The sequence below is a fragment of the Homo sapiens genome, chromosome 1 (genome assembly GCF_000001405.40).
Source record: "Homo sapiens chromosome 1, GRCh38.p14 Primary Assembly".
NCBI lineage: Eukaryota > Metazoa > Chordata > Mammalia > Primates > Hominidae > Homo > Homo sapiens.
In genome coordinates this window covers 245,716,205-246,837,966 of record NC_000001.11, presented here as the reverse complement: position 1 = coordinate 246,837,966, position 1,121,762 = coordinate 245,716,205, and the positions used below count along the sequence as shown (strand labels likewise).

At 41.7% G+C, this 1,121,762-nt stretch overlaps 4 protein-coding genes, 6 long non-coding RNA genes, 1 other non-coding gene and 7 pseudogenes across 45 annotated transcripts, besides 70 other annotated features; 12 read left to right on the top strand and 6 right to left on the bottom strand.

The window, feature by feature from the left end:
* Positions 1,534 to 1,734: a silencer, noted in NCBI's record as "peak823 fragment used in MPRA reporter construct". NCBI's record gives its function as "represses an SCP1 promoter by STARR-seq MPRAs in K562 erythroleukemia cells {active_cell/tissue: K562}" and the evidence as "EXISTENCE:reporter gene assay evidence [ECO:0000049][PMID:32103011]".
* Positions 22,014 to 22,063: an enhancer, noted in NCBI's record as "active region_2861". NCBI's record gives its function as "activates an Ori minimal core promoter by ATAC-STARR-seq in GM12878 lymphoblastoid cells {active_cell/tissue: GM12878}" and the evidence as "EXISTENCE:reporter gene assay evidence [ECO:0000049][PMID:35858748]".
* Positions 43,033 to 43,674: an enhancer, noted in NCBI's record as "H3K27ac-H3K4me1 hESC enhancer chr1:246957595-246958236 (GRCh37/hg19 assembly coordinates)". NCBI's record gives its function as "activates a minimal SCP1, AML or CMV promoter by ChIP-STARR-seq in naive H9 embryonic stem cells {active_cell/tissue: H9 hESC(naive)}" and the evidence as "EXISTENCE:reporter gene assay evidence [ECO:0000049][PMID:30033119]".
* Positions 46,481 to 48,350, bottom strand: LINC01341 (long intergenic non-protein coding RNA 1341). Its single transcript, NR_015422.1, has 2 exons — positions 48,269 to 48,350; positions 46,481 to 47,521 (listed from the first exon to the last, which is right to left on the bottom strand). It is a non-coding gene; the product is annotated as a long intergenic non-protein coding RNA 1341 (long non-coding RNA).
* Positions 49,030 to 49,109: a silencer, noted in NCBI's record as "silent region_2038". NCBI's record gives its function as "represses an Ori minimal core promoter by ATAC-STARR-seq in GM12878 lymphoblastoid cells {active_cell/tissue: GM12878}" and the evidence as "EXISTENCE:reporter gene assay evidence [ECO:0000049][PMID:35858748]".
* Positions 53,207 to 66,089, top strand: KIF28P (kinesin family member 28, pseudogene; annotated as a pseudogene).
* Positions 55,104 to 55,223: an enhancer, noted in NCBI's record as "active region_2860". NCBI's record gives its function as "activates an Ori minimal core promoter by ATAC-STARR-seq in GM12878 lymphoblastoid cells {active_cell/tissue: GM12878}" and the evidence as "EXISTENCE:reporter gene assay evidence [ECO:0000049][PMID:35858748]".
* Positions 60,663 to 61,862: an enhancer, noted in NCBI's record as "BRD4-independent group 4 enhancer chr1:246939407-246940606 (GRCh37/hg19 assembly coordinates)". NCBI's record gives its function as "activates an origin of replication core promoter dependent on BRD2, P300/CBP, MED14 and CDK7 cofactors, and independent of BRD4, by STARR-seq in HCT116 cells {active_cell/tissue: HCT116}" and the evidence as "EXISTENCE:reporter gene assay evidence [ECO:0000049][PMID:35650434]".
* Positions 68,988 to 69,646: an enhancer, noted in NCBI's record as "NANOG-H3K27ac-H3K4me1 hESC enhancer chr1:246931623-246932281 (GRCh37/hg19 assembly coordinates)". NCBI's record gives its function as "activates a minimal SCP1, AML or CMV promoter by ChIP-STARR-seq in naive H9 embryonic stem cells {active_cell/tissue: H9 hESC(naive)}" and the evidence as "EXISTENCE:reporter gene assay evidence [ECO:0000049][PMID:30033119]".
* Positions 69,206 to 69,500: a silencer, noted in NCBI's record as "tiled region #1181; K562 Repressive non-DNase unmatched - State 15:Elon". NCBI's record gives its function as "represses a minimal TATA promoter and a strong SV40 promoter by Sharpr-MPRA in K562 cells {active_cell/tissue: K562}" and the evidence as "EXISTENCE:reporter gene assay evidence [ECO:0000049][PMID:27701403]".
* SCCPDH (saccharopine dehydrogenase (putative)) lies at positions 69,830 to 113,558 on the bottom strand. Its single transcript, NM_016002.3, has 12 exons — positions 113,355 to 113,558; positions 110,963 to 111,075; positions 101,912 to 101,992; positions 97,666 to 97,795; positions 93,842 to 93,891; positions 79,611 to 79,741; positions 78,816 to 78,933; positions 77,891 to 78,010; positions 77,740 to 77,796; positions 73,610 to 73,721; positions 71,828 to 71,909; positions 69,830 to 70,772 (listed from the first exon to the last, which is right to left on the bottom strand). Exons 1-12 carry the CDS (start codon positions 113,542 to 113,544, stop codon positions 70,667 to 70,669), a joined length of 1,290 nt encoding a protein of 429 aa, NP_057086.2. The 5' UTR covers positions 113,545 to 113,558; the 3' UTR covers positions 69,830 to 70,666.
* Positions 82,135 to 82,456, top strand: RPL35AP6 (ribosomal protein L35a pseudogene 6; annotated as a pseudogene).
* Positions 83,795 to 83,945: a silencer, noted in NCBI's record as "fragment chr1:246917324-246917474 (GRCh37/hg19 assembly coordinates)". NCBI's record gives its function as "represses an EF-1alpha promoter that drives an FKBP-Casp9 reporter gene in an ReSE screen in HepG2 liver carcinoma cells {active_cell/tissue: HepG2}" and the evidence as "EXISTENCE:reporter gene assay evidence [ECO:0000049][PMID:32094911]".
* Positions 108,274 to 108,474: a silencer, noted in NCBI's record as "peak819 fragment used in MPRA reporter construct". NCBI's record gives its function as "represses an SCP1 promoter by STARR-seq MPRAs in K562 erythroleukemia cells {active_cell/tissue: K562}" and the evidence as "EXISTENCE:reporter gene assay evidence [ECO:0000049][PMID:32103011]".
* Positions 113,205 to 113,414: a silencer, noted in NCBI's record as "silent region_2037". NCBI's record gives its function as "represses an Ori minimal core promoter by ATAC-STARR-seq in GM12878 lymphoblastoid cells {active_cell/tissue: GM12878}" and the evidence as "EXISTENCE:reporter gene assay evidence [ECO:0000049][PMID:35858748]".
* Positions 113,515 to 113,584: a silencer, noted in NCBI's record as "silent region_2036". NCBI's record gives its function as "represses an Ori minimal core promoter by ATAC-STARR-seq in GM12878 lymphoblastoid cells {active_cell/tissue: GM12878}" and the evidence as "EXISTENCE:reporter gene assay evidence [ECO:0000049][PMID:35858748]".
* Positions 113,625 to 113,754: a silencer, noted in NCBI's record as "silent region_2035". NCBI's record gives its function as "represses an Ori minimal core promoter by ATAC-STARR-seq in GM12878 lymphoblastoid cells {active_cell/tissue: GM12878}" and the evidence as "EXISTENCE:reporter gene assay evidence [ECO:0000049][PMID:35858748]".
* Positions 113,965 to 114,124: an enhancer, noted in NCBI's record as "active region_2859". NCBI's record gives its function as "activates an Ori minimal core promoter by ATAC-STARR-seq in GM12878 lymphoblastoid cells {active_cell/tissue: GM12878}" and the evidence as "EXISTENCE:reporter gene assay evidence [ECO:0000049][PMID:35858748]".
* Positions 138,487 to 138,916: an enhancer, noted in NCBI's record as "active region_2858". NCBI's record gives its function as "activates an Ori minimal core promoter by ATAC-STARR-seq in GM12878 lymphoblastoid cells {active_cell/tissue: GM12878}" and the evidence as "EXISTENCE:reporter gene assay evidence [ECO:0000049][PMID:35858748]".
* LOC102724382 (uncharacterized) lies at positions 145,378 to 159,214 on the bottom strand. 4 transcript variants are annotated; one of them, XR_007067002.1, is made up of 4 exons: positions 148,002 to 148,269; positions 147,753 to 147,814; positions 145,969 to 146,499; positions 145,378 to 145,867 (listed from the first exon to the last, which is right to left on the bottom strand). It is a non-coding gene; the product is annotated as an uncharacterized LOC102724382 (long non-coding RNA). The 4 variants fall into 4 exon arrangements; XR_949364.3 differs by lacking the exon at positions 148,002 to 148,269 and adding an exon at positions 154,782 to 159,214 and having other exon boundaries at positions 145,438 to 146,499; XR_001738570.3 differs by having other exon boundaries at positions 145,438 to 145,867; positions 147,753 to 148,248.
* Positions 147,613 to 148,133: an enhancer, noted in NCBI's record as "H3K27ac-H3K4me1 hESC enhancer chr1:246853136-246853656 (GRCh37/hg19 assembly coordinates)". NCBI's record gives its function as "activates a minimal SCP1, AML or CMV promoter by ChIP-STARR-seq in naive H9 embryonic stem cells {active_cell/tissue: H9 hESC(naive)}" and the evidence as "EXISTENCE:reporter gene assay evidence [ECO:0000049][PMID:30033119]".
* Positions 159,215 to 169,371: 10,157 nt separating the features above from the next.
* Positions 169,372 to 271,511, bottom strand: CNST (consortin, connexin sorting protein). 12 transcript variants are annotated; one of them, XM_011544111.2, is made up of 11 exons: positions 271,178 to 271,511; positions 246,026 to 246,455; positions 216,333 to 216,538; positions 206,043 to 206,073; positions 203,957 to 204,043; positions 203,380 to 203,494; positions 196,197 to 196,218; positions 195,930 to 196,026; positions 189,930 to 190,828; positions 177,633 to 177,768; positions 169,372 to 172,267 (listed from the first exon to the last, which is right to left on the bottom strand). In XM_011544111.2, the coding sequence occupies exons 2-11, from the start codon at positions 246,402 to 246,404 to the stop codon at positions 172,062 to 172,064; spliced, it is 2,178 nt and encodes a 725-aa protein (XP_011542413.1). In that variant the 5' UTR covers positions 246,405 to 246,455; positions 271,178 to 271,511; the 3' UTR covers positions 169,372 to 172,061. The 12 variants fall into 12 exon arrangements, with proteins under 12 accessions (XP_011542413.1, NP_689822.2, XP_005273138.3 ...); NM_152609.3 differs by having other exon boundaries at positions 271,304 to 271,511; XM_005273081.4 differs by lacking the exon at positions 271,178 to 271,511 and adding an exon at positions 267,977 to 268,098.
* Positions 171,594 to 171,794: a silencer, noted in NCBI's record as "peak817 fragment used in MPRA reporter construct". NCBI's record gives its function as "represses an SCP1 promoter by STARR-seq MPRAs in K562 erythroleukemia cells {active_cell/tissue: K562}" and the evidence as "EXISTENCE:reporter gene assay evidence [ECO:0000049][PMID:32103011]".
* Positions 189,706 to 190,905: an enhancer, noted in NCBI's record as "CDK7 strongly-dependent group 2 enhancer chr1:246810364-246811563 (GRCh37/hg19 assembly coordinates)". NCBI's record gives its function as "activates an origin of replication core promoter dependent on BRD2, BRD4, P300/CBP, MED14 and CDK7 cofactors, with strong dependence on CDK7, by STARR-seq in HCT116 cells {active_cell/tissue: HCT116}" and the evidence as "EXISTENCE:reporter gene assay evidence [ECO:0000049][PMID:35650434]".
* Positions 200,922 to 201,433, top strand: LOC107985100 (suppressyn-like; annotated as a pseudogene).
* Positions 201,464 to 202,505, top strand: LOC100887078 (endogenous retrovirus group 48 member 1, envelope pseudogene; annotated as a pseudogene).
* Positions 202,685 to 203,884: an enhancer, noted in NCBI's record as "MED14-independent group 3 enhancer chr1:246797385-246798584 (GRCh37/hg19 assembly coordinates)". NCBI's record gives its function as "activates an origin of replication core promoter dependent on BRD2, BRD4, P300/CBP and CDK7 cofactors, and independent of MED14, by STARR-seq in HCT116 cells {active_cell/tissue: HCT116}" and the evidence as "EXISTENCE:reporter gene assay evidence [ECO:0000049][PMID:35650434]".
* RPL7AP82 (ribosomal protein L7a pseudogene 82) lies at positions 205,489 to 205,716 on the top strand (annotated as a pseudogene).
* On the top strand, positions 228,897 to 231,772 carry LOC105373271 (uncharacterized). The gene is made up of 2 exons (XR_001738569.2): positions 228,897 to 228,984; positions 230,754 to 231,772. It is a non-coding gene; the product is annotated as an uncharacterized LOC105373271 (long non-coding RNA).
* Positions 238,393 to 238,580: a silencer, noted in NCBI's record as "fragment chr1:246762689-246762876 (GRCh37/hg19 assembly coordinates)". NCBI's record gives its function as "represses an EF-1alpha promoter that drives an FKBP-Casp9 reporter gene in an ReSE screen in HepG2 liver carcinoma cells {active_cell/tissue: HepG2}" and the evidence as "EXISTENCE:reporter gene assay evidence [ECO:0000049][PMID:32094911]".
* Positions 270,907 to 271,406: an enhancer, noted in NCBI's record as "active region_2857". NCBI's record gives its function as "activates an Ori minimal core promoter by ATAC-STARR-seq in GM12878 lymphoblastoid cells {active_cell/tissue: GM12878}" and the evidence as "EXISTENCE:reporter gene assay evidence [ECO:0000049][PMID:35858748]".
* Positions 271,447 to 271,506: an enhancer, noted in NCBI's record as "active region_2856". NCBI's record gives its function as "activates an Ori minimal core promoter by ATAC-STARR-seq in GM12878 lymphoblastoid cells {active_cell/tissue: GM12878}" and the evidence as "EXISTENCE:reporter gene assay evidence [ECO:0000049][PMID:35858748]".
* On the top strand, positions 271,706 to 297,406 carry TFB2M (transcription factor B2, mitochondrial). Of its 2 annotated transcripts, NM_022366.3 has the most exons (8): positions 271,706 to 272,141; positions 273,533 to 273,621; positions 280,433 to 280,586; positions 281,246 to 281,394; positions 286,665 to 286,754; positions 289,360 to 289,422; positions 293,286 to 293,446; positions 296,765 to 297,406. In NM_022366.3, exons 1-8 carry the CDS (start codon positions 271,829 to 271,831, stop codon positions 296,934 to 296,936), a joined length of 1,191 nt encoding a protein of 396 aa, NP_071761.1. In that variant the 5' UTR covers positions 271,706 to 271,828; the 3' UTR covers positions 296,937 to 297,406. The 2 variants fall into 2 exon arrangements, with proteins under 2 accessions (NP_071761.1, XP_011542550.1); XM_011544248.2 differs by lacking the exons at positions 280,433 to 280,586; positions 281,246 to 281,394.
* Positions 271,737 to 272,016: an enhancer, noted in NCBI's record as "active region_2855". NCBI's record gives its function as "activates an Ori minimal core promoter by ATAC-STARR-seq in GM12878 lymphoblastoid cells {active_cell/tissue: GM12878}" and the evidence as "EXISTENCE:reporter gene assay evidence [ECO:0000049][PMID:35858748]".
* Positions 299,142 to 299,642: an enhancer, noted in NCBI's record as "H3K4me1 hESC enhancer chr1:246701627-246702127 (GRCh37/hg19 assembly coordinates)". NCBI's record gives its function as "activates a minimal SCP1, AML or CMV promoter by ChIP-STARR-seq in naive and primed H9 embryonic stem cells {active_cell/tissue: H9 hESC(naive and primed)}" and the evidence as "EXISTENCE:reporter gene assay evidence [ECO:0000049][PMID:30033119]".
* Positions 299,174 to 299,374: a silencer, noted in NCBI's record as "peak815 fragment used in MPRA reporter construct". NCBI's record gives its function as "represses an SCP1 promoter by STARR-seq MPRAs in K562 erythroleukemia cells {active_cell/tissue: K562}" and the evidence as "EXISTENCE:reporter gene assay evidence [ECO:0000049][PMID:32103011]".
* LINC01743 (long intergenic non-protein coding RNA 1743) lies at positions 313,680 to 321,928 on the top strand. The gene is made up of 3 exons (NR_040002.1): positions 313,680 to 313,770; positions 320,188 to 320,268; positions 321,137 to 321,928. It is a non-coding gene; the product is annotated as a long intergenic non-protein coding RNA 1743 (long non-coding RNA).
* Positions 321,142 to 321,322: a silencer, noted in NCBI's record as "fragment chr1:246679947-246680127 (GRCh37/hg19 assembly coordinates)". NCBI's record gives its function as "represses an EF-1alpha promoter that drives an FKBP-Casp9 reporter gene in an ReSE screen in phorbol 12-myristate 13-acetate-treated (for megakaryocytic differentiation) K562 erythroleukemia cells {active_cell/tissue: K562(+PMA)}" and the evidence as "EXISTENCE:reporter gene assay evidence [ECO:0000049][PMID:32094911]".
* Positions 329,829 to 330,061: a silencer, noted in NCBI's record as "fragment chr1:246671208-246671440 (GRCh37/hg19 assembly coordinates)". NCBI's record gives its function as "represses an EF-1alpha promoter that drives an FKBP-Casp9 reporter gene in an ReSE screen in K562 erythroleukemia cells {active_cell/tissue: K562}" and the evidence as "EXISTENCE:reporter gene assay evidence [ECO:0000049][PMID:32094911]".
* Positions 330,551 to 330,730: a silencer, noted in NCBI's record as "silent region_2034". NCBI's record gives its function as "represses an Ori minimal core promoter by ATAC-STARR-seq in GM12878 lymphoblastoid cells {active_cell/tissue: GM12878}" and the evidence as "EXISTENCE:reporter gene assay evidence [ECO:0000049][PMID:35858748]".
* Positions 330,688 to 1,088,620, top strand: SMYD3 (SET and MYND domain containing 3). Of its 19 annotated transcripts, XM_024449136.2 has the most exons (13): positions 398,253 to 400,565; positions 400,756 to 400,819; positions 482,873 to 482,936; positions 502,493 to 502,600; positions 507,430 to 507,487; positions 510,630 to 510,766; positions 908,030 to 908,097; positions 909,934 to 910,036; positions 922,327 to 922,437; positions 974,081 to 974,168; positions 979,297 to 979,471; positions 1,073,818 to 1,073,926; positions 1,088,303 to 1,088,620. In XM_024449136.2, exons 3-13 carry the CDS (start codon positions 482,886 to 482,888, stop codon positions 1,088,402 to 1,088,404), a joined length of 1,110 nt encoding a protein of 369 aa, XP_024304904.1. In that variant the 5' UTR covers positions 398,253 to 400,565; positions 400,756 to 400,819; positions 482,873 to 482,885; the 3' UTR covers positions 1,088,405 to 1,088,620. The 19 variants fall into 19 exon arrangements, with proteins under 19 accessions (NP_001161212.1, NP_001362891.1, XP_047283976.1 ...); NM_001167740.2 differs by lacking the exons at positions 398,253 to 400,565; positions 400,756 to 400,819 and adding an exon at positions 330,688 to 330,913; XM_047428020.1 differs by lacking the exons at positions 398,253 to 400,565; positions 400,756 to 400,819 and adding an exon at positions 356,401 to 356,782.
* Positions 330,736 to 331,236: an enhancer, noted in NCBI's record as "H3K4me1 hESC enhancer chr1:246670033-246670533 (GRCh37/hg19 assembly coordinates)". NCBI's record gives its function as "activates a minimal SCP1, AML or CMV promoter by ChIP-STARR-seq in naive H9 embryonic stem cells {active_cell/tissue: H9 hESC(naive)}" and the evidence as "EXISTENCE:reporter gene assay evidence [ECO:0000049][PMID:30033119]".
* Positions 331,001 to 331,050: a silencer, noted in NCBI's record as "silent region_2033". NCBI's record gives its function as "represses an Ori minimal core promoter by ATAC-STARR-seq in GM12878 lymphoblastoid cells {active_cell/tissue: GM12878}" and the evidence as "EXISTENCE:reporter gene assay evidence [ECO:0000049][PMID:35858748]".
* Positions 331,237 to 331,737: an enhancer, noted in NCBI's record as "H3K4me1 hESC enhancer chr1:246669532-246670032 (GRCh37/hg19 assembly coordinates)". NCBI's record gives its function as "activates a minimal SCP1, AML or CMV promoter by ChIP-STARR-seq in naive H9 embryonic stem cells {active_cell/tissue: H9 hESC(naive)}" and the evidence as "EXISTENCE:reporter gene assay evidence [ECO:0000049][PMID:30033119]".
* Positions 388,037 to 388,597: an enhancer, noted in NCBI's record as "OCT4-NANOG hESC enhancer chr1:246612672-246613232 (GRCh37/hg19 assembly coordinates)". NCBI's record gives its function as "activates a minimal SCP1, AML or CMV promoter by ChIP-STARR-seq in primed H9 embryonic stem cells {active_cell/tissue: H9 hESC(primed)}" and the evidence as "EXISTENCE:reporter gene assay evidence [ECO:0000049][PMID:30033119]".
* Positions 408,655 to 409,154: an enhancer, noted in NCBI's record as "H3K27ac hESC enhancer chr1:246592115-246592614 (GRCh37/hg19 assembly coordinates)". NCBI's record gives its function as "activates a minimal SCP1, AML or CMV promoter by ChIP-STARR-seq in naive H9 embryonic stem cells {active_cell/tissue: H9 hESC(naive)}" and the evidence as "EXISTENCE:reporter gene assay evidence [ECO:0000049][PMID:30033119]".
* Positions 409,072 to 409,141: an enhancer, noted in NCBI's record as "active region_2854". NCBI's record gives its function as "activates an Ori minimal core promoter by ATAC-STARR-seq in GM12878 lymphoblastoid cells {active_cell/tissue: GM12878}" and the evidence as "EXISTENCE:reporter gene assay evidence [ECO:0000049][PMID:35858748]".
* Positions 409,155 to 409,656: an enhancer, noted in NCBI's record as "H3K27ac hESC enhancer chr1:246591613-246592114 (GRCh37/hg19 assembly coordinates)". NCBI's record gives its function as "activates a minimal SCP1, AML or CMV promoter by ChIP-STARR-seq in naive H9 embryonic stem cells {active_cell/tissue: H9 hESC(naive)}" and the evidence as "EXISTENCE:reporter gene assay evidence [ECO:0000049][PMID:30033119]".
* Positions 409,252 to 409,351: a silencer, noted in NCBI's record as "silent region_2032". NCBI's record gives its function as "represses an Ori minimal core promoter by ATAC-STARR-seq in GM12878 lymphoblastoid cells {active_cell/tissue: GM12878}" and the evidence as "EXISTENCE:reporter gene assay evidence [ECO:0000049][PMID:35858748]".
* Positions 420,226 to 420,520: an enhancer, noted in NCBI's record as "tiled region #15017; K562 Activating non-DNase unmatched - State 16:ElonW". NCBI's record gives its function as "activates a minimal TATA promoter and a strong SV40 promoter by Sharpr-MPRA in K562 cells {active_cell/tissue: K562}" and the evidence as "EXISTENCE:reporter gene assay evidence [ECO:0000049][PMID:27701403]".
* Positions 451,334 to 451,534: a silencer, noted in NCBI's record as "peak812 fragment used in MPRA reporter construct". NCBI's record gives its function as "represses an SCP1 promoter by STARR-seq MPRAs in K562 erythroleukemia cells {active_cell/tissue: K562}" and the evidence as "EXISTENCE:reporter gene assay evidence [ECO:0000049][PMID:32103011]".
* Positions 467,391 to 467,597: a silencer, noted in NCBI's record as "fragment chr1:246533672-246533878 (GRCh37/hg19 assembly coordinates)". NCBI's record gives its function as "represses an EF-1alpha promoter that drives an FKBP-Casp9 reporter gene in an ReSE screen in K562 erythroleukemia cells {active_cell/tissue: K562}" and the evidence as "EXISTENCE:reporter gene assay evidence [ECO:0000049][PMID:32094911]".
* Positions 482,313 to 482,938: an enhancer, noted in NCBI's record as "H3K27ac-H3K4me1 hESC enhancer chr1:246518331-246518956 (GRCh37/hg19 assembly coordinates)". NCBI's record gives its function as "activates a minimal SCP1, AML or CMV promoter by ChIP-STARR-seq in naive H9 embryonic stem cells {active_cell/tissue: H9 hESC(naive)}" and the evidence as "EXISTENCE:reporter gene assay evidence [ECO:0000049][PMID:30033119]".
* Positions 504,110 to 504,159: a silencer, noted in NCBI's record as "silent region_2031". NCBI's record gives its function as "represses an Ori minimal core promoter by ATAC-STARR-seq in GM12878 lymphoblastoid cells {active_cell/tissue: GM12878}" and the evidence as "EXISTENCE:reporter gene assay evidence [ECO:0000049][PMID:35858748]".
* Positions 507,732 to 507,891: an enhancer, noted in NCBI's record as "active region_2853". NCBI's record gives its function as "activates an Ori minimal core promoter by ATAC-STARR-seq in GM12878 lymphoblastoid cells {active_cell/tissue: GM12878}" and the evidence as "EXISTENCE:reporter gene assay evidence [ECO:0000049][PMID:35858748]".
* Positions 513,172 to 513,692: an enhancer, noted in NCBI's record as "H3K4me1 hESC enhancer chr1:246487577-246488097 (GRCh37/hg19 assembly coordinates)". NCBI's record gives its function as "activates a minimal SCP1, AML or CMV promoter by ChIP-STARR-seq in primed H9 embryonic stem cells {active_cell/tissue: H9 hESC(primed)}" and the evidence as "EXISTENCE:reporter gene assay evidence [ECO:0000049][PMID:30033119]".
* On the top strand, positions 515,529 to 520,830 carry SMYD3-IT1 (SMYD3 intronic transcript 1). The gene is made up of 2 exons (NR_189283.1): positions 515,529 to 515,683; positions 516,099 to 520,830. It is a non-coding gene; the product is annotated as an SMYD3 intronic transcript 1 (long non-coding RNA).
* Positions 529,919 to 532,018: an enhancer, noted in NCBI's record as "VISTA enhancer hs2070". NCBI's record gives its function as "enhancer in: midbrain (mesencephalon)[4/5] | eye[3/5]" and the evidence as "EXISTENCE:transgenic organism evidence [ECO:0001131][PMID:17130149]".
* Positions 529,919 to 532,281: a biological region, named in NCBI's record as "VISTA enhancer hs2070".
* Positions 531,082 to 532,281: an enhancer, noted in NCBI's record as "MED14-independent group 3 enhancer chr1:246468988-246470187 (GRCh37/hg19 assembly coordinates)". NCBI's record gives its function as "activates an origin of replication core promoter dependent on BRD2, BRD4, P300/CBP and CDK7 cofactors, and independent of MED14, by STARR-seq in HCT116 cells {active_cell/tissue: HCT116}" and the evidence as "EXISTENCE:reporter gene assay evidence [ECO:0000049][PMID:35650434]".
* Positions 616,852 to 617,804: an enhancer, noted in NCBI's record as "H3K27ac-H3K4me1 hESC enhancer chr1:246383465-246384417 (GRCh37/hg19 assembly coordinates)". NCBI's record gives its function as "activates a minimal SCP1, AML or CMV promoter by ChIP-STARR-seq in naive H9 embryonic stem cells {active_cell/tissue: H9 hESC(naive)}" and the evidence as "EXISTENCE:reporter gene assay evidence [ECO:0000049][PMID:30033119]".
* LOC124904573 (uncharacterized) lies at positions 637,057 to 652,171 on the top strand. Of its 2 annotated transcripts, none has more exons than XR_007066993.1 (2): positions 637,057 to 642,630; positions 651,025 to 652,171. It is a non-coding gene; the product is annotated as an uncharacterized LOC124904573 (transcript). The 2 variants fall into 2 exon arrangements; XR_007066999.1 differs by lacking the exon at positions 651,025 to 652,171 and adding an exon at positions 644,004 to 647,702.
* RNU6-1283P (RNA, U6 small nuclear 1283, pseudogene) lies at positions 648,849 to 648,953 on the top strand (annotated as a pseudogene).
* Positions 655,564 to 655,719: a transcriptional cis regulatory region, noted in NCBI's record as "TAD4.SE2.HS10 sgRNA1-sgRNA3 range targeted for Mosaic-seq CRISPR perturbation". NCBI's record gives its function as "positively regulates SMYD3 gene expression in K562 erythroleukemia cells {active_cell/tissue: K562}" and the evidence as "EXISTENCE:mutant phenotype evidence [ECO:0000015][PMID:28416141]".
* On the bottom strand, positions 658,763 to 659,189 carry CHCHD4P5 (coiled-coil-helix-coiled-coil-helix domain containing 4 pseudogene 5; annotated as a pseudogene).
* Positions 666,875 to 666,934: a silencer, noted in NCBI's record as "silent region_2030". NCBI's record gives its function as "represses an Ori minimal core promoter by ATAC-STARR-seq in GM12878 lymphoblastoid cells {active_cell/tissue: GM12878}" and the evidence as "EXISTENCE:reporter gene assay evidence [ECO:0000049][PMID:35858748]".
* Positions 667,074 to 667,247: a transcriptional cis regulatory region, noted in NCBI's record as "TAD4.SE2.HS8 sgRNA1-sgRNA3 range targeted for Mosaic-seq CRISPR perturbation". NCBI's record gives its function as "positively regulates SMYD3 gene expression in K562 erythroleukemia cells {active_cell/tissue: K562}" and the evidence as "EXISTENCE:mutant phenotype evidence [ECO:0000015][PMID:28416141]".
* Positions 668,701 to 668,752: a transcriptional cis regulatory region, noted in NCBI's record as "SMYD3 Non-hub Enh region targeted for CRISPR interference". NCBI's record gives its function as "positively regulates SMYD3 gene expression in K562 erythroleukemia cells {active_cell/tissue: K562}" and the evidence as "EXISTENCE:mutant phenotype evidence [ECO:0000015][PMID:29507293]".
* Positions 684,626 to 684,717: a transcriptional cis regulatory region, noted in NCBI's record as "SMYD3 Hub Enh region targeted for CRISPR interference". NCBI's record gives its function as "positively regulates SMYD3 gene expression in K562 erythroleukemia cells {active_cell/tissue: K562}" and the evidence as "EXISTENCE:mutant phenotype evidence [ECO:0000015][PMID:29507293]".
* Positions 697,278 to 698,477: an enhancer, noted in NCBI's record as "P300/CBP strongly-dependent group 1 enhancer chr1:246302792-246303991 (GRCh37/hg19 assembly coordinates)". NCBI's record gives its function as "activates an origin of replication core promoter dependent on BRD2, BRD4, P300/CBP, MED14 and CDK7 cofactors, with strong dependence on P300/CBP, by STARR-seq in HCT116 cells {active_cell/tissue: HCT116}" and the evidence as "EXISTENCE:reporter gene assay evidence [ECO:0000049][PMID:35650434]".
* Positions 724,098 to 729,341, bottom strand: SMYD3-AS1 (SMYD3 antisense RNA 1). Its single transcript, NR_183265.1, has 4 exons — positions 729,250 to 729,341; positions 728,074 to 728,185; positions 726,438 to 726,636; positions 724,098 to 724,278 (listed from the first exon to the last, which is right to left on the bottom strand). It is a non-coding gene; the product is annotated as an SMYD3 antisense RNA 1 (long non-coding RNA).
* Positions 726,066 to 726,360: a silencer, noted in NCBI's record as "tiled region #4643; HepG2 Repressive non-DNase unmatched - State 23:Low". NCBI's record gives its function as "represses a minimal TATA promoter and a strong SV40 promoter by Sharpr-MPRA in HepG2 cells {active_cell/tissue: HepG2}" and the evidence as "EXISTENCE:reporter gene assay evidence [ECO:0000049][PMID:27701403]".
* Positions 726,915 to 727,414: an enhancer, noted in NCBI's record as "H3K27ac hESC enhancer chr1:246273855-246274354 (GRCh37/hg19 assembly coordinates)". NCBI's record gives its function as "activates a minimal SCP1, AML or CMV promoter by ChIP-STARR-seq in primed H9 embryonic stem cells {active_cell/tissue: H9 hESC(primed)}" and the evidence as "EXISTENCE:reporter gene assay evidence [ECO:0000049][PMID:30033119]".
* Positions 727,415 to 727,916: an enhancer, noted in NCBI's record as "H3K27ac hESC enhancer chr1:246273353-246273854 (GRCh37/hg19 assembly coordinates)". NCBI's record gives its function as "activates a minimal SCP1, AML or CMV promoter by ChIP-STARR-seq in primed H9 embryonic stem cells {active_cell/tissue: H9 hESC(primed)}" and the evidence as "EXISTENCE:reporter gene assay evidence [ECO:0000049][PMID:30033119]".
* Positions 771,900 to 772,436: an enhancer, noted in NCBI's record as "NANOG hESC enhancer chr1:246228833-246229369 (GRCh37/hg19 assembly coordinates)". NCBI's record gives its function as "activates a minimal SCP1, AML or CMV promoter by ChIP-STARR-seq in primed H9 embryonic stem cells {active_cell/tissue: H9 hESC(primed)}" and the evidence as "EXISTENCE:reporter gene assay evidence [ECO:0000049][PMID:30033119]".
* Positions 773,948 to 774,474: an enhancer, noted in NCBI's record as "H3K27ac-H3K4me1 hESC enhancer chr1:246226795-246227321 (GRCh37/hg19 assembly coordinates)". NCBI's record gives its function as "activates a minimal SCP1, AML or CMV promoter by ChIP-STARR-seq in primed H9 embryonic stem cells {active_cell/tissue: H9 hESC(primed)}" and the evidence as "EXISTENCE:reporter gene assay evidence [ECO:0000049][PMID:30033119]".
* Positions 817,319 to 817,508: an enhancer, noted in NCBI's record as "active region_2852". NCBI's record gives its function as "activates an Ori minimal core promoter by ATAC-STARR-seq in GM12878 lymphoblastoid cells {active_cell/tissue: GM12878}" and the evidence as "EXISTENCE:reporter gene assay evidence [ECO:0000049][PMID:35858748]".
* Positions 889,297 to 889,797: an enhancer, noted in NCBI's record as "H3K4me1 hESC enhancer chr1:246111472-246111972 (GRCh37/hg19 assembly coordinates)". NCBI's record gives its function as "activates a minimal SCP1, AML or CMV promoter by ChIP-STARR-seq in naive H9 embryonic stem cells {active_cell/tissue: H9 hESC(naive)}" and the evidence as "EXISTENCE:reporter gene assay evidence [ECO:0000049][PMID:30033119]".
* Positions 967,071 to 968,270: an enhancer, noted in NCBI's record as "CDK7 strongly-dependent group 2 enhancer chr1:246032999-246034198 (GRCh37/hg19 assembly coordinates)". NCBI's record gives its function as "activates an origin of replication core promoter dependent on BRD2, BRD4, P300/CBP, MED14 and CDK7 cofactors, with strong dependence on CDK7, by STARR-seq in HCT116 cells {active_cell/tissue: HCT116}" and the evidence as "EXISTENCE:reporter gene assay evidence [ECO:0000049][PMID:35650434]".
* Positions 983,978 to 984,478: an enhancer, noted in NCBI's record as "H3K4me1 hESC enhancer chr1:246016791-246017291 (GRCh37/hg19 assembly coordinates)". NCBI's record gives its function as "activates a minimal SCP1, AML or CMV promoter by ChIP-STARR-seq in primed H9 embryonic stem cells {active_cell/tissue: H9 hESC(primed)}" and the evidence as "EXISTENCE:reporter gene assay evidence [ECO:0000049][PMID:30033119]".
* Positions 984,479 to 984,979: an enhancer, noted in NCBI's record as "H3K4me1 hESC enhancer chr1:246016290-246016790 (GRCh37/hg19 assembly coordinates)". NCBI's record gives its function as "activates a minimal SCP1, AML or CMV promoter by ChIP-STARR-seq in primed H9 embryonic stem cells {active_cell/tissue: H9 hESC(primed)}" and the evidence as "EXISTENCE:reporter gene assay evidence [ECO:0000049][PMID:30033119]".
* Positions 1,020,519 to 1,021,133: an enhancer, noted in NCBI's record as "OCT4-NANOG-H3K27ac-H3K4me1 hESC enhancer chr1:245980136-245980750 (GRCh37/hg19 assembly coordinates)". NCBI's record gives its function as "activates a minimal SCP1, AML or CMV promoter by ChIP-STARR-seq in naive and primed H9 embryonic stem cells {active_cell/tissue: H9 hESC(naive and primed)}" and the evidence as "EXISTENCE:reporter gene assay evidence [ECO:0000049][PMID:30033119]".
* Positions 1,021,134 to 1,021,749: an enhancer, noted in NCBI's record as "H3K27ac-H3K4me1 hESC enhancer chr1:245979520-245980135 (GRCh37/hg19 assembly coordinates)". NCBI's record gives its function as "activates a minimal SCP1, AML or CMV promoter by ChIP-STARR-seq in primed H9 embryonic stem cells {active_cell/tissue: H9 hESC(primed)}" and the evidence as "EXISTENCE:reporter gene assay evidence [ECO:0000049][PMID:30033119]".
* Positions 1,027,163 to 1,027,252: an enhancer, noted in NCBI's record as "active region_2851". NCBI's record gives its function as "activates an Ori minimal core promoter by ATAC-STARR-seq in GM12878 lymphoblastoid cells {active_cell/tissue: GM12878}" and the evidence as "EXISTENCE:reporter gene assay evidence [ECO:0000049][PMID:35858748]".
* Positions 1,030,555 to 1,030,714: an enhancer, noted in NCBI's record as "active region_2850". NCBI's record gives its function as "activates an Ori minimal core promoter by ATAC-STARR-seq in GM12878 lymphoblastoid cells {active_cell/tissue: GM12878}" and the evidence as "EXISTENCE:reporter gene assay evidence [ECO:0000049][PMID:35858748]".
* Positions 1,061,731 to 1,062,571: an enhancer, noted in NCBI's record as "OCT4-NANOG-H3K27ac-H3K4me1 hESC enhancer chr1:245938698-245939538 (GRCh37/hg19 assembly coordinates)". NCBI's record gives its function as "activates a minimal SCP1, AML or CMV promoter by ChIP-STARR-seq in naive H9 embryonic stem cells {active_cell/tissue: H9 hESC(naive)}" and the evidence as "EXISTENCE:reporter gene assay evidence [ECO:0000049][PMID:30033119]".
* Positions 1,062,572 to 1,063,412: an enhancer, noted in NCBI's record as "OCT4-NANOG-H3K27ac-H3K4me1 hESC enhancer chr1:245937857-245938697 (GRCh37/hg19 assembly coordinates)". NCBI's record gives its function as "activates a minimal SCP1, AML or CMV promoter by ChIP-STARR-seq in naive H9 embryonic stem cells {active_cell/tissue: H9 hESC(naive)}" and the evidence as "EXISTENCE:reporter gene assay evidence [ECO:0000049][PMID:30033119]".
* Positions 1,074,569 to 1,075,096: an enhancer, noted in NCBI's record as "NANOG-H3K4me1 hESC enhancer chr1:245926173-245926700 (GRCh37/hg19 assembly coordinates)". NCBI's record gives its function as "activates a minimal SCP1, AML or CMV promoter by ChIP-STARR-seq in primed H9 embryonic stem cells {active_cell/tissue: H9 hESC(primed)}" and the evidence as "EXISTENCE:reporter gene assay evidence [ECO:0000049][PMID:30033119]".
* Positions 1,088,621 to 1,121,762: the final 33,142 nt, after the last annotated feature.

The window sequence follows — 1,121,762 nt, the reverse complement described above, 5'->3', positions numbered from 1 at the left end:
CTTGTACGTACATACCTATGATACTGTATAAATGAGTCACAGACTCTCGTACTTCGGGGCATGATTAAGTCACATAAGGGCACAAGCAGTGCAGTGCCACCATGCTCATCTGGTAACCAAGATGGTTCCTAAGCGGCTCTACATGGATATGCTAGATAAGGATGATTCACGTCCAGGCAGGACAGTGGGATGGCGTGAGATTTTCACACGCTTCTCAGACTGGTGGCACAATTTAAAACACAAGTTGTTTATTTCTGGAATTTTCCATTTTGTATTTTCATATTCTGGTTGACTGCTGGTAACAAACCACAGAAAGTGAAACTGCAGACAAGGGGGGACCACTGTAGACAGTTACAGATCATCCTGCCTAGACAACTGCAGTACCTCCTACATGAACTCGCCACCCCCAATCCATTCTTTACCTAGCAGCAAGAGAAAAATACTAGTATCATGGAGCTCTCTGCTCAAAACCTTTCAGTTTATTAAAAATAAAGTTTTGCAGTTTACAGGGCCTAGGTGATCTGGACACTGCCTAATTTTCTAACTCCATATCTAGTGCTTATGTTCATTGTGGGATCAGAGAACCTACTTTATGGCACTTTCATGATAAGAAGCAATATATTGCTGGGTACAGTGGCTCACACCTGTAATCCCAGCACTTTGGGAGGCTGAGTTCAAGACCAGCCTGGCCAACATGGTGAAACCCCATCTCTACTAAAAATACAAAAATTAGCCAGGTATGGTCACGCACGCTTGTAGTCCCAGCTACTTGGGAGGCTGAGACACGAGAATTGCTTTAATCCAGGAGGCAGAGGCTGCAGTGAACCAAGCCTGGGCGACAGAGTGAGACTCTGTCTCAAAAATAAAAATAAAGCAATATATTCTCAGACTGTGTATTCTCTGGGCCTCAGTTTATCTGTAAAATGGGCTCTTGACACTTCACAAGATTGCTATTGTAACAGAGGAAATATGTCTATTGCAGAGCACAGTGCCTGACAACTATTTTAGCTGCTTTTTCACCATAATCTCTTTTAAACAACTTTGAGGTAATACAATTCAAAGTATACAATTCAATGGTTTTAAATATGTGCAACAATCACCACAGTCAATTTCAGAACATTTCATCACCTAAGAATTTCTGCACCTTTTAGTTACCCTACTTCCCATCCCTAAGCAACCACTAATGTGCTCTGCAGATTTCCCTTCCTGGGCAAAAGTTTCCTGTGAGTGGAATCATATATAGTCTTTTGTGACTGGCTTCTTTCACACAGCGTGTTTTCAAGGTCCACCCATGTTGCAGCATATATTAAAACGTCATTCTCTATGGCTGGTGAATATTCAGTATTCTATTTTGTGGATACACAAAGTTTTGTTCATCAGTGGAAGGACACTTCAGTTGGTTCTGCATTTTGCCTATTATTAATGACTGCTAAGTTTTTGTGTGGGCATGTTTTCATTTCTCTTGGTTATATACCTCAGCATTGAATTGCTGAGCCATATGGTAACTATGTTTCATCATTTGAGATATTCCCAGATTGTCCTCCAAAGCAGCTGTGCCAACGTATATTCCCAACAGCGGTACATGAGGGCTCCACGTTGTTCACCTCCTTGCCAACAATTGTTATCTGACTTTCCAATTACAGTCATCCTAGCTGATGTGAAGTGGCCTGTCGTGGCTGTGATTTACATTTCTCTAGTGACTAATGATATCAAGCATCTTTTTAGGGGTATTTGTGTATCTTCCTGGAGAAGTATCAATTCAGATTCTTTGCTCATTTTTTAAACTGGGTCATCTTTATTATTGAGCTGATCTTTATAGATTATGAATATGAATCCTTATCAGATACATGATTTGCAAATTTTCCTCCCATTCTGTGGACTGTATTTTTCACATTCTCAGTGTTCTTTGAAGCAGAAACATTTTAAATGTTGGCAATTTTCTTGCTTTGCTTTAGATGTCATATCTAAGAATCCCTTGTCCAATCCAAGGCCATGCAGATTTACTCCTGTTCTCCTAAGGCTTTTATAGTTTTAGCTCTTACGTTTAGGCTTTTAATTCAAGATAATTTTGTATATAGTAAGAGTTCATTTTTTTTTTTTTTAAGAGACAGAGCCTCACTGTGTCACCCAGGCTGGGGGGCAGTGGTGTGATCAAAGCTCGCTGTAACCTCAAACTCCTGGGCTCAGGTACTCCCCGTACTTCAGCCTCCAAAATAGCCAGGGCTATAGGTATGTGCCACTATGCCCAACTTTTTTTTCTTTTTTTAATCGAGATAGGGTCTCACTATGTTGCCAGGCTGGTCTCAAACTCCTGGCCTCAAGCTATCCCCCTACCTCAGGCTCCCAAAGAGTTGAGATTACAGGCGTGAGCCACTGCATCCAGCCAATTTCATTCTTTCTCACATAGCTATCCCATTCTCCCAGTATCATTTCTTAAAAAGGCTCTTCTTTTCCCCATTGGATGGTTCTAGCAGCCTTGTTGAAAAATCAGCTGACCATAGATGTCAGGGTTTATTTTTGGACTCAATTCTATTAATTTGTATGTCTGTCCTTGTCAATACCACACTGCCTTCATTACTGTTGGTTTGTATTAAGTTGTGAAATCAGGAAGTGTGAATTCTACTTTTTTCTTCATTTTCAAGATTGTTTTAGCTACTATGGGTCCTTTGCAATCCATATGAATTTTAGAAGCAGCTCATCATGGCCAGGCATGGTGGCTCACGCCTGTAATCCCAACATTTTGGGAGGCTAAGACGGGTGGATCACCTGAGGTCAGGAGTTCGAGACCAGCCTGATCAACATGGTGAAACCCTGTCTCTAAGAAAAATACAAAAATTAGCCAGGCATGGTGGTGGGCGCCTGTAATCCCAGCTATTCAGGAGGCTGGGGCAGGAGAATTGCCTGAACCCGGGAGGCAGAGGTTGCAGTGAGCTGAGACTGTGCCACTGCACTCCAGCCTGGGTGACAGAGTGAGACTCCGTCTCCAGAAAAAAAAAAAAAAAAAAAAAAAAAAAAAATTAGCTCAGCATTTTCTACAAAGAAGTCAGGTGGGTTCTCCTAGGGATTGCACTGGATCTGTATGTTAGTTTGGTGAATACTGCCTTCCAAATGACCTTAAGTCTTCTGATCCACGAACATAGGATGTTTTTTCAGTCTCTGGTTTCTTAGTTTCTTTCAACAAAGTCATATAGCGGGCCCGGTGCAGTGGCTCACGCCTGTAATCCCAGCACTTTCGGAGGCTGAGGCGGGCGGATCACGAGGTCAGGAGATCGAGACCATCCTGGCTAACACGGTGAAACTCCGTCTCTACTAAAAATACAAAAAATTAGCCGGGCGTGGTGGCGGGCGCCTGTAGTCCCAGCTGCTCAGGAGGCTGAGGCAGGAGAATGGTGTGAACCCGGGAGGCGGAGCTTGCAGTGAGCCGAGATCGCGCCACTACACTCCCAGCCTGGGCGACAGGGTGAGACTGTCTCACAAAAAAAAAAAAAAAAAGTCATATCGATTTCAGAGTATGGTTTGTACTTCTTTCATTAAATGTATTCCTATTTTATCATTATTTATTTATTTATTTTTGAGACAGTTTTTCACTCTTGTTGCCCAGGCTAGAGTGCTGTGGCACAATCTCAGCTCACTGCACCCTCCACCTCCCAGGTTCAAGCGATTCTCCTGCTTCAGCCTCCCAAGTAGCTGGGATTACAGGTGCCCTCCACCATGCCCGGCTAATTTTTTTGTTTGTATTTTTAATAGAGACAGGGTTTCACCATGTTGGCCAGGCTGGTCTCGAACCCCTGACCTCAGGTGGTCCACCCACCTTGGCCTCCCAAAGTGCTGGGATTACAGGCGTGAGCCACTGCACCCGGCCTTATAATTTTTTATTTTTGTGGGTACCCACAAAATTATGTAACTGCCTTACAGTTAAAGGGGGGCGTGCCACACCATGCAGAGCCACATGGGGAAGTACCAAGAACAGGCAAAACAAAGGAGAGAGCAGGACTTAGAGCTTTTGCCGTAGTTTCTGCAGGAAGGAATGGGCAAGGCAGAGGAGACAAGTTTGACAAGTTTAGGATTGGATAGTATGAATAATTTTGATGGACTCTGACCTTTAAGAGTGGTCTTTAGTTGTTTCGTACCTGGCCTTGGGGGTGATTTAGAGCAGGGGAAGTACTGGCTTGGTGTATAGGAGTTAGATAGAGGAGGTAGTTGGGGATACGGGCTTTGATTGGTGTATAGGAGTTAGATAAAGGAAGTAGTTGGGGATATGGGCTTTGACTGCTGTATAGGACTTAGATAGAGGAGGTAGTTGGGAATATGGGCTTTGATTGGTGTACAGGAGTTACACAGAGGGGGTAGTGGGGATATGGGCTTTGATTGATTGGTTTGCACATGAAAGGCAAGTTGTTTGCTATCTCTAAGAATCTGATAGCCTTGGTGAGCTGCAGGACGTCAAACCATCATAAAGTATAGATCTCCACAGGATGCCATAGTGAATAGTGCTATGTTTTCCTGAGGAGATATAAGACTTAGCTACTCGGCCGGGCGCGGTGGCTCACGCCTGTAATCCCAGCACTTTGGGAGGCCGAGATGGGCGGATCACAAGGTCAGGAGATCGAGACCATCCTGGCTAACAAGATGAAACCTCGTCTCTACCAAAAATACAAAAAAATTAGCTGGGCATGGTGGTGAGTGCCTGTAGTCCCAGCCACTTGGGAGGCTGAGACAGGAGAATGGCGTGAACCCGGGAGGCGGAGCTTGCAGTGAGCCGAGGTCATGCCACTGCACTCCAGTCTGGGTGACAGAGCGAGACTCAGTCTCAAAAAAAAAAAAAAAAAAAAAAGACAGCTACTCATAATTATGACATAATCATGATTGGTAATGTGGGGAAGCAAATGTCTCAAAGCTTCTATACATATGTATATATTTTTTCATATATACAGAAAATTTTAAAATACGATTAATACAATAATTTCCGTTGTTGAACCAACTTTGAAGCCCTAGGATAAATTCCATTTGGTCGTGGTATGCAATTCTTTTTATACATTGCTGGATTTAGTTTCATAGTATTTTGTTGAGGATTTTTGCACGCATAATCATAAGAGATAATGGTTTGTAATTGTGTTTTTTCTTTTTGAGACGCAGTCTCACTCTGTCACCCAGGCTGGAGTGCAGTGGCGCAGCGTCAGCTCACTGCAACCTCCACCTCCTGGGTTCAAGCAATTCTCATGCCTCAGCTTCTTGAGTAGCTGGGATTACAGGCACCCACCACCACGCCCGGCTAATTTTTGTATTTTTAGTGGAGACACAGTTTCACCATGTTGGTCAGGCTGGTCTCGAACTCCTGACCTCATGATCCACCTCCCTCAGCCTCCCAAAGTGCTGGGATTACACGTGTGAGCCACCGTGCCCGGCATGTAGTTTTTTGTTTGTTTTTGTTTTTCTGAGACAGAGTCTCACTCTGTCGCCCAGGCTGGAGTGCAGTGGCACAATCTTGGCTCACTGCAAGCTCTGCCTCCTGGGTTCAGGCCATTCTCCTGCCTCAGCCTCCCAAGTAACTGGGACTAAAGGCACCTGCCACCACGCCTGGCTAATTTTTTCTATTTTTGGTAGAGATGGGGTTTTACCATGTTAGCCAGGATGGTCTCGATCTCCTGACCTCGTGATCCACCCGCCTCGGCCTCCCACAGTGCTGGGATTACAGGCGTGAGCCACCGCGCCCGGCCAGCATTTCTACTTCTATGTCTTCCCTTGTTCTAGGTCTATTTAGATTTTTTTCTTGAGTCAATTTCTGTTATTTCTGCCTTTGTAGGAATTTATTTCATCTAAGTTATCTAATTTGTTGGTATTTATTTGTTCAAAGTATTCCTTTATAATCCTTTCTTTAATCATAGTTTTCTTTCATTCTGTGAATATATTCATAATGACTACTTTAAAAGTATTTTTCTGATAAATCCTGCATCTGCTCACTCTGTTTTTGTTACCTGTTTCTTCCTCAGTGTATGGATCATACTTTCCTGTTACTTTGCGTGCCTCCTAATTTTTTCTTAGAAACTGGACATTGTAGATATATTGTAGCAGCTCCTAGCTCTGCGTCTCCTCTGTGGCTTGTTACTTTCATTTGCCAGTTTGTTTAGTGACTGGCTGAATTATTTTAGTAAAGTCTATTATGTCCCCCAGCCCCCACCGTTGTTCCTTAGGGAAGCACAGTTTTGGGTCTGCCCCAGTCACGCTGGGAGAACAATGGTTTTGGTAGGGCCCCCTTCCTGTCTTTCCTTGCCCATGCCCAGCTGTTAAACTTCACTATTTGCTGGCTGATTATTGTTTTCAACAATGTCCTGGGGTATAAATTGCTTTACAAGTGAATCTGATCAAATTCTGCTTCCTTTGCAGGGAATCGTTTCTAAAACCAGTGTTTGATATTTTTTGACCTTCCAGCTATCTTATTCTCCAGTTCATCCCCACAAATTAGAGGGCATACACTTTTACTTGTATTTGACTCTTTTCTCAGTTGTCTTTCATCACAACCTCCACCATTCTCGAGGGCATCCTTAGGCTTGAACTTCCCCAATCTGTTACAAATGAAGTCAGTTCCTTTAGGAAGAGATGTTAGGCACCATGGGTTGTATGGCCTAATTATCCCCCAGGCAAAATCTCTAAGCCAGAGCTCTGGAATTGGATGTGTGAACAATAGTCAATTGCTCTTCAGATGACACCTGCTCTAGGAGCTGAGTCCTCAGTGGAGGTGGGGTCCTAGCCTAAGGTCCTCTCAGCTTGTCTCTCCTGGTGTTGAACCCTCTCAGGACCCAGGGCAAAAGTGGTAAGTACTCCAGTAAGCTCAGCATGCTGCAACCAAAATAGAGCCTCCATTCCTCGAGTGAGAGCTGGGTGTGAAAGGGAGACCCCCAATTAACCTGACACTTGGCCTCACTAACAGGTAGAGAGAGGCAGAATGAGAAATGCTAATATCTTGATCTTCCTGGAAGAAAGTCCTCCAGCTGCGATCTGGAGCAGAGACAGAACCCTGTGTTACTGGCTCTAGCTGTCCAGAGTGGAATCTCCACCTTCCTGAGCTGGCAGGGAAAGGAAAGGAATGATCTTGCTTCAAATACCACAAACTCTTTTCTTACCAAATTTTAGTACATTTTCTTGAATAGATGCTTTTTTTTTTCTTTTTGAGACAGTCTCACTCTGTCGCCCAGGCTGGAGTGCCGTGGTGCAATCTCAGCTCACTACAGCCTCCACCTCCCAAGTTCAAGCTATTCTTATGCCGTAGCCTCCTGAGTAGCTGGGATTACAGGCACCTGCCATCACACACACATAATTTTTGTATTTTTAGTAGAGACGGGGTTTCACCATGTTGGCCAGGCTGGTCTCAAACTCCTGACCTCAAGTCATCCGCCCGCCTTAGCCTCCCAAAGTGCTGGGACTACAGGTGTGAGCCACCGCGCCCGGCCATGAATAGATGTTTCTTCATGTGCTGTTTGTCCTTAGGACCATTAAAAAGTGTTTTTTTTTCTTCATTTTCATTTTTTAATGGATAATTTTTCACTAGTTTTACTGGGGAGTTCACCAGTTATGCAGGAAGTCAGTATCTCCACTACTGTAGTTATTGTTATTAGTATACCTGGGTGTTAGAGAGCCAGCTCTTCTCAGAAAGTTAATGTGACTAGAGACAAGCCTTTCAAAAATTCCGAGGGAGTACAGGAACAACTGCTTGTCATAATAGCTGCTAAAAGTAACACAATTAGAGAACAAACTGAGGGAAGGGTAAGTTCTTGGCTTAATTTCTTACTAGGTATAAAGACTTGCAAAACAATGAACTTGGATAACAAAGAGAAACTGGAATGATTGACTCCGAATTTGTAATTTGACTGTAGAGAGAGAAGAATTCTGGGAGCAAATGTGTGATTTCCATGCATTCCAGAACTACCACCACTACACAGGACCCTAAGAATCCAGAGCATGTGAAGACATTTACTTTTGACCTGGCATATTGGTCTCACAATGGATTTCAAAGGGATAAGGATGGTGTCCTTATTTCAGCTGATCCTAGTCGTAAATTTGCAGGCCAGGTAAGTTGCTTTAAAACACAGCTTCAATGCCAGTTTTTTGTTGTTTTGTTTTTGATGATGTGTTCACAGTGTGAAAGTATAATAATTTTATGCAAGCATAAATCTATGTTTCCATATGAGAATTTCACTTTAAATTTACTCCTTTTCTATGCTGAACGTGAGGTCCAAAAACACAGCTATGGCCTAAGTAATTTTTAGATACTCAAATCAGTTCATTTGCCAATGTATTGACACACTGAAAAAGGTATGACAGTCAAGTCAATTATATTTTGCTTCCTTGAGATAAGCAAAATAAGCAAACTGTATGAGGCACTTAGCATCTGAGAACTTCTGTTTTAATGAGCATTTATCATATGCCATGCACTGTTCTGCCTGAAAGTTGCTCACAATTTGGTTTGGGGAGACAGGAAAAAAGTACACTCAGATGTTACAGGCTCTGTGATAAGATGTATGGGATACAGTGGGGTACAAAGGTGAGGTGGTCATTCAATCTAGACAGGATATCTGGTGAATGGTTTAATAAAGGGTATGATGTTTAGGCTGAATTTTGACAGACAAGGAGAAACAGTCAGAAAAAGTTATGGGGAGGAAATGAACAGAGCCTCAGTGACATGTGGGACAATCTTACTCTACATGTAATTGGAGTCACAGAAAGAATGGGAGGGGCGTGTGTGCAAAAAATACTTGAAGGAATGATGGCTGAAATTTTCCCAAATTTGATGGAAACTATAAACCCACAGGTCTAAGAAGAGCAATAAGTCCTAAGTAGAATAAGGAAAATCACAGTAAGTCTCATTTTAATTAAATTGCTCTAATCCAGTGATAAAATCTTAAAACAAGTGAGAAAAGATGGAGGAACAACAAGAATGACCGCAGATATATTGTCAGAATTATGCGAGCTAGAACACAATGGAGAGACTTACGAGCTGAAAGCAATTCTCAACCTTGGGCAGGAGCAGTGGTTCATGCCTGTAATCCCAGCACTTTGAAAGGCCGAGGCAGGTAGATTGCTTGAAGTCAGGAGTTCAAGACTAGCCTGGCCAACATGGTGAAACCCCATCTCTCCTAAAAATACAAAACAAAACTAGCTGGGCATGGTGGCACATGCCTGTTATCCCAGCTACTAGGGAGGCTGAGGCAGGAGAGTCACTTGAACCCAGGAGATGGAGGTTGCAGTGAGCTGAGATCACACCACTGCGCTCTAGCCTGGGTGACAGAATGAGACTCCATCTCAAAAAAAAAAAAAAAGAAAAGAAAAGAAATTCTCAACCTAGAACACTGTGCCCAAGAAAATTTTTTTCTAATTTTGAATCTTTCAGAAAGATCACTGATTGTCAAAGCAAGAATAAATTCTGTTGGGATTCAAAACAAATACAGAAATAAAATATGACTACACCAAAAAAAACGAGACAGCTACCAGAAGTATATTGTTTGAAGGTTTTGCATTATAGAGGAAGTAATATAATATTTGAAAATAAAATATTTTAAAGAAATCTATTGTGACCCTAGAGCACAGGGTTTGTTTTATTACAAACACAGGGTGATGTTTTATTAACATCAGTTAATAAAAACATTAAAAATCCATTACTAGTAAACATACATAATATAAAAATATTTTTATGAAAAGTAATTTTTTTTATTATTTATTGATTTATTTATTTTGAGATGGAGTCTCACTCTGTCACCCAGGCTGGAGTGCAGTGGCGCAGTCTTGGCTCACTGCAACTTCTGCCTCCCAGGTTCAAGCGATTCTCCTGCCTCAGCCTCCCAAGTAGCTGGAATTACAGGTGTGTGCCACCACACCTGGCTAATTTTTGTATTTTAGTAGAGATGGGATTTCACCATGTTGGCCAGGCTGGTCTCGAACTCCTGACCTCAAGTCATCCGCCCGCCTCAGCTCCCAAAAGAGCTGGGATTACAGGTGTGAGCCATCACGCCCGATCTATTTTTATTTTTCTTTAGAGATGAGCTCTTGCTCTGTTGCCCAGCCTGGTCTCGAACTCCTAGGCTCAAATGATCCTTCTGCCTCTGCCTCCCAAAGTGATGGGATCTTAAGTGTGAAACACCATGTCAGGCCAAAAAATAGTACTCGAGCCGACACTGAAGAGAATGGCACTGCTTTCCATTTTTTGAAATCTCTGTAATGTCTGACTTCATGAAAGAGCTTGATTCTCTGCCCTGCATGTCATCTATAAAATCACGTTACATAGCCTCTGGCAAATCCCACTGCACACGTTACTCCACTCTACGCTCATGAGAGGATGAGAATGAAAAAAGCAAACATTAGTACGATCACAAAAGGAAGTGTCACTTTACAAACACCCTGAAAAGATCTCACAGACCCTGGAATGCACTGTGTGAACTGATGCCCTAGAGCAATCAATACAAAATAAATAAATAAAACAAGTATAACTAACTAATGAGTCAAGTGTGGGGAAACGGAACTATAAAACATTCTTTACCCCTCTTATCCTGCCATGTTTGGGATTTAGACACAGAGGAGATGGGATAAGTAGAATACAAATAGCAAGACAGTAGATTTAATGCCAATAATTTATATCAATTATTATGTAAAACATAAATAGTCTAAACATGACCAATTAAAAAGCAAAGATCATCAGATAAGATAGAAAAAGCAGGATCCAACTATATCTGTCTACAAAATGTGTGTGTGGGTTGGGGGTGGTTTAAGTGCTTCTGTATCACAGGATTTTTAAAAACCTGGTTTACATATTTAAAAAAAAAGCATGAAAACACTAACAAAAAAAAAAACTAGAGGCTACATTTACATCACATTGCATAGGCTTCAGAACAAGAAATATTTAATAATGAGGAAAGAGTTCATTAAGGAAACATAGCCAGCCTGAATGGGTATGTACCTAAAAAATGAGCTTTAAAGTAAACAAAGCAAAAATAGAAACAGAAAAATAGACAAATCTACAACTGTATTTAGTGATTTCAACACTCCTAGCTATCTCAGTAATTGACAAAACTGTCATATTATAGAAGAGCAGAATAATATCAACCTAATTGACAATTATATCATAAAACATGTCAACCACTTCCCACCCAACCACAGCACACGCATTCTTTCTTTGTAAGTACACACAGAACATTCATCATGATAGACAGTATTTCAGATCATAAAACTCGCCTCAATAAATGTGAGTGTAAGAGGACTGAAATTGGCTGGGCATGGTGGTGTGTGGCTATAATCCTAGCACCTCGGGAGGCCAAGACAGGTGGATCGCCGGAGCCCAGGAGTTTGAGACCAGCCTGGATAACATGACGAAAAACCGTCTCTGCTAAAAATACAAACAATTAGCTGGGCATGGTGGTGCGCGCCTGTGGTCCCAGCTACTTTGGAAGCTGAGGTGGGAGGATCACTCGAGCCCAGGAAGTCAAGGCTGCAGTGAGCCGTGATTGCACCACTGCACTCCAGCCTGGGCAATAAGAGTGAGATCCTGTCTCAAAAAAAAAAAAAAAAAAAAAAAAAAAAAAAATTGAAATCATATGAAGTATGTTTTCTGACCACACTGGAGTTAAACTAGAAGAAAAATATTTGGGAAATTCACAAGCATTTGGAAAATAGCAGACTTCTAAATAATCCATTGGTTAAAGAAAAAACCACTAGGGAAATTAGAAAACATTTTTTTTAACTGAATGAAAATCAAAACACTACTTACAAGGAAGAGGCCAGAGAAACAGTATTACAAAAAATAAAAAATAAGTTTAAAAAAATGTTTAAAAGACAAAAAAAAGGCAACTCAAGACACCTGTCAAAATGTGTAGAACAAGCATGGAGTATGCAGTCAGGATAGACAAATATATACACACACACACATATACACACACATACACACACACCTATACACACCTATACACACACATACACAAATATACACACACATATACACACACAAATATACACACAGATACACACACATATACACACAAATATACACACAGATACACACACATATACACAAATATACACACACAGATAACATATACACACAAATATACACACATATACACACATATACACATATACACACAGATACACATATACACACATACATATACACACAAATATACACATATACACACATACATACACACATACATATACACACATACACACAAATACACATACACACTACACATGCACACATATACACATGTACACACATACACATACACGCATACACACATATACACAAACACACAGAATACATATGCACACACATACACACATACACATACACACATACACAAACACACATACATGTATACAGATACACAAATACACAGACATACATATACATATATACAAATATACATATACACACACAAATACACACACCCATATACACACATACACACACACATATATACACACATATATTTTCATATGTGGGACGCATCTAAATGGAGCTGGGGGAGGTTTTCTAGCAGTCAAGCTTACATTAGAGAATCATCATCTCAACTTGGCATTGTAATCTTCCAGTTAAGAATTTAAAAAGAGAGCAAATTAAACATAAAACAAGCAGCAGAAGAAAAAAGATAAAAGTGATAATTAATGAAACGAAAAACAGTAAAACAATAGAGAAAAAACACTGAAACCTAAAGCTGGTTCTTTGAAAACATCCATAAAATTGATAAGCCAAATACCAAGAGCATAAGTGATCCCAGGGACATTAAAAGACTGAGAAGGCTGGGTGGCTCACAACTGCAATCCCAGCACTTTGGGAGGCTGAGGCTGGAGACTGCTTGAGGCCAGGAGCTTCAGGCCAGCCTGGGCAAATCTCCCTTTTTTAAAAAGAGTGATTAAAAATATTTTGAACAACTTAATGCCAATACATTCAACAACAAATGGACACAAGCTACTGAAGTTCATGCAAAGAAATAGATGACTCAAATAGTCCTGTATCTATTAAATAAATTGAATTTGTACCTAAAAACCTCACAAAGAAACTCCATTTCCAGGTATCTTTGCTGGTGAATTCTACCAAAGAAAGAAATAAAAAAAAAATGCAGATCATAGTAAACACTCCCATTTCATTTTACAAAGCCAGTATTCCAACAAGAGCAGCCAAAGATATTACAAAAACACTATAGGCCATTATCTTTCATGAACACAGACACAAAAATTATTATCAAAGTTTCAGCAAACACAATCGAATCATATATCGGGTGGGCCTTAATATATTACTGTCACTATCAATCAAGCCCAATCACTATCAAGTGGGCCCTTTCCTGGGAATGTAAAATTGTTTTAACATTTAAAGTTCATGATCTAGAATAGAATATAGGAGAAAAAATATGATTGGCTGCAAAAAGAATGACAAAATTTAACCCTCAATCATAAAATTCTCAACCTCTCAACAAATGAGAGGAAGTTTCCTAGAAATAGAACTTGCCTGGAAAGCAGCTTCCATCATGTTTGATGGTGAAGCAGGTGTTCTCCATAGGACGGCAGGCAAGCCAAGGGTGTCTATTCCCGTCACTGCTATACAACATTCACTACAAGTTCTAGCCAGGGCAAAGACCATTGGTAGGAAATAAGAAATACGCTGATTGAGAAGAAGTAGGCTGGGCAGGTGGCTCACGCCTTTGGGAGGCCAAGGCAGGAGGATCACTTGAGGTCAGGAGTTCCAGACCAGCAGCCTGACCAACATGGTGAAACCCTGTCTCTACCAAAAAATACAAAAATTAGCCGGGCATGGTGGTGCACGCCTGCAATCCCAGCTACTTAGGAGGCTGAGGTAGGAGAATCACTTGACCTGGGGAAGCAGAGGCTGCAGCAATCTGAGGTCACACCACTTCACTCCAGCCTGGACAAGTGTGAGACCTTGTCTCAAAAAATAAAAGAAAAAGAAGGCTGGGCACGATGGCTCATGCCTGTAATCCCAGCACTTTGGGAGGCCGAGGCAGACGGATCACCTGAGGTCAGGAGTTCAAGACCAGCCTGGCCAACACAATGAAACCTGTCTCTACTAAAATTACAAAAAAAAAAAAAAAAAATTAGCTGGGCTTGGTGGTGGGTGCCTGTAATCCCAGCTACTTGGGAGGCTGAGGTAAGAGAATCACTTGAGCCCAGGAGGAAGAGGTTACAGTAAGCTGAGATCGCATCACTGCATTCCAGCCTGGGCGACAGAGGGAGACTCCGTCTCAAAAAAAAAAAAAAAAAAAAAAAAGAAAGAAAAGAAAGAAAAAAGAAAAAGAAGTAAAACTATTTGCAGATGACATGAATCCTGCTGAGGCAGAAGGATCACTTGAGGCCAGGAGTCCAAGACCTCAGTGGGCTATAATCGCACCTGTGAATGGCACCTGCAGTCCAGCTTGGGCCACATAGTGAGGCCTTATCTCCAAAAATAAAATAAAAAATAAAAATCCTAAGTGCTCTACAAAACAAAAAAGCTACTACAGTTAATAACTGTGTTTAGAAAAGTCAATATACAGAAAGCAATAGTATTTCTCTAAACTATAATAGCGATGAACAATTGGAAAATGAAATTTTTAAATATGAACAATAGTATCAAAAACATGAAACACTTTAACGATAGATTTAGCAAAATATGTGCAAAAACTGAGCTCTGAACACTATAAAACATTACTGAAAGGAAGACTTAAATAAATAAGAAGACAATATTATTCAGAAGTCAAATTGATCAACAAATTCAAAGCAATCCCAATCAAAACCCCAGCAGGCATTTTTGATAGAAATTGATACACTATTTCAATAATTTACATGGAATTGTAAAAAGGACTCAGAATGGCCAAAATTATTTTGAAAGAGAATGAAGTTGGAGAACGTAAAACCCATCGCAAAGCTACAGTAATCAAGATAGCATGGTATTGGTTTTTTATTATTTATTTATTTTTGAGAGGGAGTTTCCCTCTTGTAGCCCAGGCTGGAGTGCAATGGCGTGATCTGAGCTCACTGCAACTTCAGCCTCCAGGGTTCAAGCGATTCTCCTGCCTCAGCCTCCCGAGTAGCTGGGATTACAGGCACATGTCGCCATGCCTGGCTAATTTTTGTATTTTTAGTAGAGATGGGGTTTCCTCATGTTGACCAGGCTGGTCTCAAACTCCTGACCTCAGGTGATCTGTCTGCCTCAGCCTCCCAAAGTGCTGGGTTACAGGTATGAGCCAGCACACCTGGCCTGGTACTGGTTTAAAGATAGACATATGGATCAATGGAACAGAATAGAGTGTCCAGAAATAGACCCTCATACATATCATCAACTGATTCTCTACAAAGGTGCTGTAATGGGTTGAATAGTGACCCCCCAAAATTCACGTCCATCTAGAACTTCAGAATGGGACCCTACGTGCAAACAGCATCTTGGCAGATGAGGCCATACTGGATTTGAGGGAGCCCTAAGTCCAATCCTTGTAGGGAGGAGGAAATTTGGACACTCAGACATGGGGAACCATGTGGCAGAGGACACCAAGTGGAGCGAAGCAGCAGCGAGGGGAGGAGCCCTGAGCACCACCGGGAGCCACCAGAAGCTAGGGAGAGGCAAGGGAGTCTTCTCCTCTAGAGGCTTCTGAGGCAGCGTGGCCATGCCAACACCTGGGGTTTGTTTTGTTTTTTGAGACAGAGTCTCCCTCTGTTGCCCAGGCTGGAGTACAGTGGTGCAATCTCGGCTCACTGCAACCTCCGCCTCCCAGGTCCAAGTGATTCTCCTGCCTCGGCCTCCTGAGTAGCAGAGATTACAGGCACCTGCCACCACACCTGGCTAATTTTTTGTATTTTAGTAGAGATGGGGGTTTCACCATGCTGGCCAGTCTGGTTTCGAACTCCTGACCTCAGGTGATCCACCACCTTGGCCTGCCAAAGTGCTGGGATTACAGGCATGAGCCACCGCGCCTGGCCCATATTACTTGTTTAAAGTTTTCAATCCATAAAAATTAAGCACACACACAAAATGTTTTCCGAAATCTCCAATAGCACTGAGAAAACAAAACAGCAAAACTAGTTACTTTTACTTGGTAGGCATGTGTTAGGTTTAGCACACAGCTTCTACAGTAGAGTCAACATCTGTTACACTAATATATTTCTTCTGGTAAAAGTACAGTCACAGTGTTCTGGGAAACCACTGGTGAGACTCCACATTTTAAAGTCTAGAGCTCCCCTAACCCTTTTGGTGGAATAATTTTTATCCCTTTCTCAAATATTACATGAACGTTGGTTATTGTCTATTGTCCTCATGTAAATCACACTATGTTGGTATGTGCATTTTCCCCAGAAACATGAAATAAATTATACAAATGTATATATCGTAACAAATGGAATAATGCTTAGTGCTTTACCATTGCTATTAGAGAGTAGGAAGAAATATACACTTTGAAACAGCCTCAAATAAGATAACTATTGCGGTCTATGGTCACAGCCCAGATGATAAAAGGAGGCAGACCACATCCCCTCTCTTTCAGCAACAGTGGGCACAAACATTTCTATTTTAACTTAAAAAAGGGGGATGCACGTGTGTGTGTGTGTGTGTGTGTGTGTGTGTGTGTGTGTTCCAGAACCACTGGAAAAAGCAGAAAAAGAGAAGAGCTCACTAGCAGAGGACTAAAATCAGTGTGGCTATATTGTGATGTTATTGTTTGAGTCAACGAATAAAGTAGTAGAAAATGCTTTGACTGGCTTCTGTGCCTTGATATTTTTGTCTAATTGCTTAATTTTAAAGACCTGGCCCGTGTTTTGGCAAGGCTATGAACTATGCAATTTCATGACCAACAGGGATTAGCTAGTTTAGGATGTACCCGATGTGATCCATGAATGTAAATGATGAGTGTTTTCCAAATTGACAAATCCTTTCAGTTTCACTCCACCTGTTCTAAGCCGGCATCTGAGTTGTATTTCAAGCAGGTCATACGCTATGAATCGAGGTGGGATTTATGAAAGTCAGGATACTTATTCAGATTTAAGAGGACTCAGAAAGTAGGGAAGAGGAAATCTGCATGCCACTGGCCTGTGCTGAATATGCCACCTGTCATCTTTCCAGAGAGACGTCTTCCATGACCTTGGCAGGGGAATTCTGGACAGTGCTTGGCAAGGCTATAATGCAACTCTCCTAGCCTATGGCCAAACTGGCTCTGGGAAAAGCTATTCCATGATTGGGTTTGGTGCAAACAGGGTATTATTCCAACTGTGTGTGAGGAGCTCTTTCGAGCAATCGAGAACCAGGGGAGAAATCAAGAACACCAGGTACGTATTCTCGAATCCTTTCTTTAAGGGATTGGATTTTTTCATTCTGGACCCCTTCCCCAAATGGAAGTTCTCAGCATCTCTATTTTAGGATAATGTTTGTTTTTTATACCAAAATGTTTGTATGATTACAAAATCATGTTGCAGCTAAATAAGATGTTGGATTTTTCTGGTTATATGGAGGCAAATCCAAGGAAACTCACTCTGGTGTAATATTCTAGAAGCAGACATCTTAATTGCTAACACTAACAAGGGATTATTATTGGATATTGTTATTTGGTTTATAAAACAAAACCTTAGCCGACTCACGTCTGTGGCTCCCTTTGCCACCCTCTTCTGCCAAGGCTGTGGCTCTATTCTAGTCTTAATCAACTTGTTTTTATTTCTGAAGAATATTACTTCGTTTTTAAATTGTTTTTTTACACAGAGCATAGCCTCTTACTCGCCCTAGCATACGAGACCCAAGACCAAATTTTAGATTCACTGAACGCTGGTGACATTTTCAAGGTGGAGTGTACCATTAACATAATTAGCTTTAAAACATAACAGGAAAATGTCAGCAAATGCCTATAAGCATAGTTCATGGTTCTGCTTTCTTAAAATGGTAGGACTGTTTAAGCTGGTGTTATGAAAACGCAATAGAGCATTATTTTTTATCTTATTTTTCTGATGTTAATGGTAACATGTTCAAGTTAGAGAATTTTATAATATCACCTAACTACCATTAACATTTCAGTACATTTCTAATGTTTATTCATTTAGATTTTTATATTTATATTTTGTAGAGACTGGGGTCTTGCTATGTCACCCAGGCTGGTCTCAAACTCCTGACCTCAAGCAATCCCTCCTCCTTGGCCTCCTAAAGCTCTCAGATTACAGACATGAGCCACTGTGCCCAGCCTCTAATTTTTAATTCAAATATTTTCAAAGGCATACAAGTCTAGTTTAAAACCTCAAATAGCCAAGAGAAAGAATATGTCCACACAAAAACTCGTACATGAATTTTCCACGGCAGCATATCTGTAACAGCCACGAGGTGGAAACAGCCCAAACACCCATCCACTGATGAACAGTTGAATAAAATTGGTCTATCCTTACAACGGATGATTCAGCCTTAAAAAGGAATGAAATTCTAACACATTACAATGTGGACAAACCTTGGACATGTCATTCTAAGTACAAGAAGCCAGAGAAAAAAGACCACACACTGTATAATTCCATTTGAATGAAGTTTCCAGGAGAAGCAAATCTATAGAGATAGAAAAGAAATTGGCAGCTGCCTTGGGCTGGATGTTGTAGGGAGGGGAGGGGAGGGGAGGGGAGGGGAGGTGTTACAATGGCTTGCTTGTTTTTGCCCTTTGTTTTTTGAGACACAGTCTTGCTCTGTCGCCCAGGCTGGAGTGCAGTGGCGCGATCTCGGCTCACTGCAACCTCCGCCTCCCAGATTGAAGCAATTCTTGTGCCTCGGCCTCCTGAGTAGCTGGAATTACAGGCACACGCCACCACGCCTGGCTAATTTTTTTTTGTATTTTTACTAGAGACGGGATTTCGCCATGGCCAGGCTGGTCTCGAACTCCTGGCCTCAAGTGATCCGCCCGCCTCAGCCTCCCTAAGTGCTGGAATTATAGGTGTGAGTCCCTGTGCCCCGCTTTTTTTGCCCTCTTAATGGCACCCATCTCCCCAACTTCCCAAACAAAGGCCTTGGATGTCAGTCCGCCTGCCTTGACCCTGTGCCCCCCCCACCCCATGGGCGGCCTCCCATTTTTGCTGTGTTCCTCTGGTGATGGGAACTCAATGTGCTCACCAAGCAGCCCCGGTCATCAGAAAGCTGTGTCCCTGAAGCCTTCCATCTCCCGTGCAATTCCCACAACACGCATGCGCGCGTACACTGTCATGACGCAGCGTTCTGGGCAGGGCAGAGCTGGAGCCGGCGGGTAAGGCGGTGGGGCTGGGACTGCGGAAGCACAGGGCACCTGAGCAGATCGTTCACTCCAAGGGGTCAGGAGCCTCTCAGGACAGTCCGCGTTGGGGGCACTTGGCTGGCCCCTCTGTGCTCTCCACCGAAAAAGTGACTTGATCTTTTGTAAAAACTTGTTTTTAATTTTGTATAAAATAAAGGTGGTCCATGCCCACGGGGGCTGTAGGAAATCCAAGCAGACCAGCTGGGGTGGGGGGATGTAGCCTACCTCGGGGGACTGTCTGTCCTCAAAACGGGCTGAGAAGGCCCGTCAGGGGCCCAGGTCCCACAGAGAGGCCTGGGATACTCCCCCAACCCGAGGGGCAGACTGGGCAGTGGGGAGCCCCCATTGTGCCCCAGAGGTGGCCACAGGCTGAAGGAGGGGCCTGAGGCACCGCAGCCTGCAACCCCCAGGGCTGCAGTCCACTAACTTTTTACAGAATAAAAGGAACATGGGGATGGGGAAAAAAGCACCAGGTCAGGCAGGGCCCGAGGGCCCCAGATCCCAGGAGGGCCAGGACTCAGGATGCCAGCACCACCCTAGCAGCTCCCACAGCTCCTGGCACAGGAGGCCGCCACGGATTGGCACAGGCCGCTGCTGGCCATCACGCCACATTTGGAGAACTTGTCCCGACAGAGGTCAGCTATTGGGGGCAGGAAGGAGGCAGGGTCAGGGTGGAGCTGGGTGATGGGAACCGCTGCCCCTCCCCCAACCCCCCAACCACAGTACGTTCCCCCCCATACTCCCCAACCACAATACGTTCCCCCCATATACTCCCTACATTTAGGACAATGCTTATTATAACATTTGGTTAAATCAATAATTGTTAACATCTTATTATTTTTTCTTAACAGTTTCTGCCTCAGGATTTAATTGTTAACAGTTTAACTGCACAAGTATTGTTCACTGCTGCAGCAGATAATGCATACGTCCTTTCCACATTTTATTTTTCTTGGAATTTTTAATTGCCATTTTAATTAGGTTTACTTTTCTATAAATCTTTCTAAGTGCTCCAAATCACTGTCACATGCCTATTGACAAATCTCCATACACTCAAACGTGCTGGTACCATGATTTTTGGGGTCTCCCTCAGCAGGAGTCCTCAATTCTCCTACTACAATTTTATTAATTCTATTGGCACAATTTGGGGTACTGTTTCTACAGGGCTACCTCAACACTGTCATTCTGGAACTTGACTTCAACCTTCATCTTCGTTGGCTCCCCTGACTCCTGGATCCAATGTATTCTTCTTTCTTGATTTACTCTCTTTTTGCTGCAATTTCCTCAGAAAAGGTGCATCCAGAGTACTTTTTGGTTCATCCTTTGCACAACTGAAAATATCTTTTCGTACCTCCACACGTGATTGACATTTACCAGGAATGGAATTCTGAGAATATTGAAGGTCTCCGTTATATTTTAAGTTCTAGTGTTGCAGCTGGGAAGTTGGCTACCATTCTGACCCCCGGTTCTTTGTATGCAACCTTTTTTGACAGTCAGTTTATCTCTCGCAGCCTTCAGGGTCTTCTCATTATCCTTGGTGTTCTGATGTCTTAATGATTCTTTTTTCATTTATCATGCTGGACACTTGGTAGACCTTTTTCAATCTGGAGATTCCTGTCCTTCAGTTCTGGGAAACTTTTCTTATATTATTTATTATTTCATCTCCTGTATTTCTTGTTTTCCCTTTCTGAAATTCCTACTAATTGGATTTTGGGCCTCTTGTACTAATGTTCTAATTTTATGATCTTTTACAACCTATCTTGTATTTCTTGGTCTTTTCTTTTCTGAAAGAGATGGAGCCTCACTCTGTTGCCCAGGCTTGTCTTGAACTCCTGAGATCAAGGGATCCTCCTGGCATCAGCCTGTCAAGTAGCTGGAATTCCAAGTGTCAGCCACCACTGGTCTTTTTTATTCTGCATTCTAGAAGATTCCCTGAATGATATTATAACTTTCCTGCATTTTTATTTCGGCTGTCATTCATAAATTTAATTTACAAGCACTTTATTTTATTCTCCAGCTGTTCTTTTAAGTAAAATGCTCTTTTTTTCCATGGGTATAACTGGGTATCATTCTTTCTTTGAGGCTATTACTTCTAGGGCTTTAAAAAATATTTCTATGCTGAGCACGGTGGCTCATGCCTGTAATCCCAGCACTTTGAGAGGACGAGGGGGGCATATCACTTGAGGCTAGGAGTTCAAGACCCGCCTGAGCAAGACGACAAAATCCCGCCTCTACTAAAAATACGAAAGTTGGCTGGGCGTGGTGGCGTGATCCTGTAGTCCCAGCCACTCGAGAGGCTGAGGCAGGAGAATGGCTTGAGCCCAGCGGTTGAGGCTACAGTGAGCTGAGGTCGTACCACTGCATTTCCAGCCTGGGCGACAGCAGAACCTTGTCTTAAAAAAAATAAAAGAAAAGAAAAGAAAGAAAAATTCATTGCCTTTTACTCTCTCAGTCTGTTTTCTGAGTTCCTTCTTTCTACTTGTTTGCTTTGACCCCTCTCTCATATTGGAGGCTTTCTCTGTCTGCTAATGCTTGGCCCTTTGCTCATTTTTAAACATGAGACACTCTTACATGGATATATTACACATAGAAAATAAAAATAAAAAACATGAAACACACAGAAGCTAACAGGAAGCTCTGTGGCTGCACGGCCTGACAAGCAAGACTTACTGCGGGGTGACCCACAGGCAAGCCAGCTTTTTCTTGGGGGAGGTGGGAAAACGCCAGTACTTGAGGTCTTTGCTCTCGACTAGAGCCATTCGGAGTCCCCCAGTCCTGCTTAAGAGGTGCGAGCTTGGCTAGCAGGAGTCCAAGAGCATGGGAGGGTGGAGACCAGTCTCTCTACATGTGTTCAGGTTGGGGCATGAACATGAAAGAACCGCCTTTCTCTGTCCCCAGTCGAGACCAAAACACATATACTACTGTTTTGTATCTTTTTGTTGTTGTTGTTTTGAGATGGAGCCTCACTCTGTCGCCCAGGCTGGAGTGCAATGGCACGATCTCAGCTCATTGCAACCTCCGCCTCCCAGGTTCAAGTGACTCTCCTGCCTCAGCCTCCCAAGCAGCTGGGACTGCAAGCACCCGCCACCCTGCCTGGCTAATTTTTGTGTTTTTAGTGGAGGCGGGGTTTTACCATGTTGGCCAGGCTGGTCTCGAACTTCTGACCTCAGGTGATCCGTCAGCCTCGGCCTCCCAAAGTCCTGGGATTACAGGCGTGAGCCATCGCGCCCAGCCTATATCTGTTTTTAATTATAGTAAGAACTTCCTCCATATCATTATTTGAGAACCTCATATTGCACATTGAAACAGAACTTTGCTTTATTTAGTATCAGCTTTTTCCCCATTATTCAACATTTATGTTGTTTCCCTATCACTTCTCTGCCCCCAAAATAACTGTTTTGAGAGAATATTTACTTTGTATGCTCTTCTCCATACAGGTTATGTTCAGTATGCTAGAAATTTACAAGGAATAGGTAATAGAGATGTTTCTGACATGCAAATCTGGGCGACTCTGAAGCTCAGTGAACCTCTGGGACTCACGGTCACCTGTCCTGCCTGTAAACTCTGGCCCGGCCTCAACCACCCAGCCCCACCTACCTCTCCAACTTCATCAACGTCCCCTTCTCTTCACACACGGAACCGTTCCTCCTTTCCAGAGCACGTTCCCCTTTCTCGCATCTATCCTTTCTCGGCCTGGAGCACCGTTTCTGCCTTCTCTGTCCTTAAAGACACCACTAAACATCCAGCTCAAGGTCAGCACCTCGCTCTGAAGCAGGTAGCTTCAGTCGGCATGACACTGTACAGGGATTGGCAAACTTTACCCGAGGAGGGCCAGGTAGTCAATAGTTCAGGCTTTGGGGGCCACACTGTCCCTGCTGCAGGCACTCAACTCTGCTGTCATAGTTCAAGAGAAGCCGTAGACGAGACACGAGAAGGTGCAACTGACTGTGTATCAAAGAAACTTTACTTATAGACACTAAATTTGAATGTTACATCATTTTCATATGTCACAAAATAGTACATTTGTTTCAGCCATTTAAAAACGTGAAGAATACTCAGAGCTCAAGGGTCAAAAGCAGGCGGTGGGCTGAATTCGGCTCACAGGCTGTGGTTCACCAGCTCCTGGAGAGTCGGAAGAGGATCTTTTCCAAGCCCACCTCTCCTGTGTACTCGCCGTGTGACTTTGGAAACTCATTTCATCTCAGAGCTCAGTTCGCATTTGCGTAAGGAGAATTTAAAATAAGACGCTACATCTGAAGATGTACTCAATTTTTAAATGTCTAACACTGCCTATCCAAAGCTGGATCTTCAGCATTTTTTTTCATTCTGCCCTTTCCCCTTGCACTTATTACATTGTACTGTAAAATTTTATTTACATAGCTGTATGTGATTTCCAAATAATGATTTCCTTTTGAATACTGTTTCATCTGCAAGGCTTATGCAATATTTAGTCTAGAATGGGTGCTTCCTAGATGTTTGCTGAATGGATAAATTGACAAATGTACCTGTAATTGTAGATTTCTTATGGTCAGAGGCCATATGCTAATAGTTTCAGTGGAACCCCAGAAACTATCCAACGCCCTGGACCTCACTCCCTTTACTGCCGAAGCCCTGGACCTCACTCCCTTTACTACCGGGTTCTCATGGGGAAGAACGGGGGGAAGGACATCTTATCATGGTCCACCTGCTGACACCCACTCATGATGATAATCTCTCTGGAATTCTGCTTTCTTATCTCTGAGTAAGAGAATCGGGGCTGGGTGTGGTGGCTCACGCCTGTAATCCCAGCACTTTGGGAGGCCGAGGCAGGCGGATCATGAGGTCAGGAGATCGAGACCATCCTGGCTAACATGGGGAAATCCTGTCTCTACTAAAAATACAAAAAATTAGCCAGGCGTGGTGGCAGGTGCCTGTAGTCCCAGCTATTCGGGAGGCTGATGCAGGAGAATGGCGTGAACCTGGGAGGCGGAGCTTGCAGTGAGCCGAGATGGCGCCACTGCACTCTAGCCTGGGGACAGAGCAAGACTCTATCTCAAAAAAAAAAAAAAAAAAAAAAAAAAGAAGGAAAGAAAGAAAGAAAAGCAGAGAATGAGAATTGGGCATCCTAAGTTTCACTCGCGCCTGTGTGAAGAGACCACCAAGCAGGCTTTGTGTGAGCAACAAGGCTGTTTATTTCACCTGGGTGCAGGTGAGTTGAGTCCGAAAAGAGAATCAGCAAAGGGAGACAGGGGTGGGGCTGTTTTGTAGGATTTGGGTAGGTCGTGGAAAATTACAGTCAAAGGGGGTTGTTCTCTGGCTGGCAGGAGTGGGGGTCACAAGGTGCTCAGTGGGGGAGCTTTTGAGCCAGGATGAGCCAGGAGAAGGAATTTCACAAGGTAATGTCACCAGTTAAGGCAGGAACAGGCCATTTTCACTTCTTTTGTGATTCTTCAGTTACTTCAGGCCACCTGGATGTATACGTGCAGGTCACAGGGGATATGATGGCTTAGCTTGGGCTCAGAGGCCTCAATCTAAGATCCTTTTCAGACCTCCTTTTTCCATCAGTTCTTTCAGCAGTCAATTAAATAAGGTCTGTTAAATATCCTTCATGTTTTAGACAGAATGCTAGACTCTGAGGATGAATAAAACCTAACACTTGATTCCTGCCCTGGAGCAGCTTAGTGGAGGATGCAGCACTCACTGCAGAAAGTGACACAATGTTACGTGTGCGCAGGAGTGGCACCGAGACCGAGGTGTGCGCAGGAGTGGCACCGAGACCGTGGCCTGGAAGCGGGGATAGAGCTAATACCACCAGGACTGTTCCGTGTTGTTCGCAGAGGAGTTAGGCTGGGCCTTGAAACAGGGTCATGAGTTTGGTGAGGCAAAGAAGCGAGGGTGCAAGGTGCAAATAGAAATAGCAGCACTTCAGGCAGCAGGATAGGTATTTTAAATCATTAACACGTGAGAGTTAGCATTTGTGGGTCAGGTGAGTGCCCTGTGTCGGGGGAGGGGGTATGTGGTCGCTGAGGGTAGGGGGAGCATCGGGGGATGAAGCCAAAGATGGCTGCCAAGAAGGAAAGTCCTTTAATGAGCAGGCAACGGAGAACCAAGCAAGGCTTCCGAACGGGGGAGTAAAATAATCAGATCAGTGTTTCAGGTATTTCTCCAGGGGCAGAGTGAAGCTGTACTTGAAGGAGTACCAGATAGGGCAGAGCAGGGGTTAGGAGGCTCTCCATAGCCCAGGTGAGGGACGAGGTTCTGGTGATCTTTTTTTCCCTTTCTTTCCTTTTTGAAACAAGGTCTCTGTTGCTCAGGCTGGAGTACAGTGGCATGATCATAACTCACTGTAACCTTAAACTCCTGGGCTTGAGTGATCCTCCTACCTCAGCCTCCAAGTAGCTGGAGCTACAGGTGCACACTACCATGCCCAGCTAATTAAAAAAAAAAAAAAAAAACAATTTGTGGAGACTGGGTGTCACTGTGTTGACCAGGCTGGCCTCGAACTCCTGGCCTCAGGTAATCTTCCTGCCTTGGCCTCCCAAAGGATTACAGGCAGGAGCCACCGTACCCGGCCCATTGTCACTCTTGATCTCCAGGCATAACTTGGAGGGTGCTGCTGCCAGCAGCAAGTCCCTGTACTTCATTCCATCCAGATAAACCTACTTGCCTTTTTTCTAATAAGCCTTATTCAGTCATATCTTCAGTCTGAGATGCCACTTCCTATCATTTCTATCACTCAGGGGAAATTACAGAAAGGCTTCCTAGCTAAGGCAGCAGTTGTCCCCATTTTGATGTTTTATCTCCGGCACCTTATGTCTGTTATCCTAATTTTGCTTCCCCCAAACTTCAATCTGCAATCTTGGCTGGACTCTAGGAATTAAAGCCACAGAAGCTCGAGCTCGGGGAGAGCTTAGAGATCATTTAATCTGTCCTCCTAGAAGGAGAACACTGGGAATGTCAGAGACTCTCCAAAGGTCTCACATGTTGGAGGCAGAACCGGGACTAAGAAGCCAGGTCTGATTCTCAGCCCGGGTTGCTCTGCACCACGTAACACAGACTGCTCCGACTCTGCCGGGACCCCAGCATGACTCTACTTGGCCTTCTCACCATGGCTTTTTTGAGAGCAAGGGGACATGGGAATTGTCCTAAGGCCCTGGTGTAAGCATCATCACACAAACCTCCCATAATAAAAGCCTAAGAATTACCCAGATTTTCTGGTTTGGTTAGGCTGTTGCAAATACGGGGTTTTTGTTTGTTTGTTTGTTTGAGACGGAGTCTCACTCTGTCACCCGGGCTGGAGTGCAGTGGCGTGATCTCAGCTCACTGCAATCTCCGCCTCCCGGGTTCAAGTGATTCTCCTGCCTCAGCCTCCTGAGTAGCTGGGACTACAGGTGCCCGCCAACATGCCCGGCTAATTTGTTTTGTATTTTTAGTAGAGACGGGGTTTCACCATCTTGGCCAGGCCGGTCTCCAACTCCTGACCTCAAATGATCCACCAGCCTCAGCCTCCCAAAGTGCTGGGATTACAGGTGTGAGCCACCGTGCCTGGCCACAAATATTGTTGAGACTAAGTTTCCCTTGGAAGTAGAGATCTCAGGGCAGTGGTATTTGTTGTGCCATGACTTAACCTAGGCAGAATGTGTCTTCTGCGTATATTAGGTACTTTGAACATTACTAACTTCTAATTATTTTTATTATTTATCACTGTTCTCAGTAAAGTAAGACTTCATTACTTTGTAATACAGAATTTAGAAAGAGGCCATGGTGGTTTATTTTTCTATTATCTGCAAAGGAGTTGCTAATGAAATAGAGTTAACGAGATTGCTAGGAGAATATTTATGTTAATAAGAGAACAATGCGTTCAAGTGCAAAAACGTCAGAAGCACCTATTTATAGACAGACCGCTGTGGATACCTACTCACATGCCTCATCACGCTGCAAAGACAGCTTCCCCGGCCCCCCCGGTGCAGTGAACTAAGTGTCAGGTGTTAGCCCAGCTCCAGTTGCACTGTGCATGCAATGAGCATAGTGCGTGCTCTGCGTCAGGAACTGTGAGGATCCACTGGTAAAAAGACACCCACCCTTAGGGAACTCAGTCTGGTTGGAGTGGTCTAGATATATACCTGACAACAATAAAACTGTATTTCTAAAAGATAATATATATATATTTTTTTACTTAAAAAGAAAAGCCGGCCAGGTGCGGTGGCTCACACCTGTAATCCCAGCACTTTGGGAGGCAGAGGTAGGCAGATCACCTGAGGTCAGGAGTTTGAGACCAGCCTGGCCCACATGGTGAAACCCTGTCTCTACTAAAAATACAAAAAGTAGCCAGGCATGATGGTACATGCCTATAACCCGAGCTACTTGGGAGGCTGAGGCAGGAGAATCACTTGAACCAGGGAGGCGGAGGTTGCGGTGAGCTGAGATCATGCCACTGCACTCCAGCCTGGGCAACAAAAGCAAAACTCTGTCTTGGGGAAAAAAAAAAAAAAGCATGCATCTGACTTCACTATTTACAGCAGTCTTCCTATCCTTTTGCTTGCAATTTCCCTATTTCTTACTTTGCTAAATTATGAAATACCTACAGAAATTTATCCATTCATCCAATAACTATTATTGAGCATCTATATAGGCAGAGATACAGCAGTGAAGTAAACAACAATCCCTGCCTCCCTGAAGTTTATATTATTTGTTCTATTTTCTATAGATAAGAGATTTACTGTCCAGAACCAAAAAACCTGGTGGGCTTAGAATAAGGGAAGATCAACAGCTGGGATTTTACGTGGAAGGCCTGAAGTCGGTGCCCTGTGAGAACTATGCCCAAATTGAAAGGCTGATGGAACAAGGAACAAAAATAAGGACCACAGCTTCCACCAACATGAATGCCAGCAGCAGCCGGTCTCACTTGGTCATCACCATCCAGTTCAAGCAGGTGAGAGCTGAGTGGATGCCACTGTCCCGATCTCCAGACAAGGCCACTCTGCAGAAGGCTACCCCTGGTATAATGGGCTGGTGGGATCTCCACACAAGGCCGCTCTGTGAAAGGCTCCCCCTGCGGGAGGCTCCCCCTGGTGGGATCTCCACACAAGGCCGCTCTGCAGAAGGCTCCCCCTGCAGAAGGCTCCCCTTGGTGGGATCTCCACACAAGGCTGCTCCGTGGAAGGTTCCCCCTGGCATAATGGGCTGGTGGGTATTATAGGATCCTGCAGATTTGACCTATGGATGAAGGTGGCTTTTCCAACCACAGCATATAGAGCCAGAAACAGGAAAAGGGGATGTGTGTGCCCTTCTCCTGCCTCCCTCCCACTTCAATGGTCACACCCCACCCAGCCTAAGTGAGCCTACCAGAGGCCCAAAGTGCCCACAGGAGTAAGAGCTGTTTTCCCTCAAGTATATTCCGGTGCTTGGAGGAATAAGCTTTGACCTCAGTTTGATCAAGGAGCAAATTGTGAAGGTATGAGAGTGTCTCCATGGTTTATCCTGGAGAACTGTATCAGCAGCACATCTGTACATTACCACCATGAGACCAGCCTTCAGACCCACGAGCCTGAGGACCACCAGGTACTGAAGTACCCTTTCCATGTGTGGATGCACCAAGTTTTTTGTTTTTTTTGAAATGGAGTTTTGCTCTTGTTGCCCAGGCTGGAGTGCAATGGCACGATCTCGGCTCACTGCAACCTCTGCCTCCCAGGTTCAAGCAATTCTCCTGCTTCAGCCTCCCAAGTAGCTGGGACTACAGGCATGCACCACCATGCCTGGCTAATTTTGTACTTTTAGTAGAGACGGGGTTTCTCCATGTTGGTCAGGCTGGTCTTGAATTCCCGACCTCAGGTGATCTGCCCACCTCGGCCTCCCAAAGTGCTGGGATTACAGGCGTGAGCCACCGTGCCTGGCCGCACCAAGATAAGTTCTTTGGAACCAAGCAATGCATATAGCATTCCACTAACTAGAATCTTTGATCAACTAGAGCACACTTTGATTCTCCATACCAGTACCTTGGTGGACATCAGAGAGTGATCGCTACAGTGCCACCAATTTGATCTAGAAATGGCTATTCACAAATCCTGGGTCAATGTTACACGTAGCTATGATCCTACCACCTCTGTCCCATAAGTCATAGTACCAGTAATAGAACAGTAATCAATGAAAAGAATCCCGTTCTATGCAGGAATAAGGGGAAAACACGGGACTGTGTTGAAGTCTGGATGCCTCTGTTCACCAGCTCTAAGACTTTGGGAAATAGCCTCTGAGCCTCAGTTTCCTCTTCTGTAAGACGAGACGAGACACTGTCCTTGCAGTAACGTCAGGAAGCTTGAATAAGATAGTGCATTTTAAGGAACTTTGTAAACTTTTAAGTACTAGTCACTTGATTTCACAATGTTAGTACAATTCATCAACTTTATATATGGTTTGTCCTGCTGGTTTTTTAACTTGATATTTTAGAGGCAAGTGAAGAAATAGCTAGGAAAAAAGGAGTGACGAGAGAAGAGAGCTAGCACCGTACTCTGTTTATTGGGGTCAGTAGTGATATTAACACCTGATATTGTATGCCAGGCATGTGCTAGAACCATTACCTCTACGATCTTTAACCCTCATAACATCTCAGGAATGTGTTTCTATCACTGGTTTACCACTGTGAAAGTTGAAACTCTGAAAAGGTAAGTCATTTGCGCATAGTCATGGAGCCAGCAAAGGAATCCGTAGGATTCCGAAGTAGGTGTTCTTTCCACATGACCACACAGTCCTGAACATCTACTTATTTTGCAGATTTCATAGTCTTATATTTTAAGAATGTATTGATCGTAGAAATAATGGAGCACTAATTGGTATCTACTGTCTTATTGGAAAGGAGATTTACAGAATTGGGAAGAGGAGACAGACATTTTATTGTAAACGTCATTGTAGAGAATGGCATTTTATGTTGCAGATTTTATGTTTTTTCAGTCTGAAATACAATGAAAAGAACTACTTAAGGCCAGGCACGGTGGCTCATGCCTGTAATCCCAGCACTTTGGGAGGCTGAGGGGGGGTGGATTGCTTGAGATCAGGAGTTCGAGACCAGCCTGGACAATATGGTGAAACCCTATCTCTACTAAGGATACAAAAATTAGCCGGGTGTGGTGGCGGGCACCTGTAGTCCCAGCTATGCAGGAGGCTGAGGCAGGAGAATCACTTGAACCTGGGAGGCGGAGGTTGCAGTGAGCCAAGATCATGCCACTGCACTCCAGCCTGGGAGACATAGTGAGACTCCGTCTCAAAAAAAAAAAAAAAAAAAAAGGCCACTTAACATGTCAAGGGGAGTGCCCGCCCATGCAGCCTGCCACGTCCCTAATACTGTGGCATCACCTGTGACGCTTTTCTCCAGGTTTTCCTAGACAGAGATCTCACCAAACAATCCAGTATTAATTTGGTGGACCTGGCAAGAAGTGAGAGGCAGAAATCTTCAGGATCTGAAGGAGACAGACTGAGGGAAGGATCGTGCGTTAACTTAAGTTTAACCAATTTGGGAAGTGTTATCAGGTAAATAATCAGTGGACAGGTATTTGTGTTATAAAAACGACCTCAGGTATGAAAAACTGGATTAATGATAACCCTTGGTTCATGATCCGCTGGCATCACTGGCTCATGCCTGGGCTGCCTATATTTATTTTAAACCAATTACTTTATTTTTCAATAGAGTAACACTAATAAAACTGCCATCCAACCCAAGAACTAGCTGGTGTTCCTCTCCTATGCTCCCCTTGGAGGTAACCATCGTCTTGAATTTTATGTTCTCTCCCCCTCAGCTCCCTCCTTCCTGGTTTTATCACATGTGAATATTATTGTTTAGTAGCTCTCATTTTTGAACTTTATAAAAAGGAAATTCCATTTTGTCTTCTGGAACTTCTTAAAATTTTCTCATTAAGGTATAAACTACAGTAAAGTACATAAATCCTACACATTCAGCACAATAAGTTTGTATAGATGTATATACCTCCATAATTATCATCCAGATCAGAATATAACACATTTCCAAAACCCACCCAGCTCTTCATACTCCCTCCCAGTTGACACTCCCACCAGAAGAAATGGACCTTTGTCATTATAGATTAGATATGCCTAATTGTAGTGATTTTCGTATAAATGCAATCATTTATATTAGGTCACGGCTTAACCTTCTGGCTTCTTTCACCAAGGATTGTGTCTATGATATTAATCAAAGTTGTTTCATGTACCAATTATTATTTTCATTGTTATGCAATATATCAGCGTATGAATATATCATAATTTATTTATCCATTCTCCAACTGATGGGCATTTAGCTTATTTCCAGGTTTGGGCTGTTTTAAAGTTGCTGTGAACGTTTTTATATGTGTATTTTGGGGAAAATAGTCACTCATTTTTCTTGGGTATGTAGGCAGGAGTAGAACTGCGAGGACTTGCTTTTAGACTCAACACTATTAACAATATCTATCCACACTATGTTATACCTAGAGTGAGTTTTCCATTCTTTCACTGAACATTGCCTATGAGATTCTTCCATGTTGTTGCATGTAGCAATCATTGTTTTTCATTGTTGCATAGCATTCCATAGTGGGAATGTGCCACAATTTATTCATTCTCGATTGGCATTTTGATTGTCCCCACTTTGTTTTTTGCTATTATAAGTAGTGCTATTATGAACATTCCTGTGCAAATCACTGGGTATTACCACAGTCATGCACCGCTTAACAATGGGGATATCGGCTGGGCGCGGTGCCTCACGCCTGTAATCCCAGCACTTCGGGAGGCTGAGGCAGGTCGATCACCTGAGGTCGGGAGTTCGAGACCAGCCTGACCAACCTGGAGAAGCTCTGTCTTTACTAAAAATACAAAATTAGCCAGGCGTGGTGGTACATGCCTATAATCCCAGCAACTCGGGAGGCTGACGCAGGAGAATCACTTGAACCCGGTAGGTGGAGGTTGCAGTGAGCCGAGATCACGCCATTGCACTCCAGCCTGGGTGACAAGAGTGAAACACAGTCTCAAAAAAACAAAACACAACAAAACAAACAAACAACAACAACAAAAACAATGGCAATATGGAGGCCAAGGTGGGCAGATTACTTGAGCCAAGGAAGTTGAGACCACCATGGGTAACGTGGCGAAACCCCGGCTCTACAAAAAATTTAAAAATTAGCCAGATGTGGTAGTGCCTGCCTGTAGTCCTGTTTACTCAGGAGGCTGAGGTGGGAGGATCACTTGAGTCCAGGAGGCAGAGGTTGCAGTGAGCTGTGATTATGCCACTGCACTCCAGGCTGGGTGACACAGTGAGGCCCTGGCTCAAAACAAAACAAAACAAACAAAAAGCCAATGGGAATTTGTTCTCAGAAATGCATCAGTAGGCGGTTTTGTTGTGTAAACATCATAGAGTGCACTTACGCAAACCTAGACGGCGTTGCCTACAGAGCACCAAAGCTATTTGTGGTAAAAGATTGCTCCCGGCTGAGCTTATACCACAGTGTAGCATGTAACTGTGCTGAATCCCACAGGCACCTGTAACATAACAGTAAGTACTTGTATATCTAAACATAGAAAAGATACAGTAAAAATACGGTATTTTCATCACGGCTGTGTATACAGCCTGTCGTTGACCAACACATGGTTATGGGATGTATGACTGTATTGAAGTTTGAGTATAGACAATAACTAAAATTGTTGGGTTAGAAGGTGTATGAATACCCAATTTGGAAAGATGTTAACAAACTTTTCCAAAATAGTTGGACCAATTTACATTCCCAGCAGCAATGTATTAGATATCGGATTGATCTACATCTTTTCTAAGACTTGATGTTATCAGATTTCTTTATATTTACCAATTAAATTGGTGCAAATAAATCTTACTATGGTCTTGATATTCCTGGTTACTAACGAGTTTAAGCATCTTTATGTGTTTCTTAGCAATATATTTCCTCTTGCAATGCCTGTTATTTTTTTCTATTATTCTCTTGAGTCATTGCCTTTGTATTGGCTTGTAGGCATTCTTTACATATTATTCTTTTCTCAAGTAAAAGTATTGTAAGTATCTCTCCCAGTTAGTAGCTTGTCTTTCCACTTTAAGGTGTTTGCTGATGAGCAGAAGTTATGATTATGGTTTATGCTTTGCATTTGTTTCCTGTTTAAGAAAATTAGAGTTAGAAAGGTAACCACCTATATTACATTAAGTTCCTATCGGTCCGGAGTTGATTTCTGTGTTTGATGTAAGGTAGGCATCCTTTTCATCCTTTTTCCTTATAGATTACCAATCTTTCCAGTTTCATTTGTTGAGTAGTCCCTCCTTCCCCCAGTGATCGTCTATATGCTTTTCGCTTTTTTTTTTTTGAGACAGAGTCTTGCTCTGTCACCCAGACTGGAGTGCAATGGCGCGAACTCCATTCACTACAACCTCTGCCTTCCAGGCTCAACCGATCTTCCCGCCTCGGCCTTCTGAGTAGCTGGGATTACAGCGTGCACCACCATGCCCAGCTAATTTTTGTAGCTTTTGTAGAGATGGGGTTTCACCACGTTGCCCAGGTTGATCTCGAACTCCTGGGCTCAAGTGATTCTCCCTCCTCGGCCTGCCAAAGTGCTGGGATTACAGGTGTGAGCCACTGTGCCCGGCTAATATATACTTAACTCTGTTTCTTGGCTCTTAAATCTGTGGTCAAAGTCTAAATGTAATAAATCCTCCTGGATAATACAAGACTCTTCATCCTACATATGTCATTGTTATGTATTTCTTTCTTATGTATTTCAATTCCATTCTTCCTTCACCCAAAAGACATTATCACTGTTTTACACAGTGTTCATTCACATTTATCTTTTTTTAAATGTATTCATTCTTGTACCTCAGAGCTGCTATCCAAGATCAGTTTCCTTCTGGTTGAAGTGTATTATTCAGGGTTTCCTTTAGTGATAATCTGCTGGTGGCAATCTGTTTTTGTTAGGTTGAAATATCTTTATTTTTACCTCATTTATTTTTTTGAGACAGGGTCTCACTCTGTCACCCAAGCTGGAGTGCAGTGGTACAATCACAGCTCACTCCAGCCTCTACCCCACCAGGCTCAAGCAATCCTCTCACCTCAGCCTCCCAAGTAGCTGGGACCACAGGCGTGTTCCACCACATCCAGATGATTTTTGTATTTTTTTGTAGAGACAGGGTTTCTCCACGGTGCCCAGGCTGGTCTCAAACTCCTAAGCTCAAGCTATGCTCCCGTCTTGGTCTCCCAAAGTGCTGGGATTGCAAATGTGAGCCTCCGCGCCCAGCCGGCTCATTCTTAAAAAGACATTTTTGCTGGGTATGGAATTTTAGATGGGTAGTAGTTTCTTTCCACACAGAAAGAATTCTATTGTCAACTGGTTGTCTAACTGCTTTTTCTTGAAGATAATCTGTCTTTTTTCCCCAGCTGCTTTTAAGTTTTTCTCTTTGTTTTTGGTGTTCTCCAGTTTCACTATGTTGTTGCATCCGAGTGTAAACCTATTTCTTTTCCTCCTCTTTGGAAGCCCTTGGCCTTCATGACTTTATGGAGTAGTGATTTTTTTTTTTTTTTTTTTTTTTGTGACGGAGTCCCTACCCAGGCTGGAATGCAATGGCACAATCTTGGCTCACTGCAACCTCCGCCTCCTGGGTTCAAAGGATTCTCCTGCCTCAGCCTCCCGAGTAGCTGGGACTACAGGTACGCACCACCACGCCCGGCTAATTTTTTTGTATTTTTAGTAGAGACGGGGTTTCATCATGTTGGCCAGGCTGGTCTTGAACTCCTGACCACAAGTGATCTGCCCACCTCAGCCTCCTGAAGTGCCGGGATTACAGGATTACAGGCTGAGCCACCGTGCCCGTCCTGTTTGTGGTTATAATTTCTCACGGGTGGGATTTCCCTGCACTCTTCCCCGCTCTCTTCAGTGCCAACACTGCTTTCTTTGTGGCCCCTGGAGCAGGGCAGGGGCTTCTCACTCACCCCTATCCTGAGGCTGTGGTCCTAACTTTATGGGATCTTAAGGCAGCATGAGAGAGAGAGGCAAGAAAAGACCCTAAAACTACCCCCCAAACCTATCTGCACACTGTCAGGCCTGGCACCTCCTTCCTTGAATTGCAGCTCATTCTCTACACACAAACTATGGTAGCCTGCAGGCTCTTCGAGTTTTCCTCGCAGGTGTGGGTGTGTTTGTTCCTCAGACCTGGGCTTCCTCCTCTAGGTTATGGCTTCTCTACGGTTGATTTCGGAGGAGTCAGGCCCGTGGTTAGCTAGCTTACTCCAGCATCGATGACAGAAGGCATCTCTACTGTTGGATATGATCGTCAGGCTTATGGGGCCAAAGAGGGGATGTGGGAGCCATTTCCAACTCATCCCACGGGAGGTGGATTTCTTCTTGAGGCATTCTTTTTCTGTCTTGAATCTTCTTTTTCTTTCAGTGTTCTGGCTGACGCAGCTATGGGGAAGAAGGTCTTGCACATTCCATACAGAGATTCTGTTCTGACCAAACTGCTCCAGTCAGCTCTGGGTGGGAACAGCAGAACCGCTTTGGTAAAATAGCTTTTCTTACAACATTTCACACGGATTCTGCTATTATAGTTGTTGTTGCTGTTGTGATTAAATTATTCCCAATACACCTGTCATATAACACAGGACTTTGCATTGACCTAGCCTAGCAATTTTTTTTTTTTTTTTTTTTTTTTAGACGGAGTCTCGCTGTGTCGCCCAGGCTGGAGTGCAGTGGCGCAGTCTCGGCTCACTGCAAGCTCCGCCTCCCAGGTTCAAGCGATTTTCCTGCCACAGCCTCCCGAGTAGCTGGGGCTACAGACGCATGCACCTGGCTATTTTTTTTTCTTTTTAGTAGAGATGGGTTTTCACTGTGTTGGCCAGGCTTGAACTCCTGATCTCAGATGATCCACCTGCCTCGGCCTCTCAAAGTTCTGGGATTACAGGCATGAGCCACTGCACCTGGTCTTGTTTGGTTTCCCCCTCAGGACTAACAAATGATGACCTACCATTATCTTGTAACTTCTGGTACTCTAGTACAATGTTCAAACAATGTTTCTGTATTACTAATTTTTAAATTTATTCTTTTCTGTAGTTTAAGTTCTCTACAAGGAATATATGTTACTTTTATTATCAGGAAAAAAACTAGTACCATTAAAAAAAAAAAAACAACTAGCAATGTCATGTTATTCTAAGTTAGCAGTCATCCCCGGCAAGGCTGGAAATCAGTGTGACTGTGTGTTCACCCTGGAGAGCAGCTGCACCGCGTTATCTCAGCAAAGGCTCTGGAATCCCATTATTGAATGTTTGCCAAGTGGGTACAGTGTGGAATGTGTTAAAATCAGGACTCTGCTCTTCTGCTTCAGCTGCAGGGAGGGACAAAATGGGGTGAACTCTGCCCCCAGCCTGGCGCTGGCCTCCACTCTGCTGTCCTGCTTAGGAGAGAAATGCTCCCTGTCGGGACCAGTTACATGCATTTCTCTCCAAAATCCACAGTAAAACACAACCTTACTCTTTATCACTCAATCCTGACCAGTTTCAATACTTCATTTTAAAGTTTTTCTGGTTGTCAGTTACCTGTGGGCCTCAACAGGACATCTCCCCAAAAACCTGGGACACAAGAAGGCCTGTAAGATGCTCTTTGAACGTTAACCTACAACATTCAACCTAGCGGGTCTCAGCAGATGTGTGCCAAGCCACCGAGACGCCCAGACCTGCAAGACTTGACAGGGGCTGCCTGAGGGCAGTGCAGTGCTTTCACAAAGGAGCGTGCTTGGGAGAGGCCGAGGGTGGGTATCCATCATCTCAGGAACCCACAAGCTTTAACAAAGGAGTGTGCTCAGGAGTGGCCGAGGGTGGCATCCATCATCTCAGGAACCCGCAAGCTTTAACAAAGGAGCAGGCTGGGGAGAGGCAGAGGGTGGCATCCATTATCTCAAGAAGCAAAGAGAACAGAGAACCTGCAAGGCCGACAGCCAAGCTCTCCAGTCTCTATGGCGCCAATCCCAGTTTTAACACAAATGTCTTACAGCCTTAATTTTTAGTGGTGATAAAAATCCACCTGAAAATATTGCCATGATGATTAAATGAGATGGCGTAACCGAACAAGCTTTAAAAGCTGTGAAGTTAGACAAATGTAAATAATTACTTCCTGGGCTCCCAGAGCTCTGGGTCCCGGGCCTCCCAGCCCACAGAGGATGTGCTGCCACATGGCAGCTGCCACAGCCACCCTCAGCCACCCTCCCCAGCCATCCTCAGTGACCTGCCCACCCAATCATCACTAAGTTTGCTTCTGAGTTGAAAACTTTTCTGAATTCTGGAACAATCAATCCAAAGTCAAGGCCAGGCACAATGGCTCATACCTGTAATCCCAGCAATTTGGGAGACTGAGGTGGGCATATCCCTTGAGCCCAGGAGTTCAACGCCAGCCTGGGCAACACAGAGAGACCCTGTCTCTACAAAAAACACAAAAATTAGCCGAGTGTGGTGGTGCATGCCTGTAGTCCCAGCTACTCTGGAGGCTGAGGCAGGAGGACCACCTGAGCCCAGGAAGTCAAGGCTGCGAGCCATGATTGCTCCACCACACTCCAGCCAGGGTGACAGAGTGAGACCCTGTCTCAAAAAAATGTAAGTATAAATAAAGTCAACAGCCAGGCTTGAAACCATACAAGTGGCTGTCACAAAACGAGCAAGGTCTCTGTGAGACTAACATTCAACCGTCACTCAGGCCCCTGAGGGAGTCCACGGAGGACTCAGTCCCAAGGGCGGTCAGTCTCACAGCTGGCAGCACAGGTATGAGTTAGGCAGGGGTGGGTTCGAGCCCCAGCTCAGCAAGTGGCCTCAGGCATTCCTCTAAGCCACCATTTCTAAACTGTAAATTTGGAACAATATCATAAATTACAAGATGCCAAACTGCCCTGTGAATACGAGCTGCTTTAATAACAATAAACTCCTCTATAAGTAACAAAGTCTGAAAGGGCTGTTTTCACAGATCGCAGCCGTAAGTCCAGCTGACATCTGCTATGAGGAAACTCTATCAACATTGAGATATGCGGAAAGGTACGTCTGTGAATATTTATCATCCATGGTGGTTCTACGTTCTAAATCTAGCAAAGTCTGTCAGTGCTCTTAGACTGCAGGGGTTGCCATTGGGAAGGGGGTCCAGGAGGAAAACAAAACGACCTGAGAGAGAGGAATGAAAGGAACTAAAACACGAGGGAAAGAATGGAGACCCGGAGCCTCAGGGCAGGGCTGTGTCACTGGGTCCTGGATGGGAGCAGAACTGGGGGCTCAGGGATGGGGGCGGCACGGATGCTGGTCCTGATGTGATTGGTTTGATCTGTCCCTGTATTTTCCTGCCGAATAGCACGGCTATTCACAGCTTTCTCCTTTTGTCACACAGGGCGTGGTGCCAGACAAGGGGATTTTTGTGCTAATGACAAATGAAGATGAGCTCTGTAAGCGACAGCGCCTCGGTCAGAGCCACTCGCTGGGCAGCCCTGCAGCCCCTGCACAGACCAGCTCTCCACACTGTCAGTTACCGCACTTCCCAGGGTCCACTCTGCACACTGCAGTCTGTGGAGGTGGCCTGATGGCCGCAGGAGTCACCAGGGAGGGAGGGGCTGTCACTGCCAGGTTCCTTCCCACCCACCTGGCTGGGAGACAGGTCCACTTGGTCAGCACTACGGGAGGCTGTCACCAAGCCGAGTTCCTGCTCCTCGGCCTCTGCAGCTCGTACCAAGTCTGCTCTCCTGAACCTTCTAAGAAAGGGAGGTGTGGGGAGAGGAGAGTCTGTGGCCATGGTAGGACCGTCCCCACATGCTGCCTACCCCTCCTTAGGCGAAGGCCGGCCTTGGGAATCCACCAGCCCAGCTCCCCACCGAGTCCGGGCAGGAGACTGGGACTGTCAGGCCTGGTTCTGGGCAGCTGGAGTTGGCATGTGAGGTGAAACTTACTTGCCAGCCCTGATATGTCATTCACCAGGTCTATGGGCTTAGAGGTCAGACAGAGTCTGGCCCTAGCAGCTGTGACCACGGGCAAGAAATAGAACCTCTCCCCTATCACCTGTTACACTGAGCCAGCATTCCTCATTCACAGCGCTGGGGAGAGGACCACAGGAGGTCATGTGTGAACTGTGCCTAGCAGAGTTCTGCCTGGTGTGTGAGTGAGGCTTGGGAACTGTGGTTATGACTGTGCCACCCAGGAGCTGCCTCCCGTTCTGGTCTTTTCTCTGGCCCTCTTCTCAGCACAGCAACACTTGCATGTTGGTGACAAATGTCTTCCTTCTCATTCCTCACTGCACAGCCTCGGTATTGTGGCACACCATGAGGCATTTTCTTCCAGCATCTGACACAAGCTCAGGTTTTATGTTTATTTTCTGAGATAGGGTGTCACCCTGTCACCCAGCTTGGGGTACAGTGGCACAATCATGGCTCATGGCATCCTCAACCTCCCAGACTCAAGTGATCCTCCCTCCTCGGCCTCCCAAAGTACCAGGATTACAGGTGTGAGCCACCATGCCCAGCCCAAGCTCAGAGCTTTAGATCGAATTTTGCCTTAAGCAGTATCCAGAACGTTTGTTTTCTCCCTGCTTATCAGATGCAAATCTGTTGCTCCCAGTTTTTACACAAGAGACCATGTGATACAGAGGAAAGAGAAAATGGTGCCCGCGGCCCGTGGGACTTGTAAACTCTGATTCCATCTCCCCTGTGTAAAACGAAAGGGGTACAGTTACCAGATTTAGCAAATAAAAATACAAGGTGCTTGGTTACATTGAAATTTCAGAGAACAAGGCATGTTTTACTGTATATCCCATGCACTATTTGGGGGCATCTGTTTTCTCTGACGACATCGGAAGGAGTGACCTAGAACACCTCTGAGGCTCCTCCCAGCCTGGCGCAGGCGCAGAGCTGAGCCTCCGGACAGCCTCCAGGCCAGGAGTTAATTTCAGCAGCCACAGGGATTGGGCAGGTTCTTAGGTTAACCAAGTCAGCCCAATTGGCTGACTGTGTTCAGGTCCCAGGACACGTCAGGGGCTGAGGTCCGGGCTGGCTGAGCTGCACGTGTTTATTTGAACTGTGCAGGCGATTCAAGTCACTTTGGTCTTAATGGTTGAATGGAACCAGACCTGGTGCGGAATCTCAAGTCATCTGGCGGGGAGGGGGGCGGGGGGAGACCTGAGTGTGCCCTGGGGGTGCTGCTGCTCCAGCAAGGGGCTCCAAGCCTAAGAGTGTGTCCATCTTTGCACATGAAAGGGCTTAAAAGATCCGGAACAGAGCAGTGGCCAACACCTGGACACTGATGAGAAAGTCAAGGGCGGAGAACAGCAAGCTGCTGCCCTGATGCAGAAACTCCATAATGTCAGGTAAACCGAGTCAGGGGCCGATGCCCTGAGCAACGGGGGGGTCTGACCTGGCCGAAGCCTGGGGCCGGGGGTGGAGGGAGCACCTGGATTTGAATCTGAGGGGTGGCTGGGGCACAGTGGGGAGCACTGGGGCTTTGTCCAGGATATTGTGGTTCCATCCTTTTAAAAAAAAACTTTGAGATAAACGTAGACTCACTTGCAGTTGTGAGGAATAATAGCCCTGCATTTTAAGATGGTTATCTTACTCTCATTTTTTTTTTCTTTTTTTGAGACAGAGTCTTGCTCTGTCACCCAGGGTGGAGTGTAGTGGCACAGTCTCGGCTCACTGCAACCTCCACCTCCCAGGTTCACGCCATTCTCCTGCCTCAGCCTCCCGAGTAGCTGGGATTACAGGCGCCCACCACCACGCCTGGCTAATTTTTTGTATTTTTAGTAGAGACAGGGTTTCACCGTGTTAGCCAGGATGGTCTCCATCTCCTGACCTCGTGATCCACCCGCCTCGGCCTCCCAAAGTGCTGGGATTACAGGCCTGAGCCACCGTGCCCGGCCCTTACTCTCATTTTTATTGACATTTTATTTATTTAGTATTTGAGACAGGGTCTGCTCTGTCACCCGGGCTCGAGTGCAGAGGTGTGATCACCACTTACGACAGCCTCAAATCTCCTGGGCTCAAGTAATCCTCCTGCCTCGGCTTCGAGAAGTGCTGGGGTTACAGGCGTGAGCCACCGCGACAAGCCTCATTTTTATTTTGAGAACATTCTTTCTCCCAGGATGTTTTTCCTTACCAGATTTGGACAGTGGCCACCTGATGTCTGCCCGCTGAGGGCTTCCTGCGGAGAGATGACGCTGGAAGCCCATGGAGGGTTGGCCACCTCCAGCAAGACAGAGCTCCACCCTGGCTGTGCATCCCAGCCACCTGGTGACAGGGCTCCGCCCAACCTCAGAAACCAGAATCCCGGGCAGCCGTCAGCGCTAAAGGGCCCCAGGTGGTTCCAACGTGCGCAATTATCGAGAACCCCTGTGATAGGTACAGACCTTCAATTGCAGTTTGGCAGCATAAAGATATATATCGTTTTATGCTCATTAATGATTTAAAATGAGATGAAAAAAAGGTAAAATAAAACTACTGAGGTGAAATTGGCATGAACGTCCGGTATCAAAGCAGCAATATCGAACGGTCTCCCTCCCTCCTGGGGACCCTCGAGTAGTGGCAGAACCTCCTGCGCCCCATGCCCTACCCATCATGCCAGGCTACCCAAAGGCTCAGACAGAGGGTGGGCCAGCCCCGAGCCCCACCTGGCCCATTCCCAGGCACACGACCCGACTCGCTGAGGCTTCAGCCTCAACAAAGCGCTCCCTAAATCAGAATCGGTGCACACGTGTGTGTGACTGGCCTGGGCCTGGCTCTGCCTGTCACAAATCTCCGTACCATCAAAAACTGGACATGCCAGATGTGGACCTACGCGTAGCACCTAACCCCCACTGCTCTCAAGCACAGACACGGACTATGTGGAAAACAGTGTAAGCCTATGATTCTTCCCGAATCCCCCGACCCCATGGCAATTCCCTGTAGCAAGGAATCACATGAAACGCCCTCACAAGCCTGAGCAAGTACAAAAATAAGAGACAGAACACTGAACTCATGCCTCCCCCTTAAAGGACCTTCTTGCACTAACGTCTTACGAATTAGGAGGGGAATTAAAAGTCCTCTTTGTAGGACTTACCGAAAGATCTCGTCTTCACGCATAAGTGTGCTGCATTCCTGCTGCTGCCGGGATCCTGGGCTTTGAGAACAGAGCCAGAGACACACTAGCTATCCCGTGACTCCCCCTGGCACCGCAGACCCGCCGCTTAAAATGCCTCCCTCCTTCCAGAGCCGTCGGCCTGTCTCCAGGCAGAGCAGCAGCTGGGGACTCCTGATCAGGTGACCTGGGCACACCTGCTGGAGAGGGCCCAGGTGAGCTTCACCTCCGCCACCTGCGGAGGCTGAGCCCAGGGCAGGGGGCCAGGCACAGGCTGCAGTCTGGCTGGCCAGGCCCGACTGTGGCGAGGCTTTTTTGGTGAATGTGTAATGTGTGACTGGTAATGATGCTACTGGCAGAGCTAGGGAGAGAACATCAGGGCATGCCAGCGAGGGAAACGGGGAGGACTCGGGGCCTGGCAGGGCGTAAGGCCGGGTGTCTATCCTGGCATTCGCTGATGATATCACACCCTAAATGGGCTGTGATTGAATTTCGGCCTCCCCTGGCCACCCCGGCTTCCACCCCACCCCACTCCCCGTGGCCACGAGGCCCTGGGAAAATCCCAAAGTTGAGGATCAGACCTGGAGTACTAGGGGACTGGAGCTGGGGATTCCGGAACCTCATACTGCCTAACTACGGCCTCAGGGCCTGGGGGGTGGAGCAGGGTGGGGTCTGTGGCATCAGGAAACCAGACAGTTAGGGCTGTACTGAGTCACGTTCTGTGTAAGTGGTGGCTGGGACTCTCAGCTTCAAGGGTCAAGTAAGGTCACATGGAGGAATACGGGATTTTGGGTTCTGCATATACAGTAAAAATTGGAAGGGTTTTTGCCCTCTTTACTCTTTGTCAGAGAGGATTTCAAGCTGTAAAAGTCTTCCTCGTGGCTGCATAATCATCCCCGTTCTGTTTACTGTCAAATCCCTACGCCACAACAATCCTTGTGTGGACGAATGACATGTTCAGGTTGCCAGGCGAGGGTTCGTGCCATACCCCACTTTTTGCCATCAACATCTGATTCTCAGCCAGCCAGCAGCACTTCGGGAGAATGAGAGGCTGCATGGAGACATGGGGAGGGGCTGCCCAGGCAGGGGACCAGAGCGGGGCATGCAGACAGCTGGGGAGGGCAGCCGGGAGACAGCTCCTTGGAACTGTCCAGTCCAGATGTACTCAGACTCCTGACGGCTGGCCTGCCTGAGACTCCACCCCACCATCAGCAATGCCCCAGCCCCTCTCAGCTTTCCTCCCTCCCCAGGAGGGTTGACAAGGTGCACAGAGACGGGAAAGAAGTGTTGCTCTCCCCAGTGGGCTGGTGCGGACTGGTGACACCCAACCCTCTCCACTTCTCCTGCAGGAGCGGCAGATGATGACCTTCCCTCACCTTCTTAACCTCAGCGAGGACCCTCAGCTCACCAGGGTGCTCAAGTACTTCATTCAAGCTGGTACTCAGCCGGCCCCCTGCCCCCGCCCTGCCCTCTCCCCACCCCACCCTCCTGCCTTCCCCTGCCCCAACCCTGCCCTCCCCCTGCCCCTGCTCTCCCCTCCCTGCCCTTCCCCTCCCCCTTCCCTTTCCGTGTCCTTCCCCTCCCCCTTCCTTTCCCTGCCCCCGCCCTGCCTTCTCCCCACCCTGCCCTCCCCCTGTGCTCCCCCTGCCCCTGCCCTGCCTTCTCCCCACCCCGCCCTCCCCTACCCTCCCCCCGTCCCCGCCCTTCCCATGCTTCTTGCCCCACAGGCATGTTTCTTTTCTTTCTTGTTTTTTAAATATTTTTCATTTTGGTAAAATATACATAAAGTTCATTTGAACCATTTTAAGAGTACAGCTCAGTGGCATAAAGTACATTCATATTGTGTGACCATCACCACCATCCATCTGCAGTACATTTTCATCTTCCCAGACGGAAACTCTGTACCCATGAAACGGGAGCTGCCCCTCCCCCTCCAGCCCTGGGAGCCACTGTCCCACCTTCTGTCTCTGTGTGTTTGACAGTGGGGGGACCTCAGATAACCCCTCCCCCTCCAGCCCTGGGAGCCAGTGTCCTACCTTCTGTCTCTGTGCGTTTGACGATGGGGGGACCTCAGATAACCCCTCCCCATCCAGACCAGCAGCCACTGTCCCACCTTCTGTCTCTGTGTGTTTGAGGATGGGGGACCTCAGCTAACCCCTCCCCCTCCAGCCCTGGGAGCCAGTGTCCCACCTTCTGTCTCTGTGCGTTTGACGATGGGGGGACCTCAGATAACCCCTCCCCATCCAGCCCTGGGAGCCAGTGTCCCACCTTCTGTCTCTGTGTGTTTGAGGATGGGGGGACCTCAGATAACCCCTCCCCCTCCAGTCCAGCAGCCACTGTCCCACCTTCTGTCTCTGTGCGTTTGACAATGGGGGGACCTCAGATAACCCCTCCCCCTCCAGCCCTGGAAGCCAGTGTCCCACCTTCTGTCTCTGTGGATTTGACGATGGGGGACCTCAGATAAGGACCTTTTCATCCATCTCTCACTGGCTTATGCCCTCAGCAGAATGTCCTCAAGGTGCATCCATGTAGCATGTGTGAGAATTTCCTTCCTCTTGAAGGCTGAAAACCATTCCCTCGGATGTATACAGCACGTTTTATTCATCTATTATCCTGGCATCGTTCTTGTTACATTTTTGTTTAGCGGTTTCTGAGGAGGGCATCAGCTGTTGAATTGTCTTCCTGACCTAAATGAGTGCTGAACAGGTTGGAACACAGCGCCCAGAACCGCAGGAGCCCCTGGCTTCCCCTCCCCGGCTGTGCACCCCCAGGACGGCCGCGAGGGCTCCGTGCACCCCCAGGACGGCCGCGAGGGCTCCGAGCACCCCAAGGACGGCCGCAAGGGCTCCGTGCACCCCCCAGGGCCGCCGCGAGGGCTCCGTGCACCCCCCAGGGCGGCCGCGAGGGCTCCGTGCGAGATGGCCGTGGGATGTGGGGATGTGGGGGGTGACATGTCTGCACTCCTTGGGGTCAGTCACTACACAGAAACGGAGCTTCAAACACCAGAACCTCTGCTGTGGCCAGTATTCAGTGGGTCTCCTAAGGCCCAGACCTAATGGTGTCTTCCTCCAGAATGCTCATGAAGAAGGTGGAACTTTTTAAAAGTTAGGAACATCCCCGCTCTTCCCCCCACACACAAGGCAGAAAGAAAAGTATGTCTAAGTACCATTATGATTGAAAATCCCAACTGGAAAAATCCCTTCAGTACCATCCCACTGTAGAGAAAACGTCACTTCCAACGCATCAGACATGTTAACTTCTTACGCTCAAATTCTGAAAGTGTCTGATTTATTTTCAAAATAAATTATATCTTGATTCCTTTCAGGTTCATGTGGCACCGGTCAGGCTGCCTCAAATGCTATCACGATTCAAGGTTTGGGGTGAGTTTCCATGATCAGTGTCCTCGTCCAGCATTAGAGAATTGTGCCTCCTCCATCTAGAGGTCTGCAGAGCCACACAGTCTGCAGGACAAGCAGGGACACTGCCCAGGTCTCCCCGGGCCACCTACTCCAGGGCTGGTCTGAGAAAGCTGAGGGCAGGGCTTTCGTCCTCTGGCTGAAATCTAGGGTGCAGTGCTGGTTTGCTTCCTGGGCTCCAACCCTGGGAGAAAAGGGAAAGCTGGTTTCTAGATTCTGTGTAATAATTCTTCACAAACAGATATAAGTAGAGCAGGCCAGGAAACGAAGGGGGCTGAACGAACAAGCCCACCGGGGGTGGCCCAAACATAAGCGCATCCCTGGATCTCTCCTGGTGCTTGGAGCCCTGACCCACCGGACTACAGAAAGCCCAGACTGTGGAGTGACCCCAAGGGCTCCCTCAGGAGGCCCCGCAGGAGCCCTGGGAAACCCCATGCCGGGCCTCACCCAGTCAAGAGCTGTCCCCAGCTCTGTGGCTGCCCTGCCTGGGAGGCTGCTGCTGGAGTGTCCTCCTCCTGCTTCCAGCTCTCCAGCTGGGAAGCACCATCACCTACATCCTTCAGACAGATCACCCCCTGCCCCCGTACGAAAGCCCACGGGCCGTCGTGGCTGGAGGGGTGCTGACCCAGGGGCCGGCTGGCCCCGCCTCGTCCTGCACTGCCAGCCTCCTTCTTGGGACATCTTCCTGGGGATCCCCCTCAAGTCCCTTTCCAGAACACGTCCTTAGTCCAACGCACAGGTGCGTAAATGTCTGAACTCCAGTGATGAGGCCGCAACCTTTCCCACAGGATCCCTGGGCCCCATGCAAAAAAGGGTTTGGATGCACACGGGTCTCCACATCCAGAACATTCCATGATGGCCAAGGAGTGCAGGAACATGGAACATGCTAAGGCAGGGAGCCAGTCATTCAGGACACACAGATGACATCGGTGCAGGGGAGCAGGGCGGGGAGAGGGGATGCCAACCTGACACCCCGACGTCCAGCCCCAAATCCTATAAGGTCTGAATTTATACGGCGAGGGCGCAGAAACAGATCAAAACGTACCCGGAGTAGGTGAGGCTCGTTAAGAGTCGCCTCCTGAGCGTCTCTTCTGAAGCTTGCTTGCTGCCATCTTCCCACCACCCCATCCCGCTGGCCTGGGAGCGGGAGGACTCCAGTGTGGCCTTGGCCGGCTCCCCGCAGTGCTAGGCCCTCAGCTGGTGTTCGTTCTGTTAATGAAGCCCTTGCCTGCTGTCTCCCAGCTCCCCGTGCTCCCCAAGGGCAGGGTCCTTCTGCGCCCGCTGCTGTCCCCATGCATCATGGGCCACAGCACACAGGAGGCCCCGAGATGCCACCTGCCATCCTCCGCAGCTGTAGACCTTCCCTCCTGTGCACATGAGAAAGGTCAGCCTACCTGCTCACGGAAACCGCCGTTTGCTGGGTGTCTTTGACTCTCATCTTCTTAGAATTTCAGATAAACACGCTTCCTTCACAAATGCCGACGGTAAAGTGACGGTCACTCCACATAGCAAATGCAAGGTTGCCGTTAACGGGGTGCCCATCACCACCAGGACAAAGCTGCAGCATTTGGTAAACTTTCCTGCAGGCTCACAGAATGTCCTAGGTCCCCCCCAAGAGCTGGGAGGGGACAGTCATGTGAGGTGCCCACATCACAGACGTGGCAGGATGGGGCGTTCACACCAGCTCCTCTGCCACCATGGCTTGGGGACAACATGGCACCACTGCTGGAGGGACAGGCCTGCTCCTGACTCACTGTGTGGTCTTGGGCAAGTCACTTCACTCCTCTGACCTCACCTGGAAAACAAGGAGGGCTGAACTAGGTGTTCTCCAAGGTCCCTTCCAGCTCTAACATTTTGTGCCATTTTAGATTTTTCTAAGAGCCTGTCACTGAGAGGGGTTGAACAGCATCTTGCAAACATCGCTGCCTCTTCCTCCCCAATCTGCCAACCCTGGGGCCCCTGCCAGCTTCCCAGCAGCCCTCTCCCCTCCCTGGTGGCCACAGCCTTTCAGACAGGACAGGCAGATGGGGATTGGCCGCTCCCCATTTGGAAAGCCCCCTCAGTGACCTCCCTCGGCCTCCTGTCCCTGGCCACACTGCCCTTCTTTTGGTTGTTCAGCAGCCGTCTCTGCCTCACCAAGACTTACCGCCCAGGAGGGCTTAGCTTGGGCATCACGCCTCGGAAAAGGCCGTCTGTAGCCTGTAGTCTGAGTTAGGTCCTGGTGTCCCCTGCAGCCATTGCTGCACTCACCCAGACCAGCCTGGAAAGCGTGGAGGGAGGGCCTGGCTCTGGGTGGTCCCCACAGAACCCCAGGGCCAAGGGAGTCACGCCCTCAATGTGTGCAATGAAGGTGAACGCAGGAGCCAGAGGCCACCTCCCTCCTGTCTGCGTCTCTCCCTGTCTGGGGGATTCCTGAGGGGAGGACATTCCTCAGATCCTTCTCACTGGGGAGGTTCACCTCACCCTCCTTGGCCTCGAACCCCTCCTGAGCCCACCGTCTCCTCCCCAGGACCGCCTGATTTTGGGATCCAACAGCACCTACCTGTACGTGGGGTTTCCTTCGGAGTGGGGCAGTGAGGACCTGAGCAGGTTCGATTACGACTTCTTCCAGCTGGAGAGGGCGGCTGCGGAGGGAGCGAGTGCAGACAAACTCGGTGAGCCCCCTCCTGACTGCTGGCCTCTCCCGTGTGCTGATCTGAGAGCAGCGATTTCACACTGTGTCTCTCTGCTTTCCTTAAGAACATCATCATTTGTTTTGTCAAAGTCTGATGTTTACAAAATTGAATTATGATTTCCATATAGAGTGACTACATGGTAAACATTCAACTCGTTAAACGTTCCCTGAGGAATGAGGGTAAAGATGGTTCAAAGGGGTAGAGAAGAGAGTGGGGTACCCAGCAAATGAGAGAAGAATGCTGAGCTGGAGAAGCCAGTTAGTGGCCTCCGGCCGCCCCCAGGGGCCTGCTGGGCCTGCAGAAGCAGTGGCCCAACTCCAGAGGGGCCGGCTGGGGCCTGCTGTGGGCTGCAAATGCGCGGCCCGGAAGAACGTGCAGCCCGAGGCCTCTGAGACAGAATCTCCCCTCCTCGCCCGAACGCAGCCCCCAGCAGTAGCCCACGCGGGCCGCCCGCCGCTGCCGGTCTCTGCTGGGGCTTTCGCGCGCCTTCCCCGCCCCTCTCCCCGCCCCGATTCACCGCGCTCCGGGCGGCTCCCCCAGAATCCTGGCCAGGCCGGAGCCCGCTGCGATCTGAGTGACCTGCGGGCTTCCCGGAGGGGCCCCACGCTTTGCTCGGCACCGGGACTCTGCCTGAACTCGCAGTAATGAAACCGCTGGTGGAAAGTGGGCAGATCCACCTGTGTGTGTGCAAGAGCTCCTCCCTGTCCCCACACCACAGTGTTTCTCTCAGAATTTCAGCAAAATAAATCGATTAGAAATTCACCTCCTTGCTCTTCTTCTGCTGAAGTTTTCGACTTTTAAAAATGAACAAGGCCGGGCGCGGTGGCTCACGCCTGTAATCCCAGCCCTTTGAGAGGCCGAGGCGGGCAGATCACGAGGTCAGGAGATCGAGACCATCCTGGCTAACACAGTGAAACCCCGTCTCTACTAAAAATACAAAAAAGTAGCCGGATGTGATGGCACACACCTGTAGTCCCAGCTACTCAGGAGGCTGAGGCAGGAGAATTGCCTGAACCTGGGAGGAGGAGGTTGCAGTGAGCTGAGATCGTGCCACAGCACTCCAGCCTGGGTGACAGAGCGAGACTCCATTTCAAAACAAAACAAAACAAAACAAAACAACGAACCAGTAAGACTCTGTCATACCAGGCCCGGAAAAGCCATCTGTTCATTGACCTGTCCTCAGAGGTTGACCGTGCCACTGCCCCTGTGGCCCTGGTGGCGCCATGAAGCTGAACCAGCCCCAGACCCTGGCTCGGACCCTAGGGAAGACTTGGGTCCCCAACAAGGCAGCAGCTGTGTGAGCAGTTTGGGGTCAGACCTCAGGGCCAAGGGCACTGTGTGCACCCACAGGCCAGGGGTCTCTAAGAGTTGAGATTTCCTGATTAGAGGCAGTACCAGCCTGGGTTTGGGAGGGAGATTGATCCTCCCATAATCTCCACGAGCCCCTCCTTCAAGCCACCCCAAGTATAAGAGAAGCACAGGTCACTTGCTGTGCCAGCAGCAGCTTGAGGATACCTCCAGGCCTTCCGTCTAGCCAGCCATGTTTCACCTCGCCCCACCCTCCTCCAGTCTGGAGCCACCTTGGGTCAAGGACCCTGAGACCAAGAATGGGAACTGGGGGCAGAGGACCTCCTGCCTGCGGCCAGGATTCATGGGTCGAGATAAGCAACCACGTAAGGAGAAGCCAGGCAGTGTCATTTTCCCTTGTTTGTTTTTAAATTACATGCTTGTAATTTTAAAATGTAGATATTTGATGAACAGCTGAACAAATGAATGAACAAATAAGCATACACATTTATTCATGGCGGCTGGGCGTGGTGTCTCATGCCTGTAATCCTAGCACTTTGAGAGGCCAAGGCAGGAGGATCGCTTGAACCTGGGAGTTCAAGACCAGCCTGGGAAACAAAGTGAGACCTCATCTCTACAAAATATTTTAAAAATTAGCCAGGCATGGTGGCTTGCACCCGTAGTCCCAGGTACTCAGCAGGCTGAGATGGGAGGATTGCTTGAGTCTGGGAGGTGGAGGCTGCAATGAGCAGAGATCATGCCACTGAACGCTAGCCTGGACGACAGAGCAAGACAGCTGTCTAAAAAAAAAAGAAAAAGGGCTTGGCATGGTGGCTCATGCCTGTACGCCTGTAATTCCAGCACTTTTGGAGGCCGAGGTGGGCAGATCACCTGAGGTCAGGAGTTCGAGACCAGCCTGGCCAACATAGTGAAACCCCATCTCTACTAAAAATACAAAAATTAGCCGGGTGTGGTAGTGCGCACCTGTAATCCCAGCTACTCAGGAGGCTGAGGCAGGAGAATTGCTTCAACTTGGGAGGCAGAGGTTGCAGCGAGCCGAGATGGCGCCACTGCACTCCAGCCTGGGCAACGAGAGTGAAACTCTATTTCAAAAAAAAAAAAAAAAAAAAATTCTTCATGGCGGAACAAGTGACTGACTTTCGCCTCCACTGTGATTGTTGCCAGGTGCTGCGGACGGTGGAGACGGCAAGGCGGGCCCCAGTGTCCTGGCTGCGTTCCAGGACTACATCAAACTGATGCCGCTGGTTCAGAAGCAAATCAAATGAGTGAAGAGCCAAAGAAGGTAAGTTAGCTGGAGCCAGGAGCTGGTGTGCCAGGTGCAGAAAGGACCTCAAGGCCTTGTGGGGCAGGGGTGCGTTCCCAGGGACTCTCAGGGAACTAGCCACAGAAGCCAGACTGCCCAGCCCAGGCCCGAGTACCATTCCTTTCACCAACAGCCTACCAGGGCCACCGGGATCCCAGACCAACTCTTGCTGGCCATGAGCAGGCCCTCCCAGATGGTCCTGGGGCCTCTCCGGGTCTAGGCACCCTGATGGCTGCTGTGCCACACAGACCACCTGGGCTGGGGACAGCTCCCTGGAGACGTGAGCTCCCATCGGCCGGAACCTTGTAAGAGATTTAATCAATTTGGTAGGGACTCCAAGTGTTAGTTCCAGGATATAATGGAGAAAATCTGGTGCTCTGTCTTTCCTCTTAGTGGGAAATCCAAGGGGCAAGAGTGGGACATCTTAGAGAGAGTCTTATTCATTCATCATTTAGGAAGCCCGAGGGTGGGAGAATGAAAAATAAATTGCAAAGGTGGTATGAGCTGTGAATGTAGGATTTTTTTTTTCTTTTTGACAGGGTCTCAATCTGCCGCCCAGGCTGGAATGCAGTGGTGCAATCATGGTTTACTGCAACCTCCACTTCCCGGGTTCAAGTGATCCTCCCACCTCTGCCTCCCAAGTAGCTGGGATTACAGGTGTGCACTTCCATGCCTGGCTAATTTTTGTATTTTTAGTAGAGATGGGGTTTTGCTATGTTGCCCAGGCTGGTCTTGAACTCCTGGGCTCAAGCGATCCACTCGCCTCAGCCTCCCAAAGTGCTGGGATTACAGGCATGAGGGACTGTGCCCAGCAGAATGTACAATTATTTAGTGAGAAGTGTTTCTTTTACCAGGGACTTAACATGGAATTGAAGGTGAAAAATTTGGCATCGTCAGATTCCAGGGGCTATGACCTACAGAAGGAGGTCTTGGTGAAGGTGACCCACCACGGGTCTCACGAGGTGAGGCCCCACAGGGATGGGACTCAGGAGGTGAGGATCCATGGGGATGGGACTCAGGAGGTGAGGATCCACGGGGACGGGACTCAGGAGGTGAAGATCCATGGGGACGGGACTCAGGAGGTGAGGATCCACGGGGAAGGGACTCAGGAGGTGAAGATCCATGGGGACGGGACTCAGGAGGTGAAGATCCATGGGGAAGGGACTCAGGAGGTGAGGATCCACGGGGAAGGGACTCAGGAGGTGAAGATCCATGGGGACGGGACTCAGGAGGTGAGGCCGCACGGGGACGGGACTCAGGAGGTGAGGATCCACGGGGACGGGACCCAGGAGGTGAGGATCCATGGGGACACAGGTTATCTTTACCAGCTGCAGCCTCCGGAGACCCAGTCAAGGGCAAAACGTATTCCAAGTATGAGCTGGAGCTCTGGGGAACAGGGGGATCCACTCTCCCGTTCCCTGTCCTGGGTCCTCCCTCCCAGCACCAGCCATTCCCTGTCCTGCACCCTCCCTCACAGCACCAGCTCCTGGGAGCGTTCCTAAGCTAGCCTGCACTGAGCATCTGTTCATGCTGAGTATGACTCAAAGGCTTTTGTACCAGAAGGGAGCCTGGGAGTTTATACAAGTGGTAGTGGTGTCTGTCCATGCACGTAGGTGCGTGTGTGTGTGTGCAAGTGTGTGTTTGTGTGTACATGTGCCCGTGAGAACACAGACTGCCTTTCTGCAGCAATGAGAAAAGCAATCCTCCTAGGGACTCCAGAAAAGGCTGTTTCACCAACTCCACTGGCTGGACCTTACTATCAGGAAATTCCATTTTAGAAACTTAAGACCCTGTTTCCTCTCCCTCTGCCTCCAAAGGAGGAAACAGAAATGCAGGCCCATCTTGCAGCACCCCTTGTGCATATCAGGCCCCTGGAGGAGCAGCCCTCAGGCTTCCGGCTCCAGCACACTCACCCGTTGCCTTTCCAGACTGCGCCTCCGGCCCCCACCCCGGGCTGCTCCCTCCCTGCTCAGCAATTGAAGCTTCTCTGAGTTTCACTTTTCTGCTCATCTGCTCATCGCCCGAAAATTGCCAAAATGTTCTGGGCCGAGACCGATTTTTGTAAAGCTTTTAAAAATTGTGAAATGAGCTAAGACTATAAGCATGTGTGTGCGTCCCATGTGGTCAGCACCTGTGCACTGCATCCACCACCCCGTCCACGGGGTTTCGCCCTCCAGGTGCTGGGGCTGCCAAGATGCTGCCCCAGGGAGGAAACCAAGCAAGGATCCTCCTGGAGCCCAGCTCCTCAGAGACCGGCCCCTTTCCTGCAGGTCTGTGTGATGCAGACAGGGTCTCCCGTGAGACCCTCACCCTAGGGAGTCAGCATGGACTTCTCTGCCATGTTCCGTGAGGCCTTGGAGGGGACCCCTCAGTGTGTTTGTACTTTGCATTTTTCTTTTTTTTCCAGCAAAGGCCACTGGGGCAAAGTGGCTCTGGTGCCCCGATATTCCACGTGCCTCTTTCGGGCCAGGCTTTCCCCTAGAATTTGGCTTGGCAGTTTCCTGTCTTGTCAGACCTTGTTTTAAGAAAATTTGTAATTCTAAAAAACCATTTTCCATGCTATTCTATTTTGTATTATAGTCCAAGGTAGTTCGAAAAATAGCCTTTTAAACTGTTGCTAACAGAAGGGTTATTGAGTGCACACGAAGACACTCATGAGCACCTGCCTGTCATTACCAGAAACAGAACAGGAGACGGTGTTCTCACACTTATCATTGGGAGAATTGTATGGGAGGGCTGAGGGCCTGGATTCATGCCCTCATTTTCCTTCAGCCCAGCATCCTGTCACTGGGACAGGTAGCTGTCTGATAGGACTGCTTCTGCTTAAACATACCAGGTTCTCTTTTAAGGGGGTCGTACAGTTTGTTTTTTTTTTTTTCTATTTTTTTTCTCATGAAGATATGAATCTTACCAATCTGTCTTCCTCAAGACTGTCCATTTTTACATTAAAACAGTAAGATTAGGCCCAGCACGGTAGTTCGCATCTGTAATCCCAGGATTTGGGGAGGCCGAGGTGGGTGGATGGCTTGAGCTCAGGAGTTTGAGACCAGCTTGGGCAACATGGTGAAACCCCGTCTCTACAAAAAATACAAAATTAGCTGAGTATGGTGGTGAGCACCTGTAGTCCCTGCTACTGGGGAGGCTGAGGTAGGAGAATCACCTGAGCCTGAGGAGGTCGAGGCTACAGTGAGCCGTGATCACACCACTATTCTCCAGCCTGGGCGACAGACAGAGACCCTGTCTCAAAAAAACAAGTAAGCTTAGTGCCAGTGACCTGTCTTCAGATGAAGCCCTGCTTTCCTCAGGAGGCTTCTGGGAGGCTGCAGCCTGAGAGTCTCCTGTGACATGGTATGTAGATGGAGGCTTCTGGAAGGCTGTAGTCTGAGGGTCTCTTGTGACATGGTGTGTAGATGGAGGCTTCTGGAAGGCTGCGGTCTGAGGGTCTCCTGTGACATGGTATGTAGATGGAGGCTTCTGGAAGGCTGTAGTGTGAGGGTCTCTTGTGACACGGTGTGTAGATGGAGGCTTCTGGAAGGCTGTGGTCTGGGGGTCTCTTGTGACACGGTGTGTAGATGGAGGCTTCTGGAAGGCTGTGGTCTGGGGGTCTCTTGTGACACGGTGTGTAGATGGAGGCTTCTGGAAGGCTGTGGTCTGGGGGTCTCTTGTGACACGGTGTGTAGATGGAGGCTTCTGGAAGGCTGTGGTCTGGGGGTCTCTTGTGACACGGTGTGTAGATGGAGGCTTCTGGAAGGCTGTGGTCTGGGGGTCTCTTGTGACACGGTGTGTAGATGGAGGCTTCTGGAAGGCTGTGGTCTGGGGGTCTCTTGTGACACGGTGTGTAGATGGAGGCTTCTGGAAGGCTGTGGCCTGGGGGTCTCTCTTGTGACACGGTGTGTAGATGGAGGCTTCTGGAAGGCTGTGGTCTGGGGGTCTCTTGTGACAGGGTGTGTAGATGGAGACGTCTGGAAGGCTGTGGTCTGGGGGTCTCTTGTGACAGGGTGTGTAGATGTTGGCAGTGCATGTGAGACAGGCACTTCCGAAGACTAGAAGAGCAGCAGAGACAGCTGTGGGTCCCAGCTAGAAACACGAATGCTACTTTGCGGTTGATCTTGTATGTGTTTACCTATCCTCCCTGCTGACCGTGTGGACGGTGACTGCTGCTGCAGCTCTCAGGGAGGACGCAGTGTTGTGCAGCTGTTGGGAGTCACATATCATAGACAAGCTCACGAGCAAACCAGGGCTGTGTGAGGGTTGGGGAGGGTTTTTTGACCTGGAAATGCTGCCAGCTTGCGGTTACCTTTCAGCAGTATTCACCCAACAGCTGTTGGCTCTGGTGAGCAGCACATCCTGCCAGGGAACTCTGAGCCAGGCCTGCAGAGCCCACCCGGGAGCAGGCGGGAGTCAGCATGGGCTCGCAGCCTATCCTGGAGCCTCGCCGACCTGTTTCCTCCTCAGGCCAAGGATGACATGCAATTTTAACTGACACCAGGCCTGTGGTCTGATATCCAGAGGTAATGAGGCAGTGAATTCATTTATTATTTAGATTCCCATGATCTTAGTTCCCTAAAGTCTTTAAGAAAAAAACAGAATAAGCCGGTGCAGGCGCACGCCTGCAGTCCAGCTACTCAGAGGCTGAAGCAGGAGGCCCGCCTGAGCCCAGGAGTTCAAGGCTGCAGTGAGCTAAGATTGAGCCACTGCATTCCAGCCTGGGTGACACAGCAAGATCACATGTCTTAAAAAGAAAAGAAAAACACAAACAGAAAAACCACAATGACTAGAACTCCTGTTGTTCCCTGCTGCCCCCATATTTTTTTTTTTTTTGAGATGGAGTCTTGCTCTGTCACCCAGGCTGGAGTGCAGTGGCGCGATCTTGGCTCCCTGCAAGCTCCATCTCCTGGGTTAAAGCGTTCTCCTGCCTCAGCCTCCCAAGTAGCTGGGACTACAGGTGCCCGCCAGCACTCCCGGCTAATTTTTTGTATTTTTGGTAGAGACGGGGTTTCACTGTTAGCCAGGCTGGTCTCGATCTCCTGACCTCGTGATCCGCCCGCCTCGGCCTCCCACAGTGCTGGGATTACAGCCGTGAGCCACCGCGCCCGCCCCCCCACATTCTTATTTAATGGTGGTGCCGCCTCTAGGAGAGCACTACGGTTCTTCACTTTGAGGCCAACAAAGATGGAATCTGTTTTCAGAGTCCTGAGAATGTCCTTTTTATGAAGAGACATCATACATGGAACGACTTGTCTGCTGATTTTTGCTTTTGCTTTTCCAGTTGCTCAGAAAAGGAGTTGCTAGTTTTACCTGATATTTATGGTCTAAAAACGACCTACCTGGAATCCCTCTGGAATCCCTCCTCCTGTGGCTTCAGGTTTGTTTCCTCTCCAGAGCCAGTGCTGACAGAGGCCCTGTCCTCACCCAGTGAGGAGGAAGACAGCGGCAGGCTGTTGTCCTGGATCTGCTGTGCACTGGGTGTGGACCCCTGAACAAGGAAGGACGCCTGCTTGGGTCTCTACAGAATGGAGCTCAGAATGCCTGCCATGCTGGGCTGGGAAGGCTGTGGGGAGTGTCTCCTGTGCTTGTGGATGTGTGCCCGTGTGCACTCCAGTCATGGCGGGGGAGCCACTTCTCAGCTCTTCTCCAGACTAACTACCCCCGCATCATCTTCCATGGCTGCTGTTCATGAATGACCAGGCTCATTAAATGACCCAAACTTACTACCTTATCGTTCTACACGTGAGAAGTCCAAATTGGGTCTCATTGGGCTAAAAGCAGGGTGTCGACAGAGCGGTACTGCTTTCTGGGCCTGAGGAAGAGAATCTGTTTCCCGGCCCCTTCCAGCTTTTAGAGGCCACCTCCCTCCATCTTCAAAGCCGCCACATAACCTCTCTCTGACCCCGCAGGCATTATCCTATCTCTGACCCTCTCTTCTGCTTCTCTCGGCCATATTGAAGACCCTTGTGATTTCATTGGGGCCACCTGGATACTCCAGGCTAATCTCCGTATTTTAAGGTCAGTTGATGACAAACCTTAATTTCCGTTTGCCATGCAAAGTAATATATTCACAGGTTCTGGGGATTAGCACATGGGCATCTTTGAGGACCATTCTGACACCATAAGCCCCAAACCTTCTCCCCTGAGAGGATCTGTTTTCTAACCCCTTCATCATCTCCTCTAAATCGTTTCCTAGGCTCAAGCAATGGGGAAGTAACAGGTCCAGGAATTAATACGATATTCTTGATGTCAGCAAAGCTAGGTGTGGAGAAAGTGGGATGTGGTCATGCGTACCGCAAACCCAGTCAATGAAGGGAGCATGCTGGGAAAATCAGAGTGATGAATTGTGAGAGCAGCAGATGAATCAAATACTGGTGACCTACCTCTGTGTTTCCAGGTGTGGATATGGTCAAAAGCCAAGTTCATCAATAGGAAATTCCTAATGCAGGAACTTTACCAGCGCTTTCTAGATGGAGATCACGGCCCTGTGGCTCGAGATGACGACCCTTTCTGGGATCCTGTCGAGGTCGTCCGCTTGGGCTCAGCTCACATCTGGCTCCAGTCGCTGGCCTACTGCATGAAGCTGGAGGAGCAAGTGGAGTTTCTGAACTGTGATGGGCTGGAGGAGGCGGTGCTGCATACCTGCATAGCACCCTGCTCCCCAACAGGACAGTGAGTGTCTCCTTCTCCCCCCTGCCTACTTCTGGGTCAGTCACACACATAAAATCCAGAGCAGGCCTGAGTTCTCCTGACGGGGTGGTCAACTTGGTACCCTGAACAGGTCATTCATAAGACAAATGAAAGAGCTCATTCATTCACCATTTGGCCTCAACGAATGTGATTTTTGCTGTCCCCTGGGGGACCTGAGGAATGAGGAGGACATCTGGCAGAGGCAGGTATAGTGGAAGGAACCTTGGACAAAACCGAAAGAGCTGGGTGGGTTCCAAACAATGGACCCTCAGGAGAGAAGCCAAGTGGGTTGCAGCGCCTCCCCAGCCACACTCCCCTCCTGGCCCTGTGGGCCTGGCATGTGCCGCGTGGGACGCTTTCCCATGCTGAGGGCCCAACCTGCTTCAAGAGCCAGAAGCAGAAGCTGATTTTCCAGCTCAGCCCTTTTCTCGAGGTAAGGACGGTGAAGCCTGACCTCATTCTGTGCTGTCACCTGACCTTTCTGTGGGCACAGGCTTTGTTTTGAGCTATTGGCTCTGTCCTAAACGTTGCCTCGTTACCCTCAACTGTCCTCTCTGGATACTCATCTGTCACAGGCAGTTTTTACAAAGCAAAAGTCTTTTAGCAACCCTAAGCCAAGAGGCTGGCGGTGGCCTGGTCTGGGTGCCAAGGCACTCAGTGCAACCTTTCCATCTTTCTGAAGAATCAGCTCAAGAAGGGAACCTCAACGTTCCGTGACCAAGAAACCAAGCTGCCCAACAACTCACTGCCTTTACTCTGATCACTTGGCTACCTCGAGCTTCTGGGCTGCCCAGCAAGTTGTATTTCTTGTTGCAAATTAATGAATTTAATTTGAAAGGTTTCAGACTTTGTGAGCCTGGTTGATAGGACAGCAGTCCCTTGTTGGAAAGCTGTCCGAGTCCGTTTCTGAGCTTGCAGAAACGGGGTTCTCTCTAGACTATAAAGAAACAAAGGAAAAGGAAAATGACAACCTGAGAGGCTGCATCTGGGCAGCCGCTGCTTTCCCACTCTGTTCCACTGGGGACCTGCCTAAATCTTCAATGCAAGTTTAGCATCCACATCTGTGTGCATCCATTGCATGACGCTGTTTATCTTCCTTTTTCCTCCAGGCAGGGAGATCCTTGAGAAGGCCTGATCTTACTTTGACGTGCCAGGGTAACGGGCTCTTGTTCAACATGTCTCTTGAATGCATGAATGAACTCTACTGATCCTGTCTACAGTGAAATTAGCTCTCTCTTAAGGATTCTATTTAACCCCCTTAACATCACAATCTTAACTTGCTTGGACCCAGCCTAACCCGAGGTCAATGTTGACCTCTTCTGTTTGTAGAACGCATGGCGAGGAGGATGTGGTTATTGACCCTTTGGAGCTGCTGGGCAAGAGGATGGATTTTCAGATTCACATTGTCCGGTGCCTTGGCGTCAACTGGATGAAGGAAGATGCAAAGCGGGGCACTCAGATAGGGTACCAGCCTGCACCGCGGAACAGAGCCACACACGCCACCTGCCGTGTGGACCCTGTGGGGGGCAGTCCAGTCTTTCTTCAAGTTTTAAAAATGAGCTTATCATAAAGTTTTCTTAAGTTTCTCTGTTTAACTTTAAGATGACTATTTCCTCCTCTATTTAATAGAGGAACTTTCTCTGTTTAACTTTAAGATGACTATTTTCCCTCATAGTTTCTCTAACTTTGAGATGACTATTTCCCAACTATTTAATAGAGGGGCCACATGTCCCTCCAGGTCTCTGGCCTGTGGTCAGTGTGTACTGAACTCTTTACAGAACTGAAGCAGAAATTCTAATTATCAGAAAGAATATCCAGTAAAACCATGTTATCTAAGCAAAACAGTTTTTAGGTTTTAGTTGGAAACAAAAGGACTGTATTATGATATGGCAGAAGCACCAGATATGCTTAAACAAATTAGGCTAAAAGGATATTGAAAGATAAGGCAGGCCAGGTGTGGTGGCTCACGCCTGTAATCCCAGCACTTTGGGAGGCTGAGGCTGGCACATCACTTGAGGTCAGGAGTTTGAGACCAGCCTGTCAACATGGTGAAACCCCAGCTCTACTAAAAGTAGAAAAATTAGCCAGGCTTAGTGGCATACGCCTGTAATCCCAGCTACTCAGGAGGCTAAGGAAGGAGAATTGCTTGAACCCCAAAGGGAGAGGTTGCAGTGAGCCGAGATCACTCCAGCCTGGGTGACAGAGCGAGACTCTGTCTCAAAATAAATAAATAAATAAATAAATAAAGATAAGGCAATAGAGACTTTGAAGAACGAAAACCAAATCACCGCCTCACATAGAAAATTAACCATTTTTGATTATCTGAGTAGAAGGGATTTATTGAAATCCATTTTGTTTGTTTTTTGTTTTTGAGACAGAGTCTCGCTCTGTCGCCCAGGCTGGAGTGCAGTGGAGTGGAGCGATCCCACCTTACTGCAACCCCTGCCTCCTGGGCTCAGCCTCCTGAGTAGCTGGAACTACAGGCATGCACCATAACACCCACCTAATTTTTGTATTTTTTACAGAGATGGTGTTTTGCCATGTTGCCCAGGCTGGTGTCAAATTCCTGGGCTCAAGCAATCTGCCTGCCTCAGCCTCCCAAAATGCTGAGATTACAGGCATGAGCCATTGCGCCCAGCCTGAGCTTTTTAAAAAAATTATTATTTATCTAGTGATGATATCCCTGTTGAGTAAGATGTTGGAGGTGATAAACATGACAATCAATCATAGGTCATCTTTTATCTGACACATGCGCTGTAAATCTTTGGCTCATCTGTCCCTTTTCTTTACAAATGTGTCCCTTCTGGTTTTAAATTATGTTTTATGTTTTTCTCAGGTACAGAATTTATGACCTTCCAAACACTATCTATACCAAACCTGTATGGAAAAGTGTGAATCCACAAATTGAAGAGACTGTCCAATTTGCAGCCTTAACTGCATCTCAGGAGTTTCTGAATTATTTGCGGACAAATGCCCTTATTGTTGACCTATGGGGCCTTCAAGGTACCTTGCTTACTTATTCTTTCATCAGACATGCCATACATTCAGGGCTGCAGAAGGGGTAGAGGAGCGAGGCAGTCAGCGTCCTAACAGCGGTGGGCCAGAGCCATCTTTTCCCCTGGGCCTCTGGGTTCTCATCCAGCAGGGTGGTTACATGCTTTAACAACTTCTCACCTGACACTGGAGCTGGGCGACTGGGATGTTTCTTTCTTTGACTGTGTCTCTCCCCATTACAGAAGGCTGCACCGAGCTGAGCTGCTCTCAGCTGGGCCTCATGGTCACAGGTGAAGGCCACATCCTGGTAGACACCAAGAAAATTTCCACTGTGAAGGATATAAGCCAGGTGTGTACATAGGACACTAAAGTGGGCATCCCAGGTGGCTAGAAAATCTCTGAGGACGGCTGCTTGACGTTCCTTCCCCCTTAACAAACGTTTTCTTTATTTACTCCTGTGTACCCTGAGGGGCTTAAACTCTGCTCACCATACACACACTCCCATCCCATTTGATTTTCCCATGGTAGCAAACATTGCCAGTCTCAAAGGATATGCAGATGATACAACAAAAGACGAAACTGACATGTTTTCTGGTAGGCAGCATCAAACCAGATACCAGAACTTTATCTGAAGCTGCTCAAGCTAGAGCAGGAGACGGAACCGCTCAGGAACATTAACAGAGCCCTGAGAGAGGAGAACGTGCTTCTCAAAGCATCACTTGCGAAAACTGCTTCTGGTCAAGGTGAGAGACTGCTCCAGTCTTGGCTGTTTAGCTTATCCCTAGACTCCTACATTTGGGATGTGTATTTGTCTTTTAAGAAACAAACTTTTAAATGAGTTAATTCGTATCTTCTTTCATAAACAAAAAATGCCGGACATTTCTTCTGCCCTGTGAGATTTCCCCTTTCCCTTGGATGGATCCAAACTGGTGCCTGATAAATGCTGATGCAGTAGAATGCCACCAAAATAAATATAGAGATGCCCAGAGAAAGAGATACATAAATCAATGTTACCTTTTTCCACCTCAGCCCCGAAGCCTTCCAACACTCTGAAGATCAGCGGGATGACTGCGCAACTGCCATCCGCCGGGGAGATGAGCCAAATGTGCACACAGCAAGCCGGCTCTGACCGAGAGCTTGCCAAGGCTCTGAAGGTGTTCTACCAAAGCATGAACACGGCAAGAGGGCAGCTTTTCAGACTCAGACGGCACCAACCTCCGGTAAGGAACTGGAATCCTGGGAGCACACAGAATTTCTTTCCATCCAATTTAGACATTTGATGTAACTGCATTTCCTGAGCTTGGAGACGTATATGCTGAAGCGGAAGAGCAAGGCGAGGAGGCCCTGCTTGACCTGCTCTGTTAGCGCGAATCTGCTGCCCTCTCAGGCCGCCGTCCGTCTCTGCTCTGACCTTTTTATTTGAGTGCACATCCGGCTGGCTCCACGCTACCACGGTCACTGCACGACTGATACCCACTCACTTTACAATGCAATATACAGACTACCCTGTTTGGTTTATCATTATAAAACCCAATGTAATTCATCATATTAAGAGATTATAAGATAAAATAATTTGATTACTTCAACAGATGCAGAAAAAGATGTGGCCAAATTAAACATCCTATGACAATAAAAATTCTCGGCAAACTAGGAATAAAATGGACATTCCTTAATCTGATAAAGGCAATCTTAAGACAAACACACAGTGGACAAAATGCTTAGTGATGAATGACTGAAAGCTTTTCTTTTCAGATCAGGAGGTCAGGGATGCCAGCTTTCTTGACCTCTGTCCTTTAGGTTCTAGCCAGTGCAGTAAGGAAAAGAAATACAAAGTATGACTGGAAAGGAAAGAAAAGTAATTACAATAATAGCATACACTTATGTAACACTTACAACCTGCTTTACATTTACTGTCTCAATTCTCACAGCAACCCTATGAGGCAGGTACTATTATTCACCTTATTTTACAGTTCATGGAACGTGTCTAAAGACACATGACTCATCTGTGGCAGCGCTGAGGTCCAGACCCTGCCGGTGCTGTTCCCCAGTCTATACTGCGCTGCCTCTAGTATCATCCCAGATGACCTGCTTGTATAGACAGAAAATCCCCAAGAATTTGTAAATGAATTACAAAGTTGCTAGATACAAAAATCAAGATTTAAAAATTAACTGTATTTGAATATAACAGCAGCAAGCAGAAAATTATTTTTAAAATAAAAGACACCATTGATAATTGCATCAAATATATGGAATACTTAGGCCTATAGCTGACATAAAATATGTAAGAGTTGTACGGAGAAAATTTTAAAACTTATTTGAGAGATGTTTAAAAGGATATAAATAGATAGAGAAACTGCCATCTCTCCGTGGTTTGGAAGATTTGTTATTGTACATCTGTCAACTCTTCCCCAAGAGTCATTGTAATTCCAATCAAGTGTAATAGAACCTAACAAGATAATTCTACAATTTGTATGGAATTGCAAAAGCAAAAACTAGCCAAGATGAGACCAGACCCAAGAACAAGACAGAAAGACTTGCCCTACCTGATATCAACACTTCATTTTAATGCCTCTGTAACAGAGGCAGTAAGGTAAGGTGTTGGCCCAAAGATAGATAAATAACCAAAGAAAAAGAACAGAAGGCTCAGAAACAGATTTATTCAGGACTACAGACTTGATATACAACCGAGTGGAACTGCAAATCAATGTGGCAAGGATGGACTTTTCAATAAACAGTGCTGGGGAATTAGGAATATGTATGGGGACAAATGAAACTGGATTCCTATCTAAAACTACCCCAGAAATCAATTTCAGGTGAGAATTAAAGAGCTAAATGTGGAAGGCACAACCCTAATGCTTTTATTTATTTATTTAAATATTTTAAAAATAGAGATGGGGTTCTTGTTATGTTGCCCAGGCTGGTCTCGAACTCCTAGCTTCAAGCAATCCTCCCGCCTCAGCCTCCCAAAGTGCTGGAATTACAGGCATAAGCCACCATGCCCTGCCTCAAATGCTTTCAGAAGATACTTTAGGAGACTGTCTTTACGACCTCACAGTGGAAAAGGATTTCTTATGCATGACACACACACACACACACACACACACACACACACACACACACACCCCCCTAGCTTTAAAGAGGGAGACCGATAAAGTCAGCTAAATTAAAATGGTGAACTTTGGTGCATCAAAAGACACCAAAATGAAAAAGCCAGAAGGAATGGGAAAAGTTCTTTGCAACACGTTTAACATATAATGAACTAATATCCAAAATAAAGAACTACTAACCAAAAAGAAAAATAGACAACCCAATAGAAAAAAAAATGGTCAAAAGATTTGAACAGGAACTTCACAAAAGAGGAAATTAAAAATGCCAATAAATATATGGAGAAGTGCTTAATCGCATTAATAGTTTGGGAAATACTAACTGATACCACAATGAGATACCATTATTAACCTTCCATACTGGCAAAAATTAAAAAGCTTGACAATATCAAGTTTTGGTGAAGATATGAAGTAACAGAAACTCTCATGTATGGCTGAGAGGAGTATAAATTGGTACAACCATTTAAAAATTATTTGGCATTTACTTATTAAAAGTTGAAGATACTAGAACCTAGAAGCCTGCAATTCAACTCTTCCTTCCTTCACAGCTGAACTGGTTCTGCAGAGTTAAAGCCCTAATGCCTCAGGCAGAGATTCTCGAAGTGTGCCCTATGGCCTAGCAGCTTCAGCAGCATCTAGGAACTTGTCAGAAATGCAAAATCCAGGGCCCCACCCCAGACCTACTGAATCAGAATCTCTGGGTGTGAGGCCTAGTAACACGTGTTTCAACAAACCCTCTCCATGATTCTGCCTTCAAGTTTGAGAACCTACTGCACTGAGGCATCTGACATACGAAATAAGCTAACTCTGTCATATGTGTCTAGGATGGCACTAGTTACACACCATTCTTGAAAGAACTGAGAAAACAGTTATTCAAATCACTTCCGTTCTGTGGTTCAGATGAGGGGCCAGTTGAAAAACACTACAGAAATCTTAGTTGATGTGCACTGCTGTTCATAAAACCCTCTTCCATAGTAGCCCCAAACTGGAAACATCCCTAATACATGTTCACCGAAGACGGGTAAATTTTGGCCCCTCTATGCTGTGTAACACTACATTGCCATGAAAGTGAACAACAGCCACAGGCAACAAGAAGAGTCTTCCAATAGTGATGGAAACCAAGTTACGAAAGATGACATCCAACATGATTCTATAAACATTCAAAGAGGGCAAAATATACTGTTTAGGGATATACTCTAGGTGGCAAAACTATTGAGAAAGGCAAGAAAATGGTGACCACACAAGTCAGGCTGGCAGTTGCTTCTGGGACAGGAAGAAGGTGACAGGAGGAGTTCCAGGCAGTGGGCTCTCTAGAGCAGGTGTGTTCACTTTAGGCCTGTCAATATATTTAGGGTACTTTTCTGTTCTACGTAGCTCACAATAAAAAAGAATAACTGGTTAAATGAAAGACACCTTAAACAAAGTTTCAAATAAACCACAGCCTGGAAAATATATTAATATTATTTAGCAAGCATTAGTATTCAGAATAAACTATTACTTTTAAGATTTAAAAAAAGATAATATGTTGGAAAGCACATTCGAAAAAAATCGGCAAAGGATTTGAACAGGCATTTCACTAATACTCAGGGAAATAGAAACTGAATCCCAGTGCCACTCTCTGCTGTTCCCATTTTCAGTGAGTGCGGTACCATCTCCTCCATCACGTCACACTACCTGCTCTCTGCTGTTCCCATTTTCAGTGAGTGCGGTACCATCTCCTCCATCACGTCACACTACCTGCTCTCTGCCGTTCCCATTTTCAGCCAGTGCGGTACCATCTCCTCCAACACTTGTCTCCAGGACTCTGCCCCAGGGCATCCCTAGTTCTCAGGGGTACTTGCCTCCACAGGTTAGGGGAAGCATCGGCAAAACCCTACCAATGGGAGAGCCCCTACACCCACTGGCCCCTCAAGACTCCTTTAATACTCCTTCGACAGTATTAAAACACTAAGGAAGTAACATTCCAGTGGAAAATATTTGACTTATCTCACCAGTTTTCCCTACTGGCAGTAACTTAGGGTCATCCGAAACAAAACTGCTCCTAGGTGACTTACTGCCTCTGCTAGCAGCTTTCAAAAGCAGTTTTCTATCCCAAAGGGGAACTTAGTGGGCACCCCACTCATACACACACATTTTTTACTGATGACATGAAATCTATCACTATAATTTTTTTCACTTTTTTTTTAGGAAGTTGATCAAATGCTTCGACCGTTTATACACCAACGGTCACAGATGTTTAAGGATTTGGGGGATCTACGTGAATCCAGCTTGTGGACACTGAAAATGACGTTGCTCTTATAGTGAAAAAGAAGCGAGAATATTTACTGCACATCAAATAGTGAAGACACACCAGCTGAACACTGAGGGTATTTGAGCTTCGAGTTGTGAAGATGATTTGTGTAGCTAGCAAGCTTACCTCATTTCCCACTTACTTTACCTATTTCTTCTACCAGTTTTAAGCAAAACTCTCCTTCCATGTGACTGTAAATCATCTCTATAACCTAAAGGCTGCTTGAATGGCCCTATGTTCCTGACGCGTAGGGGGAGCCACACACACTGGGGTCTCTTTGAGGTTGGAGGGTGGGAGGAGGGAGAGGGTGAACGATTAGCACTCGGAGCTCGGGGATCAGACTGCCGAGGGTTAAATCCTGGTTAAGTCCATCACTTATCAACTGCAGGATTTGGGGCCACTGACTTCCCCTCTCTAAGCCTCTCTTTCCTCACTTGTTTTGTGGGAAGGAAAACAGTATTTACTGCAAATGGTTAATGAACATAAAGCACTTAGAACAGTGCCTGACACACAGACATGATTGATAAGCATTCACCATTAATATTTTTAAGGTAAACAGTTCAAAACTTCAAATGAAGCTCTTCTATCTCTATTTCTTGCTGTCAGACCTACAGACAATGGTTATTTCACGTCTCTCGTTTTGTATCTTTCTCTGAACAAGTTTGAATTCTACCTCCACTTAGTTTCATCTTCTCATAGGTTTATCTGAAATACTGTTATGTTCAATTTTCTCAGCAGCAGGAGTGCCCATATGATGGGACCTTTTCAGTGTAGAGTCTGCGGTTCAGGGATTGTAACTGTTAGTGAAAAAGTCTACTAGGAGTTAGTCTATCTTGAAGCCAGTCTTGATTCCACAAATTGACTGATGGGTCTTAGTCAAGGATATGATAAAAAGCTCAACACCACTGATCATTAGAGAAATGCAAACCCAAACCACAATGAGACACCATCTCACACCAGTCCGAATGGCTATTATTAAAAAGTCAAAAAATAAAAGATGCTAGGCTGGACACGGTAACTCACGCCTGTAATCCCAGCTCTTTGGGAGGCTGAGGCAGGTGGATCACCTGAGGTCAGGAGTTCGAGACCAGCCTGACTAATATGGAGAAACTCCAACTCTACTAAAAATACAAAATTAGCCAGGCATGGTGGTGCATGCCTGTAATCCCAACTACTTGGGAGGCTGAGGCAGGAGAATCACTTGAACCCGGGAGGCAGAGGTTGTGATGAGCCAAGATCGTGCCATTGCACTCCAGCCCAGGCAACAAAAGCAAAACTCCGTCTCAAAAAACAAACAAAAAACAGATGCTGGCGAGGTTGCAGAGAAAAAGGAATGCTTACACACTGTTGGTGAAAGTGGAAATTAGTTCAACCGTTGTGGAAAACGGTGTGGTTCTTCCTCAAAGACCGAAAAACAAATACCTTCTGACCCAGCAGCCCCATTACTGGGTAGATACCCAAAGGAATATAACTTGTTCTGTTATAAAGACACACATGTATATGTTCATTGCAGCACTATTCACAATAGCAAAGACATGGAATCAACCTAAAAGTCCATCAATAGTAGACTGGATAAAGAAGATGTGGTAGATATACACCATGGAATGCCACGTAGCCATAAAAAGAATGAGATCATGTCTTTTGTAGGAACATGGATGGTGCTGGAGGTCATTATCCTCTGCAAACTAATGCAAGAACAGAAAACCAAATACCACATGTTCTCACTTATAAGTGGGAGCTAAGTGATGGGAACACATGGACACATAGAGGAGAACACCAAACACTGGGGCCTCTCAGAGGGTGGAGAGTGGGTGGAAGGAGAGGGTCAGGAAAACTAACCAATGGGTACTAGGCTTAATACCTGGGTGACAAAATAATCTGTACGACAAACCCCCATGTCACTTTACCTATATAACAAACCTGCACATGTACCCCAGAACTTAAAAAGTTAAAAAAAAAAAAAAAGAAACGTTTTGTGGCCAAAGACAAACTACTACTACTTCTTCTTCTTTTTTTTTTTTTTTGAGACGGAGTCTTGCTCTGTCACCCAGGCTGGAGTGCAGTGGTGTGATCTCAGCACACTGCAACCTCTACCTTCTGGGTTCAAGCAATTCCTCTGCCTCAGCCTCCCTGAGTAGCTGGGATTACAAGGCATCCGCCACCAGGCCCAGCTAAATTTTGTATTTTTAGTAGAGACGAGGTTTCACCATGTTGGCCAGGCTGGTCTCAAACTCCTGACCTCAAGTGATCCACCCGTCTCGGCCTCCCAAAGTCCTAGGATTACAGGCATGAGCCACCGTGCCCAGCCCAAAGACAGACTTCTAATAACAACAGTAGTGATGACGTTGAAACTTAGTAAGTGCTTACACCATGTGCCAGGCACTAATCCAAGTGCTAAACATGTTAGCTCATTTAATTCTCACAATAATTCGATGAAGTTGAGTAACATGCCCAGGCCACTGTAAGCACAGAGGCTGATGCCAGAGCCTGCATTCCTAACTGTGATGGCCTGCTGCCTGACGGTGCAGGACTGTCCCTGGGAGTCCTGGCTGACATGCAGAAAAAATCAGGAAGGAGAAAATAAGGGGCGACAACCTCAATCCTTGCTCCCTAAAATATGAAGTTAAGGAAGGTCAAATAGGATGACGCCGAAGCTGCACTGGCAGGAGAGGCTGTCAAGGGCTCCAAAAAGGAACCTCTAGAAAGACAAAGGAATCTGGGCTAGTGATTTCAGCTTAAGAGCAGGGTCCAAGGATTCGTAAGGGAGGCATGGGTTTTGCTTGCAGCTCAGGTCCTGACCACATACACAAGTGAACTAAAAAAACTGCTGTAACCCTGGAACCCAAGCGTGGAGCACCTCGTGGTGACAGCCAGGACAGGGCCAGCAAAGGCATCACGGAATCCTGGGAAGACTCTGTCAGTGAGACCCCGTAACAGTAGAGGCTAGGCAGACTCCAGTCCTCTGGGCCTGGCCACTGGGAGCAGGAATGGCTTCTGTCTCTTGAACTGAGCCTCAACATTTTGGACAATTAGCAGTTTACTCACCTGAGGTGAGTCATATACTTTCAGCAAATGGGAGCAGGCAGAACCTTGGGGGATTAAAAGGAAAATCAGGATGAGACACACATGTACCTCAAGCCAGAGGATGGGGTCACACTGCTACCTTCAGAATCAGAGTCAATGCTCGAGCATACATTGCAAAGCTAGAAACAGGGACAGGATATGCAGCTTCACCCAGCGGTTCCCAAATGCATATCAAAAACACAGAGGCTTCGACCTCCCGCCCTCCTGAACGCAAGTTGCTGCAGGCACGGAGGAACCTGTTACTGTTTCGTGATTCAGATGTGCAGCTAGTCGTGGGCTCTATTGCTCCTGTACTGCTTTCTAATTTCACAGCCGATAAAACCTTTTCTAAGGTCCCACAAGTTAGGGCACAGCTGAGGATCTGTATCTTGTGATGACCAGGCCAGGACAGAGGAAGCAGAGTTAGGGTGGGGAATACTACCACCAAGAACACCCTCTTCGAGTTAGATACCCCCCGCTTCTTCTTACAGGCCTCTTTGAGTTAGATACCCTCCCCCACTTCTCCTTACAGGCCTCTTTGAGTTAGATACCGCCCCCTCTTCTTCTTACAGGCAGAGCAGAAGGGTCTCCCAACACAAATAATATTCCTAAATATTTTATGTTCCTCACTTTTTGGTAGAAATTCCATAAAGGAGTGGCTGTCTTGTTTAGGTAATGAACAACATGATTGCTATGTATATACGTGTTTATTATATGCTTATTACAAAAGAAAAAGTCTTTTGCCTTATTTTAGGGCTTCCATGTAAAACCTAGTTAAAATACAAAAAGTAAATTAGAGAAAAATTCTGCTTAGGTAGTGAAAATTGATAGCAACTTATAAGCTGTATCCTTAAAAACCTAGTCACAGATATAGAATTACGTAAAGATAAAATGATAAGCCTACTTATTGGCAAGAAACAGGTTAGGCCACTTAAGCAGCATGTTTCTACCACTATACAAATACATCGGCAGGTCCAAACATTAAACCACCATTCGATTGACAACCTTTTATTTTTCAACTTAGGTAACAGTCCAAAATCAGTGTAGATTGGCGAAAAACTAGGCAAAAATAGCAAAAAGTGCAGTTTAATTTAGCAAAGGCTCAAGACAGTATGTGGAAGGAAGGTGAGATTTCCCTCCTACTGCGGCAAGGCAAGCGGCAGTTACTGCCCGACAGTAACGATGGTGTGCGCACCCCCGATGAGAATGCTGCTGCAACACAGACTGGGACGCCGCCTCCCCCATTAGACCTGCCAGCTCATTCGTGAAAATCTACCAGGAACACATCAATGAAAAAAATATGTCAAATATGAGTTCTCTGTTATAAGCAATAAAATCACAAAATCAACTCAGATTTGAAATTTAGGGTAAGCTAGGACAATTTCCTACTTTTTAATATATAGATATTTTAGATTTGACAATCGTTTCCACATACACTCAGACAGGCTTACAGAAGAATTTCAAATATCAAATAGAGAAGCTGTTAATTCACGCACGTTATGACTTCAGTTAATTCTTCCAGTGTTTAGACTTCAGAGCTGCTAATAACACTAAACTCAATACCGTGTTTGTTGAGTCTGTCAATCAACTTTGTTTTGGAAAAAGCTGCTCCAGGTGTGAAGACCCCGCCCCTATAAAACAATAACAAGAGAAAACAGTGCACTCAGCTCCTCTCCAGTCTCCTATTTCACAGGCCTCACTATCAAATTGCTACAGAACCCCTGAAAACCCAAGTCTTCATGGTAATCACGGCTACCTTTGATTCCTTCCTAAAATCAGCCAAATGAGCAAGTAGCTATTAGTCAGGAGAAACTTGCACCACAGCCAACCCTATCTAGACTGGCTCTGTTCCTGGAGATACTGTTTCCATTCTATGCATGTGTTTGGTGGGTGCACTGTGCGCCATCACCCCGAAGAACCGCTGCTGTTTACAAGGACAGTCCTCAGACTTAGGGGGATTAAAGAAAGACCCGAATGGAATAAATTTAGATAATCAATTATTATGAAAGTGTAAACAGAACTTAAATTGGATGAAAAAGAAGTTTTTAAAAATATAATAGCTAACATTCATAAATGCTAAATATTTTCAAGGGGGACCTAGGTATTTGAAAAAATTTAATTAGATTTTACTATATACAAATTTTACTTTTATTAATCCTGTTTTAGGTCATGCCTGGTTTACTTCTCAGCAGCAGGCCTCTGCTCATTTGAAAAGCTGGCCTAGTTTTAGGGGGACAGCTAAATGCTCCAGTAAGACAGTACGTCTGAAAATCATCTAGCCAGGATCCCATGGTTCCATTTATGCTGGTGTCAGTCAGGGTTACTACTGCCAGCTGGGTATAGTTAGGCACTGATTGGAAGCTCCTAGTAATACTATTAACAACAGGGACTTTTTTGAGTGGCTGACTCTGGACTTGAGGTATCTTTATAAAGGGCTGAAGTTAACTCATGGCTCTCCAACTTTTCTGTCTCCTCTCATTTACCTCCACAGTTGTTCCTCTGAGACCAACTCTGGGCTGGTAAGAAGCTGTCCTTCTCACAGTTTTAATTTACCTATATTTTTGAAGCAAAGGAACTGAACTATAAATGCTTACATGCAAACCCAAAGCCTGAAAATCAAATCAAAATAAGCTAAAATATAACATAGATAAAAAAGATCTTCTAATTGGAAGAAAACCAAACTTACGCCTTAGGCAGATGAGAAGCATCACTTAGAAGAGTCATGGCTGCCTGAACCATAGCTATGGGGGTAGCCACATAGCCAGCCTCTGCAGAAAACAGTTGATCAGGGAAAAAGAAAGGAATCATGAAGTACCCATTCAACAACATCAAAAATCAAATGGTAGATTTTATATCTTACTCTAGGTGTGCAGATTTTTTTCAATAGATACTCTGGTCACTTAACAAAAATAACATATCGAAAGTATTTATTAAGTGTTAGGAACTGTACTAAGTGCTTTAGGTCTATTAAACTCATTTAATTTTCATAACAATTATTTAAGGTCAATATTACTTTTATCCCATAGAGAGAGAGGTTAAGTGACTTGTCCAAACTAACAGGTAGTGACTGAGCCAAAATCACACCCAGGCAGCTGGTTCCAGAGTCCACACTCCACCCACTGCACTGCACTGCTTCTTGACAATCATTGAAGCCAATGATCCTAGGTTTTTTGTTTCTCTATTGTACACTGAGCCGATCCCTATCTGTATTCACACACTTCACTTAAAAACAACAAAAAAATCCTCTCAATTTTTTCTTAAAGAATAACGACTAAACATAAGTTAAAAAAATGTTTATAAACAAACGGAACATTAGCATTTATAATCCTGTCAAATAATGAAAATACAGTCAACTTACCTTAAAAAGTCAGGTGGGAATTTCAGAAAAGGGCAAGATGGAAACATACTATCATCTGGCTTGATTAAAATCCCCCGTGGGCCAGGCATGGCAATTCATGCCTGTAATCCCAACCCTTTAGAAGGCTGAGGCAGGAGGACTGCTTGAGCCCAGCCTAGGCAACATAGTGAGACCCCGTCTCAATAAAAAATTATAGCCTGTGACCTAAAAGGGCTGACAGTAATTATACTACAGTTCACAAGTGGACCTGTCTGTCTCTGACAGTAATTATACCACAGTTCACAAGTGGACCTGTCTGTCTCTGACAGTAATTATACCACAGTTCACAAGTGGACCTGTCTGTCTCTGACAGTAATTATACCACAGTTCACAAGTGGACCTGTCTGTCTCTGACAGTAATTATACCACAGTTCACAAGTGGACCTGTCTGTCTCTGACAGTAATTATACCACAGTTCACAAGTGGACCTGTCTGTCTCTGACAGTAATTATACTACAGTTCACAAGTGGACCTGTCTGTCTCTGACAGTAATTATACCACAGTTCACAAGTGGACCTGTCTGTCTCTGACAGTAATTATACCACAGTTCACAAGTGGACCTGTCTGTCTCTGCATAGTTCTGTAAAATGTACAGCAAAAGTTCTTGAACGTTTTGGGCAACATTCTTTTAACAACCTATCAGAAGCCATTCCCTTCCCTTGAAAAGTGCACGTGTGCATACATATTTTACAAACAATGTCAGGGTGTTCAGAGACTCTAAAGAAATCCTAGAGCACAGATTTGACTGACATTATAATTACACTACTTGCATATGAGATTCAAACAGGTGAATATCAACCAATCCCTTTTCCTATTAATACTAATTAAAATTTGCCATTCTGAATTACTGAATCATACTCCAAAAACAGCCAGAGGGAGGGATGCACTAATAAAATTGGATTATATCAATAATTTCAATCTTCCTTTGACAGAATAATTTTAAGTTACTTAATTTGTACAAATGTATTTCTAAAACAATTAAGCTTTAAAAAGAATATATTGTAATGGCATTGTACTTTATAGCTTAAGAGTATAAAATTCCCAAGCATTCTTAAGTGATATGTGAAATACCTGGTCCTTTCACCTGAGTACAAATTTTGATATTTGGTTTGTTCTTATCTGTACCAGTGCCTTGGCTGTATCCTTGACCAAAGAATGTCAGCGTGAATGAGGCAGCATCAATCTGTGAAGGAGAAGGCAAAGGGCGCATTTCATAAATACGTCATTTCCTCCTGGAACATAGTAAAACCGACTATTCTATTTCAAGTGAGACATTGTCAATAGATGAAAACATTATTTTATCTGCCAGAATATCCCGTCATCATTTAAGCAGGGAGCGAAAACTAATTCTTTGAAGCTGTCAGTTTTGAAGACTGGCGTGATGTTGGGGGGAAGGGGAGTGGTAAGAAATAGGGAGGAAATAAAGATGATCTGGAGATAGTTTTTATCGGGGGGCAGAATATAGAAATCTGGTTTTAGATACCTATTTGAGGCGACAAGACAAAAATAGCCAGCAAGTAATGGAAATATGGGCCTGGAGTATAGGTATATAATTGTTCCACTTAAAGATGTAAAAATTCGACTCAAAAAACTAAATTCTTGAGGACTTATCCTAGCATCTTTCACAATCACTAAATTTAGGAATGAGGTGATAAAGAATTCAATCATGATCAACACATTTTTATGAAGTATCAACTAAGGGTCAGATACCATTGAGGCCCTGAGACATAATTACTGCCTTTGCTGGAGCTTACAGTTTAGTAGGAGGAAAGGGGGGGAGAGAGAGATAAACAGATTAAATAACAATGTGACATGAACTAAAACATACAGGCATAACTCAGAGGAGGGTGTTATTAATCTACCAGGGCAGAGGGCAATGGTTCTGAACTGTATATATACACACACACAAACACATTTTAATGGTTGTTTTAAAACCCCAAAAGTAGATGGATTCCAGAAAGGAGAACCCATTATTTAAAGGGAAGAAGGGATGCAGTAGCATAGCCTTTCCAGAACATACAATTCAAGAGGTACAGACAAGGTCAGACACACATGCCACACCTGTCCCATCTCCTGCTATGGCGCCCACACTAATGGGTTCTAATCCTCTCTCAGGCTACACACATTGTCCGACCCAGCATAGTCTCTGGGTGGCTACTATCAATTAATCAAAGTTGGATGAAAAATGAATCCTATGTGCTATCCAGAACTAGATCATGAAGGGTCTAGGATGGCCTCACATCTCTGAAGATGGACTTTCGGCCATTTGTGCTCCAGGGGTGGGTACCAAAACCACTCAAATCTGGAACCTTCTTCCTTCCTCCGCAGTGGTGATTCTCAACCCTGGCAGCACATTAGCATCACTGGGCAGATTTAGAGAGCCCCAGTGCCCAGGCTGCATTCCAGACCAACCGAACCAGAGTCTCTGGTCATCTGTTTTGGGTTCTCTTCCAAAGTTGGGAACCACTGCTCTATGCTTTCAGGCCCCACTCCAGACCTACTGAATCAGAACGTCCAGAAGCAAGATGAGGGCATGTGTCAGTGAAAAAAGCTTCCTAGGTGATTCTTTTTTTTTTTTTTTTTTTTTGGAGAAGGAATCTCGCTGTGTTGCCCAGGCTGGAGTGCAGTGGTGTGATCTCAGCTCACTGCAAGCTCCACCTCCTGAGTTCAAGCAATTCTCCTGCCTCAGCCTCCTGAGTAGCTGGGACTACAGGCGTGCACCACCATGTCCAGCTAATTTCTGTATTTTTAGTAGAGATGAAGTTTCACCTGTTGGCCAGGCTGGTCTTGAACTCCTGACCTTAAGTGATCCACCTCCCTCAGCCTCCCAAAGTGCTGGGATTACAGGTGTGAGCCACTGCGCCCGGCCATGATTCTGATATATGAAATCTCAGTTAAGAATCACTGCCAAAGCAGTGGGCCAGGAACATTTTATAAAGAAGGCAATGACAAGGTCAGATTTTGTGTCTTAGAAAGATCTCTTGGACAGCAGTGGGAAGACAGATTAGAAAGAAACCGTAGGAATGCTACGAAAAGTTCAAGCAAGAGATGGAAGCCTGCACTACCAACCACGAGACAGAAGCCTGCACTATCCACAAAGTAAAACGGCAACCCAAAGAATAACAGAAAATATTTTCAAGTCCTTCTGTTCATTTTTGAATTAGGTTGTTTTTTGTTATTGAGTTCTAGGAGTTCTCTATATTTTCTGGATATGAATCTTCTGTCAAATATATGATTTGAAAATATTTTCTCCAAAGAAGACATACAAATGGCCAATAATTGCAAATGAAAAGATGTTCAACACTAATAATCATCAGGTAAATGCAAATCAAAAATACAATGAGACACCACCTCACGGCCATTACAGAAAATAACAGATGTCGGTTTGGAAGCAGAGAAACTGGAACTCTCGTATACTGCTTGTGGGAAGGTAAAACGGTGCAGCAGCTCTGCAGAACAGTTTAGTGGTTCCTCAAGAAGTTAAATATACAATTCACATACGGTCTAGCATTCCATTTCTGAGTATATGCCCAAAAGAATTTAAAGCAGAGTCTTGAAGAGGTATCTGTACACCCATGTTCGCAGCAGCATAACTGGCAATAGCCAAAAGCTGGAGGCAACACATGTGTTCACTGATGAATGAATGGATACACAAAATGTGATCCAGACAGGCAACAGACAATCATTCACCCTTAAAGAAATTCGAACACATGCTTACAATATGGATGAACCTTGAAGACCTTACGCTAGGTGAAATAAGCCAGTCACAAAAAGACAAAGACTGATTCCATTTACATGAGGCACTTGGAGTCATCAAATTCATAGAGACAGAAAGCGGAATGCGGTTGCCGGGGCTGGGGGAGGGCGGAAATGAGGAGTTATTGTTTCACGGGTGTAGAGTTTCAGTTGTGCAAGATGAAAAGTGTTCTGGACATGGATGGTGGTGATGGCTGCACAAAAAGATGAATGTACTTAATACCACTCAGCATTTTTAAATGGTTAAGATGGTACATTTTATGTTTTGTGTATTTTACCACAATAAGAAGAAAAAAGAGGCCGGGCGCAGTGGCTCACGCCTGTAATCCCAGCACTTTGGGAGGCTGAGGCAGGTGGATCACGAGGTCAGGAGTTCAAGACCAGCCTGCCCAACTTGGTGAAACCGTGTCTCTACTAAAAATACAAAAAAATTATCCGGGCGTGGTGGCGCATTCCTGCACAGTGCCTACATTAAGTGCACAGGCGGGGGATTAGCCTTGTACAGGGAACATATCATCCAGAGAGGAGGAAAGAAGGTCGGGATGGAACAATGATGCTACGTTAAGTGCACAGGCGGGGATTAGCCTTGTACAGGGAGTATATCATCCAGAGAGGAGGAAAGAAGGTCAGGATGGGAACAATGATGATAGGTCTGAGAGTAGGAATTTGAGGGGATACAAAACAGTGCTCTCAATTATTTTAGTGAGGTAGGAGTTGGGATAATTTACAGATAGGGAAGACAGCTGCAGTTGGGTAGATTTTGAAGAAAGCCACTGAGAGGAGATAAGAGGCAAGACTAACGAAAAGGAAAAGAATCAGCAAGTGATGCTAACATTCCACAGAGGGGGAAACGGGAACTTGCTGCTACCATCTGTTCAGCAGTGGGATTTCCCCCAGGAGTGCCTGGTGTCAAGGAGATGAAAGCTAATGACCCAAGGCCTGAGCCAGGGTTGGGATCTGTAAGCCAAACGGTAGAAAATGAGGCAGTCCTATTGTTGGGGATGCTGGACACACAGAAATTCACTTGATCCCCCGTCGGAATCCAGGGTATGTGGAAGAGGAAGTGAAACTGGGGGCAGAGGAGGCACAAAGGAAAAGATAACAGAGGAGAAAAATGGAGGAAGAAGAATATTTGAGATTTCTGGAAGTGAAGAGAACACAATTTCTGGAGCTAAATGGCTGGGTTCTCATCCCAGCTGGGCCATGTACTACCTGGAGAAACTTGGGCAAGTTTCTTAGCCTCTGTGTGCCTCAGTTCTCTGATGTGTAAAATGGAGATAATAATAATACCTACATTCAAGGGGTGTTTGAAAAGATTGAATAATCTAATTTACATAAAGAACTTAAAAGAGTATCTGAAACATAGTGCCCTGTCAAGTGTTAGATGATACCGTCATTGCACAAAGAAAAATATTATTTTAGTGTCTTAATACAAAAGAAATTACCTGTTTTTGTGTTGGGCCTTGTTTTGAAAAATAGCCAAAGGAGAAGAACCATGGGAACTAAAGGGAAAAAAAAACCGTCAGTGATATTTTTTTAAAACTCATGGAAAATACTTCTAATAAAAATAATCTAATTTCATAAAATCTTACTTACTTTTATGAGAAGTTGCCTTCCAATTCCAAACCTCACAAAGAACAAAAAGAAAAGTCCTGCAAACATCAGCTTAATAACAGAGGTGATGCCTCCCACAGTTACATACGCAGCATACTGAACCTAGATGATGGAGAAGACAAAGTTAGAACATTACTCCCTACATTTTGGACCAAGTAAGAATGTTAGTTACTTGTACCTTTCTCTTCCATCACAAATGTGGAACAAAAGCAGTTTCCACTTTACAAATGCATTATGTTCTGAAATCTTGTTCAGAAACCAGACATTGGGAGCCTATTTTTTGTTTGTTTTGTCAGACCTGGTGAACAGGAAGTATGATAGTCTACTTTTTAAAGAAAATTGTTTATAAATAGTAATTAGCTTCCCCTACTTGGGCACAAAAATCTACATAATCCCTAATATATCTGAGCTTAGCAATCATACATTACAGAACGTAGACTCCTATAAGAAAATGCCCTCCACCTTTTAACTTGAAATATAATTTCCTCCTGAAGTCTCGGCAATGAAAGCAATTACTTTCCTCGCCAAAAGCAGCAGGATGGAACTCCAGGCGTGGCAAGGAGAGAGGGGACAGAAAGGGTTCCAGACATTTCCACAAGCAAAAGAGTTTCTAGCAACTGAAACCCTAAACAGGGATTCTGGGGTGCTTATGACAGCAGGATTTCCCGTATTGAATTTGCTGCTATTGTGTTACATTAAAAAGATATTCAGCAGCCAGATCTGAATCAAAAGACAAGGTTATAAAATACAAAATGTTCTACCCTAATGATTCTGTGTATTTCCAGAGGCTGAAACATGTATTACTTAGCTCTTCCTTTTTCTGCCTTATAAACAAAAATATCCCACACTGAATAGAAAGAGGAACTGTAACACACACTTTATTGATAAATAAACCATATATACTTACTGGTGATTCCTCTAAATTTTCATACAAGTAACGTTGAGTCCTCCTTACAACAGACACATCAGATCCCATAAAAGGAATGGAATAACCTTTGAGTTCCCGACAATAAGAAATTGGCCACCTGCAAGACAGACCTATGAATATTTTGCATTTCCTGCAATTACAACTTTGGCTGGTAAATGTCTGAATAAGCAAATCAGTGGCAGGGCATGGTGGCTCATGCCTGTAATCCCAGCACTTTGGGAGGCCGAGGCAGGAGGATCACTTAAGGCCAGGACTTTGAGACCAACTTGGGCAACAAAGAGAGACTCTGTCTCAAAAGAAAAAAAAAACCAGAACGCTCCTTTCAACAGCCCAACCCTAAATTCTTACCTCTAAACTTCTCACATATGTCCTGCAGTATAAAACTAAACTAAAATAAATTTTTAAAAAAGAAAAAAAGTTCTCACATAAAATTTAGTTGACAGTTAATTTCTATATTGATAGTGAAAAGTCATCATAAGATTCACTTATTTCCTAGGATTCACATGTTTTATTACACACGAAGTACTTAAGCTTATGGTAATGGATTAATTATGTCTTATTTATCTTAAGCTTATGGTAATGGATTAATTATATCTTATTTATCTCAAGCATATGGTAATGGATTAATTATATCTTATTTATCTGTGAAAACAATTCTGAACTTACTACAAATTAGTCTCCAAGCTTTTCTTAGTAACATACTTTATTAATAGCCAACCCAACAACAATATACTTAGACTAGATATATAAAAAATGGATTTTAAGTTAATTTACCTTCTCTTCAATTTTGGACCAATGAGCGGGACAGGTTTCAGATTTGATACATTTCTTAGTTTTCTCAAATTACTCTGATCTCCAAAACCATAAATTGCTGACTTCCAGGTACCATCATGAATGCTCAACCCCTAATAAAATATTTCAAGAGTTAAAGAAACATGAAAGGGTAGTTACTAAAATGTAAAGCCAAGTAACTTATCATTGTTACAAACAATATTTCACTTATATTTGGACAAGACATAATCCCTGATTTAATAATCTTGAGGAGAATTTTCATGACCAGCTAGGGAGCAGTCACATTCATTAGCTTGATCATACCCAATATTTACACCGAGAAGCCCTTTCTTCTCCCCTCCTATCATTCTTTATATTCTGTAATAAGTTATTTAGTTTTACTTCATCAATTTTACTCAACTAATTGACCATATTCCTTCAAGATCAGCCACTCTAATCCTTTTTTTTCTGCCCCATATGATCTGCAGGAATAGCCACCCTAATCCTCTCTCGATCCTACACAAATTCCTCAACATTTCTGGATATGTCCGTGTGCACATTTATGCATACATACACTGTGTACTGTCCATCTCTCCATCCTGTTACACCTGGTTCCCCGTCTACCTCCAACACCTCTTACTCTAGCCCCAAGTTATAGATCTGTCTTCCTACTGAAGTCTTAGTAAAATAATTGTTTAAAACATTTAAAGTTCACTAATAATGATTTGTATTTTAATTGCTTTCCTCAATCCCTTGATTTCTTTTTGGTATCACAGCCAGTACAGAGTCCTTAGTATTTGCCTGATCTTACTCAGACTCTCATTTATTCACTGATTTTTCATCCTTTCATGAGACTTTGGGCTGTCAGTGCCTTCCATTCTACCAATACTCTTTACAGCTTCCCCAACCCTTACCTCTAGCGCCACCGAGAAACGAGTGGCTGAGACCCCAGGAGAGGACACGACCTCTGAATTTACTATCACAGCGCTGGCCCTTTTTTTTTTTTTTTTTTTTTGAGACAGAGTCTTGCTCTTGTCACCCAGACGGGAGTGCAATGGCACGATCTCAGCTCACTGCAACCTCTGCCTCCTAGGTTCAAGCAATTCTCCTGTCTCAACCTCCCGAGTAGCTGGGATTACAGGTGCCCACCACCATGCCTGGCTAATTTTTGTATTTTTAGTAAAGACGGGGTTTCACCATGTTGGCCAGGCTGGTCTCGAACTTCTGACCTCAGGCAAGCCGCCCGCCTTGGCCTCCCAAAGTGCTGGGATTGCAGGCATGAGCCACCGCGCCCGGCCTAGCACTGACCTTTCTTTCCCAACCTCTAGGTGGGCCTTTTAATTCTCTATTACAGGAATAAACTTCATTTATTATATTGATTGTACATAATTGTATTATGTCCTTCCTTCTATGTTGTTTACATTGTTTAGGTCAACAGAGTAATTCAGAAAGATTCAAAACTAATTCTGTCACAAGATTTTCAAAGAGGGATATGTGGGAGGCAGATATGAAGGTACCTTTCATTGTTAATAAACAAAATAAGAGAAACAATAAAACCATCCAAAGATTCAGGTTTTCCTATCTCAGCTTTGATGATACTGAAAAGCAGAGATACCAAATCTAACTTTCATTCTGGTACAGATTTATTTCTTCTGTTTTATTAAAACTACAACAGAACTAAAGTCTTAAAGGTTTGATTTGTTATCTACTCAATCTGAGCCTAGCCAAAAGGGCCTATGTGAATCTCTACAAATGTAAAGATTCCAAACACCAGGAGAAAACAGCTTTTTAAAAATCTAAACATATTTTCTTATACAACTAAGCCATTGAAAAGGAAAAAATTACATTCAATTTAAAAAACTATTTGCGTTTCACAGAAAAATATAGAGACGTACCTAATACAATTTTATTAAATTGTATATTCATGTATGTTATGAAGCCAACGTACATGTAAACATCCAGGTCAAGAACTACAGGTAACCAGCAACTAAGAAGGCCCTCCTTCCGTCCTGCCTTTACAGTAATCAAGAAAAATTCTTTTCTTTAGAGTTTAATCACCTAAGAATTCATCCCTAAACAGTACAATTAGTTTTGCCTGTTTCTAAGCTCTACAGAAATGCAATCAAGCAAGATTTATTACTGAGTGTTTGGCTTCTTATGCTCAAAATTGTGATGTCAGGATTTACCACGTGTTGTAAGTAACTCCTACATTGCAGCTAGCCTTTTGACTTTCTTAATCGTGTGTTTTGGGAAACATTCTCAATTTTAAAAGTACACAAACGTATCACTTTTTCATTACATTTAATGCCTCTTTGTCTTTTTGTAAAAGCCATTCCCAACCGTGAGGGCATCCACAATCCATCTAAACTTGATTTTGGTACGGGGTGCAAAAGTATGAATCCAATTCCATTTTTTCTCCAAGTAGATACTCAATTGTCCCAGCAGCATCTACCGAAAAGCCCCCTTGCTGTTCCTGCCAACTTGAAGCCCGGAGGCCTGCTGGGAGGAGGAATTCTAAATGACAAGTATGCCTGGAAAGCTGTGGTCCAAGGCCGTTTTTGCCGTCAGCAGGATCTCCAGAACCAAAGGGAGGACACAGCTCTTCTTAAAACTGAAGGTATTTATGGCTGACATAAAATGAGATTTGATTTGGGCAGGAAATGCGCTTATGTGTACAAAGAATAATACTGACTCCTGGCAGCAAACCAAACAAAACCAGAGTAAGGTGGAGAAAGGTAACGTGTGCCCACGGAAACAGTGGCACAATGTGTGCCTAATTCCAAAGCAGCCGTCCTGCTTAGGCCACTAGTCACGGCGGCTCTGTGATGCTGTACTCCTCAAGGATTTGAACTAATGAAAAGTAAATAAATACCAGTAAAAGTGGATTTGTAAAAAGAAAAGAAAAATGATAGGAAAAGCCCCTTTACCATATGTCAAGGGTTTATGCTGACTTAATAACAGGTCTTGATCTCCAAGAGTGTCTTTCTGCCTTATTCTCTTTCAAGAATATCTTGCCTGTTCTCAGCCCTTTGAGTTTCCACATACATTTTAGAAACAGCTTGTCCAGATGCACATCGAAACAAAACAAACAAAAAAACCTGTTTGTGATTTTGATGGGAATTGCATGAGATTATAAACAAATTTGAAGAAAATTAACTACAAAATGGATTCATATTTTAATCCATGAATACGCTGGATCCTTCAATTTATGTCTTCTTTATGGTCCCTCAATAAAGGTTTACAGTTTTCTTCAAAGAAATCTTGTACACTTTCTATTACTTACTCTTAGGTACTTGATTTATTTAATGCTATCATAAATGGTGTTTTTTACAAAAATAATCACCTTCTAACTGTAGCTGGCATACAGAAATACAGCTGATTTTTATATTAATTTCATATCCAGGAACAATAAAAACTATTGTGGAAATAAATGAAACAGAATAGAAAAAATCAACAAAACTAAAAGTTGGTTCTTTGAAGAGGTCAACAAAACTGACACATTTTGGCTAGACAGACCAAAAAAAAGAGAAAGAAAACCCAAACTACTAAAATCAGGAATAAAAGAGGGAACATTATTACCAACCTTATAGAAATAAAAAGGAGTATAAAGGAATACTATGAAAAGTGTATGCCAACAAATTAGATAACCTAGGTGAAACGGACACATGTCTGCTCAGTGGATCACGACCCTCTCACACGGACCCCCTTAGAGTTGTAAGCCCTTAAAAGGGACAGGAATTGCTCACTCGCGGAGCTCGACTGCTGGAGACGTGAGTCTTGCCGAAGCTCCCAGCCGAATAAAGCCCTTCCTTCTTTAACTTGGTGTCTGAGGGGTTTTGTCTGCAGCTTATCCTGCTACAGCCTAGTTGAAAAAATTTATGTTCAAGTGCTATTTCTTTTGCGGCACTGAAAATTTACTTCTAACAAATTTGGGGGCCCGCCCGGGATTCCCATTCTCCTTTGGTGAAGGGTCTGGTCCTCTCCCATGAGGAGGCATGCCCCGCTGCCTTGTTGCAGTGGCCTCAGGGGTAAGGAATCAAGACCCACCGGGTGTGACAAATAAACCCGGACTCTCAGCAATGCAGAAAGAAACTGGCTGGCGACCTGGGGAAAGGGATCATCACACACCGCAGCGACCAGGTAACTCTGTGCACAGACCAAGGTAAGAAACACCACAGGAGCAGCCAAGCGTTTCCTCGGTGGTCGGGATACTCTGCGGGGGTTGAAAGTGTGTGTGAATGCGAGGAGCCTCCAGCAGGTGGGGCTAAAGGATAGGAGACACATCTCTAAGATGAGAGATGGGGCCTAACCAGGACCCAATATGGGAAATACCCCAAGCAAGACAGGGACCAAGAAGGACAAAGATAACAAGGATATTCCCCTTGAGTGCCCCCTAGGTCTCATGTTAAAATACTAGAAGGATAATGAAAGGACCAAAAACAAGAAAAAGCAGCTGCTGTCCCAGACCCTTCTCCTATCCCCATTGTCCCCCTCCTTATAACCCTGCCTCCTGGGAACTGTCCCAGGAGCCCACTCACTACGAGCGTTAAGTCCTCTTCCCTAAAAGGACTTCAGCGTGAGATAGAGCAATGTAAAAAGGATTTTCAGAACTTCCCTTTCCTCTCTTCTCGGGGGAAGAAAGAGCCACGATCCGTCGAACTGCTATGGGAGTCTTGGAACGTGAACACCCTTCTGGCCAAAACGTTCCTACAGCGGATCAAAAATTTCCCGCCCAAAACCTCAGGTGGGACAATAACAATGCAGCCCCTCAAGAAAATATGCAGGACCTTAGGGAATTGATAATAAAGGGGATTAAAGAATCAGTATCCCAGAATCTTACCCAAACATTTTATGTACAGCAAGGGAAAGATGAAGCACCTATAAAATTTTTTAGATTAAAGGAACAAATGAGAAAATATGCTGGTCTAGGTCTCGAGGATCCTCTTGGGCAGGGAATGTTAAAACTGCATTTTGTCACTAACAGTTGGCCAGATATTAATAAGAAATTACAAAAGATAGAGAACTGGAAAGATAAACCTATAGAAGAGCTTCTAAGAGAAGCCCAAAAAGTGTATGTAAGAAGAGATGAAGAAAAAAGCAGAAAGCAAAAATTCTGCTGTCTACCATACAACAAAGTACCCAGGGGGCCAGAACCTGTAAAGAACCTAGACCCCCACTCTCCAGGCAACATAAAGAGGATGAAAGAGTAAAGCCAGGAGACTCAAAGGTAGAGAAAAAAAATCCTAGAGGAGAAAGACTGACAGGGAACAGAAGGAGTCAAGGAGAGAGAAAGAGAGAGAGAGAGAGTCAAAGAAAAAGAGAGAGAGAGAAAGAGACAGAGAGGCAAAGAGAGAGAAAGAGACAGAGAGGCGGAGAGAGAGAGAGACAGAGACACAGACGAAGAGGCAAAGGGAGAGAAAGAGGACAAAACAAATGTTTCGAATTAAAAATAGGTCACTTCAAAAGACAATGTCCCAAATGGGAAAAAGAACAAAAGTCATATATAAAAGCAAATCAGTTCATATTAAATTTCTGTTAATTCCAGAGGCAGGAACAAACTTATCAGAGAGAGATTTAGTACTAAAATTTGGCTTACGCCTCTATATTGATTAGGGAAAATTCCTCCCCTCCCTAAACTTGCTCCCCACCGCAGACAAAGAACACATTCATCCCAAGGTATGGTCAAAAGACAGGAATCGAGGAAAGTTACAGATTCCTCCGATTCGTGTTAAATTAAAAAAATTAAAAACCCCTGGGGAAGTAGAAAAGAGAAAGCAATACCCTATTCCTTTAAAAGTGAGGGTAAATTTAAAACCTACAATTGATAATTGAAGGTCTTCTCTGTGACGGGCTGCTTAAACCCTGTATGTCTCCCTATAACACTCAAATTCTGCCTGTAAAGAAGCCAGATGGGTCATACTGGTTAGTGCAAGAACTTAGAGCTATTAATCAGATAGCCAAACAGACTACCGTTTCTTAGCTGTACAACTGGCCTGCTTTGCAGCTAGGGAAAACCTAGGACACATGGAGTTAAATGCTAGGAGAAGCCAGACCTCATCTGCACTTCTGTCTAGGTCCTAGGCTCTACACCTAGCACATAATTAAAATCCCAAACTTACAAGGTTTTCAACAAAAGTAAAGTTTGCTAAAAGTTAAGTCTAACATGTATGATCCTAACTTCTAATCTTGTGGCCTCAGGCAGTCTAGTCCACAGACATGAAGGCAGTGTGCTTTGGAAAAGAATGGTTATCATCTTTGACATTAAAAAAAAAGGAGAATTAGCCGGGCGCGGTGGCTCAGGCCTGTAATCCCAGCACTTTGGGAGGCCGAGGCGGGTGAAGCATGAGGTCAGGAGATGAGACCATCCTGGCTAACACGGTGAAAGCCCGTCTCTACTAAAAAAATACAAAAAAAAAAAAATTAGCCGGGCGTGGTGGCGGGAGCCTGTAGCCCCAGCTACTCAGGAGGCTGAGGCAGGAGAATGGCATGAACCCGGGAGGCGAGCTTGCAGTGAGCTGAGACTGCGCCACTGCACTCCAGCCTGGGCGACAGAGCGAGACTCCATCTCAAAAAAAAAAAAAAAGGAGAATTTATGTAAAAAGAATCTTATATGGTAAATTCTTGTCCTAAAGTAAATTAACTGGTTGTTTAAAGAAAGGGATATTTACGACAAGTCAGAAAGTTAAGGCATGTCAAAGGTCGTCTGTGAAAGTCGTGAAAAATGTTATAAAAGGGAATTTATGCAAGAAATGTCATATAATTGAAAAGTAATTAGGCCTCCTGAATGTAAAACTATTGAAGAAACAGTTTATGTGCAAGGTGTGTAAGGAAAGTAAAATATACTTTTGGTAAAAGGATTATAAGGAGGCATAAGAATGTGGATTTTTACCTACATTAAAAGGTTAAAAATTGTTTTGAAGGTTTAAGCAAGGTTTGAAAAGTTAATTGTAAAGGAAATTCTGTGTGTAAACATATTGGTTAAAGTTTCTGTAAACTGGACATTAAAATAAAAGCACAACAGGTTTTTCTTAAAGTACTAACCTGTTCTTTAACAAAAATTATAAAGGGTTAAAAAGAGTCTATAAAAAACTTATGGTCAGACATTAAAATTGGATAAATATGTCTAAAAGGTTTTATTAAAATTGAGTTTAACATTAATAGCACACTAATAGAAAGGTGACATTTAGCTGATCTGCTAATTGTCAAATATAAAATGGCATTTGGGTTTCTTTGGTCTAAAAAATTAATAAAAACAGTTGCTAAAGAGAATTCTGAAGGAAAATGGATACTGCCAGACCAGAGAGAAATGTTATCCAAACCCCTTATGAGCGAAATGTTGTTCCAGCTGCGTCAAGGGACCCACTGGGGGCCCCACGCCATGTGTGACGCAGTCCTCAGAGTTTATGGGTGCACAGGAATTTATACCCCGGCCAAACGGGTTACAGACAGTTGCTCAGTATGTAAGAAAACCAATAAACAAACTATAAAAAGATTACCCCTTGGGGGAAGGAGTCCAGGCTTAAGGCCATTCCAAAGTATCCAGATTCATTACACAGAGATGCCTCCAATTGGTCGTCTAAAGTATTTATTAGTAATAATAGATCACCTTACTCGTTGGGTACAAACTATTCCCTTTTCAAGTACAACTGCTAGTAATGTAGTCAAGGCATTAGTTGAAAATATTATACCCAGGTTTAGATTAATAGAAAGCATTGACTCAGATAATAGGACTCATTTCACTGTACATGTCATTAAGAAATTAGCCCAGGTACTGGATATAACATGGGAATATCATACTCCCTGGCACCCACCTTCATCAGGAAGAGTGGAAAGAATGAACCAAACTCTAAAAAAGCCACCTAACCAAATTAGTCTAGAGACTCGGGTGCCATGGACTAGCTGCCATCCCATTGCCCTGCCTAGAATCTGAACTGCCCCTCGGAAAGATGTTCGCTTATCCCCTTACGAAGTGTTGTATAGGTTGCCCTGTTTGCACTCCACTGCTGACATTCCCACAGTCAAAACAAAAGATCAGTTCCTCAGAAATTGTATGTTTGGTTTATCTTCCACTTTCTCGTCCCTCAGAACTATAGGTCTTTCAGCACAGGTACCCCCCCGCTAGAGTTTCCAGTACACCAACATTAGCATGAGGACCGTGTCCTTGTCAAAAGCTAAAGGGAAGGAAAACTCGAACCCGCTTTCGAAGGACCCTACCTAGTGCTTCTAAGCACCAAGACCGCGGTTCGAACAGCAGAAAGAGGATGGACTCATTACACCTGGGTCCAAAGAGCACCACCCCCTCCAGAATCATGGACAGCTATTCCAGGGCCAACTCCAACCAAGCTAAAGCGAAAATGGGTTTGAACCTCCTATACTGCATCTCTTTCTTTTCCCCTTCTATTGCTAGTCCTCTCTTTACTAGTGTAACTAGGTCAAGTTCACCCCAAACCATTACTTTTGACGCTTGCCTTCTGATGCCCTGTGAAGATTTGTCAAACCAGAGGCAAATCTACACTTTAGAAAAGTATCTTTATCCTTCCTAGCTCTCCTCAGACTGGAAATCTGTTAACTGAGATAAGTTAGTTTGGGAGGACTTTGACAAAGAGTCCAGTATGAACTGGGAATCTTGTCCTCCTAGAGCAGAGCTTCTCTGCCGAAATTTGTCCGATGCTCTATAAAACACCAAAGAGCAAGGACGGACGGCCCCAACTAGTACTTGCAGCTTCTTAAAACCATACATTCATTTTACTAAAGGAGTTTCCCCTCCCCATGGTCAGCTGAACCAATGTAATCCAGCACAGATGACGACTGCTGCTCCCCAGAGTTCTTCCCCTTCATTAGGCCATTTCTGTGGTGTAGGAGAAGTCTCAGGGAAGGACCCCATAGGATCCTTTGAAATGTACTTCATTGCCTCCTCACATCCTGCACCCCCTTCTCCCTCGTCTAAGTTCTCCACTAACCAAACTTTCTCTCATTATATACCCAATGATAAAACCTATGTAGCTACTGTAGAGGTTAAAGATTTAAAACAAACTACAGCAATTGAAACAGGGTATCTGGATGCAAATGCTTGGCTGGAATGGATAAAATATTCTGTTTGCACGCTAAACAAAAGCGACGGTTATGCTTGTGCAACAGGCAGGCCAGATACCCAAACTGTCCCCTTTCCACCTGGGTGGTTCTCTCATGACTGGGCATGAGCTGTGTGGTAGCTCTCTTCCAGAACCCTACAGCCGAGGCGATGAGTCATGCAAGACTCTTTCACTGCTGTTCCCTGAGGTCAAGAGCCTTGTGGGTCAGCCCCCGAGGGCCATGTGGCCTCCAGCCTGATATTAACTTCACCTCGTGCCTTTCACGGCAGACGGAAAAGTTAGCATTCCTTGGAGACTTAACAGGGTGCAGTGAAACCAAGCCTTTTCCAGAGCTTACCCACCAGTCTGCCCTTGTTCATCCTCGAGCAGGTGCGTGGTGGTATTGCGGGGGACTATTGCTGGGTATTCTGCAAGTAATTAGAGCAGCACTTGTGCTCTAGTCCAGTTGGCCATCCCTTCCACCCTAGCATTCTGTCAACATGATAAAAAAGAAAATCATAAAAGAAGTGCCCCACATGGGTCCTTTGACCCCCATGTTTATATAAACGCTACTGGAGTTCCATGAGGAGAACCAGATGAATTTAAATCTCGAGATCAAATAGCTGCAGGATTTAAGTCAATATTTTTACAGGTGACAATTAATAAAAACAAAGACTGGATACATTACATCTATTATAATCAGCAGTGGTTTAGTAATTACACCAGGGATACTGTCAAAGGGATAGCAGAACAATTGGGGCCCACTAGCCAGATGGCTTGGGAAAACAGAATGGTCCTAGATATATTAGCCAAAAAAGGCGGTGTTTGTGTTATGATTGAAACTCAGTGTTGTACCTTAATCCCAAACAACACTACCCCCACTGGGAGCACAACGAGCGCCTTACAAAGACTTACCGCTTTGTCCCATGAACTAGCTAAAATTCTGGAGCCGATAACCCTTTCTCCGGGTGGCTAGAAAGGTGGTTTGGTAAATGGAAAGAACTCAGCCTCAATTCTTACTTCTCTTGCAGCTGTAACAGGTGTACTCATTCTTGGTGGGTGTTGTGTCATACCGTGCATCCGTGGGCTAGTCAAAGACTTACAGATGCAGCACTAACTAAAACCTCCCTTAGCTCTCCTCCACCCTATTCAGATCAGCTTTTTCTTTTAGAGGATAAAGTCGAGCAGCAAAGCCAAGACATGTTAAAAAAAGTTTGAAGAGGAAATAACAAGAAAATTGAAAGGGGGGAAATTGTAGGATAGAATAAATTCCTCTTCGAAGGTTTCAGCCTGTAAATTGTTACGTACAATGAGTCCTGAGATCCTCTCCAAAGAACCAATGTGTCAGTTATGTTCCGCTCCCCTGTTCTTTGTTCTTTAAAGTTTAACATCCTCGTTCTTTACGTCTCCTTGACCCTAGTTTCAGTAAACAACCCCCTCCTAGCCTCTATCACCTGCTCTGATCTTAGTCACCCTTGGTCACCTGCTCTGTTCTTAGTCATCCTGAGCCACTTGTTCTGTAACTGTCCTTCCTCGTACCCCTGCTCTCTTTAAAATAGCCAATCGGAATTAGCTTAGACTGCAGTCCAACCCTAGCCAAAAGGGGAATGACACAGCAGTAGGGGCTACCTGTGTCAGGGATAAGAACACCTTCCCCTCCCTTGTTCAGGTGTGCTCTCACCATTGCTCCATCCACGAGATGCACCCTTCTATAGAAGTAAAGTTGCCTTGCTGAGAAATTTTATGTTTCAGCGCTATTTCTTTTGCGGCACTGAAAATTTATTTCTAACAGCCAGGCTGGTCTCAAACTCCTGACCTCAGGTGACCCACATGCTTTGGCCCCTCAAAGTGCTGGGATTATAGGCATGAGCCACCGTGCCCAGCCTAACTTTCTTAATTAACTGAAACCTGTCTCAGATTTTCTGGGTTCACACTCTATTACCCCAGGTCACATCAACTGGCTTAAGAATGAGCAAAATGACTAATCTTCTCTATTGTTTGACATATAAACTGGGTAGCTCTTCCCAAGAAATCATGAACCTTTATTACAAAGTATACTTGGGGATGCCAGTACCTTCCCTGCTCTGTCCGGAGCCTACATAAAGAAAAGCAGAAGAAAAGAAAGAGACAAAAAGGGAGAAACAAGAGGGGAAAAAAAGAGTTCGGACAGTATCATTTGAACATCTAGATCCAGCCATATGATTTACTCTCAGGCATTTGGTTACATGAATCAATAGATTCTTTTTTGTTTTGTTGGTTTAAGCTGGGTTTCTAACACATGCTACCAAGGGTCCCAAGCATGCTTTTCTCATTCTTGTTTCTGAGCCTTTGTTCCAGTTGCTGCCTTTGACCTTCCAAATGCTATTCACTTTTCAAAGCCAATTTCAATAAGGCCTCTATGGCGCATTCCCAAATTACTCAGGCCCACTATCACTTATTTTTATTTTTGACACAGTCTCTTGCTCTGTTACCCAGGCAGGGGTGCAGTGGCACGATCTCGGCTCACTGCAACCTCTGCCTCCCAAGTTCAAGCAATTCTCCTGTCTCCATGACCCGAGTAGCTGGGATTACAGGAATGTGCCACCATGCCTGGCTAATTTTTGTATTTTTAGTAGAGACGGAGTTTCACCATATTGGCCAGGCTGGTCTCAAACTCCTGACCTCAAGTGATCCATCTGCCTCAGCCTCCCAAAGTGCTGGGATTACAGGCGTGAGCCACTGCGCCTAGCCACTTCTTTTTATTCTTATAAGGGAGGAGACCACCCCTAATATTGTCTTATGCCCAGTTTCTGCCTCCAAAGAAAGAAGTAAAAACTAAAAGGCAGAAATGAAATCCACAGGCAGACAGCCCGGCGCCGCGTCCTGGGCCTGGTTACAGATTGACCCTTGACCTGACCGGTTGTGTTATCTATAGATTCCAGACATTGTATGGAAAAGCACTGTGAAAATCCCTGTCCTGTTCTGTTCCGTTCTGATTGCCGGTGCATGCAGCCCCCAGTTATGTACCCCCTGCTTGCTCAATCAATCACGATCCTCTCACGTGGACCCCCTTAGAGTTGTAAGCCCTTAAAAGGGACAGCAATTGCTCACTCGGGGAGCTCAGTTGTTGGAGATGTGAGTCTTGCTGAAGCTCCAGCCAAATAAAGCCCTTCCTTCTTTTTTTTTTTTTTTTTTTTTTTTTGAGATGGAGTCTCGCTCTGTCGCCCAGGCTGGAGTGCAGCGGTGCGATCTTGGCTCACTGCAAACTCTGCCTCCCGGGTTCACGCCACTCTCCTGCCTCAGCCTCCTGAGTAGCTGGGACTACAGGTGCCTGCCACCACGCCCAGCTAATTTTTTGTATTTTTAGTAGAGACGGGGTTTCACCGTGTTAGCCAGGATGGTCTCGATCTCCTGACCTCGTGATCTGCCCGCCTCGGCCTCCCAAAGTGCTGGGATTACAGGCGTGAGCCACCATGCCCGGCCAGCCCTTCCTTCTTTAACTCGGTGTCTGAGGGGTTTTGTCTGTGGCTTGTCCTACTACACTTATACTCTACTAAAGAGTCTGTGTAACCACAAATTTTAGCATATTTTACATACCTCTTTACGTTAATCTGAACCCACAATCGAGATGAAGAAAGTACTTCCTCTTATTAAACACGTTCCATCCCACCCCATCTTTGTCTTTGATACACTATTTCCTCTTCCTTCACATCTCCACAGCACCAGCCCTTGAAATTCAGCTATATCCCAGCTTCTCCAGAAAGTTCATGATCTCTGGACTCTTAGTTAGATGTATTCGCCATTCTTAGAATCCTACAGTATTTCATCTGATCTCTTTAATAACAAACATTTTTTTCTTTCCTGCCAAACTAAATTATTACACTTTAAAGGTAGGGTTTGCATCTTATTCATTTACATGTCATTTTCTCTTGCACAGTTACTATATGCATTTGCACCACTATACAATATTTGTTGAATGAATATAATTTAGAACAAATACTTCTGAAGCCACAGTGCAGACCTAGAACTGGGTTAGGCACTATCAGCATAAAAGTATTGTCATAAAACATGGTCCTTTCCCAGAAATGCAACTGTCTTACGTTCCCAACGTCAATGTCTTACGTTCCCAACGTCAATGTCTTACGTTCCCAAATGCACTGTAGATTCAGTAAGACTAGATTCACCTCATACACCTCTGTTTGGTCACAGCAGTACCTAAGTTAGGCGCATGATAAAACTATGCTGACTTGCACTAAGGTGAAAATTTTCCTGGCCAACAACATTTACTGTGCACCAGTGATAAATGCTTTAGTGTTGAGATCATGATAATTCATTCTAATACAATGAACTGTGCAGTTGTTTTTAAAAGAAATTATATTTTAGGGGCCGGGTGCAGTGGCTCACGCCTATAATCCCAGCACTTTGGGAGGCCAAGGTGGGCAGATCACTTGAGGCCAGGAATTCGAGACCAGCCTGGCCAACATGGCAAAATACCAACTCTACTGAAAAAGAAAAAAAAAAACAAAAATTAGCCAGGTGTGGCGGCACATGCCTGTAATCCCAGGTACTCAGGCGGCTAAGGCAGGAGAACCACTTAAATCCGGGAGGCAGAGATTGAGTGAGCCAAGATCACACCACTGCACTCCAGTCTGGGCAACAGAGTGAGACTCTGTCTCAAAAAAATAAAATAGCCAGGCATGGTGGCTTACACCTGTAATCCCAGCACTTTGGGAGGCTGAGGTGGGCGGATCACCTGAGGTCAGGAGTTCGAGACCAGCCTGACCAACATGGAGAAACCCCGTCTCTACTAAAAATACAAAAAAAATAGCCGGGCGTGGTGGTACATGCCTGTAATCCCAGCTACTTGGGAGGCTGAGGCAGGAGAATCGCTTGAACCCACGAGGCAGAGGTTGCAGTGAGCCGAGATCATGCCATTGCACTCCAGCCTGGGCGACAAGAGCGTAACTCCATCTCAAAAATAAATAAATAAATAAAATAAAATAAAATAAAAAGAAAATAAAGTATATTTCAAGTCAAAGTAATCTTGGCAATGTATCTTTTTAAAAATTAAACATGGTGACTTTCACACATTAAAAATTATACATACCTAAAAGACACATGTATCATTTCCAAAATATTTTTAATATTAACTTGAAACAACACAAGACAAACCAAAAAACCAACCTCAGGTCCTGAATGTATAGTCAGGAAACTTTCCACAGCAGTCAAAGTACCTAAAAGAGTAGGAGAATGGTAAAAAGCAAAATAAAATAACATCTAAATTATTTGGGGTAAGTAATAATAAACAATGCGTATTCACTTAGGGACTAGCTTTTCTAAGCCTACAGCTGACACAGAAAATTTGTACAGACAACAGTTTTATTATGTTTTTGTACACAGACTTACGAAGTAGCTATGGCCAGGTAAACCATCAGAAAGAGTAGTCTAGCATAAACTCTATCTCTATTAGGTCTAAGGATTGGAACACTGAATATTTTGAAGATATTCAATTCACATTTCACTGTGACAAAATCTTTTCTAGTATTTAAAAACTGATGACAGTAAGAATCTCCCCCAATAAAGCAACAATTGAGCTCACCCGAATTCTGGGAGGCTCTTTAGGACACAATTACCAAATAGATCTATGAGGCTGGGCATGGTGGCTCATGCCTATAATCCCAGCATTTTGGGAGGTCAAGGTAGGAGGGTCACTTTCTTTTTTTTTTTTGAGACAGAGTCTGTCTCCCAGGCTGAAGTGCAGTGCAGTGGCGTGATCTCGGCTCACTGCAACCTCCACCTCCTGGGATCAAGCGATTCTCATGCCTCAGCCTCCCAAGTAGCTGGGATTACAGGCGCGTACCACCATGCCCGGCTAATTTTTGTATTTTTAGTAGAGATGGGGTTTCACCATATTGGCCAGGATGGTCTAGATTTCCTGACCTTGTGATCTGCCCACCTCGGCTTCTGAAAGTGCTGGGATTTCAGGCGTGAGCCACCATGCCCGGCCCCCAATTTTTTTAAAAAAATTAGCCAGCTGCAGTGGCATGTATCTGTAGTCCTAGGGACTACTACTACCACCCTACTAGGGAAGCTGGGGTAAGAGGACTGCTTGAGCCCAGGAGTTCAAGGCTGCAGTGAGCCATGATCACGCCACTGCACTCCAGCCTAGGTGACAGAAAAACACCTTGTCAAAAGAAGGAAGAAGTTAGATCCATGGGAATTATTCTGCTTTAAAATATGACAGCTTTCAAAAGGCTTATTAACAGTGGCTTACAATGAATGTACACAAAAACTATCAAAACACCCTCTGTGATAGCATATAAAACACTCAAAACAAGACTACTAAAATGAAATAAAAAGAAGTATAAAATAAAAATTGGAAACCAAGCCAGGAAAAAGGGGACATCAAGTATATTACCCATGAAGACTAATATACAGGCATAGTGGTTAAGTATTTAATTATTGAGTTTCTCAAGAACATTGAGGCAAAAGAAAAATATAATGGGCTGGCTAATTCTCAAAATCTGATAAATGAAATATATTCATTCCTTAAGAGACAATGTTCCTGGTTTTAATTCTAAGAGAAAATTAAAACATGGGGCCTTACAAAGTTGACACCAAGCAAAATAATAAATAACCACGTCATCAACAAAGCTGTTGCAGCAGAAGAGAACTACAGCCAGATAAATGTCGTTAGTCTGACCACAGACAAAAATAAAAAGCAGATCATTAACGTATAACTCACTAGAGCGATTCTGATGGTTACTAAAAGAATGTGGCCTGGGTGTGCGGCTCTGTGATCTAACCCGATCCGCAGAAGAACACAGAACACCTAAAGCGGTAATCCAATAAAAGTGGACCACCTGCATCAACAATCAGCTGGGGTGCTTGCTAAAATGCTGACTTCTAGGTGTCAGGATCTGAAAAAAATTTTAAACAAACCTTAAACTAATATTTCTCCCTTATGAAGGAAAAAAAGGCTTATTCAAAATAAAAGCAGAGAACAACCTCAAGAAACAGGATTATCATGAAGAAAACTTCTAAACTTCACAGACGTTAAAGCATTATTTTAAGAAATGGAGACATATTAGGTCTAAGGATTGGAACACTGAATATTTTGTAGATGTTCAATTCACATTTCACTTTTTAATTGGAATGGTTCTAGTGTTTCACCATTCATTAAGTATGATACAGCTACTGCCTTCTGACATTCATTCATTCGTTCATTCATTCATTCATTCATTTGAGACGGAGTCTCCATCGCCCAGGCTGGAGTGCAACAGCGCGATCTCAGCTCACTGCAACCTCCGCCTCCGGGGTTCAAGCGATTCTCCTGCCTCAGCCTCCCGAGTAGCTGGGATTACAGTTGCACATCACCACGACCAGCTAATTTTTTTGTATTTTTAGTAGAGACAAGGTTTCACCATGTTGGCCAGGCTGGTCTCAAACTCCTGACCTCAGGTGATCCACCTGCCTTGGCCTCCCAAAGTGCTGGGATTACAGGCGTGAGCCACCGTGCCCAGCCCTGACATTTATTATGTAGGAAACTATTCTATTCCTAAAAATGTAAAATCAGTAAATGGTGTGAATTCTCAATTTTCAAATCATTTTTTGAGATGGGCATATAGCTGTTCACCTCTGATATAATTGCATAACTTCCTAATGCTAAACCTTGGTCTCAATATATTGTTCTTCTAAAATGCCACTGGATGAGCTGCGCATGGTGGCTCACGTCTGTAATCCCAGCACTCTGCGAGGCCAAGGTGGGAGGATCACCTGAGGCCAGGAGTTCAAGACCAAACTGGGCAACATAGTGAGAACTCATCTCTACAAAAATTTTATAAAATTAGTTGAGTATGGTGGCATAAGCCTGCAGTCCTAGCTACTTAGGAGGTTGTGGAGGGAGCACTGCCTGAGCCCAGGCATTCGTTACGGTGAGCTACGGCAGAGCAAGATCCTGTCTCTTAAAAAACTTTTTAAAATGGCACTGGATTAAAATTTTATATAGTATTTTCTTTTTACTTTTAATTTCATAAGCAAGATTTGTAGTTTGTGTGTGTGTGTGCTATCTTTGTTGGACTTTGGTTTCATAGTTATGCTAACTTTTTAATATATGCTGGAACATTTTCCAATTTTTTAAGTCTAGAACACTTTATATGGTACTGAAGTTACCTGTTTCAGTTTTGTTTTTTGTTTTTGTTTTTTTGTTTTTTTGCTTTTTTCTAAGAGACAAGGTCTCACTCTGTAACCCAGGCTAGAGTGCAGTGGTGCAATCATAGCTTACTAAAGCCTCAAACTCCTGGGTTCAAGTGATCCTCCTACCTCAGCCTCCTGAGGAGCTGGGACTGACTACAGGTGTGCACCACCACACCTGGCTAATTTTTTTTTATTTCTTAGGGACGAGTCTTACTATGTTGCCCAGGCTGGTCCTGAACTCTTGGCCTCGAGAGATCCTGCTGCCTCAACCTCCCAAGTAGCTAAGATTATGGGTGTAAGCCACCACACCCTGCTCAGGTAATTTTCTAAACCAGACACTCTTAAATATGCAAAACATCAGTAACTTCAAATGTTTTATCGTAACATTATTTTCTCCATTCTTAAATAAGTGTCTCCAATTCTGTGTTCAATACTTTCTAGCTTTGACGGTTAAAAATTTAAAACCTTTTAACTATAATATACAAATTATGCTTTAAAATGTGCTGATTCCTAAACAAAGCAAGTTTGAATTTATAACGTTGCCAAAGTTGTTTTCCAGAAATTTTACAGCCCAAACTATACTGAGACAATAATATATCACTGTAAAATACAGTATTATCCATGTCTCAACAATAGTCTCAATAGCATTTTATTAAAAGTGCAGCTATATTAAAAACAAAACATGTGTTTAATATTACCCATTTATGGCTATGTTTCTTTTTTCAACTAGATTTTAGTTCACCACAGTTAGAAACATGAAGCCTTTGCACGGTACTGTTAAATTCCATTATTGCTTATTGATCAATAATTACCATTCATTTTATTTCTGGTATATATTACTCCCAGATCTGCTGGAATGGAGTCAAAGCCGCTGCTTCCAATGATATAAACCCCTTTGTCTGCAGCTTTCTCATGATACTTCAGTTGCATTAGTTCCAGAAACTAAAAAATCCAGGATAAGAATTTTAATTAGTTATGCAGAAAGATGTAGACCAGTATTAAATAATTTATCTTTAAAAACAAAGCAACCAAACTTTGAAAATGCTAAGCAGTGTGGCTCTGCAGCAAAACATTAACTGTCAAAATATTTTCCACTTATTCGGCAAATACAGCGCCTACTGCACACCAGGTGGTACAGAAGTTGTGCTCGTCTGACTGTATGACACTTAATTTTTTTAGAATGACTTTTAAATATAAAAGTAATGCCTATTATAAAATATTAAAATATAAAAAATAGAAAGCAAAAAAAAAATGACCCCAAACAGCATTACCCAGATGAACATCATCACAGACATAAAGCTCCGCACACGTACAGACAGAGAGCAGGAAAGTAGATGGTGGCAGAGGGCACAGGGGAATAATGTCTGCTCTGCTCTTCTGCCTGTTTTTAGAAATTCCTTTTTAAAAACAGTTTAAGATTTACAGAAAAATTGAATAGTAGAGAGTTCCCAAGTACTCTGAAACCCAGTTTTCTCTATTTTTAACATCTTTTACATGAACAGTGGTTACAATTAATGAACCAGTACTGACATATATGATTTAATTCACTAAAGTTCACAGTTCATTCTGATTCCCTTAGTTTTAACTGAACCCCTTTTTCTGCTCCAGGATCCCATCCAGGATTACATTCGGTTGTTACGTCTCCTTCGGCTTCTTTTGGCTGCGACGGTTTCTCACACTTTCCTTGTCTCTGATGACCTTGATGGTTTTGAGGAGTACTGGTCAGGCATTTTGTAGAGTGCCCCTCTACTGGAATTTGTCTCATGCTTTTCTCATTATTATTATGAGTTTTGGAAAGAGACCACAGGGGTAAAGTGCTATTCTTATCATATCATATCACATCGGGGCTACGCACTGTCAACATGATTTACCAGGGTTAATGCTGACTTGAACACCTGGCTGAGGCAGTGTTCACCAGGTTTCTCCACTGTCAATTTATGCTCCCTCTCCCAGAAGGTGACACACAAACACAATCACACCTGTTCAAGCACATACCAGACACAAACACACACCACACACACCCATTCATGCACATACACAAACACACACGAACACAATCACACACACACACTTGCTCATGCACACACAAACACATTAAGTCACACTAACATAGTCACACACATACAAACACATTAACACACTCAGTCACACACACAGCTGCTTGCACATAAATGTGGAGAAGCTACATAAATCATTTGGAATTCTTCCACAAAGAAGATTTGTCTCTTCTCATCCCTGCCTTTTTGGTTTTGTTTTGTTTTGAGACGGAGTCTCGCACTGTTGCCCGGGCTGGAGTGCGATGGTGCAGACTCGGCTCACTGCAACCTCCACCTCGCGGGTTCAAGCGATTCTGCTGCCTCAGCTTCCCGAGTAGCTGGGTTTACAGCACCTGCCACCACGCCCAGCTAATTTTCTATTTTTAGTGGAGACAGGGTTTCTCCATGTTGGTCAGGCTGGTCTCAAACTCCTGACCTCAGGTGATCCACGTGCCTCGGCCTCCCAAAGTGCTAGGATTACATCCCCTGCCCATTTTTAAAATAAATTGTCTTTATTTCTATTATTGTCTTGTAAAAGTTCTTTAAATACTCTGGGTTTTTTTTTTTTGAGACGGAGTCCCACTCTGTCGCCAGGCTGGAGTGCAGTGGCATGATCTTGGCTCATTGCAACCTCCGACTCCCAGGTTCAAGCGATTCTCTTGCCTCAGCCTCCCAAGTAGCTGGGACTACAGGCGTGCACCACCACGCCCAGCTAACTTTTGTATTTTTAATAGAGATGGGGTTTCACCATGTTGGCCAAGATGGTCTCGATCTCTTGACCTCGTGATCCGCCTGCCTCGGCCTCCCAAAGCACTGGGATTACAGGTGTGAGCCACCGCACCCAGCCCTCTGGTTCTTTAATAGGTTTGTTGTTGTTGTTTTGAGACAGGATCCGACCCTGTTGCCCAGGCTGGAGTGCAGTGGCGCAATCTTGGCTTACTGCAACCTCCAACTCCTGGGTTCAAGTGATTCTCATGCCTCAGCCTTCTGAGTAGCTGGGATTGCAGACGTGCACCACCATGCTTGGCTGATTTTTGTATTTTTAGTAGAGATGGGGTTTCGCCATGTTGGCCAGGCTGGCCTCAAACTCCTGGCCTCAAGTGATCCACCCACTTTGGCTTCCCAGAGTGCTGAGATTACAGGTATGAGCCAACGTGCCCAACTCCTTATTAGGTTTTGATATTATGGCTGGGCGTGGTGGCTCATGCCTGTAATCCCAGCATTCTGGGAGGCCGATGCAGGTGGATCACTTGAGGCCAGGAGTTCAAGACCAAGCTGGCCAACACGGTGAAACCCTGTCACTACTAAAAATACAAAAATTAGTCAGGTGTGGTGGTGTGCACCTGTACCCCCAGCTACTCAGGAGGTTGAGGCAGGAGAATCGCTTGAACCCAGGTGGCAGAGGTTACAGTGAGCCAAGATCGTAGCACTGCACTCCAGCCTGGGTGAGAGAGAGAGACCCTGTATCAAAAAAAAAGGGGGGGGTTCGATACTACTTTTATGATAGTTTCTAGATGACTTAAAAGCTTTTCACCATTTTCTATGTTCTGGGTTATTTAAAATAACATGGGAATTGTTTTTTGTTTTTGTTTTTTGGAGACAGGGTCTCACTATGTTGCCCAGGCTGGAGTGCAGTGGCATGATCATAGCTCATTGCAGCCTTGACCTCCCAGGCTCAAGTGATATTCCTGTCTCATTCTCCTGAGTAGGTGGGACCACAGGTGTGTGCTACCAACTCCTGGCTAATTTGTTAACTCACCAGCTCAAGTCATCCTCCCACCTAGCCTCCCAAAGTGCTGGGGTAACAGGCGTGAGCCACCTCGCCTGGGCTTTTTTTTTTTTTTAATTTGTTTCCTCCTTTTTGAATCAATTTTTGTAATTTACACTGTCTCAGTATTTTCCAGTATTTTACCAATTGATAAACTGCAAATGCATATTAATATCATATTGGCATGCTGATGATGATAATCAGTAGTTACTACAGAGACACATGAGGTTACCATTTTAAAGGCTGTAGTAGAGCTTAATGCCTGTTAACACATAACTTCCTGTGGTCAGGCAAACCTCAATTGAAGACCTAGTTCTTCTACTTACTAGGTGCATTACTAGGTGCATTACTAGGTGCATTACTGAGTGAGTTACTTAAGCTTCCTAAGCTTTAATTTCCTCATCTACAAAAAATGGAGGAAGATAACTACCCTATAGGTATATTTTTAAAAAGTTACATAAAACACTTAGCACAATGTTGGGCATATGGTAAGCATTCAATAAATGTGAACATTTAAAATGTTTAGGTTGATTTTACACTAGTGAATTTTACCTTTATTTTTCTGTAATGTTATAAAGGTAACTGAATTTTCTTTTTTTTTTTGAGACAGAGTCTCGCTCTCGCTCTGTGGCGCAGGCTGGAGTGCAGTGGAGTGATCTCGGCTCACTGCAAGCTCCACCTCCTAGGTTCACCCCATTCTCCCACCTCAGCCTCCCAAGAAGCTGGGATGACAGGTGCCCGCCACCATGCCCGGCTCACTTTTTGTATTTTTAGTAGACATGGGGTTTCACCGTGTTGGCCAGGATGGTCTCGATCTCCTGACCTCATGATCTGCCCGCCTTGGCCTCCCAAAGTGCTGGGAGTGCAGGTGTGAGCCACCGTGCCCGGCCTAAAGGTACCTGATTTTTAAAAGGGAATTCAAAATGAAAACATGACAGAATTGAGATTCTAAGAATTATGCACAGTCCGCTATTTTAATTGATTCAGTTTAAAGCATGAAGTAGCTATAATAAGCACAGACCTATAAGAAATGATGTTGTAGGGAGGGAAAAAATTCAGAAAACTGAAGCTAAGACCTTACCATCAGCGCTCTCCTTTGAGCTATCAATGGAATACCACACGAATACCATATCTGAATGCTAGAAAGGAGTTGTCGGCTTCTAAATATGTCTGCAAAATTACACTAAATATTTCCACTTCATTAAACCGAAATTTATGTGTTAATTCTACGTTTTTCCTTTTTATTTTTTATACCTGAGGTTCTCCACTGATGTCGATACAACTGGCTCCATTTTCAATACATGCTTTTATTACAGGTTCTCCATAAAACCGATACTAGGGAAACAAAAAGAACAAAGAGGTTATTCTTGCTTGACAAGTTTAAATGAATAAAATGCCATCTAATCCTGGAAGTAAACAGTCCTAGTTATCAAGAAATCAACTGTTAATAAAATAGCCTAAAGATAAATTCAGAAAGTGGCCAGGCACAGTGGCTCACACCTGTAATCCCAGAACTTTGGGAGGCCGAGGCAGGTAGATCACTTGAGGTCAGGAGTTCAAGACCAGCCTGGCCAACATGGTGAAACCCCATCTCGACTAAAAATACAAAAATTAGCCGGGCGTGGTGGCACACACCTGTAATCCCAGCTACTCGGGAGGCTGAGGCAGGAGAATGGTTTGAACCTGGAAGGTGGAGATTACAGTGAGCCAAGATCGTGCCACTGCACTCCAGCCTGGGCGACAGAGTGAGACTCCGTCTCAGAAACAAAAAGATAAACTGAGAAGATACCTGCACAATACCATCTCTCACAGTGTGAATAAATAAAGGCATGATGGAATTACAGAGCAATGTATGCTTACCTCTACCTGAAGACAAAAGGAAAAGTTTCATACAAGTGATTCCCTTGAGTTGAACCCTAAAGAACAAATAAAAATTTTCCAGGAAAAAGAAAAATCCAGATACAGGAAAAAGTAAATGCAGAGGTTAAGAAAAAGGAGCTGTTCCTGTTGCTTGAAGCAGGAATCAAATTCACTTGAGTAGGAAGTAGAAAGAGATGGGTCTGAAAAGGCAGGCTACGGCCACATCAGGAAGGACCACATGTGCCATGCTAACAAGTTTCAACTTTATCCTTTCTAGTTTACTTGGCTTTCCAGAAGAATTTTAAACAGGATAGTGGTATAAGACTTATAGCACAGACGATATACTAAAGATGAGACATACAATACTAAAAAGGTGGAAATGACTGGATTTCCTGACTAGCTGGGCTGGACATGGGGGCCAAGAACCAGTGGTATTATTGGTCAAAATTAAAAACAAACCAACAGGAAGAAGAGAGTTTGCAAAGGATAAGTTTGATACTGAACAGAGCAGATATTCTGAGCCTGTATGATATTAGATTTCCCATATTATCTGTTATTCAAACTCAAGGAATTAAAATACAAATTTTCATATGTAAAAGCTAATACATCAGAATTCAGTCCCATTTCCAAAGAAGCATGACAAATCTTTTCCTTTGTGAAGAAGTAGATTAGAAGCACAAACTCCTCTGCTTTATTCATTCCTGGCAGCAAAAGATGGAACAAGGAAATCGTTTCTTTCTTCCAGCCTTTGAGGAACAAGGGACACTTAAAAGACACAATCGACCTTTACAAATAGGTCAGATGGGCTGCCCTCTTACCTAACTCCAAGACCTCACACCTCTTACTAAGAATGGCGGATAACACTGGAATTACAGGACTGGGAGAAGTGTGTGAAATTCGAGTTCCTACCCTCCCATTAACAAACCACATGAAATTAATGAAGAACTCTACTTCTGAGGCAGTATGGTATCATGGAACAAAGGATTTCAAGGCAGTAAGACCCAAGTTCACACCTGGAATCCATCACCTACTAACTATATGAATTTACTTATAAATCACTTAAATTGCCTACCAAATGAATAAAACACACATTTTAAACATATTTAAATAGAACTAAAGTTGAGATTAAAACAGAAGTTGAAGCTCCATATGCTTTCTGCACCCAGTGGATTATCCTGGTTGATCCTTAGGGTTTGCACACATCCATTTTAAAACTCATTTGGAGCTTTCTCGGCCTTGTTCTTAAGTTATTTCACCCCCAAATTTCTCAAGTTGGCCATGAGTCCACCTGCTTTAGAATCACCTGGGTTGCATGCTGGTCACTCACTCCCACTCCAGACCCCCAGAATCAGGCTTTCTGAGGTAGACTCCAGTAACTTGCATTGTAAATAAGCCTCACAGGTGATTCTTGTGTACTTCAAAGATGGAGAATCACTGCCCCAGACATTCTCCCAGGAAATCTCACCTACTCTCCCAACTTCAATAAAATCTGTGCTGTGACCTCCAACCTCTATGTCTAGAGTTGCTCACTGATAGGATTTCCCTCTGTTTTTTGTTAGAAAGGTCAGGACCAGTGAGAGCACAGGACATGTAGCATGAGTCACACATAAAACTAATTTCACTTTGCCTACATTTTCCTTTTATTTTCTCTTCCCCCTGATTTTCTCACTTACTTATAAAACATCATATACAAACAGTATATTATTTGTATTTTCTGTCTTGATGCAAGGTATCTAGCAGACACCTCAATTTCAACAAGTCTAAAACCGAATTCATCATCTCTCTCTCTAAACCTATTTCTCCTCCTCCACTTCCTAGCACGTGCTTCAATGTGTAGCCTCTAGGCCAGGTGTGGTGGCTCAAACCTGTAATCTCAGCACTTTGGGAGGCTGAGGCAGAAGGATCGCTTTGAGACCCCATTTCTCTAAGAAAAAAAGTGTGTGTGTGTGTGTGTGTGTATAAAATATGATGCTACGGACTATATATAGAGGCCATATACTTATTATATATATATATTATACATATAAGGACTATATATATATGGCATATATATATAAACACATGGCCAGGCACAGTGGCTCACGTCTGTAATCCCAACACTTTGGGAGGCCAAGGTGAGTGAATCACTTGAGCTCAAGAGCTAGAGACCAGCCTGGGCAACAGGGCAAAACCCTGTCTCTACAAAAAATACAAAAATTAGCCAGATGTGATAGCACCAGTCTATAGTCCCAGCTACTTTCAGGGCTGAGGCTGGAAGATCCCTTGAGCCCAGGAGGTTGAGGCAGCAGTGAGCTGTGTTCGTGCCACTCTACTCCAGCCTGGGCAACAAAGTGAGACCCCCATCTCAAAAAAATAAAAATAAAAAACAAAGTATAGCCTCTAGTTCAGCCTGCCTGGGTCCCACTTCTAACATCTTTCTGTTGTGCTCAAAAGAGGGAAGACTCTGAGACAAAACTGAGCAAATGGCTGAACAGCAGAGTGGTCTAGAGTGTGGGCTTTAAGTCAGGCCACACTTACATCCAGGCTCTGCAGCCACTAGCTGTGTGACCCTGGGCAAGTCACTTTACCTCTCTAAGCATCAACCTCTTCAATCAAAGAATGGTGATGAATAACAACACTCACTTCCCTGGGTAGTTGTGAGGATGAAATAAGAGAATACAAAGAGCTTAGTGTGGGGCCAGGCACATGGTACTCAGATGGCTTCTTTTTTTTATTTAATGGCATTACTCCCCACATAATTCTCAGGTTAAAACCTGGAAGCAGGCTGGGTGTGGTGGCTCATGCCTGTAATCCCAGCACTTTGGGAGGCCGAGGCAGGTGGATCACCTGAGGTCAGGAGTTCAAGACTAGCCTGACCAATTTGGTAAAACCCTGTCTCGACTAAAAATATAAAAATTAGCTAGGTGTGGCGGCATGAGCCTGTAGTTCCAGCTACTCAGGAGGCTGAGACAGGAGAATTGCTTGAACCCGGGAGGTGGAGGTTGCAGTGAGCCTAGATCGCACCACTGCATTTCCGCCTGGGTGACAGAGCAAGAACCGCCTCAAAAAAAAAAAAATCTGGAAGCAGTCTTTCATGCTACCTATCCTGGAAGTCACCAAGTTTTATCAATTCAGTTTCCTAAAATTATCTCAAATCAGTCTCCTCTCCCCTGCACAATTATATCTTAGTTCAGACCCTGTCAACACTCATCTAATTTACTATAAATAGGCCCTAACTGGTTATACTGCAGCCAGCTAGCCCCATCTCCAAATACATAACAAATTGTTATTCTAAAATAAAAATGTGATGTCACCTTTCCTCCTGCCTCACTCCTATAACATATCCACTCTTCAAATCTGATAGACTGGATTAAGAAAACGTGGCACATATACACCATGGAATACTATACAGGCATAAAAAAGGATGAGTTCATGTCCTTTGCAGGGACATGGATGAAGCTGGAAACCATCATTCTGAGCAAACTATCACAAGGACAGAAAACCAAATACCGCATGATCTCACTCACAGGTGGGAACTGAACAATGAGAACACTTGGACACAGGGTGGGGAACATCATACACTGGGGCCTGTCGTGGGGTGGGGGGCAGGGGTAGGGATAGCATTGAGAGAAATACCTAATGTAAATGACGGGTTGATGGGTGCAGCAGGCCAGCATGGCACATGTATACCTATGTAACGAGCCTGCATGTTGTGCACATGTACCCTAGAACTTAAATAAAAATAACAAAAACAAAAAAATCCCTACAGTATATAGTACAAAGTCCAAATTTCTTAGCATGTCACAGAAAGTCCTTAGTATCATATCATACCACAGCCCCTTAATTCTCATGTTCCAGCAGTTCTAAATTCCATGTAATTCCCCAAGCATGCTGCTTCTTCACACCCAGTGTGCTTGCTTCCACTACCTGGAGCACCCTCCCTTCATTCTGCTGGGCCAACTCCCAGCTCCTCCAGGCTCTGCCTTACAGCCACAGGCTCACTTCTCATGTCTGGCTAGTGAGCCCATCAGCTAGGCAGTGTATCTATGAGTACTGGCAGGCTGCAGTGAAGTATTAATGAGCTTATTAAAATAATCGTAGCTCCTTCTGGAAAGAAAACGCATTTTCCTATTTGCCAGTCTGCCCATTCCTTACTTTTACTGCATTTTGTCACATCTGGCCCACTTCTTTGAGTAATCTGGAGTTGAGACTTCTCACTAACTTATTCCTATTTTATGAACTTGCTAGATTTTTCTCCACTTAGTACCCTGTGCTTGTCTGAGACAGGTGAACAGTCAGAGTAGCAATCCTTCATCTCGGGGAGACACTTCTCCCCTGTGAGGCCAATTGGCTCAAAGGTCAGAACCGCAATCCTGCTCTCCATGTCTCATCTTCTTCTTTTTTCTTTTTGAGCTGGAGTTTCATTCTTGCTGCCCAGGCTTGAATACAATGGCGCAATCTCAGCTCACTGTAACCTCCGCCTCCCGGATTCAAGTGATTCTCTTGCGTCAGCCTCCCGAGTAGCTGCAATTACAAGTGTGTACCACCATGCCCAGCTAATTTTTTGTATTTTTAGTAGAGACAGGGTTTCACCATGTTGGCCAGGCTGGTCTCAAACTCCCGACCTCAAGTGATCTGCCCACCTCAGCCTCCCAGAGGTTTGGGATTCCAGGCATGACCCACCGCGCCTGGCCCTCAAAGTTCCATCTTCTAACCCAGTGGTCTCCCAAGTAGTCTTCCCCTAAGGGAAGCGCAGAATGATCCACTGAGGGTGGAAGTAAATATCAGAACTTTTATCCATGTTAATGTTTACAAAAACATGACGTTCCGTTAACGGTTACTATATGGACTGACTACGAGACATTCCCTGGGCCATGTTAAGTGGTCATGTGTTGAAGACAGGACACAGCAGGTATCCTGATGGGGTTGTGGGAAAGTTTCCATCACACAGAGAGGGCCTCAGCACCACTCTTCATTCATTCAGTCGTTTTCACTTTACTGCAACCTAATGCCTGAATGAGGTTATTGAGGTTCTAAAGCTTAAACGCTGAGGCCTCAAGCATTTAGAGTGGGGAGGACAAAGACGCAGTGGAGGAGACGAGGACTTCCAGGGTGAAGCTGGTGGACAGGAGGAAAACTACGAGAAGATGACAACGTAGAAGCTGAGCAAAGAAAGGAGAAAGTGGTCAGCTGGATCGAATGCTGCAAGCTTTCAGATGAAGACTGGATTTGACAGGGTGGGACTTTAGCAGAGTAGTTTCATTGGAGGAGGGAGGAAAACAAAAGCCCAATAGGAGGCGTTTAAGATAGAGTAGGAGGTGAAGAAGCAGAGATAGTGAGTCATGAGAATTCTTCCAAGGAGGCTGCTAAAAAGGGGGCACAAAAAGTAGAGTAGTTGGAAGGGTATGTGGAATCAAGCAGCTTTTTTTAAAATATGGGAGATATCACATATTTAAATGCTGATTGAAATAATCCAGTAAAGAGGAGAAATTTGATAACAAGATAATGTGTAATTGTAAACATAAAGTGTTACAGGAAGTCAGGGACCCCGAACAGAGGGACCAGCTGAAGCCACGGCAGAAGAACATAAACTGTGAAGATTTCATGGACATTTATTAGTTCCCCAAATTAATACTTTTATAATTTCTTACACCTGTCTTTACTGCAATCTCTGGACATAAATTGTGAAGATTTCATGGACATTTATCACTTCCCCAATCAATACTGTTATAATTTCCTATGCCTGTCTTTAATCTCTTAATCCTGTCATCTTTGTAAGCTGAGGATGTATGTTGCCTCAGGACCCTGTGATGATTGAGTTATCCGTACAAACTGTAAAACATGTGTCTTTGAACAATATGAAATCTGGGCATCCTAAAAAAGGAAGAGGATAACAGCAATTTTCAGGGAACAAGGGAGATAACCATAATGTCTGACTGCCTGCGCGACTGGGCAGAAGAGAGTCATATTTCTCTTCTTGCAGAAAGCGAATAGGAGAAATATCACTGAATTCTTTTCCCAGCAAGGAATAACCCTGGGAAAGGAATGCATTCCCAGGGGGAGGTCTCTAAAATGGCCGCTCTGGGAGTGTCTGTCTTATGCAGTTGAAGATAAGGGATGAAATACACCCTGGTCTCCTGCAGCACCCTCAGGCTTGCTAGGATTAGGAAATTCCAGTCTGGCAAATTCTAGTCAAACTGGTTGTCTGCTCTCGTACCCTGTTTCCTGTTAAGATGTTTATCAATGACAGTGCGTGCCCAGCGGGACATGGAACCTCATCAGTAATTCTAATTTTGCCCTGGCCTTGTGATCTTGCTCTGCCATTTGCATTGTGATACCGTATTGCCTTTTGAAGCATGTGATCTCTGTGACCCACTCCCTATTTGTACACTCCCTCCCCTTTTGAAATCCCTAATAAAAACTTGCTGGTTTTGCAGCTCAAGGGGCACCACGGAACCTGTCAACAAGTGATGTCACCCCCAGAGGCCCAGCTGTAAAATTTCTCTTTGTACTCTTTCTCTTTATTTCTCAGACTGGCTGACACTTAGGGAAAATAGAAAAGAACCTATGTTGAAATACTGGGGGCTGGTTCCCCCGATAATAAAGTCTTTGAAAACTGTGCCCAATAGGAAGAGGACCAGTTTTTCCTTGTAACAAGAGATATGGCAGACTACAGGGTATGATGCAGATTGGCAGACAGGTAGGTAGGTAGATAGATCTGGTGGTAGGAAGATGAAGAAAGAAATTCTGTTATTAACCAGCTTCTATTTTCATAGTTAAAAAAAAAGAAAAATAAAATCAGATAAGAACAAGGAAAGAGAGACGGGATACTAAAAGTTCAAGGAAAACAAGGTTGTGAGCTGCTTCAGAGAGCAGGAGAGAGAATTCCTGAGGGAAATAGAGCAGAGCTGCCGGAGGTGCTAAGCACCACACAACGTTTGTAAACACATATTTGAAGTGTGACCAGTTAGCAGGGGGATACATTTTTCTCCAGCCACACTGTGTTACTCATGTTCAGGTGAAGAGCAGGCAGAGAATAACCAGGGCTGGGATTTTTCCAGAGTACTGAGGAGAAAAAGGCAAGGGAGATAGATGAGGGCGTCCATTATAGAGTGCAGCAGTGGACCTCATGGATGGAATCTAAGCTAGTTAAGAATGAGATGAATCTAAATCAACAACACTTCTATTTAATAGCAATTCAAAAACCCTTTTGCTCTCAATTAAAAATTATTAATATTTTAGATATTTAATTTTTAAACATCTTGCCAACTGTGATGGCTTCTTCAGATCACTAAATGTCACCAACATTCACCTTGTTACACAGGCCAAAAGTCTGATGGCCTGTGACTTGATGACTTTTTCACAGTACAACAGCAAAAGCCGTTCTCCTTTGAAAATATACTCTGGACCTAACTACTTCTCAGCACCACTACGACCCCAGGGCTTGTGCTTGCACCATTCCATTGCTCATCCTTTGTTATCTACTTTTCCACTCAGAAGCCAAAGAACTTCCAATTTAAATCAGCTGAAGCCCTTCCTTTCAACCATTCAACGCCTCTTGGTCACACCTGGAAAAAAAATCCACATCCTGGCCATGGCCCGTAAGATCCCACATGACCCAGCTCCCGGGTTGCTCTCTGATCCACTCTCCACCTCTCTGCCATGCCCAGCCACACTGGCCTCTGTCACACTCTTCAGTCTTGCCAAGCACACTGGCATCTCAGGACCTTTGTGCCTGCTGTCCCTGGAAAAGTCTCTCCTCAAAAGGTTCATGCAATTTGCTCTCATTTCATTCAGATCTTGGCTCAAATGTCAATTCCTCACAGAAACCTTCCCTGACCATCCATCTAAAAACACCAATATGCCAGGACCTTTTCTCCTTTCTTGGCTTCACTTTTCTTCAAAGCACTTTTCATTACCTCCTATTACAATCCTATTTTTCTGTCTTCCCCAAGAACGTAATGTCCACGAGGGATTTTCTGTTTTGTTCACCATTGTGTCCCAGGTGCCTACAATAGTGCATTTCACATGTGGTAAGCATCAATAAATATTTATTCAATAAATGAGTCGTTTTTTAGTCTTCTTTTTGTGCATTTAAAAAATATATTTACCCAGTAGTACAAGAATATAATTTATAAATAAAAAATATACTAGGGAGACACACTCAAACATTTTTTACCGAAGGGGTATATAGTAAAAAGGAAAGAAAATTCTGACAATCACAGATGTAACCAATCAACAAGCCAGCACACATGCCCTAAGGAGAACGTCATGGAGAGCCTGTCACTCACTCTCTCAGGAGACTTTGGTCATCTCCAGCTGCTCCTCGCAAGAAGAAAAAACTCCCCATATGGGGTTAAGGCCTTCAACCAACAATTCTGTCCTCTGTCCTTATGTTCCTCTGGAATATTTTGCTAGAAATGAATGGATTGTTTGTTCTGATACAAAGAAGGGTTGATTACTTACTGGTCCTACGCAATTGAGGACAACTGTTGCCTGTTTAGCCATTTCATCAAGCGAGGCTGGATTAGCAATATCACAGATGATGATTCCAACTTCAGATGACAGTGTTGGTCTTCCTAAAATAAGAAACAAATGAAGGAAAGTAAATCCCAGTAGAGGATTATATCTTCCTTATCTTCTTTTTACAGTAATCAGTGACAGCAAATTACTAAATACACTGATATGCTGAAAGCTAGCTCTCCTGCTTAGACAAAAGATAAAACTGTTTTTAATCAGGTAATACAAAAGGAAAAAATTATGAGGAAAACTGAGTTAACACTAAGAGTTACTAAAAAACTGACCTTTTAAAAAAAATCGAATCAAAGCGTTGTGTAAATAACAACCCTGTGTAACATGACAATTTCACAATCAAGTTTAAATGCTGAGCAGATAACTATCCAGACTTCCTCTCCAACAAGAAATTTATGTCATAAAATAGTTTCTTGGCCAGGGGCAGTGGCTCAGCACTTTGGAAGGTCAAGGTGCAAGGATCTCTTGACCTCAGGAGTTCCAGACCAGCTTGGGCAACATAGCAAGACCTTGTCTCTACTAAAAAAAAAAAAAAAATTATCTGACATGGTGGCATAGCCTGTAGTACCAGCTACTCAGGAGGCTGAGGCGGTAGAATCACTTAGACACAGAGGTCAAGGCTGCAGTGAGCTGTGATCACGCCACTGTACTCCAGCCTGGGTGGCAGAATGAGAACTTGTCTTTAAAAAAATAAAGTTTCTCATCAACCACTAAACAATTACTATGATCCAATTGTAGGTGATGGAGAGTTTCGGACTGACTGTTAACATCAAAACCATCAGGGCTGGGTGCAGTGGCTCACGCCTGTAATCCCAGCACTTTGGAAAGCCGAGAAGGGTGGATCACGAGGTCAGCAGATCGAGACCATCCTCACTAACACGGTGAAACCCCGTCTCTACTAAAAAAATTAGCAGGGCGTGGTGGCGGGCGCCTCTAGTCCCAGCTACTCAGGAGGCTGAGGCAGGAGAATGGCAAACAAACAAACAAAAAACAAAAAATTAGAACTCTGAGGTGAAAAGCACACGCTATATAAACACACACAGGCTCATAAGAAAATAATTGGAATTAACTGGCTCAACTAAGTGATGCAGGTTTCAATAGGTGAAGGTATATCCCCCCACAATGAAACTTGATTTGGGCATTATATATGATAAGTGACTAGGCTGTACCGGTACGATCTTGCTGAGCCGAAAAAAGAAATGGAAGCATATATTTTCATAGTAAAATTACTTCTGTTGGAAAAATAACGACCAAAAAGCTCTTTGGTCAGAATTACGTGTTGGTAGTGTCAGCACCAAAAGCTGTAGGAGAGTCCAGCCTACGTGGTGTCTTCTGTACATAACCACGAACAAAAGCACTCCGAGCAGGGCATTGTATGAAAGTAGATTAAACAGAAAGAATGTAGTATTTCCAGAACTCTAATGGGTGTCTGTATAAGGGAAATCTACGGGAGTTAATAGCCAAATTTAAAGGCTACGGAGTCGTAAGTCAGATGTCTCCCCAGCCATGAAGGCAGCAGGATCCGTGTGTCTGTCTCCTCTCTGTCCCATCCTGCACCCCAGACTCGGGACAGGTCTTAGCATGGACAACGTCACTCAATAAATATATGCTCCTTCAATGCTTAGAGAATCAATAAATATATGCTACCTGAATGCTTAGATTATCAATAAATATATGCTACCTGAATGCTTAGATTATCAATAAATACATGCTACCTGAATGCTTAGAGAATACGTAAGCGTCTAAACCAGAAATACACACTTTTTATTCTCTGAAGAGGAAGACTGCTGGAGTATTCTTACACACAAAACAAGAAACTAAAACAGAATAGCCACAAAGACACTGTCAGTACAACTCGTAAGCTTGCTCTCCCGTCCTCAAAACACGAGGCAAAGGGAGACTCCGATCTCCAAGAGACCAAAGCCCTCCTCTCCTCTCCGACCAAACATCTAGAAACCCGCAGATTCAACAGGTGCCCCCGCTGCGGGGCAGGATGAAGCAGAGAGAGGGACAACTCAAGTTCTTGACCATTTCGCCAGGGGAGCTCCCCAAACTGAGGCAGAAATGCAAAAAGCGGGAAAGAGGAGAAGGAAAGAAAAAAAAATGTGTGTGTATATTATACACGCACGCGCACACACACATATAGTTAAGGAGGTGGGACAAAGCTATGGCAGTATTTGAAACATCTCTCCCTCTCCTCTTCTTGTCCTCACGCAGGGCTCGGGGACACGTAGGGCGCATCCCTGCGGGAGAAACGCTCGTTTGGGGCGATGCGGGGTCCCCGGCCCAGCCGCCCGCGCAGCCCCGTCCCGCCCCGCCGCTGTACCCAGCTTCAGGGCCGCCTTCTCCAGCACCCGCTGCAGCTTCTCCCGGGAGCGGCCCGCCACGGCCCAGGGCAGGCGGGAGCTCCGCTCCGGGTCCACCTGCTCCCGGGCCACCTCCTCGGTCACGAACTGGCCGGTGAAGCCAGACGCGCCGAACACCACCAGGTGGAAAGGCCTCTGCTCGGTCGCCATGACGAGTCCACAGCGAGCCCAGGCCCCGGGGCGGGTGGAGTCCACGGCGCCTGCGCCTCAGGCAGCGACCCCAGTACCCGGCGCAGCAACGGCCGCCGTCGCCGCAGCCAGCGCGCCGGGCTCCCTTCACCCCGCGCGCGCCGCCGCGCCAGGGCCGCGCCCACGCCCACGCCGCCTCGCGCGGGAGCCGCGGGTGAGCGGCTTGCTTGGGAGGCTTCCGACGGGAGGTTTCCTAGGGCGGTGGCCCTGGGGGCGAGTCCGCTTCCAAGCCTGGCAGGCGCGGACGGCGGCCCCTAATTCCGTGCGGCGGTTTGTTCTGCAGGGCTCTGGCCGCCCCGGGCAGCGCATCTTCTAGCCCTGCTGGAAGCTGGAGGCGGCAGCCGGTTGTCCTTGTTGCACGTGGGGGTGGAGCAAAGAGTGCGAGAAAATCTGCGGATGGCCTCGGGGATGGCCCACCCCGAGAACCCTTGAGCTTGCTTGCTTTCTTCCTTTCTTTCTTCCCTTTTTTCCCTTTCTTTTCTCTTTTCTGTTTTTGAGATGGAGTCTCACTCTGTCGCCCAGGCTGCAGCGCAGTGGCGCGATCTCGATTTACTGCAACCTTCGCCTCCTGGGTTCAAGCGATTCTGCCTCAGCCTCCCGAGTAGCTGGGATTACAGGGGAGCGCCCCCACGCCCTGCTAATTTTTGTGTTTTTAGTAGAGATGGGTTTTCACCTTGTTGGCCAGGCTGGTCTCGAACTCCTGACCTCAGGTGATCCACCCACCTCGGCCTCCCAAAGGGTCGGGATTACACGCATGAGCCACTGCACCCAGCCCATTCCTGATTTTTAAAAACTCTCATTAAAATAGGAATAAATGAATGCTTTTAAAAATTTTGAAATATATGTCTTGCAAAAAAGGTACAGCCAATAACAAATATGTACCCTCAACACAGCTTAAGAAAAATATTCCAGATAGCGAGGCTTCCAGGTATTCATTCCTGAACACATTTCCTTTTGCGTCCCCAAGACGGCCACTTGCCTGAATTTAGTGTTTATTATTCCTATTCCTATCTTTCTGCTTGTTATATATGTATGTATTTATAAATATTATAGTACCGTTTTGCATATTTTGAATATTTTGTAAATGTCAATCCTGCAGCTTTCTTATTTGGTCATGATGTCGTGAACTTATTCCCAAATGATTCAGAATAAAAAAAAATGTCTGTGATACGTGTGTGGAGAGAGGGAGAGAGAGAGAAATACACCAAATTCTACAATGCTTTTGTACAATGTTGTATAGTGCTTTTGTGCAATATAATACAAAGAATGCTACAATAAAATTCTTGTACCTTTCTCCTAAAGCACCTGTGCGAAAGTGTATTGAATATGTGTCAGGAATGAAAATGGTTGGTGCTAGAATATCCATATTTGAGTTATCTCACTGCTCTTTAAAGCACATGCACTAATTTTCGCTCTCAGCGGGATACAAGAATCCTCTTGCTTTACGTGCTTGTCAGCACTTGGTATTCTCAGACTTCATGCTTGTCCATCTGGTGGGTGTAAAGTAGTAAGCATTCAAGTATTTATTAAACACTTAACTATATACTGGGCACTAGGAATAAAGTACTGGGGATATGGCAACAAATAAAGCCCCTGCCCTCAAGAAGTTTACATTCTAGTGGAGTAAACAGTCACTAAAAAATAATCTTACAGAGCCAGGTACAGTGGCATGCACTTTTAGTCCCAGCTACTTGGGAGGCTGAGGCAGGAGGATTGCTTGAACCTAGGAGTTGGAGGTTATAGTGAGCTACACTCCAGCCTGGGTGACAAAGTGAGATATTGTCTCTAAAAAGAAAATAAAAACAAAAGAAAACAAAAAACCCTAAAAAAACAGAATATATATATATATATATATATATATATATATATATATATATATATTTTGTTTTTTGGGAAGCATGCTTGCTATGGTTTGGATGTTTGGCCCCCCCAAATCACATGTTGAAATGTAATCCCCAGCATTGGAGGTGGGGCCTGGTGGGAGATGTTTGGGTCATGGGGGTGGATCCCTCATGAATGGCTTGGTGCCATCCCCAGGATAATGAGTATGTTCTCTCTGCATAAGTTCATACAAGAGCTGGTAGTTGAAAGAGCACTCATCCTTCTCTCTCTTGGTCTCTCTCTCACCATGTGATACATTGGCTCCATTTCACCTTCTGCCACGATTGGAAGCTTCCTGAGGCCTCACCAGAAGCAGATGCTGGCACTACACTTGATGTACTTCCTGCAGAACCATGAGCCAAAATATAAACTTTTTTCTTTATAAATTAACCAGCCTCAGGCATTCCTTTAAAGCAACGCAAAAATGGACTAACATAATGGTCATTGCAGCATTGCTTTGTAATAACAAAAAGTAGAAATAACTGAAATGTCCTTTATCAGAGGAATTATTAAATAAATTATGGTGTCCTATTCATTCAATAGGAACTGTGCAGCTATAAAGAATGAAGAATGACTATTCAGGTGGTTCTAGGTAAAAAACACACAACAACAACAAAAACAAAAGAATGAAGTAGGCTGGGCACAGTGGCTCACGCCTGTAATCCCAGCAGTTTGGGAAGCCAAGGCAGGAGGATCACTTGAGTCCAGAAGTTTGAGACCAGCCTAGGCAATGTAGCAAGACCCCATTTCTTAAAAAAAAAAAAAAAAAAAAAAAAAATTTTTTTTTTTAATTAGCTGGGTGTGGTGATGTGCATCTGTAGTCCTAGCTACCTGGGAGGCTGAGGTGGGAAGATTGCTTGAGCCCAGGAGTTCGAGGTTACAGTAAATCATGATCACACTACTGCACTGCAGCCTGGGCAACAGAGCAAGGCTATGTTTCTAAAAAAAAAAAAACAAAACAAAACTGTGTATAGTGACACGGAAAATCTTCCAAATTTCCTAACATTACAAGAGTATATTTAAGACAAAACAATGTATGTATATGCACACAAAATGTTAAGAATACATGATAAATCTTTTTTTTATTATACTTTAAGTTTTAGGGTACATGTGCACAACGTGCAGGTTAGTTACATATGTATACATGTGCCATGTTGGTGTGCTGCACCCATTAACTCATCATTTAACATTAGGTATATCTCCTAATGCTATCCCTCCCCCTTCCTCCCACCCCACAACAGGCCCCGGTGTATGATGTTCCCCTTCCTGTGTCCATGTGTTCTCATTGTTCAATTCCCACCTATGAGTGAGAACACGTGGTGTTTGGTTTTTTGTCCTTGTGATAGTTTGCTGAGAATGATGGTTTCCAGTTTCATCCGTGTCCCTACAAAGCACATGAACTCATCATCTTTTTATGGCTGCACAGTATTCCATGGTGTATATATGCCACATTTTCTTAATCCAGTCTAACATTGTTGGACATTTGGCTTGGTTCCAAGAATTGCTATTGTGAATAGTATTGGGGAACCTGCCCCGATATTCACGTAGGTTCTTTTCTATTTTCCCTAAGTGTCGGCCAGCTTGAGAAATAAAGGGACAGAGTACAAAAGAGAGAAATTTTAAAGCCAGGCGTCTGGGGGAGACATCACATGTCAGTAGGTTCTGTGATGCCCCACAAGCCGCAAAAACAAGCAAGTTTTTATTAGGGATTTTCAAAAGGGGAGGGAGTGTGTGAATAGGTGTGGGTCACAGACATCAAGTACTTTACAAGGTAATAGAACATCACAAGGCAAATGGAGGCAGGGCGAGATCACAGGACCACAGGACCGAGGCAAAATTAAAATTGCTAATGAAGTTTCGGGCACCACTGTCATTGATAACATCTTATCAGGAGACAGGGTTTTGAGATCAACTGGTCTGACCAAAATTTATTAGGCGGGAATTTCCTCTTCCTAATAAGCCTTGGAGCCCTATGGGAGACTAGGGTCTATTTCATCCCCTGCAGTCTCAACCATAAAAGACAGGTGCACCTGGGGGGGGGCTGTTTATAGGCCTATACCTCCAGGTGCGTATTCTCTTTCCCAGGGATGTTCCTTGCTGAGAAAAAGAATTCAGTGTTATTTCTCCCATTTGCTTTTGAAAGAAGAGAAATATGGCTCTGTTCTGCCCGGCTCACCGGCACTCAGAATTTAAGGTTATCTCTCTTATTCCCTGAACAATTGCTGTTATCCTGTTGTTTTTTCAAGGTGTCCACATTTCATATTGCTCAAACACACATGCTGTACAATTTGTGCAGTTAATGCAATTATTACAGGGTCCTGAGGTGACATACATCCTCCTCAGCTGACAGGATTAAGAGATTAAAGTAAAGACAGGCATAGGAAATCACAAGGGTATTGACTGGGGAAGTGATAAGTGTCCATGAAATCTTCACAACTTATGTTTAGAGATTGCAGTAAAGATAGGCATAAGAAATTATAAAAGTATTAATTCAGGGAACTAATAAATGTCCATGAAATCTTCACAATCCACGTTCTTCTGCCATGGCTTCAGCCAGTCCCTCCATTTAGGGTCCCTGACTTCCCGCAACAGAATAGTGCCACAATAAACATACGTGTGCATGTGTCTTTATAGCAGCATGATTTATAATCCTTTGGGTATATACCCAGTAATGGGATGGCTGGGTCAAATGGTATTTCTAGTTCTAGATCCCTGAGGAATGGCCACACTGACTTCCACAATGGTTGAACTAGTTTACAGTCCCACCAACAGTGTAAAAGTGTTCCTATTTCTCCACATCCTCTCCAGCACCTGTTGTTTCCTGACTTTTTAATGATTGCCATTCTAACTGGTGTGAGATGGTATCTCATTGTGGTTTTGATTTGCATTTCTCTGATGGCCAGTGATGATGAGCATTTTTTCATGTGTTTTTTGGCTGCATAAATGTCTTCTTTTGAGATGTGTCTGTTCATGTCCTTCGCCCACTTTTTGATAGGGTTGTTTGTTTTTTTCTTGTAAATTTGTTTGAGTTCATTGTAGATTCTGGTTATTAGCCCTTTGTCAGATGAGTAGGTTGCGAAAATTTTCTCCCATTTTGTAGGTTGCCTGTTCACTCTGATGGTAGTTTCTTTTGCTGTGCAGAAGCTCTTTAGTTTAATTAGATCCCATTTGTCAATTTTGTCTTTTGTTGCCATTGCTTTTCGTGTTTTGGACATGAAGTCCTTGCCCACGCCTATGTCCTGAATGGTATTGCCTAGGTTTTCTTCTAGGGTTTTTATGGCTTTAGGTCTAACATTTAAGTCTTTAATCCATCGTGAATTAATTTTTGTTTAAGGTGTAAGGAAGGGATCCAGTTTCAGCTTTCTACCTATGGCTAGCCAGTTTTCCCAGCACCATTTATTAAATAGGGAATCGTTTCCCCATTTCTTCTTTTTTTCAGGTTTGTCAAAGATCAGATAGTTGTAGATATGTGGCATTATTTCTGAGGGCTCTGTTCTGTTCCGTTGGTCTATATCTCTGTTTTGGTACCAGTACCATGCTGTTTTGGTTACTGTAGCTTTCTAGTATAGTTTGAAGTCAGGTAGCATGATGCCTCCAGCTTTGTTCTTTTGGCTTAGGATGGACTTGGCAATGCGGGCTCTTTTTTGGTTCCATATGAACTTTAAAGTAGTTTTTTCCAATTCTGTGAAGAAAGTCATTGGTAGCTTGATGGGGATAGCATTGAATCGGTAAATTACCTTGGGCAGTATGGCATTTTTCACGATATTGATTCTTCCTACCCATGAGCATGGAATGTTCTTCCATTTGTTTGTGTCCTCTTTTATTTCATTGAGCAGTGGTTTGTAGTCCTCCTTGAAGAGGTCCTTCATGTCCCTTGTAAGTTGGATTCCTAGGTATTTTATTCTCTTTGAAGCAATTGTGAATGGGAGTTCACTCATGATTTGGCTCTCTGTTTGTCTGTTATTGGTATATAGGAATGCTTGTGATTTTTGCACATTGATTTTGTATCCTGAGACTTTGCTGAAGTTGCTTATCAGCTTAAGGAGATTTGGGGCTGAGACGATGGGGTTTTCTAGATATATAATCATGTCATCTGCAAACAGGGACAATTTGACTTCCTCTTTTCCTAATTGAATACCCTTTATTTCCTTCTCCTGCCTGATTGCCCTGGCCAGAACTTCCAACACTATGTTGAATAGGAGTGGTGAGAGAGGGCATCCCTCTCTTTTGCCAGTTTTCAAAGGGAATGCTTCCAGTATTTGCCCATTCAGTATGATATTGGCTGTGGGTTTGTCATAGATAGCTCTTATTATTTTGAGATAAGTCCCATCAATACCTAATTTATTGAGAGTTTTTAGCATGCAGTGTTGTTGAATTTTGTCAAGGCCTTTTCTGCATCTATTGAGATAATCACATGGTTTTTGTCGTTGGTTCTGTTTATATGCTGGATTACGTTTATTGATTTGCATATGTTGAACCAGCCTTGCATCCCAGGGATGAAGCCCACTTGATCATGGTGGATAAGCTTTTTGATGTGCTGCTGGATTCAGTTTGCCAGTATTTTATTGAGGATATTTGCATTGATGTTCATCAGGGATATTGGTCTAAAATTCTCATTTTTTGTTGTATCTCTGCCAGGCTTTGGTATGAGGATGATGCTGGCCCCATAAAATGAGTTAGAGAGGATTCCCTCTTTTTCTATTGATTGGAATAGTTTCAGAAGGAATGGTACCAGCTCCTCCTTGTACCTCTGGTAGAATTTGGCTGTGAATCTGTCTGGTCCTGGACTTTTTTTGGTTGGTAAGCTATTAATTATTGCCTCAATTTCAGAGCCTGTTATTGGTCTATTCAGAGATTCAACTTCTTCCTAGTTTAGTCTTGGAAGAGTGTATGTGTCGAGGAATTTATCCATTTCTTCTAGATTTTCTAGTTTATTTGTGTAGAGGTGTTTATAGCATTCTCTGATGGTAGTTTGTATTTCTGTGGGATTGGTGGTGATATCCCCTTTATCATTTTTTATTGCGTCTATTTGATCCTTCTCTCTTTTCTTCTTTATTAATCTTGCTAGTGGTTTATCAATTTTGTTGATCTTTTCAAAAAACCAGCTCCTGGATTCATTGATTTTTTGAAGGGTTTTTTGTGTGTCTATTTCCTTCAGTTCTGCTCGATCTTAGTTATTTCTTGCCTTCTCCTAGCTTTTGAATGTGTTTGCTCTTACTTCTCTAGTTCCTTGAATTGTGATATTAGGGTGTCAATTTTAGATCTTTCCTGCTTTCTCTTGTGGGCATTTAGTGCTGTAAATTTCCCTCTACACACTGCTTTGAATGTGTCCCAGAGATTCTGGTATGTTGTGTCTTTGTTCTCGTTGGTTTCAAAGAACATCTTTATTTCTGCCTTCATTTCGTTATGTACCCAGTAGTCATTCAGGAGCAGGTTGTTCAGTTTCCATGTAGTTGAGTGGTTTTGAGTGAGTTTCTTAATCCTGAGTTCTAGTTTGATTGCACTGTGGTCTGAGAGACAGTTTGTTATAATTTCTGTTCTTTTACATTTGCTGAGGAGTGCTTTACTTCCAACTATGAGGTCAATTTTGGAATAAGTGCAGTGTGGTGCTGAGAAGAATGTATATTCTGTTGATTTGGGGTGGAGAGTTCTGTAGATGTCTATTAGGTCCGCTTGGTGCAGAGCTGAGTTCAATTCCTGGGTATCCTTGTGAACTTTCTGTCTCATTGATCTGTCTAATGTTGACAGTGGGGTGTTAAAATCTCCCATTATTATTGTGTGGGAGTCTAAGTCTCTTTGTAGGTCTCTAAGGACTTGCTTTATGAATCTGGGTGCTCCTGTATTGGGTGCATATATATTTAGGATAGTTAGCTCTTCTTGTTGCATTGATCCCTTTACCATTATGTAATGACCTTCTTTGTCTCTTTTGATCTTTGTTGGTTTAAAGTCTGTTTTATCAGAGACTAGGATTGCAACCCGTGCTTTTTTTTGTTTTCCATTTACTTGGTAGATCTTCCTCCATCCCTTTATTTTGAGCCTATGTGTGTCTCTGCATGTGAGATGGGTTTCCTGAATACGGCATACTGATGGGTCTTGACTCTTTATCCAATTTGCCAGTCTGTGTCTTTTAATTGGAGCATTTAGCCTGTTTACATTTAAGGTTAATATTGTTATGTGTGAATTTGATCCTGTCATTATGATGTTAGCTGGTTATTTTGTTCGTTAGTTGATGCAGTTTCTTCCTAGCCTTGATGGTCTTTACAATTTGGCATGGTTTTGCAGTGGCTGGTACTGGTTGTTCCTTTCCATGTTTAGTGCTTCCCTCAGGAGCTCTTGTAGGGCAGGCCTAGTGGTGACAAAATCTCTCAGCATTTGCTTGTCTGTAAAGGATTTTATTTCTCCTTCACTTATGAAGCTTAGTTTGGCTGGATATGAAATTCTGGGTTGAAAATTCTTTTCTTTAAGAATGTTGAATATTGGCCCCCCACTCTCTTCTGGCTTATAGAGTTTCTGCTGAGAGATCAGCTGTTAGTCTGATGGGCTTCCCTTTGTGGGTAACCCGAGCTTTCTCTCTGGCTGCCCTTAACATTTTTTCCTTCATTTCAACTTTGGTGAATCTGACAATTATGTGTCTTGGAGTTGCTCTTCTCGAGGAGTATCTTTGTGGTGTTCTCTGTATTTCCTGAATTTGGATGTTGGCCTGCCTTGCTAGATTGGGGAAGTTCTCCTGGATAATATCCTGCAGAGTGTTTTCCAACTTGGCTCAATTCTCCCTGTCACTTTCAGGTATATCAATCAGACATAGATTTGGTCTTTTCACATAGTCCCATATTTCTTGGAGGCTTTGTTCATTTCTTTTAATTCTTTTTTCTCTAAACTTCTCTTCTTGCTTCATTCCATTCATTTGATCTTCCATCACTGATACTCTTTCTTCCAGTTGATCAAATGAGCTACTGAGGCTTGTGGATTCGTCACATAGTTCTCATGCCTTGGTTTTCAGCTCCATCAGGTCCTCTAAGGACTTCTCTGCATTGCTTATTCTAGTTAGCCATTCATCTAATTTTTTTTCAAGGTTTCTAACTTCTTTGCCATGGGTTCGAACTTCCTCCTTTAGCTTGGAGTAGTTTGATCGTCTGAAGCCTTCTTCTCTCTATTTGTCAAAGTCATTCTCCATCCAGCTTTGTTCCATTGCTGGTGAGGAGCTGCACTCCTTTGGAGGAAGAGAGGTGCTCTGATTTTTAGAGTTTCCAGTTTTTCTGCTCTGTTTTTTCCCCATCTTTGTGGTTTTATCTACCTTTGGTCTTTGATGATGGTGACGTACAGATGGGGTTTTGGTGTGGATGTCCTTTCTGTTTGTTAGTTTTCCTTCTAACAGTCAGGACCCTCAGCTGCAGGTCTGTTGGAGTTTGCTGGAGGTCCACTCCAGACCCTGTTGGCCTGGGTATCAGCAGCGGAGGCTGCAGAACAGCGGATATTGGTGAGCAGCAAATGTTGCTGCCTGATCGTTCCTCTGGAAGTTTTGTCTCAGAGGAGTACCCGGCCGTGTGAGGTGTCAGTCTGCCCCTACTGGGGGGTGCCACCCAGTTAAGCTACTCGGGGGTCAGGGACCCACTTGAGGAGGCAGTGTGTCCATTCTCAGATCTCCAGCTGCGTGCTGGGAGAACCACTACTCTCTTCAAAGCTGTCAGACAGCGACATTTAAGTCTGCAGAGGATTCTGCTGCCTTTTGTTTGGCTATTCCCTGCCCTCAGAGGTGGGGTCTACAGAGGCAGGCAGGCCTCTGTAAGAAATATGGGACTATGTGAAAAGACCAAATCTATGTCTGATTGATATACCTGAAAGTGACAGGGAGAATTGAGCCAAGTTGGAAAACACTCTGCAGGATATTATCCAGGAGAACTTCCCCAATCTAGCAAGGCAGGCCAACATTCAAATTCAGGAAATATAGAGAACACCACAAAGATACTCCTCGAGAAGAGCAACTCCAAGACACATAATTGTCAGATTCGCCAAAGTTGAGCTGCGGTGGGCTCCACCCAGTTCGAGCTTCCCAGCCGCTTTGTTTACCTATTCAAGCCTTGGCAATGGCGGGCGCCACCCCCCAGCCTCGCTGCTGCTTTGCAGTTCGATCTCAGACTGCTGTGCTAGCAATGAGTAAGCATCCCTTTCTATATTGTTCAAACTTTTTAACAATAATTTATACAATAATTATTTTATAATTTATAATAGTAAGTTTTTTAAAGGAGCAAGGGCTGATTTTCAGAAGGGCCCGAGGGGCAACTGTGGGAATCACACCCCACCATCGGCAGTTCTGACACTGAGGCCATGTTCCTGTTGCTTCCAGGGAACTTAATTTTTTTGTCCATCATAACATACAACAATATGAATGAATCCCACAAACACTAATCCGAGCAGAAAGCCAAACAGAGAACATCTGTGTCATTCGTTTCCTCTAAAGCTCAAGAGCAGGAAAAACCAACTTACTGGGACAGGAATCTTGGAACAATTTGCTTTTGTGTAGAGCAGTCCCAGGTCTAGCCCTTCTTGAAGCAATTCTTCATCTAAAGGATTTCCAAGGAATTCATTCTCTCCAGGGGCCAGCAGACAGCTTGATTTCTGCACCAAAGTTAGTGCCAAGAAAAAGGGAAGACCCCCTTCTCCTCCAAAAGAAGACAAGGTTGGCTTATGGACAGGCTCTTAGCCACCACCTTCACAAAGTCAAAAGCTGGGTGTTCTGAAGCTCGAGGGTGAAGGGTAGGACTAGGGGCACGAGAAGATAGAAGAATGCCTGCAACATCAGTTGTAACTATTTCCTAGGTGACAAAGATCCTCTCCTCAACCAAACTCTAGCCAGGTGACAAAGATCCTCTCCTCGACCAAGCTCTAGCCAGGTGACAAAGATCCTCTCCTCGTCCAAGCTCTAGCCAGGTGACAAAGATCCTCTCCTGGACCAAGCTCTAGCCAAGTGACAAAGATCCTCTCCTCGCCCAAGCTCTAGCCAGGTGACAAAGATCCTCTCCTGGACCAAGCTCTAGCCAGGTGACAAAAATCCTCTCCTCGACCAAGCTCTAGCCAGGTGACAAAGATCCTCTCCTCGACCAAGCTCTAGCCAGCTGACAAAGATCCTCTCCTGGACCAAGCTCTAGCCAGGTGACAAAGATCCTCTCCTCGACCAAGCTCTAGCCAGGTGACAAAGATCCTCTCCTCGACCAAGCTCTAGCCAGGTGACAAAGATCCTCTCCTCGACCAAGCTCTAGCCAGGTGACAAAGATCCTCTCCTCGACCAAGCTCTAGCCAGGTGACAAAGATCCTCTCCTCAACCAAGCTCTAGGCAGGTGACAAAGATCCTCTCCTGGACCAAGCTCTAGCCAGGTGACAAAGATCTTCTTTGTCTGGAATTGGTTCCTTCTGGTGGGTTCTTGGTCTTGCTGACTTCAAGAATGAAGCCGCGGACACTTGCAGTGAGTGGTAAAGTTCTTAAAGATGGTCTGTCCAGAGTTTGTTCCTTCAGATGTTCAGATGTGTCCAGAGTTTCTTCCTTCTGGTGTGTTCGTGGTCTCACTGACTTCAGGAGTGAAGCCACAGACCTTCACAGTGAGTGTTACAGCTCTTAAAGGTGGTGCATCTGAAGTTGTTCTTTCCTCCTGGTGGGTTCGTGATCTCAGCTGGCTTCAGGAGTGAAGCTGCAGACCTTCACGGTGAGTGTTACAGCTCATAAAGGTAGTGTGGACCCAAAGATTGAGCAGCAGCAAGATTTATTGCGAAGAGCAAAAGAATGGCAGGGTGCCCGAGGGGGTTGCCCCTGCTGGCTAGGGTGGCCAGCTTTTATTTCTTTCTTTTGCTCCACCCACATCCTGCTGATTGGTCCATTTTACAGAGTGCTGATTGGTCCATTTTACAGTGCTGATTGGTCCATTTTTACAGAGTGCTGATTGGTGCGTTTACAAACATTTCGCTAGACACAGAGTGCTGATTGGTGCATTTTTACAGAGTGCTGATTGGTGTGTTTAGAAACCTTTAGCTAGACACAGAGCACTGATTGGTGCATTTACAATCCTTTAGCTAGACAGAAAAGTTCTCCAAGTCCCCACCCAATTAGCTAGACACAGAGTGCTGATTGGGGTGTTTACAAACCTTTAGCTAGACACAGAACACTGATTAGTGCATTTACAATCCTTTAGCTAGACAGAAAATTTCTCCAAGTCCCCACCCGACCCAGAAGCCCAGCCAGCTTCACCTCTCACTCTCCTTGACCAAGCTCTAGCCAGGTGACAAAGATCCTCTCCTTGACCAAACTCTAGACAGGTGACAAAGATCCTCTCCTCTACCAAACTCTAGCCAGGTGACAAAGATCCTTTCCTTGACCAAACTCTAGCCAGGTGACAAAGATCCTCTCCTCGACCAAACTCTAGACAGGTGACAAAGATCCTCTCCTCGACCAAACTCTAGCCAGGTGACAAAGATCCTCTCATTGACCAAACTCTAGCCAGGTGACAAAGATCCTCTCATTGACCAAACTCTAGTGAGGTGACAAAGATCCTTTCCTCTACCAAACTCTAGCCAGGTGACAAAGATCCTCTCATTGACCAAACTCTAGCCAGGTGACAAAGATCCTCTCCATGACCAAACTCTAGCCAGGTGACAAAGATCATCTCCATGACCAAACTCTAGTCAGGCTCCTCTGAGCCTGGTTATGCACGAGTCTCATCCTTGGCCTGTAAAGACTTGAACAAACAGTAACACAGTTTCTAACAGCTCAACTCCCCTCCCCCAGCATGATCCTACCCACACTCTTCACGTAGCTGCCTGAGAGAAAGCTCAAGGCTGCCCCAATAATTTGTTGCTTGTTCTAGCCAGCACCTGAAGACAGGGCCCCTGTCGCCCAGCCTCCTTGGGGGGCTAGGTGCCTAGCTTCCAAAAGCACCAGTTGGTTAGCAAACCCAGAGAAGTTTCACGTTGATCAAGTCCCCCAGTATAGTTTGAATGCCTGTCCCCTCCAAATCTCATGTTGAAATGTGATCCCCAGTGTTGGAGGTGGGGCCTAGTGGGAGGTGGTTGTGTGTCCGGAATTGGTTCCTTCCAGTGGGTTCTTGGTCTTGCTGACTTCAAGAATGAAGCCACGGACCCTTGCAGTGAGTGTTACAGTTCTTAAGGATGATGTGTCCAGAGTTTCTTCCTTCAGATGTTCAGATGTGTCCAGAATTTCTTCCTTCTGGTGGGTTCATGGTCTTGCTGACTTCAGGAGTGAAGTCACAGACCTTTGCAGTGAGTGTTACAGCTCTTAAAGATGGCGTGTCCAGAATTGTTTGTTCCTTCCGGTAGGCTCGTGGTCTTGCGGACTTCAGCAGTGAAGCTGCAGACCTTCACGGTGAGTGTTACAGCTCATAAAGGTGGTGCGTCCAGAGTTGTTTGTTCCTCCCAGTGGGTCTGTGGTCTCACTGACTTCAGGAGTGAAGCTGCAGACCTTCACAGTGAGTGTTACAGCTCATAAAGGTAGTGCAGACCCAAAGAGTGAGCAGCAGCAAGATTTATTGTGAAGAGCAAAAGAACAAAGCTTCCACACCATGGAAGGGGACCCGAGTGGGTTGCCTCTGCTGGGTTGGGTGGCCAGCTTTTATTCCCTTATTTGGCCTTGCCCACATCCTGCTGATTGGTCCATTTTACAGAGTGCCAATTGGTCCATTTTACAGAGTGCTGATTGGTCCATTTTTACAGAGTGCTGATTGGTGCGTTTACAAACCTTTAGCTAGACACAGAGCGCTGATTGGTGAGTTTTTACAGAGTGCTGATTGGTGTGTTTATAAACCTTTAGCTAGACACAGAGCACTGATTGGTGCGTTTACAATCCTTTAGCTAGACAGAAAAGTTCTCCAGGTCCCCGCCTGACACAGAAGCCCAGCTGGCTTCACCTCTCAGTTGGGTCATGGAAGTGGATCCTTCACGAATGGCCTGGTGACATCCCCATAGTAATAAGTGAGCTCTCACTCTATTAGTTCATGTGGGAGCTACTTGTTTAAGACAGCCAAGTATTGCCTCCTCTCTCTCTTGCCCCCACTCTCACCATGTGATGTGCCTGCTCCCTCTTTGCCTTCCACCATGATGGTAAGCTTCCCGCCATGTGACATGCCTGCCCCCTCTTCACCTTCTACCATGAGGGTAAACTTCCCGAGGTCCTCATCAACCATGAGTCAAATAAACCTCTTTTCTTGATAAATTACCTGGTCTCAGGTATTCCTTTATAGCAACACAGAATGGACTAATTTACCACCCCCCTTCTACTTTTTGTAATTTTTCATTTCCCTGACTCTCCTGAGCCCTCACTTACCCTTCCCTCTTCCCTCATCCTCCCTTTAAAATGCCTAGTCACCTCTGACTGGGTTCAGAAGTTGAGTTCAGCTCATGCTAGACTCGTTTTCACTTTGCAATAGTATATTACTGATTAAAATCTGTCCTTCCACCTTGTTTATCTTTGACATAGGAAATCAGAAAGAGACAAATAAAGGAACGCCCAGGTAGTCCAAAAGTCCATTTGAAGCTGAAAGTGAGAAGGAAGCTGAACTTGCCACACTTAGGAAGTGGTATGGCAGCTGTGGCTAAATGTGAAGGGAAGAAGTCATGGGGAGTCATCTATGAAAAATCATGGTTTTTTTTTTTTTTTGCAACTTTTGATTACCTGAATTATTTGCTGATCTCTAGTAGATAAGAGAAAGAAACAAAAAGCAAGGAAAGTAGCTAATCCAATTCAGAAATTCCATCATGTACTGCCACATTTTATTTTATTATTACCATTATTTTTTGAGACAGAGTCTCACTCTGTCACCCAAGCTGGAGTGCAGTGGCACTGTCACAGCTCACTGCAGCCTCAACATCAGGGCTCAAGTGATCCTCCACCTCTGCCTCCCGAGTAGCTGAAACCTCAGGTGCACACCATCATGCCTGGTTAAATTTCAAATTATTTGTAGAGACGAGGCCTCACTATGTTGCCCAGGCTGGTCTCGACCTCTTGGCCCCAAATGATATGCCTACCTCAGCCTCCCAAACTGCTGGGATTACAGGTGTGAGCCACCATGCTTGGCCAGCTGCCCCATTTTAGAACATGTTTTTGTCTCAGCATACTGAAAGTTGCACAATAGTACAACACAGGCCTACCTCCCAATACCTGGTCCTTCTACCAAGCTCTGCGCATCATGCTGGAATGGCACAGCGAAAAGGAGTTAGTCCAGGCTGACCTTTTAGGTATGCAGCAGAAACTAAGTGCTTTTATTGTCAATTAAGCAGCTACTTCTATTTTTTTCCTTTTTTTCCCTTCTAGGTATCATTTTTTCCTTTTTTCTACTATTAAACTAAAAATCTATTTGTCATTAAAAGTTCTTTGTGCAAATCCTCAGAAGCCTAGGGCTTTATTATTTTTAATGTTTTTATTTTTAATAAGGGAGGCATCCAATGGTGAAGTAAAAATCACTCATACCACCTTTATGAAAGCCAACTGTTAAATTTTCAGCACCGTTGGAAATCAGACATGGTTTACAGCCATGGCTGGATTTACACCAGGGGCTCTGACACACTCTACAAATCATGTTTATCCCCCCAGAGAGTGGATTGTTAAATACTTATCAGCAAACTACAGGAAGGAAGGAAGGAAGGAAGGAGAGAAGGAGGGAAGCAGGGAAGGAGGGAGGGAGGGAGGAGGAAAGAGAGAAATCAAGGACTTTGTGGAAACCAGAAGCTTGCAAAAATCTCTTTTATTTTTTATTTTTATTTTTTGGGATGGAGTCTCGCTCTGGTGCCCAGGCTGGAGTGCAGTAGTGCAATCTCAGCTCACTGCAACCTCTGCCTCCCAGGTTCAAGCAATTCTCATGTCTTGGCCTCCCAAGTAGCTGGGATTACAGGTGCACACCACGACGCACGGCTAAGTTTTGTATTTTTAGTAGAGATGGGGTTTCACCACGTTGGCCAGGCTGGTCTCGAATGCCTGACCTCAAGTGATCCGCCCGCCTCGGCCTCTCAAAGTGCTGGGATTTCAGGCTTGAGTCACCGCTCCCTCCCAAAAATCTCTAAAAAATTAAAAATTGATTTAATAGAGTAGGGAATCTATCTTCCTGATTCCCCCCATCAATGATTCATTTTGGTACAGCCAAGTTACTCAACTCTGGTTTCTTGGCTTCCTTGTGGGTAAAAAGATAATAAGGCCTGATAACAAGAGTCTGTTTTATAAAAATCTAGCAAAGCACACATATATTTAAGCAGTAATAATATTCACTTGTGAAATTAGTGTACATCATGATATAAGTGGTATAATTTGGTCAAGCAATACCATCTTCAAATAATGACCTGAAGAATCATGATCATCTTTCCCAATTTAGCTCTTTCTAAATTTTAAAAAAATGTAAGGACAGGATCCTATGAAGCAAAATTTAATTTAATCTTCCAATATGCACAAAAATTTACCAGAAATTTCTCAAAAGACTGTCTTCACCAAACAATGTGAACCTTCCTGCCAATGCCCAAGGGAGGCCAGCACCCATCCACAGAGTATTGTATTGATGTTTTTATGCTGCTGTGTTTAATTTTCAACGAGCATGATAGTTTTGAAACACACACACACAAATTAACCTTGTGTGACACTCAGTGCCTACTATGTTAGGAAGCAAATTCATTTTAGACACTGCTATTTTGGCCAGAGGTAGAGGATTCATTTTATTAAGCTATAGTGAAAGCAAGCTCTTCAATCAACCTTTGGGCCTGTGTTACAAAGACCAAATTTTGAAACACTTGCCTATGAGGAAACTCGAAACCACATCACACTATCAGTTTCCTGGTAGGATGGGCAGTCAGACACAATATTCATTGTGCATTTCCAATGGACTCACAGTAATCCCAGCTACTTGGGAGGCTGAGGCAGGAGAATCGCTTGAACCCGGGAGGTGGAGGTTGCAGTGAGCCAAGATCACACCGCTGCACTCCAGCCTGGGTGACAGAGCGAGATTGCATCTCCAAAAAAAAAAAAAAAAGAAAGAAAGAAAAGAAAATCTCCTTTAAAAAATGTTATTTAATTTTAAAACATCTTATTCATACATTCATTCATTTCTCCACTCATTTCTTAAATAAACATCTCAAGCCTGAAGTAGGCCCTGGTATTGCAAAGATGAACAAGATAGTTCCTGATCACGTGGATTTTTAGCATGGCGGAGGAAACAGTAATAGTAAAACTTCTAATTATCAAAAGACTTATGCCCACAATCCCACCAAAGATTTACAATTATTTTTGGGTCTTTCTGATCTTTATTCACACGTGCTCATCGTTTATACATGTTTAAAAGTATAATGTGAATACAATTTGGTGTTCTACCTTTTATTCTTAGCTTTTTCAATCTTTTTTTGGGTGGAGGGAGAAAGGCTGGAGAAGTGGAAGGTTAAAGCCCTGGAATGAAATCCTCCCTGACCTTCCCCATTCCTGTACATTCTGCACTGCAGCCAGGGGCAGGAGGACTGGTATCTACCAAATCCCTGAGGGCAATCTGCACCTTTGCAAGCCTCTGCTAGGTGACTTTTTTTTTTCTATTTCTATTTCTTTCCCTTTTTTTTCCTGTGTGTGTGTGTGTGTGTGTGTGTGTGTGTGTGTGTGTGTCTCCTTCAATTTTTTTCATCTCTGTGTTAAAGTTTTCCTGATAGATATCTTTCACCTCCTTGGTTAAATTTATTTCTAGGTATTTTTATTTTTGTAGCTATTGTAAATGGTGGTGCAAACTCAGCTCACTTTAACCTCCACGTCCCCAAGCTCAAGTGATCCTCCCACCTCAGCCTCCCAAGTACCTGGGACCAGGCTGAGTAGGCTGAGGAGGAACAGGTGGGGTTGGTCTTGCTGTCTCAAGGGCAGCAGAGATGGAGATGGAAGAAAGTTTACGTATAAGTAGATCTGTGAAGTTCAAACCTGCGTTGTTTAAGGATCAACTGCAAAGATCATATTGTCTGCAAATAGGCCATTTGATTCCTCATTTCCAATTTGGATACCCTTTATTTCTTTCTCTTGCCAATTGCTCTGGCTGGGTCCTTAACGTTTTTAAATTGTATATGTTTAAGGTATAGAATATAATGTTTTGGTGCACTTAATAAATATCCTTAACATTATTTGATGGCCATTTTTTTCTGATTTCACATTATATTCAAATTAACGAAAAAAATCCACATAGTACTGGTAGACATAATTTAAGTACTTCCCTACAGATGTACATTTAGACCTTTTCCAATTTGTCACTTTTTTTTTTTTTTAAGACGGACTCTTGCTTTGTCTCCAGGCTGGAGTGCAGTGGTGTGATCTCGGCTCACTGCAACCTCCTGTAATCTCTGCCTCCCAGGTTCAAGCGATTCTCCTGCCTCAGCCTCCCAAGTAGCTGGGATTACAGGTGCATGCCACCATGCCTGGCTAATTTTTTGAATTTTAGTAGAGACGGGGTTTCACCATGTTGGCCAGGATGGTCTCAATCTCCTGACCTTGTGATCCGCCCGCCTCGGCCTCCCAAAGTGCTGGGATTAGAGGCGTGAGCCACCGCGCCTGGCTCACTATACATATTCTTATATAACTTTTCCTTCTTAATAATCGTATTAGAGTAAATTTCCACATCTAAGATTACCGTGCCAAAAGCTCTTGCTCTCTATCCTGTATTTCACATCTATGGTACGTTTATTGAAGTATGGCTTGGGCCTGTCTGTATATATCAGTACGTGAACCTGAACTACTTCTATGGCCATTGCAAACATAAAGGTCTGGGGAAGCAAAATCTTGGTGAACAAATAGAGTTTCCAAACTTTTTTACTAGATCATGTTTTGATAATGGGGGAGGGAAAGTAGTGTCTTTCTTTACTTATGAATCATAGCAATAAGTAATTGGTTATTTAGCCTTCCAGAAAATAGATTCTGACTTATGTTTATGGGCAGAAAAGATTTCCCACAAGATATTTGGGCGTTGTCTGAATGTCTGAAATTGCTCAACTCACTTGCTACATTCTTTCAGTACTGCCTCACTATAGAAAGAACCAGAGAGATGGAAAATAAGTTTACCACTAAGACGGTTTTACATCACATTCTTTCAGTACGGCCTCACTATAGAAAAAAACAGAGAAAGGGAAAATAAGTTTACCATTAAGATGGTTTTACACCACATTCTTTTTCTCTTTGAGATTTATTTTTTAAAAAATCTTCGAGTCAGGTCAGGCACATTCACGCCTGCCATCTCAACACTTTGGGAGGCTGAGGCAGAAGGATCACCTGAGCCCAGGAGTTTGAGACTAGCCTGGGCAACATAATGAGATCCTGACTCTACAGAAAAATAGGAAAATTAGCCAGGAGTGGTGGTGCACACCTGTAGTCCCAGCTACTCAGGAGACTGAGAGGGGAGGATCACTTGAGCCCAGGAGTTCAAGGCTGCAGTAAGCTATGATCATGCCACTGTACTCCAGCCTGGATGACAGAGCAAGACCCCATCTCAAAAAAAAAAAAAAAAAAAATCTCCAAGTCCACAGAAAGATTAAAAAATGATAATAATACAATAAATACCCATATGCTCTTCTTAATTCACTAATTGTTAACATTTTGCCACTGTTTTTCTCTATCTCCATACATATATTTTTTTCTGAACCATTTAAAAGTTGCAAATATACTGACCTTCGCCCCTAAAATTTTCTAGCATTCACTTATTTCTTGAGAACAAAGACATTCTCCTACATAATCATAGCACCATTATCACACTGAAGAAATGTAACATTGTTACAATAATATGAACTAATAGCTGGAATATATTCACATTTCAAATTGTCTTGAAAATGTCTCATAATATTTTTTAAAATCCAGGCTTCAATCTTCAATCGAGGATTATACATTTGGTTGTCATGTCTCTTTAACCTCCTGGAATCTGGAAGAGTAACCTCTTTTAAAAAAATCTTTTATGACTGACATTTTTGAAGAGTTCAGGCCAGTTGACATGTAGAATGTCACACAATCTGGATTTGTCTGACTGTATCCTCAGAATTGGATCCAGGTTTAAAAATTCAGCAAGAATACTACATTGGTGATTTTTTTTTTTTTTTTTAACAGTCTTGCTCTTGTCGCCCAGGCTGGAGCAGTGGTGCAGTCTTGGCTCACTGCAACCTCCACCCCCCAGGTTCAAGCGATTCTCCTGCCTCAACTTCCCGTGTAGCTGGGATTACGGTGTGCACCGCCATGCCTGGCTGATTATTGTGTTTTTAGTAGAGATGGGGTTTCGCCATGGTAGCCAGGCTGGTCTCAAACTCCTGACCTCAAGCAATCCACCCACCTTGGCCTCTCAAAGTGCTGGGATTACAAGTGTGAGCCACCGCCTGCATTGGTGATTTTAGTAGGAACTATTCTAAGGTGATCCCCAAACGACCCTTGTCCTTGTGTCACTTCCTTCCCGTAAATGTAGGTAGAGCCTGTGAATGTGAAGAGCTGCCGCTCCTGTGGCTATGTGACCTTCAACGACGAGGAATTTCACAGATGTAGTTAAGGTCTCAAATAAATTTATCTGAAATTTGAGAGATTACTCAAATGGGCCTAGCCATTTAAATCCTGGTCTAGAGATCAAGACGGAGGAAGCCAGAAATGTGAATTTCAAGAAGGGCTCAATGTGTCTTTGATGGCTTAAAGATACAGGAAACCCCAGGGCCGGGAGTGCAGGGAGCCTCTCGGAGCTGAAGCAGCTCCTGGCTGACAGCCAGCGAGGAAACCAGGAAACCTGGGTCTTGCAACCACAAGGAACTGAATTCTGCCAACGACAAGAATGAGTTTTAAAGCAGATTTTGCCCGGAGCCTCCAGATGGGAACTCAGCCTGGTCCGCAACTTGATTTCAGCCCAGACATGCTGTGCCAGGCTTTTTTATTTATTTATGTAGAGAAGGAGTCTCGCTCTGTTGCCCAGGCTGGAGTGCAGTGGCGTGATCTCGGCTTGCTACGCTACAACCTCTGCCTCCCGGGTTCAAACGATTCTTCTGCCTCAGCCTCCTGAGTAGCTGGGATTACAGGCGCGTGCCACCATGCCCAGCTAATTTTTGTATTTTCAGTAGAGATGGGGTTTCACCATGTTGGCCAGGCTGGTCTCGAATACCTGACCTCAGGTGATCCACCCACCTCAGCCTCCCAAAGTGCTGGGATTACAGGTGTGAGCCACCGCACCCAGCCAGCAGTTTTCTAATTCTATTGTTCCTTCTGTATTTATCAGCTGGAAGTTGGGAAAATAATTTCTTCATCAACTATTTGTTTACTCTGAAATATTACTGCTAAGGAAAAACAGGAAAAAATACCTGATTTTTTCTTTTTACCAATTTTCAAGATGATAACAGATCAAGTAATATTTTTAGAATCATTATAAACTAATGGGTTTTTATTTGTTTAATATGTTTCAATACATCACAGTCAAAATTTTTCTTGATATTCAAATTGTCCCATCTTTGGCCACTAGTATTCCCTTCAAGTTAGCATCTGTATTCTTTTTTTCTTCTTTATTGAGGTATAAAATAAATATAATAAAGTTTTAAAATACATTACCCTGAAATGTAGAAATCATTGAATTTTAATATATATACGCACCCTGCAACCACCACTCAGATCAAGATACAGGATGTTCCCAGCACCAGAGGATTTCCCTGTACTCCTTTTCATTCAGCACCATCCTCTCCAGGGGTAACCACTATTCTGATTTATTGAACTTCATATAAAAGGAATCATTCAGCCAGGTGCAGTGGCTCACACCTGTAATCCCAGCACTTTGGGAGGCCGAGGTGAGTGGATCACCTAAAGTCGGGAGTTTGAGACCAGCCTGGCCAACGTGGTGAAACCCCATCTCTACTAAAGATACAAAAATTAGCCAGGTGAGGTGGCACATCCCTGTAATCCCAGCTACTCGGGAGGCTGAGGCAGGAGAATCACTTGAACCTGGGAGGCGGAGCTCGCAGTGAGCCAAGATCGTGCCACTGCACTCCAGCCTGGGCAACAGAGCGAGACTCTGTCTCAAGAAAAGAAAGGAATCATTTGGTATGCACTCTTTTTGTATCTGGTTTCTTTCATTCAGCATAATGTCTAAGATTCATCCATATTGCTGCATATATCAGTAATTCCTTATTTTTATTGCTGTATAACACTATGCCATATGAATATAGTTTTTAGTTAAATTTTTATTCTTTTTTTCCTTTTTTTTTTTCTTTGTGAGATGGAGTCTCACTCTGTTTCCCCGGCTGGAGTGCAATGGCGCAATCTTAGCTCACTGCAATCTCCGCCTCCCGGGTTCAAGTGATTTTCCTGCCTCAGCCTCCCGAGTAGCTGGGACTACAGGTATGCACCACCACACTCAACTTATTTTTGTATTTTTGGTAGAGATGGGGTTTCACCATGTTGGCCAGGCTGGTCTCAAACTCCTGACCTCAAGTTATCCACCCACTTTGGCCTCCCAAATTGGTCGGAGTATAGGCATGAGCCACTGTGCCTGGCCAGTTTAGTTTTTTGTTTGTTTGCTTTTTGTTTTTTGATTTTTGTTTTTTTTTTTGAGACAGAGTCTTGCTCTGTCGCCCAGGCTGGAGTGCAGTGGTGCGATCTCGGCTCACTGCAAGCTCCGCCTCCTGGGTTCACGCCATCCTCCTGCCTCAGCCTCCCAAGTAGCTGGGACTACAGGCGCCCGCCACCACGCCCGACTAATTTTTTTTTTGTATCTTTAGTAGAGATGGGGTTTCACTATGTTGGCCAGGATGGTCTTGATCTCCTGACCTTGTGATCCACCCGCCTCGGCCTCCCAAAGTGCTGGGATTACACGTGTGAGCAGTTTAGTTTTTATTCTGCTGCTGATAGCTAATTGGGACACTTCTAGCTTTACTATTATGAATAAGGCTGCTCTGAACTTTCTCATACACAAGGCTTACTACTCAAGTGTACTCATTTCTCTTGGATTTATACCTAGGAGTGAAATTGCCAGAGTAAAGGGTAGGTGTATGTTTAGCTCTGGTAGATCCTGCTAAGCAGTTTTCAAAAGTGGCTGCTTCGGTTAACACTTCAACTAGTAACTGATGAGAGAAAGTTCCAGTTGCTCCCTAACATCATCAACACTTGGTATTCCCCATCCTTTTAATTTTTGAGTTGTTATGTAATGATATTTCATTGCACTTTTAATGTGTGTTTACCTGGTAACTAATGATATAGATCACATTTTCTTATGTCTTTTGGTCATTTGGATATCCTCTTTTTTTTTTTTTTGAGACAGAATCTCGCTCTGTTGCCCAGGCTGGAGTGCAGTGGTGCAATCTCGGCTCACTGCAAGCTCCGTCTCCCGGGTTCACGCCATTCTCCTGCCTCAGCCTCCCAAGTAGCTGGGACTACAGGCGCCGGCCACCACACCCGGCTAATTTTTTGTACATTTAGTAGAGACGGGGTTTCACCATGTTAGCCAGGATGGTCTTGATCTCCTGACCTCGTGATCCACCCGCCTCAGCCTCCCAAAGTGCTGGGATTACAGGCATGAGCCACCGCACCCGGCTATAATCAGAATAATTTATTATGAAAATTAAAATATTCTCAAAATGAGTAAGGAGGATTAACATGTGACATCTAATGAAACATATTGATTTAATCATGTATGGCCTCCAGCTAATTACACACCCACATCTAGCTGTGAGACACACTCTGCTGTTGCCAACTGTCATCTGCACATGTAAGTTTCCAAATTCCATAAGTGAGGTGACTCGAAGTCATAAGAGAAAACTATATTTTGGTTGCCTGATAGTGACTCTCATCTCTGCCTTCCAAGAATCTATGCAGAACTGTGAGGAATCCAGGTTTTGTTTCATCCAGACCCAGGCTTGCCACGAGACATACCTTTAGGCTGCCTGGCATGTATTAATATTCCAGGAAACGGTGCGTTATGCTGGGTTTGGGCCTTTTTTCATTCTATTTCATATACATCTGGCACATATACAAATGTAAATGTCATTTCCATAATAGTTCTTATTGAGCCAGGTGCAGTGGCTTATGCCAGTAATTCCAGCACTTTGAGAGGCCAAGGTGGGAGAATTACTTGAGCCCAGGAGTTTGAGACCAGCCTGAGCAACATGGTGAAACCCCATCTCTACAAAAATAAATAAATTAGCCAGACGTGGTGGCAGGCACCTGCGGTCCCAGCTACTCAGGAGGCTAAGGTGGGAAGATTGATTGAGCCCAGGAGTTTGAGGTTGCAGTGAGCCCAGGAGTTTGAGTGCCGTGATGGCGCCACGGCACCCCAGCCTGGGCGACGACAAGACCCTGTCTCAAACCACCCCCAACCAAAAAAACCCCAAAATAGTTGTTATTCTTTTTTTCCTATATTTTCTGTGAACCCAATAGCAGTGGTTTATGCAATATCTTTCCTAAGTCCTAGTAAGAACAAAACTCCCACAAATTACTGCAAACTAGAACATTTCAAATAAATATTCTATAATAACAAAAATGATACAAGTTGGCCAGACGCCGTGGTTCACGCCTGTAATCCCAGCACTTTGGAGGCCGAGGCAGGCAGATCACCTGAGCTCAGGAGTTCGAGACAAGCCTGGCCAACACGGCAAAACCCCATATCTACTAAAACAAAACAAAACAAAACAAAACAAATACAAAAAATCAACTGGGCGTGGTGGCGCACGCCTGTAGTCCCAGCTACTCAGGAGGCTGAGGCAGGAGAATCACTTGAGCCTGGGAAGTAGAGGTTGCAGTGAGCCGAGATTGTGTCACTGCACTCCAGCCTCGGTGACAAAGTGAGACCCTGTCTCAAAAAAAAAAAAAAAAAAGATACAACTCATAAAACAAAATGATAAATACATTGGCACACACTGTGTCACATAGTAAGGGCTGGATTCCTAAGTTAATGAAGATTATTTAGTTGTCATCTTTATGAACATAAAACATTTCATATAAAAAGGAAATATCTCATTTAATTATCAAACAACCTGTAGGATGGGCACTCCGACCCCTGTTTTTCGCGTCTGAGGCCCGTGCACTGTCCTTCCTCGCTTTGTGTTTCGTTTCCAGGGCCTCTTACCAAGGTGTCTCTCTGGTCCTCGCTGTGAGGTGGGTCTTGGTTTCTCCGGACTGAATACTTCCTTCAGGAAGGGAACTTGTGGGGTCACTAGATGGCGCTCTCCGGCTCCTCTTGCCCGAAGGCGGCGTATTTTGATTGGCTTGTGTACTTCCCGGATCAAAGCACCTCTGGGCATTTTCATAACGACTCTTCTTACTGTTTGGGCTATAAATAGCCAGTGACTCTGCTCCACACAGCGTCCCCAGCCTAAGCCCTGCTTGAAGCCCTGTTTGTCTCCCTCAGGAGACCGAGCCCATCTGTTTCACTCTCTTCCTGAGATCATTCTCAGAAGTAGATTAAGCATGTTTCTTTTTCTCTTTTTAATTTAAACTCTACTTATTCATTTTGTAGAGATGGGGGTCTCACTATGTTGCCCAGGCTGGTCTCAAACTCCTAAACTCAAGTAATCCTCCCACTTCGGCTCCCAAAGTGCAGGGATTAGAGGCGTGAGCCACCCCGCCCGGCCACCTAAGCGGTTTTTAGCCCAGCAGCAGAAACATCTAGCAAATAGGAGCCCCACTAGCCACTCCCTCATTAGAAGATGTAAGGGGCATCTATGGGACATAATCCAATATAGGCACAGAGAACCACAGTTGCTGTTTTTCCTTCGGTTGCTCCTCCCTGGATGGGCCATACAGAATTCTGTCTCCTATAGCAGGAGGCTCACAGGCACCCCGTGGGAGGGAGATCTTCTAGCATGCAGAACACCATTTGACACTTACTAACAGGTGGCAATGGATGTTGATATGAAAGAGGTTGGTTTGCCTTCGTGGTGCTCCTCCCTGAGGTATCTGTGGGTCCAAGGCAAATGAAACACAGAAGGCTGTGGGAGGGAAGCTGGGAGAGTGGAGACTGAATGAGTGGGAAAGGAAGATGGGGTTTCCTGGTGCCCACCCTTGGTGGTCTAAGCACAGGTGAAGGGTTACCTAAGGAATCAGTAAAGAAATATTTGCAGCCGGCGCGGTGGCTCACGCCTGTAATCCCAGCACATTGGGAGGCCGAGGCAGGAGGATCACTCGAGGCAAGAAGTTTGAGACCAGCCTGGCCAACGTGGTGAAACCCCGTCTCTACAAAAAATACAAAATTTAGCCGGGCATGGTGGCACACGCTTGTAATTCCAGCTACTCAGGAGGCTGAGGCAGGAGAATTGCCTGAACCCAGGAGGCAGAGGATGCAGTGAGCCAAGATCATGCCTGGGTGACAGAGCAAGAGTCCGTCTCAAAAAAAGGAAGAAAGAAAGAAATGTTTGCACCATCATCTAGCCCTTTGGGTAAGAATGAGTTCTGAACACCCAGCAGGAGCATCATGTAGGTAGGCACAGTGACGAGTGGGACTGCCATCCTCCTTGGCTCACACAATTCTACCAGACCGGTTTACTGCAACGTCCTCTGTCTCCCCAGGAATGCACGCTAGAATCAAGGCAGGGAAACTGATGTTCAGTGGGAATATCTGGGTAAGCACTATCAAACACATTTACTAGCTCTCTTGAGACCAAAGCCATCCAAATTAGACTGCTGATATCTATTTGTTTACAGGAATTAAATAAGGATAAGAGAGCCAGGCATGGTGGCAGTGCCTGTGGTCCCAGGTACTCAGGAGGCTGAGGCGGGAGGATCACATAGGCCAGGAGCTCGAGGCTGCAGTGATTGTACCAGCGCACTGCAGCCTGGGGGACAGAGCGAGACCTCATCTCTCTCTCTCTTTTTTTTTTTTTTTTCAGATGGAGTCTCTCTGTCACCCAGGTTGGAGTGCAGTGGCGTGATCTCGGTTCACTGCAACCTCTGCCTCCTGGGTTCAAGCGATTCTCCTGCCTTAGCCTCCCGAGTAGTTGGGACTACAGGTGTGCACCACCACGCCCGGCTAATTTTTGTATTTTTAGTAGAAATGGGGTTTCACCATACTGGCCAGGCTGGTCTCCAACTCCTGACCTTGTGATCCGTCCACCTCAGCCTCCCAAAGTGCTGGGATTACAGGCATGAGCCATGGCGCCCGGCCGACCTCATCTCTTAAAAAAAAAAAAAAAAGAAAGATTTAAACCAACAACAAAAAACCCCTAACAAACATGTGATAGTTGGATTGCGAATACCGATTGGATTAGGGTGTGGCTGAGAAAACCTTGACCCAGCAGGGGCAGAAAGAAGGCACTGCCTTCGGGGCTGGATCAGAGAGGTGCTTTCCCGAGCGGCTTCCTGAGCTGCTCAGCGTTCTGGAGAGAAGGTGGCTTATTTCTGCCCCTTCCCCTGCGGCCGCTGGGCCACGCTCTGGAGGCCGGAGCCCTCCGTGTGCGCCTCTGCTCTGACTCCCGAGGGATGTCGGGCAGCTGAAGCCAGGCAGGGCTCCCGGGTGTGTGACTGTGGTTGTGAGAGTGTCCTCATGCCACATGACAGCGTGGGAAAGGGGCTTGTCTGTTCCTGTAAGGGCACCAAGGCTTCCTGGTTGTATCATTTCCCTTTGGATTTTTGACAGGATCCTTCCCATTCCCAGTGGATTCGGGAAAATCCTTTCGGGCCACTGGTCAGCATTCTTTTCCTCCAGCGAGCTGGGGCACCTCCATAAAGCTGACAGGCAAGGCGCAGGGCCCTCCTCACCACACACACACAGACACACACACACACACACACACACACACACACACGCCTACACACACACACACACACACACACACACACACACACACACACGCCTTTCAGTCACCGCAGGGCAGGGCCCCTGCGCCCAGCATGATGCTGTTCCTTTTGGAAACCACGAGGTGGCGCTGCTGAGACAAGGTCAAAGGTGAGGCTCGTTCCCCTGCGCTGCGAGCAAGAGGCGGCGCCCCTGGTCTGAGTCCTCAGCAGGATCCTGTCCTGGCTGCCGGTGCTGTGGCTTATTCATTGATTTTCCCATCACTTCAGCAAACATTGACTGAGTGCTACCAGGAGCCAAGAAATGGACAATGATCCATGTTCATTGCTATAGTACCTGAACACTTAAAAACACGCTCCCGGGCGGGTGACGCACGCCTGTAATCCCAGCTACTGAGACCTACTGAGGAGGCTGAGGCAGGAGAATCGCTTCAACCCGGGAGGTGGAGGCTGCAGTGAGCCGAGATCGCGCCACTGCACTCCAGCCTGGGCGACAGAGCGAGACTCTATCTCAAAGCAAAACAAAATAAGACAAAAACAAAACCAAGAAAACACGTTTTCAGGAGCTCCCAGGTCCCCAAGTGGAGCTGGAGAGGCTGCGACAGCCCAGGTCTTGAGGAACAGGTGGGTTTTGTAGGTGAGCTTGAATATAGGGGGCGCGGGTGCAGAGGGAGCCTGGCAGGTGTGGGGCAGCCAAGCCAAGGCAAATGGGTGTGACTGACAGTGAGGAGGCTAGACTAGAAAAAGCCTCTCTGGAGGCCTCAGTTTCTTTATCTGTCAAATGAGCTCCAGAGACTCAATGCAGCACTGCCAGGTCCCTCGCCTGGTAGAAGGAAGGGTACCCATGACAGGCTGTAAGAGGCATCCTCGATCATGAGATCATGAGATGGACAGGCCTGCACCCAAACCCCAGCTCAGCCCGCTACTATTTCCGTGCCTCTGACAAGTCCCTTACCTCGCTGACCTCCTGCTTCCTCTTGTAGAAAATGAGATTGATGGGCTGGGCATGGTGGCTTATGTCTGTCATCCCAGCACTTTGAGACACTGAGGCAGGAGAATCCCTCAAGGCCAGGAGTCTGAGACCAGCTTGGGCAATACAGTGAGACCCCATCTCTATGAAAAAATTTTGAAAAATTAGCCGGGCGTGGTGGTGCACACCTGTGGTCCCAAGTACTCGGGAGGCTGAGGTGGGAGGATCGCTTAAGCCCAGGAGTTCACAGCTGCAGTAAGCTATGATTGCACCACTGCACTCCAGTCTGGGCAACAGAGAAAGACCCTGTCTCAAAAAAACAAAACAAAACAAAACAACAACAACAAAAAGAAAGAAAATAAAACAAAATTGATGATACTTGCTTTGATTTGGGAGAATGTATTCTGGCAGGGTTTCAGAGCCAGGAGGCTGTGCTCAAGTTCCGACTCAGCCACTTAGTAATTGTGTGTCCTTGGGAAGTCACTGAACCTCGCTGAGTCAGAGTTTCTTCATGCCTTACATGACTACACCCAGTCTACCTTATAGAATTAATGAAAACTTAAATAAGGTGGTGTTTCCAATCCAGGAGCTAGAGCATAACGGGTGCTGAGTTATTACTTTTCCCTCTTAACTCATGTAGCACTTGCTACCAGAAGTAGAGTTCAGCAATGCGTCCTGCCTTGATTTGCTGATTAATGTTATGTTTGTTGGCCTTGTCTCCGCAACAAGATTTTAAACTTCATAAGGTCATGGACCATGTTGCCGAGCACCATGCCCAGCACACAGTAAGCATGGAATATACAGTCTCCAGCCAAGCACCATGCCCAGCACATGGTAAGCACGGAATATACAGTCTCCAGCCGAGCACCAAGGGCAGTTCACTGATATCGGGGGAACCCACCCACAATATATCAATGTAGGTTCTTTCTATTTTCTATAAGTGTCAGACTGCTGAGAAATAAAGAGAAAGAGTACAAAGAGAGGAATTTTATAGCTGGGCCGCTGGGGGTGATATCACATATCACCGTGATGCCCACCTGAGCCTCAAACCAGCAAGTTTTTTATTAAGGGTTTCAAAAGGGGAAGGGGTGTAAGAACAGAGAGTAGGTACAAAGATCACATGCTTCAAAGGGCAAAAAGCAGAACAAAGATCACATGCTTCTGAGGGAACAGGACAAAAGGCAAAGCAGAACTACTGATAAGGGTCCAACAAAGATCCCAAGGCAAAGGGCAAAAGCAGAACTACTGTTAAGGGTCTATATTCAGCGATGCATGTATTGTCTTGATAAACATCTTAAACAACAGAAAACAGGGTTCGAGAGCAGAGAACCAGTCCGACCACAAATTTACCAGGGCGGAGTTTTTCCCCACCCTAATAAGCCTGAGGGTACTGCAGGAGACCAGGGTATATATCTCAGTCCTTTCCTCAACCGCATAAGGCAGACATTCCCAGAGCAGCCGTTTATAGACCTCCCCCCAGGAATGCGTTCCTTTCCCAGGGTATTAATGTTAACATTCTTTGCTAGGAAAAGAATTTAGTGATATCTCTCCTACTTGCAAGAAGAAAAATATGGCTCTTTTTTGCCCGACACTGCAGGCAGTCAGACCTTATGATTGTCTTCCCTTGTTCCCTAAAAATCACTGTTATTCTGTTCTTTTTCAAGGTGCACTGATTTCATATTTGTTCAAACACATGTTTTACAATCAATTTGTACAGTTAACACAGTTATCACAGTGGTCCTGTGGTGATGTACATCCTCAGCTTACAAAGATAATAGGATTAAGAGATTAAAGTAAAGGCAGGCATAAGAAATTATAAAAGTATTATTTGGGAACTGATAAATGTCCATGAAATCTTCACAATTCATGTTCCTCTGCTGCGGCTCCAGCCGGTCCCTCCGTTCGGAGTCCCGGACTTCCCACAACAACTCAGACTATGGCACTTTCTAGTTTTCTCTTAGAGACAGGGTCTTGCTCTGTCACTCACGCTGGAGTGCAGTGGTATGATCACAGCTCACTGAAGCCTTGACCTCCCAGGCTCAAGTGATACTTCCACCTCAACCTCCCAAGTAGCTAGGACTACGGGTGTGCACCATGGCACCTGGCTAATTTTTTAATTTTTGGTAGGGGCAGGGTCTTGCTATATTGCCCAGACTTGTCTCCAATTCCTGGCCTCAAGTGATCCTTTCACCTCGGCCTCCCAAAGTGCTGGGATTACAGGTGTGAGTCACCATGGGCAATAGCATTTTCACTGATCCAAACAGTATTTGAGGAGATGCTATATTCAGGCTTATACATTCTAGAACTTTTCCTTTTCAAGATTTAAACTTCCTGTATAACAATGTCCTATATCTTGTGGCTGCTAATAACTGGAATAATAATAGCTAACTTTATTGAATGTTTACTGTGTGCTTTATACACATGATCTCATTTAATCTTCATAACAACCTGACGAGGTGATTTATTATTATTCCCACTTTACAGATGAGAAAACTGAGGCTCAGGAAAGTTAAGTAACAAGTGAAGTTTCCACAGCTAGTACTGTAAGTGGGAGAACTGAGATTTAAGTCCAGGTCTTTCTGATACTGGAGTTCTTGCCTGTGAGCACTCTGCAATACTGCCTCCAAAGTAATGACATGCATGCAAGCACCAGGCACATAATAGGTACTCAATAAAAGTTGGCTCTCTTCCTTCAATCAAGAAGTGTATCAAAGGCTGGGCAAGGTGGCTCACACCTGTAATCTAACACTTTGGAAGGCCAAGGAGGAAGGATTGTTTGAGCCCAGGAGTCTGAAACCAGCTGGGCAACATAGTGAGACCTCATCTCTACAAAATATAGAAAAAATTAGCCAAGTGTTGGTGGCACACACCTGTAATCCCAGCTACTTGGGAGGCTGAGGTAGGAGGATCACCTGAGCCCAGGAGGCCGAGGTTGCAGTGAGCTGTGTTTGCACCATTGTACTCCATCCTGAGTGACAGAGTGAGACCCTGAAGCAAGCAAGCAAGCAAACAAGCAAGCAAGAAAGAGAAGGAAGGAAGGGAGGGAGGGAGGGAGGGAAGGAGGGAGGAAGGGAGGGAGGGAGGGAGGGAGTAAGGGAGGGAGGGAGGGAGGGAGGGAGTAAGGGAGGGAGGGAGGGAGGAAGGGAGGGAGGGAGGGAGGGAGGGAGGAAGGAAGGGAGGGAGGGAGGGAAGGAGGAAGGAAGGGAGGGAGGGAGGAAGGGAGGGAGGGAGGGAGGGAGGAAGGGAGGGAGGGAAAAGAAGGGAGTCTAGGATGAAGTGGGCACCTAAGCAGGTGAATAGGATAGGTAAAATCTCATCCCTGCCCTCAGGCGGTAGACACTCTCCAGTCATAAGCTCTAATGTGCTGTAGAAAAGCCTCAGGTTCTCAGGGGTTTTCCAGCTGAGCATCTGGAAGGCCGCAGTGCAGTTCTGTGTCCAAGCACTGCAGAGCCTCATGCAACAGTCTCATCACTCGGTGCGACCCTCCTGGAAGGTCTGTTCCCAGGGGAGGCTACAGCGAGGCAAGGGGAATGCAAGAGTTCCTAGCCAGGCTAGGACCTCAACTTGGCATTCGCGAGAGACAGATTCTCTGTGTCCCCCGTCCCAGCCCTGAAACCCACAGGAGGTAGAGGAGCAAGCTCTCAGTGAAGGCCTCGTCTCTGGAATCTCTTCTTTGGGGAAAAAACGACATGAGCCTGCCACAGAGCCTGTTTATGAAACAAATCAGAGAGCTATTTTGAGCAATTACCCCCAGCAATCACGACAGCATAACTTGTGTAGTCGGAACTAGGTCACCAAGTAATCTCACCAGCGCCAGAAGAAATTCATCTGGGAAGGACACTAGCTTGGGGAGATGAGATAGGATAGGCCCTGGCCTCTTGTCAAGATATCCAGATTTCAAGGGACAACTGAAGACACAACAGAGACAGGGGCTCACTATGCATTTCCTTTTAAAATTGGCAATAATCTGGCCACAGAATCAAGGTAAAGTTACTGAATCCTCTGGTTCTTGGTTCGGCATGATTGTAGCTGCTGGTGGTTGTCATGGAAACCAGCAGAGGCGTTAGATCTTAGCTCTGACACTCAGGAGAAGCTGAACTTATTCTGTTATGAGCTTTTTTTTTCTCTCTTTTTTTCTTTTTTTTTTTTTTAAATAGAAATTGTCTTGAACCTGGATAAACAGGCCTCAAAGTTTTTCCTCCGCCTGGCTTGGATATGTTTCTGTTTCTGCTTTCTGGCTACACAGAATCTAACGACGCATCAAGAATTGGCCCTGGTGCTCTGTAAGATGTTTTGTTGGGTCTCTTTTCAGTTGCCAGAGACAGAGACCTAAATCGACCTAGGTTAGGTAAGAAAAAATAAAAAGATTCATTATTGAGTAAATTATCAATGTGATATTGAATACCCTTTTTTTACTTTTTAGTTTTTTCATTTAATTCTAATTTTAAAATTTATTTTTTCATTTTACTTTTTTTTCCCCCACAATATAGGTGGGGAAAGACCGAAACTGGTCTGAAAATATTTGGAAACACAAAGACGGCCTTGGGCTGGGCGTGGTGGCTCATGCCTGTAATTCCAGCACTTTGGGAGGCTGAGGCAGGAGGATCACTTGAGCCCAGGAGTTGGAGACCAGCCTGGGTAACAAAGGGAGACTCCTTCTCCACCAAAAATTAAAAAATAAGCCAGGTGCGGTGGTACATGCCTATAGTCCCAGCTACTCAGGAGGCTGAGGTGGGAGGATCACTTGAGTCCAGGAAGTTGAGGTTGCAGTAAACTATGATCACACCACTGCACTCCAGTCTGAGTGACAGTGAGACCCCCATCTCTAAAAAAATTTAAAAAATTAGCTAGGCATGGTGGCACATGCCTGTAGTCCCAGCTACTTGGGAGGCTGAGGCAGGAGGATCACTTGACCCAGGAGGTTGAGGCTGCAGTGAGCTGTGATTGTGCCACTGCACTCCAGCTTGGGTGACAGAGGCAGATCCTGTCTCATTAAAAGGGTGGGAGATGACATTAGGAGTCTCTCTCTGTTTTGCCATCTCTCATCTTCGAGTCCATCACACTCTTGCTCTGTCGCCCAGGCTGGAGTGCCACGGCATGCTCACTGCAACCTCCGCCTCTCGGGCTCAAGCCATCCGTCCACCTCAACCTCCTGAGAAGCTGGGACTACAGGCACGCACTACCACGCTTGGCTAATTTTTCATATATTTTGTAGAGACAGGACTTCACCATGTTGCCCAGGGTGGTCTCAAATACCTGGGCTCAAGCAATCTGCCCGCCTCAGCCTCCCAAAGTGCTAGGATTATAGGCATGAGCCACGGTGCCCAGCCCCATCAGACTCTAAGCCTCCCCCTGGGCAAGGGATGGAGCAGGCAGTTCTGAAGTCACATCCTCACACTCTTTCTGCTTTAGTTTAAGGGAGAGAAGTTGGCTTCGAGGATGAAAAAAAATCCCAGGTGGGTTCTGATTGCCTCAGCTGGGAACAGGTGCCTGCGCCAGGGCCGGCTGCCACGTGTGAGGTGGGACCCGTGTCCTCCGCCCTCTGAGACAGCCAGGTGTTGGAAAGGATCTAAAACACGAATTCCATCTCACGTGTGTATATAGACGGCAGCTCCATTTGTTGTTCCTTCTAGGGGGTCCATACTTGTATCAGTCTGAGTCCAGTCCGGAGAGAGAAATCACGTAGTAATTTGAACAGAGAAAATTCAATATAAAGAATTATTTACTAGAGCAAGGGATTACAGCCATGAGGGGCTGGCTAGTAACAAAGAAAGAAAACTCCAGTGAACCAGCCCCAGGACTGAGAGAGCCCCCACGCCGGCCCCAGGCGGAGATCCAGACCTGTGCAGCTGTGACTCTGAATGGCAGAGAAGTTGTTGTGGTGCCCTGTGGCAAATCCTTCTGGAAGTCGGCCCTCCGAGGTGCCAGGTGTCTTGATTGCTAGAGGCATGCTGCTATAAAAACGGCACCAGGGCTGGCGGGCGCCGGGCTGGGCGGGGAGGTTCCGTCTCCTGGGTGCTGCTGGCTGCAGTCACTGTAGGAGCGGGGCACTGGGGGAACCACCCAGTGAGCACCCTGGAACCCAGAGGCAAGTCAACCTCTTCTCCTTCTCCCGTGTCTCTCTATCACCCTCTACTGGCAAGATTTCAGTGCTAGCTAGCCCGGGAAAAAAATATTTAAAGGTCCAGATCCATTTTCACAGAGTAGTCCAAAAGGGGGAATTTGGAGCTGAGAGTCCAAGATGGAAAAACTGGTCTGGGCGTGGCAGCTCACGCCTGTAATCCCAGCACTTTGGGAGGCCATGCAGGAGAATCACTTGCACCCAGGAGTTAGAGACCAGCCTGGGCAACATAGTGAGATGTCTCTATGAAAAATAAAAATTAAGAAAATTGCCAGTCCTGGTGGTACATGCCTGTAGTCCCAGCTACTTGAGAGGCTGAGGCAAGAGGACAGCTTCAGCCCAGGAGATGGAGGCTGCAGTGAGCTATGGTAGTGCCACTGCACGCCAGGGCCTGGGCAACAGAGCAAGACATTGTTGCAAAAAAAATGTATATATATATATATGATGCATAATACCTCAGATTACTCTCCGTTGGGGAAATATTCAGATTTTAGAAGCCATAAAGCAATGAAATAGACATTTAGCATCAACTATGTGTTATGTTTAGATTTGAATCTAACAGAATTAGGCGCTGTAGATCCTTGTTTAGCAGTGTGATATGATGAGAGCAAGTCTACCACATGAAGCTTCCTTTTAGATGCTTAAAATCACAGGGTAGGAAGGCTTGCTTCCTCTCCAGTTATTAAAGAAATTAAATTTAAAATTATATCATGTACCATTTTACACCTACCGGCATAAATGGAGGTGATAATGAACCCAGTGCTGGTCAAGTATTGGATACAGACGTGTAAACATCACTGGTGTCACCAGTTTATTACAGGGGTTCCGTCTTTTTGAAGGAAAATAATAAAACAAGAGCCTTAAAACAATCTTACCCCTTATTCAGTAATCCAAAAACCTCTGAATGTATTTCTAAGTAAAAAGTTCAAGGTCAGGTGCAGTGGCTCACGCCTGTAATCCCAGCAATTGGAGAGGCGGAGGTGGAAGGGTCGCTTGAGCCCAGGAGTTTGAGATCAGCCTGAGCAACAACATAGGGAGACCCTGTCTCTACAAAAATTTTAAAAAATTAGCCAGACGTGGGGGCGTGCAGCTATGGTCCCAGCTACTTGGTAGGCTGAGGTGGGAGAATCACCTGAGTCCAAGAGTTTTAGGCTGCAGTGAGCTATGATCACACCACTGCCCTCCAACCTGGGCAACAGAACAAGACTCTGTGTCTAAAATCATAATAATAATAATAGTTCAAAATAAAGGTCTATCTGTACAATAATATTTACAGTAGTATTCATTTATTATAGAGAGAAAGGTAGAAAACCCAAATGTCTAATGAATAAAGAAAGGTTACAGCCAGGCTCAGTGGCTCACATCTGTCATCCCAGCGCTTTGGGAGGCTAAGGCGGGCGAATGGCTTGAGCCCAGGAGTTTGAGACCAGCCTGGGAAACATGGAGAAACCTGTCTTTACAAAAACTACAAAAATGAGCCAGGCATAGTGGCATGCGCCTATAGTCCCAGCTACTCAAGAGGCTGAGGTGGGGGGATTGCCTCAGCCCAGGAGACTGAGGCAGCAGTGAGCTGTGATCTCACCACTGCTCTTCAGCCTGGGCAACAGAGTGAGACCCTCTCTTAAAAAAAGAAAAAAGGAATATGAGGATGAAATTAGGCAAAGTGAAGAAAATAGCCAAAAAAAAAAAAAGTGTACATACTATAACTATGGGGAAGAAACTTTATACACAGGTTACATGAATATACTAAAAACCACAGAATTGTTCACTAAGTTTTTGAATTTTATGGTATATGAATTATATCTCAAATGTAAAAAAAGAAAAAACACTAATTGAGGCCACAGGGATATGTAAAACATTTCTGTGGTAAAGGAGGGAGATGTTTTGCTTATGTATTCCTCCAAAGTTGTTTAAATCTGAAGTTTTAAGTTAAAAGTTTGATTCTGCAGTCTCTGTCCTGCTTTTTTGTAGCAGGCCAAAGTTGTTCCCTCACCACACAGCCCTCAACGGGGCTCACTCTACTTTTTTTTTTTTTTTTTTTTTGAGATGGAGTCCCACTCTGTCTCCCAGGCTGGGGTGCAGTGGCGTGATCTCGGCTCACTGTAGCCTCTGTCTCCTGGGTTCAAACGATTCTTCTGGCTCAGCTTCCTGAGTAGATGGGATTACAGGTGCCCGCCACCATGCTCAGCTAATTTTTGTATTTTTAGTAAAGACGGGGTTTCACCATATTGACCAGGCTGGTCTTGAACTCCTGACCTCGGGATCTGCCTGCCTTGGCCTCCCAAAGTGCTGGAATTACAGGCGTGAGCCACCACGCTCGGCCGCTCGCTCTGCTTCTGAGGGGTCTTCTACTCCCACGAGTAGACAGGTCAGGCTGCAAACACCCAGTCGCCATCACACTGGCGGGAAATGTCCCCTGAGCCGGAGTCAGGGACTCAGAGGGGCAATGGTGCTTCCGACCACTGAGGGTTCATTTCCTTCAGGGGACTGTCCATCGGGGGCGGTGTGGCGCCTGGAGCTCACACATGTGCAGAGCCTCAGCCACTGCTCTGAGAAGTCAGCAGTCAGAGTTCTATACACAAGGGGCTTAAGGGCTGCAGTCTAATTGGACGGGGGAGATGCAAGTGCCAAGAAAACATGGTGCTTGGACTTAGATTGCATACTTATTCAGGGTGGCTTTGGGGAATGCCCGTAACAGTTATGAAGATAGGGGCAAAAGCTTCCACAAGCGACCACATGGTGATGCCAACCAAATAAGGTAAATGTCGTGACTATCGTCCACATCTCATACTAGCAAACAGGCTTTGTGTGAGCAACAAGGCTGTTTATTTCACCGGGGTGCAGGTGGGCTGAGTCTGAAAAAGGAGTCAGCAAAGGATGGTGGGATTATCATTAGTTCGTATAGGTTTGGGATGGGCGTACAAAATACATTGTCAAGGGCGGGGGAGAATATATCGTATTAGTTAGGGTGGGGCAGGAACAAATCACAATGGTGGGATGTCGTCAGTTAAGGCTATTTTCACTGCTTTTGTGGATCTTCAGTTGCTTCAGGCCATCTGGATGTGTACATGCAGGTCACAGGGGATACGATGGCTTAGCTTGGGCTCAGAGGCCTGACAACACATGAGGAAATGGAGCTTAGAGAGGTTGAGTGACTTGTCCAAGGTCACATAGCTGGCCCAAGATGGAGCTGGGCATGAGCTTACTCCTTGGGATGATGGCGCCCATGCTTTGTGGCATCAGCATTACTGCAGCACAGCTTACATGTCTTACCAAAATGCTTCCTCTTTAGGAGGTGGGGTTGTGACTTGGACAAGGACACATTCTTCCCAAATCAATGACTGCAACACTTAACACTTCTTATGTAACTGGAAACCAATGAATATTGTTTCGGCAGGGCGCGGTGGCTCATGCCTGTAATCCCAGCACTTTGGGAGGCCGAGATGGGCGGATCACGAGGTCAGGAGATCGAGACCATCCTGGCTAACACGGTGAAACCCCATTTCCACTAAAAATACAAAAAATTAGCCAGGCGTGGTGGCAGGCGCCTGTAGTCCCAGCTACTTGGGAGGCTGAGGCAGAAGAATGGCATGAATCCGGGAGGCGGAGCTTGCAGTGAGCCCAGATTGTGCCGCTGCACTCCAGCCTGGGCAACAGGGCGAGACTCTGTCTCAAAAAAAAGGAAAAAAAAAAAAAAACAAAAAAGAATATTGTTTGAATGGATGAATAAATGAATATCAAGTAAATAAAAGAGGCAAAGCCATCATAGCAGTCTTTTAAAAAAAAACTGTATTTTCTGGGGATACTTAAATTAAATACTATTCCCAGAAAATACAGTTATCCTATTAATTCTAGTAACTCTCCTTGTCTCTTGGGTATGTGAACATAGATTATGTGTGAATATACACACGTGTGTGCTCTACTTCTGGCCAATGTTAAGCTTACCTAGATTACTTAATGTAGAGTGGATATAATAGAATGGATATATTCATAGCTGCTAGATTTAGGAAGGCAGTATTATTTTAACAGGCTACTAGCTTGCTTCTTTAGCAGTTACAATTCTATAACTGTATGATTGTTCCTTTTCTTTTTCTTCTTTTTTTTTTTTTTTATTTATTTTGGGAGGCTGAGGTGGGTGGATCACTTGAGCCCAGGAGTTTGAGACTAGCCTGGGCAACATGGTGAAACCCTGTCTCTGCAAAAAATATAAAAATTAACCAGGCATGGTGATGCATGCCTGTAATAACAGCTACTCAGGAGGCTGAGGCGGGAGGATTGCTGGAGCCCAGGAGGTTGAGGCTGTAGTGAGCTATGATGGCACCACCACACTCCAGCCTGGGTGACAGAGTGAGGCCCTATCTCAAAAAAAAAAAAAAAAAAAAAAGAAAAAGAAAACAAAAACCAAAAAACAAACAAACAAAAAAACCTTGGCCAACCCTGTCTTATGTAGTTAAATTATAAACATGATATTTTAGAACACTGGGATGGATGTATGCTGAAGGGTACTAGATATCTGGGGTACAGTTAATCTTGGGATATTAAGATCTTGATGTATGATTAGACCCTGGAGGGTGTCATGCGCGTCCTTGAGAAGAGACCACCAAACAGGCTTCGTGTGAGCAATAAAGCTTTTAATCACCTGGATGCAGGCAGACTGAGTCCGTAAAAGGAGTCAGCAAAGGGAGATCGGGGTGAGGCAGTTTTATAGGATTCGGGCAGGTCGTGGAAAATTACAGTGAAAGGGGGTGTTCTCTTGCGGGCAGGGGCGGGGGTCACAAGGTGCTGGTGGGGAGCTCCTGAGATTCATTGTCCAGGAGAAGGAATGTCACAAAGTCAATTGATCAGTTAGGGTGGGGCAGGAACAAGTCACAATGGTGGAATGTCATCAGTTGAGGCAGGAACTAATAAGTGGCTATTTTCACTTATTCTGTGGATCTTCAGTTGCTTCAGGCCATCTGGATGTATACGTGAGGGTCACAGGGGATATGACGGCTTAGCTTGGCCTCAGAGGTCTGACAGAGGGCATCTCGTCCATCTGCCCGCAAGATTCCTGATTTCACCCCTCACCCATCCCTTATCTTTCCAATAGTCAGTTTTCCTTTGAACATCTTCCTTAGAAGATGACCTCACCTTCAGAAGATGTCTATCACATTTCAGCCAGCTGTGACAAACAGAAACTTTATAAATTAGGCTGGGCGTGGTGGCTCACGCCTGTAATCCCAGCACTTTGGGAGGCCAAAGCGGGCAGGTCACTTGAGGTCAGGAGTTAGAGACCAGCCTGGCCAACATGGTGAAACCCCATCCCTACTAAAAATACAAAAAGAAGAAAAATTAGCTGGGTGTGGTGGCACGTGCCTGTAGTGCCAGCTACTGGGGAAGCTGAGGCACGAGAATCACCTGAACTCTGGAGGCGCAGGCTGCAGAGAGCCAAGATCGCGTCACTGTACTCCAGCCTGGGCGACAGAGTGAGATTCCATTTCAAAAAATAAATAAATAAATAAAATAAACTTTATAAATTGACCAAAATCTTTGTCCAGATTCTGAAGGCAGCTCTGCAAGGGAGATGCAAGTAGCACAGAGAACTGGCATGGTTTCCCTGCAGGCTGGTTTTCCTGGGAAGCGGACTCAGATGGAGTTTAGCCTGTACAAGTGCCCTCAGACCAACACCTGTGTAAGAGAGGAGGCAAGAGCGGGTGTGGGCAGTGGGAGGACCTGGGCTGTACTACAGGTCCAAGGACAGCCCCAGCCAACCCACAGGAATCTTTGGAGCTAGAATGCTCTTCAGAGTTTCCTGATTTCGGGGGAGATGGTCAGGTCTTCATACTCGGGCTTTCATCTGTCCCTGGATGTTGACAGGGCTGCTCTGGGGAGGAATGTGGTCTTGAAGAGCAGCTCCTGGAAGCTAAAGCAGGTCCCAAAGCCCAGAGGCAGTTTATGCAGAGATGCAAGCTCTCAGTGAAGGCCCAGCCTTCGGAATTGCTTATTTGGGGAAAAACAATGCGAATTTGCCATGGAGCTTATTTATGAAACAAACACACAGAGCTATCTTGAGCGACTGTCTCTAGGAGTCATTACAGCCCAACTGGTATGACGGGTGCGAGGTCACCAGCTAATCTCACCATAGTCAGAGCCCCGCTCATGGCAGCGCAGCAGCCAAGGCAACAAGTCCTTCCTTGAAGGACATCACTGCGCTCACCGAACACAGAGATGACATACATTAAAGCGGCGTGTCAGCCATTCCGTTGGCAATGTATTGGTTTGATAAATGTGTATCAGTGCAGCCTAAGCCACGGCATTAGCATGACGCCCACATATCACTGTTGGCTTATGATGACTGTCCACTAAACCCCTTCTTTTTCACATAGGCAGAAACTTTTTTCAGGGTTTTCAGGGAAGAAAGGGACCTGGGCTTTTAGCTCTCCCATCTCCCCTTCTGCCTCCAAACGATAGAAGCATAACAATAAAGACTTGGAGACCCAGCTTGCCATGCAGAGACTTACCAACAACCAAGCTACCAGATGCGTGTGAATCCATGTGGGGTTTGATAAGATTATTCTTTGTCCAAAGCCCTGATTGGTGGATAAGGTAAAGGAACCTAGTTTTCATTGGTAGAGGAATTAGGAGGAGGTGGTAGTGCCATCTGATTGGTGGAAAGGAGAGGGGCGTCAAGCTCACATTGGCTGGGAATTCTCCAGGTGCAAGCCACGTTCATCTCTGCACCCTCTTGAGAGTTCCCTTTGCTTCTTCCAAGCCTCTTTTCTCTGGCTTCCCACCCTGCCAGCATGGGGTCCACCCTGTAAGACGCCTGGGTGCCGATCTATCCTCTATCTACAGGGTCCCTGCTGAGCCTTTGCCCTGCAATGCCATTAGTTCCCCCCAGGCAAGGGACAAGGGGAGGCTCCTGCGGTTCATTAGTGTAAGGAAGGCCGGCTCCATGACACCAGCCCTGTGCTGTATTCAAGGGCAGGGCCCAGCTGACCCTCAGTGATGACGGAACACGGGAGAGATGACATACACTAAAATGGCATGTCAGCCATTCCATTGGCAGTTTGTTGGAACAGATGAAAAATGTGCCTCACTTCCTCATCCCTATCTGTAGATTTCAGAAATGTTGCCAAGGAAGACAAAAGATCTCTTCTCCAATGCTTGGCTTCCAATCGGTTTAATCTCTTGGAAAATGTAGACGTAATTGTTGAAAACAGGCTCTGCATCCTTTCCAGCCCCAGGGCCTAGCCCTTCCCTCTGATGGGCCACGTGCTTCCCAGGGGTCTTTGGGTCAGCTTGGCGTAGTCATAAAACAATTCTCCTTGAAATTAAGTGAATCAAGAGCTGAGGTTTCAGAAAGGGACCAGGAATTGAAGGCTGTGATTTCTCTCTTGAGGTCTTCTGAGGCTTCTGACTTGTTTACTTGTCCTTATTGCAATAGGAAAAAAAAGTTCTTCTGTATCCCACAGAAGAACAAAAATACTATTGAAAAATGATTTAGGGAGGAAATACAACACCATTAGAAATCAGATCTGGGATCGTGTAGGAGAGAAGGACAGGAGGGACCCCAGCCCATATGCAACACAGAAATACCAGCGGCTGCTTGGCTGCGCCTTCCACTCCTGTAGCTGAGACAACCATCAGCGCATGAGGTCACAGAAGGGCTGCTGTGGAGGGCTCCCTGGAGACCCACCTCGGGGCTGCTGGGAAAGGGAACTGCAGCCACAGAGCAAAAGCCTGTTGGTGAAGGCTTTTACTGACAGCTGGCTCCCATCTCCCCCAGAGCCTGCCCTCTCCCAGGCCTCCATTTGCAGATTTTTGTTCTTTTATGCCTGCAACAATTCCATTTGTGTTTATTATTAAATTATTGATCCCTTAAGTGTTTATGGCCTGCCAGACTCGTCACTAGCTAAAAGAAAAAATACACACATGTGTACATACTCATCAATATACATTATCTCGGCTGGGCACGGTGGCTCACACCTGTAATCCCAGCACTTTGGGAAGTCCAGGCGGGCAGATCACTTGAGGTCAGGAGTTTGAGACAGCAGCCTGGCCAACATGGTGAAACCCTGTCTTTACTAAAAATACAAATATTAGCTGGGTGTGGTGGCACATGCCTGTAATCCCAGCTACTCGGGAGGCTGAGGCAGGAGAATCACTTGAACCCAGGAGGCAGAGGTTTCAGTGAGCCAAGATCACACCACTGCACTCCAGCCTGGGCAACAGAGTGAGACTGTCTCAAAAAAAAAAAAAAGCCATTGTCTCACTGGGTGCAGTGGGAGATGGAGACAGCAGTGAGCTGTGGTCACGCTACTGCACTCAGACCTGGGCAACCCCGTCTCAAAAAAAAAAAAAAAAAAGCATTATTTCTAAAATGAGTGCTCATTTCCTTTTTCTCTATTTTTACTTGCTTTTTCCTTGGACAAATCCAGCATGCTTTGCAGACATGAAGACAAACATGATGTTTGCTGTGTCCTGTATTAGAATCTGCTTTTCCTTCCCACAATGGCCAAGGGGCTGTAGGGGAGGGTGCCTCCCGGGTCACTCAAGCTCATTCTGCACAAGGAAACCTGCATCGCACACAGACAAGGCTTGGTTCTGTGGTGACCGCCTCACCAGCTGCTCTACCCTTCCCTTCTTGTCCTTTAGCCAATTCATCACTCTATGCAGAAGGAAAGAGACCAGATGGACCTTGGCCACAGCTAATCCAAATGCACTTCTATTTATGAGCAATGATGTTTAACACCAAGTGGGAGTTGCTGTCCTGAAAGAGGGTCGGACAAAGACGAAAGCGCTCATCCAGAGGAGCTGGTCCCGCAAGGGCAGAGGGGCCAACAGCTGTTGCTGACAAGCAGAGGCAATGGAAGCTAAGCCTAGGAACAGGGCAAGCGAAAACGCCATCTTTTTTCACAGTGAATCATTGAGTGTCGGCTGGGTGCAGCCAGCAATCTCATCTCTGGAACAAGATCGGAATAAAAATAAGATGATCTAAGAGCCAGAACAAATGGCAATTATAGGCCATATCTCCTAACTGTGTTTTTAGCTGGTGCTATCTGCAAACTAGGAGTGACACACACAATTCTGTGAATTTGGGCCACCGTGACTGCCACTATAGGACAAACAGCACACACAGCCACGTTCAGAAGGTTTTTCACTTCAGGTAGAGTACTCAGTTTTTGGGGTTTTTTTTCATCACATTCTAAGCTATGACTACATTTCCACTTTTGTGAAAGATTAAAAACGGTTTAAATTCTGCAGACTCAGAGTCTTGTTCCACAAATGCCAACGCATTGTGATCACATCCTGCCCTTTGCAGACGTACTGCTGTCATGGCTGTGCCGATACCGTCTTCTGTTTGCAGACTCAAGACCCTGGGCTGCTTAGGAACTACGATGGGGGCTGAAGGCTGCTTCTGGAGACGGATCCCCTCTGCTCCTCTGGCCCTGATGACCCTGTCTCCTGTGGTCTTCAGCTTCTATAACACACTGTGGCACTGACAGAATTGCCAGACTTAGCAGACAAAAAATATAGGATGCCCAATTAAGTTTGCATTTAAGATAAACAAATTATTTTTAGTCCAAGAATGTCTGGTGCAATCCCTGAGCATCCTGTATTTCATCTGGCAGCCCTAGGCACAGAACAGACACAGGTCTGCCAGGGAAACCCTCTGCCTTCTTACCAGGATCCCCCAGAGAAACTCACACAAACACAGGACAACTCCATGCTAACTGCCTCACTGCCCGTGGCCTGCAGATACACAGTAACTGCCTCTGTTGTCTTTTTCCATGTGTAAGACCCAGAGTAACAGTGATCAAAGGCACAAAGTTCTAGGTCACAAAAGAGCAGGAGGAGAAGGATGCAGTGGTGATCCCAGGAGAAATGCCCTACAGGTATTTTCAACTTCTCAAATTTGAAGTGGAAAATCCTCCGTCAGCTGTGCTGCTCTTGGTCTCAAGTAAGTCACTGAAACTGCTCGGAGCCCAGCCTCATCTCTGATACAACAGAGCAAATTAACACTGCCCAATAATCCCCAAATAACACAACTTTAAAGAGCCAGACAAGGCTTACACACAACATCTGTGCTGCAGCTGGTCTCCAGGGGCAGGAACTAGACTCTTTCCCAGGTTGCCTGTGTAAGGAGCACATATAACAAGGGGTAGTATGCTCCCGGGGCCAGGTCCTCCAGAACTGGAACGTTGTTTGGGTTCTAGCTCTTGGTGGCTCTCAAGAGCGAGCCTTTCTGGCTGTCTAGTGGTTCTGCTGCTTCTAGACTCTTCAGCCTTATGCTGTTTCCCTGACAACGGCCCCAGCGTCTGCTTCTTCTGACTGCCACGGCCAGATACAGACTCCGTGCTCCAAACCGAAATCATCTGAGACATGACCTGCCTGGGCAGATACTTCCACAAAAGTTCCTGATTCTATGTTGTTCCAGAGACAAAAACTGCCCCCAAAGAACCCGTTCTCATCCAAGTCACTGTCCTTCTTCAGGTTCAAGCTTCAAGGCGTGCATCAGGCCAAGGCCCCAGTGCCCCAGTCTAATCACCTGTGACTAGGTTTGCAGGATAATGTAAGGAAAAGCATCAAACCTTATTGAGAAGCAGCGATCTGTGGCAGGCTCTTCTTTACAAGGGGGCTATGGGCACAGCGAGTGCTTCAAATTCTACAGATCGTTTCATTTCTTCCACCTCTGACCCCCATGTACAGCTTCAAAGAACTCCCATCCTACCCAACCCAGTGATTACACTCACCCACCCACCAAGTACAGACATCCAGGCTGTCTTTTCTCAGCGGTGGAAAGTCGAACACTTCTGGATATTCAAAGAATAAGAGGATTTTAAAGTTTGGAGTTATCTTAGAAATTGTACAGATGAGGGGCTGGGCGCAGTGGCTCATGCCTGTATTCCCAGTACTTTGGGAGGCCGAGGGGGCTGGATTACAAGGTCAGGAGTTCGAGACCAGCCTGACCAAGATGGTGAAACCTCGTCTCTACTAAAAATACAAAACTTAGCCGGGCGTGGTGGCGCGTGCCTGTAATCCCAGCTATTTAGGAGGCTGAGGCAGGAGAATCGTTTGAACCCGGGAGGCGGAGGTTGCAGTGAGCCGAGATCGCACCACTGTATTCCAGCCTGGGCAACAGAGCAAGACTCTGTCTCAAAAAAAAAAAAGAGATTGTACAGATGAGGAGACTGGAGTCCAGAGTGGAGGCTGCACACCTAGTTGATGTGGAATCATCAAGATTCCAGCCCTAGGACTGCAGGACTGCTTCCCCGCTCCGGCTCTTACGTACCAGAAAACCACCCTATATGACAAAAGGCTCCTCTCCAGAGTTGGCTCAACTACTATTCCTATCCCAATAATTTAGGTTTTCCCACTTAAGAAAAAAAAAGAAAAAGAAATGGTTGGGGGTGGGGGTGGGGAGGAGAGGTGGGGGGAAAAGATTATTTACATTTACAGTCCCTTTAGGACCAAGTTCCTATGCAGATTGGAAGCTTAGGCAAAGAGTTTCTTCTTCTTTGTTTAGTAGAGATTTTGCCAACCCTCAACCTTGTACTTGGAAAATAAGAACCAGCCATTTATGGGCTGTCGTCATTCTGGTGGATGATGTCAGCTGCCTCCACTCCCTAAGTGCCTATCTCTCCTTCCTGACCCTTGATCCCAGGCAATTAAGAAAAGCAATAAAATCATGAAACCTCACTTTTGATCAATGCATTCCGGCCAGAGGGAGATCAGGTTGTCCTTACAGAATGTCTATAATTAGATTGGATTTGGAATTTGGACTGCCACATCAAGTAGAAAAAAAGCATGGTTTTAAATTGCCATCTCAACATTTCAGAAGAAACTAGAAGGATCTAAAAGCAGTGGAGAGACTTCAGACAGAAATAAAGAAAAATAAGAGGATTGCAACACTATGTAAGTAGCTAGTTGGGCAGTTAGGTCTTACACAAATGAGGGCTGGTACTTGGAGGTCACCAAAATTTTTTTTCTAACCCAACTAAGCAAAAACAGTGAAAGGAAATAAGATATTCTGTCATACAGTAGGGGTTCCCTTGGCCATCATATATTACTTTGAGATCCCATAAGGCTACAAACTGAACATATATATATTCCACATATATAAAATTCCAAATATATATATATAGTCCAAATATATATATTCCAAGTATATGTGTGTATATATATATATATACATGTGTATATATACTTTTTTTTTTGAGACAGAATTTTGCTCTTGTTGCCCAGGCTGGAGTGCAATGGTGCGATCTCGACCCACTGCAACCTCCGCCTCCTGGGTTCAAGTGATTCTCCTGCCTCAGCCTCCCAAGTAGCTGGGATTACAGGCATGCACCACCATGCCTGGCTAATTTGTTTCTGTATTTTTAGTAGAGATGGGGCTTCATTATGTTTGTCAGGCTGGTCTGGAACTCCTGACCTCAGATGATCCACCTGGCTCGGCCTCCCTAAGTGCTGAGATTACAGGCGTGAGCCACTGCGCCTGGCCTGAACATATTTTTAACAACTTTATTGAGGTATGACTTATGTACATAACTGCATTCATTTAAAGTGCGCAGCTCTCCAAATCCAAGTGATTCTGAAAAAAAGAAAAATAAAAAATAAAGTACGTAACTCAATGAGCTTTGAAAGATGTATATTCATCCTCCCTCCATCCTTTGCCCCTCAGAGAAACACCGATCTGTTTCTGTTGCTATGGATTGGTTTGCATTTCCTAAAACTTTAGATAAACAGAAACATGTGATGTGTACTCTGTTGCTTCTGGCTTCTTTCACCCAGAAAAATTACTTTGAGATCCATCTATGTCACTTATGTGTCCATAGATCGTTCTTTTTTGTTGCTGAATAGTAAGTAGTCTCTTGTATCGGTGATGGATATTGGAGTGTTTCCATTTTTTGGCTGTTATGGATAAAGCTGCTGTGAACATTTGTGTGGACACGTTGTCATCTCTCTTAGGTAAAAATCTAGCTGTGGAATTGCTGGGTCATGCAATAGATGCATATTTAGCTTTATAAGAAACTGTCAGCCGGGCGTGGTGGCTCAAGCCTGTAATCCCAGCACTTTGGGAGGCCGAGGCGGGCAGAACACAAGGTCAGGAGTTCGAGACCAGCCTGACCAACATGGTGAAACCCCGTCTCTACTAAAAATACAAAAATTAGCCAGGCATGGTGGTACGCACCTGCAGTCCCAGCTACTCACGAGGCTGAGGCAGGAGAACCCGGGAGACGGAGGTTGCAGTGAACCAAGACTGTACCACTGCACTCCAGCCTGGGCAACAGAACGAGACTCTGTCTCAAAAAAAAAAACAAAAAAAGAAAGAAAGAAACTGGCAGGGCCCGGTGCTGTAATCCCAGCACTTTGGGAGGCGGAGGCGGGCAGATCACGAGGTCAGAAGATGGAGACCATCCTGGCTAACACGGTGAAACCCCGTCTGTACTAAAAATACAAAAAAATTAACTGGGCGTGGTGGCGCGTGCCTGTAGTCCCAGCTACTCAGGAGGCTGAGGCAGGAGAATAGGGTGAACCTGGGAAGCGGAGCTTGCAGTGAGCCGAGATCGCACCACTGCACTCCAGCCTAGGAGACAGAGCGAGACTCTGTCTCAAAAAAAAAAAGAAACTGTCAGCTGGGCATGGTGGCTCATGCCTGTAATCCCAGCACTATGGGAGGCTCAGGCAGGCAAATCACCCGAGGTCAGGAGTTCAAGACCAGCCCTGGCCAACTTGGCGAAACCCCATCTCTACTAAAAATACAAAAAATTAGCTAGGCATGGTGGTGGGTGCCTGTAATCCCAGCTACTCGGGAGGCTGAGGCAAGAGAATCGCTTGAACCCGGGAGGCAGAGATTGCAGTGAGCCGAGATCGTACCACTCACTCCAGCCTGGGAGACAGAGTGAGACTCCACCACCCCCACCCTCCAGCCCCCAAAAAAGTAACTGCCAAACTGTTTTCCAAAGTGGGCGTATCATTTCATACTCCCACTAGCTGTCTGTGAAAATTTGTTCCATGTCCTCACCAACACTTGGTAGTGTCAGTCTGTGTGTGTGTTAAAATACACGTAACATAAAATTTGCCATTTTCACCATTTTTCAGTGTACAACTCCATGGCATTAAGTACATTCAACGTCATGCAACCCTCCATCACCACCATCTGTTTTCTAAAATTTTTTATCATCTGAAACACAAACACTCTAACAAGTGGTAACTCCCCGTTTCCTTGTTCGTCCAGCCTCTGGTAACCTCTAATTTACATTTTGTTTCTTTGATTTTGCCTATGATAGATATTTCCTGTAAGTTAAATCATACGATATTTGTATCTGGCTTATTTCAGATAGCGTAACATCTTTTCAAGATTCACTCATGCTGTAGTATGTATCATTTCATTATTCTCATTGTGGTTTGGATTTGTATTTTCCTCATGACCAATGACGTTGAGCATCTTGTCATGTGTTATTGGCCATTTGTGTATCTTCTTGGAATAAATCTGTATTTAAGTCCTTTGCCCATTATTTGTTTGTCTTTTTGTTGAGGAAGCTCTTCATATACTCTTCATGACTCTGTATATGTTTACCTTTTTGTTGAGTAAGTTCTTCATAACCCTTATTATTATGTAATTTGCAAGTACTCCCTCCCATTCTTTGGGTCATCTTTTCATTTTCTTGACAATGTTCTTTAATGCACCGTTAAAAAACCCTGATGACATGTAATTTACCTGTGTATTATTATTCATGCTTTTGGTGTCATAGCTAAGAATACATTGCCAAATCCACATTTATGGAGATTCATTTTTATGTTTCCTTCAGAGTTTTATGGATTTAGCTTGTATTTAGGTCGTTGATCAGACTTGTCATACCCACAAAAAATAAACTGGCCAAAGACGTGTGGGTTTATTTCTGGAGTGTCACTTCTATTCCACTGGTCTATATGTCTATCCTTATAGCAGTACCACACTGATTTGGCTAATGTATCTCTACAGAAAGTTTTGAAATTGGGAAGTGTGAGTCCCCCAACTTTTTCAAGGTGGTTTTGGCTATCGGGGTCCTCTTGTAGTGCCATATAAATTTGAAAACTGACTTTTCCATTCTTGCGCTAAGAGGCTGTTGGAATTTTGATAGGGATCACATTGAACCTGTACATTGGATGGTACTGACATCTTAACAATACTGTCTTTCTGTGCATAAACATGGGTTAGCTTTCCACTGCTTCTAGTCTCCTTTCATCAGAGTGAGGCAGGAGAGGAAGGCAGTCAAGGAAGTGGCCATGTTCTTGGGACGCAGCAGCCCTGGTGACCGCCCAATCAATACAATAAGCCTCAGCATTCACACTGCAATTGAGCTCATTCAAGCAAAGCTATCTTCAGTAGGGACTTTCCCTTCTAGAGGGCAAGTGCATTTTGATTTTATCTGCCCTCAAACTGACCCTTTGCCCATTATAATAGTAAAACACACACTCCTGAGTGGAGATTGAGATGCTAATGAGACATGCGATGTACGAACAAGCATGTGCAGCTGCTGTGCACCCAGAAGACCACCCAGAACACGCTTCCTAGCAACACCTCTTCCCATCTCCTTATGAATAATCAAGGAAGACTCTCGTCAAGGAGTCTCCCTAGTGCCCGTCTTTGCTGTCTCGCCCTCAGGAGCAGCCCGCCCGGAATTTTCTCTCTCTCAGGGTGTACCGTCTATTCTGCACCCAACTTTCAAAATATTCTTTTTTTTTGGCAATACATTACACTGCACTTCTTTTGTTGTGTGTCTCTTGTTTAAATTCTTTTAAACCAAGAAGACAAGAACCAAGGTATCACATCAGTTGTTGACAAAAGTTTTGTAGTTTTGTTTTTGTTTTTTTTTGAGACGGAGTTTCGCTCTTGTTGTCCAGGCTGGAGTGCAATGGCACAATCTCGGCTCACTGCAACTTCTGCCTCCCAGGTTCAAGCAACTCTTCTGCCTCAGCCTCCTGAGTAGCTGGGACTACAGGCACATGCTACCACACCGGGCTAATTTTGTATTTTTTTTTTTTTAGTAGACATGGGCTTTCTCCGTGTTCGCCAGGCTGGTCTTGAACCCCCGACCGCAGGTGATCCGCCCACCTTGGCCTCCCAACGTGCTGGGATTACACGCGTGAGCCACCACACCCAGCCTTGTAGTTTTTAATGTACAAGTCTTTCACCTCCTTGGCTACATCTATTCCTAGGTATTTTATTCTTTTAGATGTGATGGTAATTGGAATTGACTTCTTAATATCTTTTTTGGATTGTTAATTGCTGGTATATAGAAACAACTGTTTTTTTGTGTATTTATCTTGTACCCTGCAACTTTGCTGAATTCATTTACCAGCTAGAGTAGCTTTCTTGTGAATTTTTGGGTCTTTCTGTATATAGGAACGTGTCATCTGTGAACAGTGTTACTTCTTTCTCTCCAATTTGGATGCCATCTTAGTCTGTTTTGTGCTGCTGTGACAGTATACCACAAACCGGGTATTTTATAATGAACAGAAATTTATTGGCTCGTAGTTCTGGAGCCTGGGAAGTCCACGATTGAGGGGCTGGCGTCTGGCTTCTGGCTGCATCATCCCGTGGTGGAAGGGCAAAGAAAAGGTGAAAGAGAGCAAGAGTTCAATTTTGCAGACTCAAGACCTTTTATAATTGACATTAATTCGTTCATGAAGTTGGGGCCCTTAAGACCTAAACACCTCCCAGCACTACCATATTGGAGATGAAATTTCTAACACAAGCTTTTTGGGGGACACATTAAAATGACAGCAGATGCCTTTTACATTTTTCTTGTCTAATTCCTCTGGTTAGAACTTCCAGGACTATGTTGAATAGCAGTGGGAAGGTAAGCATCCTTGTCTTGTTCCTGATTGAAGGGTGAAGATTTTAGTCTTTTTAACACTATGATGTTAGCTGCAGGTTTGTCATAAATGCCTTTTATTATGTTGAGGAAGTTCTTCTATTCCTAGTTTACTGAGAGTTTTGCTTTTAATCATGAAAGAATGTTAAAGGCCTTTTCTGTGTCTATTGAGATAATCATTTTATTTCTTCCCTTTTTTCTTTCCTTTTCTTTTGAGACAGGGTCTTGCTGTTACACAGGCTGGAGTGTAGTGGTGTGATCATAGTTCACTGCAGTCTGGAACTCATGGGCTCAAGTGATCTTCCTGCCTCAACCTCCCAAAGTGCTGGAATTACAAGTGTGAGTATCACACCCAGCCTCAAATTACAATTTTTTAAAAGCTGAAGAAAAAAACCATAAATATCACAAAATCCAGAAAAATTACTTATTAGTATCAATACTGAGAGCTCTATGATACATTTTTTGGCTGCATACTCTTTGATCACTTTTTCGTAAGACAATGATTATCCAATATCACTTTCTATTGGGATAATGAAAAGATAATTCCTCTAACATGGTTGACTCAAATTTGTTTTTTATCATTGAAAATTTAGAAAAATTTCAGCGTCTCAACTGATTATTGGTGATTCCATGTCTCTTTTTGTTTCTTTTGAGACAGGGTCTCTTTCTGTCACCCAGCCTGGAGTGCAGCAGCACGATCATAGCTCACTGTAACCTTGTACTCCTGGGCTCCAGTGGTCCTCCTGCCACAGCCTCCCTAAGTGCTTGGATTATAGGCATAATCCACCATACTTGGCCTGCGGCATTAATTCAGTCTTAAAATCAGGAAGTGTAAGTCCTCCGGTTTTGTTCTTTCTAACAATTTCACTGGCTATCTTCTAGGTCACTTGCATCTCCACACAAATTTTGAATTTTAATTTTTTTTTTTTTTTTTGAGACAGAGTCTCGCTCTGTTGCCCAGGCTGGTGTGCAGTGGCGCCATCTCGGCTCACTGCAAGCTCCGCCTCCCGGGTTCACACCATTCTCCTGCCTCAGCCTCCCAAGTAGCTGGGACTACAGGCGCCCACCACCACGCCCGGCTATTTTTTTTGTATTTTCTTTAGTAGAGACGGGGTTTCACTGTGTTAGCCAGGATGGTCTCGATCTCCCGACCTCGTGATCCGCCTGCCTTGGCCTCCCAAAGTGCTGGGATTATAGGCGTGAGCCACCGTGCCAGGCCCCAAATTTTAAATTTTTAAACTGTTAATTTATTTCTCTCTGCGTTTCTTAGACAGGATCTCACTATGCAGTGTAGGCCAGTCTTGAACTCCTGGGCTCAAGTGATCCTCCTGCCTTAGCCTCCAGAATAACTGGGAACAGAACCTGTTAACTTATTTAAAAAAGTACTGAAATTTTGATTGGAATAGTGTTAGATCTATGGATCAATTTGGCGAGAACTAACATCTTAACAATATTCCATCTTCCAATCCATGAACAGACTATATCTCTCAGTTATTTAGTTCTCCATTTCTTTCAGTAATATTTTATAGATTTCAGTGTGCAGCTTTGCACATACTTTGTTAAATGTATAAGCATTCCAATTTATAAGCTATTGTAAGTGAAATAAATTTCATTTATTCCTGAATTTGAAATGTCATTTTCCAATTATCCATTGCTAGTATTCACAAACACTGTTTTCTGTATACTGACCTTGTATCCTGTGGCCTTGCTAAACTCACTAGTTCTAATAGCATTTTGTAGATTCCTTCAGATTCTCTTAATTTATAAACAATCATGTCATTTGCAAAAAGTTTTATTTTTTTCTAATTGGAATGGCTTTTATTTCTTTTTCTTGCTATAGGACCTCCAGTACAAAGCTGAATATAACTGCCCTTTCTGGCCAGGCGCAGTGGCTCACGCCTGTAATCCCAGCACTTTGGAAGGCCCAGGCGGGTGGATCACAAGGTCAGGACTTCGAGACCAGCCTGGCCAATATGGTGAAACCCCATCTCTACTAAAAATCCAAAAATTAGCTGGGCGTGGAGGCGGGCGCCTGTAGTCCCAGCTACTCAGGAGGCTGAGGCAGGAGAATCGCTTGAACCTGGGAAGCAGAGCTTGCAGTGAGCCGAGATGGCGCCACTGCACCCCAGCCTGGGTGACACAGTGAGACTCAATCTCAAAAAAAAAAAAAAAGTGCCCTTTCCTTATTCCCGATCATAGGAAGAAAACTGTTTGGTCTTTCTCCATTAAGTATTTAATATTAGCTGTGAGTTTTCATAAATGCACTTTATCAAGTTGAAAAGTTCACTTACAGTTCTAGTTTGCTGAGTTTTTAATCATAAACGGTGTACGGATTTAACGTGCTTTTTGATATGATGTGGTCTTTCTTTCAGTTTGTTAAAATGGTGAATGAATTGAGTAGAGTGATTTGTGAATATTAAACCAACATCGCATTCCTGGGTCAGATCTCACGAGGTCGTGACAGTGCGTTACCCTTTTTACACCTTTAGATTTGATGTACTATTTTGGTAAGGACTTCTGTGTCTAAATTCATAGGTCATACTGGTGTTAGGTTTTTTTCTTACTGTCTTCGTTTGATTTTGGTATCAGGGTAATTCTGGTCTCATAAAGTCAATTTGCAAATATTCTCTCTCTCTTTCTAAGAGTATTTTGTAGGATGGGTATTATTTCTTGCTTAAATGAAAGACAGAATTTACTGGTGATGCCATCTGGGACCGGAGTTTTCTTTGTAAGAAGGTTTTCAATTCACGGAAATTCAGCTTCTCAGTTTTGAGGAAGGCTCTTGCAGAAAAGCTTTCCACTGCTGGAAAACCTGCCAGCCATTCATGTCACATGTGCTAACTAGAAGTGAAAAGCAATAATTACTTGATAATAATTACTACAACCTGGCGGTGAGAAAAGATCCATCAAGATTCCTATCAAGCTGCTATGCAAGTGGCCTAGATAGAATTATCCTTGGATTTCTAACAGTGTGTGACGCACACTAGGGAAGCTCTGGTCCCCACCCCCGTGAGTAGCATCTAATAGTGTGTGACACACCAGGGAAGCTCTGGTTCCCACCCCGTGAGTAGCACGTTCCCAGGTTCTTCCTTTTTATTCCCTCTGCACAAATATGTTTCCCTCAGCAGATGCTAATTCCTGGAGCTGGTACCATTTCTTGTTTCCGGGGCCCCAGAACCCGGCTCAGTGCTAGGCACACGGCAGGCATTCAAACGTTTGCCAAGGTAAAGACAGTGATAAACGCTGTTGCTCATAGTTCTGCACTGATCTCACGGGAATAGACAAAAAGGTGAGTTTGGGAGCAACTCTTCTTTGATCAGGGAGAAGAGAACGGGTACCTATTGGTTACCGCAGCTTTTCTCTCAGTAGCCTAAACCCAGGGAGATTGAAATAGTACAAAAATTCCTTAAGGAAATTTCTAACCCACTGTAGCTTGTATAGGGTTAGGACAGGAGGCTCAATAAATGTTTATCTTTGGGGTTGTTAAAACAGCAGATGGCACTAGAATTTGTGCCATAAATCCTCGAATCACTCTTACTTACTCTTTTTGAAGATAGAGGCAACAGGGCAGTATAGAAACTATGACGGATTTGGGAGTTGTAAGATCTGGATTGGAGGGATGTGTATTTACTAATCTCAGCATCAAATGAAAAAATGTGTAAACACCACACACACTGCACAAAATCGTACACAACAGCGAGCCCAAAGAAACGGACAGTTACGCAGTTCATGTCACCAGAAGGGAAAAATTCAGCCTCTCTCTGGATTGGGAGTAAATGCCTCAAGGCCACCTTCAGCAAAGCAGGTGAACAGCTAAAGGATTTCTGTGTCCTTTCCCACCTTTCACCTTTCTCCATCCCTGCCACTCCTACCCCATATCCTCCCGGCACCCCAGCAAAACCCAATTCACGTAAGTCCTTCAAATAAGGCCCGTGGGCCGAGTGCGGTGGCTCACGCCTGTAATACCAGCACTTTGGGAGGCTGAGGCAGTCGATCACCTGAGGTTGGGAGTCGAGACCAGCTTGGCCAATGAAACCGCCGTCTCTACAAAAAATACAAAAATCAGCCGGGCGCGGTGGCGCATGTCTGTAATCCTGGCTACTTGGGAGGCTGAGGCACGAGAATCACTTGAACCTGTGAGGCGGACGTTGCAGTTGGCAGACACTGCGCCACTGCACTCAAGCCTGGGCGACAGGGCGAAAAAACAGAATAGAACAAAACAAAAAAACAAAATAAGGCCCCCTTCAAATCTTAAATCCTCCAGAAGATTTTTATTTTTAAATCTAAAAGAATGAATGTTTAGAATAATCTTCAGCTACTGTCAGCAGATGGGGGAGGTATTTTAAAGCAGAAGAGCCGTTACCTAAGGACCTATTAGTCTTCCCAAAGTAGATGACTGTCTACTTGTAGGGCCAGATCAACTTCTGAAATCAAAGTTTCACTTTAAAGCAGTTTTTTCTCAGCACCCAATGGTTCAAATAAACTCTCTGAGACACTTTGTTGGTACAGATTTTAAATTACAAGCTTGATTTGATACCCTCAAATACAGTTCTTAAGGAAGATTAGTTACAAATAGTTGTCAGTACTTTCAAATGACAGAAAAAATTACATTTTAGTAAAACTGGATGAATTTTTCATGTGTGAAATAACAATCCTTTCACCACCAGGTGGAATTACTCCAGTTCATGCAATAGATAACTATGACATTTTTAAAAACTGCCCTAATTTTTCTAGTTGCGATTTCATGCCTATTGTAAGTCAAAACATCGTTATGTTCCCGAGCTCACCTCACCCTCCCTGGGAAGTGGCGAGGACACCCATGGTTTCTCTGAGACACCACTGGGCCCCTGCTTAGCAAGCTATTGTCTCAGTGCTTTCCTCTTGCTGCGAAGGTCCCCAGGAGATGTTGGGTTCAGAGGAAGTGGCTCTGGTTGCCTATGGGCAAATACTACACCAGAGGTTACACAGGATAGAGACCCAAGAGGTGAACAGGAGGGAAGTTTTAACTTATTTTGACATAAAATTGGCAAAAATAAGCATCACCAAATTTCTGTAACTAGAAATTGAGGATAAAACAGAGGAGGTTTGTCTATGATGAGGATGTCCATCACAGTAGAACTTGTGAATAGCTTTTATAGAACCACTTAATATAGTACCGTCAACATTTTACATATTTTACATACAATTTGAATACAAATTCTTAAAATTTATAATAGAACATTAAAATAATCTTCTAATAAAATCAGCCTTAAGTATAAGGAATCTAAATTTCATTATCTTGTACATTTCTAAATAAATATCTTTGATCTATAACCCTTGAAAATATTACAGTTTATGGTGACATGATAGAGACAAGTCAAACAGTATTATAAGTGAAAATGAAACATCAATTTAAAATGAACAAGTGTAAAAACACGCGGAACTGAAATTATAGAAAATCAAAACACTAAATACACAGTAATTAAATATCTAGCACTGGAATCACCAAATGCATGCGCAGTAACACACTTTCAACTGATATAAAAAGCCCTTTAAGATTCACATAATCTAAATAAATAAGCAGAAACACAAAGGGAGGTACTGTGCCAGCCAGTAACAACTAGAAAGTAAGTTCTCCCTTTTTCTTTCAAATGATCCTAACAGAAGACAGGAAATAAAGATCACTTGTTAAAAACTATAATTCATGTTTGGTTTTTCTTTGTTGTTTTTTTTTTAATGCTGCCCGATAAAGTCAAAGCAAGGCTTCCTAAATGTTAGACCACTACACCTCAGATAAGGAAAGGCCACCTAACGGACAGATTTAAACAAAAATCAGACATTTGTCTATGGAAGGTATGATTGAATTTTTGCGTAATGACCCCGCAATAGGATCTAAATCAAGCCCACAACAAGAATGCACATTCAAGCATCTGAATGCATGATCTGTTAATACTGAATTCTATATGGTGATTTCACTCAGCAAAGTACTGGTTTATTCTATATAAGACCAGGATTAAAACACCTACAGTGGGAACTGTATCTTACTTAAGTTTGCATTCTGGTTCTCAGAATCTCAGAACATAATAGGTGTAAGCGTTTGCCAAACTGAGTCCAGCATTCATGATTTCAGGAAGCTTTGCATCCGTGACAAAACTGTTGCCTGAGACTCAGGGGAGCTTTTTCTTTGGTCTCTAGGCCTGTGATTAATTTCTGGCTAATCAAGTTAATTGACACAGATCTGTCACAGTTTCTCATTGCAGGGTCAAGAGTTCTAGAATTCATCTATTCCACAGTTAAGCCTTCTCCAAAGATTTGTGCCTGCACATCATCATCAAGTTAAAAGAAGAAAGATCATCTTTGTGATGTTGGGTATTTGCTTATGTTAACTGCCGGAAGCACATGCGCACGCACACACACGCAAACACACAATCACTTCATAAGTGGAGAACAGAAGTGAAATAATACGCAAAGCCTAAATTACACAGCTCCCAAGTTAACTAAAGAATGACACTGAAACCATAAGGTAACTCCTTCTGATTACACACAAACTTATTGCGTGATGGCGGAAAGCAACTTCTATGACCCAACAAGTGTAAACCAAAAGTGTTCTTTAACCATTAGCTTGACAAGGTAGCTAAAAATAGTGTGGTTAAGACTACCCTGTTTAATTCTGCTCAGTGTACCTCATGACATTAGGAGGCAGTGAGGAGGAGATGGATATGCTCTCTCCAAAGACCATTCCTTCCATCCACAATGCTTAGATTGATATTTGCCTCACTGTGTGGATTATTCTAACAGAGTTCCTCCGGCTTGCCACTTAAAGTTGCTATTTCTGATGTCCTTGGTTCCTAACAGAGGGAAGGGGGAATGCTACAGAATTCCTGAAAGAAAAACTGTTTAGAAAGTCTCCCGCCTTTCACTCTCACTGCCAGCATGTCTGTGTCTGGAATGCTGCTAGGAGAGGTAGATCCAGTGCTTCAGTTCTGCCACTCCCTGAAGTAACTTAGTGTAATAGAAGTCCATGTTGTCTGCAAAGTCAGTACAAACAGGTGACTCCATGTCACCGAAAGTGCAGTATAATGCAGTTCCTCCAACACTGAGGAAAACCGTTGCTATGCACAGCAAGACCAGCAAAATACAGGAGCCACCTCCAACTTCATCTGCAAACATGAGAAAGAGTGAGGTTACATTGTCACCGAAATGGAAATCTTAGCATCTGCTGTCTTTTCACTAATTAAGATAACTACACATTTCTACTGTTGGTCCTCTACGGATAGGAAGTATTGACAGAAAACTCATGCTGCTAATGACTCTACAAAGACCTACCTATTAAATACCAAGAAGATTCAGACTTGTGGAGCTTGTACAAGCTAAAATTAAAACTAGCTCATTTATACAATGGACAGAATCACTCCATGAGAAGAAGAAAAACAGCTCACGTGCTCATAGCACGCATTAATGAATTCATTCATTTTTGTTTGTTTTTTAGAGACAGGGTCTCACTTTGTCACCCTGGCTGAAGTGCAGTGGCAAAATCTTGGCTCACTGCAGCCCTGACACCTGGGCTCAAGTAGTCCTCCTGCCTCAGCCTCCTGAGCAGCTAGGACTACAGGCCTGTGCCACCATGCCTGGCTATTTATTTTTTATTTTTTGGTAGAGATGGGGTCTCACTATGCTGCAGAGGGTGGTCTTGAACTCCTGGCCTCAAGTTATCTTCATGTCATGGCCTCTCAAAGTACTGGGATTACAGGTGTGAGCCAGCATGCCCACCCCGACAGCATTATTTGACAGTCTACAGTACAGCCTGGCTGTTCTAAGATCCTTGGGGTTCACATAATGGGACTACCTGAGAGCAAAGTCGACTTAATATTAAACAATAAAAATGCCTTTGGGTGGGATCTCTTTTGCATCTTTCTATATTGAAGAAAACAATCATTCTTTGGTTGAAAAATATCTTAATTATTCATAATTTAAAAAAAATTTTAATTTCAAAAAGACCAAAAAGTCTTCTGATCTGCAGCATGATTAAAGTGTAGGAATGCCTTTTTGGAAGGTAATTTGGCAGTATCTATTAAAATTTAAAATTAATTTATCCTACAGACTGGACAATTTTGAGAGTAAAAGACAGTGTTAAGGCTGGGTGTGGTGGCTCACGCCTGTAATCCCAGCACTTTGGGAGGCTGAGGCGGGCGGATCACGAGGTCAGGAGATCGAGACCATCCTGGCTGACACGGTGAAACCCCGTCTCTACTAAAAATATAAAAAATCAGCTGGGCGTGGTGGCAGGTGCCTATAGTCTCAGCTACTCAGGAGGCTGAGGCAGGAGAATGGCATGAACCTGGGAGGCGGAGGTTGCAGTGAGCTGAGATCACACCACTGCACTCCAGCCTGGGCCACAGGGCGAGACTCCTTCTCAAAAAAAAAAAAAGAAAAAAAGACAGTGTTAACTGAATGCAATTCCGGGACAACAGGTGTAAACCAGGACGGCCTCAGGCCACCTGGGACATATAGTTTCAACATATCCCAGCAAATCCACCTTTAAGAATTAGGCTACAGTTCTGCACAACAAATATCATATATACAAGCTTGTTCACTGCAGCAGGGTTTGTTATAACAAAAGGCTGGGAATAACTTAGTGGTTCTGGTTACAATGGAACAGTTAAACAATTATGGGACATTTATATAATGGAATATGATGTAAGTATTTAATAGAATGAAGTAAATTTAATATGTTCTTTCATTGAAGGATGTCTAAGACTCATGATTTAATTTTTACTTTATTAAACTGATTTTTTTCATAATTAGCATATATTTTTACAAGAAACAAATTTTACAAAACCTAATGGATACCAAATAGACTTTATTTAGAACATTGTGCAGTAATACATGAATATATTCTCCCTGTAAAAACGCAACCCCAAAAGCATCTTAGAGTCTAAGGGACTATCCGTTTTTCTCCCGCCCAATCATATTTCCTTCCCATCCCAGAGGTAAACACTGTTAAATTTGGTGTGTGTCATTTCAGATCAAACACGTATGATTTCAGGACTTACATCAAAATAGGATTAAAAAATTGTTTGCTCTGAAATTTACATTTTAAAATAGTTGTTTTTTTTTTTGAGACAGAGTCTTGTTCTTGTTGCCCAGGCTAGAGTGCAATGGTGTGATCTTGGCTCACTGCAACCTCTGCCTCCTGGGTTCAAGCAATTCTCCTGCCTCAGCCTCCTGGGTAGCTGAGATTACAGGCACCTGCCATCATGCCTGGCTACTTTTTGTATTGTTATAGAGATGGGGTTTCACCATATTGGCCAGGCTGGTCTCAAACTCCTGACCTCAGGTGATTTGCCCGCCTTGGCCTCCCAAAGTGCTGGGATTACAGGCATAAGCCACCACGCCCAGTCTAAAATAGTTTATACCTATGTATGAAAATATGTCTTTTATATAAATGAAGAAATAGGATCATATTAATCATGCTGTATTTTTTTGGACAGTTCGGTCTTGTCTTTCTTTTTTTTTTTTTTTTAGACATAGGGTTGTGCTCTGTCACCAGGCCACACTCACTGCAGCCTCAACCTCCTGGGCTCAAGCGATCCTCCCATCTCAGCCTCCCAAGTAGCTGGGACCAAAGGTGCACACACCACCATGCCCTGCTAATTTCTGTATTTTTTGTAGAGATGGGGTCTTGCCATGTTTGCCCAGGCTGGTCTCCAACTCCTGGCCTCGAGTGATCCAGGAGGAAGACTTGGGAGGAGGCTTCCCCAAGTGCTGGGATGACAGGTGTGAGCCACTGCACCATGCCTTACGTGCTTTTCTTAACATGATTCCTACCCCCACTTCATCTATGTTAACAACCTAAAGTATTTTTCTTCATTATCATATATTCAAATCCAAACATTTAAATATAGCTTAAATATGTAAAAGCATCTATGCTGTTTGTTTTATTTATATGTCCTAGACCTGTCTGAGCTGTACTGTCCGATGTGAGCCACAGGTGGCTGTTGGGCACTTGACATGTAGCTGGTCCAAACTGAGCGGCGATGAACACAGATTCTGAATACTTAGTGTGAAAAAAAGGATGTAAAATGTCTCACTAGTAATTTTTTCATATAGATCACATTTTGAAATAATTTTTATGTACTGGGTTAAATAAAATACATTCTTAAAATTCTGGCCAGGTGCGGTGGCTCACGCCTGTAATCCCAGCACTTTGGGAGGCCGAGGCAGGCAGATCACCTGAGGTCAGGAGTTCGAGACCAGCCTGGCCAACATGGTGAAACCCCCTGTCTCTACTAAAAGTACAAAAATTAGCCAGGCGTCGGGGAACATGCCTGTAATCCCAGCTACCTGGGAGGCTGAGGCAGAAGAATCGCTTGAACTCGGGAGGCGGAGGTTGCAGCGAGCCAAGATCGCACCACTGCACTCCAGCCGGGCGACAGAGTGAGATCCCGTCTCAAAAAAAATAAAATCAAATAAAAAATAAAATTCATCTCACCTGTTTCTTTTCACTTTAACATGGCTACTACAAAGCTGAAAATCATACATGTGCCTCACATTAATTTCCAGGGGATAGCATTGGCTTACAGAAGGAAGAACAGGCCCTTTTAGGAAGATTTTGGCAGAAGGTGAGGTTTATGAAAACACCGTGTAAGTCACAGAGCTTAGGAACAAACCAACACAATCAACATTTACATTTAGTTTTATAATTCTCAAAATGAATTTATACATATTATCTGACACGCTTTTCAATAGGGACAGAGAGGCAGATGTTATTCTCCTTATTTTAAAGATGATGGAACTCAGTCTCCTACAAGTAAGTGACTTAGTTTAAGATGAGGTGGCTACAAAGTGAAATGCAGACTGTGAGTTTCAAATCCGGGGTTCCTCCTATTAAGGAACGATTTGGTCAAATTAGTGCAAACAGAAGTGAGCACCTTATCTGGAGAAGACTGTGAGAGTTACAAGCAAGGTGCAGAAGTAAAATCAGGGGTTAGGACATTATTTCTAAGGCCCCCTAACCAGCTTTCTAATTGTAAAAATGCAGAAACCTCTACTGTTATCACTTATGTCACACCCAGAAAGCATACCTAAATATTTACACTGTTATTTTAACAATGCAGTTGTTTTATGAATATGAGAAGCCCACTGACAGGTTCTGGGTTACCTTTCCATTTACTCTTATTTACTTACACCTTAGATAAACATATTTGCAACCATAAAAGGCAGCATTGTTCACTACAAAACTCACCACCTCATGTTAGACCAAGTCAGGGCCTTAAGTTTGACAGGCCCAGGACGAAGAAGTCAAACAGCAGCAATGGTGTAAAACTGCTGCTCTCGAGAGACACTCTTTTCTATCAATGAAGAGGAAATCACTGAAGAGAATATTCATAAATATTTTCCACAATAAAGGAGGAGTATTAATTGTCCACTGAAAAGAAGACAAGCCGGGCATGGTGGCTCATGCCTGTAATCCCAGCACTTTGGGAGGCCGAGGTGGGTGGATCACTTGAAGCCAGGAGTTCGAGACTAGCCTGGCCAACATGGCAAAACCTCATCTCTACTAAAAATACAGAAAACTAGCCAGGGCCTGGTGCGGTGGCTCACACCTGTAATCCTAGCACTTTGGGAGGCCAAGGCAGGCAGATCCTAACCTCATGAGGTTAGGAGTTTGAGACCAGCCTGACCAACATGGTGAAACCCCGTCTCCACTAAAAATACAAAAATTAGCCGGGCGTGGTGGCATGTGCCTGTAAGCCCAGCTACTCAGGAGGCTGAGGCAGGAGAATTGCTTGAACCTGGGAGGTGGAGGTTGAGGTTGCAGTGATTTGCGCCACTGCAATCCAGCCTGGGTGACAGAGCAAGACCGTCTTAAAAAAAAAACAAAAAAACAACAAAAGACAAAAATAGCAGACTCACACAAAAAGTACTAAAGAGGGAAACTGAACTAAGCTCTCAACATTAACTGTCTATGGAACAGGGAGGCCACAAGTTGAATTTTGCAGCTTGCTCACTTATTTAAGCAAGTAAAGATTTAGAAATGATTTAAGATGATAGTTGGATTTTATATGTTTCTCCCTTAGAAGATAAAGCAACTAAACTGACATATTCTTTTATTTACTTATTTATATTTATTTTTTGAGATGGAGCCTCGCTCTGCCACCTAGGCTGAAGTGCAGTGGCACGCTCTTGGCTCACTGTAACCTGTCTCCCGGGTTCAAGCGATTCTCCTGCTTCAGTCTCCTGAGTAGCTGGGATTACAGGCGCGTACCCCCACACTCGCTAATTTTTCTAATTTTAGTGGACACAGGGTTTTGTCATGTTGGTCAGGCTTGTCTCGAACTCCTGATTTCAAGTGATCTGCCCGCCTGAGCCTCCTAAAGTGCTGGGATTACAGGTGTGAGCCACCGTGCCTGGCGGACATAGTCTTTTACAAATCCTGTTAGTAAACGTCACATCATTCACAAACTCATCCTTTCAGCAAACACTGAGCATCTATCCTGCTAGCCACAGTGCCAAGCGGTTTACCTTGATCCAAGCTATCGTCTATTTCTTGGAATCTCACTCTTCGCTTAGATGGTTTGTGTTGCATTTGGGCAGGATGATCTCCTACAGTATCATTCCTCTTCTTTAATATGGAGACCAATCCTTCAGTAGGAACAACCTGTCAGAAATTATAAGAACCTATAATTCTTTTATTAAGGCGGGACATCTCTACATGTAGCTATAAAAAGGCTCATTCAACAGATATTTGAATTTTTATTACAGGGGTATCCAATTCCTATAGAAAAAAATAACATCAAAATCTAACAGAATAAAACTTTCACTTCTCTGCAGATGACTGAGAAACACAAAAGTCCAAAACCCTGGTTTCCTTTTTTAACCCCTGAACTCACTCCGGGGACAGGCAGCATGACGTGTTCAGTCGACTGGAAATCAGAACACCTTGCTTTGTAGCTTAACTTCCCTGTTATCGGTAAAATGATCACTCACAGTCCCCTCTTTGCTTCGTCATTAGCACTGGGTTTTGCTTTATAATAAATGCTTATAATCCTCCACTGCTTTTTTCATTCATCAGCAATTTTAAACAAATGAACATATGAAGCTTAAAATATATTTAGATACCAAGCTTTTAACATTAAAGTGTTGTCCTCAGTTTCTCTGAGAAACTACGCATTTACTAAATAATGCTCTACTGCTCACAATATTTTAAGGACTTCCAGAATTTCTCTCAGAGCCAGTTTACTAGGGACATTTTTTTTTTTTTTGAGACAGAGTCTTGCTCTGTCGCCCAGGCTGGAGTGCAGTGGCGCGATCTCGGCTCACTGCAATCTCCGCCTCCCGGGTTCATGCCGTTCTCCTGCCTCAGCCTCCGGGGTAGCTGGGACTACAGGCACCCGCCACCATGCTCGGCTAATTTTTTTGTATTTTCAGTAGAGACGGGGTTTCACCGAGTTAGCCAGGATGGTCTCGATCTCCTGACCTCGTGATCTGCCCGCCTTGGCCTCCCAAAGTGCTGGGATTACAGGTGTGAGCCACCGCACCCGGCCTGGGACATATTACTTTCTAGTATGCAGAGGTTGGCAAACTATGGCCCACAGGCCAAAGGCCAGTGCTGCCTACTTTTGTGAATATAATTTAATTGGAACACAGCTGAGCCGATTCATCTGAACACTGTGCACAGCTGCTTCTGGGCTACAATGGCACTGTGCGGTTCTAAGAGATCATAGAGCCTAAAATATTAGTAATTTGGCCTTTCCTAGAAAAAGTCTGCTGCCTAATATCTCTTCAGACACCCACCCCACCCCTTTATATGTTGCCTTCTAGCTCTTTCACTTGGGCTGCCTCTCTCCTGCCTATGTTCCACCCCTTATTTAGAAACAAAACCAAAAACCCTCGCCATTTAGGAGCTAACAGACTCCAAGGTGCAGGAAGAAGGAAGAGGAGCAGGTGGGAGAGCCAGGCTGGGAAGCAGGAGGCCTTGCCGAAGGCCCCTGAACAGCAGGGCCAGTCACAGAAGTTAACTTGTTAGTTGCCTGATTGCTACAAGCTGTAGGTGATGACACAGGCAGGCACTGTGGGCCTAACACCGAAGATGTCAGTGACTTGCTGGCATCAGGCCAGTGACTTGCTGGCATCAGTGACTTGCTGGCCTCAGTGACTAAGCTGAGGATGGCCTCTAATGTCATTTATCTAATCAATAGCATAAAACACTAAATATGACTTGCAGTTCCAGCCAGCCATCTTCGATAATGCGCTATGCATAAATATTACAGATTCGATTAGTTCTTTTTATATCTTAGGGCTTTTAGGGCCAAATAGACCAAGATAGTCTTTGACTATGCTTCCCTGAATGTGGGTCTATAGAAACCATTATCTCAAAAAAAAAATCAACAAGCCAACAATATATTCTTTTCTTTTTATAGGAAATAATGTATTTCAGAAGTCCTTGTTCTGAGAAAACAGAAGTACTTTAGTGGCCTTGAAATGGTAAAGTACAAATATATGAAGAAAGCAACATCGTCATTAAAGAACTCCCTCACACAACAGAGAAAACAGGTTTTATAAGCACCTTGCTGACACTGAGAGGGAAACAGTCTTAACCAGTTTGTAAAGAGCAAAAGATGGAAAACAAGAATTAATTTTCATGAATACATTACTACTAAAGATGTATCATTGATATTCTTTTAATTTTTAGTACATGTAAAAAAAAGGAGAGGATCTTGAATCTGGCTGTTCTAAAATTTTTCCAAAAATTTTAAAAGCGGGGAGGAAGTTTATTGATTCCTTCACGATCTATTTTCTCCATAAAATACTGTCATACACTTACCAATGGTGAATTCACCTACCACAGGGATTTTCAAGGTGCCGTTTTAACTACTTAGAAAAAACAACCCTATTAAGAATAGTTTTAAAGATGAGCCCCAGAGTTGTGTTGCTCTTAATTGATCTTTCTGATATGAATTCTGCATCTATAAATTCAAGAAACGGATACAAGCCATAAATCAAAAGACAATGCAAATAGGAACAAACATGTTGACAGAGGAAGAGAAGCTCCTGAAATCATCTGGAAAGGCACAGAATGAGCCAACTGAACCTAGAGCTGGTCCTAGTGCAGCGGCTGTGAGGTCCCTGCCTTAGCTCCTGCTCAGCCTCAACCAGGGAGGGTGGTGTTTGGCTGTGGAAGTCAACACTAAGGGATACAAGCCTTGTCAGGTGGTCCCACCTTATTTACTATGGGTGGCAATGAACTCTGGCAACTTTTTCTGAATTCTTTTTAAAGATGGGAGAAGCAGAGTATGAGAAATTACAATTGTGTGGGATGGGCTAACATTTTTGACACCCCCTCCGTCACAATACCTTAATTCTTGCTAAAAATCGAACCACGCCTTTTTTTTCTGCCACCAAAACCCTTTTGTTTCAGCAGGGCCTGCCCCAGTGTCTGAAGTGAAGGAGTCTGCTCTTTTCCATCATTTCCTTTCAGTTCTTGCTCAGTGATCTTCTCTAGGTCTTTCTGTTGTAACTGTCTTCTGATTCTACAGCCTACAGATGGAGAACAAGGGACGGTGGGCCAAGCTTATGCATAAGAGATGCAGGCCAAGGAGGCACTCTCAGGTGGGAGTGGCGGACAGCATCGAGCCTTTCTATTTTTGCGAGAGTTTTGGGCGCAGTTCAGATCTACCTGTAACAGAATTTTTTCTTACCACTTCAGGGCAGTCCAACATAAAGATCTTAAGAAACAAGTTTGGTGGGGTTTGCCTCAATTTCATACTTGAAGGGCAAGTAAGACAAAACAAAGTCATGGTCTCGGTTTGGGGTCTCACTCAAAAGACTGACAAGTGTTTCTAAAATACACTGGGCTGCTGATTTAGGGCATAGAGCAATGTGTTCCCTCCAAACTATTATTTTGTTTTGTTTTTGTCTGTTTTTTTTGAGAGAGGGTCGCACTCTGTTGCCCAGGCTGGAGTGCAGTGGCATGCTGACAGCTCGCTGCAGCCTCAACCTCCTAGGCTCAAGCAATCCTCCCACCTTAGCCTCCTGTAGCTGGGACTACAGGCACACGCCACCATGCCTGGCTAATGTTTTTGGCATTCTTTTGTGGAGACAGGGTTTTGCTGTGTTGCCCAGGCTGGTCTCGAACTCCTGGGCTCAAGCAACCCAAAGCACCAGGATTACAGATTTGCGCCACTGTGCCCGGCCCCAGACTATTCTTAAAAATATTTCCATTGTTTTTAAAACTATAGTGTCAGTATTAAAAGGTGAAGAATTTTTAAATCTCAAAAAATAAAGCCTTAAAACTAAATTTAGTTTCCCACTTCAATTGCCAAATTCTTACCCAAACAAATATACCAAGCCCTTCTATTGAGACCAAAAAGAATGTCTGAGCTATAATTAATGTAATTGTTACGGGTGGTGCTCTATGAATAAATGCAGAATTAAAAAAAATTCCATCTGGCCCAGTCTTCTGTATTTGCAAATAAATAGTTCTTCCCACACTTCCCCTCAAATATCAGTGACCACCTTAAATAGCATTTTCAGAATGAACTAGTTGTGAAAACAAAATTATTCGCAACTCTTCTGGAATAGTGAATCCTAATGTGACAAGAAAAATATTCAGAGACACACTGCTGTTGGAAGTGCCTCCTCACAAAATTAAAGAAGAAAACAGATACCAAGTCACATTCTTTTAATGATATAGGTTTCACTCAATTCAGAACCTCTAGGTTGGTCAATTCTGAACAAGAACACACAGTTGGCTTCCAACTGATTTGAGAATTAACATTCATAAATCATATTATTATAGTATATGACAAATAACTTAAGTGCCAGCAATTTCACTATAGTGGCACATGTCAAATTTACTGCTACTATTCCTAACTACAGAAACAAGTGATATTCTCTGCCCGCTTCTTTAGTGTTGGGTTCCATAATAACAACTATAATTTAGTAAATGTGTACATTTTATGTAACGATATTTACATACTATATCATATTTAATTTTCACAACTCTCTTTTAGAAGCCTTATCAGCCCCATTTTGCAGACGAAGAGGCCAAGCTTCAAGGGCTTGAGTAACTTGCTTAAGCTTGCAGTGCCAGTAGCTGGTAGAGTTTGAAAACAAATTCAGTATCAAACCTCTTGCCAGTTCCTTAATGTGAAAATATCTTATTTTCTATGACTATTAAAATGTTGCTTTATGCCATATGCTATAATATATATTACAATTAAAACAAGATTAATAGAACTTTCAAATAAGACTCTAGCAAAAATTCTTATCTTACACATCACCTCATTTATGAGATACTTAAACTAATGGCCAAATTTGCCCATCTAGAGACACAGGGGAAGAGGAGATTAGATGAAAGATCTTTGTGTCATTTGATTAATCTGGAAGTAGACTAATGTCATGGCTCCTTCTATGGCAGATTGATAAAAACATGTCACCGCTGGGCCAGGGAGTACCAGCTGTAAGCAGCAGCCATTTTCCAGAAAGAACACGGCGGTCACCTCAGACCCACAGCACTGCATCTTAGAACACTGCAATACAGGGAGAAGGCAAACAAGGGGAAAAACGCATGATGATGAAGTACATCAATGTCGAATCTTTAAAAGATTCACTTAAAAAGGAAAAAGCCTTTAAAAAAATCACAGGAGTTTTACAATGTGTCTAAGTTTCTAGGTGAGGCATTACCTCATGTTTTTGCAATTTGTTTTGCTTGCTTAAGGGGGCAATTTAGTAAGTACAAAATAGAAAAAGAAATGAGAATGTCAAGATATGATCCCATTTTTAAGGCCCAGAAAATTGTTTAAATAGCTGCCAGTTCAGTTACTTTAAATCCCCTGACCTTGCTGAAATTCTTTAATAGTTCTTCCAGTATCCAAAACTATATTTTTGTTTTTATGTTAACTTATTACGTGTCTCTCCCTCTAGAAAGTAAGCTTTATGAGAGCAGGGACTTGATCTGTGTTCAGCGCTGTCTTCCTAGTTTCTATAATATAGTAGGTGCTCACTAAATATGCCAAAGAATAAAAAAAAAAACACAGATAAGCAATTTACATATAGATAGCACCTAGCAAATACTTGTTTGAGTAATGTAGCTTTTTCACTGAAAATAATCAAAACCAAATCTATCATTAAAGGATATTTATTTTTATAAGTGAACTAAGAAAAAAAGCCTTACTGTGTATAGTGGCTGTTATTTACAACAGCCTGTATTAGCTTTGCAGAGAATATAAAGATGTATTTAACAGAATCCGTATCTTTAAGGAGTTTGCAGTTTGATGTAGAAGACAGTATGTGTGCGTCTTACGATAACAGAGAGAGATTACAGCTAGACAGGACTTTGGGAAGAGTGATGTTCCAGCCTCAACCTCATTTGAAGTTCCGAGGAATTGTTTGAAAGAAACAAACTTCTGGACTCCAGTGATCAGGGAATCATAGCATCAGCTAGCACTTACTGAGTACTGGCCATGAGCTAGGCACTGTTTGGTACTCTCCATGCTAAAAAGCCATGACCTAGATGTGGAGGGCTGGGAAGAGATAGGTATGTGGAAAGAAGGTTGCTCACCTCAGGGTGGAGCTGACATACACAGAGGGAAAAGAGCAAACGTGACGACATGCAAGGTGTATCTGGGAGGTGGCGAGGGGGCCAGTCTGACTACGGTATAGTCTGAGACCCCAGGACAGAAGATGACGTTGGGGAGACAGAGTGGGCCAGATGACAGGAGTCCTGAATGTCGAGTAGTACAGCCTTTATCCTGCAGGTAAAGAGAGCCGTGGGAAAGGAATGATAGTTTAAAAGTGTTTCATAGCAGGAGTTTAAACTCACAGTCCGTGTGTTCGATCAAGAACCCTCAGCTGTGGTTGGTTTAATCTGTGGAGTTTAAAAAAGCTGTATACTTCCAGACAAGGCGTGGAAACCTTCTTCCTATCACTCTACACCTAACTCATTTCATTGACTTCTAATACCTGACTGGCTCCTTGGGTACCAGTTTGAGACCCCAAGTTTATAGAGTGCTAACGTAAGACCAATTTGGAGGGGAGAAGATGAAACAAGGGACAGGGAAACTTATTAAGTAACTACTGCAAAAGTCCAGGAAGAGCAGTACAAATATAAATTAAAAGAGTGATTAAAAAGGAAAAGAAAAAGAGCTTTGCGCAAGAGACATGGCTATCAAGAGAAGCATTAATTAATTAGAAAATGTAGAGGTCATGATAAAAACAAAAGGCAAGGACGAGGCCATTTGGAAAACAGGTAATTCCTGGGTTTTCCTTTGGGCGCTCTTTAGATATCTACATAAATTCTGGGCCAACCATTGTTTCTAAAACCTCTTACATTATTGGAAGACTGCATTTCTTCTATTGTGAGGAGGCTGGACTTCCCCTGCTCCTCTCAAAAGAGCCATTCTGGGCAGAACAACCATGATTGCTGTTTCTAAGACCCTCTTTTGTTCCGGATCCATAGAGCAGCTACCAATGTGATTTCATAAGCGACTACTGCTTAGTGCTAGCCTCCCATCTTCACTTGGCAAGAGAATCCCACAGCAGCTAGTCGTAAAGTAACTTCCCTGATCCCAGTGATCTATCTAGTCAAGAAATAACTACCTCACTTAATAGGCAACAGGGAAGAAAACTCACAGCTTCGATTAGATAGCTTCTCTAAAGGCAAATCCAGGAGCAATCTGGGTTGTCATTTTTCTCCCCACTAGACACTGTGAACTTATGTCCTCCCCTGTATTTTGCTTCATGTGATACAAGCAGTTCTGAAAACATTTAAGTAAATGTTGCTAATCTAGACAGAGGGCAAGGAACATGAGTTGCTCTCTCCTAGATTAAAAGCTTTCTTTTTTTTTTTTTTTGAGACAGAGTCTCACTCTGTAGCCCAGGCTGGAGTGCAGTGGTGCAATCTCGGCTCACTGCAAGCTCCGCCTCCCAGGTTCACGCCATTCTCCTGCCTCAGCCTCCCGAGTAGCTGGGACTACAGGCGCCCGCCACCACGCCCGGCTAGTTTTTTGTATTTTTAGTAGAGACGGGGTTTCACCGTGTTAGCCAGGATGGTCTCGATCTCCTGACCTCGTGATCCGCCCGCCTTGGCCTCCCAAAGTGCTGGGATTACAGGCGTGAGCCACTGTGCCCGGCCAGATTAAAAGCTTTCTAAAGACCCAAGCAGTAACACAGGGCTTCTTCCTCAGATTTTAGAAATAATGAAATTATTTCTAAAAACAAAAATCACTTCAATCTGAAACACTTAATATATTTTTCTGAACATATGACATTTCTGCAAGCAGATTATAAATGTAGATGTTAATGAAGAAAAATGAATGGTTTATCTCCACACAGCATATCATGTTGCTAAAATCTGCTCACAAGGGGACCTCTGAATTACATACTATGATTATTTTCAATGTTCAAAAATAGATTAACTTTCGTAAAATGTATCCAACATTCAATTTCAACCTCACTTGTTCAGAAAACAGCTACCTCATCTCTATGTGTGTAAGAGTCTGTACAAGCTGAGTGCGCACCCCCGTGGGTCATCCTGGCACTCTGAGTTTACATGGCACATTTCGTTCAAGTTTGGATGCTAGGAGCTCCCTCTGAGTCTCAGGCTACAGGAGGAACAGCTGAAGAGTTTAAAGAGAAGATAATGCAACTCTTCCAGGTTCCAGAACCAAACAAACACATGATTTATTTGCATGATCAGGTTCCTGAGTAAAGGGGGTTTGGGTTCTGACACTAAAATCATCACGTCAGTGTATTATAGGTATTATAATACAATTTCATCCTTTGCCAAAAACTATGGGATGTTCAAATTCAGCAAAAAGACAACACACTTGGTGCCAGACGACTGTTAGATTGCAGGCTTCATCTGCATAAAAATCCTTACGTGTATTTTCAGTCACTGCATCTGTAATGCGGCCCTCACAGAGAAGTCACTCAATAAAAATTACAGAATGAGAGAATAAACGAGTAAATCTTTCCAATGTGTTGTCTGACAATGCACATGTGATCATTTTTTTTCTTAAAAATCTATGAAAGGAGGATAAAATTTTTGATGCTTTTTAAAAACAGTATACAGTATAAACTATACTTTTGATGATAACGTGTCATGCTATTTTTTATGTAAGAAAGAATAGCAATACTTCAGATATTAAGCTATCACTTTACATAGCAAATTACTGGGTTTGAAAAAGCTTTCCAAACCTAGACAAGTTCCCTTTATACATGTCACTATATAAATAGTATAGACATTTTTAGTTCTCTGTGACATTTTATGTAAATTATTTCATTTGATCTGATGAATCCAACTGTTCAAAGCAACACAACAAAACAAGTGCTTGCACTGGGCTGGCAATGATGATCAAAACCAAATTCCACTGGAGCCAAGGCTGGGCAATGCAAAAGTGGCAAGAAAATGAAAGCAGACAGACAAGAGGAAAGGGGAAAGCTGGCAAAGAAAGAACAAACCAGCATGCTCTACCACAAACACAATGGTAGAAAGAGGGAAGTAAGAGAACCTGGGCGGGGAGAAATGATAGGGAGATCTGGGAAAGCGAACAGAGAAGGACCACCTGCGATAGCACAGCAGCGTGGAGGGGTGGAGGGGGCAGACTCATTGCCTCGGGGTTCCTAAGTGCAAGAAAAATGTTGTTCATAATTACTTGGTTATTAAGAGATCATGTTCTATATCCTCTAATCACAAACGGAAGGAAGCATAAAAAAAAATTTCAAAAACAATTCCAGTAAAATCAGCCAAGTGTGACAGCAGAGATCCCCCAAAAGGCCAACAACATCATCTGATTTCTCATTGTATCCTCAGCACCAAACACAGGGAAGACTCTTAATAAAATTTTACTGAAAGCACAAACAGAAAAAGTGTTTGAAGGCCAAGCATGGTAGCTCAAGCCTGTAATCCCAGCACTTTGGTAGGCCGAGGTAGGTGGATTACTTGAGGCCAGGAGTTGAAGACCAGCCTGGCCAACATGGTGAAACCCCATCTCTACTAAAAATATAAAAAGTAGCAGGGCATGGTGGTGCATGCCTGTAGTCCCAGCTACTCGACAGACTGAGGCACGAGTATTGCTTGAACCCAGGAGATGGAGGTTGCAGTGAGCTGAGATCGTGCCGCTGCACTCCAGCCTGGGCGACAGAGTGAGACTCTGTATCAAAAAAAAAAAAAAAAAAAGTTTGAATTAAAATTTTATATGTTCAAATCTAAAAGAAATTTTTAAAATAAAAATCCTAAGTTTGCACTTATAAGCAAACCCACAATTGCCTGGATATTTTACTTGGTCCAAAACCTCATTGTTAAGGTATTAGAAAATATTAAGTATTAGTGATTTTTAGCATTGAAACTTTAAAAACTCCTTTCCTGACAGAGTTAGGCAGACTTTGTTAAACCATGCTTTTCAGAATAGCGAGGGTAGTAAGTATTCAGAAAGCAAATGTTTAACAATCTGCTTGGCATTGTCATAGGAAAGTAAATTAGTTTTGTAAGTCATGTATATGTAGCTTTTGGGGTTCTTAAAATAGCTTAACTTAATAGATCAATATAATCTTAGGAAAGGAGACCATTATGTATTAACTTAATAGAAAAGACAACTTTAAACACATGTAATTTCCACTGTTAGCTGTTACCCAGCAGAAGTGACATTGTGTTTTGAGTCTGAGGAGGGAATATTCCATTTAATTGTAATACGCAACATTAATTTAACAATCTGCCACCTTAAAATATTTTTTCCCCAATATAAACAACTCTTTAATTTCTTAGAAATAGGATGACTCAGTTGAGAACAATTTTAAATTTAGTGATGTGGGGAAAAATAATTTGGGAAAGGGATGTTGATCAATTGTAGGCTTTGGAAATACATGTCAATAGATGACTGAAATATACAGGAGAAATGCTACAGACCTTTGATACATCCACGACAAGACCCTTGTGCATCTTCAACACAGCTGAGTAGGGAGGAGGTTGAAGATAAAGGTTACCAAAACTCAAAGAATTGCTCTGGAGGGGACATCTGGCAAACTAGATGATAGAAATTTATCCAGCCGAACAGCTTTCAGGCAGAAGCAAAAATTGAAATTCCAAAAGTTCCTATTATCCTCCCAAATATGAGTTACTGGGGAAAGATAGTTCTAAAAAGGCACACCATATGATTATCAGTGTGTAACTAGTCAAATGTTGAAATAGAGGAAAACGTTTTATAAGGTGGGCAAGACAACAGGAGCTCTCTGCTTCTTCTTCACAGTTTATACCTAAAAAGGTAAAATTAGACCACATGGGTTCTCCCTTTATGGTCAACTTGATTGTTGGCATGAGAAAGGACAGTCAGACAATGGTAACTTTTTGGTATTACAGCTAAGATTTGAATATGGGTATAAGCTTTGTGTTGTTAACTTCCTGTACCAGAGATTTAGTTAAAATGTACAAGAGAATGAATACCGGATTAAGTGCTATACCATTAGCTCTAATTTTTTAAAAAACTATTTTTAACATTGTGGAAAAATATATATCACATGAAACTGCCATTTTAACTCTTTGTAAGTATACAATTCAGTGGCATTCATTGCAATCAAAACGTGTACCATCACCACCATCTATTTCCAACATTTTTCATTGCCCCAAATGGAAATTCTGTGCCCATTAAGCAATATTAAATAATTTTGTTAAGCAAAAACTACGAAAAAAAAAAAAAAACAAAACAACAGTCTGTAGAGAATTAACTGCAAATGGCAACCAAGCTGTCTGGTTAAAATAAGAGAATGAATAGTAAGCCAAGTGCTTTACTATTCTATCTAATTTTGGCAAGAAAAAAATTAAAAAGAAAAGTCATTGTTTATAGAGAATTGACTATAAATGGCAATAAAGGGAGCTAGTAATATAGCAGCTATAATTACCTTAGACAGCTTTTCAGTCTTCTGTTTTCACATATATTTTACTGTCTACTTTGGCTTTGTTACTTTTTCATTTTCCCCCTTATTTTTTCAATGATAATGCTGATTTAGAACACAATGAGTACAAATGGGACTTAAAAGTGAACTTGGGGGGAAAAATGGTGAAGAAAAGGAAAGGCAGCTAGTATCCTAATTTTCAGAGAAGAAAACAGGCTTACAGAGGTAAAAGGTAACTCCAAGAAGCTGTTAACTACCTGGTGGGATTGTACTGGAACTAAGGCAATCGAATTCTGCTCTACCACACCAGGCCGCCTTCGTGAGTGTGCTGTAGTTTGGATATGGCTTTTATCTTTTCTTTTTCCAAACTTTTTTTTTGTATTATCAAACAATGAAAAATGGTAATTTTTCCTTAATCTCTTTTTTCAACTTAATATAAGGTTAAAAATTAATCTAGTACCTCTTATATTTTAAAATGTTCCCTCTATTCTTTAGACTATTTTAAAAGACTTAAAAAATATATTAACAAGAGGAAGAAACAGTAAGTACATATCATATTTTATCTGCTAGATGTATGAGAAGAAAAATGAGACTTCCTTATTAGAATGTGACTATTCTGGTTTTGATTCCAATATCTGGAACTGCCACATAACAGTCAGGACTATAAAAAATGGATATATACAATAACGCTCACTCTAGCTGGAGGCATGCAATAGAACATCTTGTAGTATGAACATTGCAATGATTAAAAGTCATTTTATTCAATACATACAAATGTAAAAACTACTAATAATTAAAAGCTTACGTTAACTAGAATTTTCCCTCATGTTTGAGACAAGGGAAAACTTACAAAAACAAGGCAATATTTAATACATATATATGTTTTTTAAATGCCATTTTACTTTTAATTGTACTTCATCTCTGATTTACCTCTGCAATCTCTATCCTTTTGGCAAGATCATCAAGAGAAAGACAGCTCTCATCAGAAGGCAGATTCTCCTGGAGACTATAGGATGCTTCTTCAGGAGAGAGATCTTGAAGGAGATCGGAGTCGTCGTCTTGGTTATCTTCATAGGAAAGGGAATCTTCAGTATCTTTTAAACATCCTTCTAAAAGGCTGTTCAAATAGTCTTCTGTTTCTTTGTTGAGTTGGTCGTCTTTATCTCCCTTTTCCTCTGGGGCCATACACACCTCTGGAAGCAGTATGCCTAAGTCAGATATTTGATTATTTCCACAGAGCACATTCTCAGAACCGTCTGAGTCAGCCTGCGCCTGTGGTGATTTTCCATCACTGTCTGTAAGATCAGGCTGCTGCAGCTCATTTAATTCATTGTTCTCAAGTTGGTCTGTGGGCAACGCCTCAGAAGCATCCCGAAGTGGCAAACGGAGTTCTTTCCTCTGAGCCTGTGAATATTTACCCTCAGAAATCAATGCAGGAGGTATACGGTCACAGCCTGGTGAAATCAACGGCTCTGTCTTTGACTTGCTGGAAAGAAACACCTTAGGGTCTTCAGCAATGCCCTCTATTCTGGCCACATCCTGGCAGGCCTCTGTTTGAGCCAGCTGCAAGCGACTGTCATCCTCACAAGCATCCTCAGAAGAGTCTGGCCCAGACGGGCTCCCTGCTGTCTCGGAGGACTGGGTGTGGAGCGCTAACGTGGCTTCAGCGCTGCAGAGCAGCTCCTCCATGTGGTCCTTTCCTGCAGTTACCGAAAGGCTTGGGGAATCTGTTTGCACGTCCATCTGATGACAGCAGGGACTGCTCCCCAGGGGCTCCACTGTATGTTGGCTTTCTTTACTTGACTCTGTGCCGAGACAAGTTTTACTCTCTAAAGATGAAGAAAAATAAATTGTTAAAAATTCAAAACAACACTTTGTATAGGAAGGAAAAGAAGGGACATATGAATATGTGTAATACAGCAATATTCTAACCCTTTCAAATGGAAATTCTGTCTGTTGCATAATAGTGTCTTTAGGTAGAGGAAATACCCAAAATATTTAGTAAAGAATCCTTATACATAACAGGGATTATTCAAAAGCATGTGAATATGAATAAATCACTTAGTCCTCATTAAAATCAACAAAGTCATTTTCAAAGGTTTAAAAGATATTCTGAACTTTATTAAACTTTTACATTAAAATGAAGTTACAAAAATTATTTTCAGCACATTTAAGGCATGGTGTATGGGGCCAGGCACAGTGGCTCACGCCTGTAGTCCCAGCACTTTGGGAGGCCGAGGTGGGCGGATCACCTGAGGTCGGGAATTCGAAACCAGCCTGACCAACATGGAGAAACCCCGTCTCTATTAAAAACACAAAATTAGCTGGGCGTGGTGGCACATGCCTGTAATCCCAGCTACTCGGGAGGCTGAGGCAAGAGAATTGCTTGAACCCGGGAGGCGGAGGCTGCGGTTACCTGAGATCACGCCATTGCACTCCAGCCTGGGCAACAAGAGCAAAACTCCATCTCAAAAACAAACAAACAAAAAAAGACATGGTGTATTAAGTAAATATTTTTACATGATGAACCTCAGTAACACATTCATCATTTTAAATGTAAGAAAAGTAGTACTGGTCTGGTTTACTAAGATTAAAGGAACAAACTCGGTTCTCTTCAAATTTATAATTTGACCATAATACCACTAATAAATGTGTTTGCAAATTACTTGCAACTTTTTTTTTTTTTTTGAGACGGAGTTTCGCTCTGTCACCCAGGCTGGAGCACAGTGGCGCGATCTCGGCTCACTGCAAGCTCCGCCTCCCGGGTTCACACCATTCTCCTGCCTCAGCCTCCCGAGTAGCTGGGACTACAGGCGCCCGCCACCTTGCCCAGCTAATTTTTGGTATTTTTTAGTAGAGATGGGGTTTCACCGTGTTAGCCAGGATGGTTTAGATCTCCTGACCTCGTGATCTGCCCGCCTCGGCCTCCCAAAGTGCTGGGATTACAGGCGTGAGCCACCACGCCGAGCAACTTCTTAAAGGGAGGTAGCAAAGGGTAGCAATAAAAAGGATAAGTTTTTGCAACAAGTAGAAATGGGTTTGAATTCTGACATCTCTTTCAATTTCTACTTTGAGTAAAACCAACTTATTTTTCCTTCACTTTAAAATGAAACAGTTAAAAACCTCCGTGTGAATAATGAATGAGAAGTGCATGGATGGGTAGGTAACAGAGAAGCTTGCTTATCCTCGCTTTATTGGTACACTTAGCATTCATAACTATTTTAGAAGCTTTAACCTTTTTGGCCGGGCGCGGTGGCTCAAGCCTGTCATCCCAGCACTTTGGGAGGCCGAGGCGGATGGATCACGAGGTCAGGAGATCGAGACCATCCTGTCTAACACGGTGAAACCCCGTCTCTACTAAAAACACAAAAAATTAGCCGGGCGCGGTGGCGGGCGCCTGTAGTCCCAGCTACTCGGGAGGCTGAGGCAGGAGAATGGCGTGAACCCGGGAGGCGGAGCTTGCTGTGAGCCGAGATTGCGCCACTGCACTCCAGCCTGGGCGACAGAGCGAGACTCCATCTCAAAAAAAAAAAAAAAAAAAAAGTTTTAACCTTTTTATACTAATATGTTGTTTAACTTAAATAAATAATGAGCCAAAGGTGAAAATAAAAGAGAAAATATGATGATAATTTTATTCCATTTGTTTATTTACTGATACTTTTTTTTTCTTTCTTTTTCACCCTGGACTCCAAAAACATATTGATACTTTAATACTAATCACCAACTGACAATTGAGGCCCATACCATATCAAGCAAAAGGCATTCCTGAAACATTGCCTGCAGATTTCAGAGCATCTGGTGCTGAGGCTGCCACTCAACTTCGGGCTGCTGAGAGGTAGCTATTCAGTAGAGTTCATAGCACCTCCCCTGACACCCTGACTCAAATATCAGATGCAGATCAGGAGAAGGAAGAAGGGGTCACCTTTGGGAGAATACAGCCTTCCTTCTCTCTCCCCACCCCAAAGAATCACTCAAAGTTTGTAAGGCTGCAAGAAAACAAAGGCACCTTTCACTTCCCTTTGGTTGCCTGCTTTGACACTGGGCTTGCTGTCTGCCCCTCCCTCTGTTAAAATGGGGCAAGGTTAGAGCAATGAGGGCCACATCCAAAGGAAAGGGGGCCAAGCCACTCCTCCATGAATTCCAGGTACCCAAAGGTTCAGAAGATGTCCCTCAAAACATGTCCACAGGACTCAGAGACTAAATAAGATTGGGGACCACAGTCCCACAGGCACTGTGAAAGCACAGGGCAGAGAGAACCCCCACATCAGAGGACTGGGGTGTGTTGCTTCCACCTGAGGGTCAGTTACCTAAAGGCTGCAGTTATCTAGGGGAGCAGCTTGGGAGTAACCTCCTCCGTAGCTGCTCCTGCTGGAGCCACCGCACAACCTGGGTTCAGTCATAATCACCAGTCCAGCTAACTCCAACCAGGAGCAGACAGTGTTCCCAGCCCTGGCAACTGGAGGGCGGAGAAGAGCTTTGAGTACAGTGAGATTTAAATGTGAAAATCAAGTTCAGGATTGAATAGGGCTAAGCTCTAAATAATCAAAATGAGACAATTTTTTTTTTTTTTTTTTTTTTTGGAGACAGAGTCTCGCTCTGTCGCCCAGGCGGAGCGCAGTGGCGCCATCTCAGCTCACTGCAAGCTCCGCCTCCCGGGTTCACGCCATTCTCCTGCCTCAGCCTCTCCAGCAGCTGGGACTACAGGCGCCCGCCACCACGCCCGGCTAATTTTTTTGTATTTTTAGTAGAGACGGGGTTTCACTGTGGTCTCGATCTCCTGACCTCGTGAACCGCCCGCCTCGGCCTCCCAAAGTGCTGGGATTACAGGCATGAGCCATCGCGCCCGGCAAAATGAGACTATTTAATAGCTTATAAGTGACTGAAAAGGTACAGAACAGTCTGAGGTGCCATTCTATGAGTAGGAGATGGGGTGATGGACAGCAGCTATGCCACGAAATACAACCACTTACAGTATGGTATCTAATGAACTGAGATACCACTTAAGTGATAAGTAATAAAGACTATCTGTGGGTACAATGTATTATTTACAAAATAGCCTGAAAATGGTTGCTTCATCCCATTATTTAGAAATACTACAGAAAATAATGGGGAAAAAAACTCCACCATAATTTTGGAAAAGGCAAGAGTTCCAAACTACATTCGGAGAGTCACCCACATTATTGACATTTCTCTTTAAAACACTGTTTGGTGAAACTGGAGCAACATTTCTTTCCCCAGAATTTAGTCCATACTCCCTCATAGGGTTATTCCTGGGACATCTGGATTGTTGAAGCCTTTGATAATCCATACAATGTACTTAGCAGAAGCAGGCTGCGTTCAATTAGAAATGGGAAGACCCAGGTTCTAGCTGCGAATCAAAGCACCAAGCAAGTGACTGAAACTTGGTACCTCAGTTTCCCCATCTGTACCACATGACTCAAAGCAGAGGCCAAGCAGGAGGAGGTGCTGCGCAGCAACCATGCTAAGTAAGTCTCAAACTCAAATGCACAGCCTGTAATAGCACTTTTCCCAAGGTGCTCAACACAGAGACACGTTCACACCCAAACTGGGCAGCTTTGTGATATTTTTCCTCCTTTAAGATTGTTATGAAGCTCATTTTACTGTGATTTCTAATATAAAAATGACTGGAAAAGACGGAAGAACAGAGTCTAGTAGGACTGACCCCAGGCAATATCCCTAGCTTGTTTCAGAAGTGAAAAGGAGATAAAGTAAGATTTGAAAGAATAAAAATATACTTTGTAAAGAGTAAAAGGCTGGCCGGGCATGGTGGCTCATGCCTGTAATTCCAGGACTTTGTGGGGCTGAGGTGAGAGGATCGCTTGAGCTCAGGACTTCCAGACCAGCCTGAGCAACATAGTGAGACCTCCATACCCACAAAAATTTTTAAAAATTAACTGGGGCGCCGTGGTGTGTGCCTATAATCTCAGCTACTGGAGAGACTGAGGCGGGAGGATTACTTGAGCCCAGGAGATCGCTGCAATGAGCCGTGATGGTGCCACTGCACTCCAGCCTGGGCAACAGCGTGAGACCCTGTCTCAAACAAAAAAGGGGGGAAAAAAGGCAAAAGGCTAATTATGACATCATCAACACCATCATCATCATCACCATCCATCACCACCATCATCACCATCATCATATCACTTCAGGGCAACTCATCCAAAACACCTGATACTTCCTCTTCAATATTAGGGCTCTCAGGCCCAGGAACATAAAGCCTAGAAATATATATTAATAGTAAAATTAGGTATCAAGGGAAAAAAACCCTAAAACATATTTATTTATTTTTATTTTCTAAAGCTTTTATAATGAGCAACATGCCAAACATTTAGAAGAAAGCCTCTTAAAATCTTTTGACGTAAGGCACAAGGTGGTATGAAATACATCATAAATGCTTTAGAAATGTATACATACAAACTAAAGTATATCATATGTTAGTAAACAGAAAAGGGGAGAAATTAAATTGCTATAAATTATCAAGATATAGAGTTTAAAATATCTAAATTTACAGAACAAATTTCTGGTAAAGTGTATACAATAACTGTTGGTTTTTAAACAGAAAACAATGTATGAATGTACCAACACCAATTCTATTTCAGAGCATTTTGTACAACCTTTTCTTATTCTGTTAGATATATATAACCACCTACTGAAAACATAAGAATTTTATGTTTTTATAAGAACTTAGATTTTATGGTATCTACTAATAGATGTCTAAAATGTGGAGCTACCCAATATAAAAAGTCTCATTTTGCTCTTTTTCTAGGAGAGGTATATGTACAAAAATGTAAGTGCAAAAAAAAAAAAAAAAAAAAACCAGATCCTTTGCAGCAATTCAGATGTATCACTTGTAAAAGATCAGAAGAGGCAGGTATCTTTTACGTTGCTCCATAGCTTAAGTTAAAAACATACCTGACTCTTTGGTGGTAGCTCCTCCTTCCTTTGGATCTTCAGACACTAGTAACTGCGTGGAGCATTTCCTTTCCTGGGACTTCTCCACAGCTGCTATCTAAAAAGTTTAAAACAAGAAAACCCAACTTTTGGGGAAACTGTTGTATTAAACTAGGAAGCTGAAAATAACTTGGGAAAGGTTTCCTCATTTTCCAAAATAGTCCATACAACAGACATATGACACAAACATTTTTCCTAGAAATATATTCAAAAGAAACAATCTCTTACCTTATGTTTGGATAAAAGAGGACTGTAGGAAAAAAGAAAGAAAAAAGAATTTTAAAAAAATTACAGCAGCAATATGCTTCCAAACAAATGTCACTGAAATGGCTATAAAAAAATACAGCTTCTCTGGATTCTAATATTAGCACAGAACATTTCCACGGCTGAAACATTACCACTGGCTCACATAGTTCAAAGTGCAGCTATATCATGTGTTTATCTCCTTAGATGGCCAACTGCTATTGGAAACCCCCAAAGAAGCAACAAATGCTATATTCCAGAAGAAGAAAAAAAGAAGAATGACAACCTTTTGCTAATAAAGACGATTTCACACACACATATTTTAAAAATTTCAGTTTATGTCATTTTAGTCTAAAATAGATTATGGTTGAAGATAATTTTGTTGGAATTCTCCATGGAAACAGATAACAAAAAGTATAAATATTAAATGTTAGGGAATACCCAAGATAACAGAATGTACATATCCATTAAAGGCACACACAAAAATGCTCATCGCCACTTTATTCATAATATTCACAAAACAAGAAACATCCTAAAAGTCTACTAATAATAGAATGAATAAATTGCTGCATAGTCATCCAAGAAATCTGTACTGCAATAAAACAGAGCAAACCACTGTTACATGCAACAACATGGAACAAGACATACTGATGGGTGCAAGAATCTAGACATAAAAATCTATATTCTGCATGATCCCATTTATATAAAATTACAGGACAGGCAAATATATTGTTATAGAGTCCAGATAGTGGTTACTATTGTGGGTGGGTACGAAGTTGGCAGGTGCATGAGGGAGCCTTCTGCAGGGCTGGAATGTTCCATATCTTGTACCTTGCTCAGAGTGGTAGTGACATAGACATATACGTCTATGCAAAAATTCATCAAGCTTGTACACTTTATGTGTAACTTGAAAATATTTTTAAATATTAAAAAATTTAAAAATGATATGGGGGGAGTTATCCAAATTTTGAAGCATAAAGACACCATGCTCATGTCATGTTCAATAAATATTTGTTAGTGAGTTCTTTATCTGCTGTATGAGCTACACAACAATTACCTGGCACTGTCTCACTATTAACAAACAGAGCTTTAGTTTACTCTCCATGATTCTGAGAGAAAAGGAGAAAAAGTTATCCATAAAATGGAAAGTCTTTTAGCCTTTGTATTGAGAATTCATGTTCTAAATTCCAGAAATTTGCACTAGTTTAAACACTATTGTCTCCCTTTGTCTTCAGAAATCTGGATCTCTGAATAAGGAATTTTTTTTAAAAAAGTAAGTGCCTTATTATTATTATTAGTTTAAAAAATACAACTCCTTGATACAATTCAAGCAACTGAAAATTACCTGGTAAATGCAGCTTTTCTTCTGCAAGATTTTGGTTAGATACTGTATTCTATTTGCTTTCTAGCATCAGACTACTCCTAAAAATGTTATGTTTTTACTACAACACATAAACATTAGCAAGTTGAATCGAAAGCCCTAATACACAATTCTGTCCATCTGAACTGCTCATCTCCTAACCAAAAAGAGATCAAAATCAGAAGTTATATTTTTAAATATCTAATCAGAAGAATCTTTTGAACCTACACAAAGTTGACCTTTTACTGAGTTCAGTGTGAGAAACTCAATAAAAACTGAGAAAGGAATGTAATAAATGAAAGATTCTCCCTGGGGCCTGAAAGCTTGGGGGGATGAATAACTCCTCCCTCCTCAGGCCCAGTCCCAAGGCGCAAGGCCACTTGTGCGACAAGTGCACATCAGCAAGATAGCAGAAGCAGGAAGAGGGCTGGCCGGAAGACACGTATCCCTGAGGATGGAGAGATTGGCCATCCGGGTACCACATAGCAGTTACATCAGACAGGGACACTTCCTGTTTACAGGAGACCATAAAACCTCGGCCCCATCCTCATGTGGGGCTGACGCCATTTTAGGCCTCAGCCCGTCTATACCCAGGTGCTCATTAAAACAGTGTGTTGCTCCACACCGCTTTGTGCTGTTGGTTGGTGCACTCTTGGGATTTGAACAAATACTAGTGCCTTGCACCTGGTGCCGAAACCCGGGCCCTTGCTCACAACCTCTGTACCTTATTCCTAAAACTGTCCACCTCCTTCAATATGTTGATGATCTGCTCCTGTGTAGCCCCTCTCAAAAAGACTGCCATGCCCATGCTATCTGTCTTTTAAATTTCTTGGCAGAGTGGGGGTATCGGGTCTCCCCTAAGAAAGCACAAGTAAGCACCCCCTCAGTCACCTACCTAGGCCTAGCTCTTACCCTGCAAACCCGAGGGCTCACAACCGACCGCACACTGCTCCTCCAGTTCCTCCCACCTCCGCAAACTAAGCAAGAAATTCTCTCTTTTCTAGGACTAGTGGGATATTTTAGGCTCTGGGTTCCTTCCTTTGCTCTACTTGCCAAACCGTTATACTAAGCTACTAAAGGCCCTCTCCATAAGCCTTTAAACCCTGCACAGCCGATTACCCACCCTTTCCGTCTGGTCCAGAAGGCTCTCATCTCAGCCCCCGTTCTCACTCTCCCAGACCTCACCAAACCTTTCTCTCTATCCCGACGAACGGCGTGGAGTTGCACTACATGTTCTAACCAGTCTAAGGGACCCGCCCTCCAGATTGTTGCCTACCTCTCTAAACAGCTCACAACCACAGTTCTCGGATGGCTTGCCTGTCTCCAAGCACTGGTGGCAGCTGCTGTCCTCACCCTTGGAAGCCTAAAACTATCCCTTCGTGCCAACCTAACAGTTTATTCAACCCATAACATCAAAGACATGCTAGCTCACTGCAGTGTACTAAGTCTCATGTCTGCCCCACGGCTCCTTCAACTGTATGCTCTATTCATAGAAACTCCCCAAATCACCGTGCTAACCAGCTCCCATTTAAACCTGGCCATGCTCTTACCTGAAGCCACTACCTCCCAAGACCCTGCACACTTCTGTGTGGACACCATTCAAACCTTTCTTATACTTTTTCCAAACCTAACAGATCAACCCCTTCCAGATGCCTCATTTACTTGGTTTGTAGATGGCAGTTCCTTCCTACATCAAGGATGCCGACATGCTGGCTATGCTATAGTGTCACCCGCCCACACTATTGAAGCCAATCTGCTCCCCCTAGGAACCACCTCCCAAAAGGCTGAACTCATCACCCTCACTCGAGCTCTCACTCTAGCAGCTGGACAACAAATGAACATATATTCAGATTCTCGTTATGTGTTCCACATAGTGCACTCACACTTGTCCATCTGGAAAGAACGGGGTTTCCTAATTGCAAACAACACTCCTGTCATAAACGGCTCTCTCATCAGCAAGCTCCTTCAGGCTGCCCAGCTCCTGCAGAAAGCTGCCGTCATTCATTGCAGGGGCCACCAAACCCCAGACAATCCTATACGGGCTGGAAACGCACTAGCAGATCAGGCGGCCAAACAAGTAGCCCTACAACCGTGCAAGGCCAGTTTCTGTCCCTGTCCTTATTCTTTCCTCTTTACTCCTCAGAAGAAAAGGAGGACTTCCAGGTCCAGAACCTCCAAAAGCAAGGACCATGGTACATCAAGGAAGGGCGCTTCTCATTCTTCCTCATGCTCAAACAATGCCTATCCTCCAAAGCCTCCACAACTCTTTCCATGTCGGCTACAAACCTCTCTTGCAACTTCTCCACCCTATTCTCACTTGTCCTCACCTTTCCAGCCGCGTTCCAGAGATCATCCAGTCCTGCTGTATCTGCCACTCAGTGTCACCCCAGGGCTCCCTCTGGCCACCGCCTTTTTCTAACCACCAAGCCCAGGGCCAGGTACCTGGGCAAGATTGGCAGGTAGACTTCACTCACCTGATAAATGGCTCCATTACCTTCTAGTCTTTGTCTGTACTTTCTCTGGGTGGGTAGAAGCGTTCCCAACAACTTCAGAAGGTGCAAATGTTGTCATACAAACTCTCATCATGTATACAATTCCCCGTTTCACACTCCATTGGGACATCCATGCAATCCAATAACAGGCCCACCTTCACCAGCCAAATCACCCAAGTTGTCTCCACGTCCTTAGGAATGAAATGGGTTCTCCATGCACCTTACAGGCCTCAATCTTCAGGCAAACTTGAAAACATCAACTCTGTCCTTAAAGCTCAACTCACCAAGCTGGCTCTAGAAACCCACCAGTCGTGGATGAGAAATCTCCCTTACACCCTCATGAGACTCCGTGCAACACCAAAAGCACCCTCTTTTTATAGTCCCTTTGGAATCATGTATGGACGAACTTTTGTCTTAGGGCCTCCGCCATCACCAGACTCTGAGCCACTCGGGAATTACTTACCCTCCTTAATCCAGACATGGTCTTTCATTTGTGAAGCAGCGAATGAGGCCATGCCTCTCCCTGCCGACACCTCCTTGTCCTCTCAACATAACTGTCTTGCAGGCACAGACGTGTTTATTGGCCAACCTGATCCTCACAAAAAGCTACAACCAAAGTGGACAGGCCCCTACGCTGTGATACTCAGCATGCACACTAACAGCATGAGAGTCCAAGGACTCCCCAACTGGGTCCATCGTACCAGGGTCAAGCTCACCCCAAAGGCTACTTCTTCCTCCAAAACATTAACAGATAAGTGGTTGTCCAGGCCAGTTTCTTCTACCAAGCTGAAATTAACCAAAAAATTTTCTTTTTCTTAAAACCAAAACACGAGGAAGACTAAACACCTGCTTCCAGAGATGGCCTGTATCTACCCAATCCGATGCTGTGCCTCACTTCCAACCAAAAGTCTTAATACGGGAATATCCCTCACCACGATCCTTATACGGTCAGTAGCCGCCCTGCTGCCCACAGCAGCCCTTCAGAGCTGCTGTGAGTGTTATCAGTCTTTCCACCACAGAGGAAAGATGCAACAATCCTTCACTCACCATACTCATGTCAACAGTCCTTCACTCACCATAGTCATATAGAAAGATCCTATTGTGGAACCTTAGTCGAGGAATGTGTTGAATCAGGAAAGAGTTATTATAAAGTAAAAAATCTAGGAGTATCTGGCAGTCATAATGGGGCTACATGTCCAAAAGGGAAACAGTGGCTTTGCTTCACCAAAATTGGACAATGGGGAGCAAACGCTCAAGTGCTCGAAGACAGAAAGAGAGAATGGATTATAGCCAAAGCAAAAGTCTCAAAACCAACAACTACCCCTGAAAATCACCCGTGGTATTTCCATCCCTTTACACAAAAACCATAAGCAGACGTATCCCCTCCCTAGCCAGGAAAAAACCGGTTTGTAGATCTAGGAGAGGGCATCGCGCTTACCACGAATGTGTCCAATTGCTGGGTATGCGGGGGAGCCCGCAGGAGTGAACAGTGGCCGTGGCATGGGATAGACCTTCCCCCTTAATTACTAGCATTTCAAAACCCCAGCCTCACTTTGAATTCTCAGGAACGCCCGTCGACCTGGACACTTACCAACCCAGTAAGAGGGACGGCGTGCATATCCCGCAAGTGGACTGATAAAACCCATCGTGCCGCAGGTGAAAGCCCCTGTCACCAAACCCTAACAGTCAACGCCTCCACAGCCGAGTGGTGGCCAAGGTTACCCCCTGGAGCCTGGTCTCCCTCTAACTTCAGCTACCTCAATTGTGTCTTGTCAAAAAAGGCCTGGAACTGTACAAACACCACTAACTCTTCTGCCGCATACCCCTGCCTAAGTGCACTATGCGACAATCCTAGGAACACCAGCTGACGATGGACTGCCCCGATGGATTCCTTTGGATATGGGGAACCCAGGCTTACTCACGGCTACCTTAGCACTAGCTTCCTATGCACAATTCAACCTGGATTCGTTTTACTTCCAAAGCAGGCGGGCAACACCCTCGGAGTCCCTGCGTATGATAACCAGAGAAAAACGGTCCTTAAAGGCAGGAGGAAGCCAAAGACCGTGAGAGGACGAGTGGCCTCCGCAATGGATCATCGAATATTACGGTCCTGCCACCTGGGCTGAGGATGGTTCACGGGGTTATCGCACTCCCACATATATGCTAAATAGAATAATTAGACTAAAGGCTGCTCTAGAGATAATCACTAACCAAACCGCCCCAGCGCTGGAAATGCTCGCGTGACAACAAAACCAAATGCACCCAGCAATTTATCAAAACAGGCTGGCTCTAGACTACTTATTAGCAGAAGAGGGTGCGGTCTGTGGTAAGTTTAACATCTCCAATTGCTGTCTTAACATAGACGATAATGGAAAAGCGGTTCTAGAAATCGCTTCAAACATCAGAAAAGTAGCCCGTGTACCAGTCCAAACCTGGAAGGGATGGGACCCAACAAACCTTCTAGGAGGGTGGTTCTCTAATTTAGGGGGATTTAAAACGCTGGTAGGGACAGTAATCTTCATCATTGGGGTCCTCCTGTTTCTCCCCTGTGGTATCCCACTGATAATAAAAGCCATTAAAACTCTTGTTGAAACTACAGTTAATCGCCAGACAATCCAGACGATGCTCCTGCTACAACGACACGATGGATACCAACCCGACTCTCAAGAATACGCCAAAATTTTTTCTTTTTTTCCGAGGTGCCCACGCCACCCTCTATGTCACACCTGAAGTAGTTATGGAGAAAGTTGCCCCTTTTCCCTTTTTCTATAACCAAATAGGAATGAAAGATTCTCCCCAGGGCCGAAAGCTTGGGGGGATGAATAACTCCTCCCTCCTCAGACCCAGTCCCAAGGCGCGAGGCCACTTGCACCAGCAGCGCGCGTCAGCGAGAAGCAGAAGCAGGAAGAGGGCCGGCCGGAAGACACGCACCCCGGCCGGAAGACACGCACCACCGAGGATAGACAGAGAGGCCATCCAGGTACCACGTAGCCGTTACATCAGACAGGGACACTTCCTGTTTACAGGAGACTGTAAAACCCCTGCCCCGTCCTCACGTGGCGCTGACGCCATTTTAGGCCTCAGCCCGTCTGCACCCAGGTGCTCATTAAAACAGCGTGATGCTCCACACCGCCTTGTGCTGTCTGTTGGCGCGCTCCCGGGGTTCGAACCAATACTAGAGCCTTGCAATAATTATATTATATCCATCTTAATTTCTCCAGTTGAAAACATAAAACAAAGAAATGGATACTCAATGCTATAATGCTTCTTCAATATTCTACTCCAACTCATTCTAACGAAATTCTGATATACTTACTCTTGATGTGTTGCACAAATTTTCGTAAGCCGTTCAAAATCTTCACCATTAAATCCCTTTTCTGAATTCCTTAGAGCCGTAACTGTATGTGGTTGCACAGTTTTCCATTTTGTTTCTAAATTTAAAGTATTTGTTAGTCACTGGCTCTTATAAAACATATTTAGGAGCAAAAAAACAAACAAACAGTTAACTAGCACCACTCATAAAGATTTGCATGCAAAATTATCTTTTCAAACAACCCAACAGTTAGAAATAACTAACTTATTACTTTTCAATATAAGTAAATATCATCCTAGAGACTAAATTAGCCAGTAGGGCATGAAATGTGATTAGGAAAAATGCAAATAGTTGCAAGTATTCTTTTCTTGGCATTGATATGAAGAGCAAAATACAAAGAAAAAAGTCTTCTCACAATATAATAGACTTGTGGTAAAAATGCTACTTTCTTTGCAACATTAACTTGTTTATGGAAACATCTATTTTCTGATTTATAAAACCAGGTCAAATATGTTAATTTTGTAGATAGTGACTTGTTGGATTACTGCTAATTCCACATTCCATGTTGGTCTGTACTTACCCCACTGTTCTTGAATGGCAGAAAGATTTGCGAGCAATTGCTCATGATACAATCGTTCTAGCTGAATGAATTTCATTGCTTTCTCATCTGAATAGAACATTTAAGGAAAATAGAAATCCACACTATTTACATTATTCCCATATTTGAAGAACAATGTCCTATAGATGTTGAGAAATTTGCAGCTTACTAAAACATGAGAGGACTCTAAATATTTTTAAATTTAAACATATCTAAAGTAATGTTTCTCTCTTTTTTTTTTTTTTTCCTTGAGATGGAATCTTGCTCTGTAGTCCAGGCTGGAGTGCAGTGGGGCAATCTCAGCTCACTACAACCTCCACCTCCCGGGTTCAAGCGATTCTCCTGCCTCAGCCTCCCAGGTAGCTGAGACTACAGGCGCCTACCACTGCGCCTGGCTGATTTTTTTGTATTTTTAGTAGAGACGGGGTTTCACCATGTGAGCCAGGCTCGTCTCGAACTCCTCACCTCGTGATCTGCCTGCCTCGGCCTCCCAAAGTGCTGGGATTACAGGCATGAATCACTGCGTCCAGCTTTTTTTTTTTTTGAGACACAGTCTCCCTCTGTCACCGAGGCTGGAGTGCAGTGGTGCCACCTTGGCTTATTGCAACCTCCCCCTCCTGGATTCAAGTGATTCTCCTGCCTCAGCCTCCAGAGTAGCTGGGATTACAGGCATGCACCATCATGCCCGGCTCCTTTTTGTATTTTTGTCAAGATGGGGTTTCACCACGTTGGCCAGGCTGGTTTTGAACTCCTGACCTCAAGCGATCTGCCTGCCTCAGCCTCCCAAATTGCTGGGATTACAGGTGTGAGCCACTGCGCCCAGCCTAGTAATGTTTCTTGGTTTTGAAGTAGGTAAATTTTAATGTGGCATATTATGCAATAGCTACTTGGATTCCACACTATCGGCAAACAGAAACTAAAAGAAGGTTTTAATGCTCAAGGAATGTCTGCTGCGGAGTCAACTAAAAGTAATTTAAGGAAACAGGACCACATGGAATCCTGGAATCTACATGTTTCCCTTTTTTATTTCTCTCCTTACTTTCTGTCAAAGAACTATGTGACTCTCTGGTCAAGTGTTTCTGTTTCAAGTCACCTTGATCCTTATTATTTCCCACTGAATGCTTTTCTCCCACAAGACCAAAGGATCACATGCCTAAACAATGACAGGGCAAAAACTTATATGGGTCTTTTGTAAACACTCAATTAACTTGCCACAGTGATTTCCATTATTATCACGTGATTCTACTTCTTTGTAAATGATCCTGTGAGCTTTAGCCTTCTCATTTGTATCACACAGATCTGCATCTTGTGAGGTCAGGATACACTGTCCAACTGCCTACCTTCCTCTGGGCAATGCTCTAAATGCTGACCCAGAAAAAAGGAAGAGAAAAACTCACTGTTCAGCTTTTTGTCTTCATGATCACTCAGAAGTTCTCTCTCTCTCGCTTGCTACCAAGCTAGCTTTGAGATTTACTGCTTTTGGTCAAAATACACTCTTCCACTAATGCCTTCTTCCAGCTGGCTGTCTTCTTGCCTGCCCTATGTCGTAAAATGGGGGTCCCTTACTGCATTATCCAAGGGGAAGGCAAGACTGGGCTGTCTAGTCCAGGACCAATTACAACGACAGATACGACGAGATTCACCATCACGGGGGCGGCAATGTCCCGGGTCCCAAGTCTGTGGCGCACGTTGCCAAGCTCAAAAAGGCAAAGGCTAAAGAACATGCCGCTAAACTGGGTTAAATGTACACTGTTGAGTGTTCTGTACATAAAAATAATTAAAATAATACAAATTTTCCTTCAAAAAATAAATACAAATACTTATTTTAGTAAAATTAAGGCCTATTTATGAAGGTAAACTTTGGATGGTTCTAGGAAATTTTGTGAAGAGACAGAAATTTCCTACATTTTGCTTTCTGAGGTGGTTACACGGGTACATACAACTGTCAAAACCACTGAAACCATATGATCTGTACATTCTATTACATGTAAAATATACTTCAATTAAAAAAAATGAATGGTTCTGTAAGAGTTCTAAAAATTTCTTCCTGTAATTAAGAAAAGGATACAGTCCTCCTCCTGGAAATAGGATTCTGCTATCTGTTAAAAACAAAGAAAACACAGAGAAAATTAAATTAACACTTGGATGAGAAGATAAATTTGAAACAAATTAAGATCTTGAAATTCCAAATGTTTTTGATATCAAATTAAGAAAACTCTTTTTTTAAACTACATTCAACAGTTCAGAAGAAATCTGACTGTAGGCACAGGATGCAATTCTGAAGTTACTCATCTCAAGCAAAGCAGAGACGTTCTTTGGTGTTTACACATCATTCTTCCTACTCTACCTCAAGTCAAAGTAGATTTCCCTGATTCATTAGAGTTTAGGACTCTAAAGAATGAGAAAAATGTTAGAGACTTACAAAAATAGAACACAAATGAAAAAATGATTGTTTATTGTAAATTAAAAGTAGAAATATTCCTTTCAAATGCTGTGAAGCAAACATAAATAAATAATTAATAAAAAGAAAAAGCAGAAATATGTCAAGTCACCTGAGACCTCAACATCCTATTGATTTCATTCCTGTTTCACAAACCACCGGCTGAGGACCTCACAGGACACTGACTTTTTGGTCTGGTCTGATAGTTAAGAAAAGGCCAGGCTGAGCACTAACAGTTGATTAATATTGTTTAGAATATGTACAAAGTGCTACATATGGTAAAGAACACTAGATAAAGAGATCCAAGACTCAGGAGCTGGTCTCAGTTCAGGCTTGTCAGTTATCAGATTCATTCTAAGACATCTTTACATTTAAAGATTCTTTGATTCTAAAAACTTTGGGATATTTTTAGATCTTTATTTAGATATGACATTTATGAACAGATCACTAAAACTAAAAATATTCACTGAAATATTGCATAAACTCTGTATTCTTAAAACAGTTTCCAGCCGGGCATGGTGGCTCACGCCTGTAATCCCAGCGCTTTGGGAGGCTGAGGTGGGTGGATCATCTGAGGTCAAGGGTTCAAGACCAGCCTGACCAACACGGTGAAACCCCATCTCTACTAAAAATACAAAAATTAGCCAGGCATGGTGTCTCATGCCTGTAATCCCAGTTACTCTGGAGGCTGAGGCAGAAGAATCGCTTGAACCTGGGAGGTGGAGGTTGCAGTGAGCCGAGATCATGCCATTGCACTCCAGCCTGGGCAACAAGAGCAAAACTCTGTCTCAAAAAAAAACCAAAACAAACCAAAACAAAAAATGGTTTCCACAGATTGTCTCTAGTAAAAAAAGGTATAACCTTTATACATCACTATCTCCGTTTTCCAGGTAAATTGACGATGCAAAGAGTAATTAAAGTACTTGTCAAACCTATAAGCTAGCAATAAAAAGGAATGGATTTTCCCAAATCCCTCAGGGGAAACAGCATACTTTTAAAGGAAAATACTTGCCTAGTTTAAATCCTACAAATGTGACATTTTTTCCATGAGCCATGTAGATGACTGACTCAGTCATCTCTATAAATGATTAGTTTTCAGTTAATATAAAGTTTGATTCCATATTTATGTTATATTAAAGATTTTGCAAGGGACAAACTGATTTTTAAGAATCTGGTTATCTTTTACCAGCTTATTGTTCTAATAATATGTTTTAAAAGTAGTATGAACCAAGTCAAACTGCCAATCTTCAACCATTTCTTTAGCTTACAAAATGAGAATTTCATATAATGGTGTAACCAGCAGTGTGCTAATATTTAACAGTCGTCTCCAGAGTGTTGGGGAGAGCCCCAACTTGCAGTGTTTGCTCATTTCAGTGGTGTCAATACTCCCACCATGGCCGATGTCAAGCTACCAATGTGATGGACGTCAGTAAACATGGTTCTCATATGTCAGTACTAGCAGGTTCCAGCATATGAGGGGGTTACACCTAATTGAAATCAATGATGACATTTCAACTGCAGAGCCGGGCATGGCAGCTCATGCTTATAATCCCAGCACTTTGAGAGACCGAAGCAGGCAGATAATTTGAGTTCAGGAGTTCGACACCAGCTTGGCCAACATGGCGAAATACTGTCTCTACTAAAAACACAAAAATTAGCTGGGTGTGGTGGTGTGCACCTGTATTCCCAGCTACTTGGGAGGCTGAGGCAGAAGAATCACTTGAACCTGGGAGGTAGAGGTTGCAGTGAGCCGAAATTGCGCCACTGCATTCCAGCCTGGGTGACAGTGTGAAACTCTGTCTCAAAAAAACAAAGAAAAAAAAATTTCAAGTACAAACTTCCAGTGAAAACATCTATGGTATTGCACAGTTTCCTTTCTATATATGGTATGAGATATAGTTTCAGGTTGCCCATTAAAATAAAATGTCTGGCTCTTCAAAGCCATTTTTCCTGCCTTTTTGCATTTGTGCAAAATTGGCACATGGTTACTTATAAATAGCTCTTATTTGAGGAGTTTTGATGGGGTCCATAACTATTATGTCACCAGATTTCCTGGCACTGCAGAAATTAGCTTGCAGGCTTCTGTAGCAGTTCTAATACCATAAAGTAACTATGCAGAGAAGGTTATGAAACCCAGTGCCTCAAAAGTAAAATTTCCAGGTAAAAAGTCATCTTGAGAAATAAATATACAAAGTATTTCCCCTTTAAAAATCTCCCCCTTGCAAGTCTAGCAGGAAGAGAAGATGTGACTTTTTTTTAAAGCATATTTCTAAATCTGAAAGCTAGCCCAGTAGAGCAGAAAGAACATGGGGTTGGAGGTGAATGGCCTGTGTTTTAGTCCAAGCCCTGCCACTTACCAGCTGTGTGGCCCTGGACACGTCATTTCGCATCTCAAGCCTCAACTTTCTTATCTTAAAACAGGGACAGTAATACCTGCAGCTGTATAAAACAAGGCTGCCATAAGGATTGAAAGAGAGATTGTGTTTGCTGCCCAGGTACAGGAAGCAAATGAAAATAAATAAATAAATACAAATAAAAAAAACAGAGAGACTATGTATCTAGCATAATGCCCAGCACACTACAGTAAGTGCTTAAAATGGTTTTTGAGTCTGATTTGGAATGAATTGCAAGATGCTGAGTGGAATCATGTGAAAAAGGTGAAAACTGCTGGGAAGGCAACAGGTGTAAGGTGATCCTGGTTATCCTTTTACCAATCAGGAACGCTCTAAAAAAAGACACTGTGAAGGGCCATGGCCTCAATCTTTGTGTCCCCCTCACAAATTCATATGTTGAAACCGAGTTCCCAGGGGATAGTGTGAAGAAGGGGGTATCTGGGAGGTGATTAGGTCACGGGGGCTCTGCCCTCATGAATGGGATTAGTGCCCTTACAAAAGAGGCCCAAGGGAGGGCCCGATTTTCTATATGAAACCTGCCAAGCATATGACTTCAGTTAAACATTTAAAGCTAATCTGTAGTCATATTAACTAAGTCAGTGTAAAAAAGACCACTCATACCTAAGAACAAGAACTTTAAAACAGAACTTTTAAGAGTTCCACGAGCTCAAAATACAAGTATATGTTGTCGTATTTCCATTGGCCTTTAGCACATATTATTCTATATATTATATATCACTTTTTAAATCACAATTTTCCTAAAATTAGTTCTCACACTCGAATACCTTATTTCTGTTAATGGTCCTACAGTCATCTCTGATTTCTCCTTTATTCTCTTTTTACAATTGTGATGGTTAATACTGAGTGTCAACGTGATTGGATTGAAGGATACAAAGTATTGATCCTGGGTGTGTCTGTGAGGGTGTTGCCAAAAGAGATCAACATTTGAGTCAGTGGGCTGGGGAAGGCAGACCCCCTTTTAAACTGGTGGACACCATCTAATCAGCTGCCAGGGAATATAAAGCAGGCAGAAAAACATGAAAAAGAGAGACAGGCCTAGCCTCCCAGCCCACATCTTTCTCGCGTGCTGGATGTTTCCTGCCCTCGACCATCAGACTCCAAATTCTTCAGTTTTGGGACTTAGCTCGGCTCTCCTTGCTCCTCAGCTTGCAGACAGCCTATTGTGGGACTTTGTGATCATGCGAGTTAATACTTAATAAACTCCCCTTTATATATATAAATATATATAGGATATATATAAATATCCTATGAGTTCTGTCCCTCTAAGAGAACCCTGACTAATACAACAATCTATACCAAGTCCTAGTTATTCTTCCTTCCAAAGATCTCACATCCATCCCTCTCCATTTCCACTGTCACCACTTTAGCCTAGATGCTTTCATTACCTTATGCCTGAATTATGTCTTCTTTTAGTTCTTATTTTCATCCAAATTTTACATGTCTATGCTTTAAGGAGTCAAATACTTCTACAAACAGGAAAATGATAGAAAAGCCTCTCCCCAGACTCTTGTGATCCACTCGAAACAGGACTGGTTACCCTCTCCTTCCTGGCATACAGCTGTCATCTTAAAATCTCCCTTTGCTTAGATTCCCTTCACCTCTGTCCTGAGTAGGATTCCCAGTTTCCTGTATCTCACACCTTCCTGTTTCTTGGTTTACTCCCTTGTTTTGCTGGAGCACATCACCTAGTGGCTTCCTGAGAAGGAGTAGATAGGAGATACCAGAGGACCTGAAGTGGGAACATCCTTGGTATATCTGAGAAGCTGTCAGAAGGCCAGTGAACCTGGAAAGGAGTGAGTTAAGGAGAATTTTAGCAATGAAGATCCAGGAGGCTAACAGGACAAGATCATGTAGGGCCTTGTAGGCCACGGTAAGGATTTTGGCTTTTATTCTAAATGAGAAGGGAAGCCATCGGAGGGCTTTGCACAGTGGAGTGACAAGATCTGACTTATGTTTTATCTGCATCACAGTGACGGTCATGTAGAGAGAAAGCACTAAGTGGAAGGGAGAGTGAAGGCAGAAAAGTCTCTATAGTGAGAAATTTATTGCAAGAATCTGGGTGAGATTTGATGGTATCCTGTACGGAAATGGTAGCAGTGAAAGAGGTAAGAAGTTCTGGGTATATTTTGAAGTAGATCTGCAGGACTTGCTGTTGGATTGGATTTGGATGCAGGGAAAAGTAAATAAAGTATCACTTCAAGGCATTTGGTCTCAGCAACTAGAGGGACGAAGTTGGCATTTAACAAGAGAGGTAAGACTAGGAAAGCAGCAGATACGGGAGAAAATCAAAGTTTGAGTTTGTACATCTTAAGTTTGAAATGCCCATGAGACATCTTGAGTTGCTGGATAGTTAAGTCTGGAGTTCAGAAAAGAAATAGGACAGGCCGGGCACAGTGGCTCACACCTGTAATCCCAGCACTTTGGGAGGCTGAGGCGGGCGGACCACCTGAGGTCAGGAGTTTGAGACCAGCCTGGCCAACATGATGAAACCCCGTCTCTGCTAAAAATTTAAAAATTAGCCAGGTGTGGTGGCACGTGCCTGTAATCCCAGCTACTTGTGGAGCTGAGACAGGAGATCACCTGAACTCGGGAAGCGGAGGTTGTAGTGAGCCAAGATTGTGCCACTGCACTCCAGCCTGGGCGACACAGTGAGACTCCGTCTCAAAAAAAAAAAAAAAAAAAAAAAAGGACAAACCTACAGGATTGGATGAAAACACCAGGAAGTGAATTCAGAATGAGAAGAGATTCAAGAACTGAACTCTGACGCATCCCAGTGTTTAAAAATTAGGGCTGGGTGCAGTGGCTCATGCCTGAAATCCCAACACTTTGGGACACCAAGGTGGGAAGATCACTTGAGGCCAGGAATTCGAGACCAGCCTGGGCAACATGGTGAAACCCCGTCTCTACAAAAAAATAAAAAAATTAGCTGGGCACGGTGGCATGCGCCTGCAGTCCCAGCCACTTGAGAAGCTGAGGCAGGAAGACTACTTGAACCCGTGAGGTGGAGGCTGCAGTGAGCCGTGATGATGCCACTGCACTCCAGCCTGGTGACAGAGTGGGAAAAAAAAAAAAGGAAAATATGGGAACTCAGAAAATGAGCCGGAGAAGGCATGGCCAAGTGATGTAAGAGGTAAAAGCCAAGAAAAGAGCTCCCAAAGGCAAATAAACAAAACGCTTCAAAACAGAGTATGTGATCAACTTGACGTTTCCAATAGCTCCAGTGAGATGAAAACTGAGGTCTGACCACCGGATTTAACAACATGGAAATCACTGGTGACTTTTACAGTGCAATTTTGGGGGAGTGGTGGGAACAAAAACCAGATTAGAATCAGTTCAAGAGAGAATTGGGTATGGAATGTTACCTAAGTAAATTCTTGCCCAGAATGTTTAACCTGAATCAAATCTTAAAGAAATAATTAGGCCGGGCGCAGTGGCTCACACCTGTAATCCCAGCACTTTGGGAGGCCGAGGCGGGCGGATCGTGAGGTCAAGAGATCGAGACCCTCCTGGCCAACATGGTGAAACCTTGTCTCTACTAAAAATACAAAAATTAGCTGGGCGTGGTGGCACGGGCCTGTAGTCCCAGCTACTCAGGAGGCTGAGGCAGGAGAATTGCTTGAACCCGGGAGGTGGAGGTTACAGTGGGCCAAGATCACGCCACTGCACTCCAGCCTGGGTGACAGAGCAAGACCCCATCTCAAAAAAAAAAAAAAAAAAAAAAAAAGAAAGAAATAATTAGACAAATCCTGATTATGGGACATTCTACATGAATTCTTAGACTGTTCATAAATGTCAGTGTGAAAGAAAGAAAGGGGCGGAGAAAGACTGATACAGATAGAAAGGCTGGGAGCATTCTGGATTACAGGAGACTAAAGAATACTGACAGTTGAATGCAATATGCCATCCTGCACTGAATCCTGCACTGGGGGAAAACAGTTGCACAGAACATTTGTGGAACTACTTGGGGGAAATTTGAATATGGATTGTATATTAAATAATTTTATTGCATCAGTGACTCATTTCTTGGGGTTGATAATGGCCTTGTATGTTATGTAGGAGAGTATCCTTCTTCTTGGGAGATTTATGTACAAATATTTAGGGGTGAAGTGTCATAATGCAAATTACTTTCAACTGTTTCAATGGAAAAAATACGTGTGTGTGCACGAGAGAGAGCAAGAGCAAAAAGGCCAGGCGTGGTGGCTCACGCCTGTAATCCCAGCACTTTGGGAGGTCAAGGCGGGTGGATCACCTGAGATCAGGAGTTAAAGACCAGCCCGGGCAACATGGTGAAACCCCATCTCTACTAAAAATACAAAAATTAGCTGGGCGCAGTGGCACATGCCTATAGCCCCAGCTAAAAAACAGAGCAAAAATTTGATAAAAATGTCAACAACTGGCAAATCTAGGTGAAATATACCATGTGATGTGCTGGGAATTACTAAAATGAATAAAATATATCTCCATCCCTCCCTGATTTGTGTGTCCCTTGGGAGGTGACAGGATATTCTGTCTTCTTGGGCTGAGGAGGCAGCCATCAACCGAATCTTGTCACCCTGACGTCTCAGCTTTCTAATGGCATCAGTATTTCTTTGCTGATCCCCAGACTTGATTTCCAATGAGCAATCTCTGAATTAGTGACAGTAGGAATAGAGTTTAAATGTTTAATATTTCTTTGGCTTTTACTGTACGTCAAACATATGTTAAGTGCTTTTACATGCATTATCCCATTTAATCCTCTATTACTTTACAACAGGAGAAACCAAAAGCCACTTAGCTTGTGGTAGGGCCAAAGCCCATACTTTTAAACCACCACCGTATTCTCTAACCTTCTTTCCCAGGAGAGAAAAGATTGCCGTGCAATCCACTGTTCAAATGCAGTGAAAGCTGAGTGATTAGAAAGCTGCCTTGATGTTGGTGCTACTCAACAATGGTGAGTTCGTGACAGCTTAGAGGCCAGGAGTATACATTTCCTCAAAGGCATTCTTCAAGTTCGTAAAGGAGATAATACAAATTTGTAAAAGTATACATTTTCCTGAATTGGGACAAAACCTATTGAACTTTTTGTTTGTCTATTTTTAGATGGGGTCTTCCTCTGTTACCCAGGCTGGAGTGCAGTGATGGAATCACGGCTCATTGCAGCCTCAAACTCCTGGGCTCATGCAATCCTCCCACCTTAGCGTCCTGAGTAGCTGGGATTACAGGCGCACGCCACCGTGCCTGGCTACATTTTTTTTTTTTTTGTAGAGACAAGGTTTCATGATGTTGCCTAGGCTAGACTTGAACTCCTGGGCTCAAGCAATCTGCCTGCCTCGACCTCCCAGAGTGCTGCATTACAGGTATGAGCTACCGCGCCTGGCCCTATTTTCCCTTTTTTTTTGAGACAGAGTCTCACTCTGTCACCCAGGCTGGAGTGCAGTGGTGCGATCTCCGCCCACTGCAACCTCCGCCTCCTGGGTTCAAGCAATTCTTCTGCCTCAGCCTCTCGAGTAGCTGGGACTACAGGCGCGTGCCACCATGCCTGGTTAATTTTTTTGTGTGTGTATATTTTTAGAAGAGATGAGGTTTCACTGTGTTGGCCAGGCTGGTCTTGAACTTCTGACCTCACATGATCCACCCACCTCGGCCTCCCAAAGTGCTGGGATTATAGGTATGAGCCACTGTGCCCTGCCTACTTTACTTTTTATCCCATTTTCTGTTTGCCCTGAGAATACTCTTGTCTCTGATCCTAATGTAACATCATATCCGTTTTTGTTACATTAGGATTAGAGACAAATTCTGTTTAGAAATAACTCCAAGAACAGTTTTTCTATTTTATTTTCACATTGACAATTAGTCAAATTTGCTTCAGCCTCAAAGAGCATGTTTATGTAAAGCTGGGCACTTGCAGCCAGCTGCACTATTTTTTTTTCTAAATGGGTTAAAAATTAAAAATTATTCACTTCTCATTACAAAAGTAAATCACTTTCTCCATTCCCATGTACCAGTTAATTTCATTTTATGTAAAAATAAAATGCAGGCTGGGTGCAGCGGCTCGCGCCTGTTAATCCTAGCACTTTGGAAGGCCGAGGCGGGTGGATCACTTGAGGTCAGGAGTTTGAAACCAGCCTGGCCAACATGGTGAAACCCCATCTCTACTAAAATACAAAAATTAGCCAGGCGTGGTGGTGTGTGCCTGTAATTCCAGCTACTCAGGAGGCTAAGGCAGGAGAATGGCTTGAATCTGGGAGGTGGAGATTACAGTGAGCTGAGATCATGCCGCTGCACTCCAGCCTGGGCAACAGAGTGAGACTCTGTCTCTAAATAAATAAATAAATACAATACAATACAATAAAAAATAAGATGCAGCTCAAATATCTTAATTTCTTCTGAATTAGCTCTTATGTAAAAAAAAAAGTTTCCTCACCACCGGCCTAAAGGCTCCCCAGTCTCCAGCCTCTCCATCCTCTAACATCTACACCCTCTCAATCCTCAAAAGAGTTCTTCTTCTAAAATGCAAATGTGATTCAGGCACTCTTAGAATTAAAAATTCCCAGTCCCTAAAAATAAAGTCTCAATGTCACCAGCTATTCAATCTCACCTCCTCTTTTAACATCTTCATCTCCAATAATATCCCAGCCACGGCTTTCACAGGCTGATCTCTTCCTGGACCAGCTCATTCTGTTAACCCACTGAGCGCCTAATAAGCCTGGAAAACCCAGCTCAAGAGTCGCCTTCTGTTCCCAAGTGTCCACAGGGCAGAATGAATCACTCATTTTGTGCTGCTGAATCTTTAACATATGTTTACTCTAACACTGAACACAAAATTCCACACTTACTTATCGATAGAACCGTTGCTCCTGTTCTGCAGGGGCTCTCTTACGGGCATATTCTGCCAAGTAATCTCTGTTTACCCATGTCCAGCAGGGTCTTTGGTGCCTGGTAGATGCTTATCAAACTCTTACACAGCTTTATCACTGATTTAAAAAGTGAACCATTGTTTAAACTATGGATTAGCCAAGGCCAAGATGTGGCCATCAATTAGTAATATGCCAAATATCCCACGAGGGTCACCCTCCCCCGGGCTCACCAGTGATGAGTGGGACACAGTCAATTTTACAGAGATTGCATTTTATTTTTTATTTTTATATTTATTTATGTATTTAGAGACAGGTTCTCTCACTCTGTCTCCCAGGCTGGAGTGCAGTGGTGCAATGTCAGCTCAATGCAACCTTTGCCTCCCAGGCTTGAGTGATCGTCCCACCTTGGCCTCCCAAGTAGCTGGGACTACAGGTGTGCACCACCATGCCCGGCTAATTTTTGTATATTTTGTAGAGATGGGGTTTCGCCATGTTGCCCAGGCTGGTCTTGAACTCCTGAGCTCAAGCCATCCACCCACCTCAGCCTCCCAAAATGCTGGGATTACAGGCATGAGCCACTGCGCCCAGCCAAGACAGCATTTTAGATCATTCCAAACACTGCTAGGGGAATTTTCGTGAGGCTGAAAGTGAAGGGTTTACCAGAGTACCTGATGAAGGCAAAGGGGAAGTGCTCTTGAATCCAACTGCTCAACTTCACCTCGTATAAGTGAAAACAGAGACTGCAGAACAAGCTTTGGCGCCTCTGGCTGCTCATTAGCATTTACTTCAGCAGCTTCTTCATCATCAACAGCATATGTGACTGCGCTTAGTACTTTTTCTTGCATTAAAGGTGCAATATCTCCTGAAAAAAGTCCTTTAAGAAGTAAAGAAAATGCCTATGTTAGGATCAATTCCCATGATGGTGTAACACATTAAAACAATTACATATAGTTTGATGCCCTGGCTTGCCCAAACTAAAACAGACCTGAACAGGAAGGTAAATGTGTTTATCATATGAAACCACTAAAGAAGTTGAGTCTTTCTGATTAAACTCTGTCTGATAACATCAGAAATACTTCTAGATGCTAGGAGAGTAGCAGGAATTCAGATGCCAGAGCTAATGGCTAGTCAAATGTTTTTCCTAATAAAAAGAAGTAACACAAACTTCTCAAAAATCACTAATAAATAAATGCTTAACTAACAGCTACTGAAATACACCAAATTTTAAACACTGTTATAAATTATAACTTCACCCTTCACTGAAATCTCAGTGTCAGTTTTAATATTCATGTTCAAATTTAATAGACTATCTGCCTATGTGCATACCTTTAGCTAGACTGCCTCAGAAAGGAACTTCTTCAGTAATACCGTGTGTATGCACGACTGAAGCCATCCTCCCTGTAGTGCCCAGAGCCCATAGTGTGTACGCATGACTGAAGCCATCCTCCCTGTAGAGTGTGCCCAGAGCCCGTCGTGTGTATGCACGACTGAAGCCGTCTTCCCTGTAGAGTGTGCCCAGAGCCCATCGTGTGTATGCATGACTGAAGCTGTCCTCCCTGTAGTGTTCCCAGAGCCCATCGTGTGTATGCACCACGACTGAAGCCGTCCTCCCTGTAGTGTTCCCAGAGCCCATCGTGTGTATGCACGACTGAAGCCGTCCTCCCTGTAGAGTGTTCCCAGAGCCCATCGTGTGTATGCACGACTGAAGCCGTCCTCCCTGTAGTGTGCCCAGAGCCCATCGTGTGTATGCACCACGATGAAGCCGTCCTCCCTGTAGTGTTCCCAGAGCCCATCGTGTGTATGCACCACGATGAAGCCGTCCTCCCTGTAGTGTTCCCAGAGCCCATCGTGTGTATGCACGACTGAAGCCGTCCTCCCTGTAGAGTGTGCCCAGAGCCCATCGTGTGTATGCACGACTGAAGCCGTCCTCCCTGTAGAGTGTTCCCAGAGCCCATCGTGTGTATGCACGACTGAAGCCGTCCTCCCTGTAGTGTTCCCAGAGCCCATCGTGTGTATGCACGACTGAAGCCGTCCTCCCTGTAGAGTGTTCCCAGAGCCCATCGTGTGTATGCACCACGATGAAGCCGTCCTCCCTGTAGTGTGCCCAGAGCCCATCGTGTGTATGCACCACGATGAAGCCGTCCTCCCTGTAGTGTTCCCAGAGCCCATCGTGTGTATGCACCACGATGAAGCCGTCCTCCCTGTAGTGTTCCCAGAGCCCATCGTGTGTATGCACGACTGAAGCCGTCCTCCCTGTAGAGTGTGCCCAGAGCCCATCGTGTGTATGCACGACTGAAGCCGTCCTCCCTGTAGAGTGTTCCCAGAGCCCATCGTGTGTATGCACGACTGAAGCCGTCCTCCCTGTAGTGTTCCCAGAGCCCATCGTGTGTATGCACGACTGAAGCCGTCCTCCCTGTAGAGTGTGCCCAGAGCCCATCGTGTGTATGCACCATGACTGAAGCCGTCCTCCCTGTAGAGTGTGCCCAGAGCCCTGCCTTCTACTGCCCTGTAGTTCATATCTTTGGATTTGAATGTGAAACCCACTGCCCTGGCCAGACTGGTCCATTCTTCATCTCCCAAAGTAAAATACTTCCTGCCTTTCTGAGCAATTACAGATCCTAACGGCTAGAATATTTTCCTCCTGTTTAAGCCTATTTATGTTCTACTCTAATAAAATCCACATCTTTCCCTATAACATGAGCTTGAAGTCAAGTTACTTTCCTCTGAACCTGGTATATGGCCTCGTATGACGCTAGGTTGCAGTACAGTAATTGGTTTAAGATGTCATCTTCTATTTCACATCAACGCTGGCAGCACAGGGGTTATTCCAGTGATACCCAGCATGGTGTCTTCAACACTACAATTCCACGTGCTGTGCTTCTTTAAAAAATCACCTACAGTGATTACTTGTATTTTAGAGAATTCTCTTCTAGACACTTTATGTTGCTATACATTTTGGCCATTAGAAGTACAAGGCCCAGTGATGGCCTGCCATTTTTTAGGGTATTTCTAAAAACAGGAGGTGATTCTTCTGCTTTCTAATTTTCTAACCACCATAGCAGCAAAACCAAAAGGGTACCAATGTGGGTAAAGGAGTTTTCCACGGAGAACTACAAAGAAACTAAGAGAATTAGTGTTTTTTTTTTTTCCCTTTTCTCTAGCTACACTACTATGCCCAAGACATTTAATCTCATAGACTGTGATAAGGTCAGCTTCCCAAATTCTATTCTTCTGTTGATGACATTATTCCCCTATAGTTATCAGGGTATTACTCCAGGCTTCTTTGTAAAAAACAGATGAGATTTTGTGATGCTTGTTTTTAGTAAAAGGGAGCTAAATAAAACCCTTGAAGACTATTGCCAAAGAAGGATGGACTTTCAAAGTTAAGGAAAAAGGACAGAATTGATGACTCCCTTTCCAAAGGAGATCAAAAAAGGGTCCTGGATAATCGGCAACCTGCATCGTGGTTATCTCGGTTATTTAGTTAGCATCGATTTGTAATGGTCAAGTTTCCTGCTTGATCCATTTTATCACCTACTTTAATATTCAATGTTACTGATATTAAAAAGCAATACATTGGTAAATAAAATGATGTAACCAGAGAAACTCAACAGAAAGGGGACTATTATTCATGAAACCTAACAGCAGAAGTTCCAAAAGCCCACAGAAGTCTAAGGATTCCAAGAGCAGCAGGGGGCTAATGGGCAATTAGAAAGAATATCGTACTTTAATCATTGAGTGTAGGGAGGGGAAGGAAAATATGATCTAGGCTCAGAGGGGTCACACTAAATCACTGAAGACGTTAGCAAAACTACAAGACTCATACTACAAAAGGATTATCTGTCAGGCCTTAAACAACATGAGCTTCAGAGATAACCATTACTATACAAAACCATCTTACCTTGAGATAACATTCCTTGTGGGGACAGAGTAATATAAAATCAGAGAGCACTGGGAAAGGAGCAAGAGACTTCAGTTCTGCTATGATTTTTCCAAGAGACCTTCGATTAGACTTTTTACTTGCTGACCTATATAGTTTCCTTACCTAAAACGAAGAGATTGGATAGAGAAGTTCTCTAGTTCTGACCATCAAAAACATTCAAAATCTCCAGAGGTTTTGCTACATAAGAAATGCAGACCATTACTGTGAAGAAGCTTGAGCAACTATTTACGATAATGGAAGGTAAGGTTACCCACCTAATACAAGTATCTTCTAGTTCCTTTCTGGGTGTATTTTTAAAACCATTGTTCCTCCCTTGCCTAGACTGGTGACTACACAAATAGTGGTGTGTTTGCTTTTCAGGCAAGAAAACTGAATGTCCTTGCAAGAAGCGTGCTGCAATACTCCCTACCAAAGAGCAGGTTGTTCTTCTAGCTCTGCCAAGCTCTTAGAATAGAATTCTATCGTGGCTCAAATAATCATAGCAATTGTTATACATGTTATGAAATGACCAAGGATGTACTTTACTTTAGGCACATATAAAATAGGAAAGTAACACTAGCCATATTCTGGTTGCTTGGAATTTTAAGCCACTTAAAATATGGTGTTCTTAGTTTCACAGCATTAATGGGGTAAAGAACTCATATTAGAAAACTGTTGCCAAAGAGTTGGAAGAATGACATGGATATTAAGGCAGCCCTAAGTTCTCAGCATGCTTCACCTACTTATTAGCCATACTTTTGGCAAGTTAATCTCTTTGATCCTCTATTTTTTCCTCTGTAACATGGGGGCTGTTGCATCTACCTTATAATATTAGTGTGAGGATTAAATGAGACAGTGCATGCCAAAAGCAGGAGTGCCCCTAAGTCTCAGCCTGAAAAACAGCTTTATTGTCACTTAACTGAAAAAGGTCACAAGAGTGGTAAAGCAGTTCTGAGACAAGTCCAATCTTATTTGAGGACAAACATTCAGAGGAAAGTGTAGTTAAAGCTAATAAAGTTTATATGACTCATGTCATAGTGAATAATAGGAGTTATAAGAACTAAGCTGGAGTATTAAATTGCTTAGGTTATTATTCACCAATACTGTAGGTTTGAACATCATTGAGCTTGTATATATTTTTTCACATTTTATCATACAATATGTAGCCTTTTCAGATTGCCTTCTTTCACTTAGTAACATGCATTAAATTTTCCTCTATGTCTTTTAATGCTTGACAGTTCATTTCTTTTTAGTAAGGGATAATATGCTAAGAGCTTATTTTTAGTAAAAGCAATAATAAAGAAAATAAACATTAGCATAATCAGGAGTACTTAGACTGATGTGCTGTGAGTTGACAATTGTGAATTGTGTGTCTTTATAATATACTAAGATTTTAAAGTAATATTAAAGCATTCATGATGTAACACGGAAATTTTAGTATTTTTCCGTGTGAATTTCAAAAAATTTTTATTATTACGTTTGATGTCACATGAGTCTTACAAAGTTTTGCTTGAAAAAAAAAAGTATTGGCCGGGCGCAGTGGCTTACCCCTGTAATCCCAGCACTTTGGGAGGCCAAGGTGGGCGGATCATGAGGTCAAGAGATTGAGACCATCCTGGCCAACATTGTAAAACCCCGTGTCTACTAAAAATACAAAAATTAGCCGGGCGTGGTGGCGTATGTATGTAGTCCCAGCTACTCGGGAGGCTGAGGCAGGAGAACTGCTTGAACCCGGGAGGCGAAGGTTGCAGGGAGCCAAGACTGGGCCACTGCACTCCAGCCTGGCAACAGAGTGAGACTCCAACTCAAAAAAGAAAAAAGAAAAAAATAAGTCTCATTCTGTTGCTCAGGCTGGAGTGCAGTGGCCCAATCATGACTCACTGAAGCCTCAACCTCCCAGGCTCAAGCGACCCTCCCACCTCAGTGTCCCGAGTAGCTGGAACCACAGGCACACACCACCAAGCCCGGATGATTTTTAAATTTTCTGGGGGGGCAGTGGGGGTGGTGTCTTGCTATGTTGCCCAGGCTTGTCTTCAACTTCTGGCCTCAACTGGTCCTCCCATCTTGGCCTCCCAAAATGCTGGGAGTACAGGCGCCAGCCACCATGTCTGACCTAAAATTCCTTCTGATACACAAAAAGTTTTCAAGATATATTTATAGTTAAGGAGAAAAACCAAATCAAAACATACCGCCCCATGTAATTCCCTACAAAATCTCACTCAATATAAATGAAGCTTTCTGCTGCCACATATGAATCCATATAGCTAGACAAGAACAAAAAGTTCTATTTATCGTTGTCATCCGTGAAAGCCAAGTGACCTATAGTTAAAAACTACCCATTAAATAACTTGGTGATGCTATTTATAAGTATTTAAAGACAGTAACAGGCACATTCATAAGACCTAATTTAAGACCTGTCAACTTCATTAAGCTCTAAAATGGAGATGACAGTTTACATGTAACTACTAAGGGTTTCAGAGATGTGGTTTCTTTTTTTTTTTGAGATGGAGTTTCTGCTCTTTTTGCCCAGGCTGGAGTGCAATTGCACAATCTCGGCTCACCGCAACCTCCACCTCCTGGGTTCAAGCTATTCTCCTGCCTCAGCCTCCCGAGTAGCTGGGATTACAGGTATGCATCACCATGCCAGGCTAATTTTGTATTTTTAGTAGAGACGGGGTTTCTCCATGTTGGTCAGGCTGGTCTTGAACTCCCGACCTCAGGTGATTCACCTGCCTCGGCCTCCCAAAGTGCTGGGATTACAGGCGTGAGCCACCGTGCCCGGCCCAGAGATGGGGTTTCATTATGTTACCCAGGCTGGATTTGAACTCATGGACTCAAATGATCCTCCTGCCTCAGTCTCCTGAGTAGCTGTGAAGAGGTATTATTTCTTTTTAAAAATTATTTGTGGCCGGGCACAGTGGCTCACGCCTGTAATCCCAGCACTTTGGGAGGCCGAGGCAGGCGGATCACGAGGTCAGGAGATCGAGACCATCCTGGCTAACACGGTGAAACCCCGACTCTACTAAAAATACAAAAAATTAGCCGGGCCTGGTGGCACGCGCCTGTAGTCCCAGCTACGCGGGAGGCTGAGGCAGGAGAATGGCGTGAACCCGGGAGGCGGAGGTTGCAGTGAGCCGAGATCGCGCCACTGCGCTCCAGCCTGGGTGACAGAGCGAGACTCCGTCTCAAAGAAAAAAAAATTTTTTTTTTGTAATAACCATGGGCCAAAGACTGGGGAAATTACCTTGATTGAGAAATTTTATTCAATTGATCACACCGCCTGAATTCTGTGTCAGTTCTAACATATAACTGCTCCGTTTAGCTTAGAATCTATCTCTGATAATGGTCAAGAGGCATTTTGTGAAACAATATAGTAGTATCCTTTAATGACTTTTACCTTAAAACACTAGGAATGTACCCTGACATTCACGTTCCTTTTAATAGTCTAGCATTGATCGGCAGATATTCACAATGCTCTGTGAATATCACTAAGGATATTACCATTTCTTTGCATGATTGGGAAAATGATGTGACTGGATGTTTAAGAGCAAAATCTCACAGCTGGTACTCTAGTTAGTAAGTAATTAAGAGAATAAAAAATTATTGCAGTCAGCCGGGCATGGTGGCTCACATCTGTAATCTCAGCACTTTGGGAGGCTGAGGTGGGCAGATCACGAGGTCAAGAGTTCAAGACCAGTGTGACCAACATGGTGAAACCCCGTCCCAACTAAAAATACAAAAATTAGCTGGGCGTGGCGGCGCATGCCTATAATCCCAGCTACTCAGGAGGCTGAGGCAGGAGAATCACTTGAACCCAGGAAGTGGAGGTTGTAGAGAGCGAGACTGTCTCCAAAAAAAAAAAAAAAAATTTATTGCAGTCAAAATGGGGACTGGAAAGATGTCACACAGAAAACACCAAGGCCTAGGTAAAGAGTGGCAATTATTATATATACGATGATACAGGTTAAGCATCTCTGATCTGTAAATCTGAAATCCGACATGCTCCAAAACCTGAAACTTTTTTAGTGCTGACAAGATGCCACAGGGAGAAAATTCTATACCTAACTTCATGTGAGAGGTTACAGTCAAAGTTTTATTTCATGTATAAAATTATTTTAAAATATTGTATAAAATTACCTTCAGTCTCTATACACAGGGTGGGTATAGGAAACATAAAAAAGCTGTGTTTAGACTTGGGTCCCATCCTCAAGATATCTCACTATATATATGCGAATATTCCATAATCAAAAAAAAACCTGAAATATGAAACACTTCCAATCTCAAGCATTTTGGATAAGGGATGTTCAACCTGTAGTGTTACTGATGCATAAACTAAGCTGATGGGCATTTTTGAGGATAGGGAAGGGTTATTTAAAGACCTCACACAGGCCAAGTGCAGTGGCTCATGCCTGTAAGCTCAGCACTTTGGGAGGCCAAGGCAGGTGGATCACCTGAGGTCAGGAGTTCGAGACCAGCCTGGCCAACATGGTGAAACCTATCTATACTAAAAATACAAAAAATTAGCTGGGCATGGTGGTGTGCACCTGTAGTTCCAGCTACTCGGGAGGCTGAGGCAGGAGAATCACTCGAACCTGGGAGGTGGAGGTTGCAGGGAGCCGAGATCAGGCTACTGCACTCCAGCCTGGAAGACAAAGCTAGACTCAGAAGAGGGAGACGGGAAGAGGGAGAGAGGGAGAGAGGAGGAGAGGTAGAGAGGAGGAGAGAGAGAGAGAGAAAGAAAGAATAAAAAAAGGCCTCATACAGTTCAAATATTGTATACTACTATTCAGAGTACAAGTACCCTATCATTCAAAACTACATTCGCTGCTTTTATACAAATACTTTCTTTGATCCAAGTGTTAAAGCTTCCTTTCACTGCAATGAAACTAGATCAAATTAAAAATCTGAGAGAAGGTTATGCCATTATTCAGAGACGATTACTGAAACAAACCCAAATCCACTACTTCCCTTAAGAGTGAACCATCCACCTTTTCTCTGATTGTGTTTTGTCTTGCTGAGGCTGGCAGGCAGGAATCATAGCCACCAACACACCCTGAGGAAAGGAATGTGCAATAATTGTTCTGCGGCAAATTGTGGAAAGTCATGTATTGCTTTAAGCACACTTTTAAAGTTCAGCAAAAGTGAGATAGTATAGCTTAACCATTAGACACAAAGTCTGAAGTCAGACTACCTGGGATGAAGTCCTGGGATGTACTTTATCTCAGTGATACACTTTTCAGCAATGACATCGGGCACGTTACTTAATCTCTCTGTGCTTCAGATCCCACATCTATAAATTGGAGCTAATTGTATTATGCTTGATAAGATTGTGACAAGGAGTAAATGAGATAATCCACATAAAGCATGTACCACAGTGGCTGGCATATAGTAAATAATAAATGCTCGAGAACTATGTTTTAAAACTCAGCAAATTTCAATTAGTTAAGCTTTGTATGTCCCTAACACTGAGTTTGGAGTGTTATATATATATTTTTTGAGACAGGGTCTCACTCTGTCACCCAGGCTGGAGTGCAGTGGTACAATCATGGCTCACTGCAGCCTCGACCTCCCCAGTTCAAGTGATCCTCCCACTGCAGCCTCTGAAGTAGCTGGGACAACAAGTGCACACCCCCTGGCTAATTTTTGTATGTATTTTTTTAGAGATGGGGTTTCACCATGTTGCTCAGACTGGTCTCGAATTCCTGGGCTTAAGCAATCTGCCCGCCTTGGCCTCCCAAAGTGCTAGGATTATTGGATCGAACCACTGCGCCTGACCTGTTATGATTTTGGGGGGCTATTTTTTTAAAAAAACATAACACAAAATTTAACATTTTAAACATTTTAAGGTATACAATTCAGTGGCATTAAACACGTCCACAGCTGGCCACGGTGGCTCACGCCTGTAATCCCAGCACTTTGGGAGGCTGAGGCAGGTGGATCACCTGAGGTCAGGAGTTCGAGACCAGCCTGCCCAACATGGCGAAACTCCGTCTCTACTAAAAGTACAAAAAATTAGCTCGGCGTGGTAGCATGCACCTGTAATCCCAGCTACTTGGGAGGCTGAGGCAGAAGAGTCACTTGAACCTGGGAGGTGGAGGTTGCAGTGAGCCAAGATTGTGCCACTGCACTCTAGTCTGGGCAACAAATGCAAAACCCTGTCTCAAACAAACAAAAAAATACATTCACAATGTTGTTCAATCATCACCACTATCCATTTCCAAAACTTTTCATCATTCCCAAAGAGAAACTCAGTGCTCATAAAATACTAATTCTTCATTCCCCTTTGCTCCAGCTCTGGAAACCTCTATTCTACTTTCTGTCTCTGTGAATTTGCCAATTCTACATAGCTTATATAAGTGGAATCATAAAATATTTGTCCTTTTGTGTCTGGTTTCTTTTACTTAGCATACTGTCCTCAAGGTTTATCTGTGCTGTAGCATCCATCCAACCATACGTAGCGTGTATCAGATTAGCATTCCTTTTTAAATCTGAACATTTCATTATATGTATATACTACATCTTGTTTATCCATTCATCAGTTGATGGACATCTGGATTGTTTCTACCTTTTTGCTACTGTGAATAATGCTGCTATGAACCTTAGTGTACAAGTATCTGCTCGGGTCCTTGCTTTCTATTCTTTTGGGTATATACCTAGAAGTTAATGGCTGGATTAAATGGTAATTCTATGTGTAACTGTTTTCCTAAAGCTCTATTATTTTAACTCTATCTCAACCAGTGTCTTGAGACTTCAATATCTGTGCTGGTTTTTTTCCATCTCTAAAACAGAGATAATATTACTTCCCAAAGATTAATTGGTTTGAGTTTCTAAATCAATGACATCCTTATCTAAAATATGCTTTTGTATAAAAATATGAAATAGTAGTACTCTTTCAGAGCAGTTCGATCTAATTCCATCCCTCTGGGCACAGTTCTTGCTACTGGAAGCCCTAAAATGAAAAGGCCTTGAGTGTCATAAGCAAAATGACAGAACAGGCAGCTTCAAACTCTGAGGCTTTCACAGAAATATTTTAAAAAAAAACAACATCCAGAACTATAAGATGTAACTTTCTTAGAACTGTGAAAAACAAAGGTATGCCTGAACAAGACAGTGACCACCGAATCAAGAGAAAGGCAATGTCAAAAGAGTAGCAAAGCTTTGGGTGTTTTTACTTGCCCTTACCTCACCCCTTTCCCCAGCTCAACAGCAGCCCTCATTCCCAGTGTGGCACCCCAGTACTTGCTTTTGAAGGGAGCAGAGCAGATCTTACTTGCAAATCACTGTGTTTGTTCTAATCTGTCTGGGGCTACCCAAAGACTGAAACAAGGCACTTGCCTCTCTGTTGCAAAACTCAGAACACGTTCAGAGCAGAAAAGCAGCAGGTGTTGCTGGAAAATATTGTCAGGTGATCAAAAACCCACGGCCAAGCGGGCGGAGGGGTGCAAAAAAAATACGGTTGAGGCATAAACTAGACAATCTAAAGCCAGGGGGAAAAGCCAGGAAGATCGCTTCCTTGGGAAATCAGAGCATTCAAAAATGTTTGTGGTACTGTAGAATTCAGAAAGCTACACGCGACAGCTCAGGACACGACGCACGCTTAGAAAGGGCCAGAGAAGACCCATCAACTTAGTGCAAGCAGAAGTGAAGGCTGGGGCAGAATTATAGATGACCTGGCTAAGTGTTAAAGGAGTACCTGAGCACAGAGCCAATCTGAAAGACTGGAAAAGAAACACAAGCTAAGGCTTCAGCAATCAAGAACAGCCAACCCTGAACAAAGGCGAGACCCTAATTTCCAGAGTTACCACATCATAATACACCAATGTCCGGTTTTCAATACAAAGACATCACCAAGCATATCAAAAAAACAGTACAGTGTGGCCCATTCTGGTGAAAGAAATACATAGACAGAAAACATCCCGGAAGAAGCCGAGACATTGAATTTCCTGGGCAAAGAATTTAAATCAACTGTCTTAAAAGAAACCATAGATGAAGAACTAAAGGAAATCAGGAAGACAATGTAGGAAAAAATGAGAATATCAATAAAAAAGACAGAAAATATAAAAAAGAATGGGGAGGTTTTTTGTTTGTTTGTTTGTTTTTGCGACGGAGTCTCGCTCCATTGCCCAGGCTGGAGTGCAGTGGCACGATCTCAGCTCACTACAACCTCTGCCTTCTGGGTTCAAGCAATTCTTTGCCTCAGCCTCCCAAGTAGCTGGGATTACAGGTGCTCGCTACCATGCCTGGCTAATTTTTTGTATTTTTAGTAGAGATGGGGTTTCACCATCTTGACCAGGCCAGTCTTGAACTCCTGACCTCATGATCCACCCGCCTCAGCCTCCCAAAGTGCTGGGATTACAGGCCTGAGCCACTGCGCCTGGCTGGGAGTTATTGTTTAATGGCACAGAGATTCTGTTTGGGGAGATAAAAGTTTTAGAAATAGATATAAATGATGGTTGCACAACATTATGAATGTAATTAATGCCACTGAACTGTAGAATGAAATGGTTAAAATGGCACATTTATGTACAGAAAAAAATGTCTTCAGTTCTGTGATTTAATGGGTCTTTGAGTCATTGCATAACCGAATTCCTCAAACCGCCTTACCCATTAATGCTGATGCATATCTTGGGCATAATTTTGGAAGGCAGATCAGAAATAAATTTTAACACACGCTTGATGTGGTTCCTGTGAAGAATCTCTCTGCCCTGCTCCCTTTTTCTGACATGTTTCATCCTCTAAGGTTCTGATCAATGCCATGAAAATGGAAAGGAGGGTGAAGGACAATGCTCACTTTTTTTTCTTTGAGACAGAGTTCCGTTCTTGTTGCCCAGGCTGGAGTGCCATGGCATGATCTCGGCTCACTGCAGCCTCTGCCTCCCAGGTTCAAGCAATTCTCCTGCTTCAGCCTCCCAAGTAGCTGGGATTACAGGCGCCCACCACCATGCCCATATAATTTTTTGTAGTTTTAGTAGAGACGGGGTTTTGCCATGTTGGCCAGGCTGGTCTCAAACTCATGGCCTCAGGTGATCCGCCTGCCTCAGCCTCTCAAAGTGCTGGCATTAAAGGCGTGAGCTGCCGTGCCTGGCCAGTGCTCACCTTTTAAATACCTCCAGTCATTGGCTAACCATACCGAAGCAGCAAACAGGAAACATCCCTTCCTTTTCCTCAACACTAGACACGGGTATTATGACTGAAATAAATCTGGAAATTAGTCAACTTCCTTCTGACCTGACCTCGGGCCAAAAGAATGTATTATGTGATTATGACATAATTACCACGTGCTGAGTGTGCCATGCTCCCTCCCACACCCCCGGGTTGCACCCTCTGCCTGCAGAGGGAGTGATGCAGGGCTTCACTGAAGAGCTTAGGCTGGAGTCCAGCTGCCCTGTTAACCTAAAGTAAGCAACCTGACTCGCTCAACCCGTCTTCTTGTAAACTAATGGCAAAAGGTTAAATAAGGTGACGTACAACGTACATCCAGAATTTACTAGGCATACAACATGGCGACACTATTCTTGCACTTGAGTGTTGACTAAGTGGTTTTAATGTCAATACAGGGACGGGAAGACAGGAACAGCCACTGGACTTGATTTCAGGTGGCAGTCTTAAAACGAACCTCATGAAACTCCAGTGGAATTTGAAAAATGCGTGGGAACAAGAGCTCCCTTAGGCTGCTAACGGCCAAGGCTCCCCATCCCTTGGTGCTTAGGTTGTAAAAGCAGGTAACCCACGGGCTTAAATCCTGTTGATCACACAGCATTTATGTGACTCCCGCAAGCTCCACCACTGTCTAGAGCCTGCTTCAGGCTTTCTAATCAAGGCACAATCAGTACACATAAATATTTCTGGGATTTAGCATCTAAATTATGTAGAACATGTCAATAAGCATTAATGTTTGGATTCTCTACTTTTCCTCTCAGAAGTTTGATTAGACATTTTACACTTTAACACGTTTTATTAAAAACTAAAACTGTGTAAGACATTTGCCCAAGCATGCAATTTGTGATGCTAATTCTTAAACCTCTTCTTTTTTAAAAAAACGTTAAAGACAGGGTCTCTGTTGCCCAGGCTACAGTACAGTGGCAGGATCATACAAACTCGAACTCATGGGGTCTAGTGATGATCCTCCTACCTCAGCCTCTTGAGTCAATGGGACCTCAGGCACATGCCACCATGCCCAGCTAATTTAAATTATTTATTTATTATTTATTTATTTGTTTTTTTTGTAGAGACAGGTTCTCTATGTTTTCCAGGCTGGTTTTTGTTTTGTTTTGTTCTGTTTTCTTGTTGTTTTGTTTTTTGAGACGGAGTCTTGCTCTGTTGCCGGGCTGGAGTGCAGTGGTGCAATCTCGGCTCACTGCAATGTTCACCTCCCCGGTTCAAGGGATTCTCCTGCCTCAGCCTCCCGAGCAGCTGGGACTACAGGCGGGTGACACCATGCCCGGCTAATTTTTGTATTTTCAGTAGAGATGGGGTTTCACCATGTTGGTCTGGATGGTCGCGATCTCTTGGCCTCGTGATCCGCCCACCTCTGTCTCCCAAAGTGCTGGGATTGTAAGCGTTGAAAGATTCTCCCCGGGGCCTGAAAGCTTGGGGGGATGAATAACTCCTCCCTTCTCAGGCCCAGTCCCAAAGCACACTTGCGCCAGCAGCATGTGTCACCAAGGTAGCCGAAGCAGGAAGAGGGCTGGCCGGAAGACATTACTCCTGAGGATCGAGAGAGAGGCCATCCGGGTACCACGTAGCAGTGACGTCAGACAGGGACACTTCCTGTTTACAGGAGACTGTAAAACCCCTGCCCGGTCCTCACGTGGGGCTGACGCCATCTCAGGCCTCAGCCCGTCTGCACCCAGGCGCTCTTTAAACAGCGTGAGGCTCCACACTGCCTTGTGCTGTCTGTTGGCGCGCTCCCGGGGTTAACTCCCCCGAAAATCACCCGTGGTACTTCCATCCCTTTATACAAAAACCATAAGCAGACGTATCCCCTCCCTAGCCAGGAAAAAACCGGTTTGTAGATCTAGGAGAGGGCATCGCGCTTACCACGAATGTGTCCAATTGCTGGGTATGCGGGGGAGCCCGCAGGAGTGAACAGTGGCCGTGGCATGGGATAGACCTTCCCCCTTAATTACTAGCATTTCAAAACCCCAGCCTCACTTTGAATTCTCAGGAACGCCCGTCGACCTGGACACTTACCAACCCAGTAAGAGGGACGGCGTGCATATCCCGCAAGTGGACTGATAAAACCCATCGTGCCGCAGGTGAAAGCCCGTCACCAAACCCTAACAGTCAACGCCTCCACAGCCGAGTGGTGGCCAAGGTTACCCCCCGGAGCCTGGTCTCCCTCTAACTTCAGCTACCTCAATTGTGTCTTGTCAAAAAAGGCCTGGAACTGTACAAACACCACTAACTCTTCTGCCACATACGCCTGCCTAAGTGCACTATGCGACAATCCTAGGAACACCAGCTGACGACGGACTGCCCCGATGGATTCCTTTGGATATGGGGAACCCAGGCTTGCTCACGGCTACCTTAGCACTAGCTTCCTACGCACAATTCAACCTGGATTCATCTTACTTCCAAAGCAGGCGGGCAACACCCTCGGAGTCCCTGCGTATGATAACCAGAGAAAAACGGTCCTTAAAGGCAGGAGGAAGCCAAAGACCGTGAGAGGACGAGTGGCCTCCGCAATGGATCATCGAATATTACGGTCCTGCCACCTGGGCTGAGGATGGTTCACGGGGTTATCGCACTCCCACATATATCCTAAATAGAATAATTAGACTACAGGCTGCTCTAGAGATAATCACTAACCAAACCGCCTCAGCCCTGGAAATGCTCGTGTGACAACAAAACCAAACGCACCCAGCAATTTATCAAAACAGGCTGGCTCTAGACTACTTATTAACAGAAGAGGGTGCGGTCTGTGCTAAGTTTAACATGTCCAATTGCTGTCTTAACATAGATGATAATGGAAAAGCGGTTCTAGAAATCGCTTCAAACATCAGAAAAGTAGCCCGTGTACCAGTCCAAACCTGGAAGGGATGGGACCCAACAAACCTTCTAGGAGGGTGGTTCTCTAATTTAGGGGGATTTAAAACGCTGGTAGGGACAGTAATCTTCATCATTGGGGTCCTCCTGTTTCTCCCCTGTGGTATCCCACTGATAATAAAAGCCATTAAAACTCTTGTTGAAACTACAGTTAACCGCCAGACAATCCAGACGATGCTCCTGCTACAACGACACGATGGATACCAACCCGTCTCTCAAGAATACGCCAAAATTTTTTCTTTTTTTCCGAGGTGCCCACGCCACCCCCTATGTCACACCTGAAGTAGTTATGGAGAAAGTCGCCCCTTTTCCCTTTTTCTATAACCAAATAGACAGGAATGAAAGATTCTCCCCGGGGCCGAAAGCTTGGGGGGATGAATAACTCCTCCCTCCTCAGACCCAGTCCCAAGGCGCAAGGCCGCTTGCACCAGCAGCGCGCGTCAGCGAGAAGCAGAAGCAGGAAGAGGGCCGGCCGGAAGACACGCACCCCGGCCGGAAGACACCTACCCCGGCTGGAAGACACGCACCCCGGCCGGAAGACACCTACCCCGGCCGGAAGACACCTACCCCGGCCGGAAGACACGCACCCCGGCCGGAAGACACCTACCCCGGCCGGAAGACACCTACCCCGGCCGGAAGACACCTACCCCGGCCGGAAGACACGCACCCCGGCCGGAAGACACCCACCACCGAGGATAGACAGAGAGGCCATCCAGGTACCACGTAGCCGTTACATCAGACAGGGACACTTCCTGTTTACAGGAGACTGTAAAACCCCTGCCCCGTCCTCATGTGGCGCTGACGCCATTTTAGGCCTCAGCCCGTCTGCACCCAGGCGCGCATTAAAACAGCGTGATGCTCCACACCGCCTTGTGCTGTCTGTTGGCGCGCTCCCGGGGTTCCAACTGATATTAGAGCCTTGCAGGCGTGAGCCACCGCGCCCGGCCCAGGCTGTTCTTTAACTCATGGACTCAAGCGACTCCCTTGCTTTGGCCTCCCAAAATGCTGGGATTATAAGTGTGAGTCACCGTGCCTAGCCAAATTCTTAAAACTACTTATCCAGGTCCACAAACAACTCAAGCACCATATTTTGGATTTTTCAAATCCGATTAAATTCATTGTTTATCCATTGGAAGTACACTGACTTTGCTAATATCAAAATGGCTAAATTTTACCATATTTTCCCTGTTCATTCCAAGCACACTGAATTCATCAACTATCAGAATTCTCAAAATTTACATGACCTTATAAGAAAGTATATGATTTTCTTACAAGTATATGATTTTCTCGTATGTCTGAAAATAAACATATTTTGTTTCTCTAACAAATATAAAGGCATGTATTTAAATTCAAAACAAAAATAATGGTGCATGTGCGGTGGCTCACGCCTGTAATCCCAGCACTCTGGGAGGCCGAGGCAGGCGAATCATGAGGTCAGGAGTCTGAGACCAGCCTGGCCAATATGGTAAAACCCCATCTCTACTAAAAATCCAAAAATTAGCCAGGCATGGTGGTGCATGCCTGTAATCCCAGCTACTTGGGAGGCTGAGGCAAGAGAATCGCTTGAACCCAGAAGGCAGAGGTTGCAGTGGGCGGAGATCACGCCATTGCACTCCAGCATGAGCAATACAGCAAGAGTGCAACTCAAAATAATAACAATAAATATAAGTATTATATATATATATTCCGTCTCCTGAAAATATATATATTTGTGGGAGAAGGGGGAGAGCCTAATAGCCAAAGCAAACCAAACAGTGAAATTTTCCTTAAAAGCCCCCCTTCTTTAATATTCCATAATTCTCTAAAAGCTACTAACATCAGAGATTCTCTTTGCAATTAATGAAATCATATAAGAACGGAAGCATTAGAAGCCCAGGGGTTAACCCTGAACTTTCAATAGATCAAAACAAACGCACAGAGAAACACATTTAATGGCATTTTATTATAGTTTACAGAAAATTGTTACATCAATTTCCATTACACTAGTAGTTTTTAAATTTTGTGGAGACAAATAACTACACCGTTTCTTCATATCATCAAACCAACTATCACCAAGCCCCTTTTTTTTTTCTTTTTTTTGAGATGGAGTCTTGCGTCTTCGCCCAGGCTGGAGTGCAATGGCGCGATATCGGCTCACTGCAGCCTCTGCCACCCGGGTTCAAGCAATTCTCCTGCCTCAGTCTCTCCAGTAGCCGGGCAGGGTGGCTCATGCCTATAATGGTACAGGCACGCGCCACCACCCCCGGCTAGTTTTTGTAGTTTTAGTAGAGATGGGGTTTCACCGTGTTGGCCAGTTGGCCAGGCTGGTCTCAAACTCCTGACCTCAGGTGATCCACCCGCCTAGGCCTCCCAAAGTGGTGGGATTACAGTGTGAGCCACCACGTCCAGCCTTTTTTTCTTTTAACGGCTTTACTGAGATATAATTCTCATAACACATAATTCAGTGGCTTTACTTCAGTATACTGTGTTGTACAACCATCACCATGTTACATTTTGGAACGTTTATTACCCCAAAGAGAAATCCCACATCCTTTAGCTGTCACCCCATCCCCCTACTGCCTCCCTAGCTCTAGGCAGCCAACTCATCTACTTGCTGTCCATATAGATTTGCCTATTCTGGACATTTCACACATATGTCCTCTTTCACTTAGCACCTTTTCAAGATTCATCCATGTTACACCATGTATTAGGATTTTATTTATTTTCATTGCTAAATAGCATGCATATAACCTCTACCTGCTTTTCATTTGTGTGACTACATTTCCAAATGTTCACTTGTGTGCCTTTTACAAACTAAGCGGCAGGCGCATATAACTTTGTTTAAAAAAACAAGACAACAAAAAACTCTTAATTGTAGTTCTCACCCTATCAGTGATGCCTAGAAACCATTATTTTAAACAAATGAAGACAAAACAGTCACTCTTTGTAGAGATCGTGATCCAGTAAAAACAAAAGGAGTAAACAGAAAAGCAAAAGGTGACTATTTAGAAAACGATTAAATATTGGAAAGTTTGACTTTCACAGTAAAGAACTGAGAAGCCAAGAGTCCCTAAACTCCCACCTAAGCTTCCACTAATCTGAGTCCTATAAAATCAGTAATAAAATACCGTATTTTAAAATATAGCCTATATGCTTATATCTAAAAACTTTTAAAAAGTCTTCATTCATCTAGGTTAATATGTATGTAACTGCATAAATATTCCCATGCATCTGGAGGTAAATCTCTTAATTTCTTAGTTTTGATTTCTTAATTTTTCTTCACATAAAATATCACATTACTTAAAAAATACCTAACTCATTACTGAGACTTGGAGAATGCTGTTTTTTGGGACAGAATTTGAAAGGTTTGATTGATTGTAATTCTTTTCTTTTTCACCTTCTCTCTGCATAGATACTGCATTTTAACAGCACGACTGAAATCATAAAAAAAAAAAACTAGACAAAAAGAAAACTATCTAACTGGGCTGTCTGTACCATCATATATCCTGGGTTCCACCTGCAATCTCAGGAAAGGTGTTCAGAGGGAAAAAAGGAACTGTGAATAGAATTGCCATTACATTCTCACGGGGTCCTTGCCACAATCTGAGGCACCGACTTTCTCCTGGCATCCTTTAAGATGGGCCCCCGTGATTCCTGCCTCTTGGTATTTGTGCCCTTTTACAACCTCCTCCCATAAGTACAAGTTGGACCCAGTAACCTGCTTCTAATGAAAGGAATATGCAGAAGTGATGGAATATCACTTCCAAAATTAGGTCATTAAAAAAGTATGACTTCCAGGTTGAGTGCTCTCTCTCTTTGACTGCTAGCCCTGGAGGAAGCCAGCTGTCATGGTGTAAGGCAGCCCTGTGGAGTGGGCCATGTGGCGAGGGTCTGAAGCCTGCCAAGAACCATGTGACCTTGGAAGCAGATTATCCAACCTCTATCAAACCTTGAGATGACTATAGCCCTGGCCAACCCTTGACTGCAACCTCATAAGAGACTTAAGTCAGAAGCTCCAAGCTAAGCCACACACAGATTCTGACCCACAAAAACCACGAGATGATACATGTTTGCTGTTTTCAGCTGCTAAGTTTTGTTACGCTGCAAGAGATAGCTAATGCACAGACCATGCACAATTCTTCAATTTTCTGCTTTTTTATTATATTTTGTTGATCCCTTCCTCTGACGTTTGTACTTTCAATTGTAACAAACACCTTTCCCAACACTCCTGGAAATGGTGCAGTCTGTTGGAAAGAGCTAGATAACAGCAGGGAATGCATTTCTATCATTCTAACCATCAGTTTAGGGTCCTCTTATAAGTAGGTGGTGTGTTACTCCCAACTATCAACCCTTAACTAAGCTTTCCACTAAAGGGTTTTCTCTCATTAGCATTCAGAATATCCAAGAGGTAATACTTCAAAACTCATCTCCTACCATCTTCCAAACTGCTCTCTCCATTCCATTCCACACACACACAGTGAATGTGTGTCAGTTCTAGAAGCAGACTATACACCCTTGCAATAATTTTATTTATTTATTTATTATTTTATTTTATTTTTGAGACTGAGTTTCGCTCTTGTTGCCCAGGCTAGAATGCAATGGCATGATCTCGGCTCACTGCAACCTCCGCCTCCCAGGTTGAAGTGTTTCTCCCGCCTCAGCCTCCTGAGTAGCTGGAATTACAGGCATGTGCCACCACGCCCAGCTAATTTTGCATTTTTAGTAGAGATGGGGTTTCTCCATGTTGGTCAGGCCGGTCTCCAACTCCTGACCTCAGGTGATTCACCCGCCTCAGCCTCCCAAAGTGCTGGGATTACAGGTGTGAGCCACCGTGCCAGGCCATTAATTTTATTTAATACCTGCCTTCCCACTGGACTCCACCAGGGGTCTAGGAGGGTAAGCACAAGATCTGCTTTGTCCTTACTGTATTCCTAATGCTTGGCAAATATTTCTACAATAGAAAAAATCACTAACAGTTGGTGGCTCATCATCATTTTTACCCTACCAACAGAACCTCATTGTTTTGTATTGTTTTGTTTTTTAATTTTTTGAGACAAGAGTCTCATTCTGTCACAGGATGGAGTGCAGTGGCGTGATCATGGCTCACTGCAGCCTTGACCTCCCAGGCTCAAGTGATCCTCCTGCCTCAGTCTCCTGAGTAGCTGGGACTACAGATGTATGCCACCACGCCTGCTATTTTTTTTATTTTTTGAAAAGACCAGGTCCTACTGTGTTGCCCAGGCTGGTCTTGAAACCCCTTGACTCAAGCAGTCCTCCTGCCTCGGCCTCCCAAAGTGCTGGGATTACAGGTGTGAGCCACCATGCCTGGCGTCTCATTGTTTGGTGGGAGAAGTAGGCCTCTGATGCATAGAAAACACATTCTAGCTCATTAGGAGCCCTAGATTCACATCCTAATTCTTATTCTGTCTCCTGCAAAAATGAACAATGTATTCTCTCAATTAAATCTTTAACTTCCTCACATGTAAAATCTAAGAAGTTAGACTAGGTCACTTTTAAGGCCCTCTCTAGCAACTCTCCCAAATCTGTATCTCTAGCCAAGACCAGAAGCCTGTTTAACAGGTCTACTCAGACGTCTACGACACCCCAGACACCTGACCCAAAAGCACAACACTGTCTTCTACTCTCTTCTCTCCAAACTTGCTCTTTCTCTCCCTGTATTCCTATGCTCAATAAATCAATAAATGGCATTATCAAGCATCCTGGTGCTTAAACCAGATAACTGAGAATTAGATTATCCTGGACTCTTTTTTTCATATCTAATTAATGATCCAGTCCTGTTAATTCCACCTCCTTAGTAACTCTGAATTCACTTACTTCTCTCCAGCCGTACAGCTACTCTCTCATTACAGATCACCAGCATCTCTGGCAGATGTTACTGTAAAACCCCTTAACTCTGTATTACTTCTAATCTTCCATTGCTCCAACCAATTCTCCACACTGCAGACTGAGGAATCTTCTAAAAAATGCAATTCCCTTATTCAAACCTGTTGTTAAGGCCCAAACTGGTCATGTTAAAAACAATTTATAAGCTGGACTTTGCTAATCTTCTAAGCCTCCATCTCTCTACTGCTCTACTCTCTACTATTTCCCCTTGATTCACTCTTTTCTTTTATTCTGCTCAAGCAGGAATATTAGCAGATACTGAAATGTAGGATGCTCTCTTCTTGTCTTGTGAGCTCTAGCCCATGGTACGCCTGCCATCTCTGACGTCCTTCCTCTCCTCTTTGTCCGCATTGCTTTTACTTCACTAGCACCTATTTGTCCTAACTCAGCTTAGATACCAACTCCTCCTGACAACCTTCTCTAACTCTCCAGGACAGGTTACCTCCACGACCATGTGCTTACTTATGACTCCCGTCTTGCTAGACTGCACTTGTTAGTTACGTGGCTCCCTCACTTGAGCATACAAAACTGAAAGGGAGGTGCACCAGCAGTTTTATAGTGCCCAGCAACAATGCTCAATAAATATCTATTGACTATGTAATCCTGTACGGGTCTACAAAATAATGTCAGAAAAACTTTTATAAAGTGAAGAATTATTCTGTTATGTAAAGTTATCATCTAGTCTATATTAAAATCTTTTTGTGGTAGGCAGAATAACAGCTCCCAAAGATGCCCATGTCCCCATACCCAGAACTTATAAATATGCTGCTCGCTTTAGCCTCCCAAAGTGTTGGGATTACAGGTGTGAGCCATTGCGCCCAGCCCAGCTGATCTTTAAAAAGGGAGATTATCCTGCAATATATGGGTGGACCCAGTGTAATCACAAGGGACCTTAAACGTGGAAGAGAGAGGCAGAAGTGTCAGCTGGTCAAAGTGATGCAATGTGAGGACTTGAGCTCACTTCAAAGCCACTGCTGGCCTTGAAGATGGAGGAAGGGTAACAGAAGCTGGGGAATGTGGGAAGCCTCTAGAATCCGGAAAAGGCAAGGAAACAGATTCTCCCAGGGAGCATCCAGAAAGGGACACAGCCCTGCTAACACCTTGATGTTAGCCCAGTAGGAACCATGTCAGATTCTTCATCTACAGAACTGTAAGATAATAAATTTGTGTTGTCGTGTGTTTAAAGCCACTAGATTTGTAAATTTGTGATAACTTGTTCCAGTAGCAATAGAAAACTAACACACTTTTAATATTGGGGCTTTTTTTTTTTTTTCCTAAGACAGTTTTGGCTAGTGACCTTGAAGTCTCTTCTGACTGTGAAATTATTTGACTCTATATAAATCAGGAACTCTTTATTCTATTCTTACTAGCTGACCTTCAGAAAAGACATGGCCTGCCTTCATTGATCAATCCCTTAAAGAAGGAAGAGTAAAATGAGAGGCTACTGTTTCTGCATGTCATTGTCCAAAGAAATGTTAACTTAAAAGAGGTGGAACATCTACTAGGAGCAGAAATAAGGTAAACCAGGACTTCTGAATTCTGAAAGTGTGGTATGTACTCCTAAGGGAGTTAAACTGTCCGTCTATCTACCTAGTGAGTAGAATGGGTTACAATCACAAAACATCAACCCCAGTCCCTATCATTCTGCTTACAGGGGCTTAGCCAGGCATTTACATTTTAAAAATTTGAATGCACTTAGGCAGGGCATGATGTAGACTCCTGTTCACCACAGTCCCCACCAATCTCAGGGATCTCAACTCTGGCCAGTACAGATATTACCCAATTGTCTCCATAAAGCTGATTTAGAGGCCAGCTATCAATGTTCTACTATAGCCGAAGTCAATATATAAAAATGCAAATAGGCCTTTGGGGATTCATATTTTATGGCATTACTAGTTATTACTTTTGATATCAGTTAACATCCCAAAAAGCAGGTTGCATCTGACATTAAACTAGTATGGAACTGGAAATATATTTTTAGGAATGTACATTAGGGGAATGGGGCAGGGACAGGTACATCTGAAAAGAGACAGTATTAAAAAGTTCCTAGGAAATAAAAAAAAGTACTGACAAAAGAAGTAAAATGGACTTAAAGTCAAATCAAATTAATTTCTTAATTTTGCTTAATGGTACTCCCAGTCACGCCACTCAGAAATCATCTTGTGTAGCTGGTGCAGTGGCTCCTGCCTCTAATCCTAGCACTTTAGGGGGCCAAAGCTGGTGGATGGCTTGAGCCTAGGAATTCAGGACCAGCCTGGGCAACATGACAAAAACCCGCCACTACAAAAAAAAAAAAAAAATTCAGCTGAGCGCAGCGGCATGCGCTTGTAGTCCCAGCTACTTGGGAGGCTGAGGTGAGAGAATCACCTGAGCCTGGGAACTTGAGGATGTTTTTGAGCCACGAGCACGCCACTGCACTCCAGCCTAGGTGACAGAACAAAATCCTGTCTTAAATAAATAAATAAATAAATAAATACCATCTTGTGACACACATAAACACAACAACTACCATTTAGAAGAAGCTGTTTTATGCTGGGTACTTTACAAAGTGCTTTACATACAGAGTCATTCATTCTAAGGACAATCCTGCAAGACATGTAGGATCAGCCTTCCTTACAGATGAGAAAAGGGGTTCAGGGAAATGAGCTCCTTTTCTAAGATCATATAGGTAAGAACAGGCAGAACCGAGACTCAAATAACCAAGATTCAAATCCAAAGTCTTTGTTCTCACTACACCAGCCTGACTCAGGCTTTTTAAGGTTCTAGCCTCCTTGTCATCCTTCAGCTGGCCACACTGTGAAGGCCTCCAGAGAAACAAGTCAGGGCACTGATAGTGGCAGGTCAATTGAGAAAGGTCTTCCCTTCCCAGTTTCCATGTGCTGCCTATTTCTGGCTTCCCGCCATTTGCTGAACTGTTTTGTTAAATGCTTTGATACTATGGTGACTAGCGCTGAGTAAATATCTAGTGTTGTTACGACAACCATAAAACACATCATCTAAACTTGTCTCATACAAATATACAAACTTTATGGGACAGTGGTAGCCACCGCTTGGGGAAGGGAAGAATGAGGAGTGACTGCTAATGGGTACGTGATTTCTTCCTGGAGGATAAAATGTTCTGGAATTAAATTGTACAACTTTGTGAATATACTAAAACCACTAAATTGTACCCTTTAAAAAGGTGAATTTTATGGTATACGAATTACAAGTTTTTTAAAACTACATGGAGATAATCAAATAGTCAGATATTAACAGGTGTTGGTGAAGATGGAGAGAAACTGTAACCCTCATACAGTGCTGGCAGGACTGTAAAATGGTGCAGTTGCTTTGGAAAACTGTTTGGCATAAAGTTACCATATGATCCAGCAATTCCACTCCTAGAGATATATAACGAAGAGAAATGAAAACACATGTCTCTACAAAAACTTGTACAGCAATGTCCATAGAATAGTCAAAAAGTGGAAAGAACCCAAACATCCCTCAGCTGATGTATAAATGAAATACGGTCTATCCATGCAACAGAATATTATCTGACCACAAAAAGGAACAAAGTACTGATATATGCTACAAAATGGGTCAACCATGAAAACATGTTAAATGAAAGAAGCCAGTCAAAGACCTTCTATTGTATGATTCCACTAATATGCAATGTTCAGAGTAGACAAATCTGTAGAAAAAGTAAGTAGATTAATGGCTGCCTCAGGTTAGGATGTCTAAGTGGAAGTAAGAAGTGGGTGCTAATATGTAAGTGGCTGCTTTGTGTGGTGAAGAAAACATACTAAAATTGACTGCTGATGGTTACACATCCCTGTGAGTATACCAAAAATCAGTGAATTATATATTTTAAGTAGGTGAATTGCATGTATATGAATTACATCTTAATAAAACTGTTTAAAAAACACATTAATTTCCATTGTTTTTCTCCCCCCAGGTAAGAATGTGAAAAATAATAATAAATAAGTAATGGTCATTAGTTTTTAGGATAATATTTACCTAAAGCTTTGCCATTTTAACTACAGTGAAAAATTTTTTCTTTTTCTTTTTTTTTTTTTGAGACAGGATCTCACTCTGTCTCCAAGTTGGGGTGCAGTGGTGCAACCATGCAGCTCACTGCTGCTGTGATCCTCCCACCTCAGCCTCCCAAGTAGCTGGGACTACAGGCACGTGCCACCATGCCCAGCTAATTATTTTACTTTTTGTAGAGATGAGGTCTCCCTGTGTTGCCCAGGCTGGTCACAAACTCCTTGGCTCAAGCAATCCTCCACCTTGGCTTCTTAAAGTGCTACAATTATAGGCATGAGCCAGTGCACCCGCCCTATAATGAAAACTTGTTGTAACACAGCTTGAAATCCTGCTTAGTTAAGCATATCAAGGGGATTCAATTCTCTTAAGGGGGAAAAAAAAAAGCTCATTATATGATGACAACTGGACTTCCCTGAGGCTAAGATCAAGGTTTTACCCATTGACACAAATACTGCCTCCAGCAAACCCATAAACAGTGACATGTCTCCTAATGACATGACTATTAGGAATGACATGACTATTAGTGACAAGAGTCCTGCACTATCATTTTTTTTCCAGTACTAGCCTTTGGACAGTAGTAATTGAAAAATGACTACAAATTAAACTAGACAAGGGAGCATAGAGTGAATAAATTTACTTTATTTTACATGTTCTTTTTTTTGGTCTTTTTTTTCTTTATTTTTATATTTTACATTTTCTAAAAAGTGTTACAAGAACATCTACCTACAAAAAACTGCATTTCTGGTTTGCAACTGAATATCATGTTTTTTATATGTCATTTCACATTTGAGAAGCTATTCAATTATTAGAAAAGTACACGTCTGAAAAATTTGAAACTTTATTTACTTAGGAGCTAAGAATTTAACCGAAAAATTAGAGTAAACACATCCTTGTCTAAACTCCTATGCATAAACTCTTTGCATTATTTTTGACATGGAGGATGGAAGCAAGATGGGAAACAAATGTAGGGGGCTTTTGCAGTACTCCAGCTGAAGATGCTGCTGAACTGTGGCAGTGAAGATGGAGAGAAACAGACTGACTTGAGAGATCACAGGGAGATAACATTACTCAGACCGGGTGATGGATACGTACTGAGAGACGACAGGCTGAAGCAAGTTCTTAGGGTGGGGTCCCAGCAACTAAACTCTGAGGGAAGCTTTCCAGGCAATACTAAAGCTTCTTCCCATTCTAGGTCTCTTCCACATCTAGAAAGGATTAATTCCACACCCAAAAGAATCCTATTCAGTTTAAAATTAAGGGTCCCCCATCTCAAACACCTGTGCCCTGCTAACTCACCCCAGGACACTCAGTCCCGCCTCGTCCATGGCCAGCCCGGGCAGACAGGAGTATCCTTTCTTTTAATTTATCAACAAAACTTAAAAGACAAACAAAAATGTATCTGTAAAATATAAAAACTCTATAGATGCACTAGAGGTGAATCACCACATTTTATTCAAGTATAGAGTATACCATCTCTACTATGAAATCTAAGAAACTCACAGCTTAAAAAGGAATTTCATAGATTTAGGTAGATGAAGATCATCATTATACAGACGACAACAACAAGGTAGAGACTGCTTCAGTCTCACCAAGTGACCTGGAATCATAAGATTTGTACTTGGGTTTTATAACTCCTCATTCTGTTTTCTTACTCTTTTGAGACAAGGTCTGGCACTATCGCCTAGACTGGAGTGCAGTGGCAGGATCTTGGCTCACTGCAACCTCCGCCTCCCAGGCTCAAACCATTCTCTCACCTCAGCCTCCCAAGTAGCTGGGACTACAGGTGCATGCCACCAGGCCCAGCTAATTTTTGTATTTTTTTAGAGATGGGGTTTCACCATGTTGGCCAGGCTGGTCTCGAACTCCTGAGCGCAAGTGATCTGCCCTGTCAGCCTCCCAAAGTGCTGGGATTACAGGTGTGAGCCACCACGCCTGGCCTTTCTTACTCTCTTAAACTCACTTTATATAAGATATAGAAAATAATGTTTAAAGTAAGCTGTATAAAGACTATCCCTAGATTTTATAAATCATATGTTTCAAATGCATTAGGGAATAGTAATTCTAAACATATCTTCTCACAGTATTATAAATACTAAATAACTTTAAATTATAAGCTGGGCCCACTGGTGTATACCTGTAGTCCCAGGTACTCAAGAAGCTGAGATAAAAGGATCACTTGAACCCAGGAGTTTGAAACTAACCTGGGCAAGGTAGCATGATCCTGTCTCTAAAATAAATATAATAATAATATAATCACACCTAAGAAAAGTGGAATAAAGACCATGGAAGGGAGGAGTAAAAGGACTCACAATCTTAAAGCTATGACTGACTCATAGGTATGCAACTAAGTATCAGTTCTTAAAGACATCACAAGATGCCTGTAATCCCAACACTTTGGGAGGCCTAGGCAGGAGGATCGCTTGAGGCCAGAAATTCAAGATCAGCCTGGGCAACAGTGCGAGATTCTTTATCTACAAAAATAAAAAGAAAAGAAAAATTAGTCAGGCATGGTAGCACATGCCTGTTGTCCGAGCTACTCCAGAGGCTGAGGTGGGAGAATCGCTTGTGCCTGGGAGATCAAGGCTGCAGAGAGCCATGGTCACGCCACTGCACTTCAGCCTGGGTGACAGAGTGAAACCCTGTCTTGAAAATAAAATAAAATCACAAAATCAGATTGAGAGGCCTGGTGAATTTGCCCTTGAATGATAGTTATAGAATAAACTGATTTATATATACATAGTACTGTAAATATCCTCTGCTTATTAGATCTTTTAAGAAATGCTTTTGCTGGGCACGGTGGCTCACGCCTTTAATCCCAGCACTTTGGGAGGCAGAGGTGGGCGGATCACGAGGTCAGGAGTTTGAGACCAGCCTGGCCAACATGGTGAAACCTTGTCTCTATTAAAAATACAAAAAAAATTAGCTGGGCATGGTGGTGCACACCTGTGATCCCAGCTACTCAGGAGGCTGAGGCAGGAGAATCATCTGAGGAAGGAGAATTGCTTGAATCCAGGAGGCGGAGGTTGCAGTGAGCTGAGATTGCACCACTGCACTCCATACTGGGTGACAGAGTGAGACTCGCCTCAAAAAAAAGAAAAAAAAAAAAAGCTTTCATATCCCTGGTTAAAAATTATTTTGAGTCTACTAAGAAAAAGATACAGGGACGTGAAAAGCCAAATTATGAGTTACATTAACCAGAAAGCCAGATTATGAATTATATTAAAAAGTTTTCAAATTACTTTATTGAATAAATATGGATTTTGTAGAAACTGAAAAGTTTTGTATTTTACTTCAAATTTTAAAAATACAAATAAAAAATACGATATAGACAGATATATTTCTAATTAACCAAAGAAGAGAACAGAAGATGAAGAGGCATTCTACTTAGTTCACTAGAGTCTGATGTAAAATCTGTTGGCTTGGGTAAAAAGTGGTACTACACTAAGGAATCCAGTCTAGGGCATACCAAAACTTTCTAGTCCCATATGTTTCTGATAAAAAAAATAACCAGAGGCTGCCTTTTCCCAAGGGGGCCCTGTGATTCAGGCCAAAAATTCCATAGCTCTAAACTTCAACTGCCAAACTGCATACCAAACAAGAAATACTCTGAATTACTTTTTAACCAAAGTGATACAGATAATTAGAACCAGATGTCTTATTCAACACTACATATTAAATTGTACATTAATATATGTTCCTGTATTTTATTTACCTGCTGAGTGAGATGGAAAGATCTATAAAGAGGTCACAGTAGCATCTAAACTCACAGGTTAGGGATCAAAGCCACAGGAATGACAGAAGGCAATTTTTAAGGTTGATATTGGTAGAAAATGGTCTAATTTATAAAGGAGGGAGAGGAGGCTGCATATATTTAAAGTACCTAATGTGAAAACATGTACAAAGGATGTCAATTTCAGCACTTTTTCTTTTCTTTTTTTTTGAGACGAAGTCTCACTCTGTAGCCAGGCTAGAGTACAGTGGCGTGATCTTGGCTTACTGCAACCTCCGCCTCCCAGGTTCAAGCGATTCTCCTGCCTCAGCCTCCAGAGTAGCTGGGATTACAGGTACACGCCACTGCACCCAGCTCATTTTTTGTATTTTTAGTAGAGATGGCGTTTCACCATGTTGGCCAGGCTGGTCTTGAACTCCCGACCTCAGGTAATCCGCCCACCTCGGCCTCCCAAAGTGCTAATTACAGGCGTGAGCCACCGTACCCGGCCTCAGCACTGTTTATGATAGTAAAAGACTGGGAAGGGCCATAAGGAAGTGATTAAATAAATTGTGTTACACCCATACGGTGGAACAGTGTGGAGACGTATCACACTGGAATATCATGCAGTTGGATCTACTTGTGCTGCGGCGGAACTAGCTCCAGAATATCGTAAGCAAAGAAGCAAGGTGCAGGACAGTAAACACAGTATGGGAGGGAAGGAGGTTCATTTTTAATTAATTAAAGAAGAGGATAAATACTATTTTAAACAATACCTGGTGGTATCTTCTTAGCAGTCCCTTTTTTGCTTCTTGGACTTCTTTTTCCAGGAATTTTTTTGTCCTTTCCCAAGAAGGCCTGTTCATCTCTGGAGGCTTCACAAAGGGTGTTTTGCAAGTTCTCACCTGCAGCCACCTCGCAGCTCAATGTGCAGCTTTCATTATTATTGAGACTGTCCTGCTCAGACACTTGGGGCTTTCCCATCGCACTGTCACTGCTGGTCAGATGCTCATGCCCGTCCCCGTCAAGCTGATTTTCATTTTCATCTGATGCAGAAGGCAGACAGGTCACACTCCTTTCCACGCTGTCACCAGGATGACATCCATCTTGTGGTTCTATTTGCAGATAATATGTAGGAGTATCGCTGTCATCCATTAGAGCATCCTTTGGTGAACCATTTAAAGTTACATTAAAGACCTTCCATGTCTACAATGACAAAAAGAAAAAAGCTACTTCATTTTCTAACCTTTGCAGATTCTCAGTGATCTTTGATTTTCCCCTTCTCTTAGGTTGTTTCATTGTAAATAGGGAAGAGAAGGAAATGACTTAAGTTCATTCCCTTTCACCATATGCAACCCAACCCCAAACTCAGCTAGTTCTCACATGAATACTACAGGTGTCAAGCCTGTCTCCTCATGATGATCACCTGAGAGGCTGCCCAAATTCTATTCTAGACCATTACATCAGAATCTCTGAGGATGGAACCTAGGCACCACTATTTTTCAAGTTCTCTAGGTAAGTCTAATGTGCATCAGGTTGGGACCACTGCCTGAATGAAATGACTAGTTAAATAGGTTATGTGCTGAAATTAGTCTCTTATGTTAATCCCTGGACACTCAGCAGACAACTGAAAGCTAGTTGTATAAGTTCTTCTCTGGCTAAACAGCAGCAATATTTGGAAATGAAAATGTTTGAAGATTTTAAAAAAAAATAACCTAGAAAAAAGTATGTGAGGGGAAGTTTAGGTAGCATATATTTATACTATCGTTTTATTTTTTATTTCCTAAAAATAAGCCCTGGAAGGTACCTTAGAGTTGTCATCAAAATCCTTTTGAACACTTAAAAAAAAAAAAAAAAAGGCCATGGTTAACTCTAGGCTACTCTTAGTGTAGAATTGGAAGAAATGCTAAATCTGCTTGAAGGATACCACTAATATTTTTAAAATTTACAAAACAGACTGCAAGCCCTTTATCAGTCATCTTTTATTTCCTCTTATTATCTACAAGTGTATTACATTTTAAGAAAAATGATAGGTATGAAAGAAATAATCCAGTAATTCTGGAAAAAAACCTCAGTGAGAGGACTTCTAAAGATTCTTCAACTTAATGAGTAGAAATGCTTAATCTTTAGAAACATGTAAAGTACAGTCTCTAAAACCATGAAAAGTACAAGATAAAATATTCACCCTATACCATTAAGGAAGGAGACCACCACTTCTCCTGCTGCCCTCCTCTCTCCCACTTTTGCCTAGTTTATAAGACAGGCGAAAAGGGAGAAAGCAAAAAGTTGGAAAGAAACAGAAGTAAGATAAATAGCCAGACGACCCTGGCACCACCACCTGGCCCTGGTGGTTAAAAAAATAATAATAATATTAACCCCTGACCTAAACTACTTGTGTTATCTGTAAATTCCAGACATCGTATGAGGAAGCCCTGCGAAACTTTCTGTCCTGTCAGCTGATGCATGTAGCCCCCAGTCACGCTCCCCACGCTTGCTCGATCTATCACGACCCTTTCACGTGGACCCCTTAGAGTTGTAAGCCCTTAAAAGGGCCAAGGATTTCTTTTTCAGGGAGCTTGGCTCTTAAGATGCAAGTCTGCCAAAGCTCCCGCCCGAATAAAGCCTCTTCCTTCTTTAATGAGGAGTTCATTAAAACTACAGAATGGGAGAAAATTTTTGCAACCTACTCATCTGACAAAGGGCTAATGTCCAGAATCTACAATGAACTCAAACAAATTTACAAGAAAAAAACAAACAACCCCATCAAAAAGTGGGCGAAGGATATGAACAGACACTTCTCAAAAGAAGACATTTATGCAGCCAAAACACACATGAAAAAATGCTCATCATCACTGGCCATCAGAGAAATGCAAATCAAAACCACAGTGAGATACCATCTCACACCAGTTAGAATGGCAATCATTAAAAAGTCAGGAAACAACAGGTGCTGGAGAGGATGTGGAGAAACAGGGACACTTTTACACTGTTGGTAGGACTGTAAACTAGTTCAACCATTGTGGAAGACAGTATGGCAATTCCTCAGGGATCTAGAACTAGAAATATCATTTGACCCAGCCATCCCATTACTGGGTATACACCCAAAGGATTATAAATCATGCTGCTATAAAGACACATGCATATGTATGTTTATTGTGGCACTATTCACAATAGCAAAGACTTGGAACCAACGCAAATGTCCAACAATGATAGACTGGATTAAGAAAATGTGGCACATATACACCATGGAATACTATGCATCCATAAAAAATGATGAGTTCATGTCCTTTGTAGGGACATGGATGAAGCTGGAAACCATCATTCTCAGCAAACTATCACAAGGACAAAAAACCAAACACCGCATGTTCTCACTCATAGGTGGGAACTGAACAATGAGAACACATGGACACAGGAAGGGGAACATCACACATCAGGGACTGTTGTGGGGTGGGGGGAGGGGGAGGGATAGCATTAGGAGATATACCTAATGCTAGATGACGAGTTAATGGGTGCAGCACACCAACATGGCACATGAATACATATGTAACAAACCTGCACATTGTGCACATGTACCCTAAAACTTAAAGTATAATAATAATAAAATAAAATAAAACAATAATAATAATGATTCAGGGTTTCTTAGCTGACATCTTCAACTGTGAGCTCTATTCTATACCTATGCTATTCAAAATGGTAGCCACTAACCACACAGGGCTATTGAGTACCTGAAATATGAACACACATTGAGGGACTCAATTTTTCATTTTTATAAATTTTAATAAATTTAAATTTTTAAATGGACATCAATTCAGTTACTGAAAAACTCAAGTATGTTTGGAATAACTTGGGTATGTGAATGTTTTTCACCTGTACATTTTATGAAATTGAAATATAGTTCAAGCATTTCCAATGAAAATTGTGTCCAAATTAAGATGTGCTACATTTATAAAATACATACCATATTTCAATGATTTAGTATGAATAAAATCAATATAAAAGAATTTATTAATTCTACACATTGATTGTATGTTGAAATAATACTTTAGATATATTGAATAAACTATTACTAAAATTAATTTTCCCTTTGAAAATTTTTAATGTGGTTACTAGACCACAAAATTACATATATGTCTCACATATTTCTATTGGACGATGCTGCTGTCTATGACATTGCCTTGACAGTGTCACAGTAGCCAAATATGGCTCATGGTGAATCACTCCATTCTGGATTCTTCCTTGCTAACACAAGTTATGCTATAGGTATTTCCTGGATATAGATATTATTATTACTGTAATTAAACAAATGCAAATACTTGTGGAAGGAAATAGATACTATTTAAAATTAATTTTTACCTCCTTATTTCCCATATTCACAATGTAAATCACTAGATCATGCTGTTCCTTTTTTTTTGTACTTCCCCATATTCCAAATACCCCTGGCACTTCATAAAAGTTAAATAGTATTGTCATTAAAACTAGTAAAACGGCCTTTCAGTAATCATTCTAAATACTTAAATTTCTACATAATAGTACAGTATAAAAGTAAATCACATTGTTTTAACATTTCTTTAATAAAAATAAAAAATATAATTTCATAAAGATTTAGTTCTTCATTTAGCAAAAAGAAAGGCCACAGAAGAGAAAATTTATGCTATAAGGTAGGCAAGAAGGATAAAAATGTGACAAAGTTACAAGACACAAAAGGAAAAACAAGAATAAATGTGAAGATAATGATTCTAAGGGAAAAAAACATCAAATACAGATTTTCGGTTATGAAGAGAAAGCACTGTTAAAAATATGAAGAAATTAACTGAAACTATGTGACTCATATTCCGAAAAAAACCTTGGGGCAGATAAAGTGAATGAAAGGAAGCATAATTTGTTTCATATTCCTCAATCCTGCCTTTCACAATGGGGCTTGGTTCAAGATCGCTTATGTATTTACAGGGCTTTTGAGTTCAAAATCCATTACATAAATGGAAATGACAGGTCAAAAGCCTCATTGTGGGTATACCCAAGCAGTATGAAGATAAAGAGTCATCTCTCTTCTCTTTTCCTTCTCTTATGCACAGATATACACAAGTTTTACTTAAATAAACAAAAGAGAAGTAAACACATCCAAATTGTGCTTATTTGGTTTTAAATACCTCTTTGTTGTAAAAATGTACTGCAATCATTCTTTTAAGCCACAACCAACAGAATCTAAGACTTGAAAATACTTTGGTTCAGACTATAGCCACCTCTTTTAAAACAAAAATCATGTTTACTGCCTGTATCAACTATATATCCTCATGGAAACTGTCTTATACTTTACTCATTAAATAGACACATAAAACTATACATTGTTTTAAAATGTCAATTCTTGAAAATACAATGGCAAAAGCAAATAATTTATTAGAACCTTCTTTTAAGATGCCTGACAAAATAGCTTGCATTATCTGAATAAAATGCTGAGACTAGTCGGGCACAGTGGTGTGGCCTGTAGTGTCAGCTACTCAAGAGGCTGAGGTGAGAAGCTTGCTTCAGCCTGGGAGTACCAGACCGGCCTGCGCAACATAGCAAGACTCCATCTCTTTAACAGTTATTGAAGATTTACTAAGTATCAGTGTTTTAAGTTTATTACATATATATAATTTAATCCTTATAAGTCCTATAAAGTAGTTCTAAAATTATTTCCATTTTTTATAGAAGTAAACAGCAATAGAAAGATTAAACGCATAGGCCTCAGTCACGCTGCTATTATGTGGCAAAGCCAGGATTCAATTTAGAATCTGATTCCAGAGCCTGTATCCTTAACCACTATAATCATTTTTAAATTACTTTTAAAAACCAGCTGTTTTCAGGTGTATATGTTGTAAATACCAAATTGCTACTTTAAGGAGGCCACAAAATGAACAATTTCCAATATCTTGAGATGTTTTCCAAATATGTACAATGTAGAAAAATAGGTTACACAGCAAATAAAACCCACCAATAAGACTCTTTATTTGCTGCATTCCTTTAATGTTATGAGTCCATTTCTTCAGGTTTATATGTTGGGCTATATAACCGCCCCATTAGAAATTATCGTAAGATCTCTGACATTCATCTTTGTGCATTTAGAAAAATTTTTACCAGGCAGGCCACAGATACTTACTGAACCAACATCACGTTAAAAAAGAGGGACTAACATGCAAGAGTCTCCAAACTTTGGTGGTGTACTTATATTTATATATTTATATATTATTTATATATCTCAGATATAGCTAAGATATATATGAGATACATAAGATATAGCTTGCATATATATCATATATAGATATATATAAAAGATATGTTATATATTTGATATATCTTTGATATAGATCTTTTATATATCTATGTATCTTATTTATCTCATATAAAGTTGATATAGATGATACATAAGATAGAGCTTGTATATGTATCTTATATATAGAAATATATCAAAGATATATAGCTTTATATATAATATATATCAGATATAATAAAAGGTATATATTATATATACTATATAATAAAGATACATATCAAAGATATACCATATATCTTTGCTTATAAGCATACTATCAGTAATATATACACACACACACACACACACACACACACACATATATATATATATATATCTCCCCCTCTCCCCCAAGACATGGTCTCACTTTGTCCCCCAGGCTGGAGTGCAGTGGCAAGGTCATAGCTCATTGCAGCCTTGAACTCCTGGGCTCAAGCAATCCTCCCACCTTAGCCTCCCAAATAGCTGGGACTACAGGTGCGTGCCATCACATCCAGCTAATTTTTAAATTTTTTGTAGAAACAGAGTCTCACTATGTTGCCCAGGCTGGTCTCAAACTCTTGGCCTCAAGTGATCCTGCCACCTCAGCCTCCCAAAGTGCCAGGATTACAGATGTATGCCACCACGCCCAGCGTAGGCAAAGAAACTGATCGTTGAGTATACCCACTGTAGGTATATCTGTTCATAAATCATATGCACTTATGCTGTATACATATATAGTGTGTGTGTGTGTGTGTGTGTGTGTGTGTGTGTGTGTGTGTGTGTATATTTTTTTTTTTTTTTTTTTTTTGAGACAGAGTCTCTGTTGCCCAGGCTGGAAGGCAGTGGTGTGATCTTGGCTCACTGCAACCTCTGCCTCCCGATTCAAGTGATTCTGCCGCCTCAGCCACCTGAGTAGCTGGGATTACAGGCATGCACCACTACGCCTGGCTAATTTTTGTATTTTTAGTACATGCAGGGTTTCGCCATGTTGGACAGGCTGATCTCGAACTCCTGACCTCAAGTGATTTGCCCGCCTCGGCCTCCCAAAGTGCTGGGATTACAGATGTGAGCCAGCACCTGGCTCTGTCATTTTAAACATGTGCAAAAACAAACATAAGAAAGCTTGTACTTCTGGCAAGGGCAGACTGGCTCATTTCAGACAAACCCCTCCTGCTGATCACTAGAAAAGCTGGCAGAAAGCTTCAGTTTGGAAGCCGGAAAAGCTGAGCAGAGTGTTGAGCAGGCTCACAGAGCTGGACGAAAAACCAGAGTTCGAGGTCTTCCAAGAAGAGGGGACCACAGGCCTTGCGGTGGGACCTAAAAGTGATACTCCCCAGAAGAAAAGGCAAGCCTGAAATAGATCAGTGCTCACAGGGACTAAGGCCCAGCAGAATCAATCATCTAATCTCTGGTTGAATTAAGGTGGTCTGTTCTAACCTGTTGCCTGCCAGAAACTAAAGTCAATCCTCTCTGCAAGATAAATCCAGCAAAGGCTGAAACTATTTCCACAACTTTTCATATGTAATATTCAGTATATAATCCAAAACAACCAGGCATACAAGAGATCACGTCTTGATTTAAAAAAGAAAACTGGGGGAAAAAAACAGCAGAAACAGACTCATAGGAGATCCATATACCGGAGGCAGGGAGGGAGTGGTATGTTGGGAGCAAGGAGTTGGGGAGCATATAGAAGGTTTAAAATAGCCAGTGTGGGAAACTGAACAGTAACTGTCCTGGCAGCTGTGGAGGACTGCAGGGCTGCCGGGACGGTCTACTGAGATGAGTTCCACTACACACTCCGTCTCCATTCGACTTGGTTTCATACACTGTCTTCAAATCAATCTCATCATGCAGATCATCCACAATCTGGCTAAAAGAATCCTGTACCTTAATCTTCTACTTGAGTACAAAGTATCAATAAGACTGATACCTACGCTGGAATTTTTTTCATCATAATGGAAAGACCAGGTTTCTTCAGTCTATCTCGACACCAATTTTCATTTGTGCTCCCTCTTTATTCTTGACTGCACCGCCATTCTTCCCACTTTATGTGGACATCTGAATGCATTTTTTGAAACTCTTGCCCCTGGTTTACTTCACTTAAAGAAAATTAATTCTTAAAATGTTGACTTATATAAGTGAATTTGAAATTTCATATTTCTTAGCGATTTCGGATTCTTCTAACATAGATACATCACTGAATTCTTATACCTATACAAGAAAGCCAACATATGTGGCTGGGCATGGTGGCTCAGCACTCTGCGAGGATCGCTTGAGACCAGGGATTTAAGACCAGCCTGGGTCTTGAAGCGAGACCCCATCTCTACAGACACTCTAAAATATTAGGTGAGCTTGGTGGCGTGTGCCTGTGGTTCTAGCTACTCAGGAAGCTGCGGCAGGAGGACTGCTTAAAGCCCAGCAGTTCAAGGCAGCAGTGAGCTATGACCATCCCTTCACTCCAGCCTGGGAAACACAGCAAGACCTTGCCTCTTAAAAAGAAAAAAAAAGTACAGTTACAGGCAAATTCACATATATTTTCTTCTGCCATCCTCATTGTCTACTTTTTCTTATCTTGAAAAATTATGATATAATGTTGCCCTTTGAATGGGAACACGATGCTCCTGCCCCACATTCAGAGGAACACTGGTTTTAAACTGCTTATGCAATACAAGTGCTAATTCTTTGTCTTACCCAGTGCTCTTTGTAACCAAAAGCCACTTGGCCAGCATTCAAGGTTACTATGAGGACATGAAACAAAGCAAATAAGTCTCCACATGAGACTGAACTCTGACCTCAGAGCTTTAACTAAACTTCACCAGCCTTCAGGGTAATCAATTTTGAGTGTCTACAACAAACAAGATCCACATACTAAATACAATGAGGCAAGAGAGAGACAGATGAGACACAACATGCCCTGAGGACTATATATTCTAAAAGTAGCTAATAAAAATACAAGAGCTGATACTCTAGCAGGTAATGAATTATACGCTATGTCTATAAACCCTGCCCTAACATTCCTCTTCTCTCAAAAAAACTTTGCTACAAAGAAGAATGTGATCAATGACAGGCAATTTCTTTGAGAGTCAGAGGAATGAAGGTTACTTTTACTGTGGAAAGGTGTAATGCGTGAATATTTGAGAATATCCAATTCCATTACAGAAAATCAAAGATACAAATAAAAGAGATGAAAATAAGTGCAGAGCAAACAGCGTGAGAAGTTAGACACAGAGAAAGTAAACAGGGCATCTGTATGGTAAACACAGGAAGGAATGAAAGCACTCATAACCACCAAATATTCACAAGACCAGAGGAGACACAAAATACTCATGAAGGTACTGATATTCATGAGGTATTAAATCAGCCAATCCAATTGGTAGTATCCATTTCTATACCTACAGGCCCCCCTGCCCAAGAAACACAGATGAAATCCACAGCTGCTCATCACGCTAACGGGCGGACAACAGGGTCAGGGAGGTCCCTGCGTTTCTCAGACAGGGCGAATGAGTGCTGGCCCCAGGCACCTTCAATCTGCTGAGCTGCCTTGTTCATCTTCAGCCACGGTCTGGAGGAAATGTTGATATAGCAGATAACACTGGACAAGAGGACATTGTAACCCAGCTCTGAGATGGTGTGTTCCCTCCATTCTACTCGTACCTGAGGTGCATGGAGAGGTAATCTCAAGAGAAGAAATAAACAGGACCAAATAAAAAGGTGAGGAAGTACAGAATGAACAGCGAATAGTTAGACTTTGGAATAAGAGTGCTGAAGTAAAGTAGTGACGAGCCTGATAAACGGAGGCGGGGCCAGAGCCCAGTACAGGAATTGAGACCAGCGCTTTTCAGACTATCTGTTGTGAAAGACCATCTTTTCTTCCCCTAGTGGGCCATGAACCAATTACTAGGGGGTAAAGGGGAGAAGGATACAAAACGTAAGCCCGGCCAGGCTCAGTGGCTCGTGCCTGTAATTCCAGCTACTAGGGAGGCTGAGGCAGGAAAATCACTTGAACCTGGGAGGCGGAGGTTGCAGGGAGCCGGGATCACACCACTGCACTCCAGGCTGGGAGACAGGGACTCCACCTCAAAAAAAAAAAAAAGCATGGAGGTGGAGTTCACAGTTTGCAGGACTGAGTAGATGTGGAAGGTAAAAGACAGTTATGAACCCACCTCCAGGTACAGGTCACTCTATGCTGATAACTGTCAGTAACAGATGGTGAGAGATAGAATACAGTGGGAGAAGGCAGAGGAAAGAAAAACAGCAACAGCAAAGTCGTGTTTAACTTCGTTTTTTGATTTGTGTGAAGGGCCAGTAAATCTGATAACTCTTAGCATATGGATCTGAAAAATTTCATCTTGCTAAATATAAGGAGTACATACATATAAGGTTATTAACAACTGCGTACTTGACTTATATGAAAGTTTACAACCATCTTTTAAGCTGTAATGAAAAGACACTTCTATTTAAAAAAACCCCAGTTAAAGGATATTATATTATACTGGATACCATTAAATTAATTAGATATAATACATATTGCAAAAATACTTTTGCCTATGATATTAGCAGACATCTCATAAAATTTTGCCTATAAAACATTTTTCATTTCTCCCTACAGAATCCAGCTCAGACATATGAATAAAAAATAATATAAACCAAGTACTAACGGGCTGCTGGTAAAGGGCATCTCCTAAGCTACTAACGTTTCTTCAAAGCCACAAAGAACACTTTATCAGCTATTTACTTATATTGCTTTTGTAAAAGTTTATAAGAAATGGAAAATGTAAAATGCAATGTCCTCTAGAACACATTAGGAGTTTGCAGCTGTAATGGAATGTTTTTAAGCAACCATGTGCTTTACAAGGACCCAGACTACGTTTCTAAAAGATTGGGATGGGCCGGGTGTGATGGCTCACGCCTGGAATCCCAGCACTTTGGGAGGCCAAGGTGGGCGGATCACCCGAGCTCAGGAGTTCGGGACCAGCCTGACCAACATGGAGAAACCCTGTCTCTACTAAAAATACAAAATCAGCCAGGCGTGGAGGCGCATGCCTGTAATTCCAGCTACTCGGGAGGCTGAGGCAGGAGAATTGCTTGAACCCGGGAGACAGGTTGCAGTGAGCCAAGATTGCGCCATTGCACTCCAGCCTGGGCAACAAAAGCAAAACTCCGTCTCAAAAAAAAAGATTGGTATGGGTAGAAAAAATACAGCATGGAGACACTGATGAAGTTTCATCCAATGTGGCTGTTACCATATCCATGTATGGGAATGGTTAAAGAAGAAAAGCATACAATTGCAATGAAAATACAGGACAGAAATAGCAACTAAAGACAGAAGATTATTACTCAAGGAAGTATCAGGATGTGAGTGGATATTTCGATGAATTACATTTTTTTTACATGCTATAAAGAAACCTTCAGGCTGGGCGTGGTGGCGCATGCCTGTAATCCCAGCACTTTGGGAAGCCAAGGTGGGGGGATCACTTGAGGTCAGGAGCTCAAGACCAGCCTGGCCAACATGGTGAAATCCCGTCTACTGAAAATACAAAAATTAGCCGGGTGTGGTGGCGCGCGCCTGTAATCCCAGTTACTCAGGAAGCTGAGGCGGGGCAATCGCTTGAACCCTGGGGGCAGAGGTTGCAGTGAGCTAAGATCATGATACTGCACTCTAGCCTGGGCAACAGAGTGAGACTGTCTCAAAAAAAAAGAAAAAAAAAGAAACCTTCAGAAAGACACCAATGTTCTCAAAATTAAATCCCCGTAAAATATGCTGAATCTTTAAAAGATAATTCAATTAGCATCAGCAATACAGAAGGGAGTAAAGAGATACCTCCTTTTTGCATGAAGCCAACCAAATATTTGAAGGTCTGCTATGAACAAAGTACTGTGGAAGTTAATAGAATCCATTTAGAAAGAAACGTCTGAAAATTCTGCTTCCAGTCCTCCTGAATAAGTCTTCTAATCAGAGAAGTGCAATTTCATAACTGTTCTTACCTTTCTCTCTGGTCTTTAAGGTATATTAAAAAAAAAGTATATTGGTAAATGGCAAAATAATGTCCAACTGTCTGTAATGAAATGATTAGGGATTATTTTTAGAATTTACTCAAAAGAGTACAGTATTTCATGCATTCATTTAATTTCTGACCACAAATACTTTAAATGCTACCTAACCCTTAATATTTATATGTCCAGAATGAAATCTACATACAGTTCTCAAAAAAAGGTACAAGAGATTATTTATTTAAAAAAAATCTAAGGAAACCATCAATAAAAGAGAAAACTGGTAATGTTACATCTTAATTTTTTAACCTTAGAAATTTAGTACAGTTTATTACCACTTTCAAGAAGATAAGCCCCGTCATTCGTAAGTACCAGAAGTTCCCTTTCAAAACAAGAACTAAGACTAGAGATAAGACAGAGCAGTAAGAAAGGAAGCTCTAATTTTGGAGTCATTCCCTTCTCAGTGCAAATACAGTTTTCTGATACTCGCCAGCTGTGAAATCTTAGTCAAATTAGTTCAACTCTATAAGCCTTTGTTTCTTTGCTGTAAGAATAAAATGAGACAATTTATGGGAAACTGCTAAAGTCATCCATAAAGATAAATTAAGAACATCCTTGTAAATAGTCTCCAGATGTCAACCGCTAGAAATTTTGTTTTATTTACTCTGCTGAGGACTCTGTGTGATTTTTATTTTTATTTATTTGAGACAGAGTCTCACTCTGTCGCCCAGGCTGGAGTGCAGTGGGGCAATCTTGGCTCACTGCAACCTCCGCCTCCCAGGTTCTAGTGATTCTCCTGCCTCAGCCTCCCAAGTAGCTGGAATTACAGGTGCCCACCATTTTTGCATTTTTAGAAGAGATGGAGTTTTACCATGTTTCCTGGGCTGGTCTTGAACTCCTGGGCTCAAGTGATCCTCCTGTTTTGGCCTCCCAAAGTGTTGGGATTACAGGTGTGAGCCACCTAGCCCAGCTACTGGCTATTTGTGAATCATGAATTTTCTAGTGATAGCAAGATGCATAGCACTAAGAGTTCAATAATCACATTTGTTGTCATCACTGAAACAGCATTGCTCCTTGGGAGGAAGAGCTTATAATAAGGTAGTGAAAAGCACACATGCAGAACCTAATGGGCAACAAGGCAGAATGAATACATACTTAACAGAAACAGGAAAGAGAAAAAGCTGACCAGGGATCTGCAAAGTCACAGGATGATAAATGGACACTCTCTGGTAACATCAATTCACTTCTAAAGGTGAGGATGGAAGAGAGATGCTAATTTTATGTTAACACAAACAGCTATTATAGAGCAGAATATACAAAATATAAAATTCCAAAAAATATTTAAGCTCAAATAAATCACTTTATAGAAATGTTTATGTTTAAGTCTATTGTGAGAAGTGACCGTAATACCAGAGTATGAGAATAACAAGACACATTTATATAGTGCTTACGCTTTGCCATGCATATAGTAACAATTCCTCACAACAGTCCTATTAGGTAGTTATTATTAGCACTAGCATTTTACAGACAAGCAATTTGAAGCACTAATAGGTAAAGCAACTCATCCAAAGTCAAACAGTTCTCAGAATTAGGACTCAACCTAGGCAGACTGGCTCCAGATTCTGTGCTGCTTGTGGTATGTAGGGCAGATTCCATAAGCAAGATGGAATTTGAGCTGGGGTTGAAGAGTTTGATAAGTTAGGAGGAGAAGGAGGAACAGAAATTGTAATAATACTATTTAGCCTTAGAAGAGGCCAATTATAATTTGAGGCAATAGTTTTTTTTTTTTTGAAACGGAGTCTCTCTGTTGCCTAGGCTGGAGTGCAGTGGCACGATATTGGCTCACTGCAACCTCCGCCTCCCGGGTTCAAGCAATTCTCCTGCCTCAGCCTCCCGAGTAGCTGGGACTACAGGCACGTGCCACCACACCCAGCTAATTTTTTGTATGTTTAGTAGAGACGGGGTTTCACCGTGTTAGCCAGGATGGTCTCGATCTCCTACCTCATGATCCGCCCACCTCAGCCTCCCAAAGTGCTGGGATTACAGGCGTGAGCCACCACGCCCAGCCGAAGGCAATGGTTAATACAGAATCCACACTGAAACATTTTCAGAGACCCATTTTTTAGAGCACGATAATTTTAGAGCTTATTTTAAAGCACTGTAACTTATTTGGTATTTAGTAGACACTGTCTCGAATTTGCTTATTTATTGTTTTAGAATTTTTCTCAAGTTATTTCATGCATATATATTATTTCCCATCTGGAATTCAAGTGCTTGAATGCTTGCAGCAGGAGAATGTGCCCATTACTTCTTTTACAATCCTCACCAAAACATAGCCCAGGCATATGAACGGTGTTTAATTAATGTTTGTTCAATTGAACTACAATACTAAAGTCTCTCACTACCTTTTACCCAAGGAAACAGATGTAGAAAAAAATGGTTATATCTCTAAAGATGATGTTTAAAATGTACTTAACAACAAAAAAACCACAAGTATTATCTGGTAGGAAACAGAAGAGGGAAACTTGAGAACAGAGGATATTTTTGTCAGTGAAAGATTAATACAGGGACGAGTCAGCAAAGTCCAAAAAAGAAGCATGAATTAGTAAAAACGCAAAGAAATGATAGGTGTGAGCCACCATGCACAGACTGTTTTAGTTCTTTTCTAAAGTGGGTATGAGATAAATGGAATTAGGCCAGGGTCAAATTTATTTTAACCTAGCCTTTCCACTTTTGTTTCTTCAACTACAATTTTACTTGAAAGGTTCACCTCACATTCTTGACTAGGTTTCTCGGCTACAGAAAAACATGAAAGAGAATTCTATGCCCATTAAAAAGGCAAAATGAAAATCTGTGAACTAAATGGGATAAAACTGGTTCCTGTAAGAATTATGACCACCTTTACCGAAATTTTTAAAACTCATTGTTTTACTAACAGGATGCTCCTGGAATTTTAAAGGTAAAGTCTGAACAACAGTAGAGTAACCTCAAATTCCAAGCACAAGTGAAGACAAACTTTGAGTAACAGCTACAAAAAGGTAGTACTTTAATCCAAAGTTCAGTTCAAAATAAACACAGAGGATAGTAGAGGGTCTAGAAAGAGAACCGGAATAAGGAGGTACCAGTAGGAAGAGGCTATAAAGGGAGTGACGCTGTGGTGGGGCGGTATGGAGGACAGGTGAGAACAACAAAGTCATAACAACAGGAAAACAGGGTTTGCTTGTACTGTTGAAATTTACTTCATGAGAAGTATCAGTTCTGAAGAACATTTTTAATCACAAAAGCATTTTCACCTGAATAATTCCTTTAGCACATGTTCTTTTCCCTACTGAAATGAAAGATGCCCATCTTAGTAATCTTCAAAACAGCCTATTAATTTGGCAATGTCCCGTCAAAAGCTAGAAAAGGGAGGGCAAGATGGTTCTAAAAACATAAAAACCTAATCCAATTTTTAAAAAATTTTAAGGTAAAAACATGTTAGAATGAGACTTCCAAATGTTTCCACTCTGGTGCTTGCCTGAAGTCTGAAGGCCAAGTTCCCATGGATTCCTACAGGCGAAATTAATCTCCTTTATCTTAAAGCACTGTGGATGTGGGTGGAGGGTAGGGGGTGGTAGCCAAGGGAAGGGGTAATAGGATAAAAAGAATTAAGAAATATAATTTGTGGCTGGGTGCGGTGGCTCACGCCTGTAACCCCAGCACTTTGGAAGGCTGAGGGGGGTGGATCACCTGAGGTCAGGAGTTAGAGACCAACCTGGCCAATATGGAAAAATCCCGTCTCTATTAAAAATACAAAAATGTGCCGCGCGTGGTAACATGCCTGCGGTCCCAGCTACTAAAGAGGCTGAGGCAGGAGAGTCACTTGAACCTGGGAGGCAGAGGTTCCAGTGAGTGGAGATCATACCACTGCACTCCAGCCTGGGTGACAGAGTGAGACTCCATCTCAGAAAAAAAAAAAAGGATGTAAAAACATAATTTTTATGTGCTTCTAACTCTAACACAATTAAACCAAAACAAATTTACGAATTATGACATGCAAAAAAAATCAATAAAGTTAAAATAATAGTCACTGAACACGATGCTGCTCTGTAAAAATTAAAGTTTTGTTCACTAGTGGAATACGGTATACACTGTGACTGCACGGTTATCATAGGCACGTGAGGATCCAACTCTCCCACCACCAATTACTGAGAAATCTTTGTTTCTTTTTTTTTTTTTTTTTTTGAGACGGAGTCTGGCTCTGTCGCCCAGGCTGGAGTGCAATGGCGCCATTTCGGCTCACTGCAAGCTCCACCTCCCGGGTTCAACCAATTCTCCTGCCTCAGCCTCCAGAGTATCTGGGATTACAGGCGCCCGCCACCATGCCTGGCTAATTTTTGCATTTTTAGTAGGGACACGGTTTCACCATGTTGGCCAGGCTGGTCTTGAATTCCTGACCTCAAGTGATCTGCTCGCCTCGGCCTCCCAAAGTGCTGGGATTACAGGCGTTACAGGCGCGAGCCACCGCGCCCAGAGAGCACTGAAATCTTATATGAGAATGTTGTTTTAAAGTGTCAGTATTGTTCTTGAATAAGCTTATATTATTTTTTATCATTGAAATAAAAATAGGGAATTTTTAAAAATGCTAATTACTTTTTTCCTCTTCCACTTCTCTGTATTTTACATATTTTCTATGATAAACTTGTATTTTTTCTAGTTGAGTTTCATGACACCTTTATCGACATATAATTCATATACCATACAATTCACCCACTTAAAATGCACAATTCAATAGCTTTTAGTATTCACAAATTGTACACAATCAATTCTAGAACATCTTATCACCCCGAAAAGATCCCCCCTGCCCTACATACCCACTAGCAGTGATTTCCCATTCTCCTGCACCCCCACCACAGCCCCAGGCAATCACTCAAACCACTCATGTACTTTCTGTCTCTATAGATTTACATATTCTGGACATTTCACGTAAATGGAATTATACAATATGCGGTCTATTGCAATTAGCTTCTTTCACTCAGCATGTTTTCAAGGGGTATCCATGTTGTACTATATACTGATACTTCATTTCTTTTTATTGCCAAAGAATCTTCCACTGTACAGATATACCACCTTTTATTTATCTATTCATCAGTTGATGGACATTTGGGCTGTTTCTACTTTTTGACTCCTGTGAATAATGCTGTTATAAACATTTGTGCACGTTTTTGTCTGAACACTTGACAAAAGGTCAGGAGGTCAGGAGTTCAAGACCAGCCTGGCCAACATGATGAAACCCCGTCTCTACTGAAAATACAAAAATTAGCCAGGCTTGGCGGCGGGTGCCTGTAATCCCAGCTACTCGGGAGGCTGAGGCGAGAATCACTTGAACCCGGGAGGTGGAGGCTGCAGTGAGCCAAGATCGTGCCACTGCACTCCAGCCTGGGCAACAGAGTGAGACTCTGTCTCAAAAATAAATAAATAAATAAATAAATAAATAAATAAATAAAATACTTGAGGAAGATTTGTTCAGATTTGTTCTTTGACTCACTATGACTTTCCTTCATAATCTATTAAATTATTTTTGTTTTAAATAAAATACTACTAAAAATGATGCTTTTACATAGGAATCCTTATAAAGCCATAGCTGCTTATAAGAGAGATTTAGGAAGGACATGCAATAACCAACCAAGTCAAACTGATGCTGTGGTTGTTGTCCTTTTTTGAGTAACATATTCCTTGAAAAATCTGATGAAAGTTGAGAATTCCCTCTGAAAAATACACGTATTGTGCTTTGGGAGGCCAAGGCTGGAGGATCGCTCCTGGAGGAGGCCAGGAGTTCTAGACCAGCTGGGGCAACACAGGGAGGCCCTATCTCTGCAAAAAGTTAAAAAAAAAAAATTAGACTGCATACCTGCAGTCCCAGCTACTAGGGAGGCTGAAGTGGGAGGATTGCTTGAGTCCAGGAGTTTGAGGCTGCACGGAGCTATAATCTTGCCACTGCATGGCAACCTGGGTGATAGTGCGACAAGCTGTCTCTAAAAAAAATTTTTTTTAAAGAAAAAGAAAAAACACGAATTTTTGAATAACCATGTTTTCCTCAAGTTAAAATTTATTTATCTTTTTAAAAAATCTTTGGAGCGGCTGGGAGCGGTGGCTCACGCCTGTAATCCCAACACTTTGGGAGGCCGAGGCGGGCGGATCACAAGGTAAGGAGATCGAGACCATCCTGGCTAACACGGTGAAATCCCGTCTCTAATAAAAATACAAAAAATTAGCCGGGCGCGGTGGCGGGTGCCTGTAGTCCCAGCCACTCCGGAGGCTGAGGCGGGAGAATGGCGTGAACCCAGGAGTAGTGGAGCTTGCAGTGAGCTGAGATCACGCCACTGCACTCCAGCCTGGGCAACAGAGCGAGACTCAGTTTTATTAAAAAACATCTTTGGAGCATTATTACTTCTGTAATCAAGAAGGAAAAAAGAGGCAAAGATGTGTACTTCTACCCCCCACCACTTCGAGTTTCTAATAAAATATGCCTATTCTGACCTGTCAGCTTTCCATGGAAAAAACTAAAAGGTGAGGGAAGGCAGAATAATCTATAGAGACATTCTGGGCACATTTTTTCACTTACACTGAAGAGCTGGAGGAAAATGGAAACTCTCCAGCAAAGGCTATACAAAGTACGTGGTTTTACACAAAGCGTTACACAAGTACATGGAAGCTTTAGTTACAAAACAGATATTCTTAGAATATGTTTCCTCAGCCCAGATAAGTGTTCCTGGAGCAGAAATTTTGCTCATAAGGTTTTTGCACTCGCAGCTGTTCTCTTTGAGGCTTCAGGGAAGGCAAGCCATGGACACACAGGTTAAAGCTCTGTTGGCATTCACCGGGCAATCCCTAGGTTTTCCCCAGCTATGCAGTGGAGACAGGAAGGATAAAAAGCCCGCAGGCATCAGAATGCACGAAACTATAACCAACCAAGAGGCCACCTGATATAATAAAAACTAACTTCTTGAATTAAATACTATTTTACTTTAGGTTATTTTGAAATACAGCTTTCTCTGGCTAGTGAAAAGATGAGCTTTGGTGAATATATGATCTAACAGATTAATTTTAAAACAAAAGTTCAAATGTAATGGTAATAAGACAATCTTCTTCCAAGTCACAAGACCTATATTACATGATTAAAGTAGGGAAGAGCAAGGGTATTACCTCTAATTTTGGCTCTTTACAGTGCTTATCCAATGCTACAGGTATAACTCTAACTGGCATGCCGAAGAACTCCACAACAAAATTTTTAAAATACTTGTAGCAAGAAGAATCTAGAGATTGCTGTGTAAATCATTTAAAATAAAGCCTGATGGCTGAATTTGAATTAAGATGCCAAAAATGGGTATCAATAATGACTTTTCCAGGAAACTACATTTCACAATATCATAACCAGTATAATTTGCACAAACGTCCACCCCTCTTTTCATGTGAGTTGACGCTGAGGGAGGAAATCCTGTTGGTTACATGAATCCTTGTAAGATCCAATTTAAGTAAACTTTTTCATGCTTCACAAGTGGAAAAAAAAATCTAAAATGTTAGTTGTTGTTTCATGAGGTAAAAACAAATAACTCAGGCCTGGTGCAGTGACTCACACCTGTAATCCCAGCACTTTGAGAGGCTGAAGTAGGCACTCTGCTCGAGCTCAGGAGTTCAAGACCACCCTAGGCAACATGGCGAAACCCTGCTTCTATTTTTCTAAAAAATTAATAATTAAAAAAACCACATATCACACACATAAATAAATAACTCCACTATTTATTATTCAATAAATAAAACATACATTTGGCTGGGAGTGGTGGCTCACGTCTATAATCCCAGTATTTTGGGAAGTCAAGGCAGGAGGATCACTTGAGCCCAGGAGTTCAGGACTAGCCTGGGCAAAACAGTGAGATCTCATCTCTAAATAACAAACCACACACATTTTCACAAAAATCCTTATTGAAAAATCTTAGGCAATGTTTTTCAGTTCATCTAAAAATTATTTTTAAGATTTAGTTGTATACTGGGAATAAAAGCTGCAGAAGAGAAAAATAATGAACAAGGACAATGCATACAAAAAATCAAAATATAAGCAGTATACTATCAAATACTCAAGGACAGCAGCATTTGATCTTATAAAGTTCCCAAATTTTTTAATAACTTATTTCAAAATCTATAATATAAAAAAGTATTTAATTCATTTATGTATGTATTTTTGAGACAGGGTCTTACTCTGTCACCCAGGCTGGAGTGCAGAGCACAGTGGTGCAGTCATGCTTCACTGCAGCCTTGACCTCCTGTGCTTAGGTGATCCTCCCACCTCAGCCTCCAGAGTAGCTAGGACTACAGGCGTGAGTCCCAGGCATGGCTGTGACTGGCCAAAAACCATTTTTAAAGGTTACTTTACCTTCATTCAAATTAGAAAACCACAGTCACCTAATTCACTGAGTTTTCAAAATGCAGCTAAGGTAGAAAAAATATGTGATTATTTAATCAGGTAGTGGCTCTCCAGAAAAAAACAGGGCAATTATTCTCATAAGAAAATTTAATACATATGCCAATTGCAAAATAATGTTAATTTCTATAATTGCCTAGATACTGTCAATTTAAATATCAAATGCCCAAATGTCAATGAAGGGTGACTAACCAGACAGTGTGGCACATGCCTATAGCCCCAGCTCAGGAGGCTACAGCAGGAGGATCACTTGAGCCCAGGAGTTCAAGGCTAATCTGGGCAACATAGTGAGACCTCATCTCTAAAATAAGTAAATAAATATGACAAAATTTACCATTTACTGTTTCAGAATTTTTCTTAATCTAAAAGGAAAAATCATCTTGATTTGTCAGTATTTTCATAGGCACACACTGTCTTTCCTTTCCACGTGGCTAATGATGATGAAAAACAGGAAGTCCTAAGAGACGGAAGGGTGGAGGGTATAATGGCAAAAAGTTTCCATCTCCAAAATGTTAAAGAGCAGGATCTCAAAACTAAGATAAAAACCATTTGGCCTGGCACAGTGGCTCACGCCTTTAATCCCAGCACTTTGGGAGGCTGAGGTGGGCGGATCACTTGAGGTCAGGAGTTTGAAACCAGCCTGGCCAACATAGTGAAACCCTGTCTCTACTAAAAATACAAAAAATTAGCTGGGTGTGGTGGCACACGCCTGTAATCTCAGCTACTTGGGAGGCTGAGGCAGGAGAATCACTTGAACCCAGGAGGTGGAGGTTGCAGTGAGCTGAGATCTCGTACCACTGCACTCCACCCTGGGCGACAGAGCAAGACTGTCTCAAAAAGGATAAAAACAATTTAAGAAATCTCAAGCTATTATAAGACTTCAGAATTCTGCTAATGATGTGTTCTTTAACGAATATTACAAACAATTATTTCAAATGCTTAAAAAACAAAATTATTCCCTGAGAGGATATATAATTTCCCCCATGAGAATGATTCCTACATAAAGGAAAGCCTGTATTCATGTGAATCTTGAAGGCCCTAAACTGGAAAGGTTACATAACAGTATCAAGACATACATATATTAAGTTAGAATTTCTCATTAAGCATATAATGCTTTTAAAGCCCAGTTAAACCTTATCAGGGCTTTTTAAAAACTGAAGATTACTGCACTATCAATTACTCTTCCTAAAATAACTACAATAAATTTGCTAAGACTCACTTGTAGAAACCAAGCAATGTATTTTCTCTTATCCAACTAAAAGGGTGCCAATAAACAGCTATCTAGTTTTAAATACAAACAAAAAACATTATTATTTTCTTATAGAACATCCACACATCTCTCACAGAACAAGTAACATCCAGTAACTATACCCCTTCCCCAATTCTGTCTTTGATCCTCTAACACTCCCCATAGTCCCTACATTGTGCCAGGTCTATCATGACTATATTTGACAGAGGGAGTTTGTTCACTGACCAGGTAATTTAAAATTTCTTCATACTATAAAGGTTGAGAAGAGGGCATGTTTCCTGTATTAAATTACACTGAATATTAATTAGGCCTTCAGGCTAATTTAGCTATTAATGTAGATATAACACACAGCAGCTAAAGTAGTATTTAGGGAAGTTTATTAGAGCACAGAGGTCAAGACAGGAACAATGATGGGTCTGACTGATCCCCATGGAGGTTAACTGGCTTTAGAGTTACCTTTGTTACAGCAGCTCTGAACCACTGACGGTTCTACGTAAATCACCACCCTTGTTGCAAAAACAACTTGAAGCACGTATGGAGACAGTATGTCAGTTGCTTTATATAAAAACTGCCATCTTTCCTTTTAAATTCCCCTAAACCACCATACACAAGTTAATCTTTTACTTTACTCAGGCTCCCAGCATTCTACAGCCATAAAACCTACTCTCTTCCTTTCTAAATTTTGCTCAAAGATTTGATCTTTCCCTTGGTAAGAAACACCATGATATAAAGAAGCACATTTATAAAACTCTTAGCCTTACCTGAAACTGACTCAGAAAATAACTCTGCAACAACAGGTACTCTACCTGTTCACAATAAAGTTCAATCTTCTTGAAGGTCCTCAAGTTCTCCCTACAATTTAGTCGACAGAAACTCATACTGTGCCTTGACACACTGTTGACGTGCAGATGTAAATAACTAGTAACAATGACACGCCAGGAAATGACTGAACACTATTCATCTTATGAGCCTCATTAAACAAGCATGGGGCTCAACGTTAACACAGTCAACACTAAGAGAAAGAGGCTGGGCATGGTGGCTACGCCTGTAATCTCAACACTTTGAGAGGTTGAGGTGGATCATTTGATCCCAGGAGTTCAGGGCTCCGGGACTGCCACTGCACTCCAGCCTGGGCAATAGAATGAGAATCTGTCTCAAAACAAACAAAACAAAACAAAAACACTAAAAGGAAGAGACTTAGAACTCTCTTCCTGCATAGAAACTTCTCAAATTAAATACCGCAGTACTTCAGGAAGAGGAGTTTTTAATTTACCCCACAGAATCAGACTCTCAGTGTAGGAAGACAGCTTAAAAATCATGTGACCATCCTATCATTTGTGCTGCTCAGTAAGGTAACATTTAGCTACATGTGACTGTTGAGCACTTGAAATGTGGCTTCTCCAAACTGAGATGTGCTGTAAGTATAAAATACCAGATTTTATAGATTTAGTATCAAATAATGTAAAATATCTCATTTTAAAAATTGATTTCATGTTAAAATAACATATATAAGATTAAATAAAATATACTACTAAAATTTTACCTGTTTCTTTTTACTTTCTTAATACCACTACTAGAAAATTTTAAATTACTTATATGGCTTGCATTGTATTTCTATTGAAGACTGCTGCTACAGACCTACAGCCTTAATTCTAACAGCAAGCAAGGACTATCACTTGGCATTTCCCAATTACAGTTGTCATTTAAAAGCCAAAAGAGGCTGGGTGTGGTGGCTCATGCCTGTAATACCAGTGTTTTGGGAGGCTGAGGTGGGAGGATTGCATGAGGCCAGGAATTTGAGACCAGCCTGGGCAACATAGCAAAACTCCGCCTTCACAAATAAATAAATATATTTAAATGTAAAAAGCAAGAAAAAAAGTATTTTAAAGGCGTGGTGGCTCACGCCTGTAATCCCAGCACTTTGAGAGGTGGAGGTCGGAGGATCACCTGAGGTCAAGACCACCCTGGCCAACATGGCGAAACTCCGTCTCTACTAAAAATACAAAAATTAGCTGGACATAGTAGCAGGAGCCTGTAATCCCAGCTACTCGGGAGGCTGAAGCAGGAGAAACTGCTTGAACCCGAAAAGCGGAGGTTGCAGTGAACCGAGATGGCACCAGCCTAGGCGACAGAGTAGACTCCATCTCAAAATTACTTCAAAAAGGCAAAAACAGCATAGGATAGAAAACCACACTTCTTAAGAAAAAAGATGGGAAATACTGCACACTAATCAAGTTTTTCTAATAAAGTATGTCTAAATCCTGATCATAAAGTTCATCTTTAAGGTGAAATCAACATTCTCAGCACCTGGGACCTCAGAAAAAAAATAAGATGTACAAAAATCTCTTATTATTCAAGTACCTTCAATTACAAACAAGTGAACCATCAACACTGTAAAAAGGGAATATTATAATGTAATTCTCTTTCCCAAAACCAAGAGAAAATAATAACACTCAAAAGCAAAATAAAAAATGACATCAGTTTTTCTAGGACTCAGTAGGCTAACTTTGGTCCACAAACATTATGAAATAAGACAGTGCATTTTAAAATAACTGTTTTGTTTTTAACCACAATGTGTTTATTTTTCTTTTTCTCTTTTTCTTTCTTTCTTTTTTTTTAAGGAGACAGAGTCTATGTTGCCCAGTCTGGCTTCGAACTCCCGGCAGCAAGTGATCCTCCCACCTTGGCCTCCCAAAGTGCTGGGATTACAGGCATGAACTACCATACCCAGCCACCACAGTGTTTTTTTTAAAAAGTCAGAAATTCAACGACACATTTCTATGAGTGAACCATGAAGACATAATTCTATTTTATCTGATTTAAAAATATTTAGGACTCCAGGTCCTGGAGGGGGAAAAAAGTGTATTTCTGAATCTATGAAAATGTTTTTTAAGGGGAGAGGGGGAGGCAGCTCAGTAATGGAGAGAGGTTCAGAGGATGCAAAGTCACCTCTAGAAAATTGTCAGTGAGAAAACTGTACGAAAAAAGAATTTAAGCAAATTAAGACCAATGAGTGAGTCCCCACAGTTTGCACAACAGTTGATGAGATATTTTCTATGATGTCCTAACAAATTTATAATACACAAAAGGTCATATTTAGTTGTCAATTCTTTATCCGCTTGAGCTTCATCAGATGAGTATAATCTTCAGACTATTTGCTGGGTGATACATTCCTTAGGAACCTTTTCCTCGTGCATTTAAATGCCAAACTCAATTACACTCTCAGTAGAGTAAGCAGAAAGGATTGTACGTATTCTAAGACACGGAGTTGATTGGCTGCCGTTTCTTGCCTTGGTGGTAAGGATAATGGGTAAAAGCTCTAAGTTTGATCCTGAAACACGGAAAACACTCTCAAAGAACCGTGTCTTCTAACATTGCCCAATAGGTAAAAAAAAAAAGACTGCCAAAATTTCCATTACAGCATCCTATTTTTAGTCTTCAAAATTGGGTCTTTTAAATCGCATTCCACAGTACGATGTGTTTGACTAAGTTTACATAAGGAATACAGTAAGCATCCTAAAGTCTTAATCTTTTTAAGCTTAGAAAGGAATTGTAAGCTTTTACATCTTCATTTTTAATCTTAACTTTAAGTCTTTTAAACACACAAACTGAAAAAATTAAGGAAAATATTGGCCCAGAGAGAGGAATGGAAGGGAGACACCACGCGGTTCTTGACAACCAAAGTGGTAGTGATGGGGGGGACCAGGTGTGGGGGGGAAATGAAAACCATCCACGAGGGTGGGGAGAGCGGGCTGTGGGCCACACAACAGAAAGGAACGGAGACCGTGGAAGCCGCAGGCTCCTCCAGGAGCCGGGTGAGGAACGACTTCTGGCGCTAGTCCCCTAGGGAGGGAGAAATTGGCGCGACGCGCAGCAATAGGAGACCCACAGTAGCTGAGAAAGGAGAGGAAAACAGGCGACCTGAGAGGCGGAGGAGGTAAGGGGACCGGGCTACACCTCACCCGGAGGGCAGAGGCTGCGCGGCTGGAGGAGGACAGCGCAGGGGGAGGAGCGAGAGGCTTCCGAAAGGCTTTCCATCCCGGCCGCGAGCCGGCGGGTCCCCTGCATCCCGCTCCTCCTCTCCTCACCTGGGAATCGGAGGCGCAAGGAGGGCTACCGCTGGGCGCCGGGTCTGTTTCCAGCCCCACTCGGCGACATGGCGGCCGACGTGCTGTCACGGAGCTTGCTCGGGTCTCCCCTGGCTCCGGTGGAGGAGACACCTCTCGCCTTTCCGCCCCGCCTCCCTCTGCGCACCCCTCGCGGCTGGCCGGCTGGAGGCTGGCGGCCCGCGACCGCGGAGCATAGAGCACTGGCGGCTAGAGAGGAAGCGCAGAGCGCGGACAACCATAGAGTACGAGTCCGGACACCAGCCGGATGGTCGGTCGCTCTCCTCAACGGTCCACTCACAATCCTCGGGCGGCTGAGCCGAGGCGGAAGCGGAAGTGAGGGAGAAAAGCAGGAAGGCTCCGCTGTTCGCATGCGCAGGCTCTAGTGTTTACTTCCGCTTGACCTGGCCCGGACGCCAGAAAATGTTCCACGTGGGATACCCTGCGTGGGGTTCACTGTAGTAGCTGCACTAGGTGATTCTTGGAGCGGGCCTGAGAGACAAGGACATGTGGATCCCAGTGGTCGGGCTTCCTCGGCGGCTGAGGCTCTCCGCCTTGGCGGGCGCTGGTCGCTTTTGCATTTTAGGGTCTGAAGCGGCGACGCGAAAGCATTTGCCGGCGAGGAACCACTGTGGGCTCTCTGACTCCTCTCCGCAGCTGTGGCCCGAACCGGATTTCAGGAATCCGCCAAGGAAGGCGTCTAAGGCCAGCTTAGACTTTAAGCGTTACGTAACCGATCGGAGATTGGCTGAGACCCTGGCGCAAATCTATTTGGGAAAACCAAGTAGACCTCCACACCTACTGCTGGAGTGCAATCCAGGTGAGTCCAGCTGAATTGCATTTTCTTGGATGTTCATCATTTATTCAAACGTATTGACCCTCCTCGGGGTGCTATTTTAGATACTGGGGGGTCTTTTTTGTTGTTCTTTTGCTTTGAGACGGAGTCTCGCTGTGTTGCCAGGCTGGAGTGCAGTGGGGCGATCTCGGCTCCCTGCAACCTCCGCGTACCGGGTTCAGGCGATTCTCCTGCCTCAGCCTCCCGAGTAGCAAGAACTACAGGCGCGCGCCACCACGCCCAGCTAATTTTCTTATTTTTACTAGAGACGGGATTTCGCCGTGTTGGCCAGGATGGTCTCGATCTCTTGACCTCGTGATCCTCCCCCCTAGGTCTCCCAAAATGCTGGGATTAGAGGCGTGAGCCACTGCGCCCGTCCAGATACGGGTCTTTGTTTGAAGCTCCTTAGTTGGAGAGATTGCCCACTACATAAGCGTAGAGTCTGTATCGTTAATGACACCACAAAGTATTTCTGTAGCAGCTTGCACTTTACACAATATTTTGATAAAACATGCTCTTAGATCTTATCTCCCCAAAAGAGTTGCAAGCCTCTGCCAGCTGAAAAAATGATGTTATCTTATTCTTCCGTGCATTCCCTATAGACCATAGCAGGATGCTAAGAACACAAGATTTATAGGCTTTTTGAATGATAGTTTTTTAAAGCACCATTTCATATCACAGGGAGTCAGTTCTGTTTAGGCTTGACAATCTCTTTGATGGTTAAAGCATCCGTGTAGTCCGTGAGGAAGTGATAGGCTAGAGGCAATCTATTTTGCTGTGACTTTTTTCTTCTAAGAGGTAGTGAATCATGGTGATGAAGAGTGCAAGTTTTGACCTGGTGCGGTGGCTCACGCCTGTAATCCAGCACTTTCAGAGGCCGAGGCGAGTGGTTCCCTTGAGGTCAGGAGTTCCAGACCAGCCTGGCCAACATGGTGAAACTCCGTCTCTGCTTAAAATACAAAAATTAGCCGGGCGTGGTGGCGGGCGCCTGTAATCCCAGCTACTCGGGAGGCTGAGGCAGGAGAATCGCTTGAACCCAAGAGGCAGAGGTTGCAGTGAGCCGAGATTGCCCCACTGCACTCCAGCCTGGGTGACAGAGTGAGACTTCGTCTCAAAAAAAAAAAAAAAAGAGTGCAGGTTTTGCAGTCGCTGACAATGATTTCAAAGCCAAGCTGCATCACTTTTGACGCTGGAGTCAAATAAGTATATATAATCTCCTGTTTCCTTATATGTAAAAAGGAGAGTGACATCTACTTTGCGGATGCTGTCAGATTTAAAAACCAGGTAATAACGTGTGAAACATCTAATGAAAGTTTGGTATTGAAAGAGATTATGTTTCTTGTACAAATAAACTTTTCGTTCTGTTAATGTGCCAGGTCCTGGAATCCTGACTCAGGCATTACTTGAAGCTGGTGCCAAAGTGGTTGCGCTCGAAAGTGACAAAACTTTTATTCCACATTTGGAGGTATATTTTTAGTTTCTCAACGTATGTTATTGTTTGTTCAACTATCTGTGAGTGGTTTAAGGAAATGGAATTAAGCACACAGTGTTTTACATAGAATATCTTTTAGGGAGCCATCTCTGAAATATCTTGTTTATTCCCAAAGACTAGAACACAGTTAATATTCAGTGCTGTTGAATGGCTGAAACATGAGGAGTTCTAAGACTTGTTTGCTAGTTCTAGGTCGGCTACAGCCTAGTTGGGTGACTTTGAACAAAGCGTATAACTGGCATCCCTAGGCTTGTTTCCCCATTTCTACTAAGCTGCGCTGTGCTCCTTTCTTCTGTGAGCTTGGAATCTAATTGGAATAAGTGCTAATATTAGGTTAATGGATCTGTGTAACCTCTATATTTAGGGTTTGAAAGGCAAGAAAGGTTGGCATACAAATTAAGTATTTTATCTGAAATGCTTGGGAACACAACTGTTTTGGATTTCAAATTTTTTCATATTTTGCAATATTTGCATATACATAATGAGATATCTTGGGGATGGGACCCGAGTCTAAAAATTCCTTTTTTGTTCCATATACATCTTATTCATAAGGCCTAAAGGCAATTCTGTATAATATTTTAAATAATTTTGTGCATTAAACAAAATTTGTGTACATTGGACCATCAGAAAGCAAAGGTGTCACTATGTCACCCACCCATGTGAACAATCTCCTTGTTTGACATCGTCATCATCCCTGACTTTTTTTTTTTTTTTAAGATGGAGTTTCTCTCTTGTCACCCAGGCTGGAGTGCAATGGTGCGATCTCGGCTCACTGTAACCACTGCCTCCCAAGTTTAAGCGATTCTCCTGCCTCAGCCTCCCAAGTAGCTGGGATTACAGGCGCCCGCCACTATGCCCAGCTGACTTTTGTATTTTTAGTAGTGACGGGGTTTCACCATGTTGGCCAGGCTGGTCTTGAACTGCTGACCTCAGGTGATCCACCCACCTTGGCCTCCCAAAGTGCTGGGATTACAGGCGTGAGCCACCATGCCTAGCTCCTGACTCCGAATTTATATGCTTCTGATAAGCCATCATTTTCTTACACTTATTCACACATGAGTGCTTAACAGTAGAAAAAATGACATACCATTAGTACAGTAAAAAAAAAAAAAAAAAGTGTGTTCAGAGAAACTAAGCAGCACAGCAGCATCAGAATCCCTGTGTCAGCTGTTGAACAGTGGAAACACACAGCGGCAGGCTTTCAGTCTCCTGGGATGCTGTGTTTTCATTGAAAGGTTACTGTACACCACATTTTATTTTTTCTTAAGAAGAAACATCAGAAGCAGCTGAGGGACCAGGAAGCGGGTCCGTCAAGGCTAAGGAGACATTCTGCCGGCCGGCTTTTAAAAATGTTTCCTGTGGGCCGGGCGCGGTGGCTCACACCTGTCATCCCAGCACTTCGGGAGGCAGAGGCGGGCGGATCACTAGGTTAAGAGATTGAGACCATCCTGACCAACATGGTGAAACCCCGTCTCTACTAAAAATACAAAACTTAGCTGGGCGTGGTGGCGCATGCCTGTAGTCCCAGCTACTCGGGAGGCTGAGGCAGGAGAATCGCTTGAACCCGGGACTCAGAGATTGCAGTGAGCTGAGATCACACCACTGCACTGCAGCCTGGGCGACTGAGCTACACTCTTTGTCTCAAAAAAAAAAAAAAGTTCCCTATGGAGTCATCTGCCTTATTAACAGTGGTTTTTGTCTTAGATGACTCCCTTCGATTTTTATAGACTGACCTCATCTTCGTGTTGTATACCTGCATTTTCACTGCAAGCCTGTCACAGAAGGTCGGGTGTCAAATTTTCCACTTTTGGCTTCATGTTGACACTCAAAAAGTTTCACATTTTGGAGCATTTCAGAATTTTTGGATTAAGGATGCTCAGCCTGTAGTCAGATACAGTTGCATAGAGTGAAGGCATCATCCAAATAGATTTTTCAGTGATTGTGCTTCTTAAAAAGCAGACACATTTACGTAACAATGAAGAAGTGGAAATCCTTTGGGTCTTTAACCAGTCTCTTACTCTCATTCTCCTTCCCTCTTTTATAATCTTCCGTTTCAACTTAGGAAACTTATATTTCTCTATGCCAACTTTGTGAAACCATGCAGAATGGCTGTATCCAAAATTGCATGACAACAAAAAATTGTGAAAATGTCTGTCAAATCCAGTTGTTTAATTCTTTTAAAACTATGAGTATGAAATTATTGTTATTCTACCACTTACTGTTTTGAAAAGAGTTCAAGGTTTTAGCTAGGTTATTTAATTGATGTTAAATCTGAGGGAGTTCCAAAAATGTGAAGAAAAAACACATAATTGTCCGAAGATTTAAGATCCTGAAATGTGATTCAGTAAACATAGTCATCTGTAGTTTCAACTTGGAAATTAAAAATGAGAAGATAACTTTTATCCTGATTTGAGGAAAAAAAAAAGCCTATATTTAAAGGTTAATCTACATATTCACAAAGTAATTAAGATTGTATTAAAATGTCTTTGTTTCTATTTAAAGTTTGTTATTCTGTAACACAGTAGTTGCTTTTTTCTATAAGATCTTCAAGGCTGAGGACCGAGGCCCATGCCTGTAATCCCAGCACTTTGGGAGGCCAAGGCGGGCAGGTCACTTGAGGTCAGGAGTTCAAGACCAGCCTGGCCAACATAGTGAAACCCCATCTCTACTAAAAATACAAAAAATTAGCTGGGCATGGTGGTTCATGCCTGTAATCCCAGTTACTTGGGAGGCTGAGGCAGGAGAATCACTTGAACCCGGTAGGTGGAGGTTGCAGTGAGCCGAGATCGTGCCATTACACTCCAGCCTGGGCTACAGGAGCAAAACTCAGTCTCAAAAGAAAAAAAAAACCTTCAAGATAACAGTTTAATTTTAAAACAATTGTTTAATGAAAAAAGGAAGGTTAGGGACTAGAGAATTTTTGAAACAATAATTATGATAGGAATATCAATAACAAAATGTTTCTGAAGCTATAAATGTCAGCTAAAAATATAAACATCATTGACTAAATCCAGTCTTTGATTAGAACTAGTTTTTTCTCTATTAAGGCTCTTATTTTCTACTAGCACTGACTTGTACTCAACCCTTAGTACATATTCTCTCACTTTTTAGTAACCATTGTTATGATAAATTGAAAAGCCATTCAAATAAAATTTTGTGTGAATTAATCTGTTTGCCAGAGTGAAAAGAGAAGTAACAATAGGTAAGCAGAACTCTTGTGGCTCTAAGTCAGGGACTTAAAGTGCTGCGCTTAGCGGATAATGCTTCTGGCCACCTAAAGTTTGTTCCTGAAAACTGAAAGGAGTTTCAGTGGTGAGAGCTGGGATTACAGGTGACCGCCACCACGACCGACGAATTTTTTGTATTTTTAGTAGAGACGTGGTTTTACCATGTTGGCCAGACTGGTCTGGAACTCCTGACCTCGTGATCCGCCCGCCTCAGCCTCCAAAGTGCTAGGATTACAGGCTTGACCCACTGCACCCAGTAAATGAGACAAACTTAATGACTAACTTAAGTACCTAACTTAATGACTAGTAAAAACTCAAGGGTTACTTGCCTTTTCTCTGTTTTTTCCCATTCTGTTTTTGAATCCTAATGCAATCCAGTTGAATTTTTAAATGTGATCTGTTGTATGAATTGAATTATTTATCCTGAAGCTTTGATTATTATCATGTTTGAATTGTTGAGTGTTAACTGACAAGTGCTAAAGCAAGAATGTATGGTGCCCTCTCAGAACATACAAGTGTATTGAGGCCATAAAGTGTTCATTGTTTATACATTTTCTTTTTCTTTTTTGAGACAGGGTCTCACTCCCATTGCCCAGGCTGGAGTGCAGTGCTGCAGTCACAGCTCACTACAGTCTCAACTTCCCAGGCTCAGGTGATTCTCCCACCTCAGCCTCCCAAGCAACTGGGATTACAGGCACACGCCCCCACACCTGGCTGATTTTTTGTATTATTAGTAGAGACAGGGTTTTGTCATGTTGTCCAGGCTGGTCTCAAACTCCTGGGACTACAAGCATGAGCCACCACACCTGTGCTGTTTAGCTTTCCTTAATTACAAAGATTAAACTGCCTTTTTGATAACTTGAAAGATTATGTTAATGCTATATCAGGGGTGTCCAATCTTTTGGTTTGCCTAGGCCACCCTGAAACATCAACTGTCTGGGCCATACATAAAATACAGTAATAAGAACAGTGGCTGATGAGCTTAAAAAAAAAAAAAGTCCATGCATACATCTCATAATGTTTTAAGAAAGATGACAAATGTGTGTTGGGCCACATTCAAAGCCGTCCTGGGCTGTATGCGGCCCTCAGGCCACAGGTTAGACAGCCTTGCCATGCGTGTTGACTGACAATCGTATGCATTAGGTAGGTACTCTTTCTTTTAGCTTCCATGACACCACACTCTTCTGGTTTTCCTCCTTAGTTGTATTCTCAGTTTCTTGTCATTAGACTTTGGACATACTCTACCTTCAGGGCTAGTCCTCTGTTTCTCCCTAGTGTAGACCCCTGACTTAAATTACCTTCAACAAGCCAAATTCCCACACATTTATATCGTCAGACTGGACCACTCCACTGAGCACCTTATTCAGGTCTGCAACTTCCTACCTGGCACCTCTACCTAGATCACATAGTAGGCATCTCGAAATTAATGTGACCAAATGTGTATGATTTCCACCCCCAGTCTTTCCCTTCCTCTAGTCTTTTTAAAACTTCCCCTTGAAAGTGATTGTTAAAATGTACTAGATTTGTTTGTTTATTTACTTTGGAGATGGAGTCTCACTCTGTCACCCTGACTAGAGTGCAGTGGTGCAATCTCAGCTCTCTGCAACCCCTGCCTCCTGGGTTCAAGCGATTTCTCCCACTTCACCTCCCCAATAGCTGGAGTTACAGGGGTGTGCCACCACCCCTGGCTTACTTTTGTATTTTTAGTAGAGACAGGGTTTCACCATGTTGGCCGTGCTCATCTCAAACTCCTGACCTTGTGTGATCCGCCCTCTTTGGCCTCCCAAAGTGCTGGTATTACACGTGTGAGCCACTGCACCCGGCCAAAATTTACTACATTTTGAGCTGGACACGGTATCACACACCTGTAATCCCAGACACTTAGGAGGCTGAGACAGGAGCATCACTTAAGGCCAGGAGTTGGAGACCAGCCTGGGGACATAGTGAGACTCATCTCAATAAAAAATAAGAAGAAAAAGTATTTTACTAGATTTAGAAATAGGATAATATAGGTTGAATACAAATGCTTAAGAAAAAATAGGTGTTTGCATTAATAACTTTAAGTTACATCATTTCCAACCTTAATAAATATTAATAGAATTTTCTGTGCACAGAAACATCAGTGTACACATTAAAAACATAATGCCTTCTTACTGATTTTTTTTTTTGTAACTTCGAATTAAGTTTATGGAGTCTATAACTGATTCTTGCCCTAACTATGAAGGTCTCTAGTACTACTGCAAGATGAGCAAATCAGAGCAGTGAGAAGACTGAGATATATTAGACCTCTTCCAGCAAACAAGGTGTATAGTTGCTTCTGTCTTTAGAAAAAGTAAATGAAAATTATGGAGATGAGCTAAGTTCATTTATTTGGTGGATAGCTGACTAGATTCCCCTAGAAGAAAGATATTCTCTTGAATCCATCTGCCTTTCACTTTTATATTTTAATTGTTTTTCTTTACTGTGAAACATCTTTCATTTTTTCTTCCCATGACCAAAGCAGATGGCTCACAGTTCTCTGTAAGAGGCCAACCATGGTGTCAGAATCTTTGCCCAGTGCTTCAGGTAACCACTACTAAGCAGGCAGGGAGTGGTGTGAAAAGCTTTTGAATAGCTGAAGCCATTATGATAAAGAAAGTAAGTGGGGCCGGGTGCAGTGGCTCACACCTGTAATCCCAGCACTTTGGGAGGTCAAGGTGGGCAGATCTCTTGAGCTCAGGAGTTTGAGACCAACCTGGGCAACATGGCAAAACCCTGTTGCTACAAAAAATCCAAAAATTGGTGGGGCGTGATGGTATGCACCTGTAGTCCTAGCTGCTTGTGGGACTGAGGTGGAAGGATCACTTAAGCCCAGGAGGTCAAGGCTGCAGTCAGCTGGGATTGCGCCACTGCACTCCTGCCTGGTTGACAGCTTGTCTCAAAAAAAAAAAAAAAGTAAACAGATAAAGAAAAATTTATGATAGTTTATTTCTGTTTGGGGGGCTTTTTCTTGGTAATATTGTACTTTTGCCACTTTTCAGGTATTAATTGATTTTTACTTCCTCTGTTAAATTTTGGGTATGTTAGTAATATTTTCTTTACATAGTTATGGAGGTAGAAATATTTTTTGTAAAAAGGTAATTCAGCCGGGCGTGGTGGCTCACGCCTGTAATCCCAGCACTTTGGGAGGCCAAGGTGGACGTATCATGAGGTCAAGAGATTGAGGCTCTCCTGGCCAACATGGTGAAACCCCATCTCTACTAAAAATACAAAAAACTGGCTGGGTGTGGTGGCACGCACCTGTAGTCCCAGCTACTTGGGAGGCTGGCACAGGATCACTTGAACCCAGGAGGCAGAGGTTGCAGTGAGCCGAGATGGCGCCACTGCACTCCAGCCTGGCAACAGAGCGAGACTCTGTCTCTCAAAAACAAAACAAAACAAAACAAAAAAACCCCAGGTAATTGAATTATTTTTATTTTTACATTTTATTATGGTTTTTTGAAGTAGAGTTTTTTGAATTGCTGCAAAGTATACTTAATGCTGAAAATTTTTAACGTGTTATCTTTGTCTCTCTTTAGTCCTTAGGAAAAAATCTGGATGGAAAACTACGAGTGATTCACTGTGACTTCTTTAAACTAGATCCTAGAAGTGGTGGAGTAATAAAACCACCTGCTATGTCTTCTCGAGGGCTCTTTAAGAATTTGGGAATAGAAGCAGTTCCTTGGACAGCAGGTCATTTTTGGAATTTACTAAAGCAAATACCTAGAATTTGCCAGGTGTCTCTAGCAGTATAACTGATTTGTTGATGAAATTTGTGTTTTATTTATTTGTTTGTTTTCTGAGATGGAGTCTCACTCTGTCACCCAGGCTGGAGTGCAGTGGCGCGATCCTGGTTCACTGACCCTCTGCCTCCAGGTTCATGTGATTCTCCTGCTTCAGCCTCCCTAGTAGCTGGGATTACAAGTGTGTGTCACCACACCTGGTTATTTTTTTGTATTTTTGGTAGAGACGGGGTTTCACCATGTTGGCCAGGCTGGTCTCAAACTCCAGCCCTCAAGTGATCTGCCCGCTTCGACCTCCCAAAGTGCTGGGATTACAGATGTGAGCCACCGTACCCCGCCGAATTTGTGTATAATTTATATTATATTAATACAGTTTATGAGCAGATGCTCTGACTCTGAATATGGCATTTACCTCACCTGGACACAGGTACCCAGTTTATTTCCCCAAAAGCCAAGTTTCATGCCAAGGAAAGATATTGAGGCTTAGTTTTAATTGAAATAAACTTGAAATTAATATAGTTTGTTAACTTAGTTTGTCTCAAAAAAATATGGACATAGGACAAAATGCTAAGAACTTTATTCAAATCTTTTTGCTTATATTCCTAACAGACATCCCTTTAAAAGTAGTTGGAATGTTCCCAAGTAGAGGTGAGAAAAGGGCACTTTGGAAACTCGCATATGACTTGTATTCCTGTACTTCTATATATAAATTTGGACGAATAGAAGTAAATATGTTTATTGGTGAAAAAGAATTCCAGGTATGTTATTAACAAATACCTATTTTTTGTTCTGAGTCTGTAATTTTTCTCTGAGTACTCTTAATCTGTGCGATTTTAATTTAGGGCTCGTGACATTTGAGGGTCTAAGATTGTTTTTAAATTCTGCAGAGCAGTCTTATGCTCAGGTTGCTTTTTCAGTGTACAGTTGAGTGGTTTTAACTGCATTCCCATTGTACAGCCATTACCATCATCTGTCTCCAAAACTTTTCATCATCCCATACCAAAACTCTGTACTCATTAAACACAAACTCTCGTTTCCCTCTTCCTGCGTCCCCTAGTAATCATTATTCTACTTTCTGTCTCTATGAATTAGACTATTCTCTTTACCTCATGTAAGTTTACTCTACAATATTTCTTTGTGTCTGGCGTATTTCACTTAGCATAATGTTTTCAAGGTTCATCAATGTTATAGCATGTGTCAGAATTTCATTCCTCTTTAAGGCTGAATAATATTCCATTCTGGCCGGGCACGGTGGCTCACTCCTGTAATCCCAGCACTCTGGGAGGCCAAGGCATGCTGATCGCTTGAGGTCAGGAGTTCGAGACCAGTTTGGCTAACATGGCAAAACCCTGTCTCTACTAAAAATACAAAAATTAGCCAGGCGTGGTGGTGCATGCCTGTAATCCCAGCTACTTGGGAGGCTAAAACAGGAGAATCACTTGAACCTGGGAGGAGGAGGTTGCTATAAGCCCAGATCATGCCCCTGCACTCCAGCCTGGGCAACAGAGCAAGACTTTGTCTCAAAAAAAAAATCTATTGTATATATATACTACAGTTTGTGTGTTGATGTATCAATGACATTTGGTTGCTTTTACCTTTTGGCTGTTGGGAATAATGCTGCAATGAACATGAGTTTACCAATATCTCTTCAAGTCCTTTGAGTGTACAGCTAGAAGTAGAATTGCAGGATCATATAGTAATTCTATTTTTAGTTTTTTGTGGGTTTTTTGTTTTTTGTTTGATTGTTTGTTTGTTTTTTGAGACAGGGTCTTGCCCTGTTGCCCAGGCTGGAGTGCAGTGACATGATCACAGCTCTCTGCAACCTGGACCTCCTGGGCTCAAGCGATCTTCCCGCCTCAGCCCCCAAGCTGGGACTGCAGCCACACACCACCAGGCCCAGCTTTTTGTAGCGATAGGGTCTTGCCATGTTGCTCAGGCTGGCCTCCAACTCTGGGACTCAAGCAGTCCTCCTGCCTCAGCCTCCTAAAGTGTTGGGACTACAGGCATGAGCCACTGTACCCAGTCTATTTTTAGTTTTTTGAGGAACTGCCATACTGTTTGTTATCCGTCGTGGATGCACCATTTGATATTCCTACCAGCAGTGCACAAGGGTTCCGATTTCTCCACAGCATTACTGAGAGTCGTTTTCTGGGTTTTTGGTAATACCTCTCCTAATGGTATGAAGTGGTATTTCATTGTGCTTTTGATTTGCATTTTCCTAATAATTAGTCATGTTGAATATATTTTTATGTACGTACTGACTGTATATCTTTTAAGAAATGTCTGTTCAAGACATTTGCCCATTTTTAATGGGTTATTTTGTTTGTTGCTGAGTTTTAAGAGTTCTTTATATATTCTGGATATTAATCTCTTATCATACATGATTTACAAATATTTTCTCCCATTCTATGGGTTGCCTTTTAACCCTGTTAATTGTGTCCTTTGATGCCCAAAGTTTTTCATTTTGATGAAGTCAACTTTGTCTTTTTTTCTCTTTTGTTGCCTGTGCCTTTGGTATCATACGTAGCTGGGCGGTCCCCAACATCTTTGGCACCAGGGACCAGTTTTGTGGAAGACAGTTTTTACGTGGATGGCGGCGGGGATGGTTTCAGGATGATTCAAGTGCATCACATTTATTGTGCACTTTATTTCTATTATTATTACATTGTAATATATAATGAAATAATTATACAACTCACCATAATGTAGAATCAGTGGGAACACTGAGCTAGTTTTCCTGAAACTAGATGGTCCTACTTGCGGGTGACAGGAGATAGTGACAGATCATCGGGATTAGATTCTCATAAGGCCCTTGCAAAACCCAGATCCTTCGCATGCGCAATAGGGATTGTGTTCCTATGAGAATCTAAGGCGGCTGCTGATCTGAGAGGAGGTGGAGCTCAGGCGGTGATGTGAACGGTGGGGAGCGGCTATAAATACGGATGACGCCTCGCCTGTTCACCTGCCGCTCACTTCCTGCTGTGTGGCCCAGTTTCTAACAGGACACGGACTGGTATCAGTTCGTGGCCCGGGGATTGGGGACCTGTGTCGTAGCTAATAGATCATTGCCAAATCCAGTGTTGTGAAGGTTTCCTTGTGTTTTCTTCTAAGAGTTTTATAGTTTTGGCTCTTGTTTAGGTCTTTGATCCATTTTCAGTAAATTTTGCTTATGGTTTCAGTGTCCAGCTTCATTCTTTGATCTAGTTTTCCCAGCACCGTTTGTGGAAAGACTGTTCTTTACTGCCATTAAATGGCTTTGGCGTTGGTGTCAGAAATGATTTGACCATATGTGTACGCGTTTATTTCTGGGCTCTATTGTATTCTATTGATCTAAATATTTGTCCTTAGGCCAAGACAACACTGTGTTGCTACTGTTACCTTGGTAAGTTTTGAAATCAGGGGCTGATTCATCCAAATTTATTCTTTTTAATGATTGTTTAGGCTATTTGAGTTTCCTCGAGATTCTATATGGATTTTAGGCTGGATTTTTCTGTTTCTCCAAAATGCGTTAGGATTTTCCTAGGGATTGCGTTGAATCTGGAGATTGCTTTGGGTGGTAGTGGCATCTTAACAGTATTCAATATTAAATCTTCCAATCCACGAACATGAAATGTCTTTCCATTTATTTGTGGGTTTTGTTGTTGTTGTTGTTTTCATTTTTGTTTGACACAGGGTCTCACTGTCGCCCAGGCTGGAGTGCAGTGGCAGGATCACAGCTCACTGAAGCCTTGACCTCCCAGGCTCAGGTGATGCTTCCACCTCAACCTCCCCAGTAGGTGGGACTACAGGCGTGCACCCCCGTGCCTGGCTGATTATTGTCTTTTTTGTAGAGATGGTTTTACCACGTTGCTCAGGCTGGTCTTGAACTTCTGGGTTCAAGTGATCCTTCTACCTCAGTCTCCTGAGGTGCTGGGATTGCAGGTGTGAGCCACTGTGCCTGGCCTCCATTTATTTGTGTTTTTAATTACTAGCTTTTAAGTTACTTTTGGTGCTATTGTAAATGGAATTGTTTTTCGAATTGTCCGTTGGTAGTGCATAAAAATGCAACTGATTTTTGTATCCTGCAGCTTTGCTGAATTTATTAGGTTTTTTGTTTTGTTTTGTTTTTTTTAGACGGAGTCTTGCTCTGTCGCCCAGGCTGGAGTGCAGTGGCGCAATCCCGGCTCACTGCAACCTCCGCCTCCCAGTTTAAGTGATTCTCCTGCCTCAGCCTCCTGAATAGCTGGGATTACAGGCACGCGCCACCATGCCCAGCTACTTTTTTTGTATTTTTAGTACAGATGGGGTTTCACCATGTTGGTCAGGCTAGTCTCAAACTGGTGACCTCATGATCCGCCTGCCTCAGCCTCCCAAAGTGCTGGGATTACAGGTATGAGCCACAGCGCCCAGCCAGGTTTTTTTTCCCTCCCTTTGTTTTTAAATAGAGACAGTGTCTCACTTTGTTGCCCAGGCTGGTCTCAAACACCTGGGCTTAAGTGATCCTCCTCCCTCGGCCTCCCAAAATGCTGGGATTACAAGTGTGAGCTACCATACTCAGCTGAATTTATTAGTTTTAACAGGATTTTTTTTTAATATTTAAGGGGTATTATAATTATTTTTTTTAACTTTAAAACATTAAAAGAAATTTTTTTAGAGACAGGGTCTTGCTCTGTTGCCCAGGCTTGAATGTCGTGGTATGTTCATAGCTCACTGCAGCCTCAAACTCCTGGGCTCAAGTGACACTCCTGCCTCAGCCTCCCTGTAGCTGGGACCACCTGTGCACACCACCACACCCAGGTAGTTTATTTTTGTAGTGACAGGGTCATGCTGTGTTGTTCAGGGTGGTCTTGAACTCCTGTCTTCAAGTGATTCTCCTGCCTCGGCCTCCCAAAGTGCTAGGATTACAGTTGTGAGCCATTACACCGAGCCTAAGATTTGAGACTCTAGTTCAATTCTCTGTAATGGAAGGTCTTCCTGACAACCTTGATCTCGCTATGAGTGTCATCTTTCTTTTCTGCCCAGAATGTTTCATGTTATTGATCTGTTAATCCAGTTTGACGGGAAATGCTTGTTTGTCTTGCTGTGTTGCCCATGCTGGAGTGCTATGGCTTTTCACAGGCACGGTCATCTCACACTGAACCCCCAAACTCCTAGACTCAAGCAGTCCCCTTGCCTCAGCCTTTCGAGTAGCTGGGACTACATGTGCACACCACTGCACCCAGCTTTTTGTATCTAATTCTAGTTTTCTCTGCTTAAATTTCTAGATGCTATTAAGATAGTACTATTAAGACTCAAAGAAGATTAAGATTTTTATAATGCTTATTTGTATTGCTATGGATTAGGATAGTGGGGCAAAAAATGAAGGGATGATTTGCTCCCCCAGACCCATTTAGTAAATACATATTTGCTAGCCATGGAAAGACAGCGAGGGCCTCAGGACCTTGGGGCTGTGCATACGCTATTCAACAAAGGAAAGACAAGGAGAAGAATAGGAAGTGCTGTGTTAGATTCCTGCTGCTAGGGTTATATTCCACTGGCCCATGCCTCTTTTGCCGTGGACCTTTTCACATGTGGTTTCTTGTCTGCGGAGTGCCTTCCCATTCGTTGAGGTAACCTCGTCCTTTCAAGTCAGCCTTAACACTTGTGTGTTGTTGTTTTTTAAGAGATGCGGTCTCACTATGTTGCCCAGGCTGGTCTTGAACTTCTAGGCTCAAGCATCCTCCCACCTTGGCCTCCCAAAGTGCTGGAATTACAAGCGTGACCCCGCGTGCCCTGCCGTTGCCCCTGCCGGAGTGCTGTGGCTATTCACAGGCACGATCATCTCACACGGAACGCCCAAATGCCTGGGCTCAAGCAGTCCCCTTGCCTCAGCCTTTCGAGTAGCTGGGACTACAGGCGTGCACCGCTGCACCCGGCTTTTTGCATCTAATTCTAGTTTTCTTTTCTTAAATGTCTAGATGCCATTAAGATAGTCCTATTAAGAGTCAGCATTTGTTTTTAATTGATTATAGATGTGTATAACATGTAATTTTTATTTTCCTTTTACTAGAAACTAATGGCAGATCCCGGAAATCCAGACTTGTATCATGTATTAAGTGTTATCTGGCAATTAGCTTGTGAGATTAAGGTTCTGCACATGGTGAGTAAAATCCTTCTGTTTAAAAACGTTTTTCTTTAGCGACAGGGTCTCATTATGTTGCCCAGGCTGGAGTGCAGTGGCACAATCATAGCTTGCTGCAGCCTTGAACTACTGGACTCAAGTGATCCTCTCACCTTAGCCTCTGGAGTAGCTGGGACTACAGCCAGGCGCCACCATGCCTGGCTAAGTTTTAAAATGTTTAAGAATATTGCCCAGCCTGGTCTTGAACTCCTGGCCTCAAGTGATCCTTCTGCCTTAGCCTCCCAGATCACTGGGATTACAGGCATGACCCACTGCACCTGGCTCTATTTTTTATTTTTTTATTTTTTGAGATGGAGTCTCACTCAAGTCACCCAGGCTGGGGAGCAGTGGTTCGATCTCGGCTCACTGCAACCTCTACATCCTGTATTCAAGCAATTCCCCTGCCTCGGCCTCCCGAGTAGCTGGGACTACAGGCGTGCACCGCCACACCTTGCTAATTTTTGTATTTTCGGTAGAGACAGGTTTCACCACATTGGCCAGGCTGGCCTTGAGCTCCTGACCTCAGGTGATCTACCCGCCTCAGCCTCTTAAAGTGCTGGGATTACAGGCGTGAGCCACTGCGCCTGGCCCTGGCTCTAATTTTTAAATATTTACAATGTGGATCTTCACGTGTTCTCGTCACTGCTTCCGCCTGAGAATATGCTGAGGTCTTCAGTCTGCACCTTGCTGTATTTTTTTTTTAAGCTCAGGAATGTTATCTCATTTGATTTTAGCTTTTGTTCCAATTCTTTTTTTTTCCCCTCAAAAACATTTGAGGTTCTTAGGTTGGATCTCTGATCCTTGTCTTTCGTGTCTGTCATGCTCTCATCATTTTTCTCCATTCCCAGAATCTCTTCACACTTAGTCTTCACATCACTGATTCTGCTTTCTGCCTGCACTGTATATTGTACTCTCAGTACTATAGTTCTTGGTTTCTCTAAAATTCTTCCTTACCCACTGATCTTGTCTCATTCTGTTGACTTTCATCTCAAGTCTTCTGTCCTGGTAGCTTTCAGCTAGTTTCTTCAGAGAGGCCCTCTGAGGACTTTAGCTTGCAGAATGTTTTCGTCTTCTTGTTCCCTTAGTATTTGCTTTCAAAGGTCCCGTGTTAGGTTTTGCCATTTACTAAACTCCAGAAAGGAAAGGTCTTTCTGGACCTAACGTTTCTCAGCACTTGCTCCACTGTGTGTCTACATCTGTAGAGTAAGTTGTTGAAGTCAATTCCCAGTGTCTTGCAGGTTTTCCTCCACTGTGCTTGATGAGGGGAAAGCTGTTGAGGCTCGACCAGGCGTGTGGGAAGTGGCAGTACTCATTGTGCACGGCTGATGGTGCTTTTCTTCCCCCACTTAAAGTGACATTCCTGGAACTGCTAGGAATTTCACAATTTGGCCACAATTATATGTTTTAGCCACTCTCATTGCCCCTGCAGTTAATAATAAATTGTTACTTGACAGTAGCCTTTCAGACCTTGTGTTCAATATTGTTTAGTCTTTTAAGCCTATGTCAGATCTATTTTAACCCACTCTTATTTTGGAATTTAATATGGTTATGGGTATGTATAGTTTTTTTAATAGAGAATACTTTTTCAGGTGGGTCGGTTTTTTATTTTGAGACACGATCTCACTCTGTCAGCCCAGGTTGGAGTGCACCAGCACAATCCCGGCTCACTGCAACCTCCGCCTCCCAGGCTTAAGCAATCCTCCCGCCTCAGCCTCCCAAAGAGCTGGGACTGCAGGCATACACCACCACACCCAGCTAATTTTTGTATTTGTTGAAGAGACAGGGTTTCACCATGTTGCCCAGGCTGGCCTTGAACCCCTGAGCTCAAGCGGTCCTCCTCCCTCAGCCTCCCAAAGTGCTGGGATTACAGGCATGAGCCACTGTGCCTGACCGGATCATCTCTTAAAATTGCCTTATGCACAAAATTCTCTTACAAAAGATAGATACCGAAAAATAGTGATCCATTTTAAAATTGACACTAGGTTTTTGTTATTGTTGTTTTTGGATAGGGTCTCACTCTGTTTCCCAGGCTGGAGTACAGTGGCTTACTGCAAACTCCAGCTCCCAGGCTCAAGCAACCCTCCCACTTTGGCCTCCCAAAGTGCTGGGATTATAGGCATGAACCACAGCACCTGGTCGACACTAGTATCTTTATTTGTTTATTTCCATATATGTTCTAACATATTCAAATAGTTTGATTAGTAGGCTTTTCCACTGAAGTAGGGCAAAAAGAAATCCTCAGCATTAATCTAATATCCCTTAAACTGCTGATTCTGACTGTGATATGGAAATATTGAGTGGTAAAAATTATAACAAATACTTATTTGCGTAATTGCATAACAGGCGAAGTCATGTTTAATAAGGAAAAGAGGTACTAGTATTTGGGTAGACTTTTGATCCTCCTCCTCTTTAAAAAAATTAAGGAGAGAGATGTGTATTATTTAGCTATAACATGTTTCTTTTAAATCCAATTAGACTGACCATTCTCTTATTTAGGCAAGGTGTTTTTTAAGGAAGTAATAACTGGGGCACTTTGACCAAAGAGAAATAAAAGATGTTGTTTTGCTTTGTTTTTCTTCCCCAGGAGCCTTGGTCATCATTTGATATATACACCCGGAAAGGGCCGCTGGAAAACCCAAAGCGTAGGGTAAGAATAAAATAATACCTTTTCCTTTTTCTCCCTACGTGACGTATTTTTTATTTTATTTTTTTAGGACTATTTGGTAGTCTGTATTTAACTTTTTAATTTTAAAATATCTAGAAACATTCTTTAAACATATCTTACTACTTTTAATGAATCAAAAGTATTTTGGAAGAGTTATCAGCTGTTATACAATGGATGCTAGCATAGTAATAGGCTTAAAAACAGAATCTGAGTTCTCTTCTTATATCTTTTGAAATGAAGGTACATTTCAAATTTGGAAAATAAAATCATTTTAATATTTATCTAATTCGATTAATTAGAAACAAAATTTTATGACGTATTAATCGATTAGAAATTTGTGATATTCAAGGTCAAGAGATCGGGACCACCCTGGCCAACATGGTGAAACCCCGCCTCTATTAAAAATACAAAACTTAGCTGGGTGTGGTGGCGCATGCCTGTAATTCCAGCTATTCAGGACGCTGAAGCAGAAGAATCACTTGAACCTGGCAGACAGAGGTTGCAGTGAGCCAAGATCGTGCCACTGCACTCTAGCCTGACAACAGAGCGAGACTCTGTCTCAAAAAAAAAAAAAAAAAAATTGTGATATTACTACTCTTATTACATGGTTGAATTCACTGATAGGTACTTCTTGATTTTTACCCAGGAGTTAGGCCTTTATTTTTGTTCATTTTTTAATCTTTGTACGTAAGAACCAAAGTGACAATGTTATAGTCCTCCATTTAGTTTATCTCAGGGCTAGTTGTGAAATTCTAATAAAGTAGCTAAAGTTTCACAAAACAATTTTTTGACTCAATTCAGAAGTTTCACTTTAGAATTAGATGCCTGTCTTTAAGGTTTGGGGCTTAAAAAAAAAAAAAACGAATTAAATGCTAACAATGGCCTAATCTCAGCATAACAGCTTAGTCTGAAGATCTTGTTTGTTTGCTTACTTATGTTTTTTTCTCACACTTGCCACTAAAGGAAAAAGAAAATTATCAGTTTTCTTTCAATGTTGTGATTTTAGAGTGATCAGTCATCATTGTGCTTTTAGTTCTGTTTGACTATTTATACAGCATATTTATGTAGTCCCAAAAAACAGAATAGGAATAATGCATTTTGTCTAATACAGTACATTTGGATACTATTGGGGACTTATCCAAATATTCCACAAATGAACAATCCTGTATATAATATACTTTCTCAGTTTTTCAGCAAGAAGCTGAAAAGCTTAAGTTTTTTTGGCCAACTTAAAAATATAAACTTGGCCGGACGTGGTGGCTCACACCTGTAATCCCAGCACTTTGGGAGGCCGAGGTGGGTGGATCACGAGGTCAAGAGTCTGAGACCAGCCTGGCCAACGTGCTGAAACCCCATCTCTGCTAAAAATACAAGAATTAGCTGGGTGTGGTGGCGTGCGCCTGTAGTCCCAGCTACTCAGGAGGCTGAGGTGGGAGAATCAGTTGAACCTGGGAGGCAGAGTTTGCAGTGAGCTGAGACTATGCCATTGCACTCCAGCCTGGATAACAGAGTGAGACTTTGTCTCAAAAAAAAAAAAAAAAAATGTGTGTGTGTGTGTGTATATATACATATATAAACTTTTAGGGATGAAGATGAAATAAGCAAATGTCATATTTTATGACAGAATTTATTTTAGATATTTCACATGTGTCTTTGATATCAAGGTGCTCATATTGCTATGGAAGCAGTTTGAGACATTTAACAGGTTTTTAGGGCCTGTCATTTCTATCCAAGTTTTGTTTGAGACCTACTTTTTAAATATCCGATTAAAAATTTTAGTCAATAACTTTTTTTGTCCTTTGGATCCGATGGTGATGTTTTATCTTGAATATAGCAAGGACTCAATATATGTTAATGCCATGTTTGGGTTTTTTTTTTTTTCCTTTTTTTATTTTTTATTTATTTATTTTTTTGAGGCAAAGTCTCATTCTGTCACCCAGGCTGGAGTGCGATGGCATGATCTTGGCTCATTGCAACCCCTACCTCCCGAGTTCAAGTGTTTCTCCTGCCTCACCCTCCCGAATGCTGGGATTACAGGCATGCTCCACCACGCAGGGCTAATTTTTGTATTTTTAGTAAAGATGGGGTTTCAACCACGTTGGCCAGGCTGGTCTCAAACTCCTGACCTCAGGTGATCCGCCTACCTTGGCTTCCCAAAGTGCTGGGATTACAGGCGTGAGCCGCCACGCCCAGCCTATTTTTTTTTCTTTTTTTAAAAGACAGTGTCTCACTCTTCTCCCAGGCTGGAGTGCAGTGGCATAATCACGGCTTACTGCAGCCTCAAACTCCCGGGACTCAAGTGATCCTCCCACCTCAACCTCCCAAATAGCTGGGACCACAGATGTGCATCCCACGCCCAGCTAGTTTGTTTGTTTGTAAAGAAGGAGTCTCCCTGTGTTGCCCAGGCTGGTCGCTAACTCTTGGGCTCCAGCGATCCTCCTGCCTCGGCCTCCCAAAGTGTTGGATTGTAGGTGTGAGCAACCCGGCCTCATGTCTGGGATTTGATTTTACCCTACTTACATGTTAATAAATGTTACTGTTTCTCGGATGTTGGCCTAAGACTCCTGGATCAGACAGAGGATGTTCTGTGCCTCTCTTCCCATGGAGTGATGTGAGGTGGCTCAGTTGGGTGCCTTGCATTTAGTGGACTTGCTTTGCAGCTGAGAAGTACAGAGCTGGGGGAATCTAGGTCTTTTTTTTTTTTTTTTTTTTTTCGAATCAGGGTCTTGCTCTGTCACCCGGGCTGGAGTGCAATGGCGTAATCTCGGCTCACTGCAAACTCCACGCAGCAGTCTCAAGCATCCTCCCATCTGAGCCTCCTAAGTAGCTGGGGCTACAGGCATGCACCACCATACCCTGCCAATTTTTGTACTGTTTGTAGAGACAGGGTTTCGCCATGTTGTCCAGGCTAGTCTTGAACTCCTGGGCTCAAGCGATCTGCCCACCTCAGCCTCCCAATGAATCCTCCTCCTTCATAGCAAACATTAAGCAAGCCTGCCCTTTTGTTTTTTTAAGAGAAGGCCTGGCTCTGTCAACCAGCCTTGAGTGCAGTGGCATGCTCTCAGCCTCCACCTCCTGGGCTCAAGCCATCCTCCCACCTCAGCCTCCCGAGTAGCTGGGACTACAGGCACACACCACCACACCCAGCTAATTTATTTTTTATAGAGATGGGGTTTTGCCACGTTGTCCAGGCTGGTCTTGAACTCCTGACCTCGAGTGATCCACGCCTTGGCCTCCCAAAGTGCTGGGATCATGGGCATGAGCCACTGCACCCAGCCACAGGCCTGCTCTTTGTCCTGGAGAGAGACGTTATCTCCTCCCTCAAGGTTACTCATCACAAACAACTCTGAGAAATGGCCCAATTCATTGGTAAAGACCAATTAGGGCTTTGTGTTCTTGGTGTACACAATAAGAAAATGTGGGCCGGGCACGGTGGCTCACGCCTGTAATCCCAGCACTTTGGGGAGGCCGAGGCGGGCGGATCACGAGGTCAGGAGATCGAGACCATCCTGGCTAACACGGTGAAACCCCATCTCTACTAAAAATACAAAAAATTAGCCAGGCGTGGTGGTGGGCGCCTGTAGTCCCAGCTACTCGGGAGGCTGAGGCAGGAGAATGGCATGAACCCGGGAGATGGAGCTTTCAGTGAGTGGAGATCACGCCGTTGTACTCCAGCCTGGGCGACAGAGTGAGACTCTATCTCCAAGAAAGAAAAAGAGAATGTGAAGACACTCAGGGCCTGTGGTGATTGTGTCTTTCAGCAGATAGCTTGAAGGAAGAAGTGAGCAATGTCTTACTCTGGCAATATTTTGTGACTAATGCAATTCATTTTTTCTTCTCTCCAGGAATTATTAGACCAATTACAACAAAAGCTGTATCTTATTCAAATGATTCCTCGTCAAAATTTATTTACCAAGAACTTAACACCTATGAACTATAATATATTTTTTCACTTGTTAAAGCACTGTTTTGGGAGGCGCAGCGCCACTGTAATAGACCACTTACGGTGAGTAAAAAGAATAAAAGCAAGTATAAAGTAGCAACGATGCACAAATTATTCTTTCATGCTAGAGATCTATTTTTATATCTTGATTGACAGAGTGAGGTACCATGTTTTCCCTCATATTTCTTCAAAATAATTTGTTCTCCCTGGTGTACATTTTGAGGAAAATATATTTTTCCCATAATCTCTCATTGAGTTTCATTTATTTTTCCTTCTTTAAAAAAATGCCCAGATTGTTTAATCTTTTTGAGAGTATGGGCTTAGCTTTATCTTACAGGAAGCACTAGCTGCCTACCACTAGTGGGGTGGAGAGAAATCAGCATTACTGGAGGCGTGCCCACACTTACCTCTCATTGCTTGTCTTCAGTGGTTCTGTTCCTTAACCAGAGTAGGGATAGATAATTATACCACCCTGGTTCCCTTGCTCTGGATCAAATTTTGTTTTTACCCAAAGCTTTGTAAAAATAATAGCTTGTAAGTAACACTACTTGCTTTATGTCTATATAAGTGAAAAACATTTTTTTGTTGTTGTTAGAGACAGGGTCTCGCTGTGTTGTCCAGGCTGAAGTGTAGTGGCACAGTCTCAGCTCACTGCAGCCTTGTCCTCCCAGGCTCAAGTGATCCTCCCACCTCAGCCTCCTGAGTAGCTGGGACTACAAGCATGCACCACCACGCCCGGCTAATTTTTATATTTGTAAAAATATAAAATTTTTATATTTATATTTTGTGTTTATAAATTGTATGCCAATTTTTGTAGAGATGGGGTTTTGCCACCTTGCCCAGGCTGGTCTCAAATTCCTGGCCTCAAGCAATCCACCTTGCTTGGCCTCCCAAAGTGCTGGGGTTACAGGCATGAGCCACTGCACCTGGCCATCCATGTAATTTGTATGTAGGGCTGATGCACACACCTCTGTAAGTAGTGCTGGGGTTACAGGCGGGAGCCACCATGCCTGGCCATCCATGTAATTTGTGTGTAGGCCTGATGCCCACACTTCTGTAAGTACAGCTCAGGTTACCAGCATGAGCCACTGCGCCTGGCCATCTATGTAATTTGTATGTAGGGATGATGCATACATCTCTGTAAGTAGTGTTGGGGTTACAGGCATGAGCTCCCGCGCCCAGCCATCTGTGTAATTTGTACATAAATCCATGTAATTTGTATGTAGGGCTGATGCATACGTCCCTGTAAGTTGTGCATTATGCCTTGTAATCAGCAGCCCATAGTCATTCAAAGTCTCGCCAGAGGATGGGTAAAATGTTAAAATAATTATTTTAACAAATTTGATCATTTAATATTTAACTCTGAATGAGCTGTTGACTAGACAATATTTATCTAAAAATAAATGTTAAAAGTGGCAATAGCCTGGGTGCAGTGGTTCATGCCTGTAATCCGAGCATTTTTGTGAGGCCAAGGTGGGAGGATCACTTGAGGAGGCCGGGGATTGGAGGCTGTAGTGAGCCATAAACTCACCACTGCATTGCAGTGTGGGACACAGAGCAAGCTGACCTTGTCTCTAAAAAAAAAAAAAAAAAAAAAATTGGGAGGCAGAGAGCGCCAACAAGACTTTGAGATGAGCCTGGGTGACAGAGCAAGACTCTATCTCTAAAAAAAAAAAAAAAAAAAAGTGGTAATAGACTAGTAAAAGGCAATAGACTAATAAAAGGCAATCTATTATTTTTCATCTTGCCACCTTGTGGCTATTTTGAATGAAAATATCAAGAAAATAGGGAAATAAGGAATAAATGTTGTAAATCATAGTGCAAAATATTAAAAATGCTCCTGGTAATCTCAGTGGACTAGAAACATGTTACCAAGATTCTATTCAATATCAAAAAGTATTGGAATTGAACAGACAGAGAGTCTCACTCTGTTGCCCAGTCTGGAGTACAGTGGCACAATCATAGCTCACTGCAACCACAAACCCCTTGCTCAAGTGATCCTGCCTCAGCCTCTTCCCTGAGTAGCTGGGACTACTATGCCCACCACTATGCCCAGCTAACTTTTTACGATTTTTGTAGAGATGGGGTCTCACTATGTTGCTCAGGATAGTCTTGAACTCTTGGGCTCAAATGATCCTCCCACCTAGCCCCCCAAAGTGCTGGGATAACAGGTAGGAGCCACCGCACCCAGCCCAAAATATTTTTTTACAATTGTTGTTGTTGGAGGCTTATTGATGGTTTGTTGCTAAGCTGATACACAGTTATGTACCTCATATTATGGTATATAATATACCTCATTGATTATATATTGTATATATATTATATAATATACCTTATATATATAATACCTCATAATGAGGCGTGTTCGTTATACCTCGTTTCAGTCAGTAGTGGACCAAATGTACAATAGTGGTCCCATAAGATTATAAAGATGCTGTATCTTTTACTGTATCTTTTCTATTACTTACCATTGTGTTACAGTTGCCTACAGTATTCAGTACAGTAACATGCTGTGCAGGTTTGTATCCTTGGAGCAATAGGCTATGCCATATATCCTAAGTCTGTAATAGGCTATATCACATAGGTTTGGGTTAAGTACTCTGTAAGATGTTCAAGCAACAATGAAATCACCTAACAGTGCATTTCTCAGGACATACCTCCATCATTAAGCAATGCATGACTGTATAAGGAAGTTTGCGGCTTTATAATGTATTTACCAATGATGGTTACATCAAAATGTGAAAAATGATTCCCTCTTTGTAAACTGCCAAACAGCAACTTCTGCTGTTTATAGTTACTGAACTTTGACATGAACCAAAAGAAGTTAAGAATATTTTTTGCAGAAAGGAAAAGGATGAAAGAGGTAGGCATAATAATTTTTTCAAACGGCAGTGATTAAACTAGAATTCGGTGTAAAAATTGATTAGAGTATGTGAAAGCCTAAACCTGCTATTAATATTTTCATTATAGGTTAGCTATGAAACTTTAGAAATAAGCATAAAGTTACTGGAAGCTCTTAAACTAAATAAGATTGCTTATATATAATAAGTTAGGCTTTTTTTTTTCTTCTTATTTCAATAGCCTTAGGAATACAAGTGATTTTTTTGGTTTCATGGATGGATTGTTGAAGTCTGGGCTTTTAGTGTACCCATGCCCAAATAGTGTACATTGTACCCAGTAGGTAGCTTTTTATCCTTCACCCTCCTCCCATCCTTCACCCTCCTCCCATCCTCTTCCCTGCTGATTCTCCCGTGTCCATTATAGCACTCTGTATGCCTAAGTTAGACATTTTGAATTCAACTTAGAAGCCATTTCTGTCACCGTGAACTGATAGATGCATGAGAAAGAATTAAGTACATTTACTTTGTATTTCTTTTGCAGTTCATTGACTCCACTTGATGCGAGAGATATATTGATGCAAATAGGAAAACAGGAGGATGAGAAAGTAGTTAACATGCACCCTCAAGACTTCAAAACACTTTTTGAAACTATAGAGCGTTCCAAAGATTGTGCTTATAAATGGCTGTATGATGAAACCCTGGAAGATAGGTAGCAACTAGACTGTCGTTTTTGGTGGAGCGGTTCATTTATTTGGAAACTATGACATGAAAACCAAATTTGAAAACTCACATCCTTTCAGCAGAAGGTAACTGTTCTTGTCTTGCACAAGCCAGGCAGATCATTTCTCCTAAGCTGATATCATTGGCTTATTGGATGAAACAGTGTCTGCTATTTTATTCACAATTGAATAAAATGAAAACTTCAATTAATTGTGGATTTGATCAGATTGAATTCGTTTTGTTTCAGATTCCTATTTAAATATTTCACTTGTACTGTTGCTGATTTTTGCATCTTCTTGAAGAGCAAGAGTCTGTACATTATTAAGCTTAGAAAGTAAGCAAAACTGATTTACTGGTTTGCCTTTCAGTTTGTTGAAATGTATTGTCAAGTACTGTACAATGAAATTGTTTAAATTTTAATATGATTTAAGCTTTTTAGAAATTAAAATATTTTAAATAAGAAGATTTTGTGGTTTCTTTTGGTCTCTAAATACCTAATGAAACATTAAACTGACCCTAATTTACTCCTTTTTAGTTCTGTCATGTAGCGTCAATATAGTTTTGGTGAATAATTCAGTCTGTATTACTGAAAAGTCTGCACATTTGTTCTATCAAGAAAATTCATCTGAAGTTGGATATGAACCTAAATGGAATTTATGTGAACCTAAATGGAATTAAGAATATTTTCTTGGCCAGGCACAGCGGCTCACGCCTGTAATCCCAGCACTTTGGGAGGCCAAGGCGGGCGGATCACGAAGTCAGGAGTTCGAGACCAGCCTGGCCAACACGGTGAAACCCCATCTCTACTAAAAGTACAAAAATTAGCCTGGTGTGGTGGTGGGCACCTGTAATCCCAGTTACTCTGGAGGCTGAGGCAGGAGAATCGCTTGGACCTGGGAGGCAGAGGTTGCAGTGAGCCGAGATCATACCACTGCACTCCAGCCTGGGTGACAGAGCAAGACTCAGTCTCGGAAAAAAAAAAAAAAAAAAAAGAATGTTTTCTTGCCAGGAATGGTGGTGTGCACCTGTAGTCCCAGCTACTCAGGAGGTGGAGGAGGGAGGACAACTGAGCCCATGGGTCTAGCCTGGGGGCAACATGGTGAAACCCCCATTTCTAAAAATATTTTATAAAACAGCTGGGCATGGTGGCAGGTTCCTGTAGTCCCAGCAACTTCGGAGGCTGAGGTGAGAGGATCACTTCAGCCCAAGAGTTCGAGGCTGCAGGGAGCTATTATTTATTGTACCTGTGAAGAACCCCCTGCATTGCAGCCTGGGTAACAAAGCAAGACCCATCAAACAAAAAAAAAGTTCCTAGGGTGGGCCAGGCATGGTGGCGCGCGCCTGTAACCCCAGCACTTTGGGAGGCCGAGGCGGGCAGATCACCTGAGGTCAGAAGTTCGAGACCAGCCTGTCCAACACGGCGAAACCCCATCTTTACTAAAAATACAAAAAATTACCCAGGCATGGTGGTGCATGCCTGTAATCCCAGCTACTTGGAAGGTTGAGGCAGGAGGGTCGCTTGATGCCAGGAGGCGGAAGTTGCAGTGAGCAGTGATCGTGCCACTGCACTCCAGCCTGGGTAACAGAGTGAGACTGTCTCAAAAAAAAAAAAAAAAGGAACTAGAGTGTAAGAATGAAGTCAGCTGAGGAGTATTTTTAAATACAGCTCAGAGGGATCAACATGGTTGTAGGAAAAGGGATGGGGTCCTAAGACTGGTAAAGCACATTTTGCTCTTAGCTTAGATGAAAGAAATTGACTACACGTGTTCTTTTTAGATAAATTAATGACCTACAGGTGCCATATTCTCTCAGAAAACACAAGCAGTGTTACTTGAGACAGAATAGAAGAGGAGCTGAGAAGGACGAGGAGTCGTGGTAACTGCTGTGGACAATCGGAATTAAGAAGGGATACTATGGAGGGCCTTTAACAGTGGCTTCAGTATTCTCTACTATTGTATGATTTTCAACAGTAGGACTAGAGTAATGGGGACTGCGGATGATTAGATTAATAAAAGAGGTGCGTTAAGGGAATGCCCATTCTGTTGACATACAGACCTCCAACAGGCAATTTTGGCTCAAAGACTCCCTGTGGCCTGGCTGAATTTTGCTACAGTCCAGTCCTACCCAACCCTCCTTCCTTCCCTCTCTCCTTCCATAGTCAGACCTGCAATCAGTCTGAAGATTTGTCCTGCCTTCTGTTCCTTCTCTAATAAACCTCTTTCACATGTAGTCCTTGACATCTACTTTTCTGTAGACTTGAACTAACACAGGAGTCAAAGAATTTGAAAGTCCCAGGAAGAAAGTGGTTGAAACAGTGAAGCAAGTGCTAGAAAGCTTAGTTTTAAATCGTGAATGCTGGCATTAAGGACACAAAGCACGGAATGATTCCTGGTGATGACAAGGCCCAGCAACAAGTAATTGAGGATTAAGCACTTACAAAAATAATTTACCAAAGGGCCTATTCTTTTTGCTGATGGATGAGGATAATGGACAGTTCCTTTGGATCCCCAAACCTGATGAATTTAGTATACTGTTCAAGTAGACCACTGACAAAGCCTGTTCTCTCTGAAGAAAATTTTTCAGACTGGGAACAGCGGTTTACGCCTGTAATCCCAACAATTCAGGAAGCCAAGGCGGGAACATTGCTTGAGCCCAGGAGTTGGAGACCAGCCTGGGCAACATAGTGGTGAAGTGGCATCGTTCATCTGGGGTAAAACCCAAGGTTCCTTGTCCCATGCCAAGGAAATCAAGGACAGACACACAAGGAGAGAGGTTAAAAATGGAGGTTTAATAGGTGAAAGAAAGAGAAAAGCTCTCTCCTGAAGAGAGAGGAGGTCCCAAGCAGGTCTTCTGGTCTGCAGTGAAGTGCAGGAGGTTTTATAGATGTGCTTGAGGAGGTGGTGTCTAATTTACATAGGGAATGAAAGATTGGTTGGACAAGGTGTGCCGTTTACATAGCATTCAAAGAACTGGTTAGGACTAGGTGTGCTGTTTGCATAGTGCACAAAGAAGCTGGCCGCCCCACCCTAATCTTTTATTATTCAGATGGATTCTCTACCTGGCCGGTGCCATGTTGCCTGCTTTTTTTACTGTACACATGGTGACAAAAGGGAAGATGGAGCCTCCATGTTGAACATGCCTGGCCCCCGGTAGCTTTCTTCTATCAGCACAGGTGCCGGCATCCCCCCGTGCAAGCTTCCAACTTGCTTACCTATGTTTGCAGCTCAATTTTTCAGGCTGCTCTTTGTTAGAAAAGAAATGATTTGGGGGCTGCGTTTTCTTAAAAGGGAAACCTTGCTGAGGACTTATTCACCCTCACTGTCTGCCAAATAATTTCTTTCTAGCTCCTGTATCATATTTCCCCTCTCAGGAGTGGTAACCCTAACTCCTGTTAGGGGGTATTGGGCAATGACTTTCTGGCTACTTCCTGCTGAAGAGAGGGGCATTGAGTGGGGCACAGCAGCTAGAGCTCCTCCTGGAGTCGATCTAAGGGTCCTTGGAAGAATGGCATGTCCATGCGAGGTTCCATCCGCGGCGCCATTTGGAGTTTAATAGCTTCTAGGTGAGAGGAAATAATTCAAGTTACCGTATTGCGTATACAAGGTCCAAATATTAGTACAAAACACACGAGCAAGAGCGGGCTTAAAAAAGGAACTAATCAATTCCATAAAGAAGACTGGAATCCACGTTTTCTCTTAACTTGTCAATGATTCTAATTTGGTCTTTAAGCACCTGTAGGTTCTCTTCTACTTGACTAGAGATGCTGATCCAGAAGCAGCATGTTTCATTTAAAAGTGCACAGGTAGGCCGGGCACGGTGGCTCACGCCTGTAATCCCAGCACTCTGGGAGAGCGAGGCGGCCAGATCACGAGGTCAAGAGATCTAGACCATCCTGGCCAACATGGTGAAACCTCATCTCTACTAAAAACACAAAAATTAGCCAGGCGTGGTGGGGCATGCCTGTAGTCCCAGCTACTTGGGAGGCTGAGGCAGGAGACTTGCTTGAACCCGGGAGGCGGAGGTTGCAGTGAGCCAAGATTGTGTGCCACTGCACTCCAGCCTGGCGACACAGCGAGACTCCATCTCAGAAAAAAAAAGTAAAAAAGAAAAAGAAAAAGTCCTAGCTGACTCAGTGATAGTAAAACCTTCATGTTTACCTGTCGTCAGTAACTATTGTCCCTGCTGTAAGGATAATAATTAAGCAAAATACTTCAGTGATTGAGATTCTTCATCCAATATTCCATTCTGGGGGTGTGACAGTATACAGTCCTACTACAAGTAGAGTGAGCACAACAATTCCTGCAAGGGAGGTATAGTAGATAATTTCCATCTAAAATTTTACTCACCAAGATATAGACTTTCCCTCTGGGGGTCTGTGAAGTTACAAATGTAATCCCCTGGATAATCAAAATCTCTCTGAAAGTACATTTCAAAAAGATGTTTTAATATTTGATGGCAAATCTCGAGAGGAAAAGTAGAAATGACTGAAGGTATATGGTAAGGTAGGGGTGTGACTGAGTAGGTAGAGAAGCCCTCACTCATTTACTTATCTGTTATGATTTTCAGCTTAACATCTTCTATTTCTTCACATTTATATCCAGGACGTTCCTCTGGGCTGTCAGGGGTTGCCTCTTAGCTTTACATGCTTTGACTTGAGTGTGATGTATCCAGGAGTCAATACCTATAACTTGTACTGCTGAGGGGGTTAAAAGAAGAACAGTGTAGAGGCTGGGCGCGGTGGCTTACGCTTGTAATCGCAGCACTTTGGGAGGCTGAGGCACGTGGATCACCTGAGGTCAGGAGTTTGAGACCAGCCTGATCAACATGGAGAAACCCTGTCTCTACTAAAAATACAAAATTAGCCAGGCATGGTGGTACATGCCTGTAATCCCAGCTACTCCAGAGACTGAGTCAGGAGAATCGCTTGAACCCGGGAGGTGGAGGTTGCGATGAGCCAATATCACGCCACTGCACTCCAGCCTGGGCAACCAAAGAGAAACTCTGTCTCAAAAAAAAATAAAAATAAAAATAAATATAAGAAGAACAGAATAGGGCCCTTCCCAGCTTGGGCGTGGGGGAGGAGGGAGAGAAGGGAGAGCTTTCACCAAGACGAAATCCTCTGGGTTAAATAGAGGTGCTCCTGTTTTTGAGGGCTGGGCTTTTGCCAGTTGTGTTCATTGCTGTTGAAAGTGAGCTAGAGGCCGGGCGTGGTGGCTCACGCCTATAATCCCAGCACTTTGGGAGGCCGAGGCGGGCGGATCTCGAGGTCAGGAGATCGAGACCATCCTGGCTAACGCAGTGAAACCCCGTCTGTACTAAAAATACAAAAAAAAATTAGCCAGGCATGGTGGCGGGCGCCTGTAGTCTCAGCTACTCAGGAGGCTGAGGCAGGAGAATGACGTGAAGCCGGGAGGCAGAGCTTGCAGTGAGCCGAGGTCGCGCCACTGCACTCCAGCCTGGGTGACAGAGTGAGACTCTGTCTCAAAAAAAAAAAAAAGAAAATGAGCTAGAGAAGTTACATCCTTAACCAATTCAGAGGTCTCCTGGTCTAATAAGAAATCACTGGTAAGGAAAGGCCATCCATACAGCATTTCAAAAGGGCTCAGACCTAACTTTGAAGGGGTATTTCCTACCCGCAGTAAAGCCATGGAAAGAAGAGTGACCCAAGGAAGGTGAGTTTCTTGAGACAGTTTTCTGATGTGTCTTGATAACATCGTTGGTCATCTCTACCTTTCCTGAGGACTGGGGTCTCCAAGCACAATGGAGATGATACCATATGCCTAGTGCCTTTGAGAACGCCTGTGTGATGGCTGCCTTAAATGAGGGGCCATTGTCACTTTTGAGGTACTTAGGCACACCAGAGTGAGGAGTTATTTCGTTAACTCACCCTTTTATTACTTCAGAGGCCTTTTCTGTACGGCATGGAAATGCCTCTACCCAGTTAGTGAAAGTATCTACCCATACTAGGAGGTATTGGATGCCCTTCATCTTTGGTATATGGGTGAAGTCTATCTGCCAGTCTTCCCCTTGATAGCTTCCCATCCTTTGGGTTTGAGGAGGAAGGAGCTGCCTGTTGAGGGGATTGTTTTTAAGACAGACTTCACAAGCATTAACAACCTATTTGACTGTTTTTAATAAGTTCTCTCCTGAAAACGATCTCTGGGCACACAGATCAGTTATATCCTTTCCCAAGTGAAAAGCTTGGTGAAGGATTTTAAGGGCTTTCCAATGGCTGAAGGCTGGCAAGGGGAGTTTTCCATCCTCTGACTTCAACGGTCCTGAGGGCTGGAAAGTGTACCTTCGAGAGGTGGCCCATTCTATCTCTGCAGGGGAGTACTGAGGCTTCATTTCTCTTACGGAGCCTTCCCAAATTCAAGCGGCTTCAAGTGTGTTGTGCCCTGAGGCTTCCTTGCCACTGACTTGGCTGTCTGATGAGCTAACATGTTTCCTTCAGCTACTTCATCTGTTCCCTTCTGATGTCCCTTACAATGCATCGCTGCTACCCCTTGTGGAAGGAAAACCGATGATAATAACCTGTTAATTTCCTGATGATATTTTATAGGAGATCCATTAGCAGTAAGAAAGTGTTTTTCCTTCCAAATGGCAGCATAAGCATAGAGAACTAAGGAAGCATTCTTGGAGGCAGTGTAAATATTAGCTACTGTTCCCTTCCTTAATTCAAGTGCTCTTATAAGAGCTATTAGTTCAGCTAGTTGAGTGCTTGTGCCTGGAGAGAGGGATGCACTTTAAAAACACCATTCAGAGTGATGACTGCATATCCTGCCTTACAGACTCCTTGCTCTACAAAGGAACTTCCATCTATGAAAAGGGTCCAGCCTGGATTTTGTAGGGGAGTGTCCCTGAGATCCTCCCTGGCTGCATAGGTCTGTACCACAACTTGCTCACAGTCATGTTCAGGTTCCCCAGTTTCCTCGGGGAGGAAAGTGGTTGGGTTTAGGTGAGGACAAGTTTTCAATTGGATTGTAGACCCTTCTAACAGCAGAGCTTGATATTTAAAGAGCCAGCTGTCTGTTAGCTAAAGGCTTCCCCTAGAAGACAGCAATTCTGCTACATTATGTGGGGGTATAAATAGTTAAGTAATTTGCCAGGGTTGATTTGGTGGCATCTGATACCAGTAGGGCCACAGCAGCAACTGCTCAGAGGCATACTGGCCATCCTTTAGCCACAAAATCAAGTTCCTTACTCAGGTAGTCCACTGGCTATTGAGCTGGTCCTTAGGCTTGCATTAAAACTCCCAGGGCCATTCCCTCCTTTCTGATACATAAAGATTGAAGGCCCTCCCTGTGGGAAGGCTGAGGGCAGGTGCCTTACGTAAGGCTTGATTTAGCTGGCTAAATGCCTTTTGAGCTTCAGGTTCCCAGGTCAGGAGATGAGCTTTAGCCACTTAAGTTTCTTTTATGAGGTGATATAAAGGGCGAGCTATCTCAGTGTACCCAGGTATCCATGGTCTGCAAAATCCTCTAATGCCCTGAAATCCTCTTAGTTGCCTGAGGGTTGGGGGAGGGGGAAGGAGGAAATGGGATTAATCCTTTCTTCCCCTAATGCTCTGGTCCCTTCAGACACACTAAACCCAGGTACTTCACTGAGGTTTGGCAAAGCTGGGCCTTGGAGTTTGAAACCTTATGCCCTCTCTTGGCTAAGAAATTCAGAAGAGCTTCAGTGCCTTCCTGAGAAGCTTCCTCAATTGGGGTACAGAGCAATATGTTATCTACATATTGCAAGATCCTAACCTGAGGATGGGAAAACTCAGAAAGGTCCTTTGACAATGCCTGTCCAAACAAGTGAGGACTGTCTCGAAATCCCTGAGGCACCACCATCCATGTTAACTGGGCAGTTTGGCTGGAGGGATCTTTGAAGGTAAATAGGTATTGTGAGTCAGGATGTAATGGTATACAGAAAAAGGCATCCTTTAAATCTAGGACTGAGAACCATTTAGTTCCTTCAGGTATTTGAGTCAGCAAGATATAGGGATTAGGGACCACTGGATGAATTGGGACTATGGCCTCATTAATGAGGCAGAGGTCTAGAACCAGTCTCCATTCCCCATTGGGTTTTTGCACTCCTAATATTGGGGTATTGCAAGGGCTGTTAGAGGGCTTGAGGAAGCCCCTCATCTTCAGGTTATTAATAAGGGCTTCTAGCCCTTTGCTAGCCTCTGGCTTTAGGAGATATTGTCTCTGGTTAGGAAAAGAAGTGGGATCCTTAAGGTGGAACTGAACTGGCTTAGCAGTTACAGCTCAATCTATTCTTCCTTGAGTTGCCCACAATCCTGGATTCATATTACCTTCCACCAGGGGGAGAAAAGTGTTTGTCCTGGGGCTATGAGGATGTTGATCCCCATGCGAGCTGAAATGTCTCTACCTAGTAAAGAGGTGGGACTTTCAGCTATGATTAAGAAGGTGTGCATAAATAATAGATCCCCCCAACTACAACTAAGAGGTTGAGAAAAATATCAGGTCAGAACCTTTCCTGAGATGCTTACAGTTATGCTATGGGAAGAGGGGAAGCCTAGATCAGAGAAGAGAAGAGAGAATCTGGCTCCAGTGTCCAGAAGGAGGTCCACCTTCCTTCCTTCCTTCAATTTCCAGAATCACTCAGGGCTCCTGTGCTGTAATGGTAGTTTAAGCTACTGGATCTGGGGGTTTGAACCCCAAGACCCATCAGTCCTGTTGGACCATCTATGAAACTGGTTCTGAACCTGGTGACCTCTGTCTCTGGGGGCAGTCCGTTCTCCAGTGGTCCCTGCCTCAGGCTGGACAGGATCAAAATGGTTTTTTCTTGCTGCCTGGGCGCTCCTTCTTAAAGTGCCCCGACTTGTCACATTAGTAGCAACTAGCATATGCACCTCGGGGATCCTGGACTTTGCAAGCCTGCAAAGCAGCTACTAGAGTCTCTGTCCTTCTCTTGTGCTTCCTTCCTTTCTCTTGGGCCTCCTCCTGATCCCTATTATAAAAAACTAAGCTGGCTACCCTCAACAGGTTCTCCAAGGTACTATCTGGTCCTATAGCCTGCTTCTGCAGTTTCCTTCTAATATCAGGAGCTGCTTGTGTAATAAACTTCTCCTTTAGGATGAGCTGTCCCTCGACTGAATCAGGGGTTAAGGAGGTGTGTTTTATTAGTGCCTCTCTCAGCCTTTCCATAAAGGCTGCAGGATTCTCATCTGGCTTTTGGCCTATCATGGACAATTTAGAGTAATTAAGGTGTTTGGCCCTAGTTCTTTGTAGGCCCTCCAATATGCACATTAAAAAGTTTTCCTTTTCCATTCATCTGTGGTATCACTGGGGTTCCAATCAGGTTTGTCAGGAGTTACTGCCTTTCTTCCTATTGGGAATGATGGTTCTCCGTTCTTCCTTTCTTCACTTTCCCTATTTTCTCTTTCCCTTTTTGGCCTACTATAGGAGACATATTGCTCATCTCCGAATTTCTCTGCTGCCTTCAGAGCTGCTTGTTTTTCAGCCGTAGTAAGTGTTTGGTTTAGGAGCAGCATAACATTCCTCCATGAGAAGCTAAACACCTGAGTTAAATTTTGGAAAGCTTCTATATATCTATAAGGGTCATCAGAAAATTGACCTAAGTCTTCCCTTATTTTCCTAAGGTTCTGCAATTAGAAGGGAACTTGAACCTTAGTGGCATCACCTCCATTGGGCATTTCCTGTAGGGGGATGTGGGGAGTTTCAGAGGTGGTAGGGCTGAAGGAGCTAATGGCATGGTTGGAGGGGGCCCCAGAGAAGGGGGACAACAAGGGCCTGGACACTCAATAGCTGCCTCAGATTGTTCCCCTGGAAGTTGCTTCTCTAGTTTTGGGGAGTCATTCCCTTTTGGCCCGTCTGATATGACTGCTAAAAAAGTTGAGTCAATTGTGCAACACTTGCAAAGGTCTGGGTTGTCTTGCAGGGCAAAGAAAGCTTGTACATAGGGGATCTCGGACCATTTGCCCTCCTGTCTGCAGAAAAGATCTAATTGTTGGATAGTATTAAAATCAAAGCTCCCCTCCACAGGCCAGGCTGGTTCAAGATGATAAGAAGGCCATGCCCTTGCGCAAAAGAAAATGAGCTGCTTTTCCTTCAAAGTCTTGGGGTCAAAGGAGTCCCAGTGATTCAGAATGCATTCCAGAGAAGTACAGGCTGAAGTTGGTCTTTACCCATCTAGAAAGAGAAGCAAGAAAAAGGCATCCCTTTGGTCTCCCTCCTTCAATGGCTCAGGATGGAGGGGAAGACAGTGGGGTCGACCCCCCAACTGTTTTTCCTTCCTTGGTTCCCTGAGCCCTGGCATCTGTTAAAGGTGCTGCCCAGTAATGCAGATATGACCCTCAGCCATGGAATCGGAGGAACTAAGCAAAGGGATTAGTCACATTCATCCATGTGACTCTAGTCCTCTGCTGGTGATTTCCCTTTGACTTCTTAGACTTGTGTGACCTGTGTGGTTCCCCAATAGATAGATCTTGGGGAGGACTATGTAACAGTTGCATTTGGGCAAGGCCCCTTAATGGAGGGAGTGTGCTGGTTTGAGCTCTACAGTTTGTTATTATGGTCTATACTAAAGTATTTATTCTTAGGTAGTGGCTCCAGTTAACTTCCGGGCATAAAATCTACTTATTAATTTTTTTTTTTTTTTTTTTGAGATGGAGTCTCACTCTGTTGCCCAGGCTGGAGTGCAGTGGTGCAATCTTGGCTCACTGCAACCTCTGCCTGTCAGGCTCAAGAAATTTTCCTGCCTCGCTGGCCATGGTGGCTCATGCCTGTAATCCCAGCACTTTGGGAGGCTGAGGGGGGTGCAGATCATGAGGTCAGGAGTTCGAGACCATTCTGGCCAACATGGTGAAACCCCGTCTCTACTAAAAATACAAAAAAAAATAGCTGGACGTGGTGGCACGTGCCTGTAATCCCAGCTACTCGGGAGGCTGAGGCAGGAGAATTGCTTGAACCAGGGAGTTGGAGGTTGCAGTGAGCCGAGATCGCACCACTACACTCCAGCCTGGGTGACACAGCGAGACTCTGTCTCAAAAAAAAAAAAAAATTTCCTGTCTCAGCTTCCTGAGTATAGGCACACGCCACAACACCTGGCAAATTTATTGTATTTTTAGTAGAGATGGTGTTCCACAACGTTGGCCAGGCTGGTCTTGAACTCCTGACCTCAGGTTATCTGCCTGCTTTGGCCTCCCAAAGTGCTGCGATTATAGGCGTGAGCCACTACACCCAGCCTAAGTACCATTTTAATTGGAGGCAGAATATTCTGGTGCCTTGAAAGAACGTAGGACTGAATGGTGGTTTTCCTGCTGATGGGACAGTATCAAGATTAAAATTTGGTTTTGGAGGACATTTTCCTTCTCATCGTTGAGTTTTCCCATTTACTGAAGGGGCAGAAAGCCTGGTGTCTAGTAGAGGGGTTCAAAAAGGGAGAATTGGGAAGCTGGAATGTTTCTGCAAAGGGCTGACAATGTGCCTCATGGAGAGGATTCCTACTCCGCTAGGTGGCGATTTTGACCTTGAAATACCATGTGCTCTCCAGACCAAGGGTAAAGAGAGAGATGCTCACTGCAGTGGGGTGGGGGTTTGGGGGCAGTTGGGGAGGCCCTCTGTTTCTAGAAAATCAAGAAAACAGCAATCCCTTATGGCATTTCCTGATCTCGCCTAACAGGATTACTTCCCTGAACTGTAAAAATTCCTGCAGCATTGCATACAGAGAGTGGATAGGAGATATGGTGGTCATGAAAAGGAGAAGAGGAAAATTGCGATAGAAGAAGCTTGGAGACCCGGTTGCCATCACCCATTGGGCTGTCAGAGGCTGGGGTTAGTTCAGAAGCCTACAGGTAACACTAGGGTGTGGCCTTGGCCAGGAACCCTCAGTTGCCCCTGGACCTCATCCAGCCCCATGTGATGGCTAGGTTCTCTGTGAAAGGAAATGGGTTTGAAACAAAGCCAACATTCCCGGCACCCTGAGGACACTGTGAGACTCGCTAAGTCCTCCCAGGCAAGCCTGTCCCCTGAGTTTTATTTATTAATTAATGTATCAAAAATAATAAATTGCTCAACATGAAAATGTCTCTTTAGGAAGATGCACCACATTTATCCCAAGGATTCACACATTCTCTGCACACCTGTTTTCCCAGGGCTGGGGTACTCCAGCTGAAGGACTGTGGTTCTGATCTGCCTCCTTTATTATAGGTATAATCCAGTTACCAAGATGTGACTGTCAGGAGTGAAGGTGCTATTCAGGTCAACTTCACAGTTGTTCAATCCTCAACAGATTTAAACAATGAATCAAAGAAAGAAAAGGAGGGCACCAGCACTGATGACGCCAGCAATCCAACTACTAAAGAGTTTGAAACCTTAATTAAAGACCTTTCAGCTGAAAATGGTTTGGAATGCCTCACGTTACTCTCCTCCTCAAATCTGGCTCTTTATTGATACCATTCCTACAAAGAGGCATCACGGTTCGTCAGAAGACACGACAAACATCCAGTGAGGAAGGGCAGCCGTCAAAGGTTTTAGTCTCCAGGAGTAGAGGTTCTTGAGGGCTGTAAGCAGCAGGCAGAAGCCTTTATTATATGTGTGGTTAGTTAATGGCAACCTACAGGTTGCCCTGGAACTGTGATCAAGAATGACCCGACCTCCTACTCATGCACCTCTCTCCCTGTCTCTCTCTTTGCTTTTTATGTCTCTCTCCCTATCTCTCTCTCTCCTCTTCCTCTCAGCCTCCTCTGTCTCTCTCCCTATCTCTCTTTCTCTGTTTCTTCCCCCATCTCTCTTCCTCTCTTTCTGTCTCACTCTCTTCTCCCCAACTCTCTTTCTCTCTCCTTCTTCTCCACTTCTTTCTCCCTCCTCGTCTCCCTCCCTGCCACCGTTGAAGCTCCTGGGACCCCACGTGGATGGGCGCACACAGGACTCCTAGGCCACCTTTCAGGGCATACACACAGGGATAGAGCACATTGGTCCCCCACCTCCCAGCGCCCTCAAGGTCAGGGGTGTGGGGCATACCTGTGCTCTCCTGGGTGGGCACCCCACGATCCAGGAAGCAGAAGTCACAGGTCACCACTGGCTTGAGTGGCACACCCACTAGGCTGCCAGCTTCCATCTTGTGATCTGCTGAGACCAAAGCAGAGGACACGTGCCCAGGCCCAGCTGGGGTAGGGGTGTGCTTGGGGGTGGGGGTGAGGATGGGAGCAGCCACTGCAAACTGGTCTCTGGCCAGCTTCCTGTCCTGCCCTGCCATGCAAGGCCTCCTCTCTCACCCTTCCCCCTGCCCTCACCAGCTTCACCCTGTGCCTGAAAGCCATAGGCACAGGCTCCAGAAGTCTCCCTGGATCCAGGAACTAAGGGCAACCCCTGGGCTCCACAGCCTCTAGACTAGGTGCCAGCGGCCCTCTCTGTGAGCTGACAGAGCTTGGCTCTTACTTACGTCCTGCCCCAAGCCAGCCACACACCTCCCCCCTCAGCATAACCACTTCCTCCTGACTTTAGCCCTGACAGTCCTGCTTCCTGGTAACCTTCCCCCCTCCAACCATGGTCCAGGCAAGCCCAAAGGCCAGCACCCTACACCCCACCCTTCCTGGGTGCCACTCTATTGTCTGCTTGCCCAGATAACTTAACCTGGTTTTACCAAGATAGAACAAATAACAAGGACGAACCCCCAGCCTCTCCCAGGAAGATGTGGCAAAATGCTCTCCATTTAGAAGCAGGAACAGTGACAGGACCTAGGGATGACCCAAAGCTTGTCACCCAAGCAGCAAGAAGGGCAAGGAGCCCAGTTTCATGCCCTCACCCTGGGAGGACGTGGCCAGGGCTCCATCGTGCCCTGCAGGGGGCTGGCAGGAGAGCAGAGCCACCCTCCTTTTGAGGGAACAGGCCGCCACGCCGGGAAGCCACAGATGGGGATGCACAGGCAGAGCCCCAGCGTGCTGTAGAGCAGGGCCAGCAGATCAGATCTGCACTCAGCCTGAGCCCTGGGGGAGCCACGAGACAGAGTGAGCCTCTGATAGGTTTGACTCTGTGTCCCCACCCAAATCTCATCTTGAGCTGTAATCCTCATGTGTCAAGGGAGGAACCTGGTGGGAGGGGATTGGATTTGGGGGCAGTTTCTCCCATGCTGTTCTCCTGATAGTGAGTGAGTTCTCAGGAGAGCTGATGGTTTTAAAATGTGGAGCTTCCTCATTCTCCACTCACTCCCTCCTGCCGCCTTGTGAAGAAGGTGCCTGCTTCCCCTTCGCCTTCCGCCATGATTGGAAGTTTCCTGAACTGCGAGTCAATTTAGCTGCTTTCCTTTATAAATAACCTAGTCTCTGGTATTTCTTTATAGCAGTGTGAAAATGAACTAATGCAGACCCCTTCTCTGAAGTTCCTTCTGCTTAGGCCACCAGCTGCCCCCATGCTCCCTCCTTTGCCCCATGGTCTTACTTTCCCCCTCATTAGGCCCACGTGATCCACACGGCCAGCCCCAGCCCCGTCCTACTGCAGACCTGTCAGGCTCCTTTCCTGACCCTGAAGCTGGCTGATATGCTCTCTGGATCCTGGAGGAGATTGACCCCTACCTGCATCCTGGTGGCAACTTCTTCCAAGACTTCAAAGCTGGACAATGTGAGCAGGTCTGTTTCTTTTTCTTTTTCTTCTTTTTTTTATTATTATACTTTAAGTTTTAGGGTACATGTGCACAACGTGCAGGTTTGTTACATATGTATACATGTGCCATGTTGGTGTGCTGCACCCATTAACTCGTCATTTACATTAGGTATATCTCCTAATGCTATCCCTCCCCCCGCCCCCCACCCCACCACAGTCCCCGGTGTGTGATGTTCCCCTTCCTGTGTCCAAGTGTTCTCATTGTTCAATTCCCACCTATGAGTGAGAACATGCGGTGTTTGGTTTTTGTCCTTGTGATAGTTTGCTGAGAATGATGGTTTCCAGCTTCATCCATGTCCCTACAAAGGACAAGAACTCATCATTTTTATGGCTGTATAGTATTCCATGGTATATATGTGCCATATTTTCTTAATCCAGTCTATCATTGTTGGACATTTGGGTTGGTTCCAAGTCTTTGCTATTGTGAATAGTGCCACAATAAACATACGTGTGCATGTGTCTTTATAGCAGCACGATTTATAATCCTTTGGGTATATACCCAGTAATGGGATGGCTGGGTCAAATGATATTTCTAGTTCTAGATCCCTGAGGAATGGCCAAACTGTCTTCCACAATGGGTGAACTAGTTTACAGTCCCACCAACAGTGTAAAAGTGTTCCTATTTCTCCACATCCTCTCCAGCACCTGTTGTTTCCTGACTTTTTAATGATTGCCATTCTAACTGGTGTGAGATGGTATCTCATTGTGGTTTTGATTTGCATTTCTCTGATGGCCAGTGATTGTGAGCATTTTCTCATGTGTGTTTTGGCTGCATAAATGTCTTCTTTTGAGAAGTGTCTGTTCATATCCTTTGCCCACTTTTTGATGGGGTTGTTTGTTTTTTTCTTGTAAATTTGTTTGAGTTCATTGTAGATTCTGGATATTAGCCCTTTGTCAGATGAGTAGGTTGCAAAAATTTTCTCCCATTCTGTAGGTTGCCTGTTCACTCTGATGGTAGTTTCTTTTGCTGTGCAGAAGCTCTTTAGTTTAATTAGATCCCATTTGTCAATTTTGGCTTTTGTTGCCATTGCTTTTGGTGTTTTAGACATGAGCCGGTCTTTTTCATTGTCTCTACTTGCTAGGGCTGTCATTGGGTTGTTATACTGTATTGTTTAGGGAATGGTGACAGGAAAAAAGTCTGTACATGTTCAGCAGAGACATAGCCATCCACACTCCCTTTTCTGAATATTTTCCACCCACTGTTGGCTGAATCCACACATGCAGAGCCCACGGATACCAGGGCCAACTGTGCTTTGAGGGTAGGATGGGTGAGGTTACTAATGAGTACAGGGGAGCAGGTGTTAATGAGGAGGGCCCTGCATTGGGACATCTGGACCCCCTGTGTCTCAGGACTCGAGCCTGCAGGTTTGGATGGCGCAGGCAAACCCAGCCCAGGTCAAAGCCTTCCCCTTAAACCTTCTTTTTATCCCAAGCTCTTTCTGGTCTCCGGAACTCGGCATCCCCTAGGCCCTGGGTGGAAGGACAGGTGAGCCAGATTTCAGATCACATTTCTAGAAGAGTGAGCCCCTACAGGGTGCCAGGCACTTTCCCCACAGGACCCTCTACCTAGAATAACCAAGGGTCATGGAGAGAAACATATCATTAAAATATCAGAAATACAAAAAGGGATACCATTAAGAGTTCCTACAGATACTGAAAGGTTATTAGGTAATAGTATTAACATTTTTATTCTGATATTCAACAGCAACAGTAACTTCCCTCCACCCCTATGTGTATCCCAGGACCACCCTGGTTGGGGAGGGCTGAAGTTAGGGAGCACCCATGGATGCTCTGATGCTGGTCCTGGGCCTCGGGGGTAACAGTGATGAGGAACTGGGTGCAGACATGAGTGGGGCAGCCAGGCCTGGCCAGAGAAGCAACACACAGGTGCACAGATGTGTTTACCCACATACACATGTGCACACAAGTGCACACATTGCATGCAGGCATGTTGACGCCTCAGGCAGTGGAGGACGCTGACTCTGGGCTCTGATGACCCAGGCAAGGCCCCACTGTGATGTGTGCCATGACCTCAGAATGTCACTGGTGCTGAGCACCCGCTCGCCCTCCAGCCTGCCTCTGTGTTCCAGAGCAGTTGCACACGCACAGTGCTATCTGTGAGCAGTTCTGTGTTCATGAGAGTTTGCTACATGAGAGGCATAACTCAGCCCAGCCAATTCATCAGAATCAGGTGAGTGTGACATTCTCCCTTCCCTTCATGCTGACTTGGGGACAGTGGCTATGGGGTGGGTAGTGCTGGCCTCTGGGCAGCTGCCGAGGAGGGTCATCCCTGGGCACTCACCAGGTGCCTGTTCTGTGCTGCCCAGGCAGACGATACACATATGGGTGGAGGGAAGTGACTGCTGCTGTTGAATATCAGAATAAAAATGTTAATACTATTACCTAATGACCGTTTCAGTATCTGTAGGAACTCTTAATGGTATCTCTTTTTGTATTTCTGATCTTTTAATGATATGTTTCCTTCGTCCTCATGGTGGCTCCATAGGGTGGGTGCTGCTCCCAAATGTGCCCATTAGACAGGTGAGACATCTGGGGTCAGAGAGGCGGTAACTGGGTAACCCCAAGAATCCAGATGTGACCCTGGGTTGTGCTCTCACCCCTGCCCTGTGCCGTGCTGGACTTAAGTCCTGAACCCTGTGACCTCCCTGCCCTAAATCCCAAATGTGTCCAGGGTTCCAGATCCCAATGGGGCAGAGCTTGGCCCTGGCAGAGCTGCTGGGATGGATCCACTGTGGGTGGGGTGGAGGGGAGGGGCCTCAGAATACCTCTGTGCCCTAAGCTGGGTCCTGATGGTCTCTGTGGGACCCACTGGACACACACAGTTCCCTGTCTGGGAGTGGATGGGGAGCCTTCTGCCTTTGGGCAGTTGTGGAAAATGAAGGAGCCCTGGAGGGCTGCCTGGATGGAGACTATCTTCCCTCCTGTTCAAAGGGGTACAGGCACTGGCATTCTCTTCAAGTATTTCTTTCTCAGTTTGGTCCTCCAGAGGCCTCGCCTCCCTTTTGCCCCGAGTGGTCCCAGGAGGAATCGTTCATCTCGGTGTTCTCCAGGACCAAGAACCCAGAGTTCTCCTGTTCTTTCTCAGTGACCCGGGAAAATGAAGCCCCCCACACCCTGTATGGATAGCTCAGAATTGTGGAGTCCACCGTCCCTCCCCCAGCGTCATGGTTTCCACCAGCACAGAGGCTGCTTTGGAGACAATAGATCATTTTCTTCCCCCAAAGCAAACACCTTCCTGCTCAACTGGCATGATTCCTAAAGCGGCTTCACTGGTCAGACTGAAGGGCCATGGTAGCCCAAGTGATGAGTGGAGTAGAATTGGGAAGTCAGGAGATATCTTGTTGTCCATAGAAAACTGGGCAACTTTGTGGTTTCTGAGCGATCCCAAGAGGCTGATCATACAGAGACCTCTGGTCCCTGACCCCAGTCTGCCTCCTCATCTCTGGAATCACAGGCTCTTCACCCCCGGCAGGTGGACACCTTTCATTCTGTTGGGATAGATATGTTCCCATTTCATGGCATTTGGGGACAACGGGATTCTCTGTCCAGGTCCCACTATTCTCAAGTCCTTAGGAAGGAGGCACTCCTGCTTGGGGCCTGAGACTCCAGAGACCCGTGCAGGTGTGGGCCACTGTGTCTGGCCCCTTTTCACCTGGAGGTGGTGATGGAATGGGGGTCACACACCGCCAGCATCTGGGAGCCCGGCAGGAGTGGCTCAGGTGTTCTCCGAAGCTCTCGGGTACAGTGTCACCTTTGGACGATTTGTCTCATGGGATGGACATGGGAGAGAATGTGGATACCCTGCTGGCACAGGAATGAGGGGACATCATTACCAAGTATGAGCAGGTACAGTCAGTCTGCTCCCTGGACGGAGGCCTCTCCCAGTGCGCCCTGCTCAAAGGGTCCTGGGCTCCCCAGGAGCACAGGTGGTGACAAGTTGACAACACCCCCAGGCCCTTGCACCTTTTACCTTGGATGCCTCACCCTGGCTCCCTCTGGGTTTCAGGGATGTGGAACTGGGCTGCCAGCGGACATATAGCCTGGGCATGTTAACATCTACAAGATCTCTGATTGCCTTGGGATTCTGCAGTGAGTTCTCTGTGCTCCTCTCACCCTCTAAAGCACAAATCTCAGCTCAGGGATGGGTTTCGCTTTTAGAAAGGTCTTTCTGAGGCAGGATGTGTCTCCTTGGCTTGGGCCTACCTCTTTTCTAGGGTAGAACTCCTCCCGGGCTCCCCTGCAGGTCCAGCCTGTGATTGTTGTTAGGCCAGAGGTGCGTGGCTCATCTAGGGAGCGTGGTTGATCTAGGGAGCGTGGTTCATCTAGGGAGCGTGGCCCATCTAGGGAGCGTGGTTCATCTAGGGAGCGTGGCCCATCTAGGGAGCGTGGCCCATCTAGGGAGCATGGTTCATCTAGGGAGCGTGGCCCATCTAGGGAATGTGGTTAATCTAGGGAGCGTGGCCCATCTAGGGAGTGTGGCTCATCTAGGGAGCGTGGTTCATCTAGGGAGCATGGCCCATCTAGGGAGCGTGGCCCATCTAGGGAGCGTGGTTCATCTAGGGAGCGTGGCCCATCTAGGGAGCGTGGTTCATCTAGGGAGCATGGCCCATCTAGGGAGCGTGGCCCATCTAGGGAATGTGGTTCATCTAGGTAGCGTGGCTCATCTAGGGAGCGTGGTTCATCTAGGGAGTGTGGCTCATCTAGGGAGCGTGGCTCATCTAGGCAGTGTGGTTCATCTAGGGAGCGTGGCCCATCTAGGGAGCGTGGCTCATCTAGGGAGAGTGGTTCATCTAGGGAGCGTGGCCCATCTAGGGAGCGTGGCCCATCTAGGGAGCGTGGTTCATCTAGGGAGCGTGGCTCATCTAGGGAGCGTGGCTCATCTAGGCAGTGTGGTTCATCTAGGGAGCGTGGCTCATCTAGGGAGAGTGGTTCATCTAGGGAGCGTGGCCCATCTAGGGAGCGTGGCTCATCTAGGGAGAGTGGTTCATCTAGGGAGCGTGGCCCATCTAGGGAGCGTGGCCCATCTAGGGAGCGTGGTTCATCTAGGGAGCGTGGCTCATCTAGGGAGCGTGGCTCATCTAGGCAGTGTGGTTCATCTAAGGAGTGTGGCCCATCTGGGGAGTGTGGCCCATCTAGGGAGCGTGGCTCATCTAGGGAGAGTGGTTCATCTAGGGAGCGTGGCCCATCTAGGGAGCGTGGCCCATCTAGGGAGCGTGGTTCATCTAGGGAGCGTGGCCCATCTAGGGAGCATGGTTCATCTAGGGAGCATGGCCCATCTAGGGAATGTGGTTAATCTAGGGAGTGTGGCCCATCTAGGGAGTGTGGCTCATCTAGGGAGCGTGGTTCATCTAGGGAGCGTGGTTCATCTAGGGAGCGTGGCCCATCTAGGGAATGTGGTTCATCTAGGGAGCGTGGCCCATCTAGGGAGCGTGGTTCATCTAGGGAGCGTGGCCCATCTAGGGAGCGTGGTTCATCTAGGGAGCGTGGCCCATCTAGGGAGCGTGGTTCATCTAGGGAGCGTGGCCCATCTAGGGAGCGTGGTTCAGCTAGGGAGCGTGGCCCATCAAGGGAGCATGGTTCAGCTAGGGAGCGTGGCCCATCTAGGGAGCGTGGCCCATCTAGGGAGTGTGGTTCATCTAGGGAGTGTGGCCCATCTAGGGAATGTGGTTCATCTAGGGAGCGTGGCCCATCTAGGGAGCGTGGTTCATCTAGGGAGCGTGGCCCATCTAGGGAGCGTGGCCCATCTAGGGAGCGTGGTTCATCTAGGGAGCGTGGCCCATCTAGGGAGTGTGGTTCATCTAGGGAGCGTGGCCCATCTAGGGAATGTGGTTCATCTAGGGAGCGTGGCCCATCTAGGGAGGGTGGCTCATCTAGGGCGCGTGGTTCATCTAGGGAGCATGGCCCATCTAGGGAGCATGGCCCATCTAGGGAGCGTGGCCCATCTAGGGAGCATGGCCCATCTAGGGAGCGTGGCTCATCTAGGGAGCGTGGTTCATCTAGGGAGCGTGGCCCATCTAGGGAGCGTGGCCCATCTAGGGAGCGTGTTTCATCTAGGGAGCGTGGCCCATCTAGGGAGCGTGGTTCATCTAGGGAGTGTGGCTCATCTAGGGAATGTGGTTAATCTAGGGAGCATGGCCCATCTAGGGAGCGTGGCTCATCTAGGGAGCATGGTTCATCTAGGGAGCGTGGCCCATCTAGGGAACGTGGTTCATCTAGGGAGCATGGCCCATCTAGGGAGCGTGGCCCATCTAGGGAATGTGGTTCATCTAGGGAGCGTGGCTCATCTAGGGAGTGTGGTTCATCTAAGGAGCGTGGCCCATCTAGGGAGTGTGGTTCATCTAGGGAGCGTGGCCCATCTAGGGAATGTGGTTCATCTAGGGAGTGTGGCTCATCTAGGGAATGTGGTTAATCTAGGGAGCGTGGCCCATCTAGGGAGCGTGGCCCATCTAGGGAGTGTGGTTCATCTAGGGAGTGTTGCTCATCTAGGGAGCAGGTGGGAATGGAGAGGGGACTAGGTCAGGCCCCTGGGCTCTCAGCAGTTCTGTCTCCAAGTTAGCAGAAGAGGAGGCAGGCAGCTTGAGGGTCTGGCCCTGTCCACTTGGACACTATCCTAGTGAGATCCAAGGGTTGTGGCCACAGGGTGAGGGGGCACCTGGTCCAGCCTTGGGGCAGCTGTCCAGCAGGTCTCTGAGGGGCCCACCTGCCCTTCTTCTCCCCATTCCCCTAGGGCCAAAGCCCTCACTGTCCCCATGCCCTTCCGCATGGACCATGCCATGGTTCCCCCAAGGACCATGCCCTTCCCCATGGGGACAGTGAGGGCTGTGGGCCTAGGGGAATGGGGGAGAAGATGGGCAGGGTCCCCCATTCTAGGCATTCTGGCCAGGCGGGCAGCAGAGCTTGTGGCTAAAGGCCCTGGGTCTGGTACTGGGACGGTATCTGGGGCCAGATAAGAGAGCCCAGCCTGGAGCCAATCCCTCAGGGGTCACAGGATGGAAAGACAGAGGACCCTGGGGGAGGTGGGATGGGAATAAGCCCATGGGCTGTGCCACGTCGGAAATGCACCCCAATGGAGCTGATTGTCTGGGGAGGACAATAGATGGGGTGGGGCTGAAAACACCAGCTCACCTGGGACTTCTCAGCAGAGGGAGTCAGTCCATCCCCAAGATTCTACGTGGCTTTCCAGGGACTCTGCTTCCAGTTGGCTTGGACAGCACAGTGGGCAGAGGGTGATCGGGGGACTGACCTGGGGCAGGCAGGATAGTTGGGGAGAACGGCCAGGTGTCCCGAGTTCCATCTGCTGCAGTGTCTGGGAGGAGGCTGAGGGCTGACAGCCAATGGCTCCGAAAGCCAGGTGAGGCAGGAGGTGGGGCCAGGAGGCTGTCCTGGAAGCCTGTGGGGCCCTCGGTCACCCAGGCCACCCCTGGCATCTCTCGAGCAGGCAAGGCAGGCATGAGAACAGATCCGGGGAGTCTCACTCAGGGGTTCTGACAGGACCAGAGTCAAAGCAGACCCAGGGTGGCTGGAGAGACGTTCACAGTTTTTGGGTTGGACAGGATGGCGGAAATCAGGGAAAAAGCAGGGTGTGTGGCTCAGGTGCAGGGAGAGGCAGGTGGGCTCCAGGTGGTCAGACTCTGCGAGGACCTTGGGAGTGTCAGGTGGGATGGGCCCCGGGTGCACCAGGCAGGTCTCAGGCCAGGCACCCAAACCCCAGCAGGGTGATGCGGTCACTCCCTGAGAGACTCCCGTCCGGGCGTGGCCACCCACCCTGGGCAGCAGCAGTCCCATCTCAGAGCTGACGTTTCTGAGCTCCAGCAGAAAACACCACCTCCAGTCCAGGAGGGGCAGCCCCATTGTGCAGCCTGACCATCCCCCACACCAGGGGCCCCTCCTGGGAGTCTGCCCCACAGGGCCCTTGTCCTCCCTTCCCTGTGGCTTCTCCCGAGCTGAGACCTGGGATGGAAGGGGACAGAGCCAGTCCTTTCTGGGGGTGGACTCCTGGACCGGGATGGCTCCAGGCCCTGCGCAGGTCCTCAGCTCTGTCAGGTGCCTTCCAGTGAGACAGAGTTGCCCCCTGTCAATGCCCTGGAGGTGAAGGTAAGAGCCTGTCCCTGATGCTTGGGGAGCTGGTCCAGGGATGGGGACTCAGTGGGTGTTCGGTGAGGCAGAGGAGGCAGCGGGCCTGGGTGGTGGTGGGTGGGAGGGAGCAACATACTGTCACTGGGAGGGGCAGCTGTCCCTGCTGGACCTGACCCCAAGTCTCTGTTTCTCTGGCAGTTTGCCGAAATTTCAAAGTGAGAACAACAGTCGTGGCTTGGGGGTGGCTGCCCGCTTGTGTCAGGATACCACCTAGAGGCTGTGACCCGACCTAAGACTGGTGTGTCTGTGGCCTGAGGATGGCACGTCCCAGGGTCACAAGGCCAGCCCACTGGCGCTCATTTGCTCAGAGGGTCTCAGCCCCCAGGGTCTGCCCTTCCCTAGCTCCTTCCAGCTGGGTCCCACTAGAGCTCCAGAACCCAGGACCCAGCATCCGTGGGCCACTCCGGGAAGCATGGCGGCTCCACTAACTCCAACATTCCTCATTTGACAGCAAATGTGACAGGACATGAGACACATGGAAAAGTGGCTGAAGATGCTGGGAGAATGGCAGAAATATAGGATGAGCAAGAAGGTAATGTGGGGAGGGAGAGGCCTGCAGAACCACTGTCTGCAGAGTCAGGGGGACAGGCACCCTTGGCTGTGGGCTGGCACCATCTGCCTCTTAGAGAGCGGGTAGCACCCTGTCCTTACTCAGACGACAGCAGGCCTGGTCGCCAGCTTTGCTGCCCATTCGTGCGCTCGTCACCTTGCTGGGAGGGAATCTGATGCCAGGGCTGGGGCCACCGTAGATCAGGGCTAGGGAAGCCTCCTGGTGAAGGAACAGGTGTAGATCAGAGTTCAGACTCTGAGTGCTGACCCACTCTTTCAGCCCTGGGAGGAGAGACCCTGTCCCAGCTTGACCTCACCTGTATTGAGGAATCATGGGGCCAAAACCAGAGACTTCCAGAATCCTTGGGGTCTGGTCCTTGCTGAGGTCACCCTGTGGCCTGTGTCACCAGATCAGTTGTCTGCCAGAGTGTACAAAGGCATTCTCCTGAAGGTCTGGGGCTGGGTGTGGTCAGTCCTGCTAAACATTGAGGAAACCAAGCCTGAGAACCCTGGGAAATATGAGGTATACTCAGCCAGAGCACAACAAACAGGCCAGGCTGTGTCAGGAGCCCAGGTCTCCAGATGGAGGGAACATCGAGCCCAGCTTATCGGTGGGGCTGGGGTGGTCAGAAGCATATCCTGGGCAGACGGTGACATAGGCACCCCAAATGAGCTCAGCTCTGGTGACCCTCCCTGGCTTCAGAAACAAGCCAAAAAGCAGCTTTCTGCAGAAGGAAACCTTCCTTTTTTCCCTCCTTCCACGAGTGCTGACTGTGGGCTGACTGCCATCTGGGGCAGGGGTCCTTCCATCTGTTCTGAGGCTGCTTCCTCCTCCTGGCCATGCCCTACAGGTCATGAAAGAAAAGGGCAAGAGGTCCTCTGAACCTATCCACCAGATTGACCTGGAGGTGAGCCGGACACTGAGGAATCACATAATATTTAGGAAATGATATGGCATCAGGTAAGCCTATGGGGGCCACAGGGTCCCAGCAGAGATGAAGTGAACCAGAGGGATGGAGACTTCCCCAGAGCAAAAACCAGCTTCACCCAGGAGGGATGACGGAGCTGCCAAGGGCTCTCCTGGCCCAGGGAGGAGCCCGTACCATGCACTGAGGACCTCCCAGGTTCCAAGCTCTGGGCCAGGCTAGAACATGTGGGGCCAGAACCCAGAAGGATCCTGAGGAGACAGAAGGCAGCAAACAAAATCATGCACAATGGTGAAAAGTGCTCTCCCTGACCCATGGGACCCATGGTATGGACCCATGGGTGGGGGGCAGCAGGATGGAGGGCTGGTGAACCTCCTCTGGCAACACCGACAGCACCCAATGCTGGGGGGGGGGGGGACCTGGGGCCCCGGAGACTCCTCTGGCGACACCGACAGCACCCAATGCTGGGGGCGGGGGCATTCGGGGCCCCGGAGACTCTCATCCACAGCTGGTGGAAATGTGACATGACACAGCCACTTTGGAAGCCAGTTGGGCAGTCGCTCGCAAAGCTCAGTGGACTCAAACCACACATCCCCGAAGTGTCACAGACATTGAACCAACTGATTTGAAAACTGACATCCACACTGTAGAAAGTAAAAAGTTCCTTTTCAAAGTTTCCCTTCTTGTTAAAGAATAAATCATAAGTGTTAGAAATAACAGTTTCCTTTAAAGACTAATTTCCTTCAAGCCTCCTTGCTTTGTGCTAATAACTCTTTGTTAAGCCCTATTCTACACAGCTGTTAGATATAAAGGAATAAGTACATTCTATGTCCTCGTACTTCAATCAGGGTTATCTGTGCTGGACGTGCTCACAGGCAGGTCCCAGCTTGAAGCCTGTGCCCCTTCCTTATTTGGGAATGTTATTACTTTTCTAAGTCTTTTCATAAGCAGCTTCCTCTTTTCCTTTGTTCTCCATTGCTTTCAGCTATTTAGAGACATTTTAAATTATTAGCCAGTCAGATTTAGTTTAGATTGTATGGCCCAGCTCCAGCCAATGGAGACAGGACACAGTAGCAGGGACAAGCTGCATAAAGGATAAAAATTGCTTCCCTCTTTTATTCAGGTGTGCTCTCACCATTGTTCCATCTGTGAGGAGCACCCTTTCTGCAGAAGGTAAAATTGCCTTGCTGAGAAAACTTTTTGTCTAAATGCTGATGTTTCTTTGTGGTACTAAGGATCAAGCATTCTGTTTCTAAATAAACATTTTACTTAACACACATGAAACATGCATGCCACATTCACTGCTTGATTCATCGTCACTCACACACAGAGGCCATGGGGACAACCTTCAACATGGGAATGGGGAGAGGATGGGTGGCCCTCCCTTCAAAGGAAAAAAGACTCAGTGAGAAAAGTGAATGAGCCAGTGATGCCCACATGAACGTCAGTGGATCTTAGTTGCATTTTGCTAAGGGAAAGAAACCAGACCCAACAAGCTACCTCTGTAGGGTTCCAATTAATAGGCCATTCTGGAAAAGGCCAAATCACAGGGACAGAAAACACGTTGGGATGGCCAAGGGCTGATGGACCGGGAAGAGGTTGGCTACATAGGGGACACCCTGGAGACTTGGAGGATGAAGGAATCGCTCCAGGAGGGGCTGGAGTGGTGACCAGGAGACTCTGCACATTGGTTTAGAACCATGGAGGTACTGTACACCCCAAAGACTGAACTGGTGGGTGTGCAAACTGAAAAAATAAAAATCAGAGTGTGATCAGTCAACTCACTATACAACTGGGATATCTGCATTTCACAGATGTGGATTTTACTGAAACTTTTTTTTTTTGTTTTGTTTTGAGATGGAGTCTTCCTCTGTCACCCAGGCTGGAGTGCAGTGGCACGATCTTGGCTCACTATAAGCTCCACCTCCCAGGTTCACACCATTCTCCTGCCTCAGCCTCCTGTGTAGCTGGGACTACAGGCGCCCACCACTGCACCTGGCTAATTTTTTGTATTTTTAGTAGAGACGGGGTTTCACCATGGTCTCGATCTCCTGACCTCGTGATCCACCTGCCTTGGCCTCCCAAAGTGCTGGGATTACAGGTGTGAGCCACCGCGCCTGGCCTGAAACATTTCTTAAACAACCAAGGTCCTGAAGAGCTTGTGACTTATCTGGTGAATCATCTGAACCTGAAACTGGATTTGTTGTTAGGGTTTGTAGGCAAAGTGAAACTAAAAGCGTCTGCACAAAACAAACGAAAGCCCCTTTTATCTCTTTCCTAGGCAGCAGGAATTATTCTACATCTTCCTGGTATATTTGGCATATAACCCCATGAGTATTCCCAGGCAGTGACGTTTCTGGGCCATATTCCCACGTTCGTGGGCGTGGGTGTCTGGTAGGGGCATCGTTGTTTCTTTCAAAGTCAGTATTTGTGACCCATCAGGATATAGTAGATAGGACTCCAGCTCACCGTTGGCATAAATCTCCAAGCAAGGGAGGTGGTCTCAAGGGGTCAAACTGAGACAAAGAAGTCAGGGCCCCAACTACTAGTGTCACCTGGGCCTGACCACCACTTTTCATAACAAGAAATGACACCCTCCTCCTGGGGCTGCCCCAAAGCCCAGGAGCTTGGTAGTGTCACATGCAGGACAGTGCTCTCAGGAAACATTTTGGACAAGTTGCTGAAGTGCCTGATGGACATGGCTCTTGTCAGAAAATAAATTTGCATCCTGAGGAAGCCTCTTCTTCAGAGGAAGCCTCCCCAGTCACCTCTGCCCTCTCCGATGACATGAGTCCTCCCAGGTGACCTCAGCCCTCCAGGAGATGTCCTTCCATGGTGACTCTGGATCTTGCAGGAGGTGGGCTACCGCAGGGACCTGAGCCACGCTGCTGCCTTGTTTCTCCTTTATGGGCCTGGGGAGGATGCATTCTGGGCACTGGCCCAGCTGTTGGCTTGTGAGAGGCACTCCCCACAGGGTAGGTGAACAGCTGCCCCCCGACCTCATGCAGCCAGACCCGGGGACAGCCACCCTAGCCAGATGATCTCGACTTTCAGCAAAGGTACCTTCCTTGTGTCACCAGCTTGTTGGGAGCCTTTAGGATGTCTCTGCTGAAGGTCCCACAGGAGACCATGGATGAATGGGGACCCCCAGACCCTGAGTCAGATGCCTTTCATCCCCATCAGCAGAGGGCATCTCATCCTCGCCGTGGCCGCCCTCTATGTCCTGGAGCCACGCTCTCCAGCTCGAATTCTATGCAGCTGACTCTCCCCTCCCTGAGAGTCCTCCTGGCCTCCAGCTGGCTGGGCTTCAGCTGCCCTTGGTTCCCACAGGTGGGCTGACAAAGCCCAGATGGCAGCACCTCCCCATCCCATGTCCCCTGGCCTGACCCCACTTCCAAGAGACAACCAGGGGTCCCAGCACCCACCTTGTTCTTTCTACTCTCTGTTGTGGCCTCAAAGTCAGGCCTGCCCTCCCGGCACCCTGGCCCAGGAGGCCTCCCGGAGCACCTCCAGCCAGGCTCCAGGGGATGTTCCCACCCCTTCTCCCCAGGGCCAAGGCCACATGGTGGGGTCACAGATGGGAGGGTGGGAGGCCTCGGGGTTCGGGGGCCTCTGCAGCTGCCCAGTTCTTCCAGCTGACAGCTCCACATCTTGGGAGCTGGCTCTGGTTTCATGATGGGCTGGGGGCGTCTCAGGATTCTACAGCCCAAATAGCACAAGGGTCCAGGGGCTACAAGACCACCAGGAACACGTGGTACCCACGTCATAACCCAAGACCACGAGGCACCCTGTGTGTTTATGGTCCCCTCGGCTCTTTCCCAGAGGCCCTGCATCCCGTAGGGCTGGCTAGAGACCCCCATGGGACTGATGAGAGGCTGAGTCCCAGCCAGGGCCTGACCTGGGATGTGGGGTTCTCCATGCGTTTGGAGTTGGGTTTCCTTTCCCGCCCTGGAGGAGACAGAGGCACAGGCACTGGGGCCCACCTCCTGCAGAGCAAGGCTAAGGGCAGTGTGTCCGCTGGGAGTGCGGGAAGGGGAAGGTGTCGTGTGGAGCCCTGGACACCATCCTGTGTTCTGCACTTGGGGAAGGGTCTTCAGAGGACCCTGGAAGAGGGAGGTTTGGTTTTTAGAGTAGCCCAGGGGGCCCTGAGCACTTCTGTTCCTCCCATCACGACAAGGAAGGGCCATGTGCGCAGGGTTCCTCATTAGGCTGGCTGCTCCAGAGCTTGATGGATGGGGCAAGGAGGCCCAGGGAGACCCTGGCTCAGGGACCCTCTTTGCCCTGCAGTGCCCTGCTCCCCGTGCCCAGGGGTCCGGCTCACCCCCAGCCCACAGGAGGCACAGACGGGGCCCTGTAGGACACACAAGCAAGGCCCCGTGCCCAAGAAGGGTCATCCCACGGCAGAGGTTGGGGCTCAGGCCCAGCCTCATGGGAAGACTGGGGCAGAACCCAACTTGGGAGAGCTCAGAAGCCTCAAGCCCTGGGGAGGTCCCTCTCTCCAGAAGCCATATCCCACTGAAATGAGTGCCCCTCATGAGGAGCTGCAAGACCCTGTCTGACCCAGCCTCCTGGAAGGGTCAGATGACCCTCATGGGGAGGGTCACTGACTCTGGGGACTGAAGTCCCAGTGGGCCCAGCTCGAGCCACCAGCCCCCAGCCTTGAAGGGCCAGGTCCTCCAGTGTCTGCTGTCCCCATAGATCTCTCTCAGGCTCAACCTGCACCTGTGGGATGTGTATTTGGTAGAAGGGGAACAGGTGTTGATGCCGATGGCATGCACTGCCTTTAAGGTTTAATGGAGTAAGTCCACGTGTGCCCAATGGCACTGGGGAGCACTGGGGTCAGACTCGGACTGGCCTGAGGGCAGCTTCCTCACACTGTCCCCATGATCCTCTGCTCTGGCCCAGGGGGAGGTCTGGCTGGGTGGGCTGGGCAGGGCACAGTGACACCAAGCCCACCCCCGACATGTTCCAGATGAAAGTCTGGAGTGTGGTGAGCACTTCCCTGCCCAGGCCACCCCCAGCCACAGCCTCCTATGCACATCTGGACCCCTGGGGTGGCCACAAAAGGATCTGGCACCTCCCAGTGGGAGACGGTTGAGGTGGCAATGAGGTATGGGCTCTGACCCTCCCAGGGAACTCTCCTGGCCTGATGCCCACCCTATCCCTAGAGGGCCTCATGAAGACATCCAGGTCTGGCCCATGGGCAGTTTTGGGGGCTGGTTCTCCCATACCTAGGCCCTGGATGAAGACGCAGCTCTCGGGCACCCTTGGGCCTCTACGAGGAAGCTAACAAGGAAGAATGGGGACCTGCCACCCCCAGATGGGCTTCCATACCAGGCCCCCTCCTGAGTCACCCTCTGGGGCAGTCAATAGTGGGGGAGCGCCCGGGACCCCCAAGCCTACTACCTGGGCCTTCCTCTTGTGCCTTTTCTTCCTCCTTTTCCTCCTGGACTCTAAGAAAGACAATAGGCCCCCGGTCCTCAGGGCAGGTGCTCAGTGCATGTGCACTGCACATGCTGTGCACGCAGGAGGGGGATGTGGGCAAGACCTCTCCAACAAGCCCCCTCCCACTTTCCACGGTGTCCCGCCCCCCCCCAACAGGGCCCTTGACGGCACTGGAGGAGCCAGACCCATTTGTGGGACCCCCCCCACCCCTCCCTGCAAGCACTGACAGCCTCAGAGAGCAGCAGAGGCCCCTCACTCCTGAACATCCCTCCAAGGGTGCCAGGACAACGAGCCTTGAGCCAGGGAGACAAGGGAGTCGGTGTCCCTGACCCCCAGAGCTTTCAGGGCAAGGGCACAGGTGGGACCCCTGGCCCAGAGCCAGAGCCAAGAGTTCAGCCAGGTGTGGGAATGGTCAGTCCTGGCATGGACCGGGCAGCCCAGGAGGGCAGAGGGGGCCCCGTATCTGGGCCCTCTTACTCATGGTAGAGACAGGTCCCCAAGTGAGGTAGCAAGGGGGCTGGGTGACAGCCAAGGCCCCTCCCACCTGAGTTCTGACTGGGGATCATATACCAGGCCCAACAGCCCTGGGATGAGGGCATGGGGCAGGAAGCCCCCAGCCAGCCTGAATCCTGGGGGGCAGTCCCAGGAGCCACCTGCTGTGCCCCGACAGCTTCCCTACCCCAGGTGACACACACCCCTCCCTCTGGGATCAGCAGCCTGCAGGTGTGTCCTCAGTGTCAGACCCCAGGGGCCACCGAGAGACCCTGAGGACTCCGGAGACCCAGGCAGGTGGGGCCCGGCCCAGAAAGGACTCTTTGGGCCCACTGGAGGTGCTGCCTGATCACGTCTGTTTTTCTTTCAGCCAAACCCAGGCAAGGGTCCTCAGCAGCCAGGGCTGTGCTGGCTTCACGTGGCAGGAAGGCCCTCTGCAAGGGGGATGGGCAGGTGCCCCCTGGCCCACCAGCCTGGTTCCAGCGGCCCATTTGGTCTGCTTCCCCACCATGGGTTCCTTGTCCTCTCACACCTGTCCTGGTGGGGCTTCCATGTGGCCAAGGCCCAGGGGCGTGAGGGGGCTTCTGGGGAGCCCAGGGCAGCAGGCCATTCTCTGGGGGACCCAGGACTTATGGTGTGCCCAGCCTGGCCTTGGCTCAAGGAGGACCTCGGGGTTCCTGGAGGTACCTGCAGCGGAACTCCATGTCCCGACTCCCAGTGGACTTGGATGTGGGGGGCCCTTGGTTCCATAATAATTTCAAACAGAGCTGCTGAGCTCATGTCCCTTCTGAATGTGTCCTGGACAGCCCTGGGACCATGGGGCAGGCTTAGCCCCGGAAGCCCATGGGGACCCCCATATCAGGCCCTGCCTAGGCCCATCAGGACTAAGAGGGAAGTTGGGAGATGCCCCCACAGCAGCATGGGCACCTGCATCTGGCCCCCTTGGTGGCCAATGACGGGCATGCCTAGAAGGAGCCAGGGTGGCACCCCACCAGCAATCCCAGACACCTTGGAAAATGCTGTTCAATGAGGAAGCCGGTCCCGTCAAGGCCATGAGAGAGAAAGGTGAGCATGGCATCCCTGCAGCCCAGCCAGCCAGTAGCATGCCCTGGGTCCTTGGTCCCAACCTGTGGAACAGTGTCCCCCTCCCAGGGCACAATTCGCAGGCCAAGAGGGGCCTGGCCTAGACCCCAGCCCTGGGAAGAGCGGGGAACCAGAGGTGTGGTGGGCTCCCAGCTGCAGTCAGCATGGCCATGCAGGGGGCCCTGGTACCACGGAGCTCTGCACTGTCACAATTCACCTCGCAGGGGCCGGCGAGATCCCGAAGCCTCGCAGCAACTGCTGCAGCCACAGCAGGCGCCACCACCACATGCCTTCCAGCCGCCAGTGCAGGGTTTCCCGACAGCAGGGTGTCCTGCAGCCCTCGCCTCAGCGGCTCAGACGCTGAAGGTATCTGTGGTTCATGTTTCTAGTGCTCCCACCAAAGAGAATCACTATGGAGGATGCTCTTGGTCCTGAGGTGAGCAAAACAGCACGCCCTGTGAATGGAGCCGGCTTCTTTCCTGGCCACCATGCTTGCTGGATGGGCCCACGGAGCAAGTGGCCTTGAGACGGGCATGGGAACGGAAGAGGCTCAGCATCCTGCACGTGCCCTTACCGAGGCTCACCAGGCTGACACCACTGCTGAGCGCCCCTCCGTGGATGAGACACTTGCACCCAGTCTCTGGGTTGGCACCATTTCCCAGGAGGACCAGCTGGCCACCTGCTGGCAGGCTAATCACACTGTGGAGGGGGCTGAGATTGGCTTTCACTGCACCAAGCCACAATGTGGACGTGGATTTGCCGGCCCTGCAGTGCACACAGCACTGCTTCTGACCAGGACACCCCATTCACAGCTGGGGATGTGCAGCATTGCGCTCCCACCTCAGGGCCTTGGCTCTGCCACCTCGACTTGGAATGTTCTCAGCTCCCTCCAGGCTTCTAGAAGCATCTGGGACACAGCTCATGGCTGGATAAGCACCCGAGGCCCCACAACCCAAACAAGCTTCCCATCCTCATTTTATTTTTTGTCAAACTTATGAAAATTTATTAAGATATGACTTACATCCCTGGTAAGTGCACAGCTTAAAAGATATTCACAGATGGAACACACCAGCCCCCAGATCACAAAGCCAACCATGCCCAGCCCCTCCCAACACCCCCAGCCCTGAAACCAGTGTTCTGACTTCTGACAGCACCACGAGCCTGCCTTTTGTACTTTACACTCATGGAAGCATAACCACCTTCATGTTTTAAAATAAATGTTTACTTTTGAAATGACTTTAGATACACAGAAAAATTGAAAGGCACTATAGTGTACTCCTACACCTTCCATCCAGCTGCCCTTAATAATGACATTTTGCATTACCATGGCACGTTTGTCCAAACTAAGAAATTTAGGCCGGGTGGGCTGGGCGCGGTGGCTCACGCCTGTAATCCCAGCACTTTGAGAGGCCGAGGCGGGCGGATCACAAGGTTAGATCGAGACCATCCTGGCTAACACGGTGAAACCTCGTCTCTACTAAAAATACAAAAATTAGCCGGGCGTGGTGGCAGGCGCCTGTAGTCCCAGCTACTCAAGAGGCTGAGGCAGGAGAATCGCTTGAACCCGGGAGGCAGAGGTTGCAGTGAGCCAATATCGTACCACTGCATTCCAGCCTGGGCGAGAATGAGACTCCGTCTCAAAAAACAAAACAAAACAAAACAAACCCCAAAAACAAAAAAGAAAATTAAGCTGGGTGTGGTGGCTCACACCTGTAATTCCAGCAATTCGAGAGGTCGAGGCAGGAGGTTCAGGTTCACTTGAGGCCAGGAGTTTGCGACTAGCCTGGGCGACATAGGTAGACTGTCTCTGGAGGAAAGTAAAAAGCATTAGCCAGGCATGGTGGCGTGAGCCTATAGTCCCATCTAGTCAGGAGGCCCAGGCGGGAGGATTGCACATGCCTGTAGTCCCAGCTACTATGGAGGCTGAGGCAGGAGAATCGCTTGAACCCGGAGGTCAGAGGTTGCAGTGAGCCGAGATCTCGCCACTGCACTCCAGCCTGGGCGACAGAGCAAGACTCCGTCCTAAAACAAAAAAAAGTTACAGTGCAAAGTACTAGTTGTGATGTCATGATGCCTGCAACTTTGAAATAGTTTAACGACAATACGTGTATACATAGCTACAGGTGGGGAGAGAGTGACGAGCAGAAATGGCAAAGTGCTAGGTTGTCTGATTTAGGCGGAGGTATATAGGTGTTCACTGCACTGTTTTCAACTGTTCCGTATGCGTTAAAATGATCGTAATACAATGTTAGAGGGAGAAAAAAAACCCCGCCTGTCTTCTGCGCAGTCGCCATGGGCACGAGCCGCACGCGGAGCCTTACGACCACCTTCAGGTCCCACACACTCCACTCCAGCCGTCCCTCCAGACTCCATCTGCGCATGCTCTTGCCCCACCGCGCCCGCCCCGCCCCTCGGGCGTACGTGTGCGCGCAGGGCGCAGGCGCGCGGGTCCCGGCAGCCCGTGAGACGCCCGCTGCTGGACGCGGGTAGCCGTCTGAGGTGCCGGAGCTGCGGGAGGATGGAGCCGCTGAAGGTGGAAAAGTTCGCAACCGCCAAGAGGGGAAACGGGCTGCGCGCCGTGACCCCGCTGCGCCCCGGAGAGCTACTCTTCCGCTCGGATCCCTTGGCGTACACGGTGTGCAAGGGGAGTCGTGGCGTCGTCTGCGACCGCTGCCTTCTCGGGTGCGTAAGGAGCGCCCTCGCCTACCTGAGTCGCGAGCTGTGTGGGGTGCTGGGGAGGGGGGGGCGTCGGGCGGCCGGCAGCCGCGGGACTCCTGCTGGATGGGGCTGCACAGGCAGCTTGGCGGTGCTGCCCCTGACGCGCGTGTGCCCGGGGGCGGGTCGCTGCTGACAGGCCCCGCCCGGACACCCCCCTAGGTTGCCGCAGCGGGGCTGGGAGGGGGCCCAGGCTCAGCCACTGCCCCCCAACCTGGGCTGCGGTGGAAATGGGAAAGCCATTGGGCAGACTTGAGGGGGAAGCGTTGTGCCGGGGATAATTTTGCTGGGAGACGAAAAGTCTGTGTGCTGGACAGTCTTCCTTGGTGCGGCTGTGGAAATCACACGTGGCGGGCGTGGGGCTGGGTGGGAGCTGGGATGAGTATAAATCAGGCTCCCCTGCAGAGGCCCCGCCGGTAAAGCATCAGGCTTGCAGCAGGTGGAAGAATCTTGATGTCTACGGTGCACCTCTGTGGTCTGGGTTGTGTGTGGCCTGGGGATACGAAGAGGAACGGGACCTCCTCAAAGAGCTGATCAAGTGAGAGAGAGAATTACAGTGTACCAGAAGGGCTGAAATAGAGGGGCAATTAATGTGCTGTGGGAGCATCAGACACGGGTCCCCCGTGTGCTGTGCCATTTAATGGCTGTGCAGGCATGTCTAACTCTTAACCACCATTCTAGATGCAGGGATTCACGTGAAGGTGTTTTGGAAGCCTGGACGCGCTGTGCCGGTGTAAAGTGCTATGTGAAAGCAATTTATGGAAATGTGTAACATACATGAATAATAGGAACTGCATTCAGTCAACAAATATTATTGAGCTTCTGTGTGCGAGGAAGAAGAGTTCTATTTTGAGATGAGTGCGATGATTTTGTGCATGGCCGCTTTTCAGACCTGCCAGTCTGAGATTTAGGTGGGTGGAGGTGGGACGGTAAGTGCAAAACTCGTATCTGTAATTTGACCATTGTTCTTACTTTGTTCTCATTTGATTCATAATTCAGGAATATGACTTTGCATTTTAGAGCTACCAAATAATAATTTTGTCTGTTGCTTTCTGAAGTAATGATAACAGCGAAAACATCTGTTCGGGAGAGAGCAGCATCTTGAAGTTTTTGTAAACTGTGTGGTTGAAAACAATTCGTTCCTTTCAAGATAGTTCTTGGAACAGAAAAGTTTTGGAATGAATAAATGGTGACAAATTGGCAATTGAATCATTAGAGCTGAAGTTGAGTCTTGTGACACACGGAATTGTGCATTTCCAAAATAAGCTACACAAACCCTTTGTGGGTGGGATGCTTGTTGATTTACCATACTATTTCATTAGTCTCATTCATTTTTCCTGTTTGCAGTAACTGGGGATTTAAGCAAAAAAGGAATTTAATGAAAGAGTTTTGGGGGAGTTCTCAGTGTTGCTTTAAAGTCTGCCAAGACTTGACTGGGCATCGGCTGAACCAAGTTAGGATTGCACTGCAAAAGTAGCTGGGGCTGGGATCTGGGGTGTATATCACTTCTGTCGCCTGATAATATTGGATTCTGCAGTAGGTACCACGAACACCATAGACACTGGACCCTGGTGCTGCTGCTGCTGCTGCTCCTTGGGAAACTCACTGTTGCTGGAGAGTGATTCTCTCAACCATTCTTCTTTGTGATACTGGCTTTTATTCAAAGTCCTCAGTGAGTGTCTTGGATTGGCTAAACTTAGGTCACTGCCTGCACCCCTAGCGCGAGGGAGGTTGAGACGGTATTTAGCCTTTTTGGCTTTTAAGATAGAAGGCAGGCTCACTCTACTTCCCACCGATAGTTATCCAGTGGGGAAATCAGCAAACATAAACATAGAAAAAGGGATATAAGTAAATGCTAAGCATCTAAACAAAACAAGCTAAACAGATTCTTCATAATGACTGACAAATACTTACTAGTATTTTACACAGACACAAAATATTTGCACTTACTTTGGATTGCCAGGATACACAGTTCACTTGTGTTGTGGTAGTAGTTGCTCTGTTTGAACACTCCCATTTTAGTGGTTATAGTGTTCCAAAGAGCCTGGTTGGGAATCACTGCAACCTGAAAATAGTGTTAGGGAAATGTTAGCGCATTGTTTGATGCAGTTTTCTGCCACTGTTGAATGCCTGTCCTTGAGGGATAAGTTTCTGTATTACTTGTCATCTTGTAAGTAAAATTTGTTTCTCTTTATTCACTGTCCATTGTGAAGTCTTTAAGAATAGTGCATCTTTCAGTTTTTGTAGCCCCAGTGTCTAACACATAGTAAGCCCTTAGTTTTAGTATGAATGTCTGGCAGAATTTTCCTCCTAACTGCCCCTGTCCTTCTGCTGCCTTCCATCTGAATTAAGTATGGAATGAAAATGTTAGTTTGTAGCAATTAACAGTTACATGGGAAAGGAAAAATCAAAATAGAATTAAAAAAACAGATATTGATGATAATTACAGTCATGCACTGCATAACGACATTTTGGTCAGCGAAAGACCAGATACATGACAGTGGCCCTGTATGATTATATCATTTTTTAACTGTACTTTTTCTGTGTTTAGGTACATTTAGATACACAAATACTTACCATTGTTTTACAGTTACCTACAGTATTCAGTACAGTAACACGCGGTGCAGGTTTATAGCCTCAGAGCAGTAGGCAGTACAGACAATACCTGCTAGCCTAGGTGTGTAGCAGGCTGTATGTACAGTCTGGGTTTGTGTGAGGATACACCATGATGTTCCTACAACAATGAAATCACCTCATGATGTCCTTAAGGGATGCACATCTCTACTTCCTTAGGCTCCAGAAACAATGGTTACCAAGTTTTACATGATTTCCTTTGCTCTAGAGCTGTTTTGATTAGTAGCTTTAGTTCTGTATACTTGTTTTTGTTAATGGAGAAAGGTGAACCTGCTTCATGGCTTATCTTACCTTTTTCCTCTCATTAAGGAATGGCTTCTGGTTTTTCCGTGTTGTGCCTGGAAAAGAAAATGAAGTATGTAAGTTGTAGAAAGAGTAAATGGCAATGAAATTATAACCTGAAATCACTTTTTTTTTTTTTTTTTTTTTTTTAAGATGGAGTTTTGCTCTTGTTGCCCAGGCTGGAGTGCAATGGTGTGATCTTGGCTCACCACAACCTCCGCCTCCCAGGTGCAAGCGATTCTCCTGCCTCAGCCTCCTTAATAGCTTGGATTACAGACCACGCCTGGCTAATTTTTGTATTTTTAGTAGAGATGGGGTTTCACCATGTTAGTCAGGCTGGTCTCAAACTCCTGACCTCAGGTGATCTACCCGCCTCAGCCTCCTTAAGTGCTGGGATTACAGGCGTGAGCCGCTGTCCCCGGCCTGAAATCACTTATATTGTCCTTCTGCCGTTGCATGCATTTTTAATTTGATGGAGGTAGAACAGGTTGGTTGACAATTGGGTATGAGTTATGTGTATTTCCCGTTTGCTTTGGTGAGTGCAGCACATAAAATTCCATTGTTATGATTGTATTTGTAAACCTTCTCACTCCCTAGTGTAGTGCTCTAAGTCTAATCTTTTTTATATCCCCAGGGCCTACCACATGGGAGATGTTAATCATTCAAGGATTAATATTTTGGGGAACTTGAAGTCGCTGTATGTTTGTCTTTGGTTTTCTCAAGTTCCAAGTTGCCTGCAGCTTCCATATCAAGAGTTACTTCTGGCAAACTCTAATGATAGTTTCTTCTGTAGGGTAAAGAGAATAGCTCATCTGGCATTAAGGCTGAGAATGAGGCTTAGTGCCTCCCAGGAGGAAGGAGGATGACTTGGAAGTAGACGTGTCATCCCTTTCAGTCCTGGTGGATTGTGGGCAGCGGGGGGACAGAGGTAGGGAAAACAGATTGTGAGAAATATGTGTTCTGATCTTTCTTGGCTGGCTAAAGTTCTAGGGTTAGGGTGGGGATGTTAAATGGGTTGAGGGGACGGTCAGCAGTAGAAGGCCTTTTGCTCTGCTCCTTATGTGGAATCTTGAGAGGAGATGTTATGCAGGTTAGTGATAGGCCAACACGGGCCTATAGCACAGCAGTGGTAGAAGGAAGTGGCTAGATAGTTGAGTTTGTGGTACCAGGGGATTCTGAAATGCTCTCATACCACTGTGAAGGAGGTGGAGGAGCTTATTGGCCTGGTGGAACAGCTGGCGTCATGACAAAAGACTGTGTGACTATAGACTGAATGTCAGGATCACAGACTCCAGGGATGAGAGCCAGCATGACATCCTAAAAGATGAGATGGGACCAGTTCAGCCATAGGACCTGATTACCTCCTTGCAGCAGAGACCAGTGAGGATCCAGAGAAACAACACAGATCCAAGGTCTTCTTGCCACTATTTCTTCTAGGATGTCCGATAAGACCTTGGAGGGAAATCTACCCGAAAGCAGCCATTTAAACCAGCCCGGGTAAGGAGTTAAACAAAGTCTGAGTATTAACTGGAAGAGATTGAGATATTGTTTGACAAGTTTTAAATTTCCTGGATATTTATTAGAGTAGATATTCATGAGGAATATTAGATTAATTATAGAAAAAATGGCGCATATTCAGGAGACAGATTAGATGAGTTATAGAAGATAAAGCAGGCTGGGCATGGTGGCTCATGCCTGTAGTCCCAGCACTTTGGGAGGTCGAGGCAGGTGGATCGCTTGAGCCCATAAGTTCAAGATGAGCCTGTGCGACATGGCAAAACCCTGTCTCTACTAAAAATACAAATAATTACCTGGGTGCATGCCTGTAGTCCCAGCTACTCAGAAGGCTGAGGTGGGAGAATCAATTGAGCCCAGGAGGTGGAGGTTGCAGTGAGTGGTGATCACGCCACTGCACTCCAGCCTGGGTGACAGAGTGAGACCCTGTCTCAAAAAAAAAGAAAAAAAAAAAGGCAGCTGCATTTGAGTTGCAGTGTGAGTAAATGTGACCAGGCAATAAAGGGTAATAACTCACTGTGTTTGGTGAGATGATGGAATGTCTCTTGGCCAAGGACTGAACCTGGGGTGGAGATGGAAGGGAACATCTTCATATATGAGGGTAAGAAGAAGAGGTGCCAGAAAAGGCAACAGCAGTGGTGATTGAAAAGTTTAAGGACCGCTAGGGAAGTGGTTGCTAAGTGACTCAGCCTTAGGAGAGATTGGAAATAGTCTTCTAGGAGAGAAGCATAAATTGCCTCGTGAAATGTAGGATTGTTGAAAAGTGCTGAGGGTCTACTTAAAACTTGTGTTTGTTTATTTAAAGTGGGAACAGTTAGTTGGGTCATGTTTCCTTTCTCTCCCAATTGCCAGCTGCTTGGCTATGAGAACTGGATTTACCTAGGATTGCTAGGTTAGCATGATGGACGGAGAGAGGGGACGGGAAGTTGAAGTTGTAGGCAAGGGAGGGTGTAATTGTGGATCATGGTTTCTCAGGTAGGGAATGAGGTCGTAAGGAAGGTGATGGCCAGTGAAATGTGGCCGAATCAATGGATTAGAGGTCCTCATGTGGTCAGAGAAATGGTGAGTGGTCAGATAATGGGTTGACTTGATATGTACATGCTTAGAAGTAGTGTGTGTCTTGATACAACAGGTACGGGGTGTGGCAGAATGTGGCCAAGGTAGGGAGTAAGAAAAGATTTTTGGTCAGGAAACCCAAAGGCTGAGGTTAGTTGAATTATCTAAATAATGAAGTTACTAAGAATGTTAGACATTGGCATGAATAGTTTCAGCAAAGGCAGAATTCTCACATTGGCTAAAATAACCCAAGGTTTAAGGGTCAGTAGAGTAGAAGAGGCTAGTGGAGACAAGGAAGCACTTACCTCTGTGAAAATAATGTAAAAAGACGTTACTGGGTTTACGGCTGATTTTGTAAAATATGGTTAGCACCAGGCGTAAGTGAATTGCTGCAGTGTTACAGACTCTTCCTTGGAGGCCCTGAAGGTCAAGCAACTAGCAAAATCATTTCAAAGAGCAGAACCTTGAACGATGGCTTGAAGTAGGATTTGCAACTTCCTGGGCAGTGGCTAATGGGTCTAGGATTTGAAATAAGGTGGAAGAATTGATAATAATGTGGTTTGGGAAAGGACTTTATGGATGTGACTACATTTTTCTTTTTAAGTGGGAGTCATAATTCCTGTTTCTTCTACTGCTTCCTTTTCTTCTGTAACGAGGTTTGGGAAAGGGCTTTATGGCTGAGCCCTGGTGAAAACATTTGGTCCATGTGAATGCCACAGCAGAGGGCGTTCTTAATCAGACAGGATGACCTGCTTTGTGGATAGCAGTAAGTTGTTCTTCAGACAGCCTGGTGCTTGCTCAAAAGGCTCAAGAACAGAGCAACCATGGGGACGGGGATAGAGGCTGGTGCCTGGAACTCAACAATACAGACTTCCCCTCATGATAGCCATGTGGCTTCTGCTGGTACAGAGTGCCCAGTTTGCTGCCAGTAGTAACTGGTCCTGATTCCCCAAATGGCAACACATCTTCAGGACCAGCCAGCCACCTTGTGTCGGGTTATTATGGTAGAACTTTTTGTCATGGAGGAGTCAGTTGGAATATCAATTTTTTTCCTGTACTTGGATTTGTCTTCCCTGTGTGTAATACCACCATCTCTAAGATCCACTGAGAATCTTTGATAGAGCTGTGATATTCCCCACAAGGTTGCCTCTGACCTTCCCAGAAAGAATTAGAGCAATGGGCTAATGCTTGTGGTTTTGACTGTTTATGTTTGCCGATTTCCTCATTGGAAGACTATTGGTGGGATGTAGACCAAGTCTGCCTTCTATCGAAAAAGCCAAAAAGGCTAAATACCTTCTCAACCTCCCTTGCAGCTAGGGTGCGGGCAGTGACCTAAGTTCGGTCAATCTAAGATGCTCTCTGAGGACTTTGAATAAAAGCCAGTATCACAAAGAAGAATGGTTGAGAGAATCACTCTCCAGCAACAACCAGTTTCCCAAGGAGCAGCAGCAGCAGCAGGGCCCAGTGTCTGTGGTGATGGTAGTGCAGAATCCAGCATTATCAGGCAACAGAAGCGATACAGTCCCCAGCCCCAGCCCCTGCTCTTAACATACTCTGGCATTTAAGGCAGCTGGTGTTATAGACCAGTGGTTCTCAGACCTTTTAGTCTCAGGACCCCTTTATCCTTTTACAAATTATCAAAATGGATTTGATAGGGATTTAAAAAACGTTATTGAGAGTGCTGATGATGTTTTGTTTATGTGGGTTTTATCTATTTATATTTATTGCATAAAAATTAAAACTAAGTTTTGAAAATACCTATTTAAACATAAATTTAAGGCAGGGCGTGGTGGCTCACACCTGTAATTCCAGCACTTTGGGAGGCCGAGGTGGGCAGATCACATGAGCCCAGGAGTTTGAGACCAGCCTGGCCAACGTAGCGAAACCCCGTCTCTACTAAAAATACAAAAATTAGCCAGATGTGGTGGTGCATGCCTGTAATCAAGCTACTTTGGAGGCTGAGGCAGGAGAATCGCTTGCACCTGGGAGGTGGAGGCTGCAGTGAGCTGAGACTGCGCCACTGCACTCCAGCCTGGGTGACACAGTGAGACCCTGCCTCCAAAAAATACCCAACAACAACAAAACAACAATAACAAAAATATATATATGTGTGTGTGTGTGTGTGTGTGTGTATATTTGATGGTTTGGTTACTTAAAAAATTGTTACATATATGTAAATTTATTATGTTGTAACAATTTTTTAAGGAATCAAACTATATTTTCTTTTTTTGAGATAGAGTCTCGCTTTGTTGCCCAGGCTGGAGTGCAGTGGTACAATCTCGGCTCACTGCAACCTCTGCCTCCTGGGTTCAAGCGATTGTCCTGCCTCAGTCCCCCGAATAGCTGGGACTATAGGCCCGTGTGTATTTTTTAAAACAACGAAAATTTAATGAGAATTGCATTGCTTTACATTTTTTTCATGTCTCTCTAAAGTCTGGCTTAATCAAGTGGTGGCTTACACCTGTAATCCCAGTGCTTTGTTAGGACGAGGTGGGAGGATCATTTGAGGCCAGGAGCTCACAACCACCTTGGGCAACATAGGGAAACTTCATCTTGTTAAAAAAAAAAACAAAAAATTATCTGGGTGGGATGGTGTGCACCCTTGTAATCACAGTTACTTGGGAGGCTGAGGTGGGAGGATCACTTGAGCCTAGGAGGTCAAGGCTGCAGTGAGCCATGATCGTGCCACTGGACTCCAGCCTGGGGGGTATAAGCATTCAGACCGTAGCGTCTGGTTCATCTTATATTTTTTCTTTTTAAGATAAGCAAGTATATATGTGTGTTCTTTTTTTTTTTTTTTTTTGAGACGGAGTCTTGCTCTGTTGCCCAGGCTAAAGTGCAGTGGTGCGATCTCGGCTCACTGCCAGCTCCGTCTCCCAGGTTCACACTATTCTCCTGCCTCAGCCTCCCGAGTAGCTGGGACTACAGGCACCCGCCATCACGCCTGGCTAATTTTTTGTATTTTTAGTAGAGACAGGGTTTCACCATTAGCCAGGATGGTCTCGATCTCCTGACCTCGTGATCCACCCGCCTCGGCCTCCCAAAGTGCTGGGATTACAGGCGTGAGCCACTGTGCCCGGCCTATATGTGTGTTCTTATTTTCCATTCTTAGTTTTGCACTTGCTTCATTATCTTTGTGTCTACTGGAAATCACTCTACTATCAGTTCATGGAGATCTTCCTTATTCGTTATAGCTCCATAATGCTCAATTTTATGTATCCACTGTACTTTCTAATTTCCTATGTGTGGATATTTAGGCAATTTCCAGTATTTTGCAATTGTGCATATTGCTCTAATGAATAACCTTGCATGTGTGTATTTTTATATTGTTGCTGGTGTATCTTCAGGGTAGATTCCTCAAAATGGGATTTCTGGGTCAAGGTGTAAATACCTATGTGGGGTTGTACCATTTTGCATTCCCACTAATGATGTATGTGAGTACTTGTTTCCCTTAGCTTTGCAGCCTGAACTTTTGAATTTTTGCTAAGCTTATGGGTGAGAAGTGGGATCTTAGTATAGTTTTAATTTGCATTTAAATTGCATTATGGGTGAAGTTAAACATCTTTTCATGTGTTTAAAGGCCATATTTATATCTTTTTGTGATTTGTCTGTATTTATCTTTTGCTCATTTTTCTTGTTTTTTCCTTTTCTTTTTTTTTTTCCTCTAGAGACTGGGGTCTCCCTGTGTTACCCAGGCTGTAATGCAGTGGTTTGATCATAGGTCACTGCAGCCTTGAATTCCTGGGCTCAAGTGATCCTCCCTCCTCAGCCTCCAGAATTTTCTGAGCAGCTGAGACCACAGGCGTGCAACATCATACCCAGCTAATTAAAAGAAAATTTTTTTTTAGAGATGAGATCTCCCTAGGAGGCTGTCCTCCCACTCACTTTGAGATTCTTTTGGGGGTTCTCTGATTTGATTTTACATTTAACTGTATATGCTACCATCTGTAGCACCTCGTAGATCAAGTTTCAGATGATTTTCCATTTCTATCTGGGAGTTCCCCATTATCTCTTAATCAGATGTGATGCTCCCTCTGGTGGACAATGGAGTAAAAAGCATACAAATATTTTTCAGAAAGGCAACTTATTTTTTAGCCACTAAAACACTGTCTCTGAGTGGTCTCCTTCATGAACCCCCTTTCCAAACTGTTCTTAGCCTCTGACATTTGCCATTAACTCTTATTTTGAATTAGACCAAAAAAGGGCAAACAAGTTAAATTTTGTCATAAATATCTATATAAAACTCACTAATGAAATTTACATGGTATAGTGGCTTATTGATGATGACCATGTTTTTCACAATAAGAGTCGAAACCTATGTTTGAAACTAGTAGTTTTACTTGGAGTTGGTATGATCTGGAGGGAAAATTGTGCTTGTTGATCTCCTTACAGTTTATTACTACAAGAAGATTCTGTGTAAATGAGTTTTTCCCCTAGTTTTTGACATAATAATTACTTGTTAGTATAGAAAAAATAAAGGCCACTTGTGGGATAACCTTGTGTTTTATATCTCATTCTACTATTTGAAAAGTGAAAATGGACAGAGCCATTACTAGTTGTTTAAATATAGTACAATCAAGAATGTTTCCTTTTTAAAGTTTACTTGTTGCCAGTTTACTGTTTTATACACGGCCTATTCATGTTTAGTTTTAAACATTTAAAAGCATTTATAACAGTAGGCTAATATTGATCTTTTTGTTTGTTTGTTTGAGACAGAGTCTCACTCTGTCACCCAGGCTGGAGTGCAGTGGTGTGCTCCTGGCTCACTGCAGCCTCAACCTCCTGGCTGAAGTCATCCTCCTACCTCAGCCTTGAGTAGCTGGGACCACAGGCATGCACCACCATGCCCGGCTAATTTTTATATTTTTTGTAGAGATGGGGTTTCACCATGTTGCCCAGCCTGGTCTTGAACTCCTGGGCTCAAGCAATTCACCTGCATCGGCCTCCCAAAGTGCTGGGACTACAGGCATGAGCTACCGCATCTGGCCAATACTGATTTTTAAAATTCATTACTTGGGTTGAGAATTATAATGTAAGCAAGTCCTCTTTTTGTTGTTCTTATAGCATTTGCAGCAAAAATAAATAAGAGCAACCACAAGGGGATAAGATAGATTGATAGACTGGGCAGATTTGAATATATAAAAGTTAAAAACATCCTTATGTTAATGAACCATCTTATAATGAAAAAAATCAAGAAACTGGCCAGGCGTGGTGGCTCACGCCTGTAATCCCAGCACCTTGGGAGGCTGAGACGGGCAGATCACGAGGTCAAGAGATAGAGACCATCCTGGCCAACATGGTGAAATCCCATCTCTACTAAAAATACAAAATTAGCCGGGCGTGGTGGTGTGCGCCTGTAATCCCAACCACTTGGGAGGCTGAGGCAGGAGAATCGCTTGAACCCGGGAGGCAGAGGTTACGGGGAGTTGAGATCATGCCACTGCACTCCAGCCTGGCGACAGAGTGAGACTCCATATCAAAACAATAACAACAACAACAACAAAAAATCAAGAAACTGACGAAAATATTTCAACATAAAAAGGAATATTATTATTATTATTATTATTTTTTGAGGTGAAGTCTCACTGTCACCCAGGCTGGAGTACAGTGGCATGATCTGAGCTCACTGCAGCCTTCGCCTCCCAGGTTCAAGCAATTCTGCCACCTAAGCCGCCTACCTCCGCCCTCTGAGTAGCTGGGACCACAGATGCGTGCCACCACCCCTGGCTAATTTTTTTTTTTTATTTGGTATTTTTGGTAGAGATGGGGTTTTGCCATTTACTCAGGCTGGTCTTGATCTCCTGAGCTCAAGTGATCCCCCTGCCTTGGCCTCCCAAAGTGCTGGGATTACAGGTGTGAGTCACTCGCATGGCCAAAAAGTGTATATTTGTAATATGTAAAAATTGTTCATAAACTGATAAGAGAAAGCAACTTACTTCTGAAGTAACTAACTAGTTCTTGGGACTTTTTCCCTCTTTGTGTTTGTCTTTGAACAGCTCTCATCTTTAGATTTCCTTTGAGAAATTCCCTTGTAACTCGTTGGTTCTCGACATTGGCTACACATTGAAAGCACTCGGGGAGATTTAAGAAATGCTGGTGCATGGGTCCTGCCCTCAGAGATTCTCATTTAATTTGTCTGGAGTGTGGCTGGAGCATAGACCTTTTTTTTTTTTTTTTTTTTTTTTGAGACGGAGTCTTGCTCTGTCACCCAGGCTGGAGTGCAGTGGCATGATCTCGGCTCACAGCAAGCTCCGCCTCCCGGGTTCATGCCATTCTCCTGCCTCAGCCTCCCGAGTAGCTGGGACTACAGGCGCCCGCCACCACGCCTGGCTAATTTTTTGTATTTTTAGTAGAGATGGGGTTTCACCGTGTTAGCCAGGATGGTCTCGATCTCCTGACCTCGTGATCCACCCGCCTTGGCCTCCCAAAGTGCTGGGATTACAGGCGTGAGCCACCGCGCCCGGCAGAGCATAGACATTTTTAATACTCCCCAGATTATTATAGAGCAGTCTGGGTTGACAGCTCCTATCTTTCTTTTCCATCTTCACTGACTCCCTGCTTCTCTGTGCCTTTATATCCAAGGGCTAAGGTAAAATTGCCACAGCTGGGATTAGTCCAACTGCTTATAATATCTATAAATAATTCTGCATGTTCAGTTTTAAACTGGACATTGACATTAGCATGTTCTGTTTACATTTAAATAATTGTCATAGGTAGGACAAACAGGAATTATGTTGAATTTTTAATTGGCATGGTTATGATAGATGTTTCTCACAAATGAATTTGAGTATATAAAAATTTAATCCTTGTTAGCATTTTTTAGCTGCTGTGTTTACGTCTTGTTAGAAAGTAGATGTTAATTGGAAAGATTTATGTTGTACCAATGATCAAGAAACCTTGGGTAGTAGGTAACAGTTTCTCTGGGCAGTTTAATTTTTGAGTTTTTGACTCTAATATTGGATGCTCAGTTTTAGTGGTGAAAACTTAAGCATCTTACAAAAAGACTTACTTAAAATCTATGAATCATTGGTATTTTACACATTTACCTGTGGAATTTAAAAATATCCAGATGTCTGAGCAACATCCTTAAGGGTCCCATAATTGTTTAAAGCTTCACAGGTAATGCTAATGCATAGCCAGAGTTGAGAACCTTTGGGAAAGGAATAAAAAAAAAGTCATGATACCAGTGAAATAAGTGGTAGAGATAACAACTATGGAGGAATAACTAATTGGGAAATGTGCATACATTGTTTAGTAGACCATTATGACTGCAGCGAAGTGCTGTTTGTATAGATGATAGATTATAAGTTGGGATAGCGTCTGTGATACAGAAGGCCTTGCTGAGGTTAAGAGATTTTGAACTTTATTTTCTAGGTACAACTCTTGAGGAGCCCATAGAGATTTTTGGGCTGCAGTATGAGGTGCACATGGAAGATTTGTGTAGGAGTCCTGATTTGGGTGAATTTTGTGATGAGGGAGAGAAGTGGAAAGACTGGAGATGAGGATTCCAGTTAGGAGAAAATGTGCGTTATTCTAGATGTGAAGTGATGAAGGCCTGAGCTAGGGGACTGGTAGAGGGCCTGGAACCAAACATGTTGAGGAGTTCACCCACGTTGTTGACCGATTAAAGGGCAAGGAAGCAGTGAAGGGTGAGTGCTGGGTTTTGAGCTAGAACTATTGGAATAGTGGTGACAGTACTGCTCTGTGGTGAAGGGTGAGTGCTGGGTTTTGAGCTGGAACTATTGGAATAGTGGTGACAGTACTGCTCTGTGGTGAAGGGTGAGTGCTGGGTTTTGAGCTGGAACTATTGGAATAGTGGTGACAGTAGTGCTCTGTGGTGAAGGGTGAGTGCTGGGTTTTGAACTATTGGAATAGTGGTGATACTACTGCTCTGTGAAGTCATTGGTGTGAGTGTGATCTCCCAGTAGTAAGTTAGGCAGCAAAAGATAGCATTGCTGAGGATCAAGCTTAAGAGAAAAAGCTTCTCAGGATTGGGAGACCATAGAAGACCTCCATAAATGGGTTAATAGTGCCCCTTTTTGGCCTAGTTTTTACTGCCTGGGTAAGTAGGGTAAGTAAGTTAATCTGAGTCTCAGTTTTGCCTTTTTGAAATGAAGGTATTGAGTGATTTCTGACATCCTTTTTAAGTTTTCTGCAGTTTTAGAAACCATTTATGTATTTGCTACAGCTGCCTCCTCCTACTCCTCTTTCTTTTTATTTATTTATTTTTTCAGAGAGACAAGGTCTCACTATGTTGTCCAGGCTGGCCTCAAACTCCTGGCCTCAAGTGATCCTCCTACCTCAGCCCCCCTCTCCTCCCCCCCAGTAGCTAGGACTACAGACCAATGTGCCTGGCCACCTCCTCCTTTTTTTGTAACAGCTTTATTGAGATATAACTCATATACCATACCATTTGCCTATTTAAAGTGATATAAAGTAACATTAACTTTACCCTTTTATTTATTTAAGTGTACCCTTCGGTGGCATTAAGTACATACTAATATCACCATAATCAACTTTAGAAAATTCTTATCACCCACAAAAGAAACAATGTACCTTAAGGCTGTCTTCCACTGTAATTAAACAGAGGAAAACATAAGGATTAAACCCTTGAATTGAGGCTTTACCATGTACCTGCCTTGTGAATTTACAGGGCCAGTTAGAAATCCCTTCCAGTTCAAACCGGCTCCTTGCAGTGCTGACCCACGAGGTGGCAGTGTGGGAACACTAGGAAGGAAAAGGGCTGGAGGAATCCACCTCTATATTTAGAAACAGGCTGTACACAGTTAACATCTATTTGTAGTGGTACATGTAGTTGTTATCCAGGCATCCTCAGAGGATCATAGATTGAAAGTCTCCTAGCTGAAGATTTTGCTAATGCAGAGTAGTGGCCTTACTTGTTGGTCATGTTTCCTAGTCATCTAAACCTGTGTTAACCTTCTTGCCTGGTTTCTATCGTTTGTTAAATAGTGACTCTTTCATCATTTAAATGACTCTTGCTGTGTCTGGGAATCGTCTGTCTAGTCTTTCAGCCATTTTTTGTTTCTCGCTTACCTTTTTGCCCCAGTACTTTCTTGGGTCCCTTTCTACCCTATCCATCGTTTGTCCTTTTTCCTCCTAGTCAGGAGCCATCGGCGTTCTCTGAGATACCGGTTCTTAGCTTTAGCTGCACACTGGAATCACCTGGGGAGCTTGGAAAAATCCTGATGCCTAGGCTACACTCAGTACTGATCGAATCAGAGCCTTTGGAGGTGGGACGCAGGCATCATTATTTTTTAATCTCTAATTACCTACTAAATATTTTTCTGTCATCATCTTTTATTCAGTCTGAAAAACATGGACTAATTTAACTAGATTAAATAAAAATATAGATTTTAAATATTATAGATTAGATTTATAATATTTCAGTTGGATGCTATCCACTCAAGCGATGTATGAGTCTCAACTTTTTCTCTTGAATTGCCTACTAACAGTTTTTTTTATTCTTACTTGGAAATGTCACTTATATTGCTTTCTTTCTTCTATTCCTACTGCCACCATCCTAGAACAGGCTCTAGCTTTAGTTCCTGCCGTCCAGCCAGGGAGCACATCGGTAGTTGAACAGAGTTGCGTTCAGACATGATTACAGAGTGGTCTTGTTTTCGTTTTGATCCATCACGGTCACAGAGTGGCCTTGTCTGAGGTCCATGTTCTGTGAAATTGTGTATGTTCAACAGAAGGACACCAGTGCCTCCCTGTGAGGGCCTGGCCAGCTTGGAGCAACACCTGCCTACCTGATAGTATCGGTCAGTTCCTGCAGCTCCTCTCTAGAGGACCGATGGTATCAGCCAGGGGCAGCTCCTCTCTAGAGCTGTGTCTTAGTTGATTATATCTGTTTGCAGATCCTCCCTACTGCAATCTGTTCTATGAAGTGTTGCCATATTAGTAGTCTTCCTTAAATATGCCTTTAATGACTGATTCTTATTTCTCTCTCTTTTTTTTTTTTTTTTATTTGAGACGAAGTTTCGCTCTTGTTGCCGAGGCTGGAGTGCAATGGTGCGATCTCGGCTCACTGCCACCTCCACCTCCTGGGTTCAAGCGATTCTCCTGCTTCAGCCTCCCCGCTAGCTGGAATTACCGGTGTCCGCTACCATGCTTAGCTAATTTTTTTGTATTTTTAGTACAGACGGAGTTTTGCCATGTTGGCCAGGCTGGTCTTGAACTCCTGACCTTAGGTAATATGCCTGCCTCGGCCTCCCAGAGTGCTGGGATTACAGGCGTGATCCACCGCGCCCGGCTGACAGATTCTTATTTCATCAAGCATAACTAGTGGTCCTTTCTAATCTGGCCCAACTCTGGCCAGCTTTATTTCCCAGTGTATCCTGTGTTTTAGTCTGACTGGTCTCAGTGCCTTGTGAACCGGTCATACTTACTCTCACTTTGGTGCTTTCCCTTGTCTTATCCTCTTTATGAGTTATGTGAGTTGGGGCAAACTACTTAACAGCTCTGAACTTTGTTTTCTTAATCTTGAACCCTGCCTCTTCAGATTATCCTCAGAATTAAAAGAGATAAAACATGTGGAAGTATTTTGTGTATAACAGGTACTCATACTTAATACGTGTTCTTTCCTTGCTCTACTTAGTTCTCATTGATTGATCTTTTTAAAAGACCATTTATTTATTTAATTTGAGACAGGGTCTCACTCTGTTGCCCAGGCTGGGGTGCAGTGGCATGATCATGGCTCACTGCAGCCTTGACTTCCCAGACTCAAACGATCCTCCCACCTCAGCCTCCAGAATAGCTGGGAACACAGGTGCCTGCCACTATACCTGGCTAATTTTTTAATTGTTTGTAGAAACAGAGTCTCACTGTGTTGCCCAGACTGATCTCCTGGGCTCAAGCAGTCCTCTCCCCTTGGCCTCCCAAAGTGCTGGGAGTATAGGTGTGAGCCATTGAGTCCAGCCCTCAGCGATTGGTCGGTGGAATTTAGGTATTATTATATAATTTAGGTCTTAATTTGGTTATTAGGTTTTATTAGTTATTTGCCCTGTGGTCTTAGCCTTCTTGAGGACGGAGACCTTGTCTTATTTTTCTGTGAATCCCAAGACCCTAGTTCATTGCTAAGTACACAAGGATGTTCAATAAATGTCTCAGTGACTGAAATTTGCAGGATTATCAGAGCACTCTGTCTGCAGATAACATCTGAGACATTTTCTGAGTATTTTTTGAAACTGACTCCTTCTCTTGATTATTATTACCACTCTTAGTTGGTACTACTGATTATGGAAGCTAGTAAGATTAGGGTCACTGGCTGAATTATTAGTATCAAATCTATAATTCTGTGTAGTCACCAGAAATAGTATGTCACAGCGAATGTTTATAGGTGGTTATTTAATTCATCTATGAAAATGACTTAAGTCAGGCACAGTGGCTCACGCCTATACTGCCAGCACTTTGGGAGGTCAAGGTGAGATCACTTGAGCCCAGAAGCTCCAGACCAGCTTAGGCAACACAGCGGGACCCTGTCCTGACAAAAAAAAAAAAAAAAAAAAAGGAAAAAATTAGCAAGGTGCGGTGGTCGTACTTCTAGTCCCAGGTAGTTGGGAGGCTGAGGCAGGAGGATCACTTGAGCCTGGGGGGTTGAGGCTGCTATGAGCTGTGATTTTGTCACTCCACTGGGTGACAGAGCGAGACTCTGTCTCAAAAAAAATAAAGACTTCAAGCTCAAATAATGCAAATTTTAAGCATAAATAACTTCATACAGTGTACTTTCAGCCTCTACCTTGGCTTACGTACAGCCTACTACAAACAGCTGAGTTGCATTTTAAATATTTAAACAGTTATTTATAACTTTCAATATTGGCCTTCCACATCTCTCTCTCTCTCTGAATGACACAAGATATTGAAGCTTTCTGATCTATTGATACTTTTGTTTTTAATGATGTTTTAGAATGTCAGCTTCTTTATTTAGAATACTTTGAAATCGCTGTCGAATAGAGCAAATTTCCTTTCTGTCCTTTTTCTTTCTCCTTAGTTGTTTAACCTTCTGCCTCTTAAACCCTGGGCTTCTGTTTTCTCATTCATAAAATAGGGAAATAGCTACCTCGTGATCTTCATGAGGAGTAAATGAGACAACACACACAAAAGTACTAGGATAGTACCTGAAATATTGCATTGCTTCTTTTTCTTTTATTATTTTTTTTGAGATGGAGTCTCGCTCTGTCGCCCAGGCTGGAGTGCAGTGGCATGATCTCGGCTCACTGCAACCTCAGCCTCCGCCTCCCGGGTTCACGCCATTCTCCTGCCTCAGCCTCCTGAGTAGCTGGGACTACAGGCGCCCGCCACCACGCCCGGCTAATTTTTTGTATTTTTAGTAGAGACGGGGTGTCACCATGTTAGCCAGGATGATCTCAATCTCTTGACCTCGTGATCCGCCCGCCTCGGCCTCCCACAGTGCTGGGATTACAGGTGTGAACCACCGCGCCCGGCCTGCATTGCTTCTTCAGAAGTGACCTACCATTCACCTCCCTCAGAATGACTGGGGAGTGGGAGGTGGAGAGAGAGAGAGAGGACTTGTTAAAAATCTGGCTCTCAGTGCCTCTCCGGAGAATATCTAGTGTTTTAAGGCACAGAATCTACATTCTTGCCAAGCTCCCTGGGTGACGCTGGTACTCATAAAATTTTGATACCTGTTTACCTACAGGATGGAGACGCATTCCTTTTGCAATCTGTCTTCTGTCTACTTTATTGGTCTTATTGGCACTAAAGTTTGAGGACACTAGGGCTAAATCCATAGTAGTTTTATATGAATATTTGCAGCAGTTGTAAATAACAGCCTGCTTAAAATCTCTATTTTTATTTTTTCTTTTGAGACGGAGTCTCACTGTGTCACCCAAGCTGGAGTGCAGTGGTGCGATCTCGGCACACTGCAACCTCTGCCTCCTGGGTTCAAGCTATTCTCCTGCCTCAGATTCCCCAGTACCTGAGACTATAGGCATGCACCACCACACCTGGCTAATTTTGTATTTTTAGTGGAGACAGGGTTTCACCAGGTTGTCAGGGCTGGTCTTGAACTCCAGACCTCAGGTGATCTGCCCGCCTCGGCCTCCCAAAGTGGGATTACAGGCATGAGCCACCACGCCCAGCCTAAATCTCTGTTATTTTTTTCTGTGCTTAGCTTGGACTTTTTCTGAGCACCCTTCACTTTCTTCTGTTTTTGCTTTTTGACTGAATTTCTTGAACTTGACCTTTCTGTATCAGAGATCTATAGTAATACCTTTCTTCTGTTAGTTTCAGTCAAGATGTACAAGTCAAGCTGGCAGATGATTCTAGAAGTCTATTTTAAAATGCCCAGACTTCTTTTTAATGAAATTACCTGTGTAATAACTACCTTTAATATAATAATTTTTCGGTCACAGATCAAATACATGGATTTAATTGTAGTTTGGAGCCCAACTTTTAATGAGCAGGATTTAATGAATGAGGCACTTGTGGAAGATCAGTTTATTACGAGGTCACATGATTCATGTGGCCACCATGCATAGGAAATGCTAAAAGGGAGGGCCAGGCGTGGTGGCTCACACCTGTAATCCCAGCACTTTGGGAGGCTGAGGCATGCAGATCACCTGAGGTTGGGAGTTCGAGACCAGCCTGACAAACATGGAGGAACCCTGTCTCTACTAAAAATACAAAATTAGCCGGGCTTGGTGGTGCATGCCTGTAATCCCAGCTACTGGGGAGGCTGAAGCAGGAGAATCACTTGAACCCAGGAGGCAGAGGTTGTGGTGAGCTGAGGTCGCGTCATTGCACTCCAGCCTGGGCAACAAGAGTGAAACTCCATCTCAAAAAAAAAAAAAAAAGATCTGAGTGGAGCCTAAGTTAGACACTGGGCATGGTTTTCTGCAGTAGGGTGAAATTGCTTGTAACTATTTTTCTTGTATTTTGAGACTTCTGTTTTTTTACATTTTCTTTCTATAGATGAACACATTCTTTGATTGTCTCCTGGTTGTTTAGGGTGGTGCTCACTCTTTCAGGTACTCAGAACATTGTATCTTTTATCACATTTACCACCTTGTATTTTAACTTTTTTTTTTTCCAGACAGAGTCTTGCTCTGTTGCCCAGGCTGGAGTGCAGTGGTGCAATCTCGGCTCACTGCAACCTCCACCTCCTGGGTTCAAGTGATTCTCTTGCCTTAGCCTCCTGAGTAGCTGGGACGAGTAGCTGGGATTACAGGTGCGCACCACCATGCCTGGCTAATTTTTGTATTTTAAGTAGAGATGGGGTTTGGCTATATTGGCCAGGCTGGTTTCAAACTCCTGGCTTCAAGTGATCCACTCGCTTGGCCTCCCAGAGTGCTGGGATTACAGGCGTGAGCTACCATGCCCAACCATATTTCAACTATTTGAACCAGTAATTATTAAATACTTTTTTTACCTCCTCTGGAAGCTCTTGGATGCAGGTATTGTGTCTTGTACCGTCAATGTCTACCCATTCTGACTGTTCTTATTTAAACAAAATTCTTCAGTATAGTTCTAGACCATATTTTCTATTAGTATAGGTGGGTAATTTTATTTATTTTGTTGTCTTGGAGACCAGTGGATCTTTTGCTTTCCTTATATGTCCATGGGCCTACCTTTTTGAACAGTGTTATGCTCCTCTAAGTCTTATCTCCTTTCTTTAAATGTTGTATATTGGAGAACTATACCATTGCTTTGATCATCAATGAGAATGAGTATGATGAGTGAATTAGTTTTTTTGGGGGTGGTGAGATTACTTTTTTTGAAGATCACTTTTTAATTAGTATTATTCATCTGTTTGTCTACATGGTATACTGAAAAATAGGACTGTACTTGGAGAAGTAAGTCTTAGGTTTGAGCGCTGCTTCCATTTGCTAGATTTGTGACCTTGGGCAAATCACTTAATCTCTTTGATTTTCATTTTCTTCATCTACAGAATGAATGAAATGGGGTTATAATTCCTATCTGTGTCATAGGATTTTAGTGAAGAGCAAATGACTTAATCCAGAGCATTATATAAATGTGAGGTATTATAATCTTCACACTTATCCCTGAAATAAATATTTTAGAGATTAAATATCAATTCAAGAATTGGAGTGGGGTTTCAATTTTTCACTTTTGGCCTAAAAGGTCAGAAGTTCAGGTAGTTATTAGATGAATATCACCTATACTTGGGTATGGAATCTTCTATTATTACCCATTCTAGAGGAATTTGAACCTGTTAATACTTATGTCATATCTGTTAAGGAGCTTTGTTGTCAGATAGATTCTGGTCCAGGTTCTGATGATGCCGTTTACTAATTTCATGAACCTGCAAACTGACTAGCTAAACCTTAGTTTTCCCATTGGTAAAATGGGGTTAACAACAATAATAAAAACAACCTTATAAGATTAGTTAAAAGAACAAATGAGATAATCTATGATAAAGTGTTCAGCATCCAGCGTAAAGCCTGGGATATTATATGTGACTGATAAGTAAGCAGTAATGATACATTTTACTCAGTATAGAGGAGGATGATGGTCAACACTTAAGGAATACTTGCTTTCTGTCAGGAATGAGTCCATGGGCTTTAGTGTGCATTATCTCATTTAGTCTTGCAAAATCTTCTGAGGTCTCTCTTTATATTATTCCTGTTTTACAGATAAGAAAAGTGAAGTTCAGAGAAGTTATATCTTGCTCAAATTATGTAGCTAATTCTGTCTGCACTCAGAGCCCATGATCTTTATTATTATTTTTATTATTATTTTGAGACAGAGTGTTGCTCTGTTGCCCAGGCTGGACTGCAGTGGTGTGATCCTAGCCCACTACAGCTTTGGACTCCTGGGCTCAAGCAATCTTTCCACCTCAGCCCAAATAGCTGGGACTACAGGCACGAACCACCACCCCCAGCTATTTAAAAAAAATTTTTTTTGTAGAGATGTGGGGGGGGGTCTCACTGTATTGCCCAGGCTGGGCTTGAACACCTGGCCTCAAGTGATCCTCTTGCATCAGCCTCCCAAAGTGTTGGAATTATAAGTGTGAGCCGCCGCATCTGGCTAGATCTTTATTATTAATGAAGCTTTTCATTCCTGTTGGAAACTTTTCACATGTCAACAGTAATTATACATTCTGTGATGCTGTGAGTTCATAATAAAATGATATTTATCTTGGAAATTGGAAAAATGTACAGACAGGATTTTATCTATAAAACTCTGGTAGTGTGTAACTAGTGCAATAGTTTAGGTATTTTGGTTGAAGTGATATGTTTTCAGGTGTAACTAGTGCAGTAGTTTAGGTATTTTGGTTGAAGTGATGTGTTTTCAGGTGTAACTAGTGCAATAGTTTAGGTATTTTGGTTGAGGTGATGTCTTTTCAGGTGTAACTAGTGCAATAGTTTAGGTATTTTGGTTGAAGTCATGTGTTTTCAGGTGTAACTAGTGCAGTAGTTTAGGTATTTTGGTTGAGGCGATGTGTTTTCAGGTGTAACTAGTGCAGTAGTTTAGGTATTTTGGTTGAGGCGATGTGTTTTCAGGTGTAACTAGTGCAGTAGTTTAGGTATTTTGGTTGAGGCGATGTGTTTTCAGGTGTAACTAGTGCAGTAGTTTAGGTATTTTGGTTGAGGCGATGTGTTTTCAGGTGTAACTAGTGCAGTAGTTTAGGTATTTTGGTTGAAGTGATGTGTTTTCAGGTGTAACTAGTGCAGTAGTTTAGGTATTTTGGTTGAAGTGATGTGTTTTCAGGTGTAACTAGTACAATGGTTTAGGTATTTTGGTTGAAGTGATGTGTTTTCAGGTGTAACTAGTGCAATGGTTTAGGTATTTTGGTTGAAGTGATGTGTTTTTAGGTGTAACTAGTGCAATGGTTTAGGTATTTTGGTTGAAGTGATGTGTTTTTAGGTGTAACTAGTGCAATGGTTTAGGTATTTTGGTTGAAGTGATGTGTTTTCAGGTGTAACTAGTGCAATGGTTTAGGTATTTTGGTTGAAGTGATGTGTTTTCAGGTGTAACTAGTGCAATGGTTTAGGTATTTTGGTTGAAGTGATGTGTTTTCAGGTGTAACTAGTGCAATGGTTTAGGTATTTTGGTTGAAGTGATGTGTTTTCAGGTGTAACTAGTGCAATGGTTTAGGTATTTTGGTTGAAGTGATGTGTTTTCAGGTGTAACTAGTGCAGTGGTTTAGGTATTTTGGTTGAAGTGATGTGTTTTCAGGTGTAACTAGTGCAGTGGTTTAGGTATTTTGGTTGAAGTGATGTGTTTTTAGGTGTAACTAGTGCAGTGGTTTAGGTATTTTGGTTGAAGTGATGTGTTTTTAGGTGTAACTAGTGCAGTGGTTTAGGTATTTTGGTTGAAGTGATGTGTTTTTAGGTGTAACTAGTGCAATGGTTTAGGTATTTTGGTTGAAGTGATGTGTTTTTAGGTGTAACTAGTGCAATGGTTTAGGTATTTTGGTTGAAGTGATGTGTTTTTAGGTGTAACTAGTACAATGGTTTAGGTATTTTGGTTGAAGTGATGTGTTTTTAGGTGTAACTAGTGCAATGGTTTAGGTATTTTGGTTGAAGTGATGTGTTTTTAGGTGTAACTAGTACAATAGTTTAGGTATTTTGGTTGAAGTGATATGTTTTTAGGTTTCACATCTAAGGAGTTGGGAGTGGCATCTGTTACAATTGTGAAAAAGCAATGGTAGATTTATTAAAATATGGAACATTATTTGGAATTAACCACAAAATGACTTGGATTGTATTTAGATTTGCTCTCCTTTTATTGGAAAGGTCCCAAAAAGCAGAGAGGATGAGAGAGGAGAAAGAATGTGAATGCTCATTGCTGGTCATTTTTTTTTCCTGTGCTATGCCATCTTAATTGTTCATAGCTCTTCTCTTTTAAGAAAGCTTATGTGAGAGCCACAATTGTATCAGAGAACATTATTACATAATTATACAGCCTTCCCTTTCCCTTAAATGGTCCTTTAAGGCTTTACATCTGCAATAGAGATAGCTTAGTGAATATTCTTCCAAATAAGTTTTTTTAGTTTCATTTTTAGATTAGCCTTTTGTATTTGCGTAAAACAGTGCTTTTGGTAAATGTTGTGTATTTAAGGGGAAGAACAGGATACTTCTGGGGGCTGAGGTAAGTGTTTTGATGTTAGTCTCAAGACATGTTTTCATGCTATAAATGATAACTGGAGCTAAACTGATACTCTGGGTGTCTTAATGGTTGTTCTTTTCATTGCCATTTTAGTATGACTCATTATGTAATGCTCTTTAATGTTTTGCTTGAATTAATGTGAATGTTTTATGAGAATGCCTGATTTCAAGGACTTATCAACAGCTTAACTCTTAATGTTCAGGCACATCAATTGAAATATACATATCATCGAGGGGGAAGTCATCCTTTACCTTTAACTTGGTCACTTAAAAAGGAACATTTTTAGAGGAGATCGTCTGGGTACAGTAGAAAATTAGTTTTGTTGTTATGAACAGTAAATCCTTTCTAAGTCTGCAGCTGGGCTTTGTTTAGGTTCAAGAGAGGGGCAATGAGCTCAACCTGGTGCTGTAAGGACATATGGTCTAAGTCAGAAGAAACCTGAAATTTGGGTTAACTAGTTTCATCCCCTTGAGAGATCTGCATATAACTGTAGACTCTGGGGAATCAGAGGCTCCTTGGTCTGCCCTTGTCTGTGGAGCAGTGTTTGCCTCTTTCTATCCCCAACTGCTGGTTTCCCAGGATCTTGTTGGACGTTTCCCCTACTGAGAAGTATATGGCCTTGATTTCCCTGTATCTGAAACTGGAGCACTTTGTGTTTTTTATCGTATCTTATGTTTATAAAACATATGGAACTTGTTACCTTAGTTTTATTGGCCAAAATTATATGTCTTTTAGTTCAGGGGCTGGCCCTTCTTTAGAAGAAAGCACTTGACTGAGATTGCCTAGCTGTTTATCCCGCTGTATGTGCAGGGAGGTGTACTGGCACCTCTGAGTGAGAGCTGTGGAGAGCCCACCATGACTGCTAATCTGCAGTTAGGGAGAGGGTTTGAACTTGGCCCTGACGTAGGCCAGGAAAGGCGACAGAGTGGCTTTCGTCAACCATTGTAACTGTGGAAAAAAAAAATCTGGGGTAATACCACTTTGTGCCACATGATGCTTATGTATGTGATAGATGTAGACACATGATAAATCAATTTATATGGGGGTAAGAAGTACCACCATCTGTAACATTGAGGATGTATCTATAACATTGAGGATCCTATCACTAAGGAGCACTGCTGTGGCTTTCTGCATGTTGCCCTTAGGTGATAACCATTAGTGTAAAGATTATATGCCCTGGGCTGACCCACCATTTTACCTCTCATGGCAAACTGAGGATCACTTTGATGTTAGAAGTTACGGAATTTTTTTTTGCTTCTGAGACAGGGTCTCGCTCTGTTGCCCAGGCTGGTGTACAGTGGCATGATCATGGCTCACTGCAGGCTTGACCTCCTGGGCTTAAATGACCCTCCTACCTTAGCCTTCCCAGTAGCTGGGACTACAGGTGTACACCACCATTCCTGGCTAATTTTGTTTATTTTTAGTAGAGAAAGGGTCTCATTATGTTGCCCAGGCTGGTCTTGAACTCCAGGACTCGAGTGATCCTCCTGCTTTGGCCTCCCAAAGTGCTGGGATTGCAAGTGTGAGCCATTACACCCAGCCAGAAGTTATGGAATTTTTTTGAACCCCTGTATTAAGGTTCTCCAGAGAAACCAGTAGAGTATTGATCGATCGATCGATCTCTCTCTCTCTATATATATATATCTTCTATGGATACACATAATCATATATGATCATATATATACTCATATCAGTTCATATATATATAATCATATATGATCATATATACTCATATATGAGTTTATATATATAATTATATATATGATCATATATGAATATGTGTATGTATGTATGTATATATGTATGTGTATATATATATATATGGAGCCTGAGAAGTCCCATGATCCGTTCTCTGCAAGTTAGAGACCCAGGAAAGTGGAGTCCAATGGCCTGAGAACCAGGAGGATTGATGGTTTAGGTCTCAGTCCAAGAGCAAGAGAAGACTGATGTCTCAGCTCAAGTAATCAGAGAGAGAGAGAGAGAATTCACCCTTTCTCCATTCTTTTGTTCTAATTGGGCCCTCACAGGTTGGATGATATCTACTAACATTTAAAAGGGCAATCTGCTTTCCTCAGTTCACCAATTCAAATGCTATTTTTTTTTCCAGAAAAACCCTCATAGACACACCAAAAAATAATGTTTAACCACATATCTGGGCATCTTGTGGCCCAGTCATGTTTACATGTGAAATCAACCATTACAGATCTGCAGAAGGAAGATGGCATATTGAAGGTATTTGGAACAGATTAATTACATCTATAGTCTATGTGTATTGCTCTTTCTCTGTTAGTTATTATAGAACTTGAGATCTAAAGAGATCTTTTGGATGGGCACAGTGGCTGTAATCCCAGCACTTTGGGAAGCCAAGGTGGACGGATCACTTGAGGCCAGGAGTTTGAGATCAGCCTGGCCAATATTGTGATACCCTGTCTCTACTAAAAATACAAAAAATTAGCTGGGTGTGGTGGCACACGCCTGTAATCCCAGCTGCTTGAGAGGCTGAGGCAGGAGAATCGCTTGAACCTGGGAGGCTGAGGTTGCAGTGAGCCGAGATTGCACCACTGTACTCCATTCAGCCTGGGTGACAGAGCAAGACTCTGTCTCAAAAAAGAAAAAAAAAAGATCTTTTGAAAAAAGGTAACTTGGATAATTGCATTGAGATTTACTTTCATTTTGTCAGAAGGACCCAAAATAGCATAGTGGAAGGGAATGGGGGATTGATTACTATGTTTTCTATGGATACTCATTGCTGGTAAAAATTATTTTTGCTGTACAGTGACATTTTGTAAGGGAGCAGACGTAAGAGCCACCGTTGTGTCAGATAATGTAGTTATATCTTTTCCCCTTTCTCTCGGAATAGGAACTAGATGTGTCTGAATAGAGAGGTGTTTGTTAATCTAACCTTCTAAGGTATTTGAAACATTTTAATATAGTAAAAAAAAGTTGATAATTATGGAAATTGGTTGATGAGTACATGAGAGTGCATTATGCTTTACTTCTTTGTATGTTTTAGTGTTTTGTTACAGAAAATGTTCAATTAAAAGTACTTTAAATACGTGTGACAGAAACTCACACATGGAGTCTCAGGAGCCCGACTTCTCTTTTTAAAATGAAAGAGCCTGGGTGTGTTGGCTCACTCCTGTAATCCCAACGCTTTGGGAGGCCAAGGCAGGAGGATCACTTGAGGCCAGGATGGTCAACATGGTGTGAGACCCTGTCTTTAAAACAAGGCAGACACAACTCTGTGAATGTAAAATGGTTGCATTGTACACTTTAAGTGGGTTACTTTTATTGTTTGCAAATTATAGCTCTATGAAGCTGTTATAAAAACTAAAAAGAAATTAAAAAAAGATCCTTGAACTTCTTTTAGTGATACCTAAAAATACACAGGCTGAATCCAAACAAGGGTCGGGGGAGTAGTTTCTGACCCACCTGATGCTAAACAATTTTTTCAGTATTTGTTGCGATATTTAATGTGAGACTTTACATGCCACTGTTGTTGGTACTGAAGATACAGCAGATATTTAATGTGAGACTTTACGTGCCAGCCACTGTTGTTGGTACTGAAGATACAGCAGAGAACCACAACAGACAAAAATCCCTGCTCTGGGCTGGGTGCCGTGACTCAAGCCTGTAATCCTAGCATTTTGGGAGGCTGAGGTGGGAGGATTGCTTGAGCCCAGGAGTTCACGACCAGCCTGGGCAATATATTGAGACCTTGGCTCTACAAAAATTTTAAAAACTAGCTGAGTGTGGTGGCACACACCTGTAGTTCCAGCTACTTGGGAGGCTGAGGTGGGAGGATCACTTGAGTCTAGGAGGCAGAGGTTGCAATGAGCTGAGATTGCGCCACTGCACTCCAGCGTGGGTGGCAGAGCAAGACCCTGTCTCAAAAAAAAAAAAAAAAAAAAAAATCCCGCTTTTTGACACATGCCAAACACATCACGTGCATTTTAACACCTAATCCACAATGCCTAGCAGGATGCCAGTGGCAAGATGTAATCTCAACAAAAGTGTATTAAATGAACAACCTCGTAAATTAAGTGCTATTTTTATACTCATTTGGCAGTTAAAGTGACTGAGGCTTAAAGAGGTTACTTGACCCAGGTCACACAGCTGTGAGTGACAGAGCTGGATCTGGAACCAGGTCTTCTAGCCCTCATTCCTGGAGTATGAACCATGATCTTGTACCAGCTCCAGGACAGAGGACAGGTGTAACTATATGAGCACTTAATGCACTAGCTCCGGGACAGAGGACAGGTTTACATATATGAGCACTTGTGTACCAGCTCCAGGACAGAGGACAGGTGTACATATATGAGCACTTATGTACCAGCTCCAGGACAGAGGACAGGTGTGCATATATGAGCACTTATGTATCAGCTCCAGGACAGAGGACAGGTGTACATATATGAGCACTTATGTATCAGCTCCAGGACAGAGGACAGGTGTGCATATATGAGCACTTATGTACCAGCTCCAGGACGGAGGACAGGTGTACATATACGAGCACTTATGTACCAGCTCCAGGACGGAGGACAGGTGTGCATATATGAGCACTTATGTACCAGCTCCAGGACGGAGGACAGGTGTGCATATATGAGCACTTATGTACCAGCTCCAGGACGGAGGACAGGTGTACATATATGAGCACTTACGTACCAGCTCCAGATGGAGGACAGGTGTGCATATATGAGCACTTACGTACCAGCTCCAGGACGGAGGACAGGTGTGCATATATGAGCACTTACGTACCAGCTCCAGGACGGAGGACAGATGTACATATATGAGCACTTACGTACCAGCTCCAGGACAGAGGACAGGTGTGCATATATGAGCACTTATGTACCAGCTCCAGGACAGAGGACAGGTGTGCATATATGAGCACTTATGTACCAGCTCCAGGACAGAGGACAGGTGTGCATATATGAGCACCTATGTACCAGCTCCAGGACAGAGGACAGGTGTGCATATATGAGCACTTATGTACCAGCTCCAGGACAGAGGACAGGTGTGCATATATGAGCACTTATGTACCAGCTCCAGGACAGAGGACAGGTGTGCATATATGAGCACTTATGTGTGCATAGACCAGTGCTTTCTCACCTCCTGACTCTGTTACACAGAGTATCCTTAGTATTTACTTCTACTTTTAGGTGACTGTCCAAAGATGCAGTGAAATCTCCTATCATTTAAAGCATCAGTTGTAGAAACTCTTATTGTGGTTTAGGTTAGGTTAGTTAATTTTTTTAAATTGTTTTGGTCTTTAGTCTTGATCGTGTCATAATGTTAGGTAAAATGTAACTGGGTACCTAGCCACATATGTTCTCAGTAGGTCCTCAACAGATGTTTGTTAGTATGAAGACTGGGAGGACCTTAGAAGCAAATTCTCTCAGTCATCTTTGCCCTTATCTACATATGTATTAATATTTCTTGGGTTAGCTGAGACTGACTTTTATGTTTATTTCCTAGCTAGTTGATATTTAATAGTTGGTTGTCTTAGTACCAGTAGTGTAGACGCAGGTGGCTTTTGTGCTGCAGTAGAGTTATAGGCTTCTTTAAATTACAGATTCATTCTGAGAGTGTGGGAAATACTTGTTACCTCAGTTAAGCAGTCAGTAACTCCACAGGCCGTATATGGCTCACAGGAGAAGCCCTGGGCATTGGAGTCTGATAGAGCTGGACTCAAATTCTGATTTTTCCAGTTACTAGGTGATTCAATAAGTTGTGTAAATTCCATGAGCTTTAATTTTCCCTTTTATAAAAATGGTTCTATAATATCTATTGCTGTAACTATGTAATTGAATTTACTACATGTAAAACAAAGAACTATGACATAGTAAGTTTAGATAAATCTGCCCGTAGGTCACACAGTCACTAAAGGTGAATGTAAACCCAGGTCTGCCTAATTGCAAAGCCTGCACCTACTTTCAGGTAGGTGTGCTATAAATGATATTTCCCTTCTAAACTTGTCTCAGGTAGTTTCTCTAGGTTTTCAAAAACAGTGTTAGAATATAGTCGTGTTAAGAGATGATTTTAGTATGTATGTGTGTTTTTTTCTGACATCATGGTACCCGTTGGAGAAAGCTATTATAGTAATTAGGTATCAGTAAGACTAAATGTTAATTTTAAAACCTAACAAATTCATTGATTATATTTATCTAAGTATCTTATAAGGTGGGAAAATAGGATGCATACACAAAGAAAACTCTGAATAGTCCTTAAAAGGGAGTGTGCAAGAAAGTTTTTAGAAATAGCTTGAATTTGAGAAAGAGAAATGAGGTTTAAGTTTAATAGGAATTAAACATTTTAATTTTGGTCTAGATTGAAAGAAGAAAATTGGTTTCAATTCACATCAGAGATGTCTTTAAATGTCAGGTCTGAATCATGTTGTTTTCAATAGAGAAGCATGACTAGTTGGAACAATTTCTTTCTCTAATCCCTCCTTTAAAAAGTTGCTGAGCTAGAGTGTTCCAGAGACAAGCTGTCTTTTACAGGTTTTTGTGACGTATTTGATAATTGAATAGTCAAGAGTTTTGTGTCTTACTTGATGTATTTGTTTTTACATGTAATTTTTAGTCAAATGCCAACTGGAAAAGCTTGTCTGCAAAAAAGAAAAAGTTGTTTTCTTCTCTGTGTTTGTATGGGGACAGGAAGAAATAGGCTTTTGTCCTTAGACTAGAAAAATAAGGACATTGAACAAATCAAGTTCTTTTTAGTTGGGTCTTGAATTTTATTGTAAATTGAAAGTCTTCATATAGGTTGAAAGCAGCCCCTTGGTTCTGTATTTGAATTGCAGATATAATTGCCTCTTTGCTTAGATTGTTAGGATCTGAGTTAAATATCACCCCTTTCTTGATGCTTAGTTGGGTAGCAGGGCAAAGTGGTTTACAGTCTTGTTACTTAAAATACAGTCTGTGGACCAGCAGCATCAGTGTAACTAAATGATTTTGGAAATGTAAAATCTCAGGCCCAGTCTTAGACCAACTTAACTCAGAATCTACATTTTAACAAGATCTCCAGGTGATGTGCATGCCTATTAAAGCCCGAGAGGCATAGAGGCGTGGATTGGACTGGCCCGTGGAGCCAGTTTAAATCCTGAATCTGAGACTTACTAACTTTGTGACATTGGGCAAGTAATTTAACCTCTGCATCTCAGTTTCCTTAACTGTAAAACAGTGACGATGATGGTACGTTTGCAATGTTTAGAGGAGTTCGTAGGAAGTACTCCATTAGAATTACCTAGATATTTTTAAAATATAGAGTACACTGTATACTTTGATGTGTAATTATAGAATAAAATGTCCATATTCATTAGAATGAACATTACAATTTGTTGGTAAAGTGAAAGAAAAATAGCTTTAGGATCATATACTGTCATTATCTTTCTGAACTGTATTTCTATATTACCTGTCATAGAATAACAAAATCTAGATAGCTTATAACCTTTGCTTTGAGTGTGAATAAAATCTATTTTAGCTATTGCTTCAAAGTAAAAACTTGGCTGGACGTGGTGGCTCACGCCTGTAATACTAGCACTTTTGGTGGCCAGGGTGGGTGAATTGCTTGAGCTCAGGAGTTTGAGATCAGCCTGAGCTAATGGTGAAACCCTGTCTCTACCAAAAATATGAAAAATTAGCCTGGTGTGTTGGTGCATGCCTGTAGTCTCAGCTACTCGGGAGGCTGAGGCGGGAGGATTGCTTGAGCCTAGGAGGTGGAGGTTGCAGTGAGCCGAGATTGTGCCACTGGTCTCCACTCTGGGCAATACAATGAGACAGAGTCTTGCTCTGTCGCTCAGGCTGGAGTGCAGTGGTGTGATCTCGACTCAATGCAACCTCTGCCTCCCTGGTTCAAGCGATCCTCTTGCCTCAGTTTCCCGAGTAGCTGGGACTACAGGCACGCGCCATCATGCCCGGCTATTTTTTTTTGTATTTTTAGTAGAGGTGGTGTTTCACCATGTTGGCCAGGCTGGTCTCGAATTCCCGACCTCAAATGATCCACCTACCTCAGCCTCCCAAAGTGCTGTGATTACAGGTGTGAGCCATGGCTGCCGGCCAAAAAGTACAAACTTTTTTTTTTTTTTTTTTCTGAGACAGTCTCTCGCTGTGTTGCCCAGGCTGGAATGCAGTGGTGGGCTCTCGGCTCACTGCAACCTCCTCTTCCGGGTTCAAGCAGTTCTCCCTCAGTCTCCCAAGTAGCTGGGATTACAGGCGCCTGCCACCATGCCTGGCTAATTTTTTGTGTTTTAGTCGACAGGGGTTTGATAGGGATGGGGTTTTGCCATGTTGGTCAGGGTGGTCACGAACTCCTGGCCACAGGTGATCCACCTACCTCAGCATCTCAAAGTGCTGGGATTACAGATGTGAGCCACCGCGCCCGACCAAGTACAAACTTTTTAATGCGCCACAAATCACTGTGAGGTTGTAGTTGGGGATTTGACCATCTTTGCCAAAAGTACCAGAGGCGACACCCTCCTTAATCTGATAGCACAGATAGGACCAATTTTCTTAGTTCTTACCAGTCCTAGCTACAAGGCTCAAAGCCTTCCCCTTCCTGCTACTTGACAGAATTTCCTCATACAGTAGCAACTTCTTGGAAAGTGGGAGGGAAGGAGAAAGGGAGATACTGGAAAGAAAGCCAGAGAATGACCTGCAGACAATACCACGCCCTCTGTCTCCTGTCTCCCCTTTTCCTTCCATAAACCTTGGAGTTGCTGACCTCTGCAGTAATTGTTAGAGTCCTATTTTATATATAGTAGAGATTAAAAACTCAATCCTTATATTTTGTATTTCTATACATAGAATTTATTTGATGTTAATAATTGTTTAGTGTCAGTTTAAAAACAAGTAGTGAAACCTCATTACTCCTGCATTTCTTTTTTTTTTTTTTTTTTTTTTGAGAGGGGAGTCTTGCCCTGTTGTCCAGGTTGGAGTGCAGTGGCTCAATCTTGGCCCACTGCAACTTCTGCCTCCCGGGTTCAAGCGATTCTCCTGCCTCAGCCTCCTGAGTAGCTGGGACTATAGGCACGTGCCACCACGCCCAGCTAATTTTTTGTATTTTTGGTAGAGACAGGATTTCACCGTGTTAGCCAGGATGGTCTCGATCTCCTGATCTCATGATCCACCCGCCTTGGCCCCGCAAAGTGCTTGCATTAAAGGCATGAGCCACCGCGCCCGGCCCACTTCTAAATTTCTATAAGAACTGTTTAAAACTGAATGCCTGTCTTATCTGTGAGGGATAAGACTACAGACTTCAAAGTTTAGGTAAAAGCTGAAAACACTCCGATGTAGAATTAGAACATTTTGAATCCTGTTCCAATTAATTTATTTAGATGTTAACTATTAGTAAGCATGTTATAGGATTAGATTAAAAATAAATTGTTAATAACTTTTGGTAGGTATTATGTATGGTGAATTTAAATGGCCTAGCAGATTTTTTTGTTATCTTTTGAAAATTACAATTTCAGCTTTATTAGTGATGGAGCATTTGAAAAGTGGCTTGGGTAGATGGCAACAATCGGCTGCTGCAAAATTTGGCAACAAAGACAAACCTCATTTGGTCTCATGGGAATGCTGGACAAGTACACCTGCAGGCTTTCCCCTGAGGGGCAGAGCATACCTCTTTAAAACTTAAGTCATGGAGGAGTGGTACCCCCTCGCCCCAAAAAACAAACTCTGAAGGGATTGAGGCATATGTGTTCCGCCTCTTCTCTTATACTGTAATAACAGTAAGTCATAATAATAACAATATGTCATAAATGGCTTTTAGATCACCAGTGCATAGCTGGGTAGTTGTCTGTCTGCTATGGTGGTGGGGGGCAATTTTAGCACATTAAAAAGTGTTTTTGAAACCCAACAAGGCCTATTAGAAAATCAGTAATATTCCTAGCTAGAAGCAACTGACCTTATAAAATAATGTTTTTAGAAAAATGGTTCTGAAACAAGCCTAGAGTGGTAATTTACAGAGCTAGTCCAAAAACACTTTCTTCTCTGAGATGAGCAGAATACTTAGCAAAAGTAATAAGGAATCAAGGCATTTTTTTTGAATTTCAAAATATATAACATAAAATGAATAATAACATAATAAATCAGGTTTACTCTAAATATATTCTGAACTCAAACTGCTGAAGTGCTATTTATCTCCAAGATGTAGAACCAGTTAACTTAATAGTTTCTCGTATTGCCAGAACCTAAGCCATGTAAAAAGATAAACTAAAACATTAAGATACCTACCAAATGAGGGAATGAAAAAGATTCATTAGGCCGGGTGCAGTGACTCATGCCTGTAATCCCAGCACTTTGGGAGGCCGAGGCAGGTGGATCACCTGAGGTCAGGAGTTCAAGACTAGCCTGGCCAACATGGTGAAACCCAGTCTCTACTAAAAATACAAAAATCAGCTGGGTGTGGTGGCATGTGCCTGTAATCCCAGCTACTTGGGAGGCTGAGCAGGAGAATCACTTGAACCCGGGAGGCACAGGTTGCAGTGAGCTGAGATTGCTCCACTGCAGTCCAGCTTCAGTGACAGAGTGAGACTCTGTCTCAAAAAAAAAAAAAAAAAAAAAAGAAATTTGAGAGTAACTGCGGGAGACTCCCTGAAATGAAATAGTTAGATATGATTGCCTTGGGGAGCAGGAGAAGGAAGCTTTTTGTTTTTTCTGTTTGACTTTTTTTTGGAGACAGGATCTTGCTCTGTCACCCAGGCTGGAGTGCAGTAGTGTGATCATGGCTCGGGGTAGCCTTGACCTCCCGAGATTAAGCGATCCTCCCCTATCAGCCTCCCCAGTAGCTGGGACTACAGGCGCATGCCAGCATGCCCAGCTAAGTTTTTCTGTTTTTTGTAGGGACAGGGTCTCACTCTGTTGCCTAGGCTGGTCTCAAACTCCTGTGCCCAACTGATCTGCCCGTCTTGGCCTCCCAAAGTGCTGGGGCTACAGTCATGAGCCACTATGCCCAGCCTATTTGCCATTTTAACCATATGGTATATATTGCTTTGATTAAAAATTTAAAAACAAAATAAAATTCTAATCTAGCAGGTATAGCGAAAAACAATGACAACAAAAAACAACATAGTAAAAGGTGCTTCCAGCTATTGTAGAAGCATATTCCACTCATTAAATTGCAAAAAGGGCTGCCTGTCACTTTTCTGTTTTCTTTTTTTTCTTCTTCCACAAGATCAAAAGCCTCTGATGATCATAATTACCTATGGCACGTTCTGTATGGGTGCTAGGCGGGTGGATTTGTAGGAGTGTGGTGTGTGTGTTTTTCTGAGGCCCCTTGTGGCTTGTGCTGGAGTGTTGCCTATTTAACCTTTGGTTTTCATTTTTCCTTTTTTTTGTTTTTTTTCAACTTAAAGAACATCTGGAATCATTGAAAAATTAAAATCAAATATTTTGGTTGAATGCTTACATGCTTTTAATGGACTTATTCAGAGCATAATACATCACAAGTAACACCTACTTTAGGTTTTTGTTCCCCAAGATTGGACTGATTGTCTTCACTTTCTATATTTGGGTTGTGCTTCCTGCTAATTAGCTTTTAAAAGCCACTGAGATTAGGAGCCAAATTTGGTACCTGCATAGTTTTTAGCCTAGTTAACTTAAGAAGTAGTCTTTCTACATTTTTATCAAACTTCTTTCTATGCAAATGTAATGATCTATTTATAGATAAGATATAAAGTGTTTTAATCTTACTCAGGGGATCCCTGATGAGCCCAAAATGAAATCCGAGTGGAACAGTAAGCAGAGCGCCAGTGCATAATTGCTGTGCTAGTTGAAGTTTTAATCCTCTCATAAAATGTTTATCTATGCTTTATATCACATTAATTTTTAGATCTTCTTCACTGGAAAGTTTATTTTGTTACCTTGCTTATATGGTTGAAATTAAAGATGACAGGTTAATGCAGTCTTATTTTAAAATATGGGGCCAGGCATGGTGGCTCACACCTGTAATCCCAGCACTTTGGGAGGCCAAGGATGGGGAATCAGTTGAGGCCAGGATTTTGAGACCAGGCTGGGCAACATGGCAAGACCCTGTCTCTACAAAAAAACAGAATTAACTGGGAGTAGTGGCATGTGCCTGTAGTCCCTGCTACTTAGGAGGCTTAGGCAGGAGGATCACTTGAGCCCAGGAGTTGGAGGCTGCAGTGAGCCATGATCATACAGCCGCACTTCAGCCTGGGGGACAGCAAGACCCCATCTCTAAAAAAATAAATAAAAATTAAAAAAATTAAAACATCTTTTAAAATTGGTCAAACTGCTTTTAAAAAGCTTTATTTTGGAATAATTTTAAAATTACAGAAAAGTTGGAAGAATAGTACAGACAACCCTTACATGCCTTTTATCTAAGTAAACAAATTTTAACATTTGCTCTATTGGCTTTATCATATTTATTTATTTCCTCTCTATACACACCACCCCCCACACACAACACACATACATAAATATTATTTATTTTTCTTAACTATTTGAGGGTAGGCTGCATACCTAATGTCTCTTTCCTTACCACTTTAGTGTACATTTCCTAAGAACAAGGATATTCTCTTATATAACCATTCTACACTTAGTCAAATCCAAAATACTTAACATTCACACAGTACTTTTGATCTCTAGTTCATTTTTCCAATTTTGTCGATGTTGCAATAATGTCCTTTGTTGCATTTTTTTCCTTTAGTCCAAGATCCAGTGTAGGATTTTTTTTGTGTGTATGTATATATATATGCACATACATATGCACTATATATATACACACATATGCACTGTATATATACACATACATACACTATATATATAGTGTGTATATATATAGTGTGTGTATATATACACAATGTATAGTGTGTGTGTATATATATAGTGTGTATATATAGTGTATGTATGTGTATATATTATATATATATATATTTTTTTTTTTAATTTTTTTTTATTTTTAGACAGATTCTTGCTCTGTCTCCTAGGCTGGAATGCAGTGGTGTGATCTTGGGCACTGCAACCTCCGCCTTCCACGTTCAAGCGATTCTCCTGCCTCGGCCTCCTGAGTAGCTGGGATTACACGTGTGTGCCACTACACCCAGCTAATTATTTTTTGTATTTTTAGCAGAGACAGGGTTTTGCCATGATGACCAGGCTAGTCTCGAACTCCTGACCTCAGGTGATCCTCCCGCCTCGACCTCCCAAAGTGCTGGGATTACAGGCATGAGCCACTGTGTCCAGCTGGATTATATATTAATACATGTAGTTGTCATGTCTCTTTAGTCTCCATTAATCTGGAGTAGTTCCTCAGCCTTTTCTCATCTTTTATGATATTAATATTTTTGAAGAATGCAAGTCAGTTATTTTATAGAATAAAAAAACCGAATTAGATTTGTCTGATGTTTTCTCATGATTAGACTTGAATTTTTCAACCCCAGCCAGAGTATTACATAAGACAGTATTTATGTAGTGTATGTGTGATACTGTGTTGTTCTGAGGATATCACACCAGGAAGCACACAATGTCCATCTGCTCCTAGTTGGTGAAGTTTTAATCACTTGGTTAAGATACAGCCTTGGGTGAGTAGTTACTGTTTTTCCCCTTGTAACTAATGAGCCAGTCTGTGGGGAGACACTTTGAGACCATGCAAATGTCTATTCCTCGTCAGTTTTTTTTCCTCCATAGAGTTAACATCTATTATTGATTGGTTCTTACCTGAATCATTATTTATGGTTCCCTCCACATTTATGTCTTTATTTTCTTCTAAGGAGGAGCCTTACCTTCTCCTCTATTTATTTATGTATCTATTTATTATTAGTATGGACTCATGGGTTCCTATTTGTTCCATTGGTTCCTATTTGTTCCATTATTGTTCTTATTTATTTTGATGCTGAAATTGTCACTGATTTGACTCATGGGAGCCCCTTCAAGCTGGCTTCTGTATTTGATCTACCTCCATAATTTTTAGGAACACTTTCTTACTCTCTGGAATGACAAAATGTTCCAGTCCAACAAAATGTTCCAGGCTTATGTTGTACTTTGCCTTCTCAGCCTGGTTTCAGCCATTTAAAAAATCCCTTTAGCTTTTGTTGACATATTAACACCATGCCTTGACTGCTAGGTAGTAAGATTTATAATAAGTTTGGGCCTTTTTCGGCCAAGGGGAATTGTGGAATGGAAGAAGACCAAGATTGAAGAAGTCGTTGGTGAGACCTCCTCTGTTTGGGAGGTGTGTCAGATAGATGAGAGTGATTGTGGAAAGCAGGTGGCTAACAGCAGAGAGGCCTCTCCAGTGAGTGGCCAAGGAGACTGGCCACATATGGCAACTCTGAGTTCTTCATGGCATGTGCTTGTCATGCTGGGGATCCAGAAGTTCTCTTTTGCTCTAGTGATGGAATGTGGAGGTACTGAATGGGCCAGTGGGTAGGCAGTAGCCTGGGTTTAGCGTGAAAAGGCTACCATGTACAGAGGCTTAATGACTGAAGGCACAGTCTTGTTGGCCAGGCTGGAGTACAGTGGTATGATCATAGTTCACTGTAGCCTCCAACTCCTTGGCTTAGGTGATCCTCCTGCCTTAGCCTCCTAAGTACCTAGGACTCCAGGCATGTACCACCATGCCCGGCTAATTTTTAAAGTTTTTCCAGTGGTAATGTCTTGCTTTGTTGTCTAGTCTGGTCTTAAACTCCTGACCCCAAGCAACCCTTCCACCTCAGCCTCCCAAAATGTTGAATTACAGACATGAGCCACCACACCCAGCCCTGTTAATTTTTATTTGTTATTATTATTGTTATTAATTTTTTTTCCTTTTTTTGGAGACAGAGTCTCACTCTGTCACCCAGGCTGGAGTGCAGTGGTGTGATCTTGGCCCACTGCAACCTCTGCCTCCTGGGTTCAAGTGATTCTCCTGCCTCAGCCTGTCAAGTAGCTGGGATTACAGGCATGTGCCACCATACCTGGCTAATTTTTGTATATTTTGTGGAGATGGGGTTTCACCATGTTGCCCAGGCTGGTCTTGAACTCCTGAGCCCAAGCGATTTGCCCGCCTCAACCTCCCAGAGTTCTGGGATTACAGATGTGAGCTACCATGTCTGAACTGTAAATGTTTTTAAAAAGGCATATTGAATTTTGTCAAATGCCTTTTTCTGCATCTATAGAAATGATCATATATTTTTTGTTTTTCATTCTGTTAATGTGATGTATCATGTTTACTGATTTACTTATGTTAAACCATCTTTGCGTCCCTGGGATGAATCCCACTCCATCATGGTGAATTATCTTTTTTTTTTTTTTTTAAGACAGAGTCTTGTTCTGTTGCCCAGGCTGGAGTGCAGTGGTGAGATCATGGCTCACTGCAACTTCCACCTCCTGGGCTTAAGTGATCCTCCCAACCCAGCCTTCTGAGTAGTTGGGACTACAGGCATGTGCCACCACGCCCGCCTAATTTTTGTAATTTTAGTAGAAACGGGGTTTCGCCATGTTGCCCAGGCTGGTCGTGAACTCCTGGGCTCAAGCGATCTGCCCACCTTGGCCTCTGCAAGTACTGGTGAGTGCTCTTTTTGATGTGCTGCTGAATTTGGTTTACAAATATTTTGTTGAGGATTTTTGCCTCTATGTTAATCAGGGATATTTGTCTGTAATTTTCTTCTTTTATTGTGTCTGTCTGGTTTTGCTGTCAGAATAATGCTGGCTTTTTTGAATGAGTTTGGAAGTATTCCCTCCTCTTCCATTTTTTGGAATAGTTTGAGAAGAATTAGTACTAGTTCTTTAATTGCTTTTTAGAGTTCAGCAGTGAAGCTGTCAGGTCCTGGGCTTTGCTTTGATGGGAGACTTTTATCTTGGATTGTATGTGTTAGGAATTTATCTCTTTTTTTATGTTATTGAGTTGGTTGACCTATAGTTGTTCATAATATTACGATCCTTAGTATTTCCATTGTAATAGCTCCTTTTCCATCTCTGATTTTCTTTATTCGAGTCTTCCCTCTTTTTGTCTAGCTAAAGGTTTGTCAATTTTGTGTTTTTTAAAAAACCAGCTCTTTGTTTCATTGATCTTTTGTATTGTTTTTCTAGCCTCCATTTCATTTATTTCTGCTCTTATATTTTTATTATTTCCCTTATATTTATGTTGGGTAGTTCAAGCAAAACAGGTAGCATCCTAAAGTATGTGAAATCTAATTCTGTCAAATGATGTGTCTCTCCTGTCCTAAGTAATAGAGTCACAGCAACTTGCCATTGTTTTATTGGTAAGTGTATTTTATTTTTAAATTTTATTTATTTATTTTTTTTGAGATGGAGTCTCACTCTGTCGCCAAGGCTGGAGTGCAGTGATGTGATCTCAGCCCACTCCAACCTCCACCTCCTGGGCTCAAGTGATTCTCCTACCTCAGCCTCCTAAGTAGCTGCGATTACAGGCACACGCCCCCATTCCCGGCTAATTTTTTTGTCTTTTTAGTAGAGATGAGGTTTTGCCATGATGGCCAGACTGATTTTGAACTCCTGACCTCAAGTGATCCACCTGCCTTGGCCTCCCAAAGTGCTGGGATTACAGGCGTGAGCCACTGCGCCCAGCATTTTTAAAAAAAAAATTTTAAAAATTATTATTCTTTTTGAGACAGGGCCTCACTCTGTTGCCCAGGCTGGAGTGCAGTGGCATGATCATGGCTCACTGGAGCCTTGATTTCCCGGGCTCAAGTGATCCTCCCCCATCAGCCTCCTGAGTAGCTGGGGCTATAGGCATGTGCCACCATGCCCAGCTCATTTTTAGTTTTAAAATTTTTATTTTAGGTTCAGGGATACGTGTGCAGGTTTTTTATATAGGTAAACTCATGTGATGTGGGTTTGTTGTATAGATTATTTTGTCATCCACATATTAAGTCTAGTATCCAACAGTTATATTTCCTGATCCTCTCCCTCCTTCCAACCTCCACCCTCAAGGAGGCCCCAGTGTCTGTTGTCCCTCTTTATGTGTCCATGTGTTCTCATCATTTAGCTCCCCCTTTAAGCAAGAACCTGCAGTATTTGGTTTTCTTTTCCTGTGTTAGTTTGCTAAGGATGATGGCCTCCAGCTCCATCCATGTTCCTGCTGAGGACATGATTTTGTTCTTTTTATGGCCGCATGCATAGTATTCCATGGTGTATAGGTACATTTTCTTTATGCATTCTACCATTGATGGGCATTTCAGCTTTTGCTATTGTGAATAGTGCTGCAGTAAATATACATGTGCATGTGTCTTTAGGTTAGAATGATTTATATTCTCTTGGGCATATACCAAGTAATGGGATTGCTGGTCAAATGATAGTTCTGTTTTTAGGTCTTTGAGGAATCACCACACTGTTTTCCACAATGGTTGAACTAATTTACATTCCCACCAACAGTGTATAAGTGGCCAGGAGCAGTGGCTCACGCCTCTAATCCCAGCACTTTGGGAGGCCAAGGCAGGTGGATCACACGAGGCCAGGAGTTTGAGACCAACCTGGCTAAAGTGGCAAAACCCCATCTCTACTAAAAATACAAAAATTAGCCAGGTGTTGTGGTGCTTGCCTGTAATCCCAGCTACTCAGTAGGCAGGCGCACGAGAATTGCTTGAACCCAGGAGGCAAGGTTGCAGTGAGCTGAGATTGTGCCACTGCACTCCAGCTTGGGCAACAAAGTGAGACTCTGTTTCAAAAAAATGAAAAACAAAAAACAAGTGTTTAAGTGTTCTCTTTTCTCCACAGCCTTACCAGCATCTGTTTTTTATTTATTTATTTTTTAATAATCCAGATGATTTTTAATTTTTTTGTAGACATATGGTCTCACTATATTCCCCAGGCTGGTGCTGGTCTGGTACTCCTGGGCACAAGCAATTCCTGCCTCAGCCTCCCAAAGTGTTGGGATTACAGGCATGAGCCACCGTGCCCCGCCCCGATAGGTGTTCTTTTAATACTTCTTCTGAACTTTTCAACTTCCTTCATTAATTTATGTTAATTACCAGCACTGATTCCCTGCATCATCGAGGAGTTATTAGTGGTGTATTTGGCACTAGTTTTAGAAGTAGATGCCGCTATGTTTTATTCATTTACAGAGTGATGGCAGCTCATAGTTAGTCCTACAAGTGCATTATTACTGATTTGTGAATTCGTTTATTTTTCCTGAAACAATTCAAGTCTTTAGAAAGAGAATCCGAATTATTTTGTAGAATACCATCTCCTGCCATATCCCTTGGGTCTGATGAAACAGATTTGACAAGAAAACATCAGTTGGTGTTTAGGCATTTTTCTCTCTTTTATTAATTACCATCTTGAAGGATAGTAGCATCTGGAAAACAAAAAAAGAGGTTTAGCTGAGATGCTTTTGTTTGATTTATATTTTATCCCTGCAGTTTGTATTCCTCATTTTCAAGGAATTTCTTTGTTTCTTTTTTTCTTGTCAAGTAAAGCAGTGGGAGTGGCGAAGGAACAAAGAAATCCATAGCTGGTTGTGATCAATTAATTGTAAACACAAGGAATTTATTTCTTAAAGCAAGAAGATATATTAAATGACAATCTCAAGTTTCCCAAGTCAAGCTAAAATCAGATTATATGACAAAACCCTCTTCTTTCTTTGCTTTAACACAGAGAACAAAGGAAGATGCTAGTACTAATAAATAAACATTAACAGATCCATGGGGGAAAAAAAGACTACACAGAACCAGTTGTACTTTAGTGGCTAACAATTTATTGATAAGTCCAGACTAATCTTAACACAGTGAGCCAGAAAACTGAGAATTTAGAGGATGCTGTGTGGCTCCAAGAGTGTTTCCTCAACCACTGTCCTACAGACACACAAACAGTTTACCTAGACACCATCGTGGAGAGGAGGGGCTAAACCCTTCACATGGGTCCTGGATCCCGTGTATTTTGGCCTTCTTGGAAACTTATGCTATTGAATATTTTCTGTCTTTCTTGTATACCTTTTTTTGAGACAGGGTCTGTCTCTGTCACCCAGGCTGGAGTGCAGTGGAGCAGTCATGGCTCACTGCAACCTCCGCCTCCTGGGCTGAAGTGAGCCTCCCACCTCAGCCTCCCGAGTAGCTGGGATCATAGGCACATGCCACCACTCCTGGCTAAGTTTTTAAATTTTTAGTAGAGATGGGGTTTTGCCATGGTGCCTAGGTTGGTCTTGAACTCCTGAGCTCAAGTGATTTGCCCACCTCGGCCTCCCAAAGTGCTGGGTCTACAGGAGTGAGCCACTGCACCAGGCCTTTTCTTGTGTATCTTTAAACCTTTTTCTCTCTCTACTGACACATTCCCATCAGCTCTTAAACATGCTATATTGTCTTTCCTCAAAAAGAAAACAAAGAGCACCCTCTCCGTTTGCCTTACACTTCTTAAGGCTACTGTACCATCTCTTCTTCATAACCAAATTTCTCAAAACCTTTGTTAATAAACAGAGACTCCAGCTTCCTTTGCAGGCTCATCCTCGCCTGGCATCTAAAGTGTAGATTTTAGACCTGTTTCTGGGCCATCTTTTCCGTCCATATGCCTCCTCTGTTGTCTTACAGAGTTGCAATTACTTATATAATTGTTATTCTTGAAATTATATTTCAGTCTAAACAGACCTTTCTTTTAATTCCACACTCTTTTTTTTTTTTTTTTTTTTTTGAGACGGGGTCTCGCCGTCTCCCAGGCTGGAGTGCAGTGGTGCGATCTCGGCTCACTGCAAACTCCGCCTCCTGGGTTCACGCCATTCTCCTGCCTCAGCTTCCCGAGTAGCTGGGACTACAGGCGCCCGCCACAACACCCAGCTAATGTTTTTTTTTTTTTTTTTTTTTTTGTATTTTTAGTAGAGATGGGGTTTCACCGTGTTAGCCACGATGGTCTCCATCTCCTGACCTCGTGATCCGCCCGCCTCGGCCTCCCAAAGTGTTGGGATTACAGGCGTGAGCCACCGTGCCTGGCCCCACACTCTTGTATTTAACTGTCTAGTTGATATTTCAACTTAGATATCTCAGAGGAGCTGGAAATTCCACATGTTTAAAACAGTATTCTCAATCTTCATTCTTAAATTTGCTTCTCTCCTACCTTCCTTATTTCAGTAACTAGTACCCCACTGTTTTGTCCTTGTGACATCCTCTCTCCCTCTCCCTGACCTGTTAGCCTAATAACTGCAATCCTGTTGATTTCAGCAGTAGAATGTTTCTCAAATATACATATATCCCTGTATCTCTGCTATCATCATCCTAGTTGAAACCATCATACCATAACCTCTTGCCTAAATTTCTATCTTAGTCTCCTGATTCGTCACCTGGTATTCATTCTTGTTCCCCTCCTACCCTCCTAGCTACTGTTCTCGGTTCAGGGCTTCAGATTGTTAGCATGCCTATGTGTCCCTCCCTGCCTCATCTTGAACCACTCCTTGACTTTTTCCTTTTCTCAATCTCATTGCAGTCATTCAGCAAGTTCATTTCATTTTCCTTCCTATATCACCAAGTTTTTCTTGCATTCTCCTTTCCATGCCTACTACACAGTTCAGGCCCCCAGTTTCTCACCTGGATGTCATCCCTGCCACAGCCTCTTAGATGTGATTTTGCTGTCCCCTACCATTTTTTTCTTTCTTTTTTTCTACTCAATTAAAATGTATTTTGTTGCTTTGTTTACCAGCAAATTGTATAGTATGTATCTCATTTCGACCTAAAATGTTTCTTAATTCTCATTTCTTATTTACTAATCTGTTTTTTGTTAGCTCATAGAGTGAGCTATCTAAGATTTCTCTGAATCCTGATTTCTTACAACATAAAATCCAAAATCCTTAGTGTGTTTGTGTAGCCCTCCAGTTCTGACCCTTCTCTCAGCTCCAGGCTGAGTTTGTTTCAGCTATACCAGATGGCCTGATGGTGATTCTTCTGCCCTCCGAGCCTCGGGGTCAAGGGATGCGCCCAGAGATGGGGTGATCTGACATGCAGTTTTGTGGGTGGTGGGGTCTGTGTGACCCTTCCATTGCTCAGGTGTACAATTACCAGTGGACACAGTGGCACAGTCGGGGGCCTATGACTTGAGGCCAGGCCCCCATGGAGTCGTGGGAGAGGCAGGTCCAAGGATGGGGGTACCGCTGATCACTGTGGAGCACAGTTCTCCAGACCTCTAGGCATGGGGTCCTGCAGCATCCACGGGAGAATTCACTATACCCAGCAGGCCCCGCGAGAGGATGCACTGTACCCAGCAGGCCCCGCGGGAGGATGCACTGTACCCAGCAGGCCCCGCGGGAGGATGCACTGTACCCAGCAGGCCCCGCGGGAGGATGCACTGTACCCAGCAGGCGAATTCTTCTTGCCATGCCCGTACTCACAATGCTAGGCTTTCCACACCTCCACACACGTAAAAGTGTTCAGAAACCAAACCTTCACCTGGATGCCTCCTATCCTTTGTTTTAGATTTCACCTCTTTTGTGGAAGCCTTCCTTGCCCTCCCTACCACACTAGCCTGGATTAGGTACTCTACTCTGTGTTGCACTTTGCAAATTAAATTACATTTGGTTTATACGTTTGTTCCTTTTCTAAACTGTGAGTACCTTCATCTTTATGTCTCTAGAATTAGGCAGACAATCAATTAATTTAGAATAAATGAGAATGAATACGTGAACACAGGTATGCCAAAAGTGTGTGGCTCTGTGAAAACCAGCTAATAGTGGTACTTTTCCTGTGTCTGAGAAAACAAAGTTTGCGAATACATTTTCTCAATTTTAATTTTTTTTTTTTTTTTTTTGAGACAGAGTCCAGTTCTGTTGCCCAGGCTGGAGTGCAGTGGCGCAATCTTGGCTCACTGCAAGCTCAGCCTCCCGGGTTCATGCCATTCTCCTGCCTCAGCCCCCTCAATTTTAATTTTTTTTTTACATATTTTTTCTTAGCCTTTAGTTACCTAATTCTCTCTAGCAAAACAAATAGATAAGTAGCAAGTATATGTTTTTGAAAACACATGGAAATAGATTGCTGTGCTTTATATGATTTCTATTTTTCTATAGAAACATGTTTATGATGTGATTATTTTTGGCACTAAAATTGTTCTAAGTTTTTACTATGGATTTTAACATAATAACATGTATATAATTTGGAAGTATTTTATGACTTTTCCAGAAATATGTAGTGTTCTGCATAATACCTGGAGCTACATGTACTAGGTATTTAGGAAATATTCTTGTTGACTAATTTCCACTTTTTTTCCCACTAATTTCCACTAATTTCAGATAATTTCCACTATCTGATAAAGATGGACAGCCTTTAAACTAGAGAATAAACATGCTTGAATTAATTTTCCTTGAAACAAAATCAGATTATTAATACAAGAAATCCTACAAGATGCCCAACGCTTATTTGATGTATTGCTACATTCTCTTTAACTTACATTTTTCAGAAGTTACCTTAAACAATTTAGAGTCATTTTATGCCTTTAATAATATTTGAGCACAGCTGTCTTCTGCCTCATGGTCTTTTCTTCAGGCTAACTTGTCATGGCTTGTAGCCTTGTAGCTGATAGATACTCTTATGATGATTGGGGTTTATTTAGCCCAGACAGCATTCATTGTAAGTGTGGTAAAAATGTACTAAATTTGTACTTAGCTAATTAGGAGTTTATAATAATTCTGACATGCTGAATTGAAGTTTCTTTGTAATGTTCAAGGCAAAGAGAAAAGGATTTGTTTAGCTAATTAAAACTATAAACAAGACGGAATGTTTAATCTACTTGAGGCAAACCAACAACTGTTTTCAAGTACTTATGAAATCAACATAAACTAGGAAAACACCAATTGAAATTATTTTTTATTAAAACACTAAAGGATTTTCTAAGGCACAGCTTTTGACTGACTTCTTCCTTGGCATTTGTTCACATTATTAGGAAATAGGGGCCTACTGGTATTTTTCAAATCCTTTGTTCATGACCCACAGTGAGATATACATACTATATTGCTATTCAGTAAAAACACACATGTAACTGAAACAAAAGCTGTAGAAAATAATATTTAATTTCTTGTGATGCAGTATTTTAATTTTCTTATATTTCAAATATTAAAAAGTTCCTCTCAGGACAAGTAAATTGATTTTACAAATTGATCAAGATCCACAGCTTGAAAAAACTGGACTAGACTGTGCTTGAGTGCAGAGACCATGACATATTCATCTTTCTGTTACTAAGTGCTAGAGCAGGTGCTCAGTAGATATTTGAATAAATTGGTAATTGAGAAGAGGAGTAAGAAGTGAAATCAGAGTTGTAAAAGGAATAGATGTTTTTGACAATGAAGTTCTTGGATATAATAAAGGCAGTCGAGGTAAAGCACTGTGGTACTTATGGTTGGTATGAAATTTGTTTGTTTGCAGGAAATAGAAACCAGTGTTAGCTGAAGCAAAGAAGAATATATTAAAAGGATTCAGGGTATCTCACAGAAATCAAGCGTAGGGGTGTGTCTTGTGATTTGGGAAGGGAATGAAACTAGAAAGTGGAATGACTTCAAGAGCCTAAGTGTGTTATCTTGTGTTTTTTCATCCCTGCTTCTTTCTTTGTGGCTTTTTTTTTTTTTTTTTTTTTGGGTGGCGGAATGGTTTCCTCTGCAGCCAAATGACAGAAGAATCTTCAGTTCACGTGACAGTTTATTTCCAAAGCTCCTGATTGTTTTACATTTTGGTTCCAGGCTTTAATACTGTATGTGACTTATAGGTGGTAGAATAAATTAGTCTTTTGATATTTACTGTATGCCATGAGTTAGTAGTTTCAAGTCACTGGTTTCAGATAAGATACCTGTATTAGTCTGTTCTCACACTGCTGTAAAAAACTACCTGAGACTGGGTAATTTATGAAGAAAAGCAGTTTAATTGACTCACAGTTCCGCAGGCTGTACAGGAAGCATGGCTGGGAGGTCTCAGGAAACTGGAAGCGAAGGAGAAGGGAAATCTTACCATGACAGAGCAGGAGAGAGTGAAGGGGGACGTGCCACGCACTTTCAAATAACAAGATCTCACGAGAACTCTTATTGCGAGAATAGCAGAACAAGAGAGTGAAGGGGGACGTGCCACAAACTCTCAAGTAACAAGATCTCGCGAGAACTCTGTCAGGAGAACAGCAGAGCAGGAGAGAGTGAATGGGGACGTGCTACACACTTTTAAATAAGATCTCGCGAGAACTCTATCATGAGAACAGCAGAGCAGGAGCCACTTTCAAATAACAAGATCTCTTGAGGACTCTATCACGAGAACAGCAGAGCAGGAGAGAGTGAAGGGGGACGTGTCACACACTTTCAAATAACAAGATCTCGCGAGAACTATCACGAGAACAGCAGAGCAGGAGAGAGTGAAGGGGGACGTGCTACACATTTTCAAACAACAATATCTTGCGAGAACTCTGTAAGGAGAACAGCACGGGGAAGTCTGCCCCCATGATTCAGTCACCCCCCCATCAGGCCCCTCCTTCAACACACGGGGATTACAATTGGATATGAGATTTGGGTGGGGACACAGAGCTGAACCATATCAACATCCTATTCTACAGTTCAGTATTTCCAGTAGCTTTGTTTTGCCTACTGGGTCAGATGAATACACATAGAATATATGCGTGTATGTTATAATCATTACTTGCAAAAGTGTTAATTCAGCACATTTTCACATCACATGTTCCTGGCACTAGGTTAGGCTGCAGAATAGTTACAAAGATGGATATAATGTACTGTATTTAGAATGACTTTTCCGGCCGGGCGCGGTGGCTCACGCCTGTAATCCCAGCACTTTGGGAGGCTGAGGCGGGCGGATCACGAGGTCAGGAGATCCAGACCATCCTGGCTAACATAATGAAACCCCGTCTCTACTAAAAATACAAAAAAAAAAAAAAAAAAAAAAAAAATCAGCCAGGCGCGGTGGTGGGCGCCTGTAGTCCCAGCTACTTGGGAGACTGAGGCAGGAGAATGGTGTGAACCTGGGAGGCGGAGGTTGCAGTGAGCCGAGATCGCACCACTGCACTCCAGCCTGGGCAACAGAGCGAGACTCTGTCTCAAAAAAAAAAAAAAAAAAAAAAAAAAGAATGACTTTTCTACTTGAAGGTTATGGCCTTGTTCCAGCAAAGTATATCAAGTCATGCACAGATGAGCTATGTTGATGATATCACTTCAGAATTAGTCTTCAGTTTTTCCAACTCTGCTTGTCTTGTTTCTCACTTTTAACTCTCCTTTTCTCATCTGAGATGGAAGACCTGAATACTTTGCCTTTTGACCTTTCTTCACTTTCTTGGCTCACTATTTATATTCTACATGTGGGCTCAGTCATTATTTTAATATCTGTCCTTGTAGCCTGACCCTCGGGTGCCCACAGCTGTGACCTGCCATCAGGGAAGTCTTTATTAGGCACAACATGGAGTCCTGAGCCCCTCTTGGACCCAAGTCAGAAAAACAGGAAAGTTGGACCAGAAAATAATGCTTGTTATCTTCAGGAAATGAACAGACAGATGCAGGTGATAAAATCACATACGTTTTAAATATAACATCATAACTGTCATAACTCAAGTTTGAACAAAATACTATAGGAAAGTTTATGCTAGTGACTGTCACATAGTAGGGCCTCCAGAAAAACTTTTGGAAAGAATCAGTAGTGAATGAGGATGTCCATTTATTCTGGTGTAGTTATAAATAGCCTTACTGAAGAGGTAGCATTTGAGCTATTTCTGCAGGATCTGTAAATTTTGGATAGTAGGTAGGCAGTGGATTGGGTACTTCTGCTGTACGCACAGCTTGTATAAAAGCACTAAGTTGTGAACAGATGGAGAATATTGATTGTGAATGTAGTATTGATTATGTGGGAGAATGGTTGGAGGTATTGGTTACAGCCAAGTTGAGAAAGGCTGTATAGGCCATGGTAGAGAATTTGGACCTTCTTTTCTTTTTCTTTTTCTTTTCTTTTCTTTTCTTTTCTTTTCTTTTTTTTTTTTTTTTGAGGCAGAGTCTCGCTCTGTTGCTCAGGCTGGAGTGCAGTGGCACGATCTCAGCTCACTGCACCCTCCGCATCCCAGGTGCAAGTGATTCTCCTGCCTCAGCCTCCCGATTAGCTGGGATTACAGGTGCCTGCCATCATGGCTGGCTAATTTTTTGTATTTTTAATAGAGACGGGGTTTCACCATGTTGGCCAGGCTGGTCTGGAACTCCTGACCTCATGGACCTTATTTTCTAAGAGTCACCTGAGAGTTTCCAATAGAGGAGTGATGAGGGAGAAGATTTATTATTTTATTTTATGTTTTTATTTTTTCTCTATTCTTACCCTTGAACATTCACCTCTCGAAAGATTTATTCTTCTGAAATATAACTCTGTGGTCAGTGTTAGCCTGAAGTGGCCAGAGATGATCAGTATGGACATGAATTAAGATGCTGTTTTAAAAGTCTATACAAGAAAAGGAAAAAAAGTCTACTCAAGAGATGGAAGGCTCCATATAAGGCTGTAGAAGTGAAAGCACAAAGGAGAACTTAAATTCGATATTCTTTGGGGAAGTAGACTTTACAGGACCATTTTCTTTAACCTAGAGCCAGATTTGGATTAGTCTGGTCCATTCGGTGTACTAGGTGGAATTTAATAAAGCTAAGCCCTGGGTACACCATTCCCATCCCCTTGTGTCCTCCTTCATAACTTTGATCTTGTGTCTGCCTGCTTAATGATACCTTAGCCATGTCTCCAGTTTTCCAACCTTGCAATGACTCCTTAGACCTGATTATAGATATTTGATTTCTCTTTGGATTTTGGCTATCACTCACCTTCTGGTCCCACTCATTTGTGGGTTCTTCGCATATTAAAACAAAGCAGGACAAAGAAACAGTCTTATGGGGAAAATATAAGTTATAATAAATGGTGCTAAATGCTTCAACAGAGGCATAGACAGAATACTGTGGAAGCTAGGTGGAAGGACTGCCTAATGCTCCTGGGGTCAGTTAGGGCAGAGGAGAAAATGCTTTAGCTTGGTGTTGGTGGATGAGTAGGTATGTTACATGGGAAATTTGAGGTGCCTGTGAGATATTCAGGTGGAGCTGACCAGTCCAGGAGATGGCTGGAGTGATGGATCTAGAAAAGCAGTGGGTCTCGACCTTGTGTGCCTATTAGGGAAACTAAACAACAAATTCATGCCTTGGTCCTATTCGTAGAGATACTGATTTAATTTATATGACACAGGGACACAGTTTGGTATGTCTTAAAATCGACTGAGGTAATGCTAATGTGAAGCCAGGGTTGACAATCGGAGCAACTCAAGAGAGAGATATTCCTGGAGAAGGTAGAGATAGGTGATAGCTGAAGGCTTAGATATATATCAGCTTAGAAACAGGGAGAATGAGAAGAAAATTGGGCCAGAGACAAATTCCTTTGGGATTACCAACATTGTGGTAGGTACCAAGGAGGTGGCCAGCAAAGAACCTGCAAACATAATTCCTACTCTTAATTGTACTGTTTTAATATAGGTTATTGATGTATTTTTGCATAGTTTTTCCCTGCTATGACTCAGAGTGGATATCAGCTATCAGGATATACTTTAAGTGCCTGATTCACGTATCTGTTGTTGATTGACAGACTGATGCAACCGATAAACATTAATTCTTTTATCATTGATGTAGAAAATCATGACCTTTAATTCATATCAGCAGCAAATACCTATATCTGCCTCCAAGTTTATTTAAAGGAATGCATGAAAGTAATAATTTCCAAGAATCCTTTTCAGAATTCAAAGTCACCTGTCATTTTTGCCATAAATTCTTTGAGGCATGAAATAGCCTGCCAGTTGTCTATTGCTCTCAAAGTTAATGAATGGTTATCAATTTATCATGGGTAATAACCTAGCTGCAAATTGTAAAGAACGCATTCTATCACTTTCTAGCATTTTTGCCTCAAGGCAGTATCTGGCTTTTCTATAGTATCTGGCTTTTCTATAGCATTTGGAGGCTCAGTGTCCCTAAAGCTTTTAATAGAACTCATTTCTTTCTAGGAAACCTCTTAACATTTGGTAATAGCTCAATGAAATATTAGCTGGTTATATCTTGCTTTGTGTAATAGATTTTGTGTAAATAAAATTTCTCAATGTAGGACTGGAAATACAATTTCTTGATGTACATTCAATCCAGTATAGCATGACGGTTTTAGAGATATTTCATTTTTATTTCCAATTCATATTCCATTCAGTTCTTATAAGCAAATGTGGTGGTTTTCCAATTCTCTATCTTCCTGGTTAGGTAGTTAATGATTGGAAAACAGGACTGTTTCAAGGAACTTTATTTTTAAAGGAATACTTTTTCTCTCCCTACAAAGTGAGAAATTCTCTATAACATGAGCTCTTTCAGATCAGGGACTTGGACTTGACTGTGTCTTTATTTAAAAAAACAAACAAAAAATGCTGGGTCTATGTCTTATTAAATTTAGCATTTCAGGCACTGAGCACAGCATCATAACTCAGTAAATATTTGCTGAATTAATGTGAATTATCACCCTACATCTTCAGTTATAAATTTGTTGTATTGTAGAGTGGGTTATCTAAGGGATGGGAGGACATTGATTTAACCCAATATGTGGCTTTTATTACAGTACTATAAATAGAGGTGACTACAGAGCTCAATGTGCCTATTTTCAGTCACAAACTTGATTTCAGTCCCAGTTTTTTCATTGTTAAACAGCTGCCCTTAGAGCTTGCATCCAGTCCTGTTGCTTTATATAAGAAATCTTTGAGTATTTTTATGTGTTTCCTTTTGACTCATTCAGTAAAAGCCTAGCACAGTGACTTGTTAAATTAACTCTGGTTACTGAAATTAATTAGTGAATATGTTTTAATGAAATAGGATGATAAACATTGCTGACGTTTGAGGCTTTAGTGTGTTTTTAATAATCCCTCATCAGTTATTACTACTGCCGTGGATTATTTGCCTGTGTACATTTTATAGTCCTCCAAATCTTTTCAGCTTCTAAAAGTTGGAAGAAATAAAATTCTATTCTGATTGATTGCTCCTTAGATTTTTATTCCTGTAATATATATGGGAACTCAGAGAGAAATTCTCCCATTATTAGTTTGCCTTATGTATTTCTTTTCATGTATTGCTTTGTATTCTCTTCATGTTTGTTTCTCCAAGCATATAATAAATATTTCTCTTGATGGAATCATACCTCACATTTTATTTTGACTGCTGCAGAGTTGTGCCCATAGTAGCAACTCCATAAGTAATGGTTGCCTGGTTGCTTGACTGACTGACTGATTATGGTGCTAATGGTGACGGTTAAAGCATTTTTCCCCACCTCAATGCATAGCAGTTTCTTTATGGATGCACACCTATCCCATTAAACTATTTCCTACAGAGAATCTTGGTTTCCCATGTTAACTCATTTCATAGTTGAATGATCCTTACTTTTTAGGGGACACTTCTCTGAATGTTTATTCAGGATTTCTCTTTTTTGCATTGTGAACAATTTCTTCACGTATTACCTAATCTGATTTGACTGGGCATTAACTGCCAACCTTAGGCCTTAAAGTGGAATAGGAGCCGACTAGAAGATCCACTTGTTCCATCAGATCCTCACCCAACTTCAGTGCTTTATTAGTAGTTAAAATGTGGACTGTTGTAAGGTGTAGTAGAGATTTACTAACAGTTTGCAGAAAAGTGTTTCTGTATCATGACCGTGCTCTTGGGCTGGTAATAGAAGGTATTAAATTTGTTAAGGGTTGGCCTAAAAGATTGGGCATAATTGGGTTAGCTGACAAAGCTCAAGTGTATTGCATACACCTGATCCAGGTAGGTGGCGAAACGGTGGGCCTTTTTAAGGCTGGTTTGCTTTCAACCCTGTGGCTTTTACTTAGGTGCCTGAGGAGCATTTTAAGTCAGTTCATACCTTTTGAATACCTCGCTTTTGGTAAATTTGGAGTTTATGTTCACTGATAAACCAGCAGGGTTGTAATTTTTTATTCAAATAGGAACTATCTACTTATTTTTATTTCTAGTTATTTTACCTTTTTTGTCAGTAGTGTAAATAGCATCTTTTTATAGTATATTTTCTAAGTTTTTATTGTTTACATATAGAAGCATCGTAGTTTTATGTGATTTTGTAATCCACCACTGTACTAAATTCTCACTTATAACAATGTTTCAACTTTTTTCTCCCTTGAATTTTGCAAATGTGTCATATCATCTGCATATATGGATACTTCCGCCTCCTTCAGTCCGATATCGTGTTTCATATAGCATAGTGGTGAGAAGCACCGGCTCTGGAACTATGACTGCTTGTGTGTTAAGCCTGTTTCTACTAACTTGCTAGCTATGTGACTTTGCGCAAGCTACTTATGTTCTCTGTGCCTTGCTCTCTCCCTCTGTAAAATGAGATAATAATAGTACTGCCTTATTATTATGACGATTATATGAATTAAATGATTTAGTATTTGTAAAGTGTTCAGAACAGTATCTGACATATAGTAAGCACTGTAAAAATGTGTGGTAAATAAATAAAACTCACATAAGATTTTTTTTCCCTTGCATTGGCTAGTATGGTACTTCTAGATGAATATTAATCTAGAAGCCCAATGGTGGGCTTTCTTTATTCCTCCCAGACTTCAACAGAAATGCTTGTGTGTGTCATTGTTTTAGTGTTTCAGTAATGTTTCCAGTAAAACATTAGAAAGTTATAGACTGATATGAAATGTATTTTTCCATTATGTTAAGGAAATAGTCATCTATTGCTATTTTGCTAAGCGTTAAAATCAGGAACGGTTTAAAAATTTCATCATGTCTATTTGGCATCTACTTAGATGGTCATATAACTTTTCTTTTTTGACCTACTTATATGGTTGCTTGTATGAGTAGAGTTCCTAATAGTGAACTCTCCTGGAATCACTGGAGTAAACAGTTGTGCCTATAGCCTATCCTTCATTTAGTGCATTTATGAGTTCTCATTGCTATTACTTTTAAAGTTTTTGCACCAATATTTATAAATGAGTCTTTTTTTTCCGTTTCTTTTTTGAAACGGAGTCTTGGTTTGTGGCCCAGGCTGGAGGTGCGAACTCTGTCCACTGCAACTTCCACCTCCCAAACGAGTTCAAACGATTCTCGTGCCTCAGCCTCCCCAGTAGCTGGTAGTACAGGTGCACAACACCACCCATAATTTTTGTATTTTTAGGAGAGACAAGGTTCTGCCATGTTGGCCAAGCTGGTCTCGAACTCCTAGCCTCAAGTCATCCACCCATCTTGGCCTCCCAAAGTGCTAGAATTACAGGTGTGAGCCACCGCCCCTGGCCCGCAAGTGAGATTTGACAGTAATTTTTAATGTGTTCGTTGTCAGGTTTTGGTGTCACTGTGTGATGCTGTAAGTATTTGACAGTTTCCTTCCTTTTTCTATATTTTAGAAAAGTTTAGGTTTAGTGATCTATTCTTTTAAAATTTAAAAGAATGTTAAATTAGAATAGGAAGTGAGAGATTTAGTCCTGCTGTCTTAATTTCACAGATGAAGAAACAGTGGCTTCTTTACAGCCACTTCATGTCAGCTACTTGGGGTAAGCAGTTGCGGTTGTGCTACGGAGGTGAGGAAATAACATTTATTGAGCATTTATGTAGGCATTTAAAAAAACAGTATATTTTTGATGTACTTGTTAGATTTGGGTTTTGCTTATTTGATATCTAAAGTTAAAGTAAAAAAATTTTATTGACTAAAAAAAACTACTTTTTAGAGTAGTTTTAACTACATAGCAAAATTGAGTGCGTAGCACAGAGAGTTCGCATAGACCCTCTTCCTCTACACATGCACAGCCTCCCCTACAATGGACACCCCCCGCCAGAATGGCACGTTTGTTGCAACCGATCACCTTCTACTCATGACATTATCACCCAAAGTGAATAGTTTACATTAGCGTTCACCCTTGGTGTTGTAAATCCTATGGGTTTTGACATATGTGTAATGACATGTATCCACCATCATCATATCATAGAGTAATTTCCCTGCCCCCTGAATCCCCTGTGCCCTACATATTCATCCCTTCCCTCCCCAGCTCCTGGTCATCACTGATCCTTTTACTGTCTCTATAGTTTTGCCTTTTCCTAAATGTCATACAGTTGGAATCGTATAGTGTGTAGCCTTTTCACATTGGCTTCTTTCGCTTAGTAATATTCACTTAAGTTTCCTCCGTGTCTTTTCAGAGCTTGATAGCTCATTTATTTTTAGTGCAGAATAATATTTCATTGTTTATAAAATGCTGTTGGTTTTGAATGGCTGAATGTCTTTCCCGAAGATAACTTAGTCACCTTTTAATCCCAGAATCTTGTCAGTCAGCTAACAGATATTTATTGAAGGCCAGCAAAGTGCTTTGCCATTCTCCTAAACCCTGAGGAGACAGCAGTGATCAACACAGACAAGAGCTGTGTCTGTCCTTCTGGAGCCTGGCATAATTTCCAGGACCGGCAGGCACCTGCTGAATGTTTGTGGTTGAAGTATGTTAGTTTGTGACCCACCATTGGGAGATTCTTTGTCTTTAGGGAATTTCCAAATGTGGTAATATGCATTTATTTACACTAGGTGGTGGTAGAGTCATGTACACTGAACAGTTGGCACCTTAATTAAGTCACTAATTGTTTGCTTATAAATATAGTTCACTTCATAATGATTAAAATTTAAATACGTTTATATTAATTCACTGGAATGTAATCATTAATTAAAATGTGAACTTGTAGTACATCTTTCAGAATAAATCCCAATAAGTAGACTTTCTCAAATTCTTCAGTTTGCTTCCTTTGTTTAATAATCACGCATTTACTGAGATTCAGTTACATGCTAGGCATTGTGCCAGCGTGGAGGATTCAGTGTCGAATATGATTCCTTTTTGTCCTTGAGATGTCACAGTTTAGTGAGGGAGACAGAAATGAGACTAGATCCATTAAGTGCAGTGGAATGCCTATGTCTTAAGTATACCATTCGATGAATTCCGACAAATGCATACACCTGTGTAACCCAAATCTTTATGAAATTATAGATCACTGCCATCTTGGGGTGGGCATTTTTCAGGGCCGTGTGCAGCTGAGTAAGCAAAAGAAGCAGGTTGAGAGAAGAACAACGGAGGTGATCAAATCAAGCATTTCCTGAGAGAGCAGCCTGATTTATTGAGTTATTTATCAGTTGAAACTCAGTCTTTGGGAGTCTGGGATGTCCCTATAGTTCTGTTGATGAGTTTTTTTTTTTTGAGATAGAGTTTCGCTTTTGTTGCCCAGGCTGGAGTGCAATGGTGCGATGTCGGCTCACCTCAACCTCCGCCTCCCGGAGGCGTTCAAGCCATTCTCCTGCCTCAGCCTCCTGAGTAGCTGGGATTACAGGCATGTGCCGCCACGCCCGGCTAATTTTGTATTTTTAGCAGAGATGGGGTTGCTCCATGTTGGTCAGGCTGGTCTCGAACTCCCGACCTCAGGTGATCTGCCCACCTCGGCCTCCCAAAGTGCTGGGATAATAGGTGTGAGCCACCATGCCCGGCCTGTTGATGAGATTTTACATGAACTAGTTTGGGTCATTTTCTGTCACAGTAGTCAAAACGGTATGCCGAAGCTGCAACACTCATCTTTTAGTTTCTAAAGTGAGGGACTTGGCTCTATACTCCCAATAACATTACTTAAAAACAAACAAAAAAAACCTTTCCACACCTAACGTCAGCAGGTTCATACTCACAGGATTAAAGGTTTCAAAGCTGAAGAACATAGCCCAGTCAGAGCACCTGACTTCATTGACACTTCTCTGTGTCAGGCACGGTGTCCTTTTGTGTTTATTTTCTCTTCTTAGGGCAGCCCTAAGCAGTGGGTGCTTATTGTTCCCTTCATGGAGAACATCAGTGAGGAAATGGGCGTTCAAAGAGATTCTAGAACTTGCATCAGGTAATCGCTGGAGAAGTCAGATTTCCAAACACAGGTCTCACGTTCAAAGAGATTATAGAACTTGCATAAGGTAATCGCTGGAGAAGTCAGATTTCCAAACCCAGGTCTTCCTGGCTCCAAAGCAGGTCCCTCCTGCCCCATATCACACTGTCTCAGAAGAAGGAATTCTAAGTTAAAGAGCAAAAACATCACAAAAATAACTAATTGATTTTATTCTGGTTGTGGAAATAAATGAGGTCTACCCAAATGAGTACAATCAAAGGCTACTTATTCAGAGCTTTCTTTATATAGTAAGGGAATCCACCACCATCTATTCAATTTGGTGGAGATTCAAGGAAGACAGAGGAATGGGAAAACTTTTGTTTATTTTATTTTTTTTCTGGAGATAGGCTCTTGCTCTGTTGACCACGTGGAGTGCAGGGGCGTGATCATGGCTCATTGCAGTCTCGACCTCCCAGGCTCAAGTGACTCTCCCATCTCAGTCCCCCCTGAGTAGCTGGAACTACAGGCATGTGCTACCATGTCCAGCTAATTTATTTTTATTTTTTGTAGACACTGGGTCTCACTATGTTTCCCAGGCTCATCTTGAAGTCCTGGGCTCAAGTGATCTTCCTGCCTTGTCTTCCCAAAGTGTTGGGATTACAAGTGTGAGCCACTGTGCCCAGCAGGGTAAACTTTAGAGTGGAAAAAAGGGAAGGTTTCAGGTATGCCCTGTTTGTAGGCTGTTCCTGTGGGAAGCTGTAGGTGAGCCAACTAAAAGCATAGCAACCTGTGTGATTAGTTAAGGGTACATTTTTGGCTTTCTCTGGTTGGTCCTACATTGGAAGCAGGAGCAAAAATTAGGGAAGCTGACAGTTACTAATCATTTCCTGGCCATTTTGTCCTTTTTTTTTTTTTTTTTTTTTTTTAAAAAAAAGAGATGAGATCTTGCTGTGTTCCCCAGGCATGATCACAGATAGTGTGGCTTTGTACAAATTCTTAAGGGCATTGTTGGGCTTCCTGGGCTAGTTGCTAGACAGTAACCAGTCTGACTTCCTAGACTGGTTATTGTAGATAATAGGTTGGTTGCCTGGGCTTGTAGCTGCAGGTCGTGGGTCGTAGTTACCTACGATCTGGCCTTTGACCATTTGTTTATTTAGTCTCTCAGTAGATATGTTGGGGATGGGTATTCCCTGCCAACAAATTGATTGTATAACATATTCAAAGTTCTGTTTTCATAGGATAATGACAGTTGACTTTTGGAAAGGGAAGAGTAGAGGATGAGGAGAAGAGCATTTATTGAACAGCAGTTTTATCTTAGTCTCTGTGCGTTGGTTCTCAAAGCGTGGTCTCCAGAATAGTGGCTTCAGCATCATGTATTGTGATCATGTAAGAGATTATGTTATTATTTTTTTTTGAGACGGAGTCTCGCTCTGTTTCCCTAGCTGGAGTGCAATGGCGCGATCTTGGCTCAATGCCGCCTCTGCCTTCCGGGTTCAAGCAATTCTCCTGCCTCAGCCTCCCGAGTAGTTGGCATTACAGGCATGCGCCACCACGCCTGGCTAATTTGATTATGTTATTCTTAATAGGAATCATATGCCAAAGGTCTTAGGGATGAGTTAAAATGTATGCAACTTATTTTCAAATGGATGAGCAAAAGAACGTACAGATACACATATGTAGAGAGGAAGCAGACGTGGAAAGTTGTTAACAAATGTTGAATCTGGGGAAGGGTATATTAGTGCTTGTTGTATTTTGATCTCCTCACCTCTTCTATTTGAAAAAAGTGGGAGGAAAGCAATTCTCTTAAAAAGCTGGAAGTGAAACAGTAGAGCTCAGTAATCCAAGTGATGATTACATGGCAATTAATTCCCCAGAGGAGATGGGGCTGCTTCTAACTGGGAGAAGGTGTAGAATGAAGAACTGACTAAGCATAGAGCTGACCTGCCTACTGTGATTTATGGTGTGTGTGTCCTGCTAGCTCTCCTTATGTGGATACTTCTGTAGACTATAAGACTGAAAAAGAAATATTGGAAAGACAATCATTTCTTGTATTGAGATAATCTTTTAAGACTGGTGAGACAACTTCAGGTGCGTGGCCTCTGAATCAGTCAGTTTCTGTCTCGTGTATTTGTGAGAGAAACTTCTGGAAATTTTGTTTTCAAATGTCAAATATATTTCAGTATTTTCATCTTGTCATAAGTTTGGAATTTTCCTCTGAATTTTATAGCCAAGAATTTTTCTGTCTTGAAGAAGTTGATTATTTGTATTACGGTAATAATTTTACAAGTACTCTTTTCTCATAGCACATTTTGTTACACAGTGTTCCGAAAGTTATTGGGACCAGAAATGTAAAGTGATACACTCTACTTACTTAATTACCTCCCCAATTCCTCTGATAAAGGCAAGACATTATAGATGATCCTATAATTAAATCTGGTTTCCGAAGGAAATGTTATAACAATACATTTAACATTTTAATGCAGTCTTCATTTATAGGATTTGAGATTGCTACTTGAAAGCTATATAGTTTAAAATATAAAACTTGCTCTAAGTTATGGTGTGATTAAATTAGATAGGATGCCATTTTTTTTTTTTTTTTTTGGAGACGGAGTCTGGCTCTGTCACCGAGGCTGGAGTGCAGTGGCACGATCTCGGCTCACTGCAACCTTCGCCTCCCGGGTTCAAGCGATTCTCCTGCCTCAGCCTCCTGACTAGCTGGGATTACAGGCATGTGCTAGCATGACTGGCTAATTTTTTGTATCTTTAGTAGAGACGGGGTTTCATCATGTTAGCCAGGATGGTGTCGATCTCCCGACCTTGTGATCTGCCCACCTCAGCCTCCCAAAGTGCTGGGATTACAGGCGTGAGCCACAGCGCCCGGCCTAGGATGCCATTTCTAAATTACCGTGTTCCTGCAGTAATAGACAACTCCTTTTAACAGTGTCATCAGATGCCTCAAGTTACATAGGTTCCTAAAATTCATCCCCATATGGTACCTATTTAAATCGTAGATAAGTTTTAATTGAATTTTAGAAATGAAACCTGTCATGGAGATCCTGTTGCAAGCTCAAAGAGCTACATTAAATGGGTTTAGAAAAACAGCACCTCTAATATCTCTGATGTGGAGGTTCCATTTATTAGAGATTAGTAGGTTTTCTCTCCCCGGTCACAGAATTTATTGGATAATATAGTGGTTTCATTTTTGACATTCTTTGAAAGATTATGTTTTTATATATAGTAAATGGTCATGCCTTTTCTTACTAGATAAATAGAATTATTTCTAGAGTTGTCTTTAGGACAAATATGATAATACTTTTTTTATGGATATATCATTGTGATGTCTTTGATTCTCTGCTTACTTGTTATTTGCTACATGTAGTGATATATTCTGCTTCACAGTTTGGCCAGTAGTAAAATGAGCCATGATTTTGGGCTCTGCTTCCTCAAAAGCACTAGGAGACAATGCAGTATCCTCTTCACTATTTCAATACTTGGTCTTTATTTTAGAGGCAATTGATATGTTTACATCCAGGGTCTTCTGACTTACCTTAGTAGATGGGAAAGTAAAGATTAAAAAAACAACCAATTCTAGTGAAGGTTTAAAAGTATGAAATGGAATTAACTGTGTGATTTTGCATGAACTTGGTGTGTGGGAAATTCATTAGTTATGCATTCATATGGTTTTCAGTCTTATCAGATGTACAGTAATGCCTTGCTTTTTATGAGTTTTTAAGTTAATTCTCTTATTCCCAGGTTTTTTTTTTGTTTTTTTTTTCCTTTTTGGATGTCCACTCAAAGGCAAAGCTCCGGTCCCATTTCAGAAGTGAGAGTGTTTATAAGAATTAAGTCTAAGTCATTCAGGCACATTAATTTCTTATCTGTACTAAGCTCTCTCAGACAAGTGGCTGGAAGTCCCCTCCATACTTGTACAAATTAAATTCCTAATCTCTTGGTTTGCAAAAGACTGTCTTAACAGCTGTAGGGGTTTTCTAACTCAGCCCTCCTAAGTTCGTTTTCTTTGTTGTTAACTGTGTTGTATGTTTTTAGACCCCGGGCATCTTAAATGCATTTAGAAATTCAGATACAGATTTGAGAGTATCTATAAAAAAGCAGAATTTTACTAGTGCTGTTTATCCCTTGGGTCAATAGTAAGAAGGACAAATTCTTATGTTCTACCTTAAACTATACTCTGATTGGGGTTACATTCATGGAAGGCAATTTTAGGGACATAGGACAGGCCTGTAGTTGAAAATATGTCTCCATTTTGCCTGAGTTGGCTTGGTGTTCCTAAAAACCTTCTTTTCACTCATAGTCTAAACTGCTGGCAAAAATGGGCAGTGATTTACACTCAGGAGAGGGTTTTATTTGATTTATTAATTTGACAGTAAGGACAGGCTTAGCAATTAGATTGTTTGGTGGACATATTTTATTAAGTAAAACTCTCCCTCCTAATGTTGTGTTAGCATTTATTGAATGTTTACTACATGCTACGTTTTGTGCTAAGTGCCTTGTGTTATTTCATTTAATCCTCACAACAATTCAGTGAAGTACAGATACTTAAAACATCATCACTGCCATCATCAACATCAATAGTGCTCCTGTCTTAAAGAGGAGGGAACAAAGCCCCAAGGAGATAAAGAAATTTATTTAAAGTCACATGGCTAGTAAGTAGTACAGGTGGAATCCAAACCCCAGACTTTCTGATTCCAGAATCCAAGCTCTGCACCCCTATGTCAAATTTGCGTATCCTAAAGCTTTTACCACATTGCCTTGTTATCTTTATTCTGCTTCTATTCTTAGAACATTATGACTGACAGCTTTTGCGTTTTGTGTGCCTGGCTTCCAATGTTGAGTTAAGCACTCTGGAGCTGTTTTTTAGATTAGTTGTCTTTAAAGTGGGTGTATATATACACTTCGGGATTCATGGAGACTTTTCAGGAATTTTGCATGCAAAAATAGTTTTAATGGTATTTAGATGCTCAATGTCTGCATTTGATAATTTCTAATATGGTTGCCTGAGAGCACCTGTGGCAGAGTGAGTCTTCCTTCCTACCTCTCCATTCACAAATTGCTTTCCTCCCACTTGACAAAGGCAGTCAGTCATGCTTCTGACCCAGCACAAATCTTACAATATTTGATTGCTTCAGGGAGTGTAAATCCTCTGGTTCACCCACTAAAGGGACCATTTAAGAATTCTTAGGTTCTGGGGCTGGGCGCGATGGCTCATGCCTGTAATCCCAGCACTTTGGGAGGCCGAGGCGGGTGGATCACAAGGTCAGGAGTTTGAGACCAGTCTGGCCAACATGGTGAAACCCCGTCTCTACCAAAAATACAAAAATTAGCCAGGCGTGGTGGCACATGCCTGTAATCCCAACTACTTGGGAGGCTGAGGCAGAAAATTGCTTGAACCTGGGAGGCGGAGGTTTCAGTGAGCGGAGATCAAGCACCTGCACTCTAGCCTGGGTGACAGAACGAGACTCTGTCTCCAAAAAAAAAAAAAAAATTCTTAGGTTCTGGGTGTGAATTTGAAGATAGCAAAGTGATGACTGCTTTGGTCAAAATCATAGATGTTTCCTCCAGGTAACAAACCCATGGCAGGACTCCATACCTTATTTCTTTCTTTTAGAATCAAGTTGATTGTTGTCTGTCTGTGGTGGTGATGGGTGGTGAGGGAGGGTTTATAGGGAAGGCAGATTAGCACTTTTATTTGAAATGAAATATGAATTTTTTGACAGAAAGTAAGTTTTATTTGATTTATTGATTTGACAGAACAGGCTTAACAATTAGATTGTTTGGTGGACATATTTCATTAAGTAAAAGAGTGAAATCTACAGCTGCAGGGTTGCAACAATAATATTTAAGATACGTATATACCATACTGGAAACTATATCCATGCCATCATTAAATTAACATGTCAACCTAAAATGTCAGAAGAGCACAAGGTTTTTCAAAATTCTTTTAGGAAATGTACAAGTGAAAAAATTGGTGTTAGGTTCCTGTGCCCATCTTCCCTGCCACTACACCAGCCCAACCCTCCCTTGCCCCAGACTGGCTAGCATCTCTATTTGTATGGGAAAGGAGTTAGGACTTATTTCTTTCAAGTGTTTTAAAATTAGATTGTTATCTACCTGAATAACTTTCATTACATTAATCTCAATTGCTGAATCGCTTTTCTGAGAGGCTGCTTCTTAATGGTGTTACATGTATATTGATTCTATAGGAGACTGTTGCCTTTTGAGGAGTTACATTGTAGAGCTTCCTAAATAAATTGAGATTCAGCTAATTTATAGTAATGTCCAACCATGTATCAAATTCCATTAGGTAAGTTGGTGAATGTAACGCTGTACTTGCAGATGGAGAAATGTACAGTTTGAGGATCAAACTGAAAGATATTAAATAGGGTTTAACACATTAGAATCTTACTCCTTGGTGAAACCAGTGTTACTGATTGGTAAGAGGAGGTTGAGGAAAATTTCTTAGGCATGTATATATGTGAACCAAAATGTTACTTAATGCAAATACATAAGAGAGTAAAACAAAACAAAAACAACTGGAAGGAATATACAAAATCCAAAATAGGAAGAGCTACCATACATTTTTAAATTTAAATAAGAAGAATTTAAATACAGTAGAGCATAAAATCTGAAGTTGGGAGCCTGGTGCACTGTAAGGGAAGTTGCTAGGCAAGAATTCTGGAAGGGAGATAAGATGCCCTGAGGTGGAGTGCACAGTGTGGAAGAACTAACCGTCCTTCCCAGGGCACAGATTCTTACCAGAGTCTGGCTCCCAAGATCATCTATCCATTCCCTTTTTGCCTTCCTTCATTTCACAAAAGCTTTGAGGAAGCAGTACCAGTGTTTGCGTTAATGGGTCTGCTTCACTTATTCATAAACCTCTGGCCTATTTCAATACTGTGTTCAAAATATATATATATTTTTAAACTTAACCTCCAACTGGTCTCCAATTTCACATCAGTATATTTCTTTATCATTAGATTCTTTCATTTTCTTATTTTCTGTGTAACTACTTTTACTTTGTTTTCTCTTTTCAGTAGTCTTTTTTTATTATTTTATTTTTTTTTGAGAAGGGGTTTCGCTCTTATAGCCCAGCCTGGAGTGCAGTGGTGGGATCTTGGCTCATTGCGACCTCTGCCTCCCAGGTTCAAGCAATTTCCTGCCTCAGCCTCCCGAGTAGCTGGGATTACAGGTGTGCGTCACCACGCCCAGCTGATTTTTGTATTTTTAGTAGAGGCGGGGTTTCACCGGGTTGGCCAGGCTGGTCTTGAACTCGTGACCTCAGCCTGCCTCGGCCTCCCAAAGTGCTGGGATTACAGGCGTGAGCCACCATGCCTGGCCTCAATAGTCTTTTAGTGAAGACTTTTCCATAAGGGTTTATTGTTTTTGTGCCTGTGCCATACCTCTAATGGATTATCACATCATTCCTTCCTTCCCTGAAGAAAAGGTACTTCATGGTATGACTCAAGTAACACCTCCATGGTGCTCCCACAGCGCTTACACATTGTAGCACTTATTATATGATATAGTTCATGGTGGTGAATAAATTGGGTTCCTCAGCTAAGTTATAAAAGCCTTGAGAGTGTGTCTCTATTATGTGTGATTCTTCAGTGCCTTCCATAGTGCCTTGCACATGATAGGCATTTTCTGCTTGTTGACTGAATGAATAGATACATGAACATCAAAGATAGTAAAGAGAAAGAAGGTGGGGCGCGTAAGTTCACGCCTGTAGTCCCAGCACCCTGGGGGCCCGAGGCGGGAGGATCACTTGAGGCCAGGAGTTGCAGACCAGCCTGGCCAGCATGGTGAAACCTCATCTCTACTAAAAACATAAAAATTAGCTGGACATGCTGGCATGTGCCTGTGGTCTCGGCTACTTGGGAGGCAGAGGCAGGAGAACCGTTTGAACCCAGGAGGTGGAGGTTGTGGTGAGCTGAGATGGCGCCACTGCACTCCAGGCTGGACGACAGAGTGAGACTCTATCTCAAGGGGGAAAAAACAAAGAAAGAAAGAAATATAGGCATTAGCCCCTAAAATGTCAGTGAGGCATTTTTTGTCCTTGTTTCAGTGCCTTTGTTGAGCCACTGGAATGCTTTCTGATCTCTTGAAGATTTGAAAGCTCCAGTGATAATCCGAAAAGGAGTGACCTGGCAGTAACAGGTAATATCAGCTTCCTGGTTTTAAATTTGCCTCCTCAATATAGTGAATGGTGGTACTTTCATTTCAGGGTTCTTTTCAGTATGAAATAAGATAACTTGGAGTCAGTGTAACCACAAATTTTGCAGCGTAGTTACAAATTATGCATTTACTCCATAGGTGAAATGACCTTGAAACAAAGACATTTTGGTACTTTAGTAAGGAAACGTACACAAATGACGACCAAGAAAGAACTGGCTCAGCGTGAATTTTACCTACCACTATTACTCATTAGAGATCTTCCTGTAAACTCCTAGTCGGTTCTTTCAAAGTCTTGGATAAAAAGCTCCTCTTCATGTGTCTGGAATGTGCGTGTACTTACGAACGGCAGGGTAAGTGGGGACGCACAAAACAGAGATTAAGGGTCACCTATAATTTACTTCTACGTAATGTAACCAGATTGGAGGACCATGTTGCTCCCCACTAACAGGTGTGTGTAATTCCCAGTGGCCTTCAACCAAGCAGTAGGCATATATAGTCTTACACACATGGCACTGAGGTTATTGTTCCATTCACAGAGGGATTTCTTCCTCTTAGGAAAATACAAAAGACGGGGTATGCCAGGACATTCAGAAAGATGGTCACAGATGCGAAAGCCCCAATCCATGGAGCTTGGTCATTAGGAAAGGGATTTTGTGAACTTGTATCTTTCTGTGAAAGCTCACAGTGCTGCTGCTGGTTGTTTTAATTACCCTTTGCTACTCCTATATCATAGTAAAAAATGAGGCTTTCCTTTTTAGTCACATCGAAGATCTTCAACATGTTTCTACATTTATTTTAACGTAGTTTTTATGCCCCCAAATATTTTTTTTCATAGATATATACTTCTAGATTTGGAGAGAGAGTTCCTACATCACTAGTTTCTGCCTGAAAATACTTTTATAAATTTGACTTCATAATTAAAAAAATATACTGTCATGATTATTTAGTTTGTGATCCAAAATATCATTAGATATTGATAGGTAGTTTGCATATCAGTGTAGTGGGTGTGACGATATCTTCCTCACAGGCTGTTTGTGAGGATGAAATAACTTCTGCAAAGTGCTAATGTCGTGCTTGGCAAACGGTAAGTACTCAATTTGTGGGAGGTATCTTTTGCTAATGTTAATTTTTAATGATATTTAGTGACATGGGGCAAATAATCACATTAAGTGGTAAAAATAGATTCCAAAATGGCATCTGAGGTCTTGAAAAATAAAATTTTCTCTATCTATATATTTTTTGTGTATATTGGTTTAATAGTGGTTGTCTTTCTAGGTGATGGGATTATTTTCTTCTTTTTATTTCTCATGTAGAGTAAGTCCTCACTCAACATCATCAATAGATTGTTGTAAACTTCAAGCAAAATGACTTCTAACGAAACCGATTTTACCACAGGCTAATGGATATAAACAAGAGTTAAGTTCCTATGACATACTTCTGATCATAGAAATATCATCAAACTTATAAAGAACTAAAACACTTTTTTTTGAGACAAGGTCTCACTCTGTTACCCAGGCTGGAGTGCAGTGGTGCGATCATGGCTCACTGCAGCCTTGACCTCCCAAGCTTAAGTGATCCTCCCATCCCATCCTCCCTGGTAGCTGGGACTATAGGGGCACGCCACCACTCCCAGCTAATTTTTCTGTTTTTTTAGTAGAGATGTGGTCTCGCCACGTTGCACGGGCTGGTCTTCAACTCCTGGGCTCAAGTAATCCGCCCACCCCCGCCTACCAGAGTACTTAGTACTTCTAGCACATTTATTGTGCTTCTAGTGTGAGAATATACAACTGTCTTTTTTTTCTTAAGAGTCAGTCTCACCCATTTTAAGTGTAGAATTCAGTGACTGTGAGAGGAGAGAAGCTAAAGGCACACTAAGGAAAGAAACAGGCCCCATGCTAAAATACTTTGAGGGTTACCAAAGGTGATAATTGTTGGTGTGCCTATGAGCGTTTGTCTCAGGAGATAAAATGTGCTGCTTCTGTTCTAAAAAATGGGCCATGTCATTGGCCTCCTGGGAAGTATTTTTTATTGTTTCCAAGGTGAAGATACATGAGAAGGCTTCTAGGCTTTTACATAAAGTCCACGGAAACTTGAATTGTTGGACTATACAGTGAATCCTTTGAATCCATGGTTTTCACATCTGTGGATGCAGCCAGGCTTGGATTCAAAATATTTGGACTGGGTGTGGTGGTGTTTGCCTGTAGTCTCATTTCCTAGGGAGGCTCAAATGGGAGGATTGCTTGAGCCCAGGAGTTTGGGGCCAGCCTGGGCAACATAGCAAGACCTTGTCTCTTAAAAAAATAAAAATAAAAAATTGGGAACCCCCCCCCCCGAAAATAACAATGTGGCAATAAAAATAGTACAAATAAAACCAATACAGCATAACAACTATTTACATAGCATAGTCAGGGGTCCCCAGAGCCCGGGCCGAGGACCGGTACCACTCCCATGGCCTGTCAGGAACCAGGCCGCACAGTAGGGAGTGAGTGGCGGGTGAACGAGCATTATTGCCTGAGCCCTGTCTCCTGTCAGATCAGCAGCGGCATTAGATTCTCACGGGAGCGTGAACCCTATTGTGAACTGTGCATGTGAGGGATCTAGGTTGCACACTAGATCTCACAGTATGAGAATCAAAGTAATGCCTGATGATCGGATGATTGGATGATCTGATGGTTTCATCCCAAAACCATCCCCACTCCGCCCCCCGCCCCAGCATCTGTGGAAAAGTTGTCTTCCACGAAACTGGTCCCTGGTGCTAAAACGGTTGGGGACCACTGTTATACGTATTCTAGGGATGATATAAAGTATACAAGAGGATATGCATAGTTTATATGCAAATACTATGCCATTTTATAGAAGGGACTTGAGCATCCATGGATTTTGGTATCCGTGCTGGGGGCCAGGGAGGGGGTTGGTGTCCTGGAATCAATCCCTGGAGGATACAAGGGAGGGAAGAGTACCAGGAAAGTAGTTCCTCTGGTCCTGAGTTGACTTCGTTTTTCAGTGTCTTACTCCACTTGTCTCTTATCATTCACCCCTAAGCCTGTGCTCTTGATGGTTGAAAATTTATTTTACTATGTGTGTTTTATATTAGAAATCTGATCATACGATATATTTGCAGGAAGAAATATATAAATAAGAGACTACTGACTAGATTTTGTTTTCCTATTGTTAACATCATTTATATTTTGGCAAAAGGGAGTTGGATCTCATATATAAAAATTCCCTCTGAACGTTTGCCAGAATCAGTATGCTGTCATTCCTAGTTAAAAAGATTTTCTTTTTTCAAACTTAACATGCATCTCCTTTTTTGCATAGCAGATGGGAAAGATCAATGAGCTGCAGTAGAGAATTACAGGGTTTTTCCCCCCTCTATTTGATCTTTGATCTTAAAACAGCTTTTAACCCTATAGTAATCTCCCAAGAGATTTGAGAAAATATTTTGTAAAACAAAATTATGAGGACTATGAATACGTAATTGGTATTCTCCCAGCATTCTGACAAACTTTAAGCAAATGCTTTTAAGAAATCATTGTCAGCTGTTATGTGTTTTTTATTAGGTTGAATTCTCAGTATAATTTATGTCCACATGCATTATTGCATTTCAGTTTTGAATTTTATTGTTATGGAAATAATGAGAGTTTTCTTGATATAACAACAGCTGGAAAAAATGACAGTGATCAACAGTCAAAACTCTAAGTTTTAAGATTAAAAATTATATTAGAATATTTTGGAATGCTGCTTTTAAGTTGATTTTTCAATAAACTTTAAATTTGTTTCATAGCGTTATCTTTTAGCAAACAAATTCACGCATTAATAAAAACAAAATTGTGTACAGAAAAAGCATGGCTTCTAATCTTAAAAGCAAGACTAAACACAGAAACATCTGGACAATGACAAGTTCATGACTTTTGTTTTTTAACCCATCAGATTGCTGAGGTTATAGGGCAATCGGCTAGCTTGACGTCTAAGAAGAGACAGATGTAGGGAAAGACATCAGCACTTGCTTACCTGGGGCACCCACAGCTGGACACTGGTAAGCATTCAGCTAGAATAGTTAACCAAATTGATGGATGCTGCATGTGGGCTGGCAAGAAAGTGTGAAGACCCTGGGAACTGTGGATGAGGGGAGTTCATACCCACCTGTAGGCTTTTTCTCCAAAAACTCTACCAGGTGCTCCCAAAAAGACAGGTGAGATTCCTGAGAAAGCATTCTTTGTCTCTAGGAGAAGAGCAGCTGCTGCAGATACAGTAAGAAACTCTGAAATCCCAGCACTGTGGGAGGCTGAGGTGAGTGGATCACCCGAGGTCAGGAGTTCGAGACCAGCCTGACCAACGTGGTGAAACCTTGTCTCTAATAAATACAAAAAATTAGCTGGGTGTGGTGGCGGGTGCCTGTAATCCCAGCTACTTGGGAAGCTGAGGCAGGAGAATCGCTTGAACCCGGGAGGTGGAGGTTGCAGTGAGCCGAGATTGTGTCACTGCACTTCAGTCTGGGCGAGAGTGAAAACTCTGTCTCAAAAAAAAAAAAAAAAAAGAAAGAAACTCTGGCAGGACCCTTATTCCCTATCGTCCTTTTCCCTTCTACTGAATGAAAGCAGAGAAAGGACAAAACAATGACCATTACCTTTGGGGCTCTGGTGAAAACCCTTTACACCTGGGGAAAATAGAAGTAATAGAAGTAAACCTGCCCTTGGGGGCGGGAGCATGTTGGGTCACAGATTGGAGGAGACTAACGAAGCAGGACATCTAAATACATCTTTACCTTGTGGAACAGAAAAAGAACATGATTTAGGCAAGACACCTGCCTAAATAACTGATCATTACTCTTCAAAAGTATCAAGTGTCAAAGACAAGGAAAGACTTAGGAATTATGACAGATCGGAGGAGACTAGGGAGGCAGGAACCTAGATACTTTCTATGTATTACTGTGGTGATGTCAATGTTAAGGGAAGCTGAGTGAAGGGGTAGATGGGAATCCTCTGTGCTATTATTGTGACTTTTATGTAAGTGTAAAATTATTTTAAAATCAAAGGGGAAAACATTGTAGGCCCCCCTTTTAAACTGCTGCCTGAGATAGTCTATAAGAACAAAGTTCTTGCCTTCAATTATTGGAGATTGAAATTTGTAACTTTTAGTTCACTTTAGGAAAATTAGGTTCTTTTTTTGTTTAAGTCCATGTTTCCATGAAGGAAGATTAGGTTCTTTTTCAACTTTCTTCTATTGTTGTATAGTTTTTTTTTTTTTCAAATAAGAAAGAATGGTTCATAGTTTTTCTCCCGACACATTTCATAGCCTTTATATTTTCTCTCTCAAGTGGGTGAAGGAAATTTGAATATGTAACTACTACCCACTGAAAGCTTCTGGTTTAATAATTTTAAAAAAACTTGCCACCTATTTCCAACCCATGTTTTCATTACTGACCCAGGAAATGTTGAGTAACAACTATGTGAGAAGTACTGTGCTGGAACCCGTGATACAAAGACTATTAAGGTCAGTGTCTGCCCTCGATAAACCTTCAGGGAAATGTAGCAAAAACTCTAATAGAGGGAAATTCAAATGCCACGTGGGACATTCTAATTAATGTAGCTTCATTTAGCGTGTTTTGTCCAGTTTCCTTGTATCTTCTCCTTGGAATTCTTGGAATTCTTGTATCTTCTCCTTGGAATTCTTGGAATTCTTGTATCTTCTCCTTGGAATTCTTGGAATTCTTGTATCTTCTCCTTGGAATTCTTCTATCATTTAGAGTCTCAACGCTATTACTCTTCCCTTATTCCCCCTTCCTCATTCAAGCTATTTTGGAATTCTCAGGAGTTCCTGATGTTTTCCTAACTTAGAGAAAAGCAGTGGCTTTGTCCTGACTGTTCCTTATCTAGTATTACAGTTACTCAGAATACCTCTTTGCGTAACACACTACCCTTACCAAAGAAGCTTCAGAGTCTGAATATAAAGTTTTCACTTAACATTTTGCTGCTTTGTTTTGTTTATTCCATGGTCTCTTCATAGAATAAAACAGTTAACTTATGAAATCCGTGAAACCTCTTTGGAAAAAAATGTATATACATTTTGCAATAATTTCAGATAATCACAAACACATTCTTTAAAAAAAAATAATTTCAACTTTTATTTTAGATTCAAGGAATACATGTGCAAGTTTGTGGCATGGGTATATTGTGTAATGCTGAGATTTGAAATAGGGATGATCCTGTCACCCAGGTAGTGAGCATAGTACCCAATAATTTTTCAATCCTTGCCTCCTCCTTTCCTCTTCTCCTTTAATAGTCACCAGTGTCTATTGTTGCCGTCTTTATGTCCAGCAGTACCAGTGATTAGCTCCCACTTATAAGTGTGAACTACATGTTATTTGGTTTTATTGTTTTGCATTAATTTGCTTAGGAGAATAGCCTCCAGCTGTTTCCATGTTGCCGCAAAGGACATGATTTTGTTCTTTTTTTATGGCTAAGTATTCCATGGGGAGCAGAATACTATTCCACACACACCCCATGTTTTCTTTATCTAAACCACTATTGATGTACACCTAGGTTAGTTCCGTGTTTTTTGCTATTGTGAGTAGTGCTGCAACAAACATATACGTACATGTGTCTCTTTGGTAGAACAATTTCTTTTCTTTTGGATAGATACCTACTAATGGCATTGCTGGGTCAAATGGTAGCTCTGTTTCAAGTTCTTTGAGAAATCTCCAAACTGCTTTCCACAGTGGCCGAACTAGGTTACATTCCCACTAACAGTGGATAAACGTTCCCTTTTCTCTGCAGCCTCGCCAGCATCTGTTCTGTTTTGACTTTTTAATAAAAGCCATTCTGACAGGTGTGAGATGGTATCTCATTGTGGTTTTGATTTGCATTTCTCTGATGATTAGTGATGTGGAACATTTTTTCATGTTTGTCTGCCGCTTGTGTGTCTTCATTTGAGAAGTGTCTATTCATATATTTGCCCATTTTGTATTGGGGTCATTTGTTTTTTGCTTGTTGAATTAAGTTCATTATAGATTTTGGATATTAGACCTTTGTCGGATGACAAATAGACAAATTCACAGTTTGTGAATATTTTCTCCCATTCTATATGTTGTCTGTTTACTCTGTTGATAATTTCTTTTGCTGTGCAGATGCTCTTTATTTTAATTAGGTTCCACTTGTCAATTTTTGTTTTTGTTGCAATTGCTTTTGAGGACTTAGTCACACATTCTTTTCTAAAGCTGATGTCCAGAATGGTGTTTCCTAAACCAATCCTTTAGAAGAATGGTTTTCTTCTAGGATTCTTGTAGAATGTGGTCTTATATTTAAATCTTATCCATCTTGACTTAATTTCTGTACATGATGAAAGGTAGAGGTCCAGTTGTATTCTTCTGCATATAGGTAGCCTATCCCAGCACCATTTATTGACTAGAGGGTCCTTTCCCCATTGCTTATTTTTGGTGACTTTGTTAAAGATCAGATGCCTGTGGGTGTGCAGCTTTATTTCTGGGTTCTCTGTACTCCATTGGTCTATGTGTTTGGTTTTGTACCAGTTCTATGCTGTTTTGGTTACTGTTTGGCCTTATAGTATACTTTGAAGTTGGGTAATGTGATGCCTCTGGCTTTGTTCCTTTTGCTTAGAATCGCTTGGGCAATCCTTTGGGCTCTTTTTGAGTTCTATATTTTAGAATAATTTTTTCTAATTCTGTGAAAAATGATGTTGGTAGTTTGATAGGCATAGCGTTGAATCTGTAGATTGCTTTGGGCAGTATGGCTATTTTATTTTATTTATTTTTTCGAGACGGAGCCAGCCTTGCTGTGTCACCCAGGCTGGAGTACAGTGGCACGATCTTGGCTTACTGCCATCTCTGCCTCCTGAATTCAAGCAATTCTCCCGCCTCAACCTCTTGAGTAGCTGGGATTACAGGCGCGTGCCAGCATGCCTGGCTAATTTTTGTATTTTTAGTAGAGATGGGGTTTTACCATGTTGTCCAGGCTGGTCTCAAACTCCTGACCTCAAGTGATCCTCCCACCTTGGCCTCCCAAAGTGCTGGGATTACAGGCGTGAGCCACCGCGAGTGTGGCCATTTTAGTGATATTGATTCTTCTAATTCATGAGCATGGAATGTTTTTCCACTTGTTTGTGACATCTCTGATTTCTTTCAGCAGTGTTTTGTAGTTTTCCTTGTAGAGATCTTTTACCTCTTTGATTAGATGTATTCCTAGATATTGGTGTGTGTGTCTATTGTAAGTGAGATTGTGATCTTAATTTGACCCTCAGCTTGAATGTTATAGGGGTATAGAAATGCTGATTTTTGTATACCAATTTTGTATCCTGAAACTTTACTGAAGTCATTTATCAGTTCCAGGAGTCTTTTGGCAGAGTCTTTAGGGTTTTATAGGTATAGAATCATATTGTCTGCAAAGAGAGAGAGTTTGACTTCTTTTCCTGTTTGGATGCCTTTTATTTCTTCCTCTTGCCTGATTGCTCTGGCTAGGACTTCCAGAAATGCATTCTTAAGCTTATCTATTGATCTAGGATAGATCCATTGAACCTGCTTTGGCCAAAAATTAAGTATCAACTTAACCTTGATTATTTCTTATCATATTAGTAATTAATTTGAGGGAGTGATCATGATAATTCAAACACTGAAAACTTATTAAAAAAAGCTTTCGGAATGTTTTGTAATGATGAGTGTGACTGTGAAGTATACAGCAAGATCACTGTAAAATAGAAGGCTGCCTTTAGAGTAGGAATATGCTTTAGATAATAGTCTGCCATCAGTTAGGCAGTCAAGACCAAGCGAGCGAGTGGAGTCTTACAGTCTGTTACACAGAGAAGTCTTCCAGTATATTTAAAACTCAACCTCACATCGTGAACTGAAGATTTTCTTTTAAAGTGAACATGAGTAAACTCATTAAAGAGAATCTCCTGCTGTTTCTTGACACTGTGCAGATTACATATTTTGGATTTTTGATAAACTTTATTTCCTGGATGATCTCTCTTTCTGGGTGCCCTCTAATTAACTTTTATAAAGCACCAAACACCACCTCTCCACCTCCTTTAAAATCTTTTTGTGAGAACAAGTGGAATGATTAACTTTCTAATTGATGTATGGTGGTGTAGCTATCTAAAATACTTTCATTAAAGCAACTTAATTTTTTAAAGATAGCCAAGTTAAATATGTAATCACTCTCTAGAGTAATTAAAATGAAAGAATGGATATAATTAGAAATTGTGTTTGTCTTTTTATAGGATGTCACATAACTGATAGTTCTGCTATTATGCAGTGGAAAATAAATGGTTCTGATAGTTTCCTTGGAGAAAGTGCTAGAGAGGTAGTACTTTCACACATGTAGTCCAATCTAAGTTTGGCATAATTGTTAGATTACTCTTGTTTGTCTTATCTGCAATTATTCAGTGAGATTTTTAAAAAATACATGTCTATTGAGTTGCCAGACTATATACTTTTTTCCAGAGTATAGTCAGATATGTCGGATTTTAGGAATGGAATGATTTTCCCAATTCCTAAAATAAATAAAAGTTAGAGTTTTTTCATGGCTCTTTCTATTATAAAATATGGAATCCTTTTTAAGAAAAGAATTGAGTCAAAATGAAATTTGAGATTGAACTTGTTGCCTAGAGTTAAACAGATTGTTGCAGAAATGGAGAGTAATTTGTATAGCAGATATATGTAAAGTTGCTCCTTTTATTTATTTATTTGTTTTTTGAGATGGGATCTCACTGTGTTGCCCAGGCTGGAGTGCATTGGTGGCATCTCAGCTCACTGCAACTTCTGCCTCCTGGGTTCAAGCGATTCTGCTGCCTCAGCCTCCCCCGAGTAGCTGGGACTGCAGGCGCACACCAGCATGCCTGGCTGATTTTTGTATTTTTAGTAGAGATAGGGTTTCACCATGTTGGCCAGGCTGGTCTCGAACTCCTGGCTTCAAGCCATCCACCCACCTTGGCCTCCCAAAGTGCTGGGACTACAGGTGTGAGCCACCTCACCTGGCCTAAAGTTGCTCCTTTTAGCAAGAGGTCATACAAAAGGTGTGGCTTATTTGCATACCTTTTCATCAAATTTTGCTGAGCTGTGTATTTGCTGGATTTTTAATTGGGTTCTTTTTCTTAAAAAGTTAGCATTGTAATTAAAGCAAAAGATCAATTTGTGTGAGGTAACAAATTAGTTATGCTTGTTGAATGTAAAAATCCTATGTGTGCGTTTATTGTTTTTTTCTTTTTTTTGATTAAGATACATATTTTTGTATTGGATCCAGCCTATTCTTTGTAGATACTATTTTTCTTCCCTTACATTTGGTGATTTTTCCTGTTTATCTGGTTAACTTCTTAGCTCAAAAGCAATCTTTTCTAAGCATCCTTTTCTGACCTCCCTGTGTGGACTACCCCATCCTTGCTAGTCCATGTGTACTGCTTTCAGCCAGCTCATCAATAATCTAAATCTCAGGGGTTATGTTTCAGTTCTTATTCTATCTTGCTGTGAAACTGGTCAGTATTAACTTCTCTCTTTTCTTACATACTCTTTTCCCACGTTCCTGGTTTTCCTTCCTCTTGTTGTGTAGTTTCTGCTGCTTTTTCTACATAAGCTCCTTCTCTTCTGCTCATTCCACTAATGTTGACGTTCCTCAGGTAATTTCTCTGGGCTCCTTTGTTTTTCTGGCATGTCAGATCCTCCTAAGAAAATGTCATTTATTTCATAACTTCAGTTATCATCTAGTCCTGATGACCCCCAGATAAAAACTCTTAGCTTAGATCTTTCTGTGGATTCCATACTTATATCTGGGTGGCTTCTGGGCAGTTTCAGTGAAAACTCCCTAGATGTCCCACAAGCCCCGTAAGCCCAGTGTCTGCAAACAACTCGTTAGGGATTCTTCTCCAACCTCTCTGATAATGTCATTTCTCTGCCCAAGAATGTTCAGTGTCTCTTCTTGCCTACCAAATGTGCTGGCTCCAAACTATATTTCTAGCTTTTTAGTCCACTCTGCCACATACGGCCTTCGCTCTAGTTCAACTCAAGTACTTGATTTCTACTACTGTGATCTGAAATACCTCCATGTTATTTACTCTTGCTTCTTGCCTTCCTCTCTTAAATAGATCCTCATTTCTTACAGATGCCCAGGCAGCTCTGATGTTATCTTGATGCTGGAACTGTCTCTGTTCCAGTTAGTCTATATTAATCTTTCCTTTTTCTGAGCCCCTGTATTTTATTGATATCCATTTAACAGCATTACTTCATTCCGTTTCTTGTATGATTATTTAGTACTTGCCAGTCATATCCTTGAGGCAGGAGTTACCATTTCTCGTATGATTATTTAGTACTTGCCAGTCATATCCTTGAGGCAGGAGTTACCGTTTCTCGTATGATTATTTAGTACTTGCCAGTCATATCCTTGAGGCAGGAGTTACCGTTTCTCGTATGATTATTTAGTACTTGCCAGTCATATCCTTGAGGCAGGAGTTACCGTTTCTCGTATGATTATTTAGTACTTGCCAGTCATATCCTTGAGGCAGGAGTTACCGTTTCTCGTATGATTATTTAGTACTTGCCAGTCATATCCTTGAGGCAGGAGTTACCGTTTCTCGTATGATTATTTAGTACTTGCCAGTCATATCCTTGAGGCAGGAGTTACCGTTTCTCGTATGATTATTTAGTACTTGCCAGTCATATCCTTGAGGCAGGAGTTAAGACATTTTCCCTTGTAGGACCCAGACACTGTGCCTGGCATATGGTGGATATTGCTTGTCTGACATGGTGTTTGATTGAGGGGTTGAGGAGTGAGGCCTCTGACGACTCTTTTAGTTAATATCTTTCATCTTAAGTTCTGGGAACACAGCAGGGTTGATTGCTGTTTCATTTCTCAGCCTGTGTATAGAGTCATAGCCTAGACTTATGTAGATATATGTGGGAAAGCAGTTATGGATTTTTACAACTCCAGCTGATGGCACTTCATATTTTTGTTTTATTGTAAGATGGACGTTTCCTCCTACATTTTTGACATAACTGAAATTAGGATGCGTCCTACATTTGAAGGCCTCTTAAGATGATACTTGGCAGTGCTATACTGTTTTTAATGGTATCTTTAATAATGGCATGTCTTACAATCCATAGCATCTTACATTTGATGAATTTTAGTAAGTTATACCATAAGGTTATATCTTGATTCCCTTTCTTAGAGTTGTATCACCCAAGAGTATCACTGGTTGCAGTGGACAGTGTGGCTTCTACTCAACATTCTTTCCAATCCAGCTCATTACATGGCAGTTTTGCAGGTTTGGTGGGGTAGACTTCCCTTATTACTGTACCTGTGGTGGGTTCCCATTGGCATAGATAACTCTGGGCAACCTTATTCCCTGTCTACGGTGGTTGGTTCTGTGGTGGGAACAATACCTGATCTGTCCTATTAAAGTGAGACTCAGAGCTTTTGTTTGGTAGGAAGGAATGCTTGTGCTCTCCCCTTTTATATGAGTACAGGGTAGTTCCAGGACCCATTGGCATCTATAATATTCCTGACGGGGAGCCAGACTGAGCTGCAAGCTAGCTCTGGAAGAGGGCAGAGCAGAGGGAACTGGAGAGAAAGGAGTCACAGCCTGAGAAGCCATCACGAGGCAGCAGAGCATCGGCGGTTAAGAGCATGGGCTGTGGTGTAGATTGCATGGGTTTGAATCAGCAGTTAAGAGCATGGGCTGTGGTCTAGATTGCGCGGGTTTGAATCAGCAGTTAAGAGCATGGGCTGTGGTCTAGATTGCACGGGTTTGAATCAGCAGTTAAGAGCATGGGCTCTGGTCTAGATTGCACGGGTTTGAATGCCAGCTCTGCTACTCACTAACTGTGGCATGCTGGGCAAATGTAATAGATGCTCTCTGTACCTTTAGATAATTTCCTTATCTGTAAAATGAGGATAACAACTCTCAGAAAGTTGTGGCAAGGATTAAATAGATTAATACACACAAAATGGAGAGAGCAGTACCTGACAGATAGTATTTGCTGTTGTTACTGTTGTCATTATTATTTCTAACCAACTCTGAAACCTGCCCACTATCTGGGTTTTCTTTTCTTTTTAATGCAAATCTGTTTTTTTGTTATTTGCAACTGAAAAACACCCTAACTCTTACACTGGTTAGTTAACTCTGAGACTAATTTGAATTCAACTTAAAGATAAGTATTAAGTAACTAGTTTGACTTCCTTCCCACTGCATACTTTACACAGTAGGTTAAAGGAACTCTAAAAATGTGAAAATTACTATTGCATAGACCAATTTTTTCCAGGATTGAACAAATCAATCCGAGGGTGTTTACAAGAGCTAACTGAACTACCTTCCTTCCCCCTTACTTTAACAAATAAGCACTAATAATGGTACTGGCTGTCAATTCCTACATTGTCAAGAGGTCTAAAATTTTTTTATATTTGAACATTTCATTGAGTAGATAAGCAGATATTTTCAGTTACTTTCAGTCATGTAGATATCCCCCATTTTCATGTCTGTATTTGGAATTCCTCTGTAATAAGTTAAGGATTTAAGAATCTTTTAACCTTTTAAGCATACCTCTAAATTCTAAATTCTTCTTCTGCTTTACTTTTTTTTTCTCTTGAGACAAGATCTCACTGTATCACCTACGCTGGAGTGCAGTGACACAGTCATGGCTCATCGCAGCCTCAACCTCCTGGGCTCAAGCCATCCTCCCACCTCAGCTTCCTGAGCAGCTGGGACTATAGGCATGCCTGGCTGATTTTTAAAATTTTTGTAGAGATGGAGTCTCCCTGTGTTGCCCAGGCTAGTCTTGAACTCCTGGGCTCAAGTGATCCTCCCACCTTGGCCTCCCAAAGTGTTGCGAATACAGGCATGAGCCACGACACCTGGCCTGCTTAATCTTTCTTAAATGTATGTATGCTCACATTTATTTTTTTTTATTTTTTTTTTTTTTGAGACGGAGTCTCGCTCTGTCGCCCAGGCTGGAGTGCAGTGGCGGGATCTCGGCTCACTGCAAGCTCCGCCTCCCGGGTTCACGCCATTCTCCTGCCTCAGCCTCCCGAGTAGCTGGGACTACAGGCGCCCGCCACTACGCCCGGCTAATTTTTTGTATTTTTAGTAGAGACGGGGTTTCACCGTTTTAGCCGGGATGGTCTCGATCTCCTGACCTCGTGATCCGCCCGCCTCGGCCTCCCAAAGTGCTGGGATTACAGGCGTGAGCCACTATTTTAATGTTTAATATTAGAAGTCCTTTAGGTCTTTAAGTTTGGTGATAGTTCTGTGACCAGAAATATGTCAGAGGAACTTAGAAAACTCAGTGTGTTCCAATATGACATTTGCTTTCTGTAGCTAGCTTCTTTCCTTCTTTGTTTACATACCTGGATGGCTGAATGATCTAGTCGCCTTGCTTCTTGTCTACTAACTTCTCTCTCCTTGGTAGTAGTTAAAAACACACACTTTCAAAGGAGTTCAGTGGTTTCTAAAATTATTTTTATGGTATAGTAAATAGGCTCTCAAATTTACATAGAGTTTTATTGTTTATAAAATATTTTATATATATTTTCTTTTTAGGATTTCTGTAAAGTAGAGAGGGCAGACATTATTTTATCCTGTTGTAGATGAACAAATAATGGCTTCTAGTTAATGTAATATGGTGGTGACATATATAGAAACATATGATTTTCCTCTCAGAGTTAAAGTATCAAATAATCAGCACTTTACTTTATTAGGAAGACACTAAGAATATTCCCACAAAGGTTGGGACCATTGTACTGGCAGTATTAACAAAAGCACTTGACAGGAGGAAACAGTTGGAGGCATTGTAATTGGAAAATGATTTCTATCTGCAGCTCATATGACATTTTACTTAAAAAAACCCTAGTAAATCAATGATAAAACCTTACTCAATGAACCTCAGAAAACATTATGCTAAGTGAAAGAAGCCGGACATAAAAGACCGCATGTCATATGATTCGTTATGTAAAATATCCACAACAGGCAAATCTATATAGACAGAAAGTAGATTAGTGGCTGTGTAGGGCTGGGAGGTCGAGATGGGGTAGGGATAGGGAGTAACTCCTAATGGGCCTAAAGGTTTCTTTTTGGGGTGATGAAACTGTTCTAAAATTACATTGTGGTGATGGCTGTACAGCTCTCTAAATATACTTCAACCCATTGAATAGTACATTTAAAATCAGTGAATTTTATGGCATGTAAATGATTTCTCAATAAAGTCGTTAAAAAATCCCAACTCAGTAAAATAACTCAATAGGGTAATAGGTATGATAAAATTAACATGGAAAAATCAAAAGCCTTCATAAATGTAAACAATAATGAGTTAGAAGGTATAAGGAAGGCTGGTCCAAAGGTCCAACTGAGTTATCTCAATTGACTTTTCAGTCAGTTATAGATTAAACTCCTTGTTCTAGTCTTTCTCCACTTGTTACTACTGCGCTTGACTAGTCTTAAAAAAAAAGAGATATAATCGAAGAGAAAACCCCATTTACAATAGCAAGAAAAAAAGATAAAATACTCAGCAATTAAACTTTAAAAATGTACAAAACTTACAGGAAGAAAACTTTAAAGCACTCCTGAAAGGCCCGAAAGTAGAACTGAACAAAACTAAAGGCATCCCTTGTTCTTGGACGAAATGGCATCATTCTGAAGGATGGCATTAAAGTAATCAAGGATTTGAGTGCAAGTAGTTTATTAGGGAGATGATCCCAGGAAGCACCTGTAAAGAGCTGAGTAAGTAAGACAGAATGAAGCCACTACAGGGTATGCTAATGAACAGGCCGCAACTATTGGCAACTGAAGCTCAATCCCATTGGGTACTTTTGTGAAGCTACATGGAATCTACCTCATAGTTATCTTACCTGAGGGCAAAGAAGCGGGAGTATTTATTCATTCACTCTTGTCCAGCTCTGGTTTCTGGCCTGTCTCAGCAAGCTCCCAGCCAGTGAACACTCTCAGGCAGAGAGTGGCTGTGGCTTACTGTAGAAAGCCTTAGGCATGTAAGAGAATGGTGAGTGCTGAGCTTATGTTACAGTGGCGTTCCAAGGATCTGTGCTGTGGAGATGTAGAAGATACTCCAGTTACAGACCAAACTGAGGAGATGGATGTACTCTGTGGTCTTTGTTATCTAGGTTGGTGTTGTATCTCCGGTACCAGGAGAGCTGTGGTCGTTTCTGAATGGAACCATATGTGGGTGGGGGTAACTTTGCGGTTTCTGGTGTGTGTTGAAAAAGTTTTGGGGTTCCTCTACCACTCACCGCATGTGCTTTGCCCATGGTCACTCAGAAGTCTGGACTGGCACTTTGGAAAGAGATCTGACCTAGTCTTGCTGTGACCAGTTTTACATTGAGCCTGGGGTTTTTGCCGATTAAATAGAATCAAGTAGGATAAATGGCAACATCAATAAGATAATTATTTATTTTTACAAAGTAAGCAATATTATTTTGCTCCATTTATCTCCGCCAATATGAATTCTATCATAGTTAGTACTTGATTACTATTATCGCTATGTAAAGTATATAAGAAATTATATAAAGTATAATTACATTTTTGCAAGTGGGTATGTTGATGTGACAACTTTTTGCATGTTGATAAAAAAGCTGTAGCATATATAAGATAAACATAATGGTTCCATGAACCAAAGATGATAAAACGATTTTGCAAATAACTATTTGACTTAATTTTCTTTTTACAAATCCTCAACTGCTATTTTTATTTGGCGATGTCTAGTAGTTCAAAAACTTATTTGAGTGAGAAGATATTATCAGTAAACTAGTTGGCTAATTAAAGTTAATTTTTTAATTTTGAAAATCATACACAGCTATTTTATGACAGATGGAAAGGAAAGCAATGTAGAATGACCATATTACAGTAAATCATCTGTGAAAACTTCAGGCAGACATTTATATCAATTAGTAAAGATGTTGGTTTTCAGCTTTATTCCCAACAGATGCACTAACACAGACCAGCTTAAATATGTTGCTTGGTAGGCATTTTTCTTGCCATGTTTTAGTAAGTTTACTTATTTATTTATTTTTTTAATTTATTTTTGTTGTTTTTGTCCTCTCTTTTTCTGTCTTCCTTTGAGTATTTATTAATATTCCATTTTATCTCTTCTGTTGACTTGTTAGCTATACTTGTTTGTTTGTTGTTGCTTTTGGTTTAAAACATCTATCTCTAACTCATCATAATCTACTGTAAAATAATATAAATTTAATATATAATGTAAGAACCTTACAATAGTTTACTTCTATTCTCCCCTCCTATTTTCTGTGCTATTTTATCATGCATTTTACTTGTACGTGTTATAAACCCCACGGTACATTGTTACAACATTTCTAGCACTCTTCATTTCTTTGTATTCATCTGTTTCCAGCTGGTATCCTTTCTCTTTAACCTGAAGAACTTCCTTAAAAATTTCTAGCTTTAGGTCTGCTGGTACCCAATTCTTCTTGCATTTGTCTGGAATTTTTGTTTTGCCTTTATTTTTAATGATTTTTCTGCTAGATATAGAATTCTGGCTTGACTTTTTGTTCTGTCTTTCATCACTTTAAAGATGTTCCATTGTCTCCTGGTTTGCACTGTTTCTGGGGGAAACTTCTGTGGCAAAGTTTCTACAGTGGTCTATAAGATTCTACTTGTTCTGAAACTTAGACTTCAACCTCATTTTCTTCTCCCTCCCTCTTTTAAACAGGCTGCTTACCTGCTCCCTATTTTCTCATTTATTGTCTAGTCTTTGGGGACCACTCTTCTACTGGATTTCTTATAGTGCAGGCTATCTTTTTTTTTATTTTTTTGAGATAAAATATATTGCCCAGCTTAGTTTTAAACTCCTGGCCTCAAGCAATCCTCCTGCCTCAGGCTCCTGGGTAGCTGGGGCTGCAGGTGTGCGTCTCCACATCTGACTACTTTAAAACATTTTTTTAGAGGTAGGGTCTTGTTATGCTTCCCAGGCTTGTCTTGAACTCCTGGACTCAAGTGATCCCACCATCTCATCCCCTCTAGGAGGTGGGATTACAGGCACAAGCCACTGCTCCTGGTTCATGCAGACCATCTTATGAGATGGTAGTCTGTGGCTGCTCTCTGTGTACTTATAATACCTTCTGTTCTGCACTTGTTTTCCTTCTGACTCTATTTTTCTTTTCTTTTTCTTTTTTTTTTTTTGAGTTGGAGTCTCACTCTATTGCCCAGGCTGGAGTGCAGTGGCGCGATCTCGGCTCACTGCAACCTTCGTTTCCCGGGTTCAAGTGATTCTCCTGCCTCAGCCTCCTGAGTAGCTGGGATTATAGGCATGCGCCACCATGCCCGGCTAATTTTTGTATTTTTAGAAGAGACAGGGTTTCACCATGTTGGTCAGACTGGTCTCGAACTCCTGACCTCATGATCCGCCTGCCTTGGCCTCCCAAAGTGATTGGAATTATATGCCTGAGCCACTGCGCCGGGTCATCTCACTCCATTTTCCTTCCTAACACTTACCACTGTGTGATGTATGTGTTTGTTTATTGTTTTTTTTCTTCTTTTGAATTTTAGATCTAACCAGAGAATTAATTTTGTTATTATCCTCTAGAACAGTGCCTGGCACATAGTAGGGGTTCAGTAAATATTTGTGGCCAGAAAGAAAGAAAGACTTCAGTTCATTAAAGAGGTGGTTGTAGAAATTCTGGGAGATAGAGCTATCTTAAAAAAAAATCATAATAAATATAAGAGTACTTATGAGTTCATTGTTTGAAAACATTGTAAACCAGGTGCAGTGGCTCACGCCTGTAATCCCAGCACTTTGGGAGGCTCAGGCGGGTGGATCACTTGAGGTCAGGAGTTCGAGACCAGCCTGGCTAACGTGGCGAAACCCCGTCTCTACTAAAAATACAAAAATTAGCTGGGCGTGGTGGGCTCTGGTAGTCCCAGCTGCTCAGGAGGCTGAGGCAGGAGAATCCCTTGAACGCAGGAGGTGGAAGTTGCAGTGAGCTGAGATCATGCCACTGCACTCCAGCCTGGGTGACAGAATGAGACTCTGTCTCAAAAAAATAAATTAAAAAAAAAGGCAAACATTGTAGCCTTTGTCACTAATTTTCCAGCTGACCCCGAGGAGATTATACTTTCTGAGTCTGATAAATGAAGGAATGGGATCAGGCAATATTTAAAGTCCTATCCAACTATAATATATATATTTATCTATTTATTCTAAACAAGATCCTAACAAGGCCTCTTCCTTAGTTGTCTGTGCAAAAATCCATTTTAATCAGGTTAAATATGTAGTAGAGAGATTATGTCATTTTCCTATGCAAAAATCTTTGCCCTAGTATTCTTTGATCTGTGGCTTATCATCAAAGGGCCTTCACAGTGTCATGCTATTCTGTCTCCGGTATTCCATGTCACCATTCCTTACTTGTGATGGTTAACTGGGCTAAGGGATGTCTAGATAGCTGGTATAATATTACTTTTGGTTGTATCTGTGAGAGTGGTCCGGGAAGAGATGAGCACTTGAATGTGCAAACTGGTAAAGATCACCCTCATCAGTCTATTGAGGGCATGAGTAGACCAAAAAGGCAGAGGAAAGGTGAATTTGCTCTCTCCCTTTTGAGCTGGCACATCCATCTTCTGCTCTTGGCGCTCTTGGTTCAGGGGCTTCTGACTCAGATTCAGTCCCCCAGCTTTCGAGTGTGTTCTGTTCCTCACATTGCACTTGATGTTTGGGGCTTTGAGCTCAGCTTCCCTCTCCCTGAGCAGTAGCTCAGCTGTAGGCCTTTCTGAGCTGCTTTTAGACTTAATCATCTCTTCTATTTTACTGTTTTTAATTGCTTTGTATTATTTTCAAATACCTCTGAATTATTGTAGATGGTTTTTAGTCTTTTTCTGTTTTTTCTTTTTTTAGTATTTTAAGTCTTATAAATATTGCCTTTAATATAGACCTGGGGGCTCTGTGACTTACAATAAAATAATGAAATGACATTAGAACTTTCATTTTAAGGTCATCTTGTTTTTTTGCTTATTTCTTTCATGGATTTGAAGGTCACCTTTTCTATTTTATTTTGTTACATTTTACTGCCTTTAATATTTTACAAAATACAGTGGGGGTCTTGAGATCTTTTTATTAAAATTCTTTTGGTAACTTTTACTGGTTTACAGAATTAGTAATGGCACTTTATTTTTTTTTTAAAAGGATCTTGTCAAGCTATTTATTCTTTGTTGTAAGGTAAATAAAAGTGGTACAACTGCTTTAGCCTTATTGGTAGTTTTGTGTAATACAATGAAACATAATATAATGTTAGTAGATATTAAAGAAGCTTCTTCCTTAAACATCTGTTGTTTCATCAATATGAGACATGCTAAATGTAATTAGTAATTTCGATTATTCCTTGCCAGTTAATGATGCAAACAGTGTTGACCCTTACCTATCAGATAAAAATATACAGTGTAAACATTAGAGAAGAATAGCTATTTGAGGAGTTTAGAGTTTATTTCTTTATAGGATATTATACTTTTACAAGGCTATGTGTTGACATATAGTAACTGGACTGCCTAGAAAGATCTGTCTTATAAAAATAGTCATACTTCAGCACCCAGACAAAGAAAAAGGTAAAGTTCATCAATTACTGCATTAATCCCTCCAAACTGGGTTGGTTATCTTTCCAGCTAATGATTTTTTGCCCTGCTCCACGGCAATTTCTCTTCCCTAACCTATGCTATAATTTTAGTGGGCACTACCTTTCTTGTTAACATTTCCATTTTAATACTTTTTTGAAGATTTATCTTGAAAGGTTTTTATTAGTGGGCATTTGCTATATTAGAACAAGCCAAAGATCAGATATTTTTGGGCAGTTGAATCTTTCACCTGCGTAGGAAATCATGCCAAATATAAGACTATCTTCTCTGTCCATTCATAAACTTTCTCTAGATAAGGTCATGAATTCTTGGAAATAAAACTGTTGTTCTTCACATATTCTCTCCAAACTGTTAAATTATTTACAAACGAACCTTGGATGATGATGATTTCAGCTTGACTGAATTATCATTGACTGCAGTGGGCTTTAGGAAGTAGGTGCTTAATACATGTTTATTGCGTGCTGTGAAGTCACTGTGCCTTTAATTATTTTATTTACTTCCAACCCCAAGCTGTAGGAGCAGTCTCTTGCATGATGGAGTCAGTTTTCTTTTTGCTGTACTTTCAGTTCAACTTCATCTTCTAAACTCCTCATCGAGTGGTTTATGTATTAGCTTCTTATTGATGCTATATCAAGTCATGACAGACTTTTTTTTTTTTTTTGAGACAGTCTTGCTCTGTCGCCCAGGCTGGGGTGCAGTGGCACAATCTCAGCTCACTGCAACCTCCACCTCCTGGGTTCAAGTGATTCTTCTGCCTCACCCTCCCGAGTAGCTGGGACTACAGGCATGTGCGACCACACCTGGCTAATTTTTATATTTTTAATAGAGACGGGGTTTCACCGTGTTAGCCAGGATGGAGAAGTCTCGATCTCCTGACCTCGTGATCCCCCTGCCTCGGCCTCCCGAAATTCTGGGATTACAGGCATGAGCCACAGCTCAAGTCGTGACAGACTTTTTAGCTGAAAACAGTGGTCCCCAACCTTTTTGGCACCAGGGACTGGTTTTGCGGAAGATAGTTTTTCCAGGGATATAGAGTGAGGGGGGCGGATGGTTTCTAGATGAAACTATTCCACCTTGGATCATCAGGTATTAGATTCTCATAAGGAGCATGCAACTTAGATCCCTGCCATGTGCAGTTCACAATAGGGTTAGTGGTCCTATGAGAATCCAGTGCCACCACTGACTGTGATACGGGAGTGCTGGGAAGGGAAGAGTGTGGTCCCTTTAAATGATGAGGAAGGGGGTAAGGGAAGTGCTGGGTAGAGGAGGGCATGGTCCCTGGCTAGGGCGCTACCCCCATCGACCTAGGTGAGGACAAGCACTTCTGCCTTTGCGCCCAAATGTTGCATTTTCCAAGACTACCCTGGTCTACCACGCCCCCATCCTGGGCCTATAAAAACCCAAGACCCTAGCAAGGCACAGACAGAAGCAGCTGGAGGGTGAGAGGAACACATTGGTGGAAGAAGACAAGTGGCCGGACATCGGGAGGACGTGGAGGGTGTCACACGTGTCCATGTGAAGAGACCACCAAACAGGCTTTGTGTGAGCAATAAAGCTTTTTAATCACCTGGGTGCAGGCGGGCTAAGTCTGAAAAGAGAGTCAGCAAAGGGTGGTGGGATTATCATTAGTTCTTATAGGTTTATCTTATAGGTTTATCCCTATAAGAACTTATCTATAGTTCTTATAGAGATAGGCGGTGGAGTTAGGAGCAATTTTTGCTAGTGGGGGGTGGATCTTACAAAGTACATTCTCAAGTGTGGGGAGGATATTACAAAGGATATTACATTCTCAAGGGCGGAGGAATATCACAAAGTCCATTATCGCAAGGGCGGGGAGGGGGTATTGTCACAAAGTCAATTGATCACTTAGGGTGGGGAGGGAACAAATCACAATGGTGCAATGTCATCGGTTAAGGCAGGAACTGGCTATTTTCAGTTGTTTTGTAGTTCTTCAGTTGCTTCAGGCCATCTGGATGTATACGTGCAGGTCACGGGGGATATGATGGCTTACCTTGGGCTCAGAGGCCTGACAAAGGGGAGCACGCAGGCAGAAGAGCACAGCAACAGATGCCAGCACGCTGGGAGGCCGTCGGCCAGCAGAACGACGTGGAGTTTGGCTGGGACGGTTGGAGGAGAGCCCAGGTCACCGAGCGCCCGACTCCGGGAGAAAACCATTTCCCTTCTGGCTCCCCCATCTGCTGAGAGCTACTTTACTCAATAAAACCTTGCACTTATTCTCCAAGCCTACATGTGATCTGATTCTTCCAGTTCACCAAAGCAAGAAACCCCAGGATATAGAAATCCCTTTGTCCTTGTGATAAGGAAGGGGGTCTAATTGAGCTGACTAACACAAGCTGCCTACAGACGGCTAGATTAAAAGAGCACCTTGTAACACATGCCCACTGGGGCTTCAGGAGCTGTAAACATACACCTCTAGACACTGCCATGGGGTCCGAGCCCCACAACGTGCCCATCTGTATGCTCCCCCTAGAGGTTTGAGCAGCAGGGCGCTGAAGAAGCAAGCCACTCCCTCTGTGGCAGAGGGGGACAAGGGAACCTTTACTCTACTTTCTCTTCATGTTTCTTATAAGTGGAACCATATAATATTTGTCGGTTTATCCGTCTTGTAGCATGTGGCAGAATGTCTGTTGCTTTTTGGTCTTAGAGAGTATAGGTGTGAAGATAATTTTTCCTCCCCCTCTGGCTCTGAAATTTGAAAGTGCTGAAATGACCTGACATTAGACTGATTAACAGGGGAAGAGGCATATAAATGTATTAATGTGCAGAAGCACAGGGGCCACACAGTATATGAGACTCAGAGAACTGAAACCACCTTGCTAAGGTTATGATGGTTAGAGAAATCCAACACAGCTGACTTTATCTTGCTTCTGACCCCAGAAGCTGACTATCTGCTCATTCCTGGGTGTAGGTCAAGCTAACTAAAAAGGAGTTTAGTTTACAGTTTAACTTTAAAGCAAGGATGATAATAGTCCCTTCCTGAAACTGGTCCCCTTCTTGCTTGGGAACTGAAACTGCATTTGTAAAACTAATGAAAGTCAATAAGATTAGAATTATGATAAGGGCCTGAATTCTGCTAAGTAATAAGCACAGTGAAGAAGAGATAACCAGCCATTGTTCCCTAGCTTGGTTACTGCTGGAGGTCACAAGATTTGAGATAACATCACCACTGTAAACCCTAAGATGGGTTTTTGAGATATTTTTCAGACCTTTGCATTCTGGTAAACTGACTGATGCCATCTGGACCATGACTCATACCAAGGAACAGACTCAACTCGTCCTGTGACCCCCACCTAGAAACTGACTCAGCACGTGAAGACAGTTCCAACACTCCAGTGATTTCATCTCCAACCAATCAGTAGCATACATTCCCTGGCCCTCAGCTTGCCAAATTATCCTTAAAAACCCTGGGCTCCAAGCTTTCGAGGAGGTGGATTTGAGAGATACCTCCCCTCCTTCTGCTCAGCTGCCTTGCAGTAATTAAACTCTTTCTCTGCTGCAACACCCCTACTGTTCTCCGTGTATTGGCTTTTCTGGGCAGCAGGTAAGAAGAACCTGTTGGGCTGTAACAGAAAGGCCAGATAGCCACAGCTTAAATGGCACTCTCTTTCTAGCAGTCAGGGAGATGGGGGAATATAGGCAATTTTGGGGGATAGTGATTTTAGGAGAGTTTAATGGATCCAAGGAGCAGACAGTAGTTTGTAAATGGTTCTCTTTGGAAACTGAATGGGACCCACAAGTTATGGGAAGTTGAGGGAGGAACTGTAGGGTGAACAGAGGTTGTTGTATTATGCAGTTGAAGTCTCTCGGGTAATGTCTCAAAGCTGCCCTCTGAAGAACAGACGAACAGTCTGTCTGGTCTTGGCAATGACTTATTATAGATTCTTTTCTTCTCAGGTTAATCTTTCCTGGTAATTTAATGAGATTTCTGGGGAGGAGGTTTAAGAGAATTGTATTTCTTAAGGAAAAAGTTTCCTTAGTCTGATAAGGAAATTCCAGAGAGAGCCCCTCTCTGTGCTTTGGGAGTTGGAGAGATACAGGAGAAGGTTACAGAGTCCTTGGTTCTGAGGCAGCTTCTAAGGTCTTCTGTTTTTTTAAAATTCGGAAGTGCCCAGCATATGAAAGCACCATACTTCAGGATATCATTTTCTGAGCCCCAATAATAGTCATAGTAATTTTCTGCTGAAAACGTTTGTATGATTTTCAATGCAAAAATGAATTCTTTATTTTCCCCCTTTACTTTCATTTTATATGACCTTAGTAAAAGTTTTTTTTTTTTTTTTTTACTTTTCCCAGTGGACACTGTTCTAATTGTGGGCTTGTTGATTCATGCTGATGAATAGTAATTTCTTGCAAGTTATTCTGGCACATAGGGTTCATTTTTCATGTGATCTGCATAAAAATAATGGTGGTGAATACTAATCAAGTAAGAATGCAGATTTGAATACTAAGCTTCAAAGAAAAAAACTTAATTAGAACCTTTAAGTCACAGTAGTGGTCCCTCTGCAGGGAAAGTATGCTTTATTAGTTCTGTAATGTAAAACTTTTTTCTTGTTCCAACCTATAAATTGATTAGTGACACCGCATGGGTAAGAAATTGGGAGTGGGTTGGGCAGAACTGCTGTCTCATATGATGTTCTTAAGGATTGTTTATTATTACCAGTAGCATAGTTTAAACTAAAACTATTTACCCCAGGATAAAAATTTATTTGAACAGTTAAATCAAGTTTATTTCTCAAAAAATTTATTTGTGAATGCATTGTACTGTATGCAACATAGGAGATATTAATTACTTTTAATGGCAAAACCCACAGTTCCTTTTGCACCAACCTAATACAAAGAATATAAGTTCTCTAAGAACTTCCAGTCTAGTGTACTTACGTGTGGGAGTTTCTACGTACATGTATGCAGTTCAAGGCATAACATACGGAAAGTTAACTAACAGAATTAAACAGTGCAACCAGAACACCATAAAAATGACATCAGAGTTTGAGTGGCAATAGATAAATAAACTATATAGACTAGTGGTGCTCAATGTTTTTATTTTAAATGGTATAAAACCTTTTTTCTCTAAATGAAATCTTAAACTGAACCAAAAGAGTGAAAAAATGGTGAAAGCCGGGCATGATGGTGTGTGCCTGTAGTCCTGGCTACTTGGGAGGCTGAGGCAGGAGGATCACTTGAGCCCAATAGTTTGAGTCTAGCCTGGGCTGAGCATAGTTCACTGGTCTTTAAAAAAATAAGTGAGCAAAGATTATTTATTTATTTATGTAATTTTTAGTGCTGGAGGCCAGGGTTCTAGATCTAGTTCTATGAACTAGCTTTATGACCTGGGACTATTTACCTCAACTCTGGGTCAATTTCCTTGTTAGTACATGGACTAATAATGGGATTGTTGTGAGGATTAAAAATAATGGAGTAGTTAAAGCATTTAAAAACAGTCTGGGACGTGGTAAGTACGATATACATTTTATCTATTATTATTGCTGTTATATTAGAAGTGGGGGGTGAGCCCACAACACTTGCCTTTCCCTTTGCATCTCTGGGTCCTAAGCCTAGAGAAGGTAAATGCTGTAACTGTTCAGAGAAGAAAAGATCACTTAAGCTGACATGGCAGTTTTTGTAGAAAAATTGTTGACAGTGTATCTGTGTTAACAATTCCAGGGGTTTGTTAGTTTTATTATCATGTTTTGGCTATTATCTTCATTACAGTAATATGAAACAGACCTAGCTGGAATAGCTTTAAATTAAGGCAGTATTTTGTGATGGGTGCTGTTCTGCTCACCAGGATTTACCCAATGTGGATGTCAAAAACCTGGCTCCAGCCGGGCGCGGTGGCTCACACCTGTAATCCCAGGACTTTGGGAGGCCGAGGCAGGTGGATCACCTGAGGTCAGGAGTTCGAGACTGGCCTGGCCAACATGGTGAAACGTCGTCTCTACTAAAAATACAAAAATTAGCTGGGCCTGGTGGTGTGTGCCTGTAATTCCAGCTACTCAGAGGCTGAGGCAGGAGAATCACTTGAACTCAGGAGGCAGAGGTTGCTGTGAGCCGATAGCATGCCACTGCACTCTGGTCTGGGCGACAGAGCAAGACTCTATCTCAAAAAAAAAAAAAAAAAACCAGCAAAAAAACCAAAACTGGCTTCAGTTTCCTGGTATGATTTACCTGAATCAGCTGTACATTTATTTTTACATATGTATTTGTGTGTGTGTGTGCATTTATGTGTATATGAATATATATATTTTACACATATAGTATGCAGTTAAAATATATACGTAAAAGCCTTAAAAATAATGACAGTGAGAGTGATTTACATGACACCATGCATTCTAAATCTCTTGTTTCTTCCTCTAGGAAACTCAAACCTTAACCTTGTAGAGAAGAGACAGGCTTTGGTTCTATGTGGACCCTCCTCTGTGTCCCATGTGGCTGATTTGGGATGTCCAATGCTTGCTTCAGGGCTTTGCTAACTTACCAAGATAATGTTCTTAGTTTTTCCTTTCATATTTTCCAAGAAAAATCTTTAACATTTAAAAATGACTCTTTTGATTTCCTCTAATATGTCTGTCCCATCTCTCACTGCTGGCTTTATTTGTAAATAACAGTGGGTGATATCTCAGCCCTGGTGGTCTCTCTCTAAAGACTGCATTCTGTTTTGCATTTGGTAGCTATGTCTCTCTGACTGCTCTAGGGGTAGGAGGAGCCTGGATTCCAAAGAGAAAATGAATTTTCAACCAGGCACATGTAGGGATACATTTCTGTGTTGTGCTGTTATATACCACCCCTCTTTCCACCCACAGACAGAAATTTTGGGGAATTACTTTCTAATCACTTCATATTCAATATTACATTAGCCCATCAAAAGAAGATATTTAATTCGTAAGGTTAATGGTTTTGTTTTTTCGGAGTTTTAATCACTTGTGGACTAAACAAAAATCCCACTTTGATTTGCTAGTGCATTGTATTAGGCTGCTGTTGTGTTGCTATAAAGAAGTACCTGAGGCTGGGCAATTTATAAAGATAAGAGGTTTCCTTGGCTCACACTTCTGCAGCCTGTGTAGGAAGCATGTGTGGCACCTGGCATCTGCTTGGTTTCTGATGAGGCCTCTGGGAGCTTACAATCATGGTAGAAGGCAAAGCGGAGCTGGCCCGTCACATGGAGGAAGCAGGAGCTAGTGTGTGGGGGTGGGGCATCATACACTTTGAAATGAGCGTATCTTATCATGAGCACAGCACTGGGCCACGAGAGATCCTCCCCCATGACCCAGACACCTCCCTGCAGGCCCCACCTCCAACCCTGGGGATTACAATTCAGCGTGAGATTTGGTGGGGACGTATATTCAAACTATATCATGCATCCTCATGAACATAGCTATTGTTAAATCATTCTGTTGGGAATAGCGCTGTTGTGATTTCCTCAGTAATCTTTACTGATAAAAATTAGCTATTTACTCATTTTTTGCCTGGTGGATTTTAATTCTATCCGAGAGTGCCGCCTAATGATTAAGGGCATAGGTTCTGGAGTCAGGTTCCTGGATTTGAATATAAGCTGGACTATTTACTGTGTGACTTTGGGCAACCTGACTTTCTTTCTGTGCCCAATTTTCTCATTTGTAAAATGAAGCTAAATTTGGTACCTACGTCATAGGGTTATTATAAAGACTAAATGAGATACTTAGCACAGTTCTTGGTATGAAGTTAGCACTAATTATAATTACTGTAGAGTGGTAGCATGATGTAATAGAATTAGACAAATTGGGTTGTAATCCTAGCACTGGTTGAGGGTGAGGGTGGAGGTGTCTATACATGACCTTGAGCAAACTGTTTAACCTCTCTGCCTTGATTTCTTCAACCTATAAATTATGGGTAACCTTCCTTATCAGGTAATTAGGAAGATCTGGTACATACCAACATTTAAAAACTGCTACTATATTAATCTCTTCTCCCTTTCTTCCCACTTCTTTTTTTTTTTTTTTTTGAGACGGAGTCTCACTCTTGTTGCTGAGGCTGGAGTGCAATGGTGCGATCTCGGCTCACAGCAACCTCCGCCTCCCGAGTTCAAGCCATTCTCCTGCATCAGCCTCCCAAGTAGCTGGGATTACAGGCACCGGCCACCACACCCAGCTAATTTTTTGTACTTTTAGTAGAGATGGAGTTTCACAATGTTGGCCAGGCTGGTCTTGAACTCCTGACCTCATGATCCGCCTGCCTCGGCTGCCCAAAGTGTCTCTCCACTTCTTACTTCAATTTAAGAATGCTGCAAATTCAGGAAGCTTTTTAGTTTACTGAAAAAAAAAAATCAGGTAGTATTCTTTTTAACACATTAAATAGTTGTCATTCAATATGTTTTATTGGAATCTATTTTTTTCAATGGCTGAACTATTTTTAGCTGAATTACAGAAACAAATAGAAGGCATTGAAAAGAGATCAAGTATTAAAGAATGTTAAGGTTTTCTTTCTAAAGGATAATTAGGCAATGCAGTTTTGTCTTCATTAGAAGCCAAGAGGGAAGAAAGTAAAGATATGCCAGCTAGTTCAGAGAAATGAGAGAGACAGCAGTCCTGTGTTCAGTCATTGATTAGCATCGGCAACACCAGGAAGAGCCATTCAGGCTGGGAGAGGGCTACAGGAACTACTCAAGGAATTGTGAGTTTCCTTACTTAACTGAGTAGGTAAAGATGCTGAGAGGTTTGAGATGATTTGGTAGTAACAAGCCAAGATCATAGACCTTTTCTGTAGGCTCTTGGGGATGTGTGAGAAAGGTAGTTAACGCAAAGCAAGTTGGCTCAGCCAGGGAGAGGTGACAAGGGGAAGAGACAGGATAGTGGCTGCTGTACCTTAAGTTTTTTTTTTTTTTTTTTATTATACTTTAAGTTTTAGGGTACGTGTGCACAACGTGCAGGTTTGTTACATATGTATACATGTGCCATGTTAGTGTGCTGCACCCATTAACTCGTCATTTAGCATTAGGTATATATCCTAATGCTATCCCTCCCCCCTCCCCCAACCCCACAACAGTCCCTGGTGTGTGATGTTCCCCTTCCTGTGTCCATGCGTTCTCATTGTTCAATTCCCACCTATGAGCGAGAACATGCGGTGTTTGGTTTTTTGTCCTTGGGATAGATTGCTGAGAATGATGGTTTCCAGCTTCATCCATGTCCCTACAAAGGGCATGAACTCATCCTTTTTTATGGCTGCATAGTATTCCATGGTGTATATGTGCCACATTTTCTTAATCCAGTCTATCATTGTTGGACATTTGGCTTCGTTCCAAGTCTTTGCTATTGTGAATAGTGCCACAATAAACATATGTGTGCGTGTGTCTTTATAGCAGCATGATTTATAATCCTTTGGGTATATACCCAGTAATGGGATGGCTGGGTCAAATGGTATTTCTAGTTCTAGATCCCTGAGGAATCGCCACACTGACTTCCACAATGGTTGAACTAGTTTACAGTCCCACCAACAGTGTACAAGTGTTCCTACTTCTCCACATCCTCTCCAGCACCTGTTGTTTCCTGACTTTTTAATGATTGCCATTCTAACTGGTGTGAGATGGTATCTCATTGTGGTTTTGATTTGCATTTCTCTGATGGCCAGTGATGATGAGCATTTTTTCATGTGTTTTTTGGGTGCATAAATGTCTTCTTTTGAGAAGAGCAGAACTGAAGGAAATGGAGACACAAAAAACCCTTCAAAAAATCAATGAATCCAGGAGCTGGTTTTTTGAAAAGATCAACAAAATTGATAGACTGCTAGCAAGACTAATAAAGAAGAAAAGAGAGAAGAATCAAATAGATGCAATAAAAAATAAAGGGGATATCACCACCGATCCCACAGAAATACAAACTACCATCAGAGAATACTATAAACACCTCTACGCAGATAAACTAGAAAATCTAGAAGAAATGGATAAATTGCTCGACACATACACTCTCCCAAGACTAAACCAGGAAGAAGTTGAATCTCTGAATAGACCAATAACAGGCTCTGAAATTGAGGCAATAATTAATAGCTTACCAACCAAAAAAAGTCCAGGACCAGATGGATTCACAGCCGAATTCTACCAGAGGTACAAGGAGGAGCTGGTACCATTCCTTCTGAAACTATTCCAATCAATAGAAAAAGAGGGAATCCTCCCTAACTCATTTTATGAGGCCATCATCATCGTGATACCAAAGCCTGGCAGAGACACAACAAAAAAAGAGAATTTTACCCAATATCCTTGATGAACATCGATGCAAAAATCCTCAATAAAATACTGGCAAACTGAATCCAGCAATACATCAAAAAGCTTATCTACCATGATCAAGTGGGCTTCATCCCTGGGATGCAAGGCTGGTTCAACATACGAAAATCAATAAATGTAGTCCAGCATATAAACAGAACCAAAGACAAAAACCACATGATTATCTCAATAGATGCAGAAAAGGCCTTTGACAAAATTCAGCAACACTTCATGCTAAAAACTCTCAATAAATTAGGTATTGATGGGACGTATCTCAAAACAATAAGAGCTATCTATGACAAACCCACAGCCAATATCATACTGAATGGACAAAAACTGGAAGCATTCCTTTTGAAAATGGGCAAAAGAGAGGGATGCCCTCTCTCACCACTCCTATTCAATATAGTGTTGGAAATTCTGGCCAGGGCAGTCAGGCAGGAGAAGGGAATAAAGGGCATTCAATTAGGAAAAGAGGAAGTCAAATTGTCCCTGTTTGCAGATGACATGATTGTATATCTAGAAAACCCGATCATCTCAGCCCAAAATCTCCTTAAGCTGATAAGCAACTTCAGCAGTCTCAGGATACAAAATCAACATGCAAAAATCACAAGCATATATACCAATAACAGACAAACAGAGAGCCAAATCATGAGTGAACTCCCATTCACAATTGCTTCAAAGAGAATAAAATACCTAGGAATCCAACTTACAAGGGACGTGAAGGACCTCTTCAAGGAGAACTATAAACCACTGCTCAATGAAATAAAAGAGGATACAAAGAAATGGAAGAACATTCCATGCTCATGGGTAGGAAGAATCAATATCATGAAAAAAGCTATACTGCCCAAGGTAATTTACAGATTCAATGCCATCCCCATCAAGCTACCAATGACTTTCTTCACAGAATTGGAAAAAACTACTTTAAAGTTCATATGGAACCAAAAAAGAGCCCGCATTGCCAAGTCAATCCTAAGCCAAAAGAACAAAGCTGGAGGCATCAGGCTACCTGACTTCAAACTATACTACAAGGCTACAGTAACCAAAACAGCATGGTACTGGTACCAAAACAGAGAGATAGACCAATGGAACAGAACAGAGCCCTCAGAAATAATGCTGCATATCTACAACTATCTCATCTTTGACAAACCTCACAAAAAGAAGAAATGGGGAAAGGATTCCCTATTTAATAAATGGTGCTGGGAAAACTGGCTAGCCATATGTAGAAAGCTGAAACTGGATCCCTTCCTTACACCTTATACAAAAATTAATTCAAGATGGATTAAAGACTTACATGTCAGACCTAAAACCATAAAAACCCTAGAAGAAAACCTAGGCAATACCATTCAGGACATAGGCATGGGCAAGACTTCATGTCTAAAACACCAAAAACAATGGCAACAAAAGCCAAAATTGACAAATGGGATCTAATTGAACTAAAGAGCTTCTGCATAGCAAAAGAAACCACCATCAGAATGAACAGGCAACCTACAGAATGGGAGAAAATTTTTGCAACCTACTCATCTGACAAAGGGCTAATATCCAGAATCTACAATGAACTCAAACAAATTTACAAGAAAAAAAAACCCATCAAAAAGTGGGTGAAGGATATGAACCTTAAGGTTTTATACTTTAAAGACTTGGCTGGGTGCGGTGGCTCACGCCTGTAATCCCAACACTTTGGGAGACCGAAGCGGGCAGATCATTTGAGGTCAGGAGTTTGAGACCAACCTGGCCAACATGGTGAAACCCTGTCTCTACTAAAAATACAAAAATTAGCCAGGTGTGGTGGCAGGCACCTGTAATTCCAGCTACTCAGGAGGCTGAGACAGGAGAATTGCATGAACCTGGGAGGCAGAGTTTGCAGTGAACTGAGATAGCACCACTACATTCCAGCCTGGGTGAGAGAGCTAGACTCCATCTCAAAAAAAAAAAAAAAAAAAAAAAAGACTTGCTTCTGAGATAGGGATTAGGATGGGGAGAGGCCAGAACTTGATGGAGAACTCATAAATTTCATTTTTCTCTCTGTTTATCAGTAATTCTCATTACTTATCAGTAATTCCCTCACCAGAAAGCTGGTGTTAAGGACATGTAGCTCTGATTTTCCTGTATAGTAAAATATTGATAGGAAACAGCAACAGCTTATTCTGTAGACCAGTTCTTTCCCAGAGATGCCGAGCAGAGGACATCACCCCTATTAAGCACAAAACCCCTTTTTATAAACATGTATTTTGAAACACACATGCACATGCACGCACACACACACAAATGCTATCCTGAAGGGAGAGTCTTAGATAATATATAACTATTTATATAGACAGTTTCAAAATAGCAATATAATGACCCAATGAAAATATAAAGAAGAAATAAATGGAAAATTATTTATCAAATGGTGTCTATTACCTGTTGTGGTCAGAGTGTTTGTGTCCTTCCAAAATTTATATGCTGTGTGATCTTAACCCCTAAGGTGATAATATTAAGAGGTGGTGCTTCGGGGAGGTAATTAGCTCAGGAAGGCAGAGTCCTCATGAATGGGATTAGCGCCCTCATAAAAGAGGCCCAAGGGAGCTGACTTCCCCTTCTGCCAAGTGAGGACACACAGCAACACCATCTGTAAATGAAGAAACCTGCCCTCAGGTTTCTTCATTTACACTGAATGAGCAGTGAGCTCTCAGACGCTGAATATGCAGACGTTTTGATTTTTGGATTTCCCAGCCTCCTCAAGAGTGAATATATATATATAATTTATTTATTTATTTATTTATTTATTTTGAGACGGAGTCTTGCTGTTGCCCAGGCTGGAGTGCAGTGGCGTGATCTCGGCTCACTGCAACCTCTGCCTCCCAGGTTCAAGTGATTTTCCTGCCTCAGCCTCCTGAGTAGCTGGGATTACAGGCGCTTGCCACCACTCCTGGCTAATTTTTGTATTTGTAGTAGAGACGAGGTTTCACCATGTTGGCCAGGCTGGTCTTGAACTCCTGACCTCAGGTGATCCACCCGCCTCTGCTTCCCAAAGTGCTGGGATTACGGGCACGAGCCACCATGTCTGGCCGAAAAATAGATTTTTGTTGCATATAAGCCACCCAATGTGTGGTATTCTGTTATAGCAGCCTCAGCTGCCTAGGACATTGTTTTATATAAATGTTTTGGCACTAGGAGAGCGGTCATGGCGCAGCCTTACTGTGAATGTGCGGCTCTAATTGGAGACTGATACAGCTGTGTTGTCTTTGGGATTCAAATAGCATGACCTTATAGTCTCAGATGATGAACAACTCCTGCTAAGGTTTTGAAGACAAAAGTACCAGTTTCTTTCATTTTACCTGGTGGTTGCAATCTTAGAACTATATTAAATACACTAGAACAATATGAGAATTGCTCCTTATACATAATCAGCAGTTACAATCTAGACCTAAATTGTCTAAAGTGGACATTTGAAAATTGTATGTGATTGTGACAGATAATGTGGGATATAAGCACCTTTGTCTCCTTCAGAGTGATGGTACCCCCCAATTATTGTGAAAACCAAACTATCCTCATAAATTTCCAGACCTCCCAGGGGGCAATGCCAACCCTTCTGAATAGCAGAGTTTTATTCCATCCACATCCCCCAGGGGATTTAGTCAGAAGACAGGACAATGAGAGCTGCTGTCATATCCAAATCCCAAGAGACTTCTCCTTGCCTGTCCTGCCAATCTAATTAAATAAACTATAATAATATTACCAGGTCGATAGCTTGGGAAAGGTGTTGTTTGTTTGTTTTGAAGGGAGGACTGCTGCATATCGAAGCAATTTTGCACGATGGCTGTGATGGAGCAGAGATTCTTCATCCATACTGCCTGCTTTTGGAGCCAGTGACACTGTCACTTACTAGCTATGTGATCCTGCACTAGTTACCTAACCTCTAAGTGTCTCCGTTTTTTCACTTGAAAATAAATAGGCACATTGAGTATCTACCTTGTAGGATTGTTGTGAGAATTTATTAAGCTGGTACATGTCATGTGCTTTGAATAGTGCCTAACACGTAGCACTATGGACACGGTGCACTGAAGAGAGACTTACAAGAAGAGCGAAAAGGCAAGGACAAGCTTTTTAAAGGTGAGAAAGGAAATTATTAAACTACAAGGCTGAAGATGAAACAGATCATATGTGTTGATTTTCTCTCATAGTGCATCTTTACCAGAGCTCCGATATTTTTTAATGGGCAAAATTCAAAAATTCAGCCTCATGCTTTTCTTCTCCTTCCTTTTGGCAAGGATAATAATAGTTAATAGCTAACAATTATAGAGCTCTTACTCTATGCCAAGCATGGTACTAATAGATTTACAAACATTGTGTCATTTAATTTTTAAACAAATCTATGAGGTAGATACTATTAGTATCCCCATTTTGGCTGGGCGCGGTGGCTCACACCTGTAGTCCCAGCGCTTTGGGAAGCTGAGGCAGGCAGATTGCTTGAGCCTGGGAGTTCAAGCTCCTGGGCAACATGGCAAAACGCTGTCTCTATTTAAAAAAAAAAAATCCCATTTTAACCTACAGGAGAATGAGAGAGTTTGAATAATTAACAGACTGTTGCAGCGATTTAACCTACAGGAGAATGAGAGAGTTTGAATAATTAACAGACTGTTGCAGCGATTCAGGCTCAAACCGTCTAATTCTAGAGTCCATTCTTTTTTCTTTCTTTCTTTCTTTTTTTTTTTTTTTTGAGACAGAGTCTTGCTCTGTCGCCCAGGCTGGAGTGCAGTGGCGCCATCTGGGCTCACTGCAAGCTCTGCCTCCTGGGTTCACGCCATTCTCCTGCCTCAGCCTCCCGGGTAGCTGGGACTACAGGCGCCCGCCACCACGCCCGGCTAATTTTTTTTGTATTTTTAGTAGAGACGGGGTTTCATCGTATTAGCCAGGATGGTCTCGATCTCCTGACCTCGTGATCCGCCCGCCTCGGCCTCCCAAAGTGCTGGGATTACAGACGTGAACCACTGCACCTGGCCTCAGAGTCCATTCTTTTAATCGCTGTGCGACAGTAAACAATGAAATAAAATAAAGACACCACTTAAGAGAAGCCTCAACCCTGGAAGCCTGTGGACCATCTCAGATTAATTGTGCTGGGTGACTAATCCTTGACATTTTCTGGCTAGCTCTGGGATTTTGATGTTCAGCATGCTGGTGGCGGTTTTGGTTTTGTTTTAAAAGTGGATTAGTGTCTATTAACCACAACGTATTGTATATTTTCCAGTAGCTAGAAAGGCAGATTTTGAGTGTTACCAACACAAATAAATGATAAATGTTTGAGGTGGTGGATATGCTACTTTACTCTGATTTGATCATTACACATTGTGTATACGTGTAAAAATATCATACTGTATGGCCAGGCATGGTGGCTCATCCCTGTAATCCCAGAACTTTGGGAGGCTGAAATGAGCAGATCACTTGAGTCCAGGAGTTTGAGACCAGCCTGGGCAACATGTTGAAACCCCATCTCTGCAAAAAATATAAAAATTAGCCAGGTGTGGTCGTGCACACCTGTAGTCCCAGCTACTTGGGAGGCTGAGGTGGGAGGATGACTTGAGTCTGGGAGGTTGAGGTTGTAGTGAGCCGTGATTGCACTATTGCACTTCAGCCTGAGTGACAAAGTAAGATCCCGTCTAAAAAAAGAATCATGCTGTACCTCATAAATGTTTACAATTATTATGAGTCAATATAATAAGAGTAAAAAAGTGGATTAGTGTCTAAGTCAGGACTGCCCAAAGCACTTTCTGTAATGAAAGAAAGGTTTTATACTTGCTCTGTCCAATATGGTAATCAGCCAGTAGTCACATGTGGTTATTGATCACTTGAAATGTGGCTAATGTGACCGAGGAAGTTGATTTTCAATTTTATTGAATTTTCATTAACTAGCCAAATGTGGCCAGTATTGGAGAGCACAAGTCTAGATCACGTAAAGAGGGCACAGAGATCAAGTAAAGAGGACGCAGAGATCAAGTGCTTGCAGGGGCTTTCTAAATGCTGCAGTTTTGTTGACTTAGTTCTGTCTCTTTAACTTGCAAACTCCTCACTGTACTTTTTAGCAGAAGCAGGAGTCTGCAAGCAGATATAGACATAATACATATAGATGATGGGACTTCTGTCTTTTTGGATATGGAGGCCTCGTGGCCATGTCTTCATGTCTGTCTTTGTCTAGCAGGTGGGTGCCGTATGTGAAGTCTTCTAGTGTGCTCACAGGTTATCAGTCTCAGCATCCTGGGTTCAGCTGAACTGACTCAAGGAAGCTCTAATTATTGCGGCATATGTTTCAGTTTTCAGGCTGGAGGAAATGTGTTCCCTTCAGTCTGAAGTCAGCACAGATGGGATCTTGAGCCAAGGCCTCAACACACAAAAACAAAACTGCTAACCTTTCACAGCTGCCGTGGTGCTGCTGACCTCAGCAGCGGTGGCCACCAGGGTATGTGTAAAGCTTTTATAACGAAAAGCAAAAAATTTCCACTTACAGCTATCATTGTGATTCGAATTTAAGATAGGTCAATGAAGGGTGATATGCTGGCTGGCTTTATTTATTTTAAAGGTTAGCGGCCTTAGAGCAACACTAGGTTGGTTGTGTTGGGTGTGTCCTATGTAGAGCAGCATACATGCCAAGTCAGGTGTGCATCCAAACCTGAATAAATTTCCATGAGACCCTTGACTTTGAATCAGGGTATCTGAGACGTTTCACATGCTTTGTATATGTTTTCTATGCTTGTCACAAATGTATGTGTGCTTGAACACGGATATATATTTCTTGTTTTTTGAGCCCTATAAATGGTATCATTGCTGAATATAGTCTTATGAAATTTAAAAATGCTCAGCATTACATTTTCAGCATGTATGTGTTATTGCACATAGCATTAGTTATTAATTTTCACCACTTTGTGATATTCTGTGGTATAGCATAGACCACACTTTATCAGTTTTTCTGTCAGTGGACCTCTGGGTTATTTCCTAGTTAAATGTTCTTACCACTGATTATACCTTCTCTTATACTACTGTTAGAAGGCAGCAAGGATAGGGAATAAATTATCCATATCTCATAGAAGGAGAGACCAGAGGAGATGAACTAGGAAGATAGGATATATGTTTAAAACAGGGAGTAAAGAAGGAAACTGGGATATATTTTTCTTGGTATGTGCAACCATCACTAATGCCATCTGATTTAACTCCTGGGCTCAAGCAATCCTCTTGCCTCAACTTCCCGAGTACTTGGGGCTACAGGCATGTGCCATCATTTCTGGCTAATTAAATTTTTTTTTTTTTTAAGACACAGGGCCTTACTATGTTGCCCAGGCTGGTCTCAAACTCCTGGCCTAAAGCAGTCCTCCTACCAAGGCCTCCCAAATTTCTGGGATAACAGGCTGAACCACTGCACCTGGCCAACTGTAATTTATGCAACTAGTTCTGTGTAGTCCTTACTCTTCTAGTAATTTTCCATTAGTCAGGGAGGAACTAAAAAAGCCATGTAGTCCAGGATCACCCTTAATCAGCCACAAATAGAGTAAATTGGTTTATCAGAAGTTTGCCATATGAGTTTTGTTTGTTTTTAATGGTGACTCTTAATGGACAGTTCGGGTAGAATGGGGTGCCAGCCTAGCAAATGAGTGAGCTTCATTTTTATTCAGTCTGTGACATTTTTGACTACCACCAGTGCATAATAGAACTTAAGTATAGATTGAAAATTTATTTTCATGATTTTAAATTATTGACTGCTATTGCTAGGCCAGAGATCATGTAGCCCAAGTGATTGTGCAGCTGAATAGAGAAAAATCTCTTTATAGTAAATGGAGGCTGGAAAATGGCATTGCTCGTTGCAGGTGGCTATTGTACTTGCTCATGTTTTATTTAGGTGTTTAGCAGTGCCATTTGAGCTTCTAATTAAAGTTGTGATTACACTTCAGTTGTTTAGGAAGCCTCACATAGACTTAATCATCAGATCAGCTTGATGAGGATTTGCAAAGGTAAGCTTTATTACTTCACACAGTGGCTTCTAGCCTCTATCTTGACTGTGAAGGGAGCATTGATTCATAAGAACATAACAAATAGTTCAATGATGTTTGAAGTATATTGAGTGGAGAATGAAATGCAGAAGTCTGTTACAGACACTCTGTCTCGATTAACCTCTCTAACCCTTCTATTTAGTTTGATGGATAGAGGGATTTGTGCCCTGAAATCACAGAGGTATCACGTGCTCAGATATGGGATCATCTTTAAGATGGCGTTGTTAATCATTTTAGCTGATCGAGACTCATTTTAACTGGTTTGAACAGTTTTGCCTCACATTTTATTATGGTCTTTTATAAATTTGGAAAATAGTTGGCAAGTTTAATAATAAATTTGTTCATCAGGATGAAGAAACATCTGTATTTTGATATTTGCTGAAATGTGTGATATGCTAATCCTATATATGTTGAATTGATGTTTCTGTGATTACAGTAAAAATATCACAACTCTGTCTTTTGCCATTATATTGGAAAAAGAGAGGATGAAGGTAATAGGTACTGTTTAGAGAGGTTATTCTTCTTTCAGACTACAATGTATTATGGATGAACAATCTTAAAATAGTATTTGAGGCCAGGCACGGCGGCCCACGCCTGTAATCCCAGCACTTTGGGAGGCTGGGATGGGCGGATCACCTGAGGTCGGGAGTTCGAGACCAGCCTGACCAACATGGAGAAACCCCATCTCTACTAAAAATACAAAATTAGCCGGGCGTGGTGGCACATGCCTGTAATCCCAGCTACTCGGGAGGCTGAGGCAGGTGAATCGCTTGGACCTGGGAGGTGGAGGTTGTGGTGAGCCAAGATCGTGCCATTGCACTCCAGTCTGGGCAACAAGAGTGAAACTGGCTCAAAAAAAAAAAAAAGCACCTGAATTACTGGGATTTAAGAACATTGCTACTGGATGTTTTAGAACTTTATATGATTATTACATACTCTATTTTTTATTTTTAAAAATTTAAGGCTGGGCATGGTGGCTCATGCCTGTATCCTAGCACTTTGGGAGGCTGAGGTGGGCAGATCACCTGAGGTCAGGAGTTCAAGACTAGCCTCGCCAACATGGTGAAACCCTATCTCTACTAAAAATACAAAAATTAGCCAGGTGTGGTGGCACATGCTTGTAATCCAGCTACTTGGTAGGCTGAGGCAGGAGGATATCTTAAATCTGAGGGGCAGAGTTTGCAGTGAGCCGAGATTGCACCACTGCACTCCAGCCTGGGCCACAGAGCAAGACTGTGTCTCAAAAAAAAAAAAGTTTAAATAGAGATGGGGTCTTGCTGTGTTGCCCAGGCTGGTCTTGAACTCATGGGCTCAAGAGATACTCCTGCCTTGGCCTCCCAAAGTGCTGAGATTTAGAGGTGTGAGCCACCATGCCTGGGCCTTATTTTTTAGAGTTTAATATCATCAGCTTTTTTCCATTTGAAAGACTCTCCTTGGTTACCTAGAAATTTTATTTTAGCTTTCATAAAAAGCTTTGCTTTGAAAGTGATCACTGAATTAATCTAAGGAAATATGAGTCTTAAGATACTGTGATGATGTTCAGCTGCCTCGAATACTTTTTAAAAAGTTAGTATAGTGTTCATGATGTATGAACAGTTTCTTTTGATTTATGAGCTTCAGATTTTGTGAATTTTATGAATTTTGAGTGTGTCTGAAAAAGACAGTGGTAGGAATAAAGTAATTTCTTTCCACATGAATCTGTTTTTCAGTGTTTTCCGAAGAAAACATATTTGTATACTGTATAATTCATAGTGGTTTTTTTTTTATTTGCCTAGGATAATGAAATAAAGTACATTGGGTATTTTATTACATGGCTGATATTGTTTCTCTTGGCTGCTTTGTTTGTTTTGTTTTCTCTTAGAAAAATATCTCAAGTCTTGTATCTCAACTACAGTAGCCTGAAAGGGGCAAGGAATTTTCTATTGGAAATGGCCAGGAAACTATACTGCATCAAAAGATTGAAGTCATAAAATAGCACAATTAATGACCGATACCAATCATAATATTGTTTCTTAAAGTTGTCTTAACACTGAAATAATTTTAAAAAAATGGTTTTGGATCCAGACACAGTGGCATGTGCCGGTAATCCCAGTTACTTGGGAGGCTCGGGCGGGAGGACTGCTTGAGCCCAGGAGTTTGAGACCAGCCTGGGCAACCTAACAAGACACCATTTCAAAAAAAATAAACAAACAAATAAATAATGGCTTTGAAATAAAATGTTGAAATGCAAGTAGTAGCTGGTATAGCTGCGAAGAATATTTGTAAAAGGCACTTAATATACTGTTTCAGTGTCTTAAGTTACTATCCTGCTAGACTAAGCTTTGTGAAGGCAGGCACTGTTTCTGTTCTGTGCTTATTCCTCACTGCCTATCACAGTATGTGGGTAAATAAATGTTAGATGAATAAATGAACGAGTGACCTGTTAAACTGATGGCAGTGTCTTAAAATTAGTCACCTAGCAATGGAGCATTTTTTAGGATTATATATCTGAAATATATAACTTTTGATCTTTACCTTTTTTTTTCTTTTGGGAAAACAGAGAAAGATGAAACAGAGAAAGATGAAAATTTTAGCATACAACTTTAGTATAAAATTAATGTAATCTTAGTGGTCTTGTTTAATGGCTTGCTAATGTCAGAGTTTTGAGGACGTGGATACAGTGAGAATATAACAAATTCATAATTGTAATTTGCTGATTTTTAGATCAGACTCAATTTCTATGCTTGAATTTTATGTTTGCTAATACAAATAATTTGAAAGCCAATGTTAATACATCTCATAGCCTCAGTAATAAAGTTGACAGGATGACATGTTGCTACAAATCCATAAATGGTATGGCTTACTTTATAGTTTGGTAGGACATAAGTTCCTTAAGGATAGGCATGTGTCTTTTTCATTTTTGTTTCTTTTTCACAGTACTTTTTAAAATAGTATCTATTAAAAATGAGAGGCTGGGCATGGTAGCTCACGCCTGTAGTCCCAGCACTATTGGAAAGCTGACCCGGGCAGATCAGTTGAGCCCAGGAGTTCGAGACCGGCTTGGGCAATGTGGAAAAACCCAAAAGTACAAAGAAGTAAAAAAAATACAAAAATTAGCCAGGTATGGTGGCACACATCTGTAGTCCCAGCTACTTGGGAGGCTGAGGCGGGAGAATTGCTTGAACCTGGGAGGTGGAGTCTGCAGTGAGCAGTGATCATGCCACTGCACTCCAGCCCAGGTGACAGAATGAGGTTGTGCCTCAAAAATAAATAAATAAAAATAAAATATGGGGCTGGGCAAGGTGGCTCACACCTGTAATCCCAGCACTTTGGGAGGCCGAGGCAGGTGGATCATTTGAGGCCATGAGTTCAAGACCAGCCTGGCCAACATGGTGAAACCCTGTCTCTACTAAAAATACAAAAAAACTAGCTGGGCGTGGTGGCACATGCCTGTAGTCCCAGCTACTTGTGAGGCTGAGGCAGGAGAATCGCTTGAACCTGGGAGGCGGAGGTTGCAGTGAGCCAGGATCATGCCACTGCACTGCAGCCTGGGAGACAGAGCAAGACTCTGTCTCAAAACAAATAAATAAGATAAAATAAAAATAAAATATATGAAAAATTTGTGTACAGTTGAAATCTCAAGAGAAAATCTACAACTATCTACTCCTTTATGGTATGACTAATTACGCTGGGCAATCAGTCTTTTTATTAATAGTAGAAAGAGGGCTGGGTGTTGGATGTTGTTTGATACTGTCTATTTTATATAGCTCTTGTCAGACTCATCACTAGTTCTTGAATTCTGTTTCTTTGGGTTCTGTGAATGCTCTCACCTGTTTATCTTCCTCCATTGTGCATACCTCATTCTCAGTTTTTCTCTTCCAGTCTCCTCCTCCTTTTGGCTCCTGCTGATCTGACTAACCTGAGCCCCAGTGTCTCCCTCTTTGTGCTCTGTGCTTCAGTCACTCTATACTATTTACAGTCCCCTGAATGTACTGTTTACCATTGTACATGCTTTTCCTTGTCAGCCTGGTTTAACCCTTGCCCTTTAAGAACCACTCTAAGTATTTCATTTGTGAAGCTATTCCCAAGTAGAGGTCATCACCACTGCATGTTGTACATCTCTCTATGGTAGCTTTTACCATACCTTATTATAGATTCTCATCTATGAAACCAGCTTTGCAATGATTATGACAGAGAAGTCCAGCATGGCTGACTCCGCCTTCTAAGCTCACAGGCGGGCTGTCCTTGCCCATTTCTGGGCGTGGGCCAAACTAACCACGGGAAGAATTGAGTGTGTCGTTTAACCTTGGAGCAAGGATGAAAACAGTCCCTCCCTCAAATTAACTCCCTTCTTGCTCAGGGACTGAAGCTGCCTTTGTAAAATTAATGAAAGCCGATGAGATTAGGATGATGGGAAGAGCCTGAAATTCTGCTGAGATGTAGGGATAGTTAGACCATAACCAGCCATTGTTCCGGAGATCACAAGATTTGTAACTTCTCCAATTGCTCCTACAGATGACGTCTCTATTGTAGAGCCTAAGATTGGTCTTTTGAGATGTTTTTCAGACTTTAGCATTCTAGTGATTGACGGATTCCACCCAGACCCACGACCCAGGACTCAACCAGTCTTGTTGTTGTTGTTGTTGTTCTTTCTCCCCTCCCCTCCCCTCTCCTCTTTTCTTTTCTTGCTTTTTTTTTTTTTATGACTCAACCAGTCTTGTGCCCCCACCCCAGAGGCCGACTCAACACACAAGGCCTGTTTTCTACACCCCTATGATTTCATCCCAAACCAGTCAGCATTCCCCATTCCCTGTCCCCCTGCCTGCTGAATTATCCTTGAAAAGCCCTGGTCCCCGAGCTTGTGGGGAGGCTGATTTGAGTAATAAACTCCTGTTCTTTTGCTTGGCTGGCTCTGTGTTTGTAACCTCTTTCTCCACTGCTGTCATTTATACTGTTGTCTCTGAATCAGCTCTATCTGTGCAGCAGGCAAGAAGAACCCATCAGGTGACTACATCTGTCTAGGTATATTTTTCCTACTAGACCATTCACTTCTTGAGGGCCTGGCAATAATAAACATTTGTTTTTTTCCATGATGGATAAGTAAGGAATTTAGGATAGCTGTGTTAAAATAGCTCCTATCTTCGGAGATGGTTTTTCAACCGAGAGCACAAAAGGTATCATCTGAAATAGTTAAGAAGGTCACAGAGCTAATATATGATGTACCAGCAGTCCCAACCTTTTTGGCACCAGGGACTGGTTTCTTGGAAGATCATTTTTCCACAGACTGGAGGACAGGGGATGGCTTTGGGATGATTCAAGCACATTACATTTATTATTAGATTCTCATAAGGAGTGTGCAGCCTAGATCCCTCGCACACACAGTTCATAGCAGGGTTTATGCTACTATGAGAATCTAATGCTGCCGCTGATCTGACAGGAGGTGGAGCTCAGGTGGTAATGCCTGCTTGCCCGCTACTCACCTCCTGTCGTGCAGCCAGGTTTCTAACAGGCAACAGACTGACAGTGGTCCATGAACAGGCAAAGAGATGGTACAGTTTTCCGAAGAGCATACCCATCCTAAGGATTCCTAATCTCTAGAAATTCTACATCACAGTGACACACTCCTTTAGTATCTTCAGCCATGCTTGGTAAATAAATATTGTTGCTGTGGTTAAGCCGTAGTTTTTGTACTTGTTGAGTGTATTAGTTCTCACACTGCTATAAAGACACATGGGAGACTGGGTAATTTATAAAGAAAAGAGCTTTCATCAGCTAATGATTCTGTAGGCCATACAGTCTTCTGCTTCCTTGGGAAACATACAATCATAGTGAAAGACAAAGCGGAAGCAAGCACATCTCACCATGGCTGGCAGGAGAACAACCAGGTCTCGTGAGAACGTACTGTCACAAGAACAGCAAGGGGGAATGTGCCCCATGATTCAGTCGTGCCCCACCAGGCCCTCCTTCAACACTGGGGATTATAATTCAGCTTGAAATTTGGGTGTGGACACAGAGCCAAACCATATCATTGAGTATATGAAAGCACTGGTTATCTTAAGTATCAAAATAAACCGATGTTGCATAATAGTTTGTTCTTTGGTCTTAGGAAAGTTATCCTGAATTAGTCCAGTGTGCGTTGATGATGTATATCCAGTTCTGATCCAGAAGCTGTCTGATGGTCCAGATAGGATGCTAAGGAGGGAGCAGAAACTTCGAGAGCTTTGTGGTTTGATATATAATTAGTAAGTGAGCCGTTGGGAACAAAAAAGCTTTGATAATGAATAATCAGCTAGCTGAGAAGCTAACACTAAAATTTCCAAACAGTATAGGATCAAGAAAAATGGAGACATGTACCAGTAGGATATTGATGTACGTATACCTATAAAGCCCAATTTGCAAAAGCTAATTTATTTCTGTCATTTATATATGAGCAACTCATACTTCCATCCTAAAGTAAATAGTATTTTTCTAGACTGTCCGATAATTTGGGGTGTGTTCCTAAGGCCCCTTACATGATGAGATATAGTGACCCTCACTCTCATAAAGGCTCTTGACCAAGTTCTTCCTCTAAACATTTTTCTTTTTCCTGGTAAACTACCTCAGATATTTAGCTAACCTTGTAATCTTAAAATCAGGTTTTAAAAGCCACCCTATCATCTTAGGTGTCTATCATAGGTGTCTTGACGTCTGCAGGCTCTTGCCATGTGATTTTCTTGTTCTTATTCACTAGGTGGTGGCAGAGCATAGAGGCAGCGATCGGGCTCCTCTCCCCTGACAGTGGTGGGTTCGTCTTCCCTGTCCAGCCGTGGTGGGTTCCTCTTCCCTGTCTGACCATGGTGGGTTCCTCTTCCCTGTCTGACTGTGGTGGGTTCGTCTTCCCTGTCTGACTGGTGTGTTCGTCTTCCCTGTCCAGCCATGGTGGGTTCGTCTTCCCTGTCTGACTGTGGTGGGTTCGTCTTCCCTGTCTGACTGTGGTGTGTTCGTCTTCCCTGTCCAGCCATGGTGGGTTCCTCTTCCCTGTCTGACCGTGGGGGTCCACTCGCAGTAGTAGTGCACATTGTCCACTTGTGAAAAAGGTGGAACTTGTGAGAGGCACGTAACAGCCAGTGGTTTTGCCTTGTCTATTTTAAGAGAACCCGTGAGGATGATTGAAATGACTCTTTGAAAAGAATCAATTTGTCTCAGGCTGAAGGAAAATAGAAGAAACGGAACATTTCCACTTGGACTGCATGAGAGATGTTGGTATTGAGGTTGCTATTCAGACAGCATTGAAACATTTCATTGAAACATTTGAAGGATGGAGCAAAATGTTAAGATATATTTCTACACTTGGACTTTGGCATTTAGAGCTTTCCTCGTTCCAAAAGATCCATGCTATTTGGTTCTGGTTTGGTTGCTTGGGGATAGTGGTAAAAATAGAGCCTTCTGTTTTAAAATGGAGGGAGCAGGAATTGCTTTCTTGCTGTTGACTGCTTGTCCCAGGAGGTTCTACCCAACAAGTGACCGAATTGCCTCTCTTATATCATAAAGCATAGCTAGGTTCAGGAGCCTCTCTTATATCATAAAGTGTAGCTGAGTTCAGGAGCCTCTCTTATATCATAAAGCATAGCTAAGTTTGGGAGCCTCATATCATAAAGTATAGCTGAGTTCGGGAGCCTTTCATATAATAAAGTGTAGCTAAGTTCGGGAGCCTCTCATATCATAAAGCATAGCTACGTTTGGGGGTCTGTCTTATATAAGAAAGCATAGCTGAGTTCAGGAGCCTCTCATATAATAAAGAGTAGCTGAGTTCGGGAGGCTCTCTTATCTCATAAAGCATAGCTGAATTCAGGAGCCTCTCAAATATCATAAAGCTTAGCTAAGTTTGGGAGCCTCTCACATAATAAGGCATAGCTAGGTTCGGGAGCCTCTCTTATATCATAAAGCATAGCTGAGTTCGGGAGGCTCTCATATAATAAAGCATAGCTAAGTTTGGGAGTTGATTGCTGCTATGTTCATTGTTCAGTCTTTACAACAATAGGACTTAAGAGCCTGATATTGGTGATTTCTTGTTTTCGAATATTCTGATTTCTCTGTCAAAAGCCTGTGTTCCAGTGAAATCCAAAGCAGAATTCCAAAGGTTGGTGGAAATGATTAAGGTTCGGCCTCTGCCATAGGTTCCTGCTGTATGTTTACATTGTACGCCCCTCAGTATTGGTGTTCTGACATCAGGATCTTGTGTGTGCAGTGAGGTTTGTGTACTGTGGGGTTAAACTTCCTTTCGTTATGGCAAGGAGGTACACAGGAGTTCTCTCACAGTGTATATTGGTGAGAAACAGCTGTTTGGATTCTATTCTTAAAGGAAATGAATACTTACATTCCAATGTGTTAGAGATCTTGGGTTTTGTCAGTTATACATACTACATAGCTGTGCTATATATGAGTTAGTTTGCCTAATATTTTAGGTACTTATTGATAAGAGTAATCAGAAAACATACATGATTGTCCTACTAGTATCATTTCTTTCTTGAAGGACATAAGGATAACAGTTATTTATTAGGATGTGACACCAGAGAGGAGTAATTTAACTGATTAGGTTTTCTTTATTTTCTGTTTCTGTGAAATAAAAGCAAAGCTAAGAAAGATGGAATTCATGTGGAAAAATCCTTTGCTTCTTTCTAGCTGTTAATGCTAGTTTTCAATTTTCACCATAGATGTCACCAAAGCATAGAAAGTAGTTCAGAGTTAGAAATAAGACAATTGTTTTTAGATTTTTTTATAAAGACAGGGTCTTGCTCTCTTGCACAGGCCGGAGTGCAGTGGCGCGATCTTGGCACACGGCAGCCTCACTTCCCAGGGTCAAGCAGTCCTCCTACCTCAGCCTCCCAAGTAGCTGGGATAACAGGTGCCTGCCAGCATGCCTGGCTAATTAAATTTTTTTTTTTTTTTTTTTTTTTTTTTAGAGATGGGGGTCACGCTATGTTGCTCAGGCTGGTCCCAAACTCCTGGGTTCAAACAGTCCTCCTACTTTGGCCTCCCAAAGTGCCAAGATTATAGGTATGAGCCACTAGGCAATTCTATGCCTAGCCTGTAATTTTATCTAATATTATAAATTTCTCATGCTGTTTAACTTTTTGAGAAATATTACATCAGTACACAAAGTGCTTATGTTAGAATGTATTGCTTTGGTTGAGAGAAATAGATGAAGTCCTTTTTGAAAATGAGCTAATTGTGATGCTTCTCTTAGTGATTTTGTGATGTATGTAGGAATCCTGAACACGGGATCAGGCAGCCTCTGGTTCTGTCACTGAGTAACTGGATTATAATGGTCAAGCTTAAACATTTTTTAAGTTAGTTTTTTAAAAAAAGAACTTCATTGAGATATAATTCACATCTCATATACTTCACTCATTTAAATTGTATAGTTCTGTGTATTTTTTTTAACATAGTCTCAGAGTTGTTTAGCCATTACCTATTTTAGAACATTTTCCTTCTTTCTAAAATAAAACTTGTACTCATTATATGGATTGTATAATTACTCAGTATTTAACGATTTGTGGGACTACCAGGTTGTTTCCTAAGTGATAAACCATTTTACTTTCCCACCAGTAAGTATGAGGGATCTTTCTTCTCATTTTTGTCAACACCTGTATTCTCTGTTTTTTAAACTACAGCCTTCTAGTGTGTTTGAAGTCGCCTGTCTTTGTGGTTTTGATTTCTATTTCCATAATGATTGATGATGTTGAACATGTTTCTATATGCTTATTGACTATTTGTGTATCTTCTTTTAGTGAAATGTTTCTTTATTCTAATTGAGTTTTTTTTTTTTCTTTTTCTTTTTCTTTTTTTTTTGCTGTTGAACCATCTCTAAAAACTAGTACCTTCAAGGCCAGGCATGGTGGGCTCACACCTATAATCCCAGCACTTTTGAAGGTGGAGGTGGGAGGATGACTTGAGGCCTGGAGTTCAAGGCCAGCCTGGGCAACAGAGTGAGACCACATCTCTACAAAAAATTTAATAATTAGCTGGATGTGGTGGTGTGTTCTTGTAGTCCCAGCTATTCGGGAGGTGAACCTGGGAGGATCGCTTGAGCACAGGAGATTGAGACTGCAGTGAGCCACACTGCACTCCAGCCTGGGCAAGACAGTGAGATCTTGTGTCTAAAAACCCCCTCAAAAGTAGTCCTTCATAATGGAGTTATTATGAGGATTGAAATAATTGATATATGTGAAATACTTAGCACAGTACCTGACACATAGTGAGTGCTCCTCTCATGTTGGTTATTATTGTTATTATTGCCTAAAGTAATTCTTTCATGCGTTTCATGTTTCCTGGTCATTCTATTTTAATTCCTCTGATATGAGTTGTGAAAAAAATCTTCAACTCCCATTTTCACCAACCTTGGTCCTTCCTACATGTGTTCAATTGTTCATTTGTTCGTTTATCCTTCATTTAGCAAGCATTTACCGAATGCCTATTATGTGTCATGTTTTGTGATAGAACCTGATGCTGCAAACTGGAAAAAAAAAGGATGAAAGTCTGGAGGGAAATTCAAATGATAGTTGGAGAGCAATGAGAGCTTTATTGTAGGTATTTGCAAGCTTCGGTGAAGTATTCAGAGAAGGGTTTGGTGATAAGCTGAAACTGGAGGGATGAGTGGGAGTTTCTGATGCAAATATTGAGGTCAGTGTTATGGATAGTGCAAGGGTATGTTCAAAGGCATAGGAATTTGAAGACATTGAATGTTCGGGGTAAGATGAGATTTATAGGATGCTGCCATGGGTTGTGCTGATAGGAGTTGGGAATGTGATATGAACAGCTGGAGACGGGAGTACCAAATAGGAAAGCACCTCTCTTGCTTCTGGATCTTTAATGCTCAGAAAATTCTTCCCTCTCTCCTTTTTACATATTTAGCTTTTCATTATGAAATGTGTTACTTTTCATTATCAAATGTTCCTCCTTGTCTCTAGTAATATGTGTGTCTTAAAGTGTATTTTGTTTGATATTAATATAGTCACTGCAGCATTCTTATGATTACTGGTTTGTTTTCTTTTGAACTTGTTTGTATCTTTGAATCTAGTATATATCTCCTATAGACAGAATATGGTCGAGTCTTGCATTTTTGGTTCTCTTTTCCTTTCCCCTCCTCTCTCCTTCTCTCCCTCTCTCCCCCTCTCCTTTTTCCCTCTCTCCTTCTCTCTCTCTCTCTCTCTCTTTTTCTCTCTCTTTCTCTCTCTCTCTTTCTCTCTCTCTCTCTCAATAAGGTCTCGCTTTGTTTCTCAGGCTGGAGTGCAGTGGTGGAATCAAAGCTCACCGTAGCCTTTATCTCCTGGGCTCAAGCAGTTCTCCTACTTAAGCCTCCCATGTATCTAGGAATATAGGTGCATGCCACTGTGCCTTTTTTTTTTTTTTTTCAGATATAGAGTCTCGCTTAGTTGCCCAGGCTGATCTTGAACTCCTGGCCTCGAGTGATCCTCTCACTTTGACCTCCCAAAGTGTTGAAATTATAGACATGAGCCATCGCACCCAGCTGAAGCTTGCTTTTAAAACTCCAGCCTGATGGTCTCTTCCTTTTGATGTGAATGTTTGGTACATTCATGCTTAATGTAATTTTGGATATGGTTGGATTTATGTCTGCCATTTTGATTTTTGTTTTCTATAGGTTTGATGTCTTTTTTGTCTTCCTCTGTTCTTCTATTACATTTGCGTTAAATATTTTTGGAGTGTACCGTTTTAATTCATCTGTTGATTTTTTTAAAAGTCATCTGTTGTTGTTGTTGTTGTTGCTCTAGTGCTGTACTGCCCACTGCAGTAGCCACTAGCTACATGTGGCTGTTGTGCACTTGAAATGTGGCTAGTCTGAATTTATGTGTGCTAAAGTGAAATACAAATCAGATTTCAATGACTTAATAGGGAATGTAAAATATTCATAATTTTTGTATTGATTATATGTTGTCATAATACTTTGGATATGTTGGATTAAATAAAATATGTTGTTAAAGTTTCATGTTTTAAAAACCTTTAAAATATTACTAGAAAATTAAAAATTATATATGTGACTTATATTTATGGTTCTCATATTTCTGTTGGATAGCATTGCTTTAAGGATTACAGGATGAATCTTGAACATAGCATAATCTGAAAGTTTTATAGTTACTTAATCTAGTGAAGTATGGTAACTTTGTTCCCATACAGCTTCATCCCTCCCCATTCTGCATTGTGCTATTTTTGTCATGTACTGTCCATCTATATATGTTATCCACTGAATAATGGTTTTTACCTTAAGCCAATCTTAGGATTTGTAAAGAAATTAAAAATACAGTATATAATATACAGGCTTTTATATTTACCTACATATCAACAATTTCCAGTATTCCTTCTTATGGAGTTTGCTTTTTTTTTTTTTTTTTTTTTTTTTTTTGGAGACAGAATCTTGCTCTGTCACCCAGGCTGGAGTGCAGTGGCATGATCATAGCTCACTGTAGCCGTGAACTCCTGGGCTCAAGGGATCCTCCTACCACTTGCCCCAACTTGGACTATAGCGTTAGGGAACAAAGGTAAGGTTTTTCCCTTTTTGTCTCCCACCACATTTGCTACTTTAGCTGATAAAGACCTGGAGTTTTGCCCCCCATCCCGCAGCAGATCTGCCCCTTCTGGTAGCAAAGATACTGGCTTTTGCAGACAGCCCCAAGTTTGTCAAAGTTTTCACCACGGCAGCTGAGTGTAGGGTAGAAGCAGCCTGAGGCAAGGAGGTCCTCTAGAAACTGACTTCAACCTCGAGGTGATTTTCAAGAATGAATGCTTTCTACAAGGAGGTCCCCAGAAACTGACTTCAACCTCGAGGTGATTTTCAAGAATGAATGCTTTCTACAAGGAGGTCCTCTAGAAACTGACTTCAACCTCGAGGTGATTTTCAAGAATGAATGCTTTCTACAAGGAGGTCCCCAGAAACTGACTTCAACCTTGAGGTGATTTTCAAGAATGAATGCTTTCTACAAGGAGGTCCTCTAGAAACTGACTTCAACCTCGAGGTGATTTTCAAGAATGAATGCTTTCTACAAGGAGGTCCTCTAGAAACTGACTTCAACCTCGAGGTGATTTTCAAGAATGAATGCTTTCTACAAGGAGGTCCCCAGAAACTGACTTCAACCTCGAGGTGATTTTCAAGAATGAATGCTTTCTACAAGGAGGTCCCCAGAAACTGACTTCAACCTCGAGGTGATTTTCAAGAATGAATGCTTTCTACAAGGAGGTCCCCAGAAACTGACTTCAACCTCGAGGTGATTTTCAAGAATGAATGCTTTCTACAAGGAGGTCCCCAGAAACTGACTTCAACCTCGAGGTGATTTTCAAGAATGAATGCTTTCTACAAGGAGGTCCCCAGAAACTGACTTCAACCTCGAGGTGATTTTCAAGAATGAATGCTTTCTACAAGGAGGTCCCCTAGAAACTGACTTCAACCTCGAGGTGATTTTCAAGAATGAATGCTTTCTACAAGGAGGTCCCCAGAAACTGACTTCAACCTCGAGGTGATTTTCAAGAATGAATGCTTTCTACAAGGAGGTCCCCAGAAACTGACTTCAACCTCGAGGTGATTTTCAAGAATGAATGCTTTCTACAAGGAGGTCCCCAGAAACTGACTTCAACCTCGAGGTGATTTTCAAGAATGAATGCTTTCTACAAGGAGGTCCCCAGAAACTGACTTCAACCTCGAGGTGATTTTCAAGAATGAATGCTTTCTACAAGGAGGTCCCCAGAAACTGACTTCAACCTCGAGGTGATTTTTCAAGAATGAATGCTTTCTACAAGGAGGTCCCCAGAAACTGACTTCAACCTCGAGGTGATTTTCAAGAATGAATGCTTTCTACAAGGAGGTCCCCAGAAACTGACTTCAACCTCGAGGTGATTTTCAAGAATGAATGCTTTCTACAAGGAGGTCCCCAGAAACTGACTTCAACCTCGAGGTGATTTTCAAGAATGAATGCTTTCTACAAGGAGGTCCCCTAGAAACTGACTTCAACCTCGAGGTGATTTTCAAGAATGAATGCTTTCTACAAGGAGGTCCCCTAGAAACTGACTTCAACCTCGAGGTGATTTTCAAGAATGAATGCTTTCTACAAGGAGGTCCCCAGAAACTGACTTCAACCTCGAGGTGATTTTCAAGAATGAATGCTTTCTACAAGGAGGTCCCCAGAAACTGACTTCAACCTCGAGGTGATTTTCAAGAATGAATGCTTTCTACAAGGAGGTCCCCAGAAACTGACTTCAACCTCGAGGTGATTTTCAAGAATGAATGCTTTCTACAAGGAGGTCCCCTAGAAACTGACTTCAACCTCGAGGTGATTTTCAAGAATGAATGCTTTCTACAAGGAGGTCCCCAGAAACTGACTTCAACCTCGAGGTGATTTTCAAGAATGAATGCTTTCTACAAGGAGGTCCCCAGAAACTGACTTCAACCTTGAGGTGATTTTCAAGAATGAATGCTTTCTACAAGGAGGTCCTCTAGAAACTGACTTCAACCTCGAGGTGATTTTCAAGAATGAATGCTTTCTACAAGGAGGTCCCCTAGAAACTGACTTCAACCTCGAGGTGATTTTCAAGAATGAATGTTTTCTACAAGGAGGTCCCCTAGAAACTGACTTCAACCTCGAGGTGATTTTCAAGAATGAATGCTTTCTACAAGGATGTCCCCAGAAACTGACTTCAACCTCGAGGTGATTTTCCAGAATGAATGCTTTCTACAAGGAGGTCCCCAGAAACTGACTTCAACCTCGAGGTGATTTTCAAGAATGAATGCTTTTTCATTTGTTCTCTGCTTTGGTCTATTTTCAGTGCTCTGAAATGTTATTTTTAATATAATTTTTTCCAAATTTTATAGTTGTTTTATATAGTAACAAATTACTGACTTCTCCACATAGCTGTAACTAGAAGTCCTTCAGAACTCTTACTTTTCCTTCAGGTTTTCTTCCTCCGAGGAGACTTCCCTGCCTCACACTGCTGCTTTGCTTCAGGTCTCTCTGCTCTGTGTTCTGGTAATATCCTGTGCTTTCTATTGTCAGATTAATTGTCCTTATGCTAGACTGTAAACTCCAGGAAGCCAGGTACTTTTAAAATATTACATTTCTTTCTAAACACAATGTCTGGCACATGGTAACAAATATCTGTGGGATGAATAAATGTTAAACTGGCATTTTGAATCTGGTTTGGTACCATGTTCACTTTAAATGCCGTTGAGGGCCAACTGTGAGGTACTTAATACATTAAATGTTTTGCATATTTTATTTACTCCTTAAAACAAAGTTAACAGTGTTGCCTCCATGTTATAGATAAGAAGTCTGAAGCTAGAAAAGTTAACTAAGTTGTCCTCTAAATATTATAAATATTAAGTGTGAAGCCAAGATTCTCAGTCCATGTCTAAAGCTCATACCGTATACCATATGCTAAGTACGTTGCCTCATGCGGTGGTTAGAAGGGATATTTATCCACAGTTATTTTCATTTAAAGGAAGCTTCTAAATGGTAATATTATTTCTTAATAGTATTTCTGAGCACTGCCCTTTACCGTGTGCAAAGCAGTCTGCTTGCTGTATTCTCTATCTGCTTTTCTTGTGCGTTTTTCATGAGAGTCATATAACATAGGTAGTTCCCCAAAGGATATTAATGTACTGGCCTATACCTCGAAGACTCTCGCTTATTGTGTAGTCCCTTTTTCATATTCTGTGCACAAAAAGGTTTTTTTTTTTTATATCAGAAAGTATAACATTGTATAACATAGGATTGTATAACAATCTTATAATGTATAACAGGATTCACATCATACACGGCGGGAGGGGTAAACTATGTAATAAGTGGTCAATTTCTCCCACCCTTTCTCTCATTGTCATATTGTCTATAGAGACCAAGAGGTAAAACATAGTTTGTTGTTCTTGGGTCAGTCTCAGTTCTTATATGGTCTCCTCAGTAACATGAGTGACTGACAATTTTTTTTTTTTTTTAACAATTAAAAGATAACAGAGGTGAAATCTCACTATTGGCCAGGATGGTCTGGAACATCTGGCCTCAAGCAATCTTCCTGCCACAGCCTCCCAAAAGTGCTGGGATTACAGGCATGAGCCACTGCACCTGGCTGACAATTGCTTTTTTATCAACTTTAGCGCCTCTTTGTTCCTCCTGCTCCCTGGATAAAAATTATTAAAATGTTTAGTCTACCAGTAATCTTTGGTTCCTGACAACACTGAATTCACAACAGACTTCTGTTTTCTTTACCTTCTCCCATATCACCCAGTAGAAAACACAATCTCTATAGCAAGTTCATTTTAACTCCCCTTTGCAGAAATGCCCAGTTTCCTAGAGTACGCATTCTCCTTTTACTGTAGCAAGCCGATAAACCTAACTGGTGGTCTTCTGGCACTGGGCTTTCGCACCTCCAGATAACATGTATGTATTTTAGGCCAGACGCGGTGGCTCATGCCTGTAATCTCAGTACTTTGGAAGGTTGAGGCGGATGGATCACGAGGTCAGGAGATCGAGACCATCCTGGCTAGCACGGTGAAACCCTGTCTCTACTAAAAATACAAAAAATTAGCTGGGCGTGGTGGCAGGTGCCTGTAGTCCCAGCTACTTGGGAGGCTGAGGCAGGAGAATGGTGTGAACCCAAGAGGTGGAGCTTGCAGTGAGCCGAGATCGTGCCACTGCACTCCAGCCTGGGCGAAAGAGTGGCGGAAAAAAAAAAAGGTGTATGTGTTCTACTGCCTTCCTACTCAAAGTATGGTCCGTGGACAGGAGGCATCAGCATCACCTGGAAGCTTGTTACAAGTGCAGAAAAGCCCCACTTTCAGACCTACTGAGTTAGAATCTGCATTTTTAGTGATTGTGTTTGTTTTAAAAAAGTGATTTGTTTGAAAAGCACCGCTCTACACAGTTCCCGCTTTTGATGGTCCATGTCCATTTCATTTCTTGTTCATAGACAATATAATGCACAGTTTGGAGGGCAGTACTATTTATACGGGGTTCTTTACTGAATTCTTTCACTCAGATAATTCTTTTTATTTCCTTTACTGGAAACATTTCTAGTGTTAATTTTAAGTTACAGAAGGTGGGTCCTTTCTCTCCTAGGAATATGACTTAATGCAGTATACACAGATTTGAGGTGGGAGCAGAAATGCAGTAAGGCTTAATATTTATAACATTTTAATATTTTTAAAATATTTATATTTATAAAATACTTTAAAAGCCCGTAGTGCCATGTGAATTTTAAGTATTAAGAATAAATTGAAATACTTAGGAAATGGGTATATCCTAAGTATACTTAGGAAATGGGCATATCCGAAGTATTTCAATTTATTCCTAGTACTTAAAATTCGCATGTAGTTCTCTGTCTCAAATGTTACATGCTCATGATTCACTCAGATCAATTTTCAAGTAAGTATTGTGTTATGCACATAGTTTAAATAATTTACCAATTAAATTCAGTTTGAAAGACATGCTGGAGACAAAAGATAAATTTTCAATATTTGAGCACATAGGAAAAACCTAGTCTTGTAAGATTTTATTCAGTAAAATTCTTAGGCAGAAAATACCTAAGCTTTATCCTGCATGATTTTGATTTGTTTCATTTTTTTTAAATGTATGAATGAAAGATTTCTTTATTATAAATTTGGTCAGGTATTTATCACTGCGTAAGTCCTAGAGAATATTATGTAATGTCCCATGGGTGAAATATTTCTGAGGTATGAAGAAAATCAGCTCAATTCAGCTACTACAAATAATGTCTTTTGACAGATAGTAAATAGGAGAATCAGTTAACTACCTTAGTTGTCTTTTACTGAGCTGTCACAGTATGTTTCCCATTATAATTTTTCTTCCAAACCTAGGCTTTTTAAGGACAGTAATTGTGATACTTTTATTGATATATATACACACATAAAATTTCTATTTTTAGACCAGGTGCAGTGGCTCACGCCTGTAATCTCAGCACTTTGGGAGGCCGAGGCGGGCAGATCACTTGAGGTGAGGAGTTTGACAACAGCCTGGCCAACATGGTGAAACCTTGTCTCTACTAAGAATACAAAAAATTAGCCGGGCGTGGTGGCGGGCACCTGTAATCCCAGCTTCTTGGGAGGCTGAGGCAGGAGAATTGCTTGAATCCGGGTGGCGGAGGTTGCAGTGAGCCGAGATGGCACCACTGCACTCTAGCTTGGGCGACAGAGTGAGACTCTGTCTCAAAAAAAAAAAATTCTGTTTCTAAATATAATCTAATTTTGTTCAATGGTTACATTTTCTTTTTGTGTGTGTGTCCATCTCTGTTTAGAACATTATGGGACCTGATTTTTCTAAATTTAGTCTCAACCTATACATGAAATGGAAACTCTGAAGGTTTATGAGACCTGATTTTAGGGAAAGATGAAGAAACACATTATTTAGCCTGACAGAAAAAGATATCTGAAGGATAATTATCTCTCAGCTTCCATATTATAATATTGCTCCAAAATAGTTGCATTTTATTTTCTAGTTTACCCAGAAGAAAATACTTCATATGAGATACATATATAGTAAAAGTGAGTCATTCCATTTTCCATCCTCCTTTTTTTTAATGGTTGTTTTGTCTAAGACACCAGGTGTCTGCTCCCTGACTAATCAGACTCACCATTCCAGATCTTTTAATTTTATTTAATGCCTTTGTGTTTCCCTTGACTATAAATGTTTCTGTTTATCTTGCACTTCCTCTTCATGTATTGAAGATATCAATAACAGAGTGAAAGCTAGCAAGCTTGTAATATATTTAACATGGCAGGAGAAACAAACATGTTGGCATTTATTCTGGCCTAAGAAAAAGGAGCAGGGTTTTGCTGAAAGGAGTTATTTGTTAACTTTGGTAGAACTCTTGACCTCAAGTGATCAACCCACCTCGGCCTCCCAAAGTGCTGGGATTACAGGCATGAGCCACCATGCCTGACCCCATCTTGATATTTTGATCATCTTCCAAAAAGCATCATAACAGCTTTTATTTCATGTGATGTATTACCTCTTGCTGCCTGCAGTTTAAAGGATAATGCATTTTTAAACCAAAGAGGCTTCATATCCAAAATAATTGTCTGTAATTCCATTTCAGATATGGCTTTTTGTTGTTGTTGTTGTATATTAGACCAGTGCTTTTCTACCTTTAGTGCAATATGAATCACCTAGACATTTGATTAAGATGTAGATTCTGATTCATTGGTCTGGGGTGGAGTCAGTCTCTCAAATGAAGTCAGGCTTTGTGTTTCAGTAGTTGTGGCCTTCTGCCCTTTTGGGAGGAGAACGTTCTCAGAAAGATTCTTTTTACTGAATATTGAGATCTCTGATCTACCCATCCCCAACACTCATTCAAATGCATTCCCAGCTGGTAGATCCTGCTGTGTAAACAGAGGCCAAGTTGATGATTCCTTTGGTGTCTTTCATGCCTGTAAGGTAATTTGCCTTCTTTCCGCCTCCTGAGGGAAGGAGGGCTACCTCAAGTTCTTGGGCAGGCTAGCCTTGTGCCTGGGTCAATAGGTGGGCAGGCCTGGGACCTGGGTCCATGGGGGTGGGTCTGGAGCCTGGGCCCACTGGGACAGGTCTGGATCTTGGGTTTGAAGGACTAGACCCCGGGTCCATGGGGGAAACCTGGTGGTGAGGTCCACTGGGTGAGTCTGTTGACTGAGCTCATGGGTGCGAGCCTGGAGCATGTGTCTGTAGGGGCTGGCCTGAAGTCTGGCCAGCCTGGCCCTGGAGTGGGCCTTGAGCCTGAGTCTGTGGGGGCCAGCCTGGCACTAGGATTGTCTGGGTGCCTGGGTCCATGTGGATGGGCCTTGAGTTTGAGTCCATGGGGGTTAGCCTGGTGCTGGGGTGAGCCTGGAGCTTGAGTATGCAGAAAGAGACCTGGTTCTTGGGCCTGTGGGGACCTGTCTGGATCTTGGGTCCACAGGGGCAATCCTAGAGCCTGGATCTGTGGGGCAACCTGGCACTAGGGTTGACCAGGGTGGACTTGGACCCTGGGTCTGCTGGAATGAGCTTGGATCCTGGGTCTATTAGAGTCTGGGGTCACAGGGACCAGCCTAGAGCCTGGGATTGGCCTGGTGCTGGGGTGAGCCTGGGTCCACGGGGCTTGGTCTGGAGCCTGGGTTCACAGGTGCTAGCCTGGTGCCTAAGGCTGTGGATGCTGAGTTTACTGAGGCAGGCCTGGACTCTGAGTCTATAGAGTGGGCATGGGTCCTGGGTTTGCTGGAGCGTGGGTCCATGGGTGCTGGCCTGGAGTCTAGGGCTGTGAGGACTGACCTGGCATTCTAGTGAGCCTGGAACCTAGAGTTGTAGCGGCTGACATGGGGCTGGACTGGGCCCGGAGGCTGAGTCTTTGGGTTTCAGTCTGAATCCTGGGGCTACAGGAGCTGGCCTGGAGCCTGCGTTGGGCCTGGAGGCTGGATCCCATAGGTGTCAGCTGGAGGGGTTTGGGGCTATAGGAACTGGCCCGGAGCCTGCGGTTGGCCTGGAGGCTGGATCCCATAGGTGTCAGCTGGAGGGGTCTGGGGCTACAGGAGCTGGCCTGGAGCCCACGGTTGGCCTGGAGGCTGGATCCCATAGGTGTCAGCTGGAGGGATTTGGGGCTACAGGAACTGACCTGGAGCCCGCGGTTGGCCTGGAGGCTGGATCCCATAGGTGTCAGCTGGAGGGATCTGGGGCTACAGGAACTGACCTGGAGCCCGCGGTGGGCCTGGAGGCTGGATCCCATAGGTGTCAGCTGGAGGGGTCTGGGGCTACAGGAGCTGGCCTGGAGCCTGCGGTTGGCCTGGAGGCTGGATCCCATAGGTGACAGCTGGAGGAGTCTGAGGCTGCAGGGGCTGCTTTGATTTTCTTCTAAAAGTGTCAACAGTTATTGGTGTTGAAGGCCTGGTTGAAAATACTTCCATATGTAAACACATTTGTTTCTTTAGCAAACATTTATTCACTGTATAAAATATGCAGGGCACTGCGGGAGACATGGATGGCGATATAAAGAGGTACTGGATGTACTCACTCCTCTAAGGAAGTCCTTGTTGCCTCCAGTACATTGACCAGTCTGAGTTCATTGGTCTTCCTTCATGGTATGAGAACATCTTCAAGTCTTCTGTTTTGACTTGATTGCGGTTTGTGTATGCAACTTTACACAAAAGCATCGATAAACTTGGTCTCTGTTCGCCTCTGTTTCTCACCAGGTAGTGTCTTTAATCACTTTAATGCCATCCCAAGTTTATCATTTATACCTGTTAAAATAATTTCAGGTATCATAATAGGTTTTGTTTTTATTTTTTTATGGAAAAACTGCTGGTTATCTACCAGATATTCGCTGGGCACTTCTTTAATAAAAGAACTTCAGTTTTATTCGAGGTGGCAGTAAGCCCAGCTAAAGAATGAAATGTTCCGACTTTCTAGACATGGCCATGTGACTGAGTTCTGGCCAGTGAGAGTAAGTCCTTTAAGACTAGAGGCCTAGAGAGTCAGAGAGTGTCAGTTTTGCTCCTCTTCATCCATTTACACCATTTTTCCTCTTCCTCAAAATTGCCAGCTCCTCTGAAGCATTTGCCATTCTACTCCCCATTACCTCACCTTCCAGTTATTCCTTAACATTCATGGCTCACTTTTTCTTTCTTTATCATTACTGGCAACATCATTCTTAGCGAATTGAGCATCCATCTGACACCTGGGCTGTTTGTCCCCACTTCCAATTCTCTTTGCCTTTACCTTACCCTAGCTACCTCTTCCCATGGCCATAGCCTAGGACAGTAGCCCATGGCTATACCCATGGCCACACCCCAGCACAGTAACTATTACTTCAGATATCTCAATTTCAAGATTCCTACTTTTCAACAACTGCATGTTACAGGTATCTAGCACAGAACCTGACATCACATAATAGGCGCTTGGTGAGCATTATTGCTGTTCCTGCTATTCTGCCTCTGTCGTAGCATCAACAGTCCTTGAAAATAGGAACTGTCTTATTGATCCTTATATATCCAGAACCTACCAGAGCCATGGTACAAAAAGACTCTTAGTGTATTTATGGGACCAGTAATGAAAGAACAGCAACAATAGGAAGGATATGGCATTCAGAAGAAGGTCTTTAAAAGATAATTAACATTTTCCATTTAAAATATCACATAGTTTTTAAAAAGCATTCAAGTAATGACATTTCAAAAGTTGTTTTCTTTCTCATTTTCTCTGGGGGGAAATAGATGTTATAGTTTATTGCCATTGGGAATCTTTTTGCTTAGTCAAGGTTGATCAATTACGAATTTCCATTTCTGAGGATTATTATAAATGAGCTATAAACAGGGAGATTGCTTTTTAGTGAAATGGGTTAGTTTACCTGAAAAGAGTTAATTATCTTTTTTCTCCTGTATTGAAAACTATTCGTATTAGCCTAGTGTGTATAGGAGAGGATGAAGGTGATGCATTAAGATTTTCTCAGCCTTCCTTATTATCTAGGTAGAAAAATAAAAGTATTTAATGTACTGTATTATCTCTGAATATTTTTCTGAGATATGAGAAAAATGTGTAGAAGTTTTCCATCTATTTGGGTATGGACGTTGACTTTTCAGAACTTTTTTTTTTCTTTCTTTCTTTCTTTTTTTTTTTGAGACAGAGTGTTGCTCTGATCCTCAGGCTGGAGTGCAGTGGTGTGATCTCGACCTCCCTGGGAGGTGCAACCTCCACCTCCCAGGTTCAAGTGATTCTCCTGCCTCAGCCTCTTGAGTAGCTGGGATTACAGGTGTGTGTCACCATGCCTGACTAATTTTTGTATTTTCAGTGGAGATGAGGTTTCACCGTGTTGTCCAGGCTGGTCTTGAACACCTGGCCTTAAGTGATCCATCCGCCTTGGCCTCCCAAAGTGCTGGGATTACAGGCGTGAGCCACCATACCCGGCCTTTTCAAAACTTTTAAAAGTCAGTTGGATTAATGATTTTTCCAGAAACATTAGGTTCATTGTTATTGTATTCATATTTGGTTGCTTTCAGGCTAAGAAGTAGTTACTGTTTAGCTATACCTATGGTTACTTCTGCGAATAACTTCAACTGTTACGTTAATTCAGTAATTTTTCATTGTTAGATATGTGAAGGACCTGAAAATAACCAGGAAAAACATCCCAAGAGTTATAAACATTCAAAGCTTTATAAAATTCTGATTTTCTAGAAAGGCTAAGCTGTTTAATATATTAGTATTGTTTAATCTATTAGTTCTAAGATATTTCAAATAATATCTAGAAACAGCTTTTGAAAGTTTGCAATTTAAAAATCTTAATAATAAAACCGTGATGATAATGAGTAATAGTTACTGAGCACTCCTGTGAGCCAAGAATGATATTAAGTTTTTAAAAGTTTTATTCTTATTACACCCATGTAATGTTATTATTATTATTTATTATCATTTTAGTTCAGTGGTTTCAAGAGATTAAATTGCTTAGTATTACACAGTTGCTAAATGGTTGTATTAGTTAGGGTTCTCCAGAGGGACAGAAGTAATGGAATATATGTGTGTGTGTGTGTGTGTGTGTGTGTGTGTGTATGTATGTGTGTGTAAGTATATATATACTTAATAATATATATATAAAATATTGTTTTCTTTCTCATTTTCTCTGGGGGGAAATAGATGTTATAGTTTATTGCCATTGGGAATCTTCTTGTTTAGTCAAGGTTGATCAATTACAAATTTCCATTTCTGAGGATTGTTATAAATGAGCTATAAACAGGGAGATTGCTTTATATATATAATATATTTATATATACTATATAAATATATTATATATAATTATATATACTATATAAATATATTATATATAATATATAAAAATAATATATTAAATATATTAAATTATATATAATATATTAAATATATTATATATAATTATATATAATATATAATATATTATATTATATATATAAAGGGGAGTTTATTAAGTATATATATGTGTATATATATATGTGTGTGTGTATATATATATATATGAAGGGGAGATTATTAAGTATTAACTCACACAATCACAAGGTCTCACAATAGGCCATCTGCAGGCTGAGGAACAAGGAGAGCCAGTCCGAGTTTCAAAACTGAAGAACTTGGAGTCTGATGTTCAAGGGCAGGAAGCATTGCATGGGAGAAAGATGTAGGCTGGGAGACTAGGCCAGTCTCTCTTTTTACATTTTTCTGCCTGCTTTTATTCTAGCTGTGCTGGCAGCTGATTAGATGGTGCCCACCCAGATTAAGGGTGGGTCTGCCTTTCCCAGTCCACTGACTCAAATGTTCATCTCCTTTGGCAACACCCTCACAGACACACCCAGGATCAATCCTTCAATCCAATCAAGTTTACACTCAGTATCAACCATCACAGTGGTCAACTAAATTTTAATTCCAGGCCACGTGGCACTAGTGTAAGCTATTTAATTACAGTATTATATTCTTTCATAGTGCCTAGTTGTGAAATACAGACACAGTCTGTGAGAAATGAGTTTGTAAAACAGGCACTCAACAAATGATTAAATTCACTAAGAAAACTCAGTAGAAAATATGCAAATGCTATGAACAGGCAGTTGATAAAAGGGAAATTATGCATGGTGAATAGACATGAAAAGATGCTCAAACCCTGACCATTTGTCAAGGGAAAGCACATTGAGATAACATTTTCACCCATCAGACCGGCAGAATGTGAAATGACGGTATCAAGAGGTGATGAGATACAGATTTAGGGGAACTCTCATTATATGGCTGTGAGAGTGTAAATTCCTCCAGCTGCCTTGGAGACCTGTTTGTCAATATGCAAAATTGTTCAAGTTGTGCTTTCTTGCAACTCAGCAGTTTTACTTCTAGGAATACATACTTTAAAGAAATGGAATGAGAGTGGAGTCCGGAGGCCTCTGGGAGTACCCATGGGACTTTCAGGGATTTAAGTGAAAACTATTTTCATGATAATAATTCAGAATTATGGTTGGGCATGGTGGCTTACGCCTGTAATCGCAGCACTTTGGGAGGCTGAGGCAGGTAGATCACCTGAGGTTGGGAGTTCAAGACTAGCCTGACCAACATGGAGAAACCCTATCTCTACTAAAAATACAAAATTAGCCAGGTGTGGTGGCAGGTACCTGTACTCCCAGCTACTCGGGAGGCTGAGGCAGGAGAATCGCTTGAACCCGGGAGGCGGAGTTTGTGGTGAGCTGAGATGGCGTCATTGCACTCCAGCCTGGGCAACAAGAGTGAAACTCCGTCTCAAAAAAAAAAAAAAAAAGAATTATTTGCCTTTTTTATTCTTATTATCTCATGAGTATACTGTGGGTCTTCCAGAAGCTACATTGCAGTAGATTGAATGAAGAAACATAAAAAAAATTAGCTGCTTTCTATTAAGCCAGACATTAAAAGGATTATCAAAAAAGTAAAACATTACCACTTTCCTCACTAACTTATTTTTGTTTTGAAAAATTTAGTTATTTTTTATTAAAATATGTTGACATGTAATAGGATTCTTACTTTTGAATGAATTAATACGTTATTATTATTATTTTGAGACAAAGCCTCTGTCGCCCAGGCTGGAGTACAATGGTGTGATCTCGGTTTACTGCAACCTCTGCCTCTCGGGTTCAAGTGATTCTCCTGCCTCAACCTCCTGAGTAGCTGGGATTACAGTTGTGCGCCACCATGCCCAGATAATTTTTGTATTTTTAGTAGAGATGGGGTTTCACCATGTTGCCCAGTCTGGTCTTGAACTCCTGACCTCAGGTGATCCGCCCACCTCAGCCTCCCAAAGTGCTGGTATTACAGGCGTGAGACACCACTCCCGGCCAATACGTTATTTTTTTAACGTCTTAATTTTAATCTGTAATACATTAAATATCAGTAGAGAAGTCGACCTAAGTAAAGCCTCTTTAAGATCCTTCAGTAATTTTTAAGTCAGGACTGAGACCAGAAAGTTTTGGAAAGAATTGTATAAGTGCACAGTTCAAGTATGTGTTCATTGTAATGTTGTTTATACTGGTTTATTTATGTTTAGTTTTTTTTTTTTTTTTTTTTTAGATGGAGTGTCGCACTGTTGCCCAGGCTGGAGTGCAGTGGCGTGATCTTGGCTCACTGCAACCTTTGCCTCCTGGGTTCACACCATTCTCCTGCCTCAGCCTCCCAAGTAGCTGGGATTACAGGCACCTGCCACCACGCCTGGCTAATTTTTGTATTTTTAGTAGAGATGGGGTTTCACCATGTTGGCCAGGCTGGTCTTGAACTCCTGACCTCAGGTGATCCGCTCACCTCGGCCTCCCAAAGTGCTAGGATTTGGGCTCCCAAAGCTACTGTGCCCTGCTTGTTTATAATAGCTTAAAACATTGTTATCAACACTAATGTCCATCAATATGAACATAAGATCGGTTCTATCAATATGAAATAGCAAGACACGTAGAGAGCTGTGTGTGTATATATATGTAATACTGTAATATTTATACCATCATATTTATATCTTAATCAGACCATATCTGTTTTCCAGACATTCCTTTATCACGTGTCAAAATAGTTTTTTTGAGAAGCTAGGCATATTTCTAAGTAATAATAAAGTCCAAAACTTTATTAAGAATTGGATTTTAAGGCCAAGTGTGGTGGCTGATGCCTGTAATCCCAGCACTTTGGGAGGCTGAGGCTGGTGGACCACTTAAGGTCAGGAGCTTGAGACCAGCCTGGCCAACATGGTGAAACCCCGTCTCTACTAAAAATACAAAAATGAGCCAGGCGTGGTGGTGCACACCTGTAATCCCAGCTACTTGGGAGGCTGAGGCAGGATTGTTGCTTCAACCCAGGGGGCGGAGGTTGCAGTGAGCCGAGATCATGCCACTGCACTCCAGCCTGAGTGACAGAGCAAGACTCTGTCTCAAAACAAAAACAAAAACAACAACAATAAAAAAATTAGATTTTAGCCAGTTCACATTATTGCCGATCTTTTGACCTTAATTTTGAAGGGCAGAAATATAAGTATTAACACGTGCTGCTCTATTTGACTAGAAAATAAGCAGCATATGTAAGACTTGGTATGCTAGAATGTAGAACATCTTCGCTGTGTTCTTTCAGGACCACTGTACTGTTTACTGACAAGGAGGAAGCACCATTTTGTTACATCTTTGTGAATACACTTCCACTGTAGTGGCTTAAACAAATAGTTAACTTATTTTTCTCATCCAAAAATTGGAAGTTGGCTATTTGATGTAACAGAGTGGTGGCATTTACTCTCATGTTGTGTCTTGTGCTGAGAAGGTTGAAAATTGGTAAAAAAAAAAAAAAAAAAAAAAAAAAAAAAAGTCTCTCATTAGAAATGTAGTTCATTTTTATTATTTCCAGTAGGTATGTTTTATAAAGTTACTGTGAAAACTGAATTAGCCAATACTGAGCCATTCATTCCTCCTAGTAGATATACAGGATTAGGTTCCTGAAAGCCTCTAGTCACAACATATTTGTCACCTGATCAGTACATAACCTTGTTTTATTATGTGTTTCTTTTTAAAGACACCTTATTTTATTTTTTTTAATTTTTGCTACGGAGTCTTACTCTGTTGCCCAGGCTGGAGTGCAACAGCGCGATCTCGGCTCACTGCAACCTCCACCTCCCAAGTTCAAGCAATTCTTCTGCCTCAGCCTCCCGAGTAGCTGGAATTACAGGCATGAGCCACCATGCCCTGCTGATTTTTGTATTTTTAGTAGAGATGAGGTTTCACCATGTTGGCCAGGCTGGTGTTGAACTCCTGACCTCAGGTGATCCGCCTGCCTCGGCCCCCCAAACTGCTGGGATAACAGACGTGAGCCACGGCGCCTGGCCAGTAGAGATGGGGTTTTGCCATGTTGGCCAGGCTGGTCTTGAACTCCTGACCTCAAGTGATCCACCAACCTCGGCCTCACACTCCTGCTGGGATTACAGGCATGAGCCACTATGCCCGGCCACCTTATTTAATATATATTGTTGATTCATTAACATTGAACTCAGGGTCAGCAGCACCATAACTTATGCCTCAGTGAAGCTTATCTAAAACATGCATTTTCTCTGTGAGGCATATATTACAACTTTCTTGTGCTTAGGGACACGAGACAGCACTGTGGTACTGTGCTTAGGGGCCATATTATACAGTCAAATCGAGAAAAATGAGAAAAACAGAGCACCAAGTGGTCTGCAAAAAGGACGCTTACACTGTGAGAGCTGAGAAGGCAGTGTCTTCTTGTTTGACTTCAGCTGGGAACATACATATTGGGCGACACACATTTTTGGCCTTTCCTCTTCTGTCCACAACTGACTGCAGACATGCTGTGACTGTTGATTTTGGAGTTACAGATAAATATAAGTGAATAAGTGAATTTGCAAATATGGAATATATGAATAATGAGAAGTGAGTGTACCTGTTTACAGGTCATTAGCCAAAACCGGGCCACATGGCTTGTTCTTAGAGTGGCCAGTGCCCATGAGGGATACATTTTTTTTTTAAGTTTAGATTAATCATGATTTATTCCCCGGCTCTGGCAATCTCCTCTCCCTGAAATCAAGAGTTCTGTGTTTGCTACATCAGCAAATCACAGTATTTCTTCATGCTAGGAAAGAGTGGGGTGGTTTTTGGGTAAACAATGGACAGTGCCCACTGTGTTTCTAATTAAGTGCTTGGCATTTGGAAGGGGGTCAGTATATTTTTGTTGAAAGAATGAATCAGTGAATGAATGGCAGGGTTGTTTTGTGGAATAGCCTTTAATTTCTGTCATATCTTGCTTGTTAAAGATTTCTCCATGTCTATATTTTCAAACAAGTAATGTTTTGATTGACTAACTCCAAATCAAATAAAAGTTAATATAAAAGAATAAAGTTTTACTTTATCTGGGTGACCTTCAAGTTCATATAAGTCAAAGAAAATGATAAAATATGAACCATCAGATGAAGTTGAGACATCTTTTCAGAAAAAGGCTGAGCAACCCAAGTTCCATATGGCAAAAGCTTTTCTTCTTTTTAATAACGGTTTCTTTTCTGAAATGATTGCTTTTTATATTGTGGAAGATATTAAATCCAGAACTATTAGATTTTTGTATTTAGCATATGATACTGATTTTATTATTGTAAGTTGTCAGCTTCTCATGTTATCAAAAACTAAGAAATATTTCATTTGATAACATCCTTTGTAGCTAATGCCAGTTAGAAATAAATTCAATTAATAAAGAATATTTAATTTAAATTATGTTTGAATAAAGTATATATTTGTGTTTACTATTCTAAACATTGGAATAAATTGTAATTAAAGCTGACATACCTATCTGTCTGTCTGTCCTTCTCTCTATGCCCTGCGTTAGACTAGACACAATTTAAGGCTGTTAAATAATACATATTTCCTTTTCATTAATGTTTATGTTTATTTGATCATGGAAGTAAAATAATCTTGTTATATAAAACTGAAAAATGGAAAAAATAAAAGGAGGGGGAAATCACCCCAATTCGTATCATTTAAAGAAAAAAATCAATATTTTGGTCTATTTCTTTTCAGTCTTTTTTTTAATACATTGAAAAAACTTAATTTTACAATGTATATGTGATATGAAAATTCCTTTTGACATTCTAGGTAGCTTTTATTATTATGATTAGAATACCTTTAGGGGTGGATACATTTATTCATTGCCTGTAGATGGAGAGCAGTAAATGAAGCAGCCAGGCTTAAAGTACAGTTCTCTTCAGTTCTCTTAGAATTTTTCCTCCTCCTTGTACTTTCTGTATTTCATACTTGAGAGCATGTTGGGCCTGACTCCAAACTTTATGGAAAATGAAATGTTCTTATACATTCTAACTCCCTTTTTGTTATACTGCATTTTCTCCTCTCTCCTGACCTCAGGTGACCCGCCTGCCTCGGCCCCACAAAGTCCTTGGATTACGGGCGTGAGCCACTGCAGCTGGCCAGTAGAGATGGGGTTTCGCCATGTTGGCCAGGCTAGTCTCTAACCCCTGCCCTCAAGAGATCCACCCACTTCCGCCACCCAAAGTGCTGGGATTACAGGCTTCTTTCTAGGCTTTTTAAATGTTCAGCACTGTTATCTCCTCTTTCTGTACCTACTCTATGCAAAATCTCTATTCCTAAAATCTCAGCTAAGTGGAAAAAGGAAGTAAGATTATCTGAATAAATTAATTCATACTAAGTGCAAATGACTTGTAGTCATAGCCTTTTAGAGGGATGTCTATACTTCATCTCAAGGTATTCTTAAACTCTCTGGCTGCTACAGACATGTGCTAAAAAAATAGAATAAAAAGATATGCTCAAACTCAGATGGGTGTTTGATAAGAAAAATATCTGAGTGGTATTTTAGGGCCATGGAGAGCCTTCTCTTGGGCATACAACATGCTCACTAGAGGAGGGTCAGCAGGCATCAAAGTGCTTGCACCAACCCCCGTTAACTGTCGTTCCATGGCTATCAGCAGATGATTGACCTCTTAATAAAAATCGATGAGAATTTGTAATTAATTATAGTGCACTTGCAGCTGTAACATTTAATTCCATGTCTCTTAAGGCCTCTTCTTTGAAGGTTTCTTTACTTAGGAACTAGGCAGCATGCTAGTCTTTCTTTATAAACTTAAAGTGTCATTTTATTTTCCAAAAGAGAGAATGAATTAATTGAGATTTTGTCATTGCTTAGTTCCAAGGAGACTTGAGGCAATTTACAGTTAAAAGTTAAACAAAGTATTATACATAATTGTAAAACAGAAGAGCAAATATTTAAAGCAGGCAGAAGGAGAAGATGGCTTCAGGCCTCTTAAATGAACAAACGACTCCAATTAGTGAATTTAGCTTTTGATTTTCCCACCCCCGAAGCTGAAGTGGAAGCATGGTGCTGATGTGTTGTTTTCTAATTGGAGGAAGTAAGAGAGAGAATTTTTCTAGAGTGACAAAATATTTTCTGGAACTGAACTCAAGGTGGGCATCTGTTGCCATTTTGAAGGCTTACGTCATAGTATGTTATGAAAATATTGATCAAATATTGTTATACCTTATTTGAAATTTTACCCATGGTACTTTTTAAAAATGTATTTACTGTGATATTTGTACTAGCAATAGTTATACACCTAAAGGGTGTTTGATTTCAATCTTTGGGAAAAATCAGATTTTTTTCTTCTTCCTCATTTTTTAAAAATTATTTTAGATTTCAAGAAGACTTAGGGAAATTGAACACATCTCTTAGATGATCAGAGTTGTGTTACTAGACTAGACTGAAGAGGTTGCTTATTTAGGGACGGGTGTTGTTACTAGAAAAAACTTCCTTTTCTGCAGTTCATCTTGGTCACAGCTTTCTCCAGTCTACTCACTGTGCTCCACCTGAAAAACAAGCCAGTGTATTTTAATACCGATTCTTAATTCACTTATTTCCAATGATTAGCTGTCCGAGTGACTTACAACAGGCAGTGTATAATCTTTTAAATACTGTTAGTATGATGAGGAGAGTTTAGAACCGTGTTGTTATAAAACATAAGGACCCTGGCGTTTTAATTTGCTCCTTAGCTTGTTACAGACATTACCTTGCCTAAAGCAAACAGAATGTTAGGAGTTGTAATTGCCTTTTAATATTATTGAATATTTAATAGTCTTTTCAAATTTCATTTCTACAAATGCAACCTTCAAAAAGCATTTTTACAACTTTAAAGTTGGAGCTTCTTGAATTAGACCACTTTGAAGTCAGTTATTCTGATCACATTAAAACTTATGACTTCAGTGAATGTAGATTGAGGTATCAAATACTTAGGATACTAGTCAAAATTTGAAATTAGAGCCAAGTAGTCTGGCTACATGTGGGTTTCAAAAAGTGGTATTAATAAATGGTCTGTGTACCTGTGTGGAGATGACGACATTTGTGACACACGTAGATGTAGCTTTTTTCCGTTTTTAGTAACCATGGAAGTGATATAGAAGAAACTTTTCTGATAGAGATGGACAAAACTATCCTGAACAATTTGAGAATACACCCAGCAGCCTCAGTTTTAACTCTGCACTAAATACTTTGCTTGGTGCTGTGTTAGCAGGCGCTCCATATAGATTATCTCATAGTTTGCCTTGCAGTCCCGTGAGTAAGTCACTTATTCCCACTTTGCAGAGGAGGAAATTGAGGCTACAAGATGTTACAAGGGTACGCCCCTAGTAAGTATTGCAGGTTTTGAACCCTAAACTACTAAAACCTTTTATTTCCTTGTCCCCCAAAATAGTCCTACCATTCTCTGCCACTCACTCTTTATTCATCAGAAAGTGACATTTCCTTCACCTGAACTGGGGTCCTGTATAGTCTGTGTCACTTCTCAAAAAATGGTTTTGTATTATGGTTCATTCTGCAAGTGATGTGTGTTGGTCTGCCTTTCTTGATTGCCATCTCCAAGAAGCAGTGACTGCATTACCCTCTCCACTGTCATCCACCCGGGACGTTATGCGATGATGCCCATGGTGGCCGGTTGCTGAGCACTTGTTGAATTCACACCTGGGGTTTGTGTTTATCAGATGGCACAGGCTCCACAAGGATATTAGCTTTAGTTTAGAGGGTTGCAGACAGTGGAAGGGGAGTACTCAAGCAGCTGGTCTGCCTCTCGGATTCTAACTGGGTCCACATATTTTGCTGTGCTTTTCCCAAAGTGCTGGATTTAAGGTGCTTGTGTTTCTCCTAGGAAGGTATGGTGCCAGTGAAGTATAGATTAATTTTCCTCGAAATACTAACCATTACATTTTTTTTTTTGTTTTATACTTTGTGTTAGAAATGTGAAATAAGATGAAATGGAATGTAGAAAAAGGAATCCCAGGCTGGGTGCAGTGGCTCTAATCTAATCACGCCTCTAATCTTAGCACTTTGGGAGGCTGAGGTGGGAGGATTGCTTGAGTCCAGAAGTTTGAGACTAGCCTGGGCAACATAGGGAGACCCTGTCTCTACAAATAATTTAAAAAATTAGCCAAGTGTAGTGGCATGCACCTGTGGTCCCAGGTACTTGGGAGGCTGAGGTAGGAGAATCACCTGAGCCTGGGAGGTAGAGGCTTCAGTGAGCTGTGTTTGTGCCATTGTGCTCCAGCCTGGGTAACAGAGCGAGACCCTGTCTCAAAAATAAAAAAGAAAGAAAAATGAATCCAAATCAATTCTATTTTCCTATGAGTCTGTACAATTTTGACCACATCTACTGGTGTGTGTTAATAGCCATTTGATAGGTGGATGGTGGGTGTAATCACTTCAATTTTTAAAAATTCTGAAATTTTCCCAAAAATAACTAGGAAAAATATTCTAAGGATTATAAACATTCAAAGGTTTATAAAATTCTGAATTTGTGTACAGTGGCTAAACTAGTTAATATATTAGTATTGTTTAATCTGTTAGTACTAAGATATTTCAGATGATATCTAGAAACATCTTGAAAGTTTGCAATTTAAAAATCTTAAAATAATAGTAAAACTGTGATGATAATGAGTAATAGTTACCGAGCACTTCTGTGAACCAAGCATGATATTAAGTTTTTAAGTTTCATTTAAATCTCAGGGCCCATGTAATGTTATTATTATTATTTATGCTCATTTTAGTTCAGTGGTTTTGAGAGGTTAAACTGCTTAGTATTACACAGCTGCTAAGTGGTTGTATTAGTCAGATTTCTCTAGAAGGACAGAACTAATGGAATATCTATCTATCTTTCTATCTGTATATATGAGTTTATTAAGAATTAACTCACATGATTACAAGGTCCCAATATAGGTCATCTGCAGGCGGAGGAGCAAGGAAGCCAGTCTGAGTCCCAAAACTGAAGAACTTGGAGCCTGATGTTTGAGGGCAGGAAGCATCCAGCATGGGAGAAAGGTGTAGGTCGGGAGACTAAGCCAGTCTAGCCTTTTCACGATCTCCTGCCTGCTTTGATTCTAGCTGTGCTGGCAGCTGATTAGATGGTGCCCACCCAGGTTGAGGGGGGGTCTGCCTTTCCCAGTCCACTGACTCAAATGTTTATCTCCTTTGGCCACAACCTCATAGACATACCCAGGAACAATATGTTGCATCCTTCAATCCAATCAAGTTGACACTCAGTATTAACCATCACAGAGACTTTTAGGTAATTAAGACATGTTACTAGGAAGGAGCTCTGAATAATGAGTTGATTATATAGGAATGTGTTGTAGATGAATTTTTTTCTCTATAGGAAGTTTAAAGTGGATTCTGTGGGTCCCAGGGCTGGGGGGAATTTGGGAGTCACTAGGATTTTTTTGTTTTCTATATCCATTCCAGGAAACTTCCTTCCTACTGTCTGGTAACTGGTTTTATGGTTTTAGCACAGAGTTTCTAAACATGGACATACTCTTTCCCTCTGACACCCAAGAAGGATAGAGAGATGGTCCCTAAGATAGTACCCCCATAGTTGAGATTTGAGTGACTCAATTAATTTCACGCCCCACTTCTTAAAAATTTCTTAGAGATGGTTGTTCCTGCTATACCCATATCTAAGTTTTTAATTTGTATACTGGAAGACTGAAGAACAATTAATTTTGCCCAGTTTTTATTTTCTTTTTACATTTCAGTAGCTTAGGCTGTTGGAGAAACTAATTATGGCCCAGCCTATACCCAGAAGAGAGGACTTAACTTGTGCTCCATGAACCACTGTGTCTGGGACACTGAGTAACCTAAGAATTTTCTTTGATATGACACTCCGTTCTCTAGAGTCAGGTTTGTATGAACAAGTGATAGGGGATTCCTTTTTGCTTTTTTTGAAGAGGGTGGGTTGCTAACGATCCCATTTATTTTGGTAAAAAATAATATCAATATCTTCTCTTATTTGGTGGTACAATGCTAATATTCATCTTTGAAATGAAGGGAAAAAAGGTAAAAATCACTTTTCTCTGACTGATACATTCCTCACTTATTTTTTTAAGATTATTTTTTGGCTGGGCATGGTGGCTCACGCCTGTAATCTCAGCACTTTGGGAGGCTGAGGTGGGCGGATCACTTGAGGCCAGGAGTTCGAGAGCAGCCTGGCCAACACAGTGAAACCCCATCTCTACTAAAATACAAAGATTAGCTGGGCGTGTTTGTGCACGCCTGTAATCCCAGCTACTCAGGAGGTTGAGGCATAAGAATTGCTTCAACCCGGGAGGCAGAGGTTGCGGTTTTTCATTCAGAAACTCCAGTTCTGGATCGACTTTTTAGACAAACACTCTGCAAACAGCATGTTCTCTACCTTTCTGAGACCACCATACTTTGCCTTAAAATATGCACAATTTCTGTCATCTTCAAATTTAGTTTATATTTATTGGTTGCACAAGAGAAACAAAACCAAATAATTTTGGAGTTGGAAGAAAACTTATCTAACTCCTTCTCTTTTGCAATACTGGAAATTCTCTTACCTCATGTCTAGCAAATATACTTACTACTAGATTCTCCTTAAACATGTCAAGTCACTGGGAACCCTACGCTTCTCAAGGCATTGCATTAGACTTCTGAACAGTTGCTGTCACCAGAAAAATCGTTACAATTTAGGTAAAATCTGCCCTCCTCTAACTTCCATTCACTATTTCTTGTTTTAGCCTCTGAAGCTACCTAAAATAAGTGGTCCTTTTTCTATAAACTGCTAATTAATTATGTTTTTGATTTGACATAGACATTTCTCTTTTTTTCCCCAAAAAATACGGCTTTGTTGTTCAATTTGAAATGACATGTGGTGATTTTTTTTTTTTTTTTTTTTTTGAGATGGAGTCTCGCTCTGTCGCCCAGGCTGGAGTGCAATGACATGATCTTGGCTCACTGCAACCTCCACCTCCCAGGTTCAAGCGATTCTCTTGCCCCAGCCTCCTGAGTAGCTGGGATTACAGGCACACACCACCATGCCTGGCTAATTTTTGTATATTTAGTAGAGACAGGGTTTCACCATGGTCAGGCTGGTCTCAAACTCCTGACCTCGTGATCCGCCCACCTCAAAGTGCTGGGATTACAGGCGTGAGCTACCGTGCCTGGCCAATTTTGTTTTTGAGATGATTCTATGCTCCCCAAGCGTGTCACTGAGGTTGAAATTACAGATGTGGCCCTCTTGCTTTTTTTTTTTTTTAAGAGAAAAAGAAGGTTTTCTCGTACTGTCTGGTGGCTGTGTTTCTGCTGACCTCCTGTTCCCTCTCACTGCTGCCCAAGTATTTTCTCTGCAGGGGAGCCTGCCAGGGGGCTGCTGCTCTGAACCATGCCCCAAAGAGAAAAGCAGTAACATATCAAAGTTTCAGTAGTTGGTTTAATCAAGCACACATCACTTTTTTCTTGGACTCAACTTGCCTTTTTTTTGAAAGTAAGAATTTAGATTTATTTATTTAGTCATTTAATATGTAAAAACAATCCCAAACATTTAAATAACTCATGTTAAGGAATTGCCATCACACCTTAAATGACACATAAATTATTCAAGTACTCTGAATTATCTTGTTAGTTAGTTTACCAAACTTCTGTGTCAACATTTATTATAGCGTTTTTTTGGTAGCTATGGGAGGGAGGAGGAAATGAAGGATTGATATTTGCTAGGTGTTCATCACCTGAGCTTCTTAGGTATCTTGATTCTGCTCGTTATTTTTTAAAATCAAGAACAAACATTTTGTATGTACTTGTGGATCTTTATTTTTAGCCAACAGACATAGCCTCTGATTAACTTAGACAAGAGAGAGGGAAGTGAGAAAATCTGAGGAGCCAGGTCTAGGGAAGGCAGGGTTCAGAGCAGCCCTGGGGAATTCATCTTAAAGAGGTTTGCTAAAGAAAGAACCCTCTCCCAGTTTTGGCTGCGGTTCTCAGATTGGCTTGGCATTCTATGCTGGACAGCTTTTGGCGATTTGGGGCCTCCTTGTTTACAGGTCTGTTGGAAGTTAAGTTGCCTTGTTTCCTACAATAAAGATACTGATTTAATTCTGCTCTCAGAACCACTCATAGTTTTTTCCACCCAGTCATATTTTGAGGTTTGTTATTGATGTTTTCCAGGGTGGGGAGTGGTGATTAGGTTTTACTGTCCTACTTTTTTTTTATGGGGAGAGTCGAGGAGATTAAAAAATTACATCACTGCCATCATTTCCCCAGAATTCCCTTGTTTTTAACCCGACTGAATCTTGAGTAATATTCTTATATTCCTAATTTTTTTTTTTTTTTTTTTTTTTTAGACAGGGTCTCACTCTGTTGCTCAGGCTGGAGTGCAGTGGTGTGATCACAGCTCACTGTAGCCTCAGTCTCTCGGGCTCAAGCCATCCTCCCACCTCAGCCTCCCAAGTAGCTGGGACCACAGGCTTGTGACACCATGCCTGGCTAATTTTTTAATTTTTTTTTTTTTTGTAGAAATGAGGGCTCACTATGTTGCCCAGACTGGTCTTATTCTTATCTTCTTTATCTACTTATTCTTTATCTTCTAGATCTATGAATTTCTGAAAGAGAATTTATAATGTCTAACTCTTATATGGTACCTGCTGTATTCCAGGCCCTGCTTTAACTTATTGTATATGGGTCATTTTTTCCTTAGAGATCTGTGATGTATACTTTATAGATTTTGAGACTGGGTATATTGGTTACTTTGTATGTAACAGTTGGTGATGGAAGTCTTTTGTCACTGTGTATTGGCTTTATCTCTATTAATGCTTTTAACCTTCAAGTCTCTTTTTTTCAGAAACTTATGTAGTTACACAGGCTTTTTTTGAGTTCATATTTGTCTGAACTATCCTTTTCATTCCACCATTGCATGTCCTTTTGTTTGAAGTGTGTCTCATGAACAGCTAAGTGTTGACTTGATTGTATCCAGTTTCACTGAAGAATGGTAGTGTGGTGTGTGGTTACAATCAAGAACTCTAGGGCCCGATTGTTTGGGTTTGGCTTGTTGCTGGAGTATTGATACCTAGAAGCTAGAGTTCTGCACTTGGGGGTGGATGGAATTTTTTGATGTTGCTTTATTTAGACTTTTAACCACTCCCCATGTTTTACGTCCCATAACTCACTTCTGTTCTTTCAGGGGTGAGGTACCTGATGTATTCAAGTTCTGATTCTCTATAGGATTCCGTTTTTATCCTTTCAGTATCACCTGCCACTTTCACTTTATGGTGTGATGCCTTAGCAGTGTGTACTACTCCATCTACTTTTTATCTTTTGAAAACGTATTGAAATATCTCTAAAGTCGGCATAATAAGACTGCTTACCTTATACAGAACTGTTTCAAATTTAGTGTGAGTTAATAGATGTAAAGAGCTTCGTACTGTGCCTGTCATATCAGAAGTGCTTAGAAAGAGCTGTTCTGTTTTGTCATTGATGTTAGTATTATAGGTTGACTTTTAGAGCCCTTGACCACCTTGAAACTATACACAGTCCCGTCTGATCCTTGTCACTGTGAATTTTACCATCAGATTTATTGTTTTTATTTTACAATTCAGGTTTTTTTTTTTTTTTTTGGCTTACAACCACACGCATTTATTACCTTACAGTCCTGGAGCTCACAAATCTGAGATGAGTCTTATGGGACTAAAATCCAGATGTTGGCTTCCTCTGGGAAGCTCCAGGGAAAATCTGTGTCCTTGCCTTTTCCAGCTTGTCCTGCATCCCTTGGTTCAGTGTCTTCCTCCATCTTCAAAGCCAGCAACTGACCATCTTCCAGGTTCTTTTTCTCAGATCCCAGCACCACATTGACTTCTCTGACTCTAAGCCTCCTGCCTCTCTCTCTTTTTTTCTTTTTCCTTTTTATTTATTTATTTTTTTATTGATCATTCTTGGGTGTTTCTCACAGAGGGGGATTTGGCAGGGTCATAGGACAATAGTGGAGGGAAGGTCAGCAGATAAACAAGTGAACAAAGGTCTCTGGTTTTCCTAGGCAGAGGACCCTGCGGCCTTCCGCAGTGTTTGTGTCCCTGGGTACTTGAGATTAGGGAGTGGTGATGACTCTTAACGAGCATGCTGCCTTCAAGCATCTGTTTAACAAAGCACATCTTGCACAGCCCTTAATCCATTCAACCCTGAGTGGACACAGCACATGTTTCAGAGAGCACAGGGTTGGGGGGTAAGGTCACAGATCAACAGGATCCCAAGGCAGAAGAGTTTTTCTTAGTACAGAACAAAATGAAAAGTCTCCCATGTCTACTTCTTTCTACACAGACACGGCAACCATCCGATTTCTCAGTTTTTTCCCCACCTTTCCCCCTTTTCTATTCCACAAAACCGCCATTGTCATCATGGCCCGTTCTCAATGAACTGTTGGGTACACCTCCCAGACGGGGTGGTGGCCGGGCAGAGGGGCTCCTCACTTCCCAGTAGGGGCGGCCGGGCAGAGGCGCCCCTCACCTCCCGGATGGGGCGGCTGGCCGGGCGGGGGGCTGACCCCCCCACCTCCCTCCCGGACGGGGCGGCTGGCCTGGCGGGGGCTAACCCCCACCTCCCTCCCGGACGGGGTGGCTGCCGGGCGGAGACGCTCCTCACTTCCCAGACGGGGTGGCTGCCGGGCGGAGGGGCTCCTCACTTCTCAGACGGGGCGGCTGCCGGGCGGAGGGGCTCCTCACTTCTCAGACGGGGCGGCCAGGCAGAGACGCTCCTCACCTCCCAGAAGGGGCGGTGGGGCAGAGGCGCTCCCCACATCTCAGACGATGGGCGGCCGGGCAGAGACGCTCCTCACTTCCTAGATGGGATGGCGGCTGGGCAGAGACGCTCCTCACTTTCCAGACTGGGCAGCCAGGCAGAGGGGCTCCTCACATCCCAGACGATGGGCGGCCAGGCAGAGACGCTCCTCACTTCCCAGACGGGGTGGCGGCCGGGCAGAGGCTGCAATCTCGGCACTTTGGGAGGCCAAGGCAGGCGGCTGGGAGGTGGAGGTTGTAGCGAGCCGAGATCACGCCACTGCACTCCAGCCTGGGCACCATTGACCACTGAGTGAACGAGACTCCGTCTGCAATCCCTGCACCTCCGGGAGGCCGAGGCTGGCGGATCACTCGCGGTTAGGAGCTGGAGACCAGCCCGGCCAACACAGCGAAACCCCGTCTCCACCAAAAAAATACGAAAACCAGTCAGGCGTGGCGGTGCGCGCCTGCAATCGCAGGCACTTGGCAGGCTGAGGCGGGAGAATCAGGCAGGGAGGTTGCAGTGAGCCGAGATGGCAGCAGTACAGTCCAGCTTCGGCTCGGCATCAGAGGGAGACCGTGGAAAGAGAGGGAGAGGGAGACCGTGGAGAGGGAGAGGGAGAGGGAGACCGTGGGAAAGGGAGAGGGAGAGGGAGAGGGAGAGCTATAATTCAGGTTTTTAAAAATATCTGCTTTTTTGTCACCCAGGTGATTTGGGGGAGATAGTTAAAGCATCTCAACTCAGCATGTCTAAAGTAGTAATTGAATTAAATGGAATTTTAAAACCATTTCTCAGGAGGAGTATATTCATAATTAAACTATATGATAATTTAAGACAAAATTTGTATATTTGAAGGGTATAAAATACTTTTAACCAGTTTATGGACTGGATTTGAATTTGATATGGAGAGATCAGTATCTATGAAGTGAAGTAGGGCACTTAAAATGGTTAAAATAGTGAATTTTATGTTACGTATATTCTACCAAAGTTTTTAAAAAGGACATTTTTTTGTGGGGGCGGTGCTGGGGGTGCGTACCACAGCATTCTCCTGTAGTACATGGAGATCTATGGGTCCAGGGCCATGCGTTATTATTTTTTTCTCTGAGATTCTTTTTCTTTTTTAATTTCAATAGGTTTTTGGGGAGCAGGTGGTGTTTGGTTGCATGAATAAGCTCTTTAGTGGGGATTTCTGAGATTTTGGTGTATCCATCTCCTGAGCAGTGTACACTGTACCCAATGTGTAGTCTTTTATCCCTCACCCCTTCCCAACGTTTCTCCTGAGTCCCCGATGTCCAGTGTATCATTCCTATGCCTTTGCATCCTCATAGCTTAGCTCCCACATATGAGTGAGAACATACGATGTTTGGTTTTCCATTCCTGAGTTACTTTACTTAGATTAATGGTCTCCAATTCCATCTAGGTGGCTGCGAATGCCATTATTTTGTTCCTTTTTATGGTTGAGTGTTATTCCATGGTGTATATATATACCACATTTTCTTTATCCATTTGTTGACTGATGGGCATTTGGGCTGGTTCCATATTTTTGCAATTGCAAATTGTGCTGCTATAAATGTGTATGCAGGTATCTTTTTTGTATAATGACTTCTTTTCCTTTTGGTAGAATACCCAGTAGTGGGACTGCTGAATCAAATGGTAGATTTACTTTTAGTTCTTTAGGAATCTCCACTGTTTTCCATAGTGGTTGTACTGGTTTACATTCCCACCAACAGTGTAAAAGTGTTCCCTTTTCACTGCATCTGTGCCTACGTCGATTATTTTTTTGATTTTTTGATTATGGCCATTCTTGCAGGAGTGAGGTGGTATTACATTGTGGTTTTGATTTGCATTTCCCTGATAATTAGTGATGTTGAGCATTTTTCCATATGCTTGTTGGCCATTTGTATATCTTCTTTTGAGAATTGTCTGTCCATGTCTTTAGCCCACTTTTTGATGGAACTGTTTTGTTCTTGCTGATTTGTTTGAGTTCTTTGTAGATTCTGGATATGAGTCCTTTGTCGGATGTATAGATTGTGAAGATTTTCTCCCACTCTGTGGTTTGTCTGTTAACTCTGCTGATTATTTCTTTTGCTGTGCAGAAACTTTTTGGTTTAATTAAGTCCCATCTATTTATGTTTGCTTTTGTTGCGTTTGCTTTTGGGTTCTTTGTTATGAAGTCTTTGCCTAAGCCAATGTCTAGAAAGGTTTTTCCGATGTTATCTTCTAGAATTTTTATGGTTTCAGGTCTTAGATTTAAGTCTTTGATTCATCTTGAGTTGATTTTTGTGTAAGGTGAGAGATGAGGATCCAGTTTCATTCTTCTATAGGTGGCTTGCCAATTGTCCCAGCACTATTTGTTGAATAGGGTGTCCTTTCCCTACTTTATGTTTTTGTTTGCTTTGTTGAAGATCAGTTAGCTGTCAGTATTTGGGTTTGTTTCTGGGTTGTCTATTCTGTTTCATTGTGCCTATTTTTATAACAGTACTATGCTGTTTTGGTGACTGTGGCCTTGTAGTATAGTTTGGAGTTGGATAATGTGATGCCTCCAGATTTGTTCTTTTTGCTTAGTCTTGCTTTGGCTATGTGGTCTCTTTTTTGGTTCCGTATGAATTTTAGGATTTTTTTTTTCTAGTTTTGTGAAGAATGATAGTGGTGTTTAGATGGGAATTGTATTGAATTTGTAGATTGCTTTTGGCAATATGGCCATTTTCACAATATTGATTCTACCCATCCATGAGCATGGGACATGTTTCCATTTGTTTGTGTCATCTGTGTTTTGTAGTTTTCCTTATAGAGGTCTTCACCTCCTTAGTTAGGTGTATTCCTAAGTATTTTATTTTATTTTATTTTTTTGCAGCTATTGTAAAAGGGATTGAGTTCTTGATTTGATTCTCAGCTTGGTTGCTGTTGCTGTATAGCAGAGCTACTGATTTGTGTACATCAATTTTGTATCCTGAAACTTTGCTGAATTCATGTACTAGTTCGAGGAGCTTTTGGATGAGTCTTTGGGGCTTTCTAGGTATACAATCATATCATCAGCAAACAAACAGCAGCAGTTTGACTTCCTCTACTAATTTGGATACCTTTGATTTCTTTCTCTTGTCTGATTGCTCTGGCTAGGACTTCCAGTACTATGTTGAGTAGAAGTGGTAAAAGTGGGCATCCTTGTCTGATTTCATTTCTCAGGGGGAATGATTTCAACTTTTCCCTGTTCAGTGTAATGTTGGCTGTGGGTTTGTCTTAGATAGCTTTCATTACCTTAAGGTGTATCCCTTCTATGCCGATTTTGCTGAGGGTTTTAATCATAAAGGAATGCTGAATTTTGTCAAATGCTTTTTCTGCATCTATTGAGATGATCATGTGATTCTTGTTTTTAATTCTGTTTATGTGGCATATCACATTTGAGTTATGGATGTTAAGCCATCCGTGCATCCCTGGTATGAAACCCGCTTGATCATGATGAATTATCTTTTTGATGTGCTGCTGGATTCAGTTAGCTTGTATTTTGTTGAGGAATTTTGCATCTGTGTCATCAGGAATATTGGTCTGTAGTTTTAATTTTTTGTTAACTCCTTCCCTGGTTTTTGTACTAGGGTGATACTGGCTTCAGAGAATGATTTAAGGAGGATTCCCTTTTTCTCTATCCTCTGGAATAGTGTCAATAGGATTGATACTGGTTCCTCTTTGAATGTCTGACAGAATTCAGCTGTGAATCCTTATGGTCCTAGACTTTTCTTGTTGGCAATTTTTAAAGAATTACTATTTCAGTCTTGCTGCTTGTTATTGGTCTGTTCAGAGTTTCTATATCTTCCTGGTTTAATTTTGGAGGGTTGTATATTTCCAGGAATTTATCCATCCCCTCTAGGTTTTCTAGTTTAGGCACATAAAGGTGTTCATAGTAGCCTTGAATAAACTTTTGTATTTCTGTGGTATCAGTAATATTTCCCATTTCATTTCCAGTTGAGCTTATTTGGATCTTCTCTCTTCTTTTCTTGGTTAATCTTGCTAATGGTCTATCAGTTTTATTTATCTTTTCAAAACCAGCCTTTTGTTTCATTTATCTTTTGCATTTTTTTTGTTTGTTTCAATTTCATTTAGTTCTTCTCTGATCTTTGTTATTTCTTTTCTTCTGCTGCATTTGGGTTTGGATTGTTCTTGTTTCTCCAGTTTTGTGAGGTGTAGCCTTAGATTGTCTATTTGTGCTCCTTCAGGCTTTTCGATGTAGGCATTTAATGCTCCGAACTTTCTGCTTAGCACCGCTTTTGCTGTATTCCAGAGGTTTTGATAAGTTGTGTCACTGTTATTGTTCAGTTCAAAGACTTTTTAAATTTCCATCTTGATTTCATTGTTGACCCAACAATCATCCAGGAGCAGGTTATTTAATTTCCATATATTTGCATGGTTTTGAGGGTTCCTTTTGGAGTTAATTTCCAATTTTATTCCACTGTGGTCTGAGAGAGTACTTGATATAATTTCGATTTTCTTAAATTTACTGAGACTTGTTTTGTGCCCTATCATATGTTCTATCTTGGAGAATTTTCCATGTGCTGATGAATAGAATGTACATTCTGCAGTTGTTGAGTAGAATGTTCTGTAAATATCTGTTAAGTCCATTTGTTCTAGGGTATAGTTTAAGTCCATTGTTTCTTTGTTGACTTTCTGTCTTGATGACCTATCTAGTGCTGACAGTGGAATAATAAAATCCCCCACTATTATTGTGTTGCCGTCTATCTCATTTCTTAGGTCTATTAGTAATTGTTTTATAAATTTGGGAGCTCCAGTGTTAGGTGCATATATATTTTGGATTGTGATATTTTACTGTTGGACTAGTCCTTTTATTGTTATATAATGTCCCTCCTTGTTTTGTTTAACTGCTTTTGCTTTAAAGTCTGTTTTGTCTATAAGAATAGCTACTCCTGCTTACTTTTGGTGCCCATTTGCATGGAATGTCATTTTCCACCCCTTTACCTTAAGTTTATGTGAGTCCTTATGTGTTAGGTGAGTCTCCTGAAGACAGCAGAAATTTAGTTGGTGAATTCTTATCCATTCTGCCATTCCATATCTTTTAAGTGGAGTATTTAGGTCATTTACAGTCAATGTTAGTATTGAGATGTGAGGTACTATTCCATTCATTGTGCTGTTTGTTGTCTGAATACCTTGTGTTTTTTTTATTGTGTTATTGTTATGTAGGTCCTGTGAAATTTCTGTTTTAAGGAGGTTCTATTTTGGTGTATTTCGAGGATTTGTTTCAAGATTTAGAGTTCCTTTTGGCAGTTCTTGTAGTGCTGGCTTGGTAGTGGCGAATTCTCTCAGCATTTGTCTTAAAAGACTGTATCTTACTTCATTTATGAAGCTTAGTTTTGCTGCATACAAAATTCTTGGCTGATAATTGTTTTGTTTAAGGAGGCTAAAAATAGGACCCCAATCCCTTCTAGCTTATAGGGTTTTGTTACAGAGGGGGTTCATAGATATCATGCAAGAAATAATTCAGGGTGAGTCCATAGAGTAAAGTGAAAGCAAGTTTATTAGGAAAGTAAAGGAACAAAAGAATGGCTACTCCATAGAGCAGCCCCGAGGCCTGCTGGTTGTCCATGTTTATGGTTATTTCTTGATTATATGCTAAACAAGGGGTGAATTATCCATGCCTCCCCTTTTTTGACCATATAGGGTAACTTCCTGACGTTGCCATGGCATTTGTAAACTGTCATGGCACTGATGGGAGTGTAACAGTGAGGACCACCAGTGACCTCTGGTCACTCTTATCACTATCTTGGTTTTGGTGAGTTTTAGCAGGCTTCCTTACTGCAACCTGTTTTATCAGCAGGGTACTTATGACCTGTATTGTGTGCCGACTTCCAGTCTCATCCTGTGACTTAGAATGCCCTAACTGTCTGGGAATGCAGCACAGTAAGTCTTAGCCTCATTTAACTCAGCTCCTATTCAAGATAGAGTTGCCCTGGTTCACATGCATGCCTCTGACAGTTTCTGCTCAGAAATCTGCTGTTGCTCTGATAGGTTTTCTTTTATAGGCTACCTGATGCTTTTGCCTCACAGCTCTTAAGAGTCTTTCCTTCATCTTTGCTTTGGATAACCTCTTGACTGTGTGTCTAAGTGATGAGTTTCCCAGGTGTTCTTTGAGCTTGTATTTGGATGTCTAGATCTCTAGCAAGGTCAGACAAGTTTTCCTTGATTATTCCCTCAAATAATGTTTCCAAACTTTTAGATTTCTTTTTTTTGTCTTGGGAACACCAATTATTCTTAGATTTGCATGCTTAACATAGTTCCAAACTTCTTGGATGCTTGGCTCATTTTTAAAAATTCTTTTTTCTTTGTCTTTGATGGATTGGGTTAACTCAAAAGACTTGTCTTCAAGCTCAGAAGTACTTTTTTCTGCTTGTTCGATTCTGTTGCTGAGACTTTCCAGTGCATTTTGCATTTCTCTAAGTGTTTCTTTGATTTCTAGAAGTTGTGATCATTTTTTATTTATGCTATTTCACTGAAGAATTTTCCTTTCATATTCTGTATCAGGTTTTCGATTTCTTTAAGTTGGAGTTCACTTTTCTCTGGTGCCTCCTTGATTAGCTTAATAATTAACCTTCTGAATTCTTTTTCTTGCAATCCGGATATTTTATCTTGGTTTGGATCCATTGCTGGTGAGCCGGTGTGATCTTTTGGGGGGTGTTAAAGAGCTTGTTTTGTCATATTACCAGAATTGTTTTTCTGGTTCCTTCTCATTTGGGTGACTGTGTCAGAGGGGAGACATGGGACTCAAGGGCTGCTGTTCAGATACTTTTGTTCCAAGGGGTTCTCCCTTGATGTGGTGTTCTCCCTCCTCCCCCAGGGATGGAGCTTCCCAAGAGCCAAACTGCAGTGATTGTTTTTGCTCTTCTGGGTCTAGCCACCCAGTGGAGGTACTGGGCTCTGGGCTGGTACTGGGGAGTGACTGCTAAGAGTCCTGTGATCTGATGGAGGTAGCAGGGGCGTGAAGTGGACTCTACAAGGGCCCTTGGTTGTATTTTTGTTTAGTGTGCTGGTTTTGTGTTGGTTGGCCTCCAGCCAGGAGTTGGTGCTTTCAGGAACACATCAGCTGTGGTCCTACAGGGAGGAAGCAAACTTGCCCTAAGGTCGCCTGGTTACCTATTCAGGTTTCTTAGGTGGTAGGCAGGGCCATAGAGCTCCCAAGAGATTATGGCCTTTGTCTTTGGCACCCAGGGCTGGTAGAGAAAGACCACCAGGGGGCAGGGATAGGTGTGTCTGAGCTCAGATTCTCCTTGGCTGGGGATTGCTGCGGCTGCTGTTGGGATGGGGATGTGGTTTTCAGTCTAATGGAGTTATGTTCCCAGGGTGATTATGGCTGCTTCTGCTGGGTCACACAGGCTGCCAGAGAAGTGGGGGAAAGCCAGCAGTCACAGGCCTCATCCCACTCCCACACAGCCCGCAGTCCTAAAGGCTGGTCTCACTCCCACCGTGCCCCCACAGCAGCACGGAGTCTGTTTCCAGGCAGCTGGTGACTGTGGCTGAGAACTTGCCCCAGACCGCCAGCCTCCCTGCTGAGCAAGCAGGCAGCTCACATCTTTTCAGAGTCTCAGGGAGCCTGCAGTGGCGATACAGTTCCTTCAGAGGGTCTGTGGATTCTCTTAGTTTACCTGGTATGTTGCTGTGGCAGTTGTTGGATCAAAAGTTCACAGTGTGAGTCCCCACACGCTGCTCTGTCTGTCCGATCGGGAGCTGCAAGCTGGTCCTGCCTCTTCCCCGCCATCTTCTGTCAGACAAAAGGACTTAGTTTTTCTATCAGTGTCTCACATGGAAGGTTCAAGAGGAGGCTCATCAGTGTGAAAATCCAAATCTTAAGGGACTGTACATAATGGAGTAAACAGAACATACGGGTGTCCGTATGTTGACTTATGTTTTCTTTCTTCAACTATGTACTATGTTTCCCACTCATTTCTTAATGCAGAATTAATTTTTTTCCCCACAGGAAGGAAAAGCTGATGCGATGCTCTCAGTGCCGCGTCGCCAAATACTGTAGTGCTAAGTGTCAGGTAAGACTTTTCAGCCATATATAAGTGAAGCTTTCAAATTCTTTACTCTTAAATTTGTCCTTCACTATACCTGTTGGCCTGTGTCTACTTCTTTACAGCCTTTAATTTACTTTTACTTGTTATTCACCTGCTGAGTCACACAGGTTGCCAGGGACATTAAAATGTTAAAACTGATGTTAAATATATATGGTTAAAAATTGGGTGTGTGTGTGTATATGTCTACTATGTGAAAGTAAATGTCTATTCCTCCCCATCTTATTGCCCCCCGACTTCAATTCTCATTTCCACAGGCAATCACTGTTAAGTTTCTCATGTGTCTTTGCAGCATTTGCTTGTGCAGACATATTTGTGTATCTACATCCTATGTTTAAAAAAAAAAAGATATAGTTTAATCTGGCATGAATTCTTGTGTACTTTTTTTTTTTCATTTAACGATCTACTTTGGGGAACATTTTGTATCCCATATGTTTCATTGTATGAATTGACCATAATAATAATTTCTTTGTTAATGAATGCTTGGCACTTTTCTAATATTTGGTATTGCCAATAATGCACTTCACATCCTGTTTTGCACATTTTGCACACTTCCCCAAATTATTAGTAGGATAAATTCTTATTGTATTGATTGTTGAAAGGATATATGCCTTTTGAATTTTTAAAGATAATGCCAAATATCCTGCCAAGAGTTTGAGTTAATTTACGAGTACTGTTGTTAACATCTTTGAAATTCTTGAAAGGATGTATAATTAACATTCAGCATGACCTTTTCTTCTAACCTTATGATTAATCATTTAATAAGAAATGTAATTATGTCCTAATGAGTTACATCTTATTAAAAGTCTAATTAGAGGTTTTGTGTCTATGTCACTTGCCTCCTCCCTGCCACCCTCCACTCATCCTTTTTGTTTCTTATGTTTTGTATATGCACACACACCTCCAGAGTTTCTTCTTTCCTTCTTTTAAATTTAGGCCATGCTTGTCTCAGGGGTTTTCTTCTCTCTCATTTTATCCTTTGAAAGTAATTTGAGACGACACAAAAAGTGGTCTTAATGGAAAAGAAATCAAAAGTTCAAAAATATCAGGGGTTCCAGGTTCTCATGCTAATTCTGGCATTTGCTGGTTAAATTATCTCAGGGAAAACACACACTGTGTGGGCCTCAGTTTCTGAATCTGTACTAACAATAAGAGTTAATATTTATTAGGCATCCACTGTGTGCCAGGCACTGTATTATTCCATTTGATTTTCCAAGAGTCTTGTGAGAATTAGGTACTATTATTATTTTTATTTTATTAATAAGGACAATGAGGACAGAGAGACAGCCAACTTGCCAAATATTCTGTAACTAGTAGGCTCTGAAGTTTCAGGAATGAAACCCAGGTATTCAGACTTTTAACTGCTCTTTTAAACCTAAATTCTGTTCTTGCTCTAACATTCTGATTAGGTCTAGTTTTCCATTATATATTGTATTATTCTTTTGTTTCTTGGCTTTTGGGTTTTTATTTGGGGACAGTCTTGCTTTGTCTCTTGGACTGGAGTGCAGTGGTGTTATCAAGTTCACTGCAGTCTTGAAATCCTGGGTTCAAGCGGTCTCCCTGCCTCTGCCTCCTGAGCCACTGGGACTACAGGTACGTGCCACCATGGCCAGGTAATTTAAAAAAAAATTTTAATGGAGACGAGATCTCACTGTTTGCCCAGGCTGATGTTAAACTCCTGAGCTCTAGTGATCCTCCTGCTTTGGCCTCCCAAAGTGCTGGGATTATAGGTGTCAGCCACTGTGCCCAGCCAGTATAACACTTTCTAATTAAAATAGGATAGGAAATTTCAAAACAATAATATTATTTCTACCTCATTTTTTAAACAAAAGTTTTGTCGAAGCTAGAAAGATCCCTGATTTATGTAAGATTGTTACCAACAAGAGTAACTAAAAGCAAAAAGTGAAACATTAATACTGCTTTTTATACAGTATTCGTTCCAGAAAGCTTGGTTTATGGTGATGTTCTAGGTGTTTTATTCACGTGAAGCTCAGCTATTTGTTTCTAGGAACTTCAGATTAAACAGAGTACATAGAGAAGCGACAGATTATCATATTATTTGACACAAGTCTAGGCAAACTTGCTTTCTAATCTCAATGACCTAAACAGTTTATTAATAAAACACTTAATAAACAGTTTACTTAATAAAACATTTTTTTCCCCTGTTTTGTGACTATTTTTCCTCTAGTGCCACATCATCCTTTTGTAGTACACTCAGGGAAGAGAAAAGCCATTATCTGATTAGAATGAGTAGCAGGAGTTTGGTGGGTGGGTATGTCATTTTGATTACCTGTAGTGCATGTGTTTTTACTACATATATTAGCTGTTTACTGTGGCATCAATAACAATGTCACTGTCAGATATACTGTGGAAGGTAACAGGAAAACAGCTAGCAAGATGAAGGATATATGTAATAACAGCTAGAGTATGTGTTTGTGTGTGTGGAGGGGGAGTTAAAGATTGGCCAGAACATATGCGTTTAAACTGCTGTGTTTATCTCAACCTTAAAATACAACATTAAACATTGTAATTATTGTGGATACCCACAAAACTACGCAAAATTAAATGACATACTGAACTGTGAACAGTGATGAACAGAACGCAAAAGCACTTGGAATGGAAATTGAAACAGAGGATGTAAATCTGTAGTATAAAATCCATAATATGTATACCCCAGGGGGACATGATTTTGGTTCACTAGCTTAGCATTTGATGTGTGGGACCATGGCATCAAGTTGTCTGAGAGAGGCTATTGGGGTATTGCAGGTGTAACATGTACCTTGTGCCCACAGGATGGTGTCAGTGCTATTGGTATTCACATTTCTTTCTTTATGTTTTTTTTTTTTTTTTTTTTTTTTTTTGAGACAGAGTCTTAGTCTGCTGCCCAGGCTGGGGTGCAGTGGTGCCGTCTCAGCTCCCTGCAACCTCCACCTCCCAGGTTCAAGCAATTCTTGGGCCTCAGCCTCCCCAGGTAGTTGGGACTACAGGCATGTGCCACCACGCCCAGCTAATTTTTTCTATTTTAGTAGAGGTGGGGTTTCATCATGTTGACCAGGCTGCTCTCAAGCTCCTGATCTCAGGCAGTCTGCCAGCCTTGGCCTCCCAAAGTGCTGGGATTATAGCCGTGAGCCACCGCATCTGGTGCACATTTCATTTTTAAACATAAGCAATACAAGGATATGTTTTTATTATAAAAACACCATATAGAATCATACAGGGTAAAACATAAAAGTCTTTCCCCAGCTTCCTTCCCCCGCTTCTACTTCTGTTTTTCAGAGATAATCCATATGTGTCTATTTTATGGATGGAGGATATACACCAAACTATTGGTTTATGCATCATATATAGCGTACACATCGACATATGTATTTACTCCTGTGTACAGTACTGTTTCTGTTACTGGTCAAAATATTTTTGTCATCACTGGCTTTATATTCTGGTCTATACCTTATTATCAGGTGTCTATCATATAATTTCATAGAAGGAGGTCCAGTCTTTTTTCTCTATTGCTATAAACAGAACATCACACATGATTATGAGATCAAAGAGGAGGAGCAGGCTAAAATTTCTTATAAAAAAGCATTTTCAAAACAAAAAATGGCAGCAGTGGTGATAGCAAGTAAGTCAATTTCAAGTAATTCACCAAGTATTATTTTACCTTTTGAGGATTTAATATGATTGATAATATATACATTTCTAGTTGAATGAATTAATTGCTGAGCAAAATAAGGAGTTAGGCACTCCATCAAATTGTAATTTATATACTTTTTAAAAGCACTGTATTAGCAGATACAAGCTCTATTTTATATTGATAATTATAGACCTCTTTAAAAATGTGAATCGTATTTTTGGGTTTACATTTTATGCTTAGTTGTGGAATGATTTGATTCATATTCGATGGGTAGAAAATTAATCCCACATTAGTAAGCACTTAACAGAGTGATTTAATAGGCTGGTTCTTAGACTACCATAACCAAAGCAGTGATAATGAAGGAAGTCAAGCTTTGTTTACTTCATAAATTCGGCCTGAAACTGATAGGCTTTGCACGGAATGTACTGTAGATAAGTCAGCTTTGTATCTAACTGTCAACACAAAGGGAGTACTACATGAAGTTTAAAACGATTTGGTCGTATTTCAGTTTTTGACCTCCACAGGTGTCTGGAGCCGGAAGTTTTTCTTTTCCCACTTTACCTTTGCCTGCTGTGTGATGTTATCTGCTCCTATGACTTCAAGTGGCATCTGTATATTAATCCTTCTCAAGACTCCGTCTCCAGCCTCCTTTCTCCTGATTTCCACTTGGCTGTTGCACAGGCGTCTCTGGTGTAACGTGTAAATCTGAGTACATTATCTTCCCCCAGACCCACTTCCCTTCATGTTTTCCAGCCTCAGTGAACAGTTTCACCAGCCACCCAGCAGTCTGAGTTGCCAGGTGTCATCTCCGATTCTCATCCTTTCTTGGCGACAGATCCATTTAGTCATCATGTCGTGCTGATTTTACTATTTTACTACCTAAAGATCTGAATTGGTTCCCTTCTCGTCAGCTTCTTTAGTACTACCTGTTACCATGGTCTCTTTTCTGGATTAGCTGCATTGTTAACTACGATTCTTTCCAACTTCTAATTTATTTTCTACACAGGAGTTAGAGTGATTATTATGCTCTAAGTCCTGGTGGTTGGTATGATAAGTAATAGGCAGTGAGCAAGTAAATAAGGTCCTGACTTTGATAAAGCTTCTGTTATGGAGTAGAGAGACAGTGACAAATGCCCATGATTATATGATTGAATGTGATTGGGGTGAGCACAAACTCACCTGTGAGTAGGTGGATACAGAAGGGTTTCCTGTAGAGGTGACATTTAACCTGAAATCTAGAATTAATGTAGCTCTTTCTGCTTTTCTTTTGATTAGTGTTAGCACGGTATATCTTTCTCCATCCATGTACATTTAATCTATTTATATGTAAAATGGGTTTCTTGTGGATGACATATGGTTGGGTTTTGTGTCTTGATCCACTGCGACCATTCCTGTCTTTTAATTGATGCATTTAGATCATTGATATTCAAAGTGATTATTGATATAGTTGGGTTAATATTTATCGTATCTGTTTTCTATTTGTTGCCCTTGTTATTTGTTCTGATTGTTGTCTTTCACTATTTTTTGCCTTTTGTGGTTTCAGTTGAGCCTTTTGTATGATTTCTTTTCTCTTCATTAGAACATCAGATATAGATATATCTCCTTTTTTAGTGATTGCCCCAGAGTTTGCAATATACATTTACGACGAATCCAAGTTTACTCTCAAATAACACTTTACCACTTTACAGGTAGAATGAGTACCTTAGAATAACAAAATACTTTTAATTCCTGCTCCCTCTCTTTAAAAAAAATTGTTTTAGAAATGGGATCTCTCTCTGTCACCCAGGCTGGAGTGCAGTGGCCTGAACACCCCTCACTGCAGACTTGACCTCCTCAGTTCAACTCATCCTCCTTCCTCAGCACCTCCTCAAATAGCTGGGACTACAGGCGTGCACTACCATGCCTGGCTACTTTTTGTATTTTGTGTGGGGATGGGATTTCACTATGTTGCCCAGGCTGGTCTCGAACTCCTAAGCTCAGGCAGTACACCTGCCTCAGCCTCCCAAAGTGCTGGGATTACAGGCCTGAGCCACTGTGCCCGGCCCCTGCTCCCTCTCTTATGTCATTTATTTAGCTTATACATAAACATACATAATTAAATACATTGATGCTATTAGCAGTCTTTTGAACAAACTATTATCTGTTAGATCAATTAAGAATAAGAAAAATGAAAGTTTTTATTTTACCTTCACCTATTCCTTCTTTGATTCTCATTCTTTCTTTATGTAGATCTAAGTTTCTAACCTTTATAATTTTCCTTCTCTCTACAGAATTTCTTTTAACATTTCATGCGGGTGGGTCTACTGGCAATACATTTCCTCAACTTTTGTTTTCCTGAAAAAGTCTTTATTTTCCCTTCACTTTTGAAGGGTAATTCCACAGGGTACAGAATTCTAGATTAGTAATTTTTTTTTCTCTCAGTACTTTATTTCATTCCACTCTCTTGTACATGGTTTCTGAGAAGTTGGCTATGATTCTTTGTTCCTCTATATGTAAGTTGTTTATTTTAGTCTGTTTTGTGCTGCTATAATAGAATAACTGACACTGAGTAATTTATAAAGAAAAAAATTTATTTTTATTGTTTCAAATTTATTTAATTTGTTTTCAACATTTATTTTAGATTCTGGGGGTACATGTGCGGGTTTTCTACAAAGGTATACTGTGTGATCCTGAGGTTTCGAGTATGATTGAACCTGTCACCCAAAAAGTAAGCATAGTACTCAAAAGGTAGTTTTTCAACCCTTGCACCTCCTCCTCCTTCCCCTTCCTTATATTCTCCAATGTCTGTTGTTCCCATATTTATACACTTGTGTACCCAATTTTAGCTCCCACTTGTAAGTGAGAACATACTGTATTTGATTTCCTGTTTCTGTGCTACTTTGCTTAGGATAATGGCCTCCAGCTGCATCCATTTTGTTGCAAAAGACATATATATATATATTTTTTTTTCCGAGACAGAGTCTTGCTCTGGCACCCAGGCTGGAGTGCAGTGGCACGATCTAGGCTCACTAAAACCTCTGCCTTCCACGCTCAAGTAATTCTCGTGCCTCAGCCTCCTGAGTAGCTGGGATTACAGGCACCTGCCACCATGTCTGGCTAATTTTTGTATTTTTAGTAGAGACAGGGTTTCACCATGTTGGCCAGGCTGGTCTCGAACTGCTGACCTCAGGCAATCCACCTGCCTTGGCCTCCCAAAGTGCTGGGATTACAGGCATGAGCCAATGCGCCCGGCCCAAGGGCATGATTTTATTCTTTTTTATGGCTTCATAGTATTTGATGGTGTGTGTGTATATATATATATATATAACGTTTTCTTTATTCAGTCCACCAATGATGGGCACCTAGATTGATTCCCTGTCTTTGCTATTGTGAACAGCGCAGGGAGAGACATATGGGTACATGTGTCTTTTTGGTAGAATGACTTATCTTCCTTTGGGTATATACCCAGTAATGGAATTGCTGGGTCACATGGTAGTTCAAGACTTAGTTCAAGTCTCCAAACTGTCTCCACAGTGGCTGAACTAATTTACATTCCCACCATCAGTGTATAAGTGAAGAGCGGAAATTTGTTGACTCACATTTCTGGAGGCCTGGAAGTTCTATATTAAGATGGCTATATGTAGTGAGGGCCTTCTTGCTGTGACATCACATGGTGGAAGGGCCAGGAGACAAGAGGGCATCAAATACTGGAATTAATCCTGCCCATGAGGACAGAGCCTTCATGGCTGAGTCACCTCTTAATGGTCCCACCTCTTAACACTGATATAATGGTAATTAAAGTTCAACATGAGTTTTGGAGGGTACAGACCTTCAAACCATTGCACACACCTTTCAAGTGTTTTGAGATTTTCAGAAAATGACATATTACTGAAACCATTTCAGTATCTATAAACACCTAAAACAGACATATACTTATCTTTAGCTATAAAAATCTGGCTTCTCTCAGTATTTTAAAAAACTTTTGATTTTCTGTAGTTTGAAAATGACATGCCTAAGTATAGATTTTTGGACTTTTATCCTTCTTGGTGTTCTCTGAGTTTCCTGGATCTGTGGTTTGGTGCCTGGCATTAATCTGGGAGAACTTCTCAGTCATTATTACTTCAAGTATTTCTTCTGTTCCATTCTCTCTTTATTCTTCTTCTGACATATCCTATTACACATATCTTATACCTTTATATAATCATTCCACAGTTCTTGGATATTCTGTTTTTTTTTTATAAAGTCTTTTTTTGTCTTTGCTTCTTAATGTTGGTGGTTACCATATTGAGATAATTTCAGCTCAGAGATTCTTCTCTCCAGCTACGTCCAGTCTGCCAATAAGATATCAAAGGCATTCTTTATTTTTGTTGGTGTTTTTGATCTAGCAGTTCTTCTTGGTTTTTAGAATTTCTGTTTCTATGCCTATATCCCCTGTCTGTTCTTGCATGCTGTCTCCTTTTCCACTGGAATCCTTAGCATATTAATTATAGTTTTTTAAAATTCCTAGTCTGATAATTCCAACATCCTTGCCATATCTGAGTCTGGTACTAATGCTCGCTCTGTCTCTTCAAACTATGTTTTTTTGCCTTTTAGTATGTGACATAGTTTGGTTGTGTCCCCACCCAGATCTCCTCTTGAATTGTGGTTCCCATAATCCCCATGTGTCGCGGTAGGGACCAGGACCAGGTGGAGATAATTGAATCGTGGGGGCAGTATCCCCCATCCTGTTCTCTTGATAGTGAGTTAGTTCTCACAAGATTGGATGGTTTTATAAGGGGCTTCCTGCTTTGCTGGGCACTTCTCCATCCTGCTGCCATATGAAGAAGGATGTGTTTGCTTCCCCTTCCACTACGATTATAAGTTTCCTCCACAGCCCTGTGGAACTGTGAGTCAATTAAACGTCTTCCTTTATAAATTACCCAGTATTGAGTATTTTTTCATAGCAGCATAAGAATGTACTAATACAGTATGTCTTATAGTTTTTTCTTGATAGCTAGACGTGATGTAAAAGGAACCACTGTAAATAGGCCTTTAGTAGTGTGATGGCAAGATGTAAGAGGAGAGGAACTGTTCTGTAGTTCTTTTTTAGTTTGTTTGTTTTTTTTGAGACAGAGTCTCACTCTGTCGCCCAGACTGGAGTGCAGTAGAACGTCTCGGCTCACTGCAAGCTCCGCCTCCCGGATTCACGCCATTCTCCTGCCTCAGCCTCCCGAGGAGCTGGGACTACAGGTGCCCGCCACCACGCCCGGCTAATTTTTTGTATTTTTAGTAGAGATGGGGTGTTACCGTGTTAGCCAGGATGGTCTCGATCTCCTGACCTCTTGATCCACCCCCCTTGGCCTCCCACAGTGCTGGGATTACAGGCGTGAGCCACTGTGCCCGGCCAGTTCTATAGTTCTATGATTAGGTCTTGGGTTTTTGGTGAGCCTTTGTCCCTGGACTGTGGCATTCATAGGTGTTTCTCAGTTTAGGATTGGCTAGTTTGAGTAATATCAGGGGATCCTGGGGTTTAAGGGTGGTCTCTGTTTGCCTGGTACCTGGCCCTGGGATGATTAAGGCAGAAGAATATTGCCTCTTAGGGTGTTAGGGCCAGACAGAGGATGTATGGCTGTGGATCATTTAGTTTGCCTATCAAAGGCATGCTCAGGATTGAGCTTTTTGCTATTTCTTAGAATTGGCTGTCCCTGGGAGGAGCAGGAGCAGTCTTCTCCTTAGTCAGAAAGGTTTTTAAAATGTCAACACATCATAATACAAGTTGAGCATCCCAAATCAAAAAATCTGCAGCGCTCCAAAATCCAAAACATTTTAAGCACCAGCATGATACCCAAAGGAAATGCTCATTGGAGTATTTTGGATTTTGGATTTTTAGGTTTGGGATGGTTCAGCCAGTAAGTATAACGCAAACATTTCAAAATCCAAAGAAATCCAAAACCTGAAGCACTTCTGGTCCCAGGTATTTCAAATAAGGCATACTCAACCTGTATTCAGAAATAAAAATATAAAAACTATAGCCCTACACATATATGGCCAGTTGATTTTCAACAAAGGTGCCAACATAATTCAATAATGAAAGGATGATCTTTTCAAAAAATTGTGCTAATATGCACATGGAAAATAAATGATAAAAGTAAAAACAATTCTTCACTAGATTTAATAAGATTTAGGTTCAATAAGCTTAAACTTAAAGGCTAAAACTATAAAACCGAGAAAACATAGGAGAAACTCTTTGGATATGGGGTACATAAAATTTCCTATGTAGAACACAGAAAGCACTAAGCCTCCAAGAAAAATTGATAAATTGATTTTCATCAAAATTAAACCCTTCAGCTCCTTGGAAAGACAAACTACAGACATGGAGAAAATATTTGAGACCTCTCTTTCCCCCTGTTTCCCTCCTTTTCTCTTTCTCTCCCTCCTTCTCTCTCTCTCACCCCAACCAAGAAGTTGTTTCCAGAATTTATAAAGAATACTTATAATTCAGTAGTAAGAAAACTGAGTAAAACAGGTAAAAGATTTGAATAGATACTTTAAGAAGATATACATTAAAAGATAATCATTGTCACTGGTCACCAGATAAATGAAAATTAAAACCATAATGAGATATTACTACACACCCACTAGAAAGACTAAAATTAAAAGGACTGACTTTGTCAAGTGCTGGCAAGGTGATGGAGCAACTGGAACTCTTGTTCACTGGTGGTGAGAAAGTAAAGCGTTATCATTGTTTTGGGAAAGTTTAGTAGTTTGTAATAATGTTAAAGGTGTACTTACTGTATGACCCAGCAGTTCTGCTCCTAGTTATTTACCTAAGAGTTATGAAAACTTACATCTACAAAAACAACTTGTACATAAATGTTCAATGTTCCAAACCTGGAAACAAGTGAAATATTCATCCACAGGTAAATGAATAAAGAGATGCATACTGTACTATTACTTGTCCATTAAGAGGAACAAACTACTGATGCATGCCGCAACGTTAGTGAATCTCAAAACACTGTACTGAGGGAATGAAGCCAGATGAAAAGAAGTAAGACTGTTCTAGGCTAGACAAAACTGATCTTACAATTATAGAGACAAAACCACTGAGTTGCCTGGGATGGAGGACTTGAATGTAAGGGGCACAAGGGAACTTTTGGGGAGTACTAACATCTGTAGCTTAATTTTGGTGTTGGTTATATGGAGATATATGTGTCATAACTTATCAAAGCTGGGTGTGGTGGCACGTGCATGTAATCCCAGCACTTTGGGAGGCTAAGGTGGGAGGATTGTTTGAACTCATGAGTTAGAGACCAGCCTGGACAATATAGCAAGACCCCATCTCAAAAAAACAAAAATTTATCAAACTATACTGTTAAAATGGATACATTTTATTATACGTAACTGTGGTTTTTGCCATTAAAAGTAATTACTTTTGCACCAACCTAAATATAATTTAATAATGTAAATTATATTTCAAGTAAGTAGTTTGAAACATATTGGTCACCACAGAGCTATTAAGTATGCATAGATTTTATTTCTTTTTCTGTAATACAGTGATCACAATTTTTAAGCCACTCAAAGAATTAGACTATTGTTTGAAGAAGCCGTTGTAGAAGGGTAAGAGTCAGGGCAGGAAGACCAAATAGGAGGCTATAGCAATAATCTGGATCAGAGATAATCTTAGCATCAAATTCAACAAGATTCTGTACATTAACCTTCCATTGCTTACTCAATCAAGCCAAAAGTAGAGAAGGGGTGTTTTGAGACTCTTTGGCATACAGACTTGTGGTTAATTTTCTCTTTCTCATCTATTTTTCAATTCCATTCTACCAATGTATAGTCTTTGATTCTAGATCCTTTCTGGAATTCTGCTTGGCAGGCTGACCTTCCCTCTCAGATGGGACTGTCCCTACATGTGGCCTCTTTGACCCTGCTTCTGCAGCCTGTCCTCTTACCACCACTTTTTCACTCTCAAATGGGGCTAACCACATCCTTCCCTGCCACTCATCCATTGATGGCTGTTCCAGTTCACTTTGGGAGTAAAAAATTTGATAATTACTTGTTTTGAGGAAATAAAATACATGTGCTCACCTACCGTATTCAGCTAGAAGCTGGTGTTGATATTTTGATTAATCTAGGATAGATGCTTTTTCCAAATAAGATTGGAAGTCTGTGGAAGTGCATGATTTATTTTGCTTTCCAGCCAAACTATCAATTAAGTCATTTCGTCTTCATATGATCTCTCATTAGATCAAGCATTGGCTAATTTCTGTAAAGAACTATATAGTAAATATTTTAGGCTTTGTGGCCATATGATTTTTGTCGTATGTGTTCAACTCTGATGTAGCATGAAATGAATGAATGTAACTAATAAGTGTGGCTCTATCCCTGTAATGTACAATTTTACTAAAAATGTAGCACGAATTAGAACGTACATGAATTTGAATTTTACATAAATGTAAAAATGTAAAATGAATTTTACCTATGAGCCATATATTTTTGGAACCCTGCAGTAGATGATGATTGACTTACTTTGGGGGCACTGTTGTTATTATTGTCTCATATTATAGGTTCCTCACTTAACAGGAGACCGTAATTCCCATTTGCCCAAGAAATGGTCATTTATTCACGTTCTTTTTTTCCTCTTGTCAACCTTATGCCCTAAGACCATTTTCATGGCACATTCCTTCTTTATATTTAGCTCTATTCATCTAATTTGATTAAGACTAGTGAGAAGATGCTCTTGCTCTACATTTGATACAGCATTCAGTAAGCTTTTAAAGTGAGAAGTCTCATATCTATCACTAATCTCTAGTGTGCTCTAAAGAGATTTTTTTGCAAGATCTTAATCAATACCTGTCAGTCAACTGTAGCTGTTAGACAACCTGCTTAGCCTTCCAGTTTTCTTTTCCCAGATTCCAGCTTTTCAGATCTGCCTGCATCTGACAATCTGTAATTCAATATTGGACTACATTTCAAGGATAAAGGAGGAGGCATTATTTATTTGCTATCAAGCAAACTGGATGTAAATGGAAAACTGTCGAGTATCTTTTATTTCCTGCAAGTTGCGTGGCAGCTCAACTATCCTAAGTTTTGCCCATAGGAAACCTCTGTAGATGATTGTTTGTGAGTGGAGTAAGTCCTGAATATGTAGGAAAAAAATCACTGTGATATTTCACGTAGAAGATGTTTAGTTAATATTATATGAAACTGTTGAATAAGTGGGCTCAAAAAATTCATTTTCTTTTCTATATTTTTAAAGACAGCTTCTTCATCCTTAATGACCAAATAGCTGAGGAAAATACTGTTGCAAATTTTCAATGATTGTAAGCCTAACCCAAGCAGGTTTCAAACCTATTTTGACATAATTCAGATATTTGTTAGGAATGGATGTTACAGACTCAGAATTTTATCATTGGAAGACTGCCTTGCAGATCTTTGAATCTAATCTTCTTATGGAATAAATACCTAGTGAGCTGATGTCATGAATTGGATGTATTTTACCCAATCCAAGGTTCAATACAGGATGACCCTTCTTACACTCTATCCCAAACAATAATGAGCTACCCTAAAATGGATATCCACTCCAACCAAAACTTGGTGTTTAACAGCATTTAAATGGGTTCTTGAGTGAGCAATAGGGACTTTGTATGTAAAGAGGAGAGGGAAATATGATAATAGTGCAAATGTTATTTTGCGTAAGAAAGAAATAAATTGATTTTCTCTTATTAGTGTAACATCTCATCAATACACTCCTTTCATAATCATGTAATCAAGACCATCTCTTATTGGTCAAAGAAAGAATTGTGAGAGTCTACTTTCATTTCTTCTTTTTGTATGGCCTTAATTTCAAATAATGATAATATATAGTAAATTTTACCCCCTGAATGGTACTGGTTTTAGAATAAATCATAAAATATGTATTGAACACCTGTTTCATGCAAGGTGTACTTAATTGGTACTATACTCATTTAAGAAAAACAGACATGAATATAGCCAAACTAATAAAAGAATTTACTGAGTGAATCTCTGAATTAAAAAAGATTGCATCAGCATTACAGAACAGTTCACTGAAGCATTTTTTAACATTTAAAAATTAACACATTTAAATCATGCTTTGAGTTGCAACTAGATTTCCAAAATAAACATTAAAAAGTTAAGAAGCACCAGTGCCTATTAAACAGTAATTTTGCTGTCCCTTTCGTATAAAAGTACTTCTCCCTGATTCTCAGTTACTACACATAAAATTATATTTGTTTTTATTCATAAACTCCATGCTCTTTGTAGAAAATTTAAATAGTAATGGAAAGCTATAAAGAGAAAGACAAAAATAGCAATTTCTTTTAGGAAAAGCTGGAAAAGTTAACTTTCAGTATTTTAATCATCTTCTATTGTGAGCATTCTTTTTTTTTTCCCCCTGAGACCTGGGGTCTCACTCTGTCACACAGACTGGAATGCAGTGGTGTGACCATGGCTCACTGTAGTCTCGACCTCCCATCTTAGCCTCCAGCATAGCTGGGAGTGATCCTCTCCTCTTAGCCTCTGGTGTGGCTGGGAATACAGGTGCATGCCATCATGTCTGGCTAACTAAAAAAAATTTTTTTTTATAGAGATGGGATTTCCCTATGTTGCTTAGGGTGGAACATTCTTAAATTTATTTCTTTATACTATTTAAATTTTTTAAAATAAATTACTTTATGAATAATATTTCTGTGTCAACAATATGCACATTACAATTTTGATATTCATTACCAAATACCCATCAGAAAGATCAGAGCAGCCTACAACTCTACTAACAAGGCTGGAAAATGCCTATTTCCCCAAATCCTAGATGCTTCTAAATACTGCCAGTTTTATTCATTTTTGCCAAATTAATGGGACACTATGTTATCTAGTTTCTGTTATCATGTCTTTGAGCACTGGTGTGGTTTGTATTAGTTGTCTATTGGTTTTTCTTTTTCAGTCATGAATTTCCTATTCATTTCCTTTACCTTTATTTATATTTTTTGAAATATTCAAAAGTTATTTGTAAGGCCTTTTTGTATATTGGAGACATTTAACACTGTGTCTATATATGTATTTTAGACTGTTTCATGGTTTATTACCTTTAAACCTTGTTTCTGGTTTTCTTCCCCCAAGACAAAAATTCTTTATTGTTATGTAATTGAATATATATTTATTTTCCTTTATGGTTTTTACATTTTATGTTCTGTTTAAAACACTTTTTCCACCTTAATATTATACAATATTTATTTCTATAGAACAATAGTTCAATGATAATTATAGAATTGTATTTTGTTTCATCTATTTAGTATATATAACGACCTCCTTTGTAATTTAGTTTAACTCAGTGGTTTTTCAACTTTAGCTACTCATGGAATGCCCTTGTCTTGATCTGTTTTTGTGCTGCTATTAACAGAGTGCCGCAGACTGGGTCATTCATAAACAATAGAAGTTTATTTGGCTGGTGTTTCTGGAGGCCGGGAAGTCCAAGGTTGAGGGATTACATCTGTAAGGGCCTTCTTGCTGCATCCTAGCATGGCAGAAGGCGTCACATGACGGGAGCGTGCTCCTGAGAGGGAACAAGAGAGGGCCGGACTCTCTTTTATAGCAAACCCACTGTTGCAATAGTGACATGAATCCGTTCGTGAGCGCTGTGCTACTGAACGACCCCACCTCTCAACATGTTGCACTGGGGATTACGTTTCCAGCACATGAACTTTGAGGTACACATTGAAACCATAGCAGCCCTGCAGTGGGATGCTTGATTCTGTCTCATGGGTAGTGTCAGAATCCCTAGGGTGGGTGTTAGGCTATGTGTTTAAAAATATATTCTTGTGTATGTGTGTGGCATGTGTAACTGTGTAGCATTTTTTTAGATCTGGGCTTCTCAGTTCTTTTCAGACCCAACTCCCCATTTTTGTGAGAACTATTTTTATTGCCCTCTCTACTATCTTGAAATGAAATTTTACAGGTAGTGCAATATACCTAGTTACATATTTTCAAAACATTAATATAATGCCATAATTGGAATATAAGGAAAAAGAAAATTAAAACCTATGATAAAATAATATGTATTTTAGTATATAAATGCTGAGGTATTAGACTGGAAGACATCATTAGTCACATATTTGCACCTATACATAGAGTCACTGTGAGAAGGGAAGTAGAGATGCGGGTCAGAAGCCGTGTTGTATTGGTAACTCAAGTACTCTAAGTGGTGTTGCCTTCAGTGATATGGCTTTAATTGAGTAATTTAGGTAAAATTCTTAAAATACAGTCTTCCTTTGATTTACCTAGAAAATTCAGTGCTGTTAGGATTATGTAAAAACGAGCTCTTTGTTTTTAAATGTAAAAGGAGATTTAGTTCTAGGCTCAGACAATTATAAACAAGTTTTCCACCGTCATGGAATTTGGTTGGACACTTGAAAGTTGCATTGGATTTGGATAATTCTTCATTGTGGAGAACTGTCCGACACAGAATGTCTGGCTCCTTTGGTTCCTGCTCATTAAGTGCCTGTAATTTTCCATAAACCTTGTGACAAATAAAAATACCCGCATAAATTTCTCAAACAACCCTCAAGATAGGCGTCACTCCCATTGAGAACTACTGGTGTGGTTAATGAGTTTATGTCGTGAACTGTTATAAATACTATAAAAATACATTATGAAACTGTATAGATTCTGAAGTTGTTTTTTGAGTCATGCATGCACTGAAAGAATTGTGTTATAGATGTCATTTCCTTTTTTTCCAGCATGAAACTCTTGTCTCCTTTTGTTTTTACTTCTTAATGTAGTATTTTAATTTCCTTTGTCTCTCAAGCCAGTTCATGCTTATTGTACATCATTGTTAATTTTCAGCTATGACAAAAGAAAATACTACAGCCAATGTTATGAGCAAAATCTTAATTATATCCTGTATTGGAAGTAATGTAAGAAAATAGGAAAAAATGTAAATCAGGAAGGTTGTCTTTTGAGAAATTGGCAAATATATATGACAAATGTGTCATCGAGGTCTTGACCAAGGTTAGTTTGTTGAGTGAAGATAATGCCTTTTGTTTTTGTATGATTGTCACGTTTTGCTTCAAAGTCAAAGGAGCTGCGTAAAAAGATTTCTTTGTAAGCCTTTTCTATGGTATGCTTGTATTCGTAACCCTTATGGTAAGATGTGATAGGTGAAGCTGAATGATAAATTTTAACAGTTAATGTTTTAAAAAGAAAAGGAATGGGCTGATATGTGGTACCATATTACAGACCAATTTTAAGTGGTATGATTGCTTTCTCTATTTATGCCTAAATGATCTGATTTGGCTTTTCATGGAAATAATGAACATATTTTTGCTGAAGCAAATGAGAAAATAAGTATGTTTTCAGGCAATGATCTAGGAATAAGTTTAAGAAACATTTTGTCTAGTTTCTAGTTATTGTTGAGAAAAGGAGCTCTATATCAATTATGTTAAGGACCTAAAGTTGTTTTAACAGGAATTTTCCAAAATTTGGATGTTTAATTCCAAATGCTGTCATCTAACTGATCGGTTGTTCATTATCTGGTGTACGTTTTGTACTTATCTCACCCTGGTAAGCTATCAGGAGGCTGAGCTGCTCAAATATTTAGGTTTTAACAGAGGGGTTATGGATGATCTCTTGTAATTAAAATGAGCATTGATTAAAATCTGCTCTTAAGGTCTTTTGCCTCAAATTATCTCTGCCTTGTTTTGCTGAGTGTGAGCCCTGTTCAGCTGGACACTGAGGCATTTGAACAGAGCCTAAGGTACTTTCTGATAGACCCACTGGCACTATGTTATCCGTTCCTGCCTACACGCTCTGTCCATGAGAGCATCTGACAGGTTTCTCAACTTCTATAATCAAAGGAAAACTAACGCCAAAGTTATGGTTCTCCCTTCTATCAGTAAAAAACCAAAAAAGTTAACATTCTTGTTTCTTGTGAGTGCAAATGAATGTAAATTTGTTAGCTTAACCCACTCACATACAAAGACCAGGTGAAAAAAAATATATAGATATATCTGAGTTAGTGAATACCAACCTAACTCTCTAAAGGGTGACAATAACAAGCATGGGAAACTGTGTTAAATAATTTATACACATTTCTTTAGTGCATAGACTTTTAGAACTTTTAGGATGCTAAGTATATTTTGAATCTCTAAGTAGGGTCAACATGATATTGTGTTTTTAAAACTTACTTGACAATTGTACCATGTATATTTTAGGCCTCTTACACACATTGGTAATTGCTAATTGCTAGTCAAGGACTAGCCCCCTGAGCAACAGAAGCTTGTTCTTTCACTGAGTTGTATTTTAATATTATGCCTTTCAGTGAGTACTGATATTAGAAGTCATATGAAAGGCCATTATAGTTGTGAACTGTTGTTAAGGACATTGTTCAGTGTGTTGATTAGCATTCTTGGAATAAATCCCTCCTGTGATTTAATACTTGGTGAAACTGTATGTTTTTACTTTCTGTCAGTTGAGGATTATATAAGCCATTATGCCTTCTTTTTTGCCTTGCTTGTAAGGCATCTCAAATAAATGTGACGTACAAATACTCAAATGTAATGCAGAAATTATTCAGCTCTCATGTTTAGCATGCTAAGAATTTTTACTCTCTCTTTTTGTATTTGGGCAGTTTGATAGTTAGATATCAGCTTTTGAGCCTTTATTTGTAATAGAGGGATAATACCTACCATTTGGATTGTTACGAAAATCAAGTGAAACGTGCTTCGTTATTTGCTTAGCCATGTATCTAGTACCTTGTAGAATGCTAAGTAAATGCTAGCGTGCTTTCCTTTTTCCCCCTTCCATAATTTTAATATGTTCTGTTTCTGGTTTTGCAGTCTTATTTCATACACATCTTTACTTTGAATCAGCTCAGTCTTGTTTAGAAGTGAGTGAAGTGTAAATGCTAAAACAAAAATTATGAACAGCACATTGATTTTGTAGACCCAGAAATTGAGGAGCAGATTTATAATTTTTGAAATAAGAATGAGTAAGTGGTATCAGGCATTTCAGTAATGGAAATTCCAATTTTCAGAATATAACACGAGAGACATTTGATTGAGGCTTCTTCTACTCACCAGGGCTAAATATTAGATGATCTGGATTTTATTTCCATATGAAAGTGATTCCGTGTGAAAGGAGCCGTCGCCTTTCTGATCCAAGGCTCAAGGATAGTGTCCTTCCCTTTAGTCCATTCATCTGTACATTGGCAACTGACTCAATGGTCTCTTTAGCCACATCAACACATGGCTAGGATCATGGCTTAGGTGACCATATAATTTGTCATCAAAACCAGAACTTTTCAGAGTGAAAAGGGGCACTATTAATATTTAAGCCAGGACATAGATACAAACCTAGACACATCCAGGACAAACTGGACATTTAATGATTTTAGCTAATAGTTCTTTTTATGTTGCTTTTAAAACAAAGAGATTTTATATTTGGGGGTGTGTTAGCCCTCCTGATATTTCTGTAGCAGCACAGAAATTCAGAAGGCTGTCATCCCTATTTTGAGTCTTCTGAACCACGTTTTATTTTCTAATTTGGAGTGACATTTTCCTTTTGTATTCAAAATGACTATTGTTGAATCCTGTTTAATCAGTTCCAAGACCATCTTATACATTATTAAGTAAGCTGTAATGGCTCTTTCTTTGGACTCCACTAGCCAGGTAATAACCAGGGGACAAATGAAAGCACAGAGGTGAAGCTGAGGCTTTTAATGTCCTTGCATAGTAATTGCATATTTGGCAAAGACTCATCCTGGATTATTTTCAGATTTAGAATATTGCTTTTATTTTCTATTGTGCAGTTACATTTGGACTATTAAAATTTAATGTTTATGACTCTTGATGTTCAAAACCAGTATAAATGAAAGTTAAATTTTAGGTCACCTATGTTCTCCCCACTCTTGTTTTAATAGAAAAAAGCTTGGCCAGACCACAAGCGGGAATGCAAATGCCTTAAAAGCTGCAAACCCAGATATCCTCCAGACTCCGTTCGACTTCTTGGCAGAGTTGTCTTCAAACTTGTGAGTATAAAACTCATGAAATATAGCTGGGTTTTGGTTAAATAAACATATGCAATTGCATTTTCCGGTATACCTCAGAGATGTTGCAGGTTCAGTTTCAGACTACCACAATAAAGCAAATATTGCAATAAAATGAGTCTCACAAATTTTTTGGCTTCCCAGTAAATATAAAAGTTATGTTTACATTATACCGTAGTCTATTAAGTGTTCAGTAGCATTATGCCAACAGAACAATGTACATACTTTAATTAAAAAATATATTTCTAAAACTGCTAAGGATCATTAGACCCTTCAGTGCATCATCATCTTTTCGCTGGTGGATGTTGATGGCTGCTGACTAATCAAGTGGTGGTTGCTGAACTTTGGGGTGGCTGTGGCAATTTCTTAAAATAAGACAACAGTCGAATTTGCCGCATTGATTGCCTCTTCCTTTCGCAAATGATTTCACTGTAACATATGATGCCTCACAGCTTCTTCACCAGGAGTAGGTTCCATCTCAAGAAACCACCTTCTTTGTTCATTCATAAGAAGCAACTCCTCATCTTTTCAAGTTTTATCATGAGATTGCAGAAAATCAGTTAATTTTTAATCAGTTAATTTATAATTCTTTAGGCTCTACTTCTCTCTGTTTTAAAAAAAGTTTTGCTTTTATTTTAGATTCAGGGGGTACATGTGCAGATTTGTTACATGGGTATATTGCATGATGCTGAGGTTTGGGGTATGATGGATCCCATCACCGAGGTAGTGAGCATGGTACCCAGTAGCTAGCTTTTCATCTCTTGCCCACTCCCTGCTTCTTACCTCCCCCTCGTATTCCCCAGTGTCTGCTATTCCCATCTTTGTGTCCATGTCCACCCAATATGTAGCTCTCAGTTGTGAGTAAAAACCTGTGGTATTTGGTTTTCTGTTTTTATGTTAATTCACTTAGGATAATGCCCTCCAACTGCATTCATGTTGCTCCAAAAGACATGATTTCACTCTTTTTAATGGTTGCATGGTATTTCATAGTGTTTATGTATCACATTTTCTTTATCCATTGTGCTGTTAATGGGCACCTAGATTGATTCCATGCCTTTGCTGTTGTGAATGGCACTGTGATGAGTGTATGAGTACATGTATCTTTTTGGTAGAGTGATTTATTTTCCTTTGGATATATACCCAACAGTGGGATTGCTGGGTTGAATGGTAACTCTTTGAGAAATCTCCAAACTGCTTTCCACAGTGGCTGAACTAGATTACATTCCCACTAACAGTAGATAAGTGTTCCCTTTTCTCTGCAGCCTCACCAGCATGTGTTTTTTTTTTATTTAATAATAGCCACTCTGACTGTTATGAGATGGTGTCTCATTGTGGTTTTGATTTGCATTTCTCTGATGATTAGTAACGTAGAGCATTTTTCCTATGTTTTTTGGCCACCTGTATGTTGTCTTTTGAGAAGTGTCTGTTCTTGTCCTTTGTGCACTTTTTATTTTCACTTTTTGAGACAGGGTCTCACTCTGTTGCCCCAGGCTGGAGTGCAGTAGCATGATCATGGCGCACTGCAGCCTCAACCTCTGGGGCTCAAGCAGTCCTCCTACCTCAGCTTCCCGAGTAGCTGGGACCACAGGTGCATGCCACCACGCCCCGCTAGTTTTTGTGTTTTTTCCTTTTTTTTTTGGAAAGACGAAGTTTCATCATGTTTCCCAGTCTGGTCTCAAACTCCTGGGCTCAAGAAATTCTCCCACCTAGGCCTCCCCAAGTGCTGGGATTATATAGGTGCGAGCCACTGTGGTGGCCCTTTGTCCAGTTTTTAATGAGGTTGTTTGTTTTTTACTTGTGAATTGCTTAAGTTCCTTATAGATTCTGGATATTAGACCTTTGTTGGCTGCATAGTTTGCGAATATTTTCTTCGATTCTGTAAGTTGTCTATTTACTCCATTGCAGGTTTCTTTTGCTGTGCAGATGCTCTTTATTTTAATTAGGTCCACTTGTCAATTTTGTTTTTGTTGCAGTTGCTTTTGAGGACTCATCATAAATTCTTTGCCAAGACTGATGTGTAGAAGGGTATTTCCTAGGTTTTCATCTTGATTCCAGCTCCTTCGTTCTTGCTATCACATCTACACTTACTTCCTCTACTGAAGTCTTGACCCCTCAGTGTTATCCATGAAGGTTGGAACCAAGTTCTTCTGAATCTTCTGAACTCCGGTTCATGTTGCTGTTTTGACCTCCCACTGGTAAAGCATAGGCAAAGTCGATTTACCACAAATAGTAAGGGCCCTGGCATTTTAGGAATGGTAAATGAACACTGGCTTCAACCTAAAGTCACCAGCTGCATTAGTCCCTAAAAAAAAGTCCACTTGTTCTTTGAAGCCAGGCATTGAATTCTCTCTAGCTATGAAAGTCCTAAGTGACATCTTCTTCCAATATAAGGCTGTTTCATCTACATTAAAAATCTGTTGTTTAGTGTAGCCAAATTCAATTATTTTAGTTAGGTCTCCTGGATCATTTGCTGTAGCTTCTATATCAGCACTTGCTGCTTCACCTTGCACTTTTTTAGATTTATGTATGTATGTATGTTTTGAGATGGAGTCTTGCTTTGTCACCCAGGCTGGGGTGCAGTGGCGTGAGCTTGGCTCACTGCAACCTCCGCCTCTTAGGCTCAAGCGATTGTCCTGCCTCAGCCTCCTCAGTAGCTGGGACTACAGGCGCCCACCACCATGGCCAGCTAAATTTTTTGTACTTTTAGTAGAGACAGGGTTTCACCATGTTGGCCAGGCTGGTCTCGAGCTCCTGACCTCAGGTGATCTGCCCGCCTTGGCCTTCCAAAGTGCTGAGATTGTGGGCGTAAGCCACCGCACCTGGCCACCTCGTGCTTTTATGTTATGGAGATGGCTTCTTTCCTTAAACCTTATGAACCAACCTCTGTTAACTTCCAGCTTCTCTTCTGCAATTTTCTCCCCTCTCTCAGCCTTCACAGAATTGAAGCAAGTTAGGGCTTTCCTCTGGATTAGGCTTTGGCTCAAGGGAATATTGTGGCTGTTTTGATCTTCTATATCCAGGCCACTCAGACTTTCTCTAGATTAGCAATAAGACTGTTGTGCTTTCTTATCACTCATGTGTTCATGGGAGTAGCTCTTTTCATTTTCTTTCAGAACTCTCCCTTGTGTTGACAACTTGGCTGTTTGGTGCAAGAGGCCTGACTTATGGTCTATATCAGCTTTCAATATTTCTTTCTCACTAAGCTTACTCATTTTTCTAGCTTTTGATTTAAAATGAGAGATGTGTGACTCGTCCTTTCACTTATAGGTCATTGTAAAGTTATTAATTGGCCTAATTTCAATATTGTTGTGTCAGAGAATACAGAGGCCTGAGGAGAGGGAAGAGATAGGGGAATAGCCAGGCAGTGGGAATAAGCCGGTCGGCGGAGCAGTGAGAACACGCACAACATTTATTGATTAAGTTTGTGGTCTTATATGGGGATGGTTTGTGGTACCCCAAAACAATTACAGTAGTAACATTAAAGATCTCTGATCACAGGCCACAGTAACAGATATAATAATAACCAAAAGTTTGAAATATTGTGAGAATTCCAAAATGTCACACATAGACACAAAGTGAACACGTGTTGTTAGAAAAATGGTATGGACAGACTTGTTCGATGATGTAAATCTTCAGTGCAATGTCTGCAAAGCACTATAAAGTGAAGTGTGATAAAATGAGGTATGCCTGTGTTATTCCTATTTAAGGCTGAAATTAACCCCATGTTAATGTAGAAGGTAGATTATTCCAGGGAGTGTCTTAGACAAAAAAATTTGTTCTTTTCCTATTAATCATGGAATCTGTAGCAGTGAAGAAATACACAGTCTCTCTTTGAAGGCCCTGCTATCTTCTTGTGGGAATAAAGATGGAGGAGGTTCTATCTCTGAGGTATGAGATGGTAGTAATCTCTGTTACATTGCCTTTATAACTTGGGTATTGTAAACTAATGCACAGGGCGAGCATGTCATTTTCTACTTTCCTCTTCAAGGAAGATACACATACATAATTAGTATTGACTGGAAGAGTACTTATCTTATTTCCTAAAATTCACTGAAGTGATTTCTTCGGCCCTTTTTCATAAGTGGCAAAACAGTAAACTCTGTGAAATCTTGCTGTGGTGAAGCCTTTTAGATTTTTTTACCCATCTTTAGTGTGAATATCTTTCTCAAATTATTGTAGGCTCCCGATTTGTCCTTCTCCTTTTTTTCTTTTTTGAGACAGGGACTTGCTCTGTTACCCAGGCTGGAGTATAGTAGCACAATCATAGCTCATTGCAAGCTTGAACTGCTGGGCTCAAGTGATTCTCCCTCCTCGGCCTGCTGAGTAGCTGGGACTACAGGTGCATGCCACCATGCCTGGCTAATTTTTGTATGTTTTTTAGGCATAGGGTTTCGCCATGTTGCCCAGGCTGGCCTTGAACTCCTGGGCTAAAGCAATCTGCCTGCCTCGGCCTCCCAAAGTATCGGGGATTATAGGTGTGAGCTACCATGCCCCACCTTTTCCTATTGTTTACTGACTCTTTTGGCCGGTACACGATTTTATAGAGGGTTTTATGAATATAAAAATATGGGAACTTTTTGTACAAGAGTTTTGCATTTGGAGATTAAACTGTTGAGTGAAGATACAAGTTAGATTTTTATTTTAAAGTTGTTGATTAATTCAGTCTAATGAGAGTGATGAATAGAAAGAATATATAGAAAATGTTCTTTTTGATGGACTTTCATTTAAATATACAAAGGTACTCAAACTTATTTGTTTATATATTGGAACACTTGAAATTGTTATTGGCGTTTTCCCCTTTTCCTTCACAGATGGATGGAGCACCTTCAGAATCAGAGAAGCTTTACTCATTTTATGATCTGGAGTCAAGTAAGTGATTGTCTATCAGCATCTTAAAAAAGTTTCTATAATTTGTTTGCTGAGTTGGTGAATGGATTTATTTTTAACTATGTTTTTCTGTTTCTTTATAATGTGATGCAAACCTAACAAAATTTATTTTTATATACAACTGTCACACTGGTTTATTTCACTTATTCCAGGGTAGCTTCGTCCTGATAAGGGTTAGTAAAGCGCCATGAAGATGTTCAGGTTACATGGGGTAGTGTAACCATTAGTCCAGTTGACAAAATCATTTTTCTTCTTTTTTTCTTCCCTGTTTCCCTTCTTCTGTCTCTTGGTTTCCTGTTCTGTTTTCTTTTTGATGTCAGAGAAGAGTGATTAGTGAACAGGGGGATTCCACAGAGCTTTTAGGGTTACTGATCTTTTAGACATTAAGGAAGGTAGAAGGAACAGATGACTCAGTCTCTGTGGCAGTGTGAAGCATCATTCTTCTCTGAAACTACCATGTAGGTAGCCACCTTCTTGTGATGACTTAAAAAGCTTCCCATATCTGAGTGCTAAGCAAAGGTAGGTTTCGTTTTGATTTTGTATTGGCGCAGATCCTTTTCGTTAAGGTTGTAAGTGATTTCAACTCAAAACTAGCCAGGGCACATACAGTAAATTTGCTGCACAGTTTAATACTTCTGGATGGAGACAAGAAGATGATCTAGTACAGATTTATATAAGGTTGTGGGATCTGAAGTTCCCATGGTAATAAATTATTATTTAAGAAAAGCAATGGCAACAAAAGCAAAAATTGACAAATGGGATCTGATTAAACTAAAGAGCTTCTGCACAGCAAAAGAAACTACCATCAGAGTGAACAGGCAACCTACAAAATGGGAGAAAATTTTTGCAACCTACTCATCTGACAAAGGGCTAATATCCAGAATCTACAATGAACTCAAACAAATTAACAAGAAAAAAACAAACAACCCCATCAAAAAGTGGGCGAAGGACATGAACAGACACTTCTCAAAAGAAGACATTTATGCAGCCAAAAAACACATGAAAAAATGCTCACAATCACTGGCCATCAGAGAAATGCAAATCAAAACCACAGTGAGATACCATCTCACACCAGATAGAATGGCAATCATTAAAAAGTCAGGAAACAACAGGTGCTGGAGAGGATGTGGAGAAATAGGAACACTTTTACACTGTTGGTGGGACTGTAAACTAGTTCACCCATTGTGGAAGTCAGTGTGGCAATTCCTCAGGGATCTAGAACTAGAAATACCATTTGACCCAGCCATCCCATTACTGGGTATATACCCAAAGGACTATAAATCATGCTGCTATAGAGACACATGCACACGTATGTTTATTGTGGCACTATTCACAATAGCAAAGACTTGGAACCAAGCCAAATGTCCAACAATGATAGACTGGATTAAGAAAATATGGCACATATACACCATGGAATACTATGCATCCATAAAAAATGATGAGTTCATGTCCTTTGTAGGGACATGGATGAAATTGGAAATCATCATTCTCAGTAAACTATTGCAAGGACAAAAAACCAAACACCGCATATTCTCACTCGTAGGTGGGAATTGAACAATGAGAACACATGGACACAGGAAGGGGAACAGCACACTCTGGGGACTGTTGTGGGGTGGGGGGAGTGGGGAGGGATAGCATTAGTATATATATCTAATGCTAAGTGACGAGTTAATGGGTGCAGCACACCAGCATGGCACATGTATACATATGTAACTAACCTGCACATTGTGCACATGTACCCTAAAACTTAAAATATAATAATAATAAAAGAAAAAATAAATAAAATAAAAAAACATATATTTACCATCAAAAAAAAATTAACAAGCATATAAAATAGAAAAAAAAAGAAATCATTGGGTTATTCTGTTGAATAAGTAATCTAAAGGATATGCATAGACATAAGCAACAGAGTTATGCTGTAGTTCAACTTGATGTATCTTTTCAAGTTTTAAAAGACAGCAAAGTATTCAAATTTTCTTGTTATATTACTGCTAGGTAAATAACATCTGTTACCATGGGTTTTACTCTTCACATTAGCCCTACTCAGTACTAGTGTCATACACATGACCTTAAGTGAAATGCTCTCACATGTTATTAATTGACCTGTTGTATCCTTTCAGCCTTAACACCCCATTTGTGGTATGATTGAAAATGATATTTAAGGGGGTAGTATTGGCGTTAGAACTTTTCTTCTTCTTTTGTTTTAGAACCATCTCCTTCTGTTTGGGTTGATGCCACATCATATCTTGTTTTTTGTCTTTGTTTTTTGGAGATGGAGTCTCTCTTTTTGTCCAGGCTGGAGTGCAGTGGCGCGATGTTGGCTCACTGCAACCGCCACCTCCTGGGTTCAAGTGATTCTCCTGCCTCAGCCTCCCGAGTAGCTGGGATTACAGGCGCACACCACCACGCCCTGCTGATTTTTATATTTTTAGTAGAGATGGGGTTCCACCATGTTGGCCAGGCTGCTCTCGAACTACTGACCTCAAGTGATCTGCCCGTCTTGGCCTCCCAAAGTGTTGGGGTTACAGGCGTGAGTCACGGCGCCAGGCTCCTTTATCTTGTTTATTCAACTCAGATAACTTGAAGTTGAAATTGCTGTGCTTGATCCCTGTTCTATTCATGATGTACTAGCCATATGACAAATTTAACCTATTTGAACTTTATCTGAACTTTTTAGTTCTTATTTTCTGTCTTTTTGCCTTAGAGGTGATGCTGTTTATTAGTTTAGTCATGACCTAGTTGTAAATTATTTCATGGAAAAGTCTGCTTAAGTTTACTGACTTAATAAGAACTGATAATTGTTTGTATGTGTGTACAGAATGATGTAGAAAATCTGGTAACACACAATCTCAGTGATTTTGGTTTTAATGCTTTTTCATATATGTGCGTACTTATGTTTTGATAGGTGTTTGATCTTACATTGCAGACAAAATTTGGCAGAATTTAATTGATAACATATGCATCATATTTAGTTGTCAAAAGATAAAACAATATGTATTTGCTCTTTGTCAAAATCCAATGTAAGGTAGGAAATATCTGGTTTAACAGCCAGCATTGAACACTTGAAAATTATCCTTCAGAAGTTTACTTTGAGATTGTGCTATTTATTTTCTCTTTAAAAAAGATATTAACAAACTGACTGAAGATAAGAAAGAGGGCCTCAGGCAACTCGTAATGACATTTCAACATTTCATGAGAGAAGAAATACAGGATGCCTCTCAGCTGCCACCTGCCTTTGACCTTTTTGAAGCCTTTGCAAAAGTAAGTGTTAAGTTTGCTCTTTGCTAATTCCATACATCAACCATTTGCTCCTTATTTTGTTGTTAGTTACAAAAATGTCGAGAATCTTGACAGGAAATTCAAGACCCTTAATGCCTTATATTACTTCCTTATCATAGTGAGTAGAGCATGAGAGAATGTATTGTGTGCATTGAGAAGGGTATGAATTTTTCTGTTTGATTAATATTCTTGTTATTGCCTGAGTATGTTCATTGTGAATTCTCAAAGTGTACCCTTGGAAGAAAGAGTATGCTTTCTTTTCTCAGAAGAAAATAGCATATCCCATTATTTTTTGTGAATGGACTTGTTTGCCGTTGCATTGCATTCATTGAGTTTTATGGTGGTTGTTTAAGCATAGAGCCTGTCTTTGAAATGAAAAATTTATTGAAATCCATTTCTTTTCTTTTCTTTTTTGTTTTTAGACAGAGTCTCGTTCTGTCACCCAGGCTTGAGTGTAGTGGTGCGATCTCGGCTCACTGCAATCTCCGCCTCCCAGAATCAAGCGAGTCTCATGCCTCAGCATTCTGAGTAGCTGGGATTACAGGCATGAGCCACCACGCCCAGCTAAATTTTGTTTTTTTTTTTTTGTTTTTGTAGAGACGGATGGTCTTGAACTCCTGACCTCAGGTGATCCACCCGCCTCGGCCTCCCAAAGTGCTGGGATTACAGGCGCGAACTGCCACGCCCGGCCTCCTGAAGTATTTTTTTTTTTTTTAAATGATTCCGAGGGTTTATCTTGGCCTAGGGAGGAAGAGTGCGATGATTGATTTTTTTTTTTCTTCACTAGCCCATAGGCATGAAATGATTGCTTCTTGATATTTACCCTGGGATAGGGATGACAGAAACACCCCCTCACTGCTATGGATCTGCTGTCCTCGCTTTCTCACATTGTGTGTTTGCATTTGTTTTAATGTTGATCACAATTTAATAACAAGTAAAACTTTACTTTTGACAATTTTGCCACTTATTTTGTAATTTGTAAGCACACGTTTGAAGATATATTTATGCCATTAATATTTTAAGGCATGTTTTAAAATTTACTGTTTTCTGAAAAATTAAATGTAATTGGTTTGATTGCTGGAGATTTATTCCAGTTTTTCTCAAATGTATTTTTATTCTGTATGGTACATTTTTATGATTTTCTGATTAATGTCATCTTAGCATTATATTCTGGTTATCTATAATTTAAAATTGATTTCAAAATTTACTGATTTCTTACAGTGCATCTGAAAACTTTCTCATCTATTTCATATGCTTCTGAAAATTATAACCTGTAGTAGTATCGTGTGCCGTGCCCAAGGCTGTTTTCATGTTCAACACTATAAACACGAACACCTACTGAAAGATAAAAATATACCTTATGATGATTATTACCTCATTCCTAGTGTTAAGTTTGTGGCTATTCTGTGGTAATTATTTCTATTGTTGGAAAATGTTCCAGTGATAATTACTGATGTTATTAATATCCATGAAAAATATTTTAAAATACTTTCTGTTGCTACATGTAAAATGTGAATTACTATCCTAGTTCTTCTTTCTTTCTGAAGATTTTAGTCTCATGTATTTTATAATGAAATTATCTCCATGTTGTATAGGGGGAAAATTCTGTTGCTATGATTAAGTGTACCAATTTTTAATATAATGCTTACCCTTCTCCCCACATAATATTTGTTATTGCTAGAAAATACACAGTTTTGAGATTTTTGGGCATAATTGGCCTTAGTGTGTCACTTCTGCATTAAAATATAGGTTAATAATCAGATGAAAGCAGCCAATAACCTATGGCTTCTGTACTTTCTGGTGAAAGTTTTGTTAATGTTTTTAATTTGTATTTTTCTGCTTATAAATTTGTCCTTAAATCACTCCCCTCCTTCCCGCCCCCCCAACTCCTTCTCCCTCCTTCCCGCCCCCCCGACTCCTTCTCCCTCCTTCCCGCCCCCCGACTCCTTCTCCCTCCTTCCCGCCCCCCGACTCCTTTTCCCTCCTTCCCGCCCCCCCGACTCCTTTTCCCTCCTTCCCGCCCCCCCGACTCCTTCTCCCTCCTTCCCGCCCCCGCGACTCCTTCTCCCTCCTTCCCGCCCCCCGACTCCTTCTCCCTCCTTCCCGCCCCCGCGACTCCTTCTCCCTCCTTCCTGCCCCCCGACTCCTTCTCCCTCCTTCCCGCTCCCCCGACTCCTTCTCCCTCCTTCCCGCCCCCTGACTCCTTCTCCTTCCTTGTTCATGAAAGATCCTAAATTAACCTAAATAGATCCTGCAGCTTTCAGGGATGAGTCACTGAGCCCAGAATGTTGACGGTGTGTGATGGTGCAAGTCACATCAAGCACACGGGAACTGGGTGAAGATCCCTGGGCAGAGATTTTTATCCCAGTCTACTGCTCCTCTCCTCATTTTACTCTGGTATAAAATTAATTAATCAAAGAGAAGAAACGGGCACCATAAAAAAATAACATAAAACAGGATTTTGTTTATTGAGGCCAGGTAAAGCCAGCCTTCTTCACAGCGAAAATTCAAAAGTCAGTTCATTAGGCTGTGGAAAGCGGGTCAACATGCAACTATCCCTGACTGACAGTTTGTACATACAGAGGAAGCTGCTGACTTCTGAATTTACGCTGTCAACAAGGCTGGCTATACCTGGCCTCAATAAACAAGATCTTGTTTTTTGTTTTTCTTTTGGTTCCTCTCATTTACATTCATTCAGGTTCTGTGCAGATAATAGACATACTAAGCTTATGTTTTAGCCCATCTTTTTTTTTTTTTTTTTTTTTTGAGATGGAGTTTTCGCTCTTGTCGCCCAGGCTAGGGTGCAGTGGCGCAACATCGGCTCACTGCAACCTCCGCCTCCCGGGTTCAAGCGATTCTGCTGCCTCAGCCTCCCAAGGAGCTGGGATTACAGGCGCCTGCCACCACACCTGGCCAATTTTTGTATTTTTAGTAGAGACAACGTTGCACCACGTTGGCCAGGCTGGTCTCAATCTCCTGACCTCGGATGATCCGCCCGCCTTGGCCTCCCAACGTGCTGGGATTACAGACGTGAGCTACCGCACCCGGCCAGTTTTAGACCATCTAATTTTCATTGAAAGGCATATGGAATTCTGAGAGCTTTTCTAAAATTGCTTATGTCTTAATTTTTTTGACTTTTAAATTATGGACATTTTCAAACACACACAAAAATAGAGGGACTAGTAGAATGAATCTTCATGTTTCTATCAGCTGGTTTCCCTAATTTTCAGACTCATTTTATATCTGTCATTTTTAATACTTACAGTTCACACAGATGTTCTTTCTCTTCGGAGTTTTAAACCTTCATTAGAATTAGTCTTTTCTTACCAAGTCTCTTGCCCTGCTGAGAGGTGTTTGTTAGTTGAATCTGAATTTGCTTAGCAAGTACAGCAGACTTTTATTTATTTATTTGCAGGTCTAGTGTGTACAAAATACTCTTGACACAGGGTTGTAGAAGTATGTGGCTAATTCTAAATCTCAAAATTATCTATCAAGGCAGAAAACTTCAGCAGGTCAAAAGTCTTACTTGAAGAATATGCATATCTTTATCAAACTTGCACTTCCCCTGAAAGGAAAGGGCTCAGGGAGGATGAGAAAGTTCTTAATCCCGAGAGCATATTTCGTCGTCTGGTGAGCTGATGGCTTTTTCTAATGGAAGCTCATGATTATTGCCTGAAAAGTTGGCAGTTTGTATTTTGAACACTGGAGTTTCTGGCGGAAAAATGGTGTGTCTTTCCTGTCGGACCGGGTTCTCAATGCTGAACGTGCATCTGCTGCGTAAGCCTTAATTTTACCTGGAAAATTTCTTCTGTTACTTGTAATTTTCCCGGTCATATTCCCAGATATTCCTCCTTTTCACCCCACTTCTTAGCACCAGTGTTAGTCTGACTCTGACTCTTAGCACCAGTGTTAATACACACACACCCTAATAGCAATTGGAGTTTGATTGTGGAGTTTTCTATATAGATATATCCTGTCCACTTATGAATTTGTTGCCTGGCTGTAAAAACTGAGTAACATGAGCCATAGGAAGGAGGAATTTTTCTAGGGGTGGGTGTCAAGGAGGACCTCATATCAGAAGTGGAAACTGACGTAAATTTCAAAAGCGAGGCTGGTGTTGGGAAACAGTGATATACAGTGGTCTAGAAATGCTGTTGGGGAGTGAGGGTGTTGATTCCTCCAACCTCCTGAGGGAAATATATCAACCTCCTCCGGAGAAGGTTTTCAAAGGAAGTTGTTACCTGTGGAATACAGATTTCAGTTATATTTAGTAATTACAGTAGAGTTAGAATAAGAGCTTGATGTTTAAAATGTTTGTTTTGCACTAAATGTAATAGAAAGTGAGGGTAGGGATACTCCCAGAATTTCTCTAGAGGAGGGGATGCTGAGTGATAATCTGTTGGATGGAGAGGCTAGAGCAAATTACTTGCAGCTTTATTTGGATAGTTTTGTTTTTTTTAAAAAACTTAGATTGTATGTTCCCTGGGGAGTGTGTGGCTGAACGGAGATAAAAGTGTAAAGTGTGAGCAATGAAAGGTGTTAATTTCCACAGACAGCAATGAAGGTGTTGAAAGGATAGGAAGTGCACCGGGGATATACAGATGAACACAGGAGATGTGATTATTTATATGCATATAAAAAATAAAGGCCAATTTCATCTCTGCTGGCTCTTTTTCACATTGTTTAGAGAAGAGAAGATGTATGTCTCCATCTCTACAAGCTGTTTCTCCTCTCTACCACACACTTTTTTTTTTTTTTAAATCTCCACTTCCATTTTCAAACAAAATTTCCTTTGAGATTTTTTTCCCCCTCTTTGGGAATAGGGTCTCACCCTGTTGCCCAGGCTGGAGTGCAGTAGCGTGATCTCGGCTCACTGCACCTCTGCCTCCTGGCTTTCAAGTTGAGTCTTGTGCCTCAGCCTCCTGAGTAGCTGGGATTACAGGCATGCGCCACCACACCGGGCTAATTTTTGTATTTTTAGTAGAGATGGGCTTTTGTCATGTTGGCCAGGCTGGTCTCAAACTCTTGACCTCAAGTGATCCACCCACCTTGGCCTCTCAAAGTGCTGGGATTACTGGTGTGAGCCACCCCACCCAGCACCTGTTAGATTTTGAAATGGATTTATTGGTCAGGCACAATGGCTCACTCCTATAGTCCTAGCACTTTGGTATGCCGAGGCAGGAGGATCACTTGAGCCCAGGAGTTTGAGATCAGCCTGGGCAACATAGCGAGATGCCATCTTTACAAAAAAACTTAAAAAAAAAATTAGCTGAGAGCAGGGTGGTACACACCTGTAGTTCCAGCTACTTGGGAGGCTGAGGTGGGAGGATTGCTTGAGCCTAGGAAGTCGAGGCTGCAGTGAGCTGTGATCTCACCACTGCACTCCAGCCTGGACTACAAAGTGAGACCCTGTCTCAAAAAAATTTATCATGGCATGACAAATGCTGTGATTCGGTGTACTGATTGGGTCCGAAACATTTGCTACAAATATAGAAAATGTATATACTCCTAAGCATAAATATATCCTTCGAAACTCAGAAAATTACAATTAGCTACTCGGTGTGCTGAGATGGGAGGATTGCTTGAGCCCCGGAGTTTGAGACTGCAGAGAACCATGAGTGCTGCTTGGGGGACGGAGTGAGACCCCAACTCAAAACAAACAAAAATTACAGTTAGAGAGAGGCCAAATTTAAATGGGAGGCTGAATAATATGATGGTTAGGTCATTTTCCTCAGTCAAGTAAATAAAATTCTCTCCATCTCAATTTTCTTATCTGTAAATGGAAATACTAATATCTACTTCATAGATTTCAAGGAGGATCAACTATAACGTACTTAGTAGTGTCTGACACATATTATTAATTTCTACTACTGTTGCTCCCACCTCTCAGCTTTATTTTTATTGGATTATAGAACTTTGGTGTTTTAAATCTCCCTGTGCTGTCATCTAGCCAAGAGCGCAGTCTGCCACTGTTTGTAAACTAGAGTCTCAGATGGTTGCTCACAGTTGTGCCCAGTGCTGGTGTCTCTTGAGATCCTGAGAATTACCTGTTTTGTTGAGAAGAAATTTTGCAAACAGGCAATGGTGTCTTTTCTTGAGGCTTAGTTTCAGTCATAGCCATTGTGGACAGAAATCATGTACTGTTGCCAACATTCTTAGAAACTCCATGGTATCAAAGTAGTTTCTTGGAATTTCACGTGGGAAATGTAAAAGTAGGCTTCCCTTGATGATGGAAATCTTTCTCACACATGCATCTTAAAAGGATGGAATTAAGCGTGCTTCAGTTGTCATGTTCTAATTAATTGAAACGCCATGGAATGTATTGTATTTCTCTATTCTATCCCTTAAAATGTCCATTGATAATTATTGGCAATGGTTATTGATAGTCTCAACGTAATTTCAGTAGAATTTGTTTTGAGATTTTTTTTATGCACATAAAAGATTTCTTTAGGGATTATTGTACAGAGTTCTAGAAAAATATATAATTTTTTTTTCTGGGCTTATAACTTTCTTTTCTAAAAATTTATTTGGCAGCCTGATTAGAAATGTGGTAAAATCTGAACAATAAAATAGAAAATAGACTAGTTGCATAGAATGTTTCAAAAACAGGCATTAGATTGGCGGCAACAAGAATAAAAGTGACCTTCCTGACCACAGAACATATGCCATTGTTAGTGTTTCCGGAGCTCTGCAAAGTACTGCTGAACTTTATAATGTTGTGCAACTGCCACAGAATTTTTTTGATTAGAAATTCCACATCTGTTTGAGAAGATGTTCTCTCCTTCTTTCTTTCAAATTAATAATTCTCCTGGTAGCATGTTATTTTTGTTCTTTAGGGCACGTATGTGACCTCCGGAGCTTGCTTTTCCAAAATCTAATTTTTAATTATATTAGCTGTAGCTGGTTTTGCAATATGTACTGGTTGCATAGATTGGAAAGTGAGTATTTTAGAGGGTGTTTTTGGTACTATGATATTTAAATTTTACAGTTTCATTCTGAGTAAATTATTTTTTATTGGAGGATTCTTTTTTTTTTAAATTGGAGAAGCTGTGAAGGTGTTAAAACGAGAATCTTACCAATTCACAATACGATAAGAAATCGCGATTTAATATTTTGTGGTATGTTAGAAATAAAGCAAGAGAAAATCGTGATACTATATTCAAGATTACATGCTTGTGTTTGGCCGGTATGTGCCTTTACATTTAGAGTGATCATAAATAATGGATGTGATATTCTGCTATAACCTCCCTCATAATTTTAGTGAAGTATATAAATCAGCATGGAGGGAAAATTACTAAATGACTTTTTTGTGTATCCTTTTCATCCTCTGGTGAACAGTGTACCTCAATAAAAAGCGAGAACAAAGTTGATCATGTTATATTCAGCTTTTAAGCTTAAATTTTCAGTTCTGTTAACCATCTCATTCTGGATACACTGGTGCTCTGTTACTTCATTGTTGTTGGTGGGCTAATTTGTGGGAAGAGTATTACCTCTGTTGTTTTGAAAGGTCAGGAGTGTGTATATGTTTGTCACTTGAGGGTTTCAAGTTCATGTAGGACCAGATTTTAGAGCCTTTTTTGTTGATGAGCTCTGTTGGGTTTCACTGCTGTAGCCTGCTATAAGGTAGTAAAGAAAGCAATCTTTTGAATTAATAAAGTGATGGATTATCTAATTACAAAGTTGATGTGAAATGGCAGTATGATAACTTTGACTGCATTACTAAATGATCCCAGTGACTGATCAGATGTGCCTGGGTTCCATTAAGGAAAAATATGCCATTAAATATTTAACACTAAAAGCGAGCAGGCACACCAGGATTGCTAACCTCCAGTCACCGGGGTGCTTGTGTGTTTACGTGTGGTGGTGACTGCTACATGCCACATCTCTCTACTCTGCTCACAACAGCTGCTAGAATACTTAGCTGTTGGGATTATACTTCTCTTCTGGTGTTAAGTAAAGCAGGCAAACAGCTAGGATGCTTAACTGCATGCAGATCCTGGCATTCTAATTATGAAACGGTGTCATGCATCTATGATTTATATATGTTGTCTTTATTACAACAGATTGAATCTCGAAGTTGATTCAGGAGACAATTATTCTCAGAAATATTTCTCTACCTTCAAATAAAGTGATGTTTGTAGGACACTTGGGCTTTCAAAGAAAACAACTCATTGTTTGGATTTTTAATGATGATATTTGTTTATCGTGTTCTTCATTCGTAGCCATTTGGTTAAATATTTCTTTTCACTTATGTGTTAATAACCTATGATGAGTTGGTGTATATTTATCATAGTTAAAAACCAGATGCCAGCTAAACTTCTGAAGTTGGGAAGGATAATTAGTAAGTTCTTAATCAGCATTTTTGTTTATACCCGTGTTGGTCAAGGTTAATTGCTTATGTAAGGCTAATGCTTTGCTTGAAAGTATTGATGGATAAATGTGTTTGTCAAGCCTTGTTGCTTTATCTATTTAAGTGTATAACTTGCCATTAATGCAGACAGAGGTGATATTTTTTAAATGTCTGTATGACATTATGAAATGGCAAAGGTTACTGTCATTGCTTTGGCTTTTCCTTTAGTGACAACAATCTACTGGAATACTGTGTCTCTCTACTAGAATGCAATTACGTGGAGCCAGGAATTACATCTTATTTATTTTGAATTCCTAGCAACCTTCATTGTATGCAGGAGGTCTTTAATTTTTGACGGATTGAAGGAATGTGAGAAAACAGTATCCCTTTTCCGTTTTGTGGAGCACACTTTGATAAATGTTTTTATATTTTATTTCATTTCATTAAAAAATTATTTTTAAAGACAGGATCTTGCTCTGTCACCCAGGCTAGAGTGCAGTCATGTGATCATAGCTCACTGCAGCCTTGAACTCCTAGGCTTAAGTGATTCCCCTGCCCAGCTGGGACTACAAGTGTGTGCCACCATGCCTTGCTAATATTTTGCTTTACTTTTGTAGAGACAAGGTCTTGCTATGTTGCCCAGGCTGGTCTTGAAGTCCTGGGCTCAAGTGATTCTCCTACCTTGGCCTCCCAGAGGGCTAGGATGACAGACATGAGCCACTACAGCTGGCCCAGATAATGTATTTTTAAAAATTAATACATAATATAAATATATGAGACTTGACAAAAAGAAACACTAATATCATGATAAGATTCAAGAAATCTAGTAATTACTTGATAGCTCTGACTCATAGAGACTGCCATTATACTAAGTTCTTCAAGGAATGATGAATAACTATATTAATTATTCCAGGTTTGAAGAACATTTTTCTCTAAAAGCTCACATTGTAAATATTTAGGCTTTCCAGGCAGGAGACAAAAGTGAGTCACAACTGCCTCATGACAATTTGTAGTGTGTAAAGAGAGTGCTACTTATGGTCTCTGTGGTAGCTGCTTCTTTAAAAAAATTATTTTAAATTGGCAAATAAAAATTATATATATCATGTACAACATGATTTTTTGAAATACGTATATATTGTGGAGTGGCTAAATGGAGCAAATTAACATATGCATTACCTCACATGCTTATCGTGGCAACTCAACTCTGCCATTGTAGCCTGAAAGGCCCCGTGTACAATACGTGAATGAATGGGTGTGGCTGTATACCAAAGAAACATTGACACTGAACACTGATTTTTCATGTAATTTTCACATATTCAAAAATACTCTTTCTATTTCTCCCCAACCATTTAAAAATGTAAGAAAACATCCTTAGCTTGCAGACTGAGCAGGTGGTGGGCCAGATTTGGCCTCTGGGCCTTTATTTGCCAACCCCTGAATTAACATTTGTAAGCTGGAAGGTTTTTTGCACACAATTGGAAATAGGATGTGCTGGGAGAAAATTCTCTACTTAAAAAAGGATCGGAAATACTTTGTTATTTTCTAAAAAGCCATTGGTTCTGTCGGTTTACATTGCTGGTCACATTTCTGAGCACAGTACACACACAGTAATTGTTTTTTGAGTCAATTTTTGTTTTACTCTAAAGCCAATTTAATTCAATAATTTAAAAATGTTTTATCTCAATGGTATAGTAAGAAAACTGCAATTATTTTACTAAAGAGAGAAAGAAATTATAAAATAGAAAAAGCAGGGACTTTATTGTCTTAATATTTTAAACTGTCATTCTTAGCTGTTTCCTTTTTTTTTAAATTTTTATTTTATTTATTTATTTATTTTTTGAGTAGGAGTCTCACTTTGTCACCAGGCTGGAGTGTAGTGGCGTGATCACAGCTCACTGCAACCTCCACCTCCCAGGTTCAAGCGATTCTCCTGCCTCAGCCTCCCGAGTATCTGGGACTACAGGCCGCACACCACCACGCCCAGCTAATTTTTATATTTTTAGTTGAGATGGGGTTTCACCATGTTGGCCAGGATGGTCTTGATCTCTTGACCTTGTGATCCGCTCGCCTCGGCCTCCCAAAGTGCTGGGATTACAGGCATGAGCCACCGTGCCTGGCCTTTAATTTTTAATTTTTTAAAAGACAGGGTCTTGGCCAGCCACGGTGGCTCACGCCTGTAATCCCAGCACTTTGGGAGGCCAAGGTGGGTGGATCACCTGAGGTCAGGAGTTCAAGACCATCCTGGGCAACATGGTGAAACTCCGTCTCTACAAAAAAAAAAAAAAAAAAAACCAAAACAACAAAAATTAGCTGGGCGTGGTGGCTCATGCCTGTAATCCCAGCTACTCAGAATGCTGAGGCATGAGACTCCCTTGAACCTGGGAGGGGGAGGTTGCAGCGAGCTGAGATTGTGCCATTGCACTCCAGCCTGGGCGACAAGAGTGAAACTCTCTCAAAAAAAAAAAAAAAAACCCATGAAGACAGGGTCTTAGTATGTTGCCCAGGCTGACCTCAAACTCCTGGGCTCAAGCAATCTTCCTGCCTCAGTCTCCTGAGTAGCTGAGACTACAGACATGTGCTATCATGCTTTTGGTTCTTAATTAAAGGTGTTATATTTTGTTATTTTGTTTTGAAATGAAACATAAAGATAAAATTTTCTATTAGAAATATTGTGGTTATGTAACTCAGGTTCAAAGTTTTTGTTTGATTTTTCTTAGATTGTGGATTATTGCCCTCAAACTTTAAATTATGATTTGGCTGTTTCTATTGCAAATAAGAAGGACCTTTCATGGGAGGAAAAAACAAATATGTTTTAGAGATATAATATTAAGAGTGATGAAAAACTGTGATAAACTGCTCTATTAAATTTTGTAATAGGCAGAAACAGAGTGTTTTTTTTAGGGGCAAAAATCAGACATTGCCATTTGATGTGGAAAATAAGATGACTTGGTATATCATAAAGGTAAGCAGGCGAGTTTGGGGATGGCTTCGCCAAACCAGATTCTTTTAAAGCATCTTAATCAAAGAGGAAGAGTCTTCCTTCTATCTTCAAAAGTTGATTTTCATTACAGTTTCTGTGTTTAGTACCTAATGTTACATGTTTAAAGAGACATATTCAAATAAATGTCTATTTACAAAGCATGATGAAGAAAGGACAAAAATACTGTTTTATTATCTAGAAGAGCTTTATAACCAGAGCGTTCCAACAACGTATCAGCGTGTCCTGGTACAGCTGGAAGCTACTTCTTCCTGGAAGAGTTTCACTGAGGATTAGAATTACGTGTCAGGATGGGTTGTCTCTATAAGGTAGGCCTAGATGATATGTAAACTGCTCTTTGAATTTGTGAGTTTGTGATATTTCTGGTGCATCATGGAAGGGTGTAGTTTATCTTCCCTCGCCCTCTCTATTGAGGTCCTGCTTATTCTTAAGGTTTCTACTCAGATCTTTGGTGAAATCTACTTGGTTAGGATTGAGCTTTCCCTTTTGTAAAATCAGTAGTCACTGTTATTTTCTATGCCAAGCATTTGACAACTGTGACTATCCCCTACTTTCTAAGTTGTCTGTCCTTTTTTCTTAGGTTCCCACTTAGACTATAAATTTCATGAAAATAGGTCATGTGTCCCCATTTTCTTCCTTAAGCAAAATAAAATTATACAACTTTAGGGCTGAAGAGATCACAGAAACTCTCTGATACCATAGCCTTCCCATTTTTTCTCCTCTCCCTTTCTCCAGAATACATCAGTTGTGGCTTAGAGAGGGGGAAGTAGTCACCCAGTGACAGGAAGAAAGCTAGAACTGAAGTCTTCTGAGTTCTGTCTAATGCCCTTTCTGTTAGTTGATGCCCAAGTGCTCAAGAACTTAGCTGCTAAGTTGAAGTGAAAATGTGATACAGCAAACAGAAGTTAAATTACAGACAACCTTTCAGCAATATCTGTTTCTTATATTGAAGCCTATCTGTGTAAAGGCAGAAAATTAAAAATAAGTTACAGAATAGTATCGTTCGACATTTGAAACTAGATTAGCTTGTCTAATGATGAGTTTCAATTCAGAGATTCTGTATGTCCGTGTTTAAATGATTTTGGCTTCCCAAACCAGCTGTCTGCCTTCCCTTCAGATAACTCAGTTATAAACAGAACTGCTGTATTACATATTTGAGTATGTGGATTTGTCTTGTATTTCCCATTTTTTGGCCCATACTTTCCAGGAAGCAAATGAGTATTAGACACTGGTACCTGTCTTACATCAACAGATCAAGGGACAATTGGCGGATTGATCACAAGTTTCCTAGTGCCGCACTCCTTTGTTTTAATTTTTTATTCTACCAAGTACTTTAATGTGTACTTTCACATTATCTTCTATAGTAGCCCTCTGAGTTATGGGTATCGTGCCTTTGTAGATGAGAAAGTGCGTAAGGTCACACTATATTTAAGTAAAAGAGACAGAGCTTTAACATGGCTTTCTTCATTCCAGAGTTCTTATTTTCTGCATTCCACCATACTGCATTCTGTGTTATATTAGTTCTCTGTTAGAGCCCTAATTATGGACCATTATAAGCCTTAGCAAAATCCAGAATGATGGAAATAAGAATATTTGATAATATTCTCTAATACTAAAGTATTGCTCTAGGCAAAACTGTAAATTATTTAATCAGGATTTCTGCTATTTTTATCCAGGTGGTACATCATGCCTTACATACCTCTGTCCTTCATATATTCAAATCTAAATAAATGCTGGTAGTTTGAGTGGGAGGAGGGTGGATTATTCATGTCAAATGATTCTGTGCTGATGTTGCCACAACTGTATGTGAAAATAAAGATAATTGACATGGAATTTGCATGGAGTTAAGGTACCTTTTGAAATCTGCATTCTACAATCTTTTAGTACTGCATATTAAAACATTAATTATTCAGGAGCCCTCCAGATTGAGTCTTTATCATTTTCAAGCCATTATTGGGTGTGCTTTTCCCTATGATTCTATAGATACATGCATTTATAGATTTAAACATTTTCTATGCTATAAACTATATATGCAGTGTATAAGAAAATACTCTTTGGCCTTATTAACACCTCTTTTTCTTTTAGTGATATTTATTTGACCTTAACATTTATACTTGATATTAATGACATAGGCAAATAATTTTAAAATGTTGTTTTTGAATAAATACTTGTCAAGTAAAAGAAAAGCATTAGAGCTACATGTGACCAGACTTGGCAGTCATGGGCGCTATTTCAAGTTTTGATTGACATTTGGTTTTCGTTTTGATGCTTATAGGAAAAATTTATCAAGACACTGTTTATGCAGAGCTGTTTAATTAGGATCACCTGAATTAGGATCAGAATTAAAAATATCCTTAATAGAATTTCCTTTCCTTCCCCGATGGGTGGCAGCATTTTCTTCAGCCAATACAGCATCTGCAGAGGCGTGTGTGACTTGCTGGTTGGTGTCCTAGGGTCTGTTTTTCCTCCTTCACAATCATTCAGTGGCTGTGGGTCTTTCAGGTTAGAGCAGAAGTTGGTAAGGTATATTGTTTGGGGGCCTCAAAAGTCTTCTGTAATAAGAAGTGACTATACTGTGGGTTTTCTTGTTTCCCATTTGGCCAAGATTTTATGGAACAATACCCACTTTGCCCAGGTGCAGTGGCTCACACATGTAATCCCAGTCCTTTGGGAGGCCGAGGTGGGCAGATCGCTTGAGCTCAGGAGTTGGAGACCAGCCTGGGCAACATGACAAAACCCATCTCTACAAAAAATACAAAAATTGTGGTGGCTCATGCCTGTGGTCCCAGCTACTTGGGAGGCTGAGGTGGGAGGATCGCTCGAGCCTGGGAGGTAGAGGTTGCAGTGAGCCGAGAACGTGCCACTGCATTGCAGCCTGGGTAATAGAGCGAGACTCGGTCTCAAAAAAACGAAAAACAAACAAACCAAAACCAACAATACCCACTTAAATCTCAAGGTATGCAGATTTGAGGTGTGATAGTGTTTAACCTTCGGAAGTCTTTTAACCTGCTCATCATTGTCCTTCTGCCTGTCTCACCAGTTTGTTTTAAAAGTTATTTGCTGATTTGTCTCTGGTTACCTGTTGAATGACAATATGGTGCTGCCATGGCTTTACTTGCCTGCCTGTGTTTCTGAGCTCATCCCATATTTTCTATATACCAACAAAAATCTTCATCTATGTGACCTGGTTTTACTTCAGATTCGTCGTGTGCAGTGCCTAAACTCTGCCTTTTCTTCCGCACAGCATACTGCTTCTCCACCTTTGCTGTCTTCTCTCTTGACGTTGCAATCTCCTGAGCCAGCCGTGCCAGGAATATCAGGAATACCTCTGATTCTTCCCCCAAACTTCTGTATGCCCTGCTTATGCTGCTTTTAAAGATCTCTTGACTCTATTGTTTTATTTTTATATTGTTTTGTCACTGTCCCAGTTATTATTAAAATCCTTCCGATCTCACCTAAATGGCCTCTAACTCATATCCTTGCCTCTCACTGTTTCCCTGAGTCTCAATTCATTTTTATATTTTGCCATTAGAGATAATTGAAAAAAAACCCAGATTTGATCATTTAATCTCTTGCAAAAAGATGTCTGTTGATTCCCTACTGCCTTTGTATGAAATCAAGGCTTTTAAGTATGGCATTTGAGGACCCTGCAAGCTTCATCTCATGCCACGTTCCTGGAGCTGGCTGACTGCTTGCATAGACTGCAAGCAGCTTGAGGGTCGTAACCATTTTCCTAGCACCTGGTGTAGTGACAAGTAGATTGCGGAGATTCAGTGAGTGTATGCTTTTCCTCCATGGCTTGCATTATGCTTTCAGTCCTTCCCATTGTTGCATTGCCTTTATGCCTCCATTCCTTCACGTTGCATTGTCACTTACATTACGTTTTAGCTCCTTCCCATTGTTGCATTGCCAGTGTGTTTCTTCAAGCCACCAAAGCTTGACGATGCCTGCCGCACTGTTGCTATGACATTAGCAAACTAATGTCCATAGGGTATTTCTCTAGATATAGATGTCTGTAGGGTATTTTTCTAGATAGGGAATTATTTTTGAAAGGCTGGGTATTTTTGAACCAATTCGTAAAGCTGCTCATATACACGAAGGAGGGTCATGAAAGCAAATGACAATTCAGCAAGGCCTAGTTATGGCTGGGGTGTGTGTGCGTGTGTGTGCGCGCGTGCGCGTGTGTGTATGCGTGTCACGCGTGTGCGTGTGCGTGTGAGTGTTCAAGGAGGGTGGTTCCTAAGGCTAATGAGCTTCTACCTGTAAGTTATTCTGATTTGGTAGAAATGTAGCTTTGAATAATAATCATTAGCAGTAGCTGAGTGGGCTTGTGCTTTGTCAACACTGCTGAGTTTGATAATTAGATGATTACAAGGATGTGATGACATTTTGTAAATCCTTTCCTGGAGATATCTATATGAGTTTGCTAATCATTATGGCAGGCTTCTAGCTTTTCTTTAGAGCAATGATGATGCTACAAAGATTTTTTTTGTGCTGAAAATATTTTCCTTGTATCAGTAAGATTTGGATGATATTTGTCACTTTCTGCCACCTCAGAGTCAGCAAGGAGAATCTTGCAAAGTATTTAGCATTTTGTGGAAACAAGACATTATGTTCTGTATAGTTAAAAATTATCTTTTAGTTTATTGGAGTGGAAGGGCATTTTCTCCATGACAAGGAAGGTTTAAACTTGCATCATCTTGGTATTTAAAAGTTCTTTTGAAAACAACTCATGTTTTCAATTACAAAATAATATAGAGCTCTCAGTCAGTGTGATCATTCTATAGAGTGTGATCATTCCATAGGTCACATATTTACTAACAGTCTTCAGTATTAGTTGAGTAGGCTCTTTAAAGCCTTACTGTTAGGCCAGGTGTGGTGGGTCACGCCTGTAATCCCAGCACTTTGGGAGGCCGAGGTGGGTGGATCACGAGGTCAGGAGTTCGAGACCAGCCTGGCCAACATGGTGAAACCCCGTCTCTACTAAAAATACAAAAGTCAGCCAGGCGTGGTGGCACATGCCTGTAGACCCAGCTACTCGGGAGACTGAGACAGGAGAATTGCTTGAACTTGGGAGGCAGAGGTTGCAGTGAGCCAAGATCGCGCCACTGCACTCCAGCCTGGGTGACAGAGGTAGACTCCCTCTCAGAAAAAAAAAAAAAAAAAAAAAAAAGCCTTACTCTTTGTCCTTTCCCCTAAAACTCAGGATTCCTTTTCTTCTTCCAAGCTTTGCTCGTACAGTTTCTTCAGCTCTGCCTGGCAAATTTCGTTTAAACATGGTGCCTTTTCTAGGAAACCTTTCACAACTCTCTTAGACATGTCCATTAGGACAGGAATGGGAAAGCAGAAGTGTAAAATATAAGTGGGTAAGAGAAAGGGCAGCAACTTCCATTATTTTGCTCCTCCAGTTAGGTGCTAGTATCTTAAGCTGGCCATTTCATCACTAATGGGAAGAGCTAAAAGCTCCAGTCCATCAGGATTGAATGGCTGCTGAAAATGAATGTCAGTGTCTCACCTCCAGACATTTTGGAGCTCTTTTCTTCCAGTCTATTCGTGTCATTCTCTCTTTTCAGGTAGACTTGCCTCCGATTTCTCTTGTCCTCTATGAAGAATCAAAGGATTAATGGTTTCTGAAAAAAGCAGGTCTTGTTCATTGGAGCTGCCAAGTTACTAATTACTTCTAATTATCTTTATAGCAAAATGATAAACATAGAATTCAGTGCTGTATTGTACAGCAAATTTTTTTCCTGAAAACATTGCTTATAATGTTTATAAATAATATACCAGGTTATATTAACTAGGAAAATTTAGAGTTTAACAGGGTTCTATTATGAACCTTTTTGTGGAAGAAGATTTATTTTGGCAAGCTCATTGCTCTGTCTTAAAAACCTAGATTTCCTCATGTAGTGTCTGGTATTCCATAAAGTAAAGCTCATTTGCAGTCAGTTAAATCTTTTTCTTTTTTCTTTTGCAGAGACAAATCATTTTTTAAATGGAGTTCACCAGATTCTTAGGGCCTATTTGAACTTATATTTCTAGAATTGGGTGGGATCTGCCTTTCTAAATTATAATTCATAGGAAGAGTGCTATGGAATTGGCTAGTAAAGACTCTTGGCCGTGAAGGCAATGTCTCAGCAAGTGGCTTCCTCTTTTCTAAAACCTCATTAGTGTCCTTGGGAGCATTTCATTGATAAATACCTATCCCACAGTCCAGCTTGCTTTTTTCTGAATGTAATTTCAAAGCCCGGTAACTTCAGTAGATTTTTTTGATTGACCACAGTAGACACAGAGTATGAGAAACAAAATAGAATCCTCAAACTTTCTACCTGGTAAACAGAGGAAGTAAGGATAGTGTTTTCAGGGGCATTCATTTTCAGGCAGCCATTCAGTTCTGACATGTTTGATGTATTGGAGTTTTTGGTTATTCTATTCCTGTTTGTGGTGAACTCTCTAGTTCACTATACCTTCGTCTGGCTGGAGGAGTATGATAATCCAAGTGCCTGCTTTTATTTTCTTGTCTGCATGTATTTTATATTTCTGTTTTCCCATCCATGGCATAATGTGATCATGTATTTTGATAAATGCATTGTTTTGCTAGAATTGTAGCCTAGTCTGTGAAATGAAAATTAAATGAGAATTAAACTTTTTTTTAACAATTAAGCTTTTTTTAACTTTTTTTTAGTATTGCTAGTATTAAACTTTTTTTCACAATTAAAAAATACATATTGGTTTTGGAGGCACCTTTGATGTTCTACTAATTATATTAATACAGAACGGATGCTTCTTAAAAACTTTTAGTGCAAATAAGCTTTTAAAATCTTAGTATCTTAGGCACATAAGTAATTTTCATTTTTTAGATGGATAATAAAATCTTACTATCTTAGGCACATAAGTAATTTTACATTTTTTAGATGGATAATAAAATCTTACTATCTTAGGCCTGTGAGTCATTTTACATTTTTTAGATGGATACTAGTTTAGGTGCCCATTTTGATGTTGTTTTTAAAAATACTGACCTTACAGTCCTTTCCATCTTTATTTTTGAGTGACAGCAGAATCCCGAGTATAAGAAAATGTGATTAATTCTCCCATATTGAAGTCATTTAATCATGCTTTGCCTAACAGCTGCTTTCTATTCAGTACACTGAACATAAAATTCTGGAGTGCCTTTGTGCTATCATAAATTGTAAATGTGAACCATTCTTCCTCTTAAGTATCATATGGTATTGCTGTTTTGAATTTGTCAGTTTGGTAGGGGGTTTTTCTAGAGATTGCTGTTGTAGTCGGCTAGGAGGGCCTTCTTCTGGGACGAAACTCTCTCCCTCATTCTCTATATCACTGTGATATTTAGTATTATATTATTATAATATTTAGTATTATTTGTTTGCAGTAAAGAAGTGGGGGAAAATTGGTTTGACTTGTCATCCTTTTATTTCTATGGCATATTGAAAAAGTGGACAAATAGGGCCAAAACAAAGCAGTGGGATTCTTACTTGGCTCTTTTAGGTCAGAAAGAACCAGTTTAATAAATTTCAGTTCAACAAATTTGTACTGACTCTATTCACAGCACCATGTGGAGAAATAAGGATAATTAAGACTTCATTTCCGCCCTGTCTGGTAGGATAAATGAAAGAAATATATAAATAAATATAGTTATATTGAAGATTCGTTGAAAGCAAAACTGTGCTGCCTTCTTTTTGTAAATCTTGCTTTCCACGTTCAGTACATGGAGGTGCTCACAGTATTCTCCAGCAGACTGCGATAATGGTGATGCGGAGACCTAAGATGGAGATTTGGAGTGGGGAGATCATTTGATTTGGCCTTTAATGGAAGATACTGTAGGTGGAAGAGTCAGTGCTGACTTCCTAGAATTTAACAGTCACCATTGCAAATAGGCTACCGAGGTACCTGGAGTTGAGATTAGATCCTTGTGACTGGATGCCAAGGAGCTTCTTGCTGCTGGTTCATGCTTGACGGACGTGCCTGTTTTGGGTTAGGAGCAGTTGATTTCAGGTTTCCCCTGCAATTTATGCCTGGGGCTGTTCTAGTGAGCCTCACTTCCCTTTGTGAGCCCTCCTCGTGCTGCTTTCTCTTCCTGATAAGAATCCCCTAATTTGGCCGGGCGCGGTGGCTCACGCCTGTAGTCCCAGCACTTTGGGAGGCCGAGGCGGGCGGATCATGAGGTCAGGAGATCGAGACCATCCCGGCTAAAACGGTGAAACCCCGTCTCTACTAAAAATACAAAAAATTAGCCGGGCGTGGTGGCGGGCGCCTGTAGTCCCAGCTACTCGGGAGGCTGAGGCAGGAGAATGGCGTGAACCCGGGAGGCGGAGCTTGCAGTGAGCCGAGATCACGCCACTGCACTCCAGCCTGGGCGACAGAGCGAGACTCCGTCTCAAAAAAAAAAAAAAAAAAAAAAAAGAATCCCCTAATTTATGAGAGCAGGGTTCTTCAAATGGGAAACGTGGCTGTAGGCCTTTGTTTGTTTATTTTGCTTTTTGTTTTCTGCTTTTCAGAATAAACTGAGAAGGATTTTTAGAAAGACATGAAGAGAAAGAGCCACTTAAGGTGACTCAGGATTTGGGATCTCAGGTGGTTTGAGATCTATAAAAGAAGAGAGTTTCAAAAAGGAGGTGGCCAATATATAAAAGGACAAATTCAGCACTAAATACAGCAATTAGAAATTCAGCGGAGCTATTTTTCATGTGGACTAAAAGTGTGAAAACTATTTTATACTCCAGAGTAGAAGCTGAGTGATTAGGCTTCTCCTGTTTTTACCAAAATGATAAGTTGTTTCTCAGAATATATTGCTCTGAATGAAAAGCTGAGTTGTTTTTTTTTTCATTCTTAAGAAAAACCCATCCTCCCCTATGTTTGAAACTCAAAGTTACTTCCATCTGACTTGATGTCAGGTCATTGGTCTGAGGATCAGCCAGTGTGTTTTGAAGTACTGTATCTCACCAGGAACCACAGAGTCACTTAAATCCTACATGACTCGGCAAAATCCTTGTCATTAGGATTGGCTTTGCCAAGTCATTTAGGATTAGTAAACTTGTGACTGTTTTGTTCTGTAATGAAAATGTCTAGCGTGAAGAACAGAGGTCAAAATGATCTTATCTGAGCGAGTTTGCTTCAATTAATTCTTTGTAGTGCAGAGTTTTACAATATTACACCTTAAAAGTGGTGTACAAATTTAATTTTGGTAATACTTATACCATAATAAATTGGAGATAGAGGTTTATTTTTATGTATTGTGTGATCTCTTAAGTATTATACTAAAGTACTAAAGTGACTATCCATTGAAAAGCCATATCTGTTAGTGGTTCCACCATGCTGTTAAGGTATTATAATTTTAGAGTATAAAATATAGTTTTATTCATGAGCATTCAAATAGGAAAAATATATCTGTCCCAGTTTCTAATTTTTTTTTTATTTCAAGGGAAAAAATGGCACAAAGTTTGAAGATACACCCCGCTGAATTTTTTTTTGAGACGGAGTCTTGCTCTGTCACCCATGCTGGAGTGCAGTGGCACAATCTTTGCCCATTGCAACCTCTGCCTCCTGGGCTCGAGTGATTCTCCTGCCTCAGCCTCCCAAGTAGCTGGGACTATGGGACTACAGGCAGGCGCCACCACGCCCTGCTAATTTTTGTATTTTCAGTAGAGATAGGATTTCGTCATGTTGTCCTGGCTGGTCTCAAACTCCTGACCTCAAGTGATCCGCCTCCCAATGTGCTGGGATCCTGTTGAATATTTTTAATGCAGCTTAAATTTGTATAAGCCTTCAATTTTGATTTGTAATGAAGACAGGAGCAGAAATATATTTTGTGGTGCCACCAAGAGAGTTCAGCAAATCCACTGTAAGTTGTGTGAGTACATGGCTCACCTATCAACAATAGCTCTTTCTAAACTTGAAGGTGAGAACTTTAGTAATTTTGCTTTGTCATGGTTGAACGCTGCCATTAGACATCAAGAGCAAATTAAAGAGGAGAGTTGGGCTGTTAAATATCATACTCATTTATTAAGATAAGATAATGACTGAAAATTGTAGGACAAGCTAACTTTGTGTACTTTTTGAAGAAAGGAACCTTAAAATGTTTTTTTATTCCTTCATGTTAGATTTTGTAATTAAGAATTCTGTGGTAATTAATACAAAGTCTGACTTTAGTTAGAATGTTTCTCTAAATATGACTATGGAAGCCCATGTGTTATTTCAAATAATCTTCTTCAAATAGCTATATTTCCTTTATCATCCTTATTTGTTTATTTGACATGGTGTCACGTTATCCCTCTTTAATATTCATTTTTAAGCAGATTTATGAGAAAATACCCCTTATCTGTACATTATAAAATGGATGCAGCCTGAATTGACCATTAACTTTTTTTTCTAATGTAACAAAGCTGTGAAATTAGCATGATTCCTAATATTTTATGTTAAAAAGATGATTTGTGTTACATTGAAGATAACAAGGAAGCTCTTCTGCTGAGGCTTGTGTTGAAATGAGATTTTCTATAATTCTATTAAATTGTTGTTGGAGTTCAACATTTTTCTGGAAGCGATTCTGTATCTTCTTGTAAGATTTTAGAATAAAATATGAAACAGAATCTTTAATCATTGTTTCACTGAATGAGGTCTGTGCTCCTCAAAATGAGTGCTCCGAACCCTTTCGGATTCAGCATTACTGTGAGAGATTTAGGACACCTTCTCATGTAAGCTTATGGCAACCTCAGGAAAAGGGACTTATGTTAGGCAATAGATTGTAAAGTAACACATGCTCCTTATTCCAAGTAATCGTATGAGAATTTAGCTTCTATCTTCTGTGCCTGTTGCAGGGTGTAAGACCAAGCAGGTATATGTTAGTTGTTCCTGGTGGGCTGTAGCAAGCAAGGCTGCTCTTAATGATGGAGTGCAGGAACATAAAAAATCTCAACAAAGATGAAAGTTTCATGTCTCATTGGTAGTTTTTAAAAACAAACAAGCCGCAGCCCACAGAGGTTTATCATGGGGCTTTTCCTCTTTACATATGAAGTTATTAATTTGTAGCCTATGGCTCAGAAAGCAGCAGAGGCATTGACAGAACATTAAGTTCAAACTTAATGTCAAGAGTTGTACAGCGATTAGGCTGCAGGGGGTGTATTTTAAAGATAATGGTGACTGTGTGGCTAATGGGATAAATGCTTGGGATAAAGAGAAAACTCCAAACTCTAGCAGTGCTAGTAAGTGGATTTTCATGCTTTGGGCTTGCTTTACTTGGCTTTGAGGCTAAACATCAAAATCTTTATGATACCTTTTTCCTCTCTATTTTTTTTCCTGCTTATGTATTCATTGAAGTCTATTTTTATCATATTTTCAGTTGCTGGTCATTTACTAATGTTCAGAGAAATATGTACTTTTATGGCATATGTACACATTACATTGAAAGTCTTTCATGTTTATTATTTTTACAATGTGCTTTGAACTAGTTTTTTAAACTGAAATAAATTTCTATATGTATTATGGCTATGTCCATGGGAATGACTTCAAGTTCATTATATTTTGCTGCCTGCTTTATACAGATTTATACTATTTGTTTTGTACGTGTGCTATATAGGAGTTCATGCAAATGTATTTTGTATTATGGCTTGTTTTCTTAGTTACGAGCATCTGAAATATAGTATCTTTATTTAATACTATCACATACATAAAACTATAATTTCATTTACCAGTAAAATTATTATGCTTTGTTCTCTGCTAAGTATTTGTTGACCCAATATGTATTACAAATAACTTTGTGATGTTATATTTTGTTTTTAGGTTAGTAGACTATCATTGAATATCCTGAACTTATTTCCAACTGGATTCCAGTCTAAAGTAGATGAACACAATAATTAGTTTCCTTCTACAAAATCACTTTAAAATCACTCTCAATACACGTGTTGTAGAAAGTATTTTTTAGTCAATTGCCTGCCCTAGTTCTTTGTATCACTGGGATGCATCTGTCTGCCTGTGCATCTTCTGTGCTAGCAAACATGATATGGACAAACTGAATTTTTGTAATTAGAATGCTATTTTAAATGTACCAGAATGTACACTTAAATAGAATCCAATAATAATAGCTGATATTTATTGAGGGCTTCCTATGTGTCAAGCTGTGTTCTAAGTACTTTATCGCTGTACACATTTTTCTATTGCTGCATAATAAATTACTACAGTCAGCCATCTGTATCTTTGGGTTCTTCATAGATTCAATCACCACAAATAAAATATGTTTGAAATGAAAAATAACAGTACAATAAAAATAATATAAAATTTAAAAAAGAGTATAACAACTAATTTATATAGTGTTTACATTATATTAGGTATTATAAGTGTATAGATTTAAAGTATACAGGAGGATAGGTACAGGCTATATGCACATAGTATGCCATGTAATCTAAGGGACTTGAGCACCTGTGGATTTTGGTATCCACAGGGGTGCTAGAGTCAATACTGAGGGAGGAATGTATGATCTTAGTGGCTTAAAACAGCACTCATTTATTATACAGAGTGTGTACTCCAGGGGTGCAGGAATCTTGGGGCCACCTTAAAATTCTGCCAACCACAATAAGTATCAACTCATGCACTCCTCACAGCAACTCTGTGAAGCAGGCACTATTATTAGCAGAATTTTATACTTGAGGACACTTGGTCAAAGGAGTCACAGAACAACAAAGTAGGAGAGCCTGGGTAGGAACTCAGGCAGCCTGACTTGAGAGCATAGACTCTGTCTGCTCTTCAGCTATTGTTGTGTTAGGAGCTCAGTGCTGTAGCTATTCATTCCATTGCTTTTTCTGTATATCCGCAATTCTCTCTTCTTTCTCTTGTCATATAGTGTTCCGTAGAAGACCCACATATTTGTGGTGTTTAGGAAACCTTTACTTGGGTCCACATACCTTTTGTATGGATTTGATTTTACTTTCTTGGCCATTTAAGTAACCTCTGAGTCACAAAGCTAACTGCTGGATCCTGCCTCATAGACTTGCTTATTGGTTCTGTATGTTGCTATAAACTCATTCTTTTGCTATTAACTCCTGCCAGTTCTTGTAAAGTCTAGATTGAGCTTTTTGTTGGAAAATTGGGAGTTGTGGCCATATTGGGTCAGTTTCCACATCGCAGTAATTTTCTTGAGCTGGGTAGCAGCCACCCCTTCGTGAAGCATGAACTGTCCAATTTGCTATACTCAGCCTACTTAGCTAACCCTAACCCATTCTATTCAGTCTTCATCTGAACTTAAACTTGAAATATATATATATAAATCATTGTAACAGAAGTAGTCTTCTGTTTTCTTACTTCACTTATTGTTTATACAGTTTTTTTCACCTGAATTCCTTCTGTATTTAAAAACCCACTGCAGTTTTCAGTGATGAAATCTAATTCAGTCTTTTCATGAAAACAGTTTCACATGACAGAAAAATCCAGCCCACATTGAATGAAGCACAAAAGGAATTTGTTGGCTATGACTGAAAAATGCTTCCTTTTAGCATTGCTAAGGCCAGGGGCTCAAACAACATTATTAGGGTCTGGTCTCCCCCCATTGCTAGGCTTTCCTTCTGTGAGTTGCTTCGATTCTCTGATAGCCTTTCTTCTTAGGGTGGCAAGACAGTGGCCAAAAGTTCTAGGTTTTCATCCTCTCAGCTCCAAATTCAACAGGAAAAGTAACTTATTATTTTGTTGCTTAAGCATAATCCCCAAGATTAGTGGTGATTGTATTTCACTGGTGGGGCTTGGGGCAGGTATGCACTCTTGAAGCAATTGCTATAACCAGGGAAACGCGGTATTTCTATGTGCTTGCCTTAGCTCGCATGTCCTCCCTGGGAGTCTGTTCCAAGGAATCACAGAGACAGATAATGAGGAAGGGATGATTTTCAGAGGAATATGAGGAGTGAGTGCTAGATGACAGAAATAGTGCAGCTTCCTTGCTTACTTTCTGTCCCTCTCTTAAACTTCTCTAATACGGATTATCAGTGACACGTATAATATTCTGCTTTGTATTATAGTCACTTATTTATTTATTCATTTGCCAGACATTTAGTGCCAGTGATGTTGCAGGGATTGTGCAAGAGGATGGGAATAGAAAGATAAAAAAGACACATCAGTTGCCCTTGGGGAATTCACAATACAATATGCATAATTTGCTCCCCAGCTGGATTGTAAAGCTTAGGAGATGTCAGAAATGTTATTGTGTTCCCTTATAGCACGTAACATTATATTTCTTATAAAACAGACTCTCAATAGACAGTATAAAATGTGTGCATGCAGTTTATTAAAACATATTCTCATTACTTCAGACTTGCTAGGTGAATCAATCTTAATTTGTGGCCATCTTGTTTGTACTCATACCTGAAAACCATTCCCACTGTAGCTTTATTGTTTTCCCTTGTCCCTGCAGGAAGTGTACTACCTCCCTTTCGGGCACCTATGGAATTTTTCCAGCACTCATCTCATCCTGTCTTTTATCACAGTTACTTATTGGTTTGTCTTGGCTCCTGCACGAGAATTGAACATTCTTGAGAGCAGTGAATTGCTTAATAAATGTTTGCTGATTTGAATCTGTCGAATGGTGGAAGTGTCCTGGGGACTAGTTTCAATATTTTTTTCATTGTCTATTTATATTTTATTTGTTCATTAGACTTTGTTCAGATTTTCCCTTAAGTTCCCATTTATGCTTAATAGGCAGATTTGGGTTTTGCTCTTCATTAGTCTTCCATGTGCACATTTGGTACTGGTAGTATTTTAATACTTTTCACACAGTCAGAGGGTTGGTATTGATAATCAGTGACGACTTCTATCTCTACAAAGCTGAACTACCCTTAGGACGGGTAGCATTATTCTAGAAAGAAAATGAACTTCACTGACAGGCTGGGTGTTTTCTATTATCTGATCTGAAGTTAATATCCCTTGTTTCTATTTTGCTTGCAATAAAATCCAGACTTTGATTTCCTGAGGTCTTTGTAATCAGTAATGAAAAAGCAAACTTGATGTGCTTTGAGAAGGATAAGAGCCAACATTGAATACTGGCTGTATTCCAGGCACTGTGGCTTGCATATATTATATTTTAAATCTTCACAACAGTTCTATGGGGGTACGTACTATTATTATCCCTGTATTCCAGGAGACAAGACTGAGGCCTAGGAAGATGAAGGAACTTGCCCAGAGCCACATAGCTAGTCAGTGGTAGAACTGATCCTTAACCTAGGTGTCTGTAATTTTAGAGTTCATGTTTTTAGTACCTGGAAAGCACAGAGGCATTTGAAAATTCCAGATTCATACCTTGGCGTCCCACACCACCACAAAGATCAATAGCATTCTCATTCAGGTAATACTTTAAACATTGCTGGCCGCTTTCCTCACCCGTACACCTAAGAAGGCAATTTTGGGTATTTTAGAAATCTCTTTGGTAATAACAACAGCAGACTATAGACAGCCATCACATTACCTTTAATACATCTAAGTCCCCTTGATCCTTCAACACAACAAAAGCCATTGTCTATAATACATGCAAATGTGCATTTTCAACTGTGCTAATACATTTTATCACTCATTTGAAATGTTTATTGGGGTCTATAAAAAAACTATGTGCATTATGAAAAGTTAAAGTAAGTAAAAGCACAAATGAGAAATCCAAGTACCCTAGAAACCTTACTTCTTAGAGACCAACACTGTTAACAGTTGGGTCCACATTTATATCTTTATTTAGTATATACACAGCTACATGCATACCACGTATAATTTTTTAATGGTTGTATACTATTCCATTGTATGAACATGTTAAACTTTGTTAACTTTTTTTTTTTTTAAACTTTAATTTTAAGTTCAGGGGTACATGTGCAGGACTGTTTTATAGGTAAACTCGTATCATGAGGGTTTGTCGTACAGATTATTTTGTCACCAGGTGTTAAGCCTAGTACCTAGTAGTCATTTTTCAGCCTAGTACCCAGTAGTCGTTTTTCCTGATCCTCTCCCTCCTCCCATCCTCCACCTTCAAGTGCGCCCCAGTGTCTGTTGTTCCTCTCCGTGTGTCCATGTGTTCTCATTATGTAGCCCTCCCTTACAAGTGAGAACATGCGGTGTTTGGTTTTCTATTCTATGTTAGTTTACTAAGGATAATGACCTCCAGTTCCATCCATGTTCTTGCAAAGGATACCATCTCCTTTTTTATGGCTGCTTAGTATTCCCCAGTGCATATGTACCACATTTTAAAAATTCAGTCTACCATTGATGGGCATTTAGGGTGTCCATGCTTTTTCTATTGTGAATAGTGCTGCGATGAACATAGATGTGCATGTGTCTTCATGATAAATGATTTATATTCCTTTGGGTATGTGTCAGTAATGGGATTGCTGGGTCAAATGGTGGCTCTGTTTGTGGGTCTTTGATGAATCGCCACACTGTTTTCCACAATGGTTGAACTAACCTACACTCCGACCAACAGTTTGTAAGCGTTCCTTTTTCTCTGCAACCTCACCAACATGTTATTTTTTGAGTTTTTAATAATAGCCATTCTGACTGCTATGAGATGGTATCTCTTTGTGGTTTTGCTTTGCATTTCTCTAATGATCAGTGATGTTGAGCTTTTTTTCATACACTTGTTGGCTGCATGTAACATTAAAATTTAATGAACCAGTACGCTATTGAAGTATTTCCATTTTTTTCCACTGTAGGGAACATCAGTATACATCTATCTTTGCATATGAAACTGGTTTTTACATAGGATAAATTAGTAGAAATGAAGTTGCAGAAACAGATTTTACATTTTTATATATGTTGCCAGGTTGTGCTCTAATATATATTGCATTTACACTCCACCAACCCTATACAAGAACACTGCTTGCTTACTCACAGCCTTGCTAGTACGGGATACTGTTACTCTTTTTCATCCTTGCCAATCTTAAAAGTGATATAAGTAATGCCTCTTTGTAATTTTCATTTTCATTTTTTAGTTATTTGATTCTGGTGGGTTTGAAATCATGAAGTTTTGCATAATAAAACCATGAGACTTTGACTCTTTTTTTTCCCCATGAAATTTTTAAGGCCATGACAGTTCTAGGCAGACCTAGACATTTTCTCTGGCTTTTAAAAGTAGAGCTGTTCCTTCTTTATATGATGAAGTATAATATACAGGGAGTGTTGCATATTCTTGATGGTCCAGTCATCATCATTATATAAAGATAGCTTTTGGTACAATCTTATTTTTAAAGCTGTTAGGTCCAGAAAGTTTTTACCTGGTGGAAGTATACCTTTTACTTTATTAGTACAAAACCTCCATCTTGTCTCTGATATTTTATGAAGGGATACTTGGGAACAAATGTGGCAGCTCCTATAATAACACTTAAATTGTATTGAAAACACAAGATAGCCTCTTTATATTCAGCTTTCTTTTACATTCATGTACTTTGAACTTAAATGAGTTCATTAGGCATTAGGTTGGGTTTGTAAGCTTTAATATGATTTTGGTCATAGAAAAAAATTAATATTCAGTATTTAGATTATTTCAATTTGCCACCTTTGTAGTTCTTGATATTAGTATGCACTTATGTTTTATTCTTTTTTTCCTGCTGTAATAGCTTCTATTTATTATTATTATTTTTTTACCTCAGTGTGCTCTTGCTCTTTATGAATGTTTCCCCTTCTGAAGTTCTTTTCTTATTTCTCTTTAGCTGTTGACAAGTGGCACTGTCTGTGAACCTGCAGGTTTATATAGACAAAGGAAAAAGCTTATGTTGTTTATTGTCTTTCCAGAAGAGGGTGTAGCAAGAGAGGAAAAGAGCAGCTAGACTGTCCCATCCCCCTTCATTTTAAGCATCTCATAAAAATTAAAGATGATGGAATATTCATCATACTGAAAAGCACTCTTACAGTTATAATTCATAAATAACATTGGCAATTAAATTCAAGATGTCCTGTTAACAGAAACCAAAGAGTAAAGCTGTCTACCTCTAAAATATGAAGATCATTGTCCTATGAGACAAGGATGAATGGAGATAACACATATTTAGAACTGAAATGGAAGTCTTAGAAGGAAAAATTGCTTAATTTAATTGAAAAGTATTGTGAATCTTGGGTAGATTCATAGCATTCTCTGGTCAATACAGTGAATCTCTGGTATTTATACATCAGAATAATTGAATATTTGACATTTGATGCATCAGAAAAATATTCTAGTCAAGAAATTTATTCTTGTTTAGGGTTAAAAACGTTTTCATTACAAGCCAGTAATTTCAGGTTCTGTCCTTATTGAACAAATGCTCTTGTCCTTTTAACTTAGGAAGGGTTATGATGTAAGCCTGAATCACTTACCTTTGTTCGTTGAGGGTTCTTGATCTTAGAATATAAGACAAATTCTTGGATGCGTTGTTTCCCTGCTAACTCATTAACCCATTGTAGGCTAGCTGCTGCCTCTACTACCGTACTGAAGTGAATTCACTCACGTAACTAGTTACATCCTAAATGTTGAATACAGTATTTTGTTCTCTTTCTGTGTCCTGTTTGACTCCTCTGAGGCATATATTGTTGACTGTTTCCTTAATGAAACTCCTCTTTTATGACTTTGAAGATACCTCTGTCACCTTGTTTGTTTCACCTCCATGGATCTTTAAATGTTGGCATCTCTCAAAGATGGTCCTTGTTTCTCTTTCTTACTTTCTTTTTCACATTGTTTTTCTAAATAGATTCAACTATTACTTAATTGTGAATGAGTAAATTTTTGTCTCTGTGTCAGAGCCCCCTCCTGAGTTCCAACTCTATTTCTAACTGCTGGCCATTTATGTCCCTGAATCATTGCCCAAACTATTTAAAGTCTGGATGATTATCTAGCACTTTCCTCAAATCTCTATCACTCATGAGTTTCCTTTATTGTATTCATCGATTGTTAGCTTCCTCTACCTAAGTTCCTCAACCTAGAAGCATTTTCAGAATCTCTGTGATCTTTAAGAACGCTATCTCAACAAAAATATGTTATCTGTACTAAGTATAGTACAATAATACATAAATGATTCATTAATCACTTAAATAGGAGTTTATTTAAATAGGAATATCATATTGTATTAATATTTTGTCTGAACTTCATAGAATTTAAAATGTCTGATTTTCTAAGGTATGCTGAACCTTCACTGTGATTTTAACAAATGTCTTTTCGGAGGGGTAGAGGACAGTGCTCCAATTTTATAGAGAAAGTAGAAGGAAAATGACTTACAGAAAATGAGATTACACACAATGTTCAAGGCTGTTTCAGAAAATAATTTAGTTATTTTGTATATAAATATACATTTATAAAAATATATGTTCTAAAAAGTATATAATGTTATTTATATATAAATCTGCATTAACTATATAGGTTAAGGCAAGAGCCAGTTTCTTCTGTCATGAATGTAGGTATTTTCTTGTGAAGCCAATTTATTGTCGAAGCCAAAGGAGTTGCAGTTTTTATTCTGGTTGTCATTCTAGACATTCAGCATGCATATACAGTTCTGTAAAGTTATTAACACATTGAAGAGAAATGAGTTGTTCATGGCTAAAGTTGTGGGGGCAAGTGTTACCATTTCTTGAATCGTTGTAGAAACAAGTACTTGAAAAGTCTTAACTGTAGAGAAAATCCATGTGATTTTCATGGGCGTGACTGAGGCTTCGGTGGTTGTGGAGGAAGTTTCTCTGTCTGCATAGTCTGCATGTCCAGACTCAGAGCGGCCTAATTCCTGACAGTCACTTCCTTCCTCTCCTGTCTAGAATCAGTTCATTTTCAATATGTCCTTCTAACATTTTCTAGATGAAAGCAGCAAGTTAAAAACATCCAAGAATGTCCTGGAGTGCAAAACCTACCTCCGCATGCATACATGCATACATACAACAGCAGAACAAAACACCCAAATCAAACCTTTGAATTTTCTGTGAGAAATTTAGTCTTTATAATTCATACCTCCCTTGGGGATTGATTTTGTTCTCCTTCTGATGAATTTTGACTTTCTTGTCCCATGCCTGTCATCTCAATTGTTTAACGATTTATTTTTCTTGCTCAGAGGATTCAGATTTCCAGATCATATGGCTATAGCTTGTACTGGTGTCAAGGTCAAAATCTTTTAATTTTATTGATGGAACTGGTATTGTAACCTGAGGGTCTCTTGCTGTATATTTAAATCCTGTCATATTGCCTAAAAACAGTCATATCTTGGTTTTGGTCCAACAGATACTTTTATTAAATTCCTTGGCTACATCTAGTTTACTTTTTCCTTGAGAGAAATATAACAGAATACCACCAGCATCTTGATTGCAAATAGATTGTTACCGTGGCAACCTGACAGTTTTTAATATTAGAATCTTCTTGTTAAATCAAAACTTATGAAATTGGAGACCTTTCCCTGACTGAAAACATTATGCTGCCTCTTATAGTTGGAATTACACTGTGTCCAAGCAGAAAACTGTTTTTCTTTATTAAGAAAACAAACACTTTGTTTGCTCATCAACTCCTCGGCTACTATCTTAGGACCTTTGGCTTCTCAACTGTAGACCCTTTTCTGGGTAGGATCTTTTATGCTGCTGGGCAGCAGTGGGATCTGTAAGAGATACTAAGTAAAGAGAATCACAGTTTGGTCTCTGACACTAAAGAACGTTACCACCTAGGGACTGCGTGAGTGGGCTTGGGGAGATTGCTTAGGTTCTGGTGCTGCTATTAGAATACTAATAGAATTAGTATTCTGAGTGGGAATACTAATTCCTGCCTTAACTTGTCTTATAAGCTTGTTTTAACAAAGGAGTACATAAAATATTTATTATTACATATTATTCACAGTGAATAACAGACATAAGTAATATGCAACATATTAGATTTATGTATTATCTCATGTAACCTCCACAGTAACCCTGTAAAATAGATATATTATTCTCACCTTATATATGAAGACATTTGTAGGCAGAAAGGCTAATTGGGTCGGGCACGATGGCTCATGCCTGTAATCCCAACACTTTGGGAGGCTGAGGTGGGCAGATCACTTGAGGTCAGGAGTTCCAGACCAGCTTGGCCAACATGGTGAAACCATGTCTCTACTAAAAATACAAAAATTAGCTGGGCGAGGTGGTGGGTGCCTGTAATTCCAGTTACTTGGGAGACTGAGGCAGGAGAATCATGTGAACCTGGGAGGTGGAGGTTGCAGTGAGCCGAGATTGCACCACTGCACGCCAACATGGGCAACAGAGTAAGACTCTGTCTTAAAAAAAAAAAGGAAGCTTAATTGGTTTGCCCAGATCACACACAGATGTATACATGGACTCAGAAAGAGTTGTCTGTTTCTATTTTCAGGGCTTTCTCCACGAATTCTTTGGCCTATCATGTAGCTGGCACATAGTAGGCACTGTGCTGACACATAGCAGGCACTGCATATTTGTTGACTAAATGAACACTTAGCTGAACACTTACAGGCAATGGTAGTCAGCCCTCAGTAAGACTGACCATTTGTAGATAGATTTAATCTGGTCAAGAAATTAGAATTTGCTAAAGCTAACTCTGCAACATAGTGGGCCCTGGTTGCTTCTGTAATTGTCTATCATTCATCAGGCTTTCATCTGACCTTACTGAGTGAGTGCTATGTGCTGGGGACGCCGGTATTTAGAAATGAGGAAGACATTCTCTAGAGTATACAGATGATGGCTAATGCTGTGGAGGTGGAAGGAATGTAGGGAGAGGGTAGGTAGAAAAGAAAATAGGAGCAGCATGGATGGAACACTTTGGAACAGGAACATTTAAGGGGCAAGCTGAAAAAGAGAAGCCAGCAAAGGCGACTGAGAGGGAGTAAAGTGGGAGGAAAACCTGGAGAGAAAGATATCATAGAAACCAAGGGAGAAAAAGCACTTCATGGAGGTCAACAGCTTCAAGTGCTGCAGAGACGTCAGTTAACGTGAGGACTGAAAAGGTTCATTGAGTTCAATAATAGGGAATCCTTTGGTGAGCTTTGCTAGAGCACCTTAGAGTCATGAGTGCTTGATCATTTTGAGAAACCTGACTGTGAATAGAAGAAAAGAATAGGGCACTAATTAGGAGTGTGGAGTTTTTGGTTCTGTTTTTTTGTTTTGAAGAGATTTGAATGTGTGAGCCAGCAAAGATGAAGATTTAAAGATAAGTGGGCAAAAGGGTTATTAATGATGAAGTGATATTTCTGAGAAGGTGAGAGCAAAGGAATTAACCTTGAATCCTGGGATAGACGCTCTTCTTCTGAGACTGTCGTGGGTTTTTCCACTGTGCCGGGGGAGGGGTTTTCTTGGAGTAGTCTCACTAGCAGGAGGGCTGCTTTTGCTCCATGTCTGCAAAAGTGGAAGCACGTGGGTGAATGCTAATGTGCGTGTTATACTACTTAGAAGTTACAGTCCTCTAATTTTTTAACTTGCCTTCTGATACTGGCTTAAAATAAGTTACAGTTTAATTAAAGGTATATATTGATCACACTTACCACACCTATGGTAAAGTAGCCTTCTAAAAGCTCCAGATCTCTAGGGTGCCAGCAAAACATCCAAGTACATAATACATGTAGATGAGGTAGCAAGCGAATGATTTGTTGTTCAGACTACATGACCAAATATAGTTCAGAAGATATCTGTCAGTGCTGGGGCCTCATGGAGAGAGGGAGAGATCATCCACTAGGTCAGGGACCCATAACATTCTTTAGGGGGTGATATGATGTAGTTTGGGGATTCACAATCCTTTCTCGGTGAGGAGATGCAAATTGGCCTCATAATTACCACCATGTATGGAATAGCATCATACATGATCTAGTTGTTGTTTTTTATGGTACAGTGTTTTTACAGTACAGATACATTTACCCACCAAATATGGTGGTTTGGAATGATTCTTTGTGATCTTCCTTGATTTCATCAGCAATTTTTCCCAACCCATGTTTCAGTTTTCAGTCTTAATACTTAGCATTAACTAAAATTATGTTCTTGAACATGGCTATATGTTGACCCTTTCCTTATGTTTTTTCAGTGTCTGCCATGCTCCCTGCCTAAGCTTCCTGTTGTTTGCTCAGCCCTTTGTGTTCCTTTTGCAGAGACTCCAATTTCAGCATGACTCTTTTGCCCCCAAATGCTCTCAAGTAATAGGTTGGCAATACGTGTTCATGGTCTTCTGTTTAAGGGAAGCTTGTAATGTGTCATTCCTTTTACTGTGTCACATGGTTTACTGCAGCATATCCCTACAAAATTTATATTGTGCTGTGCTGGAGTGACTGGTATGTTGGAGTGGATTTTTATTAGCAATATATTTATCCATATAGTGATCATATCTGCTTTAATACTTGACAGTGATAGTAAGTCTAAGATACTGGTGTATTGGATAGTAAGTCTAAGGTACTGGTGTATTGGATAGTAAGTCTAAGATGCTGGTGTGTTGGATAGTAAGTCTAAGGTACTGGTGTGTTGGATAGTAAGTCTAAGATGCTGGTGTGTAGGATAGTAAGTCTAAGATGCTGGTGTGTTGGATAGTAAGTCTAATGTACTGGTGTATTGGATAGTAAGTCTAAGATGCTGGTGTGTTGGATAGTAAGTCTAAGGTACTGGTGTGTTGGATAGTAAGTCTAAGGCACTGGTGTTTTGGATAGTAAGTCTAAGATGCTGGTGTGTTGGATAGTAAGTCTAAGATGCTGGTGTGTTGGATAGTAAGTCTAAGATGCTGGTGTGTTGGATAGTAAGTCTAAGATGCTGGTGTGTTGGATAGTAAGTCTAAGATGCTTGTGTGTTGGATAGTAAGTCTAAGATGCTGGTGTGTTGGATAGTAAGTCTAATGTACTGGTGTGTTGGATAGTAAGTCTAAGGTACTGGTGTGTTGGATAGTAAGTCTAAGATGCTGGTGTGTTGGATAGTAAGTCTAAGATGCTGGTGTGTTGGATAGTAAGTCTAAGATGCTGGTGTATTGGATAGTAAGTCTAAGATGCTGGTGTGTTGGATAGTAAGTCTAAGATGCTGGTGTATTGCATTGGTCATGGGAGGTAGAAATGGCTCCTTTACTACCTACCTGTGTGATCGTCAAATTCATATTTTCCCAAGGCTAATATTTTCTTCTTTCTACTGTAATTAGCTTCCTCATTCTGCAAGTTAACTATGATTATAAATACTGAATACCTGGCATGTTTTCTCAAGTATGAAAATAAAAGCTTATACTTAATGTGTAAATTACAGTTGAACATAGGTCCAGACATATGGTTATTAGTGTTGCTTAAATTACTGGTTTTTCTTGTCATTGCTATTGCAAGTGTTCTCAAAGTGACGGCAAATCACTTCCTTTCCTGTACTGTGTAAGTAAAATAAATATATTTTAAAATGTATGAATGTGTAATGTAGATATTACTCTATTTGACCTTTTATTTGGAGGTTAACATATAAATAAATAGCAACAACTAGTATTGAGAAGTCCAGATGCACTGGGCTTGCTTAGGTGCCTCGTGGTCTCCATAAACATTTGGTCTAGTGTTTCTGGCTAAAAGCCAGCAGCAAATTATACTTTCCATGCAACTCTTAGCTCACTCTCTTCCTTCTCAGAGCATGATCTGCAAAATGCACTCATAAGACATCAAATTTGAATTGCAAATTTGTATGCGAATATTATTTTACAAGTAGTCGGGAAAGAAACCAGAGGGGAACGTTTCCCTAATTTGTTAGCAAGCTGTATACATAATTTGTAACTGATGCTTGTCTTGACCATCTAGTCATCAGTATTCTGTAGGTTATGGAAATACCAATGTTTTCAAATCTTTGCTTTGTTTTTATCAAGACTACTTTATTAACCTATGTATTTTTTTTTTTATCACGCTTAAAAGCTTGTTTAATTGTCCCATCACAAGGTAACAAATAGTCTTGTTTTTTAAACATGGGAAAGCATTTTATATTGTTGAAACTGGCATGTTTTAAAATAAATATATAACCTCAGGAGCTGGCTTATAAATTATTATATTTCTTTCTGCTGCTTTGAAATGGTGCTAGGGTAGCTGATGATGAAGACATCAGTGTGGTAAATTAAGATTGTGTGTATTTAATTATGTGTGTTTAGTTCAGAAGGAAGCTAGATTTTTTTCCACCAGCTGGGCAAGGTAAAAGAAATGGGATGTGAAGGAAAAAAAAGGAAAGAATATAGGGTTTTTCAGTTCATTGTGAGAGGCTGAGGTGCTTTTATTCCTTCTGCCTTGCTAGTTGTGATATTGCTTATTGATATTAGGAAAACGAAACTCCAGACACTTGAGCATGAAAAATTACCCAGTGTTTATGGCCTTGAAAATATGTTGATGTGTCTGAAACTCTCACACTCGAAAGTTAAGCCTTGAAGTTACAGGCCAATTTCAAGGTTAGACAAGGAATGGTTTTTACAGGTGCACTTCATTGATGAAGAAACTTTTTGTAGAGAAGTCATACTTAAGGAGTTCATAATTTAAGAAATTAACCATATATCTCTTCCCTGATAGCTTTACTAGGGTTTTCAGGGCTTCTCTTGTCTAGTGAAATGAGAACAGTAACTGAAATGAACAGTCCAAAAAGAAGCTTTTAAAATTTCAAGCGACAGTAGAAATTGGCCAAAAGTTTAGATAGTTTAGTGGATAATAATCACTATTAGTGACAGAAGATGAACTATGGAATGTAGATGGTTTAGTTCCCTTTTCTCCAGTTTTTGCTGGAAAACTCTCAGGTCTTCCCCAGTCCAATTTCCTCTCTTCATATGCTAATGTAGTTATTTTGCTGTGTTGCTGTTTCTCCTGTCATCATATATTTGAACATCATTTGAAGATTCCTTTAAGTATGGAGCAGCATACTTTTGGTCGCCAAGGAGATGGCTTCTTTTAGATCTGTGTACTTTCTGATTTTGCTAAGTTATGATAGTTTTTTCCTCACAGGCCCACACACTCGTGATAAATATATACAAGTGAGTCGTACTGTCTGTGTTGATAGTTTGGGAATTATTTTGAGCAGAGTGGCTCCCTATATTTATGATATATGGGAATAGTCCCTACTGAGGAAGTCTGTGTATCCACTTACCCGGGGTTGCCCTGGATTATGGTTGTGGACCTCCATTGGTGAGTTCATGGTTACTGTTAGATGCAGGTAAAATCTCCTCTAGCCACTAGCACCCACGAACAGTAACATTTACTGAGCATTTACCAAGTGCCATGCACTGCACCAAGCAGTCGAATTATCTTATAAAATGTCCACTGAGATCAGTGTCAGTGAGTGGTAGATTTACATACACTACCAGTCATGCAAAGAAAATATACTATCAAAGTAAATTTTTTGAAAAGTTAAAACCTGACTCTCACAGAAATACAAAACGAAATGCCAAAGATGTATTAACTTATTAATGAGGAAACCAGGCAGAGTTAATGCAGGTCCAGAGTACTGAAGGAACTGATCTTTAGGCATTAGAATAAGATTGCTAGATTGGAGACAAAACTGGTGACGTTCTGCATGCACTAAAACCACAGTTTTTAGAGTTATCCTTTCTGCTGGACAGAAATCTATAAGCTAACGTTGTAGTTTCACACTATCTGTGCTCTAACAGCAAGTAACAAAGTCAAATGCATTGGCATTCTTCTAGGGAATTAAATAATCCTTGGGTGAAGCTGTGAAACAGTGCTCTAGAGTAATATGAGAAGGCCACACAGCTCCCTAATCTTTTTCTTTTTTCATGTTTTGGATAATTTTAATTAACAATCGCTTTTTAAGATTATTATTTTCTTTTGAGACGAAGTTTTGCTTTTGTTGCCCAGGCTGGAGTGCAGTGGCGCAATCTTGGCTCACTGCAACCTCCGCCTCCTGGGTTCAAGCGATTCTCCTGCCTCACCCTCCCAAGTAGCTGGGATTACAGGTGCCCGCCACCACACCCAGCTAATTTTTTGTATTTTTAGTAGAGACAGGGTTTCACCATGTTGGCCAAGCTGGTCTCAAGTTCCTGACCTTCAGGTGATCCACACAACTCAGTCTCCCAAAGTGCTGGGATTACAGGCGTGAGTCACCGTGCCTGGCCAGGCTTTTAAATATTTTATAATTGAACTACATTTTCTTACCTCAGCCCATCTGGGGAAGCAGTTAAGTAAGGAATGTACATGATTGGACAAACTTACCCCTTAATGGTGCTTCTGTTTCTTGTAGTTTAAAGTCCTTGGGTAGCTTGTCTTTTTTTCAGATAAATGCTCAATTCTTTGCATTTTCCCCTCCTTGTCCTTCCATGGCAATGGGAGCAAGACTGCAGACTGGTCCTGATTCTCTTCTGCCCCAGGTGGTTGGTTTATCTAGTCTTGTGCCTGGACTAGCCTTAGCTTTTATTCTTGCCATCTCTCCACTCTGGGGAGTCTTAGTCTCTGCATTACCCCCACTGGGTCACAGGAAAGCTCAGGATCCACTGCATAACATACGCATGGGGCTGTAGGGGACCAGGAGGCCACTTCTGGGTTTTCCCTCCTGTTGTGTGTGGATCGTAGTTTTGAACCAAACCAGAAGCTTCTCTGTGGAGCTACGGTTCTAAATCCAGGCTGCACATTTGAATTACCTGATGGCGGAGTTCAAGACCAGCCTGACCAACATGGTGAAACCCCGTCTCTACTGAAAATACAACAATTAGCCAGGCGTGGTGGTACACACCTGTAATTCCAGCTACTTAGGAGGCTGAGGCAGAAGAATCGCTTGAACTTGGGAGGTGGAGGTTGCAGTGAGCTGAGATTGCACCACTGTACTCCAGCCTGGGTGACAGAGTGAAACTCCATCTCAAAAAAAAAAAAAAAAAAAAAAAAAAAAAGAATTACCTGATGGCATTTCAAAAACTTGCCAATGCTTGAGTTCCTGAGCCCAGACCAATCTAAGTGTCTGGGGGTGGGGGCCCCAGGCCGTGTAACGTTCCAAGGCCTTCCTAGGTGGTTCTACCCTGCAGCTGTGCTCATGGAAGCAAGGTGAGCTTCTCATTCCGTTTTCAGCCCTCATTTTAAAAATTAGTGTTTTAGGAATTTAGAAAGCACATTTTCTCTTGACAAAGCTTGGCTGTCAAGAATTTTGCTTGTTGACTGAAAATATTGATTTATAGGTGTCATAATTGAACACTGAGTCTTTCTCTTTGTATTCCTGTTTCCATAAACCTGAATATCCCGTAGGCAGATGGATGCCCCTGGCCAAAACAGAGACAGGGTCAGGTGTAAGGAACCACACAAAACCCCCCCAAATCTAATTACTATACTTCAAGAATAGTATTCCCAAAACTTGGTATTTCTATGTCCATCTTAGAGATGTGGTAATAGGCAAAGTGAGGTTTAGTATGACTTGCCCAAGGTCACCTAGCAAGTGAAAGAAACGCAATTTAAACCCAGCTTGTCCCCCTCCAACCCAGTTTGGACATAGCGGTAAGTTCTTCTGGAGTCCTAACTTAACAGATGGAATGCCAAACACATTTTTAGAAAACATAAACTATTAAATAGTGATTACATTCATGGGTTTTTACTACAAAAGCTTTTTAAATTTGTAATGAAACTGTAAAAGGAAATCTTTAGCTCATTGACCTAATTATTATTCCGAAAACTATATATATTAGAAAATATTTTCTAAGTTTAAAACAACTCTGGACTTTCACTAATGTTTTCTGATCAATTGATATTCATGAAATTCTAAAATGATTGTTGTTTTTTAAAATGTTATTTTAGGCTGGGCACTGTGGCTCACGCCTATAATCCTTGCACTTTGGGAGGCCGAGGCAAGTGGATCATTTGATGCCAGGGGATCAAGACCAGCCTGGCCAACATGGTGAAACCCTGTCTTTACTAAAAATACAAAAAATTAGCCGGTCCTGGTGGCGCACAACTGTAATCCCAGCTACTCGGGAGGCTGAGACATGAGAACTGCTTGAACCTAGGGGGCGGAGGTTGCAATAGCCGAGATTCCGTCACTGCACTCCAACATGGATGATAGAGCAAGACTGTCTCAAAAAAAAAAACAAAAAAAAAGATTTTTTTATTATATCTTGAGGTCATATATTTTCCAAAGATATACCACTACAGTTTTATAATGATGGTCAATGGAGAAAATTTCTCCACTTGAAATTTAGAATTCAAAAGTCTGATTATCAAATATTTGAGAGGCAGCAGACCTACGTACTCTTTAGTTAATAAATATTGAGTGTCTGGTATGTGCCATGCCCTATACTAGGTGGATATACAAAGATGAACAAAAACAGTGTCTCTGTATTACATTTATATTGGCAAGTCATTACTACATACAAATTTCTAAAAATTTTTAAAAAGACCTTCAGGGAGTCTGTAGAAAACTAGCACTAATTTTCTGAGAGTTTGAGTACAGAACTAATGTCAGTCTTGTGTTATACTCAGGAATTTTCATTGAGTGAAAACTTGAGGAAATAATTTGTATGATGAATTTTAAAGAAATTGGGACTTCCCTAAGACAGTGGAAAATATTTGTTTTTAAGAGGCATTGATGGGAGCTGTGTGGTGATTTGTGATTTGTCAGATTAAAAAAAAAGTGCTGTGTTTACCTATGTAACAAATCTGCACATCCTGCGCATGTATCCTGGAACTTAAAAACAAAAATTTAAACAAAAGTGCTGGCAAAGCAAGGTTTTGTTATTATCCTTTATTAAGCTTTTTGTGGGATGGAGGTTTTACTTTAGAATCAGAAACCTCAAGTGTCTTTCTCATATAATGACTTCTTTTCCTCTGGGTAGATACCGAGTAGTGGGATTGCTGGATGGTAGTTCTACTTTAGTTCTTTAAGGAATCTCCACACTGTTTTCCATAGTGGTTGTACTGGTTTACATTCCCACCAGCAGTGTAGAAGTGTTCCCTTTTCACAGCATCCATGCCAACTTCTATTTTTTTTAAATTTTTTTGGTTATGGCCATTCTTGCGGGAGAAAGGTGGTATTGCATTGTGATTTTGATTTTTGTTTCCCTGATCATTAGTGAGGTTGTGCATTTTTTCATATGTTTGCTGGCCATTTATATCTTCTTTTGAGAATTGTCTATTCGTATCCTTAGCCCACTTTTTGGTGAGATTGTTTTTTTCTTGCTAATTTGTTTGAGTTTCTTGTAGATTCTGGATATTAGTCCTTTGTTGGATGTATAGATTGTGAAGATTTTCTCCCATTCTGTGGGTTGTCTGTTTACTCTGCTGACTGTTCCTTTTGCCATGCCAAAACTCTTTAATTTAATTAAGTCCCATCTATTTATCTTTGTTTTTGTTGCATTTGCTTTTGGGTTCTTGGTCATGAAGTCTTTGCCTAAGCCAGTGTCTAGAAGGGTTTTTCCAATTTTTTTTTTTGTAGCATTTTTATAGTTTCAGGTCTTAGATTTAAGTCCTTAATCCATCTTGAGTTGATTTTTGTATAAGGTGAGAGGTGAGGATCCAGTTATTCTCCTGCATGTGGCTTGCACTCGCATGTTTGTACCAGCAGAGTTCACAATTGCAAAAATATGGAACCAGCCCAAATGCCCATCAGTCAATGAGTGGATAAAGAAATTGTGGTATATATACATGATGGAATATTACTCAGCCATAGAAAGGAATGAATTAATGGCATTTGCAGCAACCTGGATGCAACTGGAGACTGTTGTTCTAAGTGAAGTAACTGAGGAATGGAAAACCAAACATTGTGTGTTCTCACTCATAAGTGAGAGCTAAGCTATGAGGGTGCAAAGGCATAAGAATAATACAATGGACTTTGGGGACCTGGGGGACAGGGTGGAGGGAGGTGAGGGATAAAAGACCACAAATTCGGTTCAGTGTATATTGCTCGGGTGATGGGTGCATCAAAATCTCGCAAATCACCGCTAAAGAACTTACTCATGTAACCAAATACCACCTGTTCCCCAAAAACCTATGGAAATAAAAAAAAAAAAGGAAAGGCAGTTACTAGTCAATATCACTAGTAAACATGAGTTTTTAAAATCCTAAATAAAATATTAGCAACCTGAATCCAGCAAATAATTTAAAAGCAACATGACCAGATTGTGTTTTCTTCCAATAATGTAAGGCTGGTTTCACATTAGAAACCTATTAATACAATTTACCATACTCCCTTAAGGAGAAAAATCATTTGATTATCTCAATACAATCAGAAAAAGTAAAGAAAAATAAAAGAATTAGAGGCTGGGCGCGGTGGCTCATGCCTGTAATCCCAGCACTTTGGGAGGCTGAGGTGGGCGGATCACGAGGTCAGGAGATCGAGACCATCTTGGCTAACATGGTGAAACCCCGTCTCTACTAAAAATACAAAAAATTAGCCGGGTGTGGTGGCGGGTGCCTGTAGTCCCAGCTACTCAGGAGGCTGAGGCAGGAGAATGGCGTGAACCCAGGAGGCGGAGCTTGCAGTGAGCCGAGATCAAGCCACTGCAGTCTGGTCTGGGCGAAAGAGTGAGACTCCGTCTCAAAAAAAAAAAAAAGAAAAAGAAAAGAATTAGAAACCTCAGAGAATGGAAATTTTGCTCATGTTTCATGGTATTGAGAGAATTCACGTTGCTGACCTGGTAACCCTGAAGTGTTTAAGTGCTGCAGATGGTCAAAGGAAAGCTGAAAGATTTCGGAGCCTGCTGCTTTCTTTGTTCTGCGTTTGCAACACATTACCAGATGCTAGATGCAGAAGTACTGCAGCACTTGCCTGTTGGGAAAGCTTAATCTAACTGCTCAAGTAGCTGATATGCAGCATCTGACAGCCTGCTATGCCGTTTTGCAGCATACTCACCGGTGCTTTTGATATTGGCTCTGAGGAAGTACTTTTGGTTGCAAGTGACATGGCATGTACCTCTCCAGCAAGACTTCGTTTCTGAGAAATTCATGTAGTTCTTCTTTCATGAGTAATTTACCTTGTTTGATTTTTCTACTGGTTGATATGCTATTTTAGTCAAATATTAATGTGCTACATTTAAATGCTTGACTTCCTTTTGTTATTTTGAAATCAGTTATTAGGGTGAATGGTGTACCTGAAGGTTGTGTGTAACTCACAGTTGTCATGGGCTGTGAAAGCTGGCAAGTGCTGCAGTTTTTGTTTATGACTCGGTTGTGTCAGTGGGAGACAGAAATTCTAAAAGATACTGCAAGCAGATCCTGGTCGATTTCTGTGAGTGCTATAAGTTCTGGGAGAAATGATCTTGGGCTTTAGATGTTATCGCTGTGGCAATTATATTTCTTCTGGTCTCACAGAAGCAAGTGTCATTAAGAGCTTTAAATATTTGAAATTAGAACCATATGAGTTATTTTGAGACCTCTAGTTACTGTAATTAAACATACACAGGTATATATGAATGAGGACGTTATTTATGCATGAGCAAGGGAAGCTTTTCCATGGCTCTGATTATTGGCAGGCAGGGGTGGTGAGGAAGGAAAGCAAGATGGACACATCTGACACATTTAAAGCCCAGTTTAGCCAGAGTAAGGATTTTGAGGTCCTTTCTCTTTGTTCAGATTGCGAGTCGATGGTAGGACTTTGGGAGGGATGTAGCAAAGGGGATGTAATAATGGCAATAGCTCATGCTCATGAAACACATAGGTTCCAGGTAAAATGCTAAGCTCTGTGCATATGATCACTCACTGTTACACTCTTGGCAATGTTATTATCTCTGGCTTAGGAAAGTAGATGACATGCCCAAGATTACATTTGTAGAACTGTGGTGTGAACCCAAGCCACCCTGAGTCCAGATCCCAAAAGCTTGACCACTGTTTTATTTTCTATGGGGGGTTACATGCTCCCTCAGTAAGTTTTAGATTTTTAAGGTGCCATTGTTGAGCAGAAGAACCTTTAGAGCTCCTTATTTCTTTTGTGGCTTTTCCTGTCTCAGGGAAGGTGCAGGCAGAGGAAGTTAAATTCCGATCACTCTGAAGGAAGAAGTTTGCAGCAGTGGTAGGATGATATAGAAAGTATTGACAGTGCTGAGAATCTGGGATTATTTATTCTTGTTTGGAGTGAGAGACTGGATCTTCAGTTTACTTTAGATAATTAACAACTGCAACAAACCAGGTTGATTTATTACATTTTCTAGTTAGATTTTGTTGACTGTTCAGTTATTCTAGTCATGAATAAATTTTTATCATTTTTCCCCATAACATATGTTGAAGCAGAAGTCTCATCTGCTAGAAGCAACATTTAAAGTGCTTGCATAACAATATTGTTGATACAGAAGATTTTTTGTATCCAAACAAAGAAGTTAACTACTGTGCTTCATTTATCTTCATCTGTCTGAAGTACCAAGAAAAGAGATGTGGAAAAATAATGATAGGTAAGCAAAAGAAAAGAAAAATACATGCAGCTTTTTTTTTTTGGAACAAATAATTTTATTTTTTAAAATTATTATTAATTTTTTTGAGACAGGGTCTTGCCCTGTTGCCTAGGCTGCAGCACAGTGACGCCACCTTGGCCCACAGCTCACTGCAGCCCCGACCTCCTGGGATCAAGCGATCCTTCCATCTCAGCCTTTTGAGTAGCTGGGCCTACAGGTGGGCAACACCACCCCCAGCTAATTTTTTTGCTTTTTTTTTTTTTTTTTTTTTTTTTTTTTTTTTTTGTAGAGATGAGGGTCTTGCCATGTTGCCCAGGCTGGTCTCAAACTCCTGGGCTCAAGCAGTCCTCCTGGCTTGGCCTCCCAAAGTGCTAGGATTACGGGCATGAACCACTGCACCTGACCAGGAAACAATTTTTAGACCTCTACATTATATTTGTTTTTATGATCTTCTGTCTTTCCTACTATGCCATGATCTATATAAGTAAAGTATACATATTTGGACCTTTAAAACTGGATTCACATAGTCCCCGTCTTGCAGAACTATTTTTCACATCATTTGGTCTTGTAGATATGTTACAAAAACAGAAAGGAATTTAATGACATTCTACCTCCTCTCTCTTTTTTCCTCTTTAATAGGTTTCATTTCCAATAGCCCAGCACCAGTGTGTCATTGTCCTCTGATTTAGGAGTCCTTTTTCTGTTTGATTTTGAGCTGACTGGTAGTATGAGCTGTATTGACATAGCATTCTGTTTACTTATGTCTTGGAACTTCTCCTTTTCTTTCCATAGTCACGTATGGGTGTCTGTGCTCAGGAATCAAAGCCTTTGCCTCTTCTTTCTTTTCCTCCACTGTTTTCTCAGTGCCTAAGCATAGGTTATGCCCATAGTATGTATTTAGTAGCTACATTCTTTCAATAATATTTTCATTTGTATGTTTTGCAGATGTTTTTAGAGTGCCTACTATGTGCCTTTACTGAGGTATATGAGGTTCTGAGGATACAGAGATGACAATAACGTAATTTCCTGTGCTTAAGGTGTTTGCTGTTGTTTAGAGGAGAAACATCTCTTTAAAGGAAAAACATTGCGGTATGATATGATCAGTATTCTCACAGAGCTTTACTCACCCATGATACAAGCTTGAGCATAAAATCACCTATCTCACAGAGTTACTGAGTAGGGTAAATGTGATAGTGTGTGGAAAGCACCTAACTGTAGTAGTCTCTGGCACATAGTAGGTTGCCAATCAATGGCAGCCATTATAATTCATAAAGCACAGTGAGTTCACAAAGAAGGAAGAGAACACATTGTCCTGGGCCATTTCAGTAACGAATCTCAAGTGACCTGGCACCAGTGAGGCAGGCTCTACCACGGGCTGAATGGGGACCCCACTTCCTTCTCACCTGTGTGGTGTCCAATGATATGCTAGAATTGAATTCTCAGATGTATCTTTTCAATGACTCATAAATGCCTGTAAGTACCTGGAGGGCAGGTGCTGTGATTAGAAAAATCTTTATTTCCCGGCAGTCTTTGAGAAATCTGTAAATGTCTATTGAGTGCATTAGGTTTTAGAATAAATTCATAGGCTATAGGAGATACTTCTTTGGAATATTAGTGTGATTTTAATTGCTAGGTTTTTGCAAATAAAATAGACAAAGGTCTGAGGAAGGCATCCTTCCATTTGGAATTTGGTACAACTAGCCATCTTTGTCCCACGTTTTGTTTTTGAGGTGGCAGCCTGATCAAATATAGGTTGAACTATAGAATGCAGTTAGCTCTTGAAGCATCTGATAAATGCAGAAACAGAAAAGATGAGGCCAGCAGGGGTCAGTTTAATACCAGTTTAAGTTGCAAGCACAGTGTTTTTTTAATTCTCTGTAAAGTGGAATGATAATAGAAACTGACATGCACAGTCTAAATGTAAGCTTTAACATTTCAAGCTACAGTAGGAGATTGCCAAAAATTGAGGTAGATGTCTTTAACATTCTTTTAAAGAGAGAAATGGAGATTTCACTGTGTTGCACTGGCTGGACTCGAACGCCTGGGCTCAAGCAATCCTCCTGCCTCAGCCTCCCAAGTAGCTACTGTGCCCAGCTTCTCTAAGATTTTTAAGTAGATGATGGAGATTATTAGTGACAGAAGGTAAACTATGGAATGTGGATAGTTTAGCTCTCTTTTCTGTCGCATGGCAGCATAGGACTTTCAGCCAAACCGATTTACTCCACTAACTGGCTTGTACTGACAAGTGCTAGAAAAAGCCTGACTATATCATGTGCATTTCTTTGATGTTCGTTACTTGGTAGACTTTATAAAATAATACTTTGTGCCTATTTTTTTCCTAGCTGGTTATAAAGAAAAGTTAGTTTTAGTTATAGCTTGCATATGAAATGTCAATATTTCCAAGTTACAGTTATAAGAAACTGAGCATGGAATGATTACTTGAGGACATTAAACTTTAAATAAAATCACCTCATGCTACTATATATATTCCTTTGTTATCTTCGTGGATATGAATGGCCTTTTCTTTGCAACCTAATGTATGGCATTCACATTTATAAGACTAGGCTCCCAAATCCTAAGAACATCGTGTGTGCTAAACTCAGAATTCTGCATACTAATCTTACTTACTACGAGTAAGTACTCTTAGCAGATAAAATTGTTTTCTTGATGCCTTAGTACACTTTCCCCCCAAGATACTATAATTGTTCAACTAAAGATTTTTATATAATGTAGAATGATAGACTCTTAGACCTGGAAGACGCCTTAAGGATCATAAAGCCTTGTTTTATAGAGAAGTTGTGTGATGCGTCACAGGCAGGGCTGTCCCTGGCAGAGCAATTCACACTTCTTGGACTGTTCTTCCCCATGGTACTACACTATCGTCTTTTCTCTCCCTACTCTATTCTTCCCTGTTCAATAGTCTGCATATTTGAGCTTCCTGCTAAATATGTTATAGAGGTTAAATAACTGCCTTTGTCTTGCATCCCACTTCCTCTTTAGCTGTAGAGTAGAACCCCATGCACATAACCATTGGTCTCAACAATCTTTTTTTTTGTTTTTGTTTTTGTTTTGAGAAGGAGTCTTACTCTGTCGCCAGGCTGGAGTGCAATGACATGATCTTGGCTCATTGCAACCTCCGCCTCCCGGGTTCAAGTGATTCTCCTGCCTCAGCCTCCCAAGTAGCTGGGATTACAGGCACGCGCCACCATGCCCAGCTAATTTTTGTGTTTTTAGTAGAGATGGGGTTTCGCCATGTTGGCCAGGCTGGTCTGGAACTCCTGACCTCAGGTGATCCACCCGCCTCAGCCTCCCAGAGTGCTGGGATTACAGGTGTGAGCCACCGCGCCCGGCTGGTCTCAACAATCTTACATTGTAGCTTAAGTGGCTCTTTGGGATTGTTGTGTCATGTCCACTGGGGCCACTTAGAGCCAAGGGGTGTGTGTCTCCACAGAAGGGAGTAAGGCCCTGGCTTTAAAGGACAGTAGGTACTGTTCTCCAGTGCTCTTAGAACTGTTGTGAAGTCTGTGAGTCACATGTAGTAGCACTTTAGGGCCTAGAGGATGCTGGACTTGAGTGGTTGCTCCTGTCATGGTGTCAGGAAGGAACACAGGGCAGCATGACTTGTTAAAGAAGTTGCTGCATGATCCTGACAACAGTCAGGCAGCTCTGCCTAGCGCTTGTGTTCTGAAAATGCCGACTTTATTGGGTGTATTGTTTTTTCTTTTTAACCATTTAGGTATCTTCTCCTCTGTTTATATTTTTTATTTTGTATAATGAATTATCACATACTTTGTGGCCTAAAGCAGCATATATTTTTTAATCGTATGGTTTCTGTGGGTCAGGTGTCCACACACACCTGGATCCTCCATGTAGGGTCTCATAAAGCTCTCGTCAAGGTGTCAGCTGGGCTGTGTTCTCGTATGGAAATCCGGGGAAGAAGCCACTTCCCAGCTCGCTTGGGCCACTGAAAGAATTTATCTCCTTGCATCAGTAGGACTCAGGGCCCTGGCTTCTTGCCGGCTCTTGGCTGAAGTCTACCCACAGTTCCTGGAGACCACCCACAGTTCCTTCTCAGGTAGGGCTTTCCCCACATGACCATGTACTTTATTAAGTCAGCAAGAAGAGCTTCTAGTGAAGATCTGATGGCAAGATGGAGTTTTATGAAATGTAATTGGCAGGAGTGACATATACCTTTGCCATATTCTGTTAGAAGCAAGTCACAGATCATGCCCATACATAAGGGGCAAGGCGAGGGGATTGTACAAAGGCCTGCACACCCCAAGGAGGTAGCTAGGTGTCTTAGGGGAGGGGCCAACTTAAAGTTTGTCTTCTCAGCTTTTTTTTTTTTCTTAAACAGAGGGGAGACGGAAAGGGACATCGACATACATGAGAGTAACCCAGGAGATTTGTTCCTGGGTTTCACATTCACAGCACTTGTGGGCCTCCAGGCCGACCTGAGGCATTGAAAATCCCAGTTGTTGGTTTGGTCTGTGCTGAGCTCCTTACTCACCTTTTAAAGTTGGCTGTTTGCAGTTGTACTCCCTTCCTCATTTCTGTTTTCTTTGTACCTTTTTATTTAAATAAACTTTAAGTATATACTTTGGGTATTAACAAATATGTATGCCATGAATATAATATACGATGATTATCATGGCAATGAAGATACAGAACTTTCCGTGACCCCAAAAGTTGCCATATGTCCCTTTGGTATCAATCCTCCTACACGTCTGGCTGCAGCAACCACTGATCTGCTTTGTATCTATAGATGACTTTTGTCTGTTTTGAATTTTGAAGAAATGGAACTGTACGTTATAGACTGTGGTCTGACTCTTTTCACTTAGCATAATGATTCTGAGGTTCATCCATGTCGTTTGTGTCAGTAGTTTGTTCCTCTTTATTACTGAGCGGTGGTCTGTATTGGGATAACACAATTTGTTTATCCATTCACCTGCTGATGAACATCTGTGTTGTCTCCCCTGATTAGGTATTGTGAATAAAGCTGCTGTGAATATTCATGTATGAGTCTTTGGGTGGACATGTGGTTTATTTCCCTTGGATAAATACCAGTAGTGAGATTGCTGGGTCATATAAGAGCATTTTTGTTGTTGTTGTTGGTGGTGGTGGTGGTGGTGTTTGCTTGTTTTTACATGTTAAAATAAGATACAGCCAAACTATTTTCCAAAGTGATGATGCATTCCAGTCAGCAGTTGCTCCGCACCTTCACCAGCATTTGATGTAGTCTCTTTTTAATTTTAGCCATTGTAACAGTGTGCAAGGACGTTATATTGTGGTTTTAGTTGGCATTTCCTTGATAAATGATGTTGAGCGTTTTATATATAGGCTTATTGGTCATTTGTACATCTTCTTTTCTGAAACCTTGCACTTTTTTTTTTTGAAACAAGGTTGCCTAAGCTGAATGCATTATTTCAACTATTTACAAGTTCACAAAATAACACCTTTTTAATGTATATTTGCTCACATATTAATGTAGTAAACATATTATTTACCATGTGCTAATCACTTTACACATACTGGCTTATATGTACATCTCCATATTAGACATATGAGATTAGTACTTTCATTACCCCCATTTTGCAGATGGGAAACTGAGACCTAGAGACATTAAATAACCTGCCAGTGTTAATACGGCTAGTGAAAAAACGGAGTTAGTATTCAAACATGGGCATCAGACTCCACTAGAAACATTAAATAACCTGCCAGTGTTAATACGGCTAGTGAAAAAACGGAGTTAGTATTCAAACATGGGCATCAGACTCCACTAGAAACATTAAGTAACTTGCCAGTGTTAATACGGCTAGTGAAAAAACAGAGTTAGTATTCAAACATGGGCATCAGACTCCACTACAGACATTAAATAACCTGCCAGTGTTAATACGGCTAGTGAAAAACAGAGTTAGTATTCAAACGTGGGCATCAGACTCCACTAGAAACATTAAATAACCTGCCAGTGTTAATACGGGTAGTGAAAAAATGGAGTTAGTGTTCAAACATGGGCATCAGACTCCACTAGAAACATTAAATAACTTGCCAGTGTTAATACGGCTAGTAAAAAACAGAGTTAGTATTCAAACATGGGCATCAGACTCCACTACAGACATTAAATAACCTGCCAGTGTTAATACAGCTAGTGAAAAAACAGAGTTAGTATTCAAACATGGGCATCAGACTCCACTAGAAACATTAAATAACCTGCCAGTGTTAATACGGGTAGTGAAAAAATGGAGTTAGTATTCAAACATGGGCATCAGACTCCACTAGAGGCATTAAATAACTTGCCAGTGTTAATACGGCTAGTGAAAAAACAGAGTTAGTATTCAAACATGGGCATCAGACTCCACTAGAAACATTAAATAACTTGCCAGTGTTAATACGGTTAGTAAAAAACAGAGTTAGTATTCAAACATGGGCATCAGACTCCACTACAGACATTAAATAACCTGCCAGTGTTAATACGACTAGTGAAAAACAGAGTTAGTATTCAAACTTGGGCATCAGACTCCACTACAGACATTAAATAACCTGCCAGTGTTAATACGACTAGTGAAAAACAGAGTTAGTATTCAAACATGGGCATCAGACTCCACTACAGACATTAAATAACCTGCCAGTGTTAATACGACTAGTGAAAAACAGAGTTAGTATTCAAACATGGGCATCAGACTCCACTAGAAACATTAAATAACTTGCCAGTGTTAATACGGCTAGTAAAAAACAGAGTTAGTATTCAAACATGGGCATCAGACTCCACTAGAGGCATTAAATAACTTGCCAGTGTTAATACGGCTAGTGAAAAAACAGAGTTAGTATTCAAACATGGGCATCAGACTCCACTAGAGACATTAAATAACTTGCCAGTGTTAATACAGCTAGTAAAAAACAGAGTTAGTATTCAAACATGGGCATCAGACTCCACTAGAGGCATTAAATAACTTGCCAGTGTTAATACGGCTAGTGAAAAAACAGTTAGTATTCAAACATGGGCATCAGACTCCACTAGAAACATTAAATAACTTGCCAGTGTTAACACGGCTAGTGAAAAACAGAGTTAGTATTCAAACATGGGCATCAGACTCCACTAGAGACATTAAATAACCTGCCAGTGTTAATACAGCTAGTAAAAAACGGAGTTAGTATTCAAACATGGGCATCAGACTCCACTAGAAACATTAAATAACTTGCCAGTGTTAATACAGCTAGTAAAAAACAGAGTTAGTATTCAAACTTGGGCATCAGACTCCATATCTTTGTTGTTGGCCAGGAGCAGGCAAACTATAAGCCTGGGTGCCAGAATGAGCCATGCCGTTCTTGTATGTATCATGTCTTGTCTATTGTTACAGCAGCAGAGCTGAGTAGTTTCGGTAGAGATGGTTTGGCCTGTGAAGGCTGCCCTTTACAGAAAACAGTTGCCTGCCCCTGCTCTTGCGCATTGTATTTTGTCTTCACTGTTCCTGCCTTCTTGTCTGGTTCTAAGGAATGAAAGGAGGACACCAGCTCAGATTTCCTAAAAATGTCTTTATATATAATTTTTAAAAATTCTCAAAAAAAATCTGCCTATAAAAGTCAAAAGGATGAAAATGAATGTAGCAGGAACAACTGTGAGGTGTCCCAGCTACAGTAGTCATTGAGTTTTTTTGCATAAAAATACGATTGTAAAGATAGATTCCATAAAATGTGATGTTCTTTGTCCTGGTACTGACCCCGGTAGAGTGTTGCCTATGTTTTTGGCTTAACATTTATAGGGCATTATTTGAAAAACTGAATTCTGATCCAAGCAGAGATGAGGGGAACAAGGCTGAGACCTTAATTACTGGCTCTCTCTTGTCAGAGAAAGGTGCTTTTTGTCATATTCCCATGGGATTTGATTGACCTTCGGACGGCCTGTGTCTGTTAGGAGGCATTTCTATTTCTCAGGTTTGAGGGCTAGTCAGTAAAATTTGGATGAATTTGGACTGGATAGAGGGACTCAACCTGAATTGTGAAAATCCTGAGTTACAGAATTTTTAAAAGTTCTATGTTGTAGTTATATATAATAATTTAGCTATTTTAAAGCACAAAACAAATACGTGCACTTGGAGAATGGAGTCCACAGCATTCAGCAACAGTGGCCTGAAGCAGAGCCCCAGATAAAACACTGGGTTGAATGTCAGTGTGCTGACATCAGTGTTTTTTATTATATGACTGTGTTCTTTCTATAAAAATCAGGCATTGTGAGAAGCCCAGATGTGAAGCTTGGAACAATAAAACCAAAGGAAGAATACATCAGAGGTTTGTAAAACTTAGATAATATGGAAGTAATTAACCATTAGACTCACGATATGTTCTCTAACAGTAACCTTGAAACTCCATGTTTTGTGTCTAATGACTTCTAGGACACATAAAGACAAAAGGAAAGAATAATATGCTTTCAGAGCATGAAGAACTTGCTTTAGAGTCCCTGTGTCTTTTGACTCGAATACACAGGATTATTATATCATGCAGTTATGAATCTGAGGAAAGTATGACATGATCGATAGGTCTAATTCTAAAATATCTGATAAAGAAGTTAATACCAAAATTAGTGAGTTTCCTAACTTTAAAGTGAAATAACTAGATAAAGAAGAACTAAATGCAAAGCTAGCAGAAGGAAGGAAATAATAAAGATTAGAACAGTGTTAACTGAAATAGAGAATAGGAAAGCAATAGGAGAGATTAGTGGCCGGGCGCAGTGGTTCACGCCTGTAATCCCAGCACTTAAGGAGGCCGGTGGACCACGAGGCCAGGAGTTCGAGACCAGCCTGGCCAACATGGTGAAACCCTGTCTCTACTAAAAATACAAAAATTAGCAGGGTGTGATAGTGGGCACCAGTAATTCCAGCTACTCAGGAGGCTGAGGCAGGAGAATCGCTTGAACCTGGGAGGCAGAGGTTGCAGTGAGCCGAGATCGTGCCACTGCACTCCCACCTGGGCGACAAGACCAACACTCTGTCTTTAAAAAAAAAAAAAAAAAAAAAAAAAGATTAGTGAAACCAAAAGCTGCGTTCTTGAAAAGATTAACAAAATTGTCAAACTTGTAGATAGATGGACTAAGAAAAAAGAAGATTCCAATTGCTAAAATAAAAAATGACAATGGGGACATTACTGGGCCGGGCGTGGTGGCTCATGCCTGTAATCCCAGCACTTTGGGAGGCCGAGGTGGGTGGGTCACTTGAGGTCAGGAGTTTCAGATCAGTCTGGCCAACATGGTGAAACCCCGTCTTTACCAAAAATACAAAAATTAGCTGGGCACGGTGGCGGGCACCTGTAATCCCAGCTGCTCAGGAGGCCGAGGCAGGAGAATCACTTGAACCCGGGAGGCGGAGGCTGTAGTGAGCCGAGGTTGTGCCTCTGCACTCCAGCCTGGGAAACAGAGCAAGACTCTGTCCCCCCCCCAAAAAAAAGAAAAAAAAAAAAAAAAAGAAAACAGGGACATTATTATGAATCATACAGAATGAAAAAGGATTATAGGAGGGCATTAGGAAGAGTTGTATGACAACAAATTGAATACCCTAGATGAAAGGGACAAACTTCTGGAAATATAAAAAACTGTGAAAGACAAAAATTATGAAAATCTGAATGGACCTATACCTAGTTAGGAGATTGAATCAGTAATCAATAATCTCTCAACAGAGAAAAGCTGACTTGGAGGGCTTCACAGGTGAATTCTACCAAACATTTATAGAGAAGCTGATACTAATCTTTCTCAAACTTTTCCAAAGTATTGAAGAGGAAGAAATACTTCCTAATGCTTTTATTATGAGGCCAACATTACCCTGTTACCAAAGCCAGACAAAGATATTATGAGAAAAGAAAACTACAAACCAGTATCCCTTATGAACACTGATGTAAAAATTTTCAACAGAATACTAGCAAACCAAATTTAGCAGCATATTAAAAGGATTATACACCATGACCAAATGGCATTTATTCCCAGACTGCAAGAATGGTTCAAAATGTGAAAATCAATCAGTGTAATATATCATATAAACAGATTGTAGGGGGAAAAAAACCCCACGTGATCATCTGAATCGAAGCAGAAAAATCATTTTGACAAAATTCAATACCCTTTCATGACAAAAATCACTGAACACATAAGGAATAAAAAGAAACTACTTCAACATAGTAAAAGCCATATATGAAAAACCCATAGCTAACATCTTACTGGTGAAAGACCAAAAGCTTTTCCTTTAAGATTGAGGATGAGATAAGGATGCCTGCTTTTCACCACTTCTATTCAACATACTACTGAAGTTCTAGCTAGACCATTTAGGCAAGAAAAAGAAATAAAAGGCACACAAATTGGAAAGGAAGAGGTAAAATTATCTCTGTTCATAGATGATATGACCTTGTAGATAGAAAATCCTAAAGATCCCACAAAAAACTATCAATGCTAATAACTGAATTAAACAAAGTATTGGGGCACAACGTGAATACACAAAAATCCGTTGCATTTTTATACACAAACAAACAGTGAACAATCTGAAAAGGAAATTACAAAAACAATTCCATCCAAAAGAATAAAATACTTAGGAATTAACAAGGAGGTTAAAAACTTAACAATGAAAAGCAGAAAAACATTGCTGAAAGAAATTAAAGGCAACATAAATAAGTGGAAACATATCCCATGTTTGTGAACTGGAAGATTTAATATTGTTAAGATGTCATTACCTACCCAAAGGCCTCTACAGATTCAATGCGTTCCCTATCAAAATCGCAATGATGTTTTTTTGCAGAAAAGGAAAAAAAAATCTAAAATTTATATGGAATCTTGAGGGACTCCAAATAGCTAAAGTTATCTTGAAAAATAACATAGCTGGATGACTCAATGTGCTGATTTCAAAATTTGCTAAGAAGCTACTGTGACCAAAACAGTGTGTTACTGGCATAAAGACAGACATATAGACCAATGGAATCAACGGGAAAGTCCAGAAGTAAAACCTCACCTATATGGTCAAATGATTTTCGATGGGGGTGCCAAGACCCTTCAATGGAGAAAGCACAGTCAATTCAACAAATGGTGCCAGGACAACTGGGTATCCATATGCAAAAGAATGAAGTTGGACCTTTATCTAAGTTTGTATACAAAAATCAACTCAAAATGGATCAAAGACCTAAATGTAAGACCCCAAACTATAAAACTCCTAGAAAACATAGGGCAGAAGCTTCATGACATTGGATTTGTCAGTGGTATCTTGGGAATGACACCAAAGGAACAGGCAGCTAAAGAAAAAAAATAAACAAATTGTTCTTTATGAAAATTTAAAAAATTTGGTGCATCAAAAGACAGTATCAACAGTTAAAAGGTAACCCAGAGTATGGGAGAAGATATTTGCAAACCTTATATCTGATAATGGATCAATATCAAAATATATAATTAAGAACTCAACAATAGAAAAGCAACATGATTTTAAAATGGGCAAAGGACTTAAGTAGACATTTTTCCAAAGAAGATACGCCAATAAGCACATGAAAAGATGCTTAGCATCACTAATCATGACGGAAATGCAAATCAAAACTACAGTGAGATACCACTTCACACAAATTAGGATGACTGCTATTTAAAAAACCCCAGAAAATAAGTGTTGGGGAGGATGTGGGGAAATTGGAAGCCTTGTGCACTGCGTGGACGTGTAAAACTGTATAGCCACTGTGGCAAACAGTATGGCGGCAACTCAAAAATTTAAAAATAGAATTACTGTATGATCCAGCAATTCCATTTATGTGTATGTACCCAAAAGAATTGAAAGCAGGATCTCAAAGAGATGTTTGTATGCCAGTGTTCATAGCAGCACTATTCACAATGACTAAAATGTAGAAGCAACCCTCATGTCATTTATCTGAAAACAAAATGTGGTACATACATACATATCATAAAATGTCATTCAGCATTAAAAAGGAGGGAAATGAAGACACATGCTACAACATGGTTGAACCTTGAGGACATTATGCTAAGTGAAATAAGCCAGCCACATTAAAGACAAATACTATATGACTCCACTTTTATGAGATACTTAGAGGAGTCAAAATCTTAGAGCCAGAAAGTAGAATGGTGATTGCCAGAGGCTAGAAAGAAGGAGGGAACTGGAGTTACTGTTTAATGAATTTAGAGTTTCAGTTCTGCAAGATGAAAAGAGTTACAGAGATGGATGGTGGTGATGGTGCACAACATTATGAATGGATTTAGTAACACTAAAGTGTATACTTAACTATGGTTAAGATAGTAAATTTTTTATGCATATTTTATTGCAATAAAAAATGAAAACAGTTTCAATCTAGGAGGATTTTGGATGCATCTATGCCTTGAGAAATGAATGGTTTGATGTAAATGCATGGTAGCAAGAATAAATAATTATGTTAATTCATATAATATGTTATATATAGTTTTAAAGAAAATTCTATCACTGTCTTCCTATGGGTAGGGCTATAATGTCCAGTTCTTTCAGGGATTAAGAGGGTAGGGTCTGAAGTTAATCCTTGTTTGTCGTAATGTTATTAATTTATTCAACCAAGACTTAATTGAGAATGACCTAGCAAAAGAGACAATCTGTTCAAATTAACCAACTTGAGTACCATTTCAATTTGAAAACTCTGTCTCTGGTGTTGGAGGTCATTCTTCAGGAACCAACATGGTTCTTGGGAAGGTAAACCTCATGTACAAAGTCACTCAGGAATAATACTTGACCGCTGGGTGTGGTGGTACACGCCCGGAATCCCAGCACTTTGGGAGGCTGAGGCAGGAATATCACTTGAGTCCAAGAGTTTGAGACCAGCCTGGGCAACGTAGGAAGACAGCTTCTCTACAAAAAAGATTTTTTTTAAAATGAGCCAGGCAAGATGGCATGTGCCTGTAGTCCCGGCTGCTTACGGCTGAGGTGGGAGGATTGCTTGGGCTCGGGAGGTTGAGGTTGCGGTGAGCTGTGATTGCACCACTGCACTGTAGCCTGGGCAACAGAACAAGAGCCTGCCTCAAAAAACAAAACAAAACAAAACAACAAAAACAAAAAAAAAAAAGAAAAAAAAAGAAACAGAAAGAAAACAATAATATTTGACAGAATAAATTCCAGGGTCATACTGGAATATGGGGGAAGAGTATGAAAGTATGAATTGGACAGATAAGGATTCTAATCGTGGTTCTATCACCACCAGCTAATCTTCTGACCCTCCATTTCCTAACGTCAAAAATGAGAACATAATATCAGTGTCATAATGTTAAGAAGATTATATTCATTCTTATAAAGTGATAACTTAGAAGCCGTTCAATTCAGTATTTATTGAGTTACTAACACAGGCTCTTGCTGTGTTGTTAGTCGATCTACTAACTAAAGTGTGAGATCTGGAAAGGGTGGTATCAGCCAGTTTCAGAGAAAACAAAGGAAACTGGGAGGCTTCATGTAGTTGGGCCTTAACCCTGGGCCTTGAAGCATACATTTTAGATGGTATGGTGGGATTACAGTGGGATTACTGGCATTTAGTGGGATGGAAAAGGGAGAGATTTTATTTATTAATTAGATTCAGTTACGTGCTTATTATTCTTTACTGATTCTAATTTAGTAATGGGAACCTGTAACTTTTTACTCTTCAGCTACTTTAGGGTTAATTGGGTTAACGGTGATGAAGTTTGGATCATTTTATTAACAGTGATAGTGTTGCAGGACCCCAAGGGAGGGCTCTTGGATCTGGCGCGAGAAAGAATTCAGGGCGAGTCCATGGTGCACAGTGAAAGCAAGTTTATTAAGAAAGTAAAGGAATAAAAGAACGGCTACTCCATAGACAGAGCAGCCCTAGGGGCTGCTGGTTGCCCATTTCTTTCTTTTCTTTTCTTTTCTTTCCTCTTCTCTTTTCTTTCTTTTTTTGATGGTGTCTCGTTCTGTCACTCAGGCTGGTGTGCAGTGGCGAGATCTTGGCTGACTGCAACCTCCGCCTCCCAGGTTCAAGCTATTCCCCTGCCTCAGCCTCCCGGGTAGCTGGGACTACAGGTGTGTGCCACCATGCCCGGCTAATGTCTTTTTTTTGTGTATTTTAGTAGAGACGGGGTCACCATATTGGTCAGGATGGTCTGGATCTCCTGACCTTGTGATCTGCCTGCCTTGGCCTCCCAAAGTGCTGGGTTTACAGGCGTGAGCCACTGCGCCTGGCCGGTTATTTCCTAATGATATGCTAAACAAGGGGTGGATTATTCATGCCTCCCCTTTTTAGATCATATAGGGTAACTTCCTGATGTTGCCATGGCATTTGTAAACTGTCATGGGGCTGGTGGGAGTGTAGCAGTGAGGACGACCAGAGGTCACTCTCATGGACATCTTGCTTTTGGTCTGATTTGTCCGGCTTCTTTACAACCTGTTTTATCAGCAAGGTCTTTATGACCTTTATCTTGTGCCGACCTCCCATCTCATGCTGTGACTTAGAATGCGTTAATTGTCTGGGAATGCAGCCCAGTAGGCCTCAGCTTCATTTTACCCAGCTCCTGTTCAAGATGGAGTTGTTCTGGTTCACACGCCTCTGACAATACAATTCCCAATTGATAAGTGATACCTTGGAATCAGTGTGAATTATTTTTACACTACTGCACACCTGGGAATGGTGAATGTGTGAGGCCTGTCCTCTCTCAGGCTCATAGGAAAAGACAGAAATGATCTTGCTTCTTTAGGGATTGACAGAACAAAGACAAAGGACCCTAGACTTTGGGAATAGAAATCTGTTGAAATGAGCTGGAATTGGTAAAATAATTGATTTTGTTTATGAATTGATAAAAGCCTACTTTCAATTCATCAAATATTGTTGAGCATGCAACAGTATGCTCCCGTACCTAAGGTGCAGTCTCTGCCTTAGAGTTGTAATCCAGGAAGGGGCTGCAAGAGAGACTCAGAAGATGTGGTCTGACAATATATAAGCACAATGTCTGACCCTTAAAGAATGACAGGATTTCAACAGGCAGACAGGAGAGGAGGAGGAATTCTAAGCAAAGGCTTTCACATGTAAACGGTGAATTCTTAGATAAGATCTGTTTTCTATATACCAGGAACAGTTTGCTGGCATTTGAGGACGAGGAGTAAGTTCAAATGAAAACTTTAAAATGTTTCCCCAAAGTGTTCATATGAAATTTTAAGGATGTGCCTATGGACTGGGAATAATCAAATAACATAAAATAAACATAAATAACATAAACCATAAAATAATACCATTTTTTTTCTACTTTTAAAATTGGGCCCAGAATATAGCTTGCAGTGTTTTCTTAATTGATAAAACTTCAGTTCATCACCTTCAATTAATATGTTAATGCATGACCATTTGCTTTGTATATATCTAGGCTATATTTATAATTGTGGTCTGTCTTCTTTGGCCAAGTATGTATGTATTCCGTTATCTCTTAGCTCCTTTGTATTCAGGCTATGCACATTTATTATAATATTGCTCTATTCCATCTTTAATTAGGCAAGCAAATATTCTAATAAAAAGTTTCAAAGTGAATTTTGCATTATCCAGTACTAGATACATATTCTGTAACTTTGGGGCAAGATATTTGCCAGGCTTATAAAACTAGATATAACTATCCATAAATAAAATTGCCTCAATAAGATTTAATGGAAGAGAATTAAGAAGCTGTGGAAAATGAATAAGAAAAGGAAAAAAATATTATTTTCGCAGTTTACTTTTTTTTTTACTTGGGATCATATTCTTTTCTGAGGTTTTACTCGAAAAAGTATTTTCTCTGTCATTACTTTCTTTCTCTCTCTATCTTTCTCTTCTCTCTCTCTCTTTCTCTCTTTCTTTCTGTCTTTCTTTCGGCTGGAGTGCACTGGTGCAATCTCGGCTCACTGCAACCTCCACCTCCCGGGTCCCAGTTAAGCAATTCTCCTGCCTCAGCCTCCCTAGCAGCTGGGATTACAGGTGTGCACCACCATGCCCAGCTGATTTTTGTATTTCTCATTACTGTTTCAGAGACTATTCAGAGAGTATTCAGTGTTATAGTATTTTCCTTAAATAAGATTATCACTTAGGGATTTGGAATCACGTTAATAAAATTATTCAACATACTTTTACTGAGTAACTACTCTGTACCAGGTACCGTTGGAACATATAAAGATGAATAAGACTTCACTATCGGCATACCAAAACATTCTATACTCAATATATTAATACTCTAATAATAATAATGTGAACAAAATACTTTAGGAATACAGAGGAAGGAACTGTTAATTCTGTCACGCAGTTTGGACATTAGAGTTGGTCCTGGTAGGATGAATATAAAGTTGCCCGATTAAAAAAAGATGGGATGGATGGACAGGGCATGACATTCCCAATAGAGTTCTTTCCCTGTTTTTTACAAAAAAAGAAAGCCAAACTTCCTAGGAATCATAACCTTTGATACATTGTAAACAAAATGTTTAGTAGATGACTATGAAGGATGGACTCAAATGGAAGAGTGGTTAAAGGGGATTTGTGGGGTTCCCTTTTAAAATCAGGTGTTCAGCAAACAAGAACTAAAAAGATTAGTGGGATCTTGAACAAATGATTGCGAGCTCAAAATTCTAAGGAAGGAACTCAGTTGCACCTGCTTTTTTGTAATAGCAAATACAAGGACCTTCAGTGTTAAAAACATTCATGAGAGATTAGCTAACACAGAACAGAAGATTCTCAAACCCAATAGCTTGAGGAGAAAATCCATCTTCTCATTAACTGGAAGATTGTCAATATAAGGAGATGGGAGTAATTCTCAGTTACTTTCATATAATCCTACTTTAAAAAGCAAGCACTGCGGGAGTATTTTCTGTTGATCCGTTGGTTCAAAAAGATGCTCTCACAGGAGAAGGCTCATACAGGCTGGATGATGAGCTCATTATTAAGACATGTGATGGTCACTGGATCCCACAATATTTCTGACATGTTTATTCCTCTTGCTGATTTTCTGACTTTTTATTGTTGTTTTGTTTATACTGAGAGCTGCTGACATGTGAATATCCCAATAGCTATCATCCCTGAAAGATGTGCTTTTTAAGAATGAAGACTGCAGTTTTTCTGGAGTCAGCCTCTTGTCTCTTTCTCCTGGCTCACACTTCACAAAATGAGAATTTTTTCTTAAGACAAACAAACAACAACAACAAAAAAAACGAAGCAGAACTGGATATAGTGGCTCATGCCTATAATCCTAGCACTTTGAGAGGCCAAGGAGGGAGGTTTGCTTGAGGTCAGGAGTTCAAGACAAGCATGGACAAGAAAGTGAGACCCTGTCTATTACAAAAAAAAAAAATACAAAAATTAGCTGGGTATGTTGGCATACTCCCACATCCTAGCTACTTGGGAGGCTGAGGTGGGATCACTTGAGCCCAGGTGTTTGAGGTTACAGTGAGCTATGCTCACACCCTGGTACTCCAGCCTGGTCAACAGAGAAAGACCCTGTCTCGAAAAATAATAAAGATACACTGACCAGAAGCTTCAGTCTGATCCATTGTCAATAAAGAACAGTGCAAGAGCAATTAATATTTTACAAAATCAAAAAAGAAAAGCTAGCAGGATTATTTCATTAGCATGCTTCTCTTCATATGCACCTTTGATTTAAAAATCACTCTCCTGTAGTTTTTTATTTCTTCACAATTATCAGTTGGAAACTAAATTTGTTCATCTCGTAATAAGACTGATTCTGTATGCATCATAGAATTGCAAACATTAAGTAACAAAGTCCATGTAAAGTGTTTAGAACATAGCACTTAGTAAATAGTGGTTATTATTGTTGTCACTATCCCCACTGTCTTTCTTTGTAGATATTTACTTTCACCTTTTCTTCTATAGCAGAGCCACTAACAGGTAATAGAGAAGTAACTAGTTAGATCTTAGGAATTTAAGAAGCACTTCAAGATGTGGACAGAAAAGGATTTGGTTCAGATTGCATACTCTTAGGCTATGGAGATGGTACCTGCAATTCCCATAGAATGTGTATAAAGCACTGTATTGCATTAGAGGCCATGGGATTACAAAAGCTATTCTTTGTAAGACATCTTAGAATGTTGTTGATGTGTGAGAATAAAATCATATTGAAAAAATATAGAAAAGTTACCGTCTTTCATCAGTTCTAAGATGCAGGGTCTCACCATCTTGCCCAGGCTGGTCGTGAACTTCTGGGCTGAAGCCATCCTCCTACCTTGGCTTCCCAAAATGCTGGGATTATAGGTATGAGCCATTGCACCCAGCTAATTGTTTTTGTTTTAATCAATTACCATATTTTTAGCACTGCTGTGGCTTATGCTTTGTTCCTTTTTACTACTACTTGCTTTGAATGATGCTTAAAATGGACCCTTAGGAAGATGACTGTATTGAATTATTATATTCAGAACAATTGATATACTAATTTAAAAAGAATATACAGTCCCAAGTGATAGAATAAACAAGAGTTACTGCTTAGTATACAATAAATTTTGTATTCATTTGATTTCCCTCAGAAGTCTGTATTCGAAATCTGAGTTTCCTTCTATTTATATGTAGGTTACAAAGTTTTTAAAAAGGCAACAAAAAAAAAAACATTTATTTCTGCTCTTCTTAGGCAATATGGCCTTTTGGCTAGAACTCAGAAATTAAAAGCTTGATTTGTTGGTTGTGTAGGCATCTTATATCTAAGGAATTATTTTGGCTTAATTTGGGGATAAAATATTAATTACACCTAATAAGCAGAAATGTAATTATTTAAGACAGTTACTGTCTTACACATTTTTCACTTAAGATATGAAGAAGTGGTTAACGTAATTTCTTCTTCTGGGACTTAAAAGAAATGTTCAAATTAACCACTATTTAGGTTTGATCATGCCTTTGGAAGGAATTGGTATTATCCTTTGAAAATGAAAAGGCATAATTTGTTGAAGGTACATAGAATTGTACAAAAAGAAATCAGTAATTTTCCCATTTTTACTATTAAGTTATATCATAAGCAGCTATTTTGAATGACAGTATGAAAAAGTATGTTTGTGTTTTAAGGAGGCTGTTTTTGAATTAGGAAAGATAAATACGCTGGTATGAAGATCAGCTCATTCAGGAGCAGGCATTTTCCTGCATACTAAGGAGCTTTAAAGGTTAGACAGTAAAAAGAAGGTGATCATTATGTAGTCTGCTCCACCTCATGCCTACCAGAAAATTTATTTCCCAGCCTCCCTAACTTTTCTACTTCAATATACAGCTAACTGTTAATGAGCCCTAACTCTGACCTGGGTATGTGCCCAGGTCACATACATCCTGTCATTTAGTCCTCACCATAATCTCTGAGTGCACAGTAGATGCTGTTAGAATTATCTGTATTTTATAGTACAGAAACAGCCTCAGAAAAGTGAAATAACTTCCCTCAAAATAAGGTAGCTAGTAAATGGCAGAGCTAACATTCAACCTTATCCATGTCTGACTACAAAGTAATCCATCCATTACTTACCTTTTTTCATGGTAAGCTTTTGCTTTTTGGTCAACACTATGCATTGTGCCTTGAGTACATGTACCAACATTGGAAGACCATTCCCATGTGATATTTGTAATAGAATTAGGTATTCAAATCACGCATTCTTGAGACAATTAAAGAATGTAGGATTTATTTACATACAAAGTTGAGAGAATGTGCATCATGCTGTGTCAGGCTTCCTTTCCATGATTCTGTTAGTTTTCAGTGCAGGTATTTGCCACCTGACTTGGGTTTCCTAGATGTCTATAATCAATGAAATATTTTCTCTTTTGAAAAACTATTTTTAAAATACATGTTTTAACAGTGTTGAATTACAAGATGTTTTAAGATAATATAAACCTGGACCCAAATTTCTATGTAAATGTTTATTTTATAGAGACAAGTAAATTAACCAAATAATTCAGTGAATCTTCATTGAGAACCTAATATGACCTAGGTACTGTGCTAGGTGTCAGAGACCGGCTATATGGTTTAGTAGAAAGAGAAATGGTAGACGCTGTGCCAAGCATAGTGCCTGGAACAAGCAGAAAGTCCATAAGAAATATATGTTAACTGAAAGGAAGAACAAAATGGAAACTGTGTCTGTCTGAGTCACCCAAATTAGTAATGTCTGTGAGTTTATTTCCTCATCTGAAATGAAGGGTAATAAAACCTACCTCAGAAGGATTGTTGTCAAGATTAAACGAGTTAAGATATGGGAATATGTCCAGAACTGTGTTTGGTACATATTAGATGTTTAATAATTGTTAGTCATAGTGCGAAAAATAAGTAACACATTATTCCCATTCTCAAGCAATGTCAAGATTTAAAATCGGATTCTTATCCACCATATCGTTAGACTTCAGTTGCCTTGTTCTTCTATTTGCTTTATTCTGCCTGAGCTTCACTAACAATCCACAGGGCTTTTGGACTCTACAAAGAAAACACACACACAAAAATATCATACACTCTTCTATATCTACTCACATCTGCACTCAAATTTAATTCTGTTCTGTGAAAAAGAAAATCGGCACAAAGTTATTGCTTAATACTGTCAAATACTTTTTAAAATTAGTTGCCCTCTGTAACAATAGGAGAGCATGGAAGAATAAACAAGCAGCAGAATGATGTCAGAGAAACTTTGGCCACAGAAGGAGATCAGTAGGTATTGGAATTTGAACAGCTTATTTTTCACTTACTTCTATACACAATATGGATCTTACAGATTTATTGTAACTTTTTTCTCCGATTTAAGAATTGCCAGAAATAAAGCTGAGTGACAAGAAAAGGATGTGTGTACATGAGACAGAGGGCGCTGTTTATGCCCATCTGTACAGAATGTCATTCGTTTTAAATATGATTTTCCTCTTTTTCCTCACAGAAAGAGAAAATGGTATATTTCTCCTTCTATGCAACAGAGAACTGATTTTTTTTTTAAATTCTTATTACTGTTTTTTTTTGAAGTATAATAGAAACAAAGCAGTGTTTTTCTTTGTTAAGGTCAGTTCATGTTTTAGTAATGTGTCTTGAGCTTTCTGTATTTTCTGAGCTAACCATTTAAAAAATTTTGACTTCTACACCAATTATTTTATGTGTGATTGTTTAAATTCTATGGGTCTTGTTGATGACCTTCCTATATTTATTGTCATTGAAAACATTCAATATGTAAATATAATAAACGATTATATCTTTAAGAAAATAAAAGTTTTCTAAAATTAAATGTGAATTATCATTAAAGCATAAAATGCTGTGACTATAAGGTAACATTAAAAAAAAAAAACAAAGAGAGCTGGGTGCGGTGGCTCATGCTTGTAATCCCAGCACTTTGGGAGGCTGAGGAGGGTGGATCCTGAGGTCAGGAGATCGAGACCATCCTGGCTAACACGGTGAAACCCAGCTCTACTAAAAATACAAAAAATTAGCCAGGCGTGGTGGCGGGCGCCTGTAGTCCCAGCTACTTGGGAGGCTGAGGCCGGAGAATGGTGTGAACCCAGGAGGCGGAGCTTGCAGTGAGCTGAGATGGTGCCACTGCACTCCAGCCTGGGTGACAGAGTGAGACGCCGTCTCAAATAAACAACAACAACAACAACAACAACAACAAAACCCAGAAAGAGATGACTTCCAGCCAGAAGGCGAGACTCTGTGGGAAAAGCCTTCCTTCTAAGGGGAGGGTTTGGGCTGCTATTTTTCTTACTTTCCTTGAGAGCAGCTTCAGGACTGTACTTGGGTCACTCTACAAGCTGTTTCCTTTATTTTTTCTCTCTCAACAAAGATTTACCTGTCCATTTATAAAGTGCAGATTGTTTCTCTAAGATGGCAGATAAGAGGCTTGTAGCATGCCTCAGCCACTTGGAAATGGCTAGATAGTGCATGAAGATAAACTGTATGAGCTTTTTTTCAAGAAGGAAAATGGGGCTGGGCGCAGTGGCTCACGCCTGGTAATCTAGCACTTTGGGAGGCTGAGGCGGGTGGATCACGAGGTCAAGAGATCGAGACCATCCTGGCCAACATGGTGAAACCCCATCTCTACTAAAAATAGAAAAATTAGCTCTGTAGGCCCAGCTACTCAGGAGGCTGAGGCAGGAGAATCGCTTGAACTTGGGAGGCAGAGGTTGCAGTGAGCCAAGGTCGGGCCATTGCACTCCAGCCTGGTGATAGAACAAGACTCTGTCTCAAAAAAGAAACAAACAAACAAAAAACAACAACAACAACAACAACAAAAGGAAAATGGGAATCCACTGGAATCGTGAGGGACACCCAGATCCTGGTGAGCAGAACACTGGCAAACAACCTCTGCGACAGTGTCTGGTGGATAAAAAAGATCCTGGTGTAGGGAGGCCCTTTCTGCTTTACACCTAGGCAGATCTCCAGGCATTTGGAGCACCTGCTTATCTGGTTCAGCAGCCTGAGCCACGCAACTCTTCCTGTGGGACAGTGGGACCCTCTCTGCTCTAAGCCCAGGCAGGTCTGCAGGCATTTGGAGCACAAGCTTACTTGGGTCAGTAGCCCGAGCTGCTCCATCCTTCCCGTGCAGAGATCCTCATATAGGGGGACTCTCTCTGCTCCATGCCCAGACAGATCTCCAGGTATTCAGAACACCTGCTTGCCTGGTTCAGCAGTTCGAGTCACCCTACCCCTTTTATGCAGAGATCTTGGTTCAGGGGGAGCCCACTATACTACACACCTAGGCAGAGCTCTTCTGGATTTGGAGTTTAGGGCATCCCCCATTCCTGTGTAGAGAAGTTGATGCTGAAGAGGTTTCCCATTCCTGTGCAGAGAACTTGATACTGAGGAGCTCCATGCCTAGGCATACCTCTGGGTGCTTGGTAGCCACCCATTGGATTCTCTGTCAGTGCTGGTGCTTGTGCCTGTATCAGGGGACCTTTAGGTGGACCTGACCAGTCTGGCCCCATGCCCTTGGGGCTGAGCAGGGAGCTCAGACCACTATGCATTCTATGTATCAGCCCATTGTCTGAGGCAACAGAGAACTTCTGCCAGTAAACAAGGATCAAGTATCCAGCTACATTGGCTGCAACTGGCTCTTACCTATAAGCATCATCTACTGGCATGTAGATTGAACTGCACAGCCTGATACAAAACCTACCAGAAGAACTGGTAGAAACAAAACCAAAGGCAGAGCAAAGATAGAAGCAAAACAAATAGATCTTACCCAAAATAATCTGTAGTCATACCCATAGGAAGCAGGGGAAAGGGAAAGAGAAGGAAAAAAAACCCAGTAACATTATAGAGGAAGAAAAGAGAAAGAAACATCCTACCTACATGAAAATAATTACAAAAATTAGAAGTGCTAGCATCTTCAGCTGAGAAAGAATCAGCACAAGATTACTGGCACCATTAAAAATCTGAATGTAGTAACACCACCAAAGGATTGCACAAGCTTTCCAGAAATGGTTCCTAACCAAAATGGAAACTCAGATATGACAGATAAGTAATTCAAAGCATGAATTGCAAGGAAGCTCAATGAGATCCAAGACAAGACTGAAAATCAGCACAAAGAAGCTTCTAAAGCTATCCAGGGAATGAAGGAAGAGATAAATATCTTAAAAAGAAATCAACCAGTTCTGGAATTGAAAAACTCACTTAAGAAATTTAAAAATACAATTCAAAGTTTTATTAATGGTTTGGACCAAGTAGAAGAAAGAATTTCAGAACTTGAAGATCAGTCTTTTGAATTAACCCAGTCAGACAAAAAGGAAGAAAAAATAATTTAATAAAATAAACAGTCTTTGAGAAATATGGGATTATGTAAAGTGACCAAAACTACAAATTATTGGCATTACTGAGAGAGAAGGAAAAAAATAAGCAACCTGGAAAACAAATTTGAGGAATTAAAGAAAATTTCCCTAAGCTTGCTAGAGAGGTAGACATCCAGTTACAAGAAATCCTGAGAACACCTGTGAGATACTATACAAAATGAACATCACTAAGTCATATAGTCACCAAACTGTTCAAGGTCGGTGCTAAAGAAAAATATCTTAAAGGCAGCTAGAGAAAAAGGTCAGATTTTGTACAACAGGAGCCCTATCAGGCCAACAGCAGACTTATCAGCAGAAACTTTACAAGCAAAGTGAGTTGGGGGGGCTATTTTCAGCATTTTTAAAGAAAAGAAATTGCAACCAAGAGTTTCATGTCCTGTCAAATGAAGCTTCATAAATGAAGAAGAAATAAAATTTTTTTCCAGACAAGCAAGCACTAAGGGAATTTGTTACCACTAGACCAGCCTCACAAGAGTTCCTTAAAGGTGTTCTGTATTAGTGTGCTCTTGCATTGCTGTAAAGAAATACGTGAGGCCAGGCATGGTGGCTCACTCCTGTAATCCCAGCACTTTGGGAGGCCGAGGTGGGCGGATCACGAGGTCAGGAGTTTGAGACCAGCCTGACCAACATGGTAAAACCCCATCTCTACTAAAAATACAAAAATTAGCCAGGCGTGGTGGTGCACACCTGTAATCCCAGCTACTCGGGAGGCTGAGGCAGGAGAATTGCTTGAACCCAGGAGGCAGAGGTTGCAGTGAGCCAAGATCGCACCACTGCACTCTAGCCTGGGTGACAAAGTGAGACTCTGTCTCGAAAAAAGAAAAGAAATACCTGAGACTGGGTAATTTATAAGAAAAGTTCAATTGACTTATGGTTCTGCAAGCTATACAGGAAGCATGGCAGCATCTACTTTTGGAGAGGCCTCAAGGAACTTTTACTCATGCCAGTAGGTAAAGGAGGGGCAGCCGTCTTACAAGGCAGAAGCAGGAGAGGGAAGGGTGGTGTGACACCTCCCTCCCACCCAGTCCCACTTCCAACACTGGAGATTACAATTTAACATGAGAGTTTTTGGGGACACAGATCCAAACCATATCAAGTTCTAAATATGGAAACAGCTGCTGCCACAAAAGCACCTTAAGCACATAGCCCACAGACCCTATAAAGCAACCGCATAATAGAAACTACAAAGCCACCAGCTAACAATTTCATGATAGGGTCAAAACCTCAAATGTGAATATTAACCTTGATTGTAAATGGTCTAAACAGTCTACTTAAAGGGCACAGAGTAGCAAGTTTGATAAAACAACAAGACCCAGTCATCTGCTGTCTTCAAGTGACCCATCTCACAGGTAACAACACCTACAGGCTCAAAGTAATGAATAACAAAAAAGAGCAGGGCTTGCTATTCTTACATCAGATAAAACAAACTTTAAACCAACAACAGTAAAAAAGGACAAAGAAAGGCATTACATAATGATAGAGGATTCAATTCAACAAGAGGATTTAATTGTCCTAAATATATATGTACCCAATATTGGAGTAGCCACATTGATAAAACAAGACCTAGGAAAAGACTTAGACAACCACACAATAATAGTGGGGAAATTCAACACCCCACTGTCACTATTAGATCACTGAGGCAGAAAACGAACAAAGAAATTCTGGACTTAAAGTAAACACTTGACCAATTGGACTTAATAGGCATCTACAGAACACTTCACTCATCAACCACAGAACATACATTCTTCTCATCTGCACCTGGAACATACTCCAGGATTGACCACATGTTCAGCCATAAAGCAAGTTTCAATAAATTTGAAAAAATCTAAATCATAGCAACCATATTCTAAGACCACAGTGGAATAAAAATAGAAATCAGTACCTTAAAGGACTCAAAACCACAGTTACATGGAAATTATACAACTTGCTCCTGAATGACTTTTGTGTAAACAATGAAATTAAGGCAGAAATAAAAAAAATTTAAATAAATGAAAACAGAGGCACAGGTACCAAAACCTCTGGGATGCAGCAAAAGTAGTGTTAAGAGGAAATTTTATAGTGCTAAATACCTACCGCAGGAAGTTAGAAAGATCCCAATTTAATGATTTAATACTACACCTAAAGGAACTAGAAAAACAAGAACAAACATTTCAAAGCTAGCAGAAAAAGAGAAATAACTAAAATAAGAGCAGAGCTGAATGAAATTGAGACCCAGAAATTAATATAATCAACAAAACTAAAAATTGGTTATTTGAAAGGATACACAAGATTGATAGACCATTAGCTAGATTAACAAAAAAGAAGTTCAAATAAGCACAATTAGAAGTGACAAAAGTGACATTACAACCGATCCCACAGAAACACAAAAGATCCTCAGAGACTATTATGAACACCTCTATGCACACAAACTAGAAAATCTAGAGGAAATGGATGAATTCCTGGAAACACACTGTGATGGTTAATACTAAGTGTGAACTTGATTGGATTGAAGGATACAAAGCATTAATCCTGGGTGTGTCTGTGAGGGTGTTGCCAAAAGAGATTAACATTTGAGTCAGTGGGCTGGGGAAGGCAGATCCACCCTTATCTGGTGGGCACCATCTAATCAGCTCTCAGGGAATATAAAACAGGCAGAAAATCATGAAAAAGGGAGACAGGCCTAGCCTCCCAGCCCACATCTTTCTCCCATGCTGGATGCTTCCTGCCCTCGACCATCAGACTCCAAATTCTTCAATTTTGGAACTTGAACTGGCTCTCCTTGCTCCTCAGCTTGCAGCCTATTGTGGGACCTTGTAATCATGTAAGTTAATACTTAACAAACTCCCGTTTATATCTATGTATCTATCTATGTATCTATGTATGTATGTATGTGTGTGTGTATCTATCTATCTATCTATCTATCTATCTATCTATCTATCTATCTATCTATCTATCTATCTTATTAGTTATGTCCCTCTAAGAGAACCCTGACTAATACACACACAATCTCTTAAGATTGAGTCAGGAAGAAATTGAAACCCTGAAGAGAACAGTATTGAGTTCTGACATTGAATCAGTAATTTAAAACCTACCAACTAGAAAAAAAAAAAAAAAATGCCCCAGACAAATGGATTCGCTGCCAGATTCTGCCAGATGTATTGTACAAATAGGAGCTGCTACCAATTTTGAAACTATACCAAGCCAGTGTTACCTCCATACCAAAACCTGGTGAAGACACAATAACAAAAAAGAAAATGACAAGCCAATATCCCTCATGAGTATAAACCCAAAAATCTACAACAACATGCTAGTAAACCAAATAAAACAGCACATCAAAAACTTTATTACCATGATCAAGTAGGCTTGATTCCTGGGATGAAAGTTGATTCAATATATGCAAATCAAAACGTGTGATTCACCACATAAACAGTATTAAAAATAAAGACCATATGATCATCCCCAATGGATGCAGAGAAAGCTTTTCACAAAACCCCAAATCCCCTCATGATAAAAACCCTCAAGAAACCAGGCATTGAAGGAAAATAATAATAATAATAATTATTATTATAATAAGATCCATCAAATAATAAGATCCATCAAAATAATAAGATCCATCTATGACAAACCCATAGCCAACATTATCCTGAATGGACAAAAACTGGGAGCATTCTCCCTGAGAACTGGAACAAGACAAGGAAGCCCACTCTTACCACTCCTATTCAACATAGTCCTGGAAGTGCTAGCTGGAGCAGTCAGTCAAGTGAAAAAAAGAAAAGGCATCCAATTAGGAAAAGAAGAAGTGAAACTATTTCTCTTTGCAAGTGATATGATTATATACCTGTAAAGTCCCAAAGACTCCACCAAAAGGCTCCTGAAACTGATCAATGACTTCAGTAAAGTTTCAGATGCAAAATAAGTGTGCAGAAATCAGTAACGTTTTTATACACCAATAACGTTCAAACTGAGAGCCAAATAATGAATCCAGTCTCATTTGCAGTAGAGATACACATGCACAACACCTAGGAATACATCTAACCAAGGAAGTAAAACATTTTTACAAGGATTAGAAAACACTGCTGAAAGAAATCAGAAATGACACAAACAAGTGGAAAGACATTCCATGCTCATGGATTGGAAGAATCAATATCACTAAAATGGCCATTCTGCCCATAGCAGTCTACAGATTCAACACTATTCCTATGAAACTACCAGTGTCATTTTTCACAGAATTGGAAGTATGCTAAAATTAACATAGAACCAAAAAAGAGTCCAAGTAGCCAAAGCAATCCTAAGCAAAAAGCCCAAAGCCAGAGGCATCACATTACCTGACTTCAAACTATACTATAAGGGTACAATAACCAAAACAGCATGGTCCTGGTACAAAAACAGACACATAGACCAGTGGAACAGAGTGGAGAACCCCAAAATAAAGCCATACACCTACAGCCATCTGATCTTTGATAAAGTAGACAAAAATAAGCAATGAGGAAAGGACTCCCTGTCAATAAATGGTGCTGGGGCAACTTGCCAGCCATAGGCAGAAGAATGGAACTGGACCCTTACCTTTCATCTTATATAAAAATTAACTCAAGATGGGGAAAAGATTTAAGTTTAAGATCTGAAACTATAAGAAGCTAGGAAACACCATTCTGGACATAGACTTTGGCAAATAATTTATGGCTAAGTCCTTAAAAGCAGTTGCAACAAAAGTAAAAATTGACTGGTGGGACCTAATTAAACCAAAGAACTTCTGCACATCAAAAGAAACTATCAACAGAGTGTACAGTCTACAGAATGAGAGAAAATGTTGGCAAACTACACATCTGACAAAGTTTTTTTAATAGAATGCCTATTATTAAGAAGTAAAAAACAACAGATTTTGGTGAGGCAGCAGAGAAAAAGAGAAAAGGGAGTACTTATGTGGATGGGAATATAAACCTAGTTCAGCCACTGTGGAACGCCATTGGAGGTTTCTCAAGGAGCTTAAAGCAGAACTACCATTCGATCCAGCAGTCCCATTAATGGATACATATCCAAAAGAGAACAAATAATTCTACCAAAAAGACATATAGTTGCATGTTCATCGCTGTGTGCAGAAATCAATAGCGTTTCTATGCACCAATAACGTTCAAGCTGAGAGCCAAATAATGAATCCAGTCTCATTTGCAGTAGATATACACACCTACAACACCTAGGAATACATCCAACCAAGGAAGTAAAACATTTTTACAAGAACTAGAAAACACTGCTGAAAGAAATCAGAAATGACGCAAACAAGTAGAAAGACATTCCATGCTCATGGATTGGAAGAATCATTGCTGCACTATTCACAATAGCAGAGATGTGGTATCATCCTAGGTGCCTAGCAACAGTAGACTGGATGAAGAAAATGTGGTACATATACACCACAGAATACAATGTGGCCTTAAGAAAGAACAAAATCATGTCCTTTGCAGCAACCTGGATGCAGCTGGAGGTCATTATTCTAAGTGAATTAATACGGGAACAAAAAACCAATACCGCATGTTCTCACTTAGAAGTGGGAGCTAAACATTGGGTACTCATGGACATAAAGATGGCAACAGCAGAAACTGAGGACTGCTCGAGGTTGGAGGGAGGGAGCAAGGGTTGAAAACCTAACTGGTGGAAACTGTGTTCACTACCTGGGTGATGGGCTCATTTGTACCCCAAACCTCAGCATCATGTAATATACCCTGGTAACAAACCTGCGCATGTACCCCCTTGGTTCTAAAATTAAAGTTCAAAACACAACAATCCCAGAAAAATTTATTAAATTCAAACTATCAGTTTCAGGCACATATTTTCATCCTTTTTAGAAGTACTTTTGAGCTGAAATTGAAATGTCAAATAACATATCATTTGAAATACATGTTTGGTTGAGTATTGCCATCACATGGTATTAAATATTAAACATTATTTTATGCTGTTAGCGGGTCACAAGTTTCAGTGTGTAATGAAGAAAATATTATCTGTTTGATGACTTCTGTGCTCTGTGATAGAACTGTGTGTATTTATTTACCATAGTAACAGGCTTTGTTCTGTTAGTGAATACTTAAATGTGATTATTAAGTGTTATGTGAATATAACTATTTCAGACATAGTCTATAACTGCTATACACAAATTCTATAGGTTTTGGGAAATAATAATAATGAAAAGATGCCTCTGCCTCATATATAACAGTCCCTACAGTAATCAGGACAGACGTCTTTAGAACCAGGTGGTTTGTACCCAGTGATAAGTTAATATGTAATAAAGTCTTGCTATAAGTGAATCTGAGAAAAAAGCTACTTTTAATAAATACATGGATTTTTTTTTAAACAGAAACCTTTAACAGAATAAATTTATAATATTTTAGAGTCAGTGCAGTTATACATATGTTTCTTCATACTGCTTACTGTCTATGTGACCTTGGGCAAATTCACTCATCTCCGTGTGCTTTAGTGTTTTTATCTGTCAAATGGTTATAATAACAGTTTCTATCTGGTACGGTACCTGTAGTTGTACCTGGCACTTAGCAAACACTGTGTTATCTTTTATTATCATTGTGTATACGCCATTCAGAGTACGTGGGCACAGTGTTTGAGGCACCTACTAAAGCCGGGCACAGTGTCCGAGGCACCTACTAAAGCCGGGCGCAGTGTCCGCGGCACCTACTAAAGCCGGGCACAGTGTCCGAGGCACCTACTAAAGCCGGGCACAGTGTCCGCGGCACCTACTAAAGCCGGGCACAGTGTCCGAGGCACCTACTAAAGCCGGGCACAGTGTCCGAGGCACCTACTAAAGCCGGGCACAGTGTCCGCGGCACCTACTAAAGCCGGGCACAGTGTCCGAGGCACCTACTAAAGCCGGGCACAGTGTCCGAGGCACCTACTAAAGCCGGGCACAGTGTCCGCGGCACCTACTAAAGCCGGGCACAGTGTCCGAGGCACCTACTAAAGCCGGGCACAGTGTCCGAGGCACCTACTAAAGCCGGGCACAGTGTCCGAGGCACGTACTAAAGCCGGGCACAGTGTCCGAGGCACCTACTAAAGCCGGGCACAGTGTCCGCGGCACCTACTAAAGCCGGGCACAGTGTCCGCGGCACCTACTAAAGCCGGGCACAGTGTCCGCGGCACCTACTAAAGCCGGGCACAGTGTCCGAGGCACCTACTAAAGCCGGGCACAGTGTCCGCGGCACCTACTAAAGCCGGGCACAGTGTCCGAGGCACCTACTAAAGCCGGGCACAGTGTCCGCGGCACCTACTAAAGCCGGGCACAGTGTCCGCGGCACCTACTAAAGCCGGGCACAGTGTCCGCGGCACCTACTAAAGCCGGGCACAGTGTCCGCGGCACCTACTAAAGCCGGGCGCAGTGTCCGCGGCACCTACTAAAGCCGGGCACAGTGTCCGAGGCACCTACTAAAGCCGGGCACAGTGTCCGAGGCACCTACTAAAGCCGGGCACAGTGTCTGAGGCACCTACTAAAGCTGTAGGCTGGAGGTTCTTGCACTTGAGATAAGCCCCGATTACAAAATAACACTCTGTGGAAGGTGTTTTATATTTGCAGCTTACCTGTGAATATTCCAAGTAAAGTCACTGCTATTTGAAGCCAACCCAGCTGCTTTCCTTTATCAGAAAAGAATGTTCCCCTGTGAAGCCTTTTTATACTGTCCTAACAACCCAAATCCAGGAACACAACCCCTGCTCCCAACTCAAATGGACTTTTTCACCCAGTCAAATCAATGTTGGTTCTGTCTGTCCATTTTCTTTACATTAGGAAATGACATGTAGCCCAAAGGACAAATGTTTTAGGGGATGGATACCCCATTCTTGTTGATGTGCTTGTTTCACATTACATGCCTGTATCAAAACATCTTATATAGCCCATAAATATATACACCTACTATGTACCCACAAAAATTACAGAAAAAATAGCATCTGAAACAAATTGCCAAACTTATGCATAGGATTGAGTGAAGTAAATTAATTTTGAGTCTCAAAATGTTGCTGGTGTATTTAATTTTTAAAAGAGCTTAAGATAGTGGGCTTTCAGGTTTACATTTTAGTTTATTGCTTTCTTAAAGCAGTTAACTATCATTAAAAGATGGTTGCACTTTAAAAGTTGATTCGGGAGAGTAGTATTTATTGTCCAAAGTTTCATATTCATCTTTAAAAGATGTACGTCAAAGTAATTTTTTTCTTGTTTTGTTTGATAGAGTTCTAAATACATGAATATAGCTTTAAGAGATGGACCTTAAATTGCAATTTAATTTCAGACTCAATAGACACACGATACTCTGCTACCATTTTGGCAGTGTTATAAGCCTATTGATTATTTCTGATATTATCAGTGAGCAGCTTTTGTAGTGGTCAAGGTGCTATATAAATATAATGATTTCTTACTGACTTTCTGTAAACTTACGTGTTTGGACTGGTGAAGATTTATTTCTAGAAATAAAATATTCTCATATGAAGTGTGAACATTGTATTTTTACACCTAGTTTATGTGAAAAATATCTGTATTGTGTATTATAGTTTTGCAGTCACTGAAAATAGTGTACTGAATTCAGCTGTTTTCTTCAGGTAGCTATTCCATGATAACTGAGTTTGTCAAGCAACAATTGAAGATTTGAATGTTGGACTATGAAAATGAGGTTTCAGCAGTCACAGTCATCACAGGGTGAGAATAGATTAGATAGTGTTGCCAGGTTTTAGAAGACAGAGTATTAGAACCTAGTATCAGTAAGGAGGAACACAGGAATATAGAGAAGACCATTTTTGAGTTTTAGATTTTATAGAATTTTTAGACAGTTTTGCAGGTATATATCAAGAGAGGGGGAGGGAAAGGAATGCGTTTGAATTTATTCTGCAGGTGCCTGCAGTTATTAATGTGCTCTATAATTGTGTCATGCCAGAAGGTGACTTAATTTGAAAGTAAGCTAACATGGAACAGACTTGACTACCTGGGGGAGCTGCTCTTAGAAGAAAAGAGATAAAGTTTAATATAAACAGTACAAAATCACCTATCCAGTGGGGAAATAACTTTTGAGTTTGGAGAACATTGTATCTAAGGAACAGTTGCCAAAGCAGATATTACAGTGAAAGGTGAGATCAATAGACTTAACGTGACCTGATCTTATTAGTTGATAAGAAAAAGTTTTGGAAGTACATAAATACAAACACACATTTTTTAAGGGTGAAACAGAAATTATATTTTTCATGTTACTTTAGGTAAAACTGTTTTGTTGGGCTGTACTACTATGATGATCAAATATAACCTTAATTGAAAATTTTTATAGAGCTTATTTTTTCAGAAATATTTTATCCCAGTACATTTAGGAAATTACAAAAAAAAATACAAAAAAAACAAAAAACTAGGATCCATACTGGGTGCATTTTTGTGAATTAAAACCTGAAATAATTGTTTAATAGTTTCCATATTTGTGTTGTATTTTCTGTGTTTTGTGTGGAGTATCAATAATCAGGCCAGGTACGGTGGCTCATGCCTGTAATCCCAGCACTTTGGGAGGCTGAGGTGGGCGGATCACTTAAGGTCAGGAGTTCAAGACCAGCCTGGCCAACATGGTGAAACCCTGTCTCTACTAAAAATACAAAAATTAGCCAGGTGTGGTGGCAGGCGCCTGTACTCCCAGCTACTTGGAAGGCTGAGGCGGGAGAATCACTTAAACCTGGGAGGCAATGAGCCAGAGATCGCACCACTTTGCTCCAGCCTGGGTGACAGAGTGAGACTGTGTCTCAAAAACAAATGAAGAAACAAAAAGCAATGATCATACTATAAAAAAATCAAATACTAAAAAAAAATCCCAGTAATCACCTATTTTAAAATGCACTTTGTAGTTTTCGCATCTTGTTCTTGATCTTATTTGACCCTCAGAGAAATACTGTGAATTAGGTAAAAGAAGTCAGAGAGCGGCTGGGCACGGTGGCTCATGCCTGTAATCCCAGCACTTTGGGAGGCTGAGGCGCGCGGGTCACGAGGTCAGGAGATTGAGACCATCCTGGCTAACACGATGAAACCCCATCTCTAGTAAAAATACAAAAAAAAAAAAAAAAAAAAATTAGCCGGGCATGGTGGCGGGCGCCTGTGGTCCCAGCTACTCGGGAGGCTGAGGCAGGACAATGGCGTGAACCCGGGAGACAGAGCTTGCAGTGAGCCAAGATTGCACCACTGCACTCCAGCCTGGGCGACAGAGCGAGACTCCATCTCAAAAAAAAAAAAAAAAAAAAAAAGGAAAGTCAGAGAGCTTTTGCATAACTGGCCCAGAGGGTGTGGTAGATGGAGCTACACTCAGACTTTGGAGCCTGACTAATAACACAATTAGAGCATGAGCAAGAGGAAGGCCAGGGGCAGCTTTGACATGGGAAGAGAGCTACTTACATACTGACCGGTAATTGATAATGGGAACAAACGACCTGCCCAAATTACTTTCCAAAAAGTCTCTGTTGGGAGACATTTCAAGTTTAGAAATGAACAATTTTGAGATGATCTGGGCAGATTTGAAATCTTGTGAAATCCCTTCAAAATCCGAAAATGAGTGTGTGAGAGCCCAGCGTGTGTTTTGTGAAGACTTCTCTTGTGTGTCTTGTATTGCTTAGAGGGCATGATTTGATGACATGGTCAGAACATTCTGGGCAGAATCGTTACATCATCAGTTCTTGTCATATTGGCTCCAACCTTATTTTCTTACGGTTGCTTTTCAGTTTTATGAAACAATTTCCTCCAAACACCTTATCAGTGGCTCAGTATCCGAACCTTTTACTCCAAATACAGTTTCAAAAGAGATATGCTCTCTGCCTGTTAACTATTTCAGTTGAGACCCAACCTTACATCAATAGAATGAATCTCTGCAACGGTTGGTTTCAGCAAGGTGGTGAGAGGGATTTTGATGGTGAGGGACAGCGAAGCAGGAAAGGGTATGTTCTCATCACTCATGAAAACTTACTTCTCAGATAGCGTTTGCTCATAACCGCTCGCTAATCCAGGCAGTACTTATCCAGGTTCTCTTGCTACCTGGATTTTTTAAGGATAAAAGTCTACCAAAATTTTTCAAAGCAAATTCTGTAATCTACTAGAAGAATTTATTTTTTTGAAGGCAATAGGTGACTCTTAGCTAGAAAATAAAAAGTGTTAACTGTCGTTTCTATTTACTTTGGGAAGCATTTTGCCAAACAAAAAGGCCTCTTTTAGGTGTGGGAAATGAGTGATGAGTAGCTGACTCAGGAGCCGCAGCTAGCCTCTCTTATATATAGTCTATGTTCAGAGTGCGGAAAAAAGAGAAGAAACTGCTTTGTGACAGTTTCCCACGCACAAGAGATATTAATGAAATAAAATGTTTTTAACTCGTGTGTATATATATATATATGAGTCCCATGTTAAAAAATATATATATATATATATATAGAGAGAGAGAGAGAGAGAGAGTTATCCTTCTCTTTCTTAAACCACAGTGCTAGAGGCAAAATCTGTCCTGGTAGTCTGTTGAATGTGTGGTTGCCTAGACACACGTTATAAATAATTATTTAATTAATTTTTAAAAATGGAACTTGAGATTTTAGCATTTTGCTTATAACACATAAAATTTGAGATCTGGGACCTCAGAATTTTCTTCTGTACTTGCACACATGCTTTCAAATGTCATTACCTACTTGAGTCCAGCATCTGGCAATTCGTTATACTGAGCAGCTAATTTTTCATTGTGGTTCCTCTGGGTCTCAGTGCAGAGTCATACAACACAGCTGACTACAGAGTAGCGACCTGGATTCAGATCAGCTGCCAAATTAAGTTTACAATTCTGTAACATTCAGGTCTAATAAGGGAGTTATATACAAAAGAGCATTTAGTCTTAGTTGATTTAGTAGTTTGATGTGTATCTTCGTATTTTAACATATAACTAACGAAGAAATATGCTGAATATTATTTTCTTTTAAAAAACATTTTAATTATCTGAATAATCGAATTCATCCCTATGTGAGACTGTAATTATATTAAACAGTGTAATATATGTGTTACATATATATATAGTATATATGTATAAAATATATATAGTGTAAATGTTAGAGTCAGGCAAATTGGGTTTTGATTTCTGCAGAAATACTGTTATTTGGGCATCTTCTATGTGGCTCAGTTTCCACATAGGTAAAATGAAAATTCTAAAAATAACTTCATAGGGCCATTTTAGAAATTAAATAAAGTCATAAATATACTATTAATGCATATTATAAAGTGTCCAGTAGGTGGTATTCTTATTGCATTTGATGTAATTTATTTATGAATTTGAAGCTTCAAGCTTCCTTGACCGTAACAAATGCATACATAACCCAGAATATGAACAATTCACTCTTCAAAAGTTTTACTCACTTGAAATAATATACTCCACTTATGATAATGACTTCATTTTAGAAATCATATTACTTGGGATTGGTACCCTTTCTATTACAACAGGAGCCCTAGCTACTCAAATAGACTTACTTTCCAGTAGAAAAATATATTTTTACAATCCACATAGAATCTCATTTGAACAACTAGAGCAATGTCCAGAGTCCTCACTTCTTACTTAAAATAAAACTACAGATACAGTAAGATCAAGGATCATACCGTAAGAACAAAGGCAAAAGTTAGGTAGTAAAGGGGAAGAGAAGAACGTTTTATTAATTTTTTTAACTAAAGAAAGCCACCATAATTGAATGTCAACTTTAGCTGTGACTTTTCTGGCAGCTAGAATAAAAGTAAGATCGTTGTCTGATAGAACTGAATGTCTCAGTTTATTAGAACAACAAAATACTGTAATCTTTCTCAAAACCTACATGGAACAAACTGGAACAAGTATTTCATGAAAACCAAATGAAAAATAAGTAAATAAATGATTTCATCACCACTGTCACCAAAAACAAATGAATTTTTTGGATAGGAAAACATGGCTAAGTTGGTAATTGACTGAGACATTGGCCTGGTGTGTTATCTGTGGTTGTATTTTATTAAACTTATATTTACAGAAATGGAAAAAAACTAACTTTTCATACAGTTTGGTGTATTCATAGCAAAATATGAATAGAAATCACCTCTGGAATCTTGATGAACAAGGCCTTTAGTGGTTCATTGGTGTAGAATGAATATCAATTTAGAGAAATAGGTCTATAAGTCAGGAAGTGATGCAGAAATGTCATAAGGCTTATTCATAATCACAACATTTTTCAGATATTTTCCACGTTAAATCTGAAATTTTAATTTCTTAGATAAAAATCTGTTATTTTTGATTTTTTTTTACTTTTGTTTTGATTTGTAAAATTTCTATTTCATTTCTCTCTTTAAGGGTTGAGATTTTCCTAAGTGTGAGATGTCTGCCTCTTTCTTAATAAAAGAGGATCTACATGTTTCAAAAATACTTTTATTCCCAGTATTTCTGTTTTTTGTTTGTTTGTTTTTGGAGACAGAGTCTCGTTCTGTCACCCAGGCTAGAGTACAGTGGCACGATCTTGGCTGACTGCAGCCTCTGCTTCCCAGGTTCAAGAGATTCTCGTGCCTCAGCCTCCTGAATAGCTGGGATTACAGGCATGTGCCACCACACTTAGCTAATGTTTGTGTTTTTACTAGAGACAGGGTCTTGCCATGTTGTCCAGGCTGGTCTGCAACTCCTGGGCTCAAGTGATCCGCTCGCCTCAGCCACCATGTCTGGCCTGTTGCCAGTTTTTATTCTTATTTTTAAACTTCATCTTGGAAATAAAACTAAAAAAAAAAAAAAAAAAAAAGGCAGTAGCTGCTGAATTCTTTTAGGAACTCTATGGAGTTCAGGTTCTTGGTCTATTTAGCCGTAGTGGAATTTATGAAAATCTAAAACATTAATGATGCCTAAGAGGCAGGCTGCCTCACTGAGATGAATGCTTTGCCTGGCCTGATAGCAGAATTAAAGAAAATTGAAACTTCAGCGTTTTGAAGATCACTGGGGTATCATTTGGTATGTATTCAGAATAGTTCATGAATAATGTTTAGATGGAGTCCATATAAACCCAATTCATAGTAGAGTGGAAAAATTTTTATATACAGAAAACTGCTGTAGCCAGATAGTAAAAGAAGATATATTTAACTGTTTATAGTAGGCAACAGAAGGCAGTGTGGAAGAGTCCAATGAAAACAGTGTTAGGAGTGCTTCTTGTCCCTTTTTACACAACTAGAAAATATAAAGCAAAAGTAATTTTTATAACATATGCCAAGGATCTACTCATATGGTACATGTTTTATATCTGCCATAACAGACTGACATAGCATCTTTCACTGTCAAATTGAGTTAGCTGTGGTACATATCATGGATGGTTTCAAAGCTATTTTGCCATTAATAAGGCATTTACAAATACTATAATAAGTGCTTATAGTATATACTGCCGGTCCTTTCAGATTGCTGCTTTGCATGCATCAAATCCTATTTATAAAGTGGTATTATCCAAAGTGAATAGGGAAAATGATCTAGAAAGTCAGGATTTTTTTTTTCCACACTCACAAGTAGAATCCTTCTCTCTAGTGAATTGAGTCAGCATTTCAGAATGGAAAAGTCTGATGTGCAAATAGCTAGCCCCAAGATACCTATAAAATGGGGTCACTCAAAAAGGTGAAAAGTACAATGAATTTACATTTAAGTGTCCTTGGCCTCTTTTAGGTGTGGGAAATGAGTGATGAGTAGCTGACTCAGGAACTATAGCTAACCTCTTTTATATATAGTCTATGTTTAGAGTATAGTAAAAAGAGAAGAAACTGCTTTGTGACAGTTTCCCATGTACAAGAGATATTAATGAAATAAAATGTTTTTTTAACTCATATATATATATGAGTCCCATGTTAAAATATATATATACACATATATGTACATATATACGTGTATATATATGTATATACACATATATGTCTCCCAAGTAGCTGGGACTATAGACATTTGCCACCATGCCCAACAAAGATTGGTTGGCTTTTATTCATTTTTTAAAAATAAGGAAAAAATCCCCACCTTTTACAAAACGTGTAGAATGTTATTTCTTTCTAATCTTAACTCTCAATCTCTTGTGTTCTTAGTCCATCAAGTAAGAATTCTTTCTACACCAAACTTTCAAAGTAAGATTCAAAATAATCTTGAAATAGTTAAAACTCTTTCCAAGAATTAGAATGATTTCATAACAAAACATTTGATATATGGGCCAACAAATAGAATAGATTTAGCCAAAGACTGATTTTTGAAAGGAAAGTTCAGGAAACCTCCCAGAATATTCATATATATAATGTACAGTATAACTGATTAATGGATAATTTGGGAAATTAGAAACTTGGGGGTTAAGATCTGTGAAGACCAACGTCTTTCTAATAGGATTTCCAGAGGCAGGTGATAGTTAAGATAGAGGGGTGGAAATAGTCAATGAAATGATAAAAACATTATTCACAAAGCTGAAAAAAGCCTTATAATTCTTCAGATAGAAAGGGCTCACTATGTGTTGAATCACATGATTTAAAAAAGTCAAAAACTCAATTATTCCTAGTAAAATTTTAGAACTCCATAGAAAATATATATATACCAACATATTCCCCTAGAGGGAAAAAATAAGTGACAAAACATGCAGGAACTGGACTAAAATCACATTTCTCATATGCAGCATTTAATTCTAGAAGATCACGGAACAGTACTTTCAAAGTTCTGAAAGATAAATAACTTTGAATAAGTGCGATGTGGTGCTGAGAAGAATGTATATTCTGTTGATTTGGGGTGCAGAGTTCTGTAGATGTCTATTAGGTCCACTTGGTGCAGAGCTGAGTTCAAGTCCTGGATATGTTTGTTAACTTTCTGTCTCATTGATCTGTCTAATGTTGACAGTGGGGCGTTAATGTCTCCCATTATTATTGTGTGGGAGTCTAAGTCTCTTTGTAGGTCTCTAAGGACTTACTTTATTAATCTGGGTGCTTCTGTATTGGGTGCATATATATATTTAGGATAGTTAGCTCTTCTTGTTGAACTGATCCCTTTACCATTATGTAATGGCCTTCTTTGTCTCTTTTGATCTTTGTTGCTTTAAAGTCTGTTTTATCAGAGACTAGGATTGCAACCCCTGCTTTTTTTTTGTTTTCCATTTGCTTGGTAGATCTTCCTCCATATCTTTATTTTGAGCCTATGTATGTCTCTCTGTACATGAGATAGGTCTCCTAAATACAGCACACTGATGGGTCTTGACTCTTTATCCAATTTGCCAGTCTGTGTCTTTTAATTGGAGCATTTAGCCCATTTACATTTAAGGTTAATATTGTTATGTGTGAATTTGATCCTGTCATTATGATGTTAGCTGGTTATTTTGCTCATTAGTTGATGCAGTTTCTTCCTAGCATCGATGGTCTCAGTAAAGCACTCCTCAGCAAATATAAAAGAACATAAATTATAACAAACTGTCTCTCAGACCATAGTGCAATCAAATTAGAACTCAGGATTAAGAAACTCACTCAAAACCGCTCAACTACATGGAAACTGAACAACCTGTTCCTGAATGACTACTGGGTACATAACGAAATGAAGGCAGAAATAAAGATGTTCTTTGAAACTGATGAGAACGAAGACACAACATGCCAGAATCTCTGGGACACATTTAAAGCAGTGTGTAGAGGGAAATTTAGAGCATTAAGTGCCCACAAGAGAAAGCAGGAAAGATCTAAAATTGACACCCTAACATCACAATTAAAAGAACTAGAGAAGCAAGAGCAAACACATTCAAAAGCTAGCAGAAGGCAAGAAATAACTAAGATCAGAGAAGAACTGAAGGAAATAGAGACACAAAAAAAACCCTTCAAAAATCAATGAATCCAGGAGCCGGTTTTTTGGAAAGATCAACAAAATTGATAGACCGCTAGCAAGACTAATGAAGAATAGAGAGAAGAATCAAATAGATGCAATAAAAAATGATAAAGGGGGTATCACCACTGACCCCACAGAAATGCAAACTACCATCAGAGAATACTATAAACACCTCTATGCAAATAAACTAGAAAATCTAGAAAAAATGGATAAATTCCTCGACAGATACACTCTCCCAAGACTAAACCAGGAAGAAGTTGAATCTCTGAATAGACCAATAACAGGCTCTGAAATTGAGGCAATAATTAATAGCTTACCAACCAAAAAAGTTCAGGACCAGATGGATTCACAGCTGAATTCTACCAGAGGTACAAAGAGGAGCTGTTACCATTCCTTCTGAAACTATTCCAATCAATAGAAAAAGAGGGAATCCTCCCTAACTCATTTTATGAGGCCATCATCATCCTGATACCAAAGCCTGGCAGAGACACAACAAAAAAAAGATAATTTTAGACCAATATCCATGATGAATATTGATGCAGAAATCCTCAATAAAATACTGGCAAACCGAATCCAGCAGCACATCAAAAAGCTTATCCACTACGATCAAGTTGGCTTCATCCCTGGGATGCAAGGCTGGTTCAACATACGCAAATCAATAAACATAATCCATCATATAAACAGAACCAAAGGCAAAAGCCATATGATTATCTCAATAGATGCAGAAAAGGCCTTCGACAAAATTCATCAGCCCTTCATGCTAAAAATTCTCAATAAACTAGGCATTGATGTGACGTATCTCTAAATAATAAGAACTGTTTATGACAAACCCACAGCCAGTATCATACTGAATGGGCAAAAACTGGAAGCATTCCCTTTGAAAACTGGCACAAGACAGGGATGCCCTCTCTCACCACTCCTGTTCAACATAGTGTTGGAAATTCTGGCCAGGGCAATCAGGCAGGAGAAAGAAAGAAAGGGTATTCAGTTAGGAAAAGAGGAAGTCAAATTGTCCCTGTTAGCAGATGACATGAGTGTATATTTAGAAAACCCCATTGTCTCAGTCCAAAATCTCCTTAAGCTCATAAGCAACTTCAGCAAAGTCTCAGGATACAAAATCGATGTGCAAAAATCACAAGCATTCTTATACTCCAATAACAGACAAACAGAGAGCCAAATCATGAGTGATCTCCCATTCAAAATTGCTTCAAAGAGAATAAAATACCTAGGAATCCAACTTACAAGGAATGTGAAGGACCTGTTCAAGGCGAACCACAAACCACTGCTCAATGAAATAAAAGAGGACACAAACAAGTGGAAGAACATTCCATGCTCATGGATAGGAAGAATCAATATCATGAAAATGGCCATACAGCCCAAGGTAATTTGTAGATTCAATGCTATTGCCATCAAGCTACCAATGACTTTCTTCACAGAATTGGAAAAAACTACTTTAAAGTTCATATGGAACCAAAAAAGAGCCCTTATTGCCAAGACAATCCTAAGCCAAAAGAACAAAGCTGGAGGCATCATGCTACCTGACTTCAAACTATACTACAAGGCTACAGTAACCAAAACAGCATGGTCCTGGTACCAAAACAGAGATATAGATCAATGGAACAGAACAGAGCCCTCAGAAAGAATACCACACATCTACAACCATCTGATCTTTGACACACCTGACAAAAACAAGAAATGGGGGAAAGATTCCCTATTTAATAAATGTTGCTGGCAAAAGTGACTAGCCACATGTAGAAAGCTAAAACTGGATCCTTTCCTTACACCTTATACAAAAATTAATTCAAGATGGATTAAAGACTTAAATGTTAGACCTAAAACCACAAAAACCCTAGAAGAAAACCTAGGCAATACCATTCAGGACCTAGGGAGGGGCAAGGACTTCATGACTAAAACAGCAAAAGCAATGGAAACAAAAGCCAAAGTAGACAAATGGGTTCGAATTAAACTAAAGAGCTTCTGCATAGCAAAAGAACCTACTATCAGAGTGAACAGGCAACCTACAGAATGGGAGAAAATTTTTACAATCTACTCATCTGACAAAGGGCTGATATCCAGAAACTATAAAGAACTTAAACAAATTTACAAAAAAAAATCAAACAACCTCATCAAAAAGTTGGCAAAGGATATGAACAGACGCTTCTCAAAAGAAGACATTTATGCAGCCAACAGACACATAAAAAGTGCTCATCATCACTGGCCATCAGAGAAATGCAAATCAAAACCACAATGAGATACCATCTCACACCAGTTAGAATGGCGATCATTAAAAAGTCAGGAAACAACAGGTGCTGGAGAAGATGTGGAGAAATACGAACACTTTTACACTGTTGGTGGGACTGTAAACTAGTTCAACCATTGTGGAAGACAGTGTGACTATTCCTCAAGGATCTAGAACTAGAAATACTATTTGACCCAGCCATCCCATTACTGGGTATATACCCAAAGGAGTATAAATCATGCTGCTATAAAGACACATGCACACGTATGTTTATTGCGGCAGTATTCACAATAGCAAAGACTTGGAATCAACCCAAGTGTCCATAGACTGGATTAAGAAAATGTGGCACATATACGCCATGGAATACTATGCAGCCATAAAAAATGATGAGTTCATGTCCTTTGTAGGGACATGGATGAAGCTGGAAACCATCATTCTTAGCAAACTACCGCAAGGACAGAAAATCAAACACCACATGTTCTCACTCATAGGTGGGAATTGAACAATGAGAACACTTGGACACAGGGTGGGGAACATCACACACCAGGGCCTGTCATGGGGTGGGGGTAGAGGGGAGGGATAGCATTAGGACATATACCTAATGTAAATGATGAGTTAATGGGTGCAGCACACCAACATGGCACATGTATACATATGTAACAAACCTGCACGTTGTGCACATGTACCTTAGAACTTAAAGTATAATTTAAAAAATCATAACTGCTTAAAACTCACTGTAGTACACACTGTCCTGCTGGAATATTGCAGCTGCCTCCCGTTGCTTTCGTGGTGGGCTCAAGTGTCGTGACTATCCACCGAAAACGTTGTGTGACGCTCATCAGGCATCTCTACTTGCACAGTTCGTCTCTCCAGTAAATTGCACTGAAGTAAAAAGTAATTTCCCTCAAAAAAAAAAAAAAAAACCAAACAAAGAAAATAACTTTGAACCAAAAATCTCATGTAGCCAAAACTATTTGTTAAGTAAGAAGGCAGTGATAGAAAGATACTCAAATATGCATGGATATAAGCTATTTTTTATCTAATTATCTAGGCTTCTTATATGAAATAATATATGTAAGGAGTTTCTGCAATGAAATGGTAGAAGAATCCAAGAAAGAAGATAATCTGAGATGTAAGAAAGAATTGCAGGTAAAGTAAAGAAAAGCAAAAAAACGAAAATGAAATCTGCTTGACTCTTGGGATATTTTGTTTCAAACAGGAGAAGTTGAATGGCATAAGATTGCATTTCCTCCCCTGTGGAGCTGTTCCACAATACTTAGTTCTACAGTGAGTAATAGATATATAATTATAATATTGTGAATGCTGCCTGTTGACTATCTGTCTCCAAAAATCAACTGAGAAAGCACAGAGGACTGGGATCTATTTATGGAATAGAATTTAATGAATTAAAAATAATCACTGACAGTGTAAAATAATGCTGTAACAAAAGTCAAGAAGTAAATATAGGAATGCATCGTTGAAACCTGGCCAGGTGTGGTGGCACACTCCTGTAATCACAGCACTTTCGGAAGCTCAGGCGGGCAGATTGCTTGAGCTCAGGAGTTCGAGTGCAGCCTGGGTAACACAATGATACCCATCTCAAGAACATCAACAAAAAACAACTACTCAGGAGGCTGAGGTGTGAGGATTGCTTGAGCCCGGGAGGTTGAGGCTGCAGTGAGCCGAGATCGTGCCACTGCACTTCATCCTGGTCAACAGAGCCAGACCTTGTCTTAAAAAAAGAGAAAGAAACCCCAGTGGTATCTATGAGAAAAATGAAAAAACAGAAGATACTCTTTAGAAAATTTTATCACCCAAGATAGAGTGTATTAGGGAAAGGAAAATTTTCAATACTTAAAAAAATGCATGTATTACTTTCCTAGTTTTAAGAAAAGCTTAAACATTTAAAGGGTAATTTAATCAATGGGGGATTGTTAAATTATATTTTTTTCTAATAATGCAGCAGGTAAAACAACTGCAGGAGATTTCTTTGTGTACTGAAATCAAGTTTTAAGTGAATACAGTAAACTAAGTCACAGTACGATACGGATGGCATGGTCTAATTCAGTGTAAAATGCTTTTATGTTTGTATATATTCATGTGGCAAAAAGTCTAGAAGGCTATTCTCACTTCAGCTTTTTAAAGTTCTGTGCATACTAGAGGTTTACAGGGACTTTTAAAATGTCATTCAAAAGTTACAATAATAAAGATATTTTGAAAAATGAGTTTGTTTAAAGCCCAGAAACGGGGAGGGAGTGACTTACTGAGATTAACCAGGAAGCTGGTGGCAGAATTAGGACTAAAATCCAGTCTGAAGAGATGTTACAAAGCCCTGGGAAGTTTTAGCTTTCCCCCTTGAATTTCCAGCAGCCCTCCTAAGCTACCTCTAGTAATAACAGTAATAGAACAACAACCATAAGTATGTGTTAAATTTAATGTGAAGTGTGAGTAAAAATATCTTTAGGAGAAAAAAGTCTGTGTTCCTCATATCTTGGTTGGAGGCGATGGTCAGGAAAGGCTTAATAAAGGGAAGGTATCAGTTGAGAAAAGCCTTGAGCAGCAGGCATAGTTTTTTTGATAGACTGAGATGGGAATGGAGCTGCGACCAGTTATATCGGGGAGTATGAGGGAACACACACAGAGAACCTGTCTGCCAAATGAAGTCCTTTCTGCGCCTACTCATGTTTCTATGACAAGAATTAATTCACATAGAATTGACAAGTGGGGGGATGCTATTGAGTTAATGTGGTCGTCTCTTTGGTTTATTAAGTGGTTTTTCTTGATGTATTAATGGTTTTCTTCATCAAGTGGTAGCAGCTAAACCCAAAGTGCAGTAAACGCCAGCACAGCCCAGCAAGGTGGAGGAATGGAGAAACAGTGAGCCCGAGACCTCTTGTCTCTCGCTTGGTTTGGCCATAGTATTCCCAGTCTTTGTGCATTTTCAGAATTTAGATACCTTTCTTACAGCCTTCTTTCAAGCTACTTTAACCTTTAAATGTATGGTTGGCTGGGCATGGTGGCTCACACCTGTAGTCCCAGCACTTTGGGAGGCTGAGGTGGGTAGATCACTTTAGCCCCAGAGTTTGAGACAAGCCTGGGCAACATAGGGAGATGCCGCCTCTGCAGAAAAATAAAAAAACTTTGGGAGGCCGAGGTGGGTGGATCACGAGGTCAGGAGATCGAGACCATCCTGGCTAACACAGTGAAACCCTGTCTCTACTAAAAATACAAAAAATTAACCAGGCGTGGTGGCAGGCCTCTGTAGTCCCAGCTGCTCAGGAGGCTGAGGCAGGAGAATGGCGTGAACCCAGGAGGCAGAGCTTGCAGTGAGCCGAGATCGCACCACTGCACTCCAGCCTGGGCGACAGAGTGAGACTCCATCTCAAAAAATAAATAAATTAATTAATTAAATAAAAAAAGTTAGCCAGGTGTGGTGGGATGTGTCTATAATCCCAGCTACTGGGAGGCTGAGGCGGGAGGATTGCCTGAGCCCAGGAGGTTGAGGCTGCAGTGAGCTATTATTGCGCCACGGCATGCCAGCCTCGGCAACATTGTGAGACCCTGTCATTCATTTCATTCATTCATTTATCCATAAATAAATAATTAAATGTATACTTATTTATCATAATATTTCTTTATTAAGAATTAAATGTCTTTTAAAAATCACGCTAGTTTTAAAAGTTGGGATTCTTACTTTTTAGGGATTTGGTTATAATACTGTATAGAGTTTGAGTGTTCTGCCTTATGAGCCCTCAAGTTATAATATTTTATATACCACATTTTTCAGGAATGTATATATCCAATTATAATAAGTCTTTACTCTGTAGAGTAGTGCTTTCTGTGATGATGGAAATGTTTTATATCTTGTTTCTAGTATTGTAGTCATTAGCCATATGTGGCTGTTTAAGTTCATTAAATTAAATAAAAAATTCAGTTTCTCAGTTGCACTAGCCATATTTCAAGTGCCCAGTAGCCACTCAGTGGCTCATGATTTCCATATTGGACAGCACAGCTGTAGAGAGAGCTTAGAGCTTGTAGGGTCAGTGAACCCCTTGAAAAGACCCCAAGGGCTCTTTCCCCAGCCCTCCCCTTCCTAGAGGAGAGGCTAGGAATTTGCTCTAGAAGAAAAATTCAAATAGAGGTTCTAGCATAATGTGGGGCATGCGGAATGCTGCGGAGGGGAAGGTCTGTTTTGAGTTGGTACTACTGTGAGTCTGATACTGCCTGTGAGCTGGAGGTGGCTCACCATACATGTCTTTTTGTCTGTCTACCTACCTGTCTATCTAGACATCCTGCAGAGCCTGACTGTTGCCCAGCTGAGACCCACAACTGTGTTTATTTTTATAGTTAGGTATTCCTAACCAGATTATAAGTAATTTGAGAGTCGGGTTGTATTTTATAATTCTGCATTCTCCACAATGAATAACACTTTTGCAACATATTCAGGAAGGACGTAATTATCTGGCTAGAAGCTGATGTGTTATTTATATTCCAGTAGAAATTGAGACTAATTCTTCAATTTTGGGGCACTGGAATGACTAAATATAGGGAGGTTAGGTGAGAAACTAATGTAGGATTTATGACACTTTCCAGTTACAGTGGGGAAAGCGGTATTAACTCCTGTCTTTTCTTCTATGATTGTATATCTTCTGCCTCAACCTTATACTTAGAGGCAGGTCTATTAGTGAAATGTTTGACTTTTAGTTTTTACTAAGTTAGTAGCTCAAAGGACCTCCTAGTTTTGATACTAGGAGCATAGGAACCTAATGCAAAGTAAAACGTGATTCCATGTTGTAAGATTTGATTTAACGCCACATTCCACTTTTCAGTAATCTGTGCATTTTCACACCTACTCCTGCTTTCTCTTTTTGAACTGAAGCAATCTCATGGGTAATGACCTGATTTTCCTTCTTCAGTACAGGTTTTAGTCTCTCTATGTTGCTTTTGAATTGGTTTAAAGAGATACATTTAAATATAATATATAATTCTAGTTCCAAATTGTGTAGTCAAAGAGGTTTCTTGTCTAAGCTGTAACTGATTTGTATATATTATTTTTAAATTAACATTTACAGTGCACCATGGTTTGTTATGCTAGGTGTTTAGCCTTTCTTGCAAGTTAAATGCAATATTCTATTATATGAAATATTTTAAGATACTAAAATGTAAACTACATAGTGGCATGGATAGGCCAATAGCCATCACAGTGTGAATTGAAGGAGTGCTTCTCCCCTATACGGTATATATTCATCACAGTGTGAATTGAAGGAGTGCTTCTCCTCTATACGGTGTATATTCATCACAGTGTGAACTGAAGGAGTGCTTCTCTGTACAGTATATAGTCATCATGGTGTTAACGGAAGGAGTACTTCTCTGCATGGTATATGTTCATCACAGTGTGAATGGAAGAAGTGCTTCTCCTCTGTGTGGTATATGTTCATCACAGTATGAACTGAAGGAGTGCTTCTCCTCCATGTGGTACATGTTCATCACAGTGTGAGTGGAAGGAGCACTTCTCCTCTGGTGTATGTTCATCACAGTGTGAATTGAGGAGTGCTTCTCCTCTGTGTGGTATATGTTCATCACAGTGTGAATTGAAGGAGCGCTTCTCCTCTGTGTGGTATATGTTCATCACAGTGTGAATTGAGGAGTGCTTCTCCTCTGTGTGGTATATATTCATCACAGTGTGGATTGAAGGAGTGCTTCTCCTCTGTGTGGTATATGTTCATCACAGTGTGAATTGAAGGAGTGCTTCTCCTCTGTGTGGTATATGTTCATCACAGTGTGGATTGAAGGAGTGCTTCTCCTCTGTGTGGTATATGTTCATCACAGTGTGAATTGAAGGAGTGCTTCTCCTCTGTGTGGTATATGTTCATCACAGTGTGAATTGAAGGAGCGTTTCTCCTCTGCGTGGTATATGTTCATCACAGTGTGAATTGAGGAGTGCTTCTCCTCTGTGTGGTATATGTTCATCACTGTGTGGATTGAAGGAGTGCTTCTCCTCTGTGTGGTATATGTTCATCACAGTGTGAATTGAAGGAGCGTTTCTCCTCTGCGTGGTATATGTTCATCACAGTGTGAATTGAGGAGTGCTTCTCCTCTGTGTGGTATATGTTCATCACAGTGTGAATTGAAGGAGTGCTTCTCCTCTGTGTGGTATATGTTCATCACAGTGTGAATTGAGGAGTGCTTCTCCTCTGTGTGGTATATGTTCATCACAGTGTGAATTGAGGAGTGCTTCTCCTCTGTGTGGTATATGTTCATCACTGTGTGGATTGAAGGAGTGCTTCTCCTCTGTGTGGTATATGTTCATCACAGTGTGAATTGAGGAGTGCTTCTCCTCTGTGTGGTATATGTTCATCACAGTGTGGATTGAAGGAGTGCTTCTCCTCTGTGTGGTATATGTTCATCACAGTGTGAATTGGGGAGTGCTTCTCCTCTGTGTGGTATATGTTCATCACAGTGTGAATTGGGGAGCGCTTCTCCTCTGTGTGGTATATGTTCATCACAGTGTGAATTGAGGAGCGCTTCTCCTCTGTGTGGTATATATTCATCACAGTGTGGATTGAAGGAGTGCTTCTCCTCTGTGTGGTATATGTTCATCACAGTGTGAATTGAAGGAGTGCTTCTCCTCTGTGTGGTATATGTTCATCACAGTGTGAATTGAAGGAGCGTTTCTCCTCTGTGTGGAATATGTTCATCACAGTGTGGATTGAAGGAGTGCTTCTCCTCTGTGTGGTATATGTTCATCACAGTGTGAATTGAAGGAGTGCTTCTCCCCTGTGTGGTATATGTTCATCACAGTGTGAATTGAAGGAGCGCTTCTCCTCTGCGTGGTATATGTTCATCACAGTGTGAATTGAGGAGTGCTTCTCCTCTGTGTGGTATATGTTCATCACAGTGTGAATTGAGGAGTGCTTCTCCTCTGTGTGGTATATGTTCATCACAGTGTGAATTGAGGAGCGCTTCTCCCCTGTGTGGTATATGTTCATCACAGTGTGAATTGAAGGAGCGCTTCTTCTCTGTGTGGTATATATTCATCACAGTGTGGATTGAAGGAGTGCTTCTCCTCTGTGTGGAATATGTTCATCACTGTGTGAATTGAAGGAGTGCTTCTCCTCTGTGTGGTATATGTTCATCACAGTGTGGATTGAAGGAGTGCTTCTCCTCTGTGTGGAATATGTTCATCACTGTGTGAATTGAAGGAGTGCTTCTCCTCTGTGTGGTATATGTTCATCACAGTGTGAATTGAGGAGCGCTTCTCCTCTGTGTGGTATATGTTCATCACAGTGTGGATTGAAGGAGTGCTTCTCCTCTCTGTGGAATATGTTCATCACTGTGTGAATTGAAGGAGTGCTTCTCCTCTCTGTGGTATATGGTATATGTTCTTTCCTCTGTGTGGTATATGTTCTTTAAAGGGAGCAGCCACTGTTTCCCACCTCATTGAAATTCACACTGCATCCAGCACTACTGGAAAAGTAATGAAAATGCTGGGACTACAGGGCTTTATTTTACTGTTGAGAATTCTCCGTGGTTACAGTATTATGTAGTGCCTAATTCTCCTGGTGTCGCCTTCGTTTTAAATAGTGATTTTTATTTTCAGTCCAGTGATCCATTTCATTCATTAACCCCCTAACCACTGAGTAAGCTTCATGTCACAAAAGAGCTTCCATTGGATTTATTACAAATATAAATATTCTAATTATTCCCGAATCTCAATGTATGTATTCTCATTTGCATTAAAAACTATGGCTTTTAAGTTAGACTCGGAAAGGATCAAAGTGCTGCAATAAGAGAATAAATGCTGCGCTTCTCCTGGACTGTGGTCTCAAGTGTTATAACTGTTGCCATAGCAAAATTAGGCTAAATTTCCTAAAATCTGTTCAGTGCTCCCAAGGAAAAACTCAACTGGAGCATAAGAATTTTCATCTCACTTTTTCCCCTTTTGTTTGATTTCCTCTCCTTAACATAAAATAAACATTGGTTGTACCCTTCCTTTTGAAAAATTGATTGCTGTGAGAAGTTGACTTATATTGGATCTTGCATGTAATGTGTGCAGATTTGTACCCAAAGCAGTAATTATCATTCATGCCATGCCTTTTTGTATCAAGTCCTGTTTCTGATGAACTGGAGCCCCATATGAGTTAAAGCAGTTTTGAAATGTAAGAGATACTATCTCTAGGATATTATGAAATGTTTCGTGATGTTATTTTGATATTTCCCTTGCAGTTTAAAGAAAGTAACTTCTTTTTTCTGTGTGTCAATTGGAATGTGTGTGTACATTATAGCAATGACCAGAAAACAATTTTTAATATGTAGTTTATAGTTACTATGTAGAAACTTTTCTGAATACTGTAAAAAATTATTGGTGCATAAAATTTGTTATATTACATGCTTTTATGTATTATACTCTTCCATATAGTGGGGATATATATTTACTTATTTTATTAAATAGATCTATTGCTGATGCTGATATCTACTGCCCAGTGACTACAGAAGCTCCTTTCTGGACAACCCGTTTATTACACTCTCCATGTATCCACAGCTATATCAGAAAAGCAGGAAACCAGAGAAAATATACCTATTTGAAAGTGGCATGTCAGCTGGGATGAGAGAGAAGAGTAAGAATGATGGATAGTTTTAGAGAATAAGACTGCTTTCAGGAATGAATGAAGACAAGCATCCGAGCACGTCCAATGCCATGCTTAGCAATAACCCACACAACTCACTGGCCAAAAGTACACTAAGTCTGTAATCGGAAAAATTCTCTGGAATAAAATAGAGACTCATATGGAAGTATTCAGGTGAAAATATACATCATATGATAAATAGTTCTGTCAAAGTTAGGAAACTGAGTAACTGAGAGAGATACTACTGTGAGAGAAATTGATTTGCTGTGATTTGCTGTACATATGTATCAGAACTGCACTATGAAATATGGTAACCAGTAGCCACATTTGACTACTTAAGTAATTAAAATCAAATTAAAAATTAAGTCTTTCTCTTGCACTAAACACATTTCAACTGCTCAACAGCCACGTGTGGCCAGTGGCTACCATATTAAATGGTGCTGATAGAAAAGATTGTATCATTGCAGAAAGTTCTATAGGACAGTTCTGCTCTGGGAGAATTTCTTCTCAATCAAGAGAGGCACAAAGATTATGATACTATTCTTTGACAAAAATAAGTCCAACAAGCTAGTTCTGACTGTGTGCGACTGTAGTCCTAGTTACTTGGAGGCTTAGGCAGGAGGATAGCTTGAGCCCAGGAGTTCAGGTCTAGCCTGTGTGGTACCTTGGACTGATTATTGGATCTCTCCAGAGTTGGCAATGCACAAGATAGGACAGCATTCTAGCCTAACTCCTGGTTCTCTCTTCCCTTTCCCATTTTCCTTACGTTGTCATTTCCTATGTACTTCTTTTAAAATTTATTTTCGCTTATTTTCTTGAATGTGTTTATGCAAACTAAATCTTTCTGGTGAGCGATTGCAGATTAAAGGGAAATGGCCTATTCTTTCTCTTTCTGCCTTTGTTTCTTTACATGTGAAAAAAAGATTGATGTCATTTGTTTGAGAATTAATGAATTGATCACTTGGAGCAATTGTAAACATGTGGAGCATTATATACAGAATAGCATGTAGTTCAGAAGAAAACCAGGTCATGGCTTTAGGAAAAGTCATGGTTCCTAAAAGTTCGGTGAATTACCAGATTAGAAAATCTTCACACATTCATTAGAGTAGCATTTAAATACTGTGATATTAAACGTTGTCATGTGTTTGGATAATGTGAAGTTTGTGCCTCACTTTTGGGGTCCACCTGCTTAACACTTGGAAAAATCTTGAAGGCCCAGATTTTTAGAGCTGAAGGTAGATATAAGTCTGTTTTAGGTTTAATGTTTTAGGAACACATTAAAATACTTCTAGTATCTTGCCATTTTCTGAATACCTCAAAACGCTTGAAAGGCACGTGCTATGATTTGAATGTTTGTCCCTCCAAAATGCGTGTTGAAATTTAATTGCCACTATATCAGTATTAACAGGTGGAAACTTTAAGAAGTGATGAGGCTATGAGAGTTCCACCCTCATGGGTGGGATTGGTGTCAATATAAAAGGTGAATTCGGCCCCCTCTTGCTGTATCTCGCCCCTTGCCTTCTGTCACGAGATGACGCAGTCAGAGGTCCTTTGCTGGATATTAGCACCTTCCCAGCCTCCAGAACTGTGAACTGTTTATCCTAAATTACCCAGTCTGAGGTATTTCATTATAACTGCGAAAACAGACTATGGTAGTGCATAATTTAACTTTGCATCATCTCTATAAGATGGATAAAGGGCAATTGTAAACTTTATCCTTCTATAAAGAGAGTTGCAAAATTTAAATTTCAATAGGATTAAGTAAATTATTGGCATTATTTTGTTCAATGGCAGGTAGACTGAAACAATGTAACACCTTCTATCACAAACTTATTCAATAGGTTATTACTAATTATTTGATTTAAATAGACACTAATCCCTTTTTTTTAAAATTAGTAAGATAAATGGATTTCAAAGAATTATTGCAGGATGATAAGATGAGGAACAAAAACCAAATGTAGAATTTCTCAAGAGAACGGTAATGTAGAATTTTTGAAGGTGAGCAAAGAAAATTTATTGGATAATATTCTAACATTATTTTTATAATGAATTTAATTTTAAAATAAATGAAGAACTAATTGAACATTTAGAGTAATAGTCATCCTTAGTGAATGTGAAACAAATAGTGTAGCTTTATTTGTGGAAATTGTTACAGCCCCATTAGGTTGCTATTCATGGTCTAAATGAAGTTAATTGTAGCTTCGAAATTTGTATGAAAATGTAAAAAAAGTTGGCTCAAAAATTCCACTTTATCTATTTATTCATTTTTAGTTTTGTCATCCCAAAGATGTTTTGATTTTTGTCTCAAAGATCATGGGAACTTCTTAAAGCAATGGAAGTATCTAAAAATAATATACATACTAAAAAAAAGAAGGCTTCTTTTAGAAAAAACATTATATTTAGATGATGGAGGTTTAATTTTTTTCATAAAGTGATGGTGCTGCTGGAAACACCTTGTTTTCTCTGAGAAACTTATACAGAAAGGAATAGCAGTAGAATAAAGATTTTGAACTTCTTAACCAAAGGAACCTAGATTGTCACTTCAGCCACCATAAAATGTATCTATTAATAGATACTAAAAAGTTATGGCTGTTTAGGGTTTTATGCTGCTGTCAGCTTGACCTATAGGCAATGGACCAGGAAAGAGATCAGGTCAAGTGCCATCAACTGTTGCTAAAAATGGCAACAAAGTAGAGTGGAAATCAGAACCAGATACTTGATTTTCTTATGCCTCAAAATGTTGGAGCCTCGGGTAGGAGTACCACACAGTCCATTACTCTATGAACTTTGTGTTGTCTTAAAAAGGACACAATCCCAAGAGTCCTGTAAGATAACTTTTAATGATAAGTAAACATGGAAGCCAGTTGAATTGCCCTGCTTTAGGGCCTTCTGAAGTAAACATTGAAATAAGGAAATGTGAGGCCGGGCGCAGTGGCTCACGTCTGCAATCCCAGTACTTTGGGAGGCTGAGGCAGGTGGATCACTCAAGGTCAGGAGTTTCAGACCAGCCTGGCCAACATGGTGAAAACCCATCTCTACTAAAAATACAAAAATTAGCCGGTCATGGTAGCATGCGCCTGTAATCCCAACTACTCGGGAGACTGAGGCAGGAGAATTGCCTGAACCCGGGAGGCGGAGGTTGCAGTCAGTGGAGATCTGCCACTGCACTCTGTAGTTTGGAGTTTGGGTGATGGAGTGAGACTTTGTCTCCAAAAAAAAAAAAAAAAAAAAAAGGAATAAAAATAAGGAAATGTGGTGTTAGGTAAATATAAATAACATAGCATATGATGCCAAATCTATTTTATGAAAATATTTATCACAGATTTTTAGAGATCGGTGAGACCTTAGGAAATTATTTGAATACTTATGTGTAAACTAATATTATTTTCATTTTATGCATAAAGGTAGAGTGGCTGGAGAGGTTAAGTGATCTCTTCAAGTTCAAACTGTTAATAAGATGGCTAAAAGGACCCAGTTCTCCAGCCTGGAATCTTTAGGACGGAGTTTCATCCACCACTCAAAGTTGTCTTCTTCTTCCTTCTTCCTTCTTCTTCTTTCTTCTCTTCTTTTTTTTTGAGATGGAGTCTCACTCTGTCACCCAGGCTGGAGTGCAGTTGTGCAATCTCAGCTCACTGCAACCTCCGCCTCCCACGTTCAAGTGATTCTCCTGCCTCAGCCTCCTGAGTAGTTGGGACTTCAGGCGCCCGCCACCACACCCGGTTAATTTTTTGTATTTTTAATAGAGACAGGGTTTCACCATGTTAGCCAGGATGGTCTCGATCTCTTGACCTCTTGATTCACCTGCCTTGGCCTCCCAAAGTGCTGGGATTACAGGCGTGAGCCGCCGCACCCGGCCAAAGTTGTCTTCTTTAATCCTCCTGAGGGCGCCCCAGTGCATGAGCTGAAATTAAAGCATAAACGGGCAGAACACAAAGCCAGCACTTCCCAAAACAGAAACTTAGTTTTCTAGTAGAAGAAAAAGTGGAAAGTACATCTAACCATGTACTGTGATGTGTTCTCATGAAATTATTGCCCCACTTCACCTCAGGGTCTACCATTTTACTACAAAGTATATGGGACGTTGGACTTGGTTAATATTCTTCATGATCTAAGACTGTTTGAAATGTTGAGGTTTAGAATTTAATATGTCAAAAATCACAAGCATTTATTAAAGATTAATTATCAATATTAAAATTAGGGAGAATAAATAACCTCATCTAATAATCTCATAATGCTAAATAAATTCAAGAGTAGATTTTGAAACCAAGGAAGATGAACTAGATGATTTATAAGGTCTTCTTGAGCTTTAAAGTTCATTAATGAAGATTATTAAACACTTTTGGTTTTAATATCTTTCATAGAAAATATATTTAATTCTGTTGCCTTCTTGGAGTACTTGCATATCTCCACTTTATTCAGAGGTTAGTATGAGATTCTTATAGCAGAGTTTCTCTTTATTCCAAATGTAAATTTAAAAATCAAAATAACAAAGCTGTAAAAAGACTAGAAATGGTTCTGTTTCCCAGTTCCACTCTAACCCATATTTGAAGGAAAGTGGACGCATCAAATGTGTGTGATCTTTATGTGTAAACACTAACACAAATGGTGGCAGACGCTGCAGTGACTCGAGTGAAGAAGTTTTAGTCAGTTAATGGGTTATATAATCAGCATCAAAAAATCAATTCTAGGCAAACTATACCACTAACTGAATGTTTTATTTTCTGTAATTTATAATTATTCTAGCACAGCCATTGATGAAAATATATCTTAGGTCTCATGTAGATTAAATAAATCTGTAGTACATGGCCTCATCTTTAACTTGTCTTTATGTAAATTTAAAAGAATGATATTTAACTCATGCAAAGTGTGCTTAGTGGAAAAGAAAGTCCTCTGACATGTTAATGGAATGCTGTGAAATGCATTTATAATACATTTAGAAATTCGGTATCAGTATGAAGCAACTAACAGGGGCTTTCACAGGTCATTTAGTTCCTCTTCTTCTTCTGTCAGCATAGTGTCCAAAACATTTATGGAGGTAAAAATGCTACACTTTGAGTTCGGGTTTATAGAGCAGGTGTGTGGAAGTTTATTTTAGGCAAGAAGAAACTTCAAAGAACAGATTGGGAGACAGTGTGAAAAAAAGCAAGTAAACATATTATGGAAACCGATCTTGTCAAAGGTGACTAGATCATACATTGGCCTTCATTATTGGAAATAATTTGGAAATTGGATTCATAATGAAGTTTCCACCATTTCCAGTTAGAAGAGCATCTTACATCTTTTGTATTGTGTTCTTTGAGATACATCTAGCCTTGCAATCTTGTAATATTTACCGAATGCTACTATTTTGCACACATTTTTAAAAATGAAGAATATAGTTGTTACGAATCCCTCCGCAAAACCTCTGATTAGATTTGGCAGAAAAATATGGAGAGATTGAACAAAAGAGATACTAGGTCTGAGATGTATGTATGTTGTAGATCCGTATGGTTTATTCAGGAACTTCAGCAGAATGACTCGAAGAGGAAAACAAAGAAGGAGATGATTACAGATGCTCCAGAGACACTGTCTTTCCGTAACTTCTGTTGTCACCTGTGTTAAGTGTGTGCTGGTGCGGGCTCGCTCTCCTGTGCTCTAGCTCTCTCACACACTTGTGCACAACTTCTGAAAAGACTGCTATGTAGTTATTGTCTCTTCCTTCTCCCCTGTTCCTCACCTTCCATTCTCTTTTCAGCCCATTCTAATGGGACTTTCTTTTCTGACACTTCATTACAGTTGTTCTAATAAGGTTACCAAAGACCTTTAGTCTTGCCAAATCTGGTGTCTTTTCTGTTTTTTTTTTTTTTTTTTTTTTTTTTTTTTTTTTTTGACTTTTCAGCAGTCTTCCACATAACTGACCCCTATCTTGGCTCCTAGTACTCAACACTCTTCTTGTTTTTCCCTCTGTTTAGCCATTTCTTTTCAACATCTTTTGACGGCTGTTGATGCTCTGTTTAACCTTTAAATACTGGAATTATGAAAGGCTGAGTCCTGAGCTTTCTTCTCCTTTCTTTCTCGTTAAATAAACCCTCTCCTTAAAGGATTCTAATTTATTTCTATGACTTTAAATACCCTCTTTGATGCCAATATACTAAAAAAAAAATTGTATCTCCAGCCTTGATTGCTATACTGAGCTCCCGTTCGTATGTCCAGCCATCTACTGGTTTCATCCTCACTTGGATATTTGAAAAGCATCTCAAACTCAACATAGCCAGAGCAGAACTCTTGATTCCTCGGCTCCCTCTGCCACCTTCCTTTTTCTGCTTCTGTTTTTCCCACCTCAATAATTACCCCCAGTCAAGTGCTCAGTACAAAAATCTAGTCATTACTCTTAATTTTTTTTCTGTCACTTACCCCCATCACCACTGAATTCATTAGCAAGTCCTATTAACATTTTCTTTAAAATATGTCTAAAGTCTGTTTCCCCTGCTTTCTTTGCCACCAGTATAGTCTAACGTAACATCATATCTTGCCTGAGCAATCATAGTAGTCTTCCTTCTGTCCTTCCTCCTCCTCCTTCCTTTCCTGCTCCTCTATATTCTTTCTCAGTGGCGCCCACAATGACCTTTTAAAATATGAATTAGGTAATCCCTGCACCTTCCCTTAAAACCTTCCATCGACTTCCATTACACCTAGAATACAGTGTGAATCCCTTATGCTATTTCAGTACTAATATATCTGCCCCTGGGTTTCCTCTCTGATGTATTGCTATACTTTGGATACATCCCCTTGACCACACCTCAGCCACACTGGCTTTCTTTCTGTCCCTTTAACCTACCAAGTTCATTATCAAACAGAGCCCTTGCAGTTGCTAATTCCTGTGCTTGTACTGCTTCGGTCTTCAGGGCACAGTTCAAATGCCACACCCCACCCCAGAAAGGTCCTCTCTGACCACTCAGTCTAAAGGAGCTTCCCATTACATCTACTGTATCATATTCTCCTTGGAGGATTTAGCATTATCTGAAGTATTTTTGTTCACTTACTTGTTTATCTGTTCATCGTCTCTGAGCTTTATGAGGACAGAGTCCTTTTGCCAGTCTTGTTCTCTCTGGTAGGCAGTGTATGAAAAAAGATAAAACAGAACCCCCAAAGAAACCTGTGTGTAGAATGAAAGATTCTCAGAAGAATGCTTGTAAATAGAAGAATCTAAATCCTCTTACAGATGAGAAGTCTTGAAAATGAAAAGAATCCTTCAGTTCTTTTTAGTTTATAAACGAAGCTGATTTTGAAAATAAGCCAAATTGAATGCTATGATGTGATTAAGTTCATCCAAATGAAATTATAGAATTTAGCAATTCCAGCATATTGTAATTACTGAAGTATTCCGTATTGTAAAGGACCATTTAGTGTACACAATTCCAGTCAGCTGTGCTTGTCAGGTAAGGGAAGAGTTAATGAAGAAGGAGGAAAACAGAGAAGGGGTAGTAGTCCTACAAAGTGACTCTAAGGTTAGGTCAAATCTTTGTGTCCCTTCAATACCAATAGTATAGGTATAGGTACCTTCAGCACCTATAGTATAGTCGTAGGTCCATAAGAAAAGCAAGGAGTATTAGGTGTCCTTTCTGGTGACACTGACTCCATTTTCAGTATATACATAAGATGACAAAATGAGCAAATACTTTGTAAAGTGCTATATGCCTCCCTAAAGCAAGAGGTCCAGGAACAAGAAACTAGAATTATGGAGATTGGAAGGTGTCTGAATTTTACAGGAGACTCAGGCTGCCTCTATCTTTTCCAGTTCAGTAGTTACTCCCAGTCAGGTGCTCAGGACCAAAATCAAGGCATCGCTCTTGATTAATTCTTTCTGTCATCCCCTACCACCATCCCCTTCATCAGCAAGTCCTGTTAGCATTCTGAGAACACCTTCCATCTCTGGCAACACTGCTGTCTTCTTGGCTCACTGAATCAGTTGTGAGTGGTCATACATCTGTGGCCCCACGGCTTCCTTATGACCACTTTTCTCCTCACCCTGGGTACAGGAGACTCTCTTTCCTGAGGAGACCTCTGTTCCCCTCCCTGTCTTGAATCAAAGGAGTTGGGCAGATGGGTAAAAGCTCTTTGCTGGAACCTTCAGGAAGGAATCTACAAATTACTGATCTCAGAAACAGGAAATGTGTGACAATGAATGTCAAGGGCTATCTTTATGCTATAGGAAATAAACTATTTAACTTCATCTATCTTCATGCTATAGGGAATAAACTAACTTCATTGGAAAGATTTTCATGTATTAGATGTGAAATTACAATATTAGAGCACATACGATTTAGCATCAAATGTACCGTGATTATTACTGTAGGACAACTCTGCCCCTTCTAAACCGCATGGTGACCCACTCATTATATTCTGTATATTTCTTCAGGAGACAATGAGAGGCCACTGAAGTATGATTGTAGAACATTGAGTTCTTTGCATCCTTCAGTTTATATTAATGTTTTAGGTCTAAACTTTTCTTTTTCCCTAAATTGAAATCACCTTTGACTCCTTTGTGAAAAGAGTAATGATAAAAGTTTTGACTTCTTCTTATCAAGGAGGATTTCATAAATTAAGGAAGGATATATTCATGAAGAATCTACTCTATGACAGGAGCTCTTGCTGATAACTTTTATATATTTTATATAATTCTCAGGAGGACCTTGTGAGTTAGGTCTCACTGTGCTTGCGTGTTCAAATGAGGCAATGGAGGCTGTGAGAAATTAAGTTACTTGTTTAAGTTTACACAGCTAATGAGGCACAGATCGGCTCAAATCCTGTTCTTATTTCTGAGTTCAGTCCATTTTCTGTAATATGGATCTCTCTGTGCTTTGTTCCTTGTCGATAATAAAGTCCGTAATAATACCTGTAATATCTATTTCTTAGAGCTATGATAATCAGATGAATGTGAACACAATACCTATACAAATTTCCAGTTCTATTATGATTATTAGTAGCATTCATTTAACCACATTACCAAAGTGTTCTTTTAATTCACTGGCACTTTATACAGGATTTCTGAATACAACAGTGGATATTTTATCTGTTAGACTCCTTGTAGTTATGTTTGGGTTGCTCTGAGAATGAGTTTTACACCCTTCCAATTGTTGGCAAATAGTCATACTGAAGAAAAACTGCCCATCTGTTCAGATGCTAGCCAAAACATCACAAACAGTCAAAATAGCAGATTCAACCCTATGTGAATTGTGATGAGACAATATAACAGGATATAAGTCATACTGTCATGGGGTCTTTGGGGTGTCACTTTTCTGGCCGGAAACATGTGACTGGTGGTGCCCTTGCCTGAGTTTTGCTTGGACCTGCTGGGCTTGTTCCACCCACTCGCCCTGGCAGGCTGCGCTCAGCTCATGCTACCAGCCTGGATCCCGTGCTTCAAAGGGAGTCTGGAGTCAGGCATGGAGTGGTGAGGGGTGTGTGTCAGCAAACGTGGGGTCCGCCCACTGTGCGGTCAGACACACCAGCTGCTGCTATGGTGTGGGCAGCTCCAGGTGCTGGCGTGAGCACCAGCTCTCTGTGAGGCTGTGGCTGGACCGGGTTCACTGCAAGCGGCTTTCCCGTCTGGCACCGGGGAATGTGGTGACATCCCGGAAACTTGGAGATGCCAGGAACCACAGGGCCCCAAAGAAGGGCTCACAGCCCTGGCTCAGGGAGCTCCCAGGTCTGGGCTACCCGAAGGGTTGCAGCTCCTTTCTCCTTCTCTTTGCCCACAACGTGGCGAGCAAGGGGCATGTTTTAGCCCTGTTTGTGTTACAGTAGCTCTTTTAGCCTCACCATTCGGTGGGTCCTGAGTTCTTGTCCTGTGACCAGGAAGAATGAGGTATGCAATGTGGAGGGTGAGCAGGATGAAGAGGAGCTTTACTGAGCAATAGAACAACTCAGAGAAAACCCACAGTGGGCAGGTCCTCTCCGTAGCCAGGATGTCCCAATGAGCGTTCAGCTCCTTAGCAGAGAGACTTGCTCCCCTCTGCTGGTAGGTCATCCCAACGAGTGTTCAGTTCTCAGCAGAGAGGGTAGCTTCTCTGTTTGGCTAGTTGTTCCGTTGTCTCCAGCTCTTGGCAGAGAGGAGGCCCTAGAGTAAGAGACTGTTCTCTGCAGGCAGGTCGTCCCATCATCTGCAGCTCTAGGCAGAGAGGGTAGCTCCTCTCTGCAGCTGGTCGTCCCATCATCTGTCTGTTCTCTCAGCAGAGAGGAGGCCCCAGAGTGGGTTGCTCCCCTCTGCAGCTGGTAGTACCATCTCTGCAGCTCTCAGTCTAGAGAGGAGACCCTGGAGTGGGTAGCTCCTCTCTGCAGCTGGTTGTCCCAGTCTGCTCAGCTCTGACTGAGCCTGGGGCATTTACAGGCCTCAGAGGGGAGGAAGTTTGCACTGATTGGTCCATAGGTGGCCATGGGTGGGCCGGAAAAGGCACCACAAGTTTCCACTCCATGCCCCGGAACTGGCAGCCCAGCCCCCAGCCTTCAGGCCCTTCCTGGCTTGACAATGGGGCCTCACTGGTGACCAGGCCCCATCCGCCCAGGAACCTGCCTGCCTCCTGCTGCTGTTCATGGTGCCCGGACTCAGCCCTGACTTTGCTCCCAGGTCGGAGTGGGCATCGATAGCAGAGAGAAGCCAGGCAGCTGAAGCAGGCATTTCTGAGACTGTGAGTGCAGTCAGGGGCCTTCCTGGGCCCCCCAAAGTGCAGGGATGTCTGGATCCACAGCTGTGGTTTGGTCAGCTGCAGCTGTGCCCAGGCAGGTGGGGCTCCCACCTGCTTCGTGGAGCAGGAGTCCCAGGTCTGCAGCCATGGTTTGGGAGGCTGCAGGTGCCTGGGTCTGCAGCTGCATGGTGGGTTGGGGAGAGCATGGCGGGTGGGGCGGGTGGGGTCTTCTCCCTGCTCTGTGGAGTGTGCAGGCCCGGCCATTCCTCCTCACTGCAGCTGGTGTGATGGTAGCAGTGGGTCGTCTGGAATGGCCACTACCATCAATATCCTAGTCAACAGATGTGGAAGGAGGTAGTGTCCATTTGGGACAATTTAAGATTTTCATCATCTAAATTTAAGGCTGGGCTTAGAGGAACGTAAATGCCAAAAAATTGCGTTTAGATATCATTATATTTGAAATCAAATGAACAGCAATAATGAAGCAGTATATTTCCCTGACACCCTCGTGGGACTTGCAACAGGGGTGTTCTGTTTACTCACCTGCAGCTCTCAGCTCCTCACAGGAGGGAGTGCATGAGTCAACAAGGTGGGAGGTGGAGTACATGGTCGCTGGAGTCAGCCAGCCACTACGGCACCAGCAGTGAACCCCACTCAGTCGGATCTGCTGCGTTCCACCCCTCATGAAAGGAGGCATGCAGGTGTGTGAGTGCAGGAGCCTGGGTGAGTGTTTTTTGGTTGCTGGCAGGAGCCAACTCTGTGCTTGCCTGCAGCTGCATCTGGGGGCTGGGAGTGCCTGTGACCACGAAAGCCCCAGAGGGAGTGTTACAGTGACCTTTTAGCTCTGCTCTCTGCAGACGGCTTATGCGTTAACAGCTCAATGGGCCCTCTGCCTTTTCGCATGAGGCAGCTGCCTTCTGCTAACGAGGGCAAAGGGTCAGTGTGACAACCTTTTTGTCTTCACACTCATGGCTCCAGAATCTTGTCTGGCATCTGGGAGAAATGAAGTCACACGAATGAATTGAAGGATGATAAATGCAGGGAGTTTTATTGCCAATGGAAGTGGCTCTCAGTGGCAAGGTGAGCTGAAAAGGGGATGGGGCAGGAAGGTAATCTTCCTGTGAAATGCGGTCATCTCTGGCCAGATTCTTCTCCAGAGTTACCCCGTCAGGCTGTCCCTCTGAAGTCAAGCTGCTTCTCTCCGACATCCAGCTGCAGTCTTTGATGTCCAGCTGCTTCTCTTCTCTCTGCTGGCTGGATCTGGGGTTTTTATAGGCACAGGGTGGGGTGGGATAGGGCCACAGGTGGTTTTGGAAAAGGCAGCATTCAAGCAGGGAAACAGGGATGTAAGTTCTACTTTGGGCCATGGTTTGAGGCTTGAAGGTGGGGTTTTGTTGGGGACCACCATTTTCTGCCTAGAATTTCTCTGCCCCCTGTCCCTATCAATAGTTGGAGGGGAAAATCAGGAGTTTTAGTTAAATTAAGCCCAACCTATATAAAAGAGAGGCTTGACAACTCCCAGGCATACAGATAAAGCTATTGGTGCTCTGTGAAATGGAGATCTACATCCCTGGAAAGGGGACAGAATTGACAACGTTGGTCATTTCCTTACCACAGTATCCTGTATTTTCCAGAAGCATGTGATTGTCTTGCTATGATATTCCTGAATGTTACTGGTTTCCTCTTTTTCTAAAGCATGTTTGTTGTGTGCAGAACTAGTATAGCTTCAGGCTTTTGGCTAAGATACCCGTGAGTATTATTGCTTTTTTGTTTTGTTAAATAATTTTTATTGAACACACACAAAATACCTTAAATATAAGGTACAAATAACAGTAAACAAACAACTTGCATAGCAGTCAGCCAGTCTTAAGAAATACAGTGTTGCCACTACTTTTTTTTTTTTTTGAGACGGAGTCTCGCTCTGTCACCCAGGCTGGAGTGCAGTGGCGCCATCTCGGTTTACTGCAAGCTCCGTCTCCTGGGTTCAGGCCATTCTCCTGCCTCAGCCTCCAGAGTAGCTGGGACTACAGCCGCCCGCCACCCCCTGGCTAATTTTTTGTATTTTTAGTAGAGACGGGGTTTCACCGTGTTAGCCAGGATGGTCTCGATCTCCTGACCTCGTGATCCGCCTGCCTCGGCCTCCCAAAGTGCTGGGATTACAGGCGTGAGCCACCGCGCCCGGCCTGTTGCCACTACTTTTAAAGCTGCACAACTGCTTCTCTCTCTTATCTCCCTCTCCACCCCACGAAATAATCACTATCTTGAATCTTATGTTCCTTTCACTGGCTTTTTTTTTAACAGGTTTTCTTGTATGTATTGAAATCAGTTTTTTATGTGTTATAATTTGGTATGTTTTTAACTTTACTCATGTCAGAGTGTACGTATTCTTGTCTACTTTCTTTTTTTGACCTAGTATTCTGAGATTTATTCGTGATGGTCATGTAACTGCAACTCATTCAGTTTTATCGCTGTATTGTTTTCTATGAATGTACCATAGTTTATTTATTTTCTGTTTTTAACTGTTACACATATCATTGCCATGAACATTCATGTATTTATCTTCCATTGAACATGTACAGGAGTTTTTCTTGGATATATAACTTGTAATGGAATTGTTGGGCCATGAGTATGCTTATTGCAACTTCACTAGATAATGTCAAATTGTTTCTGAAAGTTGACTTCATTCGTACTGAACCATCTTCACCAGCATTTGACATTGTGGGATTTAAAAACTGTTGCCAATTTTTACATTAGCACTTTAATTACAATTATATTTATCATTTCTAGATGGTATTTTTTTTCCTAGCTAGACATTAAAAAATTTTCTTTATCCTTCCTCATATTTTCAATCTCTTATTCCTTTAAACATCTTAAACATATTTACTTTAAATTCTGATAATACCAAATTAGAAACTCTTTGTGAGTTGATTCAGCAATATAATACTTCTGCTGAGTCTTGTTCACTGATCTTTGTTTCTTTGTTTTCTTTGTGAGAATTTTTAGTTTATTTATATTTTGAGACAGGGTCTTGGTCTATTACCCAGGCTGGAGTGCAGTTGTACAATCTCGGCTCAGTGCAACCTCTGCCTCCCGGGCTCGAGCGATCCTCCCATCCCAGCCTTCCAAGTAGCTGGGACCATAGGCACACATCACCACGCCCAGTTAATTTTTCGTAGAGACAGGGTCTCCCTACGTTACCCTGGCTTGTGATTTTGTTTTTTAAGCTGTAAGTTCACACTCTTTAGAAATTCTTTGAGGCCTGGATTGAAGGTGTATTCACCCTGAGTGAATTTGCCTTTTGTTTTGATGGATAACTAAGGCATTAACAACCTTGGATCCTGCTCAGGTTAATTTCTGGGCTTGAGGTTTCTTCTCCCACAAAGATAATATAAATTTAGGCTACAAGCTTGGTTAGATGCCAACTTCTGCTTATGAGTCTAGAAAAAAATTATCCCCCTCTGTCCAGTATTTAGGGTCTAGATTGAGAACTTCTTTGCTCTCCCTTGTGTGGAATAGATTTTTTGTAATTTACAGTGATTCTAACTCACAGCATATAGTCCTTGGAAAATCCTAGGTCTGTTCAGGAGTTTGGTTTTAGACTTTCCAGTCTGGATGAGGCCCACACACAGCCTCCAGTGCTTTGTGCCCACGTCTCCGTCAAGGGGAAAGTTCAGGATCCTCAGGTTAGCTAAATGTTTCTAGTGAGAAAGCTAGCTTCAGAGTTTACTTACTGGCCTGGTATCTTTACTTGACTGTAATACTCTAAGGATATTTCTTTCTTATCACTTAAATCATGAATTTTATTTTAATGTTCTCTTTTTAAATACAACTTCTTTTATGCCTTTATTTTTCTTCATTTTTTATTATATTTTCAATAATGCAGAAAAGGTGAAGGAATACAACCAGAAATTTAGCACCTAGATTCATCAATTGTTAGCATTCTAAAAACAAAGACGTTCTCTTTTATAACAATGCCATAGCACGTCTTAGACAATTAGTAACAATTCTCTAATATTTTCTGTAATACCTAATCCATATCAGATTTTCCCACTTGTTCCTAGGTATCTTTTTTGCATATTTTTCCCCAAATGAGGGTACAAACAATGTACTGATGCATTTAGAAGATATTTGTCAGTGCGTCTATCTGGGTTGTTGGGGTCACCATATTGTCCAATATGGAGATGTATTTTATTGTTTGGCATTTTCCTGAAGTCTGCTTATGAGTTTTTTTTTTTTTTTGAAATGGAGTCTTACTCTACTGCCCAGGCAGGAGTGCCATGGCGCTATCTCGGCTCACTGCAACCTCTGCCTCCCGGGTTCAAGCGATTCTCCTGCCTCAGCCTCCTGAGTAGCTGGGATTGCAGGTGTGCACCATCACGCTTGGCTAATTTTGTATTTTTAGTAGAGACGGGGTTTCACCATGTTGGCCAGGCTGGTCTTGAACTGCTGACCTCATGACCTGCCCCTGTTGGCCTCCCAAAGTGCTGGGATTACAAGTGTGAGCCACCGTGCCCGGCCTTGAGTTTGTTTTTCACATTAGTCCAGAGTGCTCCATCTTTCGCTCTCTATTCGGTTTCCTTGTGAGTTATTGACTGTTAGAGTATACAATAGAAAAAATATTTTTATGTCCCTTTTAAGGAATTATACCTTTCAAGTGGAAGATACACACTGACTTTCCTCCAAATAGTTACACATTTTAGATTTTTGTCGTGTCAGTGGACTCATCTCAGGCAGGATTACACCCCAGGGCTTCCTTTAAAAAAGGAAAGTGACATTGGCTTTACGTAACAGAAGCAGTTTGGACATTTCTTTGGACAGTTGAGTTCCGCTGGCCCCTTTCTGTGGCATGCTGCTGCTCAGCCCAGCTGCATGAAGACAGGACAGAGAACGATGGCCACTGAGAGTGATCCAAAGTACTCTGTGGGAGAAGGCAGATGGATAAATATTTTTTCTTAAATGCAAAGCTAACTTAATGTTACTGCCCATTACTGGTAACTTTCTTTAGGGCTTAAGACTTGAAGAATTTAATGTTGCCTGACAAAGTTTTAAGATGGCTCAGCATTAAAAAAAAATGGTGTCTTTGAACAGTAATGAGCGCCAAGTAAGAAATATGGGTGTGCTGACTCTTTTTGATGATCTCAAAGTTATTTATTTAACTACATGCATGAAGCCCCAGCGTGTGTGTGTTTTTCTTTGTCACTGACTTCACAGCAGCTCAGTAGGATTTTAAATATGTATATTTTATATTTTCCTGCACCTGCCCCATGACAATATACATAGACCATGCAAACAAAGATGTATTTAGTGAAGAGATTGCGAAACTGTTTTATTACTGTCCGGATCTCCATTGGAAGTGAAGCTGCTGTTTCACATCCTCTTTAGGCATATCTAGCCGCCAGCAACTGTGCAGATTAGAATCATGAGCTTCTCTTCCACATGCGTGTGGCCATTGTGGTGATGACCGATGAATCATCGCATTTCAACTGGAATGAACAAAAATAGAAAGCTCAGCAGCAGCATTTTTTAGAGAGGTAAAAATCTGCATAAATAAAGAAAATTAAGTGTTTCCATGAATTTTACCTACTAGAAAGTGGAAAAATGTATTTGATAATAGAGCATATATATAAGTTTTATAGTACTGCTAACATAAACATGAGTGGATAATTTTGGGGCTCAGCAAGTTTAGCTGCAAAATGGCTTTGCTATTCTCCATTCCTCTTTGTTTTAATGATCATTCCTCCATATTCAGAAGATTCTGTTTCTTGATTTTTAGGACTGTTCCTAAATATTCCGGTAGCTGTCTTTGGAAGACTGAAAAAATATTTTCTCTTGTCCTTATAGAAAATGCTGGATAGGGCAGAACCTTCTCTCTTCCTGAAAGAGGCCACTGATCTAAATTGGTTTCTCTCTTAGCCTTACTTCTTGGAGGCATACTTATTATGTATTTACTTACTTTGGCATGCTATTTTAAAAATTCCTTGGTTTTTATTTTAAACAATTCCTTCATATATTTCACTTAAATAAATGAGCTGATACTATGAGCTTCAACATATTGGTTTCAAAACTCATCTCTTTGTCTTTTTTCCTTTGTTTTACCTCATATACAGTTAATTGACAGTTCTGTTCATTTTTCCTTTGAGATATCTTGCCATGCTTGGTTTACCATTCCAGCACAGAGTACACAACTCATAGCTGGATTGCTATGACATTTGTCTCCTCTTTGGTTATCTTGCATTCTTTTACCAAATAAAGCTTTCACAAATGTATTATCTCCCTACCATTTTGTGACCTGGGATGTGAAATCTAATCTCTGACTGGATTTCTAGACTCCTCTCTTGTCTTTTTCAACCTTATCATCCACAACTTGCCATTGTAAAGACCAAGTTCCAGTGTTCCATTAGATCAATACCACCATTTCTGTAAACAAACAGATGCAAACATTAAGAACCACAGTCTGGCTAATTCTGGAACAGTACCTAAAATATTAAACCATGACCATCTTTTGCCTGTTGGTGTTAGAAGGGAGCTTTTGGTGTTACGAGAGAGTCACCAAAGAGGACAGGTTATGGAAGCTAGCTCTGCAGAGCTCTTGATAGCAGGAGTTCACAGAGATTATAAACTAGGAAATTCAAGGTGCTTCAGAAAGGTTCTTCTTGAAGGAAGAGAAAGAACTGTGTTCAATGAGAGAAAGCAGCAGAAAAGCACACTAAGTTCGTTCTTTATAGGCAAGTTTAAAACTGGGATTTACTCAATGGCCGATGGCCATTACAGATGCTAAGATATTCTCAGGGACCATGAGAAGATCATCATGCTGAAGTGAGAATGGAGCCAGGGAGGGGAGCATCAGAGTGGGACTGGTTTTGACCTTTGAACAGGGCCACTGTCCTGGCGTGGAAGTGCAGTAGACAGGGCAGGTTGGGTGAACAAACCAGGTAGCTGAGTGTTCCCCTGCCCTTGTTCTAGCAAACTTGGGTGTGCAGGGCCTGAGAATGTTCTGTTGACTTCTGCTGCTCTGTTTTGCTCATGTTATTCCTTTGCAATGGGTGCCTTTCTCCTATCCATTTTCTCAAAGATCATATGTGCTATAATGGTGGAAACACGGACTTAGGAGATAACCTGACTCAAAACTCACTGGAGTTTTGTCTTCTTGCGGATGAGCTGGACCCTAGCCAATGTACTTCACCATTCCAAATCTTCAGTTTCCTCCTTTGATAATGCAGGTATTAACATACATGCTGCTGTGTAAGCATTGGAAAGTCTGGCCCTTGGTGTTTGGGTTTAGAAAAGTGCTTTTGTCAGCATCCATAGTCACAGGTAACTGACAAAAAGAGCATGTGATATCCTGTGTATCTGTGTCGACATCATATGAGATTGAGGAAGGTTGAAAGAATACTAATTTCCCTTGACAGAATTCTTTTAATTTTATTCATTTCTCTGCATCCTTCACTCTTTAGTTTATCTGATGGTAGAGGGTTAGCAGTTGTAGACAGTGTCATCACCTGCCCTGGATGATACTAGAGCTCCTTTTGTAGACAGACTATATATTCTGACACCAGAGAAATGCTGTACCTGAAGGCCCCATATCTTCTGGAAGGACACTGAAGGGAGAGCAAGTTACTGAAATCCATTTCTCATAACCCAAGAACGTCCTGTCTACATTTGTATGCCTTGTGCTTGGTACATATTTGTTGTTTAGATTAACTTAAATTTTATGCTTTCATTACAGCTATTCTCTGTGGAAAATATTAACCAAATTTATTAGATCTTTATGGAAATGAAAAACTGCTGGTCTAAAAATGCTTGGGAAACTTAAGAGTACTATCATTCAACTTGGCAGTACTTGATACCAGTGAGGGTTGAAGTTCTAAGTTGAAATAAAACAGATCGGTTAATAGGAAGTCAAATGAGACTGATAGATTTTATTTGTTGGGACATTTTTCGGTGACCAAATATGCAGTAGACAGTCAATACAAAAAACCTAGAAACGCATAGAAAAAATAAAGAGAGGAAAATAAAAATCACCAAAAATCATTAGCATTTTCATTTGTTCCACTATTTTATCTATGCATTTATGTATTGGCTGCTTTTATGTTTTTCCTGTTAACATTATAGGAATTATTTCCTTTCATAAAATATTCTTGAATACCCTAATGGTACTCATTTATCATATAATTATTACCATTATGCATTTAATCATTCTTCTAATATTGAACATTTTAGTATTTATTATTTTAAATGTAGCAGAAATAAATATCTTTTGTTGGCATCTTTATTTCCTTGAAATAATTGACTAGATATACAATTACTGTGTCAGCATTTTAAATTTGCATATTTAAAAGTTTTGTTGCATATTGCTAACTATCTTTGAAAAAGTTGATTTAGTTTACCAGCCCTGTGTCTTTTCTGGCACATGATGCATTTTTATGTCGCTACATCCTTACCAGTATTGAGTGTTTTAAAAAAATAAAAGCTTTTGATTCCGATTTACTCATTTTGTCTGTTGTAGATATAATCCACCTTAAGTGGAATATTTGTTGTTACTAAATACTTGAGTGATTATCTGAGGTAATATGTATTCTTCTGTATTTATTTATGTGACTTTTTTTTTTTTTACCACAATCTTGTACAGGGATTACATTTTACTCATCTTTATGCTACCCATAGAATTTTTACACAGTAGATATTCAATAAACATGAAAAATAAATATCACACAATATCCACCTTGTTGGATTCCACCACTTACTAACATATCTGCACGTATATACTTCAAGCAAGTATCAAGTTTCTTTATTGGAAGATGTCATGTAAAGTTCCCAAGTCTCATTTTTGGTTTTATATGAAGAATCTATTCATTGGTAGGACATATTGATAAAAATTACTACCTCTTCCCCCTTTTATTTGTCTCCCTCTTGTGTACTTTCTCTGCCTTTTTCCTAAGGTAAATATTGGTATTGTCTATATGCTTTCATCACAGGTACAATTAATTTAGTAGAAACATTGCCCATCTGAAAGAATTATATATTGTGGTATCAGTGGAGAGATGTTTATTTTTTTTTAACATTTTGTTGTTATTGGTTAATAAGAACATGACCAAGACAAGAGCTTTAACAGAGATGTGAGATGTGTATTCAACCAGTCTCTGAAAATCATTTGCTTTTTGTGTTTTATGGCAGTACCTTGTGGATCTGCATTTAGAATGATAATTCATGCTAACGACTTTCATATCCCATGAGGTAGCAGAAATCAATGCTAAAATGGCAGAATGAAACGGTATAGCAAATAAAGTCAATGAGCTGTCAAAGAATTTTTCTTCATCAAACAAATCCCAAAGCACTGGTGTTATACTGACCTTCCCTCACTCCTCTTTCCTGGATTCTTAGACCAATTTGGTTCATGATTTTTTTTTCCTATAATAGAAAAATTAACAAACATGTTTGGTCAGTGAAACAGAAGGTATTTGAAAATGATACCTTGGAGCAGTGTCTCAATCTTCAGGAAAATGGTGAAGAGGAAATACAGCATTGATTGCTGTTGCTAAGCAACGGCTTTCACAGCAGACGCGCCTGGGACAGTGGTGGTGTCTGCCAGCACACCATGCGGGGCCGAAAGCAGTGCAGCACTCATGTTTCTGCGAAATCAGAATTGAAGCCCTGCATTTCCTCCTTCCTCTCGACTTTCTCTGATCAATACCTGAGAAGTTAAGATCGTACGGTCAAATATATAGACTGTGAGAAATTTGGAGCACCTTGGGGATTTTTGGAGAGCTGCGAATGGATTTGTAGAGCCAATTCTGTTTTTTTTGTTTTTGTTTTTTTTTTTTTAGTTTCGCCCTTGTTGCCCAGGCTGGAGTGCAGTGGCACAATGTCGGCTCACTGCAACCTCCGCTTCCCGGGTTCAAGTGATTCTCCTGCCTCAGCCTCCTGAGTAGCTGAGATTACAGGTGCCCGCAACCACGCCCAGCTAATTTTTGCATTTTTAGTAGAGACGGGGTTTCGCCATGTTGGTGAGGCTGGTCTTGAACTCCTGACCTCAGGTGAACCACCCACCTCGGCCTCCCAAAGTGCTGTAGAGCCAATTCTAAAGGAATCAGAATTCCTATTTTATATCAGAAGTACTGTTAGTTTTCTCCTTCATGCATTTATCCATCCAGTCATGCCTATGTTCTCACATATTTAGGGAATATTCAAGGCACCCTGTTACACTTAAGAGCTTGGCATCTCTTACGTTGCTGACATGTGCACTATGCGTGTGATGGTAGGCACCATTGCTGCAGGGTGGTGTAATGGAGAGCATCCTCTTAGGACTGTGACTCTCAAACTTTAGGGCACATTGGAATATCCTGGGCAGATCATTAAAAGCTTTCTCAGCCCCACACTTGGTGAGGTCTGTTACCTATTTCCAGACCTCTGGAATATGTCCTGTTACCTGAGGTCTGGAAAGTAACTTAGGAATATGCATTTTAAACAGGCTCTCTAGGTGATTCTGATATTGGTAGTAGAAGAGCCATTCTTGAGAAATACTGAAGTCGAAGAATTAGTGAAGATTTGACAGAGTTACCAGATAAGATGTCATTTGTCAGTTGTAATTCATGAACGGGGAGGCTACTAACTGTAGTTTTACCTGTTCAGTCTGTTCCCTCCCAGGTTGCCTCTCCTGTGTTTCCATCTTGGACTTGCTCTTGATTCACTAGAGTCAGACTAATTTGAGTTCTTTCCAGAAACTGGAATGTGATTATTCCTTAGTGGGGAGGGGTAGCCCCCCATCACTGCTTGGGACTCATGCAAGAGCAAGAAATGCAAGTATACAAAAGTACCCAAGTCTTGATCTCAGTGTTCTGCAGTACAAACCACTAAGACGGAAATTTCAAACTGCCTTTCACTGAAAACAAAAAGCAAAAGAACAAGGAAACATCTAAATCAACCAGTTACCTTTTTTTTTTTTTACCCCAATGCTGATAATATTTCAGTGGTCTGTCAGTTATGAATCTGACCAGTCCTTTAATAAAATCTTCTATGCTTATAAAGCTTAAGTGATTTTTGCTTATACAGTCTTCTAATAGATAACTCTTTTTTTCCCCCTCTTGTTATATATACCCTGAATCCCAGTTTTGGTCTTAATGCAGACCATGTTTAAGATCTTGGCCTTATGCCATTTTGTAGTACAGATAAATAATTAATGGTTTTTATTAGTTTGTATAATTCATTAACCATTCATCTATCAAGCTGAATGACTTATAGATGGCTTTTACATTTCAAATTGTTCAGAAGTTATTAAGGTCTGTAATTTATCATCACAGCCATTTCTGACCTCGTTCTTGGTCCCTCACTGGAATGATGTTCATTGAATGTGTATGACACAATATGAAGAAAATTAAGTTGCACTAAAGACATTACCAATATGAGTAGGGAGGCTTAAAATGTTGGCAGTAATCAATAGTGGGACTTAATTTGTATATTCTGTGATGGAGACATTTTTATTACATTTATATTTTTAAAATTGATTCCATTTTTAAATTAGTTGCCCTCATTTCAGACTATACTCAACAGCGAAATAATATATTTTCTGAATCTAAATCATCATATATTATTTGACCTTTAGCTGAATCCAGTAGTAAAGATCAAAATGAATTATGCTTGAGTGGAAAGAGGTTTTAATGTTGCTTTACACTTGGTTTTCCCCCATTCCACATGCTGTTTAATATTATTGATTCAGCTTGAATGATCATGAGCCCAAAAACTACTTTAGTTGGTTTTGGCTAATGCATTCTTGGATGCTATGGAAGTGCCTGTAACACCTGAATGGTTCTGCGTAAATAGTCACGCATTTTTATACCGTCCACGAGAGGACATGCAACGTGATTGCCTATGAGCAGCAGAGAACAGTTTTCTAGACGTATGTTTTTCCCTTGGTACAAACATGTAGCTTCCGTTAGCCCTAATAGGAGCTGCGTGTTTGCATCTAAGAATTCAGTATTTAGAATATGACAAGCAGTGAGTATTTGAGGAGTTATTACTGAACCTTTCAAATAAGTTGAAAGGCAGACATGATTTTGAGTACTGGGGAAGTGTATTAATCCCTTAGAAGTGAACTATTCAGAATATTTAACTCTATTATCATGAAGTGTTAGTGAGTAGGGAACTATCCACATGTCTAGATTCCTTTCAGCTTAATAGTGTCTCCATACATTTTACAGTCATATCAGCTCCTCGTAATGCACTTCACCACGTGAAGTGAATGAAATAGCCTCAGTCTTGTTCACAATGACTGGGCCTTTCAAACTCTCCTTATTTAATTTGCTGGCATTATGATGGCTCTTGCAGGACCTCTGTTGCAGAATCAAAATGTGCATGCAGAGAGACAGCTGTGCTTTGATTTAGCCTATGAGATAATAACTATCATTCTAAAATTGTCTTACATCATATAGACACAAATTTCAAATCTCACCTATTTTCCCAGCTCTCTCTTCAGATATGACTTTGCTAGAATGAGGCATATTCTTCCTTGTCACTCTTCATTTTTAAAAAAATTTTGAGAATGTAGATTTACTTCTACTCTGGCAGTTTGCACATCTTGGTTAACTAGACCAATTAATGCAAAAGAATAACCCCCAAATTTACTGCTCCCCAGGTTATTGTCCAGTCCCTGTCTCTTATTAATGTGATTCCTGTGAAAACTTGAGATTGAAGAATATAGTGAAAAAGTACCATCTACCCCAAAAGCAAATCTAAAATGAGAAAACTTTCTTAAGCAAATTCTCCCCTACCAGGCACATGTGATTTATTTTTCTTCCTTCCACTTAGAATTGAAAAAACATGATTCATATCCCATCGTTGTTATAATTTTGTAGACTTCAGAGCTTTTCTTTTTTCTTTTCTGTTTTAGTTAAGTTGTACGTTTCTTTGTATGTCCTTTTGTCTTTTACTGTTTGTAAGTGTCCTTGATAGATATTACCATAATGGCCCTTTCCTTTAGCTTATACTCCTATGTTATGATTTGTTTTCCACATCACCTTTATTTAGTAACTCCCAGTCCATTGACCTTTTTCACTCCTTATGCTGTATTTAGATGGAAATAAGATGACACGTACCAGTTCCATCTTGGAGCGCTAAGAGATCTTCAGGCTCACAAACTAAGATTAACCTACTAACATGGGCCACTGATAACGATGAAAACGTGGAAGGAGAGGCAGTGTAAGTAAAAGAGAAACCTGCATCCAGACAATAAGTAATGAGGATCTGATGGTGATAAAGATGAATTTAAAAGACAGGAGTAAACATATGAATGACCTACACACAAGAATTCAGATTTTCTGATGTTTTATGTGTGGTACAGCCTATTCATAGAGAATAGGTGTGTCAAATAACACATATTTAATTTTTATATCCAATATCCAGTATCTTTATAGAAGTGACTACTCATTATTATGTTCATTTTAGGTAATCTGAAGTCCTAAAACCTGCCTTATACGTTTGGCATAGAATTGTGTTCCCTGGTAATGCCCACTAATGAAATGTTTAGGGAACTCAACTGTGTTCCTTCAGAAGCTTCTGAGTCTGCCATCACTTTCGGTGAATCAGTGCTTCTGAAAAGTGAATTCAATAATTAATACGAGTTATTTTTCTGTGAATTTAGCTTTTTACAGTTGTTAAATCAGCTGAGCTGTTATACAGTTTATAAAACTATATTAAAATTTAATATGATTACTCTAAAGTGGCTAAGGTTTTAAAGTTTTCCCAACTTTTTCAGAGCTTTATTAAAGCATTAAATATAAAGTGCTCTCTTAGCCACAGTATGACTAGTTATTTATTGGTTAGAATGACAAATCTACTTGTCTGAGAAGATGCTGAGTTAGAAGTTCTGTTCAGACAGTCCCCAAATTGCCTTTATGCAGCACAGTGGATAAAAATCTGAAAACAGAATTGGTTATTGATTTTTGTTTTGCATTGGTAGCAAGAGAAGAATAATACTGTAACTTTTTTTTCAAGCATACAAGTTCTGTACATAATTTTTCTCTGTCATTTTTGTGTGGCTTTTGGTACCACTAGAACATTCCATATGACCCTAACTCTATTTCTTATATTTCTGTGAGATTCTTTGAGTCTAAATACCTCTTTATTACAAGTTTCTTTACCCATGGGATTCCTGTTGCTTTTACTTAAGAGATAGCCCAGAACTCCTCTTACATTCTTTTCAGAAGTGTTCATGTTGGTTTATGGTAGAATAGATTTCAATGTAGGTTTCCCTTCCTTCCTTCCTTCCCCATTTTGATGTTTAGTTATATGTCATCTGGATTAATTTGTTTTTCTTTTTTTAAATTTATTTTAGGCTTAAGTTGTATCTAGATTTTTATAAAATACATTTTAAGACTACTCTTTTTTCCCTAGTATTTCCACATCTAATTGAAGTTGTCCTAAAAACAGTGGAGGAATATTATTTTATTCAATATTTTCTATAGAAAGCCCGATCCTTGCCACACATGCAGCATCAGGGAAAGCCTCAGCTGAGACGTGGAAATTGAAGACAGCATGATGGGTAATTCATCACACCAGTGAATTTAGTATTTGTTCACCCTTTTATAGGCTTTAATATTGTGATCCCCACTTTACATATGAGGAAGTGAAGATTTAGAAAAGTTTAGTAACTTGCCTTAAGAGTGTAGCAGAACTGGGAAGTTTGCTCTTGTTGTTGTTGTCTTTGTTGTTTTTTGAGGTGGCATCTCTCTCTGTCACCCAGGCTGGAGTGCAGTGGCACGATCTCAGCTCAATGCAACCTCGCCTCCTGGGTTCAAGCGATTCTCCTGCCTCAGCTTCCCGAGTAGCTGGGACTACAGGCGCTCGCCACCATGCCCAGCTAATTTTTGTATTTTTAGTAGAGACGGGGTTTCACCATATTGGCCAGACTGGTCTCAAACTCCTGACCTCACGATCTGTCTGCCTTGGCCTCCCAAAGTGCTGGGATTCCAGGCGTGAGCCACCACGCTGGGCCGGAACTGGGAACTTTTAATCTAGTCCTGTCTAATTCCTGTTATGCCTGGATTGAACAAAAGCAGAGATGTATGAGAGTGAACACTGTCCCTCATATTGTGCTTTTCCTGTGGCGAGTTGTGGCTAGACTGCGCATGACTGTACTGGATATTTCATGGGAAAGGACTCCAGGAGGGAGACCATGCCCACATTTATAGTGAAAGAAAAGAGGGTTTGGAGCACTTCATTGGAACACTGGAAGCTTCCTGGTCAAGAAAATAACTTTGTTAGAAAGAGATGACACCTAAGTATTTTCTTGAGCTAATTTGTGATAGCTGAACTGTATCTCCTTGTAAGGACCACCCTAGGTTTCTGTCTTCTTACGTCTAAATTCCATGCCTCCTTTTAAGTACAAAACTTCTTTTATTGTCATCTTCATAGACTCCACCCTTCTGGAGTAATTTTGACAGTTCATAAGTGAAGTGACAGATGAGAAGAGGCTAAATTCAGTGTAGTTCGGAGTGGGTTCAAAGGAACCCCCTCCGCAGAGCAGCACACTGGTATCTCAGGAATTAAGTCTGGCTCTCAGGCTAACAGATGTAAAAGATAGTTCTGGCCTGATGTATTTCTCCTGCAAATGAAGTTATGTTAGAATAGTTTAAAAATTAAAAGCCAGGAGATTCTGAGTCAAGGCCTGAAGAGTTTGCTTATGAGTGAAATTAATGAATGAACATTAATCACCTATTTTGACAATTCATAGAATTTTTTTCTTACCTTCTGATGATTGACTGTGTTCTAAAATGTTAAGCATGCAGATAAATGGACCTTTTGGGTAAATGACAGAATGATATCAGCATTTGTCTCTTTGGAAGCTCAATTGTGCCATTTGAAGGAAAAGTGGGGATTTTAAGCTGTCGTGCCATGTAAGAGTATATATGTGACATGATGGTCCAGAATCTTGCTAAACCAGTGAAGCAAATAGGTAAATTAAGTGGTGAGCTTTGACAAAGGTAAGATTCTTTGATTTATCATTCCTCCATTTCATTGGGTTGTTCTAAAGAAAGAGTTAAGCCAATTTATTTAGTAATCATTTACTGAGCCCACATTCTATGCTGGACACAGTGCTCAGCACTGGAAATATAGAGACACAGGATCTGCTTTCAAGGAGCTCACACTTGAGAAGGGAAGCATGGCAGGTAAGATATGGGGGCTTCAGCATTAGCTGTTTAAGTGGGGTCTGGGAAAAGGAATTGGTACAAAGAAGCCTGTTTTCATTAATGTGAGGATGAGTGACAGGTCAGGAAATGGGGAAAGTAAATTTAAGAGATTATAGGGAAAAAATAGGGGAAAAATAGATTATAAACCTATTTTATTTGGCCCACTTACAGTTTTTGGGGGGAGTTTCTGTTTTTATTATCAGCATATAAAACTTGGGAAATTACATATAAATATATTTCTGGGTTCTCTTACAAAACACAGTAGATACCCTGGGCTCTGTTTTCACACCTGACTGAAGTTAGCTGGCAATGGATAGTGATCTCCACCTTTAGCAGGCACTGGTACTCTCTTGTTCTCCATCCGGTCCACTTAGGATTCTCCTGGCTCCTCTATATTTGAGTTTGAGACTTCTAGTTTAGGGTATTTTCACATCTTGGCAGTGATGGGAAGCAGCTAGATAGGACAGGGGGAAGATCTGGACTAGGAGTGGGTTGTTGGTGCATTAAATATGAAAAAGATTTGAGGATGTTATTGACTGAGGTAGAAGAGCCAGGAGCAAGTGAGAAACCCAGGAGAAGGAGAGTGTGTTCTGGGCTGAACTGTGTCCCCGCAAATTCATATGTTGATGTTCTAACCACCGGTACTTCAGAATGTGACCATATTTGGAGAGAAGGTCTTTGAAGAGGTGATTTAACATGAGGCCTTTAGGGTTGACCCTAGTCCAGTATGACTGGTGTCCTTGTAGGAAGAGGAAGAGACACCAACAGCACATGTGCGCAGAGGGACTGCCGTGTCAGGAGGCAGCAAGACAGTGGCTCCTCCAGCCAGAGAGGGCTCGGAGGAAACCAAACCTATAGATACTTTCATCTTGAACTTCCAGACTCCAGAACTGTGAGAATCAGTTGCTGTTGTTTCAGCCACCAGTCTGTAGTATTCTGTTATGGCAGCTCTAGCGAACAACCATGGGGAGGTGCTGGCGTCCAGAAGCGGGAGAGAATTGATGGAGCAGAGATTGTGTCTGATGGTGGCTGAACAAATCCCCAATATCTTGCACACATCTGGATTAAAGCTCTGTGGATATTTATTGAATTAATTTCACTGAAGGACCAGTGAGAGGGAAACAAAGCCCTGGGGTCAGAGGGATTTGCTGTGGACCAGGGAAGGAAACTGGAGAAAGTTCTTAAGTCTCCAGCCTTTATTTTCTTTTTCTTTTTCTTTTCTTTTATTTTTTGAGACGGAGTCTTGCTCTGGAGTGCAGTGGTGCGATCTCAGCTCAGTGCAACCTCACCCTCCCAGGTTGAAGTGATTCTCCTGTCTCAGCCTCCTGAGTAGCTGGGATTATAGGCGCCCACCACCACGACCAGCTAAATTTTGTATTTTTAGTAGAGACGGGTTTTCCCATATTGGCCAGGCTGGTCTCGAACTCCTGACCTCAAGTGATCCACTATCTTGGCCTCCCAAAGTGCTGGGATTAAAGCGTGAGCCACCTCACCCAGCCTCCAGACTTTATTTTCTGGGCGAAGAGGTGGAGGAGTGATTGGGTTGGATTTGTTACTGTGGTATCACCATATTCTCTCACTAGCCATGGAGGCTTTAGGCTTATGCATAAGCAGGTATCATAATGTATTGAATGGAAAAGGATTTGGAGTATATTTTGTTAGCTAGCGTGATACCAGGAAGTCCTTGTTGTCAAGAACTGTTGTTTTCAAGGAGGAATTGCATTTCTGAGACTGTGCGTGGATTTAATACGTCACATTTCGATGATTTGAGGGAGATGGTGATGGGTTGGGGAACTGAGGAAAGGGAGAAGTCTCTGGAAAAGCCTCTGAGGAAAGGGGGAAGGAGTTGACTCGGTTCCAGCTGAATTCTTGCAGGCAGAGTCAAGGCCCAGCCTGGGGTTTGCAGTAGCAGGAGTCCTCTGACTTGGTTGGAAAAAGAACTTGGGCTAAGAGATTGGAAAGCTTCATAGGCCAATGATAGGGCGGTCAGATATGAAAAATGTAAAGGTGGTCATGTAGAAATGAGAAAGGATCAAATGTGTTCAAATTTATTTATGAGAAAAATGGATTTTTAAGGCAGTGTTTCAGGAACTACAGTACTAAATAAAAGGACTGATATGTATATGTCACTGTTTTTTTAAATTAAAAATATTTCAAATCATAAAAGTACATTATAGAAAATATCGTTAAGTAAAAGTATTAAATAAAAATCACCCATTAGCTCACCATCTAGAAATAATAATTATTATTTTGCAGTACATATTTCCAGTTTTTCTATGTATGTATCAGTATAAATCATTTAAAAATGGCTTTTTTTTGTTTTTTTTTTTTAAATTGAGACAGAGTCTCTGTTGCCCAGGCTGGAGTGCAATGGCATGATCTCAGCTCACTGCAACCTCCACCTCCCGGGTGCAAGCGATTCTCCTGCCTCAGCCTCCTGAGTAGCTGGGATTATAGGCATGAGCCACCACGCCCAGCTAATTTTTATACTTTTAGTAGAGACAGGGTTTCTCCAAGTTGCCCAGGCTGGTCTCAAACTCCTGACTTCAAGTGATCCACTTGCCTCGGCCTCCCAAAGTGTTGGGATTACTGGCGTGAGCCACCGCGCCTGGCCTGAAAATAGTTTTTAATAAACCCAGTGGACCTGTAGGTGATTGATGTGAACCGGATCATTATGCTTCCGTGACATTTCTTGGTTTGAAGTGTGGTAAGTTAGAGCAACTGAGATTTTCATAAACACTTCATTTCTGGGTTTCATCTGAACATTGTCATCCTCATTTTGCTGATACTTCCTCCTTTCCCAAGGTCAGCAGGCCGTGACAGCTGGTACTGCCATGTTTTTGATGGCCTAATTAAATATTTCATATAAAATGCATATTACCATCTGCTTAGGTTACAGATATAGTGACCCAAATAATAAACAAAATAGCATGCGTGTGCTTAAGCTGATCCAGAGAGATGAACACCCATTTTCTGCATGGTAGAAAAGTGCTGGGCTTGCGCTGGTTTAAAAAATGCTCCTGCTTTAACCCCCTATTAATAAGGTTGACTGCCATTAGGGATTAGCAATTTTTGTGGATGTGTCCATATTCTCATCTGGTATCTCTTATTACTGCTACCATATATAAGGACTGATAGACTTACTTAGAGGGGAATCTTGAGCTTGTAGGGATGAGCAGATTATTAATTTGTCTGTAAGAATTGTACTTGTCACGTTGGTATCACCATTTTCTGTCAATAGCCATGGAAACTTAGGTTTATATAAAAGCAAATAACATATTTTGATTGAATGAAAAAGATTTGCTGAATATGTTGTGAGAAAACCTTGTTAATATGGGGGCAAGAAATCCTCGTTGTCAAGAAACATTGTTTTCAAAGATGACTTGCATTTCTGAGACTTCATGGATTTAATGTTTCACATGATGCTTTGATAAGAAACTTTTTTTTTGGTTGGGAGGTAGAAGAGGTTAGAAAGACCTAGGTTTGATATCATGACTTTAGCTAAGTAACTTAAATTTGGTGAACTTCATTTTCGGCTCTAGAAAGATGGGGTTGATAATACCCACGTCAAAAGGTTGTTTGGAGAATCAAATCATATATATGAAAAGCAAAATGCCTACTGTAGTTCCTGGGGAATTGTTAGTTGTTCCCATCCCGTGCATCTTCTCTATTACAGTGGGCGTCTGTGTACATTCTTGCTCAGTGTCTACGCTGTTCTCCTCTATCTTCTCTATTATAGTGACGTCTGTGTACATTCTACCTCAGCGTCTACGCTGTTCTCCTCTATCTTCTCTATTACAGTGGGTGTCTGTGTACATTCTTTCTCAGCGTCTACACTATTCTCTATCTTCTCTATTACAGTGGGCGTCTGTGTACATTCTTGCTCAGCATCTACGCTGTTCTCCATCTTCTCTATCACAGTGGGCGTCTGTTTACATTCTTGCTCAGCGTCTGCGCTGTTCTCCATCCTCTGTATCACAGTGGACGTTTGTGTACATTCTTGCTCAGCGTCTACGCTGTTCTCCTCTATCTTCTCTATTACAGTGGGCGTCTGTGTACATTCTCGCTCAGCGTCTACACTGTTCTCTACTCTATTACAGTGGGCATCTGTGTACATTCTTGCTCAGCGTCTACACTGTTCTCCTCTGTCTTCTCTATCACAGTGGACATCTGTGTACATACTTGCTCAGCGTCTACACTGTTCTCTATCTTCTCTATTACAGTGGACGTCTGTGTACATTCTACCTCAGCGTCTATGCTGTTCTCCTCTACTCTATCACAGTGGGTGTTTGTGTACATTCTTGCTCAGAGTCTACACTGTTCTCTTCTATCTTCTCTATTACAGTGGGCGTCTGTGTACATTCTACCTCAGCGTCTACGCTGTTCTCCTCTATCTTCTCTATTACAGTGGACATCTGTGTACATTCTTGCTCAGAGTCTACACTGTTCTCTATCTTCTCTATTACAGTGGGCGTCTGTGTACATTCTTGTTCAGCATCTACGCTGTTCTCCATCTTCTCTGTTACAGTGGCTGTCTGTGTACATTCTCGCTCAGCATCTATGCTGTTCTCTTCTAGGAATAGCATCTCCGTGTTTACTTTGTTTAACTTCCACCTTGGATAAAGCCTTGGTGTCATTGTCAATCAAGATCTCCTGGTAAGCATCCACCCCACCAAGCCAGCGAATCAGGTGTGCTCTTCTGAATTTTGTACGTGACAAGATATTGGAAATGTGTCAAACGTTGTCCTGAAGGGAGGGAGTATCCAGTAATTTCTGTTTAGAGCCCTGTAACTGCTCTAAGCCCTCACAGTAAATACTTTTTTCAAAACAAAACAAAACTTAAAATAGCCTGGTTGGCTGTATACCAAAGTTCCCTGTTTGGTGCACTGAATTGGAAATAATTCCACAAGCAGATGCATTCATTTGTTTAATCCAAGAATTATTAAGTGATTTCCTTATTCTTTATATATCCAGTGTGAGGTGCTGAGTGCATTCATAGAAGAGAAATATCAGGTTCCCTGTCCCTGGGGTGTGCTCAGCTCAGTGACTTCACAGAGGGCACGTGATCTTAGAGTAGTAGCAGACGTGGAGCATAGCCTGAGGCACAATCCCAGACTGAATTTTGTATTAGGTATAGTGACAGTTAATCTAACTCTAAAAACATCAGTTATGGACATAAGGATGGGAACAGTAGGTACTGGGACTACTAGAGGGGGAAGAGGGGATGGGGGCAAGGGCTGAAAAACTACCCATTGGGTACTAGGCTCACCCCCTGGGTGATGGAGTCATTTCTACCCCAAGCCTCAGCGCCACACTACATACCCATGTATCGAGCCTGTGGATGTACCCCCGAATCTAAAATAGAAGTTGAAATTATAAGCAAAAATTTACATTAAAAAACCCTTTAATGCCCATTAGTTACTTATAATCTGTTTAAAGAATAGCCAGTTGCTCTCAGCCTTTTCATTTGTTTCATTAATTGCATCTGTTTATTTACTCAGTCTGGTCAAGAAAAATACCCTTAATCGTTTATATTAAAAAGTAGGTGCCACTATAAAATTCTAAGCTTTTGCTGAAAATCGTGACCTTTGATTGTTCATACTGGTAATTTATTTCTCATTTTTATGTTGCAATTACAACATTCAAAGCAGTAGACTAAGATCTAATGATTTAGAAGCACCAGAGGCATTGCTGGGCCAGGATGACAAGCCTTTAATGACTCTCTTAGGCAGTAAAAAAGCCACTGCAATTGCTGTATGAATATTCATTTAAGAAGCATTCATTGGTTGTAAATCTTTTAACATGTAGACTTTAAAAAAGATGAATAACATACTATGTACCCCGGTCATTCTTATTGAATGTGTCTTCAGATATTTTTTATCAAATTCATTTTACTGCTCTTTTTGCTTATGAAAATAAAATAGTATTTCATTAGTTGAGCTCATTTGAATATTAGAAATAAACAGAGTTCATATCATGTGAAATTGCTGACAGCTCTTAAAATCAGTCCTGCACTTTGCCCAGAGGCATTATTCACATTGCTGGTTACATCTGTTCTTGGGAAAGAGAACCTGCCTTGACTGTGAATGGGGGTCCAGTTTGCCCCAGGTTTAGTCCCTGTGATACTCAGCAAATGTTGCCTGGTTCTTTACTAAATATGGCTACCCTGTGATGAGAAGCTTTGGGCTGATTGGGCCTTATTTGTCTTCTTTTCTCTTACTGGGAAAGCAAAGACTGCTGAACATAACTGATGTCAGAATGGGCCCGTGTTAGCTATATACTGTGTACAGGTCAAGCACATAACTATTAATAGTAAAAATCAACTTAGACAGGGGAACGGGATTCAGATCCAGCAGTTTTATCCTAGCCCACACTCTTAACCACAATTACAATGGCAAACAAATAAATATTTTTAATTGTATGCAGTATGATTTAGTATTGGAAAGACTGTTTAAATTTTTTAAATAGACTTTAAATTTTAGAAAGTGTAGATATACAGCAAAATTGTGAATAGTACAGAGTGTTCCCCTATATATTCTGTACCCAGTTTTCCCTATTGACACCTTATATTAGTATGGTGCATTATTACAATTAATGAACCAATATTGATATACTGGTACTAACTAAAGTCCATACTTTATTCAGATTCCCTTGGATTTTACCCAGTGTCTGTACCAGTATGCCACACAGGATACCACGTTATTTTTGGTCCTTGTGTTGCTTTAGGCTTCTCTTGGTACAGTTTTTCATACTTTCTTTGTTTTTGATGATCCTTGACAGTTTGGAGGAATATTATTGGTCAGGTATTTTGTAGAACGTACCTTACGTGGAAAGAAGGTAATACCTGTCTGAATTTTTTTTCATGATTAGAGTGGAGTTACGGATTTTGGGGAGGAAGACCACAGAGATAAAGTGCCGTTTTCATTACATCCTACCTGGAATATGCTCTATTGACTTGACTTGTTGATTTTGACCTTGATCACCTAGCTGAGGTCGCGTTTGTCAGCCTTCGCCACTGCAGAGCTCCTCCTTTTCCCTTCCACACTGTCCTCGTCACAGGGACGTCACTAGGCACCACCCAGACCTAAGGAGAGGGGAGCCACGTTCCACCTCCTTGAAGGAGGAGTATTTAATATGTAAATTATTTGGAATTCCTCTGAACAGGAGATTTGTCTTTTATTTATATCAGTATGTATTCGTACACAATTTATTTTATATCTCTAGTTATAATCCAATACTACTTTATGTTCTTGCCCAAAATATTCTAACTTTTGGCCGCAGGGAACTTTTTCAGTTGATTTCTGTGTCCGTTTGACATATCCTCATCATTGCAGAGTTGTTTTTTTTTTTCTTTAGCACCTCCTCACTTTCTGGCACTACAAGATGCTTCAGGCTTATTTTTTATGTTTCCTGCTCATATCCTAGAAGCAGCCATTTCTTCAATGTGCCCTGTTTTCTTTTATTGGAGAATAGTTTTAGAAATTGGAGAATTTAGAAATTGGAGAATAGTTTTAGAAAACAAGATTGGGCACTATTTATGTTTATTGCTAATGAGTTTTCTTTGCTTCTAGGCCCTATGAAAGTTTTAACTTTTAAATTTTTTAAGCTGCTTGAGCTGCTATACTAAGCAACTATTTCTGTAAATGTTGGTGGCCAAAAGTGTTAAATAAATAGTTTAAAATTTGTTTTTCATTGGGGAAAGAATGTTGTATTGTAGTTACAGTTGAGAATTGCCAAAAATAAAATTTAAAAAGAACAATACTTAGAAGAACATTTCTAAAAACATTTCTTAGAATTGTATAATTGTCTCAGTCAACTTGCTTTTATTATTTTTCAAGATAATTTTTAATGATTTTATACAAAGCAGTGATTCCCTGGGTAATGATTGTGAAGATTTTGCCTTTTGTGCTTCTCTTTTACAGTGGATTTTTCATTTATTTAACTTGGATTAGAATTAGAAATGCAAATACGTCAGCAATTGAATTTACCCCTTGGAATCTTGCTTTTTGCTGGACATTTACTATCTGAATTACACAAAGGAAAAAAGACAAGGAGCAGTGTCTGTACCCAGGAGTTATTGTCTAGTAGTTAATAACAAGCACTGTACAAGCATTGATCAGTCAAAACAGGAAATTTAGAAACAACCAGGAGACCATATCAGATGTATTCTGGGCAAATATCACCCCTGCCCAGGCCTAAAGAACTGCCAAAAATCTTTAAAATATTGGCTTATAAATAATGTGAAGTAGAAAAAAAATTTAAACATGACATCTCAGTGATATTTCTGCAAAGGGAGGTTTTTTTTTAAATAAAGAAGTGACAGTAAAATTGATTTTCACTAGCTTTAAAGACAGTATCATCCTCTGTATCGTAAGATATTACTCTGAGAAACACCCCTTCATTCTTTCAGGTGAAAGGCAGCCTATTATCACAGGCAGCCAACCACTGCAACAGCTGGTATTGACAAAGGCTCTGACCCCTTTTGGTTAAAAATGAAGCAAAAATCTGAGTGTTCGTAGGGCTTCCTAACCTCCGGTTGAGCTATATGTAAGAACCCTTCACCCATTATAATAATCCAGGTATGCGATGTTGTATTACAGTGACCTGCAGGGTCATGACTTAGTGAGAGGCATTCTTTGTCAACACAGGGAAAGTTAACACAGAAGGTAAAATTTAGAAGAAAGGTGAATGGTTATAATATTCTTTCAGTGCGTGTGTGTGTGTGTGTGTGCGCGCGTGCACGCACATTTGTGTGTATATATTTGTATATTCCTTCAGCAACATGTCATATGGTCTAGGAATCCCTGGGCGATTTCTGGTTTTGGAGAATAGGATGTGAATGTACCTCTGAAACTGACAGAATGATGTATTACCTTGTAGGTCACTGGAGTAGAGTCCAGATGTGCTTAAGCATTTATGAAAAGTTACCTATTGTCACAGAGGCCCCGTACCACATGAGTCCTGTGAGACTTTAAAGGAAATCTAACCAAAATTGAACTCTATTTCAGGTATAGCATTTTCTGTGGTTTGATAATGACATTATACCTATTAAAATAATTTTTTGCCCTCATTATTAAAACCATTAGTTTATTTAGTGACTTCACAGTCACAAGTTTTTTATATTTCCTGGGCAAGCAAAACCTCAGTAGCATAAACTTAGTTTTGTCACTGCCCCGGGGATCCCACTTCATATGGGCCAATAAATTTCCAGGCAACTACAAGTATTATGTCATATGTGCAAAAATGTGATGTCTTTTTTGATCCAAACCTTTGCCAGACATTCAAGAGAGGTTAGGATGTAGTAAGTGTTTGTAAAAGACTGGAGCTCTCAGTAGGCCAAGTATAGCGTAGAAACTGGCAGTGGTGAAAACCTGGCTGCAGGTACAAGAGAACACACGTATATGGATTGTAGTTACAGCTTTAGTGTGAGCGAATTAATCTTCATTGTACGAGGGACCCAATGTAATTCTTCAGACGTTTTTGTGGAAAATCTTCGTGAAGGAGACTTAGATCATTGTTGTGCCGTAGAATTTCTCTGATAATGGAAATGTTCTCTCTTTGTTGTGCAATATGGCAATCAGTAGCCGTTTTCATGTATCAAACACTTGAAATGCGTTGAATGTGACTGAGGAATTGAATTTCAAATTTAATTTTAATGATGTTTTAAATTTAAATAGCTACATGTGGTTAGTGACTACCTTTTGGATAGCACAGCTCTAGATGGCTAGGTTTGGCATGTCTACTCGTGAGATAATGTCTGTGAAAAACTGTGGCATGCAGCCGGGTGCAGTGGCTGACGCCTGTAATCCCAGCACTTTCGGAGGCCTAAGCAGGCGGAACACGAGGTCGGGAGTTCGAGACCAGCCTGGCCGATATAGTGAAACCCTGTCTCTACTAAAGATACAAAAATTAGCCGGGCATGATGGCACATGCCCGTAGTCCCAGCTACTCGGGAGGCTGAGGCAGGAGAACCGCTTGAACCCAGGAGGTGGGAGGTTGTGGTGAGCTGAGATCGCACTACTGCACTCCAGCCTGGGTGACTGGGCGAGCCTCCATGTCAAAAAAAAAAAAACAAAAAAACCCCACAAGAACTGTAGTATATGAAGTGTTCAAAAAAATGTTTACTTTTCCCCTTAGGAAGTGTGTAGACCCCCTTGATACTTTTTTAAAACAACAACCCACAGGTTAATAAATCTTTTGTTTTAACTTTCCCAGTATAGTGCCATTGCTCATGTACCTCTTAAATTTCATGATGGTATGAGGAACCTTTAGAGCTGCAGTTATAGAGAAGTACATAAAAACAGCGTACCTCTCTTAATTGTGCGCCACCCCCAAATGAAAGAGAACATAATGACCAATTTGTATCCATTTTGTTCCCCAGCACTGGCTTGCGTGAACATGATTTAGAATGCTTTGCTGCTTTTGCCATTTTGGTGTACGTTTGAATAAAAGGGAAAGCTTGAAAGGGGACACAAAGGTAAGAAAGAAAAGAAGGCCTAGAATTAAAGAGGGAGAAAAAGAAGCGTGAGTACCCGGAGAGCTGCGAGGACGATAGCAGCCGTCTGCGGCTCGGAAGAACTGATTGTAGATCTACAGGAAGTGTGCTGTTGTGCTGCTGGCGGAGGCCGTCCCTGAGGAAGTAGGAGAAGACCACTAGGGCTGTGTCTAAGGTAACTGTAAGGCCTCTCCATCCTTTCTGCTGATTATGACTAGCAGCTAATTTGGATCTGATTTATACTGTGGGGAAGAAGCTTGGAGAGAAACGTGGGGTGCCAGTGTGATGGGGGTGGGTCAGTGAATGGCGGCTTGCTGTCTCTGTAGATCAGGCCACAAGGCCACTGCTGGGGCTGCCTCTTTTGTCGTAGGGACTTAGTCTAGAGTTTTATTGAAGGGTACGTAAAAGATCATACAAATAAACATATTCTGAAGAATACATTCATCAGTACAGTCTAATTTAAATCTCCAGATAGTTGGTAATTTTGCTTTTTATGGACAAGTCTTTTCATCGAACTATTTCTATTTCTATGTGATCTTGTTGTATTTTAAATGTTAATTTATTCTTCCAATCTCTTCTTCCTTACTTTCATCCCAGAATTTTTTCAGATCTGTATGTTTCTACCAATGTGGCTCTCAGGTTGTCCCTAATTTGTCAGAGGCTGTAGTACCATATTTTCTTAACTGGTAGTAAACAAGATATGACGATAAATGGGACCTAAGGATACTTCTAATGAGGAATACTTTTGTCTTCACATGTTTTATTGGGTTTAACTAGAATGTAGAATGAAAAACAATATGACTTCTCTGTTTTCTTAGCATATTTTGTTCTTAATTTGGCTGTACTTATTAGAACTCCTCCAAGATTTCCTATAATCATTACATTAAAAGCCTTCATTATCAATTGAAATGCATCTTTTGTAACTACATTTCTTTTTTTTTTTTGACTTTACCTTTTACCTTTTTAAAAGCAATGAATGCATTACTCTTGCCAAGAAAATGTAAAGATCCCAGGAGGACTTACTGTTCTCCTTTTTCCCTAGAGAGAGCTAATCTCAAGTTCACTCTTTTTTTATTAATAGTTGGATTGAGATACATTTAGTCTCATATTTACTCTTTAAAGAATATGTAATCATTACAATCATTACTAATTTTATTTCTTTTCCCTTAACCCTTTTAAAGTTATAAGGAAATAATACTGCATTTTAACATTGATAGGTACCGTAATTTTGGATTTTATTTTATTGTAGCATTTACATTAACTGCGAATCTTGGCTTTAAAAAAGCCACACATAGGTTAGGCACAGTGGCTCACGCCTGTAATTCCAGCACTTTGGGAGGCTGAGGTAGGAGGATCGCTTCGGCCCAGGAGTTCGACACCAGCCTGGGCAACACAGCAAGACTTCATCACTACAAAAGAAAAATTAAAAATGAGCCAGGTTATTTTGGAGCTTTAACATTTAACAACTGCCCTGCTGGGTTCCAAAGTTGCAGGAGTTCTGTAGCCCCTTTCTTTTTGCCAATTTCTTCAATTAAACCTCTTTTCTTATAAATTAAAAAAGTAAATAAGTAAATAAAATAAAAAATAGCTGAGCATGATGGCACATGCCTGTGGTTCCAGCTGCTTGGGAGGCTGAGGAAGGAGGATCGCTTGAGCTCAGGTATTCAAGGCTACAGTGAGCTATAATAATACCACTGCACTCCAGCCTGGGTGACAGAGTGACACCTTGTTTCAACAACAGCAACAAAAACAACAACAAAAGCCACACATAGCCTCTTCTGTATCCAACTTTTAAGTGAAAGTTCTTAAGATCTTCAATGTATGATTCTTAATTTTTTCCGTAATAACAACACTCCAGTGTTTTCAGATGTTTCAGATTGTATCTGTTTTTGTGCAGTGGTTCTCAAACTTCAAGGTGCATCAGAATAACCGATTGCTGAAGTTTCTCATTTATTAGGACTGGGTGGGACTCAACTGCATTTGAACAAGTTCCTGACTTACTGATGCTGTTGGTCCGTGGCCATACTTCAGGAATGACTGTGTTATCATATTTGATTCTTCGAGAATCCAGTGAGATCTTGGGCAGATACAGATAGGGAAAATGAAGCTTGAAGACATTTGTGATCTTTTTCCAGCGACACATCATGAATTAATGGTTGAACAGGTACCAGAACCCATGAAGACCTTTCTGGTTTTCTCCTGCTCATGGCAAGAGTTCAGTTCCCAAAAGACATCTCTCTGATTTCAAATATGTTTGATCTTTTTGTCTTATTCTTTTAAGAGCTATTCATGTGTTTGGATACACACCCCTAATATTCACATTTATTTATAATATATGCTTAAAATTTTCTTGTCTTTCAGTTACATGACTAATTTTTGTGCCTAGAGATGTTCTAAAAATGCAGTGTCTTTCTGAAGAAACAAAACCTTACATAACTTGTCAAGGCCACCCAAGGTTAATCATGAGGAAAAACGTTGAATTTTTTTACCCACCAGCCTAGTCTTCTGGCATTTTTTCACTCTAGCTTGCGGTGATGGTTCTAGGCAGGACCATTATTTGTGGGTCCACCAAACGAGGAATGATCCAAAACAAAGAATCTCAAAACCACATCACCAGACCCTCGCAGAAGGGCCCTGTACTGATTTCAAGGATACTTTTATATTTTGCTGCTTCCATGGAGAACTGATAGTTGGTCTTTAATTGGTACCAAAACATTGAAACTCCTGCGTGTAAGGCAGTGACATACAGAATGCACCGTGAGGTGCGTTTTCTCCGTCTTCCCCTCAGTTTCTCTCTGAACTACCTTAGGGTATTCAGTATGTGGAGCATGTGGACTAGTGTCTTGAACCCGGTGTCAGCCATCCATCAGGATTTACCTGTTGAATATTGCATGGTAAGCTTTGCTAGTATAGTGAGGAAGTGCTGTATGCTTTTCTGATACTGGCTTTTCTAGTTCCTACCTCTCATTTTCTCTTGCTTTCCTTCTTCTGTTCTACTTTGATGTTGGGGCCCCTGAAATACCTTAATCCAAAATAGAAGTCGGGAGGGAAAAAATGATAGCTGGAGAACAAGGTGAAAATCTTGACCTCGACTATCTTCTATTATTTAGTATAGTGTTGGCTTTTTGTGTGTGAGTTGGGGAGGGGGACAAAGAAAATCATGATTTTTAAAAAATTTAGTCTAATTGAGTAGTAATTTAAATCAGTGAGCTTTAGCGACTCCCCTACTTCCCATGCTTCCTTTTTTTTTTTTTTTTTTTTTTTTGAGACAGAGTCTTACTCTGTCACCTAGGTTGGAGTGCAATGGCACGATCTTGGCCCACTGCAACCTCTGCCTCCCGGGTTCAAGCGATTCTCCTGCCTCAGCCTCCCGAGTAGCTGGGACTACAGGTGCCTGCCACCACGCCTGGCTAATTTTTGTATTCTTAGTAGAGACGGGGTTTCACCATATTGGCCAGACTGGTCTCGAACTCCTGACCTTGTGATCCACCCTCCTTGGCCTCCCAGAGTGTTGGGATTACAGGCGTGAGCCACCGCGCCCGGCCTCCCATGCTTTCTAATGCTGAAATAAAACTCTTAAGTATACGCTACGGTCTGTGTGTGGTGCTTTATACGCACCATTTTACTTAATCCTTTGTTAAGCAGTATTATTTTGAGGAAACAGATTGAGAGCGATTATGTAACATGGCCAAGGTCTGACACTTAGTAAGTGATAAACTTGGGTCTTAAATACTAGTCTTTTGGACTTGGGCATTTAAGGACGACTAGCCTGTATTACCTTTCCTTTGAGATCCTTCCTCAGATAGGAGGTGAATTTAATAATCTGGATTTCTTGAAATAAATTAGACTCCACAAAAACAAATCCTGCCTTTAAAACTGATCTCCATATTTCCCCTTGTTTGTTACGGTGCCAGTTCTTTAAACATTTGCTTGAAAAGAGAAATGTACATGTTGCTTTTAGAGACACGTGTCTCCTAAGCACATACAAATGACAGTATTTTGCCGTTGCTGTGCCTGGGAGTTTTTATTTTAGTTATTTGGGCTTTAAAAGCAGCATATGATGGAGTTTCAATATGTCTTAAAACCACGGAGTGCTACCATGATACGTACATAAATAAACCGTAGGGGGTCTCTTTCTTTATTTTGCCCATGGAGATGTCTGATAGCTTTCAGAAAAAAGGCAGCCACCCTAAGTGACTAATGTCACCCATTTGTAGGGAAATAGTTGAGAATTTCTCCCAGAGTATATCCATTAAAAATCACTTCTTTAGCCTCTCCTGTGTCTTTAAAACCTTTTCATCTTTCCTATTTTGTCTTATATGTCCCTTCTTGTTATAGGAGTATGTATTTTAATAACAAATTTAATACAGTATTCAGTCTTAGAACCAGTTAATGTTAGCTGTATAGCAAAAACAAACATATATTCATCCAGTCAGTCATGCTCCAATATGGAATAACTGTTACCGACACTTGCGTTGTTCCCTTGCTTCCTGAGTAGCTTTGAGAAATATCATTCCTGTGAGTCTCAGCTTCCTTATGTCTAAAAAGCTGATGATAGCATCTCTTTAGATATTTGTAAGAGTTGGATGAAATAGTGTGCATTGTAGAAGAAAGCGCCTCTGTGTAGTGGGGTGGGAGGGAGGACATGGCAACAAGGTACCTTTCTCTTTAAGAAGTTAGAAGTTTGCCTTCTGGAAAACAGTTATAAAATCAAAACCCAATGGCTAGTTCGTGCTTCAGCAGCACATATACTAAAAAATTAGAATGAGACAGAGAAGATTAGTATGGCTCCTGTACAAGGGTGACATGCAAATTTGTGAAACACTTCATATTTTTAACATAAACACACACAATGGCTAATGAAACATACAGACCTTTTTTTTTTTTTTTGAGACAGGGTCTTGCTCTGTCACGCAGGCTGGAGTGCAGTGGTGCGATCTTGGCTCATTGCAGCTTTTGCCCTGCAGGCTCCAGTGATCCTCCTCACTAGCCTCCCGAGTAGCTGGGACCACAAATGTGCACCACCATGCCTGGCTCTTTTTTGTGTTTTTAGTAGCGATAGGGTCTCACCATGTTGCCCAGGCTGATCTCAAACTCCTGAGTTCAAGCAATCCACCCACTTTGGCCCCCCAAAGTGTTGGGATTACAGGCATGAGCCACCACGCCTGGCCCCAGACCTCTTAAAGAAGCATATTATGGGTAGGCCTATAATCGAGTTCTTAACATAGATATTAAAAAAAAAAATGTCAACCACAAATGTTAGTAACTTGTGCCACTTTTAAAAAGCAAACTTGTTCAGAGTTTCTGTTTGGGATGACAAAAATCTTTTGGAAATAGTGGTCATGGTTACACAACATTTTGAATTTAATGCCATTGAAGTGTACACTTAAAATGGTTAAAGTGAAAATTTTATGTTATATAAAAATATTTTTAAAAAAGTCAGTGAAGTGAATCTTTGCAGGGCTCCATTAGGCATTGTCTAGGCCAGAGAAAGCTAGAACTGGGGCCATACTGCACAGCTCCTGGGGCAAGGAGATCCTCTTTTCAGAGTCCAATCTGGACTCTGATCGCTCCTGTTCGCTGCTGTATTTCTAGCTCTAGGCCAGGACGTGCTGGATGAATGAACAGTCTGTTTGCTTCATGGTTTGTGCAACTCATTGCTCTTGCTGTAGTGCCAGACACGACAACATTCTGATAGTAGTTTGACTTCCTATGCAGGGAGAAAACATGAAGGTCAGAGGCTGAGTGTCCAGTCCTTTCACCCATTAGTTTTTTTATTGTAAATTAATAAATCGATATTTATTATACATTCTTAAAAATCCCAAAACAAGTTCGAGCTTTACAACTTGACACCAAGAGGTCTACTAGATACTTTTTATCAAGACGGCCCTCAGTGCACGTGAGGAATGTGAGCCACCAAGACCATTGATACGACAATGAAGAGAACTGTTCTTAGGGGGACTTCTTGTAATATTTCCGTCAACAAGTGCTCACATGAAACTAATGCTTCAAAATGGGTTTCTTGTACTTTGCATTGTCATTATCTCCAAGGAATGGGTTCCATTATTGTGGGGTTGTTTGCTTGTTTGTTTAATTCATAGTTTTCTATTCAAACAATGACTTGTTAATCATGTTTGTTTCAAAAAAGATGAATAAAAATTTACTGGTCTCTTTAGGGCTGCAGTCTTGCTTAGAAATGAACGGAATCTAGAAATATTTTAATTAAGAAATTTAAAAGTTTCAAAGCTTGTAGTTTTAAGATGTGCTTGTTTTTTCACAGTGGAGCTATTGAAAAATCCCTCAGCAGCTTGCTTTACCACTGTGTTTTCTGCAATGATCCTCTTGAGCATTTTAAAAGAAAAAAAATTGTGCCAAATTAGTTTTAAACATTATTCCTTGCTTTCTGTTCTCTTCATGTCTATGTCTTGTGTTTCTTTGCCTGAACACAGGACATAAGAACCTTATTGTTTTCTCAGAGTGCTTTTGGGTCCTTATTTGATATCTTTTCCACTCTTCATTCCTATTTGTTTCTCCTTTCTTTTCTTTTCTTTTTTTTTTTTTTGAGACAGAGTCTCACTCTGTTGCCTAGGCTGGAGTGCAGTGGCACGATCTCTGCTCAATGCAGGCTCTGCCTCCGGGTTCACACCATTCTCCTGCCTCAGCCTCCCGAGTAGCTGGGAATATAGGCGTGCGCCACCGCACCAAAGTGCTGGGATTACAGGCATGAGCCACCTTGTTTCTCCTTTCTTAAACGCAGATCTTTTGACTGGAGCTGTGGAACTGGGGTCAGAGTTGAGCTCCATCAGCACATCACCTCGTTATCTAGCACATCACACCTACTTTGTATGTTTGTGTAGCAGACCATTTCTTCTTTCGTGTTTCCTCATTTTACATTTCATCTCTTCAGTCACAGCGAAAAGTTGTTCCGTGAGACCTCTTGCATAATGACTCTAAGGGGCTTCAGAGACATTCTCCTGCGAGGTAACTGTGCCTGTGATGTGGGGAGAGTGTGAGACTGGGAAGCAGAAGACCGGAATGTGATACAGCCTTTCCCACGACTTGGCTGAGGAACTGCTGTTGTGAACCTTTTGCCCTGGTGGGATTATTGTAAGTATTCAGAGGGATCATTTTGAGAGAAGTGCTGTGGACATTGACAGTGCCAGACTCTCACAGGTCAAGTTTTCATTGTCTCTTAGTTTTGGGGCTGATATGAAATGAACTTGGGTCTTTTTCTGAGGGCTTTCAGAAAGTTAGCAATTAAACAAGAATTCTAAATTCTGTTTTTTGAATTCACCCACCGTGCTGTTCTCTGGTTTCAGAGTACTTGTGCATGGTAAGGGACTGTGAGGAAAGACTTTGAAATGATTAAAAAAAAAAGAGCATGTTTTGTCTACTCAACCATCAGGTCAGCTCTGCCTTTCACTGTCTTTGAGCTGTACTAGAATTGTGTGTGCTGCAGAAAATAGACAGTAAAGCGCCTGGTTCTTGTCCATAAAATGCAGTTGTGTTTGGAGAATGCAATAGATTATTTTCCTATGCATATTGACTAGTTTTGCACATTTTACATCTTGCTGGCATTTCTGATGCTTATGTATTTGTGTCTTCTTTGAATTCTTTTAAAAATCAGACTTAGCATCTTACTCATTTTCTAGTGAGTTAAATCTTTTATATGTGTTTTATTAATTTTGAGAATCATTATTTTGCTTTACAGAAAATTATTTCTTAACAATACAGTAAAAAACCACAATTCTGGGAATTAAGGGAACTATTTATGTTACTTTGAGCAAGGTACTGAGCTCTGGTTTTCCTCATTTAAAAAAAATGGTGAGATTTGACCGAGACAAACCTCTAGTCTGTGATTCTATGATTTTATGATTCTGTTATTCTACAATTTAATATTCTGTAAGCCCAAGGTCCACTGTCCTAAGTTTGTTAATATTTAGGTGAATTGGCATAGAATCAAGGAACTAAAGTATGTTATGTATGTAAAAATTGTGTAAGTTCTTTTTGGCATTTTTAGCATACGTGTGCACATAAATTACCATTGTACAAGATACTTTGGTGTTTGTAATTCTTGAAAAGGAATTACCAGCCAGGCACGGTGGCTCATGCCTGTAATCCCAGCACTTTGGGAGGCCGAGGCGGGTGATCACGAAATCAGGAGATCGAGACCATCCTGGCTAACATGGTGAAACCCCATGTCTACTAAACATACAAAAAATTAGCCGGGCGTGGTGGCGGGCGCCTGTAGTTTCAGCTACTCGTGAGGCTGAGGCAGGAGAATGGCTTGAACCCGGGAGGCGGAGCTTGCAGTGAGCCGAGATCGCGCCACTGCACTCCACACTCCAGCCTGGGCGACAGAGCAAAACTCCGTCTCAAAAAAAAAAAAAAAAAAAAAAAGAATCACTAACATGGCAAAACCCTGTCTCTACTAAAAGTACAAAAATTAGCCGGGCGTGTTGGCGGGCACCTGCAGTCCCAGCTACTCAGGAGAATGAGGCAGGAGAATCGCTTGAACCCGGGAGGCGGAGGTTGCAGTAGCCGAGATCGCGCCACTGCACTCCAGCCTGGGGGATAGAGCAAGACTCTGCCTCCAAAAAAAAGGAATTATATTACTTGAATTGCTATTGACAGTTTTCAGTAGTGAGTAAAGGAAGGGTGAGCATTCTCCAGGCAGCTTTTTAGATAAGAAGAAAAATTTATTTGCCTTTAAAAATTCTTGGCATATAACACCATTAGTGCTTATAGAAAATGATGGCTGTTATTGAAGTCTGTGACTTTTTAAAACCATTATTAAGTTCAAAAAGCATTTCTAAAACATCTAGCCTTACAGAGCATTGCATTAGGAAATGTAAGAAACAAATTGAAACTTTTATTCCTGCTGTTTGGGTAGTCACTATTAAGCATCAATGTGGTAGGTATGTCTGAGCCACCTCAGGGTACTGTAACAAAACTCCACAGACTGGGTGGCTTAAAAAACAGAAATTTATAATTCCTCACAGTTCTCAACACTAGAAGCCTAAGACAAGGTTCTGGCCCACTAGGTTTCTGGTGAGGTCTCTCTTCCTGGCTTGCAGATGGTGCCTCCTTGCTAAGTCCTCACATGGCCCTTCCTCATGCAAGCACACAGGGAGGAAGGGAGCAGGTCAATGAGCTCTCTGGTCTCTACCTGTGAGGACACTAATCCTATTGTGTCAGGTCCCCACCTGTATGACCTCATTTAACCTTAATTACTGTCTGAGAAGCCCCTTCTCCAAATAGAATCAGAGGGTTAGGGCTGCAACGTAAGAATTTTGGGAGGACACAAACATTTAGTCCATAATCTGTGATATTGTTAGAAGCAAGAAGTCACACATCTGAGGTACAGATTGAGGATGGCAAGAAGTAGTCTCCCCAGAGGAGGCCTGGTCATTGTTGAAGACAGCCAAGAGTTGGTGAGTTTGATGCCAATCTGGGTGCTTCTATAATTAGAAGATACTAATTATACTGACCCATTCCTATTTATCTGTTCTAATTTTTCAGTGGTTACAAGGTTTTCCCAATAGGAAAAAAGGGCAATATACTTGCTTTTCTTTCTTTTTGGATTTTAAGCCTGAGACCTCTTTGGGTCATGATATATATATTTAGATTCTTTCAGCATGTGTAACAATATCCCAGAAAGGACTAGTGTTTTATATTCTTTTAACTCCTGGTTTTTCTACCTACTGCCTTTACTGCTTTGGTGCTCATGGGAATACTGCCACTTAGGGAAAAATACAACCTGATCTTTTGTGGATCTTGGAGTGGCTTACTTGGTTTAAAATAATCTGGGACGTGGATAGGTGGAGTTATTTCAAGCCCTTCGGCTTTACTTCCATGCCTAATGTCTTTTCTCATCATTTATTAAAGCGCTTTGACTTTGATATGTATCCTGTTACCACCTTGTAAATCCTTTTAGTAATACCTTTCTATGATGAAGGTGTAAACACTGCTGTTTCTACCGCATTTACTTCTCCCTCCGTGTCATTTTTATAGGACTTTAAACCTGCTAATGTTCCAGGTTATTAATTTAAAACAGCCAGCCAAATAGTAGAAGCTTCTTTCTCATCTGTAATGTCCTGACCTCATTTTACCTGTTTCCTTTTCAAATTCAGTTTGGAAATCTCAATTTTCATAATCTTTTGAGCTACTACTTCACTTCCCTGATATTTGCAATTTAGCAGCCTTATTATTTTCAAGACTTTATATCAGGACCACACATGAAATAATTACTTTTTTTTTTTGGTGCTGGACATACTCCCCTAGCTAGTCAGGATTTTTATTTATCTTTCTTTATCTTGTAGGAAATGGAATTCTTATTTGCATTTTCCCTGATTTCTCACCTTGCTTCTTCTTAACCTTGTTCTGACAGTATTTAAGTGATGTAGCTTGGACATTGTTTGCTTTTTTATCTCTTATGCCAACCTTCTTGTATTTAGCTACATGCTTAGAGCTGCCCAATTAAATGGCATCCAGTAAACTGTATTAGGGTTTGTGCTTGAAAATGCTTTGAAGACGCAGTTGATGTTTTCTTTGTAGTTTCTCGTTATTCCTCAAGTTTGTAAGTTAGTCTAATTGAAAAGTATTGTCTGGAAAACTGCCTCGTTTACATGCAGATTTCATTGATTGCCCTGGGCTTGTACAGACTTCGCAATACTTTTGTTGATGGAGTTTCTCTTATGTGAAACACTTTAGCTACCTGTCCTTGGTTCTGGACTCTAGCTTTCCAAAAGCAACATGGAGAATTTAAAGGGGCCTTAGATAAAAGCCAAAAATAGACTTAGAAGATAAAGTTAAAGGGGTTACAATTATTTAATCTGCTAAAAATAAGGGTGTGGAGAAATTTAGCAATGTGCTAACTGTGTCTTCTCTATGTTAAGTATGCTCATTTGTACTTAGGGGCTCAGTTAGTGTCTTCTCAGCCGGGTCTGGAAAACCTGGTATTGTGATTTTGCTTCAGTATCATCATTAGGAAGGATTTAGGTTTGAGCAATGGAAGTGATGTTGAACATAGGAATGAGTGTCTGGGGAGGAGAGGCATTGTGGAAATGGCCTCCTGAGTCTTACTTCCTGGATAAGATGGATTATGGGTAAAGGTGTCTTCCAGATACAGGATTCTAATCTGATTGCTGTCATCAGTTTTATTTTTCTAATTGTGACTCAAAGTGCTTTATATGGTGGAAGAACAACAAAGTGCACCTAACTGTTTCAGAAATGGATCTCTTGGATAAGGCTGGTGAACAGGTCCAGGTAGACTGTTGTGTGGGGTACTGGAAAGAGTACTGTACTGGGAGTCATATATCTAGGTGAGGACCCAGCTTTGCATGAAAGTGGCTACCTGACCCTGAGCCTGTGACGTTATCACTTCAGTCTCCAGTTGTCCTTTTTACTGTGTGGGAGATTGGTTAGAATAATTCTTAGGTCCCCTTTGGATCAGTTCTATGTGTGACAGTGGGAGTGAGGTCATAACTATCAGGGAGGAAGAGGTGATAGAGAAGTCGAGAGATGGGAAGATTAAGTGGAGTGAAGGCTGAGGTAATAGGAGAAAGGGGAAGGAAGGGAGATGGCGAGGAGGGGTTTTCAGTGGGGAACTGATAAGAGTGTTTGTGGCCACCAGGGATGGAGTTTTACAAGTTTTAAAAGTTGATCTCTTTCTCTCTCTCTTTAATGTGCTGGATTTCAGTTACGATGAGAACAACAGTGGTGAGGTTTTACTTGGTCTCTCTTTTTAAAAATTAGATTAATTTGGCAGAATTTAAGACTGTTAACTCAATTTTCTCTTTCTGTTCCTTATATAAGTAGGTTAAAATAGTGCTCTTTCTTTGAAGATTTCAAATAATTCTTTTTATTATTACAAATGCCCCCTGTGAAATAAGCAAAGGTAATTATCTCTACGTGATCATTGGGGAAATGTAGGTACAATGTAATTAAACAATTTATTTGGGAATTTAGTATGCTAGTGTTAGAATTCATTTTTCAAATCTCTCTACCTGGCTTCTCTGCTTTAAGTTGTGTCTATGTATCTGGAGGATATGTTAGCCCACTGGTGCTTGGCACACGGGTTGTAGAAGTACTAATATATCTCAGAGATGGACATCCTTCATCCTCTTGAACGCATCTTAAGGACTAGATCCCAAAGGGGACCCCTATGTGTCTGTTTCATAATTCAGTAACTGAATTTATTTCTTATAAATAAAACCATACAAGTTAAGAAAAATCACATACCTATGGGGTATTCTGACATTTCCTGTGTTTTTGTGTAGAGGAGATCTTTGGTTGCATGAAGTGTGAATCATGAAATGATAGAATTTATAGTATTTTCTTTGAATTTCCTGAGTCCTCTAGATGTCAGACAGGATGTCAGATGTACTGCCATTACTGAATAGTCTCAGCTGTGGGGAGTGGCAGGGATGTCAGCTGACAGCCTGAAATGCTTTGCATTAGTTTTGTAAGTACACAGATTCCTTACATCACAGCTGAGTATAATGTCAAGGATGCCTCCTACTTCCACTAGAGCTGAGACTAGTGTATCTGTTTGAAGGTTGGATGGAGGAAGAGTACAGGAAAACCTTTGTCCTTCAGTGCAATCATTTGTATTAGAAATTTGTAAAATATACTCTAGGCGAGACATTGATTTGCCTTGCTCTCTTGAGACACTGCTTTGCATGGCCATTTCTCTCAGTGGAATGAAACCTCTGTTCACAAGAGCACTTGTTTCCACATCCCAGAGGCGCATGGTTCCTACCACTTCTCAAGGATGGGAATGCATGTGGAGAGATGAATGATAGTAATTTTCATAGTTAAATGATCACTTTATCTGTAGGAAACAAATAGAACCCCTATGATGGACATATTAGAGTAGAGTATGTTCCTCCCTGATATTTTGTTGCTTTTAAAGCACGTCACATCTCTTTATGGCTCCTTACGCCTCTTTCTCTGTTTCTGTCAGTTCTGGGGAGTGTTTCTAAAGGGAGGAATCTCTTGCTGGAAACTAGGTATAGTGATTACCCATTCTCTTCTGCCCTCCTGAGTTGTTTTTTTTTTTTTTTTTTTTTTTTTTTTTTTTTTTTTTGAGACAGAGTCTTGCTCTGTTGCCCAGGCTTGGAGTGTGGTGGTGCGATCTCAGCTCACTGCAAGCACTGCCTCCCAGGTTCAAGCTGTTCTCCTGCGTTAGCCTCTCAAGTAGCTGGGACTACAGGCATCCACCACCACTCCCAGCTAACTTTTTTTGTATTTTTAGTAGAGATGGAGTTTCACCATGTTAACCAGGATGGTCTTGATCTCCTGACTTCATGATCCACCTGCCTCGGCCTCCTAAAGTGCTGGGATTACAGGCATGAACCACCACACCCGGCCTAACCCTCCTGAGTTTTAAAATCAGGTGGCAAACATTTGCATCAGTCTCCAAAATCAAATCTTCATGACCTTGAGTGGAAGGTATAAGATAGAATAGGTAGTTTATATATATACTTATATATATATAAGTAGTTTATATATATACTTATATATATAAGTAGTTTATATATATACTTATATATATATAAGTAGTTTATATATACACATATATATAGAGAGAGATTATGTTTTCTAATATACATATATGTATATATATTTTCTAATATATGTGTATATATATTTTTCTACTATATGTAGATATATATTTTCTAATATATCTATATTAGATATATTAGATATGGGATCTTGCTATATTGCCCAGGGTGGTCTTGAACTCTGTGGCTCAAGTGATCCTCCTGCCTTGACCTCCCAAAGTGCTGGGGTTATTGGCATGAGCCACCACACCTGGTCTCATGTTTCCTTTTAACTGAGTACTTAATTCACACCTTTTCCTCTTTTGGCTGCTACTCTGATAACAAGTAGGTCCCCACCTTTGAAGAACATTGCATCTGACCAGACTGAGAGCCAGGGTGAACATGGGCCCCAGACCAGAGCTTTTGGAATAACAAGGAACAGCAAAAACCAATCTTCCCCTTCACTTAGAAAGAGACTGTGGATGGAGGGTCCAAATCTCCGCTATCAACACATAGAAAGCCTGGAGCTCAATGCCAACATGGAAACCAAAATTTATCAGGAATGAAATGTAGTATCCCTTCATATACTCAAGGTTAAGATGGGTTTTGAGAAATATATATCTGACCATCTGGCTTCTTCTAGGAGAAGTGGCCTCACTCCAGCACTTTTAAAAGATGTTTTTCTTGCTATTACATTTCCCAAAGGGGGATTAAATCTACTAAAAGGGATCTAGTGAATCCGAATAAATCAGCTGTCTCATAAGAAACATTCCTGGATGATGATTTCTGGTTGCTGAGATTATTCAGCACATTATTTCAGAGTGGCAAAATTGAGGGCAATCTGAGAAAATAGAATTCAGTGGTGGCAATATTTGCTGACAGATTTATATGTAGGACACACATACAACCCCCATTTTTTCAGTCTGTATGTCAAGAGATCAGGACCCCTCATCACCAAAATAAATTATTTTGTGCATTACAGTGAAGAGGACAACAGAGGGAAAGACGCTTTCTTGGAGGGCAATTGAAAGGCCTTTTGCGAAGGTCCATATCACTCTGAAGTGGAAGGACTGGAGCCCAGTGCCATGTGGCTTTCGTTAGCTTGACTGCTCCTCTTCTTTGGGTGCAGTGACCTCACTGGAAGCTGTTTCTTCCACTTGTTCTGCTGGCTACTTCTCCTCCTCCTCCTCTTCCTCTTCCTGTTGGGGTTAGAGGTTTGAGTATTTCTGTATACATTCTTGCATGGCCTTGAACTTGTTTATATAATCTGAGCCCTTGAATCCTCCATCCTACAATGGAAGCAGGAAAAGTTTGACTTAAACTGTTCCCTACAGGGGCCTCTGGCCATTCCCCTAAGGCCTGGGTAGTTTCAGTTAATGTGTTCATTTGGCAGTATCAATCCGTGCTCCTCATAGGGATCGCTGCAGTCATCAGCCACCTGCTCTGCATTGATTGGAGTCTAATGGGTTTTTTTTTTTGGTCACAAATATGATTCAGTCTTTCCCTTCTGGCTAGCGTAGAACATGGCTACAGGCTGGCACTTAGACCTCACAGAAGAAGCAGTGGCAGCTCAGTTTAATTAAAGACAAAGAAATTTCTGTTGATTGAAACTCGCTCACTTTGGGGACCTTCAAATTAAGAAAAAAGGTCTGCTTGCTGAGGAGGCCGTAATGAGAGAGATGGAGTGGGTGTGCCTGTTTTTATGCTGTAGCCATGCATGCACTTGTCCATTCATTCATTTGCTTGTTTCAGTAAATATTGATCGAGCAGGTATGATGTGGCAAGCGTGAAAATACTTCCACAAAGCAAGTAACTCGAGTGGAGCCTCTCCCACTTCAGTGGTGTTTTTGGCTTATACTCTGTCTACGGCATTTCTCAACTGTATGTAAATGACTCCCGGTCTAGGAGATTTAAAATGGTGTTGTGTGGTATTGTTCCTTGGTTCATTCAAGTTCAGTCTTTAATCTTTTCAGAGTAGCTCCAACCATCTTTTGGGGCTTTACCTTCCTCTTGAATCATCAAATTCTTGAAGGTGATGGGTGCCACCTGCTTGATTCCAGAAGGACCGTCTCTGATCCCTGGCATTGTTCATTCAGGTGACTGGCAATTGAACATCCATCCCAGATTTACAGTTGCGATCCTATGGGAAAGCTCCCTCCTCCTGCCATTTCACCTTTGGAACTGTTGCTACACTCTGGAAGATTTTCCAGTAACTACATCTAATTAGAAGGGTGAATAAATTACCAAAGCAAGTTAAATTACCTTGTGTGTCATAACAATAATTAACATTCAAATAGGAAACCACTGCCATTTTTATAAACATCACTAAATGGAGGCAGCACCCTTTTTGAAAGCAGGAACCAAGAGAGTAGCACCTCCCTAAGCCTGCTGTAAGGATGGCCTGGGGGAGTTGCTAGGCGAAATGTTGAGAACATCCGTCTGGTTGAGATTGATGTCATTGGAGAAATTCTTTAATTGCTCTACTTAATATCTGAATCCTTCGAAGTAGCAACTTTTCTATGTACTAATCATTATCCACTCTGTCCTCATAGCTCTATGTGTTTTGCTTATGTCTTCCATCTTTCGAGAAGGAATGGAAATTGATCTGGTCACAAGACATTTTTGGACTAGGCTTTACTTAGAAAGCAGGTCACAGCCTTTTTAGACCCCACCTTTCAACAGTTCCACTCCTTCCTTGCTCATTTAATATACCTACCTTTGTTCTTTTTTGCTGTTCTTCTTAAACATTTTCTGTCCTGAAAATGTTTATTCTTCTCCATGATGCTACTTCGGTGTGGTCTCTTGATTTTATGTTTGTGCTTTTTTGCTTTTCTATAGAGTGGGATTATCAATTGCTTTTATTTATTCAGTAGGCTGCCATGTCTAGAATTTATTTAGACAATTGAAGGGGTAACTTGGTGCAACTCTGGCTTAAATAATAATGAGTTGTTAAAGGTTTTTGTTTTGTCCTCCTTTTAAACTTATAAACTCTTAAATGATGTTTGGATTGTAAGTGATGGCATGTAATTTAAGAAGACAGCATTGAAGTTGTAAATTTGCTCATAATTGAGAGATTGTCCCTAACATACTCCTACATGTTTCTACTGAAGAGAACAGTATATTAGCAGAGTGTAGTAAGGTTTAAATCACCTGATTTCTTAATATTATGAATAGGTGGCTCTTGTGTTTTGAAAAGATTTAACCAAGCCATAAATAAAATCATAGATCTTTATACCCTCAGGCCAAATATAAATCACAGTGGTTCCTGTAATATCCAAACAGCAGGCCTAAAAACAATTTAAAGTTTCTTTTCCTTTTCCTTTGTGTTTCACCAATTTGGGTTAAAGTCTATAGTTTGGGGATTCAGACATTATGTTTGTATGTTATACGTGCATTCTTTTAGTTCAAGAGTGGCTAGCCTCATGAGCCGTCTAAGGGGAAGAGCCAATATTACCAGTGCCATTAACAAACGGCCAGTATAGGCTGGTGTGGTGGCTCACATCTGTAATCCCAACACTTTGGGAGGCCGAGGTGAGCAGGTTGCTTGAGCTCAGGAGTTTCAGACCAGCCTGGACAACATGGCAAAACCCTGTCTCTGCAAAAAATACAGTAATTTGCCAGGCATGTTGGCACGCACCTGTGGGCCCAGCTACTCAGGAGGCTGTGGTAGGAGAGTTGCCTGAGCCCGGGAGGTCAAGGCTGCAGTGAGCTGTGATCTTGCGCCACTGCATTCCAGTCTGGGCCACAGCAAGACCTTGTCTCAAAACAAACAAAAGCCTATATAAGCATTAATCTCATTGCTTCGAATATGTTTTCGTGTTGCTGAGGGTCAGACCATGTAAGTGTTTTCCAATGTTTTAAAGAGTCAAATGTTACTTTTTTGTTACGGTATCAATTCAGTTCAAAATAATGTTTTGTTTTTTAATGTTTATCTCTTTCTGCCAAGGGCTCTGAAGAGCTAAATATAGTCCTTCTTAAGAGCCGGACAGTGGTGAATGGATGTAGGAATGGCCTGGATCCACTGGTACTTATGGGTGTAGTTGAGGAAGGCTAATTTTGTCAGCTGACCTGATTTTGGGACTCCACAGTTTGTTTCTGAGACTAAGTAGCAGATAAAAAAGAATTATTATTTTGTGGTTACTGGTGAGGGGGTTTGGGTTGAGGCCTGGAGGACTCAATGGAAAGGAGAGTACTGGAACGAAATAAAAAATTATCTTAGTGATTTTGTGTAACATTAGCTTAGAGTAAAACACTTGGTTTCCATTATCTTTCTGCTTTTGAATAAATATCTCTTCTAAAAGGACCATGGAAGATGTGGTAACTTGAGTCAGTACAAATTGCTTTTCATAGAGAATGTATTTAAGAAAGGAAACTCCTTCAAGTAAATTATGTATTTTGAAAAAAGTTTTTATTCTGTGTCTGCACAGTATAATATACTTGGAATTCATGGCTACTTTACACATGTTTCATTTACAATGTATTTGAAAGCCCTCCTTAATGAATAATGATAATTAGGTGATTGACATATTCTCCCACTTGACAATCACACATGCCAGTAAATTACCCTCTATTTTCCTGGAGTGTCGGCAATAAATGTTTAAAACTTTCCCCTAGCAAATGTCATTCAGCAAAATCCTAACAGATTAGAAGATACTCTGTTTCCCCAAATTGAGTGAATGACCACCCTGTGAATGGCCCTGTCTTCCTCGATAGTTCACAGACTACTTCCAGATCTGTGATGGAAAGTATAGTTCAAACTTAAGAAGTTAGATTTGAATATTTAAAGTGTTTTAATCCTCAGGTGGTAGAGGGATTTTCAAGTCTGGAGTACTTCTGTACTGTAAAGGTTATGCATAGGAAAAAATAACCTTTTTGTTTAATAAGCAGACAGTTATTACTCCAGATCTCAAAGAACAAAGCATTTATTTTACCTGAATTGTAAACCTCTCCCAGTGGTGCTTTTTGTTTTATCTCCTATCAGTTGGATAATACTAAGTTTATTATAATAAGGTATGTAAAAATCATCTTGAAGCCTGACTCTAATTTTTGGTGCAATATAAAGGGATATTTACCATGTTACAAAATACGATGACACAATATTTTCTACTCAAATACGATTTTGTAAATAAATGAATGTTTGTCTGTATCACCAGTGCGTTTTCTACATAGGGCACAGGCGCAGTTACTCCTTGAGCTATACTTAGTTTTTCCCCCAATAATTTCTGAACTTTGAGGTGTATTGTATAAATGATAAAATGTGTATATTTAAGGATATAATTTGATGATATTTGAGTATAGATAAATGCATATTCATGTAACCCACACTCTCATTAATACCTAAAAGATTTTCATGACCTTAGAAAGTATTGTAATATTTTAGATATTTCTAAAAGCAGCAGAGATTCATCGACTGGTGATCAGAGCAAACGTTATTTCAGTTTATCAGGTGCTTACCAGATGAAAGTGTGAAGAAGAAAGGCAGATATATTATAACTAATAATTAGTAATTGTTGAGACTCCACTCTCCTGGAATAGATCCACTGTTAAGAAACAAATGTAGTCATGCAGCGGTGTGTACCTGTAATTCCAGCATTTTGGGAGGCCAAGGCGGGAGGGTCACCTGAACTCAGGAGTTTGAGACCAGCCTGGCCAACATAGTGAAACCCCATCTCTACTAAAAATACAAAAATTAGTCAGGCGTGGTGGCATGTGCCTGTAGTCCCAGCTACTCAAGAGGCTGAGGTAGGAGAATTTCTTGAGCCTGGGAGGCAGAGGCTGCAGTGGGCTTTAATTGTGCCACTGCACTCCAACCTGGGCGACAGGGCCAGACCTGGTCTTAAAAACAAACAACAAACAAGAAAACCAAACAAATGTTGTCATGGCAGCATAATGATGTTTTGGTTAAGGATGGACTGTGTATACAATGCTGGTCCCATAATATTATAATAGAGCGGGGAACTTTCTACCACCTGTCATAACTCCACAGACAACACATTACTCGTGTTTGTGGTGAACCTGGTATTAAAAACCCTACGGTACTGCCAGTTCTATCAAAGTGTAGCACATGTAATTCTGTGCCATATATAATACTTGATAGTGATAAGAAATGACTGTGTTGCTCGTTTATATATTTACTATATTATACTTTTATCCTTAGAGCACACTCCTTCTACTTATTAAAAAAAATAAAGTTGGCCAGATGCAGTGGCTCATGCCTGTAGTCCCAGCCCTTTGGGAGCCTGAGGTAGAAGGATTGCTTGACATAAGGAGTTTGAGACCAATCTGAGTAGCATAATGAGACCCTGTGTCTGCAAAAATAAAAATAAAAAATAGTCAGGTGTGGTGACACGCACCTGTAGTCCTGGGTACTCAGGAGGCCGAGGTGGGAGGATAGCTTGAGCCCAGGAGTTTGAGGTTTATGTGAGCTATGATCCCGCTACTGCACTTCAGCCAGGGCAGGAAAGCAAGACCCTGTCTCAGAAAAAAAAAGCATTAAAAAATTAACTGTAAACAGCCTCAGGTAGTTCCTTTAGGAGGTATTCCAGAGAAGGCATTGTTATCATAAGAGCTGACAGCTCCATGCCTTTATTGACCCTGAATACTTTCCAGTGAGATCTGATATGGAGGTGGAAGACAGTGCTATTCATGACCCCGACCCTGTGTAGGCATAGACTAATGTGTGTGTTTGTGTCGTCGTTTTTAACAAAAAGTTTAAAAAGTAAAAAAAATTTAAAAATAGTTCAAAGCTTATAGAATAAGGTTATAAAAAAGGAAATGTTTTCATACAGCTGAACAATGTGTTAGTGTTTTAAGGTAAGTATTATTACAAGAGTCAAAAGGTTAAAAAAAGTTTATAAAGTAAAAAGTTACAGTAAGCTAAGCTTAATTTATTACTGAAGAAAGAAAAAGATTTTTAATAAATGTAGTGTAGCCTAAGTGTACAGCGTTGATAAAGTCTAGAGTAGAATACAGTGAGTGTTCTAGGCCTGTGTAGCCTAAGTGTGTAGTGTTGATAAAGTCTACAGTAGAGTACAGTGAGTGTTCTAGGCCGGTGTAGCCTAAGTGTGTAGTGTTGATGAAGTCTACAGTAGAGTACAGTGAGTGTTCTAGGCCTGTGTAGCCTAAGCGTACAGTGTGGATAGTCTGCAGTAGAGAACAGTGAGTGTTCTAGGCCTGTGTAGCCTAAGTGTGTAGTGTTGATAAAGTCTACAGTAGAGTACAGTGAGTGTTCTAGGCCTGTGTAGCCTAAGTGTGCGGTGTTGATAAAGTCTACAGTAGAGTACAGTGAGTGTTCTAGGCCTGTGTAGCCTAAGCGTACAGTGTTGATAAAGTCTACAGTAGAGTACAGTGAGTGTTCTAGGCCTGTGTAGCATAAGTGTGTAGTGTTGATAAAGTCTACAGTACAGTACAGTGAGTGTTCTAGGCCTGTGTAGCCTAAGTGTGTAGTGTTGATAAAGTCTACAGTAGAGTACAGTGAGTGTTCTAGGCCTGTGTAGCCTAAGTGTACAGTGTTGATAAAGTCTACAGTAGAGTACAGTGAGTGTTCTAGGCCTGTGTAGCCTAAGCGTACAGTGTGGATAGTCTGCAGTAGAGAACAGTGAGTGTTCTAGGCCTGTGTAGCCTAAGTGTGTAGTGTTGATAAAGTCTACAGTAGAGTACAGTGAGTGTTCTAGGCCTGTGTAGCCTAAGTGTGTAGTGTTGATAAAGTCTACAGTAGAGTACAGTGAGTGTTCTAGGCCTGTGTAGCCTAAGTGTGCAGTGTTGATAAAGTCTACAGTAGAGAACAGTGAGTGTTCTAGGCCTGTGTAGCCTAAGCATACAGTGTGGATAGTCTGCAGTAGAGAACAGTGAGTGTTCTAGGCCTGTGTAGCCTAAGTGTGTAGTGTTGATAAAGTCTACAGTACAGTGAGTGTTCTAGGCCTGTGTAGCCTAAGTGTGCAGTGTTGATAAAGTCTACAGTAGAGTACAGTGAGTGTTCTAGGCCTGTGTAGCCTAAGCGTACAGTGTGGATAGTCTGCAGTAGAGAACAGTGAGTGTTCTAGGCCTGTGTAGCCTAAGTGTGTGGTGTTGATAAAGTCTACAGTAGAGAACAGTGAGTGTTCTAGGCCTGTGTAGCCTAAGCGTGCAGTGTGGATAGTCTACAGTAGAGTACAGTGAGTGTTCTAGGCCTTCACATTCACCTGCCACTCGCTCATTCACGGAGAGCAACTTGTAGTCCTGCAAGCTCCATTCATGGTCAGTGCTCTACATAGGTATACCATTTTTATCTTTCATAACTTTCTTTTCCTTCATGAGATAAAGTCATAGTCTGTCACCCAGGATGGAATGCAGTGATGTGATCTTGGCTCACTGTAGCCTCGAACTCCTGGGCTCAAGCAATTCTCTTGCCTCAGCCTGCTGAGTAGCTATGATTACAGATGTTTGCCAACATGCTGGGTTAATTTTTTAAGTTTTTCTAGAGTTGAGGTCTTGCTATGTTGCCCAGTCTGGTCTCAAACTCCCGGCCTCAAGCAATTCCCCCACCTTGGCCTCCCAAAGCATTGGAATCATAGGCATGAGCCACCATGCCCAACCTTATACTGTATTTTTATTGTACCTCTTCTATGTTTAGATAAGTGTAGATACATAAATACCTACCATTGTATTACAACTGCCTATAGTATTCAGTACAAGAACATACTGTACAGGTTTGTAGCCTAGGAGCAATAGGCAATATCATGTAGCCCAGGTGTGTAGTAGACTGTCTCATCTAGGTTTGCGTTAGTGTGTCTATGATGTTGACACAAGGACAAAATCACCTAACAATGAATTTCTTGGCAGGTGTCTCTGTTAAGAAGACATGACTCCAGTACTCTCAGGTGTAAGCTCTTTTCCAGTGATGACACCGGCACTCCCTACCCCCATCCCTCTGGAAAAAGAATGATCTAAAATGTTATGATTTAAAGCAAAAGGATATGCAAAGGTGAATCAGAGAAATTCAAAGAAAGGAGGGATTATATTAATGTCATATAAAAATAATTTAAGATAAAAAACAATTGATAGGATAAACTTGATATCTTTTATAAAAGAAATATACCTTTTTTTCAGTTATCTTTGAAACGTTTACCAAAATCAATTCTTGATTGTACACAGACAGCATTGGTTCTACCTCACCCAATGCGTGGGAGCACAGAAACTCTATTAGACCAAAGTAGAAATCAAAACCACTTAGAAAACTAGAATAGAGAACCATAACATGTACTGAAAGAAACAAAGTATACTCAGAAATTGATAATCTGAAAGTAGTAATTTGTAGACTATGAAACCATAGAAAATAATCTTCTGGTTTAAAAAAAATTAGAGGGTTGTTTGAAAAATAACATGAATTTTGCATATAAAAAAACTGAAAGGTTTTGCAAAATACAGTATTTAGCGGTCACAAACAGTGCAGGAAAATAAGAAGTCTACGAGCTTTAAGAAATGTAGAAGATTACTTGGAAAGACATAGTATGTTTGTAGATGATAAGACTGAGCATTATAACGTGTCAGTCTTTCTCGACTACGTTTCTTGAAAGCAGTTTTCCAGGTAATTTTTTAGTGTTCATTTGGAAGAATGAAAGGTAAATAGTGAAATGCCATTTGACAAAAATGAACAAGAAATGTTAATGCCCAAATCTTAGGGAGAGTTTAAGACAGGCAGTCTTGTATTACTACCGTTTTTGTGTAAATTGATTTATATTTTGAGACAAGCAAATTTAGAAATATTTATCGAGTCAAAAATTACTCATAGTAGAATTCCTAAGTAGGCCAATAAAAAAAGAAAAATTAAAATTAAGAAAAAATTATTCATAGCAATCCTTGTTTGGTGAAAGCAGTAATTATACTTTTTTTTAATAGCAAAAAAAAAAAAAAGTAATGAGTGTGGGAGTGGTTAAATGAATTATAAATAAATGTAAAGGGAAGCTACATGCAACCATGAGGCATATTTAGTAATATGGAAACTAACCATGCTGCAGTATTAGTTGGATTATATTTCATACATAATATATATCACACTATTCTGATATTTTTAATTGAGCATATTTCTAGGAGGGGGAGAAAATCATTGTGTTAAATTCTTCATTTTAGGTTAATGAAAAATATATTATTTAATTATTGTTTTTGATAGTGAGGAAATAACACCCAAATTATTTTTTCTTAAGTTGTACTATGTCACATTCTCTTTTTTCCTTATTCTGTGTTTTCTGTATTTTCTATAATGATCAAAAACCAAGAACGATGCAGACTCAGAATTAAACTGTAACACATTCTAGTTTTGTTATCAAAACTTGAAAATCAAAAATATTTCCATAATCTGTGAAAAATGAGTTTATAGGTACATTTTAGACTGAAGATTTCTTGCTGTATCTTTTTTTTTTTTTTGGCAGAGTCTTGCTCTGTTGCCTAGGCTGGAGTGCAGTGGCACAATCTTGGCTCTCTGCAACCTTCACCTCCTGGGTTCAAGCGATTCTCCTGCCTCAGCTTCTCGGGTAGCTGGGGTTATAGGCTTGTGCCACAATGCCCTGCTAATTTTTGTAGTTTTAGTAGACATGGGGTTTCACCGTGTTGGCCAGGCTGGTCTCAAACTCCTGACCTAAGGTGATCCGCCTGCCTTGGCCGAATGCTGGGATTACAGGCCCGAGCCACCGCACCCGGCCTTGCTGTATCTTTAGAGCTGGAACTCAAACTTGAGACTCCCAGTGCTATCCATTGTTATTCTGCCTGGAAGTATCTTTTTTCACCTGTGATCTGGGACAAGCAAGAGCATTTGTCCCAAGAAGAGCAAACAGGACTTCTGTTTGCTACTCCAGGAACATTATTTTGTTTCTTAGATAGTCCAGCTTTTTAAGCTTTGCCCTTTTCACATATATTGTTAGAGGTTTTTTTTTTTTTTTTTTTTTTTGAAAGAAAGTCTTTTGCCCTGTAACTGACTTTGACCAATTTTCCTTCTCTATATTTGTTAAATTAACTTTGGCGTTTTTCATCTTGGCTTACTAATTTCTGACTACCTCTTCCATCCTATCTATTCGTTGCAGTGTGGAAGATAAACGTGAGCTTACCCGTGACTCCTGGGCCTTGGCATCTGTCTTTTGCAGACTGCCTGGATTGCTATCCAATGTATTAGTCTGTCAAGGTTTAAATTTGGTGTAGGTGGGAGGGATGTAGGGACGGACACACAAGCTTTTAGAAAAGCCAGGCTCTCTAAGGAATTCAAGTGAAGCAGAGACTTCTTTTCATATTAAAGCAATGTAAAATGACAGAAAGAATTATAGGTATAAAATTGTGTATTACAAATGGGAAATTTAATTGGACCAGAGTACATAGCAGGTGATATTGAACCCCCTACCCTGAAAGAGCCTTTGTTTTTCAAGTATGGGATAGAACTGGAACACAGGGGCCTTTGTACATGGACACTGTATAGGCATCATTTGTTTTACTAAACACTCCTTTCTAAAGACGGCAAAAGCATATTGGCAGCAAGGTAGACTTGTCAGAACAATATACATGACTTTTAGACCCAAGCAGGTGGACTGCTTGACATGATTCCTCCGGGTGCAACGAATTTTTGTGTGTGGGCAGAAAGGAATGAGTCTTAATACTTCTCAGCAATATACTGTGGTTTATTTTCCTCTCACAAAGAAAAAGAATCATTTCAAAGAAATAACAATTATAAAGTACAGCAGCTTGTAAACGTTCTCCATTCTTTTTAATTCCCAGGAATGTGTGATGGGGCAGGAGATTTGGTCCCTGTGGAGTGTCTGTATAGCCAAAGGTTCTTCACAGATTTTGGTTCTGCCTCCTTTGCAAAAGTAGAAGAATGCCTTTCCTATGTTGTTAAAAAGATATTTAAAAATTAATATTTTGCACAGTGCTTTTCATTATGGGGCCATTTTTGTCTTAACATGGAGGCAAAAAACCTGTGACTTCCTCCCTGAAGTTCCTTCTACCCTTACATGGCTGAATCTGGGAGAGGTTCGTGCATTTTTCCCATCCTTATGGAAGTACACAAGTAATTACATGAACGTGCTACCTGTGCATACTTTTATTGGCTTTTGAAACATTTTATAGCTTTTCTATGTGTCACATGCCATGATATGTATATTACATTGATTATTTAATATTTACTACATATCCACGAGGTTTACTCTTAAGATATTTTGGCTCAGAGAGATAATTTTGTCAAGGTCTCATAGTGACTAAGTTGCAGGACAGACCCAAGCAGTCTGGTTTCATAGCACAGCTTCCTAACCACCGCACTGTTTTGCGTTTTGTCTGTTTAAAGGAGTATGCATAGAGAAGAATATTGGAGTACCTTGCTTAAAAATGACCAAAGGACAGATAACCCTAAATATAAAAGAGCAAAGGAGTTGAATAGACCTTTCTCCAAAGAAGATATACAAATGGCCGACAAGCACGTGAAAAGATGCTCCTCATCATCAGTTATTAAGGAAATGCAAATCAAAACCACAATGAGGCTGGGCGTGGTGGCTCACGCCTGTAATCCCAGCACTTTGGGAGGCCAAGGTGGGAAGATCACCTGAGGTCAGGAGTTTGAGACCAGCCTGGCCAACGTGGAGAAACCCTGTCTCTCCTAAAAATACAAAAATTAGCCAGGCCTGGTGGGGTGTGCCTATAATCCCAGCTACTCGGGAGGTCGAGGCAGGAGAATCGCTTGAACCCGGGAGGCAGAGGTTGCCGTGAGCTGAGATCATGCCACTGCACTCCAGCCTGGGCCACAGAGCGAGACTCCGTCTTCAAAAAAAAAAAAAAAGAAAAAAAAACCGTAATGAGGTGCCACTTCACATTTACTATTAAATGTAATAGAATGAAATGTAGTAGGATGGCCGTGATCAGTAAAATGGAAAATAGTAAGGATGTGAAGAAACTGGAACCCTGTACATTGCTGATAGGAATGTACAGTGTGGTAGCCACTGTGGAATCCACTTCCTTAAAAAGTTGATGTATGACCCAGGAATTCCACTGCCATATACACACACAAAAGAATGGAAAACTGATACTTAATTTCACATACATATATTATAAATAGTATTAGTATTTACAATAGTGAAAAGGTAGCAACAGCCAAAATGCTCGTTGTTAGTTGAATGAATACACCAATTGTGATCTATCCATACAATCGAGTATCATTCAGCCATCAAATGAATGAAGTACCCATACATGCTCCAGCACGGGTGAACCCGGAATACATTATGCTTAATGAAGGGAGCCAGACACAAGACGCCACATGCTCTGTGATTCCGTTTGTATGAAATGTTCAAAGTAGATGAATCCATAGAGACGGAGTGCAGATTGATGGTCGCTAGGGCTTGTGGGAAGGGGCACCCGAGAGCAGCTGCCTTCAGTGGGTATCGAGTTTTCCTCTGTAGTGATACAAATGTTTTGGAGCTGGATAGGTTGGTGGTCGTTTATCATTGTGAATGCACTCAATGTTACTGAATTGTTCTTAAAATAGTTAATTTTATGTTTCACCTCAAGAAAAAACAATAATGACTAAGTTATCCCGCGGCCCCTAGCTCTCAGGTATTACAGTCAGTTGCAGCTTTTATGGAGCACATATTTGCATGTTATTGGGCCAATAGCAAGTTAAACAAACACTGTGATAGGCAAACATTATCTTGAGCACTTTACATGTGTGGACAAGCACAATGACTGACGTGGTTCCCAGACTCCAGCCGAGACTCCAGGAACCAACAGCCTTTAAGAATTAACAGGGGAACAGACAAAATATGAAGGCTGTATGTTGATTTAGCAGACACTCAGCAAATAAAGGGCTTACATTTTGGTGACGCCAACAGCTAAAATGCTTTTTCACACAGTGAGTAGGGTGTTACCAGACTTACATGTGTGCTCAGGCAGCATGATCTTATCCTCCTCCTAATCAGGGTAGGTTTCAGTCATGCATGCTGGAGCAAATGATTCCGGTGAGAGAATCTGAAAGAACCCTATACAAACATGTACCTTTTTTTCTTTAGGACTGTGAAGGGAACGTGGCAGTGTGTGGCCTGGTGCAGCCTGTGCCCAGAGGGTTTTTCACGTTCAGTATAGACCTTTGATGTTCTCAGGTTATTTTCCAAGTTGCCCAGAAGCATGACACATACACTGCACTAAATCCTTGAGGAGTTGCAAGAAAACAGATAGTGCTTTTCTTCTTCTTTTTTTTTTAAAAAAGGGAGGGGAACCTAGTCCACAGTGCAGCAAAGCAGTTTGTCTGGTGTAGGTAATGGGGGTGTGGGTCACCGAGGATGACCCTTGTTGACCTACATTCCTGATCTCTCCCATTCAGATGTGCACATGTAGATCCATTTACTTCTAGACAGCCCTCTTAGGTTACTGAAATTATTGATTCAGCATTGTCTGCATTGCCAGGGCCTCCTCTCACCCTAATGTAGAGTGGGAAGTGGACATTTTTACTTAAAAATGTGTGAATTTTTCTTACCCAAATATTACTTTATTGTCTCATTGTAAAAATTTCATATATCTATATAACAGATATATATATCTGTAAGTAACTTTAATAATCAGACAAGCCACCTTCTCCACTCCCCGACCTTTATTCACTTTTACCATTTGCATCTAAGCTCACCTTAAAAACCTGTGACTGGTACATGGTGGCCTCTTCAGCTGCACACAATCTTGCCTGGGAGTTTTCCTGGCCTGAGGCTATAAGGTGGAAGATTGTTTCGACGACTTTTAACCCTTCACCTCTCCTCACCCCTGAAAGCATCAGCAAACCTCCCTCTTTCTGTCCCGAAATCCCCAAAGGCAAGGATGTCTTTTCCTGTTTTCTAGAGCTCACTCTTTTATTATTTGATGGACCTCACTCTACTAGTTATCTAGTCTCAATTATTTTCACCTTTTTTAGCCTTTAAATGTGCCTGTCTTCCTCTTAGGAAGGAAGAAAGCGAGGGAGGGGAAAAAAAGAAGTAATGCCTTTGCTCCACCTCTTCCTCTACTTATCTTTGAATCATCTCTCCTTTCACAATTACAACTGAAATTATTTACATTTTTAGTCTTCACTTTCTTACTTCTTGTCACCTCCGCTGTAGTCTGGCGTTCAGGTCCTTAACTCAATTGAAACTGCTGTAGTTGCGATGAGCAGCAATCTCCATGTTGCTCAATCCTCCGGATACTCTAACTTCATGTGTCCTGTGGACCGCTCCCTTTCGGGAACGCTTTTCCCTGGGCTTCGGTGACACCATACTCTCCTAGTTTTCTTCCTGCACTACTGTCTTCCCAGTCGGTGGGGTTCTTTCGCCACCTTGTTTGTTCTCTGCACACTGTCTGTGGGTTACCTTACTGATTCCTGTAGCTTCATTCACCGTCTCTGTGTGGCTGACTCCCAAAGTTAGCTTGTGTTTTAGTTACCTTTGTATACTTCCAGCAGCCAACATGGGACCTGTTGCACAACAGTAGCCTATGTTAAGTAAATGAACGGACTGATAAATAGATGTTTTCCATGATTGATACTCTTCCCAAAATCTTTCATTATTACCATTTGTCACCCATCACAAGAACATAAACTCCATGAGAGCAGAGACGTTATCAGTCTTGTTCAGGACTGTGTGCCTGGCACGTGGCACACGTATCCAGTATGAGCAAAAAACAAGTGGCTCACCCAAAATGATCCTGGCACCAGGAAGTTTCTCTTTGGGCCTGGCTTCCTTGGTTACTCACATGCCCCCGTCCATGTGTTGTAGGAAGAGGAAAGATGTAAGCATTAAGGATTTGGCTCACTGGGGCTGGTCCTGGTGGTTTGGAAATAGCAGATCTCTAAGGCATTCCATCACCTCATGAGAGAAGTCTTATTTATTTATTTATTTATCTATTTATTTATTTATTTCTTGAGACGGAGTCTCGCTCTGTCGCCCAGGCTGGAGTGCAGTGGCATGATCGCAGCTCACTGCAACCTCCGCCTCCCGGGTTCAAGTGATTCTCCTGCCTCAGCCTCCTGAGTAGCTGGGACAGGCACCCGCCACCACGCCCAGCTAATTTTTTTGTATTTTTAGTAGAGACAGGGTTTCACCATATTGGCCAGTCTGGTCTGGAACTCCTGACCTCAGGCAATCTGCCTGCCTTGGCCTCCCAAGAAGCCTTATTTTTATATAGCTCGTTTTCTCTCACCTGGGATCCCAGGTCAACCCCTTTTCAAGTTGGGAGAAACCAGCTAAACATTTTGTGTTTTAATTTAAATTTTGTGGTCTGAGTTGACTCTTGCTAGGGTGGGGGTAGAGGAGGAAACCCAGCAGAGAACTTGAACTAAGTCAAAATGGCACCTTCCCTCCTGAATATTCCTTTTATTAAGATGTCTGCAGATCTCCGAGCATTAGGTCTTCCATTCTTGGAGATTCTGACTTTCCTCTGTCATTATTTCTCTGCGGAAGGTTCTAACATTTGGCCAGTTGTGATTTCTCTGAGCCCTTTGCAACACTGCAGGGAGCACACTCAGTTGTATGCAGTGGGGCTGATAGCATCCAGGTCTCAGAAGCACTTTCCTTCCATATCATTGCCGATTTCCTGTTTCTTTTTTAATTGCACTTGTTCCTTTTATAAAGTGACAGTAGCTAAATTTATTTCTCAAGATGCTTACATGCTCTTTTAAAGAGTATCTAAATTAATAAACATTGAGTACAGAAACCTAATCTGAATTTGTGTTTTTATTGAGAGCACTCTCATTAAACACAGGCTGGAAAAAAAAAGAATCAACCAGACCCTGATGCCTCTTGCAAAATCTGATCTGTTCCAAGTCTAGCAGGTAGAGTCCTGATTGCCTTTATTTGCAAGTTCAGAAGAATGCAGGTAGGTGAAGATTAGAATGGCCTCGTAGTGAATATGTATAAGCCTATAAAATTAAAGTAGAACTTGGTTAAAGAGCAATACAATCTCTTGCTATTTCATGAATGCTTAGCAGTGTTATAAAGACGTGAACATATTGCTGTGTTTCAGTGAGCTACAGCCTTACCCTTTGATATGCTTAATTATTTTCAAGGTCATTTCTTTTTATAAAATCAAGGCAAGCTGGAAAATGTCAAACAGCCTACAAGTATAGAATAAACTATTTTCATTGTCATTTTATAGTCATATATAGTTGTGGTTTTGAGTTTCCCAGTTACAACCAGTCACTGAGTGTAAGAGTCACAATAAATTCTCTTAGGAACATGGTATCCTTTATCTCTTCAACCATTAATGTTCCAAGGATATTTTCAAATGAAAGAATGATAAAAATTAGTTGATGCGTTCTGGGAATATGCACATTTAAAATTTCAAGTTAACAATACAGATGAAGGTGGTTAAATGTGCAAGAGCTAGCTACAATAAGAGAAATGTAGTTGAGGCTACTGCTGAAGGGATTATGTACTTAGCCTCTAAGCCACTTAGGATATATATTAAGTTGGTTGTGCTCTACCATTTTGGCTGAAGATAATTTTCCCTTACATAAAGCAAATATTTAGTAACAAGTGAGGTAAGTCTGAGTTGTTCATTATGCAGGTTATATGGTACGGTTGAAATCCTGACCATACCACTAGTCTCTGTACCTCTGAGTAACCCTCACATTGTATTGTACTTAAAGGTTTGAGGTGATTCTTAAGTAGGCATTGTAACTGAGAAATATAAGTTTCAGATTTTTGCTGCCACCAGCTGTTAGGAAGTGCTGGTTATTTTGTAATGATGCCTGAAAACCATGGACTCCTCAGCATTGTGAAATTTGGATTTAGGGGTAACACAAACAAAAATTCCAGATTCTTGAGGAGATAAGAATTTTAAATGATTCAAGAACATGCACACCAATTCTATTAGTTTAAAAATAATTAATATGCCTTACGTGGCAGTAGAGTTCAGATCAGTTGGCTGCAATCTTCAGAAATATTTATTTATATGGTGTCAACTTAGGTTGTCTCTGAGACACATTCCAATTGATACTTCTGCCTGCCTCTGACAGACTTCTTTTCCCAGAAACACCCTCCACATATGCTTATTCCTGTTAGCTTAACCTAGTTCTAGAATGTTCTTTTAGGGTAATTGAGGTAAGACTCTCTTTTCACTTAGCCAACTTGGAGTTGTTGGCATTTCAATTAGTGGTCATTGCGGGATAGCATTACTTCACTCATTCTCACTTTAGATACATTGCTCCCACCGACTTATGTTGTATAGTAGTCCTTCTCTGATAGATTCACCAAGAAACTACTGTTGCTTAGCCGGCCAGGTACACGTCCACACGCTTTGACCTCACTTACTGAACCCACAGCTCTGCCACGCTGTCCTCTTCTGTTCCTGAAACTCTCCAAGCTTGCACCCAGGCTGTTATCTTTGTAATATTTTTTTTACCCTCTTGCAACCAACACACATGCACTATTGCCTGGCAAACTCCTACTTCTAGGAGTTTTTGGCTTGAAGCCTGCTATTGGCTTAACTAGAGAAGAGTCATATGAAGGTCTGGAGAGAGGCCAGATAAGTCAGAGCTGTGCATTCAAAGAAAAATCAGGACTTGGGAAGACATGTTCCTGCCTGTCATTTGAAATATACTGTCATTGGCCAGACCTGTATTTGATTCTCTTTTTACATTTTAGAAGAACAATACTTTTAAGCCATACATTTGATAAGAATGATCAAACCACCACTTTGTTGCAGGTTTACTGCTAGGCTCTGTGGGTACATCTATTCGCGGAGAAAGAAAAGTAAATTAATAATTACAATAGAGCATGATATACCAAGGTGGAGGCATAGACGGGGGCTGGGGAACATGAAGGAGACCATCGAAATCAAAGGTGGAGGCCAGAGAAGGCTTCCTGGAGAAACGAGGCCTGAATTGCTTTCTGAAGAACTGGTAAAAGATAATCTGATGAAAACGGGTTCAGCCTGGAAGAGAGGATGCCTGAAATGGAGGGAACAGCCTGTGTAAAGATGGAAACAATCTAACAGCTTAGCACACAGAGAAAACTGTAAGTCACTCAGTCCTCAGTGAGTTTGAAGTGCACGCTGAAAGCTGTAGGGCCCCGGAGAAGAAGCCTCTTGGGAAAATAGGCCTTTACAACCACAGCAAAGACAGTCTGTCATGCTTGGCGGCATGCAGGTGAGCTGTGCCAGGTGTGCCAGGCAGGCTGCATGTTCATTTGTAGAGGACTCTGCAAATGAGGCGCAGGGTGGAGCGGGGTGGTGCTGCCAGTGAACAAAGAGAATGAGGCTTACCTAGAGCAATCGCTGGAACACCTGTCTTGTCTGATGGCATCGTCTCGCTTGTCTGATGGCGTTGTCTCACAGTCCCAGCCTGCATGTTGGTAATGTTCAGGGCGAGAGGAGTAAGCAAACAGCCCCAGCTTCTGTCTGCTGCTGCTCTGGAGAATATCAGAGTTGCTCTGCCAGGTCCCACAGGTTCTTTTACATTCACCATCTCTATTTAATCTTCCCAGATTTGAAAATAATGGTTTATCCTGGATGTGATCTGAAAGTATTTCCCCAATGCTTACCCACAGGAGTCACCCACAGAATCCTCACTCACTGCTGTCCCCCATGTGAGAGCTTGCTATAGCTCTGTGTCAGGAATTTGGGAACAGTGTTGCTGGTAATGTGGAAATCATGAGAGACGTCATGTGGGGTTAGACAGCAGCCACCTTCATAGCTCCCTGCCTTTCTCACTTCTCCTAGACCTCTTGATTCTCTGATTCCTCGGGAAACTCAATTACCTTTCCTTGATTATGCAGAGCAATTTAACTCTCAAACATCCTTCGGCTCTGGGCCCACCTTTGCACATTCAGAAGCTCATTAATGTTTCAGCACCGAGGAACTGGCAGGAGCTTTGACATTTCAGTGTTGTCTTTTCTCCCTCCCCAGGTATCTCAGAGTGAGAAGGAGCAGTATAGAGATCTGCTTTCCCACTAATATGAATTTTCACCCCAAACCTCAGCATCAGATGAAGATAGTCATTTTCAGTTTTAATATTTTTTTCTTCTATGCATATTAGGTAGGCAAAGAAAGACATAGAGTTCTCTCTATCTAGAACTTTGAAATAAATGAAAATATTAGAACAAATAAACACTTCCTATAAATGTGAGTGAATAGGACAGTAGGTAATAACCGGAATGGATTTGGAAGAATGGATTCTGTCAGCTCATACTCAGAGGCATATTGTTAAAGCAGGGATATGAAGACAGCAGCAGAGTACAGGGGTTACAGGCATGAATTTAGGAGTCAGATCAAGCTGGGTTATAATTGTGTCTCCTCTCATTCCTAATCTGTGAATTTAGCTGAGTCAACTTAACCTACTGAGTTTACTTCATTATTTGTAAAATAAAGGTAATATCACCAGGTAAAGTGGTGCACTCCTGTAATCCCAGCTCCTCAGGAGGCTGAGGCAGGAAGATCTCTTGGGCCTAGTAGTTGAAGACCAGCCTGGGCAGCATAGCAAGACCACATCTGGGAGGTGGTGTGGAGAAAAAAAAAAGTACTCCCCCCACTCCAGGACCTGGCGAGCCCTCAGTACCGGTGGCTCCCATTTCACTCACAGTCTTCCTGGGCTGTGCTTCCGTCGTGTTCCCTGCACTCCTACACCCTGGTCTTCTGTTTTACAAGCTGGACCTATTATCCCACAAGGGACTTCGCACTTGCCATGGCCCTGCCTAGGATGCTTCAGCAGACATGGCTTATCACAGGCCAGTGCCCATTCTTGCTTTCTTCCTGCTAACAGAGTTTCAATTTTTTTTTTTTTCGGGGCTACAAAAGGCCCATTCATGCCAGTTAAAAGCAAGAAACTTCCTTAGCTTTACTGTATCTGTGGGACAGTTTAGAGCAGATGTAAGTGAACACTTATGGGCAGGGCTTCTGGGGAAGGTACTATTTGCGGATAGGAAGGGACTGACTAGGCTGGCTAGACACACCCTGCCCTTCAGCCTTCCCCATTCTTCATCACTGGAAGGCTGAGTTACTGCTCAGTAGTAGAGCAGCCCCCGGTGAGCTACACACCAGGAGGGGCAAAGAAAAAGGTATAAGGAGCTTGGCTCCCTAATGGCATTGTGGGAATCCAGTGAGAAAAGGGACCCTTTCTGTGGGTAAATCATTTTATTTGGTATTCTGTTGAAAGCAGTGAATTTAACTCCGGCTATTACACGTGCTTTCCCCCCAGCACTTTAGAAAAACCTTTTTTAATGGTTGGCGCTCTCATTCTTCAGGACTCCATTGAATGTGACTGCCTCAAAGATGCCTTCCTTGGTCATTCCCTCTAAAGTAGCTCTTCTTCCACACGCTCGTGGTGTATTCTGTTTTATTGTCGCCACATCATGAACATTATCTGAAAATATCTTCTCATTTATTTACTTCTCGGTACTGCATATCTCACGCTGGGTAGAATTAAGCTCCATTGGAATAAGGACCTGGTGTATCTTGTTCATTGCTCTATCTGTACTGAGAACTATGCTGATGTAAAGCAGGTGCTCAGTAAATGTTTCTTAAATGCATACAAAACGTGTTATCTAGATTAAAGAGCAACTTTTTACATTTAATCAGTAGTTTGTCAAGGAGAGGAAAATTAAGGTGGAATTCATGGTGTTGGAGTGATTATATCCCTTTATATTTATATATTCTGGTTTGTCTGTATATTTATGTGTAAATATAATTCACATCAATAAATTGAGCACGTATTATGTGCTAGGAATTCTAAGCACCTTCTACCTTTTCATATTTTTCAATCAATAGTTTTATAAAAAAGAGTAAATATAAAAAGGTATGCTTTACTCTACGGGGTAGTTCTCAAAAAAACAAAGCCAATTTCCTCTTTTAATCATTGCGTATTTATTTATTTATCTGAAAGTGTTTCTTCAAAGTGAAAGTTGAAATGTGTAGTAAACTTTCAAATAGAACTGCATTTTGTCTCAGTAGAAAATTCTCCATCACATATATCTCAATGACTTTGTGTCAAAACCTACTATTTTACCTGTCAAGATGATCTTCTTCCCTTACTGTGCATTTCAGAGGATGGAAGTACATAGAATGAAATTTTAGTGTCAGATACATCAATTACAAACCAACGGAGCTGTTTCATTTTGCACCAATGATGGAGAAAGAGAGTCAGGGGAAGAATGAGTCTATTTTTACCTTAAAGTAGCAGCATTCAGGATAAGATGTCTTCACTTAGAAATCAGTCATACCCTCGACTGTGGATCAGTGCAGGCTTTAATAATTCATTCTGAAACCTGTGCTTCCCCAGCTAGTGCTCCCTGGCTCTTTACTTATTTAAAGGTCTGTTTACCTCTCAGTTTGCACCTGCAACTGTCCATTCAATCTGCTGTGCATAACCAGTGGGGAATAAGCCCATTAATTAGAATAATTTAAGCATCTCAGCTTCCTGCAATCTTCAACCTAGTGGGGTCTCACTGGCAACATACTTCTTTATGAAGCTCATCTCTCATCTGAACCACAGGTCTAGATCCTTAATGCAGTGATCAGAAGCTTGCGATTCTGTGGCACTTGAAAATTTGGAAGCCCCATAATATATGGTCTGGTTTGCAGATTCTCAACGCAGTTCCACTAGGGATTGACACACCCATGCTAGTCTCTTGTGTAATTAACCACAACAACAGATTGTAGCAGAATATAAAAGAAGGAAGCTGACCTATGGGGGGGAAAAAAGACAAAGCTTATTGTTGTGGCAAGGAGGGACTTCATTCTTTTAGGACAGGCTATCCAGGTGACCTGATAATGGATATAGAGGAATTCCAGTATTGAATTAGGCCTTTTGCATCTGACAAAGGACAGGATTAAAAGGAATAACTTGGGAGGGAATGTCTGTTGGCATCTGTTTGCTTGATGATCCACCCATGATGCCTGACCGGATGAGAGCCTGTCTTTGGGAAGCTCATGAGTTTATAAGAAACAGAATTGCTGCTGTTTCTTAAACTAGGCAGTGTTCTGGTGAAGAACGTGGGCTCTGGGACAAGAGGGCCATTTGCTGGTTGTTTTCTCTTGTCGAGTTAATTATCGCTCTGCCTCAGTGTTCTCATCTATAAACTGTGAGTAGCCAGACCTCCCTGAAGGACACTTGCTGGCAAGGCCAAAACACAAGCTACAAACAGAGGCCAAGCAGTGGAGGCAGGGGGCGCCCCGAAGGGACAGGTGACAGGCAGTGATGCCAAGGGCAGCTCTTGTCCTCGTCCCAGACTTCGCTACTCATTGGCTTTGGTGATGTAAGCGCTAAGTAAAAAGCTACTGCTGTTCCAAACAGATGTGAGGCGAAGGTTTAAGCTTTGCGGTCTGCGTATGACCTTTTCATCTTTGCCCTCGTACCTCCTAGCATCCCTTTCTTTGTGAATGGTGCCTACGTTGGATTGTTTATCCAAACCAGACACCTGAGTCATTCTAGGGTCCTTTGTGTCACCCACCTCCATGATTCAGCAAATCACTAAATACGGTTTGTTCGACCTTTTTACCTGTGATTTCCTTTTTAGTGTAGGTAATTCCTCATCAGCCTTCAAATTCAGCTCAAATATGACCTCTTAAGGGAAAGCATTCTGTGACTCTCCCTTTCGTAGTCTGATTAAGGTGCCCGTTTTCTTTGCTCCCCAAAACACCTTGTAGATATTTTAGGAAACACAGCATTTCTTGCAAATGTTAATTTAGTTTCCTCCACTAGACTCTTAAGCTCCTGTGGGCAGAGACTGAGTCCTATTTGGTTTTATATCCCTAATGGTTGGCATAGTGCCTCACAAATAACAGGCTTTTAATGTTTATTGAAGGAACCAAAGAAAGTAGGTTTCTGTGAGTTCACCTTGGATCATAACCATGATATAGAACTTATTTTTATGGGGAAAATATGTTCTTACCTTCCCAATAACTCAGAGTTATAAGCTTTAGAGTATTAGCAGATGTCATTCTAAAAGTTCCTTTCTTTAGAATCTAAATTATTTAAAAAACTTAATTTTGTGTGCAGGTAAATTGCTTGTCTCTGCCCTCATCAACATCCCAGGGGCAGGATTTAAAAAAATCTTCACGTTGTTGTTTTATTTTGTTTCACTTTTTTCTTGCCCATTTCTGATACAAAAATGGGACAAAGAGCTTTCTGATGGAAAGTTATTATTAGCTCCATTTACTAGAAATGATTCATAGGCCCAAGGAAGTCTTTTTGCATGTAGTAAACACATAGTAACCAAATTAGGTATGTGAGCCAAAGGTTAAGAGCCAAAGTCAAACTTCCAGACCTTAACATTAATTGAAAAAAAAAAATTCTGTCCTTCGAACTCTGTAGCTCAAGATAAATGTGATTCTTAGAGGTCGATATATTTTTTTTTTTTTGAAGACATAGTCTCGCTCTGTCACCCAGGCTGGAGTACAGTGGCACAATCTTGGCTCATTGCAACCTCAGCCTCTGAGATTCAAGCGATTCTCCTGCCTCAGCCTCTGAGTAGCCAGGACTACAGGTGCGTGCCACCACACTAGGCTATTTTTTTTTATTTTTTATTTTTAGTAGAGATGGGATTTTCCCATATTGGCCAGGCTGGTCTCGAACTCCTGACCTCAAGTGATCCACCTGCCTCGGCCTCCCAAAGTGCCGGGATTACAGGCACGAGCCCCTGTACCTGGCGAGATGTGTAGTTCTTGGTGCTAACTATGAGCATCTTTAGGGCATGAAGCAGATCTTCACTTCTGTATTGCCAGCATTTAGTACAATAAGTGTTTGGTGAAAGATGAACCAATAAGTGAATGATTGTATTTCCTTTTCAGCTTTCATGAGAAATTATGTGATGATCAGACTGTTTGGTTTGATAACCTTTTATTGTAAAGGTAGTTTTTGATTATTATAGAGCAGCACTGGTTGATGGGCTTGAAATTTTATATTTTTCTTTAATCAGCATATCTACAAACAATCAGTGGAGTATTCCTTTTGGGTTGCCATTTTGAAACAAGAAACGTATGGAAATAAGGGACGAACATTATCTGCTTTCTCTTGGCTGTGTCCTGAAAGAATTGGAATTTGCTGTGGAGCAAAAGCTAAAGATTAAGCAATATTTTTTTCTTTTTAAAGTAATACCAGTATAATTGCTGGAATTATTAGTAATAGTATTACTATTATTCATTATTAAATTTCTCATTTTATTTCAATCTCTCCATCAGGAATGACTTGTGTAGAGTAAGGGAGTTTGGGAGGGAAGAAAGCTAATTCATAAATTCATTTTTCTTGTTTAATATACTGTTTGTTTTGGGCCAGGCACGGTGGCTCATGCCTGTAATCCCAGCACTTTGGGAGGCCGAGGCGGGCAGATCACAAGGTCAGGAGCTCGAGACCATCCTGGCTAACACGGTGAAACCCTGTCTCTACTAAAAATACAAAAAATTAGCCAGGCGTGGTGGTAGGCGCCTGTAGTCCCAGCTTCTTATGAAGCTGAGGCAGGAGAATCACATGAACCCGGGAGGCGGAGCTTAGAGTGAGCCAAAATTGCACCAGTGCACTCCAGCCTGGGCGACAGAGTGAGACTCCATCTCAAAAAAAAAACAAAAAACAAAAAACAAAACAAAAAAAAAACATTGTTTGTTTTGATGGTAACTTCATGTATTTCATACATTGTCATTGTAACACATTAACTAAGTGTGGGGAACAATGAACAATAAACCAAGAGCTGTTTCTCTGTTGTGATACTTCTTGTTGCCAAATTTGTGGGCTTTCATAGTTCAGGAAATCTTCCTGCACAACTGCTTTGAAAATTACTAAATGTTAATTACTATTCTACTGTTTTTAAAGGAAAGCAGAAAACACTGCATCTGAAAGTCTATTAAAAGAAACTAGGAGGGCTATTGGTTTCAATTTCTAATAGCTTTATAGTGTGTCCTGGGCATCCTTCTGTGCCGTGAGCGGGGGTCAAATTCTGAAGACTTAAGCCCTGAAGCACTTTGCCGGTATAAACAGATCTCTCACTGGGGCAGATTACTTACCTGGAGCTGTATGGAGCAGGATCAGCTAGAACATTACACCTTTTATATCTTACTTTGCCAAAGGTATCATTCACTTAGTAAGAGAAATGTTAACTTTTTCCATAGTTAGTAGCGATAGAAGCAGAGCGGATGGCACAATGAAGCCATCGGAGCCTTTAAGGCCCTTATTATTTCCATTGATTCGTTCAGTGAATGTAGGCTGCGTGCAATACCACATGAGTGGATATAGCCAAAGCTATGCCAGATTGATTGATGGATTGCCTTTAGTAAACTTGCAGTGTAATGAGGCCACAGTAATGTAGAAGAGGGAGTGACTCATGTATGGGGCAGTAAGCAGAAAGGATTAAAGTCTTCTGCACTTTGCATTTAAGAGGTCATTAGAACCCACCCAAAGCAAGGGTAGATTTAGTGCCTAATGATGTCACAGTACATATTATGAGAGGTTGGAAATTTGGGGAAATGGAGATGATAGCAAGTATAAAGGGTTTTTTTTCTAGCAACCTGGCTATTAAGGGATAAATAAAGTGTTGTAGCTAGAGGTGAATGAGGTTAAAGGTGGGATTGTTTAAAATAGAAGACTTAGGCCAGGAGTGGTGGCTCACACTTGTAATCCCAGGCTTTGGGAGGCCAAGGCAGGAGGATTGCTTGAGGCTAGGAGTTTGAGACCAGCTTGGGAAACATATTGATACCCTGTCTGTATTAAAAAACAAACAAAACAAAACAAAAAAGTAATTAGCCAGGCATGGTGGCGCAGCTTCTGGGGAGGCTAAGGCAAGAGGATTTGTTGAACCCAGGAGTTCAAGGCTGTAGTGAGCTATGATCATACCACTGCACTCCAGCCTGGGTGACAGAGTGAAACCCTGAAAAGCAATCGGCCAATCAAAATATAAATAAAATATATTTCCCTCCCTCCCTCCCCCTCTCCCTCCCTCCCTCCCTCCTTCCCTATCTCCAGCAGGGTTTTAGGCTGAGGGGAAGTGATGAGTGGGAAGTAAATGAGACTGAAGATAAGGAAGTCCAGGTTATGACTGTAGGAGACAGAGAGGATGTGGAACACAGGAGAATGGATGGTCTGTGTAGGAGGACTGTTCCTCTCAAAAGTGGGGAGAGTTTAAAGGAGAAGGATAATGCTGTTTATGGGGGTTGGGTAGGAAGTTGGTAGCAGGGCTGTGGCTTCTGTTTTCTTTGTGAATTTGGAAGCAAGATCATCTGAGGGAGACGCACACACGCAGAGGCTTGGTGCTTGAGTAGACAGTTGGAAATTTGAGAGAACTTCTGCACCATGTGATACGGTTCTGGGCCCCATGCAGCTACAAGAGAAAATTGGACATCAGATATGTTGAGGAAACACTCCCCAGAATTTGTTGCATGATTTCCTCCATCAAAGCTTAGCAGCCTAGTGTTATAAAACATAAAAATTGCTAACATTTATTGAGTGCTTACTTTGTGCCAGGCACCTTACTGTGTAGTAACACAGTCCTCAAAACAGTGTGAAATAGCTCCTATCATTACCTATTTTTACCATCCCCATTTTGCAGATGTGGCTGAGAAAGGTTAAATCTGGGTGACAGGATGAGACTCTGTCTTTGAAAACAACAACAAAAATACGTAATGTTAATTCCAGGTTAATTTATTTCTATAAGGACACACTCACGTAGTGTAGCCTGATCAGCAAAATGAAATTTGCTTTCATTCAAAAGCCTTTATTGAGGAAGTATATCTAATCGAATGAAATTGTTTGTCTGCTCTTTAGAATGAAATTACATGCAATTAAATGAGAAAAATCTTCACTCAGTGCGTAAAACATAGCAAGTGTATGGAGAATATTGGTTCCCTTGCCTTCCTCTGCACTTGCTCTGAGTGAGCAGCTAGACTGAGGTGGCATTAGTTTCAAGGCACATAACTCTTGCTTTACCAACTTATAATTGCTCAGGATGAAAATAGCAACAACATGGTACTTCCATGCTCGGTCTTCACATAGCCAATGACAAGCTCCTCCAAGTCAGTTCTGAGTGTCCTTGTGGCTGATCTGTGGACTACACCCTTGTCCCCAGGATGTGTTAACAAACACTCTCTTCCCTCCACTTCTCTACATCGTCATCCCTGCTCTCCAGACGCCAGGTGTCCCAGGCTGCCTTTTCTCTCCTCTGGATGTGGGCTGCCTGCCGGGAGCCTCTCTTATTTTGTCACCCAGGCACTTTCATGTTTGTTTTCTGCTCCAGCAGCCACTGGGCTGAACCCTTCACTTCCAGGGAGCTTGTTTTGTTTCACAGACTCCAGAGGAAGTAGTTCCTCCTTGAGCTCCCAGAAACAGCGTTCTCAGTGAAGTAGTTTTTCATTTATTGTTGTTTTGGCCCCCACATCCCACAGTGCTGACCTCTGACTCAGGGGTTGGAGTTGTCCACTTGAAATTTCCTTCTTCTATTTCTCCATTTTCTTTTGACCAAGTCTGTAAGCATTTGCTTCTTCCCATTACTTTCTCCAGAAGATCTCGGCTCCTGCCACAGGAAGGTCACTGGAAAGCAGGCCTAGTAGAATGCCAGACAGGCCTACATACGCCTGAATCCTTGGGAATGCACAGCTAGGCTCTGAAAATACCTCTGTATGGTATTGAATCTACTTCTGGGGTTGAAACGGGCCTTAAAGATACTTGGGTAGTTAAAGAAAATTATTTGCTCATCTAATCAAGTGATGTTTGAATCTGTCTGCTGGTGGAGTGAGGACTGTGGAGGAAGGATCGACAAATATTTATTGAGTAGATGCTGAATGTGACACTATAGGCTAGGTCCTTTTCAAAGAGTTTTTTATTTTTTCTTTGTTCCAGTAGTCTTTCAACATAGGTTTGTTATCCTCATTTCACAGATGGGAAAACTGAAGGTCAAAGAAATTAAAGTTACTTGGTTCATTGCACTAAGTAGCAGAGCCAGGATTTTAAACACCTTGGCCATGAACCCCATACTTTTTGTACCATATCAAAAAAAAAGGGAGTTAGATTCATTATCTAACAGGAAGTCCATCTATCCTGCTTGTAGAAGGACAAAATGATATTGAAAGTAGGGGGCTGTGGGGCTATTTTTTCCCCTCAAGGAATTTTTTTTTTTTTTTTTGAGACAGAGTCTTACTCTGTTACCCAGGCTGGAGTGCAGTGGCACGGTCTTGGCTCACTGCAACCTCTGTCCCCTGAATTCAAGCAATTCTCCTGACTCAGCCTTCTGAGTAGCTGGGATTACAGGTGCCCGCCACCGCGCCTGGCTAATTTTTGGATTTTTAGTAGAGACAGGGTTTCACCATCTTGGCCAGGCTGGTCTTGAACTCCTGACCTCGTGATCCACCCGCCTCGACCTCCCAAAGTGCTGGGATTACAGGCGTGAGCCACTGCGCCCAGCCAAGGAATATTTTATGAGTAATAACTTCTCTAGAGTATCATTTCAACCTGGAGCCAGCCATCTGAACAAGCCTTCCTCCATCTCTTTTAGGATGGTAAGCTGGGGCATGATGTTTAAGACTTCTTGGCTCTTTGGCAGGGCTCTGGAGGGGAAGTGAGTAAGCCATTGGGATGTCACTGTGGTAATGTGGACAGGGTTTTCTGGTTTTGTCTCCTTCCCTGTGGCCTTTTTCCATGTCCCCCCAACCCCTGGACTTCCACGGCTGGGCCAGACATTTCCCTTCTTAGACAAATAGACTCGCTTCATCCCCTCCATAGCTGCAGAGGAGAAATCCTTGGTTTGGGTCCCAGTTTTTCCATATAGGCTATTCTTGTGCTTTATGCAGACAGAAACATTAGTACAGTATGTACAGAATTAGCAGTATAGTAATAAGTCATTTTAACCAACAGATGTAAAAAATGCTTCAGCATACCTTTGTAATACTAGGCCTGATTACAGAATGGGAGTGGTCTGTATAAGTGAGCTGTGGTAGAAAATACAACCCTTCAGAATAAGTTAAATGTAATTAACTTCACTTTACCAGAGTCATTTTTGTTCCCACAGTTACCCGAGTACTAATTTCTAAACTTGATGTGTCAAGAATGTGGCAGAATGGTGTCAACTTAATGGCCAAGAAATGTGATCTGTTTTGAAAGAGAATGGAATATTATAGTCTATAGTACACAAGAATGGAATATTATAGTTTATAGTATACTTTCTTTGAGTAACATTTCTGTGAACATTGAAATTGGGAAAGAAGATTCTGTTATTTTCTTCTGAGACTTAAGAGAGTATCACATTAAAGTGGCAAATTTGTGTTTATGCCAAATGTTACTGTGATGTTTTCTTCTATAGAATCAATCCCTGTAAGGTAAGTTAAAAAAACAGAATTTCTTTCTCTATAGCTGCGGATGCAAAAGAACAGAGAGATTAAATTAACTTGCTTGTACATATAGAAGTTAATGGTTGTTTCAGATAAAGAATGTGTAGAATCATAAATTTCTTAGGACATGGGTTAAATGGCAGACAGAGGAATCTTTGGGTTACATTGTAGACAGAGGGGTGATCTTTGCATATGAGCAAGTTTTGTGTCTTATAGGTGGTGCTTTCAAGGATGCTCCTTAGAATCGTGATCTCTATTTTGAAAGGGATGAGGATTTGATGTTAATTTAATATTCTGTCTACTTGGCATATTTTGGGGTTTTGTCTGATGTAGCAGAAAAGTTCCTACCCAGAATAATTTTTAAAACATGGTAACATTGGATTAGGGCAGTAACACACTGCTCATCTCAATAATGCTTCCGGCTTTTGAATTCATTAAAATAATAAAAGCTTTTTTTTATCTGCCTCATTATTTTTAATGCAGTTCCATCATAGAGCAGACTTAATCCCTTTGTTGGTGAAGGTAGTTAAAATTTTCCTTTTGAAAGGAAAAAAAATTATCACTTCTGCTAGTTAATCTGATACCTTTCTCTTTAGGGTATTTTGAAACATATTAATAAAGACAAAACTAAAACTAAAATTGAGGATCAGTCACAGCAGAGTGAGAAACATGGCATGGCATTGTGGTAGATGGAGTAGAGGCCCAGTGATGGGGACAGGAATCCTAAATTCTAAGTCGAGCCCTGCTCTTCATTAGCTAGGTGTCTCAGACAAGCAGTCACTCAACATTTCTGCATCTCAGTTTCTTCGTAGAGAAAAGAAGGGTTTTGATATAGATCTCCATGGTTCTTTTTAGTGCTAATTTTTAATCATTTAATTGAAATGCAAAAAGAGGTATTTTAAAAATCAGGCCTTGCATATTTTTCATCTCTACTGACCCCACATCCTCCTCCAGCTACTGTCACATTTCTAGAATTTTCTTTCGAGAAATGATTCTCAAATGAGGCGTCTACTCCTTGTCTCTAACTGCATTGCCAAACATAGTTTTCTGACATCAGCTGCATTTGTCCTGGGACCCACCCTGAGTTGTAGGGTTTTCCTGCCACTCACCTGAGAACTCCAGGCTGAGCCTTCAAGTGCACTAAGCTAATTAAGTGCTGCAGTAACTCTGCCCTGGTGTCCTCTGATGGCACAGTTGCAACAGATGCATTGTCTTCTTGCTTATTAACAAGTAAAGGGCTGATCCCTGGAAAATGTTGGGGAGGGGGTTAGGATGGCAGTTGTGCTTTTCGTTCCAGAAGTCACTTAGTCATCTTTTCTTGGAGATGGCCTGTATACCTTGCCTAGCACAGTGTTTGTTGAACAGCAGGCATGTATGCCTAAGAGATTTTTCTCCATCTTTTCTTCCTCCCTCCATTTTCCTCCATTCTTTGCCTCCAAATCATAGTGTTATGTGATCTTCGGGGTGTCGCTTTTCTGGCCGGAAACCTCTGTGGCTGGTGGCACCTTTGCCCGTTTTTGTCCTGTGTCCAGGAAGAATGAGGTACTCAGAGAAGTGGAAGGTGAAGAAGATGAAGAGGAGCTTTATTGAGTGTCAGAACAGCTCAGAGGAAGCCCACTGTGGGTAGTTCCTCTCTGTAGGCAGGTCATCTAGTGGAGTGTTGAGCTCTCAGCAGAGAGGAGGCCCTGGAGATGGTGGCTCCTCTTCACAAGCAGGCCGTTCAGACATCTCTGCAGGTCTCTGAAGCTCTCAGCAGAGGGCAGCTCCTCTCTGTAGCTGGTTCGCCCATTGTCTCCACGTGCCCTGCTCTGGCTGAGCCTGAGGCTTTTATGGACCTCAGAGGGGAGGAAGTTCCTGCCGATTGGCCCATGGTCCTCCATGTGCACCCAGACGAGGCACCACAAGTCCCCACTCCGGTCCCGGACTGGCATCCTGGCCCCCAGCCTTCAGGCCCTCCCTGGTCTGAAGGAGGGGCCTTACGGGGACTGCCGCCTTCCACCCAGGAATCTCTCTGCCTCCTGCTGCCCCGGGCTCGGCCCCAACCCCGGTCGGAGATCAGAGCAGGCATCTGGAGAGGAGAGGGGCTGGGAAGCGGGAGCAGACACCCCCGAGCCTGCAGGGATGAAGTGGGGGGCGGGTCTTCCCGGGCCCTCCAGGGTGCAGGCTGCAGAGATGCCAGGTCTGCACCTGCGGAGTTCACGCTCCACCAACTCAGTAAAGGTGGGGCTCCCTCTTGTCCCTGGCTCCTGCCTGCTCGATTGAGCGCGAAGCCCAGGTCTGCAGCCGCAGCAGGGAGGCTGCAGCTCTACCCTGGAGGGCAGATCCTGTCTGCTCCCGGCCCCCACCAAGAGCACAGGGAAGCTCCGATCTCCAGCATCAGTTTGGGCAGCTGTAGCCCCACCCAGGAAGGCGGGGCGCCTGCCTGCTCCATAGAGCAGGAAGCCTGGTCTGCAGCCACGATTTGGGTGGCTGCAGTGGCACCCACGGAGCCCCTGCCCCAACCCAGAATGGGTGAGGCTCCCACCGCCTCCATGGAGTGTGCAGCCCTAGCCGGCCTCCCTGTTGCAGCAGCAGCTGCCATCAATAGATGGAATTACAACCACCGAGCACGTCCTGATTCACGTGACTTTCAACATGTTATAAAGGCATACTCTTCATGGGGGCTGTTTTCTAGCTTCTTTGTCTCACATCAAATGAGGGCTGCTCCCCTGGCTGGACCTATGGCTCCTGACATGACTCCCCGGAGGTGTGGCCTTTCTCCAGCAATAAATATCGAAGCTGCTGCCGTTCCTGAAGGCGAGCCTTTCCTTGGACTGGGAAATTAAGAGGGCAAGATCGCCTCCCTTCCCCTAGGGTTTGCCGGGGCAGCGTTGTTTACAGTGAAAAATGTGCCATGCAGCCTCAGTTTTAACCTGACCAGCGAACATATGGACTCGGATGGAAGCAAAATGGTGTATTGTAAATACTCCGGGTGCTTCCGCCACCAACGCAAGAAGCGAGGGGGAATCTAATTATTCTCGAACAGATTGTCCTCTGCCGAACACTGTCACGCCTGCCTGCCGATTAACAAGAAAACGGCCTGTCTCTAACTCCAAAAGCCACACACAACCGTCTGCAGGCCCCTGTGTCAGTTTGCTGCAGTGATTGGACGACACCATCAACCTTCACCAAGGGAGGAACAGTTTGGAGAGTTCTTGAAATTTTCAGCTGCTGCTTTCTTTCTTCTCTTCTGCCATCCTTCCCCTTCCTCCTCTCAGAATTGGTGCTGTTGTGCCAATTCTAGGTGAATTGGAGTATGTGGCTCTGGCTAGCATGGGTGTGTAGGCCCCATTATTAGATTCCTGGGCAGTTTGCCTCCTTTCTAGTCTCTGCTTCCCAGACTGGTTCTCCACACTCCGCTTCACTTCTAGTTTATTCTGTCTTCCTCAAAACTCACCCCCAGGACGGTCTTCTGTTAGTCTTTTATGCCTTACCCTGCACCGGGTCTGCATACCCTCCATTCTGAGAAAGCCAATTGTGTTTACTGTCTCCTCTTTAACTGCTGAAGGAAGGATGGGTGTTGGCACTTGGCGGAGAAGGAGGTTTGTTTGGACAGAGGTCTCTTTCCCAAACCCTTGTCGTTAACTCACATGTGCAGGTACGTGTTCTACTGAGGTCAGGCCATAAGCATTTTCTTCTTTTTGGTCCATTTACAGTTCTGTAGTTTGATTCTTTGATATACAAATGTCCTGGGTTGCTGGAAATCCCTAGAAATTTTAGTTTTAAGAAAAGGTCATAAGCTGTTTTAGTACCTGGATTCTTCTAAAAAGTTCATGTTTATTCACTTCCCTGTTCTTCCTGCATGGTGCACCTTTAGGCTGGTGTATTTTCCTTATCGGAGAACATGGCATGCTTTCTTGTCTTGCCCTTTATCTATTTCTCCCAGATAGGTAAGCTCCCTGAGGGCAGGGATACCCTCTACCTTCTTGCGATTATATCCTCAACAATTGGCACTTCGATCAGCCTGTGAATACTCAATAACTGTATATTAGAAAATAATGACTGAGCCTGCTTTAAGAGTGCTTTAAAAGCATTAGGGTTGAATATGAGTTTTGAAGTCAGACAGACCTGGAATAAAATTCCTTCCTCTACTCCTTAATATCGGTAAGACTCTTTGACCTTTCTAAGTCTCACTTCCTCATTTGTATCAGATTCGATCTTGGATTGTCACTAATTCAATAATAGCTACTAACATATATTGACCACTTAGTTTGTGCCAGGCATTATGCTTAGCAGTCTACATGGATGGTTTCATTTAACCTTCGTGATGTCTGTGAGATGAATGCTGTTTTTTTAATTAGCTGCTTTTCTCAGGTCGGAAAGTCAATTTAAGAGGCTTACGCTACTTACTGAATGTTACACAGCTAGAAAGTGGGCTGAGTTCACACTCGGTCACCTGATTGCCAAGCCTGTGCTCTTAAGATCTCAGGTTCATTGAAGGCAGCAACATTTGGTGAGTATATAGCAGTTAATCAATAATCAAAACAAGTAAAATGTAAGAACAGCACTTTAAAACTTGTCTTTAATCCAGTGAAGCTCAGATGCCTATATTGCCTTTTAATTGTCTAAGCACTTGCACAAAATTATCTAATATGATCCCAACAATTCAGTATTATTAGTCAAATTTAATATGTAATAATTGGGAGAATAAAAGCTATTTATTGAGCTATTCGCTGCTGACACTACATACATTATAACTAATATTCCTGACAGCCTTTTGAGTTAGATGTTATACCGCTTTCATTTTGCAAATAAGAACCAGAAGCTCAGAGAAGTTTCTGAACTTGATCAAGGTCACATTGTAGCTCAGATTAAAATTTGCATCTGAGCCAGGCATGTGTAGTCTCAGTAACTCAGGAGGCTAAAGCAGAAGGATCCCATGAGCCCAGGAGGTCAAGGCTATAGTTTACTATGATTGAGTGTGTGAATAGCCACTGTACTCCAGCCTGAGCAACACAGTGAGACCTTGTCTAAAGAAAGAAGAAAGACAAATTCAGATTTTCAAGCCTGTGTTCTTTCCACTATACAAAACTATTAGGATGCTTTCGTGAGGCGGTGGGGAAGTTGACTTTCTGGAAGTTTTTTGCTATCCAGATCCGGGAAACCCGATTCGTGCTTCCTGAATTAGCTCTGTTATATACATTGCAGAGTAAATTCTGTGTCCCTAGTCTTCTGTGAAGTGGGAACATGGTGCCTGTGTCCAAGTGTTTTATCTCTTTCCATTAAAGTCAGCAGTTTTCCAAAGGTCTTGTTTATGAAGGTTATTAGTTATGCAAAATGGGCCTTTATGGATAGTTCTATGAAATGATTCCAATTAAAAAGAAGTGGGTAGATTGCCAGTTGGTGTCAGCTAATTAAATTATGATATGCTCCTGTCATTAACAAGGACTCTGACTGGAGGAAAAATAAAAAGATAAAAGCAAGTTTCTGAAATTTGTTGACAGGGAGGGTATATTACTTTGCCCATTCTCATATAATTAGAAGAATAAAACAGGAGCTTCCCATTTTGTATTTGAAATAGGGAAATCTGTTATTACTTTCTTCTAGGGTATAATTAATCAAGTTCAGCTGCAGTATTTTAGATGTTATGGTGAAATGGAGTTTTATTAAAAACTGTAGTTTAATAATAATGGATCAGTTGTACTGACATTATTGCAAACATAAAAATGAGCTTCGAATACCAAAAACACATTCAATAAATTTAATTGAGAAGGGGCTGTGTTAGAATTTTTAGGCTGGTTCCACGTCAGTGTTTGCCATGAGTAAGAGAAGACATTGGTACCCAGGCTTGCCCTGAAGAGTGCCAGGGACATGGCGGTAGCAGCATCCCGATCTTTAGTAGTCCTCTGGCGGGTGTATCCGTCAGCTCTTGTCAGCTCGACAGGGAGGCTGTCCGTCCAGGTGAGGAGAGCCTTGCCGGGCTGCAGTAAGTAGCTTATAAGTACAGTCAGGGAATGGAGAAGAAAATCTCCAGCTTTTCCTCCAGCTAAAGTTATCAATCTTTACAGGTACTTCTGGAAGCTGTTGGTTAGCCATGCTGCTGTTGTGTGAGGAAACGAGTGCCTGGCTGGAAAGCACAAGGCTTTGGGAAAGTTACTTTTTCTGCATTAAATCAAATGTTCAATATCTTGATCCTGTGCCCTTCTGTGAGGTGATGTAGTGGAGCATTCTTCTAGACATATAGGTAAATGGTGTTGACCTAACAGATGGGAGGATCCAGAAGCATAGAGGCTGGGATCCCAAAGCATGAATAAGCAGAATCTAGAATTTAGACCTTACTAATTTGACATTTATGATGATTCATATAGTGCTGCTTTGATTGATTGATTGATTGATTTGAGATAGGGTCTCGCTCTGTTGCCCAGGCTGAAATGCAGTGACACAATCATGGATCACTGCAGCCTTGACCTCGTGGGCTCAAGTGATCCTCCCACCTCAGCCTCCCAAGTAGCTGGGACCGTAGCCACATGCCTCTATAGCCGGCTGATTTTTTGTATTTTTAGTGGAGATGGGATTTTGCCACATTGCCCCGGTTGGTCTTGAACAAGCTATCCACCTGCCTTGGCCTCCCACAGTGCTGGGATTACAGGTGTGAGCACCATGCCTGTCCTGCTTTGACTTTTTTTCTTTCAAAATGTGTTATGGAGAGAACTGACTTAGAATCCTATTGTATACCCAAGACTGCAAGGACACTGTTTAAACTTACAAAGAAAGGCACCTGTTTTGAAGCCTTTGGGAAGACGTATTTCTTGCAGTAATGCATGATTCACTAAGAGTCCCTATCCTTTAAGCAGGTCCCAAGACCCTCTACACTGTTAGTCTAATTGGAGGATGCATGTTTGTGTGTGTGTGTGTGTGTGTGTGTGTGTGTGTGTGTGTATTAAATATACAACTGTATTTCCATTAAAAAAGATAATGTAATCCAGGTTAGCTTTTTTGCCTGTTAATTCACATTAGTGAGATTTTGTTGTCCATTGTGGTGGCAATTATTTCTTACCATTCCATGTGGGTCTTACACAATTAAGAGAGGCTGGTTGCACAGCCAGACTTGCACAGAACTTTCTACCCTCGTGTTTATCTCCATGAAGAAGCTGCCAAAGGTTGGAACTAAGATCACCAAGCCCTTCTTACTTGTCTTCACACTAAACATGCTTCATGATGTTCTGGCCAATTTGTGTTTGTAGGTGTCCAGAAAAGAGCAATATACTTACGAGAACTCTCTACTGAAAGTACAGCAGTGCCCCCCTTATCTGAGGTTTCATTTTCTGTGCTTTTAGTTACCTTTGGTCAACTACAGTCTAAAAATATTACATGGAAAATTCCAGAAATAAACAGTTCATAGGTTTACAGTCGTGCACTGTTCTGAGAAGCATGATGGAATCCCGTATCCCCCGGGACATGAATCATTCTTTCATCAAGCGTATCCATGCGTATACACGACCTACCCATTAGTCACCTAGCAGTCACCCTCAGTTATCAGATGGAGTATTGCAGTCTCACAGTGCTTGTGTTCAAGTAACCCTTATTTGACTTAATAATGCTCCCAAAGTGCAAGACTAGCGCTGTCAATTTGGATATGCCAAAAAGAAGCTGTAAAGTGCTTCCTTCAGTGAAAAGGTGAAAGTTCCCGACTTAATAAGGAAAGAAAAAAAAAATACGCTGAGGTTGCTAAGATCTACAGGAAGAAAGAATCTATCCATGAGACTGTGAATAGTATATTATTATAATTGTTTTATTAGTAATTATTTTTGTTAATCTCTGTGCCTAATTTATAAATTAAGCTTTATCATAGGTATGTATGTATAAGAAAAAGCATAGAGTATAGAGGGTACAGTACTATCTGTGGTTTCAGGCACCCACTGAGGGTCTTGAAATGTATCCCCTAAGGGTAAGGGGGACTACTGAATCGAGAAGAGAGGTATCCTTCTGGTGCTAAAGAAAGAAAAAAGAATGTGGTATACTGAGGTTCAAGGCCGGTGATGCCTGATTCTTAGTGACTGCTATCTTCTGAGCAAGTTCTTTTTGCTTAAAGGTAATTTCTTAAATGTGAGAGTAAGGAAGAGGAAAACTTTGAAAAAGAGAATGAACCCAAACATAATTTGACTTCTTTATAGGAAACTTAACTTTGTTTCAAAATAAGTCTTTCATTGCTTCCAGCTCGACTCTGCTTCCACTGAACATAGAACTCAATCACCAGGGTTTAAACAGCAACTAGTGCTGTATTCCAGGAGATGTGTTTACTAAATGGAATCTTGAATGTTTTTACATTGCTTTATGAATTCTGGACTGTTTAATAAATTTAAATGAAGATTTTTTTTAAATGTGTTTACGTTGGCATGTTAGTCATTTACTGCAGAATTTTGAGTACATTCAGGGGGGCTGTGGTTCTGTAAAGGACTTACCACAGTTTCTAGCACACTGTACATGTTTAATAGACATTATGCTGCTGTTGCTTTTGTTGGCTACCATAACTGTGAAGGAGAGAATTGAGGACAGTAAAATGAAAGTAAGTAATCATAGGAATGCACCATCTGTCAAGGTGTGCTTAAGACATTAAAATTCCTTTGAATATCCGTACAAATGATAAAATTTGAGAAATAATTGTTTGTCTTTGTTTTACCATTAGGCTTTTTGGTAGCTGTATCCTGTCGCCCTGTTCAACATTTGCTCATATCGTGTGGAATTCAAATCCTGCTAGATCTTTTGCAGAGTTTCCAGTTCTGTTGTGTGTATACAGTGACAGCTGAGTTCAGTATGGGTTGTTAGAGAGAGTTGATTTCCAAGCCAGATACTTTTGGGTTCAAGTGACTGCTCCCTTATGTATTAGCTCCATGTGACCCTAAGACATTTAGTGTCCTATGAACCTTTCTGAGAATTGTTCTGAGTTTTCCTGACAGAGTCACCAGCTTCAAGAAAAACATAGCAGTTGAACGGATAGGTCACCTGAATGAAGCCTGCCCACTTGGGTAGCCCCTGACAATACCTCTACTGTCATAAGTTATATAAGATAGTAAGTATTGATCCTAAAGATGGTCCTGAATTGCCAAGGAAGATAGACTCCACTCTGCTAAGCCAGTGACCGTGATGTGCATTTGAAACGCATTTCCTTCCAGCTGGGCTTGGTGGCTCAGTTCTGTGATCCCAGCAACTCAGGAGGCGGAGAGGGGAGGATGGCTTAAGGCCAGGAGTTCAAGAGCAGCCTGGGCAACATAGTGAGACTCCATCTCTAACGGGGCATGATGGCATGTGCTTATAGTCCCTACTACTTGGGAGGCTGAGGCAGGAGGATCACTTTAACACAAGAGTTTGAGGCTGCAGTAAGCTGTGATTGTGCCACTGTACCCCAGCCTGGGTGACAGATTGAGACCCCTATCTCTAAAAAATAATAAATAAATAAATAGCATTTCCTTCCAAATGGGCGGGATAAAAAGGTTTGATGCTTTAAAGTATAAACTTTAATAGGAAAATAATCCACCACGGAGCAGTTCCTTCAATGAAGATGGTGGACACTTCCGTTCTCTGTTGCACAGCTGCAGTAACTGCTAGCGGTACTAATACTACTGGTGCTAGTACTAATACTAAAGCTAACATTTGTTGACCTTATATTGTTGCTAGAAAGTGTAAGTCTTTCATTTTTTCTTAGTCCCAAAGAATACGTGTACAAGATGAATACCACTAATAATTTTCCAGAGGAGGAAATAGGCTTAGAGAAAAGTGTCTGGGCCAAAATAATGCACATCCAAAGCGGTGGAGCTGGAATTTGAAGCGAAAGGTCCTGATCCCCAGAACCCATCATCCTTTTACCTGTTTTACCAAGCATTTCAGCAGAAACCTGGCACTTGTACCTCATTGACCATTACTGGCAAGTCTTCTCATTTGTATATATGTGCATTCTTCATGATCCTTTTGAAAGAGATCTTGGTTTAGATAATATTCTTATGTAACTAAAGAATGATTTGTCCATTCTTATGTTTTGTCTTCGATCAACCAATACATGATGAAAAGAATATCTTGATGAAAGGGAGAACTGTGTCATTGCAGAGTGAAATATGGGTGATTCATATCTTAATGAAAGGGAGAGCTGTGTCATTGTAGAGTGAAACACAGGTGATTCATATCTTTGTGCGGACTATCCATGGCATATTTAAAAGCTTAGATCAGCTGCTCTTTCCTTTCCAGCAGGATTCTTTGCTGTCTTCTCAGAGTGTGATGAAATATTCAATTCTTTTAACATTAGCTTGAACAAAACAAAATTGGAGAAATAGCCTGTCATTAAGGCCTTCTATAACCCACCATTGTTAACCATCTTGGATTTTCTGTGTAATATTAGCACATATCAACAATTTTTAATTTAAAATTCTACATGTGTAACTATAAAATCAGAATTTTTCATTTTTGTTAAAGAAATGTGTTTCAAACTCAGCTTCTTGAATGCTTATGGCATGCAGTTTGTTTTGCTGTGAATTGACAAAGGGAATTACTAGAAAAAGAGAAAAAGAGTGCAGAGTTTGCTAAATTCCTTTCCTGGAAAATAGGGAATTGATAGTTGAGAAATGAAAGTGTGTTATAAAGCTCTTATAACACCCACTGGAAAATAATCATTAAATATTAGACAATATGATTGGATTAGGAATGTTTTAGGTAGAATGAAGTCAACCAAGTTCTGTTTTTCTGTGTGGTCTTGAGAAAATCTATGTATTGAAATACTCATGTTAGCCTCCCATTTTCATTAGATATATTTTATAAACATTTTTTGGTCCATTGAGAAAGACCCTTTATAACAGAAGGTTAAAAGGTTAATTTTAGGTCTTTGGTCTATGAACAATTAAAATTTCCCAGGAAGCTTAATCAGACATTAATGTAACACTCAATCAGTCCCCTGAACCTGCTGTGAGTTTCGCCATTACTCCTTATTGATTAGACTGTATTCTTTTTGCTGCTAATGAATTATTTATGGAGGATTCCTTGAGAGTATTCAGGCATTGTGAAGGAAGAAGATAAAAACCCCTTCCTCTGTATAGCTCAGGCCAGGGGTTTGGTGGCTGCTGTGACTGATTGTGAAGGCTCTGTCCCCTGGGTCCCTGTTGTCTTAACTGTCCTGCAGCTTTACAAAGTCTTGAGTTACTGAGAGAAGATACAAAAGGGATTAGATTATGTCTAGCAAACTTGACAGACCTGAGCATTTAGAAAATATTTTCCACATGATTTGTTTATAGAGAGCGGTACAAAGAAATTTAGGTACTGTGCAAAGTATTTAAACTTTTTTTAAAAATAAATTTTTGGCTGGGCGCGGTGACTCATGCCTGTAATCCCAGCACTTTGGGAGGCCGAGGCGGGCGGATCACGAGGTCAGGAGATCGAGACCATCCTGGCTAACACGGTGAAACCCCGTCTCTACTAAAAATACAAAAAATTAGCCGGGCGTGGTGGCGGGAGCCTGCAGTCCCAGCTACTCGGGAGGCTGAGGCAGGAGAATGGTGTGAACCTGGGAGGCGGAGCTTGCAGTGAGCTGAGATCGCGCCACTGCACTCCAGCCTGGGCGACAGAGCGAGACTCCGTCTCAGAAAAAAAATAAATAAATAAATAAATTTTTAAAATAGTTTATAGGAAGAGATGAACTGACCAAAATGCAGTCAGGTTTTTTGTTTTTTGTTTTCAGTTCGGGCTTTATTTTGTTTTAAATCCTAGAAGCTTAGTATTATGAAAACAACTGTTTTAATGCAAATATCTTTCATAAGTAGTGAGCGAATATATACGAAGAGGGTGTCTTGTTCTCACAGTGCAGCACTCGGGGCGGAGTGAGGATGGGACAGAGGAGGACTGTGCACAGCCTCGGTGCTATGTGTAAATTTAGTCCCTTGGCCCTATGCACAGAATGAGGAAAATGAGTAAGACATACATACTATATTTTTATTCAGCTGGATTTAATTATCTTAAGGAATATCTTTTTATCATTAAAGGTATTTTACATTTTTAACAGAAATAAGAAAAAAAATTATGTGTTTGTGTGTGTAATGGGGGATGACATACAAAGCCTAAATGAAATTTGTTCTAAAATTCAGGGTAATAATCTCTGAGAGGAATTTGGAGATTTCCTTTTTTTTTAAATGTGTGCTCCCAAATACCAAAGAGCCATTCCAAAACTCAGTAGTAGAATTATATACAAAATGTAATGGAAATACCTTCTTAGATGACTTTAAAATGGAAAAAGAAATCGGCTTATCCTATAACCCGCTACTTCCGCCCAGGGACTTGCAGAGAAACACCTGTGCGTTCTCAGAACTTGTTTCACTCTGTAGGGTGGAGGGAAAAATCGATCATGATCTAAGGCTGTGGTTGCTGAATTGGGTTATTAGTTGTGCACCATCTACTTTTACCGTCTTTTGATCTGGCCACTATATTTAGGTTGTTATGGTATCCAGTGGGGAGAAAAACAACTTAAACTTTTGCAATTGGGAAACCAAGTGATACTTTAAAAAACTTAATGAACCTTGAAAATTGCTACTCACCGTGTGAGAGTAAAAATGTCGCATCAGGTGGGTAGCAAAGAAAATTGTCTTGATACTTCCTGCATTCTGACAATATTTCTTTGGCAGATAATCATGTATCTTTTACTGAGAGTCTGCTTTGTGCAGATACCCTTATATTGTCCTTGTATGCACTTTGGGGAGATACATAAAGGAGAAATTAATATTAAGATTAAAACATGTGAATCCCATGGACTCAGGTGAGGAGAAATGGCGAGTAACCACTAATAGGTCCAGAGTTTCCTTATGGAGTGATGAAATATTCTGGAATTACATAGTGGTGATGAGTGTACAGTTTTGCAAATATATGAGAAACAACTGAATTGTATACTTTAGAAGCATGAATATTACAGCACGTGACTTATATAACAATTAAAAAAACCCAAATCCAAAATTCTAGTATATGCATGATCAGAAAAACAACAACCCAATTGCTTAGCTCGTAGTCCTTGGACCTGTTGTAAGACTTCTGTTTCTTATCCTCTGCCTACTGTTCCCTGAATGATCTTCCACAGTGACTGATTTAATAGAGTTAAAAACTTTCCGTGAACTCTCATTGCTTTTAGTTAGGTCTGTGCATACAGTTGGGCAGACTGTGCTCTGCAGAAGTCTAAGAAATGTCTTTCTCATTCTGCTTTTTTGGATGAATTCAGACTCATTACATGACATTTAGGACTGTCTGCATCTTAGTTCCAGCCTACCATTCAGCAACTTCATTCATTTATATGCCCACTCATTCACTTATTCATTCATTTTATTTGTATGTTCATTGGTTCCTATGTTGGTTCATTCATTCATTTACTCACTCATTGATTCATTTAACTGTATTCCTTATCTTGCCTACTGGTTGTTATGTTCTCCCTGCCCAGTCTGCAGAGCCCATGCTGTACATTGTCTCAGCCTTTTTCCCACCTTCTTCCTCCAACTCCCAGATATATTCTCAAGGCCCTGCTTCTATCCTGCATTTTTTTGCACCTTTCTTTTGCCATTACAGAGTTGTACTTTTTTTCTTTAAGTGCCCAGTACATAACAAAAGAAGGTTCTATCTCAGATGGGGCAGCATTATTCACAACTGTCTCCGGGCTCCTCCATGAGGTGTCTAAGGTGTCTACCTTTCTTTCAACTTTAAAATCTGAACATGATGGACCTATGCTTTTGGAATTGGGGGTGGGTAGCCAACTAAAAAATGGAGAGCCACTCTTTACCTGGATAGCTAATTTTTATGTTATTGTAGGATAATAACCACAAATCAAGGCACAGCTACCTATTAGAGCTGGCCTGAAAGCTTTAAATTCTGCAGAATGTGTTATATGTGCCATTAACTCCAATCTGTTGGTGCTAATTTGAAATGGTGGTTTGGGAACATGTGCAGTTCCTGGTGTACTTGAAGATTTCAGGACATGAATGACAAACAGTACCAATAACTCTCTGATCTAACAGTGAGAAGTTATCAGCAGGCACTGCCAGATTTGAGAATATTCATCTTTTCTCACATTGTTTTCTTTCTTATTTTGCATAAGTGAATAAAGGATGATTTTGGAAAGCCTTACACTTGATATACATTATACAATCCTAGAGGCCTTTAAAAAACAGGACAGAAAACTTACTTGAATGCTTGAAAGGTAATGGACCAGATTAGAGTTTGAACTAGATGACTCTTAGCAGTTCCTTCTACTTGGATGATGTCATATGCTTCTCTTTTATTTAAAATGTCATTTTGGTTTGTATATTAAAACAATTTTAGCTGTATATTTCTACTCTGTTCATATATAATATGTATACATTATGCATATATAATATGTATACATTGTATACATACACGTATGTGTGTGTGTGTGTGTCTGAGACAATTGCCAGACTCATTTTAATTATGAAGCTTTAAGGTGATTGATATTGGGATCACTTTTGCCTCTGCATCTTAAGCAAATTTATGTTCTTTGCCTAATGACTTCTATATTTGCCAGCATGGACTTATCTTGAGATGACTCAGGAATGTTACTGGAAGTGATAGTTGTTTGGAATAATTTGACGCATGTCCCTAAGATGGCTTACTTTTGCCCCTCTGTCATTTTAGAACATACTTAAGCTGTGCACACTGGGATAGCTTCCAGAAGCTTAAATTTTAGGATTTAATTAGGTCATACAATATTAATTAATAAAAAACTTTTTGAATTGCTTTGTGTTCGCAGGTACTGTGTCTGATGCTCCACATAGAAGGATGAATGGGACCAAAGGTCCTACTCTAAACCATTCACAGAGGAGTAGTGAGACCTATTAGAAAGGATTTGAAACAAAAGCTTTCAGGTAGATGACTGAATCACTGTAGCTCTTCAGCATATTGTAACAGAAAAAGAGCCAGTTTTTGAATTTTTATGAGCATGTTATAGTTTTAAATAATGTGATTTTCCTGAACTGTAATATTGATGTAATTCTAAGTCAGAGAAGCTGTTTTGCATTTCCAGCTCTTCCTGCCTACTTCAGCACTAACCAAGGTACCAAACAGCAGCCTCTTCAGCATATATGCTAAGTTTTTTTTTTTTTTTTAGCTTGACTGGGAACATTTTCTTGGGGATGTAATTTTAGTTTGGTGTGATATGCAAACAAGCACACTTTAAAAATAGATATTATTTAGCATTGAAGTGGAAATTAAAAATGAGTCATTAAAAGCGGCAGGGGGGGGAAGAAAATGTGGTCAATCAATTTCAGTTGCATATAGGTGTAGATGCAAATGGAAAGCTGCATGGTTATTTAACCCTCTAAAAGTCAGAGGGTCTTATGTCTCCTGTTCAGAGATGCTGCTTATATTTAAATAATATGATGGACATTTGGGAATAGACTAGTGGTTCTTAACTTCTTTTGATTCACAGATTCTTTTGAGAAACTGTGGAAAGCTAAGCACATGTATGTACAGATATAAAATTTGCATATTATTTCAATGGATTCATGGATTCTGAAGCATATTCTGCTAGGGGCATATAAATAGTATGTGTTAATTTATGTGATGAAAATCATGGGTATATAATTTAAATTTAGTGTATAAAATTTATAAATTATCTAGATTACTTATGAATCATATACATGATCTAGCTGAATTGAATACATAAGTGTTTATTATAAGGCATTTAATAAACATATATAAAATGCCTTATATAGAAAGCTGCATTTTAAATTATGTTGAAGTGGAGCTTAGGTTGGAATAGACTTTGGGAGTACTATTTATAAAAGAGAATATTTCCAAGTAAGGCTATTCCTCCTGAAATGTCAGTCATAGGCCACTTCTAGAAGAAAAGGTGGGAAAATAAAAACATTTTCTTAATGTAATACAGCAGGTGACAAAGTGAGCTGACATGCTTATGAAGCTAGGTGTAGGCGATGTGATATATAAAGGAAAATTAAAATGTCATCTTATCTGAAGGTTCACTAGTCATTTCCCCGGGCTGTCTTTAGCCTGTGCATGGAAATAGGTTCTTCTGGTCCAGATACAATGCACTTTTAATTAGTTGACCATAACAAGAATACATTTCTTTTGAAGTGCTTTTAGCTTAAAGATGGAAGTGGTTTAATATGGAGTTCTAAAATGAAATGTTAGGGTATAATTTTAATTATATAAATAGTAGCTACAACAGTGTCATTTGCTGGCTCAGCTGTGGCTATTATAAAATAGTGAAATGTTTTCAAGCTTTTTTTTGACAGTAGTTGAGTTCATTGAGCGTGTGTGCATTCAGCTCGCTTGCACATGTGTTCTCCCTCTTTCTCCTTCTTCTTATAAAATAATATAAAAGCTGGCATTTCCTTAAGAAGATGTTTCTCCTGATGCACTTTAATAAAGCCACACCCCTGCTTCCGTTAGTATCAGCCAATCGTGATGACATATATCAAGAAGATAGTTGCTGGTGAGGTAAGCAGTGCAACAGGCCCCTTTGGCCCTTCTTTTCCTGTACATTCTTAACTAAGGAAAACTATATTAAAAACTGAAGGAACAATGAGATACTATCATTAGATAATAAGTTTAACAACACTCAGGTCTTTAGAAGTATTTATTTATTTACTTTTTCAGGTTTTTCATTGAGTAAAGTGTGGAGATTTGTTATGGGAAACATTCTCATCCTTTCCCAACTTGGTGGGAATTGGACCAATAGATGTTTTCAGTAACTTCACGAGCCTGGGAGTGGAATCTTATGATGTTCTGCTTTTCCCTCAGTCATGCCGTGGGTTCATTTAAATGACAAGCTTTGGGAAAGTTATTCAATCAAATGTTCAGTTGTTCAAACTTGAGTTTTGAGAGTTCTTTATATATTCTAGATACTATACTAGATACTATTCAGTTCTTTTGGATGCATACCCATAAATGGGATTGCTGGATAATATGGTAATTATTTTTATGTTTTTTTAAGAAATGCCATACTGTTTTTTGTAGTTTTTATTATAGCACCTTTCATATTTCCACCAGCAGTACCCAAGGGTTTCAGTTTCTCTGCATCCTTGCCGCCATTTCTTCTTTTCTGTTTATTTGATAGTAGCCATCCTAGTGAATGTGAAGTGGCAACCTCATTATGGCTTCAATATGCATTTCCCTAATGACTAATGATGGTGAACATCATTTCATGTGATTGTTGGCAATTTGTAATTCTTCTTTGGAGAAATATCTGTTTGAGTCCTTTCCCCATTTTAAAAATTGGGTTTTTCCTTTTTTGTTGTTGAGTTTTGGAGTTATCCATATATTCTGGATATTATACCCTGACCAGATAAATGATTTGCAAGTATTTTCTCCCATTCTATGGATTGCTTTTTCACAATGTTGATTGTGTTCTTTGATACATAGCAGTTTTAATTTTGATGTAGCCCACTTTTTCTACTTTTACTTTTGTTGCCTGTGTTTTGTATCATACCTGAGTAATCATTGCTCAAGCCAATGCCATGAAGACTTCCTTTATGTTTCTCCTGAGAGTTTTATAGTTTTAGGTCTTTTGTTTAGGTGCTTTAATTTTTGTATATGGTGTAACGTAAGCATCCAACTTCATTCTTTTGCATGTAGATAAACAGTTTTAACAAGAGCATTTGTCAAAAAGACTGTCCTTTCCTCCATTGAATGGTCTTAGCACTCTTGTTAAAGATTATTTGACCATATAGTTTTCTAATCCATGTACATGGATTGTTTTTTTCATAACCCAATTAATTTTTTAAAAACATAAATTCAGAACCTGGAATTTAATCTGGATGAATGTAATCTTGTTTGTTTAGGCCCGTCTTCCAATCTGATGAGTTTCTTGTAAAGCTTTTTTAAATATATAAATTTAATATATACACTACTTCTCCCAATTTTTTGTCATCTCTAAATTTGGTAAGCATGCCTTTTATGATCTCAGCCAAGTCGCCGATGGGCATGTTTAGTAGAATTGTCCCAATTCCAGGACTTAATAACAGCCCATTAGAGATAGTGCTAAAAATTGAATTTCAACATTCATTTTTCAGTCTATACTGTTTGGGTGTGTTGCAAACATAACTGATATCATTCCCCTGTGCTTCTTCATTGTGCTCAGAAGGACATCAAGAATTTCTCATTTAAACATTATAGTCTTTTTCTGACCTTCAGCCTTATAACCATATAAAAAAGGGAAAATATTTAGTTTCATATAAAGTATTTTAATGAAAATGTTCTGTCTTTAATTGGTCATTGTCTTCATATGTGTTCATCATTGTTTAATAACCAGTTCTAGACTTCTCCGGAAATTTATGTCAGACTTTATCATTGCATAAATCATAAAATTGTGGTTCAAACTCACCTTTTTAAAGAAACAATTTGTGTAGTCAGGAGGGGAATATTTCAATAGACAAAAGACAATCAGTAAGAGTTATAGCCGAAATTTATGTTCTGTCTCTCAATGTGCCCCGCACAGTGTTGGGAATGTATAATACATCTCAGATCATTTTGGGTTGACTATGAAGTAACGGAAATGTATATTCTTTCCTTGTTATTATCATGGTAGAGCAGGCATGGTCAGCCTTATGAATAAGAACCTAAGGTTCTTCTAAGTGAAAGTGCAGGCACTCAAAGTCCTGTCTTTGACTCAACATTTCACCCTTATTCCTTCTTACTGATTGACTGATTGGATGTTTACATGATTCATTCATTCTTTCATTTAGCAAACATTTCCTGAGCCACCACCATGTACACAGTGTTTTGTTATAATAATCTGGAATTAAACACGACAAGACCTTTGATCTCACACAATAGAGGGAAATAGGGCAATGGAGGCAACCCCCTATAATACTAATCATGATAAGATAAAATGTATGTGTGTTGGGAATGCAAAGGAAGACATAAGTAATTATGACTGTGAGAACTGGAAATGTCTTCATGGGAAAAGTAGAACATGTGCTGATTTTAAATTTCAGCAGCAGCCAAGTGGAGGGAATGAGGAAGCCACACAAGGAAGGTTCCTGAGCCCATGGAAAGGACTTTATCTGCTTCTAGTCCTTGGAGCATAGAGTGTGTGTAGTGTACAGGACTAGGAGTGTTAAGACGAGGTTTGATTGTGGGGTTGCTTCAGTGCTCTAGTATGAAGTTTGGACGTTATTCTCTATTAAGTAAAGAGCTGTTTAAAGTTTCCAAGTAGGAGAATGAAATGATTATGACGATTTAGAACGATAATTCTTGTTCATGGCATGAAATATAGATTAGAGAGTCAAGACTGGAAGGAAGGAGCCCAACTCTCAAGCCAGTGCAATAGTTCAGGCAGGAGAAAGGAAATACAAAATTGGTCTCTTACAAAAAGGTCAGAACTGTCTGGAGTGCAATGAGTGGCATGTAACTACTGCTTTTAATCCAAACAGCATTTTCTTTTTGTGATTAGGGAGACATTAAAATTCTTTGTTATATAACGAGAATAAAAATTGGATTTTTGAAAACAAAAATGCCCTGTTTTTACTTAAGGTTTCTAGCTTCTTTTTGAATGATAAATATAGGTTGTAATTTTCTTTCACTGATGCAGTTTTTAATTTTAAAAGGGTAGTCACTCTATAAGAATCAGCATGTTTTAGCATAAATGGTCTTCCTGTGAGAGACAGTCAATCTGAGCTACCTGTATTTTAATTTAAATATTTTGGTTTTTGGGAGACATAAAATGGATTCAGGGCTTATAAATGGGAGCTCAAGTGTTTATAACACTGAAAATATGGAGGCCTGGGAACTTCATGAAAAGTTGGACAACCCTAAATGATCTTAGTGATAATTTTGTCTACATATTAAACGTTAAAACTTTCATCCTAAATTGTAGCCTCTCAAGGTGAAGAGTTCCCTCCATTTATGATGGGATGAATTCTATGATGATAGAAAAATTGAACATATAAGTTTTTCTCCTGATGACTTGCTGTGGTCACCTGCCTCTGGGGAACCTGTTTTCTGAGGATATTCTTTCCAATATTGTACTTGCAACTCATTCTGAAATTATGGAATTAGTATTGTTAGTTTCCTCTTCTCTCTGCCTTTAAACAGAAGTAGACATAGCTACAGTTATATATTTGACTTGGCAGAATTTTCAGTTTTCAAAATGCCTGCTATGAAGGGCATGGTAAGGAAGTATTTTTTGCTGTGGGATCATGATTGTTTCTATGCACAAATTTAGTGAGTACACTCTTTGCTTGACTAGCTAACAAGTGCTATGGGCTTATATCCATTTTTCAGTCTTTAAAAAAAAAGAGAAAGAAATGTGTTCAGAACTTTCTCAACTCGATGGGGAAATTATTCATGTTACGTGAACAGACGAGTCCTCTCCATGGCAGCCTCTTTCATGTAACCTCTAGTGAGTTTTTACTTTCCTTATGTGTACAAGCTCTTTATTCAGGTTTGATTAAATGGCAAAACAATAGCTGTGGACTGTCTTGGTTCCCTTTGGGCTACTTTGAATAGTGAACATGCAGCAGAAGATGCCAGGAGTCAAAGGAAATGGCGCTGAATGTCGAAAGGTCAGTCCCTCAAAGATAGTTTCACCAAATGAGAAAATAGAAACTCTCACAAAAAAGCTGAGGTCAACCATGCTTTACTCTATTCTTAATTTCTACTTTTTTTTTTTTTACTGTATTTGATGAATAAATTTCCTTTTACCTCATGTAATGTTTAGGTGTAAATCTTTCATTGTTGTAAAGGTGTTAAGTCAACAATTACCTATTAAAGCTTTCATGACCCCAAAATTGAACTATTCAGAAATACAAGTGCATTAAGACATTATTTTTAAAGGCTTAATTTTTTTTAGAGCAGTTTTAGTTTCATAGCAAAATTGAGAGATTTTGAAGACACAAAGATTCCCCATCTGTCCCCTGCCTGCACCTTGTCTTCCATCTTGCATATTTTTTGAAGGATCGCAATGAACAAGAATGGGATCAACAGTGGGGAGGGCCACACACCTGTAATCCTAGCACGTTTGGAGGCCGAGGTGCGCAGATCGCTGGAGCCCTGGAGTTCGAGACTAGCTTGAGTAACATGGCAAAACCCCGAAAAATACAAAAAAATTAGCAGGGTGTGGTGGTGTGTGCTTGTAGTTCCAGCTACTTGGGAGGCTGAGGTGGGAGGATCACCTGAGCTGGGGAAAGTTGAGGCTGCAGTGAGCTGTGATCGCACCACTGCACTCCAGCCTGGGCAACAGAGTGAGACCCCATCTCAAAGCAAAACAAAACAAAACCAAAAAAGCACACAACACACACACACGCACAATGGAGCTGACTAATCCAGATACTCCTTTCACCCCCTAAAGGGAGAAAAAGAGTATCTGAGCTCTACTGAGTTTCTGTTGTGGCGAGTATGGAACTTTGAAGTCAGACTGCCTGGGCTTGAGGGCCAGCCCCACTGCTCACTGGCTGTACCATGTAGAACAGCTGTTGTACTCTCTCTAAATCCCAGTTTGTTCATCTATGAACTGAGGATTCATAATATTTACCTTGCAGGCTTTTATAATAAAAATTAAATAAGATTTCTATGTAAAGCACTTATCAATGTGCCTGGCCCATAGAAAGCACTCAGTAAATGGTATGTGCTATTGTTCATTCTTTCCACAAATACATACTGGTTAACTTACCCTGTTCCAGACACTTTTCAGCATGCTGGACTGTATAGTGAACAGTTCCTCCCCTCATAGAAATATATTCTAGAGGTAGGAGGCAACTATAACCATAATAAATGAGCAAATTACTTTGTATGCTAGAAACTGGTAAGAGCTATGAAATAAAACTGAACATCGTAATAGAGATGGGGAGGAGGAGTGCAGGAATTGGGGCAACTTGCAGTTTTACATAGAAAGTCACATTAGGCCTCGTGGAGAAGACAACATTTCAACAGTGACTTGGAGGTATTTGATTGTTATTGTTACTACCAAGTAGGATTTTGTTCTACCAAACAGGGCTTTGCTTTACGCCTACATTTCTACCCTTACTGCATTTTGTAAAAGTTGATGATAATAATAAATGCATACTTAATACTAATAATTAAAATAGTAATACTGGAAATTATAATCTATGTTTACACTCATTTTAGCTATATAATCTCCTCTCCTTTTCGTATTTTTCTTTTCTTTTCTTTTCTTTTCTTTTTGAGACAGAGTCTTGCTCTGTCTCCCAGGCTAGAGCACAGGGGCGTGATCGTGGCTCACTGCAACCTCCGCCTCCCAGGTTCAAGTGATTCTCCTGCCTCAGCTTCCTGAGTAGCTGGGATTACAGGCACGCGCTATCATGCCTGGCTAATTTTTGTATTTTTAGTAGAGATGGGGTTTCGTTATGTTGGCTAGGCTGCTCTTGAACTCCTGACCTCAGGTGATCCACCCGCCTCAGCCCCGCAAAGTGCTGAGATTACAGGCGTGATTCACCGCACCCAGCCTCCTTTTCATATTTCACTCATTTCCACTGCAGTGAGTTTAGGGATTAGACCAGTAAGGAAATTAGTTCTTTTTGCTTACAGACAACAGAAATAGAAGAAAACAAACTAGAAATTAGCTCCTTAAAAACAAAATACTAAAACAAAATACAGAATTCTTCTACAGGATTTCTCAACTATCTTTTGTCTACTTTATCCAACTTTCCAATGCAGTATCATCACACTAAAATGCTAGTATTTCTGAAAATACTTGGGCTCATCTTTGTTGAAGTTATTGACAAAAAAGTTCTCACCTTTTCTGTGAATGAGAAATATTGAGGTGTTTATGCAGTCTATGGTTTGGTGCTGCAGTTGACTCAGGTTGGCATGGGAACTGGTGCCTTGTGACCGCTTACAATAACCAAGCATCCTCAAAGAACAGGAAAAGCTGCCCTTTCAGAGTTCTATATGGCATTAATCTGTATTTCTCTCTTCTAATCATGAGCAAATGATATTTTCCTTTACAGAGCTAGCATCACCTTTTGGTACTTTTGCACTTTACCTTCCTGTGTAGATACATTGGAATCCGCTCTCTACGGTTTCTCTGTGCATCCAAAGCAGTGGTTACTAACCCTATTAGATTCAGTGCTGCATCTTTGTAATGTGTTTTGGAATATCCCCTTCATTTCTGAAATGAAATGTATTAATAATATAACTGCCTCTACACATAAATTTAAGTATTAAAATAGTGTTACAATTTTAATATAAAGAAAAGAGAAAGATAGCTTTCAGTGCATTTTATTATGTAAATGCTTACTTGTTGACTATTCCTGGAGATAAAATGATGTCATCAGATGTTTGGACCTACTTGCAATGAATATATTTGGATTAAAGAGGAGTAAAACAACATTCAACTGAGTATTGGCAAAAGCTTTTCTTTCTATTTGAAGCTTTGAAATAAGGAGTAAATAAGTATACACATAAACATACATAGAATCCTATAAATGTAACATCTGTGTATGTAGATTGATGCCTGGTTATTGTGTTGGTGATTGAAATGCCATGAATTGTCGACATGATTTTTCACAATGATGAACAACTCTTGGTACAATTGCAAACAAAACAAAGTATAATTCCTCTTCAATTTACATTTAAGGATGTTGCATTCCTTGATAATTCAGTGACTACTAAACAGTGCAAGAAACACTTGTGTCTGTAAGTAAAATACAGTTAGGCTCTATATTCAAAGAAGTAACAGGATTTTCTCACCTACCGGCAAGTCTGGTGGAACATCTGAAAGACTTGGAGGATACTGGGTAATTATTTGTTATCTAAGGCTGTCCTGTCTAGCAGGCCTGGCTACAGTCTACCACATGCCATTGTGACAATTGAAAATACTGAAAATGGTCCCTAGTACCCCCAGTGAGAACCACTGATCTAAAGCTCCTTTGCAGTGCTCATGCCCAGATGGGGATCCTGTCCAAGCTGCAGTGCTGTGTTGCTCCATGATTTAGCTTGGCACGGCACTGCGCTGTGTGTAAGTAATGCTTCTTAGTGCTCTGGAATTATTCTGCTTGAAGCACTTTCCAGATGGCTGGCTGATAGCTTCTGGGGATACTGAAATGCTGTTCCGATGGTTTCTAACCCTCTAGTCTCTTCCTTCCAATACATCTTATAGATTCCTCAAAGTTTGTTGTGTATAAAATGGATACAGTGGATAGGTAGTTGCCACTCCTTTTTACTACTACTCGAATTACAAATTATGTTTTCTTGGTGGTGATGTTTCATTGATGGACTGATTGCTTGATTGGCTGTTTTCCTCTCTGTCGTTATCTAAGGTTCATAGCCATATTGCCCATATTTGTCTGTTATTCAGGATCCCTCTCACCACTTCTGATCGTCATCACATCCCTCTTGTTTTTGCCATTGCCATTCTTTCTTTTATTCCTCTTAGCTTTACCAAAGGGTCTTTTATTATATGTTACCACTCCATCGAAGTATGTCTTTCCTTCGAGCTCATAAATCGTGGTCCTCAGCTGAACTTTAAAAACTGTTCTATACTCAGTAGATTACTTTTAAAATATTAAATAGCTAAAAATTTTAAATTTTATTTGTTTATTCCTCTTTAGTTTATCTATATCAAAGTGAAGAGGTATCTGAAAGACCTGGTTTCTAGAAATCTCAAGTTTCTTTGTCATAGAAACTTGTCATACATAGTATGGTTACCCCATTTACCACATAGGTACAGTGGGATTTTGTCTGAGGAATTTGAATGTGGCATAACAGGCAATAAAGAGCCAGTGCATATTCTTCAGATAAAATTAACATGATGAAAGTTATATTCTGATGACTTAAATAGTATTCATTATGCAGGGGTTTGTGAAGGGTATGGGATGCAGATTCAACTTCAATATATGAAGTACTAAGGAAGACTATTCACAGTGTTAAATATGCTGCCATCAACATCTTTACCAATGTAGTAAAGTTCCGTAATCATTGAGACATCATAACTCCATAAGGGAAATTCCAGATGTGTGTGTGTGTGTGTGTTTTTTTTTTTTTTTTTGAGACGGAGTCTCGCTCTGTCGCCCAGGCTGGAGTGCAGTGGCGCGATCTCGGCTCACTGCAAGCTCCGCCTCTCGGGTTCACACCATTCTCCTGCCTCAGCCTTCCCAGTAGCTGGGACTACAGGCGCCCGCCACCACGCCCGGCTAATTTTTTTTTGTATTTTTAGTAGAGATGGGGTTTCACCGTGGTCTCAATCTCCTGACCTCATGATCCGCCCAGATTTTGTTTTAAGTAGAAAAGATCACTCTATTACAGTGTCATGGGTGGCCTGGGGTGAGGCCTGTCCAGGCCTCTGTGTATGATCATCAGATACATTCTCAACCAAGATATATTCTAGCTGAAGCCATCACACCTGGTTATTTTCTGTCTTAAATTATGCTGCTTGTGTCCCTCTCCGGCCTTATGTCATCTGCCTTTTATTGTAGTCACTCTTTTACTCATTCATCTATCTCATTAGGTTGGAAAACTGAGGGACAGTCTTAGGCATTTTTTTGCACTTACATTGACTAGCTCAGTGTTTTGCACCTAATAGGTGATGGGTACATGTTAGGAAGTTGGCTCTATTCAAACCTCGCCTTCTTTGTGGACAGCATCTTTGGATTTTATGCAATTTAATTACCTTCAAAGACTTAGTGATTTGGTTGATAAAACCTTAAAAAAAACTCGTACAGCTGTAGTCTTTATTGCTGGAAGTAACTTTTCTTTCTTTCTTTCTTTCTTTTTTTATTCATTCATTCATTCATTTGGAACTTTTTAAATAGTCACTTTGGCCAACTCCACATTTTACAGACTGGGAAACAAACTAGAGAGGTTAAGTGACTTGCCTTAAATCCACAGCCAATTAGTGACAATACTGAGACTAGAACACAGGCTAAAGGTACTTTTTAAAGAGAGTGTTTATCACTTATTAAAACAGTTGCTTTTGCAATAATAGTGATAGGATAATTCATCATTAATTCAACACTTATTGACTTTGTTATACACAAAATATGGTTTAAGCATTGGCAGTGAGGTAAATACGAAGACAACATCTTTTGTGGAAAGGATCTTAAATGGAGAGATTTTAAAATAAAGAAAATGTGGTATATTCGTAGATATAGATATAGTGACAAGGATGACAGACATGACTTGTAAGAGGCGTTGATAGGAAGAAAGGCTGATGGCAGCAGATGCAGGACTAGTCCCATCTTTGGGTGCTAGGGTTGCCATTTCGTTAACGGTTCCTATGTAAAATTGTGCATTTCTCAGGGGAAAAAAAACACAAGAAAAATGGACAGTATGCATCCCTTTGTAATGTTTTAATTAGGCATTTTGGACTTAGCATACTGCCTTATGTAAAACAATACAAGCATGTAATACAATTTTAATAGCTTCAATTTTATTAGGGACAAAAATAAAAAGATGGAACCCAAGGACTGCCACCATTAGGAAAGTCAGTGCAGAATGATTTGTGTGTGTGTGTGTGTGTGTGTGTGTGTGTGTGTGTGTGTGTGTGTGTTTTGAGATGGAGTCTCACTCTGTCTCCCAGGCTGGAGATTGTAGTGGCGTGATCTTGGCTCACTGCAACCTCTGCCTCCCGGGTTCAAGCTATTCTCCTGCCTCAGCTGCCCGAGTAGCTGGGACTACAGGTGCCCACCACCATGCCCAGCTAATTTTTGTACTTTTAGTAGAGATGGGGTTTCACCATTGTTGGTCAGGATGGTCTCGATCTCTTGGCCTCATGATCTGCCCACCTCGGCCTCCCAAAGTGCTGGGATGACAGGCGTGAGCCACCATGCAGGGCCAATGCAGAATGATGTAGGCTGTTGCATCAGATGGCTCTTCCGTTTAGATTATCACCTGCTTGCACCTTGAAGTTCTCTTTAATTTTGGATTGCTTTGAACATATTCAGCTCATTTTTTGAAAGGTGTTCTGGCACTTCCAAATGTCAGATATCTGTGATTTTGAACTTTGTAATTGTTATTCAATTTTCAGTGAGAGAACAGGGTAAAAGAGGATAGTACATTGTAAAGGACAGTCTGTTATCTCCTCTTAATTTTTCTCTTTAGCTCTATAAGGTATTATAGAGAGTGTTTCACGGAAATCAAAGTAAAATCAAAAAACTCAAAGTATGTTTTCCCTTGACAGAAACTTCCTATGAAGAAGTTCTGTGATCCATAGATTTAAAATTGGCCTCTTTTGGGAGCCATTTGATTGGCCTGAAGTTAATCATGGCTACGCCCTTCATTGTGTTTTTCAGTGCAGATGTGAAATTAGTCCCGGAGAGCAGGGGCATGTTTGTTTGGTGTCCTTGGTTAGGACATCAGCTGAGTTCGGCCTGGTCACCATACACAATGTCATCTTACATTTGGTTACTGGGCAATCCAGAGTTCAATGAAAGTGTCCAGCTAAGAGTTAAATGAAACGTGTCCTTTAGTCAAATATGTGATTTGGTCTTTAATTAGTTGGTGCATTTTTGAAAATTACTTGGCAACTAGGGATATTTCATTAGCATGTAATGGGATTAATATTTAGTGAATCATTTTTGAAATACATGACAGATGTTCGGAGCCTTGGTAATTTGCCATATGGTAGCAAGTAGTAGTTTTCAGAATTCTTAGTTCTGTCATATACGAATACACCTTCATAAGGGTGTGTGACTCTGTGTTTGAGAAACAGCACTCTCTTTGTTGCTTAGGCTGGAGTGCAGTGGTGCGACCTTGGCTCTTGGCACACTGCAGCCTCAAACACCTGGGCTCAGGTGATCCTCCTGCCCCCGCCTCCTGAGTAGCTGGGACTACAAGTGTGCATCACCATTGCTGGCTAATTTTTTAAATTTTTTTGTAGAGATGGGATCTTGCCATGTTGCTCAGGCTAGTCTCAAACTCCTGGCCTCAAGAGATTCTCCTGCCTCTGCCTCCCAAAGTGCTGGGATTACAGGCATGAGCTACCTTTCCTGGCCCTGCATTCTTTATAAGTGTGTCTACTTATCTCCAAAGAATATTGGAGATTCTTTTTTTTTTTAATTAGTCTTTTCTTCCTGTTCATTCTGCAAGGGATATTTATATTTGAAATTTTGGAGAATGAGAGTTTTTCCTTTAAAATTGAACTATTTTTGAATACCACTCCAGAGGATGTAGGTGTTGTATTAACTGAAGTTTCATTCTGAACATGGAAAGTTTAATTATCTTGTGATATTTTATTTGATTAGAACTCTGTAGTAATCGCTTTGCTATATTGTGATGCTCTTGTCACAGATGATATGCCCGGTTTCTGTCATTAACGCTGCACTCTTTTCCCTATAATGACATCACTGATTACTCATTTTAGAACCAGTTTCCAGCATATGTTCTTCCTACTTCCTGCAACAGTCATTTTGTAGTTACTGGCCTGGAGGGTAAGTCTTTATCCTTCCATTAGACGGGTTCAGTATGAGCTGCTATTAATTTTAGGACATGAAAGAGAGATAATCAACACTGCTATTTCTCTGGGAATACACTGAAAATTAAATATGTAGACTAAAAACTACACTGTATCTTAAGTCAACTTCTGTTCATTTTAACAGACATTTAGATGAATTTTGGACTCTTTCATTTTTAAAAGATTACAGTTATAATGAACAATAATTAGGAAAGCTTTTTTTTTTTTTTTTTTTTTGCAAAATGGAAGGAATTTCAAAATTCATAGTAATGGTGAAAAGCAAAGAAAAAGAAATAACCCTAAACACAAAACAAAACAAGAAACATGAGAGAGGACCGACCATCAGTTAGCCATGATCTGACTCAGTCTGCAAGACAGGGAATAACTTCCAAATGGTTCTTTGTTGCTACACATTTACTGGGTGGCTTAAAAAAAATACTCATAGAGCAAGAGAAATTATGTATTAGGATAATGTCCTAGTAAAATATTACTTTTGTTTTGTCTTTATATCACAAAATATTTAAAGTTTAGTACATATTAGGGGCTAGAGATTGCAGACACAACATGATGTTCTGTCTTAAAAGCTGTATTCATGTTTTCTAATATTCTTAGACTGTATCCTTCTCAAAGCAAGAAATGTGTTTTATTCGTTTTTGTATCCCCACTGTAGCAACGTGGAATGAACATGAGATTAAAGAAAGCCATCCTTCATGTAGTCATTTTTGTCAACACTGAGAAAATACTGATTGAGCAGGTGGTGTAAGCCAGGCACAGTGCTTAGAGGTGGGGGTACCAGCTTGTGTGATACGTGCTCCCTGCCCTTCTGGATCTCACAGCCTAGCAGGGAAGACAGATGTGTACATAACTAACCCCAAATACATTCAGAGTGTCTGGAAACACACAGGAGGGATGGTTGGGTTGGAGATGATTTCACAGAATAAATCACATTCAAGTTTGGCTGGCCTGTGACCCATAATTTATAAATCAAAATATTGGCCATCTAGCCAATGTCATTATGAGCCACGCATTATGCCAAGTGCTGAAGATACAGAACTGGACACAACATACTCCCTGAACTCAAGAGCCCATTGATTTGTAGAAGACATATACAGATGTTTAGGAATCCAACAAGTAGAAACTGTGAATGGGATGCTGTGGAAGGAGGAGAAAGACTGAAGAGGAGAGCCTCAGTAGGGCCGGAGAAGAGAGGCCCAGCAAAAACTATACGGGAAGCGACCCTTGAGTTTAGGAAGGGGGACTAGGAATTTAGTAGGTCAGTAGAGGGTGGATTAAGGTCTGGTTTCAGGCAGTGAAACCCCTCATCTATGAAAATTTGGAGCATGATAAGTGATGGGGTTCCGGACATGCTACCCCAAAATATGGCATTAGAACAAACAGCAGAAGCAAGAAGGTCGCTCTTATCTTCTACTCATCCTTATCTCCTGAAGCAAGTTATAAATCCTTCATTCCAGAGGCATACTCTCTATACCTGGAGAAGAGACCATCCTTATCCTCAAAGGCAGAGAGATACCAAGAAGAATGTGAACAAACAGGCGTTGCTAAGTTTTCCCCAATTTATTACCATTAGATCATATTCCCATTGTCCAATCACACTTCCCCATAACTCTCTGGTCTTCGTCAGACCTAAGCATAAAAATAGACCAATTTCCCTGCTTCTTTGGGTCTTCATTTCTGAAGGCTCCTGGGTCACTTAAAACCTACATTAAAATAAATTTATATGCTTTTCTCTTGTCAATCTGTCTTTTGTTATAGGGATCTCAGCCACGAACTGATGGGTAAGAAAAGAAACATTTTCCTCTCCTACATAGAGACATAGAGAATAGAATTCTTAAGAAAAATAGTGTATGTCGTACATGGCAGGAGATGAAACTGGCGAGGCAGCAGGGCTTAGAACTTCTGGTAGGTGATAGAGAGTTGTTCAAGAGTGAGTGTTTTAGGCCAGGTGTGGTGGCTTATGCCTGTAATGGCAGCACTTTGGGAGGCAGAGGTGGATGGACCACCTGAGGTCAGGAGTTCGAGATCAGCCTGGCCAACATGGTGAAATCCCGTCTCTACTAACAATATAAAAATTAGCCAGGCATGGTGGCATATGCCTGTAGTCTCAGCTACTCAGGAGGCTGAGGCAGGAGAATCACTTGAACCCTGGAGGTGGAGGTTGCAGTGAGCAGAGATCATGCCCCTACACTCCAGCCTGGTCAGTAAAGTGAGATTCCATCTCAAAAAAAAAAAAAAAAAGAAAGAACAAAAAGAGTGAGTGTTTTAGTTACAGCTTGGACTTAGCTGCAAGACAGAGACCCAACTACAGTGGCAGAAAGATACAACAGTTTATACTCTCAAATAGGAGAAGTCTTGGCTGGGTGTGATGGCTCATGCCTGTAATCCCAGCACTTTAGGAGGCCAAGGTGGAAGGATAGCTTGAGGCCAGGAGTTTGAGACCAACTTCCAAAAATAAAAAAAAAATTTAGCCAAGCATGTTGGCATGCGTTTGTAGTCTTAGCTACTTGGAAAGCTGAGGCGAGAGGATGGCTTTAGCCCTGGATTTTGAGGCTGCAGTGAGCTATGATTGTGCTACTGCTCTCTAGCCTGGGCAACAGAGTGAGACCTTGTCTCTAAAAAAATAATAAAATTAAAAATAAAAATAAATGACGTCTAGAGGGAAGTATTCCAAGTCTAGAGAAGCATCTTTAGAAGGTCCTCAGATGTCAATCTTTCTTTTGGTTGTGCTGCACCTGACTTTCATCCTTAAGGTCCTGCACGGTTCAAGGTGGCTGCTGGAGCTCCAGCCATTACCCCTGCATTGAGAAAGAAAGGCAGAAGAGCCAAAAAAAAAAAAAAAGCACGTGCCTCATACCTTTTAAGTTTAAGTTCTGGTGAAGTTTCATACAACACTTCTCTTTAGCACACATTTTAAAAAAAAATTGGGAGTCTCAAGGAAGAAGGGAGAATGGGTATTTCAGACTAGCTGGCATTTTTCATCACCTGGAGGTGTCTCATCAGATGTTGATTTACAAAGATTTCCCTGGCAGAGGATGGAGGATTTGTTGGAAAGGGTATGAAACCAGCAGAAACGAACACGCCACAGTTTGTGCGTTTAATGTTTCCCATCGCTGACATTCTTGAGTAAGCGTCAGTGATGGTTCTAGCTTGAGGCATTTGGATCATTGGGGTGCAGGTGCACCATATTGCACATAATACCTGCACATGCAACTTCCTGATGGGATTTAATGGAGGCTTCTAGGGTGTCTCTAAGGGTCTTCGGTGCATTTGAGGTGAGGAATGGAGTTGAGTTCTGTCTTCCGTGATTTCAGTATTTGGTGCACTTTCTGCTTGGAAAAATCTCACCTGCTTTAAAAATATTTCCCACTCTTTGAATAACCTTAAAGGTATCATTTATGATGTTTTCTGCTTTGACTTTTTTGGCCTGACATTTGAGTTCTGGAAAAATAAACTAAAAGTCAGCTACTGTTTTTACCTTAAATTTATCCTTTAGTGTGTATTTAAAATAATTATTTGTGAAATTTTTTAGCACTTCAGGTTTATATACCTCGTTGCAGAGAATTTTGCTCAGTATATATTCTGAGCATTTTCGGAATCACTATTGTTTGTGTAGTCCCTTACCTTTAAAAGTTCATTATCAGCATTACACAGTTATTGGTCTTTGCCTCCTAGGACCTATACTGTTTGTACTATGTGTGATGATCGTGATATTGTAACTATTATCTCTTAAGTTCCTAGCAGAAAGAAATTCTGTCACAGAAAGAATATGTAATTTGACCAATGCAAAGAAATAATGTTATTCTACTGTTTTTCGGAAATGAAAGAACCAAGTTTTTAAAGTAGTTATGTTTTTACTATAAAAGATTCTTGGGTTGATAGGCACAGCAAACCACCATGGCACACGTTTACCTACGTAACAAACCTGCACATCCTGCACATGTACCCTGGAACTTGAAATAAAAAAGGTTCTTGAAGTTTCTGGCTGCCTGCATGACATAGTGGGTTTCTAAGTTGAAGGGAGAGAGAGAGAGTGCGCAAGAGCGAGCACTGGGGTCAGGAGTGGGAGGGAAACCTTACCTTGTCATTACTGAGTTTGTATAACCAGACACCTGGATCAGATTTCAGAAAGCACGTGAAATAATTTCAATTGTAATATGAAAATGCTTTTAAAAAATGAGATAATCAGTCATCCTGGATTTGTTTATTCTGCGAAACCTGGCTTCGAGAGGTATTTTTGGCATCTGGGTTGCCTGCCTACTGTGTTTTGTTGAAGCAGAAGGGGGCAGCAGAGAAACCAACTAGAAAGCCCACATCTGTGTTGGTTCCTTCTAACGGAAGGTGCTGTGCAATGTAAATACACTACAAGGAAATGAAAGTGGAAAGTCCTATCTTTTATTTATTAAATTCTAAAAATGATTGCAAAACATTTTCAGATAACATGATTCGGATTTCTACTTGTCCATTTATACAGATACTGCGAAGTGGATATATTTGTGTGTTTTGTTCTAAGATCTGACAAGCAAGTGTAGAGTGGATTATTTGTAATTCAGTACAGCTTTCAGTGGGGCTTGTTTTCCAGTAGACATTCTATGTGTTTATAGAAAAGCAGATGCTCTAGTGGGTTTTTGCAGTTCATTCTAATATTTATAATTTATCCACTGGAGTAAGAGTTTTTAAGGAAAACCATTTCATTTCTTGTTAAAATTCAGGGGAGTTAATGCCTTTTGACTGAATTTTGGTTTTGGAGTCAGTTAGCAGTCTAATTTTTTTGTTTTATTTTTAAAGTATTGCCTGTGAAAATTTTCCCGTTTGTTGAAAGGAACAAGGTTTAAGCTGACTGATTGGTTTCATGCCCTTAACCTTTGAAAATGTGGTAATTAATTAAAGCAATACTATTTTTCTGTAAATGATGGCCAAGTCATGTTGATGGGCCTGGCTAACTAGTTATATGTGCTATGTATGAAAGCTGTTCTATTTCTCATTAATATTCTATATTTCTTTTCCTGTGATTCAGGACAGTAAGATAGCATAGCTGAGGGCTTCTCACTGAAAACCTATCAGGTGTTTTGATGTATTCTATGTTTAAGATAATGGACAAGGTTTAGTGGTTAACAGGAAACTAGTGCCTCTTTTCACTGACTTACAAGTTAAAAGAAGGAGTCATTGAGTTATATGGTATCTTCCTCTGCAGGAGAGCCAGTGAAGATACAGCTGCAGTTCTGTTCCAAATCCATTATGTGTGTTTTATATTTTGATAAATTTAATCTGTTGACTTGTTTCAGCCCCATTTCATAAGATAAGCTGTGAAAGAAACCTCCTCAATGTGATTTACAAAGTGAGAAGTGAAGTGTTAGCTGTACTCTACTGGTTAGGATTTATAGCATGGTACAGTATTTAGCAGAATGTGTGTGTGTGTGTGTGTGTGTGTGTGTGTGTGTGTGTGTGTGTGTCCATCTCAGGGTGCTTGAGGTATAGGATTACAGTTAATTCTTTTTTTCTTTTTTTCTTTTTTAGACAGAGTTTCGCCCTTGTCGCCCAGGCTGGAGCGCAGTGGTATGATCTCGGCTCACTGCAACCTCTGCCTCCCAGGTTCAAGCAATTCTTGTACCTCAGCCTCCCAAGTAGCTTGGGATTACAGGCATGTGCCACCACGCCCAGCTAATTTTTGTATTTTTAGTAGAGATGGGGTTTCACCATGTTGGCCAGGCTGATCTCGAACTCCTGACCTCAGGTGATCTGCCCGCCTTGGCCTCCGGAAGTGCTGGGATTACAGGTGTGAGCCACTACGCCCAGCCATGATTACAATTAATTCTTATTGAAAGTACTCAGTGGCTCATCTATTATCTCTTTCCAGTGCTAGTCATCTCATTCTCTCTCTGTATGGTAGTTGTTATTTGATGAGCACTAGTTGTATAAAAGTAATATGTCTGATTTCTTCAAGAAATGTTTTTCTTTTCTGTCATCAGTGACCTCATCTATGACACTGGGGACAACTGTCCAGTGAAAATGCACTGCCGTCCAGTGAAACCATGCTGCTTTTTCCCTGCACGTGTATTTGTCCTCTTGAAGCTGCGACTTTTGACTGAATGCCAGATGTTGTTATTTTATCTTTTTGGGTACTAGCTATTTTTGTATCCCTCAAATTATTCTTGAGCTTTTTTTCCCCCTGTAACACAGTGAAGTTATTTGGAAACAGTTTTATTTAGTGTGTGTAGGGGAAGGGGTCTTGCTTTTAATCTTTCTTAGGTGGGACCAGAGCAGTATTTAGTGTAGGGCAAGTCACTGAGGCAAGGCTCTTTGGGTCTTCTATTCAATACCCCTTGAACCTTGAGGTTTTCTACTCTGGTTGATGGGAGCAGGCAGTATTCGTGGTCTTATTTGAGCACCTGCTACTGTTACCTCTAACTCTTTCAGCTGGTCCTGTCCCAGCTTCAGGCAGTATGTTCATGTGCATGGGCTGATTAGTACTCCGTGGAATATTTAAGGCTGACCTTCTGCAGATTTGTTGATTTCTCTCCCTGTACACTTCTTTCCTCTCTGGTATTCTGTCCTGTAAACTCTAGCCTTTTTTGGTCTCCCTATACTCTCAACTTTGTCACCTTAACTCAGGGCCTCCTTCAGGCTCCGCCTGGCTTCTACTTGTTGTGAGCGTGACTGGCTAAGGCTGGCTTCACGGGAAGTAAATAATTTACTGAAACAGGTGCGAGTTAAAACCAAGTTTAGGCCGGGTGCGGAGGCTCACGCCTGTAATCCTAGTACTTTGGGAGGCCGAGGTGGGCAGATCACGAGGTCAAGAGATCGAGACCAGCCTGGCCAACATGGTGAAACCCCGTCTCTACTAAAAATACAAAAATGAGCCGGGCGTGGTGGCGGGCGCCTGTAATCCCAAGCTCCTCGGGAAACGGAGGCACAAGATTTGCTTGAACCTGGTAGGCAGAGGTTGCAGTGAGCCGAGATCACACCACAGCACTCCAGCCTGGCGACAGAGTGAAACTTCATCTCGAAACAACAACAACAAAAACGAGAACAAGTTTATTAGCGGGAAGCAATGGCCGGCACAGCAGAGAAGAGGCTGTCTGCCAAGAGGCAGGGGCTGAAAGGAAGTTTTCTAGGGCCATGCTGGAGGGGTTATGTGCAGAGAGGATTGTGCTGCTGGGGTATATGCAGAGCAAGGTATTTGGGAACAGGATGTTGTACAAGCAGGTTGTTTGTGATTAGCTGTCTCTCAGAACAATTGTTCTCCCCCATCGGGGGCTGGCCTCTTCCTTGTTGGTGCTAACTTACCTTGTCAGGACTCCACACCACCTACCTTCATTGTGGTCTGGAAGCTTTCTTAATAAATTGGGGCAGTCCTTTTGTTTATTTCCCAGTCTCTCAGTGATTGCTGCCTTTGTTCAGTATCATGAAAAACCACTGGATGTTGGTGTTACACATGGATGGGAAGGTAAATCCAATTTCCATGATTACATCCTGGCTGGACACGGAAATGTCTCTCTATAAATTCTTAAAACTGTCCCCTGTCAGAGCCCATCTGAAATTAGTGCTTTTCTCTCCTCCTGATAATGGGGTTCTATTAGTGCTGAAAATCTAAGTTGTAGGCTTCACTATGAAAAACTGCACAGCCTCCCCAAGAAATATCATCACCAGTCTGCCTGGTGGTCTTCTCTTTCTTTCGCGGATTCCTAAATAGGTTTACAGGGAGTGCTGAGAGGATCGTCACACTTAGGCCTACTGAGGGTGACTCGGCACAGAATGGGAAGTCTGCAGAAGAGTAGAGTGAGGTGGTCATTTCTCAGCAGATATGTTTATTGTTACCCACACTCTTTTTCTAAAAGATTCGAGGAGTATGAGATATTTATGTATTTATTTCTGAAGTCTGCCTGTGTTCCAGTCATGACCATTCAGATGCTGAGATACAGGATAAGCAGGAAGCAGATGTTTCTGTCCACAGGAACCTCCCTGTCTGTGGGAGAAACAAATGCTGTGTAAATAGAAAGTGATAATACGACGTGATAAACTACGGCTTTCCCATTCAAGGACTTTAGAAGATACTCTCTTTTCCTCCTTGTACCATTTTAACAAAAGCAGCACAGCACTATACCGATGCCTTTTTATACTTTGCGTTACTTGGTGAAAATGAAGTTCTCTATTTTATCTGTCAGCAAACATCTAAGAGCAAAAATTATTTGAAACCTTTGTTCTTACCAAGACTAACTTTATCTTCATGTGGCACATTTTAGTAATTTACCTAGTTTGTAGCCATCTAACTAGAATTTGCTGATTGTTTATGTATTTCTTCAGATTGCTGATAGATTTTATTCTAATAAGCGAAAAGCAATTCTAAGCCTTGATCCTTAAAAGGTATATTTCCCTTGGCAGCAATTCTAGTGGAAACAATGGGTAGTCTCTTTTTATTAAATTTTATTTATTTATTTATTTATTTATTTATTTATTTATTTATTTATTTTTTGAGACAGAGTCTTACTCTGTTGCCCAGGCTGGAGGGCAGTGGCGTGATCTCGGCTCACTGCAAGCTCCGCCTCCTGGGTTCAAGCGATTCTCCTGCCTCAGCCTCCTGAGTATCTGAGATTACAGGCTCATACCACCACACCTGGCTAACTTTTTTGTATTTTTAGTAGAGTTGGGGTTTCACCATGTTGGCCAGGCTGGTCTCGAACTCCTGGCCTCATGATCCGCCTGCCACAGCCTCCCAAAGTGCTGGGATTACAGGCGTGAGCCACTGTGCCCCGCCTAAATTTATTCTATTTGTATGAAATAACTCTAAAAATTTGGTCTTCATTAGTGTTTTTACTTATACTTCAAGATGCTGAATTATTTCTGTGTAAATATATTGGCATTTCTGTTCTATAAGACAGCATTAAATGAAATAGTTTCGTTTCTTTTCCAAGTATATTTTTAAAAGTACATTAGTGTAGCCTATTTTTTATTTTTTTGCTTTGTCTTTTGATAGTGAAACAAAATACTACTATTCTAAGCTTGGGTTTTCAAAATACACATTATTCACGGTGTAAATTCTGCAGTAGCCTTGTATTGTAGCATATGAAGGAGGAAAAATTGGATCCATTTAGCTCTGATCCCTTTTTTGTTAGCAATTTATGTGTATAACCAACAGATTTCTCCTTAAGAAAACCTCATTATTAAGCTAACTTAGGGAAATTTAGTAAAGAAATGATTTGGAGGAAAGCAAATAAAGTAATCCAAATATACAATAATTATACCAAAATTTTAACATCGATTTATAAGAATATCTTACCACTTTTAAATTTCTTCCAAAATTGACAGATACTGATTTTTTTCATTAACTGTCAGTGGAAATCCTATGGGAGACAGCTCAAATTTTGACAGCTTCAAGAAAATGGATGGCTTCTCCTTCTGTGTGGTAATTGATCTTACCTTTTGAAGAATTAGCTCATAAGTATAGATTTGGAGAGAGTTACAATATGCAATACAGCCTTCCTCTTTTGAAAATAAGTCAGTCATTCTGTGAACTGAAGACTTCAGCATGAAGAAGGTTGCTCTGAAGGGCAGAGTATATAATATTATTTGGTTGCGACTTTTGCTAGCTTGGTGGCTCTTGAGAAATCTTTAGTGAACTTGCCAGTTTCATGTTTGTAGGGGGTATGCATCTATCCAGGATAATCATCCCCCATTGAAAAACTAACCTTTTCAAGGTTAAGTATAATGTGAAACAAATAATATTGCTCCAGAATGAATTTCTGTGCAGTTTGTATGAATTAACAGCTGGCTAATAAGAAGCTCTTGAAGTCTATCATAAGCAAGGTCTTGTATTAGCCATAGACTGAGCAGACCTATTGCTGCCTCTACCGTTTACCTCACATGGTGAAGTAGTCTGGGAAAAAGCAGTGTCACTGTTCCACTCCAGATAGCTGTCATTATGGTATTACATAAACTAGCAGACTGCTGTGGGACGCAAAGGGGATGTGCACCGTTTTGGTTATTTGAGGGGACTTTGGCATGCCCTTGTAGGAGCCCAGAAGGAAGGATCATACAGTTTAGTCTTAAGCTGTGCAAAAACATGACCACATGAATGAAACCAGTCTTCCTGAGGCCAGAGGGCTTATAAAGAGGAAAGATACACACCTTGAGTAGACTTCTTTTTGAGCAAGGATATCCAGAAGTAGAGTGTTAAGGCAAAGCAAAAGATTCTTTAGACTGCACTCAAGTCTGTCTTTATAGGCATTTCTTGCTTGTGTAGCATGGAAAGGACCACTGCTTGCTCAGTGTGGCTTTTTTTTCTGCTATGCTGGACCATGTAAGTAGCCATTGAGATAATTTATTCCTGAGTCAAAATAAGAGGGCATTAAATTTAGTAGAACTGAAGTTGGCACTGGCTAGACTGATTACTATGATGGGATCCCTTGGAGAGCATCACTGGTGAAAGCACCTGGATTCTATTTAGAAAAACTTAAGTATGTAAGTTGCCTTCTTTGGGGGATGAAACTTATAATGAACTATTGTAGAGGGTATGAAAGCCCACGGCATGTTTCTATCATATACTATATATATATATGCTATACTAAGATGTTATGCATGGGTCAGGGTCCTTGGTAAGGCTCACCTGTCATTTCTTATGTAGTTTATATTTGTTTCTCTTTGCGCAAGGATTTGGTGAGTTATCTTATGGACAATGAAAGGAGAAATGTCCTAATGCAGAGTTCGCTCCTAAGTTTAAATGAGAAATATCTAAAATCCTAAACCATGAACATGGTTCATGGTTTAGAACCCTTAAAATGGAATTACAGTACTTTTAAATTGGTAGGTGTAAGGAACATGGCTGCACTGCAGCCAGGCAGGATGGGCTGAGGTAAACATCCCGGGTGACTCAGCAAGTCTGTAGCGCAGGCGCGCAACTCCATGTGTAATATAAACAGCTATGTAGCCATAACATGGGAGGGCCATCACTTGGCTCTTTGCCACTGTTGTCTTTAAAAGGTATAATTGCCCTGGTGACACTGTGCAGGCGTGCTTGCACCCAAAGAAAGAGAGAGAGCACCAGATCTGTCTGTCTTGCAGCGGGGAGCCAGGACACAGCTCAGCTTGCTTGCGCTCAGAGGGAAAGAGTTAAGCTGTTGACCCCAAAGGGAGAGAGAGCCAGCAGAGATCTGTGCTTGGGAGTGGCTGGAACAAGCAGCCGAGACACACAGTGTAAGAGAGCTGCTGAATAAAATTGTATTTCACCTACCCGTAGCCCCCTGAGTGTTCTTTCAGCTGTCTGCCATTCATCTACCCACTCCCTTCCGGCCTCAGCATGGGCTGGAACCTGACCCTGGACCTAACAATGGGGATCTTAGGGACTTAAGAGATCATCTAAATGAACTCTTTACAGATGAAGAGACTGAATCCCCAATGGTTAAATGACTTGTCTAAGTCCACACATCTAGTTAGACGCTGAGCCAAGACAGAACCTGATTTCTGGTTTCTAGATGTGCACCCCTTACTCAGTGGCATGTACTGTAATTCACAGTTTCCATTCACTTGTTGCCAAGGTCTGCCACTTCCGAGAGTTTCACAGTTTTGGTGTAAGTGTACATTGCCAAATGAGAAATAGCTTGGAAATATAACTGAAGAGACATTATCTGTTGTGACTGCAGCTGAAGCACCAACTTTTAACCAGTATTAGCACTGCTTATTTCAGCTCCTATCCTTATCTCAAATAATTCTGCCTTCCTATAACACATGATGGGGACCCCTGGGAGCCGCCAAAAAGGACACTTACTCTGAGGTCTTGCCCAGGTCTCTGCTTCTTCCTCCTTGTTCCCAGATGGCAAACGGACATCCTCATAGTAAGACTGGGCTGCTTTCCACCTGCGCAGCCCCATGGTAAGCACCTGCAGCTCCAGAGGGAATTTATTTTAGTAAAACAAACAAACCTGGAGACCAGGAGATCAATTATCAGTAGTTTGGTAATAATTGAAAACTAGGTCAGAGGCTTCTATTCCTTTTTCCATGAGAGCTGGATATGTGAGGTTGTTCTTGATGAAAGCTGAATTTTTAAATGCAGGTTAATGGCTTTCTTGGAAGCCAGCAAGCAATTAAGGTTTTCTCATCCATGCAGAAATTACAGCTGCAGGGGGCAATTTTTAAAAATTCCTTTGGATTCTTAGAACATACTATATTTATTTATTTTCCCTTAAATTCTGACCTTAAGCTTAAAAATAAGTTTGTTAATACTAACGTTGTTTTCCCTTGAGCTAGCTTTGAACCTCAAATGAATTGCAAACTGCGAAGTGACTGCTGTAGGGCTACTCTTCAGTAAGCTGGTCCAGTTATATGGTAATGAATCCATTTATAAAAAAAATTGTATGTGAGCTGTTTCCAAGGCTATTATAGTATTTCTTTATCAGACTATACATAATTTTACGTTTGTAACATGGTACAGTTCCAACTGAATAGGCAGTAATTTTCTTTATTAGAGTTGCATTTTAGAGTGGTTCATTCATCAGATTTTTATCAAATATATTCTTCGTGTCATTCATTGTGATAGGTTCTGGAATATGATTAAGAAATGGTCCCTGAACTCCAGGGGCTCACAGTCTAGGAAGAAAAAAGACAAATAAAATTATACCAATATAATGAATGCAGTTCCATGGCATATGAAGAGTGTTATAGAAACACAGAGCAAAGATGTAACCCTACCTAGTGTCAAAGAAGACTACACAGAAGATGGTGCATTAGAAGGAAGAGAAAGAATTGGCTGCACCAACAGGAGGAGGGGAAAGGACCTTCTGAGAAAGAGAAGAGTGTGTGCAAAGCAGTGGAGGCCTCAGGGAGGATGGTGGTCTGCTAATACTGAGTTTAGTGTGGTTGTCTTTGTCTTACGTTGCTTGCAGGGAATAAAGCTAGTATTTGCTTTGCTAGCTGGACTGAGCTGGGCTATACTAAGTTGTCTGACCTTTATCCCGTACACAACAGGAACTACAGGAGGTTTTCAAGAAAGGGAGTGAAGTCAGATTCATAGTTGAGAAAAACATTCTAGTAACTAAGTGGTGAATAGAATGAAGAATGGGAGCACTGATTGGAAAGCATTTATAATAGACGGTGGAGGGCAAGTTTTAGGAAGCAGGCAGTGATTGTGATGTCAGAATCAATTTGTATGATATTTAAATAGTCCACCCGGAACTCAGTAAAGCAAAGATTGTTGAAGAGGGTGAGCTTGAGAGACTGGATGGATGTTGATAACATTAATTGTGTGAGGGTGTGATCTCTTTGCTGAGATTTTAAGTACGGTAATTTTCTGATGTGATACCTGTATTCATAGCGTAACCTGTGACCCTATTTGGATAGCCCTTATGCCTCTGTATTATGATTGTCAGTCACTTCCCTGAACTATAAACTTCTTGAGGTCAGAGATAAGTTTTAGTGGTTCTTGTTCCACAGCCTCTGACACAGGGCTTAGTTATGTAATAGGTGCTTGGTAGATTTTGGATGTTTAGACGTGGATGCATCAGCCATCTACTTAAGAATTCCTCTTTCGAATTCTTCCTTTGCACAAGAAGACCTTTGTTTCTTAACCCAAAGAAGACGAGCTCTGTAAGTCCGTTATAATTTTCATTTTATGGCCAAGTTTCTCTGGACTTTCATTTTCCAGAAACTACCTATCTTAGATTTTGCTCTTTCCTTAGTGACAACTCAGTAAAGTTCCTATTGTTCAGAGATTACATGATGAAGTAGATATATACATGTGTGTTTTTTCTTCTTTAAGTTTGGCTATTTGAACCTGTGGCTCTGTGGTGTAAACAGTAATTCCTTTCCAGATTTATTTATTTGGAAGTTTTTGGGTCTTTAAAAATTACTCCTGTGTTTCTGGTCTTGAGTTAAATCCACTTATAATTGCCCTAGGGGTTCCCATGGCATCAGCACAGCTGGAGGTCTGGTGGGCTTTTGTAAATGGCATTTGGAAGAGTGATTCATTTGCCAAAGCATTAGCAATCTTTTGTATTGTTTCCATGTGGTTTTTGTCTAAAGAGACAAGTGCTGGGATTTTATTTATTTAATAAACTTTGTTTGAATGAGCTAATTTCCCCACTGTCCAGAATTACTAAGGGAAGACCTGAGCATTTATTTCAAGGACTTATTCTATCCATTCCTTGCTTCAGTGGGGAGCAGTCACTTCTGTAGCCACCAACTACCTGATAGTCTAGTCTTTTCTGTGATTAAATTATAAAAATAATCTCTTTGTGAACTTGTCTGCTTTTGGTATAAGGTCGCATATTTAAAGAGCAATCTGTGATGAGATATGTTGGCTTCATTTTCTGTTTGTTTTCTAAAGAAAGGAAAAATAGATACATTTCCATTTCAAAATTCTTTTTTTTTTTCTTTTTTTGCGATGGAATCTTGCTCTGTCACCCAGGCTGGAGTGCAGTGGCGCAATCTCGGCTCACTGCAAGCTCCGCCTCCCAGGTTCACACCATTCTCCTGCCTCAACCTCCCGAGTAGCTGGGACTACAGGCGCCTGCCACCACGCCTGGCTAATTTTTTGTATTTTTAGTAGAGACGGGGTTTCACCGTGGTCTCGATCTCCTGACCTTGTGATCCGCCCGCCTCAGCCTCCCAAAGTGCTGGGATTACAGGCGTGAGCCACCGTGCCCGGCCTTCAAAATTCTTTTTAAGAGCCTATTATATGCCCAACTCTTGTATTACTTTCTCTTTTTTCACGTTCACACCAACCCTACTTGAGAGCTGTTTTTCTCCTCACTTTGCTGTTGAGAACAGTGTTTCGGAGAGTTTAAGGAATCTATACAAGTCCCTTAGTAGTTCATATCAGAGGTTGTTTTACACCCAGGTTTTCTGTCATAAGACAGAAGCTTTGAAACTGCCTCCATTGTCCCCATGGCTCCACATAGGCCAGAGGGCTTCCAGATGCTGATAACATTGATGAAGAGGGAAGGTCAGAGACTAGACCTCAGTTGGAAGCTGTGGCAGTTGTGCTGTGAAAACCCACCAGAGGGAAGAGACGTTTCAATTCTTCTTTCATAACCACGGAAATCCTAAGTGACTTGTGGCACCTCGGTATATTAGGACTTCTCATTTCAGAAAGTTAATGGTCTTCTCTCCTCTCTGTCAGTGTGATGTATGTAACCACTGATTAGCTGACTCATTTGTTCAGTTGGCAGATACAGAGGCGATCAGTTTACTCGCCTTGCTGTTTAAAAATCATGATAATTTTGCACTCCCTTTGAGAAATGGGTAAGTTCAGAAATCAGTTTTGGGACTATCTTTATTTAACTAAGGCATAAGTGACTGCACCTTCAGCAAATTTAATTCCTGGCTTCAGACTGCAGTAATCTTAAATGAGACATTTTGTTGTATGCTTATAACCTCAGGGATTTTATCTGCTGCCGTCGTGGTCTTTTGAGGAGGATTCTCCTGTTGCAAAGGATGTCTACAATGTAATGAATGGCAAGAAGTATCAGGAGTATTTTGAGTGCTTAAACCCATCCGAGGTTTATTAATTTTCCGGATATGGGTTAACATGGTTCCATGAATAGGCACAAGGCCTAGAGAGTAGGATTAGGAAGGTTTCCAGGGATTCTGAACTCATGTCAAGCAAAACTGGCATGCTGGGCAGCTAAGTCAACTGAATAGGGAAAAGACTTTGAAAGTGCTTTATCTCACTGCATAATGTTTGTCAATTTCATTCAATTAATTTACAGCTGCAGGGCTCATGAGGCTGAAATTAAAGTTTTGTAAAGTTTCGATAAGGAGGCAGCCAAACAAGTTTGATTAGCAGTGGATGTTTTGGAAATGAGTTGGCAGCCATGCAAAAATAGAGGGTTTGAATTTCAGGAGGCACGTTGGCATGGCAGTGCCCATTTGATTAACCGTGGAAAGCCCATTACTTTCCACCTGGCATTTCGGGCATTTCTTTTCTCTGTGTGTCTTCTCTGAGGTAACCTCTAACATTGGAATAAACATCTTTTTAGTTAAGTCTCATCAGCCCATTGTTCTTAGTCTGTTTTATTAGCAATAAATCCGTTGTCTGTGTTATTCTTTCTACAGCCATACAACATGCTCTTTAGTCTTTCTTTCCAAATTGTAGACATTTCAGTAAGGTGTTTCTCCCTCTGCAGGTTGGGGCAGCACAGGGCCTTTCACTTGGAGTTCAGGAGTTGAGTTGTATGAGTTGTGGCTGAAGGGTCACAGACAAGGGGGCACAGCACCTTTTCACATAATATTTAGCAGGCTAGAGTCTGTACAATAACATTGATCATTGTTCATTTTTAGTGCTTTTTTTTTGGTGAAATAAAACATGACCCTAATCCTCAACAGGAAAATTTCATCCTCCTAAACGGGATTTGGTGCTGACAAAGATTCTTTGCTTTTCTAAACTTTAGTCAGGTTCCTGAACTCTGTCCCCACCAGGGCCCATCTGTGCATTTTAGCAAGGACCCTGCTAAGTCAATTTAGCCAGAACCCCAGTCCTTCATATCTGATCAGTCTCAGTGTCTGATCGGCTTCCTCATCCCCCATCGGGTGATGTGTCATCATCTTGGCCTGTCTTTGGCAAGAATCCTGTTAGGATGGTGTGGCCAGAATGTCCTCTTACCTGTGATTTTGCCTCTTAATAATTTTTCATTCACCGACTGCCACCCTCCTCTTTGGCTATAAATTCCCACTTGCCGATGCTGTGTTTGGATTCAGCCTGGGGTCTTGACTGAGATCTCTTTCCCCCTGTTGCTGTAGTCCTGATAAAAAATATTTTCATTGCTCTGCTCTCCAGCTCTGCTTTTCCTTTGACAGTAGCCTATTTAAAAAATGATATAGGAGCAGGAGGGGGAACGCAAGGGTTGGGGAAGGACATAGAGGTGGTTTCAACTGTATCTATAATTTTTTTTTTATCATGGGGAGGAAAGGTCTCAAGCGAATATGGAAGGTAAACATGAGGAAATTGGTTCTGGTACACTGGAGTTTCTTATTTTACTCCCTTTGCTTTTTAAACTGTCTCGCGAAAGGCTTGTGTTATTTTTCCCCCCATTTCCAGTCTGTCCCAGACGAATATCGTCCTATTGCAACATGACCAGCCTGCAGCTCTTGCCCCATGTGTCACTTTTATACACAAGTTCGACAAGACCCGAACCAGCCAGTACCTTCTCCCAGGAGACGAGCCCACTCAGCCTGCATTTTGATGGATCAGCCGTGTCACATTGCTGTAGAAATTTCTAAATACTTATTCTTTTTATTTTGTTTCTTATTTCACAGTGGATCCACAACAGTCTCTGGTGAACAGCATGCTCTGAGTAGCACCGTTCTAGTCTTTGTATACCAGGGATGTTTCACAGTAAATGTTTAAATCATTTTGGACATATTTATGTTTTCAAAGTATTTTATGTTAACTCATTTACCCAGTTCTGCATATTCGCTCTTACAAGTGGGTGATTCTTTTATTCCACAAATTTATCTCCATCTTGGAGCTTTGTTAGGTGCTCCTGAAAATTCAGTGGTAAGACTTGTTCTTGCCTTATCTCAGCCAGTGAATATTCAAAGATGTGTAATTCATAGACTTTTCTTTCAAAGGAGCTCCCATTTTAGAGTGGAGCTAGAACTAATAGTTTGTGTTCCATACCAGGCGTATAAGATAAATGCTACAGAAACCCTGAAAAGAGTCATGATTTGTAATTGGGCAGGTTGAAAGGTTTTATAGAAGAATGGCCCATCTGAACAAGGTTTTCTTCAAGGATGAGTAGGGAGTTTTCAGGGTGACAGAGGGATAAAGTCAAAGGAAAAAAGCATGAGCACAAATGAGGAGAGATGGCACACAGCACCTGCTGAGAAGTGATCAGCAGATGGGTGGGTTCTAGAATGCACCCAGGGAGGTGAGGTTAGAAAGGTAGAATGAAGCAAGACAGTATAAGGCTTTGATTTTCACACTAATAATTTTGAGCTTTTTCTTATTCACATGAGAAGATTTTAAGGCATGATCAGTTTTGGTTAGAGCCCAGGCGCATAAAGAGTGGGTTATGAAAGGGAGAGACTAGAAGGGGAGAGATTAGTTAAGAGGTTGTCAAAACAGTCTAAATAAGAGATGATAACGACCTCAACTATAGCAGTGGCTCTGGGAATTTAGAGGAGGGAATAAATCTGAGGGCTGTCTCAGAGGTGAAAGTGAATGAGTGGGGTTTGGGAAGAGATGGGGGGCCAGGTGAGGAGCACGAGCTTTTTTTTTTTTCTTTTTACATGGACAAACTGAATCACAGGGAGGGACATGTTTTCCTGTGGATGAAGATACAGATAATTTTTGCATCCAAGAGGAGAGAGAAGCATCACTCTCGATAGCCTTAATATTCTGTTCTCAAAATAATCAACATTATTTCAGGAATGAGAGTATAAGAAATAAAATTAAGGACAGTGGGAAAATATAAATTTGTCTTGGGGAATGTGATGGGGCCTTCTGTATTATAACAGCTAGAATCTTGACTGACAGTTTTCTGATATAGACCTTTAGTTCTCATGTTTGAACTCCCTATATTCATTTGTTCATTCTTCAATATTTATTGACAGCTTACCTTGTAAGAATCATTGTATTATGAGTTGTGGATAGAAATACAAGACATAAATCCTGCCCTCAGGTAGCTCACGTTTTAAAGTGGAGGACAGGCACTTAAATACAGCAGTGTGGTTGGAGTGGATAGGCTCACAGGAGCCGTAGCAAAATTAGCAAATCTTGCTGAGAATGTGGGGCCATGAATGTCAGTGAAGGAGAATAGTTTTTGTTTTTTGTTTTGATAGAGACAGGGTCCCCTTCTGTTACCCAGGCTGGGGTGCACTTGTATGATCATAGCTCACTGCTGCTTTAAACACTTGGGTTTAATACCACCTCAGCCTCCGGAGTAGGTAGGATTATTATTATTATTATTTTTTTTTTTTTTGAGAGCCAAGGTCTCACTTTGTTGGCCAGGCCAGTCTCCAACTCATGGCCTCAAGCAATCCTCCTGCCTCAGCCTCCCAAAGCACTGGGATTACAGGTGTGAGCCACCATGCCTGGCCTAGAATACTGTTAGGAGATGAGAACGTGCTAGCCGGTGAAAACAAGAGAGACATTCCAAGAAGGGACTGTAGGGTTTAGAGGAAGAGATGGCTGGGGCCAGATTCTCAGAGGCTGGGTTCTATATGGCATGTGAGAATTTGTGGTTGAGTGAGAAAGAGAGGAACAGCGATTAAAGGGTTTACCCTTTAATGGAGAAGTAAGCAACCAAATGGAGTTTCAGTGGGATTGTGCTGGCCATTATGGAGAAGGGGATCTGAGATGTAGAGAAGAAGGGAGACACCTGAGAGACGGTGCAGTGGTTCAGGTGAGAAATATTTGGAATCTGAACTAGAGCAGCAATATTGGGGACAGACTAAAGAGTTAATAAATAGAAAGTAAAATTGGTAGGACATCGAGGTGGATTCAAGTCAGAAAGTAGGAGAGAGGCAAGGAGTTCGAGGTGACACAGGTTCAAGCTTGAGCTACGTACATAGTGGAAGCATTGCTAAGAGCCTGTGCGTGCTGGGAAGAAGGATGATGAGTTCAGCTCCAGAAACCATATGAGGTGCCTGGAGATCTTTAGCAGGCAGTTATGTACTCAGATGCAAAGGTCTGTGGAGAAATTAAAGCCGGATAGAACTTTGGGAATCATCAGCATTTAGGAATAGATTGTTAAAATGGATAATGGAGGTATTTACGTAGGCCGAACAAAGAGAATTTCAAACACCTGCATCCTGTTTAATTCTTCAGTTTAAATTTACCAACAAACATAAAAGGTAGGAGATTGGGCTGCTTTCAGGGCATTGAGCTCAAAAGACAGAAAGAGGCAATTTATGTGTCACTTAATGTTTATCTTACGCTTGCCTACCGGGAAGAGTGAAAAGATGTTAAAGAAAAAGAGGGAATCTTTTCATTCCTTGAACTGTTGTGTTGAATAAATTTTAAAGAAAAAGAAGCAAAATGAAATAACTTGAGAACAAGAACCTAACCGCATATGAACATAATTTACATGCCATAAAATACCATTTTCAATGTACAATTAAATGATTTTTATAAAATTTACATAAGCCATATTTTTTAAAGTATTAAAAGACAGTTATGAGCTAAGCTTTTAAGTACAGTGATGATTGAGAGTGTGATAAAAATACTGCAGGTAGCATTTAATTAGGGAAATTCCTGCCAGTTGAAAGATGTGGATGGGGATTGGCAGAGATTGAAGGAACAGCCATTTTGTGCCAGACACTCTGCTGGAAGAGGAGCAGATAAACGGGCGAGTCTGGGAGCATTTTAAGCAGCATTTAAAGGATAATAAGGTCCTGTCTTCACTAAGCCATTGACATGAATGTGATACTTTTATATTTGTTTCTGTTTTCTGACTTTAGCCCTAGGAAAATAAAGGGTCATACTAGCATTGCAGTTATTTTCTCACATAAAAAATTATATTTGGCTGCTTCTAATTGGAAGTATCTATTTTAAGCTCAACTAACCCTAACATCTCAGGTAACTGTGGACAGAACTTCACATATTATAAGCGTCTTACTCTGTAAAAAAAAAAAAAAAAAAAAAAAAAAAAACAAAAAACCCCTAAAAATACATATTACTAGTGATGTATTCATTTAAACAAGCTATGACGATTTATCTAGTTTCTGGAAGATACTGAAACTTGATCATTTCTTTGCTGCAGTGACCTACAGCATAAGTTAAATGGTAGTTTTAGTTGATTATGCTTTATTTTATTTTGTTTTTTAAGTCAAAGCCTGTTTTTCTCCATGATAATATCCTCCTCATGGTAAGACTGCATGGACAAGAAGTTGCATAGAGAATAGAGTGTTCGTGGGATCTTTCTATAACTTGTAAGCAAAGGAGGCTTTGGGTTTGCTGTGGATCGTCCTCTGGAGAGTCGCATTCATTTTCTCAGAGGAGCTCTGTCCCAGGATGCTCAGGAATATAAAAAATAAAAGTGCAAAAGGAAAGAGGACGTGGCAGAGCCGACCTTTTCCAACTCTGAGGGTGAATATCTTCTGTCTTGGGAGGATGGTGACAAGCTTGGACTTGGAACCAGAACCCTGGTCTCTTGAGCCATGTTTGTCCAGTCCTGAGCGTCAGCAAGCAGTCAGGGAGGAGGGAAAGCAAGGGTTGCAGGCAGATCTGTGGAAAAAGTGAGCTTTGGTATGAGTTGACATAGGCATTGCCTGTTGGTGTGGTAATTGCCCAGTGGAGACGTCCACAGGCCTTGGAGTGACTCCTGAGTGGGGCCATCTGACTCGTCATGCTGCCAGGCAGCGGCAGGTCACAGTTGACATGTTTTCCCATTTCTTCACTACCTACCTGGCTTTTCCACAAAAATGAACTCCCTTTTAATCATCATTTCTGCAGTCTATTTAGAGAGTATGAAAAGCTTATACTAATCTAAAATAAACTTTTTTTTGTTTTAATGCGTTGAAGTCTTGCTCTGTCACCAGGCTAGAGTGCAATGGCGCAACCATAGCTCACCACGGCCTTGAACTCCTGGGCTCAAGGGATCCTCTTACCTCAGCCTCCAAAGTAGCTGGGACTACCAGCATGAGCCATCATGCCTGTCTTCCCAATCTATGTATTAGTGCCAGTAAAACAATTAAGAAGAGTGAATATATTAGATAAATATATCCTAGCACATTCCGAAGATGAATAGAATTTATTATGATTTTAAATCGCCCACTCCAGTTTTTCCTTTGGCACGGAGAACTGAAAGCTGCATATCAGTGCTGGGCTGTCCATAAATACTTACTAGTCATTGTACTGTTAACAGTTATTTAATGATTTAATCAGAAAAGACTGGCTTTGGATTTCTGATGAGGTAATGAGAATTGGCATTTAACCAGTTAATTGGAATTGGAAAGAGCTATTAAAAGGCCATGAGAAGGTCTTTCATGAAACCCTTGAATATGCTTCAGTCTGAAGATCTTATTAAATTATGCCAAGGGTGTTTTTTTTCCCTTTCACTTTAAATCACCCGTTAGGATCATCTCATCAGCTTCCTGAATGTTGCTGCAGATGAAATTATTATTGACATCATAATGTTGGAATTTTAATTTTTTCTCTCCAGTTGTCAGTGAATCCAGTGTTCAACAATCACTAGTTTTTCTTAGCCCCATTGGGACCAAACCCAAACTAGTCTTAAATTTTATTTGCACCTTTTTGGGTTTGAAGCTTGATTGTTCGGGATATTGGTGACAGTGCTAGGACTCAGTGTCAGTCATTGTTCCATTGCCTATTGAGGACATAGTTCTACTTCTTTTGGACAGACAGCCTTGCTTTATTCAAGCGTCCCATGGAAATCAGTTTGTTGCCACAGAGAAGCAGATGGGTAGATAGAATGGTCAAATTTTGCTGTCCCTTCACTAATAACTTAGAGAACTGTTTATTCACAGCCGGCCATGAAACAAAGTAAATGTTTGTTTCAAAATACGTATCAAATTGAATATTATTCTGAAGAAACAACTTGCCCGATAGGCCCGACACAAACTGGCTATTACCATTTATTTTCAACTTATCAGTCTGATACAACCAAAGAGATTAAATCTGATAGTTGAAAACTATTGTAGGTCTCTAGCATTATTTAAAGATGGAGACTGGTTAGAAGAGGTTGGCTGGAAAAGGGTGGGAGAAAAGCAAAATAGGAAATGTTTTGTTCCTTTTATGACCAAAAATTCTACTATTCCCAGAGATAGCCTAGAAGTAGTTTGGCAAATGACATTTTAGTTATTTTTGGAGCTGCTTTTCAATATTTTAACATGTGTTTATGTGTAAGCCTGAAAGGATTACAAATGTGTGTGTGTGAGTGTATATACATGTACATATAACTACACATATCTTTCTTTATATAATAATTATGTTTTTGAAAAGTTGAGTATAATAAAATACTTACAATCTAAATACCATTTTAATAGGACAAGGGAAGCTGACTTTCTAAATACAATGTCACATTCTAAGTGATGAACATAATTTTGTTAATGTAAAATTTAGAACAGTATAGATAAAGTGTGTCACTCAGCCTCAAAAAAGTTCTAAGATTTTGTCATCTTCATACATTTATTTTGTAAATGAAATAAAATATTCCAGGGAAATTTGAAAAAAGATTTTTTAAAAATTAAATAATAGCTCCTTGTTTATTGGCTTTAAATATTTAAACATTCAAATTGTAGCCTTTTTCTAAATGCACAAAATACAAAATATTTTCTCCTAAAGTCCATGAATGGTGCCTTTTGGCCTCTCTGAACCCTCTTCACACAGCAGGATTTCGAACGTGTGCTGGACACCAGGAAACTCATGTCATTCCCGCAGGGCTTTGGATTTAGGACTTTCTTAGATTGACAGGGACCGAATATTTGAAATAAACTATTGACATGCAAGAGGCAGATTAATGTGAAGGTTAGTAGTTTTGGAGCTAATTCCATCATCTTTCTTGTTCTTGATTTGCATGTGTGCATTGAATTATGTTGTCTTTTTGGGTGCGGGTATAGATATAGTTTTACCCAATTGATCATTAACTTTTTTGAGGGCATCTATTTGTATCTTGTTTATCTTGATGGAAATAAAATATAAAAATCAGTTTAGTGGTAATTTTTAAATAATTAGACACAGGAAGGAAGAACAGGGTTGCAACAAAAACACTACGACAAAACTAAGGATGGTGGAAAAGCAAGAAGGTAAATTTAATGTAGACGGGTGTCTGTAAAATATAATTGAAACTAAACTTCTGACACCACATAATTTTAATCACAGAAATATACTTGGGAAGGAAATAAATTCTCAAAGAAAACCAACTAGATTTAAGATTGTCACTAAGGAAGGCTGATGCAGGTGCCACACAAAGTGATTTAGGTCTAGGGCCCCGGACACTCCTCTACATCATATTGATATGATAGGTAGCAGGTAGATATCCAAGTCTGAGTTGGTCACGAAGCAGAAGGTATTGTGTGACTTCTCAGGCAGTGGTACAGCCCTCTCGGTGAAAGTACTGGTTGGAAACTGGGGTGGGATTGTGGGGGTTGGAAATTAAAGGTTGGAACAAAGGAATGAGAGGTTTTGGACAGGTCTATCTGAGAACTCTGGAGTACTACAGAGCTTTTGCTTTTCCAGCTAACTCTGACCAAGCCAATATAGTTCGTATACGCATATTGGCAACCACTGGTGACCTTTATTACATGGAAAACATTTTGGCCTGGGAAAGATGGGTAGGCTCTCTCTCCTGGAACCTTGTCTGAGCTGGAACCATCTCGGCATCCTGCTGCTTGCCACATACTTCTGACTTTGCTATCCCTTCAGACGGTTGAATTCACCCAGAGTGAGGCATAGAACAGGGAATCAGCATAGTTTGTAACCCCCTCCCTATTTATTGTTTTCTTAATGTGTGCCAAGCACTGACCTCCTCAGGCTTGGTGCAAGTTAAGGAAACAATAAATGTAAAGGGAATGGATTGCTGTGAAGTCTGTTCCTGGGGAGAAAACATGAGATCAGAATGACGTTTCTTTGTCTGAACAACTATATTTTTCACGTGTTTTGTGCATTTTCCAAATATTTAAGAATCCAAGAAATACTTTGTAATGAAAGAATTTTTAATGACCCTATGCAGAAACTGTAAATTGCATGTCTATGTTGTGAGTTTCTTACTGGATTATAGATTACTGGATTATGTAGGAGAAAATGGAATGAGCACCTACAAATCAACAACTTGGATAAATAATATCTAGAAACTAGCAGGGACTCATCATTTCATTGTCTTTGGTAAGATGGACAGATCATTTGGTGGTTGTTGCACATGTCTTTTCCCATAAACTGTACTTGTTGTCACGTAACTGGAATTAGAGTTACAATGATAACCATTTGTTACAATGATAAACATTTGTTACAATCATAACCATTTGCAAGAACCGTGAATCCTTTTATTCAACAAAAGTTAGTTCTGGTATCTTTTTCATATACATTGCCTGAGGCTCAGAATTGCAATGTATTCTAGTTAGGTCTTTGTGTTTAGGCTCCCAAGTACCCGTATTAATCAGAACATCTAAAAAGCATTCCCATAAGTACAATGGACTGAGATTGCCAGGTGTCTGATGTAGTGCAAAGATTATTGCTGTTTAAAAGATTTTGACCTCAGAGCTTCATTCTTCCCATCGTCATAATTTTCTGAGCGCTGAGGCATTGCAGATCTTGTCTTTCTGTTTATTCAGCTATACTTTTTGCCAGCAAAGAGGCCTGAACAAGTAGGTAATGAGACTGTCTACACAGAGGTTCTGCGAGCCCACAGCTGCCCACTGGCAAGACCCGTTTAGGATTAATATTTCAGATCATCTATTCTGCTTGCTCTGAGATTGATGCGCAAGACACAAAGCAACCTCTAGACACTTCAGCTAAGAATAGGTATTAAGCGTGAATGCATTTGCATATTTGGTGGCAACCTATTCTACATTCTTCCTTAACATTTTTTTCTTGTTTATTAAACAGAGGATGCTTTTGCTTACCTCTCAACTGCAGAAAAGGTACTGTTTGATATATATCGGTTTTATTTACTCTGTTCTCACAGAATTGCACGTGTGCTGTTCATGGGGGAAATATTTTATGTAATTTCCAATAAATATTGAAGAAAATACTATAATCATGGCTTGATAGAAGGTGTCTTTGTATGGATATTTCAAGGGAGTTTTAGTAATGGCCCTGCTCTATGAAAAATAGGAGTTGAAGTTGATGTTCAGGCCATTTCTCCTTTATTTACTGTTCTTGTATTTTTTTGACACAGGGTCTTGCCTGTTGCTTAGGCTGGGGTGTAATGACATAATCACGGATCCCTGCAGCCTCAAGCTCCTGAGCTCAGGCGATGCTCCTGCCTTGGCTTCCTGAGTAGCTGGGACTGTGGCACGTGCCGCCATGCTAGGCTTAGTTTTGAGTTTTTGTACAGACAGAGTCTCACTGTGTTGCTCGGGCTGCTTTTCTCCTTTGAAAGAAAGCAGCTGGGTTTAAGGCCTGGTTATGGCTTGATTGATTTGACTGGTGTTTTTGATGTCAGCCTGCCCTTTCCTTGTGTCTTTTACTGGTTAACTCCCACAGATGCATCAGTCCCAAGCTCAGATGTCCAGGTTTTGTGCAGTCTTCTTTGAATCCTTTAGACATGATTTGTCTTCCTAATCTGTGCTCCCAAAGAAGCTTGTCTGCACCTTATCGTTGCATATTACATTTGCGTGCTGACTCCTCTGCTGTGTTGTTTGCCCCTGTGTGCACTCACTTCTGCCCTTGGAGTGCCTAGCACATTATCTGGCATACAGTATAAGTTCGATAAGTTATTTGTTAAATTAATGATTGAGTAGCTATGAAGAGATACGAAATGGCCATGGGCTCCTTCCCCTTTCTCCTGGACAGTCTTAACTCCTGTTTCGAATTGTTTTGCTTCCTGTGAAGGAAAGAAGTATGAAGTTGTATTTGTGCTAGCCACCCGCAAGCCCATGGTGTGGGGAGAGACAGACAAACACATTCCAGTGCTGGGCATCATTGATGCGATGATATGTGCACGGGGCTTTGGAAGCCCAGAAGAGGAGCCTGCAGTTCAGCTGAGGGGACCAGAGAAGGCTGTTTGAAGAAGATGGTGCCCGAGCAGAAGAGGATCAAGACGTCACTGGGAGGGGCAGAGGGTCTAATAGAGATACCAATGCGGGGCTTGCCGTAAACACTCAGGGCCACAGAAGAGGAAAGTCCGCCATGGAGGGAGGGAATGGCAAGGAGGCAAACTGGAGAGAGGCTCCGAGATACGCTCAGCAGATTTAGATGCAGGTTAGATATGAAAAGTGGGAACTGTGATGTGTGTTAGGTTTGTTATGATACTGATTTCTGGTATTTCTGGAGGGACATTAGCCGTGAAGAAATGAAGTATGGCTCATGTGATATGTCACTTTAAAATCCTGAGGGACAGCCAGGAGTGATCCTGTGCGTTTTGCTATAGAAAAAGCAGTGGCTCTGGACCTTTGTGTATCTGCCTGGGCATTGAACGGCAATTCTTTGACCTTGTTACAACCCAGAGGGCTTTAAAAGTCTGGAAAGTTATGGACTGTTGGTGGCGAGGCGGGGGACATGCTCTCTGGAAGATCAGTCTGAGAGAGCCCCAAGTATCCAGATACACTAAGTCATAATGATACAAAACTTAAATCCTGTAGTCTTTCACAGCAGGCGGAAGTGCAAGGACTGGGCTTATGGTTCAGTCCTCTCTTCTAAGTTTAAGAAAGTTACTTAACCTATCAGAGCCCTCCTAGGGTAGTATACTGCTGGGTAGACTGCTGTGTTTCCCACACGGAGTTGGTGTGTGGATTAAAGGACGCAGTGTATGGAAAGTCCCCGGCACAGGACCTGGCACATGAGGTACCTTTCCCTGTCTTTGTTAGTTTCAGTGTAACATTATCACCAGCCCTCATGGTAGTGTTTTTTCCTTTGATTAGAAATAACATGAATATCACAAACACTGCATCATCTTGGTGGTCTCCCGCAGGCAGCTGCCCCCATGACAGCGGCTGGAGTAGTCCTTGTAGTGAGAATACAGCTGTGTTCCTAGGACATGTTCGGCCCCACCTCCCTTATGGCCAAGTGGGTTTTTGGTAGTTAGACACAGCTCTGCCCCTGTCCGCATAGGGGATATATGCAGGATAGTGAAACACACGCTACACCGACTTCTAGTAAACCAGGAATTTGTATGGGCTGTGTGGTTCTGTTTCTAAAAAAGTATTTGGCGGGTAAGAAGGGGACTGCCAATGAATGGGATTGTTTTTATATATTAAATGTATCCAAATATGCACAGAACCCTTTGTTACCATTTTAAAATTTTATCTTCTGCTAATAGAATTTCTATTGGAATTAAAAAAAAATAAACTGAAAAATTATTACTCTGAGGTTTTGTTATCAAGTTTTAGGAACTTAAATCATTTTCAATTTATTAGTTTTATTGATACATAATAATTGTACGTAATAATTATATTTTTGTACCCATTAAGTAAGCTCTCTTCATCCCCCACTACTGTTCGCAGCCGCTGATAACCACCCCTCTACTCTCTACCTCAAATTGTTTTAGCTCCCACATGTGAGTGAGAACATAACATATTTGCCTTTCTGTGCCTGGATTATTTCACTTAACATAATGTCCTCCAGGCTTATCCATGTTGCTGCAAATGACAGGACTTTATTCTTTTTTATGGCTGAGTAATATTCCACCACACATATATGCATTATATTTTCTTTATGCATTTATCTGTTGATGGGCACAGGTTGGTTACGTATCTTGACTGTTGTGAATAGTGCTGTGATAAACATGAGAGTGCAGGTATCTCTTTGAGGCACTGAGTTCCTTTCTTTTGGATACATACCCACCTGTGAGATTGCTGGGTCACGTGGTAGTTCTAGTTTTAGTTTTTCACTGAACATTCATAATGTTTTCTTTTGCATAACAGCTCAACTAATTTACATTCTCACCAACAGGATATGAGAGTTCCCCCTTCTCTACATCCTTGCAAGCATCTGTTCTTTTTCGTCTTTTTTAAAATGGCCATTTTAACTGGGGTGAGATGATATCTCATTATGGTTTTGATTTGCATTTCATAATGATTAATGATGTTGAGAATTTTTTCATATATGTGTTGGGCATTTGTCTTCTGAAAAATGTCTATTCAGTTTATTCAGTTAATTTGCCCATTTTTTGTTTTTTTTTTCCTGCTTTTGGTGGTTTTTTTGCTATTGAGTTGAGTTCCTTATATAGTCTCATTATTAATCACTTGTCAGATGGAGAGTTTGCAAATATCTTCTCCCATTCTGTCTCTTTACTCTGTTGATTGTTTTGTTTGCTATGCAAAAGCTTTTTAGCTTGATATAATCTCATTTGTCTATTTTTGGTTTTGTTACCTGTGCTTTTGTGGTCTTCTCAAAAGACATCTTTGCCGGGCCAATACCCTGAAGCATTTCTCCAATGTTTTCTTCTAGTAGCTTCATAGCTTTGGGTTGTACATTTGTCCTTGATCCATTTTGATTGGATTTTTGTATGTGGTGAGAGGTGGGGTCTACTTGCATTCTTCTATATATGGATATCCAGTTTTCTCAGCACCGTTTATTGATGAGGGTGTCCTTACCCCAATGTATGTTCTTGGTGCCTTTGTCAAAAATGGGTTGACCGTAAATGTGCAGATTTGTTTTTGGATTCTCTGTTCTATTCCACTGGCCTATTTGCCAGTTTTTATGAGAAGCGTGACATTTTTTAATGTACAGGATGGTTTTCCAAGAATGGAAATAGGTTTATTTCTAGTTCTCCTGTGGTTTCCTCTTTTCTGATGGGTCTTGGGTAATTTCGAACAGCAATTTAAATTTGCACTGTGCATGTAAGAATTTTGAAATCATTTCAGCATTTTTTCCTCACTTCTTTGGAAAAAATAAGCACTTAAAATGACCCTCAGCCTGAAAAAGTAAGATTATGCCTTATAATTAATCAGATTTTATCAAAAGTGAAGTATAATACCACATACATGGCCTTTAGTCTAAATTGACTTTTTTCTTAAAGTAAGATTTGAATGGATAACAGAATCTTATATAATATTTATTAGTAAAAGCTACATATACTTTTTAAAAAAAAATTGTGTTAAATGACTAGAGGACATATCCAGATTTCTGTGTCTATGATTATTAACAGTTTTGTTGGTGATCAGCAGTGATAATGTGGTTAAGACACCTATTTTCTTGTCTGTTTTGAATTCATGCCCAATAGAAAGGCTATAGGTATTATTAAACGTTTATATAAAAAACCTTTGAGTTTAAAGTTGAAAGTAGCATTGGAAACACAAAGTTGATATTCCTGATGCAGAGTTAGCACCATGCTAATCACTCATACCTGTCGGCACTATATTTAGCTCATTGAGCTCACATATTTCCAAGAACTACTAGGATTTCAAGTGAAGCTTCAGTCATACACAGACATTGTCTAAACCACGCAAGTATGTGTTTAAAAGAACTGCCTGTCAGTGTGCAGTGGTAATGCCAGAGCACAAATCAATAGCATATTCTCCTTGACCACTGGAGAACACCACAGCCAAATTTAAAGCACATTTTCCCTGGATGAGTCCAGAACCGACTTCAGTTCTTTTTTTTTTTTTTTTGTGCTGAGGTTTAATAGGCAGAAGAATAAAGAAAACCAGCTCTCTCTCTATAGAGAGGGGTCTTCCGAGTGGAAAAGACAGGAGGTATGGTGGGTGCAGACAGGAAAGGAGGAAACTACATAGGAAAGTTGGAATCCTGTTGCCCACAACCCATCCAGCGGTGGAGGCTGGGGTCAGTCCAGGAGGGTTTGGGTAATACTGGGCGGTAGCCCCAGCCAGAAATCCTCAGTTGCTCCAGAACCTCTTCCAGCTTCAAGCGATGGCTAAGTCCTTCATGAAAGGAAGCTTGTTCACACGTGGCCAACATGCCCAGCAACCCATGGGTGCTGGGAGATTCTCCATGTTTTCCCCAGTACGCCTGGCATCCCAGTCTTTGAACAGCAGCCGTGCTAACCGCGTTTCTAACTGGCTGACGGATGCCTGTTACTGATTTGATATGGTTCTAACATTTAGGCCGAGAGCCTTGAAATGAAAGGGCAGAGTTGGAGTCCGTTCCTCTGCTCACCATTTCGGTGACTGCTGTACCTTGGTTTCCCCGACGAGGTTCCCAGTATGAAGTGGCTACGTTGTCTGGGGTACGTACCTGGGCTTCGTCATTTCGCGTCAGCAAAATTTAGGACATGAACACACAAGAGGAGTTTAGAAGCGGAGTTAAGAGGCAAAAGAAAAGAGAAAGAGCCGGGTGTGGTAGCTCATGCCTGTAATCCCAGCGCTTTGGGAGGCGGAGGGCGGGTGTATCCTGAGGTCAGGAGTTCGAGACCAGCCTGACCAACATAGCAAAACCCCATCTCTACTAAAAATACAAAAATTAGCCAGATGTGGTGGGGCACGCCCATGATCCCAGCTACTCAGGAGGCTGAGGCAGGAGAACCACTTGAACCTGGGAGATGGGGGTTGCAGCAGACAGAGATCCAGCCACTGCATTCCATCCTGGGTGATAGAGCTAGACTCCATCTAAAAAAAAAAAAAAGAGAGAGAGAAAGAAAAACAGCTCTCTCTCTTTCTCTATAGAGAGAGGAGTCTTCCAAGTGGAGAAGACCCAATTTCAGTTCTTGGTGGAGATCAGGATTTTGTTCAAACAGAAGATGGTGTTCTCTCTGTTTCTTCCATGCCCATTTAATGACCAACGTTCAGCTGTCACTGAAGGGCTAAAAGAGAGAAGCTCTTATATGTGATTATTTTGACTTAATTTTTCTGGAACTGGTTTCTTTCTCTGTTAGGACATACTGGGTGCTTATGCAAGGATTATGTATGTTGGACAGTTTGGCCATTCATATATACCTTTGTAGAATTTTTCTGTATCTTTTCTTTTGTACTCTAGTATTTTAATATATTTTGTCATTTTGCAATTTAAGCCTGGGTCTGAGACAGTTTCACCTTATTCTTAATAATGCTAGATAATTCCATATCCACTAATAGAAAGAAAGGGAATTTGTGATGGTGACTGCTTTGGTACCAAGAGGACAGAGGGAGAAAAAGAACAGAGAAAAACTGACTGGATTCTTCTAGTGCCAGCCAGTGGAAAATGGAAAGAAAATTTCTCCATACCCACATTTCCCCCAAATCTCCCTTGTAAAAACACCCCTCCCCCAGAAAAAAAAAAAAAAAGCAAACTACCAATTTCAGACATAGGTTTTAAATGCAGCATCATGAAAACTGAGCAATTTGGAGGGCGAGAAAACATGTGAGTGGCTGGCATTTGGGGTAGGAACAGCCGGTAAAGGTCTAAAAGTTTTGTCTACTCATCTCCTGTTCATACCATCATGAGATAAAGGGGCAGTTTTCTACCCGAGACTTTTGGTTGAGTAGTTGAAAACTTGTTTTCATGGTGTGCAAAAGAAATATAACATGAAAATCTGGATCAAGTGAAATAGAAATATTTTTAGAAACCAAAATCTTCAACAAGCTTCTGTGAAGGTTTGTGAAGATTCATATGTTCCTTTCTCACGGTCTTAAAGGAGCAACTGAAGTGATTTCAGGAATCTAAGCTATTCTGGCTCGAAATAGGGATGGGTTGGATATGCACCTTTCCCAAAATAATTCACTGCATCTAAAATTTATAATTAAAATAGTTCTTAGGAAATATAATAACATGAAGTGCTACTCATGGACATGGAAAATGTAACTCATGCCTAATGTTTTGGTTATAGGAGAAAGAATGTTCCAGGGAAATGTCATCTTTATGTATTGAATTTTCTAAAAGTAGGGTCGAGTGGCTGGGCTTAGTGGCTCACACATGTAATCCCAGCGCTTTGGGAGGCTGAGGCGGGAGGATTACTTGAGCCCAGGAGTTTGAGACCAGCCTGGGCAACATGGTGAGACCCCATCTCTACAAAAAAGTACAAAAATTAGCTGGGCATGGTGGTGCATGCCTGTGGTCCCAGGTACTTGGGAGGTTGAGGTAGGAGGATCTCTTGAACCCAGGAGGCCACAGTGAGCCGTGTTTACGCCACTGCACTCCAGCCTGAGTGACAGTGCAGTACCCTGTCTCAAAAAATAAAAGATCATCTCAAATAAATATAAGGTCAAGTAATTACCTACACAATAATCAATGAATTCAAAGCCTCTGAAACTAAAAATGTAGCTAAAACTTTTCTGGATATAAAATATATATGTGTGTGTATGTACACATAAATTTCATAAAGATAAAAACATTTGCCATCTTCCTATACAAATTATAAGCTGTCTGAAATTATTAGAAGGGGATGTAATATAGGAAGTGTATTGTGACAAAGCTAATTTTTCAAACTTTTGGGGATATTGTACTGAAAACAAAAATAAGCACTAATCAATGTCCTCAGACTTACCTCTAGGATAAAATAAAATTTTAGTTGGACTACTTCATGGAATTTCCCTCATTACTCTTAACTTTTTTTTTTCTTTGAGACGGAGTCTCGCCCTGTCGCCCAGGCTGGAGTGCAGTGGCATGATCTCGGCTCACTGCAAGCTCCGCCTCCTGGGTTCACGCCATTCTCCTGCCTCAGCCTCCCGAGTAGCTGGGACTACAGGCGCCTGTCACCACGCCCGGCTAATTTTTTTGTATTTTTAGTAGAGACGGGGTTTCACCGTGTTAGCCAGGATGGTCTCGATCTCCTGACCTCATGATCCGCCCGCCTCAGCCTCCCAAAGTGCTGGGATTACAGGCGTGATTACTCTTAACTTTTAAGCCGGGAGAAATGGGAAATTGAGAACTCCTGAATAGAGAGAGAGAGAAAGAAAGAGAAAGAAGGAGAGAGGGAGAGAGAGAGAGAAAGAGAGAGAGAGTGTGTGTGTGTCCTTGTTTTGATGCGCTTTTACCTGGGTTACCTTTCCGTGACAGTTCTGAGCTTTGTCACATGGGTGTTTCCTGCTCATAAGTGCATGGCGCTCGCTGTAGATAGGGACAGTCTACACTGGAGGTTTCAGAAGTTAAACCAATTCATGAGTCAAAGGGGCTCACAGAGGACGAAGAGCATCTCATTTATTCTAAACAAGTGATTGCTCTTTTTTTTCCTTATTAGTGAGATGTATGTTTTTTCAATAAAAGCTTAGTTAGAAAGTCATTGTGCAACTAGATAAAAATAATAATTTTCTATGTTTACATATAAAGATTTGCTTGCTATGATGTAGTTGGTTAGAGTTGGGAGGCGGTTTGGTTAACAGTTGGAGTACTGAGGACGGGTTTCAGTCCGCGTAAGTCTTCATGTAGAATCTAGAGGGGGCCTTGTCAGTGGTGCTTTATCTAAAGCCGTAATGACAGCAGTGTTGGAATTCTGCTTTGCAAATTGTGTTTGTTTTACTTGTTGAAAGTTAAAATCAAGACACAGAATCAGTGCAGTCATGCCGTTATTGCACGTAGAGTTGCTATGTTGGTAGGCTAAAGTGTTTTGGACAGAACACATTATTTGTTTAGAAAAAAGTTTCATAGATACCACGGAAAACAACTAACTGAACTTGTTTTTCCTTGTAGCTTTTTTTGTGTGAGCCTCTGAGATTTTTTTTCCTTGCCTTTGCTTTCCGACTATTTGAACAGGAAAAGAACAACTAATGGTCTGGAGGAGAAATCAAGGACACTTTTTAAAATTTACTCATTCAGCAGATATTGACTAACTGATGAGTACCAAATGTGCTAGAACCCAGGGTTCTAGAGATGATTAAGGAAGTCAACGGTCTTGGCTTCATGGAACTTATGTCTAGTAGGGAAGAAAGATGTTGGTCTAGTGATAAAAAGTAGCAAGAGATGCTTATTCCCTCTATAATAAGAATAACAGGAAGGATCTAGAAATAGGCTCATGGGTTTGTAGCTATAAGGGCAAGAATTTGAAAACTCTTCTGGCCAAAAGCTCTACTTATTCTGAATCATGGGGGGAGCTTTCATCTGCAAGGAACTGCCAGATAGAGGAGCTTTGGTGGCACATACACACCATGGAATACTATGCAGCCATAAAAATGAATGAGATCATGCCCTTTGCATGGACATGGATGGAGCTGGAAGCCATTATCCTCAGCAAACTAACGCAGAGACAGAAAACCAAACACCGCATGTTCTCACTCATAAGTGGGAGCTGAACGGTGAAAACACATGGACACAGGGAGGGGAACAACACACACTGGGCCTGTCGGAAGGGCGAGGGGAGGGAGAGCATCAGGAAAAATTGCTAATGTGTGTTGGGCTTAATACCTAGGTGATGGATTGATAGGTACAGCAAACCACCATGGCACACATTTACCTACATAACAAACCTGCAGGTCCCGCACATGTATCCCAGAACTTAAAATAAAAATAAAAATTAAAAAAATTAAAAAAAAAGAAAATTTGGCATTTTAGGTGTCATATGGTAGCAACTAGATATTGATTTCCCTTCTCTCTCTCTGAGGCTTTTTTGTTGTTGTTGTCATTTGCTTGTTTAGTGACTTGATTAAACTATTTTACTGAAATCTAAAAATAAAAATAAAAAGCATCAAGTACTTAGTAATAAATCTAATAAGTGAAGTGTAGAAAAAAAAAAAAAGAAAATATATCCGTAGCCTCTAGTAGATAGGAGCAAATGAAAACTGAAGGTCTTCTCACCTGCAAGCACAGTCCCAGGCAGTGTGTTGTAATAAAAGCAAGTCTCAGACTGACTCATGCACAGATACAAACATTTATTAGGCAGGCGCAAAAACTGTCACACCAGTTGTTCTATAAATTTATCACAGAAAGATTCACTTGAAGCAGGTGAAACAGTGCGTTAGCTTCGGAATTCAGCTAACCTAGTAGCAGTTCGCTGACAAAAATCCATACAGGGTCCATCCTAGTATTAAGCCTAGGGGGCCTTTAAGAAAGGTATGCTGTGGTGGGGTGTCCATATAATTTGTGGTCCAAAGCAGAATGCTTTGAGAACCAAAGAGGGCATTCTTAATAATTATGTTGGGATAAGAAATGTAAACTGGGACTGTAACAGGCAAATTGCAACCTATGGTAATTCTAGTCATTCGGCATGCTAGATTCTTGTACATTGTTCAAGCAAAGGCAAAAGGAAATAAACTAATTATTCTTTTTCTACTGTTTTTAGCCATCCACATATCTTAAACACCCCTTGTTTCACCAAGGAAAAATATTTTTATCTATAATGCAAATTATCAAATCCTTTAAGGTTGATCAGAAACAAAGATATTTGAAAATGTTTTGTAGCAAAGGGGAGGAAAAGTATCTTTCCTGCTACTTATTTTGGGTAGCTGGGACCCCCTCTAATAAAATTTATTTTATTAGAAATTTATTCAAGTTTTATGTGACATGGGAGACTTCATAAGGAAATGAAGACCCGAAGAAGCAGTTAAACGTGAGCTTGTTTCATAGTAGGTTTGATGAAGAGTGGAGAGTCTTAGAGAAATGTGATAGGACAAAGCGGGGGATGAGCTGAATGTTATAAACTGGAGGATGCTTAGTAAGACCTATTTGTTCAGGTCTCTATGTCACTGCATGTTTGGAGATAAGGATGCCCCTTTCTTCTGGGTATAGGGAGGGCACCTCACACATTAGGGTCCTTTGACCTGCTTCGGGGAAGGTCATAAAACGTAGGAAAGATTTTATAACCTTTTTCAGGGGAGAAGGGGAGGGGGAAGGTCTGTTTTCTCAAATCCTTCAGCTTAAAATATCTAATATGCCAAAGTACCATATTTTGGGGTAGGATGTCTTGGACCCCATCAGTAGCTACCTCTGGCATTGTGGCAGATGGTCACCATGTGTCAGATGATAAACATCCACCTCTGGATTAATTCCTCATTAGGGTACTTCAGATGTTAACTAATACCATTAGGGTGTGAGTGGAAACTAACCCAGATACACATAAATCACACTGGAAATACTTCTATATTGAAGTGTTTAAAATTTACTATAGATAGTGTAACACTTTCTTTGCTGGAGATAAAATTTATGTTGTTAAAAGAGAAAATGCAATATTCTTTAGGATGTACAGCTTTAAAGCTGCATTAGGAGTAAAACACAGGAGGTACATGCAGCATTTAGTGATCATTTCTGCTCTTTTCTGTAGTCTTCTAGGTACTCTAATCACAAAATGTTAATGCGCATCTTTAGGGGTAAAATAATGTGCTCTAAAGAATATGGTAGTCACTGATAATTTGTAATTATTTACTAGATTTTTTGTTACTAAATAATTCAATGGTATGACTATAGTATCAGTAATCAGCCTGCTGAAGAATGAATAATGCAATCAATTTACATTCTTTTGTTGCCATTGATAGACCAGTAACAGCTTACCTTTCCTATATTCTGTAGGCATCTAAGAAGAAAATATACCAAAACTTTAAGATATCAAAATATATTTTTCAGAGGTAAAACAATGACCCTCGTAAATACATAGTAAGTGCGTGTCATAAATTTATTTGCCTGATGAATGAGGGAATCAACATAATGGTGATGCTGATTCCCAGAAAATTCCACAGATAAATTATATATAGGCACTGATAGAATGCTAGAATAAGATTGTAAGATCAGTAAATTGGGCTGGGTGCAGTGGCCTGTAACCCTAGCAGTTTGAGAGGCTGAGACAAGAGGATCACTTGAACCCAGGAGTTGAAGACCAGCCTGGGCAACATGTCAAAACTCCATCTCTACAAAAAATACAAAAAATAGCTGGGCATGATGGTGCATGCCTGTAGTCCCAGCTACTTGGGAGGCTGAGGTGGAAGGATCGTTTGAGCCCAGAATGTTGAGACTGCAGTGGGCTGTGATCATGCCACTGCACTGTAGCCTCAGCCTGGGTGACAGAGTGAGCTCTTGTCTCCAGAAAAGAAAAAAGAAAAAAAAAAAAAAAAAGGAATTGTCAGTTGGTTAATGTCTTACAGGGCAATAAAACTGTTGTCTTTGGGGCTATCTTTCTATCACACAAAAATCATTTACATCCTTTTGGACAAAAATCTGCAAGTTAATATGTTACTTAGCAGTCCTTATGCTGATAGATAATAAGTAGTAAGCCAAACAATACTACAGTATTAAAAAAAAATCCTTGGGTGGGCCTGTTTAGACTGTGGTCCAATATTTAAAAGAATATAAAGGTAACCTTTTGACATATTTTCAAATTTTTCATAATTTTTACTAATAAAGTCTTTCATTTCGTTTGGTTTCGGTTTATAATGAGTTATATGATTCTTGAGCAAATACAAATTGTGACCTTTATGTGTGTATTGTGTGGGTTTTTTGTTTGTTTGGACCAGAATCCCCCTTACTTGGGACTCAGTAAGGGAAAGGGCTCATAGTTTTGACTTACCTGAATTGTAGGTGAGATTAGCTGTGTTATTGTTTAGGAACTTTTATTCTGTGTGAAGGGAACTGTAGTCACCCAACTGGCTCTTCCTGTCTGCTGCACAGACAAAACTGAAGGGGTGGCCTGCCCCTCCACACTTGTGGGCGTTTCTTGTTGGGTGGAACGAGAGACTTGAGAAAAGAAAGATACACAGAGACAAAGTATAGAGAAGGAAAAGTGGGCGCAGGGGACCCGCGCCGGCACCAGCCTCTGAGTTCCCTCAGTATTTATCGATCATTATCGGGCATTTCTGGGAGAGCGGGATGTGGCAGGACAATAGGGTAATAGTGGGGAGAGGGTCTGCAGGAAAACATGTGAACAAATGTCTCTGCATCATAAACAAGTTAGAGAAAAAAGTGCTGTGCTTTTGATGTGCATATACATAAACATCTCAATGCCTTAAAGAGCAGTATTGCTGCCCGCATGTCCCACCTCCAGCCCTAAGGCGGTTTTCCCCTGTCTCAGTAGATGGAATATACAATCGGGTTTTACACGGAGACATTCCATTGCCCAGGGACGAGCAGGAGACAGATGCCTTCCTCTTATCTCAACTGCAAAGAGGCATTCCTTCCTCTTTTACTAATCCTCCTCAGCACAGACCCTTTACGGGTGTCGGGCTGGGGGACGGTCAGGTCTTTCCCTTCCCAGGAGGCCATATTTCAGACTGTCACATGGGGAGAAACCTTGGACAATACCTGGCTTTCGTAGGCAGAGGTCCCTGCAGCCTTCCGCAGTGTTTGTGCCCCTGGGTACTTGAGATTAGGGAGTGGTGATGACTCTTAAGGAGCATGCTGCCTTCAAGCATCTGTTTAACAAAGCACATCTTGCACCGCCCTTAATCCATTTAACCCTGAGTTGACACAGCACATGTTTCAGGGAGCACAGGGTTGGGGGTAAGGTCACAGATTAACAGCATCCCAAGGCAGAAGAATTTTTCTTAGTACAGAACAAAATGGAGTCTCTTATGTCTACTTCTCTCTACATAGACACAGTAACAGTCTGATCTCTCTTTCTTTTCCCCACACAAAACCATTTCGCCAAGCCCACGATATTGCAGTAAAGAAAGAGTTTAATTAATGCAGAGCTAGCCAAGTGGAAAGACTGGAGTTATTACTCAAACCAGTCTCACCAAGAACTCAGAAGCTGGGGTTTTTATGGACAGTTTGGCGGGCAAGGGGCTAGGGAATGTGTGCTGCTGATTGGTTGTGGATAAAATCATAGGAGGGTAGGAAACGGTCCTGCTATGCTGAGTATGCCTCTGGGCGGGGGCCATGGGACCAACTGAGTCATAAGTCACAGGTCCAGGGGGGTGAGTTGGTTGCCAGCATGCTAACGTCTGAAAAACGTTTCGAAAGACCAATCTTAGGTACTACAATAGTAATGTTATCTGTAGGAGCAATTGAGGAAGTCACAAATCTTGTGACCTCTGGCCACATGACTCCTGAGCAGTAAGGGATTATAGAAACTACGCCTACATTTTAACAAATTGCAGGCCCCTCCCATAACCCTAATCTTATGGCCTTTCATTAGTTTTACAAAAGCGGCTCTGGTCCCTGAGCAAAGAGGGGTTTAGTTTTAGGGAGGGACTATGACCATCCTTCCTGTCTCCCATGGTTAGCTTGGCCTGTGCCTAGGAATGAGCAAGGGCAGCCAGCCTGTGAGACTAGAAGCAAGATAAAGTTAGTCACGCCAGATTCCTCTCACCGTCATGATCTTGGCAAACGTGGTTTCAGAACTCCTCAAATATCCAGGAGCTCGATTTGGCCTTTAGGCTAACTTGAAAGAAATAAATACTTCTATTTTAAATTCTTTCTTTAAAAAAGTTTTTTTGTAGAGATGAGGTCTTGGAGTGTTAATCCAGGCCTCAAGCAATCATTCTCCCTTGGCATCCCAAAGTGCCAGGATTACAGGTATGAGCTACATTGCTCAGGTTATTTTAAATTTTTTCTAGCAGGAGGAGAGATGTATTCAATCCTGAGCTGGTACACTAGTAATTAAAAAAAATAGAAGCTAGGGGCTGGGTGCAGTGGCTCATGCCTGTAATCCCAGCACTTTCAGAGGCCAAGGCAGGCAGGTCACTTGAGGGCAGGAGTTTGAGACCAGCCTGGCCAACATGGCGAAACTTTGTCTCTACTAAAAATGCAACAAATTAGCCAGGTGACATGGTGCAGGCCTGTAGTGTCAGCTGCTCAGGAGGCTGAGGCATGAGAATTGCTTGAGCTTGGGAGGCAGGGGTTGTGGTGAGCAAAGATCACACCACTGCACTCCAGTATGGGTGACAGAGTGAGACTCTGTCTCAAAAAAAAGAAAAAAAGAAAAACTAGAAACAAACAACAACAAAAAGTCTTCCGTTTCTATATTTGAGCAGTCTCACAGTTTGTAAACACAAGCACAGAGTCTCCTTTTGAAGCTTCTATTTAGATACCACAGAGTGAAAACAGGATGCCTGCTTAAACACAGAGAAGTCTTTCAGCTCTTAGGTTTTAGGTTTTGACTTAGGGATTTAGATTTTGACTTTAGATTTTGAAGGTAACCACACTCTTCCCAGAGCGAATCAATGGACGCTATGTAAATCTTTCCTTCCTCAACGCTAAGGTCATAGGAGTTAAATTTGTCTCACATTTTCCTTTCAGTGGGTTGCATTGTTTGATAGTTTATGATAATCAAACAAAGTGGTAACTTATCTGTATTGGTGATGGACTTCTTTCAGAAGGGCTTTGCTTTTGATTACACACACTAATTATCCTTATGAAAATATACATGCATTCCATAAACGAGCTGTTTTGTTATCCAAGCCTTGATTCTTTCGTCCATTCTTAGCTACTGTTGACTACCTAGTGTTGTTAACCATTGTTGTAGATATTGGGGAGACAGCAGTTAACAACACAGATAAAAAATTTCTGCCTTTATAGAGTTCGCATTCTAGAGGGGGGAGATAGATAATACACTAAGATAAATCAAATATTAAGCTTTTCTGTGTATTTTATATCAAAAAGGTATACTGAACTTGGACACTAAGGTGTAGTAAGGATTTCCTCCTTTGTATGGTAAAAGAAGAGTCCTTGGTAATCTTTCTTTTTACAATAATAATAGTTCTTTTTTCTCCTAGAGTCTCCCGTTTTCTTAAAGAACTTTACCCACACAAGCAAGGTTGCCCTAGGACAGTGGTTCCCAACCTTTCTGGCACCAGGAACCAGTTTCGTGGAAGACAGTTTTTCATGGATGGGGCGGTGAGGAGGGGATGGATGGTTTTAGGATGAAACTGTTCCACCTCAGATCATCAGGCATTAGTTAGAGTCTCATAAGGAGCACACAACCTAGATCCCTCACATGCCCAGTTCACAATAGGGTTCACGCCCTCATGAGAATCGAATGCTGCCACTTTTCTGAGCTCCAGTGGTCATGCCTGCTCACCCTCCATGAGAATCCAGTGCTGCCACTGCTCTGAGCTCCGGTGGTCATGCCTGCTCACCCGCCACTCGCCTCCTGCCGTGTGACCCAGTTCCTAACAGGCCATGGACCAGTACCAGTCCGCAGCCCTGGGGACCCCTGCCCTAGGAGACTGACTTACGAGTTCATGAAGAAAGTAAAAAATAAATTTAGGGATCCTAAATAAAGGATATATATAGGATAAATAAAGTCGAGTTTTGGTGTAGAGCCCTGATGTTCCAAATTGTCCCAAAGGGTTGAAAAATTAAAGCCTTCTCTTCTTCACACAGATTGAAATTTTCCTTACTTAATCTTATCTGCCGTTAGGTTACCTCTCCAATTCTTTTTTCAATTATTTGGGCATTAAACTGCTCTATCGTGAGTTATTAGAGATCACTTTCTATGGCTGACAAATGTCATTTAAAATTAATACCAACATTTATGATTTCTGTGTGAAATGTTTATTCTTTCATGAGATAGGTTTCATATCCTTGTTCTCTTGTTAACATCCCCTACTTTGTTTTTAGTTGTGGGGTTTTTGTTTTATTTTGTTTTTGCATTGGAGACCACAGTTTGCAATAAGGCTATGCACTAAGCCTCATTGATTTCCTCTAAGCTCTTGTTTATTGAGCACTTCATATGTGCCTTGAATTCTGTGAGTGACAGACAGTCGGGGGATGATGATATACAAGGCGCAGTTTTTGTTTCCCATGAGTGTGAACTATGCGGAAACTTACACGAGTTTTACTTACCCATGTACAACAATTAGAGAAAAATAAAAAATACAGTGCAGTCTAGTTGGGAAGTTTGGATGGGAAACAAGTTAGACTTTAAATTTATCATATTTCTAATTCACACCACCAAGTAATAAATACATCAATCTTCATTATGTGATGGGAAAAAAGTAGAGTCAGAGTTCTTTTCAAAATTCCTTAAATTGTTCAGAAGTACAAACAATATTTTACTTTTTTGCTAGAAGCCAGAAAAATCCTTACAATCATTCAGACATTCTTTTAACGTGTATGTCCTATTTCAGACTTTATCAGCTTCATTGGGATGAAGGATTCCCAGTGAAGCTGTACATATGATGTGAATCTGCTCTGTGCCATCTAGTTCCAAAATGCGTGGTGTACTCTGGCACACCTAAGACAAAAGAAGCCTATTGGCCAGAATGATCACATTGGCTGCTCTGCCTATGGAGAAGCCATTTATTCCTTTACTTTCTTAATAAAGTTGCTTTCACTTTACTCTAAAAAAAAAAAAAGAATGATGAGAGAAGGTTTTGTAGACATCTTATTTGTTTACTGTCTATCTTCTGCTAAACTATAACCTCCATAAAAATGAGACATTCTTCTGTCTGATGATGTATCTCTGGTACCTGGAACCATGGTAGATACTTGGTGCTCAGTAAATAATTGTTTAATGACTGTTTAGAGGAAACCTATAGATCATCGTTGACTTTTCCCTCTCCCTTATCTTTACATTCAGTCAGTCAATACATCTGGTTAGTTCTGCTTCCTGTTCTCTTTTAGCTAGGTGTTTTTCTTCAGCCACACTGCCAGTCCCTTAATTGAGGCCACCATTATATGGGTCGCTGAATCAACCTCTTAATGGCTTCTGTGCTTGCAGTTGTGGAAGTACCCTTCCTTCAGTCACTTCTACAGAAAGTGAATTGAACTATTCTTCTTCGACTCTCCATTGCCTCCTAATAAAGTCTAAACTTCTTGACCTTGAAAGATGGATGGACTTCACATCCTCGCAGGAGGAGATGGTCTAGATAGGCAGAAGACGGCTGAAGAAGCAGAAGTGGAACAAGAAGGCCGGTCATTTCAAAGTTACTTTTTCATAGAAGATTAAAACAGAAGAAGCCTTCCTTATCACGGTGCCTAAAAGTGGCCTGGTTGGGGATTAGACTATTATCTCTCTCCTACTTTCTCAGGTTAAACAAGTTGGTTTCAGTTTGGAACTTTAGTCTCAATAACTCCATGTTGGCTTCGTGTCTCGGGGCCTAGTGTAGGAGCTTAGTCCAAATCAATGACCTCCCATAAATTCTATTTAATGCTTTTTCTCCTTAAGTCTTCTAAGAGTGAAACTGGGATAACAATAGCCCAATAAGGAGTGTTTGGGGCAGGGGAGAAATTTTTGAATGCTTCAGATAAAAGTTGTCTGACATTTTACAGTAAGAGCACTTATATTATTTCAAATTTTAAAAAGTGTATGTGTGTATCTGTGTGTATATCTTCTGCTTGTTTTATGAAAGGCACTTTAAAAGAGGCTGCCAACATGTACTTTACTGAATGTCAACAATAATATATTTTTATTTGAGCTAATTTTGAAAGTCTAAAGAAAGGAAGACAGATTTTGTTTTTATTTGACAAACGATTGTTTTCTTTTTAAAAATGAGAATGTCATTCATAAAACACAATTCCTTCCCTTAAAGAGTTGATAAAATAGCAGAGGTGTCAGATACATAAACAGGCAACTTGAATCCTGTGGGATGAGAACTGTCATTACAGAGAGGAAGAATCAGGACATTATGGGCACATAGAGTAGTGGCATCTACGCCAGAATGGGAAAAAGCCTGGATAATTTGCAAAGGAAATCCTGTATTAATTTTTGCCACATTAAAAAAAAATCTTTTTTTAGTCCTGTGGTGTTATTTTGCACTGTTTTATGACCTTTTCCTGGATGATAGGTATTCTGATTACAGAAAAAAAAAAGATTCCTCTTCTCTCTTTTTTTTAAATTTTAAATTATTCTTTCATGTATGTGTCATATGTAGTCTGGGAGCTTGAATTTGGTAAGGCAATCCCAGGCTTGCCATCTTGGCTTAGACAGAACAATAGCATAATCCTCACTAAGGCTTTCTAACTTGTTGTTCTCTTTACATAGTTAGCTCCCTACTCAACTGCAGTCTGCCTGAGGTTGGATTTTGTGGGATTCCTTGATGTACTATTACTTGTTTGCATGTTTTTGGCACATAATACTTCCAAAGGCTGTTTATTGTTAAATGATGAAAAATGTCACTCCACAATTTAAAAAAATCTTCTGTGAACCTCACTGCCTATCAAATGAGGCTCAAGACCTTTAGCTTGGCTTCAAGAGCCACCATAATTAGACATGCCATGTTTTCTCTCACAGCTTCCACCAGTGTAGCCTGTATGCTCCAGCCATACTGAGCCAGTCACCTTTCCCTGAATTGTCCTACACTTCCCTGGTCTCCTATTTCTGCTTCTGGTTCCCCACCCCCAGCTTACCTCTGAAAACCTCATCCTGCAAGGACAAACTTTTCCTGATTCTCCAACTGAAAAGATTGTCTCTCTCCTTTCTGCTTTCATGAAACAGTCAGCTTTGTTTTATATCTATTATGTATATATATCCTATGTATTTTACTTAAGTCTTAGACGATAAGGGGCCATCTTATTTATCTCGTCTTCTTCTATGCCTGGCAAATGATAGTATTTCAATAAATACTGTGTGACAATAAAGACATTCAATAAATACTGACTGATTGTGAAGCAAAGCATTTTTTTTCATTTTTTTTGTTCTGTTTTCTATCTCATCCAAAGGGAAGAGAATTGAATTAATCTAGAAAAAAAAAACAAAACCAGACAGAATGCTAGTGGGAGCAGTTAAAATAAATGAGCCAGAAAGAGCAAGTAAGTGACATGCCTTAGACTTATTTTTTACTATTTTGGCTATCAGCATTAGTGTACTGAAGTCATTTGTTTATGTACTAGTTGATTGACTATATAGTTAAGTCTAAGATTTTGGATTTTTTTTTAAACCCAGAGGAGTCACATTGAAACAAAATTTTATTCTGTCTTGAATAAAATGGGATATATTAGAAACACACTGAAACCTAACTCAGCACTTCTCTGTGTTGGTCTGTTGGCAGTACATTTGGATGTGGGTGAATGTGTAGACAACACTGAAGAATGCTGGCTAACTATATATAGGAAATGAAGTTCCAGCTCTGTCTTTTCTTTGAATTTCTCTTTCCTGGGTGAGAATTGTGAATGGAACAGAGAACTGAAGTAGAGACGGGTTTGGTATTTTGTCTTTTGGTGCTTTCTTTATATAGTTTCTTTTTTAATTGAATGAGGAGTAGAAAATCTGACCATTTTAGTGGACTTATGTGTTTATGTGCGTGTTTAAATCTACAGATGTATCCCTTACCATTTCTTATGCAGATGAATACATTGGCAAGAAATAGAATTTGCTGAGATTTCATAGTAGCATTTCCAAAACTATTTTCCATGAAAAAAATTTTTATTGTATATTATCTTTCGGTTCTTTTGCCAAAGTTCTTTTGGCTGAGCTTTTTTTTTTTTTTTTCTTGCTATATGTCTCTGTGTTCTTTTTCAATGGTTTCTCTAGGATTATAAAACAGATAATTAAATTTTCACAGTCTAAAGTTAACATTGTCCCATTTCATGTAAAATATGAACTCCTCAGTCTTACAGATGTCATATATATTATATTTGCATATTTTAAAGCTCCCTCAATACAACATTTTACTTCTTTAAGTAGCCATATATATTTTGAAGAAATTCAGAGAAAGAGTCTTTTATACTTCCCTACGTATTTACCATTTCCAGCACCCTTCATTCTTTCATGAAATTTCAGCCTTCCATCTAGTCTCATTGTCCTGCAGCCTGAAGGACTTCCTTTAGCACCTCCGGTAGTACAGGTCTGCTGGTAATAAATTATTTTAGTTTTCTTTTATATGAAAATGTCTTTATTTTGCCTTTATTCTTGCAGACAATTTTTTGCTGGATAGAGGATTCTAGATTGGCAGCTTCTCTTCTCCTTCTCTTTCAGCACATTTCTGTTTCTTATTGCTGTTGTAAGAAAGTACCACAAACTTAGTGGCATAAGAAAATGGAAAATTCCTTTTGTCTTCACAGGCAACAATATCATGCTGAGTTCTTACCATGTAAGACTGAGTTCTTATCACTGCCGTCTCTCTGGTTCTTTTATTTGTGTCTTTCTCTTCCTCTTCCATTTTTATTGGATTATTTTTCATTCATTTCACATTTTATTCATATCACATTTTTAAGATTCTTTGTTGATATTTCCTATTTGTTCATTACAAGCATATTTTCCTGTCTTTTCTTGGGCATAGTAATGAAAGCTGACTATAAACATTCTTACCTAGTTTTTGAGGCAGTTGGGCCATTTTGGGTTGGTTTTCATTGATTGAATTTTTTTTTCTTGAGAATGGGTCACCCTGTCCTCTTCCCTCATATGTCTAGTAATTTTGGGTTTTATTCAGAACATTTTTAATATGTTATAGGTTTCTGGATTCTCTTATATTCCTCTGAAGTGTGTGTGTGTGTGTGTGTGTGTGTGTGTGTGTGTGTATTGCTTTAGCATGCTATTATATTGGCAGATGTGTGCTCCAACTTTGTTACCCCTGTGAAGGGCAGCAACTGAAATCACTTTTCAGTTCTTTTAGACTTTTCCGGACTGCTGGGCCTCTCCTCAATGCATGTGGATAGTAGGGGTCACCCAGAGATTCAGGCATTTTATGCACTAGACTCTGGCCCTCACTGGGATTTTTTTCCTGTCACTTTCCTTTTGTTTCTTTAAGAAGCTGCAGATTTCTATCCAACTTGCAGTTGCCCCAGCTGGCACAGCCAGAAAATTTCTGGCTTCAATTTAAAAAGCTTTATAAACAAGAAACTCATCTAGTGTTTTTCATTTATTTTCAAGTGTTAACTCCCTTCCAGTTTCTGTCTGCTTTTGGCCACTCTCTAGTACCTTCAGTTAGTTTTTTTAAATGTCGAATCCAGAGCTTATAGTTGTTATATTTGGTATGTTATATATGGGAGGAGCTGCCTTATTATTACCAGAAGTTTTATTATGGTTGTTGCTTCTAGTGTATGTTCACAGTTTGTTTTTTTTTTTTAATTTTTTTTGGCAAACCAATAAAAAAGGAAGATAATTTTTTTTTATTTGCAAAACATGCTTTACTAGGAATTAGCCTAAGGATTCTCAAAAGTACTGGTCAAAGTCAATGCTTTGGAGCTGCAGACTGCTTATTAATTTAGTTTGATCTTATCTAGATATCCTTCTGGTGCTACTGACCTGGGCCAGGGGTGTCTAATCTTTTGGCTTCCCTGGGCCACACTGGAAGGAGACAAATTGTCTTGAGCCATACATAAAATACACTAACATGAATGATAGCTGATGAGCTAAAAGAACAAAAATCACACAAAAAAACTTATGTTTTAAGAAAGTTTGCAAGTTTGCGTTTGGCCACATTCAAAGCCATGCTGGGCCACAGGTTGGACAAGCTTGACCTAGGCCGAGACCAATTTGCCATCTATTACACTTGATTTCTTCTTAGGAAATTGTGCCTGACACATGGGCATATGGTTGCGCCAGAATGGAGTCATACGGAACTTCTGTAGTATCTGGCGTTGTGCTTTCCAGTACCTCTATGGAGGTTTGGACCATAATCTTGAGAGACACTATCTTGAATGCCATAATTCCAAATGTTGAAATTTTGAAAGATTAAAATCCCTAAAGTCTAGTTTTATTTATTTATTTATTTTGAGACAGAGTCTTGCCCTGTCACCTAGGCTGGAGTACCGTGGCGTGATCTTGGCTTGCTGCAACCTCTGCCTCCGGGTCTCCAGCAATCTTTCCACCTCAGCCTCCCGAGTAGCTGGGGCTGCAGGTAGGAGCCATCATGCCCGGCTAATTTTTGTATTTTTTGTAGAGATCGGGTTTTGCCATGTTGCCCAGGCTGGTCTTGAACTCCTGGGCTCAAGCGATCTGCCCGCCTTGGCCTCCCAAAGTGCTGAGATTATAGGTGTGATTCACTAGCTCCAGCCTAAAATCCCTAAATTCTAAAATCCCCAAATCACAATTCTGAGAGACCAAAATTTCAAAAATATAATTGTGGAATAAAGTTTTAAAAATATTTAAAATACATTTGTTACAATTTTAAAAGAAGACTTTAGAGACATATAAATACATGACTGAACACATTATAGGCCACTTTACACAGTAAAATAGGCAACAATACCATACATGTTCTCTTTGCAAGCATCAACACACAGATATACTAATGGGAGTCACTCAGCTATTATAGCTATGAACAGACAAACTGTATTTATAAAGAAATAGGTCAGAAAGTGAAATGTGTGAACGCTTATTACTATGGTTGGAAATTGTATGCATCCATCGTTGTAACTGCAGTCATCAAAAATACCCTGACAGACATGTTTTGATGAGATGGATCAAAAACCTCTGGTCACTGCCACAAATACAGTCACTCAAAGAGCCAAGGTCTCAAGAAATTTTATCTTTCACAAATGGAGACACAGAAAAAAGGCAGTTCTTCATTTATGGAAGAAGTTTCAGTGTTTTTATGTACATGCACCATGCTTATACACAAAGCAGCATTGTGATAATGCGTGTACTTGGAATAATGTTTCTTACGTCCAAGGCAGAAGAAAAGTCTGTCTCATCTCTCAGAGAGAAAGCAGTTTACCATCTGTGTTTGTTCCCTCTGGACCCAAGGCTGATTGGATGGTGCCCGCCAACATTTTAGGCAGATCTCCACCTACTCCATTCAGAGTCATGTACTAATCTCCTCTGGAAACACCCTTACAGACATATCTGAAATAATGCTTTACCAAGTTACTAGATAACTCTTTAATCCAGTCAAGCTGACACCGAAAATTAAGTCTACAAGTCTACCCCTTGTGAATCTGGCACCTGTACACATCTTAAACCATAGCTAATTTCCAGATGAAGACAACCACAAGATAAGAGTCCTGTCTAACATGATAGAACTAACACGATTCATCCACACTGAGCACAGCGGAAAGCACACGAATCCCTCCCCAGAACTAACAGGATGCAGCCACAGTGAGCACAGTGGAAGGCACACGAATCCCTCCCCAGAACTAACACGATGCAGCGACAGTGAGCACAGTGGAAAGCACACGAATCCCTCCCCAGAACTAACACGATGCATCCACAGTGAGCACAGTGGAAAGCACACGAATCCCTCCCCAGAACTAACAGGAAGCATCCACAGTGAGCACAGTGGAAAGCACATGAATCCCTCCCCCGAACTAACAGGATGCAAAGACAGTGAGCACAGTGGAAAGCACACGAATCCCTCCCCAGAACTAACACGATGCATCCACAGTGAGCACAGCGGAAAGCACACGAATCCCTCCCCAGAACTACACGATGCATCCACAGTGAGCACAGCGGAAAGCACACGAATCCCTCCCCAGAACTACACGATGCATCCACAGTGAGCACAGTGGAAAGCACACGAATCCCTCCCCAGAACTAACAGGAAGCATCCACAGTGAGCACAGTGGAAAGCACACGAATCCCTCCCCAGAACTAACACGATGCAGCGACAGTGAGCACAGCGGAAAGCACACGAATCCCTCCCCAGAACTAACAGGAAGCATCCACAGTGAGCACAGTGGAAAGCACACGAATCCCTCCCCAGAACTACAGGATGCAGCGACAGTGAGCACAGCGGAAAGCACTCGAATCCCTCCCCAGAACTTGGCTTTCAGGATTGCAGCATTTGGGGTTTCAGTGTTTGGGGATTATGATTTTCAGGATTTTCGATTTCAGAGATTTCGACTTCAGGCTAATTTTTACTCTCAGGCCTTTTTTGTTTTTAAAGGCCTGTATACCAATATTTTCAGGGATGATGGCATTCAGGATTGTGTCCTTTGGGATTATAATGGCACCACCCCTAGGTACTAGGCTCTTCCCATACTCAGTAATCACTACTTGTGATTATAGTGGGGATAAATAAGTCTGAAATTTTGAAATATTTTAATTGCACAAATAATGTATAAATGCAATAACTTTATTTTAAATAATTTAAAACATTTTATAACAAAGGCAAAATTCCCCTTCATCATTGTCCTTAATCCCTGTTTTCTCCCACCGTCCTACCCTCCTTCCTAGAAGTAGCCACTGCTGGCATTTTGGCACCTCACCTTCAGCATTACACATCCCCACTCCCACAATTTTTTTTTACAGACACACACAAAAAATTGTTTTGTGTTGTTTTGATAAGCAGCACCATATTGTATATATATCTGCAACATCCTTATTTTTACTTACTTACACATCTTAGATATCTATGTTTATTACATATGGATTTACTGTATTTGACATTCTATACTCCAGTGCTTCTGCTGATAGAATTAATTTATCCTATTGTAATCTTCTTAGGAAACCCTTCAACAAGTATTTCTGATCGAACCAGTAAAGCCTCATTGTTTTGGAGCCTACTTACTTGAAATCTGTAATAATTATGCCTAGAATAGAATTAAAATTTATGGTTGCCAATTAATGACTTAAAAGAATATTTGTCCCCACTAAGAGATAAATAGCTTTTAAATACCAGTTTAAAACATACCAATTACACATAAATTTTTATCTGTGTTTCATTATCTAACAAGGCAGTGGCTTGTTCTGCTGACCCTTAAGCATTTGCAGGCGATAAAAGGTGCATGCCATTAAAACCATCCTCCAGTAGGACTGGGCACTAATTAGGACTTTGCTTAGGTGAACGTAAACACAATGGCTCCCTCTCCACTTTATCTCGCCATTCACTTTGTTCTGTTGCTTTTTGATCAGGGTTCTGACAGATCCTCAGGTCGGTGCTTCACCTCTTCGTGAGGAGGACTCCTCTTGGGGCCCATCTCTGGGTACTTTGGGGAAGTGAATACAGGAAGATTATCTTATGGTGTTGTAGTACCCTGAAGCTTTTCATCATTTTGGATGTCACTTTAAAAAGACAAAATGGAAATGAATAAAAGCTAATAACTAAAAGCGCATTATTTTGAGATGGATACGTGTATAAAGTCTCTTACAGATTGCTGCAGAAATGCCCAGATGTATTTCTGGCTAAAACACCAAGAGAGTATATTTGGACCTAATCGATATTAGATACCACTTTCTCTTTCTCCTTTGAGAATTAAACTCACTTGTGGCATTTTCCTCATCATCCATAAAAGTAAGATGAATGTTATCAGTTCAGCCCTCAGGATGGAGGTCCCGGGAAATGAAAAGAAGGACCAGAGACTGCTGTTGCCGTAGGTTTAGAAATTGCCAGTTCCCACCTCACTAGTTTTCGGTGTGTCTCTTGGTAGTCTTTGACTCTCTAAGTTCCTGTGCCTCTCACCCTTCAAGATAGTCTAGGACGGGCAGGGCAACCATCTCTCAAAGCATGGATCCACTCTCTGAACACAGATTTAGGCCTAAGAAGTGGCCAGCACCTCCACAAGCCTGCCTCATTGACGGGGAGAGGGAAGGGGGCAATTGAGATTCACTTCCCCCCAAACTAAGGCTCCACGTAGGAGGGATGTGGGGGAGATGATGGTATCTGGGGCAGTCCAATAGCTCACTGTCCATCTAAGCATTCCTGGGAAGAATGACAACAGTCTCATTCGTCCTGCCCACCACCAACCCCAAATGGAATAAATGGAATTCAGCCTTCGCAGGCAGCTGGAGGAGTGAGCCTGCTGCTGCCTCTGCCTCAGGATTCTTCAGAGGAAGCCACAAAGGGTTTGGATGGGGGTGAACTTCAAAGTGGCATGATGAAAAGCTCGAGGTGATGTCTTCCGGGATTTAGCAATGCCATCTTTCTGTTTTATGTTGGCTTTCTTTCTTGATTTGGGATTGTGTTTATCAGTTCGGCTTATTAATATTAAGTAATTACAAACAATCATACATGCATTTAGGAACTTATGTTTAATCTCTGGCAACAGCATAGTTTATTGGCAAAAACAAATGCACATACACTGTAGGTTAGTGATGAACATCAGCAGACAGGCCTGCTCTTGAGATTTTTGTCTAACTGAGGAGCGTCATTACCATGGCAGTATTGTTCTGTTTTATGTGAAATGTGTTGGATATTTATGTTGAGTTTAAGATATCTGGCACGAAGCTTTCCTCACACAGAAGAAAATTTTCACAACTTTTGCAGATTCTCAGTTTGTTTTCTTTTATTACAAATTAAAACATTTTGATTTAGATTTTCTGTTTCACAATTTTCATTTTTATGGTAGAACATGATAAGGCAGCTACAAGGTCATGACTAAGAATACAGAGTCCAGAAGCAGACAGGCTGTGTGACTGGGGGCGGTTATCTCTGTGCTCCAGCTACAGCATCTCAAAATTGGAGAGAATCTAAATGATGTTCTATGTAGTTGGTCGCCTTTGTCATGTTATATTTTCAGATGAGAGCCACCTTGTTTTCTGCACAGACATATCCTAGTCAGTGATTCTTCTCCTTCCCATGTTGGTTTTTGATGGTTTCATTTTTGAAAAGGGAGACCAGCTTTTCATTCGCTTTTTCAGCAGAAGCATAAGGTAAGACATAAGGGGTAAGGTAAGGCATAAGTTGGAGGTATGACTGGTAATTCTGGATTGATGGCTTTGCAAAAGGATGGCTGTTATGCCTGCGGAACTGGCTCCCCTCCAAGAACCATTCACACTGACTTCATATTAAGGAGGTTCTTTGATTTGTTACTAATAAGAGTAGTATTTTTTATTGTGGTTTTTATTAGTGTAACAATAACAAATGCTTCTGTAGTTCATTATTATGAACAGTAAACTCATGTACCTGATTATGCTTTTTGTCGAGATGAGGAAACTGTGGTAGGGGTTTGACTGGTAGCAGGTTGCAGGCACCCTGCGCTCCGTCTCTATGTTCTTGTTCTTCCCTCAGCCTTTCTGCCCCCTCCCAGTCATAGCCTCCCTCCTGAGCTCTGCATCCATCAGCAAAGACTTTAACCATTTAGGTTTAGATCATCATTACTTCTGACTATTCGTTTTTGATTGTGTTGTCAGAAGACTTTTTGTTATAAAGAAGAGAATTATAAAACATAGATTTGAAGCAAGCATAGCATATTTGTACCCTTTTAACAGAGGTGGCAGTGAAATGACAGCTTTTTGCTGCGTGGGTGTTCTTTTTTTTTTTTTTTTGCTGACCTGTAGTTTGATTTCCAGTGTCTAGACTTAACAGTCTGAATTTAAACACGAGGCATATACACAAAATCATCTGGAACTGATTTTTTCACACTAAACACTTCTTTCTGATCCTACTTTCCAGGAGGCTCCTTCCTCCAAACATACCTCCAGATGAAAATCACTTAATTAACCAAGAAAGACTCAACCGCCCTTAACTGCTTTTCTAAACAGTCACACATACTGGATTTACTTATTTTGAGACATGACAAACCAGTTGCAAACCACAAATTCATTCTCATGGGCCCTCCACACGGTCTCTTGTTCCTTCTGAAGAGGGTCTTGCTGAGGACCATTTGTCCCCCTTCCTGCAGCAGCTACTCAGTCGGTGCCGGAGAGTGTGGCCTTTCGAACTATTTGCGGTTTTCCTGCCACATGATGCTGACGGACCTCAGCCTCTCCCGGCCTTGGTGCACATACAACAGCCTGTAAAAGCTCCACTTTCTATTCCAGATTGCTGTTATGCGTCTGCTTCTCATTCAAAGGAAATAAGAGGAGATGTAAATCGTCGCTGTGCAGTTACGTGTTTAATGAAAATGATCTTGCATGCTAGATTCACGTCCAGGAGCGAGTCGCCCTTACTGCTGGTATTGAACTCACTCTCCTTGGAGCGCCCCAAGGCTGTGGGCTGTGGGGGGGCATTAGTGTGTGTGGGCGCAGCTATTATTTGTACCAGGAGGCACAAGTCTGCACAGCAACCTGAAGATTTAGATTTTCAAGAAACTGCAAATCCTGACACACCTGGTGATAAAACCCAGATGCTCTCCCCAACTCATACCTTGTCCCGCAACTCCCACTCCCCACTTCCTGACTAGACTTTTTATTTTTTGGTCCAGAAGATAGGGGTAAGAGAAGAATGCTGAAGGGAGTGAGTGGATGAGAGAATGCTTGGCTTACTTGCCCATTAGATAGTTCCAGCTCCAAATACTGTTCTAATTAAGAACAAAATAAAACCATTCTCCCCCACTGGCTGTCTGGTATGTAGACAAATTTGGAAATAGGTAAACAGTTGCTGTATTAGAATTGGGTATATTTTAGCTTGATGACAATATTTACTTGATTTTATCACTGAAGAGAATCACGATCTTTGTGACATATACAGTCCTTCTTATTCTTTTAGCTCTATCTTTATTAAACTAGATTGTCATCAAATGGTGGTACGTGACTTCAAAAGGACTCTACCAGCTCTTATTCACCGGAATTTTTACTTTTATTGACTATCTAAAAGTTTACCGCTTCAAAGAAAGACTGTTCCTACTGAGATAAAGTACTGAATTCTGCCACTCTCTCCTCCTGTCCCAGACTTTAATTATAAAATCACAATCACACCAGATAGTAAGCCTTAAATATTTTAACATTTTTCCCAGTGGGAAGACAGCAACACATAAAACGACATGCAATTATATGAAAAGATTTATTTGTCCCTGACCCAGGAAGCTATGCACCAGTGCTTTCAGATAATAGTCTGCCCGGCCCACCCTGAGGGATCTAATGAATTAACATAAATACCTGTGAGTAGGTTAAGTACACACAAGGAGCAGATTACAAAAGAATGAAAACTTAAGCAATTAGCAAGGATTTTAAAACATTGATCTATCAGGTGTTCTAGAAAGTATTTGCTTCTACATTTCGAGTTTAGCTCAAATTTTACTGAGCAGCTTAAACAGCACTGTCTGCTTTTGCCTCTAGGTCACAGGTCATTGTCAAATTCATTTATAAGATAGTTTCAATCTGTACTTATTTAGCAGTGCAGAGAATTTTAGACACACTACCTTTTCACTGTTTGTAAAAAAAAATTTGAAAAATAAGAATTGTAATGTAAAAAATATTGGAAGACTAATTCTTAACCTACATGAAGAAACAGTTTTCAGCAGCTTTCTAAATGTCTTGTTTACATCCAAATTGTTGAGAAGCTCGTTGCCAATCTGTTAATTCATGAAAATTCAACCTTTTAGGATGTCCACTAAGCTGCCTTTTATTAGCCCGGTTTGAATGACTGTGTTCGTACTTGAGATGAGTTGAACTGAATTGCCTTAAAAATTCAAATCTGTAATGAATTCATAAGGAGTTTTCATCCCAAAGTTCAAATTGGTAGGGCCTAGTAATAACTTTAGACATTTATGTGGTGACGAGCTTTTAATCTTCCTTAAGGTTTTTAAAACTCTGCATGTACTGTCCTTCTTCTATGTTCTCTTGTCCTTTTAGTTGGTTTTGGTAGAAATTTTATAAGGCAAATTAATGAAAGTTATCTCCTGAGTGGCAGTTTACAACAAAAACAGATGTAAAGGAGAAAAAAATGAAATGAAAATTTGGATTAAAGAAGAAAAAAGTCTCATGTTAGTAACAGATATAACAAAAAGAGTGAACTCTACGTGGCTATAAGTTCCTTGACAGCAAGGACTTTGCCTTTCTTAGGTGGAATCTATTGACATGTAGAGAAGGAATGTTTTACTTAGGAGGTTGTCAAGGAATGTCTGTCAAGTAGGGGTAGAAGGAAGGAATTAACAGGGCTTTGAGAACATTCTCACATTTGAAGTGCTAATAATTTCTGGTGTGAATTTGGTGATAACAGTGTTTCAGTATTTAATATTAATTTGAATTTTCTGGCTGGTTATTAACTTGAGTTACGTTTATAGGTGATGAAACAAACGAAGAGGATTGCATGTTTATACACAGTAGAACTTGAGGGTTTTCTAATAAGCATACTTTAACATTGCCTCAGCCTGTAAATCTGGGATTACAAGGCAGATAAGTTTTAGGGTGATTACTTCTTTCACCCCATAATTACTTCATGGATTTGCCGTGGTGTTTCTGTAAGTAGTGAGCATCTCTAGTAAACTGACATTTTGATTCTATTTAAACAACTCATTTTACCCAGTTTTTCAGCAGCACATTGACTGGATAAAGTAAGGCGCGCATCTGTCCTCACTTTTTTGAGTCTTGCTCCTAAGTCTTGTGAAGAAAATATGGGTGCACGTATGCATTCCTTTATTTAGAGTAACTTCATTGCATGAAGTTGAGCTGAAGAACTAGGAGGAAAATAGCTCTTTTTGTAAGTTGTGCTTTAGGAGACTTTGGATTTAGCTAGGAATGGGATACTGAGAAAAACTGAGGTTTCACCTCCTCTAAACAATGGGACAGTGTTCTCATCTCTTTGGGACTATATACATATCTATTTATATCCTGCTTTAGTCCAGAAGGAATTTCAGCTTTGGAAAAAACCATGCACACACACAAAGATACAAATAAAGTGTAAGTGAAGTAATCAGAGTAAGAGGTTGGGGAAGGTAAGTCGAAACCAAAAGTGTAATTAGTATACAGATTATAGGCTCTGCAGACCTACACGGTCACAGGAAGACCACCACATATTTGGCTGTTAGCTTTTGAACAAAGCCAATGCAAAGAGGATAACATGAACGATGCACGGTTCCCAGTGTCTGTGCCAAAATCGTCTAAGTTCAGTCCGGTCTAGAAGGCCGGGGGATGGAGCTGACCTCAGGGGAACCCTGCTGAAGTTGTGACATTTATTCAGTCAAGAAGTATTTATTGGACATGAACAATTTGTCAGTGACCATGCTAGACACTGGGGATACGCAGTCCCACCTTTAAGGACACACAGTATAGGGGATAGATCAATAAAATAGACTGAAATTGCAGTGCAGTGGGATAAATGCCGTGGAGGGGAGTAGGCATGAGGTATTAGACTGGGAGACGGGGATATCTGGGGAAGATTTGTGTTGGTGCCTCAGCTGACTTCTAAAGCCTACATACTTCTTAACCCAGGCAAAAGTGGAAATGCATTCTAGGTAGAGGACAAGTAGCCAGAACAAAGTGACAAAGGTAAGAAAGTGCCATGCTTTCTGAGAACTGCATTTAATAGTTCAGTTTGACTAGAACAGAGAGTACAAAAGGGAGAAAGTGTTGAGAAATTAGAGAGAAAACTTGGGCACATCAGAAAAAGGCCCTGTTTTCCACTATGCTCGGGAGGTTGAGGGCAGTGGGCAGCCTTCCCGGCAAAGAGCCTGTGGAGAATGGATGGAAGGATAGGCAGGAGACAAGGTAGGAGTTCCGGCAGTGATGCGAGCAAGAGAGAACAGAGGCCTCCATTAAAGCCCGATAGTGAGGACAGGAAGAAGGGAGTACAGGGAAGTTACTCAGGAGCAAAATTGACAGGATTTGGCCTAGAAGAGATGAGGGACAGTGAAGAAGTAGGAATTGGGATTATTTCTTGGTTTCTGGCCTAGTCGCTGTGCAGAAAAGAGTTAACCTAGCAGGCCTAAACTGCTTATCCTTGAAAAGACCTGGGCTGGGCGTGGTGGCTTACGCCTCTAATCCCAGCACTTTGGGAGGTTGAAGCGGGTGGATCACTTGAAGTCAGGAGTTCGAGACTGGCGTAGGGAACATAGCAAAACCCTGTCTCTACTAAAAATGCAAAAATTAGCCAGGCATGGTGGCATGCGCCTGTAATCCCAGCTACTCGGGAGGCTGAGGCAGGAGAATTGCTTGAACCTGGGAGGTGGAACTTGCAGTGAGCTGATACCATACCACTGCACTCTAGTCTGGGCAGCAGAGGAAGACTGTTAAGAGAGAGAGAGAGAAAGGGAGGGAGAGAGGGAGGAAGGGAAGGAGAGGGAGGGGAGAGGAGGGGAGGGGAGGGAATGGGAGTGAGGGAGGGAAGGAAGGAAGGGAAGGAAGGGAAGGAAGGAGGAAAGGAAGGAAGGGCAGGCCCACAAGTTTGGCCCTTGGCTGACATTTAGCAACTGAGATTTCAGCAAGTGTTTCCCCCTTATCTGGTAAGAGTGGCTGACAGTGCCTAAACTGTTTGTGTCAACATTATGGTTTATGCTGATCCCCTGCTGTCCTTCCAGGAGTCCAAAATTAGAGGCTGCCTACAGGCGATTGAACTCCAATAAAGACCCTGGGTACTGAGTCTCTAATGGGTTTCCCTGACTGGGACATTTCTCACGTTATCACAGCTTTTTGTAGGAGGAGTGAAGTGCCTCCCTTGTGACTCCCTGGGGGAAGGCCCTTGGAGGCTCCCACTCTGTTTCCACAGACTTCTCCCCATGTGCCTTTCCCCTTGCTGACTTCGCTTGGTGTTGTTTCCCTGTAATAAACTGCAGCTGTGAGTACGACTGTGTGCCGAGCCCTGAGAGTCTGCCTAGTAGATAACTGAAACTGAAGGTGGTCTTGGGCTCTTCCTGATGCAGTCAGCTGTGGATGTAGTGGTACCTCTCATAGCATAAAGAACGCAAAAGTGGTAGCAGGTTTGGGAGTGGGAGCAGTGATGCATTCTGCTGTAAGTTTTCCAAGGTAGTCACTTATATTGCTTTACTAGGGTTATTTTGAGCTAGCATTTATTATTATATGTTTTCTATTTCAAAATTAAGTTACCAGGAAAATCTAATTTTTTTCAACATACCTTCGCTCATTAATTAATTCATTCAGCAAGCATTTGCTGAAACGTTATTGAACATTTGGAACTGGTTAGGCATTTTAAGTGCCATAAGGATGCTTAGGAATATGGGTCAAGTGTTCAAAGGGGTTATAAATACACTGGGTAGGTAAGACATCATCTGCCTTTGAAAAATAAAATAGCATTCATTTCAAAAATGAAATGTTAAAATATATCAATATGTAAACATTTTGTCCTTGAGAAATTAACCAAGGCATTCTTGGGTTAGTGGTCCAAATGACTAGCATTTGTAATTGGGAAAATTGTAATCCAAAACAGACACACCACATATTAGGTTCATCATCACTAGGACAATTTTTGTCCTCTTCTGGTGTCACAAGATGTTTAAAACCAAGATTCAGAGTGTTTTCAGTGATTTAGGAGTTCTGTAATTGCAGTCACTGTGGAGAGGTGCTCTAAATTCAGCACATTTTCAGTGGTACTCCTGATGGATGTTTTTTCTCGCAGAAAGGCCAAGTCATTGTCAAATGGTAGACTATAAAGATCCCCAAATCAGTGACTAACCTCTTTATGATCTCGGGGAAATATTCTGTGGATTTTTTTCTCCCCACTCAGGAACAATGAATGGTGACGATCTTTAAGTCAATGATGTGAATGAATCACATGTGGATGAACTAAGGCTCTTTCCTGATTCTCAGTCCTAATGAGCAGCTCTTCATTTAACCTGTGGGATTCGTTTGTGCTGCCCTGAAAAACTATGAAGTTTTGGCTTGAGGTTGTTGAGATCCTAAGGAAATATCAGCCAAATAAGTCATTTTATTAAGTTAGATGAAAAATCAATTCACTTCCCTTTTTCAGATTTTTATATTGTAACGTTGTGGCCTTTTTTCCCTCCATGAAGAAAAATAAGAATTCAATCTTTGGTTTAGAAACTCTGAGAAGCACCACCTCTTGATCAGGCAATGCACGTCTTTGTAATAGTGCCGGTCTATCAAGGCAGCTCTCATTTCATCACTAACGAATCAAAAGCTTCTTTCACATCACTGTTTCTGGGTTTTTGTGTATATTTTGTTAGCTTTAACTTTTAAAATTATTTTATTTTTGAGACAGGGTCTCACTCTGTCGCCCAGGCTGGGTGCAGTCATGTGATCGTGGCTCACAGCAGCCTCAGCCTCGCTCAAGCGATCCTCCCAGTTCAGCCTCCTGAGTAGCTGGAACTACAGGCATGCACTACCATGACTAGCTAATTTTTCTTTTCTTTTTTTTTTTTTAAGTAGAGATGGCGTCTTGCTGTGTTGCCCAGGCTGGTCTTGAATTGTGTTCAAGTGATCCTCCCACCTCAGCCTCCCAAAGTGCTGAGATTATAGGCACGAGTCTCTGTGCCTGGCTTTTTCTTTTTTTCTTTTACCATTTTATTGGACTTGATGTGGATTTCCCTACCACGCATTTGATCCTAAAGAAACTCTATCAGCACATTTTTTCCAGGTGATATGTGTTTGCTGAAATAGTCATATGGTACCTACCAGTCCTTACTCATATATCTTTTTGCAGTTATTTTTACAAGAATTTAAGCACTTGAGACATTTCTTTTTTGTGTGTGTGCGTGTGACGGAGTCTTGCTCTGTCACCCAGGCTGGAGTGCAGTGGTGCCATCTCGACTCACTGCAAGCTCCGCCTCCTGGGTTCATGCCGTTCTCCTGCCTCAGCCTCCCGAGTAGCTGGGATTATGGGTGCCTGCCAGCACGCCTGGCTAATTTTTGTACTTGTAGAGCTGGGGTTTCACCAGGTTGGCCAGGCTGGTCTCAAACCCCTGACCTCATGATCCGCCCGCCTCGGCCTCCCAAAGTGCTGAGATTAGAGGCGTGAGCCACCATGCCTGGCCTAAAACATTTATTTCTAATGAGAATGAATATGTGAATAAAATCAGCATTCTGTTAGGAATGAAAAGGAATAGATGTGTGTAGTCAGCCAGTTAGTGTACACTAAACCAGTTGGTATTGTCAGTAGCAGTAAGAGTGACTGTCTCCTCAGACTTTTGATGGGCTGGCTTAGAAAAGTAACATGAAGATAAAGTGGGTCCTGGATGTCTTTCTTTATGGGAGCTGAGTGATTATGCCAGACATGAGATCTAGGACTCATTTTGCAAATGAAGAAAAAACAGCTGAAAACTTGTCAATAAAAATGATAACCAAAGGAGAAATTATCATATGATCCAATTTAGTAATGACTGAGGGATCATAAAAATTTATTAAAATGAATAACAGTTTATTGCTTTTCTGCTTTTTCTATTTTTTTCCTTTTTTATCTTCAGAAATCAAGAAAGACATTTTGCTGCTTTGGGAATGTTATGCCATTTTTGTCGTTAAACGGAATATTTAGAGTTAAGATATGATTAGGATAAGGTAAAACCTTATGAAATGTTCTCACATATAAATGTATGGAACTTTTCAATTAGCTGTTTAAAATGAAATATTTATATATGGAGATCTTCTCAGATATATAATGTTTAAAAAAAAAAACGCAACCTTTATTTTTATTTTTTGAGACAGTCTCGCTCTGTTGCCCAGGCTGGAGTGCAGTGGCATAATCGTGGCTCACTGTAGCCTCAACTTCTTGAGCTCAAGCCATCCTCCCATCTCAGCCTCCTAAGTAGCTGGGACTACAGATGTGTGCCACCATGCCTGGCTAAGTTTTTTTCTTTTAGTAGAGACAAGGTCTTGTAATGTTGCCCAGGCTGGTCTATCCTGAGTCTGAGCTCAAGTGATCCTTCCACTTCGGCCTCCTAATATGCTGGGATTATTACAGGTGTGAGCCATTATGCCCCGCCAACTTTTTTTTTTAAAGCAATATATTTAGTGGTCTCTGGAGTAGCTCTGTCAACACTGTCGAATTTGAAATTGTAACTTAAGTATTCTGTACTGTCTTCTCTATTTTAACTTTCATATTAATGCTTAAATGCCTACTGTTCCAACATAAATGGATTTTGCTTAACAAATACTGTGAGTGATTGGGCTCTTACCAGTTTAAGCTGGCTTCCACAAGCAAGGGGCACATTTCTTCTTCATTAGTTCTCCTGATTGAGTTTCAGAAAATGAAATCTTATTATGCCACAAAATAATCGTATCTTACTTGCCTTTTTCCTGAAGCTTCTCAAAAGTTTTTAAGACCTTTTAAAAGGAAAGGAATGGTTTTTTTTCTTAAATCCATCTGTTCCTCAGCCTCAAGTCTAAGATAACGTCTGAGATATGTTGTTTTCAGTTTAGACTCACAAGATATGCAGCACTTGGGCATGGCAATGGCTGGCTCACCATGCTTGATAATAAAATAGGAGAAAAAGGTCCTAGTGCCAGTGGAGTCGAGAGAGACAAAACACCTCCAGTTGGTCATATCTCTGTTCAGTTTTTCAGAACAATGGATTTAACTACTTTTAATAGTTCTTCTGTTAGTATAGAATACTTAAAGTCATCTTAATTTGATTTTTTTTTTTCTCTAGGTAAATGTGTTTTATTATCCCTGCCTCTGCTGGCTTAGAAAATCTAGCAAAAGCCTGCCACTTGAGTTGGCTGTAACATCAGACCCAAAGGATCTATTGCCTCCCTCGTTTACTTTTACCGCTGGTGAATTTGCAGTCCATTAGAAATGTGGAGTTGTGGGCCGGGTGCGGTGGCTCACGCCTTTAATCCCAGCACTTTGGGAGGCCGAGGCAGGCGGATCACAAGGTCAGGAGATTGAGACCATCCTGGCTAACACGGTGAAACCCTGTCTCTACTAAAAATACAAAAAAATTTAGCCGGGCATGGTGGCGGACGCCTGCAGTTCCAGCTACTCGGGAGGCTGAGGCAGGAGAATGGTGTGAACCCGGGAGGCGGAGCTGGCAGTGAGCGGAGATCATGCCACTGCACTCCAGCCTGGGCGACAGAGACTCCGTCTCAAAAAAAAAAAAAAGAAATGTGGATTTGAGTAGGTAAATGGGCACCTTTGTTAACTATGAGAAACATTATCTATAGATTACTTTTATTACAATAAAAGTCCTTCTATACTATTTAATTTTGAAAATTTCCAACAATTTTTATTGTTTCCTCAATAAAAATGGTTTTGCTTTTGTGAGCTGCTATAAGTTCTGTAGAACAGCAAAATGTTGTATATGGCTTCTAGACTGCCAGCTGTTATACTTGGCTATAAAAAGCTTTCCTCAAGCTTCCTTGTACTGGCTTTTGAAAGACAATCTTCCAAATGTTTGAGAAAGTGTAAAATTTTTATTTCCCTAGAAAGAGAAAGGCAGGAAAATGACCCGATTCTGCCAAAGATAAATGAATCATTTATTATTTCGTAAGATAACGTGCTGCTTCAGGTTACTGAATGGGGTTTTCTTTCATCATTCATAGTTTCCACCATACATGTTTTTTAAAAAGATGATTTTTGAAGAGCAAATTTAGGTTCACAGCATAATTGAGAGGAAGGTACAGAGTTTTCTCATATCCCTCCTGCCCTCCTCCCCCACCTCCAACACAAAACACACAGCCTCCCTCATTCTCAGCATCCTCTACCAGAGTGGGACATTTGTGACAGCTGATGAACCTCCATGGACTCTTCATTATCACCAAAGTTCAGCTTCTGTTAGCGTTCACTCTTGGTGTTGTACATTCCGTGTTTGGACAGATGAATACTGATATGTATTTACCTTTATGGCATTATACAGAGGTGCTCTGTGCCTCACCTGTTCATCTCTCTCTCAACTCTCATCCCTGGCAACCGCTGATCTTTTTACCGTTTCCATAGCTTTATCTTTTCCAGAATGCTATATAATCGGGATCATACAGCCTTTTCACACTGCCTTCTTTCGCTTAGTAGTATGCATTTAAGATTGCTCCGTGCCTTTTCATGGCTTGATAACATCACTTACTTTTAGTGCTAAATAATTGTCCATTGTCTGGATGTGCAACAATTTGATTATCCATTCACCTTCTGAAGGCCATCTGGGTTACTTCCAAGTTTGGGGAGTTATGAATAAAGCTGCTGTCAGTATCCACATGCAGATTTTTGTGTGGACATAAGTTTTTAACTCCTTTGGGTAAATAACAAGGAGTAAGATTTCTGGATTGTGTGATGAGTATGTTTAGTTCTGTAAGAAATTGCCAAACTGTCTTCCCAAGTGGCTGTACCATTTTGCGTTCCCATCAGCAGTGAACGAGAGTTCCTGTTATTCCACATCCTTGCCAGCATTTGGTGTTATCAGTGTTCCGGATTTGGCCATTCTAATATGTGCGTAGTGGTATCTTCTTGTTATTTTAATTTGCATTTCCCTGATGACATGTGATGTGGAGCATCTTTTCATATGCGTATTTGCCATCTGTATCCATCATACATTTTTAATGCAAAAACTATATTTGAGGAACAGCAATGCATTTTAAGGGAGAGAGAGTGGGAGGGAGGAAAGAAGGAAGGAAGGACAACATTAGTGAATTCAAACCACTACCTGTAAAAGTAGCTTTTTCTTTTTCAGTTCTGCATGTAACTCTACCTGTACCTAGCTATTACAGATAGACCATAGCTGTTATAGGTAGACTATATGGAAGAGGAAGGCTAATATTTATTGAGAATTTCGTATGCCTCTAACGCTATGTTAAGCACTTCACATCCATTATTTAATCATCACAAAAGCCCTTTGAGGTAGATGCAATTATTATTATTGTTATTTTTATAGACAATGTCTTACTGTGTTGCCGAGGATGGACTTGAACTTGGAGTCAGATCTTTCTACCACAGCTTCCGGAGTAGCTGGGACCACAGGCAGGTGCTACTGTGCCCAGATAGTTACAATTATAATCCGCATTTTGCAGTTGAGAAAACTGAGGCAAAGGGAGATCACGTCAGGTCACAGCAGTAGGACGGGACCTGGGAAGTGTGACTGTGGAGTGTGTGTTCTTAATCTGTGTGCCCAATTGTTAAGTAAGGAGAAATTACAAAAGACAAAGGTTTCAATAACTCTTTGCAAGAAGTCCTTAAATGTGAACAGAAGTACCTATTTTCCACACATTTTATGTCCTTTTTTTTTCTTTTTAGTTTACATGTATTTATGGGCTACAGAGTGATATTTCGATACATGTATATAATGCATAATGATCAAATCAGGGTAATTAGCATATCCATCAGCTTGAACATTTATCATTTTTGCCACACTTTTTATCTTGTTGATAGTGCACAATTTTCATGGCTTTGCCTCTTGTTATTTCCCCTCATGTATGTAGGTCTGGTGAAATCACACGTAGGGAGAACATTTTTACAATGCACATTTGTGAAGGCTTAGAAACACGGTGGTTACAAACTGAGCTTTGCCACTTAATCTCGTGTGACCTGGATAAACGACTTCATACCAAACTTCATATAGTTTCCTCATCCATAAACCTGTAACACTCAGGCTTATTGGAGTAACATATGAAATGGAGGTTATCTAAGTATTTGTTGAATGAATGTCCCCCTGCCCGCACTCCCTCCGTTTTTTTCTTTTTCTCCTGCTTCCTATGAAATAGAAAACTGGTAGGCATTGCAGGATGAAATGAGGAAAGGCAGGGAGGAGAGGCATAAAATATATTCTTGCTAATTTGCTAGTGTCTTTTTTTCCCCTCATCAACTTTATTGAGCAATAATTTTATGCAGTTAAATGAATCTATTTAATTGGATGAATTTTGACAGTTTTATATACCCATGAAGCCACAGTCACAATCAAGATAGAGAACATTTCCATTACTTCCAAAATATTTCTGTGCCACTTTTTTCTTTACTATTTCCTTATTGTAGTAAAATGTATATATAATGAAATTTTCCATTATGACCACTTTTAGGTATACAATCCAGTAGCATTAAGTGCATTCATGTTGTTCTGCACCCGTTACCACTGTCCAGCTCCAGAACTCTTTTTCATCATCCAGAACTGAAACTTTGAACCCATTAAATGATAACTCCCCATTCCCCTTTTGCCCCAGCCTCTGGCAACCACCATTCTACTTCCTGTCTCTCTGATTTTGACAATTCTAGGTACTTCTATAGGTTGAATCGTACAATATTTGTCCTTCTGTGTCTAACTTCTTTAATTTAGCATAATGTCTTCAAAGTTCACCAATATGATAGTATTGATCAGAATTCCCTTCCTTTTTAAGGCTGAATAATATTGCATTGTATGTATATACCACATTTGATTTCTCCATTCATCTGTTGATGCATATTTGGGTTATGTCCACCTTCTGGCTATTGTGAATAGTACTGCAGCGAGCAAAGGTGTGCCAATACCTATTTGAATCTGTGCTTTCAGCTCTTCAGGTTATATACCCAGAAGTGGAATTGCTGGATCATATAGTAATTATTTTTTAAAATTTTTTCTTGTCTTCTTTTATTTTTAAAGACTAGGTCTTGCTATGTTGCCTAGGCTGGCTTTGAACTCCTGGTCTCAAATGAGTCTCCTGCCTCAGCCTGCAGAGTAGGAGTACCTGGGGCTGCAGATGTATCACTGCACCCAGCTCGTGTTTAGTCTTTTAAGGAACTGCCAGACTGTTTTCCACAATAGCTGCACCGTTTTGCATTCCTACCAGTAACGCACAAGGCTTCCAGTTTCTCTACATCCTTGCCAACATTTGTTTTTTTTTTTGTTTTTTTCTGAGACAGAGTCTTGCTCTGTCACCCAGGCTGGAGTGCAGTGGCACCATCTCGGCTCACTGCAAGCTCTGCCACCCGGGTTCACTCCATTCTCCTGCCTCAGCCTACTGAGTAGCTGGGACTACAGGTGCCCACCACCACGCCCGGCTAATTTTTTTGTATTTTTAGTAGAGACGGGATTTCACCATGTTAGCCAGGATGGTCACGATCTCCTGACCTCGTGATCCGCCCGCCTCGGCCTCCCAAAGTGCTGGGATTACAGGCGTGAGCCGCCGCACCTGGCCTTTTTTTTTTTTTTTTTTTTATAGTCATCCTAATGAGTGTTAAGGTGGTATTTTATCATGGTTTTGAATTTGCATTTTCCTAATGATTACTAATGTTAAGTATCTTTTTATGTGCATAAAAATGGCCATCTATATATCTTCTTTGTACCTGTACCCTTTTTCAGTCTATCCCTCACCCACCCCCAGCCCCAGCTGATTAGTGATCTCCTTTTTGTCACTGTACATCAACTTGCATTTTACATAAAGTGAAATCAGTATGTACCCTTACATCCAACTGTTTTCGCTTAGCATAATGGTGTTGAGATGTATTCATATTATTGGACCTATCAGTAATTCATTCCTTTCTGTTTATGAATAGTGTTGTGTTGTGTAGACATACCACATTTTATTTATCCATTAACCTCCTGATGGACATTCACTGTGAACATTCATGTACAAATCTTTGTATGACATACGTTTTCTCTTAGGAAAATATCTGTGGTCACAGTGGCTACGTTATATGGTTAGTATTATATCTAACTTTATAAAAAACTACAAGACTGCTTTCTGAAGTAGTCGTGACTTTTCGTGTTCCCCCCAGTAGTATATGAGAGTTCCAGTTGCTCTGCATCATCACCAAGACCTGGTAGTGTCAGTCTTTTTAATTTCAGCCATTCTAATACGTGCTCGGTGGCAGTCCAGTGTGGTTTTAATTCCCATTTCTAATTAGTTAATGCTACTGCTTATCTTTTTAAGTGCTTTTTTGCCATTTGTATCTTTTCTTTTGAGAAGTATTTGTTCAATCTTTTGCCTATATTATTTTGGGTTGTTTTCATGTTGTTGAGTTGTAAGAGTTCTTTATATGACATGGATACAAGTCCTGGGTCAGATATGCATTGCAAATATTATCTCCTTACTTGTGACTTGTCTTTTTGTTTTCTTAATGGCATCTTTTGAAGAGCCGAAGTTTTTAATTTTAATAAAGTTCATTTGATCAATTTTTACTTTTATAGTTTGTGTTTTCTTCTTTTATTTAAGAAATATTTTCTTAGGGAAAGTCACAAATATTTTCTAGGAGTTTTCTGTTTTAGCATTTACATTTCAATTTATAATCTTTTTTTTTTTTCCATAGAGATCGGGTCTCACTACATTATGCAGGCTGGATTCCAACTCCCAGGCTAAAGCGATCCTCTTGTCTCAGCCTCTCGAGTAGCAGGAATACAGGCATTTGCCACCATGCCCAACTATAATCCATTTTTAATTAACTTTTGAATATGTTATGGCATAAGGGTTTTCTTGATTCTCCACACAAATATACAGTTGTTCCTGCATCATTTTTTTGAAGAGACTTTCCTTTCTCCATTAAATTGCCTTTTCATCTTTGTTGGAGATCAATTGCCCATGTTTGTGTAGGCCTGTTTCTGGACTCACTATTCTATCCTTTCTTCAGTACCACACCATTCTGATTAGTATAGCTTTTTAGTAAATCTTGAAATCAGGTAGTGTATGCCCTCTAACTTTTTTTTTTCTCTCTTTAAAATTGATTTGGCTATTTTCACTTGCCTTTTCATAAACATTTTTTAATCAGCTTGTTAGCTTTTTAAAAAGCCTGCTATTTTGATTGAAATGGTGTGAAATGTAGATCACTTAGGGGAGATTTGACATCTTAATATTGAATCGTGAACATGGTATGTCCCTTTTTTTAAAAAAATTTTTTTTAAGACAGGGTCTCACTTTGACCTCCAGGGCTCAAGCGATCCTCCCATCTCAGCCTCCCCAGTAGCTGGGACTATAGGTGCATACCACCGTGCCTGGCTAATTATTATTATTATTTTTATTTTTTAGAGATGGAGTCTTGCCATGTTGCCCAGACTGGTCTTCAACTCCTGGTATCAAGCGATCTTCCTGCCTCAGCCTCACAAAGTACTGGGATTATAGGCGTGAGCCACTGAGGCTGGCCCTTTCATTTATTTAGAGATCTTATTTAGTTTATCCCAAATGTGCTTGTCTGTTTTGATTGTGATTTAATGTATGCAACACCTATTCTAGGACAGGCAAAGTACAAAGTGCCTTACACTTAATCTCCCATAATTACTTCCTGAACATGGATTGTTCTCACTGTGTTCAGATGTCATAACTGCACCTGAGCGTTACAGAGCCAACAAATGTTGGAACTGGGATTCAAAGGAGATCTGGTCACTCCAAAGGCCATGCTCTTAGTCTCTAGTAGTCAAGATAACACATTTGAGAATTCTGTAGATAAATATTTAAAGACATTTTTAGCAATTGTTGCATGCTTGTTTCTCACCTCCTGTCTCCCTCAACCAAAAATAAACACATAAATTGTATGAGTGGATAGATGTATCTGTGGATGAATAGATTCGTCTTTAATTCACCATCTCAAACTCACAGTGGACTTGCGTACTATTAGAAAATCATGTTAGGATTATCTTTGAAATGCATTTTAATTAGCCTTGGTTTTTTTTTCCTGTTATCTATCTCATCTAGATATCATCAAGCATAAAGTACATCTTGTACTATCAGCATCACATAGGAAATCATTAGCATTCCCCAGAGTTGTCTGATCACATGCCGTCCCATTGATGTGTTGGTCACCTGACCCCATCATCGTTCCCTGCATCTCTGAGGAGGTCTAAGAATGTGACCTACTTGGATGTCACTTGTTAAAAGTTGTCTGGAACTTTAGTTCTGCCTAATGGTTTTTTCCTTCCTTTAAAAGACAAGAAAAATGAATGGGCTGTTTTATAACCCCCTTTCAATCCTCTGATCTTCAGAGAGAAAAATGTTAAAAGGCATGATGCAGCCGTTTTATGTTGCAGTTTATAATCTAATTAAGTGTATTTTATCCAGATCATTATGGACTTCATTAGAGCTCTGGACTTTTTGTAAGAAAGATGATGAGTTAGATTTATGTAGAATCATTTGGGTATTTTAAATGTTGTGATCATGCCAGCAGTGCCTGATTAAAAAACATTCAAATCTGCCTATCTGATTTAGTTGGTCATTTAATTTTGGAAGGCTCTTGCTTCCAATTTTGCTCACTTTTTTTGTAAGCATACAGTTTCAGCATGATTAATAAGAGAAGTTTGTTGTTTGGGGAGAGTACCATTTGGGAATGATTCTTTTTAGTAGCCTATATACTATTTGAACATTCTGATACATATGGGAAATAAAACATCTAATGCAATTGGCATAATCTAGGTCAAAAAGAAATGAAATTACATTTTTCTTTTTTTTTTTTGTACTGCAGAAGAAATTAATTTTATGGCCTACAGTTTAATTGCTATTTTTTTCTGGTGTCAGGTATAAGCATTTAATCTATAAATTGATTGGAAAACGGAAAGTGACTCATGTTAGTCTTAGTTACATTATTTGAATGTAAATAGTCAAGAGTATTTTTACTCTGTTTTAGATATGAGGACCAACTTCTGTGTTACTCCCTAGTCTGTTATATTAAAAAATAAGTTAATATTGGCTGGGTGAGGTGGCTCATGTCTATAATCCCAGCACTTTCAGAAGCAGAGGCTTGTGGATTGCTTGAGCTCAGGAGTTCGAGACCATCCTGTGCAATGTGGTGAAACCCTGTCTCTGCAAAACATATAAAAATTAGCTGGGTATAGTGGGAGACACCTGTGGTCCCAGCTACTCAGGAGGTTGAGGTGATGAGCCTGGGAGGTGGAGGCTGCAGTGAACTGTGACTGCGCCATTATACTCCAGCCTGGGTGGCAGAGTGGGACCTTGTCTCAAAAAAAAAAAAAAAGGAGTAAGAAAAAAAAAGAAGTTAATATTAAGCTCTGCTTAACAAACATCTCATCTTTCCAAAGAATAGTACTTGGTATGTCTTCCTCTTCGTAATTTCATATTTTCTGAATCAAGTTGTGTCTGTAGCCTTGAATTTGCCCATCCTTTTACCTCTCATCATATGATCCTAGTAACATTCATAGCTTATCCCCATTTGGATAATTTTTTCAATCAGTTTACTATTGGTCCCAAGCAATCCTGAATTGTTATTCAGTAAGGGACAATATTAAAATATAATTTGATAGTTAATATTAGGTGGAACATTGGTTTTGCCTGACTCCTTTAAGCCATGAAACTTACACCTCCTCTTGGGAGGAGCTCGCTACCTCCCAGCTTGTTTATATACATGTGTGCACCTGCATAATCAAACAAACACACTATCCAACTGGTACAACACAACAAAAATCTTCCGGCAGTCTCAGCGTTCACCATTTTAGTTCTAACCTGCTTACAAAGACCCAATTTGTTATCTTCATACCCCTTAATTTCTCATCTTCATCATGTCTGGCCTAGAAATTCCTTTTGCTTTTTATGACCTCACCATTTACGTTGGACCTGACACTTAGAACCTCTTCTTCATTTATATACCTTGGCTTTCTTCCTCAACAGTGATAGAGATTGTTCCTCTAGGCAGACTACCTTATATTATTCTAGGTGAAAAACCACCCAGTTTGGCCTGGCTTTGAGGCCCTCATCTTTTGCCCAACCTTTTATGGATGATGCCCTACTCTCTGTCTTGTAGCTGTGTCTTAAGAAATATGTTGTACATTGAGTCTCTCTGAATTCATAATTGGGTAACATTATCTCTGTGAACTATTTTTGTGTGTGTTGCACTGGGCTACCTGGCTGGAATCATCTTGGCACTACTACTTCAGTGTTTTTGCGTGATCCTCTTAATTAGAGAAAGAAAGAAAAATTCTAGACTATGAGTCTAATTAAGGCCTATATGGAACCTCTGATCTTTCATTTCAAAGTGAAAAGAACACTAGCTTGTAGTTTATGGCCCTAATCTCTAAGTATTTCGTGAAAGGTTGTTTGTTGGTTATATTAATGCGTTCACTAGTTGCTTTCAGACTAATACTAAATGGTACTGCTTTTTGATATTATAGTCAACTTCTGTTTACTTTTGTTCAGTATTTACTACGTCTATTGAAAAATTTGTATATTTTATCTTGGTGGAAACCACTGTTTATTAGTGGGCTATTGAAGTGGTAAGTAATGACTGAAACATTGAGATGGGTTATGCAGTGCTTCTTCCTTCCGAGGGTTTGTGAGCCACTGAGTAGGTGTGGGAGGAATCTCATAAGCTGACTTAAGTATTAGAAAATGATAATTTACAATGTGTTTTTATATTTTTTACTCATTTTACTTGAAATGCTAGTTTGTTTTTCAGTTACAGGCAGAAGCCTAGCCTAGCTGAACTGGCACAGCGCAGTTGACGTCTGTTAAATACATACTGTGTTTTTTGTGTTTAAAACACATAGTATGGGCCGGACGCGGTGGCTCACGCCTGTAATCCCAGCACTTTGGGAGGCCGAGATGGGCGGATCACGAGGTCAGGAGATCGAGATCATCCTGGCTAACACGGTGAAACCCCGTCTCTACTAAAAATACAAAAAAAAAAAAAAATTAGCCAGGCGTGGTGGCGGGCGCCTGTAGTCCTAGCTACTGGGGAGGCTGAGGCAGGAGAATGGCGTGAACCCGGGAGGCAGAGCTTGCAGTGAGCTGAGGTTGCACCCCTGCACTCCAGCCTGGGCGACAGAGCGAGACTCCATCTCAAAACAAACAAACAAACAAACAAAAAAAACACATAGTATATATTTAACGACTCTGTTTTTTGTGAGGTGGCTTTGATAAGTCTTCCCCTTGCAGAGTCTAAGAAGCACAGAGTCGTTTATTGTCAGGATACTTGTGGCCTGCAACTAGAACTGGGCTCTTGAAGGATCTCAGGGTTGGGCTCATGCTCACACTTGCTCCTCCCCTCAAAATGCCTCCAACCCCATTTTCCTTGTTTCTCAGTCTCTTAGGGCATCTGTACATAATGCTGCATGCCTGCTATGGTCTCCTTTTACTAAGAACTAGCCAAATCCTCTCGTCGTATGCCACAGTCCAAACCCAGTCTCGCTTCCTTAATTAATAACTATCGCCTCCTGTTTGGACAAAAACCATCCCAGATGGACAATGTCCTGGTTTGTTCAGGCAATGGTAAGTGAGATAAGATCTGTTATCTTGACAAAAAAGGAATCCCACAACAGACATTACTTTGTGACTTAATTTTCTTGAAATTGATTTTAAGAACACTTTTTTTTTTTTGCTTTAAATACTTTATCTCATTTGAGCCTTACAATAACCTTGTGAAGTTGCTATCATTCTCCCTGTTTGCTGATGAGGAAACGGGTCCAGAGAACTTAAGGAGGCTGCTGAAGTTCACAAGGTTAGGAAGTGGTGAAGCCCAGACTTGGAATGGGCTGTCGGGCTTCCATCCTCTAGAGCCCTTACTACTGTATACTATATTACATCTCACTGCAGCAAAATACAGTTTTTTTGCATAATGTGTGCATTATGTTCCGTAGAAATGGCTGTAATGTGATATATTCAGTCATGCCCCATTAATGGACCCAGTATTTTTACTTTTTTGTCACTAAAATATGCGATAGACATTCTAGTGCATACAGCTTTGCACACTGGCCCTTTTATTTTGACTGAAAAGGCTCTTCAAAGTAGAATTTTCTTTTCTTCAAGGCCACGTGAATTTTATATTCTAGAAGGTGTTGCCAAATTTCCCCAAGAAATATTGTTTGTAATGGATTATAATTTCACCCACAATGTATTTTACCAGTGAAATGCTTGAAATGAAATATTTTTCCAATCTACTGGGTAAATAGTGTTAACTAACGTGAGTTTGCATGTTCTTGAGGTTGAAGACCATTTTATATACTGGTTATTTGCAATTCCTTTTTTGTGATTCACGTGTACTATTCATTTTTTCATTTTCATGGTGAATTTTTGGTCTTTTCCTTATCGATTTATAGGTGTTCTTTGTGACATCAACACTTTGTTCAACATTTTACGGATATTTTCGCTAGGATGTCACTTGTCTCTTGACTTCAGTTACTAACAAATTTTACATTTTTTACACTGGAATATGACTATGTAGGTTTTTTTAAAAAATGCCCTGTGGGTTTCCTGTCGTGGGTATCTTTGCTTATATCAAAGCTATATAATTATTTTCACATTTTTTTTTTTTTCCTTCTGCTACAGGGTCTCACTCTGTTGCCAGGCTGGAGTACAGTGGTAGGATCATGGCTCACTGTAGCCTTGACCTCCCTTGACTCAGGCGATCCTCCTGTCTCAGCCTTCTGAGTAGTTAGGATTATAGGCACACACCACCATGCCTGGCTGATTTTTTTGTGTTTTTTGTAGAGATGTAGTTTCATCATGTTGCCCAGGATGGTCTTGAACTCATAGGCTCAAATGATCTACTCCCTCAGCCTCCCAAAATGCTGGGATTACAGGCATGAGCCACTGTGCCCAGGCTGGTGAATAATTTTTAAGATTGAGATATTTAGTCTATCTAGAAATTCTTTTGTGTATGCTTTGAGGTAATACAATCCAGCTTTCTTTTTTCCACAGGTGGAGATGCACATATGCTAATGCCTTTTTATTATACAAATGGTTCTTTTCCCCACTCAATTGAAAAGTCACAATTGAGTGATTTAACACTTGGCTTAAAGTTATCATAACACTTGGCTTTTTTCTGTGCTATCTGGTTAATTGTTCAACTTTTCTGTCCCTGTTCTAGAATCATTCTCTTTTCTTTTCTTTTTCCCCATGGTTTGTAGTAAGTTTGGTATCTGGCAAGACAATTCCACTCCCACTATTCTTTTGCACACTTTTCTTTACTGTTCTGTATGGACATTATTGCAAATGAGCTTTAAACTTACTTTACCAAGTTGGAGAAGAAAAAATACCACTGGATTCTAATTGGAATATATGGAATTAAATGTATGTATTAAGTTTAGAAAGCATGACATTTTAAGAAAGTAACCTCCTCTTCAGGAACATATGTTTATCTTTTTGTTCATATGGTATTTTATATCTTTCAATAATATTTTCTGTTTGTTATATAGAGTTTATATATATTTTGTTGTTAAATTTATACTGTGTGGCATTTGATATAAGTTGCTACTTTTTATAAAATATTTTTCATTTGATTTTCTAGCTGTTTATCTCTGGTACAGAGAAAACTAATGATTTCTTTGTATATTTGTCTTACATCTTTGTATCTAAGTACATTCTCTTATTAGAGTTGGATTTTTTATTAAAGTTGGATTTTCAAATTATGTAATCTTATCTGTAAATAAAGATCACCTGCTACATATATGTATATAAAATTTCTTCTTACATCAGCAAAATATATATATTAAAAAAATATATAAAATATATATATTTTATATATATATATTTTATTGCATTTTAAGTTCTAAGGTACCTGCACACAACGTGCAGGTTTGTTACATATGTATACATGTGCCATGTTGGTGTGCTGCACCCATTAACTCATCATTCACATTAGATATATCTCCTAATGCTATCCCTCCCCACTCCCACCGCCCCATGACAGGCCCCGGTGTGTGATGTTCCCCTTCCTGTGTCCAAGTGTTCTCATTGTTCAATTCCCACCTATGAGTGAGAACATGCTGTGTTTGATTTTCTGTCCTTGCGATAGTTTGCTGAGAATGATGGTTTCCAGCTTCATCCATGTCCCTACAAAGGACATGAACTCATCCTTTTTTATGGCTGCATAGTATTCCATGGTGTATATGTGCCACATTTTCTTAATCTAGTCTATCATTGATGGACATTTGGGTTGGTTCCAAGTCTTTGCTATTGTGAATAGTGCCGCAATAAACATACGTATGCATGTGTCTTTATAGCAGCATGATTTATAATCCTTTGGGTATATACCCAGTAATGGGATTGCTGGGTCATATGGTATTTCTAGTTCTAGATCCCTGAGGAATTGCCACACTGTCTTCCGCAATGGTTGAACTAGTTTACAGTCCCACCAACAATGTAAAAGTGTTCCTATTTCTCCACATCCTCTCCAGCACCTGTTGTTTCCTGACTTTTTAATGATCGCCATTCTAACTGGTGTGAGATGGTATCTCATTGTGGTTTTGATTTGCAGTTCTCTGATGGCCAGTGGTGATGAGCATTTTTTCATGTGTCTGTTGGCTGCATAAATGTCTTCTTTTGAGAAGTGTCTGTTCATATCCTTTGCCCACTTTTTGATGGGGTTGATTTTTTTCTTGTAAATTTAAGTTCTTCATAGTTTCTGGATATTAGCCCTTTGTCAAATGGGTAGATTATAAAAATTTTCTCCCATTCTGTAGGTTGCCTGTTCATTCTGATGGTGGTTTCTTTTGCTGTGCAGAAGCTCTTTAGTTTAATTAGATCCCATTTGTCAATTTTGGCTTTTGTTGCCATTGCTTTTGGTGTTTTAGACATGAAGTCTTGCCCATGCCTATGTCCTGAATGGTATTGCCTGGGTTTTCTTCTAGGGTTTTTATGGTTTTAGGTCTGACATGTAAGTCTTTAATCCATCTTGAATTAATTTTTGTATAAAGTGTAAGGAAGGGATCCAGTTTCAGCTTTCTACATATGGCTAGCCAGTTTTCCCAGCACCATTTATTAAATAGGGAATCCTTTCCCCATTTCTTCTTTTTGTGAGGTTTGTCAAAGATGAGATAGTTGTAGATATGCAGCATTATTTCTGAGGGCTCTGTTCTGTTCCATTGGTCTATCTCTCTGTTTTGGTACCAGTACCATGCTGTTTTGTTTACTATAGCCTTATAATATAGTTTGAAGTCAGGTAGCATGATGCCTCCAGCTTTGTTCTTTTGGCTTAGGATTGACTTGGTGATGCGGGCTCTTTTTTGGTTCCATATGAACTTCAAAGTAGTTTTTTCCAATTCTGTGAAGAAAGTCATTGGTAGCTTGATGGGGATGGCATTGAATGTATAAATTACCTTGGGCAGTATGTCCGTTTTCACAATATTGAGTCTTCCTATCCATGAGCATGGAATGCTCTTCCATTTGTTTGTGTCCTCTTTTATTTCGTTGAGCAGTGGTTTGTAGTTCTCCTTGAAGAGGTCCTTCACATCCCTTGTAAGTTGGATTCCTAGGTATTTTATACTCTCAAAGCAATATTTTATAAAGAGTCAATAATGGTTATCCTAGTCCAGTTTGTCATTTTAATAAAAATGGCTTTAACACTTCACCACTGAGCATTAAGTCTGCTATTGAATTTTGCTGAATGGTTCTTATCATGTTTAAGTAATTTTTACCTTTCCTATTTAAGTATTTTTAACAGACATATTTATTGACCTAATTTGTTGCACACCTGTACATATGGGACCTCATTACCTCTCTTCTGCAGCCTTGATAGAATAAAGAGTTCTGGTAAAATTGCTAACTGGGCTGGAAATCAGTTTGTAAGCATTTTTTTCCTCAGTGACCAGTGACCTCTAGCCTCTCTGCCAAGCATGAGACGGAGCCTGACTGATCTATAAATTAGTTCTGGTTTTACGTACCTACAAAATTTCTTGCCCAAACAACCCATTTATTTGCAAGTTCTTGTACTGGCATCATCATTACCCAGTTTGTGCACATTTCTCTGAAGGTAAAATAGACATCATGCGATATCTCCATTTGACATGGAGTTCTCATGTTTACTGTATGAACACCTGTGTATCTTACCCAGAACATGTTATTTTGGTGTGTATGGACATGGAGTTGTTTAAACTATTTTCTATAAATTGAACCAGGAATCATTATAATTTGCACTGAGAACTAAATTGAGGTAATGAATTTTTTTTTGCACAGAAACTCCTCTTAATTTATAAAAATGCACTGTGAATCAGTTCAAGTTGGTCTTTATTCGTAGAACTGTTGAATTAGAAGAAAACTGGAATATATAATATTTTGTGGAATGATCTCTCTCCGTTTTAAAAATTGAAATCTTAGACTAAAGAGGCTGTGAAAGAACCTCACTGAGGTGTGAGAGAAAAATAAACCACACCAGGAACCACGTGCGGACACTGCAGCAGGTAGAGCGAGTCCTGAATATTCCTAAAGGTGAATGTGCGAACAGGCTTCCCTGTACCTGGAGATCCCCGAAACTGTTGGTGCGAGTCATTATCCAGTCCACTCTCTGTAGCCAGGTTTTCTCCTCTGGCAGGGCTCTAACTCCAACTCCAGTGTTTGGGAGGAAGGGGAAGGCACGCTGTGAGAGCTTTGGGAAGCTGCCAGGGAAGAACTACCTCCTCAGACAATTACTTTCTGTTGTGCTTGACTGCACATATTATTCATCATTGGCTGAGCATGTTCATCATAAATGCTGTTTAATCACATTTTAAAGGTAAACAGCATTTATCAAATTATCATCTGGTGTCTTGCTCCAAGTCACCACTGATTCTTCACCAGAAACCTATGCCCTGCAGGAGAACGTGTGTGTTTATTTGTTGTCACATGATCTGTCCAAAGGCTGAGAGCCACACTCATGTCCCATTGGGTTATTTCCTGTGTTCCCAGCCATTCCTCATCTTAAAATAGTCACCTTGTTTTGGTTGTGTTGGTTCTATCTCAAGATATAGTTTCAATATGGGCAGGACTTAATTTTGCTTTTTTGGATCTTTCTGAATGTCTGTAGTGGGTGTTGAAGCATTTTATGTTCAGAACATATGAGCATTTTAATTGATTGGCTTCTACTGCTTTACATAGTACTGTGTGCTCAGTAAATATTAGTCTGAATAAAGGCAATGCATGAGGAGACTTTGGTAGATTATGTGATTTTGTGTGAATATCATAAATTCTTAAATTTCTTCCTTTGTCTTGTTTTTACATGAAAGGTAGTAGATGAAGCAGAGTTAATCCATGGAGTAATCGATGCTGTGTATATGTGTACATGTGCATACTTAAGTGCAGGTGTTGGCATGTGTTTATTTATGTGTAGATAGAGGTGGGGATAAAGAAGTAGTGACAATGGCTGAAAAAAGAGACAAACATTTCCCAGTGTGTTCTGGAAATTGTGTTAGGCCACTCGGACCATTTGATTTTTCATTTATCCCTAAGAGTATATTTACGTATTTATTAAGAGTAGCCACTATTCAGAGCCCCTGGAAATAGCCTCAACAAAATGAGTAAAAAATTAATCTCCAGTAAAAAACATAGCAGAGAATGTGTGGTCAAAGCTTTGTTGAAGGTAAATACAGGGTTTCTGGGGTTGGGGGAAGACAAAACAGGGCAGCCATACTAGAATGGGTTCAGAAAGGCTTTGAAGTGTGTGTTGAGCTTAGTCCTGAAGATTAAGAAGGAGGTAACTTACCAAAAAGGGTGCAAAGTGGTTCTATACAAAGGAAACCGTGTAAGAGAATGATTGATTAACGCAGCTCTGATTTCTTCTGGGGTGATCAGGGAGAAATATTCTGAACTTAAGACATCATAGGAGGTTCCTGTGTTAGAATCGGTTCACTAATAATGCGAAGTCCTTACATGGAGAGAGGTAATTGAACGGTGTTCCCAAAGAGCAGACCGGTGCCACTGAGTGCTCCGTGGCTTGGAGTGTGAACCTGTGGAAGGTGCTGAGCTCCTCACTGCTTAATCTGCAGTTAGGAATTTTTACAAACCCTGAGTATGTGGCTCTTGAATTACAGTTATATTCTTATACGTTCCCATGGATTTTCCTCCACAGTTTTTTTCCTGTCATATTAATTTGTTTCCAATCTTAGTTTCTCTCCATTCTTAAAATATTTAGTATATATCTGTGAATCCAGAGAAACGTAAGTATTTGTTACTGCTGGAGAGTGTTATAAATTCAAATGATGAGCTATATAAAGGTAGAATTTAGAGGGAAATATTAGCTTTTCTTTGTAGCTGTGCCTTCCAGAACACACAGAAAACTTGAAGCTTTCTGCAGTTAGAGGATTATGGGCATTCAAATCAAATGGACTTGGGGTCCCATCCTCAAAATGTGACTTATCAGTCATAAGACCTTGAACAAATTGCTTAATCTTTTTGAATCCATCATTTTCTCAACTATGAAATGAAAGCAATAAAACCAATTTTGTGGTGGAGAGTGTTAGAAAAAGTGTTTCAGAGTGTACCTCATAAGGGCCCAGGAAATACGCAGGTAGCAATTTTTATTGGTAGTTTCATCTAGGAATACAAATTATGATTAAAGCGTATGTATTTAGTCACCCTTTTTTTTTTTCCCAATAAAGATTACATACCATCTAGATTGAGCTAGGTATAACTCTGAGTCCGTCCATTGGAAGAGAGGTTATACCCCCTCCAATTCTCTTCCAGAACCAGAAGTCATGATTTTTCTGATATACCCAGTTTATGTGATCACTCAGGCTATGAATGTTTTTCTCTCTCTTCCTTTAGCGTTACCTACTTAGAGAGTATGAACATTGCTGAGTTTACCCACTACAGGTCTTGGACTTATCGTGTGCATACGACGTAGGGCCCTGGCAACACTGGGATACATGCCCAGGCACACACACACAGAGACTTTCCTTTCACAAAAGAAGTTTAACTTGGGACAAGCTAATAAGAAACTTACTATTAGAAACTTCAGAATGCTGTTATGTAGGTTTCAGCATATGCAGAATTTTGTCTTTTGATGATTAGTATTTTTATTTTGAAGTCCGCACTGAGGAGAGAGAGTGAGAAACATGAAGTCATTTCACTCTGTGGGGACTCTAAAGAGCTTCTTTCCACCCTCAGGATGGTGGGTCCAGCGTGTGTTGCTTAAGGGTGGGAATATTTTCTGGGAAGTGCATCTTCAGGCAACTTCATAGCTGAGCAAACATCATAGAGGTACCTACACAGACCTGGATGGTATAGCCCACTATACACCTGGGCTGTGAAGTATCGTCTCTTGCTCCTGGGCTATAAACCCGAACAGCATGTTACTGTACTGAATGCTGAGGCAATTTTAACACAAGGTTAAGTATTTGTGTATCTAAACATAGAAAAGGAATAGTAAAAATACAGTATTATAATCTTATGGGACCACCATTGTATGTGTGTTCTGTCCTTGACTGAAATGTCATTATGCAGTGCGTGACTATATATCTGTCTTTTTTCTACCATGTGGTTCTTGGAGAATTTATATATATCAGAGAGGGAAAAAGACACAACCATCTATCTTCTAGTTATTTGCTATTTGTGCGATATTTTACATGATTTTCAAACATATTTCTAAGCAGCAAATATTAAGATGTGTTACAATCAGTGACATGTAGACCACAAAATTCTAGCGCTCTATAAGAACTGAGGAATCAATGACTACAGGAGTTTTCAGAATATTTTACCACCTCAGCACCTTTTCAAATGAAAGGAGATACGGGAGCCCCATGAGTCATTTTGTTCTGGGGAATGGAGTCGGTAACTACTGGTTTAATATAAGCCCCAGCTGAGGACCTTGACATCCAGAAGGATTTATCCCCACGTGGCTAAACTTAAATTGTTTCTCTGTTTGGTGGCTGGCTGCATTTTGGGTTAATTTGGCAAATTCCTACGAGAAAGCAGTGCTCAGACGGCAGCATCAGCTTCATTGAGATACTTCTTCTAAGAGAAGTGAGACGTTGGGTCAGCACCATTCTGAGCCCAAGGTCACATTTTCGTGAGAAAAAAGATAAGCGGCAGCACTTGCGTTTGTGGTGGCGAAGCACAAGTATTTAATTTCTGAATAAGCTGTGATGGTGGGGTGTCTGTGCCAGGAAGCTTGAATCCGGGTCATGTTCCTACTTATTGAACCCCTCCGGAGCTACATAAATCCTCTTCTGTTTTCATCTTTGTTGTTATTAATATCCCGGTTGTATATGTAATACAGGAAATATCCAAAACAGCCCAATATTAATTGCAAACCACGTGTTAGAATACAGCTATTTGAAAAGTGAATGCTATTTCTGTTTCATGATAGGATCTTGTAAGGTTGACTGAATAAATACAGTTTAATACTAGCCGGGAGAAATGTCTTACTTAATTCTATTACATCACAGATCATGTCGGACGTTAACTGTAACTTACGCTAAGACAATGGTACTAATCAATGCTGCGTTAATGTTGTTACTTTTCTAGTACTTGAAATAAGCTTGGGCTTAGCCACTCTTCTTCTCATATCCCTTTTGATCTAGTGGCAAGATGTTGAGAACTATTGGGCCTGGTCTGTGTCTTTGAAATACAATATAGGTCATTGGCAGAGAGTACTGAACCTGCGCCCTTGGCTCCATTACAGCATGACCTAATCAATTGAGAAAACGCCTCTCCACGGCTTTTCTCTGGATGATTCTCCCCTCCTTACTACCCTGTGACTGATGTTTGTCATCTTGTGGCTCAACTAAACTGTCGCCAGTTACTCCTACTCTTTTGATCTCACATGCTGTGAGTCTTACCCATTGGCGCTTAGTAGAATTTATGGAATCAATTTGTGTAAATGGAGACATGAAATCTCAGTTTGTAGTATCAGTTTGAGGGATACAGCAATCCCACATTTCGAAGGCTGCTACAGATCATTCACAGGTGTTAGACTTATTACAGAGCTGTGTCTTTCTTATTCCCCAAAGCCTTTGCCACTTTGGTTTTATATGTTGGTTTCGGTAAATACACATTTTCTAATATGCATGTTGTAGACAGTATAGTGAAGTGTGGTGGGTGCATATCTGCATATACCTATGTTTACATCTAGATGAACATATAAATAAAATATACATCTCAATATGCATGTATATGGGGATGAGGGCATATAAATATGAATAACTTTGTTTTGGTCAGGACAGAGCAACCGACTACAATTGCCAGGATAATTTTTGTAATTCAACAAGAGAGATTTTAAATTGTTATTACACATTGCTATTTGTATTTTTTAGGATGCAAATCCATGCTGAAACCTCCAAATTTCCACGGTCTATGTTTTGTTCCTTCACTTATAACTGTGTCTGCTTCTCCATGGTAGGAGAAAACAAGGAAAGGAAATTGTGACTTTAAAATATTAAACTCTGGTAGAGACTTGAACGGCCAATTTTTGTTTATTTGTTTGTTCTTTTTCCCATCCTTTCCCCAGTGTTTTTTTCCTGAAAGTCTTGCCTATTTTATGCAAATAACATGTATTTTAATTGGCAACATTTTACTTTCCCTGTTTCTACTTACAAAATTTCCACAAAGATATTTGTTTTAAATTTATAGAATGCAAAAACTAAATTCATTACAAACTAAGGCTAGGAGCCTTTAGACCCTGGAGCACAGTCATGCAGGAACAGAAGAATGAGTATGAAGTGGAAATCCCGAGAGATCCCCTAGTTGTAAGAACTCTAACAGATGCCCCCATGTCACTGATGTCGGAAAGATGTTGGAGCTAGGCAAAGCCTGATAGAATGGGTGATTTGTGAAATTTTTATACAGCGATCACCTAGAAAACACTTTTCTAATTTTCTTTTGATAGGATTCGTATTTGTGTCGAGAAGTGTTTTTTAACGTCTAGAATACAGTGGCCTGAGAGTTACCCGAGGCACATGTGGATAGGTACGTCCTGGCTCCCACCAGGATGCTCGCTCCATTTTGTGTCTCAGCCTTCCGTCGAAAGTTTTCATTTGTTCGTTTGCTTTTTAAGAAAGAGTTTTTGATAATTCTGTCTTAGAAGGATGAGTAGTTGTCTCATTAAGAAGACTCTTGGTGGTAGCATGGTCTGACTAGCTTAAGGTACAGTCTTTCCTCTTTGAGTTTCCTGTGGTTTTACTAACTCTTTGCTTTCCCTCTGACATAAAAACTAGAAGCCATAAATTACGGATAAATTCCACTACGTAAAATAAGAGATCTTTAAAACTCTGCATGGCAAAGCCACTATAAGACAAGTAAAAAACTAAACTGGGAGAAAAATAGTTGCAGCTTATATCTCAGAGAAAAGATAATTTCCCTAATGCTGGGGTTGGGAACTACAGCCCAAGGCCCATATCTGGCCTGCTGCCTGTTTTTATCAATCAAGTTTTATTAGAACACAGCCACACTCATTTGTTTGCATATTGTTTGTGGCTGCTTTCACCCTATGGTGGCAGAATTGAATAGCTGCAACAGGGACCTTATGGTCCACAAAACCAACAGTATTTATTATCTGGCACTTCACAGAAAAGTTTGCCAACTCTTGCTCTGATGAATAAGGAGTTGCTACAACTACAAATCAATATGAAAAGACCAACAAACCAGTAGAAAAATAGGCAGGAGATATGTTTGTTAGTGTCTCAGGAAAACAAAGCAATAGCAAACAGGTTTCTCCACAAATGCTTCTTCTCCCCAAATGGGGCAACTTACAGAGGTGAGGGCAGGATTTTGGGGACAAAAAGGGAATGACATTGTGACGCTCGGAGACCTGCAAATGTGGGAAGCTATTACTATCCCTGGGATTGAAGGCAGGGACAAAGAGAGAGAACGGCATTGCCGGAGCAGGAAAGATGGGTCATCCGAAGAAGGCTGTGATCATGGAGGATGTAGCCACTGTGAGAAATATGTCCTTGAAGCAGGATGGAAATGGGAAAGATATCTCTCCTTCCACCTGCTAACCTCCTGCTAGTGCCTCCCAGAAGTTATCAGAGGAGGGAGTCCAGGTGATGCTGTCCTCAGGGGTGAGCTTCCTATGACACAGATGAAAAGCTCCTCAGCTCATTCATAATAAGAGCAGTGCAAATGAATATGATACTGAAATGTCACTTTTAACCTATCAGATTGGCAAACAGCAGAATGTTAACACCTTGTATTGGCAAGGGTATAGGGAAACAGGTACTATATAGATACAGATATGTATATATGAAGGTAATATCTTTCAAAATTATAAATTCATATATCCTTTGACTCAGCAATTACATTTATAGGAATTTAGCTAATACATGATACTTTAGCTAATACATGAAATGACCTATGTGTAAGGTTATTTATTGCAACCTTGTTTGTAATAGGAATACAATGGAGATAACCTAAATGTCTATCTGTAGGGAACTGGTTATATAAATTATGCTACATCCATTCAAGGGAATTCTCTGAAGCCATAAAAAACGATGAGGAAGCTCTTTGTGTCCTCATATGAAATCAACGCTCAGTTATGCCATTAAGAGTACAGAGAATTTGTCTCAGCTTTGGCTTTCATAACTAAATGATGATAATAAAATAAAAGGCGAGGCGTGGTGGCTCATGCCTATAATCCCAGCACTTTGGGAGGCCGAGGCGGGCGGATCACGAGGTCAGGAGATTGAGACCATCCTGGCTAAGATGGTGAAACCCCATCTCTACTAAAAGTACAAAAAAAAAAAAAAAAATTAGCCGGGCTTAGTGGCAGGCGCCTGTAGTCCCAGCTACTCAGGAGGCTGAGGCAGGAGAATGGCGTAAACCCGGGAGGTGGAGCTTGCAGTGAGCCGAGATCGCACCACTGCACTCCAGCCTGGGCAACAAAGCGAGACTCCGTCTCAAAAAAACAAAACAAAACAAAAAAAAAAAAAAGAGAGAAAGAAGAGTACAGAGAAAATAAAATAGGATGTGTAGTTTATGGTTATTTGTGTAAAAAATGAAGAAAAGGAAGATATAAAGCATGTTCTTGTGTATGTATAAAATAACATCCCAAGAAATGATGAAATTGGATGCCTCTGGAGAAGGAGACTGCGGGGGTGGATGGGGGGATGGTCATCCTGTTGTGTCTTTTGAATACTGATTAAAATAAGTTTAAAATCTCCTTAAGGGCCAGGTAAACAGCTTTCATCTGAAAATTTGAGAAACATCTCAAAATTCTAGTCCCTGCCTGTGGCTTTCAATAATTATCAGATAAGATCTGAAAAGCTGATTGGCAAATCCAATGTGAAATGATAACTTGAAGGACTTCCAGGAGGAAGCCCTGTCTCCTCTTCAACCCAATTTTAACCTTGGCCTGTTGGTATAAGTCCCAGGTACTGTTTCTTAAATTTTTTTCTTCAACATACTTAAAATCAATGACACTGTATATTTTTTAAATGCTCCGTCATTTGCACTTTCAACTGGTTCTGGCTGCTCCCATCTGTTGGTTCGATTTATTGAAAGTTTTGTAGGTGTGTCATCCCTCCTTGTCACTTAAGACAGGTACATGCTTTAGTTGTTTAGAGCTGCATCTTTAGAATATTTATTTTGATGTGGAGAAAATGGTGGATTATCAACAAGTAAACACCTGGACAATCAGAGGATCAAAATAAAAGACAAATCTGGATTTATAAGTCTCTCTCTTTTATTATTTTTTTTCTGGGCAAGATTTGCCTGAAGTGGAAAGAGTTGAATATGGATGAGCGCATGTTGCAGACTGATTTTCAGCCGTAATTGCTTTGCAGCAGGAAAATAGGCAAAGAAAGGAGATTGGGAATATAGGCAATCAAAGACGAGGTTCTCACACCTGCCAGATACCATGTGTAGCATACAGGCATCCGCAGAGAAATGGAAATTCTCTTATCCTGTGACAAGATGTTCCAATTAATGCGATTCGGATACATCTGTCTGCCCGTAGCTCACCTCGTGAAACGACAGTCCCGTCCTGCTGCTGGAGTCAGTCAAAAGGCTCATTTTGTGAGTGGCACAGCAGTCATCCTGGGAACTGTGCCGCGGGGCTGTGACCCTCCTTCCTTTCGGTTTACTTCAACTCAGAAACTTCCTTTCCGTTTATTTCAACTACAGGGAACATCCTAGCTGGAAGGCTTGCAGCAAGATGGCATTGAGATCATAAACGCCATTCTGAAAGCATATGTTCTTCAGACACGTGGCTGTGGAATGGGGGTTGACATGGCAAATTGCCAGGTTTTGATTGCTGAAACAAAGATATGTTTACTATATTAATTTTGGCATGAAAAAGAGTTGGACAGTGTATGGATCCTTTCAGGCCTTAACTTAGAATTGAGTTTAAACAGGGCCTCCTGGGTGATTTTATCTCCTGAGGCAGTGACCTGGAAGGGTAGGGTCAGGTGGGAGGCTGGGGAGACGTTTGCTGTGCCACAGGCTTTCCTCCTAATTTTATTTTTGAGGCCGGAACACTATGACGCTTCATACTGTCTGCATATATTGGGGGAGGAAGGTGTCTGTGTGTCTGTATTTTCTCTTATAAAGTATACTTATAAAGTAGCCAGGAGCTTCATACAAGCGAATTTGTGCGGCAGGGATCTGGCAGCAGGGGATGGAGAACTCTGGGAAAGGTGGGATTACATTGCAGCGTCGGCAAAGTACTAAGGATTGCCGCGGTCCTCCAGAAGGCCAAGGTCGTGCGTCTGCCATCAGTTCTTCACGCAGTCCGACAGTGCTGTGTGGAGCCAGCAGCCCCCAATTCCCTTATTTGCCCCAGCCTTGCTCACCTCTCACCTCCCTCTTCTGCACTCATTTGCCCCCAGCCATGCTCACCTCCACCTCTTCTGCAGATTTTTTGCACTGATGGTCTGTTCTCCACTTGTTCTCTGAGTCTTCATATATGAGACTTTTCCTGTCTTAACTAGCTGTGAACTCTTGAGCACATGAAACCAAGCTTTATTCTTTTCATGTTCTTTCTTCATTGTCTGTAAAAGAGCATGCCAATTAATTTTTGGCCTTGATTCATCTTTTTTGACTGTGACTCTTAACCAACTGGATCATAATCCCCTACAACCTGCTCCACTGGTCATATTTTTTGATGGAAGAAATTAGTTGGCACCTGAGTTGTACAGTTTTGCTGTAGGAATGTGGATGAATGTTATTTAGCGTGAAATAATACTTCCTCAAAGTTCAGATTCATAGGGAAAAAAAGGCTAAATGTTCCAAAAAGTGTGTATGTTATGATCAGACCCTTTCATGGAGTTACGTCTTCATTTGATCCACAAATAAAAATCTACTAGGATGCATTCTGTCTATGTACAACTTCTTAGAGGAAAGAAATTAACATTTAATGAGCTTCTGTTATTGCCAAGAACTGTCTGTGCTAGGCAATTTTTCATATACGTAATAATTTTTAAATTATTGCTCAATTCTATATATTTAATCTTTGCAGTGATATTCTGAAATATGATTATTTTAATTTCTTTGAAGTAAACCTTTTATTTTTGAGATAATTATAGATTCATATACAGTTGTAAGATAGAACACAGAGAGGACTTTGTAACCTTTATCTAGTTTCCTCAGATGGCAACATCTTGCAAAACTGTAAAACTATCACAACCAGAACACTGACATTTAAAAAAATTTTTAATTTATTTTTTAATTAATTAATTAATTTTTTTGAGGCAGAGTCTCACTCTGTTGCCCAGGCTGGAGTGCGGTAGCGTGATCTTGGCTCACTGCAACTTCCACCTCCTGGGTTCAAGCGATTCTCGTGCCTCAGCCTCACGAGTAGGTGAGATTACAGGCACGCGCCACCACGCCTGGCTAATTTTTGTATTTTTAATGGAGATGGGGTTTCACCATGGTTGGCCAGGCTGGTCTTGAACTCCTGACCTCACGTGATCCGCCTGCCTCGGCCTCCCAAAGTGCTGGGATTACAGGTGTGAGCCAGCACCCGGCCAGAACATTGATGTTTTGACATTTGATATGGTCAAGAAACAGGGCATTTCTATCACCACAAGAATTCCTCACGTTGCCCTTTTATAGATACATTCACTTTCCTTACATCCCAACCGCTCTTTAACCTGTAGAGCTACTAATCTGTACTCCATTTCTCTAATGTTGCCATTTCAAGAAAGTTGTATAAATAGAAAATGCAGTGTGTAACCTTCTGGGTTTTTTTTTCACTTAGGATAATAACTCTCCAGAGATTTATCCAGGTTGTTGCCCTTATCCCTAGTTTTTTTTTTATTACCAATTAGTATTCCATGGTGTGGATGGACCACAGTTTAACCTTTCACCCTTTGAAGGACATCTGTGTTGCTTCCAGTTTTTTATTACTATAAATAAAGTTGCTGTAAACATTCATGCACTGGTTTTATGGGAACATGGTTTTTCATGTCTTTGGGATAAATGCTCAGGAATGCAAATTGCTCGGTTGTATGCTAGTTGCATATTTAGCAGGTTTAGCTTGCAACTTGCAGCGATCCCTAAAGCATTCATGATTATCATTCTTATTATATACATTTGAGGAAATTAAAGCCTAGAGTAGTTAGTTCACATACCCAAAATTACATAACTAGTTAAGTAGTGGAGCCAGTACTTGAACCCATGTCTGCCTGAACTCTCCAAATCTACATCTTTTCCAGTGAGGACTCTGCTAAAGTATATAACCTTTTACATGTATCAGTGTTTGGAATGGAAACTAACGGTTCTGTTTTCACCTGACCTTGAATCACTAAAAATGAGAAGATGATTTCATAGTCACAATATTGTATCTGATTTTTTTCCTCAAAAGAGCAGAAAGCAAATATGAGTACAGAAGACACCAAAGTTCATGGTAGAAATTATCAAATTAGGATTCCTAGCATTTGAATGCGAGGGAATGGAGCTTTATGATCCCATCTTTGGTGAGAGGTTGTTGCTCAGTGAATCAAGGGCAGAGCCAGGACTCGGATATGAGCTCTCCATCCCGTTCTGTCTGGCTGCCATCTGTCTCTCCTTCAGTGCTAGGGCAGGCAGCTCATGGCTGGTAATGCTCAGAAATGCAGATACTATCAATTATTGGTGTGTTAGCGGCAAATATGTGGGTAGAGGAGGGGGAGAGTGAGAGATTCCCAGGTGTTAGGTGACCTGATCATGACAGGTACTGAAACTCTGAGGCCATTTATGGTTATGAGATGCACTGTGGGGAATTGCAGCCCCTTCCTGTAATCTACAGGGTTATTTCTGGGTGACATTTTGACAGGAAGATGTCCTGTGGGAAAAGACTGCTAACTCAGTTTGCCTGCCCAACAGTTAATTATTAATACTTCATGGCTGAAAGTGGAGTAATGTTCCTTGTATGCCTTTTATGGAGTTCTTGGTATTTTGTTTATTCTTTTTTTCTGATAAAAAGGAGAAGGTTTTATTAAGCAGTTTGAGAAAATTACAGCCACAAAATTGCACGTTGCTTCGAGGGTGTAAGGGTCGTTTCAACGTAACTTTAGAGTCTCTGTAATTTATGCTGCTACAGGAAATATCCCTTCTGTCTCAGAGATTTTAAACAAAGGCAGGGTGGTTATCACTCTGCTTTCTACAGCCTAAATATTGTTTCTGAATTAAAATGGCTGATTTCAATTTAGTCTCTGCAGACTACAATAAAGCTAGAATGAAACCAACCTAATTTTATCTTCATAGCAGTAAAACCCTTTGAAATCAGCTTCTTCACTAACTTTTTTTTTTTTTTTCGAGACAAAGTCTCGCTCTGTCGCCCAGGCTGGAGTGCAGTGGCGCGATCTCTGCTCACTGCATCCTCCGCCTCCCTGGTTCAAGCGATTCTCCTGCCTCAGCCTCCCGAGTAGCTGGGACTACAGGCGCCCGCCACCACGCCTGGCTAATTTTTTATATTTTTAGTAGAGATGGGGTTTCACCACGTTAGCCAGGATGGTTTTGATCTCCTGACTTCGTGATCTGCCTGCCTCGGCCTCCCAGAGTGCTGGGATTATAGCCGTGAGCCACTGCGCCTGGCCCCATAACTTCTTTTTAATCTGAAATAATTTTTATTTCCAGGGATCAATGTTATTTCTATTGTAATAATGGATTTTGCCAGTTAATACTTCATTTGGTTTCTGACCTTGATATTTAATATATATTTAATACCTAAATAAGATTCCAGAAGTTGGTCTGAATAAACCCATAATCCTTCTTTGCTTGACAACTAGTTTGCTACCAAGATCATTTAGTATGATTTATTATAATGATTATCGTATCAATGGTCCTTTCTTTATGTGATTTCCTATGAAAACCCTGTATAATAGTGTCATAAAACATTGCTAGAAACATACAGATAAAAGGTCTAGTCTATAGCCCTCACTTTATGTATAAGCAAGTTCCTTACCTGGCAGGTGATTCCATACTAAGTTTGTCTGGGAATAAGAAGCTTGTAATACATCAGTGATTTTTTCAAACAGTGTTTTGGGGAAGCAGCCCTGTCCTCTCCCTACAAGCACAGGCATGCTTGTGCACCCCCACTAAACACGTCCACATGCCTTGCCTTGATTTCATGAGATCACTGTTACTGGGGGATTCTATTTTGGGATTTACGTAACATTGTTTGATGTAAGCGTTCCACTGCAAAAAAAAGTTTGAAAACTGTAGTCAAGAGGCTTAATAAGGCTTTTTAGGGCTCTGACATCAATGATACATAGTAAATAACGTAATTTGTGTGCGGGTTTGTATTTATGATCTATGTGACAGGTGTGGCGATGGTGCAACTCCTTTTTTCCTTTTTAGTTGACACATAATAATTGTACACATTTATGGGATACAGAGTGATATTTTCATATGTGTATATAATATGTAATGATCAAATCAGAGTGATCACTATACCATCACCTCAAATATTTATTTGTGTTGTGAACATTAAAAAATACTCTCCTCTAACTTTTTGAAAAATATAATACAGTTGAGCATATTCAGCGTACAATGCTGCAGAACACGCAAACTCCATCCTCTCTATGTAACTGTAATTTTGTATCCATCAAACAACCTCCCTCCCATTCTTCCATTTCCCAGCCTCCAATACCCACAAGTTCTACTTTGATGAGCACAAAACAACATCTTTTTTGCTCCCACATAAGAGCCAGAATATGTGATATCTGTTTTTCTGTGCTTGACATATTTCACTTAACATAATGTCCTTCGGGCTCATTCCTGTTGCTGCAAATGACAGGATTCCATTCTTTTCTATGGCTGAATAGTACTCCATCATGTCTGTATCTATGTTTTCTTTATCCATTAATGCTTCATGCGTGAAAGTAGAGTGGTGTTACTTGTATGTCTTTTATGGAGTTAAATATCCACTGATGGATATTTAGGTTGATTCAGTATCTTAGCTATTGTGAATAGTGCTGCAATACGCATTGGGGGTGTGCGTATCCCTTTGATTTCCTTTCTTTTGTAAAAAAAAAAAAAAAAAAGAAAGAAAGAAAGGAAACCCAGTGCTGGGATTGCTGGATCCTATGGTAGTTCTCTTTTAGTTTTTTTGTGGAAATGCTGTGCTCTTTTCTACAGTGGCTGTACCTATTTGCATTCCCACCAACAGTGTGTGAGTTCCCTTTTCTCTGCATTTTCACCAGCATGTTATCTTTTCTTTTTTTGATAACAGCCATCCTAACTGTGGTAAGATGATATTTCATTGTGGTTTTGATTCGTATTTCCCTGGTGATTAGTGATGTTGAACATTTTTTCATATATTTGCTGGCCATTTGCATATTTTCTTTTTCTTTTTCTTTCTTTTTTTTTTTTTTTTTCTGAGACAGAGTCTCACTCTGTCAGCCAGGCTGGAGTGCAGTGGTAGGATCTTGGCTCACTGCAACCTCTGTCTCCCGGGCTCAAGCAATTCTCCTGCTTCAGCCTCCTGGGTAGCTGGGATTACAGGCGTGTGTCACCACGCCTGGCTAATTTTTTGTATTTTTAGTAGAGATGGGGTTTCACCATTTTGGCCAGGCTGGTCTGAACTCCTGACCTCAGGTGATCTGCCCGCCTCTGTCTCCCAAGGTGCTGGGATTACAGGCATGAGCCACCGTGCCTGGCCTGCATATTTTCTTTTGAGACATTTCTATTCATATCATTTGCCCACTTTTTAACTGGATTATATTTTGGATATTAATTCCTTGCTGAACATGTAATTTGCAAATATTTATTGCTACAGATTGTCTCTTCAGTCTCTTGATTGTTTTCTTTGCTGTACAGAAACCTTTTAGTTTAATATAGTGCCATTTGTCTATTTTTGTTGGCTGTACTTTTGAGGTCTTAGCCATAAAATATTTGCCTAGACCAATGTCCTGAAGTGTTTTCTTCTAGTAGTTTTATAGTTTTGGGTCCTATGTTCAAATCTTTAATTCATTTTGAGTTTACTTTTGTATACAGTGATAATGGTCTCCTTTCACTCTTCTGCTTTGGATATGGAATCTTCCCAACACCATTTATTGAACAGGGTGTCTTTTCCTCAGTCTGTTTTCTTGACACATTTTACAATTGGTTGGCTGTAAATATGTGAATTTATCTCTAGGTTCTCTATTCTATGCTAATGGTTTGTGTGTTTGTTTTTATACCAGTACCATATGGTTTTGGTTCCTATAGCTTTGTAGCATATTTTGAAGTCAGGTAGTGTGATACTTCCTGTTTTGTTATTTTTGCTCATTATTGCTTTGGCTATTCATGGTCTTTTGTGTTTCCATACAAATTTTAGGATTTAAAAAAATATTTCTGTGAAACATGTGGTTTGGTATTTTGACAGGTATTACATTACATCTGTAGATTGCTTTGGGTAGCATGGTCATCTTAACAATATTAATTCTTCCAATTTATAAGCATGGGACATCTCCATTTGTTTGTATTCTCTTCAGTTTCTACCATCAGTGTTTCATAGTTGTCCTTCTAGAGTTCTCTCTCCTCCTTCAATAAATTTATTGTTAGATACTTTATTTATGTTTTTGTAGCTGTTGTAAGTGGAATTGCTTTTCTAATTTCTTTTTTCACTACTTCGTTATTGATGTATAGTTTTGTATATTGATTTTGTATCTTGCAACTTTACTGAATTCATTTATCAGTTCAAAGAGTTTTTTGGTGGAGTCTTTAGATTTTTCTGTATATAGGATTATGTCATTCACAAAGAGGGACAATTTGACTTCCTTTTTTCCAATTTGGATGCCCTTTGTTTCTTTCTCTTGCCTGGTTGCTCTGACTAGGACTTCCACTACTCATTATTGATTTTTTCAGGTTTTCTCCTTCTTCCTAATTCAATTTTGGTAGGTTGTGTATGTCTAGGATTTATTTCCTTTAGGTTTTTCAGTTTGTCAGCATTGTCAAGATTGTTGTTCGTAACAGTCTCTAATGATCCTTTGTATTTCTGTGGTATCAGTTGTAATGCCTTGTTTTTCATTTCTGATTACTTTCTTCACTGAAGATTTGACCCCCTCAAAGTCATCCATGAGGATTGGAATCAACCTTCCAAACTCTTGTTAATGTTGATATTTTGATCTCCTTCTATGAAGTATGAGTGTTCCTAATGGTGTCTGGAATAGTGAATCCTTTCCAGAAGGTTTTCAATTTACTGTCCCCAGATCCATCAGAAGAATCAATATTGATGGCAGCTATAGCCTTACAAAATGTATTTCTTAAATAATAAGACTTGAAAGTTGAATTACTCCTTGATCCATGGGCTGAAGACTAGATTTTGTGTTAGTAGGCAAGAAAACAGCATTCGTCTTCTTGTACATCTCCATCGGAGCTCTTGGATGACTAGGTGCGTTGTCAATCAACAGTAATGTTTTCAAAGCAATCTTATTCCTGAGCAGTAGGTCACAAGAATGGACTTCAGATATTCAGTAAACTATGCTTAAAAACAGATATGCTGTCACCCAGGCTTTGTTATTACATTGGTAGAACATGGGCAGTACAGATTTACCACAGTTCTTAAGGGCTGTAGGATTTTTTAAATGGTAAATGAACATTTGCTTCAACTTAAAGTCACCAGCTGGCATTAGACCCTAACAAGAGAGTCATTCTGTCTTTTGAAGTTTTGAAGCAAAGCATTGACCTCTCCTCTAGTTATGGAAGTCTTAGATGGTATCTCATCCCAATATAAGGCGGTTTCATCTACACTGAAAGTCTGCTTTTCCTTGTTGCCACCCTCATCAGTCATCTCAGCTAGATCTTCTTGATAACTTGCTGCAACGTCACCTTGCAGTTTTAAGTTACGGAGATGGCTTCTTTCCTTAAACCTCATGAACCAACCTCTGCTACTTTCCACCGTTTCTTCTGTCGTTTCTCACCTCTCTCAGCCTTTATAGAATTTAAGCAAGTTAGGGCTTTCCTCTGGATTAGGCTTTGGCTTAAGGGAATATTGTGGCTTATTTGATCTTCTGTCCAGATCACTCAGACTTTCTCCCTATCAGCAATAAGGCTGTCTCACTTTCTGATTATTTGTGTGTTCACTGGAGTAGCACTTTTAATTTCCCTCAAGAGTGTTTCTTTTGCATTTACAAGTTGGCTAACTGTTTTGTGCAACACATGTGTCTTTCAGTTTATCTTAGTTCTCGACATGTCTTCCTCACTGAGCTTCATCATTTCTAGCTCTTGAATCACAGCGAGAGATGTGCAACTCCTCCTTTCACGTGAACACTTAGAGGCCATTGTAAGGTTACTAACTGGGCTAATTTCAGTATTATTGTGTCTCAGGGATATGGAGGCCTGAGGAGAGGGAGAGAGACAGGAATGAAGTTGGTGAAGCTGTCAGAATGCACACATTCATGGATTAAGTTAACTGTCTCATATGGGCACTGTTCATGGTGCCCCAAAACAATTACAGTAGTAATGTCAAAGAACACTGATAAGCATCACAGATAGAACAGTGAAAAAGTTTGAATTATTGTGAGAATTACCAAAATGTGACAACAGACACATGAAGTGCACACATGCTATTGGACAAATGGTGCTAATAGACTTGTTCAACAAAGGATTCACAAACCTTCTATCTAGTAAACACAAGATCCATGAAGCACAGCAGAGTGAAGCTCAGTACACGCAATGAGGTGTACTTATAATTTTGTTTAGTGGAGTGCGTCTTTCAAGGGTATGTGATTAAACTCTGTATATCCTATAGATGCAGGTAATTACTTAGAAGTCACTGATATAAATGAGTATTTGATCTAAGACTTCTTTATGCTCTCTTCTGCAAGACCTAGGGAAGGTCAAAAGAAGGACTGTTTTTGAAGAAAGAGAAACTTTTTTTCTGGTATGGGTTTTCATTTTCTTTTCTTTTTTTTGGCGGGTGGGGGATGAAGTCTCACTCACTCTGTCACATGGGCTGGAGTGCAGTGGCACGATCTTGGCTCACTGCAATCTCTGCCTTCACTGCAACCTACCTCCTGGGTTCAAGCGATTCTCTTGCCTCAGCCTCCCAAGTAGCTGGGACTTCCCACCAGCACGTGTGTCTAATTTTTGTATTTTTAGTAGAGACAGTGTTTTACCATATTGGCCAGGCTGGTCTTAAACTCCTGGCCTCAGGTAATCCACCTGCCTCGGCCTCCCAAATTGCTGGGATTACAGGCATGAGCCACTGTGCTGGGCCAGGTTTTTCTTTAGAACACTTGGGACTCTCACATATAGCACCTTAGGTCACTGAAAATTCTGTTGCTTCCTCTCAGTAACATCACTGAATCTATACCTCTATTGAGCTTAATCATACATCACTCAGATGACAAAGGGAGAGATCATGCTCACTTCCTTCATCAAGAGGGTACATTGCTAAGCTTATGGCTGGAGTCTCTGTCTTTGCAAAGACACCAAGTCCTGGAAATTTCTGTCTGTGCTTTCTTTGTGGTTGGTGTGGGCTAGCCTAGTGTATAGGACGCAGCTTTTTCTGAGGTATGAGTGTTTTGACCTTACATAATTCTCTTCATGATTCAATTAATGAATTCCAGAAAATGACCGTCACAGTACTGGTACCTCTTTTCGGTTTTTAGAGGGATGTGAGACGTCTTTGTGTTTGGGACACATTTGGGTGGAGGGTACAGCTCCCTTTCTGATGGCCACTGTCATATTCAGGGCAATCTGTTTCTTTTCTTCTGAATTAGATTTGCTGTATCTTCCTTCCTAGATGCTGTCCACTTGCTGTATCTCCCTTCCTAGATGCTGTCCACTTGCTGTATCTCCCTTCCTAGATGCTGTCCACTTGCTGTATCTCCCTTCCTAGATGCTGTTCACTTGCTGTATCTGTCTTCCTAGATGCTGTCTACTTCCTGTATCTCCTTCCTAGATGCTGTCCACTTGCTGTATCTCCCTTCCTAGATGCTGTCCACTTCCTGTATCTCCTTCCTAGATGCTGTCCACTTCCTGTATCTCCCTTCCTAGATGCTGTCCACTTGCTGTATCTCTCTTCCTAGATGCTGTCCACTTGCTGTATCTGTCTTCCTAGATGCTGTCCACTTGCTGTATCTCCCTTCCTAGATGCTGTCCACTTGCTGTATCTCTCTTCCTAGATGCTGTCCACTTCCTGTATCTCCTTCCTAGATGCTGTCCACTTCCTGTATCTCCCTTCCTAGATGCTGTCCACTTGCTGTATCTCCCTTCCTAGATGCTGTCCACTTGCTGTATCTCCCTTCCTAGATGCTGTCCACTTGCTGTATCTGTCTTCCTAGATGCTGTCCACTTCCTGTATCTCCTTCCTAGATGCTGTCCACTTCCTGTATCTCCCTTCCTAGATGCTGTCCACTTGCTGTATCTCCCTTCCTAGATGCTGTCCACTTGCTGTATCTGCCTTCCTAGATGCTGTCCACTTGCTGTATCTCCCTTCCTAGATGCTGTCCACTTGCTGTATCTCTCTTCCTAGATGCTGCCCACTTCCTGTATCTCCTTCCTAGATGCTGTCCACTTCCTGGATCTCCCTTCCTAGATGCTGTCCACTTGCTGTATCTGTCTTCCTAGATGCTGTCCACTTGCTGTATCTCCCTTCCTAGATGCTGTCCACTTGCTGTATCTCTCTTCCTAGATGCTGTCCACTTCCTGTATCTCCTTCCTAGATGCTGTCCACTTCCTGTATCTCCCTTCCTAGATGCTGTCCACTTCCTGTATCTCCTTCCTAGATGCTGTCCACTTCCTGTATCTCTCTTCCTAGATGCTGTCCACCAATACATCTTTAACCTTTTGTTGTTCAGGCAGAATGAGGTTCCTCTTTTTTGGGAAAAAGATAAAATGTAAGCTATATAGTACATCTGTGACTGTATCCTGGAATATTTCTTGTTTTCTCGCTTCCATATTATATTGCAGAAAGCAGAATCTGATGGAGTATGAAAAAATATTGGACTATGATAGAAGCAACCTGATTTTCATCTCAATTTGACCTCTAGGTTACCTGGCCAGGACATTTGCTGTAAATTCAGTGATCTCTGTAGTTCCTCATTTTATCCCCTCCCACCTAACAGTGATAGTCATATAATAATTTTGAAAGAATTAACTGTCTTTATTCTTTATTTTTTTAACCAAATCATCAGTATATGCCATCCACAGAAGTCTCTCTGAAATAGTAGCTAACAACTACTAGGTGTGTACTAAGTACTGGGTGATATTTTTCAGTAACACACACACACACACACACACACACACACACACACAGTTTTGTAATAGTCCTGTGAAGTGGGTTCTGAGGTTAAATGACTCACCAAAGATACATAGCTGGAAATTGGAAATCCAGGATTTGAACTCACGCCCCTGTAGCCCCTGAACGTGCCGTCTTTTTTGTTGTATGTCCCTCTCTTTGTCTTAAAGTGGAAAGCAAGAGCTTCATTCTTCTAGTAAATATAACTCCCAAAGTGAAACAATTTATTCTGAGCATCATCCTCTACACTGTGAAAAGTACAAAACATAAGTCCTTTTTTTTTCCTTGACAATGCTAAAATAGTAATGATTTTGGAAAATGGGAAAGAACAACTCTTTTCTACTGAAAACTGTGGGGGAAATGATTCAAGCAGCTACACTTGGTCATTTTCAGACATTTAATATTCTCTGTCATATCTTTGAATTCTCTAATCTAGTAACAAGACACATTTGATTAATCTGCGAGAGCTAGCTATATTATCTCATCTCTGTTTTCTAATTGCTCGTTTTGAAGGACCACAGTTATGCACAGACAGACATTCCAACACAGCTCTCCCTCGGTGCCTTCAGCATATCATCTCTTGAGACTCTTCTCACTGATTAGCAAGAGCTTGGTTTTTAAGTAGATGCTTCTTTAATTCCCAGCACTTGTGTCTCTTAGCTGTTCTCATTCACCGTGGATACTGAAACCAGGGCAGTTACACTGTGAGTTGGAACAAAAACCTGCCTGTGTCCTAAATGGAGAGGCACACCTGATTGGGAAGTTTAGAGAATGGATTGGTAGAGAAGTTCGGTGGTATACTTTATTGATGCTTAAAAATCGTACAGTCTAACAAGTGATCTCACTCTTTCTAAATTGCATCCTATATCCTGATTTGAAAAAGGGAAATGGAAAATTCTTCACAGAATTAAAATTTAGATAAGAAAATCTAGAGTTAAGGTTGCTATTTTTGCTATTTACTGTTGTGAGGTGGTATTACCCTGGCACCATGGAAAGTGCGAAGTGAAAGCCTTCTCCTCCCAGCCACTCCTAATTTTTGAAAGGGATTTATTGTAACAATTTGGTATGTGTCCCAGAATACTTTCCATGTGTATCCACACAATATTTGCACATGCAGAGTTATATTAGTTATACCCATCTACAATTTGCTGGAAACATTTTCTTAACAATGACACAGGCCATCTTTCTACGCTGATAGATACAGCCCTATCTTTTTAAAATGTCCATATACATAATGTAGCATAATAATAATTGCTAACATTTATTGAGCTCGTATATGTCAAGTGTTTTACTAAACTCTTTATATACAGACGAGGAAACCAAGATTTACAGAGGTTATGTAAGTTGCCTCAGGTCGCACTGTTAGTGTGTGTCAAAGTCAGGATTTAAAGCAAGGCTGCGTGGCTCCAGAACCCACGTTCTTACCCCCTCGCTGTGCACTGTAGTTCTCATACTCAATCTCCTATTGATAGACATTGGCCCTCATTTTCCACCATAACAAACATTTCTGTAATGAACATCTTCGTATAGAGATGCTTGAGAGAGCATTTTTCTCTGATATGTGCATTTTAATGTTTGAGAACCAACCTGGTTTTTGAAAACAATTTTTGCCCATATTGACTTGTGCAAAGAGGTGATGGCCTCTCTGTAGAGGGACTGATGTCTTAAGTACAGCAATGCATTTGCTTCATAATGATCATGAATTTGCGTTCTCTCGTCATTTGATTTAGACTTTCATTTGTTTAACGAAGGACCACAGTCTGTGGCTGTGTTCAGCAGTGCTCACTCTTAGTTGCTGTGGATGTTCATGTTTCCAGCGATCAGTGTCCCTCTTAACCTAGGAGAGGAAACGCTGATTATGTCACAGTTTGAAGTGCTGTGCCCCTACCAGTCAAACCTTCCAAGAGGTCACAGACAGAATGTCGAAGCAACACAGAACCCACGAAGTGAGCTGCTGATATCCTATGCTCAATATCACATTGAAATGCACAGTTTCATTTTTCCATCTTTCCATTTTCCATTTGAATGGGTTTTGATTTGCTGAAAAATGAATAAAAATATACAAACAAAAAACTTGCTATGTAAAATTTTTGCCTGTATTGCTGAGAAAGCAATAGAATTGAATTGAGATAGCTTTTCATCAATGGAGTGATAATTAATCAGGGTGTAGGGAGGCTGATCAATAATATAATGATGAATAAGTAAATGTTCTGCCTTCCAAGAAGCATTTCCTGGACCTCTTTCTTTCCACAAATCTGCATGACCAATCTTTATGCTAGACTGGGTGGCTAGTTGGCCAGGCAGGTATTTTTGTGGTTGTACGAACTCAAGTCTGTGGACGTTAGTCCTTCTCTGAGGCCACTTCCTCACCTCCCATTACTTAACTACAGACAATTCTGTGTCAGGGGCTCTGTGGCGCAGTGTGGGTGATCAGGAATCAGAATATACCATCTGTACCACAGGAAGATTAACTCTAAGTCTTTCTTCAGGCTAGAGCTATATTTTGTACTCAAACAAAAAGACATAGTAGAATTCTGTACCCATGTCAGAAGGCTTCAAAGCTCCTCTGTCTTCCTTGAACTTTGCTGTTTGGTGACAGCAAGGGCAGTAGAAGTGGAACTCCTGACCTTCACCCGAGGTGAAGAAAGGAACTTCTATCAGAGACTGAGAGATACACTTCATACTTTCCTTCTCTCTGTTAAATTGGTGACTGCCTTGTGATTGTCACATGTTTCTGGTATTGGCGTTGAGAATCATTCACCGTTACCTTTACAAAGCAATGATATTCTCTTTAGTTTTTATGTTTACAATCAAATTTGCTGTTTACTTAGACAAACCTATACACGTTTGTTCTGGGAGCTGTATGAACAGGTACATGCTCATGCAGGTAGGCCTTAAGAAGAGGGAGATGTAGGTTTGATGCTATAATGAATGATGAGTTTCAGATTCAGTCACGTTAAAAGTTGAGAGGGTGGGAATCAGAGAGCCAGAAAAGTGGTTAAGACCATGAGTTTACAGTCAGGCTTTCTGACTTCAATTCTGCTTCTAACCTAGAAAAACCTATTCACACTCCTGGGCTTCAGTTTTCTTATCTATAAAATGCGACTGATTATTATGATGAGTATCTACTTTGTAGCTTATCATAGAATGATGTGAGTTTACACCGATAGAGCATTTAGAATACTATCTGACATATAGCGCTCAGTTCAATAAGTGTTAGCTACTGTTATTATTGTTATGATTTCATCATAATTATTATTTTGCTATTCTAACAGCCTCCTTTCTTGTAATGAGTCAGGACCAAAACTAAAGCATTTGAAATGGAGAGGTTAAAGTTTCGAATACCAAGTTAGGTTTAGTGTTTGTTGGAAAGGAAACAGAATTTACAGACTTTGTAGGCTTTTGAAACCTAAGAAGCCAAGAAGAATTCTCTTCATTATGTAATTTCCCATAGCTCATTAGGAAATCAAGACCACAAGAAGCCTCCCCAATGTGTTTAGTAATTTCTCGTTGAAAATCACAGGTCTTGAGAACACTGTTTTATTTATGGTACTTTTTAAAAGGTATTGTGCTGAAGAAAAGGAAATCAGTATAGATTTTGCTTGCCTGTTAGCCTCTAGATAAGTCTTATTGCAGTCAGCAGTCTGCTGTGTTCTTGTGCAATGGTGGCAGAAATAGATGTCAAATCCGTCAGTAGGACAGGATTACGTTCAGACGGACCCCATAAGACACTGCTTTGATTGGGTAGAGGAGGCTGTGAAATCCCTTGGTTCTGAGAATTGAATACTTGTGAAGATGATAGTAAACTCTTCTGGCAGGCAAGTAACAAGTCTATAACCAAGAAGATATATATTGTGTTTGTGAAGAGAAAAATCTCCTTTCTTTCTAATATATCTTACATATCTTGTTAAATTGCTTCATGCCATGCTGCTATATATGTATTTTCTTTCAAAGGCCTGAGTTCCAAGAAAGCAACAATTTTATTTGTAATACTGTTCTTTATTTTTAAAACTATGTATTTTATATATGTACATTTATATATATGTATGTATATATTTACATTTAGTACCTTGGTACTGGCCTTATAGGATTTGAAAAAATTAAATTAATAATTACATTTTTCTTTCATTGGCATTTAAGATAGCACAGATGGACCTAGGTAATCTAGATATGAATTCTTGACCACATGACAAACACAGATTTAAAACTTTATGAATTAGGTGAGTCCCTTTATGTCAAGAACACAGCTACGATCATCTTTTGTGGAAATAACAAAGATAGGGTTTTTTTGGTTGGTCTTTTTGACAATGCTTTTGGATTCTATAAGGTTCTATGACCAGTATTTGTAACTCAGACCTAGGATTTAGAAAAAGTCATTGCCTACATGAAAAATATTCCTCTTTTAGCCTTTCTTTTCTAATGTCTTGTTTTGGAAGAAATCAAAAGAATAGCTGTAAAGCGTTTGAGAGACTCCAGAGCAGCGTTTGACACTAGTGACATTTTGGGCTGGATAACCTTTGGTCGTGGGGGCTGTCTTGTGCATTGTAGGGTGTGTAGCAGTATCCTAGGCCTTTGCCACTAGATGCTAATCATACTTTCCTACCCAGTCTTCAGACTCAGAAATGTCTCCAAACATTGCCAGACTTCCAGGGGGAGGAGCAAAATCAGCCCTGATTGAGAATCACTGGAGTGGAGAGTAATGGAGAAGTTCAGAAATGCAAAAAGCTCAGAGAAAAATGGGGCTCAGAGGAAATAGAAAAGTAGCAAGGGGTTCAGGCTTTCTAAATCAACAAAATACAATTTTCTATTAAAAAAAATAAGTCAAGAACCAAATAAGATATCAAGAAATTATCTGCAACATTTAAGCCAAAGCATTGATACCTTTAACACACATACAGCGTAAACTAATCAAGAAGAAATCTGCTGGGCATGGTGGCTCATGCCTGTAATCTCAGTGCTTTGGGAGGCCAAGGCAGGAGGATTGCTTGAGCACAGGAGTTTGAGACCAGTCTGGGAAAAATAGCAAAATCCATCTCTACAGGAAAAAAAAAAAAAAGCCAGCATGGTGGTGCACACCTGTGGTCCTAGCTACTTGGGAGGCTGTGGCAGGAAGATTGCATGAGCCCCGGAATTTGAAGCTGCAGTGAGCTGTGATTTTTGCCACTGTACTCCAGCCTAAATGACAGAGCAAGACCCCATCTGTAAACAAAGAAAAAAAGTTTAAAATCAATGAGGTGTGTATAGGTAAATAGACAAAGCACGTGAAGCACAATTTTTACAGAAATATGATGGCAAACATTTAAAATATTCAGACTCATCTATGAAATTGATAATGTCTTGTTCTTACTGTTTCTCTAAAGCTCAGTTCAAAAGTCATGAGATGAGGCAGAGCAAGTTGAGTGCCTTGACTGTGGAGCGTGGGGTCCTGGGAGAGAGGGAAGCCACTTTGGCTCAAAGCTGAGTGTCTGAACTCAGGGGAGTGAGAGCATTCACGTGGAAACCTGGCAGCCGGGCAGGAGAGGGCAACAGAGACACGGCTGGTTGTTTTGGAAAGGGAAGGAACTGGAATAAAACTCTGTTCATTAGAGAGACTGGTGTGAACTCTTGGTATTCCACAGAGAGAAAGAGCTGTGTAGAAATAAACATAGATGCAGATCTTTGTGTCTGTGTGTTCCACATACGTATATTTCCCGGCTGTGTCCACTGAGAGGACCTGGGAACTGTAACACCTAGTGCACACCTAGTCTGGGACTTTGGCTTCTAAATACTGTTCGCTACTTAAAGGTGCTCTTTGGAAGAATGGCTGATTCCAGGGCTGGGACAGAGAAGTAGAAGATGAGCCTGGGATGTCTTCTTGTTTCATAAAGTAAGGAAATGTCCAAAGATGAGGATATAGCAGAAGGACATAGGAGTCAGCTTGAAGAGGCTCCTGCTAGCCAAATCTGTGGCAATTTCAGCATCAAAATAACGGTAGTAATAGGTTATAACTCACTGAATAAAATAGGAATTTGTGAGTTCAGTGCTTAAAGTCCTAAGTTTGCTGAGGAATGTCATATATGCATTCTCTCAGAGTAACTCTCCCCACTCCCAAATTCTTAGGAATTCAAAGAGAAAATGAGAAACTTCACAGTGGAGAAGTCTGACAGATAACACTTTAACCTAGTGATCAAAATTAATAACATCAGTAATAAGACTGATTGAAGTTATGTACCACGTGATAGGATATGAGAACTCAGCATCATGACTGTGATGCTCCTGCCAAAGATGCAGAACCTCAATCTATTCGTGAAGAAACATCAAGCAACCCCAAACTGAGACGCATTATACAACAAAATAACTGGCCTCTAGTCTTCAAAAGTGTCAAGCTCATGAAAGTCAAGCAAACAGAAGCCTTGATTCTGAACTGGAACCTTTTGCTGTGAAAAGGATCATGGTGGAATGATTGGTGAACCTAGGATTGGATGGTAGTAATGTATCAATGTTAACTTCCTGGTTTTCATAGGTGTAGGACAATGTCATTGTGCATAAGAAATACACAATTTGGAGGTGATGGGCCATTGTGTTGGCAACTAACTTTCAAATAGCTAAGAAAAAATAAGTTATACTATTCTATTCTTGCACTGTTCTCTAAGTTTAAGATTCTTTCAAAATAAAAAAAAAGAATAAAAATTAATGGTGGCAGTGCTGATGGCCTCATACCTTGCTGATACTTTTGGCAACAGTATGTATCAGAAGCCCTAAAAATGTTCATGTTCTGACATTTGTTATTCTGTCCTCAGGGAACAAAAAACTTTGGAAAGACACTTGTATTATGGTATTAAGCAGAACAGTTTCATTGATAACTGTAAATGCAGTGGGTTTTTAACTAGGTACAAAAAAAAAATCATAGAAAAAGATTGGAAGCCCCTTCTCCCATCATTCTTAGCATTAGACCGACAAGGCAGGATGCTTCTGAATGGCCACACATTGGCTGAACTGTTTTTCCATTATTTCTTTCCAATGTCTATTTTATTCTCGGTAACATAATTCCAGCTTCCTTGTTTTCTTTTTCTTTGACCTTAGTTAGCTCGCTGTGCTCCCTCATTCTGCCCTCATCTCAGCCCCTCCTGGCCCCTCTTCCACAGTGCTTCTGCCTGCCTTTGTCCTACTGAGAGCAAGATTTCTTGTGTTTGCTGTGTTGAAAGATTTTTCACAGGTAATGCTGTTGTTCTGTTTCTTTTTCTTTTTTTTTCTTCTTTTTTGAGACTGAATTTTGCTATTGTCACCCAGGCTGGAGAGCAGTGGCATGATCTCGGCTCACTGCAACCTCCACCTCCTGGGTTCAAGCAATTCTCCTGCCTCAGCCTCCCGAGTAGCTGGGATTACAGGCACATGCCACCACGCCTGGCTAATTTTTGTATTTTTAGTAGAGACTGGGTTTCACCACGTTGACCAAGCTGGTCCTGAACTCCTGACCTCAGGTGATCCACCTGCCTCGGCCTCCCAAAATGTTGGGATTACAGGCATGAGCCACCGCGCCCAGCCAGTTCTGTTTCTTTAGCATGATGTTTCCTTTCCCTTTTACTATTCTATTTTTTTTTTTTTTTTAAGTGATGGGGTTTCACTGTGTGGCCCAGGCTGGCCTTGAACTCCTGGGCTCAAGCAATCCTCCCACCTCCGCCTCCCAAGTAGCTGGGACTACAGGCGTGAGCCAGAGTGCCTGGCTGATACTTATTTTTTTATAGACCTCATGTCAATGCTTTTCTGTCCGCCACTGACGGGATCAGCCTAGCCATGACCAGCTCAGCACTCCAGCATTCCAGTTAGCAAGAATGACTGCTTAGGCCTCGATCTCACATTTCAAAATGCTCTCTACTTCCTTAGAACATTAGAAATAAAATTATTATATGATCCAGCAGTTCTCTTTCTAGGTATACACCCCCCAAAATTGGAATCCAGCAGGTACTCGAACAGATATTTGTACACATTTGGTGAGAGCAACCCACGTGTCTATCAACAGATGTATGGATCTACAAAATGTGTGCCACATATAAAATGGAATTCAGCCTTAGAAAGGAAACTTTGACACATGCTATAACATGGGTGAACCTTGAAGACATGCTAAGTGAAATAAGGTAGTTACAAAAGGGCAAATATTGCATGATTTCACCTCTGTGAGGCACCTCATGTTTGAAATTCATAGAGACGGAATGGCGGGTACCAGGATCTGAGGGGAGAGGGTCGGGAATGGAGCGTTATTGTTAATGGGCACAGAGTTTCAGGTTTAGAAGATGAAGAAAGTTCTGGAGATGGATGGTCGTGATGGTTGTGCAACAATATAAATGTACTTTGTAGCCCCTGAAGTGAATACTTAAAATGTTAAATTTTACATTATATATATTTAACCTCAGTTAAACATTTTTTAAAATGCCATACAGTTGTTAGATGGTAGAACATTCAGTGATTAATGCTGAACTTAAAGGAAACTTTCCTGAGATTGTTGGATAGGGGAACTTCTGTTATCTTTAGCTTATAGGACTGTGGCTAGTGGAGTGGCCAAGGGAAAATGTCCCCTTTTTCCTCTGAAGTTTTGCTGAAAATCAGCTGCTAAAGGCATAAAAAAGCATACACGTTTGTTAATGTGCATGAGGGAGAGTCACAGTGATGACCTACCACGCCCTGGGGGACAGATGTATACACCCTTCTTCTTAGGGGAAAGGGAGATGGGGAAGTGTGGATGATTTTAACGGGGTAGGAACTGATTTTTAGGGAATTCAGTGGGCTTGAAGAACATACCATGGCCTGGGACCATCTGTTGGGCCCGCAAAGCAGATAGGAGTCTGTTCAGGTGTGTTGACAGATTTCAGTCTTTGTTCCTGGGATAGGAGTTCAGTTACTGAAGACGCAGGGAAAGAGCCAGAGGTGATTGTTTTCTTCTTTGGCAGGTCTGGGAGTTTGGGCAGATAAGGGAACTCCAATGAACAAGTTCATCGTCTGCTTGGGAGAGAGAGAAGATTGAGAGACAGTGGGTAAAGTGGAAGGCCAGAGAGACCTGGAGGCTTCTTCAGTTCAGGATGTCAAAGCGCTGTATTTTAGGGTATTGGTTTATGAGCCCCAACACTGGATTCTGTACCTTCCTGGGTATTTTAATAGGAAATTAAAAGAAGTTATCTACAAGTCCAAAAGTCTAAAAGTAGCTCTTATCAGACACCTACTATGAATAAATAATCCTTTAAAAATATCCACCATAGCTTTACAAAAGATCTGTTATGGTGTCATTTACCGTATTTTGGAGAACTGGAGACATTAATAATGCGGCTGTGATTAACCACGCTACTAAGTCCTAGAGTCAGGGATAAGCCCGTGACTCTTCGTTCAAAGTTCATAGTTCATGCTGTTTCATGAAACCCCACTTCCTACAGAAAGCATGAATGCAACATTATCTGACCACCAGGAAATCATATAGGCCGCACTTGACAATGTGTTGCTTAGGACAGATACTCACTTTTTTATTTGTTTGTTTGTTTGAGACAGTCTTGTTCTTCACCCAGCCTGGAGTGCAATGCCGCAATCTCGGCTCACTGCAATCTCCACCTCCTGGGCTCAAGCAATTCTCCTGCCTTAGCCTTCTGAGTAGTTGGGATTACAGGCTGCACCACCATGCCCGGCTAACTTTTGTATTTTTAGTAGAGACGGGGTTTCGCCATGTTGGCCAGGCTGGTCTCGAACACCCGACCTCATGATCCGCCCACCATGGCCTCTCAAAGTGTTGGGATTACAGGCGTGAGCCACCACGCCTGGCCGACAGATACTTGCTTTTAATGCAAAATTGCTGATGAAAGCCAAATTCCTCCAATGCCTCTGAACTCTAGGTGATGTATTTTAATTTTTTCCTCTGTATTCTCTTTTTTCTATTTATAAAACAATAAGATACTGTGTACCGTATACCAGAAAGCTTCTTGAGGGTACTTGTCCAACCCTCTCATCTCAGAAAGCAGGAATGTGGATGTTTGATGCTATGTGACAGGGACAGTACAAAAAACACACATCATCTCTTTCTAGTGCTGCTTATTATTTTCTGTGTAATTCTCCGTATATGTGCTCATTGACTTTTATACATTTTTGAGTACTTCTCCAGCTACACATGCCAGACTGTCTAATACCTGGCGTGTCCCTTTAGGCTGGTGATTTACCCATCAGTCAGTTTGATCTCATCCCTGCTGCATTGACGAGATTTTCATTGTTAAATTGCTTTAAAAAAACACCACAGATTCAAAATTAAATAAATGTAACATATCAAACCAATAACTGTTACATTATAGGCTAGAAACCACAGAGTACCTGCTGCTACATTATAAAATTATGTGGCCAGGTGCAGTGGCTCATGCCTGTAGCCCCAGCACTTTGGGAGGCCAAGGCAGGTGGATCACTTGAGGTTGGGAGTTCGAGACCAGCCTGGACAACATGGTGAAGCCCCATCCCTACTAAAAATACAAAAATTAGCTGGACATGGTGGCACGTGCCTGTAATCCCAGCTACTCGGGAGGCTGGGGCACTAGAATCTCTTGAACCCAGGAGGTGGAGGTTGCAGTGAGCCAAGATCGCAGTACTTTACTCTAGCTGGTGTGAAAGAGTGAGACTCCATCTCAAAAATAATAATAAAATAAAATAATGCATGTGAACAAAAAACTGAGCTATAGATATTGAATGAGGAATTCTTGACATGGCACTTTTCTCCTATTTAAAGCTCACACAAAAACCCTAGGAAACGTGGTCTTGTCTTCTCGGCACATGTGAGAATGGTCCTGACTTCTGTGTTTTCCTTGTGGGAATGTAAGACCTGTTTCTGTTGATTCCTTTCAAATATGGAGCATGCTCTTTTGTAGCAGAAGAGTGAAAACAGCGCCTACCAGAAATGTCAGTACAGTAGAGTGCTTTTCTTGATGTGAATTAAGATTTCTCAGAACTTCGCTTTCTCAGTCATTTGCCCAAAGTGTGCCCCAGGACCTTGTAGTGTATCCTTTCTCTTGTATGTGTGGCAGGAATGGGTGGGTGACAGACATGTATATGATAATTGAGGATCAGAACATATGTGATGGAGTCGATTTTCCTTCTGCCTTTTCCCTGCTTTGCTGTTTCCTCAAGGGAAATGATGCCTGTGCATAGACTATTGTGTGGGGAGGGGCGTGGGTATGGGGAGAGTAGCACTTGGTGAAACTGCATTTACACAAATCTCAATGTTTTCCTGCATGCATTTGCATTTACTACATAGGAACATATGCACACGCTGTCGATAGAGGCGGTTACAAAACTGTTAATGCCTCCTGGAAGGTGAAATCACAAACTGCAAAGGTTTCTTGCCAGGGAAAATGTAGAAATGACACTGCCACCTGTTGTTTAAACCAGAGAATTGCTACAAGTTCTGTTGCACCCATGAAGGGGGCAAATGCTGGGAGTAGATTTCTCCTCTCTCCTCACGTGGAAACTCTACTTATTTATTGATAACCGGTACATTTGCTATAAAATAGTCTATCAAATGTGGGTTTTCACAGTGTGAAATAAGAGGAAAATAATTTATTGAAAACATGCTTGGGTCTTTATTGTCATGGTGTGTGGTTTTCAACGCTTTATGTAATGGAGCCTAAGGCTTTCTATTTTGTGTAGTTTTTCCCTCAAGAAGACAACAAAGGAATTTCTCTTCCTTATGCTAATGGTGGATGAAAAGGTAGGAAAGTACTTGGGGCTAGTGTCGTTGGCTTATGTTCAGTCATCGAGCAAGCAGTTGGTAGCCAGTATCAGTGGATAATGATATTGACAGCCAGTACCAGCAAGCAATTGGTAGCTGGTATCAGTGGACAATGATATTGACAGCCAGTACCAGCAAGCAATTGGTAGCTGGTATCAGTGGATAATGATACTGACGGCCAGTATCAGTTTCATTTGGGTGTCTGATGAAAAACTTAGTTCTTCTGCAGTGAGGAAAGGGTAGCTATTGAGGGTACTAAGAGCTGGTGTTCAGTTTGTGTAGTGGAGCAAGCGTAAACTTAGCAAGATAAGGAGTTTGTGTGTGATCATGCAGATTTCAGTGAGTTATCAATCCACTTTAATGCTAGAGCCAGTGCCCCTCCACCCATATTAATTAGTTATGCCATTCTCCTATGTGAATTACCATGGCATAAGTTAGTGGTTTTAACAGAGTTAATGAACTCTGTTGAGATAGCTGGGTCAGAAGGCAGCTAACTAAGAGGGAGCTTGCACTGGGGCCTTTGTAAGTAGGAATTCCCACTCACAGCATCGACAGTGGTCTAGGTGATTTTTAAATTCTCCTCCTTTTTATGTCCTTTTTCTAAATTTTACAGGCACATAGGCCAAACCTGTAGTGTTCACTTTCTGACCATGAAAAACCGTTATGAATAATGTTCACTTTCTGACCATGCTAAACCATTATGAGTAAACTTTAAGTCATCTTATTGAGGATTGACACCAGCTGATGATTCCTATATTGGTATTTAAAATTCCAGAAAGTCAAAGCTCAGGCAGAATAGTAAAAGAAAATGAAATAATATGAAGTCCCAGAGAGGAGGAAGGTGGTGTTTGAGGAGTGTTTTTCAACCTTTGGCAATTTCTTCAGCTCTTAGGGCCTTGATTTCCCCATCTATGAAATGGGGAATTCAGATCACAAAAGTTTTGAGGTTCCTTCTGCCTATCATTTTGTTGATGTATTTGAAACTTATCTTGCTAATACACCATTAGATCTCTAAATTTGTAATACGATTTAAAATGTAGATTTCTAGTCCCAATGTGGTGCTAGACTTCGCTCTTCCTGGGCCGCATATGGGGACAAGATGACGTCTTCAGCCGTCTTCAAACCCTGTGACTCTGGAAGCATGTTATATGTCCTTCCTATGTAAGAAAGTATCCAAGTTTTCCTAGGAGACTGTCAAACTAGGATAAGCACACCTTTCCTTGGGGAAACACCATCTTTCCTTAACCTTCTTTAGCTTAATGTTTTTGATATTCAGCACATACTATCTAAATAGATGACGCAGATATCCATAGACACCATGCCATAGTTAATATCTAATGCCTTCTAACAGCTACATATGGAACAATTATTTTAGCCCTCTAAACCTTAAGATTGGATGAGTTTGCCTTTTAATCCAAGAAATATTTTGGGATGAGAAGTCAACTTTTCCCCATTTTTCCTTGTCTTTCCTATTTGGACTTTCTCCGTCACACTGTTCGTTTAATGAATAAGCAAAGATAACTCAGCTGCTTGCCAAAAATGCACTCAGATTTCTCCTGCAAACACTCATTTTTAAGTAAACCAAAGTAGTAGGAAATGAAGAAAACAGAGAGGGAGTTTATTAAATTATGTTTAGGCTTTCTTCCTGGCATCATTGGGCTCTGGATACATGTTGATCAATTCTTATCCATGAGTACATCACGCTAGAGTTTTAGGTCTTTCTCTGCATGGAGAAGCTTCATCTCTGGTGTGAGGTCTGGTAGTGAACTGATGAAGGAGAGGAGAAAACAAGAGCAGGGGGTCACTTTTTAAAAGTCAATTTTTATCCTGCTGTGATTGAATTGTTGCCCCAATAGACAGAGCATACGATTCTGTATTGTTTCTCAACAGAGAACTAGAAGAAGTAAAGAAACTTCTTATGACATTCACAAACACAATTTCTACTGTTATGTTTTAAAATATTGGGGTTTTTGTTGTTTTTTTGTTTTTGTTTTGTTTGTTTGTTTTTTGAGATGGAGTCTTGCTCTGTTGCACAGGCTGGAGTGCAGTGGCGCATTCCCAGCTCACTGTGACCTCTGCCCCCTGGGTTCAAGCGATTCTCCTGCCTCAGCCTCCCTATTAGCTGGGCATGGTAGCACTCACCTGTGATCCTAGCTACTCAGAAGGCTGAGGCAGGAGAATTGCTTGATCTCACGACACGAAGCGGAGGTTGCAGTGAGCCGAGATCACGCCACTGCACTTCAGCCTGGGCAACAGAGCAAGACTCCATCTCAAAAAAAAAAAAAAAAAAAAAAGATCTTACATGAGACAACGTCATATTCCAATAGCTTCTTCTACTTCATTCTAGTTACTCTGCCTGGGGTCACAACAATAATTTTGAAGGTATTTTAATGTCTTTCTCCTTTTTTAAATAAGGAGAATACTAAGACCTGATTGGAGAGACTTGCCTTACGGCTCTGGCCATCTGCAGTGTTGGAAGTAGATGATCTAACTTGAATCTAATATTCTTTCCACTATATGATATATACACAAACCAGTATTGCCTTTTGCGTTGTTACCCTTTTATGTACGTGTGTGTATGTGTATACACACATACATGTTACAAAGTAATCAAGTCCCAGTTAAAAATATATATTCACAAATATTTCTGTGACTTCAAAAAATGTGAAGACTCTTAGTTTAGACAAAAATGCATTAAAGTTAGGATTGTAGACTCTTCCTAGAAACAGAAGGGACACTGTAGATAAGAGTAGGTGGTGTCCTCTAGCTTCAGGCTATTTTGCATCAAAAACAACCTAGACAAATCACGTATACTTTGTATATGTTAGTATAGCCCCCAATACATGAATTCCAACCTGTATTGCTGACTTCGCTCCTACAGTCTGCAGCATTGTGAGCGCCTTGAAGGATGCTATATTAAAGTACTTTGAGCGTGGTTTCACATTATGGCCCAACGATACACACCTGTCGATTTTTGCTGGTTTTACCACCATTATTTTATATAGTTATCATTTACTGAGTGTTGACTATGGGCCAGTCGTTTCATAGCAGGCCCGTTTTTCATATTTTGCAGCTAAGAGGAGGAAACCGAAGCCAAGTGACTTGCCCAAGGCCACGCTGCTAGCAAGCGGTACGGCTGGCACTTGAACTTGAGTCTGTGACTCCAGAGCCGAATTCTTCATCCCCGGACTCTCCTGTCTCACCTGGGGAAGGTGCTGAGGTGTCTCAGAGGATTTACCTCACTCTGCAGGCCTAAACAGAATTAATCCTGTGGTTTAGTGTCTTAATAGGGATGCTGAGGGCAAAGGAGAGGCTCTTATTTTCAAAACAAATGACTTTGGCAGCATGAAAAAACGAAACCGAGAAAATTGCCAGCACCAAGCTTTGTGTGCAAACACTACTGCTTTGTTCCCCGGTGTTGAGACTCCTCATTAAACAGCTCCCTCCCTGCGTTGCTCGAGAAAGGAAAGGAAAACTTCAGAGGTACGGCTACTCCCCAAGCGCTGTTGCTGCCAGAGCCTCTAGTATTTATTTTTCAAAATTTTAAAAATAGTCATGGCATTCTTACAGCTCTTATGCCCTCCAGGATCCCAGCCGACTTCTAAGTACAGAAATGTTAATGGGCCGAGGGAGGGGAAGCCCAGAGGGCAGATCACCTCCCAGAAACTCAGGCTAAGCCAGTCCTCGGCTGAGAGGAGTTCTGCTTTCAGTGAGGCCCACCTTTATTTCTTATTTACGTCGCATTACAGGATGTGTCAAGAGCCCTTAGACATCCTAGGCAAGTGGTAACTGATGTTTCTCCAACACCGCTCTGTGCGTCTGTGGATAAGGACACAGTTTCTCCGAGGCCTTTCAGAATACAATGCACAGGTTGTGTTTCTTCATTACCATTGAGGTTTGGAACCTCTGGCTATTTCAGCCTTCCATTCTTGCCCTGTTTACAGGTAAGGAAAGGCTGAGAGAAATGAAGGGACTTCATTTTTGTCACATCGCTTGTGATACCATTAGGACCTCCTCCAGATGGCTGTCTTCGTAGGACAGTAGTCTTTCTTTGGCATCACTTTGTTGAAGCCCCTATGGTAGGGACTATGACTTAAACACTTTTCCTTTGGTGTAAAAATCACAGCCTTCTTATCCATGGGGAATGGATTGTTAACTGATTACTGTCATTTTTAAATATTTCAGTTTAGTTCTTTTCTAATGCATTTAATCCTGTTTCCCACGTCTGAGTACAAATTGCCCCACAGTATATTTTTTGTCATGCCCTACTGCCTTTTTTTTTTTGGTCAGGGTCTGGCTCTGTTTCCCAGGCTGGAGTGCAGTGGTGTGATCACGGCTTACTGCAGCCTCAACCTCCCAGGCTCATGTGATCCTCCCACCTCAGCCTCCTGAGTAGTTGGGACTACAGGCATATGGCACCATGCCTGGCAAATTTTTTTTTTTTTCTATTTTTGGTAGAATGGGGTTTCGCCGTGTTGCCCAGGCTGGTCTCAAACTCCTGGACCCAAGTGATCCACCCACATAGACCTCCCGAAATACTGGGATTACAGATGTGAGCCACCATGCCCGGCCTCCTTCTGCCTTTTCTTTAGTCCTTTCATCTCCTTTTATTCCCCTAACTCTTCCATCTCTCCCCCTACATGAAACCCAAAGTGCCAGGTGAATGAATCTCATTTATTAAGGTGAGATCAGAGAGTTGTCTCTGCAAGTAGATCATTGACCAGGGAGCTGACTCCAGACTCCCTTTCACGAGGCACCCAAATCTTTCCCTTCTGGGAAGAGAAAGCACCTCATCCCATCCTTCATGGCATCAGTTTTCCTCTTGAATAGAAACCTCCCACAAGGCCAAAGACAAACGCACATGCTTCAGAGTCTTGCTTTCTACGGATTGGGAAGGATAAGTTACGGTCCTGTGGGATGGGTAGCAGAGTGCTGCCTGATAATCCCTAGAGAAGGATGTCAGGCCCCAGTCGTGGCCGCTTCTCCAGCAGCCTCTTTAGAATGTGGGGAGTTGATCACTTTCTGTCCTCAGCTTCGGGCCTTAGCCTCAGTTCTGGCCCAGGAGAGGAAGCCCCTCTCAGCAGCACCTCAGAACAGAACCGTGTAACAGGAAGGAAGGGAGGAGTGAGCAGGATTGAGCAGTCCAGCTCCTGCCCATGCCTTTTCTCGAGCTCTGGCTGTGTCTGCTCTTAGATTTCATAGTGCTAATTGGTTTTCATGTTTTAGAGGCTCCAGGCTCCTTGATCTTGTTTGTTATGGAGTCTTCAATAGCCCCGCGATTATGTGTTCATGATTACGTTAAGCACAGTTAATATAGCTGTGGGGTCTGCGTGGAGGGCTCCTTCCGAGACAGCTCACCTCCCTGTGGTGTGTGTCCCTCTGTTCTCAGTGGGCTGAAAGACAGGGCAGTTTTGTTAGGCGAGACAGGTCAGTATTTGGCACTTGATGTCTTTTAAATTGTCTCTATTCACACATCAGGAAGGCTGCAGCTGATTTCCATTTATTTTTTAGTTTTTTAAAAAATCTTCTGAGAATAAGTCAGAATTATACAGGGGCTGCATATCACTTTCCAGCTTTCCCCCTAACTTTGTAAGTATGTGGGGAAAGACAGATGTGCAGTAAGGGCTTCTCACATTATCACCCAGGAGTTCCGTCTGGGAAACAGGGAGCACGTCCCAGTTCCCCTTTGGTAGGAAGAGGAACCTACGTGGGTCCAGCCTGGATATCCCTGGACTGTTCCTCACCACCCGTGTCTCCCCTGTCCCGCCCCCCGCCGCCCCTCCAGCACCCCAGCCCCTCCAACATCCCAGTCCCTCCAACTCGCTCATCAGTTTTAAGGTAGAATAGCAAGGCGGGCTCTTCCTACAAAGTAGATTTTTACTTTAACAACTTTAAAATCCACTTTGGGGCTTTGGGGGACCATGACATATAGGTTAGATTTCTTTTAGCAGTCAGGACGTGGTTGTGCTTTCAACACAAACATCAAATCACCGTCTTTAATTTTTAAAACCAATCCTAAAACAGTGTAGTAGAATTGCTTCCCAAATGTCAAGATCCCGCCTTTTCTCCCCTTTCAATATCTAGCTGTCTTCGGAGTATATAAAACCCATTCACAGAGCTTGGGAACAATTAGGTTCTCAAACTCCACATCTCATATGGAGGCCAATTGAAGATGAACATCTTTAAATGTCAAGAGGTGTGTGTTCTGGCCTGTAACCACGGCTCCATATGTGTGCTGGTTCTGACAGGGGCCCTAAATTCAGTGACGACGTCTGGTAATGATTGAGAGTGACTGCTGACTGGAGGTTTGAAGGACCTGGCTTCCCCCACTTTTTCTTTCTTTATCCCTTTTGCAGTTTTCATAGGATTCTCTGTTTGTGAGAGGATTCTGCAGTAAGCAGGTACTTGTGTTTTGCTTTTATAACATCACTGTAAGCGTGCCCCTTTACATGCTTAAACTATGCCCATATGACTCTCTGCAGAAAACTGGACCTGTTTCCTAGGCCCTGCTGTATTCCAGCTGAGAGGAGGCATAGGACATACCAAGGGAGTTTTGATTTGCTTATCCTCACATCCTCTAATTTAATGGGTAGCCCTTTATAGAGACAGGTGACTATCCGCATTTTAGATGAGCAAACCAATGTTCAGGGAAGTTGCCCAAGGTCAGAGAGCTAGTTAATTGAGAAACCAGGATTGAAAATCAAATCCAGTTCCAAGTACAGCGTTGGCTCCACCATATGTGATGGTCTTCCAGCTGTAAGCGTTTGCTTTGCTACTGTGAGAAACATTTATACTTGTCTGCTGAGTCATAGGGCAATGGGAATATTTTTGGCTTGCTCTATCTGGCTAATTAAGCAATGGCAGTAAGATAGGCAGAGCCCACATTTTTGAGGTTTTTCTTTGTAACCAACATTCTTCATGTAATGTTTCCCCCTTAAAATGTTAAAATTAGGCCAGTCCCAGTGGCTCATGCATATAATACCAGCACTTTGGGAGGCCAAGATGGGCAGATGGCCTGAGCGCAGGAGTTTGAGACCAGCATGGGCAACATGGAGAAACTCCATCTCTAGAAAAAAATACAAAAAAATTAGCCAGGCATGGTGGTGCACGCCTGTAGTCCCAGCTACTCGGGAGGCCGAGGTGGGAGGATCAGCTGAGTCCAAGGAGGTTGAGGCTGCAGCGAGTCATGATTGCACCACTGCTCTCCAACCTGGGTGACAGAGTGAGACGCTGTCTCAAAAAAAAAATTATTATCCCTTATTCTTTTATTTCTTATAGTGTCTGTAGCATATAGGCCTCCCCAGGGAACAGTGCTGTCCATTTTCTGGGTTGCCCTGCCTCAACACAACTCTCCAGACCACCCTCTGTCTGGCCTCAACCCTACGTAACCCTTTGTGTGCACATACATTCCCTGGGCTCCCAAGGATAGAGCCTCTTGCATGAGGAAGCTGGATGAAAGCCTGGAAAGGTTATTTTGTTTAAATTCTTACCTTGAAGTTCCTTTGGTGAGGGAGCCAGCCTGGAAATCATTCCAGAACAGTCGTGTTTCATAGTTACAGTGTAATCGGGAGGCTGTCATTCATGGCCATTAAATTGCTTCCTTTGAAGTATAAGAAAAACCAGGACAACTTTTATGGCCCTTTAACCCACAGGATTGTAGTACACATGAATGAAAGTCAAGTGTGTTGTGGACTCTTGCAGGTACTGTGGCTGGCAGAATTCCATCTTCACCCTGGTGCTCATTCATTGGTTGACTTTCAAGTGAAAACTGGGGTGAGCGGTATCAGAATCTTGGAAGGCTTTTCTTCTCTCTCTTTTTTGCATTTTTATAAAACAAATCAGAAATGAGGAGTCTTATTTTGTAGCTTGACTAAAAATGAGAATTATTATTTCTCTGGTAGATCTCTTTGGGGCTGGGCAGCACCTTCTAGATGTTAGCACTGTGCTGGCCATTTTGCGTACCGATTTCCATTTAATCCTCACAGCAATCCTATGAAGTCGGTAGGCTCATTCCCATTTTACAGATAGGAGACAGGCTTGAGAAGGCCCCTTAGTAAGTGGCGGTGCCCGAATTCCAATCGAGGTCTGAGCCAAAGCATGTGGTTTTGCTCCCATGCCCTGTGGCTTCCCAGAACTCATACCTGAGCTTATATAACAGAGGAACATTGGTGGAGCCCCAAGTCGTGGGTCCCAGTATCTCTAGGATAATCACTTGTGTAATAAATCACTTAGATTTACACGACTGTATTATATTTTGTTCTTAAGAGAATCACATGGGAAAACTGTGGAGAAAGAAAGGCAACAAAGTAAATATTAGTGTTTAATGACTAGATGTGTGAGATATTTATATTACATATTATAATAAATTTAATGCTTCATGACATTGATCTGTATGTAATTTAAAGAGATGCTCAAAATTCAGATCATTGGAATAATAAGCAAGGTAGTTTTACATTGCTGAAAAAGGTACATCTAAAGGCAATGTATTTCTTATTGAAAATTTTGTTGATAGCTGAGCCGTTCAAAATGGGGTGGGAAGAGATAAAAAGGAATGGGGAGGGAATCTTTCAGTATGTGGATTGTAAAGTTACTCTACAATTGTTCTGAGAGGAGATAATCCATAGGACGTAACAATGTGTGAACTTCAGCTGTCCATATTCCTCAATAATATATCCTGTCACCTGTATTTATTGCCTGGAATTGTTGCAAGACGGAATTAGTCCTAAAAGAGTTTGATTAGGTCATGATAAGTCCCACCGCTCCACCAGATGGCGCTGTGGTAGCATAGCTACACCTGATGCCCCTGCCAGAGGTTTGAGAAGCAGATGACAACCTTCTGTGGGGATCCTCCAAAGCCTAATGACCTGTGAATTGGAGCCCCACAGAACAATAGAGTTTTTCCCCTTTCTGGTTCTGGGTTCGGTTCTTCTGTGTGCCTACACATCTTCACTTGGCATTTCTTCGCCCCTTTACCGTCTTTCCCTCCGCCTCTTCCATCATATCTCTTCCCTGCTCACCAATCCTCCTACCTACAACCTTTCTCTTCTCTGCCTTATCCTTCAGACTTCTTTTCTCTTTGGTGAGTGTAGAACGCACTTACATCGTGCGGTGGTAAACTGAGATGTTTCCGTGTGAGCCATGCAGTGAGGCCGAAGAATGGGTTGGGAACTACTGTAAGAGGAGGTGGCCGGGCGCGGAGGCTCAGGCCTGTGATCCCAGCACTTTGGGAGAGGGAGGTGGAAGGATCACTGGAGCCCAGGAGGTCGAGGCTGCGGTGAGCGATGATTGCACCACTGCACTCTAGGCTGGGTGACAGAGCAGGACCCCGTCTCTAAAGAAATAATAATGGGCCGGGCGTGGTGGCGGGCGCCTGTCATCCCAGCACTTTGGGAGGCTGAGGCGGTCGGATCACGAGGTCAGGAGATCGAGACCATCCTGGCTAACATGGTGAAACCCCGTCTCTACTAAAAATACAAAAAATTAGCCGGGCGTGGTGGCGGGCGCCTGTAATCCCAGCACTTTGGGAGGCCGAGGCGGTCGGATCACGAGGTCAGGAGATCGAGACCATCCTGGCTAACATGGTGAAACCCCGTCTCTACTAAAAATACAAAAAATTAGCCGGGCGTGGTGGCGGGCGCCTGTAATCCCAGCACTTTGGGAGGCCGAGGCGGGTGGATCACGAGGTCAGGAGATCGAGACCATCCTGGCTAACACGGTGAAACCCCGTCTCTACTAAAAATACAAAAAATTAGCCGGGCGTGGTGGCGGGAGCCTGCAGTCCCAGCTACTCGGGAGGCTGAGGCAGGAGAATGGCGTGAACCCGGGAGGCGGAGCTTGCAGTGAGCCGAGATCGCGCCACAGCACTCCAGCCTGGGTGACGGAGCGAGACTCCATTTAAAAAAATAATAAAATAAAAAGGAGGTGGTCATCTTGCCCGTCAGACCGGAGTCTCCTCACAACTGGCATGCGCTTCTCAGTGGACTTATGACTTGTTCCTGCAGTGAATTTGGCAATGTCTCAAAAATGATGGGTTTGGTTCTAGTAAACAGAATCGTAAGGAAGATAGGGACTCTGCAATTACAGTGGTGGATGTGGAAAGTATACAAAGTATCTGTGATCTCTTGGGGATCGCCCAGAACCAGAGCTGGAAACCAGAGCTGGAAGACTGGCGGCCGGAGAATCTGTCAAAATCTCTTGTTCTGAACAAAGGAAAGAGATCCAGAGGATCCCAGGTCTCTTTCTGGCCAGTTTAATGCTCTTCTCTGAGTAGCTGCCAGCTCCCAAAAGGCAGAGCATTGATATTCAAAGAAAGGAACCATCTGTGAATGTTATTTACTGTAGGGTCTGCAATTCTGAAAATTATCAGCCAGGGCAATGACCCCTGTTTGACTATCATTTGTAGTTCAAAAAGAGGATCATGGAAAACATTTAAACTATTTTCTGTCTTCCCCATAAAATGTTAGTCATTTATGTATAGGATTATTATTGTTTCCGTCTTCAAACCACAGCTCGCAGAGCCAGCGACCACATGATGAGAAACAGCCATGCTTCTTAGATTTTGGCAAGGGTGGCTAATGTAAAAACGGCCCATCTCCAAAACATGATGGATGCCACATACCCCATGGTTTCCAGGATGAAGCCAGACACTGTCTCTTCCATAGTACCTGGAGCAAGGAGAAACTTTCAAAAACATCTGCACCCTATAAGGTTGAAGATGGGTTGGCAAGAGGAGGACGTGCTTGTGGGAATCATACTTGTAGGTAGGCAGACGTGTTTGGACTTGCCTGGCATATTTTTCTCCTTGGAGCAATTCATCTTCTCTTGACATAAAACTTTCTCACTAGTCAGAAGCAACACTTTCCGAGATGTCATTTAATTCACACTAACAAATTACAAGGAACTTCAGGTGAATAGGTGGGAAGGCAGCGTTTGGAGCTAGCCCGATAGGATCCTAAATATGGTTCTGTCTGTTGGCCTTAGAGTATCATTTGCATCAGTCTCGTTTCCCTCCTCGTCGGGGGCGCAGGACAGCGGCCTCATTTCGTAAGACTTGAGTGAAGTGGTGTAAATGGGCTGATAATTGGTGGGCTTCTTCTTACCATCACAGAACTTTAGAAATTAAGGAAAACCTTACTCGGACAAAATAAAGCAGTCTCTAAGTTAGCTAGACTTTCGATCTATGTGGAATGTAGAAATGTGATCTTCTGTTTCCAAACACTCCATATGTCATAAGTCAAGATGTGGCTTTAGCAAATACTCACTGATAGATATGTTCTGTTAGATACGTTCTCTGTCTTCCAGCATCTTACAGTTTACTTGACAAGGTGAACTCAGCGAATCACCAGTGATGAGTGTAAGGCTTGTAGGCCTTGTATTTTAGTCTCTGTTATCTTGATTAGTGAGCGCCCTGGAAATGAAACTCCTTAATAACTGTTTTGGCCATGATGCAAAATAAAAGGTCATCATTGAACTGTGTGTATGGTGGTGTCCAGGGGAGGGGGAAACAGAGAGAAGTCCTGTGTGGTCCAAAGGGGCTTTTTAGAGTCTGGAGAAGGTTTGTGTCATTTTTGGTTTAGGGGCATGGTTGATGCTATGGGACATTCTAGAGAGAAATGGAAGGTGGACGCCCCCTGCAGACCACAGCCCTTTCTACCCCAGTGGGAGAGAAGGGAAGGAAGTAATATCCTATCTCCATCTTCACATTCTGTTTTTTTTTCTTCCATGTTCCTTTTTTCTCCTGTCTCCTTTTCCTTTCTCCTTTCTGTTGTCTCTTCCCACCCCTTCTGGGAAGAACAGAAAAAAACCGACACTTATCGGTGCCCTGCCATGTGTCATCATCTTGCCAGCTTAAGGGTAAGAAAGAGGGTGGGGCACAAGGAGCCGAGTAGCTGTGTAGATTTGTCTACAGCCTGGCAGTCACAATGCCTCCATTGAAAACCCAAGCCGCATGATTTATATATCTTATCATCATCACGAATTTTTATTCTGAGAAACTAGGCAAGAGAAAACATCTTCAGTCAACCATTACTGAGTGTAAACTAGGAGTCAAGAACAGTCATAGCCTATCTCATTTAGCTTTCTTAACCCTGTGAAGTAGGTATATTATTCCAATTTTATAAAAGAGGAACTAGGATTCAAAACGTTGAGTGAACTAGCCAGCATGTTCCCTGGTGCCTAGCAGGTACTCATTACATACTCGCTAAATGAAGAAGTAAGCAAAGTAAGTCATTGAGCCAGGATTTTAAAGCAGATTTTATAACCTCGAGTTCCGTGCTCTTTCTGCTTTATTGTTTGTTTTCTGGGAGAGACTTGGGTGAGCCTAAAAGATCAGTAGTATCCTGTACTATTTATGGAACAATTAATATTTGACTTTTGAAATAAGAATGCAGTATGTTGGTTTCATTAGTCTTTATCTCTCTTTCTCTCTCTCTTGCTTTAGGTAGTATATAATTGTTTATACATCCCTATCCTTAAATCCTTTTTCTTTCTTTCTTTTTTTCTTTTTTTGACTCACTCTTAGGTCTTTTATACTGGCAACCAGCTTAGTTGTTTAAAAACATAGATTCCAGGTCAAGAGTTTCTGGGTTTAAATCTAGGTTTTGCCATGTCTTGCTCTGTGATCTTGGGCAAGATACTTAACCTTGCTGGTTTTCAGAATTATTAACTTTAAAATGAGGATAATAATAAAAACCTACATCAAGGGGTTCCCATGAAGGTTATACAAGTTGTTATATGGATAGCACCCAGAACAATTCCTGGCACAGAGTAAATACTATCTACATGCAGTTAATATGGCAGCATTGCTAATGTTATTATTCTGTGTGCTTTTTGCAATCTTCCCCTTTTATTTCTTAAGCTCTTATTTTTTTTTTATTTCCACCTTGTTTTCTTCTTTATAGTTTGGTTTCATGTTTGGTTGTTTTTGTGGGTTTTTTTTGGTGGTAAAATATATCTAACATAAAGTTTGTGATTTGAATGATCTCTGAGTGTATAATTCAGTGATATTAATTACATCCACAGTCTTGTGCACCATATCTATTTCTAAGTTTTTCCTTACCTCAGAGAAATTCCTACCCCGTGAAGCGACAATCATCCACTCCCCTTTCACCTCAACCCTGGACACCACCAATCTGTTTTGCGTCTCTGTGAGTTTGACTACTCTCAGAACCTCTCGTAAGTGGAATCACACAGTATTTGTCCTTTTGTGTCTGGCTTCTTCCACTTAACATAATCTCTTCAAGGTTTGTCTGTGCCGTAGCATTATTAGAATTCCTTTCCTTTTTACGGCAAAATATTATTTTCTGTCTACACCACATTTTTTCTGTTCATCTGATGACGGACCCTTGGGATGTTTCCACTTTTTGGAAATTGAATAATGTTCGATGAACATTGGTGGGCAAGTATCTGTTGAGTCGCTGCTTTCGTTTGCTTTGGGCATATACCGAGAAGCAGAATTGCTAGATCGTTTGGTAGTTTAACTTTTTCAGGAGCATCCAGACTGCTTTCCACAGCAGCTGCAGGAGTTTGCATCCCCACCAGCAATGCACGAGGATTCCAGTTTCTCTACATCCTCACCAATATTTACTTTTCATTTCTTTTGTAATAGCCCTCCTAATGGGATGGGCATGTGGTTGTCACATGGAAATATTGGCTAGTAAATAAAAGGAGGAAAAATTGAAAATTGAAGAATCAAACGGTGCTTCAGACATGAGTCCCTAGTCAGGTCACTGACTTAGAATTATTTATTCAGCAAGAATCATGTCTCTGTAGGAGCTATCACGTTCCAAAACCTCTGGGAGCTCAGAAAATGAAGTTTCATTGTACTCTTTACCCAGGGTTAAAGATCTCCATTCCCTCCCCAAGGGTGGGTAAGAGATGAGTGGGGTGCCACCGAAGCAGGGGCTGATAGCAGGAAGATACTTCCTTATCTTTATTTCTTTTGATGAAGCACTGTGAGCCAAGCCTCAGAGGAGCCAGCCTGTGACTGTACATTTTGGAATCTGTCTGCTCACAGGTGTTGGCAGGCCCTGGTCCTGGTCCAGCACAGCGTTTTCCCTGGAGGAATGCCATGCTTTGAATTTCCTTGTCTACAGACTGTGTTATTGTCCAGCCTCTCAGTGGGATCAGAAAGAGGTTGGTTTGTCTGGCAATTGCCAGAACAGTGCCTATCCGTGACCTCTTGTCTGAGCATCTGCCAGAGAAAGCTGTGATCTCTCCAGGGAAGTGTAGGGCTTGAAGACACACTTAGCAATGGCTGATCTTTCTCCCAGCAGTTCTGATCACTCCCTGACCATCCTCACATCCTGCCTTTGTCCTTCCCCCTTTGTCCTAAAGTGCTGTCCGCTGCCGTGACTGTGTCTTGTTTCCCTGGTGGTGGTGGAGGTGCTGAGGTCTGGGGAAGGGTTGGGAATCACGATGGTGGGTGCAGGGCTTGCTCCTCTGTGTAACTGCATAGCCTGCTGGCCTGGAGAAAGTCCTTTCCTGCACAGCACTGCCTCTCACCACCCTACCCCAGCCAGCCAGCCCACATCTTGGTTTTCCTCAGGGGAGATAATCCCTGCCACTGCTGATTCACGGCTCCAAGGAAGTGAAATCATGTGAGGTGAAACTGCATTGCTAGCCAAAAAAATAGTTTTTCTTAATAATGTCTATCAGAAGCATGTTGAGGAGGAAGGATGTCTTCTGTGTCTCCCAGCAGCAAGCGTGCTGAAATAGCAGCTCAGTAGATGCTCAATGAATTCCAGTTGAAAGAAAGATGCTCGTACTTCTGATTTCACAATGAAGTTGATTTTCTGGGGATCACTCCCCAGTTGACATCCCCCCTGTCTGAGAGTAACACTCAGTTGCTTTGACTGTCTTTTAACAAATTGATCTTTTTCTCCTGTTCCTTTTGCTTCTCTCCCTAAAGGGGTTCCCCATATTTGGCATCATTAAATAAATTCATTAAGTGTCCCGTCGTGTAGGGCCAGTGTTTCATTTCGTTAATTAAAATCCATGCCCTGAACTGAGTTCGGAAGCCCTAAGAGCCAGAGCAGACTGCGAGGCACCTGCGGAAAAACGCAGCATATGCGCATACCCTAGACACAGACGTCATGGTGTTCCGCACCAGCGACGTCGCCTCAGTGCCAATTCATAAATCAGAACTTCTCTGAGATGCAGGTCATGTTCTGGGGCCGACTTCTTCATGGAAAGCACAGAGGCATCTTGCTAAAGAAGAGGAGGAGATGGAGGAAGTGTAAAGCTGGGGCTGGTAAATAAGTCCCTCTCCCTCCCCCACGTTCCCCTCCCATAGGCTTTGAACTTTCTGTGTTTCTGTAGGTGTCCCTAGTTTGGATGGGGACACTGGAAAGCTAGCCAGCTCTTGTTCTGTTGTTGCACTTCATTTGTTTTGGGCTTTTAAATACTGGGCTTGGCTTTATTTGTTGGAGTTACGCCTCTACTTTGCATTTCATAGGTGAAGTTAGAGGCAGTATTGTGTCTTCTGTGAGTTAACATTCACCAGATAGTTACTGAATTTTTACTCTGTGCCTAGTAGTCTTCTAGGCTCTGGGAATGCATTAGGTAACTTGATAGATGTGGTCCTGGCCTAATGAGTATGTGTCTATTTGTTCAGTTTTCAAGGGGTTAGAGCACAGTGTTTAAAATAACACCTGTATCATGAATTCTATTCTATATAAACCCATTAGCATTGCATGGAGAAAAGGTCCATTCATCACAACACATTATACCCCTAATCCCAGCCCACTGGTTGGCAGGTGTGTGCCATTGATCTCAAGAGTCTAGGGAAGTTATGAGCTGCCCTGGACAATTTGTCACCCATCAGCCAACAGCTTTTTATTTAGCATCCTCTATGTGGCTAGCAACATATAGAAAATCGTTTCAGAATTTATGCCCTGCCAATGCTCTTTTCATTAGAGCAGCACAATCTGTGGTCTTTTTAGTCAGAGAAGATGGCTTCTCTATATGTATTTATGAAATTAAACAAGAAACATTTCTTCCATTGGGCATTCGTTGTTAACTGCCAGGAGGATTTTAGGTGTTGGGAAGTTAAATATTATAATGGGTATAAAACTCAGTCCCCAAACTCTAATGTGCCAAAAATAACATTTCATTTTTTTTTCTATACATCTGCCCAATTTCTGGCTGATTGTCTTTCCACTGGTGTGGTGGAAAACTTCATCTCCCTTCTCAGGGTTCTGGGCTCATCCCCAGGACCAAGCTGTTAGGGGCATGGCTCTCTTGGCCTGCCCCCTGTGCATGTCTATTGGCTCTCTGATGCATCCTTGCCACACATAGGACTCAGGAGTTGCATGTGTCTCTGTCTATCCAAATCCCCCTCCTGGGGAAGTTGTGCTTCTGGGTGGCAGCCCTGCTTAGAACTGGGGCCTAGGCCCCTGCTCCGTCAGCCCTGCAGGCTGCATTAGTCTCTCCCCCACCCCCTACTGCATCCCAGATTTTGCAGATGGTTTCTGCTTTCTCTACTGCCACATGCCTCCCCTGAGGCACTGAGCAGAGTCTGATCTGTGGGAGAAAAAGAAAGGCAATGCAAAGAGAAGAGCACAAATTGATATCTTGAAATATCATCCAGCCCTACAGTTCATAATTGTATCATCTGTAAATATTTACCAAACACGTTGGCATAAATTACCTGTTTAATCCTTATAGCACCCTCAGGCATTTGTTACTGTTCTCCATTTCTCAGGTGTATAAACAGACTTAGGCTAAATACTTGTCATATGGGTGGACGTCGTAATCAACAAATGAATTAATGCGGAATTCAGGGTTTGGACCTAGTTGTTTCTACTCTAGTCCCATGACTTCCGTGTAGCACAGGGCTGCTTCTCAGGTTGTCCTGAGGCTTATGAAGCCACCTGTGATATGTAACTTTAACAAGCATGACAATTTGTTTACTGGACATTAGAAACTTCTAGGTAAGTGGTGTTTTATTTATTCATGTGTCTTAATCATTCCATTTCTTCGAAGGTTAGATTTTCTTTTTCTTTTTTTTGAGACGGAGTCTTGCTCTGTCACCAGGCTGGAGTGCAGTGGCGCAATCTCGGCTCACTGCAAGCTCCACCTCCCGGGTAGCTTGGACTACAGGCGCATGCCACCACCCTCAGCTAATTTTTATATTTTTAGTAGAGACAGGGTTTCACCATGTTGGCCAGGATGGTCTCAATCTCTTGACCTTGTGATCCACCCACCTCGGCCTCCCAAAGTGCTGGAATTACAGGCGTGAGCCACTGCGCCCAGCCGAAGGTTAGATTTTACCTGTGTCCTTTTTACAGCTTTTTTTTTTTAAGTTTCTTCATCTCTTACTTTCTCAGTCTCACTTCATACCACCTAGTACTGTGATCCGCACATAGATGGATAATGAGAGGGAAGTGAGTGGTAAATTAAACATATGCTCTTAACTAAGGCATAAAAAGTCATTTTATGAGAAGGCCCTCCCCTATTTCTGAAATGAGGCAAGCAAAGGCCTCATGGAAGTAGAACTTTCCTCCTAAATGTGGGAGATGACCAGAGTGGTGAGGAAAATGCTTGGAGTCCCCAGCTCCTTGATGTCCCGGGAGAAAATGCTTATTTCAGAGGGTGAGGGCATCCAAAGTGCTGACCTCTAGAGAGAGTAACTCTCACAGCGTCTCTAGCCATCCGACACGTGGACAACAGTAACCCGATGGCCAGGGCCTCTCATCGTGTGTCCTTTACCTAAAGCCCCGCGTCCCTCTCAGCTGACGCCTTCGCTTTCATTTTGTCGGGCCAATCTCTGACTCTCAAAACACACAGGGCACATCCGAGGAAGGGTGTAAATAATGAGAACCATAGAGGAGTTCCTAATGTGTATGCTATGAAGCACCTCGTGTGGGCAGATTTTCCTGGCTTTAGAAATGGAATGCACTTAAATTAAAAATTCCTACTTAATGTGACTTGGGAAAGATAAGAGTAACAGAAACTCTTCCGACATTTTATTTTATTTCTGTAATGAAAAGTGCAATGAAAAGAAGTTGAGAGAGCGATGATGGACCAACCAGAAAAGACAAGTCCTTTTGGATTTCTTCCTACACCTTAGAACGGAACGATTTTCTATGCATCTAAAGCGATTAACCATGGGGATTTTCCATTTTGAGGAAGCCCCTGGATGGAATATTGGATATTGTAGTTTAATGTCTTCTTTTTATGGTGGTAAGATATACATAACATAAAAATGACCATTTAAATCATTTAAGTGTATAGTTCAGTGACATTAAATACATTCCCACTGTTGTGAAACCATCACCACCATCCATCCCCCGAACTTTTTCAATATCTCAAACTAAAATTCAATGCCCATTAAATTTTAACTCCCCATTCCCTATTCCCCCAGCCCTGGCATCCATCCCTCTGTCTTTATAAGTTTGACCACTCTAGGTCCCTCATGTAAATGGAATCTATATCTGTCTGTCTGTCTGTCTGTCTGTCTGTCTGTCTATCTATCTATCTATCTATCTATCTATCTATCTATCTATCTATCTATCTATCTTTTTTTTTTTTGAGACAACGTCTTGCTATGTTGCCTAGCCTGGTCTTGAACTCGTGGGCTCAAGTGATCCTCCCACCTCAGCCTCTCTAGTAGCTGCGATTATAGGTGAGCACCACCATGCTTGGCTCCTATTTTTTAACCAATTTTTTAAACGTGGTTTCTTCTTTTAAAGTTTAGTATTGCTGATGATTTTATAGTGTACTGACTTGCATCATTTCCATACCCTCTGTTAGAGAGTACAGTGGGTTATAATGTGGACTTAGATGCCAAACCACTTAGGTTCGAATCCTGACTACCTCTTACTAATGGTGAGGCTTTGGCAAATGGATGAACTCTCTTTGCTTCAGTCTTCTCAGCTCTTACACAGCAGTGAACATTGTAACCACCTCAGAGGGTTATGATGAGAAGAAAGTGAGTTAATAAGGGTGTAACGCTTCAAACAGTATCTGGAACATGATGAACACCCAGTAAACGTTGAGTGCAGAAGCAGCAGCCCTTCTACCTCCCAAAGTTTTATTAATAGATGGGACTCCATTGTCATTTTGCGGCTTTGGAAACCGAGGCCTTGATAGATTGTAGAGTAGCTGATCCATGACCACTCCAGGCCCCATGACCGCCATTCTAGAAGTGGCCGATCCATGACCACTCCAGGCCCCATGACCGCCATTCTAGAAGTGGCCGATCCATGACCACTCCAGGCCCCATGACCGCCATTCTAGAAGTGGCCGATCCATGACCACTCCAGGCCCCATGACCGCCATTCTAGAAGTGGCCGATCCATGACCACTCCAGGCCCCATGACCGCCATTCTAGAAGTGGCCGATCCATGACCACTCCAGGCCCCATGACCGCCATTCTAGAAGTGGGCGATCCATGACCACTCCAGGCCCCATGACCGCCATTCTAGAAGTGGCCGATCCATGACCACTCCAGGCCCCATGACCGCCATTCTAGAAGTGGGCGATCCATGACCACTCCAGGCCCCATGACCGCCATTCTAGAAGTGGCCGATCCATGACCACTCCAGGCCCCATGACCGCCATTCTAGAAGTGGCCGATCCATGGCTACTCCAGGCCCCATGACTGCCATTCTAGAACCATGCTGATTTTACTACATGGCTCCTTTGTTGAAATGTTTTGGAAGAACATGGTGTGGTAGTCAGGCTTCAACCTGATCCCAATGATTCCTGCATCCCGAGGTTCACACCCTTGGGCACTCCCCTCCCACACTGCATCACAGTTGGTGTGTGTGACCAATAGAATATGATAGAAATGACGGCAGGCCGTTTCTGAGGTTCAGTTGTAAGTTGGTGTGTGTGGCCAATAGAATATGATAGAAATGACGGCAGGCCGTTTCTGAGGTTCAGTTGTAAGTTGGTGTGTGTGGCCAATAGAATATGATAGAAATGACGGCAGGCCGTTTCTGAGGTTCAGTTGTAAGTTGGTGTGTGTGGCCAATAGAATATGATAGAAATGACGGCAGGCCGTTTCTGAGGTTCAGTTGTAAGTTGGTGTGTGTGGCCAATAGAATATGATAGAAATGACGGCAGGCCGTTTCTGAGGTTCAGTTGTAAGTTGGTGTGTGTGGCCAATAGAATATGATAGAAATGACGGCAGGCCGTTTCTGAGGTTCAGTTGTAAGTTGGTGTGTGTGGCCAATAGAATATGATAGAAATGACGGCAGGCCGTTTCTGAGGTTCAGTTGTAAGTTGGTGTGTGTGGCCAATAGAATATGATAGAAATGACGGCAGGCCGTTTCTGAGGTTCAGTTGTAAGTTGGTGTGTGTGGCCAATAGAATATGATAGAAATGACGGCAGGCCGTTTCTGGGGTTCAGTTGTAAAACACATTGGCTTCTGTTTTGGTCAGAATCTCTCTCTCGGGTCACTTGGGAAGAAGCCACCTGCCTTCTTGTAGCAGCTCTAAGGGGAAGCCCTCCTGGCAAGTAACCCAAGCCCCTGGCAAACAGCCGGGGAGTGACTGAGGTTCCCCAGCAACCACAGGAGTGAGCTTAGATGCCCCAGCCTTTGTCCATCTTTGAGTTGACTGTGGCTCTGGCTGACAGTTTGACTGCAACCTCCTGAAACACCCTGAGGCGGAACCATGGCAGCTAAGACACTCCTGGATTCCTGACCCTCAGAACTGTGTGAAGTCACTTAGCTGGTTGCTTTAAGCTGCTCAGAAACAGATAACAAATGCACGTGGCTTAGTTCTCTGCTGGTATCTCTGTCTATAACGACATAACTTTTAAGCTGTGGCTCTATTCCTTTTTCCTATTTTACCATTAATGAACTAATGTGAAAATTTTTTTCCACACCTGCCCTGGCTCAGATAGATGGCAGGAAACCCTCAGGATTCTTCACAGTGCCTGGCAGGTGGGAGAGGCTCTGTAAATTATGTGTTGAATTAATGAATAAGTGCATTTTTTCCACATATAGGAAAGAAATCATTTTAGTTAAAGCATGTGTGTATTCAGGTCTCTTTTGTGAATATAAGAGGAATGTTTGATACTGAATTTTTCTTGTTTGGATCTTTGGTAATTGTTAGAATTTTCTTTTTTCTAATTGACTTCAACTTACGATTGTGACTTCTTATGATGCTTCATGTTGATAAACATAACAATTTTTTTAAACAGCACTACTGTTTGGAAAGGGACTAGTGTAGATGCCAGTTAGTGGTCACTGGTACAGGGAAGTCAGTGCACTCACTTTCTGTTTCTGTCATAACAAATTACCACAAATCAATGGCTTTAAAAACCACACACGTGTTATCTTACAGCTCTGTAGGTCCAAAGTCCGACATGAGTCCCACTGGACTAAAATTCAAGATTGTTGGCAGGGCCGGCTCCTTCTGGACACTCTAGGGAGAATCTGCTTCCTTGCCTTTTCCAGCTTCTAGAGGCCACTCTTATTTCTTGGCTCCTGATCCCTTCCTTCAGACCAAGATGATTCCTGTCAATGAGGAATCTGGGTTGCAGGAAATACCCTGGTTTTTGAGAAGGTAATCAGGTGTTGGAGTATGAATAACAAATCTACTCCTAGTTTGTGCTGTATACTTCCTTTCTCATTGCAGCCACTGAAACCATGTCAGATCCAGAAATTTTATTCAAGGTCGAGATAGCTGTGTGACCAAAAGGAAGTAGGAGTAGGAGACAGTTCTCTCTCACCATTTTTCTCACTTAAAGAAAAAGCTGGCCAGGCATGGTGGCTCATGCCTATAATCCCAGCACTTTGGGATGCCCAGGCGGGAGGATTGCTTGAGCCCAGGAGTTTGAGACTAACCTGGGCAACATAGTGAGACCCTGTCTTTACAAAAAATAAAAAATTGTCCAGGTGTGGTGGTGCAGGCCTGTAGTCCCAGCTACATCCCTGTGGTCCCAGCTACTCAGGACGATGAGGCGGGAGGATCACTTTAGCCCAGGAAGTCAAGGTTGCAGTGAGCCATGATCACACCACTGCACTCCAGCTTGGGAGCCACAGACTGAGGCCCTGTCTCAAAAATAAATAAATAATAAAATCTGAAAAGAAAAAGCTAGATACAACAAACGTAGAAGAAACACCTTCCAACTACCTCAGGTAACACAGGATGATATTAAATTTACAGTTGTTGGTGTTAGAGAAGAGGTCACAGAATAGATCTTTTGTATTTGGTATGTGTAATATTTTTTAAAATTGAATTTTTATATCTTAAGGTCAGGGCATCTATAGGATTTGAGTCTCTACTTTTATTATAGAAAACATAATTTCATTAATAGATGTTAAGCTCTGAGTAAGTTTAATAAGATTGGAAAAAACTCTAAACCACCTCCAGTCCCCAAAACCCTACCATACCCAAGTTGGCCTGTAATCCTCTGTGGGAGGGGGGAAGCCCCACTTGTCATTGGAAATCAGCAGTGCAAGATGGAGAATGTTTTTCTCTCTAATCCCTTCAAGGTACAAGGTAGGACACCTAGAAGGTTAAGGCAGAAGCCTTCGTTGTGTTTGCTTCTCCTTTGTATCCAGTTAACCACTCATGTGGCATTGAATGAATGAGTGGTTGTTTCTTGCAAGCCTGCTGCAGGCCCAGCCTCATCTTAGGCATTGGACATGTGCAGCAAGCTGGATTTGTGCTACTTTGCTGCACAGTTGGCCTGTTAACAAGTAATGCCTAGGGAAGGGGGTGTTGTCTTCAAAGTGCACACAGCCTAAACATAGGTGAAGATAGGAGTGAGAAAAGTACACAATGAAATTAAGGATAAGAGAGGAAATGGTCAAGTACTGGGGGAGTGCACAGGAAGATGGATTAACTGACTCCTCTTCAAAGATCTTGCAGCAGTGGACCCATTTCAGTTGGGTCCTAAAAGGTGAGCAGGATTTCTTAAGAAGAGAAAGGGGGACAGGATGTTCCAGGCTGCAGAAACCAGTCGTCAGAAGTGTTATAAATGTGAAGACAGGTATTAATTGGATAAAGTCTAAGAAGTCATGGAATCATGAAGTTAGAAATGATCTAAGTGGTTACATCTCACCACTCCCAGCCAGGGGATTCTGGATAAGTTACAATGTGTTCAGCCTTGGCCATAGAAAAACAACCTCAAGGCTTAAATAATATGATACGGGGAATTTATTGGTTCACAGATCTCAAAAATATGGAGATAGCCCAGGCTTCAGACATAGTTTGATAAAGGCTCTTGGTAGCAGAATGGCTGCTGAGCGTCAGCTCTCAGGCTGATGTGTCATACATTCTGGAAGAGGAGATACTCCCTTTCCTCCTACTGACAAAAAAAGCCTTTGAGTTCACTCTGATTGGCCCAATTTTGGACACATGCTCAGCCTCCTCCCAAACCGTTCTCTGCCAGAGGAACACCATCTGCTGATTGGCCTGGGCTCTGGTCCCTGCCTATGGCTGTGGCAAGGGGGCCAGGTGTGGGCTGATTGGATTAGGCCAGTCAGAGCCCATTGCTAAAATCTGGGCTTGAAGCCAATAGGACGTGGCCATGTCAGTGGGTGGGACAATGGTGGGAATAAGGGGAAGGGTGCTGCAGAGGCGGCCCACGCTGTCCACATGCAGAGGCTCGCTACAGAAGCTACAGAAGAAGATGGTTACATTTCAAGTGGGCAGGTGCCGTTTGCTTATGAGCACCATCAGCCACATCAGCCACGGTTCTTTGAATTTTACCTAATTGTCTCTAATTCTTAACAATTCTTTGAGGTAAGTGTTCTCCAATAATTTCCAGTTGAGCAAACTGAGACTCAGAGAAAATAACTTGACCAGAGCTACACACCTGAGAATGGCTGAATCAGAACTGGAAATGGCAGCCTCTGTTTCCAGAGACTGGGTTGTCTCCATTATATCGTGGCGCTTGAGCAGGCAGCTACAGCTCCATTTGGGAAGCTCTGTTGGTTAGGACTGGGCAGGGGAGGCTTGTGTAGCCCTGTGGTTAGGACTGGTTTGTGGGTGGCGGTGTGTGTGTGTGTGTGTGTGTGTGTGTGTGTGTTTGGTTTGGTTTGTCTGTTTAATAACGTAAAGCCAAACCTGCCTCCTAGTGATTCCTCTGCGTTTATTCTAGTTCTGAGGTATGGAGCGGTGATTCTCAAACCCAGCAGAGCATTATAAAAATACAGTTTTCTGGCCTCCATGCCAGATCAGCTGAAGCAGAGTCTGTGAGTGGGACCGTAGAAACTGGATTTTCTTTTTTCTTTTTAAGTTTCAGAGATGATTCTCCAGTACAAACAGGTTTGGAGGACTCCTGCTTTAGAATACAACGAAGCTGTTCTGTCTTCCATGTTACAAACCCTCAGATGTTTAAGACTGGGGTCACCCATGAGCCTTTGCTTCAGGCTCCAGTGTGGTGCTTAAGTGCCGGGACTTTGGAATCAGAAAGACTGAGTTCAGATTCCGTCTCCACTGTTGATAAGTCGTGTGCCTTGGGTAAATCTCTTAATATTGCTAAGTCTTAGTTTTCATATTTATAAAGTGGGAATAATCAATTTAAATTAAAAATCGTTGTGAGGAATAAGTTAAGAAAACGTGAAGTTCTTAGCGTGAAGCTGGAAGAACATGGAAAAGTTTCAGTGGATATCACCTGTTACTAATGATTGTTAAACCTCCCTGGCTCTGGCTTCTTTAGTTCGTTTCAATTGTTTTTTTTCTAGATCTTTTTTACCTCTAATTTTTGGTGTTTGCTAATTTATCTCAAAACAGTAATGGTGTGTAGTGGGTAGAGGCTGGCATAAAATTCTAGACACCTGACTACATCAGTCAACAGCAGAGCTATAGCTTCCTGTGGTCTGAGTGTGACATTTCTCTGGGTGCAGATATCCTCTGGGTATTAAACGTCTTGGAATTTCCCATCCTTGTTTAAGTCCTTTTCTCCTGGGAAATTGATCAGTGGCTGATTATGGGAACATCTGGATTCTTCAAGAATTTTTGGACGTTCTGCAACTTGGTTTCAAGCCTAAGCTGTGTTTGGAGGCATGAATATGAGTTGGTTTCATCATAAAAGTGTGTTGATTCCAAGACTGCTGTGATCCGTTTTATCTCGCATGGATCTGTCAGCGTTTTCCTATTCATCCGCAAGTGGTGACTCATTTAAAAGGAGGTATGCTCTCCAGCAGAGAGCCAAGTTGTTCCACAACATGTACATTGACATTTACATAAAATGCAAATATGTTCATCAAGTTTTACTTATATTTGTCTCTGGATTTTCAAATACATGTTTATTTGCTGTATCCACCTATACCAGTTTTCTTTAAAAATACTTGTAAGGCACGATTTTAACTACTTGAAGCTTGATGAAGGTTGTACACAGCCTGTTTCAATGCACTTAGCATATTCTCTTTGACGATGACCCGTTCTTGCCAGCCTTGCATGTGGGCGTGGGTGGGTCACCTTTAGGCTGGAACAACCGAGAGTGGAGACATGGAGACTTCCTGTTCTTTGATAACGTACAGGGAGGGCTTTTCAGGGCAGTAAAACCGTCACTGAAGACCATGAAAATGCCCAAATGCTACATGTTCCAGTCAGCTAGTTCAGGCATTTATTACTGGCCTTAAAATGTTATGTAATTTTGTTTATGGCATCATAATAGTATAAAAGCAGCTGGGCTCACTAGGGGGCTGTGTGAGTAATCTATAAAACTTGGACCAGCTACAGGAATAACAGCACAGTTGCATACAGCAAAAATGTATTTGGGAGTAGCTGTCTTTTACTGAAATGGTAGAGAACAAACTGAGGTACAGAAAATGTAAAACTCTCAAGTATCTGCTTCCCTCAGCTCCCTTCATTCTTCTAATGACTAGAAAGGAAACACTGTTGTAATGAGAAAACTTCTCCAGAAAATCTTCCAACAGGTTCCTAACATCCCCAAACTGAATTTCAGTGGGTCCTCTCTCAGTTCCTTGAAGAAATGAAGTAAACAAGAGATGAAACATGTTAAAGTTGAGATGAAATAAATGTGATGTTAGTTATCTAAAATTCTGTAGGAGGAGAATTAAACGCTAAAAACGATCCTAAAATGTTTGGTAGACTCGCTTACTCTACTGCCAGGGGAGTGTGTTTCCTTGTTCAGAATCACTGATGTATGTTGTATAAAAGTACTTTTTAGTAGGGCTCCTATTTTGAGCCAGGTATTATCAGCACTAGGAATTCAAGGATTTACCTTTGAATGGCGCAGTGTTAGGCTTGGAAACAGGTAATTGCTGTAATGGAGGCAGGTTTCAAGTGGAATGAGAGCCAGAAAGGAGTCCAAAGTCAAGAACATTTGGGAAGGTTTTGGAAAGAACATGTTGGTGCAGGGATTTTAATAATTTTCCAAGCAGAGGGAATAAAATATATAGAAGTTTTCCATTGTAAGAGAGCATGCCACATTCAAAGATATCATTAACTAGTTTTTGGTGTTATTGGAGCTTAAAATATGAGAAGGAGGTGACTAGAAATGCAGTTAAGAAAGGGAAGAACCAAGTATTATGATGTTGACCGAAGTTGGAGCAACAGTCTTGGAGACGGGAATAAGGGAGCAGATTTGAGACAGTTAAGAGGTGGATTGGACCCACCTCTGAACTGTGATTGTGCTTGAGACGTAAGGACATGTTTTTCCTTAAGGACATAAAGGTGGTTTGCATGAGTGAGCAGTTGGAGGAGCCATTTTGTTAGGTAAAAAATAAAGGAAGGGGAACAGGAACAAGGTAGAAATTAATGGGTTCACTTTTAAGTATTGATAACTTTGAGATGCCTATTGGACAAATATAATTGTCTAATTGATGATCATTCTATGTAGTTGAAGTTTAGAAGAGAAGTCTAGATTTGAGAGCCATTAGGATATAGATTATAGGTGAAAGACAGGCATGGATGAGAACTCTCAGGCAAAATGTATGGCATCAGAAGACGAGAGCCAAGGACAGGTCCCAAGGGATCCCCAGCACTTATAGGGATGGTGAAAAGCAGATATTCCAGGACGGGAGACCAAAAGGGAGGCAGTGAAGGAGGTGGTAGGAGATCCAGGATAGGGAGAGGTTATAAAATCCAAGGGAGGAGGGAATGCTGTGTGGTCAGGTGAGCGATGGTAGGTAAGGCAGAGAGTCAAACAGGGACTTAAGAAGTATCCATTGGCCTGGAAACTGTTAAGTTCATGTGGGGTCGTGAGATGTGCACATTCAGCAGAGTTGAGAGGGCAAATAGATTACAGAGCAAGGAGAAGTCGGATGGAAGTGGTGTATGGAGAACATTCTCTTAAGAACCTACATGTGTACAGAAGGAAAGAGAAATACACTACATTCCCAGGGAGGTCAGGGAGACTTTTGTTTATGTTTTAAGATGACAAATTTGAACATGTTTATATGCTTAGGGAAAGAAGCAATATGAAAGGAGAGACTCAAAAATGTAGGATGAGAGGATAATCAGTGTAGCAGGTCTTAGATTAGTTGTTCTCAGAGTCTGCTCTGGGATCATAAAACATCACCTGGAAATTGTTAGCAAAGTAAATTACCAGTCCTTACTTCAGATTACTCAATTAGAAACTCTGGGTTTGGAGCTCAGCAGCCTGTGTTTCAATGAGCCTTCTGGGTGATTCTCACGCACACTCAAGCTGGAGAGCTCCTGTCCTAGATGAAGAGGAACAGTGGGATCCAGGGCCCAGGTGAGTGCACATGCCCTTGCACAGGAGGGGAGGTGCTTCTGCGGGCGCAGGCACAAATAGATTTGTGCTGCATGGTTGTGAAGTTGATGGGCTTTGTTCCTGATGACATACTTTTTCTTTTTGAACTAGGAAGCAGTTTTGTCCATTGAATCCTGAGATGAGAGTAGGGTTGGGCTGGGTCAGTAGCTTATGCCTGTAATCCCAGCACATGGGCAGGCCAAGGCGGGACGGATCACCTGAGGTCAGGAGTTTGAAACCAGCCTGGGTGACATGGTGAAACCCTGTTTCTAAAAATGCAAAAATTACCCGGGCGTGGTGGCAGGCGCCTGTAATCCCAGCTACTTGGGTGGCTGAGGCAGGAGAATCGCTTGAACCCAGAAGGCAGAGGTTGCAGTGAGCCGAGACCGCGCCATTGCACTCCAGCCTGGGCAACAAGAGCGAAACTCCATTTAAAAAAAAAAAAAAAAAAAGAGTAGACTTGATTGAGTTTACTCAAATGAAATACACATTTAAGGTTTTGGAAATGTTGCATTCTAATTGACCTATAATATGATTAGTTTTAAGCTGAAGCATACCTTTATTCTCTCCCTCATTACACTCTTCCTCCTGGCCCTTTCTCAGCAGGAGCTGACTGTTCTTCTTGCTACTGATTCCTTGAAACCGAAACGATTCCATCATAGCCTGTGTTGGGAGACTCAGTCTTGAGGTGTTCAGGGGCTTTTTGTTTGTGGTTTCAATGGGGCTTTTAAATCTTTGTCTTAATCTTTGGATACTTTCAGGAGATGGCTGAGATCACATCATTTAGAGCCAGAATAAAGGAGAATGTTTGAGCAAGGATTCATCAAACCAATATGAGAAATTTACAGATGTTAGATTTTATTAACACTCCCACACAGGAGGTTTGAAATGAACAACAGCAAAACAGGACGTAGATTTTTAAGAAGAAAAGTCAAACAATTTAAAAATCTGCCATGGGCATCTGGTCGTGGGTCCCAGGGGGCCACGTGCTGGACTTTTGATCTCATCAAATGCGTTTCTTAGCTGGTCATGAAAGCTGGTTGTCGTTTCATTTCATGATTTCAATATGGTGAAGAATTTGGATAAAGAAGCAGCATTTTGATGTGTTTAGTTTTTAGGGGAAATAATGAATTTGCTGTAACTAGTCATTAATTTTCTTTTTCTATTTTCTTTCCTTTTGATGAAAATGCATTTATATTAATTCTAATATGGGAACACAACCCCCATGGGGTGAAAGAGTCTGAAAAGTTATAACTGAAAACAATGTCCCGAAAGCTGCCACAAAATAAGGCCAGGGAGATGAGGCATCTTGTCTCTGTGAAGACCTTCAGTATGAGGTCTTCTCAGCTGGTAGCATGGGGGGAAAGATCACGTTGGAAGTCATCTACCATCATGCAGAGCCCCAGCTCCTTGCTATGGAAGGGTAGATTGGACTTTTTAGATCTAAGAACCTTTTTTCCACTCAGTACCTTGAGCATTTGCGTTGATAAATGTTTGGTTTCTGACAGCAGTCTTGGATTCAACTGTATAAGGGAACCTTTGAATTTGAACCGCTTTGCAAGTGTTTCTTGTTTCGTGTAAAGAATGCTTGGCCACATCTCCAAAGGTGTGGCTACGAAAGAAATAAGGAAATCCTACCTCTAAATGGAATATAACAGTCCTCAAAGCGAACCCAGTGAGTCAATTCTTGTCTGAGTTTTTGCTTATTCTATGGAGTAAATAGATTTTGTTAATATTGTAAACACAGTTTAGTGGAATATGCAATGTTTCCGTAGTTCCTTGATTTTATTATTGGGAATATGAATTAAATACAAATTAAGTGGGTTTAGAAGGGGATTAGTAAAAAACAAAACAAAACCTGAATTAGAAAATGTTACTTTAAGATTTATTTGATGGAAGTATTTAGCCTATAAGTGAGCCTTTACTATTATATTAGATCAACTCTCAGACTGACATTTTGATTGTTTCACATTTGATCAGAAATTGAGACTATAGGATGCTACTTCTATTTAAATATAAATGTGGGACAGATGTAGTGACTGACATCTGTAATCCCAGCACTTTGGGAAGCCCAGGTAGGACACTTGTTTGAACCCAGGAGTTTGAGACCAGCCTGGGCAACATAGTGAGACTTCATCTCTACAAAAAACTATTAGCCAGCTGCAGTGGCTCATGCTGGTCCCAGTTACTCCAGAGGCTGAGACCAGAGGATCACTTAAGCCCAGAAGGTGGAGGCTGCAATGAGCTGTGATCATGCTACCGCACTCCAGCCTGGGTGACAGAACAAGATCCTGTCTCAAAAACTCGAAATGTGATTCTATTACAGCTGTGCTATTAAAACTCCCACCTCTTTAAAGATGGAATTGAGCATTACCCAAAAACTTTAAAGGGAGAATGTCTCTGGGCTATGTAAAGAGCTACAGTTCCACAAACCCTCCTAAAAGAAGACCCCACGTGCTCAAGGTCCCCATGACCGTGGGTCTGCACCCAGAGCCAGGCTGGAGGGAGGGCTGGGAGACTCGCCTGCCCAAGCCTGGTTTGAAGACCTGATGCATGGAAGCAACAGTTCTTTGAGAGGACAAAATAGAAAAAGAGAAATAGTATGGAATTCTTTCTTTCTGCAACAAGTTCTATGTAATCGTTTCCCAAGTTAAAGGACCCCTTCTTACTTAACTCTAACCATAAACAACTTTATTGGAGCCAGAACTTACACATGCTTTCAGTATTAACATTAAAGGATCATTCTCAGAAAGTCTGGCTTTTCTGTTTCCTTCTTTGCTTTTGTTATGGCAGGATAGATTGGACTTTTTCTTTTAGATCTAAAAATCTTTTTTTCACTTGGTACCTTGAGCATTTGTATTTATAAATGTTTGGTTTCTGACAGCTGTTTTGGGTTCAGTTGTATAAGGGAACCTTTAAATTTAAACCGCTTTGCAAGTGTTTATTCCTTTAAAACATTTCTAATGTAAATGTATATACATAGAAGGATTCTGAAAGGTTCTTCTTAGTCAGGTTTAATCTGTCCTGACAGCTCAATGCTATTGAATTCTTAAAATGAAGATGTCCTGGTTGTCTGTGCAGCCCAGGGCTCCCAGAGGGCTCTCAGGTAGCTAGTTAACCAAGGGACACCCAGCAGTGGCAGATCCTCATCCTCTCAAAAAGGGCAGAGCTTCGGGACACTGGTCTAGCCCAGCAGGCATCCCCTTAGCACTGTGTGCTGTTGGCACTACCTGTCCTAAAACCTCAATATTTATTTGGCCTCATGTTTATTCTTTGCAGACTTATTGAGCACCTACTATAAATCAGGTAGGTCATCGTCTAGATAGGTCTGACCCAGATAAACAAGGTTTCTGTCCTCTTCAAGCTTAATTTTAAGTGTAATCACAGTGGGATACTCCAAGTTAGGGATCAACAGACCTCTCTCTAAAGGGTCAGATAGTGAATGATTTAGGCTTTCTGGGCTATACCGTCTTTCTTAGAACTGCTTTACTCTGCCTTGTAGCTCAAAAGCAGCCATAAGCAATACATAACTGGAAAGGCAGGGACGAGTACCAACAAAACTTGATTTACAAAAACAGTGGCCGAGGTACCATGGGCTGTAGTTTGTTGACTGCTAGTCTAGACAATGCCAATCCACTGAGACAGAATCCATATCATACAGTCTGGAGTAGGGATTTGTTTCCCAGACTGCAAAGCAGCTTTCCAGTCAACGTCGGCAGCCATAGAGAATAAGTGCATTTCTCAGCATTTGCTGCCTGTTGCAGAGTTACTGACAGCTGCATTTGTCATGTTCTTGAATTATTTTTTCCACCTTGGTTTAATAGGTTTCCCAAAAAGCCTCAGTGAGGAAGCATCACCCTAATTTGTTCTACATGTCATGTGTGTGATAAGCAGAAAGGAAACAGACAAACTCAGACCTTGAAACTGGAATGAAGCATTTAATTCCTGCTCCCATGCTAGCTTGGCAGAGTTGAGCAATACATCTACAGACGTCCTTCCAACACAATGACTTCGTTGCCCTCTGTGTGGCCTCTTACCTGGTGCTGGGCTCTAGGGTTGATGTAGGACTTGGGTCCTGCCCTCAGGGATCTCACATCACAGGAGTGGAGTCGATGAAGTACATTCCTGCCTTCATTCCCGAGGCATGTCTGACTACCTGCCACACATGTGCAAGGAGAGCAAAAGTGACCAAGGCCTGGACCCCGTCCTAGGTGAGTTCACAGTAAAGCAAATGAAAAATCATGCACAGTAAGGTAAAATCCAGTGCTGCAGCCTGTGATAGAGATCATGCCGCTTGGGTTGCTGAGTTCTCCCCCTCGTTGTAATTCAGCAGGCTTCCCAGTGTGCCCTGCATCCTCATCTGTGAGGCCGACTTCACTATCATTCCCACTTATAGGTGGAGGAGACTGAGGCACAGAGCTCCCAAAGCCCCACAGCTGGCGAGTGGCAGGGCTAGCGTGCGATGTCCACTAGACTGGTGTCTGACGCAGAAGCTGCGCTTCTCACCCCTGGGATCTGGAAGATAATTCTGATGTGTGAGATCCAGGAGAATGCATTGTTTAGCCAGAAAATGTTTTGTAACTGCATTTTTGTTTTTGACAGAAATGTGACTGCCCACTGAATAGTGAGCATTGGAATTAGAGACCATCTAGCTGCCGGGGCTGGGTTTGGTCATCTTGCGTTTTTTAAGTCTGAATTGGGATGCTGTATTCGATTCTTAAAACGGCCATGGTGACATACCACAAACAGGGTAGCTTAAAACAACAAAATTTTTTTCACAATTCTGAGGGTAAAGGTCTGAAATCAGGGCGTGTGGGCAGGGTGAGCTCCTTCTGAGGCAGACTGTTCCGTTTCTTTCCCGTAGCTCCTGGTGGCAGCAGGCTGTCCTTGGTGTTCCCTGCTTGTACCTGCATCACCCCAGTCTCTGCCCCCGTCTTCATGTGGAACTCTCCTTGTGTCTGTCTTCTCATGGCCACCTTCTTACTGGGATGCCAGTCATGTTGAATTTCGGGCCTACTTACTCTCTAGTGTGATCTTTTCCTAACTCATTCTATCTACAGTGACTTTATTTCCAAATAAGGTCACATTTTAGGGTACTGGGGGTTAAGACTTCAACATAATCTTATTGGAGGGAACATAATTCACCCCATAACAGACACCTTTAGACAGGATGGAACTTCCTTATTCACCCCTAGCCCATCCCAGTTGTTTTTACCCTGGAAAAGATTCCCAAATCTCTGTTGCCATTGCCCTCCTTGGGCATTTGAGTTGACTCCTTCTTTCTTCAAGCTATTTCTGTGTGATGACAGAGAGAGGGTTTAAATGACTCATCTCCTATCTAGGTTTCTTTCATTAAGATGCCGAGACTCTTCTTTTCACTAAATATTATTTCCACCCACTCATGGAGCAGAGAGCCACGTTCCATAAAAGGGCTCTCTGATATACGGTAGTAGTCACATGCTTTTAGCAATGCATACCTGCCAAGAATGGACAGATACCTCAGATTAGGCTGTACTGTCCTGAATTTTTGGTCTCTTTCCCAGGTGTTTCCCAGGAAAGAAATTCATTATCAATAAGGTGGAAAGGACTTCTCAGTATTGAGCCCCATAATTTGCCTTCGTAGTGTTGGAGGGAACAAGGGGAAATGGGAGCAGAAATGAGAAATGGGAGAGGAGTTTGGGAAGTAAGGCGGAAAGGCCAGCACAGGTAGCATTGCTGACGAGAGACAAAGCTTGGATGAGGCCACTCTGCCTTTCACCACCAAGGCCTGTAATAGACTGGCCAGGCTCCGAAACGCTGGACTCAACGTTTAACTGCCTGCTCTGGAGGATTTAGGACAAACAGGGAAAAACCTTTTGAAATAGTTCTCTCTGCCCCCCGCCCTCCCGCACTTATTTTTTTTCTAATAAAGATGATTTCTACCCACTCGTGAAGTAGAAAGACGCAGTCTATAAAACAGCTCTTTAATTCTGGAAACTTACCTCTGGATTCAGATCAGCTCTATAAATGACTGGAATGGTGACTGTTGTACTTATTTTTTGTGGGAACTCTTAGTTGAATTTTACTTCATTGCAATTGTGGTTAATTTCTACTGAGTTTTAAATGCCTGCACACACTAGGAAAAGTTTTTTGAGCGCCTACTGTTGGGTATCATGAGAGGCACGAAGATGGATAAATCATGATTCTTGCCCTAGATGAACTTATCAATTAGTAAGGGACAGAAGATGCCTCCCAGCATAAATAGTAGAACTAGGAATGGGTAAGAGCACCTAGAGAGGAACCAAATGTCTCTGGATGTTCCGACTTGGAAGCGTTTACTTCACGATTCCTTCTGCCCATGTTCACTCAGCTCCTACAAAGAGCCAGGCGTGCTGGTGTATAGTGATGATAAACGACAGCTGACAGGAGCCAGGATGCTGGGGTGAGACTGGGCTTGCACCTGGCTCTGTGGCCTGATGGAGGGAGGGGCTTAGCCTCCATATGCTTCACATCTTCTTTATCTGTAAAATGGGAATAATATTAATATCTCCCTCACAGATATGCTGTGTATACATAGACACAACACAGAGAAAGTAAGAAAGACTGCTTGCCAGCCGAGTGCACTATAAAAGTAGTATGTTCCCTGCATGGGGCCAACCTTCAGAGGTGTTAATAACAGGGCAGGAAGGAAACAAAAAGAGGAATTATTATAAATGGTGGTAAGTGGAGGGCAAATAAGATTCTCATGCAAGGGAGAATCTTTTAAGTTTTGGGGTTTTTTGTTTTTTGTTTTCTGAGACAGTCTCACTCCGTCACCCAGGCTGGAATGCAGTGGCACGATCTCGGCTCACTGCAACCTCCACCTCCTGGGTTCATGTAATTCTCCTGCCTCAGCCTCCAGAGTAGCTGGGATTACAGGCATGCACCACCACACCTGGCTAATTTTTGTATTTCTAGTAGAGACGAGGTTTCACCATGTTGCCCAGGCTGGTCTCAAGCTCGTGGCCTCAAGTGATCTGCCTGCCTCAGCCTCCCAAAGTGCTGGGATTACAGGTGTGAGCCACCGTGCGTGGCCCCTCCTTTCGGTTTTGTGATTAAGGATGGACTTCCTCCAATGGTGGCATTTAAAGCCATGCCATGAGGGAGCAAGGCTAGAAGAGTGGGGATGGCTGTTGTGTGGTAGAGGCTGGATCAAGCGGAGCCGTGTTAGGCCATTTGAAGAAGTTTCAATTTTCTTCTGAAGTAGCAGAAAACCATTGAAATGTTTGAAATGTGGGTGTGACTGAATCCTTCATGTTTGTAAAAAGATGATTCTAATTCTGTCTAGAGAAGTATATAGAGAATGGATTCAAGGGGTCAAGCATGAGATGAGGTTAAGAGTGTCACAATAACATAGGCTAGAGACGATGGCTTTCCCTGGGCCGGAGACGATGGCTTTCCCTGGGCTAGAGACGATGGCTTTCCCTGGGCTAGAGACGATGGCTTTCCCTGGGCCGGAGACGATGGCTTTCCCTAGGCTAGAGACGATGGCTTTCCCTAGGCTAGAGACGATGGCTTTCCCTAGGCTAGAGACGATGGCTTTCCCTGGGCCGGAGACGATGGCTTTCCCTAGGCTAGAGACGATGGCTTTCCCTAGGCTAGAGACGATGGCTTTCCCTAGGCTAGAGACGATGGCTTTCCCTGGGCTAGAGACGATGGCTTTCCCTAGGCCGGAGACGATGGCTTTCCCTGGGCTGGAGACGATGGCTTTCCCTGGGCTAGAGACGATGGCTTTCCCTGGGCCGGAGACGATGGCTTTCCCTGGGCTGGAGACGATGGCTTTCCCTGGGCTAGAGACGATGGCTTTCCCTGGGCCGGAGACGATGGCTTTCCCTGGGCTGGAGACGATGGCTTTCCCTGGGCCGGAGACGATGGCTTTCCCTAGGCTAGAGACGATGGCTTTCCCTGGGCTAGAGACGATGGCTTTCCCTGGGCCGGAGACGATGGCTTTCCCTGGGCCGGAGACGATGGCTTTCCCTGGGCCGGAGACGATGGCTTTCCCTAGGCTAGAGACGATGGCTTTCCCTGGGCTAGAGACGATGGCTTTCCCTGGGCTAGAGACGATGGCTTTCCCTGGGCTAGAGACGATGGCTTTCCCTGGGCTAGAGACGATGGCTTTCCCTGGGCTAGAGACGATGGCTTTCCCTGGGCTAGAGACGATGGCTTTCCCTGGGCCGGAGACGATGGCTTTCCCTGGGCTAGAGACGATGGCTTTCCCTGGGCCGGAGACGATGGCTTTCCCTGGGCCGGAGACGATGGCTTTCCCTGGGCCGGAGACGATGGCTTTCCCTGGGCCGGAGACGATGGCTTTCCCTGGGCTAGAGACGATGGCTTTCCCTGGGCCGGAGACGATGGCTTTCCCTAGGCTAGAGACGATGGCTTTCCCTAGGCTAGAGACGATGGCTTTCCCTAGGCTAGAGACGATGGCTTTCCCTAGGCCGGAGACGATGGCTTTCCCTGGGCCGGAGACGATGGCTTTCCCTAGGCTACAGACGATGGCTTTCCCTAGGCTAGAGATGATGGCTTTCCCTGGGCCGGAGACGATGGCTTTCCCTGGGCCGGAGACGATGGCTTTCCCTGGGCCGGAGACGATGGCTTTCCCTGGGCCGGAGACGATGGCTTTCCCTAGGCTACAGACGATGGCTTTCCCTAGGCTAGAGACGATGGCTTTCCCTGGGCCGGAGACGATGGCTTTCCCTGGGCCGGAGACGATGGCTTTCCCTGGGCCGGAGACGATGGCTTTCCCTGGGCCGGAGACGATGGCTTTCCCTGGGCCGGAGACGATGGCTTTCCCTAGGCCGGAGACGATGGCTTTCCCTGGGCCGGAGACGATGGCTTTCCCTAGGCTACAGACGATGGCTTTCCCTAGGCTAGAGACGATGGCTTTCCCTGGGCCGGAGACGATGGCTTTCCCTGGGCCGGAGACGATGGCTTTCCCTGGGCCGGAGACGATGGCTTTCCCTAGGCTAGAGACGATGGCTTTCCCTAGGCCAGAGACGATGGCTTTCCCTGGGCCGGAGACGATGGCTTTCCCTAGGCCGGAGACGATGGCTTTCCCTGGGCCGGAGACGATGGCTTTCCCTGGGCCGGAGACGATGGCTTTCCCTGGGCCGGAGACGATGGCTTTCCCTGGGCCGGAGACGATGGCTTTCCCTGGGCCGGAGACGATGGCTTTCCCTGGGCCGGAGACGATGGCTTTCCCTGGGCCGGAGACGATGGCTTTCCCTGGGCCGGAGACGATGGCTTTCCCTAGGCCGGAGACGATGGCTTTCCCTGGGCCGGAGACGATGGCTTTCCCTAGGCTACAGACGATGGCTTTCCCTAGGCTAGAGACGATGGCTTTCCCTGGGCCGGAGACGATGGCTTTCCCTGGGCCGGAGACGATGGCTTTCCCTGGGCCGGAGACGATGGCTTTCCCTAGGCTAGAGACGATGGCTTTCCCTAGGCCAGAGACGATGGCTTTCCCTGGGCCGGAGACGATGGCTTTCCCTAGGCCGGAGACGATGGCTTTCCCTGGGCCGGAGACGATGGCTTTCCCTGGGCCGGAGACGATGGCTTTCCCTGGGCCGGAGACGATGGCTTTCCCTGGGCCGGAGACGATGGCTTTCCCTGGGCCGGAGACGATGGCTTTCCCTGGGCCGGAGACGATGGCTTTCCCTGGGCCGGAGACGATGGCTTTCCCTGGGCCGGAGACGATGGCTTTCCCTGGGCCGGAGACGATGGCTTTCCCTGGGCCGGAGACGATGGCTTTCCCTGGGCCGGAGACGATGGCTTTCCCTGGGCCGGAGACGATGGCTTTCCCTGGGCCGGAGACGATGGCTTTCCCTGGGCCGGAGACGATGGCTTTCCCTGGGCCGGAGACGATGGCTTTCCCTGGGCCGGAGACGATGGCTTTCCCTGGGCCGGAGACGATGGCTTTCCCTGGGCCGGAGACGATGGCTTTCCCTGGGCCGGAGACGATGGCTTTAGGAGGTTGGCATAGGAGATGTAGGAGATGGGAAAAATGAAATAGATTCAAGATACATTCTGGGGTCAGAATTGTCATGACTCTGATAGACTGGATGACATGGATTGGGGAGAAATGGGGGAAGGTTTTATAATACTGCTCATGTATTAGAGAAAAATAAATACTGTCATCTCTCAGATGGGAATGAATCTTCCCATCTAAGGAGTAGGTTTGGGGGCAGAACTTAGTCATATTAAATTTGAAAAATGTCATTTAAAGAGAGATTTTTTCTCATTGAAAAATCATCTTCCAGTACACAAGTGTCAGAGTGAGGATACTCACAGTGGGAGTGGCTTTGAGAGAGGTGGGAAGAGGAAAGGAGGGTGCCTGAACAGATAGTGGCATCTGTTAGCAAGTCAGGGTCTGGAGGAAGGGCAGCCTGATTTAGTTTGTGACTTGATTGAAACTGTTTAGACCTATAAGCATAGGTATTAATGATGATGATTTTGTTAAAATGCAAAAGTCTATTTTACAAAATGACTCTCATATGAGAAAATACTCTGAAATTGAATTTAACATCCAGGAAGTCCTATCATATTTAAAATTTATTTTTCTGGACATTTACGTTTCCGAATGACTTGGTGAGAAATAGGTCTGTGAGTGACTCACTGAACCCCCCAAAAAAGTACTCATATAGGTAGATTTCCTCGTGCCGATCAAAAGACGTTATTAAGGGAAGTGTTCTTTAGCCATGGCTAACTGGGACATTTGTTCTTGAGTTGGGATGGTCTGATGCTCCTTGGACAGTGTCTGGTTACAAGAGCAACTGATGGGTGCACTAGAACTCTTTTCGCTGAGAAAATAAAGCAAGATTCTTTGGTATGTTTGCTCTCTCGTGCAGCCTCACAACATGGGTAGGTTTTGTTCCTCTCCTTTTTCCCTTGTCACATGTACACAATAAGCTACTTATTTTCATTTGATTTTTTTTGTGATAAAACTCCTGTGAAAGTTGAGGGTGAGGCTATTATCTGTACCTCCATTTAGCAAATACCTGGTACCTCGTTGGTTTCACAAATATTTGGTGAATAGTTTAATAAACATTTGCAGATTGGGTGAACACCCTGTGTATAACATGGACACCCCGATTATATGCCTTCCTAAATTTCCTTCTTGTGCTGTGTCTATAAGCTTTCCTGCTATAACCTCAAAAACATAATACCTAACAAAAGCAACAATGATGATGGCTGTTTTAGCTAAGTGTTTGTCCTTCAATAGGGCATGTGCTTTAAGCTATTTCTTCTAGAGTTGAAAGTTTTGATTTTGTTTTCCTCCAGAGCCATCTTCATTTCATTAACTTTCCTTTCTGTAGCTAAGGGCAGCAGTTTGTGTCTGTGGCCGTGGAACCTTCAATGTGTGTAAGAAGGGAACTGCTTTGCATGGTAGGTGTGGCAGTAGTGGTAACAGCAGCAGCAATGACATCATTTATTTATTGAGTACCCAATTTGTGCCAGGCATTATAATAGGTGGGAAAAACACTGTTGGCAAAGGTAAGGCCAGGTTCTCGTAACAAAGGGACATAATGATAATTGAGTAGCTTCAAAGGAGATAGACATTTATTTCTTTTTCACTGATTGTGTAATGTATGTACCAGGTGGGTGGGTGACTCCACTCCATGCTGTTATTCAGGGCCCGGATTCTTTCCATGGTGTTGCTCCACCGCCCCTCAGGCCTTCACAAGAAGTGGAAAAAGGAGCCCAGCAGGGCCAGCCCACAGTCTCAAGGCTTAGCTCCAGAAGCAGTTCCCAACTCTTTCACTTCCACTCAGTTGGAGCGAACTTAGTCACGTAGCTGTGCCTGATTCCAGGGGTTGGGGGAGGAACTGGGAAACGTAGTTCAGGCCTGTGCCCTGGGAGCAAGGGAGAACAGATGTTGGTGAACACCTAGCAATATTCACCACATCCTGCAATGTGCAGATTATTCTGTACACTTTCCAGATGATGAATTAGAAATTTGAGAGGTTAATTAACTCAACTTGCCCTAGATGATGAGGTTGTAAGGGGGAGGTGCAGATTCTAATTCTGTTATATCTGATTTAAAAATCTGTGCTCTTTTCACCACCGTGATACCATTGAACACTGTGTTGTTGTCATAGAGCCATGTGGAGTTTACAGAGGAAATTCACATATGTTAACTTGCTTATGGCTTCAGGAGCAGGTCTCCCACCACCAGACTTACCTAGCCAGCTAAGGTGTCTCAGGACTTGGTATCCGAATGAAAATAGAGTGCAATTCTAATCTATCAAAAACTGGTTTTCTTGCCTGCTTTTAGGAGACAGGAGTAAGAATAATGAAAACAGTCTTGTACCAGGGACTTACATCCTAGGGCATGGTCTGTTGTCAGAATACATTCAGATCAGTGCCCCCTTCCCACTTGGTTCAGTTATAGTGAGGCATCAGTGGTGCCCGAGACATGGCAAGATCAGCAGTGACTATAGGTGACTAGACTCTGTACAGCGTAGTGTTTGCTTCAGACTCTGCAAAGCTGGGCTTTGGAGTTTGAATCTTTTACTCACTGACCAGGTATGTAGCTGTGGACAAGTTTCTTAATCTTCCTAAATCTGAGATTCCTCAACTGTAAGGCAGGATTTGTTAGCCTCCTTCACAGAGTTGTTTTAAGTGTTAGTGATCATGTAAGCAAAGGGCCTCCCACAAAGCAGCATCTGGTTAAATGACAGCTGCTATTTTTAAAAAAATAAACCCACCAACCATGAATTGAGTGACTGCTATGTACCAGGCACCAAGGTAGGCTCCAGAGATTTAGAGATAAAAGGTAGAGTCCCTGCGGCCTTCAAGGGACATCCCCGTTAGTGGGGATGTTTCAGAGAGAACAACCTAAGCTCAGGTTTTCCCTCAGGAAGAAGAATGCGTTCTAACCAGACGAGAGCGTGTGCGTTCTCTTAATAGATTGTATAAACTGAAATTGTGCAATAGCCAGTTTGGGTGCAATGAGCTACTCAAATGACACATTGATTTTTTTTTTTAATTATACTTTAAGTTCTGGGATATGTGTGCAGAACAGTGCAGCTTTGTTACATAGGTATACACGTGCCATGGTGGTTTGCTGCACCCATCAACCCGTCATCTACATTAGGTATTTCTTCTAATGCTATCTCTCCCCTAGCCCCACCTCCAGACAGGCCTTGGTGTGTGATGTTCCACTCCCTGTGTCCACGTGTTCTCATTGTGCAACTCCCACTTAAGAGTGAGAACATGTGGTGTTTGGTTTTCTTTTCCTATGTTAGTTTACTGAGAATGATGGTTTCCAGCTTCATCCATGTCCCTGCAAAGGACACGAACTTATCCTTTTTTATGGCTGCATAGTATTCTGTGGTGTATATGTGCCACATTTTCTGTATCTAGTCTATCACTAATGGACATTTAGATTGGTTGCAAGTCTTTGCTATTGTGAATAGTGCCGCAATAAACATATGTGTGCATGTGTCTTTATAGTAGAATGATTTATAAGCCTTTGGGTATATACCCAGTAATGGGATCACTGGGTCAAATGGTAATTCTAGTTCTAGATCCTTGAGGAATCACCACACTGTCTTCCACAATGGTTGAACTAATTTACACTCCCACCAGTAGTGTAAAAGTGTTCCTATTTTTCCACATCCTCTCCAGCACCTGTTGTTTCCCTACTTTTTAATGATCACCATTCTAACTGGTGTGAGATGGTATCTCACTGTGGTTTTGATTTGCTTTTCTCTGACCAGTGATGATGAGCTTTTTTCATAATTTTTGGCCACATAAGTGTCTTCTTTTGAGAAGTGTCTGTTCATATCCTTCACTCACTTTCTGATGGGGTTGTTTTTTTTCTTGTAAATTTAAGTTCCTTGTAGATTCTGGATATTAGCCCTTTGTCATATGGATAGATGGCAAAATTTTTCTCCCATTCTGTAGGTTGCCTGTTTCCTCTGATACTTTTCTTTTGCTGTGCAGAAGCTCTTTAGTTTAATTAGATCCCATTTGTCAATTTTGGCTTTTGTTGCCATTGCTTTTGGTGTTTTAGACATGAAGTCCTTGCCCATGCCTATGTCCTGAATGGTATTGCCTAGGTTTTCTTCTAGGGTTTTTATGGTTTTAGGCCTAACATTGAAGTCTTTAATCCATCTTGAATTAATTTTTGTATAAGGTGTAAGGAAGGGATCCAGTTTCCCCTTTCTACATGTGGCTAGCCAGTTTTCCAACACCATTTATTAAATAGGGAATTCTTTCCCCATTGCTTGTTTTTGTCAGGTTTGTCAAAGATCAGATGGTTGTAGATGTGTGGTATTATTCCTGAGGCCTCTGTTCTGTTCCATTCGTCTATACGTCTGTTTTGGTACCAGTACCATGCTGTTTTGGCTGCTGTAGCCTTGTAGTACAGTTTGAAGTCAGGTAGCATGATGCCTCCAGCTTTGTTCTTTTTGCTTAGGATTGTCTTAGCTATATGGGCTCTTTTTGGGCTCCATATGAAATTTAAGTAGTTCTTTCTATTTCTCTGAAGAAAGTCAACATTGACATTTTTATATGTTGTTTTAATAGTCTTTATGATAAATGTCAACAAAAATAATACTTTTTAGAGACACTTGGTTTTTATACACACTTAGAGAGGTAATAAAATCTGCCACTAATGCTAATAGCATTCTGATGGAGTGAAGACTTAGTGGTATGTCAAAAAGTAAGGCACCTTTCTCTTTTCCTAATGTAGTTTGAATTTCAAAACAACACGAAGGAATGCTGTTGGTATTTATTCAGGGATTTGTGTGCAGATTTGATAGCTACCATTTATCTTCAGCAGAGGAATCCGTGTTCCTGGCCTTTCCCCCCTTGGTTAGTTTGGATTTCCTCAAACCACTTTGCCCTTTGAAGGATTGTGTGCTGTTAAGTAAATGAACGGGTATGTTTCTGAGTTTGTGCTGACTGATTTACAACAGGATGGCAAATTCAGCACTGAAAACAGGGTCAGACAAATACCCTGGCTATGAGACTCAGCTGACTCAGACAAGCGAGGCTTTGCTTAGTGGTTTTTACCCCTCCAGTAGAGAAAAGTCTTGGCTAAGGCCTCAAAGGCCTGTGGACTGGAAGGTCTGGCAGAACAGTGTCCATGTCATTATTGTTAGTAGAAGTTGTGCAGTTGTATTGTTGCTGATGGTCTCACTAACACTAGCTATCTTTTATGTTCTAGCCACTGAAGAGTCATTAATTATTGTGGTTCATTCTCACAGCAAACCCGTGTTGATTTTCATTGATCCCAGGCTCTCAATTTAAATAAGAAAGCTAGCAAAGTTATTTTCTTTTGCCTCCCCTTCTGGCTTAACAAAGAGAACTCAGAAGTACTTACGTTTTGAGAAAATAGAGACCCATTTAAATAGTGTTACCAGAGTGACACATTATTAACTAAGAAAATCAGAATTACATACTTTTTAGAGGTTGCCTCCACAGGACACAGTGGTAATCTCTGAAGCCTGGAGGTCTCATAGCCCTATGATGCAGAATATTATCAATGATAGGAAGAGAAAGCATTGCCTCCTTAACAGTGTACGGAGGCATCTTCCACCAGCACTGGGAACTAAGCCTCCACTGATGAACGGCACAGGAGAAAGACACAGACCTGAGAAGGCTGAAATTTACAACGCGGGAAAGACGAGGGCAGCACAGAATTATTAAATGGAATATGGGAAACGCGTGGTTTGTGTCTACAGTCCACACTTGCAACACAGGTACCATTGTGTCCATTGTATAGAGGAGAAAACTCAGTTCCAGAAGACTTGAGTAACTTGCCCCGAGTCACAAGATTCAAAGATGCCAGACCAGGGAGCTAAATCCATGAATATCTGGCTTTAAAGTCCTTGCCTTTTCTTTACCTCACAGTGGTTTACATGAGGTGCATTGTTACTCGTACACTGAATTTCCTTCACTACCTGCCTTTTTCAATATAAGGTGAATTCTGCATCATTTTGTTGAAATGGAAAGTTCTAACCATTATTGTTTTAATATAGGAGGCACTTGGGCCTTGAAGGAGAGTTGTCATTCCAGTAGTCTGGTAAAGGGCATTTCAGATGGAAGACACAGCCTAGGCAAAGGCACTGAGGTGAGAACGCTGCAGCTTAGTCAGGGAATGGAGAATAGATTCATTTGAGGAGAACTGAGTGTCTCAGTAGATGGGGGTTATATCATGAGAAGGACGTGAGAGCCTCAGCATGGAGCTGGTGAGCAGAGGGGGGCCATTTTTGAGGGGGGGATTAAAGTGCTCAGATCTGTGGTCTAACGCTGTTCTGACAGCAGTGTGTAGATTGAAACAGAGTAGAGATAAATTGAGGGGGAAGTAGCATTATCTATATAAACTGTCAGCGAGTAGAGAAATCTGGATTTTCATGTATTTCGTTCAGGGAACAGTAACTTTCCCATAGGTATTTCCCAGGGTTGTGAATAAATATTGTAGTGTACTGGTCAAGGATGCAAAGTTTGGGGAAGTTAGGAACATCCTTAAGCCACAAAGTGGATGCTCAAAAGTTAAATATTCACTGGAAGTGACAAGTAAGCAATGGAAATATGAAAATAATAGTTCACGCCACTCTCCTGCCTGTTGCCTTAAATTATTCCACTGAAAGCTGCTTTCTGCTATTTTATTTGGGTAAATTAGTCGCAAATGGAATTATCTGCATTTAATGCTCTGCCGTTATCCCTCTGTTTAGGTTTTTGTCTCTGTTCCTTTAATAAGAAGCAATTCTTGGGTTATGTCTGCCCTCTGGTCTGAGGGCTCCAGGAAGCATCCCAGTCATGAACCTTCCAGTTGAACTAAGTCTGTTCCAGATGCTTCATTGACTCAACACATTTCACACTAGGTAGACACCGGAAGTAATCACAGGCCAGCCTTTCTTGCCTCTCAGGCTGAAACAAGTTCACAGTGCAACAGCTTTTCAGAGACAACTCCACACTTCCACAAATGCCCCTATGCATTTGACTTTTCTTGGATGGCTTGTTCACAATCACTCAGCAGTTACTGATCATAGGTTTGTGCCTGGCATTGTCTGAGTTGATAGGAAGGTCTACATGTGAAAATTTAGGATTTTGAATTTAGGATATTGAACTTCTTTTCAACTTATCTGGTAAGTTGCCCATAACTTTAAAGACAAATAGAAAATACTTTTTTGAAACATTCAGTCAAATTTGAAATGACCATGTTCCTGCCAGACAGTGAAATATATTATAAAGCCAGATTAATAAAGATAATATGGTATTACAATACCATGTAAGAATAAGAATTGTGATGGAATAGAGAGATTTCTACCTCTTTCTTCTCTCAGAAATCATCCATCACCATAGAATGGCAAGGAGAATGAGGAATGGAAAAACAAATTCTACTTTTGATGGAATCAAAAGTCATTATAACACATTGATCAATAATGAAGACAAAAAGCAGTTGGAGTTCTGATGACTGAATTAACAGTGGGGAGCTAGGTGGGATCTGAGTGCCTACAGTGGTGGATATCGATGAGAAGCAAGCATATTTCCTGCTCAGAAAGGCTCAGAAATTAATGAAGTGAGGTCCTGAGGGGGGATAGGTTCATATGGGGACCTTAAAAGAAAAGGAGTATTTGAAAGACTGCATCAGATCCTCCCCTGTACTCCCTACAGCCTTGAATGTGCCTGCTCATCTTCAGAGTGACGGTTTCTGGAGAGGGGCCCTGAGCACCAGGCACAGCAGAGGTTGGGGGTAGAAAGGAAATAAGGACTCGAGATGATCTGAAAGCCTGTCTTCCCAAGGGCCAGATCTTGAGCACTCTGGTTGATATTCTCCATGAATTAAGTAATGTTTTTAAAAATCAGCCTGTAGAAAAGATTAGAAGGAAATAGTCCATGATTTTAGTCATGATTGGAGAACTTTTGTTGATTTATTTTTCTTTTTGCCTTTGTTTTTCACATTTAATTTAATGTGTGCATACCATGTTATGCTAGAAAATAGCAAAATTGGGTCTGGCATCGTGATGTGCGCCTGTAATCCCGGCCCTTTGTGAGGCCAAGGTGGGAGGAGTTCTTGAGGCCAGGAGTTCAAGACCAGCCTGGGAAACATAATGAGACCTCATCTCTACGAAGAAACTGAAACATTAGCCAGGCATAGTGGCAGGCGTCTGTAGTTCTAGTGGGGAGGCTGAGGTAGGAGAATTGCTTGAGCCTAGGAATTCGAGGTTACAGTTGGCTGTGATGGCACCACTGTACTTCAGGCTGGGCAACAGAGTGAGACCCTGTCTCTAAAAGAAAGAGAGAGAGAGAAGGAGAGAAGGAAAATAGCAAAATAATGCGGAAAAATAATTATGATGAAGAAGAAAGAAGGTAAATGTTTATCAAGGCTTAGTTGTGTAAAAATCCTTTAAAAAATTAATAAACTTTTTATTTGAGAACCGTTTTATGTTCACAGCAGAATTGAGCATAGAGGTTTCCCATATAACCCTTGGCCATTCCCTGCCCCACCCCTATCTCCCATCATCATAAACATCCCAAACCAGATTGGTACATTTGCTAAAGTCGATGAACCTACATTGACACATTATCTCCCAGACTCCCGAGTTGACATTAGGGCTCACCCTTGGTGTTGTGCATCCTGTGAGTTTGCACAAATGTAGAATGGCATGTCTTCACTGTTAGAGCGTCATACAGACTTTTTTCACTGCCCCCAAAATCTTTCATGTTCCACCTGTTCATCTCTCCCTCCCCTCTCATCTCTGGCCACCATTGATCTTTTTACTATCTTCATACTTTCGCCTTTTCCATAATGTCATACAGTTGAAATCATACCGTATAAAGTGTTTCAGATTGGCTTCTTACACTTAGTAATATGCATTTAAGGTTCTACCATGTCCTTTGATGGCTTGATGACTAATCTCTGTTTAGTGATGAATAATCTGTTGTCTAGATGTACCACAGTTTACCTGTTCACCTACTGAAGGACATCTTGGTTGCTTCCAAGTTTTGGAAATTATGAATAAAGCTGGATTTTATATGATACTGTTTTCTCTCCTTTATTAGCATATTAATTATACTTCTTTTTACTTTTTAAAATGGTTGCCGTAGAGTTTGCAATATACACTTACTACTAATCCAAGTCCATTTTCGAATAACATGAAACTGCTTTATCAGTAGTGCAAATATCTTATAATAACAAAATATTCCCAATTCTTCCCTCCCATCTTTGGAATCATCACTGTCATTCATTTCACTTATACATAAGCATATATATGCATACGTAATTGAGTACATTGTTGCTATTATTTTGAAAAAGATATTGTGTGTTGATCAATTAAGAATAAGAAAACAAAAGTTTTTCTTTTACCTCCACTGAAGTATGTTCTTCTTCCCTCTGGGGTATTTTTTTAAATATTTTTTTTCTTTATCTTTGATTTTCTTAGTTGTAAATATGATATGCCCAGAGGTAGTTTTCCTGGCATCCTGCTTAGTGTTCTCTAAGCTTCATGGATCTGTGGTTTGGTGTTTGACATTAATTTGGGGAATTTCTCAGTCATTATTGTTTTGAATATTATTTCTTCTGTTCCTTTCCCTCTTTATTCTCTTTCTAATATTCCCATTATATGTATGTTACATCTTTCATAGTTGTCCTACAGTTCTTGGATATTCTTTTTTTTTTTTTACAATCTTTGTTCTCTTTGCTTTTTCATTTCAGAAGTTTCTGTTGTCGTATCCTCAAGCTGAGATTTTTCCTCAGTTGTGTTCAGTCTCCTAATAAGTTGGTCAAAAGGATTATTCAAGTCTGTTAAAATGATTTTGATCTCTAGCATTACTTTTGCTTTCTTAGAATTTTCATCTGCTTATACTTATCTGTTCTTTCATGTCCTTTTTTCATTAAAGCCTTTAGCTTATTCATCATTTTCAAAAATTTTCTTGTCGAATGATTCCAATATTTCTGCTGTATCTGACTATGATTCTGATGCTTGTTCAATCTTTTCACACTGTGTTTTTTGCCTTTTAGTATGTCTGGTAAGTTTTTGCTGAAAGACGGATGTCATGATGTACTGGGTAAAAAGAATTGTGAATGGGTCTTTAGTGATGTGGTGGTAAATCACTGGGGAGTGATACTGTTTGGATGTTTTGTCCCCTCCGAAGCTTATGTTGAAATATGACCCCCAGTGTTGGAGGTGGGGCCTGGTGGGAGGTTTTGGATCATGGGGGTGGACCCCTCATGCATGGCGTGGTGCCTTCCCCTTGGTGATGAGCAGGTTCTTGCTCTGTTAGTTCACACAAGAGCTGGTTGTTAAGAGTCTGGCTCTCCTTCCCTTTTCTTGCTCCCTCCATCACCATGTGACATGCTGGCCCCTCTTTGCCTTCTGCCATGATGGTGAACTTCCTGAGGCCCTCATCAGAAGCAGACGCCTACACTCTGCTTCATGTATGGCCTGCAGAGCCGTGAGCCAAATAAATCTCTTTTCTTTGAAAATTAGCCAGCATTGGTTACGTCTTTATAGCAAATGCAAAGTGGACTAACTCAGAATGGAATTGTTCTCCTGTAGTCCTGTGAGTGGGTCTCAGTCTTCTAGTGAGCCCATGACCCTGGACTGTGAGCTTCACTCAGTGCTTCTCAGTTTGTTTGTTTGTTTTCTTGTGGGACAGGATGACTAGAGTGGACTGGAGTTGGGTATTTTCCTTCCCCAGGTAGGTTAGGCTCTGCCAAAGCCCCAGCAAGTTAGGGTCTGGTTAGTTTCTCTGGAGGGCAAAACCTTGTTAAGAACATAATTCTCTGGTGTTTTTTTCTTTTTCTTTTTTCCTTTTCCTATGGTGCTGATCTCTGGTGTTTTTTCAAAATGGTCCTTTTCCTCCTTTTTCCACTGGAAGCATAAGGGAATTTTTCTCTGATACTCACTGCGAGGCCCTGCTAGAGCTCCTGGAAAAAAAAAAACTCACAAAAGCTTATCCCTCCCTACTCCCCATGATGGGCACCTCTGGAGTTTTAAACTCGAAGAGTTGTTCATTCTAGACCCCCAGCAGTATGTCGAGTACAATTGAGGTTTCTACCGGGTACTGATTTCCATGGAGGTTTCTGTTGTAGTAAGTTGCAATGCTCTGTATGCGCCCCTCTGTCTCTCTAGTCTTGGGGGCAGCAGCTTGCCCTGTGACCTTATTTCTTTGGCAGATCTAAGAATTTTTTTTTAACACTGTATATTGAGAAATTATAGTTGTGTATATTTATAAGATGCAAAGTGGTATTGTGAGTTTTTAATACAATGTGGAATAATTAAATTAAGCTAATATATCTAGCATCTCAAATGTGTAAGAAGAATGGTTGATTTTTTAGTTTGTTTAGCTTTTTACTTGTTGTTAGGATGGAATGGTGACTTCTAAGCTTCTTACATACCAGATCAGAAGCCAGAAGTCTCATCCTGTTTTTAAAAACAGGACTTTGAACATTTTTATTTTTCTTAGTGTGCTAAGAAAATAATGCCAGCGGCAGTAACTGCACGGCAATCCAGTGGTCTCTAGTCTTATAAGAGCTTATAAAGAAAGGCTTCGTGTCTTACCTGATAAACTCCCCTTGACTGTTTTACAGTTAAGTGAAACCCCAATTTCTGGCAAGATCTGAAACTTGGTTTTTCTTTTTTGTTGCCTGTTTAAAATATCAGAAGTAAGCCCGTGAAAGCTATTAACATGTATTCAGGCCGACTTTGGTTTCTCCTCTATGGATGTTTCTAGAAACATAGTGAAACAACACAGCAATGATTGGTTTTGCGGTTGTTGAGGTCAAACCTTGGCACAAGATTTTTGGTCTCTGTTTTCTCTTTATTGTTCGACGCAACCCACATGCAGGTTTGTTTCTCCATCTCTTCACCTCATCTGGCTGACATGTTGATAGGAGCTTAGCCAGGCTGTCTGGCCACGAAACCTAAAATCATATGGCTTGTTTAGTTGGTAAGGACATGGAGGAATAAAATAACCATGTGGACGGCACTGTGCAAGGTCTTCAATGACAGAGGCGTTGAACTTCAGGCAGAGTTTAGCGATCATCTCAACCGTGTCCTTGTTTCACAATTCTGGGATCAACATCCGCAAAACTACACTTCTGACAACATCAGGATCCTCTAATATTTCATGTATACTCATCTTGCAAGATAGGTTGTAAAATAAGATGAGGAACCTGAAACAATGAGCAGTTAAGCCACTTGCGTCAAGTCCCAAGGGTGGCAGGAAAAACAGAGCAAGGAGTGAGATTGATTACTTGCAGCCTTTGGATTTCACCATGAAGTTGGTGGTTTTTAAATGGTTTTTTCTCCCCTAACATCGACCTTTCTCCAGTCAAATGGTGGGAAACCTCACATGTAAAACAGATGAAATACAGCTGCTGGCTCACGTGGGAGGCTGTGTCATGTGGTATGATGTTTAGAAGGAGGGTCTTGGAAGCCAGGCTGCTCTGAGCCTCAGTTTGCCCATCTGCAAAGTGAGGATAACTACTATACGTGCCTCACAGGGTTACCGTGGAAATCAGCGAAATCAGTTCCCAGCTGTAATAACCGTGCAGTTTATTCAGTCAAAAAACTTTTATCCGGCAGCTTACTGTATTCTGGGCCCTGTTAAAAGGACGAGGTGATGGCTGTGAGGAAACAGGAATCCCGGCTTTCATGGAGCCTACATTCTCAGTCTCAAAATACATGTTAATTATAGTAACATGTGTCGAAGGGGCATCAGACCCCTCCTATTGATACCTCCTCTGTGTGTCTGGCTCTAAAGGTTCCTTAGAGCACTGTGTGAAAACCACTGTCCTAGGCTACACATCTTAACATCTAGGATGTTTTTAAGAGCTGGAGTGGGGAAAAAAAATGGAATTATATGACAGTGTTTAAATTTTCCATTACTGACATAAACTATTCCAGAAACAACAGGTAGAAGAGAAGGATGATTTAGGCCTCCAGTTTGGAGAGTAATTAGTGACTTGTCTGCTTTTCCTTCCTTAGTCATCTTGAGCACTTGCAGCTGTGCATCTTCCTTTGTGCCTGATGCAAGCTGATATTTTAGGGTGAAAGGGTGAGAAGGAAATTTAGATTCAAAGTGCTGACAAGATAAAGTACATTCTGTAAAGATTCATTCCCCTTAAAATTGGAGTTCTTACCGAGATATCTTCACTTAGCAGACTGATGTCAGGAAAGTAAAAAATGGAAGGGAACTTTGTGGTTGAAAATTATGTTCCTAGAAATGAGGGTTGACCCTGTTTCTATGAGAAGAGAGAGCATGTGCGGCTCTGCTGATGGGTACAGAGAAGTGCCTTTGTGGTAGCGCCCAAGGGAGAATGCAGAGTAGACCACCATCTCTACTCTGATTGTTTTCAATTCTTTCTCAGATGCCTACAAACATTTAAACCTTGTCTGACTCTGCCTTCCCTTGGTAGTTTTAAGGCATATGGAAGAATTTCAACAAACTGAATTGATTTGGGGGAGAAGGAGGTTAGATTTTTTTTTAAATGTTGCCATTTTAAGGAGCTAGATAATATACAAGAGACCTTTGGCCTTCGGCCTTCCTGTGGAATAGGTCCCGAGGGAGTTATGAACTTCCAAATGTGAAAATGCCTATGTAATTATTTTTCTCTCTGTGAAAAATGCAAAGTATATCTGAAAAAGTTAAGTAATTCCTCTAGATGTGTAACGATTCTATAAATTCAGGATTAAAGTAATTTATAAGGCTAATTTATGCCATTTATTTATTTATTTATTTATTTAGAGACAGAGTCTGGTTTCTGTCACCCAGGCTGGAGTGCAGTGGCATGGTCTCAGCTCACTGCAACCTCCACCTCCCAGGCTCAAGTGATCCTCCCACCTCAGCCTCCTCAGTAGCTGGGACTATAGGCACACACTACCACACCTGACTAATTTTTGTGTCTTTTTTTCGTAGAGATGGGGGTTTTCCCATGTTACCCAGGCTGGCCTCGGCCTTCTAAGTGCTGGGATTACAGGTGTGAGCCACTGTGCCCAGCCCTATGCCCATTCTTTAGTGCTGGTAATAGAAATGAACCAATCTATCAGTTGGTTTTCATGTCGGGGTCATTTTCAGGCAGAAAAATAGATTGTTGTCCCTTGACCTAAATTGTCTGCTTTCATAACAGAAAGCCAATGATAACAAAGCCATGTGAATCAGTCTTTTCCTGTGGAGTCAACCTTACAACAAGGAGGATTCAAACATCTTCAGTGAAGTAGCAAATGATTACATATCACAGATCTTTGCATCAAGCAAGGTCAAGTATGCACGTGTTAACTCAGTGAATTCTAAGTATCTGATTAAATTTTGTAAGTCAATGCCAATTTCCCTTTGGACTCAGAGTTTACCTGCATAATTTTGTTTTATTAATATTTTAAAATAAAAAGATATGTGGCCGAGCACATGTGGCTCACACCTGTAATCCCAGCACTTTGGGAGGCTGAGGCTGGTGGATCATTTGAGTCACGAGTTTGAGAGCAGCTTGGGCAACATGATGAAACCTTGTCTCTACAGAAAATGGAAAAAGTTAGCCGGGCATGGTGGCACACACCTGCAGTCTCAGCTACTCAGGAGGCTGAGGTAGGAAAATCACTTGAGCCTGGGAGGTCCAGGCCACAGTGAGCTGTGACGGCACTACCATACTACAGCCTGGGCAACAGAGCAAGACCCTGTCTCAAAAATGAAAAAAGAAAAGTGATGTTGTCCAGTGAACTAAAAAAACAGAGATTTTACTCATTTTGTTCTGTGAATGTTATGCTTTATTTAGAGAAATGAGCCATCAAACAGGGAAGACAGCACTGGTATAAGATGAGCTGGCAGAGACCTTCAGGTGGTCACAAGAGAACACAGTGAGCAATGGGAAAATAAGGCAATTCTCTTAGCACTGGAAGGCGTTTAACAGACCATCTAGTTGGTCAGCTCCCCCTAGCTTACCTTTCACCCTTTGTTTTATAAATAGGGAAACTGAGATGAAATCACCCAAGACTTTTGGGACTGTCTACCAAAAATCACACAACCAAGTCAGAGCCAGAACCCAGGTTTTCTAACTATGATAGTTGTGTTACTGTTGTGCCATCCTGTCTTCTGAGATGTTGGCCCATCTTCATCAGAAAACTTTGATCTGGAGCTGTCGGGAGCCGTAGAATAACAGAGCAAGCATGGATGTCTTGGCTTGCCTAACACTGCTCCTCACTTAGTGTAAAGAGCTCTTGGCCGGGCATGGTGGCTCATGCCTGTAATCCCAGCCCTTTGGGAGGCTGAGGCAGGTCAATCACTTAAGGCCAGGAGTTTGAGACCAACCTGGCCAGAGTTTGTTTGTTTGTTTTTTGTTTGTTTGTTTGTTTGTTTTTTGAGAAACTCCATCTCTCCTTAAAAAAACAAAAACAAAACCCAAAAAATTAGCTGGACATGGTGGCACACGCCTATAATCCCAACTACTTGGGAGGCTGAGACGTGAAAATCGCTTGAACCTGGGAGGCGGAGGTTGAAGTGAGCTGAGATCATGCCACCAAACTCCAGCCTGGGAGACGGAATGAAACTCTGTTTCAAAAAAACCAAACAACAACAAAAAAGAGTTCTTAATGCTCCTGAAAGTTATTATCTAGCCTCTGCTTAAATACTGGTTCATGAGATAGCCCACTCCCCCAGGGTGGTGATCCCAGATATACTACCCTTTGATTTCTGTCCCAGTTCTTCTATTTGGGGTCTGGAGCACCTATGATGTGTCAGTCACTGTACTATATGAAAGAGATACAAAGTAGGATAAAATGTAGCTTCTTCTTTCTAGGAATAACCCTAGTAGTAAAAGAAACAGACAAGTAAATCAGCAATGATGGTTCAGTGGGGTAAGTGGTATTGTTAGGGGTATGTACTTTGCTACGGAGGAGGAGAACCTAAATCAGACTGGAGAATGAGGAAAAGCTTCCTGAAGGAGGCAACCCTTGAGCTAAGTTTTGGAGTAGGAGATAGATGAAGCAAGAGAAAGGGCAGTCACACGAATGAAAGAGCCTGTGGAAAGTACATTCATCAGCACAGCACTTTAGAAAATGGTGTATGGTGTTCTGTAGGGCTGGAAAAAGGGAGATTTGTGGCCGGTGATGAGAGGAAGGGTGAGGAAAGGATGCAGAGGCCAGATTGTGAAGGGCCTTCATGGATAAGCAGTCTGCATCGTGTATGATTGTATTGTCAGAATGTTATTTTATAGCTCATTCCTCTTAAGATGCTTTCAGATTTAACTTGTCCTGCTTTGGAACATGAGGATCAGAAAAACCTGGATTCAATATCTGGCACCACTTAAGCCTCTTTGAGCCTTAGAAGCCTCGTTTGTGAAATGAGGGTGATAGTAGCTTCTCCCAACTTTCGTGGTAAAAAAAGAATCTAGACAGGCACCTCATAAAGTGCTGGGCTCATTGCAGATAGAAAACCCGCTTGTTTCTCCCCCCCGCTTTTTTTTTCTCAAAGTCTCTGAATAATTACATTCAGCGTCCCTACCTTGTCTGCTAGGAGTTCTAACATTAGATTAACATTTTCTTGCAAGAATTCTGTCATTTTTTAAACCTAACCACACAATTCTACATTTTGGAGTGAAGGTAAGCCCAAAGTAAAGGTTTCCCTTATTACTTTTTATGGCTTGATAGAGAAAATAATGAGGAAGGTAAGTTATGACTTTTCCACATATCCTGTTTTACCAGGCCAAGAGTTAGATGATGAGGATACTCAGAAGGCAAAGAAAGTAGACAAAAGGTCAGGGAAGCTATTTAATTTGGTTGACGTATATGGAGGAAACAGTACTGATATGACAGATACGTTTTGTTTGAAAAAGCATTTTGTGCCTACTCAAGTATAGACACAATATATCCTGAGCAGCGAGTGGGCATGAATCCAAGCGGGTGTAAGAAATACAGCAACGCTAGGGAAGATTCAGAAAAGAAAGAGTTGAGTTATTTTAGTGAAATGATAGCTCAAGTTAGAGAAGTGCATGCTGAGAGAAACGTTGACGTTAAAGAGTAAGGACTGGCCACATTTTAATTTCCTCTAAGGATCTTTTCTAAGAGAGGAGAAAGAAATGTTACAGTGGAAGTGAGTGTAGTAGGTGATGGGAAAGGGAAAGGGGGAAGATTGAATATTGAAAACAGGAATGAAGGAAAGGGTGACATGTCAGCTTTATTTTTACTTCTATTGTGTGTCAAAGCGATGGTCTTTCTTTTTTTAGCTAGTCAGGTCTAAACTGTAATAAAATGAAGTCAGAGTGAGATGAACCGAATAATACTCAATTTCATGGAAAATCTTATCTGTAGTTGGCAGTCGTCTCTTTACTTTTGGATTTAATTCCTTTTCATCATTTTCTGTATCAGTTCTTTTGAGAGTAGTTGGCTGGTGCTGCAGATGAATACATGCCTATTGGTGGTTTGGTATAATTTGTCTTACATTGCATCTTCACTGGCAGTGTTAGCCTGATGATTCGTTTCTAGTTTAGCAAAATGAGAATTAGTTTAATAAGATGTTGAGATGGTGATCAGTTTTCCAGGGGTTTGGTTCTGCTCAAGAGCTGGCATCCAATATGCCAAAAAGGCAATAAGCAGGGTGGATCAACTGCCTTAAGATGGGTATGCAATGTTCAAACCAAAGGATGGCATAGTGAGAGACAAATCATTGCTCCAACAGAATGGAAGAAGTTGCTGGAAGATGACTTCGCTGGCAGGCAAGGAAGGAAATCAAGAAGTCAGTTTTTACCACCATCACTAAACCCTTCCCAGAGTACCGAAGCAGGCTCATACCCAGGGGAGTAGGGGAGTAGTACAGGAGGAGGAGGAGAAGTAGAAGGAGGGAGACAAAGACAGGGAGAGGGAATTAGCTGAGGCTGGGGAGACAGAGAGTCACAAGAGAAGAAAGGAATTCTTGTGAACTACAGTGGTTTGTAGGACTCAAAAGTAAGCAGGTGGAATTAACCTCATAAAAAATAATGCTCTGCCTGCCTCGCTAGGGGTAGGCACCCAACACGTCACACGTCCTGTTTTGCTCCCTCACTTGTGTCAGCTCAGATTATTTCCTGCCTGTCCACTGCTAGCCTTTTGTGGCTGAATATCAGATCTTGACTGAGCATCTGAGCATGTGCTGGCCTCTATGGATGAGGAAGCCACAATGAATCAGACATAACTTTTCTTCTCAAATTCGTTTATCTTAAAAAGCATTTATTGTAGAGAGTATACTATGTGCCATATACATTAGTAGGTGCTAGTATAGAAAATACCAAGAGGCTGAATACTGTGGCTCACGCCTATAATCCCAACACTTTGGGAGGCCCAGGCAGGAGGATTGCTTGATCCCAGGAGTTTGAGACCAGCCTGGGCAACAAAATGAGACCCCATCTCTGAAAAATGAAAAAATAGAAAATAATGTTATCTATTTGTATAACCTAGTAATGAACATAGGGTCATTTGTAATTTTTTGCATTTACAAACAGTGTTCCTATGGAAATTCTCTTCATAAGCGCCTCCTAGAAGACACATCAAGAGGTCTGTCAGCTATAAACTATAGCAACATGCATCAACATAAATGAATCTTAGGATATAATGTTGAGCCAAAAAAAAAAAAAACCCAAAACAAATTGCAAAATCATCAATGCAGTATGATTCCATCTGTAAGTAGCCAAAAGTATGCAAAGCTAAACATACAATATGTTGCTTAGTGCCTCCTTATCCATGGGGGATACATTCCAGTACCCCAGAGGGTGCCTGACACCATGGATAGTACTGAACCTCATGTATACTGTTTTTTCTTATGTATACATACTTACAATAAAGTTTAATTTATAACTTAGGCACAGTAGATTAACAACAATAATACTAAAATAGAACAATTATAACAATATACTGTACTATCTATACTCAGGTATCAGGTAAATCTATTTGGATGTAGGAAAGTTTCTTGAAGGAGGTGACATTTAAGCCGGATCCTAAAGGATGAATAAAATTATGAGCGATCGCAGTAGTGAAAAAGATATTTTTAAAAGAGGAAACTATGAATAAAGATATAAAAGCTATGACCTGGCAATCATATGCCAAAAAAAAAGAAAAGACATAAAACCACATGGGCGGCCAGGCGCGGTGGCTCATGCCGGTAATCCCAGCACTCTGGGACGCCAAGGCAGGAGATCGAGACCATCCTGGCTAATGCGGTGAAACCCCGTCTCTACTAAAAAATACAAAAAAAAATTAGCCAGGTATGGCGGCGGGCACCTGTAGTCCCAGCTACTCAGGAGGCTGAGGCAGGAGAATGGCGTGAACCCGGGAGGCGGAACTTGCAGTGAGCTGAGATCGCGCCACTGCAGTCCAGCCTGGGCGACAGAGCGAGACTCAAACAAAAACAAAAACAAAACACCACATGGGCCCACAACCTGACTTGGGAATGACAGAGAAGCCAGGATAACTGAAATACGTGTTGGGTGCAGGGAAACACAGGATGGGAGTAGATTATAGGGGGCGTTTGATGTCACACGAGAGAATTTTGTCTTTATTCTGCAACTACTGGGTAGATCTCCTGTTTCTCTTTTGTAAAATCAAATCTGTTTTTAAAAAAGATTTATCTGATGACAATTTAAAGAATGGTTTGGAAAAAGACAGGGACCAGAGAGATTGACTTGGAAAGTTGCAAGTAAGAGATAATGAATACAGGAGACAAATACCTGCAGTGGAAACGGGAAGAAAGGGCTGAATGTGAGAGTGGCACAGAGATATGATTTGATTAGCACATGAATTTGGAATAAACTACCACTGTTTTAAAATTTAATTTGCGACAGTCTTGCTGTGTCACCAAGGCTGGACAGTGGCTGCAGTGGTGCTATATTGGCTCACTGCAACCCCTGCTTCCTGGGGGCTCAAGCGAGCCTTCCACCTCAGCTTCCTGAGTAGCTGTGACTGCTGGTGCCTGCCAGCATGCTCGGCTAATGTTTTAGCATTTTCTGTAGAGACAGGGTTTCACCATGTTGCCCAGGCTGGTCTCAAACATCTAGGCTCAAGTAATCTGCCCGCCTCAGTCTCCCAAAGTGCTAAGATTACAGGTGTGTGAGCCACCACACCTGGCCTACCACTTTCTTTATCGTCCCCTTTTCTTCCTGTTTTTCTTTGGCCTGTTCCTTACTGCCTCTGGCTCATCTTGATCTGCAATTTTATTGGTATAATTGCCATATTGACTCAGGAAACTAGCTACCAACTACATTTTAACTAGCATCTTTAAAACGCTTGTCTGAGAAAGAGTAACAATGTTTACTACAAGCATTTATACCAGGGCAAATGGTATAAGGACTAAGGAGAAATACACTTTTCCTAATTACAGTGTTGACCCCTTAGGACGCTGAGCATTTGTAATTTAATTACATCAGTGAGTTAATGTGGAAAAGTACCTGATACACTTCGTGTTAGTTTCATTTTGCTTCCAAGTATTACTTTCACTTTCTTCTTTAATTTTTTGAAGTAAAGAGGATTATCAGATTTAAACAAAGTTACACAAAATCCTTTTTAAAATTAAAATAATCATTGTTGAAAATCTTGCTGAAGTTCTGTTGTGTTTCTGTAGGTACAATGAGCTAAACACGTTTTAATCTTATTCAGCATTGAACATGCAGGCTTCATTTGTGAAAAGTCCTGTGTTTGTTTGAAGAACCAGGCACAAGAGTAATCACAGAACATACTTTTGAAAGTACATGTGGGGTTTTTGTTGTTGCTGCTGTTTATTTTTAAAAACTGAACCCTACTTGGCCAGGCACGGTGGCTCATGCCTGTGATCCCGGCACTTTGGGAGGACAAGGCTGGTGTATCATGAGGTCAGGAGTTCAAGATCAGCCTGGCCAAGATGGTGAAACCCTGTCTGTACTAAAAATACAAAAAATTAGCCAGACGTGGTGTCAGGCGCCTATAATCCCAGCTACTCAGGATGCTGAGGCAGAGAATTGCTTGAACCCAGGAGGCGGAGCTTGCAGTGAGCCGAGATCACACCACTGCACTCCAGCCTGGGTGACAGAGCGAGACTCTGTCTCAAAAACAAAACAAAACAAACTGAACCCTACTTTTAAGCCAGTTTACTTTATGTTTGCTTTTTCTCACTTTTTATTTTTTTCAGAGTTACATCCTAAAAAATGTTTTTAGTTAATTGAAAGATTTTGGTCTAGTTGGAGTTGATATATTAATGTGCAGTGAAGTTTCCCAATGTAGCAAATTTAAACTATGGAAGAAGAAGAAGAAAAGGTAATCTTGCTTTGTTTCTTTCTCCAGATATACTGATAATATATATTATGACCAAAGAGATCTAACTAGCTTCAATTCCTCTTTGGGGAAATAACACTTTACCCAAAGGTGTTTATTTTTATCACTTTCTGGAATGTTTTGGGGATTTCATGATCACATGCCGACCAAATTCCTTTTAGATTCTTAGAGCCTCCTGCTCAGCCTCTAATTGCCACCTACTCTGTCTGATAATTACCTTTCTGTTTGGAATCTAGTATTTTATGAAAACTAAAGATACTTGATCTTCACCTTGATATAGCATCTAGATACAGACTATCCCCTGCACAAGGAAACCTCAATGGGTAGAGGCTTTTGCAGAGACACAACCCTGTATGCACTTGAGGGTATGTGGGGAGTTCAGGCTCATCATTTTAGTATGCGTTTTCACAGCGTTCTGCTCGAGTGCGTAGCCAAGGCTGTATCTCCTTTTAGCTTAGTAAAAACCTGATCTGTCTCCATTACACTACAAAACATATTATGTTGACTTTCAGTGTTTTTGCACAGAATGTGAGACCTGCTAAGAGTAGGGTACATGCCATTAACAGGAGCATTTGGGGAGCTAGTATCACAATCTTCTCAAGTTAGGTGAGAACAGTGGTAACAGTGATGCCCATCAACCAGTACTCTCAGCCTTTACCCAGAGGCCTCTTCACTCATTTGCTTCTGAGGATCGGCTTTCTGATTGATTCTAGTTAGGTTGACAATGGACTGAACTATCATCAAGCAGCCATAAAAACGTCATTTTTTTTCCTATGCTTGTCAGTCTTTTTCTTTTTCTTTATTACAATCGGTAATTCTCATATTTCTTTTTCCTCCTGGTCTTTGTAACTTTTTTGTCATCAACTCATCTGTTCCCTTAATCCTTTTCTTTTCATGCCTTGTTTCCTGGTGTTTGATTTTGCTTCATTTCCCAAAGTGATCCTTACGTTTCAGCTTTTTAGTCGTTTATTGATAATGCTTTGGTTAATTTTTTCCCCTTCAAACAAGTTTTACAGTAATAATCTCCCTCCCACCCAGCTTTATCATGGTATAATTGATAGATACTCATCTTTATTTACAGGTATTTCTGTTTTATTTTCTTTGACACCAACATTTCTTTTCCTGTCATTGATAACATTTTTTTTCCAGAAACGGCAAATTCTAATCTAAATCATTTTGCTATTTATTGTCTTTGAATTCAAAGTTGGAAACCTCACATATGCAAATGCAGTTGTTTGCTGTAATCATCAAACCCTGATTCCTTTAGTGAATATATTCTGTTTTGCATTTAGATGTAGGGGGGAAATGAGAGCATTTGTGCAAAATAAAGCTAGAGGGAAAGAAAGGATCATGTGGAATTTTATTTTTTATTAGAAATAACTAATTAAATCTGTATATAACTCAAGAAAAGGAGAACTTGACCTTTTGTTTGTAATAATGAAGAGTAGGGTGACTGGTTGAATCTCACACATGAGAAAGTTGAGACGTTTCTTCTTGGTGGAAGTGATTACTAAGCAGGGATTATGAAAAAGGACAACACAGGGGAAAAGTGGAGAGTTCTCCTGGTCAGATCACAAGCAGCACAGTCAGACTCGTAGGAGGTAGGAATTGACTATATCATGGCAATTGTTTTTTTTTTTTTTTGAGAGAGAGCCTCGCTCTGTCACCCAGGCTGGAGTGCAGGGGCGCGATCTCGGCTCACTGCAAGCTCTGCCTCCCGGGTTCACGCCATTCTCCTGCCTCAGCCTCCCGAGTAGCTGGGACTACAGGCGTGCACCACCTCGCCCAGCTAATTTTTTGTATTTTTAGTAGAGATGGGGTTTCACCGTGTTAGCCAGGATGGTCTCGATCTCCTGACCTCGTGATCCACCCGCCTCAGCCTCCCAAAGTGAGCCACGACGAGTATTTTCAAGAGATCTGACGTGTACTGTGCATCGCGGTAAAGCAGCCATGGAGTGGGTAATTCACCCCCGCATCTTTCTGTAACCAAGGAAGGTAACAGGCTGTCGGCTGCCGTGGACTCCGCTGGTATTTTAAATTATCCATCCCCTGGTTTGCAGGTAATAAGAGTGATGCAGAAACAATGTGCCTCCTTGTTTTTCTTCAGTTCTTGTGTAGTTTCTCTAAATGCCATTGTGTATCCTTCATCACTTACCTTATATGTCCTGTGATCTTGAGAGCTGGTGCTCTCAATAACAAATAGCCAACTAATATGCCGGAGTGTTCAATCCCTAACTCAAAGACTTGTCAGGCTAATGATGAATGACTGTGAAATCCATCCCCAGTTTCCCTACCCAAATTATCTGCGTAAGTGTTTTTACTCTGTTATTTAGAGAGAGCGGTGTGATAGGTGAAAAAGAAATGTGAATTTACGTTTGCAAATAACTAATTTAAACTCTGTGCCAAGGGAAATGGCACTGCTTAACTGAGCATGGATAGAAAATACTGGGAACATATGTGCACAAAGTCACCTCCAGAGTATGGCCACATTTGGCAAGACCACTGACTTGGCATAAGCAGTGTAACTTTATATCGGAGGCATATTTTGGATTTTGAGTGACATATGATAGCATATTCTATGACGACCGACTCGGAATGGTGAAAGCAAAGAACTATGACGCTGAAAGTGGTGGTGAATCCTTCTGGGCAATGTTAAGAGTCAAGAAGGCCAGAGCGAGCCAATCTGTGTAGTGACTGAGGCTCCAAGAACAGGGGGTGGTCAGACGTTCAGGGCCTAGTGTGGCTGTGGTGACACCAACAACCTGTACTCAGATCCTGCTGTTACAGAAAAAAATACTCAGTCCTGTTTGTTAAAGCACAGGACCATGGCGATAGGTACAGGGACCACTGCAACCAGGTCTTGCACTGGGGGAGAAAGATTAGGCTCAGCTCCAAATACATTGTGGGCACGTGGGAATTGGTAGCCAAGGGGCAGTGTGGGGGTCGGTAGATGGAAAATTACCAAGAGGAAATATCCAGGTAAGGGGGATTCTGGCTAACCTCACCTAACAGTATTAGGTCAGGCTTCTTTTACTACTTAATAAAAATGTTTTAAATTTCTTTTTCTTTGGAACCTGTTGCTGGAGAATTAATGTATTTCTTAGTCATATGTCCTTGCTTTTGTCATGTTTCTTGTGTCCTTAAATTGATGTCTGCACTCCTGGTCTAACAATTGCTTCTTCCATTTATTTATTATCCATTTTTAAATTGTTTTATTTATTTTTCGCTTTCTCTTCCACAGACAGTGACTTGTGCTCCTTCCAGTTTTTTAAATTTGCATTCACAGGGGAGGATTTTTCCTGAAGATAGGTCTATAGTGGTGTTTGGGTTGGGCACTGTGTTTTTTAATTTGTTGTTTCTTGGTTGGTTGGGTGGGGGTGGGGGGGGTGGGTTTCTTTTTTTTGGAGACAGGGTCTCACTCTGTTGCCCAGGCTGGAGTCCAGTGGTACAATCTTGGCTCACTGCAACCTGTGCCTCCCAGGTTCAAGAGATTCTTCCACCTCAGCCTCTCAAGTATCTGGGACTACAGGTGTGTGCCACCACGCCTGGCTAATTTTTGTATTTTTAGTGAAGACAGGGTTTCACCATGTTGGCCAGGCTGGTCTTGAACTCCTGACCTCAAGTGATCCACCGCCTTGGCCTCCCAAAGTGCTGGGATTACAGGCGTGAGCCACCGCATCCGGCCTTGGTTGGGTACTTTGGTTTTGGTTCTGGGTGCGCACGGTAGTGTAGTCTCCATATGATTTTTTTTCTTTTTCTTTTTTGGCTGTATCGGCATCCGTGGTGTCTATAATTTCCTCAGTGGCTCTGGGTGGTGTGGTTGTTAGCAGAAGCTGCAGTGAAATTTTGCTGGGGACAGGGACCCCGGGCGCACCAGTCCTTGGGCCCCACGGTGGCGGTGGTGGGCTAAATGTGCCTGTCCTTGGCCTCAAGGCTGTGTACACTGGCATCCACGTTAGCAAGTCTAGGCATGTCAGTTCTTGGGCATCCAGTTGGCTTGCTTGGGTGCTGGTGGTAGGTGGCATCAGTGTGCTGGGTGGGAGGGTCCTTGGGCGTCTGGGCAATGGGCGTGGCATAGGCAATGGCAGTAGCAATGGCAGGAGGATCCCCTGGCTCCCAAGTGGCCAGTGTTGGTGTTGGCTGCACCCGGCTGGGCAGTCCGGTCCTTAGGCCTGCAGTTGGCACATGCAATGGATGCTAGATGTGCTGGTAGCGGCAGGTCGGGCAGGCCCATCCTCAGGCTTGCAGAGGAACTGCTCAGCTGCCCACAGTGGTGGATGGACGGGGTAGGGCAATCCCCAGGCCTTTGCATGGCTTGCCTGGTCACTGGGGCTGGTGGAACTGGGCCAGGTGTCCTGAAGAGTGTGTGCTTTGGTCCTAGGTGGTGGCTGCAGGTGGGTTAACCTGTCCTAGGGTACTTGTATGTGCATGGTGGCCTTGCTGCTGGGGCCACAGGGTCACTGCTAGTGGCTTGTGCTTCAGCCCTGGCAGCAGCAGGAGCCAGCAGTGGCTGTGGTGGAGGATATCAATGGGGCTCCAGGAATGTGGACATTCAAGGGCTATTTGGGGCCCAGGGCAGGATGCTGCCTGGTGGAAGCTGGGCCCTCAAAATGGTGCTGTGCTGTAGCTGCTTAGGACTCGAGCAGTATGTGGGGCCCAGCACAAGCTCCCTCCCTGGAGCAGTGCCACAGCGTGGTCCCCGGGCAGCACTCTGTTAGTCTAAGGACCACAAGGGGCTCTCCTGTGGCTCGGATCACAGGAGTCCATGTGGGAATGTGGACGGCTGGGCATCTCTCACTTACTCTCTCCACACAGTGGGGAGCCTCTTCAGGGTCCCAGCCAAAGAGGCTGCCTTGCTTCCCTCTCCTTTCTTGCCTTAGGCGTCTCCTGTCACTTCCATGTTGAATTCCACTGTTCTCTGTTAGATGATCTGTTCCAGTTGTGATTCCGTCCTGCTGTTTCCAGTTGCGATTCCGTCCTGCTGTTTCGATTCTTCTTTGTGGAGGAAGCAAGTTCCAGATGCATCTTCTCAGTCACCTTGAGGCCCCTCTTACCTAACTGGATTCTTGCTGAAGACAGGCCAGGGTGATCAGACAGCACCCGAGGGTGGTGAAGGATGAGGAACATGAAGATTCTGAGTACCGAGGTTCTGGCGAAACCGGCTAGGCAGGGTTCTTTTGCTAAAACTGGATTTTGAGGAACAACACGGATGGACCTAGGAGATTCAGAGGCGTGAATCTCCTCTGAATTTGGCCAAGTAAAGAATCTCCTCTGAGTTTGGCCAAGTAAAGAATCTTTGTCACTAGTTACGTACACTGTGACTTACTTCTGGAAACCTAGAGGTATATGTAGTGATACTGTATTTCATTAATTCTGAGATATCTGATTTATAATACACAGGCTGACAGTTTAATTGGTAGTGTTTTTTCTTAGTGGTACGTAACATAATGGTGTGGACTGTTTATTGAGTGGGTCTTACAGTTGATCGAACTATGGTAATAATTATGATCTTGCTACCATTTACTAAGCTTCCTATATGCCCTGAGTCATTCCAAGGCCCACATGTATTTTCTCATTTAATCCTCACAATCCCTCCATTTTATAGCTTTCTGGTAAATTCTGGTAATTTATTTCTGGGCTCTTCCTAATAAAATCTCATTAGCCGATGGTTTAGAAATGCAGGCACATTTAACACATTTTACCCCACATAAAGCAACTGAATCCCTGATGTTTTAAAATACGGTGACATGGGGTAGCAGAAGGCATTCACAAAACAGGAAACAATTGGGTTCGTTTTGGGGGGATATGGAGGAGGACCGGGGTAGGAAGGAAGCTTACTTTTCTATTCTGTCTCTGGTTGTGCCGTGTATGAATTCCTGCAAATACTGTGACATTCACATGACAGAGTGCCAAGGCTTCATTTTCTGTTTCTTCCTTTAGCTACTTGCTCTTTTGTAGCCGATTTATCTTTGCAGCCTGCCTTAGGAGAGAATATCTCTCTCTCTGTGGCATTAATTTGGGAATGGCGGCTGGCTATAGTTAGACAATGGGAGAGTGGAAAATTCAAAGGCCATCCATTTTAGTTGACGCTTCCCAGCTGGTCTTCAGTAATCCCCAGCAATTCTTCCTGTGGACGATCTGACAGTACGTGGAGGCCAGCCCGCCTCCCAGGGCCACGGAAGAGCAGCAGACTCATTTGTTTCTAAATTGATCTGGCAGATTCGACGCTGCCCCGCATTATTGCAACTTATGTTTTGACAGAGTGACTTAACAAAGAAATATGGCCAATAGTCAGGAAAATAATCTTTGGCTGAGGAAGGCTAAAATTTGTCAAAATTAGAGAGAAATGGGGAGTTTTTTACATTTTTGTTTTACTTGGGCGGTGAAATAATAGCAACATGATTAAAAGGGACAATTTTTCCTCTTTTCTTCCTAGTGCCTGGCGCTGTGCTTGGTACATAATAGACCCTTAATGAATGAACAAATCTATCCTTCTGATGGGTCTAGTGTACAACACTGTGTTTCAGACCCGACCTTTAGCTTAACCCCCTCCCCACTCTGCCTGTACGTACTTCCTTCATAACTGAGTTTTCTGCAAAGGTTATTTTGACCAAATTTCCTTGATGCGTGAGAACATCGGACCATGTAGCCTCAGAAGCGTCTGTTGAGTTCTCTTACCTTTCTTTCATGAAGATACTGTACTCATAGCTTCTTTGTGAGGGGATTGGAGAACTGGAAGAGGTGAGGTGAAGTGCTTTGAGGCGTGAGTGGCGTGGGAACGTCAGATGTTCCTCTCATGGACAACATATTTGGGATTTAGTGTAAAGACCTGTTTGATAGAAAACAATGTGTTGAGTGGTGTGATTTTTAGGTGGCCTCCACATGCGGTGGAGGAAGGTGGTGGAGGAGAGCTTTGAGGACAAGTAAGTTTGGAACAACTCTGAGACCATCTCTCCTCTCCTGTTCAGATTCTTTGTCACTTGTATTCAGCTCTTCCTGTATCTCCTTTCTGGCTCTTCAGAGAAAAAACCTAAATTGTGGTATTTCAGGCAGTACTATCTTTAATATTGCTGTGCTGTTTCCTTTTTTAAATTTAACTGCGGGGGTGCATGTACAGGACGTTCAGGTTTGTTACATATGTAAACATGTGCCATAGTGGTTTGCTGCAGCTATCACCCCATCACCTAGGTATTAATCTAATCCCAGCGTGCATTAGCTATTTATGCTGATGTTCTTCCGCCCCTCAATCCCCGGACAGGCCCCAGTGTATGTTGTTCCCCTCCCTGTGTCCATGCGTTCTCAATGTTCAGCTCCCACTTATAAGTGAGAACATGTGGTGTTTGGGTTTCTGTTCCTGCATTAGTTTGCTGAGGATATTGACTTCCAGTTCCATCTAAGTCCCTGCAAAGAACATGATCGTGTTCCTTTTTATTACTGTGTAGTATTCCATGGTGTATATGTACCATGATTTTTTTATCCAGTCTATTATTGATGGACATTTAATTCCTTGTCTTTGCTATTGTGAATAGTGCTGCAAAGAAAATAGACATGCATGTATCTTTGTAGTAGAATAACTTATATTTCTTTGGGTATATAACCAGTAATGAGATTGCTGGGTCAAATGGTATTTCTGCTTCTAGGCCTTTGAGGAATTGCCACACTCTTGCACAATGATTGAACAAATTTACATTCTCATCAACCATGTAAAAGCATCCCTATTTCTTTGCAGCCTTGCCAGCATCTGTTGTTTCTTGACTTTTTAATCACCATTCTGAGTGGGTGAGATTCTCATTGTGGCTTTGATTTGCATTTCTCTGATCAGTGATGTTGAGCTTTTTTTCATGTTTGTTGGCAGCATAAATGTCTTCTTTTGAGAAGTGTCTGTTCATGTCCTTTGCCCATTTTTTTAATGGGGCTGTTTGTTTTCTTCTTGTAAATTTGTTTAAGTTCCTTGTAGACTCTGGACATTAGACCATTGTTAGATGGATAGATTGCAAACATTTTCTTCCATTCTGTAGGCTGTTTGCTCTGATGACAGTTTCTTTTGCTGTGCGAAAGCTCTTTAATTAGATCCCATGTGTCCATTTTTGCTTTTGTTGCAATTGCTTTTGATGTTTTCTTCATGAAATCTTTGCCTATGCCTATGTCCTGAATGGTATTGCCGAGATTTTTTTCTGGAGTTTTTTATAGTTTTATGTTTTATATTTATGTCTTTAATCCATCTTGAGTTAATTTTTGTATAATGTGTAAGGAAGGGGTCCAGTTTCAGTTTTCTGCATATGGCTAGCCAGTTCCCCCAGTACCATTTTTTAAATAAGGAATCCTTTCTCCATTGCTTTTGTCAGGTTTATCGAAGATCAGATGGTGGTAGATGTGCAGTCTTATTTCTGAGTTCTCTATTCTGTTCCATTAGTCTATATGTCTGTTTTTGTACCAGTACCATGCTGTTTTAGTTACAGTAGCCTTGTAGTGTAGTTTTAAGTTTGGTAGCATGATGCCTCCGGCTTTGTTCTTTTTGCTTAGGATTGTCTTGGCTCTACAGGCTCTCTTTTGGTTCCATATGGATTTTAAAATAGTTTTTTCTAATTCTGTGAATAATGTCAATGGTAGTTTAATGGGAATAGCATTGAATCTATAAATTACTTTGGGCAGTATGGCTATTTTCATAATAAAGATTTCTCCTATCTATGAGCATGGAATATTTTTCCATTTATTTGTGTCCTCTGATTTTCTTGAGCGGAGGTTTATCGTTCTCCTTGAAGAGATTCTTTATTTTCCTTGTTAGCTGTATTCCTAGGTATTTTATTCTCTTTGTAGCAATTATGAATAGGAGTTTATTCATCATTTGGCTCTCTGCATGTCTGTTGGTGTATAGGAATGCTTGTGATTTTTGCACATTGATTTTTTTTTTAATCCCGAGAGTTTGCTGAAGTTGCTCATCAGCTTAAGAAGCTTTTAGGCTTAGACGATGGAGTTTTCTAGATATAGGATCATGTTATCTGCAAACAAAGACAATTTGACTTCCTCTCTTCCTATTTGAGTACCCTTTATTTCTCTCTCTTGCCTGATTGCCCTGGTCAGAACTTCCAATACTGTGTTGAATAGGAGTGGTGAGAGAGGGCATCCTTGTCTTGTGCCAGTTTTCAAGAGGAATGCTTCCAGCTTTTGCCCATTCAGTATGACATTGGCTGGGTGGGTTTGTCATATATGGCTCTTAATATTTTTGAGTTATGTTCCTTCAATACCTAGTTTATTGAGGGTTTTTACAATGAGGGGGTGTTGAATTTTCTCAAAGGCGTTGTCTGCATCTATTGAGATAATCATGTGGTTTTTGTCACTGGTTCTATTTATGTGATGAATTACATTTATTTACCGATTTGCAAATATTGAACCAGCTTTGCATCCCTGGGATGGAGCCTACTTGATCATGGTGGGTAAGTTTTTTGATGTGCTGCTGGATTTGGTTTGCCAGTATTTTATTGAGGATTTTCACACTGATGTTCATCAGGAGTATTGGCCTGAAGTTTTCTTTTTTTGTTGTACCTCTGCCAGGTTTTGGTGTCAGGATGACGCTGGCCTCATAAAATAAGTTAGCGAGGAGTCCCTCTTTTTCAATTGTTTGGAATAGTTTCAGAATAAATGGTACCACTTCGTCTTTGTACCTCTTGTAGAATTCAGCTGTCAATATGTCTGGTCCTAGGCTGCTTTTGGTTGGTAGGCTATTACTGCCTCAATTTTGGAACTTGTTACTGATCTATTCAGATTCTACTTCTTCCTGCTTTAGTCTTGGGAGGATGTATGTGTCCAGGAATTTATCCATTTATTCTAGATTTTCTAGTTTATTTGCATAGAGGTGTTTATAGTACTCTCTGATGGTTGGTTGTATATCTGTGGGATCAGTGGTGATATCCCCTTTATCATTTTTCATTGTGTCTGTTTGATTCCTCTCCCTTTTTAAGTCTAGCTAGTGGCCTATTTTATTTAAAAAAAAAAAAAAAAAAAACTCAGCCCCTGTATTCTTTGATTTTTTTTTTTTTTTTGGAAAGTGTGTGTGTGTCTGTCCTCAGTTCCTCTCTGATCTTGGTTATTTGTTGTCTTCTGCTAGCTTTGGGGTTTGTTTGCTCGTGGTTCTCTAGTTCTTTTAGTTGTGTGATGTTAGGATGTCGATTTGAGGTCTTTCTAGCTTTTTGATGTGGGCTTTTAGTACCATAAATTCCCCTCTTAACACTGCTTTAGCTCTATCCCAGAGGTTCTGGTACATAGTTTCTTCGTTCTCATTGGTTTCAAAGAACTTCTTCATTTCTGCCTCAATTTCATTATTTACCCAGGAGTCATTCAGGAGCACATTGTTCAATTTCCATGTAGTTGTGTGGTTTTGAGTGAGTTTCTTAATCTTGAGTTCTAATTTGATTGTGCTGTGGTCTGAGAGACGGTTATGACTTTAGTTATTTTGCATTTGCTGATTAGTGTTTTACTTCCAATTAGTAAAACAATTAGAAGGGATCAATTTTAGAGTGAGTGCCATGTGGCACAGAGAAGAATGTGTATTCTGTTTTGGGGGGTTAGAGATTTTTATAGGTATGTCAGATCCACTTATCCAGAGCTGAGTTCAGATCCTGAATAGCTTTATTAATATTCTGTCTTGATGATCTGTCTAATGTTGGCAGTGGGGTGTTAAAGTCTCCCATTATTGTGTGGGAGTCTAAGTCTCTTTGTAGGTCTCTAAGAACTTGTTTTATGAATCTGGGTGCTCCTGTATTGGGTGCATATATAGTTAGGATAGTTAGCTCTTCTTGTTGAATTGAACCCTTTACCATTATGTAATGCCCTTCTTTGTCTTTTTTGATCTTTGCTGGTTTAAAGTCTGTTTTGTTAAAAACTAGGATTGCAATGCCTGCTTTTTTTCTGCTTTCCATTTGCTTGGTAAATTTTCCTGTATCCCTTTATTTTGAGCCTGCGTGTGTCTTTGCACGTGAGATGGGTGTCTTAAACACAGCACACTGATGGGTCTCAGCTGTTCATCCAGCTTGCCATTCTGTGTCTTTTAATTGGGGCATTTAGCCCATTTACATTTAAGGTTAATATTGTTATGTGTGAATTTGATCCTGTCATCATGATGCTAGCTGGTTATTTTGCAGACTTGTTGATATAGCTGCTTCATAGTGTCATCGGTCTGTGTACTTCAGTGTGTTTCTGTAGTGGCTGGTAACAGTTTTTCCTTTCCTTATTTAGTGCTTCCTTTAGGAGCTCTTGCAAGGTAGGCCTGGTGGTGACACATTTCCTCACCATTAGCTTGTGTGAAAAGGATTTTATTTCTCCTTCACTTATAAAGCCTAGTATGGCCAGTTATGAAATTCTGGGTTGGAAATTATTTTCTTTAAGAATATTGAGGCAGGGTGCAGTGGCTTATACCTGTAATCCCAGCACTTTGGGAGGCTGAGGCAGGCAGATCACTTGAGGTCAGGAGTTGGAGACCAGCCTGGCCAACATGTTGAAAACCTGTCTCTACTAAAAATACAAAAAAATTAGCTTGGCATGGTGGCATGCACCTGTAATCTCAGCTACTCGGGAGGCTGAGGCAGGAGAATCACTTGTACCTGGGAGGCAGAGGTTGTAGTGAGCCGAGATTGTTCCATTGCTCTCCAGCCTGGGTGACAGAGTGAGACTCTGTCTCAAAACAAACAAACGAAAAAAATGTTGAATATTGATCCCTAATCTCTTCCACCTTGTAGGGTTTCCACTGAGAGATCTGCTGTTAGTCTGATGGGCTTCCCTTTGTACGTGACCTGGCCTTTCTCTCTGGCCGCCCTTAACATTTTTTCTTTCATTTCAACCATGGAGAATCTGATGATTATGAGTCTTGGGGTTGATCTTCTCATGGAGTATCTTACTGGGGTTCCCTGGATTTTTTGAGTTTGAATGTTGGTCTGTCTTGCTAGGTTGGGCAAGTTCTCCTGGATGATACCTTGAGTTATGTTTTCCAACTCGGTTTTGTTCTCCCCAGCTCTTTCAGGTACCCCAATCATTCGTAGATTTGGTCTTTTTATATAAACCAATAGTTCTTGGAGGTTTTGTTCATTCCTTTTCATTCTTTTTTCTCTAATCTTGTCTACCTGTCTTATTTCAGCAAGACAGTCTTCAAGCTCAGAATTCTTTCTTCCACTTGGTCTGTTCAGCTGTTGTTACATGTGGCTGCATTGTGAAGTTCTCATGTTGTGTTTTTCAGCTCCATCAGGTCATTTATGTTCCTCTCTCAACTGGTTATTCTGCTTAATAGCTCCTGTAATGTTTTATCATGGTTCTTAGCTTCTTTGCATTGGGTTAGAACAAACTACTTTAACTCAGTGAAGTTCGTTATTACCCACCTTCTGAAGCCTACTTTTGTCATTTCATCCAGCTCAGACTCTGCCTAGTTCTGTGCCCTTGCTGGAGAGATGTTGCAGTCATTTGAAGGAGAAGAGGCACTATGGCTTTTTGAGTTTTCAGCATTTTTGCATTGATTCTTTCTCATCTTTGTGGGCTTATCTACCTTTGACCTTTGAGGCTGTTGACCTTTAGGTGGGGTTTTTGTGGAGTCTTTTTTGTTGATGATGATGTCGGTGGTAGTGGTGCTTTCTGTTTTTTTTTGTTTTGTTTTGTTTTGTTTTTTTAACAGTCAAGACCCTCTTCCATAGGGCTGCTGTGGTTTGCTGAGTCCATTCCAGACCGTATTCACCTGGGTGCTTCCTGCACCTGGAGGTATCACCAGTGGAGGCTGCAGAATAGCACAGATGGCTGCCTGCCCCTTCCTCTGGGAGCTTCCTCCCAGAGAGGCACTGACCTGATGCCAGCTAGAATGCTCCTGTCAGAGGTATCTAGTGACCCCAGTTGGGAGGTCTCACCCAGTCAGGAGGCACAGGATGAGGGATATGCTTAAAGAAGCAGTGTGGCTGCCCCTTGGCAGAGCAGGTGCACTGCGCTGGGGGGAGTTCCCCTTGTCCAGACTGCATGGACTCTTCAGAGCTAGCAGGCAGGAAAGACTAAGTCTGCTGAACATAGAGACCATAGCTGCCCCTCCCCCCAGTGCTGTGTCCCGGGGAGATCAGAGTTCTGTCCGTAAACCCCTGGCTGGAGTTGCTGAAATTCCCTGAGGGGAAGGTGAGGAGGGATGGATCTGTGACCCACCTAAAGAAACAGTCTGGCCATGATTTGCCATAGCCGCTATGCTGCACTGTGGAGAATTCCTCCCAGTCCAAACCACCCAGTCTCCCCGGCACCGACTGGAGCCACAGTGATTGCAGCTGTCCCTCTCTCTTCTTCTTTTTCAATGACATGAAGGCCTCCCACAGGAAAAGACTTTCGAACCGTTCTTAAGGGACCAGTGGTATTTCAGTAGCTAGAGGAAGGAGGGGAGAACATTCTAAGCAGTGGGACTGTTCCACCTGGCAGAGACATGAAGGTGTGAAGACAGGAAAACTGAGAGGAAAACATGAGAAGGCAGACACTAGAGAAGAGACTAGAAAAGTTGATGGGGACCAGATCTGGACCCAACAGTCAGCCTGTCTCCTCTAGGCCAGGGTTTGGCTATTTATTTATTTATTTCTTCCTGAGACGGAGTCTTGCTCTGTCGCCAGGCTGGAGTGGAGTGGTGCGATCTTGGCTCACTGCAACCTCTGCCTCCTGGGTTCAAGCGATTCCCCTGCCTCAGTCTCCCGAGTAGCTTGGACTACAGACACCTGCCACCACCATGCCTAGCTAATTTTTTGTATTTTAGTAGAGATGGGGTTTCACCATATTGGCCAGGCTGGTCTCGATCTCCTGACCTCGTGATCCACCCGCCTTGGCCTCCCAAAGTGTTGGGATTACAGGTGTGAACCATGGTGCCTGGCCTGTCTATCTTTTTAAACCGATACTTCTATAATGCTTTCTTAGTCAAGAGGGTCCTGCTAACTAGCTAAGAAGAGTTTGTCAAACTGTATTTTCAGCAATGTCCATTACAAAAGAAAATATGTTTAATCTACTTTTCTAAATTATCTATTTTCTTCACATTCTTTTTTTTTTAAATTTTTTTATTTTTTAATTTTTTTTATTGAGATGGAGTCTCGCTCTGTCGCCGAGGCTGGAGTGCAGTGGTGTGATCTTGGCTCACTGTAACCTCCACTTCCTAGGTTCAGGTGATTCTGCCTCACCCTCCCGAGTAGCTGGGAATATAGCCTCAGGCCACCACGCCCGGCTAATTTTTGTATTTTTAGTAGAGACAGGGTTTCACCATGTTGGCCAGGGTGGTCTTGAACTCCTCTTTTCTTCACATTCTGATGAACTCTTGAGTCAGGAAAGGGGAACCTTCCTTGCAAATTGCTGCAGCAACTCACTGAAGCGGTGTAGGGGCAGTATGCTGGTGTTTTAGCTACTTACCAACTCAGGAATCTGGTCAGGAAAGAGGCTGGGAATGGCACTATTTATGTATTCATGATGGTGACTAGTTAAAAATGGTACCAGAAGAGAAGACAAAAGATCAAATGATATCCTTGCATTGAAATCCCACCAGTCTGATTTGTGTATCTGGCCATCTATAAAAGTGTCTGGAAGAAGAAGGGGAAGAATTATGAGCTACTTCTGTACAAAGGAACAGTGTAGGAGTTGGAATGAAGCCATGATAAATTTCCTCTTTTATTTCTTTCTATATTTCCAAAAATAAAGGAGCATACCTGGAGAGATCAAAAGAGGGGCTGTCTGACCTCAGAGACTCATTTCTTGATGCCTCTTGACTGCATAATTAAAGTTGTGACTCTCTCTCGTCTGATCTGTGTTTGTTCTTCCCTGGCTCCTGCCCACTAGGTTATCGGGCTGTATCCAGGGATCAGGCATGCTTGGGCAACCAAAGAAGGAGTGGCCCCCCAAGGTGCTCCCCATCTAGCCTGTCATTGGCTGCCAGAAACAGCCACGCACTAGTCCCCAAAATACCTTCATGCGGGCCCGCACAGCTTGTACACGAGTCATGCACACTTCAGCTACTGTCATGTGAAATACCTGCTTCTGGGTTTCACTCCCTGAGATGTCAGGCATCATCGGTATGGCAAACCCTTGCCTGCCAAAAGTTCACCCGGAGAGAATATTCACCTTAATTTCTACATAGTGAAAGGAACCTCAGCACGCACTGTATCTTTCATTTGGGGATTACTTTAAGCAGTTGATTAGTGTGCAGTCTTACCTTTCACGTGTAACGTTTTTCTGTAGTTTCCTTTTCTCCATTAATTTGACGGAAAAACAGATAACTTGAGCCACACGCTGCCATATCTAATTCAACTTCAGTCAGGTGCTATGCAGCACCTAGCATACTTGATTTAGGAATTTAGTACTGGGAGTAAGATTACAGTGAGGCGTCCTGGTACTGCTGGGGGTGGATTTCCACACCACTTACTTAGAGAATAATGAAACTAGAGTATCATAGAAGAGAATGTTTTTGAAGATTTAAGCTGAACAAAAGAATCTTTAAGTGCGATACATGGGAGAAAGTTCAGTTCATTGTGATAAACCTTTTGGGTAGGAGCACATCTAAATGAAATTGGTAGATGTGACCGTGGAGCTATGGAAACCTATAATGATGTCTTGTAATAAATTATTGAAGAATTTCTGAGCCTCAGGATATGGGAAGAAAATGAAACAATGAAAATGATGTGTCAGAGCTTTATACCTTCTCTACGTATTTGACAGACATCTGTGGTAAGTGCTTGTTTCATCAGATGGCTTTAAGGAGGTGAAATGCCAGGTAAGAGCCTCAGGGAAGGAACAGTGGACAAATATGTGACTATTTTGCTATTAGCAAGGATAGTTGTTTATAAGTTCTGTTGTGAGTAAAGCTTTTAGAAAATGAAAATCTGTGGATTTTAGAAAGCATGTTATCTAAAGGGGCTTCATTTGCTAACATTTGGCAGTTTGACTGTGGGAGAGAGATAAAATAGAAAGCACAATTTTATGATTGCCATTCCTTATGATATTGGCCTTGATATTGATTTTAGCCTTGACAAGTGATTGTTGAGGATTTTGTGTGTCTAGTGTGCACTGCAGACTTATTTGTGGCCAGAGCTTGAAATGGGACAGACACCACTGCAGTTGTGAAAACAGTTGGATGTATCTCAGTCTAGAAAGACAAATTCCCAAATATATTGTCATGTGTGGTGGGATAAAGAGTTTTCTTAAATAATATTATTATTTTATTTTTTACTTGACTTGTATTACAAAGTGAATTTGTAAAATCTTTAATAATCATAGCATATAAAGACAAATTTTTAGTTTTCTCCTTTATCACGTGATATCGCATGGTTTAACCTGCTGTAAATTAGTTTTGTAAAAACATTATTACCACAACATTTTTTTTTGTGGCGGGGACAGTCATTGGAGTGCAGTGGCGCGATCATGGCTCACTGCAGCCTCAGCCTCCTGAGTAGCTGGACCTACAGGTAGGTGCATGGCATCATGCCCAGCTAATTTTTGTATTTTTTATAGTGGCGAGGTTTTGCCATGTTGCCCAAGCTGGTCTCAAACTTCTGGGCTCAATCGATCCACTTGCCTTGGCCTCCCAAAGTACTGGGATTACAGGAGTGAGCCGCTGCGCCTGGCCTTAATCAACACAAATTTTTAAATGAAATATTATTGCTTTGGGCCTTAGGTTGCATATTGCTTTCATGACCTGATGCTTCACATTCTTATAATTAACTCTTTAAGAAACCAGCTGGATTATGTTTCATGACTTCTATGTTCTTTTTCTCGATTATAAGACAAGAAAGGTTTTAGGTAGCAAAGTGCAAGCACATTCCAAATCACACACTGGGGACTTTCGTGGTCTTCACGCCATCTGCAAAAAAAAAAATAAGATTACGTATTCAGTGTATGTTCTCCTCCTAACATTTTTTCAAATATTAGAGATGTCTTGAGATGCTCTATAAGAATTTCAACCTGGTAAGTCATGATATAAAGCATCTTGAGACAAATTTATAGAATTATCATTTTATGTATTTTCCCTTGTTTTTCAACATCCTTGCTTTCTGTCTTATTAAATTATTTAAAATTTTAATTAACGAATAACAATTGTATATATTTAGAGTACAATGTGAATTTTTGGTAAATGTATACAAGGTGGAATGATTAAATCAAGCTAATTTAGCATATCCCTTACCTCATGTCATTTTTTACGGTGAGGCATTTGAAATTTTTTCTTGGAAACTTTGAAATATATATACAATTTATTATTAACTGTAGTCATCATGCTGTGGTGATCTCAAGAACTTATTCCTCCTGTGAAGAAGGTGAAACTTTGCACCCTTTGACCAACATCTCCCCATTTCTCTCCCCAGCCCATGCCTCTGGTAACCACCATTATACTCTATTACTATGAGTTTGACTTTTTAATATTCCACATATAAGTGAGATCATGGATTATTTGTCTTTTTGTACCTGGCTTAGTTCACTTAACATACTGTCCTCCAGGTTCATCCATATTCTTGCAAATGACAGAATTTCCTTCTTTTTAAGGGCTGAATATTACTCCATTTGTGTATCTATACTACATTTTCTTGATCCATTTGTTGATGGACACTTAGGTCAATTCCATATCGTAGCTAATGTGAAAAATGCTGCAGTGCACGTGAGAGTGGGAGCACGGATATCTCTTATTTTAGTTAGTTGAGTACAGAAATGGGATTGCTTGATTATATGGCAGTTCTATTTTGAGGTTTTCGAGTAACTTCTGTACAGTTTTTCATAATGGCTGGACTAATGTAGACTCCACCAGTGTGCAGGAATTCCCTTGTCTCCACATCCTCACCAAGGTTTATCTTTCATCTTTTTGATGAAACAGGCATGAGGTGATACCTCATTGTGATTTTATTTTGTATTTTCCTAATGATTGAGCATTTGGTGATATTGAGCATTTTCTCATGAATCTTTTGACCATTTATATGTCTTCTTTTGAGAAATGTCTACTCAAATCCTTTGCCCATTTTAAAATTGGGTTGTTTGTTTTCTTGATATTGTGTTGCTTGAGTTTCTTATATATTTTAGGTATTAACCTCTTATCCGTTGTATGGTTTATAAATACTTTCTCCCACTCTGTGGGTTGTCTCTTTCTTGACCATTTCCTGTGCTATGCAGAAGCTTTTTAGTTTGATGCAACCCCATTTGTCTACATTGTGCTTTGGAGTCATATCTCCTACTTGCTTCTGTCTTTAATCAGGGGTCCATTAGGTTTGCAAATGAAATAACGTGACTAAGAAACAATGGAAAACTATAATGTCAAACTGTCGCAAGACTAGCAGTGTAGTGAAGATGCAGCTTAGTGACTAAGTCGTGAGCATGGGCCTTTGTCCCCGCAACCTTACAGCATGCTCCCTGGTAAAACTTGAGACCCTCCAGCAACTTCCTGGCAAAGGGAAATGTAGTTGGTCATTGTTTCTATTATGGATTTTTTTTTTAATTGAAATTGAAACAGATGCCGAAATCACCTGTACTCTCGTAAACCTTCCGGTAACACTTTGTGGATTCTGGGATTTGCGAATCATCATTTAAGAAGTATAGCCTCTCCTCTCCTGAGCTGACCTCCGTCGCCAGCCTGGTCCCCTCCCGCTGTTCTGGTTTGGAGATTTCAAACCCTTTAACTATGTGACCAAAAGAGGCAATGGGACAGGCAAGGACTGAATTGGGTCCTGAAGGATGGATAAATATTTGCCATACAGATAAGGAGGGATTGGGAGATACAATTTTTAATCTCTTAAGGTTTATGAGAAGATTCTGGAAAAAAATCTGTACTTAATAACCTGTCATATTCTGTGGGTAGAGAAAAATATACCCTGATTAAAATTCTTATTGTGCTTTTAAAGTTAGAGAAATATTAGTTCTAGGAGTCGGGGTGCCGGGGGGCAGAGGCAGTTATGTAGTGTAAAAGCTTCTGCTTCTGGTTTTCGTACCTGCCAACTCTTCCTCCTTCCAGTTTTTCTGTCCAGGGTTTAATAAAACTAAGTACATTAAACTCCGTTTTGAAAACTCATATTTAGTCCCTCTAGTTAGTAAACTTGATGTGCCTAAAGTCTTCTGTGCCAGACACTGTACTGAACATTTTAGACAGAAAAGTTTTAAAGGAGATGCAGATGGTCTTGGAGGAAACCTCTGTATAGTTGTGTTCAGAAACTGAATCCCCTTCTTTTTAAATGTGTTTTAAAATTTGTATATATATTGGGAAATTGAAAGTATTATTTGAAATAGGCTGTGTAGAATTCAGTAATTGGGGGAGGGGGCTGGGAAGTGGCTGGGTTCTTGTCTTATGGTGTAGAATTACTCAGCTCTGATTGGTTGTGAGTTTGCTTATGGCTGTTCTGATTTTTACCGTTGCAAGATAATGGCTTAGTAGTGATTTTCTCTTGTGTTGCAAATATCTCAGTTTAACTGCTGCTACAATACAAAGCCTTTAGTCCTAAGAATTTCAGGAAAAATATGAAATTTGAATACATGGTAATACACTCATTTTGTAAGGTATTCACTTTGTGTGTTGGTATTGATTTTGCTATTTGTGTCTAATCTACCGGGGAATTGCTAACCTCAGGACACAAATGTCAGATTCTGGACCTAGACTCTGAACCAAATGACATAAGAATTTGGTTCACAGAACATTTTAAGTTTCACTGTAGTTGTTTTTATAAAATACAGAGGCTCAATGACAACTCACTAGATTTTTGTCATCTAGAAAAACTATAATATTATATATGAAGGCTTTCAATTAGTTTAAAGGAAAAATTACAGAAAGTAAATATAACTTTGCATTCAATAATAAAACAATTTAAATATGTGTTTTAGTTTTAAGACATGGTAAAAATTTCTAAAGTAATACTCAAGCTTAATTTTTAGAAAGAATTCATTAACCCAGTTGCATTTATTTTTTATTGAAGTAGTACCATTAATATTTTTTTCTAAATGTTATCTTTTTGTGAAGTAAGCATTCATTAATTGTTTTAACCTGTGCAATTCCCTAAGAAAACTGTTTTCACAAAGACAGTACTTTGAAAAATGTTTAAACTTTTATTTCTGGGCTTTATTTCCATTCTTTTAATTCTTGATATAAAGAGCAATTCCTTTCAAATTATTGAGCACACATGGACATATTATCTACCTATTCTTGCACTAAAAAAAAGCCAGAGAGCTTCTGCATATCCACTGTTGCTATCAGTTGTGTATGTCAAAAATATTTCCTGTCAGGTTGTTAATTGAGATAGTGCTGGATGGAGCCAGCATTTTAAATAAAAGTGAGAGTAGGCAAAAAACTAAACCTTCTGTTTACTAGCCCAGAAAGACTAACACGTAACACTCAGACTAATATAGATGAAATCCAGGAGCTATGGCTCACTCCTGTAATCTCAGCATTTTGGGAAGCCGAGACGGGAGGACCACTTGAGGCCAGGAGTTCAAGGTCAGCCAGGGCAATATAGCAAGACTCCTGTCTCTGCAAAAAGTTTTAAAAAATTAGTCAGAGGTGGTGGTGCCAGCCTGTAGTCCCAGTTACCCCGGAGGCTCTGAGGGTGGATTACTTGAGCTCCGGAGTTCGAGGCTGCAGTGAGCCATGATCGCACCACTGCACTCCAGCCTGGGTGACAGAGTGAGACCTTGTCTCTAAGAAAAGGAAATAGATTTATTAGTGTCTTCTGTTTGCCAGGCTTTGAGCCAGGTACAGGACTAGAGTGATGAATGAAACACTGTGTCTGCCCTCCCAAGTATTTTACGATCCAGTTGTGTATGATGGCAAGTAAATGGGTAAATAATGATCCAGTATGATAAATGCTGCTAAAGAGGGAAGTCATCTTAGGAAATCAGGAAGAGTTTCCCAGTGGAAGAGACAAGCAAGCTGACATTTCCTCTTGTTAGCTTTTCCTTCTTAAACATTCCATCAGAATCCATGAAATAAACCGATGGAAAAAAACTGATAAAGATTTTTCCTATTTTGAAAAAACCGTTAATTTGCTTCATAGTCCAGGAAAAAACCATGCTGGTTTGATTCAGAAGTTAACAGATCAGATGTGTTTGACCTGGTTTTTTTGTTGGTGGATTATTTCAACTAAAGTTCTCATTATACTTTAAAATATTTGTTAAAACTTGTATCCCTTCCCAAATTATACACATTTAAAAATGTTTAAAATTTCAAAAATTAAACGTAGGACTTTCTGTCTTATATTTTTACCATCCAATTTATACATAAGTATATATAGACAATGTACTGTTGCTGCTTAATGCAAAATAGTTGTCCTTAAAGCAATTTAGCATTTGTTTACAAATATATATGTATAATTTTGCTCCTGATTTGAAACTGCAATTTTATATATTTAGAGGGAAAAAAGCCAAATCATGCTAGAGTGCACTAGATTTCATGTAAGAGCTGTTTGGAGCAGTGGAAGAGTCTCAGAGGACTCAGTGTGTTTTCATACTTCGTGTTCTTTCATGTAAACCTGATTTGAGAAATTCGTCATCACTTTTTCCTTTACAGAAACTTTATAACAAGTCAGCATCCATTTGTAGTCTCTGGTTCATCTCAAATGTTTAGCCTCTTCTCCTTTTTTTGTTTTTTGATGGCCTTTGTCATGTTTCATCCTAAATTTATATCTCTAGGCGCAACTCCTCTTGTGAACTCCAATTGTTCATTCTTAGTCTTGGCTTGGATTTCAAATTTAACTTAACCAAAACAGAACTGTTGGACTTGCTCTCAACTCCCTGTAACCAAATTTGTTCCTGTTAAATTCTTCCTCATCTTAATAAATGGTAGCTATGATCTTCCACTTGCTTCGGCCAAAAACTCGAGCATTATCCTGACTCCTTTCATTCCCCACAAGCCGTCCCGCAGTAAGTAAGGCCTGTTGGCTGTGCTACCCAGTTCTCCTGCTACCGACATCCGAGTCACCATTGTCTATCACCTGGGCTATAGCAGTGACTTCCTAACCATTTTCTCCACTTCCATTCACCTTTTTATAGCCCATTCTCTACACAACAGCCAGAATGATCCTTTTAAAGCAGAAGTCAGACTCCTTCATGCCTTGGCTCAAAATCCAGTGGCTTTCTATCTTCTTCAGAGCAAAACCCAAATATGGCAGTAGGGCCGTAAGTGATCCCACTCCGTCTTTGAGCTCGTGTTTTGCCCCCTACTTTCTTGCTCCGCTTTGGTCACACTAGCCTCTTTGCTGTTCCTCTGTTACCACGGGCATTCCTAGCGTAGGGCCTTCGCACTTGCTCTTTCTCCTGATATGAGCCTTTATCGCCTATAAATACACACGTTCATTTCAGCAGTCCCTTCAGGTCATTGCTTAAATGTCAACTCATCCTAAAGAGCTTTCTTGACAACTTTTTTTCTCTGTAAGGACCTTGTTTCTCTCCTTGGCATTTATCTACATGTGACAGTTTTCTATCATTGGGTTTTTTAAAAAATCTGTGTATTCAACTAGAACTTGAGCTCCACGGAGGCAGGAACTTTTGTTTTGTTTTTCTTCACTGCTCTTTTCCTCGCACCTGTCTGAAGCAGTGATTTTAGCCAGAATCTAGATTTCCTGATTCTGGTCCAGTGCTCTTTCCATGGTTCTGTGTGACCTCATACATCAACCTTATTTCACAAACGAGGTTTTTAAGTTCCTTGAGCACAGTCGATTGTGTTTTTTACTGCTTCTGCTCCGTCCCTGCATAAGACAGGACTGTGTCATGTACCCAGTGATGGACTCCTGGTAAATACCATGGCTTGACTAAATGACCTCCAGTGCTCCCTGTGGTCTTCACCAACACGCATCAGACGACAGGCTCAGTCACGGGATACTTCGCTTTCTGTAGGAGTAAGAGACAAGTTGCTATCACTGAACAGATACACAGTGGCATTTGGAAACTGCATGCAGTTTGAAAAAATCGTGATACAGCAGGAGTCTAGTTTTCAATAAATAGCTTATTCATATTCTGGATTTTGAACAGTTCATGTAACTGTAACTTTGGGGTAGTGGATAATGAGACTGAAATTAATGGTTCCTCTGCTGGTTTCCGTCTGTTTTTTTTTTTTTTCTCCCAGGAGGTTGGTATTTCTGCACTTAACCACCTGATGTTTTTAGGGGGAGTATATCCCAGATAAATTCTGTTGTAAGTCAAAGAGCATCCATGATTGGCTTGGCTCTTTCTTAAGCAACTACTAAGATGCTCCTACATTTGGGTTTGAACGTTTTTTATTCTCTTGGCTATGAAGTTTCTTAAGTGACTCTAGTAATACTGATGGTTCCCCTTGTGTTTACAGGTGATCTGCAACTCTTTCACCATCTGTAATGCGGAGATGCAGGAAGTTGGTGTTGGCCTATATCCCAGGTATGGTGTATGGTACTTCATGTACTGGAAGACACACTTTCATTCCCACCCAAATCCCCAGCCCTTTGGAGGTAGTTAGAAAGGCAGTTGCTGCAGCTTGTTCAAGAGCCAAGCTTAAAACTTAGCAATAAATTACAAAAAAATGGAAAATGTTAAGTTGAAAGAAAACAGTTTTATAACCCCACATTATATGCTGTGATATTAACAAAGGGGCAGATCTCAGAACTAAACTCTTGTTCTCAGGGGGACTTTGGGTGAAGAAGTTGAGGACGGTGGGTGCTAATTAACCATCGGGCTGATTTTTGGTTATTCCCCAGTTTCCTGAGCTGCAGCACATGCTGATTTCACCGGACTTGCCGTACGTATCAGTTGGGTTCATGTTGTCTTTCGAGTTGGCACACTCTGAGCCCTTTCACTCAAGGAGGCAAGAAAACTCTCAGGCTTTGGCCCCTGAATGCTCTCTCCAGCTATTGCTGAGCTGACTCTTACCACTGAGCTATGAAACCGTCTCTCCACAAGCACTATAGGCACACCCAGTTTCATTTTGTTTTTATGCCATAAGAGTCCAAATACAAATTTAGACTTTCTAATAATTGTGAATCTAAGAATTCAGCCTTTTTTCTTATTTCTCACAATTGTCATTAACTGTAGGTCAGGTCTACTGGTAGGTGGTTCTCAAAAGGCAGTAACATAGGATGATTCAAAGCATGGGCTCTGCGTTCAGGCCACCTGGTCCAAATTCCATCACCACTTACTAGCTGTATGTCCTTGAGCAAGTCATTTAATTTCTGTGCATCAGTCTCTTTACCTGTAAATGATCCTCATAAGATTGTTGTGAGGATTAAATGTGATGAACATGCTCAAGTGCAAGAAAGTGTTTCTACATAGTAAGTGCTCATTCTAATTATTACCAATTCCTGATAGCAGCTTAAATCCATTTTGTTTCCCAGATGGTAAGAAATGTCCCTCCAAGGTAATAAAATGACTGGACCATGGCCCAGGATGCATCAGGATGTAGGTGGCAAAATAACGTCAGCTCTCTATTTAAGAGCAAATAGTCCTAATTATTTTTCAGTGTGGATGTTCTAGCAAAGGCGGCCATTTCTCCAAAGGAGCTCAACAAATGAGATCCTATGGGAGAGGTCAGTGGTATCTTGGCTGCTGCATCCCATTATGTCTGAGTATTTTTTTTTTTTGAGATGGAGTCTCACTCTGTCACCCAGGCTGGAGTGCAGTGGTGCGATCTCGGCTCACTGCAACCTCCGCCTCCTGGGTTCAAGCGATTCTCCTGCCTCCACCTCCTGAGTAGCTAGGACTACAGGCATGTGCCACCACACCCAGCTAATTTTTTTGTATTTTTAGTAGGGACAGGGTTTCACCATGCTGATCAGGCTGGTCTCAAACTGCTGGCCTCAAATGATCCACCCACCTCGGCTTCCTAAAGTCCTAGGATTACAGGCGTGAGCCACCACACCCAGCTGTCTAAGTATTTCTTTCTGAGTCAGTTTCTTTCTGACCTTCGTGTTGGGTTGCCTTATTGACTGTTATCTAATCAGTCAACTATGCCCCAATCCCCAAAAAGGACTCAGGAAATTTTTTTATTATTAAATGACGGAATTCCCTAGTTAGCCTGCATCTTGAGGAGAATTGCACTTCGTGGGAGGTGTGCTAGTGACATTTCTGTGAATGCATCCCCGAGTACTGAACCCCTGGCATCCTGTCAACCCTACCTGCTGCTGCCCCCCAAAGGAAGGTGTATTTTACCCACTGCATTTGTTAAATTTAGTTGACTCTACCTGCTGAGCTGTGACAGTCTTCCCCCCTTTTTTTTTCCAGTATCTCTTTGCTCAATCACAGCTGTGACCCCAACTGTTCGATTGTGTTCAATGGGCCCCACCTCTTACTGCGAGCAGTCCGAGACATCGAGGTGGGAGAGGAGGTAAGGAAACTCATGCTTCCCAGCCTGGCCTTCTTTCCTATCAAAGACCCTCTCAGCTCGGCCCGTCCCTAAAACTGATTGTGCCTGAGGGGACAACTTTTCATTGTCCTTCTGCCAGTGAGAGTATTTGTAGTTCAGTCACCTCTCCCCAGCAACCTATCCTTTCTTCTCCCAAATTACAAATGGGCTAATTTTTTAGGGGAGAGGTCACCATATTTCTGGATGATGACAGTTCCTGTCCTGTGTGTGAGAGAGAGAGGAGTTTGTGTATGACAGAGGGTGTGTGTTTTATGCACACACAGGGAATTCATGAAATCTCCTCAGTGGCAACAGCTGAGCAGCCTCTCATATCCTTCCGTGGGCAGGGGGGGGCATCCCAGCTTGTGAGTGGGATCCCCAAGACTTCTTCACTCGGAAGGCCACTGGCTACATTGAAGGTAATGATGCATGTTAACTTTGTGCTAGTAAAGCAAACAGCTTATACTGTCTCAGGCTGACATTGGGACTTGACAAACCCATCAGCATCTCTGGGTGATCATTTCAGCAAAGATGCAAAGGGAATAGAGGACAGGGAGGATGACCTCCAGCAGTGAACTGGCCTTGACCCCTCCAGTTTGACAGACTGTCCAGCCAGCCTCTTTTGGTGCAGAACCTTCTTACAAGACAGCTGCAAACGGGCTGCTCCAGGGCTCTGAACCTAAGCTTGCACTGGTTTGCACAGTGACTACCCATGCTGAGTTCTGAGTTACAGATATTTCTACTTTCCAGAACCCCGTTTCCTTCTCCTTTCCAATTTGCTAAAGTGGATATTTATTGCAAGGAAAACAGTACTGAAAGCTTTTATTGCATTTATGCAGCACTCAGCCAATAAAACCTCAACTCAGAGGTACCATATTTTATGTAGACAGGGATTTGGCTTTGACAAGATTCTCCCCAAACTGATTTTCAGTGGAAGGAGCCACTTCTTATACAACTACTCGCTAAATTTCCAGATTTTAGGACCAGTGTATGAAATATACTGGGATAGATGTCAGTGAGATGGACAATGTAGTTTTTTCTCTTTTTTTTCTGGGGCCGCAAAGGACTTCAAGGCAGGTAAGAGATGAAACCGCTATCTATTTTCAGCAATATTCATTTGGGGGCTGAAGAGCGGCTGCTGCTGTTGTCGATGATGACGATGTTTTTGCAAATTAAAAAACAAACCAAGTAACTTGACAAAAGCAATTAGAGTTGGTTGGAATTTTCAGAAACAACAAAGAAAGTTTCTTCTATTTTCCTAGGCTCGGCTGCCAGTCATTCTCCCGTGGTTGCTTTTCATTTAGTTGAATAAGACACCTTGTCTTTAGGTGCTGCTTTCACTTTTTCACATCTTTCTCTTTCCATCTCTGGAGCAACAAGCAAATCCTCCCTCTTGCCAAATACGAGACATTTCCACTCAGTGTAAAGCCCTTCAGACTCAGATATTTTTCCCTGTGGTACTTAGCAAGGCATCTTCTCAACAAAAAGAAGGTTCTCCCCACAAGTCCTTCATATATACCAGTTTAAGAGAATAAACATTTCTCCATTCCATTTTGTAGGTCTTGCTGAACAGTGTTTCCCCTGATTCATCATCGTTTCTGTCCACTGTGTCTCTTTGTCTTAATGTTATATGCCCTTCGAGGCTGTTTGTTATGATTTAAACATGTCCCCCAGATTCCATCTGTTGAAAACTTTATCCCCAAATTCTTGCTGATGCTTTGTGGAGGTGGAGTCTTTGGGAAGTAATCCAGATTAGATAAGGTTATCAGGGTGGGAACCCCATGATGAGATTGGTGGCTTTATAAGAAGAGGACACTCCTGCTGCCACCTCATGTGACGCCCTCTGCCATGTTATCAGGCAGCAAGAAGGCCCTCCCCAGATGCCGGTGCCATGCTTTTGGCATCATGCTTCCCAGACTCCAGAACTGTGAGAAATTTATTTATAAATTACCCAGTCTGTGGTATTCTGTTAAAACAGCAGAAAATGGACTAAGATACCCTTTCAATCACATCTCTTGTGTAACTCTTTCCCTGATTTCCCATATTAGAAGAAGTTCTTTTCCTTTGAGTTCTCGCTTATAGTGGTTATTAATACATTTTTGGCACATATTATGGCTGTTTTGGAGACCTCTCTATTTAGAGCTTTATGAGGACAGACAATCGTGTCTTATTTCTGTATCTCTTAGCACTTAGCTTTGCATCCAGGAGGCATTTGATAACTTTTTGTTGAATCGACTCTCTATTATATTGAGCTTACTCTAATGACCGGCAGTATTTCTTGTGGGGACACTATTGCCATTTTGAATGGGACAGTTCTTCATCGTGTGGGATTGTTGCATCATTGGAGAAGACTTGTGTCCTTGGCGTGTGCTTAACTAATGCCTGTAGCCATCCCCCAACAACTAAAATATATCCTATGCCTTTCAAACTGACCCCTTGGAGCAGAGGTAGGGGAGAGGGAGAGCCATGAGAAAAGACAGTTTGAGGCATTGATTAAGCAGGGTAATTCCTATTTATTGTACAAATATTAGCTTTAAATTAAGGAATAAATCTAGACATTTTGTGTTCCCAACATACAAAAATGGTAAATACATGAGGTCGTGGATAACCTAAATACCATCACTTGATCATTACACATCGTATGCAGGTAGCAAAATAGTACCTGGACCCCATAAATATGTATAAATATTATGTATTAATTTTTTGAAAGTTAAAATTCCTTGGGAAAAAATTTTAGACATTTTGGTAATTTCCTATCATGAACTTTGCATTTGGCTTTAGTGCTCATTAGGGCACCCACAGTTTTAATATGAGCTATTTGGGATCTGAGTGTCAGAATATGGGATTCACAATGGAAGACTCAACAGCAACTGAGGCAGAAGTTCCTCAATCAACATTTGTTGAGTAAATTAATGAGACTTCTTAAAGATAAAATAAGAGCTGGAATAGGGCTGGGCACCGTGGCTCATGCCTGTAATCTCAGCACTTTGGGAGGCTAAGGGAGGTGGATCACTTGAGGTCAGGAGTTTGCATCCAGCCTGGCCGACATGGTGAAACCCCGTCTCTACTAAAAATACAAAAAATTAGCCAGGTGTGGTGGCGCACACCTGTAATCCCAGCTACTGAGGAGGCTGAGGCAGGAGAATCGCTTAAACCCAGGAGGCGCAGGTTGCGGTGAGCCAAGATCGCACCATTGCACTCCAGCCTGGGCGACAGAGTGAAACTCCATCTCAGAAAAAAAAAAAAAAAAAAAAAAAGCTGGAATAGAGTCTCAGACATTTACAAATGACTGGCAGTCCTCAGTGGTGTCCCATGGCTCCTGAAAGGAAGGGAATATGAAAGCCAGTCTACTGCCAGTTTAAGATGGGAGCATTTCAAACCTCACACAAGGAGAGCTGGAAAATTGCACAAGGTCTGTGATAACAGAAGTTGCCATGGAAATTTCTCACCCCATGTTTCTCTCTATATAAATCCATCCTTTGGACCCTCTTTGGACAGTTTCCTTGCAAACCAGCAACATTTATAATACTTTGCTATTTAAGGCTCTCCATTGTAATGCTGAGTTATTGGGTCTTTTTTTTTTATTTGACTTTGGATTTTTGTCTCCTCATTCAGCCGCCTCCTACAGAGAGAGATGTGTAATATCATTTAAGTCATGGCTCACTTGACTGGATTGCTGATGGCTACCTTTTCAAAATTATCTTAAATATGAGATTCATTTGTTCTGATAGTTTTATAAAACATGGATCAGGGAGGAAAGCTGGGTAGGCCAAAGCAGTCTTATGGTAGTTCCTGGTTAAAATAACTTGTAGCTGTTACAAATAATGCCATTGGCTGCCAGCATTCTCTGGCGCCATATCAACTGGGAGAAATGTGATTGACACAAGTTGAATGCATTAGTATCCCTAATGTCAGTCTTAATCTGATGTCTTTTGGGATTAAGACAGTCTGTTTCTTCTGTTAGTCATCTTATTTGCTAAACCATTAAACGAATTCACTGCATGTTTACTGGATGTCAGGAGTTGGTAGCAGTTTTAGAAACCTTCTCTAATACAAAGATTATTAAGACCCAGCCCTGACTTCAAGAGTTCAAGGTATAGTTGAGGAAACTGACAGAGAACAGAAAACAATAATAGAATTAAGATGCACAGTGGTGTAAATGGGCACAGGCTTACAGCAGCTCAGAGCAGGAGCACTCGAGTGATTAGTAAGGGGAGGGAGTGGAGAGTGGTTAAGGAATGCTTCCAGAGGACTGACTCCTAGACTCTGAAAGGATCCATGGAGTTAGAGTTGGATGAGGCTGGAAAAGGCATTGTAGACATAGACACAGAGGCCAGGGACAGAATGGTGAGTTCAAGGAGTAGGAAGCAGTTCTCATCAATAGACGACGAAAGAATTTAGATGTGACCCGAATTTGAGGGAAGATGTAGGGATCAGACTGACAAACCCCATGGGAGCCTTATCACAGACCTTGGTTTAGCTGAAGGTTTCATAACATTGGCTGGTCTATAGGAGGCGCCCAGTAAATATTTGTGTAAGGGAGAAGGACGAGCAGCGGGACATGATTGAAGGGTTTCAGCAAAGGAACTGCGTGGCCAGATTTTCTTGTTTTTTTTTTCCTGCATGTTTACAAATGTTACTGTTTTTTATTGTATGTACTATACATAAAACACTTGAAGAAAACAATTTTTAAAACCCCACCCAATTCTAACCCCTGAGTTAGATTTGGGATATCACAAACGAAACATTTTACTCAGTGTACATTCAATTTTACCTCAGTCACTGTTGCTGTAGTGTGAGTTTTTCTCAACTCGTTGAACCATATGATTGAAACGTGATGTTTCCTTTGCCTTTCATTCACTTTTTGTATATACGACCATGGCTATGATGATAGGGAATATTTATAGGGTGATTCAATTTAGGAAGCAATAGATGAAGCCTAATAGGTAAAAACAAAAAACAAAACCCAAGGACTACAAAATTGAGTAAGACCTAAGTAGTCTGTACCATCTTTGGAATCTTAGAAAACTCAGATAATGTTACATATTCATTTTTTTTATTTTATGGAAGAAAATGTAAGGTTTAAACTGGGAAATGATTTGTTCAGTGCTACACTTACTACTACGCAGTGTGGAGGGGGTTAGTAATAAAGCTTCATTCTCAGGATTGAAGTAACAAATTATTTACCTAGGACAGTGCCCAGCACATGATGCTTACTACATAGTGATTTTCTTCTTCCATTTGTGATTAGAGTTTCCTGAAGGGAAAAGTAGAGCTCAAATGGTGAGTGTCCAAAAAAAAAATATGACATTAGAGATTTCTCATAAATTGTGGAAACATATTTAGAGAATCTATCAAAACTATAGTAAATCTCATCTTACGTATCAAAGCAGAATAATTGGTCTTTGGTGGAGGTGGTCTGGCTGATGTTTGGACTCGGCAAGAAAGATTGCTACAACTGTTGAATAACATTTGGTTTGTGTATAGAAGTGTTGGTCCATGATGACATCTACACAGATTATTTTCCATTCTTAAATTAACATTTTCTATAGGCAGTCTTTGTTCTAATACATGCTCCTCTGAAATTGAAGCTGAAAGTGTTATGACCAGTTTCACTTTAAATGAAGGTACCTTTAAGTCTGAAATGAGCCGGTGCTTTCAGGTTTAGGCTGTTGAATACAAATACATACAAGTTTGATTTTTGTTTTTGGCTTAAGATGATAAAATTACTTTTAACGGGGTTTTATTAAATTATATTCAATAAATAACTAAATTGTGATTTCACAGTTAAATTCATTATAAAAGTCCCTGCCCCATTCTTAAGAATGGATAAGTGTAAAAGAAATGTAATTTCATTTACCTTTTGAATTAAGCTAAAAGAATATTTAGTAACCTAATTGTGATTTTTAAAAAAATAATTTCAACTTTTATTTTAGATTCAGGGGGCACATGTGCAGCTGTGTTGCATGGGTATATTGCATGATAGTGAGCTTTGGGGTGTGATGAATCCCATCACCCTGGTAGTGAACATGGTACCCAACAGTTTTTCACCCCTTGCCCTACCTCCCTCTCTAGTAGTGCCAGTGTCTGTCATTGCCATCTTTATGTCCATGAGTACCCAGTGTTTAGTTCCCACTTATAAGTGAGAACATTGGGTGTTTGGTTCGATAGATTCTCTAAATATTTGTTTCCACAATTTATGAGAAATCTGTAATTGCTGGGTTTGGTTTTCTGTTTCTGCATTGATTTGCTTAGGAGAATGGCCACTAGCTGCATTCATGTTGCCACAAAGGACATGATGTCATTCTTTTTTATGGCTGCATACTATTCCATGGTATGTGTATATATATATATATATATATACACCACATTTTTTAGCTCACTGTTGATGGGCACTTAGGTTGATTCTATTTCTTTGCTATTGTGAATAGTACTGTGATGAACACGTGAGTGCATGTGTGTTTTTGGTAGAATGACTTATTTTCTTTGGGTATATACCCAGTAATGGGATTGTTGGCTCAAATGGTAGTTCTGAGCTCCTCTCCAAACTGCTTTCAACAGTGGGTTAACCAATTTACATTCCCACCAATAGTGTATAAGTGTTCCCTTTTCTCCACAGCTTCACCAACATTTGTTATTTTTGGACTTTTTAGTAATAGCCATTCTGACTGGTGTAAGATGGTTTCTCGTTGTGGTTTTGATTTGCATTTCTCTGATTAGTGATGTGGAGCATTTAAAACCATGTTTGTTGGCTGCTGGTATGTCTTCTTTTCAAATGTGTCTGCTCATGTCTTTGGCCCACTTTTTACTTGGGTTATTTGCTTATTGAATTGCTTAAGTTCCTTATAGATTCTGGGTATTAGACCTTTGTCAGATGCATAGTTTGTGAATATTTTCTCCTATTCTGTAGGTCGTTTGTTTACTTTGTTGATAGTTTCTCTTGCTGTGCAGAAACTCTTTAGTTTAGGTCCCACTTGTCAATTTTTGTTTTTGTTGCAATTGCTGTTGAAGACTTAGTCATATGTTCTTTCCGAAAGCTGACGTCCAGAATGGTGTTTCTTAGGTTTTCTTCTAGGGTGCATAAAGTCTGTGGTCTTACATTTAAATTTTTAATCTTTGTATTAATTTTTATATATGGTACAAGGTAGGTGTCTTCTGCATATGGCTAGCCAGCCGTCCTAGCACCGTTTATTGAACAGGATGTCCTTTGCTCATTGCTTATTTTTGTATGACCACTTTTCTATGTGTAGGCAAGGTTGGGAGAATGAGCGTCGGGGTGATGTAATAATCCAGGGAAGAGATAACAGTGGTAGCCTGAAGTCGGGGAGCTCAGGTGGTGGCTTGTGATAGGGTACCTGAAGACTATAATATTAAGAAGATAAAATTAGCAGGATTTGTGAAACAAGGACACAACTTGTGAAACAAGAGACACAAAGATACTCAGGTTTGACTTTAAAAAGAAGTGACATTTTTCAGGCTTTTTTCCAGTTCAGAGCCAGTATTAACAGAAACATTCATAACTGTGATCACGGAATTCTAGAAATGAAACAAGGTCTAATTTTAACTTGGTCATCTTTTTTTTTTTTTTTTTTTTTTTTTTGAGACGGAGTCTCGCTCTGTCGCCCAGGCTGGAGTGCAGTGGCATGATCTCGTCTCACTGCAAGCTCCGCCTCCCGAGTTCACGCCATCCTCCTGCCTCTGCCTCCCGAGTAGCTGGGACTACAGGCGCCCGCCACCACGCCTGGCTAATTTTTTGTATTTTTAGTAGAGACGGGGTTTCACCGTGTTAGCCAGGATGGTCTCAATCTCCTGACCTCGTGATCCTACCGCCTTGGCCTCCCAAAGTGCTGGGATTACAGGCGTGAGCCACCGTGGCCGGCCTTAACTTGCTCATCTTATCCACTCAGTTGTAGACAATGAAAAGATGGTTTCATGGAAAAGGAGTTCATTTTGTCTTGAGATTTTAATGTAAGCTATGTATTCAAGATCTAGAAAATCTCCTTCATTATATTACTCTAATGTCAGAAATGATTTACTGCATTTTCTATAAGAGCTGCACTAAAATGGCAGAGCAGTGGTCAATGGCATTAATATTTTAATGCAATTTTGTTCTGTGCCATTAAGGTGTCTACTGATCAATGGCCAAGTTTCACATATACATTCCCACTAAATGAGCCTTACATTTACTGAGCAGATATTCCATTACAACTAGTGAGTCAATGAGTCTTTAATAAAGGTTTTTATCTTTGGCTAATAACATGATTTTAGCTGTCATTACCAGTTAGTAATCTGGCTGTTTTTTCCCAAAAATATGAATAAAATATTTTTGCCATTAAGCACTTCACAATTGATAACCAGATATTCTGCAGACTTCATTGGCATAAAAGAAGCACAAAAATGGGTGGCTTTCTCTGAGGTAATGGGGCAGTCGCCATAGGAAGAGGTGTATTTGAGCCAAGCTTGGAGGATGAGAGGCTCTCAGGAGGCTGAGTGTGGAGGAGAGGCTCGCTTAGCCAGTGATGCCCAGACACATGTTGGCATGGTGTTCATTGTTTCAGAGGTCTAGCAATGTACATAACTGTGACAGGCTGGGGTTCAGGGAGAGACATGGAGGCTAGAAAGGCAGACAGAAAAACAGCTGAGGGAAATCCTTGTGTGCCTTTATTCAAGGGCAGTGAGAAACCATCGCAAGTTTTTATGTAGAGAAATGACGTGATCACATGTGAGTTTTAGGAAGATCTCTCTCAAAGCAGTTTAGAAGATGAAAGGTACACTGCAGGCAGCGGGGAAGCCAGTTAGAAAGCCATTGCGTAGTCCAGGTAATGGTTCCAGGCAGTTACAGTATGCCGAGGGAGGCTTTAGGAGCCCATTTATTGGGGTTAAATGAAATAACTAGTCTCCTGTTGGCCATTCACTGCCTGACAAGATCACTCATGAGTTTTGGCCCTTGTAATAAAGTCTTGGGTTAGTCAAGCACATTTTTTTCTGGCATGACAGGCCCTGGAGTTAGTGGCTTCACACTGGGCACACTGTAATCTCCCAATAACTACTGTCCATTTACCTGCTCTGATAATGGGAGTTGATGACTAAGAGCCATTGGGCTGGATTCAGAATTAGTGTCCTAGAGTTAACCCAAGAGGGGACATAGGGATGCGCTCATTTGCTACCTCACCTCCTGTAAGGAAACTGGGACCCACAGAGCCTGATAGTATAAGATGAATCTATCTACTGTCCCAGACTTACTCATAGGCTGTTTCAAAAAGTGAGCTTGGAAATAGGTTATTTGGAATTTGGAACATAGCATTCATTAGAAACAAGAGGAACTTGCCTGGTATAGGTGACCCTTTGTGCCTCAGAGGCAACCCTGGCTTCAGATCATGAAGCAAGAGAAACATGGAGGAAATCAAAAAGTGGCTGTTGTCTCAGCTGAAGGATCTCAGTTGCCACAGAACATTCTCTAACACAGGTGTGAGTATTTTAGGTTTGACGGTGCTACGGACACTCCTTAAGGGACGCCAGCTTCTTCTACAGCCCTCTCTCCCTGCCAAGTATGAGAAGCAGCCATGTAAAAGTAAAAAGAGCATCAGACTTATCAAGAGATCTGGGTGCAGTCTTCAGTGTTACCTGAACCCAAGACCTTTGCCAGTTTTTACTGTGCTATGCTGCCTCGCCACAAACAGTAGATACTCAGTAACGTCATTGTCTGTATCTCTTAAGGGCAGATATTCTTGTTTCTGTGTGTGGAGCAGCATGTTATGGTTGCCTAATGTGAAGAATCTATGGAGAGCCAGCCAGCCAGATCAGGCTGTGACTCCTGTCCCGTTGGTGATGGTGACGGCCATGGTGGATTTGACAGATCTGGCTGGCCAGCCCAGCCATCCACCATCACCCCTACAGCTTGAGAGAGTCCTTCCCAAAGCTTTGTTTTCTGCCAGAGAGGGTGGCTGCCTTTGCCCTACTATGATTTCAAACAAGTAAGATCATGCTTTGTAGACATGAGATGCTTTCTTTTAAGTATAACAAAAACCACATGGAGTTTTCTGCTCTAGGGAGTTTTTTGCATCCCTTCAGTGGATAATCCTGCCTTCTTGCTCTGCCAAAGTCTTCACTTCTCCCCCCACCACACATACCGCCATGATTACTTTCTACTTTTAAAAGCAAAGAAGTAATTTCTACAGTCTGGTACAAGCTGATATATGATACAGGAAAAGAAAAACTAGAGCAGGTAAGGGAATTGGGTTGTTACTCTTAATAGGGCATTGAGGTTAGACCTGAACGAGAAAGTGGGATTTGACTGAAACTCAAAGGCGATGAGGGAGGTTGTCATAGTAAACGGGGCAGAAGGGCAGAGGGAACAGCCAGTGCACAGGCCTTGAGGTAGGAGTGTGTGTGGAGCCAGACGGGAGGCCAGCCTGGTGGAGCAGCAGCAATGAGGGAAACTGGGAAATGAGAGGGAACAGGTGGGATTATGTGAAGCCATTGCTTCTCTACCTATGACGAAGGACCAGTTTTTCTTTTCCTTCATAATCTATTGCAGACCAGTATTTTTATAAAATCTAGTGAAAATAAATTATTAGAAAAATGAAGGGCTGGGTGCAGTGGCTTACGCCTGTAATTCCATGGGAGGTCAAGGAGGAAGGATTGCTTGAGCCCAGGAGTTCAAGACCAGCCTGGGTAGCATGGCGAAACTCCATCTCTACAAGAAATACAGAAAATTAGCCAGTGTGGTGGTACATGCCTGTAGCCCCAGCTACCTGGGAAGCTGAGGGGTGGGAGGATCACCCAAACCTGGGAGGTTGAGGCTGCAGTGAGTTGTGATCATGCCACTGCACACCAGCCTTGGTGGCACAGTGAGACCCTGTCTTTTTTTTTTTTTTTAAAGCCCAATGTTTTATTATTAGAGTCACATAAAATTACCCTTACCAAATTAGTAAAAAACATTTCTAAATATTGACTTTGTTTCTTGACTCATGTCGTCATGGACTGGTAACCCACAGTGCGCACTGGCACCAATGCGGGGACCATACTTTGAATTGCACTTGGGGAGTTAGAAGGACCTGGCCTTCACTCAGGCAAAGTGGGGAGCTGTTGTGATGTTTCAAACAGAACATGTCATCTGACATATTTTATGTGAATCACTCTGGCTAGAGGGTGGAGTGCAGGGGGCCTGGAGAAAGAATCAGAGAGACCAGTTGTGAGACTATTACATTTTACAGGTGAGAGGTAATGATGGCTCAGACCAGGATGGTGGCACTGGAAAAGGTAAAAAGTGGTTGATTCTGGGTAGTTTTTAAGGTGGAGCCCGCAGAATTTCCTGGTGGATTGGATGGCAAGTGTAAAGGAAAGAGTGAAGTCAAGGATGACTCTGAGGCTTCAACTTGGATAAGTCAAAAGATGAGTTACTGTCAACTGAGAGTGAGAATGCTCTAGCCGAGATGGAACAGGTTGAGGGGAAGATCAAGCATTCTGTTTTCTGGATTTTGAATTAGACTTTCATAAGAGATCTAATCAAGTGCAAAATGCTCAAGCATTATGATGTTGCCTAAAGACCCGTGACTTAATGGGACTCAGTGTTAGAGAGTGTCCGAGGAGTCCTTTAAATATATCCTCTCATTTATAACCCTTCACCATCCGAGGCAGGGGATATTACTCTGAAAGGGTGTAAGGCAGTCAGTTTGAATGCTTCCATCAGTGGTGGTACTCTCAAGTTAAACTCTCCCCTATTTGGAAATTATTCTACCCCCCCTTTTTTTTCCAAACCTAGATACAAATAAGAGAACTGTTTTCTCATTTCAAAGATACCAAATTTGGATGACCTTAAATTCCATGAGGCAGCTATAGAATTGGTTAGAATTTAAGAGCAATCTGGCTGTATCATCTGCCACCCTTTCGGTTGCCAGGATTAATTTGGCTTCTCTGATTGCTAATGGTTATAGAATTTATTAGCAAACCTTAGTAAACATACAACAGTTTTTGATATTTTCCTGTAGTGAAAAAAACTAAGATACAAAAGTGGGTAGAGATCATAAGACCCGTTCTTTAAATATATGATACATATATATTTACCACATAGCAAAGACTGAAAGGAAATAGATTAAAAATTTACGTGTGATCATTTGGGTAGAGAAACTATAAGCAGTACCTTCTCTCTTATATTTTTGGTTTATAATAAAAACAAGTTTTACTCCAATAATTAGCAATAATAATAACCATTTGTTAAAGAAATGAGCACAGCAGATGTTTCAGCGCTTCCCTCTCTCTGGCCTGCACAGCTCACCATCTGCTACCTGGATATGCTGATGACCAGTGAGGAGCGCCGGAAGCAGCTGAGGGACCAGTACTGCTTTGAATGTGACTGTTTCCGTTGCCAAACCCAGGACAAGGTATGTAGTATGGAACCAGATTGAAACACCTCCACGGCAAAATCTCAATGATCTTCAGAGAACTCTGCCTAGATTTCATAAACCCAAAAGTAATGACCCTCAGTACATGGTAGGAAACAGATAAATAAGATAACTCATTGAACTGCATATATTTTGTTTCCTGGAACTTTTGTCACCCACCAAGCTGAGATTTAACCGATTTAACCAAAGGTAAGGATCTGTGGAGTTTAGAGTCAAGTGGGAATGTAGGCATTAAATATTTAATTAAAAGGATGGGTGAAGGCCAGAGTGCTAGTAGAACATATGTAGTAAGTGGGTTGAATTACGTTATGATTGACAAGTTATTGCTCGGTAAACAACATACCAAGTTTTACCTAGTTTATTTCTTTAAAAATGTTTTTTAAAATAAAATCAGGTTTGTTGAGGTACAATTTACATGCAAAAAATTTACCCTACTTAGTGAGACAGTTCTATGATTTCAACAAACCCAGTCATGAAACTGCCATCAAAATCAAGATACAGAATGGTTTCGTTTCCCAAAAAAGTGCCCTCATGTCCCTTTATAGTCAACCCTACCACCCCTACCCCAACCCCTGATAACCGCTGATCTGTTTTTTATCCTTATAGTTTTTTCCTTTTGTTTTTAGTTGACACATAATAATTGCACATATTTTGGGATACAGAGTGATACTTAATTATGTGTATACTATGTGTAGTATCAAATCAGGGTAATTAGCATATCTGTCACCTCATATATTTATCATTTCTTTATGTCATGAATATTCAAAATCCTCTTTTAGCGTTTTGAGAATATACAATAAAATAAAGTGAACCATATCCCCCTACAGTGCTGCAGATGAGCAGATTCGTTCCTCCTAAGTTTGTGTTCATTAACCAACCTCTCCCCACCTTCTTAGCCTCTAGTACCCACAGTTCTGCTCTCTACTTCCATGAAATCCATTTTTTTTAATTCCCACATATGAGTGAGAACACGGAGTATTTTATCTTTCTGCACCTGACTGACTTTGCTTAACATAGTGTCCTCTAGGCCCATCCATGTTGCCATGAATGACAGAATATCATTTTCATGACTGAATAATATTCCATTGTGTATGTATGCCACATTTTCTTTATCCATTTTTCCATTGATGGACATAGAGGTTGATTTCATCTTAGTTTTTCTGAATAGTGCTGCTGTAATAAACATGGGGCTGCAGGTATCCCTTGGATATACTGATTTTCTATCCTTTGGATAAATACCCAGTACTGTAATTGCTAGATTGTATGGTAGTTCTATTTTTAGTTTTTTGAGAACCCCTCATGCTGTTTTCCATAATGGCTATACTATTAGGTGGGTGCAAAAGTTATTGCAGTTTTTGCCATTAAAAGTAATGGCAGTGGCCTCATTGTAGAGGCCTTTCACCTCCTTGGTTAAATTTATTCCTAGGTGTCTTTTTTTGGGAGTGGGTAGCTATTAATTTTAATGGCAAAAACCACAATTACTTTTGCACCAGCCTAGTATGAGAGTATGTTTTCCCCACATCCTTGCCAGCATTTGTTATTTTTATTTTTTTTGGTCTTTTTGATAATAGTCATTCTCATTGGGGTGAGATGACACCTCATTTTGGTTTTGATTTGCATTTTCCTGATGGTTGCTGATAAGCATTTTTATTGGCCTTTTCTATATGTGTTAGATAAATATCTATTTAGATCCTTTGCCCTCTTTTGAATTGGAATATTTGTGATATTTTTGCTGTTGAGTTGTTTGAGTTCCTTGTATATTCTGGATATTAGTTCCTTTTTGAATGCATAATTTGCAAATATTTTCTGCCATTTTATAGTTGTCTCTTCACTCTGTTGAGTGTTTCCTTTGCTCTGCAGAAGCATTTTGGTTTAATACAGTCTCATTTATCTATTTTTGTTTTTGTTGCTTGTGCTTTTGTGGTCTTAGCCATAAAATCTTTGCCTAGACCAATGTTCTGAAGTGTTTCCCCTATGTTTTCTTTTTTTTTTTTTAAATTATAGTTTAAGTTCTAGGGCACATGTGCACAACGTGCAGGTTTGTTACATATGTATACATGTGCCATGTTGGTGTGCTGCACCCATTAACTTGTCATTTACATTAGGTATATCTCCTAATGCTATCCCTCCCCCCTCCCCCCACACCACAACAGGCCCCGGTGTGTGATGTTCCCCTTCCTGTGTCCATGTGTTCTCATTGTTCAATTCCCACCTATGAGTGAGAACATGTGGTGTTTGGTTTTTTGTCCTTGCGATAGTTTGCTGAGAATGATGGTTTCCAGCTTCATCCATGTCCCTACAAAGGACATGAACTCATCCTTTTTTATGGCTGCATAGTATTCCATGGTGTATATGTGCCACATTTTCTTAATCCAGTCTATCATTGTTGGACATTTGGGTTGGTTCCAAGTCTTTGCTGTTGTGAATAGTGCCACAATAAACATACGTGTGCATGTGTCTTTATAGCAGCATGACTTATAATCCTTTGGGTATATACCCAGTAATGGGATGGCTGGGTCAAATGGTATTTCTAGTTCTAGATCCCTGAGGAATCGCCACACTGTTTTCCACAATGGTTGAACTAGTTTACAGTCCCACCAACTGTTTTCTTTTAGTATTATAGTTTCCAGGCTCACAGTAGTTAATTAATTTTGGTTGATTTTTCTGTGTGGTGACAGATAAGGGTTTAGTTTCATTCTTCTGCACGTGGATATCCACTTTTCTGATGACAAATAATTGAAGAGGTGTCCTTTCCCCACTGTGTGTTCTTGGTGCCTTTGTTGACAATCAGTTGCCTATAAATAATGTGTATTTAATTGTGCGTTTTCTGTTCTGTTCCATTGGTCTATATGTCTGTTTTTATACCAATTCCATGTTTTTTTTGTTAGTATAACTTTGTGGGATATTTTGAAGTTAGGTAGTGTGATACCTCCAGCTTTGTTCTTTTTGCTCGGTATTGCCTTGGCTATTTGGGGTCTTTTGTGTTTTCATGTTAATTTTAGGATCATTAGTTCTATTTCTTGAAGAATATCGTTGGTATTTTAATAGGGATTGCATTGAATCTGTAGATTGCTTTGGATAGTATCATCATTTAACAATATTAATTCTTCCAATTAATGAGCATGGTATGCCTTTCCATTTGTGTTCTCTTCAGTTTCTTTTATCAATGTTTTATAGTTCTTATTGCAGAGGCCTTTCACCTCCTTGGTTAAATTTACTCCTAGGTGTCTTTTTTTGGGGGGTGGGTAGCTAGTGTAAATGGGATTACTTTCTTGATTTCTGTTTCAGGTAGTTCATTATTGGTGTATAGAAACACTGCTGATTCTTGCATGTTGATTTTGTATCTTGCAGCTTTACTGAATTTATCAGTTCTAAGGGTATTTTGGTGGAGTCTTTTAGTTTCTCCGTATATAAGGTCATGTTGTCTGCAAAGGGAGGACAATGTGATTTCTTCCAAGTTAAATGCTCTTTATTGCTTTTTAAACATTTTTATTGATATATGATAGTTGTACATATTTGTGTGGTATATGTGGTATTTTGATACCAGCATACAATGTGTAATGATCAGATCTGGGTAACTGGGAGATCCATCTCCTCAAAAATTTATTTATGTTGGGAACATTCTAAATTTTCTCTTCTAGCTATTTTGAAATATACAGTAAACTATTAACTATAGTTGCCCTATTGTGCAGCTGAACACTAGATCTTACTCCTCCTATTGAGCTGTAATCTTGTATGCATTAACCAACCCCTCTTAATCCCTCTACCTACTACTCTTTCCAGCCTCAAAACCACTATTGTATTCACTATCTCTATAAAATCACCTTCTTTTTAGTTCCCATGTATGAGTGAGAACATGAGATATGTCTTTCTGTGCCTGGCATATTTCACATCATGTGATGTCTTTAAGTTCCATCCATGTTGCTACAAATGACAGGATTTTATTACTTTTCATAGAGGAACTATATTCCGTTGTGTGTGTGTGTATATGTGTGTGTATATATATATATATGGCATTTTTTTTTTTACTTATTGATGGACATTTAGGTCGACCCCTGCCTTGGCTATTTTGAATAGTGCAGCAATAAACATGGGAGTGCAGATCTCTCTTTGATATTCTGATTTCCTTTCTTTTGGATCTATATCCAACGTTTGGATTGTTTGGTTATATGGTAGTTGCGTTTGTAGTTTCTTGAGGAACCTCCTTACTGTTGTCCATAGTGGTTGTACTAATTTACATTCCACCAACAATGTGTGAGCCTTCCCCTTTCTCCACATCCTTGCCAGCATTTGTTATTTTCTTACTTTTTTATAGTAGCCATTTTAACTGGGGAGATGATAGCTCATTGTGGTTTTAATTTGCATTTCCCTGACCATTAATGTTATTGAACATTTTTTTATATATCTGTTGGCCATTTCTATGAATTCAGCATATTTTGCCTGTTCTTAATTGGGTTGTTTTTTGCTATTGAGTTTGAGTTCCTATATATTGTGATTATTAATCTCTTGTCCAATGAATACTTTGCAAATTTTTTTTTCAATTCTATAGGTTGTTTCTTCATTGATTATTTTCTTTGCTGTGCAGAAGCTTTCTAGCTTGATTTGATCTCATGTTTCTATATTTGCTTTGGTTGCCTGTGCTTTTGAGGTCTTGCTCAATAAGTAGTTGCCCAGCTCAATGTCTGAAGTGTTTACCCAATGTTTTCTTATAGTAGTTTCATGGTTTTAGGTCTTATATTCAAATATTTAAGCTGTTTTGATATGACTTTTGTATATGGGGAGAGATAGGGGTCTAGTTTTATTCTTTTGCATATGGGCTATCTAGATTTTCCTTTCTCAATGTATTTTCTTGATGACTTTCTTGAAACTCCATTGACTAAATGTGTGGATTTGTTTCTACGTTCTTTCATGTGTTCCATTGGTCCATATGTCCATTTTTATGCTAGTACCATGCTTACTTTGCTTTTTGTAATTTTATAGAGCATTTTCAAGTCAGGTAACGTGATGCCTCCAGCTTTGTTCGTTTTGTCCAGGATTGCTTTTGTTGTTCCATATGAATTTCCGGATTGCCTTTTTCTTTTCATGTGCAGAGTGTCATTGATATTTTGATATGGATTACATTGAAAATGTAGATTGCTTTGGATAGAACGGTCATTTTAGCAGTATTCTTCCAATCCACATGGGCTATCTTTCCAATTTATTATGTTCTCTTCAATTTCTTTTATCAATGCTTTATACTTTTATTGTAGAGATCTCACTTTTATTAAGTTTAGTCCTAGGTGTTTATGCTATTTTATTGTAGCTGTTGCAAATGGGATTGCTTTCTTTATTTGTTTTCAGATGTTTGCTGTTGGCATATAGAAATGCTACTGATTTTTGTATGTTGATTTTGTATCCTGCGACTTAACTGAATTTATCAGTTTAACAGTTTTTGTTGGAGTCTCTTGGTTCTAGATGTAAGATCATGTTGTCTGTGAACAAGGCTAACTTGAATTCTTCCTTTCTAATTTGAATGCCCTTTAATTTTTTCTCCTGTCTAATTGCTCTGGCTAGGAATTCCAGTACTGTGTTGAGTAAAAGTGGTGAAAGTGGACATCTTTGTCTTGTTCCACGTGGTAAAGGAGGGGCTTTCAGTTTTTCCCAATTAAGTGTGATGCTAGCTTGGGGTTTGTCATATATGGCCCTTATTTTCTGAAGTATGTTTCCCTCATACCCAGTTTGTTAAGATTTTTTTCATCATGAAGGCATATTGAATTTTATTGAAAGTTTTTTTCAACATCTATTGAAATGATCATATGGTTTTGTCATTGATTCTGTTAATGTGATGTATCACCTTTATTGATTTACATATGTTCAACCATCCTTCCATCCCTGAGATGAACCCACTTGATTATGATGAATGATCTTTTTAATGTTGAATTTGGTTTGCCAGTATTTTGTTGAAAAAAAAGTGTGTCTATGCTAATCAGTGATATTGGCCTTTAGTTTTTTGTTGTTGTGCCTTTGTCTAGTTTTAGCATCAGGGTAATGCTGGTTTTACATAATGCTGGTTTTATATATATACTTTGGAAGTATTTCCTCCTCCTAATTTTTCTGGAATAGTGGGAGTAGAATTGGTATTCATTCTTTTTTAAATGTTTGGTAGAATTCAGCAGTGAAGCCATCAGGTCCTAGGCTTTTCTTTGATGGGAGGCTTTATTACTGTTTCTATCTCATTACTTGCTATTGTTCTGTTCACGTTTTCTGTTTTCTTCACGGTTTAACCTTGGTAGTTTGTGTGTGACTGGGAATTTATCCATTTCTTCTAGGTTTTCCAATTTATTGGCATACAGTTGTTGCTAACAGTCTCTAATCATGCTTTGAATTTCTGGGGAATCTGGTATAATGTCCCCTTTTTCCTCACTGATTTTACTTATTTGAGTCTTTTTCTTTCTTAGTCTAGCAAGTCGTTTATTAATTTTGTTTATCTTTTCAAAAAACTTTTTGTTTCATTGATCTTTTGTATTGTATTGTTCTTTAATCTCTGTTTTGTTTAGATCTGTTTGGATCTTTATTTCTTACCTTCTACTAATTTTGATGTTGGTTTATTCTTGTTTTTCTAGTTCCTTGAGATACATTGTTAGACTTTTTAACTTGAAATCTTCCTACCTCTTTTATAGAGGTGTTTATTGCTATAAACTTCCATCTTAACACTACTTTTGCTGTAACCCATACATTTTGATATGTTGTATGTCCATTTTCATTTGTTTGAATAAAGTTTTTGATCTTTTTCTCAATTGCTTCACTGACCCAAGAAGCATGTTTAATTTTCATGTATTTGTACAGCCAAAGTTTCTTTTACTGATTTCTAGTTTTATTTCATTGCAGTCTGAAAAGGTACCTGATATGATCTCAGTTTCTAAAAATGTGTTAAGCCTTGTTTAGAGGACTAATGTATCATTTATCTTGGAGAATGTTCCATTTACTGATGAGATGAAAGTATATTCTACAGGTGTTGGATGTATGTTCTGTAAACATCTGCTGGATTCCTCTGTGGTACAGATTAAGTGTGATATTTTTCTGTAGATTTTCTGTCTAGATGATCTGTCCACTGCTGAAGTCCCCAACTATTAGTGTATTGGGGTCTCTCTGTCTATTTAGCCCTAATAATATTTGTCTTGTATATCTGGGTGCTCCAGTTTGGGCGCATATATGTTTACAATGGTTATATCCTATCGCTGAATTGATGTTTTTATCATTTTTAATGACCTTTTGTGTCTCTCTTTGTTTTTTGACTTAATGTCTATTTTGTGTGATACACTACAGCTACTCCTGCTCAGCTTTGGCTTCTGTTTGCGTGGAGTATTGTTTGTCATCCCTTCACTTTTTTTTTTTGAGATGGAGTCTCACTCTATCACCACGTTGGAGTGCAGTGGCGCGATCTCAGCTCACTGCAACCTCCAACTCCCTGGGTCAAGGGATTCTCCGGCCTCAGCTTCCTGAGTAGCTGGGATTACAGGCACGAGCCACCACGCCCAGCTGATTTTTATATTTTTAGTAGAGACAGGGTTTCATCATATTGGCCAGGATGGTCTCGATCTCCTGACCTCGTGATCTGCCCACCTCGGCCTCCCAAAGTGCTGGGATTACAGGCGTGAGCCACCATGCCTGGCCATCCCTTCACTTTTAATCTGGCTTTACAATTGAAGTGATTTTTTTTGTAGGCAGCACATAGTTAGATTCTTTTTGTTGTTGTTATTCCTACCTATCCAGCCAATCTTTTAATTGGGGGAATTTAAACCATTTACAGTTATGGTTATTTATATGAGAGGACTTAGTCCTGACATTTTAAAAATTGTTTTCTGATTGTTTTGTAAATCCTTTGTTCTCCTCTTCCTCTTGTATTGTTTGCCTTTACAGTTTGGTGGTTTTCTGTAGTGATAACATTTGATTCCCTTCTTTTTCCCATTTGCGTATCTGTTCTATCAGTGAGTTCTCTACTTTGGTGTGTTTTCATGATGGCAAATATTGTCCTTTTGCTGCTGGATATAGGACTCTCCTAAGAATTTTTTTTAGAGCTAGTCTAGTGGTGATGAATTCCTTTGGTTTTGGCTGTTATTTCGTTAAATAGGTTTTCTCTGACTTTAAATTATTTTATTTTTTAAAAAATTTGTGGGTACATAGTAGGGGCATATATTTATGGAGTACATGAGATGTTTTGATACAAGGATGCAATGTGAAAGAAGCATGTTAAGGAAAATATGGTATCCATCCCCTCAAGCATTTATCCTTTGAGTTACAAACGATCCGATTACATTTTTTAAGTTATCTTAAAACATACAACTAGGTAATCATTGACTATAGTCACCCTATTGTGCTATCAAATAGTAGGTCTTACCCATTCTTTCTATTTCTGTTGTCCCCATTAACCATCCTCACGTCCCCTGTAAACCACGTACGATTTGCAGCCTCTGGGAAGCCTCCTTCTACTCTCTCTGTCCATGAGTTCAATTGGTTTGATTTTTGGATACCACAAATAAGTAAGAACATGTGATTTTTTAGTAATAAATAAGTAAATAAATAAGAACGTGTGATTTTTCTTAGATACCACAAATAAGTAAGAACATATGTTTGTCTTTCTGAGACTGGTATTTCACTTAATGGAATAACCTTCATTTCCATCCATGTTGTTACAAATGACTGGATCTCATTTTTTTCTGGCTGAATAGTACTCCATTGTGTATATGTACCACATTTTCTTTATGCATTCATCTGCTGATGGACGTTTAGTTTGCTTCCAAATCTTAGCTATTGTGAACAGTGCTGCAACAAACATAGGAGTGCAGATACCTCTTCGATAAGCTGATTTCCTTTGTTTTGGGTATATACCCAGCAGTAGGATTGCTGGATCCTATGGTAGTTATATTTTTAGTTTCTTGAGGAACCTCCAAACAGTTCTCCATAGTGGTTGTATTAATTTACATTCCCATCAACAGTGTACAAGGGTTCCCTTTTCTCCACATCCTCACCAGCATTTGTTACTGCTTGTCTTTATTATAAGCCATTTTAACTGGGGTGAGATGATACCTCATTGTGGTTTTGATTTGCATTTCTCTGACAGTGATATTGAACACCTTTTCATATGTCTGTATGCCATGTGTATGTCTTCTTTTGAGCAATGTCTATTCAAATCTTTTGTCCGTCTTTTGATCAGATTATTAGATTTGTTTTTTCTATAGATTTGTTTGAGCTCTTTGTATATTCTGGTGATTAACCCCTTGTCAGATGGGTAGCTTGCAAATATTTTCTCCCATTCCATGGGTTGTCTCTTCGCTTTGCTGATTGTTTCCTCTGCTATGCAGAAGCTTTTTAACTTGATGTGATCCCATTTGTCCATGTTTTCTTTGGTTGCCTGTGTTTATAGGGTATTGCTCAAAATATCTTTGCCCAGCCCAGTGTCCTGGAGATTTTCCTTAATATTTTCTTGTAGTAGTTTTATAGTTTGAGGTCTTAGATTTAAGTCTTTAATCCATTTGATTTTATTTTTGTATATGGTGAGAGATAGTGGTGTAGTTTCATTCTTTTGCATATGGCTATCCAGTTTTCCCAGCATCATTTATTGAAGAGACTGTCTTTTCTATGTTCTTGGCACTTTTATCAAAAATTAGTTCACCATAGGTGTGTATATTTGTTTCTGGGTTTTCTGTTGTGTTCCATTGTTCCATGTTTCTGCTTTTATGTAGACCTGAAGCCAGCACAGTGCTGGGTCTCGCCCAAGACCTGCTGTAACCACTCCCTGGCTGCTGACTGTGTTTGCTCAAGGGTCTGGGGCTCTACAATCAGCAGGTGGCAAAGCCAGCAAGGCCTATGCCCTTCCCTTCAGGGCCATGAGGTCCCCCAGGCCCCAGGTGGGTCCAGAAGTACTGTCTGGGAGTCAGACCTTAAAAGTCTACCTGGTATTCTTTTGTATTACGACTGAGCTGGCACTAAAACTGTAAGACTCAATCTTTCTCAGTCTTCCCTCCTTTTTCCAAAGGCACAGGAGCCTCACCCCGCAGCCACCTTTACCCCTGGCCACATGGAGTATTGCCAGATTACTGCCAACATTCCCTTAAGGCCCAAGGTCTCTAAAGTCAGCTCGTGGTGAATGTTGCAGGGATTTGGGACTCTAGTCAGGGGAGAGGACTGCCCTCCGGCCGAAGGCAGGCCCAGAAATGCTAAGACTCAAGTCTTGGAGTCAGGGACCCCAGGAACCCATTCTTGGGGTTCTTGGTACCTAAGATGTTGGTAGTTGAGTCCCTTTTATTTTTCTCTCTGCTTTTCTCAAACAGAAGGAGTTTTGCCCTGTAGCTACCACAGCTGGTTATGTGCTGAGTCTCACCTGAAGCCAGCAAGTCCCGGAGACTCACCCAAGGCCTTCGATGTAATTCATGGGTGTCACTGCTGGTTATTCGGGGCCCAAGGGTTCTTCAGTTAGTAGGTGATGAATGCTGGCAGGACTGGGTTGTTTCCTTCAAGGCAGCGGCTTCCCTTCCGGCTCAGAGTATGTCTAGAAATGTCATCTGGGAGCTACGGTCTGGAATGGGGGCCTCACGACTCTGCTGGTGCCCTCTCCTGCTGTGGCTGAGCTGGTATCCAAGATGCAGGACAAAGTCCTCCCTACTCTTCCCTGTCCTCTCCTCAAGCAGAAGGAAGGGGTCTCTTTTGGAGCCAGGTGCTGTGCACCCTGGGGCCAGGGGAGGGGTGACGCCAGCACTCTCTCGGCTGTCCCAGCTGGTGCCTCAGTATGTCGCATGCCCCCTAAGTCCACTGTCTCTGGGCCTAGTTCAGCTGTAGGACTTGCCTACGAGTTGCAGTCGTTATGGCCTAGACTGCCTTTCAGGTTTACTTAGAGGCCAACAGTACTTTGGCCCTCAGTGGTGAGGTTTGCAGGCACTCAAGTTCGGACCTCTGGGATTGGAGATTGCCCCCTGGCTAGGGCTAGTTTAAATGCTCCCTCTGTGGGCAACATCAGGTGAGTTTGGTTTGCTTTTCCTTTCTCCTCTAACAGGACAGCACTGAGTTCAGTGCCTCACAATTGCTGTATTCTTCCTTGTATGAGTCTGTTTTCACACTGCTATGAAGATATTACCTGAGACTGGGTAATTTACAAAGAAGAGAGTTTTAATTGTCTCACAGTTCCACATGGTTAGGGAGGCCTCAGGAAACTTAAAATCATAGTGAAGAGGAAGAGGCATGTCTTACATGGTGGCAGATGAGAGAGAAAACGAAGAGCAAAGCAGGAAGAGCACCTTATAAAACCATGAGATCTCATGAGAACTCACCCCCGTCTCAGGAAAACAGCCCCCATGATCCAATCACCTCCCACCAGGTTCTTCCCTTGACCTGTGAGAATTATGGGGATTACAATTCAAGATGTACTTCCCATAATCCCCACATGACCTGGATGTGAGACATGGAGTCAACATTTGCAGCCTGACGATGTGGTAGAAAAGAAAAACCCATATTCTGGGGAGAAATTCAAGCTGGCTACAGAAATTTGCATAAGAAACAAGGAGCCAAATGTTAATCACCAAGACAGCGGGGAAAATGTCTCTAGGGCATCTCAGAGACTTTCACAGCAGCCCCTCCCATCACAGGCCCAGAGGCCTAGGAGGTAAAAAATGGTTTTATGGGCAGGGTCCAGGGCCCCCCTGCAGTGTGCAGCCTCGGGACTTGGGGCATCCCACCTGCTCCAGCTGTGGGTAAAAGAGGCCAAGGTACAGCTCAGGCTGTTATTTCAGGGGATGCAAGCCCCAGTTACAATTCCAGATGAGATTTGGGTAAGGACACGGAGCCAAACTATATCATCCCTTCCCTAGCACCCAGAGATGCTCTTGTCACCACGCACCACTGCTGGGGGTCAGGGAGAGGTGGCACTGGCGATTCAGGACAGTTTGTTCTATGTCTTCAGTGCCCCTTTTCGCAATAGGAAGTTAAAAGCCAGTACTGTGAATGCTCATCTGGCGTTTGGTTCTCATGAAGGTGTTTTTTTCTGTGTGGATAGTTGTTAACTTGGTGTCCTTGTGGGGGTGGGGGCAATTGGTGAAGCTTTCTATTCCAGCATCTTGCTCTGCCTGTTTTCTCTGACTTTTATAATTTCTTCTCCTTTTGGAAATTTCGGTATTTGAATACTTTTTACTTTATGATGTCCGATATGTCACTTAGGCTTTCTTCATTCTTTTTTGTTAGATTTTCACCTTTTTTGGACTGTGTTATTTCAAAAGCTCTGCCTTCAATTCAGAAATTCCTTCTTCATGATCTAGCCTATTGTTGAAGCTTCTCGATTATATTTTTTAATTTTGTTCATTGAATTCTTCAGTCTTAGGATTTCTCTTTGGTTCTTTTTACGATATCTCTTTGAATTTATTCAGATCATTAACTGCTTTTCTGAGTTTTTCATATTGTTTTACCTGTGTTCTCTTGTATATCACTGAGTTTCCTTGAGGTCATTATTTTGCATTTCGTTTCAAGCATATCATAGATTTCCTTTTCTTTGATATCTTTTTCTGAAGAATTATTGTGTTGCTTTGTAGGTGTCATGTTTTCTTTTTCGCATTTCTCGTGTCCTTACGTCTGTGCATCTGGTGTCATAATTGCTTCTTCTAAGTTTTTGGATTGGCTTTCATAGAGAATGACTTTTTCATGTAGATATATTTACAGTATTTGTTGGGTAGAGTTCTTTAGCTCTGATTTTGGGTAGGAACAGTACTGTGGTCTTCATATTATTTCTTTGTCCATAATCAGTGTCAGCAGTGATCACAGGTTCTTTAGTGGCTTAGGCTGTGATTGTTAGTGGAGGCTTGGGCAACCTTTGCTGGGGATGGAGACACCAGGTGGGCTGGTTCTTAGGCCCCTTGTTGGCACATGTAGGTACTGGTGATGGTGGCAGTGGGCCAGGCATTCTGGTCCTTAGGTGTCTAAATGACATGAGACTGTCTGCAGGCCTTGTAATGGTGCATATGGCACCACTGGAGATGGGTTGACCCAGGCCTGTCCTCAATTTCCTTGATGCCATGTGCAGGCTTATCCTATCTTCCAGCCCCCAGATAGGATACAGATGGGGCCTCTGGACATTGTGCCCCAGAGAGCTGGTTCTCAGGTCCCCTGAAGGCATGTACAGGTGTGTGGTGGCCTTGTCCTTGGAAGGGGTGGCATCGCTGTAGGTGGCAGTGGCCCCAGGCAGGCAGCTCCCATGCTTTGAGGAAAATGTGCTTCAGCTCCATTTGTCATGGGGGCAGCCTCCCTGGTGCACTGGTTCTGCTGGTCCCCAGGGTATAGGACACAGTGTGGGCTAGAGTACTGGATATCTGGCTGTACCACTTGGTCCAGCTGGCCTCATGATACTGCAGCCCTCTGAGTGGATATGGGGGAATATCAGTGGCATTCCAGGGATGTGGAATGGAGGGGCTTCTGGGGTCCAGGGCAGGATATAGTCTGGTTGTTGCTGGGCTCTTAAAATGGTGCCATGCCACAGCACCTTGGGTCCTGAGGGGTGACTAGAATGCAGCATGAATGCCCTTGGGAACAATTCCATGATGGACTCCAGTCAACTCCCTATACTAGGCTCAGGGCCTGTGAAGCTGAGCAGCTCTCCTGTGGCTAGGATGGCAGGCATCTGTGGTGGTAATGTGGACAACTGGAGATTTCTTGCTTACCTTTTCCCTACAATGGGGAGCCTTTCCTGGCTCTGAGCCAATCCCGGCTGAGACTGCTGCTTATCTTCCCTCTTTCTCTGTGCCTTGGAGAGTCCCTGTCCCTTTTGTGCTGAATTCCATTGTTCCCTCTTAGATGCTCTGTTTAACCTGTGGTTATCTGCTGACTGTTTTCCTTCTTTTTGGTGGAGGAGATGAGTGCCAGCTGCCTCTAGTCAGCCATCTTGATGATGTCTCTCTGTTTCTTTAACATTTGCTCCATAAGGCTTTTCCACTGCAGCACATTATTAGATTGAGATCACTTATGTAACAACTTTTACTCTGAGAAAGGAGAGACAAAGTAAATGCCATGAAGATAATGAATGGACTTTTCTTCTGTTACTCATATACCTTTTTCATGTTGGACCTACTTATTTTTAGGTCCAATATGAAATATTTCACATAATCAGATTGTCTAAAGAAATCTTACTTTGGAAGAATGTTTACCTCACTAGAATTCTTTCGTAATTGTTATCTTTCTTGGTCTGAGTAATTATAAGTAAATTAGGAAGTGAAACTCGGAAAGGTTCAGAGATATGCCTCTGAGACTTATCCCAGGACTTACCCCTGGGACTTAAAGGAAAAAGTGGCAAAACCAAGTCTGACACCCAGATGTCATGACTAAACCTAATGCTCCTGCCAGTATACCACAACTCACTGTAACTCCCATTGGCAACATGAATCAAGAGAGGTAGTTGCTCTCACTGCATGAGAAAGGACCCTGAGCTCATTCTAATGCTGCAGGAGTCCATGAACATGATCCATTTTGCCTTAAGAAGAACTTTTGAAAATAAGGGAATTAAGTGGGAAAAGTTGAATATTCTAATAGCTCCTGAAGATTCAATCTACTTTATTGTTAGCCTTTTGCCACAGGCAAGAATGACAGAAATCATGGGAAACTGCCCTGGGATTCCTCCCAGACCATGATCTGGAATGTTAGCAAGGTAGCTTTCCACCAGCATCCTTGGTTGGAAATGAGAAGGCTCTTGAATTTAGTTCCTCTTAGGTGCCATGAATATGGTGGATCTTCAGAAAATTCTTGAGTGAATGAATGATGATCTTTTATTAAAATGGGGGTCATAGTGATCTTAGTTTTATTGTAACAGGTGACATCTGGGCTGCAATAGTATATTAGGAAAGGATTTGGCTATAAATAACAGATAGCCCAACTAAACGTAGCTTTAGTAGGTGGGGTGCATGTTCTAAAAATTCTGGAGAAGTAATCCAAGATGACAGCAGCGACTCATAGATCTCATCATGGACCTGAAATCCTTCTGTCTTCCTCCATAGTCATCCCTAGCATGTGGGTTTGTCCTTACAGTCTGAAGATGACTGATGCTTCCAAACCCCAGTCAGTGTATCTAAGCTCTGGAGAAAAAAGATGGGGTAATAAGAGGCAAAGAGCAAAGGGAAGACCTCCTAAGGATATCTACCTACACTTTATTGCTCAAAAATGATGTCATTTACTTTGTTGTTCAGAATGGTGTCATATGGCCACCTTTAGCTATAGAAGAGGCTAGGAACTGTATTTTAGCTTTTTAGCCTTTATGCAAGAGGAAGTCAAGAGAAAAGAGAGGTGTTAAATGGATTTTGGGTAGCTAGTGCATAATGTCTACCATACCCACTGAGACCATTTTCTTTACTCTATTGAGCTAAAGATTCGTTTAATATTAAAATTAGGGTTTTTCAGAGAAGGAGAACCAACAAGATGGGGTGGAGAAACAGATTTATTCTAAGGAATTGTCTCACCTGATTATGGAGGTTGAGAAGTCTCAAGATCTGCAGTTGGCAAGCTGGAGACCCAGAAGAGCCATGGTATAGTTTCAGGACAAGTCTGAAGCCCTGAGAACCAGGAGAGCCAGTGGTGTAAGTTCTGTTCCAAAAGCTGGCAGGCCCAAGTTCCAAGAAGAACTGATCAGTCCAACTCAAGCAGTAAGCCAGGAGGAATTCTCTTTTGCTTTTACTTGAGGGAATTGCAGCCTTTTGGTTCCACTCAGGCCTTCAGCTGGTTAGTTAAGTGCCACCAGAGAGAGCAGACTCCTTTACTGAGTCTGTGGATTCCAATGGCAAGCTCATAAAGAAATACTCTCACAGACACTCTATGAATAATGTTTGACCAAATATCTGGGCACCCTGTGGCCCACTCAAGTTAACATATAACATTGACCATTAAAATATTGAGATGGGTCTAATGGTGTCATGAAAACAGTACTTGATTACTCTGCTGGATTATAGTCCATGCTGTATCTAACACATTGAATGGTCCTGGGCAAGTCATTGAACCTCTCTGGATTCGTTCCATCCTCTGTAACATTAAAGAATTACACTAGACAGCCATAGGGCCCCTCCCCGCTCCTGTTTTCCCATGTTTCCATGAAATATTTTCTAGTGGAAGAGAGTAGAGTATGTACTTAGATGAGAATATAAACTTAGTTTGCAACTAATTTTTCAGTTGTATTTTTAAGTTTCTATTTGAGAATTTTGTTTAGTGATATAAACACTCCTCTGAGATCTCTGTACTATCAATTTGCCTCAAAAAAAAATACAGAGGTAAATTCAGCTTAGTGCATTCCCAAAAGATCATAAATTCAACATTAGTTCAATCAAAATTAATTTTCAGTTCCTGGATTTAAAGTTTCCAAGCTTATTTTTCTGCTTTTCTTGGAACCTAGAAAATTCATCTCACCAGTTTTCTGCATCAAGCAATATTTATTATGTGTCTACATCTGCATATTATTGGACTTACACAGTATTTTGTTTCAGGAAGGCAGGAACCCTTTTAATAGCAAGTATAATTTGCATATTTACAGTTGTCATTTGTAATCAGCTGCAGCTTAATTTCTGGAAAAAAATAAAACTTACCTTCTGAGGGAGGTTTTTGAATGATTTGGGTCCTCATGGCTTGCCCAGGTCAGAATCCAAGGCAATAGGAGCTGAACAGACCAAATGGAATTGATTGTTTCCATAAGTTTGTGGCAAGAACATAGCGTGCTGCTTTGGATGTCACATGCCTTGTTGCAAAAAACAAACAAGCTATGATTACTTGCCATGTCAATTTTTCTTTCCTAAGTCCTGTTAGAGTTAATTCTTTTGAAACACCATGTCTATCAGTCTATCAAAGCTCTGTTGCCTCACTGCTAGGTTATTGAAATAGCCCCTGATTATTCACCGGGCTCTCAATTTCTTTCTTTTCATCCTTGGCACACACTGTTTTAGGTAAACTCTCTCAGATGCCACTATTCTCATGTTGTTACTTTGCTCAGAAATGTTCAAGCATTCAGCATTATCTTTAGCACTCAGGATCAACTTCATACTCATAGGTTGCCATTCAGTGCTCTCTAGTTGCGACCCTAACATTCAACCTGCTTTTGTTCCCTTTTTCTGTTTCAAAATACCAATTTCCTTTATCTAATTGTTCCCTTTCCTCCACCCAAAAGATTTTGAAGTAGCTTACACGCACACATTCACAAGGATACATACACATGTATATATGTATCTACTTGCATATGTAATACAACAGCAATAAATTTTATTTTCGTTTGAGAAATAAAAGTGACAAATAAGATGAAAGTAGTTTAGTATGCAGAATTTATACCATATGATCCTTTATGTAACAGCTAGAAGTACTACACTTGAGCTTAACCAAAAGGCCTAGAAGCAATATATAACAGCTAGAAAAATGATGAATTTACCCTTAATGTATCAGCAGCCAAACCTAAAAGACTACTTTCAAAATTCACAGTAGCCCTAAGAAGGAAAACACAGCCAGAGCAGTTTTTCCCTGCACTGAGGCCTGAGGCACTCACAAAGCATTCTTACTGGACTTCCACAGCGAGTGAAATCACTGATTTCTATAATATTCTTCATCATAGCTGATTGACAATACTTTTTTTTTTTTTGGAGACAGTCTCACTGTGTCTTCTAGGCTGCAGTGCAGTGGCACAATCTCAGCTCACTGCAACCTCTGCCTCCCAGGTTTCAGTAATTCTCCTGCCTTGCCCCCTGAATAGCTGGGATTACAGGCGCCGCGCACCACCACACCTGGCTAATTTTTTATACTTTTTGGTAGAGATGGGGTTTCAACATGTTGGCCAGGCTGGTCTCGAACTCCTGACCTCAAGTGATCCACCCGCCCTGGCCTCCCAAAGTGCTGGGATTACAGGTGTGAACCACCGTGCCCAGCCAAATTAATACTTCTTAATAAAAGAGGTAACTAGAAGCGTGAAAAATTAGGTAATCTAAGATCATATCTCTTTGATGGTTTGTTTCTTTCCAAGAATACAATTTAGTCTCTATGGAGGAAAGCAGTGACTGCAAATCCTTCAGGTAATCCTTCACTAGTGTTATTTCTTGCAAATGGGCTTTTACATTTCTTATTTTGATTTTTTATTAAAGTAATACATGTATATAGTTTGAAAAATTAAAGTACTCTAACACAGTTGAAAACAATGGTACCCCTTTCCTCTCTTGCTCCTGCCCACGACCTACTCCTCAGAGAGAACCCATTTTAGCTTCTGGCATTTTGTCCGTGTTTTTAAACTTAGAGCTCCCTTAAGTCAGGTGCTAGGGATACTTTCTGCTTACTGGTTCAGCTTAAAGACCAATTTTTATTTCCAAGATTTCAAATTTGTTCTTTTTCACGTCTCTGTGTTTTATTTCTGCCTATTTTGGTTTTATAACTTCTTTTTTACTTTAATGCATGCTACTACATTATTCATCTCTTTGGGTATTCTAATCACACTTCTTTTAAGTGTTAGTTCCATGAAGTTTATTTTACTGGAGGGAATTTATGTTCTGATTGTTTTCAGTTGGTTAGCATTGCATTTCACTCAGTGTTCTGGAATTTTGTATGGCAGGCTCATTTTTAGTGGACAGTTTTTTTGTTTTGTTCTTTTCACTCCTTCTGTGCTCTTCCCTTCTGTCTGGTAGTTTTGCCTCCCCCAAGCCCCTCAGCCTCCAGTTCAAAACCAGAACTTAATGGCATTTGGACCTCTTGCGCCCCGGTGATGCTGAGGCTAGTGCAGAAGTGTTGCCTAGATGGTGGGCGTCATGGCTGTGTACCTAGACAAGAGAGCATGGCTCTGTTTGGCCCCTTCAGGCCCACAGCTTCCTGTAAATATCTAGCACAGGGGAACAGGTCATCAGCCCTGGTTTTGTTTATCCCGGCCTCTTTTGTCAAGCAAGGTAGCCTCACCCCATTCTCTGGCTTTAAGCTTTAAGGTTGACTGTACTCACCATTTTTATGTGAAACATTTGTATTCCCTGTTTAACCACCAGCACTCAGCTTGTACCTACTGCCACCTACTTCCAGACCTCAGGCCCTGGAGCTTCAGCTTTGTTTATTGCTTTGCATTTCTGTTCTATTTTTGGTCCAGGGAGATCATTGCCTGTTTTTTTTTTTTTTTTTGACTTGGCAAAGCTATTTTTGGTTCCTGTTTTTATATTTTACCTGTCATTACTATGGATTTGGAGTAGAAGGGAACGCTTCCAGGTTTGAACTTACAGCATCTTGATTGGAAGTCTGCAGTTGCTTTTCGAGTACATAGGTAAAAATCTAAGTCTTTGGAGGCAAAGAAAAAACGAGAAGATAATGATCTAATTTTCCTGAGGGCTTCCAAGTATGTGTGCATCTTTTACCCAGTGTCAGCCGTCTGTGGAGCAGGGGATCTATATCTTCTTTTATCACAGAGCCTTCTATGAAGAGAGATTGAGTAGGATCATTGTGAAAATGTATCCATTCTGGAAACAGTTTAATAAATGGTTCTGTAGTGGGGAGAAGCCTTAATAAACTTCTCATTCCCTGATGCTACAATTCTAAGCCTACTTCCTCTTAGTTTCTTCTGTAAATATAAAGCAATGTTAATTTTTGTCTCTGGTAATTATTTCAGCTTCTTTTTAGAAAAACTCTTTTTCTGCAACACAGAATTGCCTTCCCTCGTTTCCTTCTGAGACCCTCCACGACACCTATGAGTTACACAGCCCTGAAGAAGCCCAGCTTCTACAAAGAAATGACTTTGTGCTGGTGCTGTGTGGGAACTGCCTTGATTCCCATGTGGGCTGTACATCACCTGGGCTATGCCCTGTAAACCGTGAAAACCGGGGAACAGAGGCAGGTTTGAGTGAAAGGAAGAAACAATGATTGTCTGAAGAAGAAGAAATGAAAGAATGTTAGCGCAAAAGTTATATTCAAAGGAAATGAAAGTTCTCAGCCCAAGAAAGTTTTTATGGTACTGAGTCTATTTGAAATGGGAGCACTTACTTAAAGGTCACTAGGAAACCAAGATTTTTTCTGCTGCCTTACTCTATTTTGCTAGATAAATTGTAAGCAGAACTGTCTCCTGGTGGGATGATGAGCCCAACCAGCTCTGCGTTGTTCTCAATTTTAACAATCTAAGCAGAATGTTTCCCGTTTCTAAAGTTTTCATCATAACCAAACTATGTTGTCCTCAGGAAGATTTGACAGGGAACTGAAGAAGTGTGTGCGTGCGTGTGCGTGTGTTCATTCCCATTTTTAATTAGTTGAAACCTAACATTGCTGTATGTTACCTGTGTCTTGCTTCTCCAGACAAGCAGAAAAATGGGTTTCCCCCAGAGTGAATGACTGTCTGTTTGAGTTCATGTTTAATCAAGGAAGGGAGTTACTGACTTCATAATCACATAATCCCGTCTGCAGTGTTGCTATGACATACGGGGAGAGGCTTCTGGGCATGCTACGATGGGCTGTAAAGTTGGCTGAGAGATAAACAATGTAGCTATTGTGTTTGCCTTGGACTGTGGCGTTCACCACATCACAGGATGTGGCACTTCTTCTCTGCCTTCTCCCCAGAGGACAGGCAGCTGTGCTCACCAGGCTCCTTCACGTGGCCCTGTTATGTCCACCTCGGGTAAAAGATGGTCTCTCCACAATTTGTGGTGTCGTGAATTCTGTCTCACCTTTCCAGTTCTTGCACACACATTCTTTTCTACCATCTTTGGGGCTTCATAAGCCTCCAGCTCAGAGGATAGATTGAGGGATGGCAGCTAATGTGATACAGAGTATGTGTTCTTGTGTACCAAGTACCATCCCCAGCCCAACACATGGTCCACAGGTACGCAGTAGTGTTCAGGAAGTCTAGTACAATAAGGTGATTCTTCCTCAGATACTACTGGAAATTAGAATACCTGCTAAAGCTTATGGGGGCACTTATTGTGTGCTAGTGTGTCCAGAGTTGGTTCCTTCCGGTGGGTTCATGGTCTTGATGACTTGAAGAATGGAGCCGCGGACCTTTGCGGTGAGTGTTAGAGCTCTTAAAGATGGCACGGACCCAAAGAGTAAGCAGCAGCAGGATGTATTGTGAAGAGTGAAAAAACAAAAGCTTCCACGGCGTGGAAGGGGACCTGAGCGGGTTTCCGCTGCTGGTTGGGGTGGCCAGGTTTTATTCCCTTATTTGTCCCCACCCATGTCCTGCTGATTGGTTCCTTTTACAGAGTGCTGATAGGTTCATTTTACAGAGTGCTGATAGGTTCATTTTACAGGGTGCTGATTGGTCCATTTTACAGGGTGCTGATTGGTCCATTTTACAAACCTCTAGCTAGCTACAGAGCGCTGATTGGTGCGTTTTTACAGAGCACTGATTGGTGCATTTTACAAACGTCTAGCTAGCTACAGAGCACCAGCTGGTGCATTTTACAATCCCCTTGTAAGACAGAAAAGTTCTCCAATTCCCCACTCCACCCTGGAAGTCCAGCTGGCTTCACCTCTCACGAGGTACTCTGCAGACTTCTCTGTATGCCTCATCTCATTTCTCTCTACAACCATATCAAAGTTAGGGTTACTCTTACTGCCGTTTTACAGATGAGGCAACGGGAGCTTTCAAGAGTATAGCCCTAACCTCTTCACTATGCTGTTTCTATAGTGATAAGAGTAACAGATAGACCTTCCCTATCTTTTTAAAGAATTGGAGTGTAATTTGCATTCAGTAAAATTCACCCTTTTTAGTGTACAGTTCTACAAACTTGGATAAATGCAGTCTGTGACCACAACCACCACCACCACCATCAAGATAGAGAAGCGTTCTATCACCACCACTCCCAAATTCCTTCGTACTGCGTTGTATCCATGTCTATACCCCACTCCCAGCACCTGCTAACCCAAATCTTCTTTCTGTCACTACCATTTTACCTTTTCCACAATATCATATACATTAACCAGCCATTTCATTTGGCTTCTTTTGCTTAGCCATGTTATTTGTACACACATTTATAATATATAACCTCAATAGTTGGTTCATTTTTATTGCCAAGTAGTATTCCATTACATGGCTATTTCATAGTTTGTTTTTCTAAGTGAAGGATATTTGAGTTGTTTTCTAGTTTTGGTGGTTGTCAAAGCCACTGTGAACATTCACATACAGGTTATTGTGCAAATATAAGTTTTCATTTTATTTGGACAAATACCTAGGAGTGGGGTTGCTGGGCTCTATGGTAAATATATGTTTAACTTTATAAGAAATTGCTGCACTTTTTTTCAAAGCAGCCCCTATTGTTTTGAATTCCCACCAGCAATGACTCAGAGTTCCAGTTACCCCAAATCCTCACCAGCACTTGTTTTTGTCAGATTTTCTTTTTGTTTTTCATCCTCCTAATACATTTAGTGTGGTAACATTGCATTGTGGTTTTAATTTGCAGTACTGTAATGTGTTTTCTCACGTGTTTGTGTGCCACATGTACATCTTAATTGTTGATATATCTGTTCAAATCTTTTGCCTATTTTAAAAATTGGGTGTTTTCTTACTGAGTTTTGAGAGTTCTTTATCCTGTACACAGGTCTTTTGTTGGACATATGTTTTATACATGTTTTTTTCCTCAGTTTGCAGCTGGTCTTTTCATTCTCTTCACAGAATGAAAAGCAGAAGTTTTAAATTTTGAAATAGTTTAGTTTATCAGTATTTTTCTTTCATGGATCAGTCTTTTGAAGCCATAGCTGAAAATCTTTACCTAATTCAAGAGGAGAAAGATATTTCTTCTGTGTTTCATATTAGATTTTATAGTTTTAGGTTTTACATTTAGGAATTTGATCCATTTTCAGTTAATTTATGTGTATGCATAATGTTCTTTTTTGTATATGGATAGCCAATGATTCTAGTACCATTTGCTGAGTCAATATCTTATTTAAAGCCACAGGATATTATACAAAGAGTACAGAGTTAGATTTAGCAGAAGTTGGGTTCTAGTTCCGGAGCATCAGCAACTGGCCAGAGACATGAAATCCAAATGGTGGATAAGAGGACAGCTTGATACGGTGGAAAGAGCATGTGCTTTGCAGATAGATGGTTCTGGTTTCTGCTGTTGACCAACCCTTTGACATCAGCAAGTTACCTTCCCTGTGATGGTCTTAATTTTCTCTTTTGTAAAATGAGAATACTCTAAACCTGGCAAAGCTACTTTAAGGGTTCAATTAGATAATTAGATAATATATGTATAGATTGGGAGATGGTAGATGCTTGGTAATGGTAGCCATTATTATTATTGAATGATCTGGGGAAATAGTCTATTTGGGAGGTTCCAAGAAATACAGCATCCTCAGTTCCCATCATTTGCTGATCAGAGTCTCTGAATTGTTCACATAATTTTCTTAACAGTTTTTTAACTCCTCCTGTTCCAATTTTTAGTTGTCTCTGCTTTCTTCCCCCTTTTTTTGTGCCTAGTGCCTCTTGTTTGGTTTGGTTCCAGTGGTCACTGTGCTGGGGTGGTTGGTGTTTTTCTTTCTTTCTTTTTTCTGTTTTGAGACAGGGCGTCACTCTTTCGCCCAGGCTGAAGTGCAGTGGTGTGTTCATGGCTCACTCCTGGGCTCAGGCAATCCTCCCATGTCAGCCTCCTCAGTAGCTGGGGCTACAGGCGTGTGCCACCATGCCCTGCTAATTTTTAAAAATATTTTTGTAGAGATGGAGTCTCACTGTATTGCCCAGGCTAGTCTTCAGCTTCTGGGATCAAGCAGTCCTCCTGCCTCTGCCTCCCAAACTGTTGGGATTACAGGTGTGAGCCACCATGCTCAGCTCAGCTTGTTTTTCATTCTTGTATTCTTCCTGGCTTGCTCCCCTGCACTTCCTAACCTGGGCTCTCCTTCCAGAAGTAAGCTGACCTTTGTCCAGACTTAGGGGGCATATCACTGTCCTTCATCACTACTCGTGCTGTCCTCTTCACCCCTACAGTTCCCGACATTGCTGTCACTGAGGGGGTGTACATAGCAGAAGGAAGGGAAGTACAGCTGAGTAAGAAGACAGCATGAGTGGCACTGCACAGAGTCACATCCAGGTCATTGCTCCCCTCCCCCCAGATTCCTGGACAAAGTGGATGTCATCCTGGGCTGTCTCTGCAGTTTATTTCCCAAGAGACCAATCCTCTTTTGTAAACATTATTTATTTTTGTATTTTTAAATTTTGAATGTTTATGGCTACAGAGTAGGCGTGTATATTTATGGGTACATGAGATAAATATTTTGATACTGTCATACAATGTGTAATAATCATGTTAGGATAAATGGGGTATCCATTGCCTCAAGCATTTATCATTTCTTTTGTGGTACAAATATTCCAATTATATTTCTTCAGTAATTTTTAAATGTACAGTAAATTATTGTAGACTCTGGTCACCCTGTTGTATCAAATAGTAGATGTTATTCATTCTATCTGATTATATTTTTGTACCCATTAACCATCCCCCGTTCCCTCCCTTGCCCACTACCTTCCCAGGCTCTGGTAACCATCATTCTACTCTCTATCTCCATGAGTTAAATTCTTTTAATTTTTAGCTCCTACAAATTAGTGAGAACATGTGAAGTTGGTCTTTCTGTGTCTGGCTAGTTTAATTGAACACAATGTCCTCCCATTCCATCCTTGCTGTTGCAAGTGATAGGATCTCATTCTTGTTTATGGCTGACTAGTACTCCATTGTGTATATGTACCATGTTTTCTTTATTCATCTATCAACAGACACTCAGGTTGCTTCCAAAGCTTAGCTATTGTGAATAGTAGTGCAATAAACATGGGCGTGCAGATACCTCTTCGATATACTGATTTCCTTTCATTTGCGTATATACCTACCAGTGAGATTGCTGGATCAATGGTAGTTCTATTTTAGTTTTTCGAGGACCCTTCATACAGTTTTCCATAGTAGATGTACTAATTTACATTCCCAACAATAGTGTGCGAGGGTTCCCTTTTTTTCCACATCTTTGTCAGCATATGTTACTCCCTATCTTTTGGATCAAAGCCATTTTAACTGTGGTGAGATGATATCTCATTGTAGTTTTGATTTGCATTTCTTTGATGATGCGGGATGTTCTTATACCTGTTCACCATTTGTATGTCGTCTTTTGAGAAATGTTTATTTAGATCTTTTGCCCAGATTGTTAGATTGTTAGATTTTTTTCCTTATTCAGTTGTTTGAAGTCCTTATATATATCCTAGTTATTGATTCCTTGTCAGATGGGTAGTTTGCAGATATTTTCACCCATTCTGTGGGTTGTCTCTTTACTTTGTTCATTGTTTTCTTTGCTGTGTAGAAGCTTTTAACTTGATGTGATCCCATTTGTCCATTTTTGTTTTGGTTGCCTGTGCTTTTGGGATGTTACTCAAGAAATCTTTGCCCACACCAATGTCCTGGAGAGTTTCCCCAGTGTTTTCTTTTAGTAGTTTCGTAGTTTGAGGGTCTTAAATTTAAGTCGTTAATCCATCTTGGTTAATTGTTTTATATAGTGAGAGATAGAAATCTAGTTTCATTCTTCTGCACATCCAGTTTTCCCGGCACCATTTATTGAAGACTATCCTTCCCCCAGTGTATGTTCTTGGCACCTTTGTCAAAAATGAGTTCACTGCAGATGTATGGATTTAATTCTGGATTCTCTATTTCTTTCCATTGGTCTGTGTGTCTGTTTTTATGCCAGTACCATGCTGTTTTGGTTACTATAGCTCTGTAGTATAATTTGAAGTCAGGTAATGTGATTCCTTCAGTTTTGTTCTTTTTGCTCAGAATGGCTTTGGCTATTCTGGACCTTTTGTGGTTCCATATAAATTTGGGGATTAGTTTTTCTGTTTCTGTGAAGAATGTCATTGGTATTTTGAGAGGGATTGCATTGATGCCTCTTTCAGAATTTGCCATGTAAGAATTATTGTTCTTTTCTGAGTAAGACCACATTTGGAATCTCACAATGAAACAAATAATAAAATGCCTTGGGACAGAGACCAGACAAGGCTTCTATTGACATTTATTCCTTCATTACAGTAGGTGTTGGAGGTCACCCACACTTTGACCCTAAGTCTGAAAACAGACCTCTTCAGTGGTCACAGAAACTTCAGGGCTGCAGGGTTGGTGGAGAGTAGCTCACTCTGCAGTGGGTGTGGGCAGCTGTGGGCTCTGATTAAAACATGTAGTTGGCCCCTCCAGTGTCAATGGGAAGGATGTCCTAGAAGGAGAAAAAGGTATTCTAGTCACTTCTGTTATCTCACTCTCTATAGAAATTAAGAGAACATGGTGCCATGCAAAAATAACCTATTTATTTTTCTCAAAAAGTACATTTTCCCCTTATCTGTTAATCGGGCTCAACAGTGAACTTGAAGGCTTATGCTTTTGGTCCATAGTACATGCTCAAAGCCTTTAAAACATGACATGTTTGACCTTACCTAACTTTGGAGTTCTATAGGTCTCTGCCACACAAAGTTCCACTAACAGCTCACTGTTGGGATATGGAAAGAGGTTAAATTTCACAATAACTATCTTGGGGCTCACTATTTATATAGTCATTAACTGCGCCCTCTAGTGACATTGCATCCTTGGAAGAATGAAGCTGGGGAATTGGTGGCATTGGTAAGCTACAGGGAGTATGTAATGCAGCTCCGTGTATTAGGGATGGTAGGTGACCAAATGTGGTTCCACTTTCTCTTTCCCTGCTCTGAGAAGTTGCTGTTGGGCTTCAGGTAGACATGGTTGATGTAGAACACATGCATTTCTTCACTCTGTCTTTAAAACCTGCTGAAATGACACTCAGATTGGGCTCTTTCTGCATGTTATTGATTGCATACCTTCAGAGCTTAAAAGGTAGACGTGAGAGAGCATACTTTGTACTTAGATCCATCGAATATCACACAAGCTAAGTGGTTTGTCAGAAAGTCAGTTAAATTTGAATAGCTAGAAGAAACATTAGGCATCTAGGTCAATATCAGCATTTTGCAGAGAGGAGAAATGACTTGTGTCACTCACAAATAGAGTGACGCTGGACAATCCGGCCCAGAAAATACAAGTATCATAATTCTGGGGCAGTGCTCTTTTGATAAAGCACTGTGGGTACTGCCCTTGGTTGTGGAAGCAAGGTTAAAAGGTAAATAAAGGTAAAATAACATCAAGAGGGAACTTTTAGGCCTATTTATTTATTTACATTATTTTTCTTGAGAGATCACTTCCATTTATGTATTCATTTTCAAATACTTAACATACTATCTTTGTCCAATTTCTCAAGCCCTTTAGATGGTAGAATTCTAGAAATATAAACAGGAAAAATAGATATTTTGGGTTGGCTTTACTACTGAATAATTTAGTATATTTAAGTGTCCATTTAAGACCCTAGACTGACATTGGCCAGTGCTTTTACAACCCACTTGGGTGAGACTCCATGACAGGTCTATCATGTAAGAAGAGACTGAAGCATTAGCTGCTGTGGAGAGTCCAGGGAGCCCTGACTCACCCCAACAAGGACTAGAATTAGGAATAAGTCTTTTCTGTTTATAGCTTGAACATTAACTCTCTGGAAATAAGGCGTCTTATATTGCTTAGGGCTTAAATAGACTTAAGTCTCCTTTTTTTTGCTTATTACTCACCCATAATTACCATTTTCATCTCCAGTCTTTCAGCAAACCTGCTTGAATCTCTCCCTCCCTCCCTGTTTCTCTCCTTTTGTCCCTTTCTTTCTTCCTCAAGTATTTCATGATGTGAGACATATATCATAGGCCAACCATGGGAATCCTGAGATTGAAAGATGTCCCCTTCCTGTAGGTGGCTTCCATTCTAATGTGGAGATAGATACCCAGACACAGTTTAATTTGGTGTGGCAGTGATTTTACTGGAAGCCTGTTTGAAGTATAGTGGCAATGAAAGAGAAAAAAAATCCCTGGTCAGTCTAGAAAGACTTCACAGGAGACATTGACCTGAGATGTACAGGTTGTATAGGAATTTTCATTGAGATGGTTTCAAAGAGATTCAGTCTGGGGATGTTACTGGAAAAGGGGTCCCAATCCAGACCCCAAGAGAAGGTTCTTGGATCTCACACAAGAAAGAATTCAGGGCGAGTCCAAAAAGTGAAAGCAAGTTTATTAAGAAGGTGGAGGAATAAAGAATGACTCCTCCACACACAGCAGCCCCAAGGGCTGCGGGTTACCCATTTTTATGGTTATTTCTTGATGATATGCTAAACGAGGGGTGGATTATTCATGCCTCCCCTTTTTAGACCATATAGGGTAACTTCCTGACGTTGCCATGGCATTTGTAAACTGTCATGGTGCTGGTGGGAGTATAGCAGTGAGGATGACTAGAGGTCACTCTCATGGCCATCTCGGTTTTGGTAGGATTTGGCCAGCTCCTTTACTGCAACCTGTTTTATCAGCAAGGTCTTTATGACCTGTTACTTGTGGTAACTTCCTATCTCATCCTGTGACTTAGAATGCCTTAACCATCTGGGAATGCCACCCAGTAGGTCTTAGCCTCATTTTACCAGGCCCCTATTCAAGATGGAGTTGCTCTGGTTCACATGCTTCTGACAGGGACACACCCTGTGAAATGTCCCAGAGGCTTGAGAGAATATGGCGCATCAGGGAACAGCTAATGGTTTAGTATTGCTGGAGGATAAAGGCTGGTAAGGCCAGCAGTGGGTGGTGAGGGATGGCCTATGCTGGGCAGAGGGTTTGCATTTTCATCATGGAGGGATGGGAAGTCATTGTTAGAACAGTGAGGTTGGCCTTTCGACCCGCAATAGCCAGAAAAACGTGAGTGTGTGTAGAACCAAGAAGTCAGAAATGATTGCATGAAGAATAAAAAATTCAAATATCGGGCAAGGAAATTAGCATGGTTTTCACATCATTACACCCAGAAGAAGAGCTTGTAGAGAGCTGCTTATGCATATCTATGATGGCAGCTTTCTTCCTCCCCCACAAAGAATGAGATGCTTTTGGGTTCGATTAATACCCGGGGATATGGCAAACGGTTTGTTTCAAATACTCATCTGCTTACAGGCTGTTTCTGGGTGCTTCTATTAAAGATTAGAACATTTACCAATTGTACTGGGTATTAATTGCTGAGGTGAGGGTGTGATGGTCTCTAAACTAGCTGTACTTCCCAGTAATTAGGATATTGTATTGCTTCAGTTGCAGCCATCAGCATATCTTCTGCTTCCTCTTCTTTCAACCTTTGTTGACAAGCCGTTTTCAGACCCCGAGAACTCTAATAAGTAAGGAGAGATGTGGGCTTTCTCTTTCTCTTGTTTTGATATGTAAATTAGAATCCTGGAATTATGAAAGCGTTGATAATGTTTTCCTGTCTATAACATTAAAATTGGAAAGCTGTAGCTAAAGGCCCATAAAACAGTTGTCTCCACATTTGTCATTAAACTCCTTTATGTAATAAATTTACTCATCCTTAATTTGGAATTATCTTGCTTTTCTCAGAATTTAGTCAATCTTGGCATTTTTTCAATACCTTCTTATGCTAATTTCTTATTTATTGTGCCTTTTAAAATGGAACACATAAAGTAGCAGCCAATTAATAAATTATGTTTTCTACAACTGAAATAAAAACATGTTAATTATTTCTGAACAATTAGGTTGCGTTCAACATGGGTGAGTACTCCAATGGGAGTAACAAGCAGCCTCAGAGGATGAGGAAAATTACCTTAGTTTGACATCATATTAAATGAATATCTACTTTTTACAACTACTTCATGTTATGAATAAGGTCAGTTAAAATCATTGTAAAAATTGTGGATACTAACCTCCTTAATTTTATGTAATTGTCTTTTAGCTCAAGAAAAGACCATGAACGTTTTTATGCAGCTGCCCCATAACTATATAGTGGCCCCATAACTTAAAAAGGGACAGAGAGAACCTCTAATAGAGAAACACTGTAGAAAAGTAAGACTTTAAAGAAAGACTAAGGGCATACAAACTCTTCAGCCTGCAGGAGAAAGGAGGGGCCTTATCTGGTTGATATAGGAGTTAAAAAGAAATTAGTTGGGCAGATAGTGAGGGTAAGGAAGTCCTCGGTAAGGTTTTCCCTTTAATGAAAAGCAGTCCCCAAATCACATCTTTTCTAACAAAGAACAGCCTGTAAAATCGAGTCACAGACATAGACAAGCAAGCTGGAAGCTTGCAGGGGTGAATGCTGGCAGCTGTGCCAATAAGAAAAGGCTACCTGGGGGCCAGGCATGTTCAACATGGTGGTGTGTCCGGAATTGGTTCCTTCCGGTGGGTTCTTGGTCTCACTGACTTCAAGAATGAAGCTGCAGACCCTCATGGTGAGTGTTACAGTTCTTAAAGATGGTGTGTCTGGAGTTTATTCCTTCAGATGTTCAGATGTGTCCAGAGTTTCTTCCTTCCGGTGGGTTCATGGTCTTGCTGACTTCAGGAGTGAAGCCGCAGACCTTCACAGTGAATGTTACAGCTCTTAAAGGTGGCGTGTACAGAGTTGTTTGTTCTTCCCAGTGGGTGTGTGGTCTCGCTGACTTCAGGAGTGAAGCCGCAGACCTTCGCATTGAGTGTTACAGCTCATAAAGGTAGTGCAGACCCAAAGAGTGAGCAGCAGCAAGATTTATTGTGAAGAGCAAAAGAACAAAGCTTCCACAGCGTGGAAGGGGACCCGAGTGGGTTGCCGCTGTTGGCTCAGGTGGCTAGCTTTTATTCCCTTATTTGGCCCTGCCCACATCCTGCTGATTGGGCCATTTTACAGAGAGCTGATTGGGCCATTTTACAGAGTGCTGATTGGTCCGTTTACAATCCTTTAGCTAGACACAGAGCGCTGATTGGTGCGTTTTTACAGAGTGCTGATTGGTGCATTTACAATCCTCTAGCTAGACAGAAAAGTTCTCCAAGTCCCCACTCAACCCAGAAAGTCCTGCTGGCTTTACCTCTCAGTGGCACCATCTTCCCTTTTGTCAATCACGTGTACAGTAAGGAACAGACAACATGGCTACCTCCCAGATAGATACCTGCATAATAAAAGATTAGGGTGGGATGGCCAGCTTCTTCAGGTGCTATGCAAACATCACACCTGGTCCACCCAATCTCTCAGGCCCTATGTAAATCAGACACTGCCTCCTCAAGCTTGTCTATAAAAACCCCCATGCATTTCACCACAAAACCGGAAGGACCACTCCGGTTCCTCTCTGTCCCTGCAGAAGAGAGAGCTTATTCTCTTTTCTCTTTCTTTTGCCCATTAAACCTCCGTTCTCAAAATCACTTTGTGTGTCTGCATCCTCGATTACCCTGGCATGAGACAATGAACCTCGGGTATTTACCCCAGACAACCATGCTGCATCATGGTCAGGGAGACCTATAGTTTTCAGTCCTCACTAAGATTGGGAGAAATAGACTTCAGCTATAGGTATTTGGATTCGATGTACTGACCTTTTGGGCTTTTTTAAGAAGATATGGTGGCATTTGTTTTGTACAGGTCTTCTAAGAACAGTCTTTTTCATCTGTCTGATCTCTGCATTGCTAAAAAGCTTCCTAATCCTCAAGTTCTGGAATCCTCTGACCTGGATATCCCTGTATAAATTTAATATTTGAGATTAAATAGAAATATTAGACATCCTACCGCTAAAGGAAAAAAAATCATGAAACTTTATAAAATTGGACAATTTTTCTTTTTTACATCACCCACTCTGGGTTTTGGCCATTTTCACCTTTATCTGTTGCTTCCCACGACAACCAGCATTTACTAAATACCTACTATGTACTCAATAGCCTAGAAGAAGTTCCTAGTATATGAAGCTCCCTGAAAAGCCAAAAATAGGCAAGAATTAGAAAAGGATTCATCTCGCTAGATTTGTACCTAAATTCTTACAGTGTCAGGTCCATGGACCTTTCATGATACTCTGTGGGCCAGCATGGGTAAAGGCTGCTTTAAACCATGAAGGACAGTGAAGAGCAGGGGCTTGAATGGTCAGAAAGAAGTAATAGTCTTTTAGCGTTGGGACCCCAAAAGAAAGAAATTATTATACAGGAAATAAACTTCTTGACTCCAGTCCTGATGTTTTGGGGTTTTTTTCCCCTAGTTTTTAAGAAAGAAGTGAGAATGAATTTAAAAATGAAAGAAAAGTGGTAGACTTTTGTTTTTTAACCCAAAATAAGTGGAAAATAGCAAAATAATTACGGGATGTTGTGGGTTTCAGACTTTTCCTTGGGTGGTTTTGAGACTTGAACAAGGCACTCTTGTCAAGTTTATTTAGAGTATGTCTTCCGTCTTTGTGCTGGGAGTCTACTTTACATATTATCTCGATTTTTCCAAGGTCATTTAATATTGCTTATACAGTTTGGAAAAAATAGGCTGTTTCCATAATGCAGTTGGTTTAGTATCTAGTTACAAGGGTACACTCAGTGAAGAGCACAAAGATTTTTTTTAGTATTAATAGAGCTTCAAGGGATTGTTTTTACCCTTTTCACATTTGTCTTTTCTGACCCTAAAGATTGAACAGACAGATTCAAATGGAAAATTGCTAATATTGTCAATTATGGGCAATTACTGGGTATCAGTCTCAGTTTCTTTCTCTAACAATCACAGTGCTGCTACATTAGCTATTAGCGAAGCACAGCCTACCCTTTCTAAAAAGAGTGTACTCTTGAAAACAGTTTGCCCATATAAGTCTCTTTATTGATTGAGCTTTTCATGCTACCATAAGCTCATCTCAATTATTTCTACCCAGGAAAATTACTACTCCTGCCATCCAGCCTTTCAGTGAAGTATGCTTTGCTATGTGATATATCATTTAGATTTTTTTATTAATTTAAACGTTTTGTGTCAACAGAAGGTAGATCATTATTAACTGGTGCAATGTGGTGTCTCACAAAATACATACATGTCATAGAAAAGTAATTAACTCCCTCATTCTATTGCAGAACAGATGTGTAACTGAATAAGAACTGGGACCCAAGGGTACACTAGTGCATTTATTTATTTATTTTGTAGTCATTAAATTGTTGACTGAGAGACTTCATTGCTAGTTTCTCAAACTTCATTCACTTTTTCCTCTCAACACCCCTCACCCCCACATGATTGAAAATAGATTTAGAACTATTACCCAAAATTATAAATTGATTTTTGGCTCATTGTAGTGATTCAAGCCACAGATAGGCTCTCTTTTCAGATGAGATGAAGGTTTGATGACTTAGGGAGCTGCGAATACATAAGATATATGGGGGATTTTTGTTGAAAACCAGAAGAAGGTTTAGCAGCTGCTGTTGGTGGCAACCACAGTTGGGTTAATAAACCTAGCTAGTGTTTCCCAAGCAGCGTGCCAGAATGAGGTTAAGTCAAGACCTCACGATTGACAGAGGTCAGTTGTCACTTCTTGCCTCTCTCCCCTTCCAGCAACATGTATAATCCTGTGAGTGTTTCTTCAGCACCCTTCTCTGTTGTTTACACTACTGCAAGAGCCTCCCTAAGCGGTCTGCCTGTTTCCACCCTGTTGTCTTGGAATTTAGTTTTCTCGCAAAAGCCAGAGAATGTTTTCAGAAGGTAGCTCTTGAGCAACTTCCCACTTTCTTGGAGGGGAGATCCAGCTTCCCCAACAAGACCAGCAGGCCCCTGTGCGGCCTGGCTCCTGTTCACCCTACCAGTCTCGGCTCAGGCTCACGGCTGGAATATGCCGAGCTCTTTCTTGTCCTGGGGCCTTTGCACTTGGCTTCCCTCTGTCCAAAATCATCTTCCTGTAGCTTTGTGCTTGCCTAGCTCATCATCATTCTTCAGCTCGTGGCTTCAACCTTACCTCCTTGGGGAGAGATCCTTGACTACCCTATGAAAATCAGGTGCTGCTCTCCTCATTATTTTCTGCAATGCCTTTATTTCCATGATTGCACTAGCAAACGTTACGTATCATTTTTATATTTGCTGTGTATTTGCTTACTTGTTAGGAAAGTACTAATGACCCTATCAGTCTTGTTCTGTATTTTGTCCTCAGTGCCCAATACAGTGCCTAATAAATTTGTGTTGCGCAAGTGAATATGTGAATAAATACTGTTATTTGCCTAGCATGGAGTTAAGCTCTATAGGACATGCCAAAAATCTCTATTACCTGATGCTTCAAAATGACTTTTACTCATAAAACAATTTCATGGTAGTTTAAACAATGGGCTATCAGGAAGGGATATTCTTGCCCTCTCTTCCTCCAACACTTTGTAATACTGAGTATGGCCTACCTTACTTCCCCATACCAAGACCTACAAACTCACATGTAAACCACCCGTTGGAAAGACAGGATATATATTTCCAGTTATCATCATGACAGATTCCTTTCTGCTTGCAGTTCATGCCCCTGGTGTTCTTTCCTCCTCCAAGAATGCACACATTCCAGAGTTGATGAAACCAGACTTGAGTAACACAGTGTTGGTTTGGTGGTATACTTAGATATGTGAGTTTTCTAATCTGGTCAAAAGCATGAATATCCCCATTATCCTGTTGGAGATCTGTATATTTTTATAATGAACAAATGTAGAAGAATCATTTCATAGGGGCCTATAAGCCCAGGATGGGAAGGGCCCTTAGAGGCCCGCCTACCCAGGGCAAGTATCTCCTGGACAGTGTGTGCCCTGGGTGGGTATCCGTACTCAATGTGAACTTTTTTAGTGCTGATCTCAGCACACTCTTTTTGAGCACAATGTTCCACTCTTGGGCAACTGTGATTGTAAAGTTAATTAATCTCATGAACTAAAAGCTGCCTCTTTCCACTTACATCAGGGTCTTAGTTCTGCCCCTTGGAACAATAAAGAGCAAATAGGTTTCTTGTCCCACCTACCAGTCTTCAAGTACTTGAATATTTGAGGCAGTGTGGTGTAGCAGAGAGCACTCAGGTTTCTGAATTATACAACTGGGAGTTCAAGTCCTTCTCCACCACTTTGTAGCTACTTGAACTTGAGGAGGTTAACCTGTCTTTCTCAGCTGCAGTCTTGTCTTCTATAAGGATTGGACTGGTTTTTACCTGATACTTCGTTGAAATGATTAAATAAGATACAGTGTTTAAAGTAATTAGCACAATAAACCCTCAGTAAATGTTGTTGTTGTTATTTGGCCTGCAGTTGGCCATCTCTGAAACTCACCTATATCTATAAAATAAGGAAAATGATTCCTACCAAGGAGTGATTCAAGGCTGACATCAGTTAATCCTAAGATATAGTTGGTTGTTCAGCCAGCCAGCCAGGAACCTATATATACTTTCTCATCCTAACCAGATAGCCTTATCTTACCCCCAGAATATTATGAAGATATTAACAAATCCTGGTTGAAATCGAACAATATGGTGTTAATAATATTTGCCCCATATACTTGTATAATCTCCATGGAATTAAATGAGTTCAGATTGGCAGGATTTGTTCTTGGTGCTGCAGCTGCAAGAACAGCATTCACTAGAGACAGCAGCGGTGTGCATGGCAACTGTGCTATCTCTAGTGTGTACAGCAACGCACCTGTGCTATCTCTGGCGTGTACAGCAACGCACCTGTGCTATCTCTGGCGTGTACAGCAACGCACCTGTGCTATCTCTGGTGTGTACAGCAACGCACCTGTGCTATCTCTGGTGTGTACAGCAACGCACCTGTGCTATCTCTGGTGTGTACAGCAACGCACCTGTGCTATCTCTGGTGTGTACAGCAACGCACCTGTGCTGTCTCTAGGGTACACCATGTTTTAAAATTCTTAATAAGCATTGGTCAAAGATAGACATTGACTTATTTGCTTGAAGACTTCCATTACAGAGTTTTATTTTTATTTTCTTGAGACCATATTTGCCGCCACTCTGGTCTTCTGCTGCCATTCCCTTTCTCTCAGTTCTTCAGAGTGGAGTAAGAATAGTTTCATGACCATATTTTCCAAGTTCTTTCACTGTCCTGGAATATAGTTCAGCTGGAATTAAAGATGGGAACTTTTCTAAGATTCCTATTCTGCTCTCTCCTGATGAAGAATAACTTCTTTGGGGAGAAAGGAAAAACCCTAAGAATTGAGTAGCTTTCTGTGATCTCTTGATGTTTCTCACACGCTTGAAGCAGCGACTCTGTCTCTTCCATGCTTTCTCGTTGCTCAGAGAGCACTGAAGCGTTTCTCATCACCTCGGTTACTCAGCGTTGTCCTCTTACACTCTTCGTCTCCATCGCAGTGTTCTGCTGCCTACTCCCCATCTCTTCTGTAACAGCACAGCTCATGTGCATTTAGCGGTTACTGCGAGCCAGTTGCTATGCACAGCACTTTGCATATTATCTCATTTAGCCCTTAGGCCCACCCTATGAGGTAGGTCATCTAGTCCTATTGGGAAATGCTTATCAGCTGTTTGTGAGCAGTGTGCTCAGATGTTGTTCTAGAACGTGAACCTTGTACAGACTAGAAATGCATAAAGCAAATGGGAACCTAAGCGACTGTCAAGCATTTTCAGACTCATAGTTTCCAATAGTTTAATGACTACCGTGCCCTCATTATCAAGATTATAGCTGCACTGAAAATGGAAATGGGGAGATGGGCAAGCGGTTCTCAGATGTGTTAACATGAAACCTAGATTAAAGAAATAACACTGCTCTTCCTGGAGGCCAAACAAATACAAATTGGTTTCATGGGCTAAACTGTAGTTGGAGAAAAGGGGCATTACTCTTTTGAAAATCTTAGCATAGGCAGCTTCCCTTCTTTCTCTGCCGGAACCCATGTTTGTTTACACTCACAAGCTCAACGCCCTCTTCCTGCCATCCCTGCGTTGTCCCTCTCCAACCCTCCAACTGCTGATGACATCAACAGTATATTCCTGCAGTTCAGGCCCCTGTAATGCAATGGGGCTGTGAAAGTCACAGGATCCTGCAGACAGGTGCTGGGGCTGCTTCTGGCCTTCCCTCAGCTGGGCTTCCTCCTTGCCAAGTTGTCCTCAGCTGGCCCCTTTTTACCCATTCTCTATAGCACTCCCAGACCCTCACTACTGCTCCATCCTCCTAAGCCTCTGCTGTCTCTTGATTTCAGTAGATAGGGAAAAAGAGTCCATCAGACATAAAGCCCATCTCAACTTCCCACCCTGCTGACTTCCAGATGCAACTCTATCTGCACCCATTCTGTCTCTTCCTGTTAGAGGAAATGGGGACCTCCTTGCCAAAGCCGAGTCCCCACCACCCGCTTCTACCACCTGTGCTCTTGACCCTACCCTCTGCCTCCTCGTGGACCTCGCCCCCCTTGCTGCCCCATCTGTTGGGGTCTGCCTTTCCGTGTCCACTGACTCCTTCCCTGTGGCATAAACGTGCCCACACTTTCCCGTTATAAGAAACAAACTCTTTTTCCAGCTCAGCTCTTGCCTCTAACCATTGTTTCCTGTTTAATCTGTGAAACCCCTTGAGTCATCTGCACACTTAATGACCCTGTTTGTTTTCTCTTAACTCCCACAATAGGAGTTATCACTCCCCAAAGCACGCTCTCTCTGATGTCATCGGTGAGCCCCTGATTTCAAATCCATTGACCTCCTTTGAGTCTCTTCCCCATTGATGCCATTGTTGAGTTCCACACCACCTGTCCCTTCCTTCCTCCTCCTGGGAACACTCTCCTTTCGTTTCCGTGCCCTCCTTTACTTCTCCGCTTTGCCCCTGAGATTCTTGGGCCCCGTTGGATTGGGTGATTTCCTCTGTCGCATATCTTCAGATTCCACCTGCGTGGCGTTGACTTCCAAGTCGACACTTCTCACTTTCACTTGTCTTCTGGGTCTAGTTTCATATTTCCCGCTTCCTAGGGGTAACTGTACCTGGATTCTCTGCAGACATCTTATATTAGCATGTCCAAAAGCGAACGTCCCTTTCCTAAACACCTTTCTACATTCCCCATCTCACCGGAAGGCTTCGCCATGCACTCAGCCACTGAAGCCAGATGCATGGCCGTTGTCCTGGAATCCTCTACTCTCCACAGACTTACTCCCAGGTTATCATCTTGTTACACTCTCTTGAATTGTTCCTTTTCTCTTCAGTCTCTCTCTTCCTCTCTCACTGTTGCTAAGGCACGGCCTTATTCAGATTCATGTCATCTCTTTCTGGATTGTTGAAACATCTACCTAACACCTTCCGCCTTCAGTCCCTCCCACCTGCAAGTGTATTTTCCACGTAAATATTTGAAAAACATAGAGATTATACTTAAAATCTCCCCATGTCTCCATGTTGCCCATGCAGGATCAAATTCATTCTTTGATCTGACCCCTTCCCTACCTCTCTACCTCATATCTAAACCTTTATCTCCACCCCTTTCCCCCGATGAACCGTTTAATTCAGCTTTATGTTTTTGGGTCTGTGGGCTCATTCTGAAGTAGCCCTTCAGCTTAGTGGGGAAAAGAGCCTCTAAGGAAAAGCAGCCTCTGAACAGCAAGTAACTGCAGACCTAGTAGGGCAGCAGAGGGCCGGGGAGCTGCCCCGTCTCCGCAGCGCCGCCCTGCCATGCATGAGTGAACCAGAAGCACCCAACAGCGTGGCCTCCCCAAGGACCTCTTTCTCTTCTCTGCTACTGGCCTTCCTGCTTGTCTCTCCTTGTCTAATGCTTCCATAGCCTCCAAGCCTGAACTCATGCATCCTCTTCTCCGGGACATTTTCCCTAAATCCCGGCCAGGCAGAGGGCTCTGCCTCTGTGCTCCCATAGCCTCCAAGCCTGCACTCATGCATCCTCTTCTCCAGGACATTTTCCCTAAATCCTGGCCAGGCAGAGGGCTCTGCCTCTATGCTCCCATAGCCCCAGGGCTTACCTCTCTGTTATCACGTGCGGTATTTAGAAATGATACATTTGTTTGGCCGTTTCAACCACTGGAATGTAAGCTGAGGCCACATCTCAGCTGTGTCTTCTCAGATCCAGTACCTGGCCCTGGAGTGCACTGGGGAGATGTTGTCATATATTGAGCTAAAGAGCACCTGAAGGGCATGAGATTTATTCCCCGTAGTGCCACAGACTTGGTCACTTTTGTGTCTATTGTAAATAAACTATTTGTGCAAAAGCAGAGAACATGGGAGACAGAACTGTAGATTGAGCAGACAAGAAAAAAGAAAAGCAAAACCATCAATACTTGCAGCAAGTCTTAACCATGTCGGCACGAAGAGTGACAGCATGATCGCAGAGATTCGGAGCAATGGCTGAGGCGGCAAAGGCCACGCTGATGGTCCTTGGCCCAGACTGTGCATTGGAATCACCTGGGGAGCTTAGAAAAGATACCGGTATCTGCCTGCCCCCAAGAGATGCTGATATCATTTGCCTCGATGGAACCCGGTCTGTATTCTTAACAGCTCCTGAGGTGATTCTAAGTATATACCCACCTTACCTTACTAGGCCCTTACAGCAAAGAGGAGAGACAAAGCTGGAGGAACAACAGGTCTGCAGTTTGAGGGAAAGTCGGAGCCCTCAGTATCCCTTAAAGCATATTCCTGGGATGTGTGTGTATGTGGGCATGTCTGTGGGTATCTGTGTGTTTGCACACTCTTGGTAGCATAGGGGAGGAAGTAAGCTCTCTGCAGCCCTCTGGAGTGAATTAAAGCCTCTGATACATATTTTAAAAAGCACATCCAGAGCTATCCAGCTTCCACTGGTGATGAAGACCTGGGACTTTCTCATATTAAGTCCTCTGAATGAAGGTCTGGGTACCCCTTGTTCTTGCACAGAGCAAGAGGGATTTGTAAGTTTGTTTACCTCCGGAAAAGAAATCCTTGCGTATTTTAGTTGGTAAGCATTTACAAACCTTAAAATCTTACTTTCAGAGTAGTCTCAAAAGTTAAATGGAAAGTAAAACAGAAATGGTAAAGGCAAACAGCTAGGGCTGTGTAATTTTGGCCCACAATGAGTATGACCCAAAATGAAAACAAAAACTAATCAAAAGGTAATCATTTCCTAAATCTTCTGTGACTGGCATCGTAGCATTCCCTTGGGCAAGAGGAAGAATATTAGGGGTATGAGAAGCATTATATCATCTTGTATACTCAAAAAGCCATTTTGAACATCCAAATTTGAGGAACTTCATCAGATATCAATATAAAGATGATACCTATACTGCTGGGGACAGATTTGAGGTTTGATGTTGCCCACATGCCAGGTTCTAATGGAAGATGTGCACGACTCAGGCGGCTCAGTGAGCAGTTCTCTGGTAGTAGGAGTATTCTGAGTATATAGTTGAATATCTATTTCCAGCTCTCCCCACAATTTCCAGCATGTTCTGAGTGAAATCACTTGCCCCTCCCTGTACCTCCTTTCCTTCCTGTGCAGTAGGGACCTGTCTGATCGTCATCTGCTAATGTTTATGAAGCTCCGTCAGACCTTTGTCTGGAAGACTCTGTTAACAGTAATGCATGCTTGGTTTATGAGACGGTTACAAGAGAATGGAGGTGGAGGCAGGGTGCCAAACATGGCCAGTACTTTTATCTTTGACATTACAAAGAGGTCCTCTGGCTGAGAGCCAGCCTGGAGTTTACTGGAATCAAAAATGCAGACATGTGCTTTCTGTTGGCGTGCCAGGAAGCGGCTCGCCGTGCCGTCAGCCAGCACTTCACTTCCATGGCTGCAGAGCTGCTTGCAGGAGCGTCTAAGTCCTGGTGATTTTGTGTAGTCTGTCTCATGGATACGAGGTGAGGCACAAAAGAGCTGTACCATGGAATCTGGTCACCCCTCTCTCCTCCCAAACTTTACAAAGTAGTGTTCTCCTCACCAGACCTTTAGGCCAAGTGACTGCCCTCTGGGGTGACCCACCCTCCAGCTTCAAGGGACAGATCTCTGTATGGATTGATTCACAGACTACAGACTTTTCTTTTTTTGTTTTAGAATAATTGGAGGAACACTGGCTTTTTTTCCAGTGAGATACAAAATACAATTCTAGAATTTTTTTTTAAAGGCTGAGAGATTAAAGTAATTTCTTTCCCTCGAACAGCGACATGTTTCTTTTGAACTTTTGGCTTGTGTGACACATGGTCTAAGGATTTCAGTGCTGCCTTATGAAGTGTTTGTAGAACGGGATAATTTCTGCAGCCCAACTCTGAAGACTTAGGGGACGCTATGGAACCCTCCATTAACTGATGTTAAGAGAGAGGTTCTAATGTCAAAATAAATCATTTCTTTAGATGACCCGTAAGATTGCCTCCTAAAAAGCTATGTCTAGACTTGTGTCTCAGGGACTTGTTATGTGAAGCTGTCATTGTGGACCCCAGCTAAACTATTCCTTTAATTCAGAACCACAGATTAGATAATCTGATGTGCTCGCTTTAGCAGATAAGCAAATACCATGTTTACCCAAGCTTGGAATATTGCCTGTTATAATCATTATACATACAAATGTTAGAGGGAATGTGTGAATTAAATAACCATTGTCAAATTCTTGGTTTGGCAGAAGGTAGTACCATGTTGAGTGTTGTCTTCAGTCCTGTAGACTCTCTGTGCTATGGCTGGGGTTGTTTATACTTGAGAAAACTCAGTTTAAAATAGAATGAAGGAGGGACAAATCAGAACAAAGGCATTTACAATTTGTTGCACAATCACAAACCCCAGCAACCTTCCTATCAGAATTTCAGGTCTGTTTTCATGGACAACATATACTTTACACATAGGCGACTAATGGAGTGGAAGGATTAGTTTCCATGTCAGTGGTAACCCTAATGTAGTTCTCACCTGGGCAAGCGGAGCCAGGAGGCACTGTTAGACTCTAGGCCTCACAGCTGGCCAGTGGCAGAGCTGGTACCAGGGCCCGGCCTCCTTAGTTCCACTTCCGTAGTGCTGCCTGTCACACAGTCTTACATGCCAACAGCACAGAACCCAAATCAAGCTATCATTCATCCCATGTCTGAATGTCTCTGGAGTGGCCACATCTAGGTTATCCTATAACCTTCGCCTTCGGGACACTGCCCTTTAAACCTCACTTGAATCTGTTCTGCGGCAGCTTAAAGCATTTTTATCTCTGTTGGCAGAGGAGAATGAGAGCATCTGTCCTCAAAGAAGAAAATACAAAAGATGGAGATGTGGCCGATTAAAGGAGATGAGGGCTGCAGCTTTGGTCTTCATTAAGACAAAACTCACCCTGAACTTTGGAGGTGTACTTTATCTTAATGGCTATTGTCAGGAGAACAATTTTCCTGTAAAATCTTTGCATTTTTCCCAGAATCTCAAACCTCCCACCTGGTAGCGTTTACACAACAGTATTGGCAGGACTTGGGTAGGAGTTGTGAGTATGGGCTTACAGCAGCCTAAGCCATCCATTTGGTAGTCTCTCTACAGATGTGAAAAGAATTTGTCTGAATGTGCATTTGCAAGTGGAGCTCATAGCCCTCTGTGTCATCTAATCCCCATTATATGTTATTACATCAGGAACATACCTTTCCAGTATGGGGGGAGGGTGCAAGCAAGTGTCTCCTTCCTAAATGTATTCATGTGTGTTTAACTGCCTTGTATATCAGCCCATCATGCTAGTTTTCTACAAAATGCTTTTCTACAGAAGGCTCATTTTTAGCAAGCACCACTGACAAGAGGTAGGCTCTCAAACTGCCCTCAACGTGTAGATGCTGTTTTTATTCTCTCCAGGTTGACTTGATTTTATATAAGCAAATAAGCTTATTTCTCTGAGAAGCAGTTTTATTCACTGGGATGGGAACAACCCCACACAGAGGGAGGGGAGGTGTTGAGGCTGTAGCCGGAAAAGGCCTTTGGTGGTTCTAGAAGTTCTGACTTCATACCTTCAAGGCTGTGCTCCGTTTCCCAGAAGCTATGAAGGGAATATCCCCTTCCTTCTGGCAATTCTGTGTAGCTGGAGATTGAACCTTGAAATCGCAGTTGGTTTGAATGTGTGGTTTGTGGAAATTTGTAGTTGCAGGAGAGCCCTGTTTCTGCCTGAGATCTAAAGCTAAATGGGCATTTGGCAAATGCTGGCAGCGACGGTGGGAATGTAAAGTGAAATGGAACAGAGCTGCCAGTGGCTTCAGCTGTTTGATGACTTCTTCTCCTCACCACGAGCATTTTTGTTTGGATTGGGCTCACAGCCCCTGGTTGCCCAAGTGCTCCTCAGTTGGATCCAAGGGAGTGACGGGGCTGCCCGACGGGAGAAGGCTCTCTCATCTGAGAAGAGGACATCCATCCTGGGGTCGGCCAGCTCAGGGAGGCCGGTGAAGGAGAAGGCGGCAGGAACTCTGGGCTCTCTCATCTGAGAAGAGGACATCCATCCTGGGGTCGGCCAGCTCAGGAGATGGGTGAAGCAGCAGGAGGCGGGAACTTTGGGCTCTTGCGAGGATGCAAGCAGCTGCTTGGACTCACAATTCAGAGCCCTGCTACATCCTGCTTGTGGACATCTGTTAAAGGCACTGAGATCCCACAATTTCATGAAATAGATGAAAAAATAACCTTTTAAAGCCAATTTTACTTCACCTGTGGGCTGATGACAGCATCTGGAAGACATGCTTTTCATCTGCATCACAGTTACGCTCATTGCCGCCAGGCAGTAGAGCAAGCATCATGAAAGCCAGTGGGAAGTGCACAGGGATTGTGCCTGTGGATGTCAGAGGCTGTTTGGTGTGGTTTGTGGTGGATCAGAGAAGTTTGCTTGGATGACTACGTTGAGGAAGAGCCTTCCCGGCAAAGGGAATGGGATGTGCAGAGATGTGGGGTCACAGCATAGTTGGTTGTTGATTACATTGTAATGTGCTCCCTCCTCCACCATTTTTTTCTTTCCCACCAAACAAAGCTGACTCTAGTCAGCCTCCTGTTGGTCCCCGCCCTGTAGGGTGGGGATTGAAAACTCAGGCCACTGTGACATTTAGGACGTAAGTAACTCTAGAGGGTGCAGAGGAAAAGATGAGAAGGTGCATCTCCTTAGAGAATCGTTACCACTGAAGAAATTGGGCCTCTGGAAGGTTGAAGGACTTGCCAAGACTACACAGCTCGGCAGCAGGGATATGCAGCAGGGATTCAGTTCCACATCTTATGGCTCCAAGCCCGGCATTCTTTTTCACTAATTTCTGTTAATCGTTGTGTACATTTGCTGATTAATTGCTAATTAGAACATACTACAATTTGATCGTGCTTCAACCTGAGAACATTCCTTCCTTTTCCTTATTCCCCAGCCTATAATGTCCACTGACTGGTCTGTAGTTGATATAACAGTGAATGCTCTATTTTTAGCCACTATTTTTCCGCTTTATGAAAGAGCCACTTTTCCCCTCAAGTTACATCTGAACTGCTTTCAGTTGTTTTTGTCAAAGGAGGTGGAAATTGGTTCCAGCACAGATGTCTCCTTTTAATCATAAAGGTTTTGAATGATGTTGTATATTAATCTAGTCCCAGTATATTGCCCCAACCAGACTACCTCAGTCAAAGACACTGCAAATTACCTCAGAATTTTTAATTTCAAGACTTTCCAATCTCTCTCTTGAGTGCAGACACTGTATTTGAACCTCATTCTACTTTAAAAACTAAAACTAAAAACCTTTCTTCCGTTTAAGACATGAATTATTGAATTACTGGAAAAGTTTGTAAGTGTTCATTAATTTTTTATTTTTCATCCTATACTCCATCTCTCTTCAATCTAATTAGAGTTTGCATGAGTACTGGATAACAGGAAGTACTGGGAAGCAGATTACCTTTCTCCTGTTCCTCTTCTTTTTAATGAGAACCATCTGAAATTGGCCCAGCATACGAGTTTCAACATCAAACGCTTGCAAGCTAAGTGAACACATCTGTTCAAGTGTTCGAGCTGCAAGGTGGGTCTGGATGGATTCGTGTGTTTAACCTGACAGAGCCCGTGGTCACTTTCTCAAGTTTATACTCAGCTAGCCTGGCTGGACTCCAAACTTTCCCTATGGAAGAAACGTAGCTTTGTAATTCACAGTGACTACTGGTATCTGGCAGGTAAACTTCCCACTCCGAAACCCAAAGGAAGCGTTTGGCCAATTGAATGTAACCGTGTTGAGTGATACCCTTTTATGTGGTGGTGAGATGATCTCATATCATCTGGTACCTATTTTTACAGTTAAGGAAATGATCCTGGGGTATTGATTCAGCAGCTATGGATGAAGGAATGTAGGTGGCCTCACTGATTCATGCAGGGATAGATGGAGCGAGGGACCTCTGGGCCAAGAGCGCCATTAGAATCTCAGGATGGTGTTTGAGGTAGAAGCCAGGAGAGGTAAGCGAGCCCACTCCCCAAATAACCCTTGACGCGATTGTCAGAAAGCGTGGGTCCGGAGCCGGCGTGGGGTTTCCTGTGCTGGGGGAGGGTGTCACACTTAGGCTCTAAATGATGACCAATGCCAGCTGTAGTATTTGACAAATACCCACAGCTGCGGTGGGAACGTATCTGATCTTAGTGTAGTAATATTAGAGTCAAGGTAGACGTGTGCTGTGAAAGGAACAACCTGTTGTCTTGGTTGGGATTCTCTTTGTTGTGGTGGAGTTAAGGTATTTTATTCTTGTAATACTGTCGCCCATGGGTTGTGGAAGATCACTTCTCATTCACTCTATCACCAAATATTTACCGAGTGATTTACCTTGCAGGCACTGGGAATACAGCTATGATGAGGTCACGGTCCCTCAGGGCGTTCTGAGGATACCTGGGGAGGCAATCCAGGAAACCATTCGTGTCAGTTCAGGGCTAGGGGCTGTGCAGAGGGGCCTGGAGGGCCAGGCTAACCCAGAAGGCAGAACCAGAGAAGGTTTCCTGATAGAGTACAGCAGGGGCTGTGTCCCAAAAGGACAAACGGGAAGAAAGCCAAAGACTTAAATGGAGTGGTGAGCCGAGGAAACAGCAGAAAACACGCTGAGTCCTGACAGAAGCCACAGGATGGCGATTTTAGTTGGAAGAGTGGGTGCAGTGAAGTCAGAGATGGGCGTGGGTAGGATTTTGGGGTGGAGCTGTGAGGGGAAAGAATGGGGTGAGTGAACTGGGAGGGCGGTATTCAAGGGGCTTGTGCGGTCAGAGAGAGAATGGACAAATGAGACTCGTTCTTACCTGAGAACAACGGCACAGTTCTGTCTTTCATAAACTAGCTCTACGATTGTACTGTTTAAAATAAAGACAGGCTTTTGAAGGACTTCTCCGGGGCTGTGCAAAAGAGCAGTCACCAGAGATGGAGCTAAATTGGTTCTGCACTGCTGAAATCACTAGAGTGGTTACATAGCAGCCATCCAGACTAGCTGCTCCTTCTGCAGGTGAGGAAGGTGAGGGCCAGGAAAAGGAAGACTTGCCCGGGGTCATGCAGTGGGTCAGGGCAGAGATGCCACCAGCGCTGGAACCAGCAGGTTCTTCATTCTCTCGATCATTTCCCAGGAAAGTCAGCTTTCTTAGGAATCCTTCTGCTTCTAGGCTGAATTCTTTTTAGCATTTGTAGAAAATCCAGCAATAGTATATTTGATGTTTAAATGAATGTAAAATGAATGTTTCCATCCCCTAAAAAAAAATTCCAGGACTCACCCATTCAAGCTCCTTTTATGTGGTAAAAGTAAAATTCAAAGAGATTTTTTTTTTCCTGAATAACTTTGTCCTGAATTATATCAAGTGTCTTTGTGTTTGGATATGAAATAATGGAAATAAGGATATAAATTTACTAATTTTATACCTCAGGGACTGTGATAAAAAACAGTAATTTACTCTTCTATTTGCAAATTAGGAAAGTAGAAGATTAAAATTATGCTTCCCTAAGTAGTTTTTCTGTTTCTGTCCTGTTTATACACCTGTGCAACTGAATGTTTTCCTCCAGCCTGGTGTGGAGAGAGGGGAGACGTGACAGACCCAGTGTAGACATAATTGTGAGTAGCAGCCACAGTGGGATGGGTAGGGTCAGGGGAAGTTGGAACCTGAGAGGCAGTTACCGTAGTGGAACACTCCAGGGAGGTGATAGCTATTAGTGAGTGTAGCTTTGTCTAGCTCCAATATAAAATGCTCTCAGAGGTATCATTTCTAAATGTTTAGGAGCAGTTTCAAAGCTTGCTTGCTCTTCTGTTAAGCAAATAAAGGCTTAGGATCAACCTAAAAGAACAGCTAATCAGGTTATGTTCACTGGTGGCAAATTTAGTTGTGACTGTAATTCCCATATGAAATTGTTCTGCCCTGGGCTGCGGTCTCACCCTGCTTGATAGAAGAATACGAGATCTGCTGTGGGTTCTATGTTGGAGGATTTTACTCTCCTCTTAGAATTGCTAGTACTAGATAGAGCTTAGGAAACAAGGGTGAAGATATTTTGAATTGATTAACTCAGATATGAGTTTCACCTTTTAAGCAAGTCCAGGAGAGAAATCAAATTGAAGCATGAAGGTACTAGAAAGAGCATGGGCTTTGGAGCCAGACAGACCTGGGTTTGAATCCTACCTCGGCAATTAGGGGTAGAAGGACATTTGGACCAATTATGTAAGCTTCAGGATTATCTTGCACCTCATCTGTAAATAACAAGTATTGGTGCCTTTCAAAGATGTTGTGAGGAATAACTGAAATAAACACAAGAGACATCAAATCATTACCAAGTTAGTTCACTTCTTCCAGATCCATGCTATAGACATTCAGCAGAGCATTTGTTAAATATAAGACTGTGCTAGATATTTGGGAGAGGCAGGATCAAAGAAGAATAAGACCTATATTCAGCTCTAAAGAGCTTACAGTTAAGTGGGGAAGATATGACATGCACACACTGCAGTCCACAAGCTCTGGCCATGCTGGCCTCATGTTCCTGGAACATTCAGGCACGCTTCTGCGTCCGCACTTGCCCTCCGCTCTTCCTGGAACTGCTGTCTCCTACTCCTTCACCTCCTTTAAATGAGCTTTACTCAAATATCACTTTGGTGAGACCTTCCCCGATCATCCTGTTTAAAATGAACTCCCTGGTGCCAGTATTCCCCATCCCTCTTCCTTGTTTTTCTCCCAACAAAATGTGTGTGTGAGTGTGTGTGTGTGTGTGTGTGCGCGCGCACGCACACGCACGCGCATGCACATATCTTCTCTTGCCGTGTGTTCCACCTGCCTCTTCAGTATGAACACCATGATTATCTGATTTATTTACTGCTCTATCCCTACTGCCTAGAACAGTGCCTGGTTAGGTACTCAGTAAGTGTTAATGGAATAAATGAGTGATCTAACTAAGTAATTCCAGGTACAGAGAGGGCCAGGCACAAAGAGCCCCAGTGGCCAGAGGAGCAGAAGGTATGTTAGGGACTACATTTTCTGTGGCTGCTGTAACAATTGATCATAAATATAGCATCTCAAAACAACTCAGATTTATTATTTTAGAGTTCTGTAGGCCAGAAGCCTGACCCAAGTCTCAGAAGGCCAAAATCAAGGTGTGGGCAAGGCTGCCTTCCTTTCTGGAAACTCCAGGGGACTGGTTCCTTGCCTTTGCCAGCTTCTGGTTAAGTTCTTCTCACAGCACATCACCCTGACCTCCTCTTTTGCCTCCCTCTTCTACTTCTAAGGACCCTTGTAATTATATTGGACCCACCTGGAAAGTCCGGGATACTCTCAGCTATTTTAAGGTCAGCTGATTAGCAACCTTAATCCCATCTACAACTTAATTCCCCTTTGCAATGTGGCCTAACATATTCACAGGTTTGGAGAGCAGGATGTGGACATCTTTGGGGATCCATTATTCTGCTTACCATAGAGACTAACATTTTGCTTAGATCTAGGGTTTAAGCTGCCAGTTGTGAAATGTAAAACTGGAACATTCAATCAGGAATGACCATGATTGTTAAGGTCTAATGGGTGAGCTTGATCTGGGAGGCAGTGGGAAGTTGCTGAAGGCTTTGGTGCAGGAGAGGGAGGTGATCTTTAGGAGATGAATACGGGCTTAAAGCAGGCATTTGAAGGGAGACTGTTGTTTACCTTCTTTTCTTTTCTTTTTTTGAGGCAGAGTCTCGCTCTGTTGTCCAGGCTGGAGTGCAGTGGCGTGGTCTTGGCTCACTGCAACCTCTGCCTCCCACGTTCAAGCCATTCTCCTGCCTCAGCCTCCCAAGTATCTGGGATTACAGGCGTGTGCCACTAGACCCAGCTAGTTTTTATATTTTTAGTAGAGACGAGGTTTTGTCATGTTGGCCAGGCTGGTCTCAAACTCCTGACCTCAGGTGATCCACCTGTCTCGGCCTCCCAAAGTGGTGGGATTACAGGCATGAGCCGCCGCATCCAGCCTGTTGTTTACCTTCTTAAGGGCATTTTATCTCCTCCCTCCTCCATGTACAGAAAGTTAGGGATGTATTTAGAATTAAAAAAAAAAAGTGCACCTATGGTGTCTTTTTAAAATCCACTCTACTATATCACACAGACACACAGCACATACACATAGAGGCCCACAAAGCCCAATTATGCAGACACAAGTGCTCCTATCTCCTCATACACACACCCACTGCCCCAGCCTCAGAAGGAGAGTCTCAGGATCTGTTTTCTGTGGTTCGTGGTGCTCTGCCCCTCCCTTTGTTTCTGCCCTGGCACACTTGAGTGATATTTCTTCTTCCCAAAAACACAGACTGACTCTGGCAGTGGTTCTCATGGGGTCGTTCTATAAACCTCCTTCAACGGGCACATGACAGTCTCCAGGGGGATGTCTAGAGTATGAAAATGTCCCTCGTTCCTCACCCTTATGTCATCCTTCACACTGGCCCTGCTTTCATGTAACTTCCTAGGGTGGTTCTTGTCTCTGACACCCGTTGAAAGTCTCATGGATAGTGAACACCTGGTTTTGAATAGTGTCTTCTAAGAGTGCTTACCCTTTGACTAGCCACCTGAAAGCAGCACTGTCCAACAGGACTTTCTGCAATGACATAGTGAACTGTTCTGTATCTGGGTTGTTGAGTGTGGTAGCCACAGCCGCATGCGGCTGTTAGCTTCTTGGAATGTGGCTGCTGCAGCTGAGGAACTGAGTTTTTTATTGTTTGAATTAATTTAAATTGAAATAGCCACACCTGGCTGGTGGCTACCTGTTAGTGCAGCTTTAAATAAGCAGGACTTGCTGAGCATGCTGAAAAGACCATAGCAGTATCTGTGGCAAACAGAGTAATATTTGACAAGAAGATAGCCTTTTGGAATCAAACAGACCTGGGGTGAAATTTTGGTTCCAGGCTAGTGATTGTCAGGTAAGTCACTTAATCTGAGTCTCAGTTTTGTCATGTATAAACTGGGTATGATCAGTGATATATTAGGGAGAAAGATGTTAGACACCCTCTGACCTGGGGGGAAGAAGAATATTTCACCTCTGAATTGTTGCACATAATAAACATCAGACCTACTTTTCGTTGGTTTTTATTATTATTTTTTAGTATTCTATAGACAGTGTGCCCTCTCATTGCCTGACCCAGGGTAGACTTTTTCCACTCCCTGCCTGTGTTACCCCATGGGATTTGACCTTACATACATAGAAGAGCTATGTGAAGATACTTACATACATAGAAGAGCTATGTGAAGATAAGACGATATCAGTAAATATCAGTAAATATCAATATCAGTAAATATCAGTAAAGCCTTCAGCATTGTGCACACATGTGGTTTTCAGTCATTCATTCAACAAGTGCTGAGTAAGCAACTACTATGTGCCAGGCACTGTGCTAGATGCCAGACGTACACTGGCCAACCGGAAGCAGAGGACCTGCTTACTGAATAGGAGGGCAGACATTTCATACATGGTAGCTCATAATTTTCTTTTGAATTTTTTCAGTGTTGGGGGATTTTGTTTTTAGTTTAGGTGGAAGTCAGAATTGGGTCACATGGGTGTAGTTGTACTTTATACTTAATAAGGTTTTAGCTGTAGGTCTCCTAACAAATAACTATTTATCCTATTCTTCTGTTTTTTTAAAATATCAGCATTATTGAGGTGTAATTCACCTGTGATGAAATTCACCCAGTTAAAGTGTACAGTTCAGTGGTTTTCAGTCTCTTTACAGAGTTGTGCAACTAGCATGGTGTCAATTTTAGAGCATTTTTATCACCCCAGAAGAAACTCCTACCCATTAGCAGTGACTCTCCAGTTCCCTCCAATCCTCTTAGCCCTAGGCAACCACAAATCGACTCTGTCTCTGTGGATTTGCCTCTTCTGGGCATGTCATATCCATGGAATCATACATGTGGTCTTTGTGATTGGCTTCTCGCTTAGCGTAACGTATTCAAGCCTCATCCATGTTGTAGCAGGTATCAGTACTTTATTGTGGAAAGGTTCATCCATGTTGTAGCATGTAGTACTTTATTGTGGAGTCATATTCCATTGTCTGGATATTTTATTGATAGACGTGTGAGTTGTTTCCATTTTTTGGCTATTATGAACAATGCTGCTGTGAATATTTGTGAACAAGTTTTTGTTGAACATACATGTTCATTTATCTTGGGTAGATACCTAGGAGTAGGACTGTTAATATGGTAACTCTAATTGGGAACATGAAAACTCTACGTTTAACCCTTTGAGGAACTTCCAGAGTGTTTTCCAAAGCTACCATTTTGCATTCTCATGTGCAGTGTATGAGGGTTTCCGTTTCTCTGCATCTTCACTAACCTTTGCTGTTATCCTGTCTTTTTGATTATAGCCATGGTAGTGGGTATCAAGTAACATCTCACTGTGGTTTTGCTTTATATATTTCCCTGATGATAAATGATGCCAAGCATCTTTTCAGGGGCTTGCAGGCCATTTGTATATCTGGGAGAAAGGTCTATTCACGTCCTTTGCCTATTACTAATTAGATTATTTGTCTTCCTTTTCTGGCCTGAGCAGGATGCTGATATGCTAACTGGTGATGAGCAAGTATGGAAGGAAGTTCAAGAATCCCTGAAAAAAATTGAAGAACTGAAGGCACACTGGAGTATCCTTTCGCCTGTGGATTGAGGTGGACTGTTGGGATTGTTTCCTTGTTTTCTTGAAGCCCTGTCGTAATGAGGTCAGAGGCGGGGTTTGACCTCTCCATGAGCCAGTGGTTTTCATTCTGTTCCATGGTCACAGGCCGCACCTCCGACCCTGGCCAGCAGTTTGAGTAATGACAAGGAAGTTCGTGGCAAAATCAGCGTGAATAATAACTCACTACCGTTAGGTAATAATCAAAACTCATGGCCTAGCAGTAGTAGGAAAGTAAGAATTAGTCTCTTTATATGTAAAAGGTAACAAATTCCTCAATTTTCTTCTCCCATAACCACTAACATCTCTAGGAAAGAGTAGCTTAGAATCCTTATCATTCAGTGCCATTGACCGTCAGACCCAGAAGCTTCATATTAAACCAGCCACGACTACAATGGCAGTGGGGATTGCTGCACGACACATTTTCTCAGCATGAATAGTAATGACCACAGGTGGACCAAAGTTCAGAGTAAGGAGAGACCATGTAGGATGAAGGTCATCTGGGAAGGCTCCACTAATGTTTTACTGTGCAAGATAGCCTGAGTCAGGGGCAGGATTTGGATAGGCCAAGGCTGAGAAGGAGGCCGCTCCTGGTAGAGGAGTTCATTGGAGTGAAGCTGTGATGAAGGGAAACAGCAGGCAAGAAGGAAGAGATCAAGGTGGATGAAAAGACTGCAAAAGGTCATTCAGAGGCTCTGGGGTAAATTTATATCCCAGGCACTAAGAACATAGCAGATGAGGTTTCCAATTTGCTGACGATGCTATTTAAAGAGTTGTAAAGAGCCAGAGAAGGAGGTAGAGGGAGGTTTCCAGTTTTAAAGGTGAAGGACATAATTTTGAATCAATAGCCCACTGAGTTTATTAGCAGTCTTGGGTAAAGAATCTAGGATTGGTTACTAAGGAATGGAAAAGAAAGCTGTGATCATCACAGTGCTGCCTGGTTTCTCCAAGAGCGAATGAATCCACAGAGTCACAGCTTTCTTTGGTAAAGTTTGTATCGAGACTTTAGAAAGGGATTTGACGAAAAGTAATCAAGAAACTTACATTAGATGTTAGCAAAGCTAACTGAATAGCTACACTGAAAAAATGATGTTACATGATTCAGTGTCATTCTGGAGTGTTGTTTTTCCATCTCGGGCCTCTTTAATGCATAATTCCATACCTCGAATGAAGATACAGAGGACAGGTTTATCAAATCTCCAAAGTGACGTAGATGGGGAGGATAATAGAGGTGGGATGATAGAATCAGTATCTCGAAAGAAAAAAAAGAGTTCAAAAGATCTCTAAATGTTTAAATGGTATCCAAGTTTTAAAGACATGAAATATAACAAGAACATATATAAAATTTCTATTCGGATCAAAAAGTTCAAATATGTAAATATGCATAAGAACATGTGAAAAAAATTTAGGGCTTTAGTAAATAGCAAAATTTAACAACATTTAAGAGTATAATATAATCTTAGTACTGTGATCTTGGGCTGCATTAATATTGATTATAAAATGATAGAGATGATAGTACCAGTCTGATTATTTCTGGAATTTTCTATTCAGTTTGAGGTGGGAAGTATTAAAAAGGATATAGAAAAACAAACTAGTTTTGAGGGGTGGAACTGAAATTAAGGAGGGATTTGAAACGCTGTCTATGATGAGATGGAAGATACTAGGAAAACGGAAAACAGTCAACTCTGGAAGCAGGAGGTCCCTGCTCATGGGCTCAAAGAGCCTTTATGTGCAGAGGAGTAGACCTGTTCTGTGTGGTCCCTGGCAGCGGTATTGGGGCCCATGGATAACCCAGCCAGAGTTCAGTTTCAACTGGACAAGGTTTTACTGAAAACGGACTGTGTGCTGGGTACCTTGCTGGTCATCATTCACCTGATGGTTCAGACAGAAGTTAGAAGACACAGCCCTGCACTCACTACTCTCCTATATTGTGGGGTAGTAAAATGTCCATTAATACATATTTTGGTAAAGATACAGACTTATGGCGGCATCAAAGACACAATAGTCAACTTTGGGAAGTTGAAAGATTTCACAGAGGAGGTGACCAGTGAGCTGCGTCTGGGAGGATTAGTGGGAGTTCACCAGACCAACCAAGAGAAGAGGCATCCAACACAAGGAATGACCTGTGCAGACGCGCAGAACATGCATTGCTACTGAGAAGCTGCTGGCTGTGCAATATGAGAGGAGGGGAAGGTGGCAAGGCCTTAACTGCCATGCACCGGTTAGACTTTATAGGTGAGAGGAGGCCATGGGATGATTTTTTAAGCAGTAGAGTAATATGATTAAGTGAATAAAAGCTCTGTGGTCTGACAGTCATTGAATCTCAGTAAGTTGAGTAATTCCCAAGTGAATTTACTTTGCTTCCCTTTCTCTTCCCCTGATCCTCTTATGGTCATTTAAAAGTATTCAGGAAAAAAAGATATCCGTTCTGTCCACTAGGAATCTGTTCTCTTTGGGTGCACTCTCCAGCCCTGCTAGGTCTAGAGCTCAGCTCCGTACTGGAACAGAGTGAATTGTAGTAAACACCACACAGATGCCAGGGACTAAATCTTTGAGCAAATACATGTCAGTAGTAGCTTGGGGGGAAAAGCCTCTTAGTTAAAATTATTCCATTTTTTGGCTCACTGGGGTGTTTTGCAGGAAAGGTTTTGCCTTGTTTGGCAAGAGACAGTTGCCAGCATTGTGAAGGGAAATTGGCACGTAGTCCCTTCCAGCTTGCTGGGGGATAAAATAAATGCATTCCTATGAGTAGCTGCAGAACATCACATCTGGCTTCTACTTCTAAGGCCTGTCACCTCGAACCTCTTTAGAATAAGTGGGAACATACATAAATGAACAGGCAAATAATAGTGGAGGTCAAACAGCACAATGTTAAAATAAGGTACAAGTCTTGCCACAGAAATGTCTAGCAATGTGTAAGAGACAGTCATTCCTCCTGACAGTTCGTCAAATATCTAATCCTGGAATGAAAAGCCACGGAGGTTAGCCCAGCAATCTGTTACAAAATCAGTGCGTTGCCTAAGATACTGCTTCCCCCAACCTCTAGGGGATACATTCAGCAAACTTTGAACATACATGTCAGATGAATGCAAGAGCAAATCATGCACTCGCTTTTCTTCAGGAAATGAACCTTTTCTGGGATCAGGGTCAATTCCTCCAAGACGGGACTCATCCTAACATTGTAGTGGGTGTGATGGAACAGGCTCTCAGCTGTGCATTGGGGTGCTTTAAATTCTCATCAAGGAACTCATCTTTTGGAGTAAGATACTGTGTCTCCGGGAGGCCTTTGCTGGAAAGAAAATACATTTGCTGTGAAAGTTCATAAAGGTATTTGTCTCCACTCTCAGGAGTGGCTTGATTGGTTTATTAGAAGTATTTGCTAATGTTTCAGAAAGCCGTGTTCTGAGAAGGGTATGGACATTCGAAGAGGAAGGTTTTGCTGGACAGAGAGGGAGAGGGGACCATAAACAGTGAGCTGTCTGCTCAGGGCTGGGCGTGCTCTGTTAGGACCTCAGTGAAGAGGGTTTTGAATTGGGGGCAGGGGATGGCACAGAGAGCATGGATTGTAAAGGGACCAGGTCATGTGGGAGTGGGAGGGGTGTGGGGGCACGAAGGGGGCACTGAGTTCAGTCAAACTCAGTCCACTGAACCACTTTCTTTAAGCCCAGTCAGGCTCAGAGGTCATGTCACAGAGGGAAGGTGGAAGGCACTAATGCTTGTGTAGCATGTGCTTTGTGCATGCCACGAAATGTTCCCCACTGTGTCTCTGACACCTGGAACTCTCCCTGGCTCATGAGAGGACACATCATGAACTGTGTCATTTTACATACAATATATTACTCATTCTTACGTTGACGTGAGTCATTTCTATTTCTGGCCTATCATTAAGCACTTTGACTTCCTCAGAACCTCAACTCTGATAAATGACAGGACTCGATTAGATCTGAATCTAGCTTTACTACAGTCAAAGGCTAGGCTGCCATTTCTGATCTTCAAACCTTTTCACCCTACTGGAATGACAACATATGAAGCAGATGAATTTGGAGCTCCACTGGGTGAAGGTGAGACAGGAGTGAGAGAAGGACCAGTCCCAGTCCTGCACCCTCCTTGGTCTCCAGCTCGCCTAACACACCGCACAGTGAAGAAACTGCGAGGTCCCAGGGTCCTGCACTCTGGCCTTCGCTGTGTTTCCCAGAGAATTCACTGGGGAGGGATTAAAATTACGCTCCATAAACCATGTCCTCAGTCCTCTGACTGCCTCTGTAAGACAGGGAATATCAGTTTTAAAAAGCGAAGTCACTCCAAGGCTACATGAGATGAAGTTACTGACTCATGGTTAATCAGAAAGGCAGTTACTGAGAAGTGGACATTGAGTCTTCTCCCCATCCTTTTTAAAGCATCGTTTCCCTTGCCAGCAATTGATGTGCATAAGCCATGTTCCTAATACTGTCTCTTATTTTGGGGGTTTAAAATAACATATTTTAATGTATTTGGTTAAGTACAGGCTGGGGTCACTGTTGCTTTATAATCGGAAAAAATGAGACCCAGTGGAAATCTATGTCTTCAAATTGCTCCACCTAGTGTGTGCCTGTGGGTTGTGTGAGTTTTTGGGTTCATGTATGCCCAAAACTCAGGTAACACAGAAGCAAACATGAGCTCTTCCTTTTGAAAAAGGAATCTCTCTAAAGCATCTTTAATTTCAAACAGTTTTTAAACAGAAGCTAACAGAGTAAATAATTTAAAATCGAATTAACTTAATCTTTAGTCCAATTTAATAAAGGACTGCATTTATTTATGACTAGATTTAAAGAGAACACATCTAGGAGTATGAAGCAAGAACAGGTCTTTGGAAGTTTTAAAACTCCAAAGCACAGGCCTGGTTACGAGATAGTTTGTTGATGTAAACAGAATTCACTTCACTGAGATGCCTCTTCTGTGCTTTTGCTTCTCAAGTGTGTTTTCAGGCAGCTCATCTGTGAAAAATAACGGGTGCTTCCCTCGCTCCTGTGCTTGGGAGCTCTTTAGCCTTTTAGAGAATCTAATTTTGTTTGTTTTTTTCTTGATGAAGACAATGAATCCTTAACTAAGGTTAATAACAGAGTGGGAGCAGGTTCTGGCCATGTGCCAGGCAATCATAAGCAGCAATTCTGAACGGCTTCCCGATATCAACATCTACCAGCTGAAGGTGCTCGACTGCGCCATGGATGCCTGCATCAACCTCGGCCTGTTGGAGGAAGCCTTGTTCTATGGTACTCGGACCATGGAGCCATACAGGCAAGTCCCAGGGAGAGGGCTGACATAAGGGCTAGGACGTCTTCACGTTGGGCAAAGGATCCATGTTGTGAAGTCATTCTGATTACTACTTTGCATGGAGCATTTCCAGCTGCTTCTCAACCATTGTTTAAAACCAAGTCTTATTTTATTCACTCCTCTTGTTCATTCACTTATGCATTCATTCATCATTTGTAAAGTTCCTTCCATGTGTCAGACACCGTGGGTGTACAGAAACTAATTAGATGCTGTCTCTATCTGGAGCAGATGATTACAATACGATGTGGCGCTTGCAGTGACAAAGACGGGCTCAGGGTGGTGGGGGAGCTGTAGAGGAACGCAGGCTCAGACCTAGCTTGAGAGGCTGTGTCATGAGCCTCTGCTGGTCCAGGTGAGGATGGCCATATGGGGCCCTTGGTCTGGCTGACAGTAAGAATGGTCCTTTATCTCTCTCAGGATTTATGCTTTCAGTTGAATCATTTGCCTTCATAATCACCTTGTGAGCCAGGGAGGACAGCAGGGAGACGGCCCTGCCTCAGCTTCTCCTTGAGTCAGGTGAAGGAACTATAGGTAATTGCTTCTTGACTGATCTCAGCTCCTGGAGACCAGTAGGTGTTTTGCCCTGAGATGTTTTTATAACTCAGAAAAGCATTGAAGGGGGTAGTGTTGAACTGCTGAGAGTTAGGCGCTGGTGGATGCTGCACCCTGATTTGCAGTCGGCTGAGAACATAATTCTAGAAGGTGAGACGGAGAGCAGCCCAAGGGGAAGGGCACGGAGACATGTGGACCATAATCTGAGGTGGGAATGGCTCAGTCTCTAGCACAGAACAAGGTTGCTGGCGGGAAGGTACCTCGAAAGCACCTGTGACCAGGAGCGATGGCAGAGGGAGGAGGTCCCTGGAGAACAGGGGCTCCAACCTGGGCAGATCTTTAATTTCCCAGCTTTGCAGACTGTGCAAATACCATGTCAGCCCAAAGGGGCAACGTAGGACAACAGGCAGGGAATGGCTGTAAGCGAAGAGGAGCAGGTGGAAACGTGAGAGTCCAGGGTACTTCCTGTTCCCGCTAGAGGGAGAGGAATTTCCCAGGGTCAACATAAGAACAGAAGTGAGTCCAGGGTCTAGGATATTTGTTTGGACAAAGGTAGTAAACCAGAAATGAGGTGTTTGGTCAGGAAGCCAGGCGTGAGCCAGGAGCTTGGTGCAGTCCACAAGGACCCCGAAGACGGCAGAGGCTCCACCAGCCAGGCGGATGGCAGAGGTCCCTGGCCAGCCAGTGCCACCAGCCTGACCCTGAGCATGTTTTCGGGACTTCTGTAGATGGTTTCCTCCACTGCCTGTGGGTGAACAGCTTTGGAATCCAGACTGTGAGTCAGCTTTAATCAAATGTATGAGGGATTGGCTTGAGGGCTGAGACTGTAGACTTTCCCATGAGCAGTGAAATGCCTGCTCAGAGTGATCGATCTTGTGGGTTCTCGGAAAATACGAATCGCATTCAAAGAGATAAGGCTTCCTCTCTGAGCCTTAGTGTTGCAAAAAGAGGCAGGTCAGATGGTTGGCGTTACCTCTCTGAACTCCAGGGCTTGCTCTGAGGAAGCCAAACAGCCTCTGGGTGAGTGGATAAACTCCATCCAAAAGATGCAGACTGAAAAATACCCTTCTTTCTCCAGGCCCCCAACAGCAGCTGCTGGTTCCTCACTCTTGGCTAGCGCTGCACTGATTCTTCTGCCTCATCCTCCCTTTCGACACTCAGGCTGCCCTGCTCGGGCCACTCTTAAGCACAGAAACTTTACATGGGTCCACCACATCCATAAAGAAGACCACACACCTACACGGGTGTCTGTTCTGCACGTATTTTGCAACCTTCTCTTCCCCACATCTACCAGGGCCTCTTTGAGGCACTAACTTACACCTTAAGTAGCTGGCAGTTTGACTGACTTTAAACAAAGAGGCCTTTCTTGTAAGTGAGGCCAAGTCCTCCACCAGAATACAGTCCATTATGTTTGGGAAACGTTTGGTTATATTTACATGGTGTTTGGCAGGTCACAATCTCTTTAAGTGTGTGCTGTGTTCTTATGCTGGGTGACAAATTTCCAAGCCTCCCTTGGTTTCTCTTCCCTGGCGTGTGTTGAGTTGCTTTTTGGTGGTATTTCAAGAAATCCAATCTGCATTGATCCACTTCACATGAGTGAGGTACGAATCATTTGCTTTTAAAGCTGTAGTTGAGGAAAAGGCTATAAATAAACCAGAACCAACAAAGTTGAGAGAAATGGGCAGGTTAGATGTTGTCATACTTTGCCTTTTTCCCCTTTAGCTCAGGCAGAGGTAAAAATAAGGAATGTATGCAAATAGGTCAGGTACCCTGCAACCCTGTTAGCAATTTTGGAACAAAGGCAGGAATGGAGAAGTTGGCAGTGGTTTTCACCTCTCACATGTGCATGAGGGAATTCACACTGAGTGCTCTCAGCCCCCCGCATCGGCTCCCTGCAGACGCAGGAGGTGGGCCTTTTGCTCACCTTTAGCCAAGGACACAGACAGTTAGCTAGGCATGAGTTACCAAGGGATGATTGCATTGCCATCTGCTGTAACAGTTTTACAATGTTAATATATTGTTTGCAACAACTAGATGGAGGTCAAGTCTTTCTTGATGATTTTGTCACTCCTGACCTTGGCTAAATTTTAATTGCTGACCTTAGAGGAGAAAGTGCTGCTATTCCATTTTAATCCAAATTATGGCCTTCAGCTCCCTTCTTGCTACTCTCATTTATTTTTACTCAATAGATTTTACTCAGTTTTTATGACGCAACTCAACATTACATCCTTCATGTTTCATAAAACAAGTTAGAAATCACATACAACAAAATGTATAATGTTTAGTATTAGCCCATAGTATGTCTTCTGATAGTATCGGCATATATATGTGACTAATATGGAAACTCATCTGTCCCTTAGCATTGTAAACAGGAAGTAGAATGAAGATAATTTTAAAATACTTCATAAATTTTATTTAAAAGTTTAACTTAGTCTAATGTTAATTCGCCAATTAGTAGTTCAGAACTTGGGATGCATTTTCCTATTAAAGATGGTTACAGATTATGGTGATGTCTCCAGACTAACCCATGAAAGTCTACTCAGCCTTTGATAGCACCACTGTATGGGCTATAAATTCCCCCCCCAGCCCCTAAAAACGGAGAGAAAAATACAAAATTGAGCACATTGTTTTAAAATTTTTGTGCGTCGAATATTAATTAAATTTGACTTTTCTTTCGGAACTAGAGAGTGATAAGGAGATATAGAGGGTGTTTCCGGCTTTGAAGAGGACTTTCAGGACATTCGCCCGTTCTGTTCATTTCTGTTGCGAGATTAACATATGCTTGTAGGGAAGGACAATTTAAGAGGACAGAAAGGTAAAAATCAGCCTCATCTTCAAACTGTTGTCCCACTCCTTAAAGATAAACATGGCTAAAAGTTTCCTTCTGGAAATGTTCCGTGTGAGAGTGGCCGGTCTGAATATATTCCAGAGCCAGATAGACCTCCGTCTTAGCATGGTGTCAGAGGATTGAAAGTAAACAGTAATCCTAACCTTCGCCAGAAAACATGAACAATGGTTCCATCATAATACACAGAATGTTTTTTTAAAGCCCTGCTTCCCCCATTCCTTTTATTCTGCTTTCCCAGTTACTCTCAACTCTCTTCCCTTCAGAACTGTTCACGTGGGCTCTTCCACTTTCTCCTGCACTTCTGCGTTTTTCCTGCTTGTCTTGCTGGGGGAAAGACTCATTTCCAATAGGTCTTTTAAATATGCCTGCTGAGGTGGTGTATGGAGGAGTGGGGATTAGAGAAAAGGAAGGGAAGCCAAGCCAAAGGTCCTCCTTAGTGTGCGGGAAAAAGAGAGAGAGAGAGAGAAAAGGATAACTCCCTAGCCCATGTTCTGTAACTTTTTTCACTTTACAAGAGAGTGTAGACATCTGTCTAGATTAGCTCCAGATTAGCTACCTTATTCTTTTTAACAGATACATAGTATTTCATCTCATGGATATGCCATAATTTTTAGATCAATCTCTGTCGTTTCCATTTATGTGTACTGTGTCAAACAGTGCCATGATTAATTGAATCCATAGGGTAAATCCACATGAGAAATTCCTAAGTGGTAACTTGGTACATCAAAAGTTAGGTCCCCCTGCTCTTAAAGTGAAAGTTATATTTATTTTAAATTTGGATAACCATTTCCAAATTGTACCTCCCCCACCACACACACTAAAATGTCACTCTTTCCTCAAGAAAATATGAGAAGAGATGACGTTGACTTCCGTTGTTTCTGATCTAAAGCCATTTCAAAACGTATTAGGGCCTTCATCTCTTCTTTCATCAAAGCCCACATTATAGGGTAAGATTTGTTGATATTAATTTTGTTGTCCATAAATAGTATTTTTGTGCTGGTGGGAATGACACTTTTGTGACGTACCTGGGAAAAAGGCAGAAGAACAAGAATGATGAAGAGACTTAAGTTGTGATCAGAGAAAGAGGCAAGGGAGGTGGGCTATGAAATCTCCATCAAGGAGAAGAAAGCTGATAAGAGTGAGATTTCAGCTCAGATAGTTTTCTGTGCTTTGTTGTCAGAAAAAATGGGGGCAGGTGGAGAGAGTGGAAGTATAATGCAGCTGGTAGTTTGTGTACCTGCCATGGTTACAAATCAGGGGTTTGTAACTGAGAGATTGTCAGTTAATTACATAGCAGCCCCATTCGTTTTTAATTTTGCGGGGGATTTTTTTTTTCTCCTTTTTTTGAGAAGGTTTGGAAGATAGGTTGATAAACTATGAGATTTCCTCATAACAGTACCTTCTACTGTTTTCAAGCAGGCTTTTCTGAAGAACTCCAGTTGTTCTTTCATGGGTTTTTGTCAGTGTGACATTCTGGTACAGGAGTCTGCAGAGCTTGCCGGGTACATGTTATAGTGGGAAGACCTGAGCGCACGTTTGGTGCAGCCACGCGCCCAGCGCTTGCTTTGGGCCTGCCTTCCTGACCCCGCATCCCAGGTGCGTATTACAGTGGGAGGACCTGAGCGCGCGTTCGATGCCGTCACATACCCAGCGCTTGCTTTGGGTCTGCCTCTCCCAATCCCGCATCTCTCCTTGTTGCTCAGATGTTGTTAGCTTGCTCTCTGAGGACGCTTGTGTCATTGTCTCTGACAACGAAGCTCATTCCTAGAGGGCAGGCTGGGTCCTTGGCTGTTGTATCTAGTTTAGAACTTTTCCTAATCCATGCTCATGGAGTAGGACCTAGAGAACAACTCAGAGCCAGTTCTCACCCCAGAAGAAGAAATAACTATCTGAACTTCATCCAACATTCTTTCCACGTATGTTGTTTGCCATTTATTGTCTCTGATGAGATTTAGAGAATTATTTCACCTGATAAATGAATAAATGTTTTCTTCTCTGCTTATTAAAGTGAACAGTAATCTTGTAGCCACTTAATCATGTTTTCCATGCTGTAGTTTTCAATTAAAGTATCTTTAGTGGAAGACCCTCGATACAAGACTCTGAGCTCTGTATGTGCGTGTGTTCGTATGTGTGAAATACTGAATTATCTGGCATGCCTAATCAGGGCCTCTTTCTGTTTGCTGTCCATTTTGTAAGGTTTATTTCTTACTGGGACACTGGGGCCGTGATCACCTGCACAGTGATGGGCGAAGGGTCCGTCAAGACCCAAGCATTTTTAAAAACTTTTAAATATAAGCCTTTTAATTTAATTCTGAAAGACTTTCTTAATGCAGAATCTAGACATAAAATCCAATGAAAAAGGAGGTGAAAGAGGGGAAAATAGAGAAAGAGGGAAGATGAAGAAGAAGGAAAGAAGATATGACAATGACTAGTAGATATTTATTACACCACTGACTTGCGCTTAGGCCTCATTACTTATGTTTTACTTTTATGGATAATCCAAGGCTAATATGAGGGTTTAGGTAGGAGGTAATGGAGAACATTATGACCGATTTCTCTGGCTCTTCTTTTCTTGGAACAAGAGAAATGAGAACATCTCTGCTTCAGCCATCTACTCCTCTAAAGTACCTTGACTTCCTTTAGCCCTAATCACCTTGCTTGAGATGCCACCTGTACGTTTGGGTAAAGACCTTCATTGCCCAGCTTTGTGGAGTGGTTCCAGCACTGAACCTACTGGTTGGTGTGAGAATGACCCAGCCTTGTAGTCTTACTTCTGGAAGAAAAATCTAGGACACTCTGTGCATGGAACTGGCATAAGCTCTGGCCCTTCAACACCTCTGAAAAAGAGGAGGCAGGGTGCCTTGGGCCTACTCCTTCTCCTGAATGTAGCAGCTCTTCTGACCATTGCTGTCACCTCAGGCATTTGAACAAGTGTTGCACATTCTGACAGAGCTTTGGATGACAGCAGACAGGCTTAGGTGATCTGGCAGCTTCACATACCATGCCTTCATCCAGCTTGCCTATTTCCCATCTGTCTTAAGGATGAAACAAAATGATTGGGTGCTGCTGATGTATGTGTAGCCCCTACTGGGAAGGGGAGGTGACCCATTCATTGCTTCCAACATGCTGCTGCACATGGCAGAACATGCATAAAGCCTGTGCTTTCCGTCACCTCCTGGCCATACATCTCTATAGTGTTTCACTCCTGGCTAGTAGAGGCCACTACTCAACCATCTTTCAGAGGACCCCATCTTCTGTTTCACTCTGGACAGCATTGCCAGAACCTGCTGCTGAACTTTATTCTGGTAACTCTCCCTGTAGCAAGAGTGCTAGATATAGTCCACAGCCACTTTCAGACAAGAGAATTGAGAAGCTGCTTGTTCCTCCCCTGTCCCCGTTATGAGCTCCACTGTGCAGCTGTCGTCCTGCCCCAAGTCTGTGTGTGTCTTTCCACATCAATGCTAGCAGGCATGGGGCTTTAGGAAATCAGATCTCTGTAGGAACCTCCATCTTATTTGTATGCAAGAAGTCGAATATGGCCTTTAGATATGCCTTGGCCGGTAGGAGACAGAGCAAGAGATATCATTTGGACTAAAGAAGCCTGCCCATCTTCTCTACCTGATTCTCAGCTTACTGCATGGCCTCCTGGATGTATAGATCATAGTTGATTTGAATGGGTACATCTCACATTCCTGGGTCAGGCACTTTTACTCATCCTTTTCAACAAAAATATTTATGGAGACCTACCTACTTAAATGCACTGTGGTAAACGAAACAGGCAATACAAAGTCCTCATTCTGGTGGAGCTTACAGATAGCCTTCAACAGCCAGCTGAGGGGCACCTGTGAGCATCTCCAGAAAACCAGGCCTTTGACAACCTGAGGAGGAATTGCTGGACCAAATCCGGCCTGGCCAGTGATGGACAAGGTTTTTAGAGTGCTAGAGTAGGAGGCCCTGCAGTGGATCAAGTACTTATCTCTCTTGGAGGTCCCCGATTGATTTTCAGGATTTCATTCATCATTCTACTATTTTAAAGCCTCATATAGAGAATCTAGTGCCTCTGATTTCCCAAAGCCCTCCCTATGGCTAAACCCCTGTTTAGCTCCACACTGTCATCCTCTGAGCTGGAAGGGTACCCAGAAGCCAGGGCCAGCATGCTCAGGCCTTGGAGTGACTGGCGTAAAGCTGGAGGCTGTGCTCATGACCAGCTTGATGGGTGCTAGTTGGCCACCAGAGGATGCCTTCTCCCAGAAGCCAGCAGTCCAGGGGACACTGATGGGGGAATATCATCATTTGACATGGCTTTGTTTATGCAGCTATTTTAGGGTAGCCTCATTTTGTTTTTATTTTGTTTTTTGAGACACAGGGTCTTGCTCTGTTGTCCAGGCTGGAGTGTAGTGGTGCAAACACTTCTCACTGCAGTGTTTACTTCCTGGGCTCAAGTGTTCCTCCCACCTCAGCCTCTCGAGTAGATGAGGGGGGACCACAGGCACACACCCTGACACCAAGCTAATTAAAGAAATTTTTTTTTGTAGAGGCAGGGTCTTGTAATGTTGCCCAGGCTAGTCTTGAACTCCTGGGCCCAAGTGATCCTCGCACCTTGGCCTCCCAAAGTTCTGGGATTACAGGTGTGAGCCACTGAACCCAGCCTGGGATAGCTTTAGAATCAAACTTAAACTCTCACCTACCTTTACTATAAAATAATGTGTAAAATAGAGGTTCTGCCCTGAGAAATAATCTGCCTAAAACACTTTCGGGTTCTTTATACACAGTTACAGCTGACCAAGTGATTAAGTATCAACAAAAATTGTGCAGTGGCATTTCTGAGAGCCCCAGGACCGTGTGGGGTGGAGCCAAGAAAGCCTGTAATATGAAGTTAGTGGCTTTACATCTGGCCAGGGCGACCTGTGACAGCATGATTCCACTTGCATTTCTCATTTCTGCCCCTCCTTTGCCTCCCATCCTTACCTGGGACAAGGATATCAATTCCTTTTTCCCCCCAAACCCCAAGTTATACATAATTCCTACCCATTTTTATACTCTTCCCTGGCTATGCCAGGACCCTGGAAACCCATACCTTTTCTCTCTGTCATCAAGACAGTGAATAGGCCGGACACAGTGGCTCACGCTTGCAATCCCAGCACTTTGGGAGGCCAAGGCAGGCATATTGCTTGAGTCCTGGAGTTCAAGACCAGCCTGGGCAACATGGTGAAACCCCATCTCTACTAAAAATGTGAAGATTAGCTGGGAGAGGTGGCATGTGCCTGTAGTCCCAGCCACCAGGGAGGATGAGGTGAGAGGATCGCTTGAGTCTGGGAGGTCAAGGCTGCAGTGAGCTGTGATCACGTCGTTGCACTCTAACCTGGGTGACTGAGCGAGACCCTGTCTCAAAATAAAATAAATAATATAAAATAAAATAAATAAAATAAAGATGGTAAATAGCAGAGCTCCTAATTTCAAATCAGAAGTGATAATCCTGCACTATTACCACCTTAGAGAGGCCCAAGTTCTGGTAAGAAGTACACTGATCAACACTGGGTTCTAGAGAACTCTCCTAAGTGGCAGTGCCACCTGACTCCCCTTTTGGTCCATACACATAACTCATCTCTGCTGGAAGTTGGAAGATCTGCCCCCCAAACCCCCTCAAGGTAACTGGAGGTCTTCAAACCTTTATCTTAAAGCACGGTGTAAAATATCCTCCCGATGCCAAATTCCTCCATTTGACTTTCACCAAATCCTGCTCTTTCTGATAATCCAATCCCCTCTTTTAACACTCAAGCTCCCAGTCAAGAACCATGTGCTAAGGGGAGCTGCTGGATTTCCTGTAACAGCATGAGTCATTCTAGGTAGCAGTAGTCTACTGGGAAAAGTTCAGACCAGGAGGGAGCCACTAGAATCTACTTTGTACCTTTGGATAACTTCCTAGTGAAAGTTTTTGTCCAACCTGGAGGGACCCCAGTCCTGTGCCTCCTTGGTTGCAGTATCCAAGGAAAACAGAAGTTCCCAGCTATAGCTTTCACCCAGCCCATAGATGCTCGTGGTCCTAAAAGGCTTCCTGAACTCTAATGTTTTAGATACTAATTCCAGGATCTGTCTTCAGAATCCATTTGTTTTTCTGTCTGGCCTATCCTCCTTGGAGATATTTCATTCTGGCTCATATACTTTCTCTCTGCTCACTGTCTACCTTCTACATTCTCCTCTGCTGCTCCTCCCTACCTGCAGCAAGGATACCTGTTTCCCTTTACTCCAAAATCCCACAGCTGTGGACCAACCCCACTTATTCCCCGTCTACCTTGCTTGGCTCTTGAGCCACCAACCCAGGCCAGGACATAAGAAATACCTTTTGTGGGCCTAGCACAGTGGCTCACACCTGTAATCCCAGCACTTTGGGAGGCTAAGGTGGGAAGATAACTTGAGCCCAGGAGTTCAAGACAGACCTGGGTGACACAGCAAGACTTCATCTCTACTAAACATAAAAAAAGTAGATGGGCGTGGTGGTGGTTGGTGCCTGTAGTCCCAGCTATTTGAGAGGCTGAGGCAGGAGGATCCCTCGAGCCCAGGAGTTCGAGGCTGCAGGGAACCACCACATGCTCCAACTTGGGTTAAGAGTCAGTCTCTGTCTCTTAACAACAACAAAAAATCCAGTCAAGGTGGCTCATGCCTGTAGGCCTTAGCACTTTGGGAGGCCAAGGTGGGCAGATCACTTGAGCCCAGGATTGGGACCAGCCTGGGCAACATGATGAAACCCTATCTCTACCAAGAAATACACACACACACACACAGAAAAAAATAACTCGGCATGGTGGCTCAAGCCTATAGTTCCAGCTACTCAGAGGCTGAGGTGGAAGGAAGGATCACTTGAGCCCATGGAGGTCGAGGCTACAGTGAACCATGTTCATACCACTGTATTCCAGCTTGGGCAACAGCATGAGACCCTGTCTCCAAAAAAAAAAAAAGACTTTATCTCTGTTGCATTTGCCTGACTTTCAGTATAAACAACTTCCTTGTGGAATAAGATGGAAGCCACACTCCACTCCTGGGACTAGGTCACCTGAACAGGAAAACATTTAATTGTTTGTGGTTCACCAGTATGTATGGGGCTAGGTCACCTGAACAGGAAAACATTTGTTTGTGTTGACCAGTGTGTATGAGCAATATATATGATTTGAGAAATTGTGTTTAGGCTTCCTATGTTGTGAAAGCATTTCCAGAATAAGACATTTTCCATTGTAGTTCAATTTTTTTTTAACTTGAACAAGCCATCACTGAGCACTTTGACTTTCCTGATAGAAAAATTTTCAGTTTCTTATTACAACAAATTGTACTCTAAGCAGCAGGATACCAAATTCCTAGGGAATCTTTTGGGATGCATTGAATTTCTCCTGTTGAATCAGTCTCTTGTTTGGCTTCCGTGCAGCTACCAAGCTGCTCTCTTTTCTTTTTCTCACCTCGTGGAAGAGAAAGTAGGAAAAAAAGAAATCCCATTTCCCCTGTAGGGAGCCAAAAGAAATCAGGTGGGCCTGAAAAATGGGTAATGAAGGATAAAACTTTGAATGACTCAAACACATTAAAACCCATTTTAATTTTATGTAAAGGACACACTTCATAATTTTGAAAATATGATCAGCACGCTTACATGCTACTTGTGTATTTTGAGTGAAGTTCATATAGAGTTTTCAGAAACTCCCGAAGGATAGATGGATGGGACTTCAGTTACAATGCAAACATAAAACTAACTTGTCAGACCTTATAATATTTGATCGCTTGTAGAGAAGGATAATGGCATTTATAATGAGCAGTAAGAGGTCCTTGAAAGAAATAAAAAGTGGGGTATAAATGACCCCCAAAATTACAGTTATTTAGAGCAAGGAAAATATCTTCTGGGCTGGTTAGTATAAAGCTCTTGAGCTCGTGAGATAGAATGGAAAAATGTGTACTATTCTTATTGTTAGATGTGTTAAGGGAAATGGCCCAGCCAGGTTCTGGGGAACTGAAGTAGCAAGGGTGGCCAGCCATAGCCTTTGAACAGGGAGAGAGCAGGGGCTTGGGAGTAGTGAGAGGAGTGGAGACAGTGCCCTGCTCTGCAAAGAGGGAAACAGATGATGGAAATTGCTCTTCCTGCATAAAGGACACCAATCATAATAACACTGCCCTTCAGTATGAAAGAGGAACAAATCTGCTCTCACCTGTAATTGGAAATAGCACCGTAATGTCCTCCCAACGTGAGATAAACTGGATTCAACAATCATAAAAGCATCTGCCAGCTATTGGTTAGCATCATCTTTCTAGGGGAGTAGGTGAAAGGACTTTAAGGACTCTACCTTTCAACTTTCTTTAACTGAAAAGTAATTGCTGTTATTTATTAAGAGGCTACTGTGGACCAAGCAACTTGCTTGTCCTTCTAATCCTCACAGCCAGAGTGAGAAGGATGTTAACCTCTCTTGTCCTCTGTGGCAGAAGCTGAGGCTGAGACTTAGTAACTTGCACACTCCATGACGGAGCCAAGATTCAAACTCAGGCCATGGATTCATTTATTTTATTTTGGCTATAATTTTTTAAAGCATTTGAGTCAGCCTGAACCCAGATTGGCTTTGTTAGAAAAGTATAAACTATTACTACACTACAGAGGGCTCTAGTGGTCTTTCCACTATACCATTCTGTTTTCCTACCATATGACTCTGTGATGCTAATTTTAATACAAGTAACAGAAATCCACCTGAGCACCTTCACGCAGAGTAGAATCTGTTGCCTACACACTGCACAGCCAGCCACAGATCTACTGCGATGGAATTCAGGGATGCAGTCTGGGCCGTCGGACTGACGTCTGGCTCCTTTGCTTTCTTGCTCTTGCGTTCTTTTTCTCTCCCTCCTTCCTTCCCTTCCTGGATGCTGTCCTCATTCTTCCTCACAGTCTTGTCCACAGCGTGGTGAGACAGATGGCTTCCAGCAGCTTCTTCCCCCCCACCCCATTCATGTTCTGCTATCTGTATAACAAAAGAAAAAGTTCTATTCCCTCCAGCTCCAGATTTAAAAACTGTGTATTTGGGATGGATGGCTTTGGCCTTTGTGGGTCTCACACCCAACCCTGCCTGGACCGAGGGAGATGAGGTGCTGGCAGCCCTGCCAAAAATGCAGGTTTGAAATGGGACAGACATTCTTGAAAACCTAGGAGGGTGGGTGAACTCTGGACAAACCAGAAGAATAGATGTCCACTGTACTATTCCACTCAGAAATAGTCTAATAAACATTTCAGATAGAAAACGACTCAAAGATGGTAAAGAGAATCCAATAAAAAGACTGATGAAAGGACAATTACATGAGAGAGAAGGAAGCAGCAGCTCTCCGCCATTATGTTATGCACTGGGGATTGAGCTTTGCAAGAGCAGGTTCTTAGAATTTCCAAGGGAACAGCAGGACCCACTTGGACCAGAGCACAAGCCAGCCATTTAGGAGGAAGTCTGAGAGCTGGAAAAGGAAAAGATGGATCTCTAGAAAGCAGCTGAGGTCCTACCTGGAGCAAAGAAATTATGTCAGGACCTGATGTACCTGATGGCAGTGTGTGACATACTCTATGGAGGTTCTCCAGTTCCCCTGTGTGCTATCTCCTTCTGGCTACAGGCATTAAGTAATATAGCCAGAATGCTACAAAATGTAGCATTTATTTTGGAAATGCTACAGAAACAGTGCACCTTGATATCAGCAAGGCATTTGATAGTGTCTCCTGGCACATTTCCTATGGATGGAAAAATAGGAGTTAGTGAGGTTAATTTATACCTTTTAAATAGCTATTTCTGAACCATAGTCTTTCACAGATTGATAGACCCCTTTGGGGAAATACGCAGTGGGGTATATGCCTCAAAGCTCAGTGTTTTTTTGGTCTTAATGGTTCTCATTAATCAAAGACTTAATGAGAAGAATACGTAGAAGTTATGTATATCAAATATGGAAGGGATTCAAAGCAGAGAAGAATCTTTTGGAGAGCTGAACCAAAGTTCAAATTAATTCCTTAATCAGAAGCATTTGGCATCAAAGTGAGTAGGGGTACACGGAAAAGTCTTCATTTGGAAGTAAAATTCAATAATAGGCTGGAGAAATTTTTCTAGTGTTTAGTAGATTATTTTTGGTTTTTCCAATAACATTAATTTCTGCATTCTTTCTTAATATAACTTCAAATGGGTCCTAGCCATGTCGTGTGTATGTGATTGACCACAGAGGCAGTCTGTCTGTGATTGGCTAAAGCTAGAAAAGTCATGTTTCCCTGGTCATGTGACCCATGTTAGCCAGGTGGCTTCATGTTGGAGCCGTGATGGTCGTCCGTTCTTGGCCTTTCATTCGAACTATTAAGAAAGAAGACTTCTCCTTTACTACTGCTCATAACTAAGGGAGCATAGAACCCTAAGACTGCAGGCCGTTAGCGTTCTTGGGACTAAAAGAGATCAGAAGAAAAAAAAAAAGAAACCAAGGAAGTAGAGGTGAGAAATGGAAAGAGGAAAACCGGATCCTGATCACATTGTTTAAACACTGCCTCAGACCGCATTTACTCCTGTACTGTTGAGTTGCATAAGCAATTAGGCTGATAAACTTTATTTTTACTTCGTCAGCCTATTTGAATTGGATTTCTTCGTTCATACAACATAAAAATCATAACATATATCTGGGGGGTCCAGAGAGAACAGTGCAGTGCAGTAAAGCTAATCCAACCTTAGGCTGCATTATTTTAAGTATAGTATCAACATCAAAGGATGGGGTACATGTATCCATCACCCCGTCTAGACAGTTTCTAGCTGAGGATGACCATCATGAGAAGAATTCTGTAGCCATATGATGAGAAATGGCTGATGAGAACTGGAGGTATTTCATCACAAGGTTAAAAGACTGTGAAGGAGAGGGATACCTGCTGTAAATTTCCAAACATTTTAAAAGGCTGTCTTGTAGGAAGGAAGAAGAGTTTTCCTCCTGGCCAGAGGAGGAGGAACTAGGACTTGTTACTTGGAATTGAGGAAAGACACATTTCATGCCAGCAAATTAGGAAGAACAGTTTGTAACACCTCAGGTACCCAATAATGGAGCATCCAACACTCCATCGTTGGAAGTGTTTACATAACAACTAGTTGACAACCTGTTGGAATTGTACCCAAATAATTCCTTTATTGAATAGGAGGTTGCCCACATGACTGTAATGTCCCTTCTAGCTTTCAGATTCTGAGTTTCAAAATCCTCCAAAACTTCTTTAGTCTCAGCCACAAATAAAGTACAAAACAAACTAACTCAGCTCCAATTCTCACTGCCTCTCTTGTCATGAGTTATCATGTGGTCCATAAGGTTAGGACCACACATACCCTTTCCTTCCTCCGACTGGTTCCAAGACAACATCCTGAGGAGTTAGTATAGCTTTGGTTGCTTATAATTTTTTGTGTAACTTGGTGGTTTAAGGTAATACAACTGATGTTACTTTGTTTCACATATATGTATATGCACATACACACACACACACACACACACACACACACACACACACATATATATATACACATTCATGTATATGAAACATTTCTGATTAGCCACATGGTGGATATTTTAATGAAATATTTGCTAACTTCTAAAAAGCAGGAGATTTTATTTTATTTTTTTAACTTAGATTTCTAGTTTTGCCTGGGGAATCAGAAGACTGGTACAGTGGATCCACATCCCCAAAGCAGCTGTAGCTATGCTGGGTAGCAGCTGCCTTCTTAAACCTGGCGTATTCTCTGTCAGTTTGCCAAAGTCTCCACTAGTTCCCCACCAGGCTGGCTTTACTCGTCCACATCCTGTCTACCCCAGTGGGCTCGTAAGTGTGTGATCCCTGGCCTGTGTTGCTTTCTTCCCTACCAGCCCTCACTGCTGGCAGTTCCCACAGCAGCCATCATGAGTGGGAGAGTATTAAGACATGGAAGCATGCTGTGTAAGGCTTTCTCAGACCCAAAGAACATGAGAGAGAAAAAACACAAACACTTCATTCCCACCCATGAATTTTCTATTAAAATGTTTTTATTTTAAAAAAATACATATAAGCTGGGTGTGGTGGCTCACACCTGTAATCTCAGTGCTTTGGGAGGCCAAAGTGGGAGGATCCCTCGAGGCAAGAAGTTTGAGATCAACCTGGGGTAACATAGGAAGACCTTGTCTTACAAAAAATTAGAAAATTAGCTGGGCATGGTAGGGTGCACCTTTAGTCCCAGCTCATCGGGAGGCTGAGGTGGAATGATCACTTTTGACCCCAGGAGTTCGAGGTAACAGTTAGCTTTGATTGTACCACTGCACTCCAGCCTGGGCAACAGAACAAGACCCCATCTCTAAAAAAAAGTAAAATAAAAATTAATATAAAACGTGGAACTTTTCACCAGTGGAGATGAGTGAATAGAATATATAGTCTGCCGATTTATAGAAGTATGGCATCTGGATATAAGTTAAGTTTCTTTTCTCATTAATTCCCCTGTTAGCAGTTGCTAATTATTATTATCAAAGTCGGCTTGCTGTTCCCCAGGGCCTGTAGTACAAGCATATGACTTCCTTCCTGTTGAGTAGTGGTTTCCAGAGTGTGTTCTGTCAGGATAATTGTTCCATTGACTTGAAATGAAAAGAGAATCCTGGTCAAATGAATTTGGGAAAAGCTAGGTTAAGTAAAATGGCTTCAGGTCAGTTGGCCGAAAATCAATTATGGAAAGCCAATTCATCAAAAGCCAGTTCACTGTACACCAAGTCCACGAAGAGCCTAGTTTTCAGATATGCACATTTACCCATGACGATTTAGTAGCCCTGTCTACTAAGTGTTTGATCCTGTTTTGCTGACAATGAAAGATGCTTTTCTGAATATAGTCATGCATTGTTTAATAATGGGGATACGTTCGGAGAAATGCGTCATTAGATGATTTTGTTGTCACGCAATCGTCATGAAATGTATTTACACAAACCTAGATTGTGAAATCCTACTACACAACTAGACTATATGGTGCTCCTTGGCTACAAACCTGTACAGGACATTATTGTACTGAATGCTGTAGCCAGTTGTAACACAGTGGCAGGTATTTGTGTATGTAAACATAGAAAAAATAGGGCAAAAATATGTCATAAAATTTAAAATTATATAGGTGCATAGGGCAGCTCCAGTATAATCTTGTGGAACAACTATTATCACATATGCAGTCCATTGACTGAAATGTTATGTGGCACATGACTGTATTAACTAATATTAAGATGTTTCCTGTCTGAGGTATCAGTAGAAAAGAAAATTCTAAAATGCTGGAAGGCTGACAACAGAATTCGGCATCATTTGAACAATTCCTATATGAAATACAATTTTTCTACCTGAAGTTTTGGCATTTCATATGTGACAGGATTGTTTCAACTACATTTTATTTTTTTATATGCTTTAAAAATGTTATTTTATTTTGTAAAGAATTTTTAATGTTCTTTCACCAATTTGTAAATAGTTTAACCTTAATTTTGTGTTTCCGTCCGTTTAGAATTTGAATTAGATCTAAGTTAATTTAAAATTCTGATGTCCTTGAGATGCATTTGAATTTACATTTAACTTAAATGTTTAATTGTTAGAAATACACAATAAAGGCCAGTAGGTCATGGAGGAAATGAGGGAAAGTAAACCTTAGAATGCTTAAAATTTTAAGCAAAGTTAAAAATGATATCCAGAAATGTCCAAAAGAAACCAGAAGTAGTCTAAAAATCTCATTTGTAAAATCTTCTCTGTTTATATTAATGTGTGCTCTACTCACTTTTTGGCTATTTAATTTTCTTTTGCAACTTGCACATTCCTATCAAAACTTTGAAAACAATCCCATTGTGAGTATTAAATCTTTATTTTAAAAAAGTTGGTAAATTTAGTAACATCGGCAAATTAACAGTTCATCAAATTGGTCTTTCAGCAAATTGACCTGTATTTAAATGAAGTCAAAATGGTTTATATTCTACAGAACTTCTCAGAGCTTTTAATAACTTAATGTATGTTTTGAATCTGTAAAAGGGACATCAAGAATGACAGTATCTCCCAAAGTTAAGTAACTGGACAACTCACGGTCTGTGAAATGCTTTCATGCAGTATAGTTTGGAAGTGCGCAGCTACCCAAATGCCAAGCCTTGGCTCTCTGCACTGCTTCTAGGATCTGTATTTAAAAGTCCCGTTAATTAGTTGAAAAAAAAAGTTTGGCCTTATATCTCATTTTTAAAATAAAAAGCAGTGGGTTTCTTCTCCCCCTGGGATCCCTCCCTTTTCCTTTCAGACCTGCTCCTTAGCTGCAACTTTGTTTTTTTTTTTTAACCATGTCTGTTTTCAATACTTCTCAGAGTTATATTTATTACCTCTATGTAGTATTTTTAGATTTAAGTTTCTTACAACTGAAGAAGTGGTCCATTCCTAGGTATGAAAAATAAAGATCTAGCTTTTATTATGTTCTTTTCTCTATTCTACATCTCTTTTTCCATGAAGGTAATAGTACTTTAATTCTTTTATTGGCAACCTGTGACACCTCAAACACTATATTGAAATTTCTATTTCTTGTTCCATCAACTTCAGGCAGTATCTCTTGATTTCCCACTATTAGATTGAGATTTAGTACTCTTGTTCTTGGTGGAGAATTAGAATATAAAATTCTCCATTCAAAATAATTTTCAATGAAAATTTCAAAAGCCTATTACACGGTCTCGTAAGATCTGTTATTTCTGATGCTTCTTGGCTTCTGGATCCTTTGTCAATCACCCGTTTTATCTTTTCTGTAAGGTTTTAGGCTCTGCTCTGCTCTTTGATGTTCTGAAAGTTCACACTGATGTATTCGGCATGGGTATCTTTTTCATTCCTACAAGACCCTTTTATTTTAAACATTCTTGTCTTCCTTTAGCTCTGGGAAAAGTTTTCCCTATTTTTTCCTTTTTAATTTTATTTCCTCTGTTTTTCTGTTCTTTCACTCTGAAAGTGCTGGTTATCACATGTTAAACTTCTCTTTTTCTAGTGTCTGGGCCTTTTGCTTTATGCTCTAGGGATTATCCCTGACTTCATTGTGCAGACATTTAATCAAAATTTTATCTCTTAGGAAACTTATTGTTTTAATAATTCACAAGAACTCTTTCTTGTTTTTGGATAGTTCCTTTTTCATGGCTCCCTATTCTTATTTTGTGGATGCAGCATCTTCTTGAGTCTCTCAAAGGATAATTGGTCATTTAAAAAATTGTTTTTTTTTTCTGAATGAACTGAGTGTTCTTCATTTTTCCCCCTGCTTATTAATTCTGCTTTCTCTTGCTCCAAGCTTTTCTTGAATTTTAGATGCTTCTTGGTTGTCCGTTCATATTTTTAACAACTTTATTGAGCTATCATTCATATACCACATAACTGACCCACTGAAAGTACACAAATCACTGGGTTTTACTGTAGTCACATAGTTGCGTATCCATCATCACAATCAATTTCGGAACATTTTAATTACCCTCCCCCAGAAAACTATGCTCCTTGGCTGTCACCCCCTCATTCTCTTACTGTCGCCCCCGCCTCCCCAGGAAACCGCTATCCATTCCTGTTTGAAAATAAAGGTTAGAAAGGCTGGCCTGGGCTGGGCACAGTGGCTCATGCCTGTAATCCCAGCACTTTGGGAGGCCGAGGTGGGCGGATCACGAGGTCAGGAGATCGAGACCATCCTGGCTAACACGGTGAAACCCCGTCTCTACTAAAAATACAAAAACTTAGCTGGGCGCTGTGGCAGGCACCTGTAGTCCCAGCTACGTGGGAGGCTGAGGCAGGAGAATGGCGTGAACCCGGGAGGCGGAGCTTGCAGTGAGCTGAGATAGCACCACTGCAGTCCGGCCTGGGCGAAAGAGCGAGAATGTCTCAAAATAATAAAAATTAAAATAAAATAAAAAGGCTGGCCTGGTGCTGTGAGGGTTTCAAAATGAGAGTGAGTGAGAAGGCAGTGATTGGCAAGGAGAGGGCAGAGACAGAGGTCAAGCAGAGCTCACCGCCCAGAAAGCCAGGTGTGGCATCAGGACCTCAGAGAGCCCTGAGAGGGGCTAGTGCTGCAGACGAGCAATCAAGCCATTCCACTGTGATCTGCCTCACTTCCAAGTTCAGGATTCAGAGGACATTCTGAATAGATGTCCTCCCATAGATGATAATGCAACGCCTCTAGATTTTAGGTTTCATACGGGTGGGATTGTATGTCTCCTGCACAGCTTTATTTCCTGCACCTCACATAGCATACATTAAGTATTACAGATTTATAGAGTAATTCAACATCATGTATTTATATAATTATAGTTTGAGATGTACATTTATATACGTACCTCTTATTTGAGATAGGCAGGTGTGCAAAGTTAGATTCACCATGACACTAACGAGACTTAAACTGTAGGGCCTTCCACTTGCAGGAGCCCCTTTGAAAACTCTGTTCCCATTTCTGCATTTGTCAACTTGGCATTCTTAAAGAAGGTATACAAAATGTTAGGCATCAGAACACCTAAACCTAGACCTACATGTATCTAGATATAGCAGAAATTATGAGTCCCCATTTAGAGCTCTGAAAGCTGTGGCTCAGAGAGTTGAGCACCTCACCCAAAGCCACACATCTAGGAGGTGGGAGAACATTTCTTACCTGAATGATTTCTCCCACCATTAGCCCTCCTCATCCCCCGCAGGGTGAAGGTGTGGCTTCCAACTGATGCCTATTCCCAGGACACCAGCCACTGGAAACGGTGCAGGACCTGGGTTACACCCAGAGCAGCCCTGATGCTGACTCTTCATGGGAGGGGTCTGTGCCCCCTAAGCCCACAGGCTTCCCCTCTGTCCAATATGAACCAAGCGAGGAGAGCCCATGCACCCCACCCACACACCTGTCATTGCAATTTTAGTTGTGAAATAACTTCAAAAATATTTTCTTTGAACAAAAGAAATACTGCATCTTTTCCACTTCTGTTTCTGGATGACACTTTTAATCTCATGTTGTTTCATGGCCTTAAAATAAAATGTAGGACCTAAGGGGAATGGAAAAAAAAGTCAGAGATCATATTTTCAACTGCCAACTAATTCGATGATACTCCCTGGTGGGAAAATCAATGTCTGCCCTGCAGAGGTGAATCACACATTCCATTGTGTTATGCCGTTGACTTCCTTTCTTCTTTGAAAATTAACTTTACCCTCCATGCTTTTCAACCTTTCAGTGAAGTATATTTCATGCCTTGCCTTTCCCCAGACACAAATGTATGTGTTCTGAGTAGAAACCTGAGCTGGCGGTGCCTAGAGGAGATAGTCTGAGTGTTTCAGAGGATTGAACTGAATTCCCCGGGGGTGGACTAGAAGTCTCCGGGTGTCTCGGGCTGAGTTTCCAAAGACCTCCCGGCACCTAAACTAATGTGGAAATTGGCTCCTGGAAATTCTTTTTCCTGAAGTTATTGATCCAGTGAGATTTGGGAAGGCTAAAGTCTCCTGGGTACTAACACAGTGTGATAAAAAATGCGAAGGTTGCAGAGGCTTCTTTTCTGTGCTTCTTCCCTCGTGTACGTGCCCTCATCTCCCACGACTGCAGGACAGAGAATCACCCAGACCTGGTGCTGCCTGCTGCTTGTTCAGGCCATAGAATGCCTCTTCCCTGGAGGTCAATAGCCACTGCTCTAGCCCCTTTGCCCAGCCTCTCAGGCTTGCCACCGAGGACTTTCCCAGAATCCAAGAAGCAAACAGGGAGGATGCCCTGCACTACGGGGGATTTCTAGGACCCGTCTCCCAGCTGTGGCTGCCATCTCTTCTTCATCTTCTTCCTCTCCTTCTTCTTCTTCTTCTTTTTTTTTTTTTTGAGACAGAGGCTCACTCTGTCAAGTAGCTGGGATTACAGGTGCCCACCATGCCTGGCTCATTTTTGTATTTTTAGTAGAGATGGGGTTTCACCATGTAGGCCAGGCTGGTCTCGAACTCCTGACCTCAGGTGATCTGTCCACTCAGCCTCCCAAAGTGCTGCCACTGCGCCCAACTACTGGCATCTCTTCTGATTGGTCAGTGACGATGCCGTGTCTTAGGTAATTGACTATCAAAATATTAAATAATTAAGTTGTGGATAATTTGAAAGATCATCCCCACTCCTGAAAAATCCTGTTGAAATGGACAATAGGCTGTTTCATCTGTTTGATGCCCTGGTTCCTTGGCAAACCAGAAGCCAAGTTATCCACTTAAAGGTTGAATTCCCGGGGCTCTGCTCAGGGCGTGCTTGTCGTTTTGCTTTGCCTTGTCAAGGTTTCATCAACACTGGTGACACAAAATGAGACATTGAAGCCATCACTGAAACCGAGTCGGGACATTGCTGTGAGTGTAGGACCAGTCCCCTGCTGCCAGTGAGTGCTCTCTGAGTTCTACTTCCTTATAAGAGCAGGTACAAGCCCTGAAGAATGGATGCCACAAGCAAGGCCAGCTTTCATCTGTCAGCAGCTTCACATGTTTAGGACGGTCCACTGACTAGAAATACGCATCCTAGAGAGGTGCCCAGCAGCGGATGGAACACACAAACCCCAACCGACTCGGAGCATTTGTGCCTTAGGTGGCCTTTGGCTGAGCCTGGAATTAACCTTCATAAACACAGACTCCTCTCTCAAGAACTTGCCTTGCACGAAGACGGCTCCCTATGGCCAGCCCTGAATGTGCTATTGTGAGTGCATGGTCAGTTCAGGACCGCACGGAGGATGGGAAGGCCAGTGGCTATGCGAGGGGAGCACAGGGATGCGGGTTTTCAGACTCGTTTGAAATCAGCTTCAGTTTCTCCTCAGCTCAACTGAAACCAGGCTGTCTTGGACTGTATCATAGCACTGGCTTCATTTTCTCTCATCCTCTTCAAGCTCCTGCTTCTGTTTATATCCAGCTGAAACTCTCATCCTTCTCTCCTGGCCACAGAAGTAGTTAAAATAACCAAATTGCCAATGATTCGTTTTTGCCAAAGGATATTTTTCGATCTTGGAGACGTCTATGAGGGTCAGATGGGTGGCTAATGTTTGGTAGGAGTTGGGAGTTGAGGTGGGGGTTCTTGGTTCTGGCAGGAATGAGCCTTTGTTGTCTCTCGACCCTCTCTGAGAGCAGAGAGAGCATTAACTAGCAAAGCAAGTTTTCGCTGTCCTCTTAATTCCTGCCCACAGGCACTGTTAACGCTAACAAGTCACGTCGACGGAGAACAGAAGGAAGACCAGCCATGATAATGTCCAGAGAGGATCAAACACCTTGGCCTCCTGCTAAACCCTGGATTGTTCAGAAGGACTTGCATCAGGGCGCTGATACCTGTTTTTCCTAATGATCCCATACAGTCCAGAGAGTGTGTGGGATCATTAGAAAGGTCCCCTGCCCCTGCAGATTGTTCTTGAGGCCTTCCTAAAACTGGGGTGTTAGAGTACCAAGCTTGTGCAGAATCGAGACCGGGCCATCTGGTATCAACCATGAGACAGTCCCTAGTGTAAAGGGAGCTTGGAGTGAAAGGGAATTCCATGTTTGTTACTAATTTTCTCTGTGCCAGGCTAAAAATATTTCAGCAGATTGTCTCATTTGAGCTCTATAATATCCTTGTCAAGTATGTATTTTTATCCCCATTTTACCCATGAGAAAACTGAAGCTCAGAGAAATTAAGAAACCTGCCTCAGGGGCCGGGCACGGTGGCTCACGCCTGTAATCCCAGCACTTTGGGAGGCTGAGGTGGGCAGATCACGAGGTCAAGAGATCGAGACCATCTTGGCCAACATGGTGAAACTCCGTCTCTACTAAAAATACAAAAATTAGCTGGGTGTGGTGGCGCAAGTCTGTGGTCCCAGCTACTCAGGAGGCTGAGGCAGGAGAATCACTTGAACCTGGGAGGCAGAGGTTGCAGTGAGCCAAGATTGCGCTGTTGCACTCTAGCCTGGTGACAGAGCAAGACTCCCTCTCAAAAAAAAAAAAAAAAGGAAACCTGCCCCAGGAACTAGGATTTGAGCCCAAGCATATCCAACTCCAAGTCTCATGCATTTTCTACCGTGCCACTCTTCTTTTGGTAAAAGGTGACAAATTTTTAAAAATGAAAGGAATAGTTGCCCTTATGTATCTGTAAGTTCACTTTCTCATATAATGGAAAAGGCCCATGTTCCTATAACGTGGGAATGTCTTCCCCAAGAGACTCACTATATGAATTGTTGATTTGATGGATGGCCCTATGCGCTTATGTATGCATGTTACCCACCAAATGCTGCTGTCATTTAGTGGGACAAAAATGTAACCCCATACCCTAAAAGACCTTGTCAATAGCCAAGGCAGAGCCTGGGCCTAAATGACACTAGGATCTCCCTTTCTGGCCTCCCATGTACGGGCTGAAATGGTGATTACTCCCTGTGTTGCCGTGATCCTCCGAACAGGAAGATTGCTCCACTGGGGCTGCTCAGAACTGTGAAATGAGGTTGGCTAGGATGTCTATTATAATTTGCTTCCTAAATTTTCAGCTTACCCACCTGCCACTACAGTGTTCCTCAGAGGACGTTAAGATGTAGTATCAGAGAACAGAAGTTCATTCTATTAGAGTCAGGTATGAGTCCTGGCAGTTAAAGGATGCAAAGGTTAGTAGGGGGCTGGGGTGAGCCCATCCTCATTCACAGTGGTCCAATGAGCAGGCAGCTCTGATACGATTTTGGAACTCAGTGTTCGCATGCTTACCTGCCTGTCTGGACCATTTTTACTCCCGGATATCGTGACAAAGGTCAGCCACTTCCATAGGACTGTCAGTATATCCGTGCATAGCTCACAGACGTGCAAGCAGAGCCTTCCCAGGGGTGTATGAGAGGTCAAAGAAATGCATTTAAATGCATCAGAATTGTGACTGAGGATGTCAGAGGCTCTGAAGAGCATTCCTTTATGAGGAAGCTTGCCACAGTCAGGCAGCTGGGACTCAAAGCAGATTCAGCTGGCTCAGCCCTGTTCCTTCCCCTCTATTCATAGGTTCAGGTGAAGAAAGGGCCTTAAGTGAAAAGAGGACTCTGTGATCAAATTAGTTTGGGAAACTGTAGGTTAAATAAGGTTACTGCAGGATGTCCCAGAACCTTTACAGTACACTTGATTCTAAAATAAAAAGCCCATGTTTTTATACTTCAATGTTTCTAAAATTAGAGTAAACTTTGGAATCAGTGTCAGAAGCGGGGATGGGCATAGAGCAAGTTAAATGAGGTGCATGGGGTGCAAGATTCATGCGGGTGAGACCCTGAGAGTGAGTGTGTCTGGCTTCTCACGCCAATGAGCTCCCGGCCCTGGCCAGGACGCTGAGGTTGTCCCTGCCTGCACAAGATGCAGGGACCTAGCCAGTCTTTGTACATGCTTGCCCATTTGATGGCACCTCAGGTGAGTTCTTAAAATAGGGAGTCCACCAAAGTTGAATTTAACTTAGATCCCTTCATTTGCTACACCTTGCAGTGGAAAAACTTGGCAAACACTACCTTAACTAAGGGATCAGGTTAGCTTCACAAGTGAGGCCATGTGGCTGCCACGTCCCCTGTGATAGGATGTAATGAGAAGGGTACTTTACTTCTGTGGCATTTTTTACAAAAATACCTCCATTTAGTCTTGAGAAAAGCAAGAGAGAAACACAGATCAGAGTACATTGTACAGTACATTTGGCCAGGACGCTTCAAGACTGTCAAGAAAAGATTGAGAAACTGCCACAGAGCAGAGGAGACTGAGGCAACATGACAACTGAATGCATTGTTGTCAGAACAGAACATAAAAGAGACGTGGGTAGATGCACGGGTGAAATCTAAGTAAAGCCTGGGGTTTAGTTAATAGTCACATACCAACATTTGCTTCTTAGTTTTGACAAATGTTCCTTGGTAATGTAAGATGTTAGCAACAGAGGACTGGGTAAAGGGTGTATAGGAACACTCTACTATCTTTGCAACTTTTCTGTAAATCTAAAATTATTCCAAAATGTGTATTTTAAAAACATTGTTATGAATCAGCATTATAAAAGCAGGTTTTTTTTTTTTTTTTGTCACATATTCCGGGCAGTAATTAAAGGCAACAGAGATTGCCAAATGTCTAGGAATGGATCGTGGAAGCTTCACTGTGCGGAGAAGGTGGTTTGACAGTTCTTGGAATGCTGATTCCCCCATTATGAAGAACTATCACTCCATCTCCAAGAATCTGTCAAGAGCTTCCAGCTGACACTTAGCAAAGTCAATACCTTTCAGTCACGTTATTCAATTAAGGAAAATATGAAACAATAAGCTTATAAAAAAAGGCACATGAAACTTGAATATTTCTTTACAGGATTCAACATTATGTTGTTTATTCTAAGGATACAAAGGAGACCAAGATCATAAGTTTATGAAAAGCAACTTGTCCCTCTAAGATTCCATATAACTTCTAATGGTCAAAAGTGACTCAGTGAACCCTTAGACTCAGATGGCAAAGAGTGATTAGATGCAAACTGTAACTGAGATACTAAAGAAGAAATCCTGAGTGCTCATCTAGATAAATGTAGGCTCTTACTGTGTGTTAAAAACAAAACTATATTACTTATAATCAGGTGTCGTCTTCTCCTCAACTCTCAAAAAAAAAAAAACAAAAAAAACATTAAATCGATGAGGAGCTTAAAACTGATGATGTCTTAGAATCTTAGAAATAAGACAGGGGTGGAATGCATTGTCCCAAACTTAACTGCCCATGGAACCCTGGAGTTCCATGGAACACACTTTGGGAAAGATTGCTCCATCCTGTTTGCTGCCTGTTCATTTGATGTCGGATAAATTCCCAGCCTGAAGGCTGTCAGGGTTGCAGCCATTAAATTTCAGAAGGATTGTGCTAGGCAGACATCTTTTATTGAGAAGATCTGAACCCAGAGACACTCATTATATAAACGAGCCCCGAAGGGTGAGACCCAGCCTCTTGACCAGGCATTATTGAGCCAGGCTTTAGGTTAGATGAGACAGACAGATCCTTTCTGGACTGAATGTGGTAAAAGATGCCCCAGACCTGCCCATTCATTAGAAAGTAAGCCCAAAAAGCGTGGAGGTAGACAAAGTTGGCAAAGGCCTCCCCTCCCTCCTCCAAGAAAGGCAGTGAGCTTTAGGAAACTGATATCTGTTACTCAGAGAAAAAACAAACTGTACTCTTTGACCGTTGATTTAGGCAATGTCCGGCAAAGTTTCCAATTCAAAACGCCCAAATTAGGAACCAAGATTATCCCTCACACACGTGCATGCACACTTAAATCATTTGGCCATCTCCAGAATCAGTGCCATTTTCAGGGCCAGTTTGAGGGGTGGCCACAAAACCTGACTTGGCCGTGTTTTCTGTTCCCTTGTCAGTGATGAGTTGAAGTGTCGTTTCAGCGGCTGCCCTCACAAAGGATCTATTAATACAAGCCACTGCTCCAGACTTGACCTCCAGTCACTGGAAAACATTGAAAACAACTTCAACCAAATGAAAAAATACTCTGGCGAACTTGGTCCAAACATCGACAACCTTTGTGTGAGTGATGCTAGAAAGTGGTCTGTGTGGCAGGTGCGTTTCTCACTGATGGAAACTTCAAGTTGTTAGTGGTTCTTCTGGGACAAGACTGTAAGGGCAGTTGCCCCTGCTGTGGCAGAATAGCACATGAGAAAGTTACCCAGGTACCTGGTTTACCCCGAAATATTCATGTCTGAGGGTGTGAGAGGACCCATGGCACTTATCAAAGGTCTTGGCCAAATGCTAGCTCCTTCCCATTGGTGAAGATGAGGAAAAATTGCTTGCTATGCATATGTCATGGCTAGCATTCCATCATTGTTAACAGAGCAGCTACATTTTAGCCAGCTCATCGTTTGAGGCCTTTTGTGTACCTCTGTTGTGAAGGACAGTAATTTATTAGTCTCAGTAAGATACAGAACTGTCATCATGGAAAAGAATAACTGAGGGTGAGGCCCTGCTAAAATATTGGGGAATCTGTCATTCACACAAACGTGGAACCGGATTTCTGAAGTCCAAATGCTGTTTACTTGGGATTAGCTCTAGTTTGGTAAAGAGGTACGTGAAGTTTGGATGAGGTTGTTGATACTGCTGTTTGTGGTGAGAGAAACCAGGCCAACACTTGTGATCTGTAGCGAGGAGGGGGGCAGGACCAGCTGGCAAGAGGCCACCCACCAAGAATCTATGTCTTGCTCTAAATGCCAATTCTAAAACTCAACATGGGCACTGTGGAGGTTAGGAGGTGACATGAGGAGAGGAAGAAGAAAGAAATACCTGTCTCTTCTGGTTTAGAGATAGGTGTTGCCTATCTCAAGTGAGATTTTAGTGAATCTTCATACAGCTGGTGCCACTCTAGCAAACTGTAAATCTTATTAGTGGGTGGGTGTTGCCAGGAAAATCTGTTATCGCTAAGCTTTCTACTTCCTACAGTAGTCTGAGCAATATCTGTTGATTACTATCTGTCACCAATTTTTGGCCCAGAAACTTCCCCAGAGGGGTATTCTCTATAGAGTTACAGAAGAAAAACAGCAACATGGTGCCCAGGCCAGTTGCCTACCCACACACTGATAAGGTTTGGTTGTGTCCCCACCCAAATCTCACCTTGAATTATAATAATCCCCACATGTCAAGGGCAGGGCCAGGTGGAGATAATTGAATCATGGAGGCAGTTTCCCCCATACTGTTCTCCTGGAAGTGAATAAGTTTCACAAGATCTAATGGTTTTATAAGTGGGAGTTCACCTCAACAAGCTCCCTTGCCTGCCGCCATGTAGGACGTGCCTTTGCTTCTCCTTTGCCTTCCGCCATGATTGTGAGGCCTCCCCAGCCATGTGGAACTGAGTCCATTAAACTTCTTTCCTTTAAAAATTACCCAGTCTCAGGTATGTCTTTATTAGCAGCATGAGAACAAACTGCTGAGATCATCTTCCACTAGTTCTCAGTATATCTTCATACTATGTTATGTACAATCTTTTTTGACATGTAATTCATATAACATATAATTACTCATTTAAAGTGTACTACTCAGTGGCTTTTAGCATATTTACAGAGTTCTGCAATCATCACCACAATCAATTTTAGAACATTTTTATCACCCCCAAAGAAACCCCATACTCATTAGTCATACCCCATCTCCCCAGCCCCCCAGTCCCTAGATAACCATTAATCTGCTATTTATCTAGATTTGCCTATTCTAGACAGTTTATATAAATGGAATTATAAAATATTTGCTTTTTTGTGGCTGACTTATTTCACTTAGCATAGTTTCAAGGTTCATGCATGTTGTGGCATGTATCAGTATTTTCTTTTTTTGCCAAGTAATATTTTATGAATGTTGCATATTTATCTATCAAGTGATGGACATTTGGGCTCTTTCTACTTTTTAGCTATTAAGAATAATGCTGTGAACATGTGTGCACAAGTTTTTATATAGAAATATATTTTAATTTTTTTCAAGTGTATATCTAGAGTGGAATTACCAGATCATATGGTAAGTATGCAATTAATATTTTGAGGAACTGCCAAACTGCTTTCCAAAGTGGGTGCATAATTTTACATTCCCACCAGTAATATATGAGAGTAATACGGAGAGTACCTCTCCATATCTTTGCTACCACTTGTTATTACATGTCTTCTTGATTTTAGCCATTTTAGTGGATGGGCGGTAGTATCTCACTGTGGTTTCAATTTGAATTTGCCTGTTGTCTCATCCGTGAAAGGGCCCTAGTGTGGAACCTCAGGAGAATGGAAACTCCCCCTGCTGTGTTTAATCTTATATCCCTAGGGCCTAGAATAGTGCCCAGTGTACAATAGGCTCCCAATAAATACTTGTTGATTGATTAAATATTCAATACTTCCATTATTTAATCCCTAGAATTAAGTTAGCTTCTTATAGGTTAGTTATAAGGTGTTCTGAAACCATATAAGTGAACTTTTCATACTATCTCACATTAAAATCTGTTGACCTATCTTAAAAAAAAAAAAGTGATTGTCTTCCTTCTGGAGGGCAGTACAGAAAAAAAAAAAAAAAAGCCAGGCTAAGAAGGTGAAGAGGACAACTCTTGGGTAAGTGTGAGTTAGTAAGTAGAATCAGAAAAACTGGCCGGGCGTGGTGGCTCATGCCTCTAACCCCAGCACTTTGGGAGGCCGAGTCAGGCAGATCACCTGGGGTCAGGAGTTCGAGACCAGCCTGGCCAACATGGCGAAACCCCATCTCTACTAAAAATACAAAGATTAGCTGGGCGTGGGGGCTCATGCCTGTAATCCCAGTTACTTGGGAGGCTGAGGCACAAGAAATGCTTGAACCCGGGAAGCGGAGGTTGCAGTGAGCCCGAGATCATGCCACTGCACTCCAGCCTGGGCGACATGAGACCCTGTCTCAAAAAAAAAAAAATCAGAAAAACTGACATCCATGTCCTAATATGTATCAGAAGCCTCTTCTATCTGCATCAGGTTTTCTCCAAAGATTTACATCTTACTGGGATAAAAATGTGTACATGTACCCAAACATTACACCATGCCCTATAAATTTGTACAATTATTATTTGTCTATTAAACATACAATAAAACTTTTAAAATGTCAAAAAATAAGCACATAATGACCTATCATCAAAAAAAAATAATGTGTTCAAGTGTTTCATTAACTATAAAATGCTTCAGAGGTGTATGACTTCCTTTCTTTTTATTGGAAAGGGACATGTAGATGGCTCTAACAATACAGCAAACCTGCAAATGAGGTGAATCTATATTTTCTAGAAGGTGTCATTTCATTTTCAAGGTACTGAAGAACCAGATATCCTTTAATAATGTTAATTTATTGAAGAATTTTGAGGTTATAAAATGTTAATGCACCTCTCTAGTCTTTCACACTTTACTCTGGAGAGAATTGCATTTTCCCTGGCCCGTCTTAAGGAGCAAGCAATATTGAGGTGGGAGGGGACAGAGGGAGAAGGACAGAGTGTCTTTATTTAATATGTGGATAAAGACTAGGAATTTGCATTGCTTTTTATTCCTTTCTTTCTGTTCAGTATTCCTTTTCATCTTTTTTTCCCTATGGAAATAAAAAGGTAGTACTTTCATATCTCCTTAAAATGACTAAATGTAGAATTTAACCTTTCTTTCCTCGTGTCTGCCCACTTCAGGCTTTAGGGCACAACTCTGTGCTGCAAAATGATAAAGAATCCTGGTTAGATGGGCTCAGCAGCAGGAGAGGACAGATTAGAAGACAGAAGACTGGGTTCTGGACTCGGCTCCTCATTAATTAGCTCTGTAACCACATGAGTGACCTCACATCTCTGGGTCTCAGTTTCTCACCTGGAAAATAAGTGTGATAAGGCAGGGCCCACCCAGCTCTTAGATTGCATAAATTTATGGCATAGCCAGTCAAAAAGCATTCATCAAGTGCCCTGCCAAATTCCAGGACACTCTTAGGTGGTGGGATGGGAAGGGGAACACACTTTCCTCCTTGGAAGATCATAGAGTAGGACATGATGCTGCTATGAGAGTGTGTGTCCAACCGAATTCAGCCAGCAGAGCAAAGGAGAAGCGAAATACCGGGAGTGCGTGTGGGAGGATTTTACTGTCTGGAAGAAGTGAGCCTTGAGCTGCATCTTGAGGAAACCATGGGATGTGGATTGGGGGAGAGGTCACGTGGGCCGGAGGCAAGTGGAATGGAGCAGAGAGCCCTGGGCCAGGCATCGTGAGTTCGAGGCATCACCCCAGCTCTGTAGCTAATGGGCAGCGCAGCCACAGGTGTCACCTCATGTATCTGGGCCTCAGTGTCGCTCTCTGTTGTGTTGATCATCTCTAAGGCTCACTGGAAGGCAGTAAAGATTAGTGACTGACAACAGGCTGTAGAGTCAGAGGGAGCTGGGGAAGGTCAGAGGTCCAGATTGCTGCACTTGGAAGCAGTGTGGCCTTGAACGTGCCGTTTAATCTCCCTGGGCCTCAACTTTCTCATCTACAGATCACAGTCATAACCCTGAAGTTTCTGTGAAAACGTGTGAGAGGCTCCGTTAGCGCAGTGTGAGTGCTCAACAGGTAGCAGCGGTGGCTGTCATTGTATTAAAGCTCTTCCGAGAGTGAAGCTGAATTAAAGGAGTGATATGGTTAGGTTTTGTGTCCCCACCCAAATCTCATCTTGAATTATAATCCCCATAATCCCCATGTGTCAAGGAAGAGACTGGGTGGTGGTAGTTGGATCATGGGGGCAGTTTGCTCCATGCTCTTCTCATGATAGTGAGTGAGTTCTCTTGAGATCTGATGGTTTTGTAAGCGTTTGGTAGTTCCTCCTGCATTCATTCTCCTTCCTGCCGCCCTGTGAGGAAGCTGCCTTGCTTCCACTTCGCCTTCACCTTTGCCGTGATCTTAAGTTTCCTGAGGCCTCCCCAGCCATGCGGAACTGTGAGTCAATTAAACCCCTTTCCCTTATAAATTACACAGTCTCAGGCAGTTCTTCATAGCAGTGTGAAAACGAACTAATATAAGGAGAGAGTTTTAAGGAAGCAACTTGATGAAATGGGTCATTTAAGAAACTTGGCGTGGGAAATAAAATGTAGTGTTTCCAGCCTTAATAAACAAGGAAATTTTGGCTGGATGCAGCGGCTCATGGCTGTAATCCTAGCACTTTGGGAGGCTGAGGCAGGAGGATCGCTTGAGCCCAGGAGTTTGAGACCAGCCTGGGCAACATAGTGAGACCCCTTCTCTATTTAAAAACCAAAACAAAACAAAAACAAGGAAATCCTGTCACATGCTACAACATGGATGAAGCTTGCAGACACTACGCTAAGTGAAGTCAGCCACAAAAAGATAAACACTATTTGATTCCAGTTATATGAAGTATCTAAAGCAGGCAAATTCAACGTAAAAAGGTGGTTGCCAGAGACTGGAGGGAGGAGAAATGGGGAATTGTTCAATGGGTATAGAGTTTCAGTTTTGCAAGATGAAAAAGTTCTGGATGACTGTTATACAACAGTGTGAATATACTTAATAGTACTGAACTGTACACCTTAAAACCTAGTGGCACAAATACATGATGCATATTCTTCCATTTTTATTTAACAAATATTTAATTAAATACAACATAGAAAGCAGATGCTAGGTACTAGATGTAGGAGCAGAGATAGATGATTAAGGCAGAGGAGGTCTTTGCCTTCATAGGAAGGTCGTTTAGGAGAAAATGACGTGGAGTTTTCGTAGAGTGACTTCAATTCTAGACCCAGATACGTCATTACTCAGGCAGTGACCTTGGGCAAGTTACTTAATTCTTCTAAACTTTAGATTTCTGTAGATGTAAAATAGGAATAATTAGTATCTGTCTCACAGATTGTCATAGGAATTAAAGAAAAATGTATTTAGAATAATGACACATGTTCAGCATGCTCAGTGAAGTTCTGTTTCTTGCTGTGCTCATCAATTCCTCTCTCACAGGGGCTTCCAGACTCATGGAACAGGTAGGAGAAAGCCCTACCCACAACAAAGCCCACAAAGGCATTTTTAAAAGCTGAACAGAGAGGGGGACAAGATGCCCAGGGAGGGCCACGCATGGCCTCGGCCCGCCTAGTGAGCCCCTTCCAGCCTGAAGACACAGAAGCCCTCCGCCCACCTAGTGAGCCCCTTTCCAGCCTGAAGACAGAGAAGCAGGCCAGATAGAGGGGCCGCCTGTCAATCTCATCCCAGGTGGAGGGGCCGCTTGCCAATCTCATCCCAGTAACTTCCCCCGTAGTAGTTTCCTCTAGATATGAGACTCAGGAACAACTGAAGAGGGACTTAAACCACAAGCCGAAGGTGTGGAGCCATCTAGAGGAGCTTGTTGGGAGCCGTTGTGGGTTTCCAAATCTAAGAGAACGTAGGGAGATGGAAAAAGCTTCCCAAGAGTGATGGCTGACACACGCTGGCAAAGATTACAGGGAGAGGTGGTGGAATTTCTTCCTTTAATGTCTGTCTTAAGGCAAAGCTGCATTCTCACGTGTCTGGGTGGCTGTTATGGGGTCTACTCTGAGAGTAACACGTCCATTCCTGCTGAGCTCTTGGCGAGTTTACATTTTCCTGTTTTGTTTTGGTTTTTTTCTTTTGAGACAGAGTCTTGTTCTGTTGCCCAGGCTGGAGTGCAGTGGCACGATCTCGGCTGACTGCAACCTCTGCCTCTCGGGTTCAAGCAATTTTCCTGCTTCAGCCTCCTGAGTAGCTGGGATTGCAGGTACACGCCGCCACACCCGACTAATTTTTTTTTTTGTTTTTTTTTTTTTGAGACGGAGTTTCGTTCTTGTTGCCCAGGCTGGAGTGCAATGGTGCGATCTCGGCCCACTGCAACCTCCATCTCCTGGGTTCAAGCAATTCTCCCGCCTCAGCCGCCCAAGTAGCTGGGACTACAGGCATGCACCACCACACCTGGCTAATTTTTGTATTTTTAGTAGAAACAGGGTTTCTCCATGTTGATCAGGCTGGTCTCCAACTCCCAACCTCAGGTGATCCGCCTGCCTTGACGTCCCAAAGTGCTGGGATTACAGGCGTGAGCCAACGTGCCTGGCTGCTAATTTTTATATTTTTAGTAGAGTTGGGGGTTTCACCATGTTGGCCAGGCTGGTCTCGAACTCCTGACCTCAAGTGATCCACCCGCCTTGGCCTCCCAAAGTGCTGGGATTACAGGCGTGAGCCACTGCGCCCGGCCTGAGTTTTCATTTTCAAAGATTACTTAGTACTTGGCTTGGTTGAGAAAACAATGCCTTCCTTTCATGTGTCGTTTCATCCAATCATCGATCCATTCATGTATACAGCTAACCTTTAGTGGGTGCCCAGTATGGAAAAGATACTTAGCTACAAAGCATCTCTTCCTTCGTGTCATTTGCCTAAATGGCAACCTATATTTTGGTCATCCTCCAACTGTGTGCAAAGATAATTTTGAGGGAACACCTCTATGCCAAGCTTGTGCAGGGTACCGCTGTTTCCCTACTTTGGGGAAGATTGCTAGATGGCATGGCCCTGATGCTTTCAGACACCCCAAGTAGCTGTGACTGAAGGGGGCAGAAGCCACAACTCTCCAGTCGTGAGTAGGGGAGGAAGCTGGTATGTAACAAAAAATGTGACCCTGGACCTTTGGGTCCTTAAGAGTCCAGAGCTGACATCTGCTGTCATTCTGGCCATGCCCTGCCCTGCGTGCGGTGCCTTCGGGAGCACGTGGGTCTCCCTGGTGCAGTCAGCTCTGGAAGTAAAACCTGGGAACTTTGCCCACCCCATAGTACCTGATACCCTGCCAGAGTTTTTGGTATAGTGCAGTTTTATCCTGGAGCAAGTTTGGTACTAAATCAGAGAAGTGCTTCCAATTTTCTTTCCTCATTTGGCGGTCTCACTGTTTTGCCTGTCCTCTCTTCTGCCCAATGAGAGAGCAGAAATCTCTACTTAAAGGCTTCCCTGAACGGTTGCCCAACAACTGAATTGAACGACTTGTGGGAAAAACAGATGAGAGAGAGTCAACAAGGTGGAAGTTGGAACTGTGAGAGCTTCTTGAATGAGTATCTGTGAATATTGTCCATATGGCTGAATTTGGTAAATCCTGCTGAGACTGTTGACATGAATGGGAGCTTTGCCTGAACAATGCATTTGGCCCAGGAAATCGCAGTAGTGCGCGGCGCTGACTTCAGATGTTTGGGGTTAAAGGAGGATGTGCCCTTCTTTCATTTCATCGCCTTCCCAAGGTGCACTTCTCCAGGGACGGATGCCTGGAGCCTTAGAAAAGAGAGAGAGAGAGCGAGAGCGAGCAAGCACGAGCGCGCGTGTGTGTGTGCACACGCACGTGTGGCAGAGAGCAAGAAAGCTTGGGGGAAGGGCAGAGAAGCAGGGACAGAGAAGGAGAAATGGATTTTGCAATCGTCCTGAACAATGTAGAAGAGATGAATCAGGTCCTCTAAATGCCATTCCTGTTACTGGTCACATTCCTTTTGTACTTTTTTATCCAGCTCTATTCCTCTGAAGCCAATGGCCTCTATCTTACTATATTTCACACCAAAGAACTGAGCACTCCCTCGTCAGGGCCCTTGTGCCTGTGGGAGGCAGAAAAAGAATGTCATAATTAGGGAGGCAGAGACTGAAAATCCCTTTGCTAGCACAGTGTCTGAGCACTTTGCCTCACCCATTCAGGACTGACAAGAACACGAGCAGGGGACATGTCTTCTTACCATGATCAAATTCTATTTATTAAGGACTCACTTGGATGCAGCCCTGTTCTAGTAGAGATTTGAAGAGAGTCTTTCCTAGGAAGATTTTTTTAAAAGAGGCTTATAACACATGTAAAAATGTCTTTTGATCACGGAGTTAAGAGGAACTATGGAGAGCCAAGTACAAAGTGGGCCCAGTGAAAGGGCCCCACTAGAGTCACTGGATGAGAGGTTGGTGGGATTGCTGCAGAGAATGGTAAGTGAGGCTTCACCCTCAGCGGAGGAAGTTAGCATCGTGCAAAGGATACCATAAGATGGTGTCAGCAGTAAAACAGCCGAGCTCCTCAGACTGAGGCAGCAACTAGAGGCATGCTGGCGGTGGCTTTTTTTTTTTTTCTTTTATTATTATACTTTAAGTTTTAGGGTACATGTGCACATTGTGCAGGTTAGTTACATATGTATACATGTGCCATGCTGGTGTGCTGCACCCACTAACTCGTCATCTAGCATTAGGTATATCTCCCAGTGCTATCCCTCCCCCCTCCCCCTACCCCACAACAGTCCCCAGAGTGTGATGTTCCCCTTCCTGTGTCCATGTGATCTCATTGTTCAATTCCCACCTATGAGTGAGAATATGCGGTGTTTGGTTTTTTGTTCTTGCGATAGTTTACTGAGAATGATGATTTCCAATTTCATCCATGTCCCTACAAAGGACATGAACTCATCATTTTGTATGGCTGCATAGTATTCCATGGTGTATATGTGCCACATTTTCTTAATCCGATCTATCATTGTTGGACATTTGGGTTGGTTCCAAGTCTTTGCTATTGTGAATAATGCCGCAATAAACATACGTGTGCATGTGTCTTTATAGCAGCATGATTTATAATCCTTTGGGTATATACCCAGTAATGGCATGACTGGGTCAAATGGTATTTCTAGTTCGAGATCCCTGAGGAATTGCCACACTGACTTCCACAATGGTTGAACTAGTTTACAGTCCCACCAACAGTGTAAAAGTGTTCCTATTTCTCCACATCCTCTCCAGCACCTGTTGTTTCCTGACTTTTTAATGATTGCCATTCTAACTGGTGTGAGATGGTATCTCATTGTGGTTTTGATTTGCATTTCTCTGATGGCCAGTGATGATGAGCATGTTTTCATGTGTCTTTTGGCTGCATAAATGTCTTCTTTTGAGAAGTGTCTGTTCATGTCCTTTGCCCACTTTTTGATGGTGTTGTTTGTTTTTTTCTTGTAAATTTGTTTGAGTTCATTGTAGATTCTGGATATTAGCCCTTTGTCAGATGAGTAGGTTGCAAAAATTTTCTCCCATTTTGTAGGTTGCCTGTTCACTCTGATGGTAGTTTCTTTTGCTGTGCAGAAGCTCTTTAGTTTAATTAGATCCCATTTGTCAATTTTGGCTTTTGTTGCCATTGCTTTTGGTGTTTTAGACATGAAGTCCTTGCCCATGCCTATGTCCTGAATGGTAATGCCTAGGTTTTCTTCTAGGGTTTTTATGGTTTTAGGTCTAACATTTAAGTCTTTAATCAATCTTGAATTGATTTTTCTATAAGGTGTAAGAAAGGGATCCAGTTTCAGCTTTCTACATATGGCTAGCCAGTTTTCGCAGCACCATTTATTAAATAGGGAATCCTTTCCCCATTGCTTCTTTTGTCAGGTTTGTCAAAGATCAGATAGTTGTAGATATGTGGCGTTATTTCTGAGGACTCTGTTCTGTTCCATTGATCTATATCTCTGTTTTGGTACCAGTACCATGCTGTTTTGGTTACTGTAGCCTTGTAGTATAGTTTGAAGTCAGGTAGCATGATGCCTCCAGCTTTGTTCTTTTGGCTTAGGATTGACTTGGAGATGCAGGCTCTTTTTTGGTTCCATATGAACTTTAAAGTAGTTTTTTTCCAATTCTGTGAAGAAAGGCATTGGTAGCTTCATGGGGATGGCATTGAATCTGTAAATTACCTTGGGCAGTATGGCCATTTTCACGATATTGATTCTTCCTACCCATGAGCATGGAATGTTCTTCCATTTGTTTGTATCCTCTTTTATTTCATTGAGCAGTGGTTTGTAGTTCTCCTTGAAGAGATCCTTCACATCCCTTGTAAGTTGGATTCCTAGGTATTTTATTCTCTTTGAAGCAATTGTGAATGGGAGTTCACTCATGATTTGGCTCTCTGTTTGTCTGTTGTTGGTGTATAAGAATGCTTGTGATTTTTGTACATTGATTTTGTACCCTGAGACTTTGCTGAAGTTGCTTATCAGCTTAAGGAGATTTTGGGCTCAGACGATGGGGTTTTCTAGATATACAATCATGTCGTCTGCAAACAGGGACAATTTGACTTGTCTTTTCCTAATTGAATACCCTTTATTTCCTTCTCCTGCCTAATTGCCCTGGCCAGAACTTCCAACACTATGTTGAATAGGAGTGGTGAGAGAGGGCATCCCTGTCTTGTGCCAGTTTTCAAAGGGAATGCTTCCAGTTTTTGCCCATTCAGTATGATATTGGCTGTGGGTTTGTCATAGATAGCTCTTATTATTTTGAAATACATCCCATCAATACCTAATTTATTGAGAGTTTTTAGCATGAAGGGTTGTTGAATTTTGTCAAAGGCCTTTTCTGCATCTATTGAGATAGTCATTTGGTTTTTGTCTTTGGCTCTGTTTATATGCTGGATTACATTTATTGATTTGCGTATATTGAACCAGCCTTGCATCCCAGGGATGAAACCCACTTGATCATGGTGGATAAGCTTTTTGATGTGCTGCTGGATTTGTTTTGCCAGTATTTTATTGAGGATTTTTGCATCAATGTTCATCAAGGATATTGGTCTAAAATTCTCTTTTTTGGTTGTGTCTCTGCCAGGCTTTGGTATCAGAATGATGCTGGCCTCATAAAATGAGTTAGGGAGGATTCCCTCTTTTTCTATTGATTGGAATAGTTTCAGAAGGAATGGTACCAGTTCCTCCTTGTACCTCTGGTAGAATTCGGCTGTGAATCCATCTGGTCCTGGACTCTTTTTGGTTGGTAAGCTATTGATTATTGCCACAATTTCAGATCCTGTTATTGGTCTATTCAGAGATTCAACTTCTTCCTGGTTTAGTCTTGGGAGAGTGTATGTGTCGAGGAATTTATCCATTTCTTCTAGATTTTCTAGTTTATTTGCATAGAGGTGTTTGTAGTATTCTCTGATGGTAGTTTGTATTTCTGTGGGATCGGTGGTGATATCCCCTTTATCATTTTTTATTGCGTCTATTTGATTCTTCTCTCTTTTTTTCTTTATTAGTCTTGCTAGCGGTCTATCAATTTTGTTGATCCTTTCAAAAAACCAGCTCCTGGATTCATTAATTTTTTGAAGGGTTTTTTGTGTCTCTATTTCCTTCAGTTCTGCTCTGATTTTAGTTATTTCTTGCCTTCTGCTAGCTTTTGAATGTGTTTGCTCTTGCTTTTCTAGTTCTTTTAATTGTGATGTTAGGGTGTCAATTTTAGATCTTTCCTGCTTTCTCTTGTGGGCATTTAGTGCTATAAATTTCCCTCTACACACTGCTTTGAATGCGTCCCAGAGATTCTGGTATGTTGTGTCTTTGTTCTTGTTGGTTTCAAAGAACATCTTTATTTCTGCCTTCATTTCGTTATGTATCCAGTAGTCATTCAGGAGCAGGTTGTTCAGTTTCCATGTAGTTGAGTGGTTTTGAGTGAGATTCTTAATCCTGAGTTCTAGTTTGATTGCACTGTGGTCTGAGAGATAGTTTGTTATAATTTCTGTTCTTTTACATTTGCTGAGGAGAGCTTTACTTCCAACTATGTGATCAATTTTGGAATAGGTGTGGTGTGGTGCTGAAAAAAATGTATATTCTGTTGATTTGGGGTGGAGAGTTCTGTAGATGTCTATTAGGTCCGCTTGGTGCAGAGCTGAGTTCAATTCCTGGGTATCCTTGTTGACTTTCTGTCTCGTTGATCTGTCTGATGTTGACAGTGGGGTGTTAAAGTCTCCCATTATTAATGTGTGGGAGTCTAAGTCTCTTTGCAGGTCACTCAGGACTTGCTTTATGAATCTGGGTGCTCCTGTATTGGATGCATATATATTTAGGATAGTTAGCTCTTCTTGTTGAATTCATCCCTTTACCATTATGTAATGGCCTTCTTTGTCTCTTTTGATCTTTGTTGGTTTAAAGTCTGTTTTATCAGACTAGGATTGCAACCCCTGCCTTTTTTTTGTTTTCCATTTGCTTGGTAGATCTTCCTCCATCCTTTTATTTTGAGCCTATGTGTGTCTCTGCTCGTGAGATGGGTTTCCTGAATACAGCACACTGATGGGTCTTGACTCTTTATCCAATTTGCCAGTCTGTGTCTTTTAATTGGAGCATTTAGTCCATTTACGTTTAAAGTTAATATTGTTATGTGTGAATTTGATCCTGTCATTATGATGTTAGCTGGTTATTTTGCTCGTTAGTTGATGCAGTTTCTTCCTAGTCTCAATGGTCTTTACATTTTGGCATGATTTTGCAGTGGCTGGTACCGGTTGTTCCTTTCGATGTTTAGCGCTTCCTTCAGGAGCTCTTTTAGGGCAGGCCTGGTGGTGACAAAATCTCTCAGCATTTGCTTGTCTGTAAAGTATTTTATTTCTCCTTCACTTATGAAGCTTAGTTTGGCTGGATATGAAATTCTGGGTTGAAAATTCTTTTTAAGAATGTTGAATATTGCTCCCCACTCTCTTCTGGCTTGTAGGGTTTCTGCTGAGAGATCCGCTGTTAGTCTGATGGGCTTCCCTTTGAGGGTAACCCGATCTTTCTCTCTGGCTGCCCTTAACATTTTTTCCTTCATTTCAACTTTGGTGAATCTGACAATTATGTGTCTTGGAGTTGCTCTTCTCGAGGAGTATCTTTGTGGCGTTCTCTGTATTTCCTGAATCTGAATGTTGGCCTGCCTTGCTAGATTGGGGAAGTTCTCCTGGATAATATCCTGCAGAGTGCTTTCCAACTTGTTTCCATTCTCCCCATCACTTTCAGGTACACCAATCAGACGTAGATTTGGTCTTTTCACATAGTCCCATATTTCTTGGAGGCGTTGCTCATTTCTTTTTATTCTTTTTTCTCTAAACTTCCCTTCTCACTTCATTTCATTCATTTCATCTTCCATCACTGATACCCTTTCTTCCAGTTGATCACATCGGCTCCTGAGGCTTCTGCATTCTTCACATAGTTCTCGAGCCTTGGTTTTCAGCTCCATCAGCTCCTTTAAGCACTTCTCTGTATTGGTTATTCTAGTTATACATTCTTCTAAATTTTTTTCAAAGTTTTCAACTTCTTTGCCTTTGGTTTGAATGTCCTCCCATAGCTCAGAGTAATTTGATCGTCTGAAGCCTTCTTCTCTCAGGTCATCAAAGTCATTCTCCGTCCAGCTTTGTTCCGTTGCTGGTGAGGAACTGCGTTCCTTTGGAGGAGGAGAGGTGCTCTGCTTTTTAGAGTTTCCAGTTTTTCTGTTCTGTTTTTTCCCCATCTTTGTGGTTTTATCTACTTTTGGTCTTTGATGATGGTGATGTACAGATGGGTTTTTGGTGTGGATGTGCTTTCTGTTTGTTAGTTTTCCTTCTAACAGGCAGGACCCTCAGCTGCAGGGCTGTTGGAATACCCTGCCATGTGAGGTGTCAGTGTGCCCCTGCTGGGGGGTGCCTCCCAGTTAGGCTGCTCGGGGGTCAGGGGTCAGGGACCCACTTGAGGAGGCAGTCTGCCCGTTCTCAGATCTCCAGCTGCGTGCTGGGAGAACCACTGCTCTCTTCAAAGCTGTCAGACAGGGACACTTAAGTCTGCAGAGGTTACTGCTGTGTTTTTGTTTGTCTGTGCCCTGCCCCCAGAGGTGGAGCCTACAGAGGCAGGCAGGCCTCCTTGAGCTGTGGTGGGCTCCACCCAGTTCGAGCTTCCCGGCTGCTTTGTTTACCTAAGCAAGCCTGGGCAATGGCGGGCGCCCCTCCCCCAGCCTCGCTGCCGCCTTGCAGTTTGATCTCAGACTGCTGTGCTGGCAATCAGCGAGACTCCGTCGGGTAGGACCCTCCGAGCCAGATGCGGGATATAATCTCGTGGTGCGCCGTTTTTTAGGCCGGTCCGAAAAGCGCAATATTCGGGTGGGAGTGACCCGATTTTCCAGGTGCGTCCGTCACCCCTTTCTTTGACTAGGAAAGGGAACTCCCTGACCCCTGGCGCTTCCCGAGTGAGGCATTGCCTTACCCTGCTTCGGCTCGCGCACGGTGCGCGCACCCACTGACCTGTGCCCACTGTCTGGCACTCCCTAGTGAGATGAACCCGGTACCTCAGATGGAAATGCAGAAATCACCGTCTTCTATGTCACTCACGCTGGGAGCTGTAGACTGGAGCTGTTCCTATTCGGCCATCTTGGCTCCTCTTTTTTTTTTTTTTTTTTTTTTACATAGATGAAGGGGACCTCTCATAATAGATGGCACCTTGAGTTGGGTTGTAGCTGGCTTTTGCAGTTGCTTAGATGAGTATTGCATTGTTCCAGTCGTCCTATTCTGAAATGTGTCTGAGAATCCTGTTTTAGAGCCAAGCTCCATTCTAGCAAACAGTAGTGCAAGCCCCACTCCTTGGCCTGATTGATACAGTAATGGCACTGTCCACCCCCTAGCCACCCCGGGAGTACTCTCTGTGGGGAGTTTGCTGCTGCCGTCTAAACTGAAATGGACTTGATTTTCTCTTCTGAGTAGATGCTCAGCTGTAATCCATTGGGAGAAAATTCTTGATTTCTTGGGATATTTAGGAAGGCTAGCGACAGGTAGGAGCTTCTTTATTTATTATGCTTTTCTCTAGAAGCTTCATTGAATACATTATCTTCTGCCCCACACCCCAGGGCTTTGACCAAAATATCCTTGAGATACTGTGGCCCATATTCGGTCACAGAGGTGCACTGTTCTTTTGAAAGAATGGCATGCCGCAACTTACCTACTCACCTACAGAAGGTGAGTGCTGCAAGGCAGTCCCAGTAGGCACTTGGAGTGGAGCTTTGATGAATCCGAAGGATCATGGGCTTTGGAATCACAAGACCCAGGTCCAAGGCCTGATCTCTGCTTCTTACCAGCAGGCTGTGAAGGCTGTGAAACACTTCAAAGGCCCGTAATTTCTCAGTTTGTAAAAACAGCGATTTTCATTTCTGTCTCTTAGGGGTTGATTCAGTGAGACAGTGGCTGTGGAAAAACTTTATAGACTGTAAAGTGTTAAAGACATATCCTTTGTCTCTGTTCTTATCTAAGAATGATGTTTTAATGCTTTTGAGCAGGACACAGAGAGGTGCTACAGGGACAGGGTTGCTTCTACCACCAGCCATCTGGCTATGTTGATAACTGGGATCTGTGTACTTCTTGACCTGTGATGCTCAAGTCTTAATATGCATCAGAGTCACTTGGGGGCTAGGCCCCATGTCTCTAAAATCCCCTTGGTTGATCTGGGATCCATGTGTCATTAGCTCCCCAGCTATTCTGATGGAGGTTACCCATAAGCTCCACTTTGAGAAAAACTAGAGCGTACAGCTTGGACTAGATGACCATGGAGATTGGGATGGAAGGAAAAGCATGGTAGGGTCATGTCTGTGTGCACCCCTGAATGAGAGGCAAGGACTCCTTCGTGTTGAGTTAACCAACAGCTCTTCTGGGCTCTGCCACTATCACGTTCCATTTGTTAACAGTTGCTTCCTGTGTGTGTTTGTGTTTTTTTCTGGTTGGGATGTTTGGCCTCTTTTAGTTGTGAGAAACAATGCTGGGGCCATGAGTGTAAAAGCATCTTCTGTTTTATTGTTGGTAGCAATAGTTGCCTGGCTTGACTGAAAGTCATTTTCCTTGGAGGTTGTACCTAAAGATTTAGCGGATGGATCAAGACCATTGTCCTGCTCTGGCTTTCTGATATCACCTCACCTCATGGTGTCTGTGGGCTTAGTTTACCCTTCATTTATTTTGAGCACCAATGGACAGCTGTCTTTGTTTTGTGTGTTTTGTGAGGAAGATGTCTTGGGAGCCTTCAGTGAAGATAGAGTGTGTGTGTGTGCATGCGTGTGTGCGTGCGTGTGTGTGTGCTTGCGTGTGTGTGCGTGCATGTGTGTGCGTGTGTGCGTGCGTGTGTGTGTGTGCATGGTGGGATAAGGGATAAGGTCATTTGAGAGGATCTGGAAGCCAAGGGAAACAGGTCTGCTGGGAATTCCAAAATTCTGTCTAGTAGAAGATCTTAAAGTTTATTCCTCATCGGAGCTCTTAGCAGAGCCGGCACAAGCTTAAGTGACCTTGAAGCCTTTAGAAAGAGCAGCTTCTCCGCAATGCCAGTCACATGGCACAGAAGATCAAGATGTTGTTTAAATAAAATCTTGCAGCAGCATCCATTTCACAGGTCCCTGGGGCCGCGTGTAGTCAGTACTAGAAGGGCAAGACTTTAAAACAAGTATGTGGTGTAACAGTAGCATTCTTTTTATTTTATTTATTTATTTTTATTGTTTATTTTTTCGTTTTTATTTTTTTTTTGCCCCCAGTTGAAGAAGACCAGGAAAGAATCTTCTTTTAAAAAACTGAGCTCTATCTGTCCTGATTCCTGGTGCTGCTTCAGGTATCTACCTTAATTTTCTTATATTCCTATGAAGACAGTGGTTTGGATAATTGGAGGTAGCTATACACTGAAATTATTAAATTGTTTACCTTCAAAACAGGAGTAGACCAGAAATGCAGGTCCTTGTCCTCAGAACTGCAGTTCACATCATATTCAGTAATTAATTTAATAGTCACGTTTTCCTCCCAGGCTAGACAGGAAGGGCACTAACTTTGACTTAGGATCCCTTTTGTAGCTCCCACATTATGTGAGGATATCAATTTGCCTTCTGTTTATTTTTCTTTATTATAAAAATAAATTTATTATAAAAACTTTATTATAAAATTTTGCTGTCATTTAAAAATATACGGAAAAGGTGAAACAATGAAGAAATCTACAATCACCTAAAAGCAACTACAATGAATATTTTAGCTGATCTCATGCCAGTGATTCATCTGTATATATATATATATATATATATATATATATATATATATATATAGGGCTCCATGAATTAACCTAAATGACAGAGCAGGTTAGGTGCTTAATATTCTGAGGCCATCTAAACTCAACATCTTGCCTTTCTCTTGAGGGCAGCTCCTCCACTAGTCCCTTTTCTTCATGGTTTCAGAGACTTTCCCAGCCTGCCAGTCTTCATTTGGAGGCTTTCTATGGAGCTTTGTGAAATCACAGTAAACCCTTTGACATGCAGCGCTGTTGCCCACCTAGTCTTCAGCCTTGCTGTAAAGGTGAAGTAGATTAGTTAGACAGGGTTTTGCCCTTCTGACTCCTTGTTGATTATCTCTTTTTAGATAATTACTATTCATGTACCTTTCTCAATGCCCTTAGGTGAGAGAATAGCTTCCTTTCTTCCTGATTTGATTCTGTAGCATAGACAACCTTCCTTTCAGGGGGCTGGATTCATTTAACTCTTATCTTCAGGCCAGCTGCTGTGCTTGCACCTGGGGGAAGGAGGTTTGCTTGTGTGCTGCATGTTGACCCTTATACATTTTATCTAAGAGAACATTTTCAAATGAAAGAAGCTGTCTAGGCCTGGTGCGGTGGCTCATGCCTGTAATCCCAGCACTTTGAGAGACCCAGGCAGGTGGATCCCAAAGTCAGGAGTTCGAGACCAGGCTGGCCAACATAGTGAAACGCCGTCTCTCCTAAAAATACAAAAATTAGCCGGGCGTGGTGGCGGGCGCCTGTAGTCCCAGCTACTTGGGAGGCTGAGGCAGGAGAATCACTTGAACCTGGGAGGCGGAGGTTACAATGAGCTGAGATCGCGCCACTGCACTCCAGCCTGGGCAACAGAGCGAGACTCCGTCTCAAAAAAAAAAAAAAAAAAAAAAAAAAAGAAGCTGTCTCATGACCATGGCTCCATGCCTTCCTCTCCTCCTCACCTCCTCACCCCAACTACCCCTCTATTCTTTGCTCAAATCAAACTCCGGCTTGCCCACTAGATGAGATTTACTCACCCACAGTAGTCTGTATTTTTCCAAAGAAGAAAAAGAGGTATTCATGACTATATCCTGATAAATGATGAAGCCTTCCCTCCCAGCCCACTCTGAGTGAGTGAGTGACCCCTTTCTTCTCAGTTCCTGCTACTGAGTGAGTTTCTCTGTCTCTCTCGCTCGCTCTTTCTCTTTTTTTTTTTTTTTGGAACTGTTGTTTAGAAGTAAGAATTTGTCATTCTTACCAAAGCACTGGGCATGGGCCTGTTCTCTCTTGGGCTACTCTGACCAGGGGTTGGTTTCCTAGACCTGCATCCAGGTGTGTTTTCACGGAAAATACCCCTCCCTCTCTTAGGGTTTCCTCGGGCAGCCCTGGTGACGTTGGTCACAATGGAGGATGCTGAGAGGACAGTGGTGGTTGGGCACACCCTCTCGTAGAGCACAGGACCAATGTCTTCCTGACGGTGTTCACTCATTCCTTTGTGCGGCCATCAGATAGCAGTGGTGGTGCCTGGTAGTAGGGGAAGGTTTACAAACCCTGGGGCAGCTCCTGCATGAGGAGGGCCAGCACATTCAGGGAACTGAAATAATTCAGGCCCTCCTGAGCACAAGCTTGTCCTCTATGCAAAGGTGAAGCAGTTCATACACTCAGAGGATTTTAGAATTAAAAGGAACAGTTTTAACTGTTGGACTTTAGTCCTTCAATCCATCCTTATGGTTTTCTGGGAGAGAAAAAGGTCCACCGAGGTAAAGTGAGTTGCCCACACACGTGACTGGCTGATGTGGCCTGCAGACTCGTATCCCGGAGATCATGCCAATCTCAAGCCACCGAACATAATTATCACCTACTTCCAGAATGACATTCCATATCCCTGAAAATGGAAAATCAATTTTGAAACAATCTAAGCAAAGAAAGAGGACCATCTTCTGTGCTAGTGTGTTGTATGCAGTAGGAAGAACGGGCTTCGGAGTGGACACAGACCCATGTTCAAATGTAAATTCTTCCATTTACTAGGTGGGTGATTTCAGGCAGCATGCTTAACCTTTCAGAGCCTCAGTTTATATCATCAGTAAAATGAAGATAACCTTTCAAGAATTCATCAAAAAGATTAATGGAACAGTATCCATAGAGCACCTGTACAGCACATCACCTGATTTTTAACTTTCAAGAAATAGTGGTTATTGGCCATTTGTGATTAGAGATGTGTTCACTCCTCACTGATCTGTGTTTAGGAAGATAGCTTTTTCCAAATATGAAATTTTTATGTGTCTGGTAGAGAGAGGGTGGAAATGGAACTGTGGTTGTAAAGGCAAAATGACAAGAACGGCCACATTAGATCATTAACTGTTCCAAAAACCTCTCATCAGATGTTTTTCCAAATTCAGAAGATCCTAAGCCCAGTCCTTTAAAAAAATAATGTTAAAAGTATAGTGCTAAGAAACCCAAGACTTTCAACATTTCAAATCTGTCTGGGAGTACACATACAGAAAGCATAACAGATAGTTAATGGAATCTGTCTTTTTGATGATAATTATAGCATTCTTAAGTAGGCTGGAAACACATCTGTATACCTGAACTGCTTCAAAATTATTTGCTTCAAGGGGGCATTCAGTATCTTGCTAAACTTTCAAGTTAGAGATAACTACTGTTTAAATTGATGGCAGGTGTTTGATCTATAAATAAGAGCTGTACTTTGCACTTCAGCGCTCTGTTTACCTGCTGCACGGTGTTCATTTGCATCACCCTGGGAAACTGGAAAGGCCACAGGAATAGGCATCAGTGATACACCAGACGTGACAGCTGAAACACAGCCTTCACACTTACAAATTCCAGGAGGGACTAGCTCTCCTTTCAGAGGCAAGAAGCCATGTTGAATTGGAAGATGCATCAGTGAGCCTGGAGAGAGGTGAGAAAATCATATCAGAAGTGTAATGAGCACTAGGGATTTTGTCCAGAGTATGTGATAACCTCACTAGCTACTGAAAAATCTTGCCTAGTTATTTATGTTTTCAGTCAGCCTCAGTGTGGAGACTGCACTCCCTCCGTCTGCTCGGCCACGTGGCTTTGGCAGCCTCATCTCTTTTCAGCATCGTGCCCATATTTCAATTTGCTGTTGGGGAATTCTTTGAAAAGTGCGTCTTTCTCTGCAGTTCTCAGCTCAGTTCTCATTCAAATTACAGAATTCTGATGCTGGTCCTGGGGCTTACCCAGGCTAGACACATAAGCTCTAAGAGGCTTTCCCTTTTCCACGCTCCTCACACCTGAAACTGCTGCTCAGGTCCATAGCGCAGGTCAGAGGGATGATCAGTTCTTGAATCACTCCCCAAACCCTGCCCCCACCAGCCTTCAACTCCGTGGCTGCAGTGGAGACAGAGGCTTTGGGTGAATAACAGAGTAGGTGCTGTCGACTGGCTTCCTGACTACTCACAGACCACAGTCTTGCCAGTACCAATGCCATCTGTACAAGGATGCTTAGAGTTCTGGGAAGGGAGTAAGGAGGATTAGCGGGGGATTCTGAAACAGGTGCCCTGCCTCAGGGCGCCAGAGTCATGGGGGTCATCCCCAGGGGAGGGATCACCAGTACAAATTGCTGTACAGTGAGCCTGTCTCATACTTGAGCTGCAGAATGAGTTGTAGGCTCTTAGTTCTGAGTTCTGTGACAGCCTCTCCCAGCCTGTTGGGTGAGAGGCCTCACCTAGCAAGAGAGGTGATGTTTGTTCCAAAGAGCTGCTCTAACTCGAAGGCTCTGCTGCCTTGTGGTAGACTCCCAGAGTACTGCGGAAAGAGACAAGGCCGCCTCCTGCCCAGGCAGCAGGAAGAACTGTTAAACTTGGTGAAATTGGTTTCTGGTGGTGAAATGGATGGTACCCAATGAGTACTACTTACCTCGTTTGTCCCCTCTGAAACCAAAATCTTGGCTCCAGTGGTAAATTGGGTACCTGCATTTCAGCTACCTGGAGGGTCTCTTTATCTTGGGACTTTGTGAAAATGACAATGAGAGAGAACCTGTCATCTATGATGAAGACTCAGTACAGCTAATTCCAAATCTTTACAATAATAAGTTGTCAAGGATAATACAGAGAAACTTCTGCCACCAGTCTGCAGTTCTGTCTCACTAGGGAATTGTCCCTGAGCAGTGTGGCCCTGGGAAGCTCCTCTGTGCTGGCCTGGCCAGGATCCTCTTTTCATTGTCCCCTTTTTGTCCTGGTCAGGCACAATTGTGCCCGCACTAGGATGTTTTCTGCGTCTTGCCTCCTAACCACGCCAAGCTTTCAGCCTTTACTTGGGAATCTAAACAATGCCTTCCTGACGTTGCACTCCTTGTTCTCTCTCACCTGAGTGTTTTTGTCTGTATGACCAGCTGCCACACAAAGGAACAACAGCAGGGTTCTCAGGGAGGGGCACTTCTTTGGTTCACAAAGTTAGAACTCTACTCCTTCCTCCTTTTGAACTCACTGGGCTTGGGAAGAAAGCGCCTCTCCTGCTTTCTCTGTGGGTCCCAACTGAGGTGGGTGCTATTGGTCCCTGAGGGAGACACAGACAAATCCCCGAAAGCCTGGCATAGCACTGTCTGTCAGTGCAGGTTTCATACAGAGGGTTGGAGAAAGGAAATGGGTGCACAGTTGGAGAAGAGAAAAGTGGCAGATGGTTCTGCAGGTTTTTTCTTCTCTTATTTGCCTGACAGATGAAATTGTAATTGATTTACCAAATGATCACTAATAACAAGGCCCATACTTGTTATGTGTTTGATAGTAGTGAGCAGCAGGAACCAGAGGCAGTACAGAGCCCTGAGTTATTTGGAGACCTCATGAAAAGCCTTTTGAGCCCAGTCTGACTTCTTAAAATCACAACCGGCCAGGAGCAGTGGCTCACGCCTGTAATCCCAGCACTTTGGGAGGCCGAGGCGGGCGGAGGTCAGGAGTCCAAGACCAGCCTGGCCAACATGGTGAAACCCCATCTCTTCTAAAAATACAAACATTAGCCAGGTGTGGTGGTGCATGCCTGTAATCTCAGCTGTTCGGGAGGCTGAGGCACGAGAATCGCTTGAACCCAGGAGGTAGTGGTTCCAATGAGCTGAGATCGTGCCATTGCACTCCAGCCTGGGCAACAAAATGAGACTCTGTCTCACAAATAAAAACTAAAAAAAAAAGAAATCACAACCTAATTTATTTCCAAAAAAAAGCACTGTCCTGGGATGGGACAGCATCCCCAAGAAGAGGCTGAGGCACACTGCAGCCTCAATGGAGACAACTACACCTGCACAACAGGCAAACCTCAAGAGCCTCAGCAAGTTGAGAAGGCCAGTGTGTGCTTGAGAAAGGGGAAAGTGGCCAGCCTCACCCGGTCCAGGCGGCTCCCTCCTGCACCAGCTCTCAAGAGGCCAGCTCCTTCCTGAGTCAGGTGGTTCTCAGATAAAGTGAAAGTGGAGGCTACGCTTATTTCCTTTTGAATTCTCAGACCTGCTGATTTCCATTTTTGTTGGAGCCTTGTGTGATTGTGTTACCCTCTTCCCTTTTTCCTTTCAAAAGGATGTTTTGGGGCATCATGGCAGCATGTGGAAGAGTATGTGTATATGGGTGCCCAGGTTTGTGTATGTGTGTTACGTAGGTGGGGGTATGCATGCCCATATTGGTGCCAGGCTCTGAGAGACAAAGAAACAAGTATGCCATCTTTAGATCTGATTTTAAAAAAGAAACACCCCAGCCAAGGGCGTTTATCTGCTTAATGTACCAGAACTCAACTGCAGGAAACCCATTTCTATATTAGCATATCATGAAAATGTGCAGTGCAGCTGCCTGGGAACAGCCAGTTTATTATTGCTGGGGGCCGTCCTGGGTTATGATCTGGAAGAATTTGAATCGCCCTTTACATTTTTTTCTGTCCTCATTTTGATTTTGGCAGTGGCAGAAGAGGAGAATACTCTCAAGAGATTAAATTATTTCCCTTTAAAATTCTCTTGGAATCATAACGACTATTAAAAATTAAAGGCACCCATATCTCATGCTATTCAGCTTAACTGGTAATTAAAGTGCAATTAAATTTTTCACGGTGTAGATTGCTTCTGTTTTTTTGTTTTTTGTTTTTTTTTTTTTTCCCTGGGAAATTACAAACTCTGGGCTCTTGAGAGTTACAGGATTAATCTATAGACTTTTAATAATTCAGCTTTGATCAGGTGCCGTCACTTGATGCGTCTCTGAAAGGGAAGGGGGGACTGTAAAGTGTTGTTTTGTTATTAATGGTGAGTTTTAATTTTATTTGGTTTCTTAGAAACCAGGAAGTAACTACCAGTCCATGAATGCAAGGCCGTTTTCGAGTGCGGTTTTGAGTTGGCTGCGATTGCTCTCACTAATGTGTGCCGGTAATTCTCTCTCTGCTGCCAGGCCTGCTTCCCTCAAGTAGCATTGTGTAATTTGGGGTACAGTCCTGAGTTGTCACCAGTGAACAAGGTGTCAACATTGGACCGGAAGTTCGGAGGCTGACTTCGGTGGACCCTTTCTGGCCTTGGCCAAATGTTTCTTTTTCTCTCTTCTTCTTCCTCTCCAACCTTTTTTTTTTCTTTGTTGGTAAAAACGCGTTTGCATTGCAGAGCTGTAATCATAAGCAATTTCTTGACTTTTGTAAGACCTTTTGCTGACCTGAGGCTGATGGCCCCAGAGAGACCTGGTCAGCAGCATGGTCTCTGTGTAAGGAGAGTGGCCCTGGTCAGTTTGGCCAGGAGTGGAGGTGAGGGCTGCCCACTGTAGCCCGCCTGCAGCAGGACTTGCCATTTTCCAGCAAGCCTCCCAGTTGCACCATGCAGCCTGTGGGTGCTGCGTGGGAGGAGGAGTGAGCAGCAGCAGCCTGACCACACCCCACTCTTGACTGGTCCCAGAAGACACCTTCAGCCCTGTCCTCAATCCTGACTCATTTCTCTGTTCATTTCTAACTGTTAGGAAGATATGTCTTACCATTTTTCTCCCTCTTTTTTTTTTTTTTTTTTTTTTTTTTTTTGAGACGGAGTCTCGCTCTGTCGCCCAGGCCGGATTGCGGACTGCAGTGGCGCGATCTCGGCTCACTGCAAGCTCCGCCTCCCGGGTTCACGCCATTCTCCTGCCTCAGCCTCCCGAGTAGCTGGGACTACAGGCGCCCGCCACCGCGCCCGGCTAATTTTTTGTATTTTTAGTAGAGACGGGGTTTCACCTTGTTAGCCAGGATGGTCTCCATCTCCTGACCTCATGATCCACCCGCCTCGGCCTCCCAAAGTGCTGGGATTACAGGCGTGAGCCACCGCGCCCGGCCTTCTCCCTCTTTTAACCCACTTTGAAAGTTCATCTTTAGAAATAACACGTATCCCAAGTTGGCAAGGTGTCAGTTTAGGGCCAAGTTCCTGCAATATAGCATAGCAAGGAAGGGTTCAGGTATCGGAGGCAGGTAGGTTTCTGCGGCAACTCCATTGCTTTGAGATATTTTATTGTAGACATGGAATTTAACTTCCCTGAGCCTCAGTTTTCCCATTTCTAAAATGGATTTATTTACAGTACCTACCTCACAGCGTTGTGATAAGGATTAAGTAAGACAAATCCTAGCAATATGGATGGCAAAAAATAAGCATTCAACAAATATAAGCTGTTACTGTTTTTATTATTGATCATGAAATAGAACATCAGCATTTCTCTTTTTTACTTCTGGTATATTTTAATTCTGCATCCCCACTTTGGAGTAATTTTATAATATTTCCTAACAGACTGGAATTCTTTCTCTTCTTTCTCTTTCTTTTATCCTCTTTATGAGTAGCAAAAAAAGTTGAACAACTGGAAAGACCCCGTCTTCTTCATAACTGTCTTCCCAGCAGCTAACATATTCTCTGACACATAGTAGGCACTCAACTTGTAATAGATGGCCACAGGGTTGAAAGGAATGTCCAGAATTGATCAGATGATGGGGTAGGAAAGAAGAGAATCATTCTGGTTTCTTTATCCTTCTATCTCAAGTCATATGCTGCATATACTGAAGCAGTAGAAGGAACTTGGGAATATAAATTATATTAAAGCTGCAGATTCTTCAAATAATGTGCCCAAGCCTGGATTCTGAAGGCTTATTTGTCAGGTAAGACAGCAGATACTGAATCTCATATTAGCTCACAGGATAATGGCACAATGCATCATCAGTCTGAATGGGGACAGTACACAATTTTCTTTTGATTGCCTGGAGCCACAGACGGGGTGAGCACTGAATATTGATTTTTCAAAGGATGACTAATAGATGGTAAAAAAGCAAAATAGTTTTTGGTTTCAACCTATCCCTTTCCTGTGCCACAAATTTTGGCAGTAAATTAAAATAAACTTTTATTTCCCCAAAACAGGTAAAAGAGCAGAATTTATGCAGGAAGACTTAAGACACAAATGAACAGATGGCTGTGACTTTACAAATTGCACATCAGCAAATGTTTAACCAGCTCAGAAAATAGACAAAACTGATTAGAAACATTGAGTACTGTTCTGCTACTCTTATGGTTAGGATAATCTGACAATATTCTAGTAACTTTCATCTAATAACAATTTGATAATTTTAATCCAGTCTTAGGTCTTGGCTTGTGCAATTTTTCACAGTATACCTGACATCCAGCTTCTTGCTTCTGATGAGGACATAATAAACTTGCCCCTCTCTTATATTATCAACATTTGATTATGAAATAGCCTGATTCTTCCCTTCTCTGCATTAGTAACGTACTGGTTAAATCTACACATGTGGTAAACTTTTTTTTTTTTTTTCATTCTCACTTACCAGGAAATTCTATTTTCTTTTACCCAGGCTCTTACAATTTATCTGTGCAGGGTTTTAACTGCTTGGGCCTTGAACGCATGTACTTGTGAATCAGACTAGAAGCCAAAGCTTTTTTGAAGTTTTGATATGAAATGGGTCTTGCTTGTTGTGATTCAGTTCAACATTTTGAGATGGGTTGGTCCAGCATCATAAGCTTTTGTGTATGTGGTGGGTATCTTTGTGCTGCCACAACAAAATACCACAGACTGGGTAATTTATAAACAACAGAAAGTTACTCAGCACAGTTGGAGAGGCTGAGACACCAAGATCCAGGCACTGGCAGGTTCAGCGCCTGGTGAGGGCTGCTCGCTCCAACTTCAAGATGGTTCCTTGTTGCTGTGGCCTCCAGAGGGGATGAACTCTGTGTCCTCACGTGGCAGAATGCAAAAGGGCAAAAAAGGGGCCTAAGTTAGTTCCCTCTAGCTCTTTTATAAGGTACTAATTCATTTATAAGAGCAGAGCCCTCATGGCTTAATCAGTTCCCAAAGGCCCCACTCTTACTACCACTACAGTGGGAATTAAGTTTTTTTGTTTTTGTTTTTGTTTTGAGACGGAGTCTCGCTTTGTCACCCAGGCTGGAGTGCAGTGGTGCAATCTCAGCTCAATGCAAGCTCCGCCTCCCAGGTCCATGCCATTCTCCTGCCTCAGCCTCCCGAGTAGCTGGGACTACAGGCGCCCGTATTTTTAGTAGAGATGGGGTTTCACCACATTAGCCAGGATGGTCTGGATCTCCTGACTTCGTGATCCGCCTGCCTTGGCCTCCCAAAGTGCCACTGCGCCCGGCCGGGAATTAAGTTTTAACACATTAATTTGGGAGAACATCCAGACCACGGCAGTGAGTGCTATTGTGTGTGTATGCATGAGTATGTGCTTTAATAAGAAAGATACTGACTCAGCTGGGCGCGGTGCCTCACGCCTGTAATCCCAACACTTTGGGAGGCCGAGATGGGCAGATCACAAGGACAGGAGTTCAAGACCAGCCTGGCCAATATGTTGAAACCCTGTCTCTACTAAAAATACAAAAATTACCCGAGTGTGGTGGTGGGCGCCTGTGGTCCCAGCTGCTTGGAAGTCTGAGGCAGGAGAATCCTTGAACCCGGGAGGCGGAGGTTGCAGTGAGCCGAGATTGTGCCACTCCACTCCAGCCTGGGCGACAGAGAGAGACTCTGTCTCAAAAAAAAAAAAAAAAAATACTGACTTACGTAACTGGAAAGTCCAGGGATATCTGGCCTCAAGCCTGGTTGGATCCAGGGCTCAAAGGATCCAATAGGACATTGTTTCTCTGCATCTCTCTGTTCCCTCTTCTGTTGGCTTCAAAATCAGGCACATCAAATTTTAGAAATTTTCTTAAGCTGATAGGTTTGTGTGTTTGTCATTTTCCTTCCAGCTTTTGTTAACTCTAGAAATAATGATTTTCCTTTCCTTAAGAATTCCCACCTAATTCTAGTAGTTCCAGAAGGCATTTCTATAATGTCGTTTTGTTACATAATAACTTTTTAGCCTCCACGTGGCTGGGGTTTGCATTTGAGTTGTCGTCCATCTTCTTCCCACCATCATTGCACTCAGAGAAAAACCTGTAGAATACCACTTTCCCCAGCCACTGGGGGGCTTTGTGTGTATTTAACCATATGAAACTGTTGACAGTCACCATTGTTGACCTGTGAAATTGGCCAGTTCATACGTGAAATTGGCCAGTTCATATGGTTCAACCTAAAACACCAGGTTTGTAGTGGTAATTGTTTCTCAGCAACAGCAGTTGTGTCTAGAAAGCTTTGCATAAATTAATGTTTTTATTTTGCTGTTGGTTTGCTCCTAGCACCTCTCCTGTGCCCCAGTGTGACGAATAAACAGCTGGAGGCAAATGACAGAGTGCTTGCACATACGGCAAGCCATTCATAACTGAATCCCAGGTGCAAGATGACCATCTTTCATGTCACAGTCAGAGGTTTCGGCACGCCATTCCGGAATTTCACCATTAAATTAGGTCCTGTGAATCAGATAATGAAGAAAGAGAAGAAGTATTTTTAGAAGCTGTAGAGCTTCTCTGCCAGCCCTGTGAGTCTTGAACATTCATGCTTTTTAACTCATTTCTGGCAGTTTTGAGAGGCAAGTGGTGTCCACAGATTCATAAAGGCCAATGTTGCCTGTGTGCCAAGGCAGTTGGCAGCTGATAGAATTTCAGAACTAGAGAAGACTTTAAAGGTGATCTGATGGCAGCCCCTCAACAAGTCTCAATGACTTAAGAGATTTGCCCAAGATAAGAGCTTAAGACGAGGCCCAAGGTTTCCAGTCTGGTTCTGTCTTCCGATTATTCCATTATCTTGAAGAGCAATGCTGGCCTGGCAGATTCATTCCTCACTCTCTTCATAGCTTGACTTTTGTTGTTTTAAAAGAAATCACAGAATTTTAGGCCACCAACAGGCACCATGAGGGAACATTGGAAACTGGAGCCACCTTATTATCCAGAAAGCTCTGGAGCCCAAAGCCAGGCCCTAGGCTATAGCCTGAAGCCACTAACCAGGGGTAGCTGAAGCATGGTTGATTCCATCTCTAGTACTGCAATACTCCTGCTTTGGGGAGGTATGCAATGCAAAATGTATCTTTTTAAAAAACCAATCATTTTTCAAGAGATTAAGTTGAATAAAATGAAATTAGTTGTGACCTTGATATCAAGTAGCTATTTTCATAATTTGTAGTAAAGGAAAAAGAGAGTTGTCTTATGACTTGGGGAGAGGGGGAGGTCAGCGTTTGGCTCTCTGGCCCTAGGACTAGTGTAGTTGAGGTGAAGACTTCAATGGCTTCACAGCAGTTGTCTCCTGCTGAGCTTGTGGCCACTGAGAACTTCTAGAACTCCATGCCAGGAACACTACCAAGTCAAATCTCCCCATTCTGTGGGTATTCAGTAATTTTGTTGCTTAAATGCAGGTTTACTATGAGAGCAACTCAAATTATTTTAAATAAGTAATTATAAAATAGAACTCAGTGGAATACATTGGTGACAATGTTGTTTACGCATTCCTAACGTCAGTCCACCAGGAATCTCTGCCCTAAGGTTGTAAAACATGCAACCTTCCTTTAATCAGTAGGACTGATTGATTATATATAACAAGTCTTAAGAGTCTACAAATGGCGTTATTATATTTTGGAAGAACACGATTTGGTGACATTACTCAAAGGTTTTTTTTTTTGGTGTTTTGGTGTTTTTTTAAACAACTTACTTGTTTTATTCATGTGTCGTTGTTTTTGTAGATCCTTCCACAGAGTTTTGTTTTGTTTTGTTTTTTTAAAGCTACATGCTGGGTTTCCCTTTTTTATTGATACAATTATTAGCTTTAGCCCATTTTTCCAACTTGAGTTTTTGTGATTTTTTTTTTTTTTTTAACAAATCCTGATTCTGCTATTCTTTGTGTAAAAGAAGATAACTAACTTTACTGGTTCACTTTATATACCTTGGCTCATTAATTCTTTACAATAACCCTACAAAATCGAAATCATTGTCACACTTTATAGATGAAGAAATGGAGAGTCTGCTGGATTAACTACCATGGCCAAGATTATAAGAGCTCTTATCCCTTCCTCTGAGCTTCGTAGCAGCTGCAGGTTTGATAAACATGTCTTAAATATCTTCATCTAAATCATGGACTTAGACTTGAATGCCTGAAGTCTGAGATATTTATGACAAGAAGTAAGTTTAGTTACCGTGGCTAGAAATGATGGCCTGATTCCATGCCCTCCAGGCCAGAGGGATGCACTCATCAGCGTCTTGTGGGAACAGTTTGCAACCACTTAACAATCCACCTTGTCAAATCCGATACTCTGTTTATTGACACTATTATTGTTTTTGAAAACACTTTTGCATATAAAAGCATCAAACACATTTTTAAAAGTTTAGCTATTTTAAACATTTGTAATTGGCTCTAGTATAATACGTAGCACACCCAGACAAAAATAAACTTCTTTAGGATTGAATTCTCTTAAGTGGGGCTGTTTATTTGGCTTGTCCACCAGAAACTTGACTTTAAAAGTCAAATAAGACGTAGTCAGTTCTGGCCCCCCTGCATAATAGTATCTAGAGGGCTGTTTCAACCCAGGATTTTATGTAATGAACAAAGAATTTGCAGAGAATTACTACACCCCACATTCTGTAATGAAAACTGTATAAAATTCATTCTACACAATTATGTCCAACTAACCATGAGTATGCCCTGCTATTAGTTTCTGTTTCTTTGTCATCAGGAAGGTGGTATTACTCTTTAGCCACACTGGCCAAGAAAAGAGTCATTGTCAGCCAGCCCGAATCCTTCCCCAAGTTCCTGGGGCCCTGTGACAGATGTCTCTCATTCTCCCATGGATGGTGTTGGGATGTCCACTACTTGCTTTAGGAAAAAAAACTTAGTCTTTTCTTATGCATTTGTACAAAACAGTCTTTAAGAACAAAGTTTTCATCATTTGTTATCCACAGATGTCATTTTTCCCAACCAGCTTGATCTAGAGAAGTTAATGGCTTATTTACGTAGGGACATCTGCATGACAGGGCTGTGTTCTGTTTTCTGCTTGAGCTCTCTTGGTCTGTATCCTTAATACCATTTGTTCATTAATGTCACAAATATTTAAATATGTATTGAGTACCTCCTATGTGCCAAGCACTATTAGATATAGCATTATTTAAAAAAAAAACCCAGCATATATAACCCTATCACTAGACAGTTTACACTCTAGCATGAGAGACAATGACATCATTACCAAAATATAGTGTATAGTTATGAACTGCATGAAGAGCTAGGAAGGAAAGATACACTGTTAGAAGAGCTTCCGATGGAAGGACCTGCTTTTAGGTAGAAACAGGAGGTGATGGGAAGGGAGCCCAGTTGTGAGAGTAAAGTGAACTACCGGAGGGGCTGGCCAGCCTCAGAGAAGAGCTCTCCCTGACCCGGTAGCAGGAGGGAAAATACCACACTCAAGAACCTGCACAACAGCTAGGGTGGTGACAGGCATGGGGAGATGAAGGAAGCGGGACAGGACAAGTGGCCCAGAATGAGGCTGATGAAGTGGGCACATACCTTAGGCCCACGGCTGCACAGCGGTTTTTGCAGGGTGTTTGTTATTAAGTGCAGATGCCACCTTGGAGTGGCTTCAAAGTGATGCCAACTGTTTGCACATTGGTGTGAATTCCAGTGCTGCAGCATGAGGTGGGCAGATGGACAGGTGGACAGGTGTGCCTAGGTCGGGAGATCCTGCAGGAAGCTTCTCTGCCTTACTGGTTCATTGGTGTGAATTCCAGCGCTGCAGCATGAGGTGGGCAGATGGACAGGTGGACAGGTGTGCCGAGGTCGGGAGATCCTGCAGGAAGCTTCTCTGCCTCACTGATTCATTAGCAGATACCACAGAGAAGTTAATCCAGGGCAGACAGATGCCTCCTCTACCAGCGTCAGCAGCCAAAATACAAAGAGAACAATGTGCTGTACCCAGTTTACTCACATGACTAACATTCGTTACACTTTATAATAAAACATAAAAATGTTTGTTTGCATAAACTCACACATTGCCTAGCTTGCTTCAGAGTAACTAAATTTACTTCTTGTCATGATATCTCAGACTTCACGCATTCGAGTCCATTTAGTGTTCATTTAATTGGAAAGGAGAAGAGAGGGACTATAACAGCACTTGCTGGTGATTGTGGTGGATTGGCTGTTTTCAGACCCTTTAGAGAACCCAGTTTTTGGGGTCCTACACAGTTGAGAGCAGGGCTGAGTGTAGGAATCAGAATTGAGAGAACTGAGTGCATCAGACATGGTGGGACATGGCAGACCTTCCTGCTGAGCTGCTGCAACCCCTCCCCTCGGCCCCTCTCTCTCTGTGATGTTGCTCTTGTTGCTGTGCTCCTTGCACAGCTGTGTAGGAGGACCAGGGAAGGCTGGATGCCCAGCCCTCTCCCTTCAACCTCTCTGTACCTAATAGGAATAAGGAGCTGTCACCTATAGCTCTGATTCCTCTCTGGGAGCATTTATCATCTCTCAGAGGAGTAGGCAGGTTCTCTGCTATGGAGAGGGCTAGAGCTTGTTCTGTGAAGAGTATCGAGGGTGCAGACAGGAGTGAAAAGAGAAGAGTGCCTGTTGGATGGATATTTGCTGTGTGAAAAAGTAACAAGGACATCATCAGGCTGCAGTGAGTCCAGTTGGAAGCAGGGCCTGCCGGGAACACTAAGGCATGGTCTGAGGGGCCTGAGCAAGGCTGGGCTGAGGGGTTGATGGTGTTCTAGGGGGAAAAGAATGAGAGAAAGTGGGAGGAAGAAGAAAATAGGTAGTGAAGGCCAGAAGGGTGATCTGAAGAGATTCAAACAACATAAGAGAGGAATTAAGCTTTGAGTGGTCATCTAATAAGGGAGCAACAGGAGGCACAGGAAAAGCCAGCAGTGGTAGCGGAGGGGTAGCTGCCCCGCTCCTGTTCAGCCTCGTCCAGTACAAGCCCAGCCTGAGAAAACACATCTGGGCATCACAAAGAATGGAGCCCAAGGCTCTTGAAATTTCCCTCTTTCTTCCTGGTTCTGGGGTGGGCAGATTAAGAAGCTGGGTGGCTCTTAAGCATGGGGAAGGCTCAAGGTGTGTGTGTGTGTGTGTGTGGTGTGTTGTGTATGTGTGTGTATGTGTGTGCATATTTTTATGTGTGTGTATGTGTGTGGGGGTGTGTATGTGTGTGTATGTGTGTGTGTGTGTGCGCGTGTGTGTGTTGACAGGTCAAGATCCTTCCCTCAGAAGGCTTCTCAGTCTGCCCTTCCCCATGGGCCGGGGCCGCTCTGGCTCCCACTGGAAATTGCTTCCTCTTTTGAGGGTAGGGAAGGGGCTCAGGGACTGCAGACCAGCTCGACACAGGCACTACTGGGTGATGGCGCAGGCCAGGCTAAGGAGCTGGGTAGGAGTGAGCTCGCCTGCAGCAGCTCAGTGCAGAATCCTCTGTGCTTTCCTGGAATATGAAATAGCCAGTAATAGCCAAGAGTTGCATATTTTAAAAAAAAAAATAAGAATGTTTCTACTTTCTAGACAGTGATTCATTTACATTGGGACACACTGGACGTTGATGCCGAATGAGCAAATGAACAAGGCTTTATCTGGTTTCTGTACCTCAACCCAAAATTCTCACGTACTGAGCATCCTCAAACCCATATTGTGAAAAGCTTTGTAGCTTTTGAAAATAAAATTCCCTAGAACACATAAGAAGCAGACCACAAGCAATGAGCCTCGCTGGTGTCTTGATCCACCTTTTTTTTTTTTTTTTTTTTGGAACCCGGAAGCAATTGAGAGGACATGTCTTGGCATAGCTTTGAAAACCGGCCAGTAGGGGGCGTCTGCAGTGGACCTGAAATCTCCTTAGAGTTGGCCGTTTCTTTTTCTTTTCTTTTCTTTTCTTTATATCTATCTATCTATCTATATATAATTATACTTTAAGTTCTAGGGTACATGTGCACAACGTGCAGGTTTGTTACATATGTATACATGTGCCATGTTGGTGTGCTGCACCCATTAACTTGTCATTTACATTAGGTATATCTCCTAATGCTATCCTACCCCCTCCCCCCACCCCACCACAGGCCCCAGTGTGTGATGTTCCCCTTCCTGTGTCCAAGCGTTCTCATTGTTCAGTTCCCACCTATCAGTGAGAACATGTGGTGTTTGGTTTTTTGTCCTTGTGATAGTTTGTTGAGAATGATGGTTTCCAGCTTCATCCATGTCCCTACAAAGGACATGAAATATCCTTTTTTGTGGCTGCATAGTATTCCATGGTGTATATATGCCACATTTTCTTAATCCAGTCTATCATTGTTGGACATTTGGGTTGGTTCCAAGTCTTTGCTATTGTGAGTACTGCTGCAATAAACATACGTGTGCATGTGTCTTTATAGCAGCATGATTGATATTCCTTTGGGTATGGACCTGAAGTAAAGCCCTGTTCAAAGGAAAACATTCACCAAATCCCCTCATATTCTGTATCTCACAATTTGGTACTTGAATAGAAAGTGCCTTGTAGTAACTATTCTTGAAAACTTTGTATTTACACTACCAAAGAAGCAATTTCCTCTATAGCCTGATTCTTGAGTACACTAACCGGTACAGATATGTCTCCTCCTGTCCTTCCAAATTCATTATTTCATAGGTGTTTTGCACCTTAAGTCATGGCCTTTCGTTTTTGACAGACTAATTGGAATTGTGATGCTTTCTGCAGAGCCAGTGGGAGAAAGAGAAAAAAATGCTGAGCCTTCCCAGCTTCAACAGGTGGTTGCAGTATGTTTGGAGCTAATAGAATGGAGCAGTGATCTAGCTGTCCTAAAAGAGCTAACTGCAGATGCGGAGACTATGGCTGTGGAGTGGAGTCTTGATGACACTCTGCTCTCCTCCACACTCACATGAGAATATGCAAGAGTTTTGTGCGTATCAAATTTCATTGATCTGGCCTCACTGATTTTGAATTTATGGTACTGTAGAGAGAGAGCTGATACTCACATTTCCAGTGTCTGTAGATGGAAAAAAATTGTTTCCTGTGAAAATCATAAATATGTAGGAAATTATAGGGGAAATGCTAGCCCATTCATGCTGCCTTTACAGCATGCTATCCCCGCTAAAAAGATAGTTGATCATAGACAGTTCTTTACTGTTCATTAAAGTAGGTCCTGGCAGGGTCTCTATTTGGCAGTGTCCTGTAAACCATTACTCTGTGCTGTTGTACAGGGTTACAAGAAATCAGTCTCCATTTTATTAAAAAAAAAATCTAGAATTCCAAATCTCCATTAATTTGGATGTTTCATCATCCCAATTCGTCCCAATAAGGTTTTATTATATTTTATTTTTGATAAAATATTGAAACAAGAGACTATTTGATTATTGGACATAATACCTTAAGTTCCAGGTAATTTCATCATCTGAGTCCTGAAAAGAAACTCAGACTTCCCAACCCAAGAAGTCTGCTGTCTTTCACATTGGGCCATACCTGTACATATCCTTGACCTTTATATTTGTAGGCAGCACCACTGTCAATGTTAGTGGTGTAGGTACATCTTACCAAAAAGAAGTGTGGCCTGTAAGCTGTGGTTTGGGCGATCTTGTGACTGTTTGCAACTTTGCTCTGAAGACAACTAACTGGATCCAATTAATAAACAATTGGGAGATAGGGTTACTAAGATAGAGTGATCAGAAAAGTGCCTTCTGAGACTGTATTTAAGCTGAAATTAAAAGGCTGAGAATAGTATTTAGGGAGAGAGACTGTATTTAAGCTGAAATTAAAAGGCCGAGAATAGTATTTAGGGAGAGAGGGGACAAGAGCGTTCAGTGCTTGGCTCTTTCTCTTCATGCATGTGTCTGGTCTTGAGGTGGGAGAAATCTTGATTGACCAGAGAACTGAAGAGATAGCAAAGGAGGTGACTGGAGCGCATGGGCCCGTGGCATGAGGTGAGGTTGTAGAGAAAGTCAGGGAACTCCTTGGTGAGCTGGCATGGTTAGATCATGCTTTAGGCCACAAGAGACAAAATATAACAATGGGAAATTAAAAAGATATAGCTAGGCTCAAAGCGAGTGAATCTGAAAAAGAAGAGAAATGCAAAGAAGTGATGGAGCTGAAGCCACTGGCTACCTGGCTCTCGGATAAAGGAGGCAAAATGGCTGGGAATTTGGCTCCTGGAATGTAACAGGGACTAGATATGTACTCTGTGAAATGGGAAGTGGAGTCAGGCTCACTACTGAAAACCGGGGATGTTGATAAATGAGAGAGGACATCCTCACTATGATGGGAGGCTGATAAAAGTAACTGCTGACCTATGCCTGGAATGATGGTCGACATGAAGCTTGTGAGTCTATGGAGGTATAAGATCCCAGACACAGGATCCTGACCAGGGCCTGAGCCAAGCCACCTGCTGGTTCAGTGACTGGATTTGCAATGTCCCTATCACTGGGGATAGGATCCTTGAGCTAGCATTTAAGATCCTGTTCAAGATGAGGGCGTAGGCACTTGTGGGGGTAGGATGCAAATGGAGACAGGGACAGAGACAGATGGGAGAGAACCTGCCACTGAAATGAACATGCACACCTAAATGCCAAAACACATAAAGAAATAGAGCATCAAAAAGAGAACCACTGAGATTCACAATCAGAAATTCACTCCATATGGAAATAAAATTATAGAATAAAAGTTTTCAATTTATTCCAAATCCTTAAAGAGAAAAAAATGGATAATATCCACTGGGATTGGGGGACAAACATATGTGAAACAAGAACAGGAGAATAGGAACAGAACCAATCAGAAATCTCAGAAATGAAAACTATAGTCATTGAAATAAAAAAACCCACAAAGATACATTGAATTAAGAGATAGTGGTGAGGAATTTACCCAGAATGCAGCTCAGAGGAAAAAGACATTTTTTAAAATTATGCAAAAGCAGCTGAGGCAGGAGGGATATTTTGAGACTATCCAATAAGTTTCTAATAAGAAGTTCTTTAAGAAAGAGTAGAACGAATGACCAGCAAATTTTCAATTTGACAGAGTTTTTAAAAGGCATGAACCCTCAAATTCAAAGCATACCCCCAAGTACTGAGTGGTATCAATACAAAGAAATGTAAATACACACACACTAGTGAATCTTCAGAACATCGCTGGCAGAGAATCTTACAACCTGATTTCAATTTGATTGAGAGAACATCTCAACAGCCAGTGACGTCAGGTCACGTGGAATGTCTTCAATGTGCGAAAGCAAAGAATTGTCAAGAATTCTGTCTATAGTTAAACTGTCTCTCAAAAGTGAAAATGAAATAAAGATATTTTAAGAGGTACAAGGAATCTTGTTAAAATAATTTTTTAAAAAGAATGTGTATTACAAGAAAAGTAAACCCAGAGAGAAGTTGTAGAATGCGTAGAACAGTGTTGAGTATAGAAATTGCTGAAATGTCAGAAAATAGAATTTACTAATGAATGTGAACACAACTGCTTTCCCTGTGTTGAGACTGAAAGATGAAACTAAAATACTAGGTAAAAATGATAAGGAGAGTATAAATCCACATATATCACCATACATGTAAATGATTAAGATGAAATTTAAATATTAAGAGACAGGTTTTTTGTTTGGTTTTTTTTAAGCCCAGTTGCATGCTGCTTAAGAAGAAAACTGCACCAAGGGGTTAAAAATAATGAGATGAAATAGAGATATATCAAGACCACATTAATCAGAGGAAAGCTGGGTTAACTGTCATTATCAAACAATATAGACTTTAGGGCAGATGAAGCATTTGTGGAGATAAAACTCTTTATAAAAGAGAGGAAAGCATGAACCAGGTCATGTGGGGCTGTGGGCCATGGTCAGGGATTTGCACGTTAGCCTAAGCTAATATGGTTGGTCCCTGCAGAAAATAGCTATATGGATGGGAGGGCAAGGTTTGAGAGGTGTGGCGGGTACAGCATAGAGGTGAGGGCAGTTGGGGGGGCACTGGGCAGAGCAGGGGAGGGCAGGGATTGAGAGACCAAGAGGGGCCTGTTTTGAAGAAAGTGATGGTAAACAGTAGTGTGTGCTACTGATGGGTAAAATGAGATGTGGACCTCTGGGTGGCATTCATTACAGAGTGACAGGTGGAGATTTGAGAGACGAAGCAAGCCGGAGCCTTGGCAGTAGGGAGGAAGTGGCTACAACGGTTTTCATTCCTGCCCCGCCATGCTCTGGAAAGCATGGTCAAATTAGTGTTGTTACACTCTGTCTGCCAGCGGGAAAACATGCAAGTATGCAAGTGAAACTTTAAATGGAAGATATTTCTTTTTTTGTTGTTTTTTTTTTTGGGACGGAGTCTCGCCCAAGCTGGAGTGCAGTGGCACGATCTCGGCTCACTTCAAGCTCCGTCTCCTGGGTTCAAGCGATTCTCCTGCCTCAGCCTCCCGAGTAGCTGGGACTACAGGCACCCGCCACCATGCCCGGCTCATTTTTTGTATTTTTAGTAGAGACGGGGTTTCACCGTGTTAGCCAGGATGGTCTTGATCTCCTGATTTCGTGATCACCCGCCTCGGCCTCCCAAAGTGCTGGGATTACAGGCATGAGCCACTGTGCCTGGCCTATATGGAAGATATTTCTAACTAGAAATGCAGTAAGGGGCAGGAGGCAAGTCTTCTGAAACTCAAGGCTTTATCAGAGATTCTTACTTTCAGCACAGTGTTTTATAACTTAGGAGAGCATATTTTGTCATCATTATGGTACTGGATGGCAGCAGCCACTGAGATGACCGAGCTGAGCCAGCATAAAATCCCGAGGAGACTTCGTTGTCTTTGAACTTCGACGTCGTCCCTCATGCCCTCTCCCTTCGTCCACCCAAACCCTGCAGATCATGTCTGCACCCTTAACTGTGATTAGAGCTACTGTTTGTAAAGAAGCTATATGTTAGCGATAGACAACTTTATCTGTTCATTGTAACAAATATTAATGAAGTCCTAGCTTACAGATATGTTGATGGACTATGTTCCCCATTATCATGACACCCCCAAAGTGGATAAACAAATGGAATGTCAGAATTCCATGCTAACTGAGAAGTTGTGGAATAAAAAAATTTTTTTTCTGTCTTTTTCTCAAAGTGATCAGAATCTTGCCCATAGTCTGTCATCATTAATAAGTCTGTTTTTGGAGTCTATTGTGGCATAAAGAATTAGGCATGGTAATTTACAAAATCTGATTACCAAGAGAATCCCTATCTGCTAGCAGTTGAGAGCATCTTAAAAAGATCCAAGTTAGATACAGAGCAGTTTTGCAGTGTACTAGCTATGTGGCTTAGGCCAATTATTATATTTAAGTTCTGTGAGATGCAATTTTGTCATCTGTAAAATGAGAGTAATAATGTTTACCTTACTGTGAGGATTAATTGAGGTAACACTCATCTAGAGCGGTACCCAGCATCTAGAAGAGTGCTTGGCTGATTGTGGGTTCTCAATAAATATTCCTTGAAGAGAATGAATAAATGAATGAGTGAATGAATGAATGAGTTGGCTCAGTTGTAAACCCTCTAGGTACAAAGTCAGCACTCTTTCATATATATTTGAGAGTAAGCCCAGAAAGAGGACATAAATCAAATTTCATCGAACAGCCTTTTGGGAATACGTATACCGCTTACACACACACACACACACACACACACACACACAAGTTTAAAATTAGAATGTTTAAAACAGTCTAATCAGATGGTCTGTCATTGGCATGACAGTGAGAACTACCAGAAAGCATGAGAGGAGAGCTGATAATGGGGAAGGGAGTGGCCCAGAGAAAAGAAAGGCAGCGATAATTCTAGAGACAGAAATCAGAGAAGGCAAGAGGAGGAGGTTTTCAGTGGCTTCCAAACACATGTGACCTCTGCGTATCAGACACAATCTAGCTGAAGGCTAAAAAGACCAGAATTTTTGTTGAATAAATTGAATTTCTACAGAACAAATACCGACTGATGTACTCATGAGCATGCACAGGCCCCCTGTCTGCCCCCCTCTCTCTTTCTCCCGTCCTCTCCCCCCATTCCTTTCCTAAGAGGTAGATAAACTTGTTACTTACAGAAAATGATAATCTGTCTGGCTGACCCGTGCTCCACAGCTCTGTTCAAGAAAAACACAGACAGTGAGCACGTAAACCTTGATTACTAGCAGAGACACAGTGTCACCATGCCCTGAGTTTGAGACTCCTGCCATTTCCATATGCTGTTTTGCAATTTATCCTCATGGTGTTAGCAGGATAAACTGATCCGTTGCATTAATAAGTGTTGCAAGTAGTACTTTAGTGCCCAAGAGGAATTTGGAAAGCATCTCATACTTGCCAGATCTCTTTTCCTAGGTAACATAATAGGCTCTCTTTCCCCCAACTGATTTTATTCCCCATAAGATGCCCAGAGTAGTTTAGTATAGGTATCCCATGTGGATGAAGAAGAAAGTGGCCAGCTTGATGAAATCACTGAGACCTTGGATACCAGGGGAGGAATTGCTTGTCTGGTAGGGATGTAGCTTTTTCATGGTGTAGCTTATTGAAGACATGCAGCCTGGGTGGTGAGCTTCACCATGGCCTCCTCCTTTCTCCCCAGTTCCTGCACATCATTTCTTAGGACAGAGACCAAATTCACATCCACAGTCACAAAAAAGGGTCATTTGTATCACCTACCTTTATTTTCCCTGGGCTTTGAGGTAAATGTAATATTTTGCAACTGAAAAGTACAGTTTGCTCAGGAAAGCAGAGTAAGCAGAAAAAAAATCATTTTATCTGGAAATGAATGAGCCTGATGATTAGATGGAACAGAGTCATCCAGTCTTGGATTCAAATCTGGCTCTACAACTCAGTCTCAAATTTGACCCATAAAGCTGTTCAGTCATCTTTCCCAAAATTAGCAGTGTCCATGCAAATGGTTCAGTTAGCCAAAGAATCACAGAGTACACTCATCCCCCATTGTGGCTTATCTGTGGCAGAAATTCCTGCTTCAGAAATGAGGCTCTCCCTCTGACCAAAAGAGGCTTTCTCTAATTATGTGCTTGTGACTCTGTCTTTTCTAAAAGCATCCACATTTTTTAGGTGCTGACTGTGTGCCTGGTTTGGAGCCAAGTATAGAAAGTACAATTGCCCTCAAGGTGCAGATGCTGCCCTCGAAAAGCTTTGCCGACCCTGACTCTGGGGGTTCTCCCCTCACTTGGACCTAGTGCCCCAGTGGGTAGATAAGAGTGGGCTCTGCCCGTGTTGCCCCATTCATCACTGGGGTTGATTCCACTAATCTAGCAAGTAGGGTCATTCATTCATTCATTCCTCACTGCAGCTCTCCTTCTATAGTTGGGACACTCTTGACTTTCCATCAGTTCGTTGAATTCTCAGTGTTGCTGTTTTGTGCCCCTGGGGGTTTTCCACCTACTGTTTTTTCATCAGCCTAATTTTTACTCATCTACCAGCCCCCAATGAAAGTGTCTCTTCTAAGTTTTTCCTGACTCTCTAGAGCAGCTCTGACTACTGTAGGTCCCTTTTGAAGCCTGCCCAGTACTCACCAGACTTGTTAATACTTTCCAGTATCTGGCCCTTCCACAGTGATGTAAGATCCATGAGGACAGGAACCGTGGTCTCCCTTATTTCCCAGCTTATCCCTGTAGTGTCTGGCCCATAATGGGTGCTCAGTAAATGTGGAATCTGTAATGTGAATGCATGAATGAATGAATGAACAAATAAATGAACAAACTGGTCAATGAATTCTAGTTTCACTTTTCCAAAGGTGGATGCAACACCAGAGATGGAATTTTTCTTTAATCAATAGTATGTAAGGAGCTATAATTGCCAGCTAGAAAGTACAAAGCCTGAGCAGGGAAATCCATTAACCCATAGACCATCTTTGTCCCAACAATGTTTTGGGAGCAGTGAAAGAAGTCAGCTATTCGTGTTGAGGAGAATTGGAAAATGGTGGAAATAGGTAAAATATAGAGCTTATAAAATTCTCTGTGGACTTCATTTGGCACCAATATTTAGTTTCAAGGAAATTTCCAGAATACAGACCACACAATTGTACTTAAATATAAATAAAAACAATACTTTCAGGCCAACATCAAGAATTTGGGGGTCATCCCCTGTTTATATTACCCCAATCATTCATTGAATTCTATAATCAAATATTGACTGTGGCTTTCTTCTTAGTCTGTATTTTATTTTTTTATTGGAATATTTCCTTGCTTACAGCTTGCCGTATTGCAGACTATTAAAAATCCTGAGTCTGTGCAGAAATATACTGGGTTCTAGTGCCATTCCTGTCCCTGCTAGCTTGGTTAGAAAGGGCCCTGTTCCTCTGTGCAACAACTTTCCATTTATACGTGAGGAGCTACGGAGACCTTTGCCTCATTAGGGAGCTGCCTATGAAAGTCTCTCTGAAAGGACTTACATCATAATAGGAATTCAGGTCCCCGAAATGGCACATTATCATGGTCTGAACCTAGTGCCACGTACACCTTGTCATACCTACATTTCATTAAGGGGAGTCATCCGCAAGCATCCGGGACTCCAAAAGCTCCTGGTGCCGTGTTCCAAGAGGAGTTCTTGACTTCACCTTCAAAGGATACTCCGTGATAGAGAAACTTTCGGAATGCTTTCCTGAGAGCCACCTTCTCGGTCCCCTAGTCCAAACCTCCTCCTGGAAGGAAGAAAGAATTGGCCCAGTTTCTGAAGCCTGTGTAGTAATAATTAGCAGTGGCACACTGGCACCACTTGGCACATAATTAGAGTCATAAGTAACTGAGTAAGTGGACCGTCCCCTAACTCACTTTGGGGTCTTATTCTGGACTCTGGCATGGTCTGTGATTGTTTTCCACCAGAGACTGGAACGAAGAATGTGGGAGTGGGGATGGTGGGCATGGGAGGGAGTTATAATGAAAGGAGCATGGAACTAGGAAGCAGACCTCAGGAATCCAGCCACTAGGCTAGCCAACACTTATTAAGCACCTTTTGTGTACCCAACTTGATAGAGCTGAGGGGCTTAGAGCTTGCTGCATGGCCTGAGTGGGCCTAGGGCAACTTTTCTAGGCTATTTCATCATCTTTAAGGTGACAGGGTTGAAGCAGGTGATCTCTGCTTCCTTCTGGCTCTAAACAGTCTGTGATTCATTTCAATAATTGGAAGTAAAGCATCCCCCACTCCTTTAACCTAGTAGGCATGAGCCAGGAATAACATCTGGCCTCCCGAGTCATGTGAACGCTTAGTAGAAGTAGAGGAATGCAGACCACAAAGCTTGTAGTCTATTCCAGCAGCTCAGAAAGTAGAAGCAATGCTTCATAGGTGCCCTGGACACCATTCTCCTCGCCCTGTTCCCTGTGCTAATCTGGTCACCATTCTTCTTGCCCTGTTCCCTGTGCTAATCTGGACTCCATTCTCCTTGCCCTGTTCCCTGTGTTAATCTGGTCACCATTCTCCTTGCCCTGTTCCCTGTGCTAGTCTGGTCACCATTCCCCTTGCCCTGTTCCCTGTGTTAATCTGGACTCCATTCTCCTTGCCCTGTTCCCTGTGCTAATCTAGACTCCATTCTCCTTGCGCTGTTCCCTGTGTTAATCTGCTCACCATTCTCCTTGCCCTGTTCCCTGTGCTAATCTGGTCAGGTCCCATCCATGCATCTTGCATTTGCTTCCCAGGACTAAGTGATTTAAAGGACACTTCAGCAGCAAGGTTGAGCATGTGACCAGTACAATGCCCAGTTCGAAAGTCGACTCCCTATACCGTGCTTGAACCTCTACCACACACATGAAGCTCAACTCTCCGTGGTTTGCTTTTGAGGAATCTGGGAGTCGCTTGTGCCCAAAAATCCTTTTCCTTCCCACGGATGAAAATGCAGCACGTAGTTGTGTTGTTTCAAATTTTACCTATTAAAAATTGTTTTGAGTTGATAAGAATTTCTCCCTCAAAATCTAAACTCATCTATGAAATTATTAATCATTAACACCTGTAATTTCATCTAATAAGGTTGCCTTTTTTTTTTTTTAACACCCTGATGGGATCAGACTTTTCTAAAGGAGGCTTGGAAGTTTTGACTGGGTAAAGAGGGAACTTCTGGAGAAAGCTGCTCTGGAGAAGGCAGCATTTGTGAGGCCACACTAAGAAGGCCGTTGGTGAGTCCTTCAGCCCAAGTGAAAGAGAAAACTTGTCAGAACTAAGAGGGATGGAAAGGGAGTAAAGACAAACGATGCTTACTTCACAGTGTGGATGTGAACTGGTCCAGCGCTAGGTCTGATGATTGGTTATGGAAGAGACTGCCCCCGCGGGAACTTACGAGCCTGAAGTAATGGGAGCTACATGTAAAGAGCTGCCTCATAGACCTTCAGAGAGAGGGAGACAGAGAGGCTTCTTTTCCCCAGCAGCATAAATGAGCCCATTTTAGCAAAAATAGCTGTAATTTGCACAAGCGTTAAGAATCTGCTTCCAACTGTAAAAAAATACTGAAATATCCAGGGCATAGCAAGGCTGTGGTTCGGCCCTGTGACATGATGTGTGATCTTGAAAAGTAATGAAAGTGGAAGAAGGCGTTGTAAAGATACCGCTCTAATGAACACAATTCTGTTTGCCAGCATTTTTTCCTGCTAGCAAATTATATTACTCCATCAACTTGGTAGAACATCAATAACATCTTCAGAGGATAGCTGTGAGAGCTGAGTTACTCTATGACAGGATTTTTGAAGACAATGTAATTTCATATTTCTCAATTTTCTTTGATTTTGTGCTGAGAAAATGGAAGACCATAATAAATATTTTCCACAAATGGTGTCTTAAATGGAATCACAGCTGGTAGCAACAGTATTCTACCGTTTATTTAGATGCTGGATTCCAGATTTTCTATGTGAAACAACCATGCTGGCAGATTCATTGGTTTCACATTTTTCTAACACTTTTTTTTTTTTTTTAAGGGATGAATTAGGCTTCACGTGTGAACTCCTGGTGGGCGCTGTGGGACGGGTGATGCTGGGCTGCCAGCTTGTTTGTACTCAGTGGTCTCAGAGTGTGTTAGGGTTCTTGCATTGATTGGAAATATTTCAGTTAAGAAGTTAACAACGTACATGACTGTTAGGTGAGGTTCAGTGAGGCAATGAGATGGCTGGAGAGAGCTGGGTTCAGGAAGCACAGGCTGAGTTCCGATCTCAGCCCTTTCACGCCGTGAAGACTTGGCCAAATCACCTCGCCTCTTGGAACTTTGGGTTCTACATTGCGTTAGCAACATGATAAACTGTACAGTTTTAATCAATGAAGTAGTGGATGTGAATTTGGCTTGTGGTGTATAAAGATGCCATACTTACTGTACTTACATTTATTAGGTAGTATAATCTTTGTTGTTTTGATATCATACCCAGGTTTCCGTAGGCTTCTTTTTCTTCTTAATATTCTGTTGCCACCATCCCCCCCCCGTCCACACCCCAACTCAACTCAGTGCTTATCCTTACAAAGCTTTGTTCTCAACTAGTTATCATGGTAAGTTTTTAGGTAATAGTTGTAGTATCTAGTATCTCCAAGAGTGATTGCTTTTTAAAAAAAAAAAAAAAAAGCAAAACTTCTACAAGTTAAAATAAATGTAACCGTGGTATAGCTGCATCCTAAAAGGCTCTTAGAAAATTCTGGCTGGGCACCATGGCTCACACCTGTAATCTCAGTACTTTGGAAGACCAAGATGGGAGGATTGCTTGAGGCCAGGAATTTGAGACCAGCCTGGGCAATATAGGGAGACTCCATCTCTACAAAAAATAAAAAAAATAAAATTAGCCAGGCATGGTGGCATACACCTGTAGTCCTAGCTACTTGGGAGGATGAGGCAGGAGGATCTCTTGAGCCAAGGAGTTTGAGGTTACAGGGAGCTATAGTCACAGCACTACACTGCAGCCGGTGGCAGAGCAAGACCTTGTCTGCCTGTCTCTCGCTCTCTCTTGCTCTCTCTCTTGCTCGCTTTCTCACTCTCTCACGCACTCTCTCTCTCTCTCTCGCTCGCTCTCTCTCTGGGGGAGAGGTGCCCTGTCTCTTGAAAGAAAACACCAAGGGGATGGGGAGGGGTTGGGCAAAGGGATCCTTATGGTGAGGAATCACCCACCCAAAAGGTGGGAGTAGGCAAGTGAGTGTAAATTAATGCTTCTTTGGCCTTTTGAGCACCTAGCGGGCAGCATGTGAAAGGCACAGTATTGCATCTGCAAGTATAATAGAACCTTCCATGTGAGTGATAAAAACTTAGTCTGTTGATTGAAAGGACTTAGAGAGCCTCTGAGGTTATAACATAATACCTGGATAAAGTGGAAATTACTTTAGTGGAGGATTTTTTTTAAATGCTCCTGTATTTTTTTACTGTAACCATTGTGACAATTGGTATTTTCAAAAGATGTCCACTACAATATCTCCTCCTCCACATTCTCCGTAATGTAACATTACCATTTCCCCATCAAAAAATTGAGTCTGGCCTGGCGTAATGGCTCATGCCTGTAATTCCAGCACTTTGGGAGGCCGAGGCGGGTGGATCACTTGAGGTCAGGAGTTTGAGCCTCAAGTGATCCACCCGATCCAACCTTGAGGTCAGCCTGGCCAACATAGTGAAACCCCATCTTTACTAAAACCCAAAACAATTAGCTGGGCACGATGGTACATGCCTGTAATCCCAGCTACTCAGGAGACTGAGGCCAGAGGATCCCTTGAACCCGGGAGGCGGAGGTTGCAGTGAGCCAAAATTGTGCCACTACACTCCAGCCTGGGCAACAAGAGTAAGACTCCATCTCAAAAAAAAAAAAAAAAAAAAAAATTCAGTCTAAATTCCCTCCCCTTGAATCTGGTTTTCCCTAAATGAAGCTCTTGTAACTGCTAGAATGCAGCAGAAGTGAATCAATGCGACTTCCAAGGCTAGGGTGGATGAACCCCTGCAGCTTCTGCCTTGGTCCTTGGCAACACTTGGCTTTCCAGAAAGGTCATTCTTGTGACATTCCCTCTTAGAACCAAGCTGCCATGTTTTGAGAACCTAAAAGGAGAGGCCACTTAAGTACTCTTGTTGATAGTCCCTGCTTGAGTTCATTTTTTGGTCACTTGAGCTCAGGTGCCAGAGGTGAAAATGAAGAAGCCATCTTGGAAATAGATCTTTGAGCTGCAGCTGTTTTGAGACACCCTTGGCCATTTAAGTCATCCTAGCTGAGGCCCAGATATAATAGAACAGAGGGGAGATATCCCTGCTGTATCCTTCGTGAATTTCTGACCCACAGAATATGTGACCATAAGAAAATGGTTATTATTTTATACCACTACATTTTGGGGTGGTTTCTTACACAGCAGTAGATGACTAGAACAACCATTTGCCATACATAGATGCTTAGATACCTCTCCTGCAACACTTCCAAACTAGCTTTTCCAAAGTACAGTGGAAAACTGGAAACAGGGCAGCAGTGTGGTAAGTGAACATCGCAGAATTAGCATGAGAACTAGTGCTTGCTACTTCTGGTCTTCAGTAGTGTACTTCTCTAGAAACATTTGAAATCAGATCACATCAATCCTCTAGTTTTGCTCCTTTTCCAAAATTGTGCTAGCTGCTCTAGTTCCTTTGCCTTTGCATGCTAATTTTACAATACTCTTGTCTATAGCTACAAAAACTCTTCCTGGGGTTTTGATAGAAATTGTTTGGCCTATATATCAATTTGGAGAGAATTGACAACTTCACTGTGTTGAGTCTTCCAATGCATGAACACAGTGTGGCTCTTTATTTATTTAGATCTTTCATCTGTGTTTCGTATGTTTTAGCATACAGATACTGTACATGGTATTTTTAGGTGTGTATCTAAGTATTCAATTTTACATTCATACCTAAGTAATTTTGTGTTACTGTGTTTTTTATTTTGGTTTTCATGTATGTCTTGCTAGTCTGTAGATATATAATTAATTTACGTGGGTTGAGTTTGTCCTGCTGCTTTACTTAATTCACTTATTAGATCTAGAAATGTTTTTGAAAATTCCTTGGGATTTTCTACATAGGCAATCATGTTACCTGTAAATAGGGGCAGCTTATTTTTTCCTTTCTATTCTATATCCTGTTATTTTTTTTTTGCCTTATTACACTGGCTAGTACTTCCACTATTATGTTCAATATGAGTATGGATGACAGCCATCCTTGCTTTTTCTCCCATTTTAGTGTGAAAGCATTCAGCATTAATGTTTGCTGGTGGAAATGGTACACAAGTTGCCCTTGGCTTAGTGCTCTTTGGATTCCCTCATCAGATCTGTAACTGGACAACAGATGGATATGCTCAGTCTACAGCTGGTTCTCACAATCCAGTGTATTTTTATCTATTGGGAACTGGTTGACTGAAATGGCATCTTCTCTTAGCTTGCTTTTCTGGTACATGAAACAAAGTACCTTGAAAACTGAATACTGTAGAATGTACTTCTGTGAAGGCTCCTCATATCTCAGCCTTCTCTTATCACGTTATGTATGATACCTGCTTATGCCCGTATTCAATGTGACACCATTCCTGCCACTTCTCTCCACTCTCTACCCTGCATTTTCCCAGAAGTTAAAGTCTGTATATGGAATAAACATATTGGCTGAGGAGAGAGGGACCAAAATGACTGCGTATGTCTGCTGTAGAAGCCAGCCCCACATGGTGCACAGACAGTTGTGCAGATTCTTGCTTGGTGCAGACTTGATTTCTGATCCATGATTCTGACAGTGTGAAGGGTCCTTGTCACTCTTTTCAGCCAGGCAGTCTTACCCTCATAGCGTTTCACTATGCATTGCCCTCAGCAAAATTGTGGCTCAGAAGAACTCCTAGACTCTGGCATTAGGTAGTCTCTTTCTAGACTCAGGCATTGGCCCTAGTTTTAAAGTGTTTTAAGTTGAATTTAATTTTTTTATATTTAAATCTTTTTATATCTTAATAGGTATTTAAAAATTAATTGGGAATGTTGTATTAGAGGTAAATTGTTAGATGCCGTTTTGACTGTGAGTATCTAGTTTAATCATTCAATTACTGATTTTGTCACAGGCAGTCATAGCCCCTGCTTTAAGTTGCCAAAATAGCAAACAAGCCATTAATTATATTTGCAGAATTTAAAAAGCATTGCCAGCAGCTTCTCAGGACCATCAAGTCAAACCCACATGGTTTTGCCACTTCCATGCCGTCAGGTGTTTGAATTCCTGCCTCACTTTGACAATGGCAAAATAAACAGATTCCCAAAGGGGAGAAATCTTTCTTTTCATGAACGTTTACTCTTCCCTCATCTTTTTCCCTTTCTTCCTCCCTTTGAAAAATACTGCTTGAGCAGTACTTATGGCTATGTGTTTGTGCTTTACCAAAAACTGTCAAAATCTTACAAGTTGATAAGTATGAATGGAATAAGATTATTCATGGCTGCAGGGGCTCCTCTGGAGACAAGATTAAAGGAACTACAGTAATTTGACCTCTAAGTAGGGATTTGATTCTCTAATTAAGCATAGGAAATGCATATACCCTTCCACAATGTAGAAGGAGTGATACATATTTGGTTTAGAGGGAGGGTAAAGAACTAGCCTTTTTGCCTGGCCTTCAGAGACTGTGAGAGGAGAGGGTGCCTGAGCAAAGAAAGCTCTGAATGCGTAGGTATCAGACATAGTTTCTTTTTTAAAAAAAATTTTGATTAGTTAATATTTTTTTTTTGAGACATAGTCTCACTCTGTCATCCAGGCCAGAGTGCAGTGGCACAATCTTGTCTCGCTATAACTTCTGCCTCCCAGGTTCAAGTGATTCTCCTGCTTCAGCTTCCCAAGTAGCTGGGATTACAGATGCATGCCACCACGCTCAGCTAAATTTGGACTTTTAGTGGAGACGGGGTTTCACCGTATTAGCCAGGATTGTCTCCACCTCCTGACCCCAGTGCTCGGCCTCCCAAAGTGCTGGGATTACAGGTGTGAGCCAGCGCACCTGGCCCAGACATATTTTCTTTAATGGTCGCTATGGAATTTGGAGGAGACCATTATAAGACACATGTGCTGAACTGTTTTAAATTGTATATTTTTAATGTAATAGCAACTACCTTGCAAATTGGTGTGCTAATAAGAGAGGATGGAAATGGGGTTACTTGCAGAGAGTTAGGTATATAAATAGTGCCCTCAATGTGTGATCATTCTTTGACTCTTGGAAGAAGGTGGCATTTTTCTCAATTTTCCCAGTACTATACTTTATAGTTAGCAAATTACACTGGATTTGATTTAGTGGTTAAGAATTCCGTAATCATTTTGCCTGGAATCAAATAATAGCTCTGCCATTTTCTAGCAAGTTACTTAATCTGTCTATGCTTCAGTTTCCTGATTGCTAAAATGGCAACAATAATAGTATCTGTCTCATAAGGTTGTTTAATTTTTAACAGCTTTATTGAAGCATAATTTACATATCATAAAATTCAACCATTATAAGTTGTACAGTTCTGAGTTTTAGAAGTTTTTATGGTTGTGCAAAAATTCTCACAATCCATTTTTAGAATATTTCTAGTATCTCCAAAGTTTTCCTGAGGCCTGTTTGCAGTCAGTTCATACCCATACCCAGCTCCAGGTAACCACATTTCTGCTTACTGTCTCCATAGTTCAGCTTTTTCTACAAATTTCCTATCAATGGAATCATATATGTAGCCTTACTTTACTGCTTTCTTTCACTCAGCATGTTACTAAGGTTCATTCATGTTGTAACATGTATTAGTACTTTGTTACTTTTTATTGCTGAGTAGTTTACATTGTATGGATATAGTACATCATATTTATCTACTCCCAGTTGATTATTTGGGTTATTTCCACTTTTTTGGCTATGATGAGTAATGCTGCTGTAAACATTCACATATAAGACCTTGTATGGACATATATTTTTATTTCTCATAAGTAGATTGATTCCTAATAATGGAATTCAGGGGCATAATGTTTAATCTTTAAAAAAATTGAGATAGCGCTTGCATACCATAAAATCCACTTTAAAAGTGTACATTTCAGTGGGTTTTTTAGCATATTTACAAGGTTGTACAACCATCACCATAATTTAATTCCAGAACATTGCCTCATGCAAAAAAAAAGCCTCATGCTTGTTAGCAGTCATCTCCAACCCCCTTTGGCCACATCCCATGGAAACTACTAATCTAGTTTGTGTCTCTGTGGATTTGCCTATTCGGGATTTGTCATATACCATTTCACATAAATGGAATCATATAATTTGTGGCCTTGTGTGTCTGGCTTCTTTTACTTAGCATAATGTTTTTAAAGTTCATCCATGTTGTAGCATGTATAAACACTTCATTCCTTTTCATGGCTGAATAATATTCCACCATACGGAGATATCAACTTTGTTTATTTATAAAATGATAGGCATTTGGATTGTTTCCATTTCTGGGCCATTATGAATAGCACTGCTATAAACATTCGTATACATGTTTTTGCATGGACTTGTGTTTTCATTTTTCATGGGAACACACCTAGAGGTAGAATTGCTAGGTCATATGATAACTCTGTCGTTTAATGTTTTGAGGAACTGACAGATCATTTTCCAAAGTGGCTGTACTATTTTACACTCCCACCAGCAGGGTATGAGGGTTCTCATTTCTCCACATGCTCACCAACACTTGTTATTATCTGTCTTTTTGGTTATCCCCATCCTAGTGGGTGTGAGGTGGTACTACACTGGCTTCGAGTCACGTTTCCCTGATGGCTAATCATGTTGAGCATCGTTTCAGGTGTTTATGAGCCATTTGTGTATCTTCTTTGGAAAAATATCTAGTCAGATCTTTTGACCATCTCACTCGAGTCTTCTGTTTAACTTTTTAGGTAATTGCCAAAATGTTTTCCAAAGTGCTTTACCATTTTATATTCCTATTAACAATATATGAGGGTTCCAGTTCTTCCACATCTTCACAAACACAAAAGAATAGTATTGATAGTTTGTTTGATTTTAGCCAAAAACTGTCAAAATCTTACAAGTTGATAAGTTGATAAGTATAAAACAAGATTCATAGCTGCAGAGGCACCTCTAGGAACAAGACTAAAGGAACTTGTAATTTGAGTAATTTGAGTAATTTGAGCTCTAAGTAGGGATTTGATTATCTAATTAAGCATAGGAAATGCATATATACTTCCACAATCTGGGAGAAGTCATATATATTTGGTTTAGAGGGAGGATGGAGAACTAGCCTGTTGACCTGTGGTAAAGGGTACGTGGTGGTGCTCATTGGAAAACATTTTCCTGGTACCTAATTATGTTGATCATTTTTTCCTGTACATATTTGGCATTCATATATTGTCTCTGTAGAAATGTCTATTCAAGTCTCTTGACCATTTTTTCTTTTCCTTTTCTTTTTGGCTTTGTTTTATTGAGTTCTTGATATATTTTGGATACAAGCCTTCAATCTGATGTATATTTTGCAAATAATTTCACTCTGTAAGCTGTCTTTCCATTTTCTTTTTCTTTTTCTTTTTTTTTTTTTTTTCCCCTTGGGACAGTGTCTCACTCTGTCACCCAAGCTGGAGTGCAGTGGCCCAATCTTGGCTCATTGCACCCTCCTCCTTCTGGGTTCAAGTGATTCTTGTGCTTCATCCTCTCAATTAGCTGGGACTACAAGCGCATGCCACCACACCCAGCTAATATTTGTATTTTTAGTAGAGACAGGATTTCACCATGTTGGCCAGGCTGGTCTCGAACTCCTGGCCTCAAGTGATCGACCCGCCTCGGCCTCCCAAAGTGCTGGGATTACAGGTGTGAGCCACCACGCCAGGCCTCCATTTTTTAAATGTATCTTTTACAGAGTAGATGTTTTTAATTTTGATGAAATTTTTCCATTTTTTTCTTTTATGAATCATATTTTTGGTGTCATATTTAAGAACTCTTGCCTAACTCAGGGTCATGAAGATTTTCCCCTACGTCTTCTAAAATTTTTACGAGTTTGTATTTAGGTCAATGATCTATTTGAGTTCATGGCCTCATCATTGACCTTGATATATAAGTTATGAAGTTCAGGTTGAAGTTCGTTTTTCTTCCTAGACTAGACTATACATTTTCCAAAGAAGATATACAAATGGCTGATAAACACATGAAAAGATGTTCAACATTATTAACCATTAGGGAAATGCAAATCAAAACCACAGTGAGATAGCACTTCACACCCACTGGGATGGATATAATAGAAAAGGTAGATAACAGGTGTTGTTGAAGATGGTTAAAAATGCCATCCTTACTCCATTGAATTGTTCTTATGCCTTTGGGAAAAAAAAAATAATTGGCTACATTTGTGTGAATCAATTTCTTGAATTTCTATTGTGCTCCATTCATTTTGTGTCTATCTCTTTGCCAGTGCCACACTGTCTTGATTACTGTGGCTTTCTAGTAAATCTGAAAATTGGATTGTGTGAGCCCTCCAATTTTATTATTTTTTAGAATTGCTTAGACTCTTGTAATTCCTTTGTGTTTCCATATAAATTTTGGAAACAGTTTGTCTATATCTACAAATATCAAGCTTGGATTTTTATTACAGTTTCACTAAGTCAATTTAAAGAGACTCATCATCTTTACTATATTCACCTTCATTTTTAAATGGTAGTTTCTCCGGATATAGGTATCTCGGTTAATAGTTTGTTTCTTTTGACACTTTGTATCATTTTCCTGCCCTCTGTCTTTATTTCTTTGGGGGGTGGGGGCAGGGTGTAGAGACAGTATATCTGGTGGTTTTGGTTTGGGAACTGAACATTTTAAATAATGTGTTATAACTGCATTCTGTTTTGTTCTGAGAGTAGTTGGTGAGCATTTTGTGGTGTATTGTTTTGTAACTTGCTTGGACTTCAGCTGCAGAGTGTGGAGTACGCAGTGGAGCTCATCAGTATTGTCTTTGCTTAGTGTCTTATTCTTTTTCTTCTTTTTTGTGATGTGGGCAGACCATTAAGCTATGCAGAAGACACAGGGGGACCTCTAGGAAATACCTTGAGCCTATAAGGCTTCCACTCTGCTGGTCACTTGTGTGTGAGAAGATACATTTAAGGTCCTCAAATCTCCTCTGATTTTTACTTTTGATGAGGTTCTTTTGGGTCTCCCTTGTGTACATGCAATTTCCCAGTTATCCAGGTGATACGGAGAGTTGGTCTCATTCCTTCTAAGGCTGACTTGGGGGTGAATGGTAGATGGGAATAGCCTCAGGCAAGAAGACCATAGAATCCTGATTTTCTTACCTTAAAATATAGTTATTTTTAAAAAAATAAACACTTCTCAATTTTTTGTCTACCTTAGATCAATTTCTGATGCCCTAAAGTGGTTGCCTTTGGCAATTTTGACTAGTTTTGTACTCATTTTCTATGGACAAGAACTACTAATTACTTTACACCATCATTACCAGAGTCTGCTTGAATAAGATTTTTTTTTTAGAATAAATTCAACTCAAAGTCCTTAGGACAGTGCCTGACATGAGGCAAAGGCACTAACTGTATGAACTGCTGTTACTGTAATTACCATTATTCTTACTAGTGATGCAGACAACTAGGCAGCCCCACCTCCCAGACCTATTCATGGTTGTCCATTACGATCATTTTTTTAAGGGATCCTCTTCCTGGCCTCTTATTTTTAGTAACTCCTTTGTCGTAGAGCAAGTGTCAGCAACTGTTCTGTGAAGAGCCAGGTAGTAAATATTTTCAGCTTTGCAAGCCATACATCCTCCTACTTAATTCTGCTCTTGTAGCTTGAAAGCAGCTGTGGACAATATGTAAATGAATAGACACGGCTGTGTCCCAACGAAACCTTATTTACAAAAGCATGTTGCTCATGGGATTTGGCTTGTGAGGTGGAGTTTACCAGCCTCTGCTATCGCCTCACTTTCTCATGATTCTGCATCTAAGCAGTGCTAGCTGCTCTGCTACAACAGGCTATATTTTTTCTTTGAAAATCTTCAAAGAAGAGAACATCTCTGCTTCCCAGCACCACAATACGGCACCTTCCAACACCTGTGCTATGGAAACCCATCCTATGACTTCTTCAAGGTCTGTGGGCTCTGAGTACTTGGCATCTGTAGTGATTGATTTCAATAAAGTACCAGTAACACTACTGAAATCTATGTCAACAACATCACATGAGTATAGGGTTGTTAAACAACATTGTAGATACAGATACATACGGCTTGGTAAGCTCATTGATGCCAAACTATATTTCATCTTCTATTTTAAAGTAAATTGTGCAGCTTTTTATTCATATTTAATTTTTATGACTCTCCTCTTTTCTTTCCAAACAAGGAAAAGGTATGGGTTTTTTTTAACGACAATGCTCCTTTCTTACTGATGTAACACTCAATCTTTGAGATCGTTAAATCCCTAGATTACCTATTAACCTGACTGCTCTCCGCAAACTGGCTTTGTACTCAGAAATTAAAACAGAACATTAAATCAGTTACATTAAACAGAACATTAAAAAGTCTTAATTAAGACTTTTAAAATTATTAAATAAATCACATATTGTGAAGGATATATAAGTCACAGATGAACTGTTTAAAGAATTGTAAAGAAAGTATGTTACTTTCTTACGGTCTTCGTGGATGTAGAGAGGCTTTAAAACGCTTGAATACTACTGTTTCTCCTACTGATACATATGCTATAATTGTTGTGTATTTTAATTTTTACCATATTTTAACCCACAAAAATTATTTTGTCAGTATTCATAGATTTGCCCATATTAAGCATTCTCTTTGTCCATTTTTTCTTGTATCTTAGACCATCCATCTGGGATGATTTTCCTTTCAACTAAAATGTTAGAAATTCCTTTTGTGAAGATCTGGTGACAAATTTTCAATTTTTCTTTGTCTAAAGATATTTTTATTTCATCTTTATCCTTTTTAAGAGATTTATTGAGAGACAGTTTATACAGCTTACAATTTATCCATTTATTTTTTTTATTTTTTTTTTTTTTTAGTATTTATTGATCATTCTTGGGTGTTTCTCGGAGAGGGGGATTTGGCAGGGTCATAGGACAATAGTGGAGGGAAGGTCGGCAGATAAACAGGTGAACAAAGGTCTCTGGTTTTCCTAGGCAGAGGACCCTGCGGCCTTCCGCAGTGTTTGTGTCCCTGGGTACTTGAGATTAGGGAGTGGTGATGACTCTTAACGAGCCTGCTGCCTTCAAGCATCTGTTTAACAAAGCACATCTTGCACCGCCCTTAATCCATTTAACCCTGAGTTGACACAGCACATGTTTCAGAGAGCACAGGGTTGGGGGTAAGGTCACAGATCAACAGGATCCCAAGGCAGAAGAATTTTTCTTAGTACAGAACAAACTGGAGTCTCCCATGTCTACTTTCTACACAGACACAGCAACAATCTGATTTCTCTTTCCTTTCCCCACACTTCCCCCCTTCCACTCGACAAAACCGCCATCGTCATCATGGCCCGTTCTCAATGACCTGCTGCGTACACCTCCCGGACAGGGCGGCTGGCCGGGTGGGGGTGTCCCCCACCTCTTGGAGGGGGCGGCTGCCGGGCGGAGATGCTCCTCACCTCCCAGACGGGGCGGCGGGGCAGAGGCTGCAATCTCGGCTCTTTGGGAGGCCAAGGCAGGCGGCTGGGAGGTGGAGGTTGTAGCCAGCCGAGATCACGCCACTGCACTCCAGCCTGGGCACCATTGACCACTGAGTGAACGAGACTCCGTCTGCAATCCCTGCACCTCCGGGAGGCCGAGGCTGGCGGATCACTCGCGGTTAGGAGCTGGAGACCAGCCCGGCCAACACAGTGAAACCCCGTCTCCACCAAAAAAATACGAAAACCCGTCAGGCGTGGCGGTGCACCCCTGCAATCGCAGGCACTCGGCAGGCTGAGGCAGGAGAATCAGGCAGGGAGGTTGCAGTGAGCCGAGATGGCAGCAGTACAGTCCAGCTTCGGCTCAGCATCAGAGGGAGACCGTGGAAAGAGAGGGAGAGGGAGACCGTGGAGAGGGAGAGGGAGACCGTGGGAAAGGGAGAGGGAGACGGTGGAAAGAGAGGGAGAGGGAGACTGTGGGGAGAGGGAGAGGGATTTATCCATTTAAAGTGTATACTTCAGTGGTTTTCAATATATTTTAATATATGTGCAACCATGACTACAGTCAATTTCAGAAGATTTTCATCATCATCAGAAGCCCTGCACCCTTCAGCTCTTCAATCTTATTCTTGAAAGATGTCTTTTGGGATGTAGAATTCTAGAGGAGGAGTTTGTTTTCCTCAGAACATGGAAGATGTCATTCCACTGGCTTTCTTTCAGCTTCCACTCTGCAACTGCTTGTCAGCTCTCTGGGACTCTTGCATGTAATCTGTTTCCTTCTGTTACCGGCAATCATGTCTTACTTACCATTCCAAATAAGTTGAACGAAAGGAAGGATTTCCTACTAGACCCCATCCTGCTGGGGAGACAGTGGGCTTGCTCTTTTGTCCCCCAAGTCCCACAGAGCAGAGGAGGACAGAGACTCCAGCAGACCAGCAGTTCAGCTATTCTGCTTATTTGTCAGGAGTCCTTCTTCACTCACATTCTGGCCTGACAATGCCTTCCTATCTTGCCAGCATCTTACTGCTTTTTAGAATATTTCATCGAGCGTTCTACATTGTTTTCAGTATGCTCCCATTGAATCGGTATAGCTACCATGCCTGCTGCATTTCTAGGAGTAGAATATAAACCAACTTTTATAAACTTGAACTAAAACGTTCAAATAAATTTAAAATTTTCTGAAAATTTTAAACTTTCTGCTGTTAAGTTTCTTGAGGAATGATCTGAATGATATGACCATCTTTGGAGGGCTTGAGTGTGTACATTCAGAACTTTATCCCACACAAGGATAGACTATACAGAATAAATGCAGTTTTTGTAGGGAATATCTCATTACCATTTTTTCTCAAGGATGTATTAAACTAAATTATGGTTATTTTATACTTCAGTTGTGCTAGCCAGCCTTTTTGAAATCCTTCAAGATGTCATCAAATGTTTCACACTCTAAAAAAATAGTGCTGTCATATATGAGACAGGCAAAAGGACAGCATTATCACTGTTAGGAGTCTTCAAGAGGAAACTGTTTACATGAAGTGGAGGACTGTCCTGCCTGCCTGGAAGATGCTGGCCAGTCCTCACCCCTGCGCCACACTGAGGGCCATCCACACAGCCCCTGAGGTTTCCCTGCTGCCAGCCAGGCTGCTCGCGGGCATGAGAGTGAGGAAATTTTTAAGTCCAGTGTGAAGTGAAAATAATTGAACACACTTAATATAAAAGTTACAAATATAGGCAAGAGTTTCTCAGTGTGTTTTCTAGAAGGAAAGACCAAAACCCCAGTTTGGTTCATTATTGGATGCTTAGTCCTATCTGCAACATAAGTCTTTCCCTTAATGAGGACACTCACCCAGAATCATCTCAACTACTCCAGGCTTTCCTGTGTGTTGCTGCCCAAGCCCCTTGTATTTTAAAAGAAACAGGCAAATGTAGCAGTAGTTCAAGTGGTTTTCTGTTTTTTTGTTTGTTTGTTTTTGGCTGTGGAAAATGACCATTTTGATGCTATCATGCTTTTTTTTTTTTTTTTTTTTAGTGATTCTCCCCACCCCCAACCCAGTGTGTAATCTCCATGTGGGTGCAACAGTGCATTCCACTAATTACCATACATTTACTAGCCCTGGAAACTTAATAATACTAGTTTGTGTTCGTATGGAGTTGTATACATTTCCAGATGCTCTCCAATCTCTTATCACATTAGTTGTGAAATAGTCATTCAACTAACTGGAAGAGCCATGTCTTCAGCCCAAATCTTGTATCTCCTTCATTCTAATTTATCTACTGCTTTCCTACCCTCTGTGCTCCTGAGTCTGAATAACATGGACATTTCAGATAATTGAAAGTCTCTTTTATTCTTATCTGATTAAAGATTCTAATAATGGATCATGTGCAAAGTAACTCTTAATTGTCAAACTAATAAGAGTAAGAAAACCCTACTTCTAAAAAAAATATGTATTTATTTGTAGAGATAGTCTTGTCTGTCACTTAGGCTGAAGTACAGTAGCACCATCATAGCTCACTACAGCCTCAAACTCCTGAGCTCAAGTGATCCTCCCACCTCAGCCTCCCAAGCAGCTGGGACCACAGCTGTGCAACACCAAGCATGGCTGACTAGTTAAATTGTTTTTTTTTCCTTTTGTAGAGATGGCATCTCACTATGTTACCCAGGCTGCACTTGAACTCCTGCCCTGGAGCAGTCTTCTCTCCTTGGCCTCCCAAAGCACTGGGATTAAGGGTGTGAGCCATGGCGCCTGGCCTAAACCCCACCTTTTGAGTGAAGGACCTATTTGGTGGAAGGTTTTAAGAGAAGTAGAAATGTATCTCAGTTTATGAAGTAAAAGAAATGCAAGAAAAATTTCATTGCATTAGATAAAATCTCACTGTGATGTTGTCAAATCCTGTGTGACACCACGAATTTTCTTTCTGTTACTCACATAGAGATGGGGGAGTGCAGATCCATCTTAATGATATGAGGCCAATAGTACATATCAGAAACCAAACAAGAGCTGAGGGTTCAGTCTGGGCTGGAACCCAAGTTCTTTTTCTTTTGGAAACAAGAATTCACGGCCCTGATCTCCCTGTCACCAACAAAGCACAGCAGTAGAGGTGATGGAGAAGCAGTGATTCATCACCCACTTGGGAAACAGCACCTCTCCAGAGTAGCAGCCTGGGTGAATTAAGGTCATGGTAAGAAGTAGTTCTCCGTGTTCTGAGGTGGTTTCATGACTGTGGGGCCCATCTTTTTTTTTCCCCTTTGGTTTTGTTTCCTGATGTTAGGACCTTTTTTTTCCCTCCCAGCAACAAAAATATATCATATTACTAATAAAGTTATCCTACCACAAAGGCATAAATAACTTCCATAAAACAGCTGCTTTAAATTAAACAGAGCCTAAGGAACATCAGAAGACTGACTCTATGTGCCTCTTCATGCCTCTTTGTCCCGTTTACTCCTGGCATATGACACTGAGTTTCTACATTTGCTTTAAGACCTAAAGCGAAGCCTTTTAATGTTCACTGTGGGCTGTTGCTCCCTCTGCTATTATTCTAGCTATCAAGTCTATGTCTGTCTAATGTCTTGAAACAGCATTGGAAGGCTGTTATATACTGTTCATTGAATGTATCATTTTATTTCTACAGAAGGCTCAAAATTTAGTAAAATTCCAAATCTTTTGAAACTTGAGGCTATCTCCTGAAGTCCATCATTTCTAAAAGTGAAAAAGTAAAATCCAGTGCCCTGATTATGAAAATTTTCAAATGTACACAAAAATAGAATAATATGAACTTTCATATGTCTATCATCCAGCTTCAGTAATTCTTATCAAGATTTTGCCACGCCTACCTTATCCCTCATCCTTCTTCTTTTTCCCTTTGCTGAATTATTGTAGTTTCTGTGCAATTCTTAGCATTTTTTAATCTGTGACTTGCTGTCTTTAGTTTTGAAAATGTTCCGCCATTACAGCCATATGTATGTATGTATGTATGTATATATACATGTATATATATGTATGTGTATATATGTATGTATATATGTGGGTATATATATGTATGTATGTATATGTGTGTATGTGTGTGTGTGTGTATATATATAGCTTCTGCCCCATTCTCTCCTTTCTCTCATTTGAGATTCCAGTTGACACATATGAGACCTCTGCTCCTGTTTATTTCTGTTACATTGTCTCTGTATCTTTGATGGATATGTTCATTTGACCTACCTTGCAGTTCACTAATTCTTTCCTCAGCTCTGACTAATCTAATGTTAGACTGTTAAGTTCTTAATTTTAGTTTTCTATTTTTCAGTTCTAAAATTTCCACTGGTTATTTTTTACATAATTTCTGATTTTTCTGCTAAAATTCTTACATATTATTTAAGTTCTCAAACATATTTATGAGCTATTTTAAAGTCTGTGTATGAGAACCTTACCATTTCAGTACCTGTAGGTCTTATGTCACTGTCTATATTGTTCTTCTTGGTTTTCAGAGAGTTCTTGTCTTTTTGTATGCCGGGTTATAATTTTACCAAATGCAGAACATTATACAGAAAATTTGAGATAAGTTGAGGCTGAGGATGATGTTATCTCCTTCAGACATGTTTACTTTTGCTTCTGGGAATCAGGATAGAAAGAGTTCGTACCTTAATCCAATCAGGATTTGAAGTGATTCATTCTTTGTAATGGCTGCTTTATTTCTAATTTACTATACCTAGATAGATTGTAGTCCTTTGGTGGTCAGAGTCGAAAGCCAGGAATGTTTACTGGAGCTCCTTGTTATCATTGTTGATCCCTGAATTCCAGTTTCTGTGTCTCCTTTTCTATGAGACTGCCAAAAATATTGCTCAGCTGGTGAGCCTCTCTGTCTCTAAGATCATCAAAGGGAAAAGTACCAATGAATACAAGGTTCACCTTCCACTCTTTCCATGATCTTGACTTTTCAAGATCTTGCTGCCTCAGTGGCTCCTTGATACCTTCAAACAGATTCTTAAAAATACTTTTTTGTCTATGTTTTCCTGTTTACAGCATTTCGTGTTTTCAGCAGCAGATAAGCTGCTTGGTCTGAAATAAGCTACTCCACCATTGCTGGAAGCTGAAAATCTGCTGAAGATACAGTTGGCCCTCTAAATTCATGGCTTCTGCGTTGAGTGATCTCTGCTGGATTGAACTGGATGCAGAACATGTGGATATGCAGGGCCAGCTGTGTTTTTGATCTGCAGTTGTTGGAACCTGCAGATGCTGGACCTGGGGATTTATAACCCAGCGATACCATGGGCTGACTGTAAGAGACTTAAACATCCACAGATGTTGGTATTTGTGGGGATCCTGGAACTAACGTCTTGTGCATACAGAGGACTGACTATATTTAAGTGAAATCTCAGATATTAGGTCATTTAATTCATACGTACCTCAGTTTTGTATCTCTGAAAAATGAGGACATTTTTTCTTCCATGCGCAATGCCATTTCATGCTCAGATTTCCTGGATTATCCCAGAAATATGTTTTTACAGTTGTCTTGGCTGAGTAAGGATACACAAGGTCTGCACCTCGTATTTGGCTGTTACATCTCTTACATCTCTTTTAATCTACAGTATTCTTCTCCCGCTACCATCTTTTTCTTTCGATGTGATTGACTTGTTGAAGATCCCGGGTCCGGGCTTTTGTAGAATTTCCCGTACCCCAGATTCAGCTGACTGCTCTACTTGTCCCTCTGTCCCTTGTTTTTTGCATGAAATGGGATTTGACTTTGCAGCCTTGGTTAGATTCAGCTTCAGTGTGTGGGGTTCTGTTTTGTTTCACAAGGATCGTTGAGGGGTGGTCAAAAATAATTCCTTCTGCGTCGGATGGCACTTAGTGTCTAGTTGTCCTCCTTCGGTGGTGCTAAGATTGATCAGTGGATTTAGATGGTGACAAGTTAATCCACCCACTGTAAAATTCTTTACCATCCTTTTATCTAATGGTTTCATCAAGTGATATTTTCTCCCCTCAGTCCAATAATTCTCCAGGAGTTGCAAAATGATTTTTCTAATTCTGTCATCATTCCACATTTATCAGCTAAAATTCATACAACTGGAGCTATTTAGTTACTCTAAGATACAATTTAAATAGGCAGGTTAAGTTCTCCTTTCAGGTTCAGTAATATGTTTTGCATCAGTTTTTAAAAAATAATTGTATTAACTTAGTTTGTGCTGCTACACCAAAATACCATAGACGGTAATTCACCAAGAACAGAATTTTTTTTTTTCTCACAGTTCCGGAGGCTGGGAAGTTCAAGTCATGAAATCCAAGATGAAGGTGCCAGCAGGTTGTCTGGTGAGGGCTGCTTTCCATTTCCAACATGATGTCTTGTTGCTACATCCTCTGGAGGGAAGGAACACTGTGTCCTTACACAGTGGAAGGCAAACAAGCTGAACACTTCGTGAAACCTGTGTTATAAGGGCTTTAATCCCATTCACAAGGGGAGGAGCCTTGATGACCTAATCACCTCTTAAAGGCCGGACCTCCAAACACTACCACATTGGCCATTAAGTTTCAGCATCTGAATTTTGGAGGGAACACATTCAAACCAAAGCAGTAGCCCTGAATAACAAAGGCCTTTTCCTACCCTGTGAATGCCAAAGCTGCCATCTGTAACGGAATAATGTGATTGGTAATTGTGTCACGTAGGACCAATAGAGATCAGCAACCTCAGCCAGACTGATAGAGATCCTGGCATCAGATATTTCTTCTCCATGTCCTTTTGACTTCAGATCCCAGTTCCCTGACTTTCAGCCTCCCTGTAAAATATATCAGTAAGATCTTGGTGCTTGTGGGTCTGAGTTAAAGCTGGTGTGTACATTTCCTTCTTTTCTCTGCTTGTTTAAACCCATTTCTTCTTATGCACTTATTCACCATAGAAACACCAAAAACATTTTTTTCCAATCTAGGCCAAGCATTCTGGAACATGTGATTGCTAGCATTATACCTGTGAAAGGAAAATTTATATCACCCAAACAAGTAAACTGCCTTGTTGAATGATTTTGTTGTTATGTAGTTTGCTTGTATGTTTTTGTGGAAGCGTTTCTATTTCTGAATCATGGAGTCAACTCAGACTCCACTGCACCCCCTTGGATCCCCAGATTCTGTTAAATCAGCTGCATAACCTTTCTTGTACCAAGTCCTTCTTTTCTGTTGATATTGCTGCTATCCTACCTCAAGTATTTTTGCCTCTAGGGTCTGTTTTCCAATTTTCTTGGTTTTCTATTGTGATAAAATATCTTCAGCCCCCTTTGGTAGTGCCTCACTGCTGGCAAGGTAAGTCCAGAGTTCCTAGCTTTGCGCGTGTGTGTCTGCACAGCCTGGCCTCACTGCTGGCAAGAGAAGTCCAGAGTTCCTAGCTTTGCACGTGTGTGTGCCTCTGCACAGCCTGGCCTTGAGTGCACCTCCCTTCCCACTCCCCTCCTCTGCTGGCCGGACCAGCATGCTCACTGCCCTTTGGCATTCAGCTTCCTATCCCATCACCAGAGCAACCATCCATCCCTTCCCTTGTCCCAGGATCCCATCATCATCTCCAGTGGAAACACACTCAGGCTCTGCCACTCCCCTGATCACTGTGGTCCCGGCTGCTCCCAGAGCACACATTGTGTGGTTTCACACATATTGACGGGGTTTCACCATATTGACCAGGACTGTGCCCTGGTCAGGTGGCTGTCACATGCCTTTCTATATCATGATTTCATTTGCCTCACCTGCAAACTACATGCTAACCAAGGGCAGGGACTCACTTTGGACTTCTGCAGATTGCTTATGGGGCCGGACCCGGAATCCAGTATCTTGTAGGTGCATCTTCCCCTCACCTTCTCACTCAGACTCCTGCTTTAGTCCTCACGGTCCTTGGACACACCTGATTGCTGCTTCACTTTGGACTCTTAATCCCGGTCTTTATTTTTGACAATCCTATCAAAAGATGACCGTCTTTTTGTCCTGTCAAGACTACTACCTCCAGGCCCTCTTCTCTCCCCATCCCTGCTCTACACCATGAAGTGGATGGAAGGCCACACCTTTGAAGAATGTCTCCCAGCAGGAGTGAGCTTGACCAGCTTTCCTTGGAGTTATACTCCAGCAAGGAATCATGATTTTTATTCTCTATGTCAGCTGGGAGGCCTCCAGAAACCAACCAGGCCCGCAATCAGCAGCCCCATAGAGCTGTGAGGCTGCCCTGGAAATATTTATTTGGAAGTGCCCCTGGACAAGCGCTTCCTCATGCTCTCCTTTGTAAGCTCTACTTCATTTTGAAATATCTGAGCTACCGGGGCAGGTACCTGTCATGGCGTAATGACACACCGCTTTCTCTGCCATCGTAGAACTGAAGATTGTCTTTCCTTCTGCTAACTGACATGACAGACATCTACTTAGTGGAGTGATGATTAGTGTAAGATCACTTTTTGGCCTTTAAGTTTAATGATGCTACATTCGTAGTAATAATATAACACCCCAAATCCAGGCGTGCTTTTCAAGGAAAGTGTCCAGGGCAGTTACCCTCTGATGATGGCGTCCTGCCCTTATGCCTTTTGTCTGGGGATCTTAAAGTCATTTCTACACAAATAGATAATGATGTTCATTTCGTAAGGGGTGAGAGGTAAAGTGATTGACCCCTTGGCATACTGAAGAGATGAAGAAAAATCCAGGACCCAGTGTCTCCTTTGTTGTTCCCCCTTCCGCTCCCTTTTCAGCCTTTTTTTTTTTTTTTTTTTTTTTAAGACAGAGTCTCGCTCTTGTTGCCCAGGCTGGAGTGCAGTGCTGCAATCTCGGCTCACTGCAGCCTCTGCCTCCTGGATTCAAGCATTTCTGCCTCAGCCTCCCGAGTAGCTGGGACTACAGGCGCCTGCCACCACGTCCAGCTAAATTTTGTATTTTTAGTAGAGGCGGGGTTTCACCATATTCACCAAGCTGGTCTCAAACTCCTGACCTTGTGATCTGCCCACCTCGCCCTCCCAAAGTGCTGGGATTACAGGTGTGAGCCGCCGCGCCCAGCCCCTTTTCAGCTTTTTAAAAGAGGCATGCCCAACTTTCTGTCGGTTTAAATACTTTCCTCCCAGGTACTGCTTTCTACTTCTTAAGAGCATGAATGAAAAAAAAAGTGTTTCTATATCACATTTCATGGGAGGAAGAGTTAAGATTCAGCGAGAGGGAATGGTTTGCAGATATGTGTGCATTTTCAGAGAACATACCTGTCTCTCCTGGTAAATCCGCCTCATCACTGTTATATAATAGAGCTTAGATGGGGTTCTCTGGGTTCATGGATGAAAAGCAGTTGGAACAGCGCCTGGCACATGGCAGGCCCTGCGTGAGTGATGGATTCTAGGTCATCTTAGTGATGTCTGTGGGCAGGCACCTCCGTCCCTGGAGAAGCAGCATTTAGAGTGTGCCCTTGCTCGTTCTCTCTGACGGTTGGGATATGCTTCCCTTCTCCTACCCAGCCAAGCCTCTCCAAATCCTTGGGAGCCAGTGTAAGTCCAATTTCCCACCTCCAGGAAGCCTTCCCCAGTCCAACCAACCATCAGTCACCTCTTTGTCTTCACAATACTTGTATCATTTTCTCAGTTCAATTCAACAAACTTGAACTGGACATCTAGGGTATACTAAGTTATGCCTTATTTGGGCGCTAAATCATGCTCCGTCCTGTAACATTGTTTTAACTCCTGCAGGAATGTTTATCTTGTGTCTAATGGGATGATTCAGCCTCAAGGAAAAAACTTTTTTTTTTTTTGAAACAGGGTCTCACTCTGTCACCCAGGGTGGAGTGCAGTGGTGTGAAACTGCAGCCTCAGCCTCCAGGGCTCAAGTGATCCTCCCACCTCAGCGTCCTAGGTAGCTGGGACTACAGGCATGCTCCACTACACCTGGCTCATTTTTGTATTTTTTTTTTTTTTTTAATAGAGAAAGGGTTTTGCCTTGTTACCCAGGGTGGTCTCAAACTCCTAAGCTCAAGCAATCCGCCTGCCTCGGCCTCCAAAGTGCTGGGATTACAGGTGTGAGCCATCGCACCTGTCCTGAAAAGCTCATTTAAACTGTGGTTTTGTGTGTGTGTGTGTGTGTGTGTGTGTGTGTGTAGGCATTTCCACCAGAGACAATTCTGCATATACAGCGGGGGCTCAGTATTCTCTAAGAGTAGGGGTAGGGGGTATTGGGGCCAGAAGAGGCCAAACTGCTCATATTTGGTTAAATCCAATATGGTAAATTCTTGTTGAATTGAAGTAATACAGCTCTTCACAGGGTCTGAAACAGCCCATAGCCGGAGTCGTGTGCGTCCTCTTTCTTTGGTCCACGACAACACCGTATTCTATTCTGTTCTATGTGAAAGGGTCCAGTATGGATTGAGTTCCTCCTGCATGTCAGACATCATGGAGAACGCAGATGGGGTGCCTGAATAAAAAGCACTATAATCCAGTGAGATGATAAATAAATACACACGTGCTCATAAGAAAGGTGTACCATGATGGACTCCACAGCTGAGATTCAATCAAAGGGCTTTGCGGTTAAAAGGGGGGTGTGGTAGGATCTAGTTGGGGGATGATGAAAACTTTGTTTATTCAACAAATATATATTGAGAGGCAATCTGCTGTTCCAGGGCTGTGCTAGTGCTGATGCTGATGCTTCATGGAAGAGCTTGGAGGAGGAGATTAGCACCTGTTCTCCCCGCCCCACCCCTCCCAAATATCAACGCAGAGCTCCAAACTTTTGTTTCTCTTCTCTAGTGTTTATGAGGGAGACCTTCTAGTCCTGTCATTTTTTTTCCCTAACACAAAACACATTCTGAGGAGCTGGAGACCAGTCCTGTGTCAATTCCCCTCAGTACTGCATTCTCCTGGATTGCAAAGCTGATTTCCTTTCAGTAGCTCATTAACATTCACAGCTAGTGTCTGCTTCCACTTTCGTAGTCTCCTGATGAAATGCTGACTGCAAAGGTGAGGGCTGCTGACACTGTTTGCCGTTTGGTTTCTTCCAGGATTTTTTTCCCAGGAAGCCATCCCGTCAGAGGGGTTCAAGTGATGAAAGTTGGCAAACTGCAGCTACATCAAGGCATGTTTCCCCAAGCAATGAAGAATCTGAGACTGGTGAGTGTGCCAAGATCTCACATAGTTCTGCCTGGCATCCTTTTTTTCTGCTGTTGCTGGGCCTCTTTGTGATTTGTTAGCAGCTCTATGTATGTGTGCACGCATACACACGCATGCCCAGTGTGTGCTGGTAAATGTTTAACAACCACTCTGGAAAAAACCTGCTTCATGACATTTGCCTATTTCTGTGATGCAGGCATGCCCACCATGGCTGATTTTAAATGTAAAATCAACCTTCTTATAAAAATAATATTAACAATTACTCTTGCCACTGGTACAAACCAGTCTGAGAACACCACTGCTCCTGTGCCCTCTCCACGTTTAGCAAGTTGACCTTGTTTGTGCCTCCTCCCCATTGCCCACGGAACACAGTCCGTGTCCCTCGCGTGGCAAGCCCTTGACCATCTGTGTGGCAGTTCACCTTTGCAGCCACTTCTCCCCGCCCTTCCTCTCTTCCTTTCCACCCACCCAGTGATCACTGCTGTTCACCAGGACCCACTGTGACCCTGAACTTCTCACTCCTCCATCTTCACACAGCTATTTTTTCCTCTGCCTTAAGTGCTCTCCGCATCACAACCCCCTGGGCTTGGCAGGACTCTGCTGATCCTTTAAGGCCCAATTCCAGTGTTACTTTGTGGTCCTACCCCTACAGCTCTCTGCCCACCCTGCCAGGAGAGCCCTTTTCACATTGCAGTAGGCATACCCGATGACCACCCTTACCCCTGCCCCCAGGAGAGTGTGAGGGCTTCGTGGTTATCTTGGCAACCAGCTCAGTGCCATGCAAGGGATCTGGAACTTAGGAAGTATTCATTATTGAGGGAAGGAGGAGGGAGGAAGCGAAGGAGGTCAGTGAATACGGTTCTGGCAATAAGTGTCAAGAAACTAATTGGGAGAACTGGTTTAGGGTTGGAATAGCTTGTTAAAACACGATGGTTAGTTTCACCCGCTCAGGGAGTCTCCTCTGCCCGGAGGAGCCCAGGGCTCTCTGCTGTCTGGCCCAGGCCTTCCCACCTCAGCAGAACTTCCTCTCCTCTAGTCCGTGACCCTTCCAAAGGAGAGCTCACATGCTCACCTGGCCAGGCACTGGTGGGTTGTATGGAGACCTGGCGTGCGGGTATCATAGGAAGCGCTTGACACTTTAACAGGACCCTCTGGGCCGCCATGCCCTTGTGTGCAGAAGAGTGACGGTGGAAGGATCGGGCGTCAGGGTTGCTCAGGGCGTGTCCAGGGGCCGGCTGATCCCAAAACACTGGCAGCCGCCCACATGGACCTAAGAGAAATGACAAATGCCGAAGGGATTCTTAAAAGCCAGATTCCACAGTGCTCATTTTCGCCGAATGCTAGCCATAGCGCCTTTACTTGATCTCTAAATAAAGTCAGCGTGTGGCCAACGGGAGTAACACTAGGATTCCCTGAGGGCACTCAGCTATTCTGTTCTTTTTATCATGTCTGGCATGTTTACCCAGGCGGGGGAAGAACACCGCACCGTCTGTTGCAGCCTCAGGGAGAACTTTCCTTTTCTGGTCTGGGGGTACTTGTCAGCCAGTCGAATCAGCAAGGTACAGCAAATCCTTATCAAGGGCCTACTGTGTGAAAGTCCTGACAGAAAAACAACGTGCAGGAAATTTCCTAATGTGCGATGCACCCAACACAGGGTCACCTGCAAGTAGATGTTCGTAAGTGATCAGACTAGACCTTTGTGTTTATATGGGACTAGAAACTATGAATACTGCTCGTACGTACGTGATCCGTGATCATACTCAGTCCCCATGACAGGTGACAGCTGTGTGAGGTCAATGGGACAGGCATTTTCATTCCTATTTGGAAAGTGAAGGCGCTCAGGTTTGGAGACATGCAAGAGCTCACCTAAAGTCGCACAGAGGCAGAGCCAGGTGTATTTGTTCAATTTAATTCAACATGGTGATCAAATACTTCTACTACTTTGAATAAGACTCAGGCTGGGCGCGGTGGCTCACATCTATAATCCCAGCACTTTGGGAGGCTGAGGCAGGAGGATCACCTGAGGTCAGGGGTTCAAGACCAGTCTGGCCAACATGGTGAAATCCCGTCTCTACAAAAATACAAAAATTAGCTGAGCATGATAACGGGTGCCTGAAATCCTAGCTGCTCAGGAGGCTGAGGTGAGAGAATCGCTTTAACCCAGGCGGCAGAGGTTACAGTGAGCCAAGATTGCACCATTGCACTCCAGCCTGGGCGACAGAGTGAGACTGTCTCAAAAAAAAAAAAAAAAAAAGACTCAATATGGTGTGTACAATTTAATGGAGGAGATAGACATGTACAAGTCATTAAATCCAGGCCAGAAACCAAGGCTCTGCTCTTTTCCTCTAGACTGGTCCAGTTAAATAGATGAGGCTCTCTAGTAAGATCAGTGTGCAGAAATCCCTTAAGATCTAACCGAACCCATGATGCCAACTCAGGGAAAAATATGGGAGAGAAATCAGAGAAGATTTAGATTGCTTCTTATGTGAAGCTTTAGTCATTGCTATTGCATACAGAACTTCTGAAGGAGACATCTAATACCCTCAACTATAAGGACAAGCCTGAACAAACCCAGACAGACATCTCGCTATGGATTTTCAGGATAATGTGGCCTGGGCTGATGGTACTGACCATCACCAGCCCTTCAGATGACCCTCTTACTGCCCTTTACATCCCTCATGCCCAGGTCTGTTCTGCTGCCCTCACACCCTTCTGATGAGGTTGCATCGCCTCTTTCAGAAGCTTCTCTTCGTAATCATGTTAGCTTTTCCTATTCTTGGTACCAAGGTGAAGCTCAGGCATACACCCTGATAGATGCCAAATGAAAGGTATTCTGGGAGCAGCATCAGATTATCTGTCATGAGGCCTGGGGTTAAATGGTGGCCTTACCCAAACTTGCTGTGTGTCTCTACAAAAGTCATTGAGTCTCTTGCCAAGGTCTGATGATCAACCAAGGAGCAAACATGCACTCCTGGCAGAGTTGTAGAAAGAGTGCAAGGATTTAGAGTCAGTAGGTTCAGGTTCCAGTCCCACCATTTGCGTTAATCTCTGAATATAATTTCATTTGTAAAAGGAAGCTGATAGCTATCCCATAGACTTGTTTTGAGGAGTAAGCGAGGCAATGCGGGAGAGTGTGCTTGCCAATCTCAAGCATTCTGAAACTATTAAAGATGGGTATTGTTACAGGAACTCTTGTTCTGATCACTCTCCCACTAGCTGGTCTGTTCAGTACTTGTGTTTGTAGTTTGGGGTACACGGTGGTTCCTCTGGTGAACAATTATGTTCTATGACTGCTCCCCAGCAGTGTTTTGCTCCCCAAGGTGAGTGGGAATCCCTCAAGGGACCTTACATTCCTTTTGTGTCTTCTGGTGCCACCTAACATAGACACACATGCCCCCAATACGGCAAGTTCTGTTAAATACATGCTTGAATGAATGGATTTTTTTAATGGATAGAAGTCTTTAAAAGCCTCCCCCTGGGCCTGCTGGTTAGCTGTTTACAGTTAATGGACCAGATCTTCTCATGACCTTTGCTGAGCATTTGCTAGCAGAGGGATGGCCTGAATGTATCCATCCCTAGGAAAGCTCACGTGACCTGTGAGTCTAGAAGCAGGTCAGTTTCTTCCTGAAGAAAGTCTTTCTTTCCTGAGCTTTCTCAGGACTCGGGTAACCTGGAGAGGGAAAAGGGAGGCTATACTCTTTGCCTTTTGAAACTGATGTCATCTTCAGACGGGCACCCTCGGGATGCTCTTTCTTGTCTTAGAAACCCTGGAAATAATGGAATGAAATCACTTGAATAAGGTTTTTGAAGACTGAGTTTGAATAGAAATCAGAGGAGCTTCAGAAACAGAAATTTATTACAGATTCAGTTAGGCTCCAGCCTCCTCCAGGAAAGGAATCCACTTAGCCCAGCTCTGATTTGGTTTAGTCTTCCATTTCCACTGGGCTCAGCTGAAATTCTTGTGATTGCTGCCACAGGACAGTCCTGGGGTCCCTTCCCAGTGCTTCCCTCCTGCCCTCTCCTGTCACTAATCTACTTTTATTTCTTTCCATTTATTTCTTAGAAGGCTTTTGTTTGCTACTAATTTGACTTCTTGGACCTCAAGGACAACCCATCTGGGCTGTCTTGTTAATCAGAGTTGTTTTTTTTCCTGTGAACCCTGCATGCTGCAGGCTCCCTCACCCTGGCCCTAGTGTAGTTGCTTTTCAGCAAAAATCTGGTTGCAAAAGTTAGACTTCTTTCCCCTCGGCATCCATTTTTTTAAAAAAATCTGTATTTAAACTTTTTGTATTACAATTTTTCCCTTCTCATTTGATTTTATTGCAGTATTTTACCCATTGAGCATCTTTTTAGCTTTTTCTGCATCTCAACAGACAGCACCAGGCCGCAAGTCCTAGAGATTGCTCCTTGTATTCCTGCATCGGCTGCCCTGATTTTCAGCCCCAGCAATGGCTGATTTAGAGCATGCAGTTCTGTTGTTCCCATGTCTTAATCCGCTACAGTGATTCTTAACCTCTTTGGTTGTGTCCCTATTTAGGAATCTGATGAGGGCCACTGACTAACCAGAGAAAAGTTAAATATACACAACCTTTTGTATATTTGGTGGGGATGGCAGCTTCAGAGGCTCCCTGAAGCCCTTCCATGGACTTAGTATCCATGGTGCCTAGGTTAAAAAGCCCTCCTCTAAACACTTAACATCATACGTTACCGTGTGGGGAGGTGGGAGGGAAAGAGGGGGAGTAAGAGGGCATGCGGAAGGATGTCCCGTAATTGTCACTAATACCTTCAAAGAGTTGTTTGGAAGCCCCTGGCTCTAATATTTATGAGTGATTCCTACTGACCTCCAAATAGAGAATAATAGTTCCAAGAGTGTGTTTTTGAACCAAAAAAGAGAAAAGATAAGAAAATAATGGATAAAATGCAAACACAGTGATTAAGTCGTATTATGGGAAATAAGCAGAAATTTACCTTCCAGGAAGTATGAGTTCAGTAGTAACAAGGAGCCAGATAGGGAACCTGAACTTGTACTCCCGCCTGGCAGTAACAGGGTGTCATCACTTCATTCTCTTGCTGGAGTGATGTCAGAGAAAGCCGGCTAAAGCAGGTTGAGGTAAAATTCAGAGTCTCATAACAGAATACTCAAAATGTTTGTGCTTCAGTTAAAAATCACTCACTATGCCAAGAACCAGGAATATCTCAATCTTAATGAAAATAAAAGCAATCAGTAGATGCCAATTCCAAGATAACAGAGATGTTAGAATAGTCTGACAGATTTTAAAGCAGCCATGATAAAAATGCTTCATCAAGGAATTACAAACACCCTCAAAATAAATGGAAAAAATAGAAAATCTCAGTTAAGAAGTAGAAGCCGTAAAGAAGACACAAATAGAAATTTAACAACTGATAAATATAATAATCAAAATAAACAGAAGGGAGCTCCACAACAGAATGGAGGAAACAGAGGAATGAATTGGTGAATGTGAAGATAAGACAATTGAAACTGCCCAAGCTGAAAAACAGAAAAAAATACTGAAGAAAAAGTAAAATTGAACAGTGCCTCAGGGGACCTATGAATCAGTAACAAAAGATCTAACATTGGAGTCCCAGAAAGAAAAGAAAAAGAGGGTGAGGTGGAAAAAGTGCTTGAAGAAATAATGGTGGAGGCATCCAAATTGGAAAGGAAGAAATAAAATTATCTCTATATACAGATGACATGATCTCATATGGAGAAAGCTCTGAAGATTACACACACACACCAAAAAATGTTAGAACTAATAAGTGAATTAAGCAAGGTAGCAGGATACAGATCAACACACAAAAATCAGTTGTATTTCTAAACGCTAAAAATGAACAATTCAAAAACAAAATTAAGAGAATAATGCTATTTGCAATAACACAAAACCAAGTAAGTTATTATCTGAGAATAACTGAATAAGTTATTCTCCATGAAGAAGGCATAAATAAGGAGAATGACATCTCATGTTCATAGGTTCGAAGACTTAGTATTATTAAGATGTCAATATTACCCAAAATAATCTTCAGATTCAATGCAATCTCTATCAAAATCCCAATGGCTTTTTTGGGGAAGAAGTAGAAAAATACATCTTGAAATATATATGGAACCTCAAGGAATCCCAAATAGCCAAAAGCAGTCTTGAAAAAGAAGAAGAAATATGGAGAACTCACAGTTCTTGATTTTAAAATTTACGAGAAAGCTACAGTAGTCAAAACAGGGTGATACTGGAATAGATGGACATATAGACCAATGGAATAGAATAGAGAGCCCAGAAATAAACCCTCGCATATATGATCAAATGATTTTCAACATGGATGCCAAGACCACTCAATGGAAAAATGACAGTCTCTTCAACAAATAGTGTTGGGGAAGCTGCATATCCACATGCAAAAGAATAAAGTTAGACCCTTTCTTAACACCATATAAAGTAACTCAAAATGGATCAAAGACCTAAACATATGAGCAAAAGCTTCTACTAGACTCTTAGAAGAACACATTAAGGAAAAAGCCTCATGACATTGGGCATAGTGATGATTTCTTGGATATGGCACCAAAGCTACAGGCAACAAAAGAAAATATAAACAAATTGGACTTCACCAAAATTAAACACTTTTGGGCATCAAAGGATACCATCAACAAAATAAAAAGCAACCCATAGAATGGGATATATACATACAAGGGAATATTATTCAGCCTTAAAAAGGAATAAAATTGTGACACATGCTACACATAAATGAACCTTGAAGGCATTATGCAAAGTGAAATAAGCCTGACAGAGAAGAACAAATATCATATTATTCCACTTATATGAGGTACCTAGAATAGTGAAATACCTAGAGACAGAAGTAGAACAGTGGTTACCAGAGTGTGAAGGGAGGAGGGGATGGGAAGCTATTGTTTAATGGGTACACAGTTTCAGTACAAGATGATGCAAAAGTTATGGCTATATGGATAGTAGTAATGGTTGCACAACAATGTGAATGTACTTAATGCTACTCAAGAGTTAAAAATAGTTAAAATGGTAACTATTAGTGTTTTGTGTACTTTACCATATTGTTTTTAAAAAAAGAATTAATAGTGGAAAACTTTGCAAATTTGGCAGGCGACATAAACCTGTAGATTTAAGAAGCTAAGCAAACCCCGAACAGTATAAACCGAAAGCAGTTCACACCAAGACTGTGGATCATACTCAAACTTCTGAAAACTAAAGACAAAAAAAAAAAAAGTCCTAAAAGCAGCAAGAGAAAAATGACAACTTACCTGTACAGGAAAAACAATTTGAATGACAGTGATTTTCTCATCAGAAACCACAGAAGCCAGATGAAAGTAGCATATTTTTTTCAAGTACTGAAAGAAAAGAACTGTTAACCCAAAGCTTGGGTTGCCCTTAGAATGTATGTTGTCCAGCAAGAATATCCTTCAGGAATGAAGAAGAAATCAAGACATTTTCAGATGAAGGAAAACTAAAAGAACTTATCGCTAGCAGACTTACTGTAAAAGAATGGCTAAAGAAGTTCTCTAAACAGAAAGAAAATGATAAAAGAAAGCTCTTGGAACATCAGGAAAGAAGAAAGAATATGGTCAGCAAAAGTGTGGGTAAGTAAAATGATCTTTCCTTCTCCCCTTGAGTTTTCTAGATTGTTTGATAGTTGAAGCAAAAATTATAACACTATCTGATATGATTCTAAATGTATGTAGTAGAAATATTTAGGGCAATTGTATTACAAATGGGGGAGTGGGGGAGGGTAAAATGTAAAGGGAAGGTTTCTACACTTGAGTTCAATGGGTAAAATGATGACACTAGTAAAGTATGATAAGTTATATACATATATATCTGTATATATACATATATAATATGCATACACATGTATATTATATACAAGTTATATATACATATATATGTGTGTGTATATATATATAAAATATATATAAATAATAAGACGTGGAGCAACCACAAAACTATATAAAGTAATACACTCAAAAGCACTAGAGAATGAAATTCTAAAAAAAAGTTTAACCCACAGAAAGGCAGGAAAAAGAAAGAAAAAGAGAGCAAACAGAAAACAAAAAATTAAATGGCAGATTTAAGCCCTGATGTATTAATAATAACATTGTAAATTATGTCAGTAGTCTATGTAAAAGATGTAAATTGCCTAAATATACCAATTAAAAGACAGAGATTAGTAGAACAGATTTTTAACAAATGACTCAAGCATATGTTGTCTGTAAGAATTCTTTTTAAATAGAATGATACAAATAGGTTGAAAGCAAAATGATGGAAAAAGATACATTATAAAAACACAATCAAAAGAAAGCTGGAGTAGCTATATCAATATTAAGTAAAGTAGACTTCAGAGCAAAGAAAATGTTATGAGAGACAGAGAGGGACATTGTATAATGAAAAAAAGGTCAGTCTACCAAAAAGACATAGTAGTACTAAATATGTATGCACCAAACAACACAGTTGCAAAACATGAGAAACAAAAACTGATAGAACTGAAAGGAGAAATGAGCAAATAGACAAGCACAGCTGGGAACATCAGACCTCCTCTGTCAACAGTTGGTAGAACAACTAGACAGAAACTGAGGAGGGATACAAAATAATTCCATAACACCATCAACCAATGGGACCTGACATTTAGAAAACACTTCACCCAGCAATAACAGAATGCACATTTTTAAGTAACTATAATACCAAAAGAGACCATTTTATGCCACAAAACAGATATCAATAAACATAAAAAGATTCAAGTTAATACAAAGTAAATTATCTGACCACAATGGAATTAAATTAGAAATCAGTAACAATATTTGGAAACAAAACCAAATCCACGCCTTGTAGCTGTGTCTGGCATGGCACATTGTACAACACATTGGGACTTGGGTTGCCCTTAGAATTTATATTGTCCAGTCTCATTATTTAGCTGAGGAAACATAACTTCTTCAGAGTCTCTCAGAGTTCAATTAATATGTACTGATTGATTGATTAAACAGTGATACAACAGCCATGCTTTTTCTGGAATGGCTACTACCACTGGAAAGCACAGACCTGAGCTCACCACATCTGTAACCCCTCCTGAGGGTGCCGTGGGGCCACCTGGTTCCTCCTTCCTCTGGGCGCCCCAGCACTTTGCATCTCTGTTGAACACACACTGTTCCACTGCAATGATCTGGTATTTACATTCTGTCCCTCTGACTATGCCAGAGCTTCTCCCAGGGCAAGGGCCAAGTTTTATTCATTAAAGCTGCTCAGACAGTATTGAGTGAATGAATGGGTAGATGTTATCTCTAAGGAAATTCTGCCTCCCAAAAGGACATATTCCTCCAGCGGAATACACACTTGAAGTTATCCAAGATGTAGAGTGGAGTGGGGTCTCCAGGGGTGCTGCTGAGCTGAGGTGGATCATCAAAGTCTTTGGGATTCTCTGCTGTCCTTGCAAAGGGCTTTTTGTGCCTCCAGAGCTGCTTAATGTGTTGTACCTCTTGCTTCTTGCATTTCCTCCTTTGAATGCCCCAGACCAGCTTCCTCCTCCCTGTGCCCCACCCTCTGCTTTTCTTTCATTCTGAGTTGGGCAGAATAAGAAAACCTGCTTTATTTTTTCCCGTCGTGATTTGATTCCAGGGGTTCTTATCATGCATACATTTCTTTTCCCTCTGATTTTATATCCATATTTAAATCATACTTGGGAAGTCACTTACTAGATTCCTCAAGCTCATGGTAGAAACTGTTTGAGATCCTTGATAAGCTTAATATATTCATATTAAAATTAATAGGAGAGGTATATTGTTTCCAACTTTATGATTTGATTTAAATTCATTTTATTTAATATATGACCACAATTCTAAAATTACTTAAAAAAACAGATGAGATTGAAATCAATTCTGGGGACCCTTTCTCTATTACTGAGTTAACTGTATGCCTGTAATGTGGCAGACAAGCTATGCTGCTTTTCTCATGTGACATTTCGAGTCTGGATGTGGGTGTAGCAGGCACCCTCCTTGGAGGCTTCAAATGAGTGCTCTGTGAAAGATTATGTGCAGGCTCTTTTTAAATGCTACCATTAAAAAAAATAAAATTTAATGGAAAGAGATAAGCTTTTCCCAACACCAGCCTGCTCCAATTTTATATTTCCTTAATCTGTTTTATATGCTACTGCAGGAAATTAAACCAGAATTGTCCTCTCTGACATGCGCATGGGTGACAGATGGGAGTGGTAGGAGAAGGGAGACACAGAGCTACTTGAAACAATTGCTCTCGTTTGTCAGAAATTTATTGTAACTTTTTTGGGGGATGGTAATGTGAGGGGAAGCCCTCCTCATCTTCCTGCTGTACTGAAGGGCTGTGCCCAGGGCCACACAGGGCCCTCTCCGTACATCGTTGAGGACTGTCTGCCCCAGCTCACCCAGTGCTGAAGGGCTGTGCCCAGGGCCACACAGGGCCCTCTCCGTACATTGTTGAGGACTGTCTGCCCCAGCTCACCCATAGGCCCAGGTGATGTTCAAGACAAGGACCAGATGTCCTCATCACCAGGTGTGAATTGCAGCTTCCTGCTGACCTGTGTCACACCATTCATCCACGCACACATCCGCACACACAGTCACTAACATATTTTGCACATTACTGAATCCTACTTCTTTCTTCTCGTTTTTCTCTCCCTTTCTCATCTACATCTGCCCATCTTTCAGAGAAAAGTATGTTTGCTTGTGAATTAATCAAATCTATATGGCGTTTTACTTTCTAGACAGATGATGTAGTTTCTTTTTTTTTTTTTTCAGTTGCTTCAGATTAGTTCTCTGCCCCTACCCATACCCATTTCCTCTCTGTTTCTAGCCACCCTATGGACGAGATCCTCTAAACTTAGTATCTCAGACTCTACACACACATTCCTGAGGGTTGCCCCTGTTCCCCTTTGCTACTGGTGATGCATTCAGCATCAAGTAAGAGAACACAGAACATGACCAGCAGCATCTTGACAAGGAAGGCACCTGTGTCCCCTCAGGGTATCTCTGCAGCCATGTCCAGGAGAGCCTCTGCTCCTCTCCTTGGTCACTGCAGTCTGTTCATACGGGGAGGCTGCACAATGCAGTCATGGAATGGACACACTGGGTTGAGTCCTGAGAGCCGAGAGGTCATCCTTAGTCTAACTCTCAAGCCAGGTGACCTCAGGAAGCACTTCCTTCCATAACATGAGGGTATTGGACTAGATGATCCTTCTGGTCTTTCCTCAAGGAAGCAGGCTGTGAGGTGTGGATGTGAAGCTGGAGGAAGGCCAGGAAACTCCCCCTTCCTGGCTGTGGCTCTAATTCCAGAATGGCTGAAGAACTGGAAGTAGTTACCGTACTGTGGGATGGGCAGGTCTGCCCCTTCCATGAACAGGAATATACTGGATCAGTGGGGAGTAGACCTTACTCTTAAAGCTGCAAAAGAGGAGAAAGTGAAACTCACCACTGGAACTGGAAGAAAAGAGCGAGGAAGGAAGCCTGGAGCCTGTAGTATGTTCAAAGCATGCCAGTGAACTTATGTTGTTGAAGTGACAAGAAGATGGCTTTGTCATTTAGCCTCTGAGTCAAGTCAGAGAGAAGCACAGATCATTCTTCAGATGGGGAACCTGGGGAATGTAACCAGGAGGGCAAAAAAGAGGCTGGTCTGGAAATTCTGAGCAACAAGGCCAGGCCCTCACCCAGCCGAGGGCCTCTGTGAGGGCAGGGAGGGAGGCGAGGCCGAGCAGGTTAGGTCTGGCCTTTTTCAGGACGGAGGGTTACGTCCCTCTCTGCAAAGATCTTTCCAGGCAGTGATTCTGCCCCATTCATCTTCCTTTGCCAGATCACAAGCACTCTGGCTCTTTGTTGAGTAAAAGGGAAGAGAACATCTAAGAGTGCTTTCAAGTAAGAAAATTTCCCATGAAGGCTCTCTGATCTGAGAAACCTTCTCTTTCCGCAATCGTGCTGTCACACAGGTCTCTGCCTCAGACCTCAAGATGTCCAGAGCAGCGGAGGATCCAGGGCAGTGTGGAGAAAAGAGAATAAAACACGAGGCATGTGCTCCATGAATGCCATCAAACATTTGTTTTTAATCTTCTGCCCAGGGGAATCTCATAGAGCTGGGCTGCTTGCAAGGTGGGGGCTGGTCCCAACTCCTCCCCTGCACTCCGGACAGCCCCCTGCCTAGGGATTTGCTGGCAGATGCTGTGCACCCACAGAGCAGACTTGCTCGCATGAATAGGAAGTCAATTCCCACCGCCAGCATCTCAGCTCCAGCCACCTTCTGGGCTTTGCAGCTGGAGTGTCACAGGGTGAGGGGCCAGACTGCCAGTGCGGGGTCACAACTGGACTCAGAGCAGAGCTGTCTTCCAGGCTGAGAGGCCAGGGTCTGAGGCGCTGGCCCTTTCTCTCTCTCTCTCTTTTTCTCTCTCTCTTTCTCTCTCTCTCTTTCTCTCTCTCTCTCTTTCTCTTTCTCTCTGTCTCTCTGTCTCTCTCTCTCTTTCTCTCTCTTTCTCTCTCTCTCAGCAGCAAATCTAGACCCCCTCTGTCTGCCTGTTTTCCTTCCAGCCTAAAGGGAACATTCAAGAGGTGAAAAAAGAAGCCAGAAACAGAGGTTGAAATTACCCATCCCCCTGAAATGCTTTGTTTCTCGAAGCTTCAGCGTTTTTCCAACGTAGAATGGAAAGTTTTCCTGCATGCAGAATTGCAAAATGCAGGCGTCTCACCACATGACCACCAAGGTCTGAAATCTCTGTGGTTTTCAAGATGTTCATGCTCAAGAATTCCACCCCTAGCAATTGCTCTTAAATATCCAAGAAAGGCAAAAAATCTATTCTGGAAGGTCTGCATCATATCCTAATAAACAATTGGAGGTGATCTAAATTTCCAGGAGTAGCTTAGTAAATAATGGTTTATAAGCATGATGGCATTCATTATATACAACAATTAAAATGGTAATTCTTCTGGCTATAAATTAACACTGAATCATGAGTAGTTGATGTTATTTGTTGAGAGTTTGCTCTATCAGTTGTTTTCAACCTTGAGAACATGTTGGAATCTCCTGGGGCCTAGGCCTCATTCCTGGAGAGCAGGCTTCAGCTGTTGATGTGCAGGGTCTGGCCCTCGGTGTCTCTTTTGAAGCTCCCTGGTTGATCCTGCTGTGTAGCTAAGGCTGAGAGCCTCAGTGCCACTTCCAGGTACTTTGGGTGCATAACAGCCACCAGAGTCATATCTTTACAAGTCTCCTGGGCACATTTACATCAAATGCAGTGGTTCTGGTGTCCCTCCCTTCTCCCCAGTCCACCCCACCCCACCCCACCCCCCCATTTGGGCAGGGCAGGATAATATTGCTTATCTCTTATTTATTACAAAAATATTTTCAAGGATACTCTGGTTGTTTGTTGTTCCATAACCATCCCAAAACTGAATGGAGTAAACAACGGCAAAATTATTGCACAAATGCTGTGTGTCAGGAATTGGCACACAGCATAAGAATGGCTTTCTTCTTTTCTACAATGTCTGGTGTTTCATCTGGGAAGACAGATCTGGCAGTCTTCAGCTGGGTGCTGGAATCGTCTGAAGGTTTATTTATGTACATGTCTGGTGCCTTGTCTAGAATGACTTGAAAGATGAGCTTGGCTAAGACTGCCAGCCAGAGTGCCTGTACACGGCCTCCCTCTATGTGGCTTGGGCTTCCTTGCAGCATGGAGTCTCTTGGTTCTGGGAGCAAACATACTGACCAGTAAACAACACAGAGGCCTTTTTGACCTAGTCTCACAAGTCAGTTGCTTTACTTCTATTATACTCTATTATTGAAGTACTCATAAGCCCACACAGATTTCAGAAATATTTTGAAGATAAGAGTTGACAAGATTTAATAATGGACCAAATATGAGCAGTGAAGGAGAGGACTGTTGAAATGCCAGTGCTATAATATGATATGAAAAAAAATGTGAGAATACATGTATATAATAATCCTGGTGCATATAGATGAGAATTGAATGGAGTGTGCAATAAAGAAAAATTTTAAGGTGGTAGCAGCATGGTCTTTCATATGACTCAATCATTTTGGTAACTCTTCTTATCCCTGTGACTACCCACCAAACCTGTGCACTGACAGTCTTTGAAGATCATCGATTGTCACTGGGCCCCAGCATGACTCGAATAGTGAGTCTGCTTTCCAAATACCACATTCAGAAATCACCCTTTTCATGTGACTTTCCAGCTGGGAGAACCACAGTGCTGTAAGCCTGTTAAAGACTGTTCACCCTGTAAACCTGTGGGGTTCACCAGGCCCCTGGCATCATGGGGTAAAGGTGGGGAATGGCCTGAGCTCACCTATTTTGGGGTCTAATCTCTCTTCCGTCCTTTCTCTTTAGGCTTTTGATATTATGAGAGTGACACATGGCAGAGAACACAGCCTGATTGAAGATTTGATTCTACTTTTAGAAGAATGCGACGCCAACATCAGAGCATCCTAAGGGAACGCAGTCAGAGGGAAATACGGCGTGTGTCTTTGTTGAATGCCTTATTGAGGTCACACACTCTATGCTTTGTTAGCTGTGTGAACCTCTCCTATTGGAAATTCTGTTCCGTGTTTGTGTAGGTAAATAAAGGCAGACATGGTTTGCAAACCACAAGAATCATTAGTTGTAGAGAAGCACGATTATAATAAATTCAAAACATTTGGTTGAGGATGCCATCTGGTAATTGTCTTATTTGCTTACTCATTGGCGATTTTAATGTTTAAAATACCAACATTCAAGACAGAAAATCATATTAAAAGCATGACAAATAAGTTATAACTTTCTCTTTGGATATATGTAGGGATAATTAGATAAAAGTCACTATTTTCACATTTGCTTCCAAGCAAAAACTTAATGTCCATTTTGGCAAGAAGCAGAATTTTGAGATGTCATCTTTTGCTCTTTGTGATAAATGATGTTTGTGTTTGTTATTTACTTCCAAATACTTCTCCAACACAAGAAGTTTTATCCTAAATGCTAGGAAGAAGCCATTTTAGATATTACTAGAAAAGGATAGGAAGTCTTAATGCCAAAAACCAGTTTTTCGAATGTCTCACAGCTCTTTGTGTAAACCTTTCTCATCAGCATTTTATAACTCCTTGTGTATGTCTTTTTTTTTTCCTTGAAATTTTTTCTGTAATTAGCCAAATGTGTGGTTCAGCATGTGAGTGTGTGAGTGTGGTATGCACGGTGTAAAGCTCCATTATCCTGCAGCAAGCAAGGTTCTCGCATCCCAGCTCAAATCAGACTTGCTTGCTTGCTTTTTCCTCTTTATTATTTCCTAATTCTTTGGCCTGTTCTTCTGCCTTTCTACTTTAGACAAATACAGAAAACCTTTTCTTTTCCACTTCTAAAAATGTCAATTGTCTTATGGCTCAGGGATCCTGTGAGCAGTGCAGTCCCTCACGCTTAGATGACACTGGTGGTAACTGAAGCCCGTGGATTCCTAGAGTTGAAAGGATTCTTAGAGAGCGTGCAGTCATCCACACTTTATTTCACAAGCAAGGAAATGGGCGGTGGCAGAATCCAGAGTAGCAACCCACATTCCTGAGTCCCGCTCAGGAGCCCTCCCCGTCTTTCACAGAGGGCGCCGCAAGTCCTCTGACGAGGCACTGTTAGAATGGCACATGGATGTCTGATGGAGCGTGAAGGAACCAACCTTACTTCTACAACAGAGAAAGCTGATGACTTGAAACTGGAGTCCTCTTAGGCTGAACACATGGTGACCACTTTGATAGAAAAAAAATATACAATATCCTGCATCCTGATGAGTTCTAAAGCCTTTCCATAAGCTTGTTTCTGCTTGAGCCACCGTCTATTATGTATCAAGGACATCTCTAAAGCACACAGGATCTTTAACAACCACAACAGCATGACAAGGTAGGTATTTTGAAGCCCATTTTATAAAAATGAGGAAATGGAATCCTTGGTGTGCTGTTTCCCTCCTGATTGACTTGAGTAGCCTTGAGAAAAAGGGGTTTAATTGCAGCCTTTTCAAGGGGCCATTTCTACCCAGTTCAACAAATACATATTGAATGGTTACAGGGTTTAAAGGGAAAGGAGATACAAAGACTGAATAAGACACATCCCCATCTTCCAAACGGACACTGTCTGGTCTGGTACTTGTATCAGTTAGCTTTTTTTTCCCTCTCATTTGAGGTTTATTATTATTATTATACTTTAAGTTCTGGGGTACATGTGCAGAATGTGCAGGTTTGTTACATAGGTATACACGTGCCATGGTGGTTTGCACCCATCAACCCATCATCTACATTAGGTATTTCTCCTAATGCTATCCTTCCCCTAGTCCCCCACTGCCCCGACAGACCCCGCTGTGTGATGTTCCCCTCCCTGTGTCCGTGTGTTCTCATTGTTCAACTCCCACTTATGAATGAGAACAGGCGGTGTTGGGTTTTCTGTTCCTGTGTTAGTTTGCTGAGAATGATGGTTTCCAGCTTTATCCGTGTCCCTGCAAAGGACATGAACTCATTCTTTTTTATGGCTGCATAGTATTCCATGGTGTGTATGTGCCACATTTTCTTAATCCAGTCTATTATTTCTGGGCATTTGGGTTGGTTCCAAGTCTTTGCTATTGTGAACAGTGCCACATTAAACATACATGTACATGTGTCTTTATATTAGCATGATTTATAATCCTTTGGGTATATACCCAGTAATGGGATCACTGGGTCAAATGGTATTTCTGGTTCTAGATCCTTGAGGAATCACCACACTGGCTTCCACAATGGTTGAACTAATTTACACTCCCACCAACAGTGTAAAAGTGTTCCTATTTCTCCACATCCTCTCCAACATCTGTTGTTTCCTGACTTTTTAATGATTGCCATTTTAACTAGTGTGAGATGGTATCTCATTGTGGTTTTGATTTCCATTTCTCTAATGACCAGTGAGAATGAACATTTTTTCATATGTTTGTTGGCCGCGTAAATGTCATTTTTTAAGAAGTGTCTGTTCATAAACTTCACCCACTTTTTGATAGGGTTGTTTTTTTCTTGTAAATTTAAGTTCTTTATAGATTCTGGATATTAGCCCTATGTCAGATGGATGGGTTGCAAAATTTTTCTCTCATTCTGTAGGCTGCCTGTTCACTCTGATGATAGTTTCTTTTGCTGTGCAGAAGCTCTTTAGTTTAATTAGATCCTATTTGTCAATTTTGGCTTTTGTTGCCATTGCTTTTGGTGTTTTAGCCATGAAGTCTTTTCCCATGCCTATGTCCTGAATGGTATTGCCTACATTTTCTTTTAGGGTTTTTATGGTTTTAGGTCTTATGTTTAAGTCTTTAATCCAACTTGAGTTAATTTTTGTATAAGGTTTAAGGGAGGGGTCCAGTTTCAGTTTTCTGCATATGGCTAGCCAGTTTTCCCAACACCATTTATTAAATAGAGAATCCTTTCCCCATTGCTTGTTTTTGTCCAGTTTGTCAAAGATCAGATGGTTATAGATGTGTGGTGTTATTTCTGAGGCCTCTGTTCTGTTCCATTGGTCTGTGTATCTGTTTTGGTACGAGTACCATGCTGTTTCGGTTACTGTAGCCTTGTAGTATAGTTTCAAGTCAGGTAGCATGATGCCTCCAGCTTTGTTCTTCCTGCCTTAGATTGTCTTGGCTATGCAGGCTCTTTTTTGATTCCATATGAAATTTAAAGTAGTTTTTTTCCAATTCGGTGAAGAAAGTCAATGGTAGCTTGATGGGGATAGTACTGAATCTATAAATTACTTTGGGTAGTATGGCCATTTTCATGATATTGATTCTTCCTATTCATGAGCATGGAATGTTTTTCCATTTGTTTGTATCTTCTAATTTTCTTGAGCAGTGGTTTGTAGTTCTCCTTGAAGAGGTCCTTCACATCCCTTGGAAGTTGTATTTCTAGGTATTTTGTTGTCTTTGTAGCAATTGTGAATGGGAGTTCACTCATGATTCGGCTCTCTGTTTGTGTATAGGAATGCTTGTGATTTTTGCTCATTGATTTTGTATCCTGAGACTTTGCTGAAGTTGCTTATCAGCTTAAGGAGATTTTGGTGCTGAGATGGTGGGGTTTTCTAAATATAGAATCATGTCATCTGCAAGCACAGACAATTTGACTTCCTCTCTTCCTATTTGAATACGCTTTATTTCTTTCTCTTGCCTGATTGTCCTGGCCAGAACTTCCAATACTATGTTGAATAGGAGTGGCGAGAGAGGGCATCCTTGTCTTGTGCCGGTTTTCAAAGGGAATGCTTCCAGTTTTTGCCTATTCGAGCTCTGATAAGGGTTAGACTACCTCCTCAAGTGGGTCCCTGACCCCTGTGTATCCTGACTAGGAGACACCTCCCAGTAGGGGCCAACAGACACCTCATACCGGAGAGCTCTGGCTGGCATCTGGTGGGTGCCCTTCTGGGACAAACCTTCCAGAAGAAGGAACAGGCAGCAATCTTTGCTGTTCTGCAGCCTCCGCTGGTGATACCCAGGCAAACCGGGTCTGGAGAGGACCTCAGCAAACTCCAGCAGACTTGCAGCAGAGGGGCCTGACTGTTAGAAGGAAAACTAACAAACAGAAAGGAATAGCATCAACATCAACAAAAAGGACGTCCACTCAGAGACCCCATCTGAAGGTCACCAACATTAGAGACCAAAGGTAGATAAATCCATGAAGATGGGGAGAAACCAGCAAAAAAAAAAGGCTGAAAATTCCAAAACCCAGAATGCCTCTTCTCCTCCAAAGGATCACAACTCCTCGCCAGCAAGGGAACAAAACTGGATGGAGAATGAGTTTGACAAATTGACAGAAGTAGGCTTCAGAAGGTGGGTAATAACAAACTCCTCCAAGCTAAAGGAGCATGTTCTAACCCAATGCAAGGAAGCTAAGAACCTTGAAAAAAGGTTCAATGAATTGCTAACTAGAATAACAAGTTTAGAGAAGAACATAAATGACCTGATAGAGCTGAAAAACACAGCACGAGAACTTTGTGGAGCATATACAAGTATCAGTAGCCAAATCAATCAAGTGGAAGAAAGGATATCAGAGATTGAAGATCGACTTAATGAAATAAAGCAAGAAGACAAAATTAGAGAAAAAAGAATGAAAAGAAATGAACAAAGCCTCCAAGAAATTTGGGACTATGTGAAAAGACCACATCTACGTTTGACTGGTGTACCTGAAAGTGACAGGGAGAATGGAACCAAGCTGGAAATCTCTCTTCAGGATATTATCCAGGAGAACTTCCCCAACCTAGCAAGTCAGTTAGCTTTACCGCATAACAAACTACCCCAGAACTTAGTTGCTTAAAATAACCTTTTTTTTAAGGTTATTGTAAGTCAGCAGTTTGAGCTGGACAGTCCTTCTGGTTTGGCCTAGGCATGCTGGTCTCAGTGGGCTCACTCACTCTATGTGGTTGCTGGTTGGTAGGTCTGCTGGGAAGTGGAGGTGACTGGGCCATGTAGCTCATCAGTTCGCCCAGCCTTGTTCACGTGGCTGTGGAGTTCTGGGCACTGTAAGGAGGCAAGCCCCAGTGTACAAATACTTTTTCAACTCTGCTTGTATCATATTAGTATCCCATGGACCACAGCCAATCTCAAGGCCACCCCAGAATCAAGGGATGGGTACAGGCTCCTCATTAGGAGGGACTGCAGAGCACCATTGCAAGGGCGTGGACACCTGGGGAGGAAGAAACTGGAGCCATCACTGCAGTCCACCATAGTTAGCCTTACGTTTTTTGTTTTTGTTTTTTTGTTTGTTTGTTTGTTTGTTTGTTTGTTTTTGATGTTACAGAACATTTAGTGAATTTGATGAATCTAAAGACCTTCTTTCTAGAAAACCATACAGTTTTCCCTTGGTATCCATGAGGGATTGGCTCCAGGACATCCTGGGTACCAAAATCCACAGGTGCTCAAGTTCCCGACATAAAATGGCGTGGTATTTGCTTATAACCCATGCGCATCCTCGCGTACCTTAAATCATCTGTAGATTGCTTGTAATACTTACTAAAATGTAAATGCCATGGAAATAGTTGCTATACTGCATTTAAGGAATAATGACAAGGAAAAAGTTTGTACCTGTTCCATACAAATGCAGTGTTTTTCTGAATATTTTCAACCCAATATTAGTTGAATCCACAGATGGCGGGACCTGCAGATACAGAGGGCCAACTGTACGTATGAACAGTTTGCTTTTAGGATCAGAGATTCTGAGACTCCCTGTGGCCCATCAGTGGATACCCTGGGGCCCTTCATCAGATGAGAAATAGACTTGCTACCTTTCAAAAACACTGGTGGGAATTGTACGGGTTCCTCATTTTAAATTCATTAGGAAAAAAGTCATAACAGAAGGTAGGAATAGTAACTTACATGCCAGATGAGCAGCGTTCACTGAAAGAACCTTGTGTTTGCCAAATTTTCTGAATGAAATTTATCAGTCAGTGATGATCCTGGATTAAGAGATTTGCCTTCACGCCTCCTAGAGAAAGCATGATAGGCTTTTAAATCCCTCTCATCCCGCTTCCAGTTTTCTAAGAGCTAGGGGCCCTGCCTGCATCAACTTTTAATAGAAAGCAAACATCTAAGCAAAGGTAAACATTTACCAAACAACTTTACAGCAAAATAATTTTGGAGAAGGGGGCAAGGGATGGAGAACAAAATTTAAAATTCGTGTCACCAGTGGCTGGCGATTTATTGCCACCCCAGCCTCCATGACTGCTATTTCATTAATCCATAGTCATTGTAGCGGCAGGCTTTTTTCACGTCAGTAACTTGATGCCATTAGTTGCTCCTTTGGGATGAGAACACATTTAAACTGAAAATGAACATGCTGGACATAATTTATAGCCATGCCACATGAATGCCAAGAGTGCAGGGGAGGAAGGCTGCCCGGGAAGCCTGCTCAGAATGGATGCTCAGGACATGCTTGCTGTAGCCAGGCAGGAGCGCTGGGCAGGCAGGGGGGCAGCCGGAGCCTGATGAAGCCAGACAGCCACAAACCACAGAGGCCCCGAGTCAGCCTTCGCTGCAGGGATGAAAGAGAAATTCCACACGTGGGGGCCCGTCCCTGAGTTAGGTCTTGAAAATGCTTTTCTGCCCCAATTGGGAATTGATGTTCGCTCACTCAAGAGTAGCCCACTGGGATCCTGCAGGGAGAAGATTCTGGGCGTTGTCTGTGGAGCATCGTGTAATCCCTATGACAGGCAATCGTTGGCAGAAGCCTCAGGAAGCCCCTGGCGCCCTCTCTGTCCCTGAAGTAAGTAAGAGATCAAACTGGTTGAGGAGAAGGACCAGAAACACTACCCCCAAATTGGGACACCCCCTTAACTTCTGGAGGTTTGTAAGCATCTGAAAGCTATTGGCTCAAAGTCAACATATTCAAAATTGATTCAAAACATGTTAAAAACCAGTTCTCTGCCTTTCATATTTAGTTCAATGCCATCATGGCCCCTTCCACTCTTCATCATAGAAACTCACTTACTGATTCTCTCTTCTCCTTTACTGAGGGAAGCAATTCTATCTATTCATCCCGCAAAGTGCTTTTTTGAATTTCAGCCTTGTTTCCCAGCCCCTGAGCAGGCCTCAGCACCTCATTTCTCAGCCACTGCAAAGACCCCCTCACTGATCTCATTTCTTTTGGTAATGAGTGATATTTAGAAACCCTAACCTGGTTGCTCCTAACCTGGGCCTTTTTAAGATCATGAATCCACCAATTAAAATCCAACATCTGGGGTGGTTCCTCATCTTTCTCCTTCCATGTTTGTGCTTCCCTTATACATACAAAATAGTTTTGAAATTATTACATTACAACCATGACAAACACAAGCCTAAGTGAAATTTGAGATTCCTTTCCAGTGTTTTTTTTCCTTAGACAAAAACTTTTATAATCAGAATACTACGTTTAAAAGTTACTTGAATTGTTATTTTCTGTATGATTACATATTTAATTTAATATCTAAGTTTGTTTCTATTTGAATTCAATTTTAGGGTTTTCCCATTATTGATTTATATTGGCATCTATCTGTCAATACAAAGGTATAATATGTATTTTGTTATCTTAAATAATGCCATGAGGAATAATCTTGGCCTTCTGTCTTTTCACATTGCTGGAAATGCATCTTGCAGGATAATTTTCTACAAGTAGAGTTGTTGAGTCAAAGGGTAAACGCATATGTCATTTTATAGGGTATTGTCAAATTCACCTCTCGAGGGGTTGTATGACCATGCCTGTTTCCTCTCAGCCTTGCCAACAGATTGGATTGTCCAGCTTCTGAATTTTTTGCTAAGCTAATAGGTAAGAAATGGTATCTCAATGTAGTTTTTTGGTTTTGTTTTTGAGACAGACTCTTGCTGTGTCACCCAGGCAGTGCCATGATCTCAGCTCACTGCAACCTCCACCTCCCGGGCTCAAGCAATTCTGGTACCTCAGCCTCCCAAGTAGCTGGGATTTCAAGCATGTGCCACCACACCTGGCTACTTTTTTTTTTTTGTATTTTTAGTAGAGACAGGGTTTTACCATGTTGGCTGAGCTGGTCTCAAACTAATGACCTCAAGTGATCCACCTGCCTCAGCCTCCCAAAGCGCTTGGATTACAGGCATGAGCCACCATGCCTGGCCCACTAGTGGGGTTTTTTGTTTGTTTGTTTTTGGAGACGGGGTCTCGCTCTGTCACCCAGGATGGAGTGCGGTGGTGTGATCATAGCTCACTGCAGCCTCAAACTCCTGGGCTCAAATTATCCTCTTACCTCAGCTTCCTGAGTAGCTGGGACTACAGGTGCATGCGACCATGCCCAACAATTTTTTTTTTTTTTTTGGTAGAAACAGTCTACTGTGTTGCCCAGGCTGGTCTCAAACTCCTTGCCTCAAGCAATCCTCCCACTTTGGACTCTCAAAGTTCTGGGATTACAAGTGTCAGCCACTGTGTCTGGCCCCTCAATGTAATTTTAATTTGCACTTTCTAATTAGTGAAGTTGAGTGTCTTTTTCTTTTTAATCTTTTTTATTTTTTAAATAGAGATGGGAGGGTCTCCCTCTGTTGACCAGGCTGGTCTTGAACTCCTGGCCTCAAGATCCTCCTACCTCCGCCTCCCAGAGTGCTAGGATTACAGCTGTGAACCACCACACCTTGCTGAGTGTGTGCCTGTGTGTCTGTCTGTCTGTCTTTCTATCTTCTGTATAAAATTTAACTTTTAAGTTCAGGGGTACATGTGCAGCTTTGTTATATAGGTACATTTGTGTCATGGGGGATTGCTGTACAGATTGTGTCATCACTCAGGTATTAATAGTACCCATTAGTTATTTATCCTGTTCCTCTCCCTCCTCCCACCACCCTCTGATAAGTCCCAATGTATGTTTTTCCCCTCTATGTGTCTGTGTGTTCTCATCATTTAGCTCCCACTTATAAGTGAGAACATATGGTATTTGGTTTTCTGTTCCTGTGTGAGTTTGCTAAGGATAGTAGCCCCCAGCTCCATCCATGTTCCTGCAAAGGATATGATCCCATTCTTTTTTATGGCTGCATAGTATTCCATGTTGTATATGCACCACATTTTCTTTATCCAATCTACCACTGATGGGCAGTTAGGTTGATTCCATGTCTTTGCTATTGTGAATAGTGCTGCAGTCAACATATGCGTGCATGTGTCTTTATGGTAGAACAATTTATATTCCTTTGGGTATATACTGGGTATATTTGCTGGGTCAAATGGTATTTCTGTTTTTAAGTCTTTGAGGAATCACCATGCTGTCTTCCACAATGGTCGAACTAATTTATATTCCCACCAACAGTGTTTAAGTATTTCTTTTTCTCTACAACTTCTCCAGGGTCTGTTATTTTTTTACTTTTTAGTAGTAGCCATTCTAACTAGTATGAGATGTATTTCACTGTGGTTTTGATTTGCATTTCTCTAATGATTAGTGATGTTGAGTTTTTTTTCATATGATTGTTGGCCACATGTATGTCTTCTTTAGAAAAGTGTCTGCTCATGTCCTCTGCCCACTTTTTACTGGCGTTCTTTTTTCTTATAACTTCAAGTTCCTTCTTGATGCTGGATAGTAGACCTTTTCAGATGCATAGTTTGCCAGTATTTTCTCCCATTCTGTAGGTTGTCTGTTTACTCTGTTGACAGTTTCTTTTCCTTGTGTCTATATTTTTGTGAACAATCTTTACATGTCTTTTGTCTATTTTTCTCTCAGGGTTTTTGGTCTTTTTTCCTCCCTTGATCTTTAGTTCTTGTATATTAGGGAGATTTCCCTTATCTGTGGTATTTAGTCTCTCAGTTTGTCATTTATTTTTTTACTTTGCTTTTGTTTTTTGCCCTGAGTTCCTTTGAATAGTATTTCCAAAAACATTAAGAACTCTACTCTAGGCCAGGCATGGTGCCTTATGCCTGTAATCCCAGCACTTTGGGAGGTCATGGTGGGAGGATCATTTTAGTGCAGGAGTTCAAGACCAGCTTGGGCAGTATGGCAAAACTCTGTCTCTACAAAATAGACAAAAATTAGCCGAGTGTGGTGGCACACACCTGTAGTCCCAGCTACTCAGGAGTCTGAGGCAGGAGATCACTTGAGCCCAGGAGGCAGAGGTTGCAGTGAGCCAAGATCATGCCACTGCACTCCATCTTTGGCCACAGAGCCAGACCCTGTCTCAAAAAAAAAAAAAGCATGATAAACCAGAGTCCAGTTGTAAAGTTAACCATCACCAACTTTCTTCATATGATCCTTGATTTTTAAATATTCAGGAAGAGATAGCTTATATATCCTGGGGAATATGTGTAAGAAATAAGTCTAAAGTTATTAGAGCCAGGAAGATGTAATATAATTCTGGATCAGACTGAATTTATCAATAAAGATGGTGGGTTTAATGATGTAGCATGATGGCTAAGACTGACTCTAACAATTTGCTTGCTTGCTTGACTGAAACTGAGACCTAAACTTGTCTCGTTAAATGAGATTGAGAAGTCAGAACTTCCTGGTGTGTTGAAGAGGAAGCAGTACAAAGACTTAAAGATATTAAAATGTTGGAATGTTTTATCATGGCTATCACATCCCCACAGCCACCCCAACTCCAAGGTAGCTCTCAATCATATACCCCAGAGGACACTCCATTTACTAATGCACTAAAAAATGCCTTAGTGGGCGGGTGCAATGGCTCACTCCTGTAATCCCAGCACTTTGGGAGACCAAGGCAGGCAGATCATGAGGTCAGGAATTCAAGACCAGCCTGGCCAACATGGTGAAACCTTGTCTCTACTAAAAATACAAAAATTAGCTTGGCATGGTGGCGCATGCCTGTAATCCCAGCTACTCGGGAGACTGAGGCAAGAGAATTGCTTAAACTGGGACCCGGGAGGCGGAGGTTGCAGTGAGCTGAGATCACGCCACTGCACTCCAGCCTGGGCTATAGAGCGAGACTCTGTCTCAAAAAAAAAAAAAAGCTTCAATGAGAGGAGCATTTCATCTTTGAAAAACTCCGTGGTGGCTGTGCTCTTCAGAACCCAGGGAGGATGATGAGAGATGCCAGCCCTGAAATGGGCTCTTTAGTTTCACTGAGAATAATAAGATTTCAGAGGGACAAAACTTAACCTCCAAAGAGAAGGTGGGAACAGTCATTATAATTAGTATGGGCAAAGTGGAAATCAGAGTTTTTTTGACTTCAATTAGTTTTTTCTATATCAATTTGCAAGGACGAAAAGAAGCACTTTGCTTTTACATGGTAGGACCAGCAGTACATCTTCACAATTTTGCCTTCAGACTATGTCAGTGTTCCCAAAATCTAGTCTTCCCAGATCTGAATCATTTTGTTATCCCACAGAACGTTACTTTGGTTCACTACATTGATGACATTCTGCTAAATTGGCCTGGTGAACAGTAAATGGCAAATTCCTTCACTGATCTACTAAGACCATACATGCCAAAATCCCACCACAGAAGTGAAGTTTCTAAATTACAATACTGTAGACAATTTGAGGTTATTCCCTTCAGAGTGAAAGATGAGTTATTGCACCTTTGGAATATACCAATTAGAAAGTGACATAGCACTTGGTGGACTTTGGATTTTTCAGTGTTAGAGATCCCATTTGACTATGCTACTCTGACCCATTTACTGAGTGGCATTTATCAATAGGAAGATCCCTGGAATTTTGGAGCAAAGGCACTCCCTCTTCTGTAGATAATTCTTTTGAGAAATAGCACCTGGTTTGCAACAGAGCTGTCTAACATGAAGTGGGTATTAACTGATTCATCAAGACCCAAAATTTGGAATATGAACAATCAATCCATCACCAAATGGAAATGGTACATACAGAGGTCAGGTTCGAATCAGTCATGAAGGCGTGAGTAAGTTGCATGAGAAGGTGGCTCGGGTTCTCTTGACACCAGTTCTTGCTGCACGGCTGTCTCACCTTTAATTTACACTTTTGGCCTCATAGAAAATTCTTTATGATAAGTTGACAGAGAAAGAAAAATAATGGGCTCATTTACAGATTGTCCTTTATGATATGCTGTCCTCAGCTAGAAGTTGGCCAATGTTGTACTATACCATCAAGAGTGTTCCTGAAAAACCGTAAAAGTAAATCCTCCCAATGGGCAGAACGTCAAGATGTACATCTGGTTTTCTGCCTCATATGGATAAAAAATAACCTGAGGTACAGATCCATACTAACATGGCAGTGGCTAATGATTAGACCATATGTTCAGATAGTTGACAAGAAATATTAAAGATTGTTTGAGACCAGCCTGGCCAACATGGAAAAACTCCTTCTCTACTAAAAATACAAAAATTAGCTGAGCATGGTGGTATGTGCCTGTAGTCCCAGCTACTTGGGAGGCTGAGGCAGGAGAATCGCTACAACCCAGGAGGCAGAGGTTGCAGTCAACCAAGATCATGCCACTGCACTCTAGCCTGGGTGACAGAGCAGGAACCTGTCTCAAAAAAAAATCTCCAGAAAGAAATATTAAAAGATTGGCAACAGAGAGTTACAAGTATGTGGGTGTACCTCTTGAAATGGACAAAATACGCAGATATCTGTGTCCCATTTGTTTATCCTGTAAAAGATATATAAAGGTGGCTCTCAATCATCAGGTGGACAAGATTATTTATTTTGGGAATGGCAGCCTCCCTGGCATGTACTTATATAAAAAGTATTTAGATACCATATACTTATATAAGTTATACATACAGACAGACTAGTATCTAATATATATAATATATAATCATATATAAGCACCATAAACGTATATATAAGGTAACCATGGAGACAGGAATGGAGACCATTTGTGGATTTGATAAGGTGGATTCCTCTTACCAAGGATGATCTACCTGCTGTCACTGCAGAATACCCAGTTTGCCAGCATCAGAGACCAATTCCAAAAGTCCACCATTCCCTAGTAGAACCAAGCTGCCATCTGGAAACAGGTTGAGGTGAATTATGTTGGATGGTTTTCATTCTGGAAGGATAAATTATTTGTTCTACTAGATTAGAATATATCTATTCCTGTGTGTGTGTGTGTGTGTGTGTGTGTGTGTGTGTGTGTGTGTGTGTGTGATTAGTCTTCCATCCCCATATTGTTTCTGCCAGAACCACCAAGTTCGTGGAATTAACTGGTCATATATTTATGTGCATATGTATATATCACACACCCCATCATGCAGAGCTGACAGAATATGGTATGGTCTAATTAAGTTTCAATTACAACACAAACTTGGAGACAAGCCCGGGATGTTTGGTGCTCTCTCATAGCTGTTGTTTGGACTTTGAGTCAGTGACCAGTATGTGATTCTCTCATAGAAGATAGGACAGTGAAAAAAATACATTTTAAAAAATGTAAATACAAGCCATCAAGGTACAAAAGACCAGTATTTAGAATGTTTAATAAACTACACTTTGATGAACAAAGGCAAATATATCAAATGGCAGAAAATTTAAACAGGCAAAAGAGGAAATCCAAATGGTCAAAAAAACATGAGCATGTGTTCAACTACATTAGTAATCAGAGAAATGCAAATCTAAACCACAATAAGATATTACTATACATTCATCAAACTGGAAGTTAAAAAAAAACTGACAGTGCAAATGTTGAACAGAATGTAGAGTAACAAGAACTCCTATACAAGGGAGTAAAATTTATACAACCACTTTGACAAGCAGTTTGTCAATCTCTAGTAAAGTTCTCTTTTTCCAGGCTTTTAAATTTAAACTTTTGATATTTTTGTCATTCAGATATGTCTCTTGTAAACGGCATAGCATGGAATTTTTTTTTTTAATCTAGCCTCATAACCTTTGTTTTTTGACTTTCATAGTTTCTGTTGAGTAGTCAATTGCTGTTCTTTTATTGCCTCTTTTTTTTTCTTTTTCCTTTTTTTTTGTGAGACAGGGTCTCACTGTGTCACCCAAGCTGGAGTTCAGTGGTGCAGTCTCAGCTCTCTGCAACCTCTGCCTCCCAGGCTCAAGTGATTCTTGTGCCTCAGCCTCCCCAGTAGCTGGGACCACAGGCATGTGCCAGCACGCCCTGCTAATATTTTGTTTGTTTGTTTGTTTGTTTTTGGTAGAGACAGAGTTTCACATGTTGCCCAGTCTGGTATTGAACTCCTGAACTCAAGCTATCCACCCGCCTTGGCCTTCCACAGTGCTGGGATTACAGGCATGAACCCCAGCACCCGGTCTTATTGCTCCTTTGATAGTAATCTGTTTTATTACCCCACATAGTAATCTGTTTTCTCCTCTTTTCAGCAGTTTTATTATGATGTTTAATTTAAAATTTCATTTATTTTACTTGGCATTTGTAGGGGTCCTTGAATAGTGCTGGTTTCATTTATCTCATCTGTAATGGAAAATTCTTAGCAAATATTTATTCAAATAATGCTTCTGACCCTTCTCTTGCTTCTTCAAATATTCCAGTTCCATGTATATTAGACTTTCTTTCTGTGCCCCCTTGTCTCTTACCCTGTTCTATTTTTTCTTTCTTTTGACTTTATAACTTCATTCTAGACATTTTCTTCTGAATTTTCTTCTAGTTTATTAGTGTTATCTTCAGCTGAGTCTAAGCTGCTGTTAGGCCTAACCATTTAGTTCTTAATTTCAGCTATTTTATTTTTCATTTATAGAAATTATTTTTGTGTTTTAAATAGCCTAGTTTCTGTGAAAATTCCCAATTTTGTCTTTCTTCTTTTTGACTATATTAAGCATATCTATTTTAAAGTCTGTATTTGGTAATTTCATTATCTAGGCCTCTGTGTAACTGTAGCAAGCGTACATTGTGTTTCATTCAAGTTTTCTTCATGTTATTTTTGTCTCTTTCTATGCTTATGTTTTAATTGAGTATTAAACATTGTATATAAAAAGTTACTGACATAATTTAGACATAGAAAAATGTTATCATCTTCCAGATAAGATTTATATTTGTTTCTGGCATGTGGCTAGTCAAAGTAGCAATCCTTTAAAAAAATTTTTTATTTTTAAATTTGTGGGCACATAGTAGGTATATATAGTTATGGGTTACATGAGATATCTTGATACAGGCATGCAATACACAATAATCACATCTGGTTAAATGGGGGTGTCTATCACCTCAAGCTTTTCTCCTTGTGTTACAAACGATTCAATTATACTCTTTCGGTTATTTTAAAATATAAAATTAAATTGTTTTTTACTATAATCACACTGCTGTGCTAGCAAATACTAGGTCTTATTCTTTCTTTTTCTGTATCCGTTAGCTATCTCTGCTTACCCACTACCACTGCCTGACTGCCCTCTCTGTCTCTGGAAACCATCATTTTATTCTCTATCTATATCAGTTCAATTGTTTTAAATTTTAGCTCCCACAAATAAGTGAGAACATGGCAGTTTGTGTTTCTGTGCCTAACTTATTTCACTTAACATAATGACCTCCAGCTCCATCTATGTTGTTGCAAATGACAGGATCTCATTCTTTTTTATGGCTGAATAATATTCCATTGTATATATGTATTTAACACATTTTCTTTATCCATTTGCCTGTTGATGGACACTTAGGTTGCTTCCAAAGCTTGGCTGTTGTGATTAGTGCTGCAATAAATGTGGGAGTGTATATATCTCTTCAATATAGTGATTTCATTTTGGGGGGCTGTATATATCCAGCAGTGGGACTGGTGGATCATATGGTAGCTTACTTTTGGTTTCTTGAGGAATCTTCAAACTATCCTCCATAGTAGTTATATTAATTTATATTTCTACCAACTGTATGAGAATACCCTTTTCTCCACATCCTTGTCAGCATTTATTATTGTCTGTCTTTTGGATAAAAGTGGTTTTAACTGGGGTGAAATGATAGCTCATTATAGTTTTGATTTGCATTTCTCTGAAGATCAGTAATGTTGAGTGCCTTTTCATTTACCTGTTTGCCATTTGTATGTCTTCCTTTGAGAAAAGTCTATTCAGATCTTTTTGCCCATTTTTTACTTGGATTATTAAATTTTGTTCCTATAGAGTTGTTTGAGCTTCTTATATATTCTGGTTATTATTCCTTCGTCAGATGGATCGTTTGCAAATATTTTCTCCCATAGTCTCTTCACTTAGTTGATTATTTCTTTTTCTGTGCAAACGCTTCTAACTTGATGCCCTCCAATTTGTCCATTTTTGCTTTGGTTGCTTATGCTGGTAGAGTGTTCCTCAAGAAATCTTTGTCCAGTCCAATGTCCTGGAGAGTTTCCCCAATGTTTTCTTGTGGAAGTTCATAGTTTGAGGTCTGAGGTTTAAGTGTTTAATCCATTTTGATTTGATTTGATTTTTGTAAATGGCAAGAGAAAGAGGTCTAGTTTCATTCTTCTGCATACAGATATCCAGTTTTCCCAGCACCGTTTATTGAAGAGACTGTCCTTTCCCCAATATGTGCTCTTGGCACCTTTGTCAAAATGAGTTCACTACAAATATATGGGTTTATTTCTATATTTTCTATTCTTTTCTACTGCTCTATGTGTCTGTTTTTATGCCAGTGCTGTGCTATTTGGTTACTATAGCTCTGTAGTGTAATTTGAAGTCAGGTTAATGTGATTCCTCCAGTTTTGTTATTTTTGCTTAGGATAGCTTTGGCAATTCTAGGTCTTCTGTAGTTCCTTATAAATTTTAGTATTATTTCTTCTATTTCTGTGAAGAATGTCATTGGTATTTTGAATAGGGATTGTGTTAAATCTGCAGATTGTCTTGAGTAGTATGGACATTTTAACAATATTGATTATTCCAATCCATGAATATGGAATATCTTTACATTTCTTTGTTTCCTCTTCAATTTCTTGCATCATTGTTTTATAGATTTCATTGTGGAGATCTTTAACTTACTTGGTTAAGTTAATTTCTAGGTATTTAATTTTATGTATGGCTATTGTAAACGGAATTCTTTATTGATTTCTTTTTCAGATTGTTCACTGTTGGCATATAGAAATGCTACTAATTTTTGTATGTTGGTTTTGTATCCTGAAACTTCCCTGAATTTGTTTATCAGTTCTAATAGTTTTTCAGTGGAGTCTTTAGGTTTTTCCAAATATGATAAGATCATGTCATCTGCAAACAAGGATAAATTGACTTCTTCCTTTCCAATTTGGATGCCCTTTATTTCTTTCTCTTGTCTGATTGCTGTAGCTAGGACTTCCAGTACTATGTTGAATAACAGTGGTGAAATTGGGCATCATTGTCATGTTCCAGATCTTAGAGGAAAGGCTTTCAGTTTTTCCTCATTCATTAGGATACTAGCTATTGGTCTGTCATATATGGCTTTTATTATGTCAAGGTATGTTTCTTCTATAGCCATTTTTTAGGGTTTTTATCCTGAAGGGATGTTGAATTTTATCAGATGCTTTTTCAGCATCAATTGAAATAATCATATGATTTTTGTGCTTCATTCTGTTGATATGATGTATCACATTGATCGATTTGCATGTGTTGAACCATCCTTGCATCCCAGGAATAAATCTCACTTGTTAATGATGAATGATCTTTTTAATGTATTGTTGAATTTGGTTTGCTAGTATTTTGCTAAGGATTTTTACATCAATATTCATCAGTGATATTGGCCTGTAGTTTTCTTTTTTTTGATGTGTCTTTGGTTTCAGTATGAGGGTAATATTGGCTTTGTAGAATGAATTTGGAAGTATTCCCTCCTTCACCTTTTTTGAATCAGCTTGAGTAAGATTGATATTAGTTCTTTAAGTGTTTGGTAAAATTGAGCAGTTCAGCCATTGGGTCCTGGGCTTTTCTTTGTGGGAGACTATTTATTACAGCTTCAATGTCATTACTTGTTATTGGTCTGTTCAGGTTTGGGATTTCTTCACAGTTCAATCTTGGTAGGTTTTATGTGGCTAGGAATTTATTCATGTCTTCTAGATTTTCCAATTTATTTGCATATAGTTTCTTATAGGAGCCACCAATTATCCTTTGAATTTCTGTGGTATTGGTTGTAATGTCTCTGTTTTCATGTCTGATTTTATTTATTTGGATCTTCTCCCTTTTTTCTTTAGTCTGGCTAAAGGTTTGTCATTTTGTTTATCTTTTCAAATAACCAGCTTTTTGTCTCACTGATCTTTTGTATTTTCTTTATTTCAGTTTTATTTATTTCTGCTCTAATCTTTCTTTTTTTTCTACTAATTTTGCAAAAGCAAACCAAAGCCAAGTTATTTAAGATACGTTGTTATGTTGTTTATTTAAGATACATTGTTATGTCGTTTATTTGAAGTTTTTCTTCTTTTTTGACATAGGCACTTATAGCTATAAATTTCCCTCTTAGTACTGCTTTCACTGTATCCCATAGGTTTTAGTATGTTGTGTTTCCATTTTTATTTGTTTCAAGAAATTTTTCAATTTCCTTCTTAGTTTCTCCATTTACCCACTGATCATTCAGGAGCATATTGTTTAATTTCCATGTGTTTGTGTAGTTTCCAAAATTCCTCTTGTTATTGATTTCTAGTTTATTGTGGTCAAAGAAGATACTTGATATTTGTTCAGCTTTTTGGAATGTTTTAAGACTGGCTTGGCGATCTAACATGTGGTCTGTCTTTAAGAATGATCCACGTGCTGAGGAAAAGAATGTGAGTTCTGCAGCCATTGGATGAAATAGTCTTCAAATATCTTTGAGGTTCATGTGGTCTGTAGTGCAGATTAAGTCTGATATTTCTTTGTTGATTTTCTGTCAGGAAGATCTGTCCAATGCTAAAAGTGAGGTACTGAAGTCTCCATGTATTATTGTATTAGGGTCTATCTCTCTCCCTGTAGCTCTAGTGATATTTGCTGTATATATCTGTGTGCTCCAATGTTGGGTGCATGTAATATTTACAGTCGTTATATTCTCTTGCCAAATTGATCCTTTAATCATTATATAATGATCTTCTTTATCTCTCTTTGTAGTTTTTGACTTGAAATCTGTTTTGTCTGATGTAAGTATAGCTACTCATGTCCCTTTTTGGTTTCCATCCGCATAGAATATCTTTATCCATCCCTTTATTTTCTATCTGTATGTGTCTTTACAGGCGAAGTGTGTTTCTGGTAGGCAACAGAACATTGGGTCTTTTTTTAATCAATTCAGCCATTCTGTCATTTTTTTTTCATCAACATTTGTTTTAAGTTCTGGGGTACGTGTGCAGTATGTGCAGGTTTGTTACATGGGTAAACGTGTGCCATCATGGTTTGCTGCACAGATCAACCCATCACCTAGGTATTAAGCTCAGCATTCATTAGTTATTCTTCCTGATGCTCTCCCTCCCCCTAACCCCTCAACAGGTCCCAAAGTGTGTTGTTCTCCCCCACCATGTGTCCGTGTGTTCTCATTATTCAGTTCCCACTTATAAGTGAGAACATGCAATGTTTGGTTTTCTATTCCTGTGTTAGTTTGCTGAGGGATAATGACTTCCAGCTCCACCCATGGCCCTGCAAAGGACATGATCTCATTCCTTTTTATGGTTAGATAGTATTCCATGGCATATATGTACCATATTTTCCTTGTCTGGTCTATTGTTAATGGGCATTTGGGTTGATTCCATGTCCTTACTATTGTGAATAGTGCTGCAATGAACATACATGTGCATATATCTTTATGACAGAATGATTTCTATTCCTTTGGGCATATACCCAGTATTGGGATTGCTGGGTCAAATGGTATTTCTGCTTCTGGATCTCTGAGGAGTTGCCACAGTATTTTCCACAATGGTTAAACTAATTTACGTTCCCACCAACAGTGTAAAAGTATTCCTTTCTCTTCACATGCTTGCCAGCCTCTGTTGTTTCTTGACTTTTTAATACTTGCCATTCTGACTGACATGAACTAGTATCTCATTGTTGTTTTGATTTGCATTTCTCTAATGATCACTGACGCTGAGCTTTTTTTCATATGTTTGTTGGCTGCATGAATGTCTTCTTTTGAGAAGTGTCTGTTCATATCCTTTGCCCACTTTTTAAAGGGGTTTTTTGGTTTTTTCTTGTAAATTTGTTTAAGTTCCTTGTAGACTTTTAAGACTTGTTTAAGACCTTTTAGACTCTTAAATTCCTTGTAGACCTTTGTCAGATGGCTAGATTGCAAAAATTTTCTCCCTTTCTGTAAGTTGTCTGTTCACTCTGATGATAGTTTCTTTTGCTGTGCAGAAGCTCTTTAGTTTAATTAGGTCCTATTTGTCAATTTTTGCTTCTGTTGCAATTGCTTTTGGTGTTTTTGTCATGAAATCTTTGCCTGTGCCTATGTCCTGAATGGTATTGCCTAGATACTCTTCTAGGGTTTTTATTGTTTGAGGTTTTACATTTAAGTCTTTAATACATCTTGAGTTAATTTTTGTCAGGTTTATCAAAGATCAGATGGTTGTAGGTGAACGGTCTTATTTCTGAATTCTCTATTCTGTTTCATTGGTCTATGTGTCTGTTTTTTACTAGTACCATGCTGTTTTGATTACTGTAGCCTTGTAGTATAGTTTGAAGTTGGGTAGTGTGATGCCTCCAGCTTTGTTCTTTTCGCTTAGGATTGTCTTGGCTATACAGGCTCTTTTTTAGTTCCATATGAATGTTAACATAGTTTTCTAATTCTGTGAAGAATATCAGTGGTAGTTTAATGGGAATAGCACTGAATCTGTAAATTACTTTGGGCAGTATGGTCATTTTCATGATACTGATTCTTCCTATCCATGAGCATGGAATGTTTTTCCATTTGTTTATGTAGTTTCTGATTTCCCTGAGCAGTGGTTTGTAGTTCTCCTTGAAGAGTTCCTTCACTTCCCTTGTTAACTGTATTGCCAGGCATTTTATTCTGTTTGTAGCAATTGTGAATGGGAGTTCATTCATGAGTTGGTTCTCTGCATGCCTGTTGTTGGTGTATAGGAGTGCGTGTGATTTTTGCACATTGATTTTGTATCCTGAGAATTTGCTGAAGTTGCTTATCAGCTTAAGAAACTTTTAGGCTGAGACAGTGGGGTTTTCTAGATATAGGATCATGCCATCTGCAAACAAAGACTATCTGACTTCCTCTCTTCCTTCTTGAATACCTTTTATTTTTTTCTCTTGTCTGATTGCTCTGGCCAGAACTTCCAATACTATGTTGAATAGGAGTAGTTGAGAGAGGGCATCCTGTCTTGTGCTGATTTTCAAGGAGAATGCTTCCAGCTTTTGCCCATTTAGTATGACATTGGCTGTGGGTTTGTCATATATGGCTCTTATTATTTTGAAGTATGTTCCTTCAATACTTAGTTATTGAGAGTTTTTAACATGAAGCGATGTTTACTTTTGTCAAAGGCCTTGTCTGCATCTATTGAGATAACCATGTGGTTTTTGTTTTTAGTTCTGTTTGTGTGATGAATTACATTTACTGATTTGTGTGTGTTGAACCAACCTTGCATCACAGAGATGAAGCCTACTTGACTGTGGTGGATAAACTTTTTGATGTGCTGCTGGATTTGGTTTGCCAGTATTTTATTGAGGATTTTTGCATTGATGTTCATCAGGGATAGCGACCTGACGTTTTCTTTTTTCTTTTCTTTCTTCTTTCTTTCTTTCTTTTTCTTTTTTTTTTTTTTTTTTTTGTGACAGAGTTTTGCTCTCGTTGCCCAGGCTGGAGTGCAATGGCACAATCTCAGCTCACTGCAACCTCTGCCTCCTGGGTTCAAGCGATTCTCCTGCCTCAGCCTTCCCAGTAGCTGGGATTACAGGTGCCTACCTCCATGCCCAGCTAATTTTTTGTAGTTTTAGTAGAGATGGGGTTTCACTTGTTGGCCAGAGTGATCTCGAACTCCTGACCTCAGGTGATCCACCCGCCTCAGCCTCCCAAAGTGCTGGGATTACAGGTGTGAGCCACTACACCCAGCCTGAAGTTTTCTTTTTTTTTTTTTTTTTTTTTTTTGGACCTCTGCCAGGTTTTGGTATTAGAATGATGCTGGCCTCATAAAATGAGTTAGGGAGGAGTCCCTCCTTTTCAATTGTTTGGAATAGTTTCAGTAGAAATGGTACCAGCTCCTCTTTGTACCTCTCGTAGAATTCAGCTATAAATCTGTATGGTCCTGGGCTAGTTTTGGTTGGTAGGCTATTTATTACTGCCTCAATTTTAGAACTCACTGTTGGTCTATTCAGGGATTCAATTTCTTTCTGGTTCAGTCTTGGGAGGGTATATGTGTCCAGGAATTTATCCATTTCTCCTAGATTTTCTAGTTTATGTATATATAGGTATTTATAGTATTCTCTGATGGTTGTTTGTATTTCTGTGGGATCAGTGGTGATATCCCCCTTATCCTTTCTGACTGTATCTATTTGGTTCGTCTCTCTTTTCTTCTTTATTAGTCTAGCTAGTGGTCTATTTTATTTTTTTCAAAAAACCAACTCAGATTCATTGATTTTTTTTGAAGTTTTTTTTGTGTGTGTGTCTCTATCTCCTTCAGTTCCCTTCTGATCTTGGTTATTTCTTGTCTTCTGCCTGCTTTGGGGTTTGTTTGCTCTTGGTTCTCTAGTTCTTTTCGTTGTGATGTTAGGTTGTGTATTTGAAATCTTTCTAGCTTTTTGAGGGCATTTAGTGCCATAAATTTCCCTCTTAGCACTGCTTTAGCTGCATCTCAGAGATTCTGGTATGTTGTCTCTTTGTTCTCATTAGCTTCAAAGAACTTCTTGATTTCTGCCTTAATTTCATTGTTTACCCAGGGGCCATTCAAGAGCAGGTTGTTCAATTTCCATGTATTTGTGTGGTTGTGGGTGAGTTTCTTAATCTTGAGTTCTAATTTGATTGTGCTGTGGTCTGAGAGATTGTTTGTTAAGATTTCAGTTATTTTGTGTTTGCCGAGGAGTGTTTTACTTCCAATTATGTGATGATTTTGGAGCAAGAGCCACGTGGCAATGAGAAGAATGTATATGCTGCTGTTTTTGGGTGGAGAGTTCTGTAGATATCTATCAGGTACACTTGACCCAGAGCTGAGTGCAGGTCCTGAATAGCTTTGTTAATTTTCTGTCTCATTGATCTGTCTAATATTGACAGTGGGGTGTTAAAGTCTCCCACTGTTATTGTGTGGGAGTCTAAGTCTCTTGGTAGGTCTCTAAGAACTGGCTTTATGAATTTGGGTGCTCTTGTATTAGATGCATATATATATATTGGGTGCATATGTATTTAGGATAGTTAGCTCTTCTTGGTGAATTGAACCCTTTACCATCATGTAATGCCCTTCTTTGTTTTTTGTTTGTTTGTTGGTTTGTTTGTTTTTTGAGACAGAGTCTTTGCCACCCAGGCTGGAGTTCAGTGGTGCGATCTTGCCTCACTGCAGTCTTTACCTCCTGGGTTCAAGCAATTCTTGTGCCTCAGCCTCCCAAGTAGCTGGGATTACAGGTGTGCACTGCCACGCCCTGCTAATTTTTGTATTTTTATTACAGACGGGCTTTTGCCACGTTGGCCAGGATGATCTCACACTCCTGATTTCAAGTTACCCACCAGCCTTGGCCTCCCAAAGTGCTAGGGTTACAGACATAAGCCACTGTGCCCGGCCTTCTTTGTCTTTTTTGATTTTTTGTTGGTTTAATCTCTGTTTTGCTGGAACCAGATTTGCTCTCCCTGCTTTTTCCTGTTTTCCATTTGCTTGGTAAAATTTCCTTCATCCCTTTATTTTGAGCGTGTGTGTGTCTTTGCATATGAGATGTATCTCTTGAATACGGCACACTGATAGGGCTTGATTCTTTATCCAGCTTGCCATTCTGTGTCTTTTAATTGGGGCATTTAGCCTGTTTACATTTAAGGTTAATACTGTTATGTGTGAATTTGATCCTGTCATCATGATGCTAGCTGGTTATTTTTGCAGACTTGTTTATATAGCTGCTTCGTAGTGTCACTGGTCTGTGTACTTTAGTGTATTTTTGTAGTGGCTGATAATGGTTTTTCTTTCCATATTCAGTGCTTCCTTCAGGAACTCTTGCAAGGCACCCTGGTGGTGTTGAATTCTCTCAGCGTTTGCTTATCTGAAAAGGATCTTCTTTCTCCTTTGGTTATGAAGCTTAGTTTGTCCAGTTATGAAATTCTGGGTTGGAAATTCTTTAAGAATGTTGAATATTGCCCCCAAATCTCTGGCTTGTGGGGTTTCCACTAAGAGGTCTGCTATGAGTCTGATGGGCTTCCATTTGTAAGTGACCTGGTCTTTATCTCTGGCTGCCCTTAACATTTTGTCTTTCATTTCAACCTTGGAGAATCTGATGATTATGTGTCTTAGGGTTGATCTTCTCATGGAATGTCTTACTGGGGTTCTCTGCATTTCCTGAATTTGAATGTTGGCCTGTCTTTCTAGGTTGGGGAAGTTCTGGATGATATCCTGAAGTATGTTTTCCAACTTGGTTTCATTTTCCCCATCTCTTTCAGCTACCCCAATTAGTCATAGGTTCGGTCTTTTTACATAATCCCACATTTCTCGGAGGTTTTGTTTGTTCCTTTTTTTTTTCCTCTATTCTTGTTTGTTTATCTTAATTCAGCCAGATAGTTTTCAAGCTCTGAGATTCTTCTCCCGCTTGGTCTGTTTGGCTGTTGATACTTGTGATTGCATTATTGTGAAGTTCTTGTGTTGTGGTTTTCAGCTGCATCAGGTCATTTCTGTTCTTCCCTAAACTGGTTATTCTGGTTATCAGCTCCTGTAATGTTTTATCATGATTCTTCTCTGTTTCGCACTGGGTTAGAACACGGTCCTTTGGCTCAGTGAAGTTTGCTATTACCCACCTTCTGAAGCCTGCTTCTGGCAATGTATCCATCTCAGTCTCAGCCCAGTTCTGTGGCCTGGCTGGACAGATGCTGCCATCATTTGAAGGAGAAGAAACACTCTGGCTTTTTGAGTTTTTAACATCTTTGTGTTGATTCTTTCTCATCTTTGTGGACTTATCTACTTTTGATCTTTGGGTTTGCTAACGTTTTAATGGGTTTTTATGGGGTCTGTGCTGTTGTTGTTTTTCTTTCTGTTTGTTTTTCTTTTAATAGGCCCCTTTTTGTAGGGCTACTGTGGTTTGCTGGAGGTCCACTCCAGACCCTAGTTGCCTTGGACCCTCCTGCACCTAGAGGTATCACCAGTGAAGGCTGCAAAACAGCAAATATGACAGCCTGCTCCTTCCTCTGGGAGCTCCATCCCAGGGGTCCCGACCTGATGCTGGCCCAAATGCTCCTCTAGAAGGTGTCTGGAGACCCCTATTGGGAGGTCTTACCCAGTCAGGAGGAATGGGACCCATTTAAAGAAGCAGTCTGGCTGCCCCTTGGCAGAGCAGGTGTGCTGCAGTGGGAGGAGCCCCTCTTTTCCAGATCACCTGGACTTTCCAGAGCCAGCAGGCTGAACCATAGATACGGTGGCCGCCCCTCCCCACAGTGGCTCCATCCCAGGGAGAGATCGGAGTTATGAAATTCCCACAGGGAGGCCCCACCCAGTGAGGAGGGATGGGTCAGGGTCCCACTTAAAGAAGCAGCCTGGCCGCGATCTACCACAGCAGCTGGCTGCGCGGCATGGCGCTGAATTCCTTTTGGTCTGGACCTTGCAGACTCCTGGAGTTGGCAGGCCAAAATGGCTGACTTGAGCCATGTAGATGGCGGCTGCCCCTCCCCCTGGGAACTTGGTCATCTCCGGCAATCTCCAGCCTGCTCCCACAGGCTGGCTAGAATTCCAAGTCAGTGGGTTTTAACTCGTGAGGTGCTATGGGAGTGGGGCCTGCAGGATGACGCTGCTTAGTGTCCTGGCTTTAGCCCCCTTCCTAGGGGAAAGCTTGGAAGATCTCCTGTCTCACTGGAATTCCCGGGGTGGAGTATGCAAGAAACTCCTGGGTCTTTGTGCATGGCCAAGCAGCTGCGAGAGTTCACACAGCTCTGTGCTTGGGAACCAAGGCCTTGCTGGGTGCACAAGGGGATCTCCTGATCTGCGGGTTGCAAAGATCCATGGGAAAAGCATGGCTTCCTGGGGGGGCGTTGTACAATCACTCACCACCTTTCTTGCCTGGGGTGAGGGCTCACCTGGTTCCACCCCGCTCAAGGGTGGGCTGTTGCCCCACCCTGCTTTTCCTCACTCTCTTGGGTTGCACGGACCACCCAGGCAGGCCCAATGCAATGGTTATTTTGTGGTCTTCTCCTTCTTATTTCCTTCCTTCCTGTCTTTCTTTTAGTGAAAGTGATTTTCTCTGGTGGTAGGATTTAATTTCTTGCTTTTTATTTTTGGCATATCCATTGTATGTTTTTTGATTTGAGGTTACCATTAGGCTTACAAATAATATCTATTACCCATTATTTTAAGACTGCTTGCATAAACAAAGAAGCAAAAAATCCTAATAATGGTTAGGTTAACTACACTTTAATTTCATCCCGTGTTTTTTAACTTTTTAAATTTATATATTAAATTTATATATTTTTAACTTTTAAATGTATGTATTATTGTATTGTCTATGTCTTGAATAGTTGTAGTTATTATTTTTTATTAGTTCATCTTTTAGTCTTTTCTACTCAAGGTAAGAGTAGTTTACAAGCCAGAGTTACAATGTTTAATATTCTGTGTTTTTCTGTGTGCTTACTATTACCAGTAAGTTTTGTATTTTCAGATGATTTCTTATTGCTCATTAACATCCTTTTCTTTCTGATTGAAATACTTCCTTTAACATTTCTTGTAGGACAGTTCTAGTCTTTGTTGAAATCCCTCAGCCTTTGTTTATCTGAGAAAGTATTCTTCCTTCATGTATGAAGGATATTTTCGATAGATATTCTATTCTAGGGTAAAAGTTTTTTTCCTTCAGCACTTTAAATATGCTCTTCTCGACTATCAGTTCTCCACTGAGAAGTCGGCTGCTAGCTATATTGAAACTCCAATGGGTTATTTGTTTCTTTTATTTTGCTGCTTTTAGGATCTTTTCTTTATTGTTGACCTTTGGGAGTTTGATTTTTAAATGCTTCGAGGTAGTCTTCTTTGAGTTAAATCTGCTTGGTGTTCTGTAGCCTTCTTTTACTTAGATATTGATATCTTCTGGGTTTGAGGTGTTCTCTGTTAACCCTTTGAATAAACTTTCTATCCCTATCTCCTTCTCTACCTCCTCTTTAAGGCCAATAACGGATGCATTCTTCAGTATGTCATTTGCAATTTCAGCTCCAGAATTTCTGCTTGATTCTTTTTAATTATTTTAATCTCTTTGTTCAATTTATGTGATAGAATTCTGAATTCCATTTCTGTGTTATCTTGAATTTCTCAGAGTTTCCTCAAAATGGCTGTTTTGAATTCTCTGTCTGAAAAGTTGCATATCTCTGTTTCTCTGGGATTGTTCCCTGATGCCTGATTTAGTTCATTTGGTGAGGCCACATTTTCCTGAATGGTTTTGATGCTTGTGGATGTTCTTTGGTGTCTGGGCATTGAAGAGTTAGGTACTTATAGTCTTTGCAATCTGGGCTGTTTGTGCCTGTTCTTCTTGGGAAGGCTTTTGAGGTATTTGAAAGGACTTGGGTGTGTTATCTAAGTCATGTTTGTATTACAAGGCACCCCAAGCCTGGTAACACTGTGGTTCTTGCAGACTCATAGAGGTACCACCTTTGTGGTCTTGGATAAGATCTGCAAGCGTTCTCTGGATACCAAGCAAAGATTCTTGTTCTCTTCCCTTACTTTCTCCCAAACAAACATAGTCTCTCTCTCTGTGCTGAGCTACCTGGAGTTGGGTGTGAGGTGACACAAGCTCCCCTGTGGCCACTATCACTGGGGCTGCACTGGTCAGACCTGAAGCCAGCACAGTAGTGAGTTTCACCCAAGGCCTGCTAGAAGCACTACCTGGCTATGGCCTATATTTGCTCGAGGCCCTGGGGCTTTACAGTAAGCAGGTGGTGAAGCCAACCAGGCATGTGTCCTTCTCTTCAGGGCATTGGGTTCCCTTAGGCCCTGGGCAGGTCCAGAGGTGCTGTCCAGGAGCCACGTACTGGAACCAAAATCCTTAGAAATATACCTGGTGTTCTATTCTACTGCAGCTGAGCTGGCACTCAAACCATGAGTCCCAGCTCTTCCCACTCTTTCGTCCCGTTTCCACAGGCAGCCCATGGCTACCACCACCTGGATATTACTTGGATATTGCTGCTGGTTATTCAGGACCCAGGAGCTCTTTAGCCAGCAGGTGATGGATCCTGATAGCACTGGGTCCTTCCTTTCAAAGCAGTGGGTTCCCTTTTGGCCCTGGGTGTGTCTGGAAATGTCATCCAGGAGGAAGGACCTGAAATGGGGACTTCACAACTCTGACTAGTGCCCTATCCTACTTTGGGTGAGCTGGTACCCAAGATGTAAGACAAAGTTCTCTTTACTCTTTACTCTTCCCTCCCCTCTCCTCAAGCAGAATGGAGGGATCTCTTTTGGAGCCAAGAGCTGTGCTGCCTGGGGTTGGGGAAGGACTGGTGCAAACACTCCTTTAGCTGTGTTGGGTGGTGTCTCAGTAGGTCGCATGCTCCCCAAGCCCACTGGCTTCGAGCCCAGCTCAGCACTAGGACTTGCCTAAGAGTTACAGTCCTTGTGGTATAGACTGCCTTTTAGGTTTATTTATGGCCCCAGAGCACTTTAGCCCATGGTGGTGAGGCTTGCTGGAACTCAGATTCCCCCCACGGGGACAGCGGTTCCCCTCCAGCTTGGGCCCATCTGAATGCTCCCTCCCTGGGCGTTCATCAGTTGAGTTCAGTCTGGTTTTGCTTTCTACTGTGACAGGGCAGTGCTGAGTTCAGTGTAAAGTCTCATAATCACTGTGCTGTCTCTCCTGAGTGCACAGGTTCTTGCTCTGTGCCACATGGCCGCTGTTGGGCGATGGAGGAAGTGGGGCACTGGCAATTCAGGACTCTCCTTGCTACCTTCCTTGGTGCCTCTTTCAGTGATAGAATTAAAACCAGGGACTGTGAGTGCTCACCTGATTGTTGGTTTTATAAAGATGCTGTCTTTATGTGGATAGCTGTTGAATTTGGCATTCCTGCTGTGGGGACAATCAGTGGAGCCTTGTAGTCAGCCATTTTGCTCCACCCCTCCCCCAGACTAGCAGTCTTGATCACCTTAATTCCACTTCATGAATTGAGATAATTTGTTGCTGAGTTTTAGTCGACTTCCATCACCCTTAGTCCTAGGGTACAGTTCTTTGAGATCTCAGCCCCAAAATGGAGGGAATTATTAGGCCCTCATTGATGAGTCCTAGACTCCAGTTTTTGCCTCCTAGTTTCTTGAAACTGAGAAGTGCTGCTCAGCTTTTCAGCTTCTTCAGCCTCTTTTGAAATAGAGTAGTGAGAGTCGATACCAAAATATTCAGTGCTTTCAATAGTGTGATAAAGGATATTGACTTAATCTCCAGTCAGGAGGCTTGTACTTCATTAAAAGTGGCCTCTAGGAGTGCTCTGAAGTTCATAAGAGCATCATAATCATACTGTGTCTGGCCCCTCTAGATGACCAGATAAATCATGGTAATTTTTTTTAAAAAATGGTAGAATCATCTAAGAGTGCTTTATAAGCTACAGCTTATAAGTTCCATTGGCTCTTTCCTCTGCTTTAGAACATACGAAGACATGTTGCTACATGTGTGTTGTAACTAGGGGTGGGGATGCCCGCATTTTGTGAGTGAAGGTAACTTATAGCAGGGCCCCTGTGCAGGCCCTCTCATTCTGCTAGACTAAATTCAGAACCAAGTGTCACCAGGAACAGAAGGAACAACAAAAATAACTACTATAGATTAAGGCTGCAAGGTAGTTGATTTGACTCAAGTTTCCAACAGAGCCCTTGAGATGGACAAAGGTGCTGGTGCCGGCGTCCTCTGCAGCCCGAGCAGTAAGGCTAGAGGTGAACAAGTTGTCACCGCAGGCTTTTCTGAAGGAAAGAGGCAGACAGTTCCCCTTCTCTCCAGCTCTATATCCCTGCCACCTTCTCCCCAGGGCTTCCTGGTCTTGATCTACCTTATCTACAGCACAGTTTCAAGATGGCCGTCCAAATGCCTGGAGTTTTCCAGGGCAGTCCCACATTGCATTCGTTTTGGCTTTCGTCCATTGAAATGTGAAATTCTAGTATTTTGACAACCAATCTACCTTAAAACATTTTGTTATAAAAGGTACATAATGTATGCTTTACCATTCTAACCATTTTAAAATAGAAAGCTCAGTGGCATTAAGTACATTCGCATTGTTCTTCAGCCGTCACCACCATCCATTTTTCAGATGTTTTCATCTTCCCAAACTGAAACTATATACTATTGAACAATGACCCCTGCTCCACCGTGGGAACCACCACTCCACTTTCTGTCTCTGTGAATTTGACTACTCTCCGCATCTTGTATAAGTGGAATCACACGTTATTTGTCTCTCTCTGTCTGGTTGATTTCACTTAGCATCATGTCTTCAGGGTTCATCCATGGGCAAATGTTCAGCATGTGTCAGAATTTCATTCCTTTCTAAGACTCAATGACACTCTATGGTATGTCTGTATCCGCTTTTGTTTATCCATTCATCTGCCAGTAGACATGTAGATCATTATTACTGTCATTTGGCTATTGTGAATAGTGTTGCTATGAACACTGATACACAGGTATCTATTCAAGTCCCTGCCTTCGGTTCTTTGGGTTGTGTACTCAGAGGTGAAGTTGCTGGATCACATGTTAATAGTGATCCTGGGTTTCCTTTTTTTGAGGAGCTGCCATACTGTTTTTCTACGCCAGCTGCACCATTTTACCTTCCCACTAGCCACGTGCAAGGCTTCCAGGTTCTCCACATCCTTGTCAACCGTTGTGATTTTCTGTTTTGTGTTTGTTTGTTTGTTTGTTTGTTTGTTTTGGAAATAGCCATCCTGATAGGTGTGAAATTGTGTCTCATTGTGGTTTTGATTGGCATTTCCCTAATGATTAATCAAACTACCTTTTGTTTTGCCAGACTTGACATCTAACCTACTTTTTGTATCTGGAATTAGGATAAAACTCCTTTGTTAGAAAACATATGGATTTTTGGTTAAAAAGATAAGCACCATCAAAATCCACCTGAGGGATGGCTGAATTACTAGAGTCTGTGTGTTGAGTCTTCAGGGTATGTGGTAGGTGAAGGCTCTGGTCTGAGGCCTAGCAGGCCCAGCTCAAGGCATGTGCACAGGGAACATTGTAACCCCTCCCCATCTCAAGGCACAGTGAAATCCACTGCAAATACAATGGCTAGTGCCTTTTTACTATGGGGGAAAATTTGACATTCATTTCCAAGAGGTGCCATCTTTCATCTCAATGTGTTTCATGGGTCATGTGATCTCCGATTACTAAGGTGACACTTAGGACAATTTTATGGCAAATTGAGTCCCAAATTACAGCCCCTGAAGGGGTACGCATTAATAATGGCCTGTAAGAGCATCAGTAGGGGGCCTGAGCCAGGTTCCAGTGCAATCAGATGCAGTCACTAATGCAGCATTTCAGCAAGACCAAGAGGAATGTATTGTTAAAGACACACGTGCTGATCTTCTCTTTTCAAGAAAGGAGTACTCAAATTATCATAGACACCCACTGGATTGTAGAATAATGAAGACAGAATTATTTTTGCATGAATTGGGATTTCCTTGTGGCTGAGTTAAGCAGCATGACCCACTGTGAGTGAATTGGATGACTTTTCTTTCTAAGCATCAACCACTTTGTTTTATTTCTCCTTTAGGCATTTCTAGGCATTTTACTTTTCCGATGTGAGGAGTCAATGCCTCTAGCACAAGACAATGTGAGAAAGCCTGGCTGGGTCATTAATAAGCAAAACCTGGGAAAAAAAAGAAAAACAGCATCACCCATAGAATACTTTTCGTCCTGAGAGATTTCACAATTGGAATGCATCTGTGTGTGGTAATGTGCTGAGTTTTATAAGATGCTATCAAGGCAGGTTTTCCTACCTTTTGAGAATCTACTCTAGAAACCAGATATTGATGTTGATGTTCGTGTGGCTGCACATGCATGTATGATCATGAATGTGAATAAAAATAAGAGTTAGACAAGAAAATGGTGTTCTCTCAAGTGACAAGCAACATGACCCTAGGATTTAGGTAGCTTCTCCATACATTTAATATTAAATGGTTACTGGATTCTTATTAGCTTTCAGGAACATTGACTGATCACACTGCAAATATGTGTAAAAACCATTCTCTGAGATTTTACTCTGTTGAGTTTGTACTTTCTATATGTGGAGTATGCATTTCTAATCAATATAAAAGAGTAAACATTATTCTATTCTTTGCTATTCTGGTTTTCTTTAAGGGCTTCAGATTCCCTATTATGGGAATTCATTCCCCACTGAAAATACAGTGAATATCTACCCAGTGCAAGACCCTTTGCTAGGTACTAAGGAAACAGACATTGTCTCTGCCCAGTCAGAACTTACCATCTAGCCATGAAGACATATCTGAGCATGTCTTCCATCCTCCTTTTTCCTCCCTATCTTCCCATTACAGCTATGTTCCTCCTCCTCCTTCCTTGACCTCCCCTTCCTCCCTCCTCTTTTCTCTCCTCCCTCCTCTCTCCTTTTTGGCTTTTTTTTTTTTTTTTTTTTTTTTTTTTGAGACTAGGTCTCACTGTGTTGCCCAGGCTGGAGGGCAGTGGCCATTCTGCAGCCAGGAACTCCGGGGCTCAAGCAATCCTCCCATATCAGCCTCCCAAGTTGCTGGGACTACAGTTGTGTGCCACCACAGCTGGCTAATTTTTAAAATTTTGTGTAGAGATGGAGTCTTGCTCTGTTGCTCAGGCTGATCTCAAACTCCTGGCCTCCATCAATCCTCCCACCTTGGCTTCCCAAAGTGCTGGGATTACAAGTGTGAACCACCAGGCCCAGCCAGCATTTCTTCTTCTGCACAGCTTGGCACTTAGTCATTCCCCAGGAAATTTATCACATCAAAATAGTTGCTTCTTTCTTTATCTTTCTCCCCCACTAGACTCCACATCCCTGGAGGAAGGGGCCTGGGTTTCTTCCCTCTCTGTTGCTTCAGCTGCTGACACCATGCTCGGCTCATTGCAGGTCATCATTGGATGAATGTGCCTGAAGAACCGTGCGCCAGACATTGTGTTGGGCTGAGTGGAGAGTGGTCCTGCCCTGGAAGAGCTCTCAGGCCAATAGGGAGAGAAAGATGGTACAATAGACCATGGAAGGGAGAGCAATCATTAGTGAGGCAGAATAAGCTTGAGGGATTGAGGGCGCTCACAGAAGGGGCAGCTTTCAAAGTTGGATCACCCTCCTTTAAGCTGGGTTGCTGTACTCTTGGGCTTTGCCAGCAGTGCCTTGCCAGGTGCAGGCCTTCAGGAAATGTTTGCTGGACTATACACTCCGTTGGGTAAAGGTTTGGACCTTCTCTGTCTCACTTGCTATTGTCTCTCCACTTCCAGCACCACAGCTGACACATTGTGGTAGCCAATAAATATTTGTGCAATGAATA

Coding starts and splice junctions, on each gene's coding strand:
- SCCPDH (NM_016002.3), bottom strand. CDS start 113,544: ATGGCGACCGAGCAGAGGCCTTTCCACCTGGTGGTGTTCGGCGCGTCT. Junction 78,934..79,610: donor GGTCCAAAATTGAAGAGAAG/GTAAATTAACTT, acceptor TCTGTCTTGCAG/GTGGCCAATTTCTTATTGTC. Junction 77,797..77,890: donor GAAGGCAACTTCTCATAAAA/GTAAGTAAGATT, acceptor TTTTCCCTTTAG/TTCCCATGGTTCTTCTCCTT.
- CNST (XM_005273081.4), bottom strand. CDS start 268,093: ATGAGTTTCTGTCGACTAAATTGTAGGGAGAACTTGAGGACCTTCAAG. Junction 206,074..216,332: donor TTCCCCTTTGCCTTCATCAG/GTACTCTGGTAA, acceptor TGTTTTTAACAG/ATAGCAGAATCCTATTTCCA. Junction 172,268..177,632: donor AGACGATAGCTTGGATCAAG/GTAAACCGCTTG, acceptor TCATGTTTGCAG/ATGAAGTTGGAGGTGGCTCC.
- TFB2M (NM_022366.3), top strand. CDS start 271,829: ATGTGGATCCCAGTGGTCGGGCTTCCTCGGCGGCTGAGGCTCTCCGCC. Junction 273,622..280,432: donor CTTTTATTCCACATTTGGAG/GTATATTTTTAG, acceptor GTCTCTCTTTAG/TCCTTAGGAAAAAATCTGGA. Junction 281,395..286,664: donor TTGGTGAAAAAGAATTCCAG/GTATGTTATTAA, acceptor TCCTTTTACTAG/AAACTAATGGCAGATCCCGG.
- SMYD3 (NM_001167740.2), top strand. CDS start 330,750: ATGGAGCCGCTGAAGGTGGAAAAGTTCGCAACCGCCAAGAGGGGAAAC. Junction 507,488..510,629: donor ATTTTATGATCTGGAGTCAA/GTAAGTGATTGT, acceptor TCTTTAAAAAAG/ATATTAACAAACTGACTGAA. Junction 908,098..909,933: donor GGTGTTGGCCTATATCCCAG/GTATGGTGTATG, acceptor TTTTTTTTCCAG/TATCTCTTTGCTCAATCACA.